At 41.6% G+C, this 1,153,433-nt stretch overlaps 2 protein-coding genes, 1 long non-coding RNA gene, 1 other non-coding gene and 3 pseudogenes across 36 annotated transcripts; 4 read left to right on the top strand and 3 right to left on the bottom strand.

Annotated features, from left to right (window-relative positions):
• Window positions 1-222,828: 222,828 nt before the first annotated feature.
• LOC148117614 (U6 spliceosomal RNA) lies at window positions 222,829-222,935 on the bottom strand. Its single transcript, XR_015736885.1, has one exon. It is a non-coding gene; the product is annotated as a U6 spliceosomal RNA (small nuclear RNA).
• A 104,954-nt stretch (window positions 222,936-327,889) lies between these two features.
• Window positions 327,890-1,137,589, top strand: Dlgap1 (DLG associated protein 1). 21 transcript variants are annotated; one of them, XM_087902307.1, is made up of 16 exons: window positions 327,890-328,187; window positions 437,585-437,745; window positions 614,749-614,870; window positions 735,761-735,853; window positions 834,144-835,184; window positions 905,312-905,425; window positions 915,394-915,608; window positions 977,329-977,506; window positions 982,174-982,414; window positions 1,036,213-1,036,242; window positions 1,081,578-1,081,948; window positions 1,086,588-1,086,679; window positions 1,109,791-1,110,212; window positions 1,125,969-1,126,060; window positions 1,131,373-1,131,525; window positions 1,134,302-1,137,589. In XM_087902307.1, the coding sequence occupies exons 5-16, from the start codon at window positions 834,213-834,215 to the stop codon at window positions 1,134,509-1,134,511; spliced, it is 3,090 nt and encodes a 1,029-aa protein (XP_087758433.1). In that variant the 5' UTR covers window positions 327,890-328,187; window positions 437,585-437,745; window positions 614,749-614,870; window positions 735,761-735,853; window positions 834,144-834,212; the 3' UTR covers window positions 1,134,512-1,137,589. The 21 variants fall into 21 exon arrangements, with proteins under 21 accessions (XP_087758433.1, XP_087758429.1, XP_087758430.1 ...); XM_087902303.1 differs by lacking the exon at window positions 905,312-905,425 and having other exon boundaries at window positions 327,891-328,187; window positions 1,081,662-1,081,948; XM_087902301.1 differs by lacking the exon at window positions 905,312-905,425 and having other exon boundaries at window positions 327,893-328,187; window positions 614,754-614,870.
• On the top strand, window positions 653,377-654,286 carry LOC125401691 (small nuclear ribonucleoprotein Sm D2 pseudogene; annotated as a pseudogene).
• Window positions 708,456-709,307, top strand: LOC125401464 (dephospho-CoA kinase domain-containing protein-like; annotated as a pseudogene).
• Window positions 927,154-949,241, top strand: LOC148117613 (uncharacterized; annotated as a pseudogene).
• LOC146889359 (uncharacterized) lies at window positions 951,925-955,987 on the bottom strand. Its single transcript, XR_015000119.2, has 3 exons — window positions 955,891-955,987; window positions 954,188-954,270; window positions 951,925-952,408 (listed from the first exon to the last, which is right to left on the bottom strand). It is a non-coding gene; the product is annotated as an uncharacterized LOC146889359 (long non-coding RNA).
• LOC146889361 (uncharacterized) lies at window positions 1,036,071-1,073,091 on the bottom strand. Of its 13 annotated transcripts, none has more exons than XR_015000118.2 (6): window positions 1,072,289-1,073,055; window positions 1,070,306-1,070,450; window positions 1,068,036-1,068,193; window positions 1,066,951-1,067,072; window positions 1,066,198-1,066,366; window positions 1,064,223-1,064,501 (listed from the first exon to the last, which is right to left on the bottom strand). XR_015000118.2 is itself a non-coding variant. In XM_087902309.1 (5 exons), the coding sequence occupies exons 2-5, from the start codon at window positions 1,070,369-1,070,371 to the stop codon at window positions 1,064,467-1,064,469; spliced, it is 381 nt and encodes a 126-aa protein (XP_087758435.1). In that variant the 5' UTR covers window positions 1,070,372-1,070,450; window positions 1,072,525-1,073,091; the 3' UTR covers window positions 1,064,223-1,064,466. The 13 variants fall into 13 exon arrangements, 2 of the variants coding, with proteins under 2 accessions (XP_087758435.1, XP_087758434.1); XR_015000114.2 differs by lacking the exon at window positions 1,068,036-1,068,193 and adding an exon at window positions 1,067,688-1,067,977 and having other exon boundaries at window positions 1,072,289-1,072,984; XR_015736825.1 differs by lacking the exon at window positions 1,066,951-1,067,072 and having other exon boundaries at window positions 1,072,289-1,073,053.
• Window positions 1,137,590-1,153,433: the final 15,844 nt, after the last annotated feature.

Raw genomic sequence — 1,153,433 nt, 5'->3', positions numbered from 1 at the left:
TACAGAGAAGCCATACATCACAGTATTTTAATATAAAATTGCATAGCCATCTCTCTTTATGCAGTTTAGGGAAGGGATTTGATGATGAGGCCCATATATACAGTCACCAAACGTAAGACCGATCGAGCTGGGTCAGTCATCATAAATGGCATTTTCTGAGACAGTGAGAATTCCTGGTGAGTTTCCAGCAAATCAAAATAGTTTCAAAACAAACAAAACAAAACCTGTTGCTGGATCCTTGGAGTTTTGTTTACAGTTTTTAAAGCGTGCAAAAAAGCGCTTTCCTTTGAAATGTAAGCTGTACTCTGACTCTAGATCCATACTGAGACACTTACATATTTCATGTGTGCTAATTGTTCATTCTGGTCCAGAAGAGTAAATACGTTTTTAACAGCATAGTCCACAGAGTGTACGTGGATACGGCCATACTCTCACCTCATATTTATTATCAAATACTGATACTCTCCAGCGGTTGTCACATAACACCCTGTACATCCCACAAATCTCCAGTAGGGGGTGGCACTGCTCCAGGGGAAGCACAGCACTCTGCCACCCTCTCGCTTTTAGGGATGCTCGAAGCAGGCATCATTTGCTCGTACTTTTGAGCATGTTGGGAACTACGAAAACCCAGCTGTTTACAGTGAATGGCAGACCAAGGCCTTTCCTGGGAATAGAAAGATTATTGCTTCAGAATCGGAGTGATGGGCTCAGGGTTATTGCCATGAAGCCATGGAGTGATCTAACACCTTCCTGCTGACTTGTTCAGCTACAGCGTGAGTGGAGAGGTGGTCAACAGTGTGCCACTGAGTTGGAGAGGATGATATAAAGCCCTTGCAAACCATGCCAATAGGAAAAGGTGGGAGACCATGCTTGCTGAGAAAGCAGCACAAAGCTCTGAAATTTCCGTAAAGGTGATGTGCCAGGACTTGGGAACTGGAGTGAAAGTACAAATAAGGCTTCTGCCACATCAGTTTTCTACCTTTACAACACTGAAAAATAATTTTGCCTTATGATTCTTGAAGGGATAAATAGGGCTAGAGGAAATAGCCAGTTGCGAAGTTGGCTATGTGACGGTAGTTTTTGCCCTAATCCTCACTGTTTCCCTAACACACTGCAGTGTCCATGTGCACGGCGAATGTAGGTTAGGTTGCTGTGAGTTCATAGATTCATTACTGAGTCTATCACAGAGGAGAACACGTTAAGCACAACTTACCAGCTCAGCCACACTAGGCAAATCCCAGGGCTGTGCTTCAGAATTAATTAGAGGAACAGCAAAGTTATTAGCTACTATAGTAACCAAGGCCAGAACGAATGTCCTAAAGGACCCCATAAAGCAAGAGGACACAAAATTTGCCAGAAATCAAAGGAACATTGAGATTGCGCATCAGATTAGAGACAAACGTGAACTTGAATCGTCTGGAATGGCTTTGTATAGATTGGGGGTGCCAGAAATATGTGGGCTGGTGTTAAGAGAAACTACACTTGATAATGTAGAGAAGTGAGCAGGTCAGCTAGTGGAAGAGATAGCACAGGGAATATCGAAGAGTCTGTATACTCATCTGAAAATAGTGCTGACGCCTTGCCTCTGAGTACTGTGGAAAAATAACCAGGAGAAGCTTCTGTTTAAAGTGTCCCCTTCCATTGTACAGTTTTCTTACCTGGTGAAAATTTATCTTGCATTTAAATATGGGGGGCTGTCATGGTGGTCCAATGGTAGAGTGTTTGGTTAGCATGCATGTAACACTAGTCTCAGCTCAACAGACTGCATGTCATGGCGGTATAAGCCTCTATCTCAGCACTTAGGAAGTGGGGCAGGAGGATCAGAATTAAGGTCCTCCTTGGCTACAAAGGGAGTTTGAGGTTAGCCTTTGATAAAAGAGATAATGTGTTAAAGTAAAGAAGTGAATAAAGAAAGATATTTCTCCATTTTGTTTTCCAATAACATGGCTTCAGTGAGGGCTTTTAAAAAGCTGGCTGTACATCAGAAACAAAGGGAAGACTTTTAAGTTATAGAATCGGGAGGCCAACCTCAGATCTCTGAGTCAGAAACCTGAAGAAGAGAAGCCTGGAATTTTGGACCTTTTGCAAGTTCTGTGAAGTCCTTGGGTAATTTCAGTGTAGCAGTGTTTTTCTTGTTGCTGTTTTGTTTTGTTTCTTGCAATGTTTAGGCGATGTCTTAACCAGAACTTGTACAATTATATTTTACGTGGAAGTCTATTGCTTCCATGGGCCTATTTTAATGGGGGTAAAATGCAAAGAATGTGGATAATTTTGCTATTGTTGTTGTTTGATTTTATCTTTTCTTATTTGAAGCTGAGGATCAAACCCAGGACCTTGAGCTTGCTAGGCAAATACTCTACCACTGAGCTAAATCCCCAACCCCTGTGGATAATTTTTAAAGACTGTGAAATTCTCTTCCCAGTATTTTACACAATACTTCTCAGGGCTTTTAGACTCAGATTCTAGGCCAAATCAGTGGACTTACTGTTTAAACTCACTCTGCTTGCTCTAAGTATGAATCTTGAGTTAGGTCTTTTATAAGTACATTTGTAAGTACAGATTTGAATTTCTCACTGGCCCTGGAGTCTGGGGAATCTACAATCAAGGTTTAGGCTTCTGGTGAAGGCTCATTCTCTCCTTCAAAGATGTTGCATCCTAATTCTGGAGAGAATTTACATTTCCTTTTATATGGTACAGATGATCTGTCTATGGTTCTATTACCTTCCGACAACTTACCTCCAAATACTGTAACCCTGCAGGTAGAGCTTTTCTCAAAGAGCTAATATCACGTAGTGCATTTTCTCTTACTGCTATGCCATCAAATCAAGTATCAATAGCTTAATAAAAGTGAATGTACTTACAAAAATGTGTGGGTATAGAAAATTATAATTACAGTTGGAAACATTAGTAGTAGAATGGAATGCAATGTATGTACAGTATATATTTTTTAAATGCACAGTAAGGCAAAACTAAGAAGTCTGAAATCTTGTGTCTGAAAAGAATAGTTGTTATAAGCAGCTGTCCTCAGCAGTCAGAAACTCAGGACAGTCGTAAACCCCGGAAGTGGGAAGTTACTAGTCATTATGGATGCCCTTTTTAAGATCCTAAAATTTCCAAGTTTCTAGAAGAATTGAAAACAGACAAAATAGAACAGAGCAAACAGAGTTTTAAGGAGTTCTAAAATTGGAGAAAATAGGCATCCCTCAACAAGTAAAAAGTGATGTGTATCTCCGAGATCTTAGCAGCAGGCCTCTCAACAGCTCAGATCTCCAGAAAACACAGTCCTTTTGTTTGGCTGAATGAAGGATGTGCGTCTTGTTATTGCTCCTTTCCCCTGCTCTTCTGTTCTGGTTGTACATCAGAATAATTCATGTTCACGCTAACGTAACCCACCCCTCAGTTTTAGTTTTCACAGCATAAAATTGTGCTGTACATAAACAATAAATAATGTATGTTTAAAATTGAGGATTAATATAGATATTTATGCTATTATTTATGTTGGACAATTCCATACATATATAGTGAATTTTGATCACACTCTGTGACCCTCTTTTATTCTCCTCTCATTCCCACCTGAGCCCCTCTTCTTCCTGTCAAGCTTGCTTCCTACCTTCAAGTTAGTTTTGTTTGTTTTAATTTATTTTTAAAAACCCCTATCTTTTCTCATTTTACTTTGCCAAATCCATTTCCTACTCCTTTCACATCTCCCCTTCCATCCCCATCCACTCCTCAGAGAGGGTAAGGCTTTCCTTACCCTCTCTGCACATTGTTTGAGGCAAGACCAAGGCCCTCCCCCCTATATCTATGCTGAGCAAGGTATCTCTCCAGAGGGAATTGGTTCTAAAGAGCCAGAAATAGCAGATGGGATAAATCCTGGTCTTGCTGCCAGTGGCACCACAGTCTGCCCCAGTCATACAACTGTCACCCACATTTGGAGTGCCTATTTTGGTCCTGTGCTGGTTCTCTTGCTGTCAGGCCAGTGTTGGAAGGCTTTCATTAGCTCAGGTAATTAGTTCAGTGGGTAGCCCCATCATGGTCCGACCTCTTTGCTCATTTTCTCACTCCTCCCAGTCTTTGAATGGACTTTGGGAGCTCAGTCCAATGCTCTGCCGTGGGTCTCTGCATCTGCTTCCATCAGTTGCTGGATGTAGGTTCTATGGTGACATTTAGGATAGACATCAATCTGACTACAGGGCAAGGACAGTTCAGGAACTCTCTCCACTATTACCTAGGGTCTTAGCTGGGGTCATCCTTGGGGATTCCTGGGAAATTTTCTAGTGCCAGATTTCTTGCTAACCCCATAATGGCTCCCTCAATCAAGATATCTCTTTCATGTTTTCTGTCTCTGTCCTTCCTCCATCTTGACCATTCTTTCCCCTCTAGTTCTCCTCCCTTCTCCTCTTCTCCCCTCCGACTACCCTCCCTCCTTCCCTTCCCCGACACTCTCATGCTCCCAATTTTCTCAGGAGACCTTGTCTATTTCCCCTTCCTGGGGCATCTATATATGTTTCTCTTAGGGTTCTCCTTTTTACTTAGCTTAGTCTGGGGTCGTGGACTATAGGCTCCATATCCTATACTTTACAGCTAGTATTCACCTATGAGTGGGTACATACCATGCTCATCTTTCCGGGTTTTAGTTACCTCATTTAGGATGGTTTCTTCTAGTTCCATCCATTTGCATGCAAATTTCAAAATATCTTATTTTTTCCCACTGAGTAGTACTCCATTGTGTAACTGTACCACATTTTTTTTATCCATTATTTGGTTGAGGGGCATCTAGGTTGTTTCCAGGTTCTGGCTATTACAAATAATGCTGCTATGAACATAGTTGAACAAATGTCCTTGTAGTATGATTCAACACCCTTTGGGTATATGCCCAAGAGTGGTATTGCTGGGTCTTGCAATAGGTTGATTCCCAATTTTCTGAGAAATTGCTATACTGATTTCCAGAGTGATTGGACAATTTTGCAGTCACACCAGCAATGGAGGAGTGTTCCCCTTACTCCACATCCTCTCCAGCATAAGCTATGATTGGTGTTTTTGATCTTAGCCATTCTGACAGGTGTAAGATGGAATCTCAGAGTCATTTTAATTTGCATTCCCCTACTGGCTAAAGATGTTGAACATTTCCTTAGGTCAACCATCTGAAATTTTTCTGTTGAGAATTCTCTGTTTATGTCTGCACCCCATTTTTTAATTGGATTATTTGATATTTTGATGTCTAATTTTTGGAAATCAGTCCTCTGATATGGGGTTGGTGAAGATCTTTTCCAATTCAGTAGGCTGCCTTTTTGTCTTATTGACTGCTTCCTTTGCTTTACAGAAGCTTCTTAATTTCAGGAGGTCCCATTTATTTATTTATTTATTGTTTCGTTCAGTGTCTGTGCTACTGGGGTTATATTTAGGAAGTGGTCTCCTGTGCCCATGCATTGAAGGCTACTTTCCACTTTCTCTTCCATTAGGTTCAGTGTGGTTGTATTTATATTGAGGACTTTAATCCATTTGGACTTGAATTTTGTGCATGGTGATAGATATGGATCTATTTGCATTCTTCCACATGCTGACATTCAGTTAGAGCAGCACCATTTGTTGAAGATTATTTCTTTTTTCCATTGTCTAATTTTAGCATCTTTGTCAAAAATCAGGTGGTCGTAGTTGTATGGACTAATATCCGGGTCTTCAACTTGATTTCCTTGGTCCATGTGTTTGTTTTTATGCCAATACCAAGCTGTTTTCATTATTGTAGCTCTATAATAATGCTTGATGTCAGGTATAGTGATGCCTCAGAAGTTCCTTTATTGTACAGGATTGTTTTGGCTATCCTGAATTTTTTGTTTTTCCACACGAAGTTGAGTATTGTTCTTTTGAGGTCTGTGAAGAATTGTGTTGGGATTTTGATGGGGATTGCATTGAATCTGTAGATTGCTTTTGGTAGGATTGCCATTTTTATTATGTTGATTCTACCTATCCAAGAGCATGGGAAATTTTTTCATTATCTGATATTTTCTTCAATTTCTTTCTTCAAAGACTTAAAAGTTCTTGTCAAACAGGTCTTTCACTTGTTTGGTTACTGTTACTCCAAGCTACTTTGTGCTATTTGTGGCTATTGTGAAGGGTGATGTTTCTCTAATTTCTTCCTCAGCTTTTTGATCATTTGTATATAGGAAGGTTAATGATATTTTGAGTTCATCTTGTATCCTGCCACACTACTGAAAGTGTTTATCAGCTGTAGGAGTTCTCTGGTAGAATTCTTGGGGTCACTTATATACACTATTATATCATCTGTGAATAACAACAGTTTGACTTCTTCCTTTCCAATTTGTATCCCCTTGATCTTCTCTTGTTGTCTTATTGCTTTAGCCAGAACTTCAAGAACTATGTTGAAGAGATATGGAGAGATTGGATAGCCTTGTCTTGCTCCTAACTTAAGTGGAATTGCTTTGAGTTTTTCTCCACTTAATTTGGTGTTGGCTGTCAGCTTGCTGTATATTGCTTTTATTATGTTTAGATATGTTCCTTGTATCCCTGATCTCTCCAAGACCTTTATCATGAAGGAGTGTTGGATTTTTTTTTAAAAAAAATTTATTATGTATATAATATTCTGTCTGTGTGTATGCCTGCAGGCCAGAAGAGGACACCAGACCTCATTACAGATGGTTGTGTATGCCTGCAGGCCAGAAGAGGGCACCAGACCTCATTACAGATGGTTGTGTGCCACCATGTGGTTGCTGGGAATTGAACTCAGGACCTTTGGAAGAGGAGGCAATGCTCTTAACCTCTGAGCCATCTCTCCAGCCCCCATGAGTGTTGGATTTTTTCAAATGCCTTTTCAGCATCTAATGAGATGATCATATGTTTTTTCTATTAAATAAATATAGTGGATTACATTGTTAGGTTTTTGTATGTTGAACTATCCCTACATTTCTGGAATAAAGCTGACTTGATCATGGTGGATGATTTTTTTAATGTGTTCTTGGATTCAATTTGCCAGTATTTTATTGAGTATTTTTGCATCAATGTATGAGGGAGATTGCTCTGTAATTCTCTTTGTGGTTGAGTCTTTGTGTGGTTTCAATATTAGGGTAACTGTAGACTCATGAAAGAGTTTGGCAATGTTCCTTCTGTTTCTATTATGTAGAACAATTTGAGAAGTATAGGTATTAGCTCTTCTTTGAAGTTTTGGTAGAATTCTTTGCTAAAACCATCAGGCCCTGGTATTTTTTTTCTTTTGTTGGGGGTCTTTTGATGAAAGCTTCTATTTACTTGTAGGTTATAGGTCTATTTAAATTTTTCACCTGGTCTTGATTTAATTTTGGTATGTGTTACTATCCAGAAAATTGTCCATTTTTTTACACTTTCTAATTTTATGGAGTATATTTTTTTTTGTAGTAGACCTAATGATTCTCTAGATTTCCTCAGTGTCTGTTGTTATGTTCCCCTTTTCATTTCTAATTTTGTTAATTTGGATGTTCTCTCTCTATCTTTTGATTGGTTTGGATAAGGGTTTGTCTATCTTGTTGATTTTCTCAAAGAACCAGCTCTTTGTTTCATTGATTTATTGTATTGTTTTCTTTGTTTCTTCTTTTTTAAAAAAAATGGATTTTGGCTGTCAATTTGATTATTTTCTTTCATTTCTTCCTCCTGGATGAGTCTGCTTCTTTTTGTTCTAGAGCTTTCAGGTGTGCTGTTAACTCACTAGTGTGAGATTTCCCCACTTTCCTTATGCAGGCACTTAGTGTTATAACCTTTCTTCACAGCACTGATTTCATAGTGTCCCATAGATTTGGGTATGTTCTTCCTTCATTTTCATTGAATTCTAGGAAGTCTTTAATTTCTCTCTTTTTCTCTTCCTTGACCCAGGGATGATTTAATTGAGTAGTGTTCAATTTCCATGAACTTGTAGGTTTTCTGAAATTAGTTTTGTTGCTAAATTCTAGCTTTAAACCATGGTGATCCAATAAGACACAGGGGGTTACTCCAATGTTTTGTTTGTATCTGTTGAGGTTTGCTTTGTTACCAAAAATGTGGTCAATTTCAGAGAAGTTTCCATGAGGTGCTGAGAAGAAGGTATAGTCTTTTGTGTTTGGGTCAAATGATCTATAGATGTCTGTAAAGTTCATTTGAGCCATGGCATCTGTTAGTTCTATTTCTCTGTTAAGTTTCTATCTGGTTGACCTCTCCACTGGGGAGGGTGGGATGTTGAAGTCTCCTACTATTAGTATGTGAGATTTGATGTGCTATTTCAGCTTAGTAATGTGCTTATTTCAGCTTTTACACATGTGGGTGCTCTTTTATTTGGGTCATAAGTGTTCAAGATTGAGACTTCATCTTGATGGATTTTTCCTGTGATGAGTATGAAGCTTCTTTCTCCATCTCTTTTAATTGATTTTCATTTGGGGTCTATTTTGTTAGATATTAGGATAACCACATCCACTTGTTTCTAGGGTTGATTTGGTTGGAAAATCTTTTCCCATCCCTTTACTCTGAGGAAACGTCTGTCTTTGAGATTGAGGTGTGTTTCCTGTATACAGTAGAAGGATGGATCCTGCTTACATATTCATTCTGTTTCTATAGGTGAATTGAGTGCATTGATATTAAGAGATTTTAATGACTGGTAGCTGTTAATTCCTGGGTTTTTTGTTTTGGGTTTTTTTTTAGTGGTGTTGTTTTGGGTTTTTTTGTGGTAGTGTTTGTGTGTTTACCCTCTTTGGAGTTTGTTGGTGAGATTTTATCTATTGCCTGTGTTTCCTTGGGCTGGAATTTTCCTTCTAGTACTTTTTGTTAGGCAGGGCTTGTGAATAGGTATTGTTTAAATTTGGTTTTGTCATGGAATATATTCTTTTCTCCATTGATGGTGGTTGAAATCTTTGATGGGTATAGTAGTCTGGGCTTGCGTTTGTGGTCTCTTAGTGTCTGCAGCACATCTGTGCAGGATCATCTTGCTTCCATGGTTTTCATTGAGAAGTCAGGTGTAATTCTGATAAGTCTGCCTTTATATGTTATTTGACCTTTTTCCTTTGCAGCTCTTAATGTTCTTTATTCTTTATGTTTTAATTATTATATGGTGAGGGGACTTTTTAAAATTGGATCTATTTGTTCTGTAAGCTTCTTGTACCTTCATAGGCATATTCTTCTTTAGTTTGTGAAAGTTTTCTTCTGTAATTTTGTTGAATATATTTTCTGTGCCTTTGAGCTGGGGTTTTCCTCCTTCTTCTATTCCTATTATTCTTAGGCTTGGTCTTTTCATGGTGTTCCAGATTTCCTGGATGTTTTGTGTTAAGAATTTGTTGAATTTAATGTTTTCTTTGACCGATGAATCTCTTTCCTCTATTTGCGATTCTGTCTTTCATCTCGTGTATTCTGTTGGTTATTCTTGCATCAGAAGTTCCTGTTAGTTTACGCAGATTTTTCATTTCCCAAATTTTCCCAGTTTGTGTTTTCTTCATTGCCTCTATTTCAGTTTTCAAGTTTGAACTGTTTCTTTCACCTCTTTGATCGCTTTTTCTTAATTTTTTTTTTTTTTAGTTTCTTTAAGAGATTTATTGATTTCTTCCAATTGTCTGTTTGTATTTTCCTCCATTTCTTTAAGGGAACTTTGCATTTCCTCTTTAAGGTTCTCTATCATCTTCATAAAGTTATATTTAAGATTGTTTTCCTCTACTTCTTCTGGGTTTGAATGATCACGTCTTCTTTTGTATGACCACTGGGTTCCTTTTAGATTGTTGAGTGAATGTTTGCATTGACACCTACCCTCTCCTCCTATTGGTGCCAGCAGTGTCTTTGCCTCTTGGTCCAATCCTTGCAGCTGCTGTCTGTGGCTTAGTAAGCTGCTGAGGTCTCTCTTGGCCTCCTCTTTTGGTCCTCTGTGTGCAGCTGCAGCCTGTGGTTCAGAGTTCCTCTGAGGGCATAGAGGATGGGTGGGTTTGGGGGTGGAGTGGGCCGATTGATGGGGCAGAGTGTTGGAGAAGCCTACCTGCAGGAAGTTGCCTACTGACTGGTTAGAGAAGCTGAGCTCAAATCATTTCTGTGTGTGACCCACTTTTACAGAGTTTAATATGGAATGCTAGCATGATATAGGTTTGGGTTCTTGTTTGGAGCATGGGCAACTAACTGATGGCTACCACAGAAGAAAATGACTCTTCCTCCTCTTTGGAAGTGACTGATTTCAGTAAGTCCTTAGGGAGTGTAGTTCTCCCCCCACACCTCTTTTATTACAGAGAGAAACCACAGATTTTTATTAAGTCACATTTCTTCCTAGAGGAAAAAACAATTGAAACTCAAATACACAAATGTCAATATGGAGCTTGCCTCAGTGAGTTATCTTGAGCATTCCCTGGCTTACTAACACCTTTAAAACCCCATAAGACAACAGGAAGCTGCTTGATATAGACAGTTACTGGAACATTGAATTTGTTTTCAGGTCTGGTTCTTCTGGACCCAACTCACCTTCTAAATCATAAACACAAGCATCCACACAGACGATAAGACACTGGCTGCTAAATGAGGCTTAACTTTGCACTCTGGGCTTTTGTAGTTAATTTAGGGTGGTCACACTTAAAGTCTACAACATTTCTTAGATAGTCACTCAAAAGTGCTTTCCTGATAGGTTGTCAAACTAAAGTTCGACAACCTTATTTTTTTTGTTTGTTCAATTTTTTAAAAAATTTCCTACCTGTGTATTTTCATTGTAGAAGTTGAAGGATTTCACTGTGACATTTTCAGAAAGCAGACCATGTGCTTGATAATACTCAGTATGCTATTATTCCTTCCCGGTACAGACAGTCTCAGACTGAGCTTGTATCATCCATTATTTTTAAAGTATCGCCTACAGTTTTAAGCTTCTCTCCTTAAAACAAAGCTGTCCTATAATGCTGAGATAGTCCCTTCTCCCTTTCTTCTGCTGACAACACCTCTCCTATGCTTAACTCTGTGGACCTTCCCCCCACCACCCCCCCTGCCAAGCCTTTCTTAAATCTTCCTCATTGTACCTGGAATCCTTCCTCCTCATTTCTACATCTGTCCTACTCTCTGTCTACCTAGTTCCTGCTTATTGTCTCCTGGTTTGACCTCAAGTTCCCTGAGTGAGGGACCTGATTTTTTGTTTTCTTTTCTCCTGCTGCCATGGAGGTTATCGGAGGATGAGAAACAAAGAATAAGTAAGGGCCATCAATATCTTCCTCCACCATATCTGTCCCTCTAGAACCTGTGATTTGCAAGCCCTTTGTCAAACCTCTGTCTTCAAAAATATTTATATTGTGATTCATAACAGTATCAAACTTGGAGTACTGAGCAATGAAAATCATTTTATGGTTGGGAGTCACCATAGCATGAGGAACCGTGTTAAAGAGTCACAGCATTAAGAAGGTTGAGAACCTCTCCTCTAGAAAATGTTCAGGAACATTTCAAATGTTTGGGGTTATCATTTACGATGACCAGACAAGGCCTTCTTCTATAATAATCTCAAAGATCTATCTGCTGTTGTTTTGTATTTACTTATTAGAAGTAGGAGTATACTCTGAAAATAATGGCAAAAAGTGCAATATGGTAACATAGCCATTTATTATGATCTGCAAGCATTTATTGCTGTAAATAATTGCATGTGTCATCTTTTATATACCCAGCAGTGCATCACCGTGCACCATTATGAACACAAATGCATGGCACCCGAGTATGATGTGTATAAGATGGCAGGAATGAATCAGCCCCACTATAATCTATGGGTGTGCTGTCATAGATGAGCTACCACATTGACACCAACGGGCTGAGGTGTAGGTGTGCGTTTGTGAGTGCAGGGTGTCGAAGGCTTTAGCTGTGAAATGGAATGACTAACAAGTCTATGCCCAGCTGGCATTTAAACACTGTTCTCAGCAGATATTTCACGTTCTCTCACACTGGACCAGGTGCTCTAAACGCCCTGTGATTTCTTTGAATTATATACTTTTTGGAAGTGGCGATTACTAATTATTTTGGCCTGCCAACTTAGCAGTAGGACTCCAAGACTACACAGCAGTTCCTTTTGAATGGTATAGTATAAAATCTCACCCCAGAGACATTTGAACAACTTGATCACCCAAGTACTATAGGAACGTCTTTCATATGGTATTTCAAAGAGAAATATTAACTCAAATTCTAACCCCTTGAATTGTATTTATAATATACTTATTATATAATTTGAGGTCACTCTGTAGTATTTCTCCTAAGAATTGTTAGTCTGGGTTATTGTTTCTCTCATGAGGGAAAATATAAATAATCATAATATGAAACAAACAATTATTTACCTTAGTATGCAATACATCAAGGAAGGGGAGGGGATTGGCTTGGATAAGAATGCACATTGAAGCTCATGAATGAAATGGAAACAGCAGTTTTCAGAACACAGACTTTGAGCAAATAAACTCAAGACTAGGAACAGATGCCCAACATCTATGTCTACCATTGCTTCAGGCTGAAAGCTCTGTCAGCCCTGTTCATTGCATCTGGGTGGCTCCTCAAAGTAATCTGCTTCACTTGCCATCTCTGTAACATGAGAGGGCCTGCTTGTTTGTGTTTATGTCCTGCCCGGTCCCCCAGCTGTTTAGTCCCAGAGAAAAATCACACTGAGATCTCTATAAGTTATAAAGCAGATTGGCCCATTAGGTCTAGCCTCTTACTGGCTAACTCTCACATCTTGATTAACCCATTTTTCTGATTTATGTTAGCCATGTGGCTCAGTACCTTTTTCAGTGGGGGCAGCTCACATCCTGCTGCTTCAGTGATCTGGGCAGGAGTGGGAGGAATCAGCTTCCTCCTCCCCAGAATTCTCCTCCTCTCCTTGCATCATTTCCACTTCCTGTCTGGTTTTCCCGCCTATACCTCCTGTCTGGCCAATCAGCGTTTATTTAAAACATGATTGACAGAATACAGACAATTCTCCCGCACCACATCTCATTGCAAAGCCCTCCTAACAACCTGTATTCATTTGTGCTGCATGAAGGAGACTTTCTGCTTTGGTGCCGACACAAGCCACGTGCTCATACTGTCTTCCCGGTAACAGGTGTTTCAGATCAGCATAAAGAATACCTCTCGAGTCCTACGATTTCCATCTGTCTAGGTAACTCATACGCCCAGCCACACTCAGTTGGCCACTTAGAGCCAATGTCCCTCTACCAGAGAAGTCTACTGAGTTTTCCCCGCCTATTGCTTGAGTTCTTGCAGCCATATCCTCTTGCTGCGTGTCTCGTTTCTAGCTCTTGCACCCTTCAATTCCGTGGCATCTCTATGCTTTGTCGTCGTTACGATCTAGTTTTTTCCTCATCATATGCAGAATTCTTCTCTGTCTTCACTTCCTTAACCTATGGAACCCCCCTACTTGATTGCTGTGCCTCTTCTTCTCCTGGCTCTGCGAATCATGTCTTCATTCTGGACCTATAGTTAGGGAGTTTGCTTAGAAACCCTTTGCTTACCAGGCTGCTCATGAGGTGAAAAAGCAACAAACAAACAAAACAGCAAAAGCCTTTTTCTACAAATGAGCCTGTGGAGAACTCAGTCTAGACAGAAGTTGTGGGTTATCTTCTTGTCACTCCCTGTTTGTCACCCTTAGATATTTCCTCAGACTTGACTTGTTCCTGTTTTACTCAATACACAATCCCTCCCCTTTTCTAAAAAGGACACTGCAAAAGCAGTACTAGTGAAACATCTCATTGGGTTCTTTTATTATTTTTTTTCTGAAAAAAAATGTATGATGAATACTGAATGACATACACCTAGTCTCCCAACTATTTCACTTTCTTTTAATCTTCTCAAATATATTTTATGCATAATGCAAGACTGTGTATATATTATCCATATGTCTATAATACTGTTTCCTATGGAAACCACTGAACTGCATGAATGTCAAATCTCTTGTGTGGTCAGGTGTGATTAAGAGGTCAAGCCCCTAAACCCTGGCAGTTAAATTGTTGTTCTGCTGGTTCACCCCATGCTTTCCTATCTCTCTCTTCCTTGGACAAGCTCACCCATTAGGAGAGAACATTGAGCATATTACCGGGCAGATAAGAAACATTTTACAAATGTCACATGCTATTATTCTAAATATTTTTATAGATTTGTCAGTTCCTCTCTCATTCTTCGCTGGTAAAATTCAAGCTCTCTCTCTCTCTCTCTCTCTCTCTCTCTCTCTCTCTCTCTTTCAAATCAAGCAGCTGCAATGGAGACTGCAGACTATAATAGTTAAGAATTTTCCAAAAGGATTATATGAGGTATGGAGAAATGCCAAGAGATAATTTTATGCAATTTAGGTGGAAAGAGACTATGAAAAAAAAAGAATAGCGGAGGAGAATTCTGGGGAACAATGTATGACATCATCAAGCTGAAAAGAAGTTCCAATTTAGAAAATATTTTTGAACTCTGTGTTGGTCAGAGTGACCAACTCAGCTCCAGCTGTGTTTGGTTTCTGAATATCCTGATGGGATTTCAAAATTTGTTAATCAGAAGACTTGACTGTCCCCTGTTTCCCAGTATAATTGGTACTTTGCAAACCCTTCACAGTGAACGTGATGCTGGAACATGACAAACTATGCTCTGGGGTCACTAGAGTGGCAATGGTAGCTTTGGAGTAGCTACTGAGAGGTTATTTAGAGGCAGTGTGGCTGGCAGTGGGGCGCTGAGGCTTGTTTGAAGTTATGTGTATATAGAAGCATTCTATTCCTGCATTGTGTCCTAGCTTGTGGAGGCTGATCCCTTGCACACATCGGTCATCATTCATTCTCCAGTTTCTAAATGCAAATCAAAAAATCTGCTCCTCAGACTGGTTCTGATGTGTGTGTATACATTTGTGTGCACTATAACTCTCACAGTTCATTACTAAAGTAGTAATCTTGAGCTATTTAGAGACATCACAACCTGGGCTGAAGTAATCTTCACTTTCCTATTTTACCCAGTATGAACTTATTTCTTATATGTTCTGACTTAGTCAGGGCTCTGTAGAGATACAGAGCCAATAGAATGCATATGTGTGCATTCTACTGATGTGGGATTCTCCTCTGTATATTGTGAATAACATTGGTTAAAAAAGAAACTGTCTGTGGCCTGCACAGAGCAGAATAGGCTAAATGGGGAAAACTAAACTGAATGCTGGTGGAGAGGGGAGACAGAGTCAGAGAGAAGCCATGTAGCCCTGCTGGAGACAGATGCCAGAACTTTACATGATAAGTCACAGCCTCGTGGCAATACACAGATTAGTGGAGGTGGGTTAAGTTAATATGTAAGAACTAGCCAATAAGAAATAGAGCTAATGGGTCAAGCAGTTTCTATGTGCTGGGTCTGAGTTGCCAGGTGGCCAGGAAACAAACAAGCAACCTATATACGTACATATATATACGTGTATATATATGTGTGTGTGTGCGTGTGCGTGTGCGTGTGTGTATGTATATGTATACACATACGTATGTATATGTCTATGTGTGTATATGTACATGTATGTGTATGTAATATATATATATATAATATACGTATACATATTTATATTAGAGTGACTGACAGACTGTGAGCTAGCAAGTCCAACAAGGTCTGCCTTCTAACAGAAAGACCAAGAATTCAGTAGTTTTTAGTCCAGGAGGCTGGATATCTCAGCTGATCTGTAGACTCTATTGGAATCTCAAAGAAGTGGGCTCTAACTACAGTGAACAGGGTGCCTCAGAAGCAGGATGGATGAGTTTACCAGTGAGAGTGAGCAGGTAAAACGGAAAGGCTTCCTTACTCCATGTTCTTTTATCTGGGATGCCACTAAAAATGGGGCCCAGGCTTAAGTTGGGTCTTTCACTTCAAATGATTTGGATACAAGGTACAACCTTTTTTCCACTTTGAAACATCCAATCAGGAAAAGCTTCACAGATGGGTCAGATGCTTAAGTTTTACTTTATTCTAGATGTGAGGAAAGACACTTAAAAGAAATCCCACACTAGCTCAGCATTGATAAAATAGGTGGTTATTTATTTAGGGATAGACTCACAAATCAGAATCCTCTGCTGGAACGGTCTGTAACCATAACACGGAGACCAGAAAAGAGGTCAGACTCAAGCTCCACATCAGCATATAGAGCACAAGAGGCCATGCCCCAGTGGGCAGGAACCTACTAGCTGTAAGACTTCCTACAGCATAGATGCTGTCAAGGTGACAACCAGAATTAGCCAGCACAGTTTTTTTGTTTAGAAAACAGTAATGACAAGATAAAGTCACCCTTGTTTTTTGTCATCCCAGCCTAGAAGGAAATTTCAGTGGAAGAGACCTAGTACATTCTTAAATCACATGAACGCATGAAGTAGGATTCAGGACTTACAACTTAAAAATTCGTTTCTCCAAGGTATAGCTGTAGCATGACTAATAACTTTATTAATAATGAAAGCCATGGCTGACTTTTACTACATAGTACCTTGGAGAGTGGAACACCTTTGGGACTTCTGTCTATGGACGTCAAGGTCAAGAGCAGTGGCTGCCAATGAGCTCTTCTCCCCACTGATGCATCCAGAGACTCTTTCCCCAAGTCCTTGGCCATTCTGCTTCTAATACTGTTTGCATTAAATGTTCTCCTAGCAGAAAACTTTATATTAGGTCAACAAATATACTGACATATGAGACATGGGAATAACTTGATAACAATACACAGCTTCTACTCAAAGAGTAAAAAATATGACAAAAAAGTTCAGATAGTTTGGATTCATTTCCTTTTATTCCCCAAAGAGCATATTTGGACTGTGTGTGTGTGTGTGTGTGTGTGTGTGTGTGTGTGTATAAAATAAACTTTCATGGATGATTTTGTCTAACAATAGGCTAATTTAAGTCCTCTGAGCATGCTTAAAGTGCATATTAACAGGCTGTGATGTTTAGCAGACTAGCTATACTAAACACATTTTCAACTTAAGGTATTTTTAACTTACAATAGATTTAGTGGAACTTAACAGCTTTACAAGTCACAGAGCATCTGTATATTCAAATGTTATTTTGGAAAAAGGCTGAGCACAGGGAAATTCACTTGGGCTGCCTAGATTTATGTCAACCTGATACAAGCTAAAGTCATATGAAAGAAGGGAATCTCAACTAAGAAAATGTCTCCATAAGATCAAGCTGTAGGCAAGACTCTAGGATATTTTCTTAATTAGTGATTGATGGGGAGGCCCTGCCCGTGGTTGGTGGTGTCATACCTGGGCTGGTGGTCCTGGGCTCTATGAGAAAGTAGACTGAGCAAGCCAGTAATAGCACCCATCCATTCCTTCTGCATCAGCTCCTGACTCCAGGGTCCTGTCCTGTTTGAGTTTCTGTTCTAACTTCCTTCGATGATGAGCAGTGCTGTGTAAGCCAAAGAAACCCATTCCTCCCCAAGTTGCTTTTTGGTCATAGTGTTTTGCTGGAGCAACAGAAACCCTGACTAAGACATTAGTCTTTATGCTTCCCCCGTTTACCAGATGCTGTGCTGCAGTTTCCTCTGAACTGAAATACTGAAATACTGCATGCCTTCATGGACACTCCTTAAGGCTTAGGGATTCTAAACACAGGCTTACTGAGGCTTAGAAAGATCAACAACTCAGGTGTCTGAGGAAGCTCCTGAAACTGACAAGATTCCTTCCCTGAGGATATAGCAGGAAGGGCTGTCAAGGAGGAGAGACTCTCCAGCCTGTTGAACCACCTACAGATTGTACAGAGAGATCCAGGGCTCCGACTTTTGAGTTTACCACGATGCTAGGCTTGGCTTTGGTGATGAAGCTGCTTCTGAGCCATTCATCCTACTGCCAGTGATCCTCCTGGCTTGTTTCTTCCCCAGACTGGGCTTTGACAGCATTGTTTCTTTGCTCTGTTGTTGGTTCCCTACATAGGGTTAGTTGATGTTCATTTACATCTCCCAAGGACTAGCATTATACAACACCAAATGTAATTTCCCTCAAGTTTTTCTAAGGGGGCAGGAGTTAGAGATCTTGACTCATACATAAATGTTCATAATTGCATTGTTGAATGCCTGTCTTATTTAATAAGTCATGTGAATGACCTTTGTTTTTCAAAGAAAATTCCAAAGCATTTGAATATTTTAACTTTCAGAACATTTGCACTGGTTTCTAGAGGTCAACATTTGAATGATTCCAGGATTTGCCTGCTTTTGTATAACCAAAGACCACTCTGTGATAATCACACACAAAACAATCCCCACATCGTTTCCTTGAGAAATGTCAAACACGGAATTTTTCCACTGGAAGCAATTTTTTATTTTACTTGCTAAAGAAATAATTTAAGTAATTTACTGCTTTAATGTTGGCAGTAAGAGAAGAAGCAACAAGGTCAAAGGGAGAAGGGGGAGAGAGGAGGAGAGCAGGGAGAACAGGAGAGGGGAAGGCGAGACACTCTGGTGAACACTGTTGTCAGCGGTGATGGGGTCTTTTCAATGGCCAAGGTGAGGGAGATTTTGCCTGACATGTGGAGTCATGTGCTGGTTTAAGCTGGGTTTCAGTGTCATGGAGAACATCTGGAAAATAGGAAACTCACAGCTGTTACTAGCAGTTCATTTAAAAAATGTATTTGTGGAGCTTGGCCTGTTTGTGTGGCTCCTAGCAGTGAGATCAGGACCTGTCCCTGGTGCTTAGACTGGCTTTTGGGAACCTATTCCCCACGCTGAGTTGCCCTGCCCAGACTTGATGTAGTGGGAGGAGCCTAGTACTGCCTCAATTTGAAGCGCCATGCTTTGTTGATGCCCATGAGAGGCCTGCCCCTTTCTGAAAGGAGACTGAGGAGGAGTAGATGTGAGGATGTTAGAGGGGAGGGGAGGGGAGAGGGAACAGAAGGAGAGGAGGGAGGAGAAACTATGATCAGGTTGTAAAATAAATGAAAATTTTTAATAAATAAAAACAAATTAATTGATTAAAAATTTAAAAATGTGTTAACGATAAAAAACAGTGGGTTTTGATGCAATATTTAAATTGTTTTTATTTTTGAAGATTTCATATATGCATACAATGAGATAAGATATCTACCCCATTTCTTTCCTCCAGCTCCCTCCATTTGACCCACAGATTTAGAAGCCTTTTTTAGAGTCCATCAGAATTGCAGTTGAGGTCACAACAACGACTGTGCCTTCCCCCTGAGAATTCATTAGAAATTAATAGTTTATCATGGAGGGTTAGAGTCCTTCGGTCTCTTCCCCAGTTCATGATTGGCTGCTAATAGGCATGGTCTTGGGCAGACCCAGTGTAGGCAATGGTAGATGCTCTGAAAGCATGTTTGTAATGCTCCAAGGATAACATACCACAGCCCTTCTCCCTGTCTCCTGCTTCTTACACTCTGAATGACTCCAACATCTGCAACCCTCCCTGAACCTTAGAGGGTCAGCAAAAGCATCCTATTTAGGGGTGAGCATTCGATTTGCCTTATTCAAAACATCTTGAGAAGCCACAGGTCTCTGTATTCACTGCTGTTTATTGTAAATAGAGCATTTCTGATTGAGTATGAGCACCATTTGTCTATAAGTAAAACATAAATTTAGAAGGCAGTTTGATCCCATGTCAACATCATTTCCTTCATAGACATTTGACTGGGTTCGCAATAGAAAGCATTTATTTTCTACCATGGAATAGACTGCAGATCTACCTTCCTCCCTAAACCACCATCAGCCTGAATACAAGATGCAAATCCGGGCAGGTGAGGCTTTTCTTCCTCTGGACTTGCTACTTATTTGCTGTCTGAAGTTTCTCGACTTCAGTCTTCACAAGTCTCAAACCACATCACAGACTTTGGTCACCATCACTGCAGATGGATTAAGGACACACTAAGTATCTGTGCTTCTCTGCAGCCTCACACATGTTGGGGCGGCACAAATAGGAAATTGGTATCAGAAAACTGAGTGAATGTATGTCTTCATGTGTTAATGATGTGACGTGGGACAGCTTACCTCTTGGAATGTCACCTTACTTATTCAAGAGGTCTAATGTAGAGCATGTAGGAGAAAAAGGACATGAAATGTGAGGAACACACCAGCATTTCAGGATAGCCATGCATGGCTATGAACTGCAATTTTAAATGTCCAAAATTTAATTCATGACATTTGCTTATAAAGACATGATTACTTTAAAGTTGAGGTACAGTCTACATATGGTGAAATTTATACATTCAGCGTACGTGATTAAATGGTTTTCAGAACACTTATCCCATCGAATGCCCATATTCATTAAGTAGTTGTTATCTATCTTGCCCATTCCCAGACAAACCCTACATAACCATTGATTTACGTATGTGTTTGTGTGAAAGAGAAAGTCAGAAGCCAAGCCAGATGTCATTCTCACTGGGACCTGTGATTCAGATAGGAAGGCTGGCCCATGAGTTCTGGGGATCTTCCTGGCTCCACCTCCCCCAGAGGAGTGTGGGATAACAGGCATGCATCAGCCTGTTATGTCCAACTCTTTTGTCTGGGTGCTGGGACTTGAATTCCTGTCTTCACACTTTCATGACAAACACTTTATGAACTGAACTATTATCTCTCAAGTCCACTTATAGCAAAAATATTATTTATGTGTTTGCTTGCTTTTCTTGCATGTCTGTGTACCACATGCAAGTTTAGTCTCTTCAGAAGCCACGGGAGGGCATTGAGTACCCTGGTTCTTGAATTATAATTGTATGTGAGCTTCCGTGTGGTTACTGGGAATCAATTTCCAGTCCTCCACAAGATCAACAAATGCTCTTGACTGCTGAGTAATCTCTCCAACCTTAACAATTTTATTTGAAAAACTAATTTTGTTTTGAATATTTAAGATACACACTGTGATATTATGGGATAAGTCAAGGTGAAAAAGGACAGTCACATCTCAGAGACTCATCCAATCATTTTTCTGCTGCAGACTGAAAGGCTGTGGTGCATTGGAAATTATAAAATATTGACTCATGGAGTTGTAAAAGATACAAATGAATGGACGGATAGCCTGTGCTCAAGACTCAGAAGAATTAACATTAAAACATTAAAGATGCCCGTGGACAAAGAAATTCTGAGAAAGGGAATCAAAACTGTAGCCTTCAGGCTTCCTGACAGAAAATCATATTACACAGCTTCAGTCTGACACCGGTGTAAAGTGGACAGGGAACGATGGGGTAGAATAGAGCCGAGCAGTGAGTCTGAACCCACATGGCCAACGAGCTTGGTGATCACACGGTGGAGACATGGAGAAAGCAGAGCTTCTTTAGTAGTCGTACTGAGCAAGGTGAGATTTGCATATAAGAAAAATGAAATTTCACCTAAAAACTATACATAAAACAACCTAACATGGACTCAACTGAAAACATCAACATTAGAAACATAGACTAGAAAACAGCCTAATGGGACGTCCTTGACCCCAGAGTTGGTAATTGTATTTTGGAACCACACCAAATAAAATCTCAGGCAACAGAGAAAAATAAATTCTCATCATCAAATATAAGAACGTATGCAAAGCAAAAGGAATAATAAACAAAATGAGGTTGGTAAGAAATATGTGCAAATCATATGTCTAATAATGGTTAATACCAAAAATTTATGAAGTACTCAAACAACTTAACAGCAGAACATATTTCCCAAATTAAAACAGGCTACAGGCCTGAGTTGGTGTTGCTTAACCATTTCTCAGGGATACAGTCAGTAATATTAAATATTTTCAACTTGTTAAATAACCCACAGCCCCGTCTGTCCGTGTGAAGCACCCCTGTACTCCATCTATGATTTCCAGAACAGTTCAGTAGGTCGGATTGTACAAGTTGTTCCAGAACAGTTCAGTAGGTCGGATTGTACAAGTTGTTCCAGAACAGTTCAGTAGGTCGGATTGTACAAGTTGTTTCAGAACAGTTTCAGTAGGTCGGATTGTACAGGTTGTTCCAGAACAGTTTCAGTAGGTCGGATGGTACAGGTTGTTCCAGAACAGTTCAGTAGGTCGGATTGTACAAGTTGTTTCAGAACAGTTTCAGCAGGTCGGATGGTACAGGTTGTTCCAGAACAGTTCAGTAGGTCGGATGGTACAGGTTGTTCCAGAACAGTTCAGTAGGTCGGATTGTACAGGTTGTTCCAGAACAGTTCAGTAGGTCGGATGGTACAGGTTGTTCTTCTGCTCAGCACATTTCACCTGCTGTACTATCGGCCTGCTCCAGCCACACTGCTGCCATGATGGGATTTCTCTCCTTTGTATGCCTGAACGATATGTACCATATGGAGTTTTGCTTTTTAGCCCTTTGAGAAAGGGTCTTGCTGTGCAGTCCTGGCAGGCCTGGAACAGACCTCAAAATTATGGCAATCCCTCTCCCCCCCTTCCTCTGTTTATCCACTTTTTTTCCCCCGACTCATCCATTAATGGGTATCCCTCTCTACTTCTTGGCTACTGTAAACAAACTGCTAGGACAAATATCCCTCCAAAACCTTGACTTCAATTCTCTTGAATATCGAAAAGAGCAATCACTTGTCACACAGGAGTTCTGCTTTTAATAGCAGCTTTTCTGTTTTATTGTTTTAACCAACAATATACCCACGCTCCAATTCCTCATCTCCTTTTCAGCCAATCAGTCTCTCTACTCCTCCTCCTGCTTCCGAGCTCTTGCCTCCCCTGCCATGATTCACTAACCCTCCCTGTGGAAGCTTCCAGCTTTCAGTGGATCCCAGGGTTCTAGGATAGCTGGATCAGTTGGATTTTTTAAACTGTAATTGTTATTCGGATGAAGAAATAGATTTTTAATGCTTTCCACTCTAAAAGATTCGCAGGGCCTCGCCTCCTTTTGAGTTGTTTATTTCTGTCTTTAATTCTATGAGATTGGCTTTGTATTTTTTCTGTCATACTATTAAATGGATATATTTCTCATTTAATGAAAATGCAATGGGGCTGTAATAGACACATTATTTTCAAATGTTGTGACTCTATAAGCATCATTTTAACTCAGTAGTAGACAGTTGTTACTGTATTACTTCCTGGGATGCTAACACTGCTCACCTATAATTGTATGGCAAATCCAGGAATACACATCAATCAATAATCATAATCAAGCTGTATTTTTATGAATTTAAGGACAGGAAAGATAAATTATCAATTTATAACTTATAAAATTTCAAAATAATATGTAACAATTTACCTTTTACCTGGATTTTTTTGTGTGTGTGATTTTGAAATAGGTCTCACTATGTAGCCCTGAGTTGTCCGGAACTCGACATGCTGACTTAAGCTGGTATCGAACTCACAGTGATCCATCTGCTTCTGCCTCCCCAGTGCCGGGTTTAAAGGCATGTGTCCCCTCACCCAACTACAATCTTTTATTTCTTTTTAATTTAAAATATTGCTGTTAGCAGTTTTTGCTTCACATGGTCTCCATCTCTGTCTGTCTTCTCTGTGCTCGGGATCAGATCCAGGTCCACACAAATACTGGGCAGGTTCCCTCCAGCTAGTCTATGAGCTCTGTCCCCTGTTTGCTCTCTTTCACTTCTCTTCTTCTCTGAACAATTTGTCAACATTTATCGTACTGTCTTGACAGTCAGAGTCTTCCTTTCTTACCTGTTCCTTCTCTTCTCCTCCCACTGCCCACAGCAGGCAACACCCAGCTTTTTGGGTGAAGAGGAAGCTGAGCCTCCTTATGGTAATGATAGAAAATGATAACTAGAGAGCTGATAGTAATGCTCTCTTTGGTCACACAAGGTCCTAAGTTTAATTATGAGCACAACATAGATTGGACATCAATGTTCAGCCTGAAGTCCCAGCATGTGGGAGATGGAGGTAGAATAAGAAGTTCAAGGCTAGCTTTGGATACATGGAGAATTTGGGGGAAGGGACCGTGTCTCAAAATTCAACAAGAAAAAAAAAGAGAGAGAGAAAGAAAGAAAAAAAGAAAGGAAGGAAGGAAGGAAGAAGGAAAGAAAGAAAAAGAAAGAAAGAAAGAAAGAAAGAAAGAAAGAAAGAAAGAAAACGAGGAAGAGAAGGAAGGAAGGAAAATGATTGTCAGTAGATATTTCTTCTTCCAGATAATTGAAATTCAGTTTTATGTCAAGGAACAGAAACTTCATTTTAATTGTTTTCGACATGCAATAAACATTCATCTTGATCAAAGTTAGCTACTTCAGGTGCAATATTTCTTTGGAAATAGCAAAAAATTTTGTGGCATAACTTTTATTCTCTAAAGAGTCTCCCTGAGTCATCTAAAGACTCATGGGGATCTAAGTTCGAATGCTGGCTTGTCACCATGAGCTCTCCAGTAGAAATCTGGGACTGAGATGAACTTCTAAAGGGCTGTAACAGTGTCGACAGGGGAGCGCAAAGTCACACATTACAAAAGCAGAGAGCAGAAAAGCAGCGACATATCCAGGAGACCATGTACAAGAAAAGGAATTAAAGCAAAAGTTTAGAGAATTGTTTCTACGGAAATGGTTTTTCCTCTAAGTTTTAGCATTAAACATGAGTGGACTCAGGGGGTCTCGGTAGTCACCCCACAGTGACTCCCCGCCATTGAGGAGGATTTTTCTCTCTGACAGTTCTAAAAGAGTGAAACATCATTGAAGAGCTTTTCTTTTTGAATGGGCAGGGGAAAATCACACGAAGATTCTTTTATGAATGCTACTGGCACGAGTCATGCAGAAGTTAAAATGTAAGCAGTCATACTACAACCCACAACCTAAATGGATTATACACATCTCTAGGAAGACAGATGAGAGACAAGTGGAGCATCCTTCTTTCTTTCCCACTGTTTGAGGGAGGCTGTTTGAGACTTGACAGTGACCTTGATGTGTGGTCTCCCATCTAGCCCGTACCCTGTGAGACGGCCTCCGTGTGAAATGATTTATAGTCATACCCCAGTGCTTTCGGCCAGTGTCAAGGTAAGTCAAAATATTTGAGTCCTTTCAGCCCCTCATTTTCTAATTAGACCCTGGCTGACGCTCTGGAACAGGAGTGTCACTGCTTTTGCTCTTGTGCTGTCCAGCCTAATTAATGAACAGACTCTTTCATAAGTAGATTAATGGGAGTTGTCTCATTACCAAAGTTATTTCAGGCATGGCTCTATTGCACCTCATTAGAGAAGCGTGAATGGAAATGACTTTCAATTAGAAGACAAACTCCTGGGTCTCGGTATTTTTTTTGTGAGAATAGTTTGTTTTTCTTGAGTTTCCAGAAAGAAATCTTAGCTTTTCCTCCTTTGCTTGGGTTCTTATTTGGGACCAAAGTTGGAGTTTTCCAAGCAAAACTGCCCATCAGCCTGAAGTCTTTCATTCAATCAGTACTTAGTGAAGTGGTTTAAGGTCACTAATATTTCATTTTTGTTTGTAGAATTACGAATAATCCCCTGGTGCCTTTCCTCCCTGCAGAGTTGAAAGACGGTGAACGAAGGCGCTGATGCTGCTCATCTTCCTTTCCATGCACACACACCCCTCCTGCCTGGCCCCTGTTATGCCCTCCTTTCCTCTATGTGCTCTTTCTCAGCATTGATACTTGAATCAGTGGCCCAATCCCGACTTCCTTAACCACAGCGAGCTGCATCTACGGTGGCACTTTGTGGTCGCCAACACACCTTGATCTTATCATCGTGAATGTCTCCAGTGAGAGCCATTGTCCATCACCATTTTCACTTCTGAAGATAATCTCTCATCTTAAGATCCCGTACCTTTGTTTATTAATTAGATAATTAAAAATTTTAGTCAATAATGATTTTAACTAATTCTACAAGAACTTCCTATAATCTGCTTTTGATCTTCTTCACGCCATTTTCCAACTCTTCCCAGATCCACCTCCTTTCTTACCCACCTACCTTTGTATCCTCTATTTGTGTTTTAAACCATCAAGTGCAGTTTGTGTTGCCCACATGCTTTTGACTGTGTGGCCATTCACTAGAGTGTGGTTGACCTACCAGGGGCCACATCCTTAGAGAAAACTGACCCTGTATCTCCCAGTAGTTATCAGTTGCCCATAGCTCCTAAGCTAGGGGTGGGATGTTGAACCTGGCTCCCTGCTCATGGTGGGACTTAGTCTGGATTGAGCCTGTGCAGGTCTTGGGGCTACAACCACTGAGCTCATGTGTACACCTGTTCTGTTACGTTCTGAATCACTGAGTTCTTGTGTACACCTGTTCTGTTACGTTCTGAACCACTGAGTTCTTGTGTACACCTGTTCTGTTATGTTCTGAACCACTGAGCTCATGTGTACACCTGTTCTGTTCTGATCACTGAGCTTGTGTGTACACCTGTTTTGTTATGTTTTGAACCACTGAGTTCATATGTGCACCTGTTCTGTTATGTTCTGAACCACTGAGTTCATATGTATACCTGTTCTGTTCTGTTCTGTTCTGTTATGTTCTGAAGCACTGAGCTCATGCACACACCTGTTCTTTTATGTTCTGAACCACTGAGCTCATGTGTTTACCTGTTCTGTTCTGAAAATACTGCTCCCTTGTAGTCCTTCATTGCCTTTTGTTCTTACAATCGTTCTGTACCTTCTTCCATAATGGTTTCTGAGCCCTCATTTGGGAGGGTGTATGATATAGATGATCCATTTAGGGCTAAACATTCTCTTGTCTTTTATTCTCTGTACTTCAACCAGTTGTGAGTCTTCATATTAATCTCCAACTACTGCATACCACAAAAGCATTTGTTCAACTATGTTCATAGCAGCACTATTTGTAATAGCCAGAACCTAGAAACAGCCTAGGTGCCCTCAATAGAAGAATGGTTAAAGAAGGTGTGGAACATATATACATTAGAGTTTTACTCAGCGGTAAAAAAACAATGACATCTTGAATTTTGCATGCAAATAGATGGACATAGAAAGCGCTTCACTGAGTGAGGTAAGCCAGACCCAAAAAGAGGAATATGGTATGTATTCACTCATAAGTGGATTCTAGCCATAACTAAAGGTCTTTGAGCCTATTATTCGTAATCCTAGAGAAGCTAAATAAGAAGGTGAACCTGAATAAAATCATGTAGTTATCCACCTGGAGATTGGAAATAGACAAGAGTCCCGGGTAACCTCGGGTGCATGGGGGGGTGGGAGGGTTGTTGGAAGGGGAGAGGGTTAGAGAGAAGGGAGTAGGGGAGGAATGGGGAAAGCTCGGGGGACTGGGATGGAGGGGGGAGGAAGGAAGGATGGTTATGGGAGCAGGGAAGAATACATCTCAACTAAGGGAGTCATTTTAGGGTTTACAAGAGACTTGATTATAAATGGGATCTCAGGTCCAAGGAGAGATCCCCAGATTGTTCTCTGGACAGAGGAGAGGGTGCCTGAACCGGCCTTGGCCCATAACCATACTGATGAATATTTTGCTTTTCACCATAGAACCTTCATCTGGTGATGGATGGAGATAGAGACAGAGACCCTCATTGGAACACTGGACTTAACTCCCTAGGTCCAAACGAGAAGCAGAAGGAAAGAGAATGTGAGCAAAGAAGGCAAGACCAGAGGGAACCTTCATCCGACGATGGATGGCGATACAGACGGAGTCATTTTAGTATTATGTCCATTCAGCAGAATAATGGCAGTAGTTTCTCTCTTGAGGCTTGTGACCTGACTAGACAGATTCTTGGGCCTGATAATGGTGTCAGGCTTGGGTTTCATCTAGCAGAGGAGCCTTACATCCCATTAAAAAGTGGTTGGTTACCCCAGGACAGTCCCATCACTGTTGCATTGGTGGTCATATCTTGCCAGGAAGGTGGTTGTTATAGCTCTCGGGTCCACAGCCAGGTGGGGCTAAGCATTGCTTTTCTCTAGCAGATCACTTAAAATTCTGTGACTTTTTGTGCTGATTAATGAAGAGCTGGTCCTTTCTCCAACCTCCAAGCCAAGAAAAGTGGATTCTATTAGAAGAAATTCAACAAATGCTTTGTTAGTCGTCAAGAAGAATATTGTTCTGGAGTAAAACCATCTACTCTGTGGCATCAGGTATCCTTGGATAATTGGTTCTCCTTGCAGGGTTTTTATAATGCAAATTTTAAAATTTAATTTCTGTTTTCAATGTCATAAATATTACCATATGTCAAAATAAATATCAAACATAATAAATAATACCAAAAAAACCTTCTGAGGGACAGAAGTTTGGTAGATTCCCATGATCTCGAGCCTAAGGTATCATCCTCATGATTGCTCCAACTTATATAAAAACATTAAATATGCTTGGTGGGTCTAAGATAACCAAACAAGCCTTTTAAAAAAGAGATATTTCTAGAATTCAGCGGAACAAGGAGTTCATGATCTGCCGTGAAGATGGAGGAGTATATGGCCAGGAGTGCAGGTACCATCCAGAAGATCAAAGCAGCCGTTTTTTTTTTGTTTTGTTTTGTTTTTGTTTTTGTTTTTGTTTTGTTTTTTGTTTTTTTGATTTCTCAAGACAGGGTTTCTCTGTGTATCCCTGACTGTCATGGAATTCCCAAGTGCTGGGATTAAAGGCATGGGTCACCACTACTTGACCTTGGAGTAGCCTCAATTGACAACTAGCAAGGATCTTTGTCTCTCTCTGATGAGGTGATCTATTATTCAAGTCAACAGAGAGCTTGGAAGAGGAAACAAATTCTATGTGAGCCACAGCCTGGTCAAAACCCCATGACTTCCACCCAGTGTGAACTGACAGAGGACTACTCACACCATGCCCAGACTTCTGACCCACAGAACTGTGAGCTGATCAGAGGCTGTTAATTTTAGCCATCAAGTGGATAGCCAGTGCAAGAGAAAACCAGCTAAGAGTAAAAAGGAGACATTTGTTTCCTGCCTTCGTTAACTCTTCCCCCTGCAGCAAATATTTTAAAATTTTCTGAGCACCGTATTTTACTAGAGATTAGAGACATTGAGTATTTTCTCATCTACTTGTTATTCATTTGTATGTCTTTTCAGAGTATCATATTATTCAAATTCTTTGGCCTTAGAAAAGCCAAATTATATGGGTTACCTGGCATTATACTGTAGGAATCCCTTATGTATTTGGATATTATACCCTTAGCGTACTTGTCTATGATTTGGAGATATTTCTCCGCTGTTCTGTGGATTATCTTTTCCCCATGTCCTTTCCTGTTCAGATGTCTTTTCATTTGCGTCTTGCCTGTTTTTGTTTTTGTGGTTTGTGTTTTGGGGAATCACACTCATGAAATCATTGCCAAGACTCGTGGTTGCAGCTTGCTGCTGTTTTCTTCTAGCGGTTTTATAATTCCAGGTCTTTTATTTAAACACTCAGTCCTCTTGTGTTGATTTTTGGATGTCCTGTAAGGTAAAGTCAGATTTCATTTTCTTCCCTGTACCATTGGTTGAAGAGCGCCATTCTTTCCTTAGTGTGCTTTTAACTGCCTTGCTGAAGATAGATTTATTGTATCTTTGTGGGATTACATACGGTATGGGCTTACTTCTGGCTTCTTTAGGGGCGATCACCGAGCTCAGATGATTAACCCCATTGTACTGTTATGTCCACTTTTCATAGTTCTCACCAGGTAAACATATTTTAAACTCCCTGTAGAAAACGTAATGACACTATGTATGTAAGGACAAATGGATAACATAGTGACACTGAGCATTTCCATCTAAAATGAAGTATCTCTTAGTGACTTCTTTCTGTTAAAACAGTATCATTATTTTTATAATAGTCTATGTTTATGAAGTGTCTCTTAGTGAGTTTCCTCCTTCTGTTAAGGCAGTATCACTTTCTACAGGTGTCTATGTTTGAAACCCAACAGTGAGAAAAGGTGGAAAAGCGGCATAGACCAGGGGAGGTTCTGAGGAGTCAGGAGGATGGTTTGGATAAGGGGATTGTGCACCATTCATCAGCTGAAAGATCTCAACATTTTCTCCTGTTTTCCCATCACCATAACAACTGATAGCGCTTTTTAAAGATTAATTAACTAATTAATTAATTATTTTTCTAGCCCTGTCACATTTTCCCTTCCCCCCTCCTTTTCCCCCAGCCTCTCCCTCCAACCTCCCCTCTTTTCCCCCACCCACTCCTCCTCCTTTCTCTTCAGAAAAGGGCAGGTCTTCCATGTGAATAAGTCAGCCATGGCATATCAAGTTGCAGTAAGACTAGACACCTCCTCTCCTATTAAGTCTGGAGAAGGCAATTCAGTAGCAGGAAAGGATCTTAAAGCAGGCAACAGAGTCAGAGACAGCCCCTGTTCCCACTGTTAGGAACCCCACAAGAAGACCAAGCGACACGACTGTAACATATGTGCAGAGGGCCTAGATCAGTCCTATGCAAGCTCTCTCGTTGGCGGTTCAGTCTCTGTGAGCCCCTATGGGCCCAGGTTAGTTGGTTCTGTGGGGTTTCTTGTGGTTTCTTTTACCTCTCTGGTGCCCACAATCTTTCCTCCCCCATCTTCCACAGGATTTCCTGAGCCTGTCATCTGCCTAATACTTGACCGTGGGTCTCTGCATCTGTTTCCATCAGTTGCTGGATGAAGCCTCTCTGATGACAACTGGTCTAGGTAACAGTCTTTGAGTATAGCAGAATATCAATAAGAATAATGTCATTGGCTTTTTCTCTCTTTTTGGTTTTTTTGAGATAGGGTTTCTCTATATAGCTTTGGAGTCTGTTCTGGAACTAGTTCTTATAGACCAGGCTGGCCTTGAACTCACAGAGATACACCTGCCTCTGCCTCCCAAATGATGGGATTAAAGGTGTGCGCCACCACTACCTGGCTTCAGTAGCCTATTCTTTTTTTTAATTGCTGGTCATGTTTGGTTCTATTCTATATCTATGGGATGTCCAGTCTCTGTGTCCATGGAATCCAGGAAGTGTCAGGAGTAGTCTCCCTCTCATAGTGTGGGTCTCAAGCTGAATCAGTCACATTGGTCGACCACTTCCATAATTTCTGTACCACTTTATACCAGCAAACTTTTTAGGCAGAGAAAACTGTAAGTCAAAGATTGTGTGGCTGGGTTGGGGTCCTACTCCCTCCACTGGAGGTTTTGCCTGGTTACAGGAGATGGCCAGTATAGGCTCTGTATCCCCTGCTTCTAGGAGTCTTATTTAGGGTCCCCACCATAGATTCCTGGGAGTTTCCATTGCACTGGGTTTCTAGCTCAACCCAGAGATGCCCCTGATTCCAGTTGCTTTTGATTTTAGCCATCCTGACAGGTGTAAGTTGGAATCTCAGGGTCATTCTGATTTCTATTTCCCTGATGGCTAAAGATGATGGAATATTTCTAACAACTCTTCATACACATTTAAAAGTCTGATCAGAAGAGATAGGGTGAGAAAAGTGATCTACAATTACTTATAACTAAAAAGATGTTTCTGTCTAGAGGACTTCACACACACACACACACACACACACACACACACACACACACACACTCATGCATGCACACCCACACAGGCATCCCTCTTGCATAATGAACAAGTAGAGTAAATTTTCAAACCTTTGCCTTTAGGTGATAAGAGACGGCACAGGATGTGCTCTGATTTCCGGCCTCCGCCCATTCCTGTGAGGAGAGCATATAGCTCTCTCTGATTCTAATTGGCAGTGTTCTCTTTGGGTATTCTTCTATTTACTTCCAGAATATTTTCACCATTTCCTCACGCATATGAGTTTCTTGGTGAAATGTTGTCTAATCCTCGTTATGATCCACAGCACTTAGAAAGACATTATACAGGTCATGGTGCCAGGACCAGTGAGTCATATGCCAGCTACAGGTCCTGAACCCAGTGCCTCCCTTGGAAGAACATCCTGAATTCACACTTAAAAATGCTGCAAACCACTGTTCATGTTCTTGTGAAAAGAATGAAATCCTAAGGTTTTATAATGCAGACCAAAGCTCCAGCCTCTCAAAACTACTTTCTTATAAATATTCATTAAAATGCTCTCAGATTTCATAAAGACAAATGACTCTACTCAGATATTCATACACAAAATAGTAGCTTCTACTAATGACTGCCAAGGGAGTCACCATGCTGAAATAGGCATGAGCTTTGACTTACAAATAACTATTGGTGTGATTTTACTTATTTACTTATTTATTTATTTATTTATTTATTTATTTATTTATTTTTGTTTTTCGGACAAGGTTTCTCTGTAGTTTTCAAGCCAGTCCTGGAACTAGCTCGTGTAGATCAGGCTGGTCTCAAACTCACAGAGATCCACCTGCCTGCCTCTGTCTCCTGAGTGCTGGGATTAAAGGCGTGTGCCATCACCGCCCGGCTTTGGTGTGACATTTTAACTGTATATTTCCCTCTTCAAGCCTCAAGACCAAATTAACCTATCATCGTTCATTTCAGCAGAGTGGGAAGTATGAATCAAGTGGTTCAGCCTGGACAGAGCAGTTGAAACAAACTCTGCTACACTCGCTGTTCCTAAAGTAATGTCCGCCTGGCATTGCCTGTACGCCAGGCACTGGAGAAAAGGCAACAAGCAGACCGCACTTACCTTTGTCTTTTAAGCAACGTTAATAAGTGATTATCTAGGGTCATGGGCAATGATTAGAAATTATAAAACATTTATTTGTGTAGGACGAAGCATTGAGTTTCACTGGGGGTCTTAAAATGTAGCCGGGAGATTAGGCATGGTCTCCACTGGAAAGGAGATGGTTTAAGAGAAGAGGGGATTCTAAATAATTTAACATTTAGTCTTTGAAAATTTCATGCATCTTGATCATATCTACCCCCCAGGACCTCCCCAGCTCTCCCCATCACATCTCCCTCTCAGTTTTGTGTCTTCCATTTTGATCCATCTTAATCCACTGGGTCATGTTAGTTCAGTCCATAAACACTTGTGTATGAGTTTATCTACGAAGGCATGGAGAACCTGCCAGTAGCTACATTCCTGAAGAAAAGTGAGTCTCCTTCCCCAAACCAGCTACTGATAGCTCCTCAGCTCTGGGTGTGACCTTGTGAACCCTTCCCTCTTCCATGGCTGACATTTTAACAGGATTGATCTTATGCTGGTCTTGTGTAGGTGACCACAGGTGCCATGAGTTCAAGACTGCAGCAGCCGGGCTGTTTTCAGAGGAGAGACTTTCCCAGAATTCCCCGTTATCTTCCATTCTTGCTTCCCTGTCTTCTATGTGTCTGAGGGGTGTGACATAGATGTCCTATGTCTGAGCTCTCAGAGTCATTGATTTTCAGCATGTCAGAGAGTACTGCATGTAATCCCAGCACTCAGGAGGTAGACAATCACATGTTCTATACAAGCTGGGCTACATGGCAAGGCCCTGTTCAGAAAAGCCTTAAATAATTAAGTGAGTGAGTAAATAAATAAATAAACAATTAACAAAATAAACAGAAAGGAGGAACATTCTGGAGAATGACTCACAGGAAGGAAGCAATGGCTATCATAAACATACGTTTGGCAATTGAAGTTCATAGACCTGTTTTGTGTTTTGGTCTTCCGAATAAAGACATCCTCAGGAACACCCACTTTCTTCTGCCAACCATGTCACAGATTAACGAGGCACTGTAAGACCACTAGCCATGGCTCTCAGGTGTAGACGCATCCGTATTCTTTCACTGTGGCTGATGGAAGGAATGCTCCTGTCTGAGTGAGTATAGACTTGGCTTTGTAGGTCTGGGCAAACCAGGTGGGAGGAAGCTGAATTAGCTGTAATTAAACTGTCATTTTTGACCCCCTAAAAGGATTTTTTAAAACATAAATGAACCCTTAACACATTAATCAAGTTTGAAATACTCATCTTCAAAATCAGTCATCAAAAGTAATTTCTTTAATACTTGTAAAAATTGCATAAATTAAGCAAGGGTACTGGGAGGCAAGTGTAATAATAACCCACATTCACTTACATTTATTAGTTTAACATTTTGTCATATTCTTTATACATCATGTATGTCCTAATACTATAGTCTTGTTGCTAATTTTGTAAATATTGTAGTGGACGTCATTTATTCATTCCCTAAAAAGGAAATTATTGTCCATAGTCAAGGTCAAGAAATAAAGTCTATGGATGAGCAGAGATAATTAACCACAGATTGCATTTGTTTGTGTATACGACAAATTCAGGAGCTACAGGGATATACATTAGGCAAACAGAACGTACTGTAAGAACAGGAAAAGGTGGAAGTATCGTGCATAATTTTTACCTTCCTACCAACTCGACAAGTGCCTTTAGTAACAATAGCAATCATAATCAAAATCATAATAATAATCACATAAAAATGCACCAGTGTGGGTGTAGCTGTCGGAGTGAGCCTCCTGTGACCGTGTCCTGTCTATAATGGAAATAAGAAGCAAAGAACGGTTTTCTAGAATTGCAGTGTGTGCTGTCGGTGAGGACAACTGTGGTTCACAAAAAAGTATTCAAGAGCTTTCCATGTCTACAGAAGTCTTTACGTTTACTGTGAATTACATTTTAGGTTCCCCACAGCTTTTTTTTATTGTTATCATATAGAGTTATAACAGAAAATTTAATTCTGTAGATTAGGTTTACTTCCTACAAATAGACTTCATAAGTAGGAAATGAGCTAGTTCAGGAAGCGTAGTTATTCAGGACAACTAAGGGCTTTCCTCCATTTACTTTTAACTTTATGAAGTTCATCAGAGATAACAGCCCGCTAATGTGGTGACAGGTTGCTTTCCTTGATATGACAGAAGGTAATCAGGAACAAACTGAGGTCTTCAAATAGTGATCAGCATGAAATAATCATATAAGTCATTTCTTTAAAAAATTCTTTTAATGAGTTTCCCACTGACTCACTTCAAAAAGTGTTCTTTTAATAGCTACTACAAGGTGGTGGTTAATCACCACTGCGGTTACTGCTGGTGGTTAGAGCAAAGAGAAATAGTGCCATCCCATATCAGTAGCTCAGGGTCATATGACAGAGACAGGTATCCTGCATGCTATAATTACGTTGCCATCTGGGTAAGTGCTAGAAATGCTGTCAGAGATGTAAACATAGGCAGTGTGGCCATGCAGAAGACAAAGTGACAAGATGCTGAGGGACTGTGTGTGGACAATGCTTTTCCTTGTAAGTATGGAGAATGTTTGTCACCAGGGAAGAAGATGATGGGCTTGAGGAACAAGGAGACATCATATGCAAAGGTCAGAGAAGTTTGGTATATTTGGAGAAAGGCCTTCCTAGTCCTGGATAAGAAAGGGTTAGGGAATGGCAGATGCATGCAAAGTAAGCCCTGCCAGCAGTGAGAGGGATGGAGAGAGACAGTATGTTCCCACCAGCCTCTAGGATGTTCCCATCAGACTCTAGGATGTTCCCATCAGCCTCTAGGATGTTCCCATCAGCCTCTAGGATGTTCCCATCAGCCTCTAGGATGTTCCCATCAGCCTCTAGGATGTCTCCATAAGGTTTTAGGATGTTCCTCAGGGTCTAGGATGTCTCCGCCAGGCTCTAGGATATTCCTCAGGCTCTTGGATGTCTCCATAAGGTTTTAGGATGTTCCTCAATGCAGCTTGAGGAACTATTGCAAAGAACACCATGCAAGTTAATCAGGATTCTTGATAAATATAGAAAAGAGTTTCAAGTAGATGCAGTATGAATCAGAATTTTAGTTTATTAAAAGAAATTTCAACATAAATTTAAGTATGGAGTTTGAGATTGTGATACTTCAGAAGAATAATACACATGTGTGGATATGGGAGATTCATGCTTCATTTTTTTTTACAATGGTCATGTACATGATTTGGATGATTCTGATTTGGATGTATTCTGGTTATTATCTTTAGTAAAGTCACAGGATAGTTTTTTTTTAAAAAAACATTTTATGTGTATGAGTGTTTTCCTGAATGTATGTATGTGTGCCAAGTTGGGGCCTCATGCCTCCAGAGGCAGGCAAGAGGGAAGAAATGTGTATCAGATGCCCTGGGACTGGAATTACAGGAGGTTATGAGCTGCCATGTGGGTGCTGGGAGCTAGCTGAACATGAGTCCTCTCTAAGAGGAGCCGTCACTTCAGCCACGGGAGGTAGTCCTCAAGGTATAACCGTCAGGATTCCAATTGCTAGAGAACACCTCCTATCACAGAGAAGAAGGAATGTAACACATTCCTTGGCACAAAATTAATAGACTTTGTGAGATTCCAGAAAACATCTGGGAAACCAACAAGGCCACACTGGAGGTGAATGGAGGTCACTGGGTGATATATGCTCAAACCTTATGCCCAGTTTTGCTATTTCAATATTATTTTTGAAGGCGTTTCTACACGGAAGGCAATCTTCACAGCAAGAGCTGCTGATTGCACCGGAATGCTTGATTTCCAGCTCTGAGAAGTTTTAACCGTACTCTGGAGGAAAAGGCTCCCTTCTCATTCCGTGTCCCATAATTCCATCACCGTTCTTTCTGTCCTCCAGCTCAGGAGAAGCTTTCAGGAACTGCTTATTCTGTCCTAAAACGTTTACCCCATGGGCATGGATCGGGATACAAATGTTACATGGCTCTCTGAATTTGGTGGAAGTAAGTCACCGCACCAAGGTTGGAGGCTGGACCGGCAAGGCATACTTTGGTGCTGGGTGATTTGGTGGGACTTATTCAAATCATTCAGCTCAGGTGTGGGTACTTTATATGGGACATTGCAGTGTAGGGGAGACGAAGGGATAGGCGTGGTTGCTGTGACAGGCCAATGGCTGTTGTTCCTTTAATAGACAACACTTTAAAACTACCAAGAAGGATGTAGTTATGTCTCTTCCTGTCCTTCTACAGACATTCATATGGCTAATTTGTATATTGAGCAGAAGTCCAACTCTAGCCAGGGATAGCTTTAGTTAGATGTATTGAACTTTAATGCTAGGATGACATAAAAAATAATTGGTATCATACAAAAGTTGACACCTCTGGGATTTCACTGTTCAAAAGAGGGTGATAATTTAACACCTTCAGAACTGCTGTCCGAGCATCTACACTTGGAGACGGCTAACTGTGTCATCATTCCTCTCATGCACTCTTTAAACTGGCTGGGGGGGGGGAGCATAGCTATCACGTGTGTCCCTGTTGATCTGTGTGCAGGTCGTGTATTTGATGACTACAAATGCTTCGTTTTGGTGGAGTTTTGTGGACTGACTGGATTGTGTGTCTGGTAAACACTCTGATAAATGAATCTCATCTGCCTGTATAGTCAAAAAAAATATTAGGATTTCTGTTATCTTGACTGAAGACAGATGCTGTTGTTTTGTAGATTGGTGGTGACTTTGTTAAAAGCAGGGGAGGACAATTGTGCTTATTTGAGTACCATTGCTAATCTGGGCGACATTAGCATTGTCCTGCTGTTAGCGTCATCACATGCTAATGCGTGCCCTGAGCCACAGAACACCTGCACACATTATTCCTGGAGAAATCACACTTAATGCAAGATATTAAGGAAGATGCAGATGTAATTTCACAAATTTGATGGATGCCCAGAATGACTTTTCCTTGGTACTGACTTTTCACAGAAAGGAGACCATATTAGGGTGTATAAATCGAAGAATCAGTTTCCTAAAGTATCCTGTGGTGTCAATTTGTGAGAATTACCACGTATCCACAGTAATTTGTATTTAATCACATGAATTAGAATCTGATTCAGAGCTATTCAATCAAGTTCAGCTTTAAATTTAAATTTTCTTCTCTTTGTGAGTCAGTGGGTCTATGTCAAGATTCTCCAGAGACGTGAAGCATGGAACTGAATATCTTTATGCGTATTGGGAGTGTATTAGGCAGGGTTCTCTACAGAGATAGAATCAATGGGATGGTATGATGTTGTGTGTGTGTGAGTGTGTATGTGTATGGGTGTATGTGTGAGTGTATGTGTGTAAGTATGTATGTGAGTGTGTTGTGTGTGCATATGTGATATATATTGTGATTGTTGAACTGGATCACAGGGTAAGGGCTTGATGATCCAACAATGGCCCTTTGCACACTCGAGAGGCAAAAGAGCATCTAGCTGGTCTGCCAGAGGTACTGGATGCCTCAGCAGTTCCAGCACAGACTGGAGAGCCTGGACGTTCCTTGGACAGTTTCTCCCATGGGTCTCCAAGGAGATGTCTGCTCTGGTGTCCTATTCCCAGCAGCATCTGCAAGGTGGGGGGTGGGGAGAAGTAGAGGCTGATGAAGGTGGACACTGTTTTCCCCCAGATCCCAGTTATCCAGGCCACCCGCCTGTTGCAACATTGTCACCCATATTGAAGATAGGATTATTCCACAAGCACCTCACATGTCTGCTCTTAACAACCGTGGCTGCCACCTGTCATGGCTATCTGTTAATCCAATAAAGTTGACAGCCAAGAGCAATGCCACAAGGGCCAACGTAGGTCTGAAATCCCCAGAGCAGAACAGTGTAACAAGTTCTCGGGCAAGAGCTGGGATTTCAGGGCTAAGAGAGAAAGCTACAGCCTGGAAACCCAGGTGAGAATGCTCTGTAGCCGTTTCTCCTTTCAACGTCATTTTTAGATTGATTGATTTATTTTGTTCTATGGGTATGTATGTTTTATCTGTGTTTATGTATGTGAATCACATTCATGCCAGAACTTACGGAGGTCAGAAGAGGGCATTAGATCCCTGGAACTGAAGCTACAGATGGTTGTGAGCAGCAATGTAGGTACTGGGGATCGAACTCAGGTCACCTGCAAGAGCAGCTGGTACTCTCAGATGCTGATTCATCTCCCCAGCCCACAGTCTCTCCCTTTTAAAGAATCTTCAGTGTTTGCACATTAAGAATTTCCACTAAATGGAGAGGCTCACAAAAATAATAGAGGGCAATTTGTTTTGTTTAAAACCTACCAATCCAAATGTCAGTCACATCTAAGGACACCTTCACAGCAGCTTCTAGATAGGTCTTTGACCAAGCCATGGTTGTGATATCCCCGGATTAGTTGGCACAAAAGAATCAGTCATCATGGTAGGTGTGAAGAAGGCAACATGATTCTCATGCACTGGGTGATATAGGAAGTTTATCAGGCATTTCATCACAAGGACTTGTCAGTTCTAGTTTTCCACAGGAACTTTCCATTTGTGTAGTTTGAATAATTCAATTTTGAGGTGAAAGAAATCTTTTGCAATTGATTTTTTGAAGTCACAAATAATGTCAGTTCTGTAAAACCGAAGCTGAGTCTTATTTCAATATTCATACAACTTTAAGAGGGCAAACATCACCAATCTTTTTTTTCCTTATTTATTTATTTATTTATTTATTTATTTATTTATTTATTTATTTATTTATTTATAAGAATTTCCACTTCCTCCCCTCCTCCCAATACCCTCCCACTCCCCCCACTCCTTCTCCTCCTCCCTCTCCAATTCCAAGAGCAGTCAGGGTTTCCTGCACTGTGGGAAGTCCAAGTTCCTCCCACCTCCCTCCAGGTCCAGGAAGGTGAGCATCCAAACAGACCAGGATCCCAAAAAGCCAGTACATGCAGACGAAACAAGACCCAGTGCCATTGTCAATGGCTTCTCAGTCAGCCCCCATGTCAGCCACATTCAGAGAATCCGGTTTGATCACATGCTCATTCAGTCCCAGTCCAGCTGGCCTTGGTGAGCTCTCCTTCGATCAGTCCCCTTGTATCAGTGGGTGAACGCACCCTTCGCGGTCCTGACTTCCTTTTTCATGTTCTCCCTCCTTCTGCTCTTCATTTGGACCTTGGGGGCTCAGTCCAGTGCTCCAATGTGGGTCTCTCTCTCTATCTCCATCCATCATCGGATGAAGGTTCCCTCTGGTTCTGCCTTCCTTGCTCACGTTCTCCCTCCCTCTGCTTCTCATTTGGACCTAGGGAGTTAAGTCCAGTGTTCCAATATGTGTCTCTGTCTCTATCTCCATCCTTCGCCAGATGCAGGTTCTGTGGTGACATGCAAAATATTCATCAGTGTGGTTATGGGCCAAGGCCAGTTCAGGCACCCTCTCCTCTGCTGCCCAGGGAACAATCTGGGGACCTCTCCTTGGACCTGGGAACCCCTCCGGAATCAAGTCTCTTGCAAACCCTAAAATGGCTCCCTTAGTTGAGATATAAACTTCCCTGCTCCCATAACCATCCTTCCTCCCTCCCCCCTCCCATTCCCCCAAGCCATCCCCAATCCTCCCCCTCTCCCCTCTCCCTAACCATCTCCCCTTACTTCCACCCCCCCCCAACCCCCGTGCACCCAAGTTTGCCTGGCAATCTTGTCTACTTCTAATATCCAGGAGGATAACTATATGATTTTCTTCAGGTTCACCTTCTTATTTAGCTTCTCTAGGATCACGAATTATAGACTCAAAGACCTTTAACAATGGCTAGAATCCACTTATGAGTGAGTACATACCATATTCCTCTTTTGGGGTCTGGGTTACCTCACTCAGTAAAGCGTTTTCTATTTCCATCCCAGAACATGGAAACAACCTAGGTGCCCCTCAATAGAAGAATGGTTAAGAAATGTGTGGAACATATAAACATCACCAATCTTATCACAGGAGATGGCCAGCGCAGGCTATGTATCCAACTATTGCTAGTGTCATCAGATGTTGTCAGTTATAATAAAATAGCCCCACACTAGCTCAGAATGGAGTATATTAAAGTTCTCTTTATTTAGGGCTCGACTCACAGATCAGCAGTCCTCTACAAGAGTGGGGAACAGGAACCAAATCCAGCAGCCAAGGGGCTTCACATGTTTTTTGCACCTGTATATAGCACCGGTAGACATGCCCCGCATGAGTCAGTATCTTAAAGGCTATTAACTGAAGGAGTTCCCACAGCACCTCCCCTTTGTCTAAATAAAAGAATTCTAAGCCTAATGCAGAACTATATACAATAAGAACAAATATCAAGTATAAAAATTAGAATTACAACCAGCATAAACAATATCAAGCAAGCAACATATGCTAAATGTTTTAGTAGTTGTCCTAACCTAAGGAGTCTAAGTTTTGTATTAGAAATGGCTTGGCTACATCATGAGAGGAAAGTAACTATGACTATCTAGTCTTCAACTCCATCAAAGACCTGAGAAGGGAGATAATATTATTTGAGTAAACAGGAAACACACACAAGTAACTTCCAAATGCTGCAAAAAGTGACGGAGACAACTGTCTACCTGGGCAGTCACTGAAAGTCTCATTTGTAATGTTGGAGCAATCAACTTGACTAAAGCCTAGAGTAACTGACAGATCATTTTCTGAAGCAGGAAAAATTTCAAAACCGTCCTACCCTGTCTTGTCAAGGTTTGGCAGTCTTTTTTCTTGTATTCTGCTTGTTCAGCCTGGACATGCTGCATTTTGTCAGAGGTCAAGGGATAGGAAGTTCCTTGCCCAAAGACCAGTTTTGCCAAGAAGAAAACAAACTCCAAGTGGAGTATCTTCAGTGCTCAACATTCTCTTGGGAATACATTGGTACGGCCAGGAGCAATCATGTCTCACATCAACAGAAACCCAAGGTGTTTAAATGCCTTATTCTACAGTGCCTTGAAGTGGTCAAAGATCACCTATCTATGCAGAATACAATCTCTCAGATCCAAAGAACTTGATTATAGTCTAACTATAAATATGACAAACATGGATGACTATTGACCTATATTTCTTAATACCTATATAGCTTAAAGACTAAGACTTCATATTAGAATATTAAACAATCTTTAGACTACTGTGAAGCAAATGAGGACAATGATCTCAAAATGTAAACAATGTATAAGTATCTTGATCAGAGGTAGAAATGTATAGTGCAATATGATAAATATATTCTAAAATTGTATCAATATGCAAAATGTCTTAAGCAGAGGTAGAAACCTGCATGCATACAAAATGACAAAATAACTTTGCATAGGTGTAAAGAGAAGGATAGCCACTGTCCAACTCCAAAGCCAGCTTTAAATTTTAAGTGAATAGCAAATTTATTTATTTATACTGAGAAGTATATATACATACATGTATTATAATAAAATTTACTATTCACTTAAAATTATATACATATACATACACACATATGTATACAAGTTCAAGTAATGAGATTTTACCATGCAGATAATATGTCTCCATAAGTCAGATTTCTCTTTGCTTGGTGATTCCTTCAGGGCAGTTATCTTTTGTTCTTAGGCATCTAGATGTCCAAGGTCTCTCGACTTTTTGAAGATGAGTATTTTCCTGCAATGACAAGACTAGAACTCTGCCCCAACCCTTATGATGTTTCCTTACCACCTGTATGGTTATCACCCCTGTGTGTGATCTGTCATTTGTCTTGCTTAAGAGGTTCCTTTTTTTCAAACCAAATATTTATTAATTTTGATGGTATCCATCGCCTTTCTTCTCCTGTGGAAACAAGAGCAAAACCCCTCCCACAATGTAGCACATCTCCTGGTTTCCATTCTGATGTCAATGCATCCTTGAAATATATTGGCTGATTTAATTCAGCAGTTTGTTTTTTTTTATTATCCAGTGTCTCTCTGCTGCCATTGTTCCTTTCTCATTAGCATTAAGAAAATTCAAGGTTAATAAAGCATTATGCAATCTATTTCTGAGGGCTTTTTCCATCCCTTTCTCTTTGTTTAATGTATCCTTTGTAGTTCAATTTGATCTTTTATTATATTTTACAACAATCAGAAAGCCATTATCCAGTAACTGATGGAAACAAATGCAGAGATCCACAGCCAAACATTAGTCTGAGCTCAAGGAATCCTGCTGAAGAGAGGGAGGAAGAATTGTAGGAGCCGGAGGGGTCAACTGACAGAAACACCTAAGTTGGCTCATAGTATGTCACAGAGTCTAAACCAACAACCAGGGAGTCTGCATGGGATTGCCCTAGGCCCTTTACATATATGTAACAACTGTGTAGCTTGGTCTACTTGTAGAACTCCTAACAGTGGGAGTGGGGCTGTCCCTAATGTTTTGGCTGGTTCTTGGGAACCTATTCCTCATATTGGGTTGCCTCACCCAGCCTAAATATAGGGGAGGTGCTTAGTCCTACTGCAGCCTGATGTGCCACGTTTTTCTAATATTCATGGGAGGACTGCCTCTTTCTGAACAGAAACAAAGGAGTCTCAGAGTCTGGCGGGAGGCAGAGGAAAGGTGGGCAGATGAAATAGGAGGAGAAGAGGGAGGAACATCTGCAGTTGGGATGTAAAAATAAATAAATTAAAAAAGAATGCAAATATGATTTCTCACTTAGTTACCAGGAATCACCGGGAAATATATCAATGACGACTTCAGGTACTGTTTAGGTGAAAATAACCAGCCCATGTGTATGATATGTGGCATCAGCTCTTCACAGGCCATGGAGCTGTGTTTATGCACGGCGGTAGAGAGGAATGGGCTGGCCAGGGAAATGCTTCTTGACCAGAAGATGAGCAGGATTTACTCAGGCATCTCCAGTTTGTACAGGATTTATATATGCTGATTCACTTCAATCTTAACTTTCATTGTCATATATTTATGCTCCTCTTGGGATGGAGAAATTGATAAGGAGAAGTTGATAACCAAGTCACATCACACATTTGATACATGGCTGAGCTGGAATTTAAACTCTCCTCTATGGCATTAGACTCCAAGTGAAGTCATACATCTACTGAAAAAACAGTAAATTAAATTTGACAGATTTCTAATTTGCATATCCAGACACCTGCATTTTCAGAATAATTTCAAAGCATGGGCATCACAGTGAATGAGTGAATTGAGGATAATAGGTAAAGAAAAAAAACAACAAACTATTCTTACCTCACGATTCCTTTCTTTCCACAAAGTGTGTGTGCTACCTTCAGAGAAGGAGAAAGTCCCCAGTGTCCCCAGTGATGGTCTGTAAGGGGTGGGATGGAATTCCAAAGGGATGTGCAATGACTTGGAACCGTTAAAGGGAAGCTTGCCTTCTGGAAGTGTAAACACAGGCAACTGAAATTCCAGCTCTTGTTCAGCAATCTTACTTATTAGTCCGTGCCCATCTAGGCTGCTCATGTTCAATTTCTACCTTCTCTGTGAAGTTCTTCTTCACTCTGAATGATTTACTATACAAATACAGTTGTGTTACCTTATCTAGGGACTAAGATTGCAGATGGTTCCAAGTCCTGTAAACACTATGTTTTTGTTATACATATTATCTGTGATGGGATTTAATCTATAAATTAGGAAAATAGATTTAGAATAGGAAAACAGAACAATTACATCCATATAACAACAGATGAACAAAATAGGCGAGTGTGGCCTCTATTGTGCTTCTGTTGTTGAAGCTCAAAAGAAGATTGTAATCGTGTCACTGCGTTTATGTTTCAGGACAATTCCTGAGTAAAATAAGAGCCACTTGAACCCATGTGACTTGAACTGTGACAATGAGACAATTGATCTTTTAACAGAGACAGTTACAAAGTAATTACAGACTGGCAATCCATATTGAATAGATACTCTGTACACAAGGGGAGTTTGTTTACATCTGGAAAATGGATCAGGAAAAAGGAAAGAGATCATCATTCATTTTGGAAATTTGTGACATTTATTGCTTTTGAATTTACTGGTAAAATTTGTTTTCAGACCACAGTTGATCACCAGGAGCAGAAAACATTGGGAGTGAAGCATCAGGAAAGAGACTGTGGTACAAAAATTTTATTAAATCGGCTTTTGAAAGCAAGACCATCACTTAATATTCATACAAATCTAGTCAGGCCTGTTTTGATATTAAAAACAAAATGAAATTTATGTCCTGGCAATGCTGAAGCATGCTTGGACAGCCCATATGTGGTGACTCTGTTGAACTTGTCCATAATGGGTTTCATGGTCTAAGTTGATGAAGGCAATTGGCCAGGTCCCTTCCTCAAGAGAGCACCAGATCTCTTTGTGAGTTACCATGCGGTCGTTGGGAATTGAACTCAGGATTTTTGGCAGAGCAGGCAGTGCTCTTAATTACTGAGCCATCTCTCCAGCCCCCTTCTTTGATATTACCTTCCTTAAAAGAAAGCCCTATCTGCCGAGACTTTCTCAGTGCCTTCAGCTCATGCCCCACCTGCCCATAAGATGGCCACTATTGCAACTGCAGCTTATTCACAGTAGGGAGGGACAGGTTCTCCTCTGTAAGTATGGGATAGGATCTAGATCATCCCTCCTTTCTGGCACAGATAAGAAAAAATAAATTTCTTAGAAATTGTGCAAAAAGAATTGCTGCTTTTCTTGTCTTAGAAATGTGCTGTTTAAAACAGGCGTCCATCTTAACCTAGAAGTGGCAGTACAGCCTGCATACATTAATAATGTTGAATAGGCATTTAAACGCCACATCCTGTAGGTCTTTGAAGTGTTAAATATTATTTAACTGAAATGCATCTCTGTATATTTAGAAAACGTAGCTAACATAATTAACTTTTGGTTATTACAGATGACTATCTATTAATCTGTATTTCTTAGCTCTATATTACATTTTTAAAGGAGCTGCATAAACATAATACTTTAAATAAGAGTAGAAATATACATCTAACAAAATTCATCTTAAATTTGTACCAATAAACCAAGATTCATACCAAAGCAAAGCATTCATTTCTATATCATATCCCCATTTAAATTAAAAAACGATTTATAAACAATTATTTTGGGAATTTGAACATAGTTTTCTTCAAACTGCCTCCTACTGTTTGTTGGGTGAAGTATTTCTATGGTTCATGGAGATCTTTTTAGGGGTCTTGTTCCATCAAACCACATTAGCCTGGAAAGAATCCACAGGTTGCAAACCTCTGTGGAAACATAAGCAGAACCTCTTTTCTAAAGTAACATATCTTTAGACTTCAATTTTGAAGTCAAGATTCCTTTATTCTGGTTTAGCTTAGTAGCCCCCAGAATTAAATGTCTTTCTGCAGTCATAAATTCAAAGAAAACACAGTAATATACACAATCCAGACTCTCTCTGTGTATTTCATCTTTGTATGGCTTTTTTCTTTATTACTTTTTATTATTTATTTTATCATCTTTATCCCTTTAGTCTATGACTGTCTGTACTCTTTTTTCTCTTTCTCCTAAGCCCATGCACATTTATCTAATACTGTGTGCCATTTAGAGGTCTTTTTTTTCTTCTGAATCTGTCTTTATTGCCTATCTGTAATCCCTTTCTGACCAGGAGTGCTTCTCAAAATCCTAAGTGGGATAGTTAGGTCTAAGGTTGTCTTGCCTTTTGGCTCCCCAGCTCCAGGGACATAGTGGGTCAGTTTATTTTGCCATTAAGCAACTTGTAACACTCTGCTCACAAACCCTAATTGCTCTGTAGAAGGACCTCCCGAAAAAGCCAGAACCATTCATGCTACCAGTATGAATCAGGAGGCTGCTTCTTAAAGGAACTGTGCCTCTGCTTGCAGCCAGCAAACAGAGCATATCTGAAAGAAAATGTGGCTACCAAGAAGCTGCTCTTAGATCCCGTTTTTGTGTGTCTAGAAACCCTTTTTTAAGCTTTCTTAGGCTTTATGTGGATTTATGGTTCCCCATATTAGGTGTCATTATGTAAGCGGAGACTGCATGTTCATTTTCTGACTGCCCAGACCTGAATAGTCACAAAAAACTATATTAATTACAGCACTGACCCAAATAATCACACAAAAACTTTATTAATTAAAACACTGTGTGGCCGATTGTTCAGATATATTTCTAACTATCTCTTATGTCTTAAACTAACCCATTTCTATTAATCTATGTGTCACCACAAGGCTGTGGCCTACTGGTAAGATTCCAACATCTTTCTTTTTTGGCTATATGGAGTCTCCCTGACTCCACCTTCTTTCTCCCTGCACTCAGCTTTTTTTCTGACTTGTTCTATTCTGCTCTGCTATAGGCCAGAGCAGATTCTTTATTAACCAGTGATAACAAAACAAATTCATGATGTACAGAGAGGAATCCCAGATCATCAACTAGCTTTTATAACTTAAATTAAACCATTTCTATTAATCTATGCATTGCCACGTGGCTCATGGCTTAACTGTCCTCCAGCATGTCTTGCTCCCCTTCTGTGTCTACTGGTAACTCTACTGACTCTACCCTTCTTCTCCCCAACACACTCAATTTAGCTCTCCCACCTAAACTTATTCTGCTTAACTATTGGCCAGTCAGATTTATTAAGCCAATCTGAGTCACAAATCTTTACAGTATACAAAGGAATTATTCTACAACATTTCCCCTTTTTTGTCTAATTAAAAAGGAAGGTTAATTTTAACATAGTAAAATTATGTACAACAAAACAACTACTAAGGAAGAATTACAGTTATAATATCCAGTATATTTTTATATGGCAAAATTAGAAAAATATTTTATTATCTATTGTATCTTCTTGAGTCTAAGGTTTTATACCTAATTTACATTTTATCATAACTAAGGAAATTTTAACTATGACTATCTAGTCTTCGACTCTGTCAAAGACCCCAGAAAGATGAAATGTTGCCTAATGATAAGGACATCTGGCTGTCTGGGCGGTCATCCTAGGTTCTTCTGTGACACTGAGGCATCCAACTGTGACCTATTGGCCTGGTATTTCTGACAGATTTTTCTGAGAAGCAATGAATTTCAGAGGACTTCAAAGTCTGGCAGTAGCTTTCATTTTGTCCTGCTGGTCCAGTTTGTACAGTGTATTGTCAGCAATTGAAACGAGGGCAGTCTCTTTGCCCAAATGGCTAACTTTGCCCAAAAGAAAGCAAACCCCATATGGAGTTTCTCTGATGCCCATATAACTTTATGATTTGTATAAAAATATCATATCACAAGCATGTTCCTCAATATTCTGCTGGTGATATTCATCAGTGTGGACACTTGTAACCATTCTTTGTTCTTGATTACTAATCTATATATTTTATTATATGGCCATTGGATGTCCTTTTTGGCAGATGTTCTATTGATAAGGGCTATTATTTTTTGTTTTGTTTTTGTTTGCTATTCTTTGCTAGTTTAAATAATGCTCCTATGGACCTTGTCTGCACCTTCCCTGGTAGCGTACAAGATCTGTCCTGGAACAATGCACAACAAGGATGCGCTGCTGGATCCTTGGAACACTGGTCACCAATGTCATGAATTACAAGTGGATTATCTCCAGAGTAATGTATCAATTTACAGCAGTCTGGGAGTCTTCTTTGCTGCACAGTTGATAATGCAATCACTTATTTGTCTATAAAATAGTATCTCACACTGATTACCACAATCGCATGTAAATGTAAACAATTTCTTGTTGTTGTTGGGGCTATTTGTTTCTCCTCTTTTCTAATGTGCACACATGTTTGTGTGTGCGCGTGTCTGTGGTGTGTGTGTGTGTGTGTGTGTGTGTGTGTGTGAGATAAACAACATATAAAACCATTTTATTCTGGTTAATAAAGGCAAATATCTTCCAGGTTTTTGTTTTCTTAAACCTTTTACATTTCTTTTAATGAGCAAACTTTTCCTAGCTTTTATGTCATCCCTGCACTTTTTCTGTTTTTTTACACACTAAAAGAGCCTCCGCTAATCTCGTTTTGTACAAAACATTTTTTCTATGTTTTTTAAAAAACATGTAATTCATCGGAAATTTATTAGTATTTACAATTTTGTGCAAAGATTTTCGCTTTCTTCCCTGTTTCCCTGTGGCTAATCTATTGCCCAGTAGCATTTTCTCTTATGAAGCTGATGTGAAATGGGCTTTAATTTATGCATAAGTCTAACTTTAGACCACTCTGTACAGTTAGGCCATGTGTCTACTACTACACTTCTGTGCACTGTTATAAAAAGCCTCTGTCTTTTGCAGGGTATCTCACTTCTTTTGTAGATGTGTTTCATACTTTCCATGCTTCTTAATCTTTACACACACACACACACACACACACACACATACACACGTAGGTATGTATATTAGAAACCATTTGTCAAATTACATAAAGTATCCTGTTGGAGATTTGTTTAAATATATTTTTGATGAGTTGTTATTGCTGCAATACAGAATGATGTTGTCCATAAAAATAATTATTTCTTACTATTTACTGAGAGAATTTTGTTTTGTTTATTTTTTATAATTTTCCTATATCCGAAAGCACATAATTTGGTTGCTATTTTGAATAGTGTTTTTTATTCAATGACATTTTAGCTGTTAACAGGAGCTCTAAGGACAATTGGCTTTCTTCATGGAACCTTTTTCTGTTGCTTCTATTCTTTTACTTAGAAGTCAGTACTGTGTTTTCTCTATAAGTATTCTATAGATTGGGGATTTTGCAAAGCCTAAAAAAGAAAACTGATATTAAATTCAATTATCAAATTATAACTTTCAGTTATTAGATTTTTTTATTTAAAAATTTCATCTGATTCTGCTTATAAACTCCTTTTCTCTCAAAAATTCCTAAACGTGTCTTCTGTTTTTCAAGTTGTTAAGCACAGGCTGTTTCTGGGGTACTGGTCATTGCACTCAGGCCCTTACACACGAGAGGCACAGACTTGTGCCGCTGAGTCATAGTCACAGAAACTGTAAATTCCATGACTGTCTGCTAACTCAAGGAACTGGATTCCACAGAAGCATTTTTGTTACCTGGTTTTTAAAATATGTTTTTGAAATTAAGGTATATTTTCATCATTTTCCCCTTCCCATCTTCAATCTATGCCCTCTCATGACCTCTCTTAATCTCTCTCAAATTCATGGCCTCTCTTTAAAGTTGCCGTTAAATATGCATACACATTTACACACACACACACACACACAAGTATATAAATAAAAGGTAATTAGTACCTATGATCTTATTTGTATGTATATGATTTTAGGGCTAGCTACTTGGATGTGGGTGTGCCCTTCCATAGGGATGACAAGCTTTTCTCCTCTCAGCATACCTCGGTTGTCTGTAATCCTTGGCCTATGGACAAGTCAGCATGTCTGTTTGTGGCATCCTCGCTCAGGTCATTTCTAGGCAGCTGTGTTGCTGGAGCTCTGTGAGTGTTCTCTGACGTTTCCAGGACATTCGGTTTCACAGCAGACTTCCTGCTGTCTGGCCTCTTCCACAACATTCCCTGAGCCTTGGGTGCAGGATTTGTGTAGCAGTTGGATCATGTGGGGCTGGACACCACATGACCACTTGTTCTCTGCATTCTGATTGTCTATAATTTTAAAATAATGCTCTCCTTCTGCTTCAAAGAGCAGTTCCTTTGGTTAGTAGTGAGGGCTTCACTTACCTGTGTGCCTAAGGACAAACACTTAGAATGCATCTAGGAATTCTGCTGGTTTTGTAGAACGGCAGTTACAGGCTTTCCTCATGACTTCATGAGCCCTAGGTAATTAGCTAAGTTTCCAGTACCAGGCATGGTTTCCTTCTTGTTAGTACCATGATTCTTTATGATTTTTTCAGACATCAGTACTGTTATTTTGCTCTCCTCTCTCCCTTTTCGCCTGTATTGAGCTCCTGCCCCATGAACCATCAAAATCCACTCCCATTTTTCCATTTTCCCCTTCAAATCCCTTGAGCCCTGCTACTCCCTATACTCCTGTGTGGCCCCTTCTTACTTTCCTGGCTTTGTAGTTGCTCTTGATCACTTACTCACATCACAAAATTGGGACTGGAATCTCAGATAGAAGAGAGCACATCATTTGTCTTTTTGGGTCTCGGTTGTAAGGTTTTCTAGTTCCACCTGTTTACCTGAAAAGTTCATGACTTCATTTTTTCTTTACAGTTGAATAATATTCCATATTGCATATATGCATATCACATATCATTATTTGTTCATTGGTTCTCCAAGTTTTGATCTGCATTTGTCTAATTATTGAAGACAGTCATTAGTTTTTGGGATATTTCTTAGCTATTCTTTTTCACCCCTTTTTTTCCTTATTCTGAGAATTTTCTGTTCAGGTCCCCAGTCTATCTTCTTTTTTTTTTTTTTTTTTTTTTTTTTTTTTGTAAATTTTATTAAATTATAAAAGTTTCCATTTCCACCCCCCCTCCCAACACCCTCCCACTCCCCCTACTCCCCCTCCTCCTCCCTCTTCGTCCCCCAGGGCAGTCAGGGTTTCCTGCCCTGTGGGAAGTTCCAGTTCCTTCCCCCTCCCTCCAGGTCCAGGAAGGTGAGTGTCCAAACAGACTGGATCCCCAAAATCCATTATATGTAGAGGAAACAGGTCCCAGTGTCATAGTCAATGGCTTTTCAGAAAGACTTCGGGTCAGCCACAGTCAGAGAATCCGGCCAAATTCGGAGAGTCTGGTTAGATCACGTCCTCTTTCAGTCCCAGTCCAACTGGCCTTGGTAAACAGAATGGACCATTCTGTAGGCTTCTGTTTTAGTGAGGGTTCTCAAGAGTAACCAAATTTACAGAATGAATCTCTCTATATATAGAAAGGGGATTTATTAGAATCACTTACAGGGTGTGGTCTAGCTAGTCCAGTGACAGCTGACTATGAACAGAAGGTCCAAGAATCCAGTAGTACTTTCTTTTTGTATGTGTGTTTATGTCTTGAAGAAAAAAAATAACTCCAGGGTTGAGTCAATATGAAGCAGAGTTGGAGATTATGGGATATTTTAAAAACACGTATCATAAGCAAAATGGTTGAATAGAAAGATAAACACTTAGGGAAAGCAGAAGATATTCATGCTCTCAAGGGAAGGGCGCAATTAATGCCTTCGCAGTGTTCTGTAACCATATCCTCAATATCCAACCCACAATCCTGGAAAACGGTTCATTAAGCTAGTGAACAAACCCGACAAAACTCAGGAAGTAAACAAATCATAAATCTCATGAAGTTCCTGAAACTTGCAAGATTCATAGTGTAATGGTCTGTTCTGCCCCTTTAACAGATAAGCCCTGCCCACTCCCTCCCCTGTCCACCACTGAGGCAGGCAGTTCTTCCTGCCTGCCTGCAGCCCAAGTCTCTTTCCTTTCAGTCTCTCTCCCAAAGAGGTTGCTTCTTCCATGACTCCTCTATGCTCACCCCCTCATCCCCCTTTCTCCCTCTCCCTTTCCTTCCATAACTCCCACCCCGCCGGAATTCTGTGAGTTCCAGGGAGTCAAATCCACCTTAAACAGATCAGATACATCTCTCTCAATTCTCCGGTCTTAATTTTTTTTTTTTTTGCCTAAATATAACTTTGTTCTCTGTTCTGTCCGAACCTTAAATAGGTGTAAGAGACACCAGACATTTTCATTCTGGTGAAACAAACATCAAACAGGAGCAAAGAGACCAGCTACCCCCAGGATGTGACCAGCACCCAGCTTTCTCAGGTTCGCCCCCAAGATGATACCTACAAATAAGCAGGAAGCAGTCTTGAGAATCCACCACCCTAATTCCTGTAACCTGTTGCGCCTAGCCTCCCACCTTTTTGTTATATAAAAGAGATGAAAATGTAATGGTCTGTCCTGTCCCTTTAAGTTACAAGCCCCGCCTACTTCCTCTCCCATCTACCACAGAGTCAGGCAGATCTTCCTTCTTGCCTGCAGCTCAAGTCTCTTCCTTTCCAGCTCTCTCCCGAAGAAGCAGCTTCTGCCTCACTCCCTTTCCCCCATTTTCCTCCTTCCTTCCTTCTCTCTCTCTCTCTCTCTCTCTCTCTCTCTCTCTCTCTCTCCTCTCCCCCCTTCTCCCCTTTCCCTTCCCTTTCACTAAATAAATGTCCAACCTCACTCTGCATGACATGCCTATCCTTCTTGGTTTCTCACCTGCTACACAGCTCCCTGCCTGGGACTGGCTGCCTTTGAGACCCACCTTGGTCTCGGGACCCACTGCCCACTGCCACCTTTCAGGGATCTGCAGCTTTTCTGCTCCTGTACTCCTCAGGGAACCACAGCATTTTATTTTTACCATTACACATAGGGTTTCTCCAAAGGTTACATAAATGGCTAGGAGTGCTATCAGGGGAGATTCTCAAGTCAGCCTCGTTGACCTCATGTTGTGCAAGGAGCTTCATGAATACAGTTTTATAGGGGTCTTCACCCATGTTCATGTGGGCTTTTCAATCATGCAACTGCCTTTGAGTCACCCATGTCCCTGAAAGTGAATCCTCCCCCATACTTCTATAAAGAACCCCATGAGCTCATTGATTCACCAAACTAGGCTTAGGAGGGACCATGTTGTTTGGAAGATCCTATCATTGGTGCCCTATCTAGTGTGTATGAATTTTTCTTTATACCCTCCAAGAAAGACTGAAAACAAATACACACACACACACACACACACACACACATAATTGGTTCTCAAGTCCCATCTCGAAGCATTGCCCCTCCCATCTTTTCGAGAGTGTAGTTATGACAAAGTTCGAAACTTAAACAGTATTCTTTTGTAAGCGAAGTTGTAAGATGGATTAATGAGGGATACTGCTTAGCCTAAGGAATGGGAAGGGAATGCTAAAATCTTAACACTATATATCATTTGGCCACTGAGTAAGCACAGAGTATTCATCATCTTTAGCATCTTTGGTTGAGGCATCTTTGAGAAAATACATGTCATGCCTTCCCTGTCTTTTGTGAAGCACGTATCATTTCCATGGTTAATCTGGAGTCACTTCATTTCCCCAGGCTTTTCTTCCCTTGTCATAATTTCTCTGTCTTTCTTTCCTATCTCATTTCTGCCCTATGCATCCCTTCTATTAGAGTTCTGCACCCTACACAGCTGCTTTGGCTGCTTTCCTAATTTCTATTTCTCCAGCCAAACTGTGCTTGCCAAAATTTTTGCTGACTTCTCTGCCCCCTCTCAGTATCCCCTCACTGGAACCTCTGCTTGAATCCATGCTACGAATTGTTAACTACCCTGAGAAAAGAAAGGCTGAAAAATGCCAGCTCCTCTCTGTGTACTGTCTGTCTCGGCAGGATACTGGCCGCTGAGTCCTATTTGCCTTGAAATTTCTTCAGTGCTCCCAAGCAGAAATCAGTTTGCTTGCTTTTTGCTTTCTTTTGCTCTGCACTTTGTGAGGTTGTCTTAGTTCTCCATTTGGGAATGCTGATCCACTGTAAACTCTTGTATTATACATAGAGATATGATTCTAAGACAGTTTTATTTTAAAATAAAATGCAAATACAAAAATGCACACTATACCAAAATTAAGAGGTTAGCAGATTATAGTAAGGCAATCACCTGCAACCATCATGTTAGAAATGGCAACCTTCCAGCCAACCTAGCACGCACTCTACGTGGCCCGTTCCCACGGTAACCATTAATCCTTCATCCCAAATGGCCAGCATCTTGTTTCAAACATTTGTTTCTTTGTATGTTCACCAACGTAAAATATGATAGTTTGGAGTGTTTTGACATGATCCAATTATTTTTCTTAATCTATAAATTCTAACTCTATCCTCTCTTGCTATATAATGGATCTTGAACCACTTGGCTCCAAGCGTTTCTGAAAATACAGAGAATGCAGTTGGTAAATTACTCTAAAATGACATTAAGATAACACTGGCCAACACTGTTAAATTGGTATACATCTTTACTGGATTTATTTCTATATTTCTATTCTATCTATTGCCAAGAAGTGGCTATTAAAATCTCTAATTATGACAGATGAGCTTTAATTAATTCCTTTGGTTTTGTCGAATTTGACTTCACATAATTGAAGTCCATTATTTGACACAGGCCGCAAAGGGCTGTTTTCCTAACAAATCTGCCATTTCATTCTTAAGAAAGCTCCCTTTGTCTTTTTATATAATAATATTTATTATATAAAATTTTATAATATAAAATAATTTATATTCCGGTTTTATTCTTAATTAATGTATTTATTTACTTTTATGCCAAAGACCTGCTTTGACAGGGGTGTTCAGATCCTAAATGGGATGTGTCGAGTAGGCAGGGATGCGAAGGTGAGGGAATGGAGAAGGAAGAGAAGAACACAATTTGAGGGTGAGTCAGGGTGGCGTCCAGCAGCCTTTGATGGAAAGACTGCTGTTTATACTCTCTAGTTGCACATAGGATTGCCTGGGAGAAAAGGGGCATATGAACTGAGGTGTGTCTTGAGATCAGGGATTGAGGAAGCTAGTCTTGACCTTGACAGTAGGCACCAATCATATGTTAATAGGAGAGCCCTAAATTCCTCTTGCATCAGAATGCTCCCCACCCCTTTTAAATTAAGCAGGAACTTTCCTCAAGCCCCCAAGGTAACAGAGACCCTTATCCAAATGCCTGATCTTGGGAAATGACTTCTGGGGAGCAGACACTACACCACATCTCCTAGCTTTACCATATGGGCCTGTTCCCCTCATAATGCTCCCCAAAGGGAAGGTCCTAGTGTCTTACTCTTTTCCCATTATACCGTATAATTCTGATTTCTTTGTATTTTGCTATTTAATTTAGCTTATTAGTGTTTTCCTCATGACAGGTTATTAAAATCTGTTAAATTCTTTTCTAACAACAGCTGAGGTGACCAAGAGTCATCTCTCAATCTGTCTGTGGGATATATTGTAATACTTACCTTTTTAATGTTTGCACCCCCTATTTCAAGAAGAAATGCTCTACTGAGTCATGGTTTATAACCTTTTTTCTCTGCAAATAAACTCAGTTTGTTAGTACTTTGAAGGTTTTCATATCAATTTATTCATAAGGGATATTGGTCTTCACTTTTCTTTTGGCTGAAGAGTCCAAGAATAAGAATATAAAAATATAGATTCAAAAATAAAAATGTAAAAATGAAGAAAAGCCTAGGAGCCTAGGAGAATGAGCACAGACTGTCAGCAGCTTTCTCGGCAGCTTAAGGATGAACCATTAACAGTGGGCTACTCTGCTTTACAACCCATAGCTCTGTCTGCAAACTGAGAGTCGCTCTGCAAACTGAGGGTCAGATTTTAGATATCCCCTGGCCACTGATGACCAGAAATTGATGTGAGCTGATGTAATTTTTAAATGATGGGATGTACCTGACTTTTTGGTTGTGCATTTTCCCACACCTTTTCCCACTATGTGAAACTGGCTGTATCAGAGGAGGTGCAAAGCTTTGGTAAACACCATCAGGGAGCGCCAGGGAAAATCAATGGTCTAAATACAAATACTAGTTTAACTGAAAAACTTTGTAAATAAAAATTGCAAAGAAGGGCAATTTGCATCTGAGTTTTAACTTGAGATTGGAAAAATTCTTTTGTTATTGTCTAATGCTTGCTATAAAAGGAGGAGTTCAGAAACCAGCCTTTGCCTCAGCCTTACAAGTCCATCTCTGGCTGTGGTCTCAGCTAGCTGATAAGCCTTTATGTGCCCCATGGAGATTTATTTCTTAATTTTTAATTTTTTTCCTGGAATAAAGTTTGCTTCAGGTTTATTAGACTTTGGTGGTCTGTCCCCAGCTTTGCACAACCCCTGTGAACCCAACACGGCCACCTTGGTAAGTGATTTGGCTTTGGTAACAGGGAAACACTGATCTCCAAAGATGAATTAAATAGTTTTTTTTCATATTCAAATTAAAAGTCTCTGTTTCTTTAGTATCTATTCAGCTAACATTTTGACAAAAATCTGGGGCCTGAAACAACAAATCACAAAAACAAATGAAAAAACAAAAGAAAAAAAGAAAAAGAAAAAAGAAAAAAGAATGGAGGGCACTTGGAGGGAGGGGGATGTGGTTGCAGTAGACACTCCCAGGAGTCTGTGTGGATGACTCTAGCAAGGATTCTGTAACAGAGGACAGAGAACCTGAACTGGCCACCCTTTGTTCCAGTGGAGGGACTGGGACACCTACCCAGCCACAAAACCTTGACCTACAATCTATCCTGCCTGCAAGGCGTGCAGGGACAATGAACAGAGGCACGGAACTTGTGGGAGTAGCCAACCAATGACTATTCTAATTTGAGGCTCATGACACGAGAGGGAGCTCATGCCTGTCACTGCCCAGATTGTTAGGAGCCAGAGATGGGATAGCCCAGAGGCTTAGGGTAGGAAAAATAAATAAATAAAACGATTCTTTAATGATATTCTGCTGTACCCCTAGATCGGTGCCTAGTCCAATCGTTGTCAGAGAGGCTTCCTCTTGCAGCGGATGCGAGCAGATGCAGAGACCCATAGCCAGACAGACATTAGGCAGAGAGAGAGTCCAAAGTGGAGATCTCCACTGGGTACCTCCCCTTGGAGCTCAGGGCAAGGTGCTGGAGAGGGGAAGAAAGAACTGTAGGAGATAGAGCAGTCGAGGATGCTGTGAGAATATGGCTCACAGAATCAATGAAGCAGGGCTCATGGGGGCTCACAGAGACTGAAGCAACAATCGCAAAGCCTGCGTGGGTCTACATTAGGCCATCTGCACACGTTTTGGTTGTGTAGTCTGGTGATTGTGAGGAAGCTGGGATGCTTCTGACTCCTTTGCCTCTCCTCAGGACTCTTCCTCCCACTGGTTGTCTGGTCCAGCCTTGATATGAGGGCTTGTATCTAGTTTTATCTTATCTTATTGTGTGTTAATATCCCTGGAAGGCCCACTCTTTTGTGAAGACAAAGGAGGAGGAATGTTTCTGGGGAAGAGGGGAGATAAGGGGAGAACTGAGAGGTATAGAGAGAGGGGAACCAAGCCTGTGGTTGGGATGTATTGTATGAGAGAAGAATAAGTTTTTTTAAAAAAAAGACCTCAAGAAATAGCAGTTAATAAACAAAAAAGACGAGTCAGCAACTCCAATCTCTGGAGTCCTATGTTGAGGACATTCCTTCACTGCTTACCTGGGCTAGTTCTGGCTGTGGGAACCAGAACAACATGGGCCTGAAGGTCTTCCAGAAACTCTCTGTTTGTGATTCTTGCATAATGTGGCTCTTCAGACTTCTCTCATACAGCGAACCACTTGAGAATGTTCCTTAAGATCGTAAAGAGTGGTACTTCAGACTTCTAATCTTCTCGAAGATCTCATTTCAGCCTCTTCTTCAGCATCTTTCCCACACTTAAGATGGCTTATTCTATGTTTCCGTTTCTCGTCTCTTGCCCGGGGCACCTGTAGGCTTTATTCTGACTTCAGCTTTTGTGACTAGTTCCTGCTTCTTCTCTTGCCTGTAGTTCAAGTCTCTCATAGGTGAGCAGAGATGTACACAAGAATTTGCTGATCAGATCTGCTCTTCAGAAATGAACCGTGGCTGCAAGAAAGCTGCCCAGTATGAACCAATCCATGATCTCGTCAGAATCAGTAGCTTACCTCTTAACTGGAATACAACAACATTGAACATACAGTTCCTTTTATGCTTCTACCTTTGTGTTACAACAGATATGCATTTTAATTTTAAAACTTTATTGGTGTTCTTCTATACCTTATGTTTCTTTCTAGAGATTGTAGTTTTCAGTTTGCTTCAGAAATCTTTTCCTTCACTGTCCAAACAATTTTATCGTTGTTAATACAAGATGGTTAGACCATTCCAGTTGTTTTTTTGTTGATTATTTTCTCTCAGCTGAGTTGATCATTTTTTTGTGTGTGTTTCATATGTCCAGCTGGTTTATTATCAGATGTTGGCTCTTATTTGGTGTTCTATTGCTACTTAGTGGGCAATCACCGCGGACAAATCCCCTTAGTGAGGTTTCTCGTGCCAGTTCCTCCCTCCCTTGCCACTGTCAGTCAAGTTTTAAGAGTCTTTGAGATGCCGTCTGACCATTTGAGTAGTGTTCTAACTATTGGTTCAGGTCTCACAGACAGGTTCACTCTTAGGAGCAGGATTCCTTACCCGTGGTCTGAGGGAATGCCTCGGGGAGTTTACAAACGCTTCACGACACTGCTTCCAACCCCCCTTTACCTTCTTTAATACTTTCTTGTCTGGAATTTCCCTCTTTGGGTGCCTAGCCCAATTCCAAGGAGTTTAGTTACCCCAGTTTGCTGTCCAGTTGGCGGTTGTTTGCTCGGAGTGAGAACTTCTGAGGGATAACGGTGCCGTTCCCTGCCAACTTGGGATCACAGCTCCACGCACCAGAAAAGGTAACCATTCTCAGAATTTCGTCTCCTGCAAACCGCTGCGCACACCACTGTTCGTCTCGGGAGATGTGTAGGGCTTGGTGTACGACAGAATAGGGAAAGAGAGGAAAAACATAACAAACCAACAGCATTCCTACCCTCGTGAAGTCACAGCGGCTTGGTTCCCTGCTCAGAGGCGGAACTTATCCTCAGGTATTTGTAGCCGGTTAGCTTCCCACTCCCCAGCTTTAGGCTGAGATGACCACATCCTGGAGGGTACCAGGAAAGCAAAGAAGTGGGGCCGGGTTCTTCAGAGTTTGTTTAGTTCCGAAAGCTTTAAGAGGTGGTTGCACCTGGCAGAATCATTCGGCTGCCCTTGCCGTAGCTCCAGTGCAGTCACGGCAGCTTTAGCAATGGTCGTCCTGTCCCGAGCACTTCTTCCTTACTTCGCTGATCGGCTCTGATGAGACCCGTGTTACTAAGTTTTACCCATTTTCTCAACTCCTCATTTTTATTCCACAGGTTTTCTTTATTATTTCCTCTTTTATTTCCTTGATTTATCTTTGACATTTATTCCCATTGTAGCTTTAATTTTGTCGTTCTTCTTCTAAGTTCTTAAGACGGATGGATGCTTTGCTCACGAGGTGAGGGTTCAGAAAAGACATGCTGGTGTAGCTCTCTTTTTGTTTTCTTCCTGTGAGCATATGTTGCTGCTGAGTTCTGTCTTACCAATGCTTCCGTCTGCACCATTAGCCTTTCAATACATGAATTCTGTTCTTACTGAATTTAAAATGTTTTCTAAGATGCCACATGATTTCATCTTTAGACCACAAGTTATTTTGGAAGAACACAGCTTAATACTAAATAGTCGTGTTTTCAAAGTTTCTTCGTCTTTATTATTTTAAGTTGTTCCCAGTCTAAGAACATAATCTGTACTATCTCAATCCTTGCCCATTAGTTTTTCATTCTTTATAAACCTTTTGTATCTTTTGTTTAATGTACTGATTCTTTTTCTGAAAATTAGAGAACAATCGTTGCAAGTCCTTATTTATTCACCTTGATTTTCTGGTGTGTAAAAAGGAACTCAGTTTTAAATTTTTGTTTGTGTGTGTGTGGGTGCACGTGCGCGTGCACATGCATGCATGCATGCGTGCATCCACACAGGTGCAAGAGCTTGTGCCTGCACACACATGACCTGTGGAGGCCAGAAGATGCTCTCTTCCTTGTGTCTTTGTGACAAGGTCTCTCACTCTCTGGAGGTCATCGGGTAGCCTAGGCTGAGCTGTCCCATCCTTTCTGTCTCGCCCAATGCACGAGCTGTCCCAGCTGACTAATATGTGGGCCCTAGGAGCAAACTATGCTTACAGGGCAAGCGTTTTCCCAGCTGACATTTTGGGGCTCTTGGTTTCTTTCTTTATTGGTCACATTTTTATGGCTTTGGTAGTACTTTGAATTAGGGTTTTCACTTTTTCCTTATCATTTTTAGAAAATGTTTATGCATGAAAGCAGTGGTTCTCAACCTCGCTAACACGGAGACCCTTTGTACAGCTCCTCGTGTTGTGGTGACTCCCAACCATCAAATTATTTTCCTTGCTACTTCATAACTGCAATTTTGCTGCTGTTAAGAATCATAGTGTGGATATTTGTGTTATCTCAGGCAATGCCTATGAAAGTGTTGTTCGACCTCCAAAGGGGCCGTGACCCACAGGTTGAGAAACGCTGCATTAACGAGCATTCTCTTTGTGTCTGATGTGGGACAGACACAAAGAGAATTTTTGTTTTCAATTTTCAACTTATAATTTTTCTCACACAGTGTTTCATGTTTGTAGAATTAAATTTACCAGATGTTTTGAAAATGATTTCTGAGTTTGCGTTGAGTTTCTATATTGGATAGGTGGAAAACTCCACCCTATACAGAGCTATTAGAGTCCTTGTCTTCTATGGCATTTGTTTTTTTGTTGTTTACCTTCTTAACTTTGGGTCTGTGATTTAGGTAGCATTGATCATGAGTATAGGAATTTATTCTATTCCTTCATCATTTTACTTTCCCCAATATCACTATAGCATACACTAAGTTCTTTTATATACTTATGTTTATGTCTGCATTTTATGTATAAACTTGTCATTTACTTAGCGGTGCACTGCCACCACATGGCATTATTTCTAGCATATAGCACAGTGCTGATGGTTTATTAATAGGGTTAAACAAAAGCAAAGAAAAAGTGAAGTTGGTAGGTAGGGAGGTGAGAGTCTATCTGGAAGGAGTTAGAGGAGGGAGATGGATATGACCAAAATACACTGAATAAAATAATACACAATTCTCAAAGAATTAATAAAATATTATTTAAAAATTTTAAAACCCACATTTATTTATATTGCGTAAGGGGTGTGGGACACATTCATGGTACAGAACGCACGTGGTCAAAGGACAGTTGTGGGAGTTGATTGTCTTCTGGAATGTGTGTCTGGGGATAGAACTCAGGTTGGAAGGCTCAGAGGCAAGTCCCTTTATCTGTTGCCACAATTCTCTGACCCTGACCTAATTACGGCTTGATCCAATCAAAACTGTTAAAGCTTGCCACATGATCTTTGACAGTTTGTTTCAGCATTCTTTCTTGATCTTTGGTCTTCTTTCTGGGATTCATTTTTTCTCTTCCGAAAAGTAAAAATATATGAATTTCTTTTGGTATAGATATAGAGACATGTCTACATTAAGAAAATAAGCCATTACATTATGTATTTTTGATATATAATATTAGGATTTTGGTCATTTTCTTTCTTCCTGATAATCTCACTAAATTATTTTCCTTTATTTCTTTTAAGTGAAACTGGCTCTCATTTACCGTCTTTATATCTTTGTATACAATCTGACTGATCTCTTGGACTGAGACTCAGTTCTGTACTAGGTGTCTCATTTATTCTTTCTCTCTGATTGTCTTGCTCCTTCATGTCGTATATTTTCATGTTCTTAATGTCTCCTCCTCATTCTGGGCCATCATATTCATCATCTGATGCTCACGGTTGTCCCTCAGAGTGAGTGCCTGTTGTGACGTGTCCACCAGAGAAGACCCCTCAGACTCGAGTTCAAGTTAACAGAATGTCTTTATTAGGTGACTGGCGACTGCACTTGGTGCTTGGGAGCTGAGTGCAGTTTCAAGTCTTTCTCAAGACACACTTTCAATCACAAAAACCACATCCTGGGTAGACACACTTCAGTTAACAAGAGCAGTTTGTCAGGAGCAGAACTACAGAATCCAAAAAGCACCTTTTCCTCTTTCTTCAAAAATGTTAATGTCTTATTCTGCGGGACCTCCAGCTGTTATGGTTTGAACTTACATTTTAAACCAGGCTCACCTTATCCGGATCCTCCGAGGACCATCCACCCATCCTCCCAGCCCTTCCTGGCCTTATGGCTTCCTTTTCTCATCTCATTTACAAACGGATTCTAAGCACTTACAGTGTGTCAGACACTGTGCTAGGTTGAGGATAATCACTGTCTGGCCTGGAAGAACTCATGAATGCCACAGCCAGCAAATGTGGGAACTGCTGGCTGAACTGCAGGTTCATTTCAATGAAATGATGTTGATGGCAAACAGGAATACAGCACTGCTACGCATCAGGGATGTCGTATGCCTCTCCACAGCAGGAATATATTCTGAGAAACACATTAAGCTGTTTTGATGACGTGCAGGTAATTCGGAGTGCACTCCCACAAATTCAGGTTTAGTCTAGTTCCGTCAACACAGCTAGCCTCTCCACAGAATCCAGAGAGCGGTAAATATGAGATGGGTGAGACTAATGCCATTATAAAGCATAGAGTTTCATAGCAAATATAAATATAATTAGAAGGAACATATTTTAAAGTAATGATAAAAATATATTACGGCAGATGCATAAACTGTCGAGTCATTATTAGCTTTATCAATACTTTATGTGATTGGCACTGTTGTAGATTTGTTTACTGCAAATGGGTCACTGAGGGCCTGTAGAAATTATGCTCTCCTGTGTGCAATTCAGCGTGCATGTTCTACTTCTGAAAAGATTTATAATATATTCATTAAACCAAGCTATAAAGTATTTACACTTCTAAAGAGAGTATAAATTTAAGACAAGGGAATTTTAGGGACAATAATTAAATAGACATTCATCCTTTGATGATGCAGTACTTTTATTTTCCTGGAAGCTTTATAAAAATTAATGTCAGGCAGCTATTAATTTATTATAAAACTACATAAGAAAAACTGTAAAATTCTTCCTAAAACCAAACTTGAGCAAGAATATGACATATAAATATTCTCATAAATAGAACACCAAGGATCAAGTCCGAAAATGTCGTCACTCCCTGTGTTTCAACAGTCTGGAGAAAGATACGTGTAAGAAGATAGTATAAATACATCAGTGAAGACATCTATCTGTGAGGGCCAACAGCCAGAGAACCAGGATACCCATCCAGCTGTAGGCAACAATAACAAAAATATAGTGTGTTTCAAATAACCCAAACACGTATTTCCCTGTTACTTAAAGACCTAGGGGAATAAAGCCAGAGGCTGCACCCTGGTTCCTCGCCTTGCTTGAGGCTACATGTGGATTTTGTCTTTTTGCTGCACATATCTGGAGTGTCGGTCTTGTCAGCATCACAACGTGTCCCACTTTCCCAATCCTGCTGGCAGAAGGAGAAAAGTGTGGAGAGGTATATAGGCCTTTTCATAGCCCCGTGGCCTTGGTTCAAAACACACACACACACACACACACACACACACACACACACACACAATAAGTGAGGGAGCATTGCTAGATCAAACTGTTGATGCTTCAGCAGCTGCATCTTGGAGCTGGATGACAACACCTCATCTTCACCTACGTGCTGCTAAGCCAAGGAACAGTTTTCAGAGACATTGTTTATTGACCTTTGCTGCCCTTTGTGTGATAATCCCTTTCTTCAAACTATCCAGACTCTGAGACTCTAGCCAAGCCCTTTCATCAAGATGGTTTAACTGGTGTCAACACCAGTCGTAATTACTGAATGACAAGTGATAGAGTTTAATTACTAACCTCTGCTATGTCTTACAACTGCAGATGAGTTTCCATTTTTGCAAATCGTGTTGCACATTTCTAAGACCACTCAAAGCTGCGCAGCTTAGGGTGCTATCCTAATTAGTTCCAAGCAAATGTAATTATTGTTGTCGACTTGGTTGTTTTTCCTCTCTGTCAATCAGCTGAATATCATCATGTAGCTACTGTAGCTAAGGAAGATCGAGAGAGAAAATTCTGTTTTAAGTAGACACATGTTAGGAAGCTCTGAAGCTCTGACGGAAGAAGCGACAGCTAATACTAGGAGAACGTTAGTGACTGCTTCTACAGCTAGTCCTTGGGAGAAAAATTAGCGTAAAAGAAGGAGAAATGCTGCTTACAGCATCTGTGGAAATTTCTTGCGTGATATCTGGACAATCACTGTGCATCTTCTAAATTGAGCTTGTAAAATCTATGGGGTGTGTGAGTCTTTCTACTGCTCGATGACACAAGTATCTTCCATGTTAGACTTCATAGGCAAGAGAATGAACGGGTGCGTCCCCATGCAGAATGGCAAGTTGTACCCGTGTGGCACAAAAATGGAGCTAGCATAGAACTACATTAGGGGGTACCTGTAGGAAGCTAAGACCTACCAGGCCCAAAGCAGCCAACCTGGAGTCTGCCTGGAGCTGCCTGGTTCTGTCTGTGTCTAGCCAATAAGGAGCAGTGTTCCTGAGTGCCTAGCCACAGGCGCTGTCAGAGGTCCTGATCATGCCTAGGCAATGAGAGTCGAGCATGAGATGTCAACTCTCAAGGGATCAGAAAGCCTGGGTCCTGGGAGGGAATATAAGTTTTTCCCTGTTGTTAAATAAATGAGTTTGCTGTAAGCCTTCTACCTGACTTTCGGCGTCTGTGTTCGTTGACGCCGCGTCTTTTCACTCCCTCCCCCGAGGAAGACATTAGGACCCAGAAACAGATAGCTTGAATTAATTCAAAACATTTCTCCAGTGTAGAGACAAAGCTGTCGGTTTTAAGCTGAATGGACAGTACTTGACACTTCGGAGGCGCCATTTCAGAGTTTGCATCAGCTTACCGTCACCGCAGTGATGCAGCGTTAGAAACCACTTCAAAGCTTAATGGCTCAAACAACAGCCACTTACACATCCCGGTTCTGTGAGTCATAACTGTGAGCTGAGATCAGCCAGGTTCTCTGTGTCGACGCCAGATGTGAAGTTGTACGCTGTTCATTCACTCTTTGTTGGTCTCACTGCCATGCCTGAGCTTGGCTGGGACATCTGGGGACTTGGCTCTGCTCTCCATGGTCACCTTTCCTTGACAAGCAAGCTGGGTGGAGGTAGGCGTCCAAGTGAACCAAAGGATGCCTGCAAGGGCTGGAACAGCCTTTTCCCCCCAGTTCTCTTAGTAGCAAAAATAATTAAAGGCCAAGTCATAAATTAAAGACTGGGGAAATAGAATCTACCTTTTGAGCTGCAAGGTTACTTTTCCCAGGTGGAGGAAAGAAGAGAGATTTTATTATCTACCTGCCGGCATTATGTACTTCAGCTTTCTGTAGATCTAGTAAAACATGCTCTCTTAGGGGTATCAAAGCCATGTTGCTCAATAAATATTTTTCCAGATGTTTCCCAGAAAGCATGTAGATGCCAGGCATGAGAAAATGCTTACATTTGATACCTTGAAATTATTCTGATGAAGTGGCAGTATATATTCTTAACCCTTGATTTTTTTATTAAAGTCACCTCAGTAGAAAACTGATCACTAATATTATTAGTGGTGAGTGTACAACTCTGTACATCATGAAGAAAAAAATGTTGCATTATTGTGGTAACATTGCTCTGCATTGAAACCCCTGGGATTAAACTGTCTCTCTGCCCTTAGTGAAAAAAAAAATCTCATGATTAAAGATTTAGGGCACAGAGCATATTTCTGATCTGTGAATCTAAGTTTCCTTATCTGTAATATGGGGAAGAGTAATTCCTCACTCTCTTTTGAGATCTGTATAAGACAGTGAAATCAGCATTTTAAAGAGAGTTCCTGGCGTTCTTCAGTGATGAATGATAATAACTCTCTATTATCAGCAGGAACAACACATGTGGACTCCCCAACAAACACTAAGACTTTCAGCACAGCCTAGCAAAGTGACGATGTGTTCATGGCTGATTTCTGCTTTAACAATGAAGAGATATCCACAGGGAAAATGGGCCATTCTATTGGCAACTGAAGATGGATAACTGGATACAGATGTACAGAAAGCTGGTACCCAGCAGAGGCCTGGACTTGTTCACTAGGTTCACTAGACACATGGGTTTTTCTGAAGGTGATGGTACCTGTGGGGTGGGCAGGGGGTGAGCTGGCAGTCTGCAATAAGCAGAGAGAAACTCCTCTACATATGGCTGGGGACTTAAAGATGTCCAACACCTTAACTAAGGCCCAGCCAGTCGGGGCAGGGTTGGGTAAGTGAGAACAGTAAGTAGATGACAGGAAGGAGACAGCTGGCCTTGCTTCCCCTCTGCGTCTCTCCAGGGAGGGTGTAAGCATTTAAGGGGTGATGCTAATAAGCAGCATGGGCACTAACAGAAGAACAGGGGGTGCAGAAGCGACACAAATAGAACTGAAACTGCAGTCAGAGTCTCTGAAAGTTAGCAGAAGGTGACACGGTGAGGAAGATGAGTGGACCAGACATCGGCCATCATACCTGTCTGGAGAATTGCATTCTGAGACCCAGCGAGAGAAGCTCTCCCTAATACCGTGGAATCATCCTTATTTACTAACTGGTGAATCCACATTGGGCCTTTAAGAATTCATTTATACATCAAGCTTAATTTCCTCCTGCTTGCAAGTTGTTAGTCTCTTCTGCTGTGTTTTCTATGTCTCAGACCGCTTAGTCATGTTGGTCAATTCTAGAATTCCATTCATTTGCCTTATTGCTTCCGGGCTGGATAGACTCAGGGGAAGCATGGCACAGAATCTGACAGACTTTTTTTTTCTTTTTTCAGATTCTGTATCTTCTGCAGAGAACTCTACAATGCCTGTTAGAAACCAGATTTTGCTTCTTTGTGCTGGCCACGCTCCGTGGATCCTCTAAGTAGTCTGGCCTTTCTTTCCCATGTTTTCATTCCTTGTTGCGGGTACTTCAATCTCATAGCCCTGTGACAATGGGCATTGTGACATTTCTTAACATGGTGCCATATCACATTTCATGATGGTTGTACTCTTGCGCCGGTGACGTATGAGAGACGTGCTTGTGCTTGGAATCCTCTCTAGCATTGCTTATCTTCATTAACATATTCTCCAGCATGAGAAGTAACAGTGACAAACACGTATGGCCCGGTGTGCCTCCTCCAAGCCTCATGTTGACATCTGGAGGTGTTGAGCCTTTCGGATACACTGGGCACAGAAGCACCGACCTCACAGCAGGACTAGCGTAGTCTCTAAGACTGTGTCAGTTTTCCAAGCAAAACTCTTAGAGCAACCTGGGTGCCCCCTGTCTTCTCCTCCATGAGCATAGTCTCTCTTCTGCTTTTTCACCATGAGATAAAGCCGCCTATTCTTCTCACCAGATGTCAACATCTGTAAACCCATGGGTCCAAATAAACCTCTCTTTACTACTACTCAGTCCCAGAGATTTTGTTATAACCACACGATATAGACTAATACAGTATAGTTGTGTTGAAATTGAATTTCTCTGCTTTTTTTTTGGCAAGACTGTATTTTTATGAAATAACTTTTTTTCTTTTTTTTTGGGGGGGTGGGGAGGAGAATTACTACTGATCTGCACTTCTCTGTTTGTCCATTATCCATGGTCATCTCTGTAGCAGCTGCAGTAGTCAACATCATGAATTTTAAATTCTGAAAAATGGTTAATGGTTTACAAAGATAAGAAGAACATTGCAAATTAAATCCATTCAATGAAACCAGGGTTAAGGTACCCTAAGGTTCCCCTAGGCAGGCTTCAGGTCCAGGCATATAGGGTATAGACCCCCAGGGCACAGTTTTCTGTGCCGTTGCTTCCCAGCCCCAATTCTTGTCTATGTTTTAGAAACAAGGTCTCACTGTGTAGTCTTGGCTGTCTTCAAACTCACTGTGTACACAGGCTGGCCTTGAACTCACAGAGAGTTGCCTGCTTCCATCTTCCAGGTGCTGAAGTTACAGATGTGTGCTACGCAGTCAGTCCTGGATCTCTCTAGTAACTCTCAGCTACAGCTAATAGCAGGCGGATGTACATCTGCCTGTGGGTTTGTTTGGGATGAAGGAGACCACTTGACCTCTCTCCTCATCAGCTAGAGCCCACTAAACATTCCCCCTCTACTTTACTTTAGAACCCACTTATCTATGTCTTTATCTTGACTTAGCTGCCTTCATTTCCAAGACAAGGCTGAGGTAGTTTTAAATAGCTCAACCCACATTTTCTTTCTCCTCTTTCCTTTTTTCTTTTTTTTTTAGCATTATTTTATTAATTTTTTGAGAATTTTATACAATGTGTCTAGAGCAGATTCATGCCCCGACATCTTCCTATAATCGCCCTCTCCTCCCTCACATCCCTTCCCACCCGACCCTGTGAACTCTAGTTTTTGTGACCCAGATAGTCTGTGTTTTGGGGCCTGCCCTGGCATGTGGTCAGCCTACCAGGGTCACATGGTTAAAGAAAACTGACTCCGCCTCTCCCAGTAGCTATCAAATGCCAATACCTCCTCAGCAAGTGGACAGATCCCGAGCCTACCTTTTGCCCTCTATGTTCGGATTCTGTCTGTCTGAAGCTTATGCAGGTCTATTGCATGCTGCTGCCATCTCTCTGTGTTCACACACACAACTGCTCTCTTGTGTCTGGAAAACACTGCTCCCTCCATGTTGTCGACCAGCTTGGCTCTTCCTGTCATTCCTCTCTTCTTCTGTGAAAGTGCCTGAGCTTTGGGGGAGACGTGTGTGTGTGTGTGTGTGTGTGTGTGTGTGTGTGTGTGTGTGTGCGTGTGGCATGTGTGTGCATGTGGTATGTGTGTGTGTGTGTGTGGTGTGTGTGTTCATGCATGTGTGCACATGTGTGCATGTGTGTCGGGGGATGTCTCCATGTTAGTTGCTATCCACTGCAAGGAAAAGCTTCTCTGATGAGTCAGTCCATGTTTTCAATCTTTTTTCCTGCTGATGTTCATAGGCAGTTGTGAGCTGGAAGGACATTTCTTATAAGCATCATCCTAAATGCTCAGTGCTATAGTATGTAGACTAATGTATTTGGACATGGTTTATTTCTGTATTTTTTTATAGTTTATTAATAAAATTAGTGGGAAAGTGAGCCTGAGAAAAGGCAGAAAACATAAAAACCCTCACGAGGCTATTGCTAGGTGCTCACCCATAAATATGTTTATTCATACTCTAATTTTTCTTGCTATGTTTTTAGAAATTATACTAATTCAATTTTTTTTACTGTTTACAGTTAGAGTATATGTAATTTTTATGGCGCATTCTCAAATAAAAACATCACCGATATAACATATAATAGACAATAGCAACACTAATAAAATAATGAATTTAAAATTTAAAAGGATAATAAATTCACTGTGTTATTAGTTGCAAAACCATTACATATATATTCAGATTATGACAGGCATAAGAATACATGCTAATGAGAAAAATTTCCTAGCCCTAATTTCTTTTAAAATATGCTCATTCCAGAAATTTCCAGTCAAAAGTTAATGCATCTTTCTTTTTTCAGTGAATATTGCTTTGATGATTTGAATCTTTCTTTTCTAAATTAAGAACCACTTTTACAAATATAACAGGAACTAGAGAACATAACACATTCTATGTGGGTGATTTCATATTTCATTTGCTTTTTTGCATTGAAATTATTAATGAAATGTTAAGCTAATGCTTTTGCATTCAGGTTCTTTAGAGGTTTATTTTTAAATGAGAAGGTGGGAAGAAGAGAGCCTGTTCGTAGCTCTCCACCTCTGCAGAAAGGGCGCAGTATGAAACCACAGCGACAGAACTAGCAGGGTACTCTTTTCAAACCTATAGTCAGAGGGATAATTACATAACTCAGACTTACAAATCTCAAGAAAAGTTCTATGTCCAAAACACTTACATAAGACAATCAATTTTCTTGTTTCCTTAAAAGCCTCAAGTGAGCGAAGCTCCCCATGGCACAGGGGCACGACCGGCCTGGACGACAGTCTACAGCCTTGCTGCGGACCGGCCAGCATCGGCACCGGTCACTCCTCTGTCACTCACTAAGAGTATCACGACCTATGTCACAGAGTTTGTTTTGTCTATTGTTCCAGAAGGAGGGTCCACAACGTCAGGGAGGCGTGGCGTGATGACCGATACAGTTTGTCCACCCACAGGGTGCAGGGCGAGGCTATGAACTCTTAAAACCCGCCCCAGCCATGTGCTTCTTCCAGCAAAGCTGTACCTTCCGAAGGGTCCCTAACCTCCCCAAACGTCATCGACAGGGGACCACGTGTTCAAACACTTGGGCCCAACAGGAACTCTTCACACTCGAACCACAGCATCATACAAAGCTAATCACTAATGCTAGATCTTGTATGAAGAAGGCGAAAACTGATGAACCTTTTCCTACCTATTTTATCATTACTGCACTTAAAGTCACTTAAAACTGTGAAGACTTTGGTCTCCTTGTTGGTTGGTGTTAGCATTGTCTTCGTGGAACAAAGCACACAGGATGCCAACTTTGCAGACAAAAGGCTGACTTCAGGTCAGTTCTTTTGTGGCTGTTTGCCACCTTCCCTTTGCACGGCACATCAAGGCAGGATGCATGAGGTCATCTGGAAGCCTCTTGCTGGGTATGTAGGATGTGACAGACAGGTGGAGAGGAGTGGCTACTGTCCCAATTAACTTCAGAACACATCCCCGAGGATTGGAATACCTTCCTCTAGACTCCACCCTCTCCATGGGTCTCCACTTCTGATAGCTCCAGGGGCCAGGAACCATGCCTTTGACACATTTCTTTGGGTTTACTTATCCAAACTTAGTGAGGATTCACAATCATACGGCTGTCCATTGGACTCATAAACGAAAATGCTATAAACGTCAAATTTTGTAGATTCCTGCATATAAAGGAGTATGGAATAGCCATAACTTACCATGATATTCTGCAGCTATATTTTCACAAGAACTGTTCCTTTACAAAAGAAAGGAAAACGAAAAGTAAGACTTTGGGTTATGATAGAAAAAAAAAATCTCTGGTTTTAAAGAACCTCAATCAGGAAAAAGCTCTTTCATAGTTTCTCAGACTAACACAATGTCACTTTAAAAAGGGATTTGCTTCAGAACAAAGGCATGCTCACTCTATTTTGAGAATGATGAATTATGAATATGGTTGCTTCATTTGGAGACCATATTTAACAAGCTTGTATTCAATTGGTTTTGTTTAGTTTAAGATATTAGTTCCTTTGAAGGACGGACCATACCTGTTGCTATGGAGACCAGAATACCTATCCCTGTCGGCAGCTAATTGGCAAAGAAGAATACTTCTTGATAGGCAGCAAAATGGGCCTCATTACTGCATGGTACAATCTGCACGGAGGATACCTATGGCGTATCACGTATACTCAAGTGAAGCGGTTGAGCTCTTTATGCTCAGAAAGGGATGACTCTTTTTTTGCTGTCTTATTTGAAGCTATGTTTGTGCATCCCAAGCCCTCCCTCCCTTCCAAGATGAAGACTGAAAGCCCAGTAGGAAGAGATAGCCTCACTCAGTTTAGGTGTTGAATTGTATTGAAACCCTACTACAGTGGCACTGTAGCTCGTTAGTGCACCTGTACTTATCACTGCAGGTAATGGATGAATTGTGGCTCGCAGAGCACGTATCTTAGAATGCAATCATAGCAGGAGGTAAAGTCTCTAAAGAAAGAGAATTGAGTTATAATGGGATACTTATGACCTATGTCCCTACACAAAAGGGTGAGGCATCAGGACGGGTACCATAGGAGAAAGGCCGTGCAAGAGCGTTCTGAAACACTGACTAAGGAAAGAGACTCCTGAGAAACCAACTCTCGTGATTTGGAAATTCTAGTCTCCAGACAGTAAGAAAATGACTTTCTCTTATTCAAGCTGTCTTGGCTACCATCTTTTGCTATGATCATTCTAGTAAATGAAAACATTCTGTTCTATTCATACCTATATTCCTGCCGTCCTTCCGGCAGGACACGAGTGATATCTCAGGTCAAAGGAGAGGAGTTTGGAGCTGTTGTCTTTTGATTTATTCTATATCATTCCTAAAGAGCAGTGTTATGTATCACCTTATTTTAGAAAATAAGAGAAAGAATCCAAAGGACGTTACACACATATTAAAGAGGAAAGGCACCTTTAAAAGGGAAAATTCTGGAGAATCAAGAGTCCATAAACACCTTCTTCCTTGAAAAATAGAAGATTTGAAGTTGGAGGGATGGCTCAGTTGTTAATAAACTTGCTGTACAAGTGTGGGGGTTGGGTCTCGAGAACCCACATAGCTGCTGGGTAGGTAGGGTGGCTCACCTATAATTCTGGCACTTGATGGTGGAGGCAGAAGATCCCCCACAGCAGGTGAGCTAGTTGGGGGAGCCATACAAGGAACTTCTGGATTCAACTGAGAGACCCTAACTCAGTGAGTTGGGTGGAGAGTGAGGAGCGCTCTGAACTTCAACCTCAGGTCTCTGCATGTAAACACACATGCAGGTGCACACTCACTCACATACATGTGCACACCTACATTCACTTGCATACCACACATGTATACATATGAAAGAAAAGAAAAACATATGATTTGCCCTTGCTGTCTGATGTAATTACACAGTGGAGGAGATGCAGCACACAGGGATTTTCACTCTCTACCATTGGTGCTGAACCCCACTTTCCCCTCCTTTCCTGTTTACATTCAAATGGAATTCTTGCAAACCATCTCCTCCAGAGGTGTCTTTCTAGTGTAAAGTGTAATTTTACTTCTATCTGTAAAGCTAGAAGGCATTTTTTCCTTCTGAGTTAGCACTTGACACATTTTGTTTGTTGATCTCTACTCAGTTCAGTAATATATGAAGTGAGAACTCTCCAGATTGTAGGAGAAGGCTGTAGGCAGGGGTAAGTACTTGTGCATACCAACCAGCATCCTCAAGTCTGAGTAGTTGCTGTCTACCACGGTTCCACCCAAATATCCAGTGTTCACAGAAGCTTCCAGTTTTAAGTATTCCGAGGCAGACCATAGAGCAGCTCCTTTGCAATGGTTGACTTTGTGAAGATCTCTTGAGAGGATGGGTCAAGTGACTACATGCCAGGTTCTTGGAAGACTCACACACAGCTGGACAGCTTTCCATCCCTCAGTTTTCCATTGTAATAGATGAGGGGAAAGGGCAACAGAGAAGAAGGCAGAAAACTCTCCTAAGGTAATTCTTAATCTCCTCTTTAAAGCCTAGAGAGGCACAATCTACCTCCTCTAGGATATGAGCTCCGGCTTGCCGGATAGGATCATTCCTTCTGGGATCCCATCTCCATCAAGGTGTAACTTCTCTCACGGTGCTTTTTCTTTGCTTTTCTGTACCACACTTTGCAATTCATCATCCCTGGGTCCTCAATCCTTTGGTCCCCTCAGTTTCACTCTTTGCTGATGCTGCAGTGCTGCAAGCAACAGGTGTCCTTTGTCACCTGGTTTCTGCTAGCCTGCCGGTAGACAGAAGCTGCTCTTCCCTTTCCTGACTGCTCAGACCCGAATAATTAAACTATATTAATTACAACACTGCTTGGCTAAGGGCCAAGAAATGTGTATTTCTAGCTAGCTCTTACATCTTAAATCAACCCATTTCTATTATTCTGTGTATCACCATGAGGCTATGGCTTACCAGGTAAGATTCTGGCATTTGTCTACTTCAGCAGCTACATAGTGTCTCTGTGACATTACTTTCCTGCCTGATTTTACTCTGCTAAATAAGTAAGTAACTAAGTAAATGGCTAAGCCATTGGCCAAAGCAGTTTTATTCATCAACCAATTAAAGCAGGATATATACAAAAGGACATACCACATCATCTCCCCTTTTCTATATAAATAAGAAAGGTTTTGACTTTAGCACAGTAAAATTACATATACAAAACAGTTATCAAGCAAGAATTATAGTTATAATATTTAGTTCATTAACATATGGCAAATTAAGGAAGATACTCTATAGTCTATCCTATCTTTGTGACTCTAACGTTTTATATTTAATTTATCTTTTATCATAACTAAGGAAAACTGTAACTATCTATCTTCAACCACTCAAAGACCCAAGAAGGATATAATATTCCTTAAGCAAACAGGAAGTGCACTGTAAGCAACTTTCAAAGTTTTAGAATTGACAGAGATATCTTGCTGCCTGGAAAGTCACTTAAAGTTTTTCTGTAATGCTGGGGCATCCATCTTCAATGTATAGGCCCATAGTATCTGGCAGACTTTTCCATGAAGCAGGAAAATTGAAAGGCTGTTTTGCCTATCTTGGCAGTTTGTCAGTCACTTTCTTCTGTATCCTGCAGAATGTCTGGCAGTTTCTTCTGTGAAGCAGAAACCCTGAATGACTGTCTTACCTTATTCTGCTAAGTTCAGCAGACATTTTTCAGTGGATCCTGAATGTCCAGTTAATACAGTATACCATCAAGAAATTCAGGTAAGAGCAGTTTCTTGCTCAAATAGCTAGTCTTGTCACATTGAAGGCAAATTCCATAACAAGATTCTTCAATGCTCATAAATCTCTCTGAAGTAATTGGTGCTGCCAGTGGTGTGGGAGAATTGTCTGTATTCTGTCAATCATATTTTAAATAAATGCTGATTGACCAGGCAGGAAGTATAGGCAGGAAAACCAGACAGGAAGTAGAGGTGGAGCAAAGAGAATAGGAGTATTCTGGGAAGCAGGAAGCTCCCTCCGGTATTCCTGCCCAGACCACAGAGAAGCAAGATGTAACCTGCCCCACTGGAAGAGGTACTGAGCCACATGGCTAACACAGACAAGAATTATGGGTTACCACAAGATGTAAGAATTAGTTAATGCAAAGACTGAGCTAATGGGCCAATCAGTTTATAACCTAATGTAGACTCTTTGATTTTCTTTGGGACTTGCCGGTTGTGGGTTACCGGGTGGAACAGAAACCCCAACAAGTAAGCCAGACCATCATGTTACACTGCCAGGAGGAGACATGTCTTACTGTTGAGAAAAGTCTAAGTTTTTAAAACCTTTTAAATGCCACATTCTGTAGGTCTTTGAAGTTTTGAAGATTATCCAACTAAAATATATCTCTGTATATCTAGAAAACCTAACTTAAGTGACTACGTATTTTATTATTATAAATGGTTATTAATCTATAATTTTAAATTCTAAACCACATTTTTAAAGGAACTGTGTAACATAGTATCTTAAAGAGCAAAGATACACATACACAGTGTTACAAATTGACCTTAAATTTGTATCAATAGACCAAAGTCTGTACCAATGTGAAGTGTTCATTTCTATATCCTATCCTTCTGTAAATGAAAACATATATCTATAAACAATCATTTTGGGAATTTGGGCATATTTTTCTCCAAACTGCTTCCTGATGTTTATTGAGTGAAGTATTTTTAGGATTCACAGAGACCTTTTGAAGCTGAATGCATAAAACGGGGAGAATGCGAGTCAAATAATCTCAAGCCAACTCCGAAATTGTGTATTCTAAGGCCTTTCTTTATTAAAGGGGAAAACTCACGGAACAGGAACGGGGGTCCAACCTTAAGGTGTGGAGCATGGGCAGAAGGGAGAGAGAGAGACAGCTGGGAGGGATTGAGGCTTTGGGGGAACCCAAAAGTCACACTCCCGCCTGGTCCAGCCTCTCCAAGGTCATTGACTGAAGGAGGTTCCCCAGCAACCTTTTGGGAGGTCTTGTTTATCAAATTACATTAGTCTGGAAGCAATCCACAGATTCTCATCTTCTGTGGAAATAAAAGCAGAACCTCTTTTCCAAAGTAACATATCCTTAGACTCAAATTTTAAAGTCAAGATACCTTTAAAATTTTAGCTTAGCAACTGCCAGAATTATACATGTCTCTGCAACCAAGAAATTCAAAGAAAACACAACAACATATGCAATTCATATCTCCGTATATATTCCATCTTTACATGGCTTATTTTTCTTTGCTTCTTTAATCTACGGCTGTCTGTACTCTTTTATATTACTTTTACTGTCTCTTTAAAGCCTTTGTTGTATTTTTAAAACCCATTTACTTCTCTTTATACTCTTTTTTTCTCTCCCCCAACCCTACATACTTTTTAAAACACACTCTGACCTGTTCAGAGGTTTGTTTCTGTTAATTTTGTCTTTATTCAATATCTGTAATCATTTTCTCACCAGGAGCACTTTTTTTTTAAATGCTAAGTGGGCCCAGGCTAGGACCAACTCCACAGCCCTGCCTGTTTGCTCCACCCAGTTCAACAGAGCAGAGGTCTGTTCATCGCCTCTGCTAGCCATGCTCACCACCCAGCTCCAGGAACACGGCAGTTAAATGTTGACCTTAAACAACTTATAGCACTCTGCTCACAAACCCCGTTTAAGTGCAGAAACTCCTGAAAGAGTCAAAGTTGGTTCTTCCAGCACGAACCAGGAAGCTGTTTTTTTGTTTGTTTGTTTTGTTGTTGTTGTTTCATTTTTTTAAAAGAAGCTGCACCGTTTTCTGCTTATGCTGAGTCAGGAAGCTTTCTCTTAGAGGAGCCATACCTCTGTCCACTGCCAGCAAACAGAGCCTATCTGAAAAAAAAATTGCAGCGAACAAGAAGCTGTGCTTAGCTCTGTTCGTTTGTGACTAGAATTCCTTCCCAAGCTCTCTCAGTTTTTATGTGGATGTAGTTGGCCTACACTGGCACCATTTGCAGGCAGAGACTACTCATTCGTTTCCCAACTGCTCAGACTCCAATAATCATGCAGAAATTATTTTAATTACAGCACTGCTTGGCTAATGGCTTATGCATATCTCTAGCTAGCTCTTACACCTTAAAATAACCTATTTCTATTATTCTGTGTGTCACCACAAGTTTGTGGCTTACCTGGTAAGTCCAGGGTCTGTTTCCTTTGGCAGCTATATGGCGTCTCTCTGACTTCATCTTCCTGCCTGACTTTCCTCTGCTAAGCCATTGGCCAAAGCAGCTTTATTCATCAACCAATAAAAGCAACACATATATAAAGGGACATTCCACATCACCTGCCTACATAGGGCAAACCATAGAAGGCAGGACAGAGGGAGAAGAGTTTTCCTGCCGGCTTCCTGTAGCAGTGAGCTATAGGCAGAGGCTGTCCTTTGCTCTAACAGTAGTTGAGTCCAATGTATTAGTTCTCTCCATGCTTGCAAAGCTAGCTTCATGCCCTTACTGAGGGCACCAAACAAACGACACTTTTCTCAGTGGTCTGATTTTTTTACTTTTGTTGGCCTTTATTTTCTCCTCAAGCCTATAAATTTTAACAGTTCTGTCATTTGGCTTCCACAACAGACCCTGCCTCCCTGTCACTAAGTCTGCCCATGTCATCAGCCACGCCCTGGTGACCTCTTTTTTGTTTCTACATTTCTTAAATGAAAAAACAAAAACAAAAACAAAAAACCTCAGTTTCTCCCTCTTAAATACAGCTCCTTAATTTCTGTCTCCTGTTGGGAGCTGTTTCCTCTCTGTTGATCCTTGAATCTATCTACCAGGTCAAATAACAATGTGAGTGACATGATCATGATTCATGAGCAGTTAGCACGTGTCTTGCTTGGTGCTGAATCTTTCCATGTTCTCTTTATCCTTCATAACTTTAAAAAAATCATGTTTTATTGTACCAGGTTCACACCCCAAAACAAGGATCACAGATTTAAGGGTAAAGGGAGTTAAGGGCTTATCTAATGCTAGAACCTGACTGAACCTGACTCCAAAGCCCACGTTTTTATGTATTCCATAATTTGTGTGCTTTGTATTTGTATTCTAATTCTTTATTCCCACTAACTGAGTCATCTCCTTGGACTTATGCATCCTTATTTGTGCAAAGAGGATTTAGACTCTAGGATCCTTAAGTCCTCTCTAGATGCATTCTTTTATTTTCTCATCATCTTGGAAGTAGAATGTAGAAAAAAATGTTACTGGTGTACTCAGCATATGCAAATGACTGGAAAGCTTTGCTCCAAAAATTAAGCACCAAATAGCCCATAGAAACATGGGCTATTGTCTAGGATGAAATATTCATGATCCACCGCTTTGCCATTTCAGCCCCAGTATGGTCCAGACCTCAGTGACATCAGTGTCCTGAAACTGCACTCTGACACAGGAATTCTGGGATGCAGTTGGGTCTGTAGTCTCCCAAAGCTGTCATGTGGTGATGATGTCATTTGTTGATCATTTGCTAGGTGCAGTTTGCTCTATTTGTAAACTCCATAACTCTTCCAGATATTGTTCTCATTGTTATTGTTTACTACTACTGCTCCTTCTTCTACAGCAACTATTGTTTACCTATTGAAAGAAAGAGACTATGGTCAGGGGAAAGCCGAAGAACTTAACCATGGTATCACTGTGGGAAACAGAAGAACTGAATTGGGAATGTGAATGTTGTATTTCAATTCTTCAGCCACATTTACTCATCAAAAGTGTAGCACTACACACAGTAAAGCAGGTAAAATGAGGACACAAACCTGAATCTGTAAGATGAGAACCACAAACTACCGTGGCAGACTCTGGGTAACTGTGTTGATGCTTTGAAATCAATCTGTTGAGGGCTTTTATAGTATTCACTATTTAAACTTTAAACTCTCGCTTGTATCTTGTCTGAGAAATGGCCAACCCTTCCAGTGGAATTACACAGTCCAGGTTACTCATTATAACTGAGTAAAACTGTGTTGTAGAACACACACACACACACACACACACACACACACACACACACGTGCACGCACGCACGCACGCACGCACAATTTTCTGTCAAACTGCCAAAAATGAAATTAAGGGAAGTTAGTTGGAAATTGGGTGTGAGCACCAGCCTTGCCATCCCGGGTGAAGGGTAAATCTCTATTAACTCTGGTGCCTTTCTATTTCTCTGTCTCTCGTCTCATCGTCTACAGGTTGCAGACAGATTAAGGACAAGAGAATCAGCAGCAGCTCCCAGCGATTTCACCTATAGATGTAGATAATGAGCGTTGCCATGGATACAGCATAATTATAGCACCTGAATAGAATCGAAGGGAATTGGAAAACAAGAGACAAAGAAATAAGCTTAATTATTCATCTTTTGGGGAAAAAAATCTCTACAGACAATTTAACAGTAAAGTGGGGTGACTAAGGAACACATACGTTTCATGCCCATACGCCCCAGAAATGACTAATTAGGCACAATGTGTCATCCCTCATTACGGAAGTGATCGCTGGAAGGAGAGCTGAATAAAGAGTAGGTTGAATGGGGTGCTTCTCTTGCCTGAGAGAATGTGCCGAATGCTGGAAGTGGATGTTTTGGTTTTGCATGAAGATGGAAGTGTACCTGGTTTAATTAATTAGTTTTTAAAATATCTTCTTGATCACAAAGAGGGCAAAGCAGTAAGGACTCCAGTGAACACCTCTTGAGACCGAGAACAAAGGGGAGTCTGCGCGAATGCAATTCTCACCCAGGAAGAAAGTTCTGATTTTTTTCCTTCATCTGTGAGAATTCTTCTTCCTAAAGCACAGGGTGGTGTGGACAGCACCGCCAACAGTGACTCTTTGTTTTAGTACAGACACTATCTACTCACTCAAGCTATCTTCAAGTCCCTTGGGGGACTTCAAGTCCCTACCTGGGATCCTAAAGGGAATTGTTTTCAGTTAACAAGCAGATACCACTGAGCACTTAAAGTTCTTCACACTTTAGTCTGAGTTAAAATGAGTTCTTAAGATGTACTATGAGAAAAGAAGCTGCCACCCATGGCTAAGGTGTGGGTGGCAGGGATTGAAGGTGGCCCCAGGACTTTTCCTCTCTGGCATACCTGTAAGTATAGGAGATTTGACTTTGGGCTGTAATTAAATTGTGCTGTATGATGCCATTGACTTTTAATTAGACACCCTTAGGTGGTTTTATCCAAGCCAAGCAATCAGAAACAAATGAAAATCAGAGACTACTGCAAGAGAATGACAGTGAATATAGGCTAGTGACCAGGGCCCACAAGACATTTGGGAGATGAGAGTAGCAGTTAGCTGATAGCCAACAGGCAGTGTTGACCGTGACCTCAAATGTGCTACTGAATTCTACCAGCCCAGCAGCAAGAATGTGTTTTGACATTCTCTTCTTTGGACATTGTAGGTGGTAACTAGCCTGGCTAACACTGTCATTTCTGCCCTGTGACTCACGTCAAGATCTCAAGAAACACAGCCATAGCACCTTTGACTTTTTTGTCTGTAGAACTGTAAGCTCTAATGAGGATTATTGTCCTTAATCACTGAATTTGTGGCATTTGTCACAAGCCGACTGAGAATTCACACAAGTGTGTAGAGTTGGAAAGACATAAAAGAGACCTTTTCAGCTGAAGAACATGAGAGGACACATGGGCTGAGAATACTTCTGGGGGACAGTGGGGGAGAGATACATGCTTTAAAACGGAAGCAGGAACTCTTAGGGAGTGTCCTGAGATGCAAGAAAGAGACATTCAAGTCCCTTTGAAACAGCTCCTTCTGTTGTCTCAGGCCTCCTTCCACCAAGATCTTCCTGGTAAGCCATGGTACATCCTTTTTAGAATCCAAACCATGAGTTGGATTCTAGTTATGATTCCTTCATTTTGTTGTTGAAAGTCAGTAATTATACCATCTAAAGGTTAGTTTTGAAACTTTGAAGCAAATAGGTGGGGTAATGAAGCTCTCTGAAGTCCCTTCCAGAGGTAGTGTTGGTAATAATAAACTATCATTGCCAATTTTGACCGTCCCTACTGGCTCCTGGCTCCTTTCTACTTGATTAGATAGGTCTCATGACACACATGTCTTACCCGAAAGTACTAAGGTCCTTAACATGCACTCAAATTTTTCCCTTATGAATACGAAAGTATTTTAATGTTGCAGGCTACTACCCATCCTCAAGAAGCTGATGGTTCCATGTGATCATGACATCACTCTATTCCCAGACATAATCTCTGGTTCACTGGCCTCATAGTTCATGCATGGGTCTTTTAGGATGAAGCGCTCTTTCACATGAATCTGGCAACTGAGTCTATCAACTCCGTTCAGATCTAGCGCAGATGTTTTCTCTCTGGAGTATTTTTTTATCCCTCTAAAATGCCACTGTATCCTTGTTTTGTGACATCTGTCCTTTGTAATGGTATTCAATGGTAAATATATGTGTTCATGTTTACATATATACATATTTTTGTATTTATAGCCTTAGTTCTCTCACTTACTTACTTACTCAATTTCTATTATAATATATTACATATTATAATGTGTAATTATATATATAATGATATGCAATATAGTTATACATATTTATATTATAACTTATTATATAGTATATAATTACATAGTATATGTAATTTGTCAACAGCACCTTGATTACTCAAGGTTTAAGCTGTACTCATGAATTGCTCCTACATTGACTGACAATATTGCACCTATTGTGAATTTATTAATTATATTATTATTATTATTATTGTGGTTTTTTCAAGACAGGGTTTCTCTGTAGCTTTGGTGCCTGTCCTGGAACCAGCTCTTGTAGATCAGGCTGGCCTCGAACTCACAGAGATCTGCCTGCCTCTGCCTCTCGAGTGCTGGGATTAAAGGTGTGTGCCACCACCGCCTGACTCTATTGTGAATTTAAATAGTATAGTGTAAATGTTCCCATAATCTACTTGATTTTACAAAATCTACTGGGTCCTTCAAAATTAGAGTTTTTTGTGAGTAACTTGGTTTCCCTAACATATTTTACATGTGTTTGTATAAATGTGTCACTTGAATTTAGCTTCTATCATTAGTGTTCTTTGGGTATTTTAGATACCGAACATAAATCTTAGCTTATGAACTTCATGCAAAGGTGGAGTCTGTTTTATGTATTCTAAGTTTACTTTTCCCCAGCATTCTCAGCATCCTTCTTCTGTGACCAGCTTCGTCATTCTGGAATTTACAGTGTCCCACTCCCATCTGTGGAATGTGTGCATCTTCGCATCCTGTCCACACAGAACTTTTCTGCGTCTCCCCATTTGACCATTTCACTACCCTCGCTGATTCCTTTCTAGGTCCATGTGCAGGTTGCTTAGGAGCTGACATAGTATGTTTGTTTTCTTCTCACAAGTATCCATTCATGATAGAGAAAGCTGCCTTCTTGTCAGTGGCCAGCAGAATCATTCAGTAAATGCTTGTTGAACACTCTGTAAAAAAAATGTGATATTGAATAATCATTTCAAAGAGAAGCAAAAGCGCCCCATTTTCAGGCAATGCAGTCTGTCCGTCAATATCTCCTCCCTGTGGCACACCAATCAGCAGCCTGAAAGCTGGCAATGCAGCTGGCTGTGGTGGATGCCAAGGAAACAGATGGTAGGAATGCAGGAGAAATGCTTGCCATCACTTGGCATTAAAATCTTTTGCGCACACACCAAAATGGAGAAGGAATTGACAGCCACCAGGGTGCCCCAGCAGTCTTCCACACCAGCGCTTGTCCGCTGGGCTATTTTAAACATATGTTCCTGAAGAAGCTCTTGGGCTTACTCTACTTTCTCCTAACATTGCGAGGGATTTTCCAGGAAAACAAAGCAAGCAAAGAAACAAATGAATGAGCAAACAAAAATTACCCAAGTAGCCAGGCATGGTGTCACATGGTGAAAAAAGTCAAATCGTTTCCAAAAATCAGCCTTTAGAATCTGAGATGTTTGCATCTTTTTTCTGTTCTGGGACATTCACAGTAACAGCCACACCATGAGGCTGGTATCATAAAATCATGGGTTCCGTGTGCTCATGACTATGGTTTTTGTCTTGCATTTTGACTTTAAGAAGACACGAGGAATACAAAGCAGATGCTGGCTCTATAAGGTCTAAGGTCCACCTGTGATTATTTCCAAACTATTTCAATGAACCTGACTCAACTAGCAAGCAACTAGAGTTGCAAGAAGTAGGTGGTATTATCAGAAGGAAGGGCATCCAATGAGAGCATTTGCTATGAGTCAGTTTGCCTTACTATCATGGACTACATGAGGCTACATGTTTGTGATGAGCAATGGTATATCAGATATTGATGGGCAGATCAATATCTTGTTCAGATCACAGATTCTGAGTGGAAAATCCAAACAGCATAGGGCCAGTTCTCCCCACATGGTAAATGGTATGTCCCATAACGGTGATACTGCCTAATCAAAGAGGAAACTAAAGTAGGGTACGTAGGCTTGTTTTTTAATAACAGCCCTGTCATAAGAGCTAATCACAGGACCATGAGAACTAAATGCCTTCCAAAGTCAGAGCCCACAGTATCCTTCCACTGGGCACTAAATCTTTTTGTTGTTATTAAGTTAAAATGTTATTTATTATTAATGTATTATCTAAATATTTTATTTCTTAGAGATTGTTTTTACATTTTTTTCTTGAGATTGTAATATAAATTACATCATTTCCCCTTCCCTTTCCTCCCTCCAAACCCTCCTCTATAGCCCTTCTTGTTCTCTTTCAAATTCATAGACTCTTTTTTGATTAATTGTTGGTATAAGCATACATGTATATGTGTATATATACATAGTCCTAAATATAACCTGCTCAGTCTGTATAATGGTACATATATGTCTGTTTTAAGGGCTGACAATTTGGTATTGGATAATCAATTAGTGTGCTCCTTCTTGGAGAAAATTATTTTTCTCATTTTTGGCATTTCCCAGCTGTTTGTAGTTCTTTGTGTAGAGCTGAGGCCTTGTGGGCTTTACTCCACTCAATTTGACATGTTTACTATTGTTGTTCTATTTGGGCAGTCATGATGGTGAGATTTTATAAGTATAGTTTTTAATGTTACTAGGAGATACTATCTCACATTGAACTCTTTGATCTTCTGGCTCTTACAGTCTTTCTACCTCTTCTGCAATGTTCCCTGACCTTGGGTACAGGACTATTTTATAGATGTACCCATTGGGACTGGGTTCCACAACTCTACCTTTTGATTGGTTGTGGTTTTCTGTAATGTGGGCAAAATAATCTTCAGGTAAGAGCACATAAATTGGTTATCCAGTATAAAATGGGCAGCCTTGAAGACATACATTCAAGTAACATTATATAGACTGAGAAAATTATATTTAGATTGCCCATCAACAGCTGGTCTACCATTGCCCATCAACAGCTGGTCTACCATTGCCCATCATCAACAGCTGGTCTACCATTGCCATCAACAGCTGGTCTACCATTGCCATCAACAGCTGGTCTACCATTGCCATCAACAGCTGGTCTACCATTGCCCATCAACAGCTGGTCTACCATTGCCATCAACAGCTGGTCTACCATTGCCCATCAACAGCTGGTCTACCATTGCCCATCAACAGCTGGTCTACCATTGCCCATCAAGCTCCTTTGCAGAATCTGACCATAAATATGAAGCCAAAGTCTGAAGGTTGTTGAAACTGAGCCACAGAAAAGGTAACTAGACCCTAGAGAGTCCAGACACTGACTGCAGGACTCAAGCCATATTGGTGTCTGTTTCCCTGACTCCCGAGAGCTTAGTGTTTCCTTCCTGTCTGATTCTAATGCCTTCATATGAAATCCTGGGCTTTGGTTACTTCTGTAAGGCTCATGGCTTCTGCATATAAACCAGATGACTTTCTTTGAAAGTCCATCAGATGTCAAGAGTGAATGGAAGACTCTTGCTTGAATGTTGCTTTTATGATGTAGGACAAATGCTTAAATGTAAACTTAAACTGCCTAGGTTGACATTGCTGTCTAATTAATATTTGGAGTGTGATGTAAGCCATCTGATGACTTGCTGGGGTTAGCAAACCCTGGAGCATCCACAGGCCCAGACTTCAGTCAAGAAGCCATGGTGGGTGTGATCGTGAGAATTGAACTCTGATAAAATACCATAAGTCATGGAAAGTATCAAAGATTAAAACTTGGAACATTCTAGATCAACAGTTTTCAACATTTTGGGGGTTGCATATCAGATACCTTGCATATCAAACATTTACACTATACTTCATAAGAGCAACAACATTATGGTTACAAAGTAGCAATAAAAATAGTTTTGTGTCTGGGAGTCACAATAACATGAGGGTTTCAGTGATAGGAAAGCTGAGAATCACGGTTGTAAACCCAAAAGTAGAACAGATAGTGGCATGCGGAGGTAGATATGGGTAGGAAATTCATGACAAATTGTTTTTTGAAATCCAGATGCCACAATTTGGGCTCTGACTGCTGGGATCAACATGGTCAGAAGTTTGTGATTTACTTCCTGAAAGCACATTCTCAACACCAATAGGTTTCCATGCTCTGTGCTGGTAGAAGTCCCGTGAGTTGGCTGTGCTTTGCTGGAGCTGGAGTGGTATGCTTAGCTAGCGCTTGGATGCCAACAAAACAACCAGACCTGGGATTAAAGGAGCTGTGGACAAATGAGGTGTTCATTTATGGAAATTCATGAACAAAAATTCATATTTCGTTCTAATCAATGGCCCAGATTAACTGTCTACTTAGCAAGCCATTCAGTCTATTTTGTAGATCCATTCATAGTTTTCAGTCCTGTGGAGTTTCGCCAGTCTGCTCCCTCATGTTAGTTCTTTATGTGGGTATGGGGTGTTCAACTATCTTGTGGTGCTAGGCAGTGGGAGCACAGAGTTTGTCTAAGACTCAAGTTGTGTGATTTGTCTTTTACATCTTCACATCAGGAAGAGGAGACAATTTCAGTGCATACCTCCAATTTCAAATGCACAAATCTAGGACTATGTGTCAGTAATCATTACATTTATAGTATTTGGACCATGCTCACACCCTTATGCCTGTGGCTTCATATTTTCATTGTAATATCTGGTTTCATTGGTTGTATATGCTACTCTGACTGTTCTCATTTTACTGTTAGGTGTTGACAGAGGTTTCTGTCCTGCCTGGTCCCACAGCCATTCAGTCCCAAAGAAATACACAGAGGTCTACATTAATTATAAATTGGTTTGCCTAGTAGCTCAAGCTGCTTATTAATTAATTCTTGCCTCTTAAAATAGCCCATTATTCTTGTCAGTGTTAACCATGTGGCTTGTGTACCTTCATCAGCAAGGCCTTCTCATCTTGCTTCCTCTGCGTCTCGATGATGACTGCAGACTGTGTCTTTCCTCTTCCCAGAATTCTGCTGTTCTTGTTGCTGTAATGGATTAATAAAAACATCCGGATCCCCGAGTAGCTGCAGTGGCAGAAATGCTGCAGGTCCCCCAGTAGCAGCAGGGAGCCAGTCCCAGGCAGGGACAGCATAGGTCCCCAGTGGTGGCTGCTCCTGGGCAGAGAGACACGCGGCAGTGGGCAAGAGACAGAGACATGGATAGGCACGCCATGCAGAGCGAAATTGGATATTTATTCAATGGGTTATGGAGGCAGAAGGGAGAAGGGGAGAAGAGCAGAGAGAAAGAGACAGAGAGAGAGAGAGAGAGAGAGAGAGAGAGAGAGAGAGAGAGAGAAGAGGGAGGGAGGGAGGGAGAGAGAGAGAAGGGAGAGGCAGAAGGGGGAAGGGGAGAAGTGAGGAGAGGCAGAAGCTGCCTCTTCCAGAGGGAGACGGAAAAGAGGGAACTCAGGCTGGAAGCTGAAGATCAGCCTGTCTCAGCAGATGCGGGAGGGAGTGGGCATGGCTTGTCTCTTAAAGAGACAGAACAGATCATTACAGTCGCCCAGCCTCTACTTCCTGTCTGACTACTGGCCAATCGGCATTTTATTAAAATACAACTGACAGGGTTACAGACCATTTGTACCACAGCAGATAGGAAGCTGTGTTCAGAGAGATGAGTACCTGCCCAGGGTGATATCACTCAAACTGGGTTACATACCAAGCACATGGTGGGGCAGATAGGGGAAGGGAAAATATTTTCTCTAACTTTTATCTATGATATTCCTTAGTATATAACCTGGGGAGAAGAGATTAATACTTTCTGAAAGGTTAGTACACCAGGCTCTGTGTTGGGGCTCGATAATTATGTCCCTCTAAATTTAAGAGTTGGAGTTAGAACCTGTCTGGTCTATGATAACATTTGGCTATGGGGGGTTAGAAAGGTCATTAGGCTTAAATGAAGTCATGAAAGTGCAGGCCACATGATGAGATCAGTGCCCTTGAAGGAGAGGCATTGGAGAGTTCCTGTGCTTTCTCACGACAAGCATACATCCCAATGGGACATGTGAACCCACAGCAAGAAGGCAGCCCTCTGCAAGCCTGGGAGAGGCTCTCGGAAGACACCCAGACACCTGATCTCAGAGCATCAGCCTCCAGAGCTGTAAGAAGCATCTGCTGCTCCTGCCCCTTGGTCTGCGGCGTACTGTACAGCAGTCTAAATGGATTAAAAGAGGGCTGTATTCTGAAAAGAGTCAAGGGCACTCACGTGCTGAGCCTTACCCCTTATTACTGCCTGTCCCCCTATGCTGCAGGAGGCTTTTGAGGAATGCCTTTCTGATCAGCCTCTGTAGAAGAATGCAGGCAGGAAGCAGGACTGAGTGAATCTACATAATATCAAAGGCCCCAATGAGCTCCTATAGATCTCTAGGGTAAGGTTAGGCTTCCCGGTGGGGAAGCATCTCTTTTTTAGCTGAAGTTCCAAGAAAGGTCTCAGCTGAGGGTTTCATTTGTCACACTGCTAGGTACCTAGGAATAAAAGGGCTCATGATCTGAACAGGGCCTTAAGATAATCACGAATATCTGATACCTTTGTTCCACATCCTCTGCACCTCCAAGGTTTCTGTGTTGAGCATACTGACCCAAACCAGATGTGATGGGGCAGGTGTATGTAATCCCAAGACTAGAAAGATAGAAGAAGGTCACAAGTTCAATGCCAGCCTGGTCTATATAACAAATTTCAGGATCCCCTTGGTTGTTATAAAAAGATCTTGTCTTGAAAAATAAAAAGGGACAAAAAAAAGATCCAAATCTTACCTCAGGTGGCATGTGTGCACTTTCTTGAATGGTGGGAGCATTCAAATTTTGAAGTTTAGTTTAAAGCAAACTCACTGAGTTTAAAGACTTCAGACAGAAAGAAACCCTTGCAACTTCTAGTCTCACCTTTGCTACACTGCTCCCTTGAACACCTTAGGGAAGAAAAATACGTTTGGATTCTGCGTATAGTTCTGGGTCAGTAGGCCATTGCTCTCAATGTAACCTAGAACTTCCATAATTCCTGCCAGGGTTGGTGTGCATAGACCAAAGGAAGGGCTGGAGAATCTTACCTAATAAATGGCGAATGATCAGGGCCGGGGTTCACTCTTTCATTGCTATGTACAAATTTAAACCATTGACTCCTTGATCTTGAATGTTATACCTTAGCCCCTGGCATTTAGATTGCAAGAAGCTTTTCTTTTGCCAACTTTCCTGACATTGTTCAAACTCAATCCATGACACGTAGAGGATTTTTTTTTTCATCCCACAACCCGTTGCTTTTATCGCTCAGGATCTGAATTATTAAAAAAAATCTGTATCACTTATTTGAATCATATGCTTATTTTAGATACTGAATCAGAATTTAAATTCTATCTCCTACTTTCAACACAGTACTTGGAAAAAATACCAGGAAGTAAATATCACAAATATAATTCAATGCTATATTGGTAGCTCTAGAGTAATGATAACATTTGTAATGAAGGTCCCATGGAGGCAGCCTGCAGGTATTCAGGTCTGGCCTTCCAGTATTTAACCTGTCACAGCACCAGGGTAAGAGACAACATGGAGGGAGGAGCAGCGCAGAGCAGGAAGGCCAGGCCCTCACCAGCTAAAGTGCTCTCCTGGCAAGAAGCTCAGCTGAGGGAGTGACTGAATGGGGAGAGGTAACCCTGCCCTTGGTGGCTGGGGGAAGGGGATCACTTCAGCTGAGAATCTTCTGGAATTTGATAGCCCTGAGCCTGAGGACAGGAAGTGAATCACTTCCTGGGTCATTTCTTTGTTGGTCACTGCTAGCGAACTGGGAACTCTGAAACTTCAGCAGTCACCTGGTCATCTACAGTGCCCACAGCAGGGTAGTTACCCAGGAGATCTTGAAATTATGGAGACAAGCCGTCCACCGACACAAATCTTAGTTCTGTGGCTGCTCCCCCAGATGCTTTCCTAATACCGGCTCAATAACATTACCAGACATAGGAAGGACAGGCATTCACACGCTTGGCTGAGCTCTCATGATAATCGACGCGAATCTCCAGCTTTCAAGGACCCACGAAGAAGCCACTCAGCACTTTGTCCTTTTTTCTTTTTGCTTCTTTTGGTTCTTCTCCATATTACACTTTTAGTAACATCGCACCTTTAACACATTTAAAATATTTGTTTTCTGTTCTCTTCCATTCTTCTAATTCTGCTTGTGCATATTTCGCAATAGTGAATGGTCTTTTCCTGATTCTTCTTTATTATGACTTAATATTCCCCTTCTTATAATTGTTTAATTTTGTTTTCAAATATTCTCATTTTTGAGGATTAAAACCCTCTTCTAATCTCTTGCTCTTGTCCTGCCATGGACATGTTCCCACTCTTGTTTCTTTTCATTAATCTAGCATTGTTTCTCTAGTTCCCAGTCTCTTCCTCCATGCCATTTGCTCACTCTTTCCAGACTTACCATAAACAGTTTAAAAAGGCACAGCATATTCTGCATTAGTTTTCCCATTTCCTGGCAGACTGATAGAACTTAACTGACTTTAAGTATCCTGCACAGGTTGGTGTTTCCGCTGCTGTGACAGTTTCTCTTCTCAAGTCGAGGCCTCACTGGTAGGTTGCTTCATGAGTATATCCCCAAATAAGAACAGAAAAGATAGCTGAGTAGCCAGAAGTGTAGGTCTCAACAAAGAAACACAAGACACAGAAAAAGGCAGGGAAACATGACTTATTTATGGTGCGTAGCTCAGCTACTGAATTCAAAGACGCTGCAGGAACTGAAATGCCAGATGAAGATTTTTTTTAACACAATCTTTTTATTGATTCCTTTGGGAATTTCACATCATGCTTTCCAATTCCACTAATTTCTCAGTCCCTCTGAGTCTGTCACCCTTGTAGTGTCCCCCCAAAGGGAAACTTAAAAAAATAATAAAAATAAAATAAAAATACAAGCAAGACTATTAATCAACAAACATTAAAAAGCAAAAAAAAATCCAAAAAACTAAAAAGAACAAACAACAGCATCACAAACACTTAGCTCTCCCATCCTCCACCTACCTCTCCATCACCTCTTGACTTGTCTCAGTGGTGTTGGGAGCTGCAGTGGAGTACACATTTGGGAGCTGCAGTGGAGCACACATTTGGGAGCTGCAGTGGAGCACACATTTGGGAGCTGCAGTGGAGCACACATTTGAGAGCTGCAGTGGAGTACACATTTGGGAGCTGCAGTGGAGCACACATTTGGGAGCTGCAGTGGAGCACTCATTTGAGAGCTGCAGTGGAGCACTCATTTGAGAGCTGCAGTGCAGCACTCATTTGGGAGCTGCAGTGGAGAACACATTTGGGAGCTGCAGTGCAGCACGTATTTGGGAGCTGCAGTGGAACACTCACTGGGGACTGCAGTGGAGCACGCAGTATTATACCCTTTTATCCAGTCAGCTCTGCTCACAATTGGCCATCATAATGAGTTCTTGGTCAGGTTCAAGGCCTCTGGTTTCTAGCACACCATCAACACTGCACCCTCACCAAACTCCTCCCAGATATCCTGCTGCTGCCCCAGCCATGGAGATCCTGTGGCTTTTGTTCCAAAAGACCAGTCCTTCCAGGTGCAGTCCAGCACATAGATGACAAAGATGTTGGAGCGGGCCAACTCAAAGCCCTGGCTGTGGGCCTGGGTGGTAGGCAAGCTGGTTGGTTTGGACCAGATGAAGATTTTGAATGTTTGCTAATAAAAGCGACCAGTGCTCTCAGAAATGATAGAGACAGACAGTTTCTGCTGAATATTTATCACTTTCGTACCATTGTAAAATCGGGAAGTCATAAGTGGACCTAAGCGGCTGTTTGTGATCTGCCGAGCTACAGGGAAAGGCAACCCCTCCTTTCAGGCTCTTGGGATCCTGCCTATCAGTTCCGACCCACGTCAGCATGAATGCTGTTTTTCCCTGACGCACACACGATCATCCTCTTTCTCCTACCTACATATCCACAATTGTTTGTGTGTAATTTCTCCTTCATAACTATCCACACTCTGCCTTAAATTTTAGCAAATTCTGTTATTTTCATGGTAACATACTTCTTGGGTCCTAGGAATAATTTTATTTTATAAAATAATGTCGAATTTTTCTTAATTTTCTCCAGTCATCTTGATCTACAGCATCTTTAATCCAGAAAACCTATAGTTAAATAGGTGAGAGACAGCAGAACAGATTCTGAGGCCTTCCCCCAAAAGGCAGATATTTACAGTAATTGCATTGAAATTAGAATTGTTTTAATTTTATCATATTAAGTCTACTTGTTCCAAGGCCTACTTTGGAAGGTGTATATATATATATATATATATATATATATATATATATATATATATATATATATATGTGTGTGTGTGTGTGTGTGTGTGTGTGTGTGTGTGTGTGTGTGTATACATATACATACATACCACTAGGAACATTGTTATTTTAGTGCAAATTAACTTGGAGCTTTACTCTAGCACACAGACTCATCAAAAGGAGTTATAAAATAATGGCAATTTGCTGGTAAATCCGAGGACTGCAGCTCCGCTTAGAAAGCAGATCTCCACTACTGGTACCCTTCACACTCCCCACAACCACTTAGGAGCATAGCTATTTTGAAAACACTAGATGTGAATAAATAGCTGTATTGATTGGGAAGCTAAACCGCTGAGAGATGAAAACTTCTGGCCCCGATAACACAGTGCTTTTCAAATGCAGAAATTGTTTTCAGGCTTTTTCATCTTTCAAAGCAATTCAAAGACTACAGCGAACAACACAAAACAGACATTGTTTTCTAGTGCTATTAATGCCATTCACCAGCACATAATACCTAAAGTGGCCAAAATGTGGTGTTTTATATCGATGTTCACACCATAAGACAGCCAGGTGTCTCCTGAGAAGCCTTTTAAAAATCAAAGAATTTAATTATTACCAGTGTAGAGGTGTATCCGTCTCACAGGTAAGCCTCTGTGGGTACCTCAGCATTTGTCAGGAAGAAGGCTTGCTGGGAGTTTGGTCTGAAGAATAAGAAGGGATCCTGAGAAGCTAATTAAATGAAATTTGGGAGGGCTGGAGAGATGGTTTAGTGGTTAAGAGCACTGGATGCTCTTCCAGAGAAACTGGGTTTAATTCCCAGCACCCATATGACAGCTCACACCTGTCTGTAACTCCAGTTCCAGGGCTTCTGACAGCCTCAGACATACATGCAGGTGAAATACCAATGCACATAAATAAATTACTATTAAAAATTTTTAAAAAGTTATTGTAGTAAAGGATAACTTGATTCACATTGTCTTTAAAACAGGATGGATTTCTGTGACATAAAACAATTAATATGATATGAAGATCAATTAAATATGTTGTAAAAATCAAATATAAGAGACATGAGTTTTTGTCTTTCTAATTAATTTAAGTCCTTCCCAGCAGAAAACATCATTTGCATCCCAAATCTTTCAGCAAAGAATTTTTTGTTTTTGAGACAGGCTTTCTTTGTGTAACTGTGGCTGCCCTGGAGCTCAGTTTGTAGACAGAGCTGGTCTCCAATTGAGAGATCTTCATGCCTCTGCCTTCTAAGCACTGGGATTCAAGGCACATGCCGCCACCTAGCTTCAACAAAGAAATTCTAATGAGAGGATCGTTTTTAGAAATGTAAGCAAGACAAAAGGGTGATTTTGAAAAGGGATAAATTGTCTGAAGACAAGGGAGCTGTCTAGAAATGTTCAAAATCATGAGTTTGAATCTGGCCTTCACAGTGGCGTCTAGAGAGGGGGTGGGGAGAGAAAGAGAAACAGAGACAGAAAAAGATAGAATGAGGAAGAGTGAGTACTGAAAATAGAAACAGAGAGAGAGAGAGAGAGAGAGAGAGAGAGAGAGAGAGAGAGAGAGAGAGATAGCTTCCCCAGTAATTAAAAGTAGATGTGGGTCTTAGGGGAGCTAAACAAGTGTAGCATCTTGCCAAGAAAGTGTACATCATGCCAACAGGGTGAAAACTGGAGCAAGACCAATTCTTTCTCTGTCTGCATGATATCTGTCTCATGTTATTGCTTTTCACTGGCTTATGTCAGCCAAAATCAGGCTAACAAAGAGGTTCTGAAAATCAAATCTAAAGAATTGGCCTTTAGACAGAGAAGCATGTCTAATGTGAATAAGCCAGAAAGAGTCCTCTGTTGAATGATGTGGGTTAAACAGTCTTAGGCTATGCCAAGATAAACAAATTATACACGTTTTATTATAAGGGGAAAACTCACAAGACAGGAATAAGTACAACCTCAGTTGTGAACTGCGGGAACCACAGAGAGAGTGAATCCTGGGTGGACAGTGTTTTTCTCCAGGTACCCCCAAAGTCCAACCTTTTAAAGATCATTGGTTGACAGAGATTCCACATCACCTCTTCCTTTTGTCTAAATAAGAGAGTTTCAAATTCAATACAAAACTATATACACTAGGGACAGATATCAAGTATAAAATAAAGATTGCAACCAACTAAACAATATTAAACAAGAAACACATGCTAAATGTTTTAATAAACATTTTATTTTAAAGAGTCTGTCTTGTATTAGAAATAACTTGGCTAAATCATAAGGGGAAGGTAACTAAGACTATCTAATATTTAACCCCATTGAAGGCCTGAGAGAGGAGATAATATTACTTGAGTAGGTAGAAAATGCAATCAAGCAGTTTCCAAAGCATGCAGTATATGACGGAGACAACTGGATACCTGAGCAATCACTCAAAGTCTCATTTGCAATGTTGAAGCAACCAATTTTGGCTAAGGCCTAGCATAACTGACAGACCATTTTTTAGAGGCAGGAAAAAATTTCAAAACTGCATTATCCTGTCTTGACAAGGTTTGACAGTGTGTGTGTGTGTGTGTGTGTGTGTGTGTCCTGCTTATCCAGTCTGGAAACCATGTGCTTTATCAGTGACGGAGGCATAGGCAATTCCTTGCCCAAAGGCCAATTGTGCTAAGAAGAAAACAAACTCTAAGTGGAGTATCTTTGGTGCTCAACATCCACTGGGGAATATATTGGTGCTGTCAGGAGCAATCATGTCTCATGTCAACAGAACCCTAAGTTATTTAAATACCATGTTCTACAGGTCCTTGAAGTAGTTGAAGATTACCTATCTATACAGAGTACAATCTCTGTGTATCTAAAGAACCTAATTAATCTGACTATAAGTATAACAAAGATGAATAACTATTTGACTATAATACTTTATACCTGTATAACTTAAAGACTAATACTTTATGTCAGAATATTAAGCAATCTGTAAACAGCACAGAAAAGAAGGACAATGAGCTCAAAATGTAAACAATGTATAAGTATCTTGATCAGAGGTAGGAATATATAGTGCAATTTGAATATATATCTTAAAAATTGTATCAGTATACAAAATGTCTTAAATAGAGGTAGAAACATGCATGCATACAATCTGACAAAACAACTTCGCATAGGTGTACAAATACAGTAAACAGAAATAACAAGTATAATTTGACCTTGTACAAATATATAAGAAACTATACCAATGTAAATTGTCCATAAATAATAGCTCACAAGTATTCATTCCAGTTATTTAATGCAAATCACAGACTGTGTGCTTCATGGAGATCCCTGACTGGTTGGCCACAGCACATGGACAACAAGACAGCAATGCCAATAGAGACACCCAGGGAAATCCGCGCCCTGCCTGAACTTCTGAGGCATACCAGGGAAGCTGAACACACAGGATGCCCTGCTGTAGCTGACACAGGTATCTGAAGACCCTGAGTGGCTCTGAAATGCTACCGAGGCCAGAGGCCACTGCAGAGCAGCTATTCAGAGCCACCACACAGGTATGGTCAGTACCCAAATACCCAAATGCATCACATTCAATTGCCCATTGAGAGGTTACACTGCTGAGGTATTCTAGGAATAAATCCCATTTTGAAGGGAAAAATCATAGCTTCACAAGATTTTTACAGATCTGACAATAATTTTTCTAAAAGATAAGTGTTCCTACAGCTTTTCAAAATAAGTTGCTCCATGTGGATGTGGATGAATGCACTTCCCGTGGATCTGCCTATTGGTCTTCCAGCTGTGCATTCACTGTATAGTCTTGTGGGCCAACCACAGACTATATCTTTTTTCATATATCTTTTTGGAATTGGAAAAATACAAAATGGGTTATGTCCTGGGCATTAATGAAGTCTAGATAAACATAAACATGTTCTGTTACTAAATGAAATGTCAGCTAGACATAAACATCATTTTATAAAGATACTGCAAATCCCCAAAGAGTTGGAAATTCAGCAACACAGATAGAAACAATCTAAATGCTCTTCGACCTAAGAATGGGTAAGGAGGAGCTGGAGAGATGGCTCAGAGGTTAAGAGCAGTGACTGCTCTTCCAGAGGTCCTGAGTTCAAGTCCCAGCAACCACATGGTGGCTCACAACCATCTATGAGATCTGGTGCCCTCTTCTGACCTGCAGGTGTACATGCAGGACAGAACACTGCATACATAATAAACAAAATGTTTTTTTAAAAAAAGAATGGGTAAGAAAAATGTAGTACATTTACACAATGGAGTACTACACAGTAGACCAAAAGAGACAGTGGAATGACCTTGATCCTTTCCCCTACACCGTGAGGCCTTGGAACAATGGCATTCACTCTTTGATCTAGCAGTCAAATTTACATAGAGTCAGTTCCACAAAATTACCTGCTAACAGACCATACAAAAATTTCGATAGAAGGCAGGCACTGAGCAGGAAGGCAGCATGTCCCACCTTTGCTAACAACTAATACTGGGCGTTCCCAAAGCTGGTTATCACCAAAGATGAGGAGAATGAGTGAATCCAGGATTCAGGGATGTTTAGTAACTTTATTTAATGGTTTGGATGTCAGATACATCTCCTTAAATGTTGACTCTTTTCTGGGTGGTGCCACCTGTTCCAGAGTATTGCTTTGTCAGGTTCTGCCTGCCTCTTTTTGTGATTTTGATATGTATATTATCATTGTCCTTGCCTGTGGAATTTTCCAACTATGTCTGTAAAAACTAGAAACCTCATGAAGATCAGCCCTTACTCTTACTCTTCTTCTTGCTACTTCTATTTCTTCCCCTTACTCTCCTTCTTTTTTATTCTTATTCTTCCCCTTACTCTTCTTATTCCTTCTTTCCTCTACACCCTCTTCACTTCATTTTTCCCCTTGCATGAAAAATAAAGATGCAGAGGAAATGTACTTGAGTTAATTTTTTACCCACAGATCCTTACCTGCCATAAACATCCAATTCTGAGCCCTTAGGGGGTCACTGAGGCTGGTACTCAAGGCCCCCGATATTCTGGTGCCCAAACAGAGACAGAAAAGGTAATTTTCAAGACTACTCAGAAAAGAGGTAGCTCTTGTTGGAAACTGTCCTAGCAGAGACAGCTTTTCCTGGGAGAACATATTTTGAGGTCTCCCTAATTGATGGTCTATGGCAGAATTTCACCAAGGTTGCTTCAGAACCCAAGGTGCTAGAATCTCATTGATGATGAGTTAAAAAAAAATGAGTTTCAGTCTAGTTAGTTAATTGTATCACTTGTATTTTCTTTATTCTTACAGAGGATTTGACAAGTTTTATCAATTGTCAAGAAGAGATTATGGAACTTTATGTGTCCCATTAAATTCCAAGAGAAGAATATTATTCTATTCAGTTAACAAGAAGAATGCTGAAATATAATTTCAGTAGACTTCCAGAGTGTTTTGAGTATTATTATTTTTAAGTCATTTTTTCCCCCAGAGACTTTGTATATGTTGCAATGTGAATATGTTACTAAAGGCAAGCTTCATTGCCATTATCAGAATTGCAGCTCATTTGAGCATTGTTTTTGGTAATTTTGCAAGGATGGTGGTAAAGAGTATTTATCTGTCTTCTTTTTATTTATGTGGTGGTTTGAATGGCAAAAATCCTCAAAGGCTCATCTATTTGGTTTCCAGTAGGTGGAATTGTTTTTAAAGAAGAGAGTATGACTTTGTAGGAGTAGGTATATTAGTTTTGAGACTTCAAAAGCCTACACCATCTCCAGTTAGCTCCCTCTGCCTTGTGTTGTAGACCAGAAGATTAGCTTTCAGCTACTCCTCCAGCACCATGCCTGCCTGATAGTTTATACCCACCATGATTGTCATGGTTCATCTTCTGAAACTATAAGCCCCAATAAACAGTTTCTTCTGTAAGCTGCTTCCATCATGGTAATAAAGAAGTTGATACCAGTTAGTGGGCTAGACTATGAGACTTTAGACTAGGAAAGTGGTTGAATGCTATAAGCAGGTCTTAATGGGCTATTCCTGTAGGAGCTTGGAAGACAATAGTGATGTACTCCATGGGCTATGGAGGTCTATAGCTCCAGGAGTTTCAGAGGGAAACAAATACTAGCAACAGGGTGAGAGATCTTTTTTGTGATATTTGGGTAAGAATGTGGTTCTTTTTGCCCATGTGCTAAGAATCTGTGTAATGTTAAGTTGAAGGATTTGGACTAATTTTATTGACAGAGGATACTTAAAGACATTCTCATACTGGCTCTGTCTTGTATTTATTAGTAATCATATTATGCAGATCTACATGAAAAAGCATGTGGGAAAAATATATGAAGAAAATATGTTCTGTTTAAGTTATTTTTTTCTATGTGAGTGAAAATTTCAGCACAAGGAATGTCAAGTATGATGTCAAGAACTTCACTAGGTTTCCTTTGAATGTAGAAGAGAAGGAATGGCATCCATTCAACTGTTGACAGAGGCTTAAACTGACTCTATAACTTGGTTATTGCAAATACTATCGCATTAAATATATAAGTGCAGATTTCTCTATGTATCTTGATGTGGAGTCCTTTGAGTACAGACTTTTGAGTATATAGCTGGATGATACAGTGACTCTGTATTTAAAAATGTGGTTTTCTATAGTGTTTGAACCAATAGAGACTCTCATTATCTCTGAAGTCTCCTTTTCCTCTTGATTTTTTTCAGCATTTTTCAAAACAATAGACAGTCTCATAAAATGTAATGAAAAGAATTAATCTCAGTATAGCTTTGACTTGTATTTCCTTTATTGGTTAAGGATATTGACTTTTTTTTACATGTTTAATATCCATCTATACTTTATCATTTGAGAATGATATGTTCATCAACCTATTTATTGGTTGAATTAGTTTGTTTTGTTTTAATTAAGAATTCTTAAACATTCTAGATATTAATCCTCTGTCAACTACTGCATGGCTGGTAAAGCTTTTCTTCTTGTGTAGGCTTTTTCTTCAGTCTGGTATATAGAATGGAATGGATTTTCTACAAACTGCCAGGGTCCCGAAAGCAGCCAGTCCCAAGCAGGGACGGTGCAGGAGACCACTGAGCAGGAAGGTGGCTGGTCCCCGGCAAGCCATAGGGGCAGCTGGTTGGTCCCTGGTGAACCATGTGGGCGGCAGCGGGTGGGAGACACAGAGATAGGCACACCATACAGAGTGGAGTTGGACATTTATTTAGTGGTTATGGAAGGAAAGGACGAAGGACAGAAAGGGGGAGAGGGAGAAAGAGAGAGGAAGAGAGGGGGGAGAGGGGAAGAGAGGGAGAGAAGCTGCCTTTCCGCGTGGGGGACAGAGACTGAAGTGGGAGACTGAGGTGGTAAGCAGGAAGGGAGTGGGCGTGGCTTGTCTCCTATAGAGACAGAACATTACGTAGAGGCTTTATAATGTCATGCAATCCCATCTGACAGTTCTTTGTATTATTTAATACCGTCTTTAAAGTCTTATCCAGAGTAGGAAGAAAAGTGAAAAGAAAATGAGATACAAATAGGAAAGGAAGATGCCAAAGTATCTTTATTTGGTGAAGTTATGCTCTTATGTATAAAAGTCCCCAAAGAGAATGATAAGCATTTTTAGTCAAGCATCTTGCTACATATCATCATCTAAAAATCAGTAATGTTTGTATAGGTCAATGACAAATACACTGGGAAAGAAAATCCACACACCAAGCGTACAGGTAGGATCACCCTAATTAAGCTGGTGAAAAATATCTGCAAAGAAAATCCCGTCAACATTTAAACAACATTTTCTCATACTTTTAAATTTACAAAGTGAAAGAAATGCAATTAAATAGATATTCTAACAGCAATCGTCTTAAAAAGTTAGAAAACTCTATTGTATGTGTGTTTTTGTGTGCATGCATGTGTGTATGTGGGAGTGTGTGGAAGCCAGTGGTCAGTGTTAGACATCTTCCCCTAATTCTTTTCTGCTTTATGGTTTTGAGCCAGGGTCTCTCATTGAACCTGGAACTCTGGAATAGGCTAGACTAGATGGTTGAGTTTCAGGGATCCTCCTACCATGGTCTCGTCAGCACTGGCATTATAGTCACACCTTACCATGCCTCAAGGTTTTTTGTTTGTTTGTTTGTTAATAAGCATGGATCACAGGGAACAAAGGCAGCAGTTTGTGCTTGCCTAGAAAAAGCCACTCCAGAATATTCTAGGACATCAGCTTTTCAGTGACATTGTCATTTCTCCTTGCGAATGTTTTAACATAAATAACTGTTCTTACCAGGTGTGAACAAAATGTTTTTAGACTTTTGCACCCCTTGAAAAGTGTACTGTGTAACACAGCGGCCGAGAAAACTAGAAGAAACTAAACCCCAATCTGGCAGAAACCTTGTAAATAACCATGCCTGCCTTGTAGCTGATTTACTAGCTGTTTGAGATCTCAGCACCCTCAGTGTGGTGGCTAATGATGTGTGACCTCTGGGCAGGGATAACATCACACCTAGGAGCATGCTGAACTACCTCCATAACTGCTTTCTTTCAGTAGGCTCTGCTTTCTTCACAGCTTGCCAGTTTTTCACACACCTTCTCTAACACCTCCATTTTCATTTAAATTCCTCCAGGGCAATGCAAATCAAGATTTCCCCACCTTGAGCTTGCCCTAGAAAAAGATAGTTCATCTTGTCTGACGCCTAGTGTTATCTTGGTTGCCTAGTTTGGAGTCCATGCCTTTTACTTATTGTGAACTCAGTTCATCCTAAAGCAACAACAACAACAGGAATTATTTCATGTTTACATTATGAAATATTATTATATGAGCACTATCCAAACAGAAAGCAACATTGCTTTGAATCAGTCGGATTCTGTATTTAACTCGGGAAGGTGTTGTTTATAAATAAAATATGAAAATGGAGCTCAATTTCCTTTTTATACATTTTTACCTTCAAAATGTCCAAACTTTCTGCAATTGGAATCCAAGTCAACACAACATGCTTGCTGTTGCTATCTGCAGATTCCAGAATCTGTGTTCTTTAAAGAGAGAGAGCCTACATATGATCAAATTGAATATTTTAAATTTTGCTCCACTCCTGCGAATAATTTCATAAGCAACAGCCAAGAATAATAATATAAGTATATTAATAATATAAGCATATATAAGTATAATAGAAAATTTCAGAAGATTCCCTTTGAATTTATGAATGGCATGGCATGATGCTTAGTTTAGGTCTTAAATATTATGGTAAACGGAGCCATGAAAGGAAACGAAAATGAATATCCAAGCTCTGTTGGTTAATTCATATAGAAGGCTTTGGTTAAACTCTGTTGGTCACAAATCAAAGCCAAAAACCTGAACATAGACGAAGTATTTGTAGTAGGAAGCAGAGTAATTAGAACACATTTTATACTTGTATGAAAATATCAAAAACAAATTTAATTAATAAAAACCCTTCAACTATTATTGGATAGAATACTAAAGCATCAATAAAGTGGTTTCTTCTACTTTTTTTACATGTCCCCTCCCCTCGCCAAAAGAAGGTTAAAGTACCACTTCTCTTCTTGGACAGGAGAATACAAAAGGCACAATCAGGGTCTCTAATGCTTATGCTGGAAAAGCAGTCAAGCTCAATGACTGGTAATGGGTGCTCTCCTAGTTTAGTACTGGGCTCCCTGGCTCTGAAGCCCACCACTTCTCTTGCCCATTTATCTTTTAGGAACATCTGGAGATAAATAATCCAAATATTTGGGGAACTATGTTATTAGCATCTAGTCATTACTGTAGGGAGTTTGTAAACATCTACCCTTAGAGCCAGGCTTGTGGACCAATGCAAAATATGAGCCACATCAAACATGACATTGGCTTTTCATGTCCCTTCCTCTCATTCTGTGACCAAGCACATACAACCCAGGCGACCTTGTCTTTCAGTGGAGACCTCATCCTGGGAACAGCAGGAAGTTTGAGGTTGGCTGGAGGAGGGAGCCACAGTTAGACTGCATCCTTTCTCTGCACATGTTCCAGTTCTTCATCCATCTCCACGTACCAAACAGGCATCCTTCCCTCCACAGATAAAGACTGAGGCTGTTTGTCAGTTTCCCAGCTGCCCAAACCTGAAATAATCACACAGAAGCTATATAATTACAATACTGCTTGGCCTATTAGCTTGTGCATACTTCAGGCTCTTACATCTTAAATCAACTTATTCCTATTATTTTGCATTTCACCACGAGGCTTGTGGCTTACCATTAAGGATCTTTGGTGTCTGTCTCCTTCAGCAGCTATATGGTATCTCTCTGACTCACCCTTCTTTCTTCCTCTATCTACTTGGAATGCCTGCTTTGCCCTATTCTGCGTTGCTATAGGCCCAAATCAGCTTCTTTATTAACCAATGGTAATAAAACATATTTACAGCACATAGATGAATCCCACATCAGACAGAAATCAGGTTTCTAAATTCACTCACTGCATTTGGATGTTTAATCTTTTGATCTAAAATATTCCCCTTTTTACACAGCTCTCTATTTTAGGACATTGAAATTTTTTAGAGGGTGCGTGTTAATTGTTGCTTATAACTATAATGCTTTTACGGTAGTTTGTAAAGAGATACAGTTTCATTGAGGGAGATGCTTTCTTTTCTGGCTGAGTACTTCCAATGAAAACTCCCTCCTGAGCCCTACAATAAGCATAATGGTGTGACATCTTTGGTGTAGAGTCTTAGTGGAGGTACAACAGTAGACATGTGTTGGTCTGTGGCCCAGCCTGGTGTAGCACTGTTATAGAAGGCTTTTCATCTTGAATTTGGCTACAGGGTTCCATTTGGTTCTTTTACCATTTTCTTTCTCCTGTAATTTTTGTAAAGTCGACTCAGGATTCAAGGCAACACTCTTCAGCAAATATATGTGAGCCACAAATGAGAGCTACATACATGATTTCTGAATTCCAAGTTGTCATATTAAATATGCATAAACAGATGGGGTAGGAAATGAGATAAATTAGATATTATTATATTATAAATATAATATAATAAACATTATTATATGGTTTCATTTAACTCAATACTCTAAACAGAATAATTTTGATGTAGAATCAATATCATCATTATTAATGAGATATATTAGTTTCTTATTTTTCCTTCTAATCTTCAAAACTCCACCACATTTTGCATGTGCACACTGCAGCTCAGCTTGTTCTAGCCCTCCTGCTTGGTCAGTATGCATATATGCTAGCAGCTATAACAAACTGAGGTATTGATTATATCAGAATTCAGAAGCAACTTTCTTCTTCTTCTTCTTCTTCTTCTTCTTCTTCTTCTTCTTCTTCTTCGTCTTCGTCTTCGTCTTCGTCTTCGTCTTCGTCTTCGTCCTCGTCCTCGTCCTCGTCCTCTTCCTCTTCCTCTTCCTCGTCCTCCTCCTCCTCCTTCTCCTCCCCCTTCTCCTTCTTCTTCCTGAGACAAGGTTTCTCTATCTAGCCCTGACTATCCTGGAATTCACGCTGTATAGATCAGGTTGGCTTCGAACTCAGAGATCCATCTGCCCTCCAAGTGCTGGGACTAACGGTGTGTGTTACCACTGCCTGGCTCAGAAACAATTCTTTGATGGGGTGCTGAAGTTTTCATCTCACCTTCCACCAAATGATGCACTGTATCAATGTGCTTTGCTATTTGTTAGTAGAGATACAATTTCCTCATCACAGAGCAGTTGCTTGTAATCACCCCTTTTAATACAAATAGAAGCCCATGTCAACTAGAAAATATGGTTGAACAAACATCTTAATTGGTTTTAAAGGTGCAGGAGCCAAAGAAGACTGACTTAGTGGCATAGATCGTCTTATAGATATGAATATGTTTAAGGAATATTAAAGTATGATGGAATAGTTATCCAGACACCCACATTCCATCATTCTAGGTCGCAGCTGGTACCCTTAGTGAGACTGCTCAATTTTATACAGCTGACAATCATATACCCTCGAGAAATGCTGAAGTTCAAGCAGAAATTGAGTCTTAAAATAGTTCAAGGGTTTTCTTAGTATCTGCATTCTTTTTTCCAACCATAACAGTTTAAAGATTATCCAAATGAAAGTGGTGGGTGAGGTACATTTTACTGTGGGGTATCCACCAGAGAAGACTACTCATGCATGGATTTAAGACAATAGAAGGTCTTATTAGCAGGCTGGTGGCTATACTGGGTGTACAGGATCCCAGTGCAACACTGAGACTTTCTCAGGGTGAGATTTTAAGCATAAAAATCATGTCCTGGGTTGACATGCTTCATTTAGCAAAAACAGCTACCCAGAAGCAGAACTACAGAAGTAAAACCTCAAGGGTAGTACATTTAGCAGCTTTCCCAGAACTATGGACTTTGATGGATTAGGTCTTTGCTTTTTCTTTGACAGGTGTGCTGTCTACATGCTGAGTTCTAATGGCCTGAACGATATTTCTATTGTAGAATCTGTTCTATCTCTAAGTTCTGGGGGTCTACTAAAGTCTGGGGCACTGTTACACCTACTACCTTTAGAATAAACATTAGACTATGGTTTCCTTAATGCACATATACAGGAGTGTTTGAGTAGCGAGCTTGTTAATAAGTTGTGCATTAGGCAGATAGTACGGCCTCTGGATAGTGATAATGTTGTTCTATATGGAGTTGGTTCCGCTGAATTCAAGAAGGGACGAAATTGGCTTGCAAACATTGTTCAAGCCTCTTCTAATGAATTGACTTAATGGTGTCTACCTGGAGCTGCCTTTCTTCTGGGCATCCATGTCCTTGAACAGGATGATAGCAGACCACTGAGGGAGCCCTCTCACTAACTTTCTTTGAATAACACAAGAACTAAGAGAGAAGGTGGCCTCAGAAGAGAAAAAGAGGTTATCTTAGGTACCCCCAAAGAAAACACTATCATTTTCACTTTTAATTCACACATGTATTGTATATAGATATAGATAGATAGATAGATTAATAGATAGATAGATAGATGATAGATTAATAGATAGATGGATAGATATATAGATTAATAGGTAGGTAGATAGATAGATACATAGATAGATAGATAGATAGATAGATAGATAGATAGATAGATAGATAGATAATAGACAGATATCGATACCTCCCTGCTTGCAAGAGTTCTGAAATCAGGACTTTTAACACTTTGGATCTGGTCCCACTCTCAGAAAGTTGAGAGATACCCAAGATTTTACTATGGGGCTGAGGTACAAAGAGTGAAGGGCTTCCATTTTTCTTTCTTTAGATCTCTGCTTCGAAATAGAAACTGAAACAGTCTTGTTACTGCCTTTCAAATTCTTTGCTGTGGTTGCATGCCTTATTGTAAAATAATATATTACTTACTTTCTGGTGTTTTAAGAGTAGATTTTGTTCCAAGGCACAAATCACTGCCAAAGGAGGAAGAAGTGAAATCTGCCTTCATTAATGAGGGTGTGATTCTTGTTTGTAGCCTCTGTCATTGAGCTACATGACACCATCACTAGAGACTGTTTCCCACATTCCTTGCATAGAACATCTCTCATCTGACCTGTTGGAAAAGCAGTGACACCCCCAAATATGTCCTCATTCTTATTACATGAGTAAATGGGCTTTTCCTTGAGTGGGCATTGCTCTGAGCTAACTGGATAGATATGCTCTAGGTTGGAGTGCAACCTTTTCTTCTAGGAGTTAACAGGTGGCAGAGGGGCTACAGTTGTTACAGAGTTGGACAAATCATTTAACCATTCTTTGTGTTTGTATGAGCAGCACATGCTTCACAGGACCATAGGAGTACAATGGAGGGAACAGAGCTTTCTCAAGGTCCTGATCAGTTTTCTACTTCAGCTTGTGTTACCTTGGAAAGATTGATGTTAGAAATCGTCATGGTTGATACCCCTTCCTGTGTCACATCATCTGAGGATGCCTTTCACGTGACGGTTCTAAGAAGAAAAAATGAAATGGAACATTGCTCTATTGGATCTCTTGTGATCCAGGGTCCTCCCGTGGCACCTGCCCAACAGTGCAGCGGTCTGAGTTCTCAGCGTCAACATCCGGCTAGAGCCCTATGGGAGAAGCCCTCACGGTGCACAGATAAATTTCTTTATCAATTTATTCTATCCACCTTGTGCAGGTCTTCTGGATGTCCTGGCAGCCCTTCTCTTTACCTGGATAAGCATCTCTCCTTTTCGTGCCTGTGATGTTCTGCCATTGACTTCATCCAACTCTCTATGTTGTGATCTCTCAGTCCCGGGATACCAACAAAAGACAGAAAGATGTAGTGGGAATGTGGTGGGAATTCTCTCAAGTTCCTTTACCTTATGCTTCTGTTTCCCTCTACCCCCTTTTCTTGTTGATGGGACATTTCTATTCAGCAACAGTCTTTCTTAAGTTCCGGGTCTCTTCCCCTCTCACCTCTGTAAAGGATGCTCTATCGTTAACTCTCTTCATTCTATGGTCACCACTCTTCCTTCAACAGTGGCTATGTTCACTATCTCCACCTTAATGAAAGATATTCTCCTTAGACTCTACTTCCTCCCTGGATAACAGCCTGTGCTTGCCCTTCCCTTCTCCACCAAGCGCCTCAGAGGAGCTTGTTTCATGGTCTGTTTTTCTTTACTCTTGAATTAAAATTTGACTTCCATCCTACATCTTCTTTGAAAGGAAAGTTTCCCCTCCTACATCGTCTTTGAACTTGCTATAGAGCTGTGTACGTCCAGGTGTTAGCCTGAGAGCTTCCTTCTGTTTAAAATCGTCTTTCCCTCCTTTGTTCTGAAATTGCCTACCCTCTTGATTCCCCCCTTGCCTCTCCACCTGTGCATACTCAGCGTTCCTTCCAGTATCACTTCCCAGTTATATCCCTATGATATGGTGTCTTCCATACATTTTACCTGGGGATTTTGTCTCTTTTTAGTTGTATACCATTTTTTTTCCAGATGATCACACCAATTTTCATAGTTTCACCTCGGAATAGTGACGTGAAAAACTGTGACTCCAGTCCAGCTCTTACATCATACCTTAACATCATATCCTTACATCATATATCTACCAACGTTTGTCTACCAAACCTACTATGTGTGCCCCGTGCCTCTCACACTCAGTGTGTGCATTTATAGAATTCACTTTATAGCATGAGTTTCTTCTCAATTATCTTTTGGGAGTTAGGGGCTCTAATTCTCACTGTTGGCAAAAGCACATAGCTAGCTGTTGACTGGGATTGACCCAGGATCTTCCTTTATTCATAGAGTGTGCACCACCACCATACTGAACCAGTTTCCAGCACCTATCCCCTTCACTTCATCGTCTCTCTCTTCAGGTCTGCCAGTTAGGGGGTCACTGAAGTTTTGCTGAACTTGGGCTGGGCCAATGCTCCAACCCTTTCATTTTTAGCACTCAGATGAACCATTCTATAGCCAAACACAAGCGTGAACATTGTATCCCATGATTAAAACTCAACATTCCACATGGCTTTATTGAGAAATTCTAGGAGTATTATCGCCTGGCATTCTGTCTTATTTTATGAATTCAGATTTTTTTTCACTCTTCTGTCCTAAGACTTGTGATTCAGTGACTGAAGAGTTGGACATCCTGGAAATATACTTCCTTCCTGGAAACACACTTCCTTCCTGGAAATACACTTCCTTCCTGGAAACACACTTCCTTCCTGAAGTACACTTCCTTCCTGGAAATACACTTCCTTTCTGGAAATACACTTCCTTCCTGGTGCATGCTTCTGCATGAGCATTTCCTTCTTCCTAGAACAGCTTTTCCCCCACCAAATCTTGATACTCTTCTCATCCCCCAAAATGTTCCTAAATAGCCTCCTCTAGGAAGTCTTTGCTGACACACTGAGGTGCTGTCTTTTGTCTCTCACAGCTTACTAAATAATTGATACCCATGACTGTTATCACCATTATTATTTAATAGTTGGTAGCCATTGTTATTATTACTAGGCTGAGATTCTGGGCTAAACCTTTAAAATTCCAACATTATTCTTATAATGGACTATATCATTGCTATTGATGTAGGAGGCTCATCTGTCTATATGTTACCTTCATTGGTTAATAAAGAAACTGCCGTGGCTTTTGATAGGAAAGCAGCTTAGATAGGTGGAGTAGACAGAACAGAATTGTGGGAGAAAGAAAGCAGAGGCAGGCAAACGCCATGCCTATCCTGCCCAAGATGGATGTGGGTTAGAATCCTCCTGGTAAGCCATGACCTCGTGGTGGTATACAGATTATGAGATATGGGTTAGTCAAGCTGTGAATTAGCCAATAAGAGGCCAGAGCTAAATGGCCAGGCAGTGTTTAAAAGAATACAGTTTCCGAGTAATTATTTCAGGTAAAGTGAGCCGGGAGCCGGGAGTTGGGAGCTGGGTGGCGGGGACGCAGCCCGCGGCTCCCTTTTTCAATGTGCTATGCTTGCCTATCCACAGCTCCTCTAAAAAAATGCCTCGTCATAATCAGTGTATAATTGCTTTTAACCAGGGATGATGGCTTTGAACTCTTATAGATGACAAAACCCACAGAGGCTCAAATAGGTCACATAAAATGATATAATGTTTACATGTTGTCTACATATCTCCTTTTACATACTTTAAATAATCTCCAAATGGTGTATTATAATTAATGCAATAAGATTCTATGTAAATAACTGTAATGATTCATCTGTTAGAGAATAAGATATGTCTCACATGTATACAGATACACTGTCTTCTAAATACTTGGCTCATAGATGGTTGAATCTGAGGCTGCAAAGCCTGAGTAGTATGGACCAACAATTTAGGTTTCAAGAGGTTTTCAGTCATTCACCTGGCTGTTTGGCACCTTAGATGTCGGTTATTAATATTAACGACAAAGACTCTGTCTTTACAGCATTAAGATCTTTAGAATAAATTCATACTCAGGGTCACTGACTTGCTATGCAGACTGAAGTGCATTGCTGACTAGCTGGAGCTGCTGTAATACCTAGGGGCACTGTGATGATGGAAATTCCTCTGTGATGATTCCCCGAAAGCAGGATTGAAAGAGGAGGTAGAAAGTACATGCTAAGTCAAGCCCCAACCACCAGAATTCCTCCAAACCCATGTACGCCTAAAATCCATCAAACTTAAGAAATCTTTAAGCAATCTATTTCTGGTTGGCGTACATATATTAGGTGACTTTGTCAATATGAAATACTATTTCACTACTTTTTTTAGGTCAAGAAGATGTGGATTTTTAATTTTACCTAAAATTGCTATTTTTTCTGAGAAAGATGAAAGTTAAACTCTTGGTTCGATTAATATTACTATGCTCTTGAAGTTGTCAGCTCTATCAATATGCAAATGAGAGGAGTCATTGCACATTAGTGGCTTCTACAGCCTTAGTTCGGGCTGATGAGCACAAATGGAAAAGCTAATTATCACGGCTGGTTGGAGCTGCATGAGGTGTTGACAGTGTCTAAGACACCTTACAGAGCATAGTAAGAATACAATATTGGGCTTGAATGAAGACAGGGCATTCCTACAAGTAGATTTTCATTTGATCACTTACATAGGCCATTATATTTCCTTAAAAAGTATTAATGATTTTTTATTTTACTTATGTACATATGTATATGTCTGTGGTTATGTGCATATAAATGCAGGTAGCCAAGAAGGCCAGATGGTATGGATACCCCTAGATGAGTTGGATACCCCTAGATCTAGAGTTACAGGTAGTTGTGAACCACCTGATGTGGGTGCTAGAAACCAAATTTTGCTCCTTCATGAGAGCAATATATACTTTTAATCATTGACTCATTTTTCCAGCCTCCTAAAAATTGTTTGAAGGATTAATTCTTTCCATTGTTTTAGTATTATTAATATCAGTTAATAGACACAACCACTGCATAAAATCAGATTAGTCTTTAGTGTTAGCATGTGTGAAAACATGGGTAATAATAACAGAAGAGATTTTAATAATTTACTTTATAAAATGTGACCAGTTTGATAGGCTGTGGGAATATACTGCTTGAACTACGGCTGAAACAAGATTCAATGGTGGCTCTAAGATGTATGGCCACAACTGGTCTTCTGCTAATTTCTAGTGTTGCAGTTACTATGGTTATTCTCTGCCTCACCACTCTTATCACAAGGTCAAAAAAACATAACACATGTATGTCAAAGGAACTGCAGACAGGGTCAGAGAAAGTTCACAGTCAATAGGATCCATCGCAGGAGGGCAGGAGGTTCCAAAGGTGACTTGGGTGATGCAAATATACTTACCATGTAGAGAGCGGTCTAGCTAGTGGAAAATAGGTTATGAAGGATGTCCTTAGCAAAGTTACAAATTATGATCTGAATTAAAGTGTAGCCAGACATTTCTCTCCTACCTGCCCGCCAGTTCCCAAAAAACCATTCAGACACTTAATATTAATTATAAACTGTTTGACCTATTAGCTCAGGCTTATTATTAACTAACTCTTACAACTAAATTAACCCGTTTCTATTAGTCTACATTTTATGACAAGGCTTGTGGCTTGTTACCTCTCATCTTGTTCTTTTAGCGGCTGCTGGCATCTCTCTCAACTCTGCCTTCTTTCATCTCTGCATTCAGTTTGGCTTAACTATATTCTGCTATGCCATAGGCCAAAGTAGCTTTATTCATCAACCAAAAAAAGCAACACATATTTACAGCATATGGAGGGACATTCCACATCATTAAGGCTTTTTGATGGTGAAGGGACGGACTTAATGATCATGCTTGGCAAAAATCAAGCAAGCAAATGGTAATTCCATTCAAATTAGCATGCTCCAGTGTCTGAGTGATTTTAAGGTTTCAGGGCATGAATAAATACGCATTCTCAAAGGTCACTTCTAATGGTGGTGGTGGTGGTGGTGGTGTGGTGGTAGATAATTAGGATAAGAAAAAATGAAGGCACAAATATCACTTAAATGAGGAATAGTTTTGAAAAACATTTGGGGTATGTGTGATGGCAATGTTGACAATAATCAGTTATACTGAAGACTAAGAAGATCAAAGGGGAGAGCATAAGGTCAGGTTTAGAAGATTAAATCTGATATGACTGTGGGACACAGTCTAATGTGCGGCCACGAAATCGAGATTCCTTCCCTTATCACGTCTTTATTCGGAGCCACTCGGTTGAGGAAAATTGGGGGAAGGGAAGAGAGAGAAAAGACAGAGAGAGGGAGAGCAAGGGAGAGAAGAAGAGAGAGAGCAGGAAGCCAGAGAGAGTGATGAGAGAGAGATGAGAGAGCGCAGGGACGAGAGAGAGATTAGAGAGCGAAAAACCCAAAGGCAGCTACTTTTCTAGGGTGAGAGGCTCGAATGCTGATTGGTTGATGCCATTCTGCTAGGGCCCAAGGCCACAGGACAGGTCAGGGAACCAAGTCTCTGAAATGCAAAACAAGGCCCCAAGCACACTGGCCTGCACGGCAGCATCAAAGGATTTGTATACCTCCAGGCTGTAGGACCACTGGCACTATCTCGCCAAGGCGACATCCTGGCGGCTCCTTACACTAATGAACACCGTGTAGCTCAGTGGACAAAGAGATCTATAGGTACTTAGAGGAAAAGTCAGGTTACAATGAACACAGAAGCTGTGACTATACTGACTAAACCATTTGACTTCAATGGAAAGTGTGTGTGTTGTGTGTGTGTGTGTGTGTGTGTGTGTGTGTGTGTGTGTGTGTGTGAATACAGGCACATCTGTACATGAGTGGAGGCCAGAGGAGAATGTCAGGTGTCCCTCTATATCACTCTCTACCTTATTACTTTGAGACTGAATCTTTCTTCTGAATTCGGAAGAAATGTTAGGGGGCATCCAGGAAGCCCTCTTGTTTCTGTGTCTCACAGGCATACAGAACCACACAATACTCCTTACTGTGTGCTAGGAACAGAGAGCAGGTACTCAAGCTTGCATAGCAATGTGCATCCCCTGTCCTACTCAGGATTCTCTAGAGAAACAGAACTGCTAGAATGAATATCTATCTATCTATCTATCTATCTATCTATCTATCTATCTATCTATCTATCTATCTACCTACCTACCTATCTATCATCTATCTATCTATCTATCTATCTATCTATCTATCTATCTATCTACCTACCTACCTAACATCTGTCTGTCTGTCTATCTATCTATCTATCTATCTATCTATCTATCTGTCTGTCTACATACCTATCTATCATCTATCTATCTATCTATCTATCTATCTATCTATCTATCTATCTATCTATCATCTATCATCCATCCATCCATCCATCATCATCATCATAATCATCTATCTAGCTATCTAAATGGAATGTACTAGAATGGCTTACAGGTTGCATTCCAACAACGGTTATCTCCAGAAGCAATCCAAGAATCCAATTCGTTTGGTCCATGAGGCTGGATGTGTCAGATGGTAGTTGATATACACTGAAATACAGAAGTAGAGTCTAAGAACTGTGAAAGAATAAATTTGCCAGTGCGAGTGAGAGCAAGCGGGAAAAAGGAGTACATTCTTCTCCCATGTCTACTCTATAGGCTTCGACCAGATGATGTGGCCTTCCCACCTCAAATATTTCAATCAAGGAAAACAGTAATTCCAGATATAGCCAAGTTGGCAGTCAAGAATAGGCATGACATCACCTCTAAACTATCTACCCTGTCCCTGGGATATTTTCTATCAAGTCTTGACTCTTAGCTTGTCAGAACAGTTTTAATATAAATATCTGTTTTATAGATACAATCTTTTGCTGTTGCTTTTTTTTGAGCCAATAATTTTTCTTCAGAACTCTAGTTCAACACAATTACACAGGGCTTTTCCAAGACAGCCGCTTACAGACTCAGGATTGTGTCATCCCCTCGGACAGATACTGAATTTTGCTACTTACTGTGTGATGTTGCAGGGCAGTTTATGGTTTACATGCCTTGGTGTTGTTTTTCAGCATCCCGAAGGCAGAGTTCAGAGTATTTTCACAAAACAACCGAGTCAACACTATGACAAGCTGAAACATGTAACTTACTTCCTCAGGAGGTAAGCCACTACTGTATCCTCAGGGTCCTGACAGGTGACAGGTCCAACAGGCAGCGTGTTGTGGCACCGACATAGCCGTGCTGATTTTGCTTGAGATTATGTGACAGTATGTTGTGTGACTCTAAATTGATATCACTGTCTTTCATTGTTCATTTCTTTCTATTTTTAACTGTTTGCCAAGACACTCAAGACTTTATATCAGAAGAGTTCATCCAACTCATCCAAGAGTTCATGTTGGATGAACTCGATGCCAGCAGCTGGCCTCACGACTTCATTTAGGACAGGAAAAGCTTAGGGAAAGATTGACCTCAGGGCTTCTGAGAGAGAATCCCCTAGGATAATTACACAAATATCCCTTTAGTTTCAGTGAACGCATATCCCTATACTAGACACACTAACCATAAGGATGCTTTTCTTTGCATCAGTTTATGGGAAATGACAGCAAACTGTAAAACCTGCTTAGACTTCAGTAACGCGGATCAGGCTTCCAAACTTTGCATCTGGAACATAGCATGTCCCCTTCCCACAAGCACCGGATGTTCTCAAGTAAGACTGAATTTCGAACTCAAAGGCAATCCCTCTTGAGATGCCATTGTCAGTGCATAGAGCAACTACATCGTTTCCCTTTTTAAATTTGTTTTGAACAGGCCATGACTCTGTTTTTTAAATATTTCCTTGGTCATAGCCTTTTCCACTTTGAGGAGTTCAAGCTCAATTAGTGAACAGAATTTCTAAGCAGCACTTCAAGTTTGAACATGCAACTCTGTGTAGGCTTTTCAGTAATTCAGTCCTCCTTATGATGAAGTCCAAGTTCTTTGGTAAGTCAAATAAAGTATACTATGACAAACCCTGGCACCTCTTTCCTCAACTTCTTCCCCCTCTACCTTCTCACAGAGATCTTTTTGCATATCAAACAGACTTTATTGCTTATCTTTCTCACAGTGGTCTCTCTTAATCTGGATTATGCTGCCACTGTGTTTATGGTTCTCTTGTCCTTCTAGATTCCTCCACAGTCCCACTTTCTTGGAGAAACACATTTGTCTCCCACGGCTGAATTCACACACTTGCTGGAGTGTGTGAGGGGATGTAGAGCAATGTTTGGATTGGATACTTCTTTATCACGTTCATTATGTTGGTGACTAGAAGTGCCACCTAGAGACACACTCTTGCCCTCTATGGGCTCCAGTTTCTTTTCAGTAAATCAAGAAGTGTTCCAGAAACAACGCTGTACTTCTCATTCCACGATACAACTAAAAGATGGTTGATTGTGTTTGCAACAAAGTGTGTGTGTGGTGTGCAACATGTATGTATGGTGCATGTATGGATGTAAGTATGTGTATGTGCATTGTGCATGTGTATGTGTGGTGCATGTATGTGTATGTAAACGTGTGTACATGTGTGTGTGGTGTACACATGTATGTGTAGTGTGTGTGCAAGTGTGTGTGTGCATGTGTGTGGTGTGTGTGTGGTGCATGTAGGCATGTGTGTTATTTATTGCATATGTAGGTGCATATGTGCGTGCATGTGTGGGTGGTCAGAGACAGCATCAGGTATGGTACTTCAGGAACAATTCACTATTTATACTTTGATACAGAGCCTCTCAATGACCTAGAACTTGCCCAGTGGGTTAGGCTGGCTGGACAGTGAGCCTTCAGAATCTAGTCTGTCACCACTCCTGCAGTGCTGAGCTCATAAACACACGCCACCTTTTAAAAACATGAGTCCTTGAGGTTAAACTTAGGTCCTCATGTGTTCAAGGCAAGCTTTTTCCTGACAGATATCCCTCCAGCCCAACAGGGGTCTTTATAAAATGTTTACACCTTTAGAAGGAGAGCAGGTACCCTACTGCTCTGTTTCTCTTGGCACATTACAGCCCTGGGTTTCATAGATTCTGAAGTTTCAAAGAGCACTTCCTGATTCTAGATCAGAGACTTCAGAGGAAAAAGACTCTGGGAGGGAGCAAAGTGATTGAAGATTAAACTCTGCCTGAGTTACCGTCTTTTCTTTCAGCAAGGAATCCACGGCTCTCTGACACAAAACATGGCAAGCCGGACAGCTCCTCTGTGAACACAGCTGTCCAAATTATATAAATCACTCAAGAAGAACAAACAAAATAATCACAGACAATGAAACAATGGAAAAATGGCATCCATAAGAATCTGTAGCAAAAATAACAGATTTGTGAAGGAGCTGGAAGTACCACCAAGGACATTTCGGCGTGTTTTCTATGACTACAGGGAAACAGATGGCAAACACCAGGTTATTAGCATCTCCCCCCCCCCCCCCGCATTTCCAGGGCTTACTTGGATTCTATACTAGGGGTCTCAGTCATTGTCATGGCTGAGCCTGTGATCTCCTCCAGCAGAGCCCCTCTCAGGAGCATATGGTTCTGGGGAGAGCTCCTGTCTGAAGCTCTCGAGCACATAATGTGGATTGTATCTCGGGACCACTGAAGGAGGTTGCTTTTGGTGCCTTGCGTATGGGTTCAAAGAAATGCAGAAGCCATCTTTAAGGGCTGAGTATATTAATATTAGGTGAGGGTGGTGGAGCAACCCACCTTTTGATCAACTCAGTCAGCCATTAAGGACCATGATTACATCTGAGAAATCCATGCAAGGGTACACAATCCCAGGTGTCTTGTCCCGGCACCTTACTGCTTTCCTTTGGGAGCAGGTCACGTGTTCGATCCATTCTCATGGCATATGGCTGACTCATGACAGCATGCTACAGGGTATGTTTATCACACCTGGAGACAGAATGTCTGCCCCCTTTGTAAAAATCATCAACGGGATGTACCACGCACGGTGTTAGGATCATCAGGCCACGTTTTGACTTTCAGACAGCACTTAACTCCTCTTTGCTCTTTAAGGTATAAAAGACAATCAGAAAAAAGGTTGAGTCCCAGAAGACCTGAATATGTGCTTTGACGCTTATAGTTAAACTAATACTTTCTTTTCATTTCTTCTAGTGTTGGTGCTGGAAAAGTGAGGGCAAGAGGAGAAAGACAAAAGAAAGAGACATTAGGAGCTGAGCGACTTGCGTCTCCGTAACTAAAATTCGGAAGCAGGTCTTATGCCCTGCTGTCTCCCCGGTCAATGGCGTTTTTGTACTCTAAATTGCAAGGTTAGCATTTCCCCAAAAAATAACCTTCGAGAACACTCTAGATAATTCCTCAACGGCCAAGTACTTAAAATATCGTCCGCCTGTTCTTCCATCTCCGTTCCCCAAGCAATCAGAGATCATTCTTCTGTAGAGGCAAGAGCGTTTCTTTGTCACCGCTTTACAGGCCCGACAAGCGCAACACAGCTGTGCCCGCACTTGGCCTCTGCCGATCCCGACTCCCCGCCTGGGCGGTGCTCCGGCGCGCCAGTGCTCCACAATTGAGAGAATTGACTTCAATTGGTGGAATTTGAAGTGATGTGTCCCTTGAGTGTCCTTGTCCGAAATGATTTTTCTCCTCCTATACCCTGTCTGAGTCAGCTCCTTCTCCCCTTGAAATGGATGATGATGCAGAGTAAGGAGGCGGGCTGGCGAAAACGTCACACAGTCACAAGCCACCCGGGAGCTGTGCGAGGCCAGACACCGACTTCTTGGACTTCAGGATTTCCGGGTTCTTTCCCGAGCCCTGAAGCCCCTTCTCAATCTAAAAAAATCAACCACAGCGTTAAATGCAAAAGCATTGCTTTCCCTGGTTGAGCGTTGTTTCCTAAGACAGCAAAGGAAATTTCAGATAAAATCTGAATTCTTCTATCATATTGGATAGGATTCGAACTCTGCTCCTTTCTTATTTTTATCTAGTTCCTTTCCCACTTACAACCTTTTGTGGACTGTGAGTTCAGTCTCACTGTGCTGAAGGGACCCTATCAGATATGAGTGTGCCCGTTCTTGACTCTGCGGGCGTTACTGCAGAGGTTCGAAGAGACGAGAAGATGAGTTCAGAGACTGTAGCAGATGTGATTCAGTAATAGTGAGTGTAATGTCAGTGCTGCTGCGGTGACATTTATGACTCCTGGGGTTTGCTTCTGTGTATGCTCTGACACATGATCCCAAGGGTCACGTGACCTAGAGCTGCACTCCCAGGTGTGAAGAGGAAAGGGTGGATTTGATGACATCTTTAGGGCCACACGGGATAGAATCTAATGATTACTCTTACATGGACTATGAAGAAGGAAATAGGACTCTGCTTAAGCCAGATTTTCAAAACAATAGCCAATGAGGCCAATTTTATCCATGCGGACTTAACAGGAAGTAGTTTAAACAGAATATCCAAGAAAAAAAATCAATTAAGTGCTTCTGGTAAAAATGAAGGCAGGGATAAGGGGAGCCAGGGGAGCCAGGGGAGCCAGGGGAGCATGGCAGGTTTTCTGGAGAATTTACTATGCCAATGCCAGAGGAGGGAAGGGAAGGGCCTGTTTTTTTTGAGTGAGTGCCATCGCTAGCTCACGTATGTATCTAAGTCTGGAGACACTTTAGTGAATGGATGGAATCAGCATGTAATCTCAGGAAGGAAGACAGAGCTGGAGGGAAGTGAACATCCTGCATCCCATCCTTGTCTCCTGGCTGTCGTTAACGGGTACCAACCAAAGGGAAAGGAGGCCCATTACCTGGACCAGTGTGGGGCTTGAAAGAAAATGGCCTCCAAAGGGTGTGGCACTATTAGGAGGTGTGGCCTTGTGGGAGGAAGTGTGTCACTGTGGGAGTGGACTCTGAGGTCTCTTTCTTCAAGTTTCACTCAGTGCAACAGTCAGTTGACTTCCTGTTCCCTGTAATCCCAGATACAACCAGCCCAGCATCTGCCTGCACACCATTATGCTCCCTGCCATGATGATAATGGACTGAATCTCTGAAATTGTCAGCGAGCTACCCCATTTAAAGATTGTCTTTATAAGAGTTGCTGTGATCAACGTGTTTCTTCACAGCAGCAAAAGCCAACTGAGGAAGACTACTGAGGAAAATCAGGTCCTACAGTTCAGCGGTGGGAAGCCTTGCTGCAGCCACTCAGTCTCTCAGAAATGTTGGATAAAACCCAAAATAATTATTGGCACAGGTGTGTTTATCTGACTGCACATGTAATTGTCATCAGTTGAGACCTTTCTTTTCCAAAAAGTTATTATCATATAATTTGTCGAAATTAATACAACATGCCTCTTGTCCATAATATTACTAAGATGGAGTGCCTCAGTTAAAGCCAAGTAGAGCCTCTAATACAAACCAAATACTATCTTGGGGAATACGGTTACATTCGGGCTTTTTATTTCTGACTACATACATGTTCATAATTATATTTATTTTACAGTTTAGTTGTGGCTTTAAAAAAAATCACAATAATCCAAGAATTTGCAGTGTTTATTTACTTATTCACTATTAGCAACAGGGAGATAGACAGATAAATTACATACTAAGATCTCTCTCTCTCTCTCTCTCTCTCTATATATATATATATATATGATATTTATCTATTTATATATTATCTTATATATATAGGATATCTATATCTATCTATCTCTAGAGAGAATCAAGGACATCTGTCTTTCTGGTTGTTGGTCCAGACACCATTTCATCCTATTTAGGCCCCACAAAACTTAATTAATGCAACATAAATCTCTAAATCCCCTGAGAATAGGCCTCTGCTTCATGCTCCTTTTGAGTCGAGTACTGGACAATTTCCACTCTGCCATCACCATTTCCTGTGAGAAACATTCAACAAAATTCACTGAAACAGGTAGTGCTGTTAGAGCTGAATTGGCCCCGTAAATTTCTCTATTTACATCTTGAGAGCTGTTTAGCCAAGAGTTAATATCCCATTCACTTCAAGTTGGTACCTAATAAATGACAATGGCATGAATTTGTAAACCAATGTGAAAGAATGGAGGAAGCGAGGAAGGAAGCCGTGGGAAATGTTATCACCTTGTTTCTCCGGGTATCCTTGGAACCAATTTCCTTTTCCCTGTATAATGAAGCACACACTCCCATCTGTCAGTCACATCTTTTCACAGCTACTCTGTGGTAAATGAGGTTTTCTTAGAGACCATAAAACAGTTGAAATCTGCAATTTTGTTAGGCATTCAACTTCCACCATAAAAACTAGTGACTAAGCAGATCTGCTCGGAGAGGGTTTTGCAAGAATAAAGCTCACAGACACACACATCCTAATTGCACGACTACTGTACAGCTTCAGCAATTCAGAGAAGCCAGCTGCTCTAAAAAGAAACGAGTGTGACTTCTTGACAGCTTTCATCAGCTAAATTGTGTTCAGAACTTGCTTTCAATGAATACTTGATTCTGATTGGGATATTCTGGACAGATCATGTGGTGAAATCACATGACCCCATAGCATTCTGTCTACTCAGAGTGGCACTACCCTTGCAGATTAGTCCTAACTGATCCCTGTGTACAACAATACACACATTTCCATTTTACAGATAAAGAAACTAAGGCAGAGTCCATATAAATCCCATGACAAGTGGATAGCATAGTTAGGAACTGTGTATTTATGTTGAATCCTGGTTCAATACTGATAATTAAATTTGTATGCCTAACAGTTCCTTTGTAAGTTTCATGAAGTAGGGAGTCTTATAAAGTGTTGATGAAAGCATAAACAGGTGCAAATCTTTCTCAAAAATAATCCGGAAACATGTGTTGACAGACGTGACAATGTTTCCTATATATCAAGAGTGAAGAACCCTAAGAAAAGGTAATGAGGTAAGAGAAAAGACAAGTAGATGGATTCAAGATCAATTCACAAATCGCTGTGTATTGTGCACACGGCACGATGTCAGCAGCGTAGTAGGTGTTCTGCATTACTGCATTTAGTCTCCATGCTGCAATGTGACAATGGAACTCTGCTCCATACTCTGATAAAGCTACAGAGGATTAAAAGTGCTGAAGTAATAAGAGCAAAAATGATGAAGTGACAATACATGGCCCCCAGCAGTTGAGGAAAGCTGGAATCCACTGTTATTTACTGTACTAAATTTAGCAATGATTGTGTGCTGAATAGTTTTATGCCAACTTGACACAAGCTCAAGTCATTTGAGAGAGAATCTTGAATAAGAAAACGTCTCTATAGGATCAGGCTATAGGCAATCCCGTAGAGCATTTCCTTGATTAGTAATGATGAGGGAAGGCTATGCCCATGAGAAAGCAGGCTGGACAAGCCGTGAGGAGCAAGTCACTAACCAGCACTCTCCATAGCCTCTGCATTAGCTCCTGCCTCCAGATAACTGTCCTATGAATGTTCCTGTCTTGACTGCCTTCAGTGATGAACAGTGATGTAAAAGTGTAAGCTAAAATAAACCCTTTCCTGCCATGTTGTTTTCATCACGGCAATGTCAACCCTAAGGAAGACACACATGTGTAGATACACTTGTGTGGGAAGGCCAAGGTGCATGTGTGTGCACATATTTGAAGGCCAGAAGACAGCTTTAGTTATTGTTCCTCTGGTTTTTATTGGAGATAATATACCTTAATGGCCTGGAGTTCATTGAATTGGTTAGACTAGCTGGTCAGTGAATCCTTGTGACCTGCTTGTCTCTGCCTTTTCAGTGCTAATTCTGCTCCTGAAAGTCATTATTCTATCCATCTTACCCTTCTGTTGTAAGAGTTTCAGCTTAAAGGTGAAAGTCAGTCTGTGTACCTCGGTAGAAACAAACTCCCTGCTGTTCATTCCTTGATACGCATGTGAGCACCGTCTTTTAATGAAAGGCATCTTGCTAAGTTCTGTGGTAGGGACAGCCACCACCTCCAATAGTCTCCAAGCTTTGGATACAAGCCAAGAACCCTGGAAGAAAAGAGAGCATCTGGATGATTCAGAAAAGCTCAATCCAGATACGTATTCTTTAACCTGAAGGCTTTTCCATGTTGCAAAGTAGAGAGAGCCTAGAAGGAGGACTGCCATGTTAGACCCTCATTTTACAAGGCAAATGGCCTCTCAAATCCATCAAATGCATAGAGACCCTTTTTTCCGTAGAGCCACAAGAAGGAGACAGTGCCCTGGGGTTCTTTGGTTTGGTCCAACAAGACCTATCTATGTCTGATTTTGTTTCTGGTAGAACTGTGTGGTGTTAGAAGAGTTGGCTTAAGCCTGTGAATTTGATTTGTGCTGATGTGTTACAGGTACAATAAAAATTAAACATGCTCCAGATAATTAAAAACCATTGAGTGGGCAACCTTCAAAAATAGATTATAAACAACTAAGCTCCCCTTTCTGGACACTGTGTCTGTAGCTGAAAGCTAACACATCCTCCTTACTGTTTCCTCCAGCTCCAGACTGACTGACAGGTGGAGATGGTACTCCAGTCTGAGTTGCTTTTCAATCTATTGTCAATTGTATGTTGGTCATACTAGCCCTTCGGTGACAAATCAGGTATATGAAATATCATTCTGTCCTTTCGTACTCTATCACCACGATAATATTTTATTTAGTGGGATTATCTGTGTTAAAAAAAATAGAGATTGAATAAAGAACCAGTTTCAGGACTGCAGTCCTCATTTGGTTTGTATGGCTTATAAAGTCCTCTCATGGCTTTGAAGGGTTTCATTCTGTGTACACAGCATTCAAGGTAGTCTGCCCGAGAGCAAGAACATATACTATTTTTCAGGAGGCCCAAGGTAGACAGTGTAATGCTAAAAACAAAACACTGCAGACCCAAGGGGCAACAGCAGGCAGTGGCAGGCCACTAGGGGCAGGGCAGCAGGTCCCAGGCAGGGAGCCGTGCAGTGGGTGAGAGACCTCAGCAGGTCAGGTGAGAGACAGAGATGGATAGCCATGCCATGCAGAGAAAGTGGGTATTTATTTAGTGGGTTATGGAAGGGATGGGGAAAGGGAGAGGGAGGGAGAAGGGGGACAAGAAGAGAGAGGGAGAGAGAGAGAGAGAGAGAGAGAGAGAGAGAGAGAGGGAGGAGAGGAGAAGCTACCTTGGCAAATGGGGGTGGGGGAGGGAGTGGGTGGGGCTTGTCTCTTAAAGAGACAGAACAGACCACTACAGGTAGAGGAAGCGAAAGAATTCAAGATCCTTTGGTTAATGTAGTCTTTCCTTTGTGATAATTATTAGAATAGGAGGACCGGCTAGGGGTTTTAATGTAAGCACACAGGAAAAGGATGTATTCGGAGATTGTTTATGAAACTGAGTCAAATTTTACAAATGCCAGAGCACAATTTTATTAGCTATGAGTCATCACTTGGTACAAGATACAGAGCAACTTCATGCCCAAATAAAGTCTATTGTTCGTCTTATGAGACTTTGGGACATTGGACTAGGAAATTGGCTAAATGTTGTAACCAGGGATTAATGGACCATCCTAATAGAAGCTTGGAAGTCAGTAGTTCTGAGAGTAATATGGAATAAGGAGGTTCAGTTCAAGGGGTTTGGAGAGGAACAGTATTAGCAACTGGGCTAGAAGTCATATTTTGCAGTATTTTTGACAAAGAATGTGGTTGTTCCCCCCCCCCTTCCTAAGAATTTGCCTTATGCTAATTTGAAAAGAAATTGCATTGATTTCTTTGGCAGGGAAGATTTCAATACTGCCTAATACGACTCTGTCACTTCATTACTAGCAAGCCCTCTTCCGGACATCGACAATGAAGAAGAGCAAGCAGGGCAAGAAGAACTACAAAATATAGTTTGAGGAGAAAAAAAGCACCAGGAAACCCAATGCTGAAGCCAAGGCTTGTGCTAGGAGTGAGGTGTGATACAAAGTGGAAAAAAGGGAGTGGTACCTTCAGGGAAAGACCACATCAGTATAATCCTGCAACCTGTGAAAGCACCAACAAATCAAAGCTTCCTTTCGTTCTTAAAAAATAATGTTACTGGCATGTTCCCCGAGTGGCCCCAGAGCCAGGCAGAGGCTACCACCAGAGCGGTGCAGGTTCCCCGCGGCAAGCGCATCCCGGACAGGCTGATACCAGCCATGCAGCTGGGAGAGTCAGGCAGGCGGGCGGGGTGAGCAGACAGCAGAGTAAATAAACTTAAGGCTGAACATAAAGCTAAACATTTATTACTTAAAGAAGAGAAGAGAGACAGAGAGACACAGACACATAGAGACAGAGGAGACACATGTGGAGAGAGGGGACAGAAGGAAGGAGAGGTCAGAAGTGGCTAGGAGTGGGCGTGGCTTGCCCCTTAAAGGGACCAGAGACGAAAAGGAATAACACTTCCTACTTATAATTCAAGCAGGGCAGGCTTGCAGGTTGCATTGCAAACAGACAGCTAACCTTGACATGAAGGATACAGGGACTGTGTGTGGGTCCCCACATGGGGACCCCAGATGGGAGCCTGTTCCACCTTGACTGGAGGTCAGAGAGTTTGAGCTTATTTTTGCTCTTTCAAAGTTGTTGACAAGAGGCGTAGTTGAAAATCCTGACCTAGGCCGGGTGGTGGTGCATGCCTGTAATACCAGCACTTGGGAGTCAGAGGCAGGCAGATTTTTGTGAGTTTGAGGCTAGCCTGGTCTACAAGAGTTAGTTCCAGGACTGAATCCAAAGCTACAGAAAAACCCTGTCTAAAAAAATATAATCCTGACCTAGGGTGAGGTTACTTGGTATTTTGGACATTAACAAGGCCCATTAGAGGTGGATCCACTCCACCCTGACCAAAGGTCAGAGAATTCAAGCCTACTCCTGCTCCTTCTTTTGAAATAGGAGGTCTGTCATAGGGAGTGAATGCCTACAGGACACTTGGTCTAGGATGTATTCTCTGCACATCCTGCCCAAAGCATCAAATGCTTTACTCAGGAAATTTTACTTGGTGTCCCAAGTATTGAAGCAAGTAACTCTTCTGGTTGTCCTTTGTGTCATGGTAAAGCAGTCTTTTGCCTTCTCCCTCCTCCCTTTTGTAGTGGGCTATATAAGCATATGAAAATTAAACGCAGGCAAGTTCAGTTCACTGAGTTGCCCTCCCAGTGCTATCCTATGTCTCTGTCTGACATTTCTAGCCACACACCCCTACCCTGGAACGTACGAACCCATCATGGCTGGACCATGACAGAAGTTACCCCAAGATGTGGCTTATGACAACTATGGAGTTTTCCTCTACAGACAAGGAGAGATCCTGAGGCCAGGTTTGTAGAGAGGAGTCTCTCTATGGAGGCCCTAGAGGATATTTTAAGAGACTGCAAAAATGCATCCTGGATTATGTTGGAGAGCCCAAGATCTTGGAGATGCCAGAGCCATAGAAGCATACAGAACACAGGACCTGCCTGAGAGAAAGAACTGTGTTTAAGGTGACAAAAAATGGAAGGGCAGAGCCACCCTTTGATATCAGACTTAGAAATACAGGATTCGGAGTTTGCTCTGCTAGGTTTTGGTCAAGTATTTCCTTACAATGCCCTAATTTCTCCCTTTGGAATTGTAATATAAATCCTGTGTCAGTGTATGTTGAAGAATGACTTGTTTTTCGATTTTACGAGAGTTTATGAATAAGAGATTGCCTTGTGTTTCAGAAGAGGTGTTGGAGCTTAGATTTTTAAACTATGTTGAGACTGAAAGACAATGGGGACTTCAAAAGTTGGATTAAATGCATTTTGCTTTACGACACAGCCACAAGCCAATGGCGGTCAAGAGTTGGAAACTGTTGGGGAGTGGCCCCCATGGGCTCACATATTTTAATATTTGGTTGTCACTTGGTGGAACTGTTTGGAAAGGATTAAGGAGGACCTTGTTTGAGGAGGTGTATAACTGTGGATAGACTTTGATGTTTCAAAAGTCTACATCATTTCCTGTTAGGTCTCTGCTCTCTGCCTATTTATGGATAATGATGTAAGTACCATGCCTGCCTGCCTGCCTGCTGGCATTCCCCGTCAATGATGATCAAGGACTCTATCCCTTTGGAACCTTGAGCCCCCTATTAAGTACTTTATTTTACAGGTTGCCTTGGTCACGGTGTTTTTTTGTTATAACAATAGAAAAGTAACTAAGCAATAATCTTTGTGGGCAAAACAATTCTGGCATTCACATTCTCAGAACAATTTAGTTTTGTTTTTTATTATATGCACTAATATATGTAAGTGTATGTGTGTGCTCAATTGCAGGCATGTACATTCATACAGTTGCTTTTTTACATTCACAAGTCTCCAAAAGATACTAAACTCTGCATATGGCCTAAAACCCTATGTAAGTAGTATTATGTAGTGAGGAGCTGCGGGCAGGCCTGCTTTTTATCCTGCCCGGCTCCCGCACAGCTAGCTTAGCCCTGGAAATAACAACACACAAATTGTATTCATTTAAACACTGCCTGGCCCATTATCTCTAGAGAGTTAGTTACTGACTAACTCTCACATCTTGATTAACCCATTTCTAATAATCAGTGTAGCACCACAAGGTGGTGGCTTACCAGGAAAGATTCAGCATGTCTGTCCTGGTGGCTGGCTCCATGGCATCTGCCTCATTGCCCTCTTCCCAGCATTCTGTTCTGTTACTCCGCCTACCTAATTTTCTGTCCTATCAGAGGGCCAAGGCAGTCTCTTTATTAACCAATGAAAATAACACATAACAGAAAGCCCACTTACATCAGCATTACATTTGCATTGACTCCATGCATTATTACTCATACAATTTATATCCTTCCTAGAACACCTTCAGTACTGAATACACTGTTAATGTCATATTAATAACTGTTGAACTGTTAGTTCTGTGTAGGGAATAGCAAGAACAATACTTGTGTGTTCACTGTGAAGAAATTTTCTGAAAAGAAAACTTTTGATTTGTAGTGGTTCAAATTCATGAATACAAAGTCAGCTGATACAGGAGGACAAACGTGTATGTGCACATGTTTTAAACATACTAAAATATATACACACATATTAATAGAATCATGTAAATGGGGCATATACTGTTTTGATATGGCTTCTTAAAACAAAGCGTGCTTTTGAGATTTAGCAATGTTTCTATTGTTTTCATACAGCAATACTTGACTCTCTTAAAAATCTCTTTCTTAAGAAATAAACGTTAGTAGTAATGAAAGCCAAACTAGAGTCTTCTATATGGCAGGTAAGTACTCTTCTCCTGAGCTATACACTGGCTCATAAAATTTGTTTATTAAAAAAAAATTTAACACTTTTTCTGCCCACTTAAGGTATATATACAACATAGTGTTATGGAGTACATAGTAAAATAAAGTTTACCGCAGTGAGGTAGACTGGTGTGTTTGTTGTTTCAATTACATAGTCTTTGTGTCAAGAGAAACTAAAGCCCACTGACTGAGCCTGACGGCCAATGCAATATAGTTTTATTACTCATAAGCAGCCCAGCCACTCTGATGATGGGGATCCTCCTTCAACCAATGGCCTTTGAGAGGCTGAACAAGGTTGAGACGTGGTGTTGGGTATCAAAAAAGCCATGGTCCTGCCCGTGCTCCACACCTAAATGTTGGACTCTATTCCTGTTTCGTGAGTTTCCCTTTTAATAAAGAAAAACCTTGGTATACCCTATTTGGAGCTGGTGTGTGTGGGATTATTTAATTCATGTTCCCCTCTTTTGATGTGTTCTGCTTCATCCTGACGTGTCCTGTTTTCCTCATTACTGAACTGCTTTGAGAAAACATGGTAAACTGAAAAACAGACCTGCTGCCAATGTCTTCACAAAGCATATACATGCATTTTGCTTTCAGAAGGGTGACCTCATTCAGCTCTCCCTGCTTAAGACTTCACTCTTAAGCAATGTGAACATTAGGATTCTAGGAATCTCTTAAAGAAAGGGTGACAGTTTAAAAAGTGCATTGGCAGGAGATTTCAGCATTGTGGGCACATCAAAGAATATACCTACACACACACAAGATCAAATCAAGCACAAGGGGGAAATGATGCAATCGAGGGACATGTGACACAGGAAATGTAAGGACACTGTCAGCATAACACAGCGCACTGTTGTCCAGCAAGATGTTTTTAAATGAGAGTAGGAGTGTACTCTGAAGTGAAATGATCACAGCACAATGAATACGTAAACCAGTAAAAATGTCATTTACTGTCATTATATGGATTGTATATTGTAGAAAATAGTTAAAACATGAACAGAAATATTAAAATATTTGAGTGTACATGATTGCCTGGATTAACTTGTGCTTTTATATGCTGGAAAAGTTGATATCCTTAGTATATGGAGTTCAGTTATGTGCAGGCATTTACTACGACAGCATATATTTTCACATTGCACATTGGTGGAACCCTGCTTTCTCTTCCATCTCTGCCTCATTTCTGCTCCCAGTGTTTTTTCATATAAATTTGCTGAATTATTGCTTTTCTGGTGTTTTCCTCTGTAAGTACTTTGGAAGAACTTATGCCGTTACATAAAGTGAAGTCTATAAGAACTGTGCAGCAGTTTAAGAAGACACATGTGGCATTATTCTGAGTAAAACACCATGAAACAAATATATATACAATTTATATTAAATCTGAACTTTTTTTGCAAGAAGTAGGAGCTGTTACACAAAATGAAGTGGTTTTTGTCATGTTAGGGTTAACAAGAACCTATTGCTAGTCCATGAAAAGCCTTTCAATGTTCTTTGCACTTAAAAAATTCAGCAAAATCAAACCACTCTTCCATTACGGCACTTCTTCAAGGATGAGCCCATTTGGCATTTAGGAGTGCTTCCTGCGTGGAGCGTCAGCCCACTTGAATTAGGGAACACAGCTTGACCCAAGGCTCTGGAACTTGGCCTTCAGTCTGTTTCTGAAGAGTGCTCCATTGATTTTTCTCTCAAGTGCAAGTGTTGGGTTAGGTGTTGCTGACACAGCGGGGAAACATGAGCACGCATGAGTTGAAGAGCAGAAGCATCGTGAGACCTGTAGAAGAGAGGAAGTTAGCCTTGGGCAGAGGGCAAGGGGGAGGGGAGATGCCGGGTGACTGCCGAGCAGCAGCAAGAAAATCTCAGTTCCCAGAGATTGCACATACAGTGCCTCTCAGTTAATTCTTTGTCAATCCAACACAAGCTGGAGTCAAACTGAAAGAGGAATCTGAGAAATGCTTATATCATACTGCCTCTAGGCAAGTCTGTAGGAGTATTTTCTTAATTAGTAATTAATAGAGGAAGGTCTGGTCTACTGGGGCCAATTCTGCGTTTGATTCTGGTTGGTATTAAAGAGCAGGGTGAGCCATGAGAAGCAAACCATAAGCTTGTTCCTCTATGGCCCCTCCTTCACTTCCTGCCTCCAGTTCATGCCCTGCTTGATTTTCTACTTTGTCTTTTCTCAATGATGGACTATGATCAGACTTTTCAGTCAAATAAACCCTTTGCTCCCCAAGTTAGTTTTTGTCATGGTTTTCATCACAGCAGCAGAGACCTAAGTAAGACTTGGGTGAAGTTGCTTTTAAGAAACTGAAAGGTGGTTGGAATTGAGAGACGGAGAAGTGGGGTTGTAGACACAATCGGAAAGGGGCACAAGCAGGCAAGCAGGCCCTGAAATTAATAGAGTTTGTCTTGATGATCACTCAGAGCTCTGTGAAACTTTATGCAGAGCTACTTTGTCTAAAGTGTCCAAGGTGGAAGATGGGAGCATTCATTCCTTAAATTGTCCACATCCCAGGATAAAACCAAATGAATTATGTTTACTTTCTGTTCCTATGAAAGCAAGTGGGGACTTGGGAGGTATTTATTGATGAAAAAGATGAACAATGTGTCCTCTTCAGTAATAGAAATATGATAGTAAAATGAAACATGAGGTGCTGAAATGTACATGGAAAATAGAAATTGTAAAATTTTATTTCATAATGATCATCCTTGAGTGAGGAAAATGCACATGGATGAGTGTGTTCACAGAATGCTTCTCTTATAGTTCAATATCAGTAAAACGACCTCTAAGACGGTCAGACAAAAACATGCTATTGGTACAGGAATGTACAATAAGCCAAGCTGGGTATGCAGCCCCACAGCTTTACAGCTGCTTTGTAGAGTGCTCTTTGGGACTGGCAGCCTATGCTTGGCATTGCTTAGGGGCTCCAGACTGAAGAATGGCTTGGAGCAATAGGTAGATGCATTTGCAGTACTTACAGACAAGTCACAGAACAACTTTGATTATCATGGTAGGAGTACGGATGCTGAGAAGTAAAGGTTAGGATGACTTTTGGATGCCCAGGTTTCTGGGTAGATGTCAGAAAGAGCATCAAATGGTGAGAAATATTAAGTCAATCTCAAATGTTTTGAGGCATGAGGAGAACATGGATTGTAATCTACTTTGTTATTATGAGTTTGGCACCCTGCTATATATGAGGCCAACTGAAGTGAACTTTTGCTCACTACATCCATGTGGGACGGATGGGTTCTATAATTAAGACAATTTTTAAGTGAAGAACTCGAGAAGGGGAGTCACATACTTCCTCGCCATGGTCAAAGCCAGATAGTGGTGCAGCTAGGTTTGCGGCCCAGGCAGTTTGATCCTAAAGTTTACTGTAAACAGAGGCTGTGCGTTTGTTTTCTGGCCATCCACACCCGAATAATCACACAGAACTATATTAATTACAACACTGTTTGACCAATGGCTTGTAAAAGGAGTGGAGGGCTGTGTCCCGCCACCCGGCTCCCGGCTAGTTTTACCTGAAATAATTACACGGAAACTGTATTCTTTTAAACATTGCATGGCCCATTAGTTCTAGCCTCTTATTGGCTAACTCTCACATCTTGATTAACCCATATCTAATAATCTGTATATCACCACGAGGTCATGGCTTACTGGGAAAGATTCAGCATGTCTGACCTGGCAGCTGGTTCCATGGCATCTACCTCATTGCCTTCTTCCCAGCATTCTGTTCTGTCTACTCTACCCACCTTTGTTCTGACCTATCAGGCCAAGCAGTTTCTTTATTAATTAACCAATGAAAGCAACACATAGAAAGAAGACCCTCCTACATCAATGGTTCAGGCATATTTGTAGCTAGCTCTTACATCTTAAATTAACCCATTTCTTTTAATCTATGTATCATAATGAGTCTGTGGTTTACTGGTAATGTTCTGGTATCTTTCTCTTTCAGTGGCTACATGGTGTCTCTTTCAACTCTGCCTACTCTCTCTCTCTCTCTCTCTCTCTCTCTCTCTCCCTCTCCCTCTCTCTCCCTCTCTCTCTCTCTCTCTCTCTCTCTCTCTCTCTCTCTCTCTCTTTCTCTCTATTTCTGTTCAAATTTCCTGCCTGGCTTTACCCTGCTAAGCCAATGGCTAAAACAGCTTTATTCATTAACCAATAAAAGCAACACATATACAGACGGACTTTCCATATTACTTTACATTTCTACCTACTCATCTCTCAGAGAACAGTGAAAGTTAGATCCTATCTTTAATTTCAGCCCCAATTCTGTAAATATAACAAGAAAGCTTTAATTTCAAAGATTTATTTATTTGCCTCTATGAGTTGATTTCCCATTTCCTCTACAGATGACTCTCTGGGTGTCCTTTTAGACTGCATTTTCTCCTCATACTCTGATCATCCTCTATTTACTTTGTTTCTCATCAATATAGTTCTGTGTGATTATTCGGGTGTGGATGGCCAGAAAACAAACGCACAGCCTCTGTTTACAGTAAACTTTAGGATCAAACTGCCTGGGCCGCAAACCTAGCTGCACCACTATCTGGCTTTGACCATGGCGAGGAAGTATGTGACTCCCCTTCTCGAGTTCTTCACTTAAAAATTGTCTTAATTAGTAAATCCTAAATTTACTTTGTTTCTCATCTTCCACTGAAACCTGGAACATGATTAGTAAAAACACAGAGACAGATGTTGGGATTCAACCTGAAGACCAGAAAAGCAAAACAACTAGTCACTGGCTCTTACCTCTACCTCAGTTCAAAAATAGCAACCCTACCTTCAGGAATCCTCAGAATGAGATTGATTGAAATCTGCCTCCTTTCATCTTATCTTCCTCTCTAGTCAGTTGTTGATGAAAGTTTCTGTCCTGCCCAGTATTGCAGCCATTCAGTCCCAAAGAAATACATAAAGGCTTACACTAATTATAAATTGTTTGTCCTATTAGCTCAGGCCTCTTATTAATTAGCTGTAACAACTTAAATCAACCAATAATTCTTATCTATGTTTAGCTTGGTACCTTTCCTCAGTTGGCATTCTTATCCTGCTTCCTCTGTGTCTGAGTGGCAACTGTGTCTCTCTGCCTTTCCTCTTACCAGAATTCTTTTCATTTGTTTGCCTGCCTATACTTCCTGCCTGACTACTGTTCAATCAGCATTTTATTAAGCCAATATCAGTGACAAATCTTTACAGTGTACAAGAACATTCCCCCACAGCAGAAACCACACCCAGTAGCAACATGCTCTGCAAACCCCAACCTCAGCAACCACGCTATTGAGACAGGAGAGAGGATCTGGCTTCTGAGTTTTCTTAATCCTGTTATCTAGGTCCCACTGTGAGCACCTCAGGACCTTTGGTATAGATCCCAAAGCTAAGGCCATATTCATCATAGACTTTGGGATCACAAAGAGATGTTTTATCCCATACCTAGTTTGGTGATATGAAAATAGTCCATTGCACCAAATAACATGACTGACCCATGGCACATTCAATTTCCTACGTACCCCAATTCCTTTGGATCACTCTGCTGGGTTGGGTATGGGTCCACATAAAACTTCTTGGAATACGGTGGCTGGGATGCTTGTATTCCATTGCCACTTGGAGTTCTTATCTTAAAGTCTCAACCCACAAAGTAGTGTATTAGAGGGCATTAACTTAGAGAGGTCAGAGCATGAGAACATAGTCCCCAGAATAGGGTGAAGGTCTTAGTGAAAGAAAGCTGAGTTGATGCCGTAGCTCTTCCACATGTAGGGAGTCTGGGTACCAGAGATCAGTGCCTGGTTTCTACAGGCACCATGCCTTCTGCAACCTTTGTCTTAGACTCCACAGCTTCCAGAACTGTGAGAAACGATGCACTTCTTGTTTGCACTCTGACCTATAACAGCACATCAGTCTAAATATGCCACAGTACTAGATCCAAGGCATTACTCTCTTTTTGTTTTTAATGTGGTCACACCCAATTTCTCCCCTTCCCTCGTTTCCCACTTTGTTCCTCATGTCCAATGCTATGTTCCTACTTTCCCCTTCTGTTATGTTTTAATTCTCCCAGGGTGAACCAAACTGTAAACTATGATTCCACATGTTTCGAGGTTCCTCTGGGTTTTTATTCCATACACTCAGTTACCTGTAATATTACTTGGAGGACTCATCTTTCCACTAGAGATTTGCCTTATGTCAAAGCTCGTCAGAAGACTATCTTTCCTCACAAAGTCACTCAGTTCTTCAAGGACAATACCACAGTCACCTGTCTCCATTCTGGGTTTGCCAGTGCTCCCCGCCCTAGCTGTTGCTGTTAGCTGACCAAGCATGACCTGGAGCTCCAGGCCTCCTCACCTCATGACATTTTGAATGGCTCTGAAACTCAGTCCAGAAGAAAAGGAGGATTAGCATCCCATGGAGTGATCTCTGGGTAATAGAAGCCTGGCCACTTTGTGTCCTCCTCTTCCTGAACATATCCTAGTATGAAACTCTTTTACTCTGAAATCCTCTATGGAAGGTCCTGTAGCTGAGTGGGTGCCCTGGCAAACAGGACCGTGTCTGTCGGTCCAGCAGCCCACATGACCTGGACAGCTCTCTGCCTCGCTGAGCATCCTCACTCTCGTCATTAGCTCATCTCCACCTCCTCCCAGATGATGCATCCTTGCCTTAATCACTGCCTTCAGCTCTGTTTTCTAGAGAAACCAGTTAAGAGGGCTCTTCAATTCTGACATTTTTTTTTTAAAAAGGAAAAGACTATTTTTCATCATTCAAGTTAGATCCTGTGTCTGTCAAAACAGCATTATTATCGTATTACTCAAGATGAAAATTTTGTAGTCATTGAGTATCGTTCTTTTTTTTTTCTTCTATTGATGAAAACCAGATGCTCATAAATCCTGATGCTATTTCCTTCACACTTGGCACTTCTTAAACCATGGCTGCTGCCCTGAGCTAGCCCAGTTACCCACTGAACTTCATTTCTGCACTGGTTTCCTGCTTTTCCAGCCAGATTCCCTGACCTTAATTTCTAACTGTCCTTTCTTCAATACCAATTGTACATCAATTTTACAGAGATGAATGAATAAAAGGACACATGGCATAAGCTTCTATGAAGTTTTATGGTGTATTAAGAAACTGGAAATGATTTCTGGATTTGGCACACCTTCAGTTGCCCCAGCCTTCCAGTTTACTCTCTTCCTGCTGTACTCAGAGACCAGACTGTTTGCAACCTTTGTGCTTCACTCACATTATTTCTTTGGCCTGAAATCCCCCTTTCTTCCTCTTATGTAAATCAGGCCTGCCTTTCAAATTTAATTTGAAACAATGTCTTTCATGAGGTTTATCATAAAAATCCCAGGACTAACTGCTCTACTTTAGCACTAATTACCTGCAAAATTTGATTCTTGTTGTTCATAAATTGATGTTTTGCTTATGTTCTCTTTAATTGATCATATTTTAACCATAAAGCACATCTTATTTTTACTATATGGCTTTAGTTATACAAGATATAAAGTAGAATAATTCTCAAAAACTTCTATATTGATCACTCCTGAAAAAATGAGTTTTTAAATTGCTTTATAAATGCTTTATAAATTGAAGTACCTTAGTTGAAGGTTGGACAATATTTTCTGGTTGTGATGGCTAATCTTGGTTGTACATTGGAAAAGAGAACCTCAATTGTGGAAATGCTGTGAAATTGTCCTGGGGGCGTGTTAAGAACATTTTCTTGATTGCTAATTGATAAGAGAAGTCAGCCACTATGAATGGAACTTTCCTTAGGCAGGCCTGAGCTATATAAAAACGTTGGTTGAATATGAGCCTGGTCAAAAGCCAGGAAATGGCATTCCTCTGTGGTCTCTGCTTTAGTTCCTGCTCTCAGAAATAGAAATCTATTATACCTCTATTTTCCAAGATTCTTTCTGGAACAATATAGCAAGTGGGAACGGTAGGGGTAGAGAAACAGGTTGATAGGTTTGCCTGTGCCTAGTCTTCAAGCTATTTTGTGAACACCGTGACTGCTTTATAGATAACTTCATGGACCATCATCAAAGTCAGAACCTTGTGAGTGAAAATGCTAGTTCAAACCATAACACAATCTACTGTGCCTGGGCTTATAAGTAAAATGCTGTTAAGCTCTATTACAACTTAAGAAAAGTAGAAAATTTTTAATTTACCTTAGCAGAAGACTGCTGGGAATCATTTGGAAAGATTTAAAATTGAATTGTTAGGACTTGGGGACACTGAAAAGATGGCTCACCGGCGGAGACTGCTGATTGCTCTTCCTGAGGATCCAGGTTCAATTCCCAACACCCCGACAGCAGCTCACACATGTCTGTGACTCCAGTTCCAGGGGACCTGGCACCCTCACACATACACAACTGCAGACAAAACACCCATGCACATAGAAAATAAATAAACCTTTAAGAAAAGAATCATTTGGACTTGTTTATAAATAACATCTATGTGGTTCAAAACAAACAAGGAGGCAGAGGTTGCTGGACAGCTCTGTAGAGGTTATTTTATCAGCCAATGTGGAAACCTCCAGGGAGATATTTAGGGGTTGAGAGAGCTTTATTGTTATGTCCACTGCGTGGGAGATTCCTCTGAAGGATGACTGGTCTGAGAGATGGGTAAAGATTTGGAGCTGAAGTTCAGGAGTTAGATCAGATTATGTTTGGGAGTCAGGTAAATAAGAACAATTGTGTCTAAGGAGAAGAATGAGCCTCATGATCTTCTCTCCACCCAGTTTGATGTGCTTATTGGAGTCATCCTTGTTTAACTCATTTTCAGGCAGTCATACTGGTGAGATTATAAGGCTGTAGCTCCTTACTACAGATATTTACTGGGAGATGCAACCTCACAGCAAAGGCCGCGACTTAGCTCTCACAATCTTTGAGCCCCCTTCCCCACAATGTTCCCTGAGATTTAGGGGTGAGAGCATTTTATAGATATATCCACTGGAGCTGGGCTCCACAACTCTGCATATGGATTTGTGGCTGCTTTCTGTGATTGTCTCCATCTGTTGCAAAGAGAAGTATCCTTGATGCAAGGGTATGGAAGACACTTAACTGTGGGTAAGATACGAACCCAAGTCTCAAGCTGAAGTTATGTGATCATAGTTATCAAAGACAGGAAATCTCCTCGAATCAATGAAGCTAAATTATTATTACTGATACAAATCTAAGCTGGACAATGTATTGAATACCTAGTCACAGCTACTGAGGAGGCTGTAGTTGGATAGTCTTGGAATTCAAGGCCAGCTAGTACAAGTGAGACCTTATTTCAAGCCAAGCAAAATAAAATCACCCCACTGTAACATGCGGGGCCGGCTTGTTGGGGTTTCCGTCCCGCCCGGTACCCCACAGCCGGCAAATCCCAAAGAAAATCACACACAGGACTCCATAAGATTATAAACTGATTGGCTCACTAGCTCAGTCTTCTTATTAACTAATCCTTACATCTTACAGTAACCCATAATTTTTGTCTGTGTTAGCCATATGGCTTGGTACCTTTTCCAGCTGTCAGCTCACATGTTGCTTCTTCGGTGATCTGGGCAGGAGTGGCCTAGAAAGCTTCCTGCTTCCCAGAATATTCCTGTTCTTATCGCCCCGCCTCTACTTCCTGTCTGGTTGACCCACCTATACTTCCTGCCTGGCCAATCAGCGCTTTATTAAAATACCACAATTGACAGAATACAGATAATTCTCCCGCACCACCCCACCACTAGGACCATCATGTCAAAGTGTAGCATTCAGAGTGAGAGGTAGCAATACCTGGTTAACACATTGGTAGAGGTAGAAGATAATGTAGAAGAATCTGGTCTAACCCAGTCTAATAACAGACGTGTAAGACTTAGACTTGGTTAGGACAAATGTCACTTTAAATAATGTAGAAGGAGCTGGTCTAACCCAACTTGATAATAGACATATAAGACTTAGACTTGGTTAGGAGAAATCTCACTTTAAACAATGTAGAAGGATCTGGTTTAACCCAACTTAATAACAGACATGTAAGACTTAGACTTGGTTAGGACAAATGTCACGTTTAAGAATGTGACATTAGTCTGCTTTGCCTCACTGAAGCAAAGTGCCTGAGATAATTAGCCTATGAAGAGAGAAAGGTTTATTTCAGCTCTCAATTTGAGAGACTCCACTCCACAACTAGTTGACTTCTCTACCTTGAGCCTGTAATGAGGCGGCATCTCACCACAGATGCTCCTGTCAAAGCCAAGTCATTTGCTTTCACAACAGGAAATGAAAAGAGAAAAATGAAGGCAACTTGGATGAGCACATGTCCAATAGCTTAAGGACATCCTACCAGGCCCGACCTCCAAAGATCCCATCACTTTCCAAGTCTCCAGCATGTCGACCTTGGGAGAAATTCACCACCCAAGCTATTGCATGTATAGACTCTGACGTCAGATGCCTATAGTCTTGTCATTACTTTTCCTGGACCCTCCATGGGACCATGCACAAGATATTCTCCCTTGCTTGCCTTCAGAAGGAAGCTGTGGGTATGCTAATTACCACAAGAAAATCTTCTTTTGGATATCTCAAATGTGAAGTAACTGATCATTAAAAGTCAATTGATAAAGTCGCTTTACTTTATCCAAAGTCATTCAGCCTTTGCCCTCCAATCTGCTGGATTTTGTAAATCTATAAGCACCCTGGCAGGAAACAATAAGCTAGCAGTTGATGTTCCAATATGACGTGCTGTTATTGTGATCATAAATCTTAAGACTCTGCTGGAACTGGATGAATACTTTGGGGTTTGGAATCTGCCTTGAGTATATAAATGTGGGCATTCATTGCTATTTTCTAAGAGAAAGGGCTTTTAATACACTCCCCAAAGTGTTGGTTATTTTTTTTTGTAATATTATGGGATCAACTCAAGATAAAATAGTGAATCAGAATTTAGATTACCAGTTCCATCAGGGTTTAGGGTCAGAAAATTAGAATTTGCAGGAGAGGACGGTTTGCGGAAAGGTTGAGCTTTTTTCCAGTGTGGGGAGTGCTAAGTGATTCAGTTATACAGTCACATACATTTATATTCAGTACTTGAATTTGCTATCATCTGGCTTCATTTAAAAATCAACCTCAAAAATCCCAGAGTTTAATTTTGGGGTCCAAATTTCATGCATATTTATTTTTAGGAAACGGATGAGATGTTAGACGTCTGTGATGGAGTGAATAATTGTGTTGCAACGAGGCTTGAGAGTAAAGAATTTAAAAGCCTTGCTTGCTTCAGGGCATCTGTCCTGAGCCTCTTCAACCTTCTGTGCTTGTGTTTCATTAGGACGAACAAGAAGAACTGGGGAGCCCTTTGAGGTCAACTCTGCTCTTTAGGGAGATGCATCTTACACAGTCCGTGAGGGGAGCACCTTAAATCATGTATCCGTGCTTTTAAGTATGTAATAACAAATGTTTGGCCTGATGAGTCTGTGCATTGGGATCCTATTAGGCAGTTTTCGGGCTAAAAGAGTCTTCAGAGATCAGCTAGAGTGAGACTTTGCTCGTTAGGTAACAAGGAGGGCATAGTGGAGGGTACCGGAAGAGAAGTTGTGTCTCAGCAGCTGTGTGCACTCTAACACTTCACTAGCACAGCCTACACGATTTTGCACAAGCAAGTCACCCACACTTTGGTTATTCACTTAGGTGGTGGCCTGGAATCTGGTGGGACATTCGGAGAGAAATATTTAGTCAAATAACGTTCACATTCATTCAACAAAATTATTGGATATTTTTAATTAGTTAACTTTGTTTTTTGACTATTATTAGTGTTTATACAATGGATATGATCACTCTCTTCATCTTTTATCTTCCTCCCATCTCCATATTCTCCAGTCCCTGAAATGATCATTCTCCTTCGTGTCCCTTTGTTTTGTGATGCACTGAATTTAGCCAAGGCCCTTTGTGTGACCATGGATTTAGATCTGTTCACCAGGACTGGTGTGCTCAGCCGTGATAAACAACCGAATGCCATCACTCCCCATTTCCCAGGGTGTGTCATGACCCATCCACTCTATATGAGTGATTATTGACAGTCATGTGCATTGATGTCTAACTCATCACGTGCAGACTTAGACCAGGTCACTACAGCTGCCGTAACTTCCTGATTGCAGTGGTTGTGCCGCACCAGAAGATGGCTTCTGGCAGCCTTTCTCTCTGTGTTTCAGCTGGAATATGCTCCCTCCTAGAAGCCAACAACGCATCTTCCTGCCCTTAGGAGAAGTTCCGGCCTCATCTCAGCTAACTTTCTTTTTATCTTGCACCTGTGGTACATGGGATCTTTCATATTAGGATCACGCTCTCTAGTTCTGGTGGGCAACCAAGAGGGCAGACAAAAGCTAATCTAATTTTGATAGCCTTTGCATCCTCTCTGACCAAGAATCTTATAAAGACATGCTTTACCTGGCACTTCATTTAGTAACCCACTGCTTCCAAAAGCCCCATTACCTAGCCATGTCATTTTTATCGAGCATGCATTCAATATTTCATTTGTATTTTTAAATTGAGTTACAGGATAGTAAGTTTCCATCTGGCTTCTTCAGTTTTGCTGACTCTCCCTTGTCCCTAGGCCCCCAGTCTTTGCATTATTAACCCTTTCATGTTCAGCATTCTCTTTTATCATCCATTTATACCTGTCTCCACTTTCTTGGCTTTCTTAGGTACTTCGAGGTAAACAAGCAAAATGAAAGAAAACATTGAATCTAGGGTGTGCATATGGGACCAAACATTTGACACCTGTCCTTATGAGTCCGGGTTACCTCATTCAGTATCATTGTTTCCAGATCCACCCATTTACCTGCAAATTTCATTTTTCTTAATAGGTAAACTAAATTCCACATCTTCCCTATTCATCTAGGATGGACATCTAGGCTGATTCTTTTCCCTAGTTATTAAAAATAAGATAGCAATAAATATGTAAATAATTAGGTAGATATTCAGGTGTCTTTGTAGTATTATATGGAGCCCTTGGCTACATGCCCAGGAGTGGATAGGTTAGTCATATAGCACGATTATTCCTGGATTTTTGAGAAATCTTCAGACTGATTTCCAAGGTGGTTATACTAGTTTACACTCCCAATAGTACTATGGAAGGCTTCCCCTTTCCCAACATTCTGTACCTGGCATTTGTTGTCATTGATATTTTTGATGATAGCTATTCTATCTGACTGGGGTAAGGTTTTAATCTGCATTTCTCTGGTGGCTAAGGATGTTGAACATTCTTTAAAGTGAGCCATATGGAATCACTGAGGGATGCTGGTATGGATACACAAGGGGTTAAGGGATTGAGGATGAGGTAAAGACTCTTACTGGGTCTTACTGTGACCATGTGGAGTAGCTAGGGAGCACAAACTTGGAGGTCAGGGGTCAGAGGTCACAGGAGCCAAACTGATTCTTGTGCCCATCTTTCCCAAACCTAAGGTCCAGGGTGTAGATACCTACAGATGTAAGAGTGCTTTATACAAAGGTTTCTGGTAAGAACAGAAACAGCATTAACACACCAGAAACTCTCTAGACCATGATGAAAGGAATATAAGAAAGAATCAGAAAAAGATGGGCTGAGAGGAGAATGGGTGTGCTGCTTCCTCACGGCAGCAGAAGAGGTTAAAGTGCAGAGATGCTAAGCCATTTGTCAGCAAGCAGGTTGCAGAGACAGGAAACCAAGTTATGTTCCCCAGAGACCCCTGTCCGTTGATCGGACACATCTCTGAAGGACCTTGCCAAACGCAGGTTCTGCTGCTGCTGGCCTAAGGGGGGCGGGACACAAGGATTCACATTCATGACAGTCCCCACCCCCAGCAATAACAATGCTGTTGGTTTAGAGCTGATACTTGACCTAGGAAAAGGTGTATTCTGCATTCTCTAGAGTGTCTGTATTCTATATTAATTTTTACAAGAACAGAATGATAAGTCACCCAAATGCCAAGACCGTGTATTCAAACATTCCGTTTGCAGCTTGTAGGAGAGCACAAGGCCCAAGTTAGAGAAGCTGTGACTGTTTTCAAGTTTAATCCTGGTTCCTCGGGGTCACCCTGTTCTAAGTACTCACTCAGAATGAGAAAGTTTCACATTTTCCACATCAAGATTTCCTGTTAGAAATGACAGAAGTTGTTTTGCATTAGGTAATGAATTCCTGATACACAGCTGAACTCAGATACCCACACTGATGTCATAATTCAGGGGTTCGTTGGAGAAGTGCTTATGGAGGATGCAGGAGAGAAAGCAAAGATGTGTGGGGAAAGGCTTCAGAACAATGTGCGTCCTACACATGAGGCAAGAGAGGAAGCACAAGGACTGCGGGTTAGGATAAATCGGATGGCTGTGTGGAACTCAGCAAACTATCATTGCAATCACAGAGTGCTGTCAAGTCAGTCACTCACCACAAGGGCCCCATGTTGCAGCACAAATAGTAAGAACCCAGAGACAGATATTGGGGGTTCAAACCCAAAACTAGAAAAACAAAGCAGCCAAGCCACTAGAGAAGTCTTACCTCTACCAAGGCTGGTGACCACAGACTAAGTAGACTAAGCCTCTTTCTCCTTTCATTTTATATTCCCTCTAGTGCTGGGTTTAAAGGTGTCTGACTCCCAAATCCTGGGATTAAAGGTGTGCGCCACCACTGCCTGACCTCTAGTGGTTTAGCTTTGCCCTTCTGATCTTTAGGCAAATTTTATTTATTAAAACATAAATAAAATTTCACTATACCATGTCCTGGGTGCATGCACCTGAAGAATATCTTCAGTGGGGTCATTCACTGCCTGGGGCAGCTAGGACAGGGTCATCTCAGCAGGCGCGTGGGTTGTTACCAGAATGCAAGGAGCTGATGCTGCCAATCAACCCTGATACCTAAAGTAAGAGAATCAAAGAATACATTGTTATGGCTTCTTCCAGTATCCCCTAGAGAGCCAGAGAGCTCTTAAATTCAGAGTTGGAGTTGCTGCCCATGATGCCTAGGAAATCATTCCTCTTCTCTCCTAAAGAGGCAGATTCCCTTATCTCAGTTCAGGGAGTTGCTGTCCTTGCTGCCTGGGCTATTCTTCCTGATGGCAGAGAAGGGGGAGATAAATTGAGCAAACTCCAGGCTCTATTAACGTAGTTGGGTATTGGGGGGGGGCGCTTGTTTGTTCCCGGATACAGAGATCACAAAATAATCACTCAGATACTATATAATTTAAATCACTTCTTGGTCAATAGCTTAAGCGTATTTCTGGCTAACTCTTACATCTTAAATTAACCCATTTCCATTATTTTATATTTTACTATGAGGCTTATGGCCTACCAGCAAGATTCCAGCTGGCAGCTTGCATCTTTCTCCTCTGGCAGCTACAAGGCATCTCACTGACTCCACCTTCTTTCTCCCAGCCTTCAGTTTAGTGTCCTCCCAACCTCCTCCCTCTCCCTCACCTAACTCTACTCTGACCTATCACAGGCCAATGCAGATTCTTTATTCATTAACCAATAAAAGCAGTACACGTACAGAAGGACCTCCTACATCAGTTGGTTTTTCAATGGTACTTATCCATGGGCTTGTTGGCTGTCCATTCTAAATTATCTCACCCTCACTTATTATTTTGGTATGTCTTGGTGGCTTCTTGGAATATCTGTCCCAAACTGTCATTTATAAGAAGTTTCTTGACCTTCTCAGACTGACGCTGGACATGACTTCATTCGCAGCAGTAGTAGAAGAAATAAGGGGCAAAAAGGACTTAAGTGATTCCCCACTACAGACATTCCTTCCTCCTTCATTGTATGACTTCTGTTGCTGGTCTTAATCACTTCTCTCGGTGGGAACAGTAATGTCAACTCTTACCTATTGGGCCATAGAAAAGAGATTCCACTGTGCTCTGGCGGCAGCCTTATAGTTTAATGAAGACAGTTCTAGAAAGAATACTCCACACTTGCCAACCAGGATGTCCAACTTTACAGAGTTCATTGCTGAAGGAATGGGAAACACAGAATCTCCCAGTGGGACACGAGGCATTGGAAATGGCACTCAGAGAAAGTGAGGCCATTTCATCTTCTGCTCCTGGATTTCCAGGTTAGAATTGCCTCTCAGCTTGGGCCAAAGTGCTTCTAGAGGTCTTTGATAACATGCGCACTGCATCCTGCAGGGCAGCACACCAGCCATTCACAGGCTTGTCTGACAGCCACTGCATCCCTGTGCCTTTAGGAAGTCTTTTTACAATCCCATGAGGCTGGCTGACTCTGAGTGAGATGGTTGGGGTATAATGAATCCTATCATCATATGTTCACTCCCAAATCTTCACTGCTGTGTGTGATAATCCACGCCTGTGGATCAGGAATTCCATAAGACCCAGAGCACGATGCTGAGAGAGGCCCTGAAAACCAGAAGGATAAATATCTAGAAATGTGCCTATTCCTAGAGGCTTAAAGCTGAAACAGCTCCATGATGGGAGAAGCCTGGAATTGTCACCCTACCACCTAGTTCCAATTGGTCTTTTTAAGAAAGGTAACCAGACTTAGGCTATACATGGCCTTTGCTGTAGAGAAGCGAGTTCTCCACAGGCAACACTGTTTAGATCAGCATAGGTAAGTACCAGGTTATAATTTGGATATGTAGACAGTCTACATATGTAGACTCCATCTCTATCTCTGTGGATGCTATTGCTATGTTCCACAATGATGTTACCAAAGTTTAGCTACTATCAACTGGCCCAGCAACTTGTCACTTAGTGTTATTGTATTTTGTATGACATATGGTGATTCTTTGAGATGCTGGAATCAATATCCACTTAGGTCTCATGTCTAGTAGCTCTCATAATATGTGAGTCTTTTCTTTTCTCTCCAGTATTGTCATCAAAGAATTGGTGTTAATTTTCCTTTGGAAAGAAAACACAGGAGAATCATTCAAGAATTTTCTTCCCACAGTTTCCAAATTCCTTCTGGTCACTGGATAATATAATTGCACAAAGTACTATGAACACTTGAAGTATAGATTATAGATCATAAACTATAGTCTGTAGATTATAGTAGAGAACCTGCCCCATTATAGTTTGAGTGTGAAATGTTCTTCCTGAGTCTAGCATCAGAGCACTTGACTCTGAGCTGGTGATGTCATTTTGAGAATTACAGAACATTTGGGACATGGCATTAGCCAGCAGCTCTACGGTGCTCGGGCAGGTCTTTGAGGGTTATAGCGCACTCCCGTTTTCTGCTTCTTAATCCATAAGGGTGTGAGTCCACCTTACTGTAGGTTACTCTAGCTGCCACGCTTTCTTTTCCTGATGAAGTGATATCCTCTGAAGAGTGAGTCAAAAGAAACCCTTCCTCCATTAAGTTGATTCCATTTGGTATTCTGCCATAGCAGTAAGAAAAACAACTGATTCATGCACACAGTCCCAATGTCTCTGGGTCTTTGCTTCTGCCTTTTTATAACTATAGAAAGATCCATCATCCTTACTGGGTACATGTGTGCTTTGACTCTAGAGATGTACTGCATTAACCTCTGCACTTCCACGTGTCAATTGATATTGACTGCCCTAACAGATTTTTTAGTTGTAATTGAGTTTCAACTTTCTAGAGGGCAAGAACCACCAAGGGATTATCATCATCGTCAAACCAGTGAGCTCGGCTGTAGAACTGAACCCAGCCTCTCTCTTCAAAATTCCCCTAACTTCGTAGTGGCATCAGTGACTTTTCACTGTCCTTTGTATTACTCAGCTTCAAGGTCCATTTTCAAAGTCAGTTTGGATTAATCCTGTAGTATCAAGGCTAAACTTTGATGATTTTGTCACTCTTCTGCATTGTAAGGTCAGGGATATTCTGAGATACTCTAATGTTTCATTGTAGTGACAGGCTAGTACTAAGGGAAGGCAAGATATTGCCAGGTGCCACATGCCCTTGTACGGGCTTTACAATGTCTGTCACATATGTCAGATAAATGACAGACTGGCCTGTCAATCAAGCCGCTATAGTTAAAATCCACAGAGATTAACCACACAAGAACATCTGTTCTTAGAATCTGTCCCGTGCTTCATGGTGCCAGCTTCTATCAACCCAAACTCTAGGCTTGATAGAACATCACACCTTGAACAGACATCTGAATTTCTCTGTGCCCTGTGTCTCTAGCTGTCATGAGTCTAGCTTCTGCTAAGTCAGACTGTAGTAGATAATAAGTCTTTGAAACAAACCAGAAAGTTCTTCTGACTCTCCCTCGTCTATCTATCTATCTATCTATCTATCTATCTATCTATCTATCTATCTATCTATCTATCTATCTATCTATCTATCTATCTATGGCACCTTCTTCCTTGCTGTTCTGTGTAGGCTATACTCCTCAATATATCCTAGCAATAGACTTGACCCTCTTTGTAGTGACTACTCCCCATACTTTCCAGGTTCCTAGACCACTGCCCTTCAAGGATGTTTCTTCCACCAAGCTAAGACACTCCAGCTAGACTGTACTGTGCACCAGCACCAGCACCAGTGTGTGCACACTGACTTAGGACATGTCACCCTTGTCTTCTGGGTAGCAAGTAAGCAGCCCTCAGACCACTTCTGCTCATTCCAGTCCTCCTGTATTAATTTTAGTTTTCTGAAAAGTGGAAGTTTAAGATGGCATCAAGCCTGTGTTCACTGGCGGAATGCCAGCGAAGGATCACAGGAATGAGCAGGCAGAGGCTTAGCTTTATTCTACGGAAGGGGAGAAGGCAGGAAGGAAAGGTACACCAAGAACCACATTTTAGAACAGTCTCAAGAAACCTTCATTTTGGCCAAAACACAGACCTGAGGGCAGTTTTCTTTGTAACAGTTGCCCTGCACTGATGGCCTCTGCTCATTCCCAGGCTGTGGACAGATCTGTGAACAGGAGCATAGACATTAGCACCATGTAAGCCCAGAATGCCAGTAGTCAGGAGACAAATGCTCCTATAGAGAAGCTGAGCAGCGCTTTGCATTGCGGCCAGCAGGGACTTTAATTGGCTTCTGATTAATAGTTAACATTTACTGAGCATTTGTTATCTGCCAGGTGCTCTGGGCTAAGAGCTTTTAAATGTGTTTTCCCACTGAATATTCATAATGAGTGTGATGATTACCCTTAATTTGCAAAACTGAACCACGATTTGGACATCGAGGCTCATTCCTATAATCCCAGGACTCAAGAGGCAGAGGTAGGAGGATAGCCACTAGTCTAGGCCACTCTGGGCTCCACAGTGAACTTCAGGATAGCCTGAGATACAGTACTAGACCTTGTCTCAGTAAGTGCACCCTAAATTTAACTGCAGCGTAAAGATGATGTTTAATCAACGATCATGAGTTGGTCTTCTTGTACAAATTAAAACAGTTTATTCAACTTCACACTTAAAACAAATCTATATAGTACACTGCCAGCCATAGTTGAAAATATTAAATATTCTCTCAACTCCCATGTGCCTCAGTGCATGACCACTAAACTGGCATCATAGGAGGTGATGGAATCTTCAAAAGGTGGCACTTAGTAGGAGGTTTAAGGTCATTGAGGCATTCCCTCAATGGGAACTGTGGGACCCCGGTCCCTCACTCTTTGCTTTCCAGTCATATGGTGCATGGCTTTGCCAGGTCACTTGTGCCCTACCACGATTGGTTGTTTATCACAGGGCACTGGAGCACAGACGGAGGTCCGTAAATCAGTCCCTTCCCCTTCAGAAGCTGAATTATCTCAGGTGTTTGTTGCAATCATGGAAAGCTAACATATTCCTCAAACACATCGTATCTCTGAAGCTGAATGGCGTCCTCAGATGAGGAGTGAGCCATGTGGTATTGCCTTTACCCTCACAGAGTTCAAGTAGGGAAGGAGCACATAGACACATATTCTAATGTAGCTTTTGCACAGCATACAAACCACCTCAAAATACTTCTGAAGGTCTGCTGGAGAATGTGGTACTTTAACTGTGACCAGGGAGTGGGTCACACTCGATGACAAGTGATGAGCAGAGATTTCCATGGAGAGCAAAAAGCATGTGCCGATGTCTGTGGGCAGCAGACAGCCTAGTGTGTCAAAGTGGCTGGTAATTATGGGCGTCACAGAGTGTGGAAGAGAGTTCTAAGGTGCCCATGGCCTTGAATGTGCCTGTATGGATATATATGTGCGAGCAGACAAGAAAACATCTTGTGATTCCCCCCAAAGGATGCATAGAACTGCATTAAAGCAGCCACATGAAAGAAAATAGAGATTCAAATAAATTCTTGCAGAGCTTTTCATCATATGTCATTGGACTCAGATCTCTGATCTCATCCTATGTGAGTAGTATGAGTAGGTTGAGATCTCTTCCTTTGGATTGCGTCTACGGGATTGAGTCTTCCGTGGTAAACTCAATGAAGCTGTCGAAGGCAGCCATCTTGGGCACTGGGAATGTAGAAAGAAGTGAAAGTATTTATTCTTCTGACAGTGAGATATTTTCAGATAGAAACAATGGGCTTTCTTTTCCTCAGCAGTCTGTGAGGACCCCTTCAAGCAGGAGAGGGAGAGACTGATTGATACTGTGCGCACACACACACACATGCACACACACATACATTCATACACATGTGCACACACGCACACATATACACATACACACATACATACACACACGCACACACATTCATAAACATGCACACACATATACATATACACATACACACGCTCACACACATGCGCACGCACACACACACACATGCACACACATACGTACACACACACGCACACACACATGCACACATGTACACACATATACATACACACAGGCACCCATGCACACACACATACATACACACACACGCACACACACCCGCACCCATACACACATACACACATACACACATATTTTTTAGGTAAAATCTGTTATCAGATTTAGATAACTGGGAAATAATACAATGAGTAAACTGATCAATTAAATATGGATGTGAGTATGGTGGGAGTATTTATAATAATATAAGGGAATGAACTATGTATATTATGAAATATTCGTGGTCACTGAGTGAGATAATAATATGCAATGCGTACTGAGACATTAGTGTGTGCTATGTACTGGTTGCTTTATTTATTTGTCATCAGTTATGATTCTTGTACTAATTGCAACTTGTATTATTTCTATTTAAAAATGAAAGACCGGAAATTGACTGTGATCAAGCAACTTTCCCAAAGTCAAATAGGTAGTAATTGATAGAAGCCTGACTTAATTTCGATTCTGTCTAATTCTAAAACATGGATCTTAACTGTATGCTTTTTCCATGGCCCATTTCTAAGCATTGTCTTCGGGGCTGCACCAACAGCTTCCTTTGGAGACACTGGCGGCCCTTCCTACTTCCGCATTTGAAATGCTAAGCCCTCACATGTCGGTGGGAATGGAGACACTGCTCCAGGAAGCCCATATTTCTGCATGTCCTGGGGAAGCTGGCACTTGAGCTATCTTTCCAAGAATGAATGTCTAAACAGCAAGACTGAAAAACAGAGAAGCCGACCGACCCTTTCTGGAACTGATTGCAGATCCATTTACTGTTCTGTGTAATGGAGAATGGTGTCTCTCTTTAGGATGAATGTCTGCTGTGTTTTGTTACAGCTTGTTATAAGATGCTAAAGTTTCCTAAGTTCAAGTTTCCTGAGCCAAGATGTGAAATTCACCACGTACAGCATCCACTAGCTCTCCTCTGCATCATCCTTCTTGGTGCCTGGTACAGGGGAATGAGGTTCATGGTTTTCTGTGCCTTGAGAACAGGGCTTTGTCTCTGACCTGACAATGTCGTGTCTTCTACAGCTTCCTACAAGATGCCCGACAAGCCCGCTTGTTAGGTTGCAAGTGAGATGAAGCCTCAGACTCCACAGCTTCTGACATTAACTCTTTGCTCATGATCTTTATCACGCTGGTAATTGTGCCCGCAGTTGACATATTTCATCTGATTGTTCCCAGACATACTTTGAAACGTTTGAACTCTGAACCATCCACTTGGCTGCCTTTCCTTCTCTTCATTATATCTTTTTCCTCTCTTAGCATCTTTGTGTTTCTTAGCTTCTTTTCACCTTTCCCTGAATTTTAACTGTAAAAATTATATCCATTGTTCACACCTTAGGGTAAAATAAATGTGTTGCCTCTCAGAGATATTTGCATTTTTCAGTCCCAATTTTAGATACAGGCCCCATCTCTGGAAATAGCAATTTAGGAATTTTTAATAAGGGAGTAGAGGGAATTTATTTGTGCCATGGATTAAGATTCATTTTCTTTACTCCTGAAATTAAAATACTCAGTGATTTTCGGCTTTTTCCATAAGTCAAGAAAGTTCTGGATTGATTCCAAGTTTCAGTCTATGCAGCCAGTCCTCCACACTCAAGGGTTTTACACCGTGGGTTTGACCAACTGCACAGCAAAATCGTTTGAGGAAATTGTGTTTGCCTGAATCTGTGTGACCTTTCCTATGGCCCATTATTCTCTAAGCAGTTCAGCAGAGGAACTGGGCACAGCTTCTGCACTGTGTCAGGTGTTGCACATCATCTACAGATGATGTAATGTATAGAAGCAGGGTGTGCAATGATTTCTAGCTTCTATGCAAACACTAGGACATTGTATATGAGGAGTTAGAGCATTTGCAGATTTGGGTATCTGCTGAGGTCCTGGCACCATCTCCCACTAATACTGCACAATGACTGTATTTGCTACTTGGAAGTGTGCTGAAAGTTTCGTTAGTTAAGCCAGGCACAGCTTGTTACTATAATATAAACTTCTGAAATTCAGTTGCCTAGTAAAAACACATTTCTTCTTCCCGTTGAGAACAGCATGTGCTTGGCAGCAGGTCTGCCTCGCGGTGGACCCGGGCTCGTGGGCTCCTTCCATTCATGGACAGATGAGGGATTCCACGCAAGGGCGTACTGCTCACTAACCACCTGAGAGGGGATGGAACATGGTTCTTCTCACACTCAACGGGCTCCAGGAAAGAGAACTCTGCCTCGTGCCCAGAAAGAAAAGAAAACAAGTTGAATTGAACAGGGAGCAATCACTGCCTCAGAATTTGTACTCTCTGTTCCAGAATAACTCAGTAGCACTGGATATTTCTGACAAACGCTATGAATAATTCACTTTGACACAGTGAGGAAACGCCATATGCTGCTTGTATTCGTGGTTTCTTCAATTTTAAATCAGTTCCTTCCTTTTCTGCGGTGAAAATAATAATAGATTCCATTCTTTCACATAACGTTAAATAAACCTCAACTTTACAAACAACTTGTATAATATGAATGCCTTTAGTGTAAATGCGGACTGTATGCACAAGAGATACTTCAAAGGAAAACAATCAGAGGGCAGTAATAGTCAATTCTTTGACAACAGAAATTGCCTAAGATGTTCGTGTATTTTCTGAAAAAAAATCTTACAATTAGAAAAGTAAAATATTTCTATTTAAAACAATAGAGATCAACTTAATGCTGTTAGACCAGGACACTTTCACATTACAGATTTCGTTGGTTAAGTAGATTGAGCATTAGCAGAGTTACACCCATTTTGCAGATAAGTTACCTGAGGCTCAAATGGAGTAAAGATGTGGTCAAGGGCACGCATCCAGAAGTGGTCAATCTAAGAAGTGGTCAACTTACATTATGTACTTCCAAAGTCTGGTTTGCCCCCACAGCATCAAGTTGACTACAGAAGCCTAGGCATGTTGGTGGGCTTTTGCCTGTCCTAAGAGCTGTTGTTGCTCATAGCAGAAAGTTTCGCATGCAAATGTCTATAAGGACGTCTTCCAGAGCTCCTGTTAGACATGGAGTTCTACTGTGACTTGCGGTACAGGATGATGCAGACTCACTCAAAGGAACGTTCTGAGCATCTTTAGGCGAAGGCTCTTTGACAAAGAAATTGCAGCACAGCCTTTCATCTGCATCTCCATCCACTTGCATCGAGCGTGCTTAATGAGCCCTTGGTGCCTCCACCCAGCACGGCAAGGATCAGAAAAGTTGCCAGCCCATCTTGTCGGCCCCGCATCAGATCCAGATGGCTCCGCACACTCCATTTTTAGTTCCTGTTGTGTTTTCACCTCTCAGGATAAAAAAGAACAGCCTGTAACATTGCTATGGATAAATTTCTGAAGCAAATTCTGCGCAGGGACTACGTACGAAAGGCAGGGTTGCCGCTGTTCTCCCATGGTAATTAGCCTCTGAATGTCACAGCCGTCAGCACCCTCCACCTGCTGGTACTGAGAAGTGGTATTCAGGGGCTTCCGGGAAGAACCAGAAATGATGTGGACATAGAGAAGTTTAGCAGTGAACCACCAAGATGTAACTTGCATTTTAAAAGCTTGTGCACACACTGAAGGACACAGAGAAAGAAATAACACCAAAACTACGCCTTCCCAAGAACTGGTATTTGGAGTGGGCTGGTAACTAGTTATTACGTTATCCAAATGACATGTCCAATCCGTGGCTGGTGACAGGTAAGGTTAACCGTAAATAAGCATATTCAAAGCGTTCTTTTATAGTTCTTTCCTATAGAGCTTGGCCCCATCCCACTCTCTCCCCCTTTAACTGTCCTCGGTGCTGCCGCGTTATGGCAGGGGGTGGCAGAGAGGATGTTATTTTGGGTAGCAGGATTATTTTGGTCATCAGAGAGCTCTCTCTAGTGTTTTAGCAGCACTTCCTGACAGCCTGAACACAACATACAAGGACGAGGAAACAAGAGCTCCGACTCTGATCAAATGCTGTGACTGAGCAGACAGATCACGGGGTAAATGTCTGAGTGTCACTGGGAGCAAGTCAGACATCAGTCCCCCTTCCCCAGACAAGATGAATCATTTCAGACCTGATTCCAGGCTCTTCACTTGAATCAAAGATATTTAAGAAAAACTGTTTGCAAGATAATTAATTCTCAAAAATCTTAAAACAATCAAAATGGAAATAATTCCACAAAGATGAAACAAAATAAAACAGACACATACAAGCCAGGAGTGTTTCAGACCCTGTCACACTGGCCTCTTGAAGTGTTATATAACATGTTTCCCTAATAATTTGCAGGTCTGTCTTGATATCAGAAGGCAAGAGAATGAGTAGGTGCGATGTGCCCTCATTTCTAGGAGAAAAAAAATTAAGGCAGATGTGCACACCAGATGTCGTGGAGCAGTGGCAGTTCCTGTGTGTATCATGTGATATTGTTGAGTTTTATCATTCTTTACAGAACCTGTAATTTAGAGAATGAAATGATGTGGCTCATTTAAAAGAAAGAGCACAGTACTTGGCCTTAGTACTGATGTAGGACCAAGCATCCTGGAAGGAAATTACTACGTATATCCTCAGTCCTCAGTTTGAAAAGGAGCGCAGACCTTAGTTCTCCTACCAACTGGTTTGCTCTCTGAGGGAATCCTAAGATGCATGAGCAATCTTGACAAGATGTGGTGAATAAAAGGCATTGGCTGATTCTCAAAAGATCCAGGGGTTGTGTTCCTTCAAATGACGGTGCACAGATTCAAGTCCTTCCAGGTTTTCCCTTGATGGGTTTCTTGTCTTTCCAACCTCAACTATTTCTCTAGATATGAGTATGCAGTGTGAGAGAGTGCTGTGAACAAGGACCCAAAGTCTCAAGGATCTCCAGCTCCATGACTGAGGAGCTGTGCACCTGGAAGGTAGCCTGACTGAGCATCACTCTGAACTGTGCAATGAGGAAAGCAGATGTCTGAACACAATACACCAAGAATGGCACTGTGGTATGATGGGAATGGTCATTCATAGTACCCTCCATTCCTGTCTTGCCTTTCTCTCGTGGGGGCAATGAAAAGAATCATGCACTCTGTGTTGATTTAAATGTGAAATGTTCCCCATAGGCTCATGTGTGTGAACAGCCGGTCCCCAGCTTGTGCTGGTGTTTGGGAAGGCTGAGGACCCATTTTGAAGTGGCACCTTGCTTGAGGAAGTGGAGCGCTAGGGATGGGTTCTGAGTTATGGTCTGAGAAGCTCTCTGCTTTCAGTGTTTCAATGCAACTATGTTTTGCTAACGAGCTTCATTAGCACACACTAGACTTTGACTGACTCATCATCACACTTTCACCTTGAGGGTAACTCACTTCTCTGCTCGCTTCCTCAGAAGCTGTTTGCTGCTTGGATGTAACTGTGACTATAACTCGGATGTAACTAATACATCAGTTGGAATGTCTCAGCGTTTTAGGACATGCAGAGCTTTTCAGGCTGAGAACATCATCAACTTCTTTGGTAGCTCCTGTCAGCTTCCTCATCATTCCTGCTCAGCTATGACCATCAAGCAGACAAAAGTTATTATAAGTTTTGTGTTGCACATCTAGTCTCCCCCCATTTTTTTTTTTACTATTTAGATTCAACTCTTCCTAAAAATGTTCTCTGTACAAACACTATTTGGTTCATTACTGTTCTTTTTGCTGTGACGGAGTACCTGACAAAAGCAACGTGAGAATAAACAGATTTGTTTTAGCCCATAGCTTGAGCATCCAGTCTGTTGTGGTGATGGAGCCAGGGAGACAGGAACCAGAGACAGGAACAGGAGGTGGGAACCAGAGACAGGAAGAGAAGGTGGGAACAAGAGACAGGAACAGGAGGTGGGAGCCAGAGACAGGAACAGGAGATGGGAACCAGAGACAGGAACTGATGTAGGTGGGTCTTCTTTCTATGTGTTGCTTTCATTGGTTAATTAATAAAGAAACTGCTTGGCCTGATAGGTCAGAATATAGGTAGATGGAGTAGACAGAACAGAATGCTGGGAAGAAGGGAAGTGGGGCAGACGCGATGAAGCTCTGGCCCAAGATGGATGTAGGTTAGAATCTTCCCAGTAAGCCACCACCACGTGGTGCTACACACAATAATAGAAATGGGTTAATCAAGATGTGAGAGTTAGCCAGTAAGAGGCTAGAGCTAATGGGCCAAGCAGTGTTTAAAAGCATATAGTTTCCACGTAATTATTTTGGGTAAAGCTAGCCGGGAGCCCAGTGGCGGGAACGCAGCCCACCACTCCTTTTGCAGCAAGGAACAAGATACAGGAACAGGAGACAGGAATGAGAGACAGAAACTGAAGATGAGAACCAGAGATGAGAAGTGGAGATGGGAAGTAAAGATGAGAAGTGGAGATGGGAGCAGAAGGCAGGAAGCAGAGACAGGAACAGGAGACAAATGCATTGCATCTTTAGTCATGAAGCAGAGACACATGGATGTAAGTGCTCATCTTAGTTTCTCTCTTGTATAAAGTCTGGGGTCCTGACCCATGGGACAGCCATTCTACATTTAGGTTGGGTCCTTTATCTCAATTAACCTAGTGTAGATAATCCTTTACAGATATATACATGATACGTTTCCATGATGATTCTTCATCTTAACAAGTTCACATTCAAGAGCTGAACCAGCGCACTACCTTCCCCTTCCTTCCAGGCAGGAAGTAGTCTTCATATTGATAGCTTTTCAGAAAGATTGTTTTGTTATTGTTTTTGTTTTGATTGTTTTGTTACTGTGATTGTTTTGCTACAGTTAAGCAATGTCCCCAAATCCTGCATGGTAAAGACTTGGTTTTCCATGGGCAGCAGTATTAAGAGGTGAAGCAACCCTTAGGAAATAAGGCTTCCTGGGAGAAACTTAAGTCCTTAACAGAATACCTTGGGGTAGAATGTCAGGACCTTGGCCTCTCTTGTTTCTTTCTTTCTCTTTACTTTTGAAGTAATATGAAGTGAACAATATTGTTCCAACATGATATTTGATAAGACAGCAGAACTAAGCCATGGTGGACTAAACTCTGAAATCTTGAGCCAAAATAAACTTTTCTTCCCTACAAATTAATAGGTGTCAGATATGGTGACAAGAAACTCGCCAACACAGCTTGCTTGTGCTTACTGTTGAGCACATGTATGAATCCATTCTCATTATTTTGCAAGCACTCAACCCAATGGTTACTCAGCTGTGAAGTTGGTATTCACAGTTGTTAAACGAGATATATCGTAGATCTTTGGTTTGGACTGTGCACCAGAACCAGCTCCTGCAGTTCAAACTTTAATGTACCCATGGTGAAATTCATGATACCAATCAAAATTAAGGTTTTTTTTATATTAACTTCCCAAATGATCGGAATATGAATAACAGTTTATCTAGGAGATAAGGAAAACAACATTGAGATGGCTAGCCCACTTTTTAAGTTCTACATTTTCTCTTCCTTTACCACTTTATTTATATCCCTAAAGCCTTACTCTTTTGATTATCTCCTTAGAACACTTACCCTATTTTATAAAATGAGATGCTGACATAATCTAGAATTTCGGTTGGAGACTTTGAATTAAATTCACATTTTTTGGTGTGTGTGTGTATGTGTTTGTATTTGTGTAGTTAGGTGTGTGTGTGTGTGTGTTCAAGTATGGGTCAACTTTGATATCTTTATCTTCTGCTCTTTACTTTTTTGAGACCAAATCTTACTGAAACCCAAGCTCAGAGTTTTGACTACGCTAAATAGCCAGAGAGCCTCCAGGATCTGAATCTCTCTGCTGTTCCCAAGCTCTGCCTTATAACTGTGTGCCACCTCACCCGGCTTTTAACATGGGTGCTGGGGGGAATCTGAACTCAGACCCTTAAGCTCACATGTCAATAACTTTATTGACTATGAACCTCACTAGCTCTAATTTAGCCTTTTGATTCACTTCTTTTCTCCACTGTGTGCAGAGGAGAGTTGCTTTTGGGGGTGTTATGACCCGTTTTAGGGGGAAAGGGACCAAAACAGACATCTGAGTGAAAGAGCCTATACAAAATGAAAAAGTGAATTGCATGAATGTTTCATAGAAAGGTGGCTTTCTTCATACTGGAGACTGCCAAAATTAAAGGATTTGAGATAGGAGCATGCCATCAGGTTGGAAAGACAGCAAGGAGTTGGTGTAGCTGAAGCTAGAAAGCAAAGGGGAGAGTAGGGATGAAAGCAAGAATGCAAATGGGCTTCTGAACTTACAAGTCCTCAAGGTGCCTTGATGGAACATAGCTGCTCAACGATGTTCATAGCAGCATTATTTGTCACAGCTAGAACCTGGAAACAACCTAAAAGCCCTTCATCCCCGGAATGAATAAAGAAGACATGGTATATTTACACAATGGAGTACTACACAGTGGAAGAAATAATGATGTATTGAAATTTGTGGCAAATGGATGGATCTAGAAAACATCATATTGAGTGATGTAATCCAGACCCAGAAAGAAAAAAATGATATGTACTCACTCATAAGTGACTTTTATACATAAAGCAAAAAAAAAAGCCTACAATCCCAGAGAACCTAGACAACAAAGAGGACCCTAAAAAAGACATTCATGGATCTAATCTACATGGAAAGTAGAAAAAGACAAGATCTGAGTAAATTGGGAGTGTGAGAATCATGGGAGATGGTAGGAGAGGAGAGAGGAAGGAAGGGGAGCAAATAAAAATATATAGCTCAATAAAAATATAAAAACAAAAATAAAAAAGTACAACTCTTTTCCAAGGTTTAACTAGATAGAGATGGAGTAGGGATGGGGCTGTTTAAACTATGCTGGTTACATGCTGTATATAATATAGAAAGGGAGGTATGCTATATGGAATTAAATGAAGTAAATATTCTGAAAAATTTTAAAAAACAAGTCATTAACATTCATTGTTATTAGGCATGGCTGAGCTGTCCCTTCATCCTGTTTTAAAGCATTAGCTGTACCCTTTAGTGTCCAACTAGGAATTCAATAGGACCTTCTTAGAGAATGCTCTTTCCTTTTGAGATTTAGCAGAAGAAACCTGAATTCTTATGCATTTTATGTATTCATTCCTCCAATTACCATCTTTCTGGTCTTGAAACAGGAGTAAAACTTTCAAATCTGTGTATGTAGCACAAAATTAGACTAGTCATAGTGAACTTTCAACTATTTTTTAACAATATTCAGCAGATATTTTAAATACCTTTGCTCTGTGAAAATTTGTTAAAGACTTGAAGCAGAAGGAACTTGAGTTTTGAGGGGATGCTGAGTTTAGGGGATGAGGTGATGTGAAGAATTTCAGTGTAGAGTATTGTAGATGCCTACCCAGGCAGACAAAAGGCCCTGATCACAGACAGCCTCTCACTCCAGCAGTTTTATATTTTACTTCAAAGGGATCAAGATCTTGAAAAAAACATGGTACCTTTGTCCCTCTAGCTCCTTGTGAAGGTTGTTGTTTAAGTTCAGAAGTGAAAGCAGGAAGACAGAGTCATCAGGATGAGAGTCAGGGATGCTGCTGTGAGAGGAGAGACAGCACTTGCTCCATGTATAGGCAGGAAGAACTAATTCACAGGTTGATGTGAATGACAAGAAAGAAGGAAGTAAGGGATACTTCCTGAGCTGCCCTGACTTCGTTCATGCCCACCCTATCAGCTTAAGGAAGACTACTGAAGGCCGAACAATTGAACCTGTTCTCCTCCCTAAGAAAAAGAGTTGTGGGACAAACCAAAATAGTCTTCACGGTAGACACATCCAACAAGGCATGTTAACATGGCTTCTACAATCTCTGCACCTCAGGCATGCTGTTTTCAGAGTCCACTGGTGACTGGACTCTTGCTGGAGGCTGCTTGTTCCTTACAGGTCGCTCAGACCCAAAATAATCACACAGAAACTATATTATTTTAAACACTGCTTGGCCGATAGATTAAATGTATTGCTAGCTAGCTCTTTTATCTTAAATTAACTCATCTCCATTAGTCTGTGCATCACCATGAGATCATGGTCTACTGGCAAAGTTTCTGTGGGCTCCGGCAGACATGTGTGTCTCCTGCGGGTGGCTACATGGCTTCTCACTGACTCCTCCTTCTTCCTCCCAGCATTCAGCTGATTTTTCCCGCCTAACTCTTTTCTTCTAAGCAATTGGCCAAAAATAGATTTATTCGTTAGCAAATAAAAGCAACACATATGCAGAAGGACTTACCACACCACTGGAGTGTGGCCCTAGAATCAAGGAACAAGCTGAACTCAGACTGCCACGCTAGGATGTATCTCGGGAGTAGAGCACTTGCCAAGCACATGGGAAACACAAGTTTCACCCCACCACTCCCAACAAAAAAATGGATTTTATTTTATCTTTTAAGAGTAGAGGTTAATGGATAAGAACACTCTCAAGTCAGTGTTCAGAAGGAACACAGAGACCCAAATGGCCTAGTTTGGGATAGAAGCTGAGAGATTTGCTCTGAGAAGGGAAGACAAAGACTAGTTAATAGGTCTGGTTACTCTGGAATTAGAAAAAGAAAATTTGGCATGTATTTAGTAAATATTGAGCTACAGTTTACATGCAAGTAACATATGGACTGAGCAGGTTGTATTTATGCCTTTACGAGCACACACATATTCATACATACACACAGACACACGTAGTATACACATATGTGTGTTTGCAACATCAATTAAAGAAAAATATGTTGTAAATTCGAAAGAGGACATGGTGGAGGGGTACATGGGAGGAGAAAAGAATGGCAGAAGGAAAAGGATGAGGAAAATGATGCAATTATATTATAAATCTCAAAAATATTTTAAAACAATTTTTAAAAAGAGTAGGGCCAGGTCCAGTATTTGGGTAGCACCATGGTTGACCTGACCATTGCAGGGAGTCAGATGGGAGTTTGAGCCTGAAGAAGTAGAGAATCAGGGGCATTCTTAAGTCACGCTGCCAAGCTTTTTTCTGTTAGGAAAAATGGGGCCAGAACAGAGAAGCAGGCCAGCCACCTGGGAAAACGAGGTCATCTTCCCTTCTCCCTGTGACTGTTTGTACCTCACTTTCCTGCCCCCACAAGGCCTTCTAGTTCTCTCACCCACAAAACACGATGACTAAAAGGCTTGAAAATGATGCCCTTGTTGCAACTCAGTCACACCCATTCTGAAGTGTTGCATTCGAAATGCAGTCTTCCTCACGAGAAACAGCAAAGGAAAACGAGAGAGAGAGAAGGGCAGAGCATGTAGTCACAGACACTATTGGCCAGATTCCCTTCATGTTAACGTCACAGTTTGGCAGCAAAGTTCTTCTGACTTCATTTGAAATTTGCTAGAAAGTAGTAGCCAAATTTTTTTTTTTAAATTTCCAATGTAAAACCTATGAAGCAATCCTGGATTTGGTCAATAGCAGAATTTCAGGGTTAACTAATTCTACATGGAAAGCTTACATGTAGCAGGTTGGTTTTATTTTCTTGAAAAGCAAAAATTGCGTAATTTTGATTTTCTCTTTTCATAGTTTTAAAAAGTAGGATCCCATGTATAAACATGCTAGTCCCAATCCTGCCACATCTGTAGGCAAAGATAACATCCTGTCTCTAGTTCTCTGGCTTCCAACTGAGTCTAAGTTACAGATGAATACTTAGTGTCTTCTCCCTGATTTTAGAGAAACCCCAGGTAGGGATGGAGGCTAGTTTATATGTGTTACTTTTATGTAAGTTTTGTGTCCTTGAGAGTTTCTGCAGTTATCGGAACTCTTCCTCGTGTGTAATTTTCTTTCAGTGCTGATTTACAGAAGCTTGCCCTCTGACATCTTGGGCTTGGCTCATCTTCCTCACTCGATATAGATGGTTTCTTTCCTTTGTTTCTGCTTGGCTTATCCTGCTGAATCTTATTTTACTCCCAACAATGTCTTCTTAGTGTTATGTCTCTTCTTGGAACAGTGCCTTGTAGTAAGGCACAGGCTACAGAACAGCTTCGTGAATAATTTCCTAAAATTAACTAAATGGTGGGAATCCTCCACTAGTTCCCTAGTCTCTAACGGGAGATGGTTTGATAGCTGCGGCATCAGCCCCTTCCCACATGTCTCATGAGCTGTAATTACCCCAAAGCCTGGCCGACTCCCAGAAGGCACAAAGCCTGGCAGAGATCAGAATTACTTCAGGTCAAGAGCTTCACCCGCCCACAGCCAGCTTTCCCAGCAGAAACCCAGGACATCGACGAGCAATAGGAAGACAAGTCCATCATAGCATCTCCCTTAGATCCTAAGTGCTTTCCTTGTGATGTGCTTGCCCTGACCCTGCTGTGCTCCAGCTCTGGGCACCACAGCATCCAGCAAGGAATCAGAGCAGAATGAATAAAAGAACAAGTAGGCAAAAGGCAGCCAAAAACTAACAGCAGCATTTTTGGAAGAATTGCTTTTATTGTATTTAGCTTAAAAATAGAAATGTAATGATATAAACAACGTGATTCTGGAATAATATGTTTCTCCAGGAAATTTATTTTTATATTCAATATATATAAGGTTTATTGTGAAATATTGAAACAGTACCTATGAGCATATAATTCTATCAACTCTATTTCATCAATTTCTAAGTTTCCTGTTTTGTTGAAGATGGAGATATAAGAATATAAGTCACAGCGTCATGATCTAAATACACAAAAGAGAAGAAGCAGTACAAAAGGTAGGGATTTTTTTCCAGCAAATGATGCTGGAACAATTTGACATGAATGTATAAAAATGAAAGAGAATCCAGAGATAAACTGCAGTGTTCTCTGCCAACCTAACTCAAAATAGATCAATGTGCTAAATACCGAGCTCAAATTTACAAAACAAGATAGTGTAGAAGGAAATATAGATGAGGTTAAGTTTGGCAGTGGCTTTCTGATGCAAAGCCAAAGGTGCAATCCATGGAAAATTAATTGATACATTGCATTGCTCTGATTTGAATGTGTTTCCCAAAGGCCCACATGCTAAAAGTTTGGTTCAAAGCTATAGGCTTCACAGGAAGTGGTAGAGCATTTAGAAGTGGGGCTGTTGAGAGGAAGGTGGGTAACAGGGGCCATGCTGGTCCTTACGTTTTCTCTGTACCCTGCTGTGAGATAAGCAGGCGTCTCCACGGCATGTTACCTCCAACAAACCAAATAACGTCATGGAAACCCTCCAGGGCCACCATATATGGCCTGAAAACCGAACTCTGAGCCAAACCAAATATTTTCTTATTATGTTATCTCAGGTATATATTATAGTCACAGAAGTCTCACTAATATAGACCTTATTAAAGTCAGAAATAAAGTACATGCTCAGACAAAGGCCCTTCGATTGCGCTACGGCTCTTGCTGAGGGAATACAGCCGCGAAGAGAGAAGGACAGAGAAACACAGTACAAGCATGAGACGCAGTGATGGGAAGATAAACGCACTGTTAGACCAGAAGGAGAGTTGCTTGTTGGCCAAGACTCTCTTCAGAGACGGCTAATGTCGCAAGGGTGATGGAAAGATACTCACGACTAAAATTTGTATATGAAGAGGTCCTGACTTCATGACTATGAATTCTGTGCCACGATCTACATAGTAAGGAGTGGAAGCCACTTTATGAATCATCCCAGATATCCAGAATTTATTTTTACTTTGCTGTATAATTTAGCACCATGTCAATGAGTAGCTTGCAAATTTCAAATCAGTACATATTATTGTAAAATATTTGTGTGGAAGACATTTTGTTGACAATTTTATGAATTCCATTTTGGCTATCCTGTTTTTAATTTTTAAAATTCCTTTAGATGTAACATACCCCCTCTGGCCTGGGAAACGTCACAAGCTTCTAAAATCCAGGCAATTAATGTCTTCCTTTGCAGTGGAGAGAGAACTCTGAGGATCATGATATAAAAAAACCAAAGGTTTGTCTGAGCTGAGTTACATAAACACGTTAATTATTTGAGAGTTTTGTTTATAAAATATGTAAAACTAGTTTTCAGTTATAATAAAGGTTAGGTGGTACTCCTCTTTTTATAATAATGTAAATCCTGGGAATGTTTTCCAGGAAATCTGTTTCCTAAATCACTCCCTGGGTGTGACTTCAGACACTAGGGAAGATCCATTGGCTCATTTAGTTGCCTAGAAGTCTTCAGTGCACTGCCAGCGAAGATAAGGATGAGACTGAAATGTCCCATCCCCGAGCGGGCACTTGGCAATGGTGTATTGAGTGAGAGGTGCTCAAAATATATTCACTTTATCTCGTGAGGAGGTAGAGCGGGTCCTATTCTTAGCAGGACTTCACTTCTGTAGGAAAAGTTGGAGAGAAAATGAGCAGAGAAAGGCAGTAAACAGAGGACTGAAGTGAGCAGTGAGCAGAGAAAAGCCAGAAAAACAAACAAACAAACAAGCACGTGAAAGTGTGTTCTGACGCAAAGTCTTAATGAACCAGCAGCAGAGAGAACGAGTCCTTCGGTGATTTCATTCATTCTGACATAGTAAAAAAAAAAAAAAATTATTTTAACCACTAATCCCATTCTTGTGTTGTCCAGCAATGGCTTCACATGGAATATACAAAATATATTTTTATAAAGCTGCTCCAATTATAAAATTATAAAGCTGTTAAATTGCCTGGTAGGAAACCATCATCCAGTTTCCTGGCTGAGGCTCATGCAGTCAGATAAGAAACACTGGGAGAAAGCTCACTGGTCATGGAGCGTATTCTGTGCTTGAAAAATTCTGCAATATGAAGAGTTCTTTTATATTTTGGTTCTGAGAGAGAGTTGCTAGGCAGCCCAGGCTGGCCTCAGACTTAGAATAGCCTGCCTCTTACCTTGTGATCACAGATACTGTCCACTGTGCTTGGATTGAGTCTGCCATTCTGAGTGGATGTTTCTTTATAAAAATGTCAGCTCACTGATCTTGACTCCACAATGGAGCTATACAATTGGGCTCAAGTCTACCAGAAATCTGTCCCTGTCTGACAACGGGTCCCAGAATGGCATTATATGGGTGTGAAGTTTTTCACATATAGAAGAGCTTTCATATATAAAAATTCTAACTCAAGTCTGGAGGATCCAAATGTCAATTCAAGTCCTTAATTAATTTATAAGGTTGCCCTGATGTCGTCTTCCAGATTAAGCCCAAGCATATCACTGTTATCACCATTCCTACTACTTCTGCAAACAAGAAAACCCAGTGGATGGTAGTGGAGTAGTTGCCAGAAACAGCACTGGAAATCCGTGGTCTGTTCAGGCAGAAGCAGTCATTGTCGGTGTTCATGAGAATATATATATTCTGTTTCTAAAACTTCACCCAACTTCGCCCACTTCTTTTCTACCACTGTCCTGATCTTGCCTCCCCTAGATTAATTTGTCATACTGAACCCAAACTCGCATACAAAAGCCTTTCCTTTTAGGGTAATTTTTGATCCATAGTAAAAATGGAGGTGACAGTACAAAGACATCAGATATATCTTCTCTCCCCACACCGCTGATATTTTCCCACTATCTGGCCCTAGTGGTACAGTTGTTACGTCTGATGAGCTTTCACTGGCATACCAGTATCACAGTTTACATTAGTGCACAATCTTGGTGTAAATCCTCTCCATTTGGACAGATCTTCCATGGCATTAAACCACCACCACAGTGCCCCCCAGCACAGTTTACGCTGTCCTAAAAGTCTGCTGCCTGCTTATTCTTCCTCTTCTCCCCTCCAATACTTGACAACCACTGAGCTTTATACTGCGGTCACACTTCTGCCTTCTCCACAACGCTGTATAGTTGGAAGCACACCATATGTTGCCTTTGCTGACTGCCTTCTTTTACTTCCTAGCATAAAGTATATCTTCATGGCTTGAGACTTTGTTTCTTTGTATCACCATATTCCTTATATCACAATAATATCACATTTTATGGACGTACCACAGTTCACTTACCCATCACCTAAAAAAAAAAAAAAAAAAAAAAAACTCCAAAAGATTACTCATTTCTCCAAGCAGATAAAGGTGAGATTGGTAGTGACTATTGGGGACTTACATATACCTTTAAAGAAAATGCGTGTACCGAGAATATTTAAAACTTTAATCCAAGATATAAAATCTTTGCTGTGTAATAAGAGTTTGATCATTTTTTTAGCCATGACACACCCTTACTTTACTGAGAACGGTTCTTGACGTTCATTCCGTTGGTGAAAAGTCACACTAAGGCATAGTGTCACAGCTGCTCCCGCAGGGACCCTCTTCCCTTTTAAAGCTCTGTGACATTGACTCAATAAATCACACAGTATGGAGACACTGTGTCCTCATTTCCCATCTGAAACCCTGCAGAAACAGAAGTTAAAATTTGACCACGGCCCTGTCTCTTTTGCATCTTGTCTGATTCCTTCTCCAGAACACACATAACTGCTGGCAGAAGTCACTGTTGTACCTGCTGGACTCTCTAAGAACTCAAACACCAGGCATCTTCCTGCAGTCTCCAGTGATTGTTACAAAGGAGACACACTCACACTCCCTAAGTGGTTTCTCAGAAATTGACTAACTACATTGGACCCCATCTCTTGTTTCCCTAGTAACATAATCTTTTCAGAGCTTGAAATACCATCCGAAAGGAGAAGAGATGATCCCAACTCCCCTTCCTTAAGACAAAAGTTCCCTATAAAAAAAGACTTTTATAGGGTAAAGGCAGAGGACTTTATGACTCATTAAGGAGAAGCTACTTCTTCCTTGTAAAAGATGTGTATTTCCTAGATTTTTAAATTAAAATATTTAATCTATTATAGCACATGTTTTTTGGTCAAAATGGGTTCTGAGTTGAATGCTTGGCCCTAGTGGAAACATGGTGTTCTAAATTGTCCAGAGGATTATAAAGCTATAAAGATGTCGTTGCTCCACTCCTTCAGTGAAGCTCCATTCCTCATCTAAGTAAAGCTGTCAATCATATGGACAGAAGAGGCCCCAGAAAGGGAGCTGTATGCTCTGTCTACAATTATGCACAAAAGGTGAAAGGAACAGCCGTCCCTTTGATGCAATTTGTACATCAGAAGCCCAACCTTCCGTACAGCTACTCAGGGATCCCCACTGCCTGTCCAATTTTCTGAATTCTAACATGAAATGTGTAACTTAACTGTTTCTCTCTCTCTCTCTCTCTCTCTCTCTCTCTCTCTCTCTCTCTCTCTCTCTCTCTCTTCTCTAGATAGCTACCAAAGTTTACAGCTTAAATAACCTATCGTTTTGCTCTCTCCAACCCCACGGAAATTGTCCTTGTGTTTGCTATGCCTGTTGTCAATTCATTTCCATTCTCCCCCTTCCACCCTGGTTAGTATGCCCTGTGTGAGCCACCACAATCTGCTAAATTCATTTGTCCACGAGATGAAGATCCTGACAGGTTATTTCTTCAAATTGTGTGTAGGGACACTATTTCTACTTCAGTGTGGAGACCTGTTTGTAATATGTCCCATGTTTAGCAGAGGTGGCTAGCTGTTGAGGGATTTTCCCCTGGTGTGAATTGCTGTCTGTAACGTAGATGCAATTGTTAATGAATGAGGATATGCATGTGGGGGCTTTGATAGCTTCCACATCCTAACACTTCAGAAATTAACTAGAAGAATCCAATGTAGGGTGCAAAGTGCTAGCGTGGGCAGGCAGCAAAATGCTGAAAAGCAAGAACTAGAGAGTGCAAACACCAGGAAACTGTATGCATGGTTAGTGAGACAACTATTTTCTCCAGAAGGCTTTCCACTGTAACGCTAGAAATAAAGTACATGAAATATTTACTGTTTAAATACTCAGTGAGAACCAGAAAGAGGATTCTGGGAAAAAAGCCGATAATCTCTGTAATTTATAATTAATCACCCTGATTATTTTCTCTCCCTCTTTTTAAAACCTATATGTTCTTGGGATACTAATAATTACTGGGTCTTTGGTGTGAGTTGCTGTCTATTGAATCATGCTCCTGTTAGACTTTTATCTGAAGTAATATTATAAGCTGGTTATTTTGCTAAACACAAGAAAATGAGACATGTCCAAATATCCGAGATCAAAAACAGTGGCAGCAATCTCACAACATCCAAGAATGTCCCTTCACATTTGCTGTGCCTCGTTTGGGCTGCTGACACTGTCTCTGTATTTTATAGGCTAATACTGCAGGAAAACCCTTTATAACTTGCAATCATTGCCACTCTTCTTCAGATAGTCTGTTTGCATTCCTGGGGACAACCTGACTTCCATGCACAAACTGGCTGCAGTAGTGGACTCACACGCATTTGAAAAAGAGTGCATGGCATTGGGAAGAAAATGTGGTGGATGGACATTGGAAGAATTGGAGAGAAGGGAGCGAGGATGTACTTATTCAAAACACATTATATCCTTGCTTGAAATTCTCAACAAATAAAATTAAAAGTGGCAGCAACTGAGATAGCTAATTATTAATGTGAATACAGGAAGAATTGAAATTATCTAAAGCATTAAAATTAAACATAAACTTATAAGCAACATGGGTTGGATTTTTATAACAAAATTCTCTAACCTTTCTCTTATCTGTTGCTATATATGTAGAGATATTAATATTAATTGGGTGGGATTTTTTTTTCTCTCTCAGAAACTTCAAAGTTAGTTGTGTTTCATGTTTGGCAAGACATAGAAATGCACCCTCCAATTATGCAGAGCAATAGAAGTCACTGTATTATTCTGTTTGTACAGGTAAGCCAGCATCTGAACAACTAAGTGTTTCTGCTGCTTGGCCAGAATCTTTCCTCTTCTAGTATCTCGATATGAATGCCACCAAATAAAAGGGGAGATGAAGGCAGAGGAAGACTACATTCTGCTTCGGCAATTTGGATGACTCAGTCTAGTGTCACAATGTATCAAGGTCTCTTCTGCTTTCTCTACTTGATGACCCAGATCAAGCCTCACTGGGTCTGTAGAACTTTATTGGGCTGTGAAATTCTGCTTATATTGTGGTAGTTCTATTAAAAATTAAATAAATATTTCTGGGAATAACGTCAGAATTGAAAACTTTAAACAAAAATTAAATGTAATAGAACATAAGTATGCTCTTTGGTGGTTTGAATGAGGATGGCCTCCATTGGCTCATATATTTGAATACCTGGTTCTCAGTTGGTGGAACTGTTTGGGAAGGAGGTGCTGCTAGGGGTGGACTTTCAGGTTTCAAAAGCCATGTATTCCTTAGTTCATTCTGCCTCTTGCCTCATGATTGCTACCACCATTTCCCCCTAGATTTAGAATGCATTGTTGGTTCTGACATAACTCCACCTTCATCATATTGCAAAGGGACAGTTTTCTGATTACATTCGCCCTTTCTTTACCTGACCCTTGGAACACTTCACTCTCTGTTCAGTAATGACATTGGCCCATGAAGCGATAGCTCATAAGTCTAATGAAATAATTGGTAGAATTCCAATTGTAAGGAAATTACAATTTGAAAATACAACTTTTATTTTTAATTATTTAAAAATTGTAATGTAATTACATCATTTTCTTATTCCTTTTCCTCCTTTCATACTCTCCTTTATAGGCCCCCTTTATTATCTTTCAGTTTTGTGGTCCCCTTTCTATTAATTGTTGTTACATCTATTTAAACACATAAATTCAAGTTGCCTGTAGTTCTTTACATAGGGTTGAAGCATTGTGGGCTTTTCCTCCTCTGCTTTAACCTGGCTATTGTTATCCTGGTTTAGTTCATGTTTAAGCAGTCGTGCTGGTGAGACTTCATGCGTGTACATACCAGTTCTAGGAAACACAGTCTCATAGGAAACTCCATTCTTCTGACTCTTACTATTTTTCTAAGCCCTATTCTGAGCTTAACAAAAGTTGTATTTTAGTAGTTGCATCCATTGGAACTGGGCTCCACAACTCTGCATTTTGACTGGTTGTGGTTCCCGTATTGGTCTCTGTCTATTGCAAAGAGAAGTTCCCTTAATGAGAAGCAAGAGCTACGCTTATCTGTGGGTACAAGGACAATGTTTAGAATGCGGGATTGTGCTGATTTAGTAAAGTGGCAGTTGTAGGTTCTCCTTCAAGATCAATGACTTCCCTAGTCCTTGATAGCTGGCTAGGTTTCCAGAACCAGGTACAATTTCCTTCCTGTTGAGCAGGCCTCAAGTCCAAGTAGAGAGCTGTTGTTTACTGCCAGGGTATGTGGGCCTCTAGTGCACCCTTGGGGTTATTGTGCCATGCTGGTCATCACAGTATGCAGGTGTCCTAGCGGGGTAGGACAGTTGGTTGCTTTCCCCCTTTGGAAGCTACATGCACTCTTTCCATTCCGCGTTTAGCTAGAGCCCCCTTTAATCAACACTATCTGAAAATGACCTCCTTTCTCATTTCACCATGAGTGTGTTTCTACTTCTAACTGTTCTACCCACTTTGTCAGGTCACAGGAGACTGGGTATCCTTTGCGACTTAAGGCAAACACTTTAAGTATGTCATATTTCTGTCCTTTTAAAATCTTATTGGACTTCTGACATATAGAAATTCCTGCCTGATTCTGTTCAGGGAGGGTTATGCATTTCTCTCTTTACAGCTATTTGTCTTATAGTAATGAGTATCTGTAGTCCAGCTACCATGGAGATTTGTCACTTTTCTCCAGACCTGGTGTTTTACATCCATATACTTCATGGCGCTAACCCAATGTGGCAGCCCACAGTGAGTAACAGGGCTCCTTCTTTGCACCTACTGCCCCTGACCTGTAATCAACAGATCCCTCTGCAGGTTGAACTGTGACTTCCGCTCTCCACAGAGCTTCATAAACTTCGTATCTGGTATTCCTGCTTCCACAACTAAATGAAGCAGATTAGTCTCATTCTATGGGATTTGTTGCTGGCTTTGATGTCACTGAAATAAATTTAAGAGTCCATTTTAAGCATCAAGTGCAATTTATGCTGACTGTATATGATTGGGTGTGTGGTGTCTCACTAGAGGTCACAATACCTCTTAAACCCTTAAAGAAAACCCACTCTTCCTCCAACACTTAGCAGTTCCTCTGTACAGGGAAAGACTTCAGCCCACCTCCAATTTCTATGATGGAAGGAGTTAAGGTAAAGGGGTCAAAGTGATCAAAATACTTTATACGAATTCTCAAAGAACTGATACAAACATGATGAAAAAACTTTATTTGTAAGAGCCCACTCCAAGTTGGCTTCATGAGAATTCAGGTTTTCTCTACTTATCAGTCCATTTAGTCTCTATACCCTCTCTCTTGTTTTCATCTGAAGAATTCTAAAAAGTAGGTCCTGAAGGTACTGTTCTTTCATTGCCCAGTTCTCCTTGCTGGAATAACAAGCGTGTCTTCCTGAATTCTTGGTTATATCCTTATACACACATGCGTAAAGGGAGAGGTCATGTAGAGTCGTACAGAATGAAAACCCTCCAGGTCTCCTTCTGACCTTTCTCCTGAGCATCATTCTAAGAATGGCAGCTATGGATCAAAGAAGCCTCAAACTCAGCATGTCCTGAAATCACCACCCTCAGCTGTCTTCCATACTTTTTCCTCAAAATAATCCCCCTGAAAAATGTAAACACATTCCATCTTGTTTGACTCACATGTCTTTATCCAGCCTTCTATTCAGCTAAGCAATAAGCACGACATTTTAACCTAGTATTTTTTAGTACAAATATTCGGACAGATAAAACATCTATGCCTAATCTCCCCTCACCACGGTGCTGCTCCCTGTGCAAGCCTGTCACCTCCACTATCCACCTCACCTTTCTCTTTTGACCTCTAGGACACTGTGCTCCTCCCTTAGCTTCTCAAAGGCCTCTTTCCACTGGCCTGCTAAGTAATTTTCAGTTGTTTATGTATGCAATATATCTTTTTCCTTATTTACTCATCTGTTGATGGGAATCCAGGTTGATTCCGTTTTTTTTCCATTGTAAATAAAGAATCAAAGAACATAGATGTACAGTATCTTGAGAGTATGGAGTATGTACAAAGTCTGCTGGGTCTGGGCCTAGGCTTTGTGTAGCCACATTCTAGGCAGTTCTATCTGTATTGCTTAGGAAACCTCCACACAGCTTTAAATATTAATCTACAGTTCCACCCACAGAATCTAAGGATTCCCCTTGTACCACATTCGAACCAGCACTTGTTATCATTTGTTTTCCTGATGATGACCCTTCTGAAGGCATGAGATGTAATCTCAAATTACTTTTAATTTGCATTTCCTAGTGGCTGAAGATGTTCAACATCTTTTCAAGTATCTCTGAGCCATTTTCATTCTTCTGGGAAATTTCCACTCAGTTTCATTGCTCACTTTTAAAATGTATTGTTTATTTTTTTAATGTGTAAAATTTTTTAGCTCTTGGTGTAGTCTGGGCAGTAATCTTCTTTTACAGGAATACAGGGAAGATTTTCTCCTATTCTTTGGGCTGCCTACTGCTGTTTTTTTTTCCCCTCACATTTCCTTATCTTTTTAGGTTCATGAGATCCCATTTCTTGGTTGATGTTCTTACTTTCTTTTCTGTGTTATTAGAGTTTTCTTCGGAAAGGTTCACCCCATGTCTATTGATTGAAGAATGCTCCCCTTTTCCTCTAAAATTTTCAGGGTCTGATTTTATGTTGAAATCTTTGATGTATTTGAAGCTGAGCTCTGTGCATACTGAGGAATACTGATCCAGTTTAATTTCCTCCATGTTGAAACCCATTGCTCTCAGCACCATTTGTTGAAGATCCTGTCTTTTTTTTCCAGTATTATATTTTTGGTATCTTCAAACTAAACCAAATACCTGTAGTTTCGTGGATTCATATTTGGGTCCCCAGTTCTATTTCACTGTTCTTTGCTTCTGTTTTTGTGCCATACCATGCTGTGTTTATTAGCACATCACTGTGGTATAATTTGAAATTAGACATGGTGGTATCTCCTGAATATGTTATTCTATTTCTTTAAGTTACCTTATTGAGAGTTTCATGCACCCACACAATGTGTTTTGATCAAATTTGCTCCCTCTACCCTCTGCTTTGATCTCTCCCCATTCCTCACCACTCTTCCCCCAAATTTCATGTGTTCTCATTTGAACCACTTAGTCTACTCTGTGCTTCCTGTTTGTCATGTATGTAGGATATCAACTAGAACATGGGTAGCTTCTCAGAGGTCATAGCCCTGAAGAAAACTCACTGACCTGCCCAATAGTCAACAATAACCAGTAGCTCCTCAGCTATGGTTGAGAGTTTGTTATCACCTGTCCAGTCCATTCAGGGCTTTCATCCTGACTTGATCTTTCACAGGTCTTGTGCATACAGTCACACTACCATGAGTTCATGTGTAATTTCCCTACAGTGTCCAGGGCTATCTGTTTCACAGTAATCGTTCATTGCTATTGGCTCTTACAGTCTTTCTGCCCCCTCTTCCACAACCATCTCTGAGACTTGGAAGAAGAGAGTGCGATATTGAGGGATCATTTAGAGTTGAGTAACCCACAATTGCTCTTTTATTTAACATAATTTCTTTGTTGATTCTTTGAGAACTTTATATTATGCACCTAATTCTGCTCACCTCCCTATCTTTCCCCATATCCTCCACTCATACCTGCAGCAGTCCCTGAAAGAAAATTTTAAAAAATCAAACTAAACCAAAACAAGTAAACCAACTACAACAAAAATAAACAACAATAAAAACAGAAATCCCTGTTCACTTCTCCACCTTCTCAACACCTTTTCATTCATCCTGATGGCATTGGGAGTTGAGGTGTGTCACATGGTGTACCTTTTGTCCGATCAACTTTCCTTATAAATGTTCATTGCAATGAATCATTGGTCTGGTTCAGGGTCTCTGGCTTCTGGTACACCATAATCCCTACATTTTCACCAAAACTTCTCTTGGACTGGGAGGTGATAGCACACATCTTTAATTCTAGCACTCAGGAGTTAGAGGCAGGTGGATCTCTGTGAGCTCAAGGCCATCCTGGTCTACAGAGTGAGTTCCGGGACAGAAACCCTGCCTCAAAAAACCAAAATAACAGTGACAATAATATTAATATATTAATAATGCATAACCAGTCAAATGCAGAGATGAATTTTTTAGCACTCAATCCTAAATAGGAGATCTATATTAAACCCACTATCACAAACGCTGAGAGATTATCACCAAAGAACAGACAAGAATAATCTAAGTTCTAGAGGATGTAGAGGTATGTGATGAGGCTCTGTGTCTTGATATGACATGGTTATCATACTTGTGAATTCACAGAAGCTATGGTTACTTATACAAGACCTACACAAGACCATGCCAGTGGGTAGATGTTCTCCAGGGACCGGCTCTTACAACAGAGAAATTGGAATCAGTTTCTTAGGGGTTCACCTCTTACTGAGCAGTGTTTGGCAACTGTTTCTTGGGAAGAGAGACAAATTCTTTTTTGAGGATTTCTCTACTGGTATGTTTTCTATGCTCTAGTGAATGATCCCATACCCAAGAGCATAAGAATAACATTAACTGAAAGTAGTGGATTATCAAAAAAAAGGAAAGAAAGAAAGAAAGAAAGAAAAGGAAGAGGAGGAAGAGAAGAAGGAAAAATAAGAAATAAAATCAGAGGAAGTCTTGATGGGGAAATATGGAGGAAGCTGAAGAGGAAAAATAAGGGGTAGATGGTGGATATGATCATATTCATTGTATACCCACATGAAATTCTGAACAATAAAGAAAAATACTAAAAGTAAAAGAAAATTTATATGCCTATGCTCCCTAGAATGGTTACTAGCTACATGTGCATTTCAGGACTTGAAATGTAGATCTCGTTGCTGACAACTGGATTTTAATTTTATTTAATTGAAGTTAATTTATATTTAAGTAAGTACAAGAAGCTGATGAAATACTATTGTGCAAGAAGGATTCTATACCATCATGACCCAAAGAATGCTTTTTCCACTTAATGTTGATGCTGATAGGTTTACCGATACACACATAAAGTGCACACACATGAAATAGAAAAATAAAAGAAGAAAGAGTGGAAAGAACTGTGGGAGGTGGGCACTGTGTGCTGACTAGGATCTGGTCATGCTAGGTGACATGAAGAGTAATTATTTCTCTGTATGGATTGGAGCCTTTATGATGTGTGAAATACAGAAACAAAGAACAAGAACATTCACTATGTCTGACCTAGACGCATTCTACAAGGATATCTGTCCCTGTTTAGGTATTTTTTGACAAATTTGAAAGTAATACAAAAATCTTTCCTTCCCTTCACTCTCTACATATTTAACCATCAACTATGACCACACCCAGTTTCTAAATAGTTTTTCTCATTCCTTACTACTTACATTGATTTTTCAAGGGTTACTGTGATAAAATAATATCAAGTAAGTGGCTTCACTAATATATATATATATATATATATATATATATATATATATATAGTTTATACATATGTACATACATATACACACACATTTACAGTTCTCAATGGTAGAACTATCTATTAGTGTCTCCATAACTATCATATTCTTGTGAAAAGAGAGACACCATGACCAAGGCAACTTATAGAAGAAAGCACTTAATTAGCAGTTTGCTTAGGGTTTTATAGAATTATTCCATGATCATCATGGTGGGGAGCATGGCAGCAAGCAGGGTGCTGGAGAAATAACTAAGAGTTCACATCTGATTCACATGTTGCAGACTGAGAGAGACACTGGGCCTAGTGTGGGCTTTGAAACCTCAAAGCTCACCCCCAGTGACACACTTTCTCCAACAAGGTCACACTTACTCCAGTAAGGAGCAGTACCTCCTACCTCCTAAGCCTTCTAAGCCTTCCCAAAGAGTTCCACTCCCTTGTGACTAAATATTCAAATGTCTGAGCCTATAGTGGCTATTCTCATTCAAAACATCACAAAAGTGACATTATCTGGATACATTTTAAACACTGCTCCAAATCTATTCTCAGATCTTCATATTACTACTTTTAGAAATAAAATGGGTTTCTTTTTGGCGGGGGAGGGGAGGTTCTGCAGACTTAATATACAGTTGAAGCATTGAAGCAGTCTTTACTCATTCATTTGTTCCTGAATGCTAATTACACTGATGAGAGGCATGTCCACACAGACTGTTCAGTTCAGTGACTTGAAGCACTAAGGATGTTTTTAGTGCTAACATCCAAAACTAAACAAAGCATGATTCCTGTCTTAGTCTAGTAGCTGAAGTTGTAAGTAAGTGTAGGTAGATGAGGAAAATAAACTAGACAAGCACACTGCCCACATTTCCGTATCTGTGTGTTCTCTTGGTCTAGTCTTGGATCTTACTTCTAGTTGTAAATTTATCCTTATCGTCCACCCTCAGGAACAGATGCATATTTAAAATGGATAAGTGTAGGAGAGTTTCACTTTCTCACTTAGTTACTTATTTATTAATTTATTTTGGCAGTAGTGATGATTGAACCCAAGGTCCCATACACGTTAGGTAAGTGTTCTGTCACTGAACTATATCCACTGCCTCAGTTTTTAATTTTTAAAGTTCCCACTACATGCATTTGTTGGCTGAGATTTCTATCTCACCAGGTCCCACAGTCATTCAGTTTCAAAGAAATACACAGAGGTCTACATTAATCATAAACTGGTTGGCCTATTAGCTCAGGCTTCTTACTAACTCTTATAACTTATATTAGCTTATAAGTCTTGTGTGTGTTAGCCACGTGGCTTTGTACCTTTTTTGGCAAGGCAGTCACATCTTGCTTGCTCATTGTCTGGCTTCCTCTATGTCTGGGTGACAACTGCAGACTGACCTGAGAATTCCCAGAATTCTCCTGTTCTCCTTGCCCTGCCCCTACTTCTTGCCTGGTCGCCGCACCTATACTTCCTGCCTGGCTACTGGCCAATCAGCATTTTATTGAAAAACAATTGACATGGTATAGACCACTGTCCCACAGCGCATGCCCTTTTCCTCTTCCCTCTTCTGGTTTCCTGTAATCATCTAACTTTCTCCAACCAGACTTAACCCCGCTTTCTGATCACTGTCATTACTTACGCTTCACCTCCAGCAGAAAACTTTTCCCACTTTCTGTAAATTTTCTAGTAAAAGGCATCTGATGCTAGAAATGTTCATCGTGGTCTTCATTGTCATTGATGTTGTCTCTCATTTTATGTAATTATCTGAACATGTTCTGACATCTCCAAAGCAAGTGGAGCTAACATTTTTCATGTAGTTTGTTTTAATCTTACAGGAAAAGTCTCACCTTAACTATGTTTCTGTCATGTTTCATTTCTTCTAAGAAAGTAATTCTATTGAAACTTTACGTTACTTCCCCCCAAAAAACTTGATTAGATTTTATGCCTAAATTTTATCTAATGCATTGACTCACTTTCTGCCTTGATTATTTATTTATTTTACTTCTAGAGTGAGGTTTAAATAACAATACACTGGGACCCTTACATTGAAGGGCTTAGCATTTTTATACTCAGGCAACTAGCATTCATTCCCCTTGATTTACAATACCACATATTCCAAGAATTTAATACTTTTGTCTGCAGCAGCACAATTGTATCCTTTTGCAAGCAACCTTCCCAGTGTTAATTGGTGTGAATGCTGGAGGTGTTGTCTTTATGCCGCTCTGTTGTTTGGAAATAATTCAGGCTTCTTATCTTCCCTCCAAGACGCCCTTTCATACTGCTAACACTCACAGGTAGGTTGCTAATTTATTCTGTCTTTTGATTATTTATGTGTTCTCCCAGTATTCTCTCATTCTTCCCTTTATCCTTCAACTGGTTTTTAATCTCAGCTTCCCCATATGTCCTTAAGTTCACTGGATACTGAAAAACTATTTGGACTTTATGTTCTCCTGTATTTGCCATGAACTCCTTCTCATTCATTTTTGCCTTAATTTCCTCACAACTTTTAGGAAAAATTGACTTGTAAAGGCATTCTTTACAATATGATATTATGTGTATATATATATATATTATATGTAACTATAGCATATATATTTTTTCTATTTAATTTTTCCTCAGTTGGAATAATAATTCATCTTCACTTCTGACTTCCATCTCTATGACTACTGCCAAAGAAAGTGTAACTTCTTCCCAACAGTGCTTTTTTGCTTCTATTTTCTGGTAGAACTCCAGTAGGTTCGCCCACATGTGCTTGATCGGCTGAAGAAATGTAGTAAAGAACCTAGACCATCATCAGGCAGGCTGGAGAGACTATATTCATAGCCCCAGAATGATGCTGTCTAAGAGGAAACCAAACCACCCTGTCAGTCGCAGCTCTGGATAACAAGGGGTCACAACCTATGGGTTTGTTTTCTCTAACGAGCAGTGAGAGGGCATGTGAGGAAATGGTTGGCATGATTCCTTAGACACCGTAACAACACACATCACTGAGTGCTAATCAGCAGAGGGGGTGGAGATTTGCACATGAACACACAGTGGTACCCCCTCATTTGCACGATCCCCTTCCCTAGGACTGTGGATAATGCTCTTGTAAACTGTAAAGATTTGTCACTCATATTGGTTTAATAAAAACACTGATTGGCCAGTAGCCAAGAAGAAAATATAATGTGAGGCAATCAGTCTAAGAGAATTCTGGGAAGAGGAAAGGCAGAAATGCAGTCAACAGCCAGATGCAGAGGGAGCAAGATGAGAATGGTTTACTGAGAAAAGTCATGTGGCTAACAATAGATAAGGATTACAGGATAATTTAAGTTGTAAGAGCTAGTTAGTAATAAGTCTGAGCTAGCAGGCCAAACATTTTATAAATAATCTAAGCCTCTGTGTGTTTCTTTGGGACTGAACGACTGTGGGACCATCTACACCTTTGTCCTATCCTTCAGGATGTCTCTGCAGTACTTGTGGACACTGTGACTTTAATTGTTCATATGTGACGTTTAAAATGACAATTTAGAACTGTTATGGCTGTATCTTACCTAGACATGATTTATTGAGTCATGTCTGTAGCAGGGACTGACTGTTCACAAAGCTCCAAATAGTTATTTTTCTATCAAAGGTGTTCTAGTATATAGTAAAGCCCATATCTCAATACTGTTATCCTGTTTTAAACTTCCCATAGATTGACTAAACATCAAGAATTCATATTAACTTTACTGAGATTGTCCCTTAGTCATAGTCATAGTGCTTGATATGGGTTACATAAACATTCATGTTCTACTTTGGGTCTTGGATGAACCTTAAGGACATTATTCAGAGGTGATAGAACCCATAGGATGTAGGAGAAAGAGGGACATTGCTGACACAGGTGATGAATAGATCGGGGATCCTGGTGCTCAGGCCCTTCCTGTTGCTCTCCTTGTTTTCTGGTAGCCTGGGCCTCCTCTGCCATGATGCACTGTCCCAACCCAATTCCAAAGGAACAAGGCCAAGTGATCCTTGTCTAAAACATCTGAAATCATAAACCCTTTCAAGCTGACAGGCTCAGGCACTTTGTTACAGTGATGGGTAGTTAGCTAAGGCAAGTCACTAGTTCAATTATGAAGCTATGAAACAGAACTTTTTTCTAATCTATCCCAGAGATCAACCTTAACATCTTCTTGTGATCCTTTTTATCTCCTTAGGACAGAATTTATAGTCCACTTAGTAAGCTGGCATCATGGGGCCTAGAAGACCTAACCAAACTGCTGTTACTTTAGAGCCTGTATTCTAGTAGGAGGGAGCAATAAAATGACAAATCTATAAATTACAAGGTGTGTTATGCGAGTCACTGATACGAAAAAGGAAATGGGGAAGACAAGCACAAGACTAGGGGGTTTAGGTCTAGCATTTCAAGCAAGGCTGTGAGGATTTCGAGAACGTATGACTTTTGAAGCATAAGTACATCTGCTGGGAGAATAGTCAGGCAGAGGAGATGGTATACGGAGAAGCCCATTGTGGAAGCCCCATAGTATGACTGTAGAGAGGGAAAGCCATTGGCAGAGTTACATGGGAAATGGGATGCGCACATCACTGTAAAGTGCCTTCAGGTTTACTCTGCTGGGTTTGGCCTTTGCTTTGAGTAAACTGACACTTCTGGAAGGCTCCAAAGAGAAGGTGGCATTCCGGACATGGGTTTTGAAGTTGGTTGCTATAATGACAATAGAAAATTCAGTTTTACACACTTTACAGCTTATACTTCTTTTGTTATTGACAAGTATGATTCCTGTAGCTTCATCTCACATTTAGTAATTGCATCATCTACTATTTTATACCCTGGTAAAAGTCTAGACAAAGAATCTTACAGGTGGTTATAGAAAATGGGCTAGCAAAGTCTGAGAAGTTCTTATCTTCGTAATTAAAGCATGGATTCTGAACATTTATTCTAATGAGAAAGTAATTCTGTTAGAGTATAGATAAAATATGGATATTTTTAAATCAATAGACAACAGATGCAAATGAATTTTATGTAATGAAATAGAGAAAGGAGAAAATTTCAAAGAAGCACAAAAAGAACAAAACTGTTCTTACCCAAATCACCAAATGTTAATAGAGACTCATAAAATGCTCAAAGTGCCGAGAATAAGTGATAGCGGAGTGTTCAGGCTTACATGAGTCATCCATGTCTCCAGTTCCCACCAAGGCTCCGGGGACATCATGGAGAACGGGACAGAAAGAGTGTCCTATCTGGGCAATAAGAAGTGGCAGCTAACAGTTGGTACAGGAGAGGATGTGGCTGTCTTTAGAGAAGAGAACCACTGAAAAGTTGCCTGTGCTCTAGGAAATATCCTCCTACCCATGCTTGTTCAACAACCCTGATTAAACTCTATAGCATGCACATATGCACACATGCATGCACACACATGTGGGCACACACCATGCACACACACTAAGACATGAGAATGAAGGAGGAGTTACTGGAAAGAAGGGTTTCATAAGGAAAGGGGAATGGCGAAGGGAAATGGGGGGGCAGAGGAAAATAGGGGAGAGAGATAAGGGGTAAACATGAATAATATTTACTACATGCATGTATGAAACAATCAAAGGATAAAAAAATAGAACTAAAACTTAAATCACCGGGCATGATGTTCATGGCATTTTTAATATGTTGTTACCATTTTAACTCTTGCATTGACCACACCGCAACCTCTATTCAGGAGTGTTGGTGACAATATTAAAATGCAAGGTCTAACAAACTCAGGGTTTTTTTTTCCCCTTTGGTGTGCACACATAAAACAAATTTTGTAATATTCCAGAAAACAAAAGAAATCTGGAAGAAACAAAAGGAGGAAAATATGCCACGCAAAAACTGGGTGACAGATGGACAGGAAGTGAGTGGGAAGGAGGAAAATAAGGAAGGAAACTGGGGAGAAAAGGAAGTCAAGAATGATTAATAATCCACCAAAGCATAAATATTTATCAAGGACTAAGTTCTGGGTACTTGGAACACAGTAATCTATGCTTTCCTTTACTTTTATAGATAGTTTTATGAAACACAAGAGTTAGATGTTTCTAAGGCTGATAGCTAGATACCATTTAATTAATTTTCCTTTGTTTTGAAACAGGACAGATGTGGTACAAACTCGGGTGTTTTGGAAAATGGTTGAGAGAAATCTTAATTCAATTTTGCCTGCTAACTGACTTTGTGAAGTGGGTAAAGTTTTTAAATCTCCCAAGTTCAAATCCACGCATGAAATGCAGTGAAGTGGGGCAGGGGGAGTTGCAGGGGGAAGGAATACAAGCAGACGGGATAGCAAATACAGTGCCCAGTAATGCCAGAATCTTGTTATCTTATTAGTTTGATCATTTCCTTCTCCCCCAACTCTTCCCAGATCCTCCCCATCTCCCTACCCATACAATTATATATTCCTCTTTTCTCAGTCTCCTCTCTCTCTCTCTCTCTCTCTCTCGTTTCTTTTTGTTGGGCAACTATTATTTGACATTGGTCCTTTCTTGGAGTGTTGTTGACGCACCCAGTGACAGTCTACTGGAGAACACTGGTATTCCCTTTGCCAGCAGGCAAACATTGCAAACAGCTTCTTGGCTCGAGGAGGAACTCCATGCCCACTCCCTCCCCTGCCACCTCGGTGCCCAACCCCATTTGACTTGAATCTGTGCAGGTTATGAACATGATGACACCGTCTGTGTGAGTCTACCACTGGGAGACACTGTGTCTTTGGAGTCATCCATCATGTCTGGCTCTTAAAATCCTTCCAACTCTTCCTCCACATAAATCTCTGAGGCCTGAGAGGAGGGCTTCAGTGAAAAACATCCCATTAACAGATCAAAAGTTGATTTTCTATGGCTTCCAGTGTCTCAGATGACATGTAGGACTTGGTCGATTCAGAATTCAAATTAAGTTCCAAATTGTAGTCCCATTCTTCTGAGTCTATGGTACTTACATCTGTACCAGGGAACAAAAGCCATAGCCAGCATGCGTCTTTCCACCTCCATATTTCTCTCTTGTTTTTAGTTTTTCTCTAAACTTTCATCTTTCTTTCTGTCTCAATACAATCTTCCCACCACCCTGCACTCTCGCTCTCTTGACTTGAGAAGACCCCCTCCCAGCAGGCTCATCCTTTTGAAACCCACCTGCCTACTTCTTTGCATGTGACACACACAAGTTCCTTCTCTGGGTCACTTTCTCAAAGTTTTGTGTGCACTGCCCTGTTAATTGCATGGCACAATGAAAGCCACACAAAGAGGCATGAATTTGTGTCATCACAATCCTGGTACAAATAACATCATTTTTTAGATCTAGGTTATTCATCTCTCAGATATACAAGTTAGTTGAAATAGACACTAGGCTTCTCCACTCTAAAAACATTTGACGCTCATATCTAGAGTTGGTTATCACAGTATCTTGTCCATTCCTTATGAAAACCCTGTAGCACAATTAACAAAAACCCAGTGACAGATATTGGGGCTCAACCTTCAGGTCATAAAAACAAAACAATCAGCCCCTGGCTCTTACCTCTACCTCAGTCCAAAATGGTGATTTTGCCTCCAGGAATCCTCAGAATGAGACTGCATCTGAGAGCTGTTTCCTCCTGTCTGACATTCTTCTTTAGCGTGGAGTTTAAGGATTCGTGGAGACAGGATCTGGACCTTCTGGTCTGAAGATTTGGTAGAGGTAAAAGGTCTCTCTAGTGGTTGCTGCTTTACTTCTCTGATCCTTAGGTTGAACCCCAATATCTGTCTCTGGGGTTTTATTATTCATGCTACAATCTTACGAAGGTACCTATTCTATTATGTACTTTTACATAAAATACAAGTTAAATTCTCCTTACTATACAATATTTAGAAAGAGTAAGAAAACACAATACAAATAATCACAAGTTCTCATTATTAAGAGACAAAATTTCATGAGTTTAATTTGTTCAGTATATATTTTCCATGTGAGATAGCAGAATTCCCATGTTAGTTACCTCATATTCTGTAATTAAACCTCTTACATGCTGCCTTAGTTTGGAAAGTTAATCGATCAGGAGATCTCTTCCAGTCTGATCTCCATATGATTCCCTGATCCACTGTGTGTCTCCCTTCTTCCTAATGACCCTGGGGCTCATTTATGTCTTCTAGTAACCACGAGAAATGGCATGGGAATGGCTTTCACACCCCTATATTGATGAAGTCATTACATTCCTAGAGTCATTTAAATATATTTGTCCAAGATTAGATTCAATATTATTCTTTTTTAATATCTCTCTTTTTGTATTACAATTTTCCTGCTTTTGAAAGACATAAAGTAACTTTTGTAGCATTCTGTAGGCTAGGTAAGATAATAGGCCCCAAACAGATATTTTACATACAGTTCTCATCTAGAAAAATCAATAACTTGTGAATGTTAGACAAACATAAGCGTTTTGCTTATACCATGTTAAATTCAGTGTTGAAATACTGAAACTATCTATTTAGGAATAGAGTCTAAAACACTGCTTCCAGAAAATGACATTTCGTACAGGAAATAAAGGAGGACCAAGGAAAGCAAGCTGTATCATGCGGCCTCCCTCCATTCCAACTGTGTTTCAAGGCACTTACACAGCATCAGGAATCCGAGGCTGTTCAGACTTTCAAAAAACATTACACAAATATTCTTTCAAATTGGCTACACACTGAGCAAGTTCAATGGCTGCCCTGAACTTGAATACGTCTTTGAAATTGTCAATTACAGCTCAGCTCTAAGGATGCTGGTCAATAGCTGCGATGTGCCTGCTTTGCTGGTTCCATTATTTGGCACTTTATGTGGGAAAGCCAGTCCTCAGGTTGCCGTCTGTAGCTAATGAATCCAAAAGCACTCAGGCATTTGTTTTGCTGGTTTCATTCTTATTCACAGGTATTACTTTAGTGGGGAAAAATCCAACATATACTGCTGTAGGTAATCATAGCAAAAAATGTAACCAGTACATTTTCTTAAAACCGCTTTCAAACATTCAGCTTCCACCTGAAAGCTAAAAAAATAGCATTTGAAACTGACACAGGCTTTTCGGGAACCGTTCAGGGTGCACTAGCTCTCATTGCAAAGGATGTGCAGGCGTATGTGCTCCTTTGAATTTATCCTTCTCTCAAACACATTAGAAACATTTTAGGACCGGAGAGATGGCTCTGGGGGTAAAGGCACTTGCCATTAACCCTCCGGGCCTGACTTCAGTCTCAGAACCCACAGCGTGGAAAGAGAACTGACTGCTATAAGTTGTCACCTGGCCTCCACACGTGTCCTCCAGCCTACCCCATTACATATACAAAACAAATACATAAATAGATATTTTAGAACACTTTCCTCCTTTTCATAACTTTCCTTATACTTTTCCTTTCAATGTTTAGAAGACATACTCTGTCTCCTTCACTCGCATACTCTAAGCTCCAGTCTCTCATCCTTTTTTGCATATTCCCTTTTATTTTCAGCTTCATGCTTTCATTAATATTGCTCACGGGGAGATTTAGCTTTCTGGAGTGTCTGTGGACTGATTTGTACATATGAACTTCCTCTCCATCCCCACCCAGTCTGATGGAAGCTCAAGTCATTACTCCTTGTCTCCACTGTAACCTCTAACACCACGAAACCGATGATGCTTCCAAACTGCCAATAAACAAACATCAGGAGTGATTTGGGAAATGACTTATGCAGAAACATGTGAGCTAGTGCTGAAGCTTGAGCTTTTCAGTTTAGACTAAATGAGCTCACACTTTTCAGGGGCACACATATGTATAATAACAATAAATAATTTTTTAAAAGTAGTTTGTCTTTAAAAACTATAATTCTTCTCGTCATAGTACTATCCAATTTACCAAGAAAAGTTGACTAGACTTATAGTGCTTTGGCTGCAAGCCTAGACTTACACAGTGCTTTGATATATATGTACCTTTAAAAGAATGAAGTCAATAAACCTTCTCAAAATGTACACTCTTCGGTGGCAAAACCACTGAGATTCATTTTTGGCAATTGTTAAATGCATAGTAATTACCATGCCAAGCAGTGGCTTTCTAGAATATGGTTGTTCTTCGAGTTTTTCCCCAATGAAGTCATCAGTATCAAGCTTTGCTGGTTTTGTACTGATATTTTAATGTTACTGGAGTCAAACAAAAGTCTACCTCTACTATACCATATACTTTCATATTTACCTAGTTGTTTTAAAGGATTGGACAGGAAATAGGTCCTTTGAGAAGAGGACCTATGGTATCCTCATCCTTAACTTTTATTTCTAAATATAGACAGATGCTAATATAGCCAGCAGTACACACCATAAACACGAAAATTAATCAAATTCAACTCACAAGGGCAAGTAGTTGCATTTCCATGATACTCAAAGTGACCAAGATATCATGTATTTGCATGTTGTCAAATCTGAATTAATATTGACATCCCAAGTTTACGAGATTTCCTGGAAGTTCTTCTTTCTAGTAGAAACCTTGGTAATTTTAAGTCTAAATGGGTTTTAAACAAACATATTTTATGATTGTCTTTCAAGGAAGATAATTATTAAAGAGACAGTTGAATTTTTAATAGCTAAAGGAAGAAAATCATTTAAAATATTTTAGTGTATTTCTGCAGGGATGTCTATTGGAATAAAAGCAAAATATTGCAAGAAATGAACAAAATGTACATCAAAACATTACACCTATGATTTTAATCGTAACAGAAAATTCAGTGTATTGCTCTTTCTTTAAACAAAAGAGAAACATATATCAAAGCACTTTGAAGTTATCCTCATTATAGGACGGAAGGCTTTCTGAACTAGTGTTCCTCATCCCACACCCAATTTGTACAGAATTGAAAAACGTTATGGGAAGACATTCATTAAAAAAAAAAATTAGGGCAAAGGTTTGTGGGGGCAAAAGACTCAGGCATTCTACATGGTAGAATAATTTTAGCTCAGACAAGGAAGACAAAAATAGATGGCCTGAGCGTCCTGAAAATTAACTGAGTCAAGCCAATTCATCCCTACTTCGACCCTTTCCCCTCTAGGAGACATTCTAATTGTGTCCCAAAATAGTTTTGTCTCCCATCCTCTCCGTGTCTTTGCCGTGCCATTTCCTCCTCAAATCAATGCTAACCCTTCCCTCCTCATAGACACGCAACAGTCTCCAAACCAAAAAACGTTCGTAATTGATGACGGTCGAAGCTTTTCTGCAACCAGAGGTTTACCTGGTGCTCATTAAATTATTCCTTGACAAGTTCATTCATTCCAGGATAAGCTCATTCATTCAGCACAAGTACAGTAGAAAATTACATCTTTGATTTCAAGTACACATTGCAGTGCAAATTAGTGCAGAGAACAGCACAAAAAGCCAGACAAGAGGAAGGAAAGCACACACTGAGCATACTGTACTGTCCTGTTGATGTCCACATGGAGATGTTCTGTTCTGCATATTCGGGGGCATGATATGCAACTCTGTATTTGGGTGATATTGTCTTAGCAGATATTCAAATTTTCTTTGAGCATGCTTCTCTCATTTCAGGCAAAGTGCTATCCCGAACCTTGGCTGGCATAAGTAGGCGTAGACCTTCTACCCTGCAGAGGTTGCAGAGTAGCATCACGTATGAACATGTGAACAGAGGCAACAGCAAATTGTTTTGGATACTCATGGAGAGAGAGAGAGAGAGAGAGAGAGAGAGAGAGAGAGAGAGAGAGAGAGAGAGAGAGAATCGGATCAATATGTTTTGCCTACCCAGAAAGATTACCACAGATCTTCACTGTGAGCTTCTGTTCGTGGAATCCTTAGTTCAGATTTATAAACTGCCATTTATGGATGTAGGAATCAAAGGTTTATTTACCGGTGGATCAGAGGTTGATGTTGGATGTTTCTCTCTATTACTGTTCACCTCATTTTTGAGACAGGGCCTCTCACTGGAACTGGCGCTCATCAATTGGTTGGACTGACTGAACAATGAGCCCCTAGGATACATTTCTCCAACTTTTAGCACTGCACGGCTACGTCTGACTTTTTACGTGGAATCCAGGGATCCAAACTCAGGTCCTCACAGTTGCACAGAAAGCAGCCCGAGCACCCCCCCCATGCTTGTGGTATGGAGCTCTGCTGAGCTCCTCTGGTTTATCAAGGCCCTCATGATCCATACAGGAAGTGAGCCATCTACGCTTCAGGTCTCCAGCCTGTCTCTCTCTTTATAGAGAATAGGGACTTAATGGCTCCCAAGGTGTTGAGAACCAATTCCTTATACTAGCCAATGGTAGTACCGCATTCCATTTCTCTAGAGAAGCCTATTGCATGAATACTTAGCTGACAGTTTGTTTTCTAAACAAAATATTGGTCTTCTTTCATGCCAGAACTTTTAGATACACTGTAGTACTCCACAAGAAAGGGGAGAAATCAAGGTGACAGAGGGTATTTTACCTCATACAGAGAAAATATATCTCTATGGGATGTTTCCTATCACTCATGATGGGGTTATTTTAAACTCTGGAGCATTTCTTAAAACAATACATTCTTATCCAAAATATCCAGCAAATATTTAGATGGCAATGATTTGTCCTAATCTCCACGGAGGAGAGACGGGGTTTGTATTCTACTTCCCACTGTGCTCTTCACATTACTATACCTACTTCATGTTTCAGTTACAGTTGGAACTTTGGGAGAGGGTTGAAGGGGAGGGGAGAGGCATGGAGGGGAGCAGAGAAAATGTAGAGCTCAATAAAAATCAATTAAAAATTAAAATGGTAGTGTATCTCTTTTGCATCATAGCTTGTGTAGGGGGGCCCATTACTGCTTTGATCAAAATTAGTTGTGCAATTCAGATTAACAGTCAGGTAATTATAGAATCGAAGGAACAGGCTCATGCATCTACATTTAGATTGCCTTTCAAACGATCTTACAAACACTTATAAAGCCTTTGATGTCTTTTCCAGTCATTCCTTTCAAGAGGTTCCAAGAGTACTAACTCCGATGAACCATCCCCCCTTAACTACATGCTGTCTAAATCATTCTCACTATGAAGTTATATTTCATTTTTGTGTGGTAGATATAGTGGTCACATAGAAACAGTATGGGCAAAAACATTATCAGGTTTTTCCTACATGCAAACTGAATGTCTCAGTGCTCAGCTCAACTTTTTTACTTAAAGAACAGTAAAACCTTCATTGACTATATGGGCATATGGAACAGAATCTCAAAGTTGTTTTGCATAAACACAGGCCCCAGGAATATTTATATGGGAGGTCGGTCAGTCAGAAGGGACAAGGCCATGCAGAAATTTGGGGATTTCAACATCAATTTAAATAATGCAACAGCATTTCCTGAATGGTGTGGATGAAGAGTTTGATTTCTGGCCCTGTGGGGTTGCTAGAATTACAAATCTATTAGAATGAGCTGATGATGTAAGCTGATTGGGCGCCACCATTCCATACATTTGGTGCGATCAGTTTATAAAGAGAAGAGGTTTATTTCCACTCATGGTTTTGGCTTAGTCCATTTTTGGCTGGTCTCACTCCCTTCTTGTCTGGTCAAACTGGACATTATAGTAGTAGCATGTGGGTGGGATTATTCCCCTTTAGGATGGGACACATGAGACAGGAAGAAGGGTCCTTGGTCCAGTCCCCTTAAAGGCATGACCAGCATGAACCCAGTGACTAGGCACTCTCTCACTAGGCTGCAATCTTGAAGTTTACACCACCTCCACAGTGTGACTATGAGCTGGGTACCAAACATTTACTGTATGGTCTCTGGGAGATGATTATCCCAACCACAGCATGAGGCATTGGGCTAGCGCCTGTTACATTCCCAGGAGACCCAAATCTTTCATCTTTAGATTTATTTAAAACCAAAAGTTTAAGCTATGATAAAACTTTGAATTCGTGGTTCTCAAATAAAACATGAGTTTATATTTCTTTTTCTAGAGAATTTGAGATACAAATGTAATGCTATATTAAGCTGCATAGAAAACAAAAATTTGCAACAGGCTTTTATCTTCAGGAAGTGTGTCTGGGGTTGGAGAGAGGCTCAGCAGTAGAATATTTTCTGGAACACACGAGAATTTGGATCTGATCCTCAGCACTGGAAGAGAGAAAGAGAAAACCTAATAGGAATTCTTTTGATTGTTCTGACCTGCAAATCTTTTCCACTGAGGTTCTACCTGGAAATGCTCTTCTCCATGAGAAACTCCTGACTGTTCTTCACACGCAGACTTCCTCTCTTTCTCCTTTATTCTCCGCATCCTCTCTTCTCTCCTGTTCCCCACCTACTGAGTCTGAGCATCCCTGGGTACAACGAACCAAAAATAATCTATAGTTTTCCACTCCCATAGCAACTTGGATGTTATCTTTTATGGGTACCAACATATTTAATCACCACTGTAACCGCCAGTTACACCAGTATAATCTTACAAAAATCTACAGTTTACAGAGTTGAAAAACAGCCAGAGAGCATCAGCCCTGTATTGGGATGTCACTTTTGCTGTCAAGCAAGTGCCCCTTCTCCTGATCTATGCTGGCTTCTATAAAAAACAACCGTAGCTGCTTGATCCAAATTCTAAGTGTCACTTTGGGCAATAGTCCAAAATATATGAGTACGTAGTTTTCAACACTTGTCTGGTCATCCTCCAGAAAAGAGGAGCTGAATCTGTTAAATTCACTCTGTTGAACCATCAATCAAACAATCAGACTTCCAGCAAAAGATAAAAATATGCAGCTATTACCACAGAGGCTCTGATTACACAGAGGCCTTCAGATAACTCTGAATGCTTTATAACTTTAATTATGAGAGGGAACAAGCTTCTTGTTCCACTGTGTTTTGATACTGATTCGGTAATATAGTCATGTAAACATATTTAGTATGTATTTGTTGGTTATTTTCATAGACCTTGTTGGTTATTTTTATAGACCAATATCATAAACAAGTGTTTGCAGTAACAAGGAAAAATAATTTTTATATGTTACATTCTCAATGCAATGAATATGTCATAGACCAAGATCCATTGAGACCTCCATGGCACTGATAGTTGTCTTTTGCAATTACCAAAAGAGATTTAAGTTTTAATTTTTGTTAAAAACATTAAGAATATGTATAATAATTTCAGCACTTGGGAGATAGAGGCAGGTAGATCTCTGTGAACTTGAGGCCAGACTGGTCTACAAAGCTAGTTCCAGGATAGCCAGGGCTATTAAGCAGAGAAACCCTGTCTCAAAAAATAAAAAAAGAATATGTATAATAACAAAATTTAAAATATACAATTAAATATATGTGTATATAATATATCAATCTATAACTGTATGTAAAAGATAAAAGTGTGTAATGAAATATATATGTAATGGAGTACATAAGTAGGAAAGTCATGTGTGTTGTAAGCCACTATGTTGGGCTGCCATCTGTCATAAGCCATATTTTGGAGTGACTTCTGTCCTGGTCCAGTCACGATGGGTTCATATCTTTCAGGGTAGGGGCATGTGGGATAGAAATGCTAGGGAGGAGGAACAGAGATATGAAAGAAACACAGAGACATAGGATAGAACCAGGAGGGCAACTCAGTGAATACTGAACCCGCCCATGTTTATTTTTCATGCGCTTTTATGCCCAATAGAAAAGATGGGGCGAAGGCAAAAGACTGTTTAACCATGACACAAAGGACAACCAGAACAGGTACTTGCTTCCATACTTGAGACATCAAGTCACTACTTCCTAAGTAAAACATTTGATGTTTTGGGCAGCATATGCAGAGAATACACCCTAGACCAGGTATCCTGTAGGTAGCCACTCCCTATGTTTAACGTCTTATTTTAAAATGAAGGAGCAGGAATAGACTTGAATTCTTCTCTGACCTTTGGTCAGGGTGGAACGAATCCACCTCTACGGGCCATCTTCATGTCCAATACACCAAATAACCAAACCCTAGGTCAGGGTTTCTTGTTTAGAGCCACACCTGTTGTCAACAACTTTGAAAGAGTACAAATGAGCTCGAATTCTCTGACTTTTAGTCAAGGCGGAAGGCTCATGTCTGTGTGCCTCCATACCTGTGTCAGAAACAACAGAATAAAGCGTCTTCCTCTCCAGTTTAGATGGTAAGAACAAGACATTTTTTTTACTCATTAACAGTATTGTTCAGTGGGAACAGAGGAAGCTTGGGGCACAGCAGATGCAAACTCCAGATCAAGATGGATCCTTTCCTCTGTAAATAGCTGTTCAACCGGAAAATACTGTTCACATTTTTAGTGAAGACGTTCACAGTAGAGATTTACTCTAATCCAACAATAGCAATAGAAAACAATGCATGAATGAACCATGAGGTTTTATGACAATACCTCAGCGCAGTCATTTAAAAGGCACAGCAACATCTAATTTGTCTACTCTGCTAGATCATAGAAATGATGATTCAAGAAAATGGATATTCACTTAAGAAAATAAACCTGTCTTACTAATGAGTGTGTACTCTGATCTCCAATATCTTCTTTCTCAAATATCCATTTTTTTGAACCCTTTTGGTCAATTCTGAAAATTTTCTAGCTTGGATGTTAAATAGTTTTATTAGCTTGGTTTTGATCTTAGGAAGTTGAAAGTCCAGGAACTTTGCTATAATTTAAATATTCTCTTTTTCTTTGAATCTGGAAATGTTTCTCTTTTGTCAATTGACTTCAAATTTCCATGAACATTCTGTATAGCAGATTCATCCTTAAATACCATATCTTCAACAGCTTTAATATTTTCTTATTACCCCTTTGGTATTAGAGATCTGTGACATTATGCCCTAAAATTTTGAGAGTTCCTTTGTCCATCCAAGAAAGTCTGGCAGGAAAACTTAGTTCTCTCAATGTACTTTAAAAGGAGTTGTACCAACACACTCTTGTTCTTTAGTTTAGTTTTCAGGATTTATTTTACATTAAAAATGGCAATGAACAGTGTAGTAACACTTTGTTCAAATAAAGCTCGCCTGAAGATCAGGGTGTGGAGCTAGTCGCTAGTTAACCATAGAGGCCATGCAGTGGTGCCACACACCTTTGAACCCAGCACTTCGGAGGCACAAGTCTTTAATCCCATGGCTCAGGAGGTGGAGACAGGAGTGATATGGCTGGGCGGAGAGAGGAATATAAGGTTGGAGGAGACAGGAGCTCAGTCTGTTTTCATTTCATAGAGGTAAGAACTTTAGTGGCCGGCTTCTATCAGCATTTACCCTGATATCTGACTCAAGGTTTTTATTATTAAGACCAATTAGATTCACGCTACAGAGCATCTTGGAGATGAAAAATGTATTCATTTTTCCACCCTCTGTGTTTTCTGTAAAATACACTCAGCATGGCCAGTTTTCCCATGTTTCCTCTTTTGTTTCAGTTCTGTGTGGCACACAGCTAAGAGAAAATCTGATGGCTTTCAATTTTCGGCTTAGATATAAAATATAGGCCTAGCCACTCCCATAAGTTTACAGTGTGCATTTTCTTCCTTAGAAGTCTACAAAGAAGAACTTAGAAGACTTCTGAATCCCCAGGAAAGTACCTATTTTAGTACAGCCTCCTGCATGGGTACCTTCTCCATCCTTGGGATACCCACTGACTTCTAGTGTGCCTCTCTCCTGTGTTTGGAACTGGTCTTGGATATCTTTAGCCAGAACAACTCTCTACTTTGCAGGGACTCCCAGACTCCAGGAGCCATAAACCTTTCATCTAATGGTGAAGGTTCTGTGAGATAGAGCCAATCAGACAAGGTTATCCAAATTCTACATTCTAAGAGGTACATTCTAATGTCCATTCTAATGTCCATTCGTGTATCTATTGACCAATGCAACCCAAAAGGTCCACTTTTCCAAAGCAGAAGGATTCTACTTCTTGATGGAGGATCTCAATGTCACAAAGACTGGATAAAGAGGGAGGTAAAAAGAAAATCTCCAGTGTTTCCATTTCTCAGGTCATCCAGTATTTCAACAGTGCAGTTCCTATCCCTCGCCTTAGGAAACTCTGACAGAAGGATGATTTCTATTTCCAGTAACTTCTGTTTCCTGTTTTCTCTTCTCCTGCCTCTGCTTCCGAAGTGCTGAGATCTCACCAGCATGCCCCTGTCTTCATGTGGGGCGAGGAACAGAGCCCAGGACTGAATGCATGCAGGGCAAGCATCCTGCCCGCTGGACCTCAATCCCACTCCCCTTCTACAGCTTGTTTGCTTTATCTGAAGCCCATGGCATCTTAGTTATTTGTCCTGTTCTCTGATAAAATGCTCTTATTTTGGCTCCCAGTGCATGGATGCAGCCCACCGTGGTGGGAATGTCACGGTGAAGAGAGATGGAGGCCGCATTGCATTTGCAGTCAAGGAGCAGAGAACAGCTCAGTTCATGTTTTTTATTCAATCCAGAGCCCCATCCTAATAATGTCCACCCATATTTAACTAGCCTAGACAATCCCTCGCAGGCATTCCCAGAGACTACCTTGTCTAGATAATCCCATTTAGGTATGACCAGGCTTGTATCCAAGGTGATTTAAAATTCTGCCAAACATCATTTTAACCATCACACCTCCACCCTTTTCAACTTGATGCCCCTCCATATTACCTTTAAACCATACCTTCATCCTCTGTTCCCGTAGGCTTATGGCCCTTCTGTAATGCAAAAATGTATTCGGCACAACGTCAAAAATCTCCGTAATCTTGAACAGTTCCAAAACTATTTAAAAAGTCAGGATCTTGGAGCTGAAGAGATGGTTCTACAGTTAATAGCACTGGCTGCTTCTCCAGAGGACCCATGTTCAGGTCTCAGCATCCACAAGGCAGTTCACAACCATCTGTAACTCCCATAGTTCCAATATACAAAGACATGGCCCCATCTTAAAAGAAAAGCAGCAAGGCATACCAAGGAATGAGTAAACCAAAGAAAGATCAAAATCCATCAGGGGCAAGTTCAAATCCTACAGCTCCATGTCAGGCATCTTGGGCTTGTGACTAGACCATCTGTGCTCCAGAAGGCTACAGTAGCTTGCCTCTCTAGCTCTGACATTAGCAGCGTGGAGAACCTTTCTCCTTGACCTACTCTACCCTGTGCCGGCACCTTTCCTTAGTGGCTGTACTATAGTCATGGCATTTCCAATATTTTGCTGTCACTATTGCAATTTAGGCTCCACTTTCATGCAACAGCTTCTAGGGTTTTCTTGCAGGAATTCTGACCATGCTACATGTTACCTGGCTTCAGCGGCTCACTGACATCAAGGATCAAGAAGATGTGACTCAATCTTGCATATTTCATTCCTGCAAAATGAGAATTACGTAGACAGTGCCAAGTTCTGCTATGAGTTTAGAACAAAGCCTGGCCCACTTCAGGCCCCAGTTACATCAGCTTCTATATGCCTTGGCTGGCCAGCAAAATCACTTTTCCTACGTAGTTATTTCCAGCAAGAAACTCCTTTAGGGGCATTCTCAACACAGACTTTCTACTTTCGTGTACATTTGCATTTTTATAAGTTAGAGTCTTTGATGTGTGGGGTCTCGCCTTCTGGGTACCTTTCCTATATGCCAGTGAGGAAAGCGAGGTTTCCTTTTAATGACTGCTGAGGATTTGCCTTCTTCACCCTGCTTATGCGCTATTTTAAACTTGCTACACACCTTTCTGTACTGAACTTGGCATTTTTCTTATCTTTTTGCTCTTTCATTGGAGATTCAAATAAAAGCTCCGAGAAGATTGGTTGCAATGCTGGCTTTTTAAAATGTCATCTGTCTTACATTTAGTTACATCCTCACTTGAGTTCTGAGGACAGGGTGGAAAGCTAGCCCACTTTCCAATAGACTCCTTGTTCTCCAATAGAACCCCTAAGTTAGATTCTTCTGTATGCTTTTGTCTCCGCCTCCTGGCCTTCCACACTCCCAGGGGAATGGAGCACTGAATTCTGCTTGTACTATTCAAGGCTAGGTTCCAACCTCTTCCACGTGCATGCTATAAACCAGTTCCACAGGCTTAGGAACCACATGGCATAGCCAAGTTTATCGCAGCAACAGCCTATTTTGTTTCATACAAATTTTCTGTGTTAATTGCTTTTCCTGCTCTTGTCCTGAAATATTCTGATGAAAACAACTATAGGGGGAGCAATCTTTGTTTGGGTTGACGCAGTCCATTGAGGTAGGAAAAGTCAGAGGCGGGAGACAGAGGGGCAACTGGTCACATGGTACCCATAGTTACTGAGCACAGAAAAGTGAGTGGTTTGCCTCTTATTTTATTTTTAAGGATCCCATTTCATGGAAGGTTCCACCCACAATTAATGTGCTTCCTCCCACCCCAACCTAGTCTAAAAACCCCTCCCAGGCATGCCAGAGGCTCAGCTCTAAGTTGATTCTAGATCCTTCTAAAGTGACCTTTAGAAGTGTCTGGATTTTGAAACAATCTTAAAAGCATCTATGAGTTTTTCAAGTTTCCTCCTCTTTTTGGAATCTAATTAAATCCATTGTAACCCACTTGAATGGGTTAACCTTATAAAATGTAATCAGATTGGCTTTAGGTGCGAATGCTCATTTTATCCTGATTAACTCTCTGTGCACTCTGTATTCTGTGTTCAGACTGCATTCTGGAGACCCAGCAGTCCATCGCTGCCCCTCAGGTTATATGGCTTCTGTGTCTGTCGCAGTTTTCTAATATTCTTGGTGCTGCTCTGTTTAGTGAATATTTTGGCCATTAGACTGGACAGTTGGAGCATTTCCAGTGTTTCCTGTTGAGTTGTCTAAGTCTCCCTTCAGTGCTTTTACTTTTGCTTTATAAATTCTGAATCATTTTTGTTTGTTACTTATGTGTTTGTGTGCTGACGTTATCCCTTTCCCATGGTAAAATGTTGTCTGTGATAATACTTTTTAATCTCAACGTCTGTTTTATCTGGCCTCATCATAGTTCAGCCTTGTTAGATTAATATTCTATATTCATATATATACATATATATATACATACAAACATCTTGTATCTTGGCAACTAAGTTGTGTCTCTTATTGACAGTGTATAATTTGATGGCATCATTTAGCTGCCTTTCCAACTGGAGGTTTTATTCCTTAATCTCTGTGTATGGTGTCTCTCTGACTGTCTCTGTGGGTGTGCCTGTCTCTCTGTCTCTCCCTGTGTGTGTGTTGTGTATGTTTACGTATAGTGTGTATATGTGAGTGCTTGCACATATGAATTCAGGCAAGTGTGCTCCAGGGCACACTTGTGGATGTCAGAGGATAATGATAGGTGTTAATCCTCTCCTCTGTCTTGTGTGAGGCGGGTCTTTGCTATTCAACGCTGTGTACACCAGGCTGTGTGGCCTATGTACACCAGGCTATGAAGTTCAGAGGCTCAGGGAGTCTCCTGTCCCCATATCCCATCACACTGAAGAACCCTGCGTTAGCAGATGTGCACTGAAGCATGTAGGTTTACCTGGCTGGTGAGCTCAGGTTCTCATACTGGGATAGCAAGCATTTTACCCAGTAAGCCACTTCTCCAGTTCTATGTAGAATCTTAACACTGTCATTTAATGCAGCTTTTAACATGGAAAGGTTTAAGTCTGCCATTTCAGTGTTGTAGGCATGTTTTGTTGTTTGCTTCTCTTCCTCCATTTTTCATTCTTCATTCCTTTTTGGGTGTTAGAAGCATATTTCCTGTTTTCTCATTTCAAAATCTTTAATTTCTTTTTCTAAGCTTCTGAGTATTTTTTTTTCTGAGCAGGATTTTGGAAATCTACTTCAGATTACTGCTAACTAAGATTTAATCATGTGTTTTTCCCTGTTTGTTTCAGCATGAATTATCATCTGGCCCTTTATTCTCAATCTCAAATATTCCCACTAGTATTTTTTTATTTCTGTTTACAGACAGACTTACTCACTTTCCATTCTTTGAAAGATAATATGCATAAATGTAGAATTTTTGCAAACATTACTTTTATTTCACCGCTTTGATTAGGTCATCCAACTGACTCTGGTCACTATCGTTTCAGGTAAGTTCATGAATGACCTCATTGGAACACTTGCTATTTTTTTTCTTTCCTGATTTCTAAATCTTTTTGTGATCAAGTTTCAAAGGTCAACTAAAAGATATTTCTGAATTTGCCCTGTGTGAAGTTGGTGGGGTCACATGGGTATAAAGATTATGATTTTTCCGGAGTGAGGTAACCCAGACCCTAAAAGATGACTATGATGTGTACTTGCTCGTAAGTGAATACTAGCCATAAACAAGAGACATTGAGCCTATAGTTCATGATCCTAGAGAAACTAAGTAATAAGGTGAACCCAAAGAAAACCCCTATATAGCTCCACCTGGAAATTGGAAACAGACAACATTGCCTGACAAAACTGGGAGCATGGACATAGCGGGAGAAGTGAGGGTGAAAGAGGAAGAGGAAGAGAGAGGGGGAGGGCTGAGGAGAACTTGAGGGAATGGGATAGCTGAGATAGAGGAAGGACAGAGATGAGAGCAAGGAAAGAGATATCTTGATTGAGGGAGCCAATATAGGGTGAGCAGAAACCTGGCACTAGAGAAATTCCCAGGAATCCACAAGGAAGACCCCAGCTAAGACCCTAAGCAATAGAGGAGATAGGGCCCAATCTTGATTTGCCCTGTAGTCAGACTGATAAATATCTTAAATATCACCATAGAGCCTTCATCCAGCAACTGATGGAAACAGAGGCAGAGACCTGCATTGGAGAACTAGATTGATCTCCCAAAGTCCAGTTGAAGAGGGGGAGGAACGAGAATATGAGCAAAGAGGTCAAGACCATGATGGGTTCACCCACTGAAACAGTTTACCTGAGCTAATGGGAGCTCACCAACTCCAGTCGGACTGGGAAGGAACAAGCATAGGATCAAACAAGTCCCTCTGAATGTGGTTGACAGTTGTATGGCTGGGAACTGAGGGGCCACTGGCATTGACACCAGGATTTATCCCTACTGCATATACTGGCTTTTTGGGAAGCTATTCTCTTTGGATGGATACCTTGCTCAGCCTAGATAGAGTACGAAGGGCCTTGGACCTTCCACAAAGCAATGTGCCTTCCCCTCCCTGAGGAGTGGATGGGGGTGGGATTGGAGGGTCTGTGGAGGGAATGTGAGGAGGGGAAGGAGTGGGGACTTGGATTGGTATTTTTTAAAAATCTAATAAATAAAAAATATAGGAATTTTATGCGCAAGATTAATATATGAGCTATATTCTGAAATTAATCAAAATAAATCTAAACTGTTTAATCCCCCCCAAAAGAACTAAAGACCATTGTTTTATTCTTTGTGAAGAAGGTAATGTTATTAATAAATTAGAAAGTGCCTCTTTCTTAGTTCATGGGGGAAATCAAATATTTATTCAAATGTCTTTGTAAATTAAACTATGCCTTATGAAACTTAGTGATACTTTTCAACATTTTAAGTACAACATCAGTCATCAGCCTTTGTAGCATCATGAGATAGCTGCCTTAATAACAAGTCACGTGACTTTTAGTGTATTAGATTGGGTTGTGCAATATAACTTTACATTCATGCTTTTTCTCAAGTTAATATCTTAAAAATATAAACACTAATTTCATGACAAAGTTATGTTATATTTAATGATTATTTGTGAGTATATGATACATTTTTCTTCAATAATACATATCTATATATCTCTGCCCATGGAAAAAATATGCCAATAACATATTTTGACTAAAAAAAAGACATATTATTTTAACAATTAGGCTTTTATTTGAAAAAAAGTCATTATTCTTCCATCATTGAGTAATTTAGTTTTTTTTTCCAGACATTCACTTAAAGACCCCAACTTGAGGCTGATGAGATGGCATAGTGGGTAAAGTCCTTTCCACACAAGCCTGACAATTTGTGTTCAGATTCCCAGAACCAGTGTGAAAGTCAGTTTCAACAGTATACACAGCTCTGCAACCCCAGAAGCTGTATGGGAGATGCAGAAAGCATGCTGGCTAGCCTGAGAGCTAGAGCAGTGCACAGCCAGAGAGACCCCTTCGCACAAGTAGATCTCACAACTGAGGTTATTTTCTGACTTCATTTTGCATGCTTGCACGCACACATGCACACACACACACACACACACACACACACACACACACACACACACACATTTTTTTTTCCAGAAAAATTCAAACCTAATCAACAGAAAAACTTTGACACAGAAATCAGTTGCAAAGCGTGCAATTCTTTCCTCATTCACCCTGGAACCTTTCTAATTGCATAGAAAGTCTTCACAGGACCAGGATCATACACAACTGGTGAAGAAATGTTTCTCGGCATCCATGCGAAGGGGAAAAGTTGTAGTCTAGAAGAGTTGCTCAATTGCTTTTACTTTTCGCTCATTATTATTGGTGAAGTCTAAAAGAAGTGAAATGAAGCCCTTAACCTCACAAGCTGTGGAATCTCACAGAAACAGGACGAAGCTGTGAGATTTGGCCTTGTGCATACTGTGTCCTGGGAATAGCATCCTGGGAAACCTTGTGTGCAGCACGATTAATAAAAACCCAGAGGCAGACATTGGGGCTCAACCCGAAGGAAAGAAAAGTAAAACAGTCTGCTGATAGCTCTTACCTCTACCTCAGTCCAAAAATGGCAATCCTGCCTTCAGGAATCTCAGAATGAGACTGTGTCTGTAAACTGTCTCCTTTGTCTTATGTCTCCTGGAGGGCTGGGATTAAAGGCGTGAACCACTAGGATTAAAGGCAAGTACCGCTCGGTTTCTATGGCAACTAGTGTGGTTACTGGGATTAAAAGCATGTGTCACCACTGTGGTCTGTAAGGCTGGCCAGGGAGACTGTTTCACTCTCTGATCTTCAGGCAAACTTTATTCATTAAAATACAAATGAAGTATCACCACATGTGTGTATATGGAACATCTCTATTAAGCAAGCAAGAATGGTAGCTTGCAAGATAGCATTCCATCAGTTCAAGACAGCATGAAAAGCACTTGGCAAATTCATCACACGTGTGAGCAGAATATTAGGCACTAGGGTAGCCTCGATCTTGGAAGGAGTTACCTCAGCCTTAAAGGAGATCCACAGCTTCAACCTAAGGATTTCTCAGACCCGCAATCACTGATGGGTACTGTTGACACAATAGCTAACAATAAGAAAATGTAGAATTTCATAGCGTAGATGCTCATAGTACTTTCACCAAGGATCAGGAGTCTCTGTTTTCTCATTTTTATTCTGAAGTTGCTTTTATTATTAAATATCGGAGAGTCATTGTCAAAGACTGACAGCTGCTAATCACGACTAGTGATTAAAATCTACCTTATCTCCACACAAAGATTGTAAACCCCTTGAAGGCAGATATATTTTGGGTTTGCTCTGAAGAATCAGGATCTAACAAGCATTAAAAAAAACACTACTTGGGAATCTAATCAAGGTCTCTGTTTTGAAAAATAATGATTACAATTGGGATAAACTAAAGAATGATGAAATAAAAAATATAAAAAAACATTAAAAAAAGAATGATGAAATAGAATCTGGTAATTCTAGAAGTTTATAGGATAGTCCTCTTCTACAGTATATATGTATATATAGTGTTTATGTATGTATGTATATATATATGTGTTGTGTATGTATATTCTACAATATATGTATACACACATATGCATATGATCCATTAAAAATTACCAGGGTAATGACTTGTTCTGATAATAAGAATATAACAACCTATCAATGTGGTTCATGCCAGAAATAAGCAGGGAAATGTGATGACGTTAGAGCAGACTGGCATCATATCATATTAAATGTTCTCAGGAAAATGATCTCAGTGAAGATCTGTCTTTGGGGGAAGAAGAGTGAACTTGAGATGGAGGCATCGGGAATCTTCTTATTGCTTTTAACATAGTATATCCTTCTGGTGTCTCATAATTGGTCTTGCGGTCACTAGTCTAGATTTGCTGGGCAGCGTGGTGAGTAAGTCAAGATCCTCCAGTGTGTTCATGCTTAATATCACATGCCGAATGCTTCCTAATTACAGAAACACTATCTCAATGATGCTTTTCAAAGGCAAGTTTCAAAGTCAGTCTGAAAAAATTATACAGTGAGTACATAATGACATGTATACAAAAGAGGGGCATTTAATGAGCACTCCATATAATACAGAAAGAAAGACACTGGATGAATGGCGACTCTGAATGAGGATCATTCTTTGGAAAGGCAGGACCTTATATTCATAGTAATAATGTACCTTCTATCCTGCATAACTACATTTAAAAGAGAAAAAAAAACTTTGCCTGCCTCTGGATGAGCTTTTTGGAAAGCCAATCAACTCCCACTGAAAGCCAAGTATAAGAACTGATGCATCCAGGCTCCACTTTTCAGTCATACTTCAGCATTCATCAAAATCAAACATCCAGGGGCCTGAAATAACTCAGGGGGAACTTTCCCTTTGAGAATGCGACTGAAAGGACATAGGAAGAGGACAGTGAGGATCTACAGAGGACACAGGAGGACAGTGAGGGTCTACAGAGAGGACACAGGAGGAGGACAGTGAGGATCTACAGAGAGGACACAGGAGGACGGTGAGGATCCTTACAGAAGCAGCCGAGAGTAAATGCAGTCACACAATGAAAGAAACAGCATTTACGTGATTTAGCTCTGGAAGACAGTTCCAATCTATGGAGTATAAATATCCCATATGTGTATATACATTTGTATGCGTAAATGTGTATGCAGTTGTTTGTGTATCTATACGGAAATGTACTTTCTATCCTTCACTCAAAGGGTTTTTTTCCCATAAAGAAATCAGTATCTGTCTGTTAGGTGATGTATAAAAGAAGTGAGCGGATTCTGCCTTTTCCTGAAGTAGATAAATTCCAAGGATATTTTATGGTACATATGAGGGGCTCTTCTGACCACTAACCCAGAGGGAAGAATCCCACAACTGGCATGGAGATTTTCATTTAATAACTCATACTTTTCAGGAGGATCATTGTTCACTGGCGTGGGGAGCTCTGCTACAACTTACGTTTTTATAAAGTATGTTGGTAATTAGCTTACCTACAGGTCTTCACAAGTCTTCATAGTCCCCATTCTTATGAGCACTCATAGTGACTGTGGTGATTGATTTCACTGTAGATTTTATTCACATTTTCAAGTTAGCTGTTGTTGTGGGACATATCTTTATAGGCATATTGGCTACTTGTATCTGTTTGGAGAACTTAGGTCCTTTGCTCATTTTAAAATGAGCCATTGATGTTGTTATTGTTGATGAGTCCTTCATGTGTCCCAGATACAAAGCTTTATTAATTTATAGTCTACAAACATTCTGGGCTTTGTCTCTTGTTTTCTTGATGATTCTATTGGAAGAATAATTTTTATTCAGTAAAGGACAATTGACCTATTATCTCCTTTTGTCCCCTGTACTTTCTTTTTATTGTTTCTAAGAAGCCCTTTCCTTACTCAAGATCATTAGGATTTACTTCTAAGAATACTATTTCATTGTAACCTTTGATCCAACTGGAGTTACTTTTTAATTCACAGTTTGGACGGAGTGTAACTCCATTCTTTCTGGCTGTTCTGACACTGTTTAGGAGAACAAAATTTCAGCTCAATTCAGTTTTCTTGGAACCTGGCTCCAATGTATTCTTATTAAATGCAGAACAACTTCATCCAAGCATAAAATATTCTTGATCAAGGCAATGATACCAATTTCTCTCTTTTCTTGTTGCTACTCTTATGACTCAATACCTTCCAAAGTTAGAATGTGAGTTGTTTTATTGTCAATAATAAATTTAATAAATTTAAAAAATAATAAAGCTAGAATAAAGTCTTGTAAAAAAACCAAAATTTTATTGGCACTTTTAATTTAGTCTATGCAGGCAGCCTCTCATGAAGCAGCTTTGTAAGAGGCCTGGCACACGTCAGTGTTGGGTGCCATAGCGTCACCCCCATCTTTTAGTTCCATTGTGTCCCCTTCCAATGAATACAGATAAATGTGATGAATGCCTTCTCAGACACTCTGCGGCAACAGATGGAGCTCATTTTCCCACAGCCACTTAATCCACAGTGGCCTGATACAATCCATGTACTGTTCACGTGTCACAGACAGCACATTTATTTGGGGCAAGATTTGCCCATGACAGTGAGAAATGTCATGAACTGCAGTCTACTGTAGCAAGTAGATTTCATCAAGAGCTTCAAGTACTTTGTCTGGAACCCACCCCAAAGCAACCATGGGTGGTTTTGAAATCATTGCTAGGCTGAATAAATACCTTCATTTCATTTGGTATCTGTGGAACTATTAGAGTACAAATTAAAATCTGTATTCCATTAGGATTGTTGCTTCCTGGATTGGAAAGGAAAAATACCGCTAAAAATAACTAATTAAAATATAGTTTAGCTATTAGAAGAAAAGATTTGATACTAAATTTTTAAATAAAATTTTTGCTAAGACACCAAAAGCACAGATTAAAGGAAAATTCATGACATGAAAATTAAGAAAAAAAATCAAAAGACACTGTCAAGGGAGTGCAAGACAGCCTACACAATGATAAAAATATTTTCAAATCATGTACCTGATTAGATACTGAAATACAAAACCCGTAAAGAGCTCCTAAAACTCAGAAGCACAACAAATAAACCAATTTAAAGATAGGTAAACAACTAGAATAAGAATTCCTACAAAGAAGGCAAACACATGGCTAGTAAGCACACAGAAGTATATTTGTTGCCATCACTGATCATTAGGGAAATGCAAATGCAAACCACATCAAGATGACACTTCATATTCATTAGATAACTATTATTGAAAAACTAACAGAAATAAAGCAATAACCACATCCTTTGCAAGGATGTGGGGGAAACTCGTACCCTTGAGTGTTACTAATGGAAATGCGAAATGGCACAGCCACTGTGGAAACATTATAAATTAGACAAAGAATTACCATCTCAGCTAGCAATTTCATTTTGGATATGCATATCTCCAAAAAAATGTAAGTGGATACTTCAACAGATATTGTACGTCCATGTTTGCTTAGAAGAACAAAATCTTGAAAGCAACTCAGATGTCCATTTTCAGATAATGGATGAACAAAATATACCAAATATACACTGGAAAATTATTTTGCTATAACTACAGAAATATAATTCTGACTTATACTACAGCATGAACAAACATGAAAGACATTAATCTGAAATGGAGTATATATTGAATCTCTCAAGTTATGTGCCAAATCTGGAATTGATAGAGTCTCAAATATGAAAATCGTAAGTCATGTGGTTCACAGAGACAGTTAACTTTTTTTTTATTTAATGTTCAATCATTTGCCTAGGTTTTTAGTTAAGTAATAGCTTTGTAGTCCTGGGTAAATTCTTTCATTCTGTGGAGCTGAAATTTCCAACATACTCATTTTATTTTGGGTGTTGAATATTTTGTCTGCCTGTGTGTCTATGTACTATGTGTGTGCAATGCTTGTGGAGGCCAGAAGAGGGTGCTGGATCCCTTTTGCCTATAATCAAACAGTCACTGCTCTTAACAGCCGAGCCATCTCTTCAACTTAAAATTTCTGATTTCTTAAAGCTATTGATTCCTTCACAAGATTGTTTTAAAGTCCAATATGATGCACTGCTATGTTTATCCGTAGAGAACATTCTAAGTGCTTGAGTGGTGTCTCATGTGATGTTTTTCTGAAATTAATATAAACAACAAAGCAAACAAAGTAAACCAAATATGTTTTCACCCATTTCTTATAGCTTTTCAGTGAATATAGAAGCAATATACATTCTCTTTCTCTAATTAAAACTATAAGGTGGTTGGGAATGATGGCATGTGCCTCTAATCCCAGCATTCAGCAGGCAGAGGTAGGAGAAACTGTGAGTTCTAGGCCAGTGTGGTCTATGTAGCAAGATCAAGACATCTGTGATTACATAATGAGATTGTCAAAAAAAAAAACAAGCAAGAAAGCAAGTAAACAAACAACAAGAAGAAAACCCATCACCACCACCACCAACAAAAAAACAATCACACAAACAAAGCCTGTGAGGTCTTTATTTCCTGAAGAGTCTGCATTAACTGTTTGTCAGTACAATGATCACTTTTTATGTAGGTTCCAGTTAGAATCATAGAAGATGAGTTGGGGAACTATGGCCTTTGGGGCTGGGATGTGGTTCAGTGACAGTCCATTTGGTAAGCACTAGTATGTACATGTATATATAGACACACACACACACACACACACACACAATTATATTTCAAAATCTTTCGTTGAATGGCCTTTGGTCTATTCCACATGACATGTAACTATAAGGTTCACTAGGATCAGTATGAGCTCCTTCCTCTTTGCCTTGGTACCCAGGGCAATCACAATCATCAGCAGCCAAAACTTGCACAAAATATGGGTGACAGTATCCTCCTCGCTTTTACCTCGTAAGGGAGTTGCTTTCTGAACCCGAGATTTCCTCTCTTCCCCGAGACAGCAGCACATCCTTCTCTGTACCACGAAGTTCTATGTAAATCTTGCGCAGGTTTGACTATGTCAGGGGACTTCTGGAGGTATCAGCTAATCTGGGTGAGTGGAAGGAAGTCTCCTGCTTACAGATGCTGTGTGTGTGTGTGTGTGTGTGTGTGTGTGTGTGTGTGTGTGTGTGAGAGAGAGAGAGAGAGAGAGAGAGAGAGAGAGAGAGAGATGTGTGAGTGCATACATGTGTGTGCCATTGCTGGATAAGTGTTATCACAAGTAAATGTTCAAAATACTAAAAACATTTTCACAGGGGTCAAGTGAGCATTCTGCCTGGGCAACACTCTAGTGATGATACTGTGGTAGTGGTTTCCTGTGGGAATAAGATGAGGGTAAATTAGTTAGTCCCTCTACTTAACACCAAGGAGGAGCATTGGCCCAGGTTTTGCTAAAAAACTAAGCCTGCTTCTGAATTATTTTAATTGTTGACTTCTTAATTAAAATTTTCTTCTCAGTATAGTTACTAGCAATTGACACCTTTCCTTACATTTCACTCTGACAGGATTCTGCCATTATGAGCCAATTTTCCTCCCATTCCAAGTTGACACTGAGAACATAGCAACTACTGAATGTCCTCAATTCCAACAATAAGGCCTTGCTGGCCTCATCAACTATTAAGATGAATGTGTACTGTGAACTTTAAGAAAATGTAATCTTCCAAAAGGACTCCCCGGGGATAAATGAACACAAATTCCAAAAGGAAGCTGCGGTCCCTAGCTTATTGGTGTCATATGCATGATCTATGTTCTTTGGACAAACCACACATGGAACTATACTATTCTTACGATTGGCAGAGAAAGAGCTACTAAAATATCCCGTTCACCCACGTGGACTTGATGAATGAGCTGTGACCTGACAGTCAAATTTAAAAACCAAACTGTAGAATGGAGCAGGCTTAGCATCTTCATTTCTAGCAGAGCAGCAGGGGAACATGGGTAGGAACTTACTACTTGCAAGCCAACCCATCTCGTTGCCCCTTCAGAGCACGCCCATGGAAGGCTTCGGATCTCTGGTTTATACACTTACTGGAGAAAAAAAGGACCTCCTCTTTTAAATTATTTCCTAGTAAGGTTTTGTTGGCAGTTGGCTCTCTCATTTATATAGACATCTCTAGCCTCCTTAGCAAATGGATGGAAGCCAGAGAAAGAGTAATTCAGCGTCTGTTTTGCAGTTTGGGGATTGCCATGGAAGCACAAAGCCAACCGGGGGAGTAATGCTGAGAGAATCAGGGGGAGATACAGAAAATCTCCTTTCCCGTGATAATGCGGGCTTTGTTTTTCCCGGCTCTTATAATGGTTTGAGGGATAGAGGACACTAATAGCTCCTTGTTTGAGCCACTTCTCTGTTCTGATCCCACCTGTCCTGCGCCTCATCCTCTGAGAAGCCCTGCAGATTATGTTAAGGTCCCCGACTTACACATTCCATGCTCACAGTTACAAACTTCTCTGTGACAGCTCCGGAGACCATCTGCCTTCTCATCTTGACTCTAAATTGCATCTTATCACAATAGGATGAGCAATTGCTGTATGGTCAGTGGTATCCCCAGGCTGATGCATGGAAGACAGACCATAAGCATTCATTTAACAAATGTTCAAATGGTGATAGATTACTCATAAGCGTGTCCCCCAACCCACATCATGAGCCCTGTGAGAGCAGGGGTAACATCCTATACTTAGTCCAGACTTTAACCCACTCGAACAGAAACATTATTTCGCGGCTTCAAAGAAGAACTAAGTTTTCAAACTCGTGATTTCTCATCAGATCTCTAGAACATAGGAATAATTTAAGTTCCTGTAAATATGAGTGGTTTTATATTTCTTTCTGTCCCTTTTAACATACATACATATATATATATATCATATATATATATATAATTTTAGACTATAATATGTTTTGTCTTTTAAATCTAAACAGTGGATCTCATTTTAGCACTAAAATGAAATTTCTTTATTATTGTTAATTATATTTTTCTTAACCATTGAAAACGACTTCTAGAGGGGACAGATTAAATATTCTTACCATTGTGTTTTAGAGCCTGGTCTTTAGTCAGGGTCTCAGTCTCTGCAGTGTTGACTTCGAGGGCAGAATCACATTTTGCTCTGGGACTGTCCTGTGCATTGAAAACAGCTGAGCAACATCTCTGATCACTGCCCTTTAGAATTCAATAACAACCTCCCACACACATACGTGTGCGTGTGCACACACCACACACACACACACACACACACACACACACACACACGGCAAGTAATTATGTCTGTAGACGTTATTCAGTGCTTCAGAGGAGCAAAAAAATCACTCCTGGAGCTTGATATAATACTTGGCTATTCTCCAGACAGTTGAGTTCTAAAGAAGCCAATTCTAAAATGGATGTTTAAGGGGATACGCTTTTGGCATTTTTCTAGCAATTAAATAAACAGTTTTAACAATGGCCCTGCAAAGTTAGCGTCGATGCATTCTCCAGGGCCCACTGATGGCTGTTACCTGCTGTCTCTTTGAGCCTTTCACCGGCTGCTAATGCTTTAAGAGTATGGTTTTAGAAGCAAAGCTCTTGCGCTTGTTATGAGTACAGTGCTCCCTAGATGAGTTTTTCATTGCTTCTCAGGCAATCATTGAAAGTTACTGGAGTTATTTTTGGTTGGAATAATTCCTGAAGGAAGGGAGCCTTCATCTGTCACAGTCACCCATCCCCATTTGTCTCTGGCTTTCAGAGTTCCCTCTACATTAGCTCCATCCTGTTTGAATAAGAACAAAGCTCATGGCAAAGGTGAGAGAAAGTTGAAAGGAATGTCTTTTAAATTGCCTCCCTTCACCTGCTGTGTGAGGGGAAGTCTCCCTTTTTTAGTGCGGCGTTGTCGCCGCCATTATATACCACTTACATTTTAGTCAAGGACTTAAATAATAGAGTCCTGGAAACCCAGAATAATCTGAGCCAGATTTTTTGAATGCATTGGAGTAATTTTCATAATACCATAAAATACAGTTGCAAGGATGAGTTTGAAACCTCTGATGACAGCAAAAGACAGAGACACTTGGCTTCCAGGTTTTGCAAAATTGTTTTATTGCTCTATGGGAAAGCCCTAAGAAGGCATTATCCTGGTCAAAACCTCAGCTAGGTGCAGGGCCTACTTACCTGATGCTACACAGAACTTGCAAAGGGGCTCAATTCTTCCTCTGGTGGAGAGGAGACATGGGCAATGCTTATTAACATTCAGTGGTCGTTACCATGTGACCATCCCCTCCTTAGTGTAGGGTGACAGTTAGGAACAAGTTACATTTACTCGAGGCCTGGCTGACTTCTGGTGTAACATTTTGTCTTCGAGGTCAGCAGCTGCACAAGAAGAGGGTTAATTTGTCAGCCTTTGTTTTACTATCATTTATTCGGGGATAAGTGCATCAAATCATGACCGTATACTCTGAACAACCTTTGCTTTTCTTTTTTTTTCCTTGTTTAGGATGTCTCCAGCAGCCCTCATGCAATCGCACAAGATTCACATAGTGTCAGATGTGGGGGAAGGGGTTGGAACTACTCTTTCAGATTGTCAACCTAAGCCCCTCATTTTGTGAGGGAAGTAAGTGTAGCTAAGTATGTCTGCCAAGTCCATATGACTTATTCTTGGCAGAACTTGTAAAATCTGATTCTCTAAATATAAAATCAACATATCTTATAAAACACACTGCCTCTCTTTTAAAATGTTTTGATGACCTGGGGCACAGGCTGTTTTAGTTAGCTTGGGCTATTATGACTACGTTAGCACAGATTAAACAACAGAAAAATGATTCGTTACTGCCCCAGAAACTGAAAGTCTAAGATCAAAGTGCCAGAAGCATTGGGAGAGAGAGAGAGAGAGAGAGAGAGAGAGAGAGAGAGAGAGAGAAAGTGAGAGAGAGAGAGAGAGAGGGAGGGGGGGGGAGAGGGAGGGAGGGAGGGAGGGAGGGAGGAGAGAGAGAGAGAGCATGTGGATGCCAATGGTCAATATTAGCTGTCTTTCTCCATTGCTCTCCAGCTTACTTAGTTTTTGAGACAGGGCCTCTCAATGAATTTAGGTTTTGCGTTCTAAAGCTCTAGGTTGACTGGACTGGTGGGCTGTCAAGCCCCAGGATCTTCCTTTCTTTGTGCTCCTTGAGGCCCCAGTTCTAATACCGCAGATGTATGCTGTCTCCTGCAAATTTTATACTTCAGTGCCTCGGATCTGAGCTCGGGTTCCCATGCTTGTGATTGCACAACATACATGAAGCATGACATCAGCTGAACCATTTCCCCAGCCCCACAGTCACCTCCATGTGGCCCTTTCTCACTTTTGGGAAATGAACAAAGGGATATTAAGGCTCCAGTGCCTCCCTCCTCTTGGGATCTGCTATAAACCTAATTGCTCCTCAAAACTGTAAGCCTTTCTCTAAATACTGTCACACTGTGGTCAGAGTTTCCACGCAGAATAAGGAGGAGCACTACTGAGTCCATCTAAAGACTACTGAGTCTAGAAATGGACAAGCCTAAGAAGAAAGATTTTTTTTTTTTCAGAAATAGTATGAGAAGGCTGAATGGGTCGCAGGCTACCTCGAACAAGGATTTTTCCAAGGTAGCTTGGCAGTATGCAAGGCAACAGCTTGTCTTTGGCTCTGCTGGAAATCACTGCTGTCACTAAAGACAAGGCATCGAGTAGTGTGAGCCACTCACATCTGCCGCAGCTGGCCTCTGCCTGTGGCCGCACCTTTTCAGTGGAGTTCAAAGAGCAGCTCCCGCTTCTCCATCCTTCGGTACCCCCCAATACTTGTTATTTTAAGGAAAATAAACGCGGACTTCTCTTAATGCAACAGCAGTGTCTTCGTCTCGTTGCAGTCTCCTTTTCTTGCAGCTCAGTATGTTCACGGACTGCTCTCCTCCTGGAACTGTACAGAACTACCCAATGGGAGTGCTGGGAAGTGGCCGCCCGCGCACTGGAAGGCATTGTACCAACCACAAAGGGCCACTAGGAGGCCGCTGGTGGCTGCAGTACAATCAGCACCCGCTGGGACTCCCCATGGGGCCTCTTCCCCTTCTTGATCTGTGGGGCTCCTTTCGAAGGCCTTCATTGAGGTGCATAGGTTTCTTGCCTATCTGCCCGAGTTCTTTTCCTAACCCCTGTGTTTTATGTCATTAAACTTTTATTTTTTTATTTGAAGCTACCCAAAGCCTTCATCCCTCATTTCAAGATATTTGTATAAAATACAATCATTTCAGAAGTCGTAGTTACTAAACTTTGATGCCAAGGGCCTTGTAAGAACACACCCGAAATATACTTTCATTTTAATAATATAAACATATAGCAACTATGTGATTACCTAGCTATTTTTAGCTTTCACGTTATCATTTTAATTCAAACAAGTATTATGAATTAGTTATTATATGTTATGTATTAGTTATTCCATTAGAGCACAAAGAAGAAGCTGGAGCACACCATCAATTCTGAAAGGTCTACACTCCGCTTCTATAGATTTTACTATAAATACTCCCTCACCAGTGTGTTGTGCAAGTGTCGCTGTTAGGGTCTGTTCAGCCATTTGCCTTTACTTTTATTTAATATTTTTATTCACCTTCTTTTTATTCAATAACAATTTAGGTCACTGTAAGTGTACACTAACTGCATTCAAAAGCATCTGTCCCTTACTCAGTTGAGGTTGTTCCCAGTGTTGCACTCTTTCTCGCATGGTACAGGTCAGCCTGTGTGGTAAATGGGCTTTTCTATACCCACAATTAATGGTTTGCTGGGTTTGCACTCTGTCGCACAGGATCTTAACAGTTTCTCTGAGAATAAAATACCAAACCAATGAAGAATGGAGAGAGACCATTGGACAGAATGTCAGATAGAAAAAAAAAATAAGATGTTGAAGAAAAAAATAAAATGTTGACTGGAAAGTAATCCATGTGAATGTCACAGAAGAAAAATTATATAACATAAAAAATTGAAAAGATAGTTTTATAAAAAAATTAGCCATTATGGGGCTATAGAGTTGGAAGCATTTGCCTATTCAATCTTGACGGAGTGTCTGTTGCAAGCTGGGCACAAGGCTCAGGGCTGAGAATGAATGGAGTTGAGAACAAACTACAAGACAAATTATTCCCAACGACAGAGGGCACTTCTCTTGTCAAATGGGGGTAGAACATTTTAAATTCTAACCACGTTATGTGTGTTGAATTAGACTAGACTATGCAAAGGCTAAGTAACAAAGAGAAGGAAACACATAAGGCTTTTGGATTTCAGCTCTATTGATTATGACATACGAATTCGGGGCCTTCATTTGGCTTATCTGTAAAAAGGCATAACTGTTGCAGTGTGTGAGGGTAGTTGTTGCAGTATGCCACAGAGATGGTCATGCTTACATGACTCATAGGAGTATTTAAAGTGGTATTTAAAGGTGAGTAAGGATGAAAGAAAAGAAGGGAAATCTAATGCAGGGGCATGGCTGTGATGGAAAGGTTTCTGAAGCAGTATGTGGGTTTAACAGGAAAGATTCTCATGCTTGATTACTAATGTCTGCAAGGAGTGTGAGTAGGGGCAGTGGTGGTATGTGTCCTGTTCATCTCTTCTTTTCCTTATTTTGTAGATAAAGACACTGAGATGTTGAGGGATTAAGACATGGAACTAGGGTGACACATGTAATTAGCAACAGAGCTAGAATTATAATTTAAGTTTATAATAATTGGTTAAGCTCTAAAATCTTTTATTAGATACAAGCAAAAGATATCCAGACAGGACTAGACACCTAACCATGTTAAACAAAGAGGAGAAAATATCCACCAAATATTTATTAAGACAGCTATACACAGACAGACTAAGGGTAGTTTGCTAAACTTGTTGCCATGTATAGTTTAGAGACTAATTTAAGGATTTAATTATTGAGTTGGTTCCTTAATAATTGCATTCAGCTTTCTTTACCATGTCTTTTAAGTATAATTGTCCAAATTGAATCTAAAGTCATTTCATTTGCTTTTCTATGATGCTGGGTGACATTTCCAAAAAAAAACGTTTTACATAAGAAATTCTAGAGTCATAACATATACTAGCTGCGTCTCCTGCTTCAGCATCTGCATTCTGACAGTCTTATAAACCACACACATTTTGTAAATTACACTACATCAGGTGACAGATATAGTTTAAATTAAATGAAATCATTAAACCGTGCCATTAAGTCTTTATTCCCACGTTTGCAGAAGAAATGACTCTTTCTTGTCTCTAACTGGGGAAATTAGGAGACAGGAAAGTCAGGTCTCTGTGTAATGATCCACAAGAAGGAGAAATAATCCCATGGGAAATGGTTTCTCACATAGAACATCAACCTTGCAGCCTCCTGTTGGCTGCCCTACTTTCTACCCTTGGCAGAACCATGGGAAAACTGAGGGTTAATATTTTTTTTTAGTTTTTTTTTTATTAAAAATTTCCACCTTCTCCCCTCTTCCCACTTTCCTTCTCTCCCCTCCCCCCACTCCCTCTTCCCCTCCTTCTCCAGGCCAAAGAGCAGTCAGGGTTCCCTACCCTATGGGAAGTTCAAGGTCCTCCCTACTCCCCTCAGGTCCAGGAAGGTGAGCATCCAAACAGACCAGGCTCCCACTAAGCCCATTCATGCAGTAGAATCAAAGCCCAGCGCCATTGTCCTTGGCTTCTCAGTCAACTTCCACCATCAGCCACATTCAGAGAGTTTGGTTTGATCACATGCTCCATCACTCCCAGTCCAGCTGGCCTTGGTGATCTCCCATTAGCTCTGTCCCACCATCTCAGTGGGTGAACGCACCCCTCGCAGTCCTGACTTCCTTGCTCATGTTCTCCCTCTTTCTGCTCCTCATCTGGACCTTGGGAGCTCAGTCCAGTGCTCCAATGTGGGTCTCTATCTCTATCTCCATCCATCACCAGATGAAGGTTCTATGTTAATATGCAAGATATTCATCAGTGTGGCTACAGGACAAGGCCAGTTCAGGCACCCTTTCCTCCACTGCTCAGGGAACAAGCCGAGGACATCTCCTTGGACACGTGGGAACCCCTCTAGAGTCAAGTCTCTAGCCAACCCTAAAATGGCTCCCTTAATTAAGATATTTACTTCCCTGCTCCCACATCCACCCCTCCTTCATCCCACCCATCCCATTCCCTCAAGCTCTCCCCATCCTCCCCTTCTCCCTTCTCTTCCCCAATCTCCCCTTATCTCCACCTCACCCCCACCCCCATGCTCCCAGGGAAGAGTGTTGTGTCTCCATTCCACAAAGAAAAATAGTGTAACCAAGTGCTCATCAGTATGTGAACTTCAGCCTTTTTTTTTTAAGTGTGTAGTTCAATAATAAAACTATACCAATCAGGCACACATTGGTTACCAATAATTTACTATTCAATTTAAATATATAGTGAGTGCTATTTGATTGAAAAGAACAAATACACAAACACTTTACTTTATTTAAAATCAGTGAACAGGACCTGGAGAGAGAGTCGACTTGGGTAAAATTTTTAGCATAAAAAATTTCAATTTGGTCCCCAGCATCTACCTAAAAAGCCAAGAACTATGATATGGGCTTGTAATTCTACCCCCAAGGAGTCAGAGACCAGTGAATTCCTAAATTTCCCTGACCAGCTATCCTAGCCTAATTAGTAACCTCCAGGTACCAGTGAGAAACTCTGTGGCAAAAATCAACGTAAAGTTCCTTGAAGAACAACATTCAAGGTAAGCATCTAGCCTCCAGATGCACGTGTGCACATGTTAATGCATTCCCCCCAAGTATACACATAAGTGCACCTGCACATACTTGGGCACATACATAGGTACACACACACACACACATGCACACACACACACATACACACATGCACACACACATACACACATGCACACACACACACACACATACACACATGCACACACATGTATACACTGAGAGGAGGGGGCAGGTAAAAGAATTGAAGACTAAAACTCTCCATCTCTTAAAACCCATGGATTTTTTTCAGTATTTAGGGGTAGATATATTTGTTCAAATGAACATACAAATAGAAGAGTTTGCTGCATCATTGATATTCCATATTAAACAAAATCTTAGTAAATAGCAAAGGATGTGAAATTTTCAATAACTAAACTGAAATGTACGCATTTTGAGAAGATTCTGCTATGTCAGAACATCCTGAGGGTTTCGCACCATAAACAAACACCCAGAGAACTGCAAAAATCCCCACTCCAGACATTAGAGCAGGTATGATTGCTGGTTGTGTTCCTCTTGTACGTCTTTCATTTCCACACAGCCTTAGGGGAAAGCTATCCCTAGCATGTGCAGTTCCAAAGGTCAGAACTTCCTGGGTGTTCACCTGCCACTGTGGAAACGAAGGTGCACCAGGAGTAGCACTTGGCACCAACTGAGCAAACCAGATCTGTGGTCCAGCAGCGGCCACAGCAGGGACACTGGCTTTGAGTCATGATTTCTGATTCTCGATTCTCATCCTTGTATACATTTTTAAGGTACATCTGACATCTTCCAGTAAATTTTAGTTTCTTATGATGTTTGATCTTCATTGACAACTTGTCTGGATTTTGAATTCCCTACAAGATGGAGATAGGGAGGCACACTGTGGGTATGTCCATGAGGGTGTATCTAGAAGGGAATTGAATTGAAATGATCTATTAAATGCCAGGCCTTGTGAATTTTGCCATCCTATCTTTTATATTTATTTTCTCATATGAATAGTTCCAAGATTCACTCTGTGAAGTAGTTGTTTAATTTTCAATAGATATTAACTAACTATTCTATGTAAAGAATCAGTTTGTATACATTCTGAGACTTATGGGCCACACATGAACTCTGTAGAATGCTTTTTAAAAAATTGTTTTATTTCTAAAATGTTGGGAACTAATAACTAAAAATTAAACATGCCTTCGAAGTGTAGTGTCATAAGGCTCCTGCTATCTCTTCCATTCTTTGGAATTCCGTATCCTTGGTGTCTAGTGTCCAAGGTCTTAGAAATAAGGCTTCTGTATATTTTGCCTATTCGTATGCATTTCCTGTAGGAATGTTAATTTTATTCTTGTTACCTCTAGTTCTATTTTCATCAAAACAGCCCTGACTTCCTTCAGATTCTGTTATTTGCTCCTCTACCGATTCTTTAATGCTAAAAGGCTCCTTCAAGAAATTTTCTTTGGCTTAGTTGAATAGAATGATCTCTGTAGATTAAAACCGTGACCTCAGCATCCACGGTATCCTGGCGCAGTCTGATTAAGGTCATTTTGTGTGCCCTATGGGAGAAGAAAAGTATCAATTTGAAAGGCATGCCAAAAATTGTATGGGTTGGGCTTTCAATCTTTTTTTCCTCAGAAAATAATTTGATTTTGAAAATATTATCATATGTAAATCATATATGTAAAACACGTAAGATTTATGAGCATTTAATGAACACACACAACATGCAAATGCACACACATGAACATGCACACATACACACATATACACACAGACATGCACACATATACACATGAGTGCACACAAACCATTTCTATGCAACAGATATTTGCCTTCAGTCACAGTATAAATTCCACCAGCGATCATGCGCATAATCTTTGAGATGACTTTAGACATTTGCAGACTTACCAAAGCTGTAGGAGCTTGCCTAATATGATTTCTACACTGTCAGAGCCAGAGGCCATTTATACAGCCAGGAGCTGTATAAAAATAGTTTTTTAAAGAAATAGAAACTGGCATCTCCTTCTCTTTCCATTAAACTTCCGCATTCCGAATATAACTACTTAAAAGTTAGACCTTTGAGGATTGCAAAGGGGAAGAGATGAGAATGTAAGAAGACATTCTTATCGAGGGCATCTAGCCGATGATGAAAAGAAATGTCTACATCTAGAAGTATTTGACCAAAAACTACAAGTCTGTAACTAAGGGACCGCAATGACCTTGCTTTGTAGATGAGTAAAAACAACAATGGAAGGCCGGAAAATCAATATTTAAATAAATTCTCAAGCATATGGGTAGCCAGCTGGACCAGATCCTTTATTAGTGACATCACTGTGTTCCTGGACCAGATCCTTCATCAGTGACTATACTGTATCCCTGGACCAGGTCCTTTATCAACGACACCACTGTATCCCTGGAGATATTTTTTCATTGATCCTAGAGCTGACACCTAAAGCAAATAATATGGAACAGATTCCATTCCATAATCTTTTAATAAATGGATCCGACAACAGCTACGTCAGAGTGACAAGGGACTAAACGAGCCCTTTCACAGGGCCTTGCTTGTCCAGCACCTGGCGGTCCCTCAGCCTGAGGTGCTGTACTATTAGTGAGGACTCTGGACTTCCTGCCATCTTGGGTTAGAATTGTAGATTGTCTTTACAGATGGAGGATAATTCCTCCTCCATCCTTAAACTCTCTTTACTGTCAACAACCCTCACTCCGTTTTCTCATCCCGGGACCAAGTCTCCATCACCCCCTTCCTGGATTATTCCTGCCTACCTGCACTGACTCCATTTTGGCCTGTCTTCCCCACGGTCCCCTCAGAAATGAGATCATAAACTTTTCCTGCCTGGATCCCATCAGTAACATCCCACTCCACTCACGGTGATCAGACCCTATGCTTTCCACCGGTGCCCCAGCCAGGGCGCAATACACACCCATCTCAAGTTCTCATTGCTTCCCGGGTACTTGGAGATCTCCAGCTACCTGGGCTTCCTCCAGGCTGGTCCTCACAGTTTGTAGGCTGCTCCTGCCTAAAGGTCATTGCCTGAGTCTTCTCTCCCACCTCCATTTCGAAAACTGACCACCCCTCGATGACACAGACTGAACCCAGACCCATCCGTGGAATCGTTTTCCCCCAGACCATCTTTTCACTTTTGTGTCTCCACAGACAGACACATCAGATTCGTTCCTGACCTTGAAGCAATTCATGCCATCCCTACTGAAGGAAAGCGTTGTGATTACCAGCAAAATATATATGGCACATTACAATTAAACATGAAATGAATATATATGGCCCTTAGAAAGGAAAGTATACATGTCTGGGCCTCATAGATGCTTTGCTTCCCAGAACCTCCCAGCAGGCACTGTGGCTCTCACAGGCCAGGGCCTCGCTCCACTCACCCTATTCATCAGCTACCTGATAGGCTTGGTAACTTGTGCTTGCCCTCTTGAATCCTCTGGCAGCCTTGAAATCTAGATGAGCATTTCCCTTGCAGATTTCAAGAGACAATTGTCTGTCCGTACAATTTCTCCATTATACTAACAACACTTGCAGACCTATTATTTATACTTCCCAAACTGTTGATCGTTTTCTAAAAGTAGCTTCCTTTTATTAGGTCAGGTTGAGACTCATTCTTGGTGCTTCTCCAAGTACGGGGCAAACAGCTGCATTCCATTGTGTGTTAAAACAAGGAAAGGCAAGTCAGCAAGAAGATCCAGTTTTCTCATTAAAAGGACAGACTCTATCCAGTTCTAGTCTTCTCTGTTTAAGTCACGGGTGGTGTGAAATGCCTTAGAATCTGTTAGTGAAGAGCTAGACAGATGAGCTGTGTAGAAGGTTAGTTGGATTTGCTAATCTATGGGAAATGACAATGGAACAGAGGCAGAATCCATGAGAGAGGTTTATTGACTGGGGAGTTTTATGAGGGTAGGAAAATGGGGGCTATTTCTACCTTGATAGAGGCCAAGGTGCTAGTTATGACTAGCACTGGATTACCTCCAAGTACACTAAGATTTTTGTATTTTCCTCTATGCAAACTATTGCACAATGAAATTTGTCCTTGAAAGCAACATAAGAACAAAATGTAATGTAAATTGATGTTTGTTTACTTGGGAAGTTGGCTATAATGTATTATTTAGAGAATAAAGTATACTAATACACATATTCATACATGGGGGAATATGGACTATTGATAGGAAATGACCTGAAAAGATACATGCAAGCTATCAAATTTATCTCTTAACCGAAAAATCTAGAATGATATTTTAAAACGTGGCCTCCCTTTATGGTATCACTAATTTAAATAACAGCATATCATTTGCCAGATACCATGACAAATCCATGTGATCTCCTCACTCCGAGGACAGAGGCAAGAAGACCATGAATGTGAGGCCAGCCTGGATTATAAGGAGAGACCCTAGCACAGACAAACAAAAAATTATTTTTTTCAGGTATCTTAACTTTTAATATTGAAAACTTGACTCCAAAATCGTGGTTTTGACAGTTGAGTTTTCTGGAGTACTGATTTCTTTTGTACGTAGGAGAGAGCCCTTGATTATTTCCGCTGATGGGAGTTCATAGAGGACCCCGGGGTTCTAGGCTTACTCATGCCACAGAATTAAGTATGCTTTGTGTCAGTGACCTGTTTACTCAGCCTCTTCCGTTGTACTGTCGGGTACTAGAAGACAAAGGCTGTCTAGCTCACTGCGTCTCTGATATTTGGCTGAATGACCTACCATTTTCAGCTGTGTACCATTTTCATTTTCATACCATCACCTGATGGTAATGGATTTTAGTAGAAATAACTTGTAAGTGTACGTGCAGTTGATTAGGCGAGAGACGGGATTATTGAAAATTAGTAAACCAGGAGACGGGATCTACAAAGGCAAGACAGAAATGCTTTGTGAATGTGAGATGTGCTGGGGAAGCGGATATTTAACTATAGAGGGGAAAATCAATGATACTTGGGAGGTTTTACATGAGCAGCCAGAATTGGACATGAATTTCAGGTAATGATCTCAAATAGTGGAGCAAAAATAAGGAGAAGTGGGAAAGGACTGCGCATGGGGAGACGGAATGCTTGTTGTACCGTGACTCAGGGTGGAGGGGCTGTGTTTAAGGGACTGAGAGGCAGAGAGACAGAAATACAGCATCAAGGCCAGGTCTAGAGATCTGAGAAATGTGAACATCATTGGTTTTATATTTGACCTTACACATATCCACGTGCATGGAGTAAATCCCCTCTGCATGTATTAATAAACTTTGTTTCTTTCATAAGCTTAGGTTCAGCCTCTACTGAAGGTTCAGTCTGTGATGGCCTCGTGTGACAGAGTCACTGATTACAAAGTTGAAGCAGACACTCATAGTTCCCTTTCAAAAATTTTTAGAACATTAGAAATGCATGTCTTTAAAGAAATGTAAAAGGTGAAGAGACTCAAGAAGGGAGTGGATGTTTGAAGCCGGTGTTGCTTCTGCAATCTGCCAGCTACAAAAGGAAGAACAAACAAAAAAGAGAAGCCAGGAACCTCACATCTAGCCTGGAATAGAAACCTCTAACTCCATATCCCCTGCTTTCTTTTGAATACCTGCCCACTCTCAATACAACAAGCATTCCTGTCCCTAGATCACCTCTACAGGAAGGAAAAAAAACTTCATAATTTTTGTTCCCTGCTAAGAACTTTCTTCTGCTTCCCTTACTCCAACTAGGTCATCTCCTGCCTTCTTCTCATTGTCCTGGCAAATCAAAGAGTCCTGGGAAGAAGAAAGTGATTGTGAAGGAGAAGCCCGAGGCTCTGCCATGCAGCCCGCATTCACAGTCCTACCTTGGCTCCTTAATCCTCACCTCTATGGACGCGTTGGGGTTGGGCAGGGGCCACTAGAGCATGAGACCGTCTTTCAAACGCCATCTGTCTTTGAAAACGGCTTGGCTATATCACAAATAACTACTAGATTCACACATTTTGGCCACTATGAGAAAAGATCTTCACTAACCCCATATCAGACAGAGGTCTGATCTCCAAAATATACAAAGAATTCAAGAAATTGGTCATCAAAAGAACAAATAAAATAAAAATGGAGTACAGACCTAAACAGAGAATTCTCAACAGAGGAGCCTTAAATGGCTGAAAGACACTTAAGGAAATGTTCAACATTCTTAGTCATTAGAGAAATGCAAATCAAAACAACTCTGAGATCCCATCTTATACCTGTAAGAATGGTCAGGATTAAAAACACTGATGACAACTTATGTTGGAGAGGATGTGGGGTAAAGGGAACACTCCTGCATTGTTGGTGGGAATGCAAGCTGGTACAGCACCTTTGGATGTCAGTGTGGAGATTTCTCAGAAAATTAGGAAACAACTTTTCCCCAGACCCAGTAACACCACTTTTGGGTATATATTCAAAGGATGCTCAATCGTGCCACAAGGACATGTGCTTAACTATGTTCATAACAGCATTATTTGTCACAGCCAGAACCTGAAAACAACGTAAATGCCCTTCAGCTGAAGAAGGGAGAAGGGGCTGGAAAGATGGCTCAGTGGTTAAGAGCATTGCCTGCTCTTCCAAAGGTCCTGAGTTCAATTTCTGGCAACAACATGGTGGCTCAAACCATCTGTAATGACATCTGGTGCCCTCTTCTGGCCTGCAGTCATACACACAGACAGAATAGTGTATACATAATAAATAAATAAATATTTTAAAAAGAAGAATGGAGAAGGAAAATGTAGTACATTTACACAGTGAAGTACTACACAACAGAAAAAAATAACGACATCTTGAATTTTGCAGGAAAATGGGTGGAGCTCATTTTGAGTGAGGTAACCCAGACCCATAAAGATAACTATCACAAGGGTGTTAGAAAAAGGCAAGATCTCCTGAGTAAATCGAGAGCATGGGGACTTTGGGGTAGGGTTGAAGGGGAGAAGAGAGGCAGGGAGGGGAGCAGAGAAAAATGTAGAGTTCAACAAAAATCAACAACAACAGAACCAGAGAGCCTGTTGTATACAGTGGGATAACAGGAAAGAAATGATGTCTCAAACAGGGTAGATGAGAACCAGCATTTGAGGCTGTCCTCTGATCTCTACCCACGCCCTGGGGCACATTCACACCTACCTCCTCGCACACAGGAGTGAGCAACACACACACACACACACACACACACACACCACAAATAAATACACAAAATGGATAAATAAAATAGCTAATATAAAAACATAGTATCTTCTCAGAAAATACCAAAAGTTTCTCTTGAGATTAGGCAAAAAGTAAAACCGTGCAATGTCCAGTATTTTCAGTTTTATCTGGTGGTTTTGGCCAGGACAGCGATAAAGAAAGAAACAAAGTTTTAAGGATTTAAAGAGAAGAAATTGAAATGTCACTATGTTGAGGCCATTGTTGCTTCTAAGAGGTACTGAAAATAAAATGTATATATATACACATATATATGTATATATATACACACACACACATATATATATACATATATGTTTGTACACACACAATATCTATTTAGAAAGTGTAAAGAATCTAGATATAAACACATCAGAGTAAATGCCCTAAAAGATGTGGAAGGTATTAGATATAAAAAAAAACTGTCATAAATTAAATATGCAGGGCTGCGCAAACTGCTCAGTTAGTAAAACACTTGCTCTGAGAGCCTGAGGACCTGAATTTTGGTCCCACCACCTGCCATCTGCCCAGAAAGAAGACACAGGTTTGCGATGTTAGTGATGGGAAGCAGGGGGCAGACAGGTCGTGGGGCCTCAGTACAGACAGTCGTCTGCACCAACAAGTTGATGTCAGTGGAAGACACTTTCTCAGGAAGTGCAGCGGAGAGCAAGGGACACAAGCCGAGCTCTGGCCTCCAAATGCATACACACAGGCTAAAACACTACATACATGTACACAGGAGCACACACACACACACACACACACACATACACACAGAGGAAATAAAGAAATGGGGAGAATGATGAGCCATGTAGGTGTGGTCAAATCTTTGATGGTCAATGTGCAGATTCTATCCAATTCAATCAAATTTGAACTTCTTAAAAAAAATACTTGAACTGTTCTATTTTGTTTTGTCTTGAGTGAACTTAGAGAGCTTGCCCTGAAATGTGATTTAAGAATTATGATACCATAAAATAGTAACAAACAAACAAACTCTCCTAAGAGCTGATGGGACAAAATCTTCAAACTCTGACACCGAGATATAGCACTAAATTATGGAAGTAAAAATGCAATCTTAATATAGCAAACAAGACAGATGCATCAGTAGAGAAACAGTAGAAACAGACATGAACACATAAGGACATTTGGCTTAAGACAAAGAAACAATGCAAAGTGAAGGTGTCTTGGTAAATGTTTGAGCGATATTACTCTCCATGCTAAAATAATGAAGCAACTTCTACCACTCTCCTTCCCTACACACAAAGCAGTTCATGTTGATAGCTGGCTTGAATATGAAAATCAAAACAATAAAGCCACTGGAATATGACATAGAATGGCTTTATAATCTCTAAGCAGGAAATATTTAAATAAGACTCAGAAAGCATTAACCACAACAGAAAAATTGATTTTACTATATTAAATTTTAAACTATAATCCCATCAGAAGAAAAAAGAAATATACAGCTTGTGAAAATCTGTTTTAATATATAACTAGGAATGAGACAACACTAAGAACATGAAAATATTACCAAATTCAATAAGAAAACAAAGACAATCTTGTCTCATACAAATAGCTCATTGCCCAAGTAGGAATTAAATAAGAATGACTTCCAGCAGAGATGTGTAGATGGGCTTTGGGAGGGGGGTTACCAGCTCACAAAAAAATGACATGGAGATATTATTAATTTTGAAAGGTTGGCCTTAAGCTTAAGCTTGTCCCTAACTTGTTTTCATAACTTAAATTAACCCATATCTCTTCATGTACATTCTTTTACGTGGTTCGGTTATCTTTATTGTGTACGGCCCATCCTGCTCCCTCAACATCTGGTGACTCTTCCTTCTTTTTCTCAGCATTCTCTCTCTCTGCCCAGAAGTCCTGCCTATCTGTCTTGCCTAGCTATTGGCAGCTTTTTATTAAACCAATCACAGCAATGCATCTTCACAGTGTGCAAATATCCTACAACAGATTTGCTAATGATGTGGGAATCCCCTCTGTGTGCTGTGATTACCATTAATGACTAAAGAAACTGCCTTAGCCTGTTGATAGGACAGAACTTAGGTAGGCAGGGAAAGTTACGTGGTGTTCTGGGAGGAAGAAGGGCGGAATCAGAGAGGGATGACATGAAGTCACCACCACTGGAGACAGATGCACTGAAGCTTTGCTAGTAGGCCACAACCTCATGGTGATGCACAGATTAACAGAAATGGGTTAAATTAAGATGTTAAGATGTAAGAGTTAGCCAGTAAGAAGTTAGAGCTAATGGGCCATGCAGTGATTTAAATAATTTGGTTTTTGTGTGATTATTTTGGTTCTGGGTGGCAGGGACAAACAAGCGGACCCTCTTCCTACATGCTAAAGTATCAAATGTCTTAATTTCAGGGAAGTCCATATATAAAGTAACAATGATTATGGCATGACAGTGATGTCAGTAGGAACCCACCACCTTCATCTAGTGGCAATACCAAGGGTTGGCAAAGAAATGGAAGTTATGACTTTTATGTATTATGGAAGGGACGCAGTCTTGTAAAATCTCTTTAAAAGCTTAATAATGCTGGCTGACTTTGAAGAACCATATGACCTTTTCCACTGATAATTTTGTAACCCCAAAGAAACATTTACATGTAGATAACAGATTATACCCAAAGACTCTCCAGAGTAAAAGACTTCAGAATGGGTTCAATGAGAAACAGTTAAGTGTTCAGCAATAATAGAAAAGATAAAAATACTATGCTCCATATTAAAATCTGGAATGTTATATAGCATCACAAACATACTTCAGAAATGTGTGAACAAATTTTAAAGACACAGCATTAAGTAAAAGACACTAGTTGAATGAATACTCCATGTTAGTTATACCTTGATCAGAAAGTACCATCGATTGGATAGCCCAAACAAAGTAAGTAAGAAACTTACTTCTCACAGAGTGAGGGACTGATTTCTGAGGTCATAATGCCAGCAGAACTGTGTCTGATGATGTCTCCCGATCTTTTGTGACGTCTTCTGCTAGGACTCTGTCCCATTCATGAGAATCCTATGCTATATCATCTCTACCAAAGATTTAATTCCTTAAGCTATCCCTGGGTGCTACACTTGGATAAACATTACCCAGGCTTAAAGACCAGCAACCCATGGTGTTATTCAGAACTTTTGAATCCTGGAGCTATCGGAAGAACATTGTCAGGGACATTGTCCCCTTGAAAAGAATACGGATGTTCCAGTCTCTTCTTTGCTTCCTAGTCACTCTGGGTTGAAGGAGTTAATTCATTACAATTCACTCTAATGTTTACCGCCTCTTCATAAGCCCAAAGCAAAAGAACCAGAACCTCTAGATCTTTCAACCAAAGTAATCCTTTCCTCTTTTTAACTTGATTATCTCAGGTGATTTGCCATTAATAGTGGAAAGCTGGCTACAGTGGTAAGGTTAGCATGTCAACATACAACTTCGTATAGTGAACATAGCTCTTTTGAATGTCTTATCTCTCTTCTTCCACTTCTCTAGTGTTGGCATTACAGGTATGTGCAACCAAGACCAGTGTCTAAAGTCCTAGGAATGAAACCAAGACCTCATATACACTAGACAGACATTTTGCCAACTAGATCCATCAGCAGTCACAAATCATGAACCAAGAACCCGTATGATAGTTTATACCTACAGTTCCAGTACTAGGAGGGAAAGAAAGGGAAGCCATGAGCCCCAGGCCTAAGTGGTCTACCTAGCAAGTTCAAGGCCAGTCTGTGATATTTAGCGAGGCTCTGTTTCTAAAATATAATGAAAATAATAAAATGAAACATGTCTCAGAAAGTTAGAGAAAACCCTGAAAGGAAATAACAGAGCAGAGTTGGGTCAATTTTCCTGCTGCAAACCATTTGTCTTTTTAAAATATTAGTTTTAAAACCCTAAGTTTAGACTCCCATACATAACTGACCAAGTCAGAAGCAAAGTGCCCAGTTCCATGAATCTATATTCTGAGCAGTGTTTTCAAAGATGCCCTGAGGCACAATGTACAAAAACAACTTCACTCAACCACGCTTCACTTTCCTCAAAGGAGAAGGATTTATTAACCCATCCCTATTGAAGGTCTCACATCTTTGCTTGATTCCAAAAGAAAAAAAAAAACATTTTGACAGTTTGAAAAAGTGTCCTGGGGCCCAAAGCAGATGTTCAGTGTGAGTAGAAGCTGTCCCTGAGTGTAGTGGCATTTCAGGTGTATTTTAAATAAATAAAGACCACCTGAAGATCTGAGAGTAAAACAGTCCCACTGGTCAGCCTTACAGACCAGATTATGGTAACACACACCTTTAATCTCAGTAGTCATGAAGACACACACCTTTAATCCCAGTAGTCACACTAGTTGTCATAGGAACTGGATGGTGCATGCCTTTAATGATGGTGGGTCACACCTTTAATCCTGGCCCTAAAGAGGATTATAAAATGGAAGGAGACAGCTCTAGCCAGGAGTCTCCAGCTGAGATTCCTGGAGGCAGGATCACCATTTTCAGACTGAGGTTGAGGTAAGAGCCAGGGGCTGGCTGTTTTGCTTTTCAGATCTTCAGCTTAAACCCCAATTTCTTTTTTTTTTTTGTAATTTTATTAAATTATAAAAAGTTTCCATTTACGCCCCTCCTCCCAACGCCCTCCCACTCCCCCCCTCCCTCTCCTCCTCCCTCTTTGCCCCCTAGGGAAGTCAGGGTCTCCTGCCCTGTGGGAAGTCCAAGTTCCTCCCCCCTCACTCCAGGTCCAGGAAGGTGAGCATCCAAACAGACTGGATCCCAAAAATCCAGTATATGCAGAGGAAACCAGTCCCAGTGTCATTGTCAATGGCTTCTCAGAAAGACTCCAGGCCAGCCACATTCAGAAAATCCGGCCACATTCAGAGAATCTGGTTGGATCACATGCTCGTTCAGTCACGGTCCATCTGGCCTTGGTAAACTCTCATTAGATCCGACCCCTTGTATCAGTGGGTGATAGTATCCCTCGCAGTCCTTCGTCATTTTCTTCCTCCTTTTGCTCCTCGTTTGGATCTTGGGGGGCTCAGTTCGGTGCTCCAACGCGGGCCTCCATCTGTATCGTCATCCAACGCCAGATGAGGGATCTATGGTGATAAGCAAAATATTCATCAGTATGGTCACGGGCCAAGGCCGGTTCAGGCACCCCCTCCTCTGTCCAGAGAACAATCTGGGGATCTCTCCTTGGACCTGGGATCCCATATATAATCAAGTTTCCTGTAAACTCTAATATGACTCCCTTAGTTGAAATATATTCTTCCCTGATCCCACATTCATCCTTCCTCCCTTCCCCCCATCCCGGTCAACCGAGCTTTCTCCATTCCTCCCCTACTCCCTTCTCTCTAACCCTCTCCCCTTCCATCAACCCTCCCCCCCCCATGCACCCAAGGTTACCTGGGACTCTTGACTATTTCCTACCTCCTGGCGGATAGGTAAATAATCTTCATCAGGTTCGTCTTCTTATTTAGCTTCTCTAGGATCACGAATAATAGGCTCAAAGACCTTTAATTATGGTTAGAATCCACTTATGAGTGAATACATACCGTGTTCCTCTTTTTGGGTCTGGCTTACCTCACTCAGTAAAGCGTTTTCTATGTCCATCCATTTGCATGCAAAATTCAAGATGTCATTATTTTTTACCGCTGAGAAAAATATGGAACGCTTCACGAATTTGCGTGTCATCCTTGCGCAGGGGCCATGCTAATCTTCTCTGTATCGTTCCAATTTTAGTATATGTGCTGCCGAAGCGAGCACTTAAACCCCAATTTCTGACTCTGAATTTTTATTGATCATGCTTTTATTAATCGTTCTTCACCTGAATCTGGAGTAGATGTTGGGACCGTGCAAAGGAAAGACATTAGAAAGACATTGACAGCACACTGAGGCAGCTTGTCCACTGTTAGTCATTAGAAACTGATGTGGGATTCCCCTCTGTATGCTTGTGAATCTATTTTATTACCATTGTTTACTAAAGAATCTGCTTTGACCTATGGCAGGGCAGAATAGAGCTAGGTGGTAAAACTAAACTGAATGCTGGGAGAAAAGGCAGAGTCAGAGAGACAGCATGTAGCCGCCAAAGGAAAAGGACGTTGGAACTTTACCGGTAGGCCACAACCTCATGGTAATACATAGATTAATAGAAATGATTAATTTAAGATGTAAGAGCTAGTTAGGAATATACCTAAACTATTGGCCAAGCACTTTGTAATTAAGATAGTTTCTGTGTCATTATTTGGGTCTGGGTGGCTGGGAATGAAAGAGCAGTCTCTGTTTATAATAAACATTGAGAGCACACTGAGGCAGCACACTGTCAGTCATTAGAAACATTAACATCACAGTGAGGCAGTCTGTCCACTGTCTGTATCTCATAAGAAGTACTTTTTAATCAGTGTTTAGTTGTTGTGAAGTGTTTCTGAGTCACACAAGAAACCAACTTCTCAGGAATTCTGTATTTATTTTTCATGTATGTCTTTACTAAATCTCCTTGAGTATTGCACATATTTCTAAAGTTAACTCCAGATTAAAGTGCCAGGGATAAAACTAAAAGCGTGTTCTCGAATATTCCATCTTCGTGAAGAATGCATAACTTAGTGCGCTAGATGGTTTTTCTCTAACAGTAATGATACTGCCCTGCCAAAGAGGTGTTTGTGCCAGAGAGGATACAGGTGACAGACACTGAAAGAAGTAAAGAAGCAGATCATGGAGATGAGTTATCTGAGAGTATTACAGATGCAGGTAAAATGCATATATGAATGGATGAGTAATAGAAAAAACCCAATGTAACTTTCTGGTTGAGTTCTAGAGTCACATCACCGTAAGATCGGGCCATGTGGTATAACATGAGTGGTTGTTTGTTTGTGTTTTTCTGTCCTGACTGTCCCCCAGCTGTTTAGTCCCAGAGAAAAATCACACAAAGGATTCCGTAAGTTATAAAGCTGATTAGCCCATTAGGTCAGGCTACTTATTAGCTAACGCTCACATCTTGATTAACTCATTTTTCTGATCTATGTTAGCCATGTGGCTCAGTACCTTTTTCAGTGGGGCAGCTCACATCCTGCTGCTTTGGTGGTCTGGGCAGGAGTAGGAAGAATCAACTTCCTCCTTCCCAGAATTCTCCTGCTCTCCTTGCATCATTTCCACTTTCTGTCTGGTTTCCCCACCTACACCTCCTGCCTGACCAATCAGCGTTTATTTAAAACATGATTGACAGAATACAGACAATTTTCCCGCACCAATGTGGAATACAGTGTTACAAGCAGCTCAGAGCACACAGTCATCTGGAGCCAGAGCTCGAGCATCGTGTGGCTGCTCCCCTGGAGGGCAGTGGGGTGCTCTGCCGTCATCACATTGAAGAACCACACTGATGAGGGTGAAGAATGGTGGCACCTGGCTCAGGTGTGCTCTGCTCCACTGCGCCTGCAGATCTGCAGCCCACACTCTGCCTACCAGCTCCACCCTGTAATAATAACAGGTGGACTCCCCACTCTGAGTCTTTTAGCATCTTAACTTTACAGGGACACCACACAACAGCTCAGCTCCCACTAAAGCCCCTGTGAGGAATCGTCTTTATATGGTGAGGCACCAAAACATACCTGGTTAAAAATGACAACTGGGCTCATGGACAAAGGACAGATTATTATTTTTTTTAATTTCCAGAATACTAGCACAAAAGAATAACCAAACGTTTCTGAGGTAGAATTTTACACTCTTAAGTGAAAATGTTAAGAAACTTAAAAATAGATGTAAGAAGAGAAGGCTCTCTTGAAATAACATAAAAATTCTCCATTATAACTCCAGTGAGAAAACTATAAGTGAGTCTTGATTAGTTTTAAGAACATAATATGTATTTGAGGTCCATAGTAGATGAGCTAATTTTGAATGAAAATAGAAATAGAAAATTAAGCCTTGCAGGAGACTGAGAGTTGAATGTAAGTAAATTTAAAGTAGAGAAATGCTGTGGGGCAATGCTTTCGTACACTGTAAAAATTTGTCACTCATATTAATTTTATAAAACACTGATTGGACAATATCCAGGCAGGCAGTATAGGTGAAGCAAACGTACTAAAAACTCTGGGAAGAGGAAAGGCAGAGCTGCCAGTCAGATGCAGAGGTAGCAAGATGAGAATGCCTCACTGTTAAAAGGTGACTATGTGACTAGACATGGAGGAGAATTATGGGCTAATTTAATTTGTAAAATCTAGTTAAAATTTGTAAAATCAGCCTCTAGTTAATGAGCCTGATTTAATAGGCCAACCAGTTTATAATTAATGTAGGCCTCTGTGTTTCTTTGGTATAGGATGGCTGTGGGACCAGGTGGGACAGAAACTTACATCCATAGAGATGATTATATTGGTTAGAAAGGGAATGGTTAGGAGACAGAAATAGATGGGTGACAAGGGAAAGAGGGTAAATTAAAATGAAGGAGATATGATAAAGCCACATAGCAACCTACTATCTTCCTTCTAAACCAAATTAAAAAATTTTTAAGAAAAGTTTGAAGAGAAATAGCCCATATGGCGACATAATGTTGCTGCTTCCAGAAGCAAAAATGCTAAACAAAAATCCTTTTACCTGTGTGGGATACCTCTGTGGGAGTTTAGTCAAGTAGGTCCAATAGCATTCCCCACAACAGGCTGCTGCCTCTCTTCTTGGTTGTCCACCAGAATGGAATGATAAGAGTTTATTGCCAGGGGCTTAAATTCCTCCATCTCAGCCGGGGTGGGCACCGCGGGCCGGGGCAGGCAGTGAGTGCAAAGGGACGGGAGTCCCTTTGTTCTGATAGCCGGCCTGCAGCAAGCTAAGACCGCAGGCAGGGAGTCTTCTGACCAGCAAGGGGCTCTGATCCTGTGGAGGGGTAAGTGTGTTGACCGCCATACAAGTCCGGTTAGGGAACACACAATATTCCCGCCATCCTTATCTCCCTGGCTACTCCAAAGGGGCAGCTTCCCCCAGCTAATCCCTCTCTCCTGCTATGCCAACCCAGCTTTCGGCCTCGAACCCCTCCCCTCCTCTCTCCCTTTTTTGGGGCTTAAATTCCTCCATCTCAGCCGGGGTGGGCACCGCGGGTCGGGACAGGTGGTGAGTGCAAAGGGAAGGAAGTCCCTTTGTTCTAATAGCCTGCCTGCAGCAAGCTAAGACTGCAGGCAAAGTGATTCCTGGATAGCAAGGGGCACTAATCCAGTAGAAGAAGACCCAGCGGAGGGAAGAGCCATTGGAGAGCATCTGAAGGAAGAGATGGGCAGGCGCCAAGGAAAGAATTCCTCCAACAATCTGAAAAACAACATGAAAACACCAGATCCCAGCGATCTTACGACAGAAGGACTTGAACTCCCTATTCCGGAAGAAGTGGAAAACAGTGTCATTATGAAAGCAATAGAGTCTCTTAAACAGGGTATGAATAACTCACTTAAAGAAATAGAAGAGAAATATAACAAAAAGATGGAAGAAATGAGTAAAGAAATGGAAGACAAATATAACAAAAAGTTTGAAGAAATGAATAAATTCGTAAATGATACCCTGGGAAACCAAGAAAAAGCAATCAAACAGGTAATGGAATCAGTTCAAGAATTGAAAACTGAAATGGAGGCAGTGAAGAAAACACAAACTGAGGGCTGGCTGGATATGGAAAATCTAGGTAAACGAACGGAGACTACAGAATCAAGCTTAACCAATAGAATACAAGAGATAGAAGAACGAATCTCAGATTATGAAGACACCATAGAGAAAATAAATGCCCTGACCAAAGAAAACAGCAAATCCAACAAATTCTCATCACAAAACATTCAGGAAATATGGGACATAATAAAAAAACCAAATCTAAGAATAATAGGAGTAGAAGAAGGAGAAGAATTGCAGATCAAAGGTCCAGAAGATATATTCAACAAAATTATAGAAGAAAACTTTCCCATCCTAAAGAGGGATATTACTATGAAGGTGCAAGAAGCATACAGAACACCGAACAGACTGGATCAGAAAAAAACATCCCCTCGCCATATAATAATCAAAACACAAAGCAGTCAGATTAAAGAAAGGATATTAAGAGCTGCAAAGGAAAAAGATCAAGTAACCTATAAAGGTAAACCTATCAGACTTACACCAGACTTCTCTATAGAAACCATGAAAGCCAGAAGGTCCTGGATAGAGGTACTGCAGAAATTAAGGGACCATGGATGCAAGCCCAGACTACTTTACCCAGCTAAGCTTTCGTTCACTATCAACAGAGAAAACAAAATATTCCAGGATAAAAACAAATTTAAACAATACGTAACTACTAATCCAGCCTTACAGAGAATACTAGAAGGAAAATTACATCCCAAGGAATCCAACATTGCCAACACTGACTACAATAATTCAGACATCTAGCGACCCTTCACTAGCACAATTCAAAGAAGGAAAACACATACACTCTATTACCCCCCAAAAAAATGACTGGAGTCAACAACCAATGGTCATTAATATCTCTTAATATCAATGGACTCAATTCACCTATAAAGAGGCACAGACTTAGAGATTGGATACGAAAACAGGATCCAACATTCTGCTGTTTACAAGAAACACACCTCAACCACAAAGACAGACACCTACTCAGAGTAAAGGGTTGGGAAAAGGTTTTCCAAGCAAATGGACCTAAGAAACAAGCGGGTGTGGCCATTCTAAAATCTAACAAAATCGACTTCAAACTAAAATCAATCAGAAGAGATGAAGATGGACATTTCATACTCATAACAGGAACAACTCATCAGGAAGAAGTCTCAATCCTGAATATCTATGCCCCTAATGTAAAGGCACCCACATTTGTAAAAGAAACTCTTCTAGAACTCAAGGCAGTCATCAAACCACACACGCTAATAGTAGGAGACTTCAACACTCCTCTCTCACCAATGGACAGGTCAATCAGACAGAAACCAAACAGAGAATTAAGAGATTTATTGGAGGTATTGAATCAAATGGACTTAACAGACATCTATAGAACACTCCACCCAAATAGGAAAGAATATACCTTCTTCTCTGCAGTTCATGGAACCTTCTCGAAGATTGACCACATACTCGGTAACAAAGCAAACTCCCACAGATACAAAAAAATATTACTAACCACCTGTGTCTTGTCAGATCACCATGGATTAAAATTAGAATTCAACAACAATGCTACCCCCAGGAAGTCAACAAACTCATGGAAGTTGAAAAGTCAACTACTAAATCACCCCTGGGTCAAGGACGAAATTAAGAAAGAAATTAAAGTCTTCCTTGAATTTAATGAAAACAAAGACACAACATACTCAAACCTATGGGACACTATGAAAGCAGTGCTAAGAGGAAAGTTCATAGCAATAGGTGCCCAACTAAAGAAAACGGAGAAAGCACACATTGGAGACCTAACAGCACACTTGAAAGCTCTAGAAAAAAAAGAAGCTGATTCACCCAGGAGGAGTAGAAGACTGGAAATAATCAAACTGAGGGCTGAAATCAACAAAATAGAAACAGAGAAAACAATCCAAAGAATCAATGAATCAAAAAGCTGGTTCTTGGAGAAAATCAACAAGATCGACAAACCCATATCCAAACTAATCAAACGGCAGAGAGAGCACATGCAAATTAATAGGATCAGAAATGAAAAGGGGGATATAACCACAGACACAGAGGAAATTCAGAGAATCATTAGATCTTACTTTGAAAGTTTATATGCCACAAAGTTGGAAAATGTAAAAGAAATGGGCATTTTTTTAGATAAGTACCATATACCAAAGTTGAACCAAGAACAGGCGAACAATCTAAATAGACCTGTTAGTCGTGAAGAATTAGAAGCTGTTATCAGAAATCTCCCTGCCAAAAAAAGCCCAGGACCAGATGGTTTCAATGCAGAATTCTACCAGAACTTCCAGGAAGAGCTAATTCCTATACTCCTTAATGTATTCCATAATATAGAAACAGAAGAGTCATTGCCAAACTCCTTTTATGAAGCTACAGTTACCTTAATACCAAAACCACATAAAGACACAACCAAGAAAGAGAATTACAGGCCAATCTCACTCATGAACATCGACGCGAAAATTCTCAATAAAATCCTGGCAAACCGAATCCAGGAACACATTAGAAAAATTATCCATTATGATCAAGTAGGCTTCATCCCAGAGATGCAGGGCTGGTTCAACATACGCAAATCTATCAATGTAATCCATCATATAAATAAACTGAAAGAAAAAAACCATATGATCATTTCATTGGATGCTGAAAAAGCATTTGACAAAATTCAACACCCATTTGTGATAAAGGTGTTGGAGAGACTGGGGATACAAGGATCATACCTAAATATAATAAAAGCAATATACAGCAAGCCGACAGCTAACATCAAATTGAATGGAGAGAAACTCAAAGCCTTTCCACTAAAATCAGGAACACGACAAGGCTGTCCACTCTCTCCATACCTCTTCAATATAGTGCTTGAAGTTCTAGCAATAGCAATAAGACAACATAAGGAGATCAAGGGGATTCGAATTGGAAAGGATGAAGTTAAACTTTCGTTATTTGCTGACCATATGATAGTGTACATAAGTGACCCCAAAAACTCTACCAAAGAACTCCTACAGCTGATAAACACCTTTAGTAACATGGCAGGATACAAGATCAACTCCAAAAAATCAGTGGCCCTCCTATACACAAAGGATAAAGAAGCTGAGAGGGAAATCAGAGAAACATCACCTTTCACGATAGCCACAAATAGCATAAAATATCTTGGGGTTACTCTAACCAAGGAAGTGAAAGACCTATTTGACAAGAACTTTAAGTCTCTGAAGAAAGAAATTGAGGAGGATACCAGAAAATGGAAAGATCTCCCTTGTTCTTGGATTGGGAGGATCAACATAGTAAAAATGGCAATTCTACCAAAAGCAATCTATAGATTCAATGCAATCCCCATCAAAATCCCATCAAACTTCTTCACAGACCTTGAGAAAACAATAATCAAGTTTATATGGCAAAACAAAAAACCCAGGATAGCCAAAACAATCTTATACAATAAAGGAACTTCAGGAGGCATTACCATCCCTGACTTCAAACTCTATTACAGAGCTACAGTATTGAAAACAGCTTGGTATTGGCATAAGAACAGAGAAATCGACCTTTGGAATCGAATAGAAGACCCGGATATTAACCCACAATCCTATGAGCACCTAATTTTTGACAAGGGAGCTAAAGGTATACAATGGAAGAAGGAAAGCATCTCTAACAAATGGTGCTGGCATAACTGGATGTCAACCTGTAGAAGGATGAAAGTAGATCCATACCTATCACCATGCACAAAACTCAGGTCCAAATGGATTAAAGACATCAACATTAATCCGTCCACTTTGAACCTGATAGAAGAGAAAGTGGGAAGTAGTCTACAAGATATAGGCACAGGAGGCCTCTTCCTAAGCAGGACCCCAGCTGCACAGACAATAAGAGAAACAATGAATAAATGGGATCTACTGAAACTGAGAAGCTTCTGTAAAGCAAAGGACACTGTCAGTAAGACAAAAAGGCTGCCTTCTGACTGGGAGAAGATCTTCACCAACCCCTCATCAGACAAAGGTCTGATCTCCAAAATATACAAAGAACTCAAGAAACTAGGCACTAAAACTCTAATTAACCCAATTAAAAAATGGGGTACTGAACTGAACAGAGAATTCACAACAGATGAATTTCGAATGGCCAGAAGACACTTAAGGTCATGCTCAACCTCCTTAGCGATCAGGGAAATGCAAATCAAAACCACTTTGAGATACCATCTTACACCTGTCAGAATAGCTAAAGTCAAAAACACCAATGATAGCCTATGCTGGAGAGGATGTGGGGTGAGGGGAACACTCATCCATTGTTGGTGGGAATGCAAACTTGTGCAGCCACTGTGGCAATCAGTGTGGCGGTTTCTCAGGAAACTGGGAGTCAACCTCCCTCAGGACCCAGCAATTCCTCTCTTGGGAATATACCCTAGAGATTCCCTAGCATACTACAAAAGCATTTGTTCAACTATGTTCATAGCAGCACTATTTGTAATAGCCAGAACCTGGAAACAATCTAGGTGCCCCTCAATAGAAGAATGGTTAAAAAAGGTGTGGAACATATACACATTAGAGTTTTACTCAGCGGTAAAAAATAATGACATCTTGAATTTTGCATGCAAATGGATGGACATAGAAAACGCTTTACTGAGTGAGGTAAGCCAGACCCAAAAAGAGGAACACGGTATGTATTCACTCATAAGTGGATTCTAACCATAATTTAAAGGTCTTTGAGCCTATTATTCGTGATCCTAGAGAAGCTAAATAAGAAGACGAACCTGATGAAGATTATTTAGCTATCCGCCAGGAGGTAGGAAATAGTCAAGAGTCCCAGGTAACCTTGGGTGCATGGGGGGGTGGGAGGGTTGTTGGAAGGGGAGAGGGTTAGAGAGAAGGGAGTAGGGGAGGAATGGAGAAAGCTCGGTTGACCGGAATGGGGGGAAGGGAGGAAGGATGAATATGGGATCAGGGAAGAATATATTTCAACTAAGGGAGTCATTTTAGGGTTTATAGGAAACTTGATTATATATGGGATCCCAGGTCCAAGGAGAGATCCCCAGATTGTTCTCTGGACAGAGGAGAGGGTGCCTGAACCGGCCTTGGCCCATAACCATACTGATGAATATTTTGCTTATCACCATAGATCCTTCATCTTGCGATGGATGGCGATACAGATGGAGACCCACATTGGAGCACCGGACTGAGCCCCCCAAGGTCCAAATGAGGAGCAGAAGGACGAAGAAAATGACGAAGGACTGCGAGGGATGCTATCACCCACTGATACAAGGGGTCGGATCTAATGAGAGTTTACCAAGGGCAGTTGGACTGCTACTGAACGAGCACGTGATCCAACCAGATTCTCTGAATGTGGCCGGATTCTCTGAATGTGGCTGGCCTGGAGTCTTTCTGAGAAGCCATTGACAATGACACTGGGACTAGTTTCCTCTGCATATACTGGATTTTTGGGATCCAGTCTGTTTGGATACTCACCTTCCTGGACCTGGAGGGAGGGGGGACGGACTTGAACTTCCCACAGGGCAGGAAACCCTGACTGCCCTTAGGGACAAAGAGGGAGGAGGAGAGGGGGGGAGAGTGGGAGGGTGTTGGGAAGAGGGGAGTAAATGGAAACTTTTATAATTTAATAAAATTACTTTAAAAAAATAAATAAAAATAAAAAAATTAAAGAGTTTATTGCCTAAGACACCACACACCATGCCTACAAGATATAGAAAACTCAAGCTGAACTTGAGCTTAGAATCTTTTTTCTGCTGGTAGATTTCAAAGTGCTTTAAGGCGTCATGCAGACTGCTGAGATGGGAATGACATCACTATCTTATTCATCCCTGAACTCCATAAGTCCACATGTACAAAAGTGGCATGACTGTCATGGAGATAACCAAGTGCTCACTGATTGACACCTGGTCCAGCAAAGGGATCTCACCCTGGTGCTGTCAGCTTGGTTAAGAGATTCATGCCTCTGGAAGTCAGTGGTACATTAAGGATAATTAGTATTAATGATAGCTAAATATATAAACTGTCAAACTGCTTTCTAAGTATGTAAGTTCATACTCTTAGACAAAGGCTATTCTCAAGCCCAATCAGAGAAGCTTCTATTTGCAGTGAATGCAGAGGCTCGTGGCTGCCCCAAATTCTAAGAATAAATGACAGATGAGAACTCATCTCCTCACAGGAAGACTCAGGGAACATTACAGAAGAGGGGATGGAAAGAATGTAAGACCCAGAAGACAGAGGGAAGGGCAGTGAAATCCTCTTCTCTCAACAAAACACAGCGGATGCAATTGTGAACTCATAGGAATTGCAATTACTTACACTGGGCCTCTTCAAGACAGGCCCCTTTTGACAGTCTGTCTTGAGTAAAGGAGAGACTCATGGGGCCCCAAGCCTTGATACTGAACTATAGGTTACAGCTAGAATCTGGGAGAGGAAGAGTCAGATTCCTCAGCTGTGTGTCAAAGTGCCCCAGCATAGTCTAATTCCATGGCTACACAAAAGGCCCTGATCAAATCTAGAAGGGCAAATCCAAAACCAAAAGACATTAAGGTTGGAAACAACATTAGTAGAGAAGGGGAATGTGCAGGGTAGGGAGTGAGCTAAGAAAAGGTGGGGTGAAAGCCACCAGAATACCTTATGCACTTGTGAAATTGTCAAAGAATGAAATGTAATAACTTTTTTAAAGAGAGGGAAAAAAATAAGTGGAATTAAGTTAGATCCCACTCACATATTAATGTGTCTAAGGCACAGTGCTTTTTAAGATATGTCCACCAACTTTCTGGCATCAAATGATAAAAGTAGTGTAATTTTATTTGTTCAGTAGCAAATATAAGAAAGCTGAAGATGGCAAAGCGATAATGTCACGTCTCATTGGAATGTTATGATCCTCGAATGAACCACATCACAATTTCCTCTCCTCCCTGACAGATTTGCACAAGATGATATAAAGAAACTGAGTTAGCTCTGTAGTATAACATATCCAGTGGCTATAGAGTGCTCAGTGAAAGATTTTTCTAGAAATAACAAAAGACTGAAGTGATTATGGAACATTATATGTAATAAGAAAAGGAAAACTATTCCACTTAAATGTACTTCCTGTAGTACTTTAATTATGGGACTATCTCTAACTGAACCCAGCTTGCTACTTGAAAGGGAAGTAAATTTAACCACACATCCGAATAGAAAGCAGAGGATATGATATACATTTTTGTGTCCTAGAGCAGTAGCATCTGGTTCCTTCTTCGGACCACCAGACACTGGAATAATATCCTCTGTGGCCCAATATCCTCCCAGTTAGAACTTTCCAGGGACCAGCTACAGGATTTTTTATTGTTTCCTTTGAAAATTGCCACCACACACTTTAATGAAGATAGGACTCTTGACAAATGCATAGCTATATAAAGCAGAAGTCAATAGTGAATAAACAAAATAGTATGTTCATAGTACAACATAGGGTATTACAAATGGTATATAGCAACAGCATATTTATATGCAATCAAGCATGTATTAACATTTGATATAAAGCTAAAAATTAAAAAATAAAATGAGTCAGCAATGAAAAGAAACATTTTCTCCACTGAAGTTATATAAATTATTTTCATAAAACAACACAGAAAAGCCTGTCTTTGCTATCTTTTCAGAAGAGAAATGCCTTTTTTGGTTTATCTTTCCATATGGAGAAATCTCCCCAAAGGGAAAACTTCCTGACTTTTTATTCCATAATTTTTCTAGAATGGTGCTAAGAGCATCAATTCATGAATCAACAGAATTTATCATCTACCAGTGTGTGCTAAGGTTGTTCTCCACCCTGGACTATTCATGACAATAATAAATGGTATGTTGTAGTACAGAATTAAAAATGTCGTGATTATGCCCTTCAATTTCCCTGATCCATGGTCCCTCACGGTAATGAACATTAAAACCCATTCTGTCCTACACTTGGTTGGGCCTCACACCTTGACATTGCTTGTATCACATATAATATCTTCATTCACTCTATGTGTGTGTTAATTTTTCTAATGTCATGTGCGCAGAAGGATACTTTTCCCCCTCAAATTCACATATAAGTTTCTTGTGAAACAGTTAGAAATTGTCAAAGTTTAACCCAGATTATAGAGGATGTAAAGATAGGAAATCATAATGACTCTCGAATATATGAAGGATTTTTGTAAGATGGGAATTGCTCTGTCATTCTAGAGAGAAATCAGTTTTTATTAATTATAGAGGAAAAATTAAAATAACCAGAAGTAAAGTAATTTCTTCATTTATCATTAAGAATCACATACAAGACACTGAAGACAGGATTCCTTCCATCATGGCATCTGCTCCTGGGGGAAATGATAAGCACATCAGAAGCACACCATGTGATCCACTGCTCTTGGGAACCAAGATTGTGACTGCTCCCCAAAGTCAGGAAGTGTGAGATGGGTTCCCAGAGGAGCTGGTCTTGAGCTGACAACCAAACAGAACTGAACTAATTCATCCAAGGGCATGGGGTGGGGCGGTGGTCACACAGTGTTCCCAGCAGTAGCAAGAGCACTTGGGAACAGTCAAAGAAGAAGGATAGTTAGAGAGCCTTGACCTTATTCTAAAGATATGAGCAATCCCTGCTAGCAGGAAAAATACCCACATCAAAAGCCTAATCTTAAAATGCCTGTATCAAAGGTAACGTGAGGGGTGGAGGGGGGACGGACAAGTGCACAAGGACAGTGAAGAGTGGATGGGAATGGATCGCACTCAGAGGGCAGGAAAGTATGGGGGTGCTGAGCTGCACACTGTATGAGAGCAGCAGAAGGTGCAGAGCACCACGGGGTCGTCAGGCCGCTTTGCGACAGACCTGGATGGAAATCACCGCAGAATGAGACTGGGAGTTTTAACTGGCGGGCAGCTCAATCAACTGTGCACCTCCACCAACTGCTCCAACGCTTGGGGAAGGCTTGATGAGGAAATGCTGAGGACTGAGTCAAACGTGACGAGATAAAGCTGTTGACAAGTCTATTTTCAAAATAGCACCATGACTTAAAATTTAGCATTCCCTAGAGAAATTTTAGAGACATGGGGAGTATTATCGGGGGTCATTAGAGATAAGTGGAATAAGTGGAGGCAATTTGCCTGAATTATAGCTGGTTATTTTACTTCTCCGTGTGTGTGTGTGTGTGTGTGTGTGTGTGTGTGTGTGTGTGTGTGTGTGTGTGTGTATTCACCTTTTCGTTCTTTAAATCTTGTTAAGTAACAAACAGACTAAATTGAAATATCTACTGAAACCCATCAGACTCTCCCTGTCCTCTTCAGAGTTAAAGACTGCCCAGAGGCCACCATTTTATTTCCTCTATCATTCATTTCTTCTCACACTCAATTATTTCTTTACGCATTTTATAAACTTTATATTTAGTCCAATCATACTAAAGACAATTTTTCTCTTTCTTAAGAACAAATGAATCATTCAGAGGATGATGGTCTCTGAGGCTCAGACGATACTGTCCCTGGGCCTTGTCACTGCACCATACTCGGGCTTTTTTATCTGAATGCCCTTGTAGAAATAACACTCACCCAATTTTGTTTTCCTGAAATTCTGGAGATTAAACTCGAGGGTTTGCATGCATTGACCAAATGTTCTGAGCTACATACCCAGCCCTTGAAGTGTACTGAATTTTAGCACGACACATGGCCTATCGTTTGTGATCCTGTGTCTCAGGTATCATTGCAAGTAGATATGGATGGGTGTGGGTGGAAACAAGTGACTTTTTAAAAAGGAAAAACACTAAATTCTTTCTTTCCTTCCTAAAATTTGGAAATCAGTTCTCTTATTTTCTACTCATCATCCACTTGCTTCGCTCACCCAGAGAAGCACTTAGAAAATCACATTGGCCTGTTCTCAATCCTGGTTGTCTTTCTCCCATAACTCTCAGGGATTTTATTTTAGGAAATTCAGAGGTCAGTTAATCCACAAGTGCAGCCCACATGTTCTAGCTCAGTTAACCAGAGATCAGGAGAGACTTGGGACAAAACTTGAGGAGAATGCTAAAGCTCTTTCTTGCTACAGGCTTCTCTTAAAGAATTATTGGGAAAGTTTCTTTGGGATTAGTGAGTGCCTGTCTCTAGGTTCCTCAGTGCTAATGCCTTTAAATAAAAACAGACACTTACCTCAGCTCCTGAAAAGAAAATGGGTGAGGGTTTTAGTGTAAAACAGCTTCATGCATTTCTCCAAAAATTGGATTTTGATGGCTGTAATTCAGGGCATCAGAGGAGAGGGAATGGGGAAATGGGGTTCCCATTTTATACACTGCTTCTTCGTTATCCCTGATACCATATCTGCATTCTGTCTTAAAAGAAATGAATGGATTTTGTGATTGTAAGCAAAATTATTATCAGACTTCTATGTGGAAAAATTAATACATACATACATATATATACATGCATACATACGTACATACATACATACATGCATACATACTTGCACACATGTACACTGAGATGGAGCCTTGCTATGCAGCTATAGCTAGCCTGGAACATTCTGACCTTGAGACTGTGATTCTTCTGTCATACCTTCCCAAGTGTAGAGCTGTTAGGTCACAGAGTCGTGCCCAGCTAAAATGTCCTCTTGGTAGGAAGAACCATTCTGTTATTTTGTTTTGCATGGCTGAGGACCAGATCCAGTAGGGTTTTTGTTTGTTTGTTTTTGCATGCTAGGCAGCTTCTGTACATCTGAGCCCTACCCCAAGACCTTGAAATGGAATGTTCTTTGCTTCCTCATCAGTATTCAAAGAGACAACGCTGGAATAATTGCTAATTTTGCATATTTCTTTGATTATTTCATTCATATGTTCTTGCTTACATTTTCTTATTTATTTTGTTATTGACTAAGTAAATATTGAGGATGATATTTTAGAATATATAATTACCAACAGTTTTCTCAGTTTCTTGTATTTTTGAATGATATATTTAGCATGTAAAATGTCATACAAAATTTAACTTTATTATGATCAGTTAACTTGCAAATGTGCCAAGCACACAGAAACCACAGAATAATGAATGCTCACCTATTATCAAAACAAGTTTATAAAGTTTGCAATCTGTCTGAACACAAAACCTACCAAGCAAACTTCTAAAGCCAGTATGAGAATTGTATCGTCATTGGAAGGATGTGGAAGAAATACTAAAATTTTGTAATCTCTTTAGGAACTCACCTAGCTCTCCAAGCCATTGCAATGCTCTGTTAGCTGCCCCGTGGGGATCCATAAAAACAGTTCTGCTTGGAAAACTCTAACTACTAGTGCAGAAGAGAATTGTGTCGAGTTTATTTAGTCATGACATGGAGCCTAGAGGAAGGCAATAAAATCTCTGATGCTCCCAGAAAGGCAGAAGTTTAGCGCATGAAAGCAAAAGTTCTAAAATGGCCTTTACTTCTGATTCAAAGTACTTTGCGGGGGAGGGGACAAGAAGCCATGGAATAAAGGAGAGCAGAGGGCATTGTAGGATTCTGCAGGCAATAAAAAGAAAATCATGCCAATGAAAACTGGGCAAAGGATGTTAAAATGCACCATAGATGACCATGATCTGTATGAAAAGATGATCAGTGTCCTTCACTACCAGGGAAATGCTGTCAATACAACAGTGAGCTTCTAGTCACATGCATTGGGATTAATTGAATAAGAATAATAAAAAAAACAGGTTGAAATAAGGATTAATGACAATTCCCCAAAATTTAACCCACCTATGTTGCTAATGAATCATAAAATGCTGTGGTTCCTTTTGGAAATGATCCAGAAATTCCTTGAATGTTGATTGGAGAGTTACCTTATGTACCTGTAATTATACTTGGACACATCTACCCCAGAGATGTGAAGAGGGTTTTATAGAGTGAGTCAGTGGGAAAGAGTGTTCCATGCACAAGCAGGAAGACCTGAGTTTGAAACCCTTGTAAAAACTTGTGCATCGCTTCCCTACTATTTTGGTGCACAGGAGCAGGAGGATTGCTGGGGCTTGCTTGTCATCATCCACCTGCACATTCAGTGAGAGACCCTGTCTTAAAGAACTGGAGAGGCCAACTGTCCCTTTGGCCTCTTCACAGATGTGCATATCCTCACATATATGTGCACACAACAACAACATGTAACACACACATGAATTGTGTGCAAAGATGTCCATGAAAACTTTGTGCATGAGCTGGGCAGGATGGCACAGGCCTTTAATCACAGCTACAGAGAGATGGGGCAAGTCGATATTTGCCAGCTTGGGAATAGTCTAGTCCACATAGCAAGTTCCAGGCCAACCATGGCTATGTAGTGAGACCCTGTGTCAGAATAAATAAATGGCTTTATTTGGGTTGAAATAATAGCTCCATGGTTTTAAGAGCATTCGCTGCTCGTGTAGTAGACCCAAGTTTGTTTTCCAGCACATAGATTTGGTGGTTGTTTGCAACTCTAGGCCCAGGGGTATCAGACGACCCTGGCCTCCACAGACACCTGAACTCCTATATACATGTTTACCCACACACAAATGCAGCATTAAAAACTGCAAAATAAAGGGCTGGAGAGATGGCTCAGCGGTTAAGAGCATTGCCTGCTCTTCCAGAGGTCCTGAGTTCAATTCCCAGCAACCACATGGTGGCTCACAACCATCTGTAATGAGGTCTGGTGCCCTCTTCAGGCCTGCACATAGACAGAATATTGTATACATGATAAATAAATAAATATTTAAAAAAAACTGCAAAATAAGTCTTTAGAAAAGCTTGTGTATGAGTATGAATGGATTATCTGTGATAGCCACAAACCAAACATAAATAGATGTCTAACTAAGCTAAACTAAACGTGGTACATACGTACAAAGAAAAATTATTTCACTACAAAATGCTAATAACTGCTATAATATTCATGAGTCTTGAAAACATGACACCAGATGAATCAGTCACAAAAGGCCACGAATTCTATGAATTCTCTTTACATGAAATGCCCTAGACTAGGAAAGCTATGGGTCTGAATATAAACTAACAGTTGCTTTAAGACTGGGTGGGAAGGTGAAGGCAGTGGCAGCTAAAGTGGTAGCATTTTCTTCAGAGGTGTTGAGAACAGGCCAGAAGCCATTGAATCTCACACTTGCTGCATGGGAAGGAAAACTATTTCTGAACAATGTTGCAGGAAGAGCTCTTTGGGGAATGGCAGAAAACTGGCCAACTTATGTGACTGTAGCATTCCATCACGTTTAGCCTTAACTTTGACATGGATCCCAAAATAAAAGGGAATTGGCACAGAATCACGCTGGCCACATCCTTGTGACTCAGCAAGGCAAAGAGCTCAATGCCCGCAAGCATGACAGCAGTCACTGTTCTGGAACACAGCCTGCAGACTCAGTGAAGAACTAAGAAGTACTGAAACACGTGATGTCAATCTAATCCACGGTGGGAAATTAACCAGAACACTAATTCTAAGATCAGAATCCTTTTGAGCTCATAAACTTTCCTGAAAGGCAAAAATTGGGTCAAATATGCCAAAAAAGATCAAATATTCAGTCTTTCTGCATTTATTTTCTGAGTACTAAAATCTTATGCTTGAATGTCAGGTGCATATTCTCTGTTTGCATGTTTAAAGCTTTTGTATTCATATCCATAGGTTAGTGCATCTACCAACGCTCACCAGAGGAGCTGATTTTCACAGTAAATGATGATTAATATAGAGATAATTAGTCAAGATGCAGAAAATAAGACCTTGGAATGCTCAGCTATAAATGGAAGAACCATATCTCTCCCACCCCTGCCAAGTCTCAGGATCACCTTGGAAGGAAGGTGAAAAGATTTTAGGAGCCAGAGGCACTGGATATCTGCACCAAAACAGTGTCCAGTGCCATCTAGAAATGATAGACTAGTTGAACAAATACATTTATTTGTAAATAAATGATAAAAACAAATAATTAATGTAAATAAATAATAAGAAATAACAAGTTCTGATGGCTTGAGGAATACTACACAACATCGGGCCAGCCTAATCCCAGCATGGATGAGAGAGATCTCATGAAGTACCAATTCTAATGGAAGAGCTATTGGAAATGATTTCTGCTGGGGAAGGGAGAGTCAGTTGTGTTTAGGGAGCTAGCCCCTGAGAGGCTTTCCTTACTCCAGTATCTTACACATAGCATATATAGGGACCACAGAGAAAAGGAGAGAGCACCTGAGGTTGAGAGGGGAAAGTGGTGTTGGTTGGACATGCAGGAGGAACTGGAAGAGTGGGAAGGGGAGTCAAAACATATCATGTGTATGAATAACATACTTAAACAAAACTGCCAAGAATGCTTAAAGACTCATAACATCACCACAGCATCAAATAAAAGCCCATATCAGCAAGAGAATCTTTCCCACACACTCACACTAGTAAAGACAGCCTCATGGTTGCTCAGTCTCTTATTCCTCCCCCTTCCTCCCTTCCTCCCTCCCTCCCAGAGATGATCAGCATTAGCCTGCCAGGACCCAGGGAATAGTTCTTCTCAAGCCAGGCTCTCTCCTGGGAGTATCTTACTGTTCTTGTTACAGTCGCTGATTCGTGCTAGAACATTTTCTTTTCCCCTCAGAAAGTGAAGTTTAGATTTGTGTATGTTCCTGATCAACACCCATTCATTAGCTAGAAAAACGCTCCAGCAGAATTCTATTCGAGGCGTTTCTCTGGCATGTTTTACAAAATGCTACCGTCCCTGGGTGGGTCTATAGACTCACCCAGTGTCACTACAGAAGCTCATGGTGCACAAAGCCTTCCTTCCGGAGGCACTTCATGACATCCGCTGTCCTGCATACCCAGTGTCTCTCCTGGGAACCTCTTTAATGTAGCATCGATTACATTTGTTTGAAAGAATAACATGGATCTTACTGAAGCAAGTAATCAACCACTTATCTTTGTAAAATGTCTCACAAAATACAGCAACCGGGGAACATTCCGGAATTAAATGATGATAAGCAATACCTGCATTAATTTTAATTCAAGAGTATCTTCTCCTATTTTAGCTAGATTTTAACCATAGTGGCTCGGCACTAGCACAAGTTGGAAACTGCAATGATTTTATATGCAGATTTTTTTCTGGGACTATCTCCATTTCAAATCACCTGCTTCACTGTCTCCACATATTCATAACTCATCAGGCAACTTGTCTAAATTTTTCACTTGTAGAGCGAGATTGTTCCACGTGCCTGGAGCAGTTGGATGCTGAAATTTATAAGTGCAAACTGTTTCTAGGTATGTAAAAAATTAAGTACATTCATAAAATGATACAGAGAAATTATTTTATTTTGCCAGATTTTTGTGAGAATCTCTATGAAGACAGTAGAAGAATATCCCTGATAATAGCAAATGTCATAACCTAAGCAGTCCCTACTATAGCTTTGAAGCATCATTATTGGGAGACACAGAATAAGCCCTTGTGCTATGGTGATGCTAGGAGCTGGTCTTCTGGGCTTTTCCTAAGTCTTCCCTTTCATTCAAGAGTGAGCATGGAGAGTAAATATCCCAAGATGCCTTCTATTCCCCATCTGCACACATTCTACAATTCTCCATCTTGTAATCTAGCCCCAGAATGGAAATGTTTATTTCTCTAGATGGGAGAAGTGGACTAAGTCAGCAACACCTCCACATTGATTATCCAATTAACATTCGTTAAACTGAACAAGTTGGTTTAAAATTCCTTGTCATTCTTGCCCAGCTACTTACATAACTATTCTTAAAATTTCAGAACTAGAAAGTACTAGTCTATAGTGAGCCAGGCCCTTCCAGGGCTTAAACTTTGAATGGGCTTGGTTAGGTAGTTTTAGAAGCACTCTGTGCTCTTTAAAACCACCAGGGATCTATTTAGTAAATAGCTACTTTTGTGCTAATTTGCATGGCTGAGTTGCCCTAATTTTCAGACGGGATGGGAACTTGGTAGGGCACAGTGAATGAACAGAGCTGTTGTGAATGGCGAGTCAAATTGCTCTGAGCTGAACATCTTGGAGGACCTCATAGTGTGTGGGATGCTTGCTCTAGGACAGTCAGGTTGAGGTACTGAACCAAACATACTTTTAACTTAGTGGTTCAAATGAGCCTGCCTACCTTTTTTTAACTTGTTGGCTATGAGGGGTACACACTGTAAAGACAAATCAGTGCACTGTTGATGTAGCAGTGGAGAGAGCGAACAGTCCTGTTCGTGAGAACCTCCAAGGACAGACAGATGCCTCCTCTATCCTGATACTTGGCTGCGTTTTAAAGTGCTGTCTTTATCCTGGTTAATTTTTTCCCTTCTTTTCTACAGTTTCTTGTACCATTTAAAATTAATTATAAGGTCATTTTTTTGTTGTTTTTTTAATGGGGGGGACAAATAGTAAGAAGAGGGAAAGTCATTAAAGATATATTCTCCAAGCAGATTTGGAATGCTAGAATTGCTTTACAAATAAATTCATTCAAACATTTAAGAAAAGTAATTCTTAAGTAGTTTAGGCATTTTTAAGAGCATAAGAACTAAATAAATATTCTAAAATTATCTTACTTATTCATAACAAAAGTAGACAAAATAGAGAAAATTACATCCTCTAATGTAGTTCATGCCCTGTGAAAACACAATTTAACGGCGTTTCCAGTCATTTCAAGAGCATTGGGAGTGCTGGGAAAACCATAAACTGCCATCATTATAAGCAAACCATGGACTGAAACTCTAAGATAATAACAAGGTAGAGAAAGGCAACAAACTTGAACACACGAGAGTCTGCCTTTCAGCTTGGAAATAGAAAACACAAATCACAAATAGTTAGGTAATGGAGAAAAATGGGAATTTCTGAAGTGACTGTGATCCAAGGAAGCAAGTGAGAAAAGAAAATGCATATTCGATTAAAATGTGGCCTGTAAATTAGGAAAAATATTTCATGGTACCTACAGTATTACAATGGGAATTCTCATAAATATCAGCCATGGAAAGAGTGAAGACAAGATGGCGGAGAGTTAATGGAGGGAGATCATTCTCAAACATGTCCTGGATATACAAAATAGACTTCAGATACCCTACATGGAAGGTGATGATTGATGATTCACACTTTCCCATGCAACTCTCGTGTCTCCTCTTCCACACCCTGTGATCTTCCTCCTTTGTCCTCTATGCTCAGCGTCTTTCGACAACGTGAGAAAATGAGAGAGCCAGGGAGAGCCGGGCACATGGACCCTGGGGAACAGTGACATGATTCCTCTCTTAAGTTTGAGTGAAGCCGACAGGAGCATCTGCTACTGTGACAGGAAGGATGCAGGGAAGAGAGCTTCTAAGGGACTATTTAAAAGTGATGGGACCCACTGGGAACTTCATGCATTCTGTTAGCTGCCTACGCTTTGTTCTTTTGACACCTCGATTGCTCTTGGGGTAAATGTGGGTAAGAGCCTTATGTATTTTACACATCCGCTGAGAAATATAGAATGCCTGTCTTTTAAAAAGTAGTAAGTACTCACAAGAAGGAAGAAACTAAGGCAAGAATGGAAGAAGGAAAAAAGAAGAATGCTTGTGTTCACTTTTTTTTAAAAAAAAAACAGTTGTTTTATATTTTAAATGTTATGTAATTATTTTTGTAATCCATTACCCAAGAAAATATAGAAAATTAAGGAGACAGTGTAAGATAGTTTGCAAGTGGTTTATATTGCTTTTAGAGGAGCATTTTGCCTTAATGTGTATTAATAGCTACTTTATAAGAAATCAGGAAAGTTCTCTAAATAAGCTAATCCACTTCTAGACTTTTAAAAAGTCAGACTTAATCTTTTCAACATCTATATTTGTGTTTAAGCTGCATGACCCATATTCCAACATTTTGGCTTCAGAATATTAAAAATTGAAATTTGTATTGTTTTGAAAATGTAGGTAGTAGCTCATTAAAATCTATGATTGAATAAAGGGGGAAAACAACTTTTTATAGGAAAAATTTTAAACTGTACCACCCAATTCTTTAATTCCTTTCTGAATTTATCTAAGACTTTTTCATCACAACACCGCTCCCTTTACTTTCTCTACGGACTACTTTTAAAGGTTGTAACAGTGAGAAATGATCACCCGTATATTCTCAGGCACTACTATTCCAGGATGGTGTGCTAAATGTGTATGCACCGATATTATTTGACAGATACATCTTTAACTTATGTAGTCTTCACAGCAAATAGAAAATGTTTCCTAAAGACGTCGCCTGAGAGATCAAACGGAAGAGAAAGACATGGACCATGTGGCTAGTCACATAAATGCTAACAGTGTTTGTTAACTTGGAGCAGTTATCACTGTGTCCCGTAGAGATGTACAAAGATGCTCCAATCTGTGGCCCACTTTCTTAGTGCTAATGTAGAACAATCAAATTTTAAAAGTCAGGAACAAGTTCTTGCAGGAAATTTTCAGCTGTATAGACGATAGCAGATCCGGTATTTTAAAGCATAGGAGATTTCTGCCCATGTGTGAGAAGTCAAGAGCGAAGCGAAAAATTAATGACAGTTTGCAACATTCTGTGGGTGTTGGAGAGCATAAAAGTAAATAATTACTTGCGTTTAGAAGCAGGAATAAAATTCCTCAAACCTCAAGTTTGTTTCACAGAGGTAGCTTGTGATATCTATCATCAAATATGTTCAATGTCACATTCTAAATGAAGCCTAGTGAACTGTCAATGCTCAGTACGTGGATAGATAGTATTTCTCTTACATTACTTAAAGTAATTCTGTGAGATGATCACTAGCTTAATAGTTCAGGTACTGGTGGGAGTCAAGTTCTTGGAAGAAAGATGGTTACACTTGACAACAACCAATAGCTTACCAGGGGGAGATTGCTCACATCTGAGTCCTGTAAAATGTGAAATGCTATATGCTGTCTTATTTCTGGTCATTTGAGGTGTATACCTTCTGGTCATTCATGTTGCTTGTATGTCTTCAGGTCTCATGGTGCATGTCTTCAGATCATTCATAGTTCATGTCCTCAGGTTATTCATGGTGCACGTCTTCTGGTCATTAATGTTACATGTCTTTTCGTCATTCATGCTGCATGTCTTTTCGTCATTCATGGTGCATGTCAGCATGTAAAGGTTTGAGAAGTTAGTTCTACATTACAATGACTATGTTCTGAAATGGCTTGACTATGAACATTTTTTTTTACCTAAAGTATTTCCATTCATACTTATTCAAAACTCACTCTTAGAAAATCCTACCTATGGACATGCCCTAATTCCAGTGAAGATCATCCTGTCACTAGCTAATTAAAATGCCAGAACTACCTAGATCCTAGCAGGTAAGTGTAACCAGCAATTTCCAGATAAACAATATACACAAAACCTCAGTTTTCCAACCTCAAGACTAAAAATATGTGAACTATTCTCTTACCGTTAGAACAAAGAACATAAATAGAGACAAACGTGATCCCTGGGAAAATGTCAAGAAATAATGAAAATGACCAATCACATAGATGGGAATCACGGATCATTAACAGACTTAATAAACAAACAAACAAACAAACAAACAGAAACTAGTTTAAATTTATGAAGTAGCAGAATCAAAAAGCAGGCATATGATCTGTCACAAAAACTCTTTCCTCGATCAAAATGGACTTTTCTGACTGGCTTTGATTATAATTGGGAAATTTGAATAAAACTAATTCAATTAAAATGTATGGTATGATGTCATCTCAGAAGGAGAACTGGGAAAACAAAAACCCACAGCGTGACTGTTTGGTAAATGAGAAATTTCCCAAGGTGTACGTAAGGAAGTAAAAAGGTACAAATATTTCTTTCTTTCTTTCTTTCTTTCTTTCTTTCTTTCTTTCTTTCTTTCTTTCTTTCTTTCTTTCTTTCTTTATAAAAATTTCTACTTCCTCCCCTCCTCCCAATACCCTCTCACTCCCCCCACTCCCTCTCCTCCTCCCTCTCTAGTCCTTCTTATTTGGAGTTTTGACACAATTATAAAAGAAAGATCATAGCTTAATTTCTTCAAAGAATTTGCTTCCCCCTTCCCATCATCCTTTTGTTCCATTCTCATTCCTTTTAATCTCAGGATATATCTGTCAAGGTTGAGCCAGAGAAACGAGATCAACCCTGCCATCTATCAAAAGATTTCATGGAGAAAATCATTCACATGGTTTTGGGGGTGGCTGTAGACATTGAAATCCATAGTGTAGCCAGGGGAAGGAGAAGCTGCAATTCATGTGTAAGTGGATGCAGAGGTGGAACTATTATCTCAGAAGCTCAAGGCTCTTCAAGTAACTGATTCAGGTCACAGAGTCTGTAGGGCCGCTAAGGACTGGCTCTCTTAAGAGTGATTTGGTTACATACTAGTTCAACACTGTAGACATATTCAGAATGCCTTGTGGATATAATACAGTAAATTAAAATTTAATTCACACAGATAATATATTCATACATACACCATACATAAACAAACAAAATAACATGGTAATAATCCAATACAGTTTTAGAATATTTATTAGGATTGGTTTCATCCCAAGACAAAAGTTGTCTTTAGAAAACATACGTTAATTCTCGTTCACATGAAATCACCTTGGAGATAGACTATCTGGCCTAGTGCTGTATTTGCTGCCTCATCAGTGTCTTAGGGTCTTATATTTTGGTGTCTTTCTTTTCTACTTGCTCAGGCAGATCTCTTCCATCAGAGAGGAGAGCTGACCATATCTTTGCTCCTCTTCTGTAAGCAACAAAAAGGGGCAAGAGGCAAAGAAACTAGGCCTTTTAATGATCTTCCTTAAAGTCTCATACTTTGACCTATGGTTTACTGACAAGAATTTGTCCACACATAGGCTCAAAGAGCAGTAAGGAAGGACATGGAACACAGTCCCTGCTTACAGGCAGTCGTGTGAAGAGTTAGTTAGCATCATAGGCTATGCTGAGAATAAAAGGAAAAATGAGTGTTAGGGTAAGAACCTTCTGCCTTACAGTGGGCCTTAAAGTGTTTAATAACATGCTATAGTTTGACAGTTGAGTGTCTTTTAAGTGTCCAGGTATTAAAGGATTGATCCCTGGCCTGACACTCATGGGAAGTGTAGAAACCTTAGCAGGTAGGGCCGAGTGGGAGGACTTTAGGCTACTGGGGACATACTATTGAAGGGTGTTGGGGACCCCTGTGTGCTCCTCTTCATCACTTTCCTTCCTAACCACGAGATGAGCAGCACTGGCTGGCATGTATTCCAGCCAGTTTCCCCTGCCTTTCAATGAACTCAAAGCTGCAGGGCCAATTCTTCCTGGCCATAGACTTCTAAAACCAAACCAAAATAAACCTCTCTTTATACAATTCAATTATCTCAGGTCATTTTAACAGTAAAGAAAAGAATAGGCGGTTAACAAAGAATACTTGAGATACTTACACAGATGATTTACACATTTATTATTTATACAGATGATATTATTATTTATACAGATAATACTTACACAGATGATTTCTGAGGGTGAGCCAAGTAGGCGTGATGCACATGCTTTCAGTATACCAGCTTTGTTTTGTCTTCTCTAACTCATACACATCTTTCTAGGTTAGCCACTTCTGAAGCCACTTGGGCCTGATTTTATGCTGATTCTGGCAGTCAAATATTTATCAAATAAATTCCATCAAATATACAGTTTCATATTTGTTTTGAATGACTGTGTATGTGCACATGTATACATTATTTACAGTCTTGTGTTAGTCTCTTACATGTGTCTTAGACTTTAAGCATCCAAAGATGGTGGAGAGAGATGCCCCACAACTTTAAAATTTTGTATGTTTTTTGTATTTTTCTTATATAATTAAAGAAGTGTGTGTGTGTGTGTGTGTGTGTGTGTTTGTCCGTGTTGATTTCTGGAGGTTATTTTAAGGTTTATGGTATACGGTATTGTCACTTTCCTTTCTTAATATTATTCAGAATGCAATCTGTCCCTTTAAATACTAATATAATATTATCCTTATTATGTTCAATAAGGGAGTTTTAAACACGAGAATAAAGAAATGAACCATGTGGTGAGTGGCAATAATTTGGGAGGAACAAATTTTACTTTTACGTTATTAAGCCTTCAAGGAGGATGTAGTGTACAGAGGACAATATTCACGTCTACTGGTGTGAAGACAGGCCCCGCGTGCTCACACCTGACTCTGTTAACGCTGGAACTCCCCGGCTGTGTGCCGGTGAGGCTCGATGCCTTTTTCTTTTAGTAACTTGTAATCATTTACAAGGCTGCAGAGCAATAATTTTATTATTACTGTTAGAAGATGAGTCCGTTAGGAAGCAAGAGTTGCCAGACGTTCACTCCTCACAGCTCTGTAAAAAGAATTATGGTGCCAATCATTTGCCTTCTATGAGATGTTGGCCTTTAATTGGTGATACCAGAGTACAATCACAGCCAGCAGAGAACTGCTTAGAACGATTTCTTTCTTACCCCAGATGGCCATAAAAGGACTATTGTTTTTGTATAGTTTAAGTAGTTCTTTAAAGCTGCCTTCGGTGTTCTCTACAATTCTGAACATTTTCATATATTTGTTTTGTTATGGTCTATCCCTTTCCTGGAACCATCTTTGGGAAAAGTTTGACCATTACATGCATTTAATCTACACCTTTTACATAACAAACACAAACATTTATGCCACCATTTGATTATTAAGACGTTGTTCAAGATTTGTATTTCTTCCCTTCAAAAATTAGGTGACTTATTCAATTCATAAATAGACATCGCTGGAGAGGGCAATATTCTCACCACTCCAACAAGGAAAAGCACAGAAAAAATGCAAACTGATCACCTCTGACTTTTGTTTGTTTGTTGTTGTCATTGTTGTTGTTTGGTTTGGTTTGGCTTTTCATGACAGAGTTTCTCCATATAACAGCCCTGGCTGTCCTGGAGCTCACTTTGTAGAGCAAGCTGGTCTCGAACTCACAGAAATCCTCCTGCCTTTACTTCCTGAGCCCTGGGATTAAAGACGGTCACCACCACCACTCAACTCCAATGACCTTTCTTCAATCCATCAGAGAGCATAGGAAATAGAGATGGACATGAAGCTGTCATAAGATGTTCTAGAAAGAAACAAAGAGCTTAAATTAGAAAAGAGAGGCACGATCACACAGCATCGTCTGGGGAAAGACTGACGGTCTGAGAGTTTCAGAAGAAAGCTTTAGGATGGCAGAAGGAGGATAAGAGTAATTGACTGGTGATTCATCTTCATATTTCATGACTCATTTTTGAACTGAAAGCCTTTTGTCCCAAGAGCCCTCTTTCTTCTGGGCAAATCAGAGTCACTGGGGAACCTGACTGGCAGTTTTCTGTACAATACTAGGACGACAGGCATGTGACTACGTTCAGTTGTCACAATCGATTGAAGTAGGCATCAGAAAAAGTAAGCCCTCCTATATAAAAGGACTTGCAAATCAAATAAGGTCACAGATATCAGGACGTGATGTGGACTGTGATAAGCAAGCCTGATTGTATTAGACATGGAGACTGCTCTTTAAGTCCATTCATTTAATTTTGAGATTATAATAAAATTATAGTGTTCTCCCTTGCTTTCCTCCCTCCAAACCCTCCCATCTTACCCCTCCTTGCTCTCTTTCAAATTAATGACCCCTTTTTCTGCTCAGTCCATATAATGTTACTAGTATGCATGTTTTCAGGCCTATTTGGTATTGGACAATTAATTGGCATGTTTTTTCACAGGGTAGACTGTTTCTCCTACTCTCATATTCCTCAGATGCCAAAGGGGAGGTAGAAAAATTAAAAGTGTCAGAAGATCAGGAAGTTTGCTATGAGACTTGTCTCCTAGTAATGGCTGAAGCTATACCCATAAAGCCTCACTGTAGTGATATTTCACTTGTACTTTAATGAATAAACCTTGCCTGAAGATCAGAGAGTAAAACAACCCCACTGGTCAGCCTTACAGACCAGGCAGGGGTGACACACACCTTTAATCCCAGGAGACACACTCGTTGCCATAAAAACCAGGCAGTAGTGGTGCATGCCTTTAATTCTGGCTTTAGAGTAGAATATAAAACAGGAGGAGACAGCTCTCAGACACAGTCTCATTCTGAGATTCCTGGAGGCAGGATCACCATTTTGAACTGAGGCAGAGGTAAGAGCCAGTGGCTGGCTGTTTTGCTTTTTCAGATCTTCAGGTTGAGCCCCAATTTCTCTCTCTGAGTCTTTATTAATCACGCTTTACCCCACCAACATTACTGCCCAAACACAAGCTGAACAAGGACAGTAGCAATAGACACATCAATGTGGAGACTTCGTGACGAGAGACTGGAGTCTGATCGCCTGAATAAGGTGAATGAGGCTTTAGATTCTTATCTCAGAGTTGGTACATTAGATTTTCAGGTGCACGTGATAAGTATTTGCAAGTACATGCATAGCGAGCTGTTGTGAAGGAAATGGCTTGAAGCATTTTAGCCCTCGCTGCGTGGTATAGCTGACAGTCCTCGATTTGTGCAGTGTGCCAAGGCCCTAAAACTGCACGGTCCGCTTATTTTCGTCTTCTCTCCTACAAAGCCGCTCTCCTTGACCGTTGTTTCCTGAGCGAGCCATGGGTTCTGGAATTTACCATGTCTGAGTTTAAATCCTGATGTCAAAACTTTCTACTTCTGCGAATTCGGTTTGATTATTTCTCTATTGTGTTCTGATATTCTCTTCTTATAACAGCCATGATAATGTTTCACCCTCTCCATTTCTGGGCCAAGGTAAAATGATACCATGTATACAGACAATGGGACCACACCTGTACACAGTAAATATGGTTAACTTAATATCACCCATAGTCCACTTGTTACATTCCTATTTTTTATACTTATGTAATACAGACTATAAAAACTAAAATATCACAATAGGTTTTTTTCAGTTTTTTTTTTTAAAAAAAAAAACACAGTTGCTATTCTTATAAATTTAACTTTGTCACCTGCATTCAGGAATGGAGTTGACAAGAACACAGAAGAGTGTTACAGGCAAGAAAGGTTACATAACAGGAAAACAAGTCCCCAAACACTGAGCAGATTTCTCGTCTGACCTTGAGTTAGACTATTTGTGTCCCAGCCAGTCAGTAAACCCTCTGGTGGCAATAGCAGCCTGTCAGAGCTACAAGGCTGGGATGCTTCTCTTTAGTCACTCTCTTCAAGACGACTGAAAGTCACCACGCATGGATGTGAACTAATGACTTGTTAAAACCCCAGAAAAGGTCAGGCCTTCTGCTGTATTCCGCTCATCTGAAACACACAGACTCTCTAAAGGTCATGCCTAACACAAGAGGTAGAAGTGCAAAACAAATATGGATTGACACACCAATCAATGGGAAATTCAGATCCTATAGCACGAATAATGAAAACCCAAAGATTGTTATTCGGGTTCAAGCTGAAGATCAGAAAAGCAAAGCAACCAAGCCACTAGAGAGAACTTACCTCTACCAAGGCTCAGACAAACGAAGGGGTGATCCTGCAATGCTCTCCACCAACCTCAGACTCCACACTCCGCTGAGTTCCTATCTCTTCCCCTTTATATTCCTCTCTCCTCTCAGCCCTATCACTCCAGTCTCCACCTCCCTAGTGCTGGAATTAAAAGCATGTGATCCCAAATGCTGGGATCTCCTTTGTGTGAGCTCTGTTTCTCTTTTAGACAGATTCAATCTTGTGTAACCCAGAGTGGCCTTGAACTCACATAGATCTGTCTGCCTCTGCCTCTCAAGTACTGAGATGAAAGGTGTGTGCCACCACTCCCTGGCCTGTATGGCTGACTAGTATGGCTGCTTTGCCCTCTGATCCTTAGGTGAGCTTTATTTATTAAAACACAAATAATATGCCACTATAAGATCCCTAAAATCAGTTTTTGTTTCTTAAATTTTGATGAGGAGCCTAAGAGAATCTAACAGGGAAATGGTCTCTTCAGTAAACAGAATTGGCACTAGTGTCTGTGTCCTTCCAAGTGACATTAGACACTTCTTACTATGGACAAAGTTAATTGAAAGGGACCAATGACTTATGTGCTAGTACTGCTGTGTAAGAATCTATGATGGAAACTCAGACATGAGTCTTTGTGACCACAGACTGGAAATGGTTTCAAGCAAAAACATGCAAGGCAAGTAAACGTATAATACTAGCACATCAAAAAATTGAAAGTTTTTGTGGTACCAAGAATCAATCAAAAAAGTGGAGAATCCCCACTGGATGTTAATTGGATAAGGACCTTTTAACCACAGTCTGTGAAGATGTCTTACAACTCAGTAATGAATGAAAAGTAACTCAATTAAATACGGGTGAGTGATACTAATCTCCTTTTGTTCCAAAGCAGTCATATGAATGACCAATTAGAATATGTAAATACAACTAATGTCACTAATTAGGGAACACAATCGAAACCATGAGATTTCTTTTTACCACATCTCTGGAGCTAGGAAATGCAGTTAATAGCAAGTGTTGGTGAGAATGTGTGGAATTTGAAATAGATACTACTGATAAGAATACTGAATGAAGCTGGCAGTCTAAAATCAGAAGGACAGTTCCCTAAAAGGTTAAACAGAGTTTCCCGCTGAACCAACCGTCTGCTAGACAGATACACAAGAGAACTTAAAACTGTATGTAATTCATGAGGAAACCAAGCAATTACATCATAGCACACATAAAATATATGGGATGAATTCACACGTAAAACATCCTAGAGAAAGGAGAAATTAGTGTCTGTTTCTATCAGAAACGAAATCCTCTGCTGTGGCAGAGGAACCAAGTTCTGCTCTCAGTCCCCATGCTGAGCTTCTCACAACCACCAGCACATCCAGCCCACAGGGCTGTTAAACCACCGGCTCTCATGAGCACACACTCTTCTCACATACACACCCACCCACCCACATATATGTATGATTAACTGTAATAAAAAGGAATCTTAGATAAAAGGAAAGAAATAAAAATAACATCTACTAAATCATTCTTGCAGTGTGCTCAGGGTCTTCTCCCCATCTCAAGGTCTTTGGCCAAACTGAATAGGTCAGCTCTACTCACCTCGGAACATATGTTAAAATTTTCTCCATTAATTTTATGTTTGCTTTTGGAGTAACAGAGAGTGTGCTCACTGGGCTGGCAGGATGGCTCAGTGGGTAAGAGTGCTTGCCTGATGAATTCCCTGGACCCCAGACTCAAGTGAATACACTGACTTACACACACACACACACACACACACACACACACACACACAATTTTTAAAGCAAATCAGCTCATGTTTCTCGAATACTGTTAAGCCGAGCTTGCTTCTTAGACATGTGTTCTTCAGTGATGTTTTCTCAAGTCGTCTTATGTGTGTTACATTATTTCAGTCTTTCAGCTTCTGAGACCTACTTGTGCCTTTTCTTCATTTTATAGGCAAATGGCGGAGGCTTCTGCTGTCTGGGTCTATAAAGGGAAATAATAGAATCCCATTTTCCCATTTATATGAAGAAATTCTATTCTTTTATAAGATAAGCTATAGATTTCAGCATCTTGGGCAACTCTGAAGACATAGTCTCCCATTAACTAGTCAGAAAAGCTCTAAGAACCCTATCTTAGAGTTATTCTTGCAGCTGCTGAACCTAGGTGTGTGTCTGCTTCATGCACCCCAATCTATTGGTTGTACTTTTGGAAAAATTCCAAGAATGGAATAAAATTCATGTTTCTATCCACTGGCAACAAGGGAGGAGAGGAAACGCAGCCTTTGCTGAATGTCAGAGAGAAAGCAAAGTAGAAAATACAAAAGTATAACAAAATACAGAGACTTAACTATTGTATAATTTTCCTTGCCCTGGAGGTTTTCACGTCTACTCAGAGCAGTGTCTCCCATATGATGTGGCAACTCCATTTGAATCCTTTTATTATGTCCGCAAGCTTCTACAGCAGTGGCTTTCCATATGGCTTTTCCAAAGGACTTTAGCTTTGGCTGTCTCTCCCCATGTTGCCTCATTTACCTGCCCTCCCTTCCCCATCCACACTTAATCCTCTTACTTTATTTTCCCATTTATCCATTTATAACACCACATTCTAACTCCCATTCCTTGCGAAACTCCCTCTTTCTTCCCAGCCTCTCACCAGACACCTAACGTCCGAGATTCTTTGGACTGCGGCACAAACTGCAAAGGCTTGAATGCTAACATCCTATAGAAAATGAATATTTGTCTTTTAGGGTCTGGGCACGTCACTCAGGATGATTTTTGTACCTCTGTTCGTTTGCCTTCAGTTTTTATTTTTGTTAACAGCTGAAAAATATTCCATGGTGTAAATGCCAAGCATTTCCTTTATTCTTCTATCATTGATGGACAATGAGTCTGTTTCCAATTGATGGCTATTATGAACAGTGCAGCAGCAAACACGGGATGAGCAAGGATCTCTGTGTCAGGATATGGTGTGCTTTGGCTATAGGCCCATCAGCGGTATAGCTGGATCTTGACTTGGATCTATTCACAGCTTCCCGAGGAAGTACCACACGGATTTCTACAGGGGCTGCACAAGTTTTCTCAAGAGATGAGTAAGTGTGCCTCTTTCACGACATCCTTGCCAGAATGAGCTGACATTTGTTTTATTGACCTTGGCTCTTCTGACTGGTTTAAGATGAAATCTCAATGTGGTCGTCTTATTTTGCATTACCCAACGGCTAAGAAAGTTGAATGTTTTTAAAGCATGTCTCAGTCATTTGTGCTTCATTGTTTGAGAACACATTGTTTGAGAATATCTATACTCCAATTTAAGTTGAGTTGTTTGCATGATATTTTGTTTCTAAAATTTCTTTATATATTTCAGTCACTACCACCTTTGTCTGACATAAAATTGGTGAAAGTTTTCGCATTTTTCAGGTTTCTGCTTTGTTCAAATGGTTGTGATCTTAAAGTACAGAAAAATTTGGCTTCATGAGGTCTCATTTATGAATTGTTGGTCTTAATTCCTTCACTATCAGAGTCCCCTACAGGCCAGTCTTAGGGTGGCATTTTATAAGTTAAGATTTCCTCTCTCCCTATTTGTCTACATTTGTCTAGTTGACAAAAACCAACTGAAATCTTGTCAACACAAAATACATTATTTATTAAACCATAACCCTTCCTTTCTTGTTTACCCCAAGATCTCCTATCAATATCACAATATATGTGTAGTATAACTTTAAAAGTCTTACAGTCTCTAAAACCTACATCACTAAAAGTCTAAGATCTCTTTAAAAAATCCAAAGTCTCTTTAAAATATTCCAAGTCTTTTAACTGTAGGTTCCTGTAAAATCAAAAACAAACTAAATACTTCTTTCCCCAGGAGGGAAGAATTAGGAAATAGTCACCATCCAAGCAAAACAAATGCAGTTCCAGCATTGTAAATAAGCTACTGCCTGATGTCTTGAATTCACTCGTGATCTTTTGGACTTCAAGGGACCAGGGTGCTCTACTTCCCCAGGTCTGCTATTCCCAGCAAACATACATCACTTCTCAGGCCCGCTCCCCTGCACAGCTGCTGCAGTCGTTCCTGGTCATCCCATGGCACTGACATTTCCCAAATACTGGGGTCTTCACTGAAACTGGGCTGCATCTTCACCATCAGCCTCTTCTGGGCTGTGTTCTAGGACTCTGACCCTGCCATGTGGTGCCAAGTCTCCAGTTCTTTCCATGTCCCTTCAGTACTGTGGCATCTACTGCAACTGAGGCGTCACCATTACCAGAGGCCTCTCCTAGCCTCTCACAGTGCCAGGCCTCGGGTGCTCTCCACGACCCCTCTATACCACCAAAACCTGAACCACCTGAGAAACTCACACGTTCCCAAGTGGGGTTGCCAGTATAAGATGCATGCAGCTTTGCCCGCCTTTGGACAAAAGCTTCTGTGTCCTGTCCCTGATGAAACATCGACTATTGTTTTATCTCAACGATGGTGGCCTCTTTTTAATTACAGCTGATTCTTCAGCCCCAGCCAACCAGAGCTTAAATTGAAAATATCATACAAATGTCTCTGATAGAATCTTTACTTGCCACAGAAACTTCACAAGCCAGATATCCATTGTGTGTGTCTCTTTATGAATTCCTACCTCCAAGCCCCCAGATAATGATACATTAAACACTAAGGATTCAGTGGATCTTCTAGCCCATTTGTCCAAACACTCCCACAATCTGGCCTGGGCAGGTCTTCCAGGGTGTATAGGAAAACAGACAGAGCAAGCCATGGGGAGCAAGCCAGTAAGCATCATGCTTCCGTGGTTTCTGATTCAGTTCCTGACCCCAGATTCCAGTCTTGAGTTCTTGCCATGACTTACTTTGTTGACGGACTGTGCTGTGGAAGTGTTGAGATAAAATAAATCTTTTGCTCCCCATGTTGCTTTTGGACAGGATAGAACAGAAACACTAAGACAAAACCTGAACAGACAAATGAACGGTCAAGTTGTTCACCTTTGAGGTATATCGGCTGAATAATGTTCTATATATTACATAATGTTGTTCTCTTAGGTTTAAAGAAATTTTCTGGGGGTTCTCTTTGGATGTATAAGGATGAAGTCTTTTCCACCACCAGTAAATTTTTTTCCTGGCTGCAGGGTAGTTCTACAGCAAATGCTTTCAAGCTTTTCCTCCAACACTTGGTATTAAGCCTTCTGTGTGCTTTATCCTAATTGCTATGTTGCTCTCTGTTTCTGTCAATTCCATCTGCAGCAACTAAACTATTATCCAGAAAAAAAATCATTTCACGCAACCTTAATAGAGCACCACAAAGGTTATCTAGCTTAATTATCGGAACAGCTTTAAGGCATTGTGTGAGTGTGTATTGTCATTTCAGGCAGAGGAAAAGCCATTCACAGAAAAATCAAGAACTAATACAGGATCTTCAGGGAATTTGACTTCATGCCCATGGACAAAATAGTCTGATTCATTCTCATTTTATTTTTAATCTACTTTAATTAAGATGGGCAAATAAATTATAATAGGACACAAGTACCAACAGAGACAAAGAGTCTCAGAAATAGTAGGATATTAGAATATATGTGAAATATGGTGGGTTTTTTGTTTCGTTTTATTTTATTTTTGTAAAATTTTGCTAACGATTTTTGAAAATGGTTTTATTTATCTTTAGCTTTTATCCTCCTGTGGAGTCTGAGTTCATTGGTCTGCCCTCTTTCAGGTTCACATCACAAGCTTTCAGTTCACATACATATGGCAACATACTTGGCTGATGATACCAGCAGAAGTACTGCCTCCTGAGCCACGTGATGTACTGGATTATGCTGGGCAGATGGTCATCTACTCTCTGAATTCCAGCTTTTTAGCATAAAAAATAGAAATGATTATAGTTTGAAGATAAAATGATATATTCTTTAGGGTGTTTACTGAGGTACCTGACATAGCAAATGATCAGTTCTAAGAGCATAATTATTATTACTATATAATGTTATATTACATTAGTATATATTCTTAGGAGAGTTATTCATTTTGAAAATATTTACAAAACTGTAAAAATAAGAAATATTACAAGACACAAAAGATTTATGTGCACAGTCACATTGGCCCAACTTGTGTTTGGACAAAGTTCAACCAGTGAGAAAGTGCAATGGGTATTGCTTACTTGCTAAGGTGCGGGAATTCTTCCCTTTCAACCCTGAAGACTATCACTCCACCTTCAGGCTTTGGTACATATGTGGGTATTTTATATTCCACTGAAAGGGAGCACCGGCCCCTGTATCACTGCGGTCACCTGTGGGTGTTCTATTGACAGGGAACACAGGCCCCTGTATCACTGTGGTCACCTGTGGGTGTTCTATTGACAGGGAGCACTGGCACCTGTATCACTGTGGGCACCTGTGGGTGTTCTATTGACAGGGAGCACCTGTATCACTGCGGTCACCTGTGGGTGTTCTATCGACAGGGAGCACTGGCACCTGTATCACTGTGGGCACCTGTGGGTGTTCTATTGATTGGGAGTGCTGGCACCTGTATCACCTCGGTACCATTGATATTTTTGGGTTTTACCACTTTGTTGTCAATTTTCTATACAGTGACAAAACACTTAAAAGTAGGAAAGGTTCCTTTTAGCTGTGTCTCCCGATGTTCAGTCTATTTTAGGATGATACTGAGGACCCGTGTCAGGGCAGTGGAGAACATGGAACTTACCTGCTTACATCATGATATCCAGAAGCAAGGAGGGGAAAAAGTTGAGACCCAGGGACAAAATACACCGTTTTAAGGCAGCTTCCTCCTTTCCCCATCTAGACTGAACCTCCTAAAGTTTCCACACATCCCAACAGCTCCTTAGGATGTGAATATATTATGAATTAATTCACACCTGGGATCAGAGCTCTCATGAACCAATGACTTCCCAACCCCCTCCCCCACCCCCACCACTGAGCGCTGCTGCACAATCTTTGGAGGGCAGGAAGTTAGGATCCGAGCCCTTCTACTATTCAAAAATACCCAGCTTATTATATAATGCATAGGTCAGATATTCAAGATTCATAAGCCATTCTAATAATACTTTGCAGCTGTTTTGGTGTCTTCACTGTGATCCAGAGCCAAACATGGAGCTGTCACCTGCTATTGTCACCCTTTTCTCTCTTGATCAGAGAAATCCCTGCATGTCTTTTCTTTGTCCTTCATGATATTGTTTTCAAAATCAAAAGCATCTCTCGATCTCCACCTGTCCCATGCTACCGTCTCGCCCGCAAGAACCATGCGGGACACTAGGATCCTTCTGCAGAAAAGCTTTTAATGCTTCTTGAGAGAGAGAGAGAGAACATAAGCTTACATGGCGGAGACCCAGAATGAGGGGAACCCAGCCCTTATAAAGGGAACAGTCCTCACTTCGGACGTGTCACCCTTGGGTTGGTCCGCTGCCCATTATCCCAGATGATGCCTCGGGAGTAGGCAGGGACAGCAGTGGGAAGTTACCAAGCACATGTGTGTTCACCTGGCGGTGAAACCGGATGCCAGTGTCATCTTGTAATGGAGTATGTGGTTGCGGTCCTCCACATCTCCCCCTTTTTTACTTCTTTGCAGAAAGGCAACTCCCTCAGAAGGCAAAGATAGAGGTCGCACTTCCCAAAGTGGAAACATTATGATGGGCTTGCACGAAATCTGCCCCTAGGTTCATGACACCTGGAACTTATCCGGCCTGCCCTCTGCCATTTTTCTGGGAAAGGGAATATGCGGCAGGAAACCCTTATGCAGGGCGACATATCTCTCAGAGAGGGCCATTCTCTGTGCGATGCTCTTCAGCTCGACAACCTTCAGGGCTAGCTAAGCCAAACACTCCACCCTGTGCCATGGACCACTGTCCTAGGGGTGCAGGAGCTGGTTGGCATAAACCTTACTGCTTCAAAATAGATAACCACATATCAGTAGAGGCTCCCTGCTCCAGGGCAGCCAGCGCTTGCGCAATAACTACTTTGTCCCTACGACTTTGGGATTTGAGTCAGCAGACCATCCAGAGGAGAAACACTATTCCACAGCATAGGGCTGCTCCAAACATTCCCACCCCAACCCATTCTTTGAAGTAGGAGATGAAGTACACGACCCAGGACTGGAATCCTTCAGCTAAGCTTATAAATCATCTCTAGGAAGGTAGGGGAGCCCCAGAGTCTTATTGGTTGTAAAAAACCGAGGAAACACCACCAATCTATGGCTGACTGGTATCGGCTTCAGGAAGGCTGAGAGTATCCCCCATCGCTGCTCCATCATAATCGTTGTCATCCATCTGCAAAATGGCAGGAGGAACAGAAGCCAAATCTTCAGGCGAGTCCGCATGTTGTGGGTCACTTTTCACTGTTCGGGTCAGTCTCTCTGGCACCCAGAATGGGTTTTCCTGATCCTGTGGGAACACACAAACAGCTCCCCTGGATCTCAATAGAATGGGATCCGGGCCTTTCCATTCATTAGAAAGCACATCTTTCCATTTAACCAAATCCTTGGGCCGCTGCGGATCCGAACAATGTCGTGTTGCAGCATTCTGGCCATTATCATCCAAATTTCAAAAAACTTATAGTAAACAGAGTCATGGCAATGGCCATTCTTGGCATCGGGGGCAAATCCTTCATTATTCCCCCTTTTTTTGTTTTTAACAAGAACTGGTGTCGGTATAGGCCATGCCTTTGTCATTGTTTAGAGGGTCATCCTTGCTATTTCCTCATCAAGTTCTCCAGTCCAATTACCTAGAAGATAACGAGACAATTGCTTAATAATCAGTCATTGTATCTGGGATCGCAGGGGCGCAATTCTCCAGTTGCATCAAGAAGTCTACCAGAGGCGTGTTGGAAACTATGGGCTTTTCTTTCCCTTGGCCGCACTTGGCAGGCATAAACCTTGTTGGATATTGCCCCTTTAGGGAAGCCTTGCCGTCCGCCCCGGGCTCCGTGTATGGGGACGCAGCTTGCCAGCCTCCATTGAGACTGTTCCCTGGGTACAGTGGCCTCGGGCTCCAGAGCCCGCCCTACCACTCGAGGGCTGCGCATGGTCCTGGGCCTGCTCGCTGCGCTGCTCCAGCTCTGCGTGTCCCGGGCCAGGAAGTGGCGGCTCCATCCCCAGGCACCCCTGCCTTCTCTGCGGGGCTAGCCTAGTTCTCCACGGCAGTGTTGGTGGGAAGTGTGGTGGGAGCCGACACCCGGACCGGTAACTGAGGCGGCACAGGCCGGCAACATGTCAAGGTCCTCGCCGGAGCCGCTACAGCTCACGGGGCAGATAGGAAAGGCGCCATAGTCACAGATTTAGCCAATGACCCTATCACCTTAAAAATCCAAGGGCTTTTTGCATCTACCTCCCTGCAGATCCTGAAACATTAGATAAACCAAGAGTATATACAGCAATCTTTTAGGAGGACATGAGTTTTTAAAATGTTAAGCAGTTCTTAAAAACTTAAGTACTGCCTGTTTACTGCAGCTGAACCTTGATTGCGCTTTTATTATGATAATTATGACCAATCCTGCCTGAAGTCAGCAATTTAGCATAGCCAAGTGGAGCAGAAGCCATTCCAGCCTCAGAGCCCCTCACAGTTTCAGGTACACTGCAAGTCTTCTGGTTTGGCAGCTTGTGGCACTGCTCTTATTCTCGGCATTGCTGTGGCATCCGCCAGGCTAGGCACCGACTGGGCTGGCACAATGTGCCTTTTACCATAGCCACCTAGCAACGCTCTGCTCCAGCTGCCTTCTAGCCGCAGCTGCATTCATTTTAGGTCCATACTGGTGCACAGGAGTGGAGTGGAACTCAGGGAAGCAGGCTTGCTGCTCTGCAACCACTGAAAGGACCTCATTTAAATAATCTTTCAGGGAATTTGGGTGTTGTTAGTCTCTCTGGCTACTTCCTGCTGAATTGGGACGTTGTATTTTAGGGGTATACATTACAACATTTCAGGAGGTCTCGGTGATTCAAATCACATTAATCTCAAGTACATCCTTAGGCTCTCATTTTCTGTGGAGACGAAAACAGAACCTCTTTTCCAAAACATCATATCCTTAGGCCCATATTTTAAATTTAAAATACCTTTTTTAGCAGTTCCTAAATTCAAATATCTTTCTCCTGTCCAGTTGTCTGGTTCATTCTTTGTTTATGTAACCCAGGCTCTAGATTCACACTCAGCTTCCCAACAAGATGCCACCATCCACAGAGCTTTGCTTCCCTGTGTGTCACGGTGAGGGGACTCCTGATGCCTTTCTCCATGATATTAAAGTATTGTCCCTGGGAGTGTCCTCCCTATCGATGACATCATGCCTTAGCTTCCCTGCTCCCACTCTAATAAATATTCCATAAAGTGACACCTTGACAGCAAATATATCGTATTCCCCAGACACTTTTTCAGCAGATTCAGCACTGACTTGCTGTTCTTGCCTGAGTCATTTATCACTAGTAGAATGGAAGCTTTCTATCAGTGCGCGCTATCTATAGTGGGAGCTATCAGTTACTGTTCTCCTGTCGAGAAGAGACTTCTTTGACTTAGACTCACCATAAACTCTTTCATTTTTGAGCGACCATATATGTTAGAGCACATTTCATAGGTTCAAGATGCAATTGCCGAATATTTTCCCTTAAGATAAAAGCCATATTGTCTCTCCCTCATGGGAGTGATCAGTGATTTGAAGCTGGCAACAAAATCATGCTATGGTTGACTTACTGGGGCTTTAAATTTGATGTGAACATTCAAGATTCATGTATGCTTGATACTATCTTGAAATGCTATTGCTCTGTTTACTGACAAAAGACCAAGTTATTTCTTAAGCATAAATCTCTATCCACTGTGCACTATGTAGGATACAAATCACTTCTCTCTTACTATGTAAAACACAAAGACAAAAGTAGGTCCAGAGCTCAGAGACTTCATTTGCTTATGGCAACCCTGTAAAACGGCAGGCCTTAGAAAGACTGACCACGGTAATCACTATGAGCCGCAGAGGACTTCTTCAAAACGATTCTTTGTGCTGCTCAGAGGGAGAAAAAGCAGTTTTCTGACCCATGGGTTGGTTTCCATTTTCACCCCTGCTCTGTTTAGCACTAATGCTCTAGAAGAGTTCCCAAATTCTTCTTGTGCTCCCAGCTTCACATATTATTATGCAAAGTTATTATTGAGTGTGTTGTCTCAAGCTGTACTTGTTTCCTTGGAAGCAATCTGTTTTCCCTTTGAATCCACTCAGATTCTTTTGTCCAGGCTTGGTTTTCTGAAATTCCTGCAGGAGACATCACTTGGGTATCTCTGCTTTGGACTTCATTCTGTCCTGATTTCTTTCTTTCTTTCTTTCCTTGTTTTTTTTTTTTTCAAACCAAAGTTTCTCTGTAGCTTTGGAGCCTGTCCTGGAACTAGTCCTGTAGACCAGGCTGACCTCGAACTCACAGAGATCCACCTGCCTCTGCCTCCCAAGTGCTGAGATTAAAGACATGCGCCACCACTGCCCGGCTCTAGTCTTTTTTAAAAACTCACGGTGTGGCTTGGCTGTCTATATTTCCTGCCTGATCACCATTCAACACAGCATTTGGTGTGAGCTTTACCCACCCCTCATTATCTCTTGATCTTCTCATCTGTGTCTGATCTAAGAATATTATTCTTTGAATCTCCACTCACACATTTTCAGATTTCTTCCTTTATTTATTTTTATTAATACACTATTTTATTTCTGAAAGAATGTCATTTTTCTTTTACAAGTGGAATTTATTTTAAAACACTTCTATTTTTCTATTGTCATGCTTTTTTTATTACCTTCTTGATATATTTTTCTAAGCAAGTATATGGTGTCATTAGACACTATGGAATTTTATATGTGAATTGATTTTTTCCTGGGCTTATTTCTCTGTGAAAATCTAAAATGTGCAGTGTTATGGATAGAAGACTTTCTTTGAAGAACTTAGAGCAAAAAAATCTGATTATTCCTGTCCACTAAGGAGGACAAAAGCAAGATGACTATAATTCTGAAAGGGATTTGGATCAAAAGAAATAGAAATAAAATGTTGGTGAATAGAAGTACTATCTATGATTGGGGAAAGTTGAATCTGATCTAATAATAGATCTAACAATAGCACTACAGTATGGGGCATGAATGTCCACCAAAGGTCCTATGTTGAAGGTTTAAGTCCCACCACTGAGTTGTACACAGATAGGGAATTGTGAGAGATGATTGGATTATGGCTTTTATCTTATACAAGAATTAATCACGAGTAGATCCAGATCTTACTTGGCTATTGGAAGGTATAGTAACATTGGAAAGAGGGCCTGGTTGGGTCATTGGGCCTAGTTGGAGGAAGTAGGTTATTGGAAGGGATGCCCTTCAAAGATTCATGTTGTGAAGGGAGTGGGAATGGGATGGTGTTAACTTTTTATTTAGAATACTACCCAAGGAGGGGGTCTCTGGTAGCACAGATCTGAACACTCTGCATCTTGGCAGCCAGAGTCCATGTCCTAACTTCTTATAGCACTTCCCCACAACTGCTGCGTTAGGGATGCTGAGCCTTCTAGTCTCTCGCTCCTGAGTAGCAGCACCGCCCCGTTTTCTCTGCACATCTCCACGGACTACACTGAGTTATATTCTTTTGCTTCTCATCAGAGTGGTTTTGTTCGTAAAGGAGTGTTATTTGATTTTCTTGGAGTTTCTAGATGTGTTGAGAGTTTTCCAACCATAAAGTTATATGGGTTGTTGCAGCTATGTATAAACATATGTGTTTATACTGTTGTATGTATATTCCATTATACTGAAATAACTTTCAGTGGCCTAACTATGCCATGTAGCCACATTAAGGACAAAGACAGACAGGGATTTTATTAGGTGGGGCTTCCCAGGATTCTCGGATGAGAAGAGAGATGTCCCTTGTCTCCCTGTGCAGAACTTTAAGCAAAGATCGGGGAAAGTAGCTGCCTTGGAACCATCTGAGAGCTTGAGTGGAGACCCATGAGCTTGGTTTCTGGATCGGAGACCTCAGGTCTGGACTCCAAATAGCAGGTGACTCTGTGGTGTGTGATATAATTAAAGCATTTTCATTTCTAGTTTGAGCTGTAGTCCTGCAGTCCCAGTACATGCCCCAAAAGACAATCCTGGTGGATGATAGTCTAGAGGACGACCTCAAATAAGTAAACCTCATAAATCCATGTTTTAAAAGAGGGCAGCTTCACATCTCTTGGGTCTAAATTTCAGAGGCAGAAACATGTGCTTAGCTGTTGCACTTAGCAGCATTGGTGTTGCGGTAGTCTGAATGTAACTGGCTTCCATAATCTCATAGGGAGTGGCACTATTAGGAGGCATGACTTTGTTGGAGTGTTATGGCCTTATTGGAAGAAGTCTGTCACTGTAGGGTCAGGCTTAGAGGTTTCCTATGTGCAGGATACTACCCAATGTCTCAGTCAACTTCCTGTTACCTTCTGATCAAATGTAGCCAGCACCATGTCTGTCTGCATACTGCCATGAGGATAATGGACTGAACTTCTGAGACTGTAAGCCAGCCCAATTCAATGTTTTCTTTATAAGAGTTGCCATGGTCATGGTGTCTCTTTGCAGCCATAGAAAGCCCTAAGTTAGTGGTGAACAAATTGCACACCAAGAACCCTGAACACCCCAGGTTCTGTTACATTACCAATGCTTTTGACTGAGGACCCTGCTGCTTCATGCCTTCCTGCCTTCTGATGAGCTGTCCAGTTGACTGACCTCTCCTCTGTGCATTCTACATTAGCTGCTCTACGCTCTTTGCCTGTTGATTATCTTCCTGAAAAGACAATGACTGCCCCGAAGGTAAGGGGCATACCTCTGACATTTAAACATATAAAAGAATGGGTATTCCTCCTTGATTCATTTTTTTAATTTACTATTTTTGAGTATTTCATACATGAGTTCTTCATTTTTGTCATCTCCACCCCATTCTGTCTCCTTTCCAACTCTCCTGTGTCCTAGATAAGAATAGTTTTTCTTTTCTTGGTCACCTTTGCTCTTCATCTGGAAGTGGGACTTTGCCATATTCCCCCATCTACATTGGCAAATCAACTTATGGTGTCATCAGGCAGGTCTTGTCTAGGTGACCATATTGTTGAGATTTCTTAGATGCAGTTCCCCATCACATACAGAAGACACCATCTTGAAGTATACAGCCTGGTCTTCTGGCTCTTCCAGTCTTCTGGCTTTTTCGTTTATGGTGTTTCCTAAGCCTCAGGTATAGAGGTTGTGTTGTAGATACTGTCTATTGGGGATGAACACCTCCAGTCAGTTGATCTCTGCATTTTGACAAGTTGTAGTAGTCTTCATGTGCTGTGTAAAAAGAAGAGTATTTGATGCAGGATGAGAGCTATACCTACAGAGGATAGAAGGGTATGTTCAGAAGGCTGTGGTTAGAAACTATAGGAAATGGTAAGCAGTAGGCTCCACTCTATGGCCTCACTGGCCATGGGAAATTAGATGGGTTTATAGCATCAGGCATGAATTTCCTCCTATCGCTTACTCCCCAAGTTTGATTGAGTAATTGTTGATTACTTCTAAGACATACGTGCCAGTTTGTGCCTTGAATATTTCTGGCCCTGCTGATCATTGCTTCGGTTCCTAGTAGAATCCTTTTCCCCCTTGGCAGCCTGCACAGCACCATCCAATACTATGTGTGCTAGTTCTCAGGGTTATAGGTCGGTCCTAGCTGCATCCTCCACGACTTGTGTCCAGAGTGTGTGGTATCGTCAGAAATAGGGTCTTATTTTACGTTCTGTAGAATGTGTCCTGCTTTAAGTAGAGTAAGCTATGCAAACACACATCTCAACAGTAATGAGCTTCCTTATGTCACCTAGAAGTGTTTAGTCTTGTGCTTGAGGTTTCCTTGGACAGCCACACAGGGTTAAGTAGAATTTCGTAGCAAAATGCAGCCCACATTGTTTTTCTAATGTTTGAAATTGTCTCAGGACTTTTTTGCATCTTTCACTAGTAGCTGTGTTGAAGGTTGTAACAAGCTGTCTTATAATCGATGTCTTCCAGAAACGACTACTGCAGAGAGACATCGGCAATGTTTCCTTCCATCTAGGAAAACTGTTGCGTCAAGATTTTAATCTCCATTTTTCAAAAAAAATCATTTTTGTAGTATAAATTATTCTAAAACTATACAAGTCCGCCCATTTTCCTCCCTATGTTTTTCACCCTTTTTGTTGTTTTAATAAATGTATCTCTCCTTAGTACGGCAAATACCTTAATCTTTCTAGACCTTGACATTCAAACTTGATATTATTTTCTCTCAGGTAAGAGGTGTCAGTTTTTCTGGTATCTTAATTGTGTCACCAAGTTTTGATGAAGTATTTAGTTCCCTTTTTTTTTTTTTACTAATACTGCTAAGGGTAGAATTGACTTGGGTAGATGGGGATGGAACTTAGTGCCATCTAGTGCAAACTAGACAGTCAGACCGCGAGCCTAATCCAGGGACGTTGAGCCACTCTGTTCAGAGTTGTGTATAACTGACTGTGCTCAAGAGACAACTACCTATGCTGCAGAAGGTCCTGAACTGAAGGAAGCCCTGCATGCATTGACTTTTCTCCACATCGAGCAGCAGGTCCCAGTGGGAAGTGATTCTGCAGAACACTACCCTGAGGGAGACAAGTGGAAAACACAAACTACTACGAACTTCAGAGAAGTCTGACATACCAGGAGACTTTGGTAATATATGAGCAGGGGATAGGGTGTTATTTGCATGGTTGATCTTACTTGAATAATTTAATTTCTCCAAGTGTCTGCTAATAGGCCAGGAATTGACTGCAGAGTGTTGAGGATCACCACATGTCTGAATAAACCAATGAAAAAGAAGCTTATTATCCTCTCTATAGGCCAAAGAACAGATAACTTAGTGAAGGTCTATTGCTGTATGAAAAATCACCCCAAACTCAGTGACTTCAGCTATTGGCGAGATTGATTTCTCAATGTATCTCCAGTGAACAAGCTCTGTATAGACAATAAGACACAAAGACTAGAGTCATCTGCAGTCCTAATCACTCACATACTCGTCTTGACATCATAGGCTGAATGTTTAACAGGGTCTGTCATCCACAGGACCATGTCTAGCTTCTCAATTTCATACAGGTATGTGTGTGTGTGTGTGTGTGTGTGTGTGTGTGTGTGTGTGTTTTGCTCTTGCTTATGTAAGCACATGTGGAAACCACAGGTTGGTAACTGAACGTCCCCCTCTAGAAAAGATAACTAACTGGGTCAAGAGTTTACTTCTTCCGCTGGACTTGCTGGTGAGCAAGTCTCGGGAGTCTTCTTGGCTTCACCCCAACTCCTGTGGTTAGAGGAACAGGCCACACTTTCCTGAAGATGCTTCAGATCGCCAACCAATGTTCTCCAGTTCAGGCTTCAAGCACTTTACTTTCTCATTTGTCTCTATTTTACTGGCTCTCGGTTTCTTTGAAGCATAACTCCAGTAATAAGTGTCCCTACAGAGAGAAGAAAACTAGCTGTGCGCTGACTCACCTGCTGTGATTCATCACTGAGAGTCACCCTTTGCCATGCCTGCCACATTCTCTTTGTCAAGCTATCCACTCAGCCTCATCCCCACTCTACTTAGGAAGGGATTGCCGTGGTTCTGGGAGAGCACATTAGACCAGAAATATTGCTGCGGTTATTTCAGGAAAACATAAGACCCTGTCATCTGCCCTTTGGCCACAATTTGCATCCCTCCCACATACAAAGTACATTTCAGTGCATTTTCTATTTGTTCTTTGATAAGTTTGCTACTTCTTTGCATTTTTATTTGCATTAAAATTGAGTTTTCTTCTTTTGTTTTTTAAATTTAACTTTTCCTTTTTTTTTGTCCCTTCCATGGGTAGAAAAGTTACACACATTATTTTCTGAGTTTTCAAAAATCTACACTCTAGACATTTTATGTACATACTATTCTAGCAGATTTAAAAACTAAGGAATAGTTTTACATTTATCACAAGAAATGCAAGATCTTGACACACATTAACTATGTTTACCCCTTTATCCAAGTTAATATTTGTCTCAGTTCAGGCTGTAGAAACAAAATATTTCAGCCTGGAGGCTGGCTTAGACCGCATTCAGTATCTCTCCACAATCCATTTGTTGAAATCTATTCTTATCCCCTAGGCGATGGGGAGTAAACATTTGGGAGACACTCAGTATTAGGCAGGGTGCTTGTGAATGGAGTGTCTTGTAAGAGTCCTGAGAAAAAGAACATCCTTTCTACGTAGTCACAGAAAAGCCATGTTTTGACATGAGACAGTAATAGGGTCCATAATATTTGGTCTATGTACTGATATAGACAAGAGAATGCATGGTCTTTTATTTCCAGAAGTAAAACAAAGGGTACCATTGGTTCCATAAAATTGGAAATACTATAGTAATGTGGGATTCCCTTCTGTATGCTGTTGGTTAATAAAGAAACTGGCTTGGCCTGATCGGGTGGAACAGAACTAGGTGGGGAAAACTAAACTGAACGCTGGGAGAAAGAAGGCTGAGTCAGTGAGAAGCCATGGAGCCACCATCAGAGACAGACATGCCCAAACATTGCCAGTAAGCCACAGCCGTGCAGTGATATACAGATTAATGGAGATGGGTTAGTTTAAGATATAAGAGTTAGCCTGAAATTTGCTTAATCTATTGGTCAAACAGAGTTGTAAATAATATAGTTTCTGTGTGGTTATTTCGGGAGTCTGGGCAGCCAGAAACAAACAAGCAGCTTTCTATAACACTATAGCTTATTTAAAACCACAGAATTTGAAGTGGGCTTGAATACATTATATAAAGCTCAATTTCAAACCCACTAACTTTGCATTTCTCCATTTGGGAAGAACCAAGTCAAGATCTCCTCTGTAGAAGACAGGAAACAAATAAAAAGAAAAAAAAAAACTTTCTTTCAAGATACTGACAAAGAGCAACAAATAAATAATAACAGACAAGATAGTCACACCAGTGGTCTAAATCAGACTCTACAGGACAGGGTGGGCTTCGGTGCACGGCAAACTCCATCAAGGGAAGGTTTCACACAGTGGCCATCCATGGAGGTAGGGCCTCTTCTTAGACTTTTGCACGTGCAGAGTCTTAGTTAGGTTCAGCCTTCTAGTGACAAAATTGCACAGCGTGTTGGAGATCTCAGTGCCTGTCACCAGCAACCAGGCTTTCTTCTCTTCCCGCTCCAGGTCTGTTTACACAAAGCCCACACTTCCCTCTCTGCTCTGAGCTTCAGCTCCCATTTGCTGTCTCTGCTGATTTGAGCAGGCTAGCAGCTGGCGGCTATTTCTGCACAGAGAAAGCTGCTATCAAAGGACAGTCTCTGCCATCGACTTCTTTTGTTATGTTGGAAACAATATCAGTTCCTCTGAAGTATATTCTCCCCCCCCTTTTTTTTTGGTAAATTGTGGTAATAGTGTTCCTTTAAGTTGACCCTGGAGTGTGTGCTCTGACCTCAGTTTTGGAAGTGAAAATTTTTACCAGTTTAAACTTGGTTTTGGATTAAAACTTAGATCTTTAAACACAAGTTCCATCCTGGCATACCAGTTATATATAATTATCTAAGAGAAGCTAAATTGTTGAGTTATAGCCCAGAATCTGTACAAATCACATGCTTAAAATGTCTAAGCCCAAAGAGAAATCGCCTGTCTCCCAAAGAGGTGTGTAGTATCATATCTCAAACACCAAACTATAAGCTTTTATTTAAAAGAAAAAGACACTTATTTCCAAAATAGTTTTCTGATTCTGTAAACTTAACATGGTAAATTCAAAGAAATGCATCTCTGTTCAGTCCTTAATATTCTATCTAGTTAGAAAGTTATTATATCTTAAGGTCAACAATTCATGGACATTAAGGAACACTTTTGGATTTCTGAGTTATTTATTTAAAGATTTTGCTATGCAGTGCAGACTGACCTCTAGCTTACTGATCCTACTGCCTCATCCTCCTGAGCATCAGGGTTAAAGGCATGTATCACATCGATTTTCAATCACAGATGAGCACAGGTATCCTTGGATGTATGATAATCTCTACATTTGTTTATTGAAGTGATGACTATAATCAAAATTTCCTGAAAATCTTTTGTGCTACACCACTCAAGTTTCATTAAATTGTTTCTACTCTGTCATATAAAAACATCAACAAAATTAAGGGGAAGGCAGCTAGTCCCAATGGATAATATGTAATAATGCCTGATAGGTGACTAGTTAGATATCGGGAGCTTTGGTGGACACAGCTTCCTCCCTCATAGTCAGGAGGACTTAACACAAGCTTGGATCTGCAGGCTCTAATTACTATTCAGAAGAATGTAACCTGAGTTCCATCTCTAGCCCTAAGAGGAGACATGACATCCTGAATAGTCCAGAAGGTCGTTAATGGATAGTTATTTAAATTCGGCTCTGGCACCCTAAGGCTTGTATGATTGCTACTCTTCAGAAAACTTTCTAATGAAGGGCTAGGATATACCAGTGAACCCTTCTGTAGGATTCAATCCACATGAACCTGCCAATCACACTGACAGAATAAAGTTCCCCAGGAAGATCTGGTTGTTCTGAGAATTAGAGAAATGCTATAAAGAAAGCCTAAAATGCAGGTTGGCACATGATTTCTTTGTACATTGTTCATTTTCACTATTTGAAGGTGCTTCTTTTAACTCTGCAATAGGCTTGACCTGCCTCTGACACTACTGTCAGTGTAACATTTGAATTCCTTCAGCAGTGATTCCAGGGATTCAGAACAAAGAAGTCTGGACAGAGACCTCAGTGATTACTAATAAAATTAACATATCAGCAACATGTAATGGTTGGTCAGCACAGGAAAATCTATGTTGTGGAGTGGTGGTTCTCCCCTCTATATTTTTAGAACTGAATACCCCTTCCCTTGATTAAAAATGAGAACTCCAAATCTCCTTTGGGACTATGAAGTATTCCATTCTGAAATACATGCTTTTCAAAAGACTTCTTAGAAGTCCGAATACTAGACAATTATTTACCTTTGAGCAAGTAATTTTATACACCAAGTAATTAAGAGGTTTCGATGTAAAGGAAGGTTTCCCCAAATGGAATTAGTAGCTATTAAATGCTATTCAAGAATCAGAATAAAATTTGCAGTATTAACTCTCAAAATAATTAATTATGCCACCGAATTCTGCAATTGCAGTTAAGGATCTCCCTTTAGTTTTCCCCTAGGCTCCTGCACAGGTGACACCTTGGAACTGATGCTACACCCGCAGCTTCCATGGTGCCCGTCTGAAGCACTGACTGAGTGTATAATGTGCAGGACCAATGTCAGAAGCAAAGAGTCAAGATGGAGCTTACCATAGCTGCGGGAGTCTTCCCTTCACACACACACCGCACACTGAAACAATGACCGGGAATGATATAATTGCCCACCGACAGTGGCTCCATTCATATTTTGGGAAGCACATCTGCCTAACAATGCTAGAGTGAATTTCTGGAGGCCCACAAAGATAATGGAAATTGCCTTCATTTTCGTTCAAAAAGAGACACGGAGAAAGAGTTGAAAAGGTGGATTCTACACTTTTAGTTTATTTTGCAAGTCATTTGTGGTCAAGGTCTAGGAAAACGAAGATTCATTATTGTCAGACTCTAGCAGGATATTTAAGAGCAGTAGAAATGACTAAATTTGATTTTCATGAAGCAGTATGGATGAGGCTGTCAGAAGTAATTGGCAAGGATAAAAAACAGGTTTGGATGAGAATGATGCAATTCAAACACAGTTCAAGAATTATGTAATAAGTATATATAGATATATAATCTCTCTGAAATATGTGGGGAGATGTGTGAATATGCAAGAAAACTGAAAGATCAAATTAATCTATTATGCAATTTTTTGCAGTATCGATGTATAGTAATCCTTTTGGTTATGCATGTCTTTGATACCTTAATTTTCACTTCTGTAGAGAGTTCTGAGATATAAAACCATCATTTCAGAGGTCTGTGCATGGTATGTTTTCCTAAGGTAAACAAGCTTGTGTATTGATAGCCCACAGTGATTCTTAATAGTCCTCTTTGGTACAAGGCACAATTATTTTTCTCAGAATTGTACTTGCCATTAGACTTTATGTTGTTTTTTAATGTGGAAATATTTATATCATTGGATTTATCACATTTATTCATTTTTATTTCTGAATTTGAGTTAAAATTACAAAAAAAGATGATTTCCTTTAGGATAGCTACAAAAGTTGTCATGTTTTCTGATTTTCATTTTAAACTTTTCTCAGTGATTTTTGTTTTAGATGCTTCTGTCTTAAGCACTATAGAAGAAATTTTCAGCATGCAAATCAAGTATGTGTGTGTATGTAGTTGTGATATTTTACATAGTTAGATTTACTTTAATTTACTTTAATCATTTAGTCTTGTCATCTTCTATTTTTATTTCTTAGTATGTGGCTACCATTAGATAATAACTAGTGTAAGGGGCTTCTTGTTTGTTCCTGGCTGCTCAGCCCCAAAATAACCACACAGAAACCATATTATTTCCAATACTGTTTGGCCAGTAGCTTAAGTGTATTTCTGGCTAACTCATATCTTAAATTAACCCATCTCCATTAATTTGTGTATCGCCACGAGCCTGTGGCTTCCCAGGTAAAGTTCCAGTGTCTGTCTCTGGTGGGCTACATGGCTTCTCCTGACTCTACCTTCTTTCTCCCAGCATTCAGTTTAGTTTTCCCTGCCCACCTCTATTTTGCCCTGCCAGGCCAAAGCAGTTTCTTTCTTTATTAACCAATAAAAGCAACACATATACAGGAAGACTTCCCACATCACCTCCCATTTTCTGTTTAAATAAAAAAGGAAGGTTTTAACTTTAATATAGTAAAATTACATATAACAAGACAGGTATCAAGCAAGAATTACAGTTACAATATTTATATCTACCTGACCTTAGGCAGATATGTGATGTACTTGCCTGTTTTCACATTTGTAAATAGAATCTATGCCATTAACACCTCTTTGGCCTTAAAACTAAATAATGTTTTTTGCTTCTACCCACAACTATTTTCTTTCAAATGTCGAAACTCACTCAATTTTCTTCTTCTGTCTCAAACTTGGAAAAAAAAATTGGAACTTTTAAAGAATACAATACCAATTTATCATTAGATTTTTAAAACATTTTAAATTAAAGTTGAATTTCATCATTTTCTTACTTACCTTTCCTCCCTCCATCCCCTTCCAGATACTCTTCCACCAGCCCTTCTCACTCCTCTTGTTTTCAGATTTGTCGTGTACTTTTCTTTATTTTTATATACATATATGTATAAATATACATAATACCTAAATGAAGCCTACTTTGTACACTTTTGTTGTTTATGGCATTGTGTAAACAAACTATGTCAAATGCTTGTTTTAACATGATTAATAGTTTCTAAGGTTAATAGTTAATACTTGGTGAAATTTCCTGGCAGTTCATCAGCTACAGAATCAGCCTTTGGTTCTTTAATCCCACATCCTTGCTGCATCTTTTTTTGTTCAGTTCTTTCTTGCTGGAGTATACATTTAACAGTTCTTTTAATGAGAGTCTGTGTGGGTGACCAATTCTTCCAGCAGTTGTAGTCATAAAAGTTCTGTACTGTTGCTTTGCCCAAGAGTAGCAGCTTATCTACATACATGGCTTTCCTTTATTTTTCTTTGATGATGCTTTAAATATATCATTCCACTATTGCAATGTCTGGGTTTGCTTGTGTTGTGCACTGGTTTACCGGGACACCCTGTAGTCAGTGATGCTCTGGCCATCCATAGAATTTGCCTCTTGTCTACCTTCTCCAACTTCAACACTCTGTGTCTCCACATCTTTTTATCTTGACTCATTCTGTTCTGTACTTGAAGTATAATTCTGATCTGGGAAAACTGTCAGCAACCACTCCTTCATATTTCATTGCTGAGATGCTCCGTTCTATACTCACTAAACTTTGGCATGAGTGTGGGTCTTGCTGTGTGTTCATAAGGCTTGTCAAGCGGCTTGTTTGTCTGTCTTACTATAGGACTTCTGGAGAGCATTCTAGGCAACCTTGATATGATTTCTGATTGATAAAATTCCTTTTAGACTCTGTCCAGATTAGAGGCCAGACCATACTGCCAGTACCTCTTCTGTAAAAGTCAATACACTCTGTGACATTTCTGCCCTAGGCCTTTCAATGTTTGCCACTTTAAGAACCCAGGCCAACTGATGTCAACTTGAACATGAAATATGTCATCGGTTACTTCTCTGTGCTTTACAAAGGTTAAATGATCAGATGATGAACTGAGTACGGTTCAGCAGTCTAACATTTTAGACTTGCTCTGCAAAGTTCTCTGCTATAAAAACTTGCTCAAATATTTAAGATTAAGCAATAGAAATGCACATTATCTAAATTTTATTGCCTGCAATAGCCCAAACAGTGCCTATATCAATATTGAATGCAAGGGTAAAACATTTTAAGACATATGGAGATAAAGTTGCTAAATGCTTAATTAGTTCATCCAACAGATGTCATTATGAGTCATTATGGAAAGCACCATGGTTGGTTCACATTTCTTTTTTATACTATTAACAATTATTCAGACAAGAAGAGGAAGTTCCTAAAACACAAGTACTTCTGAAATTGCTTTAATGTCTGAAAGATGCTATCTGTCTCCATTATGTTCTATTGTAGAATTTCTTCTAACATCTAAAGCAGTGTAGTTTCATGTCCATAAATTATAACAAATCTTTTCACTAAATTTGGGGATTGTCAGTGCTTAGTGCCTAACTATACAAAGCTATTTTTTAACAGCAGAGTCCTATCTTTGAAGACCTGAACTGAGGCTAGAACTGAAAAGTCAGAAAAAAAAACTGAGTAAAAAGACTAAAGTCTCCACCATTAAGAGCCCTGGAAGCTCTTCCTCAGCCTTCAGCCTGCTACCAAGCATCTACAAGTGTCTCACAGTCATCGATAACTCCAGGTCTAAAGGGTCCATCACTTGTTTCCAGCCTCTGTAGGCATTGAAAGCGTGTGGTGCACAGACATATAGGCAAGCAAGAAATCCATACACATAAAATAATAAAATAATTTTTAAAAGAAAGGAAATGGAGTGAGGTTGCCAAGGGCATGGCATGGAGAAGGTAGAGCATTGGTGAGAACCGTGGGGAGTATGGGCGTTTGATTCATACAGCTTGACAGGTGTCAGCAGGACAAGGATATAAAGAAGTCTGGGAAAATATGGAGCTTGCGACTGGAGGAGCAGGTGGGCATCAGATTTACAGGCCCTGTGGTCATATTTCATGTATTTTGAAAACATTTTTTCATATAATACAATTTTGATTGTGCCTTCTCTTCCCCCTATTTCACTTAGATTCTCCCTATCCATTCAACTTTATGTTCCCTTTCTTAAAAAAGAAAGAAGAAAAAACAACAATAAGAAAAAGATCAAGAAACACAATACTGTTCAATACAGTATTATACAATAGGTTTTCTGTCAATCAAAAGCCTCATGGAAGTTCCTGAACAACCATCCAAACATCTCATCTCAAAGGAATGGATTCCTAGCACTCAGGTGTTCTGCTTTCTGCTCATTTTAATACATAATACATAATACATACGTGTCCTTTGTTTAGTCAGCTGCTTTATTCTCTGTTATATTTTTTCTTTTAAAGATTTATTTACTTTTAAATTGTGTGTGTGTGTGTGTGTGTGTGTGTGTGTGTGTGTGTGTGGGTGGGTGTGTTTTCCTGAATGCATATATATGCCCTATGTCCATGCCTGGTACCTGCAGAAGCCAGAAGAGGGACCCAGAGCCCCTGAAACTGGCGTTAAAGACAGTTACAAGCTGACATGCTGGTGCTGGGACCTGAACTCTTTTTCTCTGAAAGAATAGCAAGGGCTCTTAGCCACTGAACTTTCTCTCCAGACCTCAGGTAAGTTCTTGTTTATTTACTAATGTACCAAAGGTACTGGATATTTCTTTAGTAAACACTACCTATTATATGTCTTAAAACTCCTTTTAATGTATCACACTCACTTTTTGCTTTCTTGTCTTACAACTTCACGTTTTGCAAGCAGAGCAGTTGCAATGCTCATCACATCTTTAATCCTAGCACTCAGGAGGCAGAGGCAGGCGAATCTCTGTGAGTTCATGGCCAGGCCAGTCTACAAAGCCAGTTACAGGACAGCCTGGGTTGTTACACAGGGAAACCCTGTCTCAAACAAACAAAAAACGTTCATTGTTTGATAACTTCAATTTTGTATTGTATCTATAAAATTATGAATGAACTCTTTCCTGAAATGCAGTCATACATAGTGTAAAATGTTGTGGAATGTTAGTTGAAGATGTGCTACATTTGTCTATGCTGTGGAACACTTGTGTAATGATGCAATGATGTGTTGCATTCCTTTATGTTGTATTTGTTTAACTCTGTGATGCTGTGTTACTTTTCCTGTCTAAAACACCTGATTGGTATAATAAAGAGCTGAAAAGCCAATAGCTAGGCAGGAGAAAGGATAGGCGGGGCTGGCAGGTAGAGAGAATAAATAGGAGGAAAAGTCTGGGAAGAGAAGATTAAGGAGCAAGAGAAGGCAAGGACTCCAGGGTGCAGTCACCCAGCTACACAGCAAGCCACAGAGTAAGAAGTATATATATACAGAAACTGAGGAAGGTAAAGAGTCGAAAGGCATATGGGATAATTTAAGTAAAGAAAAGCTGGCTAGAAATAAGACATGCTAAAAGGTCAGGCACTTATAAATAAGACTGTTTTATTTGGGAATTGGGTAGCAGGTCCCCCAAAAACCAAAGAGCCAAAGAGTTAAAAAAAAAAAACTACAGGAAAAGAACATGGATTCTAAAGACAAACTATCAGAAATCTGTGTCCTGAATCTTTAATAAAGGTCCCCAAATCTGACAGTTCCAAGTTCTTGGTATATTAAAAAGTTATATTAATTGCGTCAAATTCATTGTATTGGGAGAAGCTAATGAGGCCTATTGGTTTAAATGTAAGAATTGTGTATAAAGCCTATAGTGTGTGTGTGTGTGTGTGTGTGTATATATATATATATATATATATATATATATATATATATATATATATATATATATCCTATAGATGCAAAAATCATTTTGCATCTGTTTTAAATTTTGTTTTCTTTTCACAGCCATAATGAATACAAATCGATAGTACTAAAGCAATTATTCAAGTTGCTTCTTAGAGAGTGATCTTAAAGTGAATGGGTGATAAATTCTCCCAGGAAGAACTGCTGCTGTTATTTTATTTACAGCATATTTGAAAAGCAAAAACTGCTAGAAAACAATGTTCTTTGAAAGATAAAATGTCTGAGATTTACTTTTAAATTAATCACCGTGTCTCTTTGCTTCTCTTACTTGAAATATTTTTAAACAGTTTGCAGAACTCACAGGATATTTTCAATGCAGATTCTATATTATACTCGTTTGTAAACAGTATAATTGTTGGCCTATTGGCTAACTCCAGGTTTTTTTTAACAGTCATATCTAGGCATGCCAGATTAACTTTGAACTTCTCGTCTTCTTGCTCAGCACCTCCCAGGAGTGTAGCTTGTCAATATGAGCCGCTATACAAGCTTAAGTATTGCTGTGTACCAGCTTTTTCATTCACTATTCCATGTTATCAGTATTGTCTACTGTACTGATGTGGATAAATGTCAGTTCCATGATGGCTCACACAGTTTCTCAGTTCTCCAAGTCTAAAGGCTGAGTGAAATCTACTTTGAGGAGTAACTTCATTTTTCTCTCTATTTCTTCCTTATGGTGTAAGAGGATCTTCGTTCTATGTGTTGCTTTCATTGATCAAATAAAGAAACTGCCTTGGCTTTTTGATAGGCCAGCCCTTAGGTGGGTGGAGTAGACAGAACAGAATTCTGGGAGGAAGAAGGCAGTGTGGCAGATGCCATGGCTCTCCTCTCTGAGTTGGACACTGGTTAGACTCATCCCAGTAAGCCACAGTCAAGTGGCGATACAGATTACTAGATATGGGTTAAAGCAAGATGTGAGAGTTAGCCAAAAAGAGACTAGAACTTATGGGCCAGACAATGTTTAAATGAATACAGTTTACATGTAATTATTTCAGTTAAAGCTAGCCAGGCACTGGGAAGCGGCCCGTCGCTCCTTATTTACAACATCCTTATCTGTATCTTACTAGTTTGCTGAGTTTTGCATAGTTTAGTCTCTTCTCCCATGTAGCCAGCTTTGCTGATTTCAAGATGTACCTTGACTAAATCTAGTTGTAAACTAGTAGAATGTATGAGACTTGTCTCTTACAGTTGCAGAATTCTGCATCATGTTCGACTCCAGTGTTGTTCAGGAAGTTTACTTCTTTTGACATCTAATCGAACGACACCACGTGAAGGTGTTAAAATGGGAGTTTGAAGGGTGGGGGGTTGATTTTGTAAATGTACAGTTAGCTTTTTTTCTGTTTACAAACTTGTTTGGACTTCTTGCTGTTCTTGCTTCCTAGGTTTTTGTGCTTACCCCTGGAGCGTTCTCATTCTGTCTTCATTATTCTTTCTATTTTATTTCCTTTTACACAGACAAGTTAATGACAATTTTTTTTGTTCCTCTTTTGTCTGAAAATGTATTTTCTATCTTTCCCTATTAATAATTTTACTAGGTCAAATTTCAGTCTTAAGCCATCAAGCTACATACTTTCAGCATTTGAAAATATAACTTAATTATTGTTTATTCTCTTTTATTTTAGTTGAGAAGTCATTAGGCATATTGAGGGGCCATGAAAGCAAGGTGGTTTAGTCTGTCTTCCTGTCCTTCAGAGTTTACTTTGCCTTTGGTTTTCCACCATTGTTATTGGGACATATTTTCTTACAGTTTTCCTTGTTTCACAGGGCTTGAGATGCACTTCAGCTCTCTGGCATGCTGTTGATAACTTATCAGTTTGGGAACTGCCTTCCCATGTCTGATCACACATGCTCCTGTTTAGTCTCTCCTCTCCTTTGTGGAATTCAGCTACAGGACATTAGAGTGATGGATCTCAGAAATAGTTTAAATTTCTTTTCTCTTTAGCAGCTTCTGTTTGGGCAAGGTATTCTGACCCATTTTCTATTCTGTTAATTCTTTCTTCAACTATGTTTTGTTTATTTTGGTGATTTCTTTACTTTTATATTTTGAATGCTGTAGCTTCCACGTGGCCCTTCTTATAGGTTTTGTTTTGGTTTGGTTTTGGTTTCTTGGTACATCCATATAATATTTACCAAGTTCCTTCCCTTAAAAATCTATATTTAATGATCCTACTGTGTAAAATTCCTGTGGTTCTATTCCCCTGATTTTCCCTGTCTCCTTCCTTCTTTCCTTCCTTCCTTCCTTCCTTCCTTCCTTCCTTCCTTCCTTCCTTCCTCCTTCCTTCCTTCCTTCCTCCTTCTTTCCTTCCTTCCTTCCTTCCTTCTTCCTTCCTTCCTCCTTCCTTCTTCCTTCCTTCCTTCCTTCCTCCTTCCTCCTTCCTTCCTTCCTTCCTTCTTCCTTCCTTCCTTCCTTTTTCCTTCCTTCCTCCTTCCTTCCTTCCTTCCTTCCTTCTTCCTTCCTTCCTTCCTCCTTCCTTCCTTCCTTCCTTCCTTCCTTCTTTCCTTCCTTCCTTTCTTACTTCCTTTTTTCTTTCTTTTTTCTTTTTCCTCTTGGCTCATATAGTCTTATTTACTAAAAATTTTTTAGTAATTTTTGATTGTATACTTGACATTATGAATGAAAAATAGTAAAGATGATTTTTGACACTGGCTGATGTGTTATCCCACCATAAGTATTTTGTTTTTAGTTCTGTCAAGCATTCATGTAGAGAAAGATTATATTCACACAACTGGAGACTGTGTTGAGGTTATGGTATTTTAGGGGTTTTATGGAAAATAGATTTTTTTTCACACATTACAGTCTGATGGTTCCCCTCTCTATTCCTCCTTGTTCCTCACTTCCTCTCCTCTCATCTGCATCTGCTCCCTTTGTGTCTCTCATTAGAAAGCAAATAGGTATCTAAGGCATAATAATAAAATAAATAAATAACAAGCAATCAGGACAAAACAAAGAGAAGGAAAAAAGCCCAAGAAAATGCTTAAGAAGCAGATATGGACACAGAGATCCATTTGTTCACACATCCAGAAATTGTATATAAATACAAAACTAGAAGCCATAATATATTCACAAAACCTGTAGGATGAAAATAAACAAATGGATGGATGGATAGATAGATAGATAGATACATACATACATACATATAAAGTAAAAATAAAATTAAAAAGCCTTCCCCTTCCTGACATGGCATTATAAGACAAGGAACCTCAAAGATGTCCCTGGGTGTGTTTTCTGTAGGCAGTTTACTGTTGAAAATGTGGTCTAACCTTGAGAGGAGTTTGTTTCACCAGTGAGATTCCCATGGAGACAACTAATCTTCTATTTGTAAGTAACTGTCAATTGTACAGAGCTACTAGGGGTATGTGTCCACCTTCTCTTTCAGCTGTAGGATCCCATCTGTTGCAGACCAGTGCAGGCCATGTGTGTGCTGTCTCAGTCTCTGTGAGTTCTTGTGAGCACTGGACTTGCTGGGTTTAGACCTTGTTTCCGAGGTGTCCTTGGTCTTTGCTGCAGATATCCTTGTGCTTGGAGGGAAGGAATTTAATAGAGATATCCCATCTAAGGCTGAATATTTGAGAGTCTCTCACTGTCTACATATTGTCTCGCTGTGGATCTCTGTATTTGTTCATCTGCTGCAGGAAGAAGCTTCCCTGATGCTGGCTGAACAAGGCACTGATCTACAAGTACACAGAATATCAATAGGAGTTATTTCATTGCCACATTCCTGTTTTTTAGGGCAGTAGTATTTGGTTTTTCTCTATGTTTTATCTAGTCTCAGGCTCTTGGTCATACAAGCAGAGTCAGGTATGGTTTCTATATCATGGAGTAGATTTTAAATCCAATCAGACATCGGTTACTTATTCCCACAAGCTTTGTGCTACCAGTTTCCCTAACATGTCTTGCAGGCAGTAACCACTGCAGATCAAAGGGTTTTTTTAGGTGGGCTTATGTTTCTCATTTGGTAGCATGTGTAGTCTGTTACCAAAGAACCAAGAACACTAGCCAGTGTGGGTGAAGGCTCTAGGTAGGAACCATGTCTACTTCTCCATGTTCATTGAGTTACATAGGTGTTATTTTCAGCAATGGAACCTTGCCATCAATTTATGGAGAGCAACCTTTAGCCTTTGCAATGGTATGGATTGTTTGGGCATTCCCAAGGGGCCCTTTTGGCCTAGTCCATTCCTAATACTGAAACTTTGTTTGACAATGAGCTCGGTCTAGTTGGGGCTCGGTCTCCCCAATAATTTGGTGACTTCATTTAGATCACATTCATATATAATTTGGAAAACTTCTACTGTATTAGTTTTCCACTCAACCCCTTAACTTAGCTATCCCTTTTCATATTCCCTCCTTCATCTTCGTCTTCCCTCTCTCTGCAATTGGATCTTCCCATTCCAGTCACCCCATTCATAACTGTCTTTTCTATTTCCTCTTCTTAGGATCTGTCCCTCCAATTTAGTCTCTTTCTCTCTGCCTAACCTGTGGAGTATTGGATTAATTCTTCTTTGAATGTCTGGTAGAATTCTGCACTGAAACTGGATGGTCTTGGGCTTTTCTTCTTGGTAGACTTTTAACCACTGCTTCTTTCTCATGAGTGGTTATAGCTCTGTTTAAATTGAATATCTGGTATTGATTTAACTTTGGTAAGTGGTGTGTATGGAAAAAAAATCAAAATTCTTTTGGATTTTCCAGTTTGATAAAATACGGGTTTTTAAAAAGTGTTCTTATGATTCTCTGGATTTCCTCAGGGTCTGTTGTTATGCCCCTGGTCCTTCATCTGTAATTTTCTCAATTTGAACCTTCTCTCTCCACTTTTTAGTTAATTTGACCAAGGGTTTGTTAATCTTACTGATTCTCTAGAAGAACAAACTTTTTATTTCATTGATTGCTTTGGTTTTTTTTTATCTTATTGATTTCAGCTCTGAGTTTGATTATTTCTTGCTATCTTTTTTTTGTGAGAGTTCTCTTTGTTCTATAACTTTCAGGTGTACTGTTAAGTTACTAGTATGAAATATTTCCTTTACATACACACTTCGGGCTATGAAGTTGCCTCTTGGAACTGCCCTCATTGTGTCTCACAACTTTGGGTATGCTGTCTTTTAATTTTCATTTAATTCTAGGAAGTCTTTCATTTATTTCCTGACCCATTTTTCATTCTGTAGAGAGTGTTCAGTCTCCATAAGTTTATAAACTTTCCACTGTTTTTGATATTCAGCTTTAATCAACAGTGGTCAGATAAGATGCAGGGTGTTATTGAAGTCTTCTTGTATCTGTTGTGACTTGTTTTGTGTTCAAGTATGTAATCAGTTTTGGAGCAAGTTCCATGAGGCTCAGGGAAGGTTTATTCTTTAATGTTTGGGCAAAATGTTCTGAAACTATCTATTTGATTTATAATATCATTCATCTCTATCATTTCTTTGTTTAGTTTTTGTTTGAATAACCCATCTGTTGGTGAAAGTGGGGTGTTGAAGTTACTCACTATCACTGCATGAAGATCAATATATGATTCAAACTGTAGAACTGTTTCCTTTATTGACTTTGTTGCCATTGTGTTTGGAGCATAGATGTTAAGAATTGAAATGCCATCTTGGTTGATTTTTCTTTTGATGAATATGTAGTGCTCTTTTCTCTCTCTCTTTTTGGTTTAAAGTCTTTCTACATCTATTATGATTGAAAGTTTTGCTGGGTATAGTAGTGTGGACTGGTATCTGTGATCTCTTGGAATTAATAGAATATTTGTCCAGGCCCTTCTGACTCCTAGACTTTTCATTGAGAATTCAGGTGTTATTTTAATATGTCTGCCTTTATATTTTACTTGGCATTTAATATTATTTCTTTGTCCTGTTCATTTAGTGTTTTCATTTATTATGTGCTGAGAACAATTCATTCTCTGGTCCAGTCTATTTGGTGTTCTGTATGCTTCTTGTTCCTCAATAGGCATCTACTTCTTTAGCTTGGGGAAATTTTCTTCTAAGATGTTGTTGAAAATATTTTCTGTGCCTTTGACCTGGGTTTCTTCTCCTTCCTACAGTCCTGTTATTCTTAGATTTGTTCTTTTCATAGCTTCACAAATTTCCAGGATGTTTTGTGCCTAGAGATTTTTATATTTAACATTTTCTTTAACTGAGGTCTCTATTTCTTCTATTTTGTTTTCAATGCCCAAGATTCTCTTTCATCTCTTGCATTTTGTTGATGAGGCTTGTCTCTGAGGTTCCTGCTTAAATTCCAAATCTTGAGGTCCAGATTTCTCTAGTTTGGGTTTTCTTTATTGATTCTATTTGCACTTTCAGGTCTTTTACTGTTTTCTTCATTTCTTTCTACCCTTTCTTTGTGTTTCATAAATTCCTTTAAGGAACTTATCCCTCATAAAGGCTATTTTAAGGTCCTTGTCTTGTGCTTCAACTATGCTGCATTTTTAGGGCCTGCTACAGTAGGATTGTTGGGCTGTAGTGTGGGCATATTGTCCTGATTGCTTTTGATTGTGTTTTTTTCACTAGTGCCCAGGTATCTGTGTTTGTGATGATTGTAATTCTAGTTGATGATAGCTGGTCTTGTCTTTGTTGCATGGGTGTTTTGTTCTGTGGTTTATGTTGCTCTCTCTGACCCTTAGGAGAGTATGAAAACTGTATGTTGTCTGGTAGTGAATGCTTCTGGGTTCCTACTAGGTTTGACCACTGGGATTTCCAGGTACAATGTGTTTCTTGGTATTGGAAACTAATACTTAAGAATGGGGATAGGCTAGACCGGGAAAGTTGAGGGAGTCAATAGGAGGTAGAAAAGCGGGGTGTTCCACCAGAATCTGCTTATTCCCCCGGGAGTGAGGGCAGAGAGTAAGGGGAGGCCACAGTAAGTTGTCTACCACAGAGCTGGGAACGAGGTTGGGGGACTGGACTTGAAGGAAAGGAGGTAGAGTTGTGATCTGAAGTTGGAGGCTTACCTGCTTCTCTGGCAGGTTTGGTCAGAAAGTTCCCAGTAATTCCTGCTGGAGTTGGGGGTAAAGACAAAGAGATACATCAGAAGAAAGGTTGAAGGAGAAGATCTGTGTGATCTGCTGGAGATGGGGGGGGGGGAGGCTATGACAGTTGCTCTGCTACAGAACTGAAGGGCATACGGCAGAACTGGATTTGGAGGAAAGTGTGGGGAGCAAAAATCTCATTCTTGTTAGTCCCTGTATTTCAGTCTTAGTATATCAGGACAAGACGATTGTGGGATCAGTACTCAGTTTTTAGCTTCCCCATGTGATTTGACAAATGACCAGGTTAAAAGCTGGTGCCTGTAGGGTTTTAGCATTTCAAGCCCTCCCTGCCTGGCTGACATTTGTTTTTCATCTCCAGCAATTACAGCTGATCTCAAAAGGAAGATTGGTCAGCAGGAAGCTGAGCTTCCCCCTACTGAATATGTAAACATCCTAATTATATTTTAATGACCATGTTTTTTAATTTGAGAAAATACAGGGAAATATTTTGATAACAATTAGAACTTTGGGTGTGTTCCTTTTCATTTTTCTCCATTGCAAAAACAGTATATTTTTGAGCAAATTTTTGAAGAAGCCACCTAGTAAAACAACAACAAACCCACAAAGGTTTTGGCCCAACCTTGCTCTGTCTTTGGGGAATACTGCCTGACCTTTGCTCTGATTTTGACTTCACATTGTTTATACATCCTATGAACCATTTTGAACCAATTGACTTTTTGGAAGTACATTGATAAAAACATTAGAAATGAACGCTGGCATCAGTATGTTCCTTTAACTTTTTTAAAAAACACTTCTATTTGTTAAATCTCCTGCATGTGTTTAGTTATGACCTGCTTTTATATCTTCTTTACAGAGGTGCTTAATTCTTTTCCCTATCACCACCAGCACCAGCAGCATCTCACAACTATAAACAATGTACATTGTCTTGGAGTTTCCAGATATCTTTTTAATTTATCTATCATTTTTCTAGTAACTTTTATTCCAGTGGACACTCCCTTTAGCATACTACCACAGTTCCTATCCACAAACTGTGGCTGACTATCTTTCTAAGAAGAGCAGTTCACACAGTCTAGACATTTTTCTAGTGATTGAAATTATCAGAGTTGTTCCCAATACATCTGAAGGTATCACTGTTTCTCCTAAGACCATAACATTGGTAAGGCAGCTTGGCAAGTATTTTTGAAGAAACTATGAATATCAGTTTATAAACATCAATGCAGTTTCTACTTGCTGGTCTGTATGCCAACAATGTCTGTTTATTCTCAATGATCTTAATACTATTAAAGGACTTGACTCATGTTGTTTTAATCTAGACTAAAATGATTTCCTAACTAATCTTACAGTTGTGAAACTCATCCATCTATTACTACTGGAATAAGCTATCTAAAGCACAAATAAACACTAATTACTCTACTTTATTGATATGTGTACTGTATGTCAACATAAAAAATATCAGTGCCTTTTCAGACTATCACTTCGTGTTTAAAAAGTTAAATTTCTTTTATCATTTATCTCCTGTGGCCACCTCCTGTCCATCTAAGAACTTTCTCATACATACAGATTGACGCTACAGCTATAAAACAAGTATCCAAGTTCACGTGATACCAGGATGTGACTACACGTCTATAATTACATTCTGTAGGAATAGGACATCCATCTATCAGAGAAACATTCTCCCTTGATGGCATGATAGAAGTGTTGCGGGAATACCTATGACAAGATCTGTAAAGTCTTCTGGCATGAAGAATCTGGGCTGGTATCAGTAAATGAGTGGATTCTGCCCCAGCCAGGGTAAGCTTGGAAATACACCTGCCTTGAGTCAAGTTTCTGATGATGTGTACTGTTTGACCGCTTCTAAGACGGAAACCCTGAAGCAGAGAGTTCCGGTGAGCCACTGTCGGCTCTCATCCCACCCAAACTGTGAGCCAAGATATTTAAGCTGATGTGTCCGTGGTGACATGGTTACATAGCAGAGGGGACACACACACTCGCTCTCTCACACATGCGCGCGCTCATATACACACACACACACACACACACACACACACACACACACACACACCACGTTATTTCCTGCCCATGTGTTTTTACCTTTATTGGTTCCTCAGTTTCAAGGACGCCACCTACCCACTTCTCTTCAGCTAGTTAGTGTTCTCCTTTTCGGTTTGCTTTCTGATGAGAAAACCAGTCTTTCCCACAGTCTGTGAATTCCTTTCTGAGTCTTACAAAATACAAATAAGCATTCACTTTGCCAGAGAGCCTAACTAGTTTGCATGTTTCACAACAGATCAATTCTAATGTTTCAGTCTTGGGAGTATATCCCACCCAGGACCATGTCCTGGAAACTTCTCCGGAATAGGGCGCTGTTGACGCGGCTCTCCACTGTGAGTTCATGAAATCACCAGACACGGGAGTATCACCTTCAGTGTCACAGGACACTAAGTTAATTCTGCTGGAAGGGTTATTATAAAAAGAACAGACCTCCACCGCCCCCCCTTCCCTTTGACTTTCTGCCTTACCACAGGGTGTCTTTTGCTAGCGTGTGCTCCTCGGATGACAACTGTGTTCATGTAACCTGATCAAGGGAGTCTAGTCAGAGACCTTATTGTTGAGGCCACCTTAGACTTTTAGCCTCCAACACGGTGAACTAAATGAACTTCTTGATTAAAAATTACCAAGCTTCAAGTATTTTGCTATAATAATGGAAAACAAACCAACACAACCAGGCAAAATTTTTAATTATTGAATCTGAAGACAAAAAAAAATGTGTCATTTATTTTCATAGTGCCTTTCACAGTATATAGTACCATATGTACACATCCAAATACCCCCTACAAAAGTTTTAGCACATACAGTACAAGCTCTCTGACTTCGCTCTTCATGTGTCTTCCCTCGGATCGTTCTTTCTATTCTCTTCCCTTTATGGAAAGCTAATTTCTCATTCAAGGTGAGCTACAATCTAACCCCCGCTTACCATCTTTGAATATGTATGCTTTGTGCTTGACAGCCGGACATTTCATAACGAAGACAAACTGTAGCTTATTTACAGAGACTGGGATCACTGTCTGGCTTTCATATCGTGTCTCTCTGCTCAGAACTGCTTCTCACTCTGCACCCCATGCTGGGTATAAATCTTACCTGTTATAATGAAGCAAGGCGCCAAATGAAATGTACTCCCCGCTCCCTCACTGCTAAACTTCCTTTGTTTAATCACTCATGTTTCTGAGAGAAACCAAAAACATAATTGCTTTAGCTTAAGTTCCCAGGGAAGAGAGGCTTACACATGAGATACAAATGGTTTTGTGATATTACTAGAAAAAAATATGCATACTGTAGAATGAACAATTTAAAAATTAGTAAATGATTAAATAAGGAGCAAAATACACAGTCAATTCATGGAAAAATAAAGCTATACTTACAGAACTTTTCCGGAAGCAGAAGAGACTCAATGCCAGCCACCGCCCAGGAATGTCATATAAGACAGCACAGGACAGAGGCTGCCAGCACACATTCATAGATTGTTCTAAATAAAGAAGCATAAATTAAAACAAATTATCATATTCAAATTAGCAATGATTTTAAAAATACAGAGATAACCTCAAATTAACAATTAAAAAATGAGCATTTGAGATCACTGGTTTCTTATGCTGATGGTGGAAGTTTAAATGGTGAGACCCCGATGAAAATTAATTCTGTAAGGACACCTAGTTTAATGATTGCCTTAGTATATAGATCGACCTATCCTAACTGGGGAAAACAAAAGCACTCCGTGAATTTTTTAAAACACTCTTGAGTATCTGAAAGAACAACAACATTTATAATGCAATGCTCATATTTCTGAATATTTTATTTGTAAATACTTGTTATTGAATGCAATAATTTAATATGTTATTATATACTTGTTATTGCATATTGTAATTATACATAAAATAATGTTATTTTTAAAATAAAGTAAAGTATTTGAGTCAACTGTTCATGAGTCAATTGAGAATTTTTTATATACAAAATTAACCCAAGAAAATAAGGTATTATAGTGGAATTAGCATTTGTATATAAGTATTTTAAATGAGTGACATTTTAATTTTTATCTCAATATTTAGTTAGCATAAAATTACTATAATGAGCATATGTTGCATTTAAAACTTGAAAAGGAACATTAAGTATTATCTAAAAGTAATTTCAAAGTCTATATCTAGTTTATGAGTTATTAGATAAATGAAAATGAAGGATAGATTCCAGAAAGCAAAACCTATAATAATCCATTAACAGGAATAATAATAGTGATTAATAATAATAATAATAATAATAATAATAATAATAATAATAATAATAATAATAATAACACAATGCTTTTTCTGCCCTGAGATGGCTGCTTTAGAGATGCCCTGGGATTAATCCGTCTGTACTTCTCACTTGAAGGAATAGTAACATCTGGTCCAGCCACATTCAGGAGTCCTGCCCATTTCTTTGCTTGTGTGTGTGTGTGTGTGTGTGTGTGTGTGTGTGTGTGCTAATGGTGATAGCCAGCCTTAGCCAAACAGATGTTTGATAATCATGGAAGAGCTTCATAGCCAATGAGCTCAAGTCAACAGGGAGCCTCGTCTATAGTCTCTGTGTTTAACATAGATCATAGCTGAGTCTTTTAATTGGGCAATAATGCTACCCAGGAGAAATTGAGACACGAAATATTCCTGTTTTCTCAAAATATCAGTTGTCAGCAAGTAAGTATTGCAGCTCCCAAATGAGTTGGTTTGGTAAATGAGCGGAAAGCATCACTTATTACTGTGGCATAGCAAATACCTCAAATCAAAGCCTAACCTTTGAAGTGCCCCCTGTAAGAACCCTGGCTGTGCCTTCTTGGAAACAGCTTCTAAACACGCTCCAGTGTCTCTAAAAATAGCAAACAGCCCTTCCCACACAAGCCCCTTTGCGCCCTGCCCAGTTACCATCCAACTCCTTGAAAAGGTCCTGATTTCACTTTTTCATTTCCGTTTTTGTCACTAAAGAAAAGCGATTTAAGCTGAGTTTTACCCAGAGGGATCTAATGACACACTTTAACATTATAAACAACCTATACATGGCTTTTTCCCATGGACACTTGATTTTAATACGGCATTTGACCCTGATGATCACATCCTTTAGAAGAAATCTTATTTGGGTGAATTCTAAGCAACTTGGGGCACTAATTTGTTTTCTTTAATCTCTCTTTATGATTGCCTTTCTTCCTCTGCAAGTGCCCCTTCTTGTGTATGTATGACGTCACAGCACAGTGTCTTCTCATTCTTCATGAACAATGGCGTACATTTCCTTGGATTCATACCTTAAAATGATTTAGCTTTCCTCTGAGGCTCAATATTTGAAATAGCTTACCTCCCACCCTGACATCTCCAGTGTGACTTCGGGCAGGGACCCTATAATAGTCGTTTCGGTTCTTAGAATAAGATGTCTGAAGCTAGATAATTTATGAAGAACGAAGACCCATATAACTCACCACTGTAGAGTCCAAACGTCGTGGTTCACTGTGACAAAGGCTCGTGGGACACTACTCCGCATGGAAGCAAAGCTAGTGGGGCCCTGGTGACGTGCAGGAGTGTATGTACTGACCTGCTTTATTCTGGGTGAGACACCTGTCCTCTACTGTGATGAACACAGGGCTAATCACTGTAAAATAGACTGGAATACAGCAAACATTGTGATTTTGCTTTATGATTGGAGTTGTCTTGACCACTCTGTTGAACACACTGTCTCTCTATACAGTTCCCATACCAGACTGAGACAATATGCCCTTAAATTCTATGAGAATCTTAAAAATATCAACAAGGATTTACTACTATCTACAAAAATAAAACAAAGAACATTGCAAGGTCAATAAGATGAACTACAAAATTAAGAGTCAGTTATAGAATTTAAAGCAGGTAGAACCATGTCACTTGAAAATACTTTTAGATGACTGGGGGATAAAGTGCTTGGTACACAAATATGAGGACCTGCTTTAAACCCTACACACACACCACACAATACACACCACACATACACACACCACACACATACATACACATACCACACACACATACCACACACATAAACACACCACACATACACCACATATATACACACACCACACACATACACATACCACACACACATACACATACACACATACACATACCACACATACACACGCACCATACACACACATCACACACATACACACACAACACACATACATATGCACATATTCACACACCATACACACATACACATTTAAATACACTACACATACACACACCACACATTCACACACACAGCAGACATGGAGGTGCATGCTTGTAAAGACAGCACTGGGTGATGTGGAATGCTGTCCTCTGGACATAACATGGCCTTTGTACTCATGAACTCAGCAGTATGGTTTTCTGCACAGATCAAACATGCTAGAAATTGCGGCATGGAGCATGGAGGTTTCTCAAGGCCCCACCTCTAACTGAAGAGTGATTAGTTGAGGGCTTCTCTAGGTCAGTCACTTTTGCTTGTGTTGTGGCTTTGGATGACTGCCCATGTCCTAGTGATGTTTCCATAGCCATGTGGTGGCACTAATTGAACTCAGTGGATCATTTTAAAAGGTGCAGGAAGTTATGAATGAGATGTCTGATGGGGTGCCTGGAGTCAGATGGAAATAGGAGGGGTCTGATTAAGATGCATCACGTACATGTATGAAATTTTCAGACATAAAAAGATGTGATTAGTGTTTATATGAAACACAAATGTTTATTCTGTGGGTTGTAGAAATAGATGTGACTCAGGGATTCAGGGTAGAAACTTCAATGCCAGTTAGCCAGACCCTCACTGGTGTAGGATTTCCTTCTGTTTGTGTGTTGTTTTCATTGGTTAATGAATAAAGAAACTGTCTTGGCCTAGTTGATAGGGAATAATGTTAAATCAATACCACACCAATTAGGTTTTAAAGGGATATTTATTTTGGGGGGTAAAGCTTACATACACATAAACCATCAGGAAAGGAACCTAGTCGCTGGAGCAGGAGCCGGAACCAAGCGCTGGAACCAAGAGGCCAAGCTGAGGCTTGTCGCTCTTTTTTTAAAGAGAAATATACCACGCCCCAGTGGGCTGGTATTTTAGCAGCTATTGGCTGATGGAGCGGAAGGTACTCCCGCAGCAGGGCAAAATTTAGGTAGGTGGAGAAAACAGAACTGAATGCTGGGAGGAAGAAAGCAGAGTCAAAGAGAAGCCATGGATCCTCTGCCTGAAATGGAACCTGGTTAGAATCTCCGGTAAGTCACTGCCACATGGTGATAAACAGATTAATGAAGATGGGTTAAACTAATTTGTAGGAATTAGCCAATAAGAAGTTAGAGCTAATGGCCAAGCAGTGTTTTAATTAACACAGTTTCTGTGTGGTTATTTCAAGTGTAAGCTACCAGGGCAGCCGGGACAAACAAGGGGTCCTCCTCCATATAATACCTCACTACTGCTTGGCCTGTGGTTTAGCACTGTATCATGTATGTTTATTAAGCTCTCCACAGGCGTTTTTCTCTTCTTTAGACTTAGGCTATTAACAGACTGCCTCATGGGAAGCTTATGAGGATGAGATGAGGCCATAGTTAAACCTGCTGCAGAGCAAATGTCTCCAGCTTGATTACTATCACTGAAATTTGTGAAGGGCTTAAAGAATACAGACAAGAAAAGTTTAAAGCTAAGGTCACACTATGTAAACAAGGGTAATCCCAACTCATGATCCTGCTTCCCCAGGCTTATGAGTGCTGAGGTTACAGAAGTGGGTACCAGAATGCCAAGAAGAAGATAGTTTAAATGTGTTTAGAAAAGGCAGCTGAGGCACAAGAGTGGACACAAGTGCGGTGCTTATATGACCTGTAGTTGGAAGGACAATGCCTGATAGGAATTAATGCTGTTGCATGCCTTTGCTGTCCCCATGCTCTGCTCCCAAGGAGCAGTCATTAATCAGCTGAGTTGCATGGGTGGTTTGAGGCAACTGGTGATCTTCAGACGTCCCTCCGAGGCGCATAGCCAGCCTACAACCTCAAAAGGTAGTAAAACAAAACAAGACAAAAACAAAGAAAAAGAACAATGCTTGCATTTACTTTTAAGAATTTCTTGTCATTGAATTAATTCTCTCATTGTTGAAAAACAAAACAACAAAGCCAAGGCAATCAACAGTGTATTCAGTTTAAGCTTGTTGCTTCTCTGCTAACCCACTTTCTCTGTATGAAGAAGCAGCTAGCTCTGAAGTTGTTCCAACTTCCCTTGGACCTCTCTCTAGCTCTTCTGACTCCTCACTGCTACAAGCACAGGGTTAGCTGCCCCACCAGGACAGTGGCTTCAAGAGGTTATTGTCATGACCAAGGCCTGCAGCCGAAAGATACAGACTCATGGGGATTGTTCTTTTTCTCTCATTCTATCCTTGTGAGTCTCTGGTTTATGCTAATAGATTCTAAAGCTTTACATCAGCCCTAGTTTAGACTCAGCATCTTTTCTATTTCACTGTTCTGTGCATTTCAAGATCTGGTGATAAAAGAGAAAAGTATTACAGATACTACTTCATCACCTCCCAGAATCTCACATAAACCAGTACATAGCGCACACATACCCACATACCTAACTACCTCATTCGTTTTAATACAGCCTGTGTGGTAACATGGTTTGTTTACTGGTGTTGTAACTTCCTTTTACAATACCACGAACATATCTTCTCTCTTAATACATATATTAGTGAAACTAATAATGTGAAAATTTCCCTGTCAGTGTCTCCAAATATGACAGAAAATACATAATAATTATGACATATAAACGTTTGCATTTGTATGACAATTTTCTTATCTCTTCATGTCATAATTGATCTATGAAATAAGTAAACATATAGATGCCTGAATGAGGGAACATTTGAAAGTAGGTACAAGTAATCATTTGCATTTGAAACAATTTATTTAAGAGCTGGGTTGTGGATTTTGTATAGCTTATGTTACCTATAGCATCAAAAGGCTGTGACATAGCTTAGTCTGAAGGACAACCCGTCTATTTTTTAATTTTTCTTGATAGTATAAAATGGGTTCACAAAGTGATCAAAAGCAATAGTCAAAAAACAAACTAGAACAGAAATAGCTATTAGTAGAATTTAAATCAACACCTTTCCATTTTCACTTCCATTATGAGGACCTGTTAGCTTTACTTCAGCAGAACTGAGTTCCTTTGTCTAGAACAAAGGAAAAACCCAGTAAGAAAATCATAAGGCAGTGAAATTCTTAAATGTATCCTATATGCAGGGAAGCTATTCTTGGTTTATGTCATTTTCTTTTTTCCCACTCATGATTTGCTGTACTGCATTGTGTCCATGGTAACACCCATAGTTAATGAGTAGATCACTACTGGTGTCCTGCCATTACCAATCATGGCTGTCTAGAAGCCTGGCCAAGCCCTTCCTGACTTCAGTGGATTTTTCTGCCAGCTCTGATGAACAAGACTTGAGTCTTTGCCACAGATGTGCAGCATCAACAGAGCATTGGTTACCTTCTGTCTTATCTATTTTATCATAATGAAGTGGTAAAATTTATCCACAAATAATTAGACAGATAAAGAAATCTCATGTTATCTTTATATAACAAATGAGAAAACCATTGGCACATGTCAAATTATTCATGAAAGGCATTGTGCATACTATGCCATTTTGATGAATAGTCTTCATTTTTTTCAATGAAAGCTTAAAATATTAAATAAGCCCATGAAAGAAGCATAATTTAATAAAATGCTATGTTGGACACCAATAATATTGTGAGGAAGGGTTCTAAAACCTTGCTTTCCATACACAACAATTTCTGCGGTTGAGTTTTAAAATTGATTGGGCTATTCGTGGTCAGCCTTATTGTGACAGAAAAGAATAAAGTAGAAGAGACACGCCATATGTGATCAGACTTATTTTGGAAAACCTAAATTTTGAGAAAGAGTAAAATGCAAAGTTTGTTTCTCACAAAGGTCACCATCACACACAATACTGATAAAATAATTTCAAGTGGCCTCCAGATTCTGGTTCTCTTTAATGTGCTGTGAGAAGGTAGTTCAGCTACCTACTTGATGTTCATTGGTTTGGGTATTCCAAAAATACCTCACCAATCAACATCTGCTTCTTTCTCTAAAACAGGTGGTAATGGTCACAGTCACTAGACTTTGGTGTCCTTCTGTGTTTGTGTTGCTTTCACTAGTTATTAAAGAAACTGCCTTGGCCTAGTTGATAGGGCAGAACTCAGGTAGATGGGGAAGACAAAGCAGAATTCTGGGAGGAAGAAAGCAGAGACAGGCAGACGCCATGATTCTCCTGCCCAAGATGGATGCTGGTTAGACTCATGCTGGTAAGCCACAGTGAAGTGGCGATACACATTAATGGAAATAGGTTAAATCAAGATGTGAGAGTTGGCCAAGAAGAGGGTATATATAATGGGTCAGGCAGTAATTTAATTAATACAATTTCTGCGTGATTATTTCGGGTAGAAACTATCTGGGTGGAACAGAACAAGGGGCCAAGTTCCTTACTACAAGACTTAGCATGTTCATTTCTTAGGGCTTTCATAACAATTTACCACAAACCAGGTGGCTTGAAAGTAATTATTCCCTTGAAGTTCAGGGGGAACTAAGTGTTGAACGAAGATGCTGTGGAGCCCAAGCTTGCTCTCCAGTTTTTGGTGATATACATCAGTTCTCAGGCCTTGGGTTTTTGTGTAGATAACTCCACTCTCTGTTATTATGTAGATATATGCCCTTGGCGTCTCCACATGGTCATCTGAAATGTATCCTCTTCTAGCCCAAGTGTGTGGTTCTTCTGATGAGCCACTGGGAATCCCATGCTCTCTCTCTCGGTGGTAACCTCCAATTTCTGGGGCTGCCAAGTTTGTGTTTGGATAAGCACAGGTGCTGTCTTCACTTAGTGTATTCTCTGTCACATCCCTCCTGATCCAAGGCAGCAGTGTTTCTTAATGGAACAACTGCTTGGATCCATAAATTGCATGGCTGACCTTTTCTGAAAAACATTGTTCTGATATCCCTTGGCCATGTTACCAGTGAAATCAAGCATTGATTTCAAATTATTGGTTCTGTTTCTTTTTTGATTCACAATTTTCTTCTCAATTTATTGCTTTTGCATTCTATTATAAGGATCTAGAAGAGACAAGACCACGCCTTATTTACATTTCTTATTAATCTTTTCCATTATATTTTGATATTCATCACTAAAATTATCCATTCAACAGTTGAAAGTTTAAGGAAATCTTGCCACTTTGAAATGAATTGGTTAGGGTTTTTATTGCTGTGAAGAGACACCATGACCATGGCAATTCTTATAAAGGGAAATATTTAATTGCAGCTTGCTTACAGTTTCCGAGATTTAGTCCATTATCACCAGGGCAGGCCGTGATGGCATGCAAGCAGACATGGTGCGGGAGAGGTAGTTAGAGCTCTACCTCTGGATCCATGAGTAGCAGAAGGAGACTGTCTGCCACACTGGGGATAGTTTGAGCATATGAGACCTCAAGATCCTCCCCCACAATGATACACTTCCTCCAACAGGGCCACACTTCCTTGTAGTGCTACTACTTATGGGCAAAACATACAAACTCATGAGACTGTGGGGGCCATTCCTATTCAAACCACTACAGTCCCCTTTGTGTCTAACACTGCTTCTTAAGAAGGCCCCAGTGTCAGCATTAGAAACAGTCCATCTTAGTACAAAATGATTTTCTTCTTTGTAGTATACTAAAATCATCCCACAAGACATAGTCCATTGAAAAGAGTAAAACTGTGTAAAATATTCAAACCAGAGACTTTTAAATATACAATTTTACATAATTTAAAGTACCTATTTGGCATCCTATTGTAAACAGCTTGATTTAAAGAGCATCTTGTTACAATTGATATCTATCATTTGGCTTGAAATGTTTTAGCCAATATTGTCAATACAAGAACAACAGAAAAGAAACATTTTGCAAAAGTGATAGGTTACCTGACAAATTTATTTACAAAAAGTCACTTTCAGTGAAACTTAATTACAGGTGTTCAGGGCATGTTAAAATTTTAACTCTCTATTACCTAGCATACACCCTATCTCTGTGGGGTGTATTTTAAAGTGACAATTTATTTCACATAGCAGAGTAAGTGGTCCTTGGGCATTTTCCTATCTATCCTGTAGCTTTGTAAAAGCACATTTCTTTGTCACAAATTGTCAAGCTATAGTCATTAGGTGCTTTCTAGTTTATTCTCATCCACTAGCCATCACTTCTTATGTCTTTAGCTGGGAAAGGACTCTAACTTCTGAAGAATGCTTTGAAACTGACTTAGTGTTTCACATGGCTTCTTGGAAACTACACTGTTTTGACTAAAATTTGAAGTGTTAGCGGCACTCTAAGTAAAAACAAGAAAAGCAATTCATTAATATATGAAAACCACTGAAACACAGTAGTTTAAGAATTATGTGTTGCTTTATACAATTGAAACCGTCCTGACTGTTTATCTCAGTTTTGGCGATTTTAGAGAAGTACATAACACAATATTAACACAGCAAAGATAATGTTTCCAAAATACTAAGACACACACCTCTAAATAAGCAGAATAAAACTTAGCTAGTGAAGACAACTATTGTCTAATAAATGGCATCTGCCACAACTTGTTTCTTCAAAACAACTTGTGGCATTGCTAGTATCCAAAAAAAAATTTTCTCAATGAACTTTCTTCAATCCATTGTTTACTCTGTTGCTCTTTTGAATGGACACCAGTCTTGTGGTTACTTTAAACTCACAGAATGTGGTAGAAGGGAAGCACTGCTTCTAGATTTAGTTCCTAAGAGAGCTTAATTATGCCTAACTCTGTTGCTTAACTCTAAACCATCAGCTAAGAAATAACTTTATCTCGCCAGAGATATTATTTAGAGATGGCACAGGAAACCAAGGAGGGATCAGAATTTTGAGTTCACATGGATGGAGAACAATGCCTTCCCGTCCCAGTTGTGCCGATGATCCAGGGATCCTTGACAAAGCACCATCCATACAAATAAAGAGATCTTGGAGATTCTAATCTCAGAAGAGTAAAAGTAACATTTACCTGGTATGAGACCAAGAGAGTCATCCAACTGAGTCAACTTGAGCTGTGAGAAACACAAGTTTTTTCTTTTTATTTAAAAACAAATCCTTATATGTGCCCACTAGTTAGTTTATTTTCCCTTCTCCCCTAGTTCACCCCATGCTGTACTCTCTCCTCTCAAATGTGCTGTTGACATATATTGATATTCATATATGGGTAAAACCTTTTTAGTCCATTTAGTGTTCCATATATATACATATATATATGTATATGTATCTATACATGTGTGTGTGTTCCATAGATAGATAGATAGATAGATAGATAGATAGATAGATAGATAGACAGACAGACAAATAGATAGATGGATGTAGGGCCCGGGTCTGCCCCTGCTCCTGGGGTGCATCTTGAGGACAGTTTCTGGTCAGCCAGCAAAACATCCTGTTTGTTCCTGTGCTCCCTCTGCCTCGCCTGGTGATTAGCTGTAGGGCATTGTTTCATCTTTGGTATGGTAATTTCCCACCTGCCTGGGCGGAAATCCTTGTGCAGCAGCTCGGTATATAAGAATTTCCCCAAAGTTGAATAAACGGATGGCTGATCTCCTTCCAAATGACCCAGGTCTCTTGTGTGTTCTTTCAATCTCCAGGTCCTTGCCCGGCTCATGTATGGTACAGTGGCTCACAAACTGTACTGAGGGGGTAACACAGAATCGGGTGTTACAGATAGATAGATAGATAGATAGATAGATAGATAGATAGATAGATAGATAGATAGAAAGGATTTATTAGAATAATTCACAGACTGTGGTCCAGGTAGTTCAACAATGGTTGGCTGTTAATGGAAAGTCCAAGAATCCAGTAGCTGCTCAGTCCACAGGCTATATTTCTCAGCTGGTCTCCAGTAGAATCCTCTTGAAGAAGTAGGTTCTAATGCTAGTGAAGGGATGGGTTGTTAGCAAGGTGAGGACATGCAGACAAAGATCAAAAGTTCCCTTCTTGCATGTCCTTACACAGACTTCCAGGTGTGGCCCAGGTTAAAGGTGTGTCTTCCCACCGCTAGATCCAAATTAGAGGTTTGTCTTTTCCCAGCTCGAAAGATCTGGATTAAAAGCATGTCTTCATAACTCGAAGATCCAGATTAGAAGTGGATCTTCCTATTTCAAATTAAGGAAAAAAAATCCCTCACAGTTATACCCTCCTTTTTTTTTATGTTTTGGTTCAGATGTAGTTGACAACCAAGAATAGCCATCACAATCCCTGAGCCTTGAAAACCAAATTTTAATGAATAGATAATAAATGATTGTGCTGGATTAAAACAGAAAAGCAAATTACCTAAGATTGTTATGAGTTCAATAGTACGCTTTCTTCATTGGAGAAACCGTTGATTCCCAGACTGAAGGTAAATTTGGAACATCTTGTATTATGATAGAACAAAGAAGTACAGAAAAAAAAGGAGGAAGAGGGGGAGACTAAGAGACAGAGAGGCAGGAAGAAAAAAGAAAGAAAGGAAGGAAGACAAGCCTCCTTAAATCTCAATTGAGTGAAATTTTTTAGCTACAAAATGAATAATATTGGGATTGTAACTCAAATTATTTTTTAGTTATAATCAGTTTAATTTATGCTATTACATATGAATGAATAAATAAATAAATACATAGATGTAGCTACCAAAGGTTCTTCCCTTCTCTCCTGGCAATTCGCAGGGCCATGTGACCTCCGGCCTCCTGGAGACTCTGCACTAGCTTTGGCTTGAGGGGATATCTTAGCAAGAACCTGGTCCTCTTTGTTGTGGTAATTCCACTTGTATTCAAGGTCTTAGCAGTGGGCCGATAGCCTGCCTCCCCTAGCTGACCCTGCCCGAGGGGCCGGGAAGCTTTAATCTTCCCTACTGCTCCTGGTTGGGAGGAGGCCTTGCATTTTCGGTTCTTCTAGCCCACTGGTATAAATACCTGACTTGAGTTTAATAAAGTTGCCATTTACTCTTGTAGATGAGCCAAGTCTCTTTTGTGTGTGTCTCTTTTCCAACCCTCAGGACAATCGTCCCTTCTCGTGGGCCCGAGTTCAGGAAGCGTGCAGCCTGGGTCGGGCGTGGGTATACATTTGGAAGTGCAGACTCTTACACATAGACACAAAGAAACAGATCTGGAAGGAAAACTTCCAAGTACTTTGCACAGGCACAGGATCCTTGAAAGATGGAGCATAACATCCTCCCTGCTGAAGTATGCACCACTCTAGTGACTTCCTTCAGAAGATACATCCGCAGGGGAAGAAGCAACAAAGACAGCCTTGTTGGGTACTAAGGCCAGCATCCTCAGACGATGCTGTATCAGCTTCTATAACCGTGGGAGTCAGTGCGTGGCTTCAGGGCTCCAGAGTACAAACTGCCTTGTCTGAGGTTAATGAAGCTGGCAACTTTAAGCTAAAGCCTATGCTCATTTACCATTCCTAATCCAGGGCCCCTAAGATTTAGCCTAATCTTCTCTGCCTCGGCTCTCTAATGAAACAACAAAGCCAGACGAGGGCACATCTGTTTGCTACACAGTTTACTGAGGGGGTTTAAGCCCCCTGTTAGACTTACTGCTCAGAGCAGGCAAAAAAAAAATTCTTCTCAAAATATTACTGTCTGTTGTTGATGGTACACCTGGTTACCAGGTGCTCCGGGAGAGAGATATACAACAAGATTAATGTTGTTAATAGTAATGTTCACACAACAGTCGTTCTGCAGCCCGTGGATGTAGGAGTAATTGCAAATGTCAAGTCTCATTATTTAAGAAGCACTGCTAGAGTGATCGTTCTGAAGGACAGAGAAAAACATAAACCCCAAACCTCCTGGAAAGGATTCACTATCCTAGCTGCCATTGAGAATATCTGTCATTTCTGTGTGGAGATCAACATAGTCCCACGTTCACTAATAGCCTCTCCTGCTCTCTTCAGGGACACCGGCTCTGTTACATCAACTTCTTCCCATGAGCCCTTCAGTCCTGGGGTTTCTGGGGCAACAGTAGTTGCGGCCTAACTAGTGCCTTCTCCCAGCCTTTCTTCAGATACTCCAGTCCTCTACACAGTGCCAAGCCTCAGGTGCTCTCCATGACCCCTTTATGCCTTCAAAGCCAGTGCCACCTGGGAGACACACACACCAAGTTCTACCAGCATGAGATGTAGCCCTGACCCTCTCTGTATTACAGGTTCTGTGTGCTGATCTGAGGAAATACAGAAATTTTCACTGTGATGCTGGTTTCTTTGTAACGTTAATGTCTCAGTTGCAGTCCATGACTATTGGTTGTCACAGCAAAGCAATGGTTTCACTCTAGTTGGTTTTAATTCTAAGTGTCACATAACCGACCTTGATTGAATCTTTGCTTCCCCCAACACTTTACATGCAAACCTCCATGTCTGTACTTCTTTCAGCACTATTTTTTTTAAAAAAATTGTTTTTATTGTGCTAATATTTTTCTCTGCTCCCCTTCCCTTTCTCTCCCTTCCCCTTCTATCCTCTTCCATGGTCTCCACGTTCCCAATTTACGCGGGAGATCTTGTCTTCTTCTATTTCCCATGTTGATTAGATCCAAATATGTCCCTCTTAGGGTCCTCTTTGTTGTCTAGGTTCTCTGGTATTCTGAATTGTAGGCTGGTTTTCTTTGCTTTATGTCTGAAACCCACTTATGAGTGAGTAAATCTTATTTCTAAAATGGCTGAAAGATACTTAAGGACATGCTCAACATCTTTAATCATCAGAGAAATGCAAATCAAAACAATTCTGAGATTTCATCTTATACCTGTAAGAATGGCTAAGATCAAAAACCCTGATGACAACTTTTGTTGGGAGAAGTTGTGGGGTAAAGGGAACACTCCTCCATTGCTGGTGGGAGTGCAAACCGGTACAGCTCCTTTGAATATCAATATGGTGATTTCTCAGAAAATTAGGAAACAACCTTCCTCAAGACCCAGCAACACCACTTTTGGGTATATAGCCAAAGGATGTTCAATCATACCACAAGAACATGTGCTCATCTATGTTCATAGCAGCATTGTTTGTCATAGCTAAAACATAGAAACAACCTAAATGCCCCTCAAGAAAAGAATGGATAAGGAAAATATGGTACATTTACACAATGGAGTACTACACAGAATAAAAAATAATGACATCTTAAAATTTGCAGGCAAATGGATCGGTCTAGGAAACATCATATTAAGTGAAGTAACCCAGAACCAGAAAGATAAATATAGTATGTACTCAGCACTATCTTCTAAATTTTCACAGTACCTCCCTATGCTCTAAACACTCAATGACTTTTCCAGCCCCTTCCACAATCCTCCCCACAACACATGTCAGGTCTGTTACAACAATACCCAACAGCCTGGTAATGGGTTTTGTCTTAGGATTTCTGTTGCTGTGATAAGGCACTATTGCCAAAAGCAACTCAGAAAGAAAACAGATTTATTTTGGCCTACAGTTGTATTCCATCAAGAAGAGAAGTCGAACTGGAACTTGCAGGCAGAAACTGAGGGAGAGGGCATGGAGGGCTGTTTGCACCTGCTGCTTACCAACTTGCTGCTCATGGTTTGCTTGGTTTTCTTTCTTCTACACCCCAGGACCAACTGTACAGGGGTGGCACAATCTGCAGGGGCTGGTCCCTCCCACATCAATCATTAATCAATAAAATGCCCATATGCATGCCTATAAATTGGTCTTATGTGAGGCATTATCTCCGTTGAGGTCTCCTACTCTCAGAAGACTCTAGTTTATGTCTTGACAAAAAGCCTAGATAGTACACTGTATAAATAATGCATCTCTATATAAACCTGGGATCCAAAATAGTGTGTGGCTCACTTTATTGGGACATTAATTTGATACCAAAGAAAGAATCTTATCCTCAGATGTATAGTGGTTTGAATGAGAATGGGTCTCTCAGCCTCATAGATTTGACTTCCTGGTGCCCAGCATTGAGGAATTGTTTCAGGAATGAGTAGGAGGCATGACCTTGATAGAGGAGATGTGTCACTGGGAGTGGGCTTTGGGTTTTCAAATGCCCATGCTATTTCTAGTTAGTCCTCTCTCTCTCTCTCTCTCTCTCTCTCTCTCTCTCTCTCTCTCTCTCTCTCTCTCTCTCTTTTTCTCTCTCAAACTTCAAAATAAGATGTAAGACTCCAGCATTCATGCTTTGCCTTCTGCCATGCTTCCCACCATGACGATCATAGACTCACTCTCTAAAACTGTGGCCACACCCCCAACTACTTCTATAAGTTACCTTGGTCATAGTGTACCTTCATAGCAATAGAATAATAACTCAGGCAGAATGAATTTATCAAATATCAGCTTGGTATTATTGGTGATGTTTTCTGTTAACTCGATATTATAGTAGAAATTCCCATTGTGTTTTATAATCTCAGCTACTGGGTCTTAAAAAATAACTTGCCATTTAGCCTTTCACCAAAAAGGATATCCACGGTCAAGTGCAGATACAAAGTAAGCTACCAGAATATAAAGAAGTCTGATGGGATGGAAGGCATGGAGGAGACACAAAGCCATCCCATGTAAAGGTGAAGACATTCCAGGATAGAGGCAAGGACATGTAAGTGAAGGTCTCTATGCAGCAATCCAGGTAATAACCCATATTAGGGGAAAGAGAAAGTCATCTTTTATAGATGCCTAAAGAGAATGAAGCCAAATGCTTAGAATCAAGAACACTGTCCAAGTCAACTTTATACAGGAAGATCAAGTTCAGTCATAAGGATCTCAGGCATCACATCTGAGAGAATCTAAGCAAAACTTCATACAAATCAAGAAGGGGAAAAATGCACACTGTATTAAGCAATTTGTCCTTCATATTTCTCATTTGCTTCAAGTGACTTGCTCTGTTGGGGAATGTTTAACTGTTTATAGATAAAAGGTATACAAATTACAACTGTTTGTTGTTGAAATTAACAAAGACACTTTAATGAAATACAAAACAACTAATAGAATCATTTGTGATGCAAAGTAACTCACAACTCCAGATATGGAAAACAGGTTTTATGTGAACAGCACCACCAATTCTGTGTGCTCGTCCAGAGAGCTTGACTATTCATGCTCAAGTAAATTGAGATGGATTCTTCCAAGTAGACACTGTGTGCCTCAGGAGTTGCTGGAACATAGAAACTTTATTCAAGGCAATGAACTTTTGATTTGGGGTGAGTTGTAAAATAAATATACACCCCGTGGCAACGAAGTTGTTCCGAAGCCTGGACCACTTCTGTTTACAAACAGTGAAAACTCTTCTGAGGAAAGATAGGTAGCAGATCATTTCTCTATTTTTGTGTTTTATGTTAAACACCCCAAATTTAATAATTTTTCTACTGTGATTTTTTTTGCATAAGTACTCTTGAAATATTAATTTTAAGGAAAGATCATTTGGGTGTAAAAATACTATATAATCATGTCAAATAAGTACCAATCTTACGCCAAGTGTCATTCTATTGTCTTATGTTTTTGGTACCAGTGGCAGGGCATAGAATTTAGACGAAAACTTGATTTCAGATGCATCTGTTTATGGGCCAAAGTATGAATTTATGGAGAGTATAAACTGGCCTCATTCCTCGGGCCAAATCAAAGACTTTGAAAGGGACAGAGTGGCAGAGACTCTGCCATGTGAAGACCTAGGTAATAATGAAGAAATTTACCTAAGATCTTTCAGATAACTACTCATGATAAGGTTGGAATTTCTTTGTTTCTTTCTCTTATTCTGAATTATATCATTTCCCCTTCCCTTTCCTTGCTTCAAACCCTCCCATCTATTTTTCTTTGTTCTCTTGCAAATTTATGGCCTCTTTTTTTCTTTTTTTTTGCCTCTTTTTTTCATGAATTATCATTGCATGCACATATGTACAGCATACACACACACACACAGAGACACACACACAGAGGATATATACTCCTCACTCTGTATAATGTTACTTGTATGCGTATATTCAAGTCTGACCATTTAGTATTACTGGATAACCAGTTGGTGTGCTCTTCCCTGGAGAAGACTATTTCTCCTGCTTCTAACATTCCTTCATTGTATGTAGTTCTTGTGTACTGTTGAGGCCACTGAGCTTTTGGCCATCCCTATTATCATGTCTGCTGCTGTTGTCCTTGTTCAGCTAATGTCTAGGTGTCATGATGGTGAGACTTTAAAGATGTAACTTCTTACATTTATAGGAGAAGGGCCCAAATATCTGCAAAGTAGGGTAGTTGAAGATATCAACCTGGATTGCCAGACGTTGCCTAGTTTTAGTTCCTGGTTTCCAGCAGCCATGAAGATAGAACACAGACAAAAGAGAACTCTTTTTCTTCTCCTGGTCAGATCCCCGCTCCTGCCTTTGCCATCACAGTGGCAAATCCAGTAACCTTGTCTGTTGAGGACCAGTCTCAACGCAATTGGTACGTTCCAGGGTAGAAGCATGAGGATTAGAATTATTAAACAAAAGGAACAAAGATATGAGGGAAATAAGAGGCAGATACACAGAACACCATTGGGAGGGAAATTCAGCGAAAGCTGAATCCTGAATCCGTTCATGTTTATTTTCCACACGCTTGTATACTTCATTCCAAAAGGGAAGCAGGGAGGCAACAAACTTCATTAACATAATATAAGGAATAGACATGAATTCTCCAACCTTTGTTCCAGGTGGAGTAGATCCACCTCTATATCCAAAATGCTAATTAACCACACCCTTGGTCAGAATCTCTTATTTGTGGCCACATCTGTTGTCAACAACTTTGAAAAGCAAAAATAAGCTTAAACTCTCTGACTTCTCACCTCTGTGGGCCCTCACACTTGTCCCAGAATCCAGAATTTTACAGTGATGTCCTTGCTCCTTGTTATTGAAATAAACATCATTTATGAAGATACTAGTGACGCCTTGTGAATACATCAGTATGTCACTGGGAAGACAATCGTCATTGCAAGGTAGCTATCTAGAGTTGGAGGGATAGCTTAATCATTAAAGGCTAGGCTCACAAAAGAGCTATCTAGAAATAAGACAAGGCAATGGAAGTGTCAGCACCAAGCAAAAAAAAAAAAAAAGTTAATTTGAATAACACCATGAGAATCAAGGAAGCCCTGGCTTTGGTGTATCGCTTTTTTCTTTTCAATAAAGTTTACCCACTAAGAATTTTGAATGCCTTTTGTATGGTCTGATTTACTACCAAGTATCCCAAGGCAAAAACAATCTTGCTCAAAGCCCCTCAAAAGGATATATCCCAGTCAAGACCAAAAAAAGAAAAAGAATAACAACATAAGTCACCATTGATGTGACACATTTATATATAAAAACATCTATTTCAGAGGAAAACAATCAACACTGGGTAGACGATTGTTTTATATATGACACCTTTGGTCTTTTCAGAAGCACCTGTTGAGTGGCTGATGTAGGTGGCACTGGGGACACAGGATGAGCATCTCCTCCTCATCGAGGCCAATGTCTTCCTGGGATGGAAATGTTTCTCTATGGTTTGGATCCCACTTCCTGCACCTTTCATTGTCCTGCTCTGCACACGTTCATATTTCTTACCAGTCCTCTGCAATGCAATTGCTAAAGTGAATTTCAGCCATCGGCAGGGGACGAGCTGCCGGCGTTAGATATCTTAGTTTCTCAAGTAGGAAAATTTCTGATGTCGTGTCTTCCAGCTAAGCTCTGCTTTCCTTAGCTTATCATATAGGCAGGCCTATTTTTGACTTACATGGAGCTTGAATTTTGCTAATACTCTTCAACACAAATTGTTGGCAAGTCTCCCCATGTACTTCATCACATAAATCATCACTCTCAAGTGCACTGCTAAAACGTACTCGGATTTCTATGGGTAGTTATTTGGTCCTCTCATGATATTTCTTTGGCCACTGTGAATCACTGATTTAATTCATGTGCTTTTATTCAATCCAGTGACAACTTGTAAGAAGCATGTGAGAGAACTGGTTGTATGTCACTATGGCTTTTTCCGGCTGCCTTCCTCGGTGACTGGCATATTACATTAATCATCACCCCTGGCATAAAACTGCACAAATTAGAATGCTTTTAAGAGTCAAATGGGGACTTATAACTGGCCAGAGTGATGAGAACTAGCAAATGCGGCATGCTCATTCCTAAACACAGTATCTATGCCAACCATTTGGAGCCTCCAAGAACATTACAAAAGAGGGGTGGACGGACTGTTGGCATCGAGGGATGATGGAAAGCTTAACGGGGTGCCATCTTCTGTGTATGACATCAGCATTGTAAACACTAAAGCGCAGTAACGGTAATTGCCTGCACAGTGCAGGAATTAAAAATCGAAAAAAAAAAAAAACAGAGAGACGGAGGGAAGGAAAAGGAGAAGGGAAAAAATGGAAGGGGAGGAGAATATGGAAGAGGTGAGGAAATAGAGGGGAGGAGGGTAGAGACAAGGAAAAGAAAGAAGTGAGGGGAGGAGGAGAACTATATTGGAAGAGTGAGGGGCAGTGTAAGGGAAGGAAAAGGAGGGTAGTGAGTGTTGAATGTGGTCACAGTACACTGTGCAAACGCGACAGAGTCAAATGTATAAAATATTTAGTGGAAAATATAAAACGAAAATGAAAAGGGGTTGCTTAAGACCATCTGAAAACACAGATATTTATTTTCATAACTTACAGAATCACAGTTATGAAGCGGCAACAAAAATAACTGATGGTTGGGGGATCACTACAACATGAGGAACGGTATTGAAGGGTCGCGGCATTAGGAAGGTTGAGAACCACTGCTCTAATGGATGTCTGTTTGTTTGCTTGGCTTTTGTTTGCTTTGTTTTTCAGACGGTCTTACTTGCAGCCCAGGCTAAATCCCAATTGGCTAGTAGTCCAGGCTGGCCTCAGACTTCCTCTGGTTTCAGCCTCCCAAGTGTTGAGGTACAAATGTGGCACCATGTGGGACTCTACTAGACTTACCACGCAAACAGAATAGCTGGGGAGAGTTTTAAAACTGACCTCATTCCATTAGCAGAATACCCACCTGTTCTGAATGTGTCAATCATTTTATTTCATTACTGAGTAATATTCCACTGCATGGATGTACCACCACTTGTTATATCTTCATTAGTTTAGAGACAGAATAATTTCAATTGTGGATAAGTTAGAATATAATGACGATACACAATCACAAATATACTAGGTGACCATAGGCTCCCACACAGGACGAAGTCTGCTCTGAGAAAATGTTTTTGAACATAAGTGAAAGAGCTACATTCTTTCCAACGATTCACTTCATTCCTAGCCGTGTATGGTATTTCCTGTCCCTTCGTTTCCTCCTCAGCATTTATATTCTTCATTGTTTTAAGTCTTAAATATTCTCTTGGCATCACATTACGATTTGAATCCTCATTTCTCTGATGACTAATGATCTTGCATTTTTATTTGTGGGCTAATTTACCATCTGTGTATCTTTAGCAAAATGTCTGTTCGTATATTACAACCTCTTTGTAATTGGGTATTATCTTTCTTATTCTTGGGTTGGAATTTTCTTCATGGTTACTAAATACAGGACCCTTAGCAGCTATTCACTGGATAAAACATTTTATCCAAGCCTGTTCCTTGGGTTTTCATTGACTTAATAATGCCTAACACTGAGGAAATAATTGATTTTGCTCAAGTCTTCAGGGCCTGAAGTAAGAATCTAAGAAGTTGCCACCCAAGATGAAGTACTCAAGACCTTCTCCTGTATTTTATTCTGGAGGATTTTATGGTTTTAAGGTGTATGTTCTTTCTTTTGATTTTTTTGGGGGGGAATTTCATGCATGAAATTCCTGACAGCCCCACCTGTAGCTCCCCAACTTCCTCTCAAAACCACGACTATTTTCTTTAATTATTATTATCTATAAAAATACACATATATGTGTACATATATACATTATATATAAGATATATAGTTTGCTTTAATTATATATGTGTGTGCATATGTATGTAGGGTATATATACATATGTGTGTGTTGTTCATATATGTATGTGTTTAGGGCTGACTTCTTGTCAGCAGACTTATCACTGAGCTGATTCCTGGAGAAGACTGGCTCCCCGTCTCTCAACAGACATTGACTTCCTATAGTTCTTCATCTAGGGAAGAGGTTTTGTGAGACTTAGCCCCATGTATGTTGGATGTCAAATGGTGTTGCCATTTTTCAGGACTTGTTGAGGCAGCCATGTGATTTAGGTTCTCCAGATAGAGCTTCTCTGTTGTATACAGAAGACAGTATCTCACAGCATCCATCGTGATCATCTGGCTGGTATACTCTTCCTACCCCGTTTTCTGTGATGATCTCTAGGCCTTAGGTGTAAGGGTTGTTATATATGTAACCACATGGTCTGTTCTCTGCATGCTGACCAGTTGAAGCTTTCTGTGATTATCTCTCTTTGCTGCAAAAAGAAATTCTGTGATGAGGAGTGAGAGCTACTCGTATCAATGGGCATAGGGCTAAGTATTTAGAATGAAGTTAGAAACTATACTGACTTAGGAAAGTGGCAACCGTAGGTTCTCTCCAGGGTCTGTGACCTCGCCAATCGCAGGTAGAGGGCTAGTTTTGCAATATAAGGCATGAATTTTCTGCCCCTATTGGCTGAGCATTAAGTCTAATTGGATACCTTTGGCTTACCCCAAGACATAAGTGCTATTATTGCAACATCAGAAACATCTTGTACTGATCATTATTGTGGTCTTTCGGTTTCATGGCTGTGTAAGACTACTTGTTGAATTTTTCCCATGACCGCTTACATGGCAACTTCAGATACTATAAGACTTAATTCCAAGAAGGGAGGCTTCCAGGTTAATTCCAGTTCCATTTCCCCAAGTCCTGTGTTCAAAGCGAAGCATCTTCTGAGACTTTTTTCAGTTTCTTGAAAGCAGCCAAGAACAACAACACTAGCCAATGCTGTATTTTGGAGTCTCTTGGACTCCCCTAACCAACAACCCCAGAGGAGGGGACCCATGTCTGGCACTGGGTTATTGTTAGATAGTCTCATGGAAGGAGCAGGGTGTGTGTGTGTGTGTGTGTGTGTGTGTGTGTGTGTGTGAATGCCACATGTGTGTGACTGACTATAGGGTCTAGTTGCTGACATTGGAATTATAAGGAGTTGTGAACCACCTGACAGGGGTATTGGGAGCTGAACCAGATGCCTCTAAAAGAACAGGACACACTGCTAACCATGAAAACATCTCTCCAAACTCCGCATGGTTACAATTTTAGAGGTGCAATATAATTCTTAGTTTAAGAAATAGTTTTCTGTCTTCAGAAAGGACTTGGATATTCTCTTTATCGGTGGCTTAAAACTCGTTGATGACATGCCCATGTTTGAGATGCTTGAGCTGAGTACAGAAGACACTCATTAGCGACATCAACAGATGTAACTTTAAAACAAAACACACTGCAGCCTCAGGAAGATGTAAACCAACATACCCAATACATCAGTAGGAGCAAATAAGAAAGAGAGAGCTAAACAAATAAGCAGACAAAAATGGAAATCCCACAAGTTATAATTGATGCTTAGATGTCAAACTGCCTGGAAGGAACTTCACGGCATCTTCCTGAAGGAAGCCCAGCCGTGCTCTGCGGCAGAGTTAGAACAGCTTCTTTACCTGCCACTGTCCCAGCACATGTCACTCACTATGCTGGCATTTGCGGAGGGGCTAAGCATGTGAGGATACTGTGCAGAACCGGATCCAAGGTCAGTTCTTGGCGCTCATAAAATAAGAGGTGTGGCTGAGGATAGTGACAGAGTCATTTACTACGTGAGTGTAAAGACAGTCCGGCAGCAGGGAACAACTGTGCTCACTGATCTCCGATTTAATACGAGACAAGACACTGTGATATGGTCCAATGCAGCCTCATGACCAAGTATGTGGTGAGTGTGCTGATAACTACAGCTTCATAGATAAACTCATGAAAAGCCACAACCTTCGACTTGTTTCCATTCCAAAACTTAAATTCCAGTTTTTATTGTAGCGTTTTTCCATACCAGTACTCCCCAAGTACAAACACGAGGACCTCTCACAAATGAACAACCTTCTCGTTTTTCTTTTCCTGCCTCTCATGTCCTTATGTCTTACTTCATTATCCTTACTAGAAGGAAAAAGTTAGTAAAGGAAATCATCACAAGCTTGGAAAAGAAAATCCCTCCCCTCAAACACATCTACAGCAGTGCTGAAAATAACAGCAGCAGTAACTAAAGGAAATAGGATGCCAGAAGTTTCAACTCAGCATCCCATATGCCAAGGACAGAGACCAATCTACTGTACCTGAGGAGAGGCCGGTGGAGTTGAGCAGACTGCAGACAAACAGCCCACCGTGAGCCTGTGAGCTTCTTGAGGAGTGCTAAGAGCAGAGATGGGTGGGAGACCGGATGGCCTCCCAGGGTCTGGCTACCTTTGCCCTCTAGTGTGGGACGTGTATGAAGCTTAATCTTGACCTTTCCTTTTTCAAAAATTAACTTCTCTAGGAAGCCTGAGGTCCAAAGTCAGGCTACAAAGGGTTCATTGCTTGTCTATGGGGTGATAACTACAAAGATAAGCCTCAAAGTTTTCTGAAAAAATCGAGACATTTGATAATACTGAACAATTTCAAACAGTAAATTTTGTATTTCATGCATTAGTTCTTGACAGTAAATTAAGTAGGTTTTTTTTTTAACTGAATTGGAACCATCAGATATTCTAGACAAAGAACACTATAAGAAGTAGTGTGCTCTGGGTGCTATTTTAAAAATTGAAATTACGATCTTTTCTACTTTCTCAAAGGATTTCCTTATTGTTGAATTGCCTCATTGTTGTGGTTTTAATGAGAAGTACCCCCCCCATTGGCTCATGCATTTGAACACTTGATCTCTAGCTGGTGGTGGTGGGGAACATTTAGGAGGTACAGCCTTAGTAGAGGGAGTGAGAAATTGACAGACTGGCTTTGAGGGTTGATAGCCCATTTTCTGTTCTCATTCTATGTCTACTGTGTACAGATAAAATGTGATCTACCAGCTTCCTAATCATGCCATGCCTGGTATCATGAACTCCAGCCCTCAGGAACCATAAGCCAAACTAAATTCCTTTTTCCATACATTGCTTTTGGTCATGGTATTTCATCAAAGCAACAAAAGGTACTTTCTAAAAGAGTCAAAAGACAGGAGAAGAAAAGAGACGGGGAAAAAAAACCTGCCAAAATGATTTTAACTTAGTTTTATGACCAGACACATTCAGTTTTTCTTCAAACAGAGGTCAGCTGAGAAATAATGTTCTGTGAGAATTGTATGTCCCCATTATTGATATTTGTTTCCTTCTTAATGAGGTTATGCCTAGACCAGAAAGACCTTCATCTGTTCCCCCTCCCTTTTCTGCTGTTTTCCTTATCTAATAATTTTTCCTGCTCTTGTCCCCTGAACTATTTTATTGGCTCAAAGAAGAAGCAAGTAGACCCTTTTTCACAGCTTTATTGAAAGAAGACCTCTAAAGAACGCATGTTTTTAAACATTTGGTTTTTGTTCTTTTATTGGTGCCTCAATGGCGTGTGATACTGGGATTCTCATTGTATTTTGTGTGTGTGTGTGTGTGTGTCTGTGTGTGTGTATGTGTGTGTGTGTCTCCAGTTCTTGATGAACACGCCTCAGCCTCAGGCGGTTCTTATTGCTAGTCTCCCAGCCAAGGACATGCAGCTCCAAGAAGTGGGTGGTATGACTCCATGAGCTGCGACTGATATGTCTAGGGTAGTCACGTGACAGACATAACACGTCCATACTTTGACAACTTGACCCTATCTCTCAAAGGAGTTCAGAAGAATTGAATGTTTTGTTAATGACCAGAGTCAAAACTATCATATTGTAAAGCAAAAGTATTCACAAAACTAACCCAAATCTCTTTCCTTGTGTCTACACAGTGTCTGTACCTCTAACAAAATTCCACAGTTCCCTGAGGTACCTTTTGGAGCCAAGTCACTATACTTCACTTGGATCTCATCAACCATAAAGGATGGAAAAGGTTACATAGAATGGCAGGAGACTTCATCTTAACTTAATGTTTTCAAATAATTGCAAAGAGAATAAGCCTACATTTCTGGTCTCAATCTTGCTTATACTAGGTACCTAAGGCTAGCTAGTAATAGTCCAAGAAAGAAACAAGAAGGGACAGTAGCCTTTAAAAATGTAATGTACTTTACTGTGATAATAACTGTTAGAATCTTTTTAGTATTTTAAATTTAGATTTCCCCTTTTTTTCTTTTATTTTTTGAGATCACAATGTAATTACATCATTTTCCCCTTTCTTCTCTTCCCTCTAAATCCTCCCCTTTACTCCTCCTTGTTCTCTTTCAAATTTATGGCCTCTTTTTAAAAACTGAAACACAGAAGCAAAATAATTAAATATATTTATGGGGTACCATATGCTGTTTCAATACATGTGCATTTTATATAATATTTAAATGAGAGTAAATGTATCAGTCCTCTTAAACACTTAATGTTTCCTTGAGAAGAAAATCATAAATCTTCTATTTTTTAGCCATAATAAGTAATTAAATCAGGTCATTTGTAAGAACATAGACAAAATGGAGATCATTACATTCAGTGAGTTAAGAAATAGGAGTTATGTTACAGAATCTTTTCACAGAGACAATTTTCTTCATTTGTCAGAAGGTTAATTAAATGAAAATTGTTAGATTTTCAGTCAACAAAACACATTTTAGAGTTTACCATACACAGATTGCCATGGTGTTAAAAGTTGCCCACAAATTCCAGGAGAGGTGTGAACTGCAACCTTTGACACCAATAGCCCTGGGCAAAGTTCAGCTCTGCCACTTCCTGATGGTAATTCCCAGGAAACTATTTTAACTCAAGCATCAATTTCCCATTAGAATAAATAAAATACGGCCCACACAAGTTTAGTTATGTAGTAGGCAGTCCAAAATGCTTCCTTCCCCTCACTGTTTTGTAATTCATTTTACTGTTGATCTAACAAACCTCAAATACTTACTCTAAAACCATAGAACACAGCTAAACTTGCATAAGTACATGTAGGTTGGGAAAGAAAACTGCTCGTATACCCAGGATGTAGTTGAAAGTCAGTGGATTGGAGAGCTAGCACCCACCTGCTATATTCCCTTTATGATGAAGGCCTAATGAGAGCACAAATGAGTCTTAAGTGTTATAATCATCCTCATTGTGGACATCACAGCAGGAACAATGTTTTGATTACTAACTTGTAACATGAAGGGGCCTGCTTGTTGGGGTATCTGTCCTGCCCGATACCCCACAACCGGCAAGCCCCAAAGAAAACACACAGAGGACTACATAAGATTATAAACTGATTGGCCCATTAGCTCAGGCTACTTATTAGCTCTTATAACTTATATTAGCCCATTATTTTTATCTATGTTAGTCACACGGCTCAGTACCTTTCTCAGCGGGGCAGCTTACATCTTGCTTCTTGGTGGTCTGGGCAGGACTGCAGAGGGAGCTTCCTGCTTCCCAGAATACGCCTGTTCTCATCACCCCACCTCTACTTTCTGTCTGGTTAACCCACCTATACTTCCTGCCTGGCCAATCAGCATTTGTTTAAAACATGATTGACAGAATACAGACAATTCTCCCACACCACTTCCCCTCTTTTTTTTTAAGCAAAGGAAAATATCCATAGTCCATTTGTTGGGAATGTGGGCATAGTATTCCAGGCTACTTCATGCTGGTTGTGGGCACTGATAATCTTATGGGGACCTAAAGAAAATTTAGAATTATCATCAAGTCCTGACTGGAGTATCCTGTGAGTCTTGATCATCTCAAGCAGCAGTCTTAAACCTGTTCTGGATGAAGAACTCAGACATCTGGGCCATCTATTCCTGCTGGAGATTTCTCAGGTGGTCTTCCTTGATCAAAGCTGATTTTTCTTAACTCTGAATAAATCCAGAGCCTCTTGTTTTCTGTGGAAACAAAAGCAAAATCTCGTCTCCAGAGGAACATACCTTTTGACTTCAATTTTGGAGCCAAGGTATTTTCAAAATACCTATCTTGGATTAATTCTGCAGTATTTATAATCAAATATCTTTTAGCAGCTGTTGCTCCTTCCTCAGCATTCAAACAATTCAAAGAGAGCATAATAACAAACAGTATCAAGATTCTCTGTATATTTTCCATCTTTATGTGGCTTTATTTTAACCTCTATTTCTTTTATTTTTTTATTATTATTTTTTGAGACAGGTTCTCTGTATATCTTTGTCCTGGAATAACTCTGTAGACCAGGCTGTTCTTGAACGGACAGAGATCCGTCTGTCTCTGCCTCCCCAGTGCTGGGATTAAAGATGTATGCTACCACACCTTAAACTCACAGAAATCTGTCTGTCTCTGCCTCCTAGGCATTGGGATTAAAAGTGTGTACCACCACACCCAACTACTCTTTCTCTTTTTTTCTTTTTTTTTAAAAAGGACTTTAACCTTAGCCTGCATATATTTTTTTTAACACACTGTAAACCATTTAGAGGTTTTCTTCATCTTTGAATCTCTCTTTGCTGTATATCTTTCTTTTTCTGACCACATGAGTCTTTATAGAGAAGATTAAAGCCGTGGCTTTGATGGCTGGATCCAGCCCACTTCTTAGCTTTCCAGACTCATGGTGGAGGTACCGGCTGTAGCCATTTTTATTGCCACAACTCTATGGTATTTCAAGGTCCTTGCCAGCAAGCAAGCTGCAATAGTGTTAAACAACACTCAAAAGCTCCGTAGTCAGAATCACCTGCTTGAGTCAGAGTTTGCCCTGGCAGGACGGCCCAGAAAGCTGGCATTTTAAAACAGCGCAGCTTTTTTCCTGCTACAGTTGAAAACTGAAAAGCATGCATTCAGCTTTTCATCAATACTGTTTAAGTGTTTTGTGGCAGGACCTCTTAAAAGAGCTTCAGTGTTTTGCAGCTAAAGCTGAGTCAGGAAGCCTCTCTTAAGTGAGAGCGCTTGCCTCTAGCAAACAGAGCCCATCCAAGTAAGTGCTGCTACCAAGAAACCATGTGCAATGCTGTCATTTTTGTTCTAGAATTACTGCCCAAGCTGCCTCAGTCTTTATGTGGATGCAGTTATCCACGTTGGGTACCACGTTGGGTGCCACTAACTTACCAACAAGCATTGCAAGATGCATTTTACCATTGTGATTTTTCTTCACATTTCATTACACACACACACACACACACACACACACACACACACACACTTCTGTATATGTATATATATATGTTCCTATGTGTGTGGGCATTATCATTCATGATGGCACAACCTGTGGCTGGTCCCACAAGGGTCTGTGGTGTGTGGGAGACAGACAACTATGCCATGCGGAGAGAGCTTGTGTATAGAGTTTACTTAGTGAATATTGAGACAGGTATAAAGGTAAGGGGTTATGGAAGGAAGAGAGAAGAGGAAGGGGAGAGAAGGCAGGAGACCTACTTGACTCTGAAGTATTGACAGAAGTTTCTGTCCCGCCCAGTCCCATAGTTATTCAGTCCCTAAGAAAACACACAGAGGTCAACATTAATTATAAACTGGCTGGCCAATTAGCTCAGGATTTCTTATTGACTAACTCTTCCATCATACATTAACCTATAATTCTTGCCTGTGTTAGCCATGTGGCTTGGTACCTTTTATCAGTGAGGCATTTTCATCTTTCATCTTCTAAGTCTGGGTGATGACTGCCAACTGAGCCTTACCTCTTCCCAGAAGTCTCCTTTTCTGGTTGCCCTGCCTATACTTCCTGCCTTGCTACTGGCCAATCAACATTTTATTAAACCAATACAAATGACAAATCAATACAGGGTACAAGACCATTGTCCCATGGCACTGTGGGAAGGGGGAGATTGAAAGTGGGTGGGCTTGTCTCTTTTTTCTTGTTGATTTTATTGAGCTATACATTTTTCTCTGCTCCCCTCCTATCCTCTCCCCTCCCCTTCAACCCTCTCCCATGCTCCCAATTTACTTAGGAGATCTTGTCTTTTTCTACTTTCTATGTAGCTTAGATCTATGTATCTCTCTCTTAGAGTCCTCATTGTTGTTTATGTTCTCTGGGATTATGATTTATAGGCTGGTTTTCTTTGCTTTATGTCTAAAAGTCAATTATGAGTAAGTACATATGATATTTGTCTTTCTGGGTCTGGGTTACCTCATTCAATATGATGTCTTCTAGGTCCATCCATTTGCCTAAAAATTTTAAGATATTATTTTTTTTCTGTGTGTAGTGCTCGATTTTGTAAATGTATCACATTTTCCTTATCCATTCTTTGGTCAAGGGACATTTAAGGTTGTTTCCAGGTCCTGACTATGATAAACAATGCTGCTATGAACATAGTTGAGGACATGGCCTTGGGGTAAGACTGAACATCCTTTATGTATATACCCCAAAGCGGTATTGCTGGGTCTTGAGGGAGGTTGTTTCCTAATTTTCTGAGAAATTGCCATACTGATATCCAAAGGGGCTATACCAGCTTGCACTCCAACCAGTAATGCAGGAGTGTTCCCTTTATCCCACAACCTCTCCAGCATAAGTTGTCATCAGTGTTTTTTATCTTGGCCATTCTTACAGGTATAAGATGGAATCTCAGAGTTGTTTTGATTTGCATTTCTCTGATGACTAAGGATGTTGAACATTTCCTTAAGTCTCTTTCAGGCATTTTAGATTCTTCTGTTGAGAGTTCTCTGTCTAGGTCTGTACTCCATTTGTTATTGGCTTATTTGTTCTTTTGATGACCAATTTCTTGAGTTCTTTGTATATTTTGGAGATCAGACCTATAACCAAAGAAGTAGAAGACTTTTATGACAAGAACTTAAAATCTTTGAAGAAAGAAATTGAAGACACCAGAAAGTGGAAAGATCTCCCATGCTCTTGGGTAGGTAGAATTAACATAGTAAAAATGGCAATCTTACCAAAAGCAATCTACAGATTCAATGCAATGCCCATCAAAATCCCAGCAAAATTCTTCACAGACCTCGAAAGAATAGTACTCAACTTTATATGGAAAAGCAGAAAACCAAGTATAGCCAAAACAATTTTTTACAATAAAAGAACTTCTGGAGGTATCACAATCCCTGACTTCAAACTCTACTACAGAGCTACAATACTGAAAACAGCCTGGTATTGGCATTAAAACAGACAGGAAGACCAATGGAACCATTTCAAGACCCAGGTATTATTCCACACACCTATACATTTTTGACAAAGAAACAAAAAATATAAAACAGAAAAACCAAAGCACATTTAACAAATTGTGCTGGCATAACTGGATATCAATATGTAGAATAATGAAAATAGATCCATATCTATCACTGTGTACAAAATTCAAGTCCAAATGGATCAAAGAATCCAACCACACTGAACCTCATAGAAGAGAAAGTGGAAAGTACACTTGTATGAATTTTCACAGGAGACCACTTCCTAAATATAACCCCAGTAGCACAGACATTGAGAGAAACAACTTATAAATAGGACCTCATGAAACTGAAAAGCTTCTGTAAAGCAAACGACATGGTCAATAACACAATAAGGCAGCCTACAGGGTTTCTCTCTTAAAGGGAAAGGGCACCCACCCAGGTGACAGGGTAGGCTCGCAGATTTAATACAGCAGTGGGTATGTGTGTGTTTATGTTACTAGTGCAGAGGTCAGGGTTGAATGTCTCCACTGATTTTTCTCCTCCTTGTTTCTTGAGACAGTGTCTCTTGCTGAGCCTAGAGCTCATCCATTTCACTCCTTTGGCTAGACTTTCCATCGGGTGAGCTTCAGGAATCCATCTGTCTCTCCCCCGCCCCCCACAATCCCTCGAGAGCTGAGATGACAAATGCTGCTACCACTCTGCTGTTTACATGGTTGGTGGGAATCCCAACTTGGGTCTTCATGCTTGCAAGAGGATGGCGGATAGATACTTTACACTGAGCCGTCTTCTAACCTTGTCAGACTTAATCTTTCATTTTTCCTTTAGAATGGAGAATTCTTAGAGACTGAACACATACTGCTCATTTTCATGCAAGTCCCCTGGTATCAAATAGAATAAATAAAAATAGGCTGTGGTTAGTCTAAGAATAAAAGAATGAACAGGAACAGAATCCCAAATAATCCCTAAGAAATCTATTTCAGTCTTTTCAATGTACCACACCTGAGCATATCCCTACTTTTTTAAAAGGTCTTAAAAGTATGTTAGCATCGATATTAATATTTAAATACATGTCTGGATGCGATGCTTCTGAGAATTCAAAATCTATCTTCTGACAGATTTAGATCTAAAGAATCAACTCTTAGCAGAGTGTGCATCATTCACAGAATCCTCCAGGTTTTCTTATCCATCTTTTTATGCATACACTAGAAAGTCATTCGTTTCCCTTGAGCTACACCCACTTTCATTGGTAAAAGATGTTTTCCTTAAGCCTCCTTTGTACAACAGTGTAAACAACATCAAGTAACAGGTGAGTGTGCATTGCTCATTGCTGGTCTTGCTGTTGGCCTATGCTGATTTCAGGTCATTTGCGTATGAATTCTTCTTAATTTGGATTATCTCTATTGAGGACCACATGTAAAATATTTCTCTTCTGAAAGGTTCTGAAAAAATCCACCTAACATGACAAGCTTAAATATGAACTGACGTTGAAAAAGACAAGAAACCAAATTAAATGCAATATGAAAACAGAGTAATATTAAGAATAATACAATTACTCCTTCAGCTGTCAGGGTGTATTGTGTGGAAAAAAATCAAAGGTCAAATCCTGATGCTATTATTTGTTTTTGCCCAATTTTACTTAGTGGAGTCTGTTGAGAATGTTTCTGTCTCTGGAGAAATTAGAATACTGCAAAATTATATGATCTCTTCAGTAGATTAAATGTCTTCCTAAATTAAAAAGCTTAAAGTAGAATTGTTAAATATTACAGTTCCTTGATATAAAAATATGGAATAATCTCCATCTTCTATTGTTTACAATATTATTAGCTTAGTTTTGCTAATTATAAGGATGTCTGTTTTTTCTCTTATTTTCACTCTTTTGCTATAATTTTCTGTGGTAAACACTCTATTTTTTAAAGTGACTTTTCAAGGATATCTTTTTTTTTCTTATCTGAAATTGTTGTTTCCAGTGTATTAAAATGACTAATTAAGTTTTTAATCCAGTACCAAATGTGCAGTGTTTCCACTCAAGTGAATTATTTTGGTAATCTAACGATGATTGTAACTGACTTTGTAAGTCATAGCTAAGGTTTTCAATGTCATCTTGAAGAGTAGAGAAATCTACCCAAAATTTAAGGCATCAGAGTGAACAAAAAAGCCTCTTGTTTTAGAAAGCTAATAAAATTTGGTGACTAATTGGATGTGGTGGTAAAGCTGAAGAAAGAGTCTCAGCAGACTTCTTATTTCTGGCTTCTGGATTCTTCCGTAGTTACCTCTAGTCATGAAATGAACTGCCTCTGCCAAGTGAGCATCCGTGGTGTCTGAGGTGTAGTGTGAGCTGTCCACTGAATCTGCCTTTCCCCTGAGCGAGCCACTGTGGGAAGAGAGCTCTGCTGCTGTGTGATGCTAGAACTCTGAAAGGTCTCTTTCCCTGAGAAAACCAAACCACTTCTCTCAGGAGGAAGCGGTAGAGGGACCCGCAGATGAGATCGACTGGCGAGATCAAATGCCCAGCAGCAGTTCGTCCATCGCATTCCAGCAATGACAATGCTATAAATAATCTTACCGTCTTCATAAAACACTAAATAAAACATAAAGCCAAAGATTCACTGGAAAGCACTTGAGACTAAAAAAATAATTACATTTCGCTGGACTGTCTATTAAAACGAAAGTCTGGACAGAGTAGCTGCGTCTGGTTCTCCTCCAGCTTCGGGTCTGCTTTTTGCCGTTTTTGCTTTTTATTGTGAAAAAAAAAAAAAAGAAGTTTCTTGTTTTTTTTTTTTTAAAACTTTTATTTGAATTACTTTTGCAATTTTATACCTGTGTACACCATGTTCACATCATTTCCACCTCTCCCCCGGCTCCCCGTGTTGTCCCATTCCTCTCAGTAACTATTACTTTGCAGAACCTACTGAGTCCAGTTGGGTATCACGTGTACGTTTGTTCACAGAGAAAACTGGTTCTCCCTCCATCAGCAGTCATCACTAGCTATAGCATTTTATCTGCTGGAGGAACATGCTTAAGTTTCTCACATCCACTCTGGCCAAACCACAGGTGTGGCCTTGTCCAGGCCGCCAGGCTGTTGGGAGTTTATGAGTGCAACACCCCTGTCCTGTATCTTGCAACATTTCTTCTTCTTCTTTTTTTAAACAAATAAGAAGAGTATCTCTATTTTAATATTAAAAACAAAACACCATGACTTTTTCCTTCTTTATTGAATTTACTTGAGACAAAGTCTGGGTATTTTTTCCTCAGAATCCTGGGATATTGGAAATGGTCTTGTTGGGCTTGGAATGTAACCCAGTGGGTAGAGCGCTGGTCTAGTTTTGTTATTATTATTATTATTATTGATTTTATTGAGTTATATGTTTTTCTCTGCTCCTCTCTCTCTCTTCCCCTCCCCTTCAACCCTCTCACATGGTCCACATGTTTCCAGTTTACTCAGGAGATCTTGTCTTTTTCTACTTTCCATGTCAATTAGATCCATGTATGTCTGTCTCTCTTAGGGTCCTCATTGTTGTCTAGGTTCTCTGGGATTGTGAATTGTAGGCTGGTTTTTATTTGCTTTATGCCTAAAAGCCAATTATGAATGAGTACTTGTACTCTTCCTAAGTCTGGGTTACCTCACTCAATATGTTTTCGAGATCCATCCATTTGCCTGCAAATTTCAAGATGTCATTATTTTTTCTGTGTGTAGTACTCCATTGTGTAAATGTACCACATTTTCCTTATCCGCTCTTCGGTTGAGGGGCACCTAAGTTGTTTCCAGGTTCTGGCTACGACAAACAAGCAGCATTCACTCTCGTCCTTCGGTTCTTCCCATCTTTCTTCCCTCCTTAGGGGCTATGTTGTAAATATCCCAGTTGGGATTGGCTTACCAAGATCACTTTTTGCCTTGTTTTCCATCTCTGTGGTAACCTCTGTCTGTTACAGACAGAAGTGTGCTTATGCGTGAATGTCAGGATAAATATTTAGAATACAGTTAGAGGCTATATTAATTTAGGAAAATGTCAGTCGTACATTGTCCTTTAGGGTCTATGACCTCTCCAACCATGATTCTTCACTGTGTATGTAGTGATGAGTTTCCCCCTAATGGGGACTTAATTCCAATTAGACAGCTATTGGTTAGCCCCAAGGTATTAGTTCCACTGTTGTTGTATTGACAGCCATTTTTATGGCTTTCAAGCTTTAGAGCTGGGGAGACTCATCAATATTGTTTTTCTTCAGGCAACCTGTATAGCAGCATAGCAGCATCTGATAATATGAGAACAGCCCCTCAGGGAGGAGTTTTCCAAGTAATTGTCAGCTTGACTCCCTCAAGTTCCAAGACCCAAGCGTGTGATATCTTAAGCAGTAGTTTTACCTTCAAATTCTGTGAAGCAGCTAAGGGGAATGGCAACAGCCCACCGTGTTTGGGAGTCTGGTGGTTCCCTTGATCAACAACTCTAAGGGTGGTGTGTCTTGATTGACACAGGTTTGTTTTTTTTTCCACATAGCCTATGGTTCCTGGAGCCAAGGTAGGGGTGTGTGACACTATCACTGCATGTGAGGTAGCTCTATTTAATACATATATGCATATATGAAAATATATTATATATAAAATATAAACATATATGTGTTTTTAGCAAACTTAGAAATAGTTAAAATGTTTCCTCATGGACCTTTCAAATATCCTTAGTGTAATTTATCTCTCCTTCTTTCCTCTTCCATCTATATTACCCTCCTCCTCCCCTCTCCAGTTGAGTTTCCTTTATTTTCTCCTTTTCCCAATTCATAGCATCTGTGTCCTAATAAATACCCCTTCGACAGTTCCTTCTCCTTCTTCACTGACCTTGTTCCTTTTCCTGATCTATTCCCTTACTCTACTTTATACACTCAAACCTAAAGATCGGATTCTCATTTCTTAAACATCTTATGGGCATAGGTTTATAATTTGCCTGCAGGTTAATACCGTATCACATGAACTTCTATTTAATCCTATTAAGACATATGCTGACATAATAAAATATTCTCAAAGCCATTACAGTCAATGAGATTGCAAATATGTATTGACTATCTGTGGAAAGACAAGTGTTGGGCTAATTTTTGGTGATCTAAATAGGGACAGAATCTCAAAAAACATAATCTAGATACTTTGAACTATTTACTATATATAGGCATGGTCAGCATTGGTGACATTTGATGCAACCCAATAATTTGGGAAAGCGGCTTAGTTGAAGCCACTCTTGCAATGAACACTATTAAACAAAGAAAAGACAGAACATTCCAGTGGGAAAGTTTGAGATAGTTACGCAGGCATGACAGAATGCATCACATAAATAGTACTACAGAAAGCAGTTCCATATGAAAGAAAACACACAGACCATAAAGGGAAAGACCAATTAAGAAGGAAGAAGCAAGTATATAGAAACTTTGTTCATCATGCTGAATGTTTATACTTTATATAGATATTAAAAGTCCTTAAAGTAGTACAATTGCATGGCCAAAGTTGCAGTTTTAATATATTTTAAAATTATTGTCATTCTTTTTGAAGAAAAGGAAAATCTAGATTAAAGAAAAGAGATTTTATAGTAACTGAGATTGAAAATAGGTATTATAGTAACCTAGAAGGGAGATTATGGAAGCCCAATAGGTCTATATACTAGAAATGGAGACGGAAGATGAATTTGAGACTTGTTTAGATGGTGGAAGAGGCCAACAGTAGTTGTGGACTAAAGCAGACTTCTGAGTTTGGAAGTCTAACTAGTTTACAGGTTTATGTTGCTACGCATGGCAATTTGGTGGATGATATTGCCATGGCTGAATACAAGAAGCCCTTTTTATTTTTACTACTGTCATGAACCAAAGACCTCATAAATACTGGGCTTTCCCTCTGTGCTATACTCATTGCCAGGAAGAGAAATAAATTTGAATGGAGGAGAGGAGTAGATGATGGGTTAACTTTGATCTATTACATCTGAGGTGTTTGAAAATTTCAGGTACATTTTTTTTTCTAGCATGGTTGGGGACTCACAAATCTTAAACCTAGGGGAGATGTGAGGACTGGAGATCTGTACCTAGAAATCATCATTTTAATGTTATTTAAAACTAGGAAAACAGATGAGAATGTCCAATTAAAATAAATGTGACTGAATGGTGGTGGTGCACGCCTTTAATCCCAGCACTAGGGAGATAGAGGCATGTAGATCTTTGTGAGTTTGAGGCTAGCCTGGTCTACAGAGCTAGTTTAAGGCCAGGCTCCAAAGCTACAGAGAAACCCTGTCTCGAAAAACAAAACAAACCAAAACAAACAAAGAACAAAAAAAGTGAACATCTTTCATGTTTACTTTTCAAATAGACCTTTGGGTTCTTCGCTGCACGGTTATTTACTTTTATTTTCACCTGCTACAAGGTATCATGGCCAAGGCAGAATGCCACCATTTCGCTTTAGTCAGAAAACGAGAAATTCTGTGACAGCAAACCTGTCTGCCCATAGTTTCAAATGTCCTTTTCTTACCATCACGTCTGTGGACTTAGCCAACATTGAATAAGCTTCTCCAGGAGTGTCGTATATGTGAAAGCATTCTCAGGCAACCTGCTAACAATAGTGTATCTTCAGGAACATGAGCATGGCACTAGGCGAAAGGTACTTTATGACTTGTCTCCATCTGCTATTAGTGATGACTGCAAGCTTGTTGGCTAGAAGACATGTCAAATTATCACCTTATGAGTCTGGAGGACAGAAATCTGACATCAGGTTAAATGGGCTAACATCGAGACCATCTTGTTCTTCCTCTGGAGGTGGCTAAGGAAAGCTGTCCCCTTGCTGCTTTTTATTGGGCAGAATCTGCATTTCTCACGACTGTCTTTCTTCACCTTCAGAGTATACAGAGAGCAGACTCCCACCTTTGCTTCTGATTTCTGCTCTCCTTACCCCCACCTCTGGTGAAGACCTTGTCATTACAAAGATTCAAAGGAGCGCAGGGTGATAATCTCTCTACCTCAAGGTTTCTAGTTGAGTCTTATCTGCAAAGTTCCCTTTCCCACAGAAGGCAACCTTGACTGGTGCCAAGGGGTAGAACTGGACATCTTTTCATGTATTGTTCAATCAACACACCGCGGTGCAGGAGGAGTCCAGCTGACTAGCTCTGAGCTGTGTGCTGCTTATATTCTGCTCATATAATTTATTCGTATGGTGGATATTAGTCTTTTAAAAGTCAAATAAACACAAGCATATAAACAACAAAAAGAAATACTATCACGATTCCTTATAAAATGTTTCAAAGTAACTGTAAGAATATATATAATGTAAATGATATATTGTATGCATATATAACATAATATAATGTAAATTCAGTAGTCAGTCAATGAACTAGACACTTATCCTTTATAAAAACAATCTCAGTATCTAATTCTTCTTTGGAACTATGATATTTTTTGATGAGTTATCTATTTCTAATCCCATGTATGTTTCAAAGACTGGTAAATGCATGGACCTGCCTTAAATTGTGGACAGTGGGCCCTCACCTGAATTTTCGTCCCTTACGTTACCGCCAGGCAGTTAGTACCTGTATGACCCTGGCTAGTCAGACATTCAAGCCTTGGTCCAGCAGTAAAAGAGTAGAATAACCTGTTGGGTTATCTCCCTTTTTGACTCTGTAATAAGAAACTAAACTCTCTCCAGCTTTCCTGATCCCTCTCCTGTGAGCATTGTCTGAACTCCTGCTTGCTAACGATACTGTTTGGAGCCCATTATTTAATTCTGGAAGTTTGCACTATCTTCCTGATGAATAACTTTCACTTACATTAGTCATATTTGGCTTCTATCACAGTCAGAAAAGCCTCACAAAAGCAGGATTGTACAGATATTATTATTCTCCTATAAGAAGCTTGGTTTTTGCAGTCAAACTCTCTCTACCACTGAGCTATATAGGATATGTTGTTTGGGGAAAAAAAATCTATTTTCAATAAAAAATGAAAGAATTTTGATTTCTAGCAAAATTTTCCTTTACTAAAGTTATCTAATTTATGTTACAGCTTAACAGTTATGAATATTTTCTTTAATACTTGGCATCATTAAAAAATATAAATGGATTCAACATATTTAGAAGCCAATGCAAGCCCTGTAGTTGCCCTTTCCAAATATTAAGAGTATTTCCATAGGGCCTCTTCAAGGAGCCAGATCAGAAGGGCGGGCATCCCCACATGGTCATTCTTGAGTCGGCTGCGGCTCTGTTACAGTGCTCATAGTTGACTCTGCTTGGTAGCTTAGTTATTTGTTCTCTCTTTAGTGGAAAATCACTTAGTGAAATTGTGGAGATTATTTATCTGAGTCATATTTTTATGGAAACTGCTTTTCACTTCTATGCATTTTTAGAAGTGTTTTCTTTAAAAAGAATATTCTATTAATATTTATAATTAGATAGCACACAAAACAGATGCTAAATCTTATGTTATAACTTTCTGGGTACAATTACATAAAGAAGATTATATACTTTTCATCATAATGTTCTCCCCGGGAGCTGAAGAACAAAAGGGCTTTCTCTGTGAACATGACATTTCTTTTTGCGGGCAGAAGTAAACAGGAAGATGGTGATTAACCACAATTAACCATTTTAGCATGCTAGTGTTGATCCTGAGTGTCATACTTAATGCCTAGTTTAGTATTGAGTATAACAGCAACTTGGTGCGTTTTTAAGTGATTGACTTGGTCTTTTTATTTCTTCCCAGTTAACCTGTTTACATATTACTCTGGTTCTTCTGTGATGTTGGTGGGTCCACCCTACCTTCAGAGTTTACTGGTATATCCACGAAGTGGTAGTATTCAATATCCACGAAAGAGTAGAGGATAGAGGTTTTGCTGATGTCAGAGGACAGAAGGAATAGATTTTCTTTCCTTTTCTTTAATTAAAACAGAACGAATGAAAAATGTATCATCTATCATATAACCTGCCCAAGAGCTCTTGATGTAAAGACAAGAAACCGAGTCGCCAAGGAAGAACAGTTTTGAGTGTCAGGTCTAAAGTCCTCTGTGATGTGTGAGTCTGAGCCTTTCTACTTAATGTGTCTCTTAAGTGGTTACTTCTTCAAGAGATCCTAGGGTGGGCTCCGAGGACGGAGAGGAGAGCTTTCCAATAACCCTTTGCCCATAGACAGGGTCTCCGGGATGGACAGACTCCCTGCTTTCTCTACTTAGAATCGCAAGTAGAGAAAAAGAGCCAGCGCTGGGCTGAGGGGAGCGGAAGTTTACTTCCCCACCCCCCACCCCCACCCGGCGAGACGCTGCGCAAGGGTAGGGATAGGTCACGCCCACTAGCGGGTGGCCGCCTCTGGGCTCCGGGCTGAGATGCTTGAGTCCGCTCCGAGGAAGGCGCGGACGCACTTGCCACTGGAGGCTGAGCGAGCGAGCGCGCACCCTCCGGGAGCCGCCTGCGCCTCCCCGCGGCCCGGGACGCACGTGCCTGGGCCAAGGCCAAGGCCAGTGGCCACTCCGTAGTAGCCGGGGCGGGTGGGGAGCGACTGGCTTCGGGGCCGCGGCCGCCGCCCGCCCGCCGGCTCCGGTGGTTGGGCGGAGGAAGCGCGGGACTCCTCCTCCCCGCCGTATTAACATGCACCCAGGGGCGGGTGACCAACCCAGCCTCGCCGCCCCTGCCCGCTGCTGCGTCCCGGCGCTCAGTCTCCGCGCCAGAGGCGAGCCTTGCGCTCTGGGAGCCGCAATCGAGAGGACACGGCCTCGCAGACACCTTCCTCCGGCGGGGAGCGGCAGGACCGGCAGCGCCTGGCTGGGCGCCTTCCCATCACCTCGCTGAGGGGCGTCCCCGACCTCGGGACCACCGTTCTGGCCCGAGCTCCGAGGCTCGTAGGACGGACGGACAGACGGACAGACGCCACCAGCGAGTTCCGGACTGGAACTGCGGGCAGCGGCAAGGTAACGCCGGGCTGCACAGCGGGGCTGGGGCGTGCGCGGCGACGGTGGCGGCAGCAGTGGCGGTGGCGCTGGGTGGCTCCGGTTCACCTCCCGCTGCGAGGTCGCGGTTGCCCTCGCATCCTTAGGGACTGCGGGCTGCCTCCGCTGTCCATTGGCCGGCACTCTCAATTCCCTGACTCCTGCCCAGGGGGCACGTCCGGTCCTAGTGGTGACCTAGGCATCCCCGGGGCCAGTGTCCCCTTCCCCAGGCATAGGATCCTCGAAGCTCCCTGGGGTGTTCGAGAAGGGATAGCTTTTTAACTGAGGCTGGGTCCCTGGAGGGGGAGGAGAGGGGGCTAAGAACCCGGGTCCTATGTTTCTAACGTCTCCATCCAAATTCACACCCGGGGTTCAGCACCTTGCAGGCGGCGGTTGCTGCTGCTCACTGCAGGAGACATGAGCTCCTGAGTCGCTTGCAAAGCAAGTTGTTGCACTCTTTTTGTGTGTGACATTTTTGGCATTGGCTGTGAAGAGCGAACCCTTCCCCGTGTGTGGAATAGGGAAAAAAAAAAGACGAGAGAGACACAAAGACAGTGTCACGGAGAGACGCACACAGAGGATAGGGTCCCGGGGTAGGGTGTCACGGGAGTGTCTCTGAGGCCAACTGCCCGCGAATCGCACCGCAGGCGGTTAGAGCCTGTATTCAAAGGACCTAATGAGTGGCGCTGGAGTCGGAATCCGGAGGAGAGGAAGGAGCACCTCATCTTGCTCCAGGCTGAGCCAGATAACAAATTGTACTTTCATGGAGGGGCGGCTGCAGCTGCGGGAGGGACCTTAATGGTTCCGCGTGGCTATGAAGACCTTGCATTCAGGACCCGGGGAAAGCAAGCAGTTCCCATCTTCATGTTGTCTCCGAGGTCATGGGAAGGGGCGACTGCAGCCTCAGTGCCCGCTCCAGAGACGCTGAGTGCCAGTGCCAGGCGGGCGCCGTGCTGGCCCAGGATGCCTCCTCACCCCCTGCCTGGCCTGGAACGCTGCGGATTTTTTTTTTTTTTTTTACTGTCTGAGAATGGGAGGGCATATGGACAGGAAGGGGTTGCAGGTGGCAAAGCTAGGAGGACCTGCTCTCTGTGGGGTAAGAGGTTATGTCTTTTATGGAGTCAGGGGAGATTCTTCCCTCTCTAGGAGAAACTGTTTCGGAGCTCTGCGAGGCTGGGGATCGATCACACCTCCTAGCCTAGCAAGTGAAGTTACAACAGAATCACAAGATGGAGAATAAAAGTCACATATTACAGACAGATCTTTATCTTTTGTGGTTTTCACGAATGACTTCTTAGAAGAGGGTTGTTCTATCGGGCATGAGGGGAGGGCTTAGAATTTAGAACTCAGGAAAGAAATTTAGGGCCAAACGCAAAGGTCTTGCACTCCCTTCAGTTTTTTTGTTTGTCTGTTTCTGTTTGTTTTAAATCAGAAAGGAGGTACCCTAATGGACTATTTTAAACAGTAATTTACATCACAATTTCAGTTTCAGGAAGCAACTCGCTATTGGTTCTAATCATTGTGCAGATAACAATACTGTATATTCCAAGTTAGATGGAAATCATGTGCAGGCAAGGAATGATGCAACTGTTCCGATTTATACAAGCCCAGAGGAAAGTTGTCTTTATGTTGCTTAACATGAAATCTAATACATTAAACAAATGTATAAACATGTTCAGAATTTAAGTGCTAGAATTTAAAAACTACCCTTGGGCCCAGAAAAATCCAAACTTCAGAATGAAATGAAGTTGATAGAAATCTGGTGTCCGTAGCTTGCTTCTTCATCTTCTTTGGATTTGATGGCTCATCTTAAAGTTGCTGAGACCATTGCTTTAAGATATTTATTCCAAGTTCTAGGTCTAAAATTCTGTGAATTTTTTTTTAACTAGGTGACTTGCTTAGGAGAAAATGTATCTTCGCATGAGAAAGCACTTGCAGATGTAGGCTAAGTTTAAAATCTACATCTGCTTCTCTCTTTCTGCAATCCTAAGTTTTGCTGTTAAATAAAATATAGACAATATACAGTGGGAATGGGAAATGGATATGACCAAGATACGTTGTATATTTGTATGAATTTTCCAAAAAATAAACTAGTTAACAGACATTTTAAAAGATCATGATGGGCTTTTTCGACAAAACTTTTCGAATCATATTCCAGTCCCCGTGCCGAGGGGAATGGCACACACGTAGGCTTTCCCTGTGGGGACAGTGATGGTTCAGCACCTCTCATTTCTCCCTCCAGATTCATTTTATTCCGCAGGACTGAAAACACGATGAATCACATGAGCAATTATTCAAAGCAAGTAGAAAGAGGACCTCAAAATATTGCACAGAGAAACACCACAAACCTACTTCTTCTGCTTTCCAAATTCTGATGTTCTAAATTTCTTACTGAATCCAGACTTAGGGACAGGAATTATATGCGCTTAGACTTGTGAAGTGCATACCTTTGTTCCAAACAGCCTTCAAGACTGATATTTCATATAACTTTAACAACCCTGAGATGGAAGCTTGTTTGATTAATGACACAGTGACAGCAGACCATCGCTCTGGCTATAGTTCAGTAGAGGCAAGCACCATCATTTCTTTTTTTCTTTTTTTTTCTTTCAGGAAACTCTTGTGGAAATAGAGTTCACTCTTTTCATTCACCATAACACTTTCTAGTTGAGCAGAAATAAGGGAAATGCTACCCATTGGACATTTCTATAATGAAATTTGTGTAATCAACTCAAACTCATATTGTGTTCCCTTAATATCATTCTCACCAATTGTTTTAACCTTCAACAGAGGGTAGAGAATTAGTTTCTATTTAGGAGGCTTCCAATTGGAGGAGTTTGTGAAGATTTGCCATGCTCCTGGGCGGCCTGGATGCCGAGACTGGCGGGGTGCCGGGATTGAGATGGCTTCTTTTCAGGTGGCAGAACAGCAACCTTTATTTTGCCCCAAGCTAAAGCCTTGTGTACCTCTCCTGCTTCTGTGGAAAACCACCGGCCAGAAAGAAAACAAATGTCCTTGTCAATTACAGACCACAAGGAAGTTCTGCTGTCCATTAGGAGTGAGGGCAGCTAGATCACAACAAAGATTCCCTTTCTTTAGAAACTGACTTTTGTTGTGAATTCTTTTATTTCTTTTTTCTCTTTGCATTGATATGTTGGTTTTCCCTTAGAATTTACATTAAAAATGGAAGGTTAATTAGGATCCTGAAAAACTCAATACAGACCTCCCATCGTTATAATTCATGCCTATTACATGTTGGTCTGTTGTGTACTTAACAATATTGATGCAAGGGCATCCACAACTCTTGCAAAAAACTGTAGTTAGTTCCCAGAACCCATATGGAGCAGCCCCCAATTGTCTCTAACTCCAGACCCATGAACTTCAGTGCCCTCTTCTGGACTCTTCTGGTCTGTGCACCCAGGTGCACATACACACATATCCACAATTAAAAACATAAATCGCTTTAAAATCAGATGAGTGTTATCTTAAGAAAGCCTTTTTGCCAGCATTTCAGCAAATTTTGGTGCTGCTGAGAACATTGGTGGTCCCCAATGCCTTGGAATGTCTCTATTCCCAGAAAACTCCTAAGTGCTTTCAGGTCTATGTGTTTCAAGAAATGAATCATCATAGTGCCCCTCAAGACGTCCTTCATGATTTTAAATATGGGAGATGTTGCAGTCTGATTATTTTTCAATGCTGGTGAAGGTTTCTCTTACTAGATTTGGTCCCAGTCAGGAGTAGCCCAAGATCTGTTTCTAGGAGGAGGACCTGAGACATTCTTCACAAAAGAAGGCTTATGACTGGTCATCTAGCATCCTCTTTAACAACGATGGAGGGCTGGTGGCAGTGAATGCGAATATCAGAACCTTTTCTTCAACCCATATCCACTTAGTTCCATAATCTGTATTAATGGATTCCTTCTCTGCAACCGTGCGATGTACAAACTTACACACAAATGGGATTAAGAGGAAGAGCAACAAAATGGATGTGTAGGTCAGGCAGTTTGGACAGCGAATGGCCTTCCCTTGAGGCCCACCGCTCCTTGCCCTGGTTTTCAAGAGTGGTCTTGCACAGAAATGCTGACTCAACAGTTTCCCAGCCTTCATTGTAGTAGGTGCTGGGGCTCAGTGGATGTCAACATCCTTAAATGTCTTAGGATTTCCCTGACTGATATTTATTATCTTTTTCCTCTGAGAGGAGTTTATAACTTCGGGGAAAGAAGTTAACCGGGTAAGGAAAACCGGTGCCCACAGGACGCTCTGCCTGATCCCTAGTTATGAGATAAGCCGGGGCCGCCGGGATGTGGCTGCATTTGCATTGGTTACAAACTACATAGCAATGCCCTGAATACACACGGAAAATGTAAACCCACTCTCCTCCCTCTTCCTAGAATTTGCCAGAAATGAAACCATTTATTTTCAAATTCACTTCTAACTCGCATCTGTCGTCACTGACAATTTGTCTGTCTTCTCAGTGTTCCTTGTCAGCTCTGTGAGCGGCTACACAAAGCCAGGCTGTCAAGTGTGGCGTGCGGAGCGGCCCAGCCTTGCCAAGTTTCGTCAGTATTCAACAGCGCGATGCGCATGTGGACGCCATGGCTAAGCATTTGGCAAGGGAGGCATTGTGCTATGGTTGCCTTGTCTCCCTGACCTTGAGTCAGAATCTCTCGGCACCCACGGTTCAGAGACATTTAAAGGGCTCACTCAGGCAGCTTGGGGGAAGGTCTCTCTGGGCACATTGCCAGCTCTGCAGCCTTACTCCGTGGCTTGGGTTTAGCTAATTTGAAAACATATGCTCGAGTTACTTTCCTGTTACTCTACCTCTAGCAGATGCGATTGAGTCCATGGTAGGCAGATTGGCATTAACCCCACTCTAACCTGAGGGTTATGACTCTTTCCCTGGAGACCCTTTCTGTCTTGATTTTACTTTCAGTGGGAACTCGCTGTGAAGTCTATTTCAGGACTAGAAATTTCCCTGGCACATTTCTTTACAGAAACACACGCTGCAGTTTGTGAGGAACATGGCGCTTTTGATCCTGTCTTGGACTCTGCAGACAGCCCTTCTTAGAGGGGATTCATCACATTGGGAACTGGGAAGAATGCAGGGCACACACTCATCTCCTTCCATGCTAGTTCTTTTGCCCAGGATGCAGGGAGACTTCCTCAGTTTTCCAAGTAAGGGTGTGCTTTCCTCTTCAGCTGTGGAGGACAGCTGGGGAGTCAGGAAGCCCTGCCGTGTCTGGACCTCTACTGTGTGAACTCTTGCCTGAGCAATTCAGAGAGGGCGCACTTGATCCTGTGAGGTGGTGTGAACTGTGAAGAGAAGTCCTTCCCCTCTCTTCCCAGGACATGGGTTCTTCAAAGGTTTCTTCTTTCTTTCACCTCAACGGAAGAATCATTTAATTAGCGGAGCTCTCCAGCTGGATACAGTTTGACGGTTTTGGCTTTGTAGTCTCTTCAGGGTCCTTGACAGTTAGTAAGGGTGTGTTGTCTGGTGATGGTATGATTGGATGGCAGCCTTCCCCGCAGAACACCGTGACCTGAGAGCTAAAGAGAGCATGCTCAGCAATGCCACCAGTGACCAGCACAGTGCAGGGCACCTGGTAGGCGGTCAGTATGGGCCAGCTGTGTGAACAGTCGAATAATTGAATAAGCGAGTAAGTGAATGAGGAGGCTTGTCCCAGCTGTGCAGAGACCATCATGCCGAAGGTTCCTTTCATTGATTTTGCATAGCTTGCCTTGCAAGATCAGATTCTGGGTTGCTTAGCCCTAGGCTTACTTGGATAATACCTTTGAGAGACAGATGATCCCAGAGCGGCCAAACTGTCATAGTAATGTTATTTTTCCAGCTAGGGGCCTGGAGTCGTTTTATGAAAAAGAGAAGATTCTAGAGCCAATACAAATTCCCATTTCTCTTTCTTCCTCCTTATGCACAGCAAGCTTTGCAATAGTAAACTATTCCATTTCTTTTTGCCTCACCTTTTAAATCTCCTTTCCTGCCGCCCACCTTGGAGACCATGGTCCACCTGTGCCTTATTTTAATCTGCGGTTTTCTGTTTCTGGTCTCGTCAGCCTCCTGAAGACCAGAAGCTCATGGGATAGCAGAGACAGTGGCTAGTATAAGATTTGCATGTGGAAGGAAACAAAGCTCATTGGGGCTGCCCTAGTTGGTCTTGGGTCACCTGGGAGGAGCGTGCCTCGGTTGAAGGAGGTGCCTCCAGCAAACTAGCATCTCCTTGATTGCTGAGGTGGCCTTGGCTCACACTGGGTGGTGTCACTTCTGGGCAGGTGCTGCTGGGACTTATGAGAAACGCACTTGAACGCGAGCCGAGAAGGAAGTCTGGAAGTAGTGTTCCAGTCTGGGCTCTGTTTCAGTACCTGCCTCTAGGTTCCTACCCTGAGTTCCTGCCCTGGCTTCCTTCTGTGATGGAATATGACGTGGGTCTATAAGACAGAAGACTCTTTCCTCCCCAAACTGTGTGTTCTGATAGTGTTGCTCACACCAACTTAAAGCAGCATAGCATAGGGGCTTAGCGCAAGACCCTTATCACAGAAGTGAGGGACAAACCCAGAACTTCAGCTGACTTTCTTAAGGCTGAATCCTGTTTAGGCCCTCAGCACAAACCATGATGCTCCCTCTGTGGATCATATTTGAATCTAAGTTCTCAAACTAAGTGGGAGTGGAGCCTTCTAAGTATTCTCCAATAAACAATTTTCAATTTTTTTTTAAACAGACGTAAGAATTTGTTCCTCTGAAGCCTCTACATCTGGGATATTTGAAAACTATGGGGAGGTAGACTAGCGTCCTGGACGTGCTGACATGCCAGGTACACTACATGCCAACTGCAAACCGTTTTATGTCAGATATCAGGTCCACAGTTCAGCCTGGAGTGGTCCCTAAGGAAAGATGAGGGTCGATGTTGGCAATTGCTGATCTTCTCAGCTAGAATAGCCGAATTCACATGCATATGTCAGTGATTTAAAGTAGTTTACCTTGCTGGTTAGAATCCTCCAGAATTTGCACGGTCACTGTCAGATATTTGGTAACTCTATATTATGTCTAATAATGAGGAAATCAAAACATGTGTGCTATCTCTTGGGTACTTACTGTGATGGAGAATACAGAAGTGCAAGTCGTGTTTCAAATCATGGGCCAGCATAAAATGCAATCTAGAGGATAAGATTAAAACACAGAAAATATTGGGAGGCTGAAGTAGGAGGATTGCTGTGAGTTCAAGGTCAGTCTTGACAATATAGTGAATTCAGGCTACCTTGGGCTACAGAGTGAAAGCCCATCAAAAACAAACAAACAAACAAACAAACAAACAAAAAGATGTAGGGAATAATTAGTAATAATGTGTTGGGTTATAGAATAAAACCAACTGTTCAAACATACAGGGTCACCAATCATATTTATTGTATTTATTTTAAACTTCATTTGTATGTGTGGGGCTTATCAAAGAATCAAAGCATTATGGGATACTTCTTAAGAAAGTCTTAGACAGAACCCTCATGGATCAGAAAAAATTAAATAAAAAGAAATATGGCTTGAAGACTTGGTAAGATGTCTATAGAAATGTGGCAACGCATGTTCCTGGTCTGGAGTAAGCTTGATCCTTGTGCCGACGAATTTGATTCTGGAGGATGCTGACATTACTGATAGGGACCTACCATAGAGGGCTTAATACTTGCACAGGAATGTTTAGACTTTCTAGGAGCCATTCACAGATTATAAATAGACAGTGCTTAGCGGATGGGGTCGTTTGAAAGCAGATGAGCCATATCCCAGAACTAGACCAATATCCTTGGGACACTTGTTGTTTAACTTGGGTCTAGGGAGATAGGTATGCGAGAAAATATTTTTTTCTAGTAACTTTTGGCTATTTCTTTTATGTGTGGGTTATACTAGTTTCAGTTCCATATTACCAAAATTATAATTAAAGACTTTGATATTATCAAAAAGTTAAATACCATTGTAATAAATGCCTTATGCCTCCTACCCAGGTTGTGAACTAGTCCACGTACACAGTGTTGTGTGTATTGCTGATATTTTACAAATACATCTCCCCTTAGCAGGTACTCTACGTGCCATATTGTATCCTTACCACTCCCTGTGTCTTGTATGCTTTGCTGTGTGCCGACATACATCTACACACCATAGTCTGGATTTTAGGCTCTATCAAAATAGTGGCATGCTCTCTGCGTTCTTCAGTTCTCTTTTATTAACCAGAAATGTGTTATGTACAGGTTCAGTTTGTGCGACTCTACTGTTCCATACTATTCTAGTCTATGGCTATGCATGTTTCGTGTTCCAGTCTTTTCTTGATGGGAGTTTGTGCTGCTTCAGAACAAGGCTGCTTTCAATTTTCTGTTGCTCTTCGCTTATGCTAACAAAGGAGAGCTCCTTAGGGGCATAGCGCACCGTAGCAGTTTTAAGAGGGCGGCATCTTACCTGCACACTTGGCAGATTATGTCTGAGCACCAGAATTGGTAGCATCTCTTTATATTCCAGCCCACAGACCATAAGAGGTCCCTTTGTTCCACATCCTTGCCAATGTTTGCTGATGCACTTTGTATTTTGCTAATCGTGTGAATGTGAGACGGTATCTCGTTGTAGCATTAATTTGTTCCCGAAGACGGCTAGGAATGCTGGCTAGGTTTTCCTTCTTATTAACATTTTGGCTGGGGCGGTGGTTGGTTTTTCTCCTATTAACCTCTCCTCTCTCACTGCTGTTCATTGAAACTCATTGATTTAGATACTCTGGATGCCACATGCTTTCTTTCTCAGTGTTATGAATTTCAATGGTCTTCACTCAGTTAGTGACTTGTCTTTTCATTTTGATGGTGTCTTGTGGTAAAATGTTCCTTGAAGTTTGACAAGATGTAGGTGTTATCATTCCTTGTTCTGAGTCTGAAGTGATAAAGAAGCTGCCCTCTCTCTTCTCACAGACTCATGCTTTCACGTTGACTTCTCCAGGACTTTATCAGCTGTGGTTACTGTATAAATCCTTTAATTACAGCCCAAATTTGAAAAAGATGCATACCTTGTCTCACTTTTGATGCATTCCACATTTGGTTAGAGTGAGATTGTTGGATTTCCATGAATTCTGCTGTTGACAAACCTCCAGACTTCATTTCATGCCTGGAATGTACAGATGCTTTTTAACAGTATTTCTTGACTCCAAGGTTTCTTTGCTTTTCTTCCCTCCCTCCCTCCCTCCCTCCCTCCCTCCCTCCCTCCTCGCCATACCTGTAAGGTAGGGCTACACGATGGAGCCCAGGCCAGCCTCAGCCTCCCAGCCAAATCCTGAAATCACAGGCTTCAATCAGCAGACCTCGCAAGATATGTGTTTCTAAAGTCTTCCCGAGACTTCCAGGAGCACAGAAAGGCACGTTCATTCTTACTCCTCTATCCCAGCACCAAGCATGTCCTGTGCACAGTGTGCCTTCAGATGTATCCCTGGGGCACGGGCAGTAGCCCCACTTCTAATCTGTCCTTTGTATTAAACTTCTTCACAGTAGACACCCTGCTGGCTAGGACTTCACCATTGGCCATTCTGTCTTCCTTACTTGTCTCTCTGCTCTTCATATATCTGCAGTCTTTCTTTTTGACAAATTATAGCAGCTGATTTTTCCAGACCATGCCAAGGGGAGTTAAAATTGTATCTCTTTCTCTCTATCCATTCTTCTAGGTGGTTTACATTACCACGAGCAAACATTTCTTTTAAAATGTGTATTTTAGAACCCAGACAAATACTACCTCTCACATGAAACATTTATGGCCCTTTTAGCTGAGAGCCAACTCTCCTTTTAATTCCATTTGTATTTAACTGGATCGTTTATTTTATGACTTACATATGTGAATACCACTAGATGTTAAACTCCCTCCGTGATAAATTAATTTATGTATTTTTGTATCTCTCCTAGTCCTAAGCCCACTATCTGAGTAGTTTTAGTGGGTAACAGCTGCTTTCTTGATGATTGGTGATTAGTTATTGGAGATGACATAGGCTAAATGGAAATTTGGACTCTGGAGTTATTGGAAATAGGAACATTACTGAACATACTAGTATTTGAAATAGTGAGAATGTTTAGAGTCGCTAACTAGAATTTGCCCGTGTGATATTTAAGATGATTGAGTTTCTCTTATAAGTAACTAAAAAAATTTGACCCAACTATTTGAAATGATAAAAATTTGAGATGTGTATTAGAGATAGGTCAGCAGATTCCTGGCACAAGGCACTGTTTCTGTGTTCCCCCGTGGAAAATGCCACGTCTCTGCACAAGTATGATTCACTGTGCCAGTCCTTTTAACTAACGACATGACTTCGTACAAGCTAGTTTCACTGAGCCCAGTTTTCTTGTCTGAAATGTGAGGATCATTAAACTTAGATTTCAATGCATTTGAAAGGATTAAATGAGCCAACCTGTAGAAAGTATCTAGTTCAAAGCTGGACCCATAGTGAGCAATTAAAATACGTTGTTAATAGTGTATTTTATTCCCAGGAACTAACATGCCAGCCCTCTTTTCTGCATCAGAGTGGTACTAAGTAAAGACCTTAAAAATGACTAGTATAGTTGTGGAACACCTTTCTTCTCCTACTAGAAGCCTACTAAAACCCCCTGGATCTGACTCTCTCACTCCTTTATTACCCAGTGACAGTGACTTGGTGAGCAATTCAGTAAGGGCTAGTGTTCATTGAGCATCACGGTCTCTGTACTCAGTCAGGATGCAGGCTTCCCGTGTCCCTTGCAGGCTGTAGGTGCTGAATCCACAGCGCAGCACCCTCAGCCCCAAGCCAGTCTGATGTGAGGAGACAATGCACCTCAGATGTAACTTCCTCCTTAAGGAAGATTCAACTTGGTTACCAAGAAGATAGCATCACAGAACAGCTCGCTGCATCTGGAGCAACACCCAAAGTCAACATTTGAATTCCTTGGGTTAAAAATGTGTATTTCCTGAGGGAGGATGATGAGGAATGGAGAGACTTGGCAGGAAGGGGCCCTTGTGTCTTAATTTCTATGGAGGGGATTATGCTGTTTGACACAGAGTTCCTGGACCGGTAGAGGCACCGCGCTCTGATTGCCGTTGCCTGCCCAGCCAGCCAGGACTGTCTAGTACTCCCACAGCCGCCATAATCCTACGCCCAGTCAGCTCAGTTTCTCTTTTTAGAGAGAGGACTCTATAGCTGAAACTATCCAACAAGCCAAGTGAGAACTTGCCAGGGATTATACAGAGGGGAAACCCTTTCTGTTTTTATTTCTAGCAAAAGAAGGCATTCTAGAAAGCTGGATCTATTTGGCGCGTCATCTGTTGTAGTAACCCATACACTAAATATTTGTTGTTTGTATTTAAAGCCACAGAGAATTTTTAAGAAGACTTTTCTTATGCATTTATTATCTCAGAGCTCCGGTTGGGACAGAGATGTTGGTATTCAGAGAGTGGTTTCTGTCCTCTGTAGAGACCAGAGGAGTGTGGCTCTAATGGCTTGTGTTTCCATCATGCATTGATGAGCCCTAGTTTATTTGTTTATACTTTTTTAGATTCTAATGTAATTATAACTTTTCCCCCTTCCCATTCTTTCCTCCAAACCCTTCCACATAACTCTCCGTGCTCTCTTTTAAATTCGTGATCTCTTTTTTTCATAAATTGTTATTGTATACATACATACATACATACATACATACATGCAAGCACACTCCTAAATACGTAACTACTGTCCATTCAGTCTGAATCATGTCACTTGTATGTATGTTTCAGGGCTGACTATTTGCTATCGGATACCTAGTAGAAGTGCATATCCTTGGAGAAGACTATTGCAACTACCCCCAGCATTGGTTAGTTACTTATAGCTATTTGTGTAGGCTCGAGGCTTCCTGGGCTTCCTGCCGTCCATGCTAGCATGTCTATTGTCCTCATTCGGTACATGGTTAGCCAGTGTTGTTGACTGGTACTCCTTTATGATGTAGCTTGTACCATTCCCAGGAGACATGGCTTCAGAGAAAACTCCCAGTCCTCCGAGTCTTACAGTCTTCCCACTCTCTGTTCTTTGATGATCCAGACCCTTAGCTACAGGAGTTGCATTGTAGATGTATCCCTTGGGACTGTGCTTCGCCACTCCACATGTTGATTGGTTGTGCTTTTCTTGAATGATTCCCATCTGTTGCAAAGAGAAGTTTCTTTGATGAAGGGGTGGGTGTGAGGACAAATATTTAGAATGTTGTCAGGGATTATACTGTAGGTTCTCCTCCAAGATTTCCCTGGCCTGGGGAATTTGGTCAAGTTACCAGACCTAGGCATGATTCCTCTCTTGTTGAGTAGGTCTTTTTAATTAATTATTTTTTTTCTCAACCCAATCATGCACGTTCTCTGGTTGGCAGTTCAGTCTCTGTAAGCCCCTGTTGAGTGGATCTAAGGTCCAATTAAACAGCTGTTAATTAGCACCAAGGTTTATGTGCCACGGGCGCACCATCAGTGTTTCTGTATCATGCTTGGCTGTCGTTGTATTACACAGGCATCATAGAAGCATGGGACTGTTAACCAACAGTCCTTCCCTCCTTTGAGGATGACATGGCTTCTTCTCTTTCCATGAAAGCTGGTCCTCAGGGAGGAGGTCCTTCAGGGCTTTGGGCACTGTGCCTGAAGTACTTTGTATCTGCAGCAATGGGCACTTGCCTTCTCCTTCTGTAGGGAAACCAAGTGTACTATTAGCAACCATAATGTTTTGGGAGACACTGGAAAACCCTGACCAACAACTCAGAAGAGGGCTTCTCATGCTTGGTATTGAGATTTTTGTTAGATGTTCTGTGTCTCTTGGCATTGTCAGCCTAGGTGGGAATTTTTATTTAAAATATGTACATTTATTTATGCATCAATATATATGTACATTTATTTTACCCTTCTCCCTGTTTCTGTTTCCCCCCCTGTCCCTAATTAAAGGATCCCTATTCCTTCCATTTTCCTTTCAGATCTCTTGTTCCTTGTTATTCCACTCTTTGTTGATACCCTACCTTAAAATGACTCCTCTTTATCTTCCTAATTTCTGCAGTTACTCCAGGATATGTACTCACATCTGAAGACTTGGAGCTAGGAGTCTCAGATGAGAGAGAACATTTATTGCTTGTCTTTCTGGATATAGATCACTACATATAATTTTTTCTAGTTCCACCCATTTACCTAAAAATTTCATAACTTCATTTTTCTTTAGAGTTGAATAGTGTTCCATAGTATATAGGTAGTACATTTTCATTGTCCAATCATTGATTGAAGGACATTTATGTTGTTTCCATTTCTTAACCATTATGAATAGTACAGCAGTGAACATGGTTGAGCTAGTATCTATGGAATAGGAGAGGATGTCAGAATGTTGAGTCTTTGAGCAATTCAGAATAATGTAAGGGAATATTTAAAAACTTGTACTGTATTAAGTTGGAAAGCCTAAAAGAAATGGATGCATTTCTAGATTCATCCAAACCATCAAAATTAAATCAAGAAGTCAACAGTTTAAAGAGACCTAATGAGGAGATTGAAAGTACAATAAAACCTTTCCAGCTTAGAAAAAGAAAGAGTCCAGGGCCAGATGGACTCACAGCAGAATTCTACTAGGCATTTAAAGAAGAAACAGTCAGTCAATCCTTCTTAAACAAGAAAAAGGAGGGGGAGGAAGAAAAGAAAAAGATGATGACAAACTGAAGGAACATTCTCAAATTCCTTCCACAAAGCCTCTAACACTCTAGTATCCAAATCTGGCAACAAAAAGAAGCTGCAGGCCCATAACTGTGATGAACATAGTCTCAGAAATACTCAACAAAATACTTGCAAACAAAATACAGACACATGTAAAAAACATTATACACCATAACCAAGTTGGTCTGATCCCTGAACTGTAGAAATGGTTTAATACATGCAGGTCAATAAATGTAATAAACCACATAAATAAGTTTCAAAGTAAAAATATCACATGATTATCCTCATAGGTTCAGGAAAAAGTCTTTGACAAAATCCAACATGCCTTCATGATTAGAGACCCAGAGAATGTAGGACAAGAGGAACATACTTCAACTTAATGAAAGCTATGCACAAGAAACCCATAGCCAGCATCATCCTAAATGAAGGAAGTCTTGAAGCAATCCCACTGAAGTCAGGAATGAGACAGGGCAATTCGTACCCCTACTCCTTTCCAATATTGTGATTGAAGAAGAGAAAGAAATGAAAGGGTTTCAAGTTGGAAAAAGAAGTCAAGCTATCCCTATATGCATACAGCATAGACTAGATCTCCAGAATTCTCTATAAAATGTCTAGAAATGGCAAACAAATTGAACAGTGCAGCAAGATGCAGAATTAACTTGCATAGATCAATAGATTTTATCTACCCCAACAATCAACCTATGAAGAAAGAGATCATGGGTAAACACCCATTCACAGTAGCCTCAAAGAAAATGAAATACCTAGGAATCAGCTTAATCATGGGAGTGATTGGCCAATACAGTGGAAACAATTTTAGTAGGTTTTTTGTTGTTGTTGAAAATAAATGTTTTCATACAATATAATCTGATCATGGTTCCTTCCCCCATCTCCTTTCAGATTCTTCTCACCTCCTCCCCACACAATGAAAGCTTTAACCCTGTGAAAAAAGAGATATGTGAATATTCTTGGAAACAGTCATCCCATCCTCATTGATTGGTATATTTAATATTGTGAAGATTACCACTTCACCGAAATTTGTTTACAAATTGAATGCAATCCTTATCAAAGCCTCCATCTTGTTCTTCCCAGAAATAGGAGAACTATCCTAAGGTTTCCATGGAACCACAAAAGCGAGTGGATTTAGACTGAGTAATTCCTACTGTTTGAGACTCTACTTCCAGATGATGGCATCTTCTAATGTAACTGTTCCCAAACTCTTTCTGACACATCTTCTATAAACCAAACAGAAATGCACCAACGGAAGCCATACGTTTATGAAACAAAATCCATTCTAACCTATGATTGTGGTCACTTGACACAGTGTCTTCTGTGGAATGTGGCTTGCCCTGGCTCAGCCAGCGATTGTGACTGTGGGATCCTCTGGCCTCAGCAGCTCACTGTCTGGATGTGAAGCCATGTGCAGACTAAAGCACTGATGTTGCCTCGGCTGTCTTCTGCTTCCACAGCCACAGTGTCTAAGTTGTGGATAGTAACTTAGGTACTTTTTACTAAATCTTTCTTTCTTCTCTTATTTCATATTTTGAAGATGCCCCCTGTTAAATAAGCTATTGATTCATTTCTTCATCCCTTCATTTTTTTCATTCAACTAACAATAATCTATTCAGCAAATCCTTGTTGAAGGAAGGCTGTTTGTTGGTTCTTGGCTGCTCAGCCCCAAAATAACCACAGAGAAACTGTATTAATTAAATCACTGCTTGACCCATTAGCTCTAGCTTCTTATTGACTAACTGTTACTTCTTAATTTTACCCATTTCTATCAATCTGTGTATCGCCACATGGCTGTGGCTTACCAGCTAAAGTTCTGGCATCTGTCTCTGGGGTAATACATGGCTTCTTTCTGACTCTGCCCTTCTTTCTCCAAGCATTCAGTTTAGTTTTCCAAGACTAGCTAAGTTTTGTCCTGGTATATGTCCAAAGCATTTTCTTTATTCATTAATGGTAATCACAGCATACAGAGGGAAATACCACATCAAATACTTAGTATGATTCAGTAGTCTCAACTCCTTTAATTTAGCCTTGAAGAAGAGTAACAAAAGATGTAAATTGGGCCCCTGCAGAGCTGTGGTGTTTATACTGGATGGGAAGAAATGTAATGCATATGGCTTTGTATTTTATTTTATTTTTGATGCATTGTCTTATTATGTAGTCCTGGCTTTGCTTTAACCAGCTGTCACTCCGCATCGGCATTCTGAATGCTGAGATTACTGGTGTGTGTAGTCACAACAGATCCATACTTCCTACAGATGGAAAAAGAAATGAAATGGTCAGGAACTCGAGAACTTATTATGTGAAAAACATGAGCTTTGGTCCCTTTCTTCTTAAATTCAGACCTTTTCTAGACATGCCCTAGCTTTAGGGTTTGAAAAGGATCTACTGGAAGTGTGCTGTTCTTTCACTGATGACATTATTTTGCCCCATTCTCTTTTACAATTATAGACATGTCCTCAGATATAGTGTTCACCACTGCATCTGCTCAGTTCTGTTTTCTCCTGCTATTCTCCTTACTCTTTCGTTTGTAAGTGCTGGGATTGGCTCTAGGTCCTTGCACATGCTAGACGCATTTCTTCTACTGCTGAGACCCTTTGCCAAGTCTCTCTTGGAAGCTGAGGTTGGACTTTCCCGAAACTCTTCTTTTTGCATTTTCCACCAATGTTCAGGGAATCAAAGGAATGTCCCATAAGGTTATTGCGATTTTTGTTTTTATTATCATAATAGATCATTAATTATATCATAGGATAAATTTCTTACAAACTTGTATTTTGGAAATAATAATAGGCATTATATTTTATTGGATTGTATTATACACTAAAGCCCATTAAACCAGGAATTGTTTTTATATTCATACTAGCCTTATATAGAAAGTGATATAGTTTACTGAATATGTACTTAGATTTCAGAACTTTCGCCAATGGAGTTGATAATTGAACTGGGATCTGTAACAGGGTCTGTGCTCCCCAGACGCCTAAACCATTGCCCAATTTTGAATGACATCCAAGAAATGTAGAGTGAAATGAAAAAATGGAAATCAAAAAGGTTATCATATTGCAAAATTGATAGCTGTCAGAAATGTGTTTCTAGATGCCTGAAAGGTATATGTTCTTCTTAGTTTAAATTATTTTACTTTGAAGCATAGATGGCCCAGCAGGTGATTATTTGGACATTTTTAAAGTGATACTTTATTTTTTCCCCTAGTTCCCGCTAGCTTTTGCCATACGGATATGGAGAACATAGCAGAAATAAAATTACTGCTACTGAAATGCTGTTAATAGTTACTTTCTTGTCTCTGTAATCAAATAGCTGACAGAAAGCCACATTGCTGAAGAAATAATTCTTTTGGCTCATAGTTAAGAGGGTACCATCTGCCATGGCAGGGAAGGTGTGCAGAGTGGTGGTAGCTGTAGCATGCAGGTGGGACTCCTCGCATCTGAGAACAGCAGGAAGAAGAGAGCCAGCCAGGTCTGTTCATTTTTACTCAGTCAGTACCAATGATGTATAGATTGGTACCATCCACATTCAGAGTAGCCCTTCCTTTCTCCCTTAAACCCCTCTGGAAATGTTCTCTTAGGTGCCCCCAGGGGGGTGTCTCCTGGGTACTTCTAAATCCATGAATGGCAATGAAGATGAACCAGCACAAATGCTAAAATCTCAAGCTTCCAATTTAAAGGTGAAGTTTGTTCTCTAATGCCATCTCTCTCTTGATTTCTGATTAGTCTCTGCTTTAGTGACTTATTTGGGGATATTGATTATTTTCATGGCATCAAGAACAAAGTACATAAATGGGTTGCCTTTGCCTTGTCTTCTTCTTTCTCCGTGTGTCTTTCCATTTGTTAGAGAAATCCTCCATGGTAGAGGTGACTCTCTTAGGAAACTTCTAGGGATGTGACCATCTGCTGGTTCTGGAGAAAACTGGTGTCTTCTTTCCAGGGAAGGATCTCTCTGCTGTAAGGAACTTCAGCTTTCTGCTTCCTGTTGGGCAATCTGTTTGAGAGAATAAGTACAGACCTTAAACACAAAGAGACACAAACAGAGATTTAGCCTGCAATAAAGATATAGTTTAGAGGGTATAACTAACAGGCCTGGCTCAACCTCTATGAGGATCAGATAAGGACTCCCATAGTCAAAGAGAGCAAAGGGTGTTCTGTGGTCCTTCTATCACATACCTGAAATCTGAAGGCCGCTCATCCCTAGGCTCCTTTGCAATTCAGCCTGGTGGAATTAAAAACATCCATCTCTTTAAATAGACATTGGCAAATCAGCCTCGCTATTCTACTTGAGAGGAAGGCTATTCAACTTTCCATAAAATACTAAAATGGTACTGTCATTTATTTTAAACTTTAATCTTTTAGGAGAAAATTGAATATGTAAGCATCCCTATAGACATAAGCATTGGTACAAGATAGTTTGTTCATGGATATTAACAAAAGCTGCAATGAGGATGGAGTCACATAAACGTGGTAGAAGAGCATGCATTCTTTATAATGTTCTTACTGCCACTGTAGTGTTACAGATGAAAATGCATTCTGTGAGTTAAATGTCTTCATTGTTTATTGCTGAGATTCCATGAAGTTGTTTTCCAATGCTGTCAGTTTGTTTTGAATCACCTGGCAGTCCTGACACAGACTAAAACTTGAATCTTTAAGGTGCTATTAAAATCAGTGTGCTGATAATAGTGCATTGGTTTGTTGGAGATGAGAACCGTGGAATCAAAGGCTTTAACATACATAAACCATAGCATGCTCCATGTTTAAAGCCAAGTTCAATATATTTATGTTAACTATATTCTCAATATTAGTGTATCCTGTATTGTATACACATAAGTAAAATGTTTTATTAGAACTTGTGTAATGAAAATCTAACGTTGACATATTAGGCATGGTCGATGCAAGCAGAACTAAGGTTTGGTAGTGTCTGAGATGCCTTGGCCCATCTCTTGGAAGCTTGTCCTGTTGGTGAGTCTTCAGTGCCCTTCACGTGACTGTTTCTTTCTCATTAATGTGGCTACCATTTGTAAATCAGTTTCAACTAATCTACCATTCACATTCTCAGCGCTCTGTCTAGTGTACATATTCTTAGAATTTGTCAAATACGTATTCTTAATGATTATTCAGAGAGTGGCTATGAGGTAACAGCTCGATGGTCTAACTTTCTTGCTCATGATAACAACTGTACGTCTTTTAAATGATTGTTGGTTGAAGAAGTTGGTCGCGAGATGTTGATTTTAAGCCTGAGTTTGGGGATTATGCTTACAAGCGCTGGAAATTGACTTTTGGAAATGATTCCATCCCTGCTTCCGTGACCTTACCATTGTCAGAAAGACAGAATAAGTCATCAAGTAGCAGTGTAATGAAGGATTATATAGGGAACTGAGGGAGGCCTGAAGATCTCATTCCCCTGAGCAGACAGATTTATCACAGGTGTTGGTTGGGCATCAAGGAACTATTAATGGTGAGGTAGAATCATGAATCTTCCAATGGCCTTTTAAGTCAATTTATGTGAAGCTCACCACCTTCCCAACATTATGTGTCTAAAACCAGCTTCCTGGGGCTGGTAATACGCTCTTTCTTAGCATCTAAGTGCACCATGTATCAACTCACAGACACAATAATGTGACTTCAGAGTTTTCATAAAAACCGTGACATCACTGTTATCAGAACCATAGCTGACTATAACCCATAAGTTTATAGAGAAAATTCAGCATTCTTTCAGGGAGAGGGCTCACTGCGTCCAAAAGGAACTTCATTACTTACTCCTTACACTTATGTCCATATGCATTAGTAATTGTGAGCCATGTTAACATAGTGAATTATCCAGGAAATGTCTAAAAATGTAGCTATTATCAGCATACATGCATACATTCCCATTCCCAGTCTGTTGGCTTAGCCATAAGGGTCTTTTTTTTTTAAAAATACAAATCTGTTTAAGTTATCCTAGCCGGCATCCATGGATGGGAGCCAAGGACTCAGGGTGGTGATTCCCACTGCAGTCCCCATACCAGCATCGCATGCCATCCAGGAGTGTGTAGGAGAACAGCTCCTCAGGCTCAAGGGCAGACTCCAAGGGCAGGCCCCAGAAGTCAATGTTGTAGCAGTTCTCCAGATAATTACCCTATACCTCAAGGCCTCAGGACCACTAGCTTTAGGTTCTTATTTCCAGTGAGGTCCTTATTTTTATGTATCTCTGTCTGCTGGCCTCATGGTTGAGAATATGTAGCACTCAAAAGAGGGGGAAAATAAAGGTCACTGGTTACAGCAAGAGACCCGTACTAGTTTCATGATTGTTTTCTAGATAGATTACCATCTCTCCGGACTCCCACACAAGTTTCTTGGAGTTTCAACTTTTTCTCTTACTACCAAATGCCTCCTGTATAATTTAAGCATTGGTGATTACCATTCTGGTTACTTATCCTTGTATTCTGCCTTTTTTTTTTTTAAACTTCAGAACCTGTTAAATGTGTGGCAAGCACATACACGTCTACCCATTTGGAGCTTACAAACTCCGGATGTGAACCCAGTCTGCCCTCAGGTATTGTGGTCTCAGATCACTGTGCCTGTAACTCATTCGTAGCTTCAGTTTTGGCTTCTCCTGCATTGGGAGAGGAAAGCGAGAGAAAGAATTCGGAGCCTGCACGGTTGTCATCTCTCCAGTGTTACCTTTTGGCAGAATGGTTTTATTACTGTGATTAAAGAGTTAGGAGTTTTAGAACATCTGGAGCAATTGCACTGAAATGCACAAAAATCTCTTTCCCAAGTCAAGTTATGGATGTTACTAAATCATGGTAATTTTACATGAATATTTCCGTCTTCCTTGATATGACGATTGAGCTCTGATTGAATGCTGCTGCCTCTTCCATTTCCATTTTCACTAACCCATCTCAATTTACCCCTCTCTTCTGCCTTTTAAATTATTTTCTCGGGGTCTAGAAATTATCATTCGTGGCTCATATTTCTTTCCTTTTCATGTTGCTGTACTGTATTATTTTCATTATTGAGAATTTTCTGCCAGCATTCAACATGGCTGTGGTTACTATTTCTTTTCTTTTCTTTTCTTTTCTTTTCTTTTCTTTTCTTTTCTTTTCTTCTCTCTCTCTCTCTCTCTCTCTCTCTCTCTCTCTCTCTCTCTCCCTCTCTCTCCCTCTCTCTCTTTTTCTTTTTTAAAACTAGCTTTTCTCATTTTACATACCAATCCCAGTTCCCACTTCTTCCCTTCCTCCTGTTCTCTCCACCTCCCCACCTCCCCACCACCCCACCTGGCATCCACTCCTAAGAGAGGATAAGGCTTCCATGGTGAGACAACAATGTCTAGCACATTGCTTTGAGGCAGGACCAAGGCAGTACTAAGCAAGGTATCCCTCCAAACAGAATGAGTTCCAGAAAGCCAGTACAAGCATTAGGGATAGATCCTGGTGCCATGCCAGTGGCCCTGCAGTCTGCCCCAGCCATGTAATTATCACCCACATTCATAGGGTCTAGTTTGGTCCTATGCTGATTCCTTCCCTGTCCGGCTGGAGTTTGTGGGCTCCCATTAGCTCAGGTAAGCTGTTTCAGTGGGTATCCCCATCATGGTCTTGACATCTTTGTTCATATTCTTACTCCTCCCACTTTTCAACTGGACTTTGGGAACTTAACCCAGTGCTCCACTATGGATCTCTGCTTCTGCTTCCACCAGTTGCTGGATGAAGGTTCTATGGTGACATTTAAGATAGTCATTAATCTGACTACAGGGCAAGGCCAGTTCAGGCACCCTCTCCACTATTGCTTAGGGTTTTAACTGGAGTCATCCTTGTGGATTTCTGGGAATTTCTCTAGTGCCAGCTTTCTTGCTAGTCCCATAATGGCTCCCTCAATCAAGATATCTCTTTCCTTGCTCTCCGTCTCTGTCCTTCCCCCATCAGTTTGTTTTTTTTTACCCATTATTATTATTATTTTTACAGTTCCTCAAGCCAGAAACAGAAGAGAAAACCTACATTTTTACTTCACACCAACTCATCAATTTTTATTGACCAAATGCCTGATTTCTCTCAAATTAGCTTTCTGTGTCTCAGAAATTCCTAACCTACAGGGTGACTTTAATATCCTCATTGCCCTGCAAATTCGGAAGAACCCTTAGCACTCACCTCTCAGTTTTGTCCTCCTCTGATCTGCTTTGGAGTTATTTTCTATAAATCACTTTGAGAAGTTTATTCAAGTTTCCAAATTGAATCATTTGTCTAACTTTCTGTGACTTATGAGATAAGGCTTGGAGTTTGTAGTGTGCACGGTATTGGGATTTTCCTGTAATTCAGTAGAATGCAGTTTTGTGGCCTTAAAACTCTTGGCATTGCTCAAGCTGATGAAGTTCTGTCTGTCTGGCTGGCTGTTTTGCCCATCACTTCCTAAACGGCACTATGTTTGATGGAGTTCTTCCTTGTGTCTCACCACAATTATGTCCTCTTTTCAGAATGTTCTTGTTTCATTTTCTACGTGACAGATATATAAGTGTGTTTTAGGACAGCTTTGGGGGTACCTCTGACTTTCCCCGAGAAGATTTACATCCAGTCCTCTCTGGTTCCAAAATTATTTCATGTATTTTTTTGGTACAAAAAATGGCAGGCCTTTCCACTATGTTATCCCTTCATGACCTCCTCACGGAAGGAGGATCATTTCCTAGCACCAGTGGATGCAGCTTTGTCCAAAGGAGTTGAGAGTTAAGTACACCAGAGGATAGTATTAGAACCAGCGTGAAGGATGTGGGATCCAAGATGGGTGGACAAAGAGATGGAAGTCCTCCAGCATAAGGAAGAAGTAAAGATGTCATAATTTGGGAAAATCCAAGAAGAAAGAGAATTTAGAAATGAAAACTCAGAAAATAAAGCAGAACTCAATTCATACAGCAAGAGAACAGAAAATGTAGTGTATTGAGCTTCCGGTGTCAAGTCACTGCAGCCTTAGTGATCACAGATCATAAACAGGCATGCTCACAGCTCCCCAAATTCAAACAGGACATCTTGTTCTTGTTGGGGAGACATATGTACATTAAAGTGTAGTGTTTTACAGATTAAAATGCTGTTTTATAGAGGTCGAATTCCTTGGGAGCACGGAGCAAGTTTTAATTCGTAATGAAGTTTGCAGAGTATAAAAGCCACTAAGAAGCATCTTTTAGATTGCCTTTTCATGGAGGAGTCTGTATTAGGTACAGGCTTAAAGGGTGAGTCAGTGGAAGAGCATGACTAGGTCACAGTGAGGAGTGTAAATCCTTGGATGGCAGAACTCAAGAAAGTGTTGAAGAATGCATCAAATGAGGGGAACGTGAGTCAAATAATCCCAAGCTAACTCCGAATAGAGTAGTCTAAGGTTTTTCTTTTTAAAAAGGGAACTCACATATCACACTGAGGAAATAGAAATAGCTTCAGACACCCAGGTGTGGCTTGCAGGAAGAAGAGACTGAAAGGGGTGGGACTGTAGCTTTTTGGTACCCAAAGTCATACCCCAACTTGGTCCAGCCCCTTAAAGTCCATTGGCTAAAGAAGGTTCCCCATCAGGAAAGGAGATTGATATTCTGGTGTAGTTAAGTAGCTCAGCAGTTTGTGTTTTTGTGTGTGTGCATGGATGCATGTGTCCATGTGTGCATGCACATGCGTGTGGAGGCCAAAGGTCAACATCAGTTGTCTTTCTCACTTGCTGTCCATCTTGGACATGTTTGAGACGAGATATCTTACTGTAACCGGTCGATTCAGCTAGACTTGTTGCCCAGCAAATTCCAAGGCTCCTCATGATTCGACACGTCCAGCACTGGGATGATGTAAAGTAGTCCTGCGTTATTAGAGTGGTCCTTGGTATTGAATTCATGTCCTAACATTTGCTCAGTAAACATGATCAACTGAGCGATCTCCTCAGTAATTTTCAATTTAAAAAATCAGAATCAAATGCAGAGATCTACAGCCAAACATTTTCCGGAGCTCGGGAAACCCTGCAGAAGATGGGGAGGAAGAAATGTAGAAGCCAGAGGCGTCTAGGTCCTCAGAAGAACATGACCCACTGAGTCAACTAAGTAGGGCTTGTAGGAGCTCACAGAGACTAACGTGGCAATCATGGAGCCTGCATGGGTCTGCTCTAAAGTCCTTAGTATATATGCTATGGTTGTTAGCTACAGATTTTTGTGGGACTCCTAAGAATAAGAGTGAGGGTGCCTCTGAGTTTTTGTGCCCGCTTTTGAGACCCTTCTCCTCGTACTGGGTTGCCTCGTCCAGCCTTGCCATGAGGGTTTGTGCCTAGTCTTTGTCCTATCTTGTGCTGTCTTCGGCTGATGTCCCTAGGAGGCCTGCTCTTTTCTGAAGGGAAACAGAGAAGCAGTGAATCTGGGCGGGGGACTGGGGCTGAGGTGGAGGGAGCGGAGGCTGCAGTCAGGATGTATTGTATGAGAGAAGAATGAATAAAAAGGAATATATGGTTGTTGGAATAACCTTCTGAGGGCCCTGCTTTTGAGAGATTTTATATTAGAGGGCCCTAACACTCTGCTGAATTACATAAATAGTCCTTTGTATCTGGGCAGGAAGGAGAGCGCATGAAGCAGGTAGTCAGAGCTAGACAAAGTGGTTTGGAGGAACACGCTCTAGAGATCTGTGTAGAATGGTGATTGTAGTTGATAATGGCATGTGGTTTACCTGGAAACAGTTAAAGAGCGTAGACTGTGCTTCAAAAATTTCTTAATTATTTAATTATTTCATGTGTATATGTGATGTTGGAGAATAGCCAGCCGTCTTGTGTGGCTGTATCTTCTCTTTCCACTGGGTCAGCCTTGTGAATCAAACTCAGGCTGTCAGGCTCAGCAGCCAGGCACCTTGACCCACAGAACTGTCTCACTGGGGCAGTGGGGCAGATCCTAAATGGTTTTTTTTTTATTGCGAATACACTATGAGTTGATGGATATCTTAAGTAGCCTGGTTGTGATACTTTGATCATTTTATAAACAGAAAACATACTTTTAGGTCTTAGAATATGTCAATATTTAGTTTCACTTTTTTTGTCTTTTTCAATTTAAAATATAATCACACCATCTCTCTCTCTCTCTCCTTTACTTTTCCTCTGCTCTCCTGTCTGACCCTCCCTTAAATTGGGTCTATTATTAATTTTAATAATTATACTTGTATATTTATTTACTTTGTTTGCATGTGCATGTTTCTACTATCGCCATGGTGCATGATTCGAGGTCAGAGGACACCTTTTGCTATTCAGTTTTCTCATTTCACCCTGAGGGTCCGGGGAACTGAACTCAGGTAGTCACATTTAGTGGCTAGTGTTTTTAAATTCTGAGACCTTTCCCAGGTCCTAGATAATTTTTGTAATGGAATTCATTACTAGAAGTGGGAAATAGTATTAATTTAGCAAGTATTAAGTACTGATAGTAGATAAAGTTATTGACTCATGGGTTTATTGAGGTCATTTTTAGCAGTAAAATGCTGTGGTTATATGACTTAAGTGACGGAGATAGGAAATAGCTTCCAGCTATCGATCTCTGATTGTAGCATGTTCTCATTTGATGTCATTTAACATTTTCGTTGTATCACTGTTGTGTCCAGCATAATTTTCAAAAGATTTCATCCTCATATCCCTTATAAATTATGACTTCACTTTTGCGCCTCAGAAATTCCTATAAAGGCGGGCTGGTGAGTTGGCTGAGTGGTTAAGAGTGCTGACCGCTCCTTCAGAGGACCTAATTCCATCCTCAGCACCACCTCACTCTCTCCAGGAGATTTGACACTCTCTTCTGAACTCCGAAAGCTCTTGCCTATATGTACAGGTACAGGTGTGGGTACACTGAATATACGTACACACACACACACACTAAAAAAAAATATTTAAAATTTTCGTCTTCGTCTTCTTCTTCTTCTTCTTCTTCTTCTTCTTCTTCTTCTTCTTCTTCTTCTTCTTCTTCTTCTTCTTCTTCTTCTTCTTCTTCTTCTTTTTCTGCTTCTTCTTCTTCTTCTTCTTATTATTATTATTTGGATTTTCGAGTTAGGGTTTCTCTGTAGCTTTGGGGACTGTCCTTAAACTAGCTCTTGTAGACCAGGCTGGCCTCAACCTCACAGAGATCCTTCTGCCTCTGTCTCCCAAGTGCTGGGATTATAGGTGTGCACCACCACTGCCCAACTAAAATAAATTTTTAAAATGTATTGTGATGTTGTGATGATCCTACAAATTAGAACACTGTGGAGCTAAATTCAGGAAGCCACTCAAACACATACGTGTCTCCGTCCAAACTCTGTACTGAGCACTGACTGTCTTAATTGCTTACCTTCCACAAAAGAGAAACCGACTGCACTGAAGCTAGAAGAAGAAGCTGCATGCGCTCCTGCGACATTCTGCAGCCCTTCGCCTGCATCCCACCCTTCCTTACACTGGTGTTGCCCTTTCTAGGTCCCTTTTCCAAATGTTACGGTATACCTACACATATGTTTGTTTACATATATACGTGAATACATTATAGTGTAGGATCCACATATGAGGGACAACTTGTGAGATTTGGGTCATCTCAATATATTTTTTGAGTAAATCAGTTTTTCAATAAAATTTCATTTTCTTTACATCTGAATAATACTCCATTTTGTGTATTTATCACATTTTCATTATGCGTTCGCCTGTTGGTGGACCTCTAGCTTAGGTCCCTCTCCTTGCTGTTACAAATGTGGTAGTGGTAAGAAGCAAGGAAATCTCTATGGTAGGAGAGCGTGGGGGACATCAAGGCAACATTGATCAAGCTTAAACAAATGGATACAAAACAAAAGTCTTTTCTACACAGAGAATTATGAGATAAGTATAAATATTTCACATTTTACTTAACATAAGAATAACTTGGGTCCAAGGTGCCACATTATTGAGCACTGCTGTCGGCTACAAATGACGGAATTGCTATTCTAAGAAAACAGAAGTGTTCATTGGTACAAATGTTGTTTTATGTAGTAGGTTGTTTCCTACACAAACATAATAAGAAAACACATTATGAAATTTGTTTACAACGCAGAGTGTCTCAGTTGCTAACAGTGTCATCTAACAGGCTAAATGAGAAAATCCAGGAAGCAGAGCTGCTCACTGACTGACATTACTTTGCTTAAAGCAGAATGCTGTTGATCCAAGACAAAAGCAATGGTGATTTTAAAGATTTATTAGTGTGCTTCCCTCCTTTGAGCCAAGGCAACATTTCGTCTAGTAGGAGACAGTTCTGACTTGTATATTCTTCATTGCCCTTTTCCAGAGAGAACTCCATTTGTAAAACATTATTTGAATAAAGTTCATATAAATATCATCCCCCCCCCCCCACAGAATTGTTTAATTTAGGTATGTAGGCTGCAAATAATGAAGTCAGATGAAAAAACAGTACAGTGGATGCTAATTCATAATAGCTGTCAACAGACTCCAATAAATGTTGATTCACAAGCCAAACAGTTACTATAATCTGAGATCTCAATGAGCGTGATTCTCCCATTTGGGCAGAGTCCCCACACAGTGAATAGGTCATATATGAGGAATCCGCAGTAGAAACCTCAGTGAGTCCTTCCAGATGTCTTTAAAAGACATCTTACTAATTAGCTTCTTTGACAAGCTGAGACATATATAAAATGTATTCTCTGTGGGGCCAGCTGGGTGTCTCAGTGGATAAAGTGTTTTCTGTACCAGCCGATGACTGCAGTTTGATTCTGGAACCCACTTCAAATCGGAAGGCGAGAACTAACTTCACAAAGTTGTCCTCTGACTATCACACATGTGCTGTGGTTCATGCATCCCTACAACACATCATACACCACACAAAAATAGGTAATAGCATCAAAAATGAAAAGTGTATTCTGCTTATTATAACCCACCCCTTTCGTTAATCCCCCTCCCATTCCTACTACCCCCGAAAGCTCCTTCTGTAATCCATGAAGTTTAACCAGGATTGTCATCGTGACCATGAATTTGGAAGCTTTCATTGCGTATAGAGGTGAAGGAAGTGATTGACCCTCCCCAGAATCCATCACTGCCAATAGTTCTGCAGGGAGGAGTAGGACCCCAAGAGCCCTCAGACTCCAAGAATGGCTGTTGACTGGATGTAGTCGCCGTGGCTGTGAGCTCTTGACTGCATTGGCTGTGCCAGGCTCACAACATGGCACCATATTTCATCTTCCCTCTTCTGTGATGTTCCCCGAATCTCAGAAGGGGGTGGGGTAAAAAATGTCCTGTTCATGACTGAGTCTTCAGTTGTCACCACTGTTCGTTGTAATGAGAAGCTTCTCTGATTAAGACCGAGAGTACCATTTGTCTATGGCTAGAAACATAAATATTTAGGAGATAGTTCGAAATCATGAAAAGAGGATCTGATATATGCTTTTTTGTTTTTAATTTTTATTTTGTTGTCTTGATTTATGGAAGGGACACATATATGTGGATGTCCGTGGAGGCCAGAAGAGGACAACAGCTCTCCTGGAACTGGTTTCATGGGTTGTGAGCCACCTAATGTGGATGCTGGGAGCCAGACTTAGGTTCTCTGGAAAGCAGCCCGCACAAATGCTACATAAGTGACAAACTTATGTGATACACTTGGAAACATTTGAACAAGTCCATGTATACTAGTGATGGGAATCACAGAACCTCAACAAACCCGTAAACATAGGGTCCGTCTGCAGATAGCACATCATGAACCGTGAACAAGGCCCATGGGTATTTTACTCTCACACCTCAGGCCCCTCTCAAGGACACGAAGATCTCTCCTAAGCTCTGTTGCCACTCTCCAAATATTTTCTATTTTTCTTGATGCTTTCTTCATTCATAGGTGCTTGTGCTGCTTCTGTTTGAACTCTCTTAAAATAACAGCATGTACTCTTGAGACTTGCTTTCCTCCTTTAATGGTCTGCTTTGATATCAGTGTGCGGTGGTGCACATGTGAGTGCATTTAAGTGGTCTACCTATAGAAGCTTAAGATCCACAATGGCCTTCATCTAGTCTCTCATTTTTGTGTATTTGGTTTGAGAGTTTCCTTTTTTCCTTTATTTTTCCTACTAATGAACATACTGCCACACACATTCTTTTACATGTCTCACGACTTATATGTGCAGGAGGCTGGACTGTGGAGACATGTGACTACATGTTTCGTAAATTGATTTTGCCAATTTCAACTCTAAAGAGTACATGCAGTATGAGTCCCTAATATTCTATGTTATTGCTAACACTGAGTGTCACCAGCTTTCGAATCTTTGCCAATCTTGGGGACCAGCACTGGATTTCAAGTTTTGCTTCTTTTTTTTTCTTTTAAATTATGATTTAGGGACTAAGATTGCTTTGTAAGACATCCACTTACAATATTATATGAGGATATGAAAATCAGGACATTGTATTCCCTTCAGGCAAAATAATTAAGAAAATCATAACACATTTACATGCTTCTGCATGTAAAAAGACCCATGTTTTCTGTAACTGGCGTGGTGTTTTTATACATTCAGCATAGTGGTTGTTGCTGAATTCAGCAATAACACCTTCATGCTCATCAATATTTAATGATAATATTGAATTAATTAAATGACATTCAGTTTATGCATAGCTATTGATTTTTTTCCCCTGCCATTTTAATCCAGTCTAGAAGAGACTACAGAGATGGAAATGACCCACGTGTCTGGCCAAATGACTCAGGATGAAATCATAGTGACCTAGATGGACTTTGCTAGGAAGGTTGATAGCAATGACAATGCTGTAACTCCTAGAACGGTTGCAAGAGTTTCCCAGTTAACAGGTGTTTTGGGGGGCCGGCTGGGAAGCGCCGTGGCTCTGTCTGGCTGACAGACACGTAATGATGCTAATGATGTGTCATTAGGTGTTCTACAAGTGTGTCTGCTGCCCCAGTGGGTTCTGCTATACCTAGGTCACCTTCCCATTTTAATACGGGATGAAGTTGAAACAAATCACAGAACTTGTTCTCACTCTTCAGTGATATAAAGAAGACAACTTTGCTTTAAAAATGCGTTCCTAAAGTTGGAGGTTTGGCTGAGTGCTTGCCTAGCATGCTCCAGGCCCAGGGTTTTGGCCTCAACATCATCAAATAGATATGTAAATAAACAAATAAATTAAATTAAAGTATCAACTTGTTTGTAAGGATAGATGAGAAAATTTGGCCAAGCAGAAAATGTTTTAATTAAAACCCGATAAGTACCCACAAATGGAAAGTTAATGACCATATCTTCCTGTGATTCCCCAATCTGGTTATTTCACATTCAAGCTAGGCAATAAAGATCATTTTGTCTCATGATGCTATGTTGCGAGGCTATACCGAGCGTTGACACAATGGGGTCACTTCAGACATTACCATCCCAATAAAGACATCAAGCTGTCAACCATCAGTTATTGTGGGGGCTTGGGAACCAGCTGACTTTAATATCTACTTAGGGATCAGTACTTCCCCTTCAGCGACTCAAACCTGTGCCTGGCTGGAGCATCTCAAAGCAATGGATGAAAGTAGCGGCTAGGGTTTTTGTTGCTGTATTTGTTTCATTTGTTTTGTTATTTGTCTGAAGCCAGACTGAATATAAACCCACCCTGCTCCTACTAGTTAGCTGTTCTCTTCATGGCAGCAAAAGGCAGAATCTCAACTTCAAGCTGTGAGCATTGGAAGTAGCCAAGGCAAATTATAAATGGTTCCCAAAGAGGCATTTATCAACCCAGGTTTCCCTGCTTCCTCTCTGAAGCCCAGCAGAAGGTCTGAGGTAATATGGATTTTCCCAACACCCATTTAATTTATGCTGCTGGAGTCTTAGTGTCAAGATTTGATGTTCACATTCCCTGCTCTTGCAGTGCCCCTCTGGATCCCATCCTTCATTGCATAATTCCCCTCAACTCCATGGCCAGCCTTCTCCCAAGGTGGAATTAACCCATCTGCTTGTTCCTCTGTCCCAAATTATTCTTCATTTCCTCTGCATGTGGCTTTGCCCAATATGATATCACTAGCTCGGAGAGCAGTCTCTCTGCTCCATTTGGTTAATTAATCTCCGACTGTGTCTGTGGCTCACCTTGTACTTATGTTTATAAGACTTTAAAACTGAAACTTTCTCCCCTGATTTTCATTCCAATCCCATATAATACTCCTAGCAAACAGCAAAGTACAAAATGCGGTGTGATAAATAATTCAGTTTTTACTAATGTAAAACCTCCAACACCCCAACATCAAAATTTCATAATCTTATCTCAATACTGGTTTGTTATTAATTTCTTGTGTTTATTATTAATATTATTATAATTATTAATAATTATTATTATATGTTCTCTTTCATTGTCATCTTATCTCTATCCTGACCACTGTTCTATTCTATAAGGTGCTTTGTAGTAAAGGGAGCGACGGGCTGCTTCCCGTTGCCCGGCTAGTTTAACCCCCAAAATAATAACCAAAATAATTACACAGAAACTGTATTCATTTAAACACTGCTTGGCCCATTAGTTCTAGCCTCTTATTGGCTAATTCTCACATCTTGATTCAACCCATTTCTAATAATCTGTATGTCACCATGAGCTTGTGGGTTACCGGGAAAGATTCAGCTTGTCTGACCTGGCAGCTTCATGGCGGGTGGCTCTCTGCCTCTGCCTCCTTTCTCCCAGCATTCTGTTCTGTCTACTTCACCTATCTAAGTTTTTCCCTATCAAAAGGCCAAGGCAGCTTCTTTATTTAACTAATGAAAGCAACAGAAATACAGAAGGACCTCCTACGCCATTTCCCCTTTTCTGTTTAAACAAAAAGAAAGGCTTTTACTTTAACATAGTAAAATTACATATAACAAAACAGTTATCAAGCAAGAGTCATAGTTACAATATGTAGATCTATTTTATCTTTTGTCATAACAAAGAAAATCTATAACTATAACTATCTATCTATTCTTCAACTCCATCAAAGACTCCAGAAGGATATAATATTACCTAAGTCATCTCATTTGATCAATTTCACATGATTTCATATCCAATTGAGTAGATAAATGATTAGCAAAAGGAAAATGATAAGTTAATAATGTTTCTCATTTACTAAGGTCCTGTTTTGTTCTAGGTAAGTAATGTCTCAATAACTGCATTGTGTTTATGACCATTTAAGTCTCATAGTAAACATTTATATTATCCCTCATTTATAGATATGGGTACCAAGGCACTGAGTTGTTGAAGAACACTTCAGAAGAAGTTTGTGGAATGAGTAGAGCAATGCTGCAGACGTGTGGAGGCTGGCTTCAGATTTAGCACTCTTTCCTTTCATTCTCCTTTGAGATAAGATATCACTGTTGAGGCCAGGATAGCCTCAAACTCACAGTATTCATGCCTCAGCGTCAAGAATGTTGGAATTGCCAGTTTCTCAGCACACCTGGTTCATTCCCAGCACTCTTGCTTTTTAAAGTCAGCATGATGCATCGTTCTTCCTCTCAAAATCCTGTGTGAATACAACAGTTCTCCTAAATGAATAAATCTGTTTCTTAGTACAAGGGCATGAGCAGAACATAGTAATGAATAAAAATCAGAAAAAATAATGCAGCTGACATTTCAAAAGAGCTTTCTGCGTTTTGCACACATAATGTGAAAAAGACAGGGCTTATCAAAACTACACTGAAAAGACTTCTATACAGGGAATGTCTTCTCCTTGGTGGCCTCAGACCAAGCCCGACTGATTTCTTACATGCACTGAGAGCATGAGGATAGGACTGAGGGAAGCAGGACCATGAGACAGAATCAGTAACTCTGGTACTTGTGGGATATGCTGAGTCCCATGGTTCTGCGCCATAGCAAGACACTCAATAGACGCTCTTCTAGGAGATTTTCTATCTTTTGTCTTTGCAGCTTCCTTGGAAAGTCATTTTGCTATTGTTTGTAATTGGAAGGTACTTTTTGGCCCTATCTGCTTTGTGGGAAAAAAAATATATAGTCGGTGTGAATCACTAAGCAGGTGGGGGTCTGAAGAAGTTATCCAGGTGTCTGTGATGTAGAGATTTGCTGTTATGGAAGAAGAAAAGACCGATCCAATTAAGTGGCATCAGAAGAATACTAATAGGGGCTTTATGGCATCAGCCCTGAAACCTTTATATAGTTTTTCTAGATTTCCCAGGGAGTAAGATACTGATGCTTTCTCTTCTCTATTCATTATGTCTTGTTCTGCGAAGTTCTGTGAAGGTCATGGTCATGTTTGTTTTTTTATCACTCCTATGTCATCGGTCTCTGGCACAATGCCTGACCTCTAACAGATGCTGCATAGATGTAGGTGTGTATAAATCCGAACATGTCTGGGAAAGTAATGTAGACATTACAAAAATGTGGAAATCTTTGAAAATGTCAAGAACAAAACTACCGTAATGCCCAGCAATCCCAGTTACTGGGTGTTTACCCAAAGGAAATGCCAATATCTCAGTAAAGAGCTGCATGCTTACGTTTATTGTGGAGTTATTCACAAGGTAATGTATGACAGAAACATGATACGCACAATTCTGCTTCAGCAGCAGAACGTAGCTGTTGTCCCTTGTGGCAGCTGTACGAACACGGAGAGGACCTGGCATTAAGTAAAAGAAGTCAGGCACTATAGGGCAAGTGCTGTGAGATCTTACTCATGTGAAGACTTGAAGACTTCACCTCAGAGAAAGTTGAAAGTAGTAGAATGGGGGGGTTGGGGAGAAGAGTATTGAGACGGGGTGGTGACGGGAGGTTGGACGTCGGCTGCAAAGCTAAACATAGAGGAAGGAAGTGTTGGTGGCGAATAGTGCAGTGGGGTAATTCAGATATCAATGATGTGTGGTTTGCAAAGCGGACAGGGAGAGGATTTAGAGTATTTTACCACAAGGAAATGTTAAGTCCTTGCAGCCCCTGTAGATATGGTAATTCCCCTGACTTGAGTCACATGTCAACACTACATTTCACACCACGCATTTCTACAATTATTGTATGTTAAATTTAAGAAAAGCAGTCTGGGATGAAAATGAAAGGGAAATCATTATTTTTTTTTGTCATTTTTGAAAGCAATGTAGTTATGTCTGTCTCTGAACAGGCCAACTAGTATCTCTGGAGAGGCTGCATTCTGTTAGTGAGGTTCTATCCAGTGTGCCCTGTCACACTGTACAGTGAAGCCAGACCCTGGGAAGTGGATCTGACACCTTCCTGCAGCATCAGTTAGTCACTTGCGTCCAGCTTCAGTGTGGTGCGGCCAGAATGAACAGTTTTATAATTGGATTTCAGAAGCTGATCTGCGGTGTGTTATTTTGGTCTATGAGTCAGCTAAGCTCTTCTGGTGATCATTTGGGGAACATGTTCCAAAAACTTAGTATTTTGATGGTTTTCAAGTACTTTTTGTCGACTTTGAACTCGCAGAGATAACAGTGAACCAGTTAAAGTGTACCCGTCAAACTTCAGCCCGCTGTAACGTACATAGCTGTTTGATTTCTCTGGGATTTTGTACAGTTTGGTATATACTGGATATAGAGATGCTTTGAAGTTAAAAAAAATGACAGCAGCTATGTTTTAGATTTAAAAGCAGTCTCTACCAACAGAACAAACACAGTGGTGAACGCTCTGTGTACGTAGCTCAAGGACTCTAGCAATGCATTGGTTTTGTGTAAGTCAATGAATAACAAGATGCAAACTTAATGGGTTTCACCATCATCAGTGTTTGTACCTTCCTCCTTTCTGCAAACATTAAAAAAGAAAATGCCACTTTTAATATTTAAAAATATTTAAGCAAACCATTCTTTTTTCTATTGTAATTATGATGATAACTCCACATTTTCTGATATGCAGTGAATTAAATAAGATTCCCACTGGGGAAAGTTGGATGAGTATGTGGTCACAGTTGGAAGGCATCCTCAGATGGTTTGAACAACAAAACTCTATTTTAATAGAAGGCAATATAAATGACCGTTTTTACCCTTCAAAATATTAACATTTCTTTGTAGCATGATTAATAGAAACCCAGAGACAGATATTGGGGTTTAACCTGAAGGTCAGAAAAGCAAAGCAGCCAGTCACTGGCTCTTCCCTCCACCTCAGTCTGTAATGGCGGTCCCTGCCTCCAGGAATCTCAGCCTGAGACTGTGTGTGAGAGCTGTCTCCTCCTGTTTTACACTCCTCTCTAGGGCTGGGATTAAAGGCATGCACCACTACTGCCCAGTTTCTATAACAAACTATGTGGCTACTGGGATTAAAGGGTCTGCCACCACTGCCTGTTCTGTAAGGCTGGCCAGGGCAGCTGTTTTACTCTCTGATCTTCAGACAAGCTTTATTTATTAAAATAGAAATGAAATATCACTACATTCCTTTAGTCTCAGTGACTATGGTCATTTTGTATCATCTTCCCATTGGAGGGATATTTTACAAACAGATTAACATATTTTTTCATTCTAAAAGAACCAAAAAAAAATGGCGTCACAGTCATAAGACAGAAGATATTAATTCTGGAAAATACTTTTTAATATAAAAGCTTTGTCCAAACTTTGATAAGGAATTTAAGATCCTGGGATTTGGGCCTCTAGCACAATGTCAGCATGGTTGTTTATTATATCAAGAACAGTCAGACAGCAGATGAAGGCTGTTTAGATGTTTGACCGCCAAGAATGTTTGACCACATTGTTTTAGATTCACCAAACACCCAGTAAAGTCAGCTTCCACACTCCCAGCCATTAGTATGGTGTTGAGCCTGACCATATCTGACACCTTCTTCTCATACCCTCAGGATCCTGTACGTGTACCACCTTCTTGGGTATATATTTGGATTGGAACTTTTAAGATTCTTAAGAAAGGATGAAATTGAAATCATTGTCTCATGGTTATAGTCTACATTAGAAGAGAGCCCTTCTATGGTCTCACTCTCTGAATGACAAAAGTTGGAATAAACATATATGAATTTTTAAAAATATGATATTGGAATAGATTTATGAATATCAATTTGAAAAATTCTGTTGGATAATTTATGATGGTTGTAAAAACTTGAAAATTATAATCAACAACATTTTGAGGATCATTAATTTAATTTGCTGCAAAATTCCTTGCACTTAGTTGGCAAGCTTTCCCATAGTAATGTAACAAAATTTAAAAACAGATGACTTTCATATTTGGTAGATTAATTGAGCATTGTTTTTTCACCTTAGTATGAATACAAAGTTTCTGCTTCTCAAGTTTCCATTATTTCTTTTATGATGAGCCACATGCAGTTCTGCATAAAGCTTTAGAAGGACATCCTTTGATTAATCCATTTTCCAGGTGAGGGAGCAGATAGCACTGGAAGTAAATATTTATTGCTTTCAGCAGAACTAGTGGATCACATTTAATGGTAGCAAAATGCAATTTCATGATTTTTTTTTAGGTTTGAGCTATAAAATGTACTGTATATTGGTAGAATATGAAACACCATTATTTTATGACTTAAATATAAATCAAATTAACACTCATTTCATAGAAAAGAACAGCACTAATTGTGGTGCTTAATAAGATTAGATCTCTTCCAAAAACAATTAAATTTCATAATTTATGCATATAATTTAACTCTGTAGATGTGGCTCATCCATAGTCCTATTTGTCAGGCACAAATCATTTACTTTTAAGTGGCTTCCAGGCTGTGTTTACAGTTATAGACTAGCTTTTCCTTAAATAATGAGTGTTTGTTACACTTGGTGATGAAAGGATATTTTACTTAGTTGCCTAGATACAAATAATTAAGCTAGCTTTAATATTTCTGCATAAATGCTTTATATTGATTTGTAGCTGGACTTTGTAATATTTACATCACAAATGTTTGATCTTTTTTAATACTCACTTCATGTACTTCCATACAGTTTTTCTCTTTATCTCAACAGAAAAGAATTGACCGATAACTTAGAACCAACCATGAAATTTTAAGGACTGTGAATCTATTGAAGGAAAAGTTACCGCGTTTGACAAATAAATATAGGTTTTGCTTTCATAAGAGCATTGTAAATAAGGTCACTGAAGAAAAATTCAAAATCAAGGACAAAATCAAGCTTTGGTGATCCTATCGATACTAGATTTTAAGCCAGTTCCCCGGATTATTTTAGATACATTACATTCCCCCCTTAAACATGATTATAGCATGTACAGCATTTTATTTTATTTTAATAGTAATATGAATCATTTTATAGGATGATAAACATGAGATTACATTCCCAATTTGGATTTATATCCTTGAGGAGTTGGGGTATGTGTGTGCCATTTCAGAACTATTTCAACATGTATTATAAGCCCTTTTGCTTTGATATTTATTTTCTTAACAAACATAAAAAGAGTGAGGAACCTATCCAGACATTCACATATGAATCAAGTCTTGCTTGAAATACAATGCTAAAGTTGTGTCTGCAGTGTTTAAGGTCATAAACACAATTTTAGCCTTTTGTGTGGCTTTGCAAGATCATTGTATTTATTGCCTTAGGATTTTGTTGCCATAATGAATCCATGACCAAAGTAGCTGAATAGAAAGGCTTTCTTTTATCTTACAACTCTCAGGTCGCACTCCTATCCCTGAGGGAAGCCAGGTTAGAAATTCAAGACAGGAACCTAGATGCAGGAACTGGTGCCAAGGCCATGAAGGAACCCTGCTTACTGGCTTGCCCCCAACACAAAAACAGCACTGCTCCTGGCGAGCTGGACACTCTGACATTAATAAGCAATCAAGAAAATGGGCCACAAGTTTATCCACAGGCCATTCGACGAAGGCATTTTCTCAATTGGAGTTTATTTTCCCAAATAACTTGCGCTTGTTGATAGATAAACCACCAGGACCTTCATGGATCCCATTTTCTCATCATTTATTTATTTATTTATTTATTTATTTATTTATTTATTTATTTATTGCATAGGTTCCAGTTTCTGGGTTTTGTCATATTCTTTCTCCCTGAAAATTTTCCTTATTATTTCTTGATGGCAGTGGGCTCTCTAAATTTTTTCATCGAGAAACATTTATTTTTGAATTTTCTAAGACATTTTCACCAGATATAGAATTCTGGCTTAAAATTTTCCACTTCTCCATTGTCTCATGGAGAAAGTCTGGTATAATTAACCCTTATTCCTGTGCATGTAAGTTATCTTTTTCTATAAGTGCCTTCATGGTTCTCTCTTTGCCTTGTATTTTCTTCAGTTGAATATGGTACACTCAACTGGATTTTATTTGTGAGATTTCTTTTTTTCTCTTTACTATAACTGACTATGAATTGTAGTAAATGATGCATCTACAGCACAGCCAGACAATGCATCTGCAGCAAGTCCAGATGACACGTCTACAGCACAACCCAGACGATGCATCTGCAGCAAGTCCAGATGACACATCTACAGCACAACCCAGACGATGCATCTGCAGCACAACCCAGATGATGCATCTACAACACAACCCAGATGATGCATCTATAGCACAACCCAGACGATGCATCTATAGCACAACCCAGACAATGCATCTGCAGCACAACCCAGACAATGCATCTACAGCACAACTTAGATGATGCATCTATAGCATAACCTAGACGATGCATCTATAGCACAACCCAGATGACACATCTACAGCACAACCCAGACAATGCATCTACAGCACAACGCAGATGATGCATCTGCAGCACAACCCAGACAGTGCATCTACAACACAACCCAGATGATGCATCTACAGCACAACCCAGATGATGCATCGACAGCACAACACAGATGATGCATCGACAGCACAACACAGATGATGCATCGACAGCACAACACAGATGATGGTGTACAACATGTCAAAGATGTGTATCTACAACATGTCACAGTTGATGCGTCTACAACATGTCACAGATGATGCATCTACAGCACAACCCAGATGATGGTGCATCTATTATATGTCACAGATGGTGCATCTACAGCACAACCCAGATATTGCATCCACAACCCAACCCAAAGGATGCCTGTGCAACACAACCCAGATGATGATTCTACAACAACCCCCCACACCTAGGGTTCAGGAAACATGGAAGAAAGAGTGGAAAGACTCTAAGAGCCAGAAGACCAGGACAGCTGCTGTGAGAGAATCTTCTAGTTGCATTTTATTCTACAAGGTGATCCCTGAGTCCTTTAAACATGATGTTTAGTGTGTGTCTTTAATTTTGGGAAGACCTTAGCTATTTTTTCAAACCTGTCTTCTACTCTTTAACCTGGTCTCCTCTAGGGATTTCCTTTGCAATGGGAAATTATTGGGTCTTTTCCCATCAGTCTTGAATGCCCTCTGGTGTCCTCAATCCACACATTTCCTTCTTTATTTGTATTACTTGTTTCTGCTAGTGTGTCTTTCTTTCGCGGTGTTGAGTCTGCAAATGAACGTGTTAAAGAATCCTTGATCCTTGTTATTTTTTTTTCATAAAAATTCTAGAATTTTCATTTGATCCTTACCTGCTATTCCTTTCTTCTGCACTTCTTAATCTGATTTTGCAAGCCCCCACTTTTCTCTCCTGACCCTTAGGAATACTAATTATTAGTTATTTTAAATTTTCTGTGAGTTAGCTCCAACATCAGTGTCACAACTGAGTCTGCTTCTGTGGATCGGTTTTTGTCTGCTGGGAGTATCTTTTGTGGGTGTTATCTTCTTTCCATTGTTTGAAGTTCTTTTTGATCTCATTAAGCCTCATGATTTTTATGTTGTCTAATATTAGACACACAATATAATCCAGTAAGAGACTGCGATAAAGAGTTTTAAGACAGAGGAGTAATCTTTCCTCCCCTTAAACATTTGCTGTAAGGTTTCCAGTATATCAGGCTAAAGTTGGGTTAGGTGCAATTTATGGAGATTAGTTTTCAGTTACTGTGACTGCCATTAGTCCCATATATACCTCAACATATTCTTAAGATACCTTGTGTTTAGGGTTGGTCTAGATTATAGATTATTTTAATTGTCTGTTCTCTTCTCAGCATGTGGTATTTCTTTTGCCTTGAACACTAGAATTCTCCAGCAAACAGAATTTCACAGCCCTTTCCAATGGAAAGATGTCAGCATGGCAGCCTGAAGTGGTAGTGGTCAAATGTTCTGTGCTACTCTTACGTAGCTGCATGATTAGACAGACAGTGTGGTCGAAGATTTGGGGATACTACGTCTTGTTCCTGAGTCTGCCTCCTTTTCTTATTTCCAAGCTCAGAATGTCTCCCCACCTTCACCCAGAGGGTTTTAGCTTGCTGTTTATCTCCCTTTGTTTAGTTTACCTATTCTCTCAACTACAGCGTGTTTCTCTGGCTCCCCAGTGTTGTTGGCTGCTCTTCTACCCACTTTTCCTTCTGGAGCAACTTCCTGGCAGGGTTCTCTGCCTCTGGAGTAGCGTTTGCTTTGTTCTCAGCGACTGGCACCCTTTGTGGCACCTTGAACTCATCTTAATTAGTTCTGCTAGCTTCTGGTAAAATCAGCTGAGAGCACCATCTAAGAGATGTGGAGTATCTCGGATTCCTAGGAATCCTATCTCACCATTTGCCTTCGTGCTGGCTGACCTGTTCTTAGTGGTGTCTGGTTGTGAAAGTCTAGTGTTGTGGGAGTAACTTCCTCCGCCTCAACCAATAGTCGCTGAAATACGAGCCCACAGTGCAGCAGGGAGCGACTTCCGCTCCGTCAGCCAATAGCTGCTGAAATACCAGCCCACTGGGGCGTGGTATATTTCTCTTTTAAAAAGAGAAACAGATCCGGATCAGGCTCTCTTGGTTCCGGCTCTTGGTTCCGGTGCTTGCTCCCGGCTCCTGCTCCAGGCTCCTGCTCCCGGCTCCTGCTCCAGCGACTAGGCTCCCTTCCTGACGGTTTATGGTGTATGTAAGTTTTACCCCCCAAAATAAATAACCCCTTAAAACATAACTGGTGTGGGATTGATTCGCCGATAGTCTAGAGGAGAGTAGTGCACACTATTCTCTGCAGGAATGAGAAAAACACCAGAAAACATGGATCTAGTTAAGTGGGTGAATCAACATTTGAATCTAGGTCTGCCTGACTATGCAGGTCCTGGTACTGGGCTCAAGACATTGTGTCCTTGGCCGACTAGAAGCTAGGTGAGGCACAAGCACTTTTCCTGAGCATGTAGTATGTGTAGCATTGATCACTGTAAGGATGTTTGGAATATTGGAATGTGTGCTGGCTAGTTTTATGTCAACTCGACACAAGCTAGAGCATTTGGGAAGAGGAACTCTCAATTGAGAAAGATCTTCAAATGAGAAGATTTTGTACAGGACTGGCTGTATGCATTTTCTTAATTAGTGATTCAGGTGTGGAGGCTCAGGGTGCAGAGTTAGGGGTTGTGTCACCCCCGGGCAAGTCGTCCTAGATGGGCAAAGAAAGTAAACTAAGCAAGCTGTGGGGAACAAGCCAGTAAGCAGTGTCTCTCTCTGGCTTCTCCTTTGCTACCCGCCGCCAGGTCCCTGCCTTGAGTTCCTACCCTGGCTTCCATGTGATAGACTTATAAGGTAACGTGAAATAAACCCTTTGCTCTCCAAGTTGTTTTCAGTCGTGATCTTTAAGCACAGCAATAGAAAACTAAGGCACATTGCCTACAAAGTTAATTCATGACCACCTTTGGCATTCAAAATAAAGATTTATTGCTATTATGCCTATATAGTTTTGTTCTATATACTTCTTAGAGTTTCAAAGACATTAATTACCCAAGCCTGTTACATGCTTCTTCTTAAATTGAACAGTGTGTTGTCTATAAATGTCTTCCAGTCAAGTTTTTACTTGAAATAAAAGGTTATTGATATCTATGTGTATTTTTAAATTTTTCAATAAAGAATTATAAATAAGTAAAGAGGAATTCAAAGTTTAAAGTCTATTATTAATAAAACTGGACTATTTTGGTCTTCTCTTTTAATGTAGCATAATTCATTTTAATTCCTCCCAATTGTCTTACCTTGGCATAAGCTCTTCTGTGGAAAGTGGAGTCACTATAATCTCTCTACAAAGGACACAACACCATGAAATTGGGCCATGGATAATGATAGTACAGGCAGTATTGAATGATGTGCTACACATGTAATCTTTATGCCTCCCTAAAGGCCATTGTACCTTGGTGGAATTTTATGATATATTAATCTGTCATTACACGTTTAGGTGCTGAAGCATAAAATATCCTCTAGATAGAATGATTGGCAAGGTATAAGGGCCAAGGCTTAAATATTGTAATGTGCTTACTGAACTTTATAAATGTAATGGATAGGGCTCCATGTTTATATTTTACAGAGAGTGTGCAAAGTGATTAATGAGAGAGAGAAAGAAAAACCACAGACAAGTTTCATAAAAATTGAAACTAAATCACTTCTTAGGAATCCAATGATACGTTGTAATATAAGTGTCAGGCTATAGTTACCCCTCTATTGAACTTCTTCTGTGTTTCAGTTTGTTCTCTGTTTTCCCTAATATTGGCTATTCTTCAAAGTTTTAATATGAAGTAACTGATATGCCCATTAGACAGAAGAAAACACCGGGGTTCATAGATATTACAAAAACAAAGGTTCAGGGGCTAGAGAGATGGTTCTGTGGCTACAAACACTTCCTGCTCCTGAAGAAGACCCAAGTTTAGTTCGGAATGAAAGGATAGTAAATGATAGTGATGAATTATCAGCATGTATTAATTGTACATTGTGATGGGTTTCATAAACAACTGCAAATGTATAATGAACCTTGGTCATATTTGCCTCAAACCTCCTCTTTTATCCCCACCCCCCCTCTTTCTTTCTCTGGTCCCTTTCTCTCCCTGTCTCCCCTTCTGCTTTCATGTCACAGAGTTATTAAATGACAGCTTATTTTTTGAGCCCATTTCAGACAAAATGCAAAGTGTATCCCATTTACATTCTGCCAGGCTGATTTTTGCAGAGGTAGAAAATGATTGAACCAGAAATGCTTCAAAATTTTTGTTCCAGGAAACTTGAGCTAAATTTGTTGCTAAAAGGCAATTCAGTATGCTGAATTATATCCTGATTAGCTTTGTAAATCTTCTGCCTGATTTATGGCATGCAAACATTCTTGTAAAAATTTTCATTTTTGAATGCTTATTTTATGAGGCAGGCAATAAAATAGCTTTCAATATTACAAATAGTGTAATATTTTATAGCTTATATTTTATAAAACATTGCATATCATTATAGTTGCTATATCATCATGACTCCCTTCAGTTATAAATGCTAATTACCAAGGCTTCCCAAAAAATGGCACTCTGACCTTAGTCATACTTCTTGTCCCCATGCTATCTGTATCTCATTTACCAAAGCGGAATAATGTATTCTCCACATACCTGTGCTGAGCAGTGAGGTTTGCTGACACTTGGCACTTGAGTTAAGATGCCTTTGAAGACTCCTCATTGCCTGTCGGCTATTCTTCTAATCTCAGAAACCATGTGTAAACATTTGCTCCTGACCACAAGGAAGAGGCGACATGGCAAGTGTATATTTGGATTGACTCGATATTGTAAACATAATTTTTTTTTTCTGTAGCATCACAAGAACCTCATTAAAGTAAGTATCATCTCTCTTACTGTAGAAATGAAGACGTACGAATTCAAATGAAAAGCAGTTTGGGTCACCTGACGCTTCTTACTCAAAATTCATATATAAAAGTGTCAGTATTTCATAGCCTGCGCTTATTTGATGCTATGAAACTACATTTTTCTGGAAGAAAGCTGAGTATTATCAGTATTCTTGACACAGAGTCAGTATTTGTCATAACAGTTGTATTTGTGTATAGTATAATGTTATATGCTATATATGATATATAATTCTGTATACTATCAAAATAGTGTCATTTATTTGAATTAAAATATAATTACATCATTTCTCCCTATTTTCTCTCTCTAATATCTCCTGTGTCCTCTACTTCTAAACCACCTCCTATTCCTCCCTAAGTCCATCTCAAACCTATGTTCTCTTTTTCTTTATTATTACACACATGCATGCACACACGCACACATGCGCACACACACACATACACACACACGATTAAGTATATAAATACCACATACTGAGATCACTTAGTGTTGCTTCTGGGCACATGATCTGCTGACTTGGCATTTTGTGTTGGATCCCAGTTAGGGACCTCATCCCTGGAAGTCTAGTCTGCCACCCGCGCAGGCCTGTTGCCTGTGGTTTTTGTGTAGGGGTGGGGCCTTGTGCCGATTTCCCTTCCACACTCACACGTCTCTTGGTTTTCATTGTTCGGGTCCTATTTAGGCAGTCGTGTTTTTGAGGTTGCAGGTGTGTAGCCTCCCTGTGTAGCTAGGAGACACACTCATACGGATGTCTAGGTCCTCTGACTCCTACACTCTTTCTGCTCAGTCCTTCATGAAGTTCTCCTGAGCCTTTGGCGCAGGCGTTGTGTTACGATGCATTCACTGGAAATGGACACTGCGCGACGAGCTGTTCTCTGTAGTTTGTTCAGTTGTGAACTTCTGTGATGGTCTCTATATGCTGCAAACTCTATATGCTTCTCTGATGAAGGGTTCCAGCTACACCCATCAGGTAAAGAAAACTCATGAACTAGGTGACATTTATTTTTGTGAATAAAATAAAACAACTAATTTCTTATAGGATTTAAAAGTAGTTTCAAGGACATGTCCTATACAGAATTTCAACATTTCATATTTTCATAATTAATGTATTATGAATGATTTTATATTCTGCCCAAAGATCACTCTGTGCTCTTTAAAAGCATTTTTTATTAATCTCAACATTTGCATGTAGTACTCTTCTCATTCATATTAGGCACAGACAACAACAAAAAGCAAACCCTAAGGAAAGAGTTGAATTTGATAAGCTTCATGCAGGGATCAGTATCTGAGTCCAGCTCTGAACACAGTCTGGGATCAGGGCTCAGGAATAGAGGGTGGTAACTCATGTTCATATCCACGAGCTGTGTCACCTTGGAAGTGAAGTCACCTCTGAATCATAGGCAAGATTATGAGATATAAAACTTTTTTTCTTGACCCATATAATAAATAAATTCAGTAACATCATAATTGAAAGCACCCAGTTTGATAGATTTCCAGGTGACTGCATCTCTGTCGGTCGCATCTAGATAAAAAATACAGTATCCTCCCATTCAGTCATCCTTTTATAAAGGAAAGTTGCCCTTATAGCTAACATGTATTTTATTTCTGTCTGCATTCAGACTTTAATGGCAAAGAGACTGTATATATTCTTCTGTTTGACTCAGGTCAGCTTCGTTAGAACTGACACTTCAGTGGTGGGTGACACTCAGGAAGGCTACTGGGAAACCCTTTTGTTGGTGTCCTATGTTGAGGGGGTGAGGAGAAGTGGTTTCATTGTCAGAAAAAGTTGAATTGAGATGCAGTTGTTCCAAAGGCCTCTTATGATCCTATTTTGAATTCTAGAATTCTGTGGCCCATGTGGACAAGTGAGGCAGACGCTGCCCATTTTAGTGTTAAAAGGGAAATCAGGGTCTCGAATATTTCCCCGCCTCTAGCTCACTTGCTTGGTCACCAGGAACCCTATGCTGATGAAGTATTTACTACTTCATCGTAACTTTTAAACTTCAGCCATTCTCTTGGTCAAACTAGCATATTTCGAATGGTGGCGGGCTAGGACCCATGGCTCCATATAGTTTATACACCCTATCTCATGAATCTTTTTGTCGAAGGCAGCGCCTAGTCAAAATAATGTGTTCCATGGCCCATAGGTCTCTGAGCTGAAAATGACCTGAAATCCTCTTCCTAAAAACTAGCTTTTCTGATACCAGGAGGCACCATGCAAGCTTTCAAAGGATTTAGATGACCATCAGTACTACCCACTGGTCACAACAATGACCAGCGTGGAACCCTAAGGTTGTATGTTGTTTGTTTTCACTCTTTTAACTCTTTTTGACTTTTAGGGGGCCCTACAGCCCGGCTTCTAAATAAACCACAAACATGCTTATTCTTAGTTTCGATGCCCGGCCTTAATTTGGCTTGCTTTTTGCCAGCTTTTCTTAAATTATCCCATCGATCTTTGGCCTCTGGACTTTTATCTTTCTCTATTCCTGCATTCCTTTTCTTTCTTGCTTATTCTGTGTCCGGCTGTGTAGCTGGGTGGCTGGGTGGCTGCCCCCTCATCTCCTCCCGCTTCCTCTTGTTCCCAGATCTTTTCTCCCCAAGATTTCTCCTCATATTTATCCTCTCTGCCTGTCAGTCCTGCCTATTTCTCTCTCCTGCCCCGCTATTGGCTGTTCAGCTCTTTATTAGACCATCGGGTGTTTTAGACAGGCACAGTGACACAGCTTCACAGAGTTAAACAAATGCAGCATAAACAAAAGTCACACACCTTAAAATAATATTCCCCAACACTGTAGCTGTGGCATGCATACCTTGGTGGTAACTAATATGTCTCTAATTGGATTTAAGATTGCCCAATAAGAGAGAAACCATGTCTAGTACTAGAAAACTAAGTCAACTACACAGGGATAGTGAAGTCATGAGTCTTCAAAGTGAACTGACAACCACTTCACTAAATCAGTGTTATTCCTAAATACATCCTCAACAGTTGTCCATATACTCACAGAGAAGCGGAGTCCTCACCCCTCATTAAAGGAATGTCTCTTCACAACAAATGGAGACCATTATAGAAAACAACAACCAATCAAAATTCAGAGTGTGGAGCCAAGTCCCAGTGGCTACATCTATAGTACAATTGTAAAAGCGAGGACAGAAGGATTGTAGCAGGGAATTTACTCTGAGATTGTGTCTGTTAGAAATGTCAAACACTGTATTGATAAAGTCTCATCAAGATTACTGCCTAAACATGAGCCAAGGACAATAGCAATAGCCATGCTAATGCGGATGGAGGAAAGCCCAGGATGCCCGGGCTACACACAAAGAAATAGAGGCAACCAGGGAATGCTAAGATCAGGAGAAACAGTCTTCCCTAGGGAGGAGGACACCAGTTGCTTATCCAGTACCAAATGGTCAACTTGGAAAAAAAATCTATATATACATACATACACACATATATGTGTGTGTGTGTGTTAAACAAACTGAGCAAGCAGTATTTATGCATTTAGAAATATATATGTATAAACATATATACACGTAATAACAATTAATAAAGAAGTGGCCATGAATTTGAAAAAGAACAAGGAGTATATGGGAGAGTCTGAAGGGAGGAAAGTGAAGGAAGAAATAGCATAATTACTTTATAACCTAAAGATATAATTTTTTGTTATATTTTATTTTTTTTAAAAAGAAAACAAACTGTCTTTTTTTTCATTTTACATACCAATCCCAGTTCCCACTCCCTCCCCTACTCCCATTCCCTGTACCTTCCCCCCCATCCACTCCTCAGAGAGGGTAAGGCACATTGCTTTGGAAAAGTTTCAAGGTCCTCCCTGCTATATCTAGACTGAGCAAGGTATCCATCCAAAGAGAATGGGCTCTAAAAAGCCAGTACAAACAGTAGGGATAAATCCTGGTGCCACTGTCAGTGGCCCCACAGTCTGCCCCAGCCATACAACTGTCAACCACATTCAGAGTGGCTAGTTTGGGCCTATGCTGGATTCTTACCAATCCGAATGGAGTTGGTGAGCTCCCATTAGCTCAGGTAAGCTGTTTTAGTGGGTGAACCCATCATGGTCTTGACCTCTTTGCTCATATTTTCACTCCTCCCACTCTTTGACTGGACCTTGGGAACTCAGCCCAGTGCTCTCCTGTGGGTCTCTGGTACACACACACACACACACACACACACACACACACACACCCTTTATGTGGTGATGGACTTTATAGTATAGAGTTAAAAATTACCCTTCGTTCTTGAATCCACTGATAATGTAATCATGTACAGACATACAGAATTAAGAAATGTGATACTCACTTGGCATCTGAAAAATAACCTATCCCTCACTATGATCTTGCATATGCCACAGGAGAGCTCTGCCAATGAGCTACACCACCTCCTGCCTTCCACTTTTACTTCATTTATTCCTCCGTGTTATCTTGGTTTAATAAGGGGCTTCTGTATATAAATGCAGTGCTTTTGTGTTCTGGAGTAAAGTGATGGGAGAAGTAAGAGTTCATGTCTTGTAGACTCTGGTGTGTAAGCACATACTTATATAAAATACATGCCAATATTTATTGAGCTCTGGAGTCACTGTGCTGTTTATGTCACGGTGTCATTTTATGTATAAAATGATATAAATAACATAATCATGAGAAAGTAAGCAACTCATTTGGCATATTTTGTGCATGTGTTTGTGTGCGTTTTGGGGGATTTCAGAAATAAGAACTGGTCACTGATTGACGTGGTATAGAAATTTTTGGCAAATGATTTGCTGTAGCATACCGTGAGAAAATGTATTTGCCATGTGATGGATGACTGTAAGTTCCTGCTGTTGCTTTTTATTCCAGCTACTATATATCATTTATTTTTAAATTTATATTCAAAGTAAATTACTTGTTCCTTCCTAAAAACAAGAGAGTGGTGTGGTGTACAGCCCTGTGCTGGTGGATCACACACTTTGTGACTCCATGTCCATGGTGTTGCTGGAAATCCTTGGATGGCACATGCAGTCATATATGAACATGACTCATACAGATGAATCAGTTTCCGTTGGGAGGGATCCCACCTGTTTCATAGCGGAGAGCATCCACTGTATTTCAGCTTGCCAAGTGCTTCATTGCTTTCCTTGAGGAACAGTTGCATGCGAGGGTTTGAAGATTGCAAAAGCCAGAAGAGATGGATGTCTCCAAGGAAACAGTGTGTTCCAATCACAACCAGACTGATGCTCATATGAATTCACAGAGACTGTGGCTGTATTCACAAGATCTGCACAGGTTCAAGCCAGAGGGGAAGAAGGGGTCTCAACCCTAACCAAGAAGCTATTAGTTCTACAACTGATACTTGCTGAAAAAGGGAAAAAATCAGTGTTTGGTAGGAGAGTGCCACTAGGTATATCTGCCACATTGCTGGACAGACCCCATGCCCAGGAGTAGTTGGCCAACACAAAACAAACTCCATGTTTGTTTGTTTGTTGTTGTTGATTTGTGGACTTTTGATACATTTTTGTTTTAGCAATTTTTCACCTTACCATTTTGTGTTTATTTGCACTTTTGTGGTTTATGAGACAGACAGACAGGCACGCGTGCACATATACGCACACGCAGAGAGAGATAGAGATAGAGAGGGGGAGGTATTTGTAGAGAGGAGGAAAAAAATAGAAAATAGACAGTATCTGTTTCCCTTGAGTCTGGGTGTCTGTAGTCATGGAGGTGGCCATGTCTAATTGTGGCAAGAGTGTTTTGGTCTCTCATTCTTGAACCCATTAGAGAACTGGAAACTTTATTTTTTTAATTGTTTTTTGCTGAGCTTTATATTTTTCTCTGCTCCCCTCCCTTCTTTCCACCTCCCCTTTTATCCTCTCCTATGGTCTCCATGCTCCCAATTTACTCAGGAGATCTTGTCTTTTTCTACTTTCTATGTAGATTAGATCCATGTATGTCTGTCTCTCTTAGGGTCCTCTTTGTTGTCTAGGTTCTCTGGGATTGTGAATTGTAGGTTGGCTTTTCTTTGCTTTATGTCTAAAAGCCACTTATGATATTTGTCTTTCTGGGTCTGTGTTACCTCACTCGATATGATATTTTCTAGATTCATCCATGTTCCCACAAATTTCAAGATGTCATATTTTTTCCCACTGTGTAGTATTCCATTGTGTAAATATACCACATTTTCCTTATCCATTTTTAGGTCAAGGGGCATTGAGGTTGTTTCCATCTTCTGGCTATGACCAACAATGCTGCTATGAACATAGTTGAGCACATGTCCTTTGGTGTGATTGAGCATCCTTATACACCCAAAAGTGGTATTGCTGGGTCTTGAGGTAGACTGCTTCCTTCTCCTCTTGGCACCCAGTCACCTTGTCATGAAGAGCCTAAGCCACATGGAGAGGACACACAACAGACAATTGAGTGCGGTTCTGCATGGGTATCCCAATCACATGAAGGACCACACTGTGCATATTTCATACCAGGAAATCCTCAGACGACTCCATCCAGGATGACATAGAAAAGAAAAGCTGTGTAGCCAAGATCAGCCAGCCTATTATGTATAAGGGAAAATGGCCATTATTTCACGTGTTTAATTTATTTTACGCTACTCATTTTTCTATCCACTACTGCAGTTAGTTACCTAGCATAATATCGTCAATCCAGGCACCACAACTTGACTATACAAGTAGATGATTTCACTGAACTCTTAGTTCTTGGCCAAAGCTTGTCTTATATTTATCCCCATGCTTCCAGAGTCCATTAAAACACCTGCTTTGAGACAACTGCACAACAGATGTTTGTGCACATCTGTTGGGATTATTTTAGTTCCATGAACGGGCGAAGTTATTTGTCGAGGGAGCTGAAAATACAACGGATTCTAATCACAATGCTTTGTTCTTTGGGTTGAATCATGTCATTACTGTTTTATTTATGAGGTAATGAACACTAGTAACAGAGAGTCTGTGTAGCAACTACAAATATCAGACCCAAACTCCCGTATATTTTCTTATCTAGTGTTCATCTAGATAGAAGCTATTTAACTTAGTTGCATAAAGATAGCATCATTTTACATTTTAAGGAAAAGCTCAAGCTATGAGTACTCTCAGAGAATTAGAACTAAAATTTCTATCTTGGTGAAAACATTGCATATTTCATTTTTTAACTAAGTTATGTGTTGTCCATTATTTTTTTCTGGATGGTACAATTTGAATTGCTAACACAGCAAGAAATTTAACTGTTATTTTTCAAGAGCTAAAATTATATAGAGTAAGCTGTCTTCTTACACAAAACAACTAGGCCTATGGTTCTACTATGGAAATTAACTTGGTGTGGTAGGATATTACAGTTTTAAAGCAAAGATCCTGATGACTGTCAACTCATGCACTTTTTTGTAAGAAACCACAAAATTTGCATTTTGACCAAACTTTCAAAGTAAGATCAGATGGCCGAACTCTCTTGTGTTTGTCAGTGTTCTGTGCTTATTATGAACACTGGAGAATATCATTTTATAAAGAGAAAAAGTTGCTTTTGATTTAGAGCTTTGGGTCAGTGCATGACTAACTAGCCCCACAGTTTTGGGCTTGTCGGGAGGCCAGCACAACATGGAGGAAGTGTGAAATGGAGCGGGAGCCATTATCTCATTGACAATGACTATATTCCCGTTTGGGTAATACACTTAATGACCCAACAGCTTCCTGTCAGACCTTACCTCTCCTTAGCACCAGCTTATGGATGAACTCTATAGTATATGAGTCTTCGAGGGCATCCAATAACCAAGCCAAAGCGTGTCTCTGCATCTTTAGCCAAATTCTCTCTACATCATTTCATAAAGTTATTATTTTATATCTTCTTAGTTTTGACCTTTGCTTATTTGGTTTGTATTTGAACTACTACAGGCTTATGGTAACTGGACTGGTAGCTCCCTCCTGATCCTGTATCAACCATCTCTAGTATTCGGCCTTAAATTTATAATAGAGACTGATAAAGGACATTTGCTAACCAATAGCTTCTCTTCCCATCTGGTGGGAAGATGCTCATCTTTTTCTGGATGTACAGCCCGTCTGGTACGGGATGTCCTCCTGTATATGTGTTGCTTTTATTGGTTGATGATAAGGCTGTTTGGGCCAACTACTTAGCAGAGTAAAGCCAGGAGGAAATCAGAAGAGAGAGAGAAAGAGAGAGAGAGAGAGAGAGAGAGAGAGAGAGAGAGAGAGAGAGAGAGAGAGAGAGGGCAGAAACAGGTAGATGTCATGTAGCTGCCGATGGAGAAGGACACATCAGAACCTTTACCAGTAGGCCACAGCCTCATGGCAGTACACAGATTAGTAGAAATGAGTTAATGTAAGATATAAGAGTTAGCCAGGAATATGCCTAAGCCTCTGGCCAAGAAGTATTGTAATTAATATAGTTTCTGTGTGATTATTTGGGTCAGGGCAACTGGGAAATGAATGAGCAGTCTCCATTACACCCCTTTCCTGACCTCAGTGTTCCCAGCTATAAAGGATGGTGTGCTCCTCAACTACACAGATCTGTTTTAAAGATAAAAGCTGTCTTACAACTACAGAAGGCTTCATAACAAATGGTCAAATATAACACTAGCTCTGATTTTGATCTAAAGAACTATCAAAGGGAATGTCTGATCTTATCCCAAGATTGTCTACTGAAGGTTTGTCGTCACATTTGCAAATCTCCAAGTCTCCTCTTTTAAGCTTTTGCTCTCTGAATTGAGCACCTGAAGTCTGGGTCTCTGTTTCATTCCTGTGATGTTGATTGATTCTGTCTGTTCTAGTTGATGCTTCATTGGGATCAGAAATAAATAGTTTATTTTTCTATTTAAACTTTTTTCTATTCATTTTTTAAATTTTTATTTATTTTACATTTCAACCACATTCTCCCTCTCCCTCCTCCTCCTACTTCCCCTACCTCCAATCCAGCCCACCATCATCCACTTTTAAGAAAGGGTAAGGCCTCCCATGGGAAGTCAACAAAGCTTGGCATATTACGTTAAGGCAGGACCAAGCTCCTCCCACTGCATCATTGCTGAGCAAGGCATCCCACCACAGGGAGTAGGCTCCAAAAAGCCAGCTCATGTACCAAGGATAGATCCTGGTCCCACTGCCAGGGGTTCTACAAGAAGACCAAGCTACATAATTGTTGCCTATATGTAGAGGGCTGAGTTGGGTTCCATGCAGGATCCCCAGCTGTTGGTCTAGAGTCTGTGAGCTTCCATGAGCTCGGGTAGACTTTTTAATTGATGTGTTTTAGTTGTGCATCTTAATGGGAAAGCCTTAGGTTGTGGTTGCTCCCGTCTTCTCAATTCTCAGGCTTTCCCTTATGATGAGTGAATTTTTTAGCCTAGCTTGGATTCCCAGTTAATGATATCATTAATTCTAGTATTTGAAACCAATTCGTGGGATCAGTCTCTGTCCCAAGTTAGTCTTCAAGATCAGCCAGTTAGATGAAGAACAATGAAAGCCACTTTGTATTACATGTGGCAGTGTAATAGTTCAGATGTGAGCTATTGTGTCCTCCTCACATCTACTTTCATCGGTTTATACTGTCTAATATCTGTCACCTATCTATCTATTCACCATCTATCTGGCTGGCTGTCTGTCCATCTGTCCATCTGTCCATCCATCCATCTATCATCTATCTATCTATCTATCTATCTATCTATCTATCTATCTATCTATCTATCTATTCATCTGTCATCTATCTATTTATCTATCATCTACCTATCTATCTATCTTTCTATCTATCTATCTATCTATCTATCTATCTATCTATCTATCTATCTATCATCTCTATCTATCAATCTATCTATCTATCTATCTATCTATCTATCTATCTATCTATCTATCTATCTATCTATCATCTATCTATCTATCTATCATCTATCTCTGTCTGTCTGTTTGTCTATCTATCTATCATCTATCTGTCTGTCTGTCTATCTATCTGTCTATCTATCTATCTGTCATCTATCTATCTACTTTCTATTGTCTGCCGACCCCTCCCTGTGTGTGTGTGCTCTCGGATGTCTGCACATTTGCTAAGAAATATTGATTGTTTAATATTCTTTCTTTTTTAAATTGTTAATTGACATATACTTACATCATTTATCTATTCCCTCCAAATTTTGCTCTGGCCTCCTTTCCTCCCTCTCAAATTCATGGCCTCTTTTTCTTTCGTTATTATTGTGACATATACACATGCATATACACATATATATATATATACATCAATACAACCTGCTGAGTTTCTTTAGTGTAGCTTATATCTTTGATTTCAGAGTAACAGTAATTGACACAGTATGACTGTCTACACAAGACACAAATAATTACAGCACCAGTAGGCATAAATATTAAGAGTGAACTTTTGACAAAGTCACACATGACACGGCACTAAGATTAAGGAACTGTGGGCTCTTCAGGAGCCCTTACCCTAATGCTTCATGGTGACTGTTTATGAGAATCGACCAGACGAAAGCAATATTTCAGAGAAGGTATTATGTGTGTTATAAGTCTTACTTGTCCTAGACAAAAAAATAAAATTGTTTTCTAACAGACAGAAAGAGATTGGGGTACCAGGACCAGTAGCTCAGACCTTGGCATGCCTGGATTGACTCTGCCCTGTCCAAGGTGCTGATGTAAGTGTGGTTTGAATGGTGGTTTATGATTAATACAGAAATGTCCTTTTCCCTTTTCAGCCACTAACTGATCCAAGTGCTGAAGCCTCACCAGCAATTGTTAATGTTTTTCCAACTGTGTGTAATTGAATGTACTTAATCTTAAGTAGAACTCTATTATTCTTGGTTCTTTTATTGTATAATGAAGGAACTGTTCTTCAACAAGGTTATTCTCTATCTTATTTGCTCAAAGAACTGGTAGAATACAGTTATTTCTATTTTTAGTTTTTTAATTTCAAATATAATTACTTCATTTTTCTCTTTCCCTTTCCTCCGTTCCACCCCTCCCTTGCACTGGCCCCTTCCCATGTTCCCGTTTCTTCAAGAATGCAATCACATCTGATCTCTTGTTCTTTAATTGTGTGTGCTCGCATGTGTACTTGCATGAGTGTGTGTGCGTGTGTGTGTGTATGTGTGTGTGTGTGTGTTCCTCTCTCTATATAAATACAATCTGCTCATTCCATGTAATGTACTTGTATTGATATGATTATGATTCCAGGGCTGGCTAATTGGTATTTCTGTTGTTCTTTTGAGAGCATTGGATGATATAGAGAAAAGTCATGTTTATTTTTTTCTTTATTCACAAGGGAGAGGATTCCTTACATGATTGGCCTCCGTATGATGTGTGTGTGTAAAGAGCTGGGGGGGGGCATTTTTTCCTGCAAGAATTTTCAGTGTCTTTGCTACATTTTTCAGCACTTTCTGTAGTTTCCATGTAATGTGCTTCCTTTGATTTCAGTTTTTGAAAATTTCCTCTGATATATTTTTTTCTTTGAATAATTTGACTGTGTGTGGAATGTAGGTTATATGGTGGAGTATTTTTGCCTCCAGTATTTTAAAGCATGTGAAAGGCTCCCAATATTTTAAAATTGATAAACTAGCTAATATAAATAACTCAAAGCAAGACCATGAAAAAGTTATGTGGAATAGAGATCCATACACAGTCTGTTGTAGCTCAGTAGATCTACACCTACTTTTTTGAAGATGAAACAGCACCTCACAGCAGGGTCTGCACAGGCAGACTTTTCCCAGATCTGTGTAATATTTATGTTTGTTGCAGTCAGCTCATGACTTAGATGTTCTCTCTTGGATATTACACACATATCCTTTATTAAAATATCAGTGACCAGATATTTTTATTTGAAAAATATACCAATTTTGATATATTTTCATGTCAACAGTGGTGATTTTCCTTAAAGCTGGGAACCATGTTGACAGGTGGAACTGACTTGCATTGCTTCCATGCAGCCTGAGGGTAGCTTTGTAGAATATTTTATATAACTCTGCAGATAAAGATTAATTTCATGACTTGAAATTTTCACTTGTAGCAAAATGTTGGCATCCAAAAACTCCTAATTTTGAACAATTTTGCATTTCAGAATTTCAGTTAGGGAATTTCTGCCTGTGTATAGTTTATTCTGGCTTCCTGCTTTCCTCCCATGTTTTCTTATTGTGTGTCCACAACAGCTCATGTGTGCTTGAAGTAGCCTACCTTTGTCAATGAAATGCTTATTAGAAAAAAATGGTTTCATAGAAAGAACCCCCAAATTTGTTTGGAAAATAGCACAAGTATACTTTTAATTATCTAATGATATTAAATGGTATTTTGTGTATGTCCACTAATTAATGAAAATATTCCTTATTTTTTTTTTTGAGAGAAATGAAGGGGACTTGGTGACTATTGGCTACGGAAAATCCTGTTCCCAATCTGAAGCTCCCTGTCTTCTCTCCTTCAAGTGCTCTGTGACTTTGGTGGTGGTGACAGAGCCTGCTCACCCAGCACTGACCTTCTGCTACTCACCAGGTCCCAGTCGTGAGCGCAGGGCAGGGAGGGGGGTTCTATGATTGGGGAGATCTACAGGCTGAGTTCTCCAGGTCCCAATCATGAATGCAGGGCAGTGGAGGGACTTTTCCTGGGATTGGGGCAACAGGCTCATGACCCCCCCCCAAAAAAAAGAACAACAATTGAATTAAAGAAAAGTGTGTGTATGTGTGTGTTGGAGGCGTGGCGAGTTGAAAATGAACAGGGGATGAGGGAAGGAGAAATGACAGCCAGTTATCTTGAGTGCTGTGAAGTCTAATGTGCATCTATATAGTTTCTCTAGAGTTTCATATTGGTCCTGAAAATAATCTGTGACTTTCTACTAGTAGTGTTTGGAAGGGAAAAGAGAAAAGGAGAAGAAGGAGAGAAGCCAGGTGGGTGGGGGAACAGGACAGGCTATTTCCTTTAGAAAGATGTAACATTGAAGAGACATATGTGGAGGTTAGGACAAAGTTCACCACTGAAAAATGCAAAAAAAAAATCTTTATATAATTGAAACATTCTACCAGACAAAATCCAGAATTTGTCAGGAGTATAAACGTGGCACAGAAAGGAAGCTTCATCCTCTGAATTTTGTTTCAGAGCAGGCGTAGTAGGAGGTTGCCGGCTCTGTACGTGTTCTTTTCTTAGAGAGTGTTCAGTTACCTACATAACTGTCATGCTTTCTATTAACAGTGAGTCACACTAAACATCATTGGGAAACTGAGTTTACAATATAAAATAATTGTTTGACCTCAGTGAGCATTGCTGTTATTGTGGTCACATCACACATCTCTGGACCTTAAGAGTTCAGCCTGTATGTTACATGTCTTAACAAGTAGTTAATCACGCAATGATGCGGGGGAATTGTCTGTATTCTGTCAATCATATTTTAATAAAACGCTGATTGGCCAGGCAGGCAGTATAGGTGGGAAAACCAGACAGGAAGTAGAGGTGATGCAATGAAAACAGGAGTATCCTGGAAAGCAGGAAGCCATTCCTTCATTCCTGTACAGACCACCGAAGAGACAGCATGTAACCTGCCCAGCTGAAAAAGGTACGGAGCCATTATGGCTAACATAGATGAGAATAATGGGTTAATATAAGTTATAAGAGTTAACAAGAAGCCTGACCTAATGAGCCAATCAGTTTATAACCTTATGGAGTCCTGTGTGTAATTTCTCTTTGGGATTTGTCGGCTGTTGGGGTACCGGGTGGGACGGAAACCCCAACAAGCCGGCCCTCATGCTACAACGCAGCAGGACCTTTTTGGTTGAACTTCACCGTGTTGCTCACAGACTACAGAGCTACTGCACTTTCTGAGCCTGCATTAATGAGTGACTGGTCATATATTAAAGGACTTATTTTTGTTTTGTTATTTTTGAGACCTTCATATGTGAGCACAGCCTCTACATATCTCCCACCTTGTTTCCCCTGGAATTCCTCTTACCCAACATGCCACCTCCCAAATTCATGACCTCTTCCTTAAGTATGGTTGTTATAATATATCATATGTGTCTATAGCTATGCATACATTTATATATAACCTATTGAGACCGTGTAGCTTTATCTCTATGCACACGTGTCCAGGGCTGACCACCTGGGTTTGGACAACCCATGTTGCAACTCATCCTTGGAGGAGATTGCGTCTCCATTTTTCAGTCGGCATTGAGTATCTGTAGTTCTTCACTGATAAGTGTGATGTATTAATGGGGCCCAGATTAAAAGTTACTTTGTTGTATTGCAACAATAAAACTGGCCAGTGTTTCTAAATCAGCATAAATAGTACCCAGTGTTGGTTAATTTTGGCACTAAATCTTCAATGTGTAATACTTTGAAGGAGAAAAAGAAATGGTGGGGTCCTTTTAAATCTGATACTATGTTGATTCTTGTGGTGCTGGCCTGTTCTTGCTTTGCTGGACACTGAGGTGAAAGACTATCAAGTTCAAATTGGTAAGATCCTGTCTCAAAATAAAAATGTAAAATGAAGACAGGGAACATGGCTCAGAGGTAAAACACGTGACTAGCACGTGCAAGGATCTATGTTTAATTTCCAATATTGCAAATAAAACAATCTGATACTATCCATTGCCAGGCTATAGTAGTAATATTTCCTATATCTGATATATTCAGCCATTATCTGGCAATAAAATATTAAGCGAAAATGTCCAAGTCTGTGGTTCTGCTGGAGATAAGCACACCTATAAGTCTGTGTGATCCCGATCAAGGTTGTCCTTCCCTGTAAATATTCTAAATTATGACTTTTGGAGACAGAGATTTTGGTGTGAGACATGATGAGAAAATAAGCTAGGCTCAATCTACAGATGGCTACAGAATTTTCAAGTCCTTTTATTTCAAGTCATATCAAAGAAAAGCAGCTTTTCTTTGACATTCTCTGATTTGTCATTTTATAAAATAATTTAAATTAATTCAGGGGTTTTGGATAATAGCTTTAGAAAACAGCACTTTGCAATAGCAATATCTTACTCTCCAAAAACCAATTGCGTTTGATGAGACAGAGTTTCCATCAACATGTCTTCTTGCAAGTCTGTGGGGATATTTTCTTCATTGACAGTTGATGTGGGTGGGCCAGTCCCACTGGGAGTTGTGTCTCCCCTTTAGGAAGTGTCCCTAGGTGTATAAGAAAGGAGACTGAGAAAACTATAGGGACTTGCCAGTAAACAGCCTTCCTCAGTGATCTCTGCTTTAGTTACTGCCTATCTTGATTTGCCTTCCCCTGATTCTGGAATATAATCTGAAAGTCTAATAAACCATTTCTTCCTCCTACCCTCAGTCCCCCAGAACACGTGGGTTTGAAATTTGAATCTGATGGTCATGACTCATTCAGTTTGAAAATATTGTTCTACTTTGTCTCCTATCTGTGAAATAAAATTAACCAGCGCTTCTCTGTCTGCCTTCTATAGTTTTTTTTTTGAGAGCAAATATATCAACAAGTGCTATTTATTTTGAAAAAAAATGACTTTGTTAAATGAGTATATAGGATTTTGCTAATTTAGATTCTAGCTATAATACTAGAAAGAGAGCTGTTTCCAAGAGGAGTATTTTGTTCCGTGATTCAAAATAATTTCTTCATATATAGTAAATTTCATAAGACACGCCAAAATGTGAATCAAAATGTGACCTTTTAAGCATTTTAATAACTGTAGAAATATTAAATAATATCACAGCTAGCTTTGCATAGTTATCTAATGCTTTTTGGATCAAATTGTAACCTAATTCAGCCACTGCTACAAAGAACCCTCAGAACTATAACCAATGAAGGGCCTTTCCTAGTAGACATTGTGAGTGGTAACATTTCTTTTTTTGTGTGTGTACATTGTAGGGTGTACATGTGTGTGTGTGTGTGTGTGTGTGTGTGCGTGTGTGCGCACGTGCACGTGCACATGCGTGCACGTACTTCTGTGCATGCGGACTCCAGAGATCAACCATGGATGTAGTTTATCAGACATTGTCTGCCTTGTTCTTTGAGATTGTCTCTCATTGTCCTGGAACTCACAGATTTGGCTAGGCTAACTAGCCAGTGAGTTTTGGGTTTTGTTTTATTTCTGCCTCCCAAGTGCTTTTTTTTTTTTTTTTTTTTAGTGTGTACCACCAGGCATGGCTTTTTATGTGGGTTCCATGAATCAAGTTCTGTCCTCACACTTGCATAGAAACCCTTTGCCGATGGAGTTAGCTATTCACCTCTAAGGTTTCTTTTTATTCCAAGAAGCCCTGAGCTTTTCACCATCTTTGTCTAACTTATTTCAATCCTGACTCCCAGACCCTTGCTGCCTGTGTGGTGTGATGATTCAGGTAAGCTAGCTTCCACCTGCTGCAGACACATTCTCATGGTAAGGTGTTACCAAGTTCTCTTGTATCTGATACTTTGCTTTGGATTTCGGTTTTAATTGATAGTCATATGTCATGTCCAACGTGGCTTGGCACCTTTACCAGACTTGGTGCATGGAACAAAGGAATGCAAATGATGCACACACATACAGAAAAGCTGGGTAAAGTGGGATGTATGTACTCCGAAGGAGTGGCTCCAACTATACTGAGCAGCAACAGAGCCTCAGGGTTTTTTTATGTACAACAAATGGGGCATAGGGTCAGCTAGTCTCAGGAGGAGGTTCCCTGTCCGTGAGCACTCACCTGCTTCAAGCAGCAGTGGTTGCTACCATTTGCACACACTGCCAATGTTCAAAATGGGACCAGAGGAAGATTATGCCAATTCTGAGTCTTTTATGGGGAAGGCTTTGCTGATTTCCCATTGGCCTGAGGCATTGGTCCTTGACATGGCTGTGACCATATCAAGAATACACATTCACTCAAGGAATTCTTGGATCCATAGTCATAGCTAACTTTTTTTGTTGTATCCAAAAATATCATATTTTTCTTTTACATAAAGAAAAAGAAAAAAGTCAATGAAATAAATGAAAAATGAGGTTTAAAGATACAATACTTCTCTTATAACCCAATCAGTTTACACACATCAGCTTGGATATTATTGAGCCCCTTTTTTGACTGAATAGGTGTTGTAGACTATGACAAACATTGGTTTAACTCAACCTACCAATGAACTAGAGCTTGGGAACTGTGATTCTTGACCATGTGGACATGGGTCGTTAACGTCAGTGATGGTGTGTATAGGAGTTGATTTTTGCTTTGTGTCTAATGATGCCTACACTCTGAACTCATTGGTAAGATTTTGCCTTATTTTAAGGATGTACTGTAAGAACTCATTTGTGTTACTGGGTCTGAGTTACCTCACTCAATATGTTTTTTTCTAGATTTATGTATTCACTCATACTTGACTTTTAGACATAAAGCAAAAAACAAAAAACAAAAAACAAACTAACCTATAGCCACAACCCCAAGAAACTAGACAACAAAGAGGACCCTAAGAGAGACATACATAAATCTATACAGGAAGGTGAAAAAGACAAGATCTCCTTAGTAAATTGGGAGTGGGGAATCATGGGAAGGGTAAGAGGAAGGGAGGGGAATAGAGAAAAATGTATACCTCAATAAAAACAATAAAAAATAAAAAAGGAAAAAAGAATTCATTTGTGTTTGACCTTGTGAACATCCCCATCTAGTAAGCTTTGCAGGCATGTGTAGACCTAGATAAAGGAAAGCAAATTGTTGTGAGATATTTGCACACTGTAGGAAGGTGTGTTACTGTGATTGGTATAATAAGAAGCTGAAGGTCAATAGCTAGGCAGGAGGTTTAGGTGAGTCTTCTAGGCAGAGAGAGGAAGTAGGAGAGGGATCTAGGCATGCCTCAGATGCTGAGGAGACATGGAGGGAGTCAGACATGCAGAGTGAAAGAAAGGTAACAAGCCATGAGGCAAAAGAGAGAGTAATATAAATGGATTCATTGTTATCAGAGCTAGTGGGACAGCCTGAGCTAAGGCCAAACTTTCATAATAAATAAGAAGTCTCTGTTGTTATTTGTGAGCTGGTGCCTGACAGCAAAGCTGTTTGAACATTTGAAGACAGTATCAACTCTTCCTCAAGAATATTTCTTTAGGATATTTTTCCCCCAGCATTAACTGGCATGAGTCATTTAATAAGCCTGACATTTGTCATTTGTATGTATCTTCCTATTTAATCTTAAGTATAATTCATGAGGTCATTCTGTCAGCAGGCCATCACTGAGGAAACTGAACAGAGATGTTAAATAATTTGTATATAATAACATCTCATGAGTAGAGAGGCAGTGGACGCAGGTGACTGTGTTCAGAGATGCTTGGGACCAGATGTGTTTCAGGTTGTCACACAGAGGGACTTGTTAAAAATGTGGAGCCTTCTGTCACCTCCTAATGACAGAGTTGGGACCTCTGAGGCGAGGCCAGTGATCTGTTGTACTGAGACTTCTCCCTGATCTAGGTGTGTGCTGAGGTTTCACTTCTCCTCCTCTGGAGTGGTTTCTGGGTCGTCAGATGTAGCCCTCAACAACCTCCATTGCCAGGAACAATAAAGCCATCCAATCCTGTGGTTTCACTGAGACCTCAGGTGAAGCCTCCATATTAGATTTCTCACCCTTGAAAGCTGGGTGTTATTGTAATTTCCTCCTAAACCTGTTCCGTCCCTTGACCATCCTACTTTTCCTAGCCCATGTCACTGGCTTCATTTCATTTGTTGCATTTATTTAGTGTGTCTGTTCCATCATGTGGCTGTAGAGGACAGGGGACAACTTTTGGGCATTGGCTCTCTTCCTTCACTATGTGGGACTCTGGGGACCAAACTCAGATTGTCAGTCTTAGCAGCAGGTGCCTTCACTGGCTCCATTATCTCTCCAGCCTCTGATTTCTATTTCGGGTTCCACTTCATTATGCCATGACTAGTTTTCAACGCAGCCCCTAACCCTTGAGTTCATTCTTTTGACTTCTTACTTTCTGCAGTGTCTTCCCTGGTGTTCACATGACTCATGTTGGGGGAGCCTCGGTTAATTCTATGGAAAATTATTGCATGTGTTCCGCAGGTATTCACTTCCCTAGACTATATTCTGTGTATGTCTCCTGAACTTACCTCAAGTCCCTTAAATTTAGTAGTGTATGTGCATGAAAGTATGCCAAGGGCACAGTGGTAACCAACCTGACTCTTTGATTCTCTGGATCCAGATCAACTTGTCTAAGGCACAGACCTTCCCAGAAGCTCCCAGACAACGCCTGCCCATTAACAAATGTGGTGGCACCAAGTCGAATAACTTGTTCTGCCCTCTTTCTGTAATAATAGCAAGAAAAGAATTGTCCTTTATGTTCCATAGAGGTTAAATTTTCAATATTTTTATAGAATACTTTAGGGCAGCTTCTTCCTAACTAAAATCAACATTTATCTTTTGTAATATATCCTTTTTTTCTCTTAAGGACAAGGACATGGGGCTTCACTGCCTATGGACGTGATGCAGGCCTCTCTTTTGATCCCCTCTTGCTGGTATCCTCGTTGCCTTTCTCCATCCAAGGCTTTGCTAAGGAGTGCTTTCAGGACCACTCTGAACTTGATGGATTCAGCCTCTTACCTAAGCCAGGCTGTCACTTAGCTTGCTTGCATGGTAATTAGGTGGCACTCACACACATTGTTAGGCAGCAAAGGAGAAAAACATGTCTTGCAAAACGCGAGGTACTGACGGAATAACTGGAGAGGTTTTCTTCCTCTTCTAATGGCTGTCCCTCTCCACGCCTACCTGCTTTCTACCCGCCTCACTTAAGAAAGTTTGCCTTTATATCTATAATTTAAAAGAAAAATATTAAGCATCATATACTTTAGGATTAATTGTACTGAGGCAGATTCCTGGCTTTATTTCTAACAATTCCAACAAAAGATTTCTGTGAGAATTGGGGAATAATGGTTCCCTAGGGCATTATAGAACTGTCAAAATTTAAACCCTTAAAAGCCAGTCCCATTGCTCACAGTGCTGAAGCAGAATTATGGCTTGATTTTAGGAACCAGGAGGCCAATGTGGGCAAGCACAGGGGGACATCATCTCAAATGGCAAACCATAACAAGCCAAAAAACAACAACAAAAACCAAATGTGTGTGTGTGTGTGTGTGTGTATCAGTTATTGTGTTAATGCTTTTGTATTTCTATTTGCTACCAGATTAACTATGAACAGATTTTCTTTCTTGCCTTCAATTTCATCACTGTAACATGAAATGATAATACTTGTTTTGCTGGATGCTTTTTTTTGTTAAATATAATTGACATAAGCTAAAAGCACAAAATAAAAATTCAAACAACCAGTGGATATAATTTATTATTTATGTTATTTAAAATATGTTCATTATAAAATGTTAAATTCATGTGCAATGTAGACATAATAATTCATTTTAGTGTAATTTTTTAAAGAAAAATGAATTTTTTGCAGCTTGACATTTGAGCTTTCAAAGAATGATTTGAAATGATCCTTTCTAGTAATCTTTAAATAGGCCCCATTTGACCTGGCATAGACTGGATGTCTTAGATGGCTAGACCCATAGATTCTCCTGTTTTGAGATTTAGTGCCTTGTCCTTGTCCTGATGGACACACAGAAAACAGACATAACACAGGATGCAGAGTAGGGCAGAGCAGGTGTGTGTGGTTTCAGATTCCTGTAGTCGCAGTGACGCTACTAAGCACAGATGTGTTTTCCAACTTTGCCATAGTTTACTAACTTCTTTGTTAGGGAAAGCGGGAAGTAAGAGTTCCAGTGATCCCAAAATGCTTTATTGAAGTTTTTGTTTGTGTGTACCTGAAGGAAAACAGCAGGCTCAAGTTGGAATTTTCTTAACATTGGGCATATTGTGGTTTACATAGACAATGTTTTTGTTTATTGCCTGCCTTATGCTGCGGGACCTCCTTCTGCTCCTTCAGCCAATAGCCTTTGAGATACCAGCCCACTGGGGCGCCATCTTACTCTCTTTAAAAAGCAGTGGCAGCCCTCCCTCTCCCTCTCTCCCTCTCCCTCCTCCTCCCTCCGGTGACTAGACTCCTTTCCTGGTCATGTAGAATGGTGTTCTGTTTTTTCCCCTCAAATAAATATTAATAATAATTTCAAACTGGATTGTTTTGCACTTTATCTGGAGCCCAACATTTGGTTTTGGGACCACCCTCACCCTAACCCCCCATCCCCTGGCTCAGCAGCTGCCATCTCGGCTTGGCACGAGCCCTCCCTCAGCTGCTTTACCTCTAGCTAATTGATCAAATTAAAAATACTACAGGCTCCTAAAATATAAACTGGGCTGTAAAATAAATTACCATTTATTCTTATATATAGACTTAATATTTAGTCTACTAGAAATGTAAATGAAGTTTTTTGTTATTGTTGTTTTTAGAGACAGGGTTTCTCTGTGTAACAGGCAGCCCTGGCTGTCCTGGAAATCACTTTGTAGATCAGGCTGGTCTTGAATGCACAGAGATCTGCCAGCCTCTTCTTTCTGAGTGCTGAGATTAAAGATGTGTGCCACCATCACCCTGCATAAATGAAGTTGTTACTTTTAGTTCTAATAATTTAAGCTTCAAGGGATTGATCCCTATTAGCCTGTGGCTTATATGTATTGTGTGACTCCCTCTGTGTGCAAGTAAAGGCAAAGGATAGATCTAAGACAGCATGGTTGTGGGCTCATACTATTCTGGTATAATATAAAATATCCCTGTGAATAACTTAAAGTCAGTGTTCATTCAAATAAAGGGAGCACAGAGACTTAACTAGTAATTTGATACAATTTGTGACTTCTAACTACATAGACCTAATAAATCAGAAATCTAAAGTGTTACTGTGTGGAGAATTTAATAACTCTAAATGGTTTGTCAAGAATGAAAGTCATTAGCTCTTTGCCTCTGTATATTACATGACCATGGAGTCAACCAACTTTGGATAAAAATATTTGGAGGAAAAGTGTACACAAACTAAGTATGTAAATGTTATATCTTGTCATTGTTGCTTCATACAGCTATTTGCAAGACATTTTCACCATCGTTGGCACTTTGAATAATCTAAATATGGTTTAAATATGTGTGAATTAGTTATTTGCAGGTGATTGCTTGGTTTGTTGTTGCTGATGCTTCTGTTGTTTTAGCTACTGTTATACCCTACTGACAAAACATGACCAAGGCAATTTATAAAAGAAAGTGTTTAATTGGGCTTATGGTTTCAGAGGGTCAAAGTCCAAGTTGATTGAACAGAGTCATGGTGGCAAAACCAGCTATGCGCTCACATGGATCTGCAGGTAGGAAGCAGAGGAAGGGAAATGGAATACCCCAGGTCTTTTGCACCTCAAGCCCACCCTCAGTGACACACCTCCTCCATCAAAGCCACATCTCCGAATCCTGCCCAAACAGTTCCACCAACTGGGAACATATATTCAAATTCAGCTGTTTTTGATACATATATATGTATATTATCAGATGATATTTAACAAATTTTGTTAAGTCTGTTAATGATTAAGATGATTAACAGCCTATTGTGAGGTGAGGTAATTTCCCTCTGTGAATGGGAAGTTTGAAGTTAGTAAGAACTTTGTCTAAGGAAATTTAGGCGAATCATCTGCGAGTAATTACCATATCATACTCCTCCCTTTTCCTCCAGCTACTTTTCTGCCCTTTTTCTGCTATTTAAATGATCTTAACCCCAAGGTTTTATTTCTGAACTTCTGGCTTTCACTAGAAAAGCTCATCTTTTCGCATGACTCCAGGCACTGATTCTTCACCAAGATCTCACAGCTGTGTGTCAGGGTTAGGACTGTCCTTAGAATACATTGTACACAGTTTCAACTCAATGCCCCATGAACATCTGCCCAGAAACAAGGCCAAAGTCCCTTCCTTCTTAAATGTTGATCTCATTGTTCTCTGATTAGAAATTCGAGATTCCTTCTAGATTCTCCGTCTCCATGTTTTCCATTGATTTCATTCCTTTGCTTTGCCACATCTGGACCTCTTGCCCATGGACACAGTATTACTTTGTCCCTGTGTCAGGACACCTCTTTTTAGAGATCTCTCCATTCGCCTTAGTGTTCTCATCTGCCTTGGTATCCATCATTGCTGATCTGGTTGTTCTCCTCAGATGCTCAGTTGGAAAATGGTCCAGCTGCCTGAGCATAACACGTGGTGCGCATCACCACCTGATCACTTACAGCCATGCTTTTCCTCATATGTAGACATAGGCTCTAACAACTGTACCATTGTACCTTACGCTGGCTTTGTGTAAACACTAGGGCATACCCTTATACAGATCGTGATGACTACAGTGTCACTGGGTTATATATCCTTAGGGAGTCACTTTCATACACACAGGTCATCATCAATCAAAACTTTGGTAATTATAATCTCATAATTGTTTTCACTAACTACATAGACTTCCATCACATTTGCTTTCAATGCCACTTCAGAATCATCATCTGGCCAATAATCTGGCCACCTTTTAACCTTTATTACAGCAGATAAATTATTTATTGTGCCCATGTTTGTTTTATTTTCACGCACATCCCTCGTACTTCCCAATTGCACAATGGAAATAATTGTCTCACCCCAAATAAGCTAACTACATGCCTTGTAAACACACATTTGTAATCCAGGCTCGGTAAGTATCCCCGACTGATTACAATCACCTGGCTTTCCACTCAGCTTTGCCCCATCATTTCTCCTCTCTGAGATTATCATCTGTTCCTACTTTTATTGCCATCCAATGAGCTCTTATGTACTTAGAACACAGTGGGTGTTCAATAAATATTAAAGAGGAACAGCATATTTCCCATGCCAAGTAAGATCTAGTCTCATTTCCAGGCATGCTAGGAAGGTAGTTTAGTTTTATTTATCCATGAGTATTATTAAGGAAGCAGCTCTCCCTCACTCCAAACACTTGCCCCACAGATTTTTATATCCTAATTCTCCTTATTATGCTGCTTTGGTGCTTCACCATCTCTCTCTGTGCCTCATTTCTTCTGTCTTAACTGGCTTCTCCTCTATCCAGCATACTTTCTTGGAATATTCATTCATTGGTTCCTAGACCCGCCAGAGAATGGTTTCTCCCAGAGAGTCATCATCTGGTGGCTCCTAGTGACTGCCCATTGGCCCATTCTTTGTCAGTGCTGTGCTCTTGTGTTGTTCCCTTGCTCTGCGGTCCTGGGAATGTTCCTACACAGGTTGTCCTTTTCCCACCCACACTGACTCTCAGCCAGATCTTTGACCTTGGGATATTCATTACCTTATCCAGGGACTGATGTAAAAATGTTCAATCATTGTCACCTTTTTTTCTTCCACATACGGTTAATGTAACATTAACTGTGATGAACTGCAGCTCTATTTAGTAATTTGCTGTGTCCAGTGGACTATGTGCCTCCTAAAGGGGTTTTTAAGTCCCAGAGAGGTCATATCCATCATTGAAGTTACCCCTGAGCACTTATCTGGTCACAAATGCACTTAAATACTTTTGAGGAAATGACCCTTAGCTTTAAAGACACTTCATCTAGCCATAGCACTGTTGTCTTCCTGTCCTTGAGGCAGTTCACATCCTGCCCCTCATCCTGTGGATCACTTCTGCTTCTCTATGCCTCGAAAGCTTTCATAGGATTTCTTCCGTAGACTAAGAAGTTCCTACCTCTGCCTAAAGAAGAAAACATTTGAACAACAGTATAATATGAATGTCAATCCGGGGACTATTCATCTGAACTCTTTTGTACATTGCTCTCAAGTTAATACAGGGTTATTAACCACTACTGTTATAAAAATAAAATGTGAAGTCTAAATTGACTTCCTGTTGTATTATATTTATGTGTATTTTAGTGCATATTTTCACAAGTTTCTAGATGATGAAAACCTTTAGTATGTTTCTGTTACTGAAACAGCCCTCCTTGTGGTTGTGTAAGATCTGTATTGCCCATTCTCGTGGCTCTTAATTAGCTCATTTGTAATAATTATATTGAATTAATTTGTTTATAGTATGATGCATCCTTCCTTGTCATAACCAACCATTCTGTATATCTGTAAACCAGATGTGATGAACAAAAGAAAGGCAGAGAGGACATATCCATCGTTGGATATGGATCACTTATAAAGTGGACAGAGTGTCTGTGTTTCGACAACGTAACTGGTATTGAATGAGAAATTAACACCCACTGTGATGTTGGTTTCAGATGAAGATAGATTTTGAGGAAGCTGAGGGTGGCATTTTCAGAACGAACTTCCTTGAATATGCCAGCATGTACCATATAGTCTCAGCATTGCCATAGAAGTGTTTCATCGTGCACTATTACTTCAGCATCCCCTGTCTGCTGCCCACTGTCATCTGTGAGGACGTATCTGAAAGTGAAAGCGATAAAACAGTGAGGTCTATTGGGCTTTTTAATGTTAGCGAGCCTAAGTTCTATTTCTGGCTCTGTCTTCCCTTCTTGGCTGCGGTACAGGCTGCCTAAGCTTTCATTATTACTTATTTTATTGCACTGTATTGTTTTTTAAAGTGATTATTTCCATGGCAACGAGGCACTATTCCAAGCATCAGGGATGGATAACAGCCACCGTGGAGTTGGAAATCAGCAAAGAAGATAAAGAAAATGGAGAGAACAGGGGTAGGAACCATAAGAACTTGGAAGCAAAAATGTAAGATGAGTCAAGAGATCATTGGATATCTTTGCATTTCTTATGTCATTACTGGGAAAGTTTGCTTTCTTCAGGTTTATAGGCTCAGGGAATAAAATAGCCAGGCTTATTCTTCCTTTCTTATAGCACAAACCAAAAAGGCTACACTTGTGACATCATCGTTACACAGTCCTGGCCTGCCATCTTTAACCTTCAGTACCTATTTGTTGTTCAAACTAAATAGTTATGTTAGTTTAAGGAAATGCATCGAGTACCAGATGTGGAGGTCACCCTAAGTTCAAAGTAAACCCAAACAGATTGCACACTGTTTGTCAGATAGGAAAGAATAAAAGTCCTTTGATGACAAAGACTTGGATTTGACTATCTGCTAGTTGCAACTGCTTTGCATTATCCAAGTGGGCTATGGTGATTCCAAAGAAAATAAAAATAGGTAACAGGTAGGTAATCATAATCATAAGGACCCCAGCTTTGTTGTTGGCACTGATCTTATTTCAATATGTTAATTTCACATTGTAGCTTTTCTGGTAGAAAAGGGATGTTTGGAATTCATAGACAACATTTATCATGAACATTTGGCCTCTGAAATGTCTTCCCTTCGCCACAAAACAGGGAAAAGTCTTGGATGATAAATTCAAGTAGGGCAGACTCCTCGTGCCTTACGTTGTTCGTGTGAACTGACACCGCAGAACACACTTGACTCTGTCATTGGTGTGAACTGACACCGCAGAACACATTTGACTCTGTCATTGGTGTGAACTGACCCTGTAGGACATACTTCACTCTGCCATTAGAGCTGTACCTTATAGGAAGTCCTAAACTGTTGAACAAAGCTGCATATTGCCTGTGACTGCAAGTATAATTGCCATTTGGTGGCATACTGTGGTGTGTGGATATGTTTTGACTTTTAAGTATTGTTTTACAGGAATGAACTGTGTTTTGTGTCCATTTCCTTTTCACTGAGCTCAAGGGGATGGGTCCAGAGTTGCTTTATTTACTATATAGAAGCAAATGAAGTGGTTGTGCTCATCTCTGTCCTCAAACGCATGGTTTCAGTGTGCCCATAAAGCAGGTTTGAGAGGAAACGGATTAACAGCTTCTCTCTGCGAAAACCACAGTATAGAGGTTTGCTCCATTTGGATGGCAAGAAGGACATAAAAATCACATCATAAAAATGTCATGTTATATGGATGGATAGAAAAGAAAGTAAAATGATTTATGATATTTGAGCTTTATTTATTCTACACACCATAGTCCAAAAACAGTTCCACTCAGCCTTCATAAGTAAATATTTCTTTGGAATATCATTGCATTTTATGAGTAGAAGTGTTGAAATTTATACTGATGCCACACAGTTTGTTTAAGGACTAATAGATTCAGAACACAGGTCTCTTAACTCCAACCCTAGTAAATTCTCTTGACATTAAACAAGGCACCTGACATCGCTATGTCATTAGGATTCTATTACCAAAATTTAATTTAAAAGAAAATGAAAATTAACACTAATGAAAACCATAAATACATTGAATATTTTGGGATCAAGTGAATAATATTTGACTCATTAGTAAGCAGGCTTGCAGTCAGTTGAATTTTAAAAGTTATAATTGTGACAATAATGACCTTTTCCATTAGATGAATAGAGGAACATTATTCCCTAGGTAATAGTTTAATTTTTTTGTTTGTGCTTTTGTTCTGTCTGGAAGATGATTCAGTAATTCGTAGGACGTTTAGCCTGTGTAAGAATAGAAAATGAGCTAATTAACCTTAGATTTCTTTGTTAGACTTGGTTAGCAGCAGATCTGTCACCTGAACCCTTATTAGACAAGGTAACATAGTGGAAAGAAATGGCCAGGAATCCTCTATGAATTCTAATCAGAGTTTCTATAGCACTGATTTCCCCTATACATGATCCTTGGTTTGCAAGGTACATAGTTAGTTGCTTTAGTTTTGAAATAATCCCCTGACAGGTAGAGTCAGTTTTGTCTGGTTTAAATCTCTTGAAGAGAGATGCATTTGGGGAACCTTTAATCAATTTTCATTATGTCTCAGGTGCTATATGGAATCAGAGTTCTAGACTCATAAGGTAACATGTGCAAGACAATAGTGATTTCTATTGAAAATAATTTTATATTCTCTTTTCCAAATATGAATTGGCATTCTTATTCTTGATGACTCTCAACTAAATATTTTATTTAAATCCATGAGCTAAAGCCTGGAAATCTACAAAAGAGAGGACTTCTCTTAGATTGTGTTGTAGATATTGTGGGAACTGGGATCTCAGTGGACTGCATACTGTGAATACAATTGTAGTTGCATGAAATTACATCACCCAGTGATGCTATAGCCTGCTTAGCATGTGTAAATACCCTCTGATGTTCACATTGCTAAATACTCTGACAACACATTTCTCATTGTTGAGTGGTGATGCTTGCCTACAGCTGTCTCATTCAAATTTGTTCCTGTGGTCCTATTAATCCGTCATTCAAGAACTTTTAAAAACATTTATCACCAAAAATTATTACTAAGTAATACTTTATTATTATATATAATATATATATTTTATTATATATATTATTTATTATATATTATATATAATACTAATTATTACTAAGTAATACTAAGTAATACTTTGAAAGTAACACCATGCTATGACTTTATTGGCAACATGGTGAATGTTTTTCTCATAGTCATTTTCATCAGTTTTCCTTTGAGGAAAACGTCAAAAGGTAGAAGCAAGTCTTAACAACTGTAATAGAATATAAAAATATAATAGAAAAACTGCTAGCCGTTATAGATAACTTCATATTTGAAAGTATTGTAAGCATAGGAGGTAACACCTACACTTAACATTCATCATATCCACAAGGAAATTGAAGTTCAGTGAGGTGAGTTGTCAAGTGTATGGCTGAGCTTGGAACCTTGGTGCCTCTTCTCCACTGGTGAGATGAGACTAACGAGAAGGGGGTTTTAGAAGGGCATAGAAAGTGTCCAGACACATCGAGTAGGAAGAAACTCCTCAGATTTCACAAAAGATGTGATGTTGGCTGTGCTTTATTGAAATTACCAAATGCCAGGGAAAGCAAAATGCCAAAGGATTAGGAAACAGAAAACTTGTACTTCCTTAATTACCATCTCCTGTTAGAATATAGAAGGATAAGGGTAAGAAGCAAAGCAGAGTATTAGAAAAGTGCCAAGGACCACAAGGGACTATACGAATGAAACAACAGAAAGACACAATTATCACAGCTAATCCAGGGACTTGACTTTATTGTATGGGAGATTATTTTTGAAAGTTTTAGATTTATCAGATATTTGAAATATATTGTCTATGGACTGCCATTTTCAAGTTATGTCCTCGTAGCTTCCGAGTACTGAGCATCATGCAATTCTATTTTGGACTTTAAATGTTCTGCTAAGCCTCAGATTGTTTTTTATTTCAATCTTTTGACATGGTCTCAGTATATAGAGCTCGGAGTGGGTTCAAATCATACTCTTCCTCCCTCAGCCTCCCCATTAGTAGTCTTATAGGCATGTACTGCTCTGATGGCCAAATCCTGTAGGCTTCCTGAGGGATTGTGTAATTCACAGGTAGTTGTCTTTATTTCTTCATGTGTTTGGTTTTCTAGTGGTAAGGCTCAGACCAAGAGCCTTTTCACATGCTGTGACAGCACTCTACTTCTGAATTGGATACCCATCTCCTGTCTGTCATCCATCATCTACCTATCTGCCTACCCAAGACCTTTCATCCATTTATCATTACCTACTGATGTGTTTATCATATACTCAGTACATATAGTACCTGGACCATCTGGTTTTTTTTTTCTTTTGCACGATTTCCCAGCTCCACAGAACAGTGGCAATTGATTCAGTCTTAGGGCCTGTGGCAATTTGGTTAAAATCTTGGGCAATTTGACCTGCTTCACCTGTCGATAAGAGGTTGAACCTTGTGTTGGGGCTCAGATAAGATAACAGGACAGGAGTCCTCATCTGATGAAGGTAGAAAGGGAGAGGTTATTCTTTCTGTGGGTGGGGTTTGCAGTAGTCAGTGAGTTCTCAGTGTGAAGGATGTTGTCTGATATAGACACCAAGTTAATTAACCATAGATATAAACAGTGACTATGAATGTGTTACTAGACTGAGGTTTATGGAAATTTGAGACAGCCAAGGGCTTAAAGGGCAAGATCTATGATACCATCTTCAATGGTTTCAGATTAGTGAATTGAACTACAAGAGGACAGAATACTTTGTAGAGCCCATACTATACACATGCCGTGCCTTATGTTTCTTAGGTACTTCCTTATGAAGTAGGGCGCTTTCTTCCCTCCTACTCAGGCTATAAGCATGCAAGCGGCTGGATTTTACTTTTCATTATAATTCAGGTTGTTTATTTATAAAAGGCTGACTCTATATTATATTATCATTCAGTAATTTTACAAGACTTCACTGTGACAACTTCCTATGTCACACAGAGCACTCTTACACTCTCGAGCCACCTTTCAATTTTACCCCATTCCTCTTTTCCCCTCCCACTTCCTCTTTCCTAATAGTCCTAGAAAAGGATCTCATTTTCTTTCAAAGTATCAATCCATGTATCAGTGATGTGGAACTCTCAAGCCCACTCCAGTTAACTCAAGTATCCTCTTGTTAACTGTTTGGTTTTAGTTATTGTTCATGATTTCATCACTGAAAGTTTACTAAGTTGCTTCTTCAGCCTACCTAGCTTTAAAGCTGTTAGTTGAACAGTGATTGTCTCTTATTCAAGGTCATCATAAAGCCTTCAAACAGCCAAGCCAGATGTAAACATAAAGTGCTAAACACAGAAGACTCTGTTCTTTATTTCTTGCTTGGTCTCATCATCCCATACTCCACACTATTTTATATTCTTCCCTATACAAGATCGTAGTTCATCACGATCTTCTAGACTCTTCTAACACACACACACACACACACACACACACACACGCGTACCACACCACACCACACACACACATCACACACACTCACATGCACACACACACACATGTGCAGCAGCTAGTCCCACAGTAAGAAAAGTGTACCTTTAAGTTCAGCACAGATCAGATAGTTTTAAGAAATAAAGTTGGTCTATACTGAATGTATGTAGACTTAATTTTTCTCATCCTTGCTTCATAAATAATGGATCATATGAGCTACTTAAATTGTATTTATATTGTAGTAGATATCAGAAATCATCTGTGTGTCATTTAACCTAGACAGAAGGAATTGTGTCAGCTATACATGGAATTACCTGCTAGTTTATATAAAGAACCCTAATATTTGAAGAGTGTAAATTTTTACAGAATCTGGAAATTGAACCCGATGCCTACCAAGATATATGTAAACAAAGTTCATATCATACTGTAATAAGTATTTAATGTAGCCACTCTCATAAGTACATGCTCAATAAGTTAAAGAGATTTTTCTTTAATAATGTAATGTTAAGCGTTTTGCTCAAATTTTATGGATACATGATTATGTTTATATGTGAAGGACTGTGATAGAATTAGAATTATAGAGTTTGGGGATCAAATGCTCCATGGATTTTATTGAATACAACAAAGTAGCCTTACTAAAATGCAGTAGCAGTGCGCACTACCATCTGCAGTAGAGAGATTGCCTGTTTTCTAGTCCTTCACCAGTTTGTTTTTTCTTGGCATCTTTTGAAAGCATTTTATTAACTCAATGGGTCGATTATATATTCATAAGAAAGTAATAATTTACATACCAACATATAAAAATGATGTAGAATACTTTTCTATGAGTGATTAAAGATTAAGGTCATTTAAACTCCAAAGAGTGACCTCTTCAGCAGAATTCTATCCTCCCAAAGGAAGTGGTTATTACCTGTCCCCATGAAGCCCAAACTTCTTATGTCCTAGAAAATTACGGCCAAAATCTGAAGGTGTTTGAGCAGTATATTTGCATAAGAGGTTAACTTAGAGTCAAAATTAGTAAACTTTGGGCAATATTCAAGCTCTTTGCTATTTTGAACATAATTCTCTTCCTTCACTGATTAAAAATGTAGCAAATATTCCTTCCAATTTATAAAAGATGAATGAATCATTGATCCCTCCTTTTCCTCTTTTTCTTCTAAGTCTTGAGGGAGCCTCATCCACAAACATCTGTTCCTGAATTTTGTATATTTTTGTGTATGTGTGTTCATGTACATATGCATTCATGTGTTCATTGGAGTGTGTGTGTTAATGTGTGTGTCTATTTGTGTTTGCAAGACTCTGTACTGTGTGGCAGAGATTTGGGGTATTCGTCTGATCTATTGAAAGTTTCTGGGTTGTGTAGCAGAGCCACAGAGCCTTAAAGGTCCTATATGTGAACTATATATAATCAACTACGTGTCCCTTCCTGTCACTGTCTCATGTCAGAATTTAGTTCACTTGCTCCAGACAATACACATAATCTAGATAAAATTGTTAAGGAAGCCATATTTTACTGTGCTCTGGAAAGTTATAGACTAAAATTCCTTGTTCTCTGATAAATAGTGTCAGGTTCAAGCACCTAAAATTCAGACACTTTGCTGCATGTGTAATAATAAACACTTATTGAGCCTGTTAAATGTATGTTTCACGTTTGCCAAGAATTCAGTGGAGGAATGCAGCCAATTAAAAGAATTTCTGACCAAGTGTTTTAAAACCATGCTTCAGGTGCCCTGCCTTTCTTGTCAGATTGCCTTTTCAAGATGAATGGCCTTTTTTATTTTCTTCTGACTTAGATATTTTCCTGTTGACACAGTGATATTTTGGCTAGAAGTAATATTTCTTAAATCAATGAGCATATGTTCAAAAGAAGCAACAAAGATGACAGTCCTGAGATGGGTACGGGGTAGGGGATGGTATCGTGTCAGTAAAGATGCATCTCTTTCAAGGAGCATCCACTATAATTCAAATGCCATTTGTACCGGCATCAGAGTGTACAGGGTAAATCAAGAGAAGGGAGGGTAGGGGAGGGGGTTTGGCTATTTCTACATAGATTCCACTCAAGGGGCTCTGATTTTATACCATGGGAAATGTAATCAGATTGAAAGCCCGTAAGATTGAAGATACCAGCTATGGAACTTGAGTATGTGCCAACAGTAATTGCTGGGTTTACTGCAAAACAATTTTAGTAAGTTGCGTAGGAGAACACAGTGACATGAACAGCTGGTTATTGCCTTGGCCCTCATACTGTATTTGAAATATTGCCATTCCATATGCCAAGCATGATTTATGCTTATGGTGGCTTTTGGTAGCTATTTGGTACTTTCCATGATGAAATATAATTCGGTGTTTTCAGTTTGCTTTCCGATCTTTTGAAAGAAGAACCTGCAGGTTTGCCATTTTCATTTGTGTGTCAAAGTGAAAAATTCTTTTAAGTTAGAACCAGCTGTATTTTCCAAGTTCTCATACAAGAACATTTATAAACTGTGAGTTTTAGCTGAAGAGAAAAGAGTCGTCTGTACCTATAAGCTATGGCCTTCACTATCATCTTAAATAGTAACTGCAAATAAGGATTTCCTTCGACAGTGGTGACATTTAACTCTCAAATCACAATGTACTTGAGAACAATTCATTCTTTGACTTCTTACTCATTCTGGGCTTTCTGCAGGTCGATCTTGGGATCCCCCATGTTGTCTGGGACACTAGACTGAGTCTGGACATCAATGTGTGCCAGCCAGCAGCAAGTTAAGGCTTTGTAGTGGACTGGCAACTCTGCTCTTTTATGATGATAATGAAATCCAATTGGTCATGGAAACAATCAGGGTCAAGCAGTGCTTAGAATGCCACCAGGAAGGAGAATGCAGCTGTTGTGGGTGTTCACTCCACCCATGACCTTGGACTATCTGATCTGATAGAGGTGTGCTGCTTGTCTTCCTACAAGACCTTTAATAATGAGGAATGGTGGTTGCACTCTTCTGGGTGGTGGAGACGGTGTGAGGCAGCTTTAAACAGTGTGTGATTGGTCCATCCCCTGATTTCCAAGGACTTTGCAACTGGATTTACCATATCCTGTATGCCCCCCTTTCACATATCTTAATAAATCTTGATACCCCTTAAACAGACACACATGGATTTCTCATAACACAGCTTCTCTCTCAGCTTGGTCATTCTCAGTTTAGAAACGCTATTACAAAAAGGAAGCAATTGGCTTTGGGGTCATACACACTCTGGTGTGTCAGGATATGAGCAAATGGGGGAATGTGTGGTCTGTTAGGTTAACTCGTGACTGAATGCTAGCATCAGACTTTTCTATTCCTGTTGAGCTTTAAATGGGTGAAATGAATCAATAAATTTGGAAGTTTGGGTTACTTTCATCCACTTAATCCAAACACCATTGTATGGATTTCAGATGAGGTCGGACTGTCTCCTGGTTCCTTGTGTGCTTACATTTATTAATATTTCAGTAAAAGATCTTTGGAAGACCTAGATGAAAGCTATCAAATTACTGAAAATTACGTCTAATAAGGAAAGGAGAGCGCACCACCACAAGAGCCCTGACACAGCTTAGTTTCTGAATTTTATCGCCAAATAATGTGAATCGACTTACTTTGTTGTGAACTATTTATAAACTGCTGTTCATTTGAAAAACAATCAGTCCTCAAAATAACTAAAAGAGAAAAGAACAATGATTTTTCTACTCAATCCTTTATTAATAGAAATTAAAGACTATTCATTCCTTATATTTCTAAACAAGTATTTTTAGTTAAACTAAATTTAAACATTGCTGTTAGTTATAGGTCATTAGAAAATATAATTTTCTAAGTATGATCCATGTTTAAATAAGTGTATTTTCTCAATCTCAGTTCACTAGTGCAAAATGAGTCCAATGTCAATCCGTTTCCAGGCTTTACGTTTCTCTTTTGGATAATTCTAGATGCTTCAGTGATCAATGCCCATGGGGAATATCATTTAAGTGTTGCTGCAAAATAATAAAAGTGGACACGTTGTTTTTTAATCTTCATGGCATACTGGCAGAGTATAACCTTTATGTTCTGTTTTTTATTCTTGACAATGAATCCTGCAAGCGGTGTTTCATTGCCTTGGGAGCCGTGATGTGTTGAGTGCCCTGTCGTGCTTTGCAGCTACAGCTGTGGATTTTTACCCGTTTTCTTGAACTCCTTACTTTGACAGTTGAATACCGATGTCAGGGTCATGTCTCAGTTTGGGCCATTTTGTGACCTCTTTTCTTGAGGAAAAATGTGTCCATTTATTCAAAACTTAAAAACGACTATTGTTTTTGCTTTCTTTAAAATTCCCTGGTGTTTATGTTGTTTAAAACCTTCAAATTACTCTTTTTTCCCCCCAGAGACTCTATTAGAACAAATTTACTGCTTTCCCACCTAAATTTACTTCTGGGTGGACATCTAAAATATGAAGTACTCTGAAATGGGGACCTCTGATCAGTGATATGGTACCACACATGGAAAATCCCTCACCATGAAGAGTTTATTTTGTTAATAACATTGTTAAAAAAAATTGTGTAAAAATTCTTTCAGCCTATCTCTGTCTATTTATTTAAGGTGCTTATGAGACTTAAGTGGATTGTGTACTTTGACTTTGGTTCCATCCTCATGAAATCTCATCGTCTATATGCAGGCATTCCAAATTCTGGGGTGGGAGGGAACTGAAGTTGAACACTCCTCTGGTGTAATGATTTTCATGAAAGGTGTGTGCAAGCCACGTTCACTTTGAGCCTCTTCACATCACACCGTAAATATACCTGTCTCTGCAACCATAAGTCCCTTAGGAAGTAAGCCGTATTATTACTAGAACTACACCCACCTAACCTCACAAGTCTCTGTTTATGAGGTGCAATAATATTACATAGATTTCAAATATAAGTTTCGGTTCATGTAGTAGGAGTGGCAGGCCGCGTTCCCGTTGCCCGGCTCCCAGCTAGTTTACACCCGAAATAATCACACGGAAACTGTATTCTTTTAAACATTGCCTGGCCCATTATATCTAGCCTCTTATTGGCTAACTCTTACATATTTATTCAACCCATTTCTAATAATCTGTATCTCACCACGAGGTCATGGCTTACCGACCATGGGAAAGATTCAGCATGTCTGACCTGGCAGCTTCATTGCGGGCAGCTCTCTGCCTCTGCTTCTTTCTCCCAACATTCTGTTCTGCCTACTCTGCCTATCTAAGCTGCTGTCTTATCAAAAACCAAGGCAGTTTCTTTATTAACCAATGAAAGTAACACATAGGCAGATGACCGTCCTACATCAGGTTCGTATTAACTGCTGACAGACACATGTGCTGTAGTGTGATTTCAAACAAAAGGTTGTTTTCTGAAACCGAGACTGAACTGTGTCTTAACATGCTGTCTTTAGAGAGATGCATCATTTTTAAGTTAGGCATCAGCATTTCTGAGAGGAAGTTGTTATAGCAGCACCTGGATATGAGTAAGACCATCATGGTGCTGGGTTGTATTAAGTACTTAATCCAATTACTCCAAAAGTTGCTGGTTTTGTACAGAAAAGGGAGATGTTGAATTCAGAAAATAGAATTTCCCTGTTCACCATTTAAACTCCCTTTAATCCCACATACCATATATTTACTCTCTGGTAAAGGCTTCCTGCATTTGTAGCATTTCTTCAACTTTATTCCTAGCAGCAATAATGCATAGAGTTCTACTTTAACAGTCAGTGATTAAAGACTCATATTTATTTTTAATATAAATACCAAATTTTATGATAATGAAATACAAAAGACTGATATTTTCTTCAAAGACAGTAATTTATGTCTACTTGGGCAAAGAGCAAAACAAGGAGCATTTTTTAGTGTTAGCTACTGTAATCATACAGAAAGAAAGACATAGACTAGAAGTGACAACGGTAACTTTAAAAGCTTAAATCAAGGCAGCAGAGCAAATAACCTTTGAAGGTAAGTGTTGAGTCTTCTGCATCAGCCATTTTAACTTGGGAGAGTTGTCTGTTTACATCAAAAGACTTGTGTTGTGATCTAGTTAATATTTTATGGGTTGGCAAGCGCATGCTAATCTTAAAACCAAAATGCTTAAGGACCAGGGCTCTGGTGTGGTGCTTTTTCCTGGTAGAGGTCCTAGTTTCCCCATGCCTTGTTCTCTCCAGTTGCTCCTCTGAGTCTTGCCTTTGATCAATGATACTGGATGTTGTGACAACTTACTTATTTCCTCGGGCTTGACTGCTGCTTGGCTAGAGAACTGATAGGTCCGTTGGTGTGGCCAAGGAATGGACTGTCTACTGAAGGACCGAGACAGTTGATTTCTGCTGGCCTTTGTCAACACTCCTGCCATGTTCTGAGTCTTCTTTCAGTTGATTTTTCACTGTGTTTGCTGCCTTGTTACATTGCCAAAGTAAGACCTTTCTTTGGAATTAGAATGTTACTGCAAATATAATTGGTTTACAACCTTAGTTATAGCATGGGAATGATGAACAATTAATTTATTAATTAATTTAAAGAGACAGGTTCTTGTTATACACTCCAGGCTAGCCTTAAACTTGCTATGTAGGCCACGGTGCTCTCAGATTCACAATCTTCCTGCTTCGGCCCCCTGAATGCTGACCTTGTAGGCATGTGCCTCCTTTACTGTTATTCATGGCTTTGAATGGATAGCATAGGTCTGTGTTAATTTTGGAAAGCAGAAAAATGCACATGGATACATATATTTCCAGCAAACTCAGAGAACAGGGAATGAGTGGGGTGAGGAATAAAAAGTCTTTGCTCCAAGGCAACTTTCACTTCCCATCTACACCCACATTCCCCTAGATGAGGTGAGGTGTCAAGCTGGCTTCACGTTTTTCTTTGGGGAGATGAAACTGTAATTAGCTATTAGTACTGTTTGATCCTAAAGCACAATTAGGTGGATGGTGTTGATAAAATATTTGGACAAGAGGGAAAATCAATGAGAATTGCTTTCGCTTTAAAAATTGTATTATTGCTTCCCAAGACAATGGTTCTGAGAACTTGCGCTCAGGACGAAGTCTCCATCTTCATTCTCACTTCCTTTGTAAACTCCAGACTAAGGCATTGTTTCTATGAAAGAGAGTCTATATCTGGATGTCCCGCTTGAAGCTCATAGTGATGATGTTTTCATCTCTCTCCCACTGTCCCTCCCCACTGGATCTATTTTTACTCTCTAGCAGAAACTTTGGCTGCTTCTCTATTACTATCCATCTTTCCTCCAACTCTAAGTGTAGCTTGTAAGTTGTTTCTCTAATCAACTCATGCCAATAGTCTCAATATAATGCTCATCTCATCCAAGGTTTTGTTACCTAGAGTCAATGTGGATAGTATGAAACCCTATGTGCAGATTAACGTAAGACAGGTTATGATACATAGATACACATATACATAAACATGCACATGTACATACATGTTTAGAAAGATAGATAAATGATTGATACATGCATATATATACACATAAACATGCACATAAACACACACATATATATATACATGGATAGATAAATAGATGATAGATACATACACACATATTCATACATACACAAAATATGCATGGATAGTTAAATTGATATGGGTACATGTGTACCCATATATACATAAACATACACACATGTTACATGGATAGATAAATAGATGATAGATACTTAAATATATATGCATATGTGCATATTGATATATACATGAATATATTGATAAGTATGTATATATGCATATATACATAGATAAATACACAGGTGGTCAGTGATAGAAACATACATGCACATACATGCATATGTACATAAACACACACATATATAATATAAATAAATAGATGATATCTAGAAATGCATATGTACATAGAGATATATATGGGTAGATAGATACATATATACATAGATAAATTCATATAAATAGATGACAGGTGATAGATGATTGATGATTGATATTACATACATATATATGCATATATACACATGGATAGATACATGCATATAAACAGAGATAGATAATTACATAGATGGTAAATAGGTAGGTAGACAGACAGATACATCTACTATGTCTAATTTTTTGACATACTTAATTTATAAATTAACTATAGTATATATAACAAACATCATACAAAGGTTTTGGTACCATCTGTGACCTTTGACACCCACTGGAATTTTGGATGATGTGATTACAGGGGAATGACTTCTCGTACCTGTATCCTAAACTCAAATCCTTGTCTTTGCTTTGTTGCTCCAGGTCTAATTGTGGCCTCATACTTAGTGTTCTGGCCTTTGCTCACACTCCCTTGCTTCTACCTCTGGAAGAGCAATTCAGTCACAGGAAGTTCATGCTTCCTTCAAAGCTGCACCACTCCCCTGTCCCTTTGTGCCCATAGGCCAGCCTTGCTCTAGCTACATTGCCCCAGCATCATTCTCCCTTCTCATCCCAAAGTTTTCTCCTTCCAAAGTTCAGCATCTGCACCAGGTTTTGGCTACCCTAGAAAGTCTTCCTAATAGTTGTCGCCAACAGTTGTGCCAACTGTGGTCCTCCAGCCTCCTCCACACACTCCTGATCCTTCCCATTCTGAGAGAATCCTTGTCCTCTGGTCCAGAGTTTAGGGCCATCTGTCCACCGGATGTGGTGGTGCCAGTGTGGCAGTTGGCCACGGTGCGGTGCTTACCATTGGACCTACAGTGTGTGAATTTAGGTGTAAAAGTAGCAGAGTGGGGTCTTTAGATTGACAGTGGGACTCAAGGGCAAATAATAATAGATTATTTGTGTTAAAGAATAAAATAGATTGTGGCTAATCAGAAAATATCTTCCTTCCCTTCTTTTTTTGAGATGAGAGTTTACTGTGTTGCCCAAACTGACCTTGAATTGGTTTTTGTAGTCCTCCTGTTTCACCTCTTGAGTAGGTGGGACTACATGATGGTTTCTAGCTCCTGTCTGAGGCTTGAAGTCTGAGAAGTTTTGTTAGCTAGAAACAAAATAGAAGACAAAGTATTATAGCATAACTTTTGTTTAAGTTTTACATTTGAGTGAGAGGTTTCCGTATATTGCCTAGTCTGGCTTCTAACTAAAATCCGTTTTTCTCCTTGTTCCTATCTACTAAGGAATTACAGGCATGTGGCCCCACACATGGCAGAATACCAGCTTGAATGTTTACCAGTTATGTGATTTCTTATGAAACATGCCTGTATGTGAATGTCAAGACAGGTGTTTTCAGTTATGTATATATGTTTGCATGCCCACATGCTGCAATTAGGTAGCAAGAAAGGAGGAGTCATTTCATCCTGGCTTCAGGGAAAAGCAGATATGCTCCTGCCTCTTCCCTCAGAGATTATGGTGATTTTAAAGATGTGTCTTCCCTTGTGTGAATCCGTTTTCCACTATGGAAACAGTCAGCTGCATATCACTGACCAATGTCAGCTGCTAGCCTGCTGGTAGAGCTGCCTGTGAAAGACACATTGCTTGCATTGTCTGTCCATCTCTCCATCCATCCACCTACCCACATATTTATCTATCTGTCTGTCTGTCTGTTTATCTAATATTCTATTCATTTATCTTATCTGCCTGTCTATTCATGCATCAATCCATCATCCATCTAGCCATGCATGAATTCATCTGTCCATAAATAAACACATGTATCATCTATGAAATTTAATAGCATTTTTATTTTGTAATAAAATTTTATTGATCATAGTCACTGTTTAATTTAAAGCTTTAGTGATATAATATGACCTTTAAAATGGAAAGAGTTGTATATATGTGTACAGGGAGAAAGAAGGAGAGTGAGGGAGGAAGTGAAGGTGGAAAGGAAGGAAGATAACACGGAGAGGAGAGAAAGAAAGAGAAAGGAACGGATGAGGGTTGTATGTTGTGAAATGGGAAGAGTAGGGATAAAGGTGGATGAAGAAGGACACTAAAGAGAAATTCCACACTAGCTCAGAATTGAGTACAATAAAGGGTTATTTATTTAGAGGTAGGCCCACAGATCACAATCCTCTGCACGAACGGGGAACGGGAACCAAATCACACTGCCAGAAGTGAGGCTGGGCACGTGCTTTACGTCAGCATATATAGTATAAGAGGCCACGCCCAAGTGGCTCTTAAAGGCCATTGGCTGTAGGAATTCCTACAGCAGGTGGATATGATCATAATACATTATGTGAAATTCTCAAAGAATTAAAATATTTTTAAATGTGAAAAATGAGTATGCGGTTAGGTGATGCTGTGTAGAATAAGGTATACAGTAAAAGGGGACATTGGCGTTTATGTATTTAAACTCTGTGATATTTGTACATAGTGAAATTGCATGATAACACATGCATCAGGGCATAGTATGGTTGTTAAGCACCCCAAAACTAGATAATTTACAAAGAATGGGCTTGTCTGACTCATGATCAGGAGTCTGCCATGTGCTTAGCATTTATTCAGGGTCTCCTTTGCTCCGTCACAGAGTGCTAGCTCGATTGTCCCTTTCCCACACAGCTGTCATGGAGCCCGTCTTCATGAACCCATCTAACCTCATTAACTCTCTGCAGCTCCCTCCAAATGCTGACTTCAAATATCACACTTGTAGCCCATGAACTATGGGACGAAGCATTACCACTGTTTGTGTTGATCTTTGTTATATACATTGGTGTGTATATAACACTTGTGTGTGTTTGTGTCTATTTTACAGATGCCGGTAAAACAAGAGTCATTCAATTCTTTCGCTAACAATTTTTTCTTTTTGAGTAAAACATGTAGCTGGATGCTAACGCAGACTACCTTTTCAAAGACTGCCGAAATTCTTGAAGGAGGAAATTTTTTATTTCTATATTCCTTCTAATCACATCATTTTGAACTGGAAGATTTAAGAGAAGTGCTGTCTTTTAACGGAATAACTTGATTACTCGGTAGTTCAGGTGCTGGATTTAGGAAGCTTTGCAGTTTTTTCCCAGCGGGAGAAAGCTGACTAGGTAAGATAGGAGGAAATCAATGGTCGTTGATAGATGCATTGCAGAAGTTAAAACAACAAATCAAATCCGGCTACAGTTTGATAGCGACTGTTTCAATATTTCTGCCACTGTTTCAATATTTCTGAAAATCACGTGCCCACTAATCCTTCTGAAATTATATGGTGCCAGTTCCTGTACCACATCTGCATGGCTGCTTCAGAGCCGTTTGCCATATTAGGTGTGAGATGTAATTAGTGTTTAAAATTAGTTTGCCTGATGGTCTTGAAAACAGTCCTTTATAATTTAGGTCAGCACAGAAAATGCCAGCGCACTATATTAGTACACTCTGCACTGTTTTTTTTTTTTTTTTTTTTCTGTAGGCAGCTGCTGGGAAAGAAAACAAGCCCCACCTCCTTCCCCTGTCAGCAGCAGTGGGACAGAGTAAAGGGGAAAAGGTCAGTTTTCGGTCAGCTTAGTTTAAATCTGCCTGCATATAGTTATGTATAATGGACTCTTGTTAATGAGATGAGGCATGATTAGGAAACGCACCATTTCCATAGCATCTGTATCACTGTAGGGATGGAGAGCTAGGTGCTGACTTACTATCTTGGTGGCAAATATCACGTATTAAGTTAGATAATTTTAAAAACCAAGCCAGCATCTGGTTGATTAATGTGAACATTCTGTTTTTAATATAGAGACTTTGAAATATTTATCGAGTGTAAAAAGTTAAAGATCAGGAATACATACTTAAAAGTTTTAAAGCCACACTTGTGCCCAGCACTGGGATAGTTAACTTTAGTAACATTGAATTTCATCTATTTGTGATATATATGTGAATGTTTTTCATTGCCAATTAAGTCATTATGTTTCAATGGCCTCATTGAGGTGTAAATTGCATACAGTTAAATCTCTTCATTTTAGTTGTATAACTCAGTGGTTTTAAGTACATTTAAGTACATGTGCCCTTTCAGCCCACATTTAGAAAGTTCTGTTTACTGTAACCTCTTCACCAGGTGCCAATCCCCAGGAGGTCGTTAGCCTGTTCTTTGTCTCTGTAGGTTCCTTTTCTGTTACCATAATAATGAAATCTGCTGGCTCTGGTTGAGTTAATCCTCCTAGTATTTTGGGTATAAGCTTTGGATACTGATCCTATACTATCTTTTTTCCCAACATTGGTCTGTAAAGATACATCTTCCTTCTTCCTAACGCTTTTGCTGTATCTAATACAACTTGATACTGTGTGCATCATAGTCCTGTGAACCACATGCACAGCAGTAGCTGCTCTGTCCATCCTAGAAGGCAGGCGATTGGCTTGGTTTGTATAAATACAAACATTAGTACTTGTGCAATGATGAAATTATCAAATGATGTGTTTCTTGGAGTTTATCTCCATCATCAAGCTATGGATAGCTATACCTTCTGATAGTTGTGATATGTTTCCTTTGAATCAGTTGCTTTGGAGATGTATTAATTACCAAATATTTATTGATTACTCAAATTTTTTGTGGTGCAGATTTTCTTTCCAATTTTATTACATTGTACTCACAGTACCCATGTAGTATGATTTTTATGCTCCTAAACTTATCGTGGTTCATGTAGGGCTTGGCATATTTTGACATATATGTTGCCTTGTGAGTTAAACTATTTTGTAAATGCGAGTTAATCCAGTTAGTAGACATTCTCATTCAAGTCTTCTCCAGGCTTGATTGCGGTCTACCTCCATCAGTAACCGAGAGCGATGCCCTGAGGTTTCCTACTGCTGTTGTTGACAGACGTTCCTCACCTGGCTTCTGTTACATTTGATTCATGCGTTTTGAAGATGTGCTGGTGGTAGTGTATGTTTTATTTATGATGTATTTCTTTGAATTGATTCTTTTACCATAATGAAATAATTCCTTTTTATCTTCAGTAAAACCTTTTTTGTTTTTAATTTCTCCTTCTCTATCTCTGTCTCTCTCTCTTGCATGTGTGTGTTTGTGCTTACACACAGACAGATCCCAGAATATCTGTGTGGAGGTCAGAGGACAGCTTGTGGGAGTCAGTTTTCTCTTTCACAGCGCTGGTCCTGTGGGACAAACTAAGGACAGCAGGCTTGGCCACCAGCTCATTTGTCAGCCGAGCCATGTTGCTGGCCCAGGGGTCTGACACTAGTTGGCTCTCCCGCTCCAGCTGTTTCATGGCTACAGTTTGCATGGGAGTTCATCCTCTTTCACTTCCGTCCTCGTCGTGCTTTAAATGTAGAGCCGCTGGCCTTTAACTGAGTCCTTTCTATTGTGTTTTCTGACGTTCTACATTAATACCTGGCGCAGAATGCATCAAAATCATGAGACCTTCTGATCACATTTTAATTATTAAAATGATACATTTTAATAATTTGTTCCATGTAATTATTGATGTACTTGAATTGTCATTTTTGCTTCCTTTTCTATTGCTTTGACAAAACATTATGTCCACAGCAACTGAAAAAAGGAGGCATTTAATCCAGGGACTCACTGTTCCAGAGGCTTAGAACCATGATCTTCAGGGTAGGAAACATGGTGGAAGGTGGCAGGCAGGCAGGCAGGCATGTCACGGGAACACCAGCTGTGAGCTCACATCTGATCCACAAACAGGAAGCAGAGAGAACTAATTGGTAATGACTTGAGTTTTGAAAGTCCAAAACTACTCCCCAGTGACACACTTCCTCCAACAAAGCCATATGTCCTAATCTTCCCCAAACCTCCTAACCTCCACCAACTGGGGATGAAGAATTCAAATGTATGAGCCTATGGGGGACATTCTTATTCAGACTTCACATTTGTCTTCCCCATTTTGCTACTTCTTTACTCTTTTTGTCTTTTCCTTTTAGCCTTTTTCTTATTTCTTATCACTAAATGTTTTCCAATGTGCCATATTCATATTTTCTTTACAACTTAATTATACTCTTTTTTAGCATCTTAGTGTCATAATTTACAATATACACCCTAATTTACCAGTCTACATTAATATTAATTTAATTACAGCAAAATAGAAAAAAAAAACCTCTTGTAATATATAACTACATTTCTTTCTCTTTGTATAATGACTGACTTACTTTTTGTTTGTTTGTTTGCTTTCTCGAGAAAGGATTACTCTGTGTAGCCCTGCCTTTCTGGAACTCTCTTTGTAGAACAGGCTGTCTTCAAACTCAAGATCTGCCTGCCTCTGCCTCCCACCACTGCCTGGCCATGACTGCCTTACTTTACAACTTTATCTGCCATTCAGCTAGCAACAGAGCTCTTCAGTTCTTATTTTATGCAGATGTTTTTGAAATGGTTAGGATAATGATATATTAATAAACCTCTGTGAAGTTTTTTGTAGTTTTTTTTTTATTCATTTGAACTAATATCTGCTACTATATTCTTTCAGCTCAAATAACTTCTGTCAGTAATTCTTTGAGGATGGGCCTGTTGGGAATGAATTATCTCAGTACATTTTACCTGTAAGCATCTTTTTCTGTTGCTGTATTGTATGGCTGTTCGTATTCCTCTTAGACAAGTCTCGCTATGGAGTTTGGGATAGCCTGGCACCTACTATGTAGACCAGATTGGACTCAAATTCACAGTGTTCTTCCTGCCTCTGCATTTGTGTGCTGAGTTTAAAAGTGTGTGCTACTATATCCAGCTATAACCTGTGAATATCTTTTATTAATCTTCAACTTATTTTTACTTATGTGTATATGAGTTTGTCTGTGTGTGTATGGCATGTCTGCTCAGGTTCCTGCAGAGGCCAGAAGAGGATAATAGATCTTTGGGTTTATACCCAGGACTAATAAGGCCTGTCATAAATCAGTCCTGTTTTCGGGAGTTCTTTGTTGAGAACTGCCTAAATCAGTTTATGTTCACATCAGCAGTAAAGGTCCCTCTTTCCCCTCTTCTTCTCCAGAGCTGTTTGCATTTGTTCTTTTTATGAAAACACCTTGACTAGGGTGAGATGGAATTCCAGAGTTGCTTTAATTTGCCTTTATCCAATGGCTTAGGATATTGAATAGGTTTTCAGTATTTTTGGCCATTTGCATTTCTTGAAAATTGTCTCCAGTTCACTGGTGCATTTAACTTACATATTTTGAATGTTAGCCCCATTTTCTTTTGTGTTGACTATCTTGTCTATTTCTTTGTCTTTAGTACTTATTTTTACACATATGTATATAAGATCTGTTGATTCCATGTAGCATTGCTCGTGTGTGTGTGTGTGTGTGTGTGTGTGTGTGTGTGTGTGTGTGTGATTACTGGTTTGTTGGGCAGCTGGGTTTTTTATGCCATACAATACCATTTTTTAATTATTGGGATTATTTCCTATGCTATACCCATTCTCTTTAGACAGAATTTGCCTGTGCCTATGTATTAAAATGTTTTCCTCATGTATTTTCAAGGTTTCAGGTCTAACACTAGAGCCCCTGAGTCTGTTCTTTTTCAAATATATGCCTTGACAGCTCTGTCCAAATGTAGGTATCTGTGCTGTAATTTTAATTCTTTGTTCTTTCTTCTGTTCCAGTGAACTGCACATCTGTCTTCAGGCAGATGCATTACTTTTTCATTTCTCTTTCTCTGAACTTAGTTTGAGATCTAGTACTAGGATGCCATCTGTATTACTCTTTCTGCTTAGACTTGCTCTGGCTTTTTTGTGTCTTTTTTTGTTTGTTTGTTTGTCTCTAAATGAATTTTAGGACTGTTTTCCTAGTTTTGTGTAGACTATTGTAGGCATTTTTGTGGGTGCCACACTTAGTCTGTAGGTCTCCAATGATATCGTCATTTTCTTAATATCTCAGGCTGGGAGGTCTTTCTATCTTTTAATGTCTTATTCAGCGTTTAAATTTTTCTTTGCAGAGGTCTCACTTTCTTATTTATTTTTATCCCTAGGCATTTTAGAAGCCATTGTCAATCTGTTTCCTCAAATTCTGTTTGAAGCAAGATCATTGTAAAACATGTATGTGGTTTTTATCTTTCTGCTTTTGTGAAAGTAGCCTGTGAGTCTCAGGACTGTTTAAGGGAGTTGAAAGTCTTCTAAGTATCAGATCATATCATCTACAAATAGAGCGACCTTTACTCTTACTTTCCTATTTCTGTCTCCTTTATGTATTTTATTTCACTACTCCAAATTTTTAAATACTGTCCCGAGTGAAAGCAGACGTTGGACTTTATCTCATTATCTATTTCTAAAGAAATAATGGAAAATTTGTCTCCACTTAATACAATGTTGATAATAGACTTGTTAAGAATAGCCTTTGCTATGTTGAGATTCACAGTTTCTGTCCCTAGTGTCTCAAAAGATTTGACCATGAGGATGCTCATTCAATTGAATGCTGTTTCTACTGAGGGGACCATGTGATACTTGTTCTTAAATCTACTTATGTAGTCTGTTACATTTATTGATTTATAAGTGTTGAACTAGTCTTGTATCCTTGGGATAAAATCAACTTTGTCATGGTGTGTTATCTTCTTAATGTATTCTTAAATTTGGTTTGCAAGCATTAAGAATTCTTGCATCTTTGTTAATGAAGGAAATTAGCCTATAGTGGGAAGTTTGTTTATGGTCATGGAAATTGAGCTATAGCTTTCTTTCTTGTTGTGTCCCTACTTGACTTTGGTTGGAGGGTAATGCTGCCTTTGAAATGACTTTGGTTGTGTTTTAGCTATGTCTATTTTATATATTAATTTAAAGAATGTTGGTGTAAGCTCTTCTTTATAATCTTTCTAGATTGGAAAGTGTATCCATTCTGACTTCAGCTTTTCTTTGTGGGAAGGGGTTATTATTGCTTATTATCAATCTATTTAACTTATTTTTATCTCCTTGATTTCACATTGATAAGTCATGAGAGCCTTTGAATTTGTCAGTTTCTTTTATATTTTTTGGTGTTGCAAAATAAAACTTTTCGAAGCATTCCTTAATTATCCCTTGATCATTGTTATCTCCAGTGGCCTATACATTATTTGTCTCTAATTTATTAATCTGGAACCTCTCTCTGTTTTGGCTACTTTTGCTTGGATTTTTATCAAACATGCTTTAATTCCAATGAGCCAATGTTTTATTGAGTTGACTGACTCTATACATCATTTTTTTAGTGAGCAGTGTATTAAATTGCCACAACCTGTATTATTTCCTGCTGCCTATGCTTTGGATTTGACTTGTATTATATCAAAACTTTGAAGCCTATCATTGGTTCCTTTATTTGAGCTCTGAGCTGGTGAGGGTGAGTCATGTCAGCTTGACATGAGCTTGGATTGTCTAGGAGAAAAGAAAATTAAGAAAATGACTCCATCTGACTGACCTGTGGGTAAGTCTGTGGGGCATTTTCTTGATTAACGGCTGATGGGAGAGGACCCAGCTCACTGTGTGTCACCCCTAGGGTGTACAGGAAAGTAAGCTGAGCAAACTATGGGGAGCAATAAGGTAAGCCATATTCTTTCATGGCCTCTGCCTTAGTGACTGCCTCTAGGTTTCTATTCTGTTTGTGTTCCTGCTTGCCTTCCCTAGAAGATGCACTGTGAAATGGATGCTTAAACCAAATAAATCCTTTCCTCCCATGTTTCTGGTCCTAACGTTTATTGCTGCAGCACGTAGGAAGCAAACTAAAATGGGATCACTCTGGGTTTTTAATGTATACTTAAGCTATAAAATTTTCTTCCAGAACTGGATTAGTTGTATCCCCAAAATTCTTTTGTGTTTTTATTTTCATTTTATTTCAAGAATTTTTCGTTTCTTCCCTAATCCAGTCGACACGGAGAATACATTGTTGATCCCCGGTGTGGTTTCTGTTGTCTCTCTGGATTTGATCTCTAGTTTTATTTCTCTAAAATGTGACAGGATAGAAAAAATTGTTCTGATTATTGATATTTGGTAAAAATTGCTTTGTAGACTAAAAGGTGACTTGTAGGGAAGATTCTGTGAGCTCTTGAGTAAAAACCACACTGCCAACCAATTTGCATCTCTCATTCATCATTTAATATTTTATTTTTCCTAATTTGTTTCTCTCCAGCTTGAGAATACCAATTGTCTTGTTTGATCCCTAGTGTATTCCCTAGGTTTGAAGAGGTGCTACTTTTTGGAGGCCCTGTATAAACATTTGTGGATCTATTTCTTTCCTCTCAGTAGTCAAACCCTGAATGAGAAGCTTCAACTCTAGGAAACCACACGTACAGATGTTTGTAATCGCCTAACAATTGCAGTAGGGTAAACACAGTGGTTCATGCTTCAAGTTAGCAGGCATAAGTGGAAATTGGAAGCTGTGTTCCCTTTACCATTTGCTGTATAGAGTCTGTGGAATTAGGTAACTTCTGTGGAACTGACTCAACTCTTCACTGCTGTGAAGAGATGGTGTGACAAGAGATCGTGCAGCCACAGAGGAGAAGGGGCTTCTTTGTGGTTTCCTAGAACTCTCCAGGAATAGGTCACTTAGCTATTTTTCTTCAGAAGTAGGGAATTACTTGTATAACGAGATAAATAACAGACTTTCATAATTATCTATAACTTTATATATTCTGGGGATGATTTTTAAACAGAAATACAGAAGTGAAAAAAGACACAAACAAAATTCTCTGATCTTTGAGGATTATATTCTAATTGGAATCTATGCATAATAAATGATATATAGATTGATATATGACTAAATGGTATATATAATATATTGTTTATATATGTGTGTGTATATGACACACACATTATATATATATATGTATATGTATACACACATCTTACTTTATGTCTTGGTCTCATACACGTATATCAGACTTGCACATATATGTAACTCATAAGTACATACTCAAGATAAATGATAGTCACACACATATATGTTGTCCACACACACACACATATCCACAGAGATGAATAGAGTCACACACATTGGTATCACTAGTGAGATGGTGTCAGGTGGTCACAGTTTATATCACTACGAAAATCTACCCCACATAACCAATTATAAAATAAAGAGAAATTTATTCAGCTCATGGTTTTGTAAGCTCCAAGTCCAAATAGCTCAAAGATTGCCTTCAGCTCAGCAGGCACTGTTGTTTGACTCCTTCACTTACTGGCACACCTAGAAGTGTCAGGATGCATCTTATAATATTTATTATTAAATTCCTGAAAATAAATTGAAATACAAGAAAAGTAACCTTATCCAAAGTCTATATTCAGAGATATAGCTCACTGAACTTTTATATAGTTAGAATAAGTATTCAGAATGGAAGCTATGGAGCATCACATTAAATTTATACTTTCAGTATCAAATATGTTTTACACACTTATCTACCACCCATCCGAAGAGTCCATGACAGAAAAAGAACTAGGAAATCTGTCACCCTACAAAGAAGCACCCATATTGATTGCTACTTTATTCTGCATAGCAAACATTGTAATCAACCTAGTTGTCTGTCAGCAGGTGAATGGATAATAAAAATTGGGCGTGCATATAAAAGAACACCACCCATCTCTAAAGTATAAAATGAAGTCAAAATTTTGAAAGAAAATGGATGAGGTTACATACTTAGAGTGTATAACGTCAGGCTGGAGAAATCAATGATCCAGTGACTACATCTTGAATCAGGAGCAGAGACAGAGCTGAGAGGGAGAAATAGGGCTTCATATGCCTTCTCTCAGGAACCACTTCTCAACAGTATCCTCTCAGTATTCAGATGCCTACAACATAATCCCAGAGTTATGCCACTCTCAACAGAGTCACACTGGGGACCAAGCCTTCAGCCATGATTTACACGCTGAGAAGTCTTCAGAACATATCTAGATCTGTCTATTCTAGATCTACCTACTGATCTTTCTTCTGTCTTAATGTCTATTTAGTACCCACCAACCTACTTTTGATTATCTCTATCATATCATATAACATATCATCATATCATATATCATATCATATCATATCATATCATATCATATCATATCATATCATATCATCACCTCTCTGTCTGTACCACCTATGGTTTGTGAGTCCCGTGAGGAACGGTAAGAAATTGTATGAGACTTCCATAGAGCAACTGATGAAAGTAACGTGTTCACCGAAGTCCTACTGGGTGTTGTTGTGGATAACTGAAGTACAGGGAAGTGACTATTTAGAGGTCTGCAGTGAGACAGAAGCAGCTGTCGCAGGACAAGGTCACTCAGCATAGACAAGTTGTACCTGGATCGCACTGCAGAACTGGACAGCGACAGGTCTAAGGCCCCCTCTCCAAAGTCTCTGCTTCCTTGAAATTAGTTACTGCTATGGAACGAGTGAGTGAGTGAGCGTGAGAGAGAGAGAGAGAGAGAGAGAGAGAGAGAGAATTAGAGAGAAAGAATGAGAGAGTGTGAGTGAGTGAGAGTGACTATGGCTGTGTGTGTGAGAGAGAGAGCGTGTGTGTCGTGTGTGTAGTATGTGTATGTGTATATTCTGTAATCTTGCAAGCTCCTGTTTTCCTGGCCGTGTGAGGTTTATTTCCAATGTCTGCTGAGCTTCCCTTCTCTCTTCAGCTAAGCGCTTGTAGAGACAGCGCATGGAGTGATAGTGTAGCAGCTATGATGGTGTCCCTTGAGCAGCTGGATAACAAGAGAGGAAAGCTGTCCTTTCAGATCTTCATGTTGAAAGATAAGAGGCATAGAGGTCTGTGCATGTTCTAGAAGGAGCACATGGAGATTAGAGCAGACCAGATGGGGTTAGAACTAACGGGTGAAGCCTTGAAGATAACAAAAGAACAAGCAGACAGGTCTGTTTGGGAGGAAATGTGTCACATGATCCTGTAGATTGTCACTTACAAGGGATGTTTGAGTGCTAATCTTCCACACAACAGTGAGCACAGAGGAGAGACATTCAGACCTGTTTCAAGAACTCAGACTAGAAACATTAATGGACAAAATGGGATGATGAAGATCGAAGTGGTGGGATAGGCTTAAATTCGGGATTACTTTTGAGGGAGCCAACAGAATAGTTTGAATGTGATAGGAGAAAATGATACCAATAGTTTGACTTGCTTTATTAGAACTACAAAGTTGTTTCAATATTGACATAAATAGAACCCTGGAAACAACATGCTTTATGTGCTGTCAAGATTTCAGTTGGGACATGTTAAGGGAAAACTAATTTAATTAGCTACGTGGAGACTGTTGGTCCTAGTTAGCGTCAGCTGTCAACTGGATACAACCTGGAGGGCCTTGAGGAGGGAGTCTCGATGGAGGTGTTTCCAAAGATCAGATTGGCATGTGACCATGTCTGCAAAGAGTTTTCTTGATGACTGATTGCTGTGGGAGGGCCCTGTGGGTGGTGTCACCTTTGTGCAAGTGACCCCGGATTGTATAAGAAAGCAGTTAAGCATGAGCCAGAGAGGACAGACAGCCGGCAGCCTGATTTCCCATCGTGCCAGACTGCTACCCGGGAGCGTAAAACGAAATAAACCTTTCCTGCCCCAAGTTGTTGTTATTGTTGTTTATCATGCTATTTATCATAGGATGCAGTTGGATGCATATTAAGTACAATTCTAAAGTTAAAAATAGCTGTTTGGACTAGGGACATGTTTGGAAGTTTGGGGGCATAGTATTTAACCTTAAAACAATGATTGACTTTGTCAAATTAAGAAGAACCTCAAAGTGAGACAGAGAAGAACCTCATAATGGAAATTGAAATGCCTATGATGGTCCATTAATTGAAAAGAGTCCCACAAACTAGTGTGTGATTGCTCTGTCAAATGTGGCCCTGGCGGATGGACCCTGCACTTAAGATGTGATGTAATCACATTACCACTGTTGGGTGGGATGGAAGGTGACTGCAGCGGACTTTCAGCAGGATCCCCAGCATGAGTGGTTGCAGCATGTAGAACTTTGGGGATCGCTGTGAAACATGTGTATAAAAAACTTGACACAGAACCTATTAGACTTGCGGAATCAAGAAAAGACACCTTGATTTTGTAGCTGTTTTTTTTTTTCTTTTTGAAATTTTAGGCTCATAGGAAGTTGCAAATATATGTGTAATACACAATGTATATGGAGTTCCTATGTATCTCATGCCAAATGAGGAAGCAAAATGTCAAACAGGAAGCAAGCATTGGTATTCATAGGGGTTGTGATAATTCCCAGACACACATATGCTTGTGTGTGTGTGTTCTGTTTCAACACAAGTATAGATTTGTGTGACTATCTACACAATCAAGATCTGGACCTTTTCCATAATTATACAGTTCTCTGTACTATCTTTTTAAAACCATGTACCTTTCATCCCTAAGGTCTGGCAACTTCTAGTGTGTTCTCTAACTCCATGGTTTTTGACAAGGCCTCACCGTAGTCCGGGCTAGTCTTAAACACATAGAAATCTGCCTGCCTCCACCTTCTGGGTACAACGATAAAGTGGGGTGAGTGGCAATGCCTGGCCATTCACAATTTTAGATTTAGGATTATTGCAGATGGAGATTCACATACTTTGTTGTCTTTGCAATCTAACCACTGTTCAACCATAATGCTCTTGGGAAACATCTAAGATATTACTGTATCAAAGTAGTACACACACTATATATATATATATATATATATATATATATATATATATATATACACAATATTCCTTGTAGTCTTTCAAGATTTCTACATTTTTAGAATAAAAATTCTTTTTCAGAAAGCATTTTGTTTTTGTAAGTTAATTTTTTTTTGTAATTTTATTAAATTATAAAAAGTTTCCAATTACGCCCCTCCTCCCAACGCCCTCCCACTCCCCCCCTCCCTCTCCTCCTCCCTCTTTGTCCCCTAGGGAAGTCAGGGTCTCCTGCCCTGTGGGAAGTCCAAGTTCCTCCCCCCTCACTCCAGGTCCAGGAAGGTGAGCATCCAAACAGACTGGATCCCAAAAATCCAGTATATGCAGAGGAAACCAGTCCCAGTGTCATTGTCAATGGCTTCTCGGAAAGACTGCAGGCCAGCCACATTCAGAAAATCTGGCCACATTCAGAGAATCTGGTTGGATCACATGCTCGTTCAGTCACGGTCCATCTGGCCTTGGTAAACTCTCATTAGATCCGACCCCTTGTATCAGTGGGTGATAGTATCCCTCGCAGTCCTTCGTCATTTTCTTCCTCCTTTTGCTCCTCGTTTGGATCTTGGGGGGCTCAGTTCGGTGCTCCAACGCGGGCCTCCATCTGTATCGTCATCCAACGCCAGATGAGGGATCTATGGTGATAAGCAAAATATTCATCAGTATGGTCACGGGCCAAGGCCGGTTCAGGCACCCCCTCCTCTGTCCAGAGAACAATCTGGGGATCTCTCCTTGGACCTGGGATCCCATATATAATCAAGTTTCCTGTAAACTCTAATATGACTCCCTTAGTTGAAATATATTCTTCCCTGATCCCACATTCATCCTTCCTCCCTTCCCCCCATCCCGGTCAACCGAGCTTTCTCCATTCCTCCCCTACTCCCTTCTCTCTAACCCTCTCCCCTTCCATCAACCCTCCCCCCCCCCCATGCACCCAAGGTTACCTGGGACTCTTGACTATTTCCTACCTCCTGGCGGATAGGTAAATAATCTTCATCAGGTTCGTCTTCTTATTTAGCTTCTCTAGGATCACGAATAATAGGCTCAAAGACCTTTAATTATGGTTAGAATCCACTTATGAGTGAATACATACCGTGTTCCTCTTTTTGGGTCTGGCTTACCTCACTCAGTAAAGCGTTTTCTATGTCCATCCATTTGCATGCAAAATTCAAGATGTCATTATTTTTTACCCCTGAGTAAAACTCTAATGTGTATATGTTCCACACCTTTTTTAACCATTCTTCTATTGAGGGGCACCTAGGCTGTTTCCAGGTTCTGGCTATTACAAATAGTGCTGCTATGAACATAGTTGAACAAACGCTTTTGTAGTATGTTTGGGCATCTCTAGGGTATATTCCCAAGAGAGGAATTGCTGGGTCCTGAGGGAGGTTGACTCCCAGTTTCCTGAGAAACCTCCACACTGATTTCCAAAGTGGCTGCACAAGTTTGCATTCCCACCAACAATGGATGAGTGTTCCCCTCATTCCACATCCCCTCCAGCATAGGTTATCATTGGTGTTTTTAACTTTAGCTATTCTGACAGGTGTAAGATGGTATCTCAAAGTGGTTTTGATTTGCATTTCCCTGATCGCTAAGGAGGTTGAGCATGACCTTAAGTGTCTTCTGGCCATTCGAAGTTCATCTGTTGTGAATTCTCTGTTCAGATCAGTACCCCCATTTTTTAATTGGGTTAATTAGAGTTTTAGTGTCTAGTTTCTTGAGTTCTTTGTATATTCTGGAGATCAGACCTTTGTCTGATGAGGGGTTGGTGAAGATCTTCTCCCAGTCAGAAGGCAGCCTTTTTGTCTTACTGACAGTGTCCTTTGCTTTACAGAAGCTTCTCAGTTTCAGCAGGTCCCATTTATTCATTGTTTCTCTTATTGTCTGTGCTGCTGGGGTCCTGCTTAGGAAGAGGCCTCCTGTGCCTATATCTTGTAGACTACTTCCCACTTTCTCTTCTATCAGGTTCAAAGTGGACAGATTGATGTTGATGTCTTTAATCCATTTGGACTTGAGTTTTGTGCATGGTGATAGATATGGATCTATTTTCATTCTTCTACAGGTTGACATCCAGTTATGCCAGCACCATTTGTTAAAGACGCTTTCCTTCTTCCATTGTATACCTTTAGCTCCCTTGTCAAAAATTAGGTGTTCGTAGGTTTGAGGGTTAGTATCTGGGTCTTCTATTCGATTCCATAGGTCGACTTCTCTGTTCTTATGCCAATACCAAGCTGTTTTCAATACTGTAGCTCTGTAATAGAGTTTGAAGTCAGGGATAGTAATGCCTCCAGAAGTTCCTTTATTGTATAAGATTGTTTTGGCTATCCTGGGTTTTTTGTTTTTCCATATAAACTTAATTATTGTTCTCTCAAGGTCTGTGAAGAAGTTTGATGGGATTTTGATGGGGATTGCATTGAATCTGTAGATTGCTTTTGGTAGAATTGCCATTTTTACTATGTTGATTCTCCCAATCCAAGAACAAGGGAGATCTTTCCATTTTCTGGTATCCTCCTCAATTTCTTTCTTCAGAGACTTAAAGTTCTTGTCAAATAGGTCTTTCACTTCCTTGGTTAGAGTAACCCCAAGATATTTTATGCTATTTGTGGCTATCGTGAAAGGTGATGTTTCTCTGATTTCCCTCTCAGCTTCTTTATCCTTTGTGTATAGGAGGGCCACTGATTTTTTGGAGTTGATCTTGTATCCTGCCATGTTACTAAAGGTGTTTATCAGCTGTAGGAGTTCTTTGGTAGAGTTTTTGGGGTCACTTATGTACACTATCATATGGTCAGCAAATAACGAAAGTTTAACTTCATCCTTTCCAATTCGAATCCCCTTGATCTCCTTATGTTGTCTTATTGCTATTGCTAGAACTTCAAGCACTATATTGAAGAGGTATGGAGAGAGTGGACAGCCTTGTCGTGTTCCTGATTTTAGTGGAAAGGCTTTGAGTTTCTCTCCATTCAATTTGATGTTAGCTGTCGGCTTGCTGTATATTGCTTTTATTATATTTAGGTATGATCCTTGTATCCCCAGTCTCTCCAACACCTTTATCACAAATGGGTGTTGAATTTTGTCAAATGCTTTTTCAGCATCCAATGAAATGATCATATGGTTTTTTTCTTTCAGTTTATTTATATGATGGATTACATTGATAGATTTGCGTATGTTGAACCAGCCCTGCATCTCTGTGATGAAGCCTACTTGATCATAATGGATAATTTTTCTAATGTGTTCCTGGATTCGGTTTGCCAGGATTTTATTGAGAATTTTCGCGTCGATGTTCATGAGTGAGATTGGCCTGTAATTCTCTTTCTTGGTTGTGTCTTTATGTGGTTTTGGTATTAAGGTAACTGTAGCTTCATAAAAGGAGTTTGGCAATGACTCTTCTGTTTCTATATTATGGAATACATTAAGGAGTATAGGAATTAGCTCTTCCTGGAAGTTCTGGTAGAATTCTGCATTGAAACCATCTGGTCCTGGGCTTTTTTTGGCAGGGAGATTTCTGATAACAGCTTCTAATTCTTCACGACTAACAGGTCTATTTAGATTGTTCGCCTGTTCTTGGTTCAACTTTGGTATATGGTACTTATCTAAAAAAATGTCCATTTCTTTTACATTTTCCAACTTTGTGGCATATAAACTTTCATAGTAAGATCTAATGATTCTCTGAATTTCCTCTGTGTCTGTGGTTATATCCCCCTTTTCATTTCTGATCCTATTAATTTGCATGTGCTCTCTCTGCCGTTTGATTAGTTTGGATATGGGTTTGTCGATCTTGTTGATTTTCTCCAAGAACCAGCTTTTTGATTCATTGATTCTTTGGATTGTTTTCTCTGTTTCTATTTTGTTGATTTCAGCCCTCAGTTTGATTATTTCCAGTCTTCTGGTTAGAGTTTCATCATGAATTAATTAGATCCATTGCACAAAGACAATGCTACAAAAGGCCACAGAGGGTTTCATACAAGGAAGCAGTACTTAACCTACACTGGAGAAAACCAAAGAAGCTGCTGGCCACATGGAGTTGCCTCCTCTTGGGAGCCAGGAGGTGCCTTAGCCACAGTTTGTTTTGCTTACTGCAGGGCTCAGCCTCAGAGCCGATTGCAGTTTTGTGCACGTCAACTTGAGCAGAGCGGTCCTTAAGGATCTGTGGCTGGCTGGCTGACCTAATCAGTGGGAAGCCTTTATAAAGAGCCAACTTCTCTTGTGGGACCTTTAGAGAAAGGAAGAATAAGACAGAGTAAAGTGTGATGTAAGCCGTGGTGGGTTCTGTGGGTGGAGACACGCATCTTCTATTCTTTCAACTCCCGGTCTGTGGGATTGGTTAGAGCAGAGACATTGCAGATAGTAAGACTGCTAGCTCCAGGGCCTGCTGTCTTGCATGAAGTGACTGGCATGGTTCTGTCCAGCAAACTTTTTGAAAGAACATGAGGGGCACTGATAATCTGGTTGTATGCCCATCATACGCTCACCGGGAGTTAGCGCTTAATTATAGAATGTTCGGGATCTCATAAGTGACCTGTGCCCCAAGGAATTTTCACCTGCATGGACAAGAGTAATGTAGAGTCACCAACAGAAAAATCATCGGCAGAGAAACAATCAGTCAGACAGGAATGAAGTCCAAGCACTTTCCATGAAACACTGTTTGAGAGTATGTGTTCTAAGCAACTCAGGGAACAGTGAGGACAGAGCCGTGTGTGGTAACACGTGGGGTAATGGGAGGCCAGCTTTTCCTCCTTTAAATGGAACAGTTTATGGAAAAGACAAGATGTCGGGAGCAGTTAGATGAATAAGAGGAGAAAATGTCATATAACAGAGGCTATTAGATAAAACAAACAATCAAGGAGCATGGGGCTTCCTTACTGCAAACAAAGCAGTGACATTCACAAAGCAGCTACTAAGCAAATGCTATGAGCGTGATCAATAGGACGTTGGGGAGGCAGAGGCTAACCCTTCACATCATGGCAAGGAGAATCAGTGTTGAGTTTTCAGAAGTGTGAGAAGGGTAAGGTGGTAAGGGAAGGGGTGTGTGTGTGTGTGGGGGGGTGTTCTCTGAAGTCAAGAATTCTTTGCACGGGTATTAAAATGGCCTTTCTACACTGTTGATAAAACGGTCACAGGAGATGGCCTCCATCCTTGGGCTGAGGACTAAGTCTAAGATTAGAAAGATCTTTCCTGGAGCATCTTCCTAGACAAAGAGCTAAATGGGAAACAGTGAAAAGGTTAAGGAAATCTTTTTAATGAAAGCAGAGTTCAGAGCAGGGGTACTGCCTGTGCCCTGCAAGAAAGGACAAAGGGAAAAGCTAGAAGAAGAACCATTTGCCTCAGGGCTTTGTCTGTTGAGCCTTTTATTGAATTGAACATTAAAAAAAATGTATTCTACCCAGAATAATGTGAGCCTCTAGAGTGACAACCGTTCTCTGCTTGCTTGGGCTAACAAGAAAAGATTATTAATCAGAGTCTATTACTGTACATTTTAACTTTGTCGTCAGTATTCTGTGTGGCCAGAAGCTCATTAGTGTTTAAGAGATAACTGACTGGATTTATTAACATGACTTTACCCTTCAGTCTCTGTTAGCTTTGGACTTGAAAAGAGCAACAACAGTCTCGATTGCTATGGATTTACCCTTTTGGTTTCGCTAACTTTAATCCCAGAAAGCATTGTGTTGATATCATTAATTTACTCTGGTTTTGTAGCTAGTGTGAAGCCATGATTAGTTTATCTTTGACCTGTAAGCCCTCAGCTGACCCTCTCCTTCCTTTATAGTGGAGCAGTGACTGGCTGTTGGGGGGACTCAGGGAACTGTTAGCTTGTGAACGTTTTGAGCTTCCCTTCTGAGAACCTGCTTACTCTCTGTTTGCTAACTCCTCGCCTACCCTGACAGACTCTAGCTACCTCATTCTACTCTGGACTGTAAGGCTCACCAAACAGCAGCCAAAGTAAAGTAATAAGAGAGGAATGGGATAGGGAGACATAACCTTATTTTGATGAAATCACTGACTCAAAAGAAATAGCTTGATGCTGTTCCCTGAACTGTGCGAACTTTTCAAGGAACAACAATGTGGCCATTTGTTCTAATGGACCCCTTCTGTTGAACACTGCAACACCACTGTTATTCCACATTCACAAATAAGGTGTAGCCCCTCCGACAAAGCTGTATGTTGCTGTAATGGGAGAAAAAAATCCATTTAAATGTTTCAAAAATGCCTAAGCAAATGTGTTACTACAGAAAGTATTTGTTTGAAGGCTAAGCATAATTCAAACTAAACACATAAAATAAACAATAAACTTCAGCCTGGTGTTACTTAGATTAATGATTTCATTTGTAGCATTGTCTTTGTGCAATGGATCTAATTAATTCATGATGAAACTCTAATACTTTGATAAATGATTATCGGTTCAGACTTACTCAAGAGGAAGCAAAATACTCGAGTAATTGAAGGCAGAATGCAGTTGTTGATGCTGACTTTCTTCAGTATATTTTATGTGCCATAAATGTAAAAATATTTTATTGTCCTCTTTATATATCTTCATAGTTAGAAGAGGAAATGAATTCTTGCAAGTAAACATTATCTAGGCTTTGAGACAGAATGAGATAAAATTTTAACATGTGTGACAAAATTATTTATGGCGAAACTATTAAAAACTTACAAATGTGACCCTGGGTTCTTTCCATATGGCTATTTTTATAAATTCTTACAAACCAGAAAACTCCTCCCCCAAATATGCCAGGCTTAATTTTCTGCTCTACGGAGCACAGCTAGTGGGCTTGCAAGGCCCTGTGACATTTTCCACAGCGTGAGTTGCCAACCACTAGAAGCCTGTGGCAGTGCTTAATCTACAGTATACAAGCTGACAATTGGTGAAGAGAAGTTTATGTAATTCTTGCTAATATTCCTTTCTGGCGATTACATCACCACCATAGAGTCCTCAAAACTGAACCGGTGAATGCCTGAGACGTCAGTGCTTTCTTCCCGTGACCTGATACAGTCTTTCTGCTTTACGGAAGGCTTGCAGTAACCTCCGCGTTCTTGCTAAATGCCTAAAATAATGAAGCACATTTGATTGCGCTGCCTTCAGCGTGTGTGAAGGCTGTGATTTCCGTCGTCAATATTTCTACAGAGTGGCCCACATTCATTTCAATGTCTCCTGAAGAATGTTAACTAGTAGAATAATGGCTTGCTACTCCCTGTATTCTAATGATGCAGTAATTCGATTGAACCTATAATTTGAAGAATTTGTAATGACAGCAGTTAACGTCAGTGGAACTAAAAACTTTATTTATTGCATGGGTCGGCTCTAGTTCAGAGGAGAATTCTCTGTGGTGTCGTGGTCAGAAATACATGTGTGTCACCCAGTGCTGCTAATGTTGGAGGGAAATGTGCTTGTGCAACCATACTGCGACACCTTTGGTTCTGTGATCTTTAATCGACTCTGTGTGTTCACGGTAATACATAAGTCAGCATTGTAGCCAACTGGAACACATTTGAACAATCAAATTGCAAGTTTTAGATATGAATCCCCATGAAAATTACTGAAGATTTTTGTTTCCTTCTTGCCCTAGATGTGGTCCTACCTTTCAAAACTAAAGAACTCATGGGTTGCTATTGTTCCATGCTTAGATACTCTTACAGGTCCTTTGGGGGAGAAAGAGAGTCACAAGAACTCTGAACACCCTACATTCTGTTGGTTGAAAGTGATACTAGGCCCACATTCATTCGTCAGTGATTGATTGACATTTTCCCCAGTAGAATGTGCAGTCCCCAAGGGGACTGAATATGATCCACAGAAAAGTGGGACTCTACAGAAAAATTTTAGAATGAGTTTCATTTAAGAGACTTCAAACTAACTGGTTGGTAATTGGATTAGATATCCTCAGAAAATTCTGACATTTTGTAATTATGTAATAGGAATGTGATTGCATTTACTTTTAAGATCTATAAAGTAACTTTTTAAATGACACAATTTCCACAAACTTAGCACCTTCACCAAATGTCAACCCCTTACATAATGCTGATATTATAAAATCATGAATATTGATGTTATTTATAACCTGCTTCAAATGTTGCAACCATGATATACCTGTTGTGTTTCTTGGCTGGCTCATGTTTTCATTAGTTCTCGTGGCTCCATCATTGTTTTGACTTAGAGAATGCCCCCCACCCAGACCTTTTCCTTTGTAACGTTGATGCTTATTAAAAATGATGGCTAGTTGCTTTGCAGATTGTCCCTCAATTGCTTTGTGAAGTTTTCGCTTCTGACTAAGTGCAGGCTGTTCATTCTGAGTCTGAACTCACAGGAGGTGTGACCTCATCCAGGAGGTTGAGGCTCGTGATGCCCATTGCTCACTTGGTTGCCGTGGTGTGTGTCATTTTCATTGCTGTCAATTATACTCTTCCTTCTCTGTTAGCTACTAAGTGTCCTGTGGGAGGGCTGCCTGGGATTATCTAACATCCCATATTTTCATTTTTCCTGTTTTTCTTCCTCACTACTTTTAACACTCAGACCTGATTCTTGCCTTCAAAACAATTGATAGTGCTGCTATCAAGATTATTTTCTTTTCCTGTTATTTTTCCTTTGCTTTTCCCATGTGAATTCTACTCTGAGAGTAAGTTAGTTCATTCTCACTTACTCAGTTGACTTATCTATAGAACAGCTGTCGGGTGTTTATTTTATTCTGCTCACATTGCTCTGGACTAGGCCCCTCGGAACACTCTCAGGTGGGCTCTGTGTCCCTATGACGTGCTATTGACCCTTGAGTTTTTGCACACGCTCAGCACCACAGGACCTTGTAGTCTCTCATCTTGTAGCTTTTTCTCTTCTTGTTCATCTCCGTCCCATTCTTCACATCAGCTATTTCCTCTGAGACCTGGATTCTTTTTGCTGAGGACAGATGAGTGGAAACCAAGGTCTGGATTGTTTAGTGTGCTTATTGCTCTGTTGCCATTGACTCGGAGAGGAAATATGCAATCCTAGACATACACACAGCAGCACACAGCTGTTCCTATCACTCTGCTCACACAGAGATGCACATTAGAGTCTTACTGGTGCCTCCTTTCTAAACTGTTACCTTTTATTACATGAAACTGCTTCAGAAATATCACTAGAATATATTTATTGTACAAAATTACGTTACGTTATGACATTTTCATATATGTTGTTTCTTTGCTCACATTCATCTCTCATTTGGCTTCTTTCTTGTCACCTCTCCCCACTGCTGATGGTTGTCTGTCTCTTCTCAAATGCTAACCTTCTCTTTCAAATAAATGGTTATTGACTTACAGATTCATAGTTGCCATTCTGGCTTATTTGATTAGTTTGATGGTAACCAGATCCATCTACTTTTTTTCCCCAAATGATATAATTTCTTCATCTTTATGACTAAATAAAACCCCACTAGGGAGGAAGGAAGGGAGGGAGATGATAAATAGATAGATAGATGATAAATGATAGATAGATGATCTCAAAGTTTCATCCACTGATGTATATTGCAGATGATACTATAATTTCATGATATTTAGCATCGCTAAATGTTGGAGTGCATATATCCTTGAGGTATGGTGACTTAGGTTCCTCTAATTGTATGCCCATTGGTTGTTGTTGGCGGCCACTTGTTCATTTCCCAGCTGCCCTGACTCAAAATAATCAACTATATTATTTGCAATACTGTTTGGCCAATATCTTGAGCATATTTTTAGCTTGCTCTTATATCCCAACCTAACCCATCTCCATTAAGCTGTATATTGTTATGTGACTGTGGCTTACAGGGTAAAGTTCCATCTGGCTTCCGATGTCTATGCGGGGCTAAATGGCTTCTCTTTGACTCTGCCTTCTTTCTTCCAGCGTTCAGCTTAGTTTACCCTGCCTAGCTCTATTCTGCCTTGCACAGGCCCAAAGCAGCTTCTTTATTAACCAATGGAATTCACACCATAATGAGGGGAGTCCCACATCAAGTAGTTGTATCATACAGTAGCTTTTTTAAATTTGGAGGAAACTTCTTACTGACTTTTTCCAATGCCTATACTAACACTCCTATGGCAATGTATAAAGTTTCTTCCCCCCATATACTTAACCAGCATTTATTCTTTGTTTTCTCGATGATAGATAATAGATGAGGTAGAATGTCAATGTACTTTTGACTTGAGTTTTCAGGGTGGTTATACGTGTTGAGCATTTTTTTTATATACATACTGATCATATGCACTTCTTTTTAAGAACTATCCAGTTCGTTTGCCAATTTGTTGGTTGAATGTTTGGGGGGTTGGGTATTTGTGTACTAAAGGAGCTATATGTTCTAAATATTAATTCCGTATCAAATGTCTGGTAGCCACAAATTTCTTGCATTCTGAAGGTGGTCTTTTCACTCTCCCAGTTGTTTCTCATGCAATTCCATTTGGTAATTCTTGTCATTATTTTTGGGCTACTGGTGTTCATTTCAGAATTCTTTGCTTATCCCTGTATTATAAAGTGTTTTGTATTTATTTCAGAAATCATTGGCATTTTCCTGGAGCACTTTCAAAGGGGTATGTCTTACATCAAAGTGTTCAATCCCTTTTCATAACTACTTTGTTCAGACTGAGAAACTTCTCTCCTTTGTCATCAATATATTTAATCAATCGTACAGTCCTCAAATGCTGCACAAAAAATCTTCACACTTACAATTTCATACCGCTATGAAAAGTAAATATTTAGCTGGAGTACAGTACGTATGAACAGACTTTCTTATCATTCAATCTATGTGGTCACAGTAATGTTTCTGAAAATTACTTAGTTCAGCTCCATTCTTTCTCAGATTTCTTTCTCTCTCTCTCTCTTTCTTCCTTCCTTCCTTCCTTCCTTCCTTCCTTCCTTCCTTCCTTCCTTCCTTCCTTCCTTTCTTTCTTTCTTTCTTTCTTTCTTTCTCCTTTTGGTTTTTCGAGACAGGGTTTCTCTGTAGCTTTGGAGTCTGTCCTGGAACTAGCTCTTGTAGACCAGACTGGTCTCAAACTCACAAAGATACACCTGCCTCTGCCTCCCGAGTGCTGGGATTAAAGGCGTGCACCACCACCGCCCGGCCTTTCTCATATTTTTAAGTGTGACTATTTATAATGAAAGGCTCATAGTATCTGTGAATTTCTGATTTTAATATTAAGTATTACTTTAATGATTATTTTAATATTTGAAGTCATATTGCTTTCTGGTTTATGTCAACCATATGTAGAGATATCTCTATCATTTGCTTACCAATTCAATTTGTCTGCATTTCTCTTGAAAATTGTTCATTTTATCGTATGTACATGTATGCTTCTAGAGTAGTCTCTCATAATTTTATTTTATTTCATTTCACTTTTCAGTAGTTAGTTCCTATGTAATTTCTCATTTTTATATAGCTTTGCCTTTTTTATTTTTCCTGGTCAGTTTTATGTCTTCATTGTTTTATTAAAGTTACTTTTTAAACAACCAGAGTATTGACTTTTTTTGAGTTCTGTTTTTTCTGATTTACTTTTGTTATTTTCTATTTTTTTCTTTAATATTTCTTCCTGTATGCATTCTTTTGTATTTAGTTGGAAATTCAACTTTTACTTTAGACATTTCATTCACCCTATAGAATATTTATTTATAGAAATAAGGCAATATGTTTGGATCAAGCAAAAATTTTTTTTGTGGAAATTAGCTTACCTTCTAAAATTTTTACTGTATTTCTTGCAAGTATGGAAGACTCCATAGCCGGGGACTGTGGAAAACTCCTATAATCCCACCTCTACAGGTGGGGGATGGGCAGTTACAAGTTCAATATCAGCTAATGTTCCTTAGCCAAATCCTGTCTCTAAACAAAATAAAACTAAACTAAACCAAATCAAAAGAACAACAACAAGCAAACAACAATGCAACAAAACCCAACCAACCAAACAAGAAATAATTTAAACAGTAGGTGGTGTGGAGGAAAGGAGCCAAAAAAGAGGCCAGATATAGCATGGACCTTGAAAGTCCGACAGGCATGGTTGAAGACCCAGAGCCTCTGTTTTCTTGTCATCTGACTTTGGCACATTCTAAATTTGCTGATTCATAGTTTCTTTATTTGTACAACAGAAATGAAGACATCTCATCTCTTATAAGTCCTGAGATGATTTCTAAAAATGACCAGCCAAAGGCTTCATATTGTATGATCAGTGCATCACACCACCTCTCTCCTCCATTGTAACTTTTAAGCAATAATGGGAGCGGGGAGATACAGAGAGAGGGAAAGACACACATACACAGAGACTGAGAGACAGAAAGTATAGTAAGTATTCATTGAATACTTTAAAGAGCTTGACTTAGGCAAACTTAATTTTGCTGTTTCACAGGTGTCTACACAGAATATACAGTTTTTCCAAAGAGGTCAACTATGTGGCTTGATTGTCACAAAGTGATAGGAACCCTGACTATGACTCAAAGATTCTACTCTTTACTTAGAATACACATTATTCTCCTCTTATTGAAAATTGCACTTTTTATTTAAAACCGACTCAGATTCTGAATATGAATTGTAAATGCTTGGCTGGTAGCTCAGGCTTACCACTGGCCAACGCTTACACTTAACCCATTTCTATTAATCTGTGTGTTTCCACATGGCTTGGGGCTTGTTGTTTTGTTTCTACACATCCTGCTTGCTAAGCAGCTGGCTGGCCTTCCAGATTCTTTCTTTCTCCTGTCCAGCATTCTCAGTTTGGCTTTCCCACCTAGCTTTATCCTGTTCAGCTATTGGGTAGTCAGTTTCTTCATTAAACCATACAGTGACAAATCTTCTCAGAGTATAGAATTATTCCACAGCCCTTGGCATTATTGATACTTTATTTTTAATTAACATGGAAAGCACACAACAGTGTTGGCTGCACTAGCTTGTTTGTTAAAAGACAAGAAACAGGAGCTGTTTCATAGATGCATCCATGAGGACGAGGCTCTGCAACTCTGCAGTTTGATCATTTTGTGAATAACAGTATTCAGAATGAGCAAGTTATATTTAGGGATATATACAGAAATGCATATGTGCATCTAACAACAAAGACAAAAAGAAGCCATCAGTTTGAAGCAGAGCAAGGAAGAATATAGGGGAGACTTTGGAGTGAGGAGACAGAAGACATAAATGATGTGATTATATTATAATCTTAAAAATTAAAGAAATAAAAACTGTAACACGTGCAAAAAACATAAGCTATAACCACTGTGTGGATAAATGAGTACAGATTATGTGGAAAGATTGACTGTGTAACTCTGTGAGCAGATTCCCATTCTTATTTGTCTCTGCCACCTTCTCTGTTTCAGGAACAGTTAGTGGTACTACTGGATCACTTGCAGTGACAACAGCTCACGCCTTTTCCTGGGACACCTTCTTCAGAAGACCAGCACACTTCCAGTTTGCTCAGCTATAACCCCAAATTCACAGGCTTCTTCTAGAGCGGACATCTTTAGTCTCACCAAGACTGGTAAGAGCGTCAAAATACCTTTGCTATTTGGTGGCATGATATGTCCTGTAAGATTTCTACTTTTTATTTGTTGGTTGGAAAGATCCATCAGATAAAAATCATTGCTGCCTTGATTGATAAAGTCTTTATCAGTAGTCAGGCAGATGTTCATCTATTTGAAAATGTTGTTGCACATAGAGTAACAGAGCTAACATTTATTGTTGGTAGAGCTTCCTATCAAGCGTTCTTCCTTGTAAAAATGTGATTCAATTTTATGAAACCTATAATTGCCACAGACTATGTTGGTTTTACCACTGTAAAACTAATAGCTGTAAAATGAGGCAGCAATTTCTTTAAAATTGGCTATGATGAAAATGTGTGTGTTGTAATTACCTCTATGCAAATTGCTTCCTACCTGGGTTTTCCTCATTGTATTGCTCATATCTGTAAGTTATTCTCAAGCTTTTTTCTTCAGCTTTGGCATACTGTGTTATAATACATAAAATTGCCAGATATTCCTATCAGGACTAAGTATAAGAGAGGTGGGGCTGGGAAAAGATTGAGGTAGAACCAGATGGTAGAGCAAGAGTCGTTCCTGCAGGATTCCTGAGAGAGAGGATGAAGCTGAATAAAGATGGCTCTCCATCTTCTTGACACCGAGCGGCTTCCTGAGAACAGAAGCCTGGGATAACATTCATTGATGGCTCAAAGCATGAAACCAGTGGGTAGACAGACCTTGGGACATGGATGCCACCCAAAGGGTTCCCTTCTCATGCACCTGGTTTATTCTTCACCTCTCGTATCTGAGACTTTGGATCTAAATCAGTGCCTCTGATTTAAATCAGAAAGCAACTGATTGTGTGGATGGAGACAATCTCCTGAGGTCCACATTCATCTACAGGGTCCAGCAACTTTTTCTATATTTTTGATGATAGCAAGGAATGTATTTCCTCAAAGTTTACTAGTAAGAAAGGCCCAGGATCTTGGAGGCTGAAGGTGTGTAAGTGTCATCGTTCACAGTACAGTGACTGAGAATATTCTGGAGACAGATCAAAGGTTACAATTTGATTTCTGACCATGGTACCTTCTAGGGATGACTTCTGAGTAGTTTTGAAAATTAAATAAACTAATTCATAAATAGAGTCTCATACTAGGTCTGTTACTCAATGAGTGTTCAATAAATAGGCATTATTTTACTAAGCCAATGTACGAATATTTGAAATGATGTTTTTAGGCTAATTGATCTTGATCTCAACGCATTTTTTTTCTATGAGGACCAAGTTTCTCATCTGAAGTTTTTCTTATGTTGTGTTTTCCTTACGATCACACAGCCCTCCCGGTCAGAACAGATTGCTAGAGTTCTCAAGGGTAAATCTGATGAAGATATGTCTGAAGATCACTGTAGTTTCAAGTTTATCATCAGTCTTGTCACTTCTGCCCTCTTGATTTCTTGAGCAGAGTATCTAACTTTTCTAAATGCCCTTGTCTTTGAAACAAGAACAATAGAATATTTATCCCAATTACCATCAACAATAAATGCTGCCCTCCACAGGGCATACCCTAGAGTTAATAAATGCAGGTTAGCCACAGTGAATATTACTATCGTCATGATTATAATTATGCTTTAATACATGCTCAGCTGCCTTTGCTGTGGTTGCCGATGTGGTTAGTCTACTTGGTTCTAGTTCAGTAGGCTCTCCTGCAGACGGTGTCTCACGTTTCCGGGGTGCCACCATTGCCCAGCAGGTGTTGTTGGCTTTTAATTTGTGAAACTGAAACCAAGCGTCTCAAAATGTTTTTAATCAAGCTTTGGAAACATCATCATTTAGACCCTGAATGCCGGGTGTTTAAGCAAAAATCTCATCTGTGATGCTGCTTCATGGAAAACTACTTATAAGCTTTCCAAATGTTATCATTTCCAAAGGAAATTATAAAACATTGATTTTTTTAAAAAAGTCACCTTTATACTTTGATTCTTAAGAGCAGATTTTTCCAGTTCCTTTCTTATTTAGATCATCCAGACACTGACTCAACCTTCAAGGTCGTAAGACAAACATTCAGTAGGCACGGTCCACCGCAGTCCACCACCCCTCCTTTATTGCTCTAACTTGGCACTCAGTTTTGTCTATGTGGTTTTGAACTTTTAGAATCTGGTTCTCTATTCTACCCTTAATGTCAACTCTGATTTATGATTTGCCATAGCAGGTGAGTGTCAGGAAGCCAAAAGTTTTGCTTCCACATCTCATACTTGGGTCTGATATGCATTATGCAGAACTGAGAAACAGGAATTTGGGGGAACAACAAAATCATATTTTATGTTTTTTCCTCCATTCAGTATTTTATATTTGTTTCCAGTGCATTTTCAAAGTCAGTACCAGGAACAAGCAGTCATAAGAATGATACACATATCCCAAGATGTATTTGAGATTTATGGCTTATCTAGCATTAGATATAGTATTCTTCAGTAGTGCTAATTCACCTTTTTATGTGGTGTGGGCCTAAGACAGGTTTTTTTTTTGACAGGAGCAATGTAATTAAATTATTTCAATGAGGTTTATAGAAGTAAGTAAACCGTACATACTTTCATTGTAGGCAGAAAAGTTGTATGAGACCATCTCCACAAACTTACAAAGTTAAAAGATAGTTTTATGGGAAAATTTTAGATATATTTAGTTTAGATGTGTAAAATACCAATCTTAAAATGTAAAAATGTTTATAGTATATTTTCTATCTGTATTATTAAATCTATTTTTTATGTCCCAATCTTTAAAATGTAAAAACGTTTATAGTATATTTTTCTATCTGTATTATTAAATCTATTTTTTATGTCCCAATTTAATTAAAAGATTTTTTGCTTATTGTTAGTTTGCCAGCAATACCAAACATTAGGGGTTCCCATAATCAACATTTCTAAGTACACTAGCTACCAGATTAGGGGCTCAGCGCAAGCTTTTTGTTAAGAGTAGTGTATCACCAGTTATTAACTTGTAGATCTGTTTTAATTCTACGAACTGGAGAACAGACTCATACTGAGTTTATTCAGGAGATGATGTGAGGTGAGTCTGTTCTAGGATTGCTTTAGCCTGACATGAGGAACAATGTGGCTTTCTCAAAGTCATACCACCAAGAAATGGAGAGAGACAGAGACCAGAGAGACTAAAGAGAGATAAGGAGGTAGGTGGGGAGTGGTTCATAAAAGTTTTAGATGTAGCAAAATTGTTATGCCCTTTCACAGCGTCTGTATTCATTTAATATTGATACTTATTGTTAATATGTTTATTGATAATCCAGGTGTCTTACTAAGGTATTAAAAGTGGTCTGGTGTGGGAGAATTGAATGTATTCTGTCAATCATGTTTTAAATAAACACTGATTGGCCAGGCAGGAAGTATAGGTGGGAAAACCAGACAGAAAGTAGAAATGATACAATGAAAACAGGAAAATTCTGGGAAGGAGGAAACTGATTCCTCCCACTCCTGCCTAGACCACCGAAGCAGCAGGATGTGATCTGCCCCACTGAAAAACGTACTGAGCCACATGGCTAAACATAGATAAGAATAATGGGTTAATATAAGTTATAAGAACTCATAATGGGCCAATAAGAACTAATAATAAGAACTGACCTAATGGGCCAATCAGCTTTATAACTTATAGAGATCTCTATGTTATTTCTTTGGGGTTTTCCAGCTATGGGGTACAGGGCAGGACAGAAAACCCCAACAAGCAGGCCCCCTCATGTTACAGTGGTCCAACCTCTCCACCCAACCAGATCCTGCATCCTCTTTCAGGACCTAGCCAGATGAGATGCTTGGCCTTCCTGTCTGCACAAATTCCCCACTCTACTGTAGTTCCTACCCCCAGTTCCCCCGCCCCCTCCCCACTTAGTCTGACCACTCTTGACTATACTACAGCCAATCTCTAGGCTTCTTCTAGGACCTGTGTTTCCCTTTCTGTAACATACAGGCCACTTATACGTCACATGCAACCACTCTAACAAACTATCTACCCACCCCATACTCCAGGGTTGGAGGAATGATGACTCATATCCTACATACCAACCTATTTCCTTCTGTTTACCTGACTTCTTTCTACTGAAGCCATTTAACTTATAGGCTCAACCACCTATGTGTCCTCTCTTCTGCTGTAAGCAGCTCTGTTCATATCAGACACAGAAGTAACAAGAGAAGTACACATGCCCAGATTTCATCACAAAAATTACAAACAATATGAGAGATCTAATTAATATCTCCTCTCCAAAATCTACCAATGAGAATTACTTAGATGATTGTCATAACACATAATTTTTTAAAAAAATCATAAACATCATCAGAGAATAAAATGAATTTGAAGGAGACACAAGGAAGCAGCTCATTGAGATTAAGAAGAAGGAACATAAAGAGAATAAACACCCGAGTGATGTCCAAGAAAACACAAACATAGGCTGATGGAAATGACAAAGACAATTCAGGTCTGAAAAACGAAACCCTGAAGAGGACTCAAGCTGAAATGAAGGCAGAATTAAAAACCCAGTAGCTCAACTGGAAAATTCAGTGGAAAAGCTTGGAAGTAGAATGAATGAATCAGAAGACAGACTTCCGGGACTCAAAGATAAAGTAGAGGGTCTAGACAAAGTAAGAAAAATTATAAAATTTTTAATTGAGGAGAGGGACACGCAGGAAATGTGGGACACTATGAAAAGAAACAGACCTTCAACTTATAGAGAAAAATAAAGTAGAACAATTCTAAGTTACTGGCACAGACCATATCTTCAACAAGATCATAGAAGAAAACTTCTTCTAAGTAAGGAAAGGTACACGTACAGATATAAGAAGCATACAGAACACCAAAAGGACAAGAGCAGAAAAGAAAATACCCACAGCATATTATAGTCAACATACTATGTATGCATAGCTAAGAAAGTGTATCATGTTATAGTCAAAACACTTAGTATATGTAACTAAGAAAGTGTATCATATTATAGTCAAACACTTAGAATACATAACTAAGAAAGTGCATCAAAATCTGCAAGAGGAAAAAAGTGAGTCACACTTAAAGGAAAATACATCAGAATGAAAGCTGATTTTAATTTCTCAGTAGAAACCTTGAAAACCACAAGAGCCTGGAGCAATACATTGCAAGTTCTAAAAGAGTTATAAATGACCGTGGTGATCACCACACACACATACACACACACACGCACACACACACACACACACACACACTATATCTCTATCTCTATCTCTATCTCTATATCTATATCTATATCTATATATCTCCAGCAAATCAAATCTAAAGTAAATATAGGAAGCAATATTTTAGACTAAAAAGAAGAATGAATGGCCAGAGACCATGGGAATAAATATGTAGCAGTAATTATTAAGCCACTAAGTATACTGAACATAAACAAAACCAGATACCAATGACATGATGACCACACTCTCAACAGACATTTCAATAGCAATAATTAAATATTAGTTGCCTCAATTCTCCAGTCAAACATTACAGACTGACTGAATGGATTGAGAAAGAAAATCTATCCATTAAACTATTACATGGAAAGTGGACCCCTAAATTCTTTCTATGAAGCCAGTATCACTCTCAATAATACCAAACTCAGTTAATATTACAAAAACAAAATAATAATAAAACAAAGAATGAAAAAATGATGTCACTCTCCATATTGAATATAAATTCAGAGATGATCAATAACATACTTGCAAACAGAATACAGACATGCAACACAATGATTATCCACCATGAACAAGTTGGATTTATCCTGAAATTTTAGGAATAGGTCAACATATAAAAGTCAGTAAATATAATAAACCATTTTAGTGGATTTAAAGCAAAATATATTTATATTTCTCAGTTCACATCATTCACTTGAATGGCAAAGAACTTGAAGCTATCCCACTGAAGTCAAGAAGGATAGAGGGTTATCCAAAGTCCCTACCCCTTTTTAATACTCTACTTGAAATGCTAGATTAATCAGTAAGACAAGAGACAGATATTAAAGGGATACAAATGGGGAAAGAAGAATTTTAATTATCCCTCTTTTCAGATGACACGATACTATACATTAGAAATCTCAAAATTTCAACCAGAAAACTTGTAGATATGGTAAGCAAATTCAGAAGTGTGGCAGGATATAGAATCATCTTGCTCAAATAAATGCCTTTTCTTTTAAACTAACAACAGTCCTGCATAGAAGGAGATCATGGACACACTCCCTTTTATAATAGCGTCAAAGAAAATAAAATATCTAGAAATAAACCTAACCAAGGAAGTGAATGACCTTAACAATGAAAAATTTAAATCTCTAGAGGTAGAGATAGAAATGAACATTAGGAAATGGAAAGATATCCTATGCTCATAGATTGGTAGAATTCCTACTGTGAAAATAAGCATTCTACCAAAAGCCATTTACCAATTCAAGGCAGTCCCAATCAAAATTCCTGTCTCATTCATTGAAGAAATAGCGTGGAAAACTCTATCTTAAAATTCATTCAGAACTACAAAAGACTCAGATCTCCAAAACAATCCTGTAAAACAAAAACAATGCTATAAGGATTACCATTTTAGACCTTAAGAAGTATTACAAAACCATAGTGATAAAACCAATATTGTACTTGCACAGAAATTAGACATGTTGACCAAGGGAACAAACTTGAAGACCCAAACATGAGTATACATGCTTTTAGCCATTTGATACTTGACAGGGATTCCTAAAAACATACTCTGGAGGAAAGAAAGCAGCTTCAAAAATGGTGCTGTCCAAACTGTCCACAGGCAGAAGAATGAAATTAGAGCACTGTCTATTACCTTGACACAAACTAACTCCAAGAGGATCAAATAAGAGAATGTGAAGCCTGAAACACTGTCACTTCTAGAAGAGAACATAGACAGTTCCCTAAAGGATATATAGGGAAGGACTTCATCAATAGGACTCCATGTCCCCAAGAATTAAAGCCACGGGTTGACAAGTGGGATTTCATTGTGCTAAAAAGCTTCTGCATAGCTAAAGAATTAATCAGCCAGAATCTGACAGAGGATTATTGCTGAGAATGTATAATAAATAGAAGAATCAAAGAGTCAAAACAAATACATGATCCATTTAAAAAAATTACACTTGGGCCTGAAATGAAAGTTTACAAAAGACGGAAATAAAAATACTTGTAAACAGAGTACAGACATACATCAAAACTACTATCTACTGAGACCACGTTGGCTTTATCTCTGAAATGCAGAAATTCCATTTCCCTAATCTAGAAATTAGGGAAATGCAAACAGCAACATGATTTTGAGATTTCATCTTCCCTCAGTCAGATTAGCAAAGATCAGTGAAGCACATACAACAGATGTTGGAGGGGATGCGGGAAAAGGGACTCTCATTCCATGTTCGTTGGATTGCAAACTATGAAAATCAGTGTGGAGAATTTTTGAAATAGCTAAAGATATATATATCACATTGCTTGGCTGTACCATCTCTTAACATATGCCTAAAGGACTTGACATCCTATTCATAGATACTTGCTCTTGCTCAGTCGTGTTCATCGCTGCTCTTTTCACAATAACTAGGAAATAGAAACAACATAAATATCCCCCAGTTGACAAATGGATAATAAAAATGTGGTACAAATTCACCATGGAATACTACCTAGTTGTTAAGAAAACTGGAATTTTCAGTTAAATGGATGGAACTCTAAAAGACTATATTGAGTGGGCTATGCCAGAAACAGGAAGATGAACACCACACATTTACTCTCACAGTAGCCTCCTAGCTCCAGATCTTCAAATGTGGGTGCATATTCTGGAGCAACTACAGAGACCAGGAAGATAACACAGCCATTGATGTGGTGGTCTGTAGGAAACAATGGCGAAGGGTACAAGTGTTGTGATCGAAGACTTGCGAAAAATGGGGATGGGCTTTCAGTTAGGTAAGGGGAAGGGAGATGAATGCAGAAGAGAGAGGAGGCTAAAAGAACAACAGGGATGTCTCCAAGAGCCATAGGTGTCATACTATTAACTGTCTAGAACCTGTAACGTGCAGAAGTCTCTGTATAAAAATATATGTAGTTCAAATGAAATTTTCTGATTTTGACTGACAGTACTTCTTCCAAAAGCCATAGACTACCTAATAAAAATTGTAGCATCAGTTAGTGAGAAACCATCTTTTGAGTTGCTGGAAAGGATCATCCAAGAGACTCCAAAGCATGCAGCCTATTTATGCTATAATTTTTAGTTGCTTCCCATAGGTGAAAGGTAGGTCCCTGTGAATGAAAACACCATCCGCTACAGAAGCAGGCCCCAGAGGTCCCTGAGTTAGAACTGAAAAGCCTCTTCTGAGAACTAGCTTTCATGGTACCAGAGGATACCATGCAAGCTTCCAATGGAGGGAAACAAACAATAGACCCATGACCTCTATGGACAACAGCAGTAGTTATCATGGGAGCCTAACTCTAGGGGTGCATAGTGGTACTCATACCTTGACAGTTACCCTAAGCTCTGTAGTTGAATTTAAGACCTGGTCAATAAGAAGAGAACTGTGCCTAGTAGTAGACATCTAACCAACCACCCAGGGCTAGTGAAGTCAGGGATCATGGTGGAGAGCCTACAGCTGCCACTTTACTAAATCATAACTAGAATCCATAATTGCATTCTAAATATGAGTCCTTATACCCCAAAATAAGTGTAGTCCTCACTCCTCACTAAGGAAAAATATCCAAAAATGTTGTGCAGAGCGAAAGCTCTGACACTAAACTTCACCCAAGCCCCAATGAGTTCCCTTTCTAGGCGTGTCTGAACATTAGGATCATTTTCTCCTTAAAATTCCTCTAATACCTTGCTGAATAAAATGATTTAGTTTGACAACATCTTTTTGAATTTTAAAATTCTCTCAGAATAATCCATGTGGATGTTGCTCTTAGCAGTACTGCATGGGGATTCTTGTTAAAGGTACAAATACGAAGAGCTATCAAACATTTTAAAGACTTCCATGGAGAAGCATTTTCTGTGGACTCTACGTCATACGTAGCTATTGTTTCTTTTCAAGGCTGAATGCCTCTTCTGTCTGGTGTTCAATGGTTTGGCCTCATTACAGAACTTGTTCCATCAGAGTGAATCTTAGTTTTGACTTTCAATATTTTAATACTAAATATTAAGTCCGTGTTGGATTGCTGAGTCTTGAAGTTTTAGAATCCATGGCTTTGGTACCTGTAAAGTTTTGTAGGATGGGGATGGGAGTGGGAAATGTTTTTTGTTGGTTTTAGTTTTGAGAATGGGTCTAACTATGAATGCCTGGCTGGCCTTAGGCTCACTGTGTACACCAGGCTGACTTTGAACTTGGAGAGGTCCAACTACTTCTGCCTTCAAGGTCCTGTGATTACAGATGTGTGCCACTATGCCTGGCTTGTGACAGTGGAATTTAAAACAAAGAATAATTTTGTTAAAGTCTGTGATTTTAGTAGATCTGATAAATATAGTTTATGTTATATTAGGAAACAATAATGTGTTTAATTATGATAAGTGATCTTGAAGTATAGAGACCCATAGTCAGGTCTAGACTCCTACCCAGAGTAGGGTTTGTTAACTGTCAGGTACCAGCAAGGCACGATATTTTGCGACAGTGCCCCTAACATTCTGAAGACCTCTGTGGGAAGATCTCTTTTACTGGAACTGTTGTATTCACTGAAGCCCACTGATTAGAGATGTCTTGGTAGCATTTCAGTCTTCAATGATTCTTCATAATATTCATGTTTAGATAGCCCTAGGGCATATTGGGAGAGCCCTTTTTCTTCCAAGAGACCAACTATCTTTACCTGAGCCCCTAAGTTCTCAACACACCTTCCTCTATCGTAGTGATTAGGAGATAGAGTATGCTATTATTAGTTATTAGCAGACAGATATATTTAAACATATCTAAACAATGACTTTAGGGCCCTCTTTCCCATTCCAGGACAACAGAGTATCTTGCAATAAACCATGTGTACACTGATCTCCAGTTACCTCCAGTTCTTCTCCTCCTGCTCCATGGTGGAATGACATAAAGAATGGTTTCTATGACAAAAACCAAAGCCAAAGTTATACAGAATTTATGAGCTACCAGTTTTTCTGCATGAATGGTATTATTTCATTGCCAGAAGGAAATATTTAAATATAAATGAAAACTTGTCCCTGAATTATTAAGGTCAATGAAGTAGATGGTAATTTATAGACTGTGGCCAAATCTCAGTCTTATTTGAGCCTAAATTCCAGGCTCTTCTATAGATGGAAGTTTCTGTCTTGCCCAGTCCTACAGCTGTTCAGCCCCAAATAAACATACAGAGGCTTATATTAAATAAGATTTATTACCAACTAGCACTTACAACTTAAATTAAACCATTAATTCTTATCTATATTTAACCACATGGCTTGGTACCTTTTCTCAATGAAGCATTCTCAGCTTGCTTCCTCTGCATCTGGTTTGCAACTGTGTCTCTGGCTTTCCTCTTCTCAGAATTCTAGTCTGGTGGCCCCTCCTATACTTCCTGCCTGGATACCGGACACTCAGCATTTTATTAAACTAATATAAGTGATAAATCATTACAGTGTACAAGAGCATTGTCCCAAAGCAGTACAACACATTCTTGTGTTCCTCATTAGATAAATCTACATTAGTCAGTGTTTTGTGTCACTATGACCACAAACTTGAGCAAAGCAACCTACGTGAGAAATATTTGCTTGGCTCACAGTTTCATAGTCCAACATGACCGAAAGAATGTGGTGGAGAACAGTAGAAACAGAGAAAAAGGGAACTACAGGAACAGGTGAGGTGAAGACAGGTCTTTCAGTAACACATCCCAGTATTCTACTTCCTTCAACTTGGGCCTGTCTTGTACTTTCCAGTTATCTCTCATTCATTGAAGGATAAGTCCATTCATTAGATTAGATCCCCACTCACCCTACATGACCCTCGCACAATACTTTACTAATATTCTAGCAGCGTCTCATCACAATAGATAACAGTTGTTAACCTCCATTGGTCTGCAGAATTTTAAATGAGTGCTCTGTCTTTATGACATAGCATGTGCATGTTGAACAAGTACTTGGTGAGCATGTGTTATGGGTTATTGTCACAGAAATCTTAAAAATGCAAGTAGGTAAGATATTTTCGAAGTGTTTCCCACTGGAGGCTATTTATATACAATAAATGTCTTAATCAGTGCCTTAGTGACCTATAAAATGAGGCAAGAGGGACTATACTGGGTAACAATACATTTGCATAATAATCTATAAAATTATTCTCTTTCCTTGTATTAAAAAGTACTGATCTCCTTGACGTAGGATTATTTAACATCTTATTCATTTAACTCCTGCCTTATCTATCTTATCTATAGATCTATAATGTCTATCTTATTATGTCATTTGCAAACATTAGTTTACAATTTCCTTGTGAATTTCCAGAGAGACCCTCTCTGATCTGCTATCTTGATATTCTTGGTACCAGCTGCACTCCTTGAGAATAATAGGCACTCACAATGAATAAGATTTTGAACAAGTGATGGATACACATGCAAAGGTTCACTTAGCAAGCCACTGTTGTAATGAATACTCACAAGCAATGTTTCACATTTCAAATCCAGTTAATTCTGTGATTGTTACTCTCATTTAATGAGGATTCATTGAGACTGTTGGGACTTCACAATAGATGCTAAACACAGTGAAGAAATTGATTTTTTTTTCCTGGTCACTGTCTGTTATCTTAAGAAGTTCAATAGAATGACAAAAGCTATGTTTTATTTCCAAGGTTTCAACTATTTTTAAATATAAATAAATCTGTGTTTTCAAACACAAATAATTTTAAAAACTCTATAAAAACAAAGAGAAAGTCTGACAGGATAGACATCAAGTATGACCACTGGTAAAAGATACCATAGAAAGAATGGCACAAAAAAGCAGCACGGAGATTGCTTTCCATTCCCCCCTGGGAATTGATGAGATGCTGCAATGGAAGAAAACAGACAATTTCACTCAAACATTTCAGGTTTTCCTAACTATGTCTTAGGTCTACATCTGTTAACTTTCAACTATTATAGCTCATAGAATTGAAAAGTATTGTATGCATTTCCTAGGATAATATTTAAAGTCTTCTCCTATCCTCCCCATTGTGTCCCCCTCCCAGTTAGTATGCCAGACTTTGTTGATCCCTAAGAGGGGCATTACACCCTCCCAGGAGTAGATGGGGGTGGAATGGAGGAATGATGGTGCAGGAGGAGAGGAAGGAGGAAGAACTGGGGTTCGTATGTGAAAATGGAAAAAAATTAAATAAAAAATATTTAAACTCTGCCACTCTAAGGACCATTCATTCTAACAAACTGTGTTTAGAAACTAAATGTCAATCATGACTAATTAGAAAAACTATCACCCAGTGCAATCAGTAAATGAATGACCCTTATCATTGCCTTTGCAATAGTTTTCAATTCTATGAACTATAATGTAGGTAACAGTTGGCCTCTCAGTTTGTCATAGACCAAGCTATCACTTTCTGTCTTTGTACATTCCATGATGGTAATGTGTTTTACATTATATTTTAAAATGAAGACATTTCTGATCTGAGAGTGAAGAGAAAAAGAAAGCACTGCAATTGTTCCTTTAAGCTGCTTTTCCAGGTCAACTGTTGGTATTTATATGCAATATAAAGCAGAGGAAAGCAGAATTAGATTTAAATTATCCATTGACCCTGTTCTATTGCAAAAGAATAGTTGGTATTGTAAGATCATTTTCTTAGGAGCAACAAGTGAAGACTCTTTCTAAGATACGTACCAGCCCATAGTCTCTTTGACTAAACATCTCTGTGGTCCACATGCTGTCTCTTTTATTTTATGTTAATTTCTTTCATCTCCCCCTTTTAACCCAACTTTTACAGCTCAAGGGCCCCCAAGGTATAATTTCTGTAGGCTTTCCAAATTGACCTCCAGAGATACGCAAATTGTTTTCCTCATTTCCATAAAAATAAACAAAACACATATAACAAAAGGAATTTAAGCAAAAGGTGGATTTGTTGGATTATAGGTGGCTAGATTAGGATGGGAAAGCAAGATGGTAGCTGGTCACATTGTATCCTCAGGAAGTACCATCGATCCTTATTTTAAGCTCACTTTCTTCTTTTCACTTTTCATTCAAGCCAAGACCCCAAATCTTGGGACTAGTGCCACCTATATTTAGAGTGAGTCATCCAATGTCAACTAACCCAGTCTAGAAACTCGGTCACAGATGTGCACAGATGTTTGTCTTCTAGGTGATCCCCAGTCCCGTCAAGTTGATAATATATCGTCAGAAGAGCTAACTCAGACTCTCCTTGGACTGTAGTAGAGTCCTGAGAATACCTGATGGGTTTCTCGAGAATCAGTTGTTTGTACACAGATCACTAAGTAGGAGTGACAACAATATGCTTTGTGAAACATTCATAAACTCATTTTAATGCAAATATGTGGCCAAGTGCTCCACAGGAGGCGTGAATTGGGATGTTCTCACCAGCTCCTACTCATCAACATGCTGGGATGACCATGACCTGCTTGGTTTACACTGCTGGCTTTTATGGGAGAGGTTGAAAGCTTATCTCTTGATACACCAGGTTTTCTCCCAGTGGAAGGAGAAACCAACCAATAGTTGCAGTTCTGAGTGATTAACATATCACAAGTGATTCACAGCATATGCCCACTTTAAATACCTGCATGTGATAAGACACTGACAGAATTTTAATTCAGAAGCCCAAGGACATTTACATATTTCAAAACACCAAAGAATTTCAATTGCTAATTTCTTCTTTTAAAGTACACTTTGCACCAAACATTTCAGGGTATTTGGGTTCTGAGAACTTAAAATTAGAAAATGAGTAATTTTGATTTCTGATTTTTATATTCTCAAGTTTGGTATACTGTCTTCCCTTAGTATCCATGGTTATGGTTCTGACACCCTTTCAATCTCCAGATCTTTGGATGCTGGTTTATACATATATAAAACAATACAGTGTTTGCATACAATCTACTCAACTTTGCAGGGAGGTATTTGTGGTCATCTCTAGATTACTTATAATGTAGAATACAGTATCAATAGTTGTTGCAGTGGGTTGTTTAGGGAACAATGACAAGCAAAGTCTGTATTTCTTTTTATAGTTTTATTAATTCTTTATAATTTTAGACATTGTCTTTTGAACATTTTATCCCCTTTCACATCGCCTCCAAGATCCGCCTCATTCCTCACTCATCTAACTTTGTACATTCACACTTTTCGCCCATTGAACCCCACTAATGTTGCCTACGTACTGTTGAGTGTGTGGCCATCCATGGGAGCATGTTTCATTCCCCGGGGCCACACTTGGAAAGAAAATTAATAACACCATTTAGTTTTCTAAATATAGTAGATATATAGTTGGTTGGTGTGTTGATTTTTGTTGATTGTCAACTTAACAAATCTAGCATCATCTGGGAGATGAGCCCCTGGGGTTCTTGTCAGGGTTTTGTGCATAAATTAATTTGGTATACAAAAGCCCACCATTGGAACCCCACTCCCTGACTTGGATCCTGGACTGGATCAGCGGACAAAGCTGAGCCACTGTCGGCATCTACAGTTCTCTGCTCCCACTGCAGCTGCAGCATGGCAGGTGCTTCCACTTCGCTTCCTTTGTTGCCCTGCTGTGCTCTCCAATACAGCCTTCCTTCCTGACGATGTTCTTGTCACTAAAGCAACAGCAAAAGAAGAATGACTCTCAGCAGATTTGTGGATGGAGAATCCATTTTTTGGAAAGTCAGTAGTAAATATGGAGAGACCTGCGGTTTGGCACATTGCTCTTAGAGAAACGGTTCTTCAGTCACTGTCGCTTTATGGTCTTTGTCTTGCTTTATAGAGCCAGGTAAAGCTGTAAGACTTCTCATTTCATTCCCAATGTCCAACTAATCTTTAACTTCAATAATGGAAGTCCAGTTGAAGCAAGATTTTCTGGTATGGTGAGGCTGTTTGGCTTTTTGAACAACAAAGTTCTGTGCTAACAAGTTCTATTAACTTTATTGCGTTCATCACCGAGTTCATTGCTGAAGGCTCAAAGGTAGCTCCTGTTTTTTGTCTCATTCAATGTTTTTGAAAGGCAGGGTGAAATAAGAACAGCTTTATCACTCTTTGGCTTTTGAGTACATTTTTCTTTTTGCTCTCTAGGATGCCTTTGAAGGCAACCATAGAAGTCTCTCTGTTCCTATTTTGGACATTTTTACTGTTTAGGAATCTTGCCTACTGAGATGTTTATTGCTTAATCGACCAGATTTTTTTCCTTTATGCATTAACTGTGTACTTCTTTCTTCAACCTAACTGTAACCATTTGATCTATAATGCAAATAGGGAAATTCTTCAACTGAAGATTTGTTTTAAATAGTCCTATGATCTTGATACATCAACTGCCTGGAATGATATATAAATTTACAGTCATTCAAAGCAAATATAAATTGCAGGTTGTTCTAGCAACAGTCAGATCCTCTTATAGAAGCAAAGCAAGCCAGGACTCATCGTAATTTCTTTTTATAAGGTGAACCAAGCATAATCTTGAGTTATCCCATTTCTTTTGATAAACTCATATGTAAATGCTATTAAAGTACTGCCAGGAAAAGATCGGTTGATTCATTGTCACAGATACTAAGGCATCAAATGAACACAAGTGAATGGGCAGCAGTGATGAGGGGAATCAAAAAAAGTATTATTGGTTTGAGTTTTTATTTCCATTCATCTGAATCTATATAAAATATGTACACACAATTTATCATTTTCTATCTTGACACAGAATTTCTCAAAGGGGTTTACTTTGGCCAATGAAATGTTCATAGAACACATTTGATCATACTTGCATAGTGGAGACTCTTGCTGGTTTAGGACCCAGTGTCACGTAGCCGACAAGATGGTAAAAGGTATGTGACCTAATAACTAGACACTTCCAGATCTGTCCACAAGACCATCTACACCAGACTTGTCTGACACTCAAATGCCCTTCAGAAACCCAAGATTGTTTTTTTCTGGTTTGGTGAACCCAAACTCAGGACACAAAACTACTTGACAGAATCTAGAGCAAACTACGTGGATATTGCACTAAGTTCTTGGACACAGGAATGGTTTAATAAACAAATGCTAGTTAATAAGGAGATGAAAGCAATCCATTTATAATAAGAAAACTGTGGATGAACAGCACCAGGTTTGGACCACTACACTTTACTGAAGCTTTTAAAAAGATTGAGAAGTTGAGTTAGAAGAATTTAGTTTTAAGTTAGCGTTTTAAAATTGGGATTTGTATGAGTAGAAACAAAAAGCATTGTAGGTGAAGAACACAATTTTTAAAGTCAGAACAGCTGAGATGCAGCAGGAGAACAGGGCTTAAATGTAAAGCCTCACTTTCCTTCAAATTTGATAGAATTTGTCAGACAGTGACATAGTCCGACTAGATTGCAATTTACCTACAACCCAGGCGACTGCAGTTCGTGCTCCAGAATGAAATGATGAGCTTTTAAATATCCCTTTTTATGATCATTGAATCTACCTCTCCTCTACCTACATTAAAGAAAGAATTGAATCACATAATTGGGAAAAGCCTAACAAATGCAGCTTTGAAATAAAAGTATTTCTTATTTACCATTTTCACTAAAACAATCTCTACAGTCATTAAAGCATGTTCTTATTTTAAAGATTAGGTACCAGAAACGGGGGTTGTTATGACATTTCTTTTTTTCATCTCGTCTTTCTCATAGTGTTCAACATACCACTTCTTTCTACTCAAATCATAAACCCATATTTTTAACTGTTTGACAAGATGATGCCAATTTGAGAGCTGTAACTAATTAGTTATGCTGTTGCGAATCAAAATGGCCATAACTCTTCCTGTTACCAGTACACATGAATGCACTAATATTCGATAATATGCTTTTTGTCTCCACTGAATTCAGACTGTTTGGATGACAGCTACTCTCTCTCCAGAACGTGGTCACGGGGTTCTTCCTCAGCAAAGTCCTCCTTAGCTGGCCAGTGTTCACTGTGACTCTCCATAGCTCTGCATTCTTTTTCTCTATCGAACTTCTTGTAGGACATATCTGCTCACATTCATAGGGGAGATAATTGTCTTCCATAGTGAATTTTAGCTCCTTAAGTGTAGCCACCAATATCTTTAGATTTGTAATTTTGTGACAGAATGGAGTTTGGTGTCTGGCATCTGGCCAGAGTTGAATAAATGTCTCTGGAAAGGGGAAGCTAATGGAGGACTATCACTTCTGGTTGCCTGCAATACCAGGTTAAATTCTCACAAGGAAAGCTACTAAGGGGAATGTCTTTCAGGCAGAGTCCAGACCTACTACCCTAAAGAGAAGACAACAAGCAAAAAACACAAAACAAAAAGGGCAGAGGGATCCAGAGTTTGATAGTTCCCCATGGAGAGCTGGAAAGATTTTTTTTTTCAAGCAAACAGGACTTCTTAAGAGAGAAAAAAAAAACAGAAATTGCATATTTCCTTAGTTCCTATCCTGAACCTCAGAGTTGAGATTCACTCATCTATAGAAGGCCTGTGAAGGGGATGGGGTGGGAATGAGTAGAGAGAAAGGAAAGCCCAGCCCATGTAGTTTAAGCAAAGTACTTAAAATAAAAAGATGGAAGTTAGTACATATGCAAAGATTCATCAAAAGAAATATGTAATGGCTAGAAGGATCTCAGGACAAGGAATTCTGTCAGGGAAAACATAGACACTTCATACTGACAAGAAAAGTCAATTCATCAAGGGGATACAGCGATCCGAACTGAGTTTGCATCTGATGGCAGAGTGTCACAACCCAGTGAGCCAAACAGGATGGAACTCAGAAGAGAAATGATAGGCTGGGCGTTCAACACACTAGATCTAGTGACTGATGGAGCAGGTAGAAAAAAATGGTAAATATGTACATGACTCAAATAAACCGTGAATCAAAATGACCTGCTTGAATACAACTCCAACCATCAGAGTGCATGTATTACTTTGCATCCATACAGAGAGAACAGTTCAGGGCATGAAACAGACCTCCATAAATTAAAGAGGAAATATTCATCCCAAGAGCGATCTGAGACCCAGAGGAACTCATACAAATTGGTGATAGAAATGCATCTTAAAATTTTACAACTACTTATGGGTTGAACAATACGTATATAGATGATCCATCTTTCACAGAAAAGTTATCAAGTATTTTTGAATGGATTACAGATGAAATTACTACCAAGCAAAATGGGTGGCTACATTTGTGCATGGAATGCTTATGTTAAAATTTAAAATAAGTCATCCAGTTAGTGACCTAAACGTGTACCTAAAATACTATGTAGCATGTTGGGACCCACCAACTTGTCCGTAAGTTCCTGAAAAGGGGAGTGTGGATTGAGGAAAGAAATAAACCAGAGACAGAAGGTAAAGTCGGAAGGGCTTCCAATGACTATTGTTTTTTTTTTTTTTTTTTTAAAAAAAAACCAGTCTGTCACTCATAGTCCTTATATACCTTCATCAAAAAGAGAGGACACAAAACTTCTGTGATACAAGGAGCAAGCAAGCGTAGTTACCTCTTAAGAACCACGACCTAAGTCAAATGTCCTGTTGTCTGGCCTTTGAAGAGCAAAACATCCAGTAGCCATGCCATTATTCAAACATCCTGGTGTTTGTCCTTGAGAGCAATACTAGGTTTGAACTCTCTGACCTTTAGTCCAAATGGAAGGGATACAGAACTATGGTTTCTCTTGTTGGCAAAACCTGAAAACTAATACCAAGCAGAAACAGGAAGACAAGGAGCATAAATCAAGAACTGGGTTAGGTAGAAACAGAAAAGCTGCAAGAGTCTAGCTGAACAGAGGCCATTTTTGTGAGGAGTCTATGCCACTGAAGAGACCTCAGCCACACCACTGATCAGATTTTAAAGAAGAGACAAATTGATACATCAAGGCAGACATCAGTACAGAATTCACGGAATCAAAAGGTCAGTGAGAGAGCATTGAACATCTGTAAGCCAATAATTCTGATAAAGTTAAATAGACAATGTTTTAGAAAAACAAAATTCTGTCATGATGAAATTGGTAAGGAATGAAAAGTCCAACATGTACTACAGATTTCAATTAATTTTATAAAATCTCTGTGAGTTCAGTTCAAAAACAAAGAAAAATTGCCAGTTATACACTCAGCCTTACAGAAAATAAAAGAGAAAGTAGTTAGATGTTTAATGTCATGTTTTATTCTGCGACCAAAACCAAGGAGGTGAGGATAGCTGAAAAGGACAGAGCCGTCTTGCTCTGTTCTAATAATAATTATACAGACAAGCACCATGTCATTTATAATCAGGTAAAGTTACAAAATGCAGGGGCTAGAGAGATGGTTCTGTAGTTAAAAGTACTCACTGCTCCTACAGGGAACCTGTGTTTGTCCCACAACCAGTGCCCTCTTCTAGCTCCATGGGCACTGAATATTTGGGACATGCTTACATGCAAGCAGTCAAAATACTTGTGCACTTAGGGTTATAAAATTAGTGGCTCAAGGTACTGCAAGGTTACATGTTGAATTCCGTTCCTTGTGTCCATGCCAGGCTGCCTATAACTCCAGCTCCAAAGAATCCAATGCCTGGTTACCTGTTAATAGATCCAAAAACTCAGTTTTTCTATGCTTTAAACTCAGTGTTTCTCTGCTTTAAACTCGTGTTTCTTTATCTTTAAAGTGGTCAATTGTTTCAATATGATCTCTGCAAAAATCCTACAATACATGTTTATAATTCAGTAATTAATATAGTATGTATGTTAATAGCTCTTATTTTTAAAACTAAACAAATTTTGAAGATAAATAAAAATTGGAGAATGTACTTTTGACTTGTAGTCTTAGTATGGCGCTATAAAATCAAGTTAAACAGTAGTTAAAACAGTGTGGTACTTAAAGATAAATATTTATGTAGAACAATAGGAAAAACTAGGAAATCCTCATATACAATAAATTGATTTTTAATAAAATATCAAAGATATTTCAGTTTGTAAATACTGTTATTTAATAAATGATGAGGAACAATATTCTGTCTCTCTTTTTGGCTAAAAATTTTAATCATGGTCATTATCTTGTATCAGACTCAAATCTAGCTCACAGCAGGTCATAGTTCTAAAACCTGTACTACTTAGAAAATGAAAACACAAGCAACAGACTTAGAGACTAGACTGCACAGTGGGGCAGCACCTTTGAAATCAGTTTTTAGATTCTTGTCCTAGAGGGTAGTTCCGTGTGGCATGTGAACCCTACTGCTGGATAGCACTCTAAGGGAAAGGAACACATAACATTTATACAAAAATACCTTCAAATGTTCTTGGAAGTTTTGTTTACAGTTGTCAAAAAATAAGAAATACCCTTGGATTTGCAGTGTTCAAATTGAGAGTAGTGGAACGCTGTTCACCACAAAATAGGGTAGATTACAGGACAGCATACAGGTGTCTCACAATAATTTTGGAGAAAAGTTTTTCTTTTTATTGTGAACATAAAGTCATTGACCAAAGAGGGACAAAAGAGCTCATGGTCATGTGTATTGAGCCCTTGCACAGAAGAACTATAGCTCTCTTTTATCTACGACTTCAGTTTCTCTGATCTCAATAACAACCGTGGTAGGAAAATATTAAGAGCAAACTTGTGTAAATAAGGTGTTTATTCATTTTAAGCTGTATGTTCTTCTGAGTGGCACTAAGAACTCAGATTGTTGAGTCTTCTTCTCCTGCCTCGGATCCAAATTGTCCTTTGTGCTGTGTATCCGTGTTGTGTAGACTGCCTGCCTGATGACCGCCATGTCTGGTAAACGGACAGTGCACCAATTGTAGATGAACATCCTGTGTCAATTCACCTGGCTTCCTCTTCTTACACCAACACTGTTTCATCTCGCATCATCACAAGAAAGACGGGTACAGCATAGGAAGGTATATTCTCTTGTTTCATAGTTGTTTATTTCCTACCATATCTAGTTTATACACTGTATTTCCTCATTATTCTGTAAGCACAGAAGGGAAAGCATAGTATTATAGAATTTGGTACCATCCTTCGTCCCAGATAGAAATGGATTCCCCAAGGTTAAGAAGCCATGCTCTCCTCAAATCTCCTTCACCCCAGCCCCCACTGCCAGTGCTGAGCCTTTCCTGCCTAAAATTCTATTCTCTACTTCTTACTATTTCTGGAGTTTAGCTTTCCCCTATGAGTCTTCTCCTCTCTGTAACTGGATCATTTCACCGGTTCTAATGTCGTTCAGGCCCATCCTGGTTGTCTCAAATACAGAATTCCATTTGTTTTTAAGGTCAGTCCTCTTTCATCAAGTACACATGCTACATTTTCTTTGTTTATTCATTACTTGTTTGATACTTAGATTAATTCCACATTTTGAAATTAATCAACCCCACTGTGAAGAATGTGTGAGTGAATACTTGTTTTCAACTGACTAATTTTTTGATTCCTTAAGCTGTGTATCCAATAGTATACTTACTGGATCATATTGTAATTCTGTATTTACTTTAAAAATAGCTTCAATTGCTATCTATAATAACTTAATATATGGTCCTGTTAGCTTCAGCTGTCAACTGGAGTCAACTGAGGAGAGAGTCTCAATTGAGTGATTTCCCAGATCAAATTGCCCATGACTATAGCTAGGAAGGATTATCTTGATTTCATGCTGATTTGGAGGGCCTGACCCACAGTAGGTGGCACCGTCCTTAGGCAGATGGAAGTGGGCTGTCGAGGAAATCTAGCTAAGCATGAGCCGTGTCACGGGTTATCCAGCAAGCAGCATTCCTCCGTGGTTCTTAGCCTGAGTTCCATCAGTGATAACCTGTGACCTGGAATTGTAAGCACAATGTACCCTTTCCTCCAAGAGCTGCTTTCAGTCACTTGTTTTATCATAGCAACACAAACCAGAGTAGAACAATTAACATTCTCTCCAGCATCTCTCAAGGGTTCTTTTATCTAAGTACCTTCATCAACATGGAACTTTGGAGTTTGGTAACAACTTGCCAAACAAGCGAGAAGTAGTATTTCGTGTTGTTATAGTTGCATTTTCCAGGTAGATATTGATCTCCATTTTTTTCATAAGTCTGTTGGCCGTTTATATGATTTATTCTGAAAAATTTCTTTTGAAGTTGTCTAATTTTTAACTAGTCTATATTTTCCTATGAGTTGAATTTCTTATATTTTTTATTTGATTTAGCCATAGACTTGTTATTTGAACAAATTTTCTGAGACTGTAGGTTGTTTCTTTATTATGTCTTTTGCTGTCCAAAGGCTGTCATTTTGCCCATCTGGCAAGCTTTCACTCTTGTTAGTTGTGTCTGGGGTAGTCATACAAACAAAAATCCCCCTTGAGCAATACCTTGAAGAAGTCTTGTTTTCTTTTCTAGGTGTTTTACAGTCTTACTTCTTACATTTAAATCTTTAATACTTTTGGGGGTGCATTTTATATGAAAAGCTTTACCTGAAAAGCAGAAAACTAAACAAAAAGAAAACAAACAACTTAATAAGGTGAATGGAATAGGCAGTTTTCAAAGATGCAATAAAATTTTTCAGTAAACATAGGAGAAAATGTTTAACTCCACTAGCTATCAAAATAATGCAAATCAGCCTGGGCATAGCACACTGAGTGCTTCCGGAGTCTACTAAGGTCCAGAGTACAGTTTTTAAGACATCAAAACCAGAAAAAATACACATCAAAATTGTGCCTAGACTCCATCCCACCACACTCATGCTGTTAATCACAAAGAGAACAAATGACAGCAAAAGCTGTAAATGTGGCAAAAATCAACCCTGATACACAACCATTGAGAACTCTCAAGTAGTCAAACCACTGTGGAAATCAGTATGGAGGTTTCTCAAAAAAGCTAACAATAACAATACCACTCTTGAATATATTGCAGAGATATTTATTCATCACTGTCAACTGATGGGGAAGCTCTGTCAATCAATCACATTTAGTTAAGGCGTGGCTACCTGGAGCCCAGGAAGAAAAAACTGGGAGGATCCAGGTGTGTTCTCTCTGTCTCTCTGTCTGTCTCTGTCTCTGTCTCTGTCTCTCTCTCTCTCTCTTTCTCTCTCTGCGCAGCACCCGCTGGACTGATAAGAAGTCGAACCTCCCACTCTTGTAGCGTGAGTTTCCCCTTATAACCATTAAAATATAATTGTTATTCTTGAGTTGGCCTGGTTATTTATCTTACCCACCTAATTTGCAACAGTCAACTGCATCAATACTAATATTAGCTGCTTTTAACTAATTGAGAGGTCCTACAAGTGAGGAGTGGGGAAAGAAAGTGTGAGGTAGAAGTATGTATGTGATTACATTTATAACATTAAGCTTTTCAACCAAAAACAAAGTTTGTTAAGTATGCTTTTTTGACAAAGTATGCTATTTACAGAAAAATAGATACAACTGAATGTTATAAAATTAAGTAAATTCTTTTCATCTTTGGAAAACAAATTTTGTATGTTTTTCTTTTTCTACCTTTGTTGTTCTTAGATTTTTACATAGATTCATAAAGTAGCATATGCATATATGACCTAAAGTTAGACAAGAATCTGACTAGGGTAAGGAAAGGGAACCAAGGGAGCAGAAAATGTTTGGTGTGGTGTGCAATTGAATGCGCTCAAAATATGTATTGTATGAGATATTTTTAAGTAAATAAAAAGAAAAAGCAGAAAACAGTAACCAGATCCTCTTTATGCAAATATTTACCTAGTTTCCCTGATGTGATTTATTAAAGCCACTGTACTCTGCGTGTTGTGTGTTCTTGATGACTGTGTTGTGACAAAGAAATGTGGTTCTTTTCTGGGCTCAGTTTTTTTCCTCCATTAGACAACATGTCTACTCTAATATCAGCACCAAGCCATTCAGATGATGGATCTTTGCACTGTAGTTTGAAATTAGGTCATATGGTATCTCCAGGATTATTCATTTTGTTCTAGATGGCATTGGGCTTCATGTGTTTGCCTTCGCTGTCACCTCCTCCTCCTCTTACCAGACAGTACGTAAGCAAAAGCCATGGTCTAAGTGATACAATACGGGACGTTCTTATAATGTTTTCTGCCTTCTTCCTGTTTTTTCATATTGAACTGAATCAGTGTATATTCTGGTTGCTCTGTTGGTTTGGTTGCCAGGAGTGCTTGAAAGCCTTATGTCTCTGTGGAGTCTATAAAGTTTAATTTTAAAGGAGATGTGGTATTGGGATGGGCCAGGTTACTTTATATTGAAGGGACTGTAGGGAAGCTCTCCAGTTCTGCAAGGAGCCGCTTTGCCATTTTTGCGGTAAAGGATAAATGGCAGAATACCCCTGTCCGTAGACGTGAAGTTACTGAATAACTGTCTGTGTTTACATCTCCTCATCAATCACTGAGTGCTGTCAACCGTGAGCATGAAGCCCATAAAGGTGGCAAAATGATAACAGTGCATCACCATGCTGTTAATTATGTCATATTTCTTATGACTGGCAAAGGTTGAGACTGTGTGAATTATCCCCCCAGCTCACTCTCTGTTAATATTAAACTCAGGTGTTTATAAATTTATACTGAATGTTGAGTGTTGACAAAATAAAGCCCCTCTGATCTTGATCCTGTGAATGGAAAGTGATGGTTTTATCATTTATACTTGACTGCATCAGCCCCAGACGAAGCAGTGAGAGAAAGGTGACTGGCGGATGACAGTGCCTGGAAAAATAGTTTCTTTTTATGATTGGTGGGAAGTTTAATAAGTATACTTTTCAATTATACATGGTGCCATGTCGTAGAAAGTGACTGCTTTGAGTCCTGAAACTCTGGAATTCAGAGTGTTCTGAAGTTGCTAAAAGGTTAGCATCCAACAAGGCTTTGCTGAATTTCCCAACGCCAGAAGTTTTCAGGGTAACTCTGGTCTTTCTTGAATTTTCACTTCCTTTCGACATCAAAAGATCACAAGTAATTTGTTCTCATTGTGGAGTTTTCTTTCTGCAGTTATATTATTGTGTAGGTAGATGAAATCATAACTAGTATTTTTACCACAGATGCTCTTAAAGCTTGAGAAGGGCAACTTTAAGTCCTTACCCACGAGGACAAGGGTGAATAAAATGAGTGTTTCTGCTTAGGTTTATGATAGAGTAGATGGGGAAGGGCTCAGATATTGATGACGTGGTTCCTCGTTCGACTTGTCTTCAACTGGCTTTCTGAATTCTGACTTCACTGAAGAGATATTCATTGTATAATATGGGGTGTGCTCAATAGAGCAAGAGAGTCATGACTCAAGAGGCAATGGTGAAAGCATCATTTTTATTTGAACTATAATAAACACATCCATTTGATTAAAAAACTAAGTTATTAAAAAGTCTTTACATTTTCCTTAGTCGGTTTGAAGCATCTACAGAGAAAAGGGAAGACAGGACACCAGGTATCTTGTGCATCTGGTCTTGTCCTGGTCACTCCCCTACGCCCAGTAGCTGAAATGAGTCAGCAGCTGTCAAATTAGTGAGAGTAAGGTGGGTGGTAACACCAGCAGTTACACACTACAAGACTGTATTTCTCCTGACTGCCACATTTCAAAACAGGACCCTCGAGCCTTCTATGGTGTTCACATATTTTTGAAATGATTCTTCTGGTATTTAATGAGAATTTAATATCTAATTTTAGTAAAAATTCTGTTATTAGTAAAGGCAAGATGAGGGTAATTTTGAGAGAGAAGAACGGCAGAGTCTTCTCTGGGACTCAGGGATACGAACTGAAAGTCCATCATCCTCAGAATAGAGTAAAAGAATGGCCGCCGTGTACGTGGAGGAGCTGGGGAGAGCCGGCTACATGCTGCTGAATTGCTTTCATAAAGGCCTGGTGTTATTTTGCTGTTTGGAAATATTCAGCGTAAGGCCTCGTGGGGTTTACCAGCAGATGGCCAATTAGTCCCATCTCCATGGTGCCCCTCATTCACACTTTAATGTTTTCCTATGAAGTGGAGTCCAGAGCACAACTAATGTGCTTGGACCTTTTCAAGGCTTCCATTCTCTGCCTGAGCTCTGTCAGATTTTTATCAAAATTATCAGAACTCAGTGAAGTGCTTCCAACTTTCTGTAGTGTTATAATAATCCCTACGAGGTTTAAATTTGTCGTCTTCTACAAGGAACTCACTATTGGTGATTAATACGTCTCTAACAGAGCTTGTATCAAGTGTTAATTTTATCTGTTTGATCACCCAGTGTACAATATGGACTGATTTGCCCCTTAGTTTCAAATCTTTCTGCAGGATTAGGCACGCACTAAAATTTAAACAGGAATACATTTTTAATTTGTTAGTAACAAATACATGTTGCTACTAACCATATTCACCACGATATGTGGTGAAAGGTCTCTAGGACTCTACTGCCCTACAGTGATATGTGCAGTCTTCATTATCTCAGCCAGAAACCCTGGGAAATGGTTTGGATACTAGTAGCCAAAAGCATACGAGACATTACAAATGGAATCATAAAACTTGATTTTTTTTAAAATAAAATAACATAAGTATGTAAGCCCACTGAAATTTTGTAAAAGCTAAAATATAGTGGCTTGAGAATGTCATTCTTTTTTTTTTTTAAGACTTCTGTTCTAAGGAAGGTGCAAACTGAAATGGTATTTAAAAATTAATTAATTAATTGTGCATGTGTGCATGCGTGAGTGTTTATGAGTGTGTATATGAGTGTGAGTGACAGTGTGGACAAGTGCTCTTGTGTGGGCACCCGTGTGGACGTCAGGGAAGAACTTGAATAAGCTGGTTCCCTCCTTCCTTCATATGATCTCGTGCATCTAACTCAGGTCGTATTTTTGGAGGCAAGTTGCCTTGAGTCATCCCACCAACCCCAAAATGACGTTGTCAAAAGTAAAGGAGACCTGTGCTTTCCAGCTTTCTTTACCTTACGACGGGACGCCCTTATCTCCGGGAGAAGTCTTTGTGGTCTTTGCTGCTGCTCTTTCCAGACGGCCCTCCTGAGAACAGGAAGCAGGGTGATGCTATACAAGTGGAGACAGGAATTGAGAATTGGCTTAATATTGCATTCAAGTTGATTGGGCTTTGATTTTAATATCATATTATAGCTTTCAGATTTTTTACTGTCTCTCATGCCAGGTATTTTAATGGTTCAACAGGTCACATCTTAATAATTCTTATTCTGTGTCAAGCTTATTAATAATACTGTATTCAGCAGTAGAAAACCCCCAATTGTTCTTTCAAATTAAAGTTTTCAAGCTAAAGTGGAACAGAGGAACATTATAGTTTTTGTATTTTTTTCTAAAATTAAAGGAATCCTTGATAATGTTTGAACCAAGGACCATATCTGGTCATTTTGGGAGATCTTCATTTGTTAATATCACTTTCTCATGGTAGAGAAGTAAGACTTTTTTAAAATTGATTTTTATTGAGCTCTACAGTTTTCCCTGCTCCCCTCCCTGCCTCCCCCCGCCATCAACCCTCTCCCCAGGTCCCCATGCTCCCAATTTACTCAGGAGATCTTTTCTTTTTCTATTACACTTGTAGATTAGATCTATGTATGTCTCTCTTAGGGTCCTTGTTGTCTAGGTTCCCTGGGATTGTGATTTTGTCTTGTTGACCATGTCCTTTGCTTTACAGAAGCTTTTCATTTTGAGGAGGTCCCAATTATTAATTGTTTTTCTCAGTATATGTGCTACTGGGATCTTAATAGACAACTTCCAGGCCTTTCTATGTCTTTTTCTTCTTCTTCTGCACCTGCTGCATCACCGCAGCTATTACAGTTACATGTGATCACCTTGGGCAGGGAATTCTAACTCTATGCCTGTCCCTCATAGTTCTCCCTAGCACAGGTAGAAACAACTTTTAAGCAAGGTTCTCAGCTTTCCAAGATTTTCAGTTCATGAACAGGAAGCTATGGAAAACTGGGAAATATTTTTTCTTTCAATTTTTTTTATATCCAACATTAGGAACAGAAAAGAGAACAAGAAATAGATACCTCTATTGTCATAACGACCAGTAAAACTCACTGAGCGAAGCCTGGAAGGTAACTCATGCCGTAATGCCCTAAAAACTGTCACAGAATTACCCGCTTATGTCATGATATAATTAGTCTTGGTCTGTCAGGTGTTATGAGATAAGAGCAAAACATTAACAAGTCCAGCTCTGTGAGCATTTGGGAACTATGGTAGCAGATGAGGAATTATATTAGCAACAGGGCATGTCGGTAACAGTTCTGACAGTAATGAGTAGGTCTCCCAGCAGGTGGGAGAGCAGCAGGGCAAGGCACCCAAGGTCACTGCGAAGAGAAAGAGCTCAGGGAGCAAATAGGAAAGCTCACAGTATTAACTTTTCCTCCCAACGTCTTTCAGCTTTGATGTGGAATCCAAAACTTGGTCTAATATTAAGCAGACATGAGACATTTCTCTCCAGTGTCTCATATCTAGGTTGTCTCCATTGTGACCTTGCTGGTAGGTTTGGGTGTAGGTCAGAAGGACAGGATGGTAGATATGGGAGATGGAATTCTGATAGGAAAACTGATGACATTCCTTGATTTCTCGAGAGGCTCGGTAATGAGGAATTGTTGTTCCTGTTGGAAGCCTCTCTGGGGCCTCAGCACAATATAGATATGGAGTGTGGAAATTCGTGGATCTCATGATGAAATTGTGGCATAAGGCTACAAAAGCCTGAGAACTTTGTAACAGTTAAGGTTGGGAAGGGAACAGCAATGGACGCCAGGTCTGAGTTTTCAGCAGTCTTGACTCTGCAGTTGGGCTGTGGCAGTCACCATGGAGAGAGACTTGGTAGTGAGATAAGAGCCCCTATTCTGTTTTCTGTATCACACACCAGTGCATAGTAAATAGAAACGAGATGCTTTTCACATTCAACGTAAACTTTAAAAGCACACAGTTATTTCATATGGTGCCCGTGTGAGGTTTGTGTTTTTCCCCTCAGAGAACACAATGCTGTATAATAACACGGATAGTTAAAATTAGTGGTCCAGAGCTAATGAAAACTATTCAGATGGGACAATCAGTATGGCAGGTCCAGGTGAGCATAGGAACTGTACTCTTGTCTTCTTTCCGTCTGCCGTATTTTCAACTGGCAGCAAAGAAATCATTGGTAGCAACAGAAGAATACTTTTTAACTATTTCATCAGTTTATTTTATATGCCTGCCTTAGTTTCTGTCTGTGTTTATATTAGATATATGCACATAATTACAGCTAGTATGTTTAATAGTGACAAACCCCAGTCTTTCCAAGGGCTACTTAGATCTTCACATTACCTGAAAATATCATCGGCTCACCCAATTCATCAATTTTATTAACTAATCAATTTTATTGAATGCTTACAGTATCTAAAGTTTGTACTTTTTAACTCATTCTTCAGAGTTGAAAGTCACTTGGACTCATAGGGAAAATGTTAGAGATGAAGAATTTGAATGCATATTAAATTTATTTCAAGGGTTTACATAATTTTTTTTACTGTTTGAATATCTAGAACCTAAATTAACTTTTATTAGTTTAAGTCTAAAAATCATTTCATTTTAATAATAGTTGATCTTCTGATAAATATGAGATGTTTAATTGGAATGAATTTGGTGATTATAAGCATGATAATTATCATTCTAGGCATAATAACTAAAAGTCTATACCTTACTTGTCTATTTCTATAAAGCCTTTGAAGTACTTTACAGTTTTAAAATTGCTATAATCAAAATAATTAGAGCGATCACAGACTTATCAGAAGCTAATTAACAGGCAGAGACAATTGATCGGTCCCAAGGAATATTTTTATGGCAACTAAGAATTTAATTCACTTAGAAATGTCTAAGCTTGTGCCATGGACGTCAGCCTTATATCTATTGTTAATTAGAATCACCTAGATACTAAGGACAAGGATAGATAGCCCATCACTGTCTGCCGGCAGCTGGACCTCTCTGATTTAATTACATTCTCACAGCTTGAAGGCTCATTGTGCGGTCACTGTCACAGTCTTGTCGATTGAGAAGCTGAGCTGAAGTCACCTATCCAGCTTGAGAACTGGGTCCCACTCCAGAATTCTGACCCCAGCACCCCATCTTCACAAATATTACTTCACGTTATTAACTTAATACCTACATGTGAATTATATTTTAGTGCGATGGGTAACAAATTTTAATAACTCATGTTGCTCCATATTGGGAAAAATAGAACTAGTGATTTTAAGATGGCCGTTTCTCATACTATTTTACCATAAATGCAAGAAACTTTTAGACATTTGAAAATAATAGATTGTCCTCATGTAGAAGGAGACTGCTCTTTTGTTTCTCAGCTTCCCAGACTCAAATAATTGCACAGAAACTATATTAATTACAACACGGCTTGGCCTATTAGCTCAGGCTTATTATTTGCTAGCACTTGCATTTTAAATTAATACTTTTCTTTTTGATCTATGTGTTGTCATGAGGTTGTGTATTGGTAAGGTTCTGGCATGTTCATGTCCTTCAGCAGCAACATGGCTTCTCTCTGATTCTGCCTACTCTCTCTACGTATCTCTTCCAACCTGGCTATATTCTGCCCTGCTATAGCCAGAAACAGTTTTTTTTTAATTAACAAATTGTAATAAACCATATTCATAACATACAGAGGGAAATCCCACGTCATCCTCATATCTTTAGACTTTGAGATCAGTATTTCTGCATAGACAGTGGTTTGCCCTTTACAGAGTCTTTTCCCTATGGTCAAATACAAGCTGAATATCTTTTTTTTCAATTTTTGAGATTATAATAATATAGCTATATTATTAATCCCTTTTGTTTTCTTCCTATGAGCTCCCCCCCAACTACCTCTCTCTGCTCTTTTTCCAATTCTTGGTTGTTTTTTTTTAAACTAATTGTTATTGCATTTATATGCATGTTTGTATACACGTACATATTCCTAAATATAGTCTGTGCAGTCTCTATGATATTACTTGAATGTATGGTTTCAGGGGTGGCCATTTGGACAGGGCTGACCACTGGACAGCCAATTGGTATGCACTTCCTTAAAGACCACCTCTCCTCTTCCCAGCTTTCCTCAGTTGCCTGTTGTTTTTGTGCACAGTGGCAGTCTCATGAACTTTTCCCCATCCGCTTAGCATGCTCATTGGTGTCATCCTTTCAGCTCATGTTTGGACAGTCCCATTGGTGAGACTTAATGGGTGTAGCATCTGATGTTACTGGGAGACACAGTCTCACATGAACTCCTTAACACTCTGGCCCTTAGAAGCTTCCACCCTTTCTTCTGCAGTGACCTCAGAACCCTAGGTGCAAGAATGTTTTTATACATATATCCATTAGAACTGGACTCTGCAACTCTGCCTTTAGATTGATTGTGGGTTTCTTTTGTTTGCTTGGTTTTGGCTTTTTGTTTGTTTTGTTTTGTTTTTCTTCTATTGCAAAGAGAAGTTTTCTTGTAGATGGGTGAAGACTACAGTTATTTGTGGGTATAATAGCAAATGTTTATAGATAATTGTTAGAGATTATGATGTTTTAGTCAATTAGTCATAGATTTTCCTCCAATAACCATGAGTTTATGATCATTGAATAGTTAGCTACATTTCCAGTTCCAAGCACAATACTAAGCCTGGGACTAGAAACCCAATCTTGCTGAGTGAGTCCAAATTCCCATTAAACAGTTGATCATCTTAGTATACTTCCAAAGTAAACAATCTATAAGTTTTACATTACATGTTATTTTTAGTAGTGTATTGAAATATAGTGTTATTTATTGTGTCCTCCCAGGGACATGAATCATACCTTTGTGTAGCATATCAATACCATATCTGCTACCTATCCACTATTTATATAAGAACCATCATTTTTACCATATTGTTTGTCCTCGGCTTAAAATATTTGTGGCCAAGTTAAGATTACTTCACCACGGCCCCAAATCACAAAGTAAGTGATGCTGGTTAATCTTGCTAAGAAGATGCAAAATGTGCTTCTTTTAGGCAAAAAGGAAAAAATACAGAATTTTGAAGGAGAAACAGAGAAGCAACATTTGCATAAACTTAATACAGTATATTGTTATAGTTGCTTGTTTTTATCCATTCTTCATTTCTTACTGTGTCTATTACATAAATTAAACTTTATCATAGATGCATGTGTGTAGCACAGAACACCCATTGAGATTCGTAGAACTGTTTCCAGCAGACAGGGTAGGGGGCTGTATCCAACCTGCCAATTCATAAACCGCCTTCTTGGCTTCTTGCTGGTTTTTTTCTGACTTTGCAATGTTTGTGTGCAGCGTTGCACTAAATAAGAGGCCACATTTGGTGCCATCATCCTTCTGAAGCTGTCTCCTGGATGTTCTCATTGATTCATTTGGGAATGTGTATTATGTGCCTCATCTGTGCAGGCACTGGGCTGTGGTCTGGTGGTAAGAACAACAAATTTCACTCTTTCCTTTCATTAAGAGCTGTATTTTGAAAAAGAGACATTATGTCACTAACAGCCATTTCCTTATTTAATTATTGTGGCTGAAGTTCTCTGAAGCTCTAAAGTCAGGCAGATTTATACATAGAAGGCATCGTTGAATAATGAGATATTAAAGTCGAGGAATAAATATGAACAAAAGTAGCATTTACAACTATGGAGATTGAAGAGGTTCATGAAATCATTTCATCTTGACTGAGGGATTATCCCTGGGTTCTAAACGTTCTTTCTCGGGTCTTAAACAGTAGTAAGCTGGATGCTGGCTTTGCACTCACCGCTTTCTGGCTTCAAGGCTTTACTTACCTTTCTCTGGATTAATTCGCTGCAGAGCTGTTCAGAATGTAAATAAGAATGAGACATTTGAAAAACCAGGTTCCACATTTTCCTTCTTTTTGAACATCCCCGAGTCTTGTCTTAGGAAGTCTATCTGCCTTGCTCACAATCACCACTCTCTCCTTTCTCTTCCTGGCTCTTCAGAATGTCTTGTAGGAGATCTCTGCCTGGCTTCTGGAGTTGCTAGGTTTTCCTTGAACCCTACTGAGGGGTGAGGGCTCTTCTGAGCTCTGACCTTCATTCACTTATCTCGTTTGTCCCCAGTGTCCCCAGCTTTGCCTGTCCTAGGACTCTGCAGAGCAGAGACTTGGACTGGTTTTCCTCACTTGGCAGTTTCTGTGTTCAGTACACCCTCCCCTTGCTCACATAAAGTGTGAGCTGTGGTCAAGGCTTCCTTCTTAACTTTCCTTCTCCAGTGTATTAAGTAGCTAATGGCTTCCTTTCAACAATGTCTCTGCTACTCACTTTTTAGAAGCTCATGTCCTCCTTTTGTTCAGAGGATGAACTACTGAGCTTTTCTTGTCTCGGGAACACTGAAAGGTCAGCGTCTCTTTGTAAGTCCAGTCCCACCGTCCAGTCCCACCATCTTCCTCTCCTTACCTTCCCTTTGCAGTTTTTCTAATGAAAGAACTTTTTCATACATTTATTGATCTTCACCTAGTATTTTGGTCCAGAATTATTTCCTTATTACATAGTATAGTCTTTGTGTAGAATACTGAATAAAATGTGTTTAAATCCTAAACCTGTGCACAAGGTAGATGTTGCATTTTCCCATCTCTGAAATAGTAAATGAAATTCTAAAGTATTTCTGTTTTTATTATATATCATGAAGACTCTCTTGTAAGTTCTTCTGCCCAGCAATCCCTTTGAGAGCCTCTTAGTGAGATGATGGGCATTAGATGTAGAGAAATGCATGTCTAGATTCAGATGTTCAATTAAATATCAGAAAGGCATTGCTAGTGTTGTTCAAGAAAAGAAAATTTTGTATAATATCCTAATGGTCTGTAATTTCTAGAGCTGGAATCAATATTGAAATCCCAAGCAAAAGTAAACAGAACTTGACTCTAATATAGCCCCTGGACTGTTCCAAAAGATGCTGTAGAAAGATGCAAGCCTACTATTACTGTTTCACAAATGCTCAGTGCTATAGATAGAAACTGGAAAGGCACCCCTGGCCTTTTAGGCCTATTATCTAAATAAAGCAGACATGAGTGAGACAGCCGCTGTAATTATCCCCATGGGCACTCTAAAAACAGTGAAGTTTGGTGCATAAATTAGGAGGTTTTATGAATCAAAGGCTTTGTCAAAGTTTAGCTGTATGAGGTAAAGTGCTGAGTAGTTAAGCTTCACTTAATACACAGTAGCATCGGCTGCAGATGACTTTGCCTGAAGGGAAAACACATCTGTCTCAAGGATGGTGTGTGGGTCTACTGTGTTGGATTGTGTGTTGAGTCACACCTGTGTTTCCTTAGTTTGGTGTGGTGAAATTTTTATAGTTGCTTTTGCCTTTGGATCAGGGCTCTAAAGGGATCGAGGAGTCAGTATTGTTCACATGCAACCATAAACGTTCACTTCGCGGGCTAAGCCTGAAATGTGAGAGCATCCAGTTCAGTAGAAGGAAGCCCTAGCGGGTTCTTCAAGACATCTAAAAGTTGGAGAATTGTTTAGGTGACGTGAAGAACCAGGACAGGAAGTCTGTCCTGTTTGAGAGTGATCTGGAGACTCATGGAACAAGAATGAATGAGCTCTTTGGAGATATGGGAAAGTATTTATGCTATAAAGGTGAGGACTGTAATGGGTTTACTGCAAGCTGCTGGGGTCCCAAAAGCAGCCAGTCCTAAGTAGGGACAGCTCACGAAACCACACTGCCGGTCCCTGAACAAAGGTGTCTGGTCCCCAGTGACTAGCCATGTGGCGGAGGCAGGCGGGCGAGACAGGCAGACAGGCACAGCATACAAAATGGAATTGGAATTAGACATTTATTAAGTGGGTTACGGAGGAGAAGGAAAAAGGGGAGAAGGGGGGAGTGAGGGAGAGAGAGAAAAAGAGGAGAGAGAGAGAGAAAGAAACAGGAAGAGAAAGAGAGAGGGGCTAAGGCTACAAGCAGGAAAGGAGAGTGGGTGTGGCTTGTCTCTTAAAGAGACAGAACATTACAAGGGCAGAACGACATTTCTGTTGTTTCCAGAAAAGTAGCTTGTGCATTATGTGTGAAGCAATGATCCAAGGATGCAAATAGGGAAATATGATTTCTGACCCAAGAGAACTCATAGAACCTGCTGAAAAAGAATATATTGATATCTGGCCTTGACTTCTGCCTGGTTTGTGCATTTCTATTACTTTTAATTAAACTGTTGTATGTAATTTCCGTAAAGTGTTTGTTCTAACATGATTTAGATTTCAAAATTATGAATAAACCACAAAACATTTAATCCTCATTTAAGGTCTAGAGAAATATATATAATGGTATTTTGAGACTTGATTTCCATCTCTACAGCAGCATGTCTGTCAGGTGTGTAAAACCGCCCACATTATGTTAGAGGTGTATTCAATGCCTGCTCTCTAAACTAAGAAGGAACTACTAGAAAAGAAGGGGGGGGAGATTATTTTATAGACATTATTTTTGAAAGTCATAGAAATGGAGTCGTGTTGAGTCCATTTTATAGATAGAAAAATAAATAAATAAATAAAACGTTCAGCTTAGGGTGAGGTCACTTGTCCTAACGCTGAGAGCAGGGAACTTCTCAGATAGGAACTTGACTCCATTCCTGCGAATCCGACGTAGTGCTTTCTGGCAATTGTCTTGTTCCTGTGGCTTCCGCAGATGCGTTAATTCTTGTCCAGCCTGTAATCTTGAAAGCATTGGGCGACAGTAAAATCATCCCCCTTTGTCTACTTCCTTTTGTTAAGTTTGGGCAGAGGGAGGAAGGTGGCTTTCAGAAGGAAGTGCTGAAGTAAGTTTTCACTTTACAGAGTTGACCTTTCTTTTCCTGTTCCTTACCTTTCTTGTGGTTTTTACTCAAATCCCATCTGGTCAGCAGAACTCGATGCAAATTCTGCACTCTCTTGCTGTTAGACATGTTTCAGCACCTGTGAGCTTTTCTTGCCTGCTCCACAGTATTCAGCATTGGGCACAGTTCGCCATGAAAGTATCTCTGAGTGTCTCTGTTCTCTGCCCCTCTCTGTGTCTCTGTCTCCCATCTCTTGGTCTCTCTCATGTGTGTGTGGCTGTGTGTGCTGTACACACATATTTTGTGTGTATCCACTTGTTTGTAGGGATATGTGCAGACATGCATGTGTACACACATGAACGCCAGGGCTTCATGTCGCATGCTTCCCTCCTTGGCCCTGCACCTTATTTTATGAGACAGGGACTCAGTGAACTTGGAACTGATTGGTTTAGCAGTGACCCCTAGGTATCCTACACAGCCAGTGTCATAGCTGCCTACGACCACTCTCAGCCTTTTGCATGTGTGCTGGGATCTCAACTCAGGTCTCTGTGTTTGTGTACTGACGAGGACCTTTTCCCAGCCATTTGATGTTTCCAGAAACAGTTTTTTAGGCCATCCGCATACATGAGCTGTGGTATAACTTTCTCCTTCAGACCCAGGGTCCAATGTGGTTTGACAGCGTGAGCATCCACAACCAACACTATTACTAAAATATATATTGGTAACTAAGTTCTGAATTTAAAATGAAGCCATGCATATTGTCGTATATGGGGTACTTGCAACAACTAACAGGTTGGCTTCGCAGCCTTGGAATGCTTTTGGATATATTACTTTATTCTGTATTGCACCAAATTCGCTTCTCAGACCTAGGTTCTGTAATGAGCAGTTGGCAATCTCCTTTCAACTCACTTGTTATGAATGAAGCAATTATTCCATTCCATTGTGCTTCTGTGTCAGTAAGAAGCTGGGGTTCATAGGTTTCACTGTTCAGTAACTTATTTCATCTGATCGACACTTTGAAGAGGAGTTTGTTTGTCACGGAATGCATGTGATCAAGGTCCCTTTGTCTGAAGCAAATTAGAGCATGGCATAGGGTTTTCATATAGACATTGATGACATTTTCATATAGATATTCTTATGGGGTCCCCTTCCCCCACACATTTTCTTTTTGCTTAAGTTTTAATTCTGTTCTATTACTATTTGCACAAATTCAAACAATTTAATTTGTGAACACAAATTGATCTTGTTTTGAGAGTCAGTTTTCATGTACAACAAGGTCGATTTGGTTCTTTGCTTTTATCGGCAGCCTGGAGAGAGCTTTTAGGGTTTTTCTCTGCCCTGATATAATAAGATAAAGTACAAAGACGTTGCAAAAATAGAACACTGATTGGATGCACACAGCCTTCTTGTTCACTTTATCATTCATAGAATTTAAAATGCTGCTAGTTATAAAGACTGTTGCTTAAAATGTGTCCTGGTCCCCTTTCTATGTGCCTTGCATACGGCTGCCTTCTGTGTAGCTCTAAACACACACTTACCCAATGTGGGATTAGACAGCAGAGAAGCCCTAGGCCGCTGCAGATGTTTGGTTGTCATGCAGATTTAAATGCAGAGCAGAAGTTCAGAGCACAGTGTCAGGGGCTCTTGCAGACTTTTGGGCAGAAGAGTTCCTGATCACATGACCACTTTACTGCTTGTCAGGTGTGTGATCTTCAAGGGTTTTTTTTTTCTTCTTTATTTAGTATCCTCAGACTTGTGTGAAAATAACGACCTTGCTAGTCAACTTGTGTTAAAATTCCGAGGTGACTAAACGTAGGAAATGTGACCCTTCAACAGTGTGAAAGTCACTGGGCAGAAAGCTATGGCTACAGTGAGACAGCAGGTCTGGAACATGACTTTTCTATCTTCCAGTTCTTTCTATTAGAATATCATTTCCTGTCTTCAGCTGCCCAAGAAACAAGCTGGGGACATCTCCTTGGACACCTGGGAACCCCTCTAGAGTCAAGTCTCTTGGCAACCCTAAAATAGCTCCCTTAATTAAGATGTATACTTCCCTGCTCCCATATCCACCCTTCCTCCATCCCAACCGTCCCATTCCCCCAAGCTCTTCCCATCCTCCCCTTCTCCTTTCTCTCTCCCCATCTCCCCTTACCCCCACCCCACCCCACCCCCAATCTCTCAATTTTGCCTGGCAATATTGTCTATTTCCAATATCCAGGAGGATAACTATATGTTTTTCTTCGGGTTCACCTTCTTTATTTAGCTTCTCTAGGATCACAAATTATAGGCTCAATGTTCTTTAATTATGGGTAGAATTCACTTATGAGTGAGTACATATCATATTCATCTTTTTGGGTCTGGGTTACCTCACTCAGGATAGTGTTTTCTATTTCCATCCACTTACTGGCCCTATCCTATAACTGATGAAATATCTTGCATATCACCATAGAACCTTCATCTGGTGATGGATGGAGATAGAGACAGAGACCCACATTGGAGCACTAGACTGAGCTCACAAGGTCCAAATGAGGAGCAGAAGGAGGGAGAACATGAGCAAGGAAGTCAGGACGCAAGGGGTGCGTGCGCCCACCCACTGAGACAGTAGGGCTGATCTAATGAGAATCCAAGGCCAGATGGACTGGGACTGATGAAGCATGTGATCAAACCGGACTCTCTGAACGTGGCTGACAAGGAGGGCTGACTGAGAAGCCAAGGACAATGGCACTGGGTTTTGATTCTACTACATGGACTGGCTTTGTGGGAGCCTGGTCTGTTTGGATGCTCACCTTCCTAGACCTGGATGGAGGGGGGAGGACCTTGGACTTTCCATGGGGCAGGGAACCCTGACTGCTCTTTGGACTGGAGAGGGAGGGAAAGGGGGAGGGGGGGAAGGGGAAGGGGAGTGGGGGGAAGGGGAGGGAAATGGGAGGAGGTAGAAATTTTTAATAAAAAAATAAAAAAATAAATAAATAAATAAAACAAAAAATAAATTTAAAAAAAGAATATCATTTCCTTGAGTCTTAAAAGGAGAAACACACACACACACACACACACACACACACACAATAATAAGAGAAACACCTGTAGTGAAGAGGTGGCCTTCTCTATGTAAATGAGGCAATATATATCTAGGATGCTGTTTGGCATCCTAAATTTACTAAATACATTAAATTTAGTAAGCCTTAAAAATAGTGACTTCCTTAGAGTATATGGGGTATATGTGAAGAAAAAATACTATTATTATTATTTTCTTAAATAAACATACTGAAGCATATTAACGATAGAAGGTCAGAGGTCAGATTTGAGGGGCTCTTCCAGAATAAAACTGTTCAGTTGGGGTCATGTAAGGATAGGTAGAAATTTCCTGTCTGGCAATAGGTAAAGGGACATTGAAGCCTTCTGAAATGTCTTAGCATGTCTCAAGTTTATTGGCTGATATTTGTGCTTACACATGGAATCTTTCCAGGAGAACCCAGGTGTAGGGTCTCTTCTAAACACATAACCCCTTCCCAAGGACTTGGTGCTCAAAAAAAGGCTCCCGGCAAAACTTTAAATGTCCAAGGCAGGGATGACTTCTTTTACTTGACATTAAGCTTTTGATCACCAATATTTGCAGTTTTGAGAGTCTACTCTGGCATTAGATTAAATGATTTTTAAAAGTTCAAATTAGCATGTTATCGAGAAAGAAAATGCAAAGGTCTATTAAGATTTTATACCATTTTTTATAGCTTAAAAATATAAGCAATCATCTTGTCTGGAATAAACACAGTTAACAAACCTGAAAAATTCTCAAGAAGATTACTTAAATTGCCTTTAAGTAGATAATTCATATCCTAGTTTTAGGTGACAAGTATAATTTATATTGAACATACCAAACACCTCAAAGAGTCTTTGGGAGCAAATCATAAATTTAATATTTGCTTTTGAATGTATAGTTTGTATAGTTTATACGTGATCTCACTTTTCTCTGGTGGGGTTGACTTTCCAGGAGTGTCAGCATACTTAGAAGCTTGTCCTGAAGTATAACTTAAAGTTCCTGGAACTTAAGAAAGACTCTTTTGCCAAATTCCCCTCTACCCTCTCCTGCTGTTTATTTGCAGTTTGCTTGTTTACTATAATGTTTTTTTATTTTGTTGGCTTTCTTTTTCCATTTCAACTGATAGGTAATATATCTAAACCATAGGCTTCTAAGTAAAAGGGAAAAGTAAAAAGTATCTCTGACAAACAGTTCCTTGTGGCAGAGAATGTTATTGATGGTCTCTGAGCATGACTTGATTGTTGATATTACAGAACAGCAGAATTACTTCACTCAGAAAATTGCTGAGAGGGGCACATGGGTTACGTATCTGTGGAAGCTTGTAACTTCTGGGACTCGGTGTGATCAATGGTTTGCTTGTTAATGTTAATGTTCAATCTTATCCTTGGCTTGTCTCTCTTCCTTCTCCACCACTAACTTATTCACTTATGAATACTCAAATCATGAGCTTTTGGAGCTCGGGGTCATATAAGAAAAACAGAAATTTTTAATATGTATTAAGCAAGTGTATCTGATTAGTAATGTCAGAAGAAAAGGCAGTAGGTGAAGAGAATATTCTGTAGTGCAAGGGGTAAAGTTGAAATTATGTTGGCAGCATTCAAGTGACCACACTAACGTTAGTTACTTACCGGAAAAAGACAATGGCAGTAACTTTGGAATAGATTTCCTCAAACAAACTTCAGTCGTATGAAGGGGGAGTACCTAATCATAACAGTGGAAGGAAGCCACCAGATAGCCACATTCTTCCAAACTCATTTTGGTATTTTTTTTTACTTGCTTTTTTTGTATCATGTTACATGGATGAACACAGAACATATCTTAAGTAGTTCTTCTTATTTTCACTATGTACATAAGTGCTGTATAATTTTTTTGATGAAGAAGCACAAAAAACAATTCATAAAAGAATGATAATTAGGGCTGGCTAGATGGCTTACTGGGTAAAATCAATTTGCATGCAAACCTTACAAGCTGAGGATATGGACTCCTGAGAGTTGTCCTCTCAATCCCATACACACACAATCATCTTTATTTGAGGATTGCCAACTACATATTTTTCAAAGAAGATGTATTTCAAGTTAGTTGACCATACTACATGACACAGTGGACTTTCTAGCTTCCTAGATGCTCAACACCAGTTGCTATTTTTACTTTCAATGAGTAGTAAGTACTTGTCATTGATTAAACTCTGAGAGTTATGCTGAATCTTGATCACGAATGTAGAATTTATACTATATTAGGAAATGTTTGAAGAAAAATCTTTAACACCTGGAAATGGTGTTTTTCCCAGAACTAGAAAATCATTTAGAGGAAGATCCACTGAGCTTTATTTCTAAATGAATCTGTGCCAACAGGGTACTGTCCATAGAAAGTATTTCTAGAATTCTATGAAATTAAGTCATGGCATTGGTTCATATGTTTCTGCGCAATGCAGAATTATGGTTTACTAAAGCATCGACTTTTGGACATCTGGTTAACTTTAAGTCTTATCAGATCTGCCTGAAAACTCTGATTCTCTAACAAGGTGTCAGGTGAAACTCCATCGCCAGTGCAGGAACACACATGGAGGACGTTCAGTGTTAATTTTGGAATTTAGAAGGTTCTCAGGTTATACCTCAAACAGATTAGTTGGACATAGTTTCAAATGCATAAATGGATGAACAAGTCCACATGTTGGAACAAGAAAATCAAAGGAAGCAGGAAGAGTAATATGGAAATATACAGAAAAAGAAAGAGGTGTAGCCTCTTCAGAGAACAGGTAGGAGAAGACTTTGACTGCAATCTTTCCCCTTTCTCTCTGTAACATGAGGGGCCTGCTTGCTGGGGTTTCTGTCTTGCCCAGTTCCGCAGCCGTTTAGCCCCAAAGAAAATCACACAGAGGTCTCCAGAAGATTATAAACTGATTGGCCCATTAGTTCAGGCTTCTTTTTAGTGCTTATAGCTTATATTAATCCATTATTCTTATCTATGTTAGTCAAATGGCTCGGTACCTTTTTCATCGGGGCAGGTCACATCTTGCTTCTTCCATGATCTGGGCAGGACTTGGGAGGAATGGGCTTCCTCCTTCCCAGCACTCTCTTGTTCTCATTGCCCCACCTTTACTTCCTGTCTGGTTGTCCCACCTATACTTCCTTCCTGGCCAATCAGCATTTATTTACAATATAATTGAGAGAATACAGACAATTCTCCCATACCACTTTCCTCTCTCTTTTTTTTTTAATAAAGGAAAATATCCATAGTCCATTTTTTGAGAACATAGGCATAGTATTCCAGGCTACTTTTGGCTCATTGGGAGTGCTGATAATCTTATGGGGACCTAAAGAAAATTTAGAGTTATTATCAAGTCATGACTGGAGTATCCTGTGAAGCTTGATCATCTCAGGCAGCATCTTGAATTTGTTCTGGATGTAGAACTCAGACATCTGGGCCATCTGTTCTTACTAGAGATTTCTCAGGTGGTCTTGCTTGATCAAACATGATTCCTGACTCAACAGCCATTTAAAAAGCCACGCAGTTTTAAAATTGCAGCTTTCTGAGCTATGCCACCGGTGCAAACTCCGGCTATAAAACATTTTAATGATATTTGTTTCTGTGTCTACTAGAGTTTGGAGGAAACTGGCTGAGACCATGCCTGTAACTCAGTGCTCCCTGCCTGGGCAGCTGGCGGGATCAGGTTTATTAGGCATGACCAAGCAGGAGAACATGGCAGATTTCTGCTGCCATATAGAGAGATGTTTCCAGGCTGCACAGTGCTCTGCCTGGCAGATTTGGCTCTAACTCAGATAAAAAGCTCATTCTCAGAGTTAAAGGACTGAGTGTGGCTCCTTCCTGGCAGCCCCAGAGCTATCAGAAATGGTACATCCACCATTTTGAAATTGGAGAAAGGTGGAGCCAACATCCAGAGCAGCTGCTACCTGGCTGCTTAGCATTTTAAAAGCTCTTCAAGACAGTAGAGAATTAAGGACAATGCAATAAGACAAAGTCAGACATAAAATACCTCTAAAAGGGTCACACTGTTGAATAAAGGTATGTAGTAGGCTTAAAAGAGAAAAGAAATGAAGAGTATAGAAAGTCATAAAATAAAGTTAATGTTTTTAAAAAGGGGGGATAAAGTCTTTAAAGAAACAGAGTACAGATAGTCATAGATTAAAAGAATAAAGAAAAATAAGCCACGTAAAAATGAAAAATTCACAGAATTTGAATTATGTGTATTATTATGTTTTCTTTGAATTTTTTGACTGTGAGTGAGCTAAATACAGAGATACCTTTCATTGTGTGGTCTGCTAAGCTAAACCAGCATGTATGTTCTAACAGAATCATGACTTCCCAATTTGGGTCTAAGGATGTGGTGCTTTGGAAAAGAGGTTCTTCTTTTGTTTTCACAGAGGATGAATAAAGCAATATGGTATGATAGAACATGCCCTCCTGAAAGGTTGCCATAAAACACCCTCAAAAAATTACTTCACTCAGTGGCCAACTAAGATGAACTTAGCACATAGGATATATCATGAAATGATATAGGAAGTGCTTCTGTATTTGTGTTGCTTTCATTAGTTAAATAAAGAAATTTCCTTGGCCTTTTGATAGGATTGAAATGTAGGCAGGAAAGACAGAACTGCATGCTGGGAAGAAGAAGGCAGTATGGCAGATGCCATGAAGCTCCTGCCTGAGACTGATGCTGGTTAGAATATTTCCCGGTAAGCCATGACCTCGTGGTGTTATACAGATTGGTAGAAATGGGTTAGATCAAGATGTAAGAGTTGGTCAATGGAAAATTAGAGCTAATGGGCCAGGCAGTAATTTAATTAATACAATTTCTGTGTGATTATTTTGGGGTTAGGCTAGCTGGGTGGCTGGGAGCCAGATGGCCAGGATGAAAAGCAGGCCCACTCCTCCCACAGCAATTTTCCACCTTGATGAGCTTAAAAATAGCCAGTGATAATTTATTGTTTCCCAACTGTGAATATGGGCATGTCAAAATACCAATTGTTTTAAGTTTGAATTAAATATCTTTTTCACTTGTTGACTTTTAACGGTGAACTTTTGATCGTTTTCTCAGGGGGGAGATTATACTTCAGCATGTTTGGCATACATGGAGATAGTATTGCATTATATACTGTTGTTCACTAATGTACGTTCTTTAATGTCATGGTACAAGTTGGGGAAAAAAATAAGGGATCTTCAAAGTCAACTAATAGGGATCCTTTCTCTGCCATATTTTAGCAATTTATGTTACAGATAGCTTTGACTTATCTAAGTTTTAGGTTCCTAATTGGTAAGATAGAATACCTTCCAAATATTATTGCTACAGAACTTTTCCCAGTGCATCTCTAATATTTAATGTGTTCAGAAATGATACTCATTGACATTAGTACAAGACTGGTGTGGTATTGTCATTATAAATCTAGAGTAATACAGAAATTCATTAGCCACCCAGATAAGATGAACTACACAGCAGGTTCACCTGGGATAGTTGTTCAATCCCAGAAAAGTACATCTAGATCATATGACCCTATGAGGAAATGCAGTTGGTTGATTAAAGATGCTGGAGGTTAAGATCCATTCCAGGTCTGTACAGGAAGTTGCCTCTTTGCCAGGCATGGGGAGGCTCCTTGATCAGATGCAACCTGTTCTGCCACTTCAGTTCACAAATGAGGGGAAAAGAAATGAAAATATAGTTTCCTATGGAGAGTGCCTGTCCTCAGGAATTTGCTTCCAAGTGGTTATTTATTCTGTTGATGCTGACTGAAGTTGTCAAGATCAAAAGGTAAAGAACGACTTTGGAACACAAAATGTTCTATCCAACAGAGAATGTAGACATCACAGTGCTATTAATCAAGGCAGTCAAGCTGAAAGTGACTTTAATGACAGGGTTTAGAAGACAACAGAACTTGGATCTGACTGTAGGATGACTCACAGTTGTAGGACAACAACCTCAACTGAACTGCAGATTTAAAAAAGTCAACAAATTGTGGCTGAGGTACTGTAATTATTGGAAGCATATGGTCTGCTTGGATGGTTCGGTTTATCTGCTCAGCTGTAGGCTTGCGTTTTTTAAAATTCATATCCTTTCTTAGTAGAGCTAGATCATCACCCTCTGTTCTCTCCCTTCCTCCCTCCCTCCCTCCTTTCCTTCCTCCCTCTTCTCTCTCTCTCTCTCTCTCTCTCTCTCTCTCTCTCTCTCTCTCTCTGTGTGTGTGTGTGTATGTTGCACAGGTATGGACAAGGTCATAGCTATGAATGATATGAAGGTGAAAGATAGTCTCTTTCTGAGGATTTACAGTTAGTGGGAAGATAAAGAGAAGTGATACATAAAGTTAGAATAAGGCCAGTTCCACCAAAATAAAAACACAGGGAGACTAGCCAGAACACGTGTCTGTCTTCATGGATGGTGCTTGGAGTGTTGTGTGTTTGCTAAGAGACCAGATCATGACGTGGTACTAGTGGATGCTACTTTTTCCTTACTGATCGTGAGCCTATAATTCTCCCATCAGTCTGTTTCCCTCTTGTTAAAATTTTGTAGAACAGTGATGGAAGGCTAGCTTATAGGATGTTGTAAAAAGATACTGTCTATTGACTCATTATTTAAATAATTAGTATCTACATGCAACCAATAAGAGCGTTTTCTAACAAGCACAGCACAACATCTCTTAGTGGTAAGATGATATTTATTGAGGACACACTTATGGTTTACATTTCACTGAACACGCTCCTTATTTTACTTGATTTTATAAACAGTGATAAGAGCTTGTTTCTGTGCCCAGTTTGCAGACAGCTAATTGGAAGACTGGAGATTATATAATTTGTCTAGGGCCACAGAGATAGACAGTTGTAGAACCATGTGAAAGGGCATGTTCTATAACATGGCTCCCAGGACATAGGAACCAAATCGACTCAACCCAGACAGGGAACTGATTACAGAGCAAAGAGCAGATGCCCCAAAAATCCATCTCAGGGAATCATGACTTGTATTAGAACTGGTTACAGGACCATAGATGAGATATTACTTATAGGAGTAAACAAAGATCAAAGGCCACCCCAGGATGGGATACAACTCACAAAAGCTAAATCCTGGAGTGTAGCAGCCAACCCACAGGCAGCTCAACAGGTCATACAATGTCCCTTGCAGGTGTCTCAGTTGCTCTGTGCCTCTTCCTGGCAGCTAGATGGCTCTTTGCCTCTTCCAGGCATATTGCTTTGTCTAAGTGTCTTTTAGCATCCTTACAACATGAGGAGCAGGCTTGCTGGGGTTTCTGTTTTGCCCAGTTCCCTCAGCTGTTTAGCCCCAAAGAAAATCACACAGAGGTCTCCAGAAGATTATAAACTGATTGGCCCGTTAGTTCAGGCTTCGTACTAGTTCTTATTAACTTATATTAACCCATTGTTCTTATCTATGTTAGCCACATGGCTCAGTACCTTTTTCAGTGGGGCAGATCACATCCTGCTTCTTCCTTAATCTGGGCAGGACTGTGAAAAGAGCTTCCTTCTTCCCAGAATACTCCTGTTCTCATTGACCCACCTCTACTTCCTGTCTGATTTTCCAGCCTGTACTTCCTGCCTGGCTATCAGCCAATCCGTGTTTGTTTAAAATATAATTGACAGAATACAGACAATTCTCTCGCACCACATCCTTTCATTTATATATGCTTTGGAAAGGTGGCCTACTATATCTTGTCAGTTTCAGGGATTTTCTGGGATCTTTGAATTACTTATTTTTTGAACTTAACAAGCTTCCCCAGTAGGAGGAAATGTTTAACTTCCCCTTCCAGGATCCTGTTATTTCACCTCACTTCTAACATCCAGGGTTTTAACCAGCTTCTTTCCAAAACAGAAGGCTTTAATCTCTGAGGAAGCTTCTATACAGCAGAGCGCTAGCTCATTTAGTATTGGAGGCCCTTAACTCGCATTCCCTTTTCATCTGTTCATTTGACTTTGCTACTGTTCTGTTCCTACACCCATACATTGCTAGATCTTTCCTTGTCTCCTTCCTGATCTATTCATTCACCACTCTAATGGAGAACCAAAGCATGACTGCGAATGTGAGAGCACAATTCAATTCAACGTTGCCAATTTTTATTGAGACCATGTTAAGAGAAGGCCCAGGGCCACCATTACTCCACTGGGAATCACACATATTAAACCAAAAAAGCAACTCCAGTGTGGTGTCTGCTAGGACTCAGTGTTGCCCTTTTTGGAGCCTTAGGGACAGGGAGAGTAAAGGATTCAAGTGTTTTGACACCTCACCACTGAGTGCCTCAATGAGCCCATATAACTTCCCACCCAACCCTGGCTTTGCCCAGCAAAGACTGTCACAATGTATGAGGCATTCTCATTGCAGATAACCGTGCAAATATTCGAGACATTTTACCTGGGCATGTGACACTGCAGATGTCGTCTGATCTGGGAAGAACGTCTACAGTTTGGCTTGATTAGTGGATATTTTCAGAAGGGCGAAGAGGAAGTAAGCCATGGAGAGCTGTTTAGAATAGATTGAGAAAAATCTGTGAATGTCATGTCAAAGTCAGTTCTGGATACACAGATGAATGATGAAGATAGGTTATGTCCCAGATGAAAATAGAAGGAGGGAGACCAAGAAAAGCTTCCGTGTTCTGCTCCTTTTAAACCCGTGGGATTTATATGGCTCAGATTTTCATATAGCTTGAGATGAGAGAAATAAGATGGGAATAGATAATTCTAATGACATCCAGTTTAAGAACATGCGCTTTCAGTAAGCCTGTGCTTGACTTGTCCTGAAAATGGGCTGTTAGTTTACTGGTATAGCCACTGTGATCGAGCGTAAGTTTTTCTTCATAAACTTTTCAGTTGCTCTCTTTTAGGAGTACAGGAAGTCTCCTAACCTCCAAGTCAATTAAGTAAATGGAGTAGGGGGTATGTTATTTCAAAACATTCCTTTTTGTTCTTCTTAAATGCTTGAATTTTCTCTTTGGTGGGGTCTAGTGGGGTAAAGGAGAAGCATTTTTAAATAAATGGCTTGGAGATTGGCTGCAAAGTAAAAAGTAAAAAGTGGTTTGGAGATTGGCTGCAAAGAACCATGAAAATGCCTCTTTATTCATTACGGTTATTAAGATTTTTTCTAAGCTAAAGCTTTTCATCATAAAGACATTGACCCTATATGCTCGGAAACATATATCATAAACATGACCTTTGTCAATGCAGAACACACTTCTGACCCCAAAGGGACTAAGGGAAAGCTTTTTCTGAGCCAAGCATGAAAGGCCCTTGGCCCAGGACTGCAAAGTGAAGTTGTCCCAATGTGCAGTGGATTCATGACCCTTTATAGTCAGAGAGCAAAGCAGGTCACAAATAAATGTGCTCTCCGGGTCCTTTGATTGGAATGTGAGAGGGGCAGGCTACAGAAAAATGGGAATTTCATAGATGTTACCTGCTGTTAGTTTTTGATTTTGTTTGGTGGAAGCAGGTAGTTGGCTATGTTAATGTTTTGAAATAAATGATATTTTTACAGAAGAAAGTTCTTATTTTTACTATTGTAACTATTATTAATTGAATATTAATATAAAATCACATCAACTGATTTTATCTGACCCTACCTCCAAGAAATGGGAGACTTTACTTCAGAGAGTAAACTGACTGATGTATATGGTTGCCCACACCTCAGATGTGGCAGTCAGTCTTTCCAGTGTTGCTAAATGGTGTCCATGGAATTACCACATCATCCATTCTTGGAAGGTGACCCTGCCTCAGATCACCAGGTATTTTACCCATTTGCTCTGTGCAGAGAACACAGGAAGATCTTAGGTGACCTCTAGACTATAGACTCATCACGATCTTTGTCTTCAAACAACACCTGAACTGCTTTAGGTCACATGACCTTTCCTAGTTTCTGTTCTTTGAAATGCCCTACATGCTGTATCCACAGCTACTCAGAGCGCGAAGTGTGGACCCATTCAGTTCAGTGGTGGTGTTTTAGACTAGTATACCAAAGGCCCTCAGTTCGGTTTCCTGCACTGAGGTTAAATAAAAAAAATGCATGAGTGAATTCCAGGGCTATAGCCTACAGAGGCATCTGTGAGTGGACTTCGGGGGTCATGTTAACCCACTTGTGCTGGTAAGAGACCCGCTGCTGCCGTCTGGAACTCTGAGCCTCTTCCATGCCATGTTTGTTCATATCCCGTGGCATTCTTGACCAGCTTTCTCACACATTGCTCCCTGCTATGGTTGCTGTTTTCGAGCAACAGGGCAGCTCTGTCCTTGACATTAAAATGTACCTGACCTAATTTTACTTTTCAGGAAGCGTGTTTGTGTGTGTGTTTAAACTCCATGCCTCATTCTTTAAAATATATTAATTCATAAGATGTAAGGACATTTTACCCTAAACATGTCATCAAGAAGTAATATTTGTAATATATCTTTTTCCTCTAATTTTAATTAAGAAGAAATTAGTAATGCATATTATAATATGGACAAAGATGAACTGTGTAATGCAGTGTTTTAAGAAGAAAATGCTTGTAATCTTACTACATTAAGAAGCTTGCTAAAATAAGGTCTGTGGATCTTATTTACATACACGCACACACACACACAATTGCAAAGGTCTGTTTAAAGATAAAAATGAAAATGAGAATAATGGTAATCAATGAACAGCTTCAAAATGGGAAATTTTTGCTTTGTGTTATTCTTTATTTTTTCAAAAACAATATACATTGAAAATACTAACAATTTCAAAAAGGAAAATTTTCAGAGTATCCATGTCTAAAAATTCCGGACTATTTTTTGATAGTTGGTATTTCTGCTAGATTACTTACATTGCTCTACTTCGAATATTGAATTCTCTCATGGGCAGAAAGCAGGTTGAGAATACCCATTTACAGTGGTGTTCATGAAAGCAAACTAATAGTGATTTTTACATTTTTATTATTATTTTAACTATTCCACATGTTTGCTTTGCATGTGGGCCACTGCTGCTTGCCACCTTGTTATCTCCGTGCCCACCCTCTTCCTCCACCTTAGACAGCTCTCTTGCACTGTGTCTATCATTGTGTTCTGTGTCCCATGAAGATTGACGGGGCCATCTGTGTTTGAACCTGTCAATGGGAGCCTGTGGAGCTCAGCACAAGATGTATAAATGAGGAGAGTGATTCCTGTCTCCTCCCCAATCTGTTGATAACCCTTTGTGGACTGGTTGTTGATGGGTCTGGCAATGTGTGAGCCCAGAGCCGGTTGCTGTGAGAGTTTATCATAATAGTTCTGGCAAGGTAGGTAATGTCTTCTCACAATCCTTTAACTTGTAGCCCAGTTCTTATGTGTACCCACCCCTGCTTCCTCAGCATTCCCTGGACCGTAGAGTGGGTGGATACTTGATTCATTGTGGCTATTTTGACTCCTTTTTTATGTCTTGTCATATTTCTCTTGGCAACTTCAAATATCACTACTCTGTCTAAAAACTGAGATCCCTTTTGCATTAAATGTGAACATATGTATGTGTGGGATGCAAAAACACGGGCAAGTGCACACACACATACCATTCCTGGTAAGAACTGGAATTTGGAAAACTGATTTTCAGACCATTGAACTATTTTGTGGGAAAAACCAAACAGTTTGCTTCGGTGACTATCAAATCAAGAAAATGTTAGCCTTTCATAATTACACAAAATCACACTGTATACGTGATACCAAGCAAGAAATCCCAGCACTTTACAAGGTTACTCCTCCTGCAACAAAGCTGCGTAGGCGACTGTGCTCTCTTCTGATTTGTGTAGAGACCTTTGCTCTCATCCTAATGTACGATGAATCTTGATGTCTAATCCATGAGAACTTTGTTCTTATTTATATTATCTTCCAGAGGATTGAGAGCAACAGTCCATGTGTTTTATGACTACCAGTGCCATCATGCATGCTCATACATACATACATACATACATACACCCTACATCGTACATACAATGCCACGAATGCTTCTGTCACAGTCCTTTTATTTTCTGTGTCCAGTATCTTAGTTTAAGAGGCAACAGTTGCTGTGAAGTGAAATCCAGAATCCTGTGTTTGTCTGTTCCTCTTTTTACTGAGCTTTTGACTTTAAAAATTTAGCCATATAAATCTGCATCTCAGCTTCTATTGTTAAACATTCATTCTCCTCTCAACAGAAACACGAAACATTCTGATCACTCCCTAAAGGACAATTTCCTTTGTGCTTCTAAGAAGTTTATTAAAGATGGAAAGAGTTTGTGAAGTAGAAGATGTGCATGTCTTTCTTTTTCCTATAAATTATAGGAAATCTCTGCCTTTGCTCTTGTGACACTCATTATTTGATATTAAAACAAAGCATCACTGGTGAGCTGTACCCCTGAACACTTGGTGATTGTTGATTGACAGCTCAAATGTGTGACCTGCTCCCCTTTGTTTTGGTTTTCTTGAATCTTAATTTGTCACCCTTGGGATCCTCAGCAACATTCCAAGTCTGGCAGTCCTTCATGAATTATAAACGATGGGCATGACGGACTGAACTTCTGCCCTGCAGTGAGCATGAGCCCCGAGCAGAGGCTGCCAGCCTTCTCTGTCACGTTGTCTGCTGTTCCATCTGAACAAAACACACTCAGCCATTGTCTCCTGCTAGCCAGAAAGAAGGGCTGGAAATTTGGTTTTATAGATTAGCTCAGCTAAAATCGTTTTCACAAAACGTTCAGCTCCCATGCTCGTATTCTTTAAGTTTTACCTATGGAATATATTTCCCCGGGAGTTATTGTTAACAATGAGTACTTCTCCAAATACCTTATTTATCCATTGATTTTCAGGAAGTGTGTACTTGGCACTGGTTCTAATTTCTTTTCTGTTGTGATAAACGCGATGACCAAAAGCAACCTGGGGAGTAAAGGGTTTATTTGGCTTATACTTCCAGATCACAGTCCATCACTGAGAGAACTCAGGGTAGGAGCTCAAGACAGGAATTAAGAGAAAACCACAAAGGGATGTGGCTTACTATCTCACTCCTAGATCTGTGCTTTACTAGCTTCCTTATTCAGCCCAAGCCAACCTGCCTGGGAGGAATGCTGCCCACTGTGGGCTAGCCCCTCCATCATCAATCAAGACAGTGCCCCAGAGACTGGCCCATAGGCCAATCTGATTTAGACAACTCCTCAGCTGAGGTTCCCCACTCCCCAAAGACTCTTCAGTTGTGTCAAGTTGACAGCTGAAGATACCTTGACAAATTCCTACAAATAGTATCTGGTAAAAGTATCAAGATTTGAAGTGGCCATCACTCACCTTTTCTGGTAAGAAGAGTAGAGAGAGCAGGTAGTAAGAGCACTGAATTATAGGCCCCATCAGTAGTAGATCACTAACAGAGAACACACTGAAGGGTTTTCTTGTAGACATTCTGTTCCATACTGAATTGTTTGAACATTTTTTTCTCTTTTATAAGTCTTTTGCTTGTATATTATGGTCTCCGAGTTAGGGTTTCTGTGGGTGTTTTTTTATGTGTAAATTTCTTGTATTATAGGTGTGTGTGTGTGTGTGTGTGTGTGTGTGTGTGTCCGTCCGTGTGCCCCTTTTTGTTTTCTAAGAAGGTAGAGATAGAAAGGGCACATAGTTGGCTGGATGGGGACATGGGAGAATATGGAATGAGTTGGGAAAGAAAAAGTATGGTCAGAATATATTGAAGGAGAAATTTTTAATCAAATGAAGGTTTGATTTTGCAGAAGAATGAAATGGGAAAAAAGTCACAAGATACATGTGATTTGCCAAAAGTAACTTCCGATATTACTTTCCTTTTTCAGACAATGTCACCTAAGAATAAGCCTAGGTGAGCAGAATATATATCAAAAGATAAAGAGTCTTAGAGATAAACCTGGAAGGAAAATGGAAATTTTCTCTCAACACGTAAATGTTGTGTTTGGCTACACAGGTTAGTTATAATAACTGGTAATTATATAAAATCTAGGTTATAAAATAAGTCTATTCTTGTGTGCACATTGACTGAAAGGAATTTAAACTCTGAATTTTAGGACAGATTTCTTGTCCCTTAATGGGGCTTTAAACCTAGGTTCAGTCATCTCCCTTGTTTGATTTTTTTAGCTTCATTTATTACTTTTATGTGTATGAGTGGTTTACCTGGATGTATGTGTGTACAGCATATGTGTGCCCGGTGCTAATGAAGGCCAGAAAAGACTGTTGAATTCCTTGGAAACTGGAGCTACAGATGGTTGTGAACTACCATGTGGGTACTAGGGACTGAACCTAGGTCCATGGAAGAGCAGCCAGCGCTCATAACTGCGGAGCCATCTCTCCTTAAGAACCCCTCTAAAGGTGCGATCACCCACTGATACAAGGGGACGGATCTAATGAGAGTTCACCAAGGCCAGTTGGACTGGGACTGAACGAGCACATGATCCCACCAGATTTTCTGAATGTGGCTGGATTCTCTGAATGTGGCTGGCCCGGAGCCTTTCTGAAAAGCCATTGACAATGACACTGGGACTTGTTTCCTCTGCATATACTGGATTTTTGGGATCCAGTCTGTTTGGATACTCACCTTCCTGGACCTGGAGGGAGGGGGGAGGAACTTGAACTTCCCACAGGGCTGGAAGCCCTGACTGCTCTTAGGGATGGAGAGGGAGGAGGAGGGGGAGGGAGGGAGTGGGAGGGTGTTGGGAGGAGGGGCGGAAATGGAAACTTTCATAATTTAATAAACTTTGAAAAAAAAAAAGAACCCCTCTAAAAGTCAGTTTCACTACTTCTGCATTCTGCTGAAAGAAATATCCACACTCCTACACCTCGGTTCACTGGTAATCTTGCAGGTTCACAGGCGGAAGCATCAAGTCTGACCTCTGGGATATCACGCAGGTTATGAGTGGAATTAGCACGGTGACCAAATTTGTGCAACTTGGGTCATATTATTCCATATTATCACCAGTACTTTCATCGTGCACACTCCCACACATGCACATGTGCGCGCGCACACACACTGCAGTTCTGTGACTTGAACTCAGCACCTCATTACATACTGGACAATACTCTACCACTAGAGTACATTCCCTGATTTCAGACAGCTAGCGTTATTCAGAAACTAGAGCTTGGTGATCTCTGCTCACACGACCTTTCCATTTTATATATTCTTCTTTTTATGTTCCTGGTTTTGCTGGGGTCTGCCTAGCTGTGTAGACAAATGACTGTCCATCTTTGCATGGCCGAAGTACTCCTCTCCCCAACACACAAGAACACACACCCACACATGCACGAGCAATTCCTCTTAGAGAACACCTACCTCTGTTAAATTTGGCCAAGTCCTTAGTGTTCCCCACTGTGAACAGCTTGCCCTCAGAAGACTGAAACGGGTCAGAACAGAGCTGTATTTTAGTGTTCTTAAGAACATGCACACCACAATTTAGCTTATTCCATGCTGTTAGATTAAATCCAGACTCCTAATGTAGTAGCGTAAGACAAGAGAGTCTCCTGTGAAAGGAGGAACACACAGCAGCAGCTACAGAAGACCTGAATGGATCTCCCTGGGTCATTAATTAGTCCTTCCTATAAAAATTTAAGTTAAAAGTGAAATCTGTTGTATGACTTATATTCTAGTAATACTGATGGCTAGGACCTCGCTTCTCTTCCTTGCTCACTCTGAGGCAGCTGGTGAATTGAACAGCAAGTGCACAGATGTTAAGGCGTCTTCTATTTAATTCTGTGTTTAAATCACTTCACCATGTGTGCATCGCTCCTTCACTTTGTGTCTGTTTCAAGAGCCATGGAATATAGGAAATCACTACACTGCTGGACCACCTGTAAACCTTTAAAGACACAGACCCAACCCAGGACCATAATTCATATACACAGAATTGATGCACAGTAGCCCACGTATCAGCCACCAATATGGAACAGAGGCGAGCTCGTCAGTCATTTAAGGGATGCTGCCTTACTTTTGTTTGTTCCTTTTAATTCTTACTAGGTCACCACCTTATCTTCCTGATCTGACTCAGTTTCTCCTCACTACTCCAAGGCTGAAGCTGTAGTATGATGGCTGACACTCCCTTTACTCACAGGACACTCTGCCCTTGACATAACAGGACAGTTGTCATGACTTTGCATCTGAGCACTCTCGAGAGTGTAGCGGGTAGATTTCTAAATGTCCATATGCTCACCCCTTCACGTTTCAGTATAACATAACAATTAATCCACCATTCTTCAGCCTCTGTCCCGATATTGATGTCCTTCCTCTCCACTTAGTTTATACTCCTTTGTTTTGCCTGTTTTCCACTGCCTGTCTAGAGATGGTGATTCTATAAGGGCTGGTATTCCTGCCTCTCTTGTTTCTTTAGGTGTCCTTAACATCATGACTGACCTCCCTGCGTACATTACTTACTTCTTGAACAGCTGACAGAAGCACGTGTGCTCCGGTCCTTCATTTCCTTCTGTATCTGCCCACCTGGGCCCACCACACTGTTCTGTGGCCAGTGCCTACCATCTTCTTCTCACCCTGTGATTCTGGAAAGCCTCTGAGCATTACAGTCATTGTCAGAGGCCTAAGGAAGCCATTACCTGATACTCTGCAGTGTGTGCCCTAGTGAACCCCGACCCTTTGGCATTTGTTTTCATTCAGCTTTGAAGACCCCTGGCTGAGGGCCAATCCGTTTTGCCTCTTTGTCATGAAGGCTGGTTTTCTAGTTCCATTCAGACAAGCTCTGCTGTGGGACCTCTTTCAGGTTTGTTTATGTGATGTTGTTACCCACTGTGTAACAAGACCCTGTCTCTGCCACCTGCTGCCCTGGTTCACTTTTGCAGTATGTGTCCTTTGTTTTAGGTCTCTCAATCTGGTCACTTTTCCTCCACACTTCTGTCTAATTCTATCCCTTGCAGTGCACCTCAGTGAGAAATAGAGAAGTGTACCTCCAGCCTCACTCAGGCATCCTTTGGCATGTTAAATACATTTCCCCTCTGATTTGGACAGGTTAATCAGCCTTCCCACATCAGGCCACTTCTGCTGGGGCTTTCCTAGGATTTCTGAGAACACGTGCCCTCCTTGAGGTTTCCCTTAGAAGACTGAACACCCAGCCTTGCACCGTCTTTCCCTCTAAGAATTCTTTTGTTTTTATTGTCTTTCAGATCCACTACATTATTCCTTCTTTTCCATCACTTCCTACTTTGTCCTAACAGACGCTTTGCTTCGTTAGTCACCGCTCAGAGTTGTAGATAGGAGGACATCCTCAGGCATGCAAGTTTTAATGTCCTCATCCATTCTGACTAATGGCAATGTTGCTGAGTTCTACTTCACTTACACGCACACACCTACGATTCCCTTCCTCCCACTTACTTTAGTAGTAATTTCTCCTCCAGTGATCTAAGTCACAGATTACCATGATCAGGACTTATAACGTGAACACCCAGAGTCAGCATGGCACCCATGAGGATGTGACTGGGCAAGCCCTGCGATCTGAATCCATCTCCTCATTGTAGGTGCTGAATTTCTCAATTCAGCCAACTGGGTCTCAGAACTAGTCCTGGTAGTCGACTTACAAAACTTAAAAATACAAACTTTGACATCCTGTGCATGAAGTCTGTTGCTACCACGTGGGAAAGGCTACATTGAAACCCATGAGACCTATACCTAGAAAATTAAAATGCACAACCTCCTGTTTAGGTTCATAGACACTAAATTATAACTTCTATGCCCAAATTCAAGGTCTTCACTCAGATAAGTATATGTCATGGAGATGCCTCACTAATCACCTGATTCCCCCTCTGATTTTTACGCTTTGTTTCCTGTGTGCCTGCTGTCCTAACCTCTTCTAACCTGGCTGGAACTCAGGCTCTAGACAGAGGAGGGAATTGCGCCCATGCTACTAAAAGGCTTCTCTCTATATAGATGACTGCACTTGATCTTCTGTTGGAAGTGACCTCTCACTAGTGCCTTTGAACACCACATTTGGTCCCTTTGTACGTTCCTTTAACATTCCTTCGTACATCCCTTGTCCTCCTTAAAATTCCCTTAATGTGTCAATCAGGACCCATGTTTCTTCCATCAGACAAAAGCATACTTATTTACTCCGCAGTTAGTATATAACCGTGTTGTTGGAAATGAAATTTATGATCAGTTTTATTAAAGATCACGTTTTCCTATTATGATTCCTTAAGTTAAATTCCCTGCAAGTACCTGGATGACACCTTGGAAAGTCCGTTCATGTATTATATATTTCCAATCATGCGTGTTTTGTATGAAAAGATTCTGTACCCCAAACGGCTTTTCCTCTTCAAACTTACATTGCAAACTCTCAAGATGAAGACGATTTTTTCCCCTCTGACTTAAATCCGTCCTTCAGTTGTCCTTAAGAAAAGACCACATAGAAATAGTTAAGGAAGTTATTTCCACTGATAGTATCATTTCTTGGCACTTTTTATTTCATATTTGCTTTCAATATTCTAATACCCTTTTGTGGCCACTCATCAACTATCATGTTAATGCTAGTTCAAGGTGTCAAAGTAAGTTTAGTCTGTTACATAAAATCTCTTAAAATATATAAAGTCACATAATCCTGAAATCTCCCATTTTATATGGTGACTTTTTCTTTTTCATCTCTCATATCACAAACTTTCAGGAGCATTTACTTTTCTCTAAAAATATTTTGGCTTCTCAATGTTTGTTTGAGAATTGCTCAGAAATCACTACATTATAGAGTCTAAGTTATACAGAGAACCGAGGGATTATTGTTCTTTGTTGTGTTCACTCCATCATTTCTGCATCCTAATATTTCATTAATTCCTTGAGCACTATGCAAACAATAAACCCTTGTCAAGTCTACATCATACTTCTTATAGCTTATCACATTTGCTATGTCCTGTTTTTATGTGACATATGTCAGAACAAACTTCCCAGGCCCCATGTGGCAGAAGTTGACACGTTGGACAGATTGTTGATTTTGAATCTAAAGTGTTGACCAATGACAAATTTGAGACAAGACCATTCAGACCACTCATTATGGAGTTTGCTAATGAATGACTTATTTCATGGCCTTAACTGCTTTCGTCAAACTCTTACTTTTAAGAATGAGCTCCAGGCCAGAGGTGTGCTGCTGAGGAGCAGGAGAACATGCTCTCTGGTTCTGTTCTTTTTTACCCCAATGAGTCCTCCACTGTTGTTCACATTAGAGAATCCTTCTCTTACATATAGAAACTAAGCAAAGCTCCCTTAATTGTTGCAAAGGTTTATTTCGGATCAAATACTTCTTTTGAGACCTAAGCTATTTCATTCTCTACTAGAACAATGTCAGTTTAGAATCTGCCCCAGACATGTCACTCAATCAAGCTGGAAGTAAACATAGGAGCTTCCTTAAAATGGCCTTACTGTCGGAACACATCCACCATTTTCATCTTCCTAAAGACAGATTAATGGGAATTCGTCATCTTTAGGTACCTGCCCATCCTCTCTGTAAAATCAAGATTTTTTTAAAAATCTTATTACAAAAATCTGTTTATTTAGTTATTGTCTATTAGACAGGATCTCACTGTGTAGGTCCAGTTGACCTAGAACTCACTATGTAGACCAGGCTGACCTCTAACTCACAAGAGAGCAGGCTGTCTCGGCCCTCTGCCTCTGGAGCTTGGGGATTAAAAGCATGTACTACCACTCCTGACCTGTTTTATTTTTGAGCTAATTAATTGATTTGTTTTATGAAAGCATACCATACAGCAGCGAAGAATTCTGTTCATTTGTATTGATTTTCATTTCTGTCTTTAGAGAATGCTCTTTGTAAGAGTGGCCTCAAACTCATAACCCTCCCGCTTTAGTCTCTCTGATTGGGATTGCATGTGCCATCACATCTTACTCCTTCTGGATAATTGATATTAAATTTCAGAAACTTCATAATGACACAGTATTTATAACAAAACTGGAATTGTTTTTTAGAGTTCATAAAATCGACTACCTTTTTTGTATTTTTTAAAGTGGAATTGGCTTGCAACTTCTTGAGTCTTAGTATTGCAGGTGTGAAACACCATGCCCAGCTAAACCACCTTATTTCATCTTTTCTACCACAAAGAAATCTTCTCTGTGGCACACAGAATCATAAGTATAGCAACTGAATATAAATACATGTATATTTGTTGATTTACATGTATTTCATGTATATAGATGTCTCTATATATTAATCTTAAGAAAATTAAGAACTGAGTTTTGTAACTTTGAGAAAAGTCTAAACACATACCCTACAGAGAAAGGGCTGTCCTCTCCTCAACTAGTGACATGGAAACTAACAGGAAAGCATTGTGGTAGGCAGAAAGAATAATTAATATAGTGGCTCAGTGATGGAGTTCCAGCACGCAGGAGACTGAGGCAGAAAAATTGCTGCAAGTCCAAGGTCATCTTGGTCTACATAGTGAATTCCAGGCTAGCGAAAACTGCGAATTGAGACCCTGTATCATACACACATATCCATACATATTAAATGTTATTACTAAAGGACTTAATTGCAGTATCAACTGGTAAAATATTAAAGGACAAAGAATGTAGGCTAATAACTCATTCTGAAATTAGTAGTCACAATTGTTTCATGTAAGAGATCTGAAGATTTAAAGTACATTATTAAAAAATATAAAAAATTAAGATAAAATAAAAGATATCTCAAGATTTAGCCAAAGTAAGTTTTCAGGTTTGGAATAAATTTATATTTCTATTAAGAATACAAAGAAAAAGAAAAATGAACTCATGGAAAATTTAGAGAAGTAAGTTAATAAAAATGGCATAAAATTTTCTGAGAACATTTTTTATCAGACATAGTCAGACACCAAGTATTTCACATCATTTCTGTCTACGTAATACTATGAGATCCACAAGTTTTATGATATAACCATTGATTTCTGAGGCTTGCCAGTAAAGTTCTATGATTCGACCATTGATTACTGAGGCTTGCCAGTAACTGATGAGTTATTGTTAAGAAGTCTTTACAAACAAGTGTGAGAATGTGGAGTTATAAGAGAGGGGTCAGTGTGACTCTGTGAGAATATCCCTAATGTGGGAGGAAAAAGACAATGAGTTTTTTCTCCGTACATATCAATACCACGCAGATATGATGACTTGCAAACAAGAAGGGGATAGTTGAAAACACACAAGTTCTACACTTTCCAACACTAATTCATTCACATGGTGCATTAGTTTCTCCTGTTTCACATGAGGCCACAAAAGAGGAAAGTTGGTGTTTTCCTCATTGATGTCTTTGAAACAATAGAAGCAGTGCTGGACTGAAGCAGAAGGAGGGAGAACATAAGCAAGGAAGTCAGGATCAGAGGGAACCTTCATCTGACGATGGATGGAGATTGAGACAGAGACCCACATTGGAGCACTGGACTGAGCCCCCAAGGTCCAAATGAGGAGCAGAAGGAGGGAGAACATGAAAAAGGAAGTCAGGACCGCGAGGGGTGCGTTCATCCACTGATACAAGGGGACTGATCTAATGAGAGCTCACCAAGGCCAGCTGGACTGGGACTGAACGAACATGTGATCAAACCGGATTCTCTGAATGTGGCTGACATGGGGGCTGACTGAGAAGCCATTGATAATGGCACTGGGTCTTGTTTCGTCTGCATGTACTGGATTTTTGGGATCCTAGTCTGGTTGGATGCTCACCTTCCTAGACCTGGATGGAGGGGGGAGGAACTTGGACTTCCCACAGGGCAGGAAACCCTGACTGCTCTTAGGACTGGAGAGGGAGAAGGAGAGGGAGTGGGGGGAGTGGGAGGGTATTGGGAGGAGGGGAGGAAGCGGAAATTTTTATAAGTTAATAAAAAAAAAACCTTGTTGGGTGAATGAATAAATAATTGTCACTTGAGACCCTGATTGATTAACATTGCATCTTTATTAATTGGTGTTTTGAAAGCTTGGCAAGGCTAATGCATTTTTTCTTAATCTTAAAATATGCTTATATGATATTAAGATGTATTCCATCATTACAAATGTAAAATATACATTAACTTGGCACCAGTAACTAATATGCCACATTTCAAAGAATAATTTAAAAATTATAAATGCCTGAAGAATTCTAGTAATATCATAAAAACTGAAATCTTAAAACTGCAGCTACTTCCTTTTATAACTGTAAAGAAACAAAGAACATTAGGACTTTTTATTAAATAAATGAGGGTTTTGTTTATAACACAGTCACATATGGAACTCATATTTTCAAGGTAGTAAGATGAAATGACATCAGCCTAATTATATGGATGGATAATAAAATAGATAAGATTAACAAGACTGAAGACAGTGGGTTAATGTATTTGAATTCTATGAATCCTTAAATCATTGTCAAATTGGTAGATTTGATTAAAGATTAGCAAATTAAACATTCTCTTAGCATTATTTAAGATATTCAACACATTTAAGTCATTGTTATAGGTAAATATATCTGAACTCACAGGCTTGTTGAGAAATATAGACAGAAAAAATAATTTGTTCTATTTATAATTATGTCTGAACTTTACTCATACATTTTATCACTAGAGTCAAGTTTAATTAACATTTTATTTTATAAATATAAACCCACATAGTCTTTCTCGCTGGAAAAAGTGTTGAAGGAGTCTGCTTATTTGTTCCCGACTGCCCAGACCTGAATAGACACACAGAAACTATATTAATTACAATATTGCTTGGCCTATTACCTCAGGCTTCTTATTAACTAACTCTTATACATTAAATTTACCCATTTCTATTAATCTATGTATTGGCATGAGGTTGTGACGTACTGGAAAGGATCTAGTGTCTGTCTCCTTTGACAGCTTTATGGCGTCTCCTTGACTCCGCCTAGTCTCTTTGTAATCTTTGCTCAGATTTCCCACCTGGCTCTACTCTTTGGCCGAAACATCTTTATTCATTAACCAATAAAAGCAACACATATACAGAAGGATTTCCCACATCAAAAAAGTAAGACTTACTTTACTTTATCCAAATACTCAAGTGTCTTGGAAGTGGTAAAACATGAATTTTTTAAAGTATCTTCAGTCCCTAAGGCCAGGGTGTTGACCAGCAAGAATGAATACCAATGTTGCTTTTCTTCTTATTTTTTTCTTCACTGAAAGTGGTAAAATAAAGAAGCATGAATATATAAATAACTCCATTTTATGATGCATTCTCATATATGTCATCAGCTCAATAGCAAGCTCTTTGGTTCATGGAAGAAGCTTTAAGTGAGTTTCAATGCTTGCATAGCTACTGAAATGCCCTAAGGACTTACATCCAGATCTGCACTACCGTGAAGCTGCTTCCTCAGGTTCCCCTTGCTCTCCTTCTCCACTGCTGCAAATGACTGCTCCCTACAGTATTTCAGCTTATGAGCTAACACTTAGTTATGGAATACTTTGGTTTAGTGAGGAACAGAAAAAGGTGTTTTTCTTTTGCTTACGAGTATTATTAATATGCTTCTTTTTTTGCTCTTTTTTTATTTTTTCATTCAAAAATTTATACTTCCTCCCCTCCTCCCATTCCCCTCCCACTCCCCCACTCCCCCTCCTTCCTTCAACTCCCTCTTTAAGATTCCTCCTGTGGGGAAGAATTCCAAGGCCCTACCCTCTCCATCCAGGCCTAGGAAGGTGTACATCCAAATAGACTAGGGTCTCAAAAAGCCAGTACATGCAGTAGAAACAGGTCCCAGTGCCATTATCGATGGCTTCTCAGTCTGCCCCCATTGGCAGCCACATTCAGAGAGTACAGCTAGATCACATGCTCATTCAGTCCTGGTCCAACTGGATTTGGTGAGCTCCCATTAGGTCAGGCACACTGTCTCAGTTGGTGGACCAACCCCTCAGGGTCGTGACTTCCTCGGTCATCTTCTCCCTCCTTCTGCTCTTCAGCTGGACCTTGGGAGCTCAGTCTGTTGCTCTGATGAGGGTGTCTGTGTCAATCTCCACGGACAAACAGTCTATGGTGATATTCAAGATAATCGTCAGACTGGGGAGAGCTTGGGGGAGTGGGAGGGTTGAGATGGAGGAATGGCGGATATAGGAGCAGGGAAGAAGATATCTACATTAAGGGAGCCATTTTAGGGCTGGCAAGAGACTTGGCTCTAGAGGGAATCCCAGGTGTCCACAGGGATGTCCCCAGCTAGGTCCTTGGGCAGCAGAGGAGAGGATGCCTAAACTGGCCTTGCCCCACTGTCACACTGATGATTAATATGCTTCTTAAATACAACCCCTTGAAAAAAGAAGCAATATGCTGGTGGGAAAAGAGCCTTCTTGTGTACGTATTTAACACATAATAAATGTGTTATTATGGTTGGTTGGTTTGTCTGGTTTTAAATTCAGGATTCTCCTGCCTCAGCATCCAGCTCCACATCTAACTACATCTGTGCATTCAAAAAGAGAATGCTGTTACCTAAAGCAGTATAGTTGAAGGAACTGTCAAATAGACAGGAAAGGCCGTTTCCTCTCCTAAGGGAGTCTGAACATGTTTTGCCCAGTTAACAGCTTCCTAAGCAAACCTCTTTAGCACTTAGAGGACGAGAAGCTGGGAAAGACTTTTTTGTGGGAGCTGTAGAGAGGGGAATGTCCCTTCACCCTCTGGTGGTTCAGCAACTGATCTGCTCGAACACATTGACAACAGATGGGCTATGTATGGGGAAAAGACTTGCGCGTTCATCACCCTCATAGAGGCATCATATGGAGAGATGGGGTGCCTCATGAGTCAGTGAACTGAGGGTTTAAATTGCCTGCCCTTGCCACAGAGGGAGACCTGGAGAAAAGGAGCAAGTTCTAAGGAAGAGCAAAGGAGGTTTGGGGGAAATAAATGGGCCCCAGGATAAAGTTCATCTGTGCATTGGATGTAGGTTCACCTTCAGAGTTGAGTTGACCTTTAATGTTTAATGAGATCATAGGGATCAAATGAGTTCCATGTGGGGCAGCCAGACTAAGATAAGGGATTTTGAGAGAAAGCCCCATCTTAAATTTGGGAAGACAAGGTATGGCAAAAGTGACTTAGGGGAGTCAGAGAAGCCTTGAAGATGCTTTTTTAGGTCAAAGGGGAATCGTTTCTGAGCCCAGAAGAGCAGCATATCAGCAGATGGTCTGTTTCCAAAGCCCAAAACTCTATGAAGAAAAGAACTTAGTGACTGGTGGCTGAGCAACTAGAAGTCACACAAGCAAATGCATAAAGCAAGAACAGTTTGTCTCCTCCTCATTGGGTTCTGTCACTTTAATATATTTGGAAATTATAGGTTAAAACAATAAGTGATAACTCCCCCAAAATAATTAACATGAAATAGCCCAAAGAGAATAAATGTAACAAGCCCAGTTACTTTTTTATATAAGGTCTCTTCCGGGAAAGTTCCCTTCAGAGTAGAAAAGAAATACTTCTTGGCTCAAATACTAATCCATTAGACATCTTTTACTGAACATATGACATCTATCCTTCCCACACATAAAGCCTACACAAACTATTCTTACTTTTAGAAAATGTGCTAACACACCTTGAGTTCAGAGTAACCATGACATCCAAAAACTGATCAGAAAAGGAACATAGCCAATAGATGTGTAGAGACTTACACACACACACAGACACACACACACATGCAGAGAGAGAGAGAGAGAGAGAGAGAGAGAGAGAGAGAGAGAGAGAGAGGGAGAGAGAGAGGGAGAGCAAGAGAGAGAGGGAGAGAAAGAGAGAGAGAGAGGAATTATTTTCTATTTTCAAAATTTAGTTACAAATAAAAATGTAAGAACCCTGCACGGAGAGCTTGGACAATTCCATGTCTCTCCTGTAGAGGCTTTGGCATTGCTGAACCATGAAGGCCTGCACTGTACCCTGACCCCAGTCAGAATCTACCCAGATTTCACAGCCTTCTGTGTCGGCTCCATAGAAAGCAATCAAACTACCCACATTGAAAGGGAGAATCATCCTATTACTTTGGTGACAGGATACAAAGAATTAAGAATAGGGAGAAATGAAGAGTCAGTATTTACAGTAGAGTCTACATTTGGCCAAAGGCTTAGAGAAAGGGAGAGAATTCTTCATATGGATGTCTGTGGCAAGAGTGCTCCTGGAAGTGGGACGTCCTGAGCAGAACTGGAAACATTGTTATTGTGTCTCAGGTAGAGTAGACACACTGGCACTAGAGACATACAGGGACAAGGTGTCGACAAGGAAAATAATGAAGACTCTAATATCCATGAATATGTTCTAATGCTATCAGTATTAGCTTACATTTATAAACATTAAAGTCTAGCACAGAGATTGATTATAATCAATTACAAGATTAATTTACACCTTTGAAAATTAGATAAGTTTATGTTGATAGCAAATCTTTGCAAATTTTTGTATTAAAATTCAAGACATTGTTTAGTTTCACCATATCATTTTGTTGGTCTTAAGTGATCAGGAGAAGGTTTTTGCCCTGTAGTAGAAACAATAAAGAGCCTGTAATATTTTCTAAATAGTGTGTTGTCTAGTTATATACTACTAATGAAACTATTGTGTTAGTTTAATGCTTCTTATGGTCAAGTACATATAATTTAAACCCATTACCCACTGAGAGCTGTGTTCAGATACTCAGTAATGGCTGACGATTTCCCAAGCATGACTCCCTATGGTGACAGGTAATAGAACTCTTCTAGAATCAACTGTACTTGGCCACAAAGCAGATCTCTGCAACATTAAAGAGAAATAATACAGACAGTGTTCTGTGCTCCCCGTGTGTGGCCTAAAACTAGAAATAAATGTGAAATTACACTGGGTAATTCACAATACATGGAAATTATATCAGATATTGTAAATATTTAATGACTTAATAAATAAGTCAAAAGGCAAATCAGACAATATACCGAATGGTATAAAGTGAACAGGACACAGAGAAACATAAAATGCAGAACTGTCTCTTAGAATAAAGGGCTAAAGGCCTATACTTAACAAGAGGAAAATCAACAACTTCCTCGTGTGCCCTGCAGTAATGATGCTTGGGAAGCTTAACTAAATCAAAAGAAGGAGAAGAACTGAATAAAGATTTTTCAAATAAATTGGTGAAATAGAAAACAGAAAGATGAACATAATTGAGACCCCAAATATGGTTGATGACAAAGGTCAGAAAAAATGCCAAACCTTGTCCTTATTAAGAAAAAGGACTCTTGGGCCTGGAGAGATGGCTCAGAGGTTAAGAGCACTGCCTGCTCTTCCAAAGGTCCTGAGTTCAATTCCCAGCAACCACATGGTGGCTCACAACCATCTGTAATGGGGTCTGGTGCCCTCTTCTGGCCTGCAGGCATACTAACAGACAGAATATTGTAAACAAAATAAATGAATAAAGAAAAAGGACTCTCAAATTTCAGAAATTAGAAAGGAAAGTGCGGAGGTTATCAGTCGATTATCGAAAACATCAATGTTGTGTGGCAGGAATATGAGCCGCTAAACACCAACAAACCTGGTGAAGTCGAAGCCTTACCTTATTGATATAAGATATTTAGTTATTATCTTTTAGAAGCTTGTTCAATAAGAGACAGAAAAGGAGTAGATCCAGAGGGGGGAGGGAGGAATTGCAATCAGGATATATTGTATGAAAAAAAGAATATATTAATAAAAGGGAAAATTTTTTAAATAGATTTTTTAGAAAGTATAGCAACTGAAACTATTATCATAGCGGCAAACTGTGACACTGAACTTTTTTTTTTTTTTGCACATGGATTTTTGCACATGGCCCCGAAGAGTAGCTCTTCCCAAACAACATTTAATTAGACTTTAATAAAAAAAATTTTTAAAAAGTACCTCATGGACACCATCTGTAAAACCAAATCACAAAATACAAGATGATTTGGAAAATTGAATGTTTTGCTAATGATTTGCATCTAAAATATGAAGAAGAAAAATGCTTACAAGTTGATAATAAAACACAAAAATTGGATAAGTTATTTCTCCCAGGCAAGTGAACAAGTGGCCTATAAACCTAAAAGAAGACAGTCAATATCATTAGTTATCAGGGAAATGCAGATTAAAGCCACAATTAGATATTTAATTTCTACTTGGTATCAAACTCAGGTCCTCATACCTTCAAGTTAAACAAATTTATGGACTGAGGCTCCTCCCTAACCTCCTTATGGCTTTTTGATGTGTTCTTCTCAGTATTATGAATGGGGTTCTCTTGTGGTAGTTTATGGGCGAGATCTTCAGAAACACTTATACTCACTCTAAATAGGCAAGTAGTTATGCTATTAAAATGACATGAATATATATTTTGTATAATACTTTTTAATACTGACAATACCATTAACACTATATTAATGATGAGAGTTATTATGTATTGGCCTTCTATCATAAAATTGAAATACATTTTATATAGCTCATGAGCCTCCAAGTGAAAATCAAAAAAAGAATACTGTATTTCCAATACAGTCACACATACTTTCTTTGCCTTGGGGTGTTTTGATTTACTCTAGATTGTTCATTCCCTCACTGTTTAGGAGTTAGAGATGGGGGAAGTATTTTATTTGTGAGTGTTCTGTGCTAAAAATTAGACATCCTGTCTTGATGTACATTCACTACTAAGCATTATAATGTCTAGAATATTGGCATGACATTCCCGGACAAACAAGCTATTGATGCCACAACTGTATCTGCTATTACTTTTCTCACCACCTCTGGCACCTCTAGTGGGAAACATTGTGAAGTCCTGCCATTTATGGGTACCATGTCTGGAGCTTGCCCAGTCTCTGTTGACTCACTTCTAGCTGCTGCTCACATGTGGATCCTGCATTTATTTTTCTCTGATAATTTTTTATTACTTTATAAATAATAGAAATCAAAATTTTCATTTCCTCCCCTCCTCCCATTTCCCGCTCCCCCACTCACCTGCTCCCCTCCCCCTTCAGTTCCCCCTGCCCTGTGTGAAGTCCAAGGCCCTCCCTGCTCCATCCAGACTTAGGAAGGTGTGCATCGAAGCAGACTAGGATCCCAAAAAGTCAGTACATGCAGTAGAGACAAATCCTAGTGTCATTATCATTGACTTCTCAGTCTGCCCCAATTGTCAGTCACATTCAGAGGGTCCAGTTCGATCCCATGCTCTTTCAGTCCCAGTCCAGCTGGCTTTGGTGGATCCTGCATTTGAATTGTGCCCTGCAGGCTCCCAGCCTCTCTGTCATGCAGAGACTCACGGAGGATGAGCACATATTCATGGAGTAAGGCACATAAGCATCTCCTTACTATGTGGACATTCTAACAGTCTCTTCTTCCAGCTGATTTCCTAAGTAATGTAGGTTTTCAATATATGAATACCCTACGTACCTAGCAATAAAATCTGCCAATTTATGGTGTCCTTAATACATCCATGAAGGAAAGGAAGAAATGAGAGATGAACTCCACTGGGAGAATTGACAATAACTGTGTTTGTTAGCCTGTAGGACAGACATCTGTTGTCACAGAGAGCCTGCAGAAGAATATGCACCTTTGAGAGTGCTTTGCTTCTTATGCTTTATTACTTGTTTCTTCAGTCTCCAGATCTTCCCAAGTTTGATTAAGTCATTTCTGCATAATCAATACTGGCATCATTGTGGTAGAGGTAGAAAGGACAAGGGCAAAGGCAAATCCGTGGATGAAGTCATTTAAACAGTAAGAAATTATCATGGAGTCAGGACATTAAGTGTCACTACCTCCAGAAACCTTGAGAGCTCTCACATTATTTAGTGCCTAAAATATTACAGAGACAGGGTGATGTGCTCAGAGACCTTGACAGTGATCATACAGTGAAAACACCAAGTTAAATCACGCTTATTCTATAGTTACTCCTTTACACCTACAACCAAGCACAAATTGAATTAATATACCAAAAAATATGTTCAGATATTTTCCCATATCAATACTCCTAAACAATACAACAATTGTTTATTGTGTACTCATACTGTTTTAGGTACGGTGAGTGATGTGGAGATGATTTAATGTGCAGAGGAGGGCATGTGCAGGTTATATTCCATTTTATAAAATTAGTTGAGTATCCATGGGTTTTAGAACCCATGGTAGTCCTAACATCTGTCCCCCAATGACACAGATGAAGTACTACTGTATTTTCATCGTGACACAAATGTAATGTTTACTGCGAAGGTTTGCTTAAATATTAATAACTAACCATTGATAAATTAAGTCTCTATGAGCTGGCAAATTCTCCCATTTATAACAATAATTCTCAAATTCATTGTAAAGATGACGTGCCCTCTAAAGTTGTCCTAATATTTGCCATTTCATATATGGGAAATTATGTAGCATCATAAAAATTAAGATCTCCATGGAAAGTTAATAGTAAATTTCTGAAGAAGAGGTTTCCGATCAGGGCTTCACAGTGGTCACTAGGACCCTGTCCAGACAATAGAATAGCGATTTCTAGGGATTGACTTTGACTTGGTTCTAAGCTTGAATTGTTTGTAAATCTTCCCCAAAGATTCTAGTGTAGAGGAAGCTAGTAGAAGTTAACAAAAAAAAATGAGGGAAGAAGGGAGAGATGGAGGGAGGGAGGGAGGGAGGGAGGGAGGGAGGGAGGAAGGAAGGAAGAAAGGAAGGAAAGAAGGAGGGAGGAAGGGAGGAAGGGAGAGTAGAATTCCCTTGAAGACTTTGAAGCACACTCTCCACATTTTAAACAAGAATAACATTTTTTAGTCAGTGGACAAGAGGAAAGGCTGCCTGTGAAGTCCTGTGTCTCAGACTCATCCACAGGAATGGAAAATTCCCCTGTGAAAACCACTGCTCAAAGCTGTAGGAGTGACAGGAAGAAACAAGAAAATGAGCAGGAATAGCTCACCGTGCCGACCATGCTTCCATGGTGTATGTCAACATCTGTAAACGGCAGCAGAGATGCGCCCACACAGGCCGCGTAGCTGTCTTTCCATTGAAAAGCGTTCTGGGAACTTAACTTTTGAAAACCAAGCTTATGAAAAGCTTCTGATTACTGAATTAAAATTTATTCTGATGGAAATATGCATGAAACGTCTGTCAAAGCTTTCGGAAGCTTAATTTGGGAAGGTGTAGGCAGAGACTTTGGTGTCTTGAGTTTTCCAATTTAGTAAATAATAATATTGCTTTCATTAAAAAGAAAAATTATTAATTCTCCCTCTCTTATATAGGATTTTAAATACTTTTTATTTTCTTTTTCATTATTTTACTGAAAATAGATTCTTCTCTCATGTAATGCAGCAAAACCACAGCTTCCCCTCCCTCCACTCCTCCCAGTTCCCCCTTACCTCCCCTCTCTCCTAGAACCACCCCTGCCCCATCTTCAGAAAAGAACAGGCTTCCAAGAGACAGCAACCAAACATGACAAGACAAGATAAGAAGACACAGTAAGGCAAGGCAAAGGCCCTCATATAAAGGCTGGACAAAGCAAACCAATAGGAGAAAAAGAATTCAAAGAGTCAGAGATACACCCTCTCCCGCTATTAGGAGTTCTACAGAAATGCCAAGCCCAAAGTCATAGCATGCATGCAGAGGACCTGCTGCTGACCCAGACAGACTCTCTGATGGCAGTCTCTGTCTCTGTGAAGCTTTAGGTGCCCTGTTTAGTTGATTTGGTGAGCAGTGTTTCCCCAGGGATCCTCCACCCCCTGACTCCTAAGATATTACCACTCCCTCCACTACAGGGCTCCCCAAGCTCTGGTTTGGGGACACTGGAGACCTCCAGGTATTTTCTCTGTTGTCACTAATAGCATCCCTTAATTAAAAATGCATTCAAAGGCTTAAGTTAGTACTTTGCCTGTTGAAACAGACAACAATATTCTGGTGGAATATTAATTCATCAGCAGATTTTTTTAACCTAAAAGCTTTTACCCTTGAGTTTAGAATTGATAGATCATTTGTTCTGCACCAGCTATTGTAGATGCCTCCTCAGTGGTCACATTTGAGATTTTTGGACAAGCCCAATGGGATAAGCTAGAAGTTTCTTTCTAAGATCAATGTCTCTGGAGTAAGAGCAAAGCTTCTCATTTTGTTTTAAATCGCCATAGTTGCAAGGAGGATAGAAAGAGATAACATCATTGAAGGAGGTGGAGTCAGAAGGACCCTTGAGTTCTTGAGGCTGCCTGTGTTTGGTGTTAAGTAATGAGCTTCAGACAATGGTGCTTTTGTTCTGGGTGGTGGTGGTGCAGGCCTTTAATCCTAGCATTGAGAGACAGAGGCAGGGGGATCTCATGAGGTCAAGGCCAGCCTGGTCTACAGAACACATTCTAGGACAGCCAAGGCTACACAGAGAAAACCTGTCTCAAAAAATCAATAGTAATTTAATAAGGGCTATTGAGGGCCAGCCTCAATGCTCTCTCAGGGTTCAGATTAGAAGCTACAAGAAGCGAAAAAGACTTTCCCCCCCCCAGCTATCTGAGGGTGAATGAATAATCTCTCTCACTCTGTACTTCTTCATACCAGTTTCTTTATTGTTCTGCTGCATTGCAAAGTTTCCAGTTTATATACACTCACACAAACAAAGGCAGTTCTCTGGTAGTCACAAAGTTACAGAGCTAGAATTTCTCATGGTCATTAAGCAGATAAGAGCTGTCCTGTGTGACCCTGCCAGCATCTTCATGACCCCAGGGAGGCGTGGCTAGACAGATACCTGACAGCACTAGGAAGTAATAAAGATGGTTTAGGAGGCTTTGAATGCTAAGAAGGGAGAAGGGGAGTTTTGCATGATACTACATTCCTAGGTTAAAATTCTGTATGAATAAACCAAGGTGAGACTAGGTGTAGGAATTAATATCTTTCTTAGGATGAGAGGTGGGGGTCAAATGAGGTTAACACTTTCCCAAGTCAGCTTTGGGAGAATTTGGGACACCCAATCTCTTTATCAGGATGGATTAAGACTCAAACAAGCTTGGATGACCATACCCCTATCTTTGAAGGTCCTAAATCATACCCCTGACTTTGAAGGTCCTGAATGTGAACTATTTGAAAGACTCCTCTCCTGACTAAATGTCCTGCCAAATAAAAGGTAATTATTGCAGGGAGCTGGCGTCTAAGTTTTATCTCAGGGAATGAGCAGAGATTTGACTTCAAGAACCGAGGTTTTTGACTGTGTGACTCAATTTTCTCACTGGGGGGTCCCACAGAGTGGGGGGAAGTCACCCAGTATGCAAAAAAATAAGGCAGTCTTTTATGTGTCCACAAGCCTTGTAGGACAAGCCACGAACCATGGCCCAATATGTACTCTCTATATAAAAACTATATAGCTAGATGAAAAGTCATCTTCCTGATCATCCACAGATATATGTGTCCATAAGATTGGGATGTAGTTATGTGTATATTACATATCCTGTAATATACTACATATCATGTATATATACTACATCATGTAATGTATATATATATATATATATATATTACATATACACGTTACATGAGATTACACACTATAATTGTAGGTATTGGGGAGATACCAAGCTGCTTTAGCAAAAGTGAGCAGTTTCCAGAGTTGATGGTCCTGAAGTCCTTCCTGGACAGGGTTAACTTTCATCAGAGTCACTCTTCTGGTGGGTTGACATCTGATAACTATCTGTCACCTTCTGTAACTCTCATGACCCCAACATTAAATAATAATAATAATAATAATAATAATAATAATAATAATAATAAATGTATTTTACCTATTCCTTGAAATGAAATTTCCCAAATGTGGAGGGCTGTTACTTCATGGAATGAAACTCTGACAGATTTAAAAAAATTAATTTATTTAATTTTATGGGCGTTGATGTGAGGATGTCAGATCCCCTGGAACCGGAGTTACAGACAGTTGTGAGCTGCTGTGGGTGTGCTGGGAAGTGAAGCCAGGTCCTCCAGAAAAGAAACCAGTGCTCTTAACCGATAAACCATCACTCCAGCCCCATGTAGCTCTTCTGAAACTGAGTTTTAACAGTGAACATTAAAAAAGATAGCCATTATTATGTACCTGTGGGCGCCTGATGGCAATGCATGGTGCAGTGTTTTTGCAGAGTTCAGAGGCAGCCTTGGAGAGTTGGTGCATTCCTTCTACATTTACATAGGTTCTGAGGATCACACTTGGTATCACAGGCATGTCCACCAAGTATCCTTCATGTGAGCTATCTCAGCAGCCCCAATCCTGGGTCTTAGAATGATTAAGATTGCTTTAATATGAAGTCATGAGGATCCTATTCCAGAGGACATGGATTTCCACATGAATCCTTAGAGTCATGAATGAAGCAGCTGTGGAGAGAAGGTATTTCTAAGACTAAGGGGAAGGAGTAAGATCAGGAAGTGACATTCAAAGCTTTCCGTGAAGCATTTGTTCTTAGACCTAGTGGAGTAGAAGGTCCTTCTATATTTGTGTTGCTTTTATTGGTCATTAAAGAAACTGCCTTGGCCTAGTTGATAGGGTGAAACTCAGGTAGGCGGGGAAGACAGAACAGAATTCTGGGAAGAAGAACAGAGTCAGGGAGATACCATGGTTCTCCTGCCTGAGACGGACACTGGTTAGACTCATGCCAGTAAGCCACAGTCAAGTGGCGATACAGATTATTAGAAATAGGTTAAATCAAGATGTGAGAGTTAGCCAATAAGAGGCTAGAGATAATGGGCCAGGCAGTAATTTAATTAATACAATTTCTGTGTGGTTATTTCGGGTGTAAGCTAGCCGGGCAGCGGAATGCAACCTGCTTCTCCATATTACAACCTAGCACATTCTATATATGTGGTCACATTTGCTGAGTGTCTAGGCTGCCCCTTATCTTGACTCATTTTCCACTGTTAACCTTGTACTAGTAATGAGAACCACACATTATGTTAATGTAGTTTTCAAATGGCTTTGCTTTTTGGTGAAAATGCAATTAGAATTAGAATGGGGTTGTTACGTTGTTTCCCAAATAGATTTTATTTCTACATTGAAGGAGCCAACATTTCAATCAACTTAAAGCAGATACAAAGAGGACATGTGGACAGGCCAAGGCTGGATAAACTGCCTGTGATATTCTACTGCAACTAGGTGGAAAAACAACAAATAGCAGCAGGCCTACTTGTCTCTGAAAGGATGTCCTAATATTGTAAGACAGAGTATTCCGACTTACCACTTACCAATTTTTAATAATCTGTCAGTCTGGTCTCTGTTTTTGGCATCAATAAATAGTTTGTTCAACCATCTCCAAAGAATTTCTTGTCCATAGTAAGAGACAAGTTGTGTTAGCCTGCTTTTTCACACTGTTAGGGTGACGAGGTGGGTAGGACTTGGTCATGCTGCTTTGGGCTTGTGGTGCCCCAGTGTAGAGTGATGGCTCCAGCCAGAGAGTTGTTCAGTGCTTGTCATGTGGGAAGTGGGGCAGACCGGTAGTGCTGGGATGTCATATCCTCAGCAAGAGCTCGCTCCCAGTGATCCAGTTTCCTTCCACACACTGCCTCCTAATAGTGCCGCAGACTGGGGACCAGACCTTTGGCATTCAGGAGAGCGTGTTCAATCCAGATCCCATTACATCAACACAGCACAGAATTTAAGAACACTTTAAATGTCAGTGTTATCCACATTGTACATGCCCTCTGTGCATCTTCTTCAATGGACCCTGCCGTGGTCTTGAAATACATTAAATACTTAATTTTTTTTATTTTGATGGCGTGCGGCAGACACATGAAATGTGTTATCTTTTCAACAAGAATTGCTGCTTATGGAACAGTCCAAGTTTCAGTTAATCATTCCTTCAAAGAGATAGTTTTAAATTTTAGCGTCAAACATTCTTGTAGCAGCTGAACAGTGTTGCCATATTTTGGTGCTAACTGCATCGACTCAGTTGTCGTCACAAGACTGTGACTATGGATCTCTCACACCTTTCTCATCTAAAACTAAGGCAGAAAGCTAAGCTGGTAGCCCGAGGAGAAGGGAGGGGATCGAGTTAGGCCTGGTGCAGTGAGAACAAGGGGGTAAATGACTACCCTAATATGTGCATCAGCTTTAAACAAGCATTTGCTTCTATCAGTGGTCCTGTCTCCCTTTCTTCTTCACTCATTCTTTCTGCTGGTATGCTTTCAACCTGCACATACTGTTACATAATATTTGAAAATGCTTTAGTTGTTCAATTTTAAAAGTTGTAAAGCTATCATTCAAGTTGAAACTTTCATATTTCAACAGTTACACACATAAACACATACACACATGTATATAAACATCAAGTGAATTTTATTTCTTCATGTCTCCTCTACACTTATAAAGGTAATAAACGTAGGGCTAATAGTAAAGAGATGCGATGGGCAGCCTTCCACGTGAGATAACCCCTAAGAAGGGTCTTCAATGGCCAACCTTTCCGACATCCATATGTCTGTGTATCCCTGTGCCATTTCTTAGTATAATCACGTGTTGTTTAACAGCAGTGTGTGTTCTTAGAAGTGTGTTAGGTCCTTTTGTCATGGTGAGTATATAGAGAATTCTTATTTCACCTAGACGATATACGTCAGTCATAATATTGCCCCCTGGCGCAGTGAAGAAACAGAGTAAAGGGAGCGTATGTGGGTGCTGCCAGCATGGCACAGCACGCTGTTCTGTGGCACACGGCTTTACACATGGAAGGTACTCTCAGAAGTAGTAGTAAACATTACCATAATTGCCTGGGCCAGTAAGAGTCATTTGCTTTCTTCTGACTGGCTCTGTAGTAGACGCCTCACGGTGGTATAGCCAAGAAATCATGAGTGATACATTACCCCCAGCACTACCAGCACTCTAAAGTCTACATCACTGGCAGTGAGAGTTTCTCAGCGTCATTCATCATAGTTTTGGGGAAACTTAATTTGTGTGTGTGTTTCAGTGTTGACTGACTAAAGCATCATTGTTCACATGCAACTGATGTTTTGTGACCAACAGAGCTTCACTGTTGGGATTAGATGGTAAAAGATACTGTACATCTGCATTGGTCAGTCTCCATGACTGGCTTGCATCACCCAATAGGAAAACAACTGTTATACCATGTGGGCTCCTCTGGGAACCTGTTTTGTCATTGGTTTGTATGGTTTCAGGGCCAATAAGGTGCCTCATCCCTATGTGAGGGTAATTCTCCTTCTCCCAGGAGTCAGTAGTTGTCTGGATTACCTTTTGATGGAGTCTTAAGCTTCACCCCCCCTCCCCTGCAAATAACAGAGCCACAAAGCTTTACCTGATTTTTACATTTTGTAGGGTTTCTGCTGGTCTTCCTCTCTTTGGATTAGAATTGTTTGCTTTGGTTGTTTTATTATTCTGACTTTTCTTAGCAAGCTCACATGGAGATAGCTTCTAACCTACAGTCTTTCCTGGAAGTTACCTTGACTGTTTTTATTTATTTGTTTGAGTTATTGCTGTTGTTCACAGTGTGGAGGAACAAACCTAAAGAACTGTAGGCAAGGGCTGTACCATGAATTACGTCTCCTCCTTCTAATGCTGCAACTTTTTTTATAATCTATTTTGCCAAATCTGTTAAAATAAAAATATCTCTCACATCAGAATTTGTTTTTATGTATCTACAAATCTTTGATTCTGTGACGTCACTAGGGTTAAAAAGCGTATTAGGAGAGATTACCTACTGAGCAATTTAGTCTTGGTTGTTCTAATCTAACGAATAGTTCCCAGAAACGTTCAAAATACATTGAATAACATTCTCAAAGAGTTAATAAAAATGTTTGTTAAAAAAGAATTCCCAGAAACCTCATCCTTTGAGAGATTTTGATGGATACACCGCAGAAAGGAAACAGCTGAGGGAGGCAAGTGGGAGCATTTCCTCTGGCAAAGCAAGGGCGGAAGCAGTGAGAACACAAAGGAAAAGGGAAGCTTGACGGAAGAGAAAGCCGTCTCTCTGCCTTCGCTGTGAAGACATGGTAGCTTTGGTACTCTTGGAGGAAGGGTCAAGCCGGTGCCCTTGAGAAGCCTCCAATTTACTTCTGGTGGAGTACTGTTTCTAGAACTGCCTGAAAGGTCTTAAAAGCTCAGTTTTTGTTTTTGCTTGTTTTAATTCAGCTCAACGTCACCAGGGACCAGTTCATTCATCTAAATCTAGTGGATTAGCCTAAACTCCCCTGTGTAAATCCAGTCCCTGCTGATGGAAGGTGAAGCAGTAAATTGAACAGGTTCTCTGAAGTCCTAAGTGATTCAGAGCAGCTCTGAATGGGGCAGTGTCCACATTGCAAGATGAGGCAGAAGGAAATAGAGTTGAAGGTGAATGCAGGCATGGAATCAATTTTATGAGCCACTTTCAGGTTCGGGGCTGGTTATCTTGCAGCTCAGAGTGAGGTCAGGACCCCAGCAACTCTCACACTGATAGCAGAACGACAGTGTGGGGCCTCTTTCCTCTGACCAGATTGAATCTCAGAATAGGACCTCAGCATGGGAGCTGAGCCTAGCACACACATCTGGTGGGCTGGCAGGAGGGGCTTCCCTAGTGTGTAGATTGGACAGCAAGTTGCTCCTTGGAGTGATTTCAGTGTGTGAATCATTTCCCACATCTGCTGCTTTAGTTCACACGCGAGGATTCCCCAGACTCCTGGGACTTACAGCCTGAAACTGGGGCTTTCCGATCCATGATTGATTTTGTCTAGCATATTCCTATTCCCAGAATATAATTTAACAAAGCACATATCACCTATTTGCATAGCTACTCATAACTACAGGAATTAATGAGAAAATATGTTCATGTATGATGTGTATAAAATCTGATTTATAAAAACCATTTATATTCATTATAATTATAGACTTGATATTAATCAATATAAACCATCTTTACTGGTCAAGGAGTGTTTGTTTTCAGGGAAAACATTTTTTAAATTCTGTCACTTGCTCAAGTGCTTTAATATTCAGAATGGCAATATATGCAAAACATGAAAAAGTAAAATGATGATATGAAACAGAACCTTCTTACCTCCTTTTTATACCTGTAGTAAATGCATCAGTGAGTAAATAATGAATAAATGGCAATGATTCATTTATTCATTTAGTTAATGTGTAAATGTTTAGCTTCTAGGCACTGACTTAAAATGCACAGAAGCATAATCATCTCTGTTCTATGGAACTCACATTCCTGAGGAAAGAACGGGAAATCTCCGTGGGAATCTTTGCCTTTATCGGCCATCTGTTTTTAAGGTTATGAACTTTTAGAATTGTTTATAAAATATTTTGTTTATTTCTTATCTAAAATCTACTTTTACTTCAAAATGATTAGAGAATCCATCATGGTGGTGCATGCCTGTATTGTCAGCACTTGAGAAGCTAATAATGGAAGATTGATAGTTTATGGATAGCCTGGATTACATACAGAGTTCCAGCATAGACTCGGCTACACATCTTCTCTCAAAGCAAAAGCAGATCAACTTTATTTAAGAAAATGGAACAGTTTATTAAATCGCTCATGTGTTTTCAGTGATTAAAAGCAATGTGGAGGAATGGGAGGGGTCTTAGTTTTCTTTTTATTGCTACAAAGATACTCCATGAGCAATGCAGCTCATAGAGGAAAGGGTTTATGGGTGGTGTGGTTACAGTTTCAGAGCATTAGTTCATGGCCATCACACAGGGAACATGACAGCAGACAGGCAAGCATGCCACTGGAGTAGTAGCCAGGGGCTTGCATCAGATCCCCAGGTTAAAAACAGACAGAGTGAACTGGAGTGGCATGGGCTTTTGGAACCCCACTGACATACTTATTCTAACAAGGCCACACCTCCTAATCCTTTTCCAAATAGTTCTACCTATTGATGGTGAAGCATTTAAATGTCTGAGCCCATGAGGCCATTTTCATTCACAGCACCCCAACTGGGAACTGTGGTAGCTTTCTGTTACTGCTCTAAGAAACTAAGAGAAACTTAGAGGCACAGTGCAGCACAAGTAGATTACCTTACACGTAAGAGGTCAGAAGCATGCCATGCTGCACACCGTCCTGTAGAACACCATAGAATCCACATGGTAGCCTACGCCAGTGTGTAGAGGCCTCCTTCATTTCTTGGCTTATCTCATTCTTCAAACCATTAATCTTGACATTGCCATCTCTCTGATTTCCTTCTACCCCTTTATTTCACTTGTACAGGCTCCTGTTATTACAATGGTTCAGCCTAGATGTTCCAGGGTAATCCACCTGTTTCAAGGTCATTTTCTATCAACCTTCACTCCGTCTACAAATCTAATTCTTCATGGCCAGGAGCCTAGCATATTTGCAGATTTGGGAGCATTAGAATGTAGCAACCTTTAGAAACACTATTCTTTTTAGTGTTTCTACTGAAAATGCTCTACTTAAGCATGAAATGAGCACACAATCCAACTGACTTGTTTCAAATTCTCTTCAGTAAACTCTTTCACTGTACTTTGAGTTACTATTTTATTGTATGAGCCCTTCTCCCTTTTTGCTTCTACTTCCCCCATCCTTCCCTTACCCTCTTTGTTTCTCTCTGAAACATTAAATTGAACATAATGGATCAGGTCAAGAGCTGTGAGCTACAGCATAGAGATGATACCTAATAACCTACCTAATAACTACCCTTCTGGGAGTTGCTGACTTATGTATCCCACACCCCTCTAAAACAGTTCATCTGCTCTCCCTGCCTTTGAGTTCAGTTAGTGACCAACAGAGAAGAGTATTATATATAGAATATTGTGTATAATATTGAATGTGATTGGTGGCTGGGAGTGGCAGCAAGTTTAAACTTATTCATGTAAGCTACTGTAACAGGAAGGCCGCTTGTTTTTCCCAGCTGCCCAAACTGAAATAATCACACAGAAACCATATTCAGTAAAACACTGCTTGGCCCATTAGTTCTAGCTTTCCATTGGCGAACTCTTATATTAATTTAACCCATTTCTATTAATCTGTATATCGCCACATGGCAGTGGCTTACCGTCAAGGATTCCGCATATCTGACTCTGGTGGCTTCATGGTGTCTCTCCACCTTTCTTCCTCCCGGCATTTGGTTCTGTCTTTCCTGCCTACTTAAGTTCTGCCCTATCAACAAGCCAAGGTGATTTCTTTATTCATTAATGGTAATCCAGCACACAAAGGGAACTCCCACATCAAGCGAGTAGTGGCTAACTCTCTGTATTTTTTCATTGTCACGTTACTGCATTGCCTCAACTCTGTGAGTTGCATCCTCACCCTTAAAATGAAACACTTACTGGAAAGGAAATGGATGTATGTGGCATTTTAAGATTAGCATTCCACAAGTCTAGCTCAGCAAATCAAAAGTAATTAGTAAAGTTTTACTTTATTGATAACCATGGACTGAGCTGGAATGACTGTGTGTCCTGGTAGAGTAAGGAAAGCCATGGTCTCTTGCCATGTACTGGCATCATTTAGTGCAGTATAGGACCAAGCAGTACTAGTCTATAAAAAAAAGTATTAAGTAGGTAATGGCATAACAATTGTTTAGAGGTAGAAACTGAAGCACACCCAGATCAGATTTCCCAGAGACACACAGCTGTGCATGGCTAGAGGCTGATCAGAACTGGGAAGACTGGGCCCAGCGGGCAGACTGGTCACGGCATTGCTGCGCTGCTCACATCACAGGGATTGTCCTCTACCTGCAGCTTTACTCTCCAGAATTTCTTTGACCCTGTGTATTCACTGCACTAGCCCAGTTACTGATCAGATGGTTTCTTCTGAGATTTAGGTTCTTTAGTTCTTTTTGTATTCTAGATAGGAATTCCCTCTCCCATGTGTCGCTAGCAAAGGGTTTTCCCTTAGTTTCTAGGCTGTCTGTGTGTCTGGTGATATTTTCCCCTGCTCTGCAGAAGCCTTTTTGCTGCATGTAAGCCTGCTTGTCAATACTTGACATTGTTTCCTGTCTCTCTGAGGTCATTCTCAGGATCACCTTTCCTGTACTGCACTGAAGTGGTTTACTTTGACTGCTTGGAGAGGCTATGAGGTTTCAGGTCTTATTGGAAGACTTTTATCCATTCTGAATGGCTTTTATACAAGATGGAGCGTATGTATTAAGTTCTATTCTTCTACAGGTGGATCATCAGTTTTCTCGGCGTAACTATGGCTCTTTATATCTGGCTACCTTCCGTTAGTCTGCCTGTCTGTTTTTACCCCAGTTGCAAAGTTTTCTTTTAAACATTGCCTTGCAGTATAATTGGAGATCAGGTGTTTTTGCATCCCCACATTAATCTTTCTATTTATTGTGTAGGCTATTTTTATGTTTCTTATGGATTTTTAAATTGTTTTTATAGTTCTTTTGGAAATGTAATTAAAGTTTGATGAGTTTTCATTATATTCATAGATAACCACTTCCCCAATATTCACCCAGGGGAGCGAGGATGCTGACCAGCCTCTGATGTTCCCTTTCACTGCTCTCTTCAGTGCCTCTAACTTTCATTGTAGAGACGCTTCACCTCCTTGTTAAGTTTCTCCTTAGGTGTTTTTCCTAAAGCTGATGTGAATGGACTTTTGCCTGGCTTCTCTTCTGATATGTTCTTCATCAGAATCTAGAAAAGTACTTCTTTTTAAATGTTAGTTATTTTTCTGCCACTTAGATAAAAGTATTTATAAGTAATAAGGATTTCTTGATAGAAACCTTAAGGTCTTTTAAGCGTAAATAAGGCCATGTTGCTCCCAAATAGGTATAATTTTGCCTCTTCCTTTCTTATTTGTATCCTTTTTATAAATTTATCTTGTCTTATTCTTGTAGCTAAGACTTCACGTACTATATTGAAGGAGAGTAAAAGTTGTGGGCACTTTTGTCTCATATCGGATCTAGGGAATATGGTCGTTTTCCCTGTTAGGTGAATATTGGCTACAGGTTTGTTCTACATGCTTCTGCTCTCTTGGATTTCTTCCCTTCTGTTTCTAATGTCTTCACGTTCAATTGAAGGAATACTGAACTTCACTGAATCTCTTCCGATTTATTGAAAGGATTGTGTGATTCTGTCCTTCAGTTCTGCCAGGGTTCCTGGTCCATCTTTAAGCAGATAAAGTTTTAAGTTTGTTTTCTGTCTCTCTGCTCACTTCTCACTCTTCTGGTATTAGATGCCTTAGTTTGTTGTGATTCTCTTCCTGGAGCTTAGTGGAGCTCTGTGACTTACTTACTGTTCACCTAGGTGTACATTTAGAAACATGAATATTCTCATCTGAGTAAATGTCTATTCATACTCACTGGGCTAGACAGAGCCTTGGGTCACCAATTTACCTGTAACAGAAGATAAAAATGTATCATTTAAATTACTATGGTAGTGATATTTCATTTGTATTTTAGAAAATAAAGCTTGCCTGAAGTTAAGAAAGTAAAACAGCTTCACTGATTAGCCTTACAGAACAGGCAGTGGTGACACACACCTTTAATCCCAGTAGCCACACTAGTTTGCCATAGAAACTAGGTGGTAATGGTGCATGCCTTCAGTTTCAGTGGTGCACATCTTTAATCTCAGCCCCAGGGAGGAAAATCAGACAAAAGGAGACAGCACTCAAACACAGTCTCATTCTGAGATTCCTGGAGTCAGGATTGCCATTTCAGACTGAGGTAAGGATAAGAGCCAGTGACTGACTGTCTTGCTTTTCTGACCTTCAGGTTAAAATCCCAATTTCTCTAGGTTTTTAGTAATCATCCTACACATTATATTCTGTAAAATGTGGGCAGAAGAAAAGGACTTTGCATGCAAAAAAAAGGGTGGAAATAGAAGAAAGGTTTAAAAAATATTTTTTGAGTAGATAATTTTGAACTAGTATTAAAGATGAGGAGAATTTATCTGGTAAAGATATAAAATAGAGTAAAGGGCACATCCAGAAGAGAAATAATAGTATATATTAGGCCTTGTACTATACTGTGGTTGCATAATGTAAAGAACTGGGGTCTGCACCATTCTTGAGCACATGAAGCTATTTACCTCTCATAGGTGATCTTTGTTCTGCATGCTTTGTAAGCAAATAATAGTAAATACAGGCAATTATTATCAATGTTTTATTAAAGAAAAATTAAACAAGGATACCCACTGGAGGCATCAACAAACATACATTATGCAAGTAGGAAATTTCTATAACAAAAACCAAAACAAGGTAATCATAGAATTGTAACCAATCATATGCCTTCTTGGTTTTGCTTATTTTTAATAGAAAAAGGCCTTTTTTGTGATTCCTAAGTGGAGCTCTAATTTATGTTTGTGCAAATAAATTCTTTATGTTTTAAGTTTGCTTTCAGTTTACCTTTAACACATAACATAATCTTATCCCCATGCAATTAAAGACGATAGTGTTATTTTAGGCAAAGCTAGGAATATTGCAATCAACCACAAAATAAAAGCTTTTTGATTTCATTTTCCATGATGGTGAAAGGAAATATACTAGTTCCCCAACTTCCAAGCTAAGATCCTTTTTTTAGTATTTTATTATATTAAAACAAGTCCTAATAAAGGAAGTTATTGTACATGAGAATTGAAAGGAAAGAAGGGAAGGAGGGAGGAAGAGAGAGGAAGAGAGAGAGAGAGAGAGAGAGAGAGAGAGAGAGAGAGAGAGAGAGAGAGAGAGAGAAGTGATGGGAATTTAATGCACGGTGTAGACTAATAACAGGTAACAATAAACCCAGAGGAGAGCTGGTTCTGTTCAACGGCTTGTTTTCTGTTTTCTGTTTCAATAATGCACTTGACTTCTCTCCAAGGAGGATTTTCCGCTATTGTTTGTGTTCTGTCTTGCGGTTGTTTATTCTGTCTACCCAAATCACCTCACCATGCTGCTGAGTGTGAACTGTTACACCATCTCATGACATACAGGTTAGTGCCCAACCCAGGGAATCTCAAGAGGCTATTTAAATGCTTAGGACATTGTTTACTTTCTACAGTTCACATTCCTATTTTCAAATACAACCACAGGATATATAAATTCGGGTCTGCCTTCTATCACCATTTCAGAAGGAAGAAGTGTGACTAAATGAATTAATGTTGATCAGCCTTTTTCTCCTGCACCTCAGTGTCTCCAGTGGTTTATTTTAAAGTCACATACAACCTTGGCAACCTTTGTTGCTTTCCAGATGACATTCTAGAAATATCCTAGGAGTGGTAAACTCTTGAGTACATCTAGGGTGTTCAAATGGATGAGCTACTTAGTGTCTTATCGCATGGGAAAGCCCACACAGGCACGTCTGCTCGGCCACATTTCTGTGACGAGAAGCAGCTGTGTGGTCAGTGTTTCACAGAATAGTTAACAGTTTGAAGAAATGAGAACAAGGGCGGTCTGCCTGGCTCCTTCCTTTCAAGGATTACAAGATTTCAGACACCAGGGTGTCAATTCATGACCAAGGACTAGGAGAGGCCACAGGCTAAGGAGCACGAAGCACTCTCTACACCTCCATCTTCCTTTCTTGGTGGTGGCTGCTCTGTCAGTACATACTACTGTAAAGAGTGTGTTTCTGTAGTGAACTGATAGCTGAGAGGTGAAATTAATTACCTTTATTAATTTTTCCAAATCACAGAATAATTTATTTTCAGTGTGCACTATTTTAATGTTATCAGTATTTAACTTTTCCTGTTTAACTAAGATGTTTCTGGTTTTTTTCCATTTGGATTGAGAAACATAAGCACACTTTTGTCCAACATATTTAATAGCTGTACATAATAGTATAATGGGTTATAAAGAAACCAAATATGTAATAGATTGGTAACCCACATCAAAAATCTTGTCTTTCAGAAAAGGAAGCTTTGGAAAGAGTCATTCACTAAGATGTTGCATTGGCTGTTGTATTTTTTCAAAAGTCTTTATTGTTGGCTGTCATAGGGGAATTTCTGGGTCTACCCCTAAGCTGAATCTGAGGTGATCATTTTCCATTGCCTTAGTTCCATAGTGGTCCAAACCAAAGCCTTGCTTTTTCCTGACAGAACTGGACACAGATTGGTGATGCATAGGTGTGACTCCTGTCATGTCTTTACTCTGGCTTAACAAGGAATAAAAGTGGTTAGAATGGCTTCCTTCTGTAAGCAAAATTCATGAATTTGTAGGGGGAGAGGACTAACTGATACATAGACCATTACCTGGAAAATCCCGTCAAAGAGCATGTTTTAAAACAAGTTTTTTTTGTTGTTGTTACAATTCTATCATTGTAGCAGTTCTAGAAATTGAGCTATTTCTATTTGGCCATAAGGTAGTATGTACAATGAGATGTATGGTCATTCCCACATTGTAAGTCTAAGAACTTAACCTCACGGCTCAACTAAGGGCCTCTGGCAGCCCAAGTCAGTGGCCTAACCTACCACACATGGATGCTTTAGGCATGCATATACCCCTCAGGCATTCACTTAATATTTATTTAATATTAATATTTTATTAAATTAGTTAATATTTAAAATTGTTTAATATTAATACTTTCCTTTCTGTAGTTCATGAAAGCCTTCTGCCTCCTCCAGTGGTCCGGAGTCCCGCCTGCTCTAAAGATTTGTAGTAGTTGTGAGAAGTCTGAGCAGAGCTCACCTTTCTGTAGGGGTCTTTCTCTTGGAGGGCAACACACACTAGGGCTCTCAACAATGTGTGATTTCTGTTTCTTCTCTCAGCCAGAACCAATGTCGCCATCACTGTGATGGTGATGGTGCTTTGTGATAGGATGGGACGCCACACCTCGTTCCCCTCCTTTCTAACTGTCTTTACCCTTCTTGGTAAGACTGCATTCCTGTGTCTTCTACTACTGAGGAATCCGGCATCACAGAGTGGGGAAAAAAGTCAGCTGTCTTTATTGCACGTCCTACTTGTTAGAGATACATTATTATGTGTGCTTTGTAACAGGAGGATGAAAACCCATGTTGGCTATAATATTCATGTATACATTTAACATATGTAGATGATGTGTCTCTGCATTTGAAAAAGAGGGGGACAGGCAGAGCAGGGAGGGAGGGAGGGAAAAGGGGAGGGAGAGAGGAAAGGAGGGAGACAGTGGATATTGTTTCAGAAATCTCCAGATGTCTAAATCCAAGATGCCTAAGTCTTTCACACACTGTGCTCAGTATTTGCATATAGCTCATGTACATACTGAATACACCTTAAATCATTGTAGATTGTGTGCAGTACCGAATACATTGCAAACAGTAAATAAATAATTTCACCTATATTGTTTGGGAATTATGACAAGAAAAAGCATCTGTGCATGTTGAGCCCAACATAACCAGCATAACTCTCTTAGTGCTAGCTACACAGCACCTCTCAACCAAAGAATCTGGTTCATGAATTTCTTCACTTTCTCAGTTTTCATGTGTGTGACATGTGTATACATGTTTGCATGTGGGGCACATGTGTGTGAAGGAGGAAATGCACATGGGCACATTGCATGTGGAAGGCCAAGGTTGATGCTGGAAACCATCTTTGGGTGCTTTTCTGCATTATTCCCAGCGCTCAGAATGTGGCCACTCTTGCTCGCCAGCTTGATCTGCAGAGCACCTGCCTGTGTCTCACAAGGCTGGACTTTCAGGTAGAACCACATTTTCCTGGCAATTTGTGTGGGTTCTGGAGACCTGAATTTCCACCCTCATCCTTATATAGCAAGTGCTTTAACGACTGGGCTACCTTCCTAACCTTTTACCGGTATTTCTGATCTAAAGTCAGTTCACTCCACAAAGGTAGAACAAAAAAGATATGGAGAATGTATGTGGCTATGTACACCCCCATATACATGGGTTTGCCCTCTCAAGAGTCGAAATTGAATAAAATTTAATATGTATATGTATTTTCTCCTAAAGAAAAGTGAGCACGTCTACGTAGATCTTACAAGTTTAACGAAGTAAAACAGAGTCAGGTGAAGCGGGATTACCGTAGAAGTACGATTTTCTTCACCAGTATAGCTTTTGATTGGTTGTTGCCACAGGGCTGGCCAGCAGAGCCGTCCACCAGATGATTTGTGTGTGGTAATGCAGAGAGTCAGCAATTCAGTTTGGGTTAACATCTCCCTGTGTGTTTGTGGCCACGAGATGTCAGAATCCGAGCTTCCTGCAGCTCTTTCCCTTGCACATAATCAACAAACAACTAATGTTTAATTCTCTTGCTGAGGAAACTAAACCATGATTGAAATTGAAATTTCACCTGCATCCTGCTATTTCCTTTCGAAGTACACCCCTCCACACACACACACACGTAGGCACATGTATGTTCTCTTTATACTTTCTCGGTTTCTGTTGCTGCTCTGTGTTGTATACATGTTGGTGCTTTGTGATAGGATGGGACTCCACACCTCATTCCCCTCCTTTTTTAACTGTCTTTACCCTTCTTGGTATGACAGTATTCCTGTGTCTTCTACTACTGAAGAATCGAGAATCACAGAGTGGGGGAAATAAAGTCAGCTATCTTTATTGCACATTTTACTTTTTAGAGATACATGATTATGTATGCTGTGTTCATATCTGAACATGAGGTGCTAGGAACCACAGATGAGTGACCACACAGGCTCTGTCTCTGTGACCTCATTAATATAGTCTTTTCTAGATATACCCGTTTCCCTGAAAATTTTCTTATTTCCTTAGAATTAGTTGAAATTTCTCCTTTAAGAAGTCTCTAATATTTTACATTAAACTTAATTGTGTGCAATTTTTGCAAAGTAAAACCAAAGTTTATAGTTAGTGTATTTGGAGAAATATTATTTTATATTACTTCATTAGTGGTTTAAATAATAATTTATTCAATTGTTTTTGTCTTGAATATATGAAATATGACTTAATAAGAAATGGCCTCAGCTTTAGGGGATATCAAACAATAGTACAAAGACATTCATTCTATTTGTGAGTCATTATTAACAATATGGATTAGCTGCATAGTTTTACACAGACACAAATGTATGCACGTTCACACATACTCATGTACACATTGCTGTGGTGGGGTAAAAGCTGAAAGATGGCACACTTTCCCCTGTGACAGATGCCATTGTTCCATTGAGCAAAAGCATGCATTAAGAGCTCAGAAGTCTGAGACTGGAGAAGAAGGGGAAGAAGTGCGGTGCTCATGTATTTGCTGCCTTGTTCCTACTCCCTCTTTACAAATGCTGCAGGCCATCGTGAAGGAGGAAAGAGGAGCCTGTGAATGCACCCTGTTCCACAATGCATCAAGTCTAAATGCCAGCTCTAAGTTTTGGTCTTGCATGCTTGACTCTAACTAAGCTGCACTCGCCCTGCCCCGCCCCGCCCCAGCATCTCCTCTCTGCTTTGGTCTGATTGGCATCCTCACTAGTCTACTCTGCTAATTCTTTGGCTTCCTCCATACTTTTTTCTAGCCTACTTTTTTTTCTGAATCCCACTCCACAGAGTACAGATTAGAATGCTTTGTGCACTGTTTTATTTCCTGGTTGGTGTGACTGAGTTTCCTTAGCAAAGAAGCTACTTGAGATCACATTTTCCTTGCCATTGATTCTGTGTGTTTTCTGCTCCCACTCCACAGAGTACAGATTAGCACGCATTGTGCACTGCAGAAGTGGAGTTAAAATGGGACACAAATCTTCATCCCAACTTTCTCTCAATTTTCATAAACTTGAACAGACCAACAGGTGAAACATTATGCGGAACTTTCTATACTTTTCTACTTCCTGCTCTCAAACCGTGATTTCATTTTCTTCAAGATATTATAGAAGTCTGTGATTAAAAGCATTAGTTTGGATAGTGTTCTCAAATACGGGCCAAGATTCTTTGTGGTAAGAGTAACGTATTGGGTAAATCCTGATTGAGCATGGTAAATATCAATACTAGACTTGACCCACGTACCAACTGCTAAAAGTCTCAGGATTAAAATTTGGGGCTGTCAGTTTTCTTCTTACAAACTGGATGGCCATGCATTTTCACTGGTTGTAAACACCATTATATGTGGGGCAGCTTGGATCACTTGTTCTGTTTCTCACAGCCCCCAGAATATCAGTTACCATTTCTTTCGGTAACTGAGTTCACAATTCAAGTACATCTTTGTATTCAATACAGGGCACCTATGTTGGGGCTGTAGAGAAAGCAACCTTGCCTAAGAATCAGGATTCCCGGTTTAGATCGTGAGAAGAAAACTTCTTGGGAAATGCAATGTCCTCTGCTTCTCCATCCCTGTCCTGCTTCCCTTGATTCACGATGGGAAAACTCTGTGCTCATGTCCAAAATTATTGTGTACCACAGAGTATCCAGAAGGGATAGGAAGAAAGGAATTCAGGGCAGTATCTACAACTGCTGGGTTTTATATTCTCTAAAGCATACAGATTTCAGAAAACCTGAGAGAGGAAGGTGTCGCCTGGATATAGTAGACATGCACTAACATCAGAAAGTTAAAATAGTTGAAGAAACATTCAGAGGCCAAGCATAAATGGTAGAAATAGAAATTTGGTTGAATCCCAAACTAATTTAGTCTTCTCTTGACCAAACCTTTCAGGGGTTGATCAGATACTAATGCTCATTCTGCACCAAAGTTATTAGTATCTAGGGCCAAAATTAATGATTACCTTGGAAACTGGGGTGTGTTTTTCAGTAGGAGTTCTGAAAACAGGATGTATCATTTACTATGTTAGAATATTTTCCATTATTATTTTTTTCTTCTCGATGAAATTTGTCTTTGGGTAGATTACATACATGCATTTATTATCACCTTGTATAGCATCTCACACAATGTAAATGATAGGTAAATAATGGTTAGACTATATTATTTAGGGAATTATGGCAAGAAAATAATGTGGCATATTGAGTATAACCATCAGGGCCTTAAGCATACAGCACAGGTTAAAAAGCAATGCTTTTTAATGGCTGTTTTATGTATCAGAGTTGTCTCGGTACACAGATGATCATACTGTGAAATACTAATGGAAATGAAATTGATAAAGGCGATTAGCCACAGAACCCTACCTCATGATACACTAGTGTATCTCTTGGGTTTTTTCCCCTTCGTGACTTTCCTGAGAATTGAGTGCTCCTTTGATATTTGTTCAAGAGAAGACAAGTTGGTGAGCTTGCTGGCTTCATCCACTTTACGCTGCATCAGTAGCCTGCATTTACCCTCCCCCAGGGATTTCAGACACCAGCCAACAGCATTAGGCCATGCTACTTTGAGTAAAAAAGATCAGTCTCTGCGTGCCTTGAAAGCGTTCTGCTTCCAGATTTCTTGAAAATAGGAAAAATGTGGCTTTGTCTGAGAAAAAATCAAAAGGTGGCTTGTGCTTATTGGCAAGGCCATTGGGGTCTGTGAGTTCAGTCCCCATGTTCAGCTCTGGGGCAATAAATCGCACTGAGATCTTGGGCAATGTTCCCTTATCTCCTCTTCAGTAAATGTTTTATCTTCAATGGCTGCATTTGAATTCTGCAAAATCTCTTCTTTTTGAAATGGAAGGGGAAGCTCACTGTGTTGTTTGCTTTGAATATCCTGCTTTGCTTCTCTTGAATGTTTTTTTAAAGGGAAAGTCACAAATGTTTGAAATTCCTACTCCTATCAGAGAGGTGACTGGTCTTGTGTGTTAAACAAAGGAGTCCAGAAGATAACAGGCTGTTGACTTCCTTCCCAACTTGCTTCAGTGTAAATGTATGAACCTTAACTTCCCACACCTTTCTCAGCTCACTGCATCAGTACTGGGAGGAGTTTAATTTAATTTAATTGTTTATTTCATTTAATTTCACTCTGATGCCAGGCTTTTTCTTACAGAAGTTGAACTAAAGAGTCTGTTTGCACACTCACAATTTCAGAGTGACGAGTCAGACAGAACAGAACAGAGGGGCTTTGAAGCTCCACAGATACCTTCCTCCCTGTGGGAAGTTTCTGGGGCTCTCAGAGAAGTCCTTGGTAGAAGTAATGCTTCCTTAGGGACATAAGTAGCCGTCCCCCTCCTGAAGGCTACTCGTTGCTTGAGTTGACATAGGGAGTCTTGTTTCAGGATGCAATCTTTTTGCTTCTAGGTGATTCTGAGAACTCACAGAGAGGCAGGTGGTGGAAGATTTTGAGCCAGGGACAGCCATACGTGATGGCTCCACCAGCCCTTTCAAAATTTACATGTGGAGGCTCAGAGAGAAATAATGAATGATTTGGGAGTAAATTATGTAGTAGCTCACATTGGCCTTGAACTCATATATGTCTGAGATCACCTTGATCTCTCTATACTCCTGCCTACATTATATCCACCAAGTGCTGGAACTTCAGCTATGTGCTGGTGGCATCAGGTTTTTTTTTTTTAATCTTATTTTGTCTTACAAATAAAAACTGTGATTGGCGTTCTCTGTTTTCACTGGATTTTAAAGAGGCGGAGCTCTCATTGAGTGATCTGTTAAGTGAGACCCTAAGTTCTTAGAAACTTTGTTAACTCCTGGAAACTTCTGGGACTTTCCGTGGAGTCTGTAAACAAGTCACTTGTGTCTGACACTGGTTACTAGAGATGGCTCTAGGGCAGAAGTTGGGGCTGGAGTAACCAAGCTCCAATTGCTCAGCGTCCCTCCTCTGGGCATAGCATCCTCCTCTGAAAGTCAAGTTCTTAAACTAAGGAAACATGACAGATACTCTGGCTTGAAAAGTTATGTAAGCCACATCTGGAGAATTCTGTAAGACAAAAGCAAGTAATTTAAAAGATGTATATATAAGGATTTTAAAACAGATATATAGTCTCTGTCTGTCTGTCTGTCTCACATTTTCCTGGAACCTGTGAGGACTTAAAGACCCTTTCACTTTTGTGTTTCTGTGACGGTTAATTGTCTCCTGAGTCCATCTAGATCTACACTGGCAAGTTCTCATGGTTTTATGCTCTCCTTCCTCCAGTGGGGAGGATTCTGCCTGTTTTCCACATGTGTGTGTATGTTTATTTGTGCATGTGTTCACACATATATTTCAGATTCAATATATTGTTCATAGTTGCTGACTCAGGTTATACGGTTATAATCTTTTCAAACCACAGGGTTTAATTTTTTCCGCATCATGGGAATGAGCAGAAATTTCAGCAAGTAATTTATGCAAGTGGAATTTCATTCTGTAGTCGTCTTGTTTTATAGACCAGCTTTACCTGTCAGAATCTGTTGGACATGAGGGGCATATTTTCACTCCACTTCACCCTGGGAAATTACATAGAATTGATAGCAAGACAGCTTTTCTTCTCATTTGAAGTCATTTTTCAGTAAAAATTCTGCTTCAGAACAAGGATAACAGGCATGAGAAGGTTCCCAACGTGGAAGAAAAATGGTCTTTTGAAATGAATGAAACATAATACATAAAACCTAGAACAGTCATTAGCTGTGTCTGTCCACCTTGCTAGAATCTGGACTTTCTCAGGTACAGAGAATGGTGATCTGGCAGCCAGTGAGAGTATTTTTTGATCTTTTAACTGCTCGGAGGAGGTGATAGCTTTAGGGTACCAAAGCAGAAGTATGCTCAGCACAAATTACCAACATCCAAGTTTGGTTTGCTTTCTCTTATATAACTGTTGTTAGCCAAGGGCAAAGGAAGGTCCAGAGATAAGGGAGAAAGCATCCCTGGGTACCAGCAGAGCCAGCCCAGAGCAGCATCTGCTAGGCTTACAAGTATGAGTTGTTTAGAGCCATGTAGGGTCTGCTCTCTAGAGAGGCACAGGGATGTGAAGTAGCCGGTCTAAATATGTGGCTGTAGTACGTAAGATTACAGACTGTTAGGTGTAATTGTGAGTTATGGCACAGAAAAACAGGTGAGGAAGTGGTCCTTAACAGCATGCTGATGTGGAGAAGCTGAAACAAACAAATCTGCCATCCGTCATTACTGAAACCTGACTGGACTAACACAGTAGAAAGGATGTCTGCCGCCATGGCTAGACATATCTAGTATGCATAGGCAGGACTCACTTGTTGGTTCTTTTGCCAGAATATTCAATCGAGCCAAGCTATTAATTTGATACACTCTTTCTTATCTCCAACTAGCTAGGTATGCATTTAGTCTGCACATCCAGAATTCTTATTCTTTGTTTTACAGGACATAATTTCAATCATTATTCACTCATTCAGAAATCTACACTGAGCTCGTACTGTGTGCCAGACAGTGTCCTCTGCTTTGAAAACATGATATGAACGAATCAGACTAAAGCTCCTCGTCATCCATTTACTATTCAAGTGAGACTATATAGTGAAGAAGGAGATATTAGTACATGTGCACACGTATACTCTATGGGTTTAAGTGGAGTAGAAGGAATTCAAGCAGGGGAGGGTTAGTGGAATGGGATAGGATTTCCATAGATGGGAGAAGGGTACTGGATCTCACTGAACAGGGCACCTCTACATAGCTGAATCTTAAAAGCACAACAGTCTCTGGCTATGGACATATTGCAGGCTGAGATGACAGACACATAGTAAACCAGTGTACTGAGGCAGCAGGACTCATGGGTATGCATGAAGCAAAGGGGTACCTCACTATGAAGATATACAGTAGATACTTTGATGAGTTTGGCTTACTGAGTAAAAAGAAGTCCCCTTAAGACATTTAATGAAGAGTGTGGCGTAGTTTGGATGACTTTCAAAGGGTTGCATCACCGTGTTGAGGGCAAATGGCAAAGGGGACAATGCAGGAGGACATATATAAGCTTGACAATCCTAGTTAGACACTCAGGTGGCGGTGACAAGCTAGGAACCTGATAGACAAGACTGAAGTTCAGCGTAGCCCCCGTTGTGTTTTTCCTCTCCTTCATTCATGTTTAGGGTATCTCAATGTCTCAACTCTCCTCTTGAATTATTCAGCAGATTTAGTACACTCTATAGAGAAATGAGGTAACAGACAGTTATTTCAAAGTCAGAGCCATTTGCAAACCAGATTTGCTGGGAGATAGTAGACAAGTCAAAAAAGTTTGGCTTCGGGATAAAACAAACCCCTATCCAGTGAAATAAAAGCATACTAGACTACAAGACACGAATACTGCAAAGAAATTGAAAATATGGTCCCAGCTGCTTCTTCTGCCCTCCGTCTCACGGTGGTAGTTTCTGTGGGTTTTTAAAGATAGTGGTGTTTGTGTCCTTGTTTTCTCTACTTGTTAGTGAAGAGTCAACCGCAAGATATGCTTTGGAAGAGGAAGAACCAGTTTGTGGCTTCAGCTTCAAGGGATGGGCCAGATGCACAGTTTCCAGCAGTTCCATTTCAGGCAACTTTTCCCAATATCACTGACTCCTTTTCTCCCTTCTGTCCCCCCAGCTCCCATGTTAAACTCTAAGAAATTAAGATGATTTCCTTTCTTATCACTAGCAGATTAGATGGTAGATCTCAGTATATACTGAGTTCTTGTGTAACGGAGCATTTCTTGGTAAGAAGGAACAGGAGTGGTCATTTCAGTTAGAGATCAGCAATTGTCAACTCTTTATCTTAGAAAAGAATCTAATCCTCTTGAGAATTATCTTTATCTCCTAAACTCTTTCTGTAAATAAATGTATGGGACAACATTTCTAAGGGCAGTTTTCACAGCACAGATGCAAAGAGTTAAAGTATTACTGTTACTCTTAAAACCAAGAAAGCTTTGGCAAGTTTTAATTCTGGTCACATCCCTTAGCACCTAGGTTAACTGAGCCAAATTTCTTAGCTCTGTTCACTTCAATTAGTAATAGTATAATGCATAATTTAGCAGGTGTCTCAGATTTATTCTGTGAGAAAATCCCCATTGCAGGAGCAAACAAATAGTAATGGCTTGTAGTAAACATTAGAATTAATAAGACTATTATTGTCACTTAAGGGAGTCCCACTTGCCCAAACTTCCGTGTAGCCAACCATTCCAAAATTATTAAATGGAAAGTTTCAAAAACAAATTATTCAAATATTTAAGTTGTATCCCTTTTTTCAGTGTGATGAAACTCTGAGCCAAAGGCTTGTCTCTCTGTCCAGCATATCCACACTGTATATGCTACCTACACGGTGGAGTAAATAACCTGTATTTTACTTAGCAATGGCTCCAAGGCACATGCGTAACTATGCGATCAGCTTATATCTGTGAAACAGAAGTTATACAGTGTGCGAAAGCATACTTGTATAACTTTTATTGCAGTATTTAATAGACTTCTTCTATTTTATCGTAAGCTCTTATTTTCAATCTTTTACCATGTCTAATATTTAAATTCAACTCTATTATAGGTATGGATGAATGAGGAAAACATAATATATGTATGTGCGTTTGTTTGGGTAAATGTATGTGTGCATTGACACCCACTGTTAGTCCTGAAACACAGACCTGCAGAAAATTGCAGGGAAACTACTGCACTATTCCATTTCTCTGTCTTTCTCGTGTTGTTGTTTTGTATCATCCCTTTCATTCCCCTAAATTCCTAATACTGTGACTATGCCTGCAATTATAGTGCAAATTTTAATATAAGCAAGTCTTCTTAGAGACCCGCAGAGTGCTGGGCCATATTGGATAAGAGTATCATCCTGTCTTATAGGCCTTCACAACTTTGAAATTCGATATTTTAATGAAAGAATTGATTCTTCTCTCTCCCTCCCTAGTCTCTCCTAAAGGGAGAAACAAAGTAAAACGGTTTCATAGATGTCACTGTGAATTTTAAAGGAACTGCCGTGTCTTTGTCTATAATGAGCCTCTGACATCACTTTTGTCCCTGCTGTCTTTTATCCGGTGATACACTGACAGGGTCCTGGTTCCCATTCCAGTTAATTCTCTTTTAGACTAACATCCCCCAAACCAAGGAGATGCATAGGGGTAGAGGCTGGAGTTGCTAGAATTCCCAGGAAGCAAGCATCCTGACCTCAGTCTGAGCTTAAACACAGTGACCTCTTCTGACCCCTCTGTCCATGAACAGGCTTGACCATCTCCCTCCAGTGAGAGCGTCTGGTTTGTCATCTCTGGAACCTTTGACCCCAGAAATTAGAGCAGACGGATGCTGAGGTTCCAGGTAGATACCATACCATTTCATTTATCAAAACCTTTCCTAGCTCTGGATGCTTAAGAAATATGACCCACTTTTAAAACAAACAAGGGAAAGAATTTCAATGAAGAAAAGCCAAAACACTGTAAAACTGAGCACTGGTAATAGAGATCAGTTATTACGTAACAGGATGGAATGGTTCGAAATAGTAGAAATATTTACTTTAAATTAAAATATTTTCTGTGGAGTTATCCACATGAATACCAATATAATATTGTGTTTACCATGTGATCTGTTATCATTTCAAATCATCAGATATTCTTGGCTGTAGAAAATTTAAATAAAACTTACTTGGCCTGCTCAAAATAGCAACTGCCATGATTTTCTCCAACAGAGATTTAAAGAATTATTTAAAGATTTTTAGTTATTTAAAGATACTAGAATATTTTCTAATATGGTCCAAGAATTTCATAAACCTAATTATATGTCATTATGCTTTCTAATTCTTTTATTCTGTATTTTCTACATAATTTAAGGCATATGCCCCCGAGATACTACCTAACAAAAACAGACACCAACTTTCAATAGTAACGACCACATCTTCAGTTATAAGACAAAGACCTACTGAGAGCCTTTTGTCTAATTAAATAACGTTGCTAAGTCATTGTGCATTTTCAGCGGAAGCACTTGAATCTTAGGGAGCTGAGTGTCATGAGGACTCCCCACCTGTGATGATGTCCTGCAGTGGAGCCTTGCTCATGAGGCATTGATGATCCAAAGCCCGGCCTACAGGTCTCAGTATTCCCGGTAGCATTTTGGTGTGAGTACGTTAATCAAAAATGTTTGCCTTTCAGTGATATAAATGCTCCTACCTAGCCTTGCCTGAAATAGCACCAAAAATCAAATCTTGCTTCAAGGGAAGCTGAATGAGCAATGTGATGCTGCCCAAGCAGGTTCTGGTGATGTCTCATGACTTCCTGCTGTAAGGTCACTGAATTCCTTGGGGACTTTGGGTGATCTCTGTGCGGCTGGGTCCTCTCTCTGGCTGCTCAGTCTATAATCCAGACCTACTGCTTACGAGGAAAACTAGCCTTGCTTATGCTAAGGCTGTGGAGATATTGAAATGTTTGTTTTATTGCATTAAAAACGGAGCAGCAAGGCTGCAGAAACAGCAAGCTTCGCTTTTCTTCCTGTAAAATGCCTTACTTCACCGAAGAAAGATGCCAGAGACTCTTCTTAGAACATAAAGCTCTGAAACAGGGCATACGTCTTTCTTAGGCTTAGTTTTAATACTCCATGAAATATATATTCACAAGGTGGCTATCCACAAGCTGTCAGAACATCAAGGATAATTAGTATGGGAATATTGAGACTTATAGATTTAATAATTGCCATATTCTCTTCTGGAATGCAGTGTTCTCTCCAATCCTCAACATGGATATGAGTTTACACCACCTTTGATGCCAAGATAATGTTTTGAGTGATTGCAGTAGTTAGCTAAACATAGTATTATGTTTAGCAGCTATGGTGAATTCTAGGCTGAACAATATGTAATTGCTAGTATTATACATCTCTAACCTGTAATATAATTTTATATGGTTTAAATGTAATGTATTTATATGAAGAATGAGAAGGGAATGTTGACTGAATTTTACATGCAATCAGAAATGCATTACTAGACACCTACTATGGTATAATAATAGTTCTCTTAAAATAAAGTACATCCTCATGATACACTTACCAGGACCCATTGTGTTTCACTAGATGATAGTCGATAACTCTGAGCTGAATATGGCTTAGATACACTGTTGCCTGTGAACCAAGAATAATTTCATCCTACACCATTTATCCTTTTAATGTCTATATGATACTGAAGGGATGTGAACATGAATTTTATATAGTGTGGAATCAAAAGAAATGGCCAACATCATCTGTTTTGTTGTCATTGCCATTCCCCCTGTCTCTAATATAGGGACTTAAAGTTTGATTATTCTCTCACATCTAAAGCAATGCTTATTCTAAGATATAGACTCCATAATCTGCTATAGTAACTCACGGAAGGAAATGAGGAAATTGTACACATCAGCACACTAATGTTTAGCAGTAAAACTTTAAGATGCTGAAAACTCAACTTCAATGATGCAAAAAAAAAAGATTACAAGAATGAACACCATGGGGGTATTCATCTAATTCCTATGAACTTTCTAAAGATCTAAATCATTTGAAATACAAATGTAAGAAGCAAATATTTCAAGGTATAGGCTTCAGTTCTTAAAGACCATTTCAACATCACTCACCTTTAAGCCATAGTATGGAATCATCCATCCAGAAAAAGCTGGATAATCAATTTTATTGATGCTATTGTGGATTTGAGAGAGAGCTCTCAACCATATTACTCATTTATGTGACAGGATCACTGAAGAAAGCACCTGTCCAGTGGAATGAATTCTCTTATTGTGCTGCCTCAGCACTGTGGCATCTTGGGAGGATCTGGCAGTCCATATCAGAATGGCATGACTCTCCTAGTACCCAGTGTTTGTGGTTTGTCAGATACCTCTGTGTGCCTTGGCAATCCCATAATGTTGCTGTTTCAGGGTATATGTAGATGTCCACATGGTACTAGACCGGACCATTTCTATGAGAAAGGAACTAACATCCATTTTACAGATGGGGAAGTTAAAACATAAAGTCTTTAAGTTGTGCATCCCCAAAACATGCTGAATCGTTAGCTCTGCTTGTGGGTGTGGTGCAGTTGTAGTAGCTGAACGTTATCTTCTTTCCTCCTGCCAAGTCCTTACCATGCTAGTGCTTTCAGTCCCAGTGGAGGATGTCTTGCGACATATTTGAATCATTGCACCTCTGGCCTTTATCTTGTTCTTAATTCCTGGAATCGGTGTCTTCTGGCCTTCACTTTTCGCCTTGTCTAGTGTCCTAGTGTTTCTGAAAGCAGTGTTTGAACGAGAATAAAGCAAAGAATATTTGGTTTGTCTTTTCTCAAAGGAAATCATGACTGTTCTTTGAAGGAGAAAATTATTTTCTAATTTTCAACTTTTAAGAGCAAACCTACCCCAATCCCATGCAGTAATAAAATGTTTGTGGATTCCCTTTCTTTCAAAACTCTCTGCAAATATTTTTATAGTTCTTTGAAAATTTTATACATACACACACATACACACACTCACACATATGAATATACATATATACGCACACACACATACATATATGCAATAAAATCTATTTGGTCATCTATACTTCCTATCTTTTCCCCTAAATCCTCCCAGGTCAACTCCTAACACCACATCCTCTATACTTCATGTACCCCTTTTTAATAATAGCCCAGAGTCCAATTTTTCCTGGCCATATACTCATGTTTGTGGAGCATCCACTGGAGCATGGTCAACCTACTGTAAGCCACACCTCTAAAGAAAGATTCTCCCTCCCTTAGAGGCCATTAACTCTAATTAGATCCTGGGATATGGTTGGGATAGTGAGCTAGAATGCTGATTGACTTCATCTCCTGTAGATCTTGTATACTGGTACAGGATCACTATACTAATAAACTCAAAGTAACTGTGGTTGTGTCATGTCCAGAAGATACTGTTTCACTCTGGACCCCCCCCCCAAAACTCTACACCCCCCTACCATATTTCTGATTCTCTTTCGTGATGTTCTCTGAACCTGGGTTGGGTATGACGTTGATGTCCATTTGTGGCTGAGCACTCCACCGACACTTACTCTCTATACCTTGACTAGTTGTAGTTTCTCCGTTAGCCACCATCTAAGACACAGAGAGACTTATTTGATGAGGTCTAGAGTCACACTCATCTGTGGGTATGGAGATAGTAATTTAGAGGGCACTTTGATACTATGTAGATTTAGGAAGATAAATCTTGATAAGGAATTCTACAGATAATAGTTGTATGACCTATTCTCAAGAAGAGTCTAATTTTCCTAAACCAACAATTAGAGTATATTTTAGTGTTATTGAAAAATGCTTTCTGCCTGAAAGAAACCCCACAGAGCCATATAATACTGAAATTGATAAGGATAAAAGAAATGCTATCGGCTATGTTGTCTGTCATCTTATAGTTTCTAGGACAGAGGAATCATAATGTATCTATTTTACATAATGGTAAAGGTAAGACCAGATAAATAATGTAAAGGACAGTTTCGTTTAGCTATTCCACAATATGTAGATACTCCAACAACCTTTACACAATATATGCAACATTTATTCTTTAGATGAAAAAGATTTTTAAGATGTATTTTAAAACAGTGGCATTAAGAAGGAACTCCTAGGAGAATATCATTGACTAGTCAATATTCTAGCAAAACTGCTGTCTAGAGAGTATTCCAAAATATTCATGAGATTTCATGTGTAGTAATATGGTGGCTGTCCCCCAAAATGAATATTTTAGAAAATAAAATAAGAGGAGGGTAAGTCTCATATTTTTTGCTGGTAGCATCACAATTCTTATAGCCAGTACAACTGAATTTTGCATTTTTATTTGCCTTAAACTGAAGCTAAATTATTTCATTTTCATTTAACAAAGATTTATCTCTTTGCAGGCTCTCTATAATTTGTCATGCATTTCCATTTTGTATGGAACCATTGTTTCTAAGAGCTGTGTGCTGAGCTGATTCAGTGTGTTTTATGTTAATTTTATCTATGATTTACAGTCCGTTTCTATCACCGTAACAGTGCAGAAGAAAAATAGCCTTTGAAAATCGCTGAGTACTTCCCGCCTTGGTGCTGTGGCTCGAGTGCGCCTCCCAGTTAACCACGTCAGCACCGCCTGGGAACTTGCCAGAACTGCAAATAAATGTTTAATTTTTGCCAGTCTTTATACATTCTGGATACTAGATCCTTGCCCGATGTATAGCAGGGAGTGGTTCTCAATGCTCAGCCCTCTCTGAAGTCTGCTGGTTGTTTCATTTCCTATACATGTAATTTCTCAATTTCATGTAATGCTATTTGTTCATTTCTGAGGTTATTTCCTGTGCAGTTTGAATCCTTTTCAGAAAGTCCTTGCCTAAACATATATTTTAAAAGTGTTTTACTAATTTCCCCTTAGAAATTTCAGCTTTAGTATTATATTAAGATATTTGATAATTCTTAACTGACCTATTTCAGGGCCATTTGGAAAAATGGATCCAGTTTTGTTTTTCTACATGTAAATATCTAGTTTTATCACAATATGCTTTATCCTTTTTCCAATGTATTTTTGATACCTTAATCATATTAGATAGCTATATCTTTGTAAGTTTATATCAAGATTCTATATCATTGGTCTACATGTCTCTTTGGGGGCAAGAACCCTGTTATTTTTGTTACTGTTAATCCAGTGTATAATTTGAGATTAGGTGATTCATTCTTTTGACTTAGGACTGCTTTGGGTGTTCAGGACTGTTGTGCCTCCATATGAATGTTAGGATTATTTCTAGTTCTCAAATGAATATCATTAGAATTTTAATAAGGGATGCGTTCAGTCTACAAGTCAAATTTAGTAATGTTCACAATATTGATTCTGCCAATCCATAAATGTCTTCTTGTTTTCCAAAATCCTATTCAATTTCTTTAAACTTCACTAGAAAGTTCTTCCACCTCTTTAGTTGGATCAATTCCTACATAGTTTTTTTTTTGTTTTGTCTTTTTGTTTTCATTTTATTTTTAATTTATTGAGTGGTATTTCTTTTCTAATTACTTCCCAGCCATTCATTTTCACTGCTGTTGAGACTATAAGCTGGTGTGGCCACTTTGTAAGTCAGGATAGTGCTTTCTCAAACAAAAGAAAAACAAACAAAAGTAGAACTACCATACAGCTCAGGTGTATCACCCCTAGGTATGTATTTCAAGGAACTTCAGTCAATATAACCCAAATATTCATAAAAAGACAAAAAATGGAGCCTTTCTAGATGTCCATCAATAGAAAAATGCATTGGGGACCAGCCTTAACAAATAAAACCACTCACCAGCCTAGGGGCATGGGGCTTATAAATATTAGTAAGGAATATGAAGTTGTGAATAAAAACAATAAAACAGAAACATATAGAATAGTACCGGGAGGGAGTTCCAGTGAATACTGAAATCACTCCTACCAGAAGGTAGGAGTAAGACAAAAAAAAAATGCATTAGCATGATACAAGGAAATGAACACACCAGTGGAAATGGGCTACCTCCATAGTTAAACATTCTGTTGCTAGAACAAAACCAGTCATGCTCACACCCTTGACTAAGACATTCTGTAGGCAAACCACTTCCTGGGTGGAATCTAATGTTATCTCCGTAAAGGAACTGGACCCTTAGTTAGATCCTTAGACTTTTGTTTGAGGTAGAAGCATATCTACTTCTCTATCCCTGAAGTACCAAGTCTGGCTATTAGCCACATCTGTTGACAATAACCCCGAGGGAGCAGACCTCTCTGATCTAAATCTAGGTGGGACTTTTGTTTGAAGTAGAAACACAAAAGCCTTGAAGGAATAGAGGTAAGTTCCAACTCTCTGACCTTTGGTCAATGTGGAAATAGGCTCACATTTTTGGGCTTCCACATAAATAGATAAAGTTTATATAGGAAATATATGCAATGGAATTTTAATCAACTCTGAAGAAAAATAAAATAATGGTATTTCCAGGAAAATGAGTGAGACTTAAAATCACTGTCAAGTGAATTAAGACAGACAAAAATTAATTGCCACATCTTCTCTCAACTGCTGAGCCTGTTATTAATCTGTATATGTTTGTGTGTATAGAGGGAACTGGACAAGAGACCATGATGGATCTGGGTTGGAGGGGGTGGTCTTAAGGGAGTAGATAGTGAGGGAGAAGCAGAAGAACTAAGAGGAGGGCGAGGACGAGGAGGAGGAGGGGGAGGGAAGGAGGAGAAGGAGAAGGAGAAGACGAAGACGACGACGACAACAAAGACGAAGACGAAGATGAAGAAGAAGAAGGTGGTGATGATTATGGAATACAGGTTATGTGTAATCAAATCAAAGAGAAGACTTTGGGAAGAAGGGGGTGAGAAAGAGAAAGACATGGGGAGGAGGATGGGGAAAAGTGGGAAAAGTAGAAAAATATGTATGAAAATGTAGTACCATCCATGTTAGTGCAGGTGTGGGTGAGCCAGCCCTGAAGTTGTGAGCTTGGGATAGCTCTCCCCAGTTCTTATCTCTCTTGTGGTGGCATGGGCAGGGTCATGATGCATTCCCACACACGCATCAATGCCCGAGGCAGGTGGGAGAGCTGGCCCTGTGGTCTTAAGACTGGGAGAACTATCCCAAAGCCCCACACTTGGGAGAACAGACCTTGCTCCTCTCGGGGCAGCACAATAGAACCAACCCTGTTAGCGTAGGTGTGAGTGAGCCAACCCCAAAGCTGTAAACATGAGAGTCAGAGTCTTCTCTGTTTCCCATTTGGCAGACCAGCCCTAAAGCTGGCCAGGCCCAGACCCAAGGATACAACAGGACCTGTCCCATCATACACCCCTATGATCTTCTAGAACACATGAAGAGACCTGACCTGCTGACCCAAAGCTGCAGGATCTCCACAACACAGGGAAACAAAGGGATATCCAGGAGTGCGGGAGAATTGTCTGTATTCTGTCAATCATATTTTAATAAAACGCTGATTGGCCAGGCAGGCAGTATAGGCGGGTCAACCAGACAGGAAGTAGAGGCGGGGCAATGAGAATAGAATAAGGCTACCGAGGAGGAAGGTCCCTTCGCCACTCCTGTGCAGACCACCGAAGAGGCAAGATGTAAGCTGCCCAGCTGAGAAAGGTACCGTGTGGCAGACATAGATAAGGATAATGGGGTAACAAAAGTTATAAGAGCTAATAAGTAGCCTGACCTAATGGGCCAATCAGTTTATAATCTTATGAAGTCTTGTGAGTGATTTTCTTTGGGGTATGCCAGCTGTGGGGTACCGGGCGGGATGGAAACCCCAACAAGCCGGCCCTCATGTTACACTGGAGGAGCCCTAGTAAGGGCCCAGCATCAATAGGGTAGTAGAACCAGAGGCCTCAAACCATACCTATGGCTCTTTGCAATAAACACTTGCAAGTAAACATAGATGGACAAAGGGGTTCACAGTGTGATGCACCATCATGCTGCAACGTCCGTGACAAGATTTTCAAATTTTCCCCTTTTTTCTTTCCTTTTCTTCTCTTTTCTCTTCTATTTTTTCCTTAAATTCTCTTAAATTTTGTTTTATTGGGAGGGGCAGGTGTGCAGGGGCAGAAGGTGGATACAAAGTGATGGGGAAATGCATGAGATCAAGATACATGATGCCAAAAACATATACAATAAATTTAAAAAAGAAAATGTAGAACAACTTTCATTATTTTGTATGATAACAAAAGTTATTAAAGTACATAAAAACACAAATTTAGGGTCTCACCACAGACTTACTGATTCCAAAACTGTGAGACTAACCATGGCTTTCAATATGTTAAGAATCATGAAGGTGTCAGAATTCTCTGAAAGTTTCTACTGAATTTCAAAATGACTGAATTCCAGGAAGAAATAACCAGCCACAGAACCAATTTTGTGCAGTGCATAAAGATGTAGTCAAAGTCTGGGTCACATTGCATTGACTTTTAATAAGCTCAGGATGAATTGCCCAAGTTAAAGAGAAGAAATGGAAAGGCCTTTGCTATCCTCCCTTTAATATGCACCCTTTTGAGCATGGATAGTCAAGAAGAGGTGACTGATGGACCTAGCAACGGTGAGGTCAAAGAGCATCTGCCTCTTGTATTGCACTTAATGTGTCTCATCACTGAGCCAAATGAAATTGTCTAAGATTATGTGATTTCATGTGAGCCACATGGAGCTTATAAGCAGGCCAGCATTTGTTTCTTGAAAGAAATACAGAACTTCTACAATTTCTAATAATCTGCCTTCAACATTCTAATGTTTTTAGTAATTCAGTTTACATTAAGAAAAAGCTATTTTTCTGAATTATATACTGGAAATATCATATAGGCGTTATTATGTAACTCATGTTAGGACACATGATTTTGTTCTATTTGTTATATTTTCATATTTAGTCACATATAGGTAGAGAATCAGCTTAGTCTCTTTTTATTGAAGTTTTCATTCTGGTTTTATAAGGATTGCCTTACCAAAAAAAAATCTTAAATTTCAACAGATTTCTTAAATGTGGAATATTAATTTTCAGGAACATATTTTCAAATTATATATGTGTACTTAGAATTCTATATTCTTTTCAATCCTTGATTTGTCTAAGATAATATGTTTATTTCACTTATTTTTTTATCTGGTGGTAAATTTGTTTCAGTCAGGGCTAATTTACATTGGAAAGGATGGCAACAAGATTTTGCTTAAGTCCAGATGGAATAAAACACATTGTAAGGGCCTTAAGGAAAACTACACCGGAGAAAACTACACAAATTATCTGCTGAAGAACACATAAAAATACTGTATGATCAAAACAAACAGTACATTTGACCAAGACGGCCTTGCTTATTGAGAAGCAGCAGCTGGATAAGTAGCTCACGTTTCAGGACAGAAATGCTTAGGTGAGAATTTTCAGCAGGAGCGAAACACAAGAAGAGGCAATGTCTCTTTGGAGGGCAAATTCGAGATGCCTGAAGGACAAAGACGATGAAAGAGAGACTTAAATAAACAGAGTGTGCAAAAGGAAGATAAAAGATAAGAGGAGGAAATGCTACGTGGAGCCCGGCTCCTCTGAGGGTCTGTGTGCTTCACTTGACTGAAGATTGGGTTTCCAGAGTTGAACCAACCCCAGCCACCTGTACTGAGGAAACTAACGGTCTCACTTTTCAATTATTTTAGGCTGTATGATTGAAAATATTCATGGTCATGCATATTTGCAAGGAGGGCTGTATAACATGAGACTGGCTTTTAAAATTGGCTTTTTAATAAAAGTTTTAATTAAATTATAATTATGTAATTTTCCTGTTCCCTTTTATTCCTCCAACTTTTCCTGTGTATCTCTCTTAGTATATCTTGAAATCATGACCTTTTTTTCTTTAGTTGTTACTTATGCGTGTGAGCATGGATATGGAGAAATATTATATATTATACATGTATATTGTATATAAACCTAAGTATATAAATACAGTAGATACATCATCTTTTCAGTCCATTTATTGTTTTACACATATATGATTTCAGGGATGACCACTTAATATTGGATAGTCCGTTAGGGGACTCATCACTGGAGATGGATATTTCTCCAGCCCTCAGCCGTCCTTACTTGTCTATAGTACTTTGTCTGTGAGTGGACCCTGTGAGACCTCCCTGAAGCTGCAGAGTGATTGGTAAAGAAAAGTCCCCAGACTATCTTGATACAAAATATACAGCTTTAATAAACAGAAGTAAGACTTACAACAACTTACACCAGAATCCAAACAATTCGTCTGGACGCAGGAGCCAGGCGAAAAGAGAGCTAGCAAGCGCGCTTGCTAGGTTTATAGGCAGGCTTTTGCCTGAGGGCGGCACACCCCAAAAACAGAATGTGATTGGCTGAACTCCCCTATCACCTCCCCCTTCTGTATCTGTGTGTCTGTTGGTACTGTGTGCTGCAGCCTTGTTCAAGCAAGCAAGTTGGTGAGGTATCCTAGGGCAACAAGCCAGTTTGTGGCACTCCACATGTGAAGAGACAAGAAGATATGACTTTTTACAATATTTCCCAGGGATCTTCTTGACAGCATGTGGTACAACTGTATATGACAAGCTGTATATGACAGTTTCTCAGAAGGTGAAACTGATTGCAGTACTTTGTGGCCTAACTCTTCCAAATGAAGGATTTTCTTTTTACTTCATCTCCTTTGATTTAAAGACCAAGCCTTCAAAAGGAATACAACAGTGTGATTTTTCAAAATGGCAATTAATTTAGGGTTCAACTAGACCCAAGTATAGACTTTCATGCATTTTTTACTTGACACTGGCAGAATTGGGTGTTTAAAAACAACAACTATGCAACACTTAATTACTTTGTGTCAGTCATTGCCTATGATATGTATGACTGAAAACATTACACTATTCTTCATAAATATGTACACACACGTATCATGTATCTGTCCAAAAACGTAAAGACCTGTGTGAATGGGATGCATTCTCTCAGTTGCTGTTTTGATAATGCTTCCTGGTCATGATGTGAATTGAGTCTCGCCCACAAAGATGCCTGCCATTCAATATACACTGTGCAGTGCATGACATTGTCTCGTGTTGCCGCTGTCTTCTCGGTGATAAAGTCAATCTGAAATCATTTGAGCTATATTCATGAAAATTATAAGAGAAGTTTGTCAATGGTATTCCTTCCTATTCTTTCATACTCAAGAAATTGTCATTCAATAAAGTAACGCCATATAATTTAAATGCAGAACAACTAAGGATTACGCTTGTAAGGTCTTTACTTAAAATAGTACCTGTTTCTAGCATCGATAGAGGTAAGAATCTCATTGCCAGACCACTTGCTTTCAGTAGCCCGAAAAGACAGCCATTGCATGATTTGATTAGAATTAATGACAGTGATATTATAAATATATAATCCTTATTACTTTCTACCATCCTATTATTTTTTAATGCAGTGAAACTCTTCAGTGTATAATCCATTCTTTTCAAGGAAGTGTACTAAAAATTAATCCTAGAAAAAGAGGTAACATTTTTGAAAACCCCACCTGTCTATTTGCATAATTCTAAGATATTTCAACCTTAAAAAGTCTTTCCTGCTTCTATTTAATTAAAAGAAAATACTCTTTATCAAAACACTGTCAGAAAGTTGTCAAATTGACTTACTAAGCTAGGTTTATTCTTTTGATGATCCAAATGACTTCAAATCTCAGTCTTTTAAATGTTACTTTAAAAGGGCCTAAAATTGATTGTTGGCTTTAATAGGAAATAGTTTGCAATGTCTCCATCTTACACTTGGGTCAAGTTAATGGAGCAGGGATCTCCTAAGAAACTTCATAGATATTATCTCATGTAACTCATGGTCCTTTGAAGAAAGTGGTCCCTCCCAAGCCCAGACAATGAGAATTCCTTCACAAACAGGGATATACTGTCACAGCAATGTTTCACAAGATATATGGCATCTGCAGACTGTTTTTACAGGTGAAATATCCAAATGAGTCTTCACTTTGTGTGCATAACAAGATTGCATCATAATATTTCTATTATAGCTTTACATGTCACAGTAATTCATTTGGTTTTAGGCATGATGGGTGATATAAAATAATTGCAAAGTGATTCATGTCACCATAACTTAGCTTAGTTCTGCTGTCTCTGGAGCCATTTGCATGTTGAATTTCAGTCGACTTGTAACTTGGGCACCGGTTACTTCATTTTCTCTCCCTCCAAACTGGTAAAGATCTACTACAAATAAAAACTGACCGTGGGTAGCCCATGCAGGTAAGGGCTGTTTTAGAATGAGCTTTAGAATAGTAAGTCTGTAGAAAGGCTGCAAAGTGTCTGTCCTGGTTGTCTTTTGTCATTGACACATTCTAGAGTCATCTGAGAAGAGGAAATGTCTATTGAGAAAATACCTCCATCAAACAGTCTGTAGACAAGCCTCTGACACATGTTCTTTATTGATGGTTGATGGGAAAGGGCCCAGTCCTCTCTAGGCAGTGCCATCCATGGCCAGTTGATCCTGGGTGTGTAAGAAGAAGACGGAGAAAGCTAGGAGGGAGCCAGCCAGTAAGTAGCATTTCTCCATGGCCTCTACTTCAGTTCCTGCCTCTCGGTTCCTGCTTGAGTCCTTAGCCTTATTCCCCTCAGTGATAGATTGTGATGTGGAAAACCATTTCTCCCCAAGTTTTTGTTGTTTATGGATTCTTTTTCACAGCAAGAGAGAGTAACCTAAGCCAGTACACATCTCAGACAAGGTAGAACTCTGGACACAGCAGGGCTGTTGACTTGTGAACACCTGTACTTGGATGCTGAAGTAGTCCCCCACCCCACAGAGAAAAGCCTTTGATTCCAACCATTTGTGTTGGCTTTGACTGTTCCATATAACTCATATTCTCAACAGAAGAATCCTCCAGGGACTTACTGAGCTTTCAGTATCTAAAATATCACTAAGATCTCTGCTGAAGGAGAACACCCTGCCCCAAAAAACTAGGTGTCCTGTTAAGGAGGGAAATGAGTATTGGCAATCAACAAAAATGAGAAAACAAATATCTGCTGGGGTGTTGTGAGAAACAGTAATAAACAGCACCTCCCCAAATCCCCCGAGTTTGTTAGGTACACCTTTACATACTGTAAAAGTTTGTGTGCATGTGTGTGTGTGTGCATGCACGCACACGCACACATACACACGAGAGAGAGAGAGAGGGAGAGAGAGAGAGAGAGGGAGAGAGAGAGAGCGCGAGAGGGAGAGAGAGCGAGAGAGAGAGAAGAGATGGCAGTGACTGGAGAATGGAGTTAAACCTGTAGCCATCTGGGCTTGTCAGGCGTCACCTCTTAATGCAAAAGAAACTACAGCAGCTGCAAACTCCTGCACACCCCCAGGAGACCCGTGACCAAATGGCAGCAAGCAGACCAGCAAGTGGCCTGATCACTATCAGGCAAGCCTAAAATAAAGAAGGGACAGGTGTTGGGCTAAGCAGACTTCACTTCTTTCTCCTGTCTCCCTCCTAAAATGTCACCCTCCTACTGTAGGAAACAGTGAGGTGAGTAGAAAGATCTACCAAAGTTTCAGAAGAAATATGAAATTTAGTAGCCGGGGGCTTCCCACAAAACAGTGTTCATTGTAGTTTAATTTTATACCATCAAATTATATTATGCACAGAATAAAATGTCGTGACTCTGTAAATAACTTCTTCATAATATTATAGTCCTCTAATTAGCTGCTGTCACCACTTTGATGTGGACACTGCTTTCATCCATTCCATATGTTTATTGTTCCACTAGTTTTATATCAACTTGACATAAGCTCGAATAGTCTGAAAGGGGAGAAGTTCAGTTGAGAAAATGCCCCCATATGATAAAGCTATAGGGTATTTTCTTAATGGGGGAGGGTCCAGCCCATTGTGGGTGGTGCTTTCCTTGGACTGGTGGTCCCTGGTCTATGAAAAAGCAGGCTGAGCAAGCCACAATAAGCAGTTCAGTAAGCAGCATTCCTCCATGGCCTCTGTGTCAGCTCTTGCGCCCAGGTTCCTGCCCTGCTTGAGTTCCCATCCTGACTTTCTATAATGTGCAAGTATTAGCCAAATAAATCCTTAACTTGCCTCTGGTCATGGTGTTCCATCAAACCAATAGTGATCCTAATTGGGACATTTATCTAGATACACACATCTGCATCACAATTTATATGATAACACAAGCATCCAAGCACACTCTTCATTACCTTCTGTGAGGTTTATGTTTGTTTGTGTGTACATGCTTCATAGATGTGGAGAGGGATTGTGTGTCCCCATGTATGCATGTGTGGGCACCAGAGGGTGATGTCAGGGATCCAGTTTTATGTACCAGGCACCCTCTCACTAAACCTGGAGCTCACCATTTCAACTAGAACAGCTGGCCAGCAGCCCCCAAGACCCTCCTTCTCTGCCACACCTCCCCTAGTATGGGGTCTACTGACATGCACCATAACACAAGTTTTTATGTGGGTTTGGGGGGCCCAAACTCAGGTCCTCATGTTTGCTTCACAAGTGATTTATTCGTTGAGCTATGAGCCATCTTTCCAGCCTCTTGTTATGCTTTTTAAAATGTAGTTATAAACAGGATGTTGACATTTGTTGTAAGAAGTCTGATGAGCGCTGTGTAGGAAGAAGCAGATGAGTTTCCACAGATAGTGGGAAATACGGTGAGAGGAAGGGCTCTGTCCTGTAGCAGATGGGGAGAGAGCCCTGTGATGTGTACAGCCACCAGCACAACATCCTGATTTACAGTGACTTCATACAATCGTCAAAAGAACATTACCTCCTACCTAGGGACCATCTTATCTGATTCCTGCTCATGTAGGTGAAGAAACTGTGGGCAAAACAGTGTGCGTGAGCTATAGCCAAGCCAGGTGTAGTGCTTTCCTTTACCCCCTCCTGATGTGAGGTTTTACAAACGAGGTTTTTAAAACAAGTAGGCATTGTAGAGAAATGATCATTTATCACACGTAGTCTGAATACAACATTTTATTTCTATCTATTACTTCATCTTTATGCTGAAGGACAAAAATCACCTAGTGCTTACCTGAAGATTGTCCAGTTCCTGAATACAGCACCACACAGTACTTCTCAGAATATGGGAAATTAAGTAATATAAACCACAGTTCCTTGCCAATAATTGGAAAGGCTACGTGGCTGCAATGAATGCACAGTGCTGATGTGTATGGTTATGCTTTGCATTTATAGTGTTATTTATAACAAAGTCACAGAGTAGAACACGCCATTGTCTAAGGCTGAGAAATCAAGCCCCCCCCCCCCCGCCCATACACACAGCTGGAGAGCCACCGAGCTGCTCGGATGTTTTCAAAGGAGACAGTAGATGAATCTGTGTATTTCAGATGAGGTTTAATGAGCTTCCAGTGTAGGATCTACAAATCTGTTTCCCACGGATGATAGTCAAAAGGATGATAGCTTCAAATGTCACTTGTTCATGAAGTAAGTTCAGGTTAGTGATGTCCCCATAGCATTTCCCTCATTAGGGCTTCCGCCAAACTAACGCAGAGACACTTAATAGCCTTCAGCAGTATCCTCTGGGAACTTCAATAGTGACAGCTTATTCTTGACTCACGCCATAGGTGACTCCGCCTAGGCTAGGAGCAGTGGGGGCCACAGATTATGTAATCTCAGATGACAGAAAAATGCTGGTCTCCCATGAAAAATGATGTCACTAAGTGCATCACTTTGAACTGCTCGGTGTGGGCCTTTAAGGAAGCACGGTAGGAAGACCTGAGTTTCATCTCGGGGTGCCACATGCTGAGAAAAGAGAATCAATTCCTGTAAATTTTCTTCTGGCCTCTATATATGCCCTGCAGCACACATGCCCCATTCACATGCAAAATAAAAATAAATTTAAAAATGTAAAAAGAAAGCCAAAAGAAAGATAAAACGCTAACTTTTCTGTGCTTATTTGTTAAATGGTAATGGTGGGGAAATATATGAAGAGAAATTCTATTTAATATCCTAGAGACTAGCAGGAATGTCTGTATCAGACATTTGCAGTTCAACAAAAATGATAAAGGCATAGATGGCACTGCTTTCATTTAGGTAATAGATACTATTGCTTCCAAGGTAAATACCAGTGCTCAGTGTGAGAGTTAAGCATACATGTGAACCATGAAGGCGACTCATTGAAGAGAGGCGAAATGTGAAAGTTTCAAGGGTATGCGGGATGACATGCTGCCTGGCTTAGGGGATTCCCTTTTGACCTGTGTTTGAGAATACTGGCTCTCCTATGCTTCAAGGATTCCGAAGGTAACAAATTCCTGGACAACAAAGAAGAGAAAGACCCTACTATGCATGTCCAGTGTTTATTCTTGCCATTTTCTCGAGATTCTCTCCATCACATACGTTGTACTGGAGTGTCCAGTAAAGAAAGCTTTAGGTGCCTAGGGTGCTTCCTTATTGGACTTCCCGTGAAGTCTAACTCTACTGTGGGTCAGTCCAAAGGGGAGTGCCTTTTGATGCACTCCTGGTGGAATCCCCATAAAATCCTGAGGCAGGGAGTATTTGTTCCTTGGATTCAATCTTAGGTAAGAAACCTCTAAAGTCTTACCTAACTCCAACCTTTGGACCCAGAAAACATCCTAAAATCCATAGTTGTGACCAACTGAACAGTAGACAAGGAGATCCCCATGTTTCGCTGCAGAAAAATGAAAGGATAGAAAAACAGTCTTAGAATGTGTAAGACAGTAGTCCATGCTGGTACACAGAACTTTGATTCGTCCTTCTGTTCTCAGAATAGTAAAGGAATTTGATGCATCCAGATGAGTAAGAGAAGACATTGCATGCTAAGACATTATTGGATGTATTACTCCACGTGGCGCTAGTATCTAACTATTAGCAGCTGCAGAAAGTGGCTTAGATCATTTCATGCACGACAGCCCCAGAAGCAGAGCAGCTGTTATTTTGTGGTCAGAAAGAAACAGTCCCTCTTTGGTGCACATGACGTTAGATTCTTGCTTCTGTCAGGGATCACCTCACCATGGGTCGCCACCGCCTGCCTCCTCACTTTTGGAAATTCCTAAGGCTGCAGTTCTCTGCTTCCTCCTCCCCTCTCTTCATGGGCGACTGTCATGGATGGGAGCGTCATTAGTGTCCCTTCTCACCTGCTCATATCAGCAACAGGTTCGCCTTGGCACCCTTTGAGCCTTACCATTGCCCAAGCAATTGTATGTATGGCCTTTTGAGTTGATCAGAAGCCATTCTTAATTAATCCTCTCTTAGTCTTATTAGCTCCTTTCTCAAAAAGAACAGGAACTCCAAAGTATGAATTTAAAAAAAAATAAATCAAATATACAGCCTTTTTTGGCCTGTCAAGGGCTCATCTTGCCCTGTCCCTAAATTAAATCTAAGAACTCATATGTTCTCTCCGTGTGTCTCCCTCTGTGTCTCTGACTCTGTCTGTCTATCTGTCTGTCTGTCTGTCTGTCTGTGTCTGTTTGTGCCCCTTCTTCCCTCCTTCATTTATCTCCCTTTCTACCTCATCTTTCTTCTCACCATCCCTCCCTCTCTCCTCCTCTCTCTTTCCCACCGTCAGGTCAGGCCTGCTGCATGCTAGTCAAACCCGGTTCCACCGAGCTGTATCCCTGTCCCTGCAAGCCTTCTTTTCCTACTTCTGCTGCTAAGCAGTTGGAGACACTAAGGGAAGTGCTGGTGCTGAGCCACACCACGACTCCAAGACTTAATTTTCATGGTCTACATGGAAAAGGAATAGGAGCTATCTTGATAGTCAAGTTGCTTGCCTTTCCCTTGATTTTTCTTCTTGCCTCCTAGTTTTCTATACTGACTAAATTCCATTTGGAAATCTTTGAAAAGAAACGATGTTCTATAAATTCAGTTTAATCAAGCTAATGGATAGGCACTGTCCATGGTGTAGTGGCCACCAGGAGGGAACAAAATGAATGTGCCGTGCTGTACCATCTTATGAAACGCTTCATCAAAGGATAGAATATGTGCTTTCATGGAGCTAAAGACAGGTTTCACAGTGTAAATGTTATAAAGCGGGCAGAAATGATCTACAGCCTCACACCAAAGGAGCCAGCACTGACCTGGGGTAAAGGCAGGGAATTATTCCCAAATGAGGTAAAATGGGCTTTGAACTTTTTTATTTTATATAATCTTATATAAAAATAAGGTAGGGAGGGGAGGGGAAGGAAGTAGTAGGGGCACTAAAATAATAATGTTAGGGTCTGCATGGACTTGATTCGCTGCAACACACTTTTATGTTGCTTCTGGATTCTTTGTTTAGTTTTAGCTTTATGAACTGTAAAAGGCCACGGGGAATGTCGGCATTTGGCCGAGTTACCATGAGAAAGAAAGCACTCAATGAGAAGAGGCAATAGGACTACTTTTCCTTCTTACATAATGACGCTCGTTTTCAGACTGCTGCTAAAGTTGTTTGCCTGTTATTCTCCTAAGAGAATATGTGTTTTCGAAAAGAAAGTTGAGAGAAGTGCTGTTTTGATAACTGCAGTACACAAAATATTTCCCACTGATCTAGCTTTCTATCAAAGTCAAAATCATGAATAATTTTTTTCAATGAAAATCCTTGTGGAATGAAAAGAGGATGAATGGATTTCTGATTGAAATTGGATAGGTTGGTGAATATTTAGGGACACTGGAAAAGCATAATACCCTGAATTGACTCATAAGCTTTGCTTGCTTACCACCAACCTTGAACTGAGCTTATTAAAGTTGCTGGTCTAAGGGCACTTCATCAGCTGGCTCTAAAGCATATGTCTTATGGCTAATTAAAAATTGATTGTCAGTACTATTAGTATAATTTCTTACTGTACAAGTTTCTTACTGTACCTGGGAAACTCTCCAGTACTTTAAGGCAGTTTTGATACCATTATTAGTATTTATTGGAGACTGTTGTTTCAGTCAGAATTATCTGATAGAATGAATATATAAAAGTTATTATGAGATGTACTGCAAGAAATTTATTAGATCGGCATTTGTGCTATGGTCCCAGTAATCCAACAGTGGCTGTCTTACACAACTGAGGTGAACTCTGGAGGTTCAGGTCAGGAGACTGGATGTCTCTGCAGTCCTATGTGGTACTGAAGACCTGGCACATTCCTAGAGATGTGTTGATCTTCAATCTATGTTGGAAGCATGAAGAACGTGGTCCTAGTATAAGCGACGGAGTGCTACAGTAACAGGCTAGCTTAACTTGCCAGCAAGAGTAACTGCAGGCAAGCAAGTCCAAACTTTTCCTTCTTCCCTCTCCTTTGGGCTGTGCTGTAGAAGGAAGTTCTTTCCTCTTCAAATGATATGATCAAGAAAGTCGCTCGCAGGAGTGATGAGCAGTTTGCATTTATTGATTACAGATTCAGTCAAGTTATCAACCAACCATAGCAACCTCTGCCAAGGGTTAGAGGTCATGTTGGTTTGACCTTCCAATGACAGCTGACAAAAACTAAACCAAAAGAAGAAGCACCATGTACCTTTACCTTGAGAGGATTTCCATATAGGTTATATATATATTTGAGTTTCTGATCGAGTTGAGTCAGGGTGAAAATTGGGACATTTGGGGTCTAATAACAATCTTGGTTTTCAAAACAATTTTTGAATTTTTATGTAGTACAGTTATAATAAAAGGAAAGCATAACATTTGAATGTATATTTATGGAAATATAAAATATAATATTATGGAAATATAGAAATATAAATAATTATGGAAAGGAAGAAATGAGAATCAACTTTATCTTACCAAAAAGAAGTTGAAATACTTTTTCCAATGTTACCACTTTCTCTGAAGCCTTCTCTCTCCAGTCGAGGTCATAGGATGGCTTTCAGAAGTTCATTTCACTGTGTCTTACTTAGTCAGGGTGACAGATCTTGTAGAATGAGCTTCATATATAAGTATGTATGTATGTATGTATATACTATGAATCCCACGTGTATATACATATCTGCATTTGGGAGTGATACCAGTGAAGGGATGGACTTGCTAGTGAGGTGAGGACAAGCAGACAAAGAGCTGAAGCTTCTGTTTCCATGTCCTTATATAGGCTTCCAGCAGAAGGTGTGGCCCAGATAAAAGGCATATCTTCATACCTCAAAGATCCAAATTAGAAGTAGATCTTCTTCAAATTAAGTAAAAATCCCTCACAGATGCCTTCTGTTTTGGATTTTAGTTGATTCCAAAAAGCAGTCAAGCTGATAACCAAGAGTAGTCATCACATCATGGGTCCCAAGGGTCAAACTTGGATCTTTAGACTGACATGGCAAACACTTCTACACCTACATGACACCGCATAAGTTCTGTCACTTTTTTGTCTAGAGCAAAATTGCACCTTTTGATGGATGGCTATTTCTGTGGTGAATGGCAAGAATTCATGGTACAGGCTGCGTATTTTGTACTCATTTTTCCTCTTTATAAAATTAGTGACTCTAAATGTGTTGAAAAATTCTCGGTTTTACTAATATTTTATTCCAAAACAATTAGCTAATTTCATAGTAACCTTTAAGTTATGAACTCAAAAATATTTGATTTATGTAGTATTCTATTACCATCTCTACTGATTTGACAAATACCTGGATGAAAAGTAATGCATGACCTTAAAGGGCTTCCAGTGTCAAATTACAGTCCATTGTTTTGTGGAAGAAAGCAGGAAGGAACTGAAGCAGCTAATCTCATCACATCAACAGACAAGAACAAAGAGGAAACAAAGACATCGTTGCTTTCTTGCTTCTTGCTCTTATATCTCATAGTTTTCTGATCCCATATACCCTTCACGGATACACTACCTAGGGAATGGTGCTTCTCATAGTTGGCAGTGTGTCTTCCTCGATCAATTAGCAATCAGGATAGTCATCCACCAACATGCACACAGTGCAATTTTATCTAGGTTATTCCACATTCATACTGTCTTCCCAGGTGATTATAATTTGTGTCAAGTTAATTGTTAAAATGAATCAGAACACAGTCCTTTTTGTTTTGTTTCTTTTTGAATTTTTTGTTGATTTTATTGAGCTATTCATTTTTCTCTGCTCCCCTAATGTCCTTTTCTCTCCCTTCTACTCCCTCCCATGGTGCCCATGTTCCCAATTTACTCAGGAGATCTTATCTTTCTCTATTTCCCATGTAGATTAGATCTATGTATGTCCCTTTTAGGGTCCTCATTGTTGTCTAGGTTTTCTGGGATTGTGAATTGTAGGCTCATTTTCTTTGCTTTATGTCTAAAAGCCACTTATAAATGAGTGCATATGATATTTGTCTTTCTGGGTCTGGGTTACCTCACTCAATATGATGTTTTCTAGATCTATCCATTTGCCTGAAAATTTCAAGATATCATTTTTTCTGCTGTGTAGTACTCCATTGTGTAAATGTACCACATTTTTCTCATTTATTCTTTGATTGAGGGGCATTTAGGTTGTTCCCGAGTTCTGGCTATGACAAACAATGCTGCTATGAACATAGTTGTGCACATGTCCTTATGGTATGATTGAGTATCCTTTGGGTAGATAACCATAAATGGTATTATTGGGTCTTGAGGAAGGTTGTTTCCAAATTTTCTGAGAAATTGTCATACTGATATCCCAAGGGACTGTACCAGCTTGCACTTCCACCAGCAATGCAGGAGTGTTCCCTTTACCTAACATCTTCTCCAGCATAAGTTGTCATTGGTGTTTTTGATTTGATCATTCTTACAAGTGTAAGATGGAATCTCAGAGTTGTTTTAATTTTTAGCACACAGTCTCAATAAATAAAACAAGTGTGTTAACATGTACAACTAAAGATTTTTTTATTTATTTGTGCTACATATAGGGGCTAGATATTAGGGATTTAACAGTGACCAAACATACTTCTATTTTCATCCACAGTACATACTCCTCTTTTATACTAATTTGTATATCTTCTGAACACTTTTTAGTCAATTCTTGTCTAATAGTTGAATATGTTGTTTATAATTTGGGTGCCTTCTATATCAGTTATGTGCCTGTCAAGAAATAGGGCTAACTTGGATGGTTTATCTGAATAATTTCTAAATGAAAAGACTATTTTAAAAAATTGGTTTCTGTCTCTGTCTCTCTCTCTTTCTACTCCCCTAAATCTAGCTGGAGACAGAAATAGTTGGATTGTATTACTTTTCTTCACAATGAATAAGGGGATGGGCCCAGAAAGGACTGGAAACCCCCAAAATAGATTGCCCAGTGAGAATTGTAGTCTTTAAAATACTGAACTGTTTCCTGATGCTTTGGTCAATGCAGTAAAGGAGAGAAAGTGTTCCAGTTTACTGTTTGTCCTGCCTGATAACCTTTTGCTCTCCTAAAGATGCAGCCCAAGTCTAAAGGCAGTCAAGTCAATGGCTAGTTAGTTTGGCAGTGTGCCTGCTAGAAGCTGGCTGCCATGACCTCCTAGGCACAATGTGTAACTATGGAAAGTAATTTTGGAACTGGGATAATGTAAAGTAGGTAACAAACCTTCATAATAAAATACCTCATTATATGGAATTCATTTCTTGTAAGCTATATTTAAAATGTCCTTAGATACAAGGTTTTGAAAACATTTGAGATTTTGTCCAAATAGTGATGTAAATTGAATACTTTTAATATTTATGAATATAATGCATACTTCTTTTCAGGCGACAATCTGTTTAGCAAGAAATAAGCAATTAAAAAACATGCCTGATAAGTAATTGTGATGGTAATTTACATATATATTGACTAAATATTGTAGCCAACCCCAGTGAAGCCATCTTCAGGACCATGGACAGATTCCACCTGGCTGATTTTTAGTGCTTAGTAAGTTCAGTGTGCTCTATCCCATTACTATGGCTCAAATTTGCCAAGTTGTATTCAAATTAAATCATATATTCTTCTACTTACATAAAGATATTATGAAGTTATAGCTAAGAATTGACTTATGACGACTGACCTCTTTAGTACAGACCCTTTTCCTCACTTGGCTCTGTGAGAACTGAGTACGAAAGAGGAACTAGGGGTTCTTTCTCTGTCCTTGGTGTAAACTGGGAGTAATGGAGTTTCATATCGCAAACGTGCATGATGGAAAAACAATATGCTAGGGTTATACCTTCAGAAAAATGTGCATTTCTGAAATTACCATTTAGAGTTGGTTCCAGAAGCAAAGCATGCTTTTACTTCGTGAACTTCAACTGTTGCTGCACAATCCTTGAGGTTTACTGAAATAATTATGTGTAACTTCAAAATCACGTTTTCCCATCAGAATCCAGAGAAATGTACAAGTTCAAAACTGAATCTGTTCTTAGACGATTTCTTTGAGCAAACAAATATGAAGAAGAGCAAGCTAAGCCAATCTTACTGTCTAGTGAAATACAACTTTTACTTTGATGTGAACATGTTTCATAATCATGGATATAAGAAATTGCACATTTATATTTGTTAAATATTAATTATGAAAGTTACAATTAACAAAACATCAGTAAGGCGTGAGAAAATAAGAGTGAACTGTCATATGAGCCACTGTTTAAAAAGACAGCAGCAGCGTCCTGTGTGCTTATCAGTCCTTTGATTTCTATTTTTGTTGATGTTTGTACTAATTTCCTTTATGTTCATTATTTTATTCTCCATTTTAACAGTCCTGAGTTTAACACTGTTATGATTTTGTTTAGTAAAGGTTTGTGCAGATGCATACTTTACTGTGCCATGTTTCTGAGTCCTATTAGTCTCACATTAGTTTTTAGCAAGGACCAGCTAAATATAGTCTAGAATATGTGTTTAATAATTCCTTGTAAAAATCTACTACGTACTATACAGAATCTCCAGTTTTTATTTATATGAAAAGGTTCTTTACCCTGGATTGTTATCTGTAGAATATGCAGTTATAAGATGGTTGTTTTATTTTATAACCTCTTAAGTTTATTATTTCATTGACTTCTGGCTTCTATTATTCTGTTAGCATGTTAACTACCTGACTATAGTCAAACATCGGAAAAAATTAACTTCTTTGTATTTTTAACATTATATGTGAGCTTCCACTATTGTGTGTCTGGTTGCTGATTATTTCACATGTTATCATGTCTAGACTTCCAAATTGTTCTGCATCAAGTAAAGTAAGGTTCAAATGGGGCAGTAGTCTATCATATAGAGCTTATGAAGAAATGAGTGAAAATAAAATAAAAATCAATACTCCAAAACCCAATAAATAGCATCTATTAAAAAGAAAAAGAAATTGTAGCAAAGAATTAAGAGCTGAGAGTTATAAAGGCTAATGTTGAGCACAATGTGCCTTAAGGTTTTGAATAATGATAAAAAGTAAGAACTTGACTCTCTTAGAAACTGGCGAGAAGTATGGAATATGTAAATTTGAATATTATCTGATATGTTAGAGAAAATAAAAGCATGTATTGGATAAAGTTATGCAGTGGAAGGAAAATCAATACCACCAAAGACTCCGGTAAATGGAAAGTAAAGTCACTGGACTGAGAAGCCAGGAAAGGAGGAGGCAGAGGTAATGAGTTATTTGTTACTAGTAATTTAGCACTTAAGAAGTTTAGTGATGAAAGACTGTGGGATGTGAGTGCAGAAGTAGAAATAGGAGGATAGGAGGCCTCGGCGCATGGCTGAGAGGTTGACGGTCACTGGCATAGAGGAAGAGACAACCTGCAGGTGCCGGCATCGCCGGTGAGTAAACACTGATCTCAACAACTGCAGCTCCTGGTACCAATGATGGATAATGTTCTGCCAAGATATAACAGTCAGCCAGTGGTTTTCCATCCACTTTCACACGAAGAAACTAAAAGGAGTGTTTTTAAAAATACAGCAGTGTCAACCTTGGCATAGAGTTCATTTCGGCGTGCTAAAGAATTGCAAATAACCTACAGAGCATCAGATTAGTGGTGAAACTAGATACTTCTCTACTAAGATTGAAAACAAAGCAAGGGCATCTCTTTGTACCACTAATATTTATCACTGTACTGGAAGTCATAGACAATTCAAGAAGAAAATAAATATATAAAACTGAAAACTAAATTTATATACAAAGTGAGAAAAGCTAAAAGTCTGTACTCATAAATTGTGGATTTACCTACATAAAATACCTTCAAAGAGTCTGGAAAAGAAGATCTGGGTCCACTCAGCACTTAGCTTGAAGCGGTAGAAAAGTAAAAATGTTAGTAGTCTTTCTCTATTTTATAAATAAACAGATAAAATTTGAAACCACTACTAATATATCATATACATTACCTGTAAATACTTTAAACACTTAACTACAAATAATATATACATTTCTATGATCCGTATAAAGAAAATTATAAACCCTGATGTTAAAAATACAGAGTATCTAGATTATTGCAGACTAGAATGGGCTGTTTATATGAATCAATTCCTGCAGTTAACATGTCAGTTCTTGTGGATACAGTCAATAGATTTGGCACCATGCCAGTAAAAACATCCAAGCAAGTCATACTCTGAATGTTTACCAAGTGATTCTGAAGTTCAGATGAGTAAGCAAAATACCTGAGTAGTCAGTGCAATACAGAACGAGATACAGACAGCAGCAGAGCGACTAGCGACTGATAGTCATTATGTAAGCTTACTAACTCTCTAGTAATTAAACAGGATACTGATAGAATAGAAAAAGAAATCAGTCAACTAAGCAAAGAACCCAGAAGTAAACTCAAGCAAATGAAGCCAAATGATCTTTGTCAAAAGAAGTAGAGACAATTCAATGGAGCAAAATCAGATGTTTTAACAAATTCTGCTTGAACAGTTGGGTAACGTGAAAAATTCTAGACTGCTTTCTGTACCGTTAATAATTTTAAATTAAAGTCCGTGCTGGGATTCTGGCTGGCTGGAGCTTTTCCAGGACTTGTCCATGTTGTTACTGTCTCTGTGGGTACATCTGTTTATTAATCCTTTTGGGTCTGGACAACACTCTTTTCCTGGAGTTGTACCCCACCTCTGGCTCTTAAACTCTTTCTATCTCTTCTTCCACGTAGATCTTTGAGCCTTTAGAGGCAGAGTTTAGACTGTTAAAGACAGTCCATTTAGGACTGAGTGCTGCAGAGTGTCAAACTATCATTGCTAGTTCCCATCTATTACAGGAAGAAGCTTCTCTGATAAAGGTTGAATGATACGCTGATCAATGGGTGTAGAAATACGTTTATTCGGAGTCCAGAGCATAAAGTCCCACCCCTGACTAAGAAGCTCTTTCCAATTAACAGCCGCTGGGAGTGAGAAAAATCAGTTTTCTTGAATTGAGTGACACTGAGTACATCAGCTACACTTTAGGGGAGACCCAATGATCAGGAGTAGTTGGCCAACACAAAATGAGCTTCATAGTTGGGGGGTTTCATTTGTTTGGGGGGTTGTATGTAGGGGGAGTTGGCTTGGTGTTTGTTTTTCCTTTTTAAGAGAGAGAAAAACATAAAATCAGATGAGTAGAGAGGTTGGCAGAAATCCTGATAAAAGCTATGGGAAAGGAAAGAATATGATAAAACTATATTCTCAAAAGCAAATAAAAATACAAAAAATTAAATTGAAATCAATAACAAATCAACTAATCTGAAAACTAGAAAACATATGCAATGCCATAGAGAAAAGTCTAATTGATCTCAGCTTTAGTGGGCATAATCCCAAAGGAACAGTCCATGAAAGGAAAATCCTGCATTTTAGTCTTTCAATTAAAATTTATCTGTGGAAGACACAGTTCTGCGATTGGAAAGAAAGGCTAGACACAGGACATACATGACAATACAGACAGTCATGTAGACACATATAGATATATAGATACACATATACACACACATATACAGACAGGTAGGCAGACATGTATGCAAGCACCATATCTGATAAAGTACTTAGGATCAAAATATGAACTCTCTACAATAAGAAAATAACTAATCACAATTTTTAAAATGAGAATTGTGAACATTCACCTTACCACAAAAAGATACACAGTTAGCAAGATAACATATAAAGATAATCATTTTTTTGTTTGTGTGACTGGGGAACCGTGAAATAAAACAAGATGTCACTATAAACCAACTAAAATGCAAAAACAGACAATGCCAAGGGCCAATAATATAGAGAATGACAGAAATTCTCATTTGTTGTTGGTGAGAATGCAAAATGGTATAATCACCTTGGAAGGTATTTTGAACATTTCTTTAAAATACGACTATTATGTTCCAATAGTCCGTTCCTAAGTTCTTATGCAAGTCAGTTGCACACACATTGGTCATGCGTATTTACAGCCACCTTCTTCAAATTTAGCAAAACTTGGAAGCAATCCTGATTCTCTACAATGAGTGAATGGGTAAACAAACTGTAGTACATAAGCTTAGTGGGGTATTATTAATTTCTTAAATGAAATGAGCAATTATGCCTCAAAAGACATGGAAGAATGTTATGTGCCTATTGGTAAATGGAAGAAGTTGAGTCCAAAAAGGTTGTGATTGGGTAATACCAAGTACATTACACTCTGGAAAAGGAAACAAAATATAAGTTACAGTAAGAAAATCTAGTGGCTGATAGGCGTCCACTGAGGGATGAGGAAGAGCAAATAGATTTAATGTAGTTGATATCTAGGAAAATTAAACCAGTATAATGTAATGATGAAAATATAACACTATACACCTACCAGAATCAAATCAATACAGCTGTACAACACAAAGATGAACTTTCACGGTGACTCTAACCCTTAGTTAAAAATACCAAAGTAACTCATTAGTGACAATAAATATCCCCCATTCATGTAAGGTAATAATAATAAACTGTGAGGACCAAACAGATTATACACATAAATTTTCTACTCATTTTTTCAGGCAAACTAAAATTGTGATACAAATAAATTCTGTTAAAAATAAACAACCTAATCTAATTCTATGAAAGAGACATTTGTTCTAAGTATTTTGTGCTTTTTTTTCAATATCCAAATCCTACAATAACATACAAGGGATAGATCTGAAGACTTGGTCATTGCCTTATTAAGCTAATTGGTACTGACTGGTGCTATCACAATCATACATGTGTACATTTGTGTGGCATACTCACCATCTTCCTAGGTATTCAGAATGCCATCTAAGTGCTTTGACCATGAATGTAAATAAATGGTCAACAGGAAGGCAATTCTAGAGAGCAGCCATTAGATTCGGATGGTAGGATCCTGAATTTCAAGGATGAGATGATAGTTGCACATTCTGAAATTGCTTCATCGTTGCCTGCTTTTGTCTCCCCCCTGAAGTAACTCTTGACCTTGTTCATTGAGTTTTTCAAGAGTCATCTTCCTTCCCAAACCTGTTCCTGTTCCAGCTTTTGGCAGGACAAAAGGGCACCTGGGTTAGGAACAGCCAGATTGCCAGGGTGTTGCGGTTACCTTTGCCATGAGAACAGCACCTAGCTTATTTTAAATACACCAGGCAAGCTATTACTTGAGTGGTTAAAAAAAATGTGCCAGTATCCTTGGCACAGAGAGGATGCCCCCAAATTAACGCTGACCCTCTTTGCTTTGGCTGGTAAATGTGCCCATCTGTTTTGATGAGAGGGGAAAGACTGGCCCCTCCGTGGCCATACAAACAGGCAACACTGTCTGCAGAATTAGGCAATGACTGCTGTCCTTCCAAGAGTATTTACTATTGGGCTTCATTTGGTGAATCAATTCAACAAAAACTGTATTGAATCTGATGAGAATGTTGATCACAGGAGGGGAACCTGTATTGCTAAAAATGAGACTGTCTCCCCCTTAGCTGTTTGTGAACAAATTCATTCTTTCTCATGAAAGTCTTAGGCATCATTTAAAGCATCATATTTAAATGCATATTTAAAGTATCATATTTAAATGCAGATAGAGATCATGGAGACCAAGGCACACGGTGCATCCCGTGGCACATCGTCATATACAACTTTGATTGGCAGATTTCTTCTGAGAACTCTGTTAGTGATGTCTAGAGGAGTGCTCTGTGTCTTCAGGTTGAAGTATTTTTCCAGTAGTAAACAGTACGATTTAAAATGGTACAACAAAAGTAATTTGTATGTCTGACATAATTTCAGTATTTTAGATAAGGTTATCACTTCCTTGATCCAGTATTTTCAATATAGCATAAACTTTTGTTTCTTCCTATTGAGAGAGAAACCAGCACAAAATATAGTGTAGTAAATACAGTTGAGAATACACTTGATTTTTACAGGAAAATCATTTCAGTTCCACTGATAAAATAACCTGAATGTTGCATGTATGTTTCCTTAACTGCTTGCAGGTCTCAAATGGCCTCCTCATTTGATTGTATGAAGGAAAAACACACTCTATCAAGAAATGCTTCGAAATCCTAATAACAAAGGGGACGTGGCACGCGTTTTTGTTTGTTGTTTGCTTTTTCTGTTGGGTTTGCCTCTCTAAATGAACCAGATAATTAATCATGCTCTCTAGAGTAGAAAATTGTCCTGGTTAGACCAAGGTCAGAATGCAGTTCACTGCTAAGGCTAATGAATTCCAGTCACCTTCCTAGTCTGGAAATTACTGGAACCACACCGTGGGTAGCACTCGGGAGATAACATTTTGTAATTGTTTTAGGAAAGGGAAGCTATTTTATATTGATCTTCACGTCTAAGAACTACAAAAGCATTCAGAGCTCTTCTGTACCCACAGCAAACTGTGAGTTGGTGCTAAGATTACCACAGATGATCTTGGGTGGCTGGGGTATGGCATGGTCTCTGCTCCCACCATATGCCCAACACAGTCCCTTCCTTGTAGGAAAGGACCCTATTTAATTTACCACGACTTTCACTGTGGTTAACATAGTGCCAGTATAAGAAACACCCCAGTCTTGCTGAGAGAATAGAAGATATGGGCTTCACTGTGAACAAAATCAGAAACATGAAGCCTTACCCTAATACTACCCATACAGAGGCTCACCCTTCATCCTGCACACCTTGCTCTATGCACAGCCCAGTGTTCCCCTTCCATCTTCCCATCTCGTCTGTTCATCAGTTTACCTTGTCACTTAGTTTTGATCCCACAATTTTTCTTTTTTCTTTCTCTCATAATATTAAAACATTTCTATCTTCAGGAATAAAGATCCACAACCCTCCTTTTTCCCTCTGATCTGCTTTTCCCCGTCTTTGCAGGGAGGCTTCCTGGGAGCCATGTTGTACACATTTTTCAGCCTTCTCGTCTGTAGCGACTCAGTGCAGGGTCGTGTGCTCCCATAGACACCTTTTTGGCCAAGATCCGAGAAGAGCCCTCAGTCCTATTTCAGGAAATCTTCCTAAGTGGATTCTAAATGGACAGACACTTTCAACCATGTCCTAATTTTTGTACCACCCCTGGCCTTTCCTCTAACTTATCTGGATGTTTTCCAGTCTTCTTGTCCAAAGCCTGTCAGCTGGGAGCTAATGAGGGAGAGGGTGTGTTGAAAGACGTAAATGGCTCTGGTGTTATTTGTGGTTCATCGGATGGCATTACAAAAGCATCGCGTTCGGCGACATTTGGAGCGCAGTGTCCTCTGCCCCTCCTGTCAGCGTGGAGCAAGAAGCAGCCCATTGCCTGCCACCTGCTTTTCTGTCACAGATCAAATCTTGTCGATTCCAGAACCGGAAACCTAATGTTCGTTCCTGTTTTACCTTGTTATTTTCATGAACCTTACCCTGTGGTAGGGTAGATGTATTCATATTCTTCTATGCTTTCAGCACGATTAGTCCTTCTATCTTCATAGATCCCTCTCAAATATGCCAGGATTTCCCCACAGACATTTCCAGTATGTGTTCCTTTATCTCAGCATTTCTAAGGATCAGACCTTTATTCTTACAGAATTCCACGTCTGTGAAGGTTGTCTGTCACCTTCTGTTCGGGGGCCCGAATTACAGCTTGAGAATAGTGCACCCTTGTTACAGCTCAGAGTTTTGCGTTAGGGACTCAGCATGCCTCCCCAGTGTTTTTCCCATTAGCATTGTTGGCTTCCATTGATATTAGTTCAAAGACCTGCCAAGCATCATGTCTTGCGGGTGTTGGTAGCTTCCCTCCAATTGGATCTCCAGACACTTTCCCTGCTAATCCTGGTTATAGGGTCATTGCTCTCCTCCTGCAGACTTTTCAGCATCCCTCCATTGCCTCCAGCTCACAAATGAAACTTCGTATGATTAGCATTCATGTTTTGGCCTTTATTTTCCTTGGAATATACTTCAAGGATTAGCAGAGAGTGTACCAATTTTACCTATGTACCTCATAATTCTATCATAGTGCTGAAATGAGTGCCCCAAATATGCTTATTACACTACACACACACACACACACACACACACACACACACACACACGTACACACATGTACAATTAGATGGAATAGTAGATCAGGAGGTACAAGTCACGATTACACATTAATATACAGGAGAAGGAAAAACTACCTTATGAAATAATATAAATGTCACCTTAATTTCTTCTTTACCTATGAATCTCTGATAATCTGGCTTCTTTTACAGCAAATGTAATTACCATCCTCATTAATTTTGCTGATCTATAGTGCCTTCCTGGAAAAATTTGAACATTAAAATTAATGTCATATTAAATTTGATAGCTGTAATGGGATTTTTAACTATTTTATTTTACTTTTAATTTATGCATATGCATACATGCATACATACATACACACACATGTTGGGAGTTTAGCACATAGGTGCAAGACTCAAGGAAGCAAGAGAGGGACATCAAATCCCCTGGAGCTGGAGTTATAGGTGGTCATAAGAAACCTAACTTGAGTGTTGGGAACCAAAGTTGGATCTTCTCCAAGAGATGTACATCTGTTAACACCAAATCTTCTCTCCAACCCTAGGAGAGGGACATATAAATTCAAAAGTAATTTATAGTGCTAGGAATATGGCTCAGGGGTAGTGCATCTGTCTACCACGCATGAGGCCCTAGGTTCAACTGCCCAGCACTCCAAACACACAAAGATAATTTTTGTGTCTTGACTCCAGATGACCTAGAATGTTTGTATCATAGGTGTTTTTATTAAAAGCATGTGACAATAATTAGATAATTTCATAAAAGGACCATTATGTGGCATAATTATTCAAGGATTCTACAAATTGTATTCATTCCCACGTCCCAGATTAGTAGAAGTATCTGCTATTACGGAGTTGTTAATGAAGAGGATGTACTGTAAGGTGCAAATGGCTCTGGTGGTTTCTAAGACTCAGTGGGAGCCATCACAAACTCGTCTTATTCTGTGGCACAGTGTCCCTTGCCCCTCCTGCTAGAGATGCATGTTAAGGCAGCACATGCCCACTTGCCTGTCTTTCTGTCAGGTTCAGTGGTATGCAATTTAACCTGTGCAGTTTGCAATACTACAGAGAAAAGGGTTTTCTACAAAGGCTGCCTCCATTAATTAAAAAGGGAAGAAAGAAATACACAGAACAGAAGCAGGCCATACACACTGTGGTAAGTGACAACAGTTTTGGAAACATACACTAGACACATGTTGTAAGTGTATACGGACTGTGCCAGCAGGACAAGGTGTTTGCGTTCTCTCCTGCTGAATTGGGGGATGTGCTGAGAAGGAATTCTACTTTGCAGTGATGTTCAGAACAGCCTTGCTAGTTCAAGGATTTGTGTTGTTATCACAGAATAGGGTCCTCTTGCTCACCCACAGAGAGATGGTCCTGTGACAGAGGCCACTGTTTGGTCCCTGTCTCAAGACCCTGATCTTTGTCTTCTCTGCAAAAGCATGTGTTGTGATTACTATCGTTTCTGGTTACGGTCCAGGAGACATTGGCTTCCCTCTTGACCTTCCCATAGCATGTCTGCCTGTCTGTGCAAATTCTGTTGAGGTGATCTAGAATATTCCAGGAGTTGTCCTTGGTCTCTAAAGGCGCATCAACAACCCACATTCTAGTCTGTCACTAGGAGAAAAAGAGAGCTGATTTTTTTTCCCCAGGATTAAATGGAAGAATGCACCAACCATTAAAACAGCACACTCTTCCCCATTTAGTAATGAAAAGAGCTGGAGCATCCCGCCAAATCACATGCATCACGCCTTTATCATGTGCCCCATTCCCTTTTATTTTGTGATTGGTGATGAAGACTGATGTTTATCATTTTTACCAGCTGCTTATGGCGGTGCCATTAATACTCTTTCCTCAACAGAAGGCCGCTGCCATCTTCAGGTGCCTCTGTCATCCCAGCTCTACGAGGCTCATCATGGTGACTCTGCTGTGGTCGTGGCTCCGTCCCACCCTCACACCTCAGTGTGGTGGTCAGGAGAAGCTTTTCTACATCCAACTTCAAAGCTCGATTCTTACAGATTCATTAAAATCCCAGTGTTTTTCAGCTTCAGGTTGGGTCCTGTCCTTCTCTAGAACCGCTGCTGGGAGCACCGTCCTTAGTGCCTGGAGGCTTCCTACCTTTGCCACCATGCTCTCCTGAGCTCAGCTTTCTTACATGATGACAATGATGAACTCAACCTGAAAGTCTCTTCTTACATCGGGAGTTAGAGTCACAGACCCAGATCAGAGATAATGGATCAGGAAAATTCTACATCTCAGCTGGGATCTTGCTATTTTCTATCTGAGAACCACTAAGGCAAAATAAACAAACAAACAAACTTGTCCACTCTGCTCTGGAATTTTATGTTTATTCTCTATTGAGCTGTCAGGTCATTTAAAATAATCTGCAACATTTTTTATTTCTCTGGCTCGTTGTCCCGGGGGATACCACATGTGCAGTTAAAATTGTATTAGACAAAGCAGGGAAAGTCAGGAGAAAATGTCAGGTCCATTTGAGTTCTTTCAATGTCAGCTCTGTAGCTAACCATGCTACATAGGGGGTTTTAATGATAACACTTTAGTCCATTTTTGCAATCGCTAGTGTCATGCTATTGACTTAAAGCGAAGAAGAACGTTGAAGTCCCTCTGCATCAGCTACGGCCCAGCATTTCCTCTTCCATCACCTGACATTCTTCATTTGAAACCTGATATTTTTGATCTTTGCCATGTGATTATTTTTTTCCAGTTATTTAGCTACCAGAAACGTACCTGATACCTGGTAATTACCATACCCAGGGAGGAAAAGAGAATGGTGAACCCATCGGTGTGATGGGGTAAGGTATGCCCAAACTACGTCATTTATTTAAAAGACAGACAGATAATGAATAAACTTGAAATTGCTTACAGATGGACTATGCCATGGAACAGGCCATGGGACCTGAAGAAAGAGCAATTAACCAATTCCATAGGGCTAGGACTAGTTTTCCCATTAACTGAATTTTAATCTCAAAGACCACTGAAAAGAATGAATTAAGCTGAATTGGGGTCATTTAAGTCACTTTAAAAGCTGCTGAAGCTTCAAGAAGAGAAGCAGAAACGGAATAGAGCTGACATAAAATTGCAGTGAATTGTACCGCAGTGGAAAGCCCGGAAGTGTCCTTAGGAAATAGTTTGTGTCCTTCCTCTTTGGCCTCGTTTGCTGTCTTTCACGCACTGCTATGTCTTGTCACAGACTCTGTACTATCAGTATCTGAGTGCCCATTTTGTCTTCTCCTATTGCTGGTGAAGCCAGGCGTCTTCCCGCTGACACTGTCTAGCAGTGAGCTCCTGAAAAACAGAGATCAGCTTCTGACTTGGATCTTCAGTCTCTACTTTTCCAGTGTAGCTAAGGTGACATCTGCCCCTGTCCACACCTCTCTGTCATCCTCTGCCAACACCCCCAAAAAAGTATCATCTCACCTTTGTTCCCACAACATTTTCCTGATTGGTTATGTTGTCCCTGGGCCTGTTATGCATTCTCCCCTTCATCTGTAGTCAAAGCAGCTTTGCTAACAGTAGTGTTGTGTGTTTTCTCTTGATTATCAGAGGGCAAAGGATAACATTCTCTGTGTGGAGGGAACTCTGGTGCCTTTCATCTATAAGGATATCCTTTCTGTTTCTAGATTGAACAGATTTTGATCAGTACATTTTCTACAAAAAAAAAAAAACCAACAGAATGTTTTCCAAAAGCGTGACAATGAAATTACTGCCTTACACAAAAAGGCTCAGAGGTTTTAAAGACTGCATGTATATCCTGGCTTTCGATTGGCCCTTTGTGAAGGTCTGGGTTCAGTCCCTCTCTGTAGTGCTGCATTCTCAGGCTGGTAGCAAAAGCTCCAAGGGTCCAGCCAGGCAGCTTCCTAAAAGAAACACAGACTTCTTGATCCTCTTCTCCCTTTTTGAACTACAAGACAGTTCCCCCCGCCCAAAAAAACTTCCTGCACACTGAAACTCATATTCATTACTCATGGATGAGGAAGGATAAAGAGTGGCCCTGAATGGCTTCGTGAGCTTGGTGGCTTCATGAGAATACAGTTGATGCTCTGGATCTGGCATGGCCTCCTGGACCATACTAGGAAGACTGACCCCTACCTCCCTTTCCTTTGCTTGTCCAGGCTCTACGTGTTGGGGTCTTAGAAATGATTTTTAATAGAAACTCCTTCTCATCTTCTGGGTGAGACTGCAGCAACCCTGTTTATCCAATCACAGCTCACCTCAGAATGGACAGTGTTTCCCTGTTTTCCTCATTCATGCTATGCCCACAAAGCAGGAGCTACATCTTTCTTATCCAACATTACATTCACTTCTAACAGATCATACATGTATGTCCTCATACAAGTTTCGTGTGATAAATTAAACTTAAGAAATTATATTTCAAATTTTAAATGTTAATAGATGTAGTATCTTGTTTTCTAATATACTTATTATACGTTTTGATCCTCCAAAGAAAGTATCCAAGTTTGATATAAAGTTGACATCATTAATATATTTAAATAAAAGCCTGGCAATCCTTTTTATTTCATTAAGTTAATATAGAATTACACACTTCAAACAGCCAATAGCTATATCAATTTCAATTAGTCAGCTCGGAAAACATTATTTAAAAAAAGTTTCGCAGCTCTAATCAGGTAGCTCAGCTAGCCACACAATCGGCACAACATTCTGACTTACCTGGGCATCATTCACTTAAGTGAAAAATGTATTGTCCTTAAGACATTCATCTTCTGGCAAGCATAAATTTAGTTTTCTTCCTTTTATCTCTTTCTATAAATGGTATTGTCCTTAAGACATTCATCTTCTGACAAGCATAAATTTAGTTTTCTTCCTTTGATCTCTTGCTATGGCTCCTGTCCTTGTTTCTTGGCAGAGTCCAGGCAGATTTGATGACTCAGCAACGCTACCAACCTCATCCTGTCTCTCTCAAGTAACACAGCAAAGGGAGCCTCAGGTTCTTCAGCCTGGCACAAGGGTGGGGTGAGTTCCACCTTCTCCGTGGTTAAGCTAAATTCTCAGCACCAGTCTATTGGCTTAACCCTTCCTCCTCTGCCCTGTGATGGAGAGAGCATATCTTTCCTCCTTACCTGAGAGCAGTTCATGTCACCTCTTCCATTGTCTTTCAGTTTAGTTGCTAGTAATCGTTGCTACGATCTGCTGTCTCTCCATTTTTCCAAAGATAAGGAATTTGGTGCCTATTTCGACGCCATTTTAGCTTCCTCTTGAGCAAACAGTAGCTTCTTCCCAAGGCTCCCATTTTCGGGCTCCCTCGGTACTCTCCTTTGCAAATTTCTCCTTCTCCAAGTGTTTGTCTCTTAGTCCTTGTGATAGAAATGGACATCGTGATTATCTGGAGTCCTATAGTGAAGGAAAACAAAATGTATCCCTTGGCTCAAGAGCTGTTTAACCATCTGTTTCTGATCCTGCACCCTCAGGCCACAGTCAGAATGTCCCCATTGACTGTTTTCTTTCATCTGGAATCCGGTGATATGTTACTAGCATAATGGAAACTGACCAAAATAAATGCCCAGCTTCACCCGTGGCTCCATTTCCAGCAGTAGATTAGGAGGCGAGTCACCAGGCTTTACACAGCTCCAACAGTGACAACGTAAAGGAAAACAGATCTGGATCCCACGTGCTATTTTCTATTATTTCATGCAAATTTGGGGTATTTCAAGTGTATCAAGTTTGCTTTTATGAGCTGTCCTGGAAACCCAATTATAATTTGTAATATTTTTCCGCAGAAATTATGTTCTTATGTTCCAGATTCCACACTTTCCAAGTGAACCTTCTGAAACAGCATGTTCATTAGACGTGAACAACCTGTCCAGGAAATCATAATGGTGAAGGTTTTATCTTGTATTTCTTTTTTGTTGCATTAAGAATAAATAGGGCAATTTTAACCTTAAAATTTAATTGCATAGGAATTTTCTCTGTGCACTTGACCTTTCCCTGAAAATGAGAAATATTTTACAAATGAGGATCCTTGGGGTCAGGGAAAAGTGTAGGTACTTGAGTTGGGAATCTGGTATCGTCGTTTAGAAATGGTAGCATGTTTGTTGTGTTTTGTGTTTTGTTTTTCTTTTACAGTGTGTATTTCTGGTAGCAACTGACAATTCAGGACACATCAATGTTTTGAAAAAGTATGTGTAGGACATTAAGCAAGCGTTCGAATCAATGCAAGCATGTCCCTAAATGGAAATACAAGTCCTGAGTTTAGGTCTAAAGTACAGAGAATGCTGAATGAAAGAAAAGTGGTTGTAGAGTTTCACGGGCTAAAAGTGTCACACTGAGAAGAGAAAGGTGTTGAGATTGTGAGCCTGAGCCCTGTGACTCCCAAGCACGCCAGAAGTTATGGTTTATATGGAGGTGAAGTGAAGAGGAAGCCAGGCTGAAGTCTGCTACAGGAAAACATGGTGATATCCCACATGGATCTCATAGGGTTCTGTCTGAGTGATCGCTCCTCCCTGATCCACATTCTTGCTCACTTTGCTCTTCCATAGCCCTTCTGCCTCGTCAGAGTCAACCAGCATCTTTCACACCATTTTCTCTAGATTTCTAGGAGACTTCGTCATCATTTCCTCCTTTTCTGTGTCTTCAATTCTTGTTCTTTTCTGACTCTTTGAGAGGAATATTTAAACACAGCAATTTAACTTCCAATGCAAGAAAATTCCATCTAAATTCTGCCCCTCTGTATCATTAATCATTCGTGTTACCTTCTATGACCTTCTTTTGTTCCTTTCTTTTACTTCTTCCTTCTGTGACTTCCTGTTTGTAAATCAGGTAGTTAGCAAGGATGCCTTCCTATGAAATAAACAGAAAATTGATGGATATGGATGAAGGTAGCTGTCAGCCTGGAAATGGAGTCTGTCTGTTTTCTCTGCAAAGCAATCAATAGCAAATGACAAGGAGTGTGTGCGGATGCTAAGACTGAAGAACTGTCAAAGGTAGGTCTCAGTGGGAGAGAATGGGAGGTAATTACAAAGGGCCATGAACCGTGGTGGGAAAGACTTCTCTGTTAAACACTTATGCTGATGTGGGCCATGCCCAGCCTGGCATATATTAAAGACTAGAAGTCATAGCTCCTTTCCTCTAAACTGAGGAGCTGTTCACTCTCTGAGGATATCACCGATCCTCAGACTTTAGGACCTGAAGGACATAAAGGAACAGTGGTTGCTCTTAGCTGATATGATTCTGTTGTACTGATGTTTTGCAGGTAATAAGATGAAGTCCAGAAGCCTGGGACTCGGGCTAAGTCATTCTTTTCACCAATTTGAGCCTCCGTTCTCCTTTACTGTTTAATCTGGTTTAAAGGCTTTAGAAATCAAGCCATACCTTACAGTGTATCTTGGGATAGTTGAGACAGGAAATCAACTGCAAAAGAAAAAAAAAGTGACTAGAAATTACTTTTGAGACCTCATGACCCAAATATCTTCTTGAAGTCTTCAGCTGAAGTCTCAAATTAGACAGGTCAAAGATAAGGCCACCTCTTCCCCAGCCCGCATAGATTCCTCCCCTAGCTCCCAGTGGAGGCACCCCCATCTGGATTCCACCTCCTGAGGTCTACAGCAGGAACTTCCCCTTTCAATTGGAGTAGGAAAAATGTTCTCTTTTATGCCTGTTCAGTCCTTCTGGCTTCATCAAGTCTGGCTTTTGGTTGAGTCTACACAACTACTTTTTGTTTGACCTTGTGCATCCATCTCTACTCACCTCCATGCAAAGCCTTTAGGTGTTGTGAAGTAGCTTTTTTAACTGAAAATAATCTCCACCAAGTCAGGGTTTTGCTTTATAATGAGCAGTTGGATGTGTCTCATCCATATTGAAGCAACATAGCTTACTGTCATTTTCAGTGACTTTGGAACATCCTCTGCCCGTCTCATCCAGTGCTGTAGCCATTAGTCTCTAGTGGCTATTGAACTCTTGAATGTTGGCCAGTGTAACTGGGTGATTCAATTTTCTTTTCGTATTTATTTTTTATTGAAATTGAAGTGGATACTTGTAGATCGTGACATTATAATTCATCTTAGGGATCTAAAGAAAAAAAATGCAAACTTTGGTGTAGTATGTTGAATCTCTAGAGGCCAGTCACACGTCCACTCTCCTGTCTGGTCAGTTGATATAGCATGCTGTAGATGCACAGATATTCATTATTTCTCTGGAAGTCCACCATGCCTCTCCTCTGGCTTCCTTTATACGTGTGTTAGTGATAGGGGAGTTCAGCCAATCACATTCTGTTCATGGGGAGTGTTGCCCTAACGCAAAAGTTTACCTATAAACCTGGCAGGTGCAATTCCCTGCTCTCTCTCTCTCTCTCCCTCTTGCTCTGGCCTGGATCCAGTGTTCCGGATGGGTGGGATTCTGTGTAAGTTTTTCCTTCTGTTTTATTAAAGCTGTATCTTTTGTAAGATAGTCTGGGGACTTTTCATTACCGATCGCACTGCGTCTTCATGTTAGCTTGGGGTAGGGTGGGGATATGTAATATATTTTCTGTCTTTCAAATCTTTCAAAAACTCTGCAAATCCTACAATGCCCTGTTCAATGTGGCTTCTTAAAGACTGCCTCTTAGCACCTGTCACACCCCGTTAAGGGTTCCCACAACTACAGCTCCCTCTCTCCTGCCCTCCCCTCCTCCACCCCACTCCCTTCTCTTTCTCACTACTGGATATCAGTGCCTTTTATTGCTGATGAAATTTTCCACATTAAATGGCCAGAAAGCAGGTTTCAAAATTAGGTAGACAGCAAATATATTTGGTCATGGGGGTGGGGGATGGAGGAGGGGGAGAGTTAGGTTAAACTCCAAAATAAATTCAACTTAATGATGACACTTAATGATGTAACTGCGGCTCTTGGGTGGGTGAGACAGGAGGATCATGAGTTTGACACCAGCCAAGCACACCGTATCTCAAAAAGAAAGCCAAAGTAAAATAAAGAGCTTAATGAAGAAGCCACTTGCTATTAAGACCTAACAGAGAGGTAGGGAAGGCTCGCCCACCATGACCAGCACTGCACACCCCAGTGTGTGTGTCTTTTCAGAAGACTTAGAGAGAGAAGTCCAGGTTGACCTTCACAGGACAGCAGCTTCTCCCCCTGCAGTTCTACACTGAGTCCTTTCAGCTCTCGCTTCATTTATATTTCAAATGTGCTCCTGTCTGATGTCAGAGCTCTTTAAACTAATTAAGTAATAGATTGCCCGTTGAGTACATCATATATCTTTCAAGGTTAAACAAGAATAAAACACATTGCCTGGGTTTTCCATTGTGAAATTGCTGGTGGGGGATGGGCACTGTTAAAGTGGTGTACCGCAGTAGGAAAACAAAGAACAACACTGCAGTTAAAATTGCCAGATACAGCCAGCCTTATATCTCTCTTATAATAATGGCAAAAAAGGACGAATTGAGTTAATGGGATTTAAGTGTTCCCTGGGATAATGCCCTCTTGCTCATGGAGTTATCTTGGAAAGGATCCCACCTTTGAGCTTACTGGGGAGTGAAGAGAGACACCTCTTTGTCCTGATCTTATGGAGTGCAGAGCAATCTGTTGTGTTTTGGGGAATGCTAATGTTGCTATTTTCAAAGAAAAATTGTCTAGAAAAGTGTTCTCCTTAGCACCTGTTCAACTAGTTTCGTTGACACTCTTCTGCACAGACAGCTGAATGAGTTACAGCTATTCAACAGGGTGGAACGTTGTGGGAAGGGAATGCAAAATGAATGAGTTTTTGTTACTTCCTATTTTGATTATGAGGGTCATAGTCAATCAGATTTCTAATTATAGATGCTATGGTGTTTGATAGTCAATCTAGAAGCATTCATGAATCCAAAGCCTCCTATGTTTGTAAGCTTGGAATCGGGGGAAACTCCAGGAAATGAAGCATTGGCCTAGATGCCTCCTCTTAGTGTTGTCTGTTCTTCTTTTCTTCAGTGGTAGGCCTACTGTGTGCTCAAGCATCTGTGTACACAAATGTTCACCACTCACCATGAGAGACATTGTATTTAGATACGCACGATTCTGCATATGCTCGCCTGGGAACCTCATAATCCCGATGGCATCCTTCAGAAGCTCCCTGTAGCTCTCACTGAATAGGTAGAGCACATGTTTGGGGGAGGAGAGTGTAGGAAAGGGTGTGTATTTTTTGATTTCCTGAAGAATTAGTATATTGACGCTAAATTTATAATCCCTGGAACTTTCTAAACTTCAAAAATCCTTATGACTTTTAAGCATGTTGAGGTGAGTAAAATCTCGTAGGAAGTGTGGTGTGGTTGGGTAAGGTATGCCCAAACATTATATATTTGTGTAAAAGTATCCTTTTGTAACCCAAAACCATATACCATGAATCTATGCCAGTGGAAAACTAAAGCAAATAAAATTATACAATTTAGAAGAGTATGGCAAAAGACATCTTTTAACAATAGTTTGATTGCAGTTTCTGTATTGAAGGCTTGAGAGTAGAGTCACATTCTGACTACTACTAATAGCAAGGCTATTCCCTCATGGTAAATGCAGGTTTAGAAACTGGGTTGGTGAATACTGGAGACAGAGCACAGCTTTGCACATGTTATGAGCATATCCTAATATTGAGTTAGATATGCAACCCAGATCATGTTTCATGGGTATTTCAGGGATGCACTGTTGCAGCTACAGTGAATTGTATATTGGGTTTGTGCATTGAAATCACTGCTGTGCCAACTCTCCAGCCCAGGGGAGCGTGAGGAGTGCTGGCTGCTCTTCCAGCACCCACAGGAGATGGCTCCCAGCCGCCTTTTACTCCAGCTCTGGAGGATCCTCTCCCCTCTTTTGGCCTCCACTGACACTGGCACTCACATGTGCATAAATATACATATGCATGAACAAAATAATATTTTAAAAGATAGCACCCTTTTGCAACGGTTTCATATTTTAATAGAATGACTTGAAGGCCAATTCGGAGATGAAAATCCACCTGTGTCCTAAAATGTGACATTGCTTATTTGATTATCTTTTTATAGAATGTTTGTTCAGTATGAAAGAGTTAGGTTGAGGTAATAGACACATATGCAGTGTGCATGTAGATAAAATTTTTTCCTATCAATGTTGCTGTGGACTTGTTACATTTTATTACTCTATGAGAACCACATTCTAGGAACTTTCAGGTAGACGGTTAAAATACAACTCAGTGGTGCCCATATGTTACTGGAATCTGTCCTACTCTGATACACCTAACTATATTGTCTTACTATACTTCTGACAGCAGGGAGATTTGGTGGATTTTTATCTGGAACTGTGGAACCGATACCCACACAATTGCTTTTATTTAAATTGTTGCTTTGAGAGATTGGAAAGCTATTTCCAAAGGTTTAGCCTAATGGTAACACAACTGGTAACTTCCTTATAAAAGCTACCCTTTCACCTGCTAGGTGCAACCATTGAGTGCTCAGGAAAGTTGAAAGAAACCAGTTTCCTGAGACCTAACAAAATATAAGAATGGATAATGGAGAATATCAGTGTGAACATGTATTGTTTTGCTTGCTTGTTTTAATGTAATCATGGTTGACAGAGTTTTGATTTTATCTTTTAATTTCATGAATATGTACTGTATTTATGTCATTTCCTCCTCCTTCTCCCTCAAGCCCCTCCCATCCCCTCTACTCCTCAAATCCGTGGCCTCCTTTTCTTAAATTATTATTGCTGCACACAGGGAAAGCTTTATAAACCGATATGTAATGCATTTTAAACATTCATCATTAAATACAAACTTGTCCTTGCTTTTATTTTATTATACACAGTTATGAATATTTTCTAACCTCTGCCAGGTTGTCAAATGTGTTGTCCTTATCACTGTTGGTTTTAGCTACAAATTATCTTTCTACAGGATATGGTCTGTCTTTCTTAGTCAATTTGTTTTGTAAGACTAACAGAGGAATCTGTCAGATCAGGATTCACATCGTGAAGATGTGAGGGTAATGACACAACCCTAATTACTTGCCTAAGACCTTCAAACTTAATGAATTTCATACCTCCTGGTGGTGCTCTGCAATAAATACTTTATGTCAGATGAGTAGACATGCAGTTGAGATGATGTAACGCCACTGCACGGACCGTGATCACCCATTTTCCTTACAATTCAGAATCAAGCATTGCCCTAATCTCAACCTGTACTGGAGATAAGCAATTAGAACTTACCTATGGACAAATGAGCTCATGGCTTGAGTTCTGTCTACAGAGTTCATGGTGGTAGCAGATACTTTCAACCATACATCTGTGGGAGCAGCAACAGGGTCACCCCTGGAGCTTGCTGGGCAGCCTGTCTAGTTTACATGGTGTGTTGCAGGGCAATGAAAGAATATCTCAAAAAGAATGATACACAGGAAGCAATAGTCTTAAGTTCTCCACTAACCGTCAGCTGTACTTTCACACACAAATGTGTACACACACACACACACACACACACATACACACACACACATACACATACATGCACACTCTGTGATTACAAAAAGAAAAATAGCTGCCTTACCTAAATTATTTGATATTGCTTTTTCAATAAACAAAAAGAGGAGCTGTAAGCAGTAAAACAGTTGGATATAACATTGCTTCACTGTGATGTTACTTTACATTTTTTAGATAAAAAAAAACTCAAAAAAGTATAATTCAAACAATGTTGGTAAATTTACAATTATAATTTGCAATTTTTTAAGTATATAAAATGAAAAATATTTATTTATAGTAGCAAAATTGTATAAAATATCTTGCATTTATTTTAATAAAAATTTCCTCCATGACCTGAGAATAAGCTGAGAAGAAATCTGTCACTTTCCGTATGTATTTCAATTCTCTATGGTTTGACAGGTTTATTGCAATGGTAATAGAAACCTCAAAGGTCTCTTTTTAATAATGTACCCAAATATTTCTAAAGTGTGTCAGAGATCTGGAGAAAGAAATACAAACATACAAAAAGGAGTGGAGAAAGTAATGAGAAGAGGGAGTCCTACAAGATATTTGCACAATAGTAATTATAAGAAAGGATATTTAGTCAGAAATAGGTTCTGATATATTCAGAAAGTAGCTATCTTACAAGAATTATCACAAATTGCTGAGGAAGCTACAAATGATCCAATATATAGTGATGAGAAAAATTAGGTATCCAGAAACTCTAGAAACGTCAACTGAACTTCCACTTTAAATACTTTGGTGAAGCCAATCACAGACCAATGAGATGGCTCAGCATGGATCGGCACTTGCTGCCACTCCTGACATCCTGGGTGGGATCTCCATAATCAGTGTGGGTAAAGAAGAACAGACTCCTGTAGTCATCCTCTGATGTCCACATGCACCATGATGCACACCACACACACACTCACACATACATGCGTGCGCGCGCACACACACACACATACACACAGAAAGACAGAATTAAAGCTGATTATCTTTGCTAGAGTCAACATGAATGGAATTGGTACTATTATGAATAATCTGAAGAAGTAGTACACTTGTTCTACAGAAATCATGAAAATATATAATCATTAATATGAAAAATAATATTTTTTAAAATATTTTATTTTTTGAGAATTTTATACGTACAAGTTCATCCTAGAGAAGTATTTCAAGATACACAAATGTTGTGGGTTTGTATAGCCATATTGCAGAACAATGTAGAAAAATTACATGTAACATATGATATATACATGTAATAAATATATTATCTAATGATTGAAAATGTTGGCTGATGGAAGATAGATATAATCAGAAAATACTTGTAATACTTACAAATAAATAGACACAAGATGCAATTATATATACATTATAAAGTATAAAAATTAGCTATGAAAAAATGACTAAAAGAAACACAACCATGGTATTAATGGACAACTGTGTTTGAGTGGCTGCACCTGATTATATAACTTTGACAATGATAACTATCTGGAAATATAAGTCCTTCTGAAAAAATGCCGTTACTAATCTAAGTAGACATTTCATCATCGTGCTCCTTAACTGCTTGCAGAGTTCTTGGAAAAACTGCTTCCTCCCATAACGAAGCTTCTATGTCCTCATTATAATGTGCAGAGAAGTATCATTTTCAGACAGAAAAAAAACCACCTCTGAGAATTAGCAAAATTCCTTGTTTTTTCCCTGTCTCTGAAAATGGTCATAACACTAATCCATCCAAATACTTTCCACATGACCTTCCAGAACTGCTTGGTTTCTAGGAGCAGCTCTGGGAGACAGGGCCTCTCCATGGAAATGTGATGGCTTTAGAGTTAGTTAGGAACTCCCTACCCCAGTCCTCCCATACCAGGTGGGATTAGCACTACTGAACACATGAACGAGCCCAGGATAATTGATCTTATTGTCTTAATTCACCAGCTAACTCCACCATGCAGTAATCAGACATTATACTATATGCTACTGAGTCAGGACACAAAAATGTTTGTAATTAGGATGGAAACGTGATACGGTGGTAAAGTGTTTGGCTTACAAGTGTGAGAACTGCACTCTGGATCCTCAGAATATAAAAGGCGGCCAAGCATGGAGGTCCTCTTGAATCCCAGTGCTGGCGTGGTGGGGATAAGGAATCCTGGATCTTTAGACTAATCAAACTGTGCCTCAGTCAATAATGTAGAAAGCAATTGAGGAAGACCCGATGCATAGGTGCATGTATGTGCATGCACACACACATACATGTGCCCACCCACATGTCTGTCAACCATACACGCATCTACATTTAAAAATGTCAACTGGGATGCTGAGGATTGCTGGAGTCATCCTCCTTTCACATGTTAAAGAGTTTTTGACGTGCATAGTAAAATTAATGGAACCATTGATATTAACATGTTTGCAGTCATTTCCCTTCGCTCTTCTCGAGGCATGTCTGAATGCAAGCAGGAAGAGCTAAAAACTCATTGTACCAATATAGGCAGGCGGTTTGCCTCCCCAGTGACTCAAGGTTTGGGTTGGATGTCGCAGGTCTATGATACTGCCTTCAGCAGCTTGCACAGAGCTTAGACTGAGTGTCAATGTTTTCCCATTTTGTAGCCACAAATGCTTTTGTCACCATTGATGATCTATCAGAAGCAGGGGAGGCAAGGAATAAGGCTATTTAAAGGAGGAGCACGTGTCACCCCAGATGTGCTCTCTTTTGGGATTGCTGGGCACTGAAACGTGTTCTTCCTCTGTCCCCTAAGATGCCAGCTTCTTCTTGGACCAGTGTTTGTTCACCATTCTAGAGAAAGTTCAAATGGAGCTGTCTTAACTTAATTACTTTTAAATATGTCTTTGAAAACCCATCACCTGTTTTTTGAGGTACATATATAAGGTGTTAAGGACCAAAAGTGAATGATACAGTTTGAAGCTAAATAACATGAATCGCTTACCCTTACTTTTGCTGAAGATCTGGCGAATTAGGTCACATTAGGAAGACAGAATGTTGTGGACTGCAAAGTTGGAAACTCTTACTTAATAGGTAACATGAGAGTCATATAATCGTCTGGCGTCCCTAGCCAAGTCTTTATATTTAATTAAATGGCGTCTCTTTTTTTAGAGTTTCAAGCTTTTATAATATTAACAGTGACAAACAAAATATTGTTTTGAATTATTTAAATAGGCATTATTCGAATATGTCTGCTAATGGTATCCACTGTTATTTAGAGGAGCTATCAAGGTACTTAATGCAGGAAGAGCAATACACAGGGGTGTGACATTTGTGAGAACAAATCTCTTAGCTTTCATTGTCAACACTCGGGACCCTCTTGGGTTCTGGTTTCCTTTGCAGATGTGTGACTTATCTTGAGTAGGCCATGAGCCTCTCTTAGCTATCTTAAGAACAGGTTTTAATGACTTCTTTTCAATGTTTCCCAGCTTTGTGTGGTTATAGTGACCACTGAAAAGCAAGTGCAGGCTTCCTGACTTACCCAACCACATCACCTTAGATAAGCTCTGGTGTCTGTCTTTTAAGTGACTCCAAGACTTTCTATTCTAATCTTTCTTAGAAATCCCCCTCCTTGATGGATATGCTGTTGCCAGCTTGAAGTCTGGACATCTTATGTGGGACCCATAATCCTCTCCTCATCTAGACATGCTTCCTGTCGTATCTCATTTAAAATGTTACTTGTACCTAGAGGTTGTATTAGTCAGGATTATCTAGGGAAACAAGGTTTAATGAATTTATAGATAATTATGTGTGTATATGCATATTGATGGATGAACAAAGGGACAGATGCAATTTATTAGAGTGCCTTACAGATTATGGTTGACCTATGCCAACAATTATGGTCTCCCAATCGAAAATCCAAGGCTCTATTAGGGTCTTCCTTGTTAGCTAGCTTCTCTGGAGCTGTGGATTGTGGTCTGATTGAGGTGATGCACGCTGGTAGCGTTTGCTGCTGAAGGAGGCGGAGGCAGGAGGGTCATGAGTTCAAGGTCAGCCTGGCTATACTTTTAGGGTTCAATTTTAGAGTCTGTTCATAAAGGCAACAGTGGAGCCTGTTGCTATGGATAGAGCCCTGTTGAGCAGCGCTTGTCCAGCACCCACAAGACCCATGGAATTGACAATACCTCTTTCTACAAAACTTTTTTTTTTTTGCAGCTGATACAATGATGATTAAATTTTTTATAGCAACAGGTGGCACTCAAGTGCCCCCTCGTTTATCTTTGCTATGTGAAAGCATGAAGGCTGAGTAGAATTGGGCAGCAAAGGGCATACTACATCTGAAGCTCACTCTGCATTGCTGTGTGTTACAGGCTTTCAAATGGTTTACAGTGCTCTTCAACTCAAGGCTTCCCACAGCCTTTTCTTGAGGGAAAGCCTAATTTTCACAGTCTCTTACATAGTGTGTTTCATAAATTGTGAGGTGAAAATTTTACTTTATTTGATTATCTTCACGTGAACACAGAACTTTGCAGTTTTCCGGATTGTGACAAATCACTATTATTTTAAACTATATATCACTGTCTCTCTAGTACAGTGATCATTGGTAATGGTAACTTCAGCTATATTTTTTTTTCTTTTTGTTCAGGAGATCTTTGTGTTTTCAAATGTCTCTAATAGAAATGACAGGTTTGGGGTATCTATCACACAGCAAAGTGACATAGTTAATGTTAATGTATTTTGGTCTTTTAAATAAAGAAAGAAGTAAATTTACAAGGTCTAACCACAACAAAAAAAGCACTATGTTAATGGCTATGTTAATTAACTGGACTTAATAAATTATATATATATATATATATATATATATCAAAATGCCAAATTGTGCCACACACAATAATGATTTGTTAATAGAAACAGCAGTAATACCAAAGGAAAATACCCCCATAAACTCAACTAAATAGTATAGCATTTTTACATTTAAACTTGCACATAATTTTTAAAAATAAAGATTTATATTATTACTTTAAATTTTGTTAACTATAAAGACTAAATTGCATTTTAAAATAACTGTGTGTGGAATTTTCATTGACAGATTTTGGTTCAAAGTAATTTATAAATCTAGGAAGCATTGAGTATCCTATGAGGCTGACTGAAAAAGCAAACACAAGTATGCATGGCCTTTCCTAGAAGCACTTCAGTAAGGAGTCTTTATTGAAGCATGTTCTGAATAACTGCAAGATTTTTTTTTGTCTTGAACTTACTACCTCAAGTGGATATTGTAATTTTTAATCTGTAGCAAAGTTAGCCATTTTGTTATTACAGGACATACATATTTATTTTAGTCTTCTTCAGGAACAAAGAACATCCTAGAATTTGTTTCAGTTTCAATCTTTGAAAAAAAAAAAGGTGAGTACAAGAAAAAGTATTCTTTAAAAAGAGTTGCTGAAGATTGCTTTCTCCTCTATCTGTATTATTCTTTTAAATTCCCCAATTTCTACATTGACATTTGGGTCTAAGTCATGCAAAGTCTTTTTTTATTAATGGATGCATTGAGTTCAGTTTGCCAGTATGCTCTGAAATGTTCCCAGAACAGAAGAGGCAGGGCGCCTGTGGTCAGGAGGGCTGGCAAACTCTGGCTCTGAGCTCTGTTTGCCCCCATTTCTTCCCCAGTTCCGGTACTGCTTTCATGTCCGTCACCAGTGTCTAGGAGTCATATTTCCCTCACAGCATATCCGTTTATAAAGTTCCACAAAGTGGAGCTGTCTCTAACAGGGAGCCTCTTCACCACACCCCTTCATGTTCTGTCAGTCTGTCCTGAACCCCTGCATGGAAATTGGTTTCTGCCTAGCATTTGCTTCATTTTCCCGAAAGCCATTACATCTGGGCAGTTTCACAGCACTGGAAGGAGCCTCCGTTTCAGTGCCTTTGTATTTGGATGGGATGGTTGCAAAGTTGTCATGCATTATTAACTCTCCTTAGCTGATGATTTTAGTTTTGACCCAGTTTCAATAATTTATGCATAATTTGGAAACTATAACAGAAACATATTTTAAAATGAGATTAAATATGAATTCTAGCCCAAGTTGGCCATGCCCCAGTCCTGAAATCCAAGCCAGGTCCTCATCCAATGCAGCCAATTGTCTGTATCTTGCTCCAGAGAGGCTGGATTGTGGTGGTAGAGTTTGGCGACAGTAGTGTCCTTAACGAATCTCATGCGGACTCCTAATAGATTCAATAGCATTGACTGATCAGCGTCCCTTATGGTGGCTGACTCATCAGTGTAGAAAGTCTACATGAATACAGACATGAAACTCCACTAAGTGTCGCGAATTAGGCAGGTATGATGAGTAACCAGGCTAGCTCAAGAGTAACAGGACTACTTTAATGGTTAAAGAGGGGAAACTTACACTGTAAGAATGGGAGTTCCGAAATCCGATAGGTCCGGTGGGCACCGCGAAGAGAGGGCGCACCTACATTCTCAGGTTTTTCTACCTGGGCTCTAGGTGGCCACACCCTAACTAGATGTGATTGTTTGAAACTATCAGTTGATAGTTTCCCCATCAACTGAGAAAGATAAAGTCTCCTGTGCTGTACAATTTTCTATTCACACATTATAAATAAGCAGATTAAGGTATTATCTTTCCTTGGAGTTCAGAGTGGAAATGCTTCTCTTCAATGAGAAGCTAATTTGTGTCTTTGCCTTCCTTCCCATCTTAGTTTCTTCTATCAGCGCTTTCTCTCTCTCTCTCTCTCTCTCTCTCTCTCTCTCTCTCTCTCTCTCTCTCTCTGTGTGTGTGTGTGTGTGTGTGTGTGTGTGTGTCTGACTGTCTGTCTGTCTGTCTTTTTTAATGAAGCAACATGATGGAATTATAAAGAAATGAGTATTAATTAAGATGCACGGGGTTTCCTGAGAAGTAAGAATACATGTGTATATTTAAGTGTGAGAATTGAGCTGGAAGGTGCTAAGAGAAGGACAGTAGTATACTCAAAAGGAAACGTATTTCTCAGAGAGACTCCTGTCCTGGTTTATGGGCAAGCATCAAGGGAAGAAAGGCTTATTAATGTTTTGAGTCAAACAATGATTTGGTGTCTTCTACAGCTTTGACCTCTGGTCAGCAGCAGCCACATGGCCCCATTTTCCCAGGTAGGGATCCAGTCTGCATTATAAAGGGATTTTCTTCCTCTGTGTCTCACCTGGGTGCTGTCTCTTGGCTTCTGTGCCACTTGCTCTCAGGAGCTACAGAATATGTCACAACCATCTTAGAAGTTGGAAAGATCAAAAGATGCTACCTCTCCCATGTTTGCCACAGTTCTGCTGCTGGCAGCACAGGCCTCTAGGGTAAGCACATTGTAGCAATCCCTTATGCTTCTATTAAATGCAGTGATTCCATTAGCAGCTGGGTTTGTGTTTATAAGGAAACTAGTTGCAGCAGTTATTGAGTCATGGGCTTCTGATACGCTTCTTCAAAGCGTGTGTGGGCAAACCATGACTGTTTGCCCAAAGGCTTGGTCTATGTGCTTTTCTCCAGTCTGCAGGTTTGTCACTCTCTTTAGAATAGAAGGGAAAAATTGGTTCCTTCTTTCCCTCTCTCCCTCCCTCGTTCCTTCCCTCCCGCCCACCTGCCCTCCTTCCTTCCTTCCTTTTCTTCCTTCCTTCCTTTAGACCATTTTCTTGTTGCTGTAATCAAATATTTGACAATTTAAGGAAGGAAACCCAACAGTTTGAATGGAACATTGTACCCAAGACCTGGCTGCAGCAGGGGGAGGGGAGAAGGGAACAGCTGGGAAGCAAGCGTCTGGCTGTTCCTATTGGACATGCACTCAGGCAGTGGAAACACCAGGAAATGGGGCAGGGCTGTAAAACCTTAAGTCTTACCAGTCACCCACTTCTATTAGCAAAGCTCCACCCACAAAGGTTTCACAGCCTTTCTAAATAAAGCCACCTACTGACCAAACCATGAGCCTATGGGAGGTCATTTCACCTTCAAATCACCTCCGTTCTCCTCCTCTCTCCTCTTCTCTCTCTCAGGACCAAATCCATAATGCCCAATGTAGCAGGAAAGTGCTGTACTACTTACATATATCTTCATCCCAGAATAAAAATTGTAAATCAAGGATTGGTGTAGATGATTATAAATATGTTCCTGTGGATAAGGAGAGAAATATGAAGAACACAAGATTTCCCTGTTAGCCTTAGGAAAGTTTATAAATATGATGCTTTTGATGGGCAGGGAAGAAAAGTGATGTCTCACACTAAATTCATTATTGACGTCTCTCTGCCTGTGTATTATCTAAGTTAATCCCACCCCCTTTCCTCTTGGTCATCTCTTCATCCCAAGTCCCCATGTCACATCTGGTTCCCCTTGACAGTCATTTTGTCATTCAAGAAACTGGTACCAAGTCTAGAAGCCATACGCCAGTTTGTGTGTTCAAAGGGACCGCCTCCCATAACAGGGTCAGCGCATGTGCTCACATCGCTGCAGATGGCTCCATAGCAGGGTCAGTGCATGTGTGCACATTGCTGCAGATGGCTTCCTTGCTGCAGTTGAAATGCTGAGCTGGAAGAATGGCTGTGTCCTGAGTCACACACAAGGCAGGGAGCTCAGGGCATGCTTCCCTAGAAGTCACACAGAAGCTTATTCAGATCAGAAGAGGGGAGAGAATATTGTCTGCTGGCTGGGAGCCTTTGAAGGAGCTAAGCATAAGTGTGATACTATCAGACTGTGCTTCAGGGAGATCACCATGGTGATGTGAGAAATGAATTGGGAAAGAGAAAGAATGAAAACAGAGAACTTTGCGGAGGCTGCTGGGGATGCCCTTGGAAGAGAGTTGGTACTTGGGGAAGGAAAGGGTAGAGGAGATAGAAAGAGCAGATATATTTTAAAGATATAATTAACTCCTATGAATGTATTACATAGTCTTCGAGAATTCTAACTACGAACATATCTAATTTATATATTTTATATATTGGCTGTTCTGGGTTTATTTGAAGTAAAACTTAGATAAAGACTTTAACAACAATTTTTTAGGTAGAAAGAACACTTAGGAAAACACTTGGAATTTCCAGGCTCAAAGTAATCACAACATCCATGAATAATCATGAAAGCTGTAGAAATAAATGGAAAATGGAAGGCAAATGAGAATTTTGCCTATCATTATGTCAAACATACTTGGATGTACTTAATGTAGATAAAAGAATTGTTTAAATTAAAAAGTCAATTTCAATATCCGTGAAGGAAAAGAAAAGAAAATTGTAATCTTTGGTAAGAGCTTAAATAGATGATATTTTTCTAGATATCATCTAAATTAATATATTATAGTCTTTAAGTCACTTTCTAAATTAATATATTATAATTTTTAGACCAGTGGGTTCTTATTTAATGTATCTCACATACGAGTAAACTATTTTTAAATGTTACAGGTGAAAATGACTTTTTTCACATAAACTTTCTTTTTTCCAAAATAATAGACTATTACATGAATGTTTTTCTTCCTTTGGTTTTTGTGAACTCAAGTCTTCAAACATGTTAAGCACATGTTCTATCAGTGACCTAAACTACCCCAAATTGTTTTCATTTCTTTGTTCTTGAGAAAAGGTCTTACTGTAATTCTGGTTGACCTGAAACTCATTATGTAGAATGGGCTAGTTTTGGACTCGTGGAGATCTGCCGCCTTCTGCCTCCCCAGTGCTGGCTTAGAAGCATGAGCTATCATACCTGACTCCCAACGTGTTTGTTTAAAGAAAAGAAAACGCCATTCCTTAGAAGTTACACATAGAGGAAACTTCTATTCCCTGTGGTTTCAAATTTGAATACCAATCTTAAAAATTCATTTTAGAGTAAAGGTTCCGCAATATTTGTTTTGTAAAGTAGATTGTTTCTGTAGAGCCATTTGGCATGCACAGGAAAATTGTGCACAAAGTGGCGACATTACATCGCCTCTCTTCTTGGGAGTACTTTAATCTATTTGGCTATTATTGACTTTTTGCAGCCATGTGGTTCGCTTGTTACAACTGATAAGTCCACATGGATGCACTAAGTTTTAATTGCCATATGCTATCCACATAAGTGTTGACTCTGTTGCATATCATAAGGGCTTTGACAGATATGTAACATCACGTCTCCACTCTTAGGATACCTTACAGAAGCTTTGCTTTCTCCAGATCACCCCGTGCTTATCCACTCACCCCTCTCTGTTGACAGCTGGACTGCGGACATTCAGTGACCAGCTAACTCTCCCACCACTTTGCTAGTTATCCTTACGAGGATATTACATGGTTGAAACCATCGGTGTGTGCTTTTTAAGACTAACTAACTCTGTTTTATGTAAAGCTGAACTTAATCCTGTGTCATTTGTATTTGCGTCTAAAGGGATAGCTTGATAGCTTATTTCTTTACATAACTGAATTATATTTCATTTTCTGAGTATGCAACAGTTTGTTTATCCATTTCTATGTAGAAAGGCATCGTTATTGCTTTCAGTATTGAAAAATATAAATAAAACTGCTGTAAATCATATCCATATACAAATTTTATATAGGCATATTTTCAACTCATTTAGTAAGTGTCTTGTAACATAATTGCCATGTGTATCTTTGTATGTAACTGCTAGCGTGTCTTCTAAAGTGACTATATATCAGTACAGGAACAACAGTCCCTGCACCTTGTAACATCTGATTCAATTTTCCTTGTGACTGTTCGATATTTCCCACTCTATTTGTTGAAGAATCTGTCCCATTTTTTCAAGAAATTTCCTTTGCTAGTTTATCCAAGATAAATTGGCTTCATTTGAGCAGGGATAGTTCTGGGTATAGTTCACGCCAATTGATTTATTAGTCTGTTCAGTCTCCAATACTACAGTGTTTCTCTCGCTGTAGTTTTAAAAGAAACCTGAAGTCCAGTATGGTACATGCTTCTTCTTGAACATTATGTGGCACCAGCTCTGGTTCTTTTGCTGTTGTGTTGGGCCTCTAGAGAAGAGAAGTGGAAGGATGAATGTGTTAAAAGGAGACTGGCTTGACTTAGGTGATCCAGTCCAGATAGACTAACAGTGACGGTCTTCAGACTGGAGAGATTGGGATCCCTGTAGCTACTCTCTCCACGAGACTGGATACCTCACAGTTCCAGTGTGGTAATTAAGGCACTGAATATTTTTCTGGGAGCCCCTGATCTTCAGTCAGCATTAGAACTCTGAAGAAGCTGGGTTCACATACTAACACAGGGGTTCAGCAGCGGAAGCAACTGGGTGGATGAACTTGCAGATGGCAGATGAATGCGCCAATGAAACTGACAAGGAAATGAGAAGCTTTTTTTTCTCTCAGACCTTTGATCTGGGCTTCTACTTGAAGGGATCATCACATTTAGATTGGGTCTTTGTGCCTCAGGTAACCTGATCAAGAAAATCCCTTGCCTATGTGCCCAGATGTTTCTCTCTTACTTCCAGATCCAGTCAGTCTGACAACCAAAATTCCTCATTATCACCCTTGCTTTTCACATGAACATTGGAATCAGTGTGTCAACATCTATAAAACAACATTGTGCAATGGTCCTTTATACTGTGTGAATACATGTCTCTGCCATTTTTAATAAAGAAGGTGACTGAGAAATAGCTGGACAGGATAAAGTTAGGCAGGAGAACCAGGACCCTGGGAACAAGGACAGAGTCAAAGGAGTTGAGAGCCAGACATGGAGAGGAAAGAGGAAGTGCAAGATGGAAGAGAGTAACAAAATGGGGCACAATGTAGACTAATCTAGTTGGGTTAATTTAAGTTGGAAGCATTATCTAGTAACAAGCCTAAGCTGTTGGCCATGCATTTATAATTAATAAGAAGTTTCCATGTGGTTACTATCTGCTGCCAAGACACAGAGAACTTAGTCTACATAATATACTGGGGTTTGTTTTGTTTGTTTGTTTCTTTGCTTGTTTGCTTGCTTGTTTGTTTTTGAGTATACAAATCCTAGAGATTTAAGAAAAAATGAAATTTTAATATTGTCTTTCTTAAAATTTTTTCATTACGTAGGTTTTTCACTTCTATCGGCAGAGTATTATAAGGTTCTATAAGTACTGTACTGTAAGGGTCTATACGTAACTTAAGATCTCTCTGTCTAAATGAGGAGAAATTTGAGGTTTAAACCTACTGACATACACTACTGTTTCAAAAGATTTATTGCCTATTGCCTAGTTAACAAAATAAAAAATAAGAAAAAAGCATCTCTAGATATTAAAATAGATATTGAAATCACATGAAAATAACCGGGAATGATAAGGAAGTATCATTTCTGAAGTATTTTTGTCCATCAGATATATTGTCATTGATGACAAACAGACACTACTTTCCAAAGGCCTTTGAAAGTAGAAGACCTTCATAAAATTGCATTTTTTGCTTCTGACAAAACAGATCCTGTGTGCATATAATATTTGTTACCGAACAAATTTGAAAGTAACTTCCAAAAGTGATAGTTTATGACTTGTCAAGCTAAATTATCTATAGATAAATATGAAATCATAAAACATGTGGTTCAGTTGCACACTTATTGGCCGGAGACATAGAGTCGTTTACCTGGGCATATGTTTCAGGCCCCACGACATTAGGCCTTTTGAACCTTGCTTGGAGTGGAGGAAACAGCTACCCATTAAAACAGTACTTGTGGAACTTCGTCCAGCTATTGTGAACTTCCCAGAATCAGTATTTTATTTGGAAAATATATTCTGTTTCTAACAAAAATAAGAACCATACTGATTTTTCTTTCTCATTAAAATAAGAAAGGGCCTGGGGCTTTCTTTTGACTTTTTACCCAAGCAGAAAGCCACTGGTTATGTGTGGCTGTTTCTGTAGCCTACCAGTGTGTTAATGGAAGTTTCTGTCCTGCCCAGTCCCGCAGCCATTCAGTCCCCCAAAAACACACAAAGGCTTATATTAATTATAAACTGTTTGGTCTATTAGCTCAAGCTTATTGCTAACTACTCTTACAACTTTAATTAACACATAATTCTTATCTATGTTTAGACATGTGACTTGATAACTTTTCTCAGTAAGGCAGACTCATCTTGCTCCCTCTGCATCTGGCTTGTGACTGACTCTCTGCCTTTCCTCTTCCCAGAATTCTCTTAGTCTAGTTGCCCCGCCTATACTTCCTGTCTGCCTGCTGACCAGTCAGCATTTTATTAAACTAATACAAGTGACAAATCTTGACAGTATACAAGAGCATTCTCCCACAGCACCAGTGCTTACAAACATCATCATTGAATAAATCTCCATGCCTATTTTTGAGGACTATGTACAACCCCAATTTAGTGGAAAGACTTGAGGTAATGGGCCTGTATGTGTAATGAGGGACTTCTTTTTCTCTCAGTAAGACAAAGTTATCATCTACCAAAGCCCCAATAAAAAAAAATCCTGGCTCTTAAAACAGTATTTATTAATGCATTATCTGGTAAAGACTTCATTATCTGGTCTACCAACAAAATGACTTTTATCTGTACATTAATAAATGTAAATAATTATTCCACCCTTGGTCATGCTAGGATGCCTGTGGACTGTGCTCTTCCCTGAGGGTTTTAGTTCAAGTGCCTAATGCTACTCCATGAACTGTGCAGAAGCTAATTTAGGCCATGATCAATATGAGCAATTAAAAGCTGTGCAAAGCAGCTAAGACTTCGAATTCATTTAATTATTTTTAAACTCACTGTGGGAAAAGAAAAGGTTGCTTTTTCTCTTAAAGTTTATCCACAATTATTTCTAACATTTAAAGAATTTTCCTCTCTCTGTGCAGTACAGATCTGCTTTTGCGTAAACCAGTTCTATTAGTTTAAAAATAGACACCTCGTAGAATATTATTAACTTTTCTGCGTGGGCATTTGTGCACTTCAGTACTGTCACTCTACCACAAGACAAGAATATGCCCTCAGGTTTCTCTACTTTACTGGGAAAGCTTTCTGGAAAAAATAAGAGGAAATGACTTCTTAGACCATAGTTGATATTAAAAAGAATACAGTGTTTTCTGCTCTTACTGGGGGATTAGAAGCAGAATCCATTTGTAGGGATGACTTGGGCTTGCTGTGGTTAAATATTTGACTGTGAGGATCCTAGGAAAAGGTTATTTAAAGTCTGCCATGGAAACCTGAATGATATCAAAGACTTCTTGTTTTAACACAAATGTTGCAATCCATGTGTCTGCATATTTGAGAGTGGATGAGTAGTCATGTGACCTGTGCAGAATGAGAATTATGGAGCCTAGGTTAAAAAAAAAGAATAAAGCGCTGGAAAGTGAAATAATAGCATAAAAAATACTATAAACCTGTATCTGTAATGTGACATCAACTTTCATTTGAAGGTTGTGTTTAGACAGATAGATGATAGATAGATAGATAGATAGATAGATAGATAGATAGATAGATAGATAGATAGACAGACATAGAGAGATAGATAGATAAATAGATAGATGATAGATAGATAGATAGATAGATAGATAGATAGATAGATAGATAGATGTAGATAGATAGACAGACAGACAGACAGATAGATATGGATGACATAAGTAAATAATGTATATGGGAATTTCTCTTTAATCTGTTCATGCTCATTTAGTTTATGAACTCTTGATAAAATCCTTCTTTTTCATAGGTATTTGCTTCCTTGGCCACCACAGTGGATCCAGCAGTGGTCAGTCTATTTTGTGCTCTAATTGAACTAGTCTGTTAAAGAGTGCTAGTAATGAAAATGGCTTGCTTAGTAGACATCACGGTACAGGAAAGTACAATTGATGGCCTTCCAGTTGACTTGCATATTTAAAATACCAAAATTGTTATTTAAGTTATTTTTAAGGAAGAATGTTGTTTGTTAGTTTTTTGTTTGTTTTGAATAGCCTACATTAACAGTTTATGCTTTGGTAGCTGTCAGCCACCCCGACAGCGACTTGTTTATGATTGCTGTTTTTGAGGAATGTAACTATGTTTGACTTTATCTGAACTCCTTTTCCTTGTCTACAAGCTTTCCCAAACACCATTCTCTTCTTTGTCTTTGTGAAGTGAATCCAAGTGATTAACTTTCAAATCATTTGGATGAACCATCCAGACAGCAGCCTCAATACAGACAGACACACTATTTTTCCAGATTTTATTTTTCATAAATATATCATGATCTAATTCCTTTCTCTCCCTCAACATTTCCCACGTTCTCTCACCTTACTACTCACACAACTTCTCTATCATATCTCTCTTTCTCTCTCTCTCTCCCCCCCTCATCTATCTATCTATCTATCTATCTATCTATCTATCTATCTATCTATCTATCTATCTATCTATCTCTTTACTGTCTGTTTCTTTGTCTCTCTCTCAAATTAAAAAAAGATAATCAAAACAAACAAAAACTCAACAAGGCAAAGAGTATCAAAAAAGAATTTAAAAAACCATGGAGTTTGTTTTGCCCTGACCAACTACTCCCTGGCATGGTGCTTACCCAGGAGTCTGGTTTATATACCCAGTGAGACACTCCATTGTAGAAAACTGAGTTTTTCCTTTTCCAGCAGATATGAAATGCAAATGGTGTCTTGGGTAGAAGTGGGGCCTTGTGTATAATCCCCTTCTCTGTCCTAGAATATTTTTTATTCTGATTGGAGCTGGTGCAGCTGTTGTGCATGCTAAGGGCGGCATTTTCAGATTTCATTTCTGCCTATTCTTAGTGAACTGTAACCACAACCTGAAGGTCCTTAAAGGTGCCAGTGAGCATGGTGGCATTTCATAACCAGTTTATTGAAGATCATTTTTACTAACTCCTGAGTTCTTAATGGAAAGGAAACCCTATTCCATAAAGCAGTTTAATAAGCAGAAGGGAAAATAGATGTTTATTAGCAAGCCTGTTTCATAGCTGCATGGTGTGCCCCAGGGAATGAATATAGCTTCCGAAAATCCCAGCGTACGTGGCATTCTTAACAAAGACCAGTTCGACTTTAGAACATAAAGCGAAAGGAGTTTGAGTCTCCAGAGGAGACACCTGATTCTGAGCTGATTGAAAGGCAAAGTCCAGTGAGTGAGGAATGCGGATGGAGATCCCTCTGGTGCCATCTCCTGGTTCCTGGTATCAAAAGCTGTTCGTAGCTTGTCTTCCTTCTCCCTGATAGAGAGGGGGCCATAGAGCACGGTGTGCATTTGTTAAGCTGTGTTCTGCTTTCAGACAGACAGAGGGAAGATGCTGATCTCTCTGTATCTGCATCCTCCTGATTATCGTCAGCCCAGCTCAACCACTCGCATAGCAAAGAGGCAGGCTTTAAAATACTGTCTCCTGGTTGTCTTTCCCTGCTTCTAGAGAAAGGCCTACAGCAATTTCTGTGCTGAGTGTATTTTTCTCATGGCCAGCTTCAGTCTACAAGCAAATCTTGACAGCTCTCACTGTGACAGCAGAGACACCACTCCCCACGCTTGTGACCACACGCCTCAGCACCCCACTCTGTAATTAAGCCCATATGTGAAGTTTTGTTAGTCGCTATGCTATCTTCTCATTCACTGGATACACACACAGTTCAGACTAGAACATACATGTGATCTTGCTGGGTTTTTTTAATTATCAGAGCATCTTTTTGTTCTTTAGCAATGTTGATACAATGCTCTCAGTGTAAGAAGAGCGTTATTTACACCAATGGCAGGCTGTAGATATCTTTGTTTATTGGAACAGTGAGTGCATATGACCCAAATGAAAAATGAGACTACTAGAAACTTTTCAAAAGGAGAGCCTAAAGGGATTTTAACCAGGGAACAATATTGTAAACTAAAGGGTGCTATTGGTCTAGAAATACTAAGAACGATGTAAAACGGGTCTGTAAGATTCCATGAGATCAGATCATAAGTAAAAGTGCTTTCCATCAGAGTAGAAGGGACTTCTCGCGTGCTGACAACTATTCTGCCATCAGAGGTGATCACTGCCACGCTCTCCTTTATGCCACCATCATATATATATATATATATATATATATATATATATATATATATATATATATGTCAACCAACTGTGAAATTAAAAAGCGCCTCCCAGTAGCAGTTGGATCCAGTTTGATAGTTTGTATCTTATCAGCGACTGTTTCCGTGCCTCTCTGGTGACATTTCAATGGTAATTGAGAGCAGGTTCCCAAGGCTTCAGGAGGCAAGCTTATTTTCAGTTGCTGCACACTCACCCAATACGATTCTGCTAGGAAATGAGTCCATCATGTAAGAAGGGTTCTTATTCTCTAGAGAACAGAGACTTCATTTAAATATTCCACTTATGAATATGATAGAAGGCCTTTGTTTTCTAAAAGTAATGTAAGTGCAAAATTCCTAACCGTTAGTAGTCTTATTAATTTTAGTACAGTTGTTAAGGAAATGTGAAATTTTCTATCTAACCTGTGGAGTAATAGAATATTACTTTTCACTCAAATTCGTCAGCTCCTCCTGCCCATTCACTGAAGTTCTTGCTTTAGACCCACGCGGCAGCCACCTTGCAGGGTCCTGTCTTCAGGTTTCTTTCTAGACTTTACTACACATCCCACTAACTGTCGTTGTCCAAAAGCAGTGCTCAGAATATTTCTAACTTCCTCAAAAGTGCATTTCTGAAGAACAGTTTCCAGGAACTCCTCAGGTTAGAAGAGATTTGTCACTCCCCCTGGTACATGAGGTTCAGATGGGCACATGTAGACTGGTTGGTTCAGCTGTGCACATGTAGACTGGTTGGTTCTGATGGGCACAATGCAGACTGGTTGGTTCATTGACCACATGTAGACTGGTTGGTTCAAATTGGCACATGTAGACTGGTTGGTTAATATGGCCACATGTAGTAGACTGGGCGGTTCAGATGGGTATTTGTATACTGGTTGGATATATGTAGTTCGGAGACTGTGTTATTACCAGGAGGGGCTTTGTGAAAAATGTGTGCGTAGTCTTGGCAGTTAGACAAACCTTTAGCCACTGATCCTAACCTGTCATACTCCATGATAGTTCTCCTGTAGGTTTCAGCTCTGCTGATTTCAACAGTTGGTTGTGAGACTATCATTAAGTCTTAGAAGGCTCTCACTTTCTGATAGAGCAGTACAAAGGGAAAATATAAATACACAGAAGCTTAAGAAAATATGATATGTTTGAGGAAGGGTGAATACTCTTTCAGTGTACTCTGCAGTCTGGGAAGACAAGGGTACATTGGTCACCCTGCTCTGGGGCACTCTCAAGAGCTGAAGCAGCAAATGACGACACACAAAGAAAGATATTTCTCTTTTATTCTGTGAAGAGTAGGGAACCAGACAAGGCCCTCAGCTACAATGGGAGAAAGCCATGTTATGAACTGTTTATTATTGACTTAGTTTCTTTTCCTTTGCTGTGTTAAAAATATCTTGACACAGTCATTTAGAAAGAGAAAGACTTGCTTTATATCAGAGTTCAAGGTACGGTGGCTCATGGAAGGAAAATCAAAGCCGAGGGAGCTTGACACATTTGGTCATGTTGCATTCGCAGTCAAAAAACAAAGGTCAAGGAATGTGTGCATGCCAATGCAGTTTGCTCTCTCCCTTTATATGGCACAGGGTTCTCTGCCAGGGGATGATCATGCAAGCAATTTCAAATGATTTATTATTAGTAGTATAATCAAGATAATCCCCAAAGACATACCCAGAGGCCCATTTCTCTGGCAATTCCATCAAGTTGACAACACTGATCACCACAGTTGTCTTAGAAGGAACCTTATCTTTAGAATACATGTTTGTTCAGTGAGGAAGAGCATGTGTAAGTATAATCTGCTCTGCTGTTTGAAGATCCCCATTGCGTGCTCAATGAAACTCAAATTCCCTAGCTCCAAACCCTTATGAGGACTACCGTGTATTACCGACTTTCCCTCACTTTCAAAACAGTTCCCAAAGTCAGTGCCATCATCAGTTTTCAAATATGGATACTGATACCAGGAAAATCAAATCCATCCCCAAGGGCACTCAGTCACACATAGCCAAGTTAGAAAGCACACCAGTGACTGTCTCCAGGATTTTTGTTTTCTGTTCTATTATTCACAGCCCATCCCCCACCCCCTGGAAAGTCTACAGCTCTGCTTGTACCCCTCAGGAGTGTTTTTGCCCCTCTCAGTTATGTGCTTTGCATCCCTCAGATGTGGGCATGTCTTTCATTACTACCCACCTGAAACCCCTGTATCCTTTAAAGAGACTACTCCGTGCCATTGTCTGAAGTGAATCCTGCTGGAAGCTGTTCTTCACAGTGATAGCCACCTGGCACATTCTGTCTGTATCATTCAGATAACCCTTCCTATTTGCCCATGATTTGCGAGGTGGCATAATAGTTCAGAGTGTATGCTCGGTTTCATACAAGGCCTGCTTCTGTCCTAGGTGGTGAGTCACCTTGGTCTCTGGTTCTATGCTGTATGATCTTCAGTTTTCTTAATTACGGTATCAATATAATATGTTATCTACAGAGCTACTATAAACAATGTGTGGCCTTGCATAATATAGCAAGAACTAAACCACTGTCTCCAGTCAAATTTTGAAGTTCTTAAGGATAAACAAAACATTAAATATTGCTAGTTTCCATTTTTAGGTACTAATTACTATGATTTAAACATACAAGACAACCAGTGTTTGCTTAATGAATAAATCAGGGGCTTTGTGTAGTATGTTGGATTAAAGTGGGTGCAAAGAAAAATATTTTTAAAAGAGTGATAAGATGTAATAAATGGTCAAATATGTATTTGATGGAACTGTTGAAGAAAGAATAAAAAACAATGAAGTTTCAATTCTTTGAGAAATTTACTAAGTATTAAACCTGCATAGCATAGTTGTGAGAATTTGGAGTTGAAATGGAGCCTATGTGTTACAGCTTAGGATAATGTACTGGCCATTGCAGCAGCGTGACCTTCAACCAAATCCCTGTCCTGTCCGTCAGTTTCTCTGGCATTTACAGAATGGAAATACTGTCTGTAATTACTGTAGCATGTATGCCAAAATATCCAGAACTCCATGAACACTAACAATGAGAAAATAATAAACGTGTTAACGATGATTTTATGCTGAGAATTTTAACTTTGAGCAGAAACTATCTCTGCATATTTCATAGAGTGGTGAGCAGTTCTTTATGGGAACCTTGTGAGGGGTGTCATTTTGACAGTTGCCAAGTCTCATGTGTCATGTAGAAGAATGCATTGCACCCTCAGATAATTCCCATGAATGGTGATGACCTCTCCCTCACTGCATACGATATTTTAACCTTCCATAATCCCTGCAGAGTGGAAAATTAGGAAAAAATAACAGGTCCAATAAATAATAAACTTTGTCGATTGCCTAAAAGAACCAGCTGTTTTGCTGGTGTTTAGGTTCCCAGTTGTGCCCTGCAAATGTGGCTATTGCTTGGCCTGTAAGTGGAGAAGCAGCGACAAAGAAATCCTTAGGACTAGACAGCATAGCAGTAAGATGATGGAAGACTGACCCCCTGAGGGAGCTTCCAAGAAGGTGTGTCCCACTCTGCTTCTCCAGTGCTCAAATGTCCTGCACTGGTCAAATATCTGGGTGGTGAATGGAATACTGTAATGACTTCTGTAACTACAGCTTCACACATACCACCACTTCCATAAATATGTGGTCTTGCATAACCGGCTTTTGCCATCAAGAGAGCCAGAGCCTGTTGTAAAACTCGGGGTCCTGAATTAAACAATGAGAACAGAATGGTTGATTGGGACCACTGTCAAAAGCTCCCTTGTTAGAGAGGTTTTAGAGGTCTCTTTGGGCTCCCCTCCCCATGTGTTTTTGTCATCTGTTGATCTCTGCTCGACAGCACATCTTTTCCCAACCTGTGGCTTTCTGTAGACACGGACTCCAGGAAGTTACAGGAAGTAACCTGTGTTAGTGGAATGCACTTTCTTATGCATGCTGCACTTGTTGGTTTCTCTCTGCTTGTAATTCTATTGCATCTGTAAGCGCGGGTTCTTAAACAGTGAGTCATGATTCCCCCATAGGAGGTCATATAGGGGATTATGAGGCTTGCAAAAGTGTTAGCAATAGTAAACATTCTGAATAAGCAGTGATCAGAACGAACTGAAAAGCAAGCCTGTGATGATATTGATTTGGCTCGGGCAGCACTCACACATATGGAACCACGTGGCATGACTACAGTCTTGATGCTGAACACACAACATGCGTTCTTTGCATGCTGCTGAGCTGCACAAAAGCACCCTTACAAGACTCAACCTCTGTCCACAATCTTTTCTGTTACAAATTGCAGTGTTTTTACTGTTTATGCAGAGCTTTCTGTTCTTGTAGAAATGTGGTGGTTTAATTGATGCAAAGACTTTATATTTCCCTGCCACCGTTCTTTTGCATGTATCAAATTAGTATATTTTTAGAACATACTGTGTTGGAACATTTGAGGTTTAAAAGTTTGTTCTTTGAATTACTGATTTGCTTGATCTTAAAATGTTAAACAAATTCTGAATTGAGAATAGAACATGATGAACCAGCCTGCCTCCATCTTAGTCTTAAAAGTCATCATGTAGTTGAGACAAACTAGGTTCATTCCTGTTTATGATTAAAACTCCATTTCTCAAGGATTGAGATATGTCCCACTTGTAAACTTAACTACAAATGATTCTTACTGCCTTTTCCAGGAAATGGCAGCCGTGTCTTTATTTCAAAAAGTTGTTACAACCATCTTACAACCCCCTTTTGTTTCAAAACATTGTCGTGACCACCTGTTGTTGTGACTAGCTTGTCATGACCACCTTGCATTCCATTCCTATCTTTTTTTCAGAAAGCCATTATGACTAACTTCTTATACTTATGTTCTATCCTGTGATCCCTGTCAAGTTCCTGTGATGATGCAGCCAGTTTCCAAGTGAATACTCCTCTTGGCTCATTCAGCTCATGTTATCTCACCTCAGGAATATTGGACCCCTCAGAATGGCGTTATCTGCAAATCTCAAAGAAGCACTGTTCTTTATCTGAGTTCTTCCTTCAATGAATTAGATTATGTCACTTCTTGTATTAAGTGACATTGGCCTTTGCTACCAAGGAAAAGGATCTGAATCTCCAAACCTCTATAAATGTCCTGCAGTTATATTCTTTTGTGATATGTGTCCTTCATAGTGCAAGTGTTCAGCTCATAGGCTTTAAATTCTAATCCTACAGGCTTTTATTCCAATCAGTGTATAAATATTTATCTTAATCAAGGCAGTACATTGTGGATCTTACATCCTTCAAGTGATAATGAAGTGGAATCATAACTTCAGTAAATTTTACTTTCAAGTGATCCTTTCAAACAGTGAAAACCTTTTATCATTAAAAATAATTAAATGGTAGATTGTTCTCTAACATTGCAAAAAAATATCAGTCTACAGCAGCCCTATTTGGGAAGCTTTAGCTTCGGAGCACTTGGCCCGGAGTGTTGTAGTCAAGGTGGTTTTCATCGTGCACTGCAGCATCTTCTACCAGTCAGGAGCTGTGTCGTTTAACACATTCACACTGAGGGCCCTTTGCAACTTCCACGACTTGCAACATGGATTATACTTTTCACCAAGAATATTTCTTCTAATTTTCCAGTGCTGAAGCAGCTGTGGTTGCTATGCCATCAGCTCTGTTGCTATGGGGGATGCCTTGAGTGTTTGCCAGATGATGATTGGTTATTTCAGAGCCCTTATGTTCAGCAGTTGACATTTTTCTATGTTGACTCATGCTATTTTATTTTAATTTGAAGGGTAGTCTCAATAATGTTGATCAGCTTTGAAAGAGCTGAAATTAGACATGAAAGGTTTCCATTACTTATCCTCTCAGGAAACACTAGAAACCCAAATGGCCTGTAGAGGAAACACACATGTCTGTAAGAGCATGCAGAATGAAATAGAGATATATTTAGAACCTTGTCTGTGTGTGCAAGGCATAAGACTCATAAGCCATGAGATTTAGAGAAATGGAGAAGGATGAATTCTGGCATTTTTGAAGCAAATCTGAACAGGCAAATCATTCCAAATTGGAGGTGGCCATATCCAGGTGAACTTTAATGACAGTTGCCGTAATCAACACAGTTCTGATGTTTAGGGTACATCTTCCTTAAATGCTGCTCTCACATGAGTAGCAACAGAAATAACCTTTATGAGACAAGATTCAGGAGATCCTGGGCCCTGCTGTTTAGTCACTAAGTTGTTTTAAACAGGCAAGACACAGTTTGCAACTTTTCCAGGTGCATCCATCAGAGGTGGACTCATGAAGGGAATGAGAATAAACTGCTTAAGCTGGGTTGTTTAGATTTTATTAGAGGCGCATAGTGATCAGATTCATAATCATCTTTCTCCTATGGCATTTGTGCTCCTCAAAGTTAAATAACACTGAAAGCTAGGTTTATGAGCAAATATGACTTTTCTTTTATAAAATTTACTTTGGAAGATAATTGAACCATTTCCTGAAACATTTATTCCCAAGTTCCTATGGAGTTGTTGTTTCTATTTCTTTCATTTCAATAATTTCCCTATTCTACAAACACACTCCACCTTTTCCAAATAGGATATTGCATGCCTTTGAGTTACCAAGAGCACAGCTTAGCATCAATTTCAAGCAGTTGTTTATGTAGACTTTTTCTCAGGCTAGTGGCTTATGGATGGATAGATACAAATATTATATTTTCTAACAAAAAGATAAGGTTCTTCTTGTGGTAGATGAAGAGAACTTCAGAACAAAAACAATTTTCATGTCCAGTTCATGAGACTACACCAAATACCGGTACGTATGAGCATAGCACTCATATGCACTCATATTCATGCAAATTTAAATGGTAAACAAGAAGCCTTAAAAAGCCTAGCAAAAACACAATGCTGCCTCCTTCCCCTATTCTCCACTTGCCCTCAAAGTAAATAAGCAAAGAAATGAAAAATCTGACAATACCAATATTCTTTTTCAACTATTTACAAAATGACTTAAATTGGTCTTTTAGGGAAATATCTGAGAAGGCAGTATCTAATTTTGTTCTTACTTAAATAATGAAGTTACTCTCGTTTGCATCAGTGGATTAGGTTAAACTGTATAGCTTCACCTATCTTTCCCCACTCTAACTCACTGCTTCTCCTGCCTTTGACTCAACTTTTACCCTTTAATTGAACTGGAGCTTGTGGGGCAGTCTGTGATTCCTCTCATGTATCTTGTCCAAAGGATCAGGTTACGCTCACTCCCTGTGTCCCTTTACCTTTCCGCCTTGTTGTTATCTTGGGTGTGATTGTATTCTTGCCTGGGCTGTACCTGTGGTTTCCATGTGGTTCCGTCTCCATCCCCAAGCTTCTCTGGGCGTTTTCTCAAAACAATAACAATAATCCCTGTTTGCTATTTATACTCATCTGGATGTTTAATAGACCTTTAATAAATGTAATATCTTCAAACCTAACACTTGTAACATTGAGTTTCTTAAATACCAGGAACTTTTTCATTCTCAGTATTTTTTAAATATTTATTTATTTTGTATACAATATTCTGTCTACATGAACGCTTGCAGGCCAGAAGAGGGCACCAGACCCCATTACAGATGGTTGTGAGCCACCATGTGGTCGCTGGGAATTGAACTCAGGACCTTTGGAAGAGCAGGAAATGCTCTTAACTGCTGAACCATCTCTCCAGCTCCTCTCAGTATTTTTTTAATCAAGGTAAAACATACTCCCATTAGTTTATTTCCTTTCTTTTCTTTTTTCTTCCTTCCTTTCTTTCTGTATTTCATCTGTTTTGATTATTTTGTTTTTTTCCAAAACAAACAAAGTGTCCTGGAACTTATTCTGTAAGACCAGACTACCAAGCTGCCTCAAACTCTTAAAGATCCACCTTCCTGCCTCTGCCTCCCAAGTGCCAGGATTAAAGGTTCATTAATCTATTTTTAAGGCTAAGAGCCTTGCAGGGCATCTTAGCTTCTCTCTTTCATGTTGTGCACTCAGCTGAAAAAGCAAGTCCTCTTGGATCTGTTTGAGATCATGTAGTGTCTTCACATGTGTTCTCTCTTGTCTTGTTCCCATCCCACTCTAAAATATCCTAACCTGATGCCCAGACGTGGCATCTGTCCCCACCAGTTGATCTGAGCTCTCTCTCAGAGCACTGCCTTCTTTGATTCTGAAAGTCTTATGTAAATAAGGTAGCATGAGTGGGTTGCTTTTGTGGTTTGAAATAAGAATCATGAGACTTTACAAGTTTGATCATGAGCTTGAGCCTACCACCACTGACTCATTTGTGCCAAGTAAGACTGGCCTCCCTGTTCCATGATATCAAAAACACAGCGCTTCCTGCTGAAAACCAAGTGCCTCCAACAAACGAGCCTGCTGAGGATCCTTCACACTGTCTGTTTCTGGGACGTTTTGTCATCCCAAACACAAATGCTATCCCATTAGCAATAGCATGCCCACCTTCCCAGGTCCTGGTACAAGGAGTTCCTATTCTGAATTAAGGGTATTGTGAATTAAGGTTATTGTGAACATTAATGTGCTAACATCTAGCATGGTCTGTACTTTGAGTTCTTTGAGTGTATATTAAGAAGCAGAAAGTCTGTATCAAATGGCGCCTCTGTGTGCCATTGTGCGTTCCCACTAGCAACTGTTAAGAAACTCAGTTTCTCTACTTCCTTGCCAACACATTGTTTTCTGCCTCTATGTCAAAGCAAAGGTGCATGAGGTGGCAGCATGTTATGATTTTGACTTGCATTCCCCTAATGTTTAATGGTACCACATATCTTCCTGGGTATTTATTGGGCAATTATTTTGTGTTATTTCTGGTTGTTGAAGCAGAGTCTCTAGTATCCCAGACTGGTCTCAAACTCAATTATGTATGTAGCTGAGGGTGGCCTTGAACTCCTGGTACTTGTGACTCCTCCTTCTGGGTGGAAGGATCATGTACTGTCATGTACAGTGTTGAGAGAAAAAAAGACAGAGTCAGTGAGATGCTGTGTAGCCGCCACCAAAAACAGACAAGCCTGGACCTTGCCGGTAAGACATTGCCACGTGACAATACACAAATTAATAAAAATGGGTTAAATTAAGATGTAAGAGCTAGCCAATAAAAAGTTAGAGCTGATAGGACAAACAGTAACTTAATTAATATAGTTTCCGTGTGGTTATTTCGAGTCTGGGCATCCAGGAACAAACAAGCCTACAATTGGCCATCTGCACATTTTTTTTTTTACTATTGTTGACCTTTGCTCACTTTTAATTAAAATGCTTTTGTTTGGTTTTGTTTTTATTGACTTATCTGTATTCTAGATATTAATTTTTTACCAGCTATATGACCTGAAAAATATTTATCTATAATGGTGTTAAGTATTACTCTTTGTGTAGTTTTCATAGAGACACTTCTGAGTATTAAAGTAGACTTGATCTACCACAGTCCTCCGATAGAAACTTTAAGTGTGGCAACCTACTTCCTCCACCCACTTTACATACCGCCCCCCCGAATGTCAATTGCATTTCAATGTTAACTGCAGTCATCAAGTATACTTTATAAGTAATAGGGTTATTTATCCCCGTATCTCAGCTACTTCTCCTGTTCTTTGATATATGTCAAAATTCTTCTATCTTTTCCTTAAATGTACAACATCTGATATTTTATTGAAAAAACATCATACAATATATTCTGGTCATGCTTTCCCCTTTTCTAACTCCTCCAGTCCCTCCCCACCTTCTCACCCATCCAACTCCAAACCTTTTTTTCCTCTCTTTAGAAAATAAACGCTAAAAAAGAATCACAAGAAAGACAGAAACTAAACCCACAAAAACAAAAAATAGAAAAAAATAATATACAAGCAAAATAGTATTAAGAAAAAAATCTCCAAACAAAGCAATATGAAACAAAAAGGATACAGAAATTCCATTATATTATTCAGCTCATCTTGTTCTGTTGTTCATGGGGCTTTCCCTAAAGTGTTGTTAATATACCTAGAGAGACCCCACTGAAGAAAACTAATTTTTCTCTGTAAGCTGTTGTTCAGATGTGTGTCAGTCCTGTTGTCTCTGGAAGACACTGTTCCCATACTGCAGTCCATCCCCCTGTCTCCACACTCTTTCTGCTTCCTTTCCACCACAATCCCTGAGCCCTGAGGGGTTGTGTTGATGAATACATCCTATTTAGGATCAAGATCCCCAAATCTCTCACTCTAGAAATTGTCCCGTTGTGTTTCTCTATATTAGTTCCCATCTCCTGCAGAAAGCAGATTCACTGGTGGTGGCTGAGAGCCACCCTGGTCTGTGGGTGTGGCAGAAGAGCATTCAGAGTCATTTTATTGCTGCGCTCCTTTAGCCAAATAATATTTGGTTTTCTCTAGGCCCATGGCTTATCCTTATGTCTTGCTTATTTTTTTTATTTTTTTTAAAAATCTTCATTTAACCAATTTTAGGTTTGTTTTGACAGTTGACAGGTATCTCTAATTTTCCACTGTAGTGTACTTGACTGATTTTTTTTAAATTTTCATATAATATATTCTGATTGCAGTTTCTCCTCCCCCAACTCCTCCAATAATTTTAATTTTCCTTGGTAGAAGGATTTCTGCTCCCTCTTCCTGAGGGAGAGTTTTGCTAATTGTAGATGTAAAGTTTAGAGTTCTTTTCTATTGTTCCCTGATGAAAAATTTTCCAATTCTCTCACCATCTATGGTTTTTTATGAAAATTCTGCCATTCTTCACTTCAGTATCCCTCCAGGGAAATGATTGTTTTTCTCTGAGTAGTCTCAAAATGTTTTCTCATGTGGGAGGTCCTTCTGTCTATGTGTTGCTTTTATTGGTTAATGAATAAGGAAACTGCTTTGATCCTATAGCAGAACAGAACTAGATGTGGAAAACTAAGCTGAATGCTGTGAGAAAGGAGACGGAGTCAGGGAGCTGCCATGGAACAGCCACTGGAGAGAGAAGCTGGGAAAGTTTTCCCAGTAAGCCACAGCTACGTGGCAATACACAGATTAATAAAAATGGATTAAGTTAATATTTAAGAGTTAGTCAGTAAGAAACTAAAGCTAATGAGCCAATTAGTGATTTAATTAATACAGTTTTTGTGTAATTATTTCGGGGCTAAGCAGCTGGGAACCAACAAGTGGCGCCTTCCTCCAACAGTTTCCCTGTCCATCTCTTTCAGACGTTGAATAGATTTCTTTGGGTTTGTTCTATCTGTGATTTCCGTAAGGGCTTGGGTGTCTGTATCACCATCTGAAGACATGTTCAACTATTAGTCTTTCACATGGTTTTTCAGCACCACCCTCCTCTGAGCTTGAGAATCTGATGATCTTCAGGTAGAGTTTTCTGTGACCCTGTATGTCCTGGAGGCCTCTCTCAGTTTCTAGGAATCAGTTTTCCTCTTGCTCCCCAGATTTGGTGAACAGAACTGATATCTCTTCACATTTACTCATTCTTTTTAAGTTCATCCACCGATATTCATTTTTTTAATTAATTTTATTTTTAAGTCCCACAATTTTCAGGTGAGTTTTTTTATAATTTGTTGAGTGCACTGTTTTCCATTTATTTCAAGAGAATTTTTTAAAATTTTTTTAGATTTATTTATTTATTTATTTATTTATTTATTTATTATGTATACAACATTCTGCCTCCATGTATGCCCACATGCCAGAAGAGGGCACCAGATATCATTACAGATGGTTTTGAGTCATCGTGTGGTTTCTGGGAATTGAACTCAGGACCTCTGGAAGAGCAGTCAGTGCTCTTAACCACTGAGCCATCTCTCCAGCCCCTTCAAGAGAATTTTTTATTGATGAAATAGTGTTAGGATAGTACCTTAAAATTGGTCACATAATTCATCATTTGTTTCATCTCAATATGGGGATGTACTGGCAATTTGTTAGTCAACTTGACACAAGCTCGAATCATCAAAGAAGAGGGAGCGTCTGGCTAGAGGCAAGCCTGGAGTGCATCTTCTTAATTAGTGATTGATGTGAGAGGGCCCAGCCCACTGCAGGTGGGGCCATCCCTGGGCTGGTGGTCCTGGTTTCTATAAGAAAGCAGGCTGAGCAAGCCAGTAAGCAGCACCCCTCCCTGACCTCTACATCTGCTCCTGCCTCCAGGTTCCTTCCCTGTTTGAGTTCCTGTCCTGACTGCCTTCAGTGATGAATAATAATGAAGCATAAGAAAAAAATAAACCCTTTCCTCCCCAAGTTGCTTTGGTCACAAAATTTCATCACAGCAATAATAAACCTAACTAGAACAGTGATATTCTCCCATGTCCTTCCTCATTCAAGTTATGATTTTTGATTGACAGATTTGGGAGTTTTGCTTTGTGTTGTTCTGAATTATATCCTTTCTTTGTTAAACAGAGGCCCTCTGTTTCTCTTATGTTGGTGCCTGCTCTCACTATTCAGGATAAACAAGCAGGGTTCTGTCCTACCTTACCTAGCATGGCTTTAGGGGAGATTTATTATGTCCTGTCTTTCCTTGGTTCTCCTCGGGTGCTGTTGAACTGGAACTTCCTGGCCAGGCTCTGGCCTCTCATGGGGGAGGAGCCCTGGATCTGAAGGGATGAAGAGTTTCCTTACCCAAACTACAATTTGCCAAAGGTTAGAATTTGGTTGAAGAAAATTAAAATATCTGGACAGAAATTTGAAAATTTGGAAAGTGACTGCAGCAAATCAGAAAATGCAGGAGACACAGTGAACCCCTCCCTCCACAGCCGGCTCTGACCTAAGAGTTTTCCTACTGTGGCGGTCATAGAGGAAGGAAAACAGTTCCCCATTTTCCTGTCTGTAGTTTCGGCCTCTGGAACAGATTGTCTCGCCTACTTTTCCTGTCAGTTGTGACACTGCCCTGTGTTTTGGAAGGTGGTTTGTGTGATGACGTCGACACTGGGAAGTATGTTCACAGCCGAGACCGACGCTCCTGCCCCTGTGAGCCAGGAGGAAGCTGCATGGACCAAGTGAGAGCAAACCCCGTGATTGGCGTTTGCTAAGGCTTGCACTGTGTCCTCACATGAATGGGTCCCCTAAAATGTCGCTTCCCCACTTTGTCTTTGATAATTGCTTCTAAGTCATAGTAGTTGGTTACCCTTTCAGAGTAGGGCCACTTTACAATATTTGCCCCATGAAAGTGTTAAGGAATTCATTAGAGATGAGAATACACTTCTGAAGAGCACAGTAGCGTTGTTTGCAGATGTATCTTCAGCAGTTCAACATTCATGCAAGCTTACAAGTGAAGGTGAAGGATTATGGATTTCTAACAAAATTTATTACAACTATTTATATAGTATTATGGTTTCACATGTCTTTCAGTGGCTGGAAATGAGCAAGGGCATCCTGCTGGCCTTCGGGGACACTTCTCAGGATACAACCTATCACTACTTATTAGGGAGGTACTTAGTGACAGACTCAGATTAAAACATTAACATTTGAAGAAAAACAATATACACTATGTGATTAACTTAAATATAACAATATTATATCGATCTCTAATCATTGCAGATAACTGTGTGAATTGACACCATGAGGTATTGTAGTTAATAAGCTCAATAGAGCACTTTCGTTTTTCATTATTAAATAGCTGCAGGGTAGTTGCTTTTATTCAGACTGATAGTAAATGGAACCAGCCGTAGTGACCAGCCACTCACTTGTATAACTTCATTTTGATAATGGATGGGGGTAGGAAAAGATTGTGTGTCGGTTTAGAAGCCAATTTACATTTTGTTATTATTTTTCTGACATTGGACATGTTGTTATAAAATCAGTTATATGACAGTTTTAAAGACTGTGTAAATCAATTTGGGACGTTTTAATTGGAATTTTGGCATTTCAGATTATATACTTAATTATTGTTATGATCAGTTTAGCACAACACCTCGAGAGAATGGTTTTTTTTTTTTTTTGTCATGGAATAAAAGATTCTGTTAAAGTGTTGAGTGCACCTAAAGTAGTTTTATGTCTGAAGGAAATATACGTCTATAATCCCCAAATCCCTATTTATTGATCCCCGTAGTTTTTCCCACTATAATATCTTGGTTTTGATTATCTGTGCAAAACTCTAGAAATATTGTTCCAGTCAGCATCCTGACAAAACCAAGAGGGGAGAGGGGAGAGAATATTCATTAGAAAATTGACTTGCAGATGATGGAGAAGTCCATGCTAGTGGGGGACCCTTGGGGCTGGAAATGTGGCTCAGTGCCAGGGACACCAGGGCATGATTCGCAGTTGGAGTCAGAAAGTCTATAAAACCAGGCAGCTGTCACTGCTGTGTGCTCTGGAGTTCACAGGTCAAAAATCCTGGAGCTGTAATGTCCATGGTCAGGAGAAGAAGTGTGCCCACTCCGAGAGAGCCAACGAACCACTTTTTGCCCGTCAGGCCCTCTGCTGGTTGGACAGTACCCACCCCACTGAATTCCCCACTCACCCTACTGAGTCACAAAACTTCCTTTATTGGCTCTCTAGATAGCCCTTCGTTCACTCAGAGACCTAACATTGGCATTCCATATAAATCAAACAACCCTGAAGCATCGTAGCTTTGGATCATCTAGAATCAGGAGCTAAATTAAGAGAGAAACTTAACTCATAATTTGGTGCTACTTGAAAGCTTCCTGCTTTCACCATCATGGTACCAGGAACTAAGTAAGGCAGGAAGTTGTCTTTGACATCTGCTACCCTAGCATAGGTCTAGCACCTGGAACAGCATTTAACACGTAGTAGCCATTCGTTGAATGGAGAACTGTGTTTCTTCAAACATTGTGAAAAGAAATAGCCCCGTAGGCCACCATTGTTGTATAGGACATTTTCAATTAGCAGGAAATTTGGGGATATATTTAAATGTACATTGCTTCATCTTTTTAATATATCCATGGTTTGGGAAGAGACAGCCACCTGTCCCTGAAAGCGGATTAATACAGAAGGGCCTCTCGATAGGAATGAATAGATGGTTCCCACCCACCCCCTTTTAAAATGCCATTTCTAGCTAAGGCAGGGACTTGGTGAGTAAAGTGCTGGCCTTGCCAGCATGAGAACTGGACTGCAGGTCCTTATCACCCACATAAATGCCCAGTGGGTGTGGCAGCCTGCCCGCAATCCCAGCAAATGAGGGACAAGATAAAGGGCCCTCCCCCAGCAAACTGTCTAGGTAGCTGTCCCGAAAAGCCAACCTTGGGTTCAACTGAGAGACCCTGACTCAGTAAGTCAGGTAGACTGTGATCCAGGAAAAACACCTCGTGTCAGCCTCAAACCTCCACATACTTGCACACACAGGTGCACCTGCACCCCACACAGTGTATACCTACATGCATGCAAACTTGCTTACATATGTGCACAGTATATGAAAATATCTCAGCACATCCAAATCATTTAAAAGACTAACTAATTCTCAAAAACCCTTTATTGTGAGGTTCAGCTGCTGCAGGGAATAGCACATACCTTTGATTTGTGCAATTTGACGAGTTTGGAAATACACTTTTTAAGATGTGAATATTCCTGGACAGGATCAGACATCTCCATTATTCACTAGTTAGAGTGAATTGCTACTGTCTGTCTCTGGTGAAGATGTCACCTTGAAAGCAATGGGTTTTAAAAGGAAGATTTAAGCGAAATTAGAAATTAACTGGGGAACTTCTGAAGGGTATTGTTTCAAATTATGAAATTTGGTCTGCTATCTGACTAGTCACTTGGTAAACCAGGACATTAACAAGGAGAACAGAAACTGAATTGATTTTGTTTGTAGTTGCCCTGGAATTACAGGCGTAGATGGATCATTTCCAGAAGCCCATATTTAATACTGAAGCTCTAATACCCAAAGCACTCGCTAGAGTCTGTTCCAGTTCATTATAGCAGGGTGGGCATTAGCGGCCGTGTCATTTTAAGGGTCCGGGGCAAAATAAAGATGCGGGTCCTTTTTTCAGAAAACAGGTACAAGAGGCCACAAAAGGCTCTAATGTACAAGGCACTTCCATTCTTCCACCAGCTCTCTTGATATATCATGTTGGCAACATATCATTGCACATTGTTCTGATTAAAATGAAAGTCAACGGCATACATTATCAGCCTGAATTTTACCACTTTTCTTTGTATTGTGCAGTGCGTGTAGAACACCTAATACTTACTGAATCATAACTATGTCTGTATTTTGCTCTCGTGGACCATGTATATGTGTTTTGTTCTTACCAGAACAATAAAAATGCAACATAGACCTGTCCCTGTATCACTCCCAAATGTGTGCACATTTTGGCAGCCACTTCCCCCTGACTTACTGAGGAGTGGAGTGAGTGGAAGAGAAAAAGGAGCAATGCATGCTTTTGCCCCCTTTGCTTCCTTTTCTCATCATCAGTCTGTGGCTGGAAGAAAGTGTAACAGGTCTGTATGTCAGAACATTATTGCCTTCTTCCAAAGATGGAGGGAATTCTGGTCTCCAGTGAGAGCAGGCTCCTTGGACAAGCAGCTTCTGAGCTTAGTCATAGACACAACATGCTTGCTCGACTCTCCCACTCAATCTTGCTTGCCTCCGCTGAATGCCCATCAGATGCCCTATCATGCAGAATAAATGTGAAGCAAGGCTACACATGTGAGGAACAGCTACACATACATGCAGTGTACACACGTTCCTGTTCTTGTTGAAGTTTGCCCACAATGCGCTTGTTTATGTTAAATGAAGTATGAGCCTTTTTAAGCACAGAATACATATCCTGGAAGCCCATTCCTGTCTCCCGCATTCCAGGGTCATGTACCCCACCACCTCCTTGACAAGCCGACTAGGCACTGACATTGTATTTGTTATTGCTTTCCTCCCTACTCGGCCTCCCCTAAAACGGAAGGTCCCCTGATGTGTTTCCACAACTTAGTAGTGCCAGGGATGTGATCATAGCCTTTGTGGAATGGTATAGGTGATAGAATGCGTGCGTGAGTGAAGGAATGAGTGCTTGTACTAGCCCAAGGTTCACCAACAGGTGTCCTATAAAGAAGAGCATTGGAATCCCAAGAAACCTTGTCACTCTGATGAGGGAGAGATCTTGTGGGAGACAGGGTAAGACTAATGACGCTTCTCAGCCAAGCCTCTTCTCTCTGATCAGAAATGCATTTTGCTAAAATATAGGCACTTCATAAAATCTAATGCATATACCGTTTGCATTTCCCTTCCCATACCCTCAGGCAGTATTTTTAAATAACCTCTTTTAAGTTCTGGAAGTGCTTCCCTTATAGATTAGCTCCTGGGAAATGAATGGTGTGGGGTATATTAGTTTAAACTCTGACATCAGAGTTAAAGAAAAAGTTCTACTGAGTAATCCAGAAAATTAATTTTAAAACAATTTAATAGATTTTGTTGCAGAAATAGTCCAAAGATTATTTCAGCTCAGGGAAATCACAGGAAAGGAAGTAAAGAAGAAGTAGGAGAGAAATAATTGCGGGAACTTTGTAGCATGTTTAATAGAAACCCAGAGACAGATATTGGGGTTCAACCTGAAGGTCAGAAAAGCAGAATTAGCCAACCGCTGACTCTTCCCTCTACCTCAGTCTGAAATGGCAATCCTGCCTCCAGAAATCTCAGAATGAGACTATGTCTGAGAGCTGTCTTGTGTTTTATATTCCTCTCTAGGGCTGAGATTAAAGGTATTCACCACTACTGCCTGGTTTCTATGGAAAACTAGTGTGGCTACAGGTATTAAAGGTATGTGTTGCAACTGTTGGGCAGTAAGACTTACCAGTAGGGCTATTTTATTCTCTGATGTTCAGGCAGGCCTTATTTACTAAAATACAAATGAAGTATCATTACAGGCTTTCTTCTACAAACTACCATGGCCTGTCTTCACTCTTTGTCCAGAGTTCACCAATATCTGCAGTCCCTTGCCTGTATGAGACAAGATAACAAAGCCCTGCCCATCACTTTTTAAACCTGACCAAGGCTGCAATTGTCCGTTGCTTGCATGCTTGCTTGGTGATGGGTTTTGGTTGTTTTGTTTTGCTTTTTTTAAAATCTTGTTTGGTCTTTTGAGTGAGTTTGCCAGATGAAGCCCAGGCTAGCTTGAAACCTTCATCCTGCCTCAGTCTTCTTGGTGCTTCTATTATAGGCTTGTGCCACCATGCCTGCTGTGGCCAGAGTGTCCTTGTCCTCTGGGTGAGCCATTCTTCCTGCTCCAGTTGACAATGGCCAGGAGCAAGTACATAATGCCCAAACAACTGACAGATGTTTTTGATGGTAGAATAATTACAAGTATTGGATACACCCCAGAGACGCGGACTTGGCAAACATCCCCCAAACTAGCTGTATCTATTAAAAAAACTGTGATACTGGGACTTGTTTCATCTGCATGTACTGGCTTTTTGGGATCCTAGTCTGTTTGGATGCTCACCTTCCTAGACCTGGAGGGAGAAGGGAGGAACTTGAACTTCCCACAGGGCAGGAAACCGTGACTGCTCTTAGGACTGGAGAGGGAGGAGGAGAGGGAGTGGGGGGAGTGGGAGGGCATTGGGAGGAGGGGAGGAAGTGGAAATTTTTATAAATTAATTTAAAAAAAGTCAAAAAAAGAACTGTAATGATAATGCAAGATGAACCATTGAATCAAACAAGTTATATTAAAATTCCAGTGCTTCCATATATGTAAAATCATGTAGATATCAGTGAGAAAATCCACATAGATCTTCTAGCACTCCAATGACTATAGTTGCTCTTGTTTTTCAAGAATATAAATATTGCTAGGTGACCAAAACAAAAATATTTCGGGGGAGGGAAATAGGGTCTCTTGGGGTAGAGAAAAGATAAACAAAACCCTGGAACAAGTCAGTCCTCTGGACTCTTTCCTCATCTGCGCCGTGAAGATGGTGAACAGCCAGCAGTGTGCATGTTGGCAGCATGTCTGGCCGCAGAATCAGCTGGGAGCACCTTCAAAGTCCAGAGATGTCGTAGCTGGGATGTTCGTGCACTGCTAGGCATGGTGGCATGGCCTGCAGTCCCAGCTACCCAGAGGGACTGACCCAGAGGACGCTTGAGCCCAGGAGTTCAAGGCCAGATGGGTAACATAATAATATACTGTCTCAAAATATTTGTCTAAAGGTAAAATTCCACAGTTCTATAATTTGCATATTTAGGATTTTTAAGTAGCGATGATAACCAACTGTATTTTGGACCCACTACACCCTACATGAGTCAGCATTTAAGGGTCCCTTTTACTGTTTAAAATAGATGTTTACCTAATAATTATATAACTTTAACAATGACCTGTTTGTAATAAAACATTTTTTGTTCATATTCTAGTATATTTTTTTTTAGAAATTGCATCGCCTCTCTACTTTTTAAATGAGCAGTATTATTTAGTTGAAGGTGTAGACTCTATTTGGTGCAAAATAAAGTCTCAATAAATATTCATGAATAGATAAGTGGTCAAGCGTTTTGTTTTAAAATATCAGAATTTACTCATCATCTTTTAAGTGATATAGTCCTCACCTGTATGAGAAGACCTTCTCCTCAGACTCTGATTTACTGGAGCACTGAGAGTATTAAACAGGATAATGGTTCATAAATCAAGGCTTCACGTCTTTAAGCTGTAACTGATAATGGAATCTCATTTTGTCTTCTCTAGGATGAAGAAATGCGATATATATGATTTACTTTATTCCAGGGTGCTTTGTTAAGTCCTGTCTAAATACTTAGGTTCTGTTACGTTGATCTCAAATTTCCCTACCAGCAGTCTTGCAATATCTGTCAGCCTCGCCAGACTCAGAATAATAATAAGATGATGTCATCCATGACCTTTTTGACTACCCAGTGTTCATTTTGGGAATGAAAGCCCCATGTTTCTGGGGAGCTGGACCTCTGGGAAGAATTCCTGGGACATGGTTTTGCCTTTGACAACTCTGAGGAAGTGATCAAAATGGATCACCTCCAAGATCCTGAACCCCTCTTCTGAAACACGAGCTCCGTGTTAAAACTCTTATAGTGATTAGGTTGACACAATAGTTGCATTTTTTAATCTCAGTTGAGAATCTGACTACATTTCTATGTATTGATTAAATTTACTTCTCCCTTTCTCTTCTGAAAATATTTTTATAAGCTACCAGGGCACAGAGAATTATTTTGCTTGAAACAACAGCACCAAACAGCAGAAACAGATGCTGGCGTCCCCTAGCACTTTGAAACATTAGGTCATTTGTGTGCTGAACCCTTCCTACTGTGACCTGCTGGAAAGGAGACTCATGGCTCCACACAGCATGTGATGTGGTCTGAGGCAGCCTCCCTCCTGCAGTGTGGCCAGATATGATTTCTATTTTGTCACATTCTGAGAAAGCATTGTTGATAATCCTGTGAATGGCTCAGCTTAGGCATCACCGAGCCCATGGTTGCTCACTAAGGAATAGTATGTCATATTGGACCCCACTGTGAGGTCAGAGAGACCACAATGAAAGCAATGTCAATTTTTACTCCTTTTTAACCATGGTTGGTTTGTTGCAGTATTAATAAAACATATAGTTGCCAGGAAATGACTGCAATTGTATGCATGTGCTGTACCTTGCAAAAACATATGTTTGATACTTGTATCTTATCACTTTTTAAAGATTTATATTTATTGTTTTCAGTTGTGTGTGTTGGGATGTGTGCATGTGTGTGTGTGCATAAGTGCATGTGCCTGCAGGGGTCAGAGGTCTCCCATCCATGGAGCCCTGGAGCTAGCATTTCAGACAGCTATGAGCCTTCAGATGTGGGGTGGGGGGACTGTGAACAGAATTTTGGTCCTCTAAGAGAGCAGAATGTTCCCTTAACCACTGAGTCGTCTCTTCCTATCTTGCGTTATTACTTTTTAAAGAGAATATAAGTGATAGTTATAGACAAGCATTTTGTACAATATCAAACCTATTTATAATAGTGGCATACTTTTTTCCTGGTTGATTTGATTTTCTGAGATGCATAAAAATATCATCACAAGACCCGGCACATAGATTTCCTATGCAACTCTTTGTCTCACACCATTGGATTTAATGGCTGCTGGTGTCATTTTTATGAGATCAGTCCTCAGTGTGTTTCTTTTTCCAATGAGTCATCATGTCTAATTATTGCATTTGTTATCTCTCAGAGCAGTTGAGCATCACATACCAAGAATGACATCTGCATAACACTATCAACAACAGCGGCAACTTGAAGCTTGTATCTCCTTCTGGATTGGAAGCAAGAAAAATGAAAGCGTGATCGTCAAAGGTAAAACCCCTTATAAACCCACTTCCACAGTGTCCTCCTGAAACGCGCAATGTGAAGGACTTTTCTCTTTTAATAGTGTGATCTATTTCTACTTTTTAACTCCAGAGCTTTAATAGGCTGCTGAATTTAAAGTCTGTTTTTTAACTCCTTAGTTACCTGTGCAGATTTTGACCAAGATGGAGTTCACATGTGGTAATTCTTGTCACTCTGGAACGTCAGGTCAGGCAAATGCAATTCTCAGGACTCTCTGGGCTAAATGCAAGGTTAAGTGTCGAATAGAAGAAATAGGTGGCATAGCATCCACTTTCTATTTTCTTTTCATGCTGTGCAAATTCAAATTTATTAGCATAGACGTGTCCACTGTGATCTAAATCTGGTAGAAATGCTGGAACGCGAGCTTCAGTCTCCATTCTCCTCCTTCCATGGACCGCGCTGTTGGGAGGGAAAGAAAGACCAGAGGATGTCTAAGTTAAAGGCATTGTACGAGTAAGAGCAGGCCAGAAGGGGTTAGTGTTGTTGACTATATTCGTGAACTACCCTCCTGTTTGTGTTACTTATGCAACAAAGACCAGGACTTAAAAATGCCCGTTTACTGGGAAAATGATCCTGCAAATCACGATTGGGAACAACGGGCCTTCTTACTAGTCCATGTGGTAGAAGGATAAGATTGCATCTAGACTGGACAATATAGTAAGATTCTGTCTCAAAAAAAAATAAAGTAATGAAACAAAAAGAAGCAAAGAGAGAGAGAGAGAGAGAGAGAGAGAGAGAGAGAGAGAGAGAGAGAGAGAGAGAGGGTAAGAACATGGGTGGGCTCACAAATCTTTAGGCGTCATGGAAATTTGACTCTTCAGAGGTCTCCCATGGAGGTTTGGATGCTGTCCAGGATTTTCGCCTTTCAGCATGTACTAGGAGGATCGCTCACTCTCTGGGTCTGCTGTCAGTGGCACAAACTTCCCGACAGTTCTAGGCTGTGTTAGTGCCACCTGAGGGAAGAGGCAAGACACCTAGTTAGATGGAGCCTGACATTGTAAAGGCAAAGAAAAACCCAATGGGAAGCAGAAATGCCCATTCCTGAAGCTGGGACTGCAATACCAAGCGGTCCAGAGCCAGTATTCAGTCAATCAGGGACTTCTTACACCCCTTTTGCTTGACTTTGACACATCTGAGAAGGAAGTGCTTCGCGCTTTAAAGTCTTTTTGGAGTGTCATGGAGCCAAGATGAACTGTTTCAAAATGCGCTTTTACCAATAGATCTGTGTTCAAAATGAGACATGCATCTTGGCATACCATATTTTTAAAAAAAAAAAAAAAACTATAGGTTTCAAGGTGGTGAGTATTTTAGGAAGAGTTACAAACTATAATGTAATAATAAAATCTCATAGTGTTTTCACCATTACTTACTCAATGTTGTTCAGTTTGAGAAGAATGGGCAGGCAAGTGTATTCTATCTATCTATCTATCTATCTATCTATCTATCTATCTATCTATCTATCTATCTATCTTTATCTCTATCTCACGCACACACACACACACATCTCTCAACCCACCATATTCAGTAAGTGGGCCATCTCACATACCCCAAACCCCTTTCTTCTTTCTTTAACATTAGAATATTAAAGAGTAAAATAATGTTGGATAAAAACAATGGTTTTAATATAAAATAATAAATCTGTGAAAACACACTTAGAAGTTGCTCTCAGAAAGGAGCAGTCATTAAATATATAACACGCACACAGTAGCAAACATCTCAAGTATTGCCGTGATCCCAGTGATGCCAGGGAAGGTGTGGCAGACGGCAAGGCAGAAATACCCAAAGAGGAGACGGAACCAGAGTCTGAGTTGTGAAGACTTCACTGATGGTGGGGGCCATCACTCAGAATGAATCTTATCCTAAGAATAAGATGTAACCAGAGTGAATGTCCCCGGAGACTCCGAGACTTGGCAAATTCTGCCTCCTTACTGAACTTACAATCACCTCCCCCTGGGTTTCTACTCTGTAGTTTCCCTTCACTCCTGATTCTTCAAAGTGAAAAGTGCTGATTATATCGGGTTTTAGCTCAAATCGTATTCTCAGATTAACCACTTCATTGTCATCCAAACTGCTAAGCCAGAAATGTAAAACCTGCCCCTCAGTTTGCCAGCTTTGACTTGATGATGTCTCTCAGCCATGATCTAATCTAGAGCGTCGTACCTGTGGTTTATCAAGCTTCCAATTGCTTGTGTGGGTCTGTGGTTGCTAGGCACTCATCAGTGCAGGTTGGGCTCATGGGTGTGCATTTTTAACAAGCTCTGAGGGGAGTTGAATTCGCTTGTCCTAAGACCTCACTTGGAGAACAGCTCTAGAAATGGGGTGATCCAGGATGGCACTATAGTAACCATGCTACAGTTTGAATTAAAGAGAGGATGGACTTCCTTGCCAGCTCACACTGTGGAGAGTTTTCTTAGCTTCAGACAGGGTCTGGGTCATGGACTGGCATGACGTTTAATAGCTGGGCGTGGTGGTACATACCTTTAATCCCAACTTGGTCTCCTAGTTCAAAGCCAAGCTGGTCTACATAGAGTGTTCCGGGTCAGCAGCCAGTGCTACAGAGTGAGAAAATGACTCAAAAGTAAAAATAAATAAGAACACTTTTCTTAAAAATTGATTTGTCTTTATTTGATCCTGGGCTTTGACACCCAAAGTCCCCGCCCTAACGATTCCCCTGCACTCTACAGCGCTTCATAAGTACCTGATTTCCCGAGCCTTAGAGTGGCTGCTGTTTAAGTCTCGGGGTCTCCTGACAACCTGGACGTCATCTGGGGTCACCACAATTCAGGGCCCCTAACTGAAAGTTTTACCATCATCAGGGAAGCAGAATATGATCCCATTCACACAAGTCAGTCTCCATGCCTGCAAGTTCCTCTTCTCCCCTTACAGGAGTACCAACTCCAGCAGGCTTACAAGTGACATATGTCCTTGTGGGCTTGCATTGCAGCTCATTTATGACATTGGAGATACGTAGTCTTGTGGGTTTGGTCAAGTAGTCGGTCACTTCTTAAAGAATTGGATTGTCACTTTCTCTCTTGGTCTTTTTTTGTACTCTGCCCTCATTTTGTGGAGATTTGGGCTTGGAACCTTCGTTAAGAACCATGTCTAAGTTAGTTCGCCCTCTTTCCTGTTTTCGAACTATGTGTAGCTGTCAGGGACAGTCCCTTGCGAGCACTCACTTTGTTGTCCCAACTTGGACTTTATATTTCCTCAATCCGCACCCTGTCAATTTCTGCAAACTCCCTTTGTGATAGGAATAGGATGCTCTAAAGAGACATTTGTATCTCTCCCTTTAGCTAGCAACTAGTGACGCAGTGAAACCCCATGAAATTCTGATTTTCCTAGGAATCTCATTGTAGGAAAGACTGAGTCCTCCAAATGAGAATGTCTCTGCTGAACAAACATTCATCTGACCACCTTATAGGAGAAACAGAAACTAAGAATGTGGGAGTGTTTTGCATATATTTGCCTTCTATATAAACCTGTTAGGACTCCAAGGATGGATTATTTACCTTTTATTTTCTTTATTGTTCCAAATTAGACAAACTGAATAAATATCAATGTTTTAAATTTTTGTAAAAAATTTATTCATCTTTGTTTTACATGTATGATTGTATGCCTTCTGGTGTGTTTTTGCTCCGTATCAGTGTAGTACCATGGAGGCTGCCTGGAACTGGAGTCATAGAGAGTTGTGAGCAGCCATGTGAGTGATGGGAACCAACCCATGCCTTCTGCAGGAGCAGTAAGCTCCCTTAACCTCTGAGCTTTGCTCCAACCCTGAAATAAAATTTTAATATGATGAAATTTTGAATACTAAGTTCTCAGATATAGTTTCTATCCTTTGCTTTATTATAGACTGTGGAGATTTATAAATATTGGATGGAAGGATGAATGGAAGGAGGGAAGGATAGATGAATGGGTGGATGGGTGGACGGGTGGACGAATGGATCAATGGATGGATGTTGAATGGATCGGTAGATGGATGGGTGGATGGGTGGACAGATGGATCAATGGATGGACATTGAATGGATCGGTAGATGGATGGGTGTTTGGGTGGATGGATGAATGGATGGATGGGTGGATGGATGGATGGATGGGTGGGTGGGTGGGTGGGTGGATAGATGGAGGGATGGGTGAGTGGATGAATGGGTGATTGGGTTGATGGATAGATTGATGGATGGATGGATGGATGGATGGATGGATGGATGGATGGATGGATGGATGGATGAGTGGATGGATGGATGGATGGATGGATGGATGGATGGATGGATGGATGGATGGAAGCATGCATGAGTGAATGGAGGGATGGATCGGTGGATGGAGGGATGAATGAGTGGATGAATGGGTGGGTTGATGGATGGAGGGAGAGAGGGAGGGAAGGATACATGGATGGATAGGTGGATGGATTCAGCAACAAGTGACTTCTCACAAAGAAATCTCTGTAGTGTATTATACAGAGAAAGACGGATTTCCATTGCATGGACTCTTCTTTACAAAGAACACTCCACACAGAGGGCATCGTCACAGAGGACGAGCTGTGTCTATTCAGAGCCCGAGCTGCTGGGCATCCCCAGCACTGTACTCTTTAATAAGCACAGCTCTCACAAAAGACAGTTGGCTATCTGATTGAATACAATGAGAGAAATGTCATTTTTATCAAGACAAATTGTACATTTTACTTTATGAAAGAGACACTGGATGTATGAAACTGGGAAATCACACCAATTTAATAAATCCCTTTGTAAATGTGCCTTCCTCGAGTTGAGATGCTGCAGCTGCAGCGTGGTCTGACTGTTTATTCACACCGAGGACAAAAGCGCTTTCTGGACTCGTGCATTGAAATGTGTTCATGATCAACATTGCATGTTTTCTCTCTGCATCTTCAGCTGCATTTTTCATACTGTGATTGGCTTGGTAAATTTATTCCACTTTGCTTGCTAAAATAGCTGTCCGTACTGTCTGTTTTCTGCCTACTCTTTGATTTATTCCAGAGAGTGGGTTCAGTGCCTACTTTCAAAGCTCAGTGTGAATCCATTCTGTTTGTTTTAAAACCAAACTTCCACATGTTTCTGCTCCTATATATTCTGCTGTGTATTAAACTTGAAAATATACCCAGTAATTTAATTGGAAATAATTTCAACTAAAATTAAAAATGCTTACAATTATATATTATCATAATTAACCATAGTGGATGATGAAGATAAGTCCTTGAAAATGTATCTTTAAAATGTATTTCATAATTCATTTTAGTAGTGGAAGAATTATCAATTTCATTTTATTTTATAGCATCCCTCATATTAAATCTGAAACGTTAATTAAAGCATAAAATACTAATTTTAGCTTTGTTATTATATGAGTGTGTTTACCTGGCTGAATCATAGACTTGTTAGCTCAGTTAGGAAAAGGAGGGTTTAGGGCAGCAGAATTCTGGGAATCTCTTCATGGGTGCACAACTATGTATACAGAGAGAGGGGGGGCAGGCAGACATCCACACAAAGAGACAGATACACACAGATACCCACAAAAAAAGAGACAGACCGACACATACACACAGAGAGAGTGTGAGAATCAGACAAACTGATGCACATACAAATAAACACAGACAGACATAAATACACACATACACACAGAGAGAGACATAACAGAGAGAAAGAGACACACAACACATGTATACATACTCGCACTCACACACAGAAAGAGAAACTGACAGACAGAGACAGACAAGCACATACATGCAAACAGAGACAGATCACAACACACACACATAGACATAGCACATGCACACAGTTTTAAGATAGAAGAGGAGAGTGATCTGTAGAGGTAGCTCTGTAATTAAGAGCACTGGCTTCTCTTCCAAGATACTTGCTGTTTGGTTCTCAGAACCTGTGTCAGATCACAAGTACCTGTAAGTCCAGTTCCAGGGGATTCGGTGCTCTCTTCTGGCCTCTGTGGGCCCTCGACATGCACATGGCACATCCATGCCAGCAAGACACATCAAATAAAAACTTTATTTTTTAGGAAAGAAAAATGAAGAGAGAGGAGGAGGGACAGGGAAAGCTGCTTAGGACAGAAACCTTGATTCGTTCCAGTGCCCATCTTCAATCTCAGGGTACAGAGCTCATACAATGTTACCCAAAGTCAGTTTCTGCAGTATGAAACGCTCAATCTATGAACTGCACACCATAGGAAATAGAGTGTGAAAGGCAGGGTTTAAGATTCAGAAAGACCTGAGTTCAACACCCAACTTTTTCACTTAGTACATGGCTACCCTTAGAAAGTACTTTAAACAACTTTGCATACTTAAATATCTCTACCTGTAAATTGAGTTCTTTATGATTTCTATTATAATTGTGATTATTATTTATTACTTCTAAGGTTGTTTTGAAAACCAGGGATCATATACAAAAAATAAAACTCGGAAGTTGCTTGGAACTGAGTATGGGTAGTTCTAACAGCCTGTTCGGATCTCAAAGCTTTGTAAACTCAAACTAAGGTTTTAGGATTGAGTTAGCATATCATTCTCTTCCATGGGGCTAGGGCCAGTTTTGTTAGAGACTTTAAAAGATGGACACCTTTTAAAAATGCATCCACAATTCAGTCGTGTGAGTCTTGAGAGGCTAAAAGGGAAACTCGGTGTGTGTTTTTTATCTGGAAGGGATGTCTCTGACTGTTCACTGCTAGTGAGTGTAGGAAGAAAGTCACGCCTCAAGAGGCAGTCCTTCGGTGGGACATGGAAGTGCTGTCTCCACACTTGGAAGGCCAAGACAGAGAGATCAGGAAGGAGTCCAAGGGCAGCCAGGACTGCATAGCAAGTTCCAGACCAAACAGTTACTTAAAGGTGACACTACATTCCCCTCCATCCACTCCCCAAAAGAAGACAAACGACTCCTTCATCTGTGAGTATTGAGCATGCAAATCATATCCTGTGTTCTTGCTTGTAATCTACCCACACCTTTGGGAAAAACTAACCTAGAGATTCTACAACGACAGAGAATCATCCTAAGCAAATGTCCGTGTGCTTGGAGCTTAGATCTGATTGCAGTATATGCGAAGTTGTTTCTTTTCTATTTCTCAAAATAAGAAGTTCATTTTCATAGCCAATTTGCCAGATGCAGCTCCATCGCTAGAAGCAGAGGAAATCAAATTTGGTCAATAGAAGATTCATTTGCTATAACATTCATGCTCGCATTGAGTGTTTCTGTTTTTCTGATGTCCTTGACGCTGAATTGTCACTCTGACATTGGTTAACCCCAGTACTTCGTCATCAGAAGTTCAGAGTGGTTTACTTAATAGGCAATCAATGAAACTTTGGTGTAAGATTTCAACTTCAGTGCAGGATTTCATCCTTTTGGGATTGTTTTCCATTTCAATATCCTGTGAATTTGCTGTAAGTGAATGATCAAAGATAGATCTTACTGTTTAGTAATCTATCCCTTTTTATGTCAGGAACAGTGTAGAATCTGAAAACCTCCATGCTTTCTGAAGGGATTGATTGACTCAGACAACTGTAAAGAACTAAAATCTAATTGTGGGACGTTGTGTGTTGTGCTTGTCATGTCTTGGACATCAGTATGAAAATCCTGCTCATGAGGATGCCTCAAGGTTTATGGGATAAAGATAGATGATAGGCAGACTGTAGACAGATAGGCAGTTGACGGATAGATGATCCACAGATGAATAAATGATAAATAAATAGAATGAGAGAGATAGATCATTGGAAGATGACAGATATAATGTGTGGTGTAAAACATGTTATTATTTATCTAAACAACCAGCTATTTCCCACCAGAGCAGCTTTTCCACTATACCAAGTATTCATGACATATAAAGGCATTATATTATATGACTGGATAATTTGTTTTTAAATAAACTATAGTGGAGCTTATTGCAGTCCAATGCTTATAGGTGTTTGCTTAGCTGTGAGGATGCACAGGAACCAGGTTCACTGCATACAATGGATGCAGCTTGCCAAGAATAATCAGAAGAAAGAAAACAGGTTTGCTGGCAGAATTTATTTCGTTTCTGTGTATCCTCAGCATATGCTAGGGATTCCCCCCCCCACTCCAAACAGACCATATTCATTAAAAGCTAAATTTGAAGAAATGGTGTTACTATGCTAAATAACTAACTTAAGCACTGGCATTTTTTACCTTTCCAATGCAATCTGGGATCTGAAAATCAAATAACATACAATTTGGACAAAACGTTAAGATCTGCAGGGTCCATATCTCTGATATTTTAAATAATTGAACACTTTTTTAGATGGTTTCTGTCTGTCCTGACTGTCCTTCAGCTCCCTGTGTAGACAATGCTAGCTTTAATTTATGATTGATATAAGAAAGCCAAGCCTAGGAAAGAGATTCTGCGTTTTATAGGAAAGCTGGCTGAGCAGGGACAGAGGAAGCAAGCCCGTAAGCAGCGTTTCTCCATGGTCTTGTCTTCAGTTCCTGCCCCCAGGGTCCTACCATGAGGTCTCTTGGTGATGGACTATAACCAGTCAGCTAAAACAAGCCCTGTTCACCCTAAATTGTGTTTGTCATGATGCTTATTAAAGCCATAAAAAGTAAACTAGACACAGGGTGAGAGTCAGCGTGGTCTCCGGCTGCACTATTGAATGTCCGTGTAAGGTTTGGGGTTTGTGCCTGCCGACTGTAGATGTGACGTTAGTGATACTGCTGAGCGAGTCTAGCCAGACCCACAAGAGGGCCTTGTTTAAGAGCAGGGGTACTTTGCTCTCCACGAAGGTGTCGCATGTACTGACAAGTACAGCGTATTGCCAGTGGCACATGTGTTTTCAGCAGTATTCTCCCTTTAATTATGTCACCTAGGAAGCATCCATGACCCGGGCAAGGCCCCTTTCCTAATCAGACTTCTTGGGTCTGAAGTAATAAGAAACGCAAGAGCTTCGACCTGCAGCATACAGTGGGGCTTAATTAGGCATTCGTTTAAAGATCCGCTGGGGATCAACAACCTCCAATGTTACTTGTACGAAAGTATTTCATGAGGGGTTTGAGAAAGATTTCAAACATTTTGAACCATTTTTATTTAAGAAACATTACCTGTAAATAACACGTGCATTGGTATGAGAATTCTGAAAACATATCCTTTGGGAACTTTAAAGTCACTGATATATTATCATCATTTTTCTCTCAAACTTGTTTCTAGTCATGGAGATTTTTTTTCTTAATTAAAATATTATCATCATTTCCTTCTTTCCATTTCCTCCCTTCAACCTCTTCCACAGCCCCTCCCTATTAAGAAACGATTTCTTTAACTGTGGCTGTTACCCAGTCAGAGGCTCATCCCTGGGGCTGAATAATTTATTTTCTTTCAGCAGTCTTTGGGTGTTTATAATCCTTTGCCTGACTGGTCTGGTAAAGTGATGCCAGTGGATTTCCTCTAAGATCCATAACTTCACGAGCCCTGGATAATTCACTAGTTTTCCAGCTTCAGACATGATCTTCTGTTAATGTATTCTAAGTCTAATTATATAGTTGTTGTTTACAGCCAAGATAGTGGTTACCAGTATTGCAACATTGGGAATATCTTACCATGCTGGTATTGTTGTGGTTCATAGCCATCATAGCTGGGTATAGCTGTTGGTTGCTTCCTTCTTGCTAGCATTGAACCTGTCTGGATGACAAATATTAGCTCTCTGGGAGGAGGCTTTCACATCATATCCAGCTCAACCCCTCTAAGTCTTGTGTATGAAGCACATGGTGTCTTTAACAATTAGGACTTACCTTCAGCTTCTGGAAGGAAGCCAAGGCCAGCAGCAGTAACCTGTATTGTTCTACGAATCCTTTGGACAGCCCTGATGAAAAACCAAAAGGTGATTTCTCATACCTGATACTAGAGTTTTTGTTAAGTAGTCTATGGCTCTTGGGAGGGAACGTTATCAGCTCAAATGACATAACTCAATTTAAGCTATTCATGTGTTTAGACTTCTATGTATTATATATAATTTTAGGTAAATGAGAAGTAATATGTTTTCTTATGGTCTTTTCAAACGTCTTTAGTGCTGTTTCCCCCTCCCTCCTCCCTCTCCTTCTGTATTGATCTCCTTCCTTTTTCAGTACTTTTCTTAGTTCCATCCATTTATCTCCAGATTTCATTTTTTTTACAGCTGGATAGTGTTCTACTGTGTGTATGACCACATTTTCATTATCCATTTGGCAGTAAAAAGACATTGGGTTATTTCCATTCCCAATTAGCTGTGGAAAATTTTTGTAATTGTAATGTGGAATAAGGTGCTTGGGGCAGGAAGACTGAAGTCCTGAGGCCTAATGGGATATGAAAAGGAAGGCAATACCTAGTCTAGCTGCCCACCTCACAAGACAAATGGTTAATCAGAAAAGATAGTTGAGTCCTGACCTCTGGTAGAGATCTTCCTATTGGTGATAGGAGGTAGCCTTAGCTGAGTGGATACAAAGATGCAGGGGATTGAGTATTTTTGTGGAATAGAAACAGAAGCGAGCTTGCAGGCTGAAAAGGAAGTTTCAGAATCAGAGTGGGGATTTCATTTTATCTTATTAGTGTGATGCTAAGGATTGAACCTAGAGCCTTGAGTGTGCTGTCTCAGGGCTACACCCCAGTCCACAAACTAGGGATTTTTTTTCAAAGTTTATTAAATTATGAAAGTTTCCATTTCCGCCCCTCCTCCCAACACCCTCCCACTCCCCCCACTCCCTCTCCTCCTCCCTCTTCATCCCTAAGAGCAGTCAGGGTTTCCTGCCCTGTGGGAAGTTCAAGTCCCTCCCCCCTCCCTCCAGGTCCAGGAGGGTGAGTATCCAAACAGACTGGATCCCAAAAATCCAGTATATACAGAGGAAACAAGTCCCAGTGTCATTGTCAATGGCTTTTCAGAAAGACTCCGGCCAGCCACATTCAGAGAATCTGGTTGGATCACGTGCTCGTTCAGTCCCAGTCCAACTGCCCTTGGTGAACTCTCATTAGATCAGTCCCCTTGTATCAGTGGGTGATCGCACCCCTCGCGGTCCTGATTTCCTTTTTCATGTTCTTCCTCCTTCTGCTCCTCATTTGGACCTTGGGGGGCTCAGTCCGGTGTTCCAATGTGGGTCTCCGTCTGTATCGCCATCCGTCATCAGATGAAGGTTCCCTCTGGTCTTGCCTTCTTTGCTCACGTTCTCTTTCCTTCTGCTTCTCGTTTGGACCTAGGGAGTTAAGTCCAGTGTTCCAATGTGGGTCTCTGTCTCTATCTCCATCCATCGCCAGATGAAGGTTCTATGGTGATAAGCAAAATATTCATCAGTATGGTTATGGGCCAAGGCCGGTTCAGGCACCCTCTCCTCTGTCCAGAGAACAATCTGGGGATCTCTCCTTGGACCTGGGATCCTATTTATAATCAAGTCTCTTGTAAACCCTAAAATGACTCCCTTAGTTGAGATATATTCTTCCCTGATCCCATATCCATCCTTCCTCTCTCCCCCCCACCCCAGTCCCCCGAGCTTTCCCCATTCCTCCCCTACTCCCTTCTCTCTAACCCTCTCCCCTTCCAACAACCCTCCCACCCCCCCCATGCACCACCCGAGGTTACCTGGCGCTCTTGTCTATTTCCAGTCTCCAGGAAGATAACTACATGATTTTCTTTAGGTTCACCTTCTTATTTAGCTTCTCTAGGATCACGAATAATAGACTCAAAGACCTTTAATTATGGCTAGAATCCACTTATGAGTGAATACATACTATATTCCTCTTTTTGGGTCTGGCTTACCTCACTCAGTAAAGCGTTTTCTATGTCCATCCATTTTCATGCAAAATTCAAGATGTCATTGTTTCTTACCGCTGAGTAAAACTCTAATGTATATATGTTCCACACCTTCTTTAACCATTCTTCTATTGAGGGGCACCTAGGTGGTTTCCATGTTCTGGCTATTACAAATAGTGCTGCTATGAACATAGTTGAACAAATGCTTTTGTGGTATGATAGGGCATCTCTTGGGTATATTCCCAAGAGTGGAATTGCTGGGTCCTGAGGGAGGTTGACTCCCAGTTTCCTGAGAAACCGCCACACTGATTTCCACAGTGGCTGCACAAGTTTGCATTCCCACCAACAATGGATGAGTGTTCCCCTCTCTCCACATCCTCTCCAGCATAGGCTACCATTGGTGGTTTTGACTTTAGCTAATCTGACCAGTGTAAAATGGTAGAGGACCATCAGAGGGGTGAGTTTCAAACTAGGGATTTTAATTAAATGATCTTTTCATGAGTTTAAGCTTGGAAACTTCTTTCAAATGCAGCATCTACCTTCTAAGATTGTGTGATTATGAACTGCAAACCTCAGTTTCAGCATCTTTCTGACCTGCCTGTTTCAGACTGTTGATGATTCGCTGTTGGAATCTTGGGGTCACCATTGATTTACCCACCTTCTTCTCAGGTCCCTCGCTGGGTCTTTTATGTTTTCTGACCCTTTCAGACCCTCCCTCAGCCTCTGGACCGGATCCCTTCCTCATGCCTCAGCCACTTTGGTAGCACCCCATCTGTGCCTCCTCGTGGCAGGCTCTCCCCACAGCTTCCTTTGCGAGCTGTCTTTGTACTAATCTCTCCCAAACACCCCTGCAGACACAGCACTTTAATTTTAACTAGTGCACAGAAATAGAGAAGCGAAGCATACATCTGGGGTCCCATGCAGCGTGTGATATATGCACACATTGGGTAATGTCTAAATAGGGTAATCGCATTTAGATTTTCAGTCACCTGTCATGTTTGTGGTAAAATTACTTAAAATTCTTCTAAATTTTTTGAAAGGTACAGCATGTAATCATTTTCTGTCATCACTGTTCTATGAGGTGATACCCTAGAGCCTTTTGCTCCATCTGGTTGTAATTTAGGGCCTGGTGATCAACCTCTTCCCCCAACTCACCTGCTCTTTGCAGCTCTGAGATCAGCATCATTACATTGCCTATATGGGCAAGATCCTGCATATCTCCACCTGTGCCTTTTCCCCCAGTGAACATACATCTCTATTCATCCAATTGTCACAAGTAACATGTTTTTTATGAATGGATGAAATTCTATTGAGTGCAAGTACCACATTGCAATGTATTCATTATTTGATAGACTCTTACATTATTTTCATTTCTCACCTATTAGGAATAGATCTGCAGTGAATATGAGTGCACATGTTTCCTTAACAGAATCATTTCCTTTAACATGTATGCCCAGTAGTGGGATGATGTTTTTGTAACCATAATATTTACCTACTTCCTATGTGCCAGACACTATTCTAAGCTTTCTATCTCTCTACGGTTTTTGACAGTTTCAGACAGTAGGTGTTATGATCATTCCTGTTTTACAAATGTGAAAATTGGACTTGAGAGAGTTTTTTAAATGTAACCTAGCTAGAAAGTTTAACTCCAAAACCCAAGCCTGTGGCATTATGTCACAAGACTCTATCTGAGCATGAAAAGTAATGATTACCAGCTCAAGAGGTCAATCTGGGTAGATCACAATGAACTGTGAAAGGGTCAATCAGTTATCCTTGGTGGGCAAACATTTATTAAAGAGTTTTAGAGATATGGCAAGGGAAGCGTGTGGTTGGATTCCGTTTACTAAGCAGTTCTGATAGGTTATGGTGAGTGTTTCTTGAAATTTGGATCTGTTGTGAGCTTGGCACCTCCTGTGTGGAAGTAATAATATCTGTGTCGCCCCCAAGAGCTTGTCAGGTTCCCTCAGTCTTAGAAACTACCCTCTCCACAAGGCGCGTTGTTACTTAATATCTCTAGTTCACATACCTCTGTCAGGTCAGCTTCATATGGCCACCTGCCTAGAGAAACCCTTCACAGGTTTATGACCTCTAGTCAAAGTCTTCATCTAAGACGGTAGGATGTCACCACAGGTTCTATACCTGAGCATCCTGCAGACTCTCATCTGGCTCTCAAGATCTTGTTGAAGTATCCCACCCACACTCCCGGATGAGGGAGGTGTGGCTCCCATGTGTGATAGGAGTTTCCTATCTAAATGACATCTGAAACACAGTTTCTCAAGACCTGGGACCTAGTAAATGCTCAATAAGTGTAGAATACACACATTGATTACTGCACCTGTTTAAAACTGCTTATCAAAACAATTTAAAACTTCCAGGAAGTTTTAATTATATTTTATTTTTAGTGTTGTTCAAACCTGTGTCACCCTCACCATCCGCACCAGTGACGATTTCCAGAGCATATAAAGTGACTCTCTTTACTTATTCAAACATTTTCATTTTGTTTTGTTTTTCTTTTCTATTTTCAACGCAAGAAGCCTTCTGGTAGAATGTTAAATGGATTCTGCCTCATCTAGTCATCAAAAGGACACCATACTTTGGCAGGGGACCTTTTCTACCCTAGATCACATGATATTTCTATTTAAATATACCTACCTAGTAAAGAAAAGGTACAAATGAAAATAATGTTACCAACATTACCCTTTGTAGAATTTGACCATGGAAGAGGCAGTGAATTGTATTTTAGTTTATTATTTTTTAATTTTTTTGGTTTTTCAAGATGGGTTTTTTGTAGCTTTGGAGCCTGTCCTGGAACTCGCTCTGTAGACCAGGCTGGCCTCGAACTCATAGAGATCTGCCTGTCTCCCAAGTGCTGGAATTAAATGCATCTGCCATGACCTCCTGGCAAATTGTATTCTTATAATACTTAATATAGTACTAGTTTGTATTCCGAATTTACCATGTATTCCGAATTTACCAATCAGCAAAGAAGACACAGAAAGATTCAGTAATGTCTTCCCAAGTTCACATAGCTAGTAAATGGAAGACTGGGATTTTTGAACCCAAGCAGTTTCTGTTCAGACACTCAGTTAATGAATGAACACATACAGCCTGCTATATATCAAGTATGTTTTTTGATATATAGTAGGTATATATACTAATAGGTATAATGGATGTGTACTTACTGATAGCACTGTGTGAGCACTCAATCAAGATATTCACTGGCTGACGTGTAAAAGTACACTAATGGCTTAATGCTAGTTGAGTCATTTTAATTTTAAAACATGTGACTTGCCTAAAGCATCCATTTTTAGTTTTCAGATTTTACATGCTGTACCAATTCATGCTCAATTAAAAGAAAGCAATTGCAAAGTGCCTGGGAAATAGTCAGTTATTGCCAGGTTTCAAGAATCAGCATTCTAAAATCTACAAAAAAAATTGTAAATCGGGCAAAAGAAAGCATAAAATTCATTTTTAGCTGCTTTTGAAGTGCTGACAGATTTTATTGATTATATTATCATTTACATTTTGGAGCCTTAGAATTTTAAATTTGGATGAGAGTTTTGGGCTGTCTGGACCAACTGGCTACCTCATGTCAGAAACAGTCACATGACATTTTAAAAATGAAATCTTTGACAAATACGCCTGTGTGATTTGTATAGCATCAGTAAAAATAGCAGTGGGTTGTTTTGGGTTTTTTTGTTTGTTTGTTTGTTTGTTTTATTTTTTACAATACCATTTAACAATGAACCTGTGGCTAGTGTAGTATTAAAATAACCAGCCGGTGCAGTCCCGTAGGGTTCACTGTGAATGCTGTTTAACAATGAATCTGTGGCTAGTGTAGTATTAGAATAGCTAGCCGGTGAAAACCTGTAGGATTCACTGTGCTCTTTCTTCCCTTGACTACAACTTAGAAATCTGCTTTATATTATTATCAGAATTGTTCATTTAGGAGCTGTTTTGTGTTTGCTTCTGTTCCCCTGAAGCAGAGGTCAGCAAATGTTACCTCCCATATGGCCTATCTCCTGTTGTCATAGATAAAGTTTTCCTGAGGCACCGACACACTTGCTCTTTTGTGTAGTGTTTGTTTTTTGTTTTGTTTTGTTTTGTTTTTTGCTTTTCACTTGTTTAGTTTTTGATGTTATTTATTTGTGGTGCTGGGCAGTTGAAGCCAAGGCCACCTGAAGGATGAATAAGTGTTTCCACACCAAGTGTGTTTTGTGATCATTTAAATGCATTCCAACAATAAAGCTTGCTTTGGATCAGAGGGCAGAGCTAGCTACTAGCTGACCAACATTAACCATAGAGATTTTGGAGGTCTGAGAACAGGTAGAGAGACAGGAAGTAGTAAAGTAGGACTTAGCGGGGTTTTCTGCCATTTGGATGGAGGAACAGCAGAGATGGCAGGTCACTGGTCATTTCTCTGATCAATCAGGTTCTTACTCTGATATCTGACTCCCGGAGGTTTTTTATTGGTAAAGAATAATTATTAAGCACATCACGGAGCATCATGTCATCCGTGGCTCTTTGTTTTTTCTGAAGAAGGCTAAGTAAGGTGGTGGCAGCAGAGACAGTCCTGCCAAGACTAAATCATTGTCTGACATTTTGAAAAAATGTCTGTCCATCTGTGCTCCAAAATATTGCAGTTCATGTGTTTGTCTTTATTTCATTTCCTAATACATTCATCATGCGTTCTAGCCAGGGTTACTATTGCTGAGATGAAATGCCTGACTAAAGTACAGGTTTATTTGGTTTATGCCACACAATCGCTGCACATCATTAGAGGTGGTCAGGACAGGAATCACGCAGGGTGGGAGGCAGGAGCTGATTCAGAGGCTATGAAGGGGAGCTGCTTATCCACTTGTTCGTGACTTGCTCAACCTGCTTTCTTTTGGGAGAGGGGTTGGAAACAGAGTTTCTCAGTAGCTTTGGAGCCTGTCTTGGAACTAGCTGTTGTAGACCAGACTGGCCTTGAGCTCACAGAGATCCGCCTGCCTCTGCCTCCCAAGTGCTGGGATTAAAGGTGTGCACCACCACTGCCCGACCTTCAGTCTGCTTTCTTATAGAACCCAGGACTACTTGTCCAGGGATGAAGCTACCCACAATGGACCAGGCCCTCTCAAGTCAATCACTGATTAAGAAGATACCCTACAGGCTTCCCTGCAGCCCCATCTTAGGCAGGCATTTTCTTAGTTGAGGCTCACGTCTCAGAAGCTGGAGCCTTTGTCAAGTTGACATAAAATTAGCCAGCACGTCTTGTCAGCTTAGTATGCAAAACCCATCACTGTTAAGCCACAACCATCCCTTTCTCGTTCTTCCCCAAGATCACACATTAATAAAGACATCACAGCATAAAACATCTTGCAAACTTAAAAAGTTTCACAGCGTTACAAATTCAAACACTTTAAACGTTATATCTTAAAAATATCTGTTCTCTTTTAAAATACAAAGGCTCTATAAAGCTCCAAAATCCTTTTTTTTATTTTTATTTTTAAGCTTAAAGTTTAAAGTCGCTCAACTGTGGACTCCTCTAAAATCAAAAATAAATACTTTTTTTATTTCAAGAGGGAACAACCAGGGCACAGTCACAATCTAAACAAAACCAAACCAAACTCCAGCAGTATAAATAATTTAATATCAGGTATCTGGATATTATCACGATCATCTGGACTCCCCCAAGGGGCTTGGGTCACTTCTCTGACTCCTCCCTCTGCGGCACACACAACTTTCTTCAGGGCAGCTCAGGCCTGCTCCTCCCCACCATGTCTACCGTTCTTGGTGGTCGCCCCATGACACCACCAGCCCCAAAGTGCTGGGGTCTTCCACTGCGACTGAGCTGCACTTGTACCAATGACTTCCCCTGGGCTCGCCTCATGCTGCCAATCTCAACTTCTCCACATGACCCTTACCCGCTACTGAACTGCACCTTCCCCCAATGGCCTCTCAGGGCCTCTCACAGTGCCAAGCCTCAGCTGCTCTGACTTCCATGGCATAATTTGCTGAAGAAGGCAGAGGCAGGAGGATCAGAAGTTCTAGATCAGCCTGAGATACACCCTTCCATGCCTTCAAACCTAGCATCACCTATGAGACTAGTACATGACAGAGTTCAGATGCCAGCGAGAGGTCCAACCTTGGCTATTTCTGGTACACAACTTGTGTTTGCTGAAACTGAGGAAACACTTCCCAGATTTCACCTCAACAGCACTTAGGTTTTGTGTGTGCTTGGCTGATAGGAAGGAGTAGCACTTTGCTGGAATGTGCTTCACCGGGGCAGGAACTGAGTCTGCCTAGGTCCCCACTGCCTTTTCTAGTTTCTGATTTATCAGGTGCATAGATAGATAGATAGATAGATAGATAGATAGATAGATAGATAGATGGATAGATGGATAGAAAAAATATAGGTGTCACAAAATTATTGAAATGGCAGAGATTTTAATATGTATTCATACTCTTTAATAATTCTCTTCTAACTTAGTGAATGAAGTCATTGTGTGTTCAGTCCCTAATTGATTCCGTATCAGTGAATAAGCTTTATCCCAGATACTGTGTTTCTGTGCCCCTAAGTTAGGGTGACATGGGGGTACGTGTGTCGGCAATGTGACCGAAACTAACTCAGCAGAAAGTTTGGCAAATAGGAGATAGCCATCGTTATCTCCTTCTTGATAACTGGGACCGTTCTTGAGAGTGCATGTAGCTTCGTTTATAACATGAACAACTAATGAGAGCCAGGGGCTCCTGTTAGGAAACTGAAGCCCTCTGAGACTTAAAGTCACAGTACTTGGGAAAGTTTGGACACAGTAATTAGACAATTGTACTACCATTTTTCTCAGGGAGAAAAAAAAATGTGATAAGGTATTTTGACCATACTTTAAGCAAGGCCCAGAAGGTCCTGTTCAGCTATCCGAACAGAAATAGTTCAAGACAGTACCGACAGTACCGATTGTAGCTTACAAGTGTCAGATCACCGATCTACTAGGCCAAAGACTTGAAAGTTTATTTAATAGATGTTATACCATAAGGAGCTATTTTAGGAAGACAACTGGTCACAGCCCAGTCATGGAGGAACTGGTACTGAATCCCACGATACCGAACCCGTGTCCCTGAGGAAACCGGCACCCACACTGACCCTTTGCACCATGCTCAGATGAAGCTGTTCAAGCAAACTTAAATCATCCGCTGCCTCCTGTCTTCCTTTCTCACCTTAGTAGTCTAGAAGGCCCTGCTATTCCCAGGGGATGCTGTCTACTAGAACGCAGGTGAGCAGGGTGGGAGCCATGGGTGGTGATTCTCATGCCCGGACAACACAGTTTCTCACCATCATCATGCTCATGAATCATCATGTTCATGAATCATCATCATCATGAATGATGATGGTGGCACAGAATGATCATATGTGTTAAAGCATGTAAGAGACAGAATAATAAGCCGAGTGGTGTTGGCGCAGGCCTTTAATCCCAGCTCTCAGAAAGCAGGTGGATCTCTGTGAGTTTGAGGCCAGTCTGGTCTACAAGAGCTAGTTCCAGGACAGGCTCCAGAGCTACAGAGAAACCCTGTCTCAAAAAACCAAAAAAAAAAAAGGAAAAATTAAAAAGATAAAATAAAATATTTAGAGAGAGAGAGAACAATGAGACTTTCATACATAGAGCTCCTGATAGCTATGTTCTTGCCCACTCCGTGTGTGTGTGTGTGTGTGTGTGTGTGTGTGTGTGTGTGTGTTGGGCACTTGTAAGCTTATATATGTGGACTTTAATTTCAACTGAGAATCAGAAACTTGCTATGGGCTCCCCTTAAACTCAGATTCTCTAACAGTTTTCCCCTACCTTCACCTCCAGATAGCATGCTGACAGTTTTCCTCTACCTTCACCTACAATACCATGCTGACAGTTCCCTACATTCACTTACAACACCATGCTGACTGTTTCCCCTTCTGTGGAAGCTGTCAAAGGACGGCCTCCCTTTCTTGTGCAGCTGGCAATGGGCAGGAGTTGAGCTGTCACATTTCTGTAGCCTCTCTTCAGAGATCAATTAACTAGCTTTGGAGACATGCCTGTGCTTAAGGATAGTCATCGATGGCAGATGCCTCTTTCTCCCCCCTCCGTTACCAAAACCAAAGATGCGTGTGGGCTCTTCATGTTAGGAACTCATCCTGAATTCATTCTAGAGTCCTGAATACATTGTTTCAGTGGAAAATTAGTGGACATTTGGGGAAAACACCAGCAAGAGCAATAAATAATAAAGTGCTTTCTAGTGTTTCTCATCACTTCGTTCCATTTTAATTCAGCCAGGATCATTAAAGCGTCCTAGTCTGTTATGTCCCAAATTGTCAGGTCTTGCATCTTCTCTAACTTGATCATTGGCTATGGCCTCAAGCATGTGTTTCACCCTCTGCTTTGCTAGATGCTGGCTGGCCGGGGAAGTTTTGTGAAATTACTTGAGGGCTTTGCCAACATTATGCTTTCATTTCCTGATTGTTTTGCCAGCTTTGCCCTCTAAGAACCCACTTACCTTTATGAGTACTCGGCTCTGGGTTGTGGTGATTCTTCTCCAGCTGTTTCTGCTTCGCACATTGGAATGGCATGAGAGGCTTACGATGCATTTAGAAAACAGGAAATGGCATGTCAACGGTAAGTGTGTAATCATATTTTCACGTGTGAAGTCAGCAGTTATAGGAGGTAGATAATTGCCTGTAGTGACACAGAATGCTCTTGATGAACTCAGTGTCACTCCTGAGAGAAAATAGTGGAGCTAACAAAGGGAGGGAAATTCCATTAAAAACAAGGCATATCTCAAATTCAAAACTGCTTTTGAAAAACCTTGGCTTTATTGTAGACGATGGTATTCAATGATTTCTCTTGACAGATGAGTGGAATTGTTATAGTTTAAGGCGTGTAAAATGACTTTTCTATACATTTCTTTTCATAGTGACAAGATGACTTGAGTTAATAGAATAAGCCGAGGAAACTGACATGTAGCTGGGGTTGTAGCTTTAAATTTTTCTGGTGTTTTGCTCTTATCTTTAGAAGTCTTAATTCACTATTATGTCAGGTGAAATATTAGCAAGAAGTAATATTGCAAGATCTGGTTTCTGGTTTTGAAACAAATATGCGCTCCTCACAATTAGGTTCAGTTGTGTGTCTTAGAGAACATGTTTAATTCTGAGATTAGATAACATATTTGATTCTGAGAGAAGTTAACATGTTTAATTCTGAGAAACCATTCACTGGCTCACTAGTTGATGATTCCATGTACTCCGTGACATTTACTGACACTTTTATTTCATGGATGCACAAATTAATTAATGATTCCAAATGTATTCTCCTACTGTCCTTTCTCTGAAGTTGAATTCTTTTCTTTCCTTTCTTTGCCTCTCTTTTTCTGGCCTCTCTTATCTCTGCTATTCTTATGCGTACCCTACCACATTTTCACACAAGGTTTGGCTAGTTATGACGGACGGTCGTGATCATCAGCCACTGTCGTGGTAGCAAATGCCCGAGAGGGGCAGCTGAGGAAGAGAATCCCGTTCGCTTTGACTCACAGTTTCAGAGGATTTGCAGTCATACTCAAGCAATCGTTTGTCTCCATGGTTTGTGTCTCTATAAACCTAAAGAAAAGACAGGGTGAGCTTTTCAGAATAAAAACTTCAGTTGAAATAAATGAAAGATTCAAGGAAAGACAGGGAAGAGCATTTGCACAGGAGGACCGAATACACCCATGGATTGGATTGCTGGAGGAGTCCAGGTCTGGTCATTTTTCCTTTAGTCATAAGGACATGAGGATGGGTTGTTCAGAGTGTTTTGAGTGTATTTTTTTCTTTTTCTTTTTCAGTTTTCTTTTTAACATGGTCTTGCTTAAGAAGCTCAAACTGGCCTCAAATTTCCAATCGCTCTGCCACAGTCTCCCAAGTGCTGTGAACATAGGCAAAAAGAATAAAGAAAAATTACAAAGTCTTATTTTCATGCTTTAATAAGTGTCCTGCTCCTGTAAAGCAGAGTTGAGTGACCAGTCTATCACTGGAAGCAGTAAGGCATCACCTTGCACCTGCCTGGTTTCCGCCCTTACAGGAAGAGGAGGAGGAGGAATGTGGGAAGGGGTAGACACATCTACATTGCTGTTAGCAAGGAAGAGATTTTACTTTCACTTTAGTAGATGATAGAATCTGAATTAAGACCTGAGAATCTATTTGCCTTTTATTCCTGTGAGGTCCTGTCTACTTTGGTTGGATTGGCTGTTTGTGTGCCAAACAGCCTGGTACATGGTGGTCGGGAGTGTATAGTAAGCAAAACTTTCCGTCTCATGACCAGTTAGTAGAGGGGTAAAGGAAAACTCGGAGGTTCCTACCTTGCCTTCATGAGTGCACCCCCACTGAGAACATGGCTCCATTCAGCCCCTCCTACTATAGATGCTGCCTTTTCCCAGTCTGCACCGCAGTCTTGGGTCCCAGTGTTTATTGCATAGACCTTTTATCATCATTCCAAACGTGCATTATAGCAGTGGGAAAAGCCCTGTTTTATTCAGAGGAAAATACAAAACAATGATCTTTTTCCTTTTGGTAAGAGTTTTTTTGCAAAGGTACTATAGACTACCCACCTGTTTTCTGTGGTACACAACTACATTCTGTATTGTGAAGCATGTGTGGAGAAATGCATGGCTCTGAATAAGTATGTGGGTGTATGACCCCTGCTGCTGCCCAGAGTCACCATCTTGTTAATCAATGCCACTTCGATGGCTTTCTCCAGACCTTCAAAAAGTATTCCTTAGAAACTCCGGTGGATATTGCAGTATTCTGAACCAGATCACCAGGAATCCAAAACCATTGCCATGCCAATTTCTGTCCTTAAGGTAGAATGGGCAGGCTGGTGCTCTAAGTGTAGAAAGAATGAAAGTCACAGAATGCATTTCTGGCATGCCACTTTGGGCTCTTTCTCGAAGGATGTTCCCATTTCCCTCAAAGAAGGAGGATGGCATTAATCTGGGGCAGCTCCCTTGAGAGGCTTTATCCTTTCCAGAGTTGCCTTTGAAACATTGCTTTGATAGCTACATAACTGGGTTTCTGAGATTTCGAGTGTTTGAAGATCGTTCAGTACCACATGTAACTCCTTGTACAGTGAAAGGGCTGGTGCTGGGAAGGGACAGCAGACGGTGACAAGTCATGGACAAAGCCACTTAGGGTTTAAAGCTACGATTCCCTCAAAGATCTCAACATTCTATCCTTATGTTAGAAACATAGGAATAATCAACTGTATGGAAAGGTACATGTAAACATCTACTTATCTACAACACATACATGCACATGCACACACAGACAGCGCTCCATTTGGACAGCTTATATAATTAAAGCAAATAGATAAGGGATGTTACAAGTGCACTGTGCCATATCTATAAATGGTGCATTTGTGAGTGGTATCTAACAGGTTAACTCTGGGATGGATCATGAGCATGGATGTTGTCCCTGTATAACTCAGTAAATGAGTTTGTACAATGCTGAGATCCCTACTGCTACGCTTAGGGGCACTACAAAGTCATCTCAGAGACAGAGTGTTTAATAATGGTGGAGAAATCCATTCTCTGCATCTTTGCGGGGGCTTTTATTTATTTTGCAATATGCTTTTCCAACCTGACCCGTGAGAGGACTCACTTCACAGAACTACGACTGTGTCCCTGCTCGACACGGGCTCTGCCAGCCAGGTGCTTTGGATAGCAAACTTCCAGTCATGAGCCGGGACCAGCTGTGCTGGGATTGATTCCTTCCACAGAGGAAACAAAAATGAAAGCCAGAACTAGGTCAGAAAACTGCCTCCCTCATCAACTCCTGCCAACTCCAGCTTGTGTCCTCATTTCCTTCATTGCTGATGCCTGTCCCCGTCCTCTGTGGTCCCAGTCATGTGACCACAGTCACACTGGCCCTGTAGAGGTTTGTAAGCATTCGCCCTGTGGCCACTAACTCCACGCTCTTCTTTGGAATGGTTGTTGGTTCCAGACAAAGATATCCAGAGCTGCAATCCTTGGTCGAGAAATGAGCTCGTCAGCATCTACTCTCACTGTTTTAGCATCTTTGGTTTGAGCATGTTCTTCAACATCCCTGTGATGGAAACTCATGCCCCATGTCCTAAACTATTTCACTTCTGGACTGATTGGTTTACTGTTGTCCGCAGCTCAGCTCTGCTGGGGTTAGCACACGTTCCTGGCCAACCATGTGTATGTAAAGCTGGCTCTCGAGACTCCACTATCGCCGCACCATATGCACAGCCAGATACCAGGCTTGCGTGAATCTCAGCAATCCACAGTGATGCGAGCTGAAATTAGCCTTCTGTCCCTAGTTCTAGAATGCCCCTTTCCTATGATGATTTTCTCTGCGTCTGATAGGGCTTGGCTCAGGCATCCATTCTCTGCGGGTTCCCCTGTGGTTGCTCCTCTTACCCCTGGGATAGGCTGTATGTCCTTTCTCAATACTTCACAAGTTCTGTCATAGATTTCAGGCATGCTCAACTATGTATTACAATTATCTAGATGTGTATCCGTCACCCACTTCCCCTAGTCTGTGAGCCTCCCATGAATAACAAAATGCCTAGTACTACATGCAAGCTTTTACTTTTTTCAGTGAGTGAATGAATCTCAGACTTATGGTTTTTTCATCCTATATCTATAGTGACTTATCTTCTGCCTTATATACTAACCCTCCAGGTCCATCCCTCTCTGCCACTTCTGTCTACTGGCTTCTGTACTTAAGCTATGACATCTGACCACCAACTAGACCTGATGTTGTTTTGACTATTAATTCTGTTTAGTTGTGTATGGTCTTCAAGAAAATCCATTGAAGTTTCTACTGTTTTTGACAATGACTGAAACCCTGGAACAGATGCATAGCTTTTATTATTATTATTATTATTATTATTATTATTATTATTATTATTATTACTTCCAGCCAGGAAATAATGTGATTCTCATAAACTCTGAACAATGGAGAGAAATGCCAGGTACATCAACCTTCCTTCTTTATAGAAAAGTAGAAAAGATTGAATAAATTGCCTTTAATCCTGTAAATGATGATTCATGAGTTGGTGAAATATTTTATGGCGAAGGGGTTCTGTGACTCCCAGACTATTGTTTCAAAAATGAGCCGAGGATGGTGTCAGCTACGATCTGCCTAGATCGAAAGCTATTCTGAACCTAGTGAGTCAGAGGCACTGACCCATCATTATGTCACAATCTGAGGCAGTCTACTGTGGTGTTCTTTTCCGTGGCACATCAAAATTTATTATTCAGAATGATTTAAAGTTGGTGAGAGATACATTCTTACTTTCAGAGACAGAACACTTATCCTAACGTTTTGGCAGATAGCACTGCCTCCCCATAGGATCTTTGCAGGGATGTCATCAGCGAAGATTCCCATCGTGTGCAGTGTCCTGTGTTGCCCCAAATCTCTGTAGGAAGTTGAGGTCAGGGGGAGGATGTGGCAAAAGGGGCTGTGGGTTTCAGTTTTTCTATGCGCAGACTAGTTGCTGACCAAGTGGTAGCCCGGTTTCCATAACTCTTTCAGCCTCGGTCTGTTCAGCCCACAGCCCCAACTCCCTCCGAGAAGATGAAAGAACAGCATTTCTAACCGATTGGACATTTAAAATCTCATAGTGAGAAGGAAATGAGCACCGGGGAGGAGAGTCCATTTTTAGATTTTCCTGCCAGACCATCATTTCTGCCCTACATTCTGAGTGTTCTAATAAACATCCTTTCTCTCCTCTTCTGTGCTCCTCATACAGTCAGGGTCTACAGAAGGTCCTGCCTCTCCCACCTACTGGACATGTGGCTTCCTTTGTGTACATTCAAATCCGCGGTCAGCTTTATCCTCTTACCCCCAGAATCCCCGCACATGGGATGTACAGAGAGGAGGAGCCTAGGCTCTGACCTTCCCAGTTACTGAAGCTCACAGCTTCCTTCTGGACCCACTACCTGCTTAGACTACCTGCTTAGACTACTACCTGCTTAGACTGCTACCCAGACTGCTTGCCTCTCCCTTCCCATGTTGCCATGAGGGAGAAGGGAACAGTTGCTTTCAATAACAACTTTATTAATGTGAACCTGAAATGCAAACAGAGGGGAGAAAATGAGACAGAAAAAAAAAAAGCTGGGATGAGTTCTTTGCATGATCCTGCTCTTTTAATTCAGGAGAAAAAGACCCGCTGGAAACAGTGGGCAATTACTCTACCATTTCCTGAGTTTTTTCTCTTATCAAGAGAAACATTCAGTCCTTGCTGCCCTGAATGCTGATCTCAATTTTCCCTGCCTATCATTGTGCGATGGACACTGCAGATGTATGACCACCAGTGATGTCTAGGTGGCTCAAACCAAGATTAAGCTGTGAACAGGGATTCTGTAAGACCAAGAGAAATGTACAAATTCCCTCTTCCATATTGCTTTCCTGTCATGGGCTGGGTTAGGTACAGAATTCTGCTGTCTCCTTAGGACAAATCTTCCAGCTCCAGCCTTCCCACCAGACTGATACCTCTGTCGACCTGTAATGATTTAATTGAATGCTGTAATGTATTTAGTAGCATCTCATTGCTCCTTTTTAACACTTGCAACCGTGACTATATGAGCAATTGGGCCTGAATTTCATGGGTGCTTTTCAAACAATGGACAGTGTTTTAAGGCCTCTTAGTAAATAACATTATAATCAATCTTCATTAGCTTTCAGTCATGATAAATTTTATTTGCAAAATAGTATTGGTTTACATGGGCTTTTTAAATTAAGTGACAAGTGTAATTCAGTACAATCTCTGTTTCGAACTCAGCCAGCCCCCTCTGCTCTTAAAAGGTTGTCTTTTTGTGGATGTTTCCCCGTCCAATGGCTTTTTTTAAATATCAAAGAGAAATATTTAAACTTCAATCATTGTATCAAAGAATGAAAAAGTTCAGATATTAATAATATTAAGTAATAAGTGGACATATTTATATGTAGGATGATGTCTTATTTCATATTTAGTCTTACCAAAAGCACAAATTTCACCATGCTGTTAGCAAATTAAAATATGCAAAGAAACATTTTGCCAATTAATAATGATAAAAACTTCTATGGAAAGATGTATTACTACTTCAAACAGAATAAGCATGTTTTTTAAACATATCCTTGTAGAGGTTAAACCCAAGTTCTCACATGTGTTGGACAAGTGTTGTGTGTAGGCAGAGTTCCTCTGTGTCACAGAAGTTCCTCCCAAATAACCACACAGAAACTTCTTATTAATTATAAATGTTTGGTCAATAGCTCAGGCTTGTTACTAGCTTACTCTTACAACTTTTAAATTAACATATTTATATTACTATATACTCTGCCATGTGGCATTAACTCTTTTTCATCTTGCACCTCCTGTTTACTCTCTGTGTCTTCTGGTGACACTTCTGACTCCAACCTTCTTCTCCCCAGTGTCCTTAGTCTGGTTTTCCTGCCTAACCTTATCCTGTCCAGCTGCTGGCCGGTCAGCTTCTTTATTAAAGCAATCACAGCAACATATATTCACACAGTGTAAAGGACTATTCCACAGCTGTACTTCTGACCTCCACCTCCAGCCCCCTAGGTAATTTTTCTAGTGCAAGTTAGAAGTGAAGGTTGTGGGACTTCATACTGCAGAGAACAGTGGGGCTGTTTTCCAGGGATAGCAATGTGCTTCTGTCACGTCAGAGTAATGCCTCAGAAAGAAGGCATTACTCGCCCTACTCCTAAATGAAGAGCTACAGGCAATTAGTGGATACTGGGACAGAGGGAGTCAGTCTATCCAGGGATGAGCCAGCTGGTACATTACTCAGTCCTAAACACATACAGAGGAGCACTACTTAGGGAGCAGTGAGGAGCACTCACCACACAGGGACATTAAGAAGGTGTGGCTCATCCCGTCTTCCCCAGCTTTCTGACTGGGGCAATAGGTTCACCTTGGGGAAGAAGGACTGCCATTAATTCTTCCTGTCCTTTGGCCCCATTCCATTCCGGGCAGGGATAAAAAAACAAAACAAAACAAAAAAAAAAACCTGTCATGTTCTCTTTTCTTTCAACTCATCCCCATTTATAAGATATAAGTTCTCCCTAAAAATAGCATCCCAAGAATATGGAAGCCATGTCACCCTCCCCTAGGTTATTGACATCAAGGCTTCATCTCCGGAAAGGACACTAAGAAAACAGAGCACACACATACTTGCTCACATGCATACACACGCATGCACACGCATGCACACACATACACACATGCACACATGCACTTACTACATCAGAGACTAGTCTGGGAAAAACAAGCCTCAATGTCCTTCTCCAAGTACTGAGAAATGGTGTAGAGCAGAGATGTTGCCCAGGAAAGGAGACTGGTCTCAAGGATAAACTCCACAGCTCTGCCAGAGGGAAGTCACTTTATTTAGAGCGTGGAGAACTCCGTGCCCAAGGACATTGTCAAAAGTGGTGAACATCTTGGTGGGGAGCAATAAAGAAGGCACTCAAGGCTTTGTTGGTGCAAGCAGAAGAAACTGAAACGGCAGGTCACCCGGGGAGAGAACAGTGGAAGGGAGAAGGAGCACCCCTAGGATCCTGCACCCCTGGTGCTCTGAAGGCTGTTTGCAGTGCTAGGCGGGACTCACAGAGGCAACCAGAACACAGTGCGAGCAAACCTGAAAGTCCGTCTAAACCACACACGTGTCAGTCAACAGAGGGTGGGTGCTCCTTGGTGATGGAGACTGTCACCAAAATCTAAGACATTAGCTACTCAGTCAGCGTAGGGTGGGACAATCCCTGGTGATGGAGACTATCACCAAAATCTAAGACATTAGCTACTCCTAGCCAGAGGCAGCTTGTAGGAAAGGAAGTGAATAAGCATGCTCATGTGTGCCTGAATGTTTGTAGTCATGCATTGTGTAGAACCGTGCATGGGGGGGGTGGTGGGGTGATGCCGAAAATTCAATTTAGTAGTGAAAAGGGAAGGTGAAACCAGAGCTATCTAAACTGTGATAACGGCTAGTATGCCATACATATCAAACTACAGTACATGCCCAGCGTGGTGACCAAGGATAAATCTCTAGGGAACAAAACTGCAAGATAGGAATAAGCTGAGTGTTGTGGAGCACAGCAGGGATCCTAGTACTTGGCCAGCAGAGACAAGCAAATCACAAGTTCCAGGACAGCATGTACGCGATGGCAAAATACTGGGTCAAAAGAAAAGACAGACGCTTATAAGCAACAGGCTACCTGCTAGGGCTAGGGGATGGGCCTCTGGCTACTGAACACATAAACTACAGAGACAATACTACAAAGCCCGTAGAATAGAGAAGAGGGGGAATGGATCTGCTACAATGTATCATACCAAAAAAGAAAAGAGAAGGCCAAGCTTTCAACAAAAGCTAAAGACATGCAAAGAAACTGGGAAGTAGGGCCCTGTACTGATACTAAATGCGCCATTACAGAGTACTTGAGACTGAGTGTCTTAAAGAACAGAAATTGTTTCCTTAAAATTCCAGAGAGTAGGGTGGAAGAGATGGTTCAGCCCTTAAAAGCTGGGCTCACAATCAAAACTTCAAAATTCTGGATACTATCCTAACAAGACAGTTGGTATGTCACAAGTGTTTCCTTAGGAAACCTGTGAGCTTACCTTGTTCACCGCCCTCAAACGTCTTCATGTGGTCTTCCCTTGTGTCTCACTGGGAGAGAGGCCAAGCCATTTGCTTTCTGTTTCCTTAGTTACCTCCTTAAAGGCCCTGTCTACAAATATAGTTGCATTCTGAGGTACTGAAAATAAGTACTTTAGCATGTAAGTTTTGATCTGATGCAGTTCTACCTATATGAGATTCAACAGGAAGTTTTAGCTCCCAAAACATAGAAAACTTCAACGAAAACGTCATAGAAAATCTGCAAAGATTACATAGTCATTTAATAATAAAAAAAAGATGAGGAAAAACGAAGTGTTTAGAGAAACATGAGACATCATTTGTCATACCTGGGAACATGTAGAGGAGTTCCAGGAAGACAGGACAAGGAAGGAGAAAGTGTTTCAGGCTGCAGTAAAAACCTCTTAAGTTTCATGACCTACATAGCCAAGAAGTACAGTCAGCTCCAAATAAGAAGCAGCGAGGAATCTACCACCGGACACATTGTCAAAATGCTCAAAGGCAAAGAGAGGCCACCAAGGGAAAGATGAGTCATCACTGCCAAGAGAACTTGAGAGCACTGAAGGCTGACCTCCTGCTAACACCCGAGGCCATGAGCGGGTGACACAGCCACGCTGCCGAAAGCAGAAAGCATCGAGCGAGAATCTAGACAGATTCTGCCTGTGAACGATGAGTGCAAAACAGAACATTCCCAGCTCTTAAAACGCCGTTTGTTGACCTGACCCATGGAAATCTTGAGCCACATAACCCTGGCATGTGCCTCACCTCTTCTAATCTTGGAAGCTAAGTAGGGTTGAGCCTGGTCGGTTCCTGAGTGGCAGAAATACCAACGGGAGAAGATGCTCAGACTCAAAGAAAATCACCTTTCTAATCTCCAGGGGAAACAGAAAGAATACTGATGAGGGTGTTTATGTAGATAAATTTTTCAAAAGGCGATATAGTTGAAACTGTTATTCTGTAGTTTAAAGGAGAAATTGCACAAAACATACCTATCATATCATTAAGTTTGTAGCAGTAATAATTAAATAAATCGTCATTAATAGAGACAGAATTAGGAAAGGACAAAGGGATGAGATTGATGTAGATACAGTGCTAATGCATGATGTTCCAAAAGAATTTTTTTGAATATTTTTTGATAGATTGACAGATGTGGAGAACACGGAGAGAAGCTAGGTTTACTGGAGTAAGAAAACACGAGGTGGTCATGTGATTGCTTATCCCCACAGAAATGGGGACACTCTCAGCCGTGTGTCAGAAAGTTCAGTTGAAGTATTTCCTTTCCTCTCTGTGTCTTGAAATACAGAAGCCTTACAAACCGAGAGCTGTAACAATGTTGTATTGGTTTGCAGCGTGCGTAGCCTGATATACAGACACCCGTAACAAGCAAAGAGAGTTTCAGTTCCATGACCAAACTCAGGAAAGAGGAGACAAGCGGGTGACAGGGACCTTCCTTCATAAGCTTCTCTCTCTGCTTCCTTTATCTCCAGCTTTTCAATGACCCATTAGCTGACCCACAGACATGATTAGGTCTTTAGATGGTTGCCTGAGAAGTCCCTCCCTCAAACCTGTGAAAACTCAAGGTGGCAACTCAGAAAGAGATGTAGTCAGCATGTTACAGTGTCTCCTTTTCCCTTTCCATGTATTTCCAGTGTTCGAGGCAAATAGTAACAAACATACGTACCAGATGGAAGCCTTGGAAAGTTAAAAAGAAGTAGACTGGTCGAATTACATTGACTACGTGAGGTCAGGCGTCCTTGTGCATGCCTTTACACAAATTCCTGTTGTAGTCAAAGAGAGAGAAGCCTTTGTTTTTAGTACCCTGCAGAGAACTAATTCTCATCCCATCCAGTTCTCCCCTTTGCAGTGTGGGGATAGTTCAGTGTCTTTTCATTTGTTCATTCACTCAGCATCTGTCCCTGCAAACTAAATCTCATCTCCCTGGCAACCAACACTGAAATCCCTTTATTTATCATGGCAAAGCACGAGTCATGCTAATCCATGTGGGGTCACGGGGACGAAGCAAACGGGGATGAGAGTGGAGCAGAAGTGGCGAAGGGAGCTGTGTGTTCTCTGCAGACCACTCCGGACTCCTGGGCTTCGGCTGGAAGGCAGATATCTTGGAAATGCTTTTCCCTAGTAAATTTCGCTTGTGGAAAATTCACTGTGTGGTTCCATTTAAGCCTAATGGGAGAGCCAGTCCCCATAACAAGACTGAATTGTGAATTACATTCCTCACCACAGCCATCTCCCCAGCCATTCCAAAGGGGGCCGAGGGAGAATTTGAGCTCAGTGTGTGTTTTGCCTCAGCAAAGAGGCGGTTGTAATCAAGTGGCTCCATGTTTTAGCTAGGCAATTTTAGAACAAATACTTGATTTTAAAATGCCTGTGTGGCTTTCTTTCATGTTCTTCTTTTGAAGTTTCAGAGATTGGAGTGTGTTTGGGAGGGAAAAAGCTCATGTAATTTACCTTAAAATAATCGGGATGAGACTAGAGTGTCCCTAGCAGCAAGTGACTATATCAAAACACTCGTGTCCATTCCTTTCTGTGGGTGATATAGATTCTGAATCTATGCTGACCAAACGGGGATGATGTGACACTAGCCAGGACCAGCTTGTATCTTGCTGTGAGTTTATCTGGAAAAATTTCCATGTGACTTGTTAAATATGTTCCTCTGGTCTTAAAAATCTGAGTAAATATCTGTTTCAAAACTGATCAATCGATCTCTCTCTCTCTCTCTCTCTCTGTTTATCTGTCTGTCTATCTATGTATCTATCTATCTATCTATCTATCTATCTATCTATCTATCTATCTATGTATCTATCTATCTATGTATCTATCTATCTATGTATCTATCTATCTATCTGCCATCTCTCTCTCTCGTGTGTGTGTGTGTGTGTGTGTGTGTGTGTGTGTGTGTGTGAAAGGAAAGCAGCTAGGTTGTGTTTTGAGTTTTGTCAGAGAAGATAAGCAGTGCTTTGTCGGATGCACGGCTTTCGGATCCTCTGCTCCCTCTGCTGGCTGAGAGAAGTACTGCTGCCCATTTCCTGACTGGCAGACAGATGAAATGCAAAAAGCAATCTTTAAAATTTCTGAAGAAGAGGGGGAAGAGTGAGAATATGAGCAAAGAGGTCAAGATCAGGATGGGTACACCCGCTGAAACAGTTTGCCCCGAGCTAATGGGAGGTCACCAACTCCAGCTGGACAGGAAAGGAACCAGCTTAGAACCAAACTAGTCCCTCTGAATGTGGGTGACAGTTGCATGACTGGGGGCCACTGGCAGTGGCACCAGGATTTATCCCTACTGCATGTACTGGCTTTTTGGGAACCTATTCTCTTTGAATGAATACCTTGCTCATCCTATATATAGTGGGGAGGGCCTTGGACCTTCCCCAAAGCAATGTGTTTTACCCTCTCTGGGCTGGGGGATGGAGGGAATGGGAAGGTGGGAAGTGGGAACTGGGATTGGTATGTAAAATGAAAAAAAGATTGCTTTTTTTTCTTTAAAAAAAATAAAATTTTAAGAGATAGGACAAAACTTCTGAAGACAAATGTAAATCCTCTACTCGATCCCCTTCTTGTCCTCCAGTCCACGCAGGATGTGAAGAGGTGACACACGCAGGGTTGTGGATGCCACAGCACACAGGGCAGTCTTGGTCTCAGTCATAGACACCCAGGCAATGGGTGACAAGAAAGATGGATTCCTGGAAGACAGCTTGTCAAGGAGGTCTCGGGAGTGGTCTGATAGTCCGTAAGACCTAGAGCCATGGTGGTTATTTTGTGGTATCATAGGTGCCATGATTAATGGGTTAAATATCCCTCCGAGAGCCCCATGGGGAAGGCTAGCTTGTAGCACTATTGTTCAATCCACTACTGAACAATGGTGGATCTTTGGGAGGTAGGATCTCTAAAAAAAACTGTAGTTATGGGGGGAAAGACATGCCTGAGAGGGAAGCCTGATACTGCCTTCTCCCTCTCCCGCACACACTTCTCTCTCCCTGACACCCCAGCCCTCTCTCTGCTTCTCAGCTGCCATGAAGTAAGCAGCTTTGCTCCACCACACTCCCACTGTAACAGGGTTTGGCCTCGCTGTGGTCCTGATGGTAGAGCCCACTGATCGTGATCTAAGCCTCTGAATCACAAGCCAGGGGAAGCTCTGCTATTAGTTGGGTCTCCTCATCACTGCATTGTCTCAGTGATGGAAAACAGCTCAACACACTGAGTGACGTGTGTGCCGTTCATCCTTGTCCTCTGAGGTGAGGTGCTGGGACTATGTCACTCTCTGTTACATGTTGAGACAGTCAGTTCTTACGTCAAGTTATTGTCTTAGCCTGCCTTCAAGAGTAGAGTGGCAGCAGCTGAAGCTAGGGTTCAGGAGTTAAGAGCACCCCAAAGGACACAGGTTCAATACCAGCACCCACATGGTGGATCAAAACTGTCTGTAACCCCAGACCTAGGGTATCCTATGCCATCTTCTGACCTCCACAGGCACACACATGTTGCACAGACATACAAATAGACAAAACCACATGCGTGTAGAGAAACTAATAGTAATTGTTTAAAGAATGGAAGAGAGAAACAGGGAGTGGAAAACACATTTTAAAAGCTTTTATTTGCCCCGTGAGAACAATTTGGGCTTGAACGTGGGAACTTGAACAAGACAATAGCAGCAGAATGCTGACCACTTGAGAGGCTGGTGGCTCTGAAACTCTACCCTCTCAGCAGGTTTCAGACTGTCCATCTAAGAGGGTGCTATGTTAGCAAGGGTCACAGCTCTCAGCTTCCACAGGGTCTTAGGGCACCACCTGGGAGCATATCCTGCATAGCAAGAAGGTCACCAATAAGAGCAGCAAGGCTGCGCCTCCTGTGTCAGTTAGGTCTCAAGGGACTGAAGGAGTCATTGCCTTCAGTTTCATACCCTGGTGACCCTGCAAGGCTCCAGTGGATAGCGCCAAACCAGTGGTCAACGATGGCCTCAGTTGAACTAAAAGAATCACAGAAGCAATCCAAATTTCATGAATCTAAGAAAGGAGATTGACTTTAATCCCAGCTCTTGGGAGACAGAGACAGGTGTATCTCTGTGAGTTTGAGGCCAGCCTCGTCTACAGAGAAAGTTTCAGGATAAGCTCCAAAGCTAAAGAGAAACCTTGTCTTGAAAAAGAAAGAAAGAGAAAGAGAGGAAGGAAGGAAGGAAGGAAGGAAGGAAGGAAGGAAGGAAGGAAGGAGAGGGGAAGTTCGTTGGACTAAAGTAAAGATGGGGGAGGGGGAGAGAAATGGGAGGAGGTGGAAATTTTTAATAAAAAAATAAAAGAAAATAAAAGAAAAGAAAGTAAAGATGGGGGAATGGAAACAATCAGAATTTATCTTGTACATTTACACAATTGTCAAAGAACAAACTAATTGCATAATTGCGAGGAGGGTATGCTGTGGGAGCCTCCCTGCTGAGACAAGAACAATGAGTCTCATGGCACCAGAGCCTCTCAGACTAAGTTCCTCTGCCTGGGAAGGTCTTCAGAGGGCCTGTCCCTTGTGGGTCTCTCCTCCCTAACATAACTCTCAGAGCCAAACCCCTGACTGAGAACCGGTCTTATGCTCAGAGCTGGAGTCTGAAGACTTCTGACTTCCATCTCTAAAGAAAGCCAGCTGAGAAGCAGGTGCCAGTGGAAGCTGAACTGGAGAAAAACCTATGCACACTCATTTTTGTACAATTGGGTGGGCCCTGTTGGGTTGGGAGTGTTTGTATGCAACTGAGTCATAAACTATGAGCAACCAGGAGAGAACTGTCATACCTGGAGGGGAGAGGAGAGATCCAAGATGCCAGAAGTGTTCACAGCTTTTCACCTTGGCTTCCATGGCAGGGATAGATAATCAGCTGTTTAAAGGGTACCACAGGATGGATTGCGGCAGATAGTCTTGTGTGTTTCCAGTTGCTGAAATCTGTGATGTTTTTCTGTGACTGACTGTCCCAGTGTTGTCCGCTGACAGTCTCCTTAGGGCAGTCCAGGCTTTAGATCATAGCTACACATGTCACATGTAGCCTATGTCTGGCTTCAGATGCGCGTGGGGCTTTTCAGTCCAGCCAGGTTTTTAAGCTTCATTCCCACCTAGTTTCTGGCTGCTGCTGTCATGACAGCTGGGGCCCCTTACATCACCAAGCAAACAACCATCTGCTGCTGATTTAGAGGGGGAGAAAGCTATGCTTTAGCTTCACAGCTCGTTTTTCTTTAATGGCTTACAGCTTATGTTAGTTTTCTGTTGCTATGACAAAACACCTGAGATGAACAGTTTTTGTTTTTTTTAAAGATACACAGTTTTGGCTCACAGTTTCAGAAGTTTCTATCCATGATCATTGTCTCCACTGTTTTGGGACCATAATAGGTGCAACTGGAGATTTCTTGTCCCACCTAGTACCATAGTCACTTTAAAATACCACTTGGGTGCTTGATATTAATTACATACTGTTTGGCCTATTAGCTCAGGCTTATTATTAACTAGCTCTTACAACTTAAATTAACCCATTTCTATTAGTTTATATTATACCACGAGGCTCATGACTTGTTACCTCACATCTTACCTCTCCAGTGGCTGCTGGCATCTCCTTGGACTCTACCTTTTTTCTCCCTGTATCGCTTTGGCTTTTCTGCCTAACTATATTCTGCCCTGTCATAGGCCAAAGCAGCTACTTTATTAACCAATGGTAATAAAACCTATCCACAGCATACAGAAGGGCATCCCATATCAGATAGGAATCACAATGGGAGTGTATGATGCAGTCTTGCTTTTTACTTTATGATAGCCAGAAGCAAAACAGAGAAGGAAGCCAGGATCCCAATATTCCCATGAAAGCATCAGGGACTCAGTTTCATCCAGTGGGCCTCGGTCCCAGTAATGCTGCAGGCTAGAAAATGGCCTTCAGTAGAACACTTCACACTCAAACCTTAAGCTGGCTTCTGTTGCTTGGTAAGGTATCACACACCTCCAATCTCAGCACTTAGGAGGCAGATGCAGGCAGACCTCTTAGTTCAAGGCCAGTGTAGTCCACAAAATGAATTCCAGAAGAGCCAGGGCTATACAGAAAAAACCTGTCCTGAAGAAAAAAAAAAGATAATTTCTATCCCTTCCCTAGATTCTGGATATTAGGACTACAGAGGCAATATAAATTTTCAGAAATAGATTGTATGTATTTAAAGAATAATGTACTTTTTATAAGTTATGTGTTCAAAGATTGGATTTAAAAAGCTAAGTTTTAACCATAAAATTAGTGGTAAACTTGTATAACTCTAGGCAACATTGCTAAAAGCATCAAAAATACTTAATATTTTAAGGTATAGTCTAAATTTACAATTTCACTGAAACTTATCTTTCTTCCTCTGAAGTCAAAATACTATTTCATTTCACCTTGCCTTCTGTTAAGTTGTATTGGTACTCTCTAAAATTCTCAAATATGTGTGACACTGGGTTTTCCCTTGTCTGCCTCCCTGCATCATGTCAGAGCTTGAGGGAAGACCCATCACACGAGATCATGAGCTAAGACTGGACTCTCGTGGACCTTGCTTGGTCTGTGCTTTGCCTCGTCCACTTTTGGGTCATTGAAGATGGATGGTCCTACTGAGCATCTATCCACTCTTGACAGCTTGACCTTATTTTAGAACACTAACTGTATTCCTCAATAAGACACAGTCTTTATGGGTCACGTACCGTGCATGTACCAGCACATTTTACATAGGCGTATTATTTTAAAATCACAGCACTTAACCCCAGGAAGTGTGTGTGTTACACATGTGCACAAATTCCATGAGTAAATACGATCCAAGTCTCAGGCATTTCTATTGGTTTCTTTTTGTTGATGATGATGTTATTCCTTTTTAAGTTTTTTTTTTCTTTTGCTTGATTCTCTATGATTGAAGGTATTGGTAGATTGAAATGTGCTGTTTTGAAGCATGTGGACACTGTAAACTTACCCAATACTTGTCTGCCACCTTAAATACATACTGCTCCTCTTCAGACTATTTCAGTGTGTGGTGGTTCCTTTTGCAGGGAGTTAATGCAGAGGTAGGAGTATTGTCAGCCAGAGCTAAGAGAATTGGAGTGGGTCAGAGCTGTTGTGAGAGGCACAGAAGCACGCTTGATGCTCCTTTGCCTGGAGAAGAAATTAGAGAACATTGACAGAGTTGCTGAGACTAAGAGCTTGTTACTTTATCCTTATTTCCAGTGTATGTTTTAGATTGAGGGATGCAAGAGGGGGGATACAGTACCACACATGTATGCTATCTTAAAATAGGATGTTTTAGAAAATTAATGTTGTCAGAAAATATTAGTGTCTTTGAATTACTTCAAAAATGTAAAAGTATGGGGTGGAAATAATCAAAGTGCAAAAGTAAACAATACTATTTTGCTCTGAATAGAGATGGCCCCCATTGACTCATTAAAAGCTTCGCCAAGCAAGTGGCACTATTAGTAGGTGTGGCCTTCTTAAGAGTGTGTGGCCTTGTTGGAGGAAGTGTGTCACTGTGGGGGTGGGCTTTGAGGTCGCCTATGCCCAAGCTACACTCAGTGTCACAGTTCACTTCCTATCGCCTGCTTATCAAGATGAGGAACTCTCAGCTACTTCTCCAAAACCATGCCTGCCTGTGCACCACCATGTCCCACCATGACAATAATGGACTAAACCTCTGAAACTGTAAGCTAACCCCAATTAAATGTTTTACTTTATGAGAGTATCTGAGGTTATGGTGTCTTTTTACAGCAGTAGAAACCCTAATTAAGACAGCTATAGAATGAACAATGAATCAAAGCTTGAGGCTTTCAAGCAGCCCTTGAGATTCACAGATTCTTAGTGAGGCTGATCAAAGGGAAATACCCATGGCAAACAAACAGTGTTAGAAATAGGGAAAGGACAGTTACAGCCAAGGGGCTCGCTGCATAGGGATATTCTGCACACATTTGGATGAGTGTGTGCATCCATTCACTTTTAAAAATAGATACAATACCAAATTGGCTAAGGAAAATATTTTTTTTCGAGACAGGGTCTTTCCATGTAGCCCTGACTGAAAACCTCAAGGTAATAGAAATTACTAGAAATACTCTCATTGTGAAATGCTAGAAAACGTGATGCTGAACTAGATGAGAGAAAGTGGTAAGTCATGCTTCCTTGTAAATATGGACATACAATTCCTGAATAAATAATTAGTGGTTAAAATACATAACTCTGAAGAGTTGAACATGTGGAACAAGCATGCTGTATACTAACCATGTAAACCAGCTCAGTTCAAAATAGCTATTAAAGCCACTGTCGATCTGAAAACACAGGAAAATGCATGATTTTATTCAGAAAAAAAGTATCAGTAAGATATAAAGCTCATTAAAGATTTTCAAAGTCGTAACAACGGCAGAGGATGTTTCCTGCAGCCTGCTATTAAAACGGCTATTAAAACATAATCGATGTTGAGGAAATATCAATAAAAGAATGCACTTTGGTTATATGCTATGCAAGCTGTTTTCTACACTAGATATGTTCTTAAGTATGAAATGTGTTGTAATGGAGAAGAGCAAACTTTTGTTTTTTAAGATGATGGAGTCATCTATTTTAATAAATATTCGATCATGTTGCCCAGGAATAAAATCCGTAGACAAACTTAAGTGTTTTTTGCCAGAGACTGGAGCAACACAGTAGAGATGGGGGTGATCTCTGGGCAAAACCTCCACAGTGAGGCTCCTCAATAAGCCAAGAGTGAGATGATCCTACGGGAAATGCAGAATCAGGAGGGGGAAGAGGAATGCAACCCAGGTCCCTTCTCGCTGCTCATGTCGTCATCAAGAACAACCGACAGGTGCTCGTTAACTGTCCCAACTAAAAGCTACTGGGACACTACAACCTGGTGGCAGAGAATGTGAAGGGGTTGTGGACTGATGTCCCCAGGAGCAGCAAGGGTGAGTCCGAGCCTGACAAGGAGGACTGCTGCATCTCCAAGCTGTTTCTGTACAGCACTCAGTCATCGGGATGCTGCGGAACCTGCTCGCTGCAGGCAAGTAGAGGCCTCAGCCCTCTATGAGAGCCTGTTCCCTGACCTGCCAAGCCCTACCTAATGGGATTGAAATAAAACACTGTGGGTTTTGTTTGAAAAAGAAAATATTATTGCCATAGTGACTGGTATCATAAACCACCTCAAAAAAAGGTGTGCAAACACGTTTATTTCCCAAACACATCTCTTGCACTCTCAGAATTAAACAAAAGGCCTCACTTTTTGCTTTGTTTTGTTGTTTTGGCTTGGTTTTTTGAGACAAAATTTTTCTGTGTAACAGCCCTAGCTATCTGGAACTCACTCTGTAGACCAAGCTGGCCTTGAACTCTGCCTCTGCCTCCCGAATGCTGGGATTAAAGGTGTGCGCCACCATGCCTGGCCTAACACTTTTTTAAATACACCAGTTCTAAAGTTATTTTGTAAATTTAACAAAATCCGGCTCTTAAGAGTCAGAAGGAATACATATTGCCTATAATATTTTCACCTAAAAATCGCCTGCTGTGTGTGTGTGCAAGAAGAACTGTGGTTCTTAGAGGAGAAGGAAAAAATAACATGGAGATGCTTTCTACACCAGGTATCACAATATCCAGATTGCTCTCGGCGGCTCTGACGTTTCCCTTGGACCACTTCCCGCCTGCGCCCACCAAGTGTTGTAAGCTGAGGACTAAGGCAGGATCTCCTGCAGTGGCGCAGACGCTGGAGTGTGTGCACCCGGAACTCTTCCCTGTTTCTCTTAACTTCTGCAGAGGCACCAGACCACAGGCACAATGAAGGGAAGAATGGCCATGGCTGCTGTGGAGCAGGACATGTTTTTAGGGCGCTTGCCCCAAAAGGAAGCAGAGAGTAGATCTCTTGATCCCAGAGGCATGGCACCAGAACTTTAGTTTCTCAGTAATGCAGATCTCTCTCCTCCTGAGAGAAAGTGTAAGGTAGGATGGAGAGACAGCCCGGTAAATCTCACTGCGGTACCCAGTGCTAAAACAGGAGCCCAACAGTGTCGCCCGGTTCAGAGAGTTTAGATAGGAACATAGCACCCACTAGAGAATCTTAACCCATACTCCTCCTACATTAAGGACTGTGAGCCCAGGCTACCCTGACAATGCAATAAAATAGCTTAAATGGGGAGAAATATTTTCCTTTACATCCCAGGTCTGAATTTCAATCTGTATTGTTCAGTGACTTTTATCTTTATAATTATCCAGGTCCTTGCCACCAGGTCTGGGTTTTAGCTTGTGGGAGAGAGGTGGGAGCAGGGAGGAGAGGACTGCTGCCTTGAGACTCTGACTCAAGAAAACAGGCATCTGGTAGAGTTCATTGGTAAGAACGTGGTCACATCTGACTGAAAATAATCCTGGAGAGTATGACCTAGTAGGACCCCAGGTGAGGAAGGGAAAGCAGATTTAGGGAGACAACTAGCAGCCTCCACTTTTGCCCCTGGACTCGGCAGTGTGTCTAAGGATGCCTTAGGGACACCCCTGCAAACTATGTCAGGAGACCTACGTGAGAAAGCTAATGGGCACACAATACAAAAAACACAGAACACAGGAAAGCGCGAATGCCCAGATGCAGAAGAACAGAATTTATCAGGTTTACTCACGCACAGGAATGAAAACCAAAAAATCAGTAGTCACAGTTGGGAGGGATCATACAAGATGCTTCTTGGTAGCGTTAATGTTAGCCAGATGGTAGACACTTGAGTTCTTACTCTTATAGACATTGTATATTCATGTGTACTTAACATCTAACATAAAAGTGCAAGGTGAGTAAGCCTTACCTCCAATGCACTGGAACAGAAGTACTTTGGGCTTTAGACTTTGTTTGACTTCCTGAATGCTTATAAGCTGTGCAATGAGGTGTCCTATTGATGAGATGGAAGTTCTGGGGCATAGAACCATTTTATGCTCCATAGGCACGTTGTTCTCACAGCCTGAAGGCGATTTCATTTGTAATTTAATTTTGTGCACTTGCGCCTTCTCTGTGACCTGTCACATGATGTTAGGTGGAGAATTTCTATTTGTAGCACCATATCAATGCTCAACAATTTTTGGATTAAAACACGTAGGAGTTTAGATTGAGGATGGTTGACCTCTATAAAATGACAGGCGCATTCCAGTGCATGTGTTTGTAATGTAGTAATGAGGTACCCCTTTGGATGTGACTTTGACGACATCTTCACAGGATATTATGGAGTGAAGTCCTGACTTGAACGTGGGTGGCCCCATCTCATGGATGGAGGTCATGAACTGAATAAAAAAAGAAAGAAGTGAGGAGGCCTTGTGAACACAGGCATTTTCTTTTTTCTGCTTCCTGGTTTATTGAGATGCAAGAGGAGTCCCTGCTGTATGTCTCCACTTCCATGGAACCTGCTTCCATGCCTTCACCACCATGACAAATGCATCCACAAACCAGGAAACAGAATGAATCCTTCCACCACTGAATTGCTTTGCTGGGAATATGGTCAGAGCAATGAAGGAAGTCGTTAATGTGTTGCCGTTCTCCGGTGGTACTGGTACAAGTAGTAGGTACTGGTCCCAAGATGATAATGTTTCACTCAAGGAGTTCTTCAGACCAGAGTGTAACTTGACGGCTGGCTTGTTGGGGTTTCTGTCCCGCCCGACACCCCAACAAATCGGCAAACCCCAAAGAAAATCACACACAGGACTCTATAAGATTATAAACTGATTGGCCCATTAGGTCAGGCTCCTTATTAGTCCTTGTAGCTTATATTAATACATTATCATTATCTATGTTAGCCACACGGCTCAGTACCTTTCTCAGCATGGCAGCTCACATGTTGCCTCTTCAGTAATCTGGGCAGGAGTGGGGAGGAAGCTTCCTGCTTCCCAGAATACTCCCAGTCTCTTTGTTCCACCCCTACTTCCTGTCTGGCTTTCCCACCTATACTGCCTGCCTGGCCAATAAGGGAGTATTCTAGGAAGCTCCCTCTGCCAGTTCTTTCCAGACCACCGGAGAGGAAAGATGTAACTTGCCCAGCTGAGAAAGGTACAGAGCCATGTGGCTAATGTAAATAAGAATAATGGGTTAAGATAAGTCATAAGAACTAGTAAGTAGCCTGACCTAATGGGCCAATCAGTTTATAATCTTATGGAGTCTTGTGAGTGATTTTCTTTGAGATTTGCCGGATGTGGGGTACTGGGCGGGAACAGATACCCCAACAAGCCGGCCCTCATGTTACACCAGAGGAAAAGGGAGAAGAGGGGAGAGGAACAGAGAGAGGAAATGAGGAAGGAAAGAAAGGAAGAAGGAGGAAAGACGGGAGGGAGAGAGGGAGGTGGGGAGGGAGGTGAGGAAAGAATAGCTCTTATAAATTTTGATTCTTAGTGGATTATTTTCCAAGTTCTAAGTATACTGACAAATGACATTGCTAAAGTATTCTTTTGTGTTTTAAAACTGTATGCAAGTTGGCCTTTCATATCTGTGGCCTCCACATCTGTGAATTCAACAAGCCGTGGGTCTGCAGTGGGTGCATCTGTAGGGAACATGCAACGGACTTTTCCATTATCCCCTATATGTGATAATATAACAGACATCTACACTATATTTATGTTGTATTAAGTATTATAAGTAATTTAGACAAGATTAAAATACATGAGAAAATATCCCTAGCTTATATATAAATATTACAAACTTTTCTGGAAGGAATTTGAGCATCTGCAGATTTAGGGCATCTTAAGGGGCTTCTGAAACCGAAACCCCAAGGGTAGTGTATGTGCTCACAAATGAATAAGCACTCATAAATATACAATATATTTATGTATATTATATTTCTATTCATCTTTAAATATGTATCTGCATTAGGAAATAGTAGAAAAATAAACAAGGACCTAGTTAAATAGAGTAACAAGGGACAATAAAGCCAGCGCTAGAAGCAAGACATTTAGTGTTCATCTTTTAATGTGGTTTTGATTTCTATCAGCATATAAACGAACATCCTAGTTTTTAAAGTGTAGAAAATCTAAATCTAAACAATCTAAACAATCAATAAACAAAAACATATTTATATTTTATGAGAAAGAAGAACTTTCCTAGAAAAACAGTAGAAAAATCCAGAAGGCATAAAGGGGGGAAAAGTCTACACATTGATATCATCAACGTTTCAAATCTTTACCATTTACAACCCACATAAATGCAGGTGAAAAACAAATTAACAACAGACCCAGGTGCTTGTAAATCATTCAAAGACACAGAACTATCAGCACCTGTAAGGAATCCCTTTATGTAAATAAGGGAACAAATGATGTGACAACGAATTTGAGCAAAGGATATAAACAATTCCAAAATGAAGAAAGAAATGCAGTTCGCAAGGGAGACTTTCGTTGACTGTTTGTTCTATACTTTTTAATTTTGGTAACATTTGATGATAATGTCTTACTAAAATTCAGTTATCTTGAAAAGAGAGAGAGAAAGATGAGAATAGACTGGCAGAAAAGAAGCCATGATACCTGCACTTGCCTGGCTTCATCAGACCCAGCGACACCAAGTGCAGACAGGACCATCAAGCTATGGGGACTAACTCATGAAGAAACAGATGGGAAGCCATGGAGATGCTGAGATGTGCAGCTGCCCCCCTCAACTTAGTGTCTTAGCGGACTGAACCTCATAATTTGAGGTGACCCATCAACATCTGTGACCCCCCCCCAATTATCCTCATTCTTCAGATCTCTGTTCTTACTGCATTGAGACACTCTCGTTTATAAATACTTAAGAATGAATGAATAGGCTTGCTTCGATTTTTTTCCCCATGAATGCAGTCTTAAGGATTACCAAGCTCATACAGTCCTTCTGTTCCCATTTCCCCTAATGTTCTCTGAGTCTTGGGCGTAGTTGTTGCATTGAAGATGTGGTGGCTGTGGTTAGACTCTCCATGGTCTGTTGTTTCCTGCACTGTGACCAGATGTGGATTTCTGCGAGTCTGTATCCACTGTGGAAAGAAGCTCTTTGATGAAGTGAGAGCTATACTTTCCTTGGGTATGAAGACCATACTTGTCTTTGAATGTGGCAGTAGTAGGTTTGTACTACCAGGCATGAACTCCCTGGTACCAAAACATCAACTGCTTTGAGACAGTATCTTTTCTATTTGACAAAGAAGCTGTACCCATGAAATCTCAAATATAACCACCTAAATGTGATCTGCAAAATGATGACACCAGTTGACAGGCCCACACTGATGGAGGAAGTTTCATATGACCCCATATCTAGATGAAGAGCTACAGGCAATAGCGGCTGATAACAGGAGCTATTCTATCCAAAGCCGAGCAACCTGATAAGTTATGCAACTCCACGAGGTCATCCTGTAACACATACATACACCAAATAGGCTCAGTAGGTTCTGGAGGGATGTGAGTGTGTGTCTGTGTATGTATGTGTGTAGTATGTCTATGTGTGTGCATGTATATATGTATTCATGTGTATGTATTTATATATCACTATAATTTTAAAAGAAGTTATTAATTTTAGAAAAAGTGGTATGTCTTTAGAAAGACTAGAATGCTTTCTAACTGCTAGCATGGTTTCTGTGTGGGTGCACATGTATGCATGCCTGTGTGTGTTCATATATCACACAATTTTAAAAGAAGTTATTCATAAACGGAAACTGTGCTTTTGTTTTCTGGCCACCCAAACCCAAATAATCACACAAAAACTATAATAATTACAACACTGTTTGGCCAACAGCTCAGACGTTTTCCTAGCTACCTCTTACATCTTAAATTAACCCATTTCTATAATTTTATATTTTACCACGAGACTTGAGGTTTATTACCTTGCATTTTGCTTCTTGGATGGCTACATGTCGACTCCCCGACTCTGCCTTTTTCTCCCTGCATTCAGTTTAGTTTTCCCACCTTGCTATATTCTGCCTTGTCATAGGCCAAGGCAGCTTCTTTACTAACCAATGATAATACAGAGGGGAATCCCAAATCATCTCCCCTTTTCTGCCTAAATAAAAAGGAAGGTTTTAACTTAGTAATTTGACATAGTAAAATTACATATAAAAAAAAAACATGTATCAAGCAAGAATTGTGGTTACAATATTTAGTCTCTTTGTACCTGGCAATATTAAAGAAAATAGTCTATCATCTCTTTTATCTTTGTGAGTCTAAAGTTTCATATCTAATTTTTCTTTTATCATAACTAAAAAAAGCTATAATTATAACTGTCTAGTCTTCAACTCCATCAAAGACTTCAGAGGATATAATATTACCTAAGTAAACAGGAAGTGCATTGTAAACAACTTCCACATCTCTAGAATTGACATAGACATCTCGCTACCTGAACAGTCATCCAAAGTCCTTCTGTAGCATTGCAGCATCCATCTTCAGCCTAGAGGCCCATAGTATCTGGCAGATTTTCCATGTAGCAGGAAATTTGAAAGACTGTTTTGCCTTTATTGGCGGTTTGTCAGTCACATTCTTCTGTAACCTGCAGAATGTCTGACAGAATCTTTCATGAAGCAGGAACCCTGAAGGACTGTCTCACCTTCTTTTGGCAAGTTTAGCAGTCATTTTTCTGTGAGTCCTGCATACCCAATTTATACAGCATACCAGCAAGCAGTACAGACTAGAGCAGTTTCTTCCCCAAATGACTAATACACTCCATAAGGAGTCTCATTGATGCCCATTATCCTCTTGGAGTAATTAATTGTTGCTGCCAGGAACAGATGTGTCTCACTGTTGAGAAAACTCTAAGTTTTAAAACCTTTTAAATCCCATATTCTGTAGATCTTTGAACCATTAAAGATTATCTATCTAACTGAAATATATCTAGCTGTATATCTAGAAAACATAACTAACATTACTAGAAGTTCGATTATTATAGATGATTAACTATTAATCTGTATTAATTATATATCACTTTTAAAATGAGTTGCATAAGCATAATACCTTAAACAAGGGTAGAAATATATGTATATATATAGTGTAACAAAATTGACTTTAAATTTGTATCAGTAGACCAAAATCCATAACAATGTATTCATTTCTATATCTACCCCCCTTTTTTTAGATAGTGGTTGACTGTGATCATTAATCATTTATACCCAACTCCTTTAAAATGAAAATAAATATTTATAAACAATCATTTTGGGAATTTGGGCATAGTTTTCTCCAAACTGCTTTCTACTGTTTGTTGGGTAAAGTATTTTTAGGATACACAGAAATCTTTTGGGGGCTCTTGTTCCATCAAACCACATTAGCCTGGAAGGAATACACAATTTCCCATCCTCTGTGAAAACAAAAGCAGAACTTCTTTTCCAAAGTAACATATCTTTAGACTCAAATTTTGAAGTCAAGATACCTTTAAAATATGTATATTAAAACCATATGTATTTCGCCATCCCCAGGATCAAATGGTTTTCAGCAGTTAACTCATTAACAGTCAAAAAATCAAAAAAAAACACAGTAATACACATAATCTAGAATTTTATTGTATTTTCCATCTTCATGTGGATTAGTTTTTACTCTATTACTTTTTATATATTTATTTTATTATCTTTACTTCTTTTAATCTATGACTAACTGTACTCTTCTCTCTCTCCTAAGCCCATATACATTTATCCAACACTGTGACCCATTCAGTAGTCTTTTTTGTCTTACTGTGTACCTGACCAAGAGAGGTTGTTTTTTTTTTTTAATGCTAAGAAGCTTTGCCTGTTGGTCTGCCCCATCCAACATGGGGAAAGTATGTTCACCGCTTCTGTGAGCCATGCTCACCGCCCAAGCTCCAGGTACACAGCAGGTCTATGTCACCATTAAGCAACTTGGAACACTCCGCTCACAAACCCAGTTTAAGTGCTCTGTAGCGGGACCTACTGAGAGAACCAGAGCTTTTCATGCAACAAGAACCAGGACACCATCTCTTAGAGAAGCAGCGTCTCTGCTTGTGGCCAACATAGAGAGCCTATCTGAAAAAATGTGGCAACCAAGAAACTGCAGTTAACTCCACTTTTTGTGGGTCTAGAAACCCTTTTTTAAGCTTTTTTAGGATTTATGTGGTGTACATTTCCTAACATTGGGCACCATTATGTAAACGGAGACTGCTCTTTTCATTCCCCAGCTACCAAAACCCAAATAATCCCAGAACAAACTATATTAATTACAGCACTGTTTGGTCAATGGCTCAGGAGTATTCCTAGCTACCCGTTACATCTTAAATTAACCCATTTCTGTGATTTTATATTTTACCACAAGGCTCATGGTTTGTTACCTCATATCTTACTTCTTGGGCGGCTACATGACTGCTCTCTGACTCTGCCTTCTTTCTCCCTGCATTCAGTTTAGTTTTTCTACCTAGATATATTCTGTTCTGTCATAGGTCAAAGCAGCTTCTTTATTAACCAATGGTAATAAAACATATTCATAGCATACAGAGGAGACTGCCACAGCAGTTATTAATTTTAGAAGGTGTGGGGGAGGCACAAGAGGAGTTTGTAGGGAAAGGGAGGACCATAAACAATATGAATACAATACAAATATAGGAAATTCTCAAAAGCATACAGGTTTAAGTATTAATTTTAAATTTTTTAATAGTTATCAAGATCACCAGAGTTTTCAGTTGCTTATAATAGAATAATCATTTCGTAGCCTCAAGTAAACCTTATCTGTCATGAGATATTCAATGAATCTCTGGGTTTCTGAATATGGATGAGGCTACAATCTGCCTGGATATCTTCATACTATAAAGGGTACAGCATTCTAAGAAAACACTTGACTCCAGCAAGGAAATAAGTAAAAATGCTGTGTAGAATTCTACTGATAGGTTAATGTAGCTGGACAAACTGGGTATCAAAAACATCAGTTTCTTTAGGATTCAACTCTAGGTTGGCTTTACATATGTGGTCATTGGCTAGAAAAAAAACATGTGTCCTGGCAGATCATGTAGCCTCTAATTTCAAGTACTAGATTGAGTGGGGCAGCTCTGGTGTTGAAGCAATATATTGGGTAGAAATTTATTGAAGTTTTTCATTGCATGCCAGGTATTCTAAGCGCTGTCATTTCCACTGCAAACCTAGAAAATCGGCATGGATGGGGAAAGCACATGAGAGGAGCTGAAGTCATTTACAGAGCTGGCAGTTCAAACAAACGTGGCGCCAACCCCAAGATGGCTTACACCAGACTTCTCCCCTTGGTACATGCGAAAATCGCTTCCCTTCTCTGAACACCACAGACTCTCTGGTGTCATCAAACAAAGCAATGGAAAACTATAAAGGGCTGTGAGCGTCTGCTGTGGGAATTTATCTGAACTCTTTTCCAGGTGTCACAGTGCTGCTTTCTTGCCCCAACCATCCCTAACATTTCTTCATACTTCTATATTTTGGTAATTATCTCCCTTTCTTAGAATTAAAATATTGTACTTTCTTTACCCCCACCCCATTCACTGTTTGGTCTCCATGTCCCATGTGTTCTTTTCCTAACCCCTCTCCTTTCCTACTAAGCCCTTTTGCCATAACTGAATTGCAGTCCTAACTACTGCTGCCCTCACTAGGGAACAGTCATTTCCCCGTTCACCATCTCCATTTTGTCTTCGGTTTTGAAGCCTTTTCTTATTAATTACATCACTAGGTGGCATAATAAGTATTTGCTGATGGATTTGCATTATGAAGGCAGAACCTTCTGACATGTTCCCTAACTTAAATACTCTGGGATTCTTAGTGTTCCTGTTTCCTTTTGGTTTTTGATACCAGGTCTGTAATAGCCATTGCTTATATATTGAGCCTTCAAGTAATGCTAAGTGATTAATGTTGGCATCTTCCTTTGTAGAAAAATGTGTCCTTATCTTTATTGATGTTGAGTGAGTTTTGACATATTGTGAGGAAATAGACCTATCTGAATTTATTGCTGAAATATTTAAAACTTTTGCTTTATTTAAGCAAGAATAATGTCCTGTGTCATGCTTTAAAGGCATAAGCAGGAAATTGTCAACGTATTGTTATCCTTAACCAGAGCTTCTGTATCTATAACCAACTCTTGAATTCTCTACATAAAAGGTATGCTGCTATAACTTTGGGAAATAAGCATGTAAATCAGCTTAAATTCCTGCCTGTGAGAAGCCTGGCATCAGAGGAAAAGAGTGACCATATCTAATACACAAAATATTGTATGTTTACACAAAGTATCGTATGTTTTAGTGTTGTGAGATTGCAGTGCCTAGCATTGGGCAATGGTATTTGAAAGGTCGGTAGACCACATCCTAATTGTAAGGTGCAGCTATAGTAGGCATCCTGGAAAAGGTAGAATGAAGATGACATGGTATAGATAAAAATAAGGAAGATGATTGGTGTTTACAGCAATAAGGAGGACTCTGGGCAGAAAAGAGCAGAACATGCTCACGAGATAGCAGAAACCCTACACAGTGGGCAATAAAGCAGTGGATGGGAGGATGAAGTCTCATAACCCGTGTGAGGTATCTTGAGGTGGGATTCAAGTCCAATATGAAGTAATTTATGTTTCATATTCACTATATGCACAGAGGCTAAAGGAAATTACATTTTTCTTTACTCTATTTTTAGCTGCATTTTAAGTGTGACCCATCACACAGATTTGTGTTCATATTTGCCCTTGTTGTATCATGGGGACGCTAAAAACTATCTGGACTTTGGACCATTTGGAAGTCAGATTTTCAGATGCTCAACTTGTACTAGAATTCTCTAATATCAGAAAGGTTTGACCTGAATGGTTTTTTTTTTAAAAAAAATGATTGTTTATAAAGGTTTCTGTGCATTCGAATAATGTTCTAGATGCTTTTTTGTTGTGAAAAAAACACCAGCGGCAAGTTCACAGTGACGCAGAAGGCGTGACGGCAAAGGCAGGGAGAAAACTCAGCACATTTCTCACACAAGAAGCCAAGAGCGCAGAGGAGACATGGAGTGAGGCTGTCATCTCCCAGTGAACACCCCCAGCAATGAACTTCCTCCAGGTTCCATCCCTTCCCCAGCAGAGCCACCAGCTAAGGATCGAGTACTCACATAGGTGAGTCTGTCTATCAGGGAATTTCCCCTTTAACCACCACAAGTAATGCAGCTGAAGGTCTATGTATGATGAATCTGTGGACAAAGCACAGAATGCACTAGATTAGGGAGCAGAGTTCTCTAAGACAATGATGATAGATAGCAAGGGCACCAACTGGTGTAGAGTTGTGCCAGATATGATTACCTTGTGCCAGGCACTATTCTAAACTTTTTCATTAACTTCATTCACTTAATTTCACAAGTTTGTGGGGTGTCGCTGAGTAGTGTTTTCTGAGTTTTATATATAAGTAAACTGAAATACAGAAAAAGTCAATAAACCTTGTCAGCATTAATCAGAAATAACAAGACAGGTTAGCCTGCTAACCCATATAGTCTGAAGTTTCTACTTCAGCCAATCATACATTCTTAAAACACCTATTACACACCAAAAAGAAGTTGGAGACTCTGCCCCTTTCAAGTTGTTTCCCACTGTGAGAGCTAAGTGGGCAGAGATAACAGCTTTCTAGAGAAAATGAAGGTGTTTCTTCATACACCATGGGTTGGTTGCCTTGGTCTTTCTGTTCAAGGATAAAAGGATTGAAAGTTGTGAAAGGAACACAGAGTGCTTCGGCTGAAGATGAAGCCGTCTCACCTCTGAAAGGACACTTCACAGAGATGTGTAGGCTGTTTAGACAAAATGGAAAAGGTCTTGAAGTTGTAATCATATAATCAAAAAATGTTTTATAGGTGACAATAATCTAATAGGAATATAATTTAGCCTTCTCTATATTTCTATGACTTAACTTGATTATTTTCCAGAATGCACATTCTCCATAGGCTACTAAAATAAAAGACCCAAATGTTTGTAGGTCAGTAATTGAAAAAAAAGTTGAAAATTTAATTTCCTACATGAAATCCTTTATATATACACATATACATAAACACATCATGAGAAAGGTTAAGAGTAGATATATATAAACATATACGACATGAAAATACCATGCAAACACCAAGCAAAGGAAATCTGAACTGGTTATATAGGCATCAGATGACACAGACTTCAGAATCAGAGTATTACCAGAGGTACACCAGGATTTCACGATGATGGCATGGACGATTTCCCAAGGGAACTTAACAATTCTAAAGAAGTATGCATTCAACAACCTATCTACAAACACATAAAGCAAAACCTGACAGAACCTAATAGAGATATAAACAAATCCATCCTTATATTTAGGAATTCAAATACTTCTCTGCAAGTAATTAGTAGAACAAGACAGAAGTTAGTGTAGTATGACGGGGCTGGCTTGTTGGGGTTTCTGTCCTGCCTGGTACCCCACAACCGGCAAATCCCAAAGAGAAATCACACACAGGACTCCATAAGGTTATAAACTGATTGGTCCATTAGGTCAGGCTTCTTGTTAACTCTTATAGCTTATGTTACCCCATTATCCTTATCTACATTAGCCATATGGCTCCATATCTTTCTCAGCTGGGCAAGTTACATGCTGCCTCTTCGGTGGTCTGCGCAGGAGTAGCAGAGGGAGCTTCCTAGAATACTTCCAGTCTCTTTGCTCCACCCCTACTTCCTGTCTGTCTTTCCCGCCTATACTGCCTGCCTGGCCAATCAGTGTTTTATTAAAATATGATTGACAGAATACAGACAATTCTCCCACATCAAGTTAGCAAGGATATAGAAACAATACCACCACGACAGACAACACAACCTGACATTTACAGAACTCTCAACCCAGCAATAGTCTACCCACTATTTCTGAGTGGGACATTCAGCAGAAATAAATCCGATTATGAACCACAAAATAAGCATTCGTGCATTTGACATAATTAAGAGCATACCACATGGTATTAAATCATTTAAAAAGAATAAATCCCTGAAAATTTTTAAGTTGAATAACTATGAACTGAAGTTCATAGAAAAAAAGAAGTCCCCATGTACATTAAAAAGTACATGATTCCAACTTTAAGCTAAACTATATCTCGGGTTCTCTTCAGTGTCTCTAGTTGTCACTCCTTGTTCACCTTCTGTGTCTAAGCTGGATCTTCTCGACTCGCAGGCAATACCTTTGGGATGTCTTCTTAGCAGACTTCTAGCTTCCACCAACACCAAAGCTGCAGAGGCGCTCAGATAGCATATGAGACCTGTTGCAGAGTTCCCGTGTTTTCCTGTTAGCACCCCTGATACTGTCAGCAGTGTACTGGATTCAGATACCTTGGTTTATGACTCTTTTATTTTGTGACTATAAAATGTTCCTTTGACCAATTCCACATTGAAAACCTGTTTGAAGTACCAAGGTCCTGTTCCTTGGCCAGGGCCATGTGTATTTGGCCCAGAGTAAAGGAATAAATAGAGTTGAGGATTCTGCCATCTCCACCTTGATACACAGAAGCATCAATGGTCTTACTCCTGCCTCTGCCCAGTGTAATTGTCATTTATGTCATCAAAACCTTAATCTGACTTGATAGCAAAATCAGTTGTCACTGTTCTCCAGCTCTCAGACACCATAACCAAGCAACTCTTATATATTTTTTTAAAAAAAAGGTATTTAATTGGAGGCTGGCATACAGTTTCAGAGATTTAATCCACTATCATCGTACCAGGGAGCATGGCACCAGACATGGCAGCCATGGTACTGAAGAAGTAGTTGAGCGCTACATCCTAATCACAATAGAGAAAGGGAGAAAAATATGGGCCTAGCGTGGACTTTTAAAAACCTCAGAGTCAGCCGGGTTGTGGTGGTACACACACTCCCAGCACTCAGGAGGCAGAAGCAGGCGGATCTCTGTAAATTTGAGGCCTACCTGGTATATAGCCAGAGCTGCAATATAGAGAAACCCTGACTTGAAAAAACAAAAAAACAAAACCTCAGAGCCCACCTCCAGTGACACTTCCTCCAACAAGGCCACGCCTCCTAATCCTAATAGTGCAAACCCTGAAAACGAAGTGTTCAAATATATGAGTTTTGGGGAGCCATTCATATTCAAAACAACACAAATAGTCACTTCTAAATGAGCTTCCCAGAGGAAGCAGAATAGATATTCTATAGAAATCTAACAAAACCAGAAAAACTCCCCAAAAGGCTGACAAGAGGGAAGGGTAGGTGAATGGAAACTTAGCATGGCCACTTGAGATGGGTGATCCAGACCCTGTTTTACCTTCTGTACTTGCCTAGGGATGGCCATCCCTGTTTATAGTGTAAAAATCCATTCTGCTCTCCTGAGGGGCAAGGACTGAAGTCAAGGAGGGATGAGCTAACAGCAAGTCCAGGGATCTGAAAACACGAAAGGAGCACAGGCTTGTAGAGTTTATAAGACAGACACCGGCAGTGGGAAGCTTTTACTCTCGGGTAATTTCTGTCACTGAAACCTATTTCTAAAAAAATGACTGTCTACCAATTGCAGATTTAAGTCAGGTAAGAGCTGGTAGCCTTGCCCTAATACCCAAGTTCCTTCTTGTGGTAAAAGATGCAGCTTGCCTGCATAGCTACTTATGATGTAAAGCTGGGTTTGCTGAGTTAAACAAAGGAAACAGTCTTCAATGAAGACAAAAACTACTCATTAGCGTGGAAGTGAATTAGCTGACACGAATAATCATCACCTCTGGAAATAATCAGAACGGGGGCTGCCCACATGGTTTTTTTCTGCCTTGCTTTGTAAAGAGGCTGGCATTTAGGAAGATTTTGCAAACGATATTGTCCCTCTCCATTTTCACGTTTGAGTTTAGTTCTGCAGCTCAGTTTCACAAAGGCTGTGCGAGCAATCTACCTTAATAGTTTTCCTATGGCGTAGAGAGAGCGAGCAGTATAGGCCTATCGGAGAGTGACCTGTGAGCGCAGAAACCCTCCTCATTCAGAGACTTAGAATTGGCAGGTGGACCGTGTGATTAGCCATTAACCACTAACCATCCAGAATTCTGTTGATGTCTGCATTTTGGGGACAGGTTCTTCTTCATTTTTAGTCAGTTATAATCAAGTTTTAGCTCGATGTGGTGGCTTACAACCTATAATTTCATAATATAGGGAGGTAGAGGCAGGAGCATCAGGAGTTCAGTGTCATCTGCTGCTGCATAGGGAGTTCCAACCTTGTGTGGAATTCATTCAATCCGTCAAGGAAGGAAGGAAAGGAGGGAGCTGGAATGAGAAGAGATAAATAAGATGAAGGAGAAGAAAACGAAAAAAGAGAAGGAGAAATAGGGTAGTGAGGGAGGGGTAAAAGACCTTTCTTCTGTTGTTTTAATATCCCTGCCTGGGTCCAAAAATAAAACTGAAAAAGATGGATTGACAGGATTGATATACATACATATATGCACAGATCTTAAATGGCACGGAATCTCCGTATAGATTAGGCCCAGAGAAATGGACACCATGTGTGTTTTACACTAAGTTTGATGACAGATGGAAAATTATGGAGAAGGAGCTTCTGGTAAAATGGGTGTGTTTTGGTGGTTGCTGCCAGGATGTGGGGCACTTAGGGCAGTGAATTGAGTCTTCTCTGCATCTCTGTATCTTCAGAGACAAGGATGCTCCTTCCCTCTGGGCAGAGGGTGGACTTCTCACGCGTGTCACTTGCTCTGTCCTGGGGACAGAGAGAAGGTGGCAAATCAGAGCCTTCACTTCCGCATCTGTGTCAGGTGACTTGGGCTTAGATGCTCATAAGTACTCAGAAATATCTGTATTTACAACTAGTACTAGAGTATCTTTGAAACTGCCTCAAGTCTAAATTTTAATAACAGAAAAGGTATTAAACCGAATGTGATATAGAATCTATTTTCTCTAAAACCTTAGACTAAATTAAAATTAAAAACCTTACAGTATTTAAGTTCATAGGACAAATGCTCAGTTCCCAGTGGAGAGGGAATATACAGCTAGAGAGGGAGGCGTGTCCAGAGACAGGGGCAGTGGAGTCTCGTATCTGCTGTGGTGAGAGGAGAGGGAAAGTGCTTGGAAACACACAGAGACACAGCCATACACGCGTGTGCATACACACACACACACACACACACACACACACACACACACACAGACGCCAAATAAATATAGCAGATGTTTAAAGGTGGAGGTGTAGCTCAGTGGTGGTACATTAGCATCCAGTGTCAGCGTCAGCTTTGCCTTCAGAAAAAGACATGTTCAAATGGCATTTAAAAGATCAAGTATAATGGTTGATGCCCTGTGCTCAGTAAATTGTCGTGTCTTTCAATGTTCCCAAACACGTGTTTCCTCCACCTCAACAAAGGAGAGAAATTTCTGTAATTCCTGTTATCATTGATCCGGTCTCATGACGAGTCCCTGTGTAGTGTCATGAAATGGACTTAAACGTAAGGTCAGACTCCCTCAAAGCCCGTTTCACATAGGCAGAACACTACAGTGTATCTGTTTTTAGCTACAAAAGGGAACTTAGGTTCTGTTGCTCCCATTTTTCAAATATCTAGCAAATGGAAGCATAGTGCCATAAAGTGCTTATAATTCAACAAAATGGAGTTTGAAATTTTCTTTAAAATTGGAAACTACCTAGCAAAGGGAGATAAGAAATGGTTCCTAGGTAGCTGACATTACTAACTTTATCTTGTTTCTGAGCGTAACAAAGAATTTGATGGACACACACCCTGTAATGTTCTGAGTTAAAGCATCTCAGAAACGTATCACGAGAGGTGTGCCTTCCTGTTAAGGGCTTTAAAGCCACTGCCTCAAAAGACTATGCAAGACTCATTTGAGGCAGCTACAGAATCCTTGCTCTATTTGGGGATTCGCTGAAGACAGAAATTCTGGAAGGGAACCAGAAATCTCATTGTTAGTGAGCCAAGGATTTTTACCTACAGTGAAGTTTCTTGGCCATGCTCGTGTAATATCTTATCCATGTGGGAACAGATGGAAGCTGGTGGGGGGGTGAGTTCCCACGAGTGCCAGGGACAGAACACAGCTTGGTTCTGCTGCTTTCTTCTCCCCTTAGCCAGACAGATCTATTTCTCACCTATAACTCTACTACAAGTGCATGATTTCTTCCCCAACTACCGCAAGACTAAACCTGGGTTTAGATAAAGTAAACCTTAAAGAGGCTAAAAGGTCACTTCCTTGATGTGCATGGCATGATCTTCACACTCAAATGCACACATATGCACATGCGCACAGAGACACACACGTACACAGCCTATATATAGTAACTCAAATCTGTCCCATAACTTTTGTTTGCCTTGGTTTGTATGTGGGAAACTGATACTCTGATCATTCCCTACTTGTGAGTCAACATTGAATCCAGATGCTGCTGGTCTTTAACTTTTCACACCACATTTATTTACCTAAGCTTTCTGAACAAAAACCATTATAGAACAGCCAAAGATGCCTGTGGTGGTCCAGATGAGATGTCCCCCATATGTGATGGTTGTCTAAATGGTCCTCAGTTGGTGGCTCTTTGGGGAAGATTAGGAGGTGTGGCCTTGATGGGGTAAGTGTATCCCTGGAGATGGGCTTCGTGGATTCAAAAATCATGTACTATTTGTAGTACACTGTCTGTCTCTTGTTTGTGGCTCAACATGTGAGCTCTCAGCTTCCAGCTCCAGCTGCCGTGTCTGCTGTCAGCTGTCTCCACCATTATAGACCCTAACCCTCTGGAACCATAAGCCCAAAATAAAGTATTTCTTCCATCATTTGCCTTGGTCATGGAGTTTTCTCACACTTTAATACGTTTAGAAAAGTAATTGATATATTGAGAATATAATAATGGCCATAAAATTGAGAGCTGCAATCTATACTATATGATATTTTATGTATGTTTTAATAAATAAAGCTTGCCTAAAGGTCAGAAGGGCAAAGCTAAGCCACTAGAGGTCAGGTATGGTGGCACACACCTTCAATCCCAGGATTTGGAAGACAGGCAGATGGATCTCTGTGAGTTTAAGGCCACCCTGGACTACACAGAACAACGCGGAAACAACAAGGTGGTGGTAGCTCACGCCTTTAATCAAGTCCTGGTGAGACAACTGCCTACCCCTGCACTAGAGGGAAAATGGGAGGAGAGAGGCTTAGTCGGCTTGGTGTGCACTCACTCAGCCTTGCGAGAGACTTCTCTAGTGACTTGGCCATTTTGCTTTTCTGGTTTTCAGGTTGAACCCCAATTTCTGTCTCTGGGTTTTAATTATCCATGCTACACTATTCCATATAGAAATATTCTGGGCTTTGTATGTCATTATCCCAACTTAATAAGCTTAGATATGGCAAGGTTGTGTTACCGAAAAGTCCTTGGTTTCCAAGGAAACATGAATCTATGTGTATCCCCATCCATGCTGCCCACCTCCCTCTCTTTTGCCCTCCATTCTTGCCCACAAGAAATGCTGGGGACCAGGTGTGCAACTGTGAAGTTATTTCTGGGACAGGTAGCCTTGCTGTGTGAGCCCATGGTGCCAGCTCTTCACATCTGTGTTTATATACCACTTTATATGCTGTTTCTTTTCATCTGGAACCATTTCTGAAGAGCTCATCCCATCCAATGTATAAAGCACCCAGTGCCAGGCTTCTCACTTACCCTTTCCACTGCCCTGGGGGTTGTCAACCATCTTTCATGTGAGCTCTTTGGGGAACCATTAAAAATATCAGTTTACAGGTCCATCCCTGATTTTTAGAGTGGGATTAAAGACTGATGGTTTTGTGTTTGGCCATCATCTTTTTTGTGGTACTGAATTAAATAAGGCCTCACACATGTCAGGCAAACTCTCTCCTACTGAGCTTCATCCCCAGATCTCTTTCAGTTATCCCCATCTAAGTATAAATACCTAGAGTTTCATGAGAGCCAGAGATTCTGATGCATAACAGACCTGTACAGCAAATCAATTCCTCTAAGTTTTAGGCAATTTTGGTCCTGACTGTCATATTTATTGGAAGCTTTAATATTATATGTTTGCTTTTTTATTATTATTATTTTTTACTCTTTACTCTTTTGGCTTTTTGTGGGGAGGACGCCACCCAGCTCCCAAATAAATACATGGAGACTTATTCTTAGTTATGAATGCTCAGCCCTAGCTTGGCTCGTTTCTAGCCAGCTTTTCTTAACTTAAATTATCCAATCTACCTTTTGCCTCCGAGCCTTTTCATTTCTTCTATATATCTTACTTGCACTCTTGCTCCAGTTTGGCGGGGTGGCTGTGTGTCTGCATTGCCCGGTAACTGGCCCCTAGAGTCCTCTTCTTCTCTTACTCTTCCTTATGTTTCCTTCTACTTATCCTCTCTGCTTGCCAGCCTTGCCTGTCCTTGCTCCTGCCTCGCTATTGACCATTCAGCTCTTTATTAGACCAATCAGATGTTTTAGACAGGCAAAGTAACACAGCTTCACAGAGTTAAACAAATGCAACGTAAAAGAATGCAACACATTTTTGTACCACTAAAACAAATGTCCCACAGCATAAACAAATGTAAAACATCTTAAAATAATATTCTACAACATATGTTAGTTTAATTTTAGTGACTTTTTGGAATGATGTATAGGTAGGCTAGTTTAGAGTCCATCCTAACTGTCAAGTCTCTGAATTTTTAATAATGGTGGTACAGGATGTGTGTGCAGAAGCATGATAACCTTGGCTGTCACTCTCAAGGATGTCATCAGCTTCCTTGAAACAAGGTCTCTCATTGGCCTAGAGCACACCCATTAGGTTAAACTAGCTGGCCAGTAAGTCCTTGATCTCTTCCTTTCTCTGCTTCTCCAGTGCTGGGCTTATAAACACAAACCACCCTATGGGACATTTTTATGTGGGTTTTGGGGATCAAACTCAGGTCCTCGTGTTTGAAAGGCAAGTACTGTTCTGACAGAACCACCTCCAACCCCAAAGCCCTACTGGTGCATTTCAACAGGAAAGAATTCGGTTTGTTAGGAAGCCTGTGTGTACTTTTCTTTCTTGTGTCTGTGAGAGACCTCTGATGACACAGCCTGCGGGAAGAGAGGTCTGTTCTGGCTCGCGGCTCCAGGTCACAGTCCATCCTTACTGGGGAAGCAAGGCAGTGGGAACTTGAAGCAGCTAGTCAGATTCACGGTCAAAAGCAAAGAGAGAGCATCAGATCCCTCCCCTCAGAGTTCAGGGAACCCCAGGGAAGAGGAGGCAGGAGTAGGGGGACAGGATGGATGGTAACAGGAGAACAAGTCCCTCTAAAACAACTAAACAAAGCTCATATGAACTCCCAGAGACTGAGGCCAGTCATGGGTCTGCACCAGGTCCTCTGTGCACATATTACAGCTTTCAGTTCAGTACTTTCGCGAGTCTCCTGAATGTGTGGGTGAGAGGGTCTCTGATTCTTGTGCCTTCTCTTAGGGGTTTTATTTTTCTATTGGTTTGTCTTGTTCAATTTTTTTTAACCTTACTATATTTTATTTTGTTATGTTCGGTGCTTATCTCTTAGAAACCTGTCCTTTTCTAGCGAGAGACAGAAAGGGAGTGGATGTGGATAGGAAGGGAGGCGGGGAAGAGCTGGGAGGAGGGGAGAGAGGGGAATCTGTATTCAGATTATATTGTCTGAGGAAAGAATCTATGTTTAATAGAAGGGGAAAGAATATTGTTTTATAAAATTCAGAGAGAGAGAGAATGCATCCATGCTTGCTACTGTCCAGCTAGCTTTCTCAGGTTTAACACTGTCCAGGACCCAAAGCCAGGCCAGGGAATGGTGTCACCACAATAGACAAGTCTTTCCACCCCAGTGATCAAAATCAAAGACAGTTCCCATTGACTGACCAACAGGCCAACATGGCTGAGGACTAGGGATTCCTCATTGAGACCCTCTAGGGTGATTCTAGATTGTGTCAGCTTTACAATTTAAAGTCACCATCGCACTACACACCCAGAGTAGCATCTGGCTTCTCGGGGACTCAAAAAACTGTCTAACCTTGAAAACACCATGACATTTCCGAGCACTCAGCCTTTTGACCTCCATGTCTGGACCATAGGCCCACTCTTCAGACATGGCCCGCTTAGACTCCTGTTACATAATGTGGTCCTCCATATGTTTCAGAGCTTACGAATACCAGATGTTTCCTGTACCAGTGCCTAATGATTATCTGGCAGCTACTTTAAATTTACATAGGACTTTGGGGCTTATGCAGTTTACCTGGGATCTTTGTTAAGATTTAGGAAGCTCCAGGGGAATGGGAGGAAGGGAGGAAGTATAAATTTTTTGAATGGAAAAATTTAGAAAAAAGAAGTTTAAAACAAAGAAAAGAAAATGTATGGAGTGAGAGAATTGTGTAATAGAGTACATATACATAAAATAAAACAACAAAAATAATTCCTGAGTAGGAAAAAAAGATATAGGAAGCTCAGTATGGGGGAATGATTTCAAACGTGGCTGTTCTTCACACAGAATACTTCTGACTTCCTTTATTTTCTCTTTCCCTCTCTCTCTCTGACTCTGACTCCTCTGTCCTCTTTCTCTGTGTGTGTATATGTATATAAGTATTATATACACACAACACACGAGAGAGAGATAGAGAGAGAGAGAGAGAGAGAGAGAGAGAGAGAGAGAGAGAGAGAGAGCTCACTGGATATTTAACTCTTATGCAATCCATCCCTTAATATACTTAAGTTAATTGTGCTTTTTATGACAAACTACTATAATGGATAAAAATCTGACCTTTTAACCAGGACTACTGTGTAGCAGGGGTGGAGCTAATCTATTCATGTATTAATGCAATTAATTCTTGCTGGAAATCTCCCAAGCGAAGTGGTCACTGCCCTCCCCTCACATGGGGTTTAAATGACGACACGTGCTTCAGTAAAAGCAGGCTCCAGATACAGGGCACAAACCTTTCATTTTCCAAAAGGCGGGTTCTTGTGCGTTGGAGTTTTCTTTTGAATTTTTCATTACTTCATTGTCTTCATCCCTATAAAGTATGGATGTGTTTTGAGTGCCTTGGTAAATGAAGATTTTTATTGTGTCTTTATTACATTTCCATTCAACCAAGTCTATGCCACATTCAGTTGAACTTAACAATTACCACGAGCTCTATTCCTTTACACATAAAAGTTTTCAATAAAATAGAATATATAGTGTGTCTCTAAGGAGACCATTAAAAATGACATATCTTGGGAGAAGTCTAGTGAGCTGCCAATGGAAAAAAATATATAAGTCCTGTCCTGTACTCATTTTGAGAAGATGCTGGAGGCAAGAAGGCTGTCTGTAGGATGGTGACAGAGGAGAGACTTCTCAGAAAGCAGAGCTCTGGAAATCCAGTAGGCATGGAGAGAGAGGAGCCAAGGGACAGAAACGGGAGATACAAATTCAGGAGCGCGAAGTAACCCGAGAGCTGTGCTGGGTTTCGTGACTGACAAGAACAAAAGATTCTGATTAACGTACAGCTTTTGTTCTTTAAATAATCAGCATGTGTCTTATAGAGGAGGGTAAACTCAAGTCACAGTAAACACAGCCGAACAATGCACACCTCTAACGTGAGTCACTGTGCTTGACAGTCTCAGAAAAGAAATACTAAAGTTGTCTCACACCCTGCCATTATTAGTACTCACATTCAACAGCGTCCCATGCCTGCTGTTTTCTGGCAGGTGGAGGCTAGACAGGACAAGTCGCATCTGCGGTTTGTTCAGTGAGGTCTTCTCACCCTTTCTTCTGTATTGCAAGATCGGTGTAGTTAAATTAATGGGGGTCCAGCCCCATTTTCCTTCCTAAGTTTAGCCATAGGGAAGGACAGGTGCGTGCAAACCGTTCAGCATGGACAGTCCCAGCATTTTCTATAACAGCTGCTTGAGGGGATTTCACTTTACTGTGTTTTGTAAGAAGAAGGGAAAACATTTTTCACTTGCTTCTTAGCTATTTCTTTTTCTTAACAGTAAAGGCAGGTAAGCCCTGTCCATGCCAGAGAACGGGAGCTAGCAATCATTGTTGGGGTGTTCAGAGATTTTTCTGCTATTACTCAACAACACTATATGGTTTTAAAACAAGAAATCTAATCTGGAGAAAGTACTCTTATTATTATTATTATTATTTTATGCCATAACGGCACTAAGAAAGCTGTTTGATGTCAAGTAGCTCTCCTACGAAGTCAGCAGAAGGAGAATTTCCATTGGTAAATTTTGATCATTCTCAAATGAAAGGTTCCAGTCATTTTGTTGTCAAGAAAATTAATGATGCCAAGGCTCTGACCTTCAGAAGGTTAGATCCATGGAAACACAGGAAATAGTCTGAGCATAATAACAGTTTCTTGAGGAATGACTGGGAGTTTTACTCTTATGACTTGTGCCATGCGTGTCAGGAGTGAACGCCTCCAGGTATTCAGTGAACATTTTCTGAGGGCTGTGTGCAGAGCAAAGCTGCCTCTGTGCCCCAGTGAAGACACGCACGGACAGCTAGCTACAGGACAAAACAGTAGAACAAGTGTGATGATACAGACAGGTCTGCCTGACATTTTCAGGAAACTGAACATCGAAGTTATTCTGTTAGGGATGGAAGGAGGTGATTGAGTTTGGTGACTGTACTGCTTTAAATAAAATGCTTTCTGAAATTCCTTCAGATATAGTGTAATACCAGGAGTTGAACTTTGTCTCCACTGTACATCTTAACCATTTCCTAACTTTCAGCAATCTATTTGGTTTCCAGAATCAAGACTGACCGTAAAATTACTTCTTGAAAGTTGCGTTGAAATTTCAGAGGCCTCATCATCCTGAGCGGTATCATCCAGTAGCAGATACTTTCCTGATATAACAGATTGTCCCTCCCTTCTTCCTTGTAAATCATGCAGGCAGCCATTTCCCTCGAAATGTAAGTCAGGAACCCTTGCTGCACCCTTGGAGCCTTGACCACATGCCTACCTGAAGTGTGAGAGGTGCAGAGATTCTTAAAATATTGTATTCATCCAAGAATCTGACAAAAAAATGTGATCCCTGCACAGAGATGAACATGTGCACACCTCTGGTATTCCATCCACATTTACCGGCTCCTAGAATAAACGGCTTTATTATACAGAAAGTACTTTCTCATAAACCTTATTCATGTTTTTTAATAAATATTTAAACTTTTTAGAGCATCATCTCCATTCCTTGAAGTTGGATTATCTGTCCACAAGTAAGTCACGACAAGTGTTGACGTCTTGTCCTCCTCTATGTGCCTTTGTTGGGAGCACAACCTCATTTCACTCCTTTGACCTCCGTTTAGGCTCCCAAAGTCTTTCTGAGTTAGTTGACTGTGCTGTTTGATTTGTAAGCTCAGAAAATCTGTGCTATGAATGATCAGAGTTCTATCTGCTCCATTCACTGAGAATTTCCAAAATGAAGTGGCTGCTGGTGTCTAAAGGCTTCTAATAATATAGTCATAGATGAAGACAGTCTTTCCTGCTTTTTACTAACCAGTTCATGCTGGAAAAAAAATTCTTCCTAGGAAGTTACTAGAAATTTTATCTACTTAATTCACTGTGTAAATAATCTCCTTGGCCAGGTAGTGGTGGCGCACGCCTTTAATCCCAGCACTTGGGAGCAGAGGCAGGTGGGATCTCTGTGAGTTTGTGGCCAGTCTGGTCTACAGAGTGAGTTTCGGACATCAATGCCATAAGATCCTTCCTCACAAAACCACAAAAATAAAATGAAAATAAGAATCTCTTTGCTTAGGTATTGTTTCTGAACGAAGATCATTTGAACTAGCTCCACACTGAAACATTTCAGTGGGGATTTTCAGGTGTGCTTCCATCTCTTTGGTCCTCCATCATCCCCGGAGAGCATCGCCTGAAGCTGACTGACTTTGCTGAAAGTGTGGAGTTGGAGTCTAAAGAGGAAGTCACTCCACGTTGGAAAAGTATTACATTCTGATGAAAACAGGATGTTTTCATATTCTGTATCTCTTCTTATCAAAGGAGACACTCGTTTTTAAAATGATTTTATTATTATTTGCTTGTATGTCTGTGTGTGCCCCTGTGTGTGAGTGCATGTTTGTTGGTGTGTGTGTGTGTGTGTCTGTGTGTCTGTGTGATGCGTGTGTGTGCATTCCTATGTGAATGTTCCTGTATGTATGTCTGTGTGTGAGTGTCTATGTGTGTGTGTGTCAGTGTGTCTATATGTGTGTGTACACTCCACTGAGTGCATGTAGCTGTCAGAGGACAACCTGGGAGTCATTTCTCTCCTTTCATCTCATTGAGACACACTCTCACACTCTGTCTTACTGCTACTGCCGTGCTTCATACTCCAGGAGAGCTGGCCAGTAGATAGACGCCACAGCATCTGACTTAACACATGAATTCCATGAACAGAAATCAACTCATGAGATTTTTTTAGAAGATTTATTTATTTATTATGTATACAGCATTCTGTCTGGATGTTTGCCTACAGGCCAGAAGAGGGAGCCAGATCTCATTATAGATGGTTGTGAGCCACCATGTGGTTGCTGGGAATTGAACTCAGGACCTCTGGAAGAGCAGCCTGTACTCTTAACCGCTGAGCCATCTCTCCAGCCCAACTCATGAGATTTTCTTTAGAAGCGCTTTTACCTACTGAGCCATCCCCCCAGCTATAATGTAGGAGCTTGTAATTCCATTTTCCTCTTATAGAAATATCAGTGTCTTTGACATGTAGTTATTTTTTGTTTGTTTGTTTGCTTGTTTTTACTTTAAATATGCTTTATACCTGAAATAGAGAGTTCCCAAACACTGGCTTTCATTCAATTTAAATGTGATCGTAGATAAAAGGCCTCCAAATGATGCATCAGTACCTGACAGCACACGTTGAGGAGCAGAAGCTAGGGTGGCAGATATTTGCCACCAAGTTTACCTGACCACTTCATCCTTGACCCATCTTCAACTTTGGTGCATGTCTATTGCCATGTGACATTTTTCCAGAATAGGAAACTACAGTTATGGGGAGCTAGGACATTTATCTGTGGTACATTCTTATAGGATATAGAGATTTTGAACAGAAACACCTTTACTCCAGGACAGCACATCTCCAATTGTGTGACCATATGTAATTGACTCACATTCTCTGACTCTGGCCCCTTCATCTATCAGATCAAAATATAATAATAAAACCTCTCTCACAAGCCTATTGAGTTAGATGAGTTAATTTTTACTTATAATCCCGAGCAGTTGAATCAGCTATAAAAATAATAGTGGTGGTAGTGTTGACAATAAAAATGACTATGATTTATAATATGATTAACACAGAAAGTGATCAGGGAAAGATATGAGGGAAGGAATGTCTCACCACTCCCAACTGTCACGTTTCGATACAAGCAGTCAAGGACTCCTTCTCTGTGCCACTAAACAATGAAGCTCCTTAAAATTCTTAAAAGACTCTTGGTAAGGAAATGTTCAACAACCTTAGCCATCAGAAAAATGCAAATCAAAACAACTCTGAGATTCCATCTTATACCTGTAAGAATGGCCAAGATCAAAAACACTGATGGCAGCCTATGCTGGAGAGACTGTGGGGTAAAGGGAACATTCCTCCATTGCTAGTGGGAGTGCAAACTGGTACAGCCACTTTGGGTTTCAGTATGGTGATTTCTCAGAAAATTAGGAAACACTCTACCTCAAGACCCAGCAATACCACTTTGGGTATATATTCAAAGGATGCTCAATCATACAACAAGGGCATGTGCTCAACTATGTTCATAGCAGCCTTGTTTGTCATAACAAGAACCTGGAAACAACCTAAATGCCCCTTGACCAAAGAATAGATAAGGAAAATGTGGTACATTTATACAATGGTGTACTATACAGCAGAAAAAAAAATAATGACATCTTGAAATTTGCAGGCAAATATGAAAACATCATATTGAGTGAGGTAACCCAGACCCAATCATAAGTGGCTTTTAGACATAAAGCAAAAAAAAAAGCCTATAATTCACAGTCACACAGAAGCAGGTGGATCTCTGTGAGTTTAAGGTCAGCCTGATGCACATAGTGAGTTTCCTAGCAGCCACAACTGTATAGTGAGGCCCTCTTTCCAAAAAGCCATCACATTGCTTTAAGTTAGAAGGGCCTGAAAGACGAATCTCAGCTGAATGGAGACGAGAAGTACTACAACCTCAGTCATTCCCGATCTCACGCGAGGCTGATTGTTGATGACTCATCTCCTTTTTTTTTTTTTTTTCATTTTATGAGACAGGATCCCATTGTGTAGTCACTTTCCACCCTCCGTTCCCATCTTCCCACCATTCCTCTGCTCTAATTTAACAAGGAAGGCAAGAGTGTTCTTCACCCTGATGTCGTCTGTATCTAAAGAAATGTCATTAGGAATGGCACCTCACATTGCAATGTCTGCAGCGCCTCTCCGCCTTCATCCACGGCCAGTCTTTCATTTGCGTGTGTGTCTTTGCTGCTGCTGACACCAAGCTCTTTGGAAAACTTAGATTGCTTGTCACCGTTATGAGTGAGAGTTAGGGTTTGTTTTTCTGATTTTCTGATTGGGGAGATGAGAAAATATTTCATAGCGATCATATAATATTTTGGAAGTGATATTATATAGAACACTCATCTTTGTACGTGGTTTTCATGTATCTTCTCTGCACCTAGATTTCCCAACGTGGATGCTCTCCTTTCAGAGATTGATTTGTTATGAACATGTGGTTTGCAAGAAGGGACTGCAGAGGTCTGTTATTTAGCTGCTAAAGAAATAAGGATAGAAAACACAGAATTAAGCTTTTTTAAAAAAAAATCAAGCTTGAATCAATAGCAATAGATGCTAATGTTCTGAAATATTAGAACCATATGTTATGATTTACATGAAACTCAATGGCACCATCACCAGTCAGGAGCCACCGAGAAGCAAATGAAGAGATAAATTGATCAGTTTTGCTTGCGTTTTACAAAACAGCTTCACCGATCTACATTACACAGCTCCCTGTATAGCTGGAATAAATAAGTGCGGTGCCTCAGTTCCCCTTCTTCGTGATCTTCCATGTATTCAAGATACACTCTTCGGGTAATTAGTATGAACCAAATGCTTTACATACCACGTGCTGATGATGATTTTGAGATAAAAATGCCTTTGCTGTGGAAGGGCTGAGGTTCTATTTTGTAAGCACAGTCGGTGTGCTGTTTGCCAGGTGATGTAGTCTCACAGCAATCACCCAGTGTAAATATCACCAGCTCTCCAAAGGCGTTGGAGGCCATGCGTGAGACGCAAACTAACCCTGACTCCAGAACTCGCATCCTTACCCACATAGTCCTTCTGTGCTCGCTCTGCCCCGACTCCAGAACTCGCATCCTTACCCACATAGCTATGTGTTCTGCTCTGCCCCGACTCCAGAACTCCCATCCTTTCCCACATAGCTCTCCTGTGTTCAGCTCTGCCCCGACTCCAGAACTCGCATCCTTACCCACATAGCCCTTCTGTGTTCAGCTCTGCTAAAAACATGTAAGATGACAAGCTGGCAAGGAGATCACTTCCTCTCTCATCTTTGCTTTTTTTTTTTTTTTTCTTTAAATGTAAAACTGTAAATGTATCAGATAGCGACAAGGGAACTTATCAGTTCTGTTTGATGTGTCCCCTGTTGTTTTAAATATGCACAGCAGATGGTGCTATAGAGCAAGAACCAACTAGCCTAGCTCCTTCCCTACAGACCGTGACTACATAAATAATAATTCTTTTTAATTGATGTTGCTATTACACAGTCACTACAAAATTCTTCTCCGTAAATGCACACTGTAAAGATTATAATCATATCCATTAACAAATGTAGTCGAACGTCATTTATCACTATCTCTAAATCATCTCACGATATTGTTACTCTTAAATCTGAAAAATCAGAAGATTAAAATTCTTATTTAAAAAACATGAACGGTGTCTGTAGATATGGCTCAACAGTTAAGAGTATGACAATGTTTCTCCAGAGGACCCAAGTTAAGTCCCAGCATCCATGACAGTTGGCTTACAAGCACCCATGACTCCAACTCCGAGTATGTCTGATGCTTCTCACCTCCGCTGGCACAAAAGTAAAATAAATATGCAAAAAATATGTATGTAAACATACATGCAAATGTATAGCATTTGTGTAGCATGTGTCATATATGTTATATATAAATATATATCACAGGATATAATTTTAAATGTAGACCAAAACACAAAAATGTCATTGATTAATTCAGTATTTATTGAGCATCTACTGACTGGGAAACTTTTATAAGCCTACAGGAACAATCAAACAATCCTGCCCTCTTGAAGCCTATATTCCATTTAGAAAACAAATTTTCATATACATATCATTTTCATAGTGTGTCAGATAAAGTAACATGGAGATAAGTATGCTGCTGTGGAAAGAACATATATAAGGACATATATGTAGGTACGGTTTGATACAATTATTTAATTAAAATAAAAATCAATTATGGAAAAATATGAGGCAGAATCTCTATTAAATTGTGTGATGACAGGGAACTTCCATAGAATATCAAATCAAGAGGAACAGAATGTTGACATGCTCAGACTGACCTGTGAGAGCCTGGGTAAGCTTTATATCCTTGACAGTATGCCAGGTGCGAGACACTGTAAGAAAGGACGAGATTTGAAGATGAATTTGTAAAATCCTCACTTTTCTGAAATGGTTTTCAGATGAATAAACCCATTCTTACTACACAATATAGTCTTAATCAGTCAGATAAAAGTCTTCCCATTGTTTCTTCTTGATACACTTAGCTCTTCCAGAACAGTAAGAGCAAAACCCAACCCCTCCCAGACTATGGCGAATGCCAGTGTTGGGCACTAGCAGGAGAGTGAATGGCACAGTTTTGGTGGCATTGCAGTGCAGTCCGTGCTTGGCTGGTCCACACCCCCAGCCTAGTCCGTAATGCCTTCCCTGTAAAATTCCGTTCTAATAGTTGTGTATACTACCTACAGACTTCGGTTCTGATGCCAGTCATTCACTTCATACTAACTGTTCCCTGTTTGTTTTTTTAGTTGACTTATGGTGAATGTTTCCAAAAAATATACATATTCACAAATTCCCAGACACACACACACACACACACACACCACACTCTTGTGTGTACCTACATTTGAGTGAATTGGTAAGTTCTAAACATCATTTTAGCCACAGACCACTTGGATCTTCTGCTGGCAGGCGAGTATCTGTCTGGGGGCTATCCGTTGGTCAATCTAGTTCTACCGTCCCGTTAATCTCTTTCATGTTTATCTCATCTTCAGCATCTGCTTCTTTACACACTTGAATTAGCATATACGTAAATCTAGGTCTACCTTTAGTATGAAAACAATCAACCTTCTCTTTTCCCTCTACTTTTCATCAGCCTTTGACACTGAATCAGCCCCTAGCAACAGGCATGATAATGATGCATTTAACTGCGTATCTCAACTTTTTTATATATGACAATGTAATTAGTACTTGTATTTTTATGATGAGCCATTTAACCAGCATTCCTGATGGCATTAAGGACACTTGAGTAGCACACACATATCTTGTCACCCTGCAGCCACCTCAGAGCCGTTCACCAAATATTACCAGCTCTCCCTCAGGGCACACAGTAGAACACTCCCAGTGCCCTTTAAGTAATTCTAACCACATAATTTGGATATTGGATTATTCTGTTTGGCCAGTAAATATGACCCAAAGCCTCTTGCGTTTGCTGAGCAGAAACATGAGTAACCAGTATGCAGTCCTGGACTCTTGTCCATCCTATGGAAAACTTGGAAAAACTCATTCTGATGAAGCCTATCTGCCTGTGTTCCACCATGACTCAGGGACCCTTTCCTTTCACCAGCTTCACTGATCATGGCTTGTGATCAGAGATCAGACTTTATCCCTAGTTCCTGGGGTGTTGGGATTTATTTAGCCAGCACCTGTTAGTTTTGATTTCCCACTAACAAGTTCCAAATCAACATTCTGTTCTCAATGTCCATAAATCAATACCTCAGAATAAATACTTACTGAAAACTTGAAGTCACAAAGTTCCATCCAAGTCGAGTGCCTACCACATCAACATAAAAAGTAAGTTTTTCTCTTATCCATCCAAAGAGTGTGTGTTTTCCAAATCCATTCCCCAAATGCGTGTTCATTTTCCTTGAGTAAAGCATAATTAAAATGTAATAAAAGTAGAAATAATCTAATGGATTTGATCTAGCCCTTGACCACTGAGCCATACTGTAAATGCTATGGCCCATGGGAAACACGGTGTTGCTTGAGGACCTGGAGCATGCTTGGCTGTTCTTGTCCCTCCTTTGTACAGCTTGGGACAATTGGAGAGAGTGGAGCCACCGAGAACTTTCAGTTTATTAATTCTAATGTTTTCCACTCGTGCTCACCAATGTGTAGTCAGGGTTTATACTCCTGGAATGTCTACCGCTCTTCTCGGAGGCTCCTGCCCAAACTGTGATCGAGTCCACACGCTTAAGTTATTCTTTCATCTTTGAAGAAATATGCACTCTTTAAATATAGATCAGTGACTTACTTTCCCATCCAGAGAAGTTTTCAATTAAAATTCTAAGGGGAGGGACTGATTTTAAAAGAGTCCATATTATTAGAGATTTTATGGATTTTTTTCTTCCTTATCAATACAGCATCCCTCATGGGACTTGACCAGTTCATGATATTACTACTCGGAACAGCCCCAAACAGCACTTATATAGATCTAAAGTTCAGAGAGCAAGTGAGAGATACATGCTCCATTCTGTCAAAGTATCAGACAAAACCAATTGACAGTGATATAGAACTAACGAAGGGATGGCCACCACTTCCTTTAGACACATCTCCATGGTTATCAGGGTGTTCTGTGCATAGGAAAATGAAATAATTATGAAAAAAGGTACTTGGGGGTTTCCTCCATCATTATAGTGCTTGCCTGTGTTCTAGTTTGTTCTGTATCACTGCGATAAAACACCATGAACAAAGGTTACTTTCTGCTAACATTTTCAGAGGGAGAGTCAGACATGATGGGGAGGCGTGGCAGCAGGTGCCAGATGAGGAAGCTGAGAGATCATATCTTAAAATACAAACACACACACACACACACACACACACAAAGCCACAAAATGACTTCTTAGGTACCTACAATGTTCTTGCTTTAACACAGTCAAGACATTCTTAAATTATTTTGAAATATGGAATCCATATCAAAATGCAAAACAAAATCGCATATTTAACTTTTACTTTGATTTTTTGATGTTAAACGCCACACTTTTGAAAATTCACATAGAAGAGTAAGGTAAATGGAAAGCATACAGTAAAACAGCAAATTTTACCACTAACTAGACACCTAAAAACTTATTTTGCGAGGTAGACTTAAGAAAGGAAGTTTATTTGCAGAAATTAAAATGGAGTCGGTAAAGTTAGCCAAAATAACAAATGACACATGAGAACAAATGAGTCTAACCAAAGACAACAGATGCGAAGAACAAGTTCTCTCCATAGTGTGATGGATGGGAAGAAAAACGCCACAATGAAACCTCAGTCATGCATCAAAGTCACTAAGCCTTCTTTGAAAAATGTTCTGGGAGCTCCCTGCTGTTTTGTCAGGGCTTAGGAATGAGCTCACATCTTTCAAAGGAAAACATGCAGTTTCCTTTCCCCCAGCTCCCCTCTTAAGTTCACAGACTAAGGCAGTAAGTGTTTAATGGAGGAAAAAATCAACACTTTAGCGTTCTATGCTTGTCTTTTGCCATTTCTCTGGAGCAAGTGGCATGCCAGGCTATCCAATAAGTGTAAATCTGTCTTTCAAAAACAGACATTAATGACAGGAAGTGCTATTACTAAGACTTTAAGAAACTATGTAAGTTTCCCTCAAGTACTTATAAAGTGCGTAGAATCTCATGGTATTGATAACAAAGCTTGTTTTGCCTTTCGATAGCGATACCTACTCTAATTGCCTGGATCTTGGTTTCTTTTCCACAAAATAAAAATAGAGCCTACCTTGCATGAACCTTACAGCGAGCGAGGTTCTAGATATGAAATAGCAACTGTGAATAACAGTATTTATACACTGTAAAACCCATGAAACCTGAAGAGTTGTGGTGTAGGTGTTTTTGTAATATTAATGTACTTTACATGATAGAATTTTCTATAGAGTTTGCTAAAAAAAAAAAGTTGAAAATATTAGCTTTTTTTTTGTTTGGACTCCACAGAATGTAGTTGTATGCGCAGAGATGTAGGTGAAGACAGAATGTACCGGAACTAGATAGAGCCACCTTCGCAAGCAGATGTGTGGAAGAGATTTTCTCCTTTATTTTACACTTGTACATTGTACTTGTTTCTCTCTCTCTCTCTCTCTCTCTCTCTCTCTCTCGCTCTCGCTCTCGCTCTCGCTCTCGCTCTCACGCTCTCTCTCGCGCTCTCTCTCTCTCTTTCCAGAACTTAGATTGGACCTATCTTAGGACACATTGTATCTCTAGTACTAACCTAAAAGTGAATAAAGAATAAATGAATAGAAAGGGTAAAGGGAGGGATGGGTGAATGGATGGATGGATGGGTGGGTGGATGGATGGGTGGGTGGGTGGATGGATGAATGGACTCTCGTTATGATGGTTTATAATGAATGTCTACTTGATGGGATCTAGAATAATCCTGGAGATAAATTGCTGAACACATCTGAGAGAGTTTTCATTTCAGTTCAGTTGAGGTAGGAAAACACATTATAAATGTGAACAGAAATATTCATCCCGTGGGCTGAGTTCCTGAACTGGATAAAAACAGGAAACAAGCTAAGCACCAGCATTCATCTCACTGCTGCCCAACTGTAAATTCAATGTGAGCACCTTCCTTGTGCCTTTGCCACCATGACTTCTCTACCATGGTGGAATGGACTCCCTAACTGTGACCCAAAATAAATGGTTCTTTCTTTAGGTTGCTTCTGTCAGGTATTTTGGTCATATCAGTGACATAAATCATATCATATGATATCATATCATATCATATAAATCATATCAGTGTCACTATCTGGTCATATCAGTGACAAAAGCAGCTATTATACTCCTCGTGAACAGTTTGACTCCTGTCTAGAAAACCGTTCAAATGCAGTCCTAGCCTTGGTTATCAAAGGAGAACCTGAACAGTGTGCAGGGTAGGAACTCACTGAGCTAGCCCAGAAGGCATTCTATATCAAAGGAGTCTTCCCTCCAGTGGAGTGCTAAAGATTCAAACATTTAAGAGCAAGGCAAGGCCTTGGGCTTAGCAAGAGATAAACTCACACAGAGTACCAGGGCAAATGCCCCATCTCCCAGTAGATGGGGCTGTCAGCCCCTGCAGAAATAGAATGTCCTAAGGAAATGGAGATATGGTCTTGACCTAGTGGATTAAAACCTAGTTGGAATCCAGGCTTGGAGCATAGTCTTGAGAACAAGAATGCAGTGGAAGGCTAGACTGACAGGAAGCTCAGAGGAACAGAGGTTTCAGGCCTGCTAGCCAGTAGAGGTGGCTCAGCTGAATGGGAGCAGGAGAAGGGGGCCATCTACCCTGTTAGAATGGACTCAATTAGGCTAGAAATTGTGGTAAACGCTGTCTTTGTCCACAACCTCTTCCTGCAGATAGCACCTTGACAATGAGTTATCAACTTCTCAGTAACTGCCGACATTGACGGGCAAATTGTTTCCCTGCCCTTCACTGGGTGGCTCGGGGCTGACCCAGAAGAAGCTACAAGCCAGTCAGGACTATTTCTCATCCTCTTTGGCTCCATAAGATTTATACAACTGTCAGGAAAATGGAGAGAAGAAATCTCAAATCTGCCTGAAGTCTGGCTTCAATTATTGTACTTCTGAGTGAGTGGGCGTGGTTTGACAGACAGGCCCATGGGGTAGATCCCACTTCTGACCAAAATAAGATCTGCCAAACAGCACGCTCTGTGCTTCGTCATGCTGTGAGAAACTCCAAGTCATTTAGAATCAATATGGTATGAGGAAAGTATAAAAGGCAAAATTTGAATTTCAGTGCTTTGAAATGTCAAGAATGGGCTCTGATGGTTTAGATTACTGCTCTGTTCTTCATCTTAAATCTGAGTGATTATATTTCCTCCAGAATCAGTGAATTTCTCAAAAGTGGCCAAATAAAGAGCATCCCCAGTCTCTGCAGATGATGTAGTTCACACTTACACCTTTTATTAGCTTCCTGGATCTATGCAGATGTACATAGGACCCTGAGAAGAGCAATCTCCTTCAAACTTAAGTGGACAGTTGCTATGGAGTGATCCAGGCCCTTGTAATGATAAACACAGATGCTGGCGTCCAGCTGCATCCCCAGCCTCCGTTCTCGTGTTGTTTGGGTTTTCTTTGGTTCAGGTTTTAAACCAGGTGATCTCTATAGAGCTCAGTCTGGCCTTGAACTTACGATGTAGCTCAGGTGGCTCTAGAACTATGAATCTTCCTTGCAGGTTCAAAGAGTTCAATCATGCGCTACCACGTTCAGCTAAATGGAAACCTCTGTCCCTTACCAAACCTCACTGATGTATTAGATCCGTTTCACAGTCAGTAAGCAGATGTATGCACAAGTCTGAACTCCACCAGCAGTGTGGGTGAACATGCCTGGCCAGGATTTCTCCTCAAGAAATGTTTATCTCCAGGGAACTGGAAGATGTGTGGTCAAAGTGAGGACATTGATGTTCACCAGCCTCTGGGACCGAAGTCACTTCCTCTCAGTACATAAATCTTTCATATTCTGTTTCACAACTAAATGCTCTTTATTGCACACACAGGGTGGGAATGGAATGTTCTTGTGTCTACTGTTGCTCTCAGCTGCCCTGCATAAAGCTCGGCCATGAAGATGCAGCATCAGGCAGCACGATTCGTGCTTGTCATTCAAGTCTCAGAGCAGTGACCTTAGGAATAGCCATCTCTTGCCTTCCCAGATACGAATGCTTTGATAACCGACAACTGTTTAGTCCGTTTCTGGACATGTGCGGTTTCAAGGCTATTATACATTTGTTATGATACTAAAATAGTCCATTTTATTCTCTGAAAGACGTGGCTTGAGAACAACATTTACATAAATAATGGGGATGTCCTGCTGGTGTTGTTTCAAAGGTGTAAGGCAGATTTTACTTTAATTTTCTCCTGGAAATAGAACAATGAAGTGGGTTATTTTAAAAGGCTGAAATGCAATTTATGGTAATTCTACAGAGAAAGCCTAATGGTCCAAGATCGGGTACCTGGAAGCAAGATCGTAAAGGCCGTTGGCATCCGAGTCTGACATTGTGGGGTTTATGCTCCAGCCTGCTCGTGTTTCTGTGGCGCTGCTGGGCTGCTGGGCCTTCTCTGCAGAGCTGCAGTGAGATGCTGTGTTCACAGCCTTGAGCTTCTGAACCATGTGTCGGAGGCATCCACTTCTATGCTCCGCAGATGTGCATAATCGAGAATTCTCTCACAACGTGAATGAAGACTTATTTATTCAGTGGTGCAGCATTTATATAGCATATCAAAGACCCTGGGTTTGATCCCTAGAGCCCCCTCAAACAATAGCAAAACAGTTTTATCTGAAAACACTTTGCAAGGATGCCCCCCCTTCTTGCCACGAGGCAAGACAATCAGTGACTTCATACCTTTGATTCTTTGTTTACTATCTATGTAAAATGATGTGACTTGTTGATTGTTTTCTTTTCAAGGACAGTTTGTTGAGTGCCCTCAGAACACTCTGCTGTGTTTGAGGGAAATAGTAGAGGATAATACCCCAGTCTACAGAACTGACCAACCTTACCTGCAATCTCAGCATGTTTCCCAGACTTATATTCAAATACCTTATAATGATTTACTAGTGTCTATTGTTTCTCACAAGACACTAGTCTCCAGACATGTTTCAAAACTTTATTTTTGTATCACAAAAGATCAGTCATCCTTGACTGCATACTAAGTGGAATGGTATTTTTAGTCTAGGAAGGGCAGACCTGTTAAATTGCTATGGTCACACCCCAGATGATCTTGGTCAAATTTGGCCAATACTATTGAGACTTGTCCAATCAATCATATGCAATCTTTAGCTCTCCCCATGTCTGAACAATTTTAGGATCAACCAACAGGTATTACTGTTTACAAAAACAAAACTTTGATTTTTCTCTATTACAATTTGAAAATAACCAGCTTTAATCAGGTTGGCTCCTCTATCTAACAGGTAGACAGACACTGGGTGGTGACATGGTTGGCTCCTCTATCTAACAGGTAGACAGACACTGGGTGGTGACATGGTTGGCTCCTCTATCTAACAGGTAGACAGACACTGGGTGGTGACATGGTTGGCTCCTCTATCTAACAGGTAGACAGACACTGGGTGGTGACATGGTTGGCTCCTCTATATAACAGGTAGACAGACACTGGGTGGTGACATGCAGGCTGCAGATGCTTGTCTTCTAGAATCTTCTAATTCTAGGGCTGTAATGTAAACTTGGCTCTTGTGAGGTCACTGCTATTCTTAGTTACTGTTTCACATGGCACTTTTTGAAAACTTAAAAATGTCAGAAGGAATATGCTAGACAAGACTTTTAAAGGGAGCCAAAGGCAGTAAAATATTACATGTGACATAACCAGCCTCAGAGAGTTGTAACCAATCATTTCCCAAGCTGCTAACTGGGAGAACTAAGATGATTGCAACATGATGATTACAATACCAAAGAATGTATTGTTTTAAAAGTGTGATTTGCAACAGTCAGATCTCTACTACCCAGAAATTCAGATTTAGGTCAGTGTGCGTATCAGAAGCCAGGGATGGAGTGTAATTGCAGGGTACCAGGAGGCTGCCAGGTCTTTCCCATTGGCTTGGACACATATGAAACATTCTGTTGTCATTTCTGGTGCTGGAGATCAAACCCAGGTCTTGGACAGGGTAGGCAAGTGCTGGACCACTGAGCTAAAGAAACCCTTTAAATGGACGGAGATAATTACAAAGGGGTCTCTACAATGTTTGAGACAAAAGACAAGTGAAGAACAAGAGACCAGTTGTGTCAGTATGGGATACACATGGCTACCTCCAGATAGTATCAACACTGAAGCAGGATTTTCTCTTAAAACAAAGACCTGATGCTGACCGAGGAATTAAACATGCGTTGGTCATTATAATAAGGCGCGCTTTACTCATACCTATAAATGTTTTGTGTGTTTTCTGTTCCTGCGTGTTGTTTTACTGGTGGGGAGAGGAGGCATTGGTTCACTGGAACTGGTTTCCAAGTCTGATCCACAAAACTCTTAGAAAGTAGGTGGAGGCAGAATTCTCTGGGGGTCAGCCTGGAATTTTGTATTCACCACAAGTGTGCCGGTTAATCCTCAATGACTTCTTGTGTTGGAGTGCTTGTTTTAGGGTATGGTGTAGGAGTGTTTCCTGTGCTTTCAAAGTTGGAAGTGATCCTGCCTATTGTGAGATAATCTTTTTGTACACTGTGAAGATGTGTCTCTGCCAAGGCACCTTCTGATTGGTTTAATAAAAAAGCTGAATGGTCAGTATCTAGACAGGAAAGGATAGGCAGGACATCAAGAGACAGCTAGAAGCTCTAGGAAGAAAAGATGTGGGATTTTCCAGCAAGACACAAAGTAGACACACAGTATGAACAAGAGGTAACAAGCCATGTGGCAGGACTGAGATTAATATAAGTTAAGTTATAAGAGCTAGCTGGGAACAAGCCTAAGCTAAGGCCAAGATTTCATAATTAATAAGAAGTCTCCATGCCATTATTTGGGAGCTGGCAGTCCAAAGAAAGTTCCACTACTTTGTATTTATCTAAGGTGTTATTCTTTTTTCCCTTTTTTAAAATTTATTTATTTATTTATTAAAAATTCCCACCTCCTCCCCGCCTCCCCTTTTTTTTTCCCCTCCCCACCACCCCCTCACTCTCTAGTCCTAAGAGCAGTCAGGTTTCCATGCCCCGTGGGAAGTCCAAGGTCTTCCCCCCTCCATCCAGGTCTATAAAGGTAAGTATCTAAACAAACCAGGCTCCCACAAAGTCAGTCCATGCAGTAGAATTGAAACCCAGTGCCATTGTCCTTGGCTTCTCAGTCAGCCTTCATTGCCAGCCACATTCAGAGTGTCCAGTTTGATCACATGCTCCATCACTCCCAGTCCAGCTGGCCTTGGTGAGCTCCCATTAGATCTGTCCCAGTGTCTCAGTAAGTGGACACACCCCTCGTGGTCCTGACTTCCTTGCTCATGTTTTCCCTCCTTCTGCTCCTCATTTGGACCTTGGGAGCTCAGTCCAGTGCTCCAATGTGGGTTTCTGTCTCTATCTCCATCCATCGCCAGATGAAGGTTCTATGGTGATATGCAGGATATTCATCAATGTGGCTATGGGACAAGGCCAGTTCAGGCACCCTCTCCTCTGCTGCCCAAGGAACAATCTGGGGACCTCTCCTTGGATCTGGGAACCCCTCTAGAATCAAGTCTCTTGTAAACCCTAAAATGGCTCCCTTAATTAAGATATTTACTTCCCTGCTCCCATATCCACCCTTCCTCCATCCCACCCATCCCATTCCCCCAAGCTTTCCCCAATCCTCTCCTTCTGCCCTCTCTCTACCCATCTCCCCTTACATCCATCCCCCACTCCACCCCCCGTGCACCCAAGTTTTGCCTGGAAATCTTGTCTACTTCCAATATCCAGGAGGATAACTATATGATTTTCTTTAGGTTCACCTTCTTATTTAGCTTCTCTAGGATCACGAATTATAGGCTCGAAGTCCTTTAATTATGGCTAGAATCCACTTATGAGTGAGTACATACCATGTTCCTCTTTTTGGGTCTGGGTTACCTCACTCAGTAAAGTGTTTTCTATTTCCATCCATTTGCATGCAAAATTCAAGATGTCATTGATTTTTACCACTGAGTAGTACTCTAATGTGTATATGTTCCACACCTTCTTTAACCATTCTTCTATTTTAAAAGGAAACAAACTGTCTTTTTCATTATACATAGCAATCCAAGTTCCCACTCCCTCCCCTTCTCCCATTCCCTCCACACACCCTCTCATCTCACCCACATCCACTCCTCAGAGAGGGGAAGGCATATTGCTTAGGGAAGGTCCAAAGCCCTCCCTACTATATCTAGGCTGAGCAAGGTATCCATCCAAAGAGAATAGGTTCCCAAAAAGTCAGTACAAGCACTAGGGATAAATCCTGGTACCACTGCCAGTGGCCCCTCAGTCTGTGCCAACCATGCAACTGTCAACCACATTCAGAGGGACTAATTTGGTCCTATGCTTGTTCCTTCCCTGTCCTGCTGGAGTTGGTGAGCTCCCATTAGCTCAGGAAAACTGTTTCAGTGGGTGAACCCATCATGGTCTTGACCTTTTTGCTCATATTCTCATTCTTCCCATTATTCAACTGGACTTTGGGAGCTCAGTTCAGTTCTCTGATATGGGTCTCTGCCTCTGTTTCCATCAGTTTCTGGATGAAGGTTCTTTGGTAATATTTAAGATATTCATCAGTCTGACTACAGGGCACATCAGTATTGGGTCCCCTCTGCTCTGTTGCTTAGGGAATTTCTCTAGAGCCAGGTTTCTGCTAAACCTATAATGGCTCCCTCAATCAAAATCAAATATATCCCTCAATCAAAAATATCTCTGTTCTTGCTCTAATCTCTGGGCTTCCTCCTTCTCCACTATCTTATTCCCTCAAGTTTTTCTCACCCCTCCCCTTCTTCCCTCCCCTTCTCCTCTCTTCTTCCCCCTACCCCCATGCTCCCAATTTTCTCAGGTGATCTTGACTGTTTCCAATTTTCAGGTGGATTTATACATGTCTTTCTTAGGGTTCACCTTAGCTTACTTACTTACTTAGCTTCTCTAAGATCATGAACTATAGGCTCAGTCCCCTTTGTTTGTAGGTAGTATCCACTTACGAGTGAGTACATACCATATTCATGATTTTGAGTCTGGGTTACCTGACTCAGGATGATTTTTTTTTCTAGTTCCATCCATTTGCAGGCAAAATTCAAGATGTCATTGTTTTTTACCGCTGAGTAGTACTCTAATGTGTGGATGTGCCACATTTTCTTTATCCATTCTTCAGTTGAGGGAGATCTAGGTTGTTTTCAGGTTCTGGCTATTACAAATAATGCTGCTATGAACATAGTTGAACAATTGCTTTTGTAGTATGATTGATCATCTTTTAGGTATATGCCCAAGAGTGGTATTGTTGGGTCCTGAGGTAGGTTGATTCCCAATTTTCTGAGAAGCCACCACAGTACAGTGGTGTACAAGTTTTCATTCCCACCAGCAATAAATGAATGGTCCCCTTACTCCACATCCTCTCTAGCATAAGCTATCATTGGTGTTTTTGATCTTAAACATTCTGACAGGTGTAAGATGGTAACTTAAGAGTTGCTTTGATTTGCATTTCTCTGATGGCTAAGTATATTGAACATTTCCTTAAGTATCTTTTGGCCATTTGAGATTCTTCTGTTGAGAATTCTCTGTTTAGTTCTATACCTCATTTTAGTGGGGTCATTTAAATTTTTGATGTCTAATTTCTTGACTTCTTTATATATTTTGTACATCAGTCCTTTACCTGATGTGGAGTACAGGTTTTGGAGTATGACCTAATGGTTCTTTAAATTTTTTCAGTGTCTGTTGTTATATCTCCCTTTTCATTTCTGATTTTGTTAATTTGGATGCTCTCTCTCTGCCTTTGGTAGAGTTTGGGTAAGGATTTGTCTATCTTGTTGACCTCTGAGGTCTCTCTAAGTCTGCTTTCTTGGTGCTCTCAGTGCTCAGATTAAAGAAATACAAAATTCTGAGACTGTGTTAATAAAATTAACCTTGGACTGGGTGGGTGTGTCACATGCCTTTAATACCAGAACTCAAGAGGCAGAGTCAGGCAGACCTCTGTGAGTTCGAGGCCATCCTGGTCTACAAGAGCTAGTTCCAGGGCAGCCAGGAATGTTACACAGAGAAACCCTGTCTCAGAAAAAATAATAAATTAAATTAAATTAACCTTAGATCAGAGATTGGAGCCAGTGACTGGTTGACAGGAATTAGCCGTAGAAAGGGCAGAGGAGCCAGGAATATGGGGAGAGAGATGCACAGGAAGGAGTAGGGTGGGACTTAGAGATTTGGGGGCCTTCTGGGTTTCTGACAAAAGGAGAGATGTTCTTTTACTGGGCCTCCAGTCAAAAAGCAAGGTCAGCTGGTTGCTTCTTGGCTCCTGTGATCTAGCAGGTTTTCACACCAGCATCTGACTCCTGAGTCTTTATTGTAAATAGAACAACTGAGATGAAAACACCTACCCTTTTTCTGAGAGGCCCTGAATACTATTTAGAAGCAGATGATTTATTCTTGAGTGACAGCCACTGTGAACATCCCCAGACTAGCATTAAGTGAAGTGATTGGCCTCTCCAGGAATAAAACCCCACTTTCATAGACATTATTTGGCAGATTGAATCTTGATTGACCCACCAAAGACCAATGTGCTAAAATCTTGGGCTAAGTGTGGGTCTATTGAGAGGATGTCGAAACTGAGAGATGGGACTGACCGGGAAGTCTTAAGTCATTGGATTATGTCCTCAGTGGAAATTGTGGAATACTGGTCCCATTCTCTCTCTCTCTCTCTCTCTCTCTCTCTCTCTCTCTCTCTCTGTCCCTGTCTCTTTCTCGCACGTTTCTTGGCTCTCAGGTGAACAGCTGTGTTCTACTGTATACTACCAACCATCACTCATGGCTCTTCACACCCAAAACAGTGGGACCATCAATCATAGATGATAATATCTACAACTGTGATCAAAATAACATTTTCATCTTTAGAACTTGATTGTGTCTGGCATTTTATTGCAGTGACGACAAGCTGAGTAACACACGCTTACCTCATCGCTTCTTTGTGCTTGCCCTTTGTCTTCTGTAAGAAAATAGATTGTATTCTCATTAATTTTTAAAGGGTTCTATTTGTCAGAGAAACATGCCTTCTCATTTCTTACTTCCTTCTTTGTCCTTTGCCCAATGTCTTGGTAACTAACTTTTTATTTTCTATTTTCAATACTGAGAGTGGAAGAACTGTTCTACATTGTCAGTTTGTATTTAGTACTAACTTTAAGTGCTTTCTGAGTACACAGTGATGACATTTACTCACTTCATTATGCATTGCTGGGAGCATTCACATATTTTATCTAATTTCCCAACTTAATTTTCATTAACAAACACTTGAGAAATAATAAAATGGGAACTATCTCAACACCAGACTTTCAAATCAGCACTTTCCCTGCTTCTTCCCTTCCTTCCCTCTTCTTCCTCTCCCATCTCCATTTTCCACTGAGTTTGGCCAGTTCTGTTTTGCCATCATCCTTGAAGAATAAAACCAAGTACTTGTGTGGACATTATAAATAAGACGAGTGGTTCATGAGAGTATGGTCAATGTGGCTGCTTCAGCTTATTAAATTAAGCTGGGAATGCTCAAGTGGAATCAATGAAATGTATCTGTCTTTCAAAGACAAGACTCAGAGATGAAAAGGGAGAAATAGGATCTAAGTTACATCTAAATCCATCATTACCTTAAAATCTTGACAGGCATATTCTCTCCCTGGGCACACAGGCTGTACTAAATACAGTCTTGTTTGCTGGAAAAGTTTTAATGTAAACACATGCTAGTGTTCGTCAGAATACAGAAGAAGATTTGCCCAGAAACCACAGAATTAGTTACTGAACTGACTCATATGCTTCTACCCTGACAAATTCTTGTTTTAATGTCAGACATTTGATGATTAATTCAGATTTGTCATCTTCCATAGTTTCATAAAGTTCATCGAGGCTGTGTATGCAAATGTTCTTCACTACTTAGATTTAATTGTATCCCCTGTGCTGAGTATAGAGATTATATTTACAATAAATATTTCCAGTATAAATTAAGTATATATAAATATTGCTATAGTAATAAAATGCTGTGGAGGTCTACCCTTCCCTCTGCTTCCAGAGTCAAGAGAAAAATGGAAGTCTAGATTTGTGATGGGTAGAGAAATAAGCAGAGTTTAGTCGTTAGAGAATAAAATATTTTGTTGGAGAATAAACTTACATTTTGTCTCAAATGTTTTCAAATTATAAAAATGAATCTTTTTTAGAAGAGAGAAATTGCCCTATGTGTAAATCATATGAAGTGTTGAAGTTTTCTAAATTTATAGCTAATAGGATGTACTTTGGAAGAATTTATTTAAACATAAATTGTTTAAAGAAATATTAAGGCTGTCTACATTGCTGCAAATCCAGACTCATATTAGTTTTTGCTCACAGAATTTCAGTCTGCCACAAACTAACACATCATGGCTGTGATATCTAACTTCTGTGGGGTAGAAGCCCAGGCAGGTGTGGTCAGGTAGCACAGGGCTGCAATCGGGTGTCACCCACCTGGCTCCACTGTGTGCCTTTATACTCTGAAGTCCATTGCCTTTCCAGGTGTCCACCAGGGTTCGCCCCCTCCCATTCATTGGAGGTGACTCCATCCATCTTCAAAGGCAGTCACCCCAACCTCTACTTCTCCTTTGCTCTTCTAACGTGAAAGGGCATCCTCTTCTTCCAGAGGGGATTATGTTGGCTTACCATCTAGTCTGGGGACCTAAAATTTTCAGCTCCTTCATAGCAGAGCCTGCATTGGTTTTTGATTCAGTAATCAATTGCTGACAGCCTGTGGCCATCTCCCAACCTCTTTCTTCTGTAACATGTCATAATGCAACCCCCTGAGGCAGTCTTAACCGGAAACAAAGAGAATGATAGAGAATTTGGGCCTTGCTGGCCAAAACTTTAGGAAACTTTAGAGTCCTGGCAGATATCGTAAAATGTAGTACTCGAAGAAATTTAGGAAATTCTAAAGTATTTTATGAAACCACAGACTTGAAATAAGTTAAATTTTATGGAAATGAAAAAATGATTATTACTACCATTAGCCAAGATATTTTTCAAATTTGATTTTTGCAAACCTTTCAAATGGCTATCATTTTACATTATAAAACTTACCAACCCAACACTGTCCAACCTTGAATTATGGAAATAATGGCAAATCTAAAAGCGTGTTGCACATTGACTATAGAGATCTTTAATTCTTCGGTTGCTCTTCTTGAAAGTGACATGTACTTGGAGAAATTTGGCTCTCTTCATTTCTGTGACCCAATGGAAGGAAAGAAGTGTTTTCCATAAAAATGTTTCTGCCATTCCATATTTGTACCCCTGGCCATAGTTAATTCAAACCAAGATTTCCTGTATTTGCCCTTATGATTGACCTCTGTATACCTTACATGCTCTTTAATATGTTACATGTTGTTGTTTCACGCATGCTAGGCACATACTCTAACAGTAAACTGCTTTCTCAACCCTCCGAAATTATTTTTAAAACACTAGCAAGACAATCGGTCTGTATCCTTTTCAAGAAGCAGAGATGTTTTTCTTCTCGATACCCCTCAACAGTAGAATTGATACCTGCCCATTCATTGCTCGTGGTGGGGGTTTTAAAAGGAAAGCTTCTAAGCTATATGAATGAAAGAAACATCGGGTGCTGACCCTTTTTCTTTAGCTCTGTTTTGTCATGAAAACGATGCTAATCTAAAAATCATTTTTGAAGGGGAACATAAATATTTAAGATACTTTTAAGTTAGAAATGGTTCAATTACAAGGAAACCCTGCTGCGAATATGGGGTTTGCTGCAAGAGTGTGGTCTTAGGATGTGAGCATGTTGCGTAGTCTCACAACCCTTTATCTGTCACTGCAGCCAAGACAGGCACCTTGTCCTGCCCATAGTAGTCATCTCTATCTCTATCAGGTGTTCTTAGGCTGCTGGGATGCAGGAATTAGATTTCATTACCAACAATGCACTAGTGGCGCTTAAGGAAAGAAAGAAAGAAAAGCACTTCCACCTGGAGCTGCGTAACCACGAGGGAGTCTAGAGTTGAATCCTTTACTTCTTTCTCCCCGTGTGTAAGCTTCCGCACTTTTCTGTGGACACCCGAACCTCGAAACAGGCGCGCGCTTTTCCTGACTCGAGCCCACGAGAACGGACGCATGTCCTAGGGGTTTGAACAGACGACACACACACAAAGAGACCGGCTCATCTGCCAAGGAGCAAGTGGCAAATGGCAGCTTTATTAAGCATAAGTCGGGTATATATACTGTGGGGCAGAAAGACACCAGCCCCCCATCAGGATCAAGGAAAGAGAAAAGTTAGGGGGCCGCACCCAAGGTCGGAGAGCAGCTGAACCGAGAAAAGAGGAAGCCAGGTGGGCGTGCTCAGGCTCAGAGAAAAGCCGACCCAGGAACCTTGCCTGAGGGCGAGAACCTTGCTTGCAGGTGGAATTACCGTGACAGAAGAGTTCTCTCTGAGCTACACCCTTGGGCCGTAGGTGATATTAACATAACAGGAGAGGGCAGTTCTATGCCACACCCTCAAGCTGATGCAGTGGAACCAGGAAGCAGAACAGCCCTGCATGGCGTCTCGGGAAAAGTGGGGAACTTGTGTACCTACACCCGTGTCTTCCCTTTTCTGTCTATCTGTTTCATGAGTCTTAATCTGTACCTGCTTGAGCGGTACCTTCTAAATCTGTCCTGTCTGTTTCTGTTGGTGTGAGTCTCTGCGTCTGTCTGTGTGATTGTGTGTGTCTGTCTCTGGGTGTGTCTCTATGATGTCTGCTTGCTCTGTGAGTTGTACCTCTGTGTCTGTCCCTCACAAAGGGCTTGGATCTGTTTTTACTGAACAGAACAGAAAGCACCACATGGGGGAAGAAATGAGGGACACTTTACAGAGATCTGGATCAGAGTTTCACAAGGGACCAAGTCGCTGTCTCCACCAGACCCAGCTGACCCAGACAATAGACACCATTGTTTATCAAACAATATCTGTAAATGGATGTTTCAACCTTTATGATAGGTTTTAGGAAGTCACTTTCAACTTCCATATTTTCTGCTTTAGAGAAATGAGACACATATATAGTCGGACCATGGGAGGGTACCTAATTTAAGATTACAGCTATGCATTAACTTAGGTTGCAGAAGTTGACTGCATGGGCAATCCAAGGCAAGTAAAGTCAGTTGTTACATCGTTCTCTTAAAGTCAGGTCAGACAGTTTGAGTGCACAATGAGATAGCAGTCTTAAGCCTTAAGTCATCTCAATTTATATTGTTAACTCAGGATGTGAGGTCCAGCAAAAGTATTTTAGAATGTTAGAGGTATTTTCAGAAGATTGTATTGACACAGTATGACAATCCTCCTATCAAATATTCTTCACATGAAAAAGGACTAAGAACGGATTGGAGAGATGGCTCGGCAGTTAAGAGCACTGGATCTTCCAGAGATCCTGAGTTCCATTCTCAGCAACCACATGGTGGTTCACAACCATCTGTAATGAAATTTGGTACCTTCTTTTGGTGTGCAGGCATACATGCAGACAGAGCACCGTATACATAATAAATAAATAAATAAATAAATAAATCTTTTTAAAAAAAAGAAAGAGAAAGAGAAGGGAAGGAAGGAAGGAAGAGGACTGAAATATATCACAATGTGACCGTGATGAGCATAGGTTAGTATCTTCACAAAGCATTGTAAATAACCCGCCTGTTCGCTAAAATGACAAACTACAGTGAGGCAGAATGTGTTCTCTATAGCATCCTTCCTCCATCACAGAAAGGAAAAGTCCATCTCCATCTGGTCCTGAGAATTAAGTTGATATGAATCCAGTTAACTGGGGGAAAGCACTCTGTTTTTCTTAATATGAAGTTTTGTTTGCTTGTTTGTTTGGGGAGGTTATAAATTTGTTTATTCATTCATTCATTCATTCAATGTTTCCCCTCCCTCCTCTCCTCCCAATCCTTCTGTCTGACACCCCCCCCCCGCCGTGTTTCCACACCCCCAATCCACTCCTCCTCCATTTATGTTTAGGAAAGGACAGATCTTCCATGTGTATCAACAAAACATGACACACACAAACAGAAAATTGTAGATTAAAATTAGAGTCAAGGAAAGTGAGACTGTCAGCGTCAACTATGTTCCAAACTCAGAGATTTGTTCACACCTGCTGTGCCTCATCACAACCAGACTGCAGGTCCCCAGAACTGGTGATGGTGACGGAAACCAGAAATACGTTCTCTTCCTGTTGTGATGATTTTGTTGTTGATATTTGACTGTGTTTTATATTGTCTCAGCATTCATTTAATTGGGCAATTAAAAATTAAAACTCTGACCTGAATTGGAAGTCCTTCAGCAGAAAGCTCTTGTCTAGACCAGTGGAGCGCAGGCAACACAAACAGAAACACTCCTCCAGACGTTTACTGCACCTTCAGTATCTAGGTAATGTTGGCATTGAACTGATGGCTACAACCCCTCGCAATATTGCAGAGATTCATTGGATTATCTTTGTGGTTCGGTGAGATTTAGTGGGAAATGCACACAAAACAGCACCAGGGTTAAAAATAGGAATTTTCCTTATTTTGTCATTGCTTTGATTTATTTGTATCTTACCTAACATTGTAACAAAGGAGTAATAAGTTATGACTGTGTTGACTACTTTCCTTGTTTCTATGGCCATATCCCTGACAGGAAGTAACTTAAAGGAGAAAGGATTTACTCGGAGTCATGGTTTGAGTCTGTTGCGTCAAGGGATGTCATGGCAGTAGTGGGTCCTCCCAAGGCAATGCAAGTGTGACACAGCTTGCTCACATCTGGGTGTCCAGCCAGGAAAAGTGGATCAATTATAACCCTCACACTCCATCTCTACAGTCCTGCTGTCTACTGGGGCAGGGATTCATTGTTCAAAGGTAATACAGTCTAGCAAAGGGATTGTGAGGAGAAATAAGAGATCTTAAGGGATGGCTGGAGAGAAGGTATGGGAATGCATGGGATAGGAAAGCAGAGAGTCAGGCTAAAGCTGAGCAGGCTCTGCAGTTAAGAGCACTCACTGCTCTTCCAGAGGACCTGGGTTCAATTCCCAGTGCCCACATGGCAGCTCACAACTATCTGGAATTCCAGTTCCAAGGGATCCAGTACACTGACACAGATGCACCAATGCAAATCAATGAATCATTTAAAAAGAATAAGAAAGCAAGAGAATCTGGGCATCTCTATCACACCCTGCTCCCACGAGGCTAGGGATCATTGCTGAAGAGGCAGCAGAAAGATGGTAAGAGCCAGATGGATTACATGCCTGCTTGAAGCAGCGCTGGCCAGACATGACAGTGCCGTTGCACACAGAGATTAGGACTATGTGCAGAAGACCTGAGCAAGATCTAGCCATTCAGGTATAAGCATGGGGAGAGGGGGAGGCATGAACTCCTGCGCCTATCCGAGTAGCTATTGGCAGTTGAGGAGTGCTGAGGGGGAAAGAGTCACGCTTTGAGGGATGTGGGTTTTAAGAGGCTGCCTTTGCTCCAGTAGATGGTCCCATGCCCATGAACATACAAGCAGCACAAAATGGACCCATTGGTTCAAAGAAGGGAGAGGGAGAGAGTGAGGAGATGAAAGAGGAACGGCAGGAGGGAGAGAGTGAGGGGAAGGAAGGAGGAGAGGGAAGAGAGGGGGAGAGAATGAGAGAGAGGGGGGAGGGGAGGGAGAGAGGGAGGGAAAGAAGAAGGAGGGAGGGCAGGAGGAAGGGAGAGAGCATCCATGAAGTTGGGAGGAAAAAGTGGTGGGGAAAATAGGGGAAGAACTGGAAGGAGGAGAAAGAGGTACAAATCTAATCAAAACACATTGTTTGCGTGTATAGAGTTCTGAAATAATTTTTAAAAAGAAAGAAACCAGAGGAAGAAAGAACTGACCATAGCAGAGTAGGGGCAGCAGAGAGGGGGTAGCTGGAGAGCGGAACACACTGAGAACAATGTAGATTGACGCGCATGTATGAAAATGCCACAGTGAAACTCACTCATTCTCAGATAATGTAAAACCTGAATATGAACCGGCAGTACGGTTTTGTGTCAGTCTGCCCATATTGGGACCAAAGTGCTGGAGTTTGCGCTGGATGTGCAGGAGGAAGCTTTGCCGCTATGGCTCTCGACTGTTGAGAAACACTCACCGTTAGAGGTTTATGTGAGCAGTGAATTCTAGCCTGGCTTTTGCTTCTCTTTCTGATGCCTAAGCACACGATCTGTGCACCTCCCACTTTCCTGGACTTTACGTCCACACAGACAACTCCTGCAGTCATCCCCAGGGGATGCTGCACAGCCTCAGCCTGCAGGTCTCCGGGGGAACAGACAGGATGAGCAGTCGTTGTGTCAGCTTGCCAGCTCAGAGTTCTCTTGCAAAAGTATTCAGAGGAACCGTGAGGGGTGCAAGCAATGCCAGGAAGGCCCCCAGAGATGTCCTGCCGCTTTCTAGAGGGGCCCAGAGAACAAATGCGCATGGCTTTGAAAAGGGCACCTCAACTTAAATGAACTTTAAGTATTTAGGAAAGGGCCATTGCAGAAAATCTCTGGTTAAATAAAAAAAAAAAATGTTTTTTGTTTCTGTTTAATCATGTGAAGATTCCATCTCTCCCTTTTGAAAGCGGGAATTGTAATGAAATGCTCTCCTTGATTTCCCCAGTGGCTGATCTTCAGATCCACGCTGTTTTGGCACCAAGACTGATTTCCTCACACCTGGTTCCCATTAGAAAACATCTGGTTTTTCATAGATTCTTGCATCGACAGCCAGATGTTTCCTTTCTAATATAACTTCATATTGAAGAACTCGGTTTATACTGCAGCATTTAATCTGCTTAATAAAAATGTTTGAAAAGCTATCGTACTGCCAGATGTGGTGGCATATGCCAAAAATCCCTGCTCTTAGGAGGCAGATGCAGAAAGATGGGGAGTTCAAGGACGACCCTGTCTCGGGCATCTCTGGGACCCACTAAAAATAGTCGTAGACTTTTCAAATAGAACTGCTTACTGTAAGGGATCTGATCTGCTCTCCTGTGAGTAAGAAATAAATAACTGATTGACCTGTCCCAAATGGCCTATCTATGGTGTCAAAGACGTGGGTGTGTGAATTGTAAGACTGAGCCCATTGTCGGCCTTCTCAGATAGGTACAGAACCAAGTGCAGCCTTTTGGAATGGACGGAGCTGGCAGACTATGATTGAGTTGGAAAGAGGTTATCATTCCTGATTAAAACAAAGAGGATCAGTTCCTCGGTGAGAAACCATTAGCAACCAATACAGTGTCGAGCGAGTAGGTGTCTGGGTGGCAGCGTGAAGCTCTGTAAGTGCGGAAGTGGCAATTTTCTGGTGTTCTGAGCGCAACAGAGTTATTTCTGGAACACTCCATAAGCCCAGAGCCTACTGAAGTGAATGTATATTGTCTCTCTTCACCTAAAATGCTGTTTTCAGAGGAGTAAATAGATGATTGGCTTTTGAGTCTGCGCCCCAGCTGGTATTTTTAAATCATTTTTTTCTATCCACAGCTCTGTAATGTGAAACATTTCTCAGAATGCAGCAGTCGATTTTTAGTCTTTTATTTATTAGCATGTCCATATTTCTATTACTAAGTCTAATATCATATAACCCGAGGCTTAGTGAGCATTCTTTTCTCTGTGATTGTAAAGAAAAGTACATTTTAGTCCAATGACTGACAGAACAGTAAGCAGAAATGTGTATAGGTAGCAGAAATAATCTTCTTCCAATTGCATTTTGTAAATCATCAGTACAATATTGAGTGCAGATTATTGAGGTCTATGAGGTGCTTCTGCCAGATCACGAAAGGTGGGGGCATAGGTGAAATGTGACAATAGAGAGAAAATTCATTGCGAAGAATGAGCATTGTGCACAGAAGTGAGACCTCATGAAATGCGGCTGTAGAAGGACACATGAAGTAGCCATGGGGGTGGCAATAGGAGTAGTAAAGTCGGAAATAACTGGAGGCGAAGAGGAACTGGAAAGGCTGCTCAGTGGGAACAAAGTTACAGTTGGTCAGGAAGGAGAAGCCTACTGTGTGAGCACATGGCCGTGTGTCACCCTTGGCAACGAGCACCGTAGGCTCCAAATGGCTAGCAGAAAGGATTTTGAACATTTTGCTATAAAAATGGTAAATGGTTGAGGAGATGTATTTAATGTAATTTAAGCATTATATAATAGATGTGTATTGAAGCATTGCCTATTAGTTACCTAATTCATACATAAAAGATCTATGTTTTGTGAATCAGTTTAGTTTAAATCATAAAAATTAAATAGTTAACTTTCTGAGGCTTTATATACCAGCTTTTCCTCACTGGAAGAGATAGTGGCACTAAGTTTTTGAAGAGGTTAGTGTTGGCTCAAGCCTGAGGAATCTTCCCTCCATGTTTACCTTGTTTTCCTGGGCCTGAGGCAGCGCAGCACAGATGGTGAGTGCATGCCGGGCACCTGTGCATAGCAGCCAGGAATGCATAAGGAAGAAGACAAAGAGCAAAGCAACAGCACCCTTTTCCGTGGAGACCTCCAGCGGTCTCACTTCCATCTGCTTGTTCACGCCTTCTACAGATGCCTCCACCTACCCGTCAGGCCGGAACTCGCTCCACCAGCATATGGAACAATAGACAATGTCCCAGGTCCAGGCTGCAGCCCTCATACAAAGGGCCATGCTGAAGCGTTCACAGGTGCGGTTTGCACTGATTGAAAGATACAGTGTTCTTCTCGTGACTTTAATCCTGATTTATGAAGGCTGTCCCGAATGGGTAGTTTCTGTTTCTAAAGAGTCTTCAAGGCCTGTTCTCCTATGTAAGCACAAAAGATGCCGCGCTTTATAGATTCCTGCTAAAACCTAACACAAATAGCAAAACTTTCTTCAAGTGTGTACAAAGAGCACTGGTTCAGTGGAGATTGTCTTTGCTTCTCACCCATCTCCTTCCTCCTTCTCTCTAGTCTTGCTTCCACTTCTAATTGGCAAGTTTCTCACCAGTTTTAAAGTCTGCATCATGCTTTTAATGTTCTTGTTCTGCTTCTGGTAACATTAAAGAAAATAAATTAAATTTAAAAGGGGAAGAAAATTAGCAGAACATTTCTCTGGGATCCGATGTGATTGGTGTAAGCTGCAGGGTTTGTGAATGGATCTCAGTAACTGGACTCACGTTTTCTGTGCTGAGTAATTCCTGCCTAGCTCCAGCTCTGCTCCCACATCACACAACTCACTTGGGCAGTGAGCTGGTGTGCTGCCTGGGGCTAGAGCCTTTAGGAACCATTGCCAAGTGGGGCATGAAGAAGGACTCTCCTTAATTATGCATGGGAGGCATTCATAATGCAGAAGAATCGGCGAAGCCAAACCAAGGAGAAGGTGTTTGCTAATCTATCAATCGTCAGCCAGATGAAGAACAGTGTCTGGGCATCAGAAGACAGTAGCAAAGATGGTGGCACCAGATTGCCTGGGCAGTGCAGAAAGCAGAAGGCAGATCGTGGGGTGTCCTGTGAAGCATTTAGAGATGAAGGAGGCAAAGCCTTCCAAACAAGCCTGAAACTGGGTTTCTTCAAGACATTCAAGGGTGGTGTGAAGCTAGAAAGTATGCTTTTCACATGCTGTTCCTGAGTCTTCTCAAAGTATTAATTACCCAACAAATTCTTTAGAAACTCAACGTTACATGGAGTCACCATAGACTTTTCCCCTGGCTCTTAATTGCACTTTTGAAAGAGAACATAATCCACGAGGCATAAAAAGAAAATAAATGGACCAGGCCAAGTGAGGCTTGCGTGACCTGGAAAGACCTTGTGTCTGTGGGTAACTGTGTCTCAGCCTGCCTCTGAGACAGGACAAGGGACCGAAATGGTCAGATTAAACTAAGGTTTCAAAAACCACTTGAAATTTTTGTCTTTATCTAGGAGCCCTAGTCTTTTTAATATTAGAAGATAAATCAACGAAATTGAGTTCATATCCCTCAGTACTATCCCAGCCCTTTATTTTATTCAATAAGACGCTAAGTTGGAAAAAACGCATAGTCATATGACTTCCTAGTGTCGGCACCCAAACCAGAATATGGTCTCTTTCTCTTAGTCCTTTCTATACATGATTTTGACACTGTGGAAGAAGGGTTGTAAGTATAGGGCAGGCGCTGGAGGAATTCAAGGCTGCATTCTCTACTGTAAAATGCTCCCTATAAAATAGCCTGAGTGTTTTCCCCAGACCTGAAACTGACTCAGTTATTTTCATGAATGAATAAAATATGATGCAGAAAAGTTTGGTTTTGTATTTCTGTGGATGGATACTTGCCTGAAGGTCTGTCTGTGAGCTACATGCATGCTTGGTGCCCATGAGAATAAGAACATTAGGCCTGGGAGCAGCGAGCCAGCCAGTAAGCTATGCAGAGGTTTTAGTGACCAAGACTGAGAGCCAAGTGCCAAGACTTTAGTGCCAACGTGGAGAGTGGCGGATTGATGAGTGTGCCTATTGTCCATTGCTTCCTGGCTCCCAGTCTGCCAGTCTTCTCTTTCTTCTGGGAAGATGTTTCTGATGGGTTTAGTTGGGGGCATTGCCTCAGGCAAGAGCTCCATCATCCATATATTTCAGCAGCTGGGTTGTGCCGTGACTGGTATAGACGCCATTGTCCAGCATATCGTCCAGCCAGGGCATCCTGCCCACGGGGGTATTGTAGAGGCCTTTGGCACTGAGTCCTGCTGGAGAATGTTGACACTGACCACAAGGTTCTTAGAGACTTGATCTTGAACCATCATGACCATCAGCAGCTACTCAACTTCCTCGCCCACCTGAGATCTGCAAGGAAGTGATGAAGGAAACCTTCAAGTACCTTCTCCAAGGGTACCACCATGTGATTCTGTACACCCCCTCCTGTTGGAGACCAAGACACTGCACAAGTACACGAACCACACTGCAGTAATGTACTATAACCGAGACATACAGTTGGGGAGAGATGGAGAGAGGGAGGTGCACCCGGGCGAGGTGCCCGACCCAAGCGGGAGAGAAGGGTTCTCTTTCCTCTCACACCCCCCCCCCACCCGCCCCACCGGGAAAGCCTCAGGATCCGACTGGATGGGGCACATGCCGTAGCATGCGCGCAAGACCCGCCCACTTGAGCACCATCGCCACCGACCCCGAAGCCTCAGCCGCTGGACCTTGAGAATGTAGAGGCAAGGATTAGTGCCCCGCTACCCCTGGCCAACCAGTTCTAGACAGCTTGAACAGTGGAGCCTTGGCAGATACCAGGTCCTTCTCTTACATGGCAAGCTGAAATGCTCTGTGGAGGACCTGCCATTCAGGCTTGAGTTCCTAATGGGCCTAGCAGGTATTGGCAGTCTCAAATACCTGCTCACCCATTCCCGTCTACCTTCCCCCTAGCTGGGTACACCGAAGTGATAAGGCCACAGCCCTCCTGTTCCTTGGAAACCAGGTCAGGTCCCATGTTCTCAACACTACCCTCACTCTGATTCTGGGATGGGTCTCTGTGCTGGGCCAGCTCTGGGGCTGTGTCTGAGGCTCAATTTATGGGGCTCGGGATGGGCAAAAAGAAGCCAACTGCCAGTACGTACCCCTTTGTGCATTTCCTAGAGTCCCACCCCTCCCCTAGTACCCTCTGCAGAACAGTATCCATGAAGGTGGGGACATGGCAGTTATCAGTTTCTATGGCCCTCTCCATGATCACAACTGTGTGGCCAACAGTTTCTTAGGTGTGAACCTCCTTAGAGCACCTGCCCCATCATGGCCACAACCTCCCTAACGGACCACAGCAAATCTTCTAAACTGCGGAACTTCTGCTTCACACAGAGATGCCTCACAGGGTGATGCCTTTTGCCAGGGTGCACTGGGAACCCTCTCTGGGGGATGCTGTGCCTAGGCCGAGACAGGGCGCTTTGTTGTACTGCCTGTACTCCTCCTGTTCTGTGCTGTATGGGCTATGGTACAGTTCGCAAGCCAGGATAGGGGCTGGAGATTTAAACACACAAGGACACACAGAGACAGAGACACGGGTCATCTTTGAAACAAGAATGCCCCCTTTATTGTGTTCCAGGGCATTTATATGGAGATCCTTAACTGATAGCCACGCCCCAGTCAAACCCACCAGAAACCACTCCCCTGCCGTCAGGAGCTCCTGAGGGTCTCCTGCTCAGGGCAGCTGCAAACACAGGAAAACAAGTTGTTTTGCTCAGAGCAGCTGCAAGCATAACAAGCTGTTTACAGGAAATTCGGGGTCTGGGGTCACTTTGAGAGATCCAGGTTCTAATGGGGCTTTACTCACGACTTAGCAACTCCCTTCCATCACAGCCTCTGAGCCCTGCACTCTTGGTGTTCCCCAACCTCACACTGTCTGACCTTGTGTTTTCCCCTAAACGTTTCCTGCCCCTGGAAACCCTATGTCAGGAGCCAGCAGCCCCAGGCTGAGATGGGCTCTAAATATCACGCTCCTGTCTTTTACCTTAATCTGAAGTACAATAGTCAGCAAGATGCTGATCGATTCTCCTAGGTTGTATGACTCTGGATGGCAGGACTGTATTCTAGTGTACCACAGCCTGCTCTCCACCGCTGCTCAATAAGTTAAATTGGCCTTTTAAAAAAATAGAAAGAAAAGATTGTTTTCAAGCTTAATAACAGAAAATTACTTTGATGCAGCATAAACAAGAAAACAAACTATTTCTAAGAAGAAATATATATATATATATACCTATATATTATATATATTGCCTTGTCAATGGCATTTTCTTCAATAAAAACAAATCTGTGACTTTTACAAGTACTTAATTGTTCATGACAAATATGGTTTGAAAATAATAAGGACGATGCAGAGGAACTTTGGATGACTGTCCAAGCAGCCAGGTGCTTCTGTCATTTCTCACAGGTTTTGTAAGTCGCTCGCTCACACTTCTTGCCTACTCAGCTATTTTTCCCCTCTCGGGTCTCTGAGGGACTTGAAGACTAGATAGCTATTGTTAGAGTTTTCCTTGTTTTAGGTGCAAGGCTTTGAACTAACTAAGATAGGATAGATATGGAGTATTTTTTCTGAATTTGTCAAATGCAAATTAGACATTGTTGATGTATTTATTGCCTTATATACTGTATATAGTCATTGTACTTATTGTATATAGTTTTTCTTATATTAGACATAAAAGATGAAATGTAGTGATATTTCATTTTATTTTAATAAATAAAGCCTGTCTGAAGATCAGAGAGTAAAACAACCACACTGGTCAACCATATAGACCAGGCAGTGGTAACACACACATTTAATCCCAGTAGCCACACTAGTTCGCCATAGAAACTGGGTGGTAGTGGTGCACGCCTTTAATCCCAGCACTAGAGAGGAATAGAAGATGGAAGGAGACAGCTCTCACAGTCTCATTCTGAGATTCCTGTAGGCAGGATCGCCATTTTGATCTGAGGTAAGAGGTAAGAGCCAGGGACTGGTTGCTTTGCTTTTCTGATCTTCAGGTTGAACCCCAATATCTGTCTCTGGGTTTTTTATTATTTTGCTACAGGAGGATCTATGTTTTCTTAATGTACTATATATAGCATTACAATGGAAGTAGAGGGGACGATGTTAAAAGTATCCTAGCCAACATCTGCATATCTTTATATTCTTCTTTGCTCAAATGCTGTCAGTATCATTCTGTTTGGCTTATAAGAAGACAACAGGATGGCAATGTTTATGTGTTATGTCACAGAAGCCAATAGTTAACTTTTCACAATTAGGCCTTGATAGTCATGCCCACTTTAATCATGGTCCTGCTACCTGACAACAGAACATTCCTATTGTTTTAAACAATGGGAGAATTATGGTGCAGTTCAGAGCCTAGCCTTGGGGATGGGGTTTGCAGCATTGGAAAGTTGACCGTCTCTGTGATGCTAAATTCGCCACAGTCACATCATACTCATTCCTCAGGTAATTCCCCATTGTGACAGAGACCATGACAATGGTGACATGAACTAGATGACTGTTGCCCAGCAGGTAGTGTTCATGAGGAAAGACCTACTGACAAGAGTAGAAGAAGTAATGTTTTCTTGAAGCAAGGGTCATTTTCCGGGGAAGTTGTCTAATCTTTCGCCGCTTTTTGAAGAAGAGTGTAAAGCTGGTAACACCAGACACCATCTTTTCAAAAGCTGCATACATAGACAGGCGACTATATTCAGGAACACTTTAAGCACATATTTTTGCTTAGACTAAGGCAACAGAACTGAATAAGTTACACTGGTATTTTATATGCTCTAGTGTGATTTTGATATGATTAAATATATTTTAGACTAAATTAATTCATGGCAAGTAATGTATGAAACATAGTTTATGGTTATGGAAGGTAGCTCAATGTAGCTACCTTTGGGTCGGGTCCCCAGTGCCACCACAAAAAAGTGCTAATCTTCCATAGTACTAAGAAAAAATATTGTTTTACCCAAATAACTAAGGGAAAAGAATTTAATTTGAAAATGAAAACATTTGTGCAAGAATCTTGGCACCACAGGATTCTGTAAGCAGGAGAAATTTAAAACTTCATTCACTACTATTTTGTGGAGGGCTCTGAGGCTACTGAGAAAAGTCTATGTGCACTATATTTCCCAGACTCAGAATACCCTACAGACAGCGACTTATTGTGCTAAACATGGTTCTAAGATTTCTAGCCTGGAGACATCTTACCTTTATCTAGAATGTTTAAATATTTATATATGATGAAATATATGATGAATTTAATCAGCTGAGAAGATATTAAGGAAAGGCTAGACAGTACTGTGCATGTGCTTTCTAGTCTAATAGTAGTGTAGGAAGTTTTCTCAGGCTTGTTTTACTTGGTGCCTGCACATGGGAGGAATGCTGAATTCCTCTGCTCCAAAGTTGTTGCACAAGAGCACTGATTCACCCAGCCATCCAGCATTGCTGTCCCTAGTGTGCTTTCATCTACTCAACAGCAAATACGTTCCAGCCATTGTGGACACAAAGGTGACCTCCCAGGACCAGAGTCAGTGGTTCTCAACCTGTGGGCCTCAACCCCTGTGGGGATCGAAGGACCCTTTCACAGGTGTCGCCTCAGACCATCGGAAAACACCCCAACATGAGTCACAGCATCGGCAAGGTTGAGAACCACTGACCTAAGTCATCAAGAAGCTTAGGAGCTAAGAGGGTAGATGCAGGAGCTCACACTTTACCGAGAACCATCACTAAGATTCCCTAATAGTGAGTGGTACAGGGGTCATAGGAATATAAGGCTTTGGAATCTTTCCTACTCACTATATTCTATAAGTCCTAAGACTTTGATTTCTGAGTGGCTTATTTCCAGGCAGAATGACATATATGCACCTGCCATGTGACTCAGCCTCTCTATTCAAACTTTACAGACTGCCTTCAAACACAAAGCATTGTGGTTCTTTTGTTCAACAACACACAGGAGTGTTGTGCTTGCTGTGGATGTGTACTTGCTGCCCTATCCCCCGCGGTTCATAAGGAGCTCCTCGGGAGATCAGGGGTCAGATTAGGACAAAGAAAATGGCAGGTGGCAGAGTAATATCAGGGAAAATTCAACCAAGTTTCATTGAACCATTCCTTTCTTTTCATAAATTTTCAGAGTTTTAATTAAGTGGTGTTGTGTTATCTTGGCTCTTCAACAGGGCTCAAATGTTATCTAATTTAATGTCCCGTTGTTTGTGAAGGATGCAACTCTTCTGAAGAGCTAGAGACAAAATCTCTTCCACATGAAAGTCTGAATCTACTGGATGTCCGCTTCCATCTGAAGCAAACTGTCCTGAGTTATCGTTGGCAAACTATCATTTACACACAATGATCAATGTTTTGTTCTTTATAATATTTAATTTCAAAACTGTGAAAATACAGAAAGTGAGTCATTTTGTTATTTCTTTGAGTCTTCAGACAACATCGTGTATTTTACATGGCTGCAGCTACCACATGTGGCTTTGTGCATGTTGAATAATTTGCTATTATTTCATAGAATTTTTCTAAGCTGTTCTGCAGTCTTTATCATGATCACTTCCAATGAAACAGCACTTTCTAATCAGCAAATTACTTCACAGTTTCCTCACTGAGTCAGGACGCTTCCAGCTACCACCTTCTCTGAAGAACTCTACAGGGTGCCTACAGCCCATGAGATTATTACTGCTTTCAAAGCAAGTTCCTCTCACATTCGTCCTCCTTTGAAACTCACTGTTGTGAGTTCTTTTATATCACTTGCTGAAAACTGTTCTCCAAAAGACCCCAAAACCTTTGATATTTCTACAAGTGGTTCTTCGACAAACACCGTTTTAAGTTTCCCACCAATGGCTTTTGAAGAGGCCTCGTCAGCTCCCTACTGATCAAGAAAGGGCCTGGGTGGGGCAGACTGTGTGCCCAGTGGGTTTTCATAAGTAATACATGAAATATAATAATACATGAAATATATTATATAATATATAAAATAATACATAAAATATATAAAATACATAATATATAAAATAATACATAAAATAATACATGAAATATAATAATATTTCATAAGAAATACATGGGTTTTCATAAGTACATCACCATTGTAAGAACCAGGTAGTTTCATTGACAGTACAGCTGCCAATACTGTCAGTGGTTTGACAGAAATGGATTTGCGACATTTATGTTATTTGGCATCTGACAGAAAACTGGCTTTTGCTGAAGATCAGCCAACTAAATTTTTGCTTTGTTTTGTTTTTAAGCAGAAGATTTTGTTCAGCAATTACAACAGAAAATAAATTAGCCAATGAATCCATTTATTGCTGAATGTTACACAGTAATCCCTCCCGTCCTCCTTGGGGACAAATCCCAATATGTCAACAGACACCTGAAGCTGTGCATATGCTTGTCTTCTGTGCTTGCCTACCTAAGATAAAACTTAAATTTAAATTAGGCACAAAACAGACTACAGCAATATTAAGAATATTTACAGCACTATATAGTACTCAAATGTATTTAAAACTTGTGAGCTTCCAATATTTACTTTTACTTATTTGTATATGTGTATCGGGTGTGTGCATTAGAGATTCAAAGAGGGCATCAGCTCCCCTGGAGCTCAAACTGCAGGCAGTTCTGAACACAGCGTGGGCACTGTGAGCACAGCTTAAGTTCTCTGGGAAAACAGCAGTGCTTTAAATTGCTGAGCCATCTTACCAGCACTATGTAGGTTTTTTCCCTAGAGCTTTCTGTTCCATATGTTTGGACTACAGTTGCCTGCAAGTGACTGAAAGAGAAAAGCAACTGAGTGTGGTCGAGAAGGGCACTGCTTGTGTCATCACCTCGCTCACGCAGAAGTCAAGTCTGTGTCCAGCTTCCGTCACAGAGTGACATCTTACACAAACACTCACCAAGAGCCTATAATCTGCCCTGATTCTACCACTAGGGACACAGATTTTTTTAATTTCAGATTAGAAAACAAAACAAAAGTCTTTTTCATAGTTGGCGTGCCAGCGTGAGGGGCAGAAGCAGAAACGTGTAAAAGTGGTTTGGAGTGGAGAATGCTAGCGTGGTGTTTGCTACAGAGAAGAGACAGAATCAGAGCAGATGAAGTCAGAGTGAGGAGGTGTGGAGGGGGCCATCAGATTTAAACAGGGCCTCCTGGAGTACCGTGCCAAGAAGGTAACAAGAGGAGGGAGCTTCCATAGGGCAGAGCAGGACATACTCAGAACCAGAGTGGGACCACTGGCAAGTGCCAAGAACTCAACATTAGCGGAATACCTCACCTGTTAGAATGAACACTGGAATCTGTTCAGAGATAATGGGGTCATTAAAAGTAGATTGCCTGCATATGAAGAATTGGGACCCTGTATACAGATGAGAGGAATGTAAATTAACCATTATCAAAAGCAGTATGAAGGCTCCCCATAGATTAAACATAGAACTGCTGTAATCCCCAACAATCCAACCACTGGACAACTAGCAAAAAGAAATAGTGCCACAGTTTCCAAGAAGTATCTTCACTCTCATGTTCATTACAGTACAATAACCAAGGCATGGAGTCAGGCTAAGTATCCATTAATAGATGTAGTGGATAAAGAAAATGTGATCACAGAGAGAGAGGGGGCGGGAAGGAAGGAAGGATACTGTTCAGAGTTAGAAAAGAAAAAATAGTTACCTGTGACATTGAAAACCCTGGAATTGTGCTGTGTGAAAGAAGCCAGGCTCTTTAGAAAGGCAAATTCTATTGCTGTCACTTAAAGGTGAAATTTACAGAAGCAAAACGTGAAACAGTGAATACCTGGTATTGGAGGTAGAATGTGGGATATCACAGAGATCTTGGTCAAAGGATACAATGCATGAGCAAAAGAAATACGTTCAAGAAATTTGTTTTGTAACATAGTCACAAAAAAAATCTTAAAGAGAGAATGAGAGAGTGAGAGAAGAGAGATTAAATAATACTTAACACATTGAATTGGCAAAACAAGGAAATACTAGATATGTTAAATAGAACTTTCCGATATAAATGCTTACAAAATAGTATTCATTCCCTGAATGATAAACTTCTGTAATCTGAGAAATCGAATCCTGTCAATACCTCATCCTCAAAAACGTGTGTAATGAGGATGCACACTCTAGGAGACACGCTTCGCCGTAGAGTAGAACTGTAGGTCACCTACAGTGCTATGTTGTTGGGTATACCCCATCATTCCTACACTTGCTTTCGGGTTTTCTCATAATAATTTTGCATAGAAACACAACCAATATCACAGACATCTGGGGTTGTGGAGATGGCTCAGTCCATCAGTAAAGCACATGCTGCACAAAGATGAGGACCAGAATTGAGGTCTCCAGAGCCCATGCTAAAAGCTAGGCCCAGAGACTCAAGGTAGTAACCCCAGCACTCAGGGACATGGGGCCAAAACAAGAAGGTTTCTGGGGTTGCTGACAAGCCCCCCTGCCAATCAGTGAGGTCCTGGTTCAGAAAGAGACCCTGTCTTATTGGGGGCCTCTGAGTACCAACCTCAGTGCTCCCCCAGGGTTCAGACAGTATGCTTACAACATGCAGAACTGGCTAAAGGGGTCTGAGGGTGGACCAATCAGCCCATACATGCCTCCTTCTCTTGTCTCTATTCTTCAAGAAAAGTTCCCTTTCCCCACAAGGCTTCCAGTTTATGAACCCACACAGACGCAATTAGAAATTCTCTGGCAATAGCCAGGATTCCAGACATGCATTTCTGAGGACCAAGAAGACAGATAAGGCTGACAAGGCGGGCATTATCTTACGTATGTCTCAGAGAGGACATGGCTCTGAAGTGCCCTGGCATATCTGAAAAGGGTAAATTGAAGAAGGGGATGTGGTCTCTAAGAGGAGGAGAGGGAGCTTGTCCGTTAACTGCATATGTGTGGTTGGTTAAGCTAGCAGTTTGTAATTGATTAATGTGGAGAAAGGGAAGAAGACTGCAAAGTGCTGTACACTCTCTGAGCACTTTCTTCTGCTTCCTAGGAGGCTGGGAACACAGCCTCATAGTAGTCATGGCAACCAGCAGAAGCCAGGGAAGGAAAATGGATGGCACTTGAACCACATTGTATTTTAGCCACATGCTAGCTGATTAAAGGGAACCCCTCAGCTCCTGAGATAAAACATCTAAGGTGACTAGGTCAAGGGAGAAGCTGTGCTACGGTGAAATCTGGAGCCTGACATTTCCAGCTTCCGGGACAAGGGGCGGCTTTGTTACCACTGTCGCCTGAGTGAGAAACTTTTCCTTTTTCTGGGGTGCTTTCCAGAATTCAAGGCACCCAGTATATATTCTGTATATCAAGATTATACAGCCAAATAAAAGGTCATCCAGTATAACAGTACATGAGGGAGCTATGCCCAATAATTGATTGATACACTGCTGAGGTTTTTTTGGAACAAGTCCCACTGTGGAAAAGGGAGCACTATGGCTTCACAAGGGTGTTACAGAAATGACACTGACTATTCAAAACACAGGTATCCCCAAAACTCTGCAAGTTGAGTTTCCTCCCCTAAATACGTGATTCCTGTAGTTCAGTCTAGTGATTTTGTCCACTGTATTTTCACTGTATAATCCTGTGGACCACAGCACTGTCTCAAAACATAAGGGTGGAGATGTAGTTGAGGAATACACCACACAACATGTGCACTAATATAGCACATGCGTATCTTTGGACCACTGTATAAATTCTCAAAAAAATATTTTAAGTTTTATGTGTATGTGTCTATACACATATTAGGATCCCATATTGGGGCAACATCTGTCAGGGTCCAGCCTCAATGAGGTTAGCATGTTACAGGGTAGGGGCATGTGGATTAGAAACACCAGGCAGACAGAACAGAGATACAGAGAAAGGGACAGAGACACAGAATAGAATCGAGGGGGGGGCAATCCAGTGAATACTGAATACACCCATGTTTATTTTCCATATACTTATAAACCCCAATCCAAAAATTGGGGAAAGAAGTCAAAAGACTGCTTTAACATGAAACAAAGACCAAACAGGGTAATTACCTTTTCAATGCCTGAAGCATCAAGCAGCTATTTCTTGAGTTGGCTGTTTTGTTGTTTAGGCAGGACATGCATCACAAATCTACCTCTGTGGGCTGTCTTAAGACTGAAAACATCAAGTAACTATACCCTAAGTCTAGATACTGAGTTAGTAACCACACCTAAAGCCAAACCTCTTGTCAATAGCCTTGAAGAAGAAAGAATAGGCCTGAATTCTCTGATCTCCAATTAAGGTGGAGATCACTTCTCTGGGCTCCCTCACACACACACATATATATGTATATGTCTATATTGTCTCCTTTGTATTAAGATAGATAGATAGATGGATGGATGGATAGATAGATAGACAGACAAATAGGTGATAGATAGATAGACAGACAGACAAATAGGAGATAGATAGGTAGATAGATAGATAGATAGATAGATAGATAGACAGACAAATAGGTGATAGATAGATAGACAGACAGACAAATAGGTGATAGATAGATAGATAGACAGACAGACAAATAGGTGATAGATAGATAGATAGATAAATAGATAGATAGATAGACAGACAAATAGGTGATAGATAGATAGACAGACAGACAAATAGGTGATAGATAGATAGATAGATAGATAGATTGATAGATAGATAGATTGACAGTTAACTATAGATAGACAGACAGACAGATAGATAGACAGATAGATTTCACTATGACATTTCACTATGTATTTACATGTTAGGATGATTTCAAAATTTGTATGGCCAGATACCATCTTAGATTAACAGCACTTTGTTAGTAAAATGAGGACAAGTTAAGGTTTTAGATTCTTCATAGCATTGGAAGTCTACTGTAGAATTTTCTGTTACCACTTCATAGTCTTCTAGCAAAAGCAAATCACTATTTTTCTTCATTCCAAAATGCTTTTCCCCTTGGGATGCAGTGATTGGTTTCCAGAGGATAATCTGAGAAAATACTGCCATCTCATGCTACGAAGAGGGAAACCAGATTCAATGTCATTTATTACTCGAGGTTTTCTGAGCTTGAAAGCAAACCATCTGTGTCACCTGGGGGTCTGTTGTCTCATATTTTACTATCTCCAGGTTTTGCATCCATGAATTATAAGCAGACATCATGTGTGTTACATTTTCATGCAGCAAGTGAGTCTTATCATCATAACTTTATAGAATTTTCCAAAAAGAAGAGACAGTGAGGGAACTTGATACCACAGTCCACATTCTGGATAGATGTGTAAGTATATCATTCATTTAATCTTACTCCAGTCTATTCTAATTCCTGTTCTCAAATGGGGATCTGTAACGTTGTATAATTCATCGTGTATGTGTTTGTCCATGGCAAAGATCTCCACAAAGACGTTTCCAAGGAAGAATGCTGACTCCCATAAACCAACTCCAGATATTTTCTTTACTTTTAAAAATATAATATTTTATTAGCTCTTTGAGACTTTCATACAATGCATTTTGTGCTCACTGCCCACTCCTCACAGATCCATGCTCCTTTCTCTACTGCTCCCCAAGTTCTCGTCCTCTTTGTTTTCACAACCTCCTGAGTCTGTTTCACGCTACCCGTGTACTGCTGGGTTTGTTCCTATCTCCTAGAGCATAGTAGGCCTATCGAGGGCCACCTCCTTAGAGAAAATGGACACCTTCTCCACCAGAAACCAGCAACTACCACAACTCCTCGATTGTGGCTGGGACTCATGAGCCCTCCACCTCCATGCTAGAATGCTGACTGGCTTGATCTTATACGGTTCTTATCTGGAACTGCCACTGTTGTGAGTTGTTGACTACAGTGGTCCTGTCACTTCCAGAGGATGCTGTTCAGTCTTTCTGGACCTCTGGCTCTTATAATCTTTCTGCTCCCTCTTCCGAGATGGTGCCATAGCCTTGGGGTAAGATACAATTCAGATGTCCCATTTGTGGAATGACAATTCCACTAACATTTATTCTTGTACTTTGTTCAGTTGTTTGTACATTAGCCACTGGCTGCTGTATAAAGAACATTCTCAATAAGGTCTGAGAGCTTAACTAATGTATGGTAGAAAGATATGAATTTAGAGGGCAGTTTAATACTATGTTCATGTTAGATTATTAATTCCTAATGCAATATAAATGATGTGTAAATGGGAATTGTACTATATTGTACAATATAAGGAATGCAATAATAAAATGCATTCATGTTTGGTACAGATGCAGTTTTTTTCAACCTTTTTATTCTGTGAGTAATTAGTTCAAACTGTAAAACTGCAAATACAATAGATTAAGATCAAATCCATGAAGAGCACAGTGGCTGGAGGAGAGCTGGGGCACACGGGACCAGGAAGCTCTCTTTTCTGCACTTGCAATGATAGATGGGTTATTCAGGATACGGCTCATTGTGGGACTCAAAGAATCAATCCATATAATTCAATGTATTAATGTCACTTGGTACCTAGACCTTGGAAAGTAACAAAACTCACAGGCCGACTCAAAAACCAAACACCAACTTTCAATACTTTGTTTGTTTGTTTGTGATTGTCCAGGACTAAGACTAAGAAAATGGCTGTTGCTGTCTTTATTCTGACAAATAGTCTCATTGTGTGAGTAAAATCCACAAAGCAGAAACTGAACAGTGCTCAAGTGTGACTGTCTGATGGTGTACTACCCTGATGCTTTCCTTCATCCTGAGAACTGGAAATGACTGTTCTGACTCAGAGCTCTTTCTCTGAATGCCTGTTGCCTTGAAAACGCTCATTCTTTTGTCTCTTCTCTTCCAGTACATTTCTGACCTTACCCTCAAGTATTTCTTAGCAGTTTGATCTGAGGCCTAAGTATTCTTAATTCCTGAGTAGGATGTACTGAATTCTTAAGAAGAAACAGAAGATAGGAACATCCTCATATTCTTGACATAGCACTTTTTAATCTCTCTCTGTGTCTCTCTGTATCTCCTTCTCTTTCAGAATGAAGGTATAATTCTTAATCTCCTAATTGACCCCTAACATAATTTTCAACAATTTAGAAACATTTTTCCAATATATCTTGAGCTCCACTCAACTTAGTCTGACTATGGTGTGACCATGTCTACATGTGTAAATGACAGAGGTCAGAGGTCAAGAGCAGTCATCTTAACATCCCTCTTCATTGTGTATGAATAGAGGCACTGCCACCGCCTCAAGAATTCAGCATGTTTTGATTTCAAGCTGTTGCTACCATAAGCCTAGCAAGAGCATGCAATATTTTGACATTTGGATTCAATCCTCTAAAGTAAAGTCAGATTGAGATTTAATTATCCTATGACTACCTGAATTTGGCAGTTTCAGAGATGAGACAGCTCTTGGCATAGTAAGAAATTTCAAATCAAAGTAACCATTTTCTAAAAATACTTAAAATGATTTACTTGGCATTTTTAAATGTCAATTTTTGAAGAGTCCCTTGGTGGTCATGTAAAATATTCAGCAAATGTCACATACATATATGGCTTGAATTATTTTCAAAATGTTGTAATTATCAGCAAGAAACAGAATTCAGATAGAAAGCCATCAACCTTAGAAAATAGAAATTTAGTCCAACTTGTGGCATACACCTAAAATCGAAGCACTTGGGAGATAGAGGTGGGAGACCAGGAGTTCCAGGAGGATTACAGCTGGAGACTGATTTAGAGAGAGGAAGCTTTGGGTAAGGATGGAGTCACATGAAACTCCAACCTGATTTTTTTTTCTACTCAGATAGACCATGTTGTGAACAAAAAATCGAGTGAAAACAGTCTTTGTCTTCAGAACACAGGAGTACATCAGTCCATTGTAGCACCTCAGCCGGTCACTAACTGTTACTGGCTGCTAGTGAAATAGTTGTATGAGTCCTTGCATGTGTCACATGACACACGGGTGTGAGATCTGTAATGTGAGGTGCATGTGGTTAACCCCTGACCATTCTGCTACTGTTGCTATTCTCCTTAAAACACTAGGAACTCAGGAAAAATATGTGCTGCTGCGTACAGCAAGGCTGGTGCTGTGAGAAGGTTTGCCAGTGTGTGGCTAGTTCAGCACACGATGGAGTACGTGAACCGATGGCTTAGGAGTATGTTCAATATTATGTGCAGAACTTCAAAAGTAGCATTGAACAGAAAAATGTTATAAGCGGAAATACATGCTACATGGATGAACATTAAACACGCTTGGTGACAAATTTTCAAAGATGTGTTGTGTGTAGAAGGTAGACATCAAAACATACTGTAAATGCAGTATAAAAGAAATGTAATGGGAGAGAACCATGGAACGTGCGACAGAAAATAAAAGAAAAAAAAGTAACATAAAAGAGGAGCATTCCATGCATTGACAGTGACAGAATGTTGTAAACTCGAGTCTTTGGTCATTTTAAATTTGTTTATCTGAGGTGAATCTTTAAAAAAAATTGGAACATTTAACAGTTGAGGCGAAATCAAGTTAAGAACAGGTGTGGGTAACAGTAAAAATATCAACTCTATTTGAAGATTTTCTTGGAAGCTGAACCTGGATGACAGATTTTTAGTTTTAAAGGGTAGTTGCCCTCACTATGACAGAGAAAATAAAACTTTAAAAACTGTGTTATGGTCTGCAGCAGTTGAAGGGCAGAATGACATAAAGTTCATTCCAGGGCCTCCTAGTCCCTCTCATCTAATACATAATCAATAAAAAGCTGTAGAAATATAATACTTAGAAACCGTACTTATAGTAAAAGGAGCAGTGGGCCGCTTCCTGCTGCCCAGCTCCCAGCCACTCAGCTAACTTTACCCGAAATAATTACACGGAAACTGTATTCATTTAAACACTGCCTGGCCCATTATATCTAGCCTCTTATTGGTTAACTCTCACATATTAGTTTATATATAACCCATTTCCATTAATGTGTATTGCCACTTGACTGTGGCTTACCGGCATGAGTCTAGCCAGCATCCATCTTGGAGAAGAGAGCCATGGCGTCTGCCACACTGCCTTCTTCCCAGAATTCTGTTCTGTCTACTCTGCCTGTCTTAAGTTTTGACCTATCAAAAGGCCAAGGCAGGTTTCTTTATTGAACCAATGAAAGCAACACATAGAAAGAAGACCCTCTTACACCATGTACTCTAACTCAGCGAGATGACTTGAGCCATGAGAACATGGTGATACTGTTCCCTCTCAGTAGACAGTGACTGATGGAGAGGGTGGATTTGAGCCTAAGAAGCTGGTCCCACTGCCACTGAGACTGGAGTCATTTTTGCCTGAACCATGAGCTTTAGATCTTCTAGAAAATGAATCCAGATACAAAATCCCTTTTAAAGGAAGATGGACTAAGAGCAAGGCTTAGCCAGTCACTTACTTCATTTATGATTGCATCAAAGGAATGTTTTTATTTTAAAAATTGATTATTCCTTTATTGAAAGCAGAGTCCCGGTTACTAACAATAGTCAAGGGGGTAGCAAACTTGTTTACTGAGAGTCAGCAGTGCCAGGTATAGCATTCACTCTCATTCATGGACTGAAGAAGCTCATTGTTCCTTTATGCTAGCAATTGGTAAACATGATTGTGTATTATTAAATTCTCCATTACCATTTTAATTGCGTAGATACTTTGTAACGTCTCTCAGTGTTGAGTCATCCATGAGGCGGGTCTCTGGGCAAAATTTAGTACTCTTTCTCTCCATTGTAAGAGATGGGAAGTAAGCATTTGGTGAGTCTCTGCCTCCCCATCCCCTTAATGACACCCTATTTAGGAATATTTTAACAGGGAACTGTGAAAAGAGCTAATCTTATACGAAGGGTATGTAATTTGCTGGTGGTAGGATTTCAAGCTTCCGGAGACATGTGAGTGTTGGTGTGTGGGCATATGCCTATATGTTTCTGTGCCTACGTTCCCTGGGGAGGTATTGTCACTGATTCTGGATAACAGTTGATCTTGCAACACAACAGAAGCATCTTTTTAAATAACCTCTTCATCAGAGCAGTGAATCTCCCAAATGACCTGATTACCCTACTCTAAAAACACTCATGAGGTATCAGTATGTTCATATTCTTGAACTGCCACACATTCATCCCATGTCAACAAAGACATTAAACGAATTGTTGGATGGACTCATCTGAAAAACATGCCACTTCAGGATAAGCAGTGAAAATACTTTTTAAGACAAGATTTGCTCATTTGCACAGAAACAACATCTTTTAAATACATTAAATATTTATCCATGCCTTAAATCAGGTAACTCTTTAGGGTCAGAAATTCTTACAAGCTAATGTTAGGTAGAGCCTACCTTGGTTCAAGACACTGTGTGAAGGTGACAAATCTTTGGCATTGCCGTGTAAGCTTCTATTTTCTATAACTCCATATACTGCAGGAATTTGTAATTTGGGAGAAATGTTTTTTTATGATTAAATTGCTGGCTGAAAGGTATTTCCAAATGCTTGGGGGGAGGACCTGAATCCTCAGCTGAATAGAAATGGCTATGCTTAGGTTTGGCCTTCACACACAACTTAGGAGATTTTCATAGTTAAATGGCTTCTGGCAGGAAGAGTTGTTGCCTTGGAAAGATTCAGTCAGTGCTGCTCTTCAGTTCTTTCCTAATTCCTGTAAACTAATAATTGCCTTTTTAAAGTGCTAAGGTTTTCCATCAAACCCTTCTATAGTAGAAACGGTTGCCCTTTGGCAGAGCGAGGCATCATTTGTTCAGCTTCAGATCATAGCCCCCTTGGGTCTTTCCTGCTACGTTTGCCCATAGCTTAGTCGATTCCACCTCTAATAATTTTAATGACTAAATCAAATGCCAGCATCATAAAACAGATGCAATGGCTTAGAGTTGTAGACTGACTTGGCTTTCCAGCATTTGGTATTGCCCTCCTTTGAATCCCTCCTGATGAATTTTAAATCAGTTACTCATCATTCTTACCTCATAATAATTATTCATTCACTGGCTCAACAAATACTTACTGAATGTCCTTTATATTAAGAGCAGGTTACATAGAAAATTCTCTTCCCAAAATAGTTTATTGTTCAACTTGGCCAGTTTGGATGGCCACACAGTTGCCCCATTATGACCAAGGTTTTCATTTCATCAGCTGTTGGGATTGGAGCTGTCAACTGTATCCTTCTGTGGGCGTTACCACTTTTTATGTTGGTGACTTCATTCAAGGGCATACAAGGGTGTGCCTTCTCTGAAGAGCAACCCATATTGACTGAGTTGTCGCCGACAGGAACACAGGACTAGCCTCTGTGCCTCTGTCCATCAGTCTGAAGGATTATCCACATGGAGACCATTGCCTTCCTCTGACTCCTTCTTCCCCCAATACAGCAATGGGTGGTTATGTTCCACAAATTTTCATACCATTAGCACAGCTCCGGGATGGCGACCCAAGACTCAAGTAAGCCACAGGCATCAGCCGTCAGAGGGAATCAGTATCTCAGCAAGAATCCAGAGAAGCAATATGATTTGATCTCCAAAATGCCTGGTGCCTATCAGTTACCAAGAATTCCGGCAATGACAAACTATCTGGCATTTGCAAAATCCCTGCTTGGGTCTGTGAGTTGATGCTCCATGAGTGACTTCATGGTGCCTAAAATGCTAAGATCAGTGCTCTGTACTGTTTTTTCTTATTTTTTAACTGATGTGTGATCATTGTTTGTTTTAAAAGATTCACTGAGTCCTTAGTTGCTCCAGCAATGTTTCCATGGGACTCCTCCATTGACAGGGCTTTCTCACACCAAACGTGAAAGTAGCCTTACCTTGAGTGTTTCCCTCAGTCACAGAGCAAACACTCACCACTAAAAATCCATTGCCCCACCACACTTTGTGTCTGTAACACAAATGGAATACTTTGATACCTGCTTCCATTTAGACTGCAGGGAGAGAGTAAGAGCCCACTCCTCCCCCACCGCCTAGAAGGGCCTGGCAGGAGGCAGGGGTTGCATCAGAGTAACTCTCCTACCAGTATCAGCTGCATCTACACTTGCCTTTCAAAGAGGTGTGCCCACAGCTGCCAGAGCAATGTCCCGGTGGCTGTGTACTTTGAGATTTGTGGTTTTATTTTGTTGGAATCTTCTTGAGGAAAAGGAAGAAAGATAATTCCCTATGATGAAAAACTAAGGACTTCCTCTAACTTTTTATAAAAAGTAGTCATTTTCATTCCCAACCCCAGGAAATATATAAATGTTTTGAGTCCTGAACATACTATTTTCTTTCTTGGCATCCAATTCAATTTATAAAATATTTGTTGACTACCTTGTCCATACAAAAGCACATGCAACACACTTGGGATGGACCAAAGAACAAAACAGACCCTGTTCTTGCCTTAACTCCTGGATATGGCCCACTGTCTCATCCGTACTACCTTTTAGCAGGGAGAAATGTTGGCACAGAGGGAAGGAAACAGAGATGAGTGAAAAATATTTCTGGATTTCTACCTGAAAATCCTTTTGAATATTTGATCCCATTCTCAAGATCATGTAACCTATTAATTTGCTTAGATATTATGGTTGGTTTTTTTCATCTTATTTTTCGAAGTTGTGTTTTCAAGGCAACATGGGCATTTTTATTCAACCATTGAAGTACAATTTTTGGCTTAAGCAGACTGAAAAATCTCAGTTGGGGTCAAGAGAGGATAGTGAAGGGGGAGTCATCTTAACTGAGGATGTTTGGGCTAATTATTTATGTGTATTAGTAATGAAAGAATTATGAAACAGTGTGAATTTATACTGATTGTATAGTCTTTAAATATCATGTTCTTTCTGTAGTTATTTAAGTATATAAAAATTAAAAGCTAGGTATCTTACTATAGAGAAAAAACTTGGCTCAGTCTCACCAGAGCGGTGTTCTAGTCACTGCCTGAGCTGAGAAGGTTTCCTCAGTACTCGAATTACTAGGATACAGAAACCTGCCTCACCGTGGGAAAGTTCGTTACTCTCCAGTCTTCATGTCACAAAACTGATTAATCTGTTCTGAAAGCAAAGTCTCTTTTGTTTTGGCATGGGAGATTTCAAATGTTGACAAATATTACAAAAGTATTTGTTTATTTTTATATATTCCACTTTGTTTTAAATGGCTGATGGGAATTCCTCACTCAATGAGGTGACAGATAGATGATAAATTGGTGTCACTGTATGACAGCTTTTGTGTCAGTGAATATAATTGCTAATACTCAGTTAGTTTTCCTGAAAGTCAAAGAAAACCTGTACACTCCAACATTCATATTCCACCCTAAACATATAACACTCTATAACAAAACAAAGATTCCACTCTGAACATGTAACACTCTATAGTGAAGCAAAGGTTCCACCCTGAACATATATTTTACTGAACCCAGGGTTTGACAAGAACTTCTTTCCCATATTATAATTTTATGACAGTTTATGAAATTGTAACAAATTTATAAAGTCGGGTGTCACAGGCAGTTTCTAATGGCCAGGAAAAGCTAGTGGCTGGCTCAATTTGAAAGTGCATAACCAATATACACAGCTTGATGACTCCCTGTATTAATTGTAAGGTTAGGGAGCTTTTAGGTTTTAGGTTTTACCATGGCTGTTCCTTACCTAAATGCGGGGGCTGCTAAGGGGTCATAAGTCTCTCTTCTGTTTAGACCAAGTTGAACTCAAATCAGTTTCATAAGAGTACTCTTGGTCTTTACTATTGACCTGATTGCAGGTGGCAAAAACTGAAGTCATCAGAGACACTCCTCCAGGGGTCATAGAGCAGACATCCATTCTTCTATGTCTGTTATTAAATGTATCCTTTTAGGACAAGAATTCAGAGCTCTCAATCCATAAAAGGGTCAAAGTCAGGAATGCACTGGACACGTGTCCTTCAATACTCCTGTCAAGAGCTTTCAATAAATGGTGAACAGTAAACTGTTCAAAGGCAGGTTCTGGAGAGAGTCAGGGGCTGGTGTTTGTGCTGCTGATTAAAGGCAAGGTCTGGGACACTAAAGTCAAAGTGCACATCAGCTGCTGTGCTTTTGGTGCTCAGACCTTTGCCAGGCAGATGCTTGACATCTACTTGTACACAGAGAGGGAAACAAGCCACCATTGACCAAAATGTTCCTAGACCATCTGCTCTAGCACAAATGAGGATGTGGGGTTGGGGAGATCTCTATCTACACCATCTACTCTCCCACAAATGAGGATGTGGGGTTGACCAGATCTCTATCAACACCATGTGCTCTCCCACAAGTGAGGATTTGGGGTTGAGCAGATTACTAACCAGATCAGACCTATTCTAATGATTGTGTGATTGTAACTCCATTTTTGTTATTTGCTAATTGATTTTGGAATATGGTAAACTATACATTCATATAAGTTTTAAGCACATTAAGAATATTGTCATTTCCCGGAAATCATTTTAGGTTTAAGAATATAAGATAAGAAAGAAGAGAAATATAATTGTCTTAGTTAGATTCTTATTGTTGTGAAGAGAAACCATGACCATGACAACTTTTATAAATGAAAACATGTCACTGAAGGGCTCAGTTACAGTTTCAGAGTGTAAGTCCATTGTCATCATGATGGGGAGCATAGCATTGTGCAGGCTGACATTGTCCTGGCTACATCTTGACCAGAAGGCAGCAAGAAGTTGACTGACTGTCACACTGAGGGAAACTTGAGCAAAAAAGACCTCAAAGCCCACCCCACAGTGACACACTTTGTCCAACAAGGCCACACCTCCTAAAAGTGCCACTCCCTTTAGGAGACACTTTCTTCTAAACCACCACAATAATAAAAATATTCAACCTAAAAGATGAAGCAAGAGAGAAAAAAGTTACTAGATCATGTGAGAGATTCTAAGCTTATATAATTTAAAACTTACAGTAAGTTTTTGTTATTATTTTGAATTCAGTCTCACACACACACTTGCACTCACACTCACACACACGTTTCACAGACAGACAAACAGACACATACACACACACACACACACACACACACTTTTCATGTTTGCCATCACTCTGTCTTATCTCCTGGATATCTGTCTGGGCTTTGTTTGATCTGGTATCGACTTCTTTCCACTTAAGAAATTCTTCTCTCTCTTTTTTTAAAACAAAGTAGAATATAATAAGATAAAACAAAAACCATCATATCAGAGTTGGACAATGCAGATCAACAAAAGTGAAAAAAGATCCAACGGTTGACACAAGAATCAGAGACCCACTCGTTCACACACTTGGGAGTCCCATGAGAATATTAAACTGAAAGCTATGATATATGTATGTGTGTGTGTGTGTGTGTGTGTATACACACACACACACACACACATATGCAAGGGCTGGCTGTCAGCCCCGTGCTTGCTGCTTCTGTCTTTGTTAGCTCATAGGAGTTTTGCTCGGTTGATTTAGAGGGCCTGCCCTCCTGGTGCCCTCTGTCCGCTCTGGCTCTTACACTCTTTCTACCTGCGTTTCTGTTCATCTGGATGAGATTGGCTTGTGGGTATTACCTATGACAGGTTGTCTCGGCCCATCGTGGGTGTCACCATTCCCTGCGCAGAGCATCCTAAACAGTGTGAGGGTGGAGGTATCTAGTGCTGAGGAATCAAGCAAAAAAAAAAAAACCAAATAGAGCAGGTCAGGCATTCATTTCTCTCTACCCTTGGCAGTGGGTGTGATGTGACCGGCTTCTCAAGTTCCTGCCTTGGCCTCCCCTAAATGATGGACTACAAACTGGAACTGGAAGCAAACCAAACCCTTTCTCCCCTAAGTGGCTTCTTTGTCAGATATTTTACCACAGCAACAAAAATTAAATTAGAACTCTGTGAAGATCCAATACTTTTGTTTAAATTTAATTGAAAAATAAAAAAATAGATGTGTGATTTTGTAGATGACAAGTTGGTGTGTACTTTACACAAGAGTTGGGCATGGGAATTGTTGGGTTGCTACAGCAACCCCTAGTGGTTTGAGGTCAGTGAGAGGAAACCATTCCATAGGACTTGTTAGTGACTAATTTCATTTTTAGAAAACATTTTATGTGACTAATAAGCAAGTGAAATATACATTTCCATTTTGATTCTTAGCTTGCCAGGGATGGAAGCAACAGCAGGAAAAACAGTCACTGTAACCCACAGAACAGTAGAAAGCTGACCTACAGCACTGTGAGGGGTGATGATTTATGTGACGTGAGCTCCTTTGTGAACGCTGACTGGGATCCAAGTAACTAACACAGTAGCCATGTAAGCGTTCCTTCTACACGTCAGGCATGTGCAGGGAGGAACCCTTACCTTTCAGGGCCCCCTAAGGTAAACATCCGCAGTAGTAACAGCACAAACCCCAAATCATTGTTCTCATCAAGGAACCAAACGAACGTGACACAAGTTGGTGGAGACAATGTTTCCCCGGGAACAGGAAGGAGAGAGGGTTGTGGAGAAATGATGGAGGTCGTTCTCTTGTTTCATGCTGGAGTGCTTTTATCAAACTTACACCATCTCCTCTGTCCTTCCTATCATCTCTTAAGTGGCTTATCATGTCTAATATAAGGGCTGTGCGTAGCTGCACTCCAGCATTGTTTCTATATGAAAGACGAAACTCTGTACATCCTCAGACTGTATGTGATTTTGGATCCTCCGTTGGTTGCATCTGTAGAAGTGGTACCCATAGACACAGGGCTGACTCTATCTAAATCCTTAAGGCAAGTTACCACATACTGGCTCAACAGCAGAGCAATATATAAACTACAGTTTTTCTTTTGAGAAGACATTTGTATTTCCATACTTCATAGTAAAGAACGGCAGTTTTAAAAAGTAATAAGCAGGGCTAGAGAGATGGCTCAGCAGCATGTATTGCTTTTGAAGGGGACCTGAGTTCCATTCCCAGCACCGACGTGAGAGATCCAACACCTGGCTGCACAGGCACTGTGTGCCTGTCATATGTGTGCATGCATGCAAGGTTAAAAATAAGAAGTTTTTTAAAGAAATAAGTAAAACAAATAAAAGAGTGTGACCTCTGGGGCCCACAGACTCGTTCAAAGGTCACTCTGTCTTCAATCAGTCTCCCTTTGGCCATTCTCATCAGCGCCACATACCTGGGAGCAAGAACCATCTTCTCTGCCCTAAACTCCAGCTTGCCTCCAAAGCCTGTAATTGGTTTTCAGCTTATGCCCAGCAAGTTCTTTTAGAACCTATGTCTCTATGATGAACATACACATGACCCGTGATTGTTCTTGTCTTGGGTGCCCAGCGTGGACCAGCTGCTATGCTGAATGTTGTATCCTAAATGATCTCACTCATTCCTCACTATTGACTATCTGTTATTAAAATTGCCAACACTGTCATCATATGCATTCTAGAGACAAGGGAAACAATCTCTCCAGAGGCGCATAACTGAAGAAGGTGATATTAGGTTAGGGTGCCGGTAATTTCCCTTCTTACTGCTGCTCCTACAAAGACAATAAAGGCCCACCTGGGTGGAGGTCCGCCATCAGGAACAGCTCTCTCCTTGTGCTTCTGTTCTCATCAAAGGATTGAAGGAACCTGGTCCATGCTGGAACCAATACTGCTAGTCTGGGAACAGGGTTGGTGAAGAACTGGAGAAATGACAGATCATTTTCCAGACGGGAAGAGAATGTTACAACTTTAAGTACTTCGTGGGCTTTGTATGGCATAACATGAGAATAGCCTGGTTTTGTTGCTTCAGTCAGAAGTCTCTGCACTGACCATAAAAGAAAAATGGGGTATGAGGGCTTTCCTGGTCCCTGACAGTTTTCCTTTCCATTTGATTAAAATGACAGTAGATTACTATACAGTCAAATGAAGACATACCAAGAACTTACACTCCATCAGGAGGCAAGGAAGATGGGATAAAGGAGAATAAATATACAAGAGGAAGTAAGGAGAGCATTTGCAGGTCTCAGAGCTCTTGTGACCTGATGGAGTGGACAGAAGGCACAGGGATGCTGTGTCACTGGTGAACACATGAGAAGCTGGATTTAGAGGAATGGAAACCTAGACAAGGCAGTGTCTGAGTGCTGTGTGTGGCTTGCACCCTAAAGATGAGTGGGGCTTCCTGTGAGGAAGGGTGGGAAAGGTGTTCTAGAAGGAGCAATGATGAGAGGTGATGCTGGGAAGGGAGAGGACACTCACAGAGCAGCATTCACGGTTGGACGTTGTTGTGCGTGAGGAAGAAAGGAGCAGCTGACACTCATGCTCAGTGCTGGGGCAGAGTGCCTACACTGGGCATCGTAGAGGGGAAAGGATGCTAGCTCGTGGTGTGAGGGATGCAGTTTATCATGGAGATGAAGGTAGTGTGCAGGAAGGCATGGTAGCAGCGGTGCCAGGGTGGTTGGTGTGTTCAGCGAGGGCTTCTTGCATCCTCGCATCTCTTTCAGAACAAGAAATGGAAAGAAGACTCCTTCACTTGCCCTCATCTCCCAGATCTCCGTCCCCTCTCCAAACAGCACTGTCTTCCAGGAACCAACAAGCTCATGAATCTGTGAGAGTCATGTCACATTCAAACAATAACACTGTTCCAATAAAAAGATGAAATATATTTTTGTTAGAACATTGTGTTATTTTTGAGAATTTCGTACAATGTATTTTGATTATATTCAATACCTAACTCCACCCAGATCCACCCAGATCCACCCCTACTTCCTTACCCCTTCAAGTCTATGTCCTCTTATTTCAAAAATTATTGAATAATCCACTTTGTGCTGCCCAGTACTCTTGGGGTGTCACACCAACCACACAGAGCATAGTTAAACCTACCGAGACTACACCCTTAAAGAAAACTGACTCTCTCTCCCCAAAAAATCCATTAAATATCCATAATTGCTCAGTTGCAGCAGTGGGAGACTCACGAACCTTTCCCCTCTTAATGACTGGCCTGGTCTTGGGCAGGTCAGCTCCTGAAGAGAACAGTGCCCGCATGTCCCAAAGACTCTCTTTTGTTCCCATCCGCCCCAACCTCTGCCCCTCTTCTGGACTATAACCAATGGTTTAAAGCACCTTAAATATCGGGCTAGAACTTTTATCCATCTGTGGTCACCAGATGTCACTGCAGGCTTTTCTGTGGGGTCCTGTTGTGATACAGAAATTATAGAAAACCTGCCTCTGGCCGTGGAAGGAAAATAGCAATGAGAAAGCGGTTTGTGCAAAAGAACGAGAGCCGTTCCCCAAGCCCAGACCTTTCGAGTCACAGGCGATAACTCTGGTGCACACAGCCCAGAACTATGCCAATTCTACTACAACCCAACTCTGGTCCCAGCAACCCCTGTCTGTGACAAGTGTCCTCCTTATTAACAGTGTTTCTTGAAGAAGCCACTTCAGTTGCTCAATGTTTGGTTACTGTTTCTTTTTTTTTTTTCAATCTGTGAAGTAGAACTAATCATAATAAGATAGCCTCTTACTTGGAGAATGAACTAAATGGCATTGGCAGATATGCTTGGTTCTCTGTGAAGTGCCTCAACATTATTAATATAGTGTAAGCCTGTTCAAGCGGTATTGTCAGGGGGATTTTGAGTTCAAGAAAAATTCTGCAGAGTGACTCAGCAAATCCTTTTTGAGGAATTATATACATGAGTGGGAGTTAAGCTGAAGAGATGACCAATCAGGAAGGCAGTTACTATCAGCTGATGACATCAGTTCAGTCCCCATGATGGAAAGAGAGAACCAACTCAAAAAACTGTGTTCTGACCTTTGTATATGACCTGTGGTGCACACATGCGTGTGAGTGCACACACATACATACACACACACTAGATAGATAGATAGATAGATAGATAGATAGATAGATAGATAGATAGATAGATAGATAGATAATATTGCAAATCCTGGGTCCAGCTACTGGGCTAGTTGCTATCTCTGACATTCTCTAGCTCTAAATTAGAAACAAATTAATTTTTTTATGTCCCAGTCTCCTCCTCTATGAAAATAGTGATTAGGAATGATTCCTTCCAGAGTTATAATATGTAACATCACATAACAATAAAGGAATAGTGAGGTGGGTGGTGGGATTTAGGTCTAGCCAGATGGCTTTTAAGTGAGAAAATGATTCTAATCATCTCAGTAGATTCAGTTGAGCCACACAAATCCTTAAATTTAGAGATACTTTCATGACTAGGAAGGAAGAAGAGATACAAGAAGAAGAAAGGTAAGATTGTAATATGAGATTCAGCCACCATCCCTGGGTTTGTAGATGGTGGACAGTGGCATACTCAGAAGAGCATGTGGAAGATCTGTTATGCTCAGCACCCAGTCTGCTACGTTGAGGGATCTCTTATATATTAAGCATAGTCTGTTATGCTGGGAAAGAAACCAATTTCATATACTCTCTAGTCCCAGGAAATGTGCAGGGTGTCATTTACAATGAATTGCAAAGATGTGTATGGCCAGAAATAAAATAGCCAAATAGGCTACTGCTGAGTTCTGGGATTCTCTTCATGCTTTGTTTGCATAAGAACAAGGCTGCTTGAAGCCCTGAGACTCGGGCTTGGGGGAAAGTGTGTGCTAAAGGCAGACAGTTCATTAATACGCAGATATTGATCCTTGGGAAAGGCAAAGAGGAAGGAGGCATGGCATTAATCCTTAAGATTTCTTCAACACTCTAAAACTCCCATAAAGGGAAAGATGTTAGCTGGCTAAGTGGAGGCAACGGCTCAGAAATGTTTGATACTGTTACTGACAGTCAGGGATCCATACAGCTAGGAAAAGGTAAAAAGAGGGAAGTAATTTTTGCAGCCTGACTGCCTATCAGAAACCCATGGGAGTGCTCCACGGGCAGGTTCCTAAGCATCTATGACAGAAATAAATAGACCTTCTTCCCCTCAATTGTTAACAGATCTTGATGCAGTACGAGGATTGTGAAGTCCTAGTGCAGGACAGACTGTGCACAGCGGAACTGCAGAGGTGCTGAACTGCAGACCACTGGGAGGCACTGGGCACTTGATAGCTGTGGGCCTGGCATGAGGAAGGGACTCCCTGCCAGAGTGACTACATAAGGATGGCTACAAAGAAACTGAAGATATATGTGCACCTAGAAGGTGGAACAGAAGAGGAAAAGACTCAATAGCCCACTGAATTTAAAATTCCTGGGGACTAGACAACATCCGCCCCCCCCCATATCGGGATGCCCAGTACTGCAACACATAATGAACTAAGAAAGAATATTTGTTCATTAAATAGTTAAGTAAATATATGATAGTAAATCTGGAAAAATGGGCTAGCACAGGAAAATAGAGTTTCACCAAAACAAAATAAGCAAATTTAAAAGGATCAAAGTTTTGAGGGGATGGGAAGTTCGCTTTCAGACTTCCTGGGTAAAGGGGCATGATAAAAAATGGCTCTGAGCATGCAAGGAAAGTGTGTAGAGATGACTTGTGGGGCTCCTCGACTGCAGTTCCGGAAACTTTGTCAACCCCTCCTGTTATATTTGCATGTGACAAACAGACTGAATTGTGAACTGTGCTTCCGACAGGTTACATCTACTCTGGGATGTGCTGAATGTCACTTGAAGGTCGCTGTGTCTGCTTCAGAGAACTCCTGTTGAATGACAAGGACTCCGAGAACAGTAAGTCCAAGTGGGGAGACAGCATGGTCAGAGTGGGGCCTGTGAGTCTGCCGTCCTCCAATTAAAATAGAAAAGCAGCAAGGTACGAAGGTGTACCCCAGAATTCACAGTGAAGTGTTGGCTCCCACTCCACCCCCACCCAACACACACACACACACACGCTGTGTGCCTCAAATACCGCACATACAGACATGCACCACATGCCACACACAACATACATACACATATGCACCACATGACACACATACCACACATACACAAACCACAATCAACACACACTACTCATATACATACTCACCACACATGCTTAACCACACACACACACATCACATACACATATATGCCATCTGCATACCACACATACAAACATATACACAAACACATACCACACATGCACATGCATACTGCCTACACATACTCACTACACATACACACACACACCATACATACACACATACCACACTTACATATACTTGTCACACACCACACACACCATATACACACATACCACACACACCACATACATATATATCAGCATGTTTCCTTTCACCTAAAAGTAATCATGAATCCAAACTGACTTTTCTTGCCGCTATAACAGAGAGGCATAAAAGGACACTACATGCACAGTATACTTTCCAAAATCAAAACTGTCCTATTTCTCCAAGCTCTGGTCTGGCAGTATTATGTTAAAGATGTGCTTCTGGTTTGGGGATGTAGCTCAGTGACTGTAAAGTACTTGTCTATCAGGTGCCGGGCCTGGGTATTGCCCCAGCTTTATTTCTTGGTGGTTTTATTTAATACCATTGGGAAGAAAGTAAAAAAGCACTAACTGCTTATTATATACTGTGGCAAAAATTAATACACAAGAACTATTCTCTTTTTACTGACACAGTTTCCAAATCTTGAAGATCCTTTTCTTTTTGTTTTTCCTTTTGTTGGCTGACCTTAACTGGCACAAGGACTAGATAACATTAACATCTCTGGGGAAAAGACTAAGTACAGTCAGTAAACAAGAAGTGACTACTGGGCAGGAAAGTAACAGGGAGGAGAGCCTTGGGGAATGGAGGCTGTCTCCATAGCTACGCTTTGTCATGATGGATCCTGTCATAGTTAAGAGGCATGAGCCGAAAGATTATATTATAATATACAATAATATGTTGACAATATATTTTAAAATATTAATACCATAACAAAAGACTGAATTTGGGTGACTTTAGTTCCTGTGTTCCTTCTTCATTTATGGAAGAAATTGTATCCAAAACATAGAAAATACAGGAAACTCACAAATATGAAATTACGTATTGTTCTGGTATCAACGTGGTAACAAACTTACTTGGGCAAACAACTACATAGTTCTTACATCCCTATGTATGAAACATTTATGCCCTTATGTTACTAACATGTTCTTCATGCTGGAGTTTCTGTGAACTCCTCAGAAATTATCTTAAATGTTCTTCTTTGGACCATTGGTTCTTTGACTTTTGATAACCTTTGAGCCTTATTACTAAACCTTTGAGACTTTTTATTCTAGAAACTGGGGCTCTTTTTCTAACATCAATAAACTATAACAATTTAGTTTATAAATTAATATAAATAAATTAATAATTTATAATAATTGCATAATAAGAGCAATTATCAGGTAAAAGGTACATTCACAATGTCCAGTACATTTGTATTTGGCAACTTTGGAGAAAGTATTCTATTATCTATCTTATCTTAGTGAATCTAAAATTTTGTACCTCAATCACTTGCTATCATAATTTGTATTACCAGTGTAAAAATATCTTTTTAGACCTTAAAATATTTTTTTAGATAAACAACTTAAGCTTTTATGCCTCTCAAGCTTTATGAACTTTTCATCTCTTTTGTGAGTTTCTTTTCTGAATTTGGTAATGGGGAAAACTGTAAGACTATAATGATCAGAGACCTTAGAAGGATAAAATATTTCCTGAGTAAACAGGAAGTGAAGAGCAAACAAGTTCCAAAACTACAGAAAAGACAGAGACAGATGGCTGCCTGGAGAGTCACCCAATGTTCCTTTTCAATATTGGCACATCCATCCTTTGACTTACAGGCCCAGAATATCTGACACTTTTCTATGAGGCAGGAATTTTGAAGGACTTGCCTACTTTATCTGGGTAGAGTTTGACAGTCAACTTTCTTGTGTCCTGCTTGTCCAATTTGGCCAGCATACTGTCAGCAGTCGAGGCAAGGGAAGTTTCTTGACCTGTGACTAGCTTTGCCACATTTGAAGCCTACTCCACATGGAGATTCTTCAATGCCCATCATCTCCTCTGAGGTAGATTAATGCTGCCAGGAGAAAACATGTCTCACTGTAATGAAAAGCTTTGTGTTATTAAAACATCTTAGATGTCATATTATGTAGATCTTTGAAGTGTTTGAAGACCACCTATCCATCTAAAATCATCTGTTTAACCTTGAAAACATAACATGAGGTTAAATAAAGCTTATATTTGTCTACATCTAAACCCTTACTACAATTTTGATTGTTATAGGTGGCTAATTACTAACATGCATTTCTTACTTTTCCTAAACCATTGATAATAGTAGCTTTCAAGGAGTAGAACTTTACAATGCATTCCTAAATGAGTTTCACATGTACAATGTCTTAAACAAGAGTAGAAATGTATATACAGTATGTTGTAACAAACATAACCTTAAATTTATTTCAATATACAAAAATTCATACCATTGTAAAATATTTGAGATTAGTAGTTGCTTTTAAGTTTAAAAGTAAACAATAATCTACCTTTTTATTCTATCATTCTTATATCCTTCTTTTGTTTTCTTTTCATCCCAAAGCCCACATTCTCCAACATTAGATAGGAGAGAAAGACAAACAAAGCAAAGAAAGAGAGATTTCTGAATCTAATCTGTTTGTTTTATCTTTTTTCCCCTTGACCTTGATCAATAACAACTTGTAATCAACCCCCTTAAACAATAACAAACATCCATAATCCACCAAACAACAAAAAACCACCCACCCTACCTCTCTGGAATGAGGGTGTAGTGTCTTAAAATGCTGTCTGAGGATAATGGCATCTTTAGGGGACCCTGCGAAAATTGGGATAATGGTCAAGTCCTGGGAGAGCTAGCTGTATCATTTGTTGTCCTGTCTCTGTTTAATGGGAAAGTGAGGGCTTAGCTGAAATCCTGGCTATAGTAATCTGTGAGGCTGGACCATCTTAGCTACCTGCTAAGGTTGTTCTCAGTACAGATTTCTGAGGAAATGGCAGCAGAGACATTCTGAGATCCTGAGTCATCTAGGCTACTTGTCTTCATTGGTGTCTGGTCCTTTTGTTCTGAAAATATGCAAATTTTTAAAGGTAACATACAAACCTGCACTAACAGAAGTACAGATTGTATGCTGTGTACAAGTCAGCTAAATATGATTTTCTGTTATATGTTCAGCAAGTAAAAGGCGTCTGTCAACTTTTTGAGTTCATTTGTACTGCACAACCAATCTATCACGAGGACTCTCTAGCCAATAAGATTTGTCCTGTCTCATTCAACTCAGAACTGTTTCCTTGTAAAGGGAACATCATATACATCACCTATCTTGCATCTTTCTTAGTTTCTTTCTTCAGGTCTGTAGCAAAGATTTTCAGGAGGTCTCTTCTGGTTAATCTCTATTAATTTTAAAAGAATCCATAGCTTTTGTTTCCTCTCTCCCAACACAACATAACTTCTTTCCTATCTCAATACATTTTCTGTCTTCCATTCTGAAGTTAAGGCATCCTTAAAATATGTAGGATGGTTTAATTCATCAGTTTTTCCATAATCCAATGTTTATAAGTAACTGTTGTTTTATGCCATCCTTACATGGCTTTATTCTTTTTATTTTCTTTTACTCTGTCTTTAAAAACTCCACTTTATTATTTTCAAACTACTTTTATGACTGTCTATACACATTTTCTTTTCTCTCTTCAGCATCTAAAAACATTTTCAAGTGTACTGTACTATTCAGGGGTGTTCTTGGACTTGACTTGGCTTTTTATGAACTTGCAGCCATTTTTGACCATGTGAATGAAACTTTAAAGGGGTAGGTCACTTCTGAGCATCTATTGGTTCGTTCTGTGGCTTTGCTTAGTGTATGACACTGGCAGCTGGCTTCACCCTTCTTGGGTTGGTAAGACCCAAGTCTCGCTCTGAGATGTTGCTGGGCTAGGCTGCTGCAGGCGTTTCTGCCTAGTCTCCCACCAGCTGCTCACAGGCCCTATTCAAGTGTTTGGCTGTGCATCAGGGTCTCTTAGAAGAGCCATTCTTCTGCATGCCAGAAACTTTTCTCAGTTTCTTGGGATATACATACATACACACACACACACACACACACACACACACACACACACACACACACACATACATACATATCTATGCCTCCATGTTGGACATCAAATGTTGCAAGTCTTTCTTTGGATTGTCAGCTCCCAAATAATGACATAGAGATTTTTTTATTAATTATGAAAGCTTACCTTCACTTAAGTTTCTTCCCAACTAGCTCTTAAAACTTAATTTAGCCTGTTTATATTAATCTACATTCTGGCATGTGGCTCGTTACCTCTCCTCAATACCATACGTATGACTTCTTCTACATCTTGCTGGCAAATCTTCTGTGCCTCAAATTCTTTCGCAAAGTTCCTGTCTCCCCCACCCCACCCCCGGAAGTCCTGCCTATTCTCGCCCAGTGAGCTCTCTACTAAACTAATCACAACCAATCAGGCAGGTGAGGAAGGACAGAGACACATCTTCACACAGTATACAAAATGAATAGCCCAACACCAAATTGCTTAAGTGATATACAGATGGTTCCCACTGGGGTTATGATTTTTAAACTTTGTAGTATTGCAAATGCACATCTATGCTGTTATCTGGATTTTGCTTTCCATATAATTAGTGTTCACTATATTATATGGTATGCTCAGAATTTTATTGTAAAATGGATTTTCTGTATAATGATTTTGTCTTACTGTAGGTTAAAATAAATACTCTGTGGTTTAAGGAAGAGGGTGCTAAGCTGACCAGTAGTATAAAATGAAATCCAGTTTTAGGTTATATTTTTGATGGTTTACTAGGCTATCACCCACTACAAATGGGAGGGCGTCAGAAGTGCCTCGGGAAACACGCTATAGGGAAACAGGTGCACAGATGCTAATAACAAAAAGACTATTGGTTTGCCTGCCTCATCTGCAAAACAGTGCCAATGTGGCAAGAATGTTTACATTACTAAATCACTCTGTGCAAAAATAACAACTGGAGCAGCAGAACAAAACCCCACCGCCAACTCTATGATAAAGAAGTGGTAAATTGCACCCCTTAGAACATGTGACTTTTTCATGTATTTGTTGTTAGCTTGGTGTTCTTGTGGGACTCTTAACTGTGGGAGTAGGTGCATCTCCGAGTCTTTTGCTTGCTCTTTGGACTCTTTTCTGTTGGGATGATTTGTCAAGCCTTGGTATGAGGGCTTTTGCCTTGTCTTACTGTATCTTGCTTTGTACTGTCTGATTGTTGTCCCTTGGCCTGCTCTTTGCTGAAGAGGAAACGGGCAGTGGAGCTGGTGGAGAAGGGAAACGAGGGGTAGTTGGAAAGAGTGAAAGGAGGGGAACTGTGCTCAAGATGTGCTGTATGAAAGAAGAACCTATTTTCATTAAAAATGAATAAATAAAAAACTTAAAATAGAAACAGTAAATGAAAAAGTTGAACCCATATATCTAAACCTAGTGAAAGATTAATGACCAAGCAGAATGCAACAACAGATCCATATTTATTTATCTATCTCCTCTTCCTCTGCTGCCATTGAGGCAAGTAGAGTTTCCAACACAAATAACTGATAACCTATAGTAAAGGCTGATTCATGTCCCTGGCTGGTAAACACAGGCAGTTATTTTTAATTATAATACTTAGAATAATACCTGATTTAAAACTTAGGAAGTTTATTTGGGAACTTTCCATTTGATGTTTTTGGCCCATGTTTGACTGTGGGTAACTGAACCATAGAGCCTGGAAGACCACTGTGGCTGTAAACGTATCCTAACAACAGGAGAAAAGGGGGCTGTAGATCTCAGCCATCTGGGGCTCGGCATCTCTCACGCCGTGAAAGGACAGTGGTGGGTGCAGACGCAGAGCTACTGTAGATCTGTGTGGATAACCATTCTGTCTCTGCGCAGAAGCGTGTAACAGGCATCTGTTTAAAACTGTAGTTTATAACTTCACCATTAATTTCCTTTAGTCCATCTGTTTTCATAAAATTGATTTTCAGATTGCCTAATACAAAGTTGAGTCTCTCATGTCAGGTTACCATGTGTGTGGTTTACTTGTCTCTACCTGAAATAATAATAATATATATATATATATATATATATATATATATATTAACTTTTCTAAGTAGAGAAGGGCCTGTAAAATACACTACTATTTATCTAATGAAAAAGAGTAGCACATACAGATAGAAACAAATTTTATATAGCAATATATTTGCATATTAATGGAAAGATGTCACAGCATTTAAAAATAAAGCTGTACCTCCTGGAAGAGGAAGGAGCCAGGATAAAGGAGAGAGAATAAACACCAGGTTCGTCTTGTAAATTTGACTTTAGAGCCACATAAAACTTCACATCATCATGGAGCAGAAGTAAATTTGAAGCATTCTGTGAACATCAGCAATAAAATGTGACAAGTGTGACTGTCTTCCAGTAGGTGGCACAGCAAGACTAAAGGAGGATGACAGAGGACTCCAAGTCACAGGCGCCACATATCCTAGCCTGAACAAATTGCAAGGGATTGTGAGCTGACTGCTCTTATCATGATGCCTCTCAGGTTGTCGCAGGATTTATTCTCAAGGTGTGGTGTGTGTGCCTGATTGTTGACAGAGGTTTCTGTTCCACCAGGTCCTGCAGTCATTCAATCCCAAAGAAATACACAGAGGTCTACATTAATCATAAACTGGTTGACCTATTAGCTCAGGCTTTTTATTAATTAATTCTTACATATTAACCCATAATTCTTGTCTGTGTTAGCCACGTGGCTTGGTACCTTTTTCGGCGAGGCAGTCACATCTTGCTTCCTTTGTGTCTGGATGATGACTGCAGACTGACCTTTCCTCTTCCCAGAATTCTCTTGTTCTCATAGCCCTGCCTATACTTCCTGCCTAATTACCCCGCCTATACTTCCTGTCTGGCTACTGGCCAATCAGCATTTTATTAAAATACAATTGACAGGGTACAGGCCATTGTCCCACAGCACCTGATGGTTAAAGAACTGAGTACACATAGTCTTCATCAGAAAAGTGAAATCTCATAATAATAATAAACCTGCCCTCCACTTGTTTGAATAAGAAGTATTATGAATTCATGAAGGTTGTTTGATTAAGTAAGTGGTTCCTATGAACTATGTTTTGTTCTCAGGAAGATTTAGAGGAGATTAAATTCTTACCGTGAGCCCTTGGCCTCAGCCCAGTGTCTTCACGCTCAGACTTGACAAGCCCTTCTTGAAGGGTGATGAATGCAGGTCTGTGGGAAGCAACAGCAGCCTGGGCTACCTGGTACTGAACTCTCGGGGAACAGGGATGGGAAATTTTGAGCAGCAGCAGATAGCACAACTGTAATGGGTCGAAGTCCAACAGGTGTCTTCAAATGTATAAACCTCTAATGATGCTGTCAAAATAAAACACTGGCACTGTGCTTCAAAAAGTTACCAGGAACCAAAACTTCTTTTCAAAACCAGCAAATGAAGGAGATCAAGCACTGACTCTGCCTTCATATGAACTATCTCAAGTAAGCAATTTGATGTGCTCTTTCTCTTTGGGGAAGTATTCCATCTAGCAAATGAAGACTTGTGTTAGAGTTACACCACCATTTTGAGAACTTTAGTGATATATTTATTACATGTAGACACAGTCAGTGACCACCAATGTCACAAAAAAAGTTGTAAAGATATCTGCTTCAAAACAGGAATATAGCACCATTGGCAGGTATGTTTGCCAAAAACTAGATCTACATCCCTGGGTCTGCACTACTCTGTCAACACCAGACACAGCTGACTGACTGCCCACAAGGGATGTGAGGCCAGGACAAGTTGAGATGTAAACTACCACATAGCAAAAAAAAAAAAAAAAAAAAAAAAAAAAAAAAAAAAAAAAATGATGTATTTCAATAGGATTTGATTTTGATTATTTCTTAATATGCTAGTATATATTAGGAAAATAAGTATATTGTGAAGACTACTTTGAAAGTACTCATTACAATTTTTAAGGTTTTTTTGTACCTCGTATTATATTCCTATTGGATAGGACCCGCCTATTCTAAGTACAGCTTACAGGAAAAGTGGTGGACAGAGGAGCTTGAACGATGGCATGCACATGCAAATCTGAAGCTCTTAGACCAGGAAAATCTGCACTTTAGGAAGCACTGAAGGTTATTTTATTTTACTTTATTATATTGTATATTGTATTTTCTGTTTCTTGGGGCAGTGTCTCTGTGACATATGGCAGACTTCCTACCTTCACAGAAACCTTACAATTTAAAGTTGTAGAATTAAGACCATGCAGACTTGACTTTTAATATGTCATATCTAATAGTAGATGCAGTTCATTGAGTAAGAAATTATCTAATGTCATCTAGACTCATTTATGCTTTAAATTATCAATTAAAAAGGTCTGACTTAATATTACCTAAACTTTTGTCCATACTGCAGAAATTATTTGATATCTAACTACCCCCACAGAAAGATAATAGTCACCATCAGATAAGAAAACATTGATAACTATTTTGTGTTTGAAATAGATGTTACCCACATTGCAACGACATGAGAGAACACTAGGGGGCAGTGGTGCTAGCCCGTCGCTCTCCAGGGATTGGAAAATTACACCAAAGTGTGGTAGCAACATTTCTCTAGATGATTTCTGAATTACAGGGAGAGTGTGTAATATCCATCACCTCTTGAAAGGACACTTTGCTCCAATTCTGAACTCATCCATAATCGTTTTCTGGGAATGCCTCTCTAACGATTCTTTCTGTTCCCCAAAAAGAGAAAAGGGAAACATGTTTTGTTTTGTTTTTCTCTCAGAGTCGCCGTTCTTTTCTTCCTCTCCTGCTTGCACCTTTGTGTCTCTGTCCTTTTGGTAGTGTTTGAGAGCAGTTGCTATTCTCTGCCTTCTGCTTCTTTCTCTCCATCCTTAATCTGTGCAACTCAGCTTAATTCCAATTCATAAAGCATACTAAATAATCAGTTTGGATGCTAGCCCACAACCTACAAAGAAAGAAAAGAAGAAAAAAGAAAAAGGAACAAAAAGTAAAATGTCAAAACTAAAAATCTAAAGCTTTAAAAACTTATTTACATTTTCTGAAATTATGTTTTGCCTGTTTTCTTTGTTTGCTTGCTTGCTTGCTTGCTTTGGTTTTTTTGCTTGTTTTTACTGTTATTTTAATTTTGATATGGTATCTTACAGTATAACCCAGACTGGCCTCCAGCATATCCGTTCTCCTACTTTGACTTCCTAACCACTGGAACTGTGAAAGTGTACCACCTTTCTACGCTATTTTTTAGTTCACTTTAAAAGCATACTATTCTGCCAACAGTGATTTTTCTTGGTAGAACATGTAGTGTTGGACACAGATCGTAGGTACTTTATGCTTGGTGATAAGGTCATCATTGGTATGCTCAACTTAGAATGTAGCTGCATTCCAGAGCCTTCTCAATATGCAGGGAATCTTCTAATACACAGCAACACATCATTTCTCTCTCTCTTTAAAAAGTAGACTCTGTGATTACTACATGAGCTGTGTTCTGAACTTGACTTTGACCTACTTAAATTCTAATTCCTCATTCCACACGATTCTCGTGATTTACTTCTTGAAGTCTGTTTGGAATGTGTCACTAGCAGCAGGTGGCGGGGTGATTATGAAAATATGTGATTAATACCATTAATCCTGCTTGATTCTGATTCATTTCTTCAGGTCTTTTGTTCTTGGAATTTCTATGGCCTATGCTCTTAGTATTTCATAAATAATAAGTGGTTTTGCTCTCCTACACATAGAGGCAATTTGAATCCATGTTTGTGCAACTCAGAATTTCAATTCATTGAAGCTTCTATCAGTTTTGAGCCCGAATTCTGTGGGAAAAGAATCTCACTTTCATGAAAGTTGCAATGACTTTAAGCCAGGGGCTGTTTTCACAGAGGTGGACAGACTTAAAGAAGGTGATGGAGAGGCTAGAGTCACAATGCAGTACAGTAGGAAGCTGTCACCACCTCGGGCATGAAGGGAGCTGTCTCGTTCTCTGAGAAACATAGCTGTGGTGTCCTCAGGAGCCATTGTCTTGGATGGAAACAGCCAGAACCAAGACTGGGAGGGGCTGCGGCAGAAGCTCCCAGACCTCCTTCCCCACTCTGCCTCAGCCCAAGCCTGACTTGGGTCACTGAGAGCAAGAAACAGGTAGGGAAGCAGGTGTGATTGTAGTCATGGTGAATAACAGCCCCTGGGTGTTGGTAGTGACCCTGAGGGACTCTCCTTGTGTGTCTGTCTCATTCACCAATTCTTCACCAGATCACTTTAAGGAAGATTGTCCATGGATCCTCCATGCTAGGCTTTTTTGTTCCCTGCTTCAATGGGAAATATCTGCTATTCCATAAAAATGTGGAGATTCTTCTCAGCATCACATGACCAACTTTTAAATGGGTTCAACACCCTTTGATTCTGGAGTACTCAGAGCTGCAGGGGAAAGGGAGACTGGTCTACTCTCTGCCCGTTCCTAAATGATCAGTCAAGCCCCTGCAACCTGGCCTTCTTTATGGTTAAGTCAAGTTTCTGCTTGCAGATGCTCTTAGTCCTTCACTAAGTGTTAATCTCACAACTCCTTGCTCCCCCATTCCCTTCGAATTTTCTCTGAAAGGATGAATGGGAAACACATCTGACATTTCATTTTAAACAAGCTGTCATTAAAGACCCTCTACCAAAAAACAGAAACAAAAAACAAACAGACAAGAGCAACGGACTGAAAAGTTCCATTCAGAAAGAGCATACTTCCCTAAAACGTATTAGGTAAATAAGATGCTGTTACTTTTGTCTAAGAACCTCCTGACTCTTCTTGACAAGCTTGGTCTGCCTTTTGCTTCCAAGCACTCTTTTCTCGTTCCTTGCCGAGGTGGTGTCTGCCCGATACCCAAGTGGCTGGCGCACAGGGATGGACTTCTGCTTCAGCGCCATCCTCAGAGACCTTTTTTCTCATCCGGCCACTCTTCCCAGATCGGCCACCGATATGGTTGAGAACAAGTGAAATAGACGGGACCTGTGTGTGGCTATGTAGCCCACTTTATCCACCTGTGTGGTGAGGTCAGCTATCTGCACAGAGAGCTGCTCTGTGATACGAAAGCCAAGTTGCAGAGATACAAGCTCTCAATTTGTCGTTTTTAGGACTATCTTCCACCCCCCCACCCACCCCCAAAATAAATATTTCATGGTCTTCAATACAGAAATAATGTCAAGCCAGGACCAAAAGAGAAGAGTTACAGTACGTTATAATAAAGTACTTTATAATCGGTGATGGTGCTACCAGAGCTACTTGGTGAGTAAAGGGTCAGAGGAGCTATCAGCATCTCAGTCTGGGGATAGGTGGGATATTAGCATATTAAAGTCGGAATGTGTGACACAGGCATTGTGTTTCCAGCCCCCTCAAACCCATCAGGCATAGCTCTGGGAGAAGGGCCTGGTCTCCAGGACTCCCAGGCCTCTGAGGTGGAAAGCCTCCAGAAGCGATTCCAGGCCTACTGGGTCTGCCACCACTGACCCCGGGAGTAGGCAGGCCGCCTGCAACCCCTGTGATGTGATTCCCAGGACCCCACGCCCAGATTCCCAGCACTCCCACTGGCCGTGTCTCAGATTCCTGAGGGAGTACAGAGGCTTTGACTCCTGTGGAAATCAATCTCTCTCTTGCTTTCTTCTCATCTGTTCCACCACCAGATATACAGAGAAATAAAGACGTGCAAATACAAATAGAAGGATTTTATTTAATTCTATTCATTGGGTCTTTATTGAGATTGCTTGAATGAGACATCAAGTAAAAACCACCATCGTAATGGGCTAGCACTTTAGAGATAGGAGGAATGAGCTTTTGCCTGTTTGTTTGTTTGTTTGTTTGTTTGTTTGAGGGGTTGTTTTGTTTTTTATGTTAAAATCAGGAATATAGTAAGTTGATGTTTGCTTTGAGGTGAGAGAGGTGATAACGTCTAGTATGGGTGACTAACACTGCAGAGAGCTCACATGGCCAATCCACATATCTTGTTTGAATTCATTTCTTGTCCACGACGAGCCATCTGAGCACCATGAAAGGACCACCGTGGTCAGGAAATCTTCCTCCCCTTCCACTAGCCCCCAGCTCTGCAGACTGCCTCCGTGAGCTCTCTTCCAGCCCAGTGAAGCTACAAGAATCAGAGGAGTCTTTTCAGATGCTTGGTCCTTATACCAAAACAGGGATGCCAGAGATCCTCCCTACTTCTTTCATGAAGATCTGCTTCCTCACGTTTCTTTCCCAGCTCCTATGGACTCATTGAGAGACTGCATTCTCTACCAGTGAAGACCTAAGATGGGCTTGGCCATCACTCGCCTCCCACCCAGAAGCACATGGGACCATGGAGATAGAAGCATTAGCAGATGCTGAGGACCCATGGTTCAAGGGATGCTGTGCAGGATGTTAAGGGACTATGGAACAAGTGATGCTGTTCAGGATGCCAAGAAACCATGGTACAAGTGATGCTATGCAGGATGGTGAGGGATGATGATGGTGTTAGTGATGCTGTGCAGGATGTTGAGGGACTATGGTACAAGTGATGCTGCTCAGGATGCCAAGAAACCATGGTAGAAGTGATGCTCTGCAGGATGCTGAGGGACCAGGGTGCAAGTGATGCTGTTGTGCAGGATGGCAGGGATAGACATGGACTTGCCCGCCTCTCCCACAGACACACATAAATAGGAACGTATTGATGAACTTGTGCTCAAATTATACTGGGGTTTTATGCCTGCTAACCAGTTGTAGTCCCTTGACGCTCTGAAAATGTCTGAGCAGAGTTCTAAACTACCCACACCCATGACCACACTTGAGACTGAAAATAGAGTGAAAACCGATAGAAACCACAGAGAAAGTGCATAGGTGCTTTTGCGACTCAGTCTATATTTTTGCATGAAATCCAACGGTTAAAGACAAAATGTTCTCTAAAGTATGCCTTGAAATTCATAATTAGGGTACATAAGAAAGACAATATCATAACTTGCATTTCATTAAATAATCATTATGTGAATATTAGGCTTGAATAAATTATAACTTGAAATAGATCTAAGAAAATTGGGAAGGTGAAAATAAATATATCTGACTGTACTCTTCTTTAGATTATAATAATTGCAATAATGATTAAATCAGGCCATAGTGTTATCCTGTGGATTAAGTAAGCTTATATTGTAAAGCAGTCATACAATGCGTAGCTTGGAATAGTTCCAATATAGTCTATTTGCATTCTTATATACATGCCATTTTATAATTATGGTTATAATTGGATTTTAAGCTTTTAAAATAGGGTAAAAGATTAGCAGTATTGTAAGCCTGTGTTGTCCGTGTGTGGGGTGAGTGTGTGTGTGTGTGTGTGTGTGTGTGTGTTGAAGCAGAAACAGCCATTTCTCAAATTATTCCTATAAAATACAGTATGGGCTTTAAGGAGTAGGCAGCCGATAAGCTGGCACCCAGTCTGCAGGGGCCAGGGTTTAGGCTCAGCAGCAAGCTTCTGAGGAGTGACTCTTTTAACCGGATCATGGGAATAAGCTCCTAGGTACCCCAGTTCTCAAAGCTGATGCTTTCAGGCTGTTGTGGGATGACTGGTACAGTGAGAAGTAAGTTGTACCTACAGGACAGTAGTAGCCAGTAACTAACAGGTCCTGGTCCAGGTGAGCCATCCTGGCTCTGAAATGCATTCTCAAGCATTAATCATGGAGTGTTTTTATGGGAATGGGGCACTGGGGTAAGGGAACTGGGGAGCCACATGGGTTACAATGGGTCAACAGCAGTGGAGATAGGGTTATTTTACAGCTGATGGATTCAGTAAGGTACAGTCGTACAGACGCATACCAGCTAAATGTCAACTCTAGGCCTTTGAACATGTTCTGTGAAGGCTGGAAAAGGTCCGCACTGGAACCCTGCTGAGGATAGCTAGACTATGCAGGGAAACTGGAAGCCTGCATCCGCTTCTTCTTACTTCATCTCCCTAGAAATTAAAGCTCTCTGGGCTCTTTAAAACCATGTGCGTATTATTGTCTGCCAGATGTAGGAGCCTTCTCGTGATCTTGGCCATTAATAAGGGAGATTACTCTGAGTCACCCTCCTTAGATAGGAGAGAATAAAATCTATTGCGGTAAATGAGTTGTCTATAACAAATGGTCCTGTTGAGTAGGTTTGGGATCTCTCTCTCTCTCTCTCTCTGTCTCTCTGTCTCTCTCTCTCTCTCTCTCTCTCTGTCTCTTTCTCTTGGGTTTTTTGTTTGTTTGTTTGTTTGTTTGGGGTTTCTTTTTTTGGTTTTTCGAGACAGGGTTTCTCTGTGTTGTTCTGGAACTCACTCTATAGACCAGGCTGGCCTCGAGTTCAGAGAGATCTGCCTGCCATGGCACCCTGAGAGCTAGGATTAAAGGTGTGCACCACCACCTTCTGGCTGGATACCTTTTTTTTTTAACTCAAGTGACCATAGACAATTGAGAGTGTTTGAAACAGACATCGACAGCCCAGAAATTGTGTGTGTCACTCAGAATCATACGAAGACTTAGAAGGGATAGCAGACAGTTACGGGTTACAGGAGTTGATCTGCGTCTCTCTCTTTACAAGAATACTTGGCACCCCTTGTGTTTATTGAAGTGAATTAAGTGCAGACGGTGTGCCCGTATAGCAGACAGAGGTGAAAATGGTAGAAGGTAGAGCAAGCCCAAAAGCTGCAGGCAGGGTGTCCCAAATGGAAAAACTGGTAGATGGACTTGAAGAAGAAGAGGAAGAATGTTCTGGAGCTGGCCATGAACAGACAGGAATGATTTGCAAGCAGAAGAGTGTGTCGGGGGACAACCAAAGCACAAACAAACAACTACTTTCACCCACAGTCACTTCCTGATGTCTTCCTGGTGTCCTTTAGACCTTCCATGTCAAAGCCAGAACTGAACCTCTTAAATATTCCCAAAAATTTTTTACGTGTCATTTTCTTGGACCTAGTGGAAAGGACAGGGGCAAGGGAGAGCCCTCCTTTAAGTGGAAGACTTCAAGAGCTTTGGCTAACCAGCTGTTTGGTGGAGCAATGACTCACACTGGAATAGTAATGGCACCCAACTATCGCTCAAGTCTGTAAAAACGTAAAGAAAAAAACTCCCTAAAATCCAAAAGCATATGTTTTCACACTTATTTAAATAAACAAACAAGCAGGCAAAAATACCACCGAGTGGTAAACTCATCCTTCAGGTTTATCAACTTACTATTAAATGAGCTTGTCCTCCTGAAAATACGCATCTCTCATATTGAAAGGAAATTGTTGCACGGAGAACCCTCTGTCCCAGCTGCCTGGCTAGTTTACACCTGAAATAACCACACAGAAATTGTATTAATTAAATCACTGCCTGGCCATTAGCTCTAACTTTTTATTGGCTAATTTTAGATCTTAATTTAACCCATTTTTGTTCATCTGTGTATAGCCATGTGACTGTGGTTTAACGGCAAGATTCTAACCAGTGTCCATCTCAGGCAGGAGATCCATGGTGTCTCTCTCTGACTCTGCTTTCTTCATTTGACTGTGGTTTACCGGCAAGATTCTAACCAGTGTCCATCTCAGGCAGGAGATCCATGGTGTCTCTCTCTGACTCTGCTTTCTTCCTCCCAGCATTCAATTCTGTCTTCTCTGCCTACCTAAGTTCTGCCCCATCAGGGGCCCAAAGCAGTTTCTTTATTAACCAATGAAAGCAACACAAAGACAGAATTACCTCCTACACCAGGAAATACTTAGATTTATTTTTATATTTATGCCCAATCCTTTGTGGGGTTTTAAAAGAGACACTTAGCCTTTAAAGGGAACAATCTGGGAGAAAAGTTAGATCGTGAAATCGCATGCCACCCAAGACAGAGCTCAATCAAAAGTGAGCCTTAAAATGACAATTCCATGAAGGCCATGCATTGTAATTAGCATGACTTTTGACTTTTTTATTTGCTTGTAATTTAGTAATTATTCTTCAGTTGAAAATGAACAAAACCTTATGCCTTTGAGGTTTTTTGTTAAAAAAAAAAAAAGATTCCAAAGGGAGTTTTAAATGGAATTGTAAACAATATTGTAGGTCCCCTGGAGAGGAAACAGAGCTGGTCGTGACTGGAGCCAGAGATACAGGAAGCTTCCATAGGGTATCATGTGTAGCTGAGAGTCCATGTGATTCAAGATGAGATGAGAGACAGGACTCTGAATGAGTTAGACATGAAATTGTCTTTTAAGATGGGTATGGTTGATAAATGGAAGAGATTCACAAGAAGAGGAAATGCCGAGCACAATCACTGAGGTGGAAATAAGATGTCCCTGGACAGAACACAAAAGCGTGGTCAATCAGTAGATACAAGAGGAAACATGTGATCATGGGTAGTGAGGGAGACCCAAAAACAGATCTTATGGGACCTTACAAGTTGTTCTTTGCTCAGTTCATGTTCTTTTATAAACTTAGCCAAGTATCCAGCTCCACTAGCAAACCTAAGACTTTTTTTTTTCTTTTTTATATAGATAAGTCTTGTGTAAACTCTGGTAGTGGAGAATGCTTACTTTCTACATTGGTTGTTAAGCATGTATATTGAAGTCCGCTTTTTTTTTTTTTTACTGTAGCTACTAACTGAACATCATTTAAAAAATAAAGTCTGTATTCAAAAGAGCGAGGATCTTGTCGGGAAGAATAATATCAAAAGCTGAGTCAGGTGGCACATCATGGAGGCCAAGGCAGGAGAATTGTTTGTTTGAGACTTTCCTGGGCTGCAAAGCTTGCTCTGCTTCAAATAAACCACAATAAAAATTGAATTAAAATAACAATACAATGACCTCACAAATACACGTTCAAAAGATTTGCTGCTCATACATGAAGATCATAATTAGTGATGACACACTCTGCGCTTGAAAGCAAGGAAGAAAATAGATGTTAAATGTGAGATGCCGCCTACACTAGCTAGCTTCATTTAGCCATCCCATAATACCTAACATATTTCAAAATAGAGCCTACACCATAAATATGTACACTTTTTAGTTGCCAATTAAGCATAAGTAATTTTTAAAGTAGTGAGAAAGTGAATAAAATTAAACACCCGACATACAATCTGGACCCCAGAGAAAGAACTCCAAGTTAAAAATGGCTGCGTCTGTTTTTTTGTAGACGGGCGAGAAAGGTACATAGCAGTGCACACATAAGATGCAAAACTGATATATAGTTCTGCCAGAAAGTGAAGAAGAGACCCCCCCCCCCCGCAGACATGACATCCCACACTGCACAAACCTGTCCTGGAGAGATGAGAGACGACCTCATTTCCAGAGTCTTCCACGCCTTGTTCTCTGGGCCCAGCTCCCTTTCTCACACTTCCGGTTTCCTGTTCTGACTTGGTCAGCCATCTCACCCAGAGCCACACTGTTCTCACACTTCCTGTATACTCCCCATGTCAGCCTACTTCTAAAAGCTCCCAGACACTGTTCCTCCCCTGTCTAGCCCTCTCCCTGGCCCAGAGAACTCGGCTGCATACTGCAGTGGATTCCAAGTGGGAAACAAACTGAACATGCAACATCATGCCATAAGGAAGCTGGGGAGAGGAACAGAATCAGCTCTGCCAGGCCTAGTGTGAAAACAGCTTTTCAAAGAAGAGACCACAAAAGAACCAACTTACTGGTTGTGAAGCAGCTACTACTTTAATAGAGCTTAAAATAAATACAATGTTAGCAAAAGGTTATTAGTTTATGCAGAAATTGTGTTAAATTTTTAAATGTTTTGAAAATCAAATAATAGAGCCATTAAAGGACACTTTCCAGCACTGAGGAAGGTTTTTTGAGAGCTCTGTCTTGCCCAGGCATTTTCTGTAATCTTTCCCTACTGCTTGTCCTCTGCCACATGAGCCTGCCGTGCTCCTCCCAAAGACTTAGCAACCACAGGCTGAACCTTCTGAAACCATAAGCCAAAAACAAAACAAAACCCTTTCTTCTTCTTCTTCTTCTTCTTCTTCTTCTTCTTCTTCTTCTTCTTCTTCTTCTTCTTCTTCTTCTTCTTCTTCTTCTTCTTCTTCTTCTTCTTCCTCTTCTTCTTCCTCTTCCTCTTCCCTTCCTCTTCTTCTTCTTACTCCTCCTCCTTCTCTTTCTCCTCCTCCTCCATCTTCTTCAATCCTTCCAGGTATTTTGTCACCGTGGAATAAGAGCTAACTAGCAGAGAGGTTAAGAGAACCTTTCTGCAGCTTCAGTTATGGGGAAAGCACCTCCCATCTTCCGTGGGCCTGGCAGCCGGGGTACAGACAGCCAAGATGTCTTCCCTCACACCTTCTCCTTCTCTGTATTAGCTCCCTTTCTGTTTCTGTGATAAAACATCATGACCAAAGGCAACTATCATGAAGAAAGAGTTCCAGAGGGATAAGAGGCCATCATAGTTGGGAGGCATGACAACAAGCCATAGAGTTGGGAGTGGGAGCAGGAAGCTAAGTACCTTGCTGTTTAGCGGGAATTGCTACTTAAAGTAAATTAATTAGAACTATCTATGCAGTGTCTACATATAGCCACTTACTAAGCAATTTCCAAAATTTCTTTACATTTTTTACATATATTCCAAGCATGGTTGTAAGTCTGGAACTGCCAGAGTCAGATTTGGTAAGGTTTCATTCACTTAGTAAATAATAAAGGTGACAGAAGATAGAGTACATTAACAAGAGAACTAGAGAGAAAGAAAGCTCATATACATTTATATATGTATATATATGATATAACTATATGCCAGCTTATTTGCAAACTAATCAATGATATATTGTGCTGTGCACATTGAGGTGTTGTACTCACCGTATGTCATGTGTCACAGTGTGCATGTGTTCATACAAAAACTAACAAGGTAAGGTATAGTGTTTTTAAAAAAACCTTCAGAAATACAATTGTATCTCCTTGAAAGCTGAAAACCTGTGCATTTCAGGACTTCCTTTTCAGCTGGATGTTGTAAAGTGGTCCAAGCTGTTTTGTTACAGGATGCCCATCAAAGGTGACCCCTCAGACACAGTTTATAACCAGTTGAAAGTCTTTATTCCATCCGGCTGGAACTACACGCAGGCATTCGGACCTATGTGCAGAGTAGGGGCATTTAAACCAAGAGACTTTTTTGTTTGTTTGTTTGTTTATTTGGTTGGTTGGTTGGTTGGTTGGTTTTGTTTTTCAATTCAAGACAGGGTTTTTCCTTGTAACAACCCTAACTGTCCTGGAACTCGCTCTGTAGGCCAGGCTGGTCTTGGACTAAGAGAGATCTGCCTGCCTCTGCCTCTCGAGTGCTGGCACCAAGGGACTTGTAAAGGCAAAAGCTCCTTCTGGTATCTCACAGGGCAGTGCAAGGGTTGGTCTACACACGCAGGCAGTTTACCATAAACTAAGGGAAGTCAGCGGGAGCATCTTGGCCTCAGGTCCTAGAGTCGAGTAATTTTCCATAGGCTTCTTTATCAGGATATCAAATTCTAGTTAAACCAGAAATGGTCTCAGCAAGAAAGCAAGATGGAGAATCCTCAGCATTGTCTTGCCCTGTCTTGGCCTGTCACAGTTTATAGTCCTCTGACAAGAAGTCAAGGGAGGGACTTTGCTTAGTCACTTCGTAGAGGTCTAGTTCAGGTAGAATGCGCTAGGACTGTTTAAAAGCCTAATTATAGCCCAGCCTGACCTTGAACTCACAGAGATCCGCCTGCCTCTGCCTCCCAAGTGGTGGGATTAAAGGCGTGCACCCTTTGAAAAACAAACAACAACAAAAGAAAAACAGCTTAGTTATAATTTGATATTTCCCTCAAAATCCATGTCTACCAGTCTAAGAGACCATGAAATTGATAATGCCCATTGATATAAAATTTCCAAAACTGATTAACAAGGAAAACTTCACATAAGATTTGCCAGATTTGATCATTATCACTCTTTCATAGAGCAAGGTTTTCTAAGCTTGTAACCCTAAGACTCTTAGAAACAATCCTCCAGGGATTTTCTGTGACTGCTCCAATAATATGTTACCTCGTCCTGAGTGGATCTCACCTTGCTCAAGAGTGAGTCCTAAAAATAAGCCCTAGAGACTTGTTGCCACAATGTAATCTGTAAGTCCTCGTGGCAGATCATAGATCAGTTGCTATGGTAACAGCTCAGAAGACAGTAAAAAAGAGATAATAAGCAAATTATTACATTTTAAGTTTCCCTTGAGGTTTAAAGCTACAGCTGTGATCAGTTAACGGAGACTCAGTGACTAATACGACCTGAGGCCCAGAGGAGGACACAGTGCATGATTCAGCAGCGCTCAACTCATCCTTCATTCTCTGCTTTCTTTTTTGTCATATGTTTGCTTCATTCTTCCTGGGGAAGCTGTGTTCTTTCCTTTTACCTCCAGCAGCAAACGTTAAACCTGGCACCATTATTAAACGCTAGTGAAACATCCGCACCCTAACCCAGCAAACCTTCAAGCTCCTGGCAAGCCACCCTCCATCCTAAACACAGGCAAGGCAGCCCTAAGGCAACTCCCAGAGTCTTTTTCTTGTGCACGCTCCATACGTGAAAGGGCTTCATATGAACCGCGTTAAAAAATCAAACAAACGCCATCTTTGGCTTGAGCTCCATAGCGACAAGCTGGCACAAACAGATCTCTTGGCAGAACGGAGCTGGCGCTGTTAAGAAGGGCGACAACTTCAGTTTCACATAGAGTTGTGGAGATTCACTGCAGAAATATAAAACTGTGGGCCTGATTGCACCCGCACTGGTGTGGCTTAATGGTTTGTTGCTGTTGTTGTTGTTTTGTTTTGTTTTGTTTTGTTTTGTTTTGTTTTGTTTTTTAAGGAAGATGGAGACTGAAGCTTTTGGGTAATCATTCTTTTTGGCAGTGTCTCCATCTGAAATCTCTTCTGTTCATTAATGTTAAAAACCCTTCTTTCCCTGTGTGTCTTTCTGTGTTTCTTTCCTGATGGCTGGACTGTGTCCATGGTATAACACATTAAGCACTAATGAAGGAAAATAGACAGCAGGATGTTTTGTGAAAAGCTAAGAGGAGACCTTCCTCTGCATCCCTGTAATTTAGTCTTCGAAAAGGACCGAGTAGTAGCGATGTTTCTTCCTAGGTGAGAATCACTGGGTGAGGGCATGGGATTAATGATTAGTAGTAGGATTTATAACATAACTTTGTGATATTGGGGCACTATTAAATCTGGCACATATATATTAAAATATTTTGACCTGGATAATCTTTCCAATTCTTCTTTAGTAACAAAGCAAACAACCCTGACTTCTTTTGTATTCTTAGCACAGAAAATAAGATTGCTCTTCTAGAATATATTCCCTGACTTCCCACTCCTAGTGATCCCCTAGTAGACCTTTGCCACCCGGAACGTATAAATAGATGTCTTTTAAAGAGAAAAATGGAGGGGAAATGTGGTGTAATTTTTCTTCCAAGCAAAAATTGTGCTTTGTTACGGATTTCCTCGTTTCTTCCCTTCATGTTGTAGGAAGGCCTTTGGCCAGTTCTGTTGGGATCTGCCAGAGGATTCTAGGAGGCTGAGAACTGTAGAAGCTCACATTGACCTGTGGCCCTAGTCAGGCATATTTGCAGTAATTGCAGGCTTAGGGGTGTTCAGCACGGGGTGTCCTCTATTTAGGCTGCAGAAAAGAAGAGACAATCCATTGCTCCTAGCTAATTATTTAAGTACTGTTACTGTAACATTCAGCTATTTTGAATATTTTAACTGCAGGAGGGAGGGAAGAAATGAAGTTCCATTACAAAATCCTATTCATTTGCTGTTCCGAGTAGACACTTGATTGGATTTGACAATTCAAAGTTTAAAGAAAAGAAGTTCCCCCTGAATTTCAATTATTCCTCTTTGTTCTAGGTAATGTTTGCACATGTAATTGGATTCCAGTTATCAAATTATCTACCATTACAGCACTCTTTCTAAAATTCATCAAACTAGTGTTTACCTTTTATTTTTTTTAATGGTTTATTTAACTTTATTTTATGTGCATTGGTATGAAGGTGTCAGATCCCCAGCAACAGGATCTTAAGACAGTTGTGAGCTGCCATGTGTATGCTGGGAATGAACCCGCGTCCTCTGGAAGAGCAGTCAGTGCTCTTAACCACTGAGCCATTTCTCAAACTAGTGTTTACCTTTTAAAGAACCACAATAAGAAAGGAGCATGTTCACTATTTACAACTTCTGGGAATCACATGCTCACCTTTGTAGATTGCTGTATTTTCCCATTTTAAGTATATTTTTATAGTCAGCCATCTTAAGCAACAAAGCTCAGTAAATGTTTTCTTGGCAAGCTACGTGGCAGGCCAGTTAAGAAGGGCAAAGAGAACAGATTAGGTAAATTCAAGAAATCCCATCACATAAAATAAAAATTTGAGATTAGTAGATTCTATCAAATGTTAAATTGAAGTAAGATTTCGCTTGGCCTTTAAGATAAAAATGTTCCTTAGCACATGTAAACAGCCGAAGATAAAAACTAACAGCCAATGGAAGGCCTAAGACCTGGGAGAATCAGGAGAGGGGGTCTTGATGGATTCGAGCTCAGACTGGAGCAGTTTCAATGCCTTTATCCGAGCATGATCAATGAAGTAATATATGAAGGAATTGGCTGAGGTTTGTCAAGAAGTTGCTCTGATCAGGACAGCTGTCAGACAGTTTTCCAACAACCCGCTTGAACTGTGAAGATTATAAGTTGGCTGTGGTAATCTAATAGTCAAAGAGAACATTCCAGTCAGCTGCTGGAAAATGTGCTGGGGGCTCACAAGGAAACATCGTGGGTGTGGAAGTTGAATCAGGCATCTGATGCAGCTGAAAACCACGTATTTATTCTTTGCATTTATGCTGGGACCAAGCCGCACAGTTGGGTGACTTTCTCAGAAGCCCTCAACAGCTTCTCTTATATAACAGAAATAAATGAGCTCAAAAACATTAAATTGTTCTTCTTAATATGAAGCCAAAAGTAGAATCAAGTATATTTTGAGCCAAAATTAGCAAGTATGGTTGTCAGAGGAGAAAGAGAGCAATACATACTACCATTATCTCACTATTTGTGTATGGGGGTGAGCTGTTGGGAGGGTGGGTGGGTGCAAATGTGTGGGAGTACTTATTTGTAGGGTAGACATCAGTCTCAGGTGCTGTTTCTCCAGAGCCCTCCATTTTGAGATCTCTCGCTGGTACTTAAGACTTGCTTTTCAGCTAGGCTGGCTGGCCAGTGAGCCCCAGGGATGCACCCATCTGTACCTCCTGCACACTGGAGATGCAAGCCCACACCCCCATGCCTATATTTCCTATAGATTCTAGAGCATGAACTCAGGTTCTCATGACTACATGGTAAGTACTTTACCCACTAAGCTACCTACCCAAATCTCCCTTGACATTTTATATTCCCTTTGGGTTAGTACAATTTGGAGATCAAGCTTTCCTTTCTCAAGTAGAGGTTTCTACATTGTCTTAGCTAGGGTTTCTATTGCTGTGAAGTTGCAATGACCACAGCAACTCTTAAGAAGGAAAACATTTAATTGGGAGAGCTTGCTTCCAGTGCAGAGCTTCAGTCCATTATCATCATGGTGGAACATGGCAGCACGCAGGCAGACATGGTGCTGGAGAAGTAACTGAGAGTCCAACATTGTGCAGGGAATAGGAAATGGTCTGAGACACTGGATATGGTTTGAGCATATATGAGATTTCAAAGTCCACCTCCACAGTGACACACTTCCTCCAACAAGACCACACCTCCTAATAGTGCCACTCCCTTTGAGGGTCATTTTTCTTCAAACCACCACATTCAACTCCATGTCCCCCCAAAACTTGTAAAAATATTATAATGCAAAATGCATTTAGTCAAACTTCAAAAGTCCCCAGTCTATCACAGTCTAAACAATGTTTAAAAGTCCAAAGTCTTTTCTGAGAGTCATATAATCTCTTATCTGTAATTCCATATAAAATCAAAATAGAAAAAGATCACATAATTCCAACATATAATGACACAGGATATACATTACCATTCCAAAACAGGGAAGGAAGCATAGTGAGAAAATACTGGACCAAAGCAAGACCGGAAACCAGCTGGGAAAACTCCAAACTCTGCGTCTCTATGTCTGATGCCAAAATATTCCTCAGATTTCCAACTCCTTTCGGCTTTGTTGACTGCAACATATTTCTTTCTCTTGAGCTAGTTAGCACTTTTCCTGTTAGGAGCTTTCCTCTGCAGGTGTCCCATGGCTCTGGAATCTCTAGTGTCTTGGGGTCTCCAAGGCAATCTTCTTACACAGCTTCACACAAAGGCCTCTCTAGGCCCAGGAACACTCCTGACACATGCCTGGTCTCAATGACTTTCCTTAGTTGTGGAGGAGTGTTCCATAATGACTTTTTTCTGTCTTCCACTCTAAAGTCTGAATCATGTGGTCAAAGCTGCCAAGATCTGTTACTTACCGGGTCTGGAACATTGTCCCCTTGTTCCATGACATCTTCCCCAGCTTTTTGGCTTTGATAGTTTCCTTCACTGTTTAAGCCTGGCTGTCCTGAAACTTGCTCTGTAGACCAGGCTATCCTAAAACTTAGAGATCCACCAGCCTCTTCCATCTGAGTGATGGGATTAAAGGCATGCGCCATTACACCTGGCTCTAAGCTTTTATTTAATTCCTTTTCACAAATTGGAAATCTAGCTGGCTGAGATCTTGCCCTGAGGCCACCTGTCGTCATTAGGTATTTATTGCTGTGAAGAGACACCATGACCACAGCTACTCTTAGAAAGGAAGCATTTAATTGTGGTGGCTCACTTACAGTTCAGGCCATCATGGAAGGGAACATGACAGCATGTAGTCAGGCATGGTGCTGGAGGAATAAGCAAATTTCCTAGGTATCACAGACTACAGGAAGTCAACTGACTGTCAGACTAGGTGAGGCTTGAGATAAAGACCTCAAAGCCCACCCCCACAGTGACACACTTCCAACAGAAAGTGTGTGCCTGCCAGCCTCAAGGTCTGGATTAAAGGTGTGTGTCATCCAACCTTCTCCAAAAAGACAACTCTTCCTCTAACAATTCCATACCTGCTATTAGTGCCACTCCCTAAGAGCTCATGGGGGTCAAATACTTTCAAACTACCACATCTCTATTCCCTCAATAGGACTTAACACCATTCCGCTTCCTGGTGTTCCCTTTCTCCTCAAATTGAACATTTTCTTGCTCCTTTTCACTATAAATCTGATTAAGAGTGACCAGTAATAATCACACAACGAAGTCAATACTGTGCTGCTTTGAGATTTCCTCTGCCAGTAGAATTAATCCAAACCTCTTGACTTTTGCCTGAGGCAAACTCTTCAGACAATGCAAAGTTGGCAAAACCCAACTTCGTTCTTCACCAAAATATCACAAGAACTGTCTCCACATCACATGCTAATAGTCTTCTCCTCTAAAACCTCTTGAGCCCCTCACCCACAGCTCAGTTCACATTCAGAACCACTGTATTTCATGTTCCTACCGGAGTGGTCCACTAAGAAGCACTTTAAATCATTCAGCTACTTTTCTAATCCACAGTCCCAAGGTCCATATAATTCCAAAAAATAAAAAAATTAAAAAAAAATAGTCAGGCTTATCACAGCAATCCCCTAGTCCCTGGTACCAACTTCTGTCTTAGCTAGGGTTTCTATTGCTGTGAAAAGGCACTATGACCATGTCAACTCTTATAAAGGAAAACATTTAATTAGGGTGGCTGTCTTACAGTTCAGAGGGTGAGTCCATTATCATCAATGTGGGACATGACAGCATGCAGGTAGGCAACATGCTGGAGAAGTGGCTGAGAGTCCTACATCTTGCAGGCAACAGGAAGTGGTCTGAGACACTGGGTGTGATTTGAGCATATGAGACCTCAAAGCCCAACTCCACAGTGACACACTTCTCCCCACAAGACCACACCTCCTACTGGTGTCTCTCCACATCCCAGTCAGCTGACTAGCTCCTGCACACTCCAGCCCCCAGAGTCTCAGATTCTGTAGCCTCCGGTGGGTCCCTGGAATGGCACATCCAACAAGTTTCCAGAGAAAGCTCTTGACGCAGGCACCGCCATCTTGAGAACCACCGCTCTAAGTAAAGCCGCAGCACCGGGATAGATCACGGCAGTGCTTAAGTCACTGTGAGCACAACTGCTCAGGACCATGCCTGACTCCTCCACAGCGCTGGGGCATCATCAGTACTCCATAACCGCCCCGAGGATGGAAGGGAAGCTCATGCGTATTAGATCCCTCTGTGTGACTGGCAGTTTCCCTGAAGCCGTGTAGCCTGGCACCACGCACAGCTTACTACAATGGGTTTACACGCTTCCACATCCAACCAAGCTCTGAATTACATGCATGCCCTCACCTCCTAAACTGAATAGTAATTGCTTCAGATGTAAAATGAAAATGATTAAGAAGATAGATCTTGGGACAGTATAAAATGCCACAAAGTTTGATGGTTGCTCCTCTGTATACATATTTCATATTTAGAAGTATGATCCCATTTTAGTAAAGCTCTTAGTAGTTTGTGCATGGCCACTGGCCAAAACAAAACAGAGACCATGGTCTCTCGATTCTTGCAAGTCCCCATCACCCTCGGTCTTACCCAGTCCTTTTGTCAGTTTTATTTAGATCTACCAGCTAATTCTGAGAGGTCGAGAACTAGAAACATTCACATGTTGACCTGAGGCCCTAGCTCATATTTGCAGTAATTACAGGCTTAAGATGTTCAGCACTGTGTGTCCTCAATTTAGACTGCAGAAAAGAAGGGAGGATAATCCATCCCTCCTAGCTGTTTACAAAGGAGTCTTCCCCTTCCCCCATTTAAATCCTATTACTATAGCATTAAAAAACAATAGGAATCTCCCTTTGGCTAGGAGCTTAAGATGGGAAGCACCCCATCGTGGTTGGTTAAGTCTCCTAGTATAATCTTCCATAAACACACAGGCCTAAGAGCAATACATGTCTATCCCAATGGAAGCAAACACAAAACTCAGAACCCCTTTGTTCCAGTGATTTTGCTTTTTCCTTGTTGTCCCCTTGTGTCACCTCTTAAAAACCCCGTGACAATTAAAACTATCTCATGTAGGGGAATTGCCAGAAATAAGAGAGGAAAGAAAGAAGCTACATGAGATAGTTTTAATTGTCAACTTGACAGGATCTAGCATCACCTGAGTAGATGGTCTCATGAGGGGTCATCTAGATCAGGTTGTCCTTTGGGATATCTGTTGTCACTGGGATGTCCCCACAATGATGCGTTGTGGTCATGAATCATGAGCTAAAATCAGCCTTTCTCCCTTAAGCTGCTGTTTTCAGAGTATTTTATGGGACCAACAGAAAGGAAAGTAGAGCACACTGATAAAAACTCCCAGTGATTAGGGGTTAGAGCTATCACTCAGTTCTTAAAGCACCCCCCACCATGGTCCAAGCCTGAGGACTTCAGCCTGGTCCTCAGCATCCATGTAAAATTTGGAAATGGTGAAACATATATGAAATGCCAGAGTTGTGGGGCAGAGACAGTCGGTTCCCTGGAATTTACTGGCCAACCACCCTAGCCAAATCTATGAGTTCCAGGTTCAGTGAGAGATCCTCTCTCAAAAAATGAAGCAGAAGGGATCCATCAAAATACCCAGTGTCAAACTCTAACCTCCCCCACACATGAATGTTCATACACATGCACACCCACATTAATACATACATACAAACACACACATACACACATGCACACATGCACGCGGGCGCGCGTGCACACACACACACACACACACACATGCACAACAGAAAAGAGAGAGAGACAGACAGAAAGAGAAGCTGAAAGGCTGCTAGGCCCCGGAATGAGTCTGTCCAGAAGAAGTGCTCTTGCAGGGAGTCGGAGAAGCTGAGCACCTCACGTGTGCACACAAGAGCCTGGAGCTGTAGCATTTGCCTTCTGGCTAATGACCTGTTAGCGCCACAAAGCAATTACTGCTGCTGCTAGGGTGTCTTCATAAAAGCAGATTGGAATTTAGGGATGAAAAGAGCCTTTGGGCCCAGTTTGTGACTCCAAGTACATTTTCTGAAGTAGAGATTAACAAGGCCTGGGAGGCAGTACTCCAGTTAAGAAGAAATTACTTCACAAAGCTTACAAAGCAAAGCCTCCCCCATCCTTTCCTGTCTCACTCACAGGAGGCAGGCAGAGAAGGTCAGAACACACATTAATAAGAAAGCTAACAAGATTCCTTATCTGAAAGGAAGAAATGCGTTCTGCAGTCCTTCCATTAATAAGACCCAGGAATGGGGGTGGGGGGGAAGGTGGGAGGGGTGGGAGAACTGGGGGAGAGGGAACTGGGATTGGCATGTGAAGTAAGACTGTTTTAAAATAAATAAATAAATGAATAAATAAATAAATAAATAAATGCGAGAAGAAAAGAAAGAAAACCAACAACACCAAAGCAAACTGAAGAACTAACCCCCAGGAAATATTGGTGGTAGACAATACTATTTTATAATAATGGAATAAATTAATTGTTTTCATCAAATACTTAATAAAACACAAACAAGCCATCTAGTTTTAAATTCCTAACAGACAAATACACAGGCTCAGACTGAAACAGAATAACCCAGCCAAGAGAGTGAATGTTCAGAAAATACCTTGCGAACAAACATACATGGAGAGAAGGAGCAAGCCAAGACCCGTGGAAATGAAGGATCATAAAAACCCTAGACACCAGGAGTCACAGAAGAAAAGAGTCAGCAAGTGACAGGAAACAATCCCTAAACTGAAGGCACTGCACAGGGAGATCAAGCAGATGGTGACATGAAAGGACCCGTGCTGTAAAGATGCAGTCACGGGAGGCTTGGAAGGGAGCGAGCAGGTCGGACTGGACGCTTCACCCACGACTGGCGTTTCATACCCCAGTCACTACATCTACTCTCCCCATGCTCTGAGACAGTGAACAGTGGCCTCTGTCTGATCTGTGAAAAAATGAGGATCGCTTCGTACAGTTTACCAAAGGGCATCCTCTCTGGAAACGTAACTAGGGAATTTGTTCCATCAAATGAACCCAAAAGGGGAGGGTCATCAAATGCTGTGGACATTAAATAATGTTGGCATTGAAAAAGATAGCAAATAAATGACCTCACTGTTGAATGTCTGATGGTATGTATTTTTAATTCAGAGGGAAAAAATTCTAGACATTTTCTAAAATCAATATGCTGGGGTACACTTTCCTTTTTAAGTGTGTGTTGGTGTGTGTGTGTGTGTGTGTGTGTGCATACATGCATGTGCACACATGCATATATTGGTGCATGTATTCTTGTGCATGTGGAGCACAGAGGTCCACGTGTCGTTATCTTCAGTTGCTCTCCACCCCTTTTCTGTGTTTTGTTCATTTGTGGGTTTTTTGTTTTTGTTTTTTTAAAACCCTGTCTTTCGTTGCACCTGCTTCTCAACATTTCTGCTGGTTCAGGGATCCTCCTGTCCCCGCCCCCAGTGCTGGAATTACAAGCACACACTGGTTCACGAATTGCTTCTTGTTTCTTTGGTTTTAGTTTTTTAGTATGAGTTCTGGGGATTGAACTCAAGTCTTCATACTCACAGAGCAAACACTATCCATGGAGTCAGCTCCCCAGCTTCAATAACTTTGATCATTTATTAGGGATAAAAAATTGAAAGGTAGAACTTAATGTGGTGATAATATGAGGGAAGACTGTGGCCTGGGTGAGAGCAAAGAAAAAGAACCCCCTAGAAAGTTACACAAATTGCAGCTAACGAACTGTGCATGGGAGGAGTTTCCTGAATACTGCAGAGAGAAGCGTGAGAGCCTCTCTGGTCCATATGTTACGACTTACCAAGGGCAGCCTCTGCTCACCGGGAATGAGGCTCATCTCAAGCACAATGCGCTATAGGTGTAAAATGCACCTTGGATTCCAAGACTCAAGTGTGTTGAGGAGGAAGCACATGACGTAATCCACCAGTAATTCATACGATGTATATGTTGAAATGATACTGCCAAGAGTACAAGAAGTCTAAAAGTTTAGAGGGAAGTTCAATGAAGGGGAGTCTGAGTGATTCAGGCAAACATAGGGCATTAAGGACATCATTTGTAATTGCTTCAAGATCTTCAAGTTAAAGACATACGAGTAAGTCACAGACATAGACATAAGGGGTAGGCCACAGACATAGACATAAGGGATAGGCCACAGACGTAGACATAAGGGATAGGCCACAGACATAGACATAAGGGATAGGCTGTTGAGTACTCACTATTAATTCAGATCTGCCTGGGAAGAGTTGTGGTCGCTGGAGGAGAACCCCGGGTAGTACCAGAACTTCATCCATGTATAGAAGAAACCTGCACTGGGATGTAATCATCCTCCTCCTCCTCATCATCATCCTCATCATGGGTTTATTTTATTTAGTTCTACATTTGAAAGGGTACAAGTCAAGGCTTAAAAATAAGGTATGTCTTCCTGTCCTACAGACAGCCCATTGCAGAACCCCACCAAGAATTTAAGGACAGGACTTGTCTGAGAAAAGCCTGGTACTGATGGGACAAACCCAATAAAAGGAAAGTTGGGGCTTTAAACCAGGCTTCCCCTCTTGATAAGCTGTCAATCAAACATCCTCAAATGCACAAAGGTGATACAGGCGAGAGTGAGAACGCTGTGGGCAGCATCCTATTTATATTGAATGCCCAAACCTTAAATACTACAAAGGCCATTTGCTAAATAAGATGGAAGCACCTTGGGCCTTTGTTTCTCATCTGCAAAATCTCTAGTTCTTGTCTTATCAGTCTGTACTTGCTTTCTTGGAAGGATTTTAAGTACTTCCTGGCTACCTGACCTTGCTCAGACTGTAGTCTTTTTGGCTTCCCCTAATCTGCATTATTTCTTAACACCTGGTTAGTATATGAGGCTGTCTCCCTTCTTCTACTTACTTAACCCTCTGATCAGTCCTAAACATTTTTTTATATTGTATCTGATGTATTTTGAAAAATATAAGGGGCGAGTAATCTCAGGCTGATCTCTTTTGAGAAGATACATCTATCAAGCAAAGACTATCATGTTCCCATACTGGATTTTTAAAGAGTTTACTAATTGATGTCTACTGTACCATATAATGAATTATACATTATGTAATAGATTATAATGATGTACTGTATATTTATCAAAAGAATGGACTCAATTCTTTTAAGTATTTTCATCACAAAGAAATGATAACTGATAATTATGATGATAGCCAGCCTAGGCAACTTAATAAGACCCCAAAATAAAATAATCATAAAAGGACTGGGAATATAGCTCAATTGTTCATGACTCGGCACCACCAAAACTAAAGACAAAACAGAAGAAAGAAAAGGAAGGAATGAGAGACTGGAAAGGAGGAAGTGCTTAGTTAGGGTTTCTATTGCTGTGAAGAGACACCATGGCCATGGCAACTCTTATCAATAAAAACATCTAACTAAGGTGGCTCGCTTACAGTTTCAGAGGTCCAGTCCATCATGATTATGAAGGGGACTATGGCAGCATACAGGCAGACGTGATGCTGGAGCTGAGAATGCTACATCTTGCAGGCAACAGGATGTCGAGTGACTGTCACATCAAGGGAAGCTTGAGGATAAAAGACCTCAAAGCTGTCCCCACAGTGACACTCATCCTCCAGCAAGGCCACAGGTCCTAATAGTGCCACTCTCTTTGGGGACCACTTTCCTCCAGACCACCACAGGGAGGAAGGATGGATGAGAGGGAAAGCGAGTTTTGTGGAATGCACCTACCCAGATTTGGAGACGACACAATATATACATCTATCAAAATCATACATTGTACTCATTACATGTGTAGTTACGTATAGTTTCTATGTGTCAACTAGAAAGCAAATGATACTGTGTGCAAATAATTTTAAAATAGAAATGCTACAAATTATTTCAAGGCTAACATCCTCAAAAGTATGTAGAAGGGAGGTTATTATTAAATAGGTTAAGATATTTAAAATATCTCAGACGCAAATAAAATCTGATGAGTCCATGAACTAATGCATACATGTCATACTCTGGAGGTAAGTGTATTACTTTCATATTGCTACTGTAATAACTTTTCATGACAACAAGATTTATTATCCCATGGTGATGGAGGTCAGGCGACCCAACCGGGTTTCACTCATCTAAAATGACGGCCTTAACAGGGCAGCTGGATTTAAAGCAGTTGTGAGCTTCCCTGTGTAGGTGCTTAGAGTTGAACTCAGTCCATCTGCAAAGGCAGTACATGCTTAGGCCTCGAGCTATCTCTCCAGCCTCTCTACTTACGCTTTTAATGCATGGCCAGACGTTGTAACTGTTGTGTGCTGAGTGTTTCATGTTTCATAACTATTCTCAAGCTTTGTTCAGACACAATTAAGTCACATTTGGAGAGAACCTGCTTTGGGGAGTCCTGCTTTTCTGATTTCCTACATGAATACAGAGTACACATAGTGTAAGGTTGATTACCCTGACTGGAGCAGGCAAGACATTCTTGAGTACTGGACCCAATCCCCTGTGACTTCTGATTTCTTTGATCAGCAAAGCTCTGTAAAAGCAACAGGTACTGTACTGTACACTGTTCCAGTGGCCTCTTCCTCAATGTGCCTTCACTGCTTAGACCTCTACAACTGTATGGGTACCCCCCCATATCATTGGTACTCTGTGTTGAACTCCAAAAGTCGAACTACCTTTATCTTCCTGCATTTTGTCGTCTCTGTGTGCCATACTCAGAATCCACTGCCTTCTCAGAAGCCCTTCCTGTTTCCTCTTCCCATCACAGTCTGGAACCATCCTATCATGTGCAGAGGTCATGGCCAGGCTTGTCTCTTTAGCTTCTCATTTCTCATGGGTCACTGTCTGCTGTGCCAGTATACCCTGTGCTTGGGAAGAGGTTCTTTTGTTCATGTTTCCTGATATCATTTATTATTTCAATGATATTATTATGATATTATTTCAATATCATTTATTATTTCAATGATATTATTATTTATTATTTCAATGATATTATTATGGCTGCCTTTGGCAGCATCCTAAGCAGAAGCATCTCATCCCTTAGTTCTTAGACTTCTTTTTATCATGTCAAAAACCTCCTTCACATATAGAGACTTTGAAATTTCCCATTGATTTGAATATAATTCTTTGTTTCTCAAGAGATTATTTTGCCTTAAAAATCCATAAGGTTGATGGGGACTTTCTGGTGTGAAATCTTCTTCATATTTTGTGCCTTCGCAGAAGTATTGTTTAACTTGCTCTGAAGTAAGCCACTTCCTTCGTCCTGTTATGCATCTTCAGAGGTGTCAATTAAATGCAATCTGTTCACACCACTTAACATCAGAAATCCTGTTTTGACAGTTTAATATCAGCGGGTTCTGAAGCCCCACGAGGCTTTTTATTTCTATCCCTTTGGAGGCATCGTATGGACGTGATTCCAATTTTCACAAAAGAAGAAAAATTATACGATAATATCTTTTAAGAAGACAATTTAAAGAGATCCTGGGTGGCTCTTGAAGTCTTTAGCTTCTCCACATGGGCCATTTCCTTCCATGAAATTAAAGACCCCTTTCATGTGTAAGTGATAAGCAGCTGCCTGGAGCTTTTGCAGGTTTAAAAAAAAACAATAAGTGTCAATGTTTTCTGAATAGCAAAAGCAAAAATTAAAGCGTCTTCTTAGAACAGTGATGCTAACAATTGTCTTTGTTCCTCTGAATAACCTGGCAATGCTGGGAGGGAAAAGCTCCAAGCCAAGAGTCCTCGCTCCAAGCCGTAGAGCATCCCCAGCCACTTTTGTTGTAGCCCTGCGGCTAGATGTGCCACAGCAACTTTGTGGGTGCCTCACACCAGCTGACCTGTGAGCATCCTCACCATCCTCATGGATGCCTCGGTTGTTTCGGCGTTAATATTCCCAGAGTGAAACAGGGGTAAACCAGTTCAGGAGCTGGGCAAGTGTACAGCATAGTTTGCTCAGAAATTCTGAGATTAAGCCATTACTTTAGATAGTTCGTTTTATAAATTCTTGTCTTCTGTGTTATAAATCTGGTGTACAGTTGATAGATGTGGAAGGAATCTTCTAATTTATCAGGGCAGAGGGGAAAAAACTAACTATAGTAGAAACTTAAGGGCTTACACAGTGAAATTCTTTCCCAGGTAAGCAGGGAGATGTCCTAAATCATCAGCAGAACCTTGTGCAGCAGCCTTCTTTGGACGACTTAATGGCAATTTTTTAAACATGCTTGTTTGTTCAGTATAAGCTCCCTCTTCTCCACTTGTATTGCGTTGCTTCTGAGTCTACAGAATTTTTAAATCCTGGAAAATCACCCATATGTTTATTTCACCTGACAGCCATCTTTCCTTATGTGAGGAAGTCTCCTTGAAGCTTCACAGAGGAGCATATGTTCTGTTAGATGATCGCTATTTCCCTCATCCTCTGTGAACAGAGGGTTCTCTCTCTGCTGAGTCTGTTGGGACAGAAGGCAGGGGCGAGGCTGAGGTTGTGGCCTTGTGGCGTGGTCACTCAGCCTTCAGAGGCCTCCATCTTATCTCCCTTCACTCATATACCTGGGTCCTGTGAAGCCCAAGAGGAGGGATAGGTGTGAATCAAAGCAGCCAAGTCCACTCCAAGGCTGTCGTCTTCGTCTTCAGGGCAAAGAGCCAGAGAGTCACGTGTGTCATGAAGCACAAATGAACTAAGGAGATTAAAGTAATCTCCTTGATATTTTCCCTGGCATTAGAAGATAGAAGCAGCAAGCAAATAGCATGCAGAAAAAAGGAGAAAGGTTTTATTTATTTCGAGGTGTGATCTGAGTCATGTTCATTGACTTCAGTCAGATGTTCCCACACATGGCTTGAGAATCCATCTTACAAGCTGCCTAATGGCAACAAGAACATATCACAGCTCCAGTAACCACTCCTCTGTCACTGCAATTTCCTCATGTCTCTCTACCACCTGCATTTTGCCTAAAATGTCTCAATAAACCCAATAGCTAGAATCATCGAGAAGAGTAACCGTAAGTTAGAAAATTACGGCCAAAGTGTTTAGAATTACAAGAATGTAGTGGGTACATTGAAAAGTAAATTTAGTCAGAGAGTTGGACCAAGCGACAAAGCAATAAAAAATAAACACAAAACAATATGAAGAATTAGGGTACTTGTATCAAGATATTCGTGACCATTCTTTAAAAGTTTCTAAAGAATTCATTCCTCTTACGAGATGCATTGTACACCAGAATTTGACACCAGCCATTTAGAAATTTAAAAGCAAAAACAAAAGAACTAACTCAACCGTATCAGATGGTTTCTAAACACAGTTTCCTGAACTACCTTTATGTGTGTGCAGCCAGGTATTACTAAATGGTGAGGATGCATCCTGTGATAAGTGCTCTCGGGTGGTCCAGTACCACACAAGCGCCAAGACTACAGCCATGGTGATGTGCTCTTGCCTGATTATCCTAACACACACTGCCATGGACCCAGACAGCGCTTTTGTAGCTGTATTTGCATCCTCCTGGGAGGTAATGCTTCTAACTTTGCTCCACTAAACCAATGCTGGTCACATTTTCACCCTCTTACTTTCTTCTGATTGGTGTAGACACGTTGTACGCGCTTGTTAAATTGCATTTCCTCATAAATACGAGACAGATGTAGAAATGCGTGAACTTCCTTCAGTTGCTGTCTATTTCTCCTAATCCTGAAAGAGTTCATTTTTAAACGTGAAGGTTTAAAGATAACATCGGGCCTGAGCAGTGTTTTGCTTCCAGTTGTGGGACGTCCCAGAACCTTCTCTCCTAGGTTGGATTCCTCTGTCATCCTTGATCTGCATAAACAAAATTCAACCTGATATAACTTAGAGGTGACTATATAATATATGTGTGTGTCAAAACATTGTGTGTATATATATGCACACTATATATTTGTTAATTTGCCACCAAAGTAATCATCTATGGAGATAATAGGCTCCTCTGAGGAAAATGGAGCCCATGTGATGCTACTCAGAAGAAATTTAAAAGAGGAACTTAGCTGCACAGACTGTGGGAAGAGCTGGTAAAGCAGAGGTTGTCGCCGGAGAACCGGGGACTTGAGGAAAACATTCCGATGGCTCAGAACTGCAGCAAGGTCATGAGAACGTCAAGGCTTCAGGTGGGTACTGCGAGGAAATGAAGCCATCAGAAGCCTGTGATCCACTTACACACACAGAGGCAAAACACATATGCATGCATAAAATAAAATGAATAAACCTTTAAAAACTTGAATTATAAGCTGAATGTTTGCAGATGTAAAGAGAGTTTGGTTTACAGGATTTCTCTGTTGGGTTTGACCCCTGAAAGCACCTCAGACTGCCATAAACACAAGCCCAATGCTTCCAGAAGTAGAATGGTGGAGCTCCAGCTTGGATGGCAAAACAAAACAAAAACCAGTGGGATTAGAGCCTGCAGGAGAAGGTTACCGAGACCCAGCCTCCCACGCTCCAGCCGCCTTCTCACAGCTGTGGGACCACTCAGAATAGAAACCAAGAACTTTAGCCCACTCATTCTGAATGACCCTTCCTAAAACTGCCATGCGACAGAGGAAAAGCCGGTAAATGGTTCTTCAAATTAAGGCAGTCCTGTATAAAAGCATCATGTCAGAGTACAAATTAAATGAATGTGACACATTCGGTTTTTTTCCTTTCACTAAAAACTCTGTGTTAATTTTAGCAGTGACTCAGAGAATTTCCAACATCCTTTATTAGCAACAAATCAGAACCTTTAATTAAGAGTAACTTCAGGGTCATAAAGAAAATGATAGGGCTTGCCAGAAAGACTGTGATTACAGGTCTGATTATTTTTAATATTTAATGATTTCATTCCACAAAGAAAAGCTGTGTTTTAAAGACTGGATTTGTGGAGTCTGGAGAAATATGGCCCAGTGGTTAAGAACACTTGCTGTCTTGCTAGGGACCAGACTTGAGCTCAGAGCACCCATGTCCAGAGGTTAACAACTGCCTTTAACTCCAGTGCTAGAGGAATCCAAAGTTCTCTTCTGGTCTCTGGAAGAATCTACACTACACTCACACACACACACACTATAAATAAAAGTAATAACTTTTTTAAAAATTGAATTGATTACTTCTTGTGGATATGGTAAAGTTCTTTGAACCCCATTCTACTGGTTTTATAATGTAAATAATTAAATTAGGTATTAAATCACATATATTATCAAGTATATGCGTATATGTATATATTAAAAAATTTGTTTTTATTTGACTTAGAAGATAGCTAATTTCTTAATGTTTGATTTCATGTATAAAATACTAACTTTTGATTAATTTATCAGTTCTTATGGAAACATGAATCGGTACATTACAGAGTCTTTGGATTTATCTGATCTGATAATTCCTAAGAACTTGGTTGGCAAATGAACCAAGCCTCACATTACATATCTGTCCCCTGTATTGTTAGACTTGGTCTTTCATGTGTCAGAGAAAATCCACGCTTAAGGATAAGGTAACTCTGGTGGCTGAAGGTTATTATGTCCCATTCTTTTCACGCCATTTATAAAAGCAACATGATCAAGGGATAAAATATGCATAAAATACCCAAGGCCATACAACCTTAGCCAGAAAAATATTGACATATTAAAAACATCACTAAGTGTTAAGATTCAGGTTTAGAATCTACAAGATAACTTCAACAGTTGATTGAAGAGGGATCGAGTTCAAAGCTCTAAACCCAAGGACTGCCCTCGTGGAGTTAGAAAGTACACAGGCCCATCCGAGAAGATGGGCTCAGGTCACTTGCATTTCATTTTTAAATTAGCAAATAGAACCCGTTAGAAAGGAGAGAGGAAAAAACAAAAACAAACAAACAGACAAAAGACAGACCCTCAGGTGCTTGGTTTGAATCTGTTGAATCTGAGTTCATTTTCCATGCCAGATTTTCTCAGGCATGGTGTATTGTATCTCGATCGTGGGTTGTTATCTGCCTTCTGCCTTTCCATGGGTTTACCGATTCTACCAATGTGCAAAATTACAAAAGGCACAATCCTGTGGCCAGCCCTGCCAGTGGAATTGCCGTGCCAGAATGGGAATGAGCACATCTCTTTCATAGTAGGTAATCTCCACCTTTGTATTTTATCACCGTTCAAACCTGGGCATGAATAACCTCTCTGATGAGGCCAGATTCCAAACAATCTTTCACCATTAAACCACTGAAGACCAGCTTCTTTGAAACGTAGCTTCCAAACACTCAAAACCCAAGTTCAGTGGGTTGCTCTCTCCCCCTCCCCATTCCTTTCTCAAAACTAACTATTTGCCAATGTAGCCTCTTTGATCTTGGAAAAATGAGGGAGGTGAACAGATTTAGGAAGGGAAGATGATAAAAACCTGGAGAACTTTTTATTTTTGGGTTTTGAGATGGGGTTTCTCTGTAGCTTTGGAGCCTATCCTGGAACTAGCTCTATGTAGACGAGGCTGGCCTCAAACTCATGGAGATCTGTCCGACTCTGTCTCCTGAGTGCTGGGATTAAAGGCGTACACCACCACCGCCCAGCAAACCTGGTGAACTTTAGACAGGCTGACCTCAGAGGACTAAATAATAGAAAACAGGTGTGAAATAGAAGCCGGAATGGGGGCAGGAATAAATGCAGGAGCAAAAATTTTTTTTAAGTGAATGGGAAGAAGGTGAGAAATGCAAGCACTGGGACTTAGCTTCAGCAGCTGCATCATGAGCTGGTTTAGGCAGAAAGAGCTAGAAAATGTCACTATTCCTGGTTCCCATCCTTGCGCCCCAGTTGAGTCCTACTACCTGGTGCATCTTGTACTACATATTAATTCTAAACACCACCTATATTTAGATATGGGGGATTGTCTACATTCTATAAAACCAATAAATTCAATAATAATTTTAAAATACTCTGTTGATTTCAGGAACATTTATTGTGTCTAATGTCTTAGTGCCTGGCCAGAGTGAATTTTTAAGCAAGAGAAAGCCCAGAGCAGATGGTGTCAGGCTTCAGGCTGCCTCCCTTGTCTCAAAGAGTCACTGCACATCATCCTGGTGTTCCTTTTGTTCCTTACTTTGGACCAAGGGGAGGTAGGTACTACAGCCCTTTCCTAAGGGACCTCTGATGATCATCATCCTTCCAGGTATGACAGATTTGTCTCTCCTTCCTGGAACCTACTTCCAAGGCTGCAGATCATATGTGGAGACCTCCTCTGCCGCCAGGCCCTTCCTGTGAAGTTGATATGTGGCGCCTGCACCCTCTGGAACTGCGATTGGGCAAGGGCCTGGGGATTAAAGAACACACAGAGACACAAGCCACTCTTGAAGCAATAATGCCAATTTTGTTATGTTTCAAGGCAGCTTATATAGTGTTCTCCTTAACTAGTGACCACGCTCTAGCTTTCAGGATTTTTCACGCAAGCCCACCAGAAACCGCTTTCTTGTTATCAGGAACTCATGAGGGATCCATACTCAGAGTAGCTGCAAGCATAGAAAAGCAAATGTTTACTCTGGCAGGCAAGGAGTCATAGAACATTCAGGGTCTGAGGGTCTGCAGCTCCCAACATTGGTACTCTGAAGTTATCTTCTCCAGATTAGAGATCATGAAACAGAGCCAAAGCTCGGCTTCTTGTTGAAAGCTTTCTTCAAATGTCGGTCCCTTTAATCCCGATGTCTTGAACAAATGATTCAGCATCTGGGGCTGGCAAGATGGTTCGACAGGTGAAAGTAGTTGCTGCTTGCAGGAGCCTGAGGTGTGACTGCAGGCTGCAATCCTCTGAACCTTGTAAAAGTGGGAGGAGGGGACCAACTCCACAGTTACCCTCGGACCTCCACGGCATACTGTGGCTTGCTTATGCCTGTACACACACACACACACACACACACACACACATACACACACACATACACATACACACACATACACACACACACATATACACACACACATACACATACACACACATACACACACACACATACACACACACATACACATACACACACATACACACACACATACACACATACACACACATACACACACATACACACACACATACACATACACACACATACACACATACACACACACATACACACACATACACACACACATACACATACACACACACACATACACATACACACACACACATACACATACAGACACACATACACACATACACACACACATACACATACACACACACATACACACACACATACGCACACACACTTTTTTTTAGATTTGGCCTCTCAGCCTCAACTTCTTCATAAATTGGAATGATTACAACACTCAGAGGGATGATTTTAGTTTATTTTGCATTCCTGTAACAATATTACAAGCTGGCTAATTTATAATAATATATATGATAATAATATTCTTTACTATGTGTTGTTATGGCATTTTATTATACATTTAAATAGATACGTCATGTTTATGGTTATGTATTAATATTTAATACATGTAATAAAATTTGCATATATATTTTTGACGTTCTGGAGGATAGGAAGTCCGATCTGAAAATGCCAACATCAGGGCTTGAGAGAAGGCTCGGCAGCTAAGAGTGCTGACTGCTCTTGCAGGGGACCTGAGTTTGCTTCCCAGCACCCACTATTGGCAGTTCACAACCACTTGTAATTGCAGCTCCAGGAGGATCTAATGCCTTCTTCTGGCCTCTATAGGCACTTACAATCACATGTACATAATACCACTGTCTGTCCACAGACAAGTATACATTAATAAAATAAAAATTGACTGTTAGAAATTCCATCATATGCCAGGAGCCTTCTTTTTGAATTATCCATGACAGAATGAAATGGGATGAAGTGGTAAGTAAGAGAGAATAAGAAAAGGCCAGACTCCCTTGTCTGAAACTTACTCTCAACGTAATACCATTAATCCATTCCTGAGGGCAGAACTGTCTTGAATTCATCACTACTTGAAGACCCTCCCTCCCAACACTGTTGAATTAAGGACCATATTTCCAACACATGGACCTTGGGAGATACAGTCAATCATAGATGGTTGTTAAAGAAAACCAGTGAGGAGCTGTGTTGAGCTTGCTTAGCTGTAGTGCCTCATATATGGCAAAGCCACTCACTAAATGCTAAGATCTGAGCCCTGAGAGACACTAGCCTACTTAAGATCACAAAGTCAAGATGAAATAGGATAATGATCTAAATCCCAAACCCATGTTGTCTCTCTGTGAGGAAATGCCTGATGTCTGGGGATGAAACTCAGTTGACAGAGTACTTGTCTAGTATGCACAGAGCCTTGGGTTCAACACCCAGCACCCATAAACCAAGCATGGTGGCACACACCTGTAGTATCTGCACTCAAAAATTTGAGATCATCCTCAGCTACATAGAGGGTTCAAGGTCAACCCGGGATACACGAGAATCCTGGTAAAAAGGAAAGAAGAATGGAAGAGAGGGAGGAAGGGAGGGAGAGAGGAAGGAAGGAAAGAAGGAGGGAAAGAAGGGAGGGAGGGCGAGAGGGAGGGAGAGAGGGAGGGAGGGAGAGAGGGAAAAAAGAACCTGAAATTTATCTAAACTTTATCACCACGTGGCATTTTCTCTGGTACTGTGAAAGAGCTCCATTGATAATGTTAAATGTCTTCTAGGAAAAGTAAATGTTATTTATGTTGAAAAACCATCTGTTGTTAATTAGAGGAAGTGACGCTGATGGCAACTCTTTGTAACAAGAGGCCATTTCTTGCTCCGAACCCCAGGAGTTTTCCAGACTTCTCGTCATACAATCTTCCCTTTGCTCTTTCTAGAATTCTCCATCTTTAGATTCTACAAATCAACCTGTGCTCAACTTACTCTCCTCTGGCCCGTTCTGATTCTTATCCGGTTCTTAAGACTCATTCCTCCCTTCCGTTCTTCTTTCCTCCCTTCTTTCCTTTCCTCGAGGCCCTACCAGCATCTCAGTTTGGGCCATTTGTTCCCCTGAGCATGCTCCCATACCGTGCGGCCTGAGCTCTTGAAGCCAGGGATCATTCCTCCCTTGTTTTGCTGGACTCTTGACTTGCTTCCTTGACTTCCTGGGGTGAACTCCTCACTCTGCAGGATTCCCAGTCTAGTAGACAGTTGACCTAACAGAGGTCACACTTTTGTCTTACAAATTACTTTTACATCCCTGATTATGACTTGCTAGAATTTGGTCATTCTGCTTTGGATTATGTTGTCCTTTTAAAACAATATGGCAGATAAATACACAGTATGTCAAACAAGGAGGAGACCACTGTTCCTACAGTGTTAGTCTGCAGTGTTGCCCCCTATGAAAGAACAGGGCTAGTTGCTCCAACCATGCTCTCTAATAGGCTAAGCGCTAACTCACCCCTCACCCCCCCCCCACACCCCACTGTGGAAAATTTTCAATTTCTTACAAAAGTCAGGAAATGATAAATTATCTCACTGATTTAAATTCATCTGCTCATTAACTGTACTGTAGTTTTGGGGGTTTTTTTATTTTATTTTTTTAAGATGCTGTGAGAAGACCAAACAGATAAGGTTTCAAAGCCAGCTGATTTTCCAGAACTTTGTGTGGATAAGAAAGGATGTTTTGAGGGTGTTTTTATGAAAAACAGCGTGCAAGCTTAGGACATATTCATCACTTTAAAGACACTTCTAAGGTTGCTAGCAGTGCCAACATTTGATTTTTGTAAGGACCAATTTCACAGGACTTGATTTTAAATGAACCAGGTGTTACATATTCTGATTAAAATTATTGCTTTTCACACCTCTCCTGTTGGAAGGGAAGGGAACCTAGGGAAGAAAAGAATCATCCAAGACAAACAAGGCTTTCATTGCTTCACACCCCTTAGTAAGGCAGTTCAAAGACTGACTTCAAGGAATTCAGTTAACTATAGCATAGCAAACTGCCCAGAAAATGGTCATCTTTGACAACAATAATCGTTTATTAACCGCAAACAGTGTCTGTGCTCCAGGAAAGGCTTGTGGGGGGTTCTGGCCCAGTGTCTCATGAGGCTGCAGTCAAGATGTGTGTAGGAATACTCCAAGATGGTCAAACATGGGGCTGGAAAATTCATGGCAGCTGTTCTCAGGAGGCCTTGGTTTCTGACCGCGTGGTCCTCCATGGAATTTCTTGAGTATCCTTACAATATGACCACTAACTTCCCCAGAGCAAATGGGCAAGAGACTTAGACTCTCTTAGTTAGGGTTTCTGTTGCTGTGAAGAGACTCCATGACCATGCCAGCTCTTATAAAAGAAAACATTTAATTGTGGCCGGCTTACAGTTCAGAGGTTTAGTTCATTGTCATCATGGCAGGAAGCAGGGCAGCATGCAGGCAGATGTGGTGTGGAGAAGGAGCTGAGTTCTACATCTGGATCCGAAGGCAACAGGAAGTGAACTGGCTTGAGCTTTTGAGGCCTAGTGTTGCACGTCCTTCAATAAGGCCTACTTCCTCCAGTAAGGTCACACCTCCTCCAACAAGGTCACACCCCCTAATAGTTCCACTCCCTATGTACTTATCAGCCAAAATGTCTTTTATGATATAGCCATTTCTACAACCCCACTGAGTTACAGGTTAGCCCTAATCCTAAGAGAGAAGATTCAAACAGTGTGTCTGTCAGAAATCAGTGACCACCCAGAACCATTCAGGAGCCTATGGAATGCATATCCTTCAAAAGGAGGAAGTTTTATAGATGGGACTTCTCATAGAGAAAGTGGCCAGTGAGACCTAGAGCTGAGGAATTTATTTCCATGGACCTCACCAACCAAGAGCTAAGCATATCCACTACTCTATGACATATTGTGACCACTGTTGCATTTTATTTTATTACTCCCTTCTGTTTTCAATTCTTTCTCCATATCTGATGGGAGGGACAGACATGACACAAGGAGGCATCAACTCCACAGATATAGAGCTGTGTTTTATAAGACATATTGGACTTAATGGTTACTTTTAATGATCATAAACAGAATTGTCCTCCAGCCTTTTTCTGAAATGTTTGCTCTATCCCACATTTTAAGCATATATCCTTTTATTGATGTATCTAGTTTATTGCCACTATTTTGTGTGTGGATACTATTGAAATTGTATGATTTTCAATTATGCATATCTACTGCCTTTTACCCATCCAGTTCCTGAGAGTGACTTAGCTCTGTTTCCAGCCTCCCCTTCCCCACCCCAAGTTAACAATGACAAACACAGTGTGACTAGAACTGAACCCTCATTATCACCTTTAACATAAGTGTACATCTAGGTTCCCTTCCCCCTGGCCTGGGTGTGTTCATTATTGTCCCCTATGATGTGTTCTAATGTATGCTCTCCAGGAACCAGGATGGCAGCTTTGCAATGTAAGTCAGATCGCGCCATCCATTGATCCCAAGGTTCTGTCTGCCCCACAACATTCTTGGAGTGATACTCAAGTCTCCTCTTGGAGCCCAGAGTCTCATGCACTCTGATACTGCTGTCCTGTGGAGCCTCACTTCTACTTCACCCATCCTTTCTTCCAGCACGCTGTCTGTGCTAACCTTCTTAACTGCACTCATGAACATTAATTAAACCAACATTTTCTGCCAGATATTCTCCTGGTTTCCTGAGATATAGTGGTAAATTAAATATGTGGGTCTCCTCCAAGAAACATGACCCCCAAAAACCCAACACACATACTGAAGGCTCACAGCTTTTCAACAGCTCATCCCTTACCTCCCCCCCCCCAAAAAAAAATGTTATTCTCTGGGTTTTCATGAGTGCCATTCCCTAACATCGCTTAGCTCTCAGAGAGGCTTCTTACTCACTTCTCCCCGTGTCCAGTGGCATTTTCCCTCAAACTCCCTCCCCTGCCTGATGCTGCACGATGTCTATGAATGCCAAGATCCTTTATTAGATGAGAATTTCTAGTGATTGGATAAGCCCAAATTGTGGACTTCTTCATATCTCTTCTAAAATGTCTGTGTTGTTATAAAAACTTCAGTCAAGTGTAATGACTCAGTCTTATGATCTCAGCACTCAGAAAACTGAGGCAGGAGCATCAACTGTTTGATGCCAACCCGCCTGACATAGTGAAACACTGTCTTAACAACATACCTGCCTTAACTCCAATGTCTGATTGGTTGTTTCAGACCCACAGTGAGCTTAGAAGTGACGTCTACCACATATAACTAATAAACTCTTTACAACAAACTCGTGTATACATACAGTCCCACATTCTTTATACTGTACAGTTCCTGAAACAGAGGCGCAGAAAGTCAAAGTAACCTGTTATTGGGGCTCAGCTAATGTCAGATGATAGTGAAAGCAGTCTCTTCCAAAGTTTGTGATATGTGTCCCTTTATAAAATATCACATAAAATGAATATAGGTTGGCTCTGTCTTGGTGTCTGAGGTCTCCTGTGCATTCAAGGTGTCAACTTTCATGTGTAAATGTTATGATTACAACCCGTTAGTTTGGGCAAAACTGATTTGCACTGCCAAATTTGGTGATTTGTAATTTAGCACTACATCTCAGGGATGGACATGCTGGGTGTCTAAATCTGGGTGTGTAAATTGCTATTATATAAGCAGAAGTTGCAAAGATGCAAAGTAATGGCATGTAGCATCATGACTCCAGAACATTCTGTTCGCTTCCTGCCACCATTGTAAACGCTGGCCTCTCTGGGGCTTGCTGTGTTCCAGTTCCCATTCAGAACTCATTCCTTCCTGGCATCACATGCCACCCTTCTGCTTCCTGTGAGAGCTCTCTGAAAAGTAGGCTTTAAGAGGAGCCAAGGAATGTAGCCTGTGAGTCAGAGATGACCGACTGCCAACACCTACACAAGATGAGTGCGCATCTCCCCTTCTTACCTGGAGGTCGGGATGGCAGTAAGAGCATCTCTGGTGGGTCATCCTCCCTGTTTCGTTGATCCTGGGCAAACCAAGAGTGGCCACGTGATCCGGTATGTGCCTCCAGACTGTGAATAGCCTGGAATGTTAGAAGGCTCTAGAGTGCTAGACAAGTAATATAAATGAGTTTTCATTCACTTGCTTACTCACTTGTTGATTCAAACATCTGACTTAAACATTTACAATAGACAAAACATTATATAAAATCAGACAATGGAGCTTTTTCTTGGGATACTTATAATCAAATATAGTGGGTTTTAGTTTTTTTCCTGCCACTATAGCAGGACACCCAAGACTGAGTAATTTATAAAGAATAGAGGTTTACTTAACTCCTAGTTCTGGAGGCTAGGAAGTCAAAAGCATAGCTGAAATTTGACAAGGCCCTTCCTGCCACATGGTGAAACAGTACAGGTCATCACATGGTAAGACAAACGGTCAATGTCAGTCTCTCATCTGCTTATAAAATCTCCAATGCTATCACCAGAAGCCCCTCTCTCATGATTTTATCTCATTACTATGATGTATATATGCCTTCTCCAAAGTCATTAACACATACACTTCGGAATCAAGTATCGAATGAACAAACTTTTGGAGGAGGACACAGTTAAACCACTATTGGCAGAAGTGGATCCAAATCACCATGCCATGATATTGCTGAAAATGATGTCAAAGAAATGCAGAATAAGAAGGTACTTGGATGACGACACATCCTTGTCCAGTGACCATGCGTTTCCAGTGAAGATCTACTGAGATGAATTGGGCGAATTAGAGGTTAAATATATGGGGGAAGAAAATGTTCAACACTGACCCCAAATAACATGGCCTACAGGGAGGAGAAAGAATCTGCTCATCACTAGGAGGCAAACTGCTTGCAAGAAGTCAGTCAGACAAGGCCAGGTCAAAACCAACTGTTTTCTGACTGACATTAGAGTTTGTTCTCAGTTTGTTCAGAGTCCTGCAGGAGATTCCCATCCTTGTGAAATGTGTCCTGGAAGCCCAGATGGTTTGCTTTAGACATGTTTGACTTATGAAGGTGAAAATATAGCCACCGCGGTAGAAACTATCCTCCTATTTTGAATTTTGATCGTGTCCCTGTCTAGCAGTGTGCTATCCAAGCCTGTGCATGATATTGGCCACTAGCAGTGAGTCTCAACTCTGTGGAAGCAGAGTGATCACAAGTGACATCATGACTAATGTAGGGTATTCAGTAGGCTAGGAGGGTTGCATGCTATTTTCAGTTGATGGGCCGCTTGTAGGGGAATGGACCTCATGGAAAATGAAGCAGTACCGGTATTGAATTGTCTGTATAGGGTTGGACTTGCAAAGGAAAAGCCGCCATTGTGGTGGGTGAGTAGATGAGGCTCCAAGTCTGTGTACTCCTTCAAAGTGGATTAGGACTCTGCAAGATAGTCCGGGGGAGCCCTCTTTTCATTGATGTCGTCGATGGAGTGGATAAGAAACCCGAGGTAGGGGGTTGATGGTGACGTAGATTTGGTGTAAAAATGAAACATTTCAAAAAAAAATGAAACATTTCCTTAATCTTGAAGAAAGACACCACCTAAACCCTGACTGAGAGAAAAATGACAAAGAACAAACGCCAGGCTTTAGAGGAAGCCCTGGATTCGTTCTGCTTTCTAAGCACTGGGTGTGACAATCCTTATCGAGAATGCTCCAGAGATTCAGCTTTCCTTATTTACATAGCCTTAATACACTGTTGCTGCTCACACCTGCTAGCTATAATGTCTTGCTATTGTCTATTATCATCCTCATTGCTTGGAAAGGGAGGGAGAGGCAGGAAAGAGCAGCAGATGGACTGCTGCACATGTCTCATTGATGAGGAGGAAATTCTGTCTCGTTGAATCACCGGCCCTAAATTGTTCCAGTAACCCAATACTTCTATGCACAGCAAAACCCAAAATACTTACCTTTGAGTCTGGCTTGAATAAGCCCTTCTCGTTCCAATCAACCCACTACTTCCAGATTAACATCCCTTGAGTACTGCTGTCCTTTCCTTTCTCTGGTCTAGAATATTCGCCTGCTTCCCCTTAGCTACCGAAATAAAATCCCAGCATATTCCCTAAGCTTTGAATCTCTGGCAGAAGCACGGTGTTTTTCCATTTCACTCCTTTGCTTTGTCTCCCTAAGGAGGCAAGGCAGAGTTGAAATCTCATATAACCTATAAAATGAGAATATTTGTACCTGTCTTCTCCATTTCACAGATGGTGGTGAGGACCAAATGAGATAATGCCCAGGAGAGTGTTTTATTTGTTTAAATGATCTGTAAAAGGTGATAAGACCTCATATTCCCCCACTTGGGCATCTATCTGGAACCTATAATCTGCCAGGCAAATGTGTCTTATCATCGCCACAACAGTAACTCCATCAGAGATGTTTTGTTCCAGTTTAAAAGATTAAAAGAAACTGAGGCACAGCAAAGTGACGTCACTGCCCAGAGATGAAGAGTTTTCAGCATGGAGGAGGTGTCTTTTAAGAAGGTCCTCCAATCTGCCAGGTTGACCTTGACACTGCTTTAGAAACCCTTTTGTCCCTCCTTGTTACCCAAATTTTATTCCTCATCCATAGTCTTGCCTTCAACTTGCCCTGGATGTGCCTCTGTCAAACCATCATTTTCTCTTCCCCCGGCCACTAAGTCATGGTGCTGATAGCATGAGAGGCCCGTTATATTCTCATCCACTCTTACTCTTGATTTTCAAAACATTGCTTTGCCTATGTACAGTTACAGTGTCATCAATACATCTCTTGGAGTTTGTCAGAGATGGCGCCTACTGCAGAATATTAGAATCGTCTATCTTATCTCTTTCTCCCTCTTACTCTATTGCTGTCTGTCCATCCCTCAGTGTCAACACACAGTAGCTATCCATAGCTATTTACCCACTCATTCACTGAATGGGGAACTAACAGGTCAATCTGCCTGAGTTTGAAGAGTCTCAACTTTGTGAGTCTCTTCTACATGCTTTCGCTCCAGGGTGCCTACCCGCTTGCTTTGTGGTAGTTGGACCTTAAAAGCATTCTTTTCAGGCCAAGAATCTTTAGACTCCCACAATCTAGTATAACAGTCATGGCTATGATCACTAAGGAAAACAAATGAATGGGAACAAATGCCTGACTTTATGTCACCGTTCCTTCTCAGGAAATGAACTTCCGTTTTTAGAGATGAGGCAAAGGGACTAAGTAAAATTGACGCTTACCCAGAAGAGCGACCTAGAGAATCGGTCTTCTTTATGAAGCTACTGCTTCCTGAGTACAACAGAAGGATCAAAGCCATCAATTAATGTCTAAGAGACCGCTTGACTGCTTCTAATGCCCTCCAGTGACCAGGGCACAGCAACCTGCTGATAGCTTCAGACTAGGGTGTCTGTAGCAGACTAAAGGGGAAGATTCTAGAAGACAGTCGACTCGATGGGTACAACAGTGTTACAGCATTCTCTGTGTCTGTGTTTACTGGGCATGAAGGAGGGTGTTGACACAGAAAGGCCATAGTCTCTGAAGTTAAAAGACTAAGATCCGTCAGGCCCCTTTCACGTGTCCCTCCATCTGCATGAATGGAAGACAGATCGCAAACAAAAGACCCTGAGACAAGGTCCATCCACACCATGCCCTTAATCCCTCTCAAAGAAGATATGGAACACAAAATATCAGTAGCTAGCCTCAGACTTTCAAAGGATCAGACTTTCAAAACATAAACAAAAGCAGTCCTGAAGCACAGACTTCTGCCCAGATGCATGTTTTTGTGTCGTTTTTCCTGCTCCCAGATGCAAACCTGGAGAGGAAGACTGATATAAATAACAAGGACCCACAAGAGACTGCTCGCTAACAAATTTTGAGTGACTCAATCTTGATGCCTAACTTGACTGTGAAATTACCAAAAACGTTATAAAAAAAAAATAAAGAACCTTCAAGCTCCTTAGTAGAAACACAATCTGAGGGTAGATGGAGTTAAGATATGAATGGAACATTCCACTTCCACTGCCCAACTCGTGACTAATATCTGATCTCTCCATAAACTTGATTACTGTTTTGTTCAATTTCATTTTTTTTCCTGCCAGACTATATCCTTCGCAGTGGCAGAGGCCATCTGAATTTTCCTCTAATTTTTCCCCTGAGCTCCTAGGTCAGTGAGTGCCCAATGGAATAAGAAGGGGGTGGTAACACAAAGAACATACATAGACTCTGAAATGTAAAGAGTCAGTTCCATTGGATGTTGACTTCCAAGGTCAAGTGTGTTCAATTGAATCTGAAGCAACTGGACGTGGGTTTGTAACTAGTAGAGCCCATGTGCACAGCACAATACAGCTTCCATCTCCTCCAGCGCCATTGCTAGTCTACTCTTCGGAAACTCCTGCGGTAGGAGTTAGCTGCATCCAGTCTGTCATGCATGTTTTCCAAGATGAACTAATGCTTTTCTTCTGATTTTATTTCTAACAATTTGTGTAGTCATTGATGTGTTTCTAGCCAGTTAGTGCACAGCATTAGGTGTTCAAATCATTATAGGATGAGTGTTTAGGAATAAGAGGCGCCGTTTCTGAAGGCATTTTGTGTATTGGCCACGTTTCTATTTCAAGTTCATACTTTGGGTTCTATTTTTAATTGTAGACTTGGCCAGACACAAGAACTATCTCTTCCAAATGTGGCCCTTGTCTGCACTTCCATTTTCACTATCAATACTTCACTTTGTCATCAGCCACACCCCCTTGGTCACATGGTAAGCACAGGAAGTAGAGGATTTGGCTTCCTGGTGACAGCAGGGCCAGAGCTGTTCCTAGGGTTGTTTCTGCAGCATTCCCTCTTGGGGACTGATATCACAACTCCATGCTGGCACTAGCCTTGTGGGGGTTGTCCCATCTGCTCCTGAGCTGTAGAGGATGCAGATGAGCACTTTTTGTGTATGTGATTGGCTAGAACTCTGGAAGGGGGAGAAATGCGTAAGAGAACTTTTTGACTCCTGCAGTCTGTGGGAGGTGGAATGTCATGAATTTCTGGGTCTGGGCCTTTATCTGTTCGCTTGCCTAGCAACTCAAGATGTGGTGATAACCTCTGTCTCTTGTGGGCCTTGCACAGTTTGGAGTCGTCATGCTTTTGACCCAACCATGTGTATAAGTCCAGAAAGCAGCCTTCTTAAGTAACTTTTGTACACTCTGAGGCACCCTTTCTTATTCTGCGACAAGGCCTATGGGAGTCTGGAGTATTTCATGTCAGCCCTCATTATAGGAGAAGTACAGGGAAGAAAGTATCCAAAAAGTAAGAAGGAAGGAAGATGCAGAAAAGAGACTGAGTGCACATGTCCGTGCCTGCATAGACTGGAACATATAGACTATCAACATAGCAAATGCTGAACGAGATGGGCCACCACAGATCAAAGATGCTGTGAGAAGCCACTAACGTGAGCTATCAAATGCCTGGCTGGGAGTTCTGTTTATCAGCTGTACTTCAAAAAGCTAGTCTTCCTTAACTGGTCTCAACAGTTACAATCATTAACTTGTATTTAAAAATAATCCTCCGTTATAAAGGTACTATTAAGCTGCTGTTCAGATGTGTGGGAAGGAGGATGTTGGAATCTTTTGGTGATTTGAACAAGTGACTATTTTGGTTCTGCCCCAAGACATCATTTCCCATGCCAGACAGGTTGTAATAGAATTACCTCCTACATAAGTATTAATTAATCAAAAATCAATTGATTACTTAATTACAAACAGACTCTCAGGTTCTGCCTAGTCCTATTGAGACAATCTGGAACAGAGCCCAGCATCTAGATTTGACATGTGTCCTAATTTATTCAAAGGCATGCCCATCCTTACAAAGGACTCTAGCAGTTTCTCATCCCTCGCTTTGGTCCTCAAAGAAGATATGTACTCAGAGAGAAAGCGGGTGGCTTCTAATTTCCAGGCACACCCCCGAGTGTGTAGGATAGGGCCTTGTGAAGAGCTTCTTCCTGGATTTCCATTAGCATAATGGGCCAGAGCCAAGTCTGATGAAAAGGCTGTTCTCTGTTTAACACCACCTCCCAGGCCTGGAGCTTGGGTCCTTGCTATTCAAGCAAAGCAACATAGTGACTGCCAGCTGGGTCCTGTGCAGTCAGCACGAGCTCCAAAATCAGGATGTTTGTAGCAAGTTGAAACTTCACGGAGTGAATGAGCAGGTAGAGAAGAGATGGAGTCAAGGGACTAGCCCGTAAGGTCATCATAGTGATAGCCTCCGGACAGCATGAAGCATCCTTATGGTCGCTTTGGAAGGAAGGGTAGGCAATAGAGGAAACAATAGTGACAAACAGGTGGTCCCCTGATCAGATGCTAAGAGAGGGGACATTTAGACAAGTTTGGCACAAGTGTGACAACATGGGCCATTTCCAAAACTGTATCCAGTGTCTCCATTTCAGGGTACTTAGAGGAACACTAAGTCTTGCCGTTCTTCCTGGACCACAGGGCTGTGTATTTACTCACAGATGCTTAGAGAAAGAAATAGCCAAGTGTTCCCTGCTTGCTTCACACACTTCAGTGTCACTGCAAGCTAGTGCCTGGCCCCCTCAGCTAATCCTAATGCTTCTGTCCTTTCGAATTCCTGGAAGAAGCAAGGAACAGAGGGACCTAATTCTAAGGCCAGCACCTCTGCCAGAGGCCATAGTGTCCAGAGAAGTAGCTGTGTTTGTGGTATTGTCGGGGTGAGACAGCTACCAAGCTGCACCCCCAGGAGCAGCCTACACAGGCTCTACACCTCAGTCCCCCTCTCAAGATGTTAAATGCTAAAAATGAGCTAATGCAGGCTTCTAAAACAGGCTGCTCCAAAACTGGCCTCAAGAAATAGGGGTGATGATTTCATACAAGAGCATATTAGATGCAAACCACATGGGAAAAGATTTGCTGTGTCTCTGAGAGCAAGGGGCTTAGCACGGTGCCAGGCATATAGTAACATCCCAGTGTGTTTTCCGTGTTGTTGTCGTCATTAAGACTTAGCTGTATACGTATCAGTAAAAAATAGGAAAGAGGTGTTCACAAGCACACAGTTCACAAAAGAAATGATTCATGAAACACCCAATAATACACTCAACAAAAATCAATAAACCATAAATTAAAACTGCCGATAGAACTGGCCATGCTTTATTCCCTTCAGACCAAAGTAACACCTAGGAAATCCTTGTACATGGAGACTGCTCATTCATTTCCCAGCTACCCAGACCCGAATAATCACATAGAAACTCTATTAACTATAACACTATTCAGTCAATGATTCTAGCATATTCCTAAGTAGCTCTTACATCTTAAATTAACCCATTTCTGTCAACCTGTGTATTGCCATGAGGCTGTGGCCTACTGGTAAGCTTCCTAAGGTTCCAGTGTGTCCTTCTCCTTTGGCAGCTATATGGTGGCTCCCTGACTCCACCCACTCTCTCTCTTTATCTCTGTTCGGATTTCCCACCTGGCTTCACTCTGCTAAGCCATTGGCCGAAACAGCTTTATTCATCAACCAATAAAGCAGCACATATACAGACGGACATCCCACATCAAGCCCACACAAACCAATGCTGGAGCAATGACCAGCTTTGAAAGCTTCCTAAAGTGAACTAGTAATTAATGTGATCAGAGTCCAAGTTCCAGAATGTTCACATAGAGATTGGCTCAGGAATTCTACTTCTAGGCAGTTCATTCTAAGGAATGGAAAAAATGTATGCAAATATTTATCTATAGAGTGTTTCTCACAGTTTTCTGAAGAAAAGCCTGGTAAAATACATAAGGCACTTTGTGGTAGACAATGAAGAGTCACTGCAAAGAATTTGATGTTCAATGGAGAGAAAGATGTGACTCATAATCCTTTTCCTCCTACTAAAGCACGCATAGCAGAAGGTGGGGAGATCTCCCAGTCAATGCAGTGCTTTCCATGCAACTGTGAAGACGTGAGTTCAATTCCAGAAGTAAGCATTTATTCCTAATACCAGCCCCAGGAAGGCAGAGACAGGTAGACCAGCCAGCCATTTTTAAGGTACAGTACCCAAGAACTTCACATGCACAAACTCTCTCTCTCTCTCTCTCTCTCTCTCTCTCTCTCTCTGTCTCTCTCTCTCTCTCTCATACACACACACACTCACACATTCACCCTCTCTCTCTCTCTCTCTCTCTCTCTCTCTCACACACACACACACACATACACACTCACATATTCTCTCTCTCTCACACACACACACACACATACACACTCACACATTCTCTCTCTCTTACTCGCTCTCTGCCTCTCTCTCACACACACTCACACATTCACTCTCTCTCACACACACATACACACTCATATATTCTCTCTTTCTCTCTCTCACACACACACACGCACATACACACTCACATATTTTCTCTCTCACACACACACACTCACACATTTTCTCTCTCTCTCTCTCTCTCTCTCTCTCTCTCACACACACACACACACACACACACACATCTATACAGACACATACATATACCCTGTGGGTAGAATATGTTTGCATAGCTTCATCCTTCCCCAGAGAGAAATGCATAAAGAATAAGAGACACAACAATGCTTTCTGCTGTCTTCCAAACACCACACTTGGACATGAGGTGGCTTCTGAGAGTCCTTTTGTTCTGTATTTACATTAGAAAGCCCAAAATGTAGCTTTGACATTTCAACTCCAAACCCTAGGATTGAAGATTTACGCCTTCTTATTCAGAAACAGTAAAGTGACATAAGGACCCTGCTGGAATGTCCAGGATGGCGGAGGCCATTCTTTATTCGTTTCAAATTCATGTCACATCCAAGACGATAGGCTACACCTTTTTAATCTCAGACTTCAAGGTCTTCCTCGGATTAGATAACAACCTCACTTTTCTCTGAAATTCCTTCCATCTAAAAATGGACCACATCTTTTTTCCTGGTGTGGAAATTGCATGGAATACCTGAGCAGAGAGGCTGAGGACCTACTCCCTACAGCCAGAGAGAGGCTGAGGACCTACTCCCTACAGCCAGAGAGAGGCTGAGGACCTACTCCCTACAGCCAGAGAGAGGCTGAGGACCTACTCCCTACAGCCAGAGAGAGGCTGAGGACCTACTCCCTACAGCCAGAGAGAGGCTGAGGACCTACTCCCTATAGCCAGAGAGAGGCTGAGGATCTACTCCCTACAGCCAGACTGGCTACGTTTAGCCTGGGTTCTAAGACTTGCCTGCAGTCTCTCTGTGAGCACGCCCCTTCTCTCTAGCTTGGTCTTTTCCTCTGTAATAGGGAGGGGGATAATGGTGTCTCCACCGCAGCACTGCCAAGGTTAAATGATCAATGCACCTGGAGTCCTTGCAGCTATGCCTGACACACAGTAACTCTCGCTGTCTCATCATCTAATTATTTGGATTGGTATTATTGGATTTTTTTTTACTTTCTCTTAATCTGTTCTAAAAATCATAACTTGAAGTGGTTTGTTCCAATATCTAGCCCTTCAGAAGGACAGAATTGCTCCTAATTTGAGATACTCCAAGAGCCCCAGTGAGTACCATAAACCAGCGAGCACAGAACCTGGATCTGTGCACTGCAGTGCTTCCCACAGTTCGCTTGAAAACTGAGACAGCTGTGTGACTGTGGGTGGATAGATATCTGGATAAATGGTGGAGCAAGATCACATGACATTTCACCATGCTTCCCAGAGCCACATCAGCTTAAAATTCACCAGTTGTTTCAGTACTTTTTCGCTCAACATGTTCATACTGTTGGTAACAGAAACTGTAAGACGTGAAGGCACAGGTAAATGTGGGTGATTATGTTTTTAAAGAGAATTACAAAATGAAAAGATGAATATGTCTCTGTTTAAATACTCTTGCAAGCAACGATGCTTAGCTACTAACATGACAGCTAAATGGGTGAAGGGTGTCACTGGAGGCTTCTCTTCTGCCCTCCAGTTCCCGAGTAAACACCAGAGGCTTAATATTAATTGTAAACTGTTTGGCCTATTAGAGCAGGCATATTATTAACTAACTCTTAAAACTTAAATTAACCCATTTCTCTTAGTCTATATTTTACCATGAGGCTTGTGGTTTATTGCCTCACATCTTGCTTCTCCAGCAGCTACCGGTGTTTCCCTGACTCCAACTTCTTTTTTCCTGTATCTTTGCTTCAGTTTCCCACCTGGCTCTTATCTGTCTGGCTTTTGATCAAATCAGCTTTTTTTATTAACCAATAGTGATAAAACATATTCACAGCATACAGGAGGACATCCTACATCAGAAGGGATGGTCAAGGGTCTTATTTCACAAGCCCCACATTGAGCTTCTTGAACAAACAAAAGATGCCGGTGTCGTTGGAGGAGGAGCACAGCTACTTTGAGTCCAGATGGATAAGGGTGAGGGTCAGAAAAGAGCAGTGCAGACAGAAGGCCAGGAAGAAGGAAAAATAAAGTGAGGACCATGGGGTAGGTTAATCTAACAAACTCCATAGAATACAGAAAGCCTGCAAGCAGTGTGGAGGCCAGCCATTCAGAGTGGAGAAAATTTCCAGCAGATGAATGTCAAGGTCTTCTACCTTACAGGGAAGGATGCTTTCATTGGTGTATAGGTCCACACGAGTCAAATTGAGCCTACATTGTATTTTAAAACTATTCATGCTTCTTAATGTTATAAGGTACAATGAGCATGCTGCGATTTCTGTTTCTTAATAATGAGCTCACATGTTGGTAATCCTTGTAATTTATCATAGTGAAACTTCGTAACAAGACACTACTATAATAGGATAATCCAAACTTACCTTCCTTACCCTAAAAAAATATATTTTATCATCATCTAAATCCTAAATTACATCTATAGCTGAAGGCCCGACATTTAAAACTTCTCTGCTGATATGATAAACATTTGTTTGGGCTAACGAGAAACCACAGCAGCTGCTTTGCTCATATGTCACGATGGCATAGTCATGACTCATGTTGATACAACAGCCATATATCACATGTAATGGGGAGACAGCATCCCTTCACGTAGCAAATATTTATTTTGTCAGTCTCTGGTGCTGATACGTGTGATTATATGTGTTCATTCGAGTCTGTAATGTACCATAATTTACACATCTGCCTCTAAAACTTTGAGCAAAATCCTTTACACAAGAAGACATTCATATGTTCCTCAGTCAAGACATTGCTGTCTGTGTTATTACAGTTACTCTTGCTGTCATGAAATACCGTGACCGAAGCAGCTTGGGGAGGAAAGGGCTTATTCAGCTTCTGCTTCCACATCACAGTTCATCATCAAGCGGAGTCAGGACAGGAACTCAAACAGGACAAAAAACTGGAGGCAGGAGCTGATGCAGAGGCCATGGAGAAATACTGCTTACTGGCCTGCTCAGCTGGTTTTCTTATGGAACTGAGGACCACCAGTCCGAGGATGGCACCACCCACAATGGCGGGGTCCTCCCCCATCAACCACTAGTTGAAAAAATGCGCTACAACCAGATCTTATGGAGGCATTCTCTCAATTGAGGTTCCCTCTTTTCAGGTAACTCTAGCTTGTGACAAGTTGACAGAAAACTAGCCAGTACAGCATCACAAGAATTATAAAATGTAAATATACTTTCATTTGAAGACTGCTACCCCCCAACATTTAGCATCCATTGATTAGACATCCCTGAAACAATTGCAAGACTGTATGATCTCCTAATCATGAACTCATTTCATCTACATTCATTATTAATATTACTAATTAAGTAGCAAAGAACTTAATTTTTCATGCATTTATTCTTTTATTTACTTAGTATTCGCTGTGTATTCTTCAAGAACCTTTTACCATAGGGAGGGATTTGAACCCAGGCCTCATACATCCATGACAGCTATAGCTTTGAGCTATGTATCTTTAACTTATTATTAATTTTGTTACCCAAATTTTCTAAATGATCTACCTCATCATATATGGTAGGAAGTGCACCTTCAGGCAAACCCTAAGTGTTTCTCATGTGACCTGCCTCTTTTTCAGCTTTATTTTGCTTTTCTATAAAAAAAAAAAAAAGCATTGTTCATCTTCCTTCCTCCAGCTCCAGTCCTTGAGGAAGCCATTTCATATCTCCAGGCATGAATGATTGTTAGGACCCAAGCCCAGGGTTCTAGGACTATCCCATTAGATCCTATTGAGGCAGAGTGCGGAAATATGTGAATAATTGTACATATTTGTGCATGTTTCAATAGTGTGAACCTTACACGTCCCCTGCCCAGGGGCTCATGTAGCAAAGACTTGGTCCCCAGCCATTGGCTTTATGTTGTCATGATTTTCATGTACTTTTATAATTCTACTTAATAAAAGTAAATTGGCAACAAGATAAAATTTATTTAAAAGATTAATATTAAATCAGTAAGATTTCCAGTGTCACGTAAACCTTTTGGTCCAATGTCTCCTTGGACCAAGAGGGGATTAAATTTGGGTCTGAGTCATCAGGCTTGGCAGGAAGTACCTTTACTAGCTGAGCCATCTTGTTGGCCCTAAAATTGTATTTTTAAATCATGTTTCAGAGAAATTTTATGAACATGCTACAAAACATAGCTTAAAGTAAAATACTTATAATTTAGCTATGTAAAAGCAAACAAACTTTTAAAAGAATAAACTGGAAAATATGTGTATAAAATAGGACTTGCAAACTATTAATTTCTACAAAAAGATCATAGAATTCTTACTAATCAAAAAATTAATATGATAAACATGAACAATTTTGTAAATAAAAATTTACAGAAGGAATATGAAAATGGCCAATAAACATGAAAATCTACTGACTCCTATTTATAATAAAATAAAATTTTAAACGAATAAGTATTTTTAAAATTATATAAGACTCTGATTTCTCCAGTTGGTGGTGGTGCACACCTTTATCCCAGCACTCAGGAGGCAGAAGCAGGTGGATCTCTGTGAGTTCGAGGCCAGCCTGGTCTACAGAGTGGGTTCCAGGAGAGACTCCAAAGCTACATACACAGAGAAACCCTAACTCAAAAAAACAAAAAAGGGGGGGAAAGAAAGAGAAATTGATTTCATCAATTTCATCAAGCTAAAAGTTCATGTTTAGGATTGATAAAGTTAAGGAAAATTTCATTCTTATATACAACTATTGTAAACAAATTCAGTGCATGATTTTTTTAAAGAAATTTGATAATACTTATCCAATTTTATCTGTCCATACCCTTTTGCCCCAAAATAAATCTACATGCACGTATTTAGCCTATAGAATTGGATATTTATAAAAATAGGTATATGTTGCATTAGTAAGAAATTACTCAGATAACAAAGCCAGACACAATGATTAGCTCTCCATAAAGGACCAGTTAAATCATGACAAATGTACTGAGTGAAATGATGTGTCATCTTAAGAAAGATGCTATTATGGAGCTGGAGAGATGATTCAGGGGTTAAGAGCACTTTCTACTCTTGCAGAAAACACAACACCCACACATTGGGTCACAACCGGTAGTAACCGCTGTTCCAGATCTGTTACTGAACATGCAGGCAAAACACTCACACATATAAAATAAAAATAAATAGTAAATAGGAATTAAATTAAAATTTTAGAAGGATGCTGTTGTGGGTTTGGATATAGCTCAGTTGGAATCTCCGATCTCTGGGATGCCAAAGCCCTGGGGTTGATTCCCAGCACCCCATAAGCACAGGAACACACACTTATAGTCCCTGCAGTAGGGAGACAGAAGCAGAAGAATCTAAAATTCAAAATCCTCCTAAGTTACCTAGAAAGCCAGAGGGCAGCCTGAACAACAAGCACAATGGACTCTGATAATGTGCACATAGATCCAAGAATACACGACATTAGTGACGTAAACAAGTCATGGGTTACTTTGCAAAGGATCCAAGTGATGCATAAACTGTTACCTATGGTTATTTTGGAAAGCAGAACTCAAAGAATGGAGATTTGTTCTCCCTTCATCCTCATGGTTGGAAAGAGATGATGAGAATTGTATTTTGAACACTGAAGGATTTAAGTACCCCACTACCCACCCGTCTGTCTGGATAGATTCCTCTCTGGGCTCAAGAACTTTGCATGCCTCAGCATAGTCTAATGAACAGCAACCGAAAATGAATTTCCTTCTTTATTTTCTTCTAATTTATGCTTTATTCAATTAGAAACTTTTTAAATTACAGTAAATCTAGACGAAAGAACCCAATTGTCAGATTAAATAGACATTTTCTATCTTGCTCTTAAGATGTCCTCTCTGGTACTTAGGGCTGCTGAGTGGTTGCTTCATTGTGAGCCACCATCCTGATTTTCTGCTTCACTGTGAGTACCGTCCAGATATTCACTTGAAGTGCCAGGTCTTTGTACTAGTGAGATGATTCAACCAGCAAAGACTCTGCCACCGAGCCTGACAACCAGAGTTTGGCACATGGAAGGGAAAGACCCCTCCCTCAAGTAATCCTCGTCCTCCCCACATATGCTGTAGTACATGTAAGCCCTCATGGGCAAGCGTACATACACACACACACACACACACACACACACACACACACACACACACACGCATGCACACACAAATCTTAGCCATCCCTCAGGCCCTGTGGCAGCAAATCTCCTGCTTCTGTATTTTGAAATTGCAGCCTTAAATGTTTGCATAGATCTCTCTTCTAAACTGCGGAGGAGTTGGATATATCCCACCATGCACCAGTCTTCTCATTGTGGGCCACTATGGGCCCCTTAAATTTATCAAGTCCAAAGGTGGCTATAGATAAGCTACTCTGAGGCAGAGCCAAGACCTGGAAGTCTCTCGTATCTCTAATGGGTCTCCAAAAATAGACGAGAAGGTGGCTGTGTATGCACATGTATGTACATATATGCATCCATACTAAGAAACGAATGATTTGTTCAGTTACTGTGGCATGTGCTCAAGACAGTTGTGGTCTTAAAAAACTCGCGTGATCTCTGGGACCTGTTTTGATACTTACAAGAAGCTTTGCCATGTCTGTTGAATTTTAAAAACTGTCTTCTTATTTTCTGACTAGGCTCCCATCCTTTGTGGTTTATTTTCTTAGTTCACTATGTTAGTAACCCTTTCAAGATCACACATACAGGGCCAGACTTCAGTCCTGGGTGTGAACCTCACAGCTGTCACGCCTGTGGCATGACGGGTTAGAGTGGGCACTAAGCAGCCCTCAATACACACTCGACCAAGATACACGGCATAAACTGGGCATGGCTGGGCAGCAGAGGGGAGGTGGGATAACTCACCCCACTCCTAGGAAATGGGCTGGTAACCTGGTGAAACCCCGTGAAAACAGCTAAGCACAATGGATCTGTTCTTTCCTACCAGCTCCGCCTCAAAGCAGTTTTACATGGTCTCTTATATTTAAGGTCGTTGATGTGAAAAGGTTTCTTGTCTGCAGCATGTGCAGAAAATCCATCCAGAAGGTGACTCAACTCTAAATGGACAGCCTCGGTTTCCCAATGCCGCTGGCTCTCCTTTCCCTTATCACTGACGCTTTGAGGGTGAACTGGCCGACAGCACAGATTGGCAGAGCTGTTAGCCCCAGTTCGTGGCTGCCTGTTCTACTTACTCTGTTCTTGATTTTATGACCCTCTGATTAGTCTCCTACAGAAGGCTGGTGTTGCTGTTGTGGAATTGTGGTACTGCCTCGCAAGAAGTGACATAATATAGACTTATGGGTTGTCTTTCTCATTGCTATCACCAAACACCTGACAAGAAGAAAATAAGTAGAGAAAGAGTTTTGTTTCATTTTGTTTTGTTTAACTGACAACTTGAAGCCACAATCCATCCTGACAGGTGGATCTCTGTGCATGAGGACACAGAGAATGGGGTGCCGGCATCATTAGACCTTCTCCTTTCCCTTCTGTGTTTGTTCTGAGTCCTTGGTACCATCACATTCAGGTGAGGCATCTTTCCTAAGCTTGCCGAAAGATGCTTCCTAACTGATTCTAAATCCAGTCAAACTGACAATGGATGCCTAACTATCACCCTAGATGAAGTCATTTGGTTAGCAGGGTACCAAGCTATTTTGACATGCAATCACTATGGAGTACCAGTCTTCTCACCTGGTACCTCGCCTGTTTCAACAAGTCGCTATTTGCTAGCAAGAGTCCAACTTCTCTCATGATCAGTGCATGTTCAGATAACAATGTAATTGGGATCCCCCTCGCCCCTGGTGCAAAATTATTAATAGCTCCCTCTTACCAAACTAGTCCATTCAAAATGTAAAAGCACCCACAATCTAATGTCAATATAACTTCCCAGCTTTATCTTTCACACTCATCGGGGATCTCTGTGCTTTGTGTTCTTGTAGAGGGCGAAAGGAATGTTAGCTTACACATGAAAATGGCTCACCCTGAATGGTATGGATGCTCTCAGACTCCTTACTGCTAAGAGAGACAGATCTGCCCAGAGGAATGTCAGACAAACCTAGAAACGTGTGAATTTTGAGTGTTTCCCACGTGCCAAAAAAAAAAAAAGAGTTTAAAATGACCCCCACATACTTAGGAAACTGAGTCCTAGAGAGAAGTCTAAGCCACTTCACCACATTCCTCTGTTTTCTTACAATACTGACAAATTCTCTACCCCTGAGCTACACCATAGCGCATCCATCCTTCTTGTTCAACTCTGTGTATATTTAGGAACCTTCTTTAAATGCCACTAATATAATTTTGTCCCTCCTCCGCATGTGTCTCAAATTGTCCCTACGCCCCTTGTGCCTGACATATGCAGACTATGCCTGTGTCGTGAGAACATTACAGAGAGCCAGCATTAGCTGCTATGCTGTGTGCAAGTCCCCAGATCCCATCATTAATGTCTGCCACATTTTTTCGTGACCTCCTCACGACCACTTCGGCATCCTTGTTTTCATCCACGTGATCCTTTCCAGCTCCTCGCCACCAGCAACTCTCATCCAAGGTCTTGTCTGATGCTAATACCCTGGCCCTCGTGGCCCAGATGACTTGTTGACTTCCCCTTCATCCACTTTCTCTTTCTGCCCTAGACCCACAAACATATGCTCTCTAAATAAAAAGGAAATGCTTCGGGCCAACTATGACTTAGGGAGCACTCTCTCCGTCAGCTGGAGGTGTAGCTCAGTAACAGCCCGGCCCGTGCTTCTCCAGGGTCTGGTTTCAATCCACAACAATACAGGAGGCAGGGAGAAAAAGAAAGCAGGTGAGAAGGGGGCCGGATTCTTTCAACAGACAACGCCTGAAGAGAAAGAGTCAAGAAGATCTATTTAATAGCTTCACGATTGAATCTGAAGTTCTATAATTCACTCCTATTCAACATTCTAAGACTTTCCCTTTTTAAGTGCCCTGTTTTGTTTTGAGAGGTTGATTTCCATCTCTCCTCACCTAATTGTTAGAGGCTAAAGAAAATGTGGACAATGCTTCACACAGTTTCTCTATTTCGCAGAAGACGCTGGGGCTCAGAGATGCTAAATGACTTATTCAGTTATACATTCATTCTCAACTAGAAGTGTCCTGCGTGCTCCCTTCTACCATGTTCAGAAAATGAAACCTTAGTCTGGAGTGCTTCGTTTTCATGGCAACAGACACGATTTTCAGAGAACAACAAGCACACATCTAATCCACCAGCCTGGTAATAGTAGGTACAGTGCGTTTCAGCTTGAATAGAGATGATTGCAAAGAATCGAAGACAAGCAAATGTGCCAGCTGTCAGCCTCGCTGAGAATGCTAATACCAGGCACCTCCTTCTCACAGGTCCTCTACTTTATTCTTGGTAAACATGAACTCGTACATCACTCCTACCTCTTTAATTCTGACGGTGGCTGTAAAGAGGGAACAATGGCGCTGCCTCCTTAAGCCTGGGCACCAAATCTCCGCTTTGATTCATTGCCACCACCATGCTGCATCCCTAGTCTAGACGAGAAAACGTATTATTTACACAATATTGTTTGCTTGAAGGTTCATCTTCCCCCTACAAGTACTGATTGAAATGTATATACAATTTAAATATATAACATATATGAATATTATATATATATCTAAATTGACATATAGTTTAAAATATAAGCAGGCATAGTATCACTATTATTACTCTGGCAGGTTATTTACTACATAACCTGTATTAAATATTGCAGCAAAAAGTCACTCAAACTATGACCAATAACTTTCTAAGCCGAAGTCTTCTCTTCTTTAGTTTTTTCAATTAGATTTTATTTATTTATTGTGGGAAGGAACAGGGTGTGTGCCACAGGATGTGTGTGGAGGTCAGAGGGCATCTGGCAGTAATAGGTTCTCTTCTTCCTTCCTCATGTAGGTCCCAGGGATTAAATTCAGGTTTTCAGGCTTGGGAGCAAACACCTTTACCCACTGAGCCATCTTGCTAGTTCCAAAAGTCTCTTATCCTGCAGTTGATCTAGTAAGAAATGCTAGTTCAGTGAAGCATGCCCTGGGTACTTACCAAGCATGTGTCTAATGATGTCACACACTTACAAATATTAGTGCAGATCATAGCTCCATAATTATATGTAGAATATAATATAAAATATTTTAGGAGACTCCTCCAGAAATGAAGACAAATAACGAGTTATGGAAGTGCCTGGGAGATGGATATTGTGCTCCTTGAACTGCAGTCACTGCCCTAAGGTGAGCCTCCAGTTCCTCTGACTTCTTGCCTATGGTACAAGAACAGGAAGCCGTTAACTCACTTCTGGACCCATAATGAACATACCTGCCTTCCCCAGTGGATGTTCTATTTGTATTCACTATCTAGGAGGTTCAGTGAAGTGCACATGAAGGAGAAACCCCCTGCACACCCTCTGTGTCCCCTTACCACCCTTCTTCTCTGGGCACAACCCTGTGCACCCTCTGTGTCCCCTTCCTGCCCTTCTTCTTTGGGCACACCCCTGCACACCCTCTGTGTCCCCTTACCACCCTTCTTCTCTGGACATACCCATGTGCACCCTCTGTGTCCCCTTTCTGCCCTTCTTCTCTGGGCACACCCCTGCACACCCTCTGTGCCCCCTTCCTGCCCTTTCTTCTCTGGGCACACCCCTGTGCGCCCTCTGTGTCCCTTCCTGCCCCTTCTTCTCTGGGCACACCCCTGTGCACCCTCTGTGTCCCCTTCCCACCCTTCTTCTCTGGCACACCCTTGTGTGCCCTCTGTGTCCCCAACCTGCCCCTTCTTCTCTGGGCACACCCCTGTGCGCCCTCTGTGTCCCCTTCCCACACTTCTTCTCTGGGCACACCCCTGTGTGCCCTCTGTGTCCCCTTCCCACCCTTCTTCTCTAGGCACACCCCTGTGTGCCCTCTGTGTCCCCAACCTGCCCCTTCTTCTCTGGGCACACCCCTGTGCGCCCTCTGTGTCCCCTTCCCACCCTTCTTCTCTGGGCACACCCCTGCGCCCCCTCTGTGCCCCCTTCCCACCCTTCTTCTCTGGACACACCCATGTGCACCCTCTGTGTCCCCTTCCCACCCTTCTTCTCTGGGTGCACCCTTGACAACATTCTGAGCTTACCCCCCACATCCTGCTGTAAGCATCAGCTCCCAGATGAGGTGGGGGATAACATCAAGCAGAGACTGTGTAGCTGGGCTTCCCCAGTGGCTTCCTCATCCCCACCATGCACCTATCTCTTTAGTTAAAGTTTGAAATTTGTAAAATAGGGAAATTGACAGTACTTATCATACTGAATTCTTCTAGTGATTTTGTGAATTATTAGATATAAAGAACATCAACAGGGTGTCTGAAAAATTAAGTTCTGCATTTCAGTGCAACTCAGTAACTAGCCAGTTGGCAGATATTTTGGAGGACTAGTTCAGGACTTTCAGAGACTTTGATGAACACTCTTAGTAGGTACCTAATGGACTTCATACAGCATCCATTATCACTGTTATTAGACTTAGGGGCCATAGCCTAGGCCCCAACAAGCCAGGTTCATCTTCCCATCCTTGATAAGCCAACTGAAATAGACAAGTTAATAGCTAAAGACCAAAAATAGGAAAGACTAAGTTTTTAATAGTCTGATAACCAAAGTGAGGGGACATGAGAGTTTCCTTGGAATGTCCTTTCCTTACCAGGCCAGTTACAGGACATCTTTGTGTGTTAACTGTATGTTTATACCATTTCATTTGGTCATTTATAGATGTTGGTCCAAAACCAGAGAAAAGATGAAATTTGCGGGTGATGATGATAATTCTAGAGGCCCTGGGGATAGAGCCCAGTTAACAGAGTGTTTATCTCACAGGCGTGAAGCCCTGGGTTGATTCCCAGCATGCCATAAAACCTGCAATCCTAGCACTTGGAGGGGGGAAACAGGTCAGAAGTTCAAGGTCTTCCTGCACAGCAAGTTCAAGGTCAGCCTGGGCTACGTGAGACTTTGTCTCAAAATGATAAAAAAAAAAAAATACAAAGCAATTTTTTAAAAGCAGATGCTACAAAACTTACAAACCAGTTTTCTGGGAAAAGTAATGCCCACTGCCATTTCCTTAGCTCTCTGGCTGGAACCCAGGTGTCGGGAGAAAAGAGTGACGTATGTGTCTGAGTCCCTGGAGAAGGAGGTTTCCTCACACATGCTTTGGGAAGTAAGAAGGGAATTACCCTGAAGTACTTCAGCAAATGTCGGCTTTGTTTTATTTACAATAATAGTGACTGTGGTCCTGTCATACAACCTGGGAGTGAATGTTCAAGCTCCATACACACCAGCAATAAATAAGGATGGTTTCTCTTCAGTGCCACATGGGTAATGACCCTGAGGAGTTGAGGCCAAGGTACATGTACTGTGTGACTTCTTGCCATTCCTGTGTGAAAACTGTCCTTATCTGAGGCCAGCAGACCCTTTGCTGTGGAAATCATTATCTCCTGAGCACTGGCTCAGATTGGAATTGCACGCACTGTCCTGCCCACTCCTGACAGATGGCAGGGAGCCCAAACCCTCCATATGTTGCTCTGTTCTCTGGGAAGGCACGGGCACGCAAGCTGGCTTGGCACGTGCTACTGTAACCGTGGGTGTCTCTGAAGCAGCCAGCGTCACTGCCCTGGGCGAGCTGGCAGTGATCACACAGGGTTGCTGCAGAGTGAGCATATTCTGAGGTGGCCAATGTTGGGAGCAAATCAAGCCCTTGGGTGTTGGGAGATTAGTCTGTTAACATCTTTGGGGATTTTTCTTATTTCCCTTATCAGAGGGGATCACAATGAGGTGCAATGTAGATTTCTAAAGTCTTTGTTTCTGCTGTTGAGCATCTTGCCCCAGTAGACAGTGGGGCAAGTGAATTTTCCATTTTCACTGACTTTCAGTCTCCTCCGAGGTCTAAGGTTTTCCTAGTGTGTATTGTTGCTCAAGATGGTACCTGGTTTTCAGATACTTTCCACAAAGTGAGCTTGGGAAATGTTGAGCTAAAGGAGACTGACTTCAGAAATAGCATGGGAGGCTGCCTGGTCCCTTGTCTTGCTTGTTGGTCCTCTCTGCAATCCTTATTTTCCAAATGCAAACATTTGCAATTGAAACACTGCAGGTCCCAGAAGCCCCAGCCCAGCTCCACCTCCCAGTGAGACTGGAGTTTGCTTTGTGATACCTTTGTCCACTGTGGTTAGGTTCAGTCTCGTTCTTTTCTGATCTCGGTTGCCTTGAGAGTTACAATTCAGTCGCATGCCTCTTAAACTCCTCTGTGGGAACTGCCATTTTATAAGTCACCCACAACTTTAAATCTCAGTAAAGCTCAATTCGAAGAGATTTAGGTTCTCTTGTTCTTGTACCTAGCTGTCACTTCTGACCTAATGAAGTTCAGCTCATGAAAAGTCATGTTTAAAGAGTCATAGTCTCAATAGCAAGAAAACTAATAAGGAAGAGAAAATGAGCAAACCCTTGAATATAGTCTTTTCAAAGAGGGCATACGAATGGCCAGTGGACATGTAGGGGTAAAGTGCTCTTGGCACCCCAACAATCATGGGACTCATGGAAATGGAACCAAAAGCCAAAGTGAGGAGTCACTTCACACTTATGAGAGCAGCTATTACTTTTATTAAAAGGTAAATATTATAAAGATGTGGAGAAAAGGGACCTTTGTGCCTTGTAGAAAAGAATAAATTAATGCGCCCATTGTAGGGAAAGTGGCATCATCCTCAAAAAAGCTAATAATAGAACTCCCATATGATCCATTTAACCCCACCTCTGCAAATATACCCAAATAAAATGGAACCAAATGTGCTGAAGAGGTGTCTACACTCCCAAACCCACTGCAGCATACAAGCACAGATGTAAAATCAAGCTAATGAATGAATAGACAAAAGAAATGTGAGACACACACACACACACACACACACACACACATTTACCATTGAACCTTTTAAAAGGAGGAAATCCTGGAATTTGCATGAATGAAACTGGACATTATGATAAGTGAAGTAAGACAGGCATGGGAAGAGACATATTCCATGAGGCCCTTTACATATGGTATATAAAACTGTTGCATTCCTAGAAAAGCGTATGAAATAAACAATGGTTCTCGGGGCCTAAGCAGGAAGGTGTGGGAAGAAGTTAGTGAAAGGACCCAGTTTTGTTAGGTGTGACGAATTAACATGGAGAACTATTGGACAACATAAAGATTGCAATTAACAATGTATACAGGAAAATCACTAAGAATGATGGACATATTTCCTCAAAAATAAAAGGTAGATAAACACAATTACCTCTGAGTGGCAAAGAGAAGAAATCTTGGTATCAATTGGAAGGACTTTTCTCAAGATTTACTAACTTTTATTCTGTGTTTATGGATTATATTACATATATGTACATGCTCCACAGGCATGCAGCACCCATGGAAGTCAGAAGGGGGTGTCAGGTTCTCTAGAACATACAGTTGTAAGCCACCATGAGAGTGCTGGGAACCAAACACAGGGTCCCCTGCAAGAGCAGCAAGTGCTCTTGACCACTGAGCCATCTCTCCAGCCCAGTTGGGAAGAGCTTTTAATTAAGGCAGAGTTGGTGTGGAGTTAAGCTTTACATGGTTGTGATGCAAACAAAAACAAGGGAAGAAGCCTTTGTTTATATATTGTTTTAGAAGTCCTAGTTCATCCTTGTGACAGTGTGGTTGAGCAGAGCATTTCAATGCATGGCGCAAGGAGACGGAAGGAGGAAGGGAGGGAGGGAGGGAAGGAGGGAGGGAGGGAGGGAGGGAGGGAGGGAGGGAGGGAAGGATTGCCTGCATCTTGATCACCACTTACTTTCTCTTCTCCTTAAGGCCCTTTGGGGCAGCTTGAAAGATGTTGCCCACACTGGGGGCAAGTTTCTTCTCCTCTTTTTAGTTCTTTCTTTGTTTGTTTGTTTCTTTCTATCTATCTATCTATCTATCTATCTATCTATCTATCTATCTATCTATCTATCTCCCTCAGAACCTCCACACACATACACCCAGAGATGTGCCTTACTGACATCCCAGGCTCTTCTCAGTCCTGTTGAACCAATAATCAAGACTAGCCATCACGTTACAAGAGTAAAATGTAGTCTCTTTCAGTTCATACTAGCAACGAGTTCTCCACTTTTCTTTTATTTGAGTACTATTCTTTTGGTTTCTTCTTAGGGGGAGTCATCTTTATTATAATGCTTTTAGGCAAGTAAGCCATATGGCGGTGGATTTAGGAGAGAACATTTTTTCAGTCACAGTATATTCAGAAATAGAAGGCTAACTCAAGAGGTAAATTTAGCTTAAGGAGCAACACTAATGAGAATTTGAACCATAAGATATTTTTCTCCTTTCAGTTAAGGTTTGACCTATTTTAGAATTTTGGTTCAAGTCCAAAAGCATATATATTACTTTTTTACCCAGTCATAGAAAGAGCAATTGTTTTCTCTATTTATGAATCAGACTGGGAAGAACAAAAGGTAAATTTGTGCCTCCTAAGTAAAACTCAGGTGTCTTTATAGGCCATTCTGGGTGCCTAATAGAAGTTATGTTTAATAGAAATATTTATCACTTACGTGAGAGCTCCATAGAAACCTTCCTGCAAAGAATTCTAAGTAGTGTTTCCTGTTAATGAACCCTCCCAGAACCACAGAGGAACGGAAGATTATGGAACCATAGCTGTAACAGCCCTAAGGATGTCCAGCTCCGTGATCCATTTCAGAAACCTTTTTGTAAACAAGAAGTTCCCTGGAAGTGAATGTGGAATGCATGACAGCAATCCCAATAATAGGGAAGCTGAAATGGCAAGGTCGAAAGTTCAAGGCTATTCTGGCTCTGCAGGGAGACGGTAGCTCAAAAGAACTGAAGGGCGAGGATCGTTTTCAGAGATAGAGTACTTGTCCAGCTTGGATGAGATCTTGGGTTGGATCCTTAGCATTGCAAATAAAATGTAAAGAGAAGTTTACACAAGAAGCTGAGAAATAACCAAGCAAGCACTATGAGATAGAGATCTTCAACTTGATTTCTCTAGCTCTTTGAACTTGACAAAAGCTCTTTACAAACCGGAAGTCTAGCCTCATCTCAGACTAGTTTTAAAGCCCAGAAACTGACAGAGGAAGGAGACTTGACTTGCTCACATTTACCTGCCCCATCTTGGAACAGAATCCCCTGTGAGCTGGGATGCTCACAGGCATCTTAGGTGTTTTAAAGTTGCCCTACCTCAAACGATAAAGCATATGAGGTAATAGCACTAGAGGTGTTGGGAGTACAAGAAATTACATTTTGGTTTATTTAAAGCTCAGATAGTCGTGCAACATGGATAATGATCTTTTCTTTTGAAAATATAGATGGGCCTGAGAAGAATAAAATGTCTAATAGTTAATCGCAGATTTTAAAACCATGGATTCATGGTTTGAAGATGTCAGCCTGTCAGCTGGAAGCAATTAAGAGTGCCTAGTTCAATAGATCTGAGTCGGAAAACTTACCTTCAACAAGGGTCTTGAGTGGTACTGATGCTGTGAGTTCAGGAAGAACCTGCTCTGAGAACCAACTACCCCTGAACTCATTGTCACATGGTAGATATCGAGTGCATTGTTATTCTCAGCATGTGCTGAACCTGCAGTGGTGAAGAGCAGTTAAGTTCACCTCTTTGGCAGCCGGGCTGCAGTTGAAGGTAAGGAAGTTCTCTGGTTCCCTAAGAAGAATAGGGTCTTGTTTGTTCCAGTTCCTACTAAGTGGTTCACGGAAGAGCCAACAATCAACTCGTTAATAAACAGACGTGGACTCCATTCCATTGCTTGCTGTGTTACTCGTTTCAACAAGCATGTGTTAACTTTATGGTGAGCAGCATTTGACCAGTCAAGCAACTTACAACTGAGCAAATGCCTCCTTGGCCATTCTGAGTGACCGGCCTGTCGGTCAGTGGTCACACCCTGTGGAGTATGTGTCTCCACAGAGAAGTAACTCGGGCTAGTAAGGATCCCTCTTGTTCTTCTTTGCACACTTGCTACTTCTCATCCCTATGGCACACCCTCAGAGAAGGGGGGGGGGGTTATATGAGATAATATATGCAGAATCAGGTCATCCAACTAATATCTAGTGAGCGCTGCTGATTAGCTGAACACTCGGCCAGGAACAAACAAATGTGCATTAAGATTCAGATGTCATCCCAAAGGATTAGACAGTACATTGCCAACTGTCCCCAGTGTGGCACAAAGTAGGTTTCTAGAGAACTTCCTGGTTGCCGGGCAGAACACAAGTTTACCTGAAGTCATTTTCCATCCACAGCTTTCTAATGGGCTTGCCCCGCCTGTGCTCATTTACGGCTTTTCCAGCTCACAGCGGGAGAAACTAAACTCTTGAGTGTTTAACTGTCTCATGCTCAAGCAATTTATGGGTCAAAACCAAGATTAACACCGTGACTCCCTGTTATTCCCAACAAGCAATGATCCTTGTAGGTTTTAAGGCAATTATGTCCCATCTCTGGCAAGCCTCGCCATTTGTGTTCATTTTTATACGCTATTGATGGCACCAGAAAGATTCCTTTTCTGGTTTCACCAATACTTTCATAGATTTGGAATATGAGTATCTCTTCCAGCCTTCTATTTCATCTAGGAGAGCGTGAGTCACTCCACTGAGGCTTCATGCACACACAGCTCCCAAGTCAACTTCTCAAAACTGTGTAGGCAAACACCGGAAGATGATACAGATGCCTAGCCACCCACGGTCACTCATGCCACCCTTATTCCAAGATCTATTGTTAGTTTTAATTGGTCCAGAGTCCACTACGAAGATTTTGAAACTATCATTCACCTGAAGTCATAGAGTCAAACATTTGTCTTGTTATCCAATTTGAACTTAGCGAAGCAACAGAACTTTAAAAAAAAAAAAAGCTATCTTTTTTCATTTTACACACCAATCCCAGTTCCCACTCCCTCCCCTCTTCCCTTTTCCTCCATCCCCCCATCCCACCCCCATCCACTCCTCAGAGAGGGTAAGGTACATTTCTTTGTGGAAGGTCCAAGGCCCTACCTATCTAGGCTGAGCAAGGTATCCATCCAAAGAGAATAGGTTCCCAAAAAGCCAGTACAAGCAGTAGGGATAAATCCTGGTGCCACTGCCAGTGGTCCTGCAGTCTGCCCCAGCCATGCAACTGTCACCCACACACAGAGGGATTAGTTTGGTCCTATGTTTGTTCCTTCCCAGTCCAGCAGGAGTTGGTGAGCTCCCATTAGCTCAGGTAAATTGTTTCAGTGGGTGAACTCATCATGGTCTTGACCTCTTTGCTCATATATTCTCACTCCTCCCACCCTTCAACTGGACTTTGGGAGCTCAGCCCAGTGCTCTGCTGCGGGTCTCTGCCTCCATTTCCATCAGTGAAGCAACAGAACTTAAAGGCTGAACATGTTAACAGTTGGGTTTTTTAAAAAAACAAAAATTCAACAACATTTAGTGCTTTGCCTTAAAACACTAAATTTTTCTCTCAACTTTCTGTCACTCTACAGTGGACTCTGCTAACAGAGAAATTGTCAGCAATTGTATTCTGTCTTCATTTCTTTGAGGACAGAGATGTAGGGGAGAAGCTCTCATTGAGCGTAAGATAGCAACTCCAATCTCTGCCTTTGTGGGATGTTAGCATTCAAATAAAGACACGGCAGTGTGCATGCACACTGGAAATCAGTCTTTAAGACTAGCTAAGAGCGCTGGAGAGAATGCAACATTTTTTCATTCTTATGGAAGCTTTGAATCATGAAAAAGCAACAAACAGTGACTTCCTGTCTCCATACTGTAGGAAAGATCACTCCCAAGAATTTCCTACTGAGCCCGGTAGAACTATCAGAGATGAAGAACACTACAGTTTTACCCGTGTGCACCCTGACTTACACTGGCACTAATGGTGTTGAGGGGACATATTTCTCCCAGGAAACTCAGAGGTGGTTAAAGCACACAACAGTATGATTATCTAGTCCAGAGGAAAAGCTTGTGTGTGCAATGCCTGTCTCTAATATAGATATGTTCAGCATTCTCTTGGTAAACAGAAGTATAAAATTACCAAAAAGGCACCTTTGCAAGTGTGCAACATAAAACAAACACAGCAGCCTGTGTGTGACAAGGTGAAGGACAGCTGTGATCTGGGACTCCCATGCCCCTGCGGTGAAGGAGCTGGCTGTCTATTCTCTATTGACACTAAAAATCCAGGAAAAAAGAGACATCTATAAATGTGAATTGCCTCAAGATTTTATTCTAGCATTCTCTTAGTGGAATAGAAATAATGGTTATCACTAATCATTTTAGAATAAAAGGCAGGAAGAGATCCAAATAGTAATGTCAAAAACTAGTCTCCAGCCTGTATGGCATTGCTAGCCCACATTCTGTCCCTTTTAGACCAGCCTGAGAAGACCATCATTGTGGTCCCTTGTTCATTCTTGCTCCATTCAGAATGTGACCTACAGAATTAATGTGATATCAAAGTTCCGCTTAACCTTCTTCTGAGTCAAACTCAAACCTAACTGTCATCCTGTCCAGCTCTTTCTTGGCTTATGTGAGCCCTCACCCCCTCTGTCTCTCTGTGTACGTCTGTGTCCGTGTTTCACTGGAAATTGAGCCTAGAACCTTCACACGCTTAGTCCAGACTCTACTACTGGGCCATAGCCCCAGAGCTTTTTTCACTTTTGATTTTGCAATAGAGTCCCACTAGTTGCATAAGCTGGCCTTGAACTCACTTTATATCCTCTTGCCTCTCAAGGAGCTTGAATTTCAGGGCTGTACCACCAGGCCCAGTTGATCTTGAGTTTTGACTCCAAGAATGTAGGGGATAAACATCTGCCAATATAATACTGGTTTTGATATATGTAGGCCTTTTGGGCCTATGTTTGGAAATCTCACCTGCAAAGACGAACAACTGGTTCTAATTGCTCAGTACATAAAACGGCTTTCTTGCTCTTTGCCTCCTACGGCAGAAGGCTGGCATGACAGTGAACGCTCCCAGGAAACAATCAGATGATCACCACTGTGACTTAGAGCCTCCAGTGCAAACGAACTTATCTCCTGGCTGTGCTCATCAGCGTCCCCTCCACAGGCTGGACCGTGTGCTTGGTCCCTGCCAGTTTCTGCCGCTCACCTGCAGTTGCCTCAACAGAAACTGCCTTGCTGCTGCCACTGAAGAACAAGGTTGACAAGGCTTCCTGCCGCTGTGGCCTAGTGCTCCAAAGCTGAAACATGCAGGTCTTTGCTCTCTTCCAGCACTTATTACTCAAGGTTTTAAGAATGCCTCTCCTACCATGTTTCACACTTACTATTGGTTTTTTGGGTTTTGGGTTTTTTGTTTTGTTTTGTTTTGTTTTGAGACTGGGTTTCTCTGTAGCTTTAGAACTTGTCCTGGAACTCGCTCTGTAGACCAGGCTGGCCTTGAACTCACAGAGATCTGCCTGTCTCTGCCTCCCAAGTGCTGGGATCAGAGGCATGAGCCACTACCTCTCAGTCTCATATACCGTTGTAAGCTTAAGACTTTTCATATAATTTATTAAAATTATGTCCTGCTTAATTCAAAATCAAATGGTAAGTACAAATCGTACACTTAAGGATGTTTTTCTGATTGGGAAAAAAAGTATTAGAGGATATATCAAAATACTTTATCACCTCTTAAGATGGCAAGCAAAAAAAAGTAATTTTTTTAAAAATACGACTGCTGAAGCATGGGTGAAACAACAATAGCCATGCTAGAGTGGACAGGAAGCTCCCAAGGCCTCAGCCCTACGCAAAGGTCTACAGACAACTAAGGCATGCTGAGAACCGGGGAAACACACACAAGTACATCATACAGACTGTGCAGGTCAGCTTTATGTTAAGGATATGTATGCATGCACATACATCCATACATGCATGGAACAATTAATGAGGAAAGAACCCACAGTTCGAAAGAGAGCACGAGGTGTATGTGAGAGAGCTTGGAGGGAGGGAAAGGAAGGGGAATAACGTGATTGTGTTATAATCCAGAAAATAAGTGATTAGAATAAATAAAAATACATAGACCCTTCTATGGAAATGACTGCCGACCTGAGGCAGGTATCAGACACCACAGAAACGTCATTTCTCAAGACTGGTGAGGCTTCTCAGGCACAGACAGCCAGAGCTGAGACCAAACCTTTCTAGTCGTGCGCTGCTTTCAAGGCATTGACTCAATAATGTGTAGCCATAGCTTTTAATTCCCTCATATTAATTGCCTCTAACATTGCATAATGAGATCGCTTATACTTGCTAACTAGTCTGCATGCTTCACTGCTCTCTGCCCCTCTGTCCCACCACACTGTCTCTGCATGCCCTGTTCTTGTCACTTTGCCTGTGAGCCAAGCGAGCAGAGAATTGTCTGACTCTGTGTTCAGTCAGTACAATGCCTGGAACATTGGCACTGAGTGTGCATTAAAAATAACAGCAGAGACTGCTTGTTGCTTCCACCCATCAACAAATCCTTTCAGTGCAGGTAGAGATGGTTTAACATTTACAGGGGGCAAGTCATGTAGGCAGTCGCGCAGCTCAAAGCACATTTTGCTCTTGAAGACCACAATTCCAGTTAAGCCAGTAAGCTCCTAATACTGCCTCTGCCCACAGGGTCACAAGCCTCCCTGGGGTTCGGTCTTTTAGATAAGTGTTTGGTCATACTGAATGTCCTCTGTCATTCTGGAAGGCTTTCTCAGCATCTCTGATATAGACTGTCCTCGCAGCCTGTGCTCCTGGACCTATGAACAGGAACTTGCTCCCTTTCCCCTTCACCATTGTCTTCTGAGAGGCAGGGAACCCAGCCTGCAGGTCCCCCGGATCTCCCCTTGTTGAAGATGCCTGTGGTCCTCACTGCTGCCTTCGATCTTGGATGATGGGGTTACACCATGTGTTCCCCACCCAGTGCTTAATTCCCTCAGATGCTTCCAGCACTTCTGCACCTGCTTAAAAATCATCCCCTTCCTCGTGCCCCACCCAAGAGCTGAGAGTCTCTGAGGTCGCTCATTCCCCAAGTCATCCCCAGGCCCTCTCCAAGGACAGTTTTGACTCAGACCAAAAGGGAATGTCTGTGTTCTTGTTTCCCATCTTTCCAAGCTCAAAAATTCAAGCGAGGGATCTAGAATACTCACCAGAGCTGTATGTTGTGAGCAACTCTACTTCCACAGCAGGTTTGGACCAGAGGTGTAGACAGGATGAGATGCGTTCCCTAGTAGCATGAATCTTTACTCATAGTGTCCAAATTGTGGTCAAGAAATAACTTAGAGTTCATGGCCAGCATTTTTTCTTATGAAATGGGATTTAGTGGAGTAGGATGGCATCTCAGAGCATTGAATCAAATATCCAAATTCAAATACAAATTTGAAATTCCCAATAGAAATTCTTACATATGACTTCCCCAGTGAGAAAGCCCTGTGGTATCAGTCAGCCATCTCTCCGATCAATGATATACCACTCAGCACTGCAGGCACCAGCTCCCTCCTGGGTGAAGGTCCAGTTGCCTCCACTCCTGCACCTGGGAGCTTTGATGAGAGATCCCACAAGCCCCTCTGTATCACCTTTCCCAGTAAGCCTTTCCTTCCTGCCTTGCTCAAATAGTAAAGGAAGTTAAGAAAGAAAAAAAACACAATAAGTACAATTTAAAACATATCTGTCATGTTGGCACTGAATATCTTTAAATGTTTAGACATATGTTGACAATTCCCCAAGCTGATTTATCTAACTAGTAAGCTATTCATAAAAAATAAATGAAGGACCCTCTAAAGATGCTTTCCTTCAATGTTTAGAGTTCTCCAGAAACATAATGTACAACTTCCTCATTGAAGAGCAAGGCTTTTTAAAAGAAAGAACTTTACTACGTGGAGCTCAAGAGTTACCCCCTCTCTCATTGTTCATGTTTGTGATGTGTTTCTAGAAACTGAAGTCTTAGTTTTTTTAGGTGCAGGCATACAAAACAATTTGAATGCAATATCTTTGTAAATGTTCAATACGTAAATTTGTGTCATCCACGACTTCTTCTGTAACAATTCCTAAAAATCTATTTGAAATTTTCATAGATGAGTATTATATATTTGCATCATATCCACACCTGCCTCTCTTCACTCCAACTTCAGCTTCTGTCATGTTCTTACCATTCTCTCAAACACACACACCCCACACGTACATACATACACACACAACACACACATACATACACCCCACACACATGTACATACACACAACACATACATACATACATACATACATATATAACACAGATAAATACAGGCACATGTGTACATCACATACACACACACATACACACACACACACTACTCCAACTATATGTGTTTATTTGGGACTGACCACTTAGGATTTGGGTCCAGTCCTACTGACTGCCTGTGGCTCTTCATCAAGGTTTGCAACATCTTTTAACACCTCATATCTAACTGTCTTTGCAAAGCGTCCCAGATAATTTTCAAAGAAATTACTCTTCTGTACTCATACTTTACCTTCTTCAAATATTTAATTAAGTTGCATAGTTATAACTTCAGGTTAGATAAATGCAGCCTCAAAATCTCTTATCCATAGCGACCCAGAATTCTTAGGGGAAATTCATGACTGGAATGGAAAGAGAACAAACCCCAGTCTGGCCCCTCATTTGGAAAGTGGGAGACTCACCAGGAACACATGACCCACATGACTCCTCCAGTGTATTCGAGAACCATCATTCTGAAAAGTGGCAGGGAATCATCTTCAGAAAACTGCATTCACATGAGGGAGGTAAGAATCCAAGTACCTCAGGAAAAAGGTTCAATGATCTGATCATTTTTCAAAGTACCAGAATGAAATGTTCAAAAGGTCTCTACTGCAGGATGCACTGGCTTTCAAGACGCTACACGTCTTGCCCATGTTAAGCAGAAGAACGCAATAGCAAGCGTCTTCCAAGCATTGCACTGACCTTGTTTTCTCTCTCTCTCTCTCTCTCTCTCTCTCTCTCTCTCTCTCTCTCTCTCTCTCTTTCTCTCTCTCTCTCCCCTCCCCTCCCCCGTGAAATGCTCCTCAAGACCTAGGAGCCACAGAACATGGGGGGAAATTCTTCCTCAGTATTTTAGGGTCCTCTCTCATTTCAAAAGCAACTTTGAGCTCAGACCACAGCCTGCTCCACTGAGACCTGTTATGAGCGATTGTTAGAAACTGCCAGAGAGAGCAGGAGAGATAGAATGTTTGATAAACTGCTCGCTACACAAGCTTGAGTACTGGAGCTCAATTTCCAGGGGTAACAAAATCCAGGCAAGATGAGGTACCTTAGAAATCTCAGTGCTGAGGGTGTGGTAGCTTGAATAGGAATGGCCCCCATAGACTCGTGTATTTGAAATGCTTGGCCACTAGCGAGTGGCACTATTAGCAGGTGTGGCCTTGTTTGGGGAAGTGTGTCACTGAGGGTGGGCTTTGAGACCTAGTGCTTCACTATCTCTTCCTGCTGCCCGTGGATCCAGATAGGGAACTTGGACCTTCTCCAGCACCACGTCTGCCTCCACACTGCCATCCTTCCCACCATGATGATAATGGACTAAACCTCTGAACTGTAAGCTAACCACAATTAAATGTTCTCCCTTATAAGAGTTGCTGTGGTCATGGAGTCCCTTCACAGCAATAGAAACCCTCACTAAAACAGGAAGCCATAAATGGTAAGATCGCTGGGGCTCACTTGACAAGCCAGCCTAACCTGCTAGGCAGACTCCAGGCCAGTGAGAGACCTTACCTCAAAAAATTAGGTGAGCATGGTCACGATGCCTCAGTGGGTAAAGTCTCTTGCCACCAAGTCTTGCAACCTGAGCTTGCTCCCCAGATCCCACATGGTGGAAGAATCAGACTTATGCCAAGAAGGTGTTCTTTCATGCACACATACTCACAAATAAATAAATAAATATCAAATAAGGTAAATACCATCTGAAGAACAACACCTAAAGTTTATCTCCCACATCCACAGGCTTGGGCCCTCACACACACACACACATACACACAGAGGAATAGGAGTCCTGTACATACATGCACCCTTACACACGCATTCACACACCATAATACATGACACATATACACACACATGCATGTACACACACACACATGCATTCACTCAATAGAATATGTGACCCCACACATACACAGAGAGAGAGAGAAATTACCAAAATAATGGGGGTCAATTTTTAAAGACAATGCTAGAACTATATCAAAAGGGAGGATATAGATCTACCGGAACCTTCTCTGAATATCTTATTTCATACCAAGTGATTGCCATGCCTCATCATTGTATTTATAAGGAAATTTGTTTTTATAATTTCCTGGGTTCCTCACAAATATATGTCTAGTGTCATGACTTATTTTTTAAAGTCATTGTGAAATCTACAGAGAGAAAAGGAAATAGATTAACATGATAATAATAATAATTAATAAGAAAAGAATTGCTAAGAAACCTTACAAATCTTACACATTCAGCAATCCAGACATACTGTCTGTACCAAATGAATAAGGTATAGAGTTTTTTCCATTTTATGCTTTATGTACAAGATGTCAGTAAACAAAAAGGTATTTTTTAAAAACAATGGAGGGCACAAACTCTCTGAAGGAGTTAAAAAAATCTTGATTCCTGTCACCTAGCAATTATATAAATTATCCTCCTTTGTAGAAAGCCAAGTATTTGCTGTTCCCAGCTTTGCTTTGGTTGTGAGAGCCACCTGTTTTCAGACACCGCTTCGTTAAATGGTTGAAGTACATGAGGTCAGATTCTCTTGATTTGAACAAGTCTGTTGATCATAACTGAAGACTCAGTGAATGGCAACTCCCAGAACAATTATGACTGAGTCTGTAACAATCCAGTTCTGTAGAATGAGGTTCTACGAAGACAAGGCAACGTCTTCCTTGGAAATCAGACAAATGAATGTTCCCTGTGGCAAACATTCAGCTGTAGAATGAAGTCTTTAGATTTAGTTTTGTTGTGCCATTTGCTAGTGGTTCTAAATATGACAGTAGCACTGCCAATATTGCCTAGGCCATTTCGGTAGCACTATTTTTCTAGTGAGGCATGCATTAGTTGTTTTCTATGGCTGTAACAAAACACTATGACCCAGGCTACTTACAGAAGAAGTCCTTTAATTTGGAGCTTATGGTTTTAGGGGGCTCGATGGCAGAGCAAAGACATGGTGGCAAGAACAGCTAAGAACCTACACCTTGATCCCCAAGCTGGAGGCAGAAAAAGAGAGACTGGGAAAGGCATTCTTTTGAACCCTCAAAGCCCATTCCCCAGAGCCATCCCTCATCCACCAAGGCTTCACCCCCTTAATCCTTCCCAAACAGTTATACTAACTGGGGACCAGGTATTCAAACGCATGACCTAATGGAATTCTTCTCATTCAAACCACAAGACATCTGGCATGGAGCAACACAACACAACTGAGGTCAGAAACAGCTGCTGTAAAAAAGGATTCTCTTCTAAATGTTTTTCATGCTCATATTTCATTATTCTGAACAGAAGGATCAGCCTGAATAGCCCGCAAAATCCTTGACCTCTAAAGCTGCCAGGAACCACCAACAAATGCTACACGCAGTGGAATAGACCGTGTAATGAAGATAGGGTGCTTACTGTTTCCTCTTGTGTGGGAAGCCAAGGGAACATCACAGAGTACGGCTCAACTGAGGTTGGATGCATGCTACAGGCTGTCTCTCTGCTTCTGCTAGCTAGTCAAACATAAAACCGTGGATTTCTCTACATTATTAAACTTGGCATGCTATCCCATGGTCCAAGTGGGTCGGTCATCATGGGCACTCCATGTTGTTGGGGTTGTGTCTTGCGTGTCTTCAGCTGAAGTGACACTGATCCACTACACATCCTTTCATTGTGCCCACTCACACACTAGTTCAACCCTCGAGGTACTATGTCAACAGAAGTAGAACTGAGACTGGATGAAATTGAGTCTCACCTTCTTAGAATCTACGTTTCAAAAGAAGAGCTTGGGTACCTAAGGAAATGTTGAAGGGTTCTGCTCGATGGAAGATACACACAGGTGTTTCCTCACAGGGAAAATGCTGCTAGGGATTAAGGTACAGACATCTGTTGGAGGAGGAGGCCGCTTGTTGGTTCCTGGCTGCTCAGCAGCTCAGACCCAAAATAACCAAACAGAAACCATATTATTTAAATCACTGCTTGGCCCATTAGCTCTAGCTTCTTATTGGATAGCTCTTACATATTAATTTAACCCATCTCCATTAATCTGTGTATCACTATAAGGCTGTAGCTTACCAGATGAAGTCCAAGCGTCTGTCTCTGGCGGGGCTACATGGCTTCTCCCTGACTCCACCTCCTTTCTCCCATCATTGTGTTTAGTTTTCCCCACCTACCTCTTTCTACCCTGTTCTGCTATAGGCCCAAACAGTCCTTTATTAACCAATGGTATTCACGGCATACAGAGGGAAGTCCCACATCAGACATCTATGAAATAGAAAGGCGTTATTGGGGCAGGAGGACCTGGGTGGACTTTCAACATTGGGGAGGATTCTATTTTTCTGCTTAGAGAGAAAAACATCACGGCCAGGGACCAGACAGCTGTTCACATGATTTCTGCAGTGGAGCTTGGCATGATACATTTATTGTCACAGCCTTGAGACAGCTTTTGGAATGTCCAAAAGCAACTCCTTATTGGTAAGTCGAAGGGAGCCCCAGGGTATTTACAAGTAGATGATACTAATACAGGAAGGAGTCAAATGGAAGGGGGAGGCAGGAATGAAGCTCAGAATCTAGGTGGAGTAGAGCAAACATGGAGTCTACTATAGACCTCACAGAAACTGAAAGATGAGAAGAGCTGGGGGGGGGGCACTAATCCCTACTAATAAACAGACATGCACTTCCATGGTTCTAACTGTCATTTTCTGTTGGTGCACTCTGACTGTATTTCTACTCTCATTTTAATGTATTTATTATTTACAAAGAAATTGAATATTGCTTCTGCTCGCCTTGCCATTTAAGATAAAGGCTAACCATAAAAGTAAGAAAAAGAGATCAAGAACTGTTATTTAATTCTAAAAGATACTGCATCTACTTAAACAGATCATCTGTAGACAGCGATTTTTCTGCTTTGACTGAACTGCTTGGACTGAGAAAGATCTGTAGTAGAGAGAGACAGCCTGCTCACTGCAGTGGAGACAGCCTGCTAATTGTAGTAGAGACAACCTGTTCAGTGTGGTGTAGACAGCCTGCTCACTGCAGTGGAGACAGCCTGCTAATTGTAGTAGAGACAACCTGTTCAGTGTGGTGTAGACAGCATGTTCACTGCAGTGGAGACAGCATGTTCACTGCAATGGAGACAGCATGCTCACTGCAGTGGAGACAGCATGCTCACTGCAGTTGAGACAGCATGCTCACTGCAGTGGAGACAGCATGCTCACTGATGCTCGAAGTCTTTGCTCTAGGGTAGCTTTAATTCAGACTGCAAGAGTAGCTTCATTCACTCACCATTAGTCTGGGAAGGACCGTAAGCAAGCACAGTAACAGATACGATGTAGTAGCTAGGGTGACTGAAAAAGTCACTGTGCTATGAATGGCTTACAGGTTCTGCTGGTCACCTGAGAGGCTGTGGCATTCTTATTATCTTCTGCCCCAGTTCAGTATTGTCTAGGAGTTAAATCTTACTTCTGGGTGTTAATTTTGCCCCCACCCAATGTTAGGGAGGGTTCTTCCTTCCTATGGCCAAATCCTAGAAGCCCACCTTTAGTTTCTAAGAAAATGGAACAAAGGACAGTGTTTCTCGGCTAAACATAAGTGCCACCTTCAATAAAGTAATTGTGTAGGTGGTAAAATATTGCCACATGTAGGACCTGGAAGGCCGTGGGCCAGAGGCCAGATCTTTCTTCCCGTCAGCTGCACACCTCTGAGAAGAGCCTGAGACCATGTATCCCACAGCTGCTATGTTGGCTCTTCTACTTCCCAGCTTCTCAGACCTGAGTAATCACACAGAAACTCTATTAATTACAACACTGTTTGGCCAATGAATCTAGTGTGTTCCTAACTAACTCTTACATCTTAAATTAGACCGTTTCTATTAATCTGTGTATCACCATGAGGCTGTGACTTACTGGTAAAGGTTCCGGCTGTGTCTGTCTCCTTCAGCAGCTACATGGTGTCTCCTTGACTCTGCCTACTCTCTGTCTTTATCTCTGTTCAGAGTTCCTGCCTGGCTTTACTCTACTAAGTTGGCCGAAACAGCTTCTTTAAAAACCAATGGTAATAAAACATATTTACAGCATACAGATGGAAATCTCACATCACTCCTAATCCTAGCTAACCAACTCCAACTTTTCTTCAAGGTTCCATGTTTATGGTTTTAGGGGATTGTGAAGTTCATTGTTGATAAACGTAGAACTGAGCATAAAGTAGCAAGAACAACCCTAACTGTAACCTGACTCACAGTGGGAAGAATGATGACAAGAAGTCAGGCAGCTGGCAGTGGGAAACACTAGATGACTAGACATCCCCAAAGACATAATCTCCCTCTTATAAATCTTGGGGAATCTAGTCTAATTCATTTGTGGGACCTGAAAGTGACTCAGTGGACTAAGGGGTCACTCGGTGTTAGTTGAGTGCTCACTCCCTACCTAGCATCGGACATGTGCCAAGGGATTCTCCCTTGGAAAGGGTACAGAACAATGTACAAATAGCTGTTCTCTGTTAACATACTGCTCAGAAATGTGCAAATGGTATTTCTAGAAAACCAGTCCCTAGAAATACAGGAATCGGTACAGACAAGAGAGATAGCAAGGGTCCCTGAGAAGAGCTGCAAAGAATCCAATAAGAAAAATCAACCCTGTCAGCTATTGATAAAATATCACAGTGAGTTACCTGCAGTTTCCAGCCACACGTGGGAAAGACAGACTGTGTTGCTAGCTAGGCCTCTGATGAACTTCACAGCAGAAGCAGGGGCCTCCAGAGCAGTGCTATGGTGACGCTAAGACATAGCCTCCTGCTGTGACTGCTCCTGGGCTCCTATCCATTTTTGCAGAGTTCATTTTCATATCCAAAACTCTTTTTCTCTACAACTTCTCTTTGGATTTGTTTTACTATTTGGCTTTAGTTTGGTTTTGCATGCATGGAGTGACCCAGAAAAATTCTCAAGTTCAAAACAAAAGTAAGTCTTGAGAGAGAGCTAACTTAAATAATTCAAAAGCAGTTGGCTCATTGAAAAGGTGTAGAAAGATGACAGTGTTTAAAATAGGCAATGGAGCCATTGGGATGCCTCCGCAGGGTAGAACCCATGCCACTAAGCCTGATGCCCTGAGTTCAATGCCCAGATCCCACATAGTAGAGGGAGAGGAATTATTCCTTTGAGTTGTCCTCCACAAACAAAACAGGCCATGGCATATATACAACCCAAAAACTAATTAAATAAATAAACTATAAGAAAAATTCAAACCGTGGCAACAGTCAAGGATCTCGGCAACATTACTCTTTCAAGTTGTAAGGTTAGGTGTCCCTAAAGGTGAGAGGAAAGCGGCATGGAGAAGGTGTCTCCTTGCTCAATTGCCTATACCTGGCCCTGAAATGAAGGAGAGTGAAGCTGGAGGCGGTGAAAAAGACATTTTGTGAAGTCCAATCAGGCCTCGACCCCGCACATCAGCAGTAAGATGTAGGGTACGAGCGGCCCAGATTTTGGTTCATTTCCTCAGCGGGCAAAGGTTACCTCGACACAGAAGTGCACTGCTTTCCTCCGTGCTGCAGCCATTCACACTGCTGTGCCCTTGGAAGTGCTTCTTAGCCAGCTTACATGCTCAGAGCTCACCTTGACCACAGACGCTCATGCTGGCTAAGGTAATTCGTGCTTAGATCCCTGCTGAAAGTGCTAGCTACCCATGTATGCAGTGGGGAAATGGAGCATATGCTCCTATTTCGATGGATATGTGTAGACACTTGTGTGACACTTGTGTAGAGAGAGAAAACGATGCCCTTTTTATAAAGGTAAGTAGATAAATAGATAATAGATAGATAGATCAATGATAGATAGATAGATAGATAGATAGATAGATAGATAGATAGATAGATAGATAGATAGATAGATAGAGATAGATAGATACTTTACATGCATGTGCCTGAGTTGCAGGTCCCTGCAACACATGAGCATAGGAGATAGGAGCCTCTGGGGGTCAGAAGCTGCGTTGAATCCCCAGAACTGTCCTAGAAACCAGGTTTGAACCCAAAGGCCCCTGTCTTCAGAGATGAACAGAGAATTGTCTGCAGTGGTGTCCTCAATTACTGCTATTGAAAGACTTCTGCAGTGATTTCCTCAATTACTGCTATTGTAACTGGAGAGACTTACTGCTGAGGAGGCTAGCGAGGGATGAATGGAGCCTCCTCCAGGCAGCTGCAGCGGCTGTGTGTGGATGGATGAGAGAGCAAAGAAGGCGCTAGCCATCTTCATTAGCTGTCGCTCAATACTTGACAATTAGCACCAAACCGCAGCTTTGTGTGGCACCTGTACAGAAAATACTCTGTTTCTAGAATGGTGCTGCTGGTTTTATTTGTAAATTAGCGCCACTTACAAGGAAAAAGTGTTTTGCAAGCAAGAGACTCCTAATGATGTGTTTGGCTAATGCTTGCTGAGTGCATACAATATTTGGGGGGGGTGGCTTACCTATAGAAGTCTAACAGGAGCATCGGTGAGGCACCCCCAAGCCTGGTAAAACTGCAAGTTCTACAGAGGGAGAGGTGCATGTAGGGAAATAATTTGTAGCAGATATTCCCAGGGCCTGATGAAAGGCGACATAGTATCCAGTAAGATAACAGAAAAGGCGCACGTTAGTGCTGCGTATCCTAGTCAACCAATGCTTCACTGACCCAATCGCTACTTCCCCCAGTCCATATTGGGTGGTTATGAGATCAGTACAAACCTTGCCATAGAGTTGTGGGTTCTTGGGAGCCACCCCATAACCCGTGAGAGTGGGTCCCAGCAAGCTGGGTCTTAACAGGTCTGCTCTCAGATTCTGACGCCCACCTCTGTTGCATTCAAATGTGGTGTCCTGAGTGGAGAAGACATAGATTAATGTTAAAAGCACAGAGCTATCTAGGCATGGCTGTGCTGCTCCAGTATAATGTGTTTCTATGAAGGCCTGCGTGACTTGTAAGAGTGTGTGTACCATAAAATGGAGTAACAAGAAGAGCTTAAGGAAATGTAATGCCGTTAGACTACAAGTAGAAAAATAATAGAGCCACTGCTATATTTCCCTAAATTTCCCAATAACCTTCATGGTATTCAGGCTGGAGGAGCCCACTCTAGCTGATCTAGAATCACCCTTGTCTTACAAGATAGCTCCAAGCTGAAAGGCAGGTGCTAAGAACACAGATCTGCTAATGCTAAAAACCTGCCCAGGATCCCCCATGTACCTCATTCAAGTCAGTCTTTGTTGGGGTATTTGACATCTCTACAGAAAAAAAAAAGCCCCCGTCGGAAGAGGAACTGTTTGGGGAAGGCTCGTTATGGAGAGCAGTGACTTAGCATCCAAGAGCAGTTCCGTGAAAGGAGCCCAGCAGCAGGGCCCAGTGATGTCAGATTTGTGGGCCGCAGAGGCTCTGACCAACGCGTTGGTGGTACCAACAGGAGAACTGAAAACTTCAGAGGAGCCAAGCAGGGTCGTTCTGCTGAAGGATGCCTCGAATCCCAGCAGCAGGAAGCAAAGACATGAGGATCACCACAAATTTGAAGCCAGTCCGGTCTAACACAGCAAGTTCCAACCGGTCAGGGCTAAGGCTATATAATGAGAACTTGTCTCTAAAATAAAAAACCAACAAAGCCACACGAAATATGAAGCGATGTGATTTTAAAGCCCGGAGAAGCAACCAACCACACTGCCCTAAGATGCTCCTCTCTGAAGCATGCGCTGCTCTGGTTTTCCAGATTGAGATGTCTTGGTCCTCCATAGCTTCCACATCCTCCAGACTTCTCCTTGCCAGAAGCGTTATGCTTGCCACATTACATGTGCAGCACGTTCCGCGCGATTCAGTGCTTGATTAGATTCTGACTTGTATTATCCTGTGATTGCCACCTCTATGTGATTTATTTTTTCAACTAAATGATAAATTAGATAAGGCCTATCATTTCCATGTTTCCTTCAGGCGAGTAATGTTTCAGGGGGAGGCTATATCTGTACCTACTCGGAAGAAGGAATGAGAATTTGCTTGGCGAATGAAAGTGAGCGTTGCAGAGGCATGCACCAGAGAGCACAGCGTGGTATCTGGGGAGAAGGGCAGCATTGCCAGAGCATAAGAAGGGCTGAGGGCACAGGAGATAGAGCTGTCTGGGGAACTGTCTGCAGATAATGGAGTTGTCCACTGTGGGCCATACTGAAAGACGAATGTTATACCTGTGGGTATAGGGGAGCAATTAAAAGTTTAAAAATAGGATAACCAAATAGTGAACAATATATTATAAGCCTGTTGTTAGCATTACCAAAGACTGTATATGTGTCTGTACCTTTGTGTCTGTCTCTGTGTGTGTGTCTGTTTCTTTGTCTCTATGAGTCTGTGTGTGTCTCTCTCTGTCTCTGTATCTCTGTATCTCTGTGTCTGTGTGAGTGTATCTGTGTCACTGTGTGTTTGTGTGCCTATGTGTGTCTGTGTCTCTCTGTGCTTATGTCTATATGTTTGTGTGTGTGTGTCTATGTGTGTCTGTATGTGTCTCTATCTCTGTATCTCTGTATCTGTGTGTGCCTCTATGTGTGTCTGTGTGATTGTGTATCTGTCTCTCTCTGTGTATCTGTATGTGTGTCTGTGTTTTGTATGTGTGTGCCTGTGTTAAAAGTGGTAAGAATAGTTACCATAACATACTAGTTGAAAACATTCTGCATTCAAAACTTACTAATTAATGACCTTGGGGTAAGTCATTTAATTTTTGAAAGTCAATTTCTTTATCAAAAGAACATGATAACTGCCCCTTACACAGAGTTTAACTGTTCACATTTTCGGTTAATCCATACTCAACTGCATGAAATATTGAGTGAAGTTGTCAAAAACAAACAATTCACGAGTTTTAAATCCTGTTTGCTTTCCTGAGTGATATGCTGAAATTTCTTGCCTGCTTCATCCTACCTAGTGTGTGAGCCACCCTTCCATCCCGTGTGTCCATATTGTATACACTACCTGATTGCAGGCCATGCATTAACTGTCTCAGATATCAGATTAGGTTTTGAGTTATCCCAGTAACAGTAATCTTTATTTTATGTTTTAATAATTCCATAAAGAGAAAGAGTAGAAATGCTGGCGATCTAGATTTGCCAACGAGAAGGGGTTAAGTGATTTCTTTAGGTGAAAAGATGGAAGTTATTGACAGAATAATGAAAGGAAAAAGAATCATATGCTGAAGGTACTAACAACTATAGTATTTTATGGTTGTTAGGTTCATATTGTTTCTAGTCTTTAAGTTAAACTTAAATACAAGTATTTATGGGGAAAACTATAGCCTATCCAAAGTCTTAGAATATACCTTGGGTTGGTATGGAGTTCTAGAATTCCTACCACATAGGATTATTTAAGAATTAACCGTGATATCATATATTTAAAGTGTTCAGAATGTGCTCACAGATAGTTAAGATTGTTTGTTTGGTAGATGATTACTGGAGGCACAGATCCCATTCCTTTTCACCCACTTAGCTTCTATTAGTTCTTTTTCCAAACAAGTCTTCACAAATGACGAATGGGTATCTGTAACAGAATACGTGGAGTGGTATTCCTAATAGGCGTTGAGAATAGAGTTGAGATTTGGTACTAGCTCTACCCCCAGGGACGTTTGGCAGCCTGTGTCAAAGGACAAAAATGATGGTGACATCTATCTTTGATTTATATCATCCAGAACCAGTAAAATGTATCATAGAGCAGAGGAGATGACAGTATGTTTGACCTGCTGTGTCTCCTGAGCCAAGATTATAGAAAAGAAAAGGGTTGAGGAAATAGAAGCCATCGCGAGAACTGACAGAGACCGGAAGCATAGGAGTAAAGAAATATGAGGAAAAAAAAATGGGAGAAGGGAAGTTGGAAGTTCAGTGTGAAGAACCTCAATTTCTTTCAGAGTAACTAGCGCACATATATATGCAAATAATAGTTTCTGAATAAATCTTTTGGCTTGTGTGTTTATTTGATGTGGTTCCATGCCAAGACACTGGAAGGACATATGGACATGTGGGCTGCTGCCTCAATGGCTACTTCTGTCTGTCAAATTTGGACCCTAGCAGCTTAATCCAGATATAAAATCCTTCTTTGCCCACTACCATGTTTCTAGAATGTTTAGTGGAGATGAATTTGGTTTTTTGAAAATTTAAGATTGGATATACCAGCCTCAAGAGAAGAAAAATTGATGCCAGGGTGAAAAGAATGAAAAGAAGCTAGGGTTGAAAGTGGAGCGCTTTGAAAATGACCCAACGATGAATCAGAAGGCAGGAAAGGTGTTTCAGTAGGCCAAAGTCTGGGCCCCACTAACTAACCACTGTAGAAGCCAGGAAAGCCAGACTCACCAAAAGAACGTGAATCTGTCAGATGCTGAGAACGGCGGACTTTTCTCATTTCCTACACAACCTATGACCATCTCCTTGTCACAGAGGGAGGCCACTCATGAGCATTTTCCAAGAGCAGATATGAAATCTGAATGAGTGTTCATAATGTATCATGCTCAATAAATGGGTTATGTGAAGCCATATGAAGACACCTTAGCCAAGGGAACTGAGGCTGAGGACTCACATCGTACCCACCTGAACACAGATCGTTGTCAGTGGTTCTGGTATGCTTATAGTTACCCCAACTTTGAATAAGGGTTCCCTTTATGTGTGTATATAAGCTTTTATGGGCTACTATGTTTCTGCCACAAACTGCTACAAGATCTCAGTCACACTGGGCAGGAAACTGACTACCTAGATCCAAGAGATTTGGGAGACATTTTTTGTTTTATTTATTCCCATGGCTACATAGATTCTAGACCAATTCCTCTCTTTATACTCTCTCCTTCTGCAGATCAAGTGGCCTCACTATCCCATAGCTTAAATAGCAGATAACATCCTATGGCATCCATGTAGATGCTCCTTTCCTTGTCCTTGGCTGTGCTCACAAAGATCCACTGACTGGGGATATTTCCATTTGACTCTCTAGAGGAAACATCTGGCTCGCTCAATTAAGCCTCTGCACAAATGTCCTTGAGTTTGGTTTTCAAACTGTCCAGTCAGCTCGGAAAACATGGTGATTGCCTCAAAAGAGCCAGCCAGGGTGTCCTCAGCAGATGCTGTGGGTAGCAGAAAATTCCCAAGTGCAGCTGCTGTCTGAATGCCTATCACAAAAGGACCTCAGAGCAGGCACTCTGAGGCCTCAGAACTCAGGAGAGTAGAATTCCGTAACAAGCTCTGTAAGGCAAGCAATTGCATTTAAGGGAAGAAATTATAAAAGAAAACATGATTCAGAGGGTGGGTGGGTATGCGTGCATGTGTGTGTGTGTGTGTGTGTGTGTGTGTGTGTGTGTGTGTGTGTGTGCGTGTGTGTGTATGTGTGTGTTCTAACTGTGAAGTAGCTTGTCTGGAATATGCCAGAACATGCTCGCCAGACTCTTTAGCTAGTTATGAGAAATACAGACAAAAATAACTGCGTTTTTATCAGAGGTTATTCTCCACCGCTTTTTCCAAGTTGCATTTTTGCGTTGCTCTAGCTGTCATTGTTTGCAGCTTTTCCATCTTCCATCACAGCTGGCTTGTATCCCATAAAACAGTGCTAATCTATCATTGCTCTTTGTTCTCGATTAAAAAGTAGCTTGCGAGTTTTTCTCAACTTTTTTTAGTAGATGCTGATGGTTTTTAGTCTCCCCTGTCAATATTCTGAAGCAGCTGTACCCCAGAAGATAAGGTTTTCCTTTCTCTTCGGTATCTCTGTGAAGAACCTGGTGATCAAGGTGATCACACTCTCCTGTCTCGCTCTCGGGGCATCCGTTTACAGGATTCACTGAAGGAGCTCTGCCCTGGAAAGCCAGCGGAAACAGAAAACAGTGGACACACAAGGAGCAGACACCCTGGTTTCCTCAGAGTGAAGACAGTCACCTTTACCTCCATCTAGCCCAAAGAAATTACATAAAAATCTTCTACCAATCTCTGCGATGTTTTGCCCAAACAGCAGCAAGCCCAGAGCAGTATTAACAATGGCCCCCAGCCTTTCTCAAGGATGCGTCCCCTCCGTTTGATTCTCGAAAGCTGGTACAACATCGCCTTTTGCAAGCTTTGGGAGGCTACTGTAATTCGGTGCCTACTGTGACTAAATTGTAGAAGGCTTCGGTTGTTTGTTTTGTTCCTTATACAATATCAAATCTTTTTGAGAGAGAAATGCCCCTGATTCAAAGGGGTATTCGCTAAATCAAACCGCAGGTGATCAGGATGCAATTAATGGTAATGAAAAGCCAAAGAACACTCTGTATGTATAGAGCGGCTCAGCATTGTGCTTTGAATAATATAATTGGAGTATTTCACACAGTGTGTACTCGGAGGTGCCCCACTAACGTCTGTGTGCCTTTAAGTGTCCTGTTCCTCTTTGTTACTATAATGAAAGACGTTAGGCTGGGTACTGATTTAAAAAGGGTGTTTCTTTAGTTCACAGGTTAGGAGGCTGCCCACGGAACCAGGTTTTATTTTAAGTAAATTTAAAAAAAAAATGCTAGAGAAAGCTGGATCCTCCACCTTGGGTATTTTGTTCTTTCTAGAAAAGGTGCGGGATGTGTTCAGGCTGTGATCGGAGCATCCCTATTTGGCTGAGAGACCAGGAATTGGGGAAGCACCCAACTAGCCAGTACATCACCATGCTCCTTTAGGGTGTTCCTTCCTCCTCTTCTTTCTTCTCTCATGAAATAATTGCTCCCTTGGGCCAACTTGTTCACCTTACCTCAATGTATTCCCTAGGAACAAGCACAGAAATCTTTCAGACACCTGCAGTCATGCCATGCCTCTAGTTTACTTAGATTTCAAGTGGAGTGCCCCTGCCTCAAGGTGTGGTTCTCCATCCTGACATAGCTTTCATGGCCTCTGTGACTGGGCCTCAGCTGCTCCATCTCTTCCAGAAATTGGTGCCCAAGGCAGCACAACAGTGTTGCAAACCAAACAGAAGTCTGTTTCCTCTCACAGAAACAAGATACTAGATGGCATGGTACTCCACTGTGGAGAGAACACTGTGTGTGTGTGTGTGTGAGTGTGTGTGTGTGTGTGTGTGTGTGTGTGTGTGTGTTCCACCATGCTCAATAGATAGTGTTCATATCGTGGTATAAGATCACTGCTAAACCAGCCCTCAGATCTGCATTCCAGTGAGAGTAAGGGAAAAGAGAACTTCACTTTTGAGATCTTTTCCGGAAATTGCACATGCCATTTCCAATTATAGTCCATTAGTCAGAATTAGTCACCTATGCTCAACAAGGGACACTGGGAAGTGTGATCATTATTCAAGGGCTAGGTTGTTCTTTTTTGATAAGAGAATCTTTTATCTCTTCTTATTTCAATGTGATAATCTGGCATGAGAAAGTCACAGACAGATGGAGCAAAGTCAGAAAGGTAGTTTGACCCTGGAAGAAACCATAAAGATTGCCTTGCCCCATGCCTTCCTCAGCCAGAGCATGACACTCTGGGCAGGAGCTCCCCCACATTGTTTGTGACACAGTTTGTGATTGCTTGCCTGCCAACGCTCTCCTAGTAAGGCAACCAAAGGCCTTTGGCTGACGCTTCTCTGCATGTAAAAGAAATCAAACACGAGGAGCTCTAAATAAAGACGTGCACAGAAATCAAAATGAAACGAAGGAAATAAGGAATCGCCTGCTTTTATCTGCTTTGGGGCTAGCTTCCCTGTCAGCATCTTCTGATGTGTAGTTGGTTTTTGTGTTGCATTGGGTCATGCAAATTACCTACCAAGAGATTTTCCTTTGCGTGCTTAACCATTCTTGCTTCAGTCATCATCTGTGCAGCAATACTGCGCCAGGTGCAGGGACTCAGTAAAAGCAATGTGCCTGTCACAGTCAGCTCGTCTCAGAGTCACCAGTAGAGCCACCAAGGCAGGCATCAGGACATACGATCTGAGGGCAAAATTGAACCTAGAGAACAACAAAGAATAATTTTGAAGTCGTAGTGAACAAGAAAGAATTAGATGCAATCACTGTAGCCATAGAAACATTCCCAGAGACATGTTGACCACACTCCACAGCCTTGTTCAGAGAGAAAGGCAAAAGAGCCAGTTCCCCCTTTCTATTTTCAGAAATTGTTACAACCAATTGAAACCTAATTCAACTACTCACAACTTCCTTCTCAAAGACTGTATTAAATAAGGAAACTCGTGAGTTGGGTTTTTCTCATGCCTCGGTCATATTTTTCTGAGAAAATCATAACCCTTTCAGTAAGGATTCTCTGTATGCATTTGGTCATGTTTGCAGCAGCAAGCCCTAGATTTTGCACATGAGCAGTGCTCAGTTAATGCTTTATACTGATGCTGTTGGCCACACCGCGGGTGGGAGATAGTGGTGCCTACGGATGCCACTTACAAACATCAATTAGGAGGGCAATAAACAGGAGTCATGGAGAGAGGTGTGCTAGAAAAAGGAGGGTATGAAGCATGAGAAAAGAGAACTCAAGATCTCCATGGTAGGTATCCGCCACAATTATCTATCCATGGTCACTGACATTAGGATGTTACATCATCTGTCTTGCTCAACAGGAAGTGGCCAAGTGTGCTGCTGTAATTTCTAACTACAAATTGATCTATTTTCCTTTTAAAATGGAAGGAGGATAAAAGGCAGTGTGAGACCTTCTACAGAAAGAGCCAGGCTGACAATCTTTTTTGACCTTAACCAGATACCCCCAGAAAGCCTACAAACTCATGGAAGCTGAGTCAACTACTGAACCACCCCTGGGTCAGGGAAGAAATAAAGAAAGAAATTAAAGTCTTCCTTGAATTCATCAAAAATTAAGACGGGACACTATGAAAGCAGTGCTAAGAGGAAAGTTCATAACTCTAAGTGCCCACATTAAAAAAAAAATGGAGAAATCTCACATTAGAGACTTGACCTTAACCAGAAAAAAAAAAACATTTATGATAGTATAGCGCCAATATTATGACCTTATTTACCGTGACATAGAGCTAAGTTTCTCAACCTTTCTAATGCTGTGACCCTTTAATACAGGTCCTTCATGTTGTGGTGACCCCAACCATAAAATTAGTTCATTGCTATCTCATAACTGTAATTTTACTACTGATGTGAATCGTAATGTAAATATCTGATATGTAGGACATCTGATATGTGACCCTATGAGGATCAAGGCCCATAGGAATCCCCTGACACAGAGGAAAATGACAAGGAAGAAGTGAGTGACTACATTCAGCCCTGATGAAATTTGTTGGCCACTTGGAAGATTTAGGTACTTGTCACTGTAATGAAAATAGCCCACTTAAAGCTTAGTCAATACCATACTGTATATGTTTAATTTACATAAATTATCATTGGTTACATCATGCAGTGTAATTCATCATTGATGGTCATAAAAGGACTCTTCATTTTTTTCAGCCTGCCCTCAGGTACTATCATATCCCATAAAATGTTGCTCATGTATTAAGATGATCATTGAATACCTGATTGAAATAATATTGTACAGTTAGAGTAAATCCTTGATTTCTAATCTTACCAATTTCACATTTTATTTAGTACAAATATCTACCCAAGACTCAGCTGCTTCAGAAGACACGCTTGAAGCCCCATCTCAGTTACCTTGTATGTCGAGAACCAATTCAGTATAGTCCTAAAATGCATATATGAGTCTAGGCCTCCAGGACTATCCCCCTCCTTAGCTTGTTTGTTTGCATTCATTGATTTACCACAGCACTGGAGATTGAACCCAAACTGTCTCCCATGCTCAGCAAGCACTCTACTACCTAGGTGTTTCCTTAGCTTTCTTACTGTTGGGTCCATATTTGAAAAAACAAAACCATGGCTAATAGAGAGCTTTCTCAGAAGTCAGGTTGCAACGTAGCTGTGCTAAAGATGTAGATCTAACCCCACTAGATCCTTCCCTGCTGTAGTCTGCTGCTACCATCTCAGGTTCATTAAAGGGTTGTCCTAGGGTTTCCGTTTTTATTAGGATCTCTCAAGGGGAAGAATTTATTCATAGGCTTTTCCTGGTCCACGTCTATCGTAAGTCTTAAATGCCTTTCTGTGTCTTTTGTGTTCTCTCTCTCTCTCTCCTCCAGACATACCATTTTTGTGTAGATATTCTTTGGGCCAGACAAAGTTCCCAGACTATAACTTCCAGGCAGGTAGAATTCAGGGTCCACGATGAGACAAAAGTGGAAATCTAAGAGGTGCGAGAGTATGGCTCACCTGCCATCTTCTGCCCCCGCTGAATCCGCTGATTCCTTCATGCCTGGGAAATGGCTCCCCAGTCTTCCCTGTATGGCCATATTGTCACATTGTCGATTAAGCAGAAGTTACTTGAATCACAGTATGGACCCCCAGGGAAAATTCTGGATGCATGCATTATCAATAATTAAGTATTTACACTGTGTTTGAGACTAGACAGATAAACTTCATCATTGAGTAGACTAATCAATTTCAAAAGACCACTGGTTAAAATTTCCCTCAGTAGTTTTGAACTATTAAGCCATGAAATGGGACAGATTACTCACCTAACATGTTCAAGGCGCCAGGTTCAATCCTGAGCAGCAAAAGACGGGAAAAAGAGGGATTAAGGAGCTTCGGGGGAGCATAGAGGGAGTGAGGAGCTTCAGGGGGCTTCAGGAGGCATAAAAAAATCGGCCTTGTCATGAGCTCACAAATGCCATGTGTCATCTGGAAAAGGCAAACTTTGACCTCTCTAAAGTCCATGTCTTTCTTCATGAGGCCAGGAGCACGCATTTTAGCCTACCCTGTGTGCTCACTAGCCATTTGTCATGCCGTTTTTGAAAATGTGAAATGACATTTTCGAATTAGCTTTCCAGAACAATGCTTAAAATGACAATCTTTGTACTGTAGGAAGCTTGAGAAAAACAAAAGGTTTTAAGCAGACTGTCAGGATGACCCCAGCCAGGTCCTGAAGAGCACACTGTGTTAAAGTCAGAGGAAAATCAAGTTCCCTGCTGGAGCCACAGACTGTTTCCAGGGCTTGGGACAGCCTGAGCTCAGATATGAACTCAGTGTGAGCTCCCACTGCACGGACTGCAGGGACTAAAGTCTCCTGCCGAGTAAGTAGACCGTGAGGTCCAGAGTCTTCTATTCAGATCCTTGGGGCCAAGAGCCTCTCAATCTCTTGCCATTCTGCTTTCCTTATGAACATTTAGGAAAAAAAAGAAAGAAAGAAAATTAACTTAATAAAAGAAAGGATTTGTTTGGGCTCGGCTTGTGGTCTTGGAGAGGTGATGTGCTAGCTCACTTCGCCCTGTAGGTTGGTTGGGACCTGTGATGGAGAAGCACACCATGGTAGAAATGTATGTTGGAGGAAGCCTATTTACCCCACAGCAGCCAGGAATTAGAAAGAGCAAGAGCTAAAAGGAGCCTAGATCACAGTATCTGCCAATGGCCTCACTGCCTCCCCAGAATCTCCATCTACCAAAGTAACCATGACCTACCAGTGACACTGCAGTCTAACAGCCAAGCTCTCAACACACTGTCCTTTGGGGGCTCTTTGGGATCCAAACCATGGCAACCAGAAGACATGACTTGAGACTCAGTCAATGCATTTTCTTACTTACTCTGTTTACAGGACGTTTGGATCTGAGAACAGAAATACATGGGCAAATTTCCCCATTTCTCCAGGCTATTTGTCTTGCTGTCTGCAGCTGATTAATTTGTGGATTTGTATTTAACGTTAATATTGTTAATACATAAATACATAGTTGTATCTAACCTTGATATGTTTGGGCACTTTATTTAGTCCTACAGAATTTCAAACAAAGTGATGGCGGACAGAATGATCCAAAGTTTTACCCTCGTGGTTTACTGTACTACAGGCTTCTTTTGTTCATCTTGTCTTTTTTAATCCCACTTACAGAATGCTTTCTTTGTGCCTGTAGTAATAGTTTGTTGATAATAGGAAGATATATAAGGAACAAAGCATGAAGCCAGGCTGCAAGGAACGTGAGCTGGGAGAGACAGAAGCAAACAATCGTGTGATTTCTGGAAAGTAGATATGAGATGTCACAAAATCACATAACATCTCTCTGCTCTGGGTGCCACGAAGGGTTTCCACATAAACCTAGCCCTTTGGATGCACTACATTTGTGACTAAAATGTAAAGAGTTGGGGCCAGAGGCTAAGTACTGCTTAGTAAAACTCCCAGGTTTGATTTTAGGCGGCTCACAACCACCTGCATCCCACCCTCCTCCAGAGGATGCCAAAGTTCTGGTTTCAGGTGGCATCCACACATGCCTATATGTGTATTCCCACACATAAACATAATAGAGTATCTTTTTTAGGTCATAGTCATGTAAAGAAGGAAAGAAGAAAAGCAGGGGAAAAATACATTGCGCTACTGGGCTCATAAAGGAAAAACAGTTACTGCGTCAAAGAACTTGGAAAGGATTTCAGCCCAGTATGGTAGTACTCCAGTGTGATCCGTCTCTCCAGCCGAGGCAGGATTGAGCACTCCAGCCTGGGCTGAGTAGCAAGAATCTGTCTCAGAACAACAAAACAACAGTAAGATTGCATTTAATAGTTTCCTTGTCCCTGAGTTCCTCCCGCCCTTACAGAGGTGAGAGAAATCTTTCCAGTAATGCATGAAAGCTGCTTTTAGGAACAACCCTGAGTTCCTCAGAAACCCAGCAGGGGTGTAGCCACAGGACGAACAGTATACCTATACCAAGGAAAGAGCTAACTCCGTGTCTTGCTCTTCATCCCTCAGGTTTTTTCCCAAGACGGGTCTGGAACTTAACGGGGTTCCCATGACCCCTGCGATTGCTTCCGGTCAGCAATGAAAGGGTTATCGGGTAGCCGCAGCCACCACCACGGGATCACCTGCGAGTCGGCCTGTGACTCATTGTCACACCACTCGGACCACAAGCCCTACTTGCTGAGCCCCGTGGACCATCACCCTGCGGACCATCCTTACTACACCCAGCGGAATTCCTTCCAGGCGGAGTGTGTGGGGCCCTTCAGCGACCCGCTGGCCAGCAGCACCTTCCCACGCAGGCACTACACCTCGCAGCAGGAGCTGAAGGACGAGAGTGCCCTGGTGCCACGCACACTGGCCACCAAGGCGAATCGCATCCCCGCCAACCTGCTAGATCAATTTGAAAGGCAGCTGCCCCTCAGCCGGGATGGCTACCACACGCTCCAGTACAAGCGCACGGCTGTGGAGCATCGCAGCGATAGCCCAGGCCGCATCCGACACCTGGTCCACTCGGTCCAGAAGCTCTTCACCAAGTCGCATTCCCTGGAGGGGCCGTCCAAAGGGAGCGTCAATGGGGGCAAAGCTAGCCCTGACGAGTCGCAAACTGTGAGATATGGCAAGCGCAGCAAGAGCAAGGAGAGGCGTTCAGAGTCCAAGGCCAGATCCAATGCCTCCAACGCTTCCCCGACCTCTCCCAGCTGGTGGAGCTCAGATGACAACTTGGATGGCGACATGTGCCTCTACCACACGCCCTCGGGTGTGATGACCATGGGCAGGTGCCCCGACCGCTCTGCTTCGCAGTACTTCATGGAAGCCTACAACACCATCAGCGAGCAGGCGGTGAAGGCCTCCCGGAGTAACAATGATGTCAAGTGCTCCTGTACTAACCTGCCAGTCAATCTGGATGCCCCACTTCTGAAGAAGAGTGCCTGGTCCTCCACTCTCACCGTGAGCAGAGCCCGAGAGGTTTACCAGAAAGCCTCGGTGAACATGGATCAGGCCATGGTGAAGTCTGAAGCCTGTCAACAGGAGCGGTCCTGCCAGTACCTACAGGTACTATCAGTGTTAAATTGCTCCTGCCTCGGTTATGTGGTCTTTGCTCCTGGGTTCTAGTCTTGGCTGTATTCTGAAATGCCTGCATTCTGAAATGCCTGCATGAACTCGAGCAGATTATTTATCATTTCAGTGATGGATTAATGGCAGCTATCTGGAAAATTCCAGGAAGTACATTCTACCCGCTTCACCCGGTTCCCTTAAGATTTATTAGGTAGCGTGCACACATCTTCCTCATAGCCGTGGTTATCCCAAGCCCGCCCCTCTTCTTAGCCACAGAAAGCCAGGATGATGCCCTTCAGAGGTGGAGGCAGGAGGAGGCAGTTTGAGGACCTGCAAAGCACAGCTGTAGAAGCCCAGGACAACAGGGGAGAGGTGACATCAGTGCAGTAAAATACAATTAGTGTCAGCGTGTAAATCCCACACACAGCCGCCAAGGCAGGCCAGCTCTTCCCTTTCCGCTTCTGCTCCCCCTTCCCCTTCTGCCTCCAGTTGTCTTAAACAAGATTCACCTGGATAAAAATACCAGCATCGGCAGGCGGTTTTCTTCCCTCTGTCCTCCCTCCAGGGGTGTTTTTCCTAAGACACAGTGCTCCACATAACGACCCTCATGCCCCCTCTTTCAGGGCATCTGTGTTGCTTCCTTCCCCACTGTCCTTGTCTTTCAGTTTTTACTCAGCCTTAAAAGCAGCATGCCATAACCATCTCCATTCTCTTCTTCCAAAGAAATACAAGGACCACCTCCTCCAGTGAGAAGGTGGTCGTTGTTCCCTCATTAAACTATTTCTGCTAAATACCAACTTTTTGAGAGTATCTATCCTGAGCCCGGAGAATATTCTAGAATGTCAGGCCTGAGCAAGGACAGAGCCCATGCCTAAACTTTAGAAGAAGCTACCATGTCACAAATACATGTTAGTATGTCCCACTGAAGATAGGATTGCCTAGTTTACTGCATGATTGTGCTGTGTATAAATAAATTATCAAAAGAAACGAGAGAAATGTCTCGGCGGTTAAGTGCATTGACTGCTCCTGGGGAGGACCTTGTCAGCTCCCAGCACCCACACAGTGGTTTGCAGCCATCTGTAACTCCAGTTCCAGAAGGCCTGACACCCTCTTCTGGCCTCTGCAGGCACCAAGCACACGCATGGTGCACAGACATAGATACGGGCAAAAAACTATTAATAATTTTCAAGCTGAAAGGATCATCTGACCTATTTAGCATAGAAAGACAGTGAACTCAAATAAAGGTTTAAGGGTTACATTTCTGCATGTGGCAGAAATGGGTCGGGAACCCAAGTCACTTCACAAAATGGCCGTTATAAGGGCTGCAAGCTAAGGGTGTAGAAATTACTCAAGCACATAGTCTTTTTTATTTTTTAAATAAACAAATTGTCTTTTTTCATAATACATACCAATCCAAGTTCCCACTCCCTCCCCCCCATTCCCTCCACAGACCCTCCCACACCCCACCCATCCACTCTTCAGAGAGGGGAAGGCACATTGCTTTCTGGAAGGTTCAAGGCCTTCCCTACTGTATCTAGGCTGAGCAAGGTATCTATCCAAAGAGAGTAGGTTCCCAAAAAGCCAGTACATGCAGGAGGGATAAATCCTGGTGCCACTGCCAGTAGCCCCTCAGTCTGCCCCAGCCATGCAACTGTCAACCACATTCAGAGGGACTAGTTTGGTCCTATGCTTCTTCCTTCCCTGTCTGGCTGGAGTTGGCGAGCTCCCATTAGCTCGGATAAACTGTTTCAGTGGGTGAACCCATCATGGTCTTGACCTCTTTGTTCATATTCCCATTCCTCCCACTCTCCAACTGGACTTTGGGGGCTCAGTCCACTAAGCACATAAATTTTATCCAGTATTGAAAATGAAGTACTCTGATTTTTAAGAAAGAAATGTCTTGACAAAAGGCTGAGTAAGGAGGCATGGTTGCCCTAGAAATCAGCATGTTTTCTATGGAAAGGCTCTGATGCTAATGACTGTTCTCTGTGCTATTGTAAGTCGTGGAAGGAGATGAGAAAGGAGAAGAAATACACTTAAGAAGGGTGCTGCCCAGAGATCCAGCGCCAACCATTGTTAGTAACAGAATTCTCACATGTACTTGTACAATAGTTTATGTTCTTCCTCCCTGAAATTCATTTTTCTTTCTTTTGTATGCCTGTCTAAAGTGAAAGTCCCCAAATGGTGAAGTGTGCCATGGTAGAAAGATGGGTGTCAGCTGCAGAGCCACTGTGTGCCAGGCGCTGTGCTGAGCGTGTTCCATCTTCGAGGGGAACCACCCACAAAAGAAGAAAATGAGGCTTTGAAATGTGGAAGGACTTTGACCTGGAGGCTGTAGGACTGAAATGTGGGCTTATTCCTACTTCAGGCCAAAGCTAAGCAGGAGAGTGAGGAAGGAGAGTTTTCGAAATAATAATTTTGAACATTCTGCAGTAACATCAGAATGAAAAGTTTAAAATCCAAGCATGGAATTTGATAGAGTCCTATCAGAGGACCTCATCTTCAGTGATGAGAAACCTCTACCTTCACATTGGTTACCTTCCTTCGACTAGTTTTTTAATAATATATTTAAGAAACAATAGTTATAATAAATCTCATATGCACTTCCCTCTATCCCATCCTTACCTTGCACCTGGAACACTGGAACCTTTTTATTATTATTTTTAACTTGAAACTGTTTAAAAGTTAATCTTTTCTTTCATGTCTTGGGCAAGATTTAATCCTGAAACATGTTCGTTTATCCTTTTGAACATACACGGAAATCTGCATTGATACATTTATTGTGCTCCTATCCTGCACAAGGACTTCAAGCTGAAAACATAATGTTGATCTGTGTTCCCATGTTAGTAAAGAAGCCACATGGAGAACTGTGCCTCTTCCTGCCCGAGCTGAGGCTGGGCTGTTCTTAGACAGAATGGGAGGGAGGGAAGAACTGATATCCCCAGGAGAGGGGGCCTGGGAGATGCCTCCTGAGACCCGAGTTCCAACAGTACTCTTGCTTCTAGAAGGAGGGAGAAAGAATCAGGCATCCTGTGGATCCTCTTCTCAGAAAATAGGCTTCACCAGCTCCCATCAGCTCTTGTGAAATAATTTCGTGGATAAGCTCTTCCTAAAAACCAATTTGGAGAAAGAAAAAGAGTTGTTTTGTTGTGTCTTCTAGTCATATTGCTGTAGGAGGTGACGTAAAGCCAGAGTTACACTCGTTCTTAACATCCCCATCACTAGGTCTAGTGAGCAGCGCAAGCCCATTCCACCAGGAACACTGGGCTTTCTTCCCTATTTGCCACTAACTGGTGACATTGCTGGAGCCATCCTTCAGATTCCGGAGCCTCTTTCATCTACTAGGAAACAAGGCACTTGGTTCTCCGAGGCTGTAATCTCTCTACTCATTTGTAAATTCATAAATTGAGTATTTTAGTATCCTAATTAGAGCAATTTCCAAGAGTTGGAAGGCCGCTATCTCTCGATTCACAAATGCTTGCCAAAAGCAGATGCTTTTCAAATGTTATTTAATTTGTTCTTTGAAACTTTAAAGGCATTTCACAGAGAAAAAATAGACTTAGAAAACTATGTTGAATAACTTGACCAAGGGCACACAGCAATATGGTGAGCCAAAACTGATTCTTTTCCCTGTGAAGTCAGAATTCTTTCCATTCACCAGGCCCAATTCCCTCATGTCTTTTATGGGTTAGAAACCAGGAAGATCTCACTCCATACTTAAAGCAACTTTGAAAAATACTATATTTGCTTTAAGTATTTTCAGAATTTTTCTCATATAAAAATGGGTTTCCATTATGATGTTTTCATCCATTTGCCTAACAAACTTCGATCACATTCATGCTCTGCTTCCCTCCTCTCCCATCTTCTTTCTCTACTCCCCCTCTCCACACCTTCATCCTCTGCTTCTTTCCTTTCTCCCCTCTTTATTCCTCTGCTCCCCTCCTCCCCCCACCTTCATCCTCTACTCCCCTCCTCCCCCACCTTCATCCTCTGCTTCCCTCTTCTCCCCTCATCTTCATCCTCTGTTTCCCTCCCACGACCTTCATCCTCTGCTTCCCTCCTCTCCCCATCTTCATCCTCTGGTTCCTCTCTCCCCCCACCTTCTTCCTCCTCTTCCCTCCTCCCCTGTCCTTATTCCTCTGCTCCCTTCCTCTCCCCTTCCTTCATCCTCTGCTTCCCTCCTCCTCTCCCCCCTTCTTCTTCCTCTACTCCCCTCCTCTCCCTCCCCCCCCCCCGCCTTCTTTCTTCTTTGCCTTAATTTATAGACAAAACTAAGGCACAAAGAATTCAGAGTAGGCAGGACAGCCAACAGCTGACCCTAGGTCTGTCTAGTTCTGTAATGTTTCAGATATAAATGTGTGTTTTATTGTATGCCTTAGTCTGCATCAAATTCATGTGTGTCTTTGACCTGCAATGTGTCCATGTCATAAAATAACATAAATGGGAAATTAGGCTGCAAGTGGAAAGAAAAGCAAAATCCCTAATTTTATTCCAAGCTAAATTAGTATTCACCAATTAATATTAACTCACCAATTAATTCACAAGTTAATGTTAATCAATAAGTATTCACTAAATAATAGAACTTAAAAAATGAAATAATTTCTAGAAGTCTTTGGAGAGTTTCACTTAGTGTGAACTTAACACAGCTCCTTGCCAGGACTGTCTAAGAGGTAAGGGGTCTGTGTGTGTCTGGCCGGTGGCTGTCAAGGGTTCACTTGTAATCCCTGTGCATTCCAATCAATACACTCAATTCCAATCAATCAATATACTCAATGAGTGCTGTGTGCTCACTCACAAGCTGTTTTAGTTAATTAAAAAAAAGCTCCCCTTTTTCCCAATATTGTTATTTTTAAATGTCAAGAATCAGATGTCTGCTGTTGAGAGCTATTGTACCGCTGCCAGTGACTGCCTGCATCAGGGTTTGGAGCAGGAGCATGGATTGGAAGACATTAAAACTGTTTAATTCTCAGTTGAGATGTGGTTGGCTTTTGTACATTTGGAATAGGGCATTGATGGCACATCTCAGGGTAAGTGCTAATAGTTAAGGAAACAGAATAGGCTGGGAGGAGGGTTGTTTTCTTTTTCCTTTTCTTTTTTTCCAAGTAGAATTCTTGGTTGTGTTTATGTTTCTTTATATAAATGTTCTGTGTCGAGTGAGTGGCATGTTAAGCCATTCAGAAGAGAAAGATTTTTAGATTTCCAACTGTTCACCTAAGAAGAAGGAAAAAAAAATCCTTTCGAATCGAGTATTCAGCATTCGTCCTTCATCCAGCAGCAGAAACAGGAAAGGGGAAGGGAACCCTCTCTTCTCCCGTGGAGTAGAGAGACACACAGAGGGAGCGAGCGAGCACAGACAGGGACCGAGGAAGCCAGCGCTCTCAGAGATGAAGCTGTAGGCAACAAAATGATCGACCTTTTTAAGGCTGAGTGGGTTTCTTCCGTCTGTGTGCAAGTTTCCAGGAATGGAAGGACTGGCCAGGTTTGGGTATAAGTCACTCTTTTATTACTCTGTGTTTGATGTGTGTGAGTAGTTGGTTTGGAAGGGATTTTTGCAAAGAGGGGGGCAGTGTACGGATAGTTTGGTTGTTCTGTTATTCTCTTTCGTCTCTATAAACAATGCCTCGTGTGTCAGAAAGGGCTAACAAGCTAATGTATGTACCGATGGCAAAAATCAGGTGAAGACATCAGGTGCCTACAAGTCACTGTGCGCAGAGGCTCCCTAAAATCCTCTTTCTCATGGCCCTGAAGTACATGTTAAGGAGCTGGGAAATGCTGAATGGCTGAGGATTCGAATGCGATCGATCATTTTTCTGAACAAGAATTCTCAGCACTTGCTGGTCCATTTAAGAATTTAGATTTCTGGATGATGGGGTTTCGTTTATTTTTGGAGTGATTTTTGTTTTTTGTCTCATCTGTTGTTTGCATGAGATATATCACAGAGATCTTTAAGAAGCATTCCTAGCAAATGTGAGCTCAGGCTTTATTTTAAAGTGCAGGTACAGTTATTTGTCAAAGCGGTCTCAAGACTGTTTCCCTCTTTGCCCAGTAGGAGGTTTTTTTTTTAATTTTGGTTTTGTGTTTTTTTTTTTTTTTAGTTTTTTTTTTTTTTTGGCTAAGTTTTCTTTTCTTTCCTCCTGTCTTAAAACAAGTTAAATTATACTGATTCAGTTTTAACTATTTCATATGAATATTATAAAACTGTCAATTCTGCTAATGACTTTGCTAACTGCAATGTTGCCTGGCTGTCTTGTCTAAAAACCTTATCAACTACATTAATAATAGTTTTCTTTATTTTTAATTGGTATTGCCAAGGACCTTGAGTACATTTTATATGTGGTTCATACGTCCTCTGTATCTTCATGTTAGTAGAGATGCCTCTCCCACTGGGAGACAAGGTGAGGCTACTCCTGTCCGATGCTAACTTTGAATGTGGGAGCTCTGACCCCGGGAATTCTGCCGGCCTCTGTCCTCTGATCTGATTCTCTGCAGTTCTCTCACTAAGGTCTCTATCTGCCTAATAAGGAGAGAAAAACAATTGGCAAGACACCCTGAGAAATCAGGAGTCCAGGCAGACTCGGCACATAGAAGAGGATCACAAGTTGCTCTTAAAGGAAACTTGGTGATTCTCGGTCTGCAGCTCAGTGCTCTGAGACCACTGTCAGCAGCGTGAAAGCCCCTGGGGAGCCCCAGACAGAGGTTTCTGTGGACATCTGCTTCCATCACCAAATTGCAGCCTACTAATTAAAGAAGCAATGTTGATTTGGAGAGTGTCAAAGAGAAAATCCAGCCTGGGGTCACTCGGTGGCCGTGGACTTGATTTCTCTTTTTCTTCTCTCCCTTGAGAATCACTTAGTGGGTTACAATTAAAGGTAAGAAGGTAAAGGTCCACCAGGTCTTTTGGGAATTCAGCTTTAATTCCAGAACATTTGAGATCATGGCATTATGGGACTTAACGGTGATTGTGACTGGCAGAATATATCAGTTTCTTGTTCTAGGTGTGTGTGTGTGTGTGTGTGTGTGTGTGTGTGTGTGTGTGTTGGGCTAGTAAGAAAAGGATCTATGGGAAACCCTGACTGGAGAGGGAGGAGGAGAGGGAGTGGGGGGAGTGGGAGTGCATTGAGAGGAGGGGAGAAAGTGGAAATTTTTATAAATAAATAAATAAATAAGTAAATTTAAAAAAAGAAAAGGATCTATGTAGCACTTTTGTACTGGCTTTGGTTTGTAATTACTTTGGTTTGCAATTAGTTTCTGTTTTTCTCCAATTTTTGGCTCAGTGTCTTTTAGTTGATCATTGTGAGTTAAAGTTCAGTGAGATCGATCTTTCAATTAATTAAGCTCAGTATTGTTTTTCTCATTTTGGAAAAATATGTGTTGCTAGGGTCCAGGACCACAGCATCCAGGCAGGGTTTACTCATGTGAAAATACCGTCTTCTGTGGGTCTAAGACACAGAAATCTCAAATTCCATATGTTTCCAAACCACAAATACCACCTACCAGTTTTATGTCCTTAGACAGGGAAGTCTGATGGACGGAAAAAGCAATCTGTGTTTTCAGGTATGACTTGCTTACTGTCAACAGTTTGCATTCGGTTATGTGACTTTACTGCAACATGTATTATTCATCTGAAAAGTTAAACCCAAAGTTTTATTCAGAGGGAAGAAAGCACTTACAGCTTTGCTTATAGGACTCACTGACCTGTTTCTCAAGGCCTTCTTTCCTGGCTCCCACCAGCAGGTCAGGAGCTGCTATAGGAGTGACATCATAACACAGAGGGCCATTGTATTCTTCTGCATATCTAAGTGTTCGTTTATGTTCTTAGACGAGAGTCAAAGTAAGGAAGTGCTTTCTTTTCTTTCAGTGAAGGATTCCCAGTTGGAATGGTTTCAATTTAGCTGATCCTCCAACCTCTGAGCCCTCTCTGTTTGTAACTAAAAGATGATGGATGGCATAGAAGCTATTTGATTACTGTTAACATGATCAAACTAGGTAAAGGGGGGAGCTGTGTGCAGGAAAACATCATATATCTCTCATGTTTCCTGGGACCAGGTCCTCATTTTCAATTCTTTTGGAGATGACCCACATGGGCGGGGAAGACCTCTTTTGATGCTCTGACCCTATGAATGTGAGAAAATGCAGAGTGTACCTTTAAATCTGCTTTTCTCTATTGCTAAAGTCTCGTGCTGTGCCGTATTGTGTGTGTCTGAGCCACACACTGAAGTTTCTAGGTAAGCTCCTGATATTAGGGTACTGTTCCTGCTCACTCAAGAATGTCTCATCATTGTCCTCGGGGAGTTAGGAATGCTGAGCTCACTCTTGTGAAGCATTGTGAGTGTTCCTGTGTACACAGGTGTGTGGATCTACCCCCACCCCCTCCTCAGCACCTGGGCACCCACACTCTGCAAAACACATCCGTGCTTTTGATGTCTTTGATCTCCGATGGAATGAGATCTCTCTTAAATGGGCCACTTCGTGAAAGCCGCGAAAGAATAGTTATGTAGTAAGGAGCACCCCCTCTTTTATTTTTCAGCAATCTAAGTAAAAAAAAAATCATTACCTTACTTTTCCAGTCTTATTTCAGATCATTAATGTAGGCATGTCCTGACTCCCTGGTGTGACAAGGCAGGTGTCAGTCCTTTTCATTCAAAGGCATATTCAACAACCATTAAAGAAAATGTCTACTGCTCTGTGTAGACTTTGAAATCCCACAATTTAATATATACCTTCGGGATTATCCGATACCCTGATTTAACCATCTAGGGACTTAACATCTTATTTTTGTTTCCTTCTAAATTATCATCTTCTGAATGACAGATACTCCTCTCTGGACCATCTCTCCTCATTCACAGTCTCTTCCCGATAGTCTGGACTCTATTGCTTCCTGTTACTTTATGTAGTGACCATCTTATAAAAGAATCTTCTGGAATTAACTGCTTACTCTTTTCAAATGACAAAAGGAAGAACCTTAACAAGATCTGTCATCTCAGAAGAGCCCTCCACTGGCAGTCTTTCCGCCTGATGACCTGGGCTCTTTATTCCCCACTGTCTCACACATTCTGCTAAAGCCTGGAGACTCTTTTCAAACTCCTGCGGATACTTTCTCTCTACATCCGTTGGAGGAAGTGAGGAAAAAGAGGCAAAGAGAGTGATGTCAGAGTTGCATGTGACATGTTTGTGCTTTAAAAGGCTCATAGGAGGCAAAGATACTTGTCAGCTAAATAATTATCTGCAATTCGTGACTCTGTAGTCACAAACTGCATATTATAGTTTTATTTTATTTATTATTCATGTGTGTGTGAGGAGGGCTGTGTGTGAATGCAAGTTCACTTGCGCACACATGCAGGTGGATATCCGAGGACAACTTCCAAGTGTGTGTCTTCTCCTGGAACCCACAGGGTTTCAGGGCTTGAACTCAGACTGTCAGTTGACACAGCAAGTATCTTTATTGGTTGAGCCATCTCACCAGCCCCATGTTAATATTTTTAACTCTTCTTCCCTCCCCCACCCCCCCAAATGGCTCTATTTCTCTTGTTACACACTGATTCTTCCTGTGTCCCAATGATTTTACTAGGGGTGGACTATGATCCAGAAGAGGGCAAACAGAGCAGAACAGACCCACTTTGGGATTTGTGATCTTTAGGTCCAAACTCTTAAGAGTGCAGGGTCTGGATTCTGAAGATGGCGTGCTTCTGCCTGGCATCTTTGACGTCATGGCAGTCAGACTCCTTCAGCTCACCTTGTCAGGATAAAAACCATCTATAGTTTCAAAGGGCTATGTGATGTAGCACACATACATATGGCATATATAAATTATACACACATATAATAATATGGAGGATAATACGTTTGGGACAATGACAGCAAATATATTAAATCAGGGCAACTGCACAGAAGCTAAGAGAAGAGTACACTGGAAAAACAAAAGGCTGAAATGCACCTCTTGATCATTGCATCCAAAATTAGAGAGTGAGTGACTGAGAAAAAGATCTGCCTGTACAGCTGGGAAACACTACCTGATGCAAGATGAGATGGTATCTACATGGGTACAAGTAACCACAACTCTTTCCGTGTAAGCCTGTATTGAATCGTTTTAATAGTCACTTACCATTGAATATCCCTCTATCTTTGCAGTTTAGAGGTAGCTCCTTCCCGTAATATTATGTGCACAAGAATTGCACTGATGGAGTCTGTTAAGTGAGGACTTCTTGCATCAACCCAAGAGATTCTGATGGCACACATCTGGAGTGATTCCAATAGAATCCAAGAAGCTCAAGAAACTCAATTCCAGAAAACAGGAGGCTTAGTGTCTCATGTGCTTTCCTGTAGGGGGCAGTAGAGTCTAACTGATGGAAACAGGAGTTTCACATGCTCATCCAAGCTTTGATCCTGTCACTGGCTTCCTACATCACTGGACGCCCTCTACCTGATGCTTACATTCCTTAATCTGTAGAATGGGCATGAAGATACGACTGTTTGTTTCAGGAGCTAGGGAAGAAAATTGAGGACTTAGGAAATGGGTTGAAATAATAGTGTGGAAGGTTTTCAGAGTGCATGTCCACCATGACATGTTCTGAATCGTCTCTCTGTTTCGTGTATCATAGCACAACACGTTTTATTTTCTATTTTGCTCACATAGGCATATCTGATTCTACAGACAAGGAAAACCTCCTCCTTAACCCCCATTTCCTCCTACCCCCATATAAGATGTCTATCTTTTGTTTTGGGTTTTTTTTTTTTTTTTGGTTTTTTGGTTTGTTTTGTTTTGTTTTTTAGAGACAGGGTTTCTCTGTATAGCTTTGGAGCCTATCCTGGCACTTGCTCTGGAGACCAGACTGGCTTAGAACTCACAGAGATCCACATGCCTCTGCCTCCCAAGTGCTGGGATTAAAGGCATGCGCCACCACTGCCTGGCTGATAATGGTATATCTAAATCACAATGAGGAAGCTTCCTTTACCACGTGCCAACTAAACACATAACATCTGTCACTATAAGTAAGAGGTCTCCAAAGGGCCAGGTCAGAGGTCATCTTAGCCTCAGTAGAGCAGCTTTTCACACGGCTTGCCAGATCACAGTTCCAGCCTGTTCAAGAGTTTCACGGAGCCTTGCATTTACTTTGACAGTTTTAGTCACCAATCCCCCACTGCCTGATTCCAGGTACCTTGCTAAATCAGCAGGATGAGTTTCACGAACAGGAACAACTGTGGCATGTGTCCACAAGGTAACTCAGCCCACCCTTCCACCCTTCCTTTATGAGCTTCGCCACTTCCCTGGAGAGTGTCTCCTTCATGGCAGCCAGACAGGGATGCGCTTCACAGTTGAAGGGTGGTGGCCATTGTCCTTTATTGCTCTTGCCCAAGGTCCTTGGGTAACCTTCCCATTCTCTGATGCCTGATACACCGTTCTTTCAAGACTGTAGAATTCCAAAGAATAAACACCTGGTGAAGGCAGGTCCCTTCCCAGACCTCCTCCTCCTCCTCCACAGAACCATCGGCCCAGATTTTCTTGCAGCCGTCTGTCCGCTGGCAGTCAGCCCCAAGTCCTTCCCCACCTGCTTCCTACGACCACCCAGACAATAAGAGCAAAGCCCGTGGATGCACAGAGGATTTCATGGAATTGTTTCCTGGCAGTAGAAGATCTTGCCGTTTTGTTTTGTTGTTATTGTAACAGTGACGGTAAGTGGGGATAGAGATTGTTCTCTGGTCTCAGCGGGACTCTGTTAGGTCACGGGAACCTGCAGTCTATTCTTAGAGATCCTCCTGCCTGCTGTGCGTTCAGCTGGGCATCCATCTAGCAGGCAGCTCATGCATCAAGGATTGGCTCTGGAGAAAAGCGTTCCCCTTTAGAGTTCCTTTAAGGGTTCTGATTACCCATAATACTTGAGGAATTCGCAGGGTTTTTCATTCTCCCCTCTCCTCTTCTCTCCTTAACTAGAAGTTTAGCTTGCTTCTCTGTAACTCGGAGTATCAGGAAAAGTAACTGTCATCTGTTTGCAAATGACACTTGAGCTTTCTGCAGACGACTTCCCTGCAGGATTGCTCCCCCATAACACTCCTCCAGCCTCCCAGTTGATTTTAGATAGTTTCCTGTTCTCCCACATCTTGGAAATATTCCGTAGTGCGCTGAGCAGACACTTTTAGTCAAAAACGCCTATAAATAGCTAATCCCTCCCCCCTTCGTACTGCCTTCTCTTGGAGGCCTCCACAAAGAAGGTGAAACAAATCCACCCAAAACAAGAACCCTCTGCGAGGGATGCGTGGTGAGGCTTATGAAAAACTCAGATCCATGGGCCGGAAATTGTTGTGTAGGGTGTTCGGCCATGTTTGACTGCTGCGGTCACGGCGCAGAAGCGAAGAAACGTCTTATTTTGTGGCAGGTGATCTCACGGGCCAAACAAGCCATAAAAAAAAAAATGTCTCCTCTGGACTCCGGTGCTTTGAAAATGCATACTTGGACACTCATGCTACTTTAAAAGAAAAATAATCCTGAAGCCAACTGTAACTTATTAGATTCAATTTGTAGGTCTCAATATCCAATCCCTGGGGCTATTCCTGAGTGGGGAATTTGAGGCTGATCTCATGTCTCCTCCCATCTGCCCTTACTAACAGGTCTTTGTCTGGCTGGCCAGCCTAGTATCTTGTCTCCTGTGTCCTGACAACCATAACCATCACCAGGCTTCCCAGCATAGGAATTAGGAAATCCTTGGAAGACTGTGCCTGTGTTAAGAGAGACCTGAATATCTTCCTTCGCTAATTTTACTAAAAACAGACCTGACCCCTCCCATAGGTGGGGTTAATCCCAGTTCCTCCTACGTCTAGCTCCCCCTCCCATTCACACCCCTAAGGGAAAGAGAACGGAGTCCAGCAAGATCCCTGCTCCCTTTGCTTCATCCTCTCGCGCGCATTTCACTTTTTATCTTACTACAAAATGTGAGATAGAAGACTCACCCAAAGTCATCGTTTCCAGACTGAGTTCTAGAAAGATCCCTCCATCACAGAGAGCAGTGGGCCAGTAGCAACTGCAAAGTCTTCCTTGGCTCCTCCTTTCCTATGGGGTGATGCGCCTTCCTAGTCATGTGAGAGGAATGCTCCACCCACCTCGGTGAGCTAGTGCTCAGAAAATGCCTTCCCAGATCTTGCATCTTCCACTCCAGTCAGAAGCTGTCTAATTTGATGTTGAACTGTGACATGTATGGCATCTTCCTTTTTCTTTTTCTTTTTTTTTTTTTTCATTTTTCAAAATGTGTTCTAGCTGAGTTGATCCAGTTGGTGCTGACTTTATGTGCCTCCATACAGGGCCATCCAGTTGAACATGGTAATCCTAAAAGTGACTACATCCTCAAAAGAGTCACCCACGTTCCTTCGGGAACTATCAGCTGCCAGTTGGCTCCTCAGTAAGGGCTAGGGCCTGGAGATGATCTGCTTCATCTCTACTCAAACTTCACACCAGAGAGCACACCCATAACAGAAACAGAGATGTGAACAAGATAGAACCGACATGTCATCTTAATGTGTGTAACCTGATGATTGTAAGTGTGCTCACGGATTGCCAACCATCAACACGATTTCAGAGCATCGTATCACTCATAAAGGGATTACAGGACTATTTAGTCATTCTCCTCCTCCCGCCCCCCGTCACACACACACGCTCCCCCCTCAGTCACCAGGCCACAGACACTCACTTGACTTTCTACTTTGTGTCCCTGTGTTCACCTATTTTGGAAATATTTGTATTTCTGTAACTATAATTAGCCAATGCCTCCACAATCCCCCAACCACTCACACCTTTGCTAAGAACCGTTTAGCTCACTACTTGTATGCAATAAACCCTTTCAGATTTCACATATGTGTGAGATCATGGGACGTTAGTCTCTCTGTTCCGGTTCCTAGAGAACATGATATTCTCTGGATTTATATGTCTTATCACAGATGACAGGATTTTCTTCTCTCTGTGGCCATTGTATTTCTACCATATTTCCTTTATTGGTTTATATGTTGATGAACATCATGGATATTGTGACTATTTCTGTCATAATCTGTGCTTTGAGGATGTGTCTTCAGCACACAGATTTGTGTACTAAAAGTTCAATGGTCTCCTGGCCATGTGTAGAAACGCTACGATGGCAGCTCCACTCCGAGTATTTCAAGGAAATCCCATCCTTTCAATGGTAGCTATCCTAATTAAATCCTCGCCAAAAATGTAGGGTTCCCTTTCTCCTGATTTTTGCTGATGCTTGTCGTGTGCTGCCTCATTGGTGGCAATAACTATTCTAACAGGTGTGATGTGTGACTCCATTTAGTTTTATTTGCATTTGTCTGATAATTAGTGCTGCTGAACACTTTTTAATACCTTTTGCCATTTTCATGTCTTCTTTTGAAAACATTGGTCTTTTGCTCATTTTCAAACAGGATTCTTGGGTCTGTTTTCTCTTGAGTGTTTTTGTTTCTGACAAATTCTGAAAGCTAACTACTCGTCAGATGGGTGTTTGCAAATGCTCTCTCCCATTTTGCTGGCTTGTCTTGCTGGGGCACTTTGGAATGCTTCTTGCTGTCCATAGGGCTGCTGTTTAGTCAGATGTAATCATATTTCTCTTTTTTCCTTTTGTTATCTGTGCTTCTTAGAATATATCACAAAGGTCATTGCAGATCAATGTAAAGGCACCTCCCCATGTGTTTTCTTCAAGACATTTCATAATTTTGCAAATAACATTTGGATCTTTAATCCTATTTTGAGTTAATTGTATAGAAAGGTCTATATGCTTCTATATGAAGATTACACCTTCCAAGACCATTTCTTTAAGCATCATTCCTGCCCCCATTCCTAGATCCTCTGTCAAAACCAGCTATGCATGTTTTGGGGCTCATTCCTAACCTCCTGTTCTAGTGTGTGTTCCAATGCTATGCTATTTGATGACCCAGCTCTTTCCATACCACAAAGGGGGAGAACACTGAGATTTCACTTCACCCATCCAAAGAAAATTTAAAACTGTCTTTTGCATTTCTTCAACCCACTTGTTATTTGGGAGCATTTATCAAACCTCCATATATGTGTGCATTTGAAAGTCAGACAATGTTATACCTCCATCTTTGCCCTTTTAACTCAATATTTCTTTGTGCATTGGGGATTTTATGTTTTCATGCAAATTTCGGAATTGCTGTATTCTATTTCTTTGAAGAGTATTTTTGGTGTTTTGATTGGAGTTGCATAGGATCTGCAGATTGCTTTAGGCAACAAGAGCATTAAACAATATTTATGTGTCAGATCCATTGAACATCAGATCTTTCTATTAATTTGTGATTTTTTTCAGCTTCTTTCACCAGTATTCTATAATTCTCAGTGAGGGGATATTTCACCTCTTTGAAGAAATGCAATCCCAAATATTACTTTAGCTGTCGTAAGTGGGAATGAGACTGTTTTCTTCATTACTTTTTTAAATGGTTTACGGATCACATGCAGAACCACTACTCACTTATGCGTGTTGGTTGTTGTTGTTTCTCTGAAACCTTACTGAATTCATCTGGTAGACCTAACAGTTTTTAGTGGAATCTCTAAGGTTCTCTATATAAGCCTATATCCCCTGCAGATAGGGACAATTGAACTTACTTTCTTTCCAGTTTGGATACCATCATTTCTTTCAGCTAGTTGCTCTGGTTATAAATGGTAATACTGTGTTGAAAAGACATGGTAAAAGTGGGCATCCCTGTGTTGCTCCAGATGTTAAGGAACCACTTCCAGGTGCTCGTGTTCAGTACAGTGGCTGTGCTTTGTCATAGAGAGGCTCTATGGTAGCAACGTGGAATCCTTTACTTCATTTAGTAGAAGATTTTATTGGGAAGGGGTATTGGCTTCTGTCTGCTTTTTGTCTATTGAAATTATAATAGGGTTTCTGTCTAATTTTGCGAATGAGTGGGGGTACCACAGTCATGGATTTGTATATATGGAAGCATCCTTCCTTGCATGCGTGGAAAGAATCACACTTTTTCAAAATGAACAATCTCTCTAATGTATTGTTACTTTTCATGTGCTAGAATTTTTTTTAAGAAATTTTTCATCTGTATTTCTCAATGATATCAAAGATTTGTAGTTTCATTTATTGGTCCATTAACATGGGGGACCTCATAAGAATTTCAAAACATCCCTCTCTTTCAACTGAAATGATTTGAGAAGAATTAGTTGTTCTTTGTATGTTGAATGTAATTCAAGAATGGCACCGTTGGACTCTTACCTATTAAAATAATTACTTATGGGAGATTTTTATACGTAATTTGTACAACTTGTAATTGGACTATACAATTTTCTTTCTTTATACTTCAACCTTGATAGGTTATGCCTCCAGGAATTCATCAAATTCTCCTTGAATTATCACATTGTCATAATAATTGTCCCAGTTACTTTTCTGTTCTGACAAAAGCGAGGGAGAAAGGGGCTGGTTTCACCCTGTGTGTCCAGGGTGCAGTCCACTGTGGTAAGAAAGTCATGGCTGCTCATGTTGTACCCACCGTCCAGCAGAAACCAGAGCATGCTCATATTCCGCTTGCTTTTCCTTTTTATATAGTCCATGCCCCCAGCCAGAATGTAGTGAGTCTTCCAGTCCCAAGGGACCAACTCTAGAGCATCCCTTACAGCTGCATGCAGAGGTTTGTCTCACCAGGGATTGTAGATCCTGTCAGGTTTACAGTCATTCACTACTTCCTATCCCAATACTCTGCCATCATTCCTTGTGCTTCTGATGTGTTTGCTGCCTTGACTCTGCTTTTATTCAATCTCTGAATTTATTCGAATCTTCTTGCTCCTTCTAGCTAAGCATTTACTTGTCTTAACTTGTCATTTTCTGGCTCATGGCCTTGCTTGTTTTCCTAGTCTATATTTCATCTATTTCTGCTTTGCTCTTTGTTATTTCCATCCTTCTGCTCATTTCATTTGGTCTGTTTTTCCTGTCTTACTGTTTTCTTGAGATTCACCAATAGGTTCTTTATTTGGAGTCTTTCTTTTTATGAAGATGTTTATTGCTTCAATCATACTTTCCAGAACTGCTTTTGATACACCCTGTGTTAGTTACTGTTCTGTTGTTAGGAAAACACACCATGACCAAGACATCTTATAAAAGGAAGCATTTACTTGGAGGCTTGCTTGCAGTTTCGGAGGGTTAGTCCATGATTCTCATGACGGAGGACTTAATGGCAAGTAGGCGAGCAGGCTCTGGAGCAGTAGCTGAGAGCTGCTTACATCCCGATGCCCAGGCGGCAGCAGGAGAGACTGAGCAAGGCTGGGTCTAGCGTGGGCTTGTGACACCTCAGAGGTTTCGAATCGGAACAGATGCCCCCATCATTCAAACCACCACACAGCCCACAGCTTTTGGAAGAGTGTGCTTCTATTTTCACTTGTCTGAAGAAATTTTTCTGTTTTCCTTTTAATTTCTTCATTGACCCGTTGGCCAACTGGAAGCATGTTATTTAATCATAAAGTTTCCAAGTTCCTCTTGTTACTGATTTCTAGTTTTTGTGGTGGGAAAGGAGACTCGGTGTGACTGCAGTCCCTTGCTGTTCTTAAGATAAGCAGCAACTCTCCTGGCTACCATTCCCCGTGGAATTACGTATGTGATTGTTGGGTGGAATGCCGCATAGGAATACAGCTTAAATCTAATGTTTCTTCGTTGCTTTTCTGTCTGGAAAACCGTTGCAGAAAGAGGAGTGATGTGGTTCCCTGCTGCTCTTACATTGTACTCCGTTTGTATGTCCATTACTGTTTGCTTTGTGTATTTCGGTGCTCTGATGTCGAGCGGGTATTTTATTTTACTGACTTTTATTAGCATACAAAGTCCTTGCTTGCATTTGCATAAGCTGTTTCTCTGGCCCTCCCTGCCCCTCACTTCCCACTCACAGCAGTCTCTTTCTAGTCCTGCTACATGTTTTCTATTAACCTCCCTCCTCCAAAGAAATAGTCATTCACCAGACCTGGTCGCACACACCTTTAGTCCCAGCACTTGGGAGGCAGAGGCAGGGGGATCTCTGCGAGTTGAAGGTCAGCCTGATATGCATAGCAAGTTACAGGGTATCAAAAACTACTACTGAGTGCCAGCCTCAGCTGGTACTAAACCACAGGGTTCAGAGAGGACTTCTATGACAAGTGAAAACTGGCTTGGGAATGGGGTCTGATGGGGCAGAACGAACTGACTGACGTAGGCACGGTTTTTCCTGCGTGTTTCTTTATTCCTTGGGGGGAAGATGAAAGAAGGGAAAAGAAGAAACATAAGGCAGGAATAAGGGCAAAGCATCAGACGTACGGGGAGATCTCCACAAAGCTTTCAGTTTGTGAAATATGTATGTATAGTATGTGTACGCATTTACACATATTCAGTATGTATAGGCATACAGACCAGTTAACAGTCCCATAGACGGTAACAATAGTATCAAGCATGCATTTTCACAAAGTCACAAGAAAAGGATGGATCTGGCAAGGAGGCCCACTAAGTCTCAGAGGCAGCGCGGTTGTGAAGTCCCCTGCAGCAGAAGACACCGCATTGGTAGCTATACTAAGCATCTAGTTAGGTTGAGTTAAAAGGAATCTCTTCTGAGGACCTGCTTTTGACTCTAGCAGGGTACCCAGGTGAGAATTTTTCTCTCTGAAGCTAGTTTTAGTGACTCAGGCCTTTTTCCTGTACAAACAGTTAATTTCCTGGGCGAGGACAAATACAGAATATTAGTAGGAGCCTATTAAGTCAGAGCAGAAGTCAGGGTGTCCTGAGTCTGCACTTAGAGCAGACATACTGTCTCCTGGATAAGGCTCCTTCCTTATCAGTGACCACCGTCTATAAAGAAAGTTTGTGGGGGCTATTTTTGTGTAGATTTTGGCTCTGAGAACAGTGAGTGAGTGAATCTTTCTCATACCAGGGCTTCATGGAGTGTGGGGGGGGGGTATCCATTTGTCATACAGGACAAGTCAGGTTTGTACACTGCTGGGATACTACAGAAGGGAGAGATGCCGTGATTTCACAAGATTTGTACAGAACTGACAGTGACTTATCCAAAGGACAGGTGTACCCAAAGCTCTACAATAACGGGTTAGTCCAAGTGGGGTGTGTGTATACACTTCCCGTGGATAGTCCAATAGTCCGTCAGCTCTACATTTGCAGTATACTTGTGGGCTCACCTTGCCAGAGCAACTTAAACCACAAAGTGAAACCTTATCTCAAAAAAAAAAAAAAAAAGGAAGGAAGGAAGGAAGGAAGGAAAGAAAATACTTTTGGAGACTGGGGAGAGAACTGGATGGATAAAGCATTTGCTGTCCAAGTGTGAAGACCAGAGTCAAATCCACAAAATCTGCATAAAAATTCAGGTGGACACAATGGCCCACCATAATCCCACACACCAGAGGAGATACAGGATATACCCCAGAGCAAGCTGACTAGCCAGACTAGACAAAACAGTGAATTCCAGGTTCATGGGAGACCCTGCCTCCAAGGAAGACACTTGATACCAACCTCAAACCTCCACATGCACTTAATATTCATGTGCACATGCACTCACATGCATTCAGTGACAGGTACATACATGTGCAGTGCACACACATACGTACTGTTTTGTTTTGTTTTATTTTTTACTATTTCTTTGTCCCTGTCTCGTGGTCCTCTCTCCAGTCTTATGACTTATGCCCACACTCATTCCCACATGTAAAAACCTAAAGTTAGCCTCTGCATAGGAGAGTATAACCTTTTTAAGTGACCTCACTTAATGTAACAGTTTCCAAATCCATCCATTTCCCTGGACACTTCAGAATTTCACTTTGCTTTATGGATGAATACACTTCCATTGTATATGTGTGCTACAGCTGTATTATCCTGTTATCTGTTGATAGGCATCAAGGGTGATTCTATTTACGTGGAAGAAACATGAACGTAGAATAGAGTAGAATATAGATTTCTTTGGGTCTGTACTAAGGAGTGGTGTAGCTGGATCACCTGATCATCATTCTACTGTCAAGTTTATTGAGAAACCTCCACATCTGCTTCCATAGCAGCACACACTAGTTCAGCGGCGTTTGTTTTCCTGATAAAAACCATTCTCAATGTAGTTTTAGTAGTTGTTGAGAGAGAGAGAGAGAGAGAGAGAGAGAGAGAGAGAGTTGTCTTTGTGGGTACGCACTAGTGTGTCTATATCTTGTGTTTGTGGGTGCAGACGAGCGTGCCTATGTCCGTGTGTAGAGAGGCCAGAGATAATGCCAAGTGCCCCTTTCCAGCCACTCTCGGCTCTTGAGTCAGGGTGTTGATATTGGTTATTTATCTGGTTGTTGTGACAGGCTATTTGACAGGAGCCATTTGAGGAAGTAGGGGGCACCATTGCTCCCAATCCGAAGGCCCAGTTCATCATGGTGGCAGGAGCTTGAGACGCCTGGCCCCGTTGCATTTACAGTCAAGAAACAGGGACAAATGGCCATGATCAGCTGACTTTCTCCTTTGTGCCTAGTCCAGGACCCTAACCCAAGCAATGCTGCCACCACTTTCAGGGGGTCTTGTTGTTGTTGTTGTTTTGTTTTGTTTTCTTGCATCTTGAGACTGAGATCATACATTTTTTAATTTTATCATACATTCCAACCACAGTTCTTCCCACCCCCACCCCTCCTCCAGCTCCACTTGCCTCCTCCCTAGCTCCCACATCCATTCCTCCCAACAGTAAGGCCTCCCATTGGGAGTTAACAAAGTCTGGCACGTTAAGTTGTGGCAGGACCAAGCCCTTCCCCCTGCTTTAAGGTTGAGTGTGGCATTCCACAGGGTGGGTCTTCTTACTTCAATTAAAGTAATCCAGGAAATGGCTCACAGACATTCCCAGAGGCTAACCAAATTTGCATAATTCCTCACAAGCACACTCAGGGTATTGTCTTCTGTGACTCTGAAGCCCCGCAGGTTGACAATTGGTGTTACCTATCACAGCTTTTCACTGAACAGTTTCTAGAATCCACCTGTCTCCACCAGACCTCTTGCTTCGGAATTAACATTCCGGCACGTTCATAGGCGCTCAGACTTGCGCCTACTCAGCCTGCTGAGACTCATCTCCCCAGCCCCCAAAACACTTCTGAAATATATATTAGCCTCTTGCATGTCTTTTGAGAACCACCTCTTCAGTCCATTAGCCCATTTTTTGACTGGTGGTTTGAGTTTTGTTTGATTTTTTGCAGTTCATTTTATATTTTAGGTATCAATGGCATCTTTGACATAAAGAGTGTTGGAGTCTGCGTTTCCAATGGATACCCGCGCCCGACCCAGGCTGCACGCTTCCTGAACTCAGGCCCACGAGAAGGATGATTGTCCTGAGGGTTGAAAAAGGAGACACACACACAAAAGAAACCTGGCTCATCTACAAGAGTAAATGGCAACTTTATTAAACTCAAGTCAGATATTTATACCAGTGGGCTAGAAAGACCGAAAATGCAAAGCCTCCTCCCAACCAGGAGCAGTAGGGAAGATTAAAGCTTCCCAGCCCTCGGGCAGGGTCAGCTAGGGGAGGCAGGCTATCGGCCCACTGCTAAGACCTTGAATACAAGTGGAATCACCATAACAAAGAGAACCAGGTTCTAGTTAGGTTATCCCCTCAAGCCAGAGCTAGTGTAGAGTCTCCAGGAAGTCGGAGGTCACACAGCCCTGCGAATCGCCAGGTGAGAAGGGAAGAAACTTTGGTAGCTACAAAAGAGAGGAAATTTTTCTCCCACCCTATAAACTGTGTGATCTGGTTCCCTTTGTTACACAAAGTTTTCTCTTTTCATGAAATTCTGTTTGTAAATTCTTGAGGTTATTCCATGTGCTATTAGAACCTGTTTAGAAGGTTCTCTCTGCCTACACCAAGAAGTGTTTTTGAAGTGTTTTCTTCTAGTAGGTTCAGAACTTAAATTCAAGTCTTAGATCTATTTTTAGTTGTTGTTGTTTGTTTGTTTGTTTGTTTGTTTGAAACAAGGTTTGTTTGTTTGAAACAAAGTCTGGCTGGCTTGTAACTCTTTATATAGGTCAAACTGGCCTTGAACTTGCCTCTGCCTAAATGCCAAGATTAATGTGTGCCACCAGGGCCTGCTTTTGCTCTATTTTGATTTTTTTGATAGAATGAGAGATATGGATCTAATTTCATTCCTCTCCAGGTTAATTGGCCTAATGTCTAATTTTGTACCAGTAGGGAGCTGTCTTTGCCACTGGAGCACTGTAGAGAACTGTAAGTCAGAGGCCATGGTACCTCCAACAGTGTTTTTTCTGCTTTGGGTTGCTGTGGCTGTTGTCACCTTTTGCATTTCCATTTTGGTTTTACTATTTTTTTTCTAGTTATTAGCAATGCCATTGGAATTTTGATGAAGACTGCATCTGCAGATTACTTTTGTAAACATAGCCAGTTTCACAGTATTAATTCTGCCAGCCTAGCAGCATGGACGGTCATTAAGTGGTCTAGTGTCTTCTTCAATTTCTTTTTGCATTGTCTTAGAGTCTTCATTGTAGAGGTCTTCCTCATTCCTAGATGCTTTCTTTGAATGTAAATGTAATATTTTTCCAATTTTCTTTCTCAGCAACTATGCTTTTGATTATAAGAAATCTACCAAGCTTTACATATTGATTTTGTATTCTACAATTTTGATGGGTATGTTTACCAGCTCTAAAGTTTTCTGGTAGAGTATGTGGGATCTATTAAGTATAGAATCATGCTGTCTATAAATAGGGATAATTTGATGTCTTCCTTCTCTACTTGAGTTCTTTTCATATCTTTCTCTTGTCTTACTACTCAGTGCAAGACATCATGCACTATATTGAATAAGAATAGAGACAATGAACATCCTTGTCTCATTCCAGATTATAAAAAAAGTGATCTCAGTTCTCTCTTCTTAGAATAACATAGGCTATAGGTTTGTCTAATGTAGTCTTTATTTTGTTGAAGTATATTCTGTCTATTCCTAATTTCTCCAGAACTTTGTCATGGAAGGTATTTTGAATTTTGTCAAATATTTTTCCATATCTACTGACATAATCTTATGACTTTTGTCCTTAAATATTACATTTATTGGCATATATATGTATCAAGTATTATCAAGTATGTATGATTAAGTTTTATAATAAACTTAATTATAAAATATGATCTTCTTAGTGTGTCCTTGAATTTAGTTCACAGGTATTTTGTTGATATTTTTGTATCAGTACAGACTTTTTGTTGTCTTTTTCTGCTTTGGGTATCAGAGCAATGCTGGTTTCATAGAGTAACTTTGGTACTGTTCCTGCTCTCGCTTTTTCACAGAACTATTTGTATAAAGTTGTCCTCAAAAGTTTGGTAGAATTCTACAGCGCATCTGCGTGGCCCTTGGCCTCTTTCTGTGTGGAGATTTTTTTATTACTGTTTCAGTGTCAGTGACTGTTATGAATCTGTTTAAATTGTCTGTATCCCCTGGGTTAAGTTTTAGTAGAGTTATGTGAACTAACTTAGAAATTCGTCCGTTCTTATATGTTTTCTAGCTTTTTTAAAACTATATTTTCTGAGTATTCCCTAATGGTCTGACTTCACTGTAGTCTGTTATAAAAACTCCGTTTGTCTCTAATTTCTTAATGTGTGTCTTCTCTTTCTTTGTGCTAATTTAGCTAAGTGTCTTCTGTTCATTTTCCAAAAGAACTTTTTTTAGGAACTCTTTTTTATTGACTCTGTATGGTATTCTCTTATCCTCTGCTTCATTATTTTCTGTCCACGTCTTTGTTATTTCTTCCTCTCCACTGGGGTTGGTTCTGGCGTCTAAAGTGCATGGCTCTGGTGTGGGTGCTTCCAGCTAGACCTTTCCCTCGTAGGGATGCTCTGGCTATATGCCAGAGGTTCCGATACACTGTGCTGCTATTTTCTTTGTTCCCAGAAAATTTTTCATTTTCTCTCCAGTTTCTTCCATGAACCACTGTTCATTCAAATATATATTGCTCAGTCTGCAAGTTCCTGTATAGTTTCTCAGTTTGTTTGGTTTTGGTTTTGGTCTTGGTTGGGCTTTTTTGCTGCTGGTTTGTAGGGTTTTTTTCTACTCTGGTCTGGTAAGATGCAAAAAAAAAGTTCTTTAGTTTCTTTGCACTTGAGAAGGCTGCTTTGTGGCCTTCCTCACACAGAGAGATTCTTATTGTCTTCCTTATGTATTTGCTGGGTGACCATATGCTAATGTGATCATTTTGGAGGTTTCTGTGTCATGAAGAAGAAGGTCTATTCCTTATCTGACAGGTGGAATATTCTGTAGACATCTCTTGAAACTAGTTGATCAATGGTATAGTCTATTCCTGAAATTTCTTTACAGATGTTTAGTTTGAAAGACCTACCTAAACATACTTAGCAGTCCCAAGTATCATGTCAATACCTATGTGGCATTTTCTGCATTCTTTAAGAAGAAAAGTAAGTGGGCAGAGTTAGATAAATACTAGAGAGGCTATTTTAGGTGTATAAACCTTTGTAGACGTAGAACAATTAAAACACAGATATAAAAGCTTCTTCCAACCTACAGACATTGAAACATGATAGCTTAACAGTTAAAGTATAAAATTTTAAGTAATCATAAGCAGTGGGAGATAGAAAACCTAAGTAACTGAGGTTTACAAATCAAAGTAGGCAATCACATAAAATAGAAGGTATTGTTCCATGCCTTTAGACCACACTTTCTTTTCATTGGGCTGAAACGGTTTCTCCTCCCCTTGGCCTGTCCTTGGTATCATTCTCCATGGCTCTTTAGTCCAGTCTCCATGTGTACCTTTCAACAACCCATGTGTTTCTGTCTGTATTTCCAAGTAGGTTTCCTACAAGCTGTTCACTAGCAGAGATTGATAATGCTGATCGGAGGTGGCATGGCTGCCGTGGTCATAGTCCCCATGGCAGTGACAGTAGCCTGGGTTCTTTTCTGGGGACAGTTTACTGGCTAGTGTGCACAAGGCAGGGAGCTGGTGTGAGCAATGGATCTGTGTATATGGATACAGTGGTATAGTAGCCCTGGTCCTCCGTCTTGCAACTGTCTTCATCTAGTTATTCAGATGGTACTTTTGATTCAGTTTTTCCACTCTGTATCATACTTTCAACCACATGTGAACAGTATAAATGACTCAAAAGAGCATCCTTACTAAATACTTCCCCCCCACCACCATGGCCAATGCCCTCCCAGACACTGTATCCCAGAGTTCCACGCTCAGGTACTCTTTAGATGCATATATTCTTATACATTTGTAACTCTTACAACCTCTTGCTAAATCCTTTGACATAATGGTTGTTTGTCTCTTCTTACGCTTTTAGAATTTAGTGTCTTTATCTGGGTACAGTTAGGTCTGTTCTCCTTCCTTTCTCACCGTTTTTCCATCCATTCTACCTATTTGTAGCCTCGTAGGTAAAAATCAGTCTTTTGTTAGCAACATTTGACTGGGTCCTGGCTTTTTTGTTTGTTTGTCTTTTTCATCAATATAGATATTATATGTCTTTATATTGGAAAACTTAAGCCATTTATAGTCATTGTAACTGATGTTAGATAAGAACTTATTTCCATCATTGTCTTAATTATTTTTAGATCTTACCTTCTTTTTTCCTCTCATATGAGCACATAAATTCTTATGTTGCTTTCATTCTGTTTTCCTCGGCTGTAACCCAGAAAGAGGAGTTGACTTTTTTTCAGAACACACAAGCCCCTCACTTTCTAGCTGAATGCTTTTTAGATAGCATTACATTGAGAGCCTTTTATATGCAGCCCATGCCGAACCCTCCGTGGTGCTGTAGGGGCTGCTCTAGTTTCATTTCTGTTGCCGGGATCAAATACCCTGGCAACACAGCAATTGATGGGAGAAGAGAGCTTATTTCGGCTTAGCAGTTCCAGAGTATGGTTCATCATTGTGGAAAAGACAAGGCAGAAACTTCAAACAACTATTCACATCGCACCCACAGTCCTTAGCAAAAAAAAAAAAAACAAGGTACATGTATTGCTCACTGACGACTGGAGGCTTGCTTGTGCTCAGCTCAATTTCTTCTTTCTTATATGGTTCAGGAGTCCATGCCTAAGAAAGAGTGCCAACCACGTCTATTAGCTGAGTTTTCCCACATCAATGAAATTTAGACACTCCTCCATAAATATGCCACAGACCAACTCAGTATAGACAGTCCTCATGATAACTCTTCCCAGATGACTCCAGGTTACTTCAGGTTAACAATTACTAACCATCATAGTGGACAGTGGTAACCATTGCTAACCATGATAGTGGACATTGGTAACCTTTACTAATCATCCTAATGGACAATGGTAGCTATTGCTAACCATCATAATGGACAACAGGAATCATTACTAACCATCATAGTGAACAATGGGTAGAAATTACTACCCATCATAGTAGACAGTGGTAACCATTACTTAACCATCATAATAGACAGTGGTAACCATTACTAACCATCATAGTGAACAATGGTAACAATTACTAGCCATCATAATGAACAATGGTAACAATTACTACCCATTACACTGGACAGTAACCATTACTAACCATCATAGTAAACAATGGTAACCATTACTAACCATCATAATGAACAATGGTAACATTAAGAAGATGAAAAGGGAAGAAGAAAATAAAAGCGATAAAAAGAAGAGTTAGAACTTGCTGAGACAGCTCTGTGAACCTGTGTTTGACTTTTGTTGCTCTCAATTTGCTCTTATTTCTGACATTTCTGGGTTAGTCATTATTACCCTTGTTTTGCTAAGGAATTAATATATATTTGCTCACAATTATATTGCTACTGAGTGACAGAACTGAAATTTTTGCCCTGGTCTGCTTGAATCCAAAGTCTGCTCACTTTCCGTGACACCCAGCCCATGCTGTTCCATAATCATTTACTTCAGTCTTCCTACAAGATAATTTTTCCTCACAGGAATTTATTTTCTTAATAGAAATGATTGACTGTGAATGTTAAAACTAAGTCTGCCTGTGTAACAAGAAGTGATGCTCAGACCAGTTTGGAAAATGGCCATTTTTTGGAAAGCAAGGACTGTATGAAATTCACTTGGAAAGTCATATGTTTAAGGTTGAGTTGCAGTAGAACAATATTATTCCATACAGCTGGAAATCCACATCTCAACCCAGTAAATAACCGTTACTCACAGCTCTTGTTACTGATTTATTTGTTCGTCTATTAATTTTAGAAAGAACCGTCATGACCGAGCCAATAAAACCACTCGGTTGTAGTCATAACTTTGTTCTTGAAGTTTCTTATGCCCAAATCAGCCCTGTCTAGTGGTTCAGTGTGCTGGGCAACATTTGCTTCTATAAGCAGCAGATTCGCAGAAGTAGACTAGGAATCCCCAAGCCCAGTTCCTCTATATATCAATATAATTTATACATTGTCTGCCCTTACCTTTGTGGAACCTGATTATCATCTTTAAGATGTATCATGAATCAGAATTCTGCCTAGCATGAGCTCCATATTTCCTACAAGGTTGGCTAAATATTTCAGAAGGTCACTAATTTTATAATATATTAAGTTACTCATACCAGGTCTGAAGGAAATTGTATTTTTGTCAAAGGTCTATCCATAGATTATCACTTAACTGCTCAAAGAAGTATAATAGTGAGTCATATAAATCTGGTGTAAGGTAGAGTTTGTGCTAAATCCTTAGAAGCAATACTATGGAACAGCAAAGCCTTTGAAATCTCTCAGGACGCAGGTCGTGTTCACTGATGACCTTGGAGTCCACATACTCTTTGCTGTCCTACTTCCTCCCTTGTTTAGAGTTTTCCTTGTCTGCATGAATCACCACAAATACATTATTGTTCTGGCAAACCCCTATATAATACTCTTCCCTCTTTGTTTAAACTCAGATAAAGTTAATTTAAAATGATGAGTACAGTCACCATATATTCCACAGCTTCCGTGTTCCCTCATCTCAATGTTTTATAATAAAGTATTTCCACATAGAAGAATGTTAATTGTTTGTTTAATAGGAGTTTATAAGGAATGGAAAAAAATCACTGAAATTAAACCATGCCAATTCAGTCTTGCTTATATTTTTGGAAGCTGTTGTTAGATTATCAAGTAAATAGAATATAGCACATTTCCTAGCTCTCACTGATAGTAAAAATGCTCAATTATCCTAGTACATAGTCTTTTTGCATTAACTGGTTCTCAAGGGTATAATGAAAAAAAATGCTTAAAAGTTTAATAAAAACGTCATTCTGAAAAAACCTTTTACTCAACCAAGATTTATTTCATAGCTGTTTGGTTCAAACCAAATGCTGGGGCTAAATGGCCAGACAAAAGGAGAGAGGGAACTGGTGATTCATTCCATACCTCTTTGGCCCAAACCTAAAGCTAGGGATAGGTGGCTAGATAAAAGGAAAGAGGGAATTGACTTGCTTGTCAAAGAGTAAACAGGTAGATAACCTGCTTGCTCAGCAGGTAGGATAAATAACATAAATCAAGATTTTCTTCTGTAATTAACAAGATGGTCTGTAGTATTTTTTTTCTCAAATGTACAAGTTTCCCAAAGAGAATCAATAATCTGTATCCGAAGCACCAAACTGTGTAAGGCCAATCAATGGGATCAGGGTGAGAAATGGGCATAGAGCTGGTAGAGAAGAGCAGAGGCTGCAGACTCTTGTGCCCGCACAGACCTCTGGCTCCAGAAGCCGTGAGGCTGAGCAAGACCTAGAGAAGGAATCCACCAGGAACAGAGCACTGTGGGTGCGACACATGTCCTCTGATTTACACCAGAACGCCCTGGTGTTCACAGACAGTGACTCTGTGAATTCAGTACACGTGGAGCCTCAACGGTCACACGCATTACAAGAACTCAGCCAGAGGTTGGTAAAGAGCAATGAATATGTTTATTATTCTACCCAAACCTCACTTTATCCCCAGATCACACAGCACCTTCTCAGGTAGTATTAGATGATTTTTCTAGCAAACGTATCAAATCCCAAGTCGTGTGGAGGTCTTCCTATTATTAAAAATGTGTAAAGAAAGACATGATTAAAACATCATGTTATGCCCAGATCACAGGGTCCCCCCAAAACCAACTAGGATCCGAGTCCTGTATATAAAAGCAAAGAGCCTTTCTTCTTACACAAGGTTGCAAACTTGGATTCTCCATGTATGCAATATATTGGAGTTATCAGAGAGTCCTGAGCTCAGTTGGGGTTGGATTTTTATAGTAGCAAAGTTAGGTAAGGGATTTCTAAGGTCTAGGACCCCTGATTGACTGACATTTTTCTGGGGGTGCCCTGGTGAAAAGCGATGGATGTGTGCTGGCAGGTGATCCTGTCTACAATGGCTGGAACGTTAGGAATTTCCTTTGGATGGTCTGTCCCTGGGTGATGCCAGTTTATGGCTTTTCCTGGAACCCAGTACTGCCTGCTACAGCAGCCGTGTAGCCTGGGCCCCACAATCAAGGACAGAGCATGCCATATTTCTACAGTGGTTAAATTAGATGACCCCTGGGCCCCATTTAAAGCAGGTCATCTAACTCCATGTTGCCCATATGGTAGTCATCTGCCACATGTGATTCTTTGAAAGCTCAGCTGTATTTAGGAAATTTGAAAGAGTTTCTTAGTCACAGCACACCTGTGTTTGAAGTGTTCAATAGCCACGTGTGGCTAGTATTCACTGAATGGACAAAACATCTCTGAGACATTTATCAAAACAGAACATTCTAGTGGACAGTGTTGTGTTTTGTTGTTGTTGTTGTTGTTGTTGTTGAAGTTGTTGAATTTTTTTTTCGATTTTGGCTTTTGAGTTTAACCAAAAAAGTTAAGGTTCTATTGTTATGACTCTATGGTCAGAAGAATGTAAGCTAGCTGGTAACTTTCTCTGTGCCTACTTAGGAGAGGTGAGTTGAATCCTAATTAAATCCTGACTCTTACACTTACTACACAGCAAGCACTCAACTGTTCTTATCTAGTTTCCTTGCCTTTCAAAAACTACTTTGTAGAATAGGCATAAGGAATGAATTACTTAAAGTACCTTATCAAAATGCTAAGGACATGAAGTGTTTTGGATTTCAGACTTAAATAGATTTTTTGATATTTTGCATATATAAGTATATATACATATATATGTATGTGTATATATGAAATGGTATTTCTTAGGGTACAATCCAAGTCTAAACACAAAATCCATTTATGTATTATATACGCCTTATACACATAACTGAAGGCAGTTTCACGTGCTATTGTTTAGTGTGCCTCCCTTGGTTGCAATCTGTCACAAGACTTCCTGTGAAACTTCCCATTTGTAGCCTTCTATGTTCAAAAGAATTCAGATTTTTTGAAGTATTTTGGGTTTTGAATCTTGGGACTGTAAATGCTCATCCTATTTATTCAAAAAACAAGCGTGCAAACCTGTTCTTTGAGTTTATTTGTAAACGATAATGTTTTGTCACTTGCAAGAGCTTCATCTAGGGGCAAAATGATCCAGAACTTGGCCTTGTTCAGTCAGATCTGCTACAGCCTGTCCAGAGCAGGGCCATGGGCACAAACCCCTCTCTTACATCAGGTGGCATGATAGGAAGACATAGGAGACACTTTTAACCACTCTGTATGCTGGGCTTTTGCCCAAAAAGAATCTTCTAGAAGGACCCTTGAGTTTGAGTTAGCTATGACAGTGGTTTAGTTTTAACTCTGTTTCCATTCCATTGTTCGCTGAAAATTTCATGTTGCTGGTCCCTGAGTATCAGTGATACTTAATGTTATTCTTGTAAGTGAACGTTATAAGCATTGTTCTGCTTTGATAGGAAAATCTAGTAGACTCTTGTACAATAAGCAAGATGTACTTTCAAATTCAAATTTTGGGAGGATTTGTCAAAAAAGTAGTGCTGTCAACCTCATTTTTTGCTCACCAAATTTCAAAAATTTTTCTGATATTGCTCCCCCAAATGATGTTTGGTCATCTTTCAAGTTTAGTGAGAGAAATTAATTACTTCAACATAGCAAGTTAGGAAGACACCACTGGCAGCAAATGCATTCAAAAAGCACACCAAGAAGAACAAAACCCCATTTTGTTTGGAGAATGCCTTAATGGAAAGTAATTCATTGTAAACTAATAAATGGTGTAAATTGTTAAAGTTCTAAAATAAACTAAGGTAGAGAGGCCAGTCTCCCTAACGGTCAACAGAGGGAGCTCTCATGAAGGAAGCATCTCAGGGTGACCCTCCCACAGCTGGGACAGCCCAGAACAGAACTGGCCAGTCTCAGATTTTGGTGGCTTCTGAGTTCACCCTTCCTCAGAAAGGGTGAAGAATGGAGGGGAATGTCAAATGTAGACTGTAGGACATACCACCCACCTAATCCAGATGTCCCTAGCCAGAAACTGAGAGCCTTTAGGGAGACCAGAGGTGAGATTAATGCACTACTGAATTACTATCAGCCTTCACATGTACAAAGATACTAAAGTAATTCCTTGTAACTTACCTTATGTACATATATATGTGAGTATGGGTATATGTGTGTCTCTTACATATATATACAATACTTGTGTGACTGTGAGTATATGCATGCCCCTTGTGTGTGTGTGTGTCCCTTACATGTATATATGATCTGTGTGTGAGTGTGGGTATAACACATATGTGGAAGATAAGAAGAGCTTTCAGGGGTCAGTTATCTTCTTTCATTATGGAACCGAGGGATGGAACTCAAGAGTGTCAGGATTACATGGTAAGAGCCATTTTACCAACTCAGAATATTCAGGTTTGTAAAAATTATCATTGGTTGTTAGTAGTTCCTGAAATAAGTAGATATTCTGTTAGAAATTAGAGATATATTGTTAAGGAACTTCACTCAAGTGATAAGTTCAGTCAAGTAACAAAAACGTAAGGTTCTGTACATAGTCAAGAACCTCTTCAAGAGGAGATGTGAATTTAAAATTCTGTAAAACAAATTACAAAAAACTTAGAGTGGCAGAATGTTGAATAGATCAGTATAATACAAGGGAAGATTTCTGAATAAAATATTTGGAGATTTAAAGGATGATAATTCAGACTTGAGTTTCGGGGAGGAGAGGGCAAGGGAGAGGAACTCTTACTATACGGGTTGGTTCATTGTCCACTTAACACACTATAGGCTCACCTCAAAGAAAGACTCAGTAAGAGATTACCTAGATCAGGTGTCCTGTGGGCACCTTTACAGGGAATTATCTGATTACATTAAATGAGAAGGAAAGATTTGTCTACTATGGGTGGAACCATTCCTTAAGCAGGGCATCCTGAACTGTCATAAGAACAGAGAAAGCCACCAGGGCACAAGAATAACATAAACACATTCACTGTCTCTCTGCTGTTGATCATGGATAGGACTATGTCATTGAAGTCCCTGCCTCCTGACTTCCCCACAACAATGGACTATAACTTAGAATTACAAGCTAAACTAAATCCTTTACTCCTAAATTGCTTTTGTTGGGTAATTTACCACAGTAAGGTGAAATGAACTAAGCCACTGGAGAACTAACTCTAAGACTTTAGCATCATTTTCTTAGGAGCATTTCAAGGAAATTGCCTTTAGTACCTTCCCATTATTCATTCAGCCCTCACTAAGTAAGCCTTGTACACCATACTCCTAGCCAATAATTTATGTATGAGGAGGTCGGTGAGTGGATAGATGAGTGAATAAAAAGGCAGGTGGCAAGAAAGATGTAAAGACACAGAAAGGAGAAATATAAGAAGAGACAGACGACACAACATCACAGCAGTCATTTCAGGGGCCAACCCCACCCAAGAGTCTTATGAAAAAGCAGTTGTATGTGACTAGAAAGATGGCTCAGTAGTTAAGAACAAGTACTGGCTTCTCAGAGGACCTGAGTTTGTTTCCTTACTACTCAGGTGGTCACAAAACCTGTAAGTGTATCCCTACGGCATCTGCTGCCATCTTCAGGACCCTGGGCACCTGGACTCATCTGTGCACAAAACCATACGTGTAGTTGGGGGCTGCTTGTTAGTTTCCCGGCTGCCCAGACTCACAAAATAGCCACACAGAAACTGCATTAATTAAATCACTGCTTGGCCCATTAGCTCTAGCTTCTTATTGGCTAGCTCTTACATATAATTTAACCCATCTCCATTAATCTGTGTATCGCCATGTGGCAGTGGCTTACCAGCAAAGTTTTTGCATGTCTGTCTCTGGCAGTGACTCCATGGCTTCTCTCTAACTCCTCCTTCTTTCTCCCAGCATTCAGTTTAGCTTTCTCCACCTACCTCTATTCCCTATGCAGGCCCAAGACAGTTTCTTTATTAACCAATGATATTCACAGCGTACAGAGGGGAATTTCACATCACATACACAGACACAGACACAGACACATGTAATTAAAAATAAATCTTGTTTTTGAAAAGAAAGAAATCAGCTATGGATGAGTCAGGAAAGTAGACATCCCCATGGACCAGAAGCTCAAGTAAGTTATACAACAGAGGTCCCATTATCTTTGGGCTGACAATAGCACATGGGGTCTTTCCTTTGATTTTAATCCAACTTCTGCCACCAACTCTTTGCTCTCAGCCAAAGAAACTTCTTTTTATTTTATTTTATTCATGGTGGAAAAATATACAAAGCACAAGCCACCTGCTTTAAAGATGCTTGTAATTATTGTGGGCCCACCCAGATTAATGCATTAACTTGCCTACTTGAGGTTGCTAATTGATATTAATTACTTGTATAATTTCCCCTTGGCTCAAGGCCATAACTCAATGGAGCAAGACTATGGGTGGCCAAAATTCTATCTGCCACATTAATAGCCAGCAGATTTACATAGATGATGAGTTAGTATGAGGATCATGTTCTTTGAAAACTGTACGGTCCAAGGCTATGATGTTAGTTCTGGAAAAAGCAAGCACAGCTTTGGTGCCAGGAAGTTGTGTTCAAATCCTGTATTTATTAATTATGTGAAGATATTATTTATTTCTCTCATCCCTGGTCCTCTCTTCTATAATGTGGTGATAAAGGAAGCACCTGTCACCTTGCAATGCTGAAAACATTGCTTGAATAAACACGGGTAAAGCACAGATAACAGAACTTAGAAAGGGAGCATTACACAATGGCTCTATCAGTTCTGTTTTTCCACACCTGAAAACATGGTAGTGGCAGTGAGAACAGAAAAGGGTTTGAGAAAATGAAATCCTGCCACATTGACTTCTTATGGCTGCTACTCACCATAAGCCCGGCGGGGGGGGGGGGGTAAAAACAACACAAATCTGGGACTGGAGAGATGGCTCAGTAGTTAAGAGCTCATGTTGTTCTCCCAGACGACCCGAGTCTGGTTCCACACCCATGTCAGGTGGCTCACACCTGCCTGTAACTCCAGCTCCAGAGGATATGATGCCCTTTTTTGCCTCCATGGGCACACACACACATGTAGTATATATTCACGGACATAGACACATTTTTAAAAAAAACTTCTAAAAATTAAAAATGTAAGTTCATGGATTTTAAAATTGATTTTTATTGATTTGCATATAAATGAAGTTCGTTCCATTTGACATTTCAACCAGATCAGATCCAAACCAGACTGTCTACCCTCTACACCTTGCCCAATATTCTATCATCCACTATTTTATATTTATTCTTGTTTGAGACTGAATAGCAGTCCATGGTTAAGAAAAAAGAAAGAAAGAAGGAAAGAGGAAGAAAGAAAAAGAGAGAGAGAAAGAGAGAGAGGGGGAGAGAGAGAAGGAAGGAAGGAAGGAAAGAAAGAAAGAAAGAAAGAAAGAAAGAAAGAAAGAAAGAAAGAGAAAAACAATACAAATTCATTATATTACAGTTCATATTACAGATCATTGATGTCCTAAATGGGTCTCACCAGGCTACAATAAAATTATCAGTAGGAGGCCAATGAGATGTTTCCATGGGTAAAGATATGTGCTGCCAAGCCGGAAGACCTGAATTCAATTCCCAAACCCCACATGACAGAAGCAGAGAACCAATGCTCAGAAGGTGTCCTCTGCCTTCCACATGTACTCCATGGCATGTGCACAGGTACTAAATAAATTTGAACATGTAAGACTATGCCCCACTCAGTGTTGCGGGGTAGAATCCATTTCAGAGCCTTTTGAAGCATGCCTGTGGCCCCTCCATGCTAAAGGCCAGCAGTCACGTCACCTTGGTCTCTGCTTCTTTGGTCCCCTGTCGTGGTCCCCTGCACTTGTCAGACTCTCTTGCCCCTTTCTTTCACTTACAGAGGTCCTTGTGATTGTACTGGACCTCTTCAAATTAATCTAGAATAATCTCCTCATCTTAAAACCATGAATCTACCATATCTTCAAAGCCTTTTGTGCCAGGTAAGGTCAGATGCTAGACTAAGACATGGGTTTCTTTAGGGAGCCATTGTTCTGCCAACCACAGAATACACAACTAAATACATAATACATTTTTAACCTAATACAATTTCTTTGGGGCTAGAGACAAATCCAGTGCTGTTGCATGCTAGTCGCATACTCTATCACTGAGCTACACCCCCATCTCACCATTTTTGAAGTTTAGGGTAAGCGGTGTATCAAATCATGCATCTAGTACACACGAGTTAATATAGTCACTGAAATCTTGATACTTGTCTATAGAGAGGAAATGGAAAAGCCAATAAGTTCTATGGCTGTTCTATTAGTTTGAAACAACGCTATTCTAACATAGTTTGACAACATCTCCATTCAAAAATCACCATCTCAGCCTGAAGCAGTTACAGAATGTGCATTCATGTACTGCAACCGTTATTGCCTGTCTTTTGTTTTGGACTCACAATTAACTTGTCAGCTTCTGTTAAATATTGCCGCCTGTTATGTATTCTCTTCCTTACACTATACTTTAATGCATGGGGAAATCTCTAATGTATTTAAGTTTTATTGGTCTCCCTTCTTCAAATATAAGTGTGTGATAGTTTCACCTGTTTTTTCTCTTACAATTAACTCTAACTTTCTGCACCATCTACGAGTGGTATTCATCTCCTATGAGAACTGCCCTACCATGGTGCTGGCCACTAATCTTCAGTGAGCTTGCAGACCGCAGGGAGGTTGTGCTAGGCAGCGTTGACTTTGCTAAGTATGAGTTACATATTGATGACTTCTTTTTCTTTGAAATTTCATTATTCGTTTTTGCCTTTAGTGAAACTCTAATTCATCCTGTCACTCAAAATATTGTTTCAGTATCTATGGATTTAAATGCAAGCGAGCTCTGAATTATGGTGGTCTCGCTTAACAGTTTTTCCACTATATGATCTTGTGAAAGCAATAAGCATTCAGTATTTTCCTGGACTGGATTTGGAACTTTTCCCAGGTGAGAGAGATAGGTGTGTGATCTTCTCCCTGGATGCTGGGCAGCGGCTGTGAGCTATAGCTCTGGTCAGTCAAGAGGACAGCACTCCTCTCTACAGCACTCCACTGCTGGAGGGATGTCCAGTAGGTTGGTTATTATTTCAGCTTACAGTATTGTCATGGGTTTATCAGGTCCGAGCCCTTTCTCAAGTCAGGAAGCATATATGCATTTTTTTTCATAATAGAAGTGTGGTGTCTTTTATGGTTTGGGTCTGTAAGATCTCTCAAAGGCTCGTGCCTGGCATGCTTGCTCCCTAACTGCCAGCACAATCTTAGTAGGCTGTGGAACCTTTTGGAGACAGAACCTACCTGGTAGAAGTTGACTGGGTTACTGGGGATGGGTTTTAAAAAGTTACATCCACCCCCTAGCTCCTCCCCTCCTCTCTGCCTCCTACTCTGCCATGTTGTGAACAGTTTCTGATACACACGTCCCTGAACTACACAGACAACAAATAAACAGAAAATAGTTAAAAGGATGCAACGATAGGAGGCGTTGTGGTTGAGATATGTAATGTCCCCACAGGTCTATGATTTGGATACTTTGTCCCTAGATGGTAAGGACATTTTGGAAGGTTCTGGAAACTTTCAAGATAAAAGTGTGCAGAAGGAAGTAGGTCAGTGGGGGGTGGGAGAGAGATTTGGTCCTTAGGGTGTCATATCATTGCCTGCTGCAGTTCAGTCCTGCTTCTGATTCAGCCACAGTACTAGCCCTCCTTGGCTGCACCCTCTTGCCACCACGGTTTGAGCTATGCTCTGAGGATATAAGCTTCTCCTTCATCCTTTCCTCACCATGCCAGCACGGACCCTCTGAACCTGAACAAGGTGTGTATGTCAGGTTCTTGGACACAGTGGCCAGGAGTCGGCTGACACAGGAGGAAATTCCAGCAGCGTTGCACTAGGACGGATAAAGGAATCTGGGGAATAAACAATTCAACAAAGTCATCTACCAGAACTCCAGTCAGACAGGGGAGGAAAACCTTGTCCGTGAACTTGACAGTTAGGAAATCACTATTAGACATGAGTGAAACTCATTTCATGCCATTTTAACGAAAGCTTGTTTTTAAAGTATTTTTCATTTTAGTGGATATATATATATATGTATGTATATACTAAAATATGCAAGTGCCCTGTGACTAGAATATTTATTGATAACTCATTTGCAACTCGAGATATTTTTTACAGTTTTTCTCTGTAACAAATAACGCCTTAATTGTCAGTTTCAATAAAAGACTGTTCTGTTTCTATTATTCCCAAATATGAAGCATCCTCCAAACTTAAGGAAGAAAAATGAATCTTAGTATCCTAAGATAATTTAAGCACCCCAATTTTGCATAATTATGATGCAGAGACATTTCTCTACTTGTTGCTATTTTTTTAGGCAGAGACCACACAAACGTCTCAACTTCTGTCTAATCTGGATGCGCACTTCTAAAGCGAGAGCTTGCCTCTTGCTATATACCAGAAACCCCCATGGACCAGCTTCGTAATATAAAATACAATGCAGGAATCGGCTTCCTTTCTTCCATTATGAGTAGTTTGACTCCCGTCATGCATCGATGTCTTCCTTTTCAAACGATGGGTGACCCACCCATTAGCTATTTTTGCTGGCCTCACTTCCCTTAGATTCCTCCTGCTCGTCTTAATTTTAGCAATCACAATTCTCTCGCCTAATTAACAAAGAAATTGGGTCACTGCCTCAGTGGCCCGCATTCAACCTTATTTTGACTGGCAATTTTATGATACTGCCGAGTTGTCTTCCCGCTTCTGTAACAGCGTTTCGTTGTTCCGACTAGTGTGCTTTTCTCCGACTCACTTTGCCCTTGCTCTGGGTTGTCATTGTTCTGGGAGCCTGCCGGTTTATTTCACATTTCTTTTCTGCATCCATGTATTTGCTTAGTAGTGCCAGCTCTACTTTACAGGGTTCCCACAAATAAAAGCTTCTTCTCTGTTTTGTACCCAATTCTCCTGCTCTGATAGAACTATATAAAATGTATCTAAATAGCTTTCTGCATGGCAGTCCACAAATGTGCAAAAACAACCTCTATTTTCCTTGAAAGTCATGTGTTCTCCCATCGGTGGGTAGACTTCCTTCAACAGTTCTTTACGAGTAGGCCTTGAAGCACTGTCAGCATCGCCCTGACAGACTGCGTCTTATCCCAAGGAAGCACCCCTCTGGCTTACAGTGTAATGGTGCCAACGGCATTTCAGCTAGGTTCAAAACTTCTCAGCGTGCAGCGAAAGAAATGTCTGGCTCTGACTGTCCCGCTTCTGTCATTCCCCTAGCACGGCTGGCAGCGGTGTCAACTTGTCTTGTGTTCAGTTAAAATTTCTGGGACCATTTGTTTCTCGTGTCGGCGTGTTGACATGTTTCTGTACTCTGTATTAAACACTTGGGTGGCTTAACACAATGCCGGCACTATTCTTAGCGCTAGTAAGTGTTACTGTGCACATGGAAGTGCATGTTTCCAGCCCACGGCCACGGTGACTGTGGTGCTGATGGCCCCCTTTCACCTCTGCGGGGCATCACTTTTATTAATGGTCATGCAGTAATAATTACTTATTGCTATACACTTCCAGCAACGAGCAAAAGGCAGATTGCTTAGAATTCACACACCTCAAAGTGCCTATTAGACTACCCAAAAGAATGTGCTAAATCTTCCCAACTCAAGTGATACTGAGAAATCTTGTTATTGTGTATGATATATCAGCATTGAATTTGATGACTTTTTAATAATAGTGGATTTTAATTTGTCTGCCTAAATGTGTGTGTATATATTATACTAATTTTAATATAATTAATATTAATATAATTAATAATGTTATGTTAATATATCAATAGGAAGAAACTATAGAACCCACTTAACATGCAATGGTTGTCCTGGAAAATTGCATATCTCTTCCAGGCTGGAGTGTACAGTGCTATATAGTCTTCTGAAAAGGACACTGCCGTCAACGTAGAGCATACAGAAGTCCTCATGCACTGTAAAGTATATGCATCATATTGTGGTTGTTTGTCTGCTGCTTGCTAGTCATCTCCTATACAGCAGCCAGCACAACTCATAGCAGCAGCAGTGTCTGAACAACATCAACCGATGTCTGATGCTCACACCATTTGGGGCCAAGTTTTGAGCAGAAAACAGTACCAATAATATGTCTCTGCTCCATGAGGAAAAACTGGAGCCAGGAGATGGGGTGGGATGTCAACAAGCAGCTTATAAACTCACATAGGTGGGAACTATTGTTTGTCAGTCCTGGGTGGGACTTTGAAAGGTATTATGTAAAAGCTGGCCACCATAGCACTACTGTGTGTTAGAATTAGTGACTTGATTTTTTTTTTTAACTTGATGGGTTTATTGTTTAGAAATAGCCTGAGTCTCAGAAGAGATTTTAACTATTGAACTTTTGAACAGTCTTTGGGAGTGTTAAAGCATGGATGTCTCTTGCAAACGATCTAGTTGAGTTTTGAGTTATGAAAGATGGCCATAAGCCTTTTAGGATGATGGTGGAATGTTAAGATTTAAAGGTGATATCTTTGGGTGCCAAGATGACAGTTATGGACAGTCTACTGAGGGAAACCAAGGCAGGAACTCAAACAAGGTTGGGAGCTAGAGACAAGAGCTGAAGCAGAGGCCATGAAGGGGTGCTGCCTACTGACTTGTGCTCCATGGCTTTCTCTGCCTGTTTTCTTATAGAACTCAGGACCACTAGCCCAGGGATGGCAACAACCACAGTGAGTGGGCCCTTCCTCATCAATCACTAATTAAGAAAATGACCTACAGGCTTGTCTACCTATAGCCAGACCTTACAGAAGCATTTTTTTTTTCCAATTGGGATTCTTTTCTTTCAGTTGATTCTAGCTTATGTCAAGTTGACATAAAACTAGCCAGCAAGTCCACCCTTAATGCAAGAAGCACCATACCCAGCTAAGTTCCTACCCTGGGTAAAAAGAGCATGAGGAGGAAGCAAGCAGAACACCAACATTTATCTCTCTGTCTCCTAACTGTGGACCCAATAATGACCAGCTCCTTCAGTCTCCCTCCTTAATGCATTCCCATCATAATGGACTGTGTCACCTCAATTCATGAGCTCAAATAAGCCCATCTTTTTTTTAATGTGTTTTCTCCAGATATTTTAGCACAGCTACGAATAAGGCAGTTACTAATAGGGCTTTTTTGAGAATTATTGTCCATGTCCACTATGCTCACTTTTTACTTGAGTTTTGATATGTGAAAGACGACCAGATGAGGTAGAAAATCTCTGACTCTTGCCTTTTATTCTTACCTTTTAGATGTTGTCATACTCTCTGCTGAGGATAAAACTTTCCATGACTAAGTCTGATGTCAGCTTACTTTTCTGCCCTTTAACTTATTTTATAATTTTGCCCAAACTCTTAAAAGATCTTTTCCAAAACACATTTAAGGCCTTTATTCCAGGAAAGTTTTCTGAATTATGTTTTTGACATACTTTTACTTATTCTTGATAACTTTATAAGTCATGCATGCACACAGTGTGTTTTTAGAATATTCACTACCCCTGTTGTTTTGCTTTCAATACAGTGGCTGCACCTTGAGCAACTGCTGTCCCATCCGGCAATTGCAACTCTGCAGCTCCCAGCAGCAGTTCTGCCACCCTGACCCAGCCAGTCAGGATAGTCTACCCCCTTGGGCACTGGCTCTATCAATACCATTAAAGGAAATTATGTAAATCTCTATCCTCCTATAGAACTCAGGATCCAAGGTTGAGGCGAAATCCTGCTATCTCAGAAAGGCTGGAGAACAATTAACTAACCTTTTCTCCTTGCTCACTTCTCCCAAAAATAGTGGTCGGCCTTTTGCTCAACCCCCACCTAAGAACCCTAGCTACACTTAGTTCCTCCCTGCCACTTCCCATCAGCTAGTTGCTGACTCAGCCTCCTGACCCCAAGTTAATTTTATTTAATCAAACAAATGTAACATGTCTTTGCATCATTAACAAAAACATTAGAAACAAATATAACTTGCCTTTACACAATTAAAATAATATTCCACAACATACCTCCCTTCCAGTTCCTCCTAGATCACCTCTTCTGAGGTTCCCCTCTGAATTTTGTGTACTCTTCTTTTCTCTTTTATGGCTCACTGAGTTTAATTGGTGCTGTCCGTGGGTGTGGGGCCACCTTCTAGAACAAAGCCACCCTATGAAGGACCCTAGAGGAAACCAATTCTCACTTTCATGGATTTTTCAAGAGCTTCCCGTCTAGGCATGGGAATTAGAGCCTCATTAGAGCCTCTTCATCATCCATTCTGGAATATTAGCTAACAATTTTTGTGAAGGTCTCTTGCAGACAACCACAGCTGCCATAAATTCATGAGTGTAACAGCCCAACCATGTCCAGAATATACTGTTTTCCCCAGTAGACCCTGATGTCTGCCTCGTATACTCTTTCTGCCTTCCCTTTTGCAATGGCTCCTGAGCCTTGAGGGTAATATGGGTGTCTCATTTAGGGGTGACGAGTCCGCCATCGCTGGTTCTCTGCACTTGGACTAGTTGTGAGCTTCTCTGTTAACTGCCATCCACCACACAAAGATTGTTCGCGAATGAAGACAGAGTTGCATGATTTGGGGTATCTCTGGGGACAGAAATATTTATTTAGAAGACCCTCTGATACTATATCCATTTGGCAAAAAATTAAAGCATTAGGTTCTCTCCTAGGACCTGTGTGCTCCCCAGCTATGTGTTCTGGGCATGAGTTTTCTCTTGTGGAGTAGTCCTTAAATCCAATCAGAAAGCTATTGGTTTCCCCTATAACATGCATGCCACTATTGCACCAATGGACCTGTCTTCTGGGCCCTTTGTTATTGTACCTCACATGACTCACAGCTGGGTAAGGATGCTGATGGCTCTTCACCCCCAGAAGCTTACACAGCACCTCTTAACATGATGAAAGTTTACCAGCAAGGGAGAAGCAACTAGGTCAGGACCAACTCGCTTTCTCCAAATCCAGGGGCTAAAGTACGAGATGTTTGCAGCACAGGGTCTTATTATCAAGTTTCGGTGGGCAACTGAGAACAGCATCAATATCCTGCATTTCTGTAGGGGTCTGGGTGGCCTCTTTTAATTGAATTATGTCTTGAGATAATGATTCCTTTCTGCTGATTTGGCTTTCTTTATCAAGGATTAAGGTTATGTATATGCTGGGTACCCTGTTTATCTTCAGTGTTTCATTATCTCCCTGATACTTCGTTATCTTTTATATTCCTGTATCATTTATTTTCTTTTAAAAGTGTTTAACTTTCATATCCGCTCATCTTCGTCCGTTCCTTCAGTTCCGCTGACTCTTGCTTCACTCTGGCAGTCTTTCTGTGACATCTGCTGTTCTCTCCCTCCTTCCCTGGGTTCCTGCAGTCCTACTGTGTGATCTTCCGTTCTAGAAGTAGCTGCTTTGTCAGCTACTCAAGCGGCTGATAATGGAACTCAGGGTTAAATGCTTAATCTTGTTCTGGACATGTTTTCCCAGGTGGGTATTCATTATTTACAAGACGTTTGTGGCTGCTTTTGTTCATATTAGCTTCATGTTTCTCCTACTTGAATAAGTTGAATTTTTTTTGTAGAGAACTGGGAAAGGATTCCTGTGGAGGGAGTGGAGGGCAGTGGTTTTCAGCTACCAAGGTTCTCTTGTTGCTGCTGCACAGCTATGAAGACCTTTATAATGTGATGCCTCCTTCCTCTGGTCTCCCCTCCAAACCTGCTCCTCTCCTCCTTGGTTTCTTCAGGGATGGCCTTACGTGTGGCCTAATGTGGGAAACACAAATTGCACGGTGCTTTGAAAAATGCTTTTAGAAGTTTTCTGGCCATTGTCTTCCCGCATCTGTACCGCTCCCCGTCTCTTCAGAGCATCTCTTTCTTAGATTAAAGCCCAGGCTTTTAGGGAGGCGGAGGTTTCTTCGATCCACTCTGTTCAGGTCCTTCAGTGCCTCTTGTTTACTTACAATGCTGTTACAACTTCAGCCCTCGGCTTCATGCCTGGCTCTGACTCGGGGGTTTATAGATTTTTCTGCTGGCCTGGCTGGAAATGTACTTCACCAGCGTTGCCTTTCATTTCTGTTGTGTTGCTTTTGTTGTAGAGTGGATTCCAAGAAACGTGGGGAAGCTTAGTTTCTCTGAAAGCCAATCCTGTTAACATTTAGAAATAATTTTACCCTGGTGCTTTGTTCTAAAGATGATTTTGCCCATGGAAGCTTGATATATTCATGTATTTCTCAACCAACTTTATCTTACACAGTAAAAGACAAAGCCAGGCACAGTTAGGTTGGTCCACCTTTTAGTGAGCCGTTCTTCTATCTTCCCAGAGACCTTCCACTGAACACAGAAGACATTTCAGTGTGAAGATTCAGATGTTCTAGCATCTTCAGGAGTTTCGTTGTTGTTTTCGCTGATGCTGCCACCGCCGCCATTTCGTTCACTCGTCTTTATGATTATTCCCCAGTTGCAGGGCTGAGGAGATGGCTCGGTGGATACAGGCGCCTGATCTCTTTGCAGAAAAGTGCAGTTCCCTGCACCTACTTTGGGCAGCTTGCATCCATCTGTATCTCCAGCTCGAGGGGAACCCGATGGCCTCTTCTGGCCTCATATGCATGTGTGTGTGCATACACACTAAACAAAACAAAATCTTTTTTAATTACCCGGATTGGTTTCACAGTCCTGGAAAAAGCCCTTTATTATAATTTGAACATAGTTCCCTCAAGCTTAATGTATTTAGATTAAAAGGAAAAATGTCTTCATTGTGAAAGTTACTACTAATCCAGTAAGTCTTCAAGTATTTTAAATCCCCATGCTGCATGCCTGCTAACTTTTCTAAGGAAAACATATATGTTCAACTAATAGCATTTTTATGCTGCGTTAGATAACTGGAACAGAGAAAGAGATTAAAAGGCCAGATTTATAAACCAGAATACTAGTAATGATGTCCCATATAGAATCACAGGCATTAAATTATTTTCTCTAGTAACAATTATGCTTTTTACCTACACTCCACATCCTACCAATTTAAAAGCTGTGGCCTTCATTCAAATAATACTAAATTCTTACTCTTGCTAGGCCCTGGTAAATGCACAGGTTACAGTGATAGCCAGAAACAAACGTGACTCCTAGCTCATGTTTCCTTTTGTGCAATGATGAAATAAACACTAATTAACCACACAAGTGAATACAAATTGTAATGGCTGTTGCTGACCGATTCTGCGGACTCATCTCTGGTTCCCCTGTAATGTGTTGTCTGAAATTGGTGCAGCCCTTGCTCCACAAATAGGAATAAGGACCTTCACAGACTCTAGGATCGAGGCAACTGCCCTCCCTAGCACTTCCATCAAGACCTGGCCCACCAGTCAGGCTGTGGTCTCGAACCCAGAATGTTTCCCCCTTGCCTACCTTCCTGAGGGCATTTTCCACACACCCTGCCCTAGTGAGATGGATGACCAACAGGAAGTCAGGTCTACTGAGTGAGAAAGATTAATCTTAAGCAAGTCCTCTTGAACATTTCAAGACTTTAGTGACCTGTGTGTCCGTCAGTCTTTCTGCAACTGATTAAATATCTCTCCATAGCTGTTACTTGGGTTAATGCTGCTGTAGCAAGGTTCAGCAAAGCCACAGCCTGAGATCAGGACAAAATGGAAAGCTGGTATACGTAGGACGACAAGTGTGGGGGATCCCGTCTGAGCAAAACAACCAAAGGGTGAGAATCCAGCATAGCTAGATTGCTAAGATGGTAGGTGAGTCTGGAAAGATAAGACTTCTTCAAGACCCCAAAAGTCAAACTTGACTCTATATCTTTTTTTAATGGGGAAAATATTATGGTTGATATATTTGTTGCACCCTGAAAACATGCCTCTATGTGGCATGGGAAGGAAAGAGTGTGGGAGAGAAGGACCAGAGAACAAACAACACACCAGTCCAAAGGACAGAGGACAGTCAAAGCCAGGTGTCCAACTGGAGCTTTTTCTTCCCACTTGGTCCTGCAACCACTTTTAAAATAACCACTATGAAGCTTAATAGTAATTACAAATTGTTTGGTATATTAGCTCAGGATTATTATTATCTAGCTCTTACAACTTAACCCATTTCTATTATTCTATATTTTACTGCGAGGCTCGTGGCTTGTTACCTCCCATCTTGCTTCCCAACAACTGCTGGCATCTCCTCCATCTCTGCCATCTTTCTCCTTCTCTCTCTGCTTGGGTTTCCCACCTAGCTATATTCTGCCCTGCCAGGGGACGAACCAGCTTTATTTATCAACCAATAGATCCAGCACATATTTGCAACATACAGAAAGGCATCCCACGTCATAGGTGTGCTGGCAGAAGCCTGACTTACAGCATTTCAGAGGCAAATAGGAAAGTAGAGAGTTTAGGGCCTGAGCTGCTTGGTGATGGTTTAGGTTACAGAATGAGAGTCTGTTCTCAAAAAAAAGTAAACAGAAACAAAAAAAAAAGAACATGGTAACCAGGACTAAGATGATGGAAGTAGTAGTGAGGAGCCTGGATCATTTCCAGACATTCCAAATCCATAGTTTAGGGATGTGGAGAACCAGGGAAGTGTCCATAGGGTACTTGTATTCCCAACATAGCTAAAAAGATGGTAGCTCCATTCACTGAAGTACAGAACTATGGAATCCCCTAGTGTTTGCTCTGTGGCTGGAGTTGGAGGCAGAAGAGCCTGATTCTGACGTACCTATGTGAAGTTATCATGTACCTAAGTTTATGGTCACTGTGATAAGGAAGGATACACTTAAGATTTATCTAAGCGAAGAAATGTTTCTCAAGTTCAGATTTCTCTTTACTTTGCCCCATCATCTATTCTTTTTGTTGGAAAGATTGTGCCCTTTGATAGAGGGGGGAAAAGCAGAAAGATAAATGTTTGACAGCTTGCTATTTGTCTTCCCCTCCTTCCGCCCCATTGCTCCTCCCCCTCTTCCTCCTCCTCCTCCTCCTTCTTCTTCATATGTTCACATTAAACCATCTGGACCAAGCCTTTGCCCTCTCCTTCTAACTTATTTTAACTTGCATGTTTTAAAGGACCTCCTTAACATATTTAAAGGCCTCATTTCATTCTGGGTCTTAGTCTTAGAGATATTCTAAATCAGTGGTTCTCATTTGGGTTGCGACCCCTTTGAGGGCCAAATGACTCTTTCACTGGGGTTGCCTAAGACCATCTGCATATCAAATATTTACATTATATAACAGTAAAAAGTCACAGTCATGAGAAACAACAAAATGTTTTTATGGTTGGGGTCACCACAGCATGAGGAACTGTATGTATTAAAGGGTCGCAGTATCGGGAAAGTTGAGAACCTTTGTTCTAGATACTCCCACTTCTTTGATTCTGACTCCACTGGCTCTGTTTAAGACACATTTCTTTAATCTGAGCAGTCTGGTACCCTCAGACTTGTTTCCACAGAATTTCTCCTTGTGTCTTTAGCTAGAACCTGATGTCATCGTGATTAAATTTTGTGGCCCTGCTTTCCTTCTCAAATCGTCTGTACTTTCATGTTATCTTATCAGAACCCCATCTGGAGCTGGTCGTAGAGCACTCAAGACCCTAAATTCAGTCCATACTACTGAGAGGAAAAAGAGGAAATAAGGCAGAGAACGAGTCTTTACCATCTTATTCTTGCTTCGTCTTTATTCTCCTTCCGTTTTCTCTTTACTCTCGTTCTCTTCTTCTAACATAATACCTTTAAGACTGACCTGGCAACTTAATGAGATCCTACCTCAAAGATGAAAATAATTTTTAAATGGCTAGGAATATAACTCAGTGGCAGAGTACTTGTTTAGCCTGCACATGTGTTCAGTCCCTAGTACTTCGGGGTGGGGGAGAGGGAGAGGGAGGAGGAAGAGGAGGAGGAAGAGGGGAAGGGGAAGAGGAAGAGGAAGAGGAAGAGGAAGAGGAAGAGGAAGAGGAAGAGGAAGAAGAAGAAGAAGAAGAAGAAGAAGAAGAAGAAGAAGAAGAAGAAGAAGAAGAAGAAAAGAGAGGAGATGGGAGAGGAGAGAATGGAGAGAATTAACTATAAGACAGACACAGTGGTACATGGTTACATGCCTATAATCTTAGAATTAATGAAGGCCAGGCAAGAAAAACACAAGTTCTAAACAAACCTAGGATATAGTGAGGTTATACCTCAAAAGAAAGAGAGAGGAGGAGGGAGGGAGGGACACAATGAAACACCACATGGATATGTGTTCAGCTCTGTCTGCATCTCTCTAGTCCTCGAGGCTCCTTGCTGGAGTCACAATTTCTTTCTTCACTTCTTCCTTTCTGCCTCATGCGGGATTAACTGCATATGGATAATTCATGTGACAGTAAGCATGAGATGACAGTGATTCCATTTTCTTCCTTACAGAGTTCACATTCACTGAAAGTGAAGATGTGTAATAGTTTAGTACAGTCCCTAAGTTGTGCAGTCTTCACTACATGCCTAAGGAAAAAGCATTTTCATCCTAGTACCGTATCATTCACTTCCCACCAAGCCCTACCTCAAGTCTAACACAGCCATGAACAATCTATATGGTGCCCACTATTCTGGACATTTCATTATAAATGGAACCACAAACGTAGAACATATCTTTTGCATTTGGATTCTTTTTTCTTTCTTTCTTTCTTTTTCTTTTCTTTTTTTGTTTTTTGTTTTTGTTTTTCAAGACAGGGTTTCTCCGTTGCTTTGGTGCTCTTGTAGACCAGGCTGGCCTCAAACTCAGCAGATCTGCCTGCCTCTGCCTCCTAAGTGCTAGGATTAAAGGCGCACCACCACGGCCTGGCTGTATTGGGAATCTTACGACTTTACAACACATATCACTACTTCATTTCTTATGGACATACTGCATATGTGTTAGCCATTCGTTAGCTGGAGACTAGGACTGTTTTACTTTTCATAGAACTATGAAAGCTCTGTATACAGATTCCTGTGTGGACATTTACTTTCGTTTCTCCTGGAATATATTCAAGAATGTAACATTGGTATCACATACTAAGTTTGCTAAACGTTTAAAGATAAGTCGATCGCTCTCATTAAAGGCAGCAGTACTCATTAATTCAGGGGAGAACTCTCAGACTTGGCATCATATGCTGCCAAGAACAAGAAGGTGAAAGACTCTCAGCTCTGAGCTCCAGGCAGGGACGAACATTAAAGAGGGACCTGATCACCTCTAAAGTTCATACTCGACAACCACATCATCAAGTTACAAAAAAAGTTCTCCTTCAGATCTCATGCTTTGAGTTAATGATTTCATCCTGAGCACATACAGAGGTGTTCTGTGGTCCATGCTGCCCACAGGGTATAGGTTGACATGCCGGCTTACATTGCTCAGTCGTGTTGTCCTGACCCACTGACAACCCAGAGATTCTCTTCCTGCTGTGATTGGAAGTTTTGGTTGAGAAAGCTTAACTTCACTCGATGTTTGTTCTAGATAAAATTCATGAATAAGGCAATATTACTTCCACTTTTTTTCTAAAGAGGAGTCGGGGGAGATTACTGTGCAGAGACTGTGTGGCTGTTGCTATTTGATGCCTGGATCTCCAGGTTCTCCGTGTGTTTGTCACGTGGATGTTCTATCCACTTGGTGTGTGTACACACTATCACCGAAGTTGGGAACTGCATCTAGTGTTTCACTGCTACAGAGACAGCCAGGTGTGCTGTGGTTTGCAAATTGCAGGACTCCGTAGCTCATGTGGGCTTCTCTCTGACAGAAGGTAATTACCCCCATATATGCTCTAAGGTGAATCAACACCCCAAGAATTCACCAAAATAATGAAAGAGAGCCGTGTCATTTTACTAGGACAGTGACCCACAAAGCAAGCGCCTGTCCACTGCTCTCAGCACCGGGGCTGGGGTGTCCCCGAAGAGACAGTCATCCACGGGTGGATTTGATTTCAGCTTCGTGTGAATGAATCTGAAAAGTTGCGAGTGGAGAGTTGCAAGCAGATGATCGCGGCACCCTCTTCCTCCACCCCCAGCCCTGTGTTTACTGCCTGACTCGCACACTTTGCCTCAGCAAATCATAGGCAGAAGCTGGAGGCTCTCAGCTGCGTGCATACACCAAATCAAAGCTGACATGAATAATGAACTTAATTTTCCATAAGGGCATTCTGTTTGGTGTCTCAGCTAATAAGGTAAGCTAGTAGAAATGCTGGGCTGGGGGTGGGGAGAAAATAATTTCTTCATGCTTGATTTCTGTGTTAATCTATAGTTTTTCTTTTAGCATAATGGAACTAATCGCACATTTAATGCTGGCTGTGAATTTGGGGTGAAAATTCTGGAACGAGTTTCCCCACTGTGCCCTCTTGAGATGACAGCTTATGATATCAAAGAGTCCGGGGAGAGACACAGCTTTTAATAAGAATGATGTCGTATATTTTTTTTTTATCATCTGTGGCACAGAATGAGTTTAGTTAAGCAGGAAAATGCTTAGATTCAGCCGTGATTGACTAAAGTAGTTAAGCATCGACTGTTGATGTCTACCGTGCTGTAATATAAATTGACAATGAAATTTGTTCTCAGGAAAGCAGACTATATCTCCATCACGTTGTTTTCTGAACCGTTTCATTTCTAAGTATGTGTTATTCTAGAAAAGGTAGTAATTTTCAGTTGCTAAAATTACTCCACAGCGTTGGTTTAGGTGGATTTTATTTTGTGAGAGTGTATTTTTAAAATGCCAGTGTAGTGGTAATTTGAATCTTTCTGTAACTTTCTCCATTGTCTATGGCTGTAATGTTTTCAGTACATATAGAAAACGTAGTTGTTCCCAAGTTCATGGGCGTCGAAGCCATTATATCTGAGACTTTTCTTATTACCCTGAATATAATCTATAACATCTCATAAATACGAAGTGAAGAAGTAGTCCCTGGGTTGGCTTCCCTTGGCAGTTCTGGTGTGTGTGTGTGTGTGTGTGTGTGTGTGTGTGTGTGTTTAACACGGGAGTCTGGTTCTGTTTGAATTCTTCCATGAACCACTGAGACGAGCAAGGGTTTGTGAAGATAGAGAAGAAATTGTGATCTAGTCTAAGAGATGACAAGGAGGGAGGAAAACGTAAGCAGGGTTTGTGTTTGTAGACATTCTGGGATCACACCGCTGTGTCATCTGAAAAACAGACGCGAGCCTCCCAAAGTAGGTGACCTCAAAAGGTGTTAGGTCTACTCATAAACGGCCGAGCTCAGGGGGATTTTGGAGGAATAGAAAGGAACTAACCTCTTGTCCCTCTTGTCTGGTCTTTCCGTTCTGGTTTTCTGTATGGGAAGTGATCTGGGGGCTCCCAGGTTTGTTTACTAAAGCTCTAAACATCACAGTGGCTTTGCATATACCATTCTCTCTCGCTTCCTCACCACGGACTCTGGACTTCATTGTCTCTGGGAGTATAAACAAGGTTCGAAAAGTGTGGACACAAACATTCATCCACCAGTAGTAGCTTACTACTACCTAAACTATTTCCCAAGGCCCACCTCCAAATTTGAGGCACTCTTCTTGAGATACTTGTTTAGTAAGTAAGAGCGTGGAGTTTTAGTCTCTCACAGTTGATTTTTTAGAGCAACACAGCACATGTTACCTACTCATATTGCATGGATTTAAAATATGTTCAATTTCACAGCTATTCAGTGTGTAGGGCTTTCTCCAAGCACACGTTTGGGGTTTGAAAAGCCTTTCTTTTTCTTCCCCTTTTCCTCCGCATTCTTGCTCACACCTCATCTCTCCCAAGTTCCCTTGGCTATCCCAGGCACTGTTTCCCTTCTAATTTTCCTATTATTCCCCCCTTCTCTTCACTAAAGTGGCTCTAATTCAGAGCCGTAGATTGCCCCCTGTCCTTCTGAAAGCTGTGGGAAGTAGAGAACAGCCCTGTGTGGTCACTAAATTGTGTCGTTCAATTCCAGCCGCTGGTGAAATATGACTTATACACTTCATGACTCTATCCACTGTCGTTTCCTGAAACCAACTCAGTGGTCAAAATGAGCAAGATTGGTAGCACTGCTCACGGCTCATATGACCTTTTGTCACTATAGCGACTATAGTATGTAAGGAATAAACATTTCTGCCCTTTGAGGTTGGTTTTTTTGGCCACGCCACATGCAAGCCTTGTGTTATTTACACAGTTGAAAGTTATTTCTTTCAGTGTTATAATAGAGAAAATGAGAAAAAGCAGTACCCCCACATTGCGCTCTCACACACAAAGACCAGGAAGAGCCACCAGCTGCAGACAGTGGTGATCAGGTGGCACTCGGTACAGATGGTCCACCGTCATAAAAAGTTCTTGGCACTGTGGCCAAGCAGCCTGTCAGAGGCGGCAAGCAGATTTGTTCCAAATACACGCGAAGCTCATTCTTGAGCACAATGAGGATCGACCACAGGGAGAACAAAGATGAGAGAGACTAAAATATGTCTAGACTTGGCTATTATTGTCAATATGGCCTCATTTATTTTCACAGACTATAGAACCCAAGGATACCAGGATACAAAACTAAAGCATATGTGATCCACAACAGCCGCCGATGTCCTCCATACCATCTGCTCCTACCTCGGTAGCCTACTTCTCTCTGTTCTTATTGCTTCTTAATGTGGAAAGTAATGGGTTTTGGGTTCCTCATACACAGATACCATTTTATATCATTCTTATTCATGCCCCAGTCTCTCTTGATCTTCCTCACCTCTGTCTTGCTGGTCCCTTTCCTTTCCATGTCCCTCTTCTTCAATCCAGCTTACGAAACATCTCTGACACCTCCTCTCCTTTCCCTTCCTCTCATGTCCTCTCTTCATGGCACTTATAAGAGATGAATGAATGAGGAGGAAAACCCCAAACTCTGGACAGCTTACTTGTCTGTTTCTCTCCATTCTTCTGCCGAGATCCTAGTATTCTAGTCCAATCTCTGCCATGCCTAGATTATTGTGGGTAGGGTAGATCTTCCTGTTAGTTCTCTCTCAATCCACTTCACTCTGGAAAACAGAACCAAATGATCTTTCTGAAATATACAGAATCATTAAACATTCTGCTGAACAGTCATTTAGTGAGTCAAACATGGTGGCAAAGTGAGAGGCCATGCCAGGATGAGTTCAAGGCCACCGTAATGACACAGCAGGCTTAAGGCCTGCTTGAGCAGTATAGTGAGGCTCTCACATGTACACACATGCAAACTCACTCTGTGTGACATACAGAGAGAGGTTGAGATGGGGGAAGAAAGGGGAGGTCATTGAGTGGTTCCTCTTTACCCCCACTATAGAACTGAGGTTCCTTAATGTGGCGGATGACATAACTGGGGACAGTTTTCCTGCTCCTGCATCTCCTTCCTCTCCCACGTCCACTCAGCACTTCGCCATCCTGGTCTGTTTCCCTCGCTTACAGGCATCATGTACTCGCACCTTTGCACAAGCTGCTTCGCCGTTGATTTTTTTTCTATCTGCCTCATTTCCTGCTTCGTACTGACCCCTTTCTCAACCTTCTAGTCTCATTTGAGATGTCATTGCCTATGGAAAGTCCTCCCTGATGTCCAGGATTAGAGCCAGATGCTATATGAGTTGCATTTCTTATTGCTGTAGCAAAGTTCCTGACAGAAAGCCAGTCAAGGGAAAGTTTGTCTTGGGTTTTTGGTGGCAGGGAAGACATGACAACAGGCGTGTGAGTTTGCTGGCCATGCTGCATCTGCCATCAGGAAGCAGAGCAACGGATGCCAGCACCCAGCTCTCTTCTCCTTTGTATCCAGTCTGAAGGATGGTGTCACTCACATTTAGGGTGGGTTTTCCTCCTCTGGTAAACCTTACTAGGAACATCCTCATAAACACATTTGGTGACTCCAATTCCGGTCCTGTGGACAATGAAGATGATCCATCATGGGTCCGCTATTCCATCACGGGTCACCTCTTCCATCACGGGTCCCCTCTTCCATCCCAGGCTCCCTCTTCCATCACAGCCCCCCTCTTCCATCACAGCCCCCCTCTTCTATCACAGCCCCCCTCTTCCATCACGGGTCCCCTCTCCCATCACAGCCCCCCTTTTCCGTCACGGGTCCCCTCTCCCATCACAGCCCCCCTCTTCCATCATGGGTCCCCTCTTCCATCCCGGGCCCCCTCTTCCATCACAGCCCCCCTCTTCCATCACGGGCCCCCTCTTCCATCACGGGCCCCCTCTTCCATCCTGTCCCCATAGCATCCATCACTTCTCCGCTATGAACTTTCTGTTGTGTGTGGAATTGCTCGTCCATGGCTAGCTCTTCCTCTAGCCTAGTAGCTCCATGAAAACTGGTGCCTAGTCTCGTTCATGGCTGTGGCCCGTGATCCAGCACACTGCCCCCCACACAGTAAAATCGGTCTGAATACATACTATCTAGTTGCAGTGCTAAAGGAGATGACCTGTGGTCTTCTGGGGCTGCAGAAACTGGATGTGATGTTATTCAGCCCTGGAAAGATAACGCCAGGTTGGTTCTTCTGCCATTCTGTAAATGAGGGGCCTGTCGTTTATGACATTGTTATTAAAGAATTGGCCCTTCAGTGTGTTTGACTCCAAGGACCAACTCTTTCTAGCCATGTTGTGATCCTCTGCCTTGTTAGGATGAGAGGAAAAGGTCTGTTCTCCGTGTGTTGTGCTCATAGAAAAAGCCTGAGTTTTTCGGTAGCTACCAGTGTTCCTTTGTTTCCTGACATCCAGCAGTCCGCCCTGCCCTGGAGTTTGTCTCCCTTATTGTTGGCTGGGAAGTACTTTCTTTGTTCTCATGCTTCCTCCTTCAGCTCCTCTGTCCACGGGGTCTACAGGAACCTTCCTTGCTTCCTGTACAGACAAAGTGGCTGAACTCTACATCTCGGCTTTGTTTCCATTGTTCTTTTGTGCAGGGATCATTTTCCAGGCCTTGCCCTGTGATTACTCTTTCCATAGCACTTTTTGCCCAAACTCAGTCAGTCCCCAGTGTTTCTCAACCTCAGTCTGATGTTAGCCGACCGAGGGAGCTTCCGCTACTCTTTATTGGAGAAGCAAAGGGTTACTTGTTACCACCCAGCCCCCTAATTGGCAGCGTTCTCTATGGGAGAAACACCTGGGGGTGCAGCTAGGAACGTGAAAGGTACAATGTCTGAGAAGTTTCCATTTTGTACTGGCCATGATAATCTTCGGAGCCCCTGCTGTGCGAATCGACACACACGTGAACATAGCACTGTGCGGAGAGTGAATGAAAGCATTGGGGGCACAGCTATCTTGAAATCCTCTACGTTCTCCAATTTCCTCATCCATGCAATGGAGGTGACAGTGATGTCTACATCATGAATGGTGGCGAGCGCAGAGTAGTCAGCTGGTGGTGTGAGTGACCTCAGTAAGTACAGGAGCGAACGCCCATGCGGCCACGTCATGGTCTTAGGAACGCATTGGTTATCTTTGTAGTAAGTAGGACTTTGCAAATGTGATTACATTAAGTATCGTCATGGAGAGATTATTCTAAACTATCTGGGTGGTGGGCCCTAAATACATATACTCATAAGTGACGTGGTAGAGAGACTTTTGACCACAGAAGTCCATTTGACTCAAGAAATAGAGATATTTAAAGATGCCACACTCCTGGTTTTGAAGATAGAGAGGCCATGAGCCAAGGAATGCCACTTTAGGCAGTGAAAAAGACAAGGAAGGACACTCAGCCCTGCTGGGATCAATCTGTCTGGACTTCCGACAGACAGAACTGTGAGCGAATAAATGAGCGTTGTTTGCTAGTGGGTGGGCTATGGTGACATGGGTATGCCGCAGAGAGAATGGATAGAGCTGGTGGCATTCTGAGAAATGAAAGATGACTCTTCAAATGAGCTGATAGAGGGAAATAGGACATTAATGTGAGGTAGATGATACTACAGGGGTGGTGGACTGAGGTGCAGAGGTCCTCGAGATAGACAGTGTATGGGAGGATATGGAAGGGATGGACCACTGCACTTCAGCTGAGAACCTTCTTTGGGGCAGACCGTTTGTGGAGATCCCGAATGTTAGCCTGCGTAAGTTCTTGCTGGAGGAGAGCAACTGTGAGTAGCAAATGAGAGAAGGGTCACAGCATCATGTGGCTGAGGAAATGGTGAAATGTCCTGTTCCGTTCAGGAAAAGAAAAAGTGTCATCTGGTGAAATTTATCTAGGCAACAGCCAGGAATCTTAGAAAAGAGGACCTGTCACCGGGTGGTGGTGGTGCGCAGCTTTAATCCCAGCACTCAGGAGGCAGAGGCAGGCAGATCTCCATGAGTTCAAAGCCAGCCTGGTCTACAGAGTGAGTTCCAGGACAGCCAGGGCTGTACAAAGAAACCCTCAAAAAGAGAAAGGAAAGGAAAGAGGATCTGTGTCCCAGAAACACAGCAAACGACAACAAACAAGAAAACCAGCCATTTTCTAGTGTTCACAGTGCCTCATTAGGGATGCACAGACAGTTCAAGGAACGAAAGCCTTAAAAATACCTTCTAGGTCTTCCAACCAAGTCAAGACTGTTGTTAGAAGTGAACTTTGTTTCCTGTGAGTTCTCCATATATCATAATTGGTTTGCATATGATGCTGTGAAAACACACATGGTCTTGTTTCCACATACAGTCTTTCTTCTCCTTCTACCTTCCTGGCAATGTCTTGCCCATATTCCAAGTCTCAAGTCAAGGACAACCTTGAACTAGTTTCTGTGCCAAGACTGTAAATATATATGATTTGATTTTTATCAACTTACAGTACATTTGCAGACTATGGTTCCTTCCTTCTACAGTAATTCCACCTATGTTTTCAATGGGCATCAAAACTCCTGGGAATAAATATCAGACAATGGCACTGCCTTCTGCTCCCGGCCTCCTTGGCATACAGGAGGGACTCTATACATGTGGATGGATGCGTGGATGGACTGATTCACTAATTGTATCCTGTAGTCACAACTCTCACAGGATGAAGAAAATAACAGTGTTCGTGACACCCCCACCGGTGTCTAAAGAAAGGAAGCCCTCTGCCATCCTAGCCCACTGAGAACAGAATATGGCAAAAGGAGCAGAAGCTTTACAATATTTTTTTAGAAAACATAGATTTTTTTATATTCGATTGAAAATTTATAAGTAGATGCTTCATTGCAAACACAAACAAAGTGGAAATGTCTGATAAGAATAAGAATACTGTTCAGTGTTTGCCCTCATCCAGTCTGTGGCTCTCGTCATCCAGAGTTTTGTCCTAAAATCCTCAACGTGAAAATGAAATAATCATTTCTAGTGTTTTTATAGCTCAAAACTTTTCAACGCTTTGTTTATGAAAATGAGGGTACATTTGTATAAATTATAGGAACAGCTGTATCCATCACTTGCAAGATTAATGTACTCGTACCTGAGTTATGAGCACGTCGGACTAGACGCGGTACTGAGAGGGAGGAAGCAGCTAAGAATATTTGCATCTTTAAGTGAAAATGAGTTTTAAACATGTAAGTCAATTAAATGTATGTTTATAGGAAAGAAGCAGTCTGGATTATTGAAGAGGGAGATCTAACAATACAGTGCAGCTTTAAACACAAGAAGAGAAGAAGAAAGAGAATAAGGTTTGGTTGGGTTGCAAAATCCTGTTGTATCTACCATAGCACCCCAAATCGGAAGGAAGATGGAAACACATCTTGGAAACCTGATCAGCACACCTGGCTCCATGGCACAAAATCCCTGCGTCATTTTTTTACCAGCCTTTTCCCATCTCACAGCTGATCTAGTGAGAGGCTGGCTACCTCTTGCCTTTGTGTTAGAAATGGTTTTGTTTCTTCTCCTCACTCTGAGTCCTCCCATCACCCCGGGGACCCAAGGGTGTTCATCATTAGTATTTATCACTTTTACAAAATGCCACAGGGTGCTCAGGAGTAGACCGTGCTATTGAAAAGAAAACACAAAGCCTTCTTCTAAGTGGGGACACCCAGTCCATTAAAAGCACTTGTGGAATCTGAGTTCAGGAAACCGGCAGGACTGGTGAGACTGGTCTCAGGCAGGAGGCACTTAAGCTACCCCGTGAGGTAAATTCTAGAGGGACATGGAAAAATGGACTTTAGAGGACTCTCTTCCCTTAGCCTCGCCACTCACTGGGATGGCCTCAGGTCACCAGATCCCCCTGGGAAGGAGCAGGTGGCAAATCTGGTTTGAACAAGCTAAGTATTCAAGTCATACTAAAGGAGGACGAACTAAAGTTCGTCCGGGTCAGAGGACGAACAGTTCGCTTCCTCCTCAGTGGAGCCATCCATCCACCTGTAGTGTGATTGACAGCTCCTGGGGTAAAGCTCACACTTGAAGAAGTAAGGTGGACTTCACCTTCTTGCCTTTGATGAGTACTCAGAAAACACTGATAAAACTAGTGATAAAAATGTTGCCCAGTGAAGACCACATCAGGTTCCTCACACAGACCTGATTTCCTCCTTCATATCACCTAGGAAATGCAATTTCCTCACAAAATATATCTTTTTAATAAGTAAAATCAGTAAGATGCCAAGCGAGGTGTGTTATGGTGGGTGGGGAAAAAAGTGCTTTGGATTTCATTTCCTCCTGGCCCTGCCCTTTGCCATCGGCAGTGCTGCCGGACTGGAACCATGATGTCAATCCTTCAGATTCCTGTCGAGCTCCAGCTTGGTATTTCTGATGACAGCATACCTTGAGTTCCGCCTATTTTAATTCTTGTCCCTGTTGTCTATGGAATTGTGTGACCGTAGGCTTATGGTCAGTATTAATCATACCAACTACATTTGAGAGATTGATACGAATGTTATTACCCAGGTTCATAAAATATGCTCAATGTCACCTGCCTATTCAGTTACATACTGAAATTGCCTACCAAATAGCAGACACTTGCAGGCATATAGCAATTACATACTAGTTGATAAATTGGTGGGTGGAAAGTCTGTAATGAGGAGGATGACAGAAGAAAGAGAATCTCCATATACTAGTAGTGGATTTCCATTATATTAATTGTTATCACCAAGTAGTAATATCCAGCTGGTGTGTCCTTGTGCAGCCAGCAGATGATACTGACTCTTGAAGAGTCGCCCTTCATAGCTGAGAGGAAGAGCATATGAAGCCTTCATTTCATAACCATTTCTACCCTTACATAATAGAAACGATACGTGTGGTGTGAGCGCTCTGCTCCTTTCCCAATGGGTATGTCTTAAAGCACCCACAAATGTCAGGCTATCTATTTTTAAGTAGGGTGCTGCTGGATAAACAGATGAATCGTCTGAACCCAATAGGGAAATTCAAAGTTTAAATAAGCTATTTTATCTCATTGAAAATAAGTGGTGCTGACTGCCTTGGAGCATATGGGTTCTTGCGTTCAGAGACATGTAGATGCTCTTCACTTTGGATATCAAATTCCAGCTGAAGAAATTAGGAGGCAAAGTATATTCTATAATGTTGATTCCCCACCTCAGTATCCTTAGTCCCCTGCAGAGACTCAACCTTTCCTTAGGTCTTTGAACCTAATGGCGTTTTTACCTTGGAGTTGAAAGAATTCAAAGACAACATGAATGCAAAATTCACGTAGACAGAAATTGTAGGTTGAGAGTTTTTCCACATAATTCATATTTTTAATGAAAGTTTCACATGCTAATTGCGGGGAAAACTCAAATAGTAAAGCATCATATATATAGAATCATATAGTTGAAAGTTAAAAACTTTCCACCTGTGCGTATTCCTTCATCTCCACAGTAGCATTTCCTCCAGCTATGTTCTGTGTGTGTCCTTGAGTTCATTCGTATGTGTATGTATATATGTGTATCTGTGTTATACATGTGCCTACACATATATGCACAGATATATAAATTTAGCCTGCTGTGCCCATTTTTGTTGTAGTATGCCCCTTCAGGACTGACTGCTTTGTATTGACTAACCTGGGGGCTCATCCATAGTCCTTAGCTGCCTATAATTCTTCATCTAAGGCTGGGCCCCATGAGATTCTCTTCCTTCAGGAAAAACATGTGACCATGTGTTGTGCCCCTGCATGTATTGATTCTGCCCTCCTTTAGTATGAGGTGGTAGGGGGTTTCTCCATGAGGCCAATGATTTGGTTTTGCTAATTTTGTGTTTCCATTATCTGAATGTTTGCTGAATACACAGCAAGTGAGTAGTAAATATTTGTTAAGTTAATGAACTCTCTCATAAAATGAAGAGTTCATAACATTAACAAGAATGAGGTGGGTTGAAACATGTTGTCATGCAATGATGGTAAGTTTGTGCCATTGAGTGAGAAAGGCCAAGAGCTGGGCATATTCAACATATATTTCCACTCTATTAAAATAGCAGACAGTGCATGTCTGAGTACACAGTCATTTATGTTTAAGCATGTCCATGTTTATCTATGTAATATGTACATATTTATGCTAGTATTTGAATATATATGAGTGATAAGAAAAGTCTATGAACTTGAGAGTGAACAGACCTGGGAGGGGTTAGAGGGAAGGGCTGGACACATGGAGAAAGGGAAGGAAGAAAGTCATATAATAATATTTCAATTAACAATATAAAATTTTTAATATTTTTAAATTAGAAAACAAATAAGTACTATAACAGATTGTCTTAAAACAATTCTTTTTGCCTCTTAATCAGCTAGAGAAATTGCAGAAATTGTTTTTATAAATGCAGCATTTCCATCAATGTTTTTTGGCATGTGCGTATGTGTGTGTGTGTGTGTTTTATCATTAACTCCTTTAGAAATGAATTATTTTACATTGCTGCTTGAATTCAGGCAATAATAAAATATTAGCGCTAAGGCATGCTATGTTTTGTGGGCTACATCTTTGTTAAAATTAAGAAATGCATTACAACTACTTCTGGACCAAGTTCTCCCAGATGACCCTGTGATGATGTCCTCCCAAGAATCAGGTCATGTGTCCCAGTTTTCATTGACTCTTACTGATCATGTGTGCTACGATTTTCCCATTTAAATACTTCTTGATATTCAGCTACCTCCCACACAGAATTCATATTTCTCCTTTTGGTTACTGTGTAAGAACAAAAGAAAATGTAATTTAGTAAACACGAGACAAATTTATCCCTTCTTTCACAGAAAATTTTGACTCCCAATATAATTGACAAAAAAAGTCAAATGCTGCAACGGGAAAATCAGTTGTCTCTAACGGAACCTCGCTGGGTGTGCAAACCACACTGAAGGGTGGGCCCTGTGCCCAGCAGCGGGTGCCAACACAGAACAAACTCATGATATTTATGTAGACTTTCATCCCATATCTTTTTGTTTGGGAATAGTTTTTCCTTACTGGCCTTTTACTTGTATTTTTGTGGTTTCAGATTTTGTGTTTTTGTGGTGTGTATGTGTGTGTTTCCTGTGGATTCTTTTTTCATTTTTTAAATACGGTGAAAAAAATCTCATTAAAAACACATTTTTTTTTAAAGAAACTCAACTACCATTGGTCAGTGTCCGCTGTCCCTCTGGATGGAAGTTGCCCCCACTGCCTGCCCTCACGCCTGGCAACAGCCTCTGCTATGCACTGCTTCAGAGTTCTTAGAGTCACATTGAGAAACTTGTCTAGCTTGTGCAGAAACGAGGAAATCGCATTGCCTTTTGTTTTTATATTACTTAGGAAAAAGCTCCTTCTCAGGAAAAAATGTTTCTTGTGGACATTACAAGAGAAAACATGTGTCTGGGGGTCAAACGTGGGGCCTCAGACTTGCAAAGTACATGTTCTACCGCTGAGCAGTACTCCCAGTTCTTCCAATGTGTTTTCCTACTTGTCTAATCCTCACCCAGAAAGGATTCTGTTCAGTATTGTAGGATGTCATAAGCGGAATTTAGCTTAATGCTTGTCTGTTGACCCATAGACTTTTACTCCACACAGACACTTGCTAGCTAAGCCCACTCTTCTCTGCAGCGAAGCATAAGGGTTGCAGACAGCCAGTACTGCCACTGGGAGGTCACAGGGTCCCTGAAGACCTCTCACAGGGCCGGTGTGACCCATAAGGAAAAGATAAAGGAAGAACCCAAAGCCCGTCTCATGTGAAGGGCGCCCGCGGTATTGCTCTCTGTAGGTGGTTCAGCTTCATAGTGGGAAAACACTGTTCTGTACCATGTGCTGTGGATTTGTGGGGGGCTGGGAGAACACTGGATTTTTAAAGGGAGGGGTAATAGTACCGTGTGTGTGGTTAGCAAGGGTCCTGTTAGTCTTACATCCAAAGACAATCATTTATAAACATAAATAGGCCCTTCTTCCCTCCTAATTTTTACCATCAAAATGTTGATACAGGTCTAGGAAGTAAAGTACCTGCAGTAACAAGTAAGAGAGAAAAGAGTTCAGGTTGCCAGCATCCATGGAAAAATCCAAACACCTGACACATATTTATAATTTTAGCAGAGAGGCTATAGAACCAGGAGGTTGTCTGGAGCTTGATACCCAGCTAGACTTGCCCAGTCAGAATAGGTGAAGTCCAGGTTCACTGAGAGACCCTGTCTCAAATAAGAAATGGACTGGAGAACAGTAAAGAAGGCATCTGACATCAGCTTCCAGCCCGCGCACACACATGAACTCATGCATATAGCACATCCACACAATGTTCTGAACTGTTGGCATGCTCAAGGTTTATGAAATTAAATGTAAGGCATATGTCTATTTTTTACTAACCGTCATCCTTACTTGCCTCTATAACACCATTTTGTTTACAGTAATACCTTGGGAAATATATATACTGGCACAGACTTGGCACAAATTCTGTGATCCTATCATTGATTTTGGTCAAGAGTCTTGTAAACATGTTTTCCCCTTGTATATGTCTATATTGAGAGGTTGAAGCCATTTCCAAGATTGTTGAAAGAATTAATATGTATTCATTGGTGGGTTTTTCCCTTTGTAGGGTTTAGTAGGTAGATAACTCATTGATTTGTGGTGTGGCCAGGTGGAAAATTCACTGGCCCAGAAGGAGATATGAAATCTGACTAAGCTCTACTGCTTATCATTCATGTCAACTTTAATTACATCCTGTGTGTCAGCACCTTCATTTGTAAGTGGTAGAGTTTGCCACAAGATGGTGTAACTAGAAGTCGCATGAAGAAAAACAGCCAAGCTGTAAGACTAAGTGACATTCTCACGCTCCTATCAGCAGCATCCTGGAATCTCCGCAAAGCAAGCAGTCCCATATTCAGTGTCTCCAGTCCTTCTTGGAAACCATTTCTGCAAAATATGTCTGAGGGCCTGTGAAAAATGAAGTGTACTTTAAAATGTGCTGGGTGAGATGACAGTCTTTATTTTTCCTCACTGGGCCTGCTCAGCTCTGGTGATAGGGCTCTCTTGGCCTGGCTTCAGTATGCCCTGTTGTGAGCTTTGGAGACCTGAAGGTGTCCATGGAAACACACATGTGCAATTTCTTGGACGCTTCCAAAGCCTTGCTTCTGAATGCTGGACATGGATCTCCTTCCTGCCTTCCTGCCTATCCATTCCCACATATGAAAACACACACACACACACACACACACACACACACACACACACACACACACACACACCAGCTCCTCCATGCAATGAACCATATCTGCCGAGGTCCACTCTCCCCGCACACTTTGAATGCCAGGTTTTTTCCCCACCACTGAAGGAGGAAAAATTAGGATTAGAAGTTCCTTTATTTCATTCTAGGTTGATGAATAAATCAGTTCTAACCCAGTTGAGGTAGGTAAACATGTCATGAACCCTTTTGTTTCACTTCATGGGCCACTGACCTTGGAATGGGGTTTACAGGTATGAACAGCAGTGTCTGTGAGACCGACAACTTCGTCTCTCCTCTTAAGTTGCTTAGAGATTGGTGGGTGAGGCAGCCTTCTAAGCAAATGGTTTTTTAAAATGCAGAAAGTATTTTACAGTGATTCAAGTTCTTGGAGTAAATCTTGGTTTCTGTAGTTCGTCTCTGTATTGATGTTTATTAGGGTGGGGCATTATGGATTATTGGTCTCTTAGAAGACAGGTTTAAAGGAAAGATCGCTGTAAATGGAGACTGTGCTTTTGTCTCCTGGCCACCCAGACCCAAATAATCACACAAAACTATATTAGTTACAACACTGTTTGGCCAACAGCTCACGTGTATTCCTAGCTAGCTCTTACACCTTAAATTAACCCATTTCTATTATTTTATGTTTTCCACAAGATTTGTGGTTTGTTACCTCACATCTTGCTTTTTGGGCGACTCCATAGTGTCTGCCTAACTCCACCTTCTTTCTCCCTGTGTTCATTTTAATTTCCCCACCTAAATATGCTCTGTCCTGCCATAGGCCAAAGCAGCTTCTTTATTAACCAATGATAATAAAACATATTCACCGCATATAGAGGGGACTCCCATATCAGATCGGCCTCTCAGATTTCTATTTATGTCATTGGACATGATGCTTCCATTAACTTCAAGTCTTCCTGTTCATTTGTCAACAAGAAATTAAAAAAAATGTTACTAAATTTGATTGGCCAGGCAGTCTGCCAGGTGCTGTGTGCAAAGGAGAACACAGAGGTTTGGTGTTGAAAACAGTTTGTGGACATCCAGAGCAGCTAAGTACAGCTAAGTAAAAACTTCGTATTTACACGTAGGCTCTTGACCCAAATGATAACTTCTCCATAAAATGGACAGAGCATATTCAACCAAATTTCAGAACCTGAACATCTGTAAGCAACTGGTGGCTTCCTTATGCCCCAGAAGCTGCTACCTATGTCCCTACCTGTGGTAGTTATTTCTGTGTGGCCACCTAACTAGGCTGGAGTGCCAAATATTGAATCAAACCCTGATGCGACTGAGGCTGTATGAATGGTGACCCACATTTAATCAATAGAGAAACCTTAAGAGCAAAACAGAAGTTTTCCTGTAAAGACTGTTCTACTGTGACAGCCTCACTCCGCCTGAGCTTCTGGATGCCCTCTGTGTTGGGTTAAGACACTGCCACACTCATGCACACCTGTGTCTTAAAACAAATTTGGAGTTTTCTTCTGTTCTTCTCCCCTGGCCAGTCTGCCATCCCCTACACCCAAGCCTCGGGAGAATCCCCCAGATCTACCAATCCCTCTCAGCCCTACCAAGACTCAGAGTCTTGGATTTATTGTATATTCGATTATGGATGAGGTCTATCATGAATTAAATAGACTTTAGAAACTTCCACCATTCAAAGATCTAACTATCAATCCCTCGTTACATGATTTCCACATAAAAATCATGTGGACCAAGCTCCTTTCGCCTCCAAAGTGCTCTCCAAGCTTTCCTTTGGTGGGCATGTCCCTGTCATCGTATTTAACAAGTGTGTCCTATATGTTAGTAGAATCTAAATTATTTTATATTTATACTATCCTTATCCTTACAGTCTTAGCCCTGTTAAGTCATGATATATTCTCATTTTATATTTGAAAGCCTGAAGTTAGAGGGAAGCCATGTAAGTAAACCAAAAAATCCCAGGTTTGTTGATCAGATTTGTGCCCGGTTGACCTGATCCCAAAATCTGCACTTTGTTGTAGCGTATTCCTTCCTGTAAGTGACACACTGTATGAGGGGGAGTTAGACAGTAGCCGGACACTCGTCTCTTTCCTTGTTCCTATGTAGGTCTTCTTATGAAGCTGTTCATTTTAGCTCACTTGTTGAGCACTCACTACAGGCCAGGCTTCCGTCATGAAGCTCCATTGAGTGGCAGGTGCAGGTTCGACCACACGTCATTTCTAACCGGATGTTTTCGGCTGGTCAGACATACTTGTGCTCCTCGCTTTTCTCCAGACTGTTTGTTTCAAATTATGGTAATGGATGGAAGCTCGTTCCTCCTGTTCCTAAGGTGACAGTCATTTCATCTTGACATGAAGCTGCACGAAAATGACAATATTAAAAGTGAGATTGTTCTAAGATATTGAGATCTCTTAGATTATAGTACGGTTAAGGGGAGCTTAATTGGTTTGACTTTTACATTTTTTAAAAAACTTTATTGCATTTATTTATGGTGGGAGAGCATCACAGCATGCATGTGTAATCAGATGCTAACTTCCAGGAGCCAATTCTCTCCTTCCACTGTGTGGGTGTCAGAGACTGAACTCAGGGCCTCGGACTTGGTAACAAGTGCCTTTGTCATGAGCCATCCTGCTAACTAACTCTTGAATGTTTTTTCAACACCACTGGCCAGACCCAAAAAGATTCATATGCGAGAATATGCTAAGGCATGCATATTCTATATGGCTTCTCTGGCCTTGCATGTTGTAGTAACCCTACTGGTGGATGTCACCCAGAGGGTGGTCTTCGCCAGCTCTTCTAGGAGCTATTCAAAAAGACTCAAATCACTTCTAGACAAAGAGCTCTGTAGGAATGGTTTTCTACACAGGGTACAATCAATAAAGTAAGGGCAACAAAAATCCATAGAGGTCCATTCAAAAAACATGACTCTAAGGTCCCAAAACTATTCATTCAACCAGTACGTGGTAAGCATTGATTTTGCAGAAGGTTCACTGGGAAAAGCAAAGATAAATAGCATTATCTTTCTGATTAATAATGAACATGGCCAAGCCCCTGCCAGATGCTGTGAAAGCCTGTTTTTTAATACTATGGTCATGACGAATTAGCAGTTAGTGAAATCAATTTAGTGGGTTGGGAACAACGTTATTCTTAATTAAGTAGAACACAATAGAAGAGAATAGAAAAGAAGCTAGAGCTTATGGGGAGCCGGAAGGTTAAGTTTTTATTTCTTCTTTCATGTGTGTAGGGGCACTGGGTTTTCAAAGTAAGAGACACTCCTTATTGTCGAAAGTAGTCAGAGTTTGAAGAGAGAAAAAGAAAACAAAAGCGATGCTCTTGAGTTCTCTTCCCGCTGAGAAAAGAAAGCTAATTAGTGGCGAGTCTTTTGTATAAAGCAGAGAGTGGCATCCCTGGAGATTAAGACTGGGGTAGAGTGCAGCAGGTCATCCTCCCTCTTCCAGCGCCTTCCTTTGCTCAGCTTCCAGGGCTGCACCTTGCTGCTTCTTGGTTCCTTCCTCCGAAGATGGAAGGACAGCTGAATTAGTCACGGCCTTTGGGCCTCCTATTCCTGCTGACACTCATTCATCCTCAGATATGAAAGTGCTGCCCGCATGTCCACATGGATTTTTCCAGCCCAGATTGCGGGCCTCCCGTGTTGATATGCCCAAAGCTCCCTCCTCGGCATCTCAACGTCAGCCCATGCCAAGCACGCACTTCTGTTTTACGTCTGTTTTACGTCTGTTTTACGTCATCAGCTGTACATGGTGCTGTATTTCATTTTGCATACGCAAACAGTGGGAAAGCGTGGGAGAAAGACAGGAGAGCATAGCGGTAACTATGGTCAAGGAGCAGGATATACTTGAGAAAACTTTCTTAGTGGAAAGTATATATATATATATGTGCATATATAGAGTTTTATGTTTTAATATAAAGTATAGAATCTGCAAATGAGAGAAAACATGAAATATTTTTCTTTCTGAATCTTGCGGTTTTACTTGGTCTATTTTTCCAGCAAACAGCTTAGTTTCACTCTCTTTCATGGCTGAATGAAACTCCGTTGTATAAATGTACTACTTTCTTTGTATCCATTCATCTGGCAGACACCTCGGCTGATGCCGTGACTTGGTTATTGTGGGTAATACCACAACAAACAGGACTGTTAAGATGTCCCTGTGGTGTGTGTTTTGACATAGAGTCCAGAGCAAATCTTCTGCTCTTAATCTACTCCTTTTGGGCCTCTTCATTTCAGTCAACAGTAAGTCAGTCCTTCTAGTAGATCAAGCCATCCTTGCCACCTTTCTTGGGGTCTCCTTACCTCCTTTCTTCCAGGCTACACCGCCAAATCATCACTAGAAAAATCCATCTTCTCCTCTCTCCACCACAGCCTCCTGGCTCTTCACCGAGATTCTCACATGAAACTCATCTCTGATTTTACTCTTGTTTCCTTTTAGTCAACCTAAAAGAGTCTTTTAAACTAGAACATGTCTGTCTCTATACAAAACCTCAGCCACAACCTTTACAACAGCCTGATAAAATACTGGTAAAAATAGCTATTGAGCAGACCATCTGTGCACATACCTGTTTTAGAGACCTTGCTGCCTGAGGAAGTGTGGTGAAATAGAACAAAGTTCAGATCCTCAAGATATACCATCAGTGTGTGATCATTTTTGTTATCACCTCCGTGCGTAAAGACACCAGAATATGACTCTATCCTGTTTGGATACCGAGCACTAGATTCATGTGGTTTCATGGTGTTTCACTGATAGAGAATGAATCGATTCAAGAAGGAAAACTTCCACCGTGGCCTATTTAAATGCAGTGTATTGTAGGTGCTGTGACTAGGATGGCCACAGTAATCAGTGAGGAAATGCACGTGGGCACATCTTTGTAAATACGTTAAGTTTCCCTCCATTCAGTCGGTCATGCTGGAAAGTCAAGTCAATGATTGCTAAGTATAATTTTTGAGAAGCAATATTTTGAGAGTAATAACAAATTCTCTAAAGGAAAAATATTCTCTGGAATTTCTTTCAGAATTTATGTTTAACTATTAGTGTATGAGATGGCTGACTGAATATTTTATGGCCTAAACTTGGACCATTTTAACAAGACTATCAGACTTTCTGCTCTAAGAGAAAACATCTATATTCATAAGCATTTTAAAATAACTGTACTATTTGTTCTAAAATAACTGTATGTGTTTATCAGGCTGCATGTTCCAAAGAAGCAGAATCAGCACCCTACAAATCCGACACAGAGCTGGGGCGTGGGGAGCACTGACAGCTGACAGGCTAGATGAGTGGTCTGGGAGGTTTGAGCAAACAGCACAGTTTGGGTTTGGTGGGTAATGTCTCTGTGTCTGGGTTTCTGCAGAAACCCAGCAGGAAGACTACTGACCGAGCTCCAACCCTGCTTCTGAATACCCAGGCAAGAATTCGAGCTTTCCTCTGAGAACTCCATTTTGAAACAAGGAATTATACTTAAAACCCACACACAATATGGCGGAGAGAAAGCAGCCCGCCCTGACTGTAGCATGATGGGAAAAACTTTCGGAGCCAGTGGCTATACTCAATGTGCCCAGAAGCAAACAACTTCGTGAAAACTACTAAGGGCTCCCTCCAGATTATCCTCCTGTGTAGCCAGTGCAAACAAGCCACAGACAAACCCCGGGGCTGCTGATTTTGAACTCTTTTAGAATGTTTTGGATGTTTCTTGCATTTCACTAAATCTTACAGCTAGTTATAACTGCTGGCAGGGCGTAGTCTCTGTTACTTCAAGCTCTTTGTGTTCTTCCAAGCATCTAATAGTCATTATGTGTCAAATTTTTGAAAATCAAAAAAAAACACCTTTGAAAATATGCCCTGAAAATTTCGTTTTTGGATCTCATGATTAATAAAGAATTGCTGAAGCGAAGGTCAGAATCTTGTTGAGACAGGATGGTGTGGTAAAGAGAGAACAGAAGTCTGACTGTCGTGTATAACATTCATTTTAAGTCCCTTGATACCCTGAAGTCTCAATGTTCTCATTTTTGCAATGGGATTTGATAGCAGCATAGGGTTAACAGTATGTTAGAAAATGCTTGTATATTTGTGTTGTTATAAAATGGCAACCTTCAGGGCCTAAGGTTACCTACCTCCCGACTGTATTACTCAAAGAGAAAGTATTTCTGTCCGGCATCCCAAGCATTGAACAGGCTTAGGTCGTACATACAACCCTGTAGAAGTTCCATGAAGCAAAGAACAATGAGCAAATCAATGGACTAATGGACATGGCCTGAACCCCAAACCATTTTTCAAACATATGAGTCTCAAATAAAGGAAGAAGGTTCCCCAAAACAAAACCAATGTGATTGTGACCCAAGAGCCAGCAGTGAGGATCAGATAACAAACTCCATCAGTGCCCGCTCCAGTTATAGTACAGGATAGACTACTCATAAATATTCGGGGCCTGGATAGTTGGCTCACTGTTTAAGAGGACTAGGTGCTCTTCCAGAGGACCCTAGTTCAATTCCCAGCCACCCTTATGGCAGCTCACAATCATCTGTAACTCTACAGGCACCCAGCACACACGTGGTACACAGACATACATGCAAAAGAAACACCCATACATACAAGATAAAAACGATATCTTTGCTTTCCCTTCTTCCCCTTCGTAGAGCCAGCTGGAAGCCAGAATCTCCACTACTGCTTCCTGATGTGGTGTCACAAAGACTCTGCCCAGCTGCCCCCTTCCTTCATCATCTGGCACCTTGAAAACACTTCCCAGCAGCCCCTAGAGCTGAGCGCTGATTTAAAAGGTCCTTGGGTACTCCCACAAACACAGTTCCACACACTAGGGAACAGGATATATGAGAACAAACTCCAAACATAGGTATTTCAGCTTCCCCAAGAATTGGTGCCCAGCTCAGGGTGACGCGCTTTAAAGCTGATTTCAGTCTTCATCCATCCTCCAGCTCTTCTGATCCAGTTAAAACCTGTACATTACTTTTAGGTCAGAGACTGTGCTTTATAAACCGCTTTGGGCCTATTTACCCAGAAACTTTCATGGTGCAAGGTCCCCTGAAGATAAGTGTAACTGTTTGTAGGTGAAAATAATCTCAGAGTCACTCAGTGGACAGATCTCTTATGTATTGCGGCTAACAAAGCTCTCTTCCTTCAGTGCATTTAAAAACCTGTGGAGGGAGCTTTGACAAGGGGTATAGCCCCGATTTAAAGCAAGGTAGGTATTCACGCTTGACCTTAAAAGGTAACCGTAAGTGGAGCAAATTCAGTCCCACTCCAGCCTTGGGCTTCCATAGGAGTGAGGAAGGGTGGTTGCTAGGGAGATCAAATCCTATTTGGGTAAGGACAATCTTAAGGACAGGCTAAGGATCTGAATATCATGTCATTGTAATTTTCCTATTCCTGCTCTCTTTTTTCTCCCGCTGCTTTTGCTATGAGAAGAGCAAGCTAAAAAGGCTACAGGGACACTTAAGCCAAGTCGTATTTGTCAAGGTGAAAGCTGTGTGGAGCAGAAAAGCAGTTCTCCCAGCTACAAAGAAGATGCGAAGGAGCAGAGTGAGTAGGGAATCTGAGAGCCACTAAAAGTGCTTAGAAGGTCAGTGCACCGCAGCCGTCTCTGGAGACAGCTGTCAGCAGGAGTTCACGCTCCACAGCCAAGCCTTCCTACCGATGCCAAAGCATGCCAGGATGCTCGGAGGCCTCCAAAGTCACTGTTACCAGTGTGACTGTCCTGAAAGTCTTCTGACCCCCCCACCAGCCACACTCCTTCCCACGTGCATACAACTGAGCAATTTTGTTTAAGCCATAAAGCAGAGACCAGTGGAGGCAGAGTCCATCTGAGGTGGCAAAGGACATCTCACTTCCTGTATAGTTTAAGTACTTACTCTTTTATTAATGCTAGAAAATTATAGACCAGATAAAATTTGTGATTATTTTAATAATTATATTTTGTTTTTAAGAGCAGTTCAATGGGAGCATGTGCTCCATTCTCGCTTTTCTTTTTCTTTTTTGAGGTATATTTGTCCATCCCTCGATGATAACAGATTCATCAGAGGTTGGGTAATGCTGTTAAAAGCTTTGGTGCTGGACAGTAAACCTCTGGTTCGTGATGATGACCTTGGAAAGTCATTTCACCTCTTTGGAGTCTCGGCTTTGCGAGAGCAGAACAGAAATGGCAATGCCTGTTCCACAGTATTGTTGGATGACGCTGCCCCCAGCCCTGGGAGTTTATTCTGCAATTGTTAGATTTTTCTGTAGATAGCAGGTCCCCACCTCCGCTTTCATAAATACAAGGTCTTGTTCTGCAATTGGCCTTTGTTCATAAAGCTCAGAAGGGCTAGCTCTGTTGCCCCTCAGCAAAGGCCAAGAACTACCATTTACCTGATCACCGTCACTGGAATATTCTGTACTTTGGAAAACCTGAACAGTGCTACGTGGTTGCCTTCCAAGAGGAAGCCTATCAATGGCCCCTCCATAATCCCCATGTCTCCCTGTTTTGCTGTCTGTAGTCTATCTGCCCAGCCAAAGCCTCTCTGACCCCGATGACATAGATCTCTGCCTTATGTGCCCCACAACTACCAGCTCCATCTCCTCCCCAGAAAAGCTCCAGCTCCCACCCTTGGGTTTTCAGGACAGGCACTCCACTTCAGCTGTCCGGGCTTTCTAAGTGTCTTCATTCCTTTTGTGGCTCTCAGATTTCCCCAAATCTCACACATTTTCATTACTCCAGACCTCACCATCCAGCTCCCATCCTGAGATATTCCACTCTCAAGGATGTGCACATGGCTTCATCCCTCGGCCACCAGACCATCATGGGTACCGAATGTCTAACTTACCCTAGCTGCAGCCACAGCTCAGGACCTGTATCCAGCTGATGCAGTCTCGAGCTCTTGTGCTTTGCCAGGGCCTCTTCTAGACAAGCCTCCCTGTGTCATAGTCGTTCTTGTCATTTTTATCCCAAGTCATATAAATTATGGCTTGTGTTTTAATTTGTTTTCCCATAAGCTGATCTTAAATCCATGTGAAGTTGAATTTTCTTTTATCTGAAGTGTGTACTCTGTTGATTATCATAAAATAGCAATGGTGCTTCAAAAATATTTATAAATAATGGAAGGAAAATTGCTCCTGAACCGTGAACAGCAGAACCCAACTTGAGCATCAGATTCCACAGCACTAACTACTAATTTCTCTGAACCCTAGTCTTTATTTACTACAAGTTATGATAGAAAATATAAAAAAGAACCCTAACTGTCATTCAGTTTCACCATGAGAATCATAGATATCATATGAACATATAGGTGGGCTTTTTTGCAAAAATATAGCACAGATGAATGCTGAATACAAATACTGTCTCATTCCTTGTTTTCATATATATTTTACAAAGCTGTAAGATGATCCTCAGACCCACATGTTTCTCATATTTATCATTTCCGAGATGCACCTTATAATCTAGAGCAACAGAGTCCATCAATAGTGTTTCTTTCTTTCTTATTAGTATAAGAAAGTGTTGTGAGGCCTGCGTTGGCATCTGAGAGAGAGTCAATAAATTAAGAAGGCATCTCATTTTGGCATCTGAGATTCAATGAAATGAGCATCTCACACTGGAATCTTAGAGTCAACAAAATGAGGCATCTCTCACACCTTAGGAACATAGGAAAATGTAAATGCAGGAAGTTAGCTAATAAAGCAGGATAAAGGCTCAAAACATCATCACAGTTTGAGACGCCCAGATAGAAGTAGTAACCTTGACTCGCAATCTCCCAAGGCTCCATGTGAGGAAGGTTTTCAAGTACCCCTTCCTTGACCTCTTAGAATCAGTATGATGCTCTTTTAACTTCATTTGAGGAAACCTAAAGGAGAGGAATTAAAAGCATCAAAAGTCAGTTCATTTCCAAAGTGCCTAGAAGGCGGATAAATACCTTTTGGTACCCATGGCCAACTTGGGAGAACTATGCTCTTACCATAGAAGAAACACCTGCGTCTTTGCGTGTGGTTGTTTACATAGTCTGTCACACGTATGTCCTTGTACTAGAATATCTGATGTGCAGCAGGATGTCATCCTGAAAAGTTGTCACTTTGTCATCCCCAAGATATTTATGACTGGTTCCACTTAAAGTGTATCTGTGCTTCTAACCTTTATGCTCATGTATAAGGTGCTTAAGTTCGTGAATGCCTTAGATAGCTGTTCCATTTTACAGATGGGAAGGCTGAGTCAAATATGTGATTACACACATACAGTTATACATATAGTAAGTAAAAGCTCCTGTGGAAAATCACATTTCTACAGAAACTTAGTGAATTACAGCAGTGTTACCGGCCCTGGAAATAGGTAAACAGTAAAATGCTTACACCTTTGTTAGTCTGCCCTCGCCTACCTTGGCGGCTATGAACAGTCATGAGTTGATTTCACACACACACACACACACACACACACACACACACACACACACACACACCAATCCGGACAACCCTTATACGTATCAAGCACATAGATCTTAGGACGAATGTTCTTTTAAGAAATCTTAAAATTAAGAAACAAAAAATATGTCCCACTGGGGTTCTTGGATGCTAAGATTTCTAAACCCAAAGAGATATTATGCAGGGTCATTGGGGAGCCAGGAAAGCCTGCCCACCTGGAGAAGACAAACAGCTTTGGGATACTTCCTGATAGAGAACTGTCGCTCAGAACTGCTAGTGTAGACAGTCTGTTCGGAATTTACACTTCTGCTGAACACATTCAACTCTTTTTGTGCCTGCAGTATCAAAGAATGGGACTCGGCAGGTCCCACCCCAATGGCTGTGGACAGTACAGTTTCTCACTACCACTCAGTTTTGTCCTTGTAACTCAAAACCAGCCATAGACAAGATGTAATCACCGACCATGACTGTGTTCCAATAAAGTTTATTGTGAGCCATATTTAGTCCCAAGTGCTATAGCTCACAAACGCCGGAGTAAATAGACCACATCTGTAGATTTCACAAAAGAAGCTAATTTAGGCTGTGATGGCTTAGAAGGGGCTTTGTGAAGAAGTCTGGGGCATCTTTGGATGAAAATTTGAGATGCACTCCTAAGATGGATGTGGCCTGACCCTGCCTACTGTTGCCCCTCTGCCCGGTGCTCTCTGCCCAGGCTGACCCTTTCATGACAAGATTTTGATGACTCCAAGCTTCTTCTTATGCTATAGTTTATGCTGGCTGGACCCAGGCCTTCCTAAGGCTGACTGCTATGGTTCTCAAATGTCACCCTTTCAGACACCCTGTCATGTTGTCTCATCCCGTTTCCCCACAGCATTTATTTCTCTCAAATTAACGTGTTCATTTATTTCTCTGCTTCTCTGTTGCGGTCTCTTTCTGCTGTCTGTAAGTGTGAATTGAGTGCTGTTGGGAGATAAACAATTGGAACTGCTTGCAGCAGGAACAATAAGAGCGGCAGGCAGGAAGACTTAGGAATTAACAGCACGTCCCATTAGGTGGTCGGTTTCCCGCTTTCGACCCTGTTCTAAGGCTGAATATATTGCGCTGCTGTCGAGTGCCTGAGATGTCCTCGCAGTGTAGAAAGCACTCACACCCTGGGTGGAGCCTGGCAGCGTCTGATTACAGTCATTGTTTGGTTGGTGCTTAGCCCTTCAACTTCTCAGTGGCGACGTGTGACTTCAGTTGTGGACTTCAAATAGGAAACTCTCTTAACTCCTGCTTTTATCACAACTCGCAGATAGGCATACTAGCACATGCCTGTAAGGACAGCACTGAAAAGGAACGCTGAGGCAGGAGGATTGTGAATTGGAGGACAGCCTGGGCTACTTAGCAAGTTTCAGGCTAGACTGAGCTAAATAATGAGAGCCTTCTTTTAAAAAAAAAACACATAGAAAAGAAAGAGAAAAAAGAGTCAGTGGTGGCACAACCTTGAATCCCAGCCCTTGAGAGGCAGAGGCAGAGGCAGGTGGATCTCTGTAAGGTTCAAGGCCAGCCTGATCTACAAAGCAAGTTCTAGGACAGTCAGAACTGTTACACAGACAAACACTGTCTCAAGAAAGGAAGAAAGAAAGAAAGAAAGAAAGAAGGGAGGGAGGGAGGGAGGGAGGGAGGGAGGGAGGGAGGGAGGGAGGGAGGGAGGGAGGAAAGGAAAGAAAAAACTAAAAAAAAGCCAAAGCTCTCTATTAGAGTATTAATGCTTAAACACAAGCATTAAAAAGCAAATAATCTCTCCTTATTATCCAGCACTGTTATCAAACTTAGCTGTAGAAGACTGCTTTATGTGTTATTTCTGTCGTTGGGCCCGGCTGCCTCCTGGGATGGCTCAGACATGCAGGACCACCTCCTCTCCCACCATCCACAAAGCCTGGGCACTTGTCCTCTGCTCCTCTTTTAAGCAGGACTTCCAGTCCTAGCCTGGCACCACCAGTGGCAGCATAGCCTTTCCCAGGCAGTGGGAAGAGCTAACCAGCTACCCAGAGCAAGCCTTCTCTTTAGATTTCCCTCAGTCTTATTCAGTGCAGTCAGGTGGGCAGCAGTGAAGGCGGCTCCTTGGTGTGAGCAGCAGCAAACAGCAGGTCACCGGGGGAAGAGCAGTGGAATGGAGGAGCACCCCTAGGATGCTGCACCCCTGGTGCTCTGAAGGCTGTTTGCAGTGCTAGGCGGGACTCACAGAGACGACCAGAACACAGTGCGAGCAAACCTGAAAGTCCGTCTAAACCACACATGTGTCAGTCAACAGAGGGTGGGTGCTCCCTGGTGATGGAGACTATCACCAAAATCTAAAGCATTAGTTACTCAGTCAGCATAGGGTGGGACACTCTCTGGTGATGGAGACTATCACCAAAATCTAAGGCATTAGCTACTCCTAGCCATGAAGAAGCAGATTCATGCCTGCCTGAAAGTCTGTAGACATACATAGGACTGTAGCTTCTTGGGGGTTGAGGGCTGAAAACACAGCCTAGTAGTGAAAAGGAGAAACCCAGGCTAGCACAGCCTCACAACTATCTTCTTTCTGACCAAGATGGGTAACATTGCCCTCTTCGGGCTCCTCTAATACTGTGTACCCCTGAGATGTCGCTCTTTTTCTTTGAAGTATTTAGGTGCACGCACGCGCAAGCGCACAAACACACACACACACACACACACACACACGCATGCACAGAGGCTTAATTACAGCAATTTTGCTCACCCTACCAGTTCAGCAATGGTATTTTTCTTCTTCGGGGTCTACATTTTCTACATCTCTATTTTTTTTAGAACTAACTTCTTTGTTATTTTATGTGAAATCTTGCTGCATGCTGCCTTTAGGTAGATGAATACTACATTAATATTTATGCTCCACTCCAGTAGAAACCACATTGATACAATTCTTTCACCACTATCATTTGAAAAGAATGATTAATTGAAAGGCCTACAGATTAAACACTTCTCAGCCCGTTCCCCTAGCAACGATCGCAGACTATTTTTCCTGAAGCTCAGGTTTCTGCCTTGAGCTAAGTTTGCAAAGCACCTGAACAGAAATTGTCATATTAGCTAATCAGTTTGTCATTCATCTCTAACGTATTTCAGAAGGCGACACTTATGAACCTCACGTCAGTGCTGAGAATGGCGAGGGACGGGTCATCAGTGACCCTGGTTTGTTGTTAATTTTTAGGCTGCAGTTGCTAAGCTGATGGCAAGGATCTGAACACGGTGATAGCTGTGCAGTGAGTCACTTACCAACTGCAGGAAAACAAAATTATTCTCATCATTTGTAATTGTCTGAGCAACCCTTGTTGCTGTGCTCATCCTGAGCCCTTTTAGTGCAGAGAAATGAAAATTCCACATTGCTACAAGCATGGCTGGTCAATGACAGATGTGTTGTGTGTGGTGAACTATGACTGTGTCGAGGGCTGTAACTGTACAGTCCAGCCGGTGCAGCAAAACACAGCCCAGAAAGAAAATCCCCATCAACCACTGGCCAGTAGTGAGGCCCAGGCACTGCCTGATGGAGACTCTGTTCTTCACACCTGTGCCATGACCTAGTTCCATAGACTCAGTTCCCTCCATTGTAAAATGAGGGGGAAATGGTATTTATTGTGTGGATCAAAGAAACTAACAGAACACACTTCAGAAAGCATCTGCACACCGCCACAAGCTCAGCCCAAGAATGTGGAAGTTGTGTTGGGAAGGCCCAGCTACTGAAGACAGCACATACTTTGGTCACAAGAAGGATCACAGAAATGACACTGGTACTGACCCCAAAGCTTCCTCCATGGTGCCTAGCTTTTACAGTACCAGAACGTGCTGTTCAGGCTGCCTGGGGAGAAGAGACATCAGTGATCTTCTATGTAATGACCAGCCTAGCAAGATAAATCCATTGGTTCAATAGTGGCATGCATGTTATGGAGGTAACCAACATATTTCTGCTTGGATTTAAGGCCTACTCCAAAGGAAGGAGCTCATCCTTTGTACTGCAAACGTAGCCAAGAACCCACAGTTGAGAAGTTCATAGGAGTAAACCTACTAATACTGTTCTGCTTAGTGGACGTAGTATTAAACTGTCTTCCAGAAGGTTTTCTTTCCTAGTATTGAAAATAGATTCTTTTCTCATACAGTACATCCTGGTTACAGTTTCCTCTCTGCCACTCCTCACAGTTCTACCCTCCTCCCCTCCCACCCTGATCCACCCCTTTCTGTCTTTCGTTTAAAGGAGCAGACTTCTGAGATAACAACAAAACATAACAAAATAAAATTTAAGATAAAACAAAACCGTTACACTGAAGTTGGACAAGGGAAATCAACAGAAGGAAAAGAGCCCCAAGAGCAGGCACAAGAGTCGGAGACCCACCCATTCACACATTAAGAGGCTCCCATAAAAAGACTAAACTGAAAGCTGTAATATATATGTAGAAGACCTGTGTAGGCCCTGTGTTTGCTGCTTCAGGCTCTGTTAGTTCTTATGAACTTTGTCCAGTTGACGATTTAGAGGGCCTTGTTCTCCTGGTGTCCTCCATCCGGATTCACAACTGGTCAGAGTGTAGAGAAAAAGTGACTGTAAAGTCCTCAGCCTTAAACCAGAACCTGTATATTGTACTCCTTTCCATGGCTCAGGGAATGACCAAAAAGAGGGGACAGGAAGATTATACAAACTATTGGAAGACTGCTACAAAATGATCATTGTCTTCTGAACATGACAAGGCTGTTGCACTCAGGAATTCATGACAGCTCTGGATACCTGCCCCAGATCAAGTCAGTCAATGTTCTAGCATGGATGGGGGAGAAACTCACAAGGCCCCACCCCTGGATGAGAGGCTGTTAGCAACGGATGTCATTTTGATTACACAGAGAAGCCCATGATTTGAAGGAAGAAAGAAGAGTGCTTTTGATAGTGAATGTGTAATTTCACTTTGGATAATACAGTGGATAATATTTAGAAATCTATACCTAATGTAGATAAGAGCCATCATGGACAATTTTCTTAACACTTTTAAGTTTCAAATTCACAGACTATTTCTCATAAGAATGTTCTGATTTTTAAAGTTAAGCTGGAGCACTCTTTTATGTTTTCCTCTTTTTCTTTTTGAGATGCAGTCAGCGTGTTATTCTCTTTTTCTTTAATGTTTTATACAGTATATTTTGCTCAGGTTTCCCCTCCCCTAACTCCTCCCAGATCCTCCCTACCTACCCAACTTTAACACCCTCTCTTTCTTGCTCTCTTTCAAAAAAATACAAAAAGGAATATCAAAACAAGCAAATAACAAAAAATAATAAGATAAAATTTGACAAAAGAAATGTAACAAAAATCATTGAGTTTGTTTTGTGTTGACCAGCTACTCCGGGACAAGAGGCCTGCCCGGAGTGAGACGACCTGAGCATTTCTCAGTCCCGAGACTTCCCTTGTGTCCTTTGTCCAGTGACGTCAGCTTCCTAAGCTCCAGGTTTTCACTGGAAAATTTCAGAAAGAAAATAAAAGCCCCAAGTTATACTGCTAAAATAAATTACTATGAGCAAATTACTTAGCATAGTTAAATGTGTCACCTTCCCTAGCCAGGAGCTACTTAGCATCTAAATATTAAATCCCGGTATTTAAGGAGCTGGTGTTTTATCACTCGATGTGGATATGGTGGTACCCACCTTTAATCCCGGGATACAGGAGACTGAGGCAAGTGGACTGAGAGTTCCAAGCCAACTTAGGCTACAGAGTGAGTTGCTGTCCTGCCCATGAGACCCTAACACACATACATATATACATACATACATGCATACATATATACCTATGTGTGTATGTGTATGTATGTAAATATATATTCATTTTATCTTATCATTGCAAACCTAGAGGAAGCCCCTCTAGGACCCTTCCCCCCATTTTCATTATTGGCAGGGCCATGCTTCTAGTGTCTCTTTAGTGCATATCCCATTGTGGCACGGCAGCTTGGACTTGTAAGCATGTTGACTTACAGGTAGTCCTCTGTTTGTGTATCTGCTTGTCCCCGTTGTAAGCATGTCAGAGGTAAAATCAGCCTCGTCCTGGTCTGTCTCTCTTGATTAAGCTCCATACAGGGCACCATGCATTGTGGGCTCTTCTCACTTCTTGAAGGATAAAGCCAGGGGTTATTATGTGTTTCTTTCACCAATGGAAGAAGAATGAAGCTGAATAGGAACTAGGTTGAGTACATGCTGAAGTAGAAAAAAAGAAATTGAAAGTAATGTCATAATGTACTAAATGTAAAACAGAATATGTAATGCCCTGCTCAGCTGAACACAGAGGAAAACTTAAGAAAGAACGCACTGACAGCACCCTCTCTGTGGACCGCACAGTGAGGGATGTAGAGCAGGATCCAGCAAAACCTGAGGAGAAAAAACTGACTGGTACCTGCCCCAGGTCATAGACCAAGCAGGATGCCAAACATGGAGGCGCTTTCATAAGTATAGTGTGTGTTTCGTGTGCATGCTGGAGAGGCCAGGGAGTACAAATACTGAGATAAGGCCGTTGGCTATTCTGAAACCCTTGCTGGAAAACCTCCCGAAAGGTGCTTAATCCGATCCACTGGGATGAGATAGAAACTGATAAGACCTCAGAAAGAATGGGTGGATGGAAAGTAAATGCGTCTGGCAACAGTACAGGGGTCAGGACAGAAAGAGAGCAGACGTGGGGTGGACAGGGGGGAAGTCAGAGAGACCCCAAGGAGTCAGGGAGCACCCCAACTGCCAAGTGCTGCTGCAGCAAGGTCTGTGAAAAGTTCAAATCCAGCGGCTTCCCTCTCCATCACGTTCTCCCACCTCAGCCATGATGAGTAGAGAACATTGAGAAGTGTTAAGTTACCAGAGCCAGGGGTTCCCACTTTCCAGATGCTGTGCGCTTGCCTAAGACTGCAACATGGGTGTGCATGGGTTAAAATGATTGTCAGAATGGTTACCGTGAAGCTTTAATATCCCAAAAGTTCATGTCTGAGGGTTAGATAATTCATCTCTATTCCAGAGTCATAAAAAAAAAAAGGCAAGGACAAGAAAAACTGTCAAAAGTTCAATTTTATTGAAAGTGAACTGTCCCTTTTCTGTCTGACTAGGTTCCCCAAGATGAATGGACAGGGTACACACCTCGTGGGAAGGATGATGAGATTCCATGCCGGAGGATGCGAAGTGGCAGCTACATCAAAGCCATGGGGGATGAGGACAGCGGAGACTCGGACACGAGCCCCAAGCCTTCTCCCAAGGTGGCTGCACGGAGAGAAAGCTATCTCAAGGCTACACAGCCCTCCCTCACGGAGCTCACCACACTCAAGTGAGTAACCCTACCTGCGTGTTTCCCTCAGTCAGCCTTGGTGTTAGCACCGAGGGTTTGGCTGGTGGCTAGCTGTAGTGGAGCCGAAAGCATCCCTCAGATACAGGGTGTGATGACTGGCCTGTTGATGTTGACATTGTATTTGACTTGTAAATACCACTGTCATCAAAGACAGAGGAACACCGATGTACTCTTAACCCTCAAAGACAATCAGAATGCTTTTGGAGGGAAAAAGATTTCTAGTCATTGAACAGGACCATGTACCCCATTCTGGAACCTTTTTTTTCAGCCACTAAATATAAAAGTCTTCCTTAGAAGACTTGGATTTTCAGAGAATTATGTAAAGTGGTGAAGATATTTATGTCATAGAAATTTATAGAATGTGGTCATGCTGGGAAATTGGGAAGTGCGTGAGAGCTATTGATATGCGTGTTTGACTTCGAACTCCATACATATTACAATTTGCAAGACCTTCAGAGTGTTTTTGTTTATTTTGAAAAACGTGAGTATGAGTACTTATATTTGTGTGATTTGAAGAAAACTTCGCAAGGCAACAACTAAAACTGATTCTTTGTTGAGACAAGTTCTAACCCTGTTGTCCTGGCTAGCCTGGTGCTCACTGTGCAGTCCTGGCTGACCTTGAACTCAACAGAGATCCGCCTGCCTCTACCTCCTAAGGGCTGGAATTAAAGCCTTGCCACCACATCCAGCCCAGACATTGATTATTTCAAACAGGCCTAATTTTTAATATTGCTTATAACGAGTAAGTCAGAGCCTTGGAATATAGGTCTATTCAGACCTCAAAGGTATATTTACTACAGCTGATTAGTGTTTTTAAAGCGCCCTCTTTGTAAACACATGTGACTAATAATACTATTTATGTGCTTGCATTCGTCACAGAGTGAAATGTTAAGAGACAAATAAAACAGAAAGGGCAAAGCAGATGGGTTAAAATATAAAAATACAAAATCGGACTATTGATCAAGAACTTTGAAAAGCAGCTGACCAATCTATAACAAGACTTGTTTAAATAACGAAGGACATAAGGAACTAGACAAAAAAAAATCTACTCTTGGACCCTTTTCAAGGGGCCATATGGAATTGCTCTGAAATCTTTTTAATTGAAGATTAGCATTGATACATTAGTTACCTAACCCACAAGAGAAGCCCTTCTCTCTAACCTTCCCACACCCGTGTGCTTTCGCTTTGCTTTGGTGTGTCAGTTAATCAGGGCGGCCGTCACAGACATCACCAACAACAAATTTACTGCTTCCTAGCACAAGGAGGTAGATGTGTGGGCATGTGCACCTGCCAGAACCTGCAGGGGTCAGTCCTTCCTCACTTCTTCTAGATTCTAACTGAGTCCACAGCAGTCGGCATGCTTTAGCTGACATCACACGGAACTAACCCATCTCTCTCATGACACCAGTCATAGCATGAGGAACCTCTCTAATTAGCCTCGTGCTAACTTGATTAAATCTGTGAGACCCTGTTCTTGCTGTGAGCTTTCACAAATACTGGCAGTGCAGTTATTTGGGGGAGATGAGTCAGCCTATAATGTGACTACAGGATAAAAGTTGATCGTAGACATTTTAAAAAGGAAACAAATCTCTATTAAACTTTGACACACCTGCAAGAGACACAGAAAAATAAATAAATAATAAACTGGTCCGGTAAAAAATGTGTTGTGAAGTGAGGGTAGCCAGAGACCCTGGAAATAGACATATATGTATGTATAAATTTATAAATTATATGTATATATAATTTATAGACTTTAAAATATCTCTCTACAAGAGACAGTAACTGTCACGGTCATGGTGTCAAGAGACAAGTAAAGGCAGGCAGAGAGAAGGAAGTTGCAAGCTTATCTGAAGTGAAGAGGTGAGGATCGGCAGTCTCCGGCATTCTCCCCCATCCCAAGCATCCTATCACATCACTTACAGGACAATGTTGGGCACATTAGCTGAGTGACAGCTAGGACCTGAGGTGGCATTGTACAGTGATTGCTACTGGGACAGCTAGGACCTGAGATGACGGTGTACAGTGATTGCCGCTGCTCACTGCAATGCACAGATGTGAGTGCACTGAGAGGAGCCCTGTGAGAATAATGGAGCAAGCTTTAGGGAGACTGGAGACTGCAGGTTCTGAAATCAACATTCTCAGCTTTGCACTAGGGACATTCTACTGACAGCTTCCCAGAAACACATCCCTTGAAATCAATTCCCCTTTCCTTTCTACATAATACTTCCTTACTAACTCCCTGGGCCATAACTAGACATCCATATTCTTTTATAAAGAGCAAAAAGAGGCAGCCGAAAGTGACTGCTCCCAGGTGAGTCCAGCTTTGTGACACTGTGACATGCTGTCATCTACAAAGTTCGTGCTCAAGAACCTTGTAATTGAGTCATAAAAGAATGATAATATTTTAAGTAAGCCTGAGGTTTTGTGGGGGGAGGGGCGCACTCATCCAAGGATCATGTAGTCCGTGGGTCACAGATGAGGTAGGTCCTGGATTAGGATGCTGACGTCAGGGAAATGCTCAAACTGAGTGTGAGCAATGAGGGGCTTGTTTCAGTCTCCAAACTGATGGAAACTCAAAATGTACATCGGTTTACTCACAGATGTTTTTATAAAAAAGTATTTTTCATTACTCAGTACAGAGGTTCATCAAGCCGTCTCTGTGTTGACACCTACTACTCAGCAGGCCAGAGAATGTCTGAGCATTGTACAGTCATAATTTTCTTCTCAGTGTGAGCATGACATTCTGCAGAATTATTTCTGAGTCTACTTCTCAGCATGTATTCCTCTCTGCCCTGTCTCATGAGTCCCATGTAAAACCACAATCTACATATTGTTTCCATCATATTTAGTCACATATGATCATTTGCTGATGTCTAGTTTAACCGTATTGAAGGAGAAACAAGTCAAAAGTGTCATGGTTTGAAATCAGTCTTGTCTTATTTCTTGGTGGGGTTTTGACTGGAGTCATTGTTTTTCTAGAAGTTTGAAGCTTTTAGTCCCTCATACAAAAAAAGATACCCAGCTCCTGGAATTCTAGTTCCCCCAAAAGAGAAAACTATATTTATGTTCCTACTTCTTTGACATTTAAGTCAGTTTTTTCCTCCTTCCTCCTCAACAATTCGCAGCTTTAGGGATGAATCATAGACATGAACCAAGATAACTAAAATTAGTCCAGAGGGACTGGGACAACATTTTGTTTGCGGCTTTCCGCTCCCCTCTTCTCCCAGAGATGGAGAGTACTCCTACACTCCCTTCCATTGTTGGCCTCCTAGTTTCCAAAAGTGTGCCAAGAACTTGTTCATGCGTCAGCTCCTTAATGTTACTGGTTGGGTCTTCAACGCACAAGCCCTACGGGCAGGTGAACATTCTGAAATCATGAGAGTCCATCTTTGGGCTTAGAGAGCTGTGCAGTCACTCCTGCCTGAAAGCCATTGTCTCTCTGGTGTTCCTCTTCCTCTCTGCCCTACTGACCCTTCACTTCTTCACTACCTTCTCCTTCTGGGATGAGCTGATGGTGCATCTGAAATGACATCATCCCTAGAAAATTATTATGTTTCCCAAAGAAGCTTCTGAATAGTCAGTAAGACATCTTCAGGCAAGTGAGGAAGAAGTTTAGGAGCCAGAGTTTCTCCAAACCCCATCCCCACAGTTTAGCTCTGGAAAAGACTTAGGTCTTATACTTTTGTTTGTTCTCCAGCTAGACTAGAGACTGCTGCAGTGGTTGGTGAAAATTTTGCCCAAGCTAGTTTTGAATTTATTCCACTCAAATAAAGTATAGAAAAAAATGCTCTAAAATGATACTAAGAGAGCTGCCATTTAAAACATTCTAAAAGGTACATTTGGTTTGTTGGCACATGGCTTTAAGCCCAGCAGTCAGGGGATAGAAGCAGGTAGATTTCTGTGAGTTCAAGGTCAGCCTGGTCTATGTAGTGAGTTTCAAGTCAACCAAGACTGTATCATGAGATCTTATTTCAAGAAAATGATAACAATAACAACAACAACAAATAATAATAATAATAATAATATAATACAAAATACTCTAAAGTTAAGTTCAAATACCCAGTAATCCAAGCAAACAATGCTTTAAAATGTCTTCATATTTTTTTCATATGATCCCTTCATCAAAGCATCAGGTGAAATAAAATCCCTGAGGGATATTGCTGGGCCCCCAACAGATCCCGGGGTGAATAAAGAGGTACTACATCAGTGGCATAGACTCTGAAAGTCAGGTAAAAGGCAAACAGCAGACTTGTTTATTCAGTAATGGGGAGAGCCTTGTATACCCTCCTCCTAGAACCTAGGCTGTGTCCCAATTTAGTGATTTTGCGTGGTCGCCCCTCATTGGTTAGGCACAATCAGGACCTCTGACAATACCTGATGCTAGGCCCTCAGGTGAATTCCAGGTTGGCTCATGTCTTGGCCTTACCTTCCTGGTGGGGGTGGGGGAAGCAGCTTCTAAAACCACTGAGGAGGGCCTGGATTTGATAATGGGACCAGTCAGGGCTCTTAGCAATTTAGATACAGTGTCTAACAAGTAACTTCAAGGGGTTTTATGTCTAATCCTGTGTTTCAGGTGGTTCATCCTCTTCATCTTCATGTATTTCCCAGCTCCTCACCTTTTGAAAGATAAATTAATTACTATTCTCGTGTTGTGAGCAAAGAAGCAACAAAAAGAAACTCGCGGAAGGAATAGTTCATTTTAGCTCACAGCTTGAGAGGGTGTGGTCCATCCGAGTCAGGAGATACAGCCAAGCTCATGGCATCTGGAATTCCTTCCGTCGGGACAATCCATAAAGCAGAGAGCCATGGCTGGGCACTTTTTCTTCTTTGGTTTAGATGGCAACCCAGTCCATGAGGTGGTATTACCCTTGATGTGGGTGGGTCTCCCCTCCCCACTTAGACCCCTCTGACTACATCCTTACAGATATTCCCACAGGTGTGCCTCCAAGATGACTCCAAATCCAGGGGAGATGACAATGAAAATGAGCCACCCTACTTGGTGAAACCTCGACTGTCTCTTTCCTTTTGGCTAATGACTTAACATCTTTGGAAAGTCTCAGGCTCCCAGCATGAGTGGGATCTCTAAACTGACTCCTCCACACCTGGCTGTGGCAGATCCCAGCACTGATGGCTAAACGTTAGCCTCCCTTAACTGAGTGACCGCAGTTGTCTGTGGATGTCATTGCTCATCTACATGAAAGGTCTCTGAAAAACTTCTTACTACTAATGAAGAGACTATAAGGATGAAGGACTGGGGAAAAAATAGTTATTCATAATTTAAAGACAAGGGGAAACAGTATTAGCGAGTAAAATGCTTTGAGAAATGCCAGTATCCAGCTTCAACTTTAAAACGAAGGTCTCTTTTAAGCACATAAGACTTGTTTGTCTTTGTATAAGTTTCTTTTTTCTTTCTAGACGCACTGTGTCCCTGCTTGTTCCTCACACTCCACCCACCGACTGTTCTTCATGTTGTTTCTCTTCCCAGAAAAGGAAGAGGGTGGAAGAGATTGGAGCACTGCTATTTTTTTTTACCAAAGATATGAGCCATATTTAAGAACATAGCAGTATACATCATCCACCTTGGCCCTAAGGATGTGAAATAGCTCTGTTCTTTTGTTGTCTCTTTTCCATGAATTCTTCCCATTCCTCTCATACCTTCCCCAGAGTATAAATAATTGTGGCACAAACTAGCATGCACTCCGTACGCTCTTAGGGAGGACAGAATAACACAACCAGACACTATACGTTGTAAATTTCCATCCGCCGTGACAATAATACTTTCTGTTGCTGTCCCAGTTTCTCCAGCTCCCTCACTTTCTAAAATAACAAGAGGGAAAATGTTAAAACAGAATTATTCCTTCTTATAGATAAATTATTACTTGCATGTAGGCAAAGATCTTTTAAAGCCCCCCTGGGATGAACCATGACTGAACACAGGAAATAATTAGTGCAAGGAACTGCCTGCTACTTCAATCTCTGATCACCAGGTGAAGCTTCAAACCTGGTCCTTCACTGGGATTTGAAAGCCCACCTTCAGATGGGATTAGTCTATTGAGTATTGTGGTCTACACCCTATCCTAGACATTATGATATGGCTACTCTTTTCAAAGTCTATCTTAGAGGGAAGTTTGCACAGATTGAACTGTCTTGAAATGACCTTGTTTTCAGTAATATGAGAAGTACATATGTGTTTAATGGATATGAAAAGAAGTTCAGAGTCATTTCAGAGAGCTTGAACACACAGCTTAGAAAGCAAAAAAAAGATACTTACATAATTATAAGGTACCTTTTACATATTTTTAATTGCATGTATGCATTGTGTCTGAGTGGATATGTGCACATGAGTGCAGGTGCCAACAGAGACCAGAAGAGGGTGTCAGAACCCCTAGATCTGGAGTTAAGGATGATTGTGAGCTACCTGATGTGGGTTGGAAGAGCAGCAAGAACTCTTAAGCACTGAGCATCTCCGCAGCCCACATATCTCCATCTTCACAAAGTACATGACTGAGCACAAGAGTTTTACATATGTTCTATCATGTGGCTCTTTACATGTGATTTAGAGACTTTCACAGATGAGTAATCCAAGTCTCACTGAAACTAAATAATTTGTCCAAGGTTAACTCTCAAGTACAGTAAGAGTAAAGATTTGAGCCCGTGTACTTAATGAAGAAAATAGAGAGGGTTGGGTGGAATGAATACATTACTAAAATCACAGTGAACTGTTTACAAGGGTTTTTTAAGGAGGGGAAAAGCAGGGTGAAGTGAGTATAAACAGCCCCAGAGAAAGAGACACTCAAAGCAGTTAGTAAAATTGAAGACTAGATTCAAGATGATATCAGAGGCTCAGTGAGGTGAATTCTGACCCAGAAGTATAAGCAGAACACATGACTAGAAGGAATTTGAGAATGTTCTGCCTCAGGCATGGCCTGGGATGAAGGAAGGAAGAACCAAATGGTCAAAGGATCAGAGGTGTAGGAAGTGTAGCTGACAGAATACAGAGGTAGAGGACCCACTGAACCTTCTTCAGATGGCTGCAGACAGGCATTGCATCCTTGAGAGACTCCATAGAGCTATGTAAACAAAACCAGGGCGGCAGAGAGATATGTGAGGGACAGAACTCAGACTAGGGTTCTAGCTGTGAAAACTCTCTGTTCCCCAGGAGAGCTGGTCAAGGATGCTGCCCACTCCCCTGTGAGTGGGGAAGACTCCTCTTCCCAAAGAGCCTTAAAGTCTCAATGCCTTCCCTATCTGCTGGCTGGCATTCCTCCAGTGCAATACTGTTCACCTGTTGAAGTAGGGGCAGCTAGGTAAAGAGAGCGCCATAGTTATAATCAGACTGTGCCCATGCAACCTACTCATTGACTCATACAGTAAACTTTTATTCAGTATCTTTACTGCTTAAATCATTTATACTCTTGTTTCAATACATGCACTAAATACATGACTAAAATCTGATATTTCAGATAACACGCACACACATACACACATACACACCCATACACACACACACACATACACACATACACACGCACACACATACACACACATACACACATACAGACACACATACCCATACACACACATACACACACAAACACACACATATATATACATACAAACATACACACACACATACACACACACATACACACACACATACCCATACACACACATACACACACAAACACACACATATACATACATACAAACATACACACACATATACATATACATACATACAAACATACACACACACATACACACACACATACCCATACACACACATACACACACACATACCCATACACACACACACATACACACACATACATACATACACACATACACACACACATATACACACACACACATCTAGAAGATTATCACAATAGAGAGTAAGGAGTTTAAAATTCAGTGACAAGAGCTATCAGTGTTGACGTGAGCCTTAATGCATTTTCTGTTGGTATAACTGAGCACAACAGACAGGGTAATTATTAAAATTGAAAGCTTTTAAAAAATAAAATTAGATGTTATTTGGCTCACTATTTTGAAGGATGGTAAATTCAACCACACCATGCAGCATCTAGTTTCTTAATGCATCATAACATGATGGAGGCCATCGCAGGGGCACTGTGGGCAAGGAATAGGTGTGCCAGCTACAATCTGTCAGTTTCTTCTTCTGATGAAACCACTAATACCACCATGGAGACCCCACCCTCAAGACCTCATCCAATGCTCAGTGCCAGATACCATTAACACAGGACCTTGGAAGCTGATACCAACACATGAGTATGTGTTGTCAGGGAAAGAAGACAGCAAATCGTAACAGTGATTTTGTTTGGAAATTGTTTTCTGGTCAGAACAGCCTACTTGGCATGGGGAAGGGTGTCCCGCGCTACCATCTCGCCAGCAAGAACCACGCGGTACACATAGGATCCTTCTGCAGTAAAGCTTTATGCGTCTTGAGAGGGAGAGCATAAGCTTACATGGCGGAGACCCAGATAAGATGGAACCCATCCCTTATAAAGGAAACAGACCCTGCTCTGGACGTGTCATTCCTGGATTGGTCAACTGCTCCCAGTCCCAGGTGAAACCTTGGGAGTAGTGGAAAAATACCAACACGTGTGAGCTTTCTAGCTCACCTGGCGGTGCAGCGCCATCTATGGTGGAGAGTGTGGTTGCGGCCTTCTACAGAAGGGAATTTTGATGTACCAGAATAGTTCAAGTTTTCCTAGCTTTGCTTTCTTCTTATATTCTTCAAGGAACCTCTGTCCTCCTCCTAGACAGCAGGACATCACACAGGGTGGAAAGCTTCTTCCACAGAAGCCCAGCCAGCCATATGGAAAGCAGTTGCTAGCCCTGTTCAGAAGAAAGCCTGTATAAATGCATCTTACCAGAGGATGCGTTGAAGAGTAGGCCTCTCGATATCCCCATGTAGCGAACAAGAGAGAGTCAGCACCACATCCTGGAGTTCAGGTTGCCTACAAGGAAGAACAATCAAGTCAACCCTTAGAGAAGCCCTCCTGGGCTATAAACGCTGTGATGTACTTCCCAGAGAGCCTGTGCTAACACTGTTTGGATGTATTATGTACTTTTAAGTATGATGAACAAAGCATCTACGTAAGATTCTTCCAGCCTGTGGAGCCTAAGATGTCATCACAGGGGCAGCACTGTCCTCCTACCGTGAGCGCCAGTCCTACATTTCCCAGGTGAGCTTGTGAGATGACATTTCAACTCACTCAACACAGCCATCTCCTCTTAGGTCTTTTCCTTCTGTTGGTGGAATTGCTGCTGTCCAGAATGCAGAAGCCCCATCCTTTCCTGACAAAATATCTGTATTAAACTTTATATCCTGTGGCAGGTATGTGATAGTGTGTGCTACAGAGACTGAGACACAGTCCAGGTGTGTCTGTGTGACACAGAGACACAACAGGACAAATAACCTGCCTCCCACATAGCTAATAGAATTGTAAAGTACGAGCAAAAAAAAATCTTTAATCAACACTCTCATTAGGAAAGAAAAAGACAGAATCACAGTAGGCGTGGCCCCACAGCGGTCCTGCTGGTAGGATGTTGCCTGTTGTCGGGTTTCTTCCTTGGAAAAAGCAGTTTCTCTTGATGAGGCTGCTATTCTGTTCCCAGAGAGCAACTACTTATCTATTGTTCTTCTTGTCTCTGAGCCTTCTCTCTGGAAGAACATTTCTGTTATCCTTCCTGACTCTATCTGTAGCCCACTCTCAGGAGCATCTGCTCCCTAGCAGCCCAAGTGGTATTTCAGGATTCTTCCAGAAACATGTCTTTTCATCTAATCTTGTGGTCCCTTGAACAGTACAGCTCCATAATACTGCAGGCACCCTCTTATCTCTTGACTCCAGTGAGCTCTGTGAACTGATTACTGTACTGGCAGGACCCGTGTAGACGCGATTACTATCTGGCTTTGGATTGTCTGCCTTCTTATCCACACACCTCTGTTGTAGAGGCTCTCAGTTCATCGAGAGTTAGACAACCAGCCTTATTCACTTTTCTCTTCTGAATAATTTTGTCTAATAAGAGGGATCTTAATATATCTTAATTGTATCTTCTTCTCGTTTCTCTGAGTTATTCAGAAAGCTACACAATGGAGAAGAGCAGGCACGTCCTTGAATGGAACTTTGCCACATGAGGTGAGTCTCACATTCCCTCGTCATTCAAAGTTTCATCAGGTTTTGTTTTACCTTCTGGAAGTTAGTTTAGAACCAGTTGCTTCTTCTGGTCCTTGAAGTCCCCAACTGTCTAACCTGTTTATTGTTTCACTGCTACTTGAAAGAATAGCCCCTTTTTCTCTGAATCTATTTCCTTCTTAGCTTGTCGGGTGTTGCCAACAGCAACCAGCATATGTTATTAACACTATGTTATGAGTTCCATTGTTCCATCATCTCTCTTCCAGGTTGTAGAAAACAGTTCACAAAATGATTCACTGGGAAGCATTAATCAACACTTTCTCCAGTCTCTGTTTGCTGATGACTACCAAGTACTGAAACCACAAGGCACATACTTTGAGATTTTTGTCATTCTTGGTGTTACAGGAATATCCTATTTCCGATGCCAGCTTATGCCCCAGCAAGGTTAGGTTAAGCTGTGCTCTGCTGATAAGCGATTCCCAGATGGCCACAGTTTAATCCTGCTCTGCCTACGGTGGTCACTCCCATCCTCAGCGTGGCAGCAGCTCCCCCTTAGCATCTGCTTCCACAGTTGCTGAGGTGCAAAGGGAACATGGTGAATTGAGCACCATTTCCTAGAAGTGAGACACGGCTCTGGCTCACATTTCACTGCTGAAGCAAGCCCCATGGTGGGCCGCACCTCTCTTCAAAGAGGTGCAGAAGAGCCGTGCTACCAGAAGCCCAGGAAACTGAGAACCAGGTCTGCTTGGTGAGCAGCATCACCATACCTCAAGGTCTTCATTCATCCTCTCCCCTCCCAGCTCCTATGCGCTGCCGTTGCTGTCCCTTGTTCCCCCATAAAATACCCAAGCACATAGCCCAGCCTCTGATGCTGGATATCTCAGTTCAAACGCTTATCTCTGTCACTATGAGGTACATAGTATGGAAAATTATTTGGCCCTTCTATACTTCGACTTCCGGATCATTGATTCAGGGACACGATTAGTAATCATGGAGGTGCAAGATGGTGTATGTGAAGCCCTTAGCACATGGAAGATGCTCTCTAGAGCTTAGCTGCCATCACGTTCCTTCATCATTATGTGCTACTATCCCAGTAAGTGCAGTCTTCGGATACTTAAAATACCAAAGAATGGACTAGAAGACTATTTCCCTTCTTCTAAACCTTCCTCTCAAACTAAAACACTTTCCCATGGCCAATATTTCTTCTTTCTAAGATCTCCTGGGGCAAATATTTGTGAAAGTAATTAGCTTTCATGTGCTCTTTACTAGTACAATCTCTTTCTCCCTAGCGTAGAAGACAAGTATTGTTTATGCATCTTTTGGCGCAGGAATAACCCCAAGCAGAAGCTGAATGTGCGGTCACTATGCCACCACCATCCCTGCACGCCTCTGGTAGGCTGGACAAGAGTTTCACACAGTGGCATCAACCTGCAATCCCTGAGGTAGGCGGCCATCCCGCCTCTGCCGGAAGTCTTCTGGCTGTGCTCTCTCCGATTCTTCAATCCCCCACCCCATGCTGCAGAGTCTGTAGTTCTCTGAAAGCTCTTCCCCCTCAACCCTGCTTAGCACTGCCAACCCACCTGGAGGCTGGGAACTCAGTCTGTCAGGCATGCATTATCATGGTAAAAATATCTACACAGCCATGCCTAGTATTGTCATCCTCTTTGAACGCAGGCTCATTTCCTTTAGTTTATCTGGGGATTCCCTACGATTCTCTGGGATTAATGAGTCCTTTGAGGATTGGAAAGAGGACTTCTTCAATGTCCACACTAACTACTCGGTACTTTTAAAGCTTGTTTGGGAATCCACATAAACCAAGGAGCAAGAGAGGCATCTGACCATCCATGCTGATATATAGCACTATTTTCCTTCTCCTGCTTGGCTCTCTTTTCAAGACTAGTACTTGCAAATAACAGTCTATTCGGAATTCTCAGTACATCTTATTTGATCCCAATGTTCTCAAAAGGAACAAAGACTTTAACATTGACTTTTAACAAAAGGATTCACGGGTTTTCTCCTCATCAGCCAATGACCAGCTCTGCCCTGTGTATTCATCTCTAAGCCCTCTGTTTTCTGTGCCAACTTGCTTCCTCTCAATGACTCATAGAATCGTGGGGGCTTCCCCCCACCAAGCAATCTGGGGACTGCCTGTACCATCTGGGCATTGTTCTTGACTTTCATCCTGGAACCTTCCTTCAGTTCTTTGGATCACTTCTTTTTCCCAGAAACGGCAGGGCTGAGAGCTCTTGGCATAGATCTAGGTTACCAGTTGCATATGGCATCGCCCATACCTGAGTCATCCCTGGGCCAGACTTGAGAAGTTCTCACTTTATTGATGGTACTGGGTTGAAAGTTTGGCTTATCCTAGAACCTATCTCTTTATGGCCTTAGATTAAAGAGTTGATTGAGAACCACTGATTGGCCTCCCTTACTCAGTAAGGTTATGTCATGGCTCAGTGAGTAAAGATGCTTGCTGCCAAGCCGGAGAACCTGAGTTCAATCCCCAAGACCCAGTTACCTACTTCCTCTAAGTAGACCTCCTTTCTCACCTCCCAATAATGCCATCAGATTATGAATGTCTGACAGTGAATGAGTTCATCAATCAAGTCAAGCTCTCCTGATCTAACTGACTGTGGAAATATCATCTCAGATAAACCTAGATATGTTTTTAATGTTTTATTAGTATATGTTAATTAAACATAAGGGTTTCATACTGAATTTTCATACATATACTAATGTGTTTCACTCATATCTTCTACTTTTGTCCCCTGACCACACACAATAATCCCCTATATCTAGAGGCTCCATTCCCTGATGCCCTAGGTATTTATTGATTCATCCATTGATAATCAAAGCTAACCAACACAATCAGCTTTTCATCAGTGTGATCAACTACCTGATATACATAGCATAAAATGGTCAAGTTTATTTGGGCTTGTGGCTTCTGAGGTTTTAGTCCATGATTGAATGGCTCCATTGCTTTGGAGCTTGTGAGACTGAGCATCATGGTAGATATTGTGCCATTAGAACAAACCTGCTTACCACATGGCAGTGTGAAGGCACAGATAAAGAAGTTATGAAGAGGGGCTGGAGAGATGGCTCAATGGTTTAAGAGCATTGCCTGCTCTTCCAAAGGTCCTGAGTTCAATTCCCGGCAACCACATGGTGGCTCACAACCATCTGTAATGAGGTCTGCAGACATACTCACAGACAGAATATTGTATCCATAATGAATAAATAAATAAATATTTTTTTAAAAACGAAGTTATGGAGACACTAGTATCCTCTCCAGTGTCACCCTCCAACCCCCCGATAGCGCCCCAGATCTCCACATGTGGGCCTGTAGGAGATGTCTAAGATCCAAGCCATAGCATTGACCATACTCATCAAGCTGAACACTACATTACCTCATTGAGCAGAACCACTTCACAAAACTTTCAGCTGATGGTGACCATCATGGGGCATAATAAAGTAAGAAGTATAACAAAAACCTGAAACCAGGAATTATGATCCAGTGACGCAAGTACCCCTCTGTACACAACAATTCTTAGTTTCTTATAAGACCTTTCAGAAATGTTATGCACATATATGTTGCATAGTTTTTCTTTGTGGGAGGGACAAGATCTTGCTGTGGAGCTCAGGCTGGCCCCGAACTCATGATACTCCTTTCCTCTACCTCATGAGTGAAGGTTGCAAGCAGGTGCCACTATTCTTACTGTGCACACATTATATACACATTATATACACGGGAGTCCAAGCTCTCCTTAGAGACATTGTCTGTGCACACATTATATACACGGGAGTCTAAGCTCTCCTTAGAGACATTGTCTGTGCACACATTATATACACGGGAGTCCAAGCTCTCCTTAGAGACATTGTCTGTGCACACATTATATACACGGGAGTCTAAGCTCTCCTTAGAAACATTGTCTACACCTTGGTCTTCTCTCTTCAAACTATACCTTAAATATGCTTTCTATAAGTTCATTATGTTTTTTCTATTTTCATGTGTGTGATATGTGTGTGTGTGTGTGTGTGTGTGTGTGTGTGTGTGTGTGTGTATGCTTGCATGTGTGAGGTACATATGTGTGGGGAGCACTGGAGGCCTGAGGTGGATACCAAGAATCATTCTTAATCCTTCTTCTGCCTTACTGATTGAAGTAGGGTCTCTCAGTCGAACCCTATCTCACCAGTATGGCTCATCTCTCTAGCCAGCTTGTTCTAAGGGTCCCCGTCTCTGTCTCCTGGAGGAAGCTAGAGTTTCAGCCAGGTTCCACACTCACGCAGCATTTATGTGGATTCTGAGGGTTTGAACTCCACTTGTAATGCTTTTGTGACAAGGACTTTCACCACAGAGCGATCTCTCCAACGCCAAACTACGTGCTTCTGAATGATTTCTGGGTACTCCCCTCTGTCCATGTACCATGATTTATGCAACCGGTTTCCTCTGTAAGGAATACTTTTTTCCAAAGTTATGAAAAAACTAATTTTAGGAAAGGGGACATTCATAACATAGCAAAATGGTCACGGGCTGTAATCCTTGCATAAGTGTATAGAAAGGAGGTAAGAGTTAAAAGGCAATAGCTGTAAATGTAGTAGTGCATGGTCTTGGAGTACTGACTCTGAAAACAGGGAAAATACAACCGAAAGTGTAATGTAAAGCCTAACTCTTCTGTTCCCCGCAGGCAGGCTGGGCTCAGACCCTGACGCTGGGGGTAGACATACAGAACCTACCATCAAGAAACAACTGAGAGGCCATTGCCCTTAGATTTCTTGCTTGGTTTTCCTTTCTAAGCTCAGAATCCTGGTGACATTTCATCAAATGTTTAAAACTAACATGAAGACTGCTAGCTTCTTTCCTTCCTGTAGATCTTGAGACTGAGCTGATTGCAAGGCAAGATCCCCACCCCCACCCTCACCCCTTCCTCGGTTTCTCTTCCTGATTGAAGGAAAACATTCATCTCGGGTAGAGGGAGTTCCTGATAACACTCAAGGGAGGGAGTAGCGACCCTTGTGGCAAATCATGTCTGCCGTTTTGTTTTGTTTTTTTCAAAGTCAAGTAAATTCATTAAATCCTTGTGCTCCTCAGTGCCCACTGTTGCCAACCTCCCCAGGTTTATTTAAGTAGTTGCCCCTAGTAACCACCCGCATCTTAAGTAGCTGATGGGTTTTGTGGAATCAGCCTGACAAGTTTCTTCTGTCTTGGCCTCCATTAGTCTCTGAGCCCTGGGGGTAACTACATTAAAATTTAAATAATATTTTAAACATATAACAGTGGCTTCTGCTCTTCTTTATGTGTTTTAAAGGGCACTACTTTTGGAATGGCACACTGAAATGCTAAGAGCTGCTATTATTAGGGTCCACTAGTCACCCTCAGTCCTGACAGTCATTTCTAGAAGAGAAAGGAAACTGAGGCAGAAGGCCTAAGGGGTCAGCCACCTCCTCTGCTCCCCTCACCCTTCATTGGGGACCTCAAGCCGAAATTCTGCGGAGAAGGTGCCCTGAGAGTGTGGGGAAGGCCGCCATGAGTGCACAGGTGAACCTTGCTCTGCACCTTCTGTGAGGGACTGTGTTTCTCACGGGTTTTTCCTCGCCTGCAAAACTGGCCTAATTTTACCCATCCTTGTGCAAATACTTGTGAAAATTAAATCTGCTGGTGAAGGCTGAATTGCCACCCTAGCGCACACATCCTGGTTCACAGATGTGTTATGTCGTCTGAGCACCAGGAACAAATTGAAACAAACAGCCTTAGTGTGGGGAGAGGCAACTTGGCAGTTAAGGGTTAAAGTTAACTGCTTTTGCAAAGGACCAGAATTTGGCTCCCAGCTCCCACACTGGGCAGCTCATACCCCCCTGTGACTGCAGGCCCAGTGGGTCCAATGCCCTCCTCTTGCCTTCATGAGCACCACGCTCACAGTAATGAACCCACACACGGATGCACAGATGTGCACATAATTATAAATAAAAATGTGAAACAACCTTTAGATGGAAGTGGATAGCTGGAAAGACCTATAACCCAATGACCGATGGACAGACAAATGAAACCAGCTGTTTTCTAACCTGGCGTCTTTGCTGTGCTGGTAGGAACTCAGTAAGTAGGGGAGTGGCCAACATGTTTCGGATCCTGCATTCTGGTACACTGTGACACACTGGATCTTTGTGGCCTTTGGCCAGTTTGTGTAGCACACGGCCCTCTGCAGTAAAGGAGATGAAACGTTAACAATAGGCAGCTGTGTGCTCTCCAGCCTTTGGCGGGCGGACGGGAGGAGGCTGTCTTCTCCTGCTGTGCATGTCTTTAGGCTCAGTCTGCTACTGGGCGTATACTTTGACCTCCATAATAAGAAACCATAGACAAGGGGGTTCAAATAACAGAAATTTACTTTCTCCCAGTTTGGAAGGTTGAAAGTCTGAGATCAAGGTGTCATTATGGTCAGATGTTGGTGAGAAACTTCCTACCAACCTCTCCCTCCACAAACGAAGCGGCTGAGGAGGCACTGAGCAATCTTATAAGGACATTAATCCCATCATAAAGGCCCCACCCTCATGACATCATCTAAACTTACAGACACCTCCCACAAAGGCCTCATCCCAAAAATCCATCCCTTTGGATGTGAGGTCCTCCACATATGAACTGGAGGGGACACAGTTTGTTCCACAGCACCTGACATTCATGTTCTGTCATAAGGAAAAGTGCTGGTGCCTTCCAGAAAGCAGAAACTATTGGCCAATGTATTTTGCAGGTACCAGTGGCCCCTGATGATGTAGTGTGCTTTGATGGCTCGGTGAGGACTCAGCAAGTCTCATTTTATGCCTGTTTCAATGCTTAGCTTCCTGGCTCAGCAGTTATGACCTATGAGTCTGTAGCGTATTTGTGAACCTGGTTCCAGTGATAAAGATCTGTGTGCTCCTAGAATCCCTTGGATAAGCCATAACTCAGTGCACTGATCCCTCTGTTCCTGATTTCGTAACAGAACATGCTTCCTAAATCCTACCTGTCCATGGAATGCCATGTTATAAGAAGACAGTCTTCACATGCAATGCTATGAGTGTATTGTGATTGTGTGCTTCTGCAATTATCAAAGGTTTAGTGTTTGCTGCTCACTCGATAGTAAACAACCCTCTTTTATGTAAGACAGTTTTCTCCTCAGTGATAGAAGGTGTTCGTCAGCTCTCTGTCACTGTAGAAATACTTGTCATGCCTATAAATAACACATTTATAGGTTTACATTGGGCTCAGTTTCATGGGCTCCAGTTAGTGTTTGATTCACCCTGTCAATCAAGCTGGAAACACGGCATCTCACAGTAGAAGCACGCAGTGAAATAGCTCAGCCTAAGAGAAGGAAAAAGGACAGAGGTAGGGCGCTATCTATCTCCCTGGAAAGGACAGAGGTAGGGTGCTATCTCCCCGAAGGTGCACCCTGTTGACCTCCCCACTGTCAAGGTTCTACATCTCCCAGGAGCACTGTTCAGGAGACCAGGATTTTACCAAGTGGATCTTTGGGGGATATTAAAGATCTAACCATATAGTTCAAATGATGAGCAGAACCAGATGTAGGCCCACAGCCAGTGAATTTCTCGTAACAGTAGATGCCGGTACAAAGAAAGGAAGGGACATGATTTTTGAAGAAGAGCAAATGAAAGTTGCTTCCTCTAGATATTAGGTATGAAAGATTTTTCCAGACACCCTTAGGTCTGGAGTTCTCAGCGCTGTGCCCATCTTCATAATGAATTAATTTTTCTCCCTCCATCACTGCCTGGCAACTTTAGACAGACACAGAGGTGCGATGTCACAGCCAGAATCAGTGATGTTTGCCAGAGGTTGCTGGGGAAACCTGGCTTCCCTTGGCAAGAACCGCCTGGGAGCTGAAGATTCTTAGCTCCCTTGTCCTGTAAAGCCTTTGACTGTCTCCCGTGAATGACCAACTCCTTTGGCTCTGTGCATCCCACAGTTCAGTTTTGCAGTGCTACCAGATGCCAATGAGATACCATGGAAAGATCCTGAGTTTCAGTGTGTGAGTTTTGACTGTTATGTGGGAAAAAAGAATAGTCATGTTTTACTGGGGTGGTTTGTATCCTGCAAGCCATAAAACAATAAAAATAGGTGAATATAATGGAGAAAATGTTTTTTTATTTAATGTGTCTGCCTTAGCCCCCAATAAGAAAACCCCTTCATCAGATTTATCATCAGATTTATTTTTCCTGATAGCAGCGCTCCAAGCTACCTTGGAGTATCAGAAAATATCAGAAAATATTTTTGACAATTAATACTCAAAAAGACAAAGAGCAGAGGAGAAGGGGATATGAGAATCCCCTTTTCTATTCAAGCCAAGCTTTTTCATGACTTTTCTTGGCATTCAGGTTTCTATCTCTTCAGGCATTAGTTAAGTGGCCCCATGACCTTCGTTTTGCTTGCCAGAATGCGTTATGTATATACACCAAATACTGGGGCCGTGCCACGCTGGAAATGAGTGGTCAACTCACAAGGGAGATTGGCTAAAATGGATTCCCCTTCCACAATAAATGAGTTTCCACAGCCTCTGAGACACAGCGGCAGGGGAATGGAGGTGTGAGTGTCACAGTGGGAGACTAACAGCAGCCAGACAGAAGGCAAAGGCAATGGTGATGGGGGGGGGGTGCCAGCGACACACGTATCCCTCCCCATCTGTCAAAAGTCAGCGGTATCCTACGCTGAGAATCCACAGCATCTCTGTGCCCCTAGATACCTGGTCTGCCTCCCACAGCCACACAGTCATCTGGGTAATTACCCAGCTTCTTCAAACTGCCCTCTGGAGGTAGCTGGCCAAGCCACACCTTTGTGTGAGCTTGCAGGGGAGGGAGGATGTTGGAACCCCCAATCTCTTTCCTGTCCACCTTTCCTGTACCCTACAAAACCTCAACTCCTGGAAGATCCCTTTGCACAAGGAGGAACTTGCCACTGCCTCAGAAAGAATTGTGAAGCAGGAGACTTGCAGTTATTCCCAACCCAAACTCGCTCCACGCTACTTATGAGTGGAAGACATGTTCAACAAGCTATCAGAAACAAGATTTTTTTTTTTTTGGCACTTCAAATTCTGAAGTCAGAAAGATAAAAAAGAATCGCTGCCTAATATTAACGTGGACTTTGAACATGTAGCCCACTCATGCATGCTGTCCACTGAAAGGAATCTCTTATTTATGTTAGGTCCCAGGTGATAGGTTTCTTGTCTGCCATCACCATTGGTTCATAGCAGGTAGGAAAGGATTAAAGGTAGACGTACTGCCACCTAAGGGATGTGACGGTGAACCAGTCTGACTAATGGTCTGGGACCAGGCGAAGCAAACCCCACCTAGCAAAGAAGAGAAGGAGCCCATCTAGTTACAGAGGAAGTGCTTGTGTGTACATGACATTCTTGTTCATCCATGTGTCCATTGAGTGCTGAGGATGTTCTGGGTACCAGACTCTGTTCTGGGACTTGAAATGATGTAGTCAGCTACCTCTGCCATGTGACGCTTCTGTTCTAGAATGGGTACCAACTAGTGTCCACCCTACCAGACCTGAGCACCTAGGCTATTTGGGATTGCCCGATAGTAGAACTATTAAGCCAAAACTTCTCTCCTTTGGCCCAGTCCCAGACCACACAAATTAATGACCAAAATATCCTAGAATCCACTTATTTTTCACCATAAGTCAGTTATGAGTTAGGCTTGGATGTCGGCAGCAGACCAGCAAGGACCAGAGTGGAGTCTGTGAATGGGCAAACCCACCTTAGTCTAGCCTGCCTGTGATGGACCACCCTCATGCCAGGGCACTGTTCCCTGCGAATCACGGTGTCTGCCATAGCCTAGGCCCCAGACAGTGAGCAGGAGCTATGTTCTTTTATGTGCTGGGTAAGGAGGTGAGAAGGCATGGCACCAACATAGACAGCAGGAGTCAGGTAACCATAAACAGCAGGCTCCTTTATTCAGTAATGGGGAGAGCCTTATATTTGATATGGTTGCCCCTCATTGACTAGACATCATCAGAACATTTGACAGTGCCTGTTGCTAGGCCTCAGGCAGACTTGGGGTTGGCTCATCTCTCAGCCATATAGGCCTTATCTTCCTACAATCCTCTGTGTTCTTCTCAAGAAGGGCTAAGCAGGATTGGGGGCTAGACACGGCAAATAGCAGGTGGGCCATTAGCAGGCTGACCAGTGTTGGAGCCAGTAGGCTAGCTGACTGATTACATGCAACTCCGCTGGTGGGCCACGTGGAGCTAGTGCAGGCCTAACTGTCTGTCAGAGAAAGGGCTAGAAACCCACATGCTAGTTACTTCCAGACATCTCTCTGCGCTAACTGCACCACACTTCCTCGGGAACCCGAACAGGAAGCCTGAGCTCCTGTGTGCCCACAAGCTTTCTCGGGGCTGGATAAAATGTAGCCCCCATCCTTAGGAAAGCTGAAAAACACTCAGTGCCCCGGGGAGGAAGACAACAGGGGTAGACCATATAATTGGCAGTGGCTGGAGCCACCCCAAGGCTGCTCTCAGTTCAGGATACCGTGCAAGCATCTAAGCCAAGGGGTCAGACAAGACCAAGAGAATCAGAGAGCTATATAAACTCAACCCAGTATGTCATCCCAACAGTTCAGCCAACTGAGGCTCAGTCTGAACTCTCATCAGGGCAGTGGGCTGTGAGGGGGCAGCTGTAGGCAGTAGTGAGACAGGCTGTCCAGTTAGCTAAACTATCCGGTTCCTTCTTGTCCACTGTGGACATGTTCAGAACCCTTGTATGGAATTCCAAGACCCTGTCTCCAGGGCCAAAGGGGTTGAAAAAAAAGGGTAAAGGCTGTGGCACTAGGCATGAACCCATGAGGGAAACCAGTGGGGCGTCAAAGGAGAGTATCTAGTCTCCAGCATTCATGAAGGTTGCTACTCCATAATTGCTCAGGGTCAACCAGTTCTAAGGTTTCCTGGGATACAATACTGGCATGTTAACTATGCCCAGCTCCAGGTGAGGAGCCTTAGTGTTTGCCATAGGAACTGGGCGGTAGTGGTGCACACTTTTAATCCCAACCCTAGAGAGGAATGTAAAATACGAGGAGACAGCTCTCAGACGCAGTCTCTTTCTGAGATTCCTAGAGGCAGGATCGCCATTTTGGACTGAGGTAGAGGTAAGAGCCAGTGGGTGGATGTTTTGCTTTTCTGACCTTCAAGTTGAACCCCAATATCAATCTCAATATCTCAATATCAGATGGCAATATCAGATCAATCTCAATATCAGATGGCAAACAGATCGGGATTGAATGTGACTTTCTGTTCGATGTAATAAATGATTTCAAAATGATTTCCCATTTGCATTTGTAGCTTTTTAATGTGAGTGTGCATAAGTTCATGAATGTAGGTTCATGCGGGCGTGTGCAGGAGATATGTATACCACGTGTTCATGGTTGTGGAGGTCAGAAGTCAACCTCAGGTACTTCTCCGTCAGGTCCCATCCACCTTGTTCTTTGAGGCAGGCTCTCTGATTGTCCTAGAATGCACCCAGTAGGGTGAGTTGCCTGACCAGTGAGCCTGAAGGATCCTCAGTGATGGGATTACATGCAGGCCAACACACCTGGCTTTTATTTTTTCACACCTGGCTTGTATTTTTTTTAATGTCAGTTCTGGGGATTGTTGCCTGGACAGCAAGCACTTTGCCAACTGAGCTGACTCCCCTACATCCTCTTCATTTGTCTTTTTAAACTGTGTTCCATTCCTCCTGGGCTAGGATGATGTTCTTTAATTTACATTAAAAAGTAGAGATATCACTTATCATGTAATGATTATCATTGACACTTAAGTATTTATTCGTTTTGGGTGAATGAGAATTCTCTCTCTCTGTCACACACACACACACCACCTTGTAAATGAAGCCATGTTTGCAACCCTGGATTCAAGCCAACTGTATGAATCTAGAGTTCATTTTCCAATAAGCCACTCTGAGTATTGTGACCCACTGTGATAACATATATGCAAGATATTATGGGAAGAAATGCTATTCTCCTCTACTTGCCCTTCAATGTTGGATTCTGCTATTGAGCCAATTGGATTAGTAATTATATCACACTTTAAAAAGTTGTGTAGAACATGGCATTTGTTGAGTGGGTTATTACAGTTTCTACACCTTCTTTTCTGGTGGATTCCATTTTTCATATCCTGACGAATTGTCTCCTCTTCCCACTGTTCTCAGGAACATCGTCACAGTTGACAGGTCTTTATTGCCTCAGCCCAGAAGCCATGCCCATGGTGCACAGCTGAGATGACCCTTCACTAATTGATTCTGTCATTTCTAAGAGGCAGAGACCACATATGCAGGGACCTGGTTGTTACCTTTGCTTTAATGAAGCAAAAGTAACGTCAGTGTTTGTCTGTGAAGCGGCATTGAGTCAGCTTGAGCTGAAAGTGAGTTCAGCCCTTCGAGAAGACCACAAACCCACCAGTCCCCTGTGTTGAGTACTGAAGACTTGCCAGGTCCTTCTCTGTGACTCCTTCAGAGGAACCTCCCTCCCCACTTCCTTCTGTGAAAAAGTGGCATCGAGATCCAAACTCTCCTCTCCGTGACCTCTGTGGAGGACACACCACACGGAACAGCAAGCAAACAGCACTCCTCTTTCTGTTGAATCAATGTGCGTTTCACATTGTGCCTCGGTAAATCAGATAATGGACACCACGGGGAACCCCAAATTCCTCAGTTTATAGACTAAAGAAACAAAACAGCCAAGAGTGGGGTGCATACTCGCAGACCCTCAACTCCAAAGGCTGAAGCTAGAGGGTTGTGAGGTCGAGGCCAACCTCAGATACATAGTGAGACCCTGTCACAAAAAAAGGGAGGGGGACAAGAGAAGGGGAAGGGAGGAGAGTGACGAGGAGGAAGGAGAAAGAAAAGGACAGAGGAGAGGAAGGCAGAGGGGGACTTTGAAACTATCCATACAAAGATGTGGCCCAGCCATCCATTCCAACAGTCATTTTACAGCTAAACAAATATGTAGCATGATTAGTAAAAACTCAGAAATTGATATTGGGGTTCAATTTGAAGATCAGAAAGCAAAACAGCCACCCACTGGCTGTTACCTCTACCTCAGTCCAAAATGGCAATCCTGCCTCCAGGAATCCTCAGAATGAGACTGCATCTGAGAGCTGTCTCCTCCCATTTTATATTTCTCTCTAGTGTTGGAATTAAAGGCGTGCACCACTACCATCCAGTTCCTATGGCAAAAGAGAAGGTAATTCATTCTAAAATCTTTTCAGAGACAAGAATTAAATTCTTGCTTATCCTAACGTGTCCTTGAAAAAGAAACTTTGCAAAACAAAACTGAGAGAACTTCACTGATATTTCAAAACCATGAAGCGCTAACCCACAAGCATGTGCCACCAAACTAAAGTAATTTTCTTAGATTCTGAAATACTTTGTGTACCAGAGACACAGCTTCCAATATTTCCCAAGCATTGCTTTTGCAGTGTAAAATTGTCATTGCTGGTAAACAGTTACTGAATTCTAGTATTTCTTTTTTATTGTTGCTTAGTTTTAATTAGTTTAAGCCTGTTTTGTGTGTGCGTGTGTGTGTGTCTGTGTGTGTGTCTGTGTGTGTGTGTGTGTCTGTCTGTGTGTGTGTGTCTGTGTGTGTGTGTGTCTGTGTGTGTGTGTCTGTCTGTGTGTGTGTCTGTCTGTGTGTGTGTCTGTGTGTGTGTCTGTGTGTGTGTCTGTGTGTGTGTGTCTGTCTGTGTGTGTGTGCCTGTGTGTGTGTCTGTGTGTGTGTCTGTCTGTGTGTGTGTCTGTGTATGTCTGTCTGTGTGTGTCTGTGTGTGTGTGTCTGTGTGTGTCTGTGTGTGTGTCTGTGTGTGTGTCTGTCTGTGTGTGTGTATGTGTGTGCATGTGCGCACGCACATCACCATCATCTCTTTTCATTTCTCATTAATTTTTGGATCCCTGTCACTCTTCACAAATGCCACAGTCAAGGGGTGTTTCTGATGTCTTGTCTTCATATACACATTTATTTCTGTAATGTTTTCCACTATTCTGTTACCTACATGATACAGATCCATCTCCTCTCTTGACTGCCTTTTCTCAGCGTCTCTCAGGCGCTATCTTCTCTCACTGTCCCACCTCAATCTTTCTTAGTCAGTAATCTCTCCTTAGGCAGCACCATCTACACCTCGCAGGTTCATCTGTCATCTGCTTGTCTCTGCCCTCAAATCCACCTCTTCAGATCAGGTCTTCTAACTGATCAGCACATCTTTTAGACGCTTTTTACTCCCTCTGAGCGAATCATCAGACCTCGGTGTAGAAGTCGTCCCAATGGAGATCTTCACTCTGCCAGGCTCTTCCCTGTCCCCACGTCTCAGATGTGTCTGCTAGCTATGTCAATGGGCTAACAATGTCTGCCAGATGTGCCCACTGATATCTCTATCTGTAATAAACTCAGCATCATCAATGCCTCTTAGAGGGCCTTGTGACGGAGCTTCCTCACTGAGTCATCACTAGCTTTCTGATGTCACTCTTTCTAGTAAAGGAAAAGTTGGGCTAGGCTGAGAATGACATCTGTATTTTTCTCCACAACTTACCAGTGTTTTGGCCACTGCTTTACAATGTTAGGCAGTCCCAGTAGCAAAGAACTTGCAATTTTGTGTTCTGATTATTTGTCCTTAACATTGGTTCATAACCACCTCACCATCTGTTTATGAGGGCTCTGTTACCATCCTTTATGATGACTGAATTCTATGGCAAAGGTCATTCTCAAATGACAGAGTTGGGACTGCCGCACCCAGCCTCGTGAGGATTGCTTCTGACACACAAAGCCAAGTGTCAGAGACTTCTGCCGAAGTGTAATGACCTTGAAAGGCCACTTAACTCAAAGAGCAAATTTTCTCATTTGCCAAATGAACCTAATCCTAGTCGTTCGCCATCCTCAAGGGGTGTTGTGCGGTAGAAACAGGTTTTAGTATTTTACAGACTTGCCTGTGCTTGTGCAATAGAAATAACTTGCTCCCTTTGTCTCCATCTCTGAAGGAAGGGCAGGTTAATGATCACTTACCCTCCCAGGCATCGGGATCCGAAAAGACTAAGCAGGGCGGGCGAGAAAAAAACACTGTGCTTCCACTGTGGTTTAGAGTCATCTATTGCCATCTTTTACAAGTTCCTTCCTGGGCGGGAAAGATGGCTAAGTATGAGGGACCAAGTTTGGATCTCCAGAACCCATGTAACAGCTGGGCAGGCATGGCAGTCACCTGTATTCCGGATACTGAGGAAGCAGAGGCAGGAGATCCTCAGGGCAAGCTGAATTAGCAGGAATCAGGGAGTTCCTCGTTTATTTCTAGGCCTTGAATAAATTCGAAAATAGAAAATATCCAATGTTATCACCAAGCCTCTACACCTTTGTGGGTGGACATCCACATACATGCACATGTGTAAACACACATACACACACATATATACATGCACAGAAACAAAAAGAAAGGTGCCTGAAATGACGACATTTCAATATGGAAATTGGACAGGGACCTGAGGACCTGTCCCTTGTTCAACTTTTGTGTCTCAGATGAAACCCACGAACTGGGAAAGGAGGAAACAGCATGGGAACCCATGCATTCATGAGCTGCCTCAGTCCCTTCCAGAGTGGCCTGTGTCTGGGAGAAGTTTAGAATCAAAAGAAACCCCAAACTTTGAGTGGGTTGCCAGTCATTTCTTTAAAAAAAAAATCCACCAGAATTGGAAAGAAAAAAACATTAAGAAAATGGTGATATCCCATTTCTTTTGTAGTAATATTATATTAATATGATTCAGAGTTAAATAAATAATATCAACCTCATAAAATCTTAAATATAAGCTCATTTTCCTCTTATTTACTTTTTGTCGTTGTTGTTTTGAGACAGGGTCTTACAGTGTAACCTTGGCAGGCCTGGAACTTGCTTTGTAGACTAGGCTGGCCTTAAACTTAGAGAGGTTGTTCTGCTTCTGCCTCCTGAGTGCTGAGACTACAGGTGTACACTGCCATGCCCAGCTTCCTCCCATTTAGTTTGATGCAATAATACATCTATGCCAAAAAGATCATATATCCACTGTGTGGTGTTCATATTTTGATTAGAATTTTCCTGAGTTTAGATTTAGTTTCATGAAGGAAAAAAACTTTCCTATTCTCCCTTTTATCCTCAGAATTTTCGATTTGATATTAGTCTGTTATCCTCATTTATAGTCATGGGGAAATACACAGTACACCCCATCTAATCTCATTGTAGTTCCTTTCCCCATTGGTGAACATTTCTTTTCATTTGCTCTTTGGCCTTGGGTGGCAAGTCAGAGTTCCTCAAGAAAGTCAAGTTTTCATGGCTGGACAAGAAATCATTGAACTCACAAGCCTCATGTGCTGGGAGGTGTGTGGCAACCATATGGCTCACAGCAGACTCAGTACTGGCTCAACCTGAGATCCCATTGCCTTCACTTAGATTTAAAATGAGTCATTGTTCAGTGAGGGACTCACGTCCCTAGGTAAAGACCCTGCCTAAACACTGAGATTTCCTGAGTAGAATCAAAGATTCACAGTTGGTGGCTTCCATGAGGCAGGCCATCCATCTAGTCTAAGCCCAAGGATGCACGGCCTCTAAAGACCTTTTCCATGGGGATTCTGTTTTCAGGAAAGGATTTACTAAGTCATGTCTGGTTTGGGTTTGCTAGCAAGTAGTTTATTTCATCTTGCACCTTGTAGTCATCTAGAGAAGCCAAGGCAGGAACTCCAGGCAGGCACTTGAAAACAGGAACTGATGCAGAGGCCGTGGAGGAGTGCTGCTCACTTGCTTGCTCCTCGAGCTTTGCTTGATCTGCTTTCTACACACCCCAGGACCACATGCAAGGATGACACCACCCACAATGGACCGAGCCCTTCTCTGTCAATCACCAACTAAGACAATGCGTCACAGGCTTGTCCACAGGCCAGCCTGGCGGGAGCATCTTTACCAGTGGGGTTTCCTCTTCCCAAATCACTCTAGCTTGGGCTAAATTGGCACAAGGCCAGACAGCACAGTAACAGTCCCAGAAAGACAGATGTTAAATGTTCTAACTTCAAATGTTCAGAGTTGAGTGTTCAATTCAGAGTGTGTGTGCTAAAATAGGAAGGAAGAAAGGTATCATTGTTGGGGGGAGGGAGTGCTTAAAGGAGAGGGCTTGTAGATCACAGGCGATATGCAGGAGGAGGGGAATAAGGAAGAGGGATTGTAGATCACAGGTGATATTCAAAGGGAGGGGAGAATAAGGGGAAGGTTTGAAGTAGGAGAAGGATGTCAAGGTAGGACAGATGTCAGATGATGAGGAATATGTAGCGTGCAGGGTGTTTTAAAAAGTCATTTAGAAACATACTATTTCATAAGCTTCCTAAGAAGTGTAATCTAAAAACAGAAAGGTTAATTGGAGTTATCCTACACAGACACAAATTGTTCTTCCCAGAAAGCGTAAGGACAGATGTTTGAACATACATTGGAGTTGTTAATCAAGGGGTCCCGAAGACCCCCCTCAAAAAAGAGTATAGGCTGTTGTCATTGTTCTAGATTGTCAATCAGAACTTGTTGGCAAGCCCTCTTAAAGATGCTGCGTCCTTTGGTCACAGGACATGGAAAAGTCATGCTAGTACTAATACAGAAGCTTCCTCTCTTCTAGATAGCTTTCATGGTGCTAGAAGGGGCTACCAAGGCTGCTAGGAGAGACATCGTCAACAGATTTGCCCAGCTGTGAATGTTGCAGGCTACAATAATGAGCGACTTGGCAAAATATACCTGCTGGTACATTAGCGATGTGAATGTCGTGGGGGTAACTGTTAGCTTTTTGGTTGGATTTAAAGCCCACTCTAGGAGAGGGTCCCATGCCAAACTGTAAATCTACCCAGGAATCTATGTCCCAAGCATGCCCAGGCACTGATAGCCTTTTCCACCAGGGAAACTTCAGTTTTCAGTAAGAAATTTACTTACTAATTCATGTCTGTCTTATGGTGATTTTTTTACTCATTTTTCTCATGAGTTGTTTTAACAGCTGCACACAACAAAACAAAATCGAAGGGTAGGTAAGATGGCTCAGTGGGTAAAAGTGCTTGCCACCCAAGACTGACAGCTTGAGTTCCATCCCCAGAGCTTCTTAACACTGTCGTCTGCTCCACAAGCACGTGGCTTGTATGTTCCCATTCTCTCACAGAGGTAATAACAGCAATAATGAGTATTTTTAATCTATGACCGTCTAGAAAATATAGCCCCCATATTCTGCTTTTTTATAAGCTGACGTTTGTGTGCCATCAAACCTCATTAATTAGAGAGAGAGCTCACATATGCCATAAAACCTGTCAAGCCAGAATCGGCTGGTTTTTCTATAGCTTGGAAGGAACACTACAGTGCATCTCTAACATTTCTTCGGGGTTTGTTTCTATTTTTAGTGACTATGTCTCCATTTCTAGTACTGAATATGTAACTGTGGTCACTGACACAGTCAGAGAACAAGTGGAAACATTTGATCCTAGGTTATTCTCATTAGCTCAGCTCTAGGCCTCTGTAGGAAGTGGACTACGACCAGAGACGTTTACATCCTAATCCCCAGACCCTGTGAAAGTGTTTCCTTACAGGACAAAAGGGAGAAACTTCACAGACATGATTGAAGTTCCTGGTGGGATCGGTGTGGTCATAAGAGATCTCAGGAAAGGGGATGCAGGTGCATCTGAATCAGTATAAGAGAGCAAGCAGAGGTCAGAGAGAGAAGGGAGGATTGGAGATGCTGAGTGGCCAGCTTTAAAGATAGAGGATGGGTTAGCAACCAAGGAACACGGGCTGCCTCTCCAAAGGCAAGGAAACAGATTATCCCGAAGGGATAACCCAAAAGACCCATTTCAAACTTGCAACTTCAAAAATAAGAATACACTGTGGCTGCTGTAAGCCTCTGAATTCATGGTATCGTGGCGGCAGCAATGGTGAGCTAGTACAACTCTGGTTTGGTATTGTTTCTGTCAGGAGAATAATACAAACATAAGACTGGGAGAAAGGACGCACTCGGCACTGCTCAGCCCATAAAGTAGGGTAGATTTTGTTTTGAGTGCTTGAATTTCCACCCATAAATTCAGAAGGGGCCTGATCACAGGAGTAGAGCCCAGGCAAGCGACAGTGAGCGAGCACGTGGCTGCCAGAGACTGTGCTGGGTGAGCATGGGGGCGGGGGCCGCATCGTGTGCAGCCCCCGTGGGTTTCGCCAACTCCTGCAGTTTGTTTATGACTTTCTTTTTGAAGCAGTGCCTTATGTAGCCCAGGCTGACCTGGGACTCACTACATACTCAAGGGTGACCTTGAAGTCCTAATCCCCCTGCCTGTGCCACCACACCCAGTACACATGGTGCTAGGGATGGAGCCCCCGGCTTTGTGCTTGCCAGACGAGCACTCTGCCAACTGCGCTACCTTCTCAGCTCCTTGTTTCTAATTTCATGATGTGTATTTAAAAATTCATTGCATTGTGTGTACCTTGGGATTACAATGTGATGTTCTGAGGCAAATACAGATGGTACGGTGGTTACCATAGTGAGGCAGGTTAGCGTGTCTACCCTCTCTATGGCGAGAGCAGCTAAAATCTACACTGAAAGTGATCTGAACACAATACTGTTCTATCAGCTTTGTTCTCCAGTAGTGTTTTAGAAGCTCTCAATACACATTTCAGCAAAGTCAGTCATTGCCAGCACTCCATATCAAGGCTCTTGCCTGGTGCACCAGCGCACACCAGTCCTTTCTAAAAGGCTCCTTCCCTCAACAGCAGCTTGGTGTGGGCACCCTGTCTGTGCCTACAGACAGAGCCTCGCAGGCGGCAGAGCTGGGCAGGAATCTGACCTGTCATTAAAAAGCCAAAGCAGGGAACACACTGACATTGTGGGTGGGTTGTCGTTGATTGGGAGAGAGAGAGACTTCATCAGTTGGACACCTGAACATACGAATAAAAGTTGATTTTTCGAAGAAACATAAAGCAGTCTCAAATGTCTCCCAGGACTGTAGCGGCTTGGAAAGAAGGAAGGAAGGAAGGAAGGGAGGGAGGGAGGGAGGGAGGAAGGAAGGAAGGAAGGAAGGAAGGAAGGAAGGAAGGAAGGAAGAAAGGAAGGAAGGGAGGGAGGAAGGGAGGAAGGAAGGAAGGAAAAAAATGGAGACATGAAGACTAAGGTTTTTTAACTAACATGTAGTAATTGCATATTAATAGGGTTCGATTTGGTAATAACAAATGCATGCAGCACATAGGGGTCAAATGGGGGTAATTAGCATGTCGTCTCTCTATCATTTCCTCTGTTCTAGAATATCATATAATATGTAGTCGGTTATTTGAGTTATGGTCAACTCACTGTGCCTTGCACACCAGAACTCAGTCCCTCTGTCCCACTATGGTTTCATCCCCTACTCACAATAGATATGTGAGCAGCGCAGCCTGCCACCAGTGGCACTGCCTATCAGTAGAGAAACTCAAAGGGAACAGCTTTTCCCAGAATAGGGTTGTATGCCCACTGGCTTCTGCTTGTTTCTATCTGGGGGATGGGGAAAGCACAACTGGGGAAACTCAAGAGGAAATCGTCCAGGCAGCGTGTCCCCTTCAGGTGCCTAAAATCAGGCAGCAAGCTGCCTCCAGGAACCCAGGGCACAGCCCAGTGGCACATTGTGCTTCAGGAGCTGGTATTTCTCCCTTAACTGGCTCTTCTCTTCCATAAGGGTTACAAGCAGTTGTGAGCTATCCAGCATAGGAGCCGGGAACACAAGCAGTATGTACGCTTAACCACTAGGACATCTCTCCAACCCCAAGATAGTTTTTATCAGTTATATGGTTGTAAAACTCATTCATCCATCTGTCTGTTGTCTTTCCATTCCTTTCAATCGCATTTGTTATTTAGCATTTTCATACATGGACAGCATGCAGTCTGATATCTTCATACATAGACAGCATGCAGTCTGATATCTTCATACATGGACAGCATGCAGTCTGATTACTCTCCTTCCCGTCCTGTTCAGTCCCTTCCACTGCACAACTCTACTGGAGCATGGTTGGCCTACCAGGGACCACATACTTTAGAGAATTGTCTCTCCCGCAGAAGCTGACCACTACCCGTAGCTCCTCAGTTAGCGGTGGAGGTTTATGAGCCCCTCCCTCCTCCACGGTGAAATTGGTCTGTCTATCTTGTGAGATAGCCGCAGCTGCTGTGAGTTTATGATCACATGGGTCCTGTCGTGTCAAGAAGACATTTGATCTGGTCCTCCCTGACTCTAGCTCTGAAAACATGTCTGCCCCCTTTCTGCAATGGCTCTGAGCCTTGGGTGGACAAGGATGGTAAGATCAGTGTCCATTCGTGGCTGACCACTCCACTGACACTTATTCTCTAGGCCTTGACCAGCTGTGAGTTTCTTCATTAACTGCTATTCACTGAACAAAGAGACTTATCTGATAAAATGTGAAACTTACACCATCCCTTTGCGAGCGTATAGATAAAAATTTAGAGGGAAGTTTAATACTATGTCCATTTAGCTAAATAATAGCACTAATATTACCCCTGGGGCCTATGAGCTCTCAGTCATGAGTCCTTTGCCATGGACCAGGTATGTGTTTCTTCCTCTGAAATATGCTTTAAATCCAATCAGAAAGCAGTTGGTTAGCCCTCTAATGCCTTGCCACTGTTGCACCATGAGCATCTCTTGCCTTGTTGACAGTGAAATCACATCTAGGTGAGTCTCTTAATGGAGTTATCCCCCACAAGCATGCATATCACCTTCTGTAACTTATGAAAGCTAGGCTTCCTGGTCAGTACCTACTTGATTTCTCCATGTCCAATGACTTCAGCAACAATGAGACATTTATCCCATAGAATACTCTGAAACCATTAGAAACATTAGAAACGGTGAGGGTTTTCAGTGGACTTCTATTGAAGACATACAGGATAAATTATTTATTAAGAGCAACATTCGGGACCAATGGCATAGCTCAATGGTAGAACATCTGTGTAACGTGTGCAGGGCCCTGCCCTCCACCTACAGCACTGCAGAGAGATGCAGTGTTCCATGGTAGATTATACTTCGAAAAGTCATGTATTAAAAAATAAATGCCTATCTTTTCATGTTGACAGATGGGTATAAAATAGGAAAAGTATATAGGATGAGCCTCTGGTTGGTATAAAAAACAATATTCTTCATGTTGACAGATGGATATAAAGTAGGAAAAGTATATAGAATGAGCCTGTGATTGATAGAAAAGGCTATCTTCCAAATTCCCCTAAGATGTCCACAATACCAGAACTTACAATATGTTACCTACATGGCAAAGGACACTTAAAGCTGCAGATAAAATTAAGGTAGTTAAACTAGAGGTTAAACTAGAGTATGCTGGAAATACTTGATCCAAGAAATTTGAAGCTCATTATGCAATCTCTATCTATCATCTATCCATCTCCCCCTCTTCTCTCTCACTCTCTCTGCTGGACTGTTCTCTGAAAAGATCCCCAGTCGACCAAGGAATTAGCACACACTATGTTGCAAGAAATCTGTCTTTATTGCTAACGTAGAACCTTCCATCAGAAAGTCTTTTCTTTCTTACATCAGCTAAAATGAAAGCTATGACCTACCTTTGATGTGGACCATAAATGCTAATTAGTTCAAAACTCTGATCTGCACAATTAAATTTTATCTTATAGATATAATGTCTTTAATCAGAAGTTTTTTTTAGAGGAAAGTCTCCTTGGCCATAATGTGGAATTGAGGGCTTGCCAAAAGCAAAAAATGGAGGAATGCATGGAAGAGGCTATAGACTTTGAGAAGATTCCTTCCACAGACATATCTTCATGAAGAAGCCACCCACCCATCTCCAAAGATAGTCATCCCTCCAGGGAGCCGACATCTGATCAAAAGAGCTTCTTCTGGTCAACCTTTTCCCAAGGCCAGGGAACAATTGCTGGTTTCGTTGTATAATTATGCAAGAAACAGTACTAAATAACACTGAAATGCAACATTTTGATACCCAGATCTTTCAGTCCCTTTCAAATTTATCACAGATGTAGAATACCTCACAATTGAAATACATTTTCCTAGTACCCAGAATCTGCATGCAAAGACGTCTGCAACCCATTTGTGTTCCTCAGGAGATGGTATAACGAGCTTGCAGGAAACCTTCTATGGAAAAGGCTTAGAACTTCTCTACTTTCTTTCCTTCAATGTGGAGCAATAGCTAACAGGACACAAAGAAATTTATTTTGAGACGTACCCTTCTGTAAGCTATGTCCCATTTCTCGGGCCACAAATGCATACTCCTCTACCACCTCCGCCTTGATGAAGTTATCTACATTCTTTCTTCTTCATTTTCTCTCTTATTTTATTTTTTAAGTGTGTGTGTGTGTGTGTGTGTGTGTGTGTCTGTGTCTGTGTCTGTGTCTGTGTTTATGGTGGTGTTTGTGAAAGCCAGAAGAACCAGAGTTATAAGTGGTTGTGAGCTGGGGGGAACATAACTTGCGTCCTCTGCAAGAGCAGCAAGTTCTCCTAGCCACAGAACTTCTCTAGCCCCTCCTTGGCTCCAATGTATTTCCTTTCTGTGTGGCTCCTGCTGTTGTCCACTTTGAAGCACACCTGCTGGTCCTTAAATGACCTATCTCAGTTAAGGACGATTTCATCAGAGAGTTCAGTTTTCTTTCTGGATGCCCACTTCAGCTTCTTCCCTTTTCTTTCCAAATATCCCAGCCACATCTATGAGTGGAAACTTTGAACTATCACTTAAGTACTAATTTATTAATGTATAGAACCTTGAAAATTATTTTATAAACACACAAATAATATCATTTTCTTGATTAGCTATAAATTTCTTTTTCAAATGATCTCTAAGCATCTGTCACATAGTTTCCTATCATATTTGGGGTAAAATGCTCAAAGAACCAGGCTGGTGCTGGTACAAGGCAGCAGTGAGCAAAGACAGTTGGCACCGTCCCAAGAATGGCCAGAGTCTGTGAGCAGGAAACTGAGAGCTGGGACAACAGGAAAAGTTGACATGGGTTTGTTCACCCCAGAGACTCAAGTCCTGTATCTAGACTGAAGGCCCTTTAACATGAAAGACAGGGATGCCTTGGAGGTGCCTCGCTATCTGAGGATTCATTTAGCCTGTGCAGTTCAGACAGCAGTGTACCCTCCTGGATTTTTGGAGTCTCTCTCCCTGGAAACAGCAAGCTCCTGCTGATGCCTGTGATACTGGGAGCCGTTCTTGGCCACAGTTAGCGTTTGCTAAGTAATGAGACGCATCTTTTCCTCAGAAAGCCTGAAGACTCCGTGCCCCTCAGATTTCCATCTTCAGTCACCCAGGCTGCCACTCAGAGGCCAAGGACCCAGGATAAGAATTGGACGAACCTTCCACTTCCTTCCCTCTTTGTCCCTGGCAGATCTGTGACCTTCGTTGTGTGCCTGGTGGGGCAGGAAAACTCCCAGTTGAGGGTTGAGTTGCCTTGGGGAAGTGTTTAGTGAAATGACTTTTGTTCTAGGTTCCAGGGTTGGGAGTCCAGCCTCTTCTGCTCACCACATGCGTAAGAAATGTGACGGAGGTAGAGTTGTGCAGGGGCCCTGAGGTCAGTCACTTCCTGTCACTCACGGTTAAGAGACTGTGGACAGCTTCGTTACCGCTGTCAAACCCACTCGTGAAGAGTGAGGACAACTGACACTTCACTACAGCATTGCCATGAAACCACTCCCATGGGAAACACTAGCCACAGAGTCTGATACGGTGTCGACAACTACTGCCATGCGTCATGGTGAATGTTGTTACCATAGCCGTACAAAATTAAATGTCTTTCATTTTCTGCCATTGGCCCTGTCTAAGAATAAAACTTCCCTTGCAGAATTGTAGGAAGTATGGCATTTGAGACTATCAAGATGATATGTTAGCCAATCAGGTATTGCGTTGTAGCGAATGCCGGTAGGGCAGTGAGAATCTCATGTGCTACTCTGGGAAGCTGTTTAGCTACCTTCCAAAGCTAAGTGTTAGTGGAGAACAGGAGCACACATGCAGTCCCAACCCTTGGGAGATGGAGGCAGGTCAACAGTTCAAACCCAGCCTTGGGTACATAGCGAGTTCCAAGCCAGCTTGGACTACATAGCAAGACGCTATAGAAAAAGCCAACAAAAAGGGAGCGTAGGAGGAGGGACAAAGGACCAAACTGAGTGCTCTGAGGAAAGAACTCGCCTTGTGTAACAGGGAGAGGAGGTGCAGCTCAGAGGTAGGACAGCTGCCTATTATGCACAAGACCTTAGGTCCAAGCCACAGTGTGTGAGTGTGAGTGTGTGTGTTTCACTAGCTTATTAAAAAGCAAGTTTCCCTGAGGTGTTTTTCATATATTTCATTTCAGCCAGGCCTTCCCCTCATCCTTTGCTGTGACAGTTTTGGCTCACAGCAAGGCAAGCAGCGGGAACACTGGCATGTCTGTCCTTATTCTGACTGCCATGCGCTCGGGACCCCAGGGAGAGCCATCACCACGGAAGACTGTGTCACTGAGGAGTAGGGTCCAGAATCTTTTGATACCAGCAGTAGGTCCTACCTTGAGCTGTGAGCTGCAGCCCCATGCAGTGCCCTGGCTGCAACCCCATGCAGTGCCCTGGCCTGCTCAGTTTCCATATAAACAGCTCCAATAACTGCTAAATTATCTGGGAACAGAAATGGCTTGAAATTAAGACAAAGAATGACAGCAGGAGCCCAGGGTAGATGGTCACAGAACTGACAGCTTCTCTTCTAGATACAGACACGACTGAAATATGCACGCATAGGCACTAAAACGTGTAAAATATTCATTGCAGGATTATTTTAATAACTTCCAAGTGAGAACTGCTATCAACAACCGAATAAATTTGGTAAGGATTGGGCAGAAACCCCGAGATTCTTTTTCTGTTCCCATCACTAAGGGTCACGACTTACATGCTTTTTTTCCCAAAGATACATTTTATTATTTTTAAATTATGTGTGCATGGCTGTTTGTGTGCAGGTATTTCCACATGGATGCAAGAGCTGGAGTTAGGCGAAGTTGCATGACGTGGGTGCTGGGACCTGGTGCTCTAAAAGAGGAGAATATATTCTTAACTGCTGAGCCGTGTCTCCCACCCCAAGACTGACACCCATACAATCAAAGACAGGATAACAAGAGGAGAGTGTGTCTAGTTTATTTAATCCAAGTCTTACATGACATAAAAGCCTTCGGGGGGGGGGAAGACCCAGAGACATAGGGAAAGCTATCTGGTTTTGTACTTAGCTTTGGTGAAGAACAGACAGGCATGTGGACTGTTATGGAGTCAGAGCACATGATTTTATGTACTCGCAAGTTTGGGATGCGGGATCAGCATCCCTTCACCCCTCCATGGCGAGAATGGGACTGTCCTGATCCTGTACTCCCAGCCACAGCTGCTCTGAGCTCATGGGAGTGGCGATTCTTTCATATTGGGAGGATTCTTTGGGTCACATCCTCCCTGACCTCTTACACTCTCCCCGCCCCTCTTCTGCACCCTTCCCTGAGTCTCGAAGGAAGAGAATGCAGTGTGGATGCCCCTCTTATGGCTGAGCACACTGCACTGCTCTCTGATTGTTGACCAGCTGTGAGTTTCTTTCTCTGTTGGTCCCATCTGAGAGCTGCACTAATCAGGGGGATGAGAGAGAGAGAGATTTAATTAGTGGTTTGACACTATGTCTATTCAGCAAAATAATAATGGTAAGTTCACCCCTGAGGCCTATGAACTCCCCAGTTATGGGTTCTTGTCCAGATTTATGATACTAGGCGTGTATTTACTCCCATGGAGCAGGCCTTACGTCCGATCAGAAAGCGTTTTGTTTCCCCCGTAACATCCGTGTCACTATTCCAGCTACGGCCATATCTTGGCATGCTGGTCTTTATTGTATGGAGTTCCTAGCTAGGTAAAACTGCCTTTGATTTTTCTCCCTCAGGAAACCTGCATTGCGCTTTCTGTTAGGAGGCTCCTTGGTCAGTACCAACTTGATCTGTCTGTATGATATAGCCAAATATGTGATATCTTCAGCAGTAGAGTCTCGCCATCCAGTTCTGATAGGAGACACCCTGTAATGGTTTGGCGTCTCTGAGGCACCCTGGACTAACAAGTCCAAGGAAGGGATCCCACACCTGGTACCGGGCTTTTTATTGGGCAAATATGGCTTCTGGGAGGAGCATTATCCCCTGTGCAGGGTACTTCCAATTAGGCTCTTTCATGTTAATAAACATACGTACATAGCTAGGAATCTATAAAATAGTAGGTTCATACAGTTTTTTATATTTATTTATTTATTACATATACAATATTCTGTCTGTGTGTATGTCTGCAGACCAGAAGAGGGCACCAGACCTCATTACAGATGGTTGTGAGCCACTATGTGGTTGCCGGGAATTGAACTCAGGACCTTTGGAAGAGCAGGCAATGCTCTTAACCACTGAGCCATCTCTCCAGCTCCCTTCATACAGTTTTTTCAAGCATCCCTAATGTTAGTTATTCTTCCCCCACCCCGTTCTCTTCCCTCCCCTCCCTCCCCTGACTCAATGCTCCTTTTGAGCATTCCCGCTCCCGCTCTTGGATCACCTGTGTTCAGGATCACCTGAAGAGGTTTAGAAAGACGTTAGGGCAATAAAGCCAGGAGGATGCTTGGGCTCTTTGCCACAATTCCCCTTTTATGATCAGCCTCTCCTCCCAGCAGCCAGAGGGAAAGTCAGCAAGCCTCAAGACAAGTCCTTCTCCCAGGTGAGTTGCCGCTTTCCACTGCGCAAGTCCAACCATCGGGAAGGAGACCACCGCCATCCCAGACAGAGGCAATGCTAAATAAGTTCTTTAAAGGATGTTGCTACCCTAAATAACCATTTAAACATCACCAGGGCTTAAAGAGGGCTGAGTGGGTAAAGTGCTTGTTGTCCATGAGTGGGGATCTGAGTTCAGAGGCCTGCACCCATGTAACAGCTAACTATGGTAGCATGCACCTATAGCCTCAGCACTGGGAGGCAGAAACAGACAGCTCTCCGTAACATACCGGCCAGCCAGACTAGGCTAAAAGAGAGCTCTGTATTTAGTGAGAGACCCTGACTCAAAAAAATAAGGTGGAAAGTAGCTGAGGAAGACACTCAGTATCAACGTCCAGTCTCCATATCTGTACATATGGGCAGCCTCACCTTACACACAGGCATACGCCCAGCATCCATGCATACAAAGAATGTTACCGGAAAGGGCTGGGGGTGTGGCTTCACAGGAGAACACTTGTCCAGCATGCCCGAGGCCGTGAGTTGAATCTCCAGTACAGCAAAGGGGGGGGGGGCATGTGGACATGCTGTCCACCCTTCCTTGACATTCCATGCGGTGGGCACAGCATACATGACTTCTCAGTCTTCTGGCTTCCCAGACTCCCTTGCTACCACTCACCACTTCAGTCACTTCCTGGTGGATGGCCTTGTCACTAAGACAATGCAACTCCGCGCCAAAGGGTCCAGCTTCTGCCTCAGCCTCTGCATAATTGCATAGACACAAATACACGTAAGTGTAAATTAAAATGAAGTCCTTCTTTAAAAGAAAACCTGGGCATGGTGATGCATACCTTTAATTGCATTACTCAAGAGGCAGAGGCAGGTGGATCTCTCTGAGTTCAAAGCCAGCCTGCTCTACATGGTGAATTCTAGATCAGCCAGAGCAACATGGTGAAACCCTGTCTTTTAACAGGGGGAGTGAGGAGGAGGAAGGGGGAAAAGGAGAGCATATGTTGGATGGACACAAGAAAATCTTAAGCTATTGACCAGGTATTTCTTCTGGCGTAAAGAAAAAGCCTGAATTTTGTACCCAAGCACTCACTAAGAGAAGCATCCTGGCACAGAGTTATTCAAACAGCTTAAAGAAGCACCGAAACCCTGACGCTGGCAGTGTCTGCAGCACTCTCCTCAGACAGCTGCTGGAAATGCTTCTAATAAGTGGGAGGGAGAAGGTGGGGTGGCAGCTGCTGGGACATGGCAGGGGAGGGAGCTGCCTAATTTGGAGGTAGAAAGACTAAACGAGAGTCTGGTTTCTTGGCTCGGAGTCCCAACCACAGAAAAGTGTATTTTGGTTCTTTCTGTGACTTTTAAACTTGGCAATTTATAACTTGTAACATCTGGCTGTCGGGCTACGGGGAAACATTAGCAGAGACTATCTCCTTCCATGTTCTACTCGAGTTAACGTATCACCTGCCTTTGCCGCTCCCAGAACAGAATAAAATCCTTTCAAAATAAATAGCACTTACCAATCTGTTCGGGATGAATTTGGCAAGACTTTTTTCAGTGGGGCAAGAAGTTATTTAAGAGAATTGCTGTTAGTTTAGCAGAATAGTTCTAGCTAATTAATCGTCTTCTCCAAAAGCAAACTGGAAAGTGAGATCACTGATCCAAACTGTCACATGGAGCTGCTCTAGGAACCCTGATAAACAACTGTCCTAATATTTGTCACCAGGATGTTAACTGCCGCTCACGTGTGTCTCCTCTCATGCTGTGTATGAGACTCGGTCCCAGGCTCCTGGCACAGATCTGGTGCACAGCAGAGGCGCTTGCCTGGCTACTGTGATGGAGAGAAAAGAGGAACATCCTCGCTGGTCCAATTCAGCCTGTCAGTGAATACGACCATCGCTAACTGCTACCCAGATTCACAACTCAGTAAACCCAGTTTCTCTACAGACTCGCTCATCCTTGCAAGTTTAAAAAAAAAAAAAAAAAAAAACAATAGGCTGTTTTTCGGAGTAGTTGTAGGTTCAAAACAAAACTGAGGAAAAAAATTCCACGTCCTTTCTAAGTCCCCATCCGCTTCTCAAAGGGGGTAAGGGGAGGGAACGGGAAGAGAGAAGGGAGGGGAAACTACATGTAAAATTTTAAAAAAAGAAAAAGAAAAAAGAAAAAAAGAATCTTAAGCACATTAAGTGGGCTAAAGAGAGGCAAAGAGCAGAAGAAACAGCCTACACGCAGGAGGATGAGACAAGAGGACTGTGTTTACTTTTTACGTGTCTCTTCCCCGTGTCTTTGCCTGTCTTAGACTCTGTCCAGCCAGTCTCCTCTAGTATAACATAATTGAACACGTCATTTACTATTGAATCTTCTCAATTTTCTTACCCTTAGTAGCATTCATGGAAAATCCTTCCATGGCCTTTTAATGTCTGAGTCCAGCTCCAAGGGAACCTCTGCTGTCCCCCACATACACATGTGCTCATATATACAGACTCGTAAATAAATTTCAAACTTTTTTTTAAAGCCTTGAGTAAGAATTATGAACTCACCCATAAAGGCAAACACATCAGAATAATGGCAAGTCTTTGATCAGCAACCCTAAAAGTCAGGGGAGCAAGGAACAATATATTTCAAGCTGATGAAGGAAATAATCGCCGGTCACGGTTGCTATCCCACAAAGCTAACATCTAAAACTGACAGCGAAATAGAAGGCGTTTTAAAACAAAGTCAAAGGAACAAAACTACAAATCAGGAGCAGGAAAAATACCAGACACTGCACAAATTCTCGGAGACCGAGAAATATATTGTTAGATGACAAGTACTGACTTTGAAGAACCCAGGAAAGACATGCTGCAGTTCCTAGAATTAAACAGAAATCAAAGTACGACTTGCAGAATATTCTGAATAACCATAAGGCCATTCGAAGAGGAAAGTTAGAGCTGCATGCCAGCGCTCACACTAAAACATCATGGAGATTTGACAGTTCGGGCTGGACACCCGAGATCACTTCTTCCCTGCGTTCTAACTGGTTGTAGCTTTCCTTGAATGGTTTCCTTCTGATGGAAAGGGTTGGGAGCTGCGCTCTCTGTGGGTATACGGATAGCCATTTATGGCACAACCCCTGCACAATTCAGGGAACGCTGTGGAAGAGGGAGCGGAAAGATGGCAAGAGCCAGAAATGCTGCTGTGTGATTGGGTCTCCAAGGAATGAGAGGGACGCTGCACCCATGATCCCTCAGTAGTGTGGCTGCCTGAAGAAGCCCTGAAGAACAGCACCAACAGAAGTGCTGGCGTGACAGAGAGGAGGATCACTGGGCCCCACCCTTAGACTAGGAACTACAGGCGACGAAGAAATGCTAAGAGCAGAAGAAATGGTCTTCTGCGGGGATGAGCCCCCGATTGGTGATTCAGTACTAGTAAGTCAGCCCTGAAACAGTATATACACAAATAATATTATACAGGCTGTGCAGGGTGTCTGTATTTATTCAGGCGGGGGGTGGGGGAGAGCAACAATGGTTGCTAAGGAAAAAGAGAATGTGATTTAGAGCAGGAACAAGGGACAGTGCGTACGTGGGCGGAGCTAGAAGGAGGATAGAAAAGGAGAAAACATAATCATATTTTAATTTTTATTGTATTAATTTTTGAGTCAAGGGTAGCTGGGAGTGGTAACACAAACAGATCTCTATGGGTTTGAGGCCAGTCTCATCTACATAGTAAGTTCCAGGCCATCAGAGCTATATTGTGTGATCTCATTTCAAATAAATAAATAAAAATAAAGGTTATCTCAAATAACCTAACAATGTACCTTAATGTCCTGGAGAAAGAGAACAAGCTAAACTTAGTTGTATGAAACAGCAAGAAATAATGGAGCTCCAGACAGAAATTAACAGAACAGAAAGTAAATGAACAGTGCACAGAACCAGTGGGGTAAAAATCCTTTTCCTTGAAAACAAAAACAAGACCTACAGACCTTTAGCCAACTGACCGAAGGAAGAGAAGACCCAGATTAATAAAATTAAGGATGAAAAGAGTTATAACAGAATCTAACAAAATTCAGAGTATCTTTGGGAAATATTTGGAAAATATAATTTTTAGACTAGAAAATGAAGACTTGAATCAATTCTGAGACATTTATGACTACAAAACTTAAAAAGACAGAAACAGCAGACGTGGGGCCCTTTAATCCTGGCACTCGTGGATCTCTGTGTGTCGGAGGCTGGCTTGGTCTACCTAGTGAGACCAGTGTCTGTAGTAATAATAATAATAATAATAAATTTTTAAAAAGGGATTAGGAATATAGCCAGGATTCCCCACTAAGAAGCAAGGAAGGAAGAGAGGGAGGGAGGGAGGGAGGGAGGGAGGAAGGAAGGTGAGCAATAAGAAAATCTTTGTTTACTGTTTTTACATCAGACCCTCAGACCCCATGGTAAAAGAGCAAAATATTACAACTCACTCATAATTCTATCTAATTTCAAATTTGTGTTTTTCTCTGAAGACTTTTAGCCATTTGGGGCCTAAATCATGAAAATGCCAGTTAGGGAGTGGGAGAGAGTCTGGGGCGTTCTTTCATCATTTGCTGTTTATTTTTTTCAGCAAAGCTGGCTGGCTAGAGGTCTGGAGCCCGTGGCAGGTGGCCACCAGATCTCAGCCTGGGCATCTGCCCTGCTCATCAGCTCCTTAGAACCAAAGCTTCCTTCATAGCTTAATTCCTCATCTGAGAAACAGAAGCCTTAGAAAAGATAATCACAGAATCTCAAGTTCCTAACATCCTCCGATTCTCTCATCAAATCCCCAACGAAAAACATTGTAAAATTTGAGTGAGAAAATTACCCTGGTGGTTCCTCTGTGGCTGCGCCAAACCCCTGCTCATTCCTCAGTATTCAACCGCCCCCTGCAGGCGCTCTCCGGAACTGACACGCCAGGGACACCCTGGAGCTTTTCTCCATGGAAACACACTCAGGCTTCCTGTAGAGTTACAGTATTTTCCCCACCACTGAGCACCAGAAAGAGTAGGACAGAGCATAAGCCCTCTTTCATTAGAGAAGAGACAGCCCAGTCGATAAAGATCCACAGAAGAGGAAGGGCTCTCAGGGTCAGAAGACAATGAACAGAGTGAGTCTTAATAGTCTAGACAGCCCCATGTAAAAGGGAGGCTTTGTTTATGAACTGCCTCCCCTTGGGGCTCCACAGCGCTTGCCCTTCGAGCACGTTACTCGTGGCAATCTTGGAATTTCCCGCAGCAGAACTGTGTAGTCTGTTCTGTTGCTGCTGTAGCAGAGACCATTTGAACCAGATGGACTCGTCCCTTTTCGTGTGTTGGTTCTTTGGTGATTCTCTGTGAAGAGTTTAACCCATATTCACTAGGTGAATATTATTGCCCTGGCTAGTTTTGTGTCAGCTTGACACACGCTAAAGTTATTTGGGAAGAGGGACTCTCGGTTGGGAAAATGCCTGGCTGAGGACAATCCTTCAGGGCATTTCCTTAATTAGTGATTGATGTGAAAGGGTCCAGCCCATTGTGGGTGATATCATCCCTGGGCTGATGGTCCCGGGTCCTATAAGAAAGCAGACTGAGTAAACCATGATGAGCGAGCCAGGAAGCAGCACCCTCCATGGCCTCTGCATCAGCTGCTGTCTCCAGGTTCCTGCCCCTTTTAGTTCCTGTCCTGACTCCCTTCGGTGATGAACAGTGATGTGGAACTCTAAGAGACATAAGCCCTTTCCTCCCCAAGTTGTGTCTGGTCATGGTGTCTCATCACAGCGGTAGAAACCCCGACTAAGACAATTATCTTTCCGTTCTCTAGCACCCAAACACTAGAAATGACTATAATTTACCTCAATGGGGTATAGACATCATCTTTTCAAGCTAAGTGCATCACCGGAAAGCCCGTGAGATTAATTATTACTCGTCCTACTTGACTGATTCAGAGTGCGTGTGGTCAATTCAGTGCTGCTTTGATCCGAGTTACAGCATATTAATGGAGCATATTTCTGTTTGCTTTGAAATACATTTCTGTCTTGTATCCTGGGCAGTTATACCTCGTGTTCAGAATCTGTGAAGTTGACCGTTCTCCACATTTCCTGGAATCCCATTTTGTTGTTGATCAGATGAATGAGTTCTTTTGTCTCTGAGTTTCAAAACTGCTTCATTTCTACAGGTGACAGAAAATGTGATGGATGTGTGTGCACTCAACTACATTGAAAGCTGTATTTCAAATGCCTTTTCCTGTGGCCACCTCCAGTGTGTTTATGTCATAACAGCCAGGGTCAAGTGGGCAAGGCAGAGGCAGTGCTCAGGAAACCAGTCTGGTTATTAAGAGTCACATACCTTTCCAAAGACTTGGAGAAGAGGAAGCAGAGAATGCCCGCCCTCTCTCCTCTTCCCTTCCTTATGTTCCACCCATAGCAGCATTGACCAACACTGTAAGGGAAATGGAGTAGTCGCTGACAACAGTGGCCTAACCAGGTCCCTGAGAGCAGACCCTTCACATTTGCATCTCCCTTGTCACACGCAGAACCCTGGTTCACTGGGACCAAAGTGGAAAACTTTGGAGCATAACACAATTTTCCTTACTCTTAGGCACAAAGTTATCCACATCCCTGATACTGGGCAGCTTGACTACTGGGCATATCCAACCACACTGCAACACCATGTTGTTTACAAAGTTTACATGCAACACATACACAATCAGTTTTGTGGGTGTGGACCTGTACAGTGTGTGTGTGCATGCATGTGTGTGTGTGTGTGTATGTGCGTCCATGCACACATGTGCATGCACCCACGTTTACGATGTTTTAACTAAGTTTCTGATTTTGCATTTTGCTGTATTTGTAGCTATCCTCAGCCATGTGCTGGACATTCCCGGATTGTCTGCAAGTGAAATGGTTCTGAACGAAGTTTTCATCTTAAGATGTTGTAGGTTACACGGAGTTAACAAATATAGCTTGTGTTAACAGAGCCGCGCACCCTTTCCCCAGTTCCCTGATTTCCCTTTCTGCCTCCCATAGTACCAGCTGGGAAACTGTAGTAGAATTCACGCACGAGGTGTTGACATCACAGTAAACATCAGAGCGCTTCCATCACCACAAGGATCATCCGGGTTGCCCCTGTCACTCCACACACCTCCTTGTCCCCTCCCTCTCTTTCCCCAATCTGCTCTCCATTTCTATGACGATTTCTTCTCATATCAGGGAACCACACGGTGTGGAACTTTCTGGAATTTGCTCCTTCTTTCTTTGTCCCGCGCTGTAGATATACTGTGCTTTGTTCAGCCTTCAGTCATCAGCAGATCACTGTGTTATTTCCAATCTGGGGCTTTTATAAAGCAAGCCAGTATAAACATTCCCATGAAGCATTTTGAGTTCTTTGTTTGTCTAACAGAAATTCCAGAGGCACAAGGGCTAGGTTGTCTAGTGGTTGGACATTTAGTATTTTTAAGAAACTGTTTTATATTATGCCATTTTATAAGAGACTCCCTTTTATGCCTGTTGCTGCTATTGTGGTATATTTTAGCCGAAATAAGGAGGCACTGCTGGCTCACTGTGGATTTCGTTTTCATCTTAGTAATGAATAGTGACATTGAATATCTTCTCGTGGACTCATTTGTGAAGTGCCTCTTCATAATTTACCCATGTTTTCATTGAATTGTATTTTATGTATCAGGTTTTGAGAGTATCAGATACTAGTCTCTGTGAGATGGCTGCTTTTCAATAACTTCTGAAGGACTTCTGGAGAAGGGGAAGGGGAGCCAGAGAGAAGGGAGGGGGAGCGGGAGAGTCACATGCTCAAAGCATGATGTGTTTGTGGACGGAAACAAATGTCACCGCAAGAGTTCCCACTGGACGTCTTGTGCAGTCTGTAGCTTCTTTCTGACCAGGTCATAATCAAGACAAATGTTTTAGGTTTTATCAGGCCCGGCTGTTCTCCTTTCGTGAATCGCTAGTGCCACATCTAAGAACCACCTCTCATCTCCCTGAGAATCCCAAGTAGCTTCTTCAGAGTTCCTTCCTAAAGACTTTCTTCAAGTCAGGCAGGCGTGGCGCATGCCTTTAATCACAGCACTCAGGAGGCAGAGGCAGGTGGATTTCTGTGAGTCTGAGGCCAGACTGATCTACAGAGTGAGTTCCAGGACAGCCAAAGCTACACAAAGAAAACCTGTCTCAAAGAATATTTTTCTCCTTCATCATTTTCCATTGTTTTCCATTCAAGCCAGGATCTGTTTCTGAATACATTGTTAAACTTAGGTCAGACTTCTCCCTGCCAGCGATTGTGCACTCTCCTGGCACCTTTGTTTAGAAGACAGTCCTCCCTCTAGCACACTGGCTTTGCACTGTCAGCCGAAGTCAGTTCGAGACACACGTGGGCTTCTTCTGGGAGGCTTCATTGTCTTCCGCTCATTCCTGTGCCTTGCTGACTGTCCCTGCACCATGAGTCATTGAATAGAGTAAATCCTCACACACCATTCTTTTAAAAGAATCATTTTAGCTGTTCTTGTTCCTATATCTTCCAGGAAAAAAATGTAAAAATAGTTGTATTTACATCTACAAAAGTCTGTATAGACAGTCAGGCATGGAGGCACAAACCTTTAATCCCAGCACTTGGGAGGCACAGGCAAGTGGATCTCTGTGAGTTTGAGGCCAGTCTGATTTACAGAGTCTCTATTATTTATTATTTATTATTAATATTTATTATTAATTATATAATTACTAATAATTAGTTATTTATTATTAATAATGATATTATTATTATTATCCTGGGACAGCCAAATAGATAATAGAGAGAACCTGTCTCAAAAAAAAGTCTTTATGGAATTTGACAGGGATCCATTGAACATGTGCGTCCAATATGAGAATTATCAAGTATCCTAGCTCATAAGCATAGTGGCCATTTCCATGTATTTACCTCTTTCATTTCTTTATTGGTGCTGTACAGTTTTAGCCCATGGTCTTGCACTTATTTTGTTAGATTTGACACTAAGTGTTTCACTTTTGAGCTACTGTAAAAGACACTGTATTTTTAATTTCTGTATTCATAACTAGATAAATCCACATGGTTCTCATGTTGTGTTATACCCTGTGACTTTGCTGAATTCAGGGCTTGCTATGTAGGCTATAGTATTATTCTACAGATGGAGACAGTTTTATTTCTTCCTTTCAACCAGTGCGCTTTTAATTCCCACTCTACACTGGCTGGAAAGTCCACTGCTGCCTTAACAAGAACACAGGCAGCATCCTCAGCTTGTTTCCGATTACCCAGAAGACAGGAATCGGTTCTTCTCCAGCAGCTGCATCGTTAGCTGCAGACATAGGCAGTGCTCCGTACCAGTGATATTCCTGGGCTTGGTGACTGTGTGTGTGCTGAATCCTGTCAAATATATTCTCTACATCAGGTGACTTGGTCATGTGCTGCTCTGTCCTGTCAATACAGTAGAGCCCATAACGGATTTGATCTATTGAGCCAGTCGCGCATCCATGCAGTGTGTCTGTAGACACTATAGTGACAGTTCTAGTGACAGATCTTGCCTCGCACGTGGTGGTGGTCATCTCTGCCTCTGCTCTTTATGTGTTGTCAAGTTTGAAGAGGTTTATCAAATGCGTCCATTCTATCACCATTCTTTCAGAGTAGATCTGCTGATGACAATGGCTTTTAGCTTTCCTTGGACTGAGAATGTCTCTATTTCTTATCCATTCCCTGGGGTGATTTTCTGGGTATAAAAGTTGGGGGCAACAGTTCTTTTTCTTTAGCATTTCTCCTCGTTGCCATGACTCCAAAGGGCAAATCTGTGTCACTCAGGTTGGTTTTCCCCTAGGGATGAGCATCATTTTTCTGTGACCGTTTCAACAGGTTTTCTTTGTCTCTAGGTTAGAACTGTTACGTATGACGTCTTGGTTAGATTTCTCTGTGATTGTCCTGTTTGGGATTTACTCAGCTTCTTGTCTCTACAGTCTCGTGTCTTGATAAATTCAGAGAGTTCGTAGTCATTTTTAACAAGATTTAAGCCACTTTTTTTTAACTCTTTTTTAACAATTTCACCCGTATATTGTGGTCCTAATCACCCTGTTAGCCCTCCTACTTCCTCTCACTCCTGCTGAGTCTCTTTTCTTGTAAAGGATATAAGCTATCCACCCCCACCCCCAGAATCTAACAACATGAAAGACCCACAGGTCTGTGAGCTCTAAAACTTTCCTTTTTCGTTTATTTTCTGTCTGTCGTGCAGACTGGGAGATTCCCTCCACTCTGTCCTCCAATGCTCTGGTTCTTTTCTCTCCCTTTCCAACCTGCTTCTGAGGCCAGCTGCTAAGATTTACCTTTCAGTTGCTTCATTTTTTTTAATTCTAAAATTTCCATTTAATTCTTCTTTATATCTATTTATTAGCCAAGATTCCCAGATCAGTTTGGTGAAACAGTTTCTTTTTCATTAGTTTCCAATATGTTCGTAATTGGTCATAGTGTGTTCTGGGCTATTTGTTTGTTCTAGAGCTTGCAGTGGTAGTTAGTATCCTACGTCACTTCCTTTCCCTGTTGCTGTGATGAGATGCCCCGACAAAGCAACTGAAGAAGGGAGTATTTCCTTGACTCGTGATCCTAGGCTTTGGTCCATGGTGGTGGGGATGTCACAGTGGCGAGAGCATGAGGTCACACAGTGGGCTGAAGGGATGGCTCTGCTCCTTTTTGACAATCAGGATAAAGCATCGCATTGCGTAAAGAAAAAAATCATCAAGAGGAATCAGGAGGGCAACTGTGTGCTTCAAGACAACAAATTCTGGACGCCTGCTCAGATTCCTACAGGAAAGCAGCATTTTGGAGTACATGAGTATGCCTGCTACTCATGTGTGACTTGGTTAGATGTGACTTGTCAAGTGGAAATAGAAGGTCTGGCAGCAGCTGACATGTCTCTGTGGACTGGCTAAGCATGTCAGGTGATGGTGTGGGAAGGACAGGGCACACACACTGAAATGTGACATTCCTACGAATCCTGTATAAAGTATTCCATGGGATGGTTTGCTGAAGTGCTGAGCATTTATTCAAGAACACGGTGTATTTTAGAAGTGTGACACAAACCAACTTAAAGTAGATAAAGGGTCAGTTATTCTACCATGTCATAAGTCTTACTAATTGGAAATAGGTCTCAGATAACTAAAAATGAAAGACTATTTTAAATATTTCACTTACTTAGAATGATACACAGAAGTATAGATTGGGAAACAAAACTCATGGTTTATTCCATTAGCATAAAACAGTTGGATCAATCATGATCTTTTGTGTAAGAAAGAACAAATTTCATTAAAATATGAATCAAACAATATATTAAATACTTTATTTTGTAATTTAGTTCTCTTTTTTCTCTATTTTTATTTCCTATACACTACCAATGTAATATAAATATTGTAACTATAATTCTTTCTTAACACCTGTTTTATTATATGTAATTCTACTATGTTAAAATTAAAACTGAAGAACATCACACAGATACCCTGAGGTCCTCAAGACCTTTTGTTATACCAGTAGTGAGTACAGACTTGACAATGGGGATTAGAAGAAAACCAAAATGGGAAGAGCTCCTCCAGAGTGCATCTTTAGTTCATAGAGTGAACTTATCTCTAAAGAATTCATCCAAACATATCAAAGAAGTTTCACATAGTCTTTAGCTTCCAGTTTGCTACTGTCATCATATCTGTGGTAGTAAATCTTGTCAACTGGACAGGACTTAGAATTGCCTAAGAGATGACTCTCCGGACTTGTAGAATGTCAGTGTGTTTCTAGAGAGGTTTAACTGAGGTGGAGAAACCTACTCTGAATGTGGGCATTGCCGTCCCATTAGCTGGGCTTCCGAACCAAATAAATGAGCAAGACCAAACATTCCAGTACTCCTCTTTCCCTCTCTGCTTACCTACTGTGTGAACAGAACAGACCCTTTCTTCACACTCCGGCCACCATGGCTTCCCCCCTGCTTCACACTCCGGCCACCATGCTTTCCCCGCTTCACACTCCGGCCACCATGCTTTCCTCCTGCTTCACACTCTGGCCACCATGCTTTCCCCCACTTCACACTCTGGCCACCATGCTTTCCCCTGCTTCACACTCTGGCCACCATGCTTTCCCCCGCTTCACACTCCGGCCACCATGCCTTCCCCCTGCTTCACACTCCAGCCACCATGGCTTTCCTCCTGCTTCACACTCCGGCCACCATGCCTTCCCCCCTGCTTCACACTCCGGCCACCATGCCTTCCCCCCTGCTTCACACTCCGGCCACCATGCCTTACCCCTGCTTCACACTCTGGCCACCATGCTCTCCCCCGCTTCACACTCCAGCCACCATGCCTTACCCCCTGCTTCACACTCCAACCACCATGACTTTCCCCCTGCTTCATACTTTGGCCACAATGCCTTTCCCCTGTTTCACACTCCAGCCACCATGCCTTTCCCCCTTCTTCACACTCCGGCCACTATGCCCTTCCCTGTGCAGACTGTAATCCCTCTTAAACCACAAGTGAAATAAATTCTTTATCCATAAGTTGCTTTGGTCAGGTGCTTTGTTACGGTAATAAGCAAAGGAACCCATACAAGCTCCTGACACACAGAAAACATTCGGGTCACTCTCCACCCACTGCTAAGAATCACCATGTGGGCTCTTACTGCCTGGTGCGTAGGGAATGATCGCCCTTTGTAACCAATCCATTAATCGATGTTGCTTTCCGCAACCTCTTAGCAATCTGTAGTTGCTTAGGAGATTATTTTTTCCGGATTTCTTAACCACAGCAATATATCTTTGATAATACCATATCATGTTTTAATTACTTTACAGTTTCTCAATTGTTATAGCAGTAAATTATACTCTTTATTTATGGTATTATCATCTGTATCCATGGGTTCTTCATGCACAGAGTCAATGAGCTGTGAATCAGAAATACTTTCAAAGTGTTATTGTGCTGAAAAAGTACAATCTTCTTGTCATTATTCCTTTAAACGTACAATAGGACAGCTGTGTATACTGCATTTTCATTTTTCTGGGTGTTATGAGTATCCAAACATCATTGAAGGTAAAGGGAGGCTATCTATACATTTATGTGTCTGCATACAAGAGTCTGCAGATTCTGGTGCCTGTAAGATGCTACAGCCCTTCAGGATCTGCGGGCATCCAGGGATGAGTGTTCTGTCCCTGAAAGAAGTGTATTTTTTTTATATTTTCACTATGGCAGTAATCATTTGTGAAATACTACTATATTGCTTAACATTCTTAGAATGTGCAGTAAATAATCCAAAGAGTGTTTCCTTCGGGGAAAGGGGTAGCTTGTTTTTTATTGGATTGGTCCTCATGGGTATTGGTAGCAAAACTGATAGGAAATGGAATTGGCAAAAAAAAAAAAAAAAAAAAAAAAAAACAAGTCCTTCTGTTAAGGAGAGATTCCTACTTCTGGATATACAGGAACTCAAGAAGTTATGTGTACACTCAAGTTCAGAGCAGCATTGCACAGTACCTGAAAGGTGGGAATCAACTTGAGTGTCTGCCTACAGGAAGGATACACAAGGTGTATTCAGCGATAGTAGTTAGATTTGAAAGATGGAAATGGGAGCCTGTGCTAATGTAGCTGAGCGTTGAAGGCATTGCTAAGAGCAAGAGCCAGGCGCAAAAGGAAATACTGCTCTGCGCCACTTATAGGAGATACCTAGAGTGGCTGGACTCGAAGACAGAAAGTAGAATGGTGGTTCTTGCAGGCTACAGGAGGAGGATGGGGAGCACCGATGTTCAGCAGGCTACAGGAGGAGGGTGGGGAGCACTGCTGTTCAGCAGGCTACAGGAGGACAGCAGGCTACAGGAGGAGGATGGGGAGCACCGGTGTTCAGCAGGCTACAGGAGGAGGGTGGGGAGCACTGCTGTTCAGCAGGCTACAGGAGGAAGGTGGAGAGCACCGGTGTTCAGCAGGCTACAGGAGGAGGGTGGGGAGCACCGGTGTTCAGCAGGCTACAGGAGGAGGGTGGGGAGCATCAGTGTTCAGCAGTTCAGTTGGAAGAGCAGTTCTGGAGAGGGACAGTATGTGGTTCTATAATGATAGAAATGTGCTTCATACCACTGAACTGTACACAAAAAAAATAGTTACAATGGTGATTTTTCACAGCTCATTGTGCATATTAACTGTCCGTGTTATTGTAGGACATAATGTTCATTATACATAATGTATACAATGTTCACTGAACTTACTCCACCCTCGCCATCTCCCCTTCCCTCCCTTTGGTCTTTCTGCCTCCGGCTCAGATTCTTTTGTGTTTTCCCGGAGTAGTTGATGTGACGTTTATCTTCTCCACCGTAAGAGAAAGACAGATTACACTGCAGTAAGTCCTCTGGGCTCTGGAAGGTGGCTGTTACTATTGCTTCTTTGAAAACAAGAAAAATGGGGCTCACCCAATGCTTTAGCATTTAAGATTCAATCAGGTCTTAAACTGAAGGTCTCGGGTTACCAATTAAGCAGAGCCAAGCTCTCCAGACAAGCAGCCCACAGTAGAAGTTCTGGTGTTAAAGTCAGGTGCCCTTTACGGCGTTTCTCACTGGCTTGTTTTCATTGATTTGGTTCTCAGCGTGGTCCTAGGCAAACTAAAGCAAAGGCAATTTCGGGTGCTGGTTTAAGGTATACGACAATTTCTATAAAACAGACAACCTGGAGCAGGTGAAAACAAGCAGGGAAAACTTGCTCTGCTCCAGCTGTGGTTCCGTTGCAGGCAGTGGTTCTTGGATTTGCCCAGATGCACACAGACCCCTTTGGAAGGCTCGGCTGTAGCCAGGAACATCCTCCATGTGGTTCTTTGGAAATAAATCTTTGCATAACCCCTGCTCTGTCTTCAGCCAACCCCAGACTCTGCTGGGTGCATGCAAGTGTTAAGAAGGGGTATGTCCTTTTCCCAAAGAGGGAACCAAATCCCCAGACCCGTGTTCTTCCTAGTGGGAGAAGATGTCACTGTAGGCTTTCCATCGTCCAGGGACAGGGCTCTGGACAGCTCTCTGTCACTGCCGATTCTTAGAGTCCGTCCTGCACACCCTGGCTGGGCTTCTTCCGTTCTCTGGTTCACTTCATTACCTCATCAAGACCTTCCAGGGCCTCCTGTCCCAGTATCTGAACGGACCTTTACATCTTACCACCCTCTCCCTTGATTGCTGTTCAGCAGTTATTTGAGGAGGCCTTGGCTGAGCTTAGGAACGCAGTGCGAGGCTGCTGTCTCTGGGAACCGACTGTTTGATGACATAGCCTGGCCAGAGGGTAGCTACAACACATAGAGCCGTCCCAGCTGCACTGACTCGCTCTGCACAACCCAGCATTCTGGATATTGGCTGCTCTACTGCCAAGCCTCCTTTGCCCCTCAGTTCCCTGGTCTGGAATTCCTTGTGCCCCATGGAAATCCTGTCACTAGGGTTCTGACTCAAAGCTACGTTCTCTCTGAAGCTGTCCTCCACACTCCAGCTGAGACCCTTCTTTTCCTATTGCTCTATTCCTTTTCCTGGAACTGGTAAAAGCCTAGCAGAGAGTCCCCGGAAGTTGGGCCTGCATGTTTGTCTCGCTCTGGAAGCTAGAGTTCTAGCATCAGCAGGCAGCTGCTCTCTTCCGTAGCCAGCCCGAGCCGTATGTACCGCTGGTGTCTTTCATTGCTTCCCTATCAGTGCTGGATACGGTAAAAGTCTGAGGAGAACGTTTGAATCCTAAGTGTCATAAGAACCTAAATGTGATTGATATAAGTACGTTTGAAACATAGGAAATTCATTAATAATTTCTATGCATGAGATGGTTGGCTGTAGAAAGGGTCACAGTTGCAATTTGTGTGAGTCTCAGAACTAAACCAGTTACCCCAGGGTATAGCATATGGCTCCACATACAGTGGACCTTTGACTCTCCACAGTGCCCACAGTTGGGCAGTCAGAAAATTCCAACCAAATCTGTCTTTTTTTCCTACAGAGAAAAGTTAATAGAGCAGATGAAACACCACAGTATTAAATGACTCTCCAAACATTCTCTTAACTTTCTTTGGCCAGAGCACTGGGGCCCTTGGGAAATAGGAATGTCTATATATCTATGGCACTTGACAGTCGGAACGACTTGCAGCTAATGCTGACATTTATCTACCGCATCAAACATTTACGGACAAAATGCAGCAAAGAATATATCGTGAATCTATATGAATCTATAGGAGTCCACTCCTTAATGTGTTCTCTACTCTTCACCAGTTGCCTTTGTATGTAAGCTGTTGCTCTTCTGAAGGGGCAAGCATTGACTAAATGGATTCTGTTCTGAATTTTTATTTTTATGAAACAGAAGGAAAATTAATATTAAGGAAGCAATATGGCATGACAAAGAGTCAAGTTTGAAAGGACCCTCTTTGCCTGGCAATGCAAGGGCTTGGAATGGAGGAATCATGCTGTCTTCTGTAAATACCTATTGGCCAATAATGGTCCGTAGCTTTCCTGTAATGATGTTTAAATGATGTGTATGTATATAGTGGGTATGCTTATTCAATTCTACAAACATGCTAAGAACCAGTGAACCACAAACTTTTAAGGGTGGTTATATCCTAAGGCATTTTTAAAATCCTCCATGAGCTCTATTCACATAGCCAAGTCCAACACCCTAGATTGCCACCAACAGATGAATGGAGAAAGAAAATGCAGTGTGTGTGCATAACGAGGCAGCATTCGGACAGAGAGATGAACACAATCAAGTGTAAGATGAATAGCAGTAAGGGTCATCATGGTAGAGCAATCGAGACTCACAGAACAGGCATTGCACACTTTTTCCACACACAGAATCTTTGTAAAGCATGAAGCAGGGGAACTACTGGGGAATAAGAGCAGCTGAAGGGGGAAGGATGCACAGATAGCACTAGGGTAGAGCTCACCAAAGGGCTCTGTGTGTGCATGAAAACACCATTATGAAATCAGCTCTGTGAAGTTGGCCTACACTACTAAAGATCACTTACGAGATCTTCAGAAATGAAGAAAAGCTCTGAGGAAAACCGTGGTCGAGCACAGTGATAGCTCTGCCGCTCCTTATTTGCTCACTGTGTGTCCCAATACAGTTCCTGACGTCACAGACTCTCTACACCACTGTGACTGTAAAATTAAAGCTTCACTGGGGGGTGGGGGTGCCTGTGTTCTCCACGCTGAGTCAGGAAGCCGAGGATCACAGTTAAAGGCTACCCTGGTCTACACAGTGAGACCCATGAACAAGATGAATACATTGCTGGTTCTCCACCTGAGATCTTAAAAACCTGAGGAGTGTATGAGCATGTAAACCATGAAAGTAAAAGTAGCTGTGAAGACTGGAGGCTGAAGCAACAGACAGAGAGAGAAGGCATTCGCAGAGGGGGACTTTACACAGCTGGGGGGAGGGGTGACGGGGGCTCTCTGCGACAAATCTGAACCAGAGATTGTCAAATATTGAACAGAACAAGAGAGGCGGAGGCCGAGGTGTGCGCTAGTGGCAGGGGACCTGGTCAGGAGAATCACAACAAAAGCTGACCTGAGCAGGTAGTGGGAGAGGCAGTGGGGAGAAAAGTCAGTTGTAAACATATGGGAAGCAAAACTGAGGAGCTGTGATGACCAAATGGCTTGGACAGTTGAGAGAAGACAGAATAAATGCCTGGGCTTCCGGCTTGCTTGACTGTGTGGGTTTTAGTGCATCCACTGGGCTATGGAGTAAAAGAGAACAAGAGTGTCGAGCAATGTTTTCACTGGGAAATCAGGAGGAGCTGGGGGCTGGCGGAGAGATGTGCTCACTGGGAAGTCGGGAGGAGCTGGGTGCTGGCAGAGAGATGTGCTCACTGGGAAGTCAGGAGGAGCAGGGTGCTGGTGGAGCATCAGGTAAAATGCAGCAGTAGTTAATGGGAAGGGCCAGGTTAGGAGGGAGCTATGCACCTCAAATAGATGCAGGAGAGTTGGTGCCTATTCAATAATAGAGTCAGGTCGAGTTGTGCAGGGAAATAATGTAGGATAAAAAGAAAAAGTAGACTCTTGATGGCATGGTGATAAAATTTGAAAAAGAAGGTAAAAAACTATAATGTCATGGGGGGGAGAGACATTTAAGGACAGGTTGAGAAAGAACACTAATGAGCTTCCAGACAGAAGTCCCTAAGAAGTAGAAGGGAAAGGAATAAAGATGGATGTCTCAGTCACTATTGCTTGGTCACTTAGTCTGTTGCTGTGAGGAGACACCACGACCAAGGCAAAATCACAACAGAAAGCATTTCATGGAGGGCTGGCCTACAGTCTCAGAAGCTTAGTCCATTATCATCAACATCATGGTGAGAAGCATGGCAGCAGGCAAGCATGGTGCTGGAGCTGGAGCTGAGAAATAAATCCTGATCCACAGGCAGAGAAAAAGAGAGAGACTCTGAGCCTGGCATGGGCTTTTGAAACTTCAAAGTCCATCCCAGATCCCAGTGACATACTTCCTCCGACAAGGCCACACCTCCTAATCCTTCTAATCCTATCAAAGAGTTCCACTCCCTGGTGATTTAAGCATTCAACTATATGAGCCTATGGAGGCCATCCTTATTCAGAACGTCACAGTGGAGACATCAGAAATAGGAAGGTTCTATTTAAATTGCCTTCAACAAGTTGTGCTTGGTGGCACCTGCCTATAATACAAGCATGAGGGAAACTGAGGCAAGAAGGCTCTCGAGTTCAAGGCTAGCTTGGATACTTAATGACACCCTGTCTCAAAATCAGATTTTCATAACAATTAAATAAATTATCTTCAGACTCTTAGAGAAGTTGTTTCTTGATATATAGTGGGATATCAATACCTGCATGTTTAATAAATAATAAGAAATGTCAGGTGGAAATCATTTAAGAGGCATCGACCCAAAAAACAATTTGATCAAAAGATAACCCTTTATAGAGCATACACAGCAGGATGAGGGGGGGGGAAGTTGCCTCAGTTTTACTGAAGCAGATTAACTCATAAAAGCATCTTGAAACCCAGTAACCAAATGCCGTCCCTGGCTGAAGTACCATTTTCTACCCAAAAGCCCAAGGAATCAAAGCCCCATTTAAGCCATGACTGTTTGTGAGTATACTTCAATAAGGGGGTCATGGCCAAGATCTAATTTCTTCATTTTCAGAATAGACCCAAGCCAGACGTTGCCTCTGTGCATATGGAATCGCTTTATGTACAAGACATTGTAGGAGTCAGAGTCAAAACCAGATGAGAAAGAGCAAAAGCTGAGAGCTCAGACGGAACAGTTAGGTGTCCCATCCCCACCCAAGACTCTCATTAGACACAGTCACATGGAATCACTTCTCTTCAGGAAAAATTAATATATTATTATTATTAATAATAACAACCAATCATCTGGTCATATTTTTAGTTCTATATTACAAAGTTGGACATTTTCTTTCTTGAGTCATAGGCTTGAATCTTCATGGTCCGAGTCTCCTCAGCTCTTCTTTGCAATCACAGCCTCATGACCAACCCCAGAGCTCCCTTAAAGGTTGTTCCTTTAAGTGGCTGTGCTTAGGGATGGGATAGTGAATAGGGTTCTCTGCCCCCCTCAGAAGGCCTAGAAGGATACATCTCAGAGGATTCAGGAAGGACAGCAGGAGAAGACTGGTCTCATTCCAAGAGGTTGACACTGAAGGGTAGTTCTCTCTCCCAGTTCTGACTGTGCGCACCTTCTTCAGGGAGTATCCATTGCCGTGGAGGGGGCAATGTGCAAACTGCGTGTCAACATTTCTTACTGGTCTCTTCTGCACCAGGAAGTGCAGGTCCAGGCTGTCCTCTGTGTGGATAGCTGCAACCTCTACCCTCTAGATTAGATAAAGTTCCTTTCCTCGTGTGCCATGGGTTACCGAGGTATGCACTGTATTGTGTTTTGTGTTGTTTTGTTTTTAATCAGAAATGACTCACCGAAACGGAGCTATTCAGTTCCTTCTCATTTTTTTTCCACTTTGAAATGTTTGGAACGATGCCTTATTTTATAACAAGTGACCAAAATGAGTGGTTGTCACGACGATGCCTCATTTCCGCATCTCAGTCAGCAGACACTCGCTTTTCAAAAACTGGACTTTTGCTTCTTCTTGCATATATTCTGTTTATGAAAGCACCACTCCCATCATTGCCCTGATGACCGTACACAATGGCATCATCATTTGTTTGGGGGGCATCACTGCTCTGGGTCATAAGAAAACAAATGTGTCACCATGTGCTCGGGTTATAAGTGGAAGTGAACATTAGCTTATAAATGCTTAACACACTTTTCAAAAAAGAGATGTTTGAGAAAATAAATTGAAGTTTACTGGCTGGGTAGAATTCCTGAGATGGCAAAGGGACCCAATATGGATCACCAGAATAGCATTAACACATAAAAAATATCCACTTGCCCTGGCAGAGGTGTCCTCTTTCTTGAGAGCTGCCCAGATAACCCATAGGACAGGCTTCTAGAACAATCGTTTCTTTCTCATCGTAATAAAATACAAGGTTTCCTTCAGACATTTGGTCTACATCTGTTTTCAGTGTTTCGTCTGTCCAAGTAATGAATAAAACCGCTGCTAAGCAAATTCTGGGGTTGCAGTCTTACCCGGATTCTGTTTTTCAGCTGCTATTAAGCAGTTTCCTGTAATCCTTAGGAATAGGTGTGATCTCATGCATTGCCGCTTAAAGGACATTTGAATGTCCTTATTTCCCTCCCATGGGTGTGCAAGGCTGTGCTTTGAAAACGTGTGATTTTTTTGTAGTCAACATTTCTCTGGATTTTAGTGAGACTGCACACCTTGTCTTGTGCACCTGGTAGCATATAAACTTTTTCCTGTGGGCCTTCATATTTATCTTCATGCATTGCGCCCTAGAGAGCCTTTATCAGGGGTGACTAAATCTGATTTTTATTCATTGTTCAATCTACTTATGATGGCTTCTAATATTTTTATTTTTAATCTGCATGACTAAGAATAATGCCTTTTCCCAAAAACTGAATGTTGATCTGCGCTCATGTCACCGGTAAATAGCTGATCTCCACTGATGTGAAGGCTGTGTGTGAGGCCATCCGATGGGACGTAAACAGCCAGTCAGCAGCTACAGACACATTCCCAAAGAAAAGGCTCCCTTTGTCCCAGCAGCCATAAACTGCCATTGACTCCCCTGATAGGGATAGTGCCTCTTGGACCCCTCCCCCATCTGTACTAGAATGTTCACTGACTTGATTTTTTTAGGTCTGTGCAGGTAATCACAACCTCTCCGAGCTCCTGAGAGCATTGCCGTGTGATGTCCAGAGGGTGGCATTTCGTAGCATTTCTTCCCAGCCTCTGGGTTGTACCTTCTTTCTACCTCCTGTTCCACACTGTCCAGATCCTGGAGGGTGTGGGTACAGTAAAAACGCCCCATTTAGGACTGAACTTTCCGTAGACACTTGTTTTCAGTGCTTTGACAAATAAAGAGTCTCTATGTAGAGGGCTGCGCACTACACAAAGAAGTTTCTCTGGCTAAAACTGAGGGCAGCATCGCTCTATGTATATAATCAAAAGTATTTAGAAGGCATTTGACAACATGCTGTAGGAAACCTGCCCCCAGGGTCTATGACCACCCCAGTCACAGCCTCTTGGCCAAGTTCATTATCCCAGGTATGGTTTCCTCCTGGGGAAGTGTCCTCAAAGTCAATCAGAAAGTGACAAATTGCCCCCACAGCAGCCCTGCTACTATAGCAGTAGGTACATCTTGTCTGACAAGGTCAGCAGTGGAACATGCAGGCTCCACTGCCTGGTAGGTCCATTAGTAACTTCTCTCCCACACTGTACCTTCTGGTGCTAGGAGGCATGCCTAGCTTCCTCTGTGGGTTCTAGGGACCCAAGCTCTAGGCACCATGCTTGTTTGGAAGACCCTTGGCCAACTAAGCTATCTCCCCATCTCTAGCTTGGCTTTTTCAATGACAGTTTCCTACTTAATACCTTCATAGTGCATTCTAGGACAAATCACAGGGTACAAGGTACGGGAGGAGTTGTCTTCAGAGATCAGACTCAGAAATGTATGCATTTTCACCAGCTAGGATCTCAGTTTTTTTTTTTATTCAGTTCAATCTCAATGATATTAGAGAATTAAAGGTTAGATAGATAATTGACATATTGAGTGAAATTGGTTATTGTATGGACAAGTACAGATACAGACCTACTTGCTGTGAAAAGACAAAAATGGAAATGAATGCATACACAGGAAAATCTTAGACGTTACAAAGCCCAGAGTTCTCTTTTGTTGTGTTTTGGTTTGTTTTAGTTTTTTATGTTTTTCGAGATAGCGTTTCTCTGTAGCTTTGGAGCCTGTCCTGGAACGCGTTCTGTAGACCAGGCTGGCTTCAAACTCATAGAGATCCGCCTGCCTCTGCCTCCCAAGTGCTGGGATTAAAGGTGGGCGCCACTACCACCCAGTTTAGCACAGAATTCTGAAATATATCAGTCAATGTTATTTTCTTCCTCCTGGAATGTCTGAGTGCTAATCAGGAGATTCTTCATAGTTAAGGAGAGTTTTAATTGTTCTCTGATGTCATCAAACCTTAATGATTTCCTGAAACAATACTTCCTTCTAAACCAGGTGTAGTGACATGTCTGTAATCCTAGCGTTTGGAATGTAGAGACTGGAGAATCATGAGTTAAAGGCTAGCCTCAGCTACATGGCAATCTAGTAGCCAACCTGAGCTTCATTATACACTATTTAAGGGGCAGGGGAATTTCCTCTTATGAAAAGAAAAGGGGGATGTCCTACACCCTGTTGGTGAGAATTTAAAATCATATAGCCATCACAGAAAACAGTATTGCATCCCCTCAATAAAGTAGAGCCAAAGCTATCGATGACCCAGTAATTCCACCACTGCTTATGTGTGTGCAAAGAAAATAAAACTGGTATCTTGAGGAGACATCAACATTCTAATATTTATTGTGGCATTATTCAATTCAAGTAGCCAACATCTAGAATCAACCTATATGTCAATTCATAAATTGAAAAATGGCTAAAGAAAAGACAGTGCATATACACAATGGAATATTAGTCAGCTATCATAAGGGAACTAAGGAGTATCACTTGTGGCTATGTGGATGGAACCAGTCATGCACAGAAAGACAAACCCTGATTGCTCTCCCTTGTGTGTGGATGCCTAGAAATCAATTTCATAGAGCTGAAAAGAATGCCAGGGGCCTGAGAGAGTGGGTAGGGAAGGAAGACAGAACGGCTAAGCCAGCCGTAGGTGTGGTTAAATAGGAAGAATAACTTCAAATGCTCTGCAGGACAGTCAGGTATTTATGGATAACAACAGTAAAATGTACATTTGAAATAGCAAGGAGAGAGAACGTTTATCGTTCCCAGTACAAAGAAGATAAATATTTGACGTTATGGCTATGTCAAGTATCTTTATCCACTCTTCATATATTAAATACATGCACTGGACAGGTGATGGTAGCAATGGAGCATGTCTTTAATCCCAGCACTTGGGAGGCAGAGGCAGGTGGATCTCTGTGAGTTCCAGGACAGCCAGGGCTACCAGAGAAACCCTGTCTCAGAAAGAAAAAAAAATGCACTAAAATATCACACCATGACCTCTATTTATGCATATAAAATTATTATGTGTCAATTAAAATAAATTTTAACTTAAAAAGAAAACAAAAGTGGAAACTGCAAGAACAGGTTATTCTCCTGAGTCTCACTATGGCACTTTAGCAATAAGACATCAGTGCTGTTTGTCCTGGTGTTAAGGGTGCTGCACCAGGGACAGCAGCCACAGCTGTTCACTGCCCATGTGGAATGACTCCTCCAGGACCTCCAGTGAACACTCAGCAAACCCTTCCTTCCATTGGTCTCTTCCAGGATCTCCAATGAACACTCACCCAAACTCCAGATCCGGAGTCACAGTTACCTGAGGGCCGTGAGTGAAGTCTCCATCAATAGAAGCCTAGACAGCCTGGACCCTGCAGGCTTGCTCACATCACCAAAGTTCCGCTCTAGAAATGAGAGCTACATGCGCGCCATGAGCACCATAAGCCAGGTGAGAGCCATCCGAGTCTCAATGGGCATGCGTCATTATCGGGGAGGACTGAGAGGGCGGGGGCATGGGGCAGGCGAGGAGGGGAGGCACACGGGAACCATTGACAGGGTTGACAGGAAGCGCAACCAAACGCTGCGATGTAGGCCACATGTTCATCCCCAGCTCCTGGTCTTGATGGTCTACCAGGAGAAGAGAGGCCTTTTGCAGGTGAGTCGGGCACAAGAAGGGAATCCTGGGAAATTCACAGCCTGTCAGATAGGTACCATCCAATTTTCAGGATGGTGTTGATGGAGGAGGCTTCCAATGCATTGTTGCTTGAGGGGTTCTCCCTAAGGTAGACATCACCGGCAAAACCATAGTCTTAAAAGTACTACAGCATAGAATGGGGTCATCAAGGCAAAATTATATATAGAATGCATCAGTAAGAAGTTTTTGTGCAACTGTGTGTAGTGGCACATGCATCTAACCTCATACTCGGGAGGCAGAGGAAGGCAGAGCTCTGTGAGTTCCAGGACGGTCAGAGCTATATAGTAAAACCCTACCTCAGAAAGTAAATGAAATTGTGAAAAGAAGTATACACATTTAGAAAGTCTATAAAAGATGTATACACATTTATAAACTTTATAACCTTTGTGTTTTCAGAAGAAGGAAATGTGTTGTGTCCTCTCCTGCAGCAGGACACTGTGCTGTGGGTATGACCTTCCTTGGGACATCACTTCCCAATGATAGCTTAGTCAGATATCAGGCCTGGAAAAGACTAATGCTGTCTTGGGGTCAAGTGCTGCAATTCCACGGTGTAGTCATTTGGCTTTGAGAAAAAAAAAAAAGACAAAAAGATCAAGTATCCTTAATAGAGTTCTAATGACACATCATTTTTCTAGTCTATATTCGACTTTCAAATAACACATTATCTTTAAGGACAATTTTGAACTTCCTGTTACAGTTGCCACATTGTCATTATCCAGAGAACAATTTCTTCTTCAAAGTCACTCAGCCATACATACTGACTTTTCTGAAAGAAGATTTTGCAAGAGTTATTCTCATATTGTATTTCATGGATATATTAATATATATGTAGAAGATAGTGTTGAAGTTAAGTTCATTGTACTCTGTTCCTAGTTAAAATCTGAAAATTATTCATCAAAGACTCAGAAGAAGGATCCAAGTAAAATGTTAAAAACCAAGGAATTAGACTCAAGTGTACTTCTTAAACTTTTTTGAACTGATGACCCATTTATGCTTAAATTTTTGTGCAACATATGTAAAATAAGTGTACAAATTTACTGATGACTAAGCATAAGTTTATTTTAAAGCAATGCTTTAATATATGCATATTGTACTATTTATTAAATACGAAAGTGAATTGCCATGCTTAAGATGCTATAGAGAACTCAGTCCTGCTGGGCACGGGTGGCACACGCCTTTAATCCCAGCACTCGGGAGGCAGAGGCCTCCCCAGCTGATGGATCTCTGTGAGTTCGAGGCCAGCCTGGTCTACAGAGCAAACGCTCAACCCTGGCTGAATATTTGATAGCAGGAACAAGAGTATATTCGCTGTTTTTCTGAGTGTGCCACCATCTGTGCTGAGATTGCTACTTCACATAGATATAAAGAACAAAACAGCAGAAGTAGGTTTAAGGCCACTTAAGAAAGTGTCCCAATTGCAAGCCCAAAACCACTTAGCGATTTATGAAACTCAAATAACGACATTTAAAATAAAACTTCCTAACACAATACAATCTAAAGATACTCCAAGTTGACACTTACATACTGAGAACTGACTCCCAGAAGGTAACTTCTGACCACGTGCACACCCACACACATAACCCATATACACATACATGCACATAAATATATATGCACATAAGTGTTACTTAATCTTTTTAAATAAACGATATCTTAGAGGCTGGGGTTGTCTCTAATAATGAGAGTGTCTGCCTAGCATACAGGAGTCCCTGGGTTTTGATTCCTTTGATTGTATTGTCTACTGGATTATTTTCAGTGACTAAAGTGTAGGGCCCAGGGATTCACACTTGGTTGAAAAAGCTTTTAAAATTGGATAAAGTAGAAGTTAAACATGTGGTTGTTGTTAAAATATGCATGTGGAGGGTTATAGAATGGCTTGGGAATGTCCATTCTTGATTTTGTTAGTATTTCCAAGGATATTTGGTTATTATTATTTGTTAAATTAGACATTTATTTCCTTTGGTTTTCTATGTCTGTGTAAGAAGAACAATCCGATTAAGAACGTATGTTTAGCCTAGATAATTCAGTCAAATAAAAACAAGTCACAAAATTACGTTTGCTGCATGATTCAAGTTTTATTAAAACTAGGAAAGAAGGCGTATAAACCTTGGGGAAAGACAGACAGCCAAGGTTAATGTCTGCGGCCTTGACAAGGGCAGTTATTTCACAGGGGTGTTTTTGTCATTTTTGCTACAGCAATAATCGAGAGAGAAGAAAGCAAACAAGTTATAGTTTGGAGCACATACGTGGATAAATTGCTTTGAGATTATTTCAGGCTTGAATGAGTTACATATAAAATAAACAAACCCTTGAAGATCCTTAACCTCAGATTCTGCCTCAGTGGCTGAGCCAGAGAGGTGGTCCAGCAAGTGAAGGTACTTGCCACCAAGACTGATAACCTGAGTTTGATACATGGACCCATGTGAGAATCCAGTCTGACAAGTTGTTCTCTGAGCTCCAAAGGCACACTGTGGCACACATACACACAGCATAAATATATATATATATAGTCATTTTTTAAAACACAGATTCAGAGAGCTAAAGAGATGGTTCAGCATGTAGGAGTATTTGATGTTCAATTGTAAGGGTCAGAGTTTGAATCCTAACACCCATGTAACAAGCCGTGCAATCTGAACATGTCTGTATCCACAGCTCTGAACTGAAAAGAATAGGAGAGTAGCTTGGGCTTGCTGGCATCCACCCTATCTAATAAAATAGGTCTCAGAGAGAGACCCTGCCTCAAAGGAATAGGCAGAGAATTCAGTATGTAGCCTTGAACTCAACTACCTCTACCTAAGGCATGCACTATAATATTAGGCTAAAATCTATTGTTGTTGTTGTTTAATTATCTGATTTTGCTAAAGAGGTCTTTATGAATGAAAGATCTTCATGAATGTATTTATAAAGAGTTTATGGATGCGGCTAGCCTAGTGGCATACAATCCCAGGGCTCTAAAGGCAGAGGCAGGAGGATCTCTATGCGTTCAGTGCCAGCCTGGTCTGTATAGGGAGCTCCTTGATAGCCAGGATTACATTAAAAACCCATCTCCAAAATAAGTTTATTAAATTTTTATGAAAATTGAAACATGTAAGTAGTTTGAAATCTTGATAGTGCTTTTTAAGATTCTGACATATCTAGGCTTGGTCTATTTTAGTACAGAATATATCTTGCAAAACAAAATAAAATAAAATGTATACTCCGTACTCTGAATTCAGTGAGCTTCAGTCAACCTTGAAATTCTTTGATGAGCTAGTCACTCCAAAAGGCAAAGAAAAATAGCTTACAAAAATAGTAGTTGCTAAAAAGTTACACTGAAGTGCACGAACCATGACCACAAGCCAATAAACTTGCCCCCGTGTACACATAAGGAGGGACTGAAGAACAGAGCCAATGATGAAATGCTTACCCAGCAAGAGGCCCTGTCTTCCATCTCCAGATTCTATCCCCAGCAGTACAAAATAAAAGTAAGCTAAGTGGAGACAGTAAATAGAATTATCAAGAAGGTGCTGGGCCAAAGCTTCCTTCCCATCCTGAATTTCTTCACTGCTGTCCTTTAGGAGGAGAGGAAAAGAAAACATGCACAGAAGTATGCTGGTGTGTGTTCCAGAGCAAGAAGGAGGAGTCTTCCTCTGTTGCTCTCCACTGATTTTTTTTAAAGCAAGGTCTCTCACTGAAATTGGAGCTCCCAGGTTGGCTAGGCTGGCTGGCCCATGAGCTATCAGGATTTGCCTGTCTCTGCCACCCAATGCTTTGTCCAGTGCTTCTGTTACAGGCACATGCACCCATGCCCTGTGTGATGGTTTGAAAGAAAATGGCCCCCAAAGGTCGTGGCACTATTAGGAGATGTGGAGTGGGTGTGGTCTTGTTGGAGGAAGTGTTTCACTGTGGGGTTGGGCTTTGAGGTCTCATATGCTCAAACCCTACCCAATGTCTCAGTTCACTTCCTGTTGTCTGAGAGATGCAGGCCTCTCCGCTGTCTCTCTAGCACCATGTCTGCCTGTTTGCTGACACCACCCTGATGATAATGGACTGAACCTCTGAAACTATAAGCTGCCATCTCAAGTAACTGTTTTCCTTTATAAGAGTTGCCGTAGTCATGGTGCCTCTTCAAACCCTAAGGCACCCCGCTTCTCACTATAGGTACTGGGAATTCAAACCCAGGTCCTCCGGCTTACAAAGTAAGAGGCCTTGCATATGGAGGTCTCTTCCCATCCCCAAAGCTCTCTTCCTTAAAAATGTCATGTACTTATTATCAGCTAGATGCCACTGACTTAGAATCTATGACATAAAGGAAATAATACACATTGGAATGATACATAGCCGAGGCTACTCATGCGGGGAATGAAGTTTCCAGTTAGTGGGAGGGAGAAGCTGGTGGAGAACGGCCAGCCAGGTGTTTACTATTATGTATGTGCCCGCAGGTGAGCGAGATGGAGGTGAACGGACAGTTCGAATCCGTGTGTGAGTCTGTGTTCAGCGAGCTGGAGTCGCAGGCTGTGGAAGCTCTGGACCTGCCCATGCCTGGCTGCTTCCGCATGCGGAGCCACAGCTATGTGCGGGCTATCGAGAAGGGCTGCTCCCAGGACGACGAGTGCGTGTCACTGAGGTCGTCCTCCCCTCCCCGCACAACCACCACGGTGAGGACCATCCAAAGCAGCACCGGTGAGTGAGCTAGGAGCCCCAGCCTGGCCGCAGCTGTCCAGGAAGTGGGTGGCTTTGCTGTGGTCACGTGGTTGACAGTAACAAATCCCACCTGTGTGCCACCTAGAAAGACAGTCTCCTCACATGACCCTACCCACGCCTCCCGTCATTCTCACATGCTCCGCCCTCCATCACAGTGCTAAAACTCCACAGGGACAGCTACCGCCCTCCTCAGGCTCCCAATAAGCAAGCTGAGACTAAAGCAAGCAGGCTGAGACTAACCAAAAACACCTGCTTCTTGGTATCAGCCTGATTCTTTTTTATTCCAAGGTAGCATGGTGGGACTCTTCCAGGAGACCTAAAATATCCTGTTAAAATTAAAAAAAAAAAAAAGAAAAGAAAAGAAAAATGGATGAACTAGTAACATTGACTAGGCATTTATGAGGTTTTTTTTTTTTACAACATAAAGCAGATTTATTTCACTAGTTTAAACCCTGCCATATAGAAACAGCTCCTCCCTCTTGACTATGATTTTGCAGAGGAAGTGTATTTTTATGGGCGAATTTTCGATGCAGAGGCATGGGAAAGCTTAACCAGTTTCCATGGCACTGGAAGCTGCATCGTAATACAGCCTTGAGCTGTGTGTGACTAAATAACAATTGAGCTCCGTGAAAAATCCCTCCATCTTAGCCGGGTTTAACTTTATGATTGAATTCAGCCTCACTCCAATAGAGTAATTCTACAAAAACACCACAAACTTAAGAGTCAAGATAAACAGTGACGAATAAATTAGAAACGCCTACCCCAGGATATCATATTAATAAATGATGAGGAAACTAGAGATGCCCGTACCAGGAGATCATATTGTTCTGTGTTAGTGCTAGGGGCACCAATGTCCACATTAGCCTGCCGTGGTGAAGCATGCCTGTAATTCCAGTCCTTGGGAGGCTGAGGCAGGAGGACCATGAATCTGAGTCAAACACTTCATGCTAAAACCTCCCAAAAACATGTAATCTCAGTAACTGTCATTCGTTCTAGAATTTCTGAAGGCTTGCATGATAGAGCCTCTAAAACCCCTACTAACTAGAGGTAACGGTTGAGGTAAGGATTCGTAAAAGGCTATGACGAACTGAGAAATGCTGCTAGCATTAACGGCTCCACACTGTGAGCCCCACCAGTCCTGTCCAGACTGCAGAGAGTGGATGAGAGACTCAGTTCTTGGTAGGCAATCCCCAAGAGCAGTGTCAGACAACGCTAATGAAATAAAGGTGATTCATGAAGCCTTCAAAATGTCTTTCAAAAATCAGTCACAGAGGGCTGGAGAGATGGCTCAGCGGTTAAGAACACTGACTGCTCTTCCAGAGGTCCTGAGTTCAATTCCCAGCAACCACATCGTGGCTCACAGCCATCTGCAATGAGATCTGGTGCCCTCATCTGGCCAGCAAGCATACAGACAGACAGAACACTGTATACATAATAAATAAATAAATCTTAAAAAACAAAACAAAACTTTAAAAAAAAAAAAAAAAATCAGTCACAGAACATTCTGTATGTTTAATGTCGTGCCGTACATGTGGTTTTGAAGGTCTGCTCTCTCCCACAGCTTTTCAGTGTGTGTCTGCTGTCCCCTTCCCCACCCTCACCCTCCAAACAGCACTTCCCCGATGCTGGGCCCTTTCCTCTCTAACAATCGCATTGCCTGCCAGACAAAACCAGTCCTTCAATGCAAAAAAATTAGAGCATGGCCCACTTGGACCTGGGAGGAACTTGCTCCTCCCCCTTAGGGACAGGTATGGAGATAAAGTGGCAAGGAGACCCTGACTGGCTGTGCCCTGGTCACCTCTCCGAATGGTTGTGGCTTTTGTCACTAACAGACAGTGACTTGCGGTCTCCACGGTCTCCAGGGCAGTTCTTCTCAGCTTAGCAGACACTCGCCGCTGACCCTGCCAACTCCCCATCTCTGGAGACCTGCAGAGTTCAGACAATAAGGTTCAAATAAAATCCAGGCTTGCCAGTTAATACCAGGTAAATAGTAAGTTAATATATAAGAAACCCAAATATAGGACAGGGAAAGGAACCAGACTCTGGGATTTCGTAACATGGACGGAGTGAAAATGAGAATCACCCACCCACTAAAAACCAAGTATGCAAGGTTCTGTTTGTGTTGGGGCCTCCATTCACTGGCTGACTTCAGCCAGATGGCCCAGAGGTGACCAGGCTGTTTGCTTGGACAAAGGAAGTGTCAGACTTTCATTAGGTTTTTGTTTGGTTGTTTGGTTGGTTTGGGGGTTTTGGTTTTTTTAGAGCGGGCTAAGGTAATCATCAGTTGGTGATAGGCACAGTTTCAGGAGGTATTTTCCTTTTTATGAGAAAGCATTCTGTCCTTCAGGATTTGCAGACTACCAGGAAGTGACTTAAGCTTCGGCTGCTGAGTTCCTCCTGCTACTGAACCCAACATCCAGTGTAAATGTCCCGCCTGTGCTTGGGGACTAGTCATTGGACCATTAGAATTTTCAGGGCTGTTAAGTCGCACCTGCTGCTGACACCTTTGTCTTGACCTCGTGGTTTGGTTTGCCATTATAATAAGAATGGGGGGCAGGGGGCTGTAGGTGCCAGAGCTGGCAAGAAAGCAGAAGGGCAGGAGAAACATACCCACTCCAAAGAGTAGCGGATAAGATTTCACCCTGTATTATGGTCTTGGACAAAATACAACTGAATGCAGAGCTGAATAGAGTCTGGCTCAAAGGTCACAGCAACAAAAGGGACATGATATGGGGACAAGGATGCCAGGCCTTTTATCCCATTTTAATAATACATTAGCTAGCCCATGGGTTCTAGGAAAGAGTCGATGGCTTTTAGCAAAAGCAGTCTCCCAGCTTCTAAGAAGTTACCTAGACAACGCTATCATAACCCACAGGCCAGAAGCATTAGCTCCGGTAACCCAGACAGAAGCTGATAATTCATTGCTCAGTTGTGATTGCCAACATTAGTGACTATTGGCCAACTATGCACGAATGCTAGGATTCTGCTAGGCAGGTTGTGGAATGTCTGAACTGATGGGGGCGGGGGGGTTGTGGCAAGAGGTCCCTGGTATTACCATTGTGCACCCATCTCAAACCCTCCTGGGTTTATCTTGGTTGTAGAGAACTCCTGATCCATAACATTCTGACCTTCTGGCCTCACCTGGTATTTGATGACCACAGTGATGTAAAGGCCTTTCATTCATTTATCTCTTGCCGCTGTGCAGTGACCCCTACCTACCTCAGCAAATAATGATATTGAGGCAGTATTTGGAGTCTTTGGGGTCTCTGCTAGAATCCAGCATACCTATTAGGAGATGGGTGGTACCTCCAAGGGTGTTCTATATCATCCCACCCGGCCTCTGAGTTGACCCCAGGGGGCTTCAACAGGAGTCCCCTGCATGTGAGACTCTCCCAGAACAGGGACAGCAAGTGAAAACCTCAGAGACAACTGCACCTCTCCCCTGTCCTAAGTGTGTGCAGCATCCACCTGCAGCTCTCTAGCTGGGCCACTCCAAGCTCCGTGACTCACTCCAGGTGAGGGAGAGATACACCATGCCAGATTTTCACACAACTTAATCACCAAACTCAACATTAACCAAACATTATGGAAAAACAAACGGCTTTAAGTAAGAAAATCATTACAATGGGTTCTGAGAAAATCTGTCTGATATTTAGGAACACAGTATGGAAGATCCTAGTATTACATTTTATGGTCTCTCTCTATCTCATTGATTTGTTCTTTCTAAAAGAATCCGTAATTTCTATTATGAGGTTCTTTGCCCATTGTCCTCCCCAGTTCCTACCACAGCGCCTTCCCTTTTCTCAGTACTGGCGTATTGGGATTTCTAGTTAATTTTTTTTCTAGTAGCTTCTTTCTCACTCTGAAGAAAATACAATTTCCTATAGAGATCCATTCTCATAGGATTTACTAGCATGCTAAAGCATGTACTCACCTGGGGTCATCAGAAGCGACTTTGCCTTCTTGAGGTTCCCCGTGTATAGAGATCAGCCTGCTTGGGTTAGTGAACATGATAGAGATTTCCGCTTTGGCTTCTCCGCCTTTGCTCTTTAATCGTGGATTCTCCCAACAGATTCGATGTTGGCTGAACATCCTCTCTCCAGAAGAACGCTCCCTTTTTGTCATCTGCTATTATGCTTAAGACTGCTGTCATTTTTAAGAGTTTGATTTTTATGTCTGTCCATTTTAGCACTTGGCATGTCCAACAAGATGTTCCATTGATCTTTTCTCTTCCAGCCTTGCTCTTTATGCATATTTGCTCAGCCAAATCATAAACAAAAGTTCACAGAGGGTTCTTAGGCCATGCAGAAGAGTCACACAGATGAGATCAGTTATAAGTAGCCGTAGGGACCTTTTAGTCATGATGAGGTGGTGAGGAAGGGTCACGTCTGCTCAGATCATGGTGTATCAGGGAGTTAGTGACCCTATCTCTATGCTTCCGCTGATTTGTTAAATTTCTAGTTCTTCTGTGAGAGAATCAGGCATTCTCTGAGCTCATAATCCACTTCAGTCACCCAGATCACTCTGAACCCAATAGATTGGATAAATTTCTAATGACTCTCCGAGTCTGTGGGATACCCTCTATCGCTTTGATACAAACGCATATTATGTCATCAGTTGTGACAATCAATATTATCTACCACACCCCCCCAAACAATTATTGTTTCTTCATGGTTTCTTCATATTCATCTGAGCTGGACTTGGTGGTTCACACCTTTAGTCCTAGCATTTGGGAAGCAGAAGCAAGCAGATCTCTGAGTTCAAGGCCAGCTTGGTCTAGGAAGCAAGCTTGAGGCTAGCCAGGGCTACAGAGAAATCCTGCCTTGAAGAAACCAGATCAAATCAAAACAAAACAAACAAACCAAAGAATGCCTGTTCTGAAGTATGCAATACCTGCTGTTATTATGTTACAAGCAGACTGCTGGACACTAGGGCTTTGCAACTTTCCTTCCTCCTGTGTTAAGTGAAATAAGCCAGACATAAAAAGACAGACGTCATGTGTTCTCACTCATATATGGAGTCTGAAGAAGGTGGATTTGACAGAAGCAGAGCGTGGAACAGTGAACAATGGTATAGGCTGAGAGGATGGGAGGGGAAGGGGAGGAGGTAGGCAGAGCTTGATAACCTGACCAGGGTTTTATATAAGTCACTGTTGGCTAAGATCAGAACTATATTAGGAAAGTAAATATTTTTAAAAATGAAATAATTAGCTTCATGTCTGAGAAAAATGCTCTTGCTTCATTAATCTAAATATTTTTGGTAAAAGTAGATCTTGGTGACCCAAACAAACCCTGATGCCTCCACACAGTGATGGATTGAGCCTACTTCTTACAGAATACACCAATGCAATGATAGGCATTTAAGGGTAGGTTTTCTTTTTAGCTAGGCAAACTAGCATCTCAGCAGGCCCTCTACCTCTGAGCCCAGACTGACAATTGATGATGCCAATAACCTGAGTATAACATCATATTCAGGTGAAATATGGCATCACAGCTGTATGCGGTCACATTCCAAAGACAGAAACATGGTAATAAGTGTGTAGAAAGAAAAAGAAAAATCAATAGCAGAACATACCTATAATCTCAGCACTTCAAAGGCTAAGACAGGAGGATTACAAGTTCGAAACTGGACTGAGCTATACAGGAGACCTTGTTTCAAAGAAGGAGGAGGAGGAAGAGGAGCTGGGTCAGTGGCTACGGCAGGCATTAGGGCTCCAAGTGGACACAAAATCAGGATTAAAGGCCCAGGTCTTCTGAAAGTAGCCCTTTGCACCTACAGAGTGTTCTATGAACTTCGTGATTATAAATTTAATGCCGATTTCTTTGTATGTAAAGTGAGATTAAAATGGCGCTTCTCATCCCAGACTTACTGAAGTCTTTGATTTCAGAGTTATTTCTTCCTGCCAGGCAATAAGTTAATTAATAAGCTTCCAATAAAGCAGCCAGGGAACGTTCAGAAGCTCGCAGCCAGATAGCAAACAGAAGCCCCTTTGTGTTCTGTTCAAGATAAAATCAAGTAATATATGTCTGGCTATTGCCTGGCCGGGTTCCTGCTCTCTGCTAATGATGTCTCTGTCCTCGAATCTCTCCACATATAACGGGACATCTGCCTACACACACCTTGGGAAAGTTAGGCAGAAAGAAAGGAAAAAAAGAGCAACATTTCTGGGGCAGCCCACTCGCCTGTGATATAACCCGTCCTGGTCTATTTTCTATTGGAGAAAACTGGCTGATAAACTCAAGACTCTGCTTTAGGTTCCCCTTTTGTCTTTGGAGCACTTGAGATTGGGATTCCTCCAAAGCATTAAAAAATCATGAGAGTGCAAACATTCTTTCTAGCTGACACAAGCACAATTTAAAATATGGAAAACACCAGGCGTTTTCATCGGCTATTCTGAGTATGAAAGTCATCTCTTGAGAGTGGAGTGTCCACGCCTTAATAGCCAGCCCAGGGTCCCTCTGCCTTTACCCAGGGAGGATTGTCATGGGTAAATAGTGAAGGGGCCCTATGGGGCTTCTGAATGGCGGGAAGTGTGGTGAGCTCAGAAAAGATTAGTGGGGAAGCCATCTTCAAGTTACACGTCAGGACGTCGCCAACACACACACACACACACACACACACACACATACACACACACACACACACACATACACACACACACACACACACACACACACACACACACACACACACTACGGGACAAACATTGTGAACCAACTGCATGATCATCCCATGACATTCTAACAAATGCTCTATGACATGTATGTGATATTATCTTCATCATGCAGTTAAAAAATAAGGGTGGCAGAGACGGCTCAGCAGGCAGCCGCTTGCTAAAAGGGCATGAAAGACTGATTAGACCCTTGAGGCCCACTTAAAGGTGGAACAAGAGAAGCAACTTCACAAAGTTGTCCTCTAACCTCCACACAGACCCCAGGGCACTTCACACACACATGCGTGCGCATGTGTGCACATACACACACGTCTGCACACATGCACATACACATACACAATGATGATGATGATAAAACATTAACATTTTAGGAAAATTAAGTTTACACAGTGTGACCAAGTCTCATAGGTGTACATGACAATGAAAGCTCTCAAATTATTTCTATAACTGTCTATAAATTTTTTTAAGATACAGTATACTCTAAAGTAACTTAGCAAAGTCTATTTCTATCCTGAGAAGCCCAGGAAATTTCTCCTTATTCTTTCCTCTCATTAATTTAGCTCATGCCACACTGAAACCTGAATCTTCCTTAAATTTTTCTGAAAACCTCTCTTTTATAAAGAGAAATTGTTAGGGGGACCTCTCTGGGTCCCAGGACGGTCTGGTCTACAGAGTGAGTTTCAGGACAGCCAAAGCCACATAGTCACTCCCCACCTTGAAAAAAAAAAAAGAAATAAAAAACGGAAAAAGAAAAGAAAATGTTCTGCCCACATGTTATTACCACAGTCTCTGGTGTTGCGTTGCCAGTGAAGTGGTTGTTTAAAGGTGTTGGAAATAGAGAGAAATGTAAATGAATAAAGAAATAGACTATGAAAAGGAAGCACCCTCTGGGTTTAAAATTTCCTATCACATTTTGTTGTGTTGATCGTGTGATAGATTTTAAGATCAAATTCCGGCCCCCGTTTGCCACAGCTCTGCCAGGTAGCCTGACTGGAAAAAAGAAATGTCTGCCAACCAGTATGTAAACCAAGCAGGTGGCAAATGCTGCTTTGTGTGGCTGGTGAAAAAGACGAGGGTCTCTCTGCCCTTGTGCCAAGAAGAAACGTCCTGTGGTAATTTAATCCTGACGTGACAGATCTTTTTATGGAACTGGGAAGCAAAGACACGAGATGACCCGGTTACAAAGGTCAGAAAACACAAATTAGTCAATTAGGGTTCTTTAACGTGATGACTTGTCAGATGAAATTTCCAAATAAAAATACAGATCTGAAAATATAGTACCTAAAATCTTACCATTTTTCTTTCTATCTATAGACATCATTATAAAATAAAGAAACTTTTTGATGGAGGCTGGCCTCCAATGCACTATGATGACCTTGAACTTCTGATACTAATTCCACCTCTGGATTGCTGGGGGTGCAGGCATTCAACAGCACATCATTTACAGGGTGCTTAGGCTCAAACATAAGGCCTTGCACATGCTGGGCAGATACTCTACCAACTGTGTTAACCCCAGTCCTCAGAAAACGATTTAAAAAAAAAATTTAGACAAGGGACCAGCAAGAAGAATAGGGGACAGGGAAGAAGGGTTGAAAAATGAAGTATGTTTTATGGGGAATGTCATATGATAATTAATACTCTGTGTGATAACTTTACTAGATAGGTAGGCACATAAGTAGCTAGTCAGTCAATCTAGATTCACAATGGCAGTTCAGTTGGAAACCATACCTGTAATTAACGCTGATATTAAGCAGCTCCGCTAAAGCCCCTTTGATGTTCAAAGCGTACTTAGTTCCAGGTGGTGAAATCAAGGCCTTAGGTTTTGAATTTCTGCTACACCCCTCAAAACGACTTACATCTTTTGGATATTCAGTGTCCTTGATTGAAAACAGAACTAAACGGCTGGAGAGATGGCTCAGTGGTTAAGAGCACACTGGCTGCTCTTCCAGAGGTCCTGAGTTCAATTCCCAGCAACCACATGGTGGCTCACAACCATCTGTAATGAGATCTGGCATCCTCCTCTGGCATGCGGGCATACATGGAATGTTGTATACATAATAAATAAATAAATAAATATTTTTTTTAAAAAAGGAAAAAGAAAACAGAACTAAAATGAGCAGTTCCTGGACCTTGCCCCATTGGCAACTGAAACCATCTTAAGTTTGTTTTAAAGATAAATCAGTGGCTGCGTTTGCTCTCTGCCGATACAGTGTTGCCGTACACACTGTTTCCTTACCCCTTCTTCCCAGTTATCAGTATCTATTCCATCCGCTTTCTGTATCCCATTTTATAACCCACGTACCCACCCCAAAATGTTTTAAGAGAACTTTGTTTTTCTCCTCTCTACAATGCCAATTGTGGCCAGAGGATCATGGGACTTTGAATGTTTGCTTTTGTTATTTCGTTATAAATCTTCCATCTGTCACCTTTTGTATTAAACTTTTTATTTTCAGCATAACGGTGATTGGATGTGGTGTGGTGATACAGGCCTATACTCCTCACAGGCCTTTGAGAATTGGAGACAAGCGAGTTCTAGATCAGTCCGGACCACACAGCTAGATTTGATTCCAAGAGAAGGGAGGGAAGGAAGAAGAACTGTGGATTTTTAGGAAATTACAAAGACTGCAGAGATCCTTATAATGTTCCCATTTCCTCCAGCAGTGACATGGAACCCAGGTAGTTCTGTAACACCAAAGTAGGACAGTGATATTGGTGTGGTGGGAATGAAGAATTCATGTCTTAGCACTGGTATGGGTTCCCATAACCACCGTGCAGTCAAGATATAGAGTCATTTCATACCTTAAAGATCAACCACTTGGGCTGGAGAGATGGCTCAGTGGTTAAGAGCATTGCCTGCTCTTCCAAAGGTCCTGAGTTCAATTCCCAGCAACCACATGGTGACTCACAACCATCTGTAATGAGGTCTGGTGCCCTCTTCTGGCCTGCAGACATACACACAGAAAGAATATTGTATACATAATAAATAAATAGACATTTAAAAAAAAAAAAAGATCAACCACTGTCCACCTTCCGCCAGTTTAAATAAAGTTTGCAGAGCACATGTTTGACATGCTCCAAGAGCTAGGTCCAATACACAGCACCAGAAGAAAAGAAAGAGGGGAAAGGGGAGGGGAGAAAGTAACGCTTCATGATTCGTGATTAACTGAGGTCTCTTGAGTTCGGTTCCTCTTAGGGTAGTTGAAGCCATTTCTACTTGCTTTGTTGTTGTTTCTTTTAATTATAAAAATTCTAAGATGAACCAAAAAAAAATCCTAATGGTGGAAAGCAGAAGGCCACACTGGGAAGAGGGACAGAGAGATCCAGTGACTCCCCAGTCCCGTCTCCATCTTCAGGGTCCAGAAGTGACATTAAATAGAGTCAAGGATGTACACATCTAAGTGGTCCTGGTCAGGATGTGGTCCTGTCCACCACTCACTCATTGACTGGGCTTCGGGTTCATCCTATGGTGGCTGGTCCAACAAGTTGTTTGAACTGTGGACTCTCTTCCCCAGAGCTGACCTTTTCCCAGCATAAGATTCCGAGGGAAATTCTTTTTTATTTGGGGTTCACTGTTCCTAGGGTCTGATTGAGATACAAGCCTGTTACAGTCCCCCACTTTCTGTCTTAGCACCTCCATCTTGAGGTGGAATAAGTCTATACCTGCAACAATATAATAAACAGAATGCAAGCAAGGGTCAAGCTTGAAACACAGTCAGTGCCGGGGGCCTTGGATAGAACTGTTTCTCATGACGTCTTGGCTTTTAGATTATTGGGGAAAGGCTGAAACAGGCAGCTCCAGCCTGTTGGTTTGAAGTAGGGTCTTGTCAGGAAGCCTAGGCTGGTCTCATACTTACAATCCCCCTGCTTCTGCACCCCAAGTGCTGGGGTTAGAGGTAAGCACTGCTGTGCATAAAAATCATTTTTAAAACATCCTTCCTTTGCCCTCCTTGAGTCTCATGGTGCCAGCTATTGAGGATCTGTGGATTTGGAGGATTTTCCCCTTAGATGTCAGTTAGCAGCTCATTTACATACCGCAGCTGCAGGTGGCCTCTGAGAGAATGGAGCTGGGGACAAAGGGCAAAGCTACATCAACCCAGGTCCCGCTGTCCTGAAAACATAAATCCATGTCTTTGTAATTCTTACTCCGATGAAAGTAAAGATCTCAGAGACAGTGCCCTGTTCCAGCCAACAAAGCTCCCTGGGCAGTCATGGAGATCCACGGCATGCTGTAACAGCGCAGGCCAGGGAGCTTTTGGGGAAACAGGAAACGTGAAACACGAAGTTGGAGTGTGGAAAACCATCTGATAAAGCTACACCAACAGCAGCACTAAGAAGTCTCTTCGTGCAGCACATCACAGCATTGAAAACACAGGCTCGTGCTTCCCCGGATCCTGCACATCTTTGTACACAGCTCTGCATCCCTGGGAGAAGAGCTCCCGCTCAGGCAGTGTCGTCCTCCGCCCCGCCCTCTCTTTTGACTGTGCCTCCCTGCTCCCTTCCTCCTGTCCCAGGGGTAGCTCGAGGGCATTGGGCCATTTCTCATACATTCTAACAGCTCAAGCAAAGCACCAGAATAAAGCAGCCAAATCTAAACAAAGCTAGGCTAGACGGTTGTCCCATTTCTAATCCATGTGCTTCCAGAAATCTGTCTCTATGTGAGATAATATGGCATGGATAAGACCCCAGAAATCACAGGCTCACATTTCACCAGAAAGGGACACAGATGGCTGATGCTCCTCAGCCAAATCTTGTAAGATAAGTCACTTCAGCGACATTGTGAAGCCTTCATCCAAGCAAAGAGAATGTAAATCTGCAGTATTATGTACTGAATTTCATATTGTTTTATTTGGGGGTGGGGGTGGTCTATGCATCTGTACAGTGGTCCATGTAAGCATATATGAATGTCATAGGTCAGCATATGGGTGTCTCCTTATTCATTTCTCCACTTTATGTTGTGAGATATGGTCTCTCGCTGAAGCCATAACTCACCATTTCAGCGAAGCTGGCTGGCCCAGTATCCAGATGCCCTGCCTTCCAGCTCTGGGATTGCAGACATGCACAGCACACCAAACTTTCACATGGGGTCAAAGGATCCAAGCTCTGGTCCTCTTGCTTGTCCAGCAAGCACTCTACCTGCCAAGCCATCTCCCCAGCCCCGTGAGCATAATTTTAAAGCCCAGTACGTTTAAAACAGTGTATTCATGGATGCCATTAAACCTGTGAGCACATCTACCGCGCATGCTCCTGTCGAGCACGTCTACCGCGCATGCTCCTGTCGAGCACGTCTAGCAGAGCTGTTTCCCTCACTAATGATGAGCACGCCAGTCTGTTCCCCTGAGCTTCGTGGCCTTGCCGTTAGCTTGAATGTCAGTTTGTATCTCATCCAGAGCCACCTTTAGGGGTTGAACCTCCATCCACTACAAGCACTAGACTTCCATCTTTGTGTCAGACATCTTGCTGAGATCACCAGACTACAACAACAAGAGAGGGGTTATTTTGGCTCGTGGTCGCCTGTGGCAAGGCAGGATCATATAGCAAAGCAAAAACCCTCATTTTATGAGCAAGAAGTAAAAGAGAAGAGGAAAATGGATTAAGGTCCGCAGTCTCCCTTGAGATCAAGCTGTCGGTGAACTAAAGCTCAGTCTCCCAATAAGCTACACATTTTATGGATTCTGCTACCCAGCAACACTAAGCACCAAGTTGTGTGCTGCCCAACACGGGTGCCGGGGACTGAACTTCGGTTCTTTGCAAGAACAGTACAGTCTCCTAACTGCTGAGTCATCTCTTCGAGGGACAAGGGCCTTCAAGGAAAGTGTAGGCCTGAAGTGATGTACTCAAATTATATTCATTACTGACACACAAAGATCTTTCTGTTGAAAACATAACAAGATTGTGTATCTTTACAAAGGGATGAAGATGCTGGCTTATAGCTGCCTGTGACTCTGGTTTCAGGAGAATCCAACACCACTAGCCTCATAGGCCCCTGAACCCACATACATATTCTCACATGTGTACTCACATACAGACACATAATTAAAACTAAAATCAAACTTTTTATGGAAAGGGGGCTCTGACATACCTGTAGGACCCAGATCGGCTTCTTCCCGGAGAAACATTACCATCATCAGGAACTGGATACTCCCACACAGAACCGGATGCTATGTTCTCTCAGTGACCTTTGTTTTCCCACATGATTCAAAATGAACAGTCATCTTCAAAGTCACCTTTATCTTCGGTTTTCTCATACATTCATTTTCTCTTTCCACACATGTCAGAGGCTAAAAGATAGATCCAGACAAGTAACTGAAGATTGATTTAAACTATCTGGGCCTTCTGCAAGGTATTCAAATCATGGCACAGCCACTGAACAGCTGCATCACACCAGGCTTCCCACAGAAAGCGTGGCTTAGCGGCACACACCACGGCAGATGGTGGACCATCAGATACTTAGTATGGAGCACAGGCTGTAATGGGGAGGAGGGGCATCTCCAAGCAAGGCCCTCATTCTAAGAACAGAAGTGTGAGCAAAAGTGTTCGGCAGTGACTTGCTGATTACTACAGCTCCCTCCAGATCCACCGTCCCAGCACCACACACCTGCTTTCACCCCACGAGGCAATTACACAAGCTCATGGTTCTGACTGGTACCGAGCTACCGTGACATTTGCTCGCCCCTCCTTCCAAGCCAAGCCCTCCTCTGGCTTTCCACATCTTTCCAGCTGCCTGAGTACCGTGTTCACAGGCCTCAGCTCCATCCATCTCCATCGGACCCGTCCTCGCCCCTCCCGTTCCTTACCTTTCCTCGGGTCCCGCAGAAGGTGTCAGTTACAGCTGGAGAGCACCAGACCCGCTGCTCGCGTTGTGGGTGGGAAGGAAGGGAAAGGAGACCGAGGGTCAGTAGAATTGTCTTGATTCGAAAGTAAGCCTGACTGTACTCCCAGATTCTGCTTCCTGTGCCCCAATCTGACCTCCTCAGTTCCCTCATAAAGCCTGCTTGAATCAGAGCCCATTGGCTAGTGGGAGAAAAATCACATCATGCAGATATCAGCTCTTAATATGAAGGTTTAAGGACACCATCAGATACCTCAGGAGACCTCTGTGGGCGCTAACAGGAGGACCAGGAGAAGTAGGGACCCTGGTAAAACTTTGCAGCGGGAGCCCTAGGTGGCCAGGAGCTTAAGGTTCCATCCCAGGTGCAACAGATTCTGGTAGCCTTTCTGGAAGGACGGATCAGACTGTTGGATGCTGAGCTGCTGAGAGCGTACCAACTTAGTCCCAGGCTCTACAAGTCCAGGCTTGTCCCCAACTACAGTGTCTTCTAGCATGAAACTTGTTGTGGACTAGGGGGTCCTAGAAAAATCCCGAAACAAAGTAAGTCCCTTTTCAAGAGGAACTGAGGGTGTGTGAAGTTTTGGAAAGCCATTTGGTAAATGTTCATCCTGGCTTTGCTGCCTCAGTAGTTAGAGAAGAGCCTGTTGGAACCAAACTTCTGTCCCTTAAATGGCTATGCCCTTCACTCAGAACCAATGAGTCATAGATTCTTTAAGCCCATATCACACACATTGGCTTTAGTTGTTATAGGGAGCTGATTCTAGGGCCAGCCCTACCCCCGTAGTCACCTGCTCAGGGAGTATACTCAAGGCTCTTACCTAGCATGGTGTCATATTCAAATACAAGCTGTGCCCACCTTCCCATATGCTCTCATTTAAGTCTGAATTACTTATGATACCTAAGGCAATGCAAGTGTTAGCCAAGTAGCGCTTACATTCTTATTATTTGGTAAATAACATTTAGGACAGTTGCAAGGGGAATCTTTTTCCAACTTTATTTTTATCTGTACTTGGTTGACTCTGCAGACGGAGGCAGCAGAATCTATATTGTTTTATATATTTTCCTTTGTGTTTATTCCTATAGTAGCATCTTTCCCCCACTATACCAAAATGCCTGAGGCAACCAGCTTCATCGGTGGAAAGGTTTACTTCGGTTGACTGTTTCCATGTATACTCACATGGCCCTGTTGCCTTTGGGCCTACAACAGCACAGTACATTGTGACAAAAAAAAAAAATTGAAGGGGTCCTGTTCACTGTGTGGCAACTAGAAAATAGAAAGAGACTCAGGAAGGGGGCATCCCAATCCCACATCACCAGTACCTAACTAAGCCCCTGCTCTTAAGGGCTCTGACCGCCTCTCAGGCTGGGGCTAAGCCTTCACTGTATGGACTTGGTGTTGGGGGAGAGGGCGGGGTTCTGGCCTGACCCTTGCCACTTCCTTCCCAATAGCCCATCATCCTAAAATCACGTGATCGCAATCAGACAGATTTATGTCTTATTCCCAGCCACAGTCAACATAGCCTATTGTGTGGGCAGGTCACTGGGGTCACGTTCAGATAGTTAATGTATAAATAGTCTCACCTGGCCTCATGTGGGTCGGTGTTTTACTTTTGTCTACAGTTTTCTCTTTGTTCCCATGGACCCACTGTGCATAAACATTACATGAGCAGGCCAGTTCACCTAGTTATTCTTAAAACATAACTCTTATCATTCACGGGAGCTGATTCGTGTCTATGATGAAAGCAGGCAGTCACAGGGCTCATTGTATGAGAGGCAGCAGCTCCAGGTTTTCTTCTGCTTTTATTGTCCCCAGCTGGCAGCTTCTTATCAGATTTAAGCAAACCAGGCACTGCCTCCTTAGTTTGCTTGCTTCCTTTCGTGGGGCTGAGGAAATCGTGTCTGTAACTGAGCCCTCGCCAGGCCAGATTCTTCGTGGCCTTCTCATTTCCATTGTCCTCTGCTGGCCTCTTGTTGCCCTCACCCCGTCTGCTTCCGCAGGTGTGCTGCTGTCGTGTCCATGTCGAGTGTGTCCCCCCCCAGGACACCTGTGACAGGTACCCCGTCACCTGGGCAGCACACCAGGACACCTGTGACAGGTACCCCGTCACCTGGGCAGCACACCAGGACACCTGTGACAGGTACCCCGTCACCTGGGCAGCACACCTACAGAGCTGCAGTTCTGCCCCAGGCTCTAACGATGCTGCCTCCTTAGTCTGCTCTCCTTCCAGCTCCCAACACACCCATCCCCAGCTCCACCTAGAGTCGCACCTACATCACCTCCTGTCGCTTCAGATGCTTTCTTTACCTTCACGGTACTTCCTGCTATGGGGATTGACAACTCGTGCTTCTGACATAGTGAGATCTATCCATCTATCCAGAGAGCTTCTCTTATGGCTGTATTCTCAGATCTTAGAACCTTGGCATCAGATATGTGAAAACATCTGCCTGGAGCCCGGGCATGGTGGTTTATACCATTATTTTCTAATACTCCAGTTGAAGCAGGAGGATTTCTGTGAGTTGGAGATCTCTGCTTGGTCAACATAGTGAGTTCTGAAAAAGCCAGAAGTAAGACCCTGTCTCAAAAAAGAACAGGGGGTGGGGAGAGAAAGACACCCACATTCCTTCTGCAGTGGGTGGAGCTTGGATCCGAGTGGAAGGAATAAAAGGAGAGAAATGAACCCTCTAGAAATCCACAGTGAGACTTGTGACTTCCCAAAAGGAGACATGGGCCACAAGTCTTTGTAGCATCTTTTCTAAGTGTCTTCTCTTTCTGTAAGTGGGGAATGAGAGAGCATGTGAGAAGTCTCGGGTCATGGTACTTTATCTCTCCTGCTGTAAAATGAAGGGCCATGGATATTTATTCACAGATAAGCACATTCTCAGCTGTGTGTCCCAAACCCGATGACACAGGAAGGACCACTGCCCCCACCACAATCCAGCATGTAATCTGTCTGTAGCTGGTGATGATAACCCACTCTTAGTGGATCTGTGCTTTGCTTGAGTGTTGATTTAGAGAGGAAACCAAATTCTGACCTGCAATGGCCCTTTAGAATGCAGGCACAGGAGAGTACACCTCTATCCCCGCACTGCTTCTGATTCCAATGTTAGCTAGGCCTGGCAGGTATAGAAATAGAAGGAAAAGAGGAATACCAAGTCGTGTTAGCCATCTGTTTTCAAGACACACAAACACACCTCCCTACCAAACCCACAGAGGTCCAAATTCCTTCTATAAAATGGTGGTCATGGGCTGGAGAGATGGCTCAGTGGTTAAGAGTATTGCCTGCTCTTCCAAAGGTCCTGAGTTCAATTCCCAGCAACCACATGGTGGCTCACAACCATCTGTAATGAGGTCTGGTGCCCTCTTCTGGCCTGCAGGCATACATACAGACAGAATATTGTATACATAATAAATAAATAAATGAATATTTTTTTTAAAAAAATGGTGGCCATTACCATATAATCTACATGTTTTTCCACCATCTCTAGATGGTTAGAATGCAAAATAGTACCTAGTATGTGATAGCTAGAGGCATAGCATTCGTAAGGCCCCAGGTTCAAACCCCAGCACCACAAATAAAATAAAACAAATGTTCCGTAAGCAGTTGCTGTACATTAATGCTTAGGCAATAAGACAATAGCTGTAGTTATGACTCAGTGATTAAGAGTGCTCTTACAGAGGACTTAAGTTCTATTCCCAGCACCTCCAACGTCAAAGGCTCTGCAGCTTGTGGCCTCTGGAGGCATCTGCACTCACAAACATATACATATCTACACACAGACACATAATTAGTACAAAAATAATGACAAGAAAATTTCTGTCCTTGTTCAACACAAACACTATCTTTTCCCAAATAATTTTAATCCAATTCCAATTAGTTGAAAGGATACAGAACCTTTGCTGCAGAAGGTTGACTATACTATTTAATCACTCAGACTAGAAACCACTGAGCATTGTTTTGTACCAAACTTCAAATTCAAGACTAAAATGCCCACCATGGTAAGCATCATGACTGCAGGTGTGAGTATCCTGGCAGGGAATCCCACTCTTCATATCTATACCACATGCAGGGAATCCCACTCTTCATATCTATACCATGTACAGGGAATCCCACTCTTCATATCTATACCATGTGCAGGGAATCCCACTCTTCATATCTATACCATGTGCAGGGAATCCCACCTCTTCATATCTATACCATGTGCAGGGAATCCCACTCTTTATATCTATGCCATGTGCAGGGAATCCCACTCTTCATATCTATACCATGTGCAGGGAATCCCACTCTTCATATCTATACCATGTGCAGGGAATCCCACCTCTTCATATCTATGCCATGTGCAGGAAATCCCACTCTTCATATCTATACCATGTGCAGGGAATCCCACTCTTCATATCTATACCATGTGCAGGGAATCCCACTCCATATCTATACCATGTACAGGGAATCCCACCTCTTCATATCTATGCCATGTGCAGGGAATCCCACTCTTCATATCTATACCATGTGCAGGGAATCCCACTCCCTATCTATACCATGTACAGGGAATCCCACCTCTTCATATCTATACCATGTGCAGGGAATCCCACTCTTCATATCTATACCATGTGCAGGGAATACTCTTCATATCTATACCATGTGCAGGGAATCACACCTCTTTATACCTATGCCATGTACTAAGTCCTCAGTTTCTACACTGCTGCTTTATCATGACAGAATCCTGCAGAACCCAGTACAGATGTCCATGTTCTCTGTATGATGAATGAGGACCAGAGCCCATGTATTACCTGGCTCCCTGAATAATGACAGGATTTTACACTGTTGACTGGTGCAGTTATTTTCAGCTCGATTGGTATTTTGTTGGAATTCAACTCCTGCTTATCAGGACTTGACTCGGTTTTGCTGACTGATTACTGGTGTACTGTAATGAATTCTTAGAAAAAGAAATACATACTCACGAGAAGTCGGGCATGGCAGGTCATATCTTTGATTCCAGAACTTGGGAGACTAAAGAAAGGAAACTGCCTCAAGTTCAAGGCCAGCCTGGGCTACAGTTACATTCCAAAATAAAATAAGGAACTAATGAACCATTCAGACATAAAGCATGCTCATACCGGCAGGTAGAGGTGGGTAACTGGTCAGCATGGACTCGCGATGGCTCTGCAGTTAAGAACATTTCCTGCTCTTCGGGAAGACCTGAGTTTGATTCCCAGAATCCGCATCAGTTCACAAGTGCCTGAAACTCTATATAGCGTAAATACATATACACATGCATACACACACAATGATAGACAGATGATAGATTAGACAGACAGACAGACAGTGAAATCAATTTTGAAGGGAAATAGGGAAATAAATGCTAGGCTCTTCACAGCTTTATTTCCACAGAATATCCATCTTCCTCTGTCATGCCCTGGTGGCATTCAGTTCTCTGTTTGAATTCAGTTCTCCTCCTGAATTTCATAGCAAATTTCCTTTTTGCCCACATTCCTCAATTCACTGATCTTAACAATGTTGGCATTCTTCTTAATGGAAATCTCTATCAAGTTCTCATTTAGGAACTTTTTTTTTCCCTAACCATAATATATGTCAGTCCCTCCCCCTCTTTTCTATACGGGATGAGACCCATGATAGATGTCAGAATCCACATATGACCGAACCCACATATCTCTGTGTGTGTGTGTGTGTGTGTGTGTGTGTGTGTGTGTGTGTGTGTGTGTAAAACGTTTTGATTCTAGAATGTCCCAGTGTGTTGCAGAGGAGGATCTGCTTGTTCATCCCGGCCACCCGGCTAGCTGAGCCCTGAAATAACCACACAGAAAACTGTATTAATTAAAACACTGCTTGGCCCATTAGCTCTAACTTTTTATTGGCTAACTCTTACATATCAATTTAACCCATTTCTATTAATCTATGTATCACCACGTGGCAGTGGCTTACCAGGAAAAAATCGACATATTTGATTCTGGCGGCTCCATGGTGTCTCTCTCCTACTCCGCCTTTCTTCCTCCCAGCATTCAGTTCTGTCTTCCCTGCCTACCCAAGTCCTCCTCTATCAACTAGGCCAAGGCAGTTTCTTATTCATTAACCAACGAAAGCAACACACAAACAGAAGGACCTCCTACACCACCAGTGGGCATGAGTTTGAGTATTGAGTTCCAAACTACTTACTGTTTGGGGAAGCTGTTGGAGTCTTTAGAGGTGAGGCCAAGCTTCAAGAAATAGGCCACTTGGAGTGGGCCTTGTGTGTTATTCCCCAGCCTTGCCTCCGTCTTGTCTCTGCCATATACGTATCATATTCTGCATCTTTAATTACTTTGGGTCAGAGACATTTCATCCTGTCTTCCACCATCTCCATATTGCCTTTGCTCTGGCACTGTAGGTATGTGAACTCTCTGGACAGGCCAAAGGGAAGGGTCCAGCCTGTGTGTATGAGGCACATCAGTCTCCTGAGGTTGGGAGCAGAAGGTCGCATCTGTGTACATCTTGTAGGCTCTGAGACTGGTGATAATGGCGCAGTGGCCGCTTAATGTATCATCCAAACCAGGACATTTTTGAAAGTGGAGGGGGGTGGGAAGGGAACTACTAATGACTATACTGGGGTAAAGGTCATTTTGAGTGTAGAGGTGTATTAACGTTGAAGGCCCTCCATAAAACCGTGTTCCGATGTTCTGACTGAGCAGTCTCTTGCTAAGGAACTGCTTCGTGATTAGAAAGGTGACACATTCGGCACCATGTTTTTGGCATCCTGTCAAGATACAGTCTGTAACTCCTTCCAGCAGATAATATTGCTTAACCGTGGCCAAAGACAAGCTGGACGGCGTTTAAACCCCCAGAAGTTTCCCAGCGAGCAAAGCAGTCTGAAACGTTGGAAATGTTTCTCTCCCCAAAATAAATTGGACTAATCCCTCCATTTATTTTAGATTCTCTTCAGATAACCCCACAGATGGATTGCTGAAGTCACCATGCCAACAAATCTCTTTGGCTCAAAAAAATTAAAGAACTCTACCGTATTTATGTGTCTTTCTCTTCTAGTGAATATCTGGATTTCTTTGTTGGGTGTGGTGATACATGCCAGCACTTGAGAGATAGAATGGTTTAAGGCTACCCTAAGCTACATGGGGACCACATTAACCATCCTGGAAAGAAAAAAAGAAGAAGAAAAAAACTGGGGCTCATGAGATGAGTCAGTGGGTGAAGGCACTTGCAGCCAAACCTGAGAACCTGAGTTCCATCCCCAGGACCCACGCTGTGAGAACACTGACTCTCACAAGTTCCTTGGGTTTCTATAAATACACATGGTGCCCATGTACACAGATGCTAAATGAATGAATGGAAGGATGGATGTTATAATTTTTATCTGACTTTCTTTTTCCTGTTTATTAATCATATTCCACCCTGCATTTTTTTAACTGAACTACCAGAAACAGCTCTTTAGCCAGTCACTCCTCTGCCCGCTATCGCCTCTTTCTAGAACCCCAAAGTGCAGACTGTAAAGGCCGATTATTCTCATTCACATGTGTGCATGTCGTCTCTCTTTACCCAAGTTGACTACCCAAAATATCTATCCAAAAGGCATTCAAGAACAATATTAATAAATCCTGGAGATGTTTGTCCTAATTGCAGTCATCCCATCAGGTCTCGTGACAGCAACTCAGTAACACACAGTCCTGGTAAACCCTGGATACCATCCCTTCCTGAAGGTCCTTGTGACCCCAGGCTGCTCAGCTGGTTTTATAAATCCTGCTGTTCTCTCTGATCTTTTGATTTAGAGTTCTGTAGAGGAAATTAAAAGAAAATCTAGTCATGGATTCCCAAACTGGCCACTTCACTCTAAGTTATGAAACTAATGTTTTTACATTAATAAGAAAGAGACTGCATACACCCAGAGGAAGCCGTGTGTCCAGGCAACCCCACTCTTGGCAACTTCCGGAGCCCCTTCAGGGAGCTCTGCGGACTTGCCTCTGGGAACGGAGAAACTAGAAACCTAGAAGGGCGGATCAGCTGCCACCACCTTCCCTGTGAGCTTGGCATCCGGCTTTTATATTTCAAAAGCGTCTGTCCCTAGGTGCTTACAGTTTTACAAAGCACCCAGAATGTTCCCGACTGTACCATTGCCCGCAGAGATTGGTGCCTGGTACTCGGAGGAACGGAGGCCAAGCATAAAGGGAACTCTGGGGAGGAATTTGTGTACTGTAGGCTCAGTAATCGCTGGGGAAACGCTCTACTAAGAGTTTATTCGCGTGCAAGGCCGTCCTCTGGTGGTCGCTACGTGTATGTGCATGGGGAAAGAGCAAATGCCAGCCATAAGACAGTCTGTAAAGTTTGTTCGTGCAATTAAGGGATGCCCAGAAAATGAGAAATGTGTCCATAGCTGGTGAGCTTCCTTCTAAAGTAAAAGTCTCTCACAATGAACGACGTCATCCTGACGCTCCCCTTGAGCCATTAGATCTGCTCTAACGATTTGTATGTCTTATTTTTGCTATCGGTTACTGATCCTGTCCACACATATCTGTAGTCTCTCGTGTTTTCTTGCGTTCTTCTTGCAAGAAACGTTCTCAAAGAACGTTTCTCTCGTTCTTCGATCGTTCTCCTATACTGACCTATACTGTCCAATTACATTTCAAGTCAATACAATCAAATTCAAAATTGTGAAGCCAGGGAGTTTGACCCCTTACCAGGATCACTACCAAACTCCCTTCCCAAAGTGTTCCCAAGCCACAGCCTTCCCAGCATGTTGAAGATTCTGCAGGCTGGAGCCTAGGATCTATGGTGCCATGGTGCCTGGATCCACCGTCTGGTGCCTGGGTCCCCATCCTCCCTCCTGATCCTTTTCCTAAATGGTTTTGTAAGCAGCCATCACCATCAGTCCTTCACCTTCTCAAGTCCCGGGCTGTTCCGCTATCACAACACCAAAGTACCCTCCCAATAGCCCTTGCTTCTGTTTGTCCTGGCAGGCGACCTGACCATTTGTAAGGGCAAGTTCCCAACTTGTGTTCTTAGGACTTAAATTGCTAGCTAGTCTCTGCCTCCCTATCCTGTGTTCTTGCTTCCTGAGCGGGCTGCTGCCTTCTACCCAGCAGCCCCAGAAAGCCAGAGTCAACCTTTCCCTTTCCCATCCATCTCCTCAATCCTGGGAGCAGTGGCCCAACCAGCGGCCCCTCTGGCTTCCCAGAGATTCCAGTTTGTCCCTGCTCCTAGTCCAGCAGCTGTGTCCTTCAAGTCTGGACCCTCTTGCCACCCAGGGGCTTTACATAAACCCTAATGACTGCTACACACCAGCCACACGGTTGTACTGGTTTCTTCTTGGATAATGTATTAGTTCCCACAGCATGCCTCACTCTACTAACTCATGCTGTATAAGAAGTTCAGACCCCTAGCTGGGCATGGTAGTGCATGTCCAGAATCAGAAGACAAGACGATCACAATTGAAGGCCAGTTTGGGGCTCCATAGTATGACCCTGTCTCAAAACAGTAACAACGGTAACAAAAAAAGTCATGTCTTACCACGCTCTGACCTAGGGGTCCAGTGCTGGAAATATCTTTGCCATGCAGTACAAATCCAAAGGATGTAATATATACAGACCTCAGTATTGGCTTCTCCCAGCCTTCTCCGTTCCAGTAAGGTGTGTACAACCCAATACCATAAAGTATGCCTGCCGTGTGAGACCTAAATCAAGAAGCTGGCCATGTGGCACAAGGACAATCCACATAAAGAACCCGGTGTGACCATGCACACCTGGCATCCCAGTGTTCAGTGGGGAGAAACAGAATAATCCCTGGTGTTTGCTGGCAAGTCACTCTAGCCAAACTGGTAAACATGAGGTTGTGGTAAAATAAGGTTGAGAGAGATAAAGACACAGACGTTGTCTGTCCTATCACGTACACACACACACACACACACACAACAAGCCGGCTGGTGTAGGCAAAACCAGTGCTGGGTGTTGAATGCCCATGACACTGAGAACCCAGCAACCTCCTCACTCAGTATGTGTTCCCTACTGTCATCTTCAATAAACACATTTCCCGTGGATGAGAATCCTCCCACTTTGAATGTGTTGAGCCCCATGATCTGAGCTGTAAGGCACAGAGGAATCGCAGCCTTGCGAATTATTATATACCAAGTTGTGATGAGTCGCTCGCCCTGGGCTGTCTGGGTTTCCCTTTCCTCTTGAGCAGAAATCTGCCCCGCTAAGCTGACTGGCATAGATCTTTGCTGCGATTGCTCGCACACTGAAACCCATTTCCTAACTAGTTTCTGTAATGGACTGTGTAATTCAATGTTTTTCATTTTCCAACGTGGAAAGAGGAAAAGCAAGTGTTAGGAACTACACAGTGGTTCACATTCATTCCTTGGCATTAGCAGGGCAAGGTTATATAGTGGCTTTGATACTGAAGAACCAAAAATACCTCAAGCAAAGAGCTGACGGGTTTTAACAGCCATCCCAGATGCTGTCTCCATGACAGCCAGACTGCGTGGCTCTCGTTACCATGGCCAGAGTCTTGAGGTTCCACACACAAAGCTGTCAGGCTGGATGCTAGTCCCGCCCATCCCCCAACCCCACTTCATCCACTTCTCTCTAATACTGGAGAAATTGATTGGAATGCCGGGGACACTGCTTCTTCGTTTACCAATGGAGAAGGAGAGGTCGAGAGGGAAATTGGTGGAGACAGTAGGTTAGGGATGATGCCCATCTCCCTGCGAACACAGAACTTGGGAACAGGAGAGTGACTTGAGACTTTAACGTGCTGAGTGGTGAGCAAGCGGCTCCACGTGTGTGCACCACGGTTGAACCATGGAGCCCTCGGTTACAGAAATAGGACTGACTTACCAAGCGGAATCTCTGCCAGGGTAAATGAGTGGGAAACGGTACTGCACAACCTTGAAAAGCTAATGGCTCTTTACTTCACTGTACCTTAGTACAAGATACTCTAATGCCTAGTAAAAGAATAAACTCCTAATTAAAATGACAAAATTGCATTTGAACTCTGGAGACCATGAGAACTTCCTAATTGCCTCTTCTAATGTGTTCTAAGATGAAGATTCACAGTTATTAATGGTTCGTAGGAGGGGGAATGTCCATTTCGTTTTGTATTAACAATAAAAACACTTCCAAAAATACACATAATGGAAACGATTACCTCTCGCCTCCGCTAAGAGGCACTTAACCTTTGATCTCTAGCTAAATTACATTACCCAAAGGCAGCATGCACACAGCCAGGAACTTGTTTCCTTGGATGTTGTTTTGATAATACGTTAAAATAATTATTAAATTTTCCCAAGTTCTCCTAAGGACAGCTTCTTACAGATCAAGGCAAAGTGGGGGTGGGGGTGGGGGTGGGAATTAACTTTGGCAGAGACTAGAAAATACAAACCACCATTTGCTTGGTTTCCATTTGCTATTCATCCTTCCTCACAGAAGATGAGATAGGAACTAATTCTTCAGTGACTTTTTAAAATGTTGCATGGGAAAATTATGAATGACTCCTTTTCTTAGAAAACTCATGTTCATCTTTGCATTTCTACAATCTTAAATGCAAACTCCTAAACCCAAAAGCTTGCATGCCGGAAGTCATAATCACGTTCATTCAGTCAAGCTGAGTCACTTCGTTTGATCCCATTCATGTTTTCTCCCACTAAGTCATCAAATGGGGAGCCCATCAGACAGATCAGCAGGTCAAGGTGCTTGCCACCGAGCCTGGTGACCCAGTTCCACATGATTAAAGGAGAAAACTGACTTCTGAAAGTTGTTCTCTGACCTCTACATGTGTGTATGACATGTACATACATACACACACACATACATGTACACATGTGGTGCGGGAGAATTCTCTGTATTCTGTCAATCATGTTTTAAATAAACGCTGATTGGCCAGGCAGGAGGTGTAGGTGGGAAAACCAGACAGGAAGTGGAAATAATGCAAGGAGAGCAGGAGAATGCTGGGGAGGAGGAAGTTGATTCCTCCCACTCCTGCCCAGACCACCGAAGCAGCAGGATGTAAGCTGCCCCACTGAAAAAGGTACTGTGCCACATGGCTAACATAGATCATAAAAATGGGTTAATCAATATGTGAGAGTTAGCCAGTAAGAAGCCTGACCTAATGGGCCAATCAGCTTTATAACTTACGGAGATTTCTTTGTGTGATTTTTCTCTGGGACTAAATAGCTGGGGGGCCGGGCAGGACAGAAAACCCCCAACAAGCTGGCCTGGCCCAACATGTTACACACATGCACACATATACACAGATGTCATTTTAAATGGAGCTAGAGAAATGGCTCAGTGATTAAGCACACCAGCTACCCCTGCTGAGGACTCAGGCTTGGCTCCCAGCTCATGCATGACAGCTCACAATCACTGTAACTCCAGTTCCAGAGCATCCGATGCCCTCTTCTGGCCTTCAAGGGCATCAGGCACATATGTGATTCACAGGCATACATGCAGGCTCTCACAGACGTAAAATAAAAATTAATAAATCCCTTCAGGAGCTACTTAGTAAAGGGCTTATCGAGCTGGTTTCAAAGCACAGAGCCCAAGTAATTTCCACCAGAAATACAAAGGGCAAAGCTGCCCTGGCTGCTGGTGAAGATGTGTGAACAGGTTCAATCAGCTGTACATTTGGGAAAATAAAACTTTATTAAATCAAAAAATGGATAAAGGTTTAGCTCATCATGTGAAGAGGTCATCTGGATCTGGATCAGAGAACCTCATTATGGGGAGTGGGGGCTTAGCCTGGCTTCTGCCCCGTGACAGAAAACCACACCCTGACCCTCTCTGCGTGCACATCCTGCCCAAGGTCAGTGTGCATGGCTCCTTTGGGGGCTGCTTCACTCAGGCCCTCGGCCAGACATAGTTTCCACTAGTCCTCCCAGAGTTTAAAGAACTGGAATTTCACTCCCTGCCCCCAAAACCTGGGATGGGAAAGACACACTTGTGAGGATATCCCAAACCGTGCCCCAGGATGTCACGATATGTTCCAGACACAAAACCTAAAAACAGCAACAACAAATCTCGCGGTCACCCCATGCTTAGGAAGTCACGGAGCTTATTGCCTGACTAGAGGTTCTAAGAACTAACTGTTTTTTAATTCTTCCAGAATTTTCCAAGTTACTTTAGCTATAAAATTAATTTTCTCTCCTTCTTTCTTTTTTTCTCCATCCCCACCCAAGACATCCTTTTCTGTTTCTCAGAACATGACTTCCAAGGCAAAAAAAAAAAAAGGTGGGGGGGACATATTTGAACATCCATCATACCACAGTGGCCTGGTGTGTTTGCATGAGCCCGAGAAAGTAACCCTTTCTGTCCATCTCCCGTGTTTGAGTTTGCTGAGCACGGTAGCAATTCTCAGCATATATCAGTTTTCCATTGAAACGGTGGTCACCTTTCTTCTTAATCACGCCATTTAGAGGAGGTAAAAGATCCCTCCAGAGGACACTCGATACATGTTGTCTGATACTCACAAGGACAAAGATGATTAAGCGTGCCACCAACGCCAGGGCGGCCCGACCCTGGTGCCGAGACATCTAAAATTCCATTTCCCAGTTCCATCAATAGTCCAACGCGGAGGAGGTCAAATTCATCAGCTAGGTTTTTAACTTTGTTGCTCTGGCCGATGAAAAGGTTTGTTGTTCAAGGAGATCACTTCTAGCCTGCGGTTTGGGACTAATTTGGTTTGGATGTGAGCAGAGAGATAAATACATTTAAATTCTTCCTAGGACTCCAGAACTGACTGTAGCTTGCACTTACCGTGGCCAACACAAAGGATCTGCTTCAGAGATGTTTTTCTTAATTTAGTGAAGATTTCCAAGGCTGTAGCCTATGAAAACATCATTCGTAGCAGAAATTGAGCACAGTGTATGGGAGAAAGGAGGAAGCCGGGAGAAGGTGGAAGTTAGCTGACAAACCCAGGGCCTGAATGTGGTATAGTCTGCTCGTCATTAGCATGTCCCAGCGGTGAACAGGAATTCTCAGCCGGAAAGGACCTTGGAAGGCTCAGGGCACCAGGGCAAGGTTTTAGGGAAGAGTCAACCTCCTGCCAGTCCTTAAAGTCTCCGCAAGCACGTGAAGAATCTGTGGGGGAGGGAACACAACCGATGCCAGATGCCTCCCACTCTGCCCTTTGGCCCAATCTGTAGGCATTTGGCATCTTCCTGAAGACAATCCTTTCTTATTTTTATCTTGCTTTGTCTTTTTTTATATCTAAAATCTAAGACTTTTATTTGATGAAAGAAATGCAAATGTCCTCAGGAATAACATGCAGAACTTTCCTCTGAGACTCTTTCCACAGCTCCCCATGAACTAGAGAGTGCTCTTCTCTGATCTGCTTTTTATAGCTTTTTTTAACATTTATTTATTTATTACATATACAATATTCTGTCTGCGTGTATGCCTGCAGGCCAGAAGAGGGCACCAGACCTCATTACAGATGGTTGTGAGCCACCATGTGGTTGCTGGGAATTGAACTCAGGACCTTTAGAAGAGCAGGCAATGCTCTTAACCTCTGAGCCCTCTCTCCAGCCCATCTGAGCCATCTTTCCGGCCCTCTTTATAGCTTTTCAGCATCATAGTCATCCTTTGCTTTTCCTCATATGGTTGAGGCACATCCGTTCCCAGACCTCCCTCTCTCTGCTTCCCTTCATGACGTTGGATTTCTACTTTGCATCTCAAAACTATGTCTTATGTTAAGTCTTGGAGCTTCTTCTGTATGAACCAAGGAATTTACATTAGATAACTACTATCCAGTCATTTTTGAAGGGAAATAATTCTGTCTAACAATACGACTACATTTTAAAGGCCTTGCGGGATGTGATCATAATTGTATTTTCGCAAACCTCTTTGACTATTCTGTTGGTCATTGATTTTCTTTAATCTTATATAGATATACTTCACTTTCTAAGATGATCATGTATTTTGCTTATATTTTGGGTATTGACTTCTCAGTTTTTTCCTTTGTTAATTCCACCACTCATTGTTAATTTCTAGCTACAGTGTAAATACTTTGTATTTTTAAAAGTACTTTTTCATTGTGGTAATAATATGCCATTTTCTAACAAGAATTGACATGCTCAAAGCCTAGGAACTATTCAAGGTACCAGATGTGTGTCTCAGTTGGTAGAGCATGTGCCTAGCATATACAAAGCCTTGGGTCCCATCCCTACAGGTGGAATGTCATGGGCCTGTGACCTCAGCACTCCACGGGTGGAAGATCAGAAATTCAAAGTCGCTTTCAGCTATATAGCGGCTTCAAGCCCAACCTGGACTATTTGAGACTCTGTTGAAAAAAAATTAAACTAAATAAAAATAAGATAAAAGCCAGGAATGGTGGCACACAGCTTTAATCCCAACACTTAGGAGGTTGAGACAGGAAGATCTCTATAAGTTTGAGGTCAGCCTGTTCCTGGCCAGCTAAGGTTACACAGTGAGACCCTGTCTGAAAAGAAGAGTTAATGGGTAATAATAGTACTGATATAATATAAAAAACCCAATTCCTCATTTTAAAAAGTAAATATTCTTCTTTGTTCTTGATCATTTTAATCTATTGTCATCTCTGACACTATCAGCATCATGCTGAGTCTGAAGCAATGAATAAAGAATTGTATCAAAGCCAGTGAGTTTTGCTGCTATGTTTTTATGTATGCTTGAGTCATTGACATTGCTACTCCTTTTCTTTCATTCTAGGGTGTGTGCGTGTATGTGTGTGTGCACACATGTGTGTTCTAGAGAGGAGTTTTATGGGGCTTATATCAAACCCCCAGCCTTATGCTTGCAAGACAAGATACTCAAGCAATGCACTACAGCCCCTGTCATATTATTATCTTCTTAAACCTCCTGCCCCTTAACTGATTTAGAGAAAACTCTTTAATACTCAAGAGAAAAAAAATGTTGCTAGCCAAGCATCCGCAATCTGAAGCACACCACAGTGAACCGAGCATGAGTTTGGAGGTGGGGCCTATGCTGCTTTTCCACTGTGACTATATTTTTCCGGAAGTGGTAGCTGATGTGTTGTCGTCGTGTATAGTAGTCCCAAGTAGACCAAAATCATGATGGCACCAAGGCTACATTCCTTCTGGAGGCTCTCGGGAGAATCCCTCTCATGGCCTTCCCCACCTCCTAAAAGCTGTTGAGTTCCTAGACTCATGACCTCTTTCCATCTTCCAAGCCAGCCACAGCCAGATGAGTCTTGATAAATGCCCTCCTTTGATGCCAGCTCTCTGGTCTCACTCCTTTCATATCCCAGGATCTCTGAATTGAAATTAGGTCCACCCCTATAATCCAGGATCTTCTTCCATCTTAGGATCTTTAATTACTTCTGCAATGCCCCTTTCGCTACATAAGATGACATTTACAGCTCTGGGGATGAGACTTTAACATCTTTGGAGCCTTTCCTCTGATTTTCATAGAACTTCTGGCACAGGTCCTCTGTGAGGATCCCTGAGCGCAGGGGAGAAGGTAAGCCAAATTAGATCTGACTGTTGATTTTCTTTGATCTTGCCCTTCTGTCTGTTCCTTCTAAGATAATTAGTCTCTGGTTCCTTGGTGAAGGCCTGTAAGGGACAAAAAAAATAGCAGGGAAGAAACACTTTCATTTAAAAACCCTCAGGGCTATCCAGCTTTGACATAAAGAGATACTGCATTTCCTCCATAATCTACTAAAATGAACAGAAAGATGGACTATTTTTACCATCATTAACAATTAGCATAATCTTAAATAATATTACCAGGGGCTGGGGAGATGACTCAGTGGATAAATGCACTTGCCATGTAATCTAGAGGACCTGAGTTTAAGCCTGCACTGCCCACATAAAAGCCAAGCCCGACCATGTGTGCCTGTAACCCCAGTGTTAGAGAAGCACAGGTCGGCATATTCTTAGAGCTCTATGGTCAAACGATCGTGCCAAACAGTGAGCTTCATGTTGAGTGAGAGATTCCATCTCTAAATATAAGGTGGAGTGCAACTGGGGAAGACACCCAGTGCCTCCTGGAATCTGCCACTTACACACCGTGACACATGCAAGACACCCAGGGCCTTCCTAGTGTCTGCCACTTAGACCCCACACATGCAATTGCAAGCAGCAGGAGCAATAAAAAGATGTAGTAACACGGACAGTGTGCTTTGCTATAGTTTGAAGAACAATTGTACGAGCAGTCTTTCTCTACACTTCCTTGATCACTGTTAGGACTTCCTGGTGCATACTTCACCAACATGATGAGGCTTCCCAGAAGCACCCTCACACAGCTTCCCCGTGTCAGACTTGCTGCTCCGTGTCATCAGATAGCGGCAAGGAGCTGGAAGCAATTACTTTACATTATACAAAGAGCGTTTACTTGCTTGCTTTGTGTTCATCTAATATTGGAGGTATTAAGGCTTTGCAGCATGAGACTGAAGAGGAAAGAAACACATTTTGCTGTAGTCCCACCTCCTTTCAGTCTCCTGGTGCATCCTGCTTTAATTCAATGTTTCTGAATGTGTTAAATCCACAAAGAGACCTTGTTAAGATAACGACTAAATTAAAGATCAAGGAAGACGATTAATATTTACAAGTTACATAGGCTTCTGAGCAGTGTTGTCTTTTGTTTCAAATGCTCAGAGGGAAAATCAATGCTTTAGAAATAGTTCCAGACCTCATACTATGGCTACCAGAATACTCACCGTGAGAATACTGTGTGATTGTAGTGTCCTTGTCTGATAAATCCTTTGGGAATTTCCATTGCGTTCAGTTTCTTGTGTGATTTTATCTAGTGGCAAATTCTGTTGTCTTTCTTCCTTTGGAGGTTGGCTAAAGACACTGACAGCGAATAGAAACCTTTCATATGGATACAGCCCAAGTAAGATTCTCTTCCATCAGAATCGCAGCCACTTTTCTCCTAAAAAGAAACCCTGTCCCTCTAGGCTCTGCCTAGTCTTTCTCAGGGAAGGATGTCCCCAAACTCCAGGGCTGTTCCTTCCTCCACTGCTCATAGTATAAGCCAGGCACAGTGAAGCCACTGTACGAGATCATTCCATGGGTAGAAAGAAAGGTTTATTGGGGGGGGGGGTCAAATTGCCAAGGCTGTCTCTCCGGGGGCAAAGAGAAGAGCAGGCTTGCGGAAGAGCAAGGGATTTTTATATTAAGTCAGCAGGTGGGGTCCTGGAGCTGATACGGGTTGTTAGGATTGACTGTTCTCCCTGGGTGGGCGATATTGCTTGCTTCATTGAAGGTGAAAATTCATAAATCTTGGGGACTCAAATAAATGGTTCATGCCTGTTAATTCCAGCACTCAGGAGGCTGAGGCAGGAGGATTGTCATGAATTTGAGGCCAGTCTGGGCTATATTATGAGACTCTGTCGAAAAAAAAAAATCTAGAAAGTAAACTGTCTAACAAAAAACGCATACCCGGGAAGAGATCACACTCACTCCCAACTTCTAATTTTATTTCATCTAACTTTTTTTTAAGAACTTTATGTTTGCTTGTTAGTGCACACGTGCCAAACATGAAAGTGGGGAAGTCAGACAACTACTTTTCAGGAGACGGTTCTCTATAGAACCTTTAGTTCTGGCATCGAACCGAGATCCTCGGACTTGTAAGGCACAGACCACACATCCTCACACATACCAGCACACACACACACACACTCACACATATACACATACACACTTACACTCATACCCTCACACACACACTCATACCCTTATTCACACACATACATGCACACTCATACTCACACTCTCACACACCCGCACACACCAGCTGAGTCACCTCACCACCCGGTCTTTACTCTCCTTTCTCAACCGTATAGCCACTGAGTTTGCGTCTCTTCGCATTACAGACACCTCTGAGATAATCCGATGACCTGTAATTGTTTGCTGGAGCTTCATTCCCTCTCCATGGTGGCCCTTTCTTGGGTCTCGTTGTTGTTGTACCTGCCTCCTATGGAGGAAACAATAGCTCTGTTTATTTCCAGCTCACTTAAGACCCTACTGTTTCACCCTTGGTTTTGTAGAGTCTCTGAAACGAAAATTTATCGTTTATCATTCCGAATACAGAAGAAAAAATAGTTTCTTTGCTGACAGATTAGGAAAGTATCTTGAGCTTAATCTTCCTTTTACTCCTTAAAACCTCAGGTTGGATTTCAGTTATTTCTTTTTATAGGTTGGTACCGAGACAGTTTTGTTTATATATTGCCGATATTTTTATTTGGGCTGTTTGTTATAAGGAAAACTAGTTGATCTGATGTTTTATATATAGTTGACCTTCCTGTGCCTGACTTCATCTCTCAGCTGCTTCACCTAATTCCTCAGTTAAAGCACTCAATATTCTTTTTCCCTCAAAGGCTTAGATTCTAGTTTTTAACCAAATAATGTTCATAGGAATGATTGTGTAGCTCATCAGAAGAGTGTGTGCTTACCAATCCCAAAGCCCTGGCTTTGATCCCTAAACGCAGGAGAGACAGAGAGTCAGAGAGAAAGAGACAGACAGACAGACAGACAGACAGACAGACAGAGAACAGCCCATGGTAACTTGAAAACTTTATGTCAGAGCTGCATTTGGGGGATGGAAATGGTCCAGTGGCAGGGTTTTGCTTAGCATGCGTAAGTCTCTGAGCTGGATTCCCAAAACCAAGCCCCACCCCATTTTAAAGATGTAATTGACTCGATTAAACCAACAAAACACCAAAGCTTAGACTAGCCAACCTTAATTGTGTTTAGAACGCTCACATTATCCTGTAGCTTGACAGAATCACCTAACACAAAGCCTACATTTTCAAAGTAGTATCTCTTATAATTTATTGAAAACCTCAAAGTTCTATAAGGGGTTTCTACTACCTGTGAATTCCCTCCATGCCATTATAAGGAGCTCCGGACACCACTAAGTCACAGGACTGTAACATGAGGGCCGGCTTGTTGGGGTATCTGTTCCGCTCAGTACTCCACAACCGGCAAGCCACAAAGAAAATCTCACAGAGTCTACATTAGGTTATAAACTGATTGGCCCATTAGGTCAGGCTACTTATTAGCTCTTATAACTTATGTTACCCCATTATCCTTATCTATGTTAGCACATGGCTCAGTACCTTTTCCAGCGGGGGCAGCTTACATCTTTCCTCTCTGGTGGTCTGGGCAGAACTGGCCGAGGGAACTTCCTCGTCCCTAGCCTTCTCCTATTCTTGTTGCCCTGCCTCTACTTCCTGTCTGGTTGACCCGCCTATACTTCCTGCCTGGCCAATCAGCATTTTATTAAAATACATGATGGACAGAATACAGACAATTCTCCTGCACCAATGGACCATGTATGCTGTCATGCTTGCTACAGTACTCTGCCCTGATAATTTGTGCTCGGCCATTCCTGGCGCTTCCGCATGCCAGATGTACCCTAGCCAGAGCAGTACTCTTCCCAAAGCAAAGTCTGATCCCAGTTCCCTCAAGGGAAAGAACAACAATGTTGTCACACAGGCTGTTTTATGCCTTCAGAGACTTCACTCTTGGTTTCTGTTGGAAAAGCCACCACATTCAGAATCAAGGACTATAGCACAATTTATAATTGGTCTTAATAATAAAAACCCGAGTCAGATTTTACGGCAAATGTAGCCAAAGACTTTTCTCTTTCTCGCGGGTCCACTGGACCAGTTTCTCTCCGATCCTCTAGTTCCTGCAACTGTTTATCACTCAGAGGCTAATATTAATATAATTACTTAGCCAATAGCTTAGGCTATTACTGGCTAGCTCTCACTTGTAAATTAACCCATTTCTAATAGTCTGTATATCGTTCTGGCATCCTGTTCTATGGGCAGCTCGCTGGCATCTCTCTCAACCCTTCCTTATTTCTATCTCACTCTCTCTCTCTGATTGGATTTCCTGCCTAGCTATATTCTATCCTCCCATAGGCCAAAGCAGGTTCCTTATTAACCAATGGGAGGAATACATATTTATGGCATACAAAGGGACATCCCACATCAGGTTAATGCTGAAAGACCGGATAAGCAGAACAGCTAGTTACTAGTTCTTACCTCTGCCAAATTCTCAGACAGAATGGGCAATCCTGTCTTGTACAAGTCTTCAGATGGAATGCCATCTCGACTAAATGCCGTCTCTACGAAACCTCAGACTGAATCCTGAGTTCCTGTCTCCTCCCGCCTTATATTCCTCCCTTGGCCCAGTTATATCCTTTCCTGTCTCCAACTCCCTAGTACTGGGATTAAAGGTGTGAGCCACCCCTGCTTGGCTCTGTTTCTCCTTTAGACTGATTCAATCTTGTGTACCACGGGGTGACCTTGAACTCACAGAGATCCATCTGCCTCTGTCTCCCAAATTCTGGGATTAAAGGTGTGTGTCACCACTGCCTGGCTGGCCTCTGTGGCTAACTAGTGTGGCTAGCCCAGCACTCTGATCTTCAGGCAGGCTTTATTTGTTAAAACACAAACAAAATATCATCAGAGAGAAGTAATAGAAAAAAAAAAGGGCTGGAGTGACGGATGAGTAAGGTTAGGAGCACCTTTTGTTCTTGTAGAGGACAAGATTTGGTTTGGTTCCCAGAACCCACATGGTGGCTCGCAACCACCCAGAACTTCAGTTCCAGGGGATCTGACGCCATCTTCTGAACTCTGAGGGAGTTCATCACCAGGCATGCATGAGATGTACATACATACATTTAGGCAAAACACCCATACATATACAATAAAATAAATAAATCTTAAAAAGAGTAGAAATCAACAAAACCGTGAAAAGGGGGAAATCCATTGGATAGAAAATGAGGAACCAACATTTGCCATAAAGATGTGGTAGCTTTGTTGATCAAGAGTACCACCATGGACTAGGTAACTAGTTTTGTTGAGCAAGAGGACCATCACAGACTAGGTAATTAGCTTTGTTGGGCAAGAGTACCATCACAGACTAGGTAACTAGCTTTGTTGGGCAAGAGTACCTTCATGGACTAGGTAACTAGCTTAGTTGGGCAAAAGTACTGCCATGGACTAAGGGTATAACTCAGTGATAGAGTATTGCCTCAGATGCTGGAAGCCCTGGGTTTGATCCCCAGTGTCACAAAAATTAAAATTAAGAGAAAAGACAAAGAAAGAACAAAGCTGTCGCAACTGAAGCCATCAGCAATCATTCCCGATAGGTCCTAATAAGCATATATGCGTCACATGCATCTGATTATCCTGGGAATGTCTTACTGCTGTGAAGTAATAGACCCGAGTCAACTCCTAATACCTACATGGCATCTTACAGCTCAAGTGCCAAGGGATCTGGTGCTCTCTTCTGATCATGGTAGGCACCAAGCACCCACATGGTACACAGATATACACGTCAGCAAAATACCCATACACCTGAAATAAAATGCAGGAGAGAGAGAGAGAGAGAGAGAGAGAGAGAGAGAGAGAGAGAGAGAGAAGGGAAGTAATGAAGCATCTGACTTCTCAAGTAGCAGGGTAAGAGACAGGTGCTTAGTGCAGTCTCTAAGGTTCTCATTACTTCCTGGTACTGCAGGGTTCTCATTAGCATTGAAGAAAGAAAACTGTTTCAATCAGCAAGCAAACTCTCGTGTGAGTCTCCTCTAGCCACTGGGGAGTCATGTTTCCTCCCACTTAGAAAAGACTCCCGGGGTTCTGGAAATGTGACTCCGTGGTGAAGAGCACTGGCTGCTCTTGCAGAGAACCTGGGTTTAGCTCCCAGCACCCACAACCATAAATCCAGTTCCAGGGGATCCCATGTCTCCTGACCTCAAGGGCACCAGACATGCAGGCAAAACCATCACACAAATAAAAATAAGTAATTTTGTTGGTTATTTTTCTGAAACAGGGTTTCTCTGTGTAACAGCCCTGGCTGTCCTGGAACTGGCTCTGTAAACCAGACTGGCCTCGAACTCATAGAGATCCTGTCTCTGCCTCCCGAGTGCTGAGGTTAAAGGCATGTGCCACTACCTGGCCAACAATTTTTATTATTATTATTATTATTAGTCTTTCAAAAAAGCAGAATCTTCATAACCTATCTTTTCTTAGTCTTCCAAAAAATAAAGGCCCTCAATGGGCCTTTATTGCTACTCTAACATGCATTGGCAATGGGGAGGATCTGCCTCCTACAATAAGTAAAATAGGAATCACGTCTTGATTTCAACAAAGAGGCTACAGAATCCCAGATTTTAGAGACTTATTCTTGTTGCTCCCCTGGGAACCGACTGGCTGAGCATGAAGAAAAGAGCGTCTTAAAATAGACTCTGAAAGTGGGATGACTTCTTTAACGCTATATTCGCTTCGTTTCCTTACTTCACACTTCCTTCCATCCTGCGTGAGTGTTGACAAAATCCAGCCAGGCATGGTGGCAGACACCTTTAATCCCAGTACTCAGGAGGCAGAGGTGGGAGGGGATTTCTGTGAGTTCAAGGCCAGCCTGGTCTTCAGAGTGAGTTCCAGGCCAGCCAGAGCTACTGTCTTAGTCAGAGTTTCTATTGCTGTGAAGAGTGAAGAGACACCATGACCACAGCAACTCTTATAAAAAAGGAAAACATTTAATTAGGGTGGCAGCTTACAGTTTCAGAGGTTTAGTCCATTAGCATCACGGAGGGGAGCATGGTGGCATAGAGGCAGACGTGGTGCAGGAGCTGAAAGTCCTACATCTTGTAGGCAACAGGAAATAAATGGTCTGAGGAACTGGGTGTGTCTTGGGCATATATGAGACCTCAAAGTCCACCCCCACAGTGACACACTTCCTCCCACAAAGCCACACCTTCTAATAGGGCCACTTCCTATGACCTTATGAGGGTTGATTACATTCATGCTACCATAGCTATAGAGTGAGACCCTGTCTCAAAAGACAAATAAATAAATAAACGAACAAGTAAATTTAAAACCTGTGTTCTCAGGCTACAGGTGTGGCTTAATGGGGAAAAAAATGCTTCCCTAGAAAAAGCAAAGAAATAAATTTGTTTTCTACCTTTCTGAAAATAACTGGCGGTGCCTCCAACTGAAATAGTCAGCTTCTGCCAGACACAGCCAAGCAAAGGGAGAGCGTGACCTGTCAGTCCACGGATTCCTTCCTTTCTTCAGCAAGCATTTTTTTTTTTAACTGAGTTAGCGTTCTATTACTGTAGCAGATAGGAAATGAGTCATCTTAAAAAGAGGAAAAGTTGATTTGGGCTCCAAGCTTTGAAGGGCCTTTAGGCCTACGGTGAGGCAATGCTGGATGAAATTGTTCACCTTGTGGGTGGGCAAGAGAGAGAAAGAACCCAGTTTCACCTTTAAGGGCATGCACAGTCTTAGTCAAGGTCACTGTTGTGTGAGGAAACACCACGACCAAAAGCAGCTTGGGGAGGAAAGGGTTTATTTCATTCACACTCCATATAACAGTTCATCATCAAAAGCAGTGAAGGTTGCCCAGGCAGTGGTGGCACACTCCTTTAATCCCAGTACTTGGGAGGCAGAGGCAGGCAGATCTTTGAGTTCAAGACCAGCCTGGTCCACAGAGTGGGTTCTAGTACAGCCAGGGCTACCACACAGAGAAACCCTGTCTTGTGGGGAGAGGGGAAGCAGTGAGGGCAGGAACTCAAGCAGGGCAGGGACCTGGAGGCAGGAGCTGATGCAGAGGCCATGTAGGGAAGCTGTTCACTGGCTTGCTGCTCTTCTGTAGAACCCAGGACCACCAGATCAAGGATGATACAACCCACAATGCCCTGGGTGCTCCCCCATCGATAACTAGTTAAGAAAATGCCCTACAGTCAGATCTCATGGAGGCATGTTCTCAGCTGAGGTTCCTCCTTTCAGAGAACTCTAGCTTGTGTTGAGTTGACATAAGACTATCTAGTGCACACACCCCTCCCCAAAGATCTAAGCCCTCCCACTGGGTCCTATTTCTGAAAGTTTTCACTATGTCCCAGCAGTGTCCCAGACTAGGACAAAGCCCTGGGACTTCATGGAGATAGTTATCCAAACCTAGCAGGCACCCACCGGCACCTAACGGAGGCTGCTGTGTACTGTACAGACGCATTGTGTTCGCCCTGTGATTAGCGAAGAAGCACTGGTCCCCGTGTAACTGTGAGCCGTGTGGGCAGAGAAAGGGAACTGTCTCTTCCGCCAGAGAGTTCCAGCGGCAGGAGGGAAGATACAAAGTGAAGAACCTTAAAGGACTTTAGAGTGGGGGTAGAAATGGGAGCCTAAAGGGATGAAAGGCACCCAAGACAGAACTAGACATAGTCGCAGCTCAGGAAAGCCAACATCTGGCCAGCTGCTTCACAGATCTAGAAAGAAGAAAGGGGCTGTTAGACAGTGTCGACCGCACTCACACAGGTGTCCTTATTAAACTGTGCTCACTGCTCCTAGGTATGGGAAAGCTAATATTCACTGGTTTATGGACAAAAGCAAGTGCATTCAGCTCACACAGCGGTTGTCAAACATCAGTTTCGAGACACAGTTCTATAAGCATGTTTAATTTGGGAGGGAGGGGGAACTGTGGTTGGTATGTAAAATGAATAAAGTTTTTTAAGAAAGCATGTATAATCAGAATTGTGACTTACATTTGTAGATACTGAGATTTAAATTACTCAAACGAGCTACACAGATGTCTCAGAATTTAGAGCAATTGTTACTTTCCCAGAGGATCTGCATTCAAGTCCCAGCATCCTCATGGTAGCTCACAATCTATAGCTCCATTTCCAAGGGACCCTCTTCTGACCGAGCACACGTGTGGTGTGCAGACATACCTGCAGACCAAACACCCATATACAGAAAAGAAAAGAATCTTTAAATTTAGAAAAAAAAGTAATTGCTTAGAAATTTCTTACCAAGATTCTACAACCCTGTGCTAGACTGAGTTTGTGAAGAAAGCATAACCCTCCGTCCTTAACATTCCTGCAAATCCTCTGCCAAATGAACAAGAAAGCCTCCACGAAGGAGTTGTCTCTGCAGGCCGGTGGATGTTGCTCTCACATGAAGGCCAGGTCGACAGTTCTCAGCAGTCAGGTTTACTGGAACGTGCTGGAATTCTATGAAAGCCCTGGTGTGCTCTGTGGCCTGTGAAGGCCTCCTGCTCTGTGTGGATTCCTGGATGTTTCATTAGAAGGCCCGGTTTTCCTCTTGAAAAAGAATATATATTTCTAGGTTCCCACAAATATGTAATTTTGCATTCCTCTTGGTGGCTATTGGACACCATTCATCTCTCTAATCATGAACCTGATCCATCTTTGTATAAATCTGAGGGTGCCCTGTGCACATCACAAATACACAGCAACCCTGCAGAAGACACTTGAATGGTCTCACTTTGACCATCTTAGTCAAGCAATAGAATTTTAGCTTTTTATTTTAGTGATATATATTTTCCCATCAGCACAGAGGCAAAATTTCAGCACTGCAACACAAAATAAAGTTAGGTATAAGGAAAGGTTCATGAGATCACTCCTCCTTGAGGTCCTCCCAACAGCTGATGGTTGGGAGGGGAGGGAAAGACACCTCCTTTTTTTCTTTTAAAGTTTCATTTACTCTGTGTATGAGTGTTGAGCACATGCATGCCTGGTGCACAGCGAGGTCAGAGAGAGACATTGGATTCCCTGGAACTGGAGTTCAGGTGTTATGAGCTGCCGTGTGGGTGCTGAAAACCAAACCTGGGCCCCGCTGCAGGAAAAGCAGGTGCTCTTAACCACGGAGTCATCTCTCCAGACTCCCAGGAGACACCGCCTTCAGTGCAGTCACTGGGAAATGAGTAAATAGAAAGAGAAGAAACTAGACGGAAAGGGAAAAGGGGTGAGCAGGAGTGGGGGGTAAGAGAAGGTGTATGAAAATGACCAAGATATGTTCTAAACAAGTATGAAAGTATCATATAATGGAATAGGTCTGATTTGAATAAGAATAGACATAAGCTCATATATCTGAATATTTAGTCACCAGGGAGTGGCACTATTTGAAAGGGTTAGAAGAATTCTTCCTTGTTGGAAGAAGTGTGTTGCTGGGAGTGGACTTTGAGGTTTCAAATCATTTCGATCGATCTCTCTCTTCTCATCTCTCTCTCTCTCTCTCCCTCTCTCTCTCTCTCTCCCTCTCTCTCCCTCTCTCTCTCCCTCTCTCTCCCTCTCTCTCTCTCTTCTCGTCTCTCTCTCTCTCTCCCTCTCTCTCTCTCTCTCTCTCTCTCTCCCTCTCCCTCTCTCTCCCTCTCTCTCTCTCTCCCTCTCTCTCTCTAACTACCGATCAGTATGTAGAGCTCTCAGCTCCTGCTTCAGCGCCTGCCTGCTTGCTGCCATACTCCAGGCTATGATAATAAACTAAACCTCTGAAACTATAAGCAAGCCCCCAATTAAATACTTTCCCTTATAATAGTTGCCTTAATCGTGGTGTCTCTTTTCAGAAATAGATCAGTGACTAAGACAGAATCCGTTATCATATATAATTAGTATAGATTTTTAATAAGAGAAGAAAAGCATCTAGAAAGTTTAGAACCATAAACCACGTTGCCTTAAAACTGAAATTATACATTACAATACTTTATTTAGAAGTTATCTGACACTTCTGTTAGCCTTTGCTTAGAGGTGCTATACAATAACCAAGATGTGGTTCAGTGGTAGAACATTTGCTCGTCAGTCATGAACGATGCCTATACTGTGTTAGCCTCCCACCTTAAAACTGTTATTAAATCAGCATGTAAGACACGAGCAGGGAGGACACAATGGCAAATGCCTAGCACGTGGGCAATAGAGGCAAGAGGATCAGGAGTTCAAGGTCATCCTTGGGCCGACCTGGAGGCCAAGCTGGGCTACCTAAGAGCCTGTCTGGGGTGAGGGGGGAGCCTAAGAGCAAGTGTGGGTTTATGGAGAAGTAGAGTAACAGGTCCCTGCAACAGGGAGGATGAGGTCCCAAAAATGGACTGACCAAGCAGCTTTTATAAGTAGTATTAATGCCAACCAACAGTCTGCTCAGTGGCAGAGTGTGTTTCCGGGCCCTGTCCAGATGCCAGAGTACATTCAATACCAATGTTTAAGAAACAACACTAAGTCCTAGAAATACCTGTCCAAATGACATCTGAATCTCACTAGTGAGGGATCTCATGGAGACCATGCTCCGTGAGTGCTGCAAGCGAAAGTCAATCTAGCTTCGTGAATATCTAGCTACTGCAATTAGATACTTTCTACTTTTATGTTATTATATATATTCCACAAAAAAAAAGTACTAGCAGGCAAGATGTTTTAGTTAGTAGATGCTTGCCTCAAATTCGAGCCCAGAACTTGTAAATATCTGGGCACTTGTCTTCCCCTATTAACAAGATGGGCCACCAAGCCCCTGGAGCATGCTGGACGACTAGCCTACCGGTGGAGGCTCAGGGCCAATGAAAGACCTTGTCACAGGAGAGCAAAGCCGTACTTTGTCCTCTGGCTTTCGCACACAAACACCTGTGCGTACACACACCTGAGCACACCCTCTGCCTCATCCCAGAACCTGCCTTCTCGCTTGGGTCAGGTTGCTTGCTGTATTGTGGTTGATACACACCTTTGTTAATAGGGTTGTTACCTATGGACAATATACGGCCGTTTCTTAGCAGATACTTTTTTACTGAACAGATTGCTTCTCCATACTGGCTGCCTTGGTTTCCCGGGCTGCCTACGGTGTGATTGACAGCCTTGGTTTCCCGGGCAATGGCGTAATGACAGCTCATAAACGGCAGGGGGCAGTATAATTCCGCCGAAGACTCGGCATCTTGGTGCCAAGGTGGAATTCTTAATTTCACGAAGAAAAGAGAACTCTCTAAACACCTTACTAGAAGCTCCCTGAGGTGCCCTTCGGCATTGGTGCACAGCTGCAGTCTTTGCAACGTTGTTGACTTGGCTCAACGCAGCTGCCGGATCTTTCCTGGCCTCTTGCCTAGGAAGTGTCTGTCCTTGGAGCCCCAGCTCCGTTGTTGTTCGTTGTTAGGGGTGCTGACTGGGACCGTATACAGAATCAGCTCCGGCTGCCCCTGCGACCCGGCAGCAGCAGCATTTCAGGTCATTCCGGTCCCCGCCAGCATTTTGTTTCCAGTTCACAGCAGCCGCCAGGTGTCTGTCCTCCCTTAACCCGCCCGCAAGGATGAAAGATCAAAGGTGTGCCTACATCTGCCTCCTGTCCCTGCGCTTTCAAATGTTACACATTCAAAGGGGACAAATACGGCATTGTGCACCCCAGGGGAGTGGTGCAGCACCAACCAGAGACGGCAGAATGACTGTTTAGAAAATGAGGCGTGCATTCTCTATGCACTCGCTTGTTCAGCAACTTGGACATGGTGAGGTGTGCTCTTGTTTAAAGATCAGGGTTTACATGGGTAGAAGGTAATCCTCCTGTCTCCGTCTAGAGCCATGCTAAATCCACTTCATGAAATCAGGTCATGGGAAGTGTGGCTCAATGGTAGAGAGCCTGCCTGTGTGAACGGGGTGCCCGGGAAACCTAAGTAAATCGGCTTCACCGAGTTAAAGCATACAAAAGCCTGCTGTGCAGGTGCCTACGGAACACAGAGGCAGCCAGATCTCTCTGAGCCCTGAGTTCCGAACCAGTCAGGACTATGCAGTGAAACCCTGCCTTTAAAAAAGGCAAAGAAAAGGAAGAAAGGAATTATGGGAGGGAGGGATGGAAGAAGGATGGGAAGACAGAGGGACCTACAAGGCACGTTGACTAGTTAGAATTTCGGGTTGTGGAGATTTGTAATGCTTCGGATCTGGAGCTCAATTATCTTGGGCTATCGTTAGCATCTTAATAGCCATCATTGCACACCAGAGTTTGACATAACACCCTGTGACTATTCAGGTCAATCCTTTTAAAATGTTCTAACGAACCACTAGCTTTCTCCAACCCAGAGGCTAAGAATGTCATCAAATAGTGGGCTATGTCCAATAACAGAATCATATCTTGGAAGTCATTTCTAACGTCCTCACCAATCTATTTGTAAAGTATCTTGATTTATGACTTTCTTTGTTCTGTAACTATAGAAACTTAATCTAACTCTTAATCCCTTTGAGGTGAGAGCAGTGTTTTTGTGTCAAAGTTCTGGGCACGCACGCACGCGCGCGCGCGCGCACACACACATACTCTAGGGTGTAAAGGAAGGGATAGCACTTACAAAGGGAGTGAGGAAGGTACTTTTCAATTATAAAATGGAAGTTATAAGGACACTGATAAAACTTGTACGTATTCCTCTAATGGAAGTGATGGTGATTAAGCCACGCAGAAAGACTGGAGGAGAGCCACTTTCCAATGGCGCCACTGATCTCCGTGTCTATAGGACCCACAAGTTAGGCGCATTCCCAGAATGGGGTGATTCAAAGTCTGGGAGCAGTTGCTGTGGAAAGTGGCGGCTTTGCCTGGCCCTGAAACAACAGCTTCCTTCTACTGTGGATGTAGGGTGGAAAACAGCAAGGAATAGTTTCTAAGTTCAGCCTAGCGTGCTTCAAACAGTCTGAATGCCACTAACTTCCCAAGGCTCTCAAGTAAAGCCCCAGCCCCCACTTTCCCATAGAGCACAAACCACCCCCACCACCACCCCCACCCCCTCTTGCATCCCAAACCACACATGGCCAAACGCTCTTTTTCCTGGACTTATAGAGTCTTCAGAGTGCTCAGCTGCCCTCAGAGACCACAGCCCAGCGATGATTAAGTCCCACGGTCTTGCCCAGTTCCTATGGCTGGGTATCCAGGTTTGCACAGCACATGAGCAAGAAGAATAGTGGTGCCTTATTAAGGCCGCAACGAGGACCGCGTCCTTATCAGCAGCATCAAATATTTCATGCATCTGCTTAACAAATATTTATCCAGCACTTGCTGTGTCCAGCCACTGTGCCGAGGCCAGGAATTCCACCGTGATCAAAGGGAGTCTCGCTCTCTGTTCTCACAGTCTAGAGGTGAGGACCGGCATAAATCAGATCATCAAAGATGATGGCTCGGAAGGGAAAGAGCTCGGTGCTGGTGGGAGAATCATGACAAGGGAGCAAGTGCGGGAGCGGGGAGGGAGGAAACCGCTGCAGAAAACCCTCACGTGCTAAACACGCAGTGACGGTGATGGAGGGAGAGGAAGCTCCAGCTAGCACTGGGGAAAGGAAAGGGTGCATGGGCAGAGTGTGGGAAAGGACAGGTGTCAGTCCAGAGATGAGCCCGACAGTTGCTTGTCCTGTTGCTGTGAACGGTACGGTCTCGCAATGCGTAGTCGCTCAGAAACAGCCTTTTTTTTTTATTATTTATTTATCATCAGCTTCTACATTGTAGAGTGGATCTGAAATGTCCCCCAGAGCCTCACGGGTGAAGGCTTAGCCATCAGCCCGTGACTCTACTAGAAGGCAGGGGACCTTTAGGACATTATTAAGGGCATGCTCCTCAAGTGACCCTGGGACGCCATTCCCTTTTGTTCTCTCGGTCTCTCGCACCTCCCTCCTTCCCTCCTCCTTCTTCTTCACCTGCTCGAAGGTGAGCAATCCTCCTCTACTGTGTCCCCACCGTGCTATAGCATGCTGCCACAGATCCAAAGCAATGTAGCAAAGCGGCTAGGAACTAAAACAAAGAGCCAGAAGAAATTCTTCCGTCTTTTACGTTGGTCTTCTGAGGTATTTTGTCACCGAGATGGAAACCTGACCTAGTGTAGTGTTGCCTGTGGGGTTTAGGCCAAGTTTAGCAGTGAACTTCTGTCCTATGTACATCTGGAAGCTGGGGGCTAAGGCGCTTCAGAGCTGACTGACTGATTAGGGAGACTGGGAAGTCCCAAGGTCAGTCAGAGGCAGATCTGTGCTATAGTCTAGTCCAGAAAACCTGGTAACCAGGAGGACAACTAATGTGAATTCCAGTCCAAGTGGAGACCAGTGTTGCAGCAGAGGGAAGAGGAGTTCCCCCAGAATCCACCTCCCAGTTCTAGTCAGGCCTTCTGCAGACTGGATGAGACTCAGCTACGTCAGGGTGGGCAGCCTGCTTCATCCAGTCACTGGCTCATGCAGAAAAGCCCTCACATATACACCCAAAATAGCGCTTGACCCAGCATGTGACTCTCCACAAGGCCCAGTCAGCTTGAGACGAAGGCTAGCCAGCACAGGGGCCCTTGATGCCCTCACTCATGTGCCTGGCTCCTTGGTTTGGATGGCTGGAACATAGGCTCGATACTGACTGACCTCCAGCCTTGTGATTTCCAGACCTCTGACAGGTCAGGACTCACAAAGAGTGTGTTCGTGACAGGAAGTCCTAAGGTCCGAGCCCAAATGCTCCAAGTCACATCTACTCTATTCTATTGGTCAAATCACAGAGCCCACATACATTGAGAGGAATGACCAAGATGCCGTTTCCCTATGGGAAGGCAGCCACGGTTCATCCCCGCACATGAAGTATTCACATCCTCTGTAAAGCGGTGGACACCTTCAAGGATGTCGTAACTTCTGCCCCAAGCTCAAGTTTGGGATCTTTGCTATCCAAATAAGGTTGAGGTGCCAGTGACAGTCCCCTGAGGCTGCTGCCTAGTATAATTTAGATACATAAATTTGTGAACCAAAGTATATGAGCTGTGTATATTGAACAGATATTGATGATGTGGGAAGAGAAGAATCCACTGAGTTCTGTTAGTCAGCCTCTCATTGCTGCACAAACCCCCTGGAAGGCAGACTCGGTTTGGCTCGAGGTTACAAAGGGCTCAGTCCGTGGTCAACTGGCTTTATTACTATGGGTTTGTGTTCAGGCAGAGCATCATGACAAGCTCGCCTCATTGCAGCTGGGAAAACAACCAGACAGAGGAAGAAGCTGGAGACAAGATATGCCCCTTGTCTTAGTTAGGGTTTCTATGGCTGAGAAGAGACACCATGACCACAGCAACTCTTATAGAGGAAAACATTTCATTGGGGTTGGCTCACAGTTCTGAGGGCCATTATCAGCATGGCAACGTGCAGGCAGACGTGGTGCTGGAGAAGGAGCTGAGAGTGCTACATCCTGGTCAGCAGGCAGCAGGAAGAGAGCAACACTGGGCCTGGCTTGAGCATCTGAGACCTCAAAGGCCACCCCCAGTGACATACCACCTCCAACAAAGCCATACCTCCTAATAGGGCCACTCCCTATGAACCTGGGGGGGAGGGGCATTTTCATCCAAACCACCACACTTTTCAAAGTTACATCCCAGAAATATGCTTCCTGCAACCAGGCTCCTCTTTCCACAGCATCTACCACCACCCAAGAGTCCTTTCAATTATGAATCCCCCAGTGACTTAATCCGTTTATTGATTAGTCTAGTGTCCCTGTGATCCAATCACTCCTGAAATCCCACTGAACATTGCACTGGGGACCGAGCCTTCAACACATGTGCCTTTGGAGAGCTTTCCTATCCGATTACCACAAACACTTCTACTCAGTGTGGAAGCAGAGTCCCCATGGTAACCAGCAGCCGCAGCAGTTCTAAAACCCATTCTTCAACTCATGAGCCCAGTCCTGCTTTCGGGGAATGGTTCCTCGGGGCTCTTGGGTCCAGTTACCGGACTCTTGACATATACTCTGAATTATCCCTTTTCATAGGAAATAGAGCCTGGAGCTGAATAGTCTTCTCAGGCCATCTCATTGCTGTGCACACTGAACTGCCCCTGTTCACCTTGCCCATCTGGTGATGTGGCTCCTGATTCGATTCTCTTGCAATCTTCCTGGCCTTCCACTGGGCCTTCATAGACATCTGTCTGCTAAACAAGACATGTCTACAGGTCTCTTCAAGATGGAGCTGGGAGCTGGGGAGCAGCTTTTTTTGGGGGGGGGAACCCTACAGTGTTTTTCTCGGTTTTAGGAACTCCAAATGATACATGCTTAAATACTTCTGATTTCATTAAAAAAAATAATAATCATAATGGCCATCTCTTGAAATGCAGGACCATTGGTTTGTTTTTTTATATTTTTACTTTGCTCTGTGTTTTGGCTTTGCAAGTCTCACCTCTTTGTCTTCCCTCTAAGTGTTTCTTAAAATACAGCTCTTCGTTTGTTTTTTAAGCTCTTCTTTCTTTGCCTGGAACTCATCCTGTGTAGCTCTGTTTTAACAGGGATGGAGAGGCATTTTAAGTCCTGAACTTGGAAGTGTTATGGGCTGAGGGTAGCTCAGAGGGAGAGCCCTTCTCTAGCATATCTGAAGCCCTGGGCTGATCCCCACAATAACAAGTGCATTTGTTAGGTCTGTTTTCCCCTTTTCTAGAGGGATAATGTGACGGAAATCCTTCCCACCACATAAAAGGATCATTGTCTCTCCTGTTAAAGTGATGGTTTCCTCCTCGTTCTCCTACCCCTCATCAACATGGTCCCACAGCCTCTGCTCTCGGGCTCATGTGAAGACTTGCCTCCAGTCCCATGCATCAGAACCTCCAGGAGGCCTCGCCAGCCATCTGAGCATGCTCAGTTCTTCTAACCCCTAAGAGACAGGAAGAAGGTACAGCCGGCTTCATGAAGCTGGACACAGGCTGGGCAAAGGGCCCTTCCTCTGTCTTCTGATAGTCAGAGGACTCGGAGCTTCAGGGGCCGGGAGAGTCTCCTGTCCTTGAGATGAGTATGGAAGAACATCGAGCTGTCTTTTGTTGTGCTAGCAGTGACGTCCTGAAAGGCTCTGCAGCCTGCATTAAGGCCTTTATCTTAGAAATAATAAACCACTGCTGATAGAGTCTAAAGGGGTGAGGGCCTTCTGAGGGGCCCTGCCAGCTGCAGTACAGCAACTAATTAGAATCAGGATATTAAAAAGTGGACAGTCCTCAGCCAGGCATGGCGACACACACCTGTGACCCGGCCCTGGGGAGACCCCGGCCACTCTTTTGAGCCCTTCTTTTTTCTCTTTCTTATCATAAAAACTCTGCTCCAGTCGGGAGCAGGGTGGTGGTGTCATAGAAAACAGATTCTTGAGACACTTGGATGTAGAACTAATTTGTCAATATTTCTTTTTTAAAAAATATTTACTTATTGTTATTATTTATTATGTATACAGTATTCTGCCTGCATGTGTGCCTGTACACCAGAAGAGGGCACCAGATCTCATTACAGATAGCTGTGAGCCACCATGTGATTGCTGGGAATTGAACTCAGGACCTCAGGAAGAGCAGCCCGTGCTCTTAACCTCTGAGCCATCTCCCCCATTGATATTTCTTATCATCTAATTAGGGCATGTTCTTTCTACAAGCAGCCATCCAGATTTCTTTGAGATCTTGTTACTGTTACAACAGGCAAAAGTATCTTATATCTGTACTAAGACTTATATATATCCTTTCCTTTCCTCAGTCTCCCCCAACAACTCTTTCCCCATTCAAAAAACCAGTGTTTGAGTAGAAATGGACAGACAGTAATCAGAGTAATGAACTCTGAGTGTCCTATTCAAAGTATTCACAATTAAATAATATACTAGAAATACACTTGCTGGATCTGCAAAGCTTCGGAACGTGGAACCTAGCAATGATCATTCAGTTGATTTATTCCGTGAGCATTTAGTAGGCAGGCGCAGTGGTACATGCCTGCAATCCCAGCATTCAGGAAACAGGCATGAGGATCACAAGGTCAAGGGCATCCTCAGCACACGTTAAGTTCATGGCCCGACTGGGCTACATGAGTTTCTACCTCAAAAAAAAATAAAATAAAATATTTTAAAGGTATTTATTAGGTGCTCATTTTATGTGAGGAATTCCACTGGTCAAGAGCTTCCAGAAACAAACAAGAGAGACAGATCTCACTGTACTGTGCCCCGCTGAGGAAGGCAGGCGTGAACCAGGGACCCCACGAGAGCATTTCAGATAGAGAAGTCAACTCAAATCCTAGGACTGAAGGTGGTTTGTGGGCTTCTCTGAATGCAGTCACCAGGAGGACTCTGACGAAGAGGCCGTGGAGCAGAGTCTGAATGAAGAGAAAGACGTCCGGGAGGGTTCCACAGCTCAATGGGGCAACAGCTAGGCCAGCTCAGGGCAGAAGGGAGAGAGCAGTGACGAACATGGAGAGAACTGGGAGTAGCTGTAGGGAGAGGTGGGGGTGTCCCTGGGAGTAGCTGTAGGGAGAGGTGGGGTGTCCCTGGGAGTAGCTGTAGGGAGAGGTAGGGGTGTCCCTGGGAGTAGCTGTAGGGAGAGGTGGGGGTGTCCCTGGGAGTAGTTGTAGGGATAGGTGGGGGTGTCCCTGGTAGTAGCTGTAGGAAGAGGTAGGGGTGTCCCTGGGAGTAATTGTAGGGAGAGGTGGGGTGTCCCTGGGAGTAGCTGTAGGGAGAGGTAGGGGTGTCCCTGGGAGTAGCTGTAGGGGGGAGGTAGGGGTGTCCCTGGGAGTAGCTGTAGGGAGAGGTGGGTGTGTCCCTGGGAGTAGCTGTAGGGGGAGGTAGGGGTGTCTCTGGGAGTAGCTGTAGTAGGAAGTAGGGAGGTTTCTGCACTGGAAACTGGCTCACCAGCAGTGAGATGCCATTGCAGGGCCCTAGTCATTCACATTTAGCATGATTTCACCTGATCCTATCTTCTATGAACCCTTTTAGAACAGTTAAGATCAATCATTTCAGACGGGTGTCAGGATTGTAGATCAATGGTAGAGCAAACTCGGTATGTGTATACTGAAGCTCCTGGGTTTAATCTTTAGCACCAAAGAAAGTAGGGGAAATCAATGTGTGTAATAACAGAGACAGTCCTTGCAGTGGAATCTACAGTCTTAACTGTCCTTGAAACTGAGGCTGGAGGATTATATTCAAGGACTACGTGAGCTACCAAATGGGTTCAAGGCCAGCCTGGTCATTCTATAAAACTCTATCTCAATGCCCAAAGTAAAAAACAAACAAACAAAAAACCAGCTAAGGTCCTAGTGTTCTGCTTGATTGTTGCCTCACATGCTTCACCCCCTCCCTAGGACTGCAGCGAGCAAACACAGTCAAAGAATTGCATGCATGATGTCTAGTTCACCCCCTAGGACTGCAGTGAGCAAACATAGCTGTGGACAGAGATTTCTGTCCTGCCCAATCCCACAGCCATTTAGCCCCAGAGAAACACACAGAGACTCACATTAATTATAAACTAGTTGGCCTGGTAGCTCAGACTTTTCTTATTAACTAATTCTTACATCTTAAATTAGCCCATTATTCTTCTCTATGTTAGCCATGTGGCTTGGTACCTTATATCAGTGAGGCATTCTTATCTTGCTTCCTCTATGACAACTGCAGACTGGCCTTTCCTCTTCCCAGAATTCTCCTGTTCTCATCGCCCCACCTCTACTTCCTGCCTGGCTACTGGCCAATCTGCATTTTATTAAACTACAAGTGACAGGGTACAGACCATTGTCCCACAGCACATAGCAAAAGAATCCCATACATGTCTAGTTCAACCCCTAGGACTGCAGGCGAGCAAGCACAGCTAAAGAAAGGCACACGGGGGAGAGCAAACTGCTTTTGGAAGTGGTCGGCTGAGGAAAAGGAAGCACACCTGACTGCCCATTGGCTCCCAACCTCAGAACAAGGATGGGGTGGGCTCCACACAGATTTCGACCCTATTAGGAATTTGCCTTGCTCAGATAACCAGTTCAGGAGAAAACCGTGGGCTTTCTCTTCTCTTCATCTTTTTTATGTTTGTTTTTAATTTTCTAAACCTCCTGCACCCTGTGAAGAAGTGAACCTAGTGGGGAGTGGTGGGCCCCATTCTATGTATCTGCATACATGTACGTGCTGTGACTAACCCTGAATTCCAGGCAACGTCAATGTTGGCTGCTTACAGCTCATGTCTAGCTTGTGTCTGCAAGTCAGCAACACTGTGTGTACCTGAAAACATCAACATCTGTCACTTCTTAAATATTCCGAGACTTCCAAATATGCACATTTGAAGATAAAAGATGCTTTCTCTGTCATTCTGTAATCATATATGGTAATAGCCATATATTGCGCTTTAGTTAAGTTAGACTTTCCCTATAATTTCTTCAAAATAGAAATATCTACCCTAATATAGAGAAAAATCTAATTTGTTGTTTAAAAAAAATAAGAAACACCCCTTTGAAGCTAATAACTCATTAATGCCTCTGTGAAAATAATGTTCATAATGAAAGTTCTAAAGTCATACTATTGTTTGTTTTTTAACTTTTTTTTAACTTTTTAATGTTTTTTTTCTCTCACTCAGTAAGTGCAGTTTTGGGCTCCCCTTCAAGGCCACTTACAGCCCTAGAATTTATGTAGGTGTTACATACAAAAAGGAATATGACTGAGGGACAGGCAAATGGCTCAGTGGGCAAAGGTGCTTGCAGTATACTCTGGGCAACCTGAGTTTGATCCCAGGAACCCACCTAAGGTAGGAGAGAAGTGAATTCAGAGTTGTCCTCTGACCTGCACATGCACTCTGACACACATGCTCACACCCTCACACATCATGTATGCACACAAGAATAATAATCTAAAAATTTGTAATGGATATAAATGACTGGGAGAAAAGCTCATTTTTAACCTATGTAAGATTCCTACTGCTCAGATATGGTAGACCATCAATATGTCTCGTGCTCAGGCCTGACTTTCCCTCTTGGTTTAATTGTCTGACCACAAAAGGAGCAAACGCACTTAGTTTTTGCTCTTACTGGACGCCCATGACTTCCAGTAGAATGGGTGTAAAGGTATTTCTTGCATCTGACAGTTTTGAGAGCCTTTGAGACTCTCAGAATTGTAGTTGTTTACAACTGGCTGTCTTGGTTCAATTAAAACCATGCCCATAAATATAAGCAAGCTTTCTTCTCTGAACCGGAGTAGTAGGAACAGCAGTTTTGATGGTGGTGTCCAAAGTCTGGCTCCTTGCAGCCTGCAGAGCCCAGCGTTCCCAGTCTCTTACATTTCCAGGAAGCTTGTGAGCTTGTTGTTACAATTTAAATTATATAAATGCATAATTCAGTAAATTTACATTAAAAACAAAAGTGAGGACTAGATAGTTCAGAGGCAGACAATACACTGGGTTTAATGCTGCCAGGGATTGAACCCAGGGTCTCCTGACGGGACCACTGACCTGCACCCCCACCCCCACCCCTACCCCCGGCTTCACTGTGTGTTTTAGTCAATGCTCAGCCCTATTGGACAATGGTGACAGAATGCTAAAATCCTGGAACTCCTAACAAGAGCTCGTTAACCCCCTGTTCCTGGAGCTATTTACTGCCGTGTGCTGTGTGTGTTGTGCCTGCTGCACACCTCTTCCCAGCCCCACAATGGGCTCCTCACAATGGGAGTGTTCACAGTTACTAAAACTGAACAGGATTTTAACCTAATGAAAACAGTTTATATGCGGACCGGGTTAAGGTCATAAAAAGATGTAAAGACAATAAATTGTTTGGAGAAAGGTCAGACTGGCGTATGACCTGTTGGGGAGGGACACTAGATGTGCCTTGCACTGCTGCGCTAATAAAAGACCTCATTTCTTAACAAGGTCGGTGGCTACATGGGAGTTGCCTTAGGATCACTGTGCCTTTGCTACCGTTTGTAGATCAGTTGCCACACGGTACTCACATCAGCAGCATCTGCTGCTGTGTGCAAGCTGCCTGACACCAGCTGAGTGTGGTGGTATTGAAAAGATTTTTGTTTCCATTCAAATTAGAAATCTTTCCAGTTTAAAAGACAAGGTGTATCCTCAACCAGATGATGCTGTAGACACTTTGGCACCCTCTAAGAGACCACAGCTATTGCACAAAAAAATAGAAACCAGGCTGCTGAGATGGCCTGGGGATAAAAGGGATTCCGGTACAAGCCAGAGGACCTGACTTCCGATTCCTAGAATCCACAGAAAGTGTACAAGTAGATACGATGTGTTGTGATCCCAAAGCTCCTGGCAGGAAGGGAAGTAAGGAAACAGAAACATCCCAACCGAAAGCACAGACCAGCAGGCCTGTCAAACACCACCTGTAAGCTTACAGAGCTTATGTTCTAAGTCAGATTGCCGAACCAGGTCTACTTTACTCTATTTCAGTATTTTCACCTTTGAATTTAGGGGGAAACAAGAAGCAGTCCAGTCATGGGTATTATCTATTTTCTCCACGATCAGCTCGACATACCCAGGTAACCATTTCATTGTTTCACGTGCAAAGGCAAAAGTCAAGCCTGAAGACTGAGAAAACAGCTTCTTGCCCAACCAGTTCAGGGAAGGACGCTAAGAGATACGCCTTGCTTTGCAACCACCTATTATATATTTCAACATGAACCCTGCCCCAACATGTGTAAAATGATCCCCAGACCCATGAAAAAATGAGGAAGTAATGATAGCGTCTGTATTTCATTTTTGAAATTGTTTAATTAACAATTTCTCAACAGCAACAACAAATGTCCAAAGCTGAAATGTACGCATGTTATGTGGAAACGGGAAAAGGCGACCCAGGTCCACTCTATAACTACCATCTTTTGTCTTTGTTCAAGGTGTCATAAAACTGAGTTCTGCCGTTGAAGGTACGTTTTGGGGCTTTTTGGGGGGTTTTTTGTTGTTGATTTTTTTTTTCAGCCACAAAAATCAATAGTTTTGCTTCAAGGCTGCACAGCGTGGCCCGTAGCTAGCAAGCTTCTGTGGCCGTGGTGTTTGACGCCATGTTCCGGTTGCCAGCTGTTGCCGTTGCGTCTCGTGTTTCTCCTTGTTCTAGTCATGTTGTACCACAAGTCTCTTGGCCTCCCTGTGGGCCTTACCGGTCCTGTGCGGACGGCATCGCGAGAGCGCATGTGTGTCTGTATTTCCTCCTTGTGTGGTCGCCTCAGATCCAGAGCTTCTGAAGAGGCACCGCTTCAGAGTCTGAGTGGATGTGAAGGCCTGTCGGGAGTCTGCGGCCCAAACACTTTCAGCAAGGGCTTTTTCTGGCACAGCCGTGGTCCTTTGTGCCCACATGGTGGACCGGTTTCCCTGGAAAGCCTGTGGGCATGAAGAAATCATTGTGGCTTCAGTGCTAGTAAGTGCACTTGCCAATCTAATAGCAAGTTCTTGGGCACCTGGTCTACCTCACGATGCTGTGGGGGAAAGCCCAGCATGGTAGTGCATGCCTATAATCCCAGCACGTGGGAATGGAGAGAAGGATCCATAGACAATTTGAAAACAGCCTACCCTACGTGAAACGTTTGTCTCAAAAAGTACATAAACAAAACAGATGATGCTGCTGGGGCCAACTTTACATTGTCTAATTAAGCAGTGATTTCCTCTGTTATACAAGGCTCTGGGCCCCTTCCCTGGCACCAGAACCATTAGGAGATAAAACAAAGAAAATACAAAATCAAAGATAACAGCAGCACATTTTCCTGAGGAATGGCCCAGGACTCTACAAATAGCTCATGACTTTCCTGCAACCCAAACTCTCAGAAGACTGAGATAGGAGAATCATGAGTTTGAGGCTAGCCTGGGCTACATTGCTGTTCAGCCTGGGCTGTGATAGCAAGGCCCTATAAAACAACAGTAACAAAATGTCTCTCATTATCTGAAGTGATGGTGACTAGTTTTGGGGGGTTTTTGTTCATTCGTTCGTTTGTTTGTTTGTTTAATGATGTTCTTACCCTCTTAGGGTCTTTATAGATCAAACATGCAGAATGTGACATTTTCTTTTTGTGAGTCTCATGTTTGTTTGGGGTTTGTTCCTGTGCACTGGGAGTGTGCCAGTCATGCCCTGGGGCTGTCTTTATCCTTTCAGGGAGGTAGCTTAAAGAGAGGGCCGGGTTTCAGGTGAGTTTTGCAGCTTGCAGGGAGATGAATGGGGAATGCATGGAGGTGGGAAAAGGCTCTAAGGGAAGAGGCTGGACTTGAGCCAAGGCATTCATGGGACTAGAGTCTGAAAGCTAGGAGATGAGAGAGGAGCTCAGAAACTCATTCATGAGACCTAGAAATCCAGGGTAGAAGGCTCCGTCCCCTTTGTGGGTTTAGTGCCACCACAGACCCCAAAACCAAATCCCAAAGGCAGCATTTTGACACTGACAGCATAAAGAATGCTATTATGCTAAAGAAAACACACGGAGGACTGGGCTGTAGCTCAGTGGCAGGGTGCATACTTAGCGTCTCACACACACACACACACACACACACACACACACACACACACCGCACCAAGAACACAAAAGAACAGGAGAAGGGTTCAGGTAATGTGCTCCAGAGTAGGGAGAGATGAGCAAGGCTAATCAGCCCAAAGCGCAACAGAGTGCACATTTCAGGCCTCTGCAAGGCCCCATCAAAGAAGAATTTTATAGAAAGCCTCTCCAGTCTCCTCTATGCCTATTGAAGAAGTACAAGGCTTGGAGCTGGGAGATAGCTCAGGGGATGAAGACCTGGGCCTCAACCGCCAGCACCCACTTATAAAAAGCTGGGCATAGCTGCGTGTACAGATCAGAGTGTTCCGTGCCAGCCACCCTAGGCAGAACTGAGAGCTCCCTTTTCAATCAGAGACCCTACCTCAAGGCAACAAGGCCGAGAACAGTAGAGGAAGACAGACAGGACCTGCTCTGGCCCCTTACACACACACACACACACACACACACACACACACAGTGTGCCTACCTAAACACTCCCATACGTAGAGACACACGATAAATAATAATAATAATACAGAAAATAACGGCAATTTGAACCTGTAGATTCAGTTAACTGTCACATAATAACAGATAAGAAATAGCCACCATAAGCCATTGTAACATTTCAGAAAATCTGAAGCCTGATCTTTACATGGTCTGTTTGACTTAAACACAATATTCCACTCACAACAAAGGATATAGAATTTTTTTAAAATAAAGTCAAACCCAAGAATTTTAAAACCTTATTCTACCAGAAGTTACTTTTGGATGGCACCCCGCCCCCATTTCTCAGCTCCCCAGACACAGTTGTATTCTCCAGAAAAAGGTGAAGCTGTGAGGGAAAGGGAGGCAGCCAGCGGGATGGCTGTCCAGAGCATGGCTGGCAGCCGGTGCCCACCTCCTGGAGGCCCTGGGGTCACAGGAAGTTCTCAGAGGTGTGAGCCACTAGGGAGCGGGCTTCTACTGTGCATACACATCTTGTTGGCTGACAGCTGAGAAAGCTTGCAGGCTGGGAAGCATGCTGTGCTCTAGCTGTGTCCAAACCCGTGTGTTCAGATGCAGTCTGGGGCTGTGTCTGTTGGGGCGGGGACTGTGCGCAATGCATGCGTTCTCCGTGCATCTAGAGCGTGAGGCTCCTGTGAGCATGCTCCGTGGAATGTGTGTCAGATTACAGTCTCTTGTGGGGCGGTGAAACGTCGATTGTTGAGTTAATTTTCGCCCTTACTCTTTTCCGGCTGGGTAATGTATCCAAGGCAGCTGCTTAGCTCTTCCCCATGCCGGGAATATGAATGTATGCAGAGGAGACCTCTGTCAAAAGAATGAAACTTCTTTCCTTTGCTTTAAAAATGGCACTTCTTAATTGTCCTATTACTCTGAAACTAGAGTTAAAATTCTAGGTAGGTTCTCATTTTCTTCGTTTTTTAAGGGAAAACTTTTGGGAGGAGGAGCCGGGGATGTAACTAACTGGTAGATGACTTGCTTAAAATACTTGAGGCCCTGGGTTCAATTCTCATCACCAAAAGGTAAAAAGAGACACGACTTGGAGAGTCACCGGAGAGAGATCTACAGAGGTTCTACTTGCGTTCTGCTACCAAGAATTTCATCATATGGTTTGGTGCATTCCGTTTTCTAAAACACTGTCTCCTTCAATATTCTGTAGCTTCATGGAAGCACAAAGGGGAAATTTGTCATATTAATGGCCAGCTTCAAAGTGAAATGTTCTTTGAAAGATTTAAATATGGACTTAAACAGAAGCACACATTAATACTTTATTTTTCAATGAAAAAAAAATGTCCGAATGGGGAGAAAAAGAATCTTTTTTTAATTACAGTAATTTATCATTGACATTAATTAAGTCTTGCCTTTAATTTTAGATTGATAGTTCTGAACTCAGGGCTGGGGAGTTCGTACAATGGAGCACTTGCTTAGCATGTACAAAGCCCTGGGCATGTACAAGGCTCAATCTCAACACAGGGAGAAGAGGGAGACTGAGAAATGGAAGGCTTAGCACATAAAGGCACTTCCTGCCAAGCCTGATGCTGAGTTCAAATGTTGGAACCCCTGGGGGAAGGAGAAAACCAGCACCAACAAGCTCCTCTGACTCCACGAGGATGCTGTGTGTTTTAATTTTTAAAATTAAAAGAAAAGAAAATGGTTAGTTCCAAACTAAAGAAAATTGGGCTAAGAGGGAAAAGTCCAGAAACAACACTTGAAGGATAAAGTTAAAGTTGAGCTGTAGAAGAAGAAAAAGGCGTCCATGCCAAGAATCCCAGATCAGAATCTCACACACCCTCTTGCAGGGGACTCTCCCTCCTGACATGGGAGCAGACAGGTGCATGTCCACAAACAGAAAGAGAAGACCAGCCTTATCGTGGAACTGCAGACTAGTCAGGACTGAAACAGCGGGAGTCAGGACAGCCCTGACAGCCTACAGGCAGCTTCGGTTCCCAGGCTCCCAGGTTCCCAGGCAGGCAACTCCAGCCCCAGCCTACAGGTCTTTCCGGGCCACTGTGGCACTAGTGCGCTAACTTATATTTAAATCAAATTACGGTATTCTGGAGATGGCAGCCTGGAGGGACAAGGCGAGGCAGCCATGTTGTCAGACTGGTGCAGGCTCCTTCTGATGACTAGGTATGCTCTGTGAGAAGATCCCTCAAGGGTGATTTGTCGATCCCTTTACAGGTGATAATTCCAAACACCCAAATGACAGGAAATCCTTTCGAAAGCCCAGATAAAGAGAAGTCTGCTTAGGGAAAGTTTATGGCTTTAAAACTATGACTAAATTAACTGCTCAAGAAAATCAAATGACGAGACAGCCCGGGCTCTCCCTCCTCTTTGATCGTAACCCCCATGGGGTGCTGGAGTTGGCTGCTCATCTGCGCAGTCAGAGCAAGACTGTGAGAGTTTCCACCCACGCCTCCATGAAGGAACCACATAGATGCACTAACCAGACCCTTCCCTGAGCACAGGAGTATTCTCGAATATTCTCCTTTCCTTATTCTCACTTCTTCTTATTCAGATATCTAAAATTAAATATCTTACTGCTGTTGGGTATGCTGTGGTAATCCCAGCACTCAGAAGGCAGAGGCAGGAGGATTTCTGTGAGTTTGAGTCAAGCCTGGTCTATATAACAAGACCCTGTCTCAAGAAACAACAACAAATTATTACTAATAATAGTAATTTTAAAAACAATAAATATCTTTTTTGTTTCCAATGATGACTGATATGTACAATTCCCACCAGAGCAAGTGACTTTGGGCTGTCATATCCACGGTGACGTTTTCTGAAGATTTATGAATTCTGGACCACCAAATGGAAAGACATCTCGAGAATACTAAAAATAAGGCCAGAGAAATGAGTCAGTGGGTAAAAGGCACTGCCTCCAAACCTGATGACCAGAGTTCAATCTCCGGGACATATCCAGCCGGAGAGAACTCTCTCTTCAAATTCATCCTGTGACCTCCACATCCAGGTAGTGGCACATGTGCCCTGGCACACACATACACACACAGACTCACCCACATATACACTCTCTCTCTCTCTCTCTCTCTCTCTCTCTCTCTCTCACACACACACACATACATACACATACACACACACAGACTCACACACATATACACTCTCTCTCACACACACATACATACACACACACATACACACACAGACTCACACACATATACACACTCTCTCTCACACACACACATACATACACACACACAGACTCACACACATATACACACTCTCTCTCTCTCTCACACACACACACACACACATACACACACACACAATATTTGTTTTAAAGAATAGCAATGCCGGGCAGTAGTGGCACACACCTATCCCAGCACTAGGGAGGCAGAGGCAGGAGAATTTCTGTGAGTTCGAGGCCAGCCTGGTCTACAGAGCGAGTTCCAGGACAGTTAGAGCTGTTACACTGAGAAACCCTGTCTAGAAAAACCAATAAAAGGTAAAAAGAGCCTGGCATGGTAGTAATTGCCTTCAACCCCTCCACATAGGAGGCAGTGGCAAGCAAACCTCTGAGTTTGAGGCCAGCCTGGTCTGTAGAGTGGAGTTCCAGAACAGCCAAAACTACACAGAGAGACCCTGTCTTAAATAAATAGACAGACGGATGGATGGATGGATGGATCGATGGATGGATCAATGGATCGATGGATGGATGGACGGAAGAATAGTAAAAATAGATTTAGAGAGGCAGAGCCTAGTGTGTATAAGCCCCTGTCTGTAAGCTCAGCACCATAAAATAAATAAATACGCAATGTTTTAAAGCTAAGATAATTAAAGCCAAGGGATGTAGCTCAGTTGGTAAGTGCTTGCCTTGCTCGCACGAAGTTCTGGGTTCCATCCATCATACTGTGTAAACCAGGCGTGGTGGTGCACTCCTGAAACGCCAGCACTGGCAAGTGGATGCAGGAGAACTATCCTCAGCCACGTAACGAATTTGAGGCTGGCCTGGCCTGTCTCAAAACAAACAAAACTTAAAGCTAGGCCTACCCTTCACTTCCATTTTCTTTCTTTCCTTTTTTTGGGCTTATTTTATTTTGTATGTATGAGTGTTTGACTGGCGTATAATATGTGCACCACACGTGTGCCTGATGCCAGTGGAGGACCACAGAGGGTGTTGAATCCTCTGAAACTGGAGTTACAGAGGGTTCTGGGCCACCATGTAGATGTTGGGAATCAAACCTGGGCCCTCTGCAAGAGCAACAAGTGCTCTAAGCAATTGAGCCATCTCTCCAGCGCCCCTCTCCCATTTTCTAACCAGACAACTCTCTTAGCCTCCTGTCTGTTGTGAAGAGCTCCCTTTACAGAGTGCACTGCTCCCTGTCATGCAAAGCCCTCAGCTAAGAGGCCTACAATCTTAGCTATTGGGGAGGCTGAGGTGAGACTACTGCAGGTTCAAGGCCAGTCTAGACTCTATTGCAAAATAAAAGCATATTTTTTAAAAATGGGGGGTGGTTGCTGGAGAGATGGCTCAGAGGTTAAGAGCATTGCCTGCTCTTCTAAAGGTCCTGAGTTCAGTTCCCAGCAACCACATGGTGGCTCACAACCATCTGTAATGAGGTCTGGTGCCCTCTTCTGGCTTGCAGACATGCACACAGACAGAATATTGTATACATAATAAATAAATAAATAAATAAATAAATAAATAAATAAATAAATAAATAAGAACAGTTATTTTTAAAAAAAAAAAGGATGGAGGGTGTAACTCCATGGTTGAGTCTGCCCAGCACCTGAGAGGCCTTGGGCTCAGTTCCCAGTATGGAAAACAATCGATCAGTACATTATGATCAAATGGTGATATCGTTCCCTCCATAGATGAGCTTTGCTACTGCCACTGTGTCCGCTTTTGAAGGGACGCCAGCGTGGCACAGGGGTAGACGCCAGGGTAGAACTGTCTCCCAGGACGGCGCTCTTCTGCTCCACCCTTCTACCAGAGCGACGGCTTGAGGGCTGGAGACCGAACACTGTAGAAACTAAAAATAATATGCAAGAAGAATGTTCCTGCAAAGCAGCTCCAACCTCCTGGCAAGGCAGCCTGCAAGCCGGAACACCTCGCCAAATGCAAATAGGTTTCCTTTGCAGTTGTATTTTTTGCAGAAACATGTCATTATCCTCTTGATAAAACTTTCCTACAAGATAGTAATCGCAGAGGCAGAGAGTGTAGCTCAGGGGTAGAATGCTTACCTAATAGTCTGGGTTTAATCCCCAGAGCTAAAACAAATAAACAATAAAAAGAAAGAAAGAAAGAAAGTAAGAAAGAAGGAAGGAAGGAAGGAAGGAAGGAAGGAAGGAAGGAAGGAAGGAAGGAAGGAAGGATGGTGGATGATACAGACAGACAGACAGACAGACAGACAGGCAGGCAGGCAGGCAGGCAGGCAGGCAGGCAGGCAGGCAGGCAGGCAGGCAGGCAGGCAGACAGATAGATAGATGTTCAATCCATAGTTCATTGCATCCACAATGTGGAGCATACAGACACAGACAGACCACTGCAGCTTCCTGAATCTGGGATTATTATCTGAACTATCAATGATGGAGCCATGTGATGCAGAAACTGGAGAAAGATGGATCCAGGTTAAGACCAGTAGTCAGTCTTGCTTTGCCCACACCAGGTACAGGCAACTCGGCAGGACCATGAACAACAACATTTTATAGCTGTTTTTATTTTTGGTGTCTCTTTTCCTGGATCGCAGCCATATGGAGGCCTTCAGCAATAGAGAACTCCCCACTAACTGGATGTGTTTGCTAACCGCTATTCACTTTAACACACTGACCCCTAAAGCAGGCCCTCTTTTCCTCAGGACAGTTGTCAAGACGAAGTGAAAGATCCAGGAAAGCCCTAGCACACAGCTGGCTATGGTGGCGTGCCTCTGTGACCCCAGAATTAGGTGGTGGACACAGGAGGACCCGCAGTTCAAGGTCATCCTTGGCTACATACTGAGTCTAAGAGAAGCTGGATACCTGGGACACTTGAAAGAGATGAGGGGGTGGGAGAAAGGGAAGGGAGTGAGAAAGAAGGACAGAGCATGCTGTCTGCCATGGTCTAGGGTACAGCCGCTACCCGAGGAGCTTTCTTTTCTTTTCTTTTTTCCTTTAGACTCTGTTTCACTATGTAGCCTGGCCAGCCTGAGACTCACAGAGATCCACCTGACTGCCCCTTCGGTCCTGGGCTCCTGCACCACTAGGCTTAGCCCACAGGGAGCTCTTTTTTTTTTCTCCTTCCTTCCTATTTCTCTCTTCCTTCCTTCCTTCCTCTTTCTTTTTTCTTTCTTTCTTCCTTCCTTTCTTCCTCTTTCTTCCTTCCTTCCCCTTCCTTCCTTCCTTCCTTCCTTCCTTCCTTCCTTCCTTCCTTTTTTTCCTCCTGTATTCTCTGCTGATCTCACACTCTACTTCCCAAAGATCTAGTGCACAGAGGACTGGCTGTGCCATAGCAGACCAGTGACTGCCTCATTCTGAACAAAGCCTGGACAGAGGCAGCCCGAACTCCCCTTCTCTCTGCCTTGAGAACTCAGAACGAAACAACTCTTTACATGGGACAGAGCTTCTGATGTCCTTGTCTGGAGATATGACATCGCCGTACAGAGGGGAACAGTCACCCCAGGGGCTGTGAGGTTCAGATAGGAACAGACTGCCGTCCCCGCGCCCCCTCCCCACCCTGCTGCCTCTCTACTGCTCTTCCATTTCTACCATAGGAAATTTTCAGGCTGGTGCAGCGGAGTCCTCAGTATCAGTGATACTTTGCGACAGAGTAGTCTGTCTTCCAGAGTGTTCCTCAACTTGCCACATCCTGTCACCTTTCCTCAAAACTGTGGCTGGCTGGATGTGTTGGCTCACACCTGTAAGCCCAGCACTTCTGAGGCTAACCCAGGGAGACTGTTCGGAGTTCAGAGTCAGTCTGGGCTACATAAGGAGTTGTCTTTGAGAACCTGGACTACAGAGGAAGGGATAAGGGGGGGAGAGAGGGTCAGACAGAGGGGGGAGCCAAGAGCCCCCATCTCTATGAAGAAAGAGCATTGTGATTTGCCTTTTAGTTACTTGTCTTGATGCTGTGACAAAGTAGCTGACCAAAAGACAGGCTTGGTGGCGCACACCTTTAATCCCAGCACTGGGAGGCAGAGGTAGAGGATCTCGGTGAATTCATCTCTGTGAATTCCAGGACAGTCGAGGCTACATAAAGAGACTCTGTCTCAAAACAAAAACAAACAAACAAGAAGAGAAAGAAGAAAAGAAAGGAAGGAACACTGACACAAGCTTAAACTTATTCTGAGTTCTAGAATTTTAGAAGTTTTAGAAGTTCTAGAATTTTAGAAGTTCTAGAAATTTTAGAGAAGTCGTGACAGGCAGTAAGAGCTGAGAAAGCCAGACAAGGATGAATGCCCAGGTCACTTCCTCCTTTTTGTTCAGTCTGGGCCCCAGCCCACGAATGGGAATTGCCACATTTAATGACATTCCATGTCAGCTGACCTCATCGAGACCACCCGTCTCAAGCATGCCCACAGGCCCGTCTCTGCAGTGATTCCAGATCCTGTCAGGTTGACCATCAGCATCACAGCATGATAGTCACTCGGTGGAGCTTCTCTCCTGGGGCAAAAATATGGCTTAGTTGCTCACGCTTAGACATAACCCATGATCAGTGCTATGGAAAAGCAGATAAATGTTTCAAACTATGAAAACATAAATGAATAACAGAGGCCACTGACATGGCTCAGTGGGTAATAGAGCCCATTCCCAGCCCCATATCCTGAGTTCAACCCCTGGGATCTACATGACAGAGGGGAAGAACTGACTTCTGCATGTTATCTTCTGACCTCCGTGTGTGCACTGTGCACCACGGCATGCCTGCACACACACACACACACACACACACACACACACGCATTAAAATGTTAAAACAAAATTTAAAAAAAAAAGTGTGGACTTTGACAAATAAGAACTGAAGTCTGTGTGGCTGAAGTTATCCTGACAGCAGAATTTCATAAATCTGTGAATTTATCCTTCTAAGCTCATGAAATCTGTGCTGAATCTGCAGCCTTGAGCAATAGCAGCACACGAGCATCACCCAGAGAGTCCACACATCCCCAGCTTGGCAGCTGGCCTCTTGCCATCTTCCCCAGGGCAGGACATGCAAGTACGGATCATAGAGGCTGTGGAGTCTTCCTCTTCGGCCCACTGGCTCACTTTTCCTTTTGTATTTAAGGGCATAGGTTTTAATATCTGCATACCCGCTTTCGCCAGCTTAGCTGTCTGCTGGATGTTTTCTCCCTTAACAACCAGCTCTGACTTGTTGCCTGGGAGCACAGTTCTCTAGGACCGTGGTCTGATTATCACGGTTTGCAGCCAGCTCTGCAATGACATCAAGGACACTCCTACTCCCACCTACCCAAATTTAGAAAACTTTTCACATTTTCAATCTATAATTACAGTGTGACCTTCCTGTTAACTTTGGAATATGCCACAACTTAGACACTGGCTCAAGTCACTGAATACTGTGGTCTGAGTATGACTAGGTATTTCTAGGTGTGACCTTAGGAATCACGTCTTAAACTATCCATTGCACCCATTACGGTTAAGTGGAGTGGAGAAGCCATTTATTGCTGGGCACTCCACCGAGATGTCTACAGATCTGAATGCTGCCACCACTGTGTGCTCAGCTGTCTTGTTGAATTCATACTGCCTTAGGTTGAGAGACATCGGTTGGGCATCATTTGACTTCACGGGGTAAAGAACCAAAGCACGTTCACAGTTGCGTGGGTGACGAGCAAAATCAGCTGCCTGTGGGATGTGAAAGGTTCTAGACTTGCGGACTCTTCAAGGGTGCCCTAGTCAGCACCACGTTATGCTGAGCTGACGAGAGAAAGAGTCTGGGTCCATCACTGTGGGGTGCAGCGCTTTTTAAACTATAAGAGATACAGACACAGATTTTGTCTCCTCTGAAGCCTTCAATGGATTGTAGAGATGGCCTCAAAGATAAAGTTAACACCGGGTTTGGAACCACGGTAGTAGAAGAAAGTTCTAAGCCTACACTGTGACCCAAAGGGAGAGACTCTGAATGGCTTTAATTTTTTTATGTTTTGTTTTTATCCCTGTAACAAAATACCTAAGAGAAACACGTGAAAGGGAGAGACTTATTTTGAGCACACAGTTGCAGAGTGTTTGGTTCATGGCTGGATGTCTCTGTTGCTTTAGGCATGGTGGAGGGAACAGTGGAGAAAAGCTACCCACTTTCTGGAAGCATAGTCTAACCACAGGAGGGGACAGGGTAAGACCCGTTCTTACAGGTGTATCCCATGACACACTTCCTCTGACCCCACCCCACCTCTTCTTTCCACCCCCACTAGTGCTATTGTAACCCCAAATCAATGATGGATCTATACATTAATTAAATCAAATCCCCATAATCTACTCACCTCCCACTGACTGACCCTACCATCTACAGACAAGGCCTTCAACATACAAGCCCCTCAGGGAAACACTCCATGTTCAAACTATAACACTTGCAGAACCAGGTCTTCCCCATCTGTAAAATGGGAGCAAAACCACTTCCTTTTTCAGGTGTTTAAGGGACTTAAATAAAATGAGACAAGGTTGAAAACCTAGTTTAACATATAGGTGCTTGCTCTGTCAATCAATCTATGTCTGGACACTGCAGATGCAGGACAAATGTTCTACCATTGAGTCATACCCCTGGCCCATCGTGTGTGTGTGTGTGTGTGTGTGTGTGTGTGTGTGTGTGTGTGTACATGTATGATTGAGTTCAAGGCCAGCCTGGACCATATGACCAAACTTTGTCTCAAAAACATAAGCAAATGAAGATGCTGCAAATCCTGAAACACTCTCCTAAGAAGACAGATTCAAAGGACTGAGAAGACACAGAGACAGTGTGGAAAGAGGATCCTACAGGAGAGACAAGAAGCATGGCAAAGAAATGGTGGTCAGACATGGTGGCGGCGCACGCCTTTAACCCCAGCTCAGGAGGCAAAAGGCAGACGGATTTCTGTGTGCTTCAGGCCACCCAGGGCTATACAGTGAGGCCCTGTCTCAAAAAGTGACAGAAAAAAGTAAAGGGGTTTGGGATGAGGATGTGACTCAGTGACTGGGCACCTGCCTAGCATGGGTGAGGCCCTAGGTTGATTCATGCATCACACACACACACATACTCAGACATAGGCACATATAAACATACTCAAACACAGACACACTCAAACATACACACAGACATACAGACACACTCAAAGAGATACACAGACACATTCACACATAAACACACTGTATCTACAGACACATACAAACACACTCAGAGAGAGACACAGATACACTCACACACATACACACACTGAACCTCGAAACATACACACACATACAGACACGCTCACACACAGAGACACACATTTATACAGACAGACACACAGAAACACACACATACAGATACTCAGACACACAGATACACAGACACACTCATGTACACACACTCACACACACTAGACCTACAGACACACTCACAAAAACACACAGATACAGACACACATACTGGACCTATAGACATATATATACACACACAGGCACACTCACAAAAACATTCAGACACAGACACACATACTGGACCTACAGACATACACACAGACACACACACTGGACCTACAGAGAGAAGGACATGCAAATGTCAGATCAGGAAACAGGAAGTCCAGTGGTGCCCACTTATCTTTTCTCTAAGCTTTCACTTACCCAGTCAACCACAGTATAGGAATATCACATGGAAAATTCCAGAAATTTTCAAGTCATGAACTTTAGGTTGAGCATTGCTCTGAACCACATACCTACCAGACACAAAGCATCCTGTGTCCAGCATGTCCACCGGTTAGTAGAGTTGTCATAGTAACCACCGGATTTCTCACTTCGCTCTGCTGGTTGTCAGACTGACTGCATGGCACAATACTGCTGGCCAAGTGTTCCCTATTTCACTTAGCAGTGACTCCAAAGCACAAGAGTAGTAATGGAAGGGAGGCAGCAGGACTTAAAACACAGAAGGACAGATTGTTCATGGTTCTGTGGAGCAATGCTGCAGGGCACATAGAAAAAATGGTAGAGGGTTCTGTATTAAGTGGAGGCTTCAGGAACCTGCCATAATCTTAGAATGTATCCCTCGTGGCTAAGGAGATACACTGAATAGACAGATAAATAGATGTCTCAAAAAAATAAAATGAAACAAAAAATAAATAAAAATTGTAAAAGCCAAAGCAGCAATAATAATTGTTATTTCAAAAAGAATGTAGCATTAGAGAGAAATAGCAGATAAAAAATATAATGAATTTTAATATATGGTGAGGATTGGAGTTTATATTTTTTTACACCTCCAAGTTGGTCTATCTTAACAACTGTGTGACACAGTCCCTATGTGTTATAGAGGCAAATATTGTAATATATAATATAGTGATCTATCTTCACAACTGACACAGTCCCTTATGTGTTACAGAGGCAAACATTGTAGTTTTCCATTGGACTCATCTCACGAGGCTGACTGTTGCCACTCTAGCTGGCGGTGGGAAGTAGGAACATGGAGCCAGTGAATGAGGCAGACTGAAGTCTCATCCACTGTCTGCTTTATTCAGAGCATCAGACGTTTATACTCTGAGGGCTAAGAGGGGTCACAGGCTTAAAGTGTCCAATTGCAAGGACAAGCCGTACATGGCGAGCAAGCTACATGCAACAGAGCATGTTTTTCCATAGAGACATATAAACAAATAACAATATCCACTTGTAATGAACAATCTGATGTAAACTCACGCCTATCCAGTACACCTGGGAGGGGCACAAAAGCCCAATCCAAAAACGATTCCGTGTTTCTGAAGAAACCAAAGTCACAGACTTGGAGTTTTTCATAAACACTAAGAAATCTCCTCACACAACCCCATTCTTGGACCATGTTCTGACAGCTGACCATGACAATATAATTTGAGTCAATATTCTATGATAAACTGTTGTGTAAAAATCACTATGTATGGGGGCTGGAGAGATGGCTCAGAGGTTGAGAGCACTGACTGCTCTTCCAGAGGTCCTGAGTTCAATTCCCAGTAACCACATGGTGGCTCACAACCATCTGTAGTGAAATTTGGTGCCCTCTTCTGGCCGGAAGCAGACATGCAGACAGAATATTGTATACATAATTAATAAATAAATCTTTAAAGAAATCACTATGTATGACTTAGCAAAACGATACATAAAACAAGAGAACTCATGCAGAAATTCAGGCCATATCCTCAATGTAATTCCCATATGTCTGGGTTTTAGTCATGTGATGTCAGGGTATTACTGGTAGATTAACTCAAATGGAAGTGTATTTAGCCTGTGCAAAGCCCAGGGTTCAACCCTCCAAAACAGGGGGTGGAAAAGAGGAATTGAAGGGAGGGAAGGAGGGAGGGAGAGATGGAGGGGGAAGAAAGAGATTAACTGAAGTCTGAAGAGAAGCAAAGAAAGTAGTTGAGAAGTAAAAACCTTGTCCTTAGGTGTGAAAGCCTGCACTCAATGCCCAGTCCCTCAGAAACAAAGAGCCTTTGGTAAAACAAAGGAGAACAGGATTGGAAAGGTAGCTTCTAACATTCTTACCTAAAACCCAGTTCGGTTCCCAGTCCCCACGCCTGTGGCTTGAGCTCTAGAGACTCCACCCTCATCTGGCCTCTGAGGGTTCCTGAACTCATGTGTACACACCCACACATAGACAGACAAATACACACAAGTGAAATCAAAATCGGTCTTTTAAAAGTAAAATAAAAGAGAGGCTGAGAGGGCATTAAGAACTACAGATATATTTGAAGGTTGTGCTGGGTTTTTTTTTTGGTATCTTACTGTGTAGCCCAGGCTAGCCTCAAACCTTGAATACATGTGCATGTCAAGGAATATACAAATAAATTAGAAAATTCACTAAAAACTTTTAGGATTAGGCATTCATGGTGGTATACAGCTTTAATACCTGTACTCAGGAAGTAGAGGTAGGCAGAGTTCTGTGAGTTCAAGGATAGCCTAGTGCACGTAGTGAGTTCCAAACCAACTAGGGCTACAAAATGACACACTGTATTTAATTATTTAAAAAAAAAAAAAAAGGGCTTAGTGGCACACACCTTTAATCCCAGCACTGGTGAGGCAGAAGCGGGTGGATCTCTGTGTTCGAGGCCAGCCTAATCAACAGGGTGAGTTCCAGGACAACTATACATACAAAGAGAAACCTTATCCCAAAAAAAGAAAAACAAGAACAAAAAATAAATAAATTAGAAAATTTGATCGGTGAACAATCAATAAACTAATTACATATTTTATTTACCAGCAATAAGTAGTAGATAAAGTTATAAACTCACTTAAGACCTGAAAGGCACTAAGCACTCATAAGACTGACTTACTGCAGGCACAATGGTACATGCCCATAATCCCAGCACTTTGGAAGTAGAGGCAAGAGGATTAGACGCTCAGAGTCATCCTTGGCTACTTGTTGAGTTTGAGGCCAGCCTGGGCTATGTGAAACTAATTAATTAAATAAATAAATATAAATAAATAAATAATAAAAAATAGGTGTGTGTATGCATGAGTGTGTGTGTGTGTGTGTGTGTGTGTGTGTGTGTGTGTGAATCAGCAGTTAAGAGTACGAGCTGCTCTTGTGGCTCAGTGGTTAAAAGTACTTACTGGCTGCTCTTCCAGAGGACCTGGGTTCAATTCCCGGCACCTACATGGCAACTCACAGCCATCTATAACTCCAGTTATGGGATATCTGACGCTTACTCCTGGTCCTCACAGGCACCGGGCATATACATGGCCCCCAGAAATACATGCAGACAAAACACTCCTATGTATAAAATGAAACAAATAAATCTAAAGATAATATTTTAACAAAAAAGATTTATTTTGGTTAATAGTTTTGGAGATTTCAGGCCGTTGTCATTTGACCCCAGTTTGGGGGGATGTGGTAATAAAGAAAATAGCCATGGGGAACACATGATGGAGGAAATATGTTCACATGTGGCAGCTAAGATGTAAGGAGAGGGGCTGGAGAGATGGCTCAGAGGTTAAGAGCACTGGCTGCTCTTCCAAAGGTTCTAAGGCAACATGGTGGCTCACAACCATCTATAATGAGATCTGGTGCTCTCGTCTGGTCTGCAGGCACACATGCCAGCAAAACACTGTATACGTAATCAAAAAATCGAAAAGCCTTCTTTAAAGAAAGAAAGAAAAGAAAGGAGAAAATAGAAGGAACTGGCGTCTTGCTGTCCCTTCAAGGGCCTGAGTGGCCATGGCTGGAAACACATACTTAGGTCACCCCAAAAACCATGTTCTAAGATGGAAACAGGTTCCAGAAATTTTATAGTAACAGGACAAAAAAAAAAAAAAAGGCATAAACCAGACCCTTCTAAGATATACCGGTGGTACCTCAAATAGATCCTTCTAAGATATACCGGTGGTACCTCAAATCGACAGCTTCACAAAGCAAAGTCTGCCACAGACGGCATGCTATCTGATGACACTCTTAGCTGCTGGACTGGTGGAAGCCAGGATCTGTTCTTACATTCCAAAGGACTTACCTAATAGTGACAGGGTGTTAGGTCATACAGACTGGCAATAAATGGTTACTTATGGGGCTAGGTAAGATAGGTATCTGAAGGTGCACGGCTCTGGTTTCAGCATTCCAGCCTCTGAAGAGTCACTGAAATTCCCATCAGTCATTCCGCCTTTGGGAAGGTCAATGGAGGTGTGGCTTCCTCCCAGGACCTTAAACTCACAGAGACTGTGACACTCCAGATCCAAACTGTAACACCCCAAATCATAAACATGTCAGTTTTCCTAAGACTTACCTATGAGTTCAAAGTGAACTCAATTAAACCGAATTATTTTGTTGTTGTTGTTGTTTAGTTTGCTAAATATACTACTTCTTGCTTTGTTTTTCGAGGCATAGCCAAAGTACGTCTTGTTTTATTTTTGGAGACAGGGTTTCACTATGTAGACCAGGCTGGCCTTGAACTCACAGAGCTCTGCCTACCTCTGCCCCCTGCCCCGTCATCTGCCTCCTCCCCCTCTGTCCCCTGGCCCTATCCCCTGCCTCTGCTCCCTGCCCAATCCTCTGCTTCTGCAACCTGGCCCATGGCCTTGTCATCTGTCCCTGTTCTCTGTCCCCTGCCCCTGCTCCCTGCCCCTGCCCCCTGCCCCACCCCCTGCTCCTGCCCCTGCCCCACCCCCTGCCCCCTGAGTGTTGGGGTTAAGAGTGCACTATCACATGCAGCTCAAGGTACTCTGAAATGACAAGGTCATGCATCAAGACTTAAAATCACCCTGTGATAATAAGATGTGTGGGCACAAGGACAGGGCAGTGGCCAGAAATACCCCCATGTGAGTGAAGTCCTCTGTAGAGCAGGGGGAAGGGGCAGCATTGCATGGGGTGCTGGTGCAGGAGTGTCTGCTTTGACAAAGAGGGAGGAGGGACAGGAAGGAGAGAGGAAAGGAAATTAGGCTGGACCTAGATGATAGACAGGGTTGGGGGAAGGTTGAGAAGAGGGGAAGGAAGGGAGGGAAGGAAGGTGAGAGGAAGGTGGGCAGACAATGAGGAACTGGCTCACACAGTTGGAACGGCTGAAAGGCCTTAAGCTAGGGAAGCTAGGTGAGCTGGTGTGGAGTTGGGCTCTGAATCCAAAAGCCTGAGAAACAGGAGAGGTAGTGGTCGTTTTAATCTGACCAGCTCCAAGCTCCACACACAAGAAAACCAAAGTTTCTGCTGGGTCCAAAGGGTGGACAAACTGATGTCTCGCCTCGGCCAGTGACATAGAGGTTTGCTGGCACTGTGTGTGTGTGTGTGTGTGTGTGTGTGTGTGTGTGTGTGTGTGTGTGAGAACATGCTATGGTGTATATGTGGAGGTCAGAGGTCAACCTTCTGATGACACTTGATGTCTTCCTTTGGTCCCTCCTCTTATCTCCACTGGTTTTACACAGACCCACAGACATGTGCATCTAACACACACACACACACACACACATACACACACTAAAAAATGAATAACAGAAAGGAAAAAAGTGCTCATACCAGTAGTAATTCAGACAGTACATTAAAACCGTAGTGAATTTCCTTTACTCATAGAAAGAGTCAACTTCAAACAGTGAGGAAGGAGACAGTGGCGGGAGCGGCCGCACCCTCTGCTGGAAGTATAACTTGGTATAAGCATTCTTGGGAAAATCTTCCGGCATTGTGAAAACACACACCCAACCTGCCATTCAGAAGCTCCCTGGGAAACTCTTTCCTCCTGTGCCAGAACACATAGGCTGTGTCCATTGCGGCACTGACCAAGCATCCAGAAGTTGGAAACAACCTCTCAGATGAGGTAACTGCCATTCAATTTAAAAACTGTATTTGGCTTTAGTTTCAGTTCTAAAGTCAGGGAAAACGTCATTCCATGGAGCTTAAGTACTCCAGTGAGCAAGACAGGGCTGAAGAAAGGAAAGAAATGAGAGGACCCGGGCTTGGTTCCCAGCATCCACATGATGTCTCAGACCCTCCGTAACTGTAGACCATTCAATGCCCTCTGCCGACCTCTATGGGCATTATGTGCACACACGTGGTGTACATACATACACGCAGACAAAACACTGAGACACACAAAGGCAGACGGTTAGTGCTGCCCAAGTCCCCTGTAGCTCAGGGAGGATGACACAGCAGAAAGGAACCTGCCAGCTGGGCCAAGCTGTCAACTTTGACATTCCAGAGGCCAGAGGCCCACCCAGCCCTTCCGGCTTCCTGGAATGCTGTCCTTGTCTGGGGTTTCTCTTTGCCCATCCTTGTCACAGTGGTGGCTGAAGAAAGACCCGGAAACATCAGTGGGGAAGCCAGAGTAACCCTCATTCTCCACCACGGGACAGAGAAACAGACCGACATGCACAAAGACATACACACCCCAGGCTATGCCCCAAAGTCAAGTACTTGTGGTGGCGGTGGCTGGGGCAGGCCGGCTCTATTCTCACAGGTCAGACCTGCATTCACAGGTAGATGCATTGCTGCCCGATTACAAGAACCCACTGTCCCACAGCAGAAGGCTGACTCACCATTCCACAGGCCAGTGGTCAACAGGCTCAGCTGTGTGTCAGGTGGGACAGCGGCGGCTCCGGGAAAGGCTACTGTCCCCAACACTGGCATTGGCTTAATCTCCTCTCAAACACTGCCACTCACCCAGAAAGACCTCGGCCACCCTTCCTTCCGCTGCTGGAACAGTGGAATGTGGCAGCAGCTGTCCGTCCGGGTGATGTGGAGGCCCAGCTGAGGTCAAGGGAGGAAAAGTACCAGCCCTTGGAGTGAGAGGAGAGTAGTGAGGAGGCTGCCACCCACCCAGGTCCAGTGCCATCCCACCTGAGGACAGCTCCATTAGCTGGGAGTCATCAGGAACACTTTCCCCAGTGCCTGGGTGGCACTAGGACCCTGATGTGCTTTAGCTGCTAATGCTGAGTTTCTTCACTTGTGTGAGCTGCAGAGTCTCTAGGGTTAGGAGTGTGACTCGGTGGGAGAGCATTTGCCTGGCTTTTTCAAGGCTTTTGAAACTCAGTGTCACAGAAAAGAAAGAGGAAGACAGGAAGGGAAAGAAAGGAAGGGAGAAAAAAGAAAGAGTACTAGACCCCTTATGCGTATGAATGTCTCTGGAGGGATTATGGATTCGTAAGAAGCCTGTACGATAAAAGCTACCAACTATAGTTACTACGATAGTTTGATTCTCTCCTCTCTAGGCCTGGCACCAAAGCGCTTCCACAGACTGCCCGCTACCCCTCACACCTCCTCCATCAGGGCAGCACATTCAGCTCGCCCACCATACCAGTGAGAACACTGAGCCAAGCACCTGGGATCACCCAGCTGGCATGAAGCAGCTAGTTCAAACATTCAAATCGATCTCTGTGTGATTCAGCTTTCAAGCCAGGGCTGAAGGGATGACCTCATGTGTGTGTTGAAAGTGAGTGTGGTATCTTTCCAGCTAGCCAGGGAGCGATTGCCTCAGGCATCAGGGAGAAGGAAATGTAACCCTTCTGCCAGGCCTGCTGGGACAGATACAGCAAAGGGTGGGGCTGTCACTAGTGTGGAATCTGACTTAGGGGAAGAGGACAGGAAGTGTGAATGCTCACCCTACTGAGCCCATCCTTAAGAAAATAACTTCACCTGTCTTCTCAAATTCCAGGGCAACCATAAATCCTGAAACGATCTGTTTAACTACATTCAGTGGGGACACATGTACCCAACATACACACCACACACACATACATATACATACTACACACACATATATCCATAAACCACACACACACATATATACCACAGACATATACACGCCATATGCACCATAACCACACACATACACCCCACCACCATACATACATAAACACACACACATACCTCACATACCATATACATACCATACACATTCATACATGCCATGCCACACACATACATACCAGACATAGACACATACATGCCACATGCACCATAAACACACACAAATCACACACATACACCACACATCACATACATACATACCACAGGCACATATACACACACCACACACCATACCACACATACATGCACACACATACATACATACACACACCACACACGCACATATATATACACACCACACACCATATCACACATACATGCACATACATACATACACACCACACACATATACACATATCACACACTCACATCCACACATACCACATACACACCCCACATATACATATACACACATACCACACACATCAAACACATACATACGTTACATACACGTACACACTACACACATGCCACAAACACACACACACACACCACACATATACTCCTCAGTGGTTGCAGCTATGAGGAAGAATATTTTTGTCTAAATTCCAATAGATCTGGCCTCAGGGCTTTATCAAGCAGTTAGTGAGTCTTGGTCTATTCAACTCTTTCCTCTCCTGTCTGTTTCCCTAAGGGCAGCAATCTTTCCCTGTCTGTCTTTAGCTGGATCTTGGCTGTTGTAAACTTGCTCAGCTATCTCCAGAAGTTGAGACCTATTCGTCCCCTTCAAATCCCTCTAGTATCTGGAGCTTTCTTCCTTATGACTGGGGCCGACCGTGTGACAAAGGCAATATTAGTGGCTTGCTGGTCTTTGGAGGCATCTCGGTCTAAGGAAGTAAATACCAATATGTCTCATACAGCCTTTCCAGAAACCCAGCAGGCGCTTTATCAGGTCCTGAATAGCTGGGCTTACCTTGGATAAGCTGGTGGTCCTCCTAATAATATCTAGTGAAAGATCATCCAATGTTCTATGACCTTAAAACAATTTCCAACAGGCTGATGAGGGCCTGTGGCTTCTTTGAAAATGGAGGATTTAAGGGTCTTCAGTTATATGTCATCAGTAGAGAAGGGGACATAAACCATGAACAGGGAAGAAATTGAACTTCCACTCTCCCCTCTCCCAAGGGCTGCTATTGGAGGAACTACTTTTCTGGGGCACAGCAGGAGCTGAGGAGCATTTCCTCCCCCTGTGTGCACGCTGCTTAGAAGTCAGGGAGCCCCTGGATGAGGCCTGGTCCCTCCCCACCTCCACACAGGGAACAGGACCAGGACCCTGGGACCACGGCAGAGTTATACACCACTGCTGGGGGCCGTGGTAAATTTTCTATGGTCGGGCTGAGGAGATGGGGGTTTTAGGTTTCTCTGGTCTGCTTTGCTAGGCCAAAAGGATTCGAGTCCCTGAGAAGAGGACACAGGTCTTAAGCTAAGAGAGGAGGGTCTTGTACCAGAGAAAGCTATTGGTTGTTACAAGGAAATTGATGGTGACCACTGTGGCTCAGGAAGCTTCAGGCACCTCCACAACAGCAGTAACCGGTCTCCAAAGAAGGGGAGTGTCTGTGGAGTCTCCACAAGTGCTGCAGCTGACAGGAAAGATCCACAAAGAAACATAACTTGGTTAGCTGGTGCTGGCCCAGAAGGAGGTCTGGTTCAACATGACTTGGTTAGCTGGTGCTGGCCCAGAAGGAGATCCGGTTCAACATGACTAGGTTAGCTGGTGCTGGCCCAGAAGGAGATCTGGTTCAACATGACTAGGTTAGCTGGTGCTGGCCCAGAAGGAGATCTGGTTCAACATGACTAGGTTAGCTGGTGCTGGCCCAGATTTCTAGAACCCAATACCAGGTGTTTTATTTTAGCCAAATTTAAGCACAACTATTTTGGGGGGAAAAAAGTTTCCTGATGATAGTTGACTCAACCCCATGCTTACACTAAAATTCTTTACGAAGTACATATGGCATTTCCATAAAGATGGGTTTTGTAGACTGGGAAGGATAAGGTGTAGGGAGAGTGACTGAGGTAAACACAGTGCCTGTGGGAGTCAGGATTGGCCTGGCCCTAAGACAAGACAAAAGTTGGCGAGGTCGCAAAACACAAGTGACATTTATCATAAGGAGCATTGAGAAGCAACGCTCAAGATATAGTGGGGGAAGGTCTGAGATAAACAAACCTCATAGTCTGGAGGATTCCGATGAGGCCTGGCCCCACAGACAGCAAGATCACAAGACATAAAAAACTGCATTGATTCCCAGCATTCCCAGGGGAAGATGGGTAAATATTTCCTTCCTTTGAAGAGACAAGCTTACATGTTTAGTTTTTCCTGGTGTTTTATCTGTGTGCACAGGACCTCTTGACCTCTACTGGTATCAGAGCACCTGGACCATCGTAGATTGCAGGAAAGAGTGCATAATTTGGGGGGCAGTGGCAGCCGCAGTCTCAGGATGGCTCACTCTCCCTTCCATTTTAGATCTGTTTTACCCAACCAACAGAACTGACAGAAACCCACCGAGACACACAGGGAGACACAATCATACAGAGAAACACATAGTAACTACAACCAGGGTGGCCACCACACATTCAGACACCTGAACAGACCATGTGAGTCCAGTGACATCTCACATGGATCCTGGACACTGAATCTTTGGTCACAACTGATCTCCTCTCTTGTGTCTTAATTAGATGGTATCTCCTGTGGACCAGACTCACCTCCAGAGGTGTTCAAATCAGATGACTTTGGATTTACCTTCTGGGGTGGCAGCATCAGGTAGCTGTGGAGCATTGGCAGCTAACAGTTATCCGTCAGAATATATTCTCAGGGTTCTCTAAGATGTCGTCTCCAGCATACTCTTCCTTGCTTCTGGGGGGTCCTCCTAAGTGTCTGGGTCCCGTCTCTGGGAAATCTCACTGGGGTTTCCGGAAATGTTACAGGGAGCCCACCAAAGACAACCACTCAAACACAGTTTATAACCAACTGAGAGTCTTTATTCTAGGCGGCTAGAACTGCGCTCTTTTCAGGACCCAAGTATAAAACCAAGTGTTTGTGATAAGGGGTTTTCAAAGGCAAAAGCCACACCCTGGTATTTTGCTTGGCAGCTATCAGGAGAAGTTTTACACAAGGAAGCAGTTCAACAAAAACTAAGATAATAAGTTGGCTGGAGTAGGGAGGGGTATCTGCAAAGCGGGCAGTTTAACAGAAGCCAAGACAAGCTAGCTGGGGCAGCTTCACCGTGGGCTCTTAGAACAGAGATGGGGAATTTCATAGAAGATGAACAAATTCTCAGCAAAAATAAAAGATGGAGGAACCTATGCACTGTCTGGCCCTGTTGTAGCAATAGCTTTGGACTGCGTCTCTATCGATCCTTGGTTTAAGAGCAGTGAAGTGTGTGCATCTATGAACAGTTCGACCCCAAACTTGGCCATGTGAGACAACAGCAAACATTTTATCAGTTGTCAGTTTCTGGGGACCATAAATTTGGGGAAGGGCTTTGGCTGGTGGGCCTGGCTCAGGGCCTCTCTTGGTCTTACAGTCCATGGGAGTTAGAACATTTGGGGGCTGTCTGAGTTTCTCTGTAGATTCAAGGTTTCCCCTCATGGTCTTCCTCAGACTGACCTGGGCTTCCTAACAAGTCGATGGCCTCAGGGCCACCGGACTGCTAGGATTTCCGTTACATGCTCTGATCTAGCATCGAAGGCCATGCAGTATAATTTCCAGCAGTTACAAACTGCAAAGCTTCCCATGTTCCAAGGAATATGTAAAGGAGTTCAGACTGTGTGTATATGTTGCAGAGATGGGGGTAAGGTAAGGTGGTGGGTGTCAGAGACAGAACCTAAACCCAGTACCTCATGTGGCCTTCAGACTTCATCCCTGACAGGGAATGGTAACATTCTAGAATAGATATTGACCAACTGAATCCTTCAGACCAAATGCAGCTCGTTAGTAGAAAGGCATACCTACTCATTCACATTATTAAATATAACTGTGTCAAAGAGACAGAAGTGATGACAGAGCCTGAACAGTCTTCCCACACCCCCACACCCCCACACCTACACCCCCACACCACCCCACACAGGGACGACGACAATGAAATCGGTTTTTATTAAGAGCCAGTTAGACTGGAGAAGACATAGGCACTATCACACTATCACCCTCAAAGCTCCATCTCGGGGACTCAGCACAAAGGGCTTCTATGGAGAAGGGAAGGAGGGAGCCAGGAATGCTAGGCGGGATGAGTGTGTTATCCAGGCCATACCTGTCCCCTTCTGGCCAGCGTATGGCGTGGCCCCTGACCCTCAGCACTGGTTCCATCGTCCACTGCACAGGACCCTTTTCTGGAATTACACCCCACCGAACTTCACACGCTTGTGTTGCTAATGCATAGAACCGAAAAGCAATAAGGAGCCCAGTCTGTGTTAGATGACTGTCTTCACAAACTGGAGAGGAAACGGTCTGTCCCTGAAGACAGGGAATTCTTTTCTGTAGTGGACATGGGAAGGGAGAAGGGTCATGTGACCCAAAGTTACAACTTTCTCTCAATGGCTACTGGTCCAGACACGGGGGCCCGGGGCCTGAGAAGGACACTGAACAATCTGCCATCTTTGGGATGCTGTGTCAACACGGTGTGTCTGGAAGCAGGAAGCCCTTTAGTCTTTCCCTCTTAGCTTTGCTTATTTTTATTTTTATTTTTATTTTATATATAAGCTACATAGTCCAGGCTGGCCTGGAACTAGCTAGTTGCATAGCCCAAGTAGTTCTCAAACTCACAATCCCCCTGCCTCAGCCTCTGGAGTGGTGGGATTGCAGGCGTGCGCCACCATGATGTGCTTGCTCACTTTCAACTTTAGAAGGAAATCCAATTATTTCTCCAATTAACAACAAATAGTCACCAGACCATCTTTTTAAACATTTGGATGTGTTCAAGTTGGACTCCATTATGGATGCTGTTTGGTTTGTATGCATGTGTTTTTTGAGCCCTTCTTCTCCTTAATTTTATGAATTATATTATATATTAATATTACCGTGTTATTTATTTATTGTATTATATTGATTATGTTCACTGCGAATTCTTTTATACAAACATGATGACACTCAGCTTCCTGCCTCCCCCCCTTCTCATTGGTACGAGAGACTGAACCTCTAGGTCTTTAACCGTGGCAGGTAAATCGTGGCTCACCTCTGAGCTGTCATCCTGGTCTTTCAGCTTCCTTTTTAAAACCTTGAGAGGGCCTGCACAGCGACGGCCGTCCATAATCCTGACACTTGAGAGCCTGAGGCAAGACTCTCTTCAGTTCCAGGCCAACCTGAACTACGTGTCCAGAGGAATCTTGTCTCTAAATAAATACTGACATCGATAGAGAGATGGGGATTGCAGCCCGGTCGTAGAGTCTTATGTTTTTATTGGATTAGTGTTCGCATGCACACGCTCCACAATGACCATGCGCAGGTCACAGGGCAGCTTGGTGGAATTGGGTTGGCTTCTTCCACCATGGGCTCTAGGACCTCACAACACAGTTCTTTTGTGAGCTGAGCCATCTCACTTGACGCCAGCTCTAGAGCCCTGGCCTAGCATGCGCCACGCCCTGGATCTAGTCCGTCTCTCTCCCCCCACCCCCCGCATTCCTAAATTAACGGATTAAAACCTACACAGTGTTAATTTCTTACTCCTAAAAGACTGTTTGGCCTTGGAAAGGCCTCTTCATCTCTCAGTCCTCTGAGGCCCGGAGTGATCTCAAATTCAACACGAAGTATCCCAGTCTGCTGGTCTTCCAGTCCCCGCTTCTGTGGCTAAATTTTAAAAGTGGGAGAAAAAAAGAGGTGTGTGTGCGGGAGGGGGGAATGCTAGTCCGATGACTGAACGTTGGGACCGCTAGTCTGATGGCTGTCAGGACTTAACCAGGCGCCTTATAATATAGGGAAGATTAACAGTCATGGCTGGCAGGGTAGGGATTCCTAGAACAAAGTTTCATCTCTTTTCTGTCCTTATATGGAGTTTGGGGACGTATCATGGAGCCAGGTGGAGGGTAACAAGAATTTTGCAAGACCACAGCTGTGAAGATGCCATAATAAGGGACAGTTAACTGTCATCTCTGGCCATGCTGGTCCCAGCTTGTTTTGAGTGATCTTGAGTTGACTCCCCTGGACATCTTGCTGTGAGACAGCTCTGTACCTGCTCAGGCTGGCAGTCTCCATGCCTGTCCGAGACGAGTACTCTTCCTTCCTGGTCCAAGAACAGGAAGGCTGCGAGGTGAAAACCAGCTTCTCAGTCCTCGGGGTTGGGAGGTGAACGCCGAGTGGGGGAAAACAAGCTAGTAGAGAGGGGCATCCGTGTCTGTTCTGGGGGTGACTAAAGGTTTTACTTCTCAGGGAACTGGGGGTACTGCCTCTTATGACCCCTTGCCCCTGCTATTGCCACAGTCACTGACAAATGTCGTGACTTTGGAGGGTGTGTGTCATTTAGCATGCAGAGGCCTTCTGTAGTCACCCAACTGGCCCAACCCAACCCGCTTTGACCAGCTCACCTGAAGAGGGAGGGACTACAGAAAAAAACCAAAAACCACGAGTAGGACAGGGTGGAAAGTGAACCGGTCACCTAGGCAACCTTCAAGGCCACGCATCTGCTATGGAATGCCCCATTTGGGGGCTTGGTTCAGAAGGAACTGAAAAGATAACAGACTATCAGGCCAGGAGAGCAGGGAGGAGAGGCATTTGGAAGGACAGTGCAGATGTCTTCCAGTAGGTGGCGACATTTACACTGGTACCTGGACCAGTAGGAACCCCAGGGCAAAGGGAGGAAGCTTGATTGTATAAACTAAAGTACAGTTGGTCAGGAAGAGCAGCCTGAAGGCTAGCAGAATTGGGGAGCAGGAGTTCCCTGAGCCCCAGATGGGACACTTTCCTCCGAGGAACATTTGTAAGCCTGGGTGACAAGCCGTGCATTTCCACGTTATCACTGCAGTTCTAAGTGCACACAACAGTTTGGAAGCAGGGACGAGACCTGCAGGATGACCAATTCGAAAACACTTTTGACGAACAAGAGCATTTGACCTATTGCCTACTTTGTACACAGATCCAGACAAACACGCTTCACGCAACAATACTTTTCCTAACCATAAGGAACTCTGGTGTTTTTTATTTAAACGGTTTCCTTTCCAAACAGTGAAGCTGCATGACTCACCTCCGTTGATCCCATGACTCATTAATAAATCACAGCCATGAGCTGTAGAAACCCGCGGTAGGAAATGGCTGTGACACCCCGGAGACGGGTTAATAAATAGAAAGATCTAGAGACCGAGAAAGGGTCAAGCAGGACGTAGGATGACCCCAGAATGACCTAAGAGACAGGAGGATCAGAAAAATAACGGCCAGAATTCTGGCTTGAACAGTGGGACACAGATGCCTTGGGTTTGGGGCTGGACCTTAACTGGAAGGTCGCTTAGGAGGGTAAAGATAATGGGCTTTTGTTTGCTTCTTAAATCCCACCTCTGTTTTTTTGGGGGGAAACCCTAACGTATTCTGTAACTTAAGGTGTATTCAAAGAACAGCATTATATAATTCCAGGAATTTTCAAGCTTTATTGAGAGGGAGCAAAGCGAAGGAGCTGACCGAGAACTCTGGGCAGGTGTAGTTAGACCACTGAGCCAACAATGGCTCTCAGAGCCTCAGCTGCTCCGCTGTGGCTGCGGCCCGATCCGGTTTCACAAGGTCGGGAAGAGGTAAGTTAGGTAGAGCCTGGTCTCTTTATTTAGCAATCCTGTTGACAGAGGTTTCTGTATAGAGTTGACATCAAATCTAGAGTTCACATCACACGTTTGGGGACTATCCCAGGCATTTCTTAAAAAAAAAAAAATATAGAAACACCATTAACTTTATTCTGCTTCCTGCCTTTTCAGTTTCCCCAGCCTCAGGCTTCCTCCACCCGAATCTTTTCTTTTGCAAAGCCTTTGGATGATGGTAGCCTGTTGCTAATGGCAGATTTCAAACAATGGGTGTTTCTGAGCCGGGTTTATTGAGGCGGTCTTGTCTGTGTCCTAGGGGAGATTGTAAATGAGATGTCCACAGGGGCTCTTTTGTGTGCCTGGCTTTCACCCCGCCAGAGAGGAATTCCCTTACGGAGCTGGGACTTAAAGCCGATTTTGTAAACTTTTTTTCCCAACAGCCAGAGCGAAAGGCAACAAATGAGTCAGTCAGTCTGTGCTCCGGTGACTTCCTACCCCGCTTAGCAAAGCAATGACTCGGCTATTTGCATGTAGAAGGCAAGGCTCCAGTTTAAAGTTTCTGGAATTATTCTCACAGCTGAGCCTCTTTACTTGACAGTCAGCAAACTGGTTAACCCGTCAGGGGGAACCTAGCCCCTAGCTGTTTTTTCTCACTCCCCAGAGAACTTGTCCTTGTTTGGATTGCTTTCTCTTTTAAATCCAAGGACAGAAACAAACGTTTCCTGGCCTCCACCTCTTCTCTTCCTCCTCGCCCTCGCATCCCTGTTTCTCAGTAGGGGTTGGCAATTCTAGAGCTGTAATTACTGCAGGCAAAGCTTGGCCTGGCTCCACCCTTGGGAGATTAGCCGTTTATTACCGCTCAGCCAGGTGCCTGGGGTGACAAGACTGGCCTTTATCTTCCAGCCTGACAAGGTTATCAGCGACCCAAAGGGGCTGAACCTCGGAGCAGCGGCCATCAAAGATTCTCTTCTCCACAGTTTTATTGGTAGTTAATTTACGTCCACCTTAACTAGCCCTGCTTGCCTCGGGTTTTTCCGCATTCCCATTCCAGGTCTGAGAGCAGTCAGCTGCCCCACGAGCCAGTTTTGACAAGACCCCTACCCAGTAGCACCAAGTATTTTAGCACGCGCAGGAGAATTTTTCAATGTTCATAGTTCCCTTTTGGATTTGTGTTTTACATTCATTTCTTTATTGAGAAAGGGGACACCACGGCCAGAGGCCACTTGCTGGAGCTGTCTCTGTCCTGCCCTGTAAACTCCAGGGATTGAACTCAGGTTAGCAGACTTGGCAGCAAGTGTGTCTACCTGGTGAGCCCAAAGTTGTAATTTAATAAAGTCCGACTTGCGGTAATAGAAATCCAAAAGGAAAAAAAACCCAAGATTTTATTGCCCCTCATTTTTATGGTTCATTTTAAAAACAAGACTATAATCCACACCAGGAAGTAGGTGCAGGACTTGTTTGGGGTCATAAAAATGTCGAGTGTTTGATCGGTCGCCTGTGCAGTTCACTAACATATCTGTCTACCCACACATCAGTTTGGAGAGATTGTTTTGGCAGTGCTGGGGGTGGAGATCCCCACATGCTGGGCAAGTGTGATCCCACAAGCTACACACCCCACCCCAGTTTACTCTGTAATTCAAGCTGTAACGATGATTGTCTCAGCCATCAACTGACTTCAGACTAGTGCACAGAGCCATGCATTCGAAGACCCCGTTCCCGGTGTAGAACTTTAATAATTGAAAAGTTTGATTGCAGATAAAGTGTAGCCAGAAGCCCCCGCCCAGCAGAATCTACTGTGGACTCCCACCCACCTGTCAGTCCAAGAAAAAAACCCAGCTTCTTTGTTTTGCTATCTGTGAAGTTGGCATGGGAATAGGGATCCGGAAGAAGTGGGGTGGACGGCACAACCTTGTAAATATTCTGTGTTTATCTCAAAGAACACAGCTCGGAGTCCATTCGCTGTTCAGACATCACCCTAACCTGTGGGAAGAACACAGCTGAAGAACCCTCCAGCCACCCCTACCATTACAATAAAAACTAACAAGGTATATCTTATGCGCAAAGTACTATGCACTGGCAAACTAAGAGACACCCAGAACCCCACAGGGAGACAACAGAGACTCCTATCAAACCTGACTGTGCTGTGCTGAAGAGGCAGGGGTAGGAGGATCAGGAGTTCCAGGACAGCCTAAACCATACCTTTAAACTCGGTGTGGTAGCTCATGCCTTTAATCCTAGCACTCAGGAAGAAGAAGTGGGCAGATCTCTTGTTATTTGAGGGTTTCTGTTTTGTTTTTGTTTTGTTTTAGAGACAGGGCTTCTCCATGTAGCCCTGACTGTCCTGAAACTGCTCTATGGACCAGGCTGGTCTTGAGCTCACAGAGATATTCCTACCTCTGTCCCCCAAGTACTGGGCCCAAAGGCATGCACCACCACCATAGCAAGGCAGATCTCTTTCAAGGCTAGCATGGCCTACAGGGTTCTAGGCCAGTCAGGGCTACAGACTAGACAGTGAAACACTGTCTCAAAATAAAAGTGAAATAGAAAACCTTGTAACAAACTACCTTCTACGGGGTGGTTCAGTTCTGAAAGTGGGAGCACTACAGGATGCTGGCGACTCAGCAGGATGCTGACGACTCCTCCATCCACATTTCTGCAAGCCGTCACTCCAAATCTGACCTTGGGACTGTGAGCAGCACGATTACACCAAGAGGTTCACAGCCACGATCAAGTATGGGGTCACTACATATCAGCTGTCTGCAGTCCCCAAAGCCATGCATTCCAGGGATTGTTGGCCGAGTTTCCAATAGGAGCTCCTGGCAGCACTGTCCTCCCAAAGACTCAAAGGGAGAATCTTTTGGTCATTATTGTTTTGAGACAGTGTCTCATGTAGCCCAGGCTGCCCTTGAACACACAGTGTAGCTGAAGCTAGCCTTGAACTTCTGATCCTTCTGCCTCTACCTCTCCGGTGAGGGGACTACAAGGGTTCACCCACCATGACCAGCAGATACAGTGGCATGTCTTTGAAAAATAAGTAGGTGTTGGCGGGGAGAACAATTTCCCAGCCAGCTCTCTCGTGGGAGAGCTGGGGCAAAGCAACCTCTCTCTTGGCCTCCTTTTTATCTGCAAGCCATACCCTCCTTGGCAAAGTTGTTTTGGGGCTTTAATGAGACCAGCTATAGACCTGGGTTCATTAACACTCAGTGAATGAGGAAGATAGAGGTTGGAGTAACATGATACCAGTTTTAATCTTAACTTCAAAAGGATTTTAACTGAAATCTGGCAAATGACAAGCACTCACCAGTGCCTCCTGTCCTTTGTCCCCATGCTTGAAATGCAGCCCTCTGCACGCCAGGTGTGTGCTACCGCTGAGCTACCCCCCAGGTGACTGTGTAGGTAAAGTCTGGGAGGGGTATGTTAAATAGTCCTGTGTTGGGAAGAGCCCTGAGGAACACCTGGCCAGTTTCTTAGATTTGTGTCCTCAGCTGTCAATGACACAGCAGATAAAGAGACTCTGTCATCCTCAGGGCCGATCATGCTGATCAGGACTGCGGGACCACGGAGGCCAGGACAGAAACAGGATACTTTTCCCTATGAAAAAAGAGGGTTTTATAGGAGGAAGAAAGAAGATCAATAATTAAATGCTTACCTACTCTCCTGCGGCTGCCGGCGCCTCCCACAGGCCCCGCCTTCCAGACCCCACAGACACCAATAGGAAGGGAAGACTGGTTTCCTTTTCTTCACTGAAGAAACCCTGTTTTTCAGGCATGAGGCTTCCCAGTACATTCTCCAGGCTGCTGGCAATCCCTAGGCAGAGCGGCAGTGAAGGGCTCCCAGGAAGGCCTGACTCCAGTCAGTTAGGACTTAGCAGGCCTGGGCTCCATAGATTGTTCTCATTCTTAAACAGGCCCCTCACTTCCTGAAGCGACAGACAATACCATAAGCTTGATACTCTCCTCCAATATAGGAATCCTCTTTACGGCCTTGACCTCAGCATTAGCAAATGCCAGCTCGACCCCACCCCTAGGAAGGTGAAGGCAGGAAGATCCTAAGCTGCATGAGACCTTAGCAAAAGAATAAATTAAATAAATAACAAGATTTTTAGCCAGGCGGTGGTGGCACACACCTTTAGTTCATCACTAAGGAGGCAAAGGCAGACGGATCTCTGCGAGTTCCAGACCAACCTGGTCTACAGAGCAAGTTCCAGAATAGGCTCCAAAGCTACAGAGAAACCCTGTCTCAAAAAACAAGAAAAAAAGAAAGAAGGAAGGAAGGAAAGAAAGAAAGAAAGAAAATTCTCAAAAAAGAAAAGACAAAACAACAAAGGTTCTCAGAAGGGAAAGCAGATATAATGGCATTCTGTAATCTCAACACTTAGGAAAGTTGAGCCTGGGGGAGGGGGTCAGGAGTTCAAGGTCAGCTTCAACTATGCAGTGAGTTCTTGCTAGCCTAGGCTACTGGAGACAAAAGCCCAGAAAAGAGGAGTGACAGGAACCACAGGGAAGAAAAGCACTCGGACAGACCGGGAATGCGGACCATCCCCATCCGGGCCACTCAGCAGCGGCCCATCAGGACCTGAGTGAGGATGTTAGGTGGATAAACCACAGGTGAGAGCAGAAACTACAGTTTTCATTTTGGTGATGCTGGGAGTGGAACTCTGAGCCTCGAACATACAAGGCGCATGCTCCAGAGCTGAGCAGTCACTCAACCCCATGACACTGGGCTTTGACAGACTAGCTCCATTCATAACGGCATTCCTAGCTGCACTTGGCCAGCATTGACTAGTGCCAGCAGAAGTGGGCACTGGTGACTACAGACTATGTAGTTGTCCTTTGGTATCCTTGGAGAGGTGATTCTGGAACACCCTCTCGTCCTACATGTTTATAGGAATACTCAGCCACTCGAATCTCTTGGGTAGTATTTGCATAACCTGTGAACAACATACTATAAACCATTTTGAGATGACTTCTAACACCTAGTACAAACGCTTTGTGAATATTGTTTTTTATTTTGGTGGAACTAGAGATGAAGCTCACGCACTCTACCACTGATATAGACCCATACATATTTTTTAAGACAGGGTATCACTCTGTAGCTCGGAGTGCCCTAGAGCTTGCTGTGTAGACCATGAAAGCCTCAAAGTCACAGAGATCCACCTGCCTCTGCCTCCCAAGTGCTGGGCTTAAAAGTGTATGCCAACCTACCTGGCTAGATGTTAATTTTTTGAGACAAGTATCCAACTTTGTGGCTTAGGCTGGCATTCCATTAGAAGTCCCCCTGCCTCAGCCTCCTGCATGCTAGGATTGTGTGAACATATACCAAGCAACTACAGAGAGAATAGCAAAGAAAAGTCTGGCATGTTCAGCGAAGGCTCAGTCTGTCCTTCCAGGTCCCTTAATATTCACAGTGAGTGGAGCCTGCAGGTGCTGACCTTATGGCCACAGGGAAGGGCGGTGAACTGTGAGACCTAAGGCCACACAGACCGGCTTTGCAGTCACAGTCCAGCTTCCTTTTTCTCCAGGAAATGTCTTCCCTCTCTCATTCATTCCTTCGTGTGCAAACATTTACTATGGCATGACTGTGACCTACCTGGTCTAGGATCCGCCTGTCATGGCTGTGACCTACCTGGCCTAGGATCCCCCGTGGCATGGCTGTGACCTACCTGGTCTAGGATTCACCATGGCGTGACTGTGACCTACCTGGTCTAGGATTCACCGTGGCATGGCTGTGACCTACCTGGTCTGAGAACCACCTGTCATGACTGTGACCTACCTGGCCTAGGATCCCCCGTGGCATGGCTGTGACCTACCTGGCCTAGGATCTACTGTGGCATGGCTGTGACCTACCTGGTCTAAGATCCGCCGTGGCATGGTTGTGAGCTACCTGGTCTGAGAACCACTTGTCATGACTGTGACCTACCTGGTCTAGGATCCGCTGTGTCATCCGTGGGTGAGAAGGACAAGAATGCCTGGCTGCGTGCTTCATACCTCCTTAGTGAATGTCTTTCTCTCAGTCCGGCCAGGAAAAAATATATAGGGTCAGCCAAATGGCTGAGAATCGGCATCTGGAGAGAAATGAAAGCTGGCTGGCTGATGAGAGCATCAAAGACATCACTTTTCTTATTCCTGGCAGCATTTCCACACTCGTCTCTTAGTAGTTCTGAATTTTTCTACACAGCTATGATGGCAAATCTCTAGACATCTGATAGTCCCGAGTGCTGAGTTACAGGTGTATGCCACCACACCCAACTGGCATGCTGTCTTTCATCAAAACTCAATCCAATCCACCCTAACCGAGGGGTTGGTAGAGCAATTACCCAAACAGGAAACCGTCTATAATTCTGTGACTCTGACCTTGAACCCCCAATCTCCCCTTTCTGTGAACAGTCCATTCAACTCAGGAAGACCTGTGAGCCAGGCCAGGACACATTTTGAAAAACAGACACATGATTACAAATGCTAAAGAAGAAGAAAAAAACAATCCCCTAAGTCTAAGAGGAAGTGATCTGAGTCCATGGTAGAAAGCACTCCATAGAGTCATGGGGCAAATGGAAATGAAATCTTGGCAGTGAGGAAATGGCCAGGGCTGTCATCTGTGTACACAGATGACTCAAGGCCCCTGTTAGCAAAGCCGGGAGAACGAAGTGTGAAGTCCAGATCAAATTCCCAACTGGGAACAACGCTTGCACCTTGGAAATTAGTAATCCTGAAGATGGAAAGGCCCTGATTTCAACACAGGTGCCCTGGCTCTCAGAAGGCTGCAGGCTGCGAGTCACACTTGGGGGGGGGGGGGACAGACAGACACGACAAGGAATGTAGGCCATCCTTGCTCAGACTCCCCAGCTTTGTCTATGGTTTCAGGCACGTGCTGTTTTCACATATGGTAACTTTCAGCTTCTAGTATTATTTAATTGATTGTCAAACTTCACTAAAAGTCTCTGGTTACAGGGCTCAGACCATAACCCCAGGGACCTGAGCCTTCAGCAGAGACACCTCCTCCCCAGCATCATTCAGTGTCCTCTAATTTAGTTAATTAATGGAAGTTTCTGAAAAGAGAACAATTCTTTGATCTGAACTCGGAGTTTCCGGGTACCATTTCCAGATGCAGAGCTGAGGAGTACCAGGTGCTTGGGCCAACAGCAGCACACAACTGCAGGCCTCCATTCCTGCCCAAGGGAGGAAGGGGTGGGGCGCTCTGAGAGGACCAGACAACCTAAAAACACCGCCACTGGCATTTTCCTGGGTGTAGCTGGGGCTGGGCGGCTGCTGTCTGGGAACCTGGTCTAGCAGTGTGGAAGTCTTCAGTAATCTTTGCAGATAGGAACCCAGCAGGGCTGACCCAAAAGGTATCTGCATGCAGACTACACATTAAGACAAAATGGGGGTGGGGCACACGAGACCACAGGGTGAGACTGGGAGTCGTCACAGAAGAACTCCCATTTTGTTGATGCTTTTTTAAGACAGACTCTGACTAGGGAACCCAGGTTGGTCTTAACGTTGATCATTCCTCCCCACCCCCCCAATCAGCCTCAGAAGGACTCACAGGCCTGTGCTACCTGTCATGCATTCTCTCAGGATGCCCAGTGTTTGCTTTCAGGGATTCTAGGTCCTAGTCCAGAGGTTTTACTCAGCATATAGATGGGACAATTGTTAATGTGTTTAGATAAAAATAAAGACATTCTGGAGCTGGACGTGGCTGGTGCATCCCTTTAATCCCAGCGCTCTGGAAGCATAGGTTGAGTTTCAAGACAGCCTGGGCTACCCAGTGAGTTCCAGGACAGCCAAGCCCACACAGACAAACCCGGTCTCGAAAACAAAAACAAAAAAACGAAGATATTCTGGACAGATTCCAGCTCTTTACCGGTCTGCAGGGTCAACTGCGCACTTTGACAAAGCCACTTACCGGCAGGAATTGCTGCGGAGCTCCAAGCACAGGTGTTGTTCCTATCTTGGCCACCAGGGGACGCCCAAGAGCAGGGTAGCCCTGCAGCGCTTAATTTGTTTTCCCAAACTTTGGATTGGGAGGGAGGAGGTCGGGTGCGGGGGCGGTAGGAGAGATGCTGCTGGCTGGAAAACAATCCATTTGTTCCCTGAAATTATCCCACTCGCCGTTTTCGAAGTCAAAGGTTGCCACGTTACCTGTTGCCAGGTTCCTAAGAGTGCTCGGGGAAAGACGGGGGATGAGAAAAGCCCTCCTGAAGCCCGGTGGGTTGCAAGCTTTGCCCAGCGCCAGCGCTGACATTTGGAGAGCAGCTGCGGCGGATCTGGGCGCTGTTCGGTTGTACATCTAACAGAGGAGTGGCTGCGTCTTACATCATTTCCAGGCATCAAGTGCCTGGGGCGTTTTTTCTTCTTCTTCTTTGTCTGTTTAATGGCTCTTAACTTTCTGATTCCTCCTGTCCCGGAATTTTTATACAGTGCTCGCGCTGTGCAAAACAACCTCGGTCTCGGGAAGCCCAGGTTTTGTAACAACCTTTTAATTAGGAGTGTGTGTGTGTGTGTGTGTGTGTGTGTGTGTGTGTGTGTGTGTTAAATAAACCCCAAACGTGGTGGCCCAGAGACAAGGCTTTCCTTTCTTCCAGCCATCTGAGAACAATGTTTTGTTTGATTAGCCGAGTAGTGGGGCTCTCCCTAGAAAAGGCGGGGGCTATCAGTTGAATAGATCTTCAAGGCAGACATGCCGAGGCTTGGGGCATTTGTCTGGCATTAGGAAGTGTCTGGGATCTTGGTAACCACCAACTGGCAAGGGTGTGGATGACTGCAAGTTATTGCCAGCCCCTCCCCATCCTCGGTGCTCACAACAGCCGCTTTTTTTTTTTTTCTTCAGAGACAGAGAAAAGTGTTTTCAGAGGAGAGTGCCTTGAGTGAAAGTCATTCTCAGGCTTTCCTGGAGCCAGAACTAACGGAGAGACTCCTGTGTAGTGCACTGTACCTCCCAGAGGTGGGCTGGCAGACAGCAAGCAAGCCGTCCTGGCCCCTGCCTCTCACCACAAGCCACCCTATCTCTCTGGGTGGCCTGGAAAGGGGGAAGCTGTAAATATTTTTGAAACAGTGCAGTTACTTTTCCATGTGGACTCTGCTGGGCAGAGTTTTTGTAACATTTTGTTGGTTTTTTAAAATTTATATATACTTGGGTATTTTATTCTCTCCCTTATTTTTTATTATTATTTATTTCTTTATTTTGTTAGTTTCAGGACTGAAGGCAGGCCTTCCTAGAGAAAACAGGGTCTCTACGTAGCCCTGGCTGTCCTGGAACTCCCTCTGTAGATCAAGCTGGCCCCAGACTCCCAGAGCTCCTCCTGCCTCTGCCTCCCAAGTACTGGGATTAAAAGCCTGGACTACCACTGCCAGGCCTAAATAAAATATTTATATTCATCTCGAAAATACCTCCACAAAACACCTTCTCGAACAATCTCTCCCAACGCTGGGAGAGATCCCTCCCCACGTTGCTCTGTGTTAGACAGGACACGGTGCTAGTGAGACCCAGGAAGGTGAGAGTACACCGTGCAGAGAGAGCTTGGGTGTGGGGAGGGGAGAGAGAGAGAGAGAGAGAGAGAGAGAGAGAGAGAGAGAGAGAGAGAAAGGGGGAAGGGACCGCAAGGATGGGGGAGTGGGCGGAGCTTGTCTCTTAAAGGGCCCTTTCACCTGTATACAGATCAGGACCCTGGGCCAGCCAGGGAAAGCCTGGATACATCCTGCCAGATGACAGGCCAGGCCAGCATAACGCCTGCATCCTAACACTCTGCTCCTTGTAGCAATTCCTTATAGGTTTAGTAAGTGAATAAATTTAAAATGGTTCCCAACAGAGGCGTGAACTTTGACTTAATTTGGTTTGGGGTGCCTGTAGCCCGTTATGTGGGAGCCTGAAGCAGAGTGAGTGTTCGAGACCAATCTCGGGATCACAGTGAGACTCTTTTTGTTTGTTTGTTTTTGAGACAGGGTTTCTCTGTGTAGCCCTGGAAGTCTTGGAGCTCTCTCTGTAGATCAGGCTGGCCCCACACTCAGAGATCTACCTGCCTATGCCTCCCAGATCCTGGGATTAAAGGTGTGTGCCAGAGCACTGGAGAGATGGCTCAGTCATTAAGAGTACCACATGGCAGCAAGTTCCAGGACAGCTCCAGAGTAAGACCCTGACGGGGGGGGGGGGGGGGGGGGGCGGGGGGAAGAAATAGGATGTGAATTTGTACTGGGCTCTTCCTCATACATGAGACCTTCACGTTCTTAGCAGTGTCCAGTGTTACTTTCTGTGATTAGGAGACTCTCTACTCGTTCTTCATCTCGGCTTCTTTGCCGTCTAGGGCTTGTGCTTTTCCCCGCGAAGGGCCAGGATTGTCTGGCACCAGATGGGTTCCTGTCTGACTGAGCACATCACTGTAAACTGCATGACCATGACGATTCCCGGTTCCCTGACTTGAAACAGCAAATATCTCTGTTAACACTTGTGTCCTCCTCCATGCCAGAATGCTTTTCTGGGAGACCCTGCTACCAAACAGTGCAGCTGGTGAACCAGCTCCTGCATCTGGTTCACATCACCTTCAGTAGAACGCTGCTACTCAAAATGCCTTCCTAGATTTTACCCCCCCCCAGAAAGATAAAGTCATTTTAGCAAGGTCACCCATCTATCAAATGTTGATACAATTTCTGTATCTTTCCACCCCTGAGAATTGACTGAACTGGGGCTGGAGAGATGGGTCAGGGGCTCAAAGCACTGGCAGAGGATGTGGGTTCGATTCCCAGCACCCACACGATGACTTCCAACCATCCCAACTCCAGCACCGGGGAATCCAACGCACTCTGCTGATCTCATAGACAACGGGCATGCATGTGATATACAGACATTCATGAAGGCAAGAATCATGTACATAAAATAAGAGAAAGATAGTTGACTACTCTGTGCTGGTACACTCCCAGAAACTGAGCCCTCACTATAGAATAAGGTTCTTATGTTCCATGTATGAACAACCCATGACTACATAATCACTGTGTAGGATGCCCTCGGATTTACAGAGATCAGCCTGCCTCTCTAGTGCTGAGATTAACCACCAAGCCTGGCTTCTTGTTGTTGTTGTTTTGTTTTGTTTTTAATTAAAATTGCATGCATTTATTTATTTTGTACGTGTTCATATGCATGCCATGGTATACATACATGTGGAAGACAGGACTTTTGGGAGTCAGTTCTCACCATATGGGTCCTGGGTCAGGACCAAACTCAGGCTGTAAGGGTTGACAGCTGGTTTCCTTTACTTTTGAGCCATCTCACGGACTCATGTTAGTTTAGATTTTTTTTTTTATTTCTTTCATCAATTTGGTTAGCATGCACACGTGTGATCTTGTGTGCGTGTGAAGATCAGAGGACAACCTGCAGGACCTGGTTCTCTCTTATCATGCAGTTTCAGGCTGAGCAAGCCAAGGCTTGCTTAATAACAGCTTAGATACAAGTTCAGTGCAGTAGCAGGCTGGGGCTCAGGGGCAAAACCCTTGTTTAGCAAGCCTGTGACCTAGTGACTCAAAGCCACCACCATTAGAAGTCCCTTAAGATACTGTGCTTACATACAAAAAGGTTCTTTGACTACTGTGTAACTGATTTTGGAGGGTATTTTGTCTTGTTTTGTTTTCTATACAGGGTCTCATGTCACTCAGACTCACTGTTTAGCCACTTACAAGCTTATGATCTCCCACCTCCACCTTGCTAATGCTGAGAGTGTATGCCAGCACCTCGTTTGAATGACTGGCTGTAGCTAATAGGATCGGTGGTGATATTTTCGTTGTTGTTGTTTCGTATATGATGGGTGTCTGCCTGTATGTGTCTGTGCATCCCATGTGTGTAGTGCCCCCACAGGCCAGAAGAGGGCTTGGGTCCTCTGGGATGGTTGTTAGCTGCCCTGTGAGTGCTGGGAACAGTAAGAGCCCTCGGCCTCACAGCCCCCTCACCGGATCCATCCTGATGTTCTTATCTGTAGTTCCTGTTGAGCTGCTCGTATATTGTTACTCTACTCAGGGGTCATAGCCTGTGCCCCAAGAAGTCAGGTTTTGTCACCTAGCCTCAATAAACCAATTAATAGTGAAAAGCAGGAAAAGGAAGTCATTCATTGTGGCCATGGAGACAAAGAGGTCCAGTGACATCCCCCAGTCTAACTTTTGGGGTTCTAACATGAGTGTAGGGTGAACTAGAAGCAAGAGATACGTGGTTCCAAAAGGTGTGGTCCCTGGTCCATTACTACTATGACTCCAGGCCTCCTCTGCAAGGTCAGCTAAACAGTCAGTCCTTGTTGGAGAGACAAGGTCTTCTCCTGTTTCCTCTGGGGAAATTCTAATATCTTGTGCCTTCCTTTCAATACTCTGATTACTCTATACCCAAAGAAGAGAGCACAGGTGTCCCCTTAGACATTCATTCTCTCCAGAGAGGCCAGGTCCAGTATCAGGAAGATCACAGTTACAATCACAGTAACCAAGAATTGCTAAGCAATTCTAAGAATTGCTAAGAATCCATGCTAAGCATGGAACCCATATGGCTCCATGGTTCCAGTAAAAACTACAGGAGGTCAACAGAGCGAGTTCCAGGTCTACACAGAGAAGCCCTGTCTCAAAACAACAACAAGAAAGCCTTAGTAAGAGAAATATGGGGGTAACTGGAGAGATGGCTCAGCGGCTGTTACAGGGGACCTGAACTTGGTTCCCAGCACCCATGATCTGAAGACACAGCCACCTGTAATGCCAGCTCCAGGCTGTCCAGTGACTCTGGCCTCCGCGGGCACCTGCACTCACCAGCACAACTATATACTTCTCCATACGATTTAAAATAGACCTTAACTCGGGGATCGAGAAACAGGTCAAAGAGTGTCCCTGCCCTGCTTGCTGTGTGTCCAGGGCCACCTGGCATCTGTGCTTAGGAGCTCACAGGGTGGCCAGAATGGGAGGAGGCTACATATTCTTCCAGAAAGCCCAGCCCCTTTTGAGGCTTCCACGCAAACACTGACCTCCATTTAGAATGTAGACAACCTTGAGTCACAGTCTACACCTGTACAGAACAGAAGAGTTCAAGGCCAGCTGCAGAGCCAATCCAAGGCCATTCTGATCCATATGGGATGCTGTAGAAGAAAAAAAATAGCCAGTGTTAAAAATTTAACTGAAATGACAAAAATCTGTTGTTTGTAAAGTCTTGATTTGACTCTGACTCTCTCCTCTCTATTATCTAGCTATCTATGATCTATCTATGATCTATCTATGATCTATCTATGATCTATCTATGATCTATCTATGATCCACCTATCCTCTTTTATATATCATCTACCTACTGTCTATCTATGATCAACCTATCAGCCTATCATCTATCTATCAACTTACCATCTATCTATCAGCCTATCATCTATCTATCTATCAACCTATCATCTATCGATCAACCTATCATCTATCTATCAACCTATCATCTATCTATCAACCTATCATCTATCTATCTATCATCTATCAACCTATCATTTATCTATCATCTATCTATCTATCTATCTATCTATCTATCTATCTATCTATCATCTGTCTATCTCTAGCTCTATGTGCATTGTATTCACAAGTCTGTCTGCAGGTACAAAGTACCCATATACACAGAGGCAGAATGGACCCTGCCTAGCCTGATCCATAACTCTCCATGCTATTCTTTTGAGGCAGAGTCTCTCCTTGAATGTGGAGGTAAGCAGGAAGCCAGCAAACCCCAACAATGCTCCTGACCCTCTTTATTAAAGTAGGACAATGGGGCTGAAGAGATGGCTCAGTGGTTAAGAGCTTTGCCTGCTCTCCCAAAGATCCTGAGTTCATTTCCAAGCAACCATATGGTGGCTCACAGCCATCTGTAATGAGACATGGTACCCTCTTCTGGCCTGCACTGTATACATAATAAACAAATAAATAAATATTTAAGTGGGACAATCTCAAATTCTGATCACCTTTGCATCTCGGAGCTGTGGCAGCATGTCTCCAGTGTTGCCCCTGAACAGTCTGACACTAGGAAAACTTCAGCTGGTCTGGGAAGTGTGTGGACCCTGCAGGAGGCAAAGCCAGCCATGGCATTGGAGATACTGGGATGTAACCATGGCAGGACTTTGTCTCTATATTACAGAAAATGAAATATTTTTTTAATGCACCAATCTAAGTTGTTGTTGTTGTTGCTTAGAGAACACTTGATTTGTTTCTGGAGTCAGACCCACACAGACAGATGGACAGCTGTCTGTCTGTCTGATGACCTGTATAACAAGGAGAAAGCAAAAGGGGTCAGAGCAAGCGGTAAATAAATAACCTGTAAGAGCAGACGCTGTGGGGCTGGAGAGATGGCCCAGAGGTTAAGAGCACTGGCTGCTCTTCCAGAGGTCCTGAGTTCAATTTCCAGCAATCATATGGTGGCTCACAATCATCTGTAATTTGATCAGTTTCCCTCTTCTGGCCTGCGGACAGATACTGTACACATAATTAATAAATTAAAAGCAAAACAACAAAAAAGAGCAGACACTGTGCGCTGGGAAGGGTGAACCGAAGATCCTGGCAGTAGCTATTGAGTGAAATAATAAGTTCATATTGTAAAGACTCGCCTTAGAAGTCATGTCATGCCAGGCAGTGGTGACGCACGCCTTTAATCCCAGCACTCAGGAGGCAGAGGCAGGCAGTTCTCTGTGAGTTCGAGGCCAGCCTGGTCTACAGAGCGAGTTCCAGTTCAGGCTCCAAAGCTACACAGAAAGAAATCAAGTCGTGATCTGAGGTTCAGGTGGGAGTGGCTATCCTAATTATGGCCCTCGCCCTTCTTGAACCTCTCTGGGTCTTCAGATCCATGAAGGAGGCAGCATCACAGGGGCTAGAAGTACATGAACCAAGCCAAGTGAGACAACTTAGCGGTCCCCTCCAACTCCCGTAACTTAGTGAGAGGCTCAACTGTGAGGCAATGGGTTGGACTTGAGTCCATGTAGGCTCTTGCTGTGACCCCCGAAGGCACAAGGGACTTCTTCTAGGGGGATCTTTTCCTACAGGGACTAGTATATTCCTCAGGAGCTTTAGCCAGAAAAAAGGAAAAAGAGGGAGTTGACCTGAATTGTCTATCACTCAGTGTTCTGATCCACGGGAGAGCCTGGCAGTCAGTGTGTGTGAAAGGTTTTTCTTTGTATTTACTGAGCATCTGACCACATGACGAAGGTGACCCCGTCGCATGTGTTCACACCTGAGCATGTGATATTGTAACATGACAGCACATGGTTTCTTCCTTCAATTCTCAGGCAATGCCTAGGAAAACAACATGGCTGTTAGCCTTTCTTTTATCGTTAAAGAGATCATTTGAGTCACAGAACAGAAGAGACGGTGAAATGGGACCCTCTTGTTTATGGTTCTTCAGAGGATTTTATTTTATTTTATTTGGGGGGGAGTGGTTCAAGACAGGGCTTCTCTCTATAGTCTTGGCTGTCCTGGAACTTGTCTGTAGACCAGGCTGGCCTCAAGCTCACAGAGATCCATCTGTCTCTGCCTCTCGAGTGCTGGGATTAAAGGGCAGGAGCCACCACCACCCTGGCTAAGGATTTTGGCCTTTAGTGACCTGGGGAAGCATTGGGCAATACAGAAGTGAGTATTTTATTAGGTGAGATTATCCAAGGCGACAAGGTAGAGTCGTGTGGGTTTGCTGTAACCGGCCGTGTGTGCATGGGGAAGGTATGGGAGTGGAATGGAGAAACAGTGGGAACAGAGTTCAGAACACTGTACAGGACTTGCTCTTTGCTGGCAGAAGGTCCTACTGGGAAATGGTTTCTTATGTCCCTGAGAAGCAGCCACAGTTCTCCAGTGTAGTATGAGGGCTGGCTTGTTGGGGTGGGCGCCATATGTAACATGAGGGCCGGCTTGTTGGGGTTTTTGTCCCTCCTGGTACCCCAACAGCCGGCAAGCAACAAAGAAAATCACGCACAAGACTCCATAAGGTTATAAACTGATTGGCCCATTAGGTCAGGCTACTTATTAGTTCTTATAACTTATCTTAACCCATTATTCTGATCTATGTTAGCCATATGGGCTCAATACCTTTCTCAGTGTGACAGCTTACATGTTGCCTCTTTGGTGTTCTGCGCAGGAGTGGCTGAGAGAGAGCTTCTGCTTCCAGAATACTCTCAGTCTCTTTGCTCCACCCCTACTTCCTGTCTGGCTTTCCCGCCTATACTGCCTGCCTGGCCAATCAGCGTTTTATTAAAATATGATTGACAGAATACAGATAATTCTCCTGCACCACTCCAGGATGCTGAAGACTGTGGCCAGATGTTTGGAGCCTCGGGGAGGGCATGGGCAAATAGCAGCCTAGGGTGAATGCATCCAGACACTTGACTTGATGAAGTCGCTCTCAAGGAAGGCTTAGGTTGGCTCTTCAAGGAGGCAGTATGGAGAATGAGAAATTCTCAGAGTCGGTTTATAAACAAGTGTGTCATAAAATTGTGTTGGGGGTAGGGATGGGATCCTCTTAGTGAGCAGTTGTGCCCAGCAAACAAAACTTCTGAACAGAAGTTTATATATAGTGAGTACCTATCCAAAAAACAAAACAAGGGTGGGAGGGGCAGGGACGGGAAGGCAGATAGGTAGGAAAACAGACAGAAACCACTAAGGATGAAGGGAGGCCTTAGGAGGCTGGTTGACAGTTATAACCCGGGGAGCTACGGTGGCTGATGTGGCCCAAGCTTGCCACACTCACTAGGGACAGCATGCACATGCTCCCAGCCTCTCATTTCCTCCTCAGTGTTAATTTCCAACCACCAAAATCAACTCCAGCGGGCTGCTTTGTTTGGCATTAGCTGTATGTGCTGATTCGAGCATCCACTCCTTTTCTCCCTTGCTACCTGAGAGCTTCTGCCGCTGACCAATCATATCTAGTTCATGTTGATATATAACTTCCATTTAGAAACGCCCATTTCAGAGTGGGCATTTTCCAGGCTTCCCCCTCTCACTACTTTGTGGGTGTGTTACCCCCAAAGCAGTACTTCTATGACCCCCTCCTCGCCCCTCCACGCCCCGCCCCACCCCACCCCGCCCCCAGCAAAGACCTCACTTATTCTGCCCATGGACTCGTGTTCATGTTCAGCGTCTGAGAGTTTCCACGTGCCGCGATTTCCAGGGGCTGTCACTGACGATGTCCGAAGCTTGAAACCCACGCAGAAATCACAGTGTCTGTTTTCGCTGTCTTCCAGTGTCGTCTTGCATTACAACATATAAGAAGACACCACCTCCAGTCCCACCCAGAACTACCACGAAACCTTTCATTTCTATCACAGCCCAGAGTAGCACAGAGTCTGCGCAGGATGCCTACATGGATGGACAGGGCCAACGCGGAGACATGATCAGCCAGTCTGGCCTCAGCAACTCCACCGAAAGCCTAGACAGTATGAAGGCTCTGACGGCCGCCATCGAGGCCGCAAATGCCCAGATCCACGGCCCAGCGAGTCAGCACATGGGCAATAATGCCGCTGCTGCCACCACTGCCACCACCATAGCCACTGTCACCACTGAGGACAGGAAGAAAGACTTCAAGAAAAACCGATGCCTCTCTATTGGGATACAGGTAACAGCTCCCTGGACCCTTGAACAACCCGAGTACTAAGAAATATGCCTCTTCCTAGTTTGTTGTCGTTGTTTTGCTTGTTTTGTTTTTTGTTTTTTGTTTTTCCAGATCACCCGTTTTGCCATTGGAAATGAGATAGCTCTGTGTGGGACAAAAATTCAAATTCTTAGTGCTGAATTTCTTTTTTACCTTGTTAGATGGAACCAAAATCCTGAAGATGTTTTCTCTGTACCTCTTAGCTGCTGAACAGGAAACGCAGCCCGGGGTAGGGGGTCCAATGCCTGCAATTTTAGCTCTCAGGAAGCAGAGGCAACAGGGTTGCAGACCCAGCCAGTGTGGCAGTCCGTATCTTTACTGAGAGGCGGACCAGCCAAAGCTCTGTGAGTTCAAAGCCAACCTGGGTTACACAATGCGATTCTGTCTCAAAAGCCAACAAAAGAGGGCCGCAAGTTCAAGGCCAGCTTCGGACAGTTTAAGCTGCAGATCCCTTTCTTAAAATAAACCAAAATACCAAACAAGAGGAAAAAATACAAAACGAGAATTGTAACCGCCATCTCTTTGTGTGCTAACTTGAAGGACTCTTTAGTCTCATGAACATTTCGGTTCTCAAATAGAGTTCAGGATCTGGAGTGATGTGTCCATGGCTAAACCGCTTGCTGCTTGGGTTTGGTTTTCAGCTTCCAGATGGTGACTCATGGGGAGCCAGCGCTCTCTTCCGACCTCCTCAGGCTCCAGTCATTCACACGGTGTACACACATACAGGCAGGCAAACACTCATACATATGTAATAAAAATAAATAAATCTTTTTCATTTGTTTTTTCAAAACGGGGTTTCTCTGTGTAGCCTTGGCTGTCTTAGAGCTCACTCTGTAGACCAAGCTGGCCTCTAATTCACAGAGATCCACCTGTCTCTGCCTCCTGAGTACTGGGACTAAAGGCGTGCACCCCCACTGTCAGGCAAGAAGTCTTTTTATAACTGAAAGTAGGTTTTTGGTTTTCGTTTTTTCCCACAGACTGTATTCTGTTTATGGTTTCTCCTCACCCAACTCCTCCCAGATCCTCCCCACCTCCTTGGCCAAATCCACATGCTTTCTTTCTCTCTCTCGTTAGAAAACAGACAAGCACATAAAAATAAAATAAAGCAGAAATAAATAAGCCAGAACAGGATAAATCAAACAAATAGAAAGAAAAAAAAGGGAGCAAAGAAAAAGCACAAGAAATACACACACACACAGATACACACACACACACATATAGAGAGAGAGAGATGTAGACACACGTGTTGCACACACTGAGCACCCATACAAAACACAAAGCAAAAGACCTGTAAGTTTTAAAAAAGAAAAAATCCTAGACAAAGCATTACAAACAAAAACCTCCAAAAGACACCACTGAGTTAGTGTTGTTGTGGGCAGGGGCCTCCCCTTCCGTGTGGTTTGTACTCCCAGTGAGACTCCATTGAAGAACATGAGTTTTCCTTTGCGAGCAGTTGTCCACTTAGGTAGCTGTGGGCTAGGGTGGGGCTCATGCCCACTTCTTTCATGTGCTGTGGCCCGCACATGCCTGTGCTCACACACACACACACACACACACACACACACACACACATAATACATGCACTCACACGGACTCACCCACACTCACATATTACATACACACATCCTCACAGGTGCACACAGTCACACAATACATACACTCATGCACATTCACAAATACACGCACACATATTCACCCCCATGTACAAACACATATTACATACACATATACTCACAGGCACATACTCACACACATTCACACAATACATACACTCATGCACATTCACACATACTCACACACACATGCATACTTACACACATGCATACACACTCATGCACATTCACTCACACACTCACACGCTCATGATACCAAATTTGTAAAGACGACCTGGCGCAATATTACTGTGGTCATCATCAGGTTGCCCTATGCCTAACCCTATTGAAATAGCACATGAGAACGAAACGTGATCCATCACTCACAGATGTAGGAGACCAAGGGCGGAGCTACTACTAGTATGGAAAGCCCAGGGTCGTCATTGGCTGTTCAATCGTGCGGTTCATGAAATGCAGTAGCCAGCTCGGAGACTTCTCAGTTCTTTGTTCTCTTTCCGTTTCCCAACTCACGCTCCACAGGGGAAGTACTATGGAAATATTTTTCTGTGTTGTGAGTTTTCTAAAATAACACCCATCTGATCTTATTTATTGTGTGTGTACACACGCACATGCAGCAGCACACACGTGGAGGTCAGAGGTCAACTCTCAGAATTTGATTTCTCTTCTACCATGTGGATCCTGGGCATGAAACTCAAGTCCTGAGGCTAAGCCGTAGGTCCGCTACCCACTGGGTCATCTCGCCAGTCTGTCCTTTGTTTTTTGCACCCACTGGGGGACCCTAAAACACATCCATGTCTGTGGTGCCTTCTGCAGGTGCCTGTTGGTCAGTCATCTCCCTACAAGGCAGACCGTGGGTCATAGACACACTGAACCCACTCTCGGCACAGCTGAAAGCCAGGCGTGGGCGCATTTTCACCCTGCTGTTGTACTTTTACAGCCCAACCTCCTGCCCCCATCTCCTGATTCCCACTGGAAGTTAAATTTCCTTTTCGTCACTACAGGACTGACTCTCATGCCTTTACCTGTCAAATGATGAGATTACAGGCGTACATCACCAGCACTAAGAAACAGTCAAGATGTTTAATTTATTTATTGTGTGTGTAGAAGACTGGGGGGAATGTGTACCACGGCATCCATGTAGAGGTCAGAAAAGAACTTACGGGAGAGGGTTCTCTGCTTCCATTATCCGGGCCCCAGAGTCTAATTCAGCCTGTCGGCTTGGCAACATGCCTTTTCCCAAAGAACCATCTTGCTCACCCAAGAATGAGGTGTTTAAAACTTTAAATTCCAGGCTGGCAAGAGGGCTCTGAGGGTAAAGGCTCTGGCTGCACAAGTTTGATCATCTGAGCCTGAGACCCAGAGCCCGTGGTAGACGCTGAGAACCAGCTCCTGAGAGTTGTCCTCCAAACTCCACGGGGAACACCACGGCAGGCACCCCACCTGGCCCCATACCACAAGACACACTCAATCTAGGTTCCTGTGGACACAGGTCTCTGCTTGGGATGCTGAACAATTCTGTCGTGGCTGGTGGTGGTGGTTGCACAGCAATATGAATATGCTCAGTACCACTCAACCATGCACATCACCATGGTTACAATGAGAAAGTTGATGTAACACGCTTCATCGTGGTGACTAAAATATCTGCCTTTCTATTTGGCACTAAATTAGCGTCACGGAATGATAGCTTGCTTTTGTTTCCTCAGCATTTAGTCCGTTCTTTTTCTTTCTTCATTTTATATTATTTTCAATAGCTAATCCATCATTCGAAACTCAAAACATTGTTTAGCTTTTATTTACGTACTTTGTGTACATCTGTCTGTGAAAGGTACCTGGGTGCATGTCTGTGCACGCAGGAGCTTGCGGAGGTTAAAAAGAGGGCATTGGATACCTTTGTGTAGGAGTTACAGACAGATGTGTGGCTCCGTGGGCATGGATCCCCTACAACAGCAGTAAGTGCTCCTAACCTCACAGCCATCTCTCCAGCCCCCAAAACTTAAAAAAAATATATGATGATAAGATTCCTGTACAAGTTATGATCAGTAACCAATCAGTTCTCTTTTGGGGGAAAATCAATACACTCAATATTTGCATATACTGATTTTTATGAATATTCTAGCAAATATATGTTTTACTTATTTTTATTTTTTGCTCTGATATTAACATACACCTATACTTTATATAGTATATAGTATACTCTATATTTTGCCTTAATTTTTTTTCTTTTATTACATTTGCTTTTTTATTTAGTGGGGGGTGGGGTGGCTCACTTCACGAAGTCAGGGGACCAACTATGGGAGTTGGTTCTCTCTAGCTTGTGGCTTCTAGAGATTCAATTCCTGTTGTCAGGTTTGGTAGCCTGTGATTTTACCTGTTGAGCCATTTCATCAGCCCACCTTTTTTCTCTCTTTCTTTTTTATTTTATTTTTTTTTTCAGGACAGAATTTCTCTATGTAACCCTAGAACTCGTTTTGGTGACCAGTCTAGTCTCAGACTCAGAGATCCACCTGCCTCTGCCTCCCAGTACTGGGATTAAAGGTGTGCACCACTGCCCAGCAACACCACCGCCCAGTGTAAAACTGTGTTTTATTAAAGTCAACAGAGCTGAGGGCTGGAGAGATGGCTCCGTAGTTAAGAGCGCTCATTGCTTTTGCAGAGGATCAGGGTTCAGTCCCGGCACTGACATAATGACTCACAACTGCCTGTAACTCCAGTTTCAGGGGATTTGGTGCCCTCTTCTGGCCTCTCCAGGCACTTCACATATGTGGTGCACATACATATGCTCAGGTACACACACACATACACACATGTGTGTGCGTATTTTTAAAAAACATTAGCAAGCTCAGAGGGCATGCTAATTGATGTAGTGATTGCTGACTTCAAATGCACAAATACAGAAGACATCCTAAGTCCCCAAGCCTTCCCACCACATTTGTGTCCCTCAAGCGAGGCGATGGAGAGGACCAACTCTGTTTGCTTGACGCTTTCCTCAGGTGGATGATGCTGACGAGCCTGAGAAGACAGGGGAGAATAAGGCGCCCAGTAAGTTCCAGTCCGTGGGAGTGCAAGTCGAAGAGGAGAAGTGGTGAGTCCACGGCTTTTGTCCTTGTCCTTCCTGTCTGCTGCTGGCCAGGGTGGTGCGGCTCTCATCTCTGACAAACCTCTGCCTTCCTGCCGCTAGGTCTGGGAGAAGGCAGATGTGGGACTGCCAGAGGCCCCTCCATACAATTTTACAGCCATTTTATATTAATTTTACTTTATTATTATTATTATTACGTTGTTATTGTTGTTGTTGCTGCTGCTGCTGCTGCTGCTGCTGTTAAAACAGAGTTGTGCTGTGTACCCCTGGCTGACCTGGAACTCTAAACCAAGCTGGCCTCAAATTCACAAAGATTGGTCTGCTGCTGTCTTCTGAGTGCTGGGATTAAAGGTGTACGCCACCATGCCCAGCCATGTGACTTTATTTTAATTGTGTATTTGTCTGTGTGTGGGTATGTGCTTGGGAGTGCAGGTGCACTTACACACAAAAGAGAGAGAGAAAGAGACAGAGACAGAGAGAGAGAGAGAGAGAGAGAGAGAGAGAGAATGTTAAAAAATGTTTTTAAGTACACGAGGACCCAAGGCCCAACTTTACATCACTGATGTCAAAAGCAAACTTCCTGGAGCATCTTAGCATCCAGAAGTAGGAAATTTAGTTTCCTCGTATCTCAGAATCCCATTGCTGAAGGAGACTACCGATGTTAGTATTTTCATTTTTTAAATTTTATTTATTTTTATTTCCTGTGTTTTTTGCCTGCATGCATGTCTGCATGAGGGTGTTGGATCCCCTGGAACCCGAGCTACAGACAGTTGTGAGCTGGCATGTGCGTGCTGGGGATGAAACCTAGGTCCTCTGGAAGAGCCATCTCCCTAGCCCCAGTATTTTCATTTTATAAATAAGATCTATGATCCTGTGAGCTCAGATGTCCTGCTGCCACAGAGCTAAGGTTAAACAATATGGGGGACCCAGTTTTGGTTCTTAGAACTCAAGGTTGCCTGACACTCCAGCTCTGGGATGGTCCACACATCTGAGTGTTGGTGTGTGCTCTCTCTCCAGTGCACACACACACATACACACACACACACACACACACACACACAATTAAAAAATTATCAGTTTTTTAAACAATAGAGTTACACCGTTCCTCTCCTGCTTGTATCTAACCCTTGCCCAATCCTCGCCTAAGGGACCTTGAACATAAAACTGCACATCAGTGTGCTTGGAGTTTTCAGTATAAAAGGGTGACAGTTCCCAGTCTAACATTTCAGGAGCTGAGAAGTCACCCCTGCACCCTCTCATAAGTAAAAATCTGAACAAACAAACAAGACAAATCATGTCCTTGGGGCTAGAGAGGTGGCTCAGCAGTTAAAAGCACTGACTGCTCTTCTAGAAGACCTGGGTTCGATTCCCAGCACCCACATGGTCGCTAACAGCTGTCCAGATGGATCCTGATACAGCGATCCATCACACCAGGCATACATGTGGTGCAAGTATCTGTGCATGCAGGCAAGATACCCCACATATTAAATAAATAAATCTTAAGGAAAAAAAGTCATAAATCTATTAAAGAAGTTGAAGTCATGTGACAAAACACAACCTGCCCCTGCTTTCTCTACACAAAGGCACACACACTAGATTAGAGAAACTGAAGACAGATACTAGATACAATCACAAGCATGGAAGGGAAGACCAGCCACAAGCCTAAACCAGTCCTGGGGAGGGAAAAGTCACACTGTCACCAATTCCTACCACCTCAGAAGAAACTGTCCAGGAAGAACTTAGGGCAGGAACTGAGGACACTCCTGTATTTGATCTATTTTACCTCAGGAACGTTTCCTGGGCCTGAACAGTGAACAGAGGGACAATTTCATATTGGCAGCAGACAGAGGAAAAGGAAGGGTACCGTTTTTAAACTGGGCCTGCCCTCAGCAGGGGAACAGTGTCGTCGATGTCATGGTGGGGGGTTCCCTGCTGGAGTTTCGTCCTACCTGGGAAAGGGGGATTCTCCTTTACAGTCTTCAGCTTCACATGTGAGGGATGGGATCTGCCCAACCCCCCACCTCACCACCATCTCCCTCTTAGCTATCTTATCCCAAATAACAGAGAGAAATAACTTGAGGCACTCCCATGAATTCACAGTCCAGGGGATAGGGTCAAAAAGAGGACAAGACAACCTCAGTGTTATAGGACAGACCTCTTTGCCACACAGCTTCCCACAACTGACTCAGCGTCCAGTTACCATGTTACCATGTTTTCTCTCATACCATGTATACATCATGTCTGCTTGTCAAAACGTAGTAAGGCACCCCAAGTGGTTAAAGATATGATGTGGAAAACACATGGGAAGTATCCAGATCAGGGTCAGATGTGATAAGGATGTTGCATTGCTACAAGCAATTTTTTGAAAACATGATTACGATGCTCAGGGCTGGAATGGAGGAAAATTCCAAGTAAAACAGATGAACGTAAGCAGAAAGGGAAATTACAAGAAAGTGTCAGAGTAAATGCTAAGAGACTAAGAAACATGTGTTATAAAAATGAAAACTGTTAGCTGAGGGTATAACTTGGGGTTAGACTGCACTATGAGCATGTGCAGGCCCTGTCATGAGTTCCCTGTGCTCAGCCATGAGCTTCCTGTGCGCAGCATGTGCAGGCCCTGTGTTCAGCCATGAGCTTCCTGTGCGCAGCATGTGCAGGCCCTGTGTTCAGCCATGAGCTTCCTGTGCGCAGCATGTGCAGGCCCTGTGTTCAGCCATGAGCTTCCTGTGCGCAGCATGTGCAGGCCCTGTGTTCAGCCATGAGCTTCCTGTGCTCAGCATGTGCAGATCCTGTGTTCAGCCATGAGCTTCCTGTGCTCAGCATGTGCAGACCCTGTGTTCAGCCATGAGCACCAAAATGTAGCCACACAGAAGCCTTTGATGGGATCAGTAGTAACTCTCAGAGCCTGAGGGTACAATCATCCCTGTGTCACTGAGCTTGAAGATGTGACGATAGAAATCTCCAGAACACAAGCAAAGAGACAGAAAGGCCGAGAACACAGAGCAGACGGCCTCACCATAGTAGGACAGCTACAAATATGATATATGTAAGATGAGAACACCAGGAGAAGGGGACAGAAGGGGAACAGAAATGGCGTTTAAACAAGAACAACTAAGAAACTGCCCCAAAGTGATGTCAGACATCAAACTACAAATCCAGTAATCGCAAAGCATCTCAGACAAGAGACAGAAGTGTTTAAGGTCGGGGAGAAAACCCCACCAACTCAGGCTTCTGTGCTTTATGAAGTCATCTCATTAAGTCAGACTAATTGGCACAGGTCACTAATAGTCCCAGCTACCTGGAAGTCTGATTCATGTAGATGGCAAGTTAAAGACGTGCCTGGGCTACCAGGTAAGTTCAAGTGTAGACAAGTTTTGGGAGCCTGTATCATGGTGGTATGTATGTACTTTTAATTCCGGCATTCAGGAGCTAGAGACAAGTGATCTCTATGAGTTTGAGGTCAGCCTGATCTATATAGGGAGTTCTAAGCCAGCCAAGGTTACAGAGTGAGACCCACCCCTGAAGAATCAATCAGTCAACCAATCAATCAATAAATGATGGCTTGGTAGTTAAGGGCACTTGTTGCTCTTGCAGAGGATCAAGGTTTGGTGCCCAGCACCCACACGGGAATTCACAAGTCTCTGTAATTCCAATTCTAGAAGATCCAACATTCTTCTGACTTCCATAGGTACTACAGACACATGGTGCACAGACATACATGTGGGCTAATAAAATAAATCAATCTAAAACAAGGATAAATAAATTGAGGGAGACAGAGCCACCATCTAAGACTAATAAAAAGAATGCAGGGTATGACGCCTGCACCATCTGGAACCACAGTTGGGCAAGGGTCTGGGGAGCAAAGAACACACAGAGACACAGGTCACTCTTGAAACCAGAATGCCAATTTTGTTATGTTCCAAGGCAGCTGATATGGTGTTCTCCCTAACTAGTAGCCACACCCTAGCTCTCAGAATTTTCTGCTGCAAGCCCACCAGAAACCACTTGCTTGTTATCAGGAACTCATGAAGGTTTTGTGCTCAGATGAGCTGCAAGCATAGAAAAACAGGTTGTTTACTCTGGCAAACAAGGGGCCATAGAAAGTTCAGGGTCTGAGGGTCTGCAGCTCCCAACACAGGAGCAGCTGTGTTAAAACCGCAGCCAACAGACCAAGGAATGTTATCAGGGATAAAAAGAGGCATTACCTAGGGACTAGAGAGATGAAATGGCTCCAAGGTTAAGAGTTTCTTGCAGAGGAACTGAGATTTGTTTGTAGCTCCCACATTATGTAAATTGCAGAAATTTTCTACTATCCTTTCTACGATATAGAAGCATCTTGAAAGTTCGTTCCAAACTCATCCCACAAGATCAGCAAGATCCTACTATCCAAAGTCAAAGCATAAGAAAACTGCAAATCAGTATTTCTCATGAACACAGATAGAAAAATCTTCAACAAGATATTAGGAAATTGCTGGGTGGCAGTGGTGCAGGCTTTAATCCCAGCACTCAGGAGGCAGAGGCAATCAGATCTCTGAGTTCAAGGTCTACAGAGTAAGTTCCAGGACAACCAAGACTACACAGAGAAATTCTGGCTCAAAACACAACAAAGTATATTTGTGTGTATGTGTGTTTATGTATTATATATATATATATATATATATATATATATATATACATACATACTATATATGTATGTGTGTGTAATATATATGTATGTGTGTATATATGTGTGTGTGTATGTATGTATGTATGTATACGGAGAAAGAGAGAGAGAAAAAGAGAGAGAGAGAATGAATCAAACAATGTATAAATGAACTTCACCTCAGGATCAATTCTGATTTATCAGAGGCATACAAGTCTGGTTCAACATTTGAAAAACAACTGGTACAAAAACATGCCAAAGAAGCCAGGCAGCAGAGGTGCACACCTTTAATCCCAACACTCGTGAGACAAAGGCAGACAGATCTCAGTGAGTTCAAGGCCAGTCTGGTCTACAAAGTGAGTTTCAGGACAGACAGGACTGTTTCACAGAGAAACCCTGTCTTAAAAATCAGAAAAAAAAAAAGTCAAAGAAAAGCAATCACATGGTCACATCAGTGTGTGCATAAAGTGCCAGAGTTCTAACACCTGTTCATCATAATGAAAACTACCTCTTTATGATAAATGAGAACTAGAGCTGGGGGTGACTCACTAGGAAAAGATTCTTGCCACCAAGCCTGGCACCCCTGGACCCACATGGTGGAAGGAAAGAACCAGCTCTGAAGTCTGCCCTCCGACCTCCGCATAAGCACTGTCATACATGTATAAACACACGTGTGCACACACACAAATTAATGTAATTTTTTTAATTAAAAACTTTATTTAACTTTATTTCATGCGCATTGGTATAATGATGTCAGATTCTCTTGAACTGGAGTCACAGACAGTTGTGAACTGCCATGTGGGTGCTGGGAATTGAACCCGGGTCCTCTGGAGGAGCAGTCAGTGCTCTTAACCACTGAGCCATCTCACCAGCCCCAAATTAATGTAATTTTAAGAGCTTTTTTTTCAAACGCCTTGGCAAATGAGGCATGGAGCAGAACTCCTGTAAGAACAGAACACCTGCAGCCCACCTTGTGACCCCTGGAAAACGTGAACTTCCATGCCACGAGAAAGGCAAGGACACCCTGCACTATTCCACCTCAACAGTGCCACGAGGACACATTACGTGGGTAGAGGAAGACGGCATCAGTGGCTTTTGTTCATAGATTACAAGGGCACTTATGTAGAAAATTCAAAAGAACGGACATTAAAAACACTCCAGGACATTGTAAGCACTTACGATGAGGGTGTAGGATGAGAGGTTAATATCCAAAGGCGAGTCACTGTCCTACCGTCCCCAGGTAGGAGAAGTAGATGGGACATTAACAACACAATAGCAAGGTCGAAGAGAGGACTCAAGGATGAAGAGCATTTCCTGTTCTTGTAGAGGCCCTGAGTTTAGTGCCCAGGACCCACTTCAAGTTACTCACTGCCACTGATAACTACCGCTCCAGGGCTATCTGATGCCTCTGGCTTCCGCTGGCAGCTGCACTCATGTGTATATACCCACACCCAGGTGTGCACACACACACACCCCAAATTTAATAATGTTAAAAATAATAATGAAATTTTAAATAAATCTAGGTTTATTGTACCAAGTGTGACAACCCGAGCTTAGTTTTCAGGGCCCCGATGGTAGACGCTAAGAACCAACTCTCACAACATGAGCACACTGTGGTACACAGCTCGCCCCACGTACAATCCATCCATAATTGTAGTGCAAATTAAATAAAACTAAGAAAATAAAATTAAAAAGCATTGTCATTTATATCAGCACCCTCCCCCCAAATAGATCTAAAGGTACGAGAAGGAAATCTATGGGGGAAACTAAAATCTCTGATGAAACGAACCAAAGACAAATAATCCATGGATATGAGGATTGGGTACTGTGGGGATGTCAGTTCTTCCCAAATTCCTCTGCAGACTGAACCCAGATCTGCCAGTCAGCAAGTTCTTTTTGTGTCAGCAAACTGACGGCAGAATTTACGTGGAAAACAGAAGACTCAGAATCAAAGTCGGTGGACAAAGTAGAGACTAACTCTGCCTAACTTCAGAACTCACACAGGGCTCCAGTAATCAACATGGATGTGCAGAGAGAGAGAAAGAGAGAGAGAGAGAGAGAGAGAGAGAGAGAGAGAGAGAGAGAGAGAGAGAGAGAGAGGCAGGCGCAGAGGGCGATTCCAGGAAGAGACCAAAACAGAGAGACATAAAAGCAGTCAGCCGATCCTTGCCCAGAAGGCAGAGTTATAAAGGGAGAAAGAGAATGACAGTCCTTTAAACATGGCTCTGGGTCTGCTGGACATGCCAACACTCAGGGGAGAGGAATCTAGACACAGGTCTCATGGCCTTTATAAAACTAACTCAAAACTGAGTATAGCTTTAAATGGAAAACAAAAAATGCTACGCTGAACCAGCAACCTAGACACTTGGTACCAAGGCTTGAGCTGAGTTTAATCCCTGGGATCCACTTGGTGGAAGGAGAGGGTCAAGTCCTGCGAGTTGTCATCCGATCTTCACAAGTGTACCATCACACACACACGCAAACACACACAACACACTAATAATAATAATAATAATAATAGGGGCTGGAGAGATGGCTCAGAGGTTAAGAGCAGTGACTGCTCTTCCAGAGGTCCTGAGTTCAAGTCCCAGCAACCACATGGTGGCTCACAACCATCTATGAGATCTGGTGCCCTCTTCTGACCTGTAGGTGTACACGCAGGACAGAGCACTGTATACATAATAAATAAAATGTTTAAAAAATAAAAAATAATAATAATAATAAAAATAAAATTTAAACTTTTTTGGAAATGGGGCCTGGAGAAAGGGTTCAACGGCTGAAAACATAGGCTGCTCTTACTGAGAACGGTGATTTAGTTCCTAGCACCCAGAATGTGTCTCACAAGGTCTGTAACTCCAGTTCCAAGGACATCTGACGCCCTCTTCTGGCCTTTGTGGGCATTGCATGCATGCGGTTCACATACAAAACATTCAAACACATAAAAAAAAAATCTACAAAAAAATTTAGACATGCACAAGGCTGGGTTGTAACTCCATCCTGTAGCGCTCACTTAGAATCCGTGAGGCTCTGGGTTCAGTCCGCAGCACTGCCTAAGCAGACAAGCAACAGGCCTGACAGACAGACGCGCGCTACTGATGGTATTCCCCACCCTCCTGTCTGAAAAGCTGCTCAATGTCCCGATCCTGAGAGCACAGAGCAGTAGGGATGCCGCAGTCTCGAGTGGGACAGGGAACCTTAACCACGTAAGACAGCAGTCTCGCAGTCTCTTACCATACTCTGCTCTTAGAATACAGAAGCGGCCGGGCTCCTCGCACATCCGGGTAAGGAGATAATAGTTAAAGCTTTTTTAAAAAGGTGTCAGACAGTGTGATGGGTGCCTTAAACCCCAGCCCTCAGGAGGCAGAGGCAGGAGGTTCGAGGCTAGCCTGGTCTATGCAGTCAGCGCCAGTCCAGTCAGGACTACAGAGTAAGACCGCTTCACGGAGCTGGGAAGATGGATGGCTGGGCAGTTAAGAGTATTTACTCCGCAGTGAGGACTGGTGTTCAGATTCCAGCCCCACATAGCAATCCCCTTTCTCCACAAATGCCTGTCTCCCCAGCCAGCCCTGGCTGGGTGGAGAAAGGATCCCAGGGGCTCATTGATCCTTCGGCCCAGTTGAGAAAACAAACCCAAAGTTTAGGGAGACCTTTCCTCAGAGGGACCAGGAGAGTGACGGGGAGGAGAATACCAGATACCCTCATCCTGCACACACTCACACAGGTACGCTTGTGCGCGCACGCACACTCACACACACAACAAAAAACAAAACATATCATAACATTCTCAAAACAAGGGCTGGAGCGATGTCTTAGTGGCTCGGAGCACTGGCTGCTCCTCCAGAGGACCCCACTTCAATTCCCAGCACCCACATGGCAGCTTATGGTTCTCTGTAACTCCAGGTCCAGGGAATTCATGGCATCAAGCATGCAGGCAAAATACCCATACACATAAAATAAATAAATCTTTTAAAAAAAATTCTTAAAATAAAAAGCAACCAGAAAAGCTGTCATGCGGGACAAACAGAAACAAAACAAGCAAACAAACAAACCACGGAGGACAGCACTGTCCCAGAACAAGCCAATCTAAACAGATGACACACCATATCACTGTATTTAGCTGGCGTTAAAGAGGACGTCATAGTAGAAACAGAAATGATTAGTGCTGCCAAGGGTTGGGGTGAGAGGGATGGCCAGATGTAGTGAACTCCTCTGTACCAAACTATGATGGAGCCTACATGTTAGAGCGCATTTATCAAAAGCGGTAGAACATACAACAGATACCAAGACTGAACTCTGACTGGGCGTGGTCACACCAACCTGTAATTTCGGGACTTGGGAGGTTAAGAGAACCCTCCCAAGGCCAACCTCAGCTACACAGATGAGCTAAAAGACACCCTATCTAAAAAAGAAGGGGGGCAGGGGGCTGAGTGGGAAACAAACAACCAAAGCAAGTAAACCCCAATGAACACCATCGTTTGGGAACATAGAGGTACGATTTGCACCAAATATAACATTCTAGTAAAGGATTTTGATATCTAAACGAAGAGGAGGTTCATGGGAAGTCTACATTTTAGAGAATTTTGCTATGAACTCTAAACCATTCCTAAAAACTTAGACTTATTAATTGTGAAGGAGAGGATAGACAATAATATCCTATCTGTGGTTGTCGGGAAGTGTTGTTTGGCATATGAAACATTCAGCGCAGTGCCAGGCATGTGGGATGCTCTCCTTACTTTTGCCAGGATAGTGCCGCATAGCACGGCTGTAAGACAAAGCTGTACAAAAGCAGCTGCTGAGATGACTCAGGACACAGAGGCGCTCAGCATCCAGCCTGCAGACATGACGGAAGGAAGTCGCTGACTCTAAACGTTGTCCTCTGACCTCCACGTGTATAGACTGTGGGACAAACGTGCTCATATGTGTGCAGAAATTTTAAAGAAAGCAATAGTATAATCTTTTCTTCAAAACAAAACAAAACAAGAGAAGGGGGGCTGGAGATGGCTCGGGCTGCTCTTCCAAAGGATCCGGGTTTAATTACCAGCATCTACATGGCAGCTCACAGTGGTCTGTGACTCCAGTTCCAGATGCCCTACCTTCATGGACACCAGGGACACACATGGTGCACAGACACCCATGCAAGCAGAACAGCCATACACATAAAATAAAATAATAATTTAAACAGAAAAGGTCACTAGTAGGTAGTGGCGCATGCCTTGAATCCCACACTTAAGAGGCAGAGGCAGGCAGATCTTTTTGAGTTCAAGGCCAACCTTGAACCATCTACAGAATGAGTTCCAGGACAGCCAGGGCTGTTACACAGAGAAACCCTGTCTCAAAAAACAAATAAATAAATGAGAGAGAGAGAGAGAGAGAGAGAGAGAGAGAGAGAGAGAGAAACTATCGTAATCTTATATTATTCTTCAGAAACTTCCCCCACAGTCAAGCAAATCTTCTTAGAAGTGTCCTGATGCTCGCCCATCTATAAGAATGCTGGCTGACAGTGCGATGGGATTGCCTAGATAGGAAAAGGCACTCGCCACACAAGCCTGATACCAACCTAAAAGGGAGAGCTGTCTCCTCTGACCTTAACAGGCCTGCACACATGCACACAGAAACACACGCACACATAACACATATACGCACACACATACACACGCACACATAACACATATACACACACGTACACACACATTCACACATATACATGCATACATTCACATACACACACGTACAAGCATTAGTCATTTTAAAGGATTTACTTCTAATTATGTGTATACATCTGTATGGGCATCTGTGCACATCAGTGCAAGTGCCTGCAGAGACCAGAGCCATCAGGTTTGGATCTGGGAACTGCACTCAGGTCCTCTGAAAGAGCATTGTGAGCTCTCAACTGCTGAACCTTCATAATACCTTCTTGAAAAATTATTGGCAACTCTGGGCATGATGGTGTACGTCTTTAATTCCAGCACTCTACAGGCAGAGTAGTGGATCTCTGTGAGTTGAGGCCAGCCTACGCTCCAGAGTGAGCACCAGGACAGACTGTGTAGTAAGACTCTGTCTCAAAACACAAACAACTAAAAGAATAAACAAGTTAATTAATCCCCTAGAAGGGCTAACAGTAATTTCAGTGCTTAGCCTTCTAGAATGTTTCTCCGCAGGCCACTTTGTAGTTGGCCTTTCTGTGAAGTAAATAGGCTTGTCCATAGATATCAGTGGCTGTCACTGAAAGAAACCCATTGTCAGACATGAAGGGTTGCTTTCATCTTCTCCTACAATTCCGTTTTATAATTCCGCTGCTGGAAGCTCATTTAGATCCCATCTTACAAAGCAAAATTGGGCAGTTGAGATTCCTTCATGATGACTGGACACCACACACACACACACACACACACACACACACACACACACACACACCAATTATGTAGTGTTAATGAGGAGCCAGCTGTGTTCACACTGAATATCTGATAATAATCCAGGCTTCCTTCCCCAAACAGACTGTAGGATAAGAAGGGCCAACCTCACAAAAAGTGAGAAAAGAAAGAAAACAGAGCCAGAAGAAAGAAAGAAATATACAAGAGTCACGACACTCCTGAATGGTCTTTAATTTGAAAGTTGTTTAGGTAACAACTGGCCTAAAAGCCCACCTGACTGCCTGTTTGCTGAGCAGGGGACTTCAGAGTTCTGAGTTCAAACAAATTAGTTCTTAGGCTATTGATAAAGAACTACATAAACAAGATATGCTAGGCAAAGATCTGCTCCAAGAAGAGGCATAGGCATGGAAGATCGCAGTTTGTGGGCTGCCAGGACATCCTCAGAATATCATGGTTAACCCATGTGCCATGTCCCCTCTCCTGGACAGCATCACAGTAGGGACCATACTGTTCAAAACGGTTGTGTAAACGCCCCAAGTCACTTTTTGCAAGGAGGCTGTTCTCTTAAACCAAACTCATCACCTTTGTCAACATCAGCTGTCCCCCAGTTCCTGCTACGCTCTGCAGGCCAGCTAAGCAGCGCTAGCCACAGGATCCAAGGGGTATATATATATATATATATTTGCTGACATGAAGGGCGGATCCCTCCTCCACAGCCCCGGGTGAAAGGCCTCCTACGGCTGCCCCATCCTTTTGACGGCTCTCAGGAATTCCTATGAAGTCTTCTAGGCTTCCAAACTGATAATTAACAACTCCAGGACAGTAATCCCTTCTGTTGACTAAGGTAGGAGAGCCTGAGGCTCCCAGGGGGCCCCCTGCCCCTACTAAGGATTGCATTAGCCTAGTGACTTTAAACCGCCCTTTGTTACTTGGCCCACTGGCGGTTCTGACCCCAGCAGTGGACACAAAAAGGGAGGTGATTACTGCCCTCCTGATAAAAGGACTATGCAAATTTACTCAGAGGCAAAGACAGAGTGATGTGGGAACAATTTGTAACTGATGGGCTTTGTAGTAATTGGAAAACCAAAAATCACCTGTGTCTGTGTGTGCCCGAATCTCTTCTCTTTATACTGTCTTTTAAAATAAGGATTGTGTACTATTGAATAAATCAGTTAATACTAAGAAAAGTAGGGGCTGGAGAGATGGCTCAGCTGGTAAGGGCTCTGGCCTTTCTGGCAGTTAGCGTGGGTTTGATTCCCAGCACCCACATGGCAGCTCACAACTGCTGTCACTACAGCCCCAGGAGATCTGATACCCTTTTCTGATCTCTAAAGATATCAGGCACACCTGTGGTACACAGACATCCCCTGCAAAACTCCCATGCATGTAAAATAATCAAATGAAACAGAAAAGAGGAATATCACAACCTAACTTTTCTCTTTGTTATGAAAAGCCCATGCCAGAGAGTCCCGCGCCAGCTACTAAGTCTGAAGACCTGAGTTTGATCCCTGGGACCTGTGTGGTAGAAAGAGAGAACCAAGGTCCATAAATTGGCCTCTGACCTCCATACATGTGCAGGGGCATGTGCACACCCCCACACATATGTACATACAAAGTAAGCAAATGCTTGAAAAACGTAAAGCAATAACTTGCTAGCTCTAGTGGCACGTGCCTGTGATCCCAGCACTCCAGAGACTTCTCTGTGAGTTTGCAGCCACTCTGGTCTATACCGTGAGTTCAGGAGAAAGAAAGTTTTCTGTGTTTGGTTGAGGAAGTACCAACATTTGTTACTGCCTTTCTTTCCTTCTGTGTCGTCTTGGTGGGTGTGCAGTGGTAACTCATTAGAGTTTTCATTTGCGTTTCCCTAATGAATATTGGTTGTTTTATCATGAATCTACTGGACAATCGTATGTCTCTTTGGAGAGTGTCTTTTCAAGTTGTTTCCCTTTTCTTTTTTTTAAAAATATTTATTTATTTATTATGTATACAGTGTTCTGTCTGTGTGTATGCCTGCAGACCAGAAGAGGGTGCCAGACTTCACTATAGATGGTTGTGAGCCACCATGTGGTTGCTGGGAATTGAACTCAGGACCTGTGGAAGAGCAGGCAATGCTCTTAACTGCTGAGCCATCTCTCCAGCCCCTACTTTTCTTATATAAATTGGGTTGTTCTTCTGTTAGTCAGTATTTTAAGAATTATTTGCATATTTTATATACAAATACAAATATACACTAGATCTTTATAAAATTTAAAATGTATCGTTTCCCCACGTTCTATGAGCTGGGTTCCCATAAGGGGTCATTTGAGAGACCAGAGTTTTTAATTTTGAAAAAGTCCAGTTTTTATCTTTGTTTTGTTGCTTATATTTTCAGTATCCTGCTTAATTAGAACTCATTACCAAGGGACTGGGGAGATGAGCAACCAAGGACTATGAGCACTGGCTGCTCTTCCAGAGAACCCTGCCTCAATTCCTAGCACCCATATTGCAGCTCAGGACCATTTGTAATACTAGTCCCAGGAGATCCAATGGCCTTTTCTGGTTGGGCACCAGGCATGAATATGATGCACAGACATACATGCAGACAAAACACCCATACACATAAAAATAAACTAATAATAATTTTTTAAAAAAGAGATCATTACCAAATCCAAGGCCAAGATTTGGCTGTGTATACTCTTCCAAGACTATCATAGCCTTAGATCTTAATTTGACCTTTGGTTCATTTTGAGCTAATTTTTAAGTATGAAATGAGATAAAGATGCAAAATTATCCTTTTTCGTGTGGCTGTCCATCTAGCTGGCATTCACTTACTTATTGATTTGAGGGAGAGAGATAAGTCAGTGATAAAGAGCACTCGCTGTTCTTACAGAGGACACCAGCACCCACATGGCAGCTTTACCTGGGACTCAGTTCCAGGAGACTGTGTCACCATCTTCCAGTCTTTGAGGGTAACAGGCACACATACGGTATACAGTGTATACAGTGCACATACATACAGTATACAGTGTATACAGTGCACATACATACAGTATACAGTGTATACAGTGCATATACATACAGTATACAGTGTATACAGTGCACAAACATACAGTATACAGTGTATACAGTGCACATACATACAGTATACAGTGTATACAGTGCACATACATACAGTATACAGTGTATACAGTGCACATACATACAGTATACAGTGTATACAGTGCACATACATACAGTATACAGTGTATACAGTGCACATACATACAGTGTACAGTGTACACAGTGCACATACATACGGGCAGGCACTCGCATATACACATTAAATAAAAGTAAATACATATTTTTAAAAATTAAATAAATAAATTTGTTTGTTTGTTTGGGGGAAGACTAGGGTCTCATCCAGCACTGGGAGGCAGAGGCAGGTGGATTTCTGTGAGTTTGAGGCCATCCTGGTCTACAGAGTGAGTTCCAGGACAGCCAAAGCTACACTGTCTTGAAAAATAAACAAGCAAGCAGGTTACATGCCTCTAACATATAGTATCCTAAGGAAAAACATAGAAAAGAAGAACAAAATCAGAGTAAAAACCTAACAGAGAAAATGCTAAATCCTGTAACTCCACGTCTAAAATATGTTGATGTAATGGAACTCCAGTAGGCTTGAGCAAACTCACCTCTGTGGCCTTTTCCCTTACAGGGCACATGGCCTCTCTCTGTGACCGTGGCTCCCCTGGGTTTGGAGTGCCTGAGTAGCTGTGCACAGTGAAGTAACTCCTTAATAGATCACTTCTGTGGCAGCCCTGTGCAAACAGGGTGTGATGGAAGTACTCACTTCTCAAATGACTTATTTTTCTACTCTTGACTCTGCCATGGGTGAGGTCTGGTCAATTCCTGAATGTTCTCACTTATTAATAATCTCACTTAATGTTCCAATACAAAAGCGTCTGACTTCTTTTTAATGACACTGTACTTGAGAAACCAAAACTTACTCTCTAGGCCTGAACTTGTGGCTTATGAATGGCCTTGAACTTGTGAAGGTCTTCCTGCCTAAGTACTGGGTTCACAAGCATGAACTACTAGTCCTGAGCCTCCCCAAAGAGTTAGGACAAAACATAGGCAAGTTCTTTGCCAGAGTATAATATGAAGAGCTTCTAGTCCATTTCCCAATAGAATCTGTTCCTGCCAGGGGGTGGTGCACACCTTTAATCCCAGCACTCAGTAGGCAGAGGCAGGCAGATCTCTGTGAGTTCGTGGCCAGCCTGACCTGCAGAGCGAGTTCCAGGACATCCAGGAATACACAGAAAAAAAAAATCCTCATTTCCATCTGAAACATCAAGACCTAATGTTGACTGTCCACATTTCTGTCAACACTCTGGTCTTCTGAATTTTTACCAGAATCACCTGTTCGATTCTTCTTCTTATAATTATAGGGATTCTCAAGGCTGCAATACCATACTCCTTAAAATTCTTCCTTTAAACCAGTTTCAAAAACTTAAGAACTACACAGTCAGATTTTAGTCACAATAGCGACTTTACTTCTGGAACCAACTTTCTCCGTCACTTATGTCTGCTTGCTTATTTGTGTTGCTGTGATCAATATATCTCAAAAAACAGCTTCAAATATATTTTGTCCTATGGTTTCAGGGCAACAGTTCATGGATTCTTGGTGTCATGTGCTTAGGTAGAATGTCACTATAGTGGAAACATGTGGTGAGGTTCTTCAATTAGTGACAGCAAAAAATCAGAGAACGAAGGAAACGAAACTTACCTCCGGTGATGTGCCCCTCGTGACCTTCTTCCACCTGTCAGGAATCAGGCACCCAACACAGGGTCAAACGATGACCCTTGCTTAAGAGTGCAATTAGAATGTGATTGCTTAAGTGTGAATTAGAATGGGATTACTCACTTTAGGGGAAAGCCAGGAACATTCCTGTATGTTGGTGGAAAGGGAATTGGTACAGAGAGATATTCTGACTTGTAGAGAAAAATCTCTACTCTGCTTGACCTCCCACTTATGGAGACCCCTTCCTATGTCTGGTACCACACCTTTTCCTTTGTGCTTGGTACTTAGACCTCAAGCGTATAAGCAAGGAAGATGTCCTGGCATTGAGATGTGCTTGAGAGCTGGGTATCATAGTTGTAAGCTCACACAGGGGACCTATGAGTTTGAGAACAGCTTGACCTACACCATCAGATCCTCTATCAAAAAAGTAAAATCGTCTTGCAGATAACTCCTGCCATCTAGCCGCTCTGCAGATACAGACTGAGCCACCTGTGACGAGAGCCACTCCCCCGTCTCCAGAAACAAAGATTCAGTGAACAGAACTCTTTCTTGGTGTTGTTTGGTTTGGGTTTTTTATGAGACAGGGTTTCTCTGTGTAACAGCCCTGGCTGTTCTGGGACTCACTCTGTAGTCCAGTCTGGCCTCGATCTCAGATCTATGTGCCCTTGCCTCTCGAGTGCTGGGTGTAAAGACATAATGCATCACTACCACTGGATTTGTGAAAAGAATTCATATACTTTTGGTTTTCCATCAAAATGGCCTCTATTTTCATGAGCATTTCCAGAAGTGACCTACATCTGAGTTTCATAGACCTTTCTTTCTTCCTTCAAATTATCAAAACTTACAGCTCAGAGGCAAATATGGTGGCACATACCTGTAATCCTAGTGTTTGGGAAGTGAAGGTGGCAGGGTCAGGTCAGGAGTTCAGGCTCATACTTGGCTACATAGCAGGTTTGAGGTCGGCCTGGGCTACATATGACCCTGTATGTTTATTTGTTTAGTGGGCGGGTGCATGTTGGCAGTCAGAGGAGAGCTTACAGTTGGTTCTCTTCTTCACTGTTTGGGTTCCAGGGATTCAGTTTATAACATCAGGTTTGGTGGTGGGTAAGCCACCTCACCAAGACCCTACATTTCCAAACAGCAGCACTCACAGCAGACTCAGAACTGGACAGAGCAAGCAAGCTGGAGCGAAACAATATTGTTTTCTCTGCCCACAATGACGGCCGTTAGAAAGATTCCTCCTCTGATCCCAGGTGACTTCACTGTGAAAATATTTGGGCTTTTGTGATTTCAACTAAACAAGAATTTTTTTAAAAAACCAACCGTCAAAATCGAGGTGCCTAGAGAGACAGCCACTTTAAGCTCCAGGCTACAACCCTGTTTTGCTCACCCAGATTCTGGATTCATCACACACACAGCCCCTTACTGTCTCCCCAGGGACTCCACAACCAGCACTCACCATCACAATCTCCTTCCTTTGCTTAACAATGATGTAACCTAATCAGATAGTTTCTAACCGTACTCCTGAGTTTTAGAGGTGTGGCCTTCAGGGGTTTCAAATTTCAAATGCCTAAAACTTAGCCTAAGTCCAAGACAGCCTCAAGTTTATAGCTCTTAGTCCTGGGCTGCAGTATGTGGCAGCACCCTTGACCCATCCCTCTTTGCTCCTTCTTCCATTCTTTTCTTCTTTCCCTTCCTCGCTTCCTTTCTTTTCCTTCTATCTTCCCTCTTTCTCTTTCTTCCATTTTGCATCATTTTTGTTTTGGTTTGGTTGGGTTTTTTGAGACAGGGTTTCTAGCTGTCTTAGAACTAGCCCTGTAGACCAGACTGGCCTCGAACTCACAGAGATCCACTACCTCTGCCTCCCGAGTGCTGGGATTAGAGTCATGTGCCACCACTGCCCGGCATGTTTGTTGCTGTTGTTGTTTTAGGATCACTTAGTTTAGTAAGATAAAGAAACCAACTCACTGTGACTTTCATTAACCAAAGCTGTGTTAAAATGTATTAGTGAGACTGAAGTGACAGGTGATAGCTCAGCAGTTAAGAACACCTGCTGTTCCTGTAGAGGACCTAGGTTGGCTTCCAGCACCCAGTTGGGTGTTAGCCATTGTCTGTAACTACGGTTCTAAGGGATCTGACGCCCTCTTCTGGCCTCCTTAGGCACTGCATACAGGTAGTACACATACATACACACAAGCAAAACATTCATAGACATAAAATAAGCATAAACTGTTTTCATTGTTTGTGAGACTTCTCACACCTGTGTTGGCTACCTTGCATCAGTGGCCAAGAACTGGCTCTGCTCCAGTTCTGAAAGCAAAGTAATTTCTTCCAGACCTTTCAAGAGATAGAACCAAGTTTCCCATAGTGACAGCCATCAGGGACATTAGCGGCGTCCTCTCAAAAGCTGTTGGGTGTCACCCACTGTCCTCACTTCCCATCCTCTCCTTTGTCTGCCAGTGCATCTCCCCTGTTCAGCTTGGTGTGAGTCTTCATGCTGGAAGCCTGGTCTTTTGTCTTAAGGAGATTTCTGGGCAAAAGAATGACGTCCACGGAATTCATGTGAGCAGTGGGTGTGTCCTGTGAGCAGCTCTGCAGACTAGATAGAACAGCATTAGCTTGGCTCACAAGGTGGCAGGGAGTTCTCTGAGTGAGGGCTGCATCACAGCAGTTTATGGCTGTGATCAGTTTTGGTTTGGGAGCTCTGACTAAAGAGCACATTTTTAGAGGACTCACGACCTACCACCCCTTTCTTTCGACGTTTAGTTTGTATAATGAGTTCTGTCGGGTCTTGATCAGAACTGGCGCCAGTCCACAAAGCACCAAGATGGCCATCACACTGAGGCACCTTTTCAGATCCCATACAAACCTTGACAGGAGCTTGGTGGGGAAGGCTGGGGATTTCTAAGGAGAAAGAATAGCCTAAGCTTCACACTTCCATCTTTGTGGCCAGAGTTACCTCTGAAGGCAAGTGTTATGCCAATAGAAGGATAAAGAGGGTGACCAGAGGCTGGGGACTGCCAAGGAAAGACTGAGTTACTCTCCCTAAAGCCCACATGGCTGGTAAGGCACCAGTTGTATGCCGCACAGGTCCAGACCATGAGCACAGAGTGTGGTTCTGTAGGTGAGCATTTGCCTAGTCCACACCTGGCCCTGAGTTCAAACTCCAGCCCTTTACACAAACATACACTGAAGATGGCAATTTTGCATACCTGTCAGTCCCGTGTCCTGTGTCCCCACCCCACTCCACTCCCTCCCACCCCCACCCCCACTGTTTTATAAAAACTGTAGAACAGGAAGCTGTCTGTTCATCTGTAACCTGTTCCACATAGAAACATTGTGGCAATGGTGTATTAAGTCCTTCAACACTGGCTTGTTCACAGGCACAAAGGCCCTTACTAGGACTGCAAGTCGGTGACTTGTGGCTCGCTCTTCAGAACACACAGGGCTTTGTTCCCTGCACCGACTGAGCCAGTCTCTCATCACAGGTTTTCTGCATCCTAGGCCTAAGCACCGGCTGGCTTGGGTCAGAAGTGTAACCATTACACACTGTGCCCACAGGGCAAGCGGGAAGGAAGAGCTTCAAGACTGGGAAGTGTGGGTTTGGAAGCAGCCAGACCAGGCTCAGCTTTAGGGTGACCCCACTCGCGGGAGATTAATCTTAGTGACCCTTTCCTGTGTGCCCGTCAACAACTGAAAAGCAGTCACAACTTGATCACGCCCTAGACCCCCAATGGCCTCTGCACTTGAAAGACACAGAGCAGTTTTGTGGGCAGAATATCCTTTGAAAGCTCTCGGGGAGGAAAGCGTTTGCTTACAGGACTCAAGGGCTGAGAAGGCCCAGCTTGTGCGGGGTTGCTGGAGTTCAAAGGCACCGCTTTTAATCCCAAACCGTTTTCATTCAGCTTAACTTTTTATTTCTTTCTGGGTGGCTAAACTGCAAACTTCTATTAATCTTCTGCCAAGTTGTTTTTCTTAAGAAGGTAGATATATTGCCCAATCCACAGCCAGGAGACTGTGGCTGTCAGGAATGCTGGCGGGACAGTTCCGTGGGGCTACAGACAGGAAAGAAGGCCACTGTTTTCTCTATGGAGTGGAGTGTGAGCTGCGGGGGACACAGTGGCAATAGTAAATTTGGGAATTTGATCCCCTGCAATCAGAGATCTCGCAGAAAGAAGCCTAAATATTTCTGCAGTGTTGAGTTTTGTGTTAGAAGAGCCAGAATGCCAGCAGCAGTGATGAATGCCGTCCAGGTCACACATGGGCAGCTGGAGAGAAAGCTCAACCCCGGGAAGTGACGTTTAGCATTTAGGGACAAAGTGGGAAAAATACAGACACTGCCAAGCAACGAGTGGCTGCTGGAAGGGACGTTTTACCTGAATTTCTGCCCTTCCTTGTTAGAACAGAGAGTCTTCTTAGCATGACTCTCGAGCTTGCACACCGCACACAATCCCCCCCCACTCTCTTCACACACACACACACACACTCACACACACACACACACACGCACACACACACACACACGCAGTCTCCAGAAGTAACGAGAGCCGGTCATGTCAACAGATGTGACGTCCTTTCTTTGCATGTGCGTGAGGTGGTTTGAAAAGGGTCTCACTATGTAGCTCTGGCTATTCTGGAGCTGTGTAGACCAGGCCGGTCTTGAAGTCACAGAGATCCAAGCACTAGATTAAAGGCATGTGCTCCCATGCGGGGCTACATGCGGTGTCTTAAAAGTGTTAAGTGATGAGATGCACTGAAGTGAGTGGCCTGGATCATGGTGTATGTGGCTGTCTGTCTCTGCCTCCCAAGTGCTGGGACTGAAGGTGTGCGGGTGGCTTTACGCTTTCTCGTTGTTTGGTTTTTGTTTTTTGAGACTGTTTCTTTCTGTAGCCCTGGCTGTCTTGGAACTCATTCTATAGATTAGGCTGGCTTCCACCTGCCTCTGCCTCCTGAGTGCTGGGATTAAAGGTGTGCGCCACCACTGCCCAGCCTGTCTTTACTCTTAATAATTAGCACAGACCAGTCCTCCAGCCATATTTTCCTTGACATATAATCTCTAGGAGAAAACATGGATTTTTTTTTTAAATAATGACCCTTTCTCCTTTTGACTACTTGATTTAACTTGTTCACATGACTGCTTCCCATGTTATTTGGGCCTTTGTTTTGATGTACTACAAGCATTCGTTTTAATTGACTTACACAGGGTAATCCGGAGAATTGCAAAAGTCTATTTAATGCTGCACAGACTTTGCTTAATGCACAATCCTTTCCAGTTGGTACTATTGCATATGAAACATTAATTGGAAATCAGCCGGCAGATATTACCGGCCACGAGAACAAATCACAGGATACACAACTTTAAAGAGTTTTATTAACGGGGGCGGGGAGGAGGGAAATGCGGGTCCTATCTGAAAGCAAAGTGTCAACGTGGCGAGAGAGAGAGAGAGGGTGGAGTGGGCAAGTCTGCCTTTAAAGGCCGGCTAGCGCATGCGCACAAGGGCTTATGTAGTTATGCGATTCATGCCCATGGCGCATGCGTGACCTGGGACCCAGCCGCTAACAAAAAACTAAGGTTCTGGAGAGATGGTTCAGTGGTTAAGAGCACCGGCTGCCCTTGCAGAGGACTCAAATTTGACTCCCAGCACCCACACGGTGGCTCACAGTATCTGTAACTCCAGTTCCAGGGGATTCAACACCCTCTCCTTGCCTCTGAGGGCACCAGGCATGTGGCGCACGCACACACACACACACACACACACACACACACACACACACACACACACACATCCATACGTACATACAGGCAAAACACTCATACATGTAAAATCAAAATAATTCTTTAAAACATGTTTGCCGCTTAAGCATGAGGACTTGAGTTCAAATCCCCAGCACCCACATGCCTGACTGTAGCCCCAGCACTGTGGGGAACAGAAACAAGAAGCTCACTGGGTCCTCTTGGCTATCGGCCTGGTTCCAGGTGCAGAGAAAGACCCTGTCTCAAGGGAGTAAGGTGGACAGTAGCAGAACAGAATAACCAATGTCTTTCTCTAGAGCAGTAGTTCTCAACCCCCTAATGCTGTGACCTTTAATACAGTTCCTCATGCTGTGGTGATCCCTAGACATAAAATTATTTTTGTTGCTACTTCATAACTGTGATTTTGCTACTGTTATGAATCGTAATGTAAGGGTCAGACTCACAGGTTGAGAACTATTGTTCTAGACTCACGTGAGTATGCACGTGTGTGCTCCCACACATATGCACATATACTACACATGCAAACACACACACATTAAACACAGAGACACAGAGAGATCTAGAGAACAAGAGGTGGTGTTGGTGGGGTATAGAGAAATTAATACTTGAATCCATCACAACCCTCTGACAGGCCACATGTCCTCACCTTCACTGTAGGGGTAAGCAACAAATACACAGAACTATTTGGTCAAGAAAAATCTTATAAATATCCATATAAAAATGCCCAAACTAACCAGGTAGTGGTGGTGCATGTCCTTAATCCCGGCACTTGGGAGGCAGAGGCAGACAGATTTCTGTGAGTCCCAGCCCAGCCTGATGTACTGGGCTAGTTCCAGGCCTGTCAAGGCTCCACAAAGAAACCCTGTCTCAACAAAACAAAGCAGAGAGACAGAGAGCAAGAGAAAGAGAGAGCGATGCCCAAACTAAGTCCGTTAATAAGCAGTCTTTTGCCACCTTTGACGAATTGTGGAAAGGCAGAGCCAAAGCACAGGAGGGCAGTCATGGAGAACTCTAAAACTGTAAACTTGGTCTTTATCCCAAAGACTTTGAACCATGTTATTATGTGGACCTGCAAGACTGTCAGGTGAATGCTTACCAAGCAAAAAGGGTTGAATTTTACGGAAACCTAACAAGTGTTTAGGAAATCTTTTTCCTAAGAGGTGTCCCTAGAAAATTCAGGAATTATGAGTCTGTATCAAGCTTAGGTTGCTTTCCTCTCCCCATCTCTCAGCTAATTACACAAAAATCTTGAAATGTTTTGTGGAAATGTTTTGTTTCTCGGGGGGGCTGTCTGAAAGCCGCCCCAGATCTGGGGAAGAAGGCAGACACTGGACATCATAGTGACTTTGGGAGCTCTATTTTGTTCCACCTATAAAATTACTCTACATATGCTTTATTATTTCCTATTTAACAAAGATTTAGATCTGTGACAACTAGCATAATCACCCCAAAGGTCACTCCCAGCAGTTCCTCCAAACGCTGAGAAGATGCTACCGCACCCTCTGTCAGATCCACCAAAAATAGAATGTATACTTTGATACACTTCAATAAATATCCCGGAACTAAACCTCATGTCTCTTCTCTTCCAAGCTTCCGCAGGTTCACTCGGTCCAACAGTGTGACCACCGCAGTGCAGGCTGACCTGGACTTCCATGATAATCTGGAAAATTCTCTGGAATCTATAGAGGACAATTCGTGTCCCGGCCCGATGGCCAGACAGTTCTCCCGGGACGCCAGCACATCCACTGTCAGCATCCAGGGTTCAGGGAACCATTACCACGCCTGCGCGGCCGATGATGACTTTGACGCGGATTTTGACCCCTCCATCCTGCCTCCTCCAGACCCCTGGATTGACTCAATCACAGAAGACCCCCTGGAGGCCGTTCAAAGGTCTGTGTGCCACCGGGATGGCCACTGGTTCCTGAAGCTTCTCCAGGCAGAGCGGGACCGCATGGAAGGCTGGTGCCAACAGATGGAGAGAGAAGAGCGGGAAAACAACCTCCCCGAGGACAGTAAGTACCGCCGCCGCCACTCGTGTCTGTGGCTGTGGTGTGGGCGGTGCCGGTTTGTGTTTGTAGGCTTCCTTGTTTGCGTCCCGCTGGCTCAGTTTGTATAACCTTCTGTTTCACAACCCAAACCCAAACTCCCAAAAGAGATGGGCAATTCCACCGAAACCCCAGAAACTGCTATACTGCACAACAAAAAAGCCCCTAAGCAGATGCCACCGCCTTCGGCTCTGAGATCCGTGACTTCCTTCACAGAAACGCATTCAAGACCAGCATGGCAGTGGTCTCACTCTCCCAGGATCCCTGCTCCCCCAAGAGGATCTTGGAATGTGTCTGATCCCAAGGGATTAAAAATAATTCTAACTAGCTGGGTGGGTGGTGGTGCACACCTTTTTTTCCAGCACTCAGGAGGCAGGAGCAGGCGGACCTCTGTGAGTTCGAGGCCAGCCTGGTCTATAGAGTGAGTTCCAGGACAGCCAGGACAATACAGAGAAACTCTCTCAAAAAACATCATCATCATCATCATCATCATCATCATCATCATCATCATAATTCTAACTAGTTTTAAGGTCTGCCTTAGGGTTACTTTTGCTACAATGAAACACCATGAGCAAAAGCAAGTTGGTAAAGAAAGGGATTTCTTTGGCTTCCACTTCCACTTCTCCTCATTGAAGGGAGTCAGGACAGGAACTTAAGCAGTGCAGGAACCTGGAGACCGGAGTTGATTCAAAGGCCATGGACGGGTGCTGCTTACTGGCTCGCTCAACCTGCTTTCTTATACAACCCAGGACCACCAGCCCAGTGACAGAACCACCCACAATGGGCTGGGCCCTCCCCATCAATCACTAATTAAGAAAATGCCCTGCCTACAGCCCACCCTAGGGAGCCATTTTCCTAGTTGAGGTTCCTGCCGCTCAGAGTGTTTTACCTTGTGTCAGGGTCCAGGGATGTCTTAGTTTCTTTTTGGTTTCTGTGGTAAGATCCACTACAAATGCAATGTATGGAAACACAGGCTTGTTTCAGCTCCCAGTCCACTGTCTGAGGTCGCAGCGGCAGGAGTTTGCAGCAGTGGGTCACGCTCTGCCCCGCCAATGCAAAGAAAACAATGACGAATAGCTACGGATTAGTGCTCAGCTCACTCTCTCCTCGTGTGGATCTCAGGATCCCCACCTAGGGGACGGTGCCATCCACAGTGGGCAGCTCTTCCCCACCTCAGTCACCACAATTAAGATAATCTCTCAATCGTACACACGGGCTCACCTCCCAGTTGGTTCTAGATTTTGTCAGGTTGATAATTAATTTTAATAGCCATCACAATGTGTGTGTTGGGTAATTACAATCCTTATAGTTTTATTAACATGCAATATTAAAAGTGTATAGGCCCACAGAAACCCTGCTTATTGCATCTTTTAGCCTGTTTGTGTTTTTTGAGACAGGGGCTAGCCTGGAGCTCAGTAGCAAAAGAAAGTTCTGTTCTTCTGATCTTCCTCCTTCCGCCTCCCAAGTGCTGGGATTATAAATGCATGTCAACCTCTCAAGTTATGGTGTTGCAGACATGCATCACCATGCAGGGCCAGCTGACCTGGAATTTTTATGTAGGCCAGGCTGTCCTCAAACTTACAGTGATCCACCTGCTTTTGATTCCTGGATGCAGGGATTAAAGGTGTGTGCCGCCATGCATGGCCAGCCAACTGCCTTTTTTTTTTTTTGCCTGTTAAATACTTATTTATGGCTGGAGAGATGGCTCAGTGGTTGGGAGCCTTGGCTGCTCTTTTGGAAAAGTCAGATTCAATTCCCAGCACCCACATGGCAGCTCACAATTGTCTGAGGTTCCTATTCCATGGGATCTGACACCCTCATACATGCAGGCAAAACGCCAACGTATATAATTTTTTTTAAAAAAATTTAAATATTTCTTTATGAATTTTTATGTGTATGAATTTTGCCTTTGCATGTGTCATGAGCACCTCATGTGTATCTGGTGCTCACGGAGGTCAAAAGAAAGCATCAGATCCCCAGGTACTGAAGTTAAGGATGATCGATAACCTCCAAAGAGGTGCTAGGACCCAAACCCAGGTTCTCTGCAAAAGCAGTAAGTGCATTTTGCTGCTGAGCCATCTCTCCAGTCCTCTCTGGTCACTTCTGATTGACCGTAATTGTTGTATGATATTTACTCTTTTGGCTTTTGGGGGGCCTATCCCCCGACTCCCAGATAAATCACAGACAGAGGCTTATTCTTAGTTATGAATGCCCGGCCTTAGCTTGTTTCTAGCCAGCATTTCTTAGCTTATGTTATCCTTTTGCCTCTAGGCTTTTATCTTTCTCTATTTCTGAAAACCTTTCTTTGTTTCTTTTTCCGTGGCTTTGCTGGCCCCTGATATTCTCCTCTCCTTCTTCTCTCCTTTGTTTCTTGCTCCCTCCTCTCAGATTTCTCTTATACGTTCTTTCTGCCTGCCAGCCCCGCCTATCCTTGCTCCTGCCTCACTATTGGCTGTTCATCTCTTTATTAGAACCATTAAGTGTTATTAGACAGTCACAGTAACCCAGCTTCACAGAGTTAAATACATGCAGCATAAACAAAAGTCACACACCTGAAAATAATATTCCCCAAAATGCAATGAAACTTTTTTTTAAAAAAAAAAAAACCAGTCTGTTAACACATCCAGTTAGGTTACTATTCTCTATGTACAAAGTATCCTTTAGTGTAAACTTAATGCTGTGTAGGAAGCAGCTTTAGGCCAAACTTAACTCGGCTGTACGCTAATAGAATAGAAATCCACAATCTGGTTGATGGTGGTGGCACACGCCTTTAATCCCAGCACTTGGGAGGCAGAGGCAGAGGATCTCTGTGAGTTCGAGGCCAGTCTGGTCTACAGAGGGAGTTCCAGAACTGGCTCCAAAGCTACAGAGAAATTTTGTCTCAAAAAACCTTAAACAAACAAACAAACAATAAATAAATATTTTTAAAAACATTGAATTCATGCTGGGTCCTGGTGGCACTCTGGAGCCACAGACAAGTATCTCTATGAGTTCAAAACCAGCCTGGGCTACAAAAAGAATTTCAGGCCAGCCTTGTCTACATAGCAAAATCCAGACCAACCAGGACTACAGAGTGAGTAATAGGTTTTTTTTGCCACACACCCTCCCCAAGTCGTAAGTTTCCTTGCTGACACAGTAAGCCAGATCAAGCCAAATTGAAAAAGTATAGCAGGTTTATTGAGAGCAACTCCCAGGAAGGTGCTCTGATCCCAGAGATTGGGCCAGAAAAGTCCCATCCCCAAGCTAAAGCAGGGAGACTTTTAGGTTGTACGTGAGGGGTGATGGTATGTCTGGCACAAACTGGGTTTGTGCCCAAGTATAGTCAAAAGCTAAGCACTTAGGCATGGATTTAGATGCCTGGCAACTTGGGGGTGGGGGCGCCAATAGCTGCCAAGAATGCAGAATTGAGCTTTTTGGTGCCTATCTTTTGTTTGGAGACTCTCGGAGCAGACAGGGTTTTTGGAGAGAGAGGAATGGGGCTCTCTGGATTGTTCAGGGGCGAGCTGGGGGCTCCAACTGAACAGTAATACTCAATCTCCAAAGACAGAGAGAGAGAGAGAGAGAGAGAGAGAGAGAGAGAGAGAGAGAGAAAGCCCATAAGGCCCTAACCCTACACAAAGAAAGTAACGCTATATGAACTGGACAGGTTGTGTTTAGAATTTTATTTTTAGATACATATATGCACTCAGTAACAATTGATTAAAAGGGAAGCCATGAAGTTGAAGGGGGCAGAGGTGAATATGGGAGGGTTTAGAGGGGGAATGGGAAGGGAGAAATGTTGTGATTAAATACATTCTCAAAACAACCAAAAAAGAAAGAAATGAAAGGAAGGGCAGAAGGGAGGGAGAGAGAAAGGAAGGAGAGAGAAAGGAGAGAGAAAGGAAGGAGAGAGAAGGGAGAGTGTAAGGCTACAGGTCATTGCAGAGTAATGCCTCTGAGGAGCAGCACAGCCGTTTATTGTCCAAGCTGGCTTTGCTGTCAGGGTGCGCTGGGCATGGCTGCCAGGACTGTGGGGGTGCCTAACCACTCTCAGGCCTTCCAACCTCTTTGTGATACTCTGTGCTCTCGTTTTCAGGAGGAAAGCTTCATAAGGTTAGAAGTTCTTCTTCTTTTTCTTTTGGTTTTTCCGAGACTGGATTTCTCTGTCCTGGAACTCTCTCTGGAGACCAGGCTGGCCCCGAACTCACACAGATCTGCCCACCTCTGCCTCCTGAGTGTTGGGATTAAAGGCGTGCGCTACCACTGCCCAGTGGTTTTTGTTTGAGACAGTGTCTCTCTTTATAGCCAGTCTGCCTTTGAATTCACAGAGATCCAACTGCTTCTATCTCCTGAATGCTGGATTAAAGATGAATGCCATTACTTCCAATAAGAAGCATTTTGGTTTTTGCTTTTTTTTTTTTTTTTTTTGAGACAGGGTTTCTCTGTGTAACAGCCCTGGCTGGCCTTGAACTCACAGAGATCTGCTTGCCTTCTGCCTCCTGAGTTCAGGAATTAAAGGTGTGCACCACCACAGCCCAGGAAGAAGTTACTCTTGTCTTATTCTCCTTTACATGTCTAGCCTCTCTGCTACATAAGATGGGATCATTAAGTATACATTTAAATCTTTGGCATATATAATCTTATAAAACTTTTTTTAAAATTCATTTATTTACTTTATATGTATGGGTGTTTTGTCTGCATGTATGTCTGTGCGCTGTGTGCCTGGCTTGTGCTCTCAGATGCCAGAAGAGGGGGTTGAGTCCCCTAAGACTAGAGTTACAAATGGTTGTGAGCGCCCACATAGGTGCCGGGATTCAAACCCAGGTCTTCTACAAGAACAGCCCAGTCAGTGTTCTTAACCACTGAGCCTTCTCTCCAAGCCCCAGTTTTTTAAGTTAGCAACACCTTTCTTCCTACTTAAGAGAAAAGTGCATGGTAAGTACTAAGTTAGTCTGGTCAGTTTACAGCCCGCCGACTGCTTCCAGCATGGGGCCTTCCTGACACTCTCGGGCAGTAGAAAGGCTGCAAGCTGGCCAGGCCTCATCTGGGAAGTCACTAATCCTGTGGCTAAGAGTCCCACCCCCATGACCTAATCATCTTTTCTCCCTCTTTCTTTCTTTCTTTCTTTCTTTCTTTCTTTCTTTCTTTCTTTCTTTCTTCCTTCCTTCCTTCCTTCCTTTTCTTTTCTTTTCTTTCCTTCTTTCCTTCCTTCCTTCTTCCTTCCTTCCTTTCTTTTTTTTTCTTTTGAGAGAAGATTTCTCTGTGTAGCCCTGGCTGTCCTGGAATTCTGTAGACCAGGCTGGCCTTGAATTCCGAGATCTCCCTGTCTCTGCCTCTCGTGTGCTGGGATCAAAGGCGTGTGGCACCACCTGCTAATCATCTCTTCTAGGCTTGCTCCTCAGGGAAGAGTTTCAACATAGACTTTCGAAGGAATACAAACATTCAGATCACAGCAAGTAACTAGCCGTTATTTTTGCAGTCAAAGTATCAAGGATCATCCCTTGTACAATCTGGGCTCCTCAGATTAGGGGACAGGTTTGTCAGGGGTGCGAGAACCAGGCGGATAACTTGGTGAGCCCCGTAGTTCCTGCCCGGCTTCCGAGATACAGTTTCGACACACAAGCACTTGAAGCGAGTCTTGTTTATCTCATGCCCCGAGCCGTGCATTCATCTGCTGGGATTCCCGATTTCTGAAGTTCGCTGGTAATTCCAAAGAGAAACCATTGCCAGTTTCAGAGGAGGCTAACGGAAGTCAGCGGGAACCCGCGCTCCGTGGGAGAGACCCTGAGAGAGACTGCTGCCTAGGAGAGGGCTGGAGCCTTTGACAGATGCCTTTCCTTTGCCCTCCGAACAGCTCGCTGGCAACGTCTAGTCTGAGGTCACAGAACACAGAAGTGTCTGACAGGACAGACACCACAGCTGACAAGATAATGACACTGTGTGTTGCTTGGCAAGACCCTCAGGAAAGCTTGCCATGCCTATTTGCCCCTGGCTTCTTGGCAGTTGTCCCTGCCTCAGTCGGTGTCCCAAATTCTCTGATTCAGTCTTTCTTTCTTCTCTCTTTCTCCTTTCTGTCTCTCCTTTCAAAGAAGAGCAGGAGGGAAAGAAGTCAGCCCCAGTTTTCAGAGAAGAGCTAAATTCTAAGTAACCAACTCTTGTTTGTTTTCATCTGTGGATAACAGAAAAAGAATCAAATCAAGCAGCTACTTCTGGGTTGTCCTATGCAGAGAAGACACCTCTTCAGGGGTCAGGGGCGGCGTCTGTTTAGAGTTTAGTGTCCTATGCTTTAGCTAAGGTATACATTTCATGTGTTCTTTTTTCCTGAAAAGAAAAAGAGGAAAAATTTGACAAAAATTTCCCAGGGACCTAGTGTTTACAGTCATCAAACACAGGTACACAGTGAGGACAGGGGAAATTCTGAACACGGCACTTGCTCAGTTTCCTTTGAAGGCCGCAGATCATCCCAATTTTTTGTTTGCTTGCAATTTATTTATTTATTTATAGTAGGACCAGGGTCATAAAAACTGTTAAGTTTGCCAAGTAGTGGTGCCACATGCCTTCAGTCCCAGCACTCAGGGTTAGGGAAGCAGAGGCAGGCTCTAAGTGTGAGGCTAGCCTGGTCTACAGAGTGAGTTCCAGGACAGCCAGGGCTGGGCAGAGAGACACTGTCTTGGAAAACAAAAACAAAACAAAACAGCAAAAAAGTGTTAGGTTTAAGGTCAGGGTTAGGATTAGTCACAGGATGAGGGCTGGGTTGTGATTAGGGTTACAGTTAGGGTTAGGATTAGGTTGGCTCATTTGTCTAGAATCTTACCAGCCAACAACAACCAGGTTAGTTTTAAGAAAGGGTTAGGAATAGGGTTCAGAGTTATTCCAATTTTAAAATATTCCAAATGTTTGATGCACGGATTCAGTGCCTCCCATTGTACATTTAAAAATGGCGGAGTGGCTCATGCACTTGAAAGTGCTTGTCACAAAACCTGACCATCAAATTCAGTCCCAGAAACCACATGACAAAAGGGAGAACCCACACCCACAGGTTGACCTCTGACCCCCAGAGTATAGGCAAGTGGCTGTCAGCTGGCCTGGCATGTACAAGGCTATCGGTTCAGTTCCTAACAACACACACACCTGCACAGAAGGTTACAGCCCCTGAGGCTCTCATCATTTCATAAGACGTAAGATACTTTATTAAATGCATGAGTTCAAAACACAGATGTTCACAGTCCAAAACAGAGAGAGAGACAGAGAGACAGAGAGAGAGAGAGAGAGAGAGAGAGAGAGAGAGAGAGGAGAAGAAGAAAGGAGTTGGGGAGGAGAGGGAGGGAGAGAGTGTGGCAAGGAATCTGTTTGCTGGATTACTACTTGAAGCAAAGCAGAGTTTGGGGGTGTGGGGAGTTAGAGTGGCCTTTATTAGAGAAGGAAAGATCCATCTCGTTTTCAGTGCTTAGCGACCATCAGCTATCCAGATTCTGACGATTCCTCCCTGTGATTAGTTTTTGGCATTCCCAGTTTACCTGGAGCCCAGGGAAGAGGGAAAGCAAGCCAGCTAGCTTCGGAAGAGTAAGACCATACATTCTTTGGGTATATGGAGCTCTTACTTCCCCTGATAAAAAGCAAAGCAGAACAAAGACTGGTTCTTGATTTAGGCCTTCAACCCTCCCAGTCTAGAGTGGTTTGGGGCCAGATAACAGAATAATGGAAGTCTGCAGTGGGTGAGGCTTTCTTTGAGCCAAGGCAGCTGACAGAGTCTCCCGAGCACTTGAAGGGAAAAACGATACCCGCTCTCCTCAGACAATGCAGCCCTTGTGTGAAACAGCTGTCCCGGGGAGATGGCTCAGCACTGTTTGACAGCGGCTCGCATGTTACATGGATACGTCTGGGATTATCTAACCGGGAAAGAACCAACCAGATGGAACTGAGCCCTTCTCACAAGAATGCAGTCTCCGGCTGTGGGGGGAAGCGGGCTCAGGTTTCATTGGCTCAAGGATAAAGTACCGGTTTGTAGTACTTTGTAATCTGTCTTTGCCTCCTGAATTGTGGACAACTTCTCCGTGGAATTTTCAGGCGTTATCCGAAAGACACAGATAAACAGCGTGTGCAAGAGGCAGATTAATTCCAGTTTAATTTCACCTGGCAGTAGCATTCAGGTTAGTGGATAGCATCTCCCACAGGATGCTTGTGAGTTTGGCCAGGGAACTTGAGGCTGCTGAAGAAACCCTAAGTAAGCTCTGCCTGCTTTCAGGTTTGGTTACAGAAACTGGGCAGGGTCGTTGTTGTGACCAGCTATCAGCGTGATCACTGGGTTTCTGTCCAGGGTTGCCTTTGCCCAATCCACGCAGCTCATCAGCTGGTGGGTGGTGGATAAAGCTGCACTCTGTGAGGCCTGAGGATCATTCATCAGCCCTGGGCATATGGCTAAGTGCGGAGCTGCAGATGCATCCTGGCTTCTTTCAGCTTAGTTCTCACCTTTTAAAGTGAACCTTCTGGGTCACAGATTGGAGACGCGTTCTTTAATGCCTGGACAATCTCATATAGATTTATACTGACGAAACTATGTGGCTTTAAAGGTGGACTCACATTCTCCCCTAGTCTTCTCTCCTCCTTCACCCCCAAAGTCTCCAGAATGAAAAGCACAAAGAGGTTAAGGAGGAGCCCAATCTTGGGGACAGATAGCCTTTATTTACACCGGCAGAAGTCTCGGTGACAGACACTTACTCCATGCCGCTTTGGGCTTCTGGGCTCTGTTTTTCCTAGGCTGGTCACACGCTGGTGGCACCCTCTCTGGTTAAAGTGAACAGTGGCAGCCACCTGCTCCCAATAGCTTCAGGAAGGGGGGCTGCAAGTGAGATTGCCCGAGGGTGTTTCACTAAGATCATAAAGGTTAGTAGATTAGGAACTTAACTGCCTTTTTCATTATTGACCAGTTTACAAGGAGTTCCTGGAGGAACATCCCCAGGATGCAATTTACTTCCTCCGCAGACATGGTCACCCTATCCCACGTGGCCTGACACTTGCAGAGTGGGTGTACAGGCACCAGAAGGCAATCCCAACCCTTGGGACACAGAAGCTGGAGACGGTGGATTCAAAGGCTGCCTGAGCTAGCTAGTGAATTAAGAGGCAAGGTGCACACCTTTAATCCCAGCACTCAGGAGTCAGAGGCAGATGGATCTCTGGGAGTTTGAGGCTGACCTGGTCTACTTAGTGAGTACCAAGACAGCCAGGGCTCTGTAGAGAGATCTTGTCTCAGAAATAAATAAGCCTAGCTCAGACTGTACTCCTTAACTATTCAACAGTAACTTAAAGGGCAGAGGAAGGCAGACAGAAAGGAGTCAAAATCTAGTCCAGATTGTTGCTATTGACTTTGTTGTTGTTGTTGTTGTTGGTGGTGGTGGTGGTGGTGGTGTGTGTGTGACATAGAGTCCATAGTTGATTCAGTTGATCCCCAAACTTATTCCTTCAGTGACACCTCAGGGATTGCAAGAGTGATGGACACCACCTATGTAGTCAAGAAGCTTGCCGGCTGGTTGGAAATCAAGTATGTAGCCACCCTGAGGTAGAAGAATGAGCAAATGACAGAGGCAGCTAGGCATAGGAATCTAAGGAAAAATGAGGAGGAAGAGGTGTGATAAATGGTCCCAAGGCAGACAGTCACTTAGTGAACAAGTTGGCTGTTCTTGAACCTACGGCCTGGGTGTCAAAGAAAGTTCCATGGAAAAGGAGTACAGCAGATGTACTGCAGTTGAGGTGGCGAGTCATTTGAAAACGACTCCCTGGCATGTTCACTTGACGGCCCTTCGCCATGGGTGGACAGCTCGATGGGTCCTGCGTGGTGATGTGTATTTTCTAGTCCTCCGGGACTCTACAAAAGGGGTAAGAAATATGTCTGTAATTCTCCTCTTCCCTTTGGTGATTCAAACATCAAGGTCGTGAGGGAGACAGTGCTGCGGCCATTACTTCCACATTCCCGCTCTGTCTGCAGCCTTGCAGAGCTTCCAGCAGCACCATGTTAGGCCAGAACGTCCAGAGTTCACTACCTCTGTGCTTCTTGTAGCCACTGTGAGGAAATCCCCGTCGGTCACTGGCTCTAACAACTGTGAACTTACAGATCTGGATCTGTTGCTCCTTCCTTCCTAAGACGGCAGCGACTACTTGAGAAACCAGGATATTTTCATTCATTCCTTTAACAACTATAAAGAATGTTTAAGAAATGAAATCGATGAGAAATGGCTTAAACTCTCAAATTCTTATGCTAGATGTGATCGTAAAAAACTAATGACACGGGAAAAAATGTTTGTTTGAGCTGGGGATGTAGCTCAGTTGGTAAGAGTGAAGCCCTGGGTTCAATCGCAGCTCTGCACAGCCCAGGCATAGTGACACATGTCTATAATCCTAGCACTAGGGAGATGCAGGCAGGAGAATCAGGAGTTGAAGGTTGTCTTTAGCTGCATAACAAGTGTGAGACTGAATGTGTGTTCTTTCCAGTGTCTGAGGCCCTAAAGTAGAGGCATGAGAGCTGAGCGCAGGCCAGCCATGGTGGCTTTAATCCTAGCACTGGGGATTCAGGAGGCAGAGGAAGGTGAATCTCTGAGAGTTGGAAGCCAGCTCAGTCTATATCGCTTCAGGCCAACCAAGCCTGTATAGTAAGACTCTGCCTCAAAATTAAAAATAAAAAGGAGGAGGAGGAAGAGGAAGAAGGGGGAGGAGGAGGAGGAGGAAAAGGAAGAGGAGGAGGAAGAAAGGAAGGAAGAGGAAGGAAGGAAGGAAGGAAGGAAGGAAGGAAGGAAGGAAGGAAGGAAGGAAGGAGAGAAAGGAATTAAAAGAATCCGGAGAAACTAGTCTTCTGACTTTTCTGATCTAGAGACCAGTTCTGGACTACGGAGGGGATCATAGAGTTGCTGGAACGCTCACTGTAATGTGTGTTTGTTTGATTGTTTGTATTTTAGGTACTAAGGATTGAGTTCCGAGCTTCACATATGCTAAGCTGTACCTTCAGCTCTGAAATTTTGATTCAGCGAAAAGTCAGGCGTATTCCCAAGGGAACTGGTCTTTGTTTTGGCTCGCTGGCACCAGCACACAGAAGCTCCTCGTGGCAATCATAGATTTCCCTGGCAGGGTTAAAAGAAATTGCTCGTTCTTTTCACCCCTGTGTTTTTTCTACCATCACTATGTTCCCCAAATAAAAACCATACCCCACACAGGCAAGTGGGAAAAGAGGAGATTCATTCTTCTCTAAATGTCTCGGTCTTTAATTCAGCATAGCCAGGGGATTTCAAAGCATAGTCTGCATAGATGCCCCTCCCCACAGAGTCTTTTCTCTGCTTCTCATTATAACATATAACCTTTAAAGAAAACATGGGGCTTGTAATTTTCTCTAACCATGTCTGTGGAGTTCGCCCCGGACCCTCCACTTTCTTCACAGCTGACATGGCCTTGTGCTCAGCCACTGCGACTAGGCCTGTTCTTCTCTCATCTCCAGATTCCCACGGTGTCCCCTTTTATCCCATCCTTCTGTCCAGTGGCACTGGCTGGGAAGTGAATATTTGGTTTGGTTTTGCTTGGCTTTGGTGTTCAGAGACAAGGTCTCACTAAGTAGCTTGGCATAGTCTTGAACTCAGAATCCTCCTGCCTCAGCCTCCTGAGGACTGGCTACCACACCTGTTTCTAGAAAGTGTTGATAACTGAGAGAAATCACACTCCACAGATTTTTAAATGCTATGCGTGGATAGCATGCAATGTTGCTGAGCCTTAAAAAGAAGAAGATTCTGTGTGACAACATGGGTAACTCAGAGGACCCTGTGATAAGTGCAATAAGCCTGTCACTGGAAGATACGTACTGAATGCTCCTACTCACATGAACGGCATAAAGTAAGGAAATTCAAACCCTGGTGCAGCAAAAAACTACTGGAATCCCAGGTGCCCTGGAGACTGAGGGAGGGAAGTTTGCTTGAATCAGGGATGTTGAGACCAACCTGGGCTATACAGTAAGGTCCTGGTTCTAAATAAATCAATAATAAAATAAATACAGCAAATTCAAATTCATAGAGTGGATCAAAAAGCAGAGTGTAGGGAGAGACTCTATATCAAAAAATAAAGCAAGGAGCCAGGCATGGTGCTACATGCCTTTAATCATAACACTCAGAGGCAGGGGCTGGTGGATCTCTCTAAGTTCAAAGCCAGCTGAGTCTAGAGTGAGCTTCAGGACACCAGGACTACAAAAAGAGATCCTATCTCCAAAAACAAAACAAACGAGAGAGAGAGAGAGAGAGAGAGAGAGAGAGAGAGAGAGAGAGAAGGAAAAGAAACAAGTGCTGGAGAGATGGCTCAGTGGTTAAGCACTCTTTCTGCTCTTGCATAGGACCCAGGTTCCATTTCCCACACCCACATTAGGAAGCTCACAGTCCCCTATAACTGTAGTTACAAAGGATCTGCTACCCTGTTCTGGCCTCCACAGGGACTGTACACACACGATGCACATATGTACATTTAAGCACTCATATATACACATAAAATAAAAAAGAAATAGATTTTTAAAATAAAACAAGAAGTCAGGTAGTGGTGGCACATGCCTTTAATCTCAGCACTTGGGAGGCAGAGGCAGGCGGATCTCTGTGAGTTTGAAGCCAGCCTGCTCTACAGAGTGAGTTCTAGGAGAGTCAGGGCTATATAGAGAGACCCTGCCTGGGGAAAAAGAAAAAGAAATGGTTCAATCCATGGTTACTTAACCTTGTTGCTTGGAGCCCTCAGTGGCACATCATGGCAGCTGAGAAACAAAAGAGAAAGAGGAAATGACTGGGGTACCAGTGTCCCTTCTCTGGCACCTCCTAGCAGCTTGAGTTCCTTCCTCTAAGGCCCCTCTTCCCAAGTGTCTTCTACTTCCAAAAGCCCCATAGGCCAGTGAACAACATTTTAATACAAAGGCTTCTGGGGGACATTCAATTTGCAATGAATTTTTTCAATATTTGCAATTTGCAAATGGTGCAATAGACAAGCACCCTATTTGGTTGGGCGATCTAGAAAGTTTACAGGAGCCTGCTTGTAAAGGAGGCCACTACCCAGAACCCTAGCAGCAAAACTCATCCCTGACCCACAGAGTCCTTGAACCTCCCATTTTAATATTCAGAGAAAATCTGTTGCTTCAACCCACAGTCTCTCAACTGTGTTAGTGGGATGGATCAAATCCAGTGTTCGTGTGTGTGTGTGTGTGTTTCATTTATATACTTATGGGGCTGGAGAGATGACTCAACAATTAATAGCATTGACTGTTCGTCCAGAAGAACCCAGTTCAACGCCCAACACCCATGTGGCAGGTCACACCTGTGTGTAAGCTGAGTTCCAGGGTTTCTGGCACTCTCACACAGACATACATGCAGACGAAACACCAATGCACATAAAATTTCATATATATATATATATATATATATATATATATATATAGAGAGAGAGAGAGAGAGAGAGAGAGAGAGAGAGAGAGAGTCTCATTGTGTAGCCCTAGCTGTGTAGGCACTTACTGCGTAGACCAGGATTCAGCTTCTTCTGTGAGTGCTGGGCTGGGATCAAATGCACACCCATTTCTAGCCCTTTGGTGTGCATTTTAAAAGGCTCTTAGTTCAGTGGCACACGCCTCAAATCCCAGCATTCAGGAGGCAGAGACAGGAGGATCTCTGTGAATTCGAGGCCAGCTTGGTCTACAGAGCGAGTTCCAGGACAGACTCCAAAGCTACAGAGAAACCCTGTCTTGGGGGGAAAGAGGGAGAAAAGCTCTCAGTTCTTACCTCAGTGACATTGGTGCTATGCTGGAAGGGTCCCTCTCTACTTTTTCTCCGCTCCGATGCTTTTTCCTGGGGAGGAAGGAGAATGGGTCAGAAAGACATCACACTTGGCCTATAGGAAGGACTGTGAGGGGTAAAAAGATTTGAAGGAGAAAAGAAAAAGAAAAGAAAATTGGTTCCTTTGGGGAAAGCCTTCTTTGATTGGAAAATTATCAAGTCCTTGAAAGTATTTTAATTTGTTTCCAAATTTAAAAATAGTAGCAAAAAAAGCAAGCAAATAAACAAACAAACAAATAAATAAATAGAGGAAGCTAGTGAGATGGCTCAGCAGCTCATGCATGGTGCCTGATGACCTGAACTCAATCCTCAGCCCCCACAGGACTCTTACACCAAAAGAGAGAACACGCTCTGCAAGTTGTCCTCTGAGCTCTACCCATGCACACAGTACATGCGTGCGTGCGTGCGTGTGTGTGTGTGTGTGTGTGTGTACTTGTATATACAATAAATGACGTGCATAGATGTAATGAGGTTAATAAAATAAAAAGTGCTATTATAAAATTGTGACTGTCAAGACAAACTGTTTAAGTCAGAGCCTGTTTGTTGCTCATTTTTTTCCATGATAGGAGACAGAGGAAGAACCTACTGAAGGGGTCTGCTCCCCTGCCTTTTCTTTGTGCTTTCTACTTGGGTGCAAAGCCCAAGAAGGCAGGGCCTTTGTCTTGCTAACCACCGTCATTAGTGCAATGCCCGCCATGCTGTACCCTCACTAATATTTGCTGACAAAGTGTTGACAGGGCCTGTCCCTGCTCCCTGACTAGATTCCACAAGTCCTCCCAGGCTCCTCTGCCCTTCTCTGGCCTTGGCTTTAGCTTTGGGGGCCAGGCTAACTGTTTCAAGGTTAATCACCACCTTGCTGCGGAACAATAGTGGATTCAAGAGTGACCTTGGAAAGAGGCCTTCGAGTAGGTCTGTCCCAGAACTTCCTCTGTAGAATAAGCATCAGGAGCTCAGGTCAGGCCTGACATTGTGAATCCAGTACAGCAGATTACTAAAAAGCCAGCCTGGGCAAGGCCGGTTGCTTTCTTTGTTTTCTCCTGACCTTGTGGTTGAGAAAAGGAGTGTGAATTTTTTAGATTGAAGAGCCAACAGTGAGATTGCTTGAATCCCATATTGTCTCTTCCAGGCAGAATTCTCAGCCTATCCAAGCCTCAGGTTGTCTGGGTTCTCTCTGGTCTTCCATTGTGGGAGGTTTCTGTCCACTGGGGTACAGCAGGGCGGTTTGCTATAAAGCAGAGCTTCAGCAGGGGCAGCTGCGAGAGCTGTAGGTGCAGGGGGAGCCCTGGGGACACTGAGAACCCGGGCCCCGTTACTGAGACTGCTTCAAGTACCAAAGCAAGGAAGAAGGCTCCACACCAAACCTATGTTAGGATCCGTGCCCGTGTGCCTCAGGCGACAGGTTGAACCCCATCACTCCCTAGCAAATTCATTTGTCAGAGAACGCCAGTGGCTGAACTCCGGGGAAAATGCTGGGTTATGGATTAGTTAGGGTGTTAGGAGATTCCTCCCCGAGTTTGCATTGCTTTTCTTGTGTTTGAATCAGAATTAGAAAATCAAGCTAGTAGATCAGGATCACTGACTCCATAAACTCGAAACTAGACCGGGAAAATCACATGATGTTTGTCTGGACCAAGAAAAGCAACACTATTTGCCTCTCCTTGGGGTACAGCACAGTGCTGTGACGGAAAACTCAGTTCTCCCAAGAAACAAAAGAAATAAACATGTGGTTTCCAAAGTTGACTTTATGCTTGAACCCAGTATCCTGGGTTTCATGGACCCAGGTGCGTGTGTGTGTGATTGTGTGTGCTGTTTTTCCACACCGTACAGCATAACTTTTTCTTTGCTTTTTTTTTTTTTTAAGAAAAAAGTCTCAACATTGAGGCACTGTGTAAACTTCTGTGTCTGCTCTTTTCAGTTCTAGGGAAAATCCGAACCGCAGTGGGCAGCGCCCAACTTCTCATGGCGCAGAAATTCTACCAGTTCAGAGAGCTGTGTGAAGAGAACCTGGTAGGTACCATCCACATCACCGTGACTCCTTGTCCTCAAGACTGGTCCAGCCAAAGCAAAACTTAGTTTGAACCAAGTTAAGTCAAGGCTCCTTGGAGTCTTTTAACAGATGAATCTGGCTTCCCACTTTTCACTAAATAAAACAAAACAAGAAAAAAAAAAAAAAAAAAGAAAGAAAGAAAGAAAGAAAGAAAGACCCACTTAAATAATCCTAGGGCAGAATTAAGTTAAAACTCCATTTCCTGACTTTTTTTGTATTGAAAACTTTCCATGTTTTTAGATTTTGTATGTTGCTTTTGATTTTCTTATTCTTAGTAAAATTTGGAGCAATTGATGTTTCCTAAGTACTTTTTAAACAAAGATTTCTCTCTAAAACAGCCTGCAGTGACTGTGTCGCCTGGTCAGTTTTGTTCTAACCCAAAGGTTGAGGGTATGACAGATTGTAGATTAGACACCTTGAGACAAGCGACAAACACAAAGGAAGGGAACCCTCTTCCCTAACAGCAGCAGTAACAGCAATAGCCTTTGTGAGTCTGGCGGAGAAATAAAGGCCAAGAGCCTTAAAGAAGACCTCCGTTCACCGTGAGTGACTCCGCACACACAACGGCTGCCGGTCAGGCTGGCGCTAACACAGAGCAAACGCACAGCAACTCGGTGATGTGCGGGAAGGGAAAACACAGCTGCCGTCTTAGAGGACCCAGGTAGGGCTGGAGAGTTTAAACTCTGCGGCCTCGGCACCGCCATTTCTCCTCAAAGAAATCTAGGCCAGGGCTGGCAAGATGGCTTCTGGGTGAAGGGGCTTGCTGAGAAGCCTGGTGTGTTCAATCTCCAGAGCTCACATGGTGGACTCACAAGAGGACCAACTCCCATTCACACACACACACACACACACACACACACACACACACACACACAGTGGCATGTGCACTGGCCCCACCCTCACTCACCCAACACTGAATAAATGTGAAAACCGAATTGATGGGCAAGTGGTCAATTATAATTGTAGTACACTACAAAGGAGAACATAAATATCATGCACACTTTAAAGATGAAATTACAGGTACTTTTTTTTAACGTGTACTGATTTCTAGAAATTGTCAAGTTCATGAAAGCCAGCCTTTGACATCTTGCCATTCCTCATAGTGGCTCCTATGGCCAGTAGGGAAAGTCCCTATTTATGATAATGCCACACCAACAGAGGAAGGTCATTGTACTGCCCCCAGCAGGCCTCTGAAGAGCAGGTCCAGTACCAAATGTGCCAGATGCCCGGTGACTATGCCAAATGGTCATTTGGAGTTCCTAGTGGCATTGTCTTTATGACTTACAGATGGGATCGATAGGCACAAAAGTTAAGAAACTTAGCTACCAGCCCACAGTAAAATCAGACCCAAGAATCAAACCCTGCCCCCCCCCAAGCTGTCCCCATAAATCCAGGCAGGATTTGAGTTCCATCCCTTACTTTTGCAGAGCGAAGTCATCCCAGGGAATAAATATGACCTGGTGGTAGTTCCACTTAGTACTACAGCTGTATGAAGGGGACTCTAAGGGGCAGCAAGATGACTCAGCAGGCAAAGGGGCTTGCTTCCAAGTCCAATGACCCAAGTTTGCTCCCAGGTAGCCATAAGATGGAAAGAGAGAACGAGCTACTACAAGCTGTCATCTGACCTCCATCTGCTTGCCCTGGCACTGCCTCCAGCACAGGCACATGTTAAATAAATGTGTGCGTGTGTGTGTGTGTGTGTGTGTGTGTGTGTGTGTGTGTGTTTAAAAGTGACTGTAGGGTCGGTCAGAACCAGATGCAACTTTTCTTCCTTTACTTCCTCTTCCTTTGAGGAGGAAAGAAAAAGAAGATAGTTGGAAAACGCATTTATTCCAGACTAGATTCTCAAGCTTAAAGTGAATGGTCAAAGTTTGTCTTATCCCAGCAACACTAAACCAGGGGGCCACCCCCGACTCTCCCTCTGATCTCAGAGATGGTCTGTCTGGACTCAGCCACACTGCCACATGACTCACGACTGCTGAGTTAGAGAGTGGCTAGCGCTTACACGCTTTCTGCTTTCTTTTCTCATTTGTCTGTTTGACAACACGGAGCAAAGATTACTTTGGGGGAAAGACCAAGGTGCCCATGATACTGATTTAAGCACAGCTAAGGAACTACTCCAGAAGCTACTGAACTGGAGGTTGACCATGCCCAAACCCAGGAAATCTAAAATCAGAAATTCTCTAAAATCTAAAACTTTGGGGACACCAAGCATTGCTACTATGTACATCTGACGTCATATAACATGTCACAGTCAATACAGGTACATTAAAAATATATATAATAACCTTCAGACTGTGTGTACAAGGTGTATGTGACATATACATGCATTTCACATTAAGATTTATATTCTGTCTCCAAATTATCTTACTGTGGATAGGAAAGCATCCAAATCCTATGAACTCTAGCATCTCAACATCTGCTCCTATGGGTGCTAGATAAGAAACTCAATCTGTATTATTTCTTTCATTGGTGCTAAAACAATACAATAGTAAAACTCATGACCCAGAAAATGTCACTGAATTCCAAAATATTAACTGTTTAGTTTCCCATTGTGGATAAGGCTAATTGTGAAATCATGAACTAGTGAGATGTGCTTTCTTGAGTCTGCTTCTCCGTTCTGCATGTTGAAGGGTTGTTTGTTTGTCTAGCCCTTTTGGTCTTTTGTATTTGCAGTGTAGCCTCAAACTCAAGAGTTCTTGCTTCAGCTTACTTAGTGGTAGAATGGATGTTTGCCCCATACCCCATGAGGGATTTCTGTTGTAGCTGCTGTTTAGTCTGAGTATGGTTAGGTTAGGTTAGGTTTTTTGTGTTTATTTTACTTGGCTTTGTTCTGGCTAGGTGCTGAAGATTGAGCCCAGGGTCTTGAGCAGGTACCGCTAAGTCACACTCACTCTCCTCTCTGGGATAGATTATAATATTGCCAAGCCCTTAAAAACTCCAGAATTTATTTATTCCAAAGAATGGCCGTGAGTTGTTTCAGAGCCCTGTGCACGTTGGTACGTCTTTATTTGCATTTCTTTTGAACGAGGCCGTCACTCTAGCTCATCCTCCGACGTAAATGTTTCTTCCAACCTTTAAACAACTTCTGAACTTTCTGAAATTCTCATGATACCATTTTCTTGAGGTTAATTTTAAATGTCCAAACTGGCCTTAGTTATCACAGGACATGGAGCTTTACAGTTGGTTTTGGTTTTGGTTTTGGTTTTTTAAGACAAGGTTTCTGTGTGTAACAGTCCTGGCTGTCCTGGAACTCGCTCTGCAGACCAGGCTGGCCTCGAACTCACAGAGATCCACCTGCCTCTGCCTCCCGAGTGCTGGGATTAAAGGTGTGTGCCACCACTGCTCAGCACAGTTGTTTCTACTACTAAGAAATAAGGAGAAACGACACTGGCCAGAAGCCCTGCCGCATGGAGGGGAGGGCGACTCCTGCTGTCAGTGATAACAGCTTACAGGGACAAAGAAAGTCAACTCTTGAGCCAGGTCTTTCCACTCAGGAGGCTGAAATAGAAAGATTTCCAGGCCAGCATAAATCTCACCAAACGCTCTCAAGCATGCTAACCAAAGTCAGTTCTCAGCTGGCTTCAGTGGAGCTGGCTTCTCAAGCCTGATGACCCGAGTTAAATTCCTGAAACCCACATAAAGGTGGAAGGAGAGAACCAACTCAATAAAGTTGTCCTCCGACCTCCACACGCATGCTGTAGCATACACACTACAGCACAAACACACACAAGTCCTCGCGCACACATGTACATGCATATTGTCCCCTGACCTCCACACACTTGTTGTACCATACACACCACAGGCACAAGCACACATGTGCAGACGCATGCATGTACATGTGTATTGTCCTCTGACCTCCACACGCATGTTGTAGCATACACAACACAGCACAAACACACGTGTGCATGCACACGCATGTACATGCATATTGTCCCGTGACCTCCACACACTTGTTGTATCATACACACCACACGCACAAACACACATGTGCGCACGCACACATGTACATGCGTATTGTCCTCTGACCTCCACACGCATGTTGTAGCATACACACCACACACACAAACACACACGTGTGCGTACGCACACATGTACGCGTGTACTCTCGATGATAATAATTTTTGTTTGTTTGTTTTTGTTTTTTTTGAAGTTTTTTCCAGACTGGGTCTCACTCTGTAGCTCTGGGTATCCTGGAACTCACTGTGTGGACGAGGCTGGTCTTGAATTCCTATGAGATACACCTGCCTCTGCCTCCCAAGTGCTGGGATTAAAGGGGGGGTGTCACTATGTCCTGATGACAACAATAAAAATTTTGAATAATTCTTTAAAAAACTCTTTGTTGGTAGTGGTTTGGTTTTTTGAGACAGTGTTTATCTGTGTCGTCCTGGCTCTCCTGGAACTCACTCTATAGACCAGGCTGGCCTTGTTACTCAAAGATCCACCTGCCTCTGCCTCCTAAGTGCTGGGCTTAAAGGCAGTCACCACTACTGGCTGGCAAAACGTCAGTTCTTAAACACTGAAGGATATTTGCGATTCAAAAAAGGGAATTATTATCAACATGCATATGTATGTGTAAAGATAAAATTTTCTGACATTTGCTATATTTAAAACTAGCTAACTTCCAATGTGTCATATGATAAAATGATTCTTTATTATATATACCAGTAACATCTCAATTACTGAACACATAACTGTTTCAAGGACTACATGTGCATATCCATGGTTGACCATTTGCTTCAAATATCTAAATTCTGGGCATCAGAGAAGCCTTGTGAACCAAGTACTCAGAAAATTCCTTGTTGCTTTTTAATTCTGTACCCTAATATTTTACTCAACATGAGTGCTAAAGCTAATCTAATTCTAGAATTCTCATCTGTTCTCAGGATAAACTGTATGGCATGAAATCATACATGATTTTATTTTCAAGGTAGTATTTTTATTTAAACCTATTGTTTAAAAATGCATCCAGGAAGAGATAACGCATTCTGGGGTGTTTTTTCAGATGTTTAGACTCTCCCCCACTTATCAGACTGAAACAACCATGCTGTTGTAAGGATGAGGAACTTTACAGCCTTGACATTTGAAAATCAGGGACTGGAATGGGGGCCTGTAGAAATCACCATTGGTAGCCTCACTGTTATCTCTTATCTGAAAGCCAAAAGGAACTCAGCCTCCTTAGGTTCTTTGAAATGTTTGAAAATGCCTTTGTGGCCCCTGTTTGCTGTCACATTGCCTCTAAATCATCAATATTTTTCTTTCTTTTGCACAGAATCCCAATGCTCATCCAAGACCCACTTCCCAGGATTTGGCGGGGTTTTGGGACATGCTGCAGTTGTCCATAGAAAATATTAGTATGAAATTCGATGAACTTCATCAGTTAAAGGCCAATAATTGGAAACAGATGGATCCTCTTGACAAGAAGGTAGAACAATGTAGATTTTGTATGGTCCATTTAAAAAGCTGCACAAACCCTGGACAGTCTAAATAGGCTTCTGCACTCAGTCCTGCTGTTTACCATGTGAAATGGAGCTGGCATCGTATCCATGTCATTGTAATGACAATGTTTACATACTAATCACTTGGGATATTATCTGTAATATGTTTCAGGCATACTTTTGAAGAAAAACCTGTCTTTGTGAATTGGAAAGTGGGAATGTGGCTTTTCTTTCTCTTTTTCCTCTTTCCTGTCCTTCTTTCTTTTGTCTTTTTCTTTTTCCTGTTTCTTTCTTTTTCTTCTCTCATTAATTAAACTTTAAGTTCAACCCCTTTAGACACTGGAAGGAACTGCCTCCAGTTTTGCTTTCTAAACCAAAATCAATGACCTCTTCAGTGTGTGGTTCCCTAGAATTCAGTTCCACGCTCAGGACGTGTTTCTGAGAAGTAACTGGATGACAGTCGTCTCACAAGCACAGTAACGAAGAAGTCCCTGGCGCCAAGTCTAAATGCTCACTGTGAGGCTGGTAGTCATCTAAGTGTTGGGATTTTTTTCCTAACTTTGATTGATTTGCCTGGGGCAGTATTGTTCCCTGGGAATCTTCATGCAACAGTTTAGAAATAAAGGCTTAAATTATTTTAATTAATCAATAATAATTTCATATTTGATTACTGTGGTTCCACCAGGCTTCTACAAGTATCTCATGTGTGCCTTTCCAGGCTGATCTGTCCTGTATGAGGTATATATATATATATATATATATATATATATATATATATATATATAACTTTTGTTCTTCTATGACCCGAGGTCAAATAGTTCCAAGAGATACCCCTGAAAATGAAGGCTGGTTATTTGCTCAGAGCAGTGAGAGCCCTGCCCTTTGGGGTCTCCTGACCCATCAAGAACTAACTGCAATCCACTGCTGCCCATCATCTCCGGTTGTATGGGGTCAGTGGGCACCCAGGTCAAACCCAGTCCCAAAGGAGGGCAATGTTGTCACACTACCCACCATCTCTAGTTCTCTGACCATCCAACCGGGGGGATTAGAACCAAACTTGAAGTACTATCGATGTGTGTGTGGCCTCTACTTTGAGAAGCCAAACATTGTGCTTCATCTAGTTTTCTTTATGTGTGAAACTGTCTGCTGGCAAATTGGTCTTAAAAGTATACACACGTGTACACACGCTGGAATTTAGGAATGCTCCATCTAATTTCTCACCTACTGATTCTTTAATATTATTGTTTTGGAAAAATAAAGTGTGCAAACAAAGAAAAATGACTAAAAAGTTTCCAATATTCATACTTTTAAAAATGTCCACCCGTTATCCCACAATGAAGATTATAAATGCCCCCGAAGAAGTGATGCAAAGAAATCGTTACGTGATTTATTGGTATGTAGCCTAATAATAAATTGGTAGCTTAATTATTTTTAAGTTTTTAACAGTGCATTTTGCCTATGATCAGAGCTTTTCATCATCTCATGAACCTGACAGGAAAACAAAAGGTGAAGAGATAGAGGTGGTGGGAGACTGCACTCTGTCATCTCCCCTTTTCTCCATCAGCAGCACAGGCTCCACTTTAAGCAAGCACAGGCCAAAGCCAAGTGTACTGCTACTGAGCTCTGCACTTCTCCATGGCAAGCAAGGAGGAGCTGCTGTACTGAGCATCAGTGTTAAGTCGGATGCTCGGTACTTTCACGATAAACTTCATGTTTGAGTTCGTAAGGATGCAGGGTGTTTTATTTAAGTGGAAATGTGGGGTCGGTGTGGACTGTTGCACAGCCCCATAAGGTCAACACATCTCTCTCCTAAAAGCATCCTTTGTGGTTTAGATGCCTTTCCTTCCCCTTGTACGGTTATCATGAAGGCACGAGTGGCTGGATTTTGCAGTAGATTAGAAAAGATCTAATACCATTTCAGAGTTTGCTGGTAAGAGACATGGCCTTTTCCAGTCCTGTGTTCATCTTTGATAACAAGTTGGGATTGTCTTCTGGGCTACCACAAGTATGCTGAAACCCCTAGGGACTGCTGTTCTGGAAAAATCCTCCCCAGAGTAGGAAATACCAGTCGTTCACCCCCCACTCCCGTGACCGTGTACAATCTATGTACAAAAAGGGTGTAACTCCTGATGGCACCATTGAAGCCTAAAAACATTCTTATAACCTCATCTGGCTGCTTAGGAAGAGATGGAAGGGGAGGCTGGGTAGGAGGAGGGAGAAGGACAGAGAGAGAGAGAGTAGAGGGGACTTTTTGTCCAACCCAAACTCTCCTACCTGATGCCCGTTAGAAAGGTACCGCTTAGAGTTCTAAATCATTCTGTAGCTGTTGAGATCTCCTGACCCGCTGCTAGCGCCAAGAAGAGTCTGGGGTTGCAGACAGAGCCACCCTCACTGTGAGGTGCAGGGAGCCTCTTTCTTGCAAGGCTACATTTTAAATGCCCACACCCTTTTATTTTAATGCATTTTAAATGTCCAGACCTGTGGACAGGCCTAGTTCTGCAATACAGTTTTACCCTCGACCTTAAGTGTAAGAGATTATGTGTTGTTATTGTTGTTGTTGTTTTGTTTTCCCGCATCTTTTGAATATCCAAGCCAGAGCAATGAAGAGAAATCATATATACAGTGTGCAGATCAGAACTAACCGTCCTCAGGTTTAAAAAAAAAAAAAGTGTGTGTGTGTTTTCGAACTACTGACCTATCCCAGTCTTTCCCAAGCTTGTCCTGAGAAGCTGTGTAATGTCCTGAACCTTCTGCTTTGATCAGGAGCGAAGGGCCCCTCCTCCAGTGCCAAAGAAGCCGGCGAAGGGCCCCGCGCCGCTGATCCGGGAGCGCTCGCTGGAGAGCTCGCAGCGCCAGGAGGCCCGCAAACGCCTGATGGCTGCCAAGCGCGCCGCGTCGGTCCGCCAGAACTCGGCCACCGAGAGCGCGGAGAGCATCGAGATCTACATCCCCGAGGCGCAGACCCGGCTCTGAGCGCCGCAGAGGACCGTCCCGCCGCCCTGCCCTCGGCCGCCTCCCCGTCCCCCTCCGTCTCTGAGCTCAGTGACCGCCACCGTCCTGGCGTAGTTGTCCACCTCGCAGGAGCCGCCCCCGAGCCGCCCCGCTCCCTGGACCGCTTGGCCCATCTTCTCCACCGAGCTTCGCTCCCCTGTCCTGAAGCCTCATGCAGACATCCAAACCCTTTCTTTTCTGGAACAAGCAAACCCACCTGTGTAGAAAAGACACCTCGTAGGTCACTCACCTTCCTCAGTTCTTTCAAGCTAGTGTGTCCCTAGAACTCAGCAATATAAAACCATAGGGTATTTCAGAAACCCGGTATCACACAGGGTGATCCTCTGAGACTTAACCGTCTTCCACGTGAAAGAAACGAGGGCTCGAGTCCCTTTATTTGCCCCCAAACAGTTATTTTTACAAGCAGGCAGAGCGCTTTATTTCTAATATCAGAAATCACACCATCTTGTCGGAATCCATGGTGACCAAGAGAGAGGGACCAAAGCTGACCTGGGGTTGGGGGCCTGGGTGTGGAGGAGAGAAGGGCAAAGTGTGTACCTTCGCAGCTGTACAAACTGCCTCTGGTACTTCATCAAACCGCTTCAAATGTTTCAATCAGCAGAAGATTGTAAATTCGATCTTTCAGGGAAATTAATCTATTCTGAAAGGCAATAAAATGAAGAAGGTTAAGGCAAAGGAAGGTTTAAGAGTCTATATAAGGAATCTATTTATTTATCTTATTATTAAGAAAATTTAGACCTAAAATGTTTTATCAACTTTTCTTGTACTCTGTGTATTATAATGTCATGGCTGTGGTTTTTAAATGGGGGGGAGGGGGCGGGGGAGAAAGAGTTGGTTCAGTTAGTTTAGTGTCCATTCAGGTGGGTCCACTTAAGATTTCACACACTCGTAAGAACACTTCTGCTTCTGAAAAACGGCAAGGTCATTTCCAGAGAAGAGTTCCGGTTCCCTGCCACCCCTTCGAAGGCTACACACCTGTCTAGTTTAGCCCAGCACGTCACATTTCAGGGCTCTCCTCTCGCTCCCGTACAGGGGTCACGTGTTCCCCAGCACAGGGTTTTCTCCTCTAGCAAAAGAATAAATTTAAAAGGTTGTCTACCCCAGTTGGCACGCCACCTCATTCCAAAGAGCTGCCATCATGATCCTGAAGTTCCAGGTAGAGAAGTCTTTCGATACGCAGGGACCAAGAGCTGTAAGGAGCCAGGGAAGTCGGCACTCGTAAAAGCTGATAGAAATTCGTGCGTTTGGTTGGATTCCAGACTTTCTGTTGGCTTGCAGGTTAGTCATGGTGGATGGCTGTGAGCACTGGCCTCCTGCTGAAGTCTTCAAACGCCCTTACTTGTAGCCATTTAAACATTCAGAATGTGGCGATCTGGAAAGGGCCAGCCACATAGTATGTCAAGCTTGCAACCTAAAGAATTAGAAATTTGCCATTGAAAAATGGAAGTCTTAAAAGAAAAAACAAACAAACAAAACACTTGCACCACAGACGCTTAAAAATATATATATATACACTCTCATAGCCAGGTGCTAATTTAATTTTCTTTACAAACTTCAGAGAAGCGATGGGTCTGGCAAGCACTATTTTCAGACACACTCTAAAACCACTAGAGAATTCGCTACCTCTCAGAGCCCTTGGTGCTCTGAGCTGCCTCTACTAACAGGGCATAAATGTTCGCTCCCTGCTGTGGTTTACAAGAAAAGGGCTACTAACTTATTAAACAACAGAACAACTTTTAACTATGGCAGACAAAGTCAGTACTTTCTCAACTGGAGCAGAGATGCGTAGGCTTCACGTATTTGCTAGTTTCAAAAAAGACACTTTCTCTTTCCAGTGGAGCAACAATTAAACACCGTGTGAAGTACGCAGGAGTAAGGCCAACTGTCACCTTGGGTAGCCCGTGGTCACACTCACCCGAGAAAGACTGGAATTCACAGGAAGCTGCTTCCGTTAGAGACCCACTGACTGGACAACAGCTCCCTGCCCTGAGGTAGAGTTCAGGTTCTAACATGATCCCAGATACTCCCGCAGTATTTTCTTTGGAAACTGATTTAGCCCAGGCTATTTTAAAGAGGGACAAGAGAAGGCCTATTTATCTTGTCGAAGTGAATGGCATTTGTATATTCATAAGCTATTTTTGGTAAGAATTTTAAATCTTTTAGCTGAACGCCTGCAGGGCATCACAACCTTTGCCTTCCTGAAAAACACAGTTTAAACTGTACAAACACTTTATAAAAAAAAAGCTAATTATTGATGTTAGGACATGACCCCCACACAACACAGCTTGTTAGCCATGGCCCCGGAAGCTGACGTCTGTGAGCATAACCTCTGTTGCATTATTCTTTTTGATGTAATTTGTAGAGATGTTTTTTAGTTCATAATGAACAGTGTATGTACCCTGAAAAATTACTTATTTTGTTTAACTTTGGTATAAAGGTGTTGGGCATTTTCTTGGGGCGGGGGGGATTACAAAAGAAATTTTTCTCCCTCATCAAAAACAACAAAAAAATACGTTCAAAGAAATTAAGTATTTATTATATTTTTTGCAGATGTTTCCATACAACTCACATAACCTTTTTGTAAAGAGAGATGAAGAAATGGATTAAAGATTTTTAATATTTGAAATGGTAAATAGAGCTAATTTATTTGTAATATATTTCTGTTATTTATAGATGTTCCCTTAATGTTTTACCGTGCAGCACTGCTTTAATTTAAGCCTTATCCTTGTGAATTTACCATTTCTTTTTTAAGAACATGTCTAGATGCATATTTTAAATAACTGGAATGTAAATCATTAGCATATCTGAATTCCCTAATGTAATTTTTAAAAATTATTTTGGTTTGGGGAAAAAAAGATTCATTTGAAAGCCTTCAGATGGAGGGGTGGGGAAGATTTTTATGGCTTTCTGAATTGGAATTTCATAGGCTTATTTACCTAGATTGTGTGTGGACAAAAAAAAAAACCAACAATCTGTAAATACATGAATGTTTCCCATAATGTAAAAAGAAGGAATTAATAAAATAATCAATGCACTGCTTTCAGGCTTGTGTGTTTTTACTGAAGCCCTGGGTCTTCCAAAGCAAAAGTGGTTGTCTTTGGAAGCGGGCAGCTCAGCATCAAAGAGGCATGTCACCTTTCTCATGTCATTGTGATGACACACTGTGCTCCCCCCGCTGCCACACAGGCTGTGGGAGCTCCCGTCTCCAGGACCTCAGAACTGAAGTCTTCTATCCTGATAATCACATGTGCTTGGCGTGTTGATTCAGTGCCCCTACCACTGCCTCATGCTGACAGGCACAGACTGTGGGTGACGCTCTCAGCCCCTCACACATACCTATTTTAACCGCTTTGGTTTCTTTGTCTACATGCCCCCCCATTGTGTTTCCCACAGTTCTCAGGGGTAAAGTCAGAGTTGAAGTCGTTGTTTTTATTCCACCCTCACAGTAATAAAAACTGTGTATGTCAGTGACCGAGTGTGTTTAACATGTGTGTGGCCCTGGATCTCATCACCAGGACTGGGAAGAAAGGAGAGGGGAAAGAAGCAGCAGAGGAAAGAGGGTTTTGCTCATGGTGTAATTACTAGACACTGCAGCACAGTCACTAACGGAAGGGCTGGGCTCTAAAATGCAGGCCTGTGTTCGGTGTCTCCACTACCACCTCTGCTTCTTTCCACAGTTCACGTGGGTTAATTATTTGCCATTTTCATCAGGGTTTTATGCTTCCAAAGTGGACTTGCGCTCATCAGTTTTCTAAAAAAGTGTGGCAGCTGTGTCCACAGTGCCTCATTCCTAGCTTCCTCCACATTCTTGGCAAAATCCATTCACCTATATGCGACAGACCTGGAAATGAGTATACAGACAGGCGTCTTTTCTGATTTTGTTCATAAGCAAGATCTGTGCCAGTCTCCAAATAACACCGTATGTGTTGAACCTGAGAAGCAAAATGGTCACCTGACCGAATCCCTGAGGGCCACGAAGGTGTCATGACTGGACACGCACACGCTACTCATCTAATCTGAGCACATTTCTTGTCTTTTCACCACTCAGTTTTATCTTATCCAGGGTCTCTAACATTGAAATCAATCCCCAAACTGAGTTTGCTTTTGAATGTAAGAATCTGAAGTTAAAGAACTCTATCTAAGGAGGGAGAAGATGAGCAAGGAAGTCAGGACCATTAGGCGTTGGTCCACCCACTGAGACAGTGTGCCTGATCTAATGGGAGCTCACCAAATCCAGTTGGACCGGGGCTGAACGAGCATGCCATCAAACTGGACTCTCTGAATGTGGCTGCCAATGGGGGCAGACTGAGAAGCCATCGATAAAGGCACTGGGACCTGTTTCTACTGCATGTGCTGGCTTTTTGGGACCATAGTCTATTTGGATGCTTACCTTCCTAGGCCTGGGTGGAGGGGAGAGGGCCTTGGACTTCCCACAGGGCAGGGTACCCTCCCCTCTCTTAAGGAGGGATGGGGAGGGTGAAAGGGGAGTGGGGGAGCGGGAGGGGAATGGGAGGAGGAAAGGAAGTGAAAATTTTTGAATGGGGGAAAAAAAAGAAACTCCAGCTAAGGCAGGAGGATCAAGAATTCAAGTCTAGTCTGGGCTACATGGAGAGACCCTACCTAGAAAAATGAAGAAAAAGAAAGAGAAAGTGCAGAAAGAGAAGGAAAATGAGATGGAGAAGGAAGAAAGAGATGAAGGAGGGGGTGAAAGAGGTTGAGGAGCTATTAAGTGAACAGTTTCCATGTTAGGGTCTAACCTCCCTCTCCTGGAAAATACAATTTCGGGTTTTTTTGTTTTGTTTTTAAATAGAAATTTTAAAAAAATTTGTTGAGAACATGACTTTTTTTTAAATCTTTGAAACCCACTCTTTGAAAGCTTACACTGATTTTGGTTTAAATAAATGACATGTTATTAAAATCACAGTGTCCGAGTCTGTTCGCTCAGTGAGTGCCGCTGGGAACCAAAGATGCTGGTTTTCCTTTTGTTTGTTCAATTGCTGTTTGACTTTCAACTGCGAAACCAAGACCCAATCAATTCCTTTTGCAAACAGAAACTAATGACCCAGTCTGAAATCCCTCCTTCGCTTCTAACTAATTTTTAAGTTTGCGAAATAGGTTTTAAATTCCCCTTAAGTCACTCACGTCTCCCATGAAGCAGAGAGAGAGAGAGAGAGAGAGAGAGAGAGAGAGAGAGAGAGAGAGAGAGAGCAGGGCTACTCCAGGTACACCATTCTTCCCTGCGCAAATCCCAAGAATGCGAAGCCCCAGATGTCATCCTGTGCCTTGGTTCGGGGATTATTTCCATATGTCTTCTAAACAAAGGAACACAAGCCTGAACTTACACAAAGCAGGAAGCAGGAAACAGTTTAATAAATGACAAAAACCAAGGTCTGCCCCGTCGCAGGCTGAACGCTGCTCTCCGTTGCACAGAATGTTCTCCACGACACGGATGAGACTGATCCTCTCTGGGCCCTGTTTTGGACAAGTAGATGTTAGTTCCACCTGGAAACCCGATGGGTAAGCCAGTGTTACCAGGCAGTTCCTTCTGAGATCTCAGTGAAGAGATTCTTCAACCAAGACTTTTACATTGGAAGAAGAAGCAAACAGAACCCTGTGCCCTCTGATACCCAGGGGAAATGCATTCTTCCCAGTGGCTCTTCAGGAGGTTACAAATGACAGCCCCTGTTTTCTGTAGTCTCCAGTCCTGACACCTTGAATGCTTCAGATGCTGATGCCCTACAGAGAACACCGCAGCATAGCCAGGCTTGCGAGGTTTACAGTCAGCACTGCTTACCCCCGAGTTGCCCATACCCACATTCAGCCAACTGTGAATTGGTAATATTCGGAGCAACTGGCAAGATAGCTAAACGTGTAGAAGTGCTTGCCATCAAGTCGGACAACCTAAATTCAGTCTTCAGTATCAGCTTGGTGGAAGGAGAGATCCACCTCCTACAAGTTGTTCTCTCTCTCTCTCTCTCTCTCTCTCTCTCTCTCTCTCACACACACACACACACACACACACACACAAATAATATAATAATAATTCTAAAAATATTTATTTGAAGAAATATCTACAGTGAGCATGTGTAAATGTTTCTTTTCCTATTTCCTAAACAATTCACACAACAGCGTCTTACAAAGTCATTGCATTGTACTAAGTATCACTAGGAATCTAAAAATGAGGACCCGGCAGGACAGGCACAGGCGGTATGTAGATTTTATACCAAGATAGCATCCACAGATTTTAGTATCCAAGGCTTTAGAACCAGTCACTCACAGATGTTGTAAGACAGCTGGTTGATGGGCACTGCTTTTTCTAGGCGTTCAGAGTCCAAGGCCTGCCGAAAGTTTCAATGATGCAAAAACGTAAGGGGTTAGATGATACTGTATATGGCCCCATACAGCAAGAACACATCTCCCTAGATTAAAATAAAAACTATTCTGTCAACTGGGGCTGGAGAAATGGCATAGTGGGCAGAGTGCCTGCTGCTTCTCCAGAGGACCCTGATTTAATTCCCAGCGTCGGCAGTGGCTCACAATCATGTGTAGCTAGGTTCGTAGGCTTTGACACCTTCTTTTAGCCTTTAAGGACACTGCACACACGGTGCACATACACAATTCATACACATAAAATAGGGATGGATATATCTTTTAAAATATATGTTCTACTAACCGAAAAGTGGAGAGTCAACTTTAGGGAGCGGATTTGTTATTTACTTGTCTTGTTATCTTAGGGGGGAACCTCTTGCTGTAGAAAACATTCACTTCCATACCCAACACTTCTTAGAGATACCAGATTTCTACATTGTTTTATTTCCAAAATAAAATCTCATGTGTTTTACAACTTGAGCTAGTATGACCAAGTGAGCAAGGAGGCTGATACCTTGAACAAAGGTAAAAATGAATAGTTTAAATCATTTTGTCTTGGTTTCCTTTGGAGTTTAACACATTTCTTGGGGAGTCCCCTCAGCTCCCAACGTGCTCAGGGAAAAAGCCTTTCTACAGTGAGTGGGTTTATTGTCTTCTCCTCAGCTTGGCCTGCAGGGAGTCTCAGCAAACCTGCTACTTCCCACACGGAGTCTGTTTGTTGACCTTAGCAAGGTAGTGAGTCTTTTTGGGGGGATCTGGGGGGCTCGAGACAGGATTTCTCTGTAGCTTTAGAGCCTGTCCTGGAACTAGCTCTTGTAGACTAGGCTGGCCTCGAACTCATAGAGATCTGTCTATCTCTGCCTCCTGAGTGCTGGCATCACCGCCCACCCAAGGTAGAGTCTGAAAAGATGGAAGGGGAGCCCTGTCCACATGAGTGGGTGAGCCAGTGTCTTTGTATGTAGTCTTGGGTAGGTGCACACAATGAATGCCTTGAATAGGCAGGGAAATCTCAGACAGTGGGAAGTCTGGTCAATTGTTCAGAGAGTTCGAGCAGTGAGGAAGAGCTGACACAGAAGCATGCGATTTCCAAACTGAATTTGAGTGAACATCCAACACTGTAAACCATGGTGATGTGAGGGAGCAACTCTTCACATAAGAATAGATCAGGGGTTTGGCTTTCCTTAACATGGACCTAAGATGTGTTCCAATCCAGTCTGGCACCATGCCCTTTGTTCATGAATGTGATTTGTGCAGAACGAAGCAGCTTCTTAAGTTGGTTGTTGTTTTGGGGGCTGGGGAGATGGCTCAGAGATTAAGAGCACTGGTTGCTCTTCCCGAAGTCCTGAGTTCAATTCCCAGCAACCACGTGGTGGCTCATAGCCATCTGTAATAAGATCTGGTGTTCTCTTCTGGCCTGCAGGTATATATACACGTGTCAAATAAATCTTTTTTAAAAAAAAGTTGGTTGTTGTTTTAAGGCTAAAAATGAACACAGCTGAGAATTCCAAGATGGAAAGAGGAAGTTCAACATGGGAGCCTGACTTTTCATTGCTGCTCTTCCATGTGAGAGTCAAAACATTGGAAGTTCATTGTATGCGTCTTTCCAGCGCTCATCTGTGTGTTTCCAAGTGTGGGCCATTTTCCCACCAAGTGGCAGCACACTCTGCACACTCCCGCTTTGGTACCCTATTCCGTATGGGAGCACCGTGACCCACCCATCACAAGTGGCCAGGCCGAAAGGAGGACGACTGTTGTCTTTATCATCAACCCTCTTGTACTGAACATTTTGAGTCATTTTGGGTTGGCAAATGGTCTGAGGATGGTGAATTTCTGATATCTTTGTAAACTCTCAAATCGTTGGTTGAGTTCAACCCAAGAATGCCTGCTCTCCAGGATGTGAGCAGTGTCTCCAGGCCAGCTCAGGGTGGGGTGAGAGGTAAGAGGTTGTGGGTGACCTGTCTCAACGGGATCCTTTGCAGACCCGGTGACTTCTGGGACCTAGTCATCATGATGAGAAACCTTTTACCCCACACTGCCACCCTGTCCCTCTGTCTGGCCATGTGCCACAGCCCTTTGTGTCTGAAGTCTTCCACGTTCCTTGTTGGTTGGAAGTCAGCTATAACCCTAGTTCCAGGAGATCTGACATTCTCTTCTAGCTTTCTTGGGCACGAGATACACACACTGTGCACGTATATACATAAAGGCTAAACACTCATACATGACAAATAAAAAATTATATTAATAGCCAATTAAGGCGGTAATGGCACACACCTTTAATTTCTGCACTTGGAAAGCAGAAGCAGGCAGATATCTGTGAGTTCGAGGCCATCCTGGTCCACAAAGTGAGTTCCAGGACAGGCTCCAAAGATACACAGAGAAACCCTTCATTGAAAAACAAAAAACAAACAAAAATTTACATAAAAAAATAAACCTTGAGCTGGGCATGGTGGTGCACACTGTTAATTCCAGCATTCAGGAGGCAGAGGCAGGAAGATCTATATGGGTTTGAGGCCAGCCAAAGTGAGTTCTAGGACAGCCAGAGCTACATAGTGAGACCCTGTCCCAAAGGAAAGGGGGGGGAAAGAGGAGGAAGGAAGGAAGGAAGGAAGGAAGGAAGGAAGGAAGGAAGGAAGGAAGGAAGGAGAAAGAGAAAGAACAAGTAAAATTTAAAAACTTAAAAATGGTGACTCCCTTCATCCCTGCAATCCCAGCAATCCCAACACAGGAGATTAAGAACGGGTTGCAAGTGTGAGATCCGGTTAGGACTATGCAAGACCCTAGCCCCAAAGAGACAAACAAACCTGAAAATAATCATGCTATTCTGTTGTTTATGATACACTGAAAAAGGTTCATGAAGCCATAAACAGCAAGGGAAGCAGGTAAAGGCTGTGTGGTGAACAGGCTTGACATACAGGCTTGCGGTCCCCGGGCATCATCATTTAGGGGTTCTAAAGATCTCTTGGGCTATCTCTGGAGCTCCTTGCAGATCCTGAGTGGAAAGACAAACACCTTGTTGAAGTAAACACCACTGATGCCCAGAACACCTAAGAAACTGCTGTCCATCATGGGTTTTAGCTTTGGCAGCTCTGTAAAACCTGACACAGGACCGCTGCCATAGCTCAGCACAGGACCGCTGCCATAGCTCAGCACAGGACCGCTGTCATAGCTCAGCACAGGACCATTGCTATAGCTCAGCACAGGACCGCTGCCATAGCTCAGCACAGGACCATTGCTATAGCTCAGCACAGGACCGCTGTCATAGCTCAGCACAGGACCATTGCTATAGCTCAGCACAGGACCACTGCTATAGCTCAGCACAGGACCGCTGCCATAGCTCAGCACAGGACGGCTGCCATAGCTGAGCAGAAGAGCACTTGCCTGGCACACATGAGGCCCTGGGTTTGATGCCCAAGAGCCCAATACCGAAGATCGGTCATGTTAAAAACTGGGCAGGGCTTGGGGAGGAGGGCAAAGGCTGGGTATATTTTCATCAGCTCAGGTTCGAACTCCCATTTTCGTATTTGAACCTAAAGGAAGATGGCCAAAGTGTGGCGGAGGGTGGGAGCTGAGTATTTGAGTTGCTGGTACAAGACCTGACTAGAAAGACAAGCTCATCGCTCAGGCTGTACTTCAACTGTGTCAGAACAAGAGCAAGTCGGAACCAGCAAATTATGTACTTGAAGAATCGACCCTCACAGCCTTATTCCAGGTTTATTTTTCACACACACACACACACACACACACATGCACACACGCACACACTCACACGCACACACACACACATGCACACACGCACACTCACACGCGCACATACATACACACATGCACACACGCACACACACACGCACACACGCACACATTCACACACACATGCACACACGCACACACTCACACGCGCACACATGCACACACTCACACGCACACACACGCACACACTCACACACATACACACACAGCTGTTGTGGAATATTTATTTAACTAGGCAAAGATGTGTTATATTCATTTATGCTGCTCTTGTTAACTATGTAAAGATGTGTTGCATTTGAATTAATTAAATAAAATTAGCCAGGACTCAGGTAGGGTTAGCAACTTGTTGACAGGGGTAGCAGGAAGGAGCTTAGCGTGGGTTTTTTAGTTGGGGCAGTGTGGAAGGAGGGAGGTTCCCGGGATGCCAGCTGAGAGAGAAAGTTAGCCAGTTGCTACTCTGACTCTCTGAGCTCGCAGGTTTTCTAGCCTTTGAATCAGAACAATGGAGATGGGGCTACAACTACAGAGTCACTGTCTGGGGAAGGGAACTCAGGCCAGGCTGTAGTCTCAGTAGCCAGGCCGCGAGTTTAAAGCACAGCCACTGCGGTGAAGGCAAAGCAGCGTTTTGGGGCTCCAGACAGGCTTGGGGGAGGGGTCATGCCAGACGGATCTGCTACAGCTGTGGTCTGGGCCTCTCTGCCCAGGCATTTACAGCAGAGAGTTGATGCTTGTCAGGACTCCAAAAAACAGGTTTACATTTGGAGAGGGAGGGAGGGGCTTGACACAGCAGACAAACAGAAAAGTCAGCAGATTTGGTTAGATACCAGAGAAATCCTTTAGGAGAGAGCTTTCCCACATTAGGAATGGGAAACATCACAGTGCAGGGTGCTAGCACCCTGCTATGGGTCCTATATATATAGGATACTATATATATATATATGTGTGTGTGTGTGTGTGTGTGTGTGTGTGTGTGTGTGTGTGTGTATGATCCTACTATGGATCGTTTGATGGAAAATGTAATTGAGGGGATAAATGACCTAACTGGGATTGACATAATGTCGGCTGTAATTACTATCAGTTTGGTAATGACTATTATCAAAGTGGTCTGATAATTGTGCCAAATATAATTTGATTGATAAGATACAAGCCTTAGGAAGACCTATTAATGAAAATAAGAAAACTATTCACACACAAACAGGATTTAGAATAGAACCTACTGCACCATTGCATAATGCAGCTGAAGAGGAGTGGCCTGAGGTTATTAGAACAGCAACCTAAAGAGATCCAGTTACCACCTGAGCGGTGGTGGAGCACGCCTTTAATCCCAGCACTCAGGAGGCAGAGGTAGACAGACCTCTGTGAGCTCAAGGTCAACCTGGTGTACAGAGTGAGTCCCAGGGCAGAGCTGTTACATAGAGAAATCCTGTCTCAAAAAACCAAAACAGGGGGGGGGAAATCCAGTTGCCATATAAAAATGACCACGAAATGATAAGAAGCCTCAGGTGAGGTGGGCTGGAGACAGGGCTCAGAGGTTAAAAGCACTGGCTGCTCTTTCAGAGGGCCTGAGTTCAATTCCCAGCAACCACATGATGGCTCACAATGATCCATAATGAGACCTGGCACCCTCCTCTGGACTGTAGGCATACACACAGACAGAACACCATATACATAATAAATAAATAAATAAATCTTTTTTTTTAAAGCCCCAAGGTTATGCAGAAGTTAATTGGAATACCATAGAAATGGTAGATTTAAAAAGATTTAAGGAAATAGTCATTTCATATGGTATGTATTCACCCTTGTAAAACAAATGTTAAATTCGTGGGCAACTAGAAACAGAGTTATTCACAAGACTGGAAGGATGTTGTTCAGCAGTACTGCAAGCTGGCCCTCAGTTACAATGGAGAACATGGTGGAGAGAGGAACCTAGGGCCAAGGAACAATGAGGTAGGGTGAGAGGTCATGAGATTTCCCAAGACCAAATTCTCAGTGAGGGTCAGTATGCTGATTTGCGAGACAGGCTATATTTGATGATCGTCTTGGTTCTTTGCTGTATAGCAGCTTGGAATGCTTGGGATAGGGCTTAAGAATCAGGGAAAAAGTCTTCACTGATTTTTTTTTTTTAACAAAGATTGACATCAACTGTAAATAGAATGATATTAGACACAGGTGTTAGACAAATATTAATTGAATCTTTGGCTTTTGAAAATGCTGATTCAGAATACAAAAGCGTCATTAGGCCTCTAAAGGCAAGATCAACATCCATAGAAGAATAGATCTGAAATAGAGTGGATATTGGGCCCCATACTTCTGATGATACTTGGATAGGAGCACTGCTTTCTAAAATTACCAATAAATAAATAAAAATATTAGATGTTTTAATTATGGCAAACAAGGTCATCTGAAAAGGGATTGTAGGCAAGGTGCTCTTAAAAACAAGGTTTATTCTAGAAATGTTTCAACCAAAAGGCCCCAGCCTTCGCGAATATGTAGACGGTGTGACAAAAGGCTGGTAATAGACTAATGAATGGAGATCAACAAGGGACAGGCAAGATAACCTTTGTCATCAGGGAAATGGTCTGAAGGGGCCTCCTTGGGTCCCTATAAGGGGAAGGCTAGTAGTTCATTTTTGGCTGCTCAGTCCTGAAATAATCACACAGAAACCATTTTATTTGCAATACTGTTTGGTCAATAGCTTAAGCATATTTTTAGCTTGCTCTTATATCCTAAACTAACCCATCTCCATTAATCTATGCATCACCATGAGGTTGTGGCCTACCAGCAAAGTTTCAGTACATCTGTCTCTGGCAGCTTCATGGCTTCTCCCTGACTCCACCTACTCTCTCTATATATATATATCTCTTTTAGCCTAGCTTTGCTCTGTTAAGCCATTGGCCAAAAGCAGCTTTTTTATTAACTAATGGCAATAAAACATATTCATAGCATACATCACTTCCCACATCAGGTCCCAGTATCAAATTTGGTTCAACCATTCTCTGCCAGCATAGGGGATGTCCCTCCACAGATCAATTAAAAGATTTAATGCCTATTGTTAAAACCAATATTGCTCTGGATGCCAAGAAAATATAAGTAGATAAAACAAGATTTTCAGGAGAAATCATGAAGCAAGTATTTTGGCAAACTTTTATTCATGACCAAAGACCAAAGCTAAAATTACAAATAAACAGCTTAGAAGTTAAGGTCTGGGTAGACACATGTGCAGATGTAACAATAATAGCACCAACATATTGGCATCCAGAAGACTAAGATTTCATAAAAAGCACCATGTTAATAGCAAGGGTTTAAAGAAAGATTTTTCCATCGTTTGGCAACAAGCCAAAGAATTTATAAGGCAATGTCTTACTTGTTCTTTGTATAATCAAAATCCATTACCTGCAGGAAGTAACCCAAAAGGTACTCAAAGAAATGTAATTTGTCTGGGTAGTGCTGACACATACCTTTAATCCCAGCACTTGAGGAGGCAGAGACCAGGAGATCTCTGTGAGTTCAAGGCCAGCCTGGTCTACAGAGAAAGTTCCAGGATAGGCTTCCAAAGCTACACAAAGAAACTCTGTCCTAAAAAGCCAAAAAGAAAAAGAAAAGAAAAGAAAGAAAGAAGTAAGAGAAGAGAAGAGAAAAAAAGAAAAAGAAAAGAAACTTGATAAATGGATGTGTTTCATTTTGTACAGTTTGGAAAATTAAAATATGTGCAACATACCATAGACACAGACTTAGGATTTTAATGGGATACTGCTTTAAGTTCTGAAAAAGCTAACTCTGTAATTACACACTTATTAGATATCATGGTCATTATGGGAATACCTGTACAAATTAAGACTGACAATGCCCCAGAATTTATTTCTAGTAAAATGCTGGTGTTTTGCATATTACAGCATAAATCATATTACAGTCATGCTACATAATCATGCAGGGCAAAGGGTTATAGAAGGGTCTAATCATACTCTAAAAGATATGCTCAATAATCAGAAAGGGGCAATAAAGACACCCAGAGATAGATCACACAGTGATTTTTTAAAATTTATTTATTTATTATGTATACAATATTTTGTCTGTGTGTCTGTCTGCAGGCCAGACCTCATTACAGATGGTTGTGAGCCACCATGTGTTTGCCAGGAATTGAACTCAGGACCTTTGGAAGAGCAGGCAATGCTCTTAACCACTGAGCCATCTCTCCAACCCCACAGTGTTTTATTGACTTTAAATTTTTTAAAATACTAATGAAAAAGGAAAAACAGTTGCAGAACAACACTGGATAACAGAATTAAATGGCTGAATTAAATCAGCCTATATATTTATAAGATGTGTTGACCTCAGAATGGAAACCAGGAAATGTCTAATGTTAGAGAAGAAGTTTTGCTTTTGTTTCCACAGGAGAAGAAAAGCTATGTATACCATCAACATTGATAAAGGTTAGATTCAAACAGGAGAGCCTTCTGAATGAGGAAAGGGGATAATTTATCAAACAGCGTGGTTATGTAATCTAAACTAACTTTTAAGAATAACAAATGTCCTTCATTTGATTGTGATAAAAAATTATTAATGCTGGTGGGAATGCAAGCTGGTACAACCCCTTCGGATGTCAGTGTGGTGATTTCTCAGAAAATTAGGAAGCAACCTTCCTTAAGACCCAGTAATACCACTTTTGGGTATATATCCAAAAGATGCTCAATTGTGCCACAAGGACATGTGTTCAACTATGTTCATAGCAGTTTTGTCATATCCAGAACCTGGAAACAACTTAAGTGCCCCTCAACCGAAGAATGGATAAGGAAAATGTGGTACATTTACACAATGGAGTACTACACATCAGAAAAAAATAACAATATCTTGAATTTTGCAGGAAAATGGATGGAGCTAGAAAACATTATTCTGAGTGAGGTAACCTAGACACAGAAAGACAATTACCACATGTACTCACTCATAGGTGTTTTGTTGTTGTTGTTGTTGTTGGTTTAAGATTTATTTATTTATTATGTATACAGTGTTCTGGTGCCTGCAGGCCAGAAGAGGGCACAGATCTCACTGCAGATGGTTGGGAGCCACCATGTGGTTGCTGGGAATTGAACTCAGGTCCTCTGGAAGAGCAGCCAGTGCTCTTAATCTCTGAGTCATCTCTCCAGCCCCATAGGTGATTTTTAAACATAAAGCAAAGAAAGCCAGCCTACAAACCACAATCCCAGAGAACTTAGACAACAATAAGTACACTAAGAGAGACTTACATCATTTAATCTACATGAGGAGTAGAAAGTAGAAAAAGACAAGATCTCCTGAGTAAATTGGGAGCATGGGGACCTTGGGAAAGAGTTAAAGTAGGGGAGGGGAGAGACAGGGAGAGGAGCTCAGAAGAATATAGAGCTCAATAAATATCAATAAAAAATTAGAACAAAGAATTTCTAACATTCAAAAAACTATTAGTAGGGGCTGGAGAGATGGCTCAGTGGATTAAGAGCACTGACTGCTCTTCCAGAGGATCTGGGTTCAATTCCCAGCACCCACATGGCAGCTCGCAACTGTCTGTAATTCCAGTTCCAGGGGACCCGACACACATGGCAAAACACCAATACACATAAAATAAAAAAGAAAGAAAGAATAAAAAATTAAAAAAAAAACTATTAGTAAAAGATAATAATTTTTCTGTTGCCACAAAACATTTTATCTTAACAAAGATATGATCTGACAGAGAAGGAATTTCCCAAAGTTAGGGTTGGGGCAGCTTCCCTCTCTGACCTTCTGGCGCTGTGCAGTCAACCCATCTCGTGCTTTGTTTCACTTGAGCTATGATTCCAATTCCTAGTAATTGAACACCTGCCACTTGAAGAGGCCAATTTGGATGCCAAGATTCTGGAGTAATGACACTCTCGTCCGAACCTATCAAAGCAACAATCACAATGCCATTTATATGCACTCTTAGCTTTGGTCTCTGATCATTTGTAGAGATCTGCCAGAATATACATTTCCTATTTCCTATCAGAATTTTTGATTTATCAGCTATGTTTATTCCATTATCCAGAACGGTATGGTCTTTTACAGAAGGCTCTGGATTTTTAATTTTCCTGGTGAGACATGTCCTCCACAGTGACTGGGAATGACTGGACCACTTTTGGCTTGGGGGTCTGTGAGAGACCCCTCAAGGAGTTTCCAGTGGTATTGGGTTGCCTTGTCTGTCTTTTGTTGATCTGAATTCATTGGTCCAATGTCAGCCTTTGCTGTACCGTCTACATATACCTGAAGGCTGAGTCCTCCTATTCTTGCCATTCCCAGAGGAGATATTATTTCTAGGAATTTCTTGCCTACAATCCCTTTTCAGATGTTCTATTCTATCACAATTAAAACATTTGACATTTTGATGTTCCTCATTCCTTTGGGAATTGCTTCTCCTACCCAAGATTCAGTATTATAGTCAAATGTCTCAGTGTTCATTGTATGCTGGATCCATTCATCCATGGGTGCTGATCTAACCTTTAAAGGCCCAAGTATCTTTTTGCATTCTAAGTCAGTATTTTCAAAAGCCAGAAATTCAATAAGTACTCATCTAATATCTGGGTCTGTTACTCCTATCTGTATAGCCTTAGTTAATCTTTGTAAAAAGTCACTAAAAGGTTCTTTCTGGCCCTGTTTAACCCTGGTATATGATTTCTTGGTTCTTGAATACTGTCCTAAGCATTTAAGGCTGCTTTGAGGCATAGGACAAGATTCATTTATCATAAAGAGCTTGAATCTGTGGGTCAGCAGAAGTGTCCTCACCAAGAATTTGATCTTAGGAAGTCTCAAGTCCTTTTGTTTTTCCCCCGTTGTTCTAAAATCTTGCCTCTTCCCTGAAATAGCATTTAAACAACAACTGAGGCCCATCTTCCAGGACTGCTGAAACTAACTGAAGTCAGTCATGTGGCATTGCTTTATTGCTAGAAGCCCATGTCTTTGTCATATCCCTCACAAATGCAGAATGTAAGCCATAAGTTACTATTGCTTGCTTAATTTCTTTTAGATCATTCATTCCTATAGGTACCCATCTACCTTCTTCAGATCCTTTTAGACCTTTAGAACTTGATGATTTGTCAGAGTAGATTACAGGGAAGGAAGCTAAACCCTGGGTAAGCCATCTCTGTCAGCTCCTGGCGATGGTAAACCCTGTCCTTGTGCCTTCTTTCCCTGCTCATCAGCTCCAATAATTTCCTCAGTGGTTTCAAATCTTTTTACTGTTGTCTTTGGTAAAGTCTGAATCTCCTAGCCTGTATATATTTCTAGTGATTTCATTGAGGAACCTAGCCTCTGGACCTCATTCTGCACATGTGATTCCAATGTCTGAAGTTTCTCCTTTAAAGATAATACCTCACCCTTGGGCATTATTTGGATAGTGTACAGATTGGCATCCTGGAGAGATACTCTATCTGCTAACTTATCATAACTTTTTAACAAATTTTGATTGTCAAATTCAACAGTATGAATTCTTTCAGATAATTTTTCAGTACCCTTAGACATAGATTCAATTTTGTCTGTCAAATTAATGATACCCTTTTCAATAGTATTATTTTTTTCAGGTAATTTTTGATTTTTGACGGTATTAATCCTGTCAATCAGCTTTTCATTATTAGTCTGTAATGACTATATCATTTCTAAAGGTATCTCATTCTTTCTTAAGGATATAATATGAAGAAAAAAACTGAGTCCCAATATCCAATAAATAGATATATCACCATAACCATATAAACCTTGCAGAATACAATTCATAGTATTAGCAAAAATGTTACTAAAAGTTTCAATGTTAATGTAGTCTGCCGTATTGATTTATTAATTACCTGTTTTGAGATCCGGTAAATTGTTCTAGGTGTAATAATTTTTATTATCCAGCAGGTGTCTGGTTGCAGAGTCGCGACTAGCAGCAATGCAACCAGTGGTGACAGGAATGGTCCTGACCCGCTTTAGTTTCCTGCCTTGGTACTGATTAGATATTGAGAAATATGCTTTGCTTTACAAATTAAAAGCAATTAAATCAATTTCAAACATGGAGCAAGAAGGCCAGAACTCACAGGCAGGGAGCACAAACCGGAAGCTGCAAAGAGACTCCACAAAGCAAGGAACATGGCAGTGAGGGAGGGGATGTTGGTGAGCTTGGGAAATTTCCAAGTTGCTGCAAGCAGTTAGCTTTGCTGTGGGGGGTGGTATGGTGTTGGGGGTTTTACAAAACCCACTTAGGTAAAAGCAAGCTGAGCAGGCAGGGTTGGGAGACTTTCTGGGCTATGGACCTGTTAGGCCCTCAGGCTGTCCACCTGGTAGATGTGGAGTCCGAAACTATGTAGGGTGTCAGATGAAGAAGGTTGCTTAAAAAAAAAAAATCCCACATTTGATCAGAATTGAGAATAATAGAGGGTTATTTATTTAGGGGTAGACTCCCAAATCACAATCATCTGCTGGAACAGAGAACAGCAACCGAATCCACAGCCGGAAAAGAGGCGGGATATGCGTGCTTTACATAGGCATAAATAGTGTAAGAGGCCACGCCCAAGTGGGCGGGAACTCCTACAGCATCCTGTTATTTGGCCTTGACAAGCTTGAACTATGACCTTGAGTCAAGATGGAAATAGAGTGACTATGGGCTCCCACAAATCCCTAGGCTGGAGAGTTCAGGGTAGAAGGTGGGGTATGCTAGTCATGTACCTGGTAACAGGTAGGACTGAGGGATACTGGGAGAACCTGGAGACCAGGTCAGCTTTTGATATGTAAAACAGGTACCTCAGTCACTGGCCTG

This window comes from Myodes glareolus, chromosome 27 (assembly GCF_982192425.1).
Source record: "Myodes glareolus chromosome 27, mMyoGla1.1, whole genome shotgun sequence".
Classification (NCBI taxonomy): domain Eukaryota; kingdom Metazoa; phylum Chordata; class Mammalia; order Rodentia; family Cricetidae; genus Myodes; species Myodes glareolus.
This window is presented reverse-complemented; position numbering and strand designations above follow the sequence as displayed.

Excerpts from the sequence above, each read along its gene's own strand:
- Dlgap1 (XM_087902307.1), top strand. The coding sequence starts at position 834,213 with ATGAAAGGGTTATCGGGTAGCCGCAGCCACCACCACGGGATCACCTGC. Across the intron at positions 977,507-982,173 it reads CCATGAGCACCATAAGCCAG|GTGAGCGAGATGGAGGTGAA; the intron begins GTGAGAGCCATC and ends ATGTGCCCGCAG. Across the intron at positions 1,086,680-1,109,790 it reads CAAGTCGAAGAGGAGAAGTG|CTTCCGCAGGTTCACTCGGT; the intron begins GTGAGTCCACGG and ends TTCTCTTCCAAG.
- LOC146889361 (XM_087902309.1), bottom strand. The coding sequence starts at position 1,070,371 with ATGAAGCACGCAGCCAGGCATTCTTGTCCTTCTCACCCACGGATGACA. Across the intron at positions 1,068,194-1,070,305 it reads CACAGCGGATCCTAGACCAG|GGATTGCCAGCAGCCTGGAG; the intron begins GTAGGTCACAGT and ends CGCTCTGCCTAG. Across the intron at positions 1,064,502-1,066,950 it reads ACTGAACCACCCCGTAGAAG|AAATGCCTGGGATAGTCCCC; the intron begins GTAGTTTGTTAC and ends TTTTTTTTTAAG.